Source organism: Bombus vancouverensis, chromosome 14 (genome assembly GCF_051014615.1).
Source record: "Bombus vancouverensis nearcticus chromosome 14, iyBomVanc1_principal, whole genome shotgun sequence".
NCBI lineage: Eukaryota > Metazoa > Arthropoda > Insecta > Hymenoptera > Apidae > Bombus > Bombus vancouverensis.
In genome coordinates this window covers 1,282,741-2,373,886 of record NC_134924.1, presented here as the reverse complement: position 1 = coordinate 2,373,886, position 1,091,146 = coordinate 1,282,741, and the positions used below count along the sequence as shown (strand labels likewise).

Here is a 1,091,146-nt window from a genome sequence, read left to right as displayed (position 1 = left end):
TTCACTTGGGGTGTTTCTACTCTTCCCTCTCCTGCCTGCTCGAGTATACACTGTCGAAATAAGAGAAATCGTTCCATAACGAGGATAATTTCGTCGTTCCTTCCATATCGAAGATTTTCTTTAAGGAGATACACGGTTTCTTCGGTTGTTTTAATTTCTTCGAGACGAAAATTTATTAACCCTCGTGACGATGGTTCTTTTCCCGATTTCTCTTCTGGTTTTACTTATCGGGATGCGTTTCCGTAGATGCGTTTCCTTGCTCATTTCCATTTCGATTATTCCCGTGGGTATTATTCGTGAGTCGGTTTACCGAAAGGCCTTCGCAAAATTAAGGCGTAATGGATACGCGACGGGATACAAACCGCGCGAGCGTATACGCTGAGGGATTTTAATGATCTTTCTTCAGGTATTCGTCGGCTGGCTATAGATACCAGATTCCAGCTGGGCCGCCGCCGCGCCGCTTGAAAATCCACTGCGTCTTCCCGTCGTCGTCATCGCTTCGCCGACCGAGAGCTTCTTGCCTCTGGCTTCTGCGTTTGATACACGCTGTCGCGAAATTACTATTCCCTGTTGACGTTCCTAAAGGAACTCCTACCGGTTATGTGACGGAAATACGCGCCACGTCTAGAACGTAACTCTTCTCGGTGTAAACAAATTTACATCGGGAAATTGACTCTAGGTTTGCAAAAAATGAATGAACCGAGAATTTACTTTAAATTTATTTCGTAGAAAATAACACTATGGACGCGAATTTTGTGGCCTAGGAAAACTCCAAAGAAAAGTTGGACACATTATCTGATAGCAATTTAGGAGGATCCTACACAATCACTGAAGAAGAGTTCCTTTTTGAAAAATTATTCGAATACAAAGCAAAATATGACTCTAACAGAGTAATGTCTCTTGTAAGATAAATATAAAATTTTGTAGGTTTGTTCAAAATGAAATGTCTGTAGATTTTATGAAATTTTCTACAATCGTTACTTGATAGAGTCAAGGAATCTCATCGTGTTTAATCTGTACATCTTTCACTGTATTTACAGTACTATTATTTATTATTAAAAGATTTGAGATTCGATTTCAGATTCATCTCTGTTTATTCATATCCTATTATCATTACAGTTATTATCTAAATCTAAAGACTGTCGCATGAAACAAATACAAAAAGTAGAACCGTACAAATATGAGTAAACAAGCGTATCAGATTAATTTCGTTTGCTTCGCCTTAATTAACAAAACGACTTTATCAGGCAAAGTGGAAGAGATAAAAGACGAGAAAAATTACTCAGGACGGAGTGCTGGTTGATCGATTCCCGGGAGAATTTGCATGCGTATCACGAAGCATCGAGGAACCCGGTGTTCTTCCCGGTTCCGTTAACCACGAACACACGTCAGTTGTCCTTCTGACACGGCACGTTAATTGCTCCGGCTGAAATCGTGTACCCGTTACGTAGTCACGAATTAAAAATCGCATACCGCGCTGTGTTCGCCCGTCTTGCGCGTCGAAATCGCGTCGACTCTCGCTAAATCTAAACGGAGAACGCTTCCACCGTGGCCATGCAAATGTTCGTGGCAGGATGGTGCAATTAGTATCGGTTCGATGGCGGCGAACCACGCGAGAAACAAGAAAAAGGTAGCGAAATCTTATCGCGAATTCTTAGCCAGAATCGGCATCGTAAACTCGCACAATTAAAATCGAAGGACGAAGAAACGGCGAATTATTCATCGAATCGAAAGGCTCGAAAGAAAGCGAAAAAACGTCCGTTGCTTACGGCTTCTATCTTATTAAGTTACTCCAGCGGCTAACAACGTATTAATTCTCGTTCGAAAAGAGGCACAAAACGGTAAGAATAATAGCCCCGTGTATTCAGCCGTTGTTGAATCGTTAAACAGCGAGGACTAATAACACGTCGAGCCTTCTTCGAACGAGTGGACCCATCGAAGAATAAAGGGAAAAAACGGAGGAGAAAGAGAGAGATCCTTCCGCCATCAATAATGTATAATTTTTCTGCGCTGCTTATTGAACGCCTTTTCATCGATGCTCACGCGAGGACACCACGATTTCATGAATTAATAACCCGTGGCCTGGCTAAACATATTATTCAGTAAATTACACGTACCCGTGGCTCGCGCTAACTCGCGTCACGAAATGGGATACAATGCCGATTCCTTAGGTAATTACGTTCGTGCCTGTGAGACACGTTTCGATTGAAACGTGTTAAAAACGTTTGATAAGCGTTGTATCGCGTTGACGTATATGTACGTCGCTAAGTACTTACTCTATAGGTATACATATAGAGTAAATTGCGATTCGAAGTAGAAAGACGAGACGGTTTCTATGCCTGGAAATAAAGTAATTAAGAATAAGAAAATTGCTTTGGAAGCTCCGTTCCTGTCAGACACACGTTTGAAAATCAACAGAGTATTTAAGTTTACCTTAATAAATTCAAAGTTGTAGGACTTCTCTTTCACAATCTTATAATTTTACTTTAAATAAGATAATCAAATGACTTTTCTATTGAATCAATTGTGCAGAAAGGTTATCTGATATTATGAATTTCACTACAGTCCACTTTGTTCTCTTTGTACAGCTGTTAAATAGCATCCAATTATCCTTTTGAGAGAGTATCATATATTGTTGTAATTTGTTTTTAAATGAATACGACGCACGTGACAAGTAATAATATGAATAGTCCACCTTACTTTTACTCGAGTTTGCTTTATTCTTTTCATTGCTTAAAATATGGTAGGGTCACAAGAGAAAGAAAACTCCCAACATAATATTATCATCCTTAATTTCTATTTCATATTAACTCATACAACCATACTCCTACCCCCATTGTAACACAATTTACGATCCACCGTGTATACACGACGAGTACCTGCTCTATGAGCCTCTAATTCGTCCTTTGAGAAGGCGCCTTTCAACCGTGGGGAAACGTGGAAGGAAGGATCCGCAGCCGGGTTCTCGTACCGTTAATTCACTGACGTTGTCAATAACGATCGAAGACGGGCGAAGATGTATAGATAGACGGCCGGATAAAGCGGAGATTTATCGTCGTGGTGGAGGCTCGGATCCTCGATAACCGAACCAAGAAAAATCGACTAGCGGACGCTGTTTAATGTTCGTCACCACGTAAAAAACCACACCGGAGCCTAACTCCAAAGCCGAGCGGTTTACTATTGGGTGGTCGTGTTGCGTTCGTTTTGCGGGCGTAATGCGCGACCACGACGCAAGACGATTTTGGGCGCGGCGCAGAAAAAACTTTGTAATTACACGGAGGATCCCGTGATTTTCTTTCTGGTTGTCTTGGTCGTTAAACGGGGCGGGTCAAGAACGTTTTGGCCCGTAATAATCGAATCATCGTCGATGATGTTCCGGTATGGATACATCGAGAATGCCGCGAACCGGCTGATCGTTCAATTTTCTGCAGGCTGACCAGTCATCGGGGTGACCAGCAACATCGAACAAACCACGAGCGTGTGGCTACGTTCGAGCCATGGTAGACCAGGCAGATAAAAGCAGGCTCGGTTAATTAATGGCAGAGAAAACGGGGCGAGATAAGCAGCGTAAAGAGGGTTTCGTGGTGCGTGCGTGATTTCGCGTGATGGTGGACCTCCTTCGTAGCACTGGCTCGAGCTTCGACGCGACACAAGCCAACGTGTATGCATATTGTGCTCGTTAAACGAAATAATCTAAGCCGAGATCGGAGTAAAAACTCGAGTAAGGACCTATCTAATCTGGCGCGACGGTCGTAGTGCCGCTGATCGGCATCCATGGGCTCGCTCAGCCTCGTCGGTCTCGAGGGTTCGATCATTAGGAACTCCCTTGCTCCGCCGTGGAGCGAGTCCCGAGATATTCTTCGTTATCTCACCGCTTCCAGAGACGTGCTCTCCTGACGCGTGGAAAGGAAAGAGGCATGGGAGAAAAGGGGTGGGATGGAAAGTCGATCAGCGAATTTTTAATTGAAGATTTAATGAGACTCGCCGGATTGACGTCGAAATCGCTCGTGCAATTCGGTAATGATTTTCGTGATATTGATGGGAACCTGATCGCGTGCTTGATTCGTTGTGGATTTATAAAGTGCATGGGAAGCTGATTTTGATAGTAGCACGGAGACGACCGCCTCGTGAAAACTTGGGCGGAGAGAGCTCGATTAATTCCTTGATAGCGATCTCCCGGCGAGGTTTACGGGACGAGAAGGTGATTCGATTTTTTCGGATCTGTGTTTCTGAGATGCAACTTTCTCTGGTAAGGTAGGGCGAGAAAATAAAATTCTTAATGAAAATTGGAAACTTTGTGGGTGCCGGCGTAGAAAGCGGCTAATAACTATAACGATGATGGCTGAGTATTTAATTAACCTCTGACTATGAGAAAAATAAAAAGAAAAGCACGCGATGAATGACGTGATTGAAAAAATGTAGACGAATGAAAATACAAATAAACGCAAACGCAACCAAGAAATGGAAAGAGAAAGAAATATGTGGAAAAAGAAAAGTCATATTTCATTCTCGATTATTGCATTAGGTCACATTTCTTGAAATACCGATTATAATATTTTTACAGAAAATCTAACAAGAATATCGTCGTATAATATTATCAACACAAACCAAACAACATATTACCAACACTAATCTCTTAATTATAATTTAAAAACTCGACAAAATCTTCAAACCGTCAATTTTTGCTAATTCCAACGGTTACAGACAGCGAATATTCGATTCATCACACAAAAGAATTCAATTTATTGCCGTGACACATTCTTCCTCGAAGCGAGAAGAGAGGTGAAGAAAGAGCGTAGTATCCTTAATTCCAGGGAGCCAGCGATCGATCGATTTGGTGCGTCTCGTCGCCAGCTCGGTTCTTGTCTACTGATCGTTAGTTAAAATCCCATTAGTCCGAAAGATCGCCGGTTTTCTGGAGGAGCCGTCTGTCCGTGTCAGCGGTGTAGCTGCCACCGCCGTGATATATTGAGAGCGAGCGAACCCTGGCTTTTTAACGAGTAACCGAGTGTCCTACCCCGTGAGAGACGATTTTTGGGATGAGCAGAATCAACAGGTGTCCCTTCTACCTGTTTTCAGATTTTCGTGTTTCATCGAACTTCGTTTAACAGTTACGGAAGCAAATATGATTATCGAGGTTTGTCCACTTTCAAGAAAGATCGAAGGCGAGCTCCCTTTCACGTCTGGTATATCAACGATAAAATGATTTTTACGAATTTCTCTTTTCTATTTTGAAATACGGCTATGAATGATACATTTATTTGCATAGACAAAATAATTGAAAGCTAGAAAGGAAGGGAGAACGAAAGGAAGAATGGAAGAGTATTACTTTCAGTCTTACTGATCCCAGGATTTCAATAGGAATAACCTAATATTTGCCTGACAAGAATACAACCTACATGCACACTAGGAAATTTTAAATTTGTTTTTCCATATCTCGATCATGATTTTTAACTATAAACGATCACCGTATCTTGTTCGAGGTTCCTACGAATTTTTAGCTATTAAAATACTTTAAATATTAAGTAATTAAAGCAACTAAATATTAGGTTGTCCCAAAGGTTTCTATCTTTTTATAAGGAATTTTGTTCCAATAGAACAAAATGGATCATACATAATTCAATAAAACAATATAAAACAAAAAATGTTATGCATCTGTTATTTCCTTATAAACATTTTATAATATAAAATAATATAATAAAGAAAATTTTGGGGCAACTTAATATATCCAATAATTGTTACAAAGGTTAATTAAAACCCTGTCTCATTGCATGGGTCGGTATTACCTTTTACTATAATTTTATCTTGTTAATTTGTATATTTTAAATAAGCTATTAAATTTATCTTCTCTCTACATTTTTAAAATTGCGGAATTTGAGTTTCGTTTCATTTTAATTCATACAAATGATTTCATTCAGAAATTTACCTAACAATTAACGAGAGGTCGAACCGCAGTAAAAAGAAAGCGAAGAGAAAGCGAATCCACAGGAAGAAGCGAAAGCAAGACTAACGCCGGACACCAATGGCCAGACACCCACTTTGAGGTATTGGGTGTTCCAGTCACTAAATAGAAACACTTGTCCCATCAATTACGCAAGTTCATTCGGAAAATTGACCATTTATCCTCCCGAAACGTCCTTTGTGAAAATTTAGGAAGACCTTTTAGATACGCACGATAGGTTATTAATGACTTTTGGTCCTCCTTCGTTAAGGCTCGGTGAATCTTTGGTTTAAGGAACCCAGGAAGATCGTACTTGATAAAGGATTACGGTTGGGACTCTCAGTTTGACGACGCGACGAAGTATAGATGGTCAGATTAACGAGCGAAATTTGAGAGTCCATAGAGCCATTCTACGATCGTTCGAAAGACCTTAAGGAATGTTTCAGGTATTCTTTTTCTATCTTCTAATAGACGAGCGTACATATCGAGGCACGAGGCATAAATTCCAAAAATATTTCGAATATCCTGTCACACGCATGTTGTAATATTATAGAATTCCACTTTTGAACTTCGTTTGTTAAAATGAAATTTTACTGTTCGATTAATTTACTTCTATCGATCGATTCCATTTACCTAAGCTTGAAATCTTATTACTCGAAGAAGCAATCAGAAATAGTAACAAAATGTTAATCTTCGATGATTAAATAAATGCATATATACAGTATAATTGTATAATCTTTATCTCCTGTCGAGTTATAGAACATACAAGTGAAGAACTTAAAAAGAAATTAAAAAGATTCCCTTATCTTAAAATGTTCTACGGTAAAAAATTTATCGAAGTACCGGAAATCGTTACTTATGTTAGTAGTAATAATTTTTAGATGTAAATCGTGGCTAAAAAATGAAAAATCGCGTGATCCATAGAAGCAAAGAACTTGAAGGGAAATTTAAAAATTCCTTTATCTTCAAATGTTCTACGGTAAAAGACCTATCGGAGTGCAGGAAATTGCTATTGATATTCGCAGCAATAATTTTAAATTAGTAGCAAAATTGCTACAGGATTCAATGTGGATATAATCAGAGAAATGATTGCAAGTTCTTCGACAATAATCATCTGTACTTGCACACACGTAGAACATTGCGAAGTAGCGAAGATAGTAGTGAACACGTTAAATACCCGGAGCAGTTAACACAGTCACAAACGTACATAATAAACGCCCTGGAATACACCTGTTAATTACGACCAGAATTTCCAAGGGCCAAAGGGAAGCTGCTGAAAGCAAATCGTGCGTACATCCTGCGACACAAGGGCGCCATCGTCGGAATCCCGCAGATCCTTAAGAAATTCCCGGAATGTCTGCGCGTGGAAAAGTCGAGATATACACACGCCGCACCAACGAATTCCAGGCAGTTAATAAGCTTAGAATAAGCAGCTCGAATCTCGATGATATTATTTATAGGAGGAAGCGTGGTCGTTCGACCGCGTCATTTTCACTCCAATTGCGTTTCGTGATCCCGAACTCGAATCGATAATGAACTCTTGCGGATTTTTCGTCGCTATATACCCCAGAGAATCGTCTCGAATATCGCGCGTATAAATTATAACGACGGTCGAACACGGATCAGTACGTAATTGACGGAAAAATTATTACCGTTTCCAGATTAAAATCGTGAAACGGCGGCAGGATGGGTTCGAGCGGTATTGAAATTTCTTGAGGTAAACGCGAAGTGTTAGAGCGTTGCTCGCGGGAGAAACGTCGCGATTGCTAGCGAAGATTGCCGTAATCAAGGCTGGTAAACCGAGCTGGCCTGTTAAACCGAGTTTTGTTAGTCGGTGTTTAACGCGGCTCGAGTCAGAACGTTTGGCACCTCGTTCTCTCGTTTCGCTATAAATTCTCCCGCTGGTTTATTGAAATACAGGAGACCGCTGATTAGTCGGGATATCGTGATTAATTCGCGGAATTACAATTGTAAAATGGGCTCGCATGACGTCCAGGCGTGTACGCTCGAGCCGCGGGAAAGAACACGGGAAACGTTTGTTTGTTCTTGCTGCAAACTTTTTCCAGGATTTCAAAAATATTGTTACTTATGGTTCAATGATTCTTGAAATGAATCGCAACCATGGCGTGATGATAAATTGCTTTTAATTTGTTGCAGTGCGTATTGGAATTTTAGTCTCAGATAAATCGGCGAGATGCTATTGATTTATTGAATTACGATTAAATGAAAAGTAAAATTAAAAGTCTCGCTTCTTATTAGAATCAAGTTGCACGCAGTAGTAGAATTTTGCGTGTTGAATACAGATTTCACTAGGGATGAAACAATTAAGTACAGATGCAATTATTGTTATTAATTATTGACAATAACAAGTATCAATCTGATTCTTTAACCGTTCTTCTTCCAAGTGCATTAAATTTCTAAATAGACATTATATGGTGAAAGAAAATATGCAACAACTACTATGACGCAAAGTAAATTCGCCTAAATTGTCGAATAGAAAGCTTGTTGTGATGTAGCTGCCTATTCTGTACTCACCCTATTTGGGAGTCACAAAAAGAAATGTCACAGTCTCAAGTCTCAAAAGTCTTCAAACGAAGATTTTATTCGAACTTATTTAAAATTACACATAACTAATATTCTACAAACATATTTTCCTCAAATCCATTTTAAACCACTAGAAATCCCTACAATTGTACACATAATAATTTTGGAAAGAAAGCTACTAATTAATATGTGTAACTAGACATATCAAATCTAACAACTAGTAGTCCATATCCACCGAAGTCTTTCATCCTGGCACCGGATTCTCGTATCTTCATACGATTTTTCGAATCCGGGAAAGTGCATGGATGGGAGAAAAATCGGCTGACATCGATGACGCCTAAATTTCGTCGAGGACACAAAGCCCGATTCTTATGAATGCCTTTCGGGTACGTGAATGGCGTATGTATCGGCCCAATGGCGACTGGCATCAAGTACCAATCAAAGAATCCCATTAAATTGCAGGAATTTCTTGCCAACCGGCTCCTCTCTTCTCCTTTTCCCTCCCCCGCTCTTTCTCGATCGGTTGCACTCGCTGCGCCGGCGAACTTACTCGCGCGCTCCCTCGCGCGCACACCAACACTGCCGTCAGTTTTATTACTGCTGCGTGTAAGTTTTCAGAAATAATACCGTGGCAAAACTGAATACGTACGTATATAGGATGTCTCAGAAAGTTGATACTAAACTTCAGAACCAAGCAGTGCTTGAAACAAGCAAATGAGTCTTGATAAACGCGTGTCTAAATATTAATTTCGCAGTTATAAAACGTTTTGAAGTACGAGCTTGTAACAGTCCAAGAGGCTTTATTGCGCGAAGAAGCTTTCGGAGATCAGAACAATTCCAAGCACTCGGTCAGCATTACGTTTGATAAGATAGTTTGATAAGATGAGTGTGGAAAGTCGAAATTAGATCGTATTTTTCATCAGTTTCATCAAGAATCTATGAGAATTCAGATATAATCTGTCGAAGAGTAGCGTACATGAAGAGATTGTTAGCTATATGTATCACTATACGAAGAATCATGAGACTACCAGTTGGTGTCTTCTTACCACGCAACAATTCTAGGTAACTCTGAAACTAATGATATTTGGTTCCATGTACACTCCTGCTGAAAAAACTTACGGCATGTTTCACTCTTAATAAAACTTCAGTACTTTTGTAGATTATCAATTTTAAGCTATATACACGTTATTGTATACATTTTAATACACTAGCACTCTATATACTGCAATATATACACAGTATATATAATTAGATATTTTCTGAGTCATATACAGTGTCAAGGTAGATGATATTCACAGGAACATCGTTTAACAATTATTTTACTGTCTTCAGTTCTAAAGTAAATATAACAACTGTGCTAAGATCTTTGAGCGAGGATGTAGATCTTATTGCTTGTTTCTACTACCATCACATGCTTCTGAATTTTTGCACCAACTTTCTGAAGCGCCATGTATGGAACGTTTGTATGGAACGCGCGAATAGCGACGAAATAAAGGAGTCGAGTACATTCCTCCGCTTGCTGGTTCCTTTTCGGAACGTTTAACAAGTATATGCTTTAATAAAGATAAGGAGAAACATCGAGCTTATCGGCTTGCTCGATGCTGCGGAATAGTCGCCGTGTTGCGTGAACCTCGGGTATCCGAGAACGGTGGCGATTAAACGCGTGAAAATACAGAAAAAAATCGTTGCACCTCGTTGGTGAGAAGCGTTCCATTACGCGGGCGATATTTTAGCGGGGAATGCTCGGAGTAATAAAGTCGAACGTTCCGTATCCCGACGTTTCGCGTGTTAAACGAACGCTGCCCTTGCGTGCAGACGGGTGTAACCCTTTTTGCGTGAATGGCCGCTATATGAAGAAGCACGTAATGTATCGGAGAGAATGTATCGAGCACGGGTATTTAATTACAAGGACACGTCTTTGCGACTGCTAATAGGCACAGGAAAAACAACCCTTGCAGATGAATTATCTTAAATCGGCTTCGTATACCTTATTATGAATCGCATTGATTATTTCTTATAGTTCTGGTCCGATTTCTTGTTAGAAACGACGATTTTGAGACAGATTACTATTGGTGTTCTCGAGAGAGGTTTTTTTTTTTTATAACTGTGAATTGTAGCTAACTTGTGAATTGAAATAGATTGGACCGTTCGTCAATGAAGATTCTCCTATTGGTAGTTTATAGCAACGTTGATTTTCTGTACGTGTAGTTAGTAATTTCTGGAGTACACTGGAGGGAATATTTTAGGAACGACGATTCTGCAATTCAGTTTTCCTTCTATTCTACCACCGCTCATTTCACTTTTTATACTCTTCCGCACATTCTGATTTCTACCTCCCCCTGCTCTACTATTTTTCACTACACGCAGTCATCCCAATTTTTTAAGCAAACTAGACTAGATTTTCTATCAACGACGTTCACTCTGCAATCACAGTTACTTCGTTCGTAGGATTATATAACCCGTTTATTTACTAAGTCGGTTAACTCCGCAAAGCAAAATGCAGGGAGAATTGATAGTATAAGATAGACATCAATACCGTTTAATAAAAGTGTTCTATATGAATATACATTAAAAGTGAAAAATTTCAACAAACGGAGCTAGCTGTCTTGGGCGGCTCATATATTATTCCGAAGATTAATTTTATAGAATTATATTATCGGCATAATAATGGAACGTACTTCTATCATGATAGAAACGTTCCGATCGAAGTAGCAAATATAGCTTCATTAGCGTGCACAGCGACAGCACATTCAACTTTCAAACAGTTCTCCTTGAATCTGAAAAACGGAGAAACGTTCGAAGGCGGTTAGCTAGAGGTGGTCGTGGACATCAATGACAATCGCGAGAAAGCCACGTACGAATAAAAGGCAAAGGGGGGTCGTCAGAGCATTATTCGTGACGTCTAGACGTTTGCATTGACGCGACAGTCGTCAGGATCCGTACGCCTCCTCGTCCCATCCCCGTTTCTCTTCTTCTTCTTGTCTTTCTTTCTCCTTTCTCTCTCTTTCTCCGGTTCTCCATTCAATGGACCGCTCTTCAGGGTCTTACGGTGGTACTCACGCAAAACGCCGCCACGTGACGGGCATCCGGATCGTCGATGACCGATGGAGATTCCTCCCCGTGTCCCGAACAGGATCGACGAGTAATTGCTTTGGTGGAGCACGGGACACGGTGCATTGGCCCACGCAAATCTGGTCTTTGTCCTCCCTGGGGAGGCCATCGGGACGTGGACAAGCTCGGCTACCTTCGGTTTCAAGCTTGTGACTCTGTTTCTACGCGATGAGACAGGGTGTTGAACTTGAAACTCTTGGAATTGTACAACCATGGTGGGCGAGATAGGGTTTTCAGAGTTTTCTAGAGTTTGTTTGATATACAGGAGAATATTACAGCAATAGTTTCTATTTACAATTACGCATGGAATTTTTGGAATTCTATTGTGATACCATGATACTAATTTTAGGGTAACGAATAATATTTCTGATTACGGTACAGATTTTGTTTTATGTACGTGGAAACTTCAAATTGGTGGTTTTATTTGTAAAGTAGTTTGAAGCTTCTGGAATTGTATTTGCGATAGTAATTTCAAGGTAAAGAACAATGTTTCTGGTTGCAATAATAATATGAAATGTCTGGTTACAATGAGGTTCTTGAATTTCATGTTTAGTATATAATGGAGTCTCCATTTGGTAATTTTAACCAGATTTTTGAACCGTTTGAGTTGTAACGTGATAATAATAAGAGGTTAAAAAAGAAGTTTCCGATTGTCGATTAATGGCGATTGAAAAATAGTTTCCTACGTTCTAAAGAAATGGTAATAATAATGGGATTCCTTGATTTTGCTCTGCCATCAGTTAGGTCTAGCAATCGAATTTACGATTTGGATTTTCGATATTAAATTCGTTCAGCTTCAGAGTTATGAAAATGTTCATACGTCGGTATCTCGAATATCTAACCAGCGAGCGTATGCAAGAAAATATAAATACACCTCATCACTCCACAAACACTCGCGCTTAACCGTTTGCGGCTTAACAGGCTTCTCCTGTTTCACGTCTTGCAACCTGACTTACTCATTCCAACACCTGAAACATCTACACGTGTACTTTCTAATGCCACAAACCGATACTTTACACCGCTAAACGTTGTCGTTAAAGCAACTTCAAAAAAAAGGAATTATGCACATACATTATATTTCATCGGACGATTCGAGTTTCCTGGACCACGACTTTTCCTTCGACTTTGCTTGCTATCAGCCATTAGCTATGGATCGTTTAGCAGACCAAAATGAATCCTCAAGGAGATGTTAGAGTTGTAAAGCAACGGGAAAACGAAAGTTTCGTAAAACATCTTCGACAAATTGTTGATTGAACAATTGTAATTTGAATTGTTTGGTTTTATACCATACGATACGGAACTGATATATTAAATGGGATTTTCCAGAGTATTTCGTTATTACATTAAACATTAATAATCGTGCTTCGTAATTAGGAAGTTTAAAATTACAGGAATTCAGGGAATACGGATACTTGAGAAATATCCCAATAAGAAGTAAGATTCTTGAAAAATATTCGATAAATAAATACGATTAATCTTCAATTTCTAGAGATGTACTGCATAAAAAAGAAGAAGAAGAAATCGAGATTTTTATCGGTAAGGATTTTTTCCACGCCTTTAGGATCTACGTATTGATCTGGTGGATTAATCTACGGTTAGTCTGGTTGAAAAGTAATGATCGATGATAGCGAACCATGTCGGGCGTTATCCGCGATCAATGTCAAGATACCGATCGTGGCTCATCGCGATTTTCAATAACGACCGAGCATGATGCAAATGCCACGGCTACGTAATAGAGGCACGCATAATACGCGGTGGGATAATCACGTTATCCTGCGCGAGAGAGCAGAAAGTGTGTCTCGAGCTTTGGTTAGAGTACCAGTGATCACAAGGATCCCATCTGTTCACGATCCCCGCTGTCGGATCTAATCGCTCGACTCCGAGAACAGATGAAAGGAAACGGCACGAGGCCGTTGTTGCTCGCGTTCACGGTCGTTTCGATTGCGGATAGATTAACCCTTTCAGCGGTGGGATTCCGTTGTGGAAGGAATTCGTCGTAAATGCTACTAGTGGTGTTGCATGCGCTGAAATTTGTATGGTATCGATTATCTCGTTGAAGCGTAATTTGGAATAAATCTAGAGTTTAGAAATACTTCGGGGTGAGATCTGTGGCAAATGTGATTGCTGGAAGGTCCTTATGATGACGATTTTTCGTTGAGATACGATTTGAAACAAGTATGGGAACATATTTTTAAAATGTAGAGGACTTTACGAAGGAATTTATGGCGAATGCTATTAACGAATAGCGGTTTTCAGATTTATGTGGAATTGAGTGTGTTAGGTATGAATAATTTAGAATAAATTCAGAGTTTAGATATTCTTTATGCAAAGATTCGTGGTAAATATATTATTGGTGGTGGAGCATTTAGTCTGAGATCTACACGGCATCTGCCACTCATGGGGTAGTCAACTTGTAATAGATAAATTTGCCGTATGTTTAGAAAAATAAACGATAAAGGACGTTAATATAATACAACTTCCAATTTTGGAATTTGCAACGGTAATATCGTAATTTCTAATTTTAAATTCCCGAAGCTCTTTTGTTCAATCCACGATTTTCAATTCTATAGCTTGGGAAATCTTTGCTTAGTATAAACTTCAGCATATTTTACAACAGACATTGTAGCTAATTAACCGTTAATTTACTGTTTCTTTGATCCAACAGCATCTAAACGCAATGTCTTCGGAAGTGGTCGGTCCATCAACGACTTATCTTGCGGTCGAACGCACTAGGTCGTAGTAATCACGGCCGATCCGGGTCTCAGCCCCAAAATCCGTCCGATATAGGACACACCGACCTTATCTAAATATATCCTCAAGGTGGAAACAGCCCAAGACGTTTTAATTAACTAATTAACATTCCTGGTGCCGTACCATCGTTCGACCGACCTTCGTTATCTACCAAATCGAACTTCGATCTAACCAAAAAAAGTTTTCTAGAGATTTCTTCGATGTTTAAACTTTCGTCCTCGTGTTGGTTTCGTTCGTTTCTTTTTGTACTCGTACCGCTGGAATTTCGACGTAAAGTTGCTTTTAAAGTGCTGTGCTTTTGATGCAGTTTTGTGTAGTCGGATGGGTCTCGAATGCGATATTAAGAGTTAAAAAATTGCATAGGCATCGTCTCACCTCCACTACTACGTCCCCCGCGAGAATGGGTCCCCTATGGGCCCCTCACGGAGTGATTCTGTCGAGGCAGGCTAATCGGTGGGGAACACTGCGAGCACGCTTCGCCGCCTCGGTTCTGCTCGAGAGCCTTCGGGGCTGGTATTAATAAACGGGCCTCGATTCTCTCCACCGGGATTTTCGTGTACCTTTCCGAACCCTGGGTCAGAGACCCAGCTCAATTTCATTCTTCAGGTACGCTTAGTGAGCACGGTGTTTGGTACAGGATATCTTGAACAAGGGTTGCACGATTTACTGGAATAATTTAATGGCAGAGTGTCGGATTAAGTTGATAGAGAAGATGAGTAATTACTGAAGTGATATATCGGAGGGCTGGTTTGAATTAATTCCGAGAAAAATAACGTTATAAATGAGAATAATCTGTACAAAATAAAACGTATTGCGAGAAATATTACTATCGTCACAGAATCATTTTATTAGATACAGTTACTATTACTTTATTTGGAACAATCATTAAACATTCTCAAACTTTGTAACATAGAAAACTTCGTCCTCTAATCTCTATTATATAAAGAAACATAGGACCAACACGTTTCTAAAAGCTTTGGGAAATCCATGTTACATCTTTTAAAACTTTCATTAAATTAAAAATTTTACGCAATTAACAACTCTGATTCGTCAGAATAAGGGAATTTCTGAAATTCGAATTACAGATAGCCTGATTCCAACTGAGAGATGATTAATTATACAATTAGTAAATTTCTAAAATTCCGATTGTTCAATGAGTAGAATTCCCAAAAACCTACCACCGTATCTTTGTTCTGAATCTCTTAAAAGAAACTAGACCAGTTTTACTCGGCGGGGTTTAACCTCGCGACGTGCATACGATTCAATTAACAAGTGTACCAAATAGGAAACACGTCAGGCTCGTGTTCGCGCAAAGGAGAATTGGCAAATTAAAAGCGGACAGATCTCGAGGTATCCGAGTGCCGGCGGCGAATTACACCGCGTGATTTAGCTCCGTGGTATCGCGTCGTTTATCCTATTCGGAGATTAGCTTGTCGCGAGCAATTACGTTCGCTTGACAGCCGATAGTGACACCGTTATATCTTGGGCGACTGGTTAACTTTGCCACTGAACGACAACGGAATACAACGACGCAAGTTGAGAGGTTTCGACTTCCCAACGAAGGGGAATTTCGTGGCGCTTTTAGTCGTTTTGTAGCGAGGCTGCGGCGAAAGTTGTGAAGACCGTTCTCGCGGGTCTGTTCTTTCACCTGTCACATCTTGACAGTCGTAGGAGGCCGAAAGGCTAATGCGTTCGGCTAACCGGATTACAGCCACGGATTAGGAGCGGTGAAAAGAAGCTGATTTGCCATCGAGGAGAGTCACGGCTAAGGTTCCAACTCTCACGCGGTTCGCTTCGACCGCAAACATTTCGTCCGTGTAATTAGAATCATAATGGCCGGCAATTTGTCCTGCATTGTTCGCTAGACGGAACGTTTCAAAGCGAATATTTTGAATAGGAAATTTTTCCAAGCAAATTTCATTCCACGATTTTTATCCATTTTTAGATGTCAGATATTTATCGGTTTTCTGTATCTGTCAAATTTGTTTGCAAGTATAATTATGGTATTATAATTGTGTTACTTGGTATGGTTATAGTAATCTAACAATATATTTTTCAAAGTGTGAATAGAATTAATGTTGAATAGAGAAATTTGTATTAAAACATTATTCTATATCTGTATATAAACATCAATAAAATCTGTTATTGTGTATTGTTTTTCGTATTTATGTGTATCTTTTTCCTAATGAGTCCATAAAAACAATCGAAACAATAAGCAATTGTAAACAAAATCCAATCCGACCTTGAATGATGTTTAGGAGGTAAACAGGTTTAAGAGCGATCCACTGTACCTGAGAATTATCTAAATCCAACATGAGGATTGAAAATTTTCTATAATCCACGTTTCGAAAGATACCACGTTAAGATAATTTATTCTTTAAATTACTTATATCACATAAAAATATCCTAACATCACAGTATCGCTAGGTTGAAGTTCAGCAAATAAAAAAAACTCCTTAATTTTAGTTCATCAAATATTGTCTGTAAAATCCAGACTAACCAGGTATTAAGATATTCATAAGGGCAAGTTCAGAAATATTAAATACATTAAATATCACATAAAATTCGCCCCTAATTTCACAGCAAATAAGGGTATTTATTTTAGGTGCAAATTGATTCGAAGAAACGCGCCGCGTGATCGATACTCGTTCGCGTAAACGCGGCTCCGCGTGCAAAGGATTTTACTACTTGCTCCCCCTGTTTCCCTCTGTTTTCGCCTTTACGCTTTTACAACGGAATATTACATGGCTGCCGGCGATTTACGAGGAGCATCGGCCGCCGTAAAAACGCTTCGTAAATTCGTGAAAGGACAAAGAAGCTGCCATATAAAGTTTACTGCTACCCTCGATGCTCTCGTTTCTCCCTCTCAGCACCTGTGCGTTTCACTGGCCGTCTATATACCTTTCACACGAGCCAACCTAACCGCTGATATAATTTCCGGGTAATATACTGAAACGATGTCTGTATCAACCGAAGTGATTTCCCTTCTTCGGCTTGGTTTAACCCTTTTCTTATGAGCTCGTTCGACGCGTCAGATCAACGCCGATCAAGTTTCACTTGCTCAAGTGAAATTTCCTTCATTTCCGCGTATCGTTTTTTCGTTCATTACAGAAGCAGATCAAAGTAATTTTCGAGTTCTTTTTTTCTACGATGATTACATATGGAGTAGAGAATTATATAATGATTCGCATTAATGGAAGAAGAAAACATGCGAGGATTTTCTAGAGCTTTCACTGAAGAAAAAGAAAATACCGCGAGGACTCCTCTTAAAGTTATCGCTGAAAGAAGAAGAGGAAGAAGAAAGTTACGGAGGATTTTCTAAAGAAATCACCAGAGGATCTTCTCCCGCTTATTTTCTAATAAGCATGCAAAAGTTTTCTAGAGTTCCACCGAGGAAAAATCGTAGTAGGTAAAAACATTCCTGTTAGAAGTATTGGATTCGAAACTATGTTTCGGACAACAATTATTTTATGTGAATTGGGCGCAATTTAATACCATCCATGAGAACAGAAACGATAGAAGCCAGAATTGTCTCTATTCCGCTGTGTTCTTCGTTGTGAAAAGGATATACCTAAAGAAAAGGATAGCAGCGAAGTAACTTGTGCAATTAAATTCACTTAGAATAGTGTGAGAAAAAAGATAGACAGAATCGAATACCGTTTTTTTTGTGAAGGAACTAGAGGAGAAGAAAGATTCGTTCTACGTCATCCTTAGAAATTGATACAATTATGCGGGACAAAACGATCAATTCCTTAGGAACCGTCTATTCTTTGTGCCGTATTTCCCTCTCTCATTCCTTCTCCCCTTCTTTCTTTTCCTTTGGTTCACAGTTCGGTGTTAAAGTCACCGGTACCAATTACAATACCCGAAAGGTAATAATGGCACGGCTCTAATGACAATGGCCAGACCCTTTCCACACGCAACTAGGATTAAATACGAATTAATATACGCGGCTCGAGGCCCATAGAAAAGCAGCGTGTACGGTCGCAGGCGGTTTCGTAAGGTGGCGGCGAGCTACCACTTTTTGTGTCAATTAATATTTCGTCACGGATCAGAGCCGGTTAAAAGGAGCGTCTAGAGGGCCCTGCGGGTTCTTACGGGGCCATTCAAGCGCGCCATCGGCCCTCGAAACTGGAATATCGAGCCACGATTTTCTTCTACCAGTCGAGCGCTTTGGTCCCACGAGTTCGATCGACCACCGTGCTCCCGTGTTATTAGAATAACCACGGCTTTCAAAATGGATCCCCGTATTTTGCCATTTCTCTATTCCTTCATATGTGTATAAAATTTTGATCAAAAATATGGTGTCTATAGATATTTATATTTATTTTCATATATATTATCGAATAACAATAACAATAACAATAACAATAACAATAACAATAACAATAACAATAACAATAACAATAACAATAACAATAACAATAACAATAACAATAACAATAACAATAACAATAACAATAACAATAACAATAACAATAACAATAACAATAACAATAACAATAACAATAACAATAACAATAACAATAACAATAACAATAACAATAACAATAACAATAACAATAACAATAACAATAACAATAACAATAACAATAACAATAACAATAACAATAACAATAACAATAACAATAACAATAACAATAACAATAACAATAACAATAACAATAACAATAACAATAACAATAACAATAACAATAACAATAACAATAACAATAACAATAACAATAACAATAACAATAACAATAACAATAACAATAACAATAACAATAACAATAACAATAACAATAACAATAACAATAACAATAACAATAACAATAACAATAACAATAACAATAACAATAACAATAACAATAACAATAACAATAACAATAACAATAACAATAACAATAACAATAACAATAACAATAACAATAACAATAACAATAACAATAACAATAACAATAACAATAACAATAACAATAACAATAACAATAACAATAACAATAACAATAACAATAACAATAACAATAACAATAACAATAACAATAACAATAACAATAACAATAACAATAACAATAACAATAACAATAACAATAACAATAACAATAACAATAACAATAACAATAACAATAACAATAACAATAACAATAACAATAACAATAACAATAACAATAACAATAACAATAACAATAACAATAACAATAACAATAACAATAACAATAACAATAACAATAACAATAACAATAACAATAACAATAACAATAACAATAACAATAACAATAACAATAACAATAACAATAACAATAACAATAACAATAACAATAACAATAACAATAACAATAACAATAACAATAACAATAACAATAACAATAACAATAACAATAACAATAACAATAACAATAACAATAACAATAACAATAACAATAACAATAACAATAACAATAACAATAACAATAACAATAACAATAACAATAACAATAACAATAACAATAACAATAACAATAACAATAACAATAACAATAACAATAACAATAACAATAACAATAACAATAACAATAACAATAACAATAACAATAACAATAACAATAACAATAACAATAACAATAACAATAACAATAACAATAACAATAACACAACAACAGCAACAGCAACAGCAACAGCAATAACAAGATAGAACTTCTCCGACATGAAATTATTTTCGAAAATTAATTTATTTCGATTACTGTAAGATCTTACGTGTACAAAAAATAATTCAAACGCATTACAAAATTTTCTATGCTTTGGACTAATATAATCGAAATCAGAAAAGGAATTGTATTTGTAGAAAAGTTTATGTGTGCCACTTCTTGCTTGTAGAGACTTGTATTTTTAAGATGTTTTTTTTATTTTTATTACAAAGGTATATTTTGTAATGTACCGAGTGAGAATTATTCTAAAATTTGTAATGTTTAGTGTTTGTGTGTTCGAGCATGTCTATCGCTTAATGACACTTACATTCTTTTTTACAGAGGCAATGTTGGACGTATCGGTGGCATCACCTTTTAACGCTATTAGTAATTATTTACAAATGGAAATTACTTTTAAATTCTGCATTGTAATAGTTTCATTGGCATGCAGTATATAAAACGATGAAAGAACAACATTTTTTAATTTTTGCACTTACAGCGTTGTTTACAAGAAGCTTGCAATTCTTGGGAGTATTACCATTTGTTATTGGTGAATACTATATAATTTGTTAAATATCGCATGATGATCGGTAATGGACCACAACTTAAAATTGGCATATTGTAAAAATATATGTATTTAATATTATAGCTGTTTTTTAAGCTTATTAAGTTTCATCCAAATCAGATAACGGATACTATGAATCATAAAATCATTAAAGCCACTACAACTTGCAACCATTACACCTTTCATTGCAAAATATCAATTTGTATACAATAAATTGGAAATACTCAGTGACGTTAACAAGATGAAATTCGCAGAATCCAAGACCGGTAGATTTTTCCCTCAATCTTTAAACTAAAAGACACTTTTGAAATGTTTCCAGGGAGTCGATATGTACTATGATTTCCATGCACGTGATCCAATCCATGAGATTACATACTCGATAACAAGAGTATTTCGTTCAAGCAATCTTGGTAAATGAGCACGTACATGGCTTAATTAGAGCAAAGTTGAATTCCGTAAATCAAGACATGAAATTCCAAATCAACCGCTCTTTGGTACGTATCATGATCATACGCGATTTTCCACGATAAAGAGCAGCCACAGGGAACGTGTGTATATTTGTACGAACGAGCGGAGTAGAGGTAAAGTTTCGTGAAACAGCAGTCTCGCAGTTTCGACGCGCTCCGCCGGCTACAAATTTATGAACCGATAATGGGATATATTATTATTTACGAGTAATTACCGCGAGCCGGCGAGTAACGAGCCAGTAAATGCAAACACCATGGACCGTCGACGTCCGGCTTAATGAGCTGGAAAAAATCGGCTAGCCGAGGATTATTTAGCGCGAGGAGTACCGTTGATCTTAATCGATGCACCGCGGAATAAGCACTAAGCACTGGTGAACGTTATGCTACGTTTGCAATGCGGAGTTTAGTGTGGAGCTTGATTGGAACTGCCTGGGAAGGGTCTATTCTAATTTCTGGTTTAGAGGTTTACCGAGCATGGTAATTACGTGTACAGTTGAGCCTGCACCCGTGGGATTTGTTACGAATAGTCGTAAATGCGGATATATAGGGTGCGGCAAAAAACTCGTGATCTACTGTAAAGTTTGTAGAACATGGTATAAGCTATCTTGAACCCATAAGCTATCTTTGATTGCAGTAAGCCTCAGTATCTAAAAATTAGGAGTATGAAGAACAAAATTCATATACGTACTCACTAGGGATCTTTACGTTTGATTGTTTCGACGAATAAAACTACTGTTGACCAAAATGCATATGGTCGTAAGAATCATCAGAGAATCTTTAGAACACGCAATCGCTATAACCATAGACTAACAAGTTGTCATGAGAGACTCGCAGTACAGAAATTGATACCACAAGACATCCAGTTCTTCCAGACTAGTTCAAACAATTATAATAATTCGTAGAATTCGATGAACATGAAACGTTCGTGTGAACGATCTCGATTCAGAAGTTGGTATTTATGAGACTCGATACGAGTGATTCAGAGTCCATGGAATTCGGTGTGCGAATCAACTTATGACTCACTTTATGAGACTTCGTATGAACGATCGTGAATCCATAAAGCACGGTAAAAATGACATCAAGACTTATGGACTGTCTAAGTTGCACAAGCAATTCCAAAGACTTTAAAAAGCACGTATTACAAGTTAATTTTTCCCAAGTTTTTGCATCCTACTATTTTCCCACAAACGCGATAATCATAGGATTCCTCGGACGCTTGCAATATGCAGCTTATTTGTCATAGTATGAACAAGCCTTAACACATTCGTGCGAAGGCTCGTTCATTTACGGTTTCTTCGCGATCCAAGGATAATCGGGCAGAAGGTTGGTTCGCGGCGGAAACCAACGATACGTCCGCATTGTCCGCTGATTCAAACACCCGCGATTCCACCTCGAGATTCTTTCTTGCCACTTTCTAAGTAACTATCGGCTACACGATCCATCGATTCTTTCCGGACGAGCGAACAAGCAAATAGCTTCGCTATAACCGGTAGCTGTACGCGATATTCTTTTTTCGATTTTTCTATTTTCCTCGTCGTGAGGCGCGTTAATATCGTCCGGTTTCAATAAACTACGAAATAAAGATCGGCGTGCGCTTCGACGTAGCGAAACTTGCTTCATTACACAACGCAGCTGGAAAATAACGAGCGAATCGTTTCCACGGACGCCGACGTCTGCAACGAACGGACATCCAAGGCCAGGGAATAGCCTTCCGCTCTCAAGGATGCGCTCCCGAGACTCCTATCCTCTTTACGCGACTTTAAACTTCTGCTCAGGTGCATTAAATCGGCGGATGCGTTATACGCTGTTGGCGGCCGACTCCTTCTCGACCCAAGCTGCATCCTCGTTCCCTTTATTGCGGCTCGCAATCAGAATGATGCATTAGCGTTCCTCGAGCTTTCAATGTGCCATTGTTATTGCCAATAAAATTGAGTAGCCACCGTCCCCGAACGCCTTCGTGACGCGCACGGGCTTTTGATCCTCCGGTTCGCCGGCGAGGGTGGTTCTACACGGTGTCGAATGTTTTATGAAGATTATGTTTGATTTGTATATGAGAACTTTTTGTGAGTTTCAAGGTGATGAGGCTTTTTGTGGCTTGTGTGTGCTGTTCAGATTGGAGTGTCGGAGCGTTGGTTAATTCGAAACAAGCAATTTATCTTTTGTGTTGATGTGTGTAAGTAGCTTTTAGAGGAGAATTTCAAGGACTGATTCGACTGAAGAATTTTAAGAGTATGTCGAAGAAATGATTTTTCTTCCCTAAGCTCTTGCTCTCTTTTATCTGCGTTTAGCTGGTTCAATTCGTAAACTGTTTTATTTTATATCTTATCTTTGGTCATTAATTCCATTAGCTATCAAGCTTCACATAATTTTGTATTTGAAGTAAAATAAATAACAGTCAAAGTAGAATGTAAATCGTATGATAATTTAAGAGAAAGTATTTTAAGATTTGTCGAATATGACATTTTCCAGTATTCTAAACACTAAAATCCTTTTCGAACATCGATAAGTATTTTTCCCACAAAACATTGAAATTTAACCGTATCTTTTATAATCTTTAAAATCTATAATTAAATTGGAATTGAGTTAAAGCGGAGACTCTGAATAAAAAATGGATGAGAATGGTCGAAAATCTCTGGAGCATGAACAGAGCATCGATAGAAGCTTCTTCTTAACCTTTCCCTGAGCTCAGTCTCTTTCTCCTCGTATGAAGCGACCTATCTGAATTTCTATGCCCTGGCGAGAGAGCATCGTGCTCACGAATAAACGAAATGCCATCGTACGCGCACCACTGTCCCTCATAAATATCCCTAGAAAACCGGGACGATATCCAACGAGAATGTATGCTGTGTCGCAATACTGGTCGCGTTAAAGCTCGATGCAGACCAGCGAGTTTTGTAATGCGCTGCTGTTTCTCGAAGGCTATTATTCTCTTGTCTGAACGTCACAATGCTCTCAAATATTTCAACGATAACTAGAGGATCCGCAATGGTTAACTCTAATCTCGGTAGAGAGGAGCAACGCAATATCGTTACAAATTTTTATCGGTAACTGGTGATTGGTGGATTTAGATTTATGTTTCCAATGACGCAATGCATTCTATTTTTACGTTTACGCAAAGTATGAAACTATAATAAAAGTATGATTTTATCGAAATTAATATTCGCTTTCATTAAAATTAGAACGGTTGCACTTTCTTCTTCCACACCAATTTCATCCAATCCCAATTAATTAAATTCCAATCAAATCTCCTATTCTCCCTCTATTATATTTCCAGAATAGACCGCAGATTTTTACGTATTTACGAAAAATTTGTCAAATTTAAAAGAAGATGAGGAAATACAGAGAATTCGGTGCGTAATATAAAAAAATACATACAATATCGAAAGTCGTTATCGTATTTTTTGGACGAGAGAAACCTCTGATTTAAGCTTCATTTTCTTAATCCTGGTCGCAGAAATATGGATTTTGCATAAATATCCGCTCATGAGTACGTGAATACATAATTAAAAATATAAATCTGCGGAATCACCAGCGTGAAATCAGAATGACGTCTCGTGGTTGGTCCGTGCAGTGTTTAAAAGCTTGACCGTGATCGTAGAAACGCTTGCGTGCGTTTCGATGCATCTTCCGCGACGTTTTCACTCGTTGATCCACGCTCAATCCGCTTATTCGGGTCACCATTGCGCGAGCGTCTCATCTTCGTTACATTCGCTTAACGAGCCCTGTCCATTGGAGAAATAGCGTCTCTGAACCTCGTTAAATATACGTGGCTTTTTGGCTCGTTTAAAACAGACGCGACACTTTCGCCGAGGAACTTGAGGGAAATGGGTTATTCGGTGGGAAAGTTCGTTTGAGTAATGTGTGAATAAATGGTACGAGTTTTTGAGGAACTTTGAAACCGTTGATTAAGGAACATCAAGTAGTTACACTGATTTATGGGTAGACTTTTTAACGAGCACGATTCCTTTCATGTTTACTGTGTTTTAATTCCATTACCAGTTACTTGTACATTAATTTAACGATGGAAAGATTGTACGTTAATTTGATTACGCCTCGCAAAACGTACGAACGGGCTGTTAATCAAAATTTAGTATCAGTTAATATATTTTTGACGACAACACGGTATGAATTATTAATATATTCGCAGCTGGTAATATTCATTTTACGGAGCTATTAAAGTAGAAGATTGCAAGTTTTTGCAAGCGAGGCAAGGATGGGAATTTTAAGATCTGTATCATTCATCGTTGTTAAAAAATGAGTACGAGAAATTTTCTTTTTTTTCCTCGAGTTACTGACAATTGGCCTACTCTACTTTAACAACGAAGAAATATATTGCGATATTACATGCCAGCAGTCTTTAATACATCAAAAAACAACCGCACAAAATTTCACGCAACAAATAAATTACGATTTTTCAATAACAAAAATCCCACAAACACACTTCTACCTACTGAAACCCTGACGCGGCACACTCCTAACCACTAATCACCACTGTCTATCGCTAACCCTCTCCAATGCCGCAGTAGCCTCACCACAGATCAACAAGCAATGCCTTCATCATTCCTCCTCCGAGCAATTTGTAATGCCCGAATATCACCCAGGTTGCCTCTCTAACCCCACGATATACAAACACTTCCTGTTGAGGATCCAACAGAGAAAAACGATCTCCGGAAGCGGGCCTCGGGGGACGAGCTCGGGAATCGTGGAGGATACGGCATTAATCTCGCGGCGGCGGCGTTTAGAATCGAGAGGAGAAGAGAAGGTGGTTGCGGGCGTAGGAGAATAAACAAGGAAAGAGAACAAGAGAGAGAGCAAGATACAGTGAGGTGAAAGCGGTAAGGTGAAGAGTGGGAGGGGGAGACAAAAAGGGGATCGTTTGAGTTCGAGTAAGCGAGGTAGCGTGCCCTGGGGCCCGAGCAGACCGGAGCCGATGTAAACGGGGTCGTTGGTTGCACCGAGCACGGTGCCAGCGCCACCAGCGTCGCCAGCGACTGCCGGGGACCGGGACAACAACAACAACAGCACGCGGACCTGGTCTAGGAAAGCTGGCGGCAGCCGGAGGCGGCCTTTATGAATGCAGTCCTCGCCGCGTTTATGCCGGTAGCTGCAGGCGTTTATAAATAAAGGCTCTATCTCTCTTTCTTTCTCTCTTTCCTCCTCTCTTTCTTCGTCCCGTGTCGCAGGATGGAAGGGAACAGCGCAGTGACTCGAGGTTGAACAGGTGGATAGACAGAGCAGAGTAGAGGAGATCGGTGCGTGGTGAGCGCGGATTCAATTATTCCGCGATTACAACGCGACTGGCTGGCTGCTCGACCGGACTAGCTGCGTACGTTTCTGCGGAGGCAGTTTGTTATACCGGCCTCTAAGTGGGACGTTGTCGTCGATGGACAGTACGGAGGGTGGGGCACAGGGAGATTGCCTGCTCCGTTCGTGAGAATATGCGCGCGATTGCCGGGAAAAAAGAGGAAAATGGAATGAGCGAAGGGTAAAGACGAGGATGTTTAACTGAATCGATTTTGAGTTTCAAACTGTCTGTAGGGGTGAAATTGAAGATCGGTAAAGGCGGGTGAATTGTTCTCATCTTTGCAAATGCAAAAGTTACGAAGTGTTAGTGTAGCAGTATCGTATACCATATAAACGAAAGTTACGGGAGAAGAATATGCAACAGAATTGTTACATGTTTGTTATGATTAAACAAAGGAATTTTAATACGACACAATTGAAAATGGAACAACCTATTAGGTTCAAAGGTATTTCAAGTAATCTTTTAAAAATAGCTGGCAAGTTAACGAAGTTTTGTAGAAGCCAAATAATTTCTGTGTTGCGATATTAAAGACATCTTCAAAATTTGGAAGAGAATGGAAAGATACGTGTTTAGCTGCAAAAGTAAATAAGGGGTTATTATTGGTCAGCTATGCTCGTAAAAAAATAGGAAATATGACTTAGCACATTCTTCCCCTGTAGTCTTTAAACATAAAACAACGAGTATCTTTATCATCTTCTACTTCATTTATTTTCCTATCAAGATATAGTGTCTACTTCCATTGATGACACAATTATTGATCCACGTTATCCCTTACGTTATTCACACTGCACGAAACGCAAAATAAGGGTAAATTCGTTGTTCAAGCAAGAATGACAAAGCAAACGGTGGATACACGATGGAATGTGGTGGGTCTCGCGTCGCGCAGGACACAGTCTGATCGTTGAAATAACGAGTTCACATTCTTCGCTACGGTTGCCGCTGGAAGAAACGGGAATTTTCTGTGTTACGAAGTCGCGTCGGTTTCGTAAGGATGCTGGCTGAATTTTTGCTTGACCACGAGCAACGAGGAAATCGATCCACTGCTACCACCTTTAGCCTCTCGTTATTTTCAAGTAACGACTACCGATTATCATTTATATCCTGCCTTAACGAAGCGTTAAAGACACATTTATCGTCGCTGCTTTGAACTTGCTACGTAAGTAACTGGCGGTGGATAATTTGCTCGTAAATTTGCTGCCTAATCGATATATTGTGGGAACGTTGATAGCAAGAATTTGCATATGAAATAAAAGAATATACAATTTGATAGGAATGTCTATAAAGAGTAGGTAGTGGTTAGTCAGATACTTGCCGAATAAAAATCAGCGCATTATGCGGCCGTTTTACGGACCCCATTACGCATTCGGCAGTTTACGCGCAGCTTCTGAAAATTGCGTTTTTAGTTTGTTTATAACGAGTGGCATACAATGTTTGAAGAAGAAGAGTACATCGCAATCGAAGATTTTGTAATTTATCTGAATTGAGATAGAGAAAAAGAAAATATACGAGCATTGGAATATACATACCATGTGTGAAATATGAATATGGGTAATCGTTGAATGGGTTAGTCTTTATAGAGAATCGAGAGTGAAAGCAATTTTCTTTAGTCGAGTCATTTGCGTTGTTAAACCATTTTGTGCTGAGTTGTAACGTTGTCCTGAACTGTATGCTTAAGAATTACCTATTCGGTTATACGTATAATAAATTATATTTTGAAACAGACTAAAATTAATTAAACCGAAACAATCGTCGAGACGTGCACTAATATCGATAAAAAGAAGTTTAATAAGTCAATTTTCTATAACTGGAATATACTTGACAGAAACTCTAATCAGAATTACGTATATTTGAATTTAATGTGAAGCATAGTTCCGAATAATTAGTTAAATAAAAATAAATCATTTAGCAAATCAGTGACGAACAAGTAGAACTAAATTAAAAAAATACGGATACGCGAATACGTGACTTCAAAGTCACGTGGCGTTACAGAAAATGAAATGACTAGGCAAACATTATCAAGCACTAAAAAAATCGCGAAGACAAATAAATTGATCAGAGAAATCATACATCCGATACCATCAATTGCCCGATGATTCCCACTGAATCTTCCCCGGCTCCATTAAATAACACAATTTCCATGGTACCGCGAAATTGTCGTCGATTGGAACGCGTCATCGGCGTAGTATAGGCGCGGATGCTAATTTTCCGCGGCAAATCGATGGTCGCTTCGTCGCGTTATCAATCGCCACCGGCTCGAATGCCGGTTCCCGCGGCGAGTCATCAGTTTCGAATTATCGCGATTCGCCACGGCGCATCAAGGACTTATCATTTCGCGTGTCATAGCCGGGCGCCGATTCGCCGGCGGACAGGACGCCATTAGCGCGGTGTCCAGGCGTGCGCGTGAAATCGATTCATCGGCGATACTTCGCGTCGCTCGTTCATCCACAGCCTAATATCCATCTTAACGGTCCTTCCAGCCCTTTTACTATCGTTCTGTCCTCGGATTTATCGCGTCTTTCTTAATTAGTTCTGCTTCTTCGTCCCGCTCGTTCTACTGGTGGCCGTGCGTGCGTGTGACTTTCGGATCGGTTGTTCCTGGAGGTACAACCAGTCGGTGGAATCGGCGATGGTTCAGGGTGTGTAACCGGGTATATGTTATCGAGGAAGAACGGGAACGAAGCACGTATAATTACGTGGAAAGAATCGAAGTCGAGCGTGGACGGAGGGGTCTCTGGGTCCTTTCGCCAAGTCGAAGGATCAAAGAGGACGATACCCGCGCGATATGCTGGCTTCGACCGGTCCAACGATGCGTCACGGTTTTAACGGGGGAACGAGTTCGGGTATACGCGCTCGACGAAGGCGTTCCCGGTGAATTTGCGTGAAACGACTCCGCGTATCGGTGTGCTACGGACCAAGGATAAAGGTGGTAGCAGCGTGATGGAGGGCCCCCCTTGGACGAGAGCTGACTCGTGTGGAGAGAGAAAGGAAGGGATGAGAAGGATCGAGACGAAGAAGAGGACGAAGCAGAGGACGAAGGGAGAAGGGAAGAAGGAGTAGAAAGAGGAAGAGTGATGTACAAGGAGAAGAAGGAAGAAAATCGGAGGTAAAGGCAGACAGGTACTCACGGGCAGACCAGGTAGCCGAGGCTCGAGCTGTTGCCTCTGCACCGAAGCCAGATACTCTCTGGGGTAGGCAGCCTTGAGCCAGTGAGACTGGTTTCTGTTTTTGCTTCCATAGTTCCATCCTTCGAGAATCTTCGTCAGTCTGTCCTTCTTCCACTCTGGCTTTTTCCCTGGTTCCCGGCTGCCTGTTCGGTTGCCATCCTTCTTCTGTCTTTTCGCCTTCGATCCGTGTCTTTCTTCATCGATATCTTTCACCGGTCCCTTCTCGTCTCGACTTTTTTTTCTCCCTCCGTGCTTTCTACTTTTTCTTCCCTCGTCACGGGGGCACGGCGAAACCCCCTTCGTTACAGTGTCCAAGGTGCTTACCCCTTTTGCGACTCAGTACTCCGATAGTTTGACATAATCGTAAGGGAGAATTCGTGAACTTGCATTAGAAGTTGTTCCGTTAGTTGCCTTGTTTTATGGAGTATGAAGAATGATCACGAACGAGGGTTACGTGGATCCTCTGTGCTCGAATCATTTACGAGCTTTTCGCAGCCGAACCGGGTAATTATTTAGACTCTTCTGGCCAATGTATACACATTAAGCGTTTTTTATCTGCTACTAATTAGTCAATTGGCAACGGTATAAAGGAATATACAATAAATATCGGTTTCATGCTCGATAAGTTCGTTCATTACGGCCGCATTCGTTGCACGTACCCTGCGTCTCCCGGTCATTTTATTGTATTTCCGGCCGTATCTGTCCGAGAAGGTAACTGGCAATAATGAAAATGTCCGCGACACTAAACGCGAAGATCCTGCGATCGCCGTGGCTTTTAATTACGGCGCGTGCGGTTTTACGAGTGAGCTGGAATGGATCTAAAAATTCCAGGCGTTCCCGTCGAGAGCTCGCAGCTCGTAGATGGGCCCCCATAAAAATTTCTTCCGGCGAAGTATGACCAAACCATCGTCTGCCTCCTCTAACCGCCCCTTCCTTTTACTCTCCTCTCTTTCTTTCGTTCCATCGTATCTTTTCCTCAACGTTTCCGTCTTTCGAATTCCGTCTTGCTCGCTCTGCCTTCCTTCTTCCTTTCACCATCGTCTTTCTTACCCTCTCGTTCCTTTTCTTTTTCCTACGTGTTCCCCGCCCTCCCGGTCGTTTTCGTTGTTCTTTTCACTCGTCGCCCTTTCCGAGTGAATTATTCGACGCCATTAAAAAGCCAGGAAAGAAATATACAAGATGATGTCACGGCGTGCAAGGTTAATTCGAAGATGTTGAGCCTGGTGTTGCCTCATTTAAGAAATCAACCTGATTTATACCTGCGTAGATTAAACGGATCTACGTGACGCGAAACAGGAATGCCCGGGAACGAGGACTACGGCCGGCGCGGCGCTCATAGATCCTCAGGCCTCCTAGGTGTCCGCGTAATAAAGACATCCCCGACCTTATTAAAATACTGCGAACAGGTAATGGGTCGGTAAAAGAGCTCGTTCTATTGTGGTCTCGAGATCGATCGCCCAACGCTGGGTTAATTATCGCCAACGGGCTTTGCACAATACACGGTCAGAGATAACTCGGTAAGAAAGGATTAAGACAAAAGACTCGGATCGCATACCGATAGCTGTACTGTGCAATATATCGTCAAATATCGAGCAATTAATTAAATATCAGAAATAAAGTTACGAGTGTTTTGGTAATCGAGTATTTATTATATCAGAAAATTGTCAGTGAATAATTGGAAATTTTGTCATTTTAATTGGAGTTAGAGAAATACAAATAATTGTGAGAAATGTGGAATTGGTAGCGTACACTGATCGCAAGAGCTTTGCGAAGGAGCACGGATCCTATAATGCACTATAAACGCTACAGTATTATAAACTTCGTTTAATCGTGTATCGAAGGTGTAATTTTTCAAGAAATGTACAATTTTTATGGAAACTAAGGAAATATAAATTCCCCGCTTTTTAGAAGCAATACTTCAGGGTTTCGTAATTATCCCGTGGGATCAATGTGAACCGCTAAAGAACCACGAAACCCACAACGACATAAGATGATTCGTTTCTTCTACTAAATCTATTAGGCAAGAATTAAATAGTAGCAGATGAAAATAAGAATCTTCCACTATCAAAACATCAATATCACCAAAATTCCAATTTCCATAGCATAGAAATCCAAATATGAATAATTCCAAAAGCAAACCTCACATATTTCTCAATTTTTCTAAAGCTTTTAACTCAAAAACGGGTTAGAGATTTCCGTAAACCAATTCATCCTTCATAAAACGCGTCGCATAAATACCCAATGCTCGGACGTAAAAACAAACCTAAAAACAGGTCGCATTAATAAAATATCAAAATACGATCGTTTATGAATCATCGCAGTGATTCTATTCAACCCACAGAAGTATAAATTCCGCGAACTATGGAAGCAAAACTGGTGGGTTTTGCAATTTTTCCGCGGAGAGCTGGCTGGAGCTACTCCACGAGGGGGCCACGGTGGCGCGATAAAGCGATTTCTTCCCTCTTCTTCCCTGCCCCTCGTTCATCCTTCGCCGATCCCTCGTCGCGGGCTCTCCTTCTTGCCCCCTCGACTCGACTGCACGGTGGTACATGCCGGACAGGTTGGAACGGACCCGGACTGTACACCGGATCAGGACTCGTAGCATTCCTGAGTCGGCTTCTTCGTGCACCACCCCGGTGTTTGCCGGTGTGGCGGAGAAGGGGACGCATCCGTGGCGGACTTCTCCGTTTCGTAGCTGGAATCTGTTCTTCGTTCCGTCGCGTACACAAGTATCAATGGGGTCCAGAGGCATTAACATTAAGTAACAGTACCTGCCGCATACTAACTGCCGTATTATCGCTCCACCGGCCGTCTTGTCCCTCATTCAACCCGTACCCCGTCACCATAATCAGATACCATGGTCCGGATACTTGACGGAACAAGGACGACGTCGACGTAGAAGACGAGAATCACGACGACGTTAAAGTAAAAGATGAGGACGATGATGACGTCTACCACGATGATGTGTTTGTAGAAGACGAGGGCGATGACGACGTCGACGCAGAAAACGAGGACGATAACGACGTCCACAAAGATGACGACGATGGCGACGTCTACGTAGAAGACGAGGAGCATGACGTGATGTTCCTGCCATGAACTGAATTTTTCGTTCCTTATGTTCCATTGGATTGGCGAACAACTTGCCTCGATGGCGAACAGGTCGATGCACGGGAAGCCAGGGCCATCTCACGTGCCAAAAACAGAACATTCGTGGTTCGGCCAGGGTTCGTTCAACGTTGAAACTCGTCAGGTTTCATTCACGAATCTGCTACTGCCTCGAGGGAACCAGGAACGTATGATTTGTCGGATGGACCGATCGTTCGATCCTTCGTTGCCATTAGTTTTTGGAAAACAATGGTAACGAGTAGTAGCAGAGCTGATGGAACCGCGTTTTATTTTGTTTTTTAGTTAGGGAGAAGCTGTTTTTTGACGTAAACAGGGAGTTATAGCTGGTTTCGTTGGATTTTTCTTCTTGGTTGCCTGATTTTTTTTTTTAAAAAGAAATGTTTGTTCGAAATGAGAGTTTGGAAAATATTCGTTAGAACGTGGCTTGGGAAGAGAAAGAAAGAGAGACAGACAGAAAGATGTATGTAATTGGAGAATGGTACAGAATCGAGAAGTCGGAGCCAGTGTTATTTCATTGCTTGCGGTTGCTTCGGGAAAGGAGATAATGGAACATCGGGACGACACATCGGGAGCGAACGTGAACAGAGTTCGTGATTGCTTCAGGTTTCGCGGGCATTGGTACACGGGAAAATTACAGTCTGTGTTGCGATGAAAATGCGACAGTGGTAAATGACAATTATTAAATGCCTCTTAAATGCCAGGCGGTATCTTTTTGCGAATAGAACGTTGCTGACGAGGTATGAAAGCATTTCGCGGCTTGTTACTTGAGTGTAAGTGTATATAAAGTACTCGATACATGCATTCATTAAATGTTTATAAATCCACACAAAAACTCGTCATCTGAGGTAAATCTTAAAAGTGAAAATTTGTTGAAAGGATTATGTGGCTAGCAACGAAACGAAGACTTTTCGAAAGTATACAAATTTTCAAATATAAGCTTTAAGAAAATCTCTCTCTAAACTAATTCTCTTATAATCATAACGCACAAAGACGTATCAAAGCTATATAAAAAGTTCCCCTGTGCAGAAGTCTAAAACATAATTAATTTCTCAAATATCCCTCCTCCCACAAAGCTCTCCGATTAATTTTCATCCTCGTAATCGTGCTCCCGATTCTTCGCCACCATACCGATTAACATGGACGAGCAAGGGGATCGTCGTCTGGCAATTACCGATCAGCCATCCGCTAATGCGATAATTCTCGAACGATCGTGCAACGAAAATAATCCTTGCGGCAACTGTCGGCCTGCTCTCGAGTGGCCCGCAGCTAGTTACCACGCTAACTTCGCCCGAGGCACTCTCGTCATCATTATTTCCATCGTGGCAAAAATAGACGAGTTTCCAATCGAGCGTCGGAGTTACTTCGTCATCGGGATCCTCTCGCCACGGCAGACGTCGCTCTCTCGCGACAAGCGTTTCACGATCGCTTCATCGCGCCGGCCAATCTCTCGTTGCACCATAAAACAATGCACACGGCGAATCTCCTTGAGATCGGCAATAAGTAATAACCGTGACGGGTAAGGCCGAGAGAGCCAGGGCCCGGTGAGCAACATTCTTAAAGGGGTCAGCCCGCGTGTCACGGGAAGAAAAAGTCACGGAAAGAGCGCCACGGTTTGCCACGCAGTGCAGCTGCCTGTCGAGCTCCTCTTAGCGAAACCTTCGCCAACGTTTTCTGTTCATTTTTCAGCTATATCCTTCATTGTCACGCAGACCTTCTACGATCCTGTCTTTTTTTTATCAATCTTGGATGCTTCTGAGTACATACTTTGGCATTGAATTATGTTACGTTGTTTGTGAAGCTTCGTATGTTTCATTCTTTGACTTTTTGCAGTATCGAAGACCTCTATTCGAGTAACTGTGCAGTCAGTTAAACGTAAGTAGTAAAGACCGGTATCTGTATGAGTCCGTACGAGTTTAAAAATTCATTTTGGCAGAGATAGGTTGATAAGTGGTGTATGTTTGCAGTGGGACATAAAGAAATGTTGATGCTGATTTAATTTTGCAACGAGGAACAAAAATAATTTAAGAAAGAAGTTCAAAGAATTTCTTAAATATAATCTCAAAAGATCTTTCTCAAATCAACCGACTGACTCTTTACAGAAGCGAAGAGTGCACGAATTTTTTTGTATAATAATATCTCAATGTAATGTGTACTATGTGTAATAAGTACCTACTATCCAAGATAGTTTCAACGGTGTATAACTTGCATTTCTTCGGAATTTATAAAGAATATCGGTTTCTCGAAAGTTACGGCCGCACCCGTGATTAAACAACAATACAAAGCACATATTACCGGAGGGTCGACACAGTACAACTTCCGGAACATGAAAAGGAAGCAAGAACATCACCGATAGTTTTCCAACTTCGCAACGTATCTGGCCGATTTATGAAAGAGGTGAAAGCTCGATGTAAATCAGGGACGCTCGCCGCTCAATTAAGCAACAATTTATTGCACAATTATGCGGGATCTGTACGGCTACGTTTTACTTGAACACCGTGGAACGAGCAATAGTAATATCTGTTGCATATGTAAGTCCAGCGACTACCGGTTCCTCCGATCGCGTAATATAGTGATAATTAAAACAGAAGCTAATAAACACTCTATTGAAATGCCGACTGTTTCCTTTCATTCTTTTTATATACATTATTACAATGCTTTTTACCTCTTTTATTAGAAATAATTAAAGAAAGAGAAGGGTACATTTTCGATATGTCTTCGTATAGGTTTAAACTAGGCTTTTTTATTTATATATACACTTTGATGGAGTTTCTTTACTTTTTTAATTATATAATTAATTGCACACATTTGTTGCGATACGTTTGTTAACTTGGATTTTTACCGTATACGAATGTCTATTTTGTTATTGGAGTTCAACTTCTTTATTCCTTAGATTTTATTACAATGAAATTTCTAATTTTTTTCATTTCTCTTTCCAAAGCATTTTTGAACCACTTTGAATATCTTGTTCCTTTGTCAGTGAAAATTGGTCGTAGAACACAGAATGGCACTGTTATTTTATATACATTATTATTTTCCAAACGCTTCTTTTTCAAATAAAAAGAAACATATTGAACTTTAGTTTAAAAATGTCATAAACCAACATGGTACTTTACTCTCCTCTTCAAACCAAATACATAGCTGAAAGAACTCTTCCTTGATAAATACAGCCTGAAAAGAAGAACCTGAGCGTTCATCGACCATAATCAACATACCTCCCTGTTTCTTAAATCCATACCTATATCCACATTCCCCTCTCCATCTTCAAATGTCATCAAACATGTTCGAAGCGGAACAAAGTCGATTTCGAAGGAGCGGCGGACAAATCGACGCTTAAAAACCGCTCGATGGGAAAGGTGCAAGAAAGCGAACGTATTGGAACGGAGGGACGCGGTGGCACGGTAATGAGGCTGCGTCCCGACACAGCGGGCCTTTCCGAATGCAAGAAATCGAACGAACGATATCCCGTCATACATACGTAATGGCGAGTCGCTATTATCGGGATATTCGCGGACCGCGAACAATCTGCCGATAATTCCGATCTAACGTCGAGACGCCGGTTGTACTACCGTGCACATGTAACGTACCGGTTAAATAGAAAAAGGAGCAAAAGAGACCGTGTACACGAACACAGAGACGCCGATCGTCGACGTTGCACCTAATACGAACTAATTGGATGCCGAGTTAATCATAGTTTCTCTACCTTCCACCAGTGCCGCCCAATTATCGTATCGGTATCTACCAAGCATTAATTAAGTTATTTTTAACACCTGCTTTGCGTTACCGTCAACCACGCGAGAGAACCTCTCAGTTAACCTGCATTTTTCTACTGAAACGAAACTGCGTATCTACGGGGGGTAGATTGAGAAACGGGGTGAGTTTCTGCGATAAACTGGCGCTCTATGCTTGTTGGCTTCCGGGTTCAACTACTGGTAAGATAGGAGCTATTAGTAGAAATATGTTGGGTTATGGAGAGCAAACAAAGATGATATTTTGATTCATTTATTTAATCCCATCGTATTACGTAGCACGAGGAGGCAAGTTTTAAATATAGCGCACTATAAATTTTGTATCATCGTACGTAATGGAATCATTAATATTTTCTGTAAAAAAATGAAGATACGTATCTCTCACATTTGGTGCTATATATATAAGAAATCTTTCCTATTATCATATTATCAAAGAGTTAGTAGAATGCGAAATGATAAAAAAGGTTCGAAGTTTATTGTTAATTTTTTATCATTGAATACTTGATTATTATTTTGTTGAAGTTAAATCAAATCCATCGCTATTTGTTTGCGAATAATGTGAGTTATACACTTCTTTAAGATGATTTTAATTTTCATACGGTATATAAGAAGGTAAGTACAGAAGATATTATAGGATCTATTAAGATGATTTTAATTTTCCTATGGTAAATAGAAGGTAGATATAGAAGATATTAAAAGTATGCGAATCGCTCGTGGCACGAGTTTCGTGAGAGTCGTGCAAAGCAAGCAGCGATTTAACCGATCATTATAGTGAGAGGGTGCGAGAAAGCGACTTTCGGGTGTTACAGATGAAGTTTTCTATGTTTAAAAAGGCTTCCTCTCGGCTTTGATTGTAGTAGCTGTTAAGGTTTCACTTTCCCTTCCCGTTGAACTCGTGAGAGTGTTCCCTCGACCGGCGACGATCATTTTCTCGATTCGCCGCCGGCTCTAACATGCAGAAAACGCATGAATTCTCGGATGATCGCTGAAGCTGGGCCGCATTGGGCATGGTTGAAGCTTAGATGGGTGACTAGGAACTTTTCGACTGGCTATTCGGACTCTACTTCAATCTGCGAATTCTTTATGGCGTGATCGTAACAAGCGCGAAGAAAAATCATGTTGAGTGATCTCGCGTCGTTGATTACTTCCGTTCGGAGAAAGATGCACAGACGATCGAGTATAAGAGAAGATTCTTATGAGGATCTTTAAATTTTATCTTCGACTTCCCTCGCATTACACTTACATAGTTGCATTATCATTCTGGATGTGATGTTAATATTCGAAGAAATGTCACCTTTCGAGGAAAAATCGGGCTGATTATGAGTGATCTCGCGACGTTGATTACTTCCGTTCGAAGAAAGGACTGAGAGATGACCAAGTAGAAACCTAAGAATTCTTCTTACGAGGATTTTCTAAACCTTGTCTTTAATTTCTGCTAAATTATCGTTAGCTACGTTGCTACTTACTCCTTTTTTAGCCCGAATATAATCGTAATGTTCTACTTTCTGTGAAATGTCTTTCCAAGAAATCTTTGGAGGAAAGGTCAGACTGCTTGTGTATACATTATCTCATGATTTAAGATTATCTCTCTACGAAGGAACAATTTTTTTGAATTTTTGTATCTCAATTATCCTCTCGTTTATACAAAAAAAATTTCTGTATAGCATTCTAAGAAAAAACTGTAGCACAAAAACTAAAAAGTAAGAATATAATTCGTAATTTCTTGTTTTAATTCGTAATTTTCTATTGATGCAAGAATATTGGGTCGAAAACGACGCAATCGATGTACCAGGATTAAACTACATTTTTAAACTGTTTCAACAATCGTCACCGCATTACTTACGCTACAATTAAATTCTACAAAAGTCATATGGATTAATCGAAACTGTCTTTTTTCCCCATTACTTAGCCACCTTCCTTGGAACTAACGAACATGTAGAAATCATCTCTTTGTTATTCGTTCTTCAAAATTGAATATTATACTCACGTATATTACGTAAAGAAATTAAGAAATTAATAAAAAGTGTTGATTTCTTTAATTTTCTCCCGTATAGAGTAAAATTCCGATATTCCCATTTCCCAGCAAATCCACGGCGAATCAAGCGAATACAGTTACTCATTCAACCCTAGAATCCAGCAGAATTCTCTAATTACTCTCCGGCATACAGTGTCTTCGCTCATGTCGCGAATAGTTGTGGTTTTCGTGCGCCTCCTCCTACCCCCTCAATACCCTGTACAACGCTGGTAATTACAAAGCAGAGCGGGTTTCACAAAGGAGCGACACGAATCTCTAATTACGCATGGCTTGAAAAGGCGCGGTTTTCCAGCTTCTTCGCTCTGGCATCGCGGCGTAGGGAGAGGCGTGAGCGTCCAGGAGATTACAAACGTGCGGCATCGCCCCGTTAGTGGCGGGGTGGAATCGCGCGGGAAAGCGGACACCAGGCGGACGCAGTAAACAGAGCGAACATACGAGTCACCGATCGCGATCCGCGATAACGCGGCAATGCACGCTGATAAGCGACGCCGTGATAATTAACGGCAACGGGCGAAACCGGCTCCTTCCTTTACGCTTGTGCACGCGCGTTAATTGTATTGCTGTCGCTCGTTACCAGCGACGATTGACCCGCACTGAACCGCCTCGCGAGAGAGCAAACGAGTGCAAGGAGGTTCTTCGAGAGATCGTAGAAATAATAACGGGACGGGTTTGCAGGGATAAGGAATATTCTTCGGTGACATCGCTATGGGACACCCTGCCTCGTTACGGGAGCAGGAAGGTAGGTCGTATATGCGTTACGACAGGGACGTGGGATGTGTTGAAACGTAGGCGTCGATCTCTTCATTTTCTACTGTTATAGAACGGCGGAACGCTGCAGCTTTCGTGGAAGACATGAATATTGTATTTTTCGGCTGCGTGACATCGTGCAGTGTGAGCTTCGATGAGAATTGTTCCAGCGTGTGAGTTGAGATGAATGTGGATGATATTTTAAGCGGAAAAGGTATGTGAATCACAGGGAAGAGATTTGTTAAAGAGAAACTGTTAAAGATAAATGGAAAAAAATTGCAAAACAGTTTTGGCAATGAGTATTTCAGAGAAGAATTAACAAGGTTGAAAATAAAATAGATATATTTGTAATTTTAACATACCCTTTTAGACTTCTTTTAAACTTAACAATATAATCACGGTAATATAGTCTCATAACAGAGCTGAATATCAAAATGTTTCACATAACACACATAACATGTTCACAAAAAATATATACAGGTATTCGAATATTTTTGTGAGCTCGTGAACGCAGCAGCAGCAGAAAATACGAGGGAGGAATCTACTTATAGCCTGGCCACTCTACAAATCAACAAACTCAACTACCACTGATTTAAACAGAAAACAAACATTCTGGAAAACTTTTTCCCTCGTCACCTCGTTTAATTGAAGTTTCTGCAAACGACGTTCTAACGAAGCCAGGTATCTAACAGACGACAAGATGGAAAGAACGGCGGCGGTGGGTCGTGATCGTTTTAAGTCCGGAGTACCGTGAAATTCCGGGACGACGGAGGCCACACACACGGATTTCCGTTTTCTCGCCGATGATAGAACTCGGCGCGCGGTCGCGGCTGAAAGACGAAGCTTAGTCACGCCAGTCATGCAACGAAATTCACTACTGTATCTGAATTTGCTTCCCACACTGTTCGAGCCGTCGGTCGTCGTCGATCGTTTTCTCCACGTGGAGAAGCCATCGGCTCATCCTTCGTAACACCTGAGCTATTACCTGTCGTTATTGAGTCTTAATAGGTGCACCAGTCGTTCGTTGGATGTGCTGATTATCGGTTTACCCGTCAACCTACGCCCATGCACCGGTAACTGCACGCTGTTATGCGTGTCCGACAGTACGAGCACAAACGAGCAACTGTTCTCCTGGTGAGCACGCGTGAGAATTGCTAAAGGGAAGACTATTGCCTGATAGTCATTTAATTTTCACTCGTGTGTAGGATATTATTGCTGTTTAGGAAAGGCTAGGATACGGGAGTAGAATCGAAACGTTTTGCTTAATAGGACTAATCACTGGTCTTAGAAATGCATAATCGTTTGAACGGAATAAAATCACATAAATCAATGTACTAACCGTTTTTTCGTTTCGTTATTAAATATTTTTTTGTTGTTACATTACGCATATTAAATTCTCGATTCGATAGATCTAGAGTCTTTTGATCGAATCTATACGATCTAAAATCTGTATATGTATCTTACAGATACAGAAAGTTTTGATTTAATGAAATTGATTTTATCTCGCTTTCAAAATGAAAAATTACTTTCTTTCTGTTGCATGCCTACCTGTATGCATGAAACGTAGTAAGTAGACAAACCGAATATATGAATTATATAACGTGCCATACATGAGTGATACTGGCCTATAAAAATTTACAAAATATTCAGAATAGACTTTATTATAAATCACCACTGTTATTCACGTATGATATAGGTTCGTTGGAAAGAACCAGAGACGCGATATTGATAAATGTGTGGAAGTTATCTCTCGCTGTTTTCGAACTTTTGTTAAGCTTCTACAAACTGAACGAAATAAATCAATATTCGAATTAATTGCTAATTTATACAGGTGCACGTAGCACCGAAGGGCACTTTGTAAGTATCATCGAGTTAAGATCGAGCGGATTCTCAACGGCTCGAGAGAATGACGTAAAAAGGAGGAAAAGCAGCGGACGCCTTAAGGCAAACATTCGCCGGCGCTGTTGGCTGCGGTGTAATAACAGAGGTTCGCCGTGTGCTTTCGAGCAACGCTTGATATCACGGCTCCCGTTTGCCATACGGAATGCTTCGTGTCTCGATACGATCGCGGATCGAGTCGCCAGATACCACCGAGTCAGCGGTACTATCTACCGTTGATTTTTGGTGGAGTTTACCGTACTAATATGAAGATGCTCGAAAATAGTTCTAAGCCGAAATAAATTAATAAAAAGGAAAGTGTTCTAATACGACACAATTAAATTAACTACCATTGATTCGTGGTTGATTTTATCATACTAACATGAAGATGCTCGGAAGGAGTTCTAAACTAAAAAAAGCTAATAAAAAGAAGTAAATGTTTTAATATGACACAACTAAAGAAGAGAAGAAGCCTGTAAATTGAAAGGCGTAAATTGTAGATTGGAATAAATATTTTTTAAAACGTTCACGAGGAAGATAAAGTAAGAAGGTAGTTCTGCTAACATAAAATTGGTTAGTATTTATATTAATCTCTTCGCAGCAGCTTTTGTTAATAAAAACATATGCGTGAAAGTATTCAAATAGCTTGTAAGTAGATACAACTAATTTTGATATAATAAGTAGCATACAAGATAGGAGTGAAGCCGGTTTTATACCATCAACTAGCACTTCTAGCAGCTGATTATCCTACATTTGGTCTCGGTATCGTATCAACAAAATTATATTTTAAAATCGCTCTCCTACAAGAAACTACTTGTACCTACCTATCTACCCCTATGTTCTTTATACATGATAGATTTTTTCCGAAAATTATTCGTACGCATAAAACGTGTGTAACGAGAAGCAATCAACAGCAAGATTGTTAACATGTGGAAGGATAACTCTTGCAGGAATATTCGGTACAATTATCCGAAGTAGAAACTACACGTTCATGATCAGGCAACGGGATCTATTTCCTTTACAGGGCTACCTGTTCTATGACCTTAAATAGTAGCCGGACTTAATAATCGAAATTGCTCGATCGCGGAGGGAATAACGATCGAAGACAGCAGTCACGTAGAGCCTCGTGGAAAATTTATCGAACTCACCGGCGGCGATGAGCCGGCGATAAAATTCACGACGGATTCTACAAGCTTGGATATATACGATAAATATAAATCGCGGTTTTGAGCTTTGTGCCGCGACGCCGGCCCCCGGGTATCGCGATTCCTGTTTGCCAAGCTGGATCGTACCACCGCGGCCGATACGATCACAGATCGACCCGCCAGATATTACCGGGGTCCCTCTTCCTAAGCCCGCGTTTCCGATGTTCTGTTTGCAAGTCGCGAGCTTCGAGTAGCCATCCTCGATCGAGTTTCCAATCGGGACCCAATATCGAAGGCCGTCAAATGCCCGGTTCCGATCGAGAGATCCGACAGATTGCGCTTCAGGCCTCGCCGCGTCAAAATGGATTAAGTTACGCGGCTGCCATTGATTCCTCGCACGCCCCCTTCGATCGATCTACGACTACGATCTACGCGAACTACATATATCTTTATCCCGCGCTTCGATTGCACACAGGCGGGGCTCGTTACGCGCCTTTTCATTGTAATGGATGTTAGACGTTAGATTCAGCTAGCCGGAGGCAATGTGTAATTTTGTATGTGGTAGGACTCGGTGTAGATATAAAGTAGGACTCGAATTATAATACTATAAGCGTAATATTATCTACCTTTCTCAATAGTGATTGAATCTTTGTTTAAAGATAAGGTATACCTTACAGGATTTTGCCAAGCTCTAAGGATTCATTTTTTTGTTTGTTTGAGAGATGTACATATTAATTTTAATGCCAGGGTCACTGATTAATCACTTAGTATTTTAAAGAGAATGTAGTGTCGTAGAAATAAGAAAAAAACATATGAGAAATTCCAGAAATAAAAAATGACGTGAGGACTGTGGAGAGAGAGTTCCAGGTATAAAGAGTAACACAAGAATATTTAAGAGGAAGCCATGGTTAGAAAAAGAGCAGCGCAAAAAATGAGTCTCAGTACTAAAATAGCAATGCAAGGACATTAAAAAAATTACAGTAACAGACAGAAAAAAGATTTCATCAATAAAAAGTAGAACAGGTTTATCAAAAATATATCTCGAAGGACTTTCTTGATCTTGATCTGAAGGTTCTTCGACGAGCGCGGCCTTCTCAAGAATATCTTAGATTCTTAAGTACTAGTTTAGAAATGCAGCAGCGTGTTTAAACTGCGTAGAAGCAAGCGTACAAGAGCGCGCAGAAGATACTCTGGAATTTCTTTGGTATCTGCGAGTTTCCAGGGATGCTGAAATAATTGTCATTCTCCTTGCTACGGAGACTCGTCCTACCTTTCTCTTTCATTTTGTCTCTGGACTTTCCTCTCGTTAGAATATCTCATCTCATTAGTATCCAACGAAACCTCCTCAGCCACACCTCTAACGCGTACTTCTGTCTCTCGGATACCAACATCCTCGACATTCCAGCGCTAAAAGAACAACCAGTCCAAAACAGAGCTGACTTCCTGAACCGCTACAATATGTAGGGTAAAGTAGAGTTATTTGAGTCAAGCTGAATAATTTGTGTTCGTTCATTGTAGCATATAGTATATTGATTTTCAACATTTTTCATTTCACAGCAGACATAAACTAATTGCTAAAATTCTGCGGCACATTAAGAAGTATACCATATTTGGTTCAAGATGGCTATTGTCACCTTTTCCTGGCAATTTAAAGGAAGAGCAACTATGTTATTATATATTATATATAGATGAGCAACTATGTTATTTCAAAAGCAATTCTACTATTCCTTTTATTTCCTAACATTTATTCCTCAGCTCGGTACCCGATGCTACATGTAACAAAAAATTCTTGCCGGTTGAATGTCGCGAGTATAGAGGCCCGAATCATCGAGCCTCGACAGTATACCCAAAACCATATCGTTACGTCACTCTCTCGCCCTATGAAACTCCCCTTATTTCGTAAATATTCAATCGGCGTAGAATTAGAAGAAGTGAAAGCAGCGGGCGACCGCGTTTTTAATAGCTGTGTAGGTATCGCTACGTGATACGAGACGAGGCAGAAAACGAGCCGCGCGCGAGATCTCGTAAATTGGCCGATCCGCACGGCCAGAGCTGGAAGCCTGGAATCCCAGGCACTCGAGCGGTACGCCACGAGAATACTAAGTTTACCTTCGATCCGGTTACGAATCGCCGTGGGCCGTGTCGGGGCCGCAGATGCGGCGACGGGACGCCGGTGCTCGACGAGAACGGGGCGCCCCCGTGTTTTGCGCCCGCGGGAGCGTTACGCCGCCGACGCATCTGGACTGGTGTAGAGAGGAGACCGTGAAAGGAAGGGAGACGAGGGAGAAAGAGAAAGAGACGGGTCGCCAGCGTCAATGGGGAACCCCGGTGGCACGCACCTGTGTTCGTTTTTCAGCGGTGAATGAGCGCCCTCGCCGTTGGGGCCATCGGTGAACGAGGAGCCCTGCACGAGGGCTGCGAAAACGTCCTTTTAAAGGGACACGCGCGACCACGCATCTGTCGCAATCACCGCGGCATTGTCAGCAGGCCATAGGCGATTTAAATGGGGCTACGCGTTTAGTCGCCGACCCTTCTATCCACGCGCCTCCTCTCCTTTCAACGTACTTCCGCTTTCAGCTTTACGACCATTGGCGCCGCTTTTCGGAACCATGATTTTATTAAGCCTGCTATTATTTACGTAGGCTGTTGTGCATGCGGTTTAAGTTTGGGGAGCGTTTAAAATTTTTAATGGATAGTATTGTTGTTTTATCCTGCAGCAGTCGAGGCGCTGGGTTTTCAGGGATAGCGTAAAATGTATATTGAAATGGTAATTGGAATAGCTTGTTCGTACGAGTATTGCACGAGCCAATGTTGCTCTCGGTAACTCGTTTATGTTCGAGTGTCTTGATGTATGATGGTTGCAGAATATATACACGTTTTGATTGCGTTGCATATTAAGTACTGTGCTCGATATTGTTATATTAATTACTGTATTTCTTCTTCTATTATATTCTACGTATTATATCCTCTGACAGGCATTTGAACATTTCTTTCATTTTGCAACTGAAGGTTAACACATAAGCGTGTCTCAAATATATTAATCATCTTCTCCAAGATTAAATTATTTTTCCAATACTTGCTAGAAACACCTATTACCATTCTAAATAATCCTAAAACAATTATCCACAATTATAAAAACAAATTGAACGTATCATATAACCAAGTAATCACAAACTTTATACTCATAGAACAAACCTGACACGCTTTCGAGTCTTCTGTCCCTTAAATTAAGGAACCTATTTCGAATCAGGTTTGGCGATTCAAGAAGCACCTATGTCGACGCCAATGGTCGGAGGTTTGGCGTCGCAGCTTTGACGAATTTCGTGTTCACGCGTGATCCCGCACGCGCTTGGTGTCTGTGCACGGGCAGAATCCACGTGCGACAGCTTAGGACAGCTCGTAATTCGAGAACGGGAGCGTTTGCGCGTTCGTTCGCCGCTTCTTTTTATCCTGTGGCTCTCTTGTTTCCGAACCCCCATCGGCTAGCTTCCCTTTCCACCCTTCTTCGTTCGTTCTTTTCGTTTAGGCCGCGAGGCTAACACCAGCGGCGCCAAAACGTAAGACGAAACCGTGGAGCCGCTTAAACGAACCACCACTACGCGTGCGCGATACGTATCTGCTTATGTGGAACGCCACGAACGGGTTAATCTTTCAAACGTTGTGTTACGTTGGTATCCAGTTGGCAACTTGAGTTACGGTCTCTCGACGAATCGATGACGATGACGTTGCAACTGACGTAGTGCGAAGAAATGGAAATGGAGATGCGGATGTTAAGGTTGCAGTTGTGTTGCGTGTTTCAAGAGAAAATAGTAGAAGGTGTAAAACGATAAAGCGTAACGCTAGCCTAAGTTTCGACGTATGAAGAATTGCGGTAACGATTATACTGCTCATTTTTATGCTTTTGTGGAGAACCTGAAGTTGTATGATGCGCAAGGATATATAAAATAGTCAAAGTAAAATACTCGTTATAATATTCAACAGGTAAAACAGTTCTCTACTTAAATTTCATTTCTTTAATTATATTCGTAAATACATGAATCTGCGTAAACATCCGCTGTTTAGTAATGGTGGATACATAACGAATCACATCGATGTAATATGTAGGTGTTTAGATATTAATATTATTTTATCTCATATTCAGTACTTAAGCGTAATTCTTTGCTTCATTTTCTCTATGTTGCCGCAGCTGCCGCCGTACAAATATCAATAAGTAGTATCTATGTATCTTATATTATCATTCACGAAAATTCTATTCAAACCTTATACCCCTAGACTACCAAAAAAAAAAAAGAATTTCACTTGTGAACAGCTAAGCCTTACTGTCTCTTACTGTCTCACTGTCGACGTATCAAAATCAGATAATTTACCGTTAAGATTTTGTATAATGTTTTCACGAGATGATCTCGATAGCCAGGTGCAACGAGGGAGACGTTGACGAGGGATGCCACGAGACAGTTTAGTTAAAATGGAGTGACACACGGGTGAAAGGATGTTGAGGACACTTGTTGTCTTCCCAATGGCGACAGACGGCTCTTTTCCACATCCTGTCGTCGATTGATCGCGTACCCTTCGTCATATATAAACTGATGCAGCATCATGAACATCTCTTGGGGTTGATCGATGGTTTAGCGTCATATTTCACGACTTTCATGTCACGTACTCGAGCGACGAAGCTCTAACGAAACGAGGAAGTTTTATTGTGTCATTTTATTGGGGGTGAAAATTGGTAAAGCGATAGAGTGCACTCTATTAGAGGCATACTTGTGTCTAACAAACGACTGTACTTATTCTACTGAGATCTATCTGTCGTATTGCTCAATATCGCCTTTTTATTTTATTGCATATATCTCTGATTTCGCGTTAATGAAGTAGACCATTACTGAGTAAAAGATAGGAAAAATAAATTATTGAAGAGTATAGACAATTTCTATCCATATATATAAGCCTAATAGTCCACAGATACTGTTCCTTATTTTCCATTTTAATGGTAAATTAATATTTGCTTCTCAACTTGTACCTTACATATGTTGTATTATATTATATTGCATGTAGTCTATAGCTTACCCACAATATATGCAGACTGTTCTAGACGAACATGTCATATTTTTATAATAGTAATCGCGCGAAAACGTATGTGCTATATGTAATATCTGCAGGAAAGTAAACTAATAAGAAGTAAACTAAGAGAAGTGGACATAACTGACCAATTTCTACATATGGTCATTTGTACAAGTAACAAAAGTGCGCATGTCCTGTTTTCAAGATTGTATCTCAAAATATACTCCTATTACATCAAAAACCAATTAGATTTGCATTCCCTTCATTTATCCAACCACGGACAAGGCACCATCCACTTCGAGTAAATCAAAAAACCTTCCCAAATTACAGATCCCATCGCCGAACGCGATACCAATAAACCGAAGATACCTGTTCCTGGCAAAAACACCAACCAACCGAATCTGAAAGTTGCAGGTCCTGTTTATTCCGAGGCATAACAGATTGCTTCCGCAATGTTCGCCTCCAGGCAGCGTAACAAAGTTCGGACCAGCGTGGGGAATCGTTTCCAACGAATGGCAAAGCGATCGAAGGGAAGAAAAAAAAAGGGTGGAAGGAGAGAAGAACGAGAGAGAGGTAGTCGCGGAAAAACGATCATGCGCGGTGCGTAACGGAACCGTTGATCGATACGGCGTAATCCAGATTGGCTGTGATCGGCGTAACCCACGATTCGCGATCATTAATTCTCATCTAGCTCGGTCTTCACCGGCATAAGATTCGAGATCTATGGCTGCAGACGCACGTGGAGATTTCATGCGATTTTACGCGGAGCCCCGGAGTGCTCGTGTTGCTGTTGGTAATGATGATATTGCTTGGAACTTAGGCTCGAGTTGGATACGTCTAAGCAGACGGATGGCTGAAGACTGATCGATCGGTTGAATTCCGATGGAATCGCGAGTGCTGACTGCTACAAGGTTATTAATTACTATCAGAAAGATAGCAGCCGCGATTTCACCTCGATGCTCGGATAGACGTCGATGAATCGTTCGCCGTTGGACTAAATGCGGTGTCGAACGGTGATGCATCTAACGTTGCATTTGCTCTCTTCGATATGGTGTCGATCTTACTACTTGTGAGAGACTGTTTTATTGTTTAAGTTGATCGCAATTTATTCCTGGCTTGGATTTTCTTTTAGAGTAGTTGGCAATGTTCTACATTCGACTGATAATATCGATACATATCACTAGGCTGTCATTACCGATTACATCTTCAGTTTGATTATTTATCTTCTGGGTTCGTTCAGATTGTTTATCTATATTTCCGACGTTCACTTTTTTTTCATATTGGACTTGTTTATTTGTATGAAACTGTAGGTACTTTCATGCTTCTTTACTACTTTAATGTTGTATTTATTCGATGTTTACTAATATACATAATAATATAAGAAGGATAGAAGATTTCTAAAATATTAAAATATTAAAAAATAAAAAATGTACAACAAGGTTTCCAATCGCCTTATTAATACGGCAATTAAATGTAATGTGTCAATAAAACCCATTCTAATGATAAACCAATTACAATACGTCGAACGCTATTTTAGCGAGGCAATAACGCGTATCAAAAATTGGTTGTTTGAACCGAGTCTGCCAACTGCCACGCATAATTCCTGTATCTTAATAGCCGCGATCAATTCTCTCGGAGAGAATTCGAAGAGGAAAAAAAGATCGGCGAAAGATAAAATTACCGTTTAAAACGGATTGATCCTATTAATGTTTCGATGGTTAATGGTGTGCGTGGACACGCGTATTACGCAATCGCTATCTCGTGCTTATGTTCCTCGAAACGACAGGAACGGCAAGCTGAAAGTCTAATGCAGAACGTGAGATCATTTAGAATCGACGGGGCACTGTCGATATGCGGGTATCGAATTATTAATTACCCTAACCTCGAACGAGGCGTAAGTTTGCACGTGTATTAGTCTCCTCTTACGAAGCTCGCCGAGAAGCTGTCTTTCATCGCGATCCTTCTCCTGGTTCTGTCGCATCTTAACAATTTCTCATAATGATCCATTTTATTGATTTCGTTGACCTCTTAATTCGATTCCACTTCGATTTGATCTTCGGTTAATTCGACATGGTGATACGATAAAAACAAAGGAGTTACGACAGAGATCCTTGGAATCGCGAATAAGAGATCGTTAATTATTCCGAGTTGATCAGCGATGATTCCGATAAAAGAGATTACGTCAAACAGAATCACGTTGAAACCGACCGAAATAATGGTAATAAATGATCCATAATTCACGTTAATGCAGATACAAGTTTATAAATTGCGCTTGACAACCAGTCAGCGCGACCTCGTGTTTCTTCTCGACATAATTCATTCGGTCTTGCCGGGTGTCCACGGGAATAATGCGAGCGGGATACGAAAAGGATATCCCGAAGGATTTATTTCGATAAAATATCGTACTCATAGAAGCATCGTTACACCCTGATACTAAAATTCACAATTATATCGCATGATATTCGAAATTAGAAACTAATAAAATAAAACTGATAATAAATAATAATAATTAATAATAAAATAAAACCATCTTACTATTAAAAATACCATTAAATCACCATTTTACTACAACAAATCAACAATACTAAAAATCACAATTATGTCACAAAATATTCGACTCTCAATGAAAATCAATTTACACAATCAGATGAATAAAAGCTAATAGTTAGTGTAATAAAAGGAAACCATCTTAGTACCAAAAATATATATACTGCTATTCTATTACAAGATATTCGAGCTCGATTCAAATGAAGAACACAAAGCTACTACATAGCCATCCTCCTTAACAAATCTACCTTCTTCACCGTTCGTAGCCATCGCACAATCATGTTCCACTACAACGTATCACGTTATTACAAACAAGCTCTCGCGCACGAGTTTCGTGGATTAAAAAGCCGACGATGCATCCTCATGGTTGGGCCGTTCGCAATCGATCTTTATTACACACACAACATCGTTCGATTTACACCGCAAACCAAAAGTCACGATCCCCGGGGCCGATATCAGCGCGTGGAAGGTCCATCTGCCTGGAGGCCTACCTGGATGACTCGATCGCTCGCAGGATACGATCCGCGAGCGGATCGCGCGCCTATGAATATGAGGCCGGTGCACGAAGGGAGTTCACAGACGGGGGTAGAAAAATAAGGTAAAGAGGGCTCACGGCTAATAATCATTAGCCGGAGATGCGGGAGCAGATATCGGCCGGGGCAATCACTGCGGCGCTCGATCAAACGAATGGAACCCCGGACCACGGAGCGAGCTTACGTGCCGTGATATCTGCGTCACGATAAATCGACGGATTTCTCCACGGCGAAATGTTTTTCACGCTGATTCCGTGCCTTTGTGTCCGGACTGCCTGTTAATGGAGCGTCTTTGGACACTTGCGAGTTGATGAAATGTTTCTGTTTGCAGTTGAAATTCGATGATGTTATCTGGTGAATTTTATTCTTCTTTGTTGTAAATTGGTGGAGAAGAAGAAGAAGGAGAAGAAGAAGAAGGAGAAGAAGGAATTGGGAATAATACACGTGTATTTAATGCGAGTAAGATTTTAAATAGTAATGTCGAAACTTTGTCAATAATTGTCAAGTTTGAAGAGGTAGGTTTTTAAGAGATTATTCTAAATAAAAAATGGTGTCTATATGAATATGCGCGGTAAGCTATAGTTATTAGAAACCTACCGTAGTACAAATTGAATGCTTTCACTATCCTTATTTTCTAGTTGTTTAATTATTTTGTTGCTTTATTCGTATCACGTATGCTTTATAATGTAAAACCCTAAATAAAGTCAAATTTATCAAAGTTTCCCAATAAGTGTAACGAGCAGTACCGATACTTATAGCCGGCAGCGTATACTAGTTTTGAACCACAAAATAGAAGGTATCATGTATTTATATCTTACAGAACATAAATAACTCAAAAGAAATTAAAATCTTCTAAAAAAAAAAAAAAGGACAGCCAGCATAAGCAGGAATATTAAATTTACATCCAGTAATTCCCTACCAACTCCTGATCTTAACAAATTCAAATTTTATCATTCACCATATTAGTACATTAATTTCTCTCATCTCCCTAACTACTTCCGCATAATTTCTCGCCACCTCTAACCCAAAAATATGCGAACTACCATTTTATGACCATCTCCAAGCAGATGTCAGAGATTCAATAACAAATGCAAATATATACCTACCTCTTTTGATATCTAGTCGTCGATAAATTCGAAATCGCATTTCCTCATGGAAAACCAGGCTTTCCATTTAATGTAAAAATTCGTCGAGGGCTGACGAATTTTACGATGACATCAGCCTGCCCGCGGTGGTTGCGGACCATCCAGGATGAAAGGCAGGGGACGAGGTAATTAAGCTTAACGCGCATCGTCTCGCAAGCCACCGGCGATTCCTGTCCGCGGTATTCCACCGTAGGTTTTGCCGCGGCTGCGTTCTGCGGTTTACCGCATGTCCAACACGACCGCCACGGGGTCTGCGCCTCCATCGACCATAAACCATCATTACGCTAGTATATACAAGCGCATAAGGGGCATCGCGGATGGATCGCCGCGTTCCCGGTCTCCCTTTGCTTCAACCAGCGCGCGGACAGCCGACATCCTTCGCGAAATTTCTGCTAATATTTCCAACCAACCGTACACCGGTCTCCGGTGAACATGAGATCGACTTGATCGGAAGCGGTTCCCATTAAATCGAATTTAATTTCCGATCCAGCCGACCTCGGGCTGCGAATCTTTGTTTTAGCGACGTTCTTGAATAGCAGTTCAAGAGGTAGAAGTATTTTTTTGTTTACAGAATTTGAAGGTTTCAGAAATTAAAAATGCGTTACATTCCTTTCGATTATTCGATGAGCGAAGAAGCAAAAGAGAAAATATTTTTAAAACGCGAACAGGAGTTGATACCGTAGGAAAACCGAGAAGATAGTTTGAGTTAGGGAAAGATTTAGATTAGATTGTAGAGTTTCTCAGATTTTTGAAAGAATATTAACATTATGCAACCACTGACGATTAGGACGACAGTATAGTAACATAAGAATTTGGAGAAAGGTTTTGGTAATTACATAAGGGCCAAAGTTCACGAGCCGATAAACTTTATTTTTGGAATCTACTGAAGGGTATTAAATTGGTTTATGTTTCTCTTTGGAGTTGAAATTTATTCTCCGAAGGACATAAACGACTAATTTGTAATTACTTATTTTGATTAATAACTATTACTCAAGCCCGGACTAAAATACGAGAAAAGCATAAAGTATAGTAACAGCCGCGGTAATTATTAAATAACGCAACAAGAACACGTTTTATGTCGCGTTCTTTCACTCGACGAGTAATTTCATAAATTAAAGTTTCACTGGTGGCCGATCATTCCCAGGGAAAACTGGTAGTTGGATATCTTAATTCCAGGCACGCGACAATTTTCACGTAATACGAGAGAGAAAGAGAGAAGCAATAACCAACGGCACGCCTATACGCGTTCGTAATTACAATAACCAATAAACCAATTACAGGGGATCAGGATAGCGAACCGTGTATCAGGTGCGTTGTAAAAGAAGCAACCCGATAACGGGTGTCGAAGGCGCGAGGTAATGCCTCTAATAACGTAATCAGTGATAATTTCCGGCTTAATGGTATATATCCGCGCATGTAAAATCAACGTGATTCCCGTTCCCGAGTTTCAGGGCCTGTTCATGGGAGGGACGCCGATAAAACTGGGACCGTTAAAGATCAACATAATTAAACGGGTATTTATAACGAGCTCGTGGTGGACCATACGTACTTATGTGGCCTTACGTACGTGCAAAAGGGTTAACGAAACGAACGTTAATGGGGGCGATTACATCTAAGCGGCTGAAGATAATTTGACTTCTTATCGAGTTGGCGTTAAGCAGTTTTGTTCATTAAGGGGACTGCAAGTAAAAGAGCAGCTCGGTTTCCCTCTCCTAACACTCGACGTAATAAAACGTGTTTGCCGTAACAGGCCGAACGGGGCCGGGCGACTACTTATCAATTACAATAATGGGACTATTAAATAATAATGGCGGACATGTTAGGTGAGCAAGAGCAAGCTTTTATGGCTGCAACTTTTATAATAGGGGGTAGGTGTTAGGCGGTGCTTTGGATTTATAGACGATGTAGTAGTACAAACACTATATCGGCCTCGGGCCGACAACTGCTCTTCAATCTTGTAACACCGCTCTGCCCTCGCTTCCCGCCTCATACATATGCCCGTCTTGTTTCCCTGAATCCTGTAACCGGTGATTTTTTACGCTCCCCTTTCCTTTTTCGCGGCGATCCTCTTTTTCTTGCGATCATCTTGATCGTAAAAAGGTTTATCCTGCAAGCAGACATCCGCTGCTCCTCTTGTTCCGGGCCAATCGAAAAACGGGGATGGAACGAGGGAACGTGAAACAGGCTCTTGATGAAATTATTTTTATCCGGATTATCGTCGCTGTGCAGATTCGACGAAAAGAAGGAAGAGCAAGAGCAAGAAAGGAGAAAAAGAGTGTGATATTCTCATTGGATGGTGCACGGTGTGAATTGAGATCGAACGCAAGACAGGTCAATTAATTAAGCGCAACGCTCTGATTAAAAAGGCTCCAAGGCAGACTCGCTCCAAATCTTACGCACTCCTCCCGCGATTAATTTCCTGTAACGCGCGTATTCGTTTGTTGAAAGGAGGCCACCGACCGGTGGATCTGCGAGATTCACCATCGGTGACAACCGGTTCCTCGCGATAAAATGAAAAGCGACACCGTCCGGCCGGGACCAATTACAACCAGATATCTCGCCGCGTTCGACGATCAAGCGGCTTCAATAAAACTCTCATATTCGAGCAGAGAGAAATTAGTGAGGAACGTCAACAGCTCTCAGCCTCTGCCTTCGATCGACTTTACGAGCCTGCACAAGATCGGCTGAGAACAGAAGGAGAAAATGTACAGGTGTACAAGAGAAGAAGAGAGAGAGCGTAAAAATAAACGGTACCACGAGTCAACACGGTCGAGCACGCTACGAAAGAACGAATTTAATTCTCGAAACGATTCGACACGCATCGCGATCGACATTGATCCTGGATACCCACCACGACCGTGTCATTTATTCTATTAACTTTCATACCACCTTCTGACTTTTTTCGATTTTTTTCCAACATCGTCTCTCGACCCATCTTTTTCTTCCATGATTTTGTTCTCCTCCCCTTTTTCTTCCCGTTTGTTCTCTTCCTCTCGTTGCTCCCTTTTTATCGTCACCTCCCGTTCGCTGAACATAAGACACAGCCAACGGAGAACAGCCCGGAGAGCAGCCCAAGCAATCCGCCTTTCGTGTTGCGTCGATTCCACGGTGTTAGGCACGGGAACGGCCTTCTTGGACCGCCTAGCGTGATCCCGAATGCCCACAAAAAAGCACTCTCTATAACCGTGATACATGCTACAGATTTAATTGGACCGCCGGATACCTGGCCGGTTTTATTCTCTGTTCGTCGCGTTTCTGCCCGTCAATGCCATGCCGACGGTGATCCCTGGGAACTTTTAGCACGTTTTCCGACGATTGAACGCTTTGGATTCTTTTCTTTCCACTCGAGACGACGAATCTTGTGGTTCGATAGGTTTTATCTGCGGATTGACGAGACAGGTATAACTGGACTCGAGAAGCGGAGATATCGATCGAAGAAAATCGAGGGAACTTGTTAAAAGTCTCTTATTTCCAATTAATATTCTGTAGGATTGAAATACTTGGATTTCTTAACATCTTTAAAACACGCGATGAGAGCTTTTCCTATTACTTACTCCTTATTATGGAGTTAAAATGTTGTTTACTTATGTTCTCTTCTAATGACAGGGAATGAAAAACAGTCTTCCAGTACATCATGCAAACTAACATTTAACTTCTTTCATTGACAAACATACGCACACTGCTTACTGAGGCGACTTTCTATTTTCTCGATGTTAGAGCTTAATAACTTTTAAACGATTAATACGATTCTAGGAAACTCTGATCCTAAAGGAACAAGAAAAAGCAATCTGAATTTTTAGCAAGCATCCCTCATAAATCACCTCATTTCTCGCGCTTACTTTCTAAGAATTCTAGAGCTGCGTGTGCAATATTGAAAGTCGTGGAATAATGTCCTTAATAGAGCAAGAATTTATCAGGAACGCCGCAGCAGTGCGCGTTTCCGTGTTTCGTCTACAATACGCCTTAATTAATCAATAAAACGCCGGTATTATCCTACGTTGCGTCAACGGTAAGGCGAATTCAATTAAACGCCAACATAATACCTTGGAACCAGCCGAACAAAAGCAATCGCGACGGGAATACAACTTCGAATTTCCGTCCCTTTTGTTTGTAGAAATCCACTGCCAGTCCTTCTCCCCTCGGGGATTAGCCTGTCGTCTGGTGAACGTCTAAGAGAGCCGTGTGTATAACGCGTAGGCATCCTCCTACGTGTTATCATTCAGTGGGAATTGGCCACGGTGAACAGGCTTGTTTGCTACAAACGCGGCACGCAGTGGCGCTTATTGTTACACACCGACTCGGCCAGCACGTAGTCGTACAGCTCGTGAATACCCATCGAAAGTGGATGGTGTACAGCGGCGGAGGCGTACGATCGAACAATGATTCCTCGGGTCTCCATAGTTAGATACGTGTTCATCGGCCACTCGAATTGGATTCAATCGACTTCGCTCGGCGGAGACGTTCATAAATCATTCGCGTGGCCGGCCTGGAAAAAGCAGGTAATCCACGAAACGAGGCGCGTTTAAATCAGGAAAATTAATGATCCAAGGAGATAATCCCGGCACGGTATCCAACGCGTCTTGGTCGCTTAACGAGACGATTAATTAATCGCTTACATAACGCGGCTGGAAAGTGGCCGGCTGTCTCTCTCGCCGACAATTTCATCATCCTAGCCGGCGGGCTTGACAAATAGTACACGAATTTCTTGCCAGTTACCTTCCACTTTGTAACCTCTATTGACACATCCGCGGACCGAATGGCAGTCCTCGAGACCACGGATCAGTGCGGTTTGCTTTCTCCGATTTTCGGTCCGGGGATCTAGATAATTTGTGATTAATTAGACATTATAAGCGTTATTGATGGGAACAGCGGGGTCGGGGTGACCGAGAGCAAAGCAAAGTACCCCACGCGCGAGACGGACAGACGTACGAGCGTTACGAAGATCAGATCAGGAACGGTAGGTGGTCCATCGAGGTTTGCCAGTTTCGTTCTCCTTCTTCACTCTGCTTGAAAGACGGAGAAAAAGCTCTGGCATCTTCTCGAGAGCTCCCCCTCTTCAGGTATCTCCTTCTTTACCCATCTTCCTTTTCGTATTCCGATCGTCCCTTCTTTCTTTCCCCTTTCAACGTCGTTGCTCGTCTATCCTTTTTGAACATCATCCTCCTCCCTCCATCGCGTCCACGTTCGTTCTTTTCTTCTTCCGTCTTCTCACAACCCTCGTCCCCTCTCTCTCCTACCTCGATCGATCACGATACTCCTTTCCTCTTCTTTGCAGCATCTTCCCTTCCACCCAAGGTAAGCCACGGTACACGGAACTTCTCCTCGACTACCAACACACAACCACTCGACTACCATCGGGTACGCAGCGCGCCGAGAAAGAGTACCAGAGAGGGGTACGTGCAACACACGAGGGTGATCCTGGTCGAGCTTCTTCGTCGCGACGATCCCTCGATACGGACAGATGGAAGAGCGGGACCACCGATCGAATCTCAGTCGAACATCTCCTTTTCCCTCCCTTCGCGTCGATCGTCCGCCGAATCTTGCTTCGTGCCGATCCACGATCTTCGAGGCGCGACTCTGGCGTGCGCGAGCTTTCCCCCTCGACGTGCCTCGTCGCGAATACTTGGGCTCGGGAGGATCCTTCTTGTGACCCCGTGGGTCGTTACCTCTCGACCGACCATCCCGGTGGCCCGTTGACGAGACACGACCGCCCCTGGGACGCTGGACGCAACGCGCCGATCAAAAAGACGACCAGAGACGATCGTCGATCCCTGCCTGGCTGGTGTATGGCCAGGAGGAGAGCCTGTCGCTATGTTTTCGTGTAATTCGACGTGAAACGACCACTGGTTTGGATGGAGTGTTCCTCCTCACTGTACAGAGATGGTTTCGTTGCTTAAGAGTAAGCTCGCCGAGGTGTTATCAGATGGGTGGTTATATTAGCTTTATTTGTATTGTATGTTTAGGTATTACGTACGAATGAATTTTGTAGATTCATGGGAAGAATCGAATGGTGGAGGAAAGGATATGGTAAGACTAGAAATGCGGCTGTTGAAATTTTAACAATTATGGGACATTATTAACGCTGCTATTGAAATTCCAACAATCGTATCGATATTCGCAAATCCTAGTAAAGAGTATTTTAGAAACTTGTTCCTTTCTGTGAGATTTTTATTGGCAAAGATAGAAAAAAGAAGTGGATATATCCCGTGAAGGTTTCGCAAGTTAATTAATTTTTTAAATACATGTGGAAGGATTTATATAGAATGCCAAATTTTTACAATACGCATTTATATATCTGTTGAAACGAGATATTATTGGAAATTACACTCTAATCGAACGGATATCGTTGGTAAATATAAATCGATTATCCTTCGTTAGGACAATTGAGTAAGATCTTATATGCACGCATATCCTCTCAACGAGAAGTGACGACCTTGGTATTCGTAACTTGGTAACAAAACCCGACCTCGCGGGATGCATCGAGGAATTCCATTCAACAGGAATCCCAGCGATGCGCTCGCCTCTGAAAGAATCGAACGTTGCTTGTCCCGCGGCTATGTCCTCGACCCTGTTTCGCACCATTTTGTCGGCACTTAACCGTTGAAGTCATCGCTAAATCGAAACAATCAAGCTCTTATAAACATAGAAGAATAGTTACAAAAAAGAACTATTAAGTCACCATTGGATAAGAACAATACGAGTATAATTGTTTTGGAAGTTAATTGAAGGCTTCAGCTAGAATTATTTGACAAAGCGTCGCGACAGATGTTCCGACGAGCGAAACGAGCGACAGATTATCGGATCAGAGAGTCCCGTCGATTGGTATTTATTCCATTCGTTTGTCCCCCGTGTTTATCTCGATTGAACGACTGCTCCGTTGCTAATACGATAATTCTTATCGGGCGCCTCTCTCGAATGGACGAAAATTAGGCCCAGGCGCGCCGCAGCGAAATTTCGATCCTTGTACATACACGGTATCAGTCTGCATCGTTTGTGAACACAATCTCGGTAATCGAGACCGGTCCAAGTCCTGGTATTACTATTTTTAACGCAAAAAACCCATGGATCCGTACTGTAAGCGGACACTGGCAGTTTGCCGTTCGGACATTGAATGTGAAAGCTATCGTTAACGCAAAGAAAGGGGCGAGTTCGAAGAAACGAGACAGAGTATTGAACGTTCACTTCTAGGAAAAGTTCATTTAATTCGACCTTCGCTCTCGAGGAAGGTTTGATTCGCTTCATTTCAACCAAAACGAAGGAAATCATGAGGAAGATGTTTATTGGTTGTCGCGAGGAACAAAGAATGATACAGGATGGAAATTTTGAGTGATCAGAGGAAATTATGTTTTGTGTAGAGTTTCCCAAATTTGGAGACAATCTGTCTACATCTAGGGGTTATATAAGAAATTCTACTAAAATCGATATGTAACATTTAACAGGAATATTATAATTAAAAATAAATAATATTAAATAAATAACGATATTAAAGATACTCTAGAATATTAAAGATCTCTACAAAAATAAAGAAGAAAAATTTCAACACTTTATCGAAAAATGCACAAAATATGCGTAATATAAAAAAATACATAACTATAGTATTTTCTATTATTTAGTACCTAGTTAAAATAATCTTCTATCTAAATTCCGTCTTTTTATTTATATTCATGAAAGTATGAACGTGCATAAACATTCGCAGTCTAATAATCATAGGGACAAATAAAATCCCGCAGTTAGCTACCACTGTGTAATCTAGCGCATTATACCTTCTGATAATAAGAAAACTTAACGTCACTGTCTCCAATTGCTCATCGTATTAATTGGTAGAAAGACTTGCCTGTATGAAGTCTCCATAACGTTCCAACCTCGACCCTAACCACCCCGTCTAGGACATGTTTTTTCAAAGTTCTCTGATGGTCGATCGTGATGAGCCCGAGGGAAAAAGGCGGTTACATCGACTGGATCGGATCCGTGTCACAAGCATTATACACGCGTGTACCCGCGTGCGGCGATCGCGCCGGATCTCCTCGGCTCGTTTTCCACGTGGATGGGCATGAGCATGAATCATCTGGTAGGTGGCCGAGCGTTCACACTCGTCGGTAGGACGAGGAAAGGTGGCCGGCTTTCGAGCTGGCGTGGAAGCGGCTAGTGGACAGCTTTCTCATTAGAGACGAGGCTAGTCGCACGGATCTTTGAAATTCCTCACAGAGATGTTACGATTATTGGCTGTCGTGGCGGCACGAGAAAAGAAGAGAAAAAAGGGGAAAACTAGACGATGGGATATGGGAAACTGAAACGAGGACTGAGCTCGGCTGTTTCATGGCAGACGCTCAGGTGCCGTCGTTTTAATATGAAAATATTGCATTTTGACGGGCGCCAAGCTCGCTGAGTCAGTTTTATCTGATTTTGCAACAGGACGTTTTGCAACATGTTATAACACGGCTGTGACTAAGATAGCTTAGAGCCAAGTGGTCGTTGATTTGTTTAAGAGTCGTTTTTACAGGTTTTAAGCGGGCCGTATTCGTATGTAGGAAAAATATCAGAAATTGTTGTTGGATCGCATATATATGTGTGTGTGTATGTATGTATGTGTATATATTTGATAGGCGACAGTTAAAAACTGCAAATACTTGATACTTCTCACAGATTTGCATATATATATGCATCGTATATATATACGTATATATACATAAATATATGTATACGTCTATCAAATTTCATGCACAGCGTAAAATCAATTTTGAGCATTTAAATAATGTCCCTGCTTAGGTCACTATTATTAGAGCTTTGAGTATATCACAATTTATACACACATATTTCTACCAACAATATACAAGCCCCCTTTCTTGTTCCAATAATACAAAAATGTAAGATTTCAGAATTTTCAGATTTAGAAATTTCTTTAAAATGTTTACAAGTTTGCTTGTACTATAAAAGATCTTCTACTGTCAGACGTCGTACAAATACTTAAAAAAATGGTAGTCTATTGGCGACAGATATACAATAAGTAAGAAAGACAAGAACGATAAACACGTTTCATAGTTCGATTTGTTCACCTTCTGAAACTTTAACTCTGATACAGGTGGGCGGTGTTATCGTGTACATGTCGTTGGACTTTCCCGACATATTAAAACTACTTGCCTAATACGTCATCTTGTCAAATTTGTAGTACGTGCCTATACAAAACTTTAAATATCGCTGACAAAAATCGCAATTTACATCCAGATAAGCAAATAAAGCAGAGGGAATGACCCCGAAGAGTCGAGGGGAAAAATAATGCGGACTATTGTCCTGTGAGCGTGCAGGTTTCGCATGTGCTGGCCGGAATTCATCAGGATGGATGGCATGGTTATTGGTTGCAACGAGGGAAACAAGAAACGGCTGCAAAGGTGAATGCAACAAAGAGGGAATCAAGAGAACAAGTCACTCATGGACTCGTAATTACCCATTGATCGTTTCGATCGACTCGTCTCATCTATTTCGAGACCAACTTTTTCCACTTTGTGATTTCTGCTTTTCTTTGCCTGTGAATTTTTTCTTCCTTCCACCCCCTTGATCGGATCTTTCGCAATCGTCTTCGATTCCCACCTTCTTCAGTTGCTACGTGACCGTTCGTTCCGTAGTTTTCGCTCGACAGCTACATGTTGTCTATCTTTAGCCGACTTCGTGGTAATTACGAGGAGACGTTGAACCTCTGTCGCACGATTACGTGCGCCAAAAGTGCCGATTGTCTTCCCGGATTTACGCGTGACGACGATCGTCAGTCGATCGAGAGTAAACTGAACTGAAATATCGATGCTCCAGGCACGATCAAGGAGAACAAAATAGCGTGAATTGTGCGAGAAGAGGTAAACTATATGTTTTGTAAAATCAGGCTTATTGCTTTTAATGTTACGTGTCGTAGACAGGTTAAGAATCTTGATAAATTCTTTCTGAAACCGATCGGTTTTGTAGATAGATGGTAATCTACAAGAGTTCTGAACAAGTTGTTCAATTTTAGAGCACTTTATTTTAATTTGTATTCTGCATTTCATGTGACAATTGAATATAATATAGAATACAAATAATATTGAAATATAAATCCAAAATGAAGTAAGTTAAGTCTAATCCAAGCGCTTGTGATCATCTAGGATTCAACAATAATAGTTGAAAGTTACTATATATTAAGAAAATTGATTTGTATGTAAAAAATTTGATATTAAACATTTTAGCAGTACTAAAACATTTCTTTTAAGATCACATCAATTACTATGTCTCTAATCCTCTTTAAAAATCTAACTGGAGTACCCTGTATGGAAGAATATATCTATTTCCTTAACTGACGATAGTTGTATCTTTCGTTTGTCACCGATAATACACAGAAACACTACTACTCATTATCAAAAATACATATCTCCTATATTTCCTTATCTTATAACGACAAAAGAGTCAAACTGAGAACCACTGCTCCCAACACTGCGCGTTGGGACGTTAACCAGGGACGTTAGTAGATCCTTAATGAGGCGTCGATTAGATCGAACCGATATGGAGGATCCGGAGGATCCACGAAGCATCGCGATGACGAATCGCGAAACACGACCTGGAGAATCTCTTTGTGGTGCAAAAAGACCACACCGAGCTCTGTCCTTCTTCCTCTTGCTCCAAACTCCGCATAGTTTTAAAAATCTTGTTCGAGCTTGTTCTCAAACAAAATTCATCGTTCCCGATCTCATAAAACCGTCAGCCCACGGTATATCGGAATCTCTATACAACCTTGGCACCGCTGAAACAGGACCCTGAAACGATCGGTGGGCCAGGATCAAACGTGACAGATCATTAATTGCATTTATTGGAGCCGGCGATCGAAAGATCACTCTCGAAGCGTGGGTCCACGAGGATGAAACGTCGAGGAGGTCGGCGTAGGTCGAGTCAGGAGGAAAAGAAAAAGACGTCGGAGAAAGAGAAAAAGGAGTATCTCGAGGCCTCGAATCGGTTGGACCCGGTTTTCGTTCGGCAGCTTTTACGAGTCCGATCGCGGCGTTATTAGTAGGACGCTTTGTGGTACCTGTGTTCCTTGAGTTGGGCCCTCCCTGCGGTCGGTGTTTCGCGTTTACAGGTGCACCTTATACGAGATAGTCTTTACACGATCATTCGAATAAATTAGACAATGGCCGGTTGGAGGGGATAAAACGGGTTTCAACGGGTGAACGCCGAGATTGATCTTCGAGTTTCTCTTCATTACGCTCTGCATCCGATTAACCGACGATCGAACCTCTCGGGAATGCTACAGAGGATAGGAAACGCGTTAATCGTACGGAATGGTAATGGGAATGCATCGAATGGCGCTAGGGAAACCAAATGGGGAAACCAAAGCGCGTTCAGACGTAACGATTTTGTTTCCATATTTATAAATCCTTGGGATTGAGACCATGGGATATTTGTTGTAAAAGAAAGTTTTAAAATATGTGTTAACCGACCTTCGGGTAAAACTCCTTGACGATGGATTTCCTATCTTATATTTACTAGGAGGCCTTTATAGGGCTCACCAGTAAATGTGTAAGAAATACAAATTTACGTAACCGCTATTTCACGCTATGAATATTATATTTGCAGTAATTGTTTTTAATACACAAATACAAACATATTCATAATTGGCATGTGAAATTATTCGACGGATCTCTGAATGCTACAATCTTATAAACGAAGTAATGATCATGACTTGACATCTAAATTCGATTCGTTAAAGTAAGTTTTTTCGCAACTTTATACACTATCCCACGGTTTATGAAGATATATTTATTAAGAGAATAATATAATAGATATGTATACTGAACGAGATAAAGACTAGAACTTACTATAAAGATTAACATAAGAACACTGTGTGAATGAATACTTCAAAATTTATAGTACGAGTATTAACTCCTAAAAATCGCTACTAGTTCAATAACATATGTAGTATGCCGAATTTTCTTCAATTTTAATTACACGAGCCTAGTATGTACTCCATGCAAATAATAATTGCTATCAGTCAAACCAGTACGAGTTCCAGTGATCGTTTTCGGCTTTCATTAACGTCCACATTCTTTATTTAATTACCCAAAAAACAAAACCAGCAGATAAATTCCGACAAGAGATAAAATAAAAAGAAATGGCGATTTAACCGCGAAATAAAGCAAGCTGTTGATCGTTTGTGCAAGGTAGACCCTTTCGCCGGTTCCATTCGTGGTTACTGTTATTGACATAACAGACGAACGAGCACGAGAAGTCGAGGCGGCTTTCGATTCGATTTCGAGGGCAAATCGACAGCCTGTACTGGAAGATTGCCCCTCAAAATAACGGGAACCAACTCGTCAATACTCCGCAACCGTTCCATCGACGACCGAGTAATTGGCGCTGTAAAGAAGGCGCGCGAAACGCGCCATGAAAAAGAATTCTCCCAGCGGACGGTTGAGAGTTTTGTGATAAAACAGCGAGATCACTTGTGCGGCGCGACAACGCGTCGTCCTCGTCATTCGCGGATTAGCCGGCAGGAAGAAACGGCCCGGATTTCGATCAAGTTCTCACGAGACTGAGGCCATTTTGACGGACGCTGCAGGCACGTCGATACGGAGGAACGATCGGAACGGGCGTAAAACAATGCGGCAAGAACGTACCCGGAGAATTATAACTGTTTTCAAAATCGAACAGACAAAATCGTAATTTCCGCTGGATGTTGAAGGAAGAAGTGAAGAGAACGAAAAAAGGATCTGGTTTTTTGTCGAACAATAGATTGCTTCAAGTTTAATCGAGTCGAGCAATAGTCTAAGACTATTTCTATGTAATTGTTTCTATGTATATCGAGTAGTTTGCAATTGGTTCAAACAAATTTTTTCTGAATGAACTTCTCAGTTTTGGGATGTACTTTTATACCTATACATATCCGAATTTTGCAGATGTGTGAAGGATATGGTATTATAGATCATTAAAATGATCTAAGACTTATCTATTTCGCGATGGTCACAGCATGTAGCCTTATTTAAGGAAATAACAATGACAATGAAATGTTGAAAAGTACGAGCTTGGGAAAATTTGTTTGCTTATCGTACTTGTCTCTTCCTCTGACGTCTTACTCTGTGATTGAAAGTAAGGAAGTTAGGTAGAACACCGTGTAAAAACAATAATGAGACCCATTCACCAAGTACAAATTAAGCAATTTTTAAGACTACGTAATGGATGTCTAACTAGTACAAGAAAATTCCATTCCCAGATTCGAAAAGAATTTTTTAGAAGTTACTTATCTCCCATTACATCACTTTTATACAAATACACAAATTTGTTCGAAAGAATCATACGAAAAAAGTGAACAATCCGTACATGGCGAATTACACGCCTTCGCTCATTACATTTTCTCCGCCTCTTACAAATCTCGCCGAAAAACCAAAAGAAAAAGAACCCGGGAACGAAAAGAAAGACGAAAAAAAATGCAGTTGAACGAAGATCTTCGAAAGTATCTACGTAGTAATATTACTCACGGAGCCCCGCTGGAAAAGGTGTTTTAAATAAACGTTCGGGGCAGCGTATCGGATACACCTTTGCCTGTACCAACCTGTACCTACCTGTCTGACTGGCCGACGTTCAGCCGAGAGCCAACGTACGCCGGTATCTGCGCTAGAATCGTAAAGGCACGAGTTTTACGAGCCGTCCCGTGAAATTAATACACGTGTCTCGCATTCTCTCGAATTCGGTGCCGATTATATACCCAAGGTTCCTAACTTCAGTCCACCGATGTTTCTCTTCTCCGGTAAGATGTCCCCCTCTCACCCTTCAGGCTTTTATTTATTTTCCAGTTTCGGGTTACCTACTCCTCCTTGTCGTGGCCGGCTACTAATTGATCGCCGGCTAATCCGAAATGCAACAGGCAGGGCCGCTCATTACCGTAATGAACAATAAAAAAGGACCGTACCGCGTAATGAGCCACGTCTCGCTGTCCTGAGTCTCCTCTCGACGTAAAGGGTTTTCGAGGCGGAGACGACCGAACAAGAGGGTGGAACGGGGCCACGTTGGTAGGCGACTTCCACGTCGACCGGCTGAATAAATGAGCCGGTGATGTGGGTTCTTGCCACCGTGTTAGGAACGAGCGCGTCCGGATACGTTTTCGCTCGACTCTTCAGACGCCTGGCGTTATCGTCGCGAATCGACGCGAACGTCCGGCAGATTCGATTCCGCGAACCGCGATCGCAGCTTGATGGCTCCTTCCTTTACCTCTAGTCATTGGTACGCGTCTAGTGGAATGTACAAGCTTGCTGAGAAGCGGGACACCTAAATTTGTCTTGTTCGAATGTAACGAAAAATGTGAAAAACAGAAAAGCTTCTCTATTTGAAATGGGAAATTAAGCCAACTTTGTGCTTGATTTTATCTTCGAAATTACTTGGAGGTGATAGATAGTATTTTAACTACGTAGCACTATATAGTTTTAAGTTCATAGTATTATGGTTCGGGCCAAGACAAGGTTCGATCGATGTAAACGTATATAATTTTTAAAGCAACAGCGAGTTGTTGGAAAGATTGGTTTATGATGGAATAGTGAATATCCTTGAAACAGTCAGCATGAAGAGAAGGTAACAATTTAAGCTGTACTTACGACTGTCCTATGATTGAAAATGTCATTATTTGTACTAGCAATAAGTGCACGTTACGAAACGCATTTAAAGAATAGATTTTAGAATGTTCATAAAATTCTTTGAAAAAAGTCTACTTTAACATATAATGATGATATATCTGTTGTTAATAAAGTTTATTGCGAAAATCTAACGCGTTTATTCATGCCCGCTTATCTCACACAGATATTAAACTAATTAGGAAGTGAAAATCGCGACGATATCTGTACAATAGGCATAACAAGAGTTCATTACCATGTAGAAAGCCATACGATTCCTAATAACCAGGTAATAATGATTTGTACCTATAACTTACATGCTTATTATGATCCGGCAATTATGAGTATTATAGTTACGTGAAGATATCCGTAATTTATATACAACGATACCGTTTTCGAGGCACCGCTTCGAAGAAGAAGAAGAAGAAGAAGAGGAGGAAGAAGAAGAAGAAGAAGAAGAGGAAGAAGAAAAAGAAGAAGATGGAGAAGGAGAAGGAGAAGAAGAAGAAGAGAAAGGAAAGTATTTTTACGTAACGAGCCGATTACCGGATCGAGAGCGTGGCCGTGCCGGATCGTTCCGTTAATTTTCGATCGACGATCGTTTTATATCGAGCAACACGACGACTTACAGATGTAAGAAAGGGTATCGCAAAGATTTTCTGCACTATCTCTCAGGGGCCCCCGATGGGCTTTTATTGCCTTCAGATCGAGAACAGATAAAACAGTTTCCGAACCCTTTGTTAATCTCGCTGACCGATGATTTTGTAACCAGAACGATCGTAGGCGTAACCGAGCCGATCGGTGCCCGTAATTGTCTGGGACGCGGAATGCTCTGACGGTTGTTGCAACTTTTCCAGCCAGCAGACGCCGGACTTGGCCCGATGACGAAATTGATTCAACCGTGCGATTCCCTGCGCCCGTTGTGAATCTTCGTCTTGTGAAACATTGATCAAGAATATATCGGTTCTTTGGTAAGAAATCGATCGTTCGTAGGAAAGAATCGTATCACATCGTATCGTTGCTAAAACGAAGAAAAATGGGTGCAACATTAGCAAACTTGTCGAACGCGCGGAAGTGTTTCGTAAGTCCTGTAATACGTGCCACGAGACGTCACAATGAGATAAAGCGTACGTCAACTACCTCGACGGTGAACGTGGATTCTTAAGGCTGCGTTTACACAGTCGGGGTTAGGTTTGTGTAAAGATCGGCACATTTTAATTAAAATGAATCACTGTTAAAAAGACACTGAAGATCAAATGTATGATGCTAAATATTATGTAGAATCGTGAGAGTTTATTTAGATAGGAGAATTGTAGAATCACGTACCCATCATATACTGTATCTGTATAAGGTGTCTTATGAATTTTTCAAATTTCTAATTAAAATTGAAGAAGCTGATCGGAAGATAGTCAGAGAAAACTTTTAGTTAGGTAGTTTTTATAGGATTTACTGCCTAACTATGTAAACAAACCTTAATAACCGGGTCCGAAGACAATGGCGGGACATTTCAAGGAACATAAAGTACCCACACAGTTCTCCTTGTAGAGAGTTTAAAATGGGTGGCGCAACGGATGCGCCTAGTCAGTTTCCGTCTTTTCAGATTTGCGTATTTTCTTCGCGATTAATTCCCAAGATTTAATAAATGTGTTGGACATAAATAGTGGCAACTACAGGAAGTAAGATAAGAAGGAGAGCGGTCTTCATGAAAGTAGAAAACGTGTAAGACGTTAGTTACTTTCGCGATGTTCTGGGATCTTGTACGAAATAACTGATACTTAATCCATATACCATTCCCGAAGATGTTGGGATTAAGAAGATATAAGAAGGCAACCAGCAAGATACTCATGTACATAAATATATTGTCATAAAATTTTGTTCATAATAACCCATGCAGGAATAGCAGCTAATAAAAGGACCCTGCTCATATTTCCATCTAATCGTTTCATCAAATTCATCCCTGATATTCTCTCAGATACCAGAATATCTCCTTACCTTCACCCTTTAACGAAACGTTTTCCTTTTATCCCATCATCCAAACTGTCCTCGAACGTACATACATCAGAATTTAGTGGCGATCACGATCATCCCGTAACACGTTCCATCATAAACAGGCGTAAGCTTCTCGTTAACCCCATTACAGCGCAAATACAGGAACAAAGCGATCTTTAAACGAGAAGCTGATAATCCCTGTATAATTTCAAAAGCTCGAGTAAAGCTTCGTGAATATTAGGCTGCTACAGATAAGCAGATATGGATATAATGACGAGGCTGGTTCGTTTGAGTGAGCTACGTACGCGTCTATTCGAGGACGCTAACTAAGATGCTATCTAACGACCCCCGCTGTGGCCCCATGATGTATCGATCCTATATGCCCCTGTCTCAACCCCATCGGTATTTGCTTCACCACGAATCGTTTCAGTTCGCTTAAATTCATTGGCCGGCTGCTGATGGAACAGCGACACCGACACCACCGGTGCCTGTTCCAGAATCGTCTAACAGAGAGTCCCAAGACGAATCTGGAATTTGGAAGCGGGTCAACGACAAACGTCCGGGACTACCATTTATGGGACTCACAGATCCGATGAGAGATTGACTGATCGATGGGTGACGCGACCGATGATATCGAAGCCAGATAAAACTGGTATGACGGTCTGGTTGCGCGTGCAACGGTCCTGACCACCATTCAGGGATGTTGCATGATTAACGAGGAAAACGAATGAGGGAATTCGCGACGTTTAAAGAAACTTAAGTGAACGAGGAACAAATTTGAAGTCGTAAAGAATAATATCGCATGTTAGGATCTATGTTAGAAGAAATCTCAATAGGTTACCTCCTAGTGCTCTTTGACACATACGAGCTTGTGTTGTATAAGTGATATCTGACTAACTTTCTAGCGATCGCAAGAAATATCATTTATTCTTATATAAAAATAGAAACGTGTGAATTAGGTTTCTCATATCGTGACAATGTATTCGCGTCAGTTAATTCTCGTTAACTGGAAGTATTGAAATGTTTGGAAGTTGAAGGGATAATTGGAGAATTGCAAAAGAGGTAAAAATAAAAATTAATCAAAAAAGGTTAATTGTGACGTATCATTTAGAACAATGATCTACATGGTTCATGTTCTTCAAAAAACGGTTCTTTAACCTCTTTCTTTAAACCTCTGGAGGGAGTCACGCATGATCAGAGCCATTAATGACTCGTTAATGGCCACGGTTCTTCTACTTCAAAATTATATCAACGACGAGAGTCACGATTGCGTTGCGTTCTATCGTCCCGTCGGTGGTCCACAGTCCCCGGAACACGTGAGACAGCGTGACACGATGAATTTGTCACGGGTTTGGGTCACGCTACGTGCTTCAAACTACTTGTTCCGTCTTTTTTCTTCGTAGCTCTCTACGATCCCTCTTTTCTCACCTCGACTACCCACCGCGAGCACGTGCGATAAATTTCTCAAATACAGTTGCTTTTTACCGTACCCGTGGAAAATACTAAGCTCAAGCTCATCCATGAAACTGTGAGATTGGAACGAGTTCGATTAAAGACTGCCGCGAACCGCGCGAAGAAACTCTAGCTCTTTCATCATTACTTTCTTTTTACTGAACAATTTCTTGCTACCTGAACAAAGTATTTACAATCATAATGCTACAAAAAATATTCTTGCACTCATTAAGATTAGTTACAGATAAGACAAAATCTTTATGTCGAACTCACATTAAATCAGTTTATTTAATACTAAATTCCAAATATTTCTTAAAGATAAAGGGAAAGTGATTTATTTGCTATCACGAGCGACCAAAACGTCTTTTTAAAATACTCTGTGATACTTTCCTCGCTTAGTTATTAATGCGTCGATCTGTACTTCAACAGCTTCTAAGCATTTCTAATACGTATCATCTTTATCGAATTACTTAACAGAAGACACCATCCGTCGTACCTTTCCTGAAAAGTAAAACATGTAGCTACTTGCGAAACTAATTTGTGGAAGCTGAAGACATACAAGGATCATGGGAAGGATGTTGAATATCTACACGACACACATCGCACTTAATGACCCGTGGAATCGTCCAGACACGATTCCATTTCCTACTTTTGACCAGCAATTAACAGTTCTCTTGGAGTGTGCTCCAGTCGTGTCTTCCGCTGGTGGATACTAAATTACAATCACAGATAATAAACAGGAGGCCGTTCCTATTAATCCGACATTTAAAGCTAGTTTCAAACGAAAGACGTTGCAAAAGCGGCTCTAATTTGCCTCTGTAACATTCCCTGTATCCATGAACATTTGTAACAACGATCAACCGAACTCTTTCATCCAGAACACTCTCGATATCGCTTCAGCCTTCTGTGGAGCGCAATATTTAATGCGTTAATAGCGACACGGCTGCTAAACACAGTGCCTTTAACCTACGGTAGTTATTCTTGACCACTCGATCTTTAAATCGTCTTATCTTTATTTCGTTTAAAAGATCGCGTTAACTGGTCGCGAAATTATTTGAACGAAAGATGCGGACACGACGTCGACTAATGGGAATGGGAAATTGCTGGCAGAAATCACGCTCAAAGCTGATCGTCTGTATGAAAGAAGCGTTAAATCAAAACCTCTTAAAGATCGTCACGGTTTGCGGATCGAGATGAACGGCTCGAAAATCGTTTCTTAACCTCAGCTTCTTTTTCACGGCGACAACGTTGATCGTACACGTGCTAGGGTAGGATCGAGTGTATCAACTATCTCGGGGGCGATCGCCAAAAACGGAGAGAAAAAGAAACTACGGGCTGCAGAATATCGGGATACAAAGAAGAATCGCGGGCAAGGGCATGCGCGAATCCGCGCCTAATCACGAGTTTAACGCTTTTTACGACGTCTACGGACCTTCTTTTGCCGGAGTCGATCGTTTTCCCACAGTCAGCACGCTGGCTCCTCGCTCGGCTAGAATCGTGGCGGTTCTTATCGCTTTTTCGTCCGTTGCTCCTTTTTCTCTTACGTGTGTCTACGACCGTCGATCGTTCCACTTTACACGATTTCGCGGCAAACCACCGAAACACTACTGCTTACTAAGAAAGAAAGAATGATCGGGAAAAGAAGTTTCCTTGAACGATCCAAAAGTTATATTCTCGGCTTGTTAGAAGACACGCAAAGTCAATTTTATGATATCAGAAAAAAATTGTAAAACTGAGCTATGTATTAGTACAACAATGATACTCGTGTTTTCCTAATAAAATTATGTTCTTTAATAAGAACAATGTTATAACCTAAAATAGAGTGGATTTAACTCTTTCTTTAATAGCAAAATTCAGCCACTATTAGCTACACTGTTAAAAAAAATTTTTTAATTGCTAAATAGTTTTGAATAATTAACAAACTTTATATTCCAACCCAGTTTCCCTGTAAGTTTATTTTTCTTACAATTAGTTGTGTTATTCTTCTAGCAAATCGACGATACGGTTGCTTGATCGATCGCCTCGCGTGTCGAACTATAACTCAAGCCAAGTAGAGATAAACATTTCGCAAGTTGAAGTGTTTTTGAACGATTCGATATTAAACCGTCCGATCGATGCTCTAGTTGCAGCGAGCAAGACATAACCAGTTGTTATATGTTCCGTATGATCCCTACTAAATGCTGCCCCGCTAAATTCTTTCTCTGTCATCCTATATCTTTTCTGTATCCTATACATGGGTGTATATTCCAGACCAAACGTTGTTTTGATTCAAAGCTACTCCAACAGTACTGATCGAATTATGTAGCTATAATAGAGCTACCAGTACCTTACGCTATCTTTCACTCCACATCTTCAGCGGCACTAATTAAAAGCTAACGCCGTCGTGTAATTGAAACCACCGATTAAATCGTATCACACTTCGAACAACCAAGAATTAGATCCAAAGGTGAGAATCGATTATACCAATCTATCGAACGTCCGGTAGCAAACTTCCATCTCTTCTCTAGTATGCATAGTCTGTCAAACGTCAGATACCCTATAATTATCACTTTACATGTTCTAATTATTGTCGTTGATATCGTATAATTAAAGATATAGAGAATCGTTGTACATGGGATCGATAGATAAAAATCGATCGAGAATCAGTGATCGCGTTGTTATCGAGCCTCTGGCAAATAATCCCTGCTTTTTCACTGAGATCTGCTTTTCTTGCACGCATTCATTCGTCCGCATGATCGAGTCCGCGCCACCTTGATTTTATCGTAGACGCGTGGAAATAAATAGCTTACTCGAACGAGAAAGAACGGTCTGTTTCAGATTATGTAAGTCCACCTTGATCATATCGTCCTGGAATAGTTGATTCGTACTTCAAACTTCTTTCTCTTTTCTGTCATGGTTTTACAAACGCGTACTGATCGGGGATACGTCGACTGTGAAAATAGGAACGATAAGGTTTCTAGAGTTCCACGAAGATCCATGGCCGTGGTAGACAGCCGCGTCTAAATCGTAGGATACGGCGTCTGAAATTTTATGCGATCGCGTGATCACGCCTCCTCCACGTTTTCACGAGTCCTGACTTGGATGCAGCGAAACTGCTGGCTTCCTTATCGCTATTAGAATTACCATTTCGCGCGAGTTACTTGAAGAATCTCGTTCCAACTATTTTTAACCATGTTTCAGGCATATCTTACACTGAAGTGCCACTTTTTGCAAACTTAATAATAATGATATAATGGTAATGTGCATATTAGTTTAAAAATATTGCAGTTCATATCAAACGAGATAAAGAAAATATCCGAGGAAGTAATTAATTCTAAGAAAATCTTTCACTCGAAACTTTTTAATGAAACTTGCGTGTTGCACAAAAGGCGACCTAGTTATTTTCGAGAAAATTAATATAGAATATCGAGCTATTTTTGTTGTTAAAGAATATATAATGAATCAAGAATGTTCAAAAGTGAATGAGAAAGTAGAAGTGCCAAATACAGCAGCGGACTGAGTCGGAAGTTAAGGAGGCAATGCGATCATTCTCTATGGTTCTTAAGCATTAGCAACAAGCAAAAATGTTCTCACACCGATCACCGTACCGTGTTTGTAGACACTGATCCTGTAAACGTATTGTAGTCAAGTACACGGTGCGGAGGACCACGGGCTGTATAACACATAAAACGGGCGCATAAACGAGATGCTATCGGAGTTGGAGGAGGTTCCGCGTAATCTATCCAATTATCGTTCGATCAGAGCTGTATTCGTGATTGTTCGGACCCTCAGCCACCGGGAGAGACTTGACTGCTATGAAGAACTAGGGTTGTCTGTGCAAGAAATGAACACTCTATGCAAAACGACGTTGGAGAATGCTATTATTTTTATGGGAACTTTAACCTTAGGTGATAAAATATAGATTCTACGTTTAGAAAATAAATTAGTATTTCGTTGCTGAGATACTTATCCTACAAAACTTTACATTATATATAAAATAATATCGAAACATTTTTTAAAATACTTATGTTAAATAACGAAACGCTATATTTCGGAAATAAATTAGTTTTTCTCTAGTCGGCTATACTACTTTGTTACTATCTTCTATATTTTTCGCTGTATAATTACTACAATGAAGACAGGAAATAGAAGCTTACTTAAGTTGAAGCACAATTACATAAATTAGATGTTATAGTAATACCATTGATCATATCTGTTCCCTTGTAGTTAAAAAATGCTGAAAAATAATTCTGCTACTAACAATCGCTGGTACTAAATTTACAAACAACTCTTCCTCTTTTCTCAAATACATTAATCATCCACATCGTCCCTATTACAAATCTCCTGTACAACGTAGCCAGCCACTCGTCGCCATCCAGTTATCAGCAATTTATTAGTTATCGAACATAGAACCACTTGCTTCTTCATAGGACTCGATTCACGATGTGGTTTCACAGGGTGGGGTCACCGAAGGTTGCGCAACTCGTGGCTATTGCGCGGCGGTGCTGCCTTCCACACGATTGCCACTTTAAGTGCGCCATAATGGCAGTGGGCTCGCTAAGAAGAACGCGATCTTAAGAAACGGCTCACGGTGCCTCGGCACAGGGCTCGCCGTTCGTCTCGGTTTCGCTTGGTCTCTCGTGAGGTTGCCTGTCTCGATTGCTCAGGGCCCCGCGGATGCGGATCGCCGTTGGGCCTTTCACTGAGGCCTGCGGGCTACGGGTCGCGACCTCAACGTGGTCCACTCCCTCTTCCCTTCCCGCCCCCTGCTCGTTCTCCTCTTGCCTCCTTCGCCTCCTTCACCTCACTTCATCTTTCTCCGTCTTTCTCTCTTTCCTATCTTCCCGCTTTTTCTTTTTCTCCAAACATTTTTACCTCCCTTCTCTCTTACCTTTGTGCTTTACCTAACCCGGCTCCCTTTGCCTACTCGCTCTTCTCCGGCTTCACTTCGGCTTCACTCCGGCGGCGCGGCGGCGTCTCGTTGCCTCTCCTCGCGTCTCATCTCAACTGTCCAGGATCCTTCGTAGTCGTCTATTCTTAGTCATTCTCGTTAGTAAAAGCCAAGACGATGACCAATGGGAGTTCCCGACGGTTTAACTTCACCCGCTGGATAGATGCATCTCTCGCGGCTATCAGGATAGATTTGGGTTATCGGTGGTTAGGAGGTTCGGATCGGAGGTTGACATCGCGGCAAAGAACGGGTTCTTGGGAATATAAGAGAGGAGGACGATATACTGTTCGTGAGGTAGATGTCGACGTAAGTTCCCGCGACGTTCCCGCGAGAAGAAGTAGCTTGCCCTGATTTTCGAGGCGAGCGCATACATAGATCGAGCGGCTCGTGATCACGACCTCCGCGATCGGAAGAGCTTAATCATGCGGGAACGTGTAGAGTCCTACGCGACGAGTGGTATAACTCCGCGGAGAGAGAAGAATCGATCGTTCCACCGTAGGAATCAGGTACCCGGTCAAGCCACTTAATTTCTCCCGACTACGATTAACCTACGTTCCACTTCTATTCAGTAACCGGAATTTAATCGCGCGTTCATCGACGAACGCACAGGATTACGTGAATTTCTTAGCTACCGGCACCGTACTTCGACTTTACTTGTGCTTCGTCGCTGTTGCCTCGTTAGGGGAAACACTTGCGGCTGTAATTAACTTTCTGCCAGCCGCGGACAGAGGAATTCATGACGCTGCGCGATACGATTTTTGTCATCAGCTCCGCTACTACTTCCTAACTGTATCTCCGTAGGAATACGTCGTGTCATCGACGAACGTACGTATCCATCGACGAGCTCCGTTATCGTTGCGTAACGAGCTTGAAAACGCGCGAGAATACGCTTCGTCTGTAGCCAGCCCGACCGCAATTTCTTCAAATAATCCGAACGCATCGGATATATTAATTTCACGCGGCTGAAGGGTACCGCGGTAATTTTCAAATTACAAGTTGCCCGCAGGCGAAGTTACAGGCTGTGGCCGTTCGAGGCACCGGCCTTTAAGACATTGTCTAAATAATAGTCTAATGGATAAGGTATTCCATGGCTGAGGCCCAGTCGGTGGTGCCGTTTCCAAGACTTGCACCATTGTGGTTACGCTGGCAACGATAGTCTATATTCCCTTACGACTAGTTTCATTCCCCTTTAAAGTGTTTTAGAGGTTCTCGAAGTGGGTGCTCGGCCGTTTTCTCTGGCAAACTGCCTCTCGTCTCTGGATCCCGGCTTGCACTTCACCGGCCGCTCAACGGTCGTTGCTAACCCGGTTCTTGAAGATTCATCCCGTGTCTCGTGCCGACGTGGCTGGGGCTCTTATGGTTCCTGGTAACGATCTTTTCCGATAGGTTACACGATTTAAACGCGAGCTGCACGTGCATACACGGCCCGGTGAGGCCGCATAATTTCTAGAACGTATTATATTTACGCGAGAAACTCAAACGATCGTTGAACGGAAGTCCTTGGTTTCTGGAAAAAGTGTTCGTATGCAAAAAGTGTTAATTTCATTACGAGATCCTTGAAATCTCGTTGGCTGTCGAGGATTGAAAGGTTTCTCAATACGAGGAAGCTCAAAGCAAGGAAGCTCAAAGTCGAAAGAATTGACACTAGCCATCGTTGGTGAAGCAAATAATCATCTTCTCGATATTCTTTCGAAGGTACGAAAAGAAACGCGACGCTTCTCTGCTGAAGAAGCACGGTAACAACGAGTGGAAATCATAACAGTTACCTTCCAGGAATCAATTGGATCGCCGTGGTAAAAACGGATTTGTGGTATCGAATGACGCCAAACCGCCTAAAAGAAATTCAAACATTTTCTATCCGCCTTTCTTTGGATTGAACAGTTATTCCAATACCATTCTCTGTCCTAAACAATCGTACTTGACAGCATGTTACAGCGATTGCAATGATTTCTTGGCAAGATTGTTCGATTTTTCCCCATACATTTCTTTCACTATAGCTGATAGTCCAATTAAAATTTCTAGAAAAATATCAGGAAACCTATGGAGTTCGTTCACCTCCGTGTCTTTAGCGACCGACCAAAATTTCCCTTTAGAGGCGAGGCTGAACGAATTGACCTTGAGATAAATACTGCCCAATTCATTTCGCCAATAACATTTTTGGAGCGTTCCGACGAAAATGATTGTTACACGTCCGAGTTAACCGGTCACGAGAGATCGTCGTAAAACAAACGTTGGGGTTAACGTGATCATCCTTTCATCTCTCGAATACTGTGGTGACTGCTGTCACGAGTCACGGTCGCGGCTTTGCTCATTAATTCTGTTAATTTGTGACGCAATCGAATGAGAATCTGGAAGTGTTATCTCCAGATGGATATATCCTACACACGTCGTAGCGTTGCTCTTTCTACGACTACTGTATATGAATGGATCCAACAGTCAGAGAAAACAACTCGGTGAGAATTGCATAACGATTTCTCTCACTTTTTTACTCTTCTTTTTCCTCTCCATATTTCGTGAAGGATTACCATACAATGAAGTAAACCGGGGAACGTCTAGAATGGTAGCGGGCTGAAGTTTATGACGTTGAACAGTGTCAAGCGGTAAATAACTGGCTGTTAATTTGTAGCGGCCATCTGACGCGCGGCTTAGCGCGTTTACTTACGGTTTCCGGCGAGCAAGAAATTGCGCCGTCCGATAATCATCTGCAACGTTATCTGGCTTACGATCACAGACCGTGTCCCCCGTCCGATACGGCTAAATTAGTTCTGGGAACGCGATTACCCGCCACCATGCAAATTGAAATAACATGGCGTGTTACGCCCTCCGTATCTTCCTTTGTATGTATATGTATACGTCCGTATGTATGATATTCTCTTGATTAACATTATTTTCGTCGCCTAATTACGCCTGATAACGTCATGATTTTAATCGAACTACTCGGATCTTGATTAAACGGTGTGCGATAAAAATAGGTACATGACGTGGACTTCAACGTTGATTCTTAATTCGTTTCACGGTAGCACGTGTCTTTTTGTACAGAACAAAGGAACCAATCGGTATCGGAAGATTTATAAATGTATCGAACGAGCTAGAGACACGATATTAATTCTCGAGCTTTTAATAACCTAATAAGATCATTGGTAGCAACGATAACGACCATCCACCGATCGTGCAGCGAAAGGATCTCAGAGAACCACCTACGGCTCTTTCATCGTGGTAAAGACACGCAGCAGAACAAATTGGGGTCCGCTGGGTTGTTTGACAAATTTCGTCTAGCGCCGCGGGAGAGTGCCTTCTAATATCCTCCCGGTTGATTCTTCCTTGTTCTCCGGCATCTCCCATCCCCCTCGCTCCTTCTTCCATGCCCTCTGTTCCAGCACAGTTGGTTCGCCGCCGCCGGCCATCCTTTAGCATTCGTTGCACGACCACTTTTCTCCTGCTCTATGAACAGGTCCGTGTGTTCCGTCTGTACTTGTGTGCAGAAGAATCTGCATGTACATGTGTATATGGATGCGCGCGAGCACGAGCTCGAGGAACGTTCGTACTGGAGCGTGCAATGCATACTAGCACGATAGGTGGTAGGACGTGGAGGATGAGGCCTTCCTTGGCTCTGAAGAAGGTACCGCTATCGCCCTCTGACCTCTGGAGGCGAGCGAACGAGGCCTCCTTCCACTGGCACCGGTAATTTTGCCTTCGGTCCTGGCTTCCTGGTGCTACCCAGATCTAGATCATCGAAAATCGGAGAAGAGGGTCTCTCTGGTTTCGCGAACCTGGCTCTTCACGCTGAAGATCAACGTAGTAGATCGATTTAACCAAAGAGACTCCCTTGAAACTCTCTTGTGCACGCGATATTTCGATCGCCAAACAGATTCGGAGAGTCGATAGTTTGCTTCTGTCCTTTTGTTCTTCTCCCCCCATTTGTCTGGGATATTTTAGGAGGCACTACATTGTTCTGTAGACAACTCTTCTATTAGGTCAATTTACGGATGTTACACAAAGGAAGTAAATGTTCGTTGGTCTTAATGAAAGTTGGACCCTGAATGGGGACACTCACAGACTTTTACTTGGAAAACGGAAATCGGATGGCAGAACCAGGGAGTCGCTTCGCGGACTTTTCTCCGTGGGAATGGAACATTTACGAAGTGGCGTGGAGCAGAAGCACTCGCATTCCGAGGTAAATAGCAAGCGAGCCGACCGGTGCAACAAAAACATCGGACGTTAGGCGAATTCGAGATGAGAAACCGTTCCTTTCGAGAGAGAATTATTCAAATTGCCGATGAACCCGCCAGTTGGAACAGTATTCCGCGGCGAGCACAGTAACAAGTACGTAGAAGCGGTGGGCGCGCGCGCGCGAGCAAGCCCAAGAACAACTGGAAACGGGGAGCTCTGCAGAGGAAATAATGTCGTGGGATTGTTTCGCGCGCTATCAAGGTTTCAACGAGTTGCTTCGAGGCCACGCGTCCCTCTGGATGCTGAATAAATGAATGCACCGCTGGATATCGGACGACAAATGATTCGATAGATTATAAAATATAAATTGAATAAACGAACGTGAATAACTATCGAGGCAAAAATGTTTAAGCTGTTGCTAACTGCATTGCAATGTAATAAAGATTCTGTAAGAAAATATGATAAAATACTAGATATATAAAATTCTCCTAACTGAAAAGTGGAAATATAAACAGAAAGAAAAATTTCTATTAATGTAAGAAACTACATATGCTTCATGTAAATAACTACCTATAGACGCTACAGCAACATTCCGCAGCGTGCAATATTTTCTGAAATACCCTAATATAATACTATATCCTCCATGTTAAAATTAGTAGCAATATGTTAATCAAATAATGTTGGCTTACCAATCATAAACATGTATTGAATGTACAAATCATACCTACAGTGTTCAGATCGAAAATCGATATGTTTGAGGATAATGATCAACATCATCCATGTATATTATCCATGTATGTATAAATGAGCAAATCGTTTGCGTGTACAGGCTCATCATGGATTAGCAAGATGACTAATCCCAATACCGGACGTCGGGACAAGGGTAACCGCTTTCGAGCAATACCGAAATAACGGTTATCGGCGAGAAGGCAAATTAACCTGACTGGATTCGAGACCGCTACCGTGGAAAAAATCGCAAATCACAATGGTCGATCCTTAAGTGGCCGCACGGCATTTAATTTCACTCGAGTTCGCCGTTTTCGCTATATAATTCTGATCGTTGATACCGAGCCGCGAACAAAAGCAATCCCGCGAGAATCTTGAGTAAATAGCAGGCGTGCACGTCCTCCGGTTTCTACCACGATTTAATCGCAGTCAACATTATAACCAGGACAGCGATCATGTGTAATTTCTTTATAGACTCCGAAACAGACTAAAATGTGTCAAGGAATTCGAATAGTATGGTTGCGGAAACTGTTACTTATCGTTTTTAAAGTTGTTGGATATATGAAGTTATGATCCTGTTTTACGATGTGTTGCAGAACTTTCTGTGTAAATTTTATAAAGGCATGGTGCTATTTATTACGGAACAAACGCTGAAATCTTTCCTGGCATCGTATTTAAAATCGTGCACAAGTTTAAGATTATAAAGAGAGAAAACCAGTATCTTATATAATCCCTAACAAGACTTCGGCAACTTGTATTATCGAAGCGTAAAATGTGTTTTTACTTCGAACCAATTAACTCTTCAATTTATATACTGTACAAGCTCTCTTATATATTACAGACAGAATATTACCCGAAGCACCCTTTTTTTAACACTCCATATACCTGCTGTACCGATGCAAAAATAAATACTATTATTTTTTTTGGACACAAGCTGATAGCAGAACCGATACCATGAGAATTTTAGTACCGTTCTAAAAAGCAGCATGAAAATTAATAACCGTGGCCATAAAACGCAATTAAAAACAGTGGACGTCTGGCGACCAATTTTCGGCTTAACAAGCCCCCTTTTGAGGCTAAATACGATCAAATTAGTGGCCAGCCAGTTCGGTATTTATTTCCGGTCATCCGGATGCCGGTAACCGTTCGCGCGGATTGCGGCCCGCTTGGATTCCCAGGCAAGCGAGCAAGAAATGTCTCCCAATCCCGTCCGGAAAGTGATCATCGTTGCCTCGAGTCGCACGATTAAGGACGCCATTCTCCGTCTCCCTGGTCTCGCGACCAGAGAAAAGAAGCTTCAAAAACGGCCTGGTCGAGTGTCATCGTTGCCAGGTAGAAGATAAAATCGGCCAATCTACACAGAGACCTCTTTCCCCCTTTCTTTTTCTCCTTTTCTAAGGTGAGTCGATAAAAGGCGCTTTATACGAACGTTACTCTGTCCACGCGGTTGGGGACAGTGAAGAAAAGGGCAGCGACAAGAAGACGACGCGTTTTGAACGGTGTAGAAAGAGAGAAAGAGATGTTCGTTCGTTTTAATCGCTAATCGCCAATTACCTGAAGCGTCCCGCGCCCGAAACCCCCAGAAGCATTTTAACGAGCCGCCGTGTCGCCCGGTCCGGAATTTTACTTCTGCCTGGTCGGCTTCCAGAGCGTCTTCCGAACCAGAGGCCACGGCGCATTCACGATATCTCTTCTCTCTCCGTTCTCGCTTTACAAGCCTTCCTCGACCATACGACTGGGTCGCCCCTTTCCGGCTGCCTCGATCTTTACGTAGGATTCGAGTCTTCTTTCACGTGTGTGCGTGCGTGCACCCGTACCAATTAGCGCATACTTCGGCCCTCGGTGTTCGGCTGGTCCTAACGTTGGCCCAGTCGGTCGCTTTCGGTGGCCAGAGTCCAGAACAGAAACCGCGGCCGCGGAATGGAACGAATCGTTCCAAGGTTGTTGCTTCACATTTCGGCATCTTCTGAAAGTCTTAGCTTCCGAGGAGAAAGGAAACTATCGCGCGGTTCCTATGACTGCAGGTTGCAACGGACGCAAATGGTCAGCTTGTTCGCGAACAGGCGGCGATTACGGATTATCACGGGCTGATGAGAAAGAATAGGGATGTAAAAGGTGTAGAGCTACCTGGGATTACGCGGTGTTTCGGATACACTCGACGACACCGAGTAGCGGGATTATCACGCGGCTAGCAAAAAAAGTGACGGTTTTGCGACGAGGCTTCCCTTTAGATTTTCGTAACGGTTCTGGCAAGCTGTTTCACGGCGCAAGATTAAGTATACACCACTGTGGGAGCTAAGTAATAACTGCCAATGGAATTAGAGACGCTGTACGGTCGCGTATGCTAGATGGGATATACGTGACTATACGTCGACGCGATTTTTATCGGTAGACTGATGATGGGATATCTATAGACACGGAAGCGAAGTATAGGAAGAGAGTCATTGGTGTATCGGTGTTTAGATTCCCCTTGGAGAAAATTGTCGTAAGAGATAATCCATCGACGCGCTAACTCGATGATGCTGAGAATTTGTAGGAATAAATAGATACATGTATAAATTCACCGATGTCATCAATCATACATCGTACTCGCGATTCGATTGTTACGCATTCGATCCGTCATTCACTCTCGACGTACTGAACCTCCAAAAATTCCCGGTATGAAAATTATTACATACATATAAAATATCATCCTACCTTCTTCTGGATCTTCTGTCGATGCTGATCATTTTCAACACCATCCAATTCCAAGATGTCCTGTTTCGGTGGTAGCGACGATCAAATCTACATGGTCGAAATCCTGATTCACAAGTTGACGTTGACAAAGAGTAAAATCAAAGACATCGGTGAATATCCAGTTACAGTGAAGGTCTCGTTTCTTGATTTCCCCACATTTGAGATTACGCAGCACGACTTTTACTCGGTGAAACCACCACCACCAACCGAGGATGGCACCTTATACTTCATGATAGGCAGAAGTTGTCTGTTTATCAAGCAACCGAAACACCTGGTAGCAGAATTACAATCAACTGCGATGAAAGTCGGTGTGTTTCGCCTTGGGGACACATATCCCATTGCTGAAACCGAAATAACGTTACCTGGTTGTTTATGTGATCAAGTAGCAATGGCTCAAAACGATCCAGAAAATCTGCCAAAACCGTTCAAGGTAAAAGGTAGTTTCAATCTGCTGGATCCTGGCGAAAATCCCTCAGGAACATTGGAAATGGAAATGAGGATGTCGTGTTTCGGTAGCTCGATCATGACTCACTATGAACTACATCCTAAGTTCTTCGCCTTTAGGAATAAGGACCGGGAAAGAGAGTTCTGCGTTAGACGCTTAGTACCATCTAGTTATCAGGAAGGCGTTGCTAAGAATATTTCGGAGTATCCGGATAGAACGACTCTTGATGAACTGAAAGGAAAGGCAAAAGAACAACCATCAAAAAAGAAGAAAGGAAAAGGAAAGGGAAAAGGTGGAGAGGGTGGAAGGCGAACCAGATAACAGCTTTTAAGAGCGTTATTAAGCATTAAGAGCGTCAAGGGAATTATTTATAAGATGACCACCTGATATAGGAATTCTGTTAATATGGGTTGCCATGGTAATCATAAGAGGCACATTAAATACAAAACTGACCGATTGGCGTGGTTAGGTATATAAATTTATTGGCCATAAAACGACCGCAAAATTAATGGCGCGTTTCGGCTAGTCTCCCCAGAAGTTCCCGCGGGTTCGCGATTCTTTTCTAAATTCCCGTGTGCAACGAACATCGAGCAAGACAAAACGGAAAATGGCTCTGAAAAGGAAAATTGTAAAATCGAAAGAGGAACAGCTCTATATGCTCGAAGTGTTCGCCGATCAAGTGACTTTAAGTCCCGAAATTATAGACATTAATAAGGATAATCTACTCGTATGCGTGAGATTCGTCGATCTGCCAGAGTATGAGATAAGTGTCCCTCAAAGTAAAGAAAATGATAATAATAAATCACCTGGAGATTCTAAATTTGGAAAATCGTGTTTGTTCGCCAAGACTCCTAATTCCCTGATTAGAGCTCTAAGATGGTCACCTATGTATTTAGACCTGTATCGTAAAGACGTTGCTTGCTCAAACAAAAATGGTGCTTTTTTGGGAACCGCAAAAGTGTCTTTGCCTACTTGTATGTGTAAGCATGTGATTGCTTCACAAAATGACACTAACGGTTTATCTACGCCATGTACAGTAAAAAATTCGTTCGATGTAACCGATTCTAGTGGGAAAACGTCTGGTAACATAGCCGTAGTTTTAAGATTATCGTGTTTTGGAAGCAGTATCATCGAGCAATTTTCTCTGAGCGGCAAATCTTTTATGCTGGAGGACTCACCACTTCAAAAATTTCTATGTCCTTATATTCTTCCAGAAAATTCAAAGGTTGAAAAAGATCCGAAAGATGAAAGTGGTTTGGATAAATCATTACTGAAGCGACCAGACTCTTCTCCACGTATTCCAATGGATCATCCCGCTTTTAAGACTCTAACAATGGCCGAAAAGCTCAACGATCCCAAATATCGAGAACTGATATACAAAGCCTATCCAGATGAGCCGACGTGTAGCTGCTTGCCCAAGGATCGTTCGATACATCCTATGATATGTCCATCAGGCTGTACATATCCTTGCTGCATGAAATTAAGAAATCCCGATGTACTACTCAAGGACGAGAACAAACGCGTGGAGGATCCATTAGCCAATACTTACTGCGTTGACAATACCCTGCCTGCGTTGTACGTTCTGAAACAGGATCCTTCGTCTAGTAAACCAACTAGATTGAAAGGCGGCGGAGAAGTAGAGCAGATTTATCTGGATCCGTCTAGTTTCAGATGGATCAATTACGATACTGATCATCCCTGGTACAATGAAAAGCATAATATGGAAAGTCGACTAGAAGGTGGCGGCGAGGATAGAGATATGTCCAGCTGCAGCTGTTCCGGTGGCCCGGTTATGGTTTCGGCACAAGCAACTTCCCGAGATAACGACGTAATTCCCATCTTCGATGCTTGCACGCCTCGTATAACGTCGACTGGGACGACTCCTGGTTGCATTTGTCCTGGAAAAGATGTCAAATTTCCTAGAGGAGCTGCTAAATGTATGAAATCACCGTGTTTGGGGATAGATTGCTTGATTCGAGCTTTCAAAGATGCACAAGACTTTGTAGATTCCATTGGGAAAGTACCAGGATTGCCAGGACTCGGTTTAATGGATCCATCAGAGAGTCCTTATTTTGGTAGAGATATCAACAAAGACTACGTGCCTCCAGATCGACTAGCATCGAAGAGGAAGATACCACATGGGACTTCGCAACCAGCAGTAGCGACAACGACTCCTACTTGCACCGCTCCCTGTAGCATCAAACCTATGGACGATATGCGTCCTCACGTTGTTGCTTACTCGCCTTCGATTGCACGAGGAATCGTGCCGCCTCGGTTGGGAATCGTCCGCGAGGCTATACCTGTTTTACCAGAGGCCGGTTTACCAACCGCGCCTGTAAAACATAGGAAGAAGGAGGAGAAGAAGGACGAGAAAACGGACAAACAGAAGGAGCTCGAAGCCACGTCGTCCGCGCTGATGGACTCGGAGGTGGGTCCTTGCGGTGAACCGAGATGCAAATCGAGGAAAAAGAAGCCACCAGATAATGGTAGCGCGACCCAGAGTAGCACTCATGTCTTTTCTAAGACGCGGACCGGTGTAAAGCGTGCCGCCGCTACCGCGCCAAAAGCCCGTCGTAAAACGAAGAAAGGATCCAAACGGGACTTGAAGCGCCGTAGTCCGCACTCGAAGCAGGACAATCTGACGGTACACGCATCGATACACGATCAGCACCATGATGCTAAGACGGTGATTCGACGAAGTGCAAGGGAAAGATCTCTAGGACCTGGTGGTGATCGCTATGTAGCTGGATCAGGTATTATGACCTCGCAACAGGCATTTCCAGTCAGCAGACGAGTAATGCGATACGTCTACTTCGTTGGTGATTATTATCCTGGGATTCACTTCGGTCACAGAGACTGTATCGACATACCCATGAGAGTCCCGGCTAACATGGGTTGGTTATGGAACACGATGGACAAGGCGGGAAAATTGAAGCCGCGCATTGGTTGGAGGCCGGGTGCCATTGGCCGCTATTTGTACGAAATGCTACAAGATGCGAAGGATGTCTCTATGGATGAAATAGAAGAAGAAAAAGCAGGAATAGAAAGAACTGATCGTGCTCGAGCCGATCGAGGAAAAGTCGATCGTGGAAGAGCCGATCGTGGCAGAACCGATCGTGGAAGACTCGATCGCGTAAAAATCGATCGTGGAAAAACTGATCGCACCAGAATAATAGAACGCGCGAGATCAGCACCTTCGCGGCCAAAGAGTGGCACAAGAAGACAGAGAGCCGGAAGAACTATGAGTTACCAGTCGATGCAGAAGCAATCGAAGATGGAGGGAGAAGATGAAGGATCGGGATCTCCACCGACTTTACATATTCACAGGAAAGATGGCACTTACTATGTAACGATGTATCCCATTAGGCAAGAGACATCTGCCGAGCCTCGTTTGTCCGAGCCAATGAAACCGCTGCAGTTTAAAATCGTGAAGAACAAGGACGATGCTTCTATCACGTCTAGCTCGACGGCGTCTGATATGGAAATTGAATTCTCTCCTCCCGCAGCTGTAACCAGGTATCGTAAAAAGCCTGATGTTGTTCACGTTGATACCCAGGTTCGTCAGCAGGAAATTATAGACGCGTACAAAGCGGAAGAGTTTAGGAGAAAGGCTAGAAGAGGACCTAGGAGGGAAAAGAAGTTGAAAAAAGAGTCATAAAAGAGTTAAAAAGAATTCGTCTAAAACCGAACATTGAATAGTGAAATTTGAAACGTACGATATGATTACAGCATAGAATAGATAGAAACTTTTTGAACAATGGTACAGAGTGTTGGAAAGAATACATTAATACCGTTTGATATATTCTTATCTTACCTAACACAGATAGTGGAATGATTTATGAATGTTACTTGAACTTGAAACTATTCTAATGCAAGTTTGAGACTGCGCATTTCAGTTTGGTATTGAGTGCGGCATCTGCAGGTCTTCAGCGCGCATGTACATCGAAATATTACCGACGGGAGTTAAACGGTTGAATTAAATCGAATAATCAGTTTCTATAGCGCATAAGAAATGGATATAAAGGCACAAGAGAAGCAAAATAAAAATATACGTCGAAGAATACTCGATGTGCAACAATTACGTATAGCAGAATGTCCATCGGATTCACCGTGGATCAGACCCGTTCGGATACATTACCAACAAGATGGCGAACAGAAAGATTGGGATGTGGTAAGAGCACATGATGGTGTGAGTATAATTATCTTCAACATCAGCCGAAAGAAACTAGTGTTTGTTCGACAATATCGCCCAGCGTTCTTTTATACGTTTCTTCCGGAGAAACAAGGCCCGGTAGATCTTAAACAATATCCACCGTCACTGGGTTTAACTTTGGAACTTTGCGCCGGTATTGTGGATAAAGATAAACCACTTGTCGAGATTGCGAAAGATGAAGTAAGAGAGGAATGTGGATACGAAGTGCCAACAGAAGCCTTTAAATATGTCATTACTTTCAGGTGTGTTAATGGCAAGCATTTATTGAAATTTTAAAATTTTGTTGAGTAAGTTGTAGAGTAAAGAGTTGTCAATATTTCATTTCGTGATGTAAGAAATAATAAGTGAAATGTCATAGTGTCTGTATACACGCATGTGATGTACCTTTTTATTCTGTCCATATGTAGAAAATGTTTTATTAAAAATAATAATAATAATAACAATAAATATATGTCATTTGTAATTTGTTATATTTAGTTATTTATTTTATTGTGGGTTGATTATAGGTATGTTTCCACTTCAGTCTGCAAACATACACTGTTTTACGTGGAAGTTACAGATGAGATGCATACACATCCTGGTAAGCTTAATTATAAATATATTTGTTTTCAATATTCCTCTATTTCTAAAATTATATTAGAAATAACGATACAAGCTTTAAATAAATTTATAATGTTCAATAAAATGTTTTTGAAAAACTCTTATGTCTTTTATCCTTATAAGTTTGAGTAATTCGTCAAATTAAAGGAGGGGGTGCTGCATCTGAAGGTGAACTGATCGAAGTGGTGGAACTAAGCATCCCAGAAGTAAAAGAATACATCAATTCTAAGGAAGTTCAAAGTCCACCTTGTTTATTATATGGTGTCACCTGGTTTTTAGCTAATAAATCTCAACATTGTTCTTAACTTAGAATCAAATATCTTTCAAACTTGTTCAAAATAAGTATTACTGATTGGACTCTAAATAAAAGGATTATCCTTTAACTGAGTTTATTTACAAATAACGTGTATGTACATAAATGAGTGTAAGAGAGATGTATCAAGACTGGATGAATTTGCATAAATTAACATGAAGCTAATGTTCAGCCTCATCTTTTGTGAATTGGGAGCTAACCCAAGCAAGGCCCCATTTTAAATTCGTTAACAAAAATTTCAATGCCTTGGTCCATTGTTCTTCTGAATTAAATTGTATTCTGAAACGCAAGACATAGAATACATTCATCAAATAGATATAATTGAAAAAATCATACTGATATAAACAATAGTTACTTGATGGAGTAAGAGTTTCCTGTTGCAGAATCTTCTATCTTTCCACGATCCATTCTATATGGAAGACAGAATCCACTGTCTCCTTTTTCCACTTGTTCTTTAAATTGTTGCAAGCAATCAAGAAACGCCACCATTGCTGCATCAAATTTTGTATCCCATAGAAATTTAAATCCTCCACTTCCATATAATGGTAGTTCTCTGTGTTGATCTAAAGCTTCAATATAACTGTGATTACCAAATGGCACTAAACGAAAACGTTTAAATGTGAGATTCATTTTTCTAGCAAGAGCTGTTAATAGCAAAGTGGTCTGTCCCCAAGCAGCGTTTATTTCACTCCAATCTACTGGTGCACTTGGTAATCTACCTAACCGGAAGGAATTTATAGTTCCAAAGTGTCCTGAGTGCCAAATATGAAATGTAGCATTGAAAACGTTTGTTTTCTTCAGTCTCTCTAGTTGTGAAGCAGCATAAGCTAACTGACACTCCAAGCTAAATAAAATTATTACTGTTAATGAAACAGAAATATGAAAGGTATATTTAATGCAACAACTTGTCATTATTACCTACGGTATTCATCTTCTGCTAATATGAGATCTCTTTTGTGTTTTGAATATTCCTTCCAATACCTTTCTTCTTCGCTTTGTAACCTTTCCCTTTCCCTTTCTTGTTGAGCTATGGCATTTCTGGTAGCAATTTCTTCCTTTCTCAATGCCTCTAATTCGCTTATCATTCTTTCTTCTTCAGATTTTACATCTTGCAATTCTTTTGTGAGAGTTTCCATTTCTATATCTTCATGACCCTGATGTTGTTGCTCTATTTCTAATTTCTTTAAGTACTCATTATAATCTGACCATTCCCCTTCAGTCATTCTCAGTTGTTGATCCATTAATAATAAAAGACTATCCGTACATTCATCACAGAGTGGATGATCAGCACAACTACTACTACTAAGGATATCAAACAATGTTGCCCGTACCTTCAACAAATAAATTCCATTAATATTTCTCGTAACTAAGTAGTATAAATTTTAAATACCTTTAAATGATGACTTAAACTTTCTGTTTCCCCAGAGTCCCCAACTAACATGAATCCATTTGTTCCATTTGCAGATTCAGTTAATTTGAATGGTGGCACTAAATGTTCCATACTTCCACTTTGGGGCTCTAGCTCACCCACCACATGTTGTTGAATGGGAACTATATTAATAAAATTAAATTAATATAAATTAATATAAATGAAATATTGATGGTGAATATAATCACTCTTAAGATATAAATAAATCATAAAAAGTCGTAGAATAGCATAATTTAAAAATACTATTACGGGGAAAAATGTTATCTCATTTTTCTTCTTAATAGAGATAAAATAAGCAATGAAACTTATAAAGTCATATAGTTCGAAATAGAAATTACCTACGTGAAAGTTCGGCTAGCGTGTGTTCTCCGAGATGATAAAAACTTGGATCTAGTCTGAGAGGTTGTAGACATCGTTGACACGCAAAACTCACATTACTTTTCATATCAACCATTTTGATGTTTGGTTATTGAAAAGTAACTTCGGCTTCCGATGAACTCGGTACACTATTTATAAATACGCATTTGACGCTTGGAAGACAGGGTCAGCTGATTTTACTTCTAGAATCTTCCGCAAGGAGACGCTGGTATCTGCGTGTATTTTCTGTTTGGCTTATAGAATTTTGTTTTTACAAATAAAATTAAAACAAAAAGATGCTGGGGAAAATTATTAATTATAAATTATATTAAGAAAAACATAAAAAGAAGCACACAAATTACGTATACTTTATACAACAAACTTTTATTGTACACAAATGTCGCGGGAAATTAACTTTTAACAATAACAGAGGTAAAATTAATATTTTTATAATTTTTAATTCAAATTTTTTGTCTGAATATTATTATAACGTAAAATAAATTTAACAATTTTCAAGAAAATACCGCTTATTGAACTTTAAGTAACCAGGTTGGCCAACGTTTCCAATATTATTCTAAAAATTAGAACTGGCCGGAACAAACTACGCGCGTCATCTAGCGGTAATTCGTAGAGTAGTACGAAATTGGTAAATTAAACTGGTAAAAATGTGAAGAAAGATTCTCTTGTTATCTTTTATGCTATATTTAACTATTAGGTTGTATCGTTGGAGAGAAAATTACTGGATACTGCATCTTATTGCAACAAAAAAATAATATAAACATATGTATAAAGTACTATTACAATTTCCTACTAATAAATAATTTTATTTCGTATCAAAAAGAATATCGTCTTTAATTATCTTCTCTGTTCATTATTCAATTTCATTTGTTTGAATTTTAAACAATGCACTACGAAAATATTGGATATATTTCTGATCTTTTTCAGGAAATGCTTTACTCATGTACGTATATGCATCTTCTAAGGAGGAAAAAGGGAAATATTGAAAATTTGTTATTGCTCCTAGTCCCAGACTTCATAATTCGTTGACTAGGAGATTATCTATGACGTTAATATTTCAATTTTTCGCGCGGATGCGCGAAAGCAGTCGCGTACCATCCATCCAATAAGGGATCGTCTAGGCGAAGCTCTAACGCGGACAATCACTCTGCTCACGAAAATTTATGCGTCAATATGTATTATTCTGTTTGAAGTAATTTCGACTACATAGTATTTTTCTGGATATTCTATTACTGTTTATTGTTTATTATTACCCTTGTTTAATAAGTATGTGTTTATATAATAGTTTCTTGGATATTGTTATCACGAAGTTATACATGTATATGTATAGTTTCTTGTTCCTTTTCCCTTAAGTATGTATTTCATACTTTTATTTTCCAATAGCTTCTGTCATATGGTTTTGAGACAGAATTTGAGTTCGTTTACTTTTTCTTTTTTTTTTTTTTTTTTTTTGGTGTAATTAATTTCGCTCTTATACATTTGTTTTAAATCTTTGATTTTCTTTCCCATTAGATGATTTCAGAAATTATTTCGAAGATGCAGAGGGCGCCCTGACAATTATCAGTCAATTTGGTGATTTTGAATACAGATTTGCTGACGCCATGATTTATCGTAATAAAGGTAAGAGATATAACGTATACGAATTACTTTTATTTAATTAATAATTATTTTTAATGAACAAACGCGTAATATATTTTATATACAATTGATATATGTACATATATACCAAATATGCTCTTCATAACACATAATTCATATATAATATAATTAAATTATAAATAATTTTATATTTCATTCAAAACGTTAAGATGAAAGTGGAAAAGGTTAAAGAAATCATTTTTATAGTTCTAAAATATTGAATCATTTCTTTATTTTAAATTATTTCTTCGCACCAATCTATATTGTAAAGTAAAATTGTGAATAGTTTAATACAGTAGATTTTTATATATTATGGATTTTGCTACTTTACAACACGAAAACGATATAACTTTTTTATTTTGTTCCGTTTCACACGTAAATTCTTTAGTGTAACCACGCCACTGATACTTTATGAATAAACCTTTTAAATGCTCAGACACAAACATTGTCGAATATTTATAGAATATCACATAGCTTATTTCTGAAAAACATGTTTCGCTAAAAACTTTGATAACAAGGTGCAGTATAATTTTTAAAATCAGTTATGTTATCTTTATGCTGTTCTTATATATTTGATACTATACAAAGATATTTTATAACATTTATAAATAGTATTTTACATCTATTTATATCTATTTTAAATGCGTAATTCGTGTCTGTAACATTGGTTATGTTAGTTCGTAAAATAAATAATAGTCAGTTCTGACAGATTTAGAAAAAATAGCAATACTTTTCTAAATAAACGTTGAATTACTAAGTCCTTGTTATTTTCAGAGAATTTTTGTGATCTTGCGCGGTCAGTAGAATCAGTGTTTGCTGCGTAATAATATTTTCAATTATATAAATTATATAATTAATAATTTTTTTAAAAGAATTTATAATTTCTTTAAATACATTTTAATAATTGTAAATTCAATTAGAATTCATACGCAAAATTAGAGTCAGTGTTTGCTTGCCGATTTGTATAAATATTTCTTTTAAATGTTCGCTTTCGGTATTAGAATCAGTATTTCTCTCAAGAAGACCTAATCTTTCCAGGAGCCAAAAATAGTATGCATCTTTGTATATACAATAGCAATATAGTAATGAAGAAATAAAATGTGTTCGAAACTTTGAAAAAGTTAAAAGTAAACATTTTGTATAGTTTCTACTTCTATCATGGGGTCAATGAGTCCTTTGTGATGACAACCTTTGTGTTGCAAGATCCAAAGATGTGAGTATTTTTTAATATTGTACTTCAATTAATTCTATTTTATTATTATTAGGATTTCAATTTTCATTATTATTATCACTAAAATTTAGTTGTCACAAATTTTCAACTAAAATTTCATGTCTGCGCGATATTTGTCCCTGGGCTATTGCAGCACCGAAGGCAACGTTCTTCGTATCTGATCGTGAGTCGCATACATTTTTGTTCCTCCGATCATTCAATCATGACGTGCGATAAAAGGTCCGAATCAGTACGGATGATTGGTTAAATCATGTAGATTTTATGATTTTATGATGAACAAAATTTTAATGAGTATAGTGATTGCGAGACTAGAGAAACAGAAAACATTATATAAGCGATTTATCATGTACCATTACGAAATGCAATTCAGTTACAAATTAATTAATTTTTGTGCCATTCGTGAGACAAACGCGTTTATTTATGTATATTGTGTTATGATTTTTGATTTTAATGCATATAGCTTCAACGTGTTCATATTATAAGACGGTAAAGTTAAACTTTGGCCAGGTCGATGGTCGGTATAGTAGGGAACCGGGAACTGGTAACCGGCTTAGGTATACAGGGCAGCACAGATGATGTATAGAAGTATGGCGATTGGCGAAATACGTACGAATCGAATTGAAACTAGGAATTAATAAATTTTGTTATATCTATATAACAAAAGATCTTAATAGTATCTCCATTATTAATAATTTATCTCTGTGCGTGTTAGTTTTCATTATTTTTTAATCATTTATTTTATTATATTAATAGTACTGGTAATATTTATCAATATTATATTATTGTAAGTTATTGTGATTTTTCATTATTTATTAATAATTTATTTAATTTATTCATTTCGAAAATAAGAAATTCTCAAACTTTATACATATTATAGCACTCATCGGTACGGTAGAAAGTAGGTTGGTACTATAGACGAGTTTGTTGGTACATCTTCACAATAGGCACATCGACACACTGTTTTTCACAAATTTTATAAGAGGGCAGTAACAGAGTTCCTGGTTGCTTCTGCCCTCTATACGGGAGATCTTTAAATACTTTTAATTGAGAGGAACAAAACAGGCGATAAAACTTAGCATACATTTTTTAAATTCATCATTAATTCCATTATTTCAATTATTGTATAAAATTCATGTTTCCCATAATGGAAAGTGGTATTCTAACTCCGAACTGCTGGTTCCAAAGATTCTTCCATTTCATCCATTTCAACAGACAATTCTCCTCATTCTAAGCAGACATCCAAGCAATTACTTCACTATTCTTCCAACTACTATAGTCTATCACGCAATTCACAAAATCTCTCAAGAAAGAATACTACAAAAATGCAACAAATTTGCCCACGGTTAATCTCCGCGTTTTCAAAACTCTTTAAACTTAGCGAAAAAAGAAAAGAACATGAAAAGAGAAAGAAAGAACAAGCTAAATCCTGAACATGTCCACGAATCCAGCGGCGTTTAAAAAGAAGCAGGATATCTGTCGGTAGGGCCACGCCCGGTCGCCAATCACAGCCAGTACCGAGCTTCGACGTGGATCCTTTGTGTCCTCCGGACCCTTTTAAGTCCCTCTTTCTGACTCTCGGGAGCCCAGGGACTCGGTGGCCATCTCTGGACGTCCATTAAATACAGAAATGAGCCTTCCAAGAGCGCCACGAACGGGTCGAACCAGATCCTCTGGTCGGGGCCCCGACCATCGTAGGAAAGAACGAACCGGCAGAAAATAAGAAAGTGCAAAAGAGAAAGGCTATAGGATAAAGAAGGATAGAGCCGGGTCAGACCGGGCCACGTTTAGCTGAGGTCGCCCCGGGCCCCCAGACCATTAACAAGGAGCGGAGCAATTTATGGACCGGCTCGCTCATTTCCACTTTATTATTATTTTCTCATCTCATAGATGGTCTTCTGCATCGTTTTGTTCCGTTCGTACCCTCGGCACGCTGTTCCTCTCCACGTCGTAGCGGTCGTTCCCTCCTCTGTTTCCGTTTGGCCCTCTCCTTCTCTCCCGGAATTAATACCCACGGCGGAACCGGGAGAGCCGGTGGCGCAACACCCGAGTCGTCGATGAGCCTCGAATGGAACTCACGGCCGGGCAAAAAATTGCGGAACGCGAAATATTATTGCCCGGGACCGCCTCTGCTCTCTCTGCCCCGACCAACCGTCGATAATGCCGTATAGCCGGCCGTTCCTCTCTTTCGCTAATTCCACCGAGTCTTCCACTCTCTGCCCCCGGAAGTCTTCCATTTTTACCTTTCTTCGACGACCGCGATATCGCAATTATAACGAATCATTCATTATATCCGATATAATACAGAATTTAATAAGCGTTATGAGCTACATACTTGCTTAAAAAGCAATATCCTCTAGTCGTTAACAATCAACTTGAGACACATCTTTCTACCACTACTGTAAGGGGGCTATATGTGTTAGTCGATTTGTAACATTCGTTTGCTCAATGTCAATCGTAATGATTAAACGTTCGTTGTCCCAACGATACCCAAGAGTATGCAACCGAAGGAAAGGATCAAAGGGGTCAATTCGGAGTCGGCGTACACGATCGTCAAACACCGTGGCTGGCGAGGTACAGAGCCAGCTTGGCGACCGTGCACGTCGTTCTAAGTAAGTAACGTTTCTCGGTGATATAACCTCGCGTGACGGTGTGCCACCACTCGCTCCGATAAATCCTCGGTGCGCGAGTTAATTTTAAACGGTCACGACTTCCAGCGGCGATGACAACGCGGTGTACGCCAACCTTTCCCTACCGATAGTCTGCCGTCAGCATCACCCGCGGCTCGTTCAACCTCTATCGGCTACAAACTCGAAGATGAGCTCTCCATTTTACGACTGGGGGCCACGGTGAATGCGCGGACGCACGGTTGCTGAACGAAATAGGCGGCTTTCGTTGCCTCTTCACCGGGATGGAGGTGGACCGAGTCTCGCAAAGGCTCCGATCTCCTTTACCCTTATTTCTGCTTCTTTTTTTTTGTGTTATTTGTTTAGTCCCTCGCGGCCAGTCGAGCCTTCGTTTTCGCCGTTTTCTATAGCTGGCTCGCCCATTGGCGCAAGGGTAGTTGTTATGAAATTAGCATGAGCGATCGGGCCGAGGCTACGTAGGTAATCGCTTGCAAGGCTCCACGTTGGGATTGGATAAGCCGGTTGGAACCGGATGCTTTGCCCTGTGCCGCCAATCGTGAGCCCGAGACGGTACCATCGCCACGTCCCATTGGGCTGCAACGATTTACGAGCCTTTTGCCCCCAACGTCTTTGCACCGTCGATGAAGAAGATCTTCCACTCTTTCCACGCACCCCCGTGTGTTCCGTTTCGGCTTCTTCTTCATTCCACGTACGCCGTTGCAATTAAGAGTTCCGATGTCTCAATGGAAGCTGCGTGCCAAGATTACACCGCGGACCCGAGCTATGCATCTCTGAACGACCAGCTCGTTCGGTTAACTAATTGCGTTCATTAGGCGATGTCACTTATTGAGGGATTCTTTCGATCGGGGCTGGATTGTATCGTGCCAGGCGAGAATTTTCGAGACTTTGACTGACATACCCGATATCCGTGTGTTATGGTTCTTAGATTAAGGATATTACAATAGACGCGTGTTCTGCTGAACTATGGTTTCGACGAATAAACCGAAACGATAAAATACGAAGATTACGGAGGAAAAATACGATGAGTCATATTTCCTATTTTTCTTTACAGAGAAGCGGCTTTTAAATTTCGTTTGTTTTCAATTTTATGTCGTCGTGTTTCTTCGAAATTTTTAAAACATTGTTTGTCATAAAATTAAGATATCAGAGACGTTAAAACGTTGCTTATGTTAATAAGTATGCTTTTGACTTCTGCAAAATTTCGTCAATTTCTCAGCTATTTTTAATCTTTGTTTAATTTTTAGCTACATCTTTAGACCAGAACAGACTTATATTTTTGATAAATTCATAAAGCCAGTTCATCGGAACACGCATCCGTTGTAACCACAGCCTTAGAAGCGAATGTTAATCATTTAAGAAGCCTGATGCGTATTAATGCGATATCTGGCCTGTTTTTAATTAACCCTCTGCCTCGATGTTAAGGGCGGGGAAAGTATTTCGATTCGGACAGAATTCCTCGAAGTACGTCGCATATATTTGCATACAGAAAGATTCAATTACGAACACAGAAACGCTGCATCTGTTAATTTTTTTCCCAACTGGTGGCAATTTTATTGAGACGTGTATTTATGCCTCCTATAATTAAAGCAACGATGGGCGACCGTGTATTCTTCCTTATAAATTACGTAACACGTTCATTTGTTACTCGTTTCTTATTCCATGTCGTACCACCTATGCTATATATTACTTCGCTGTATTGTATTAATTGATAAACCAGTTAGGTTAACCTGCCAACCCTATATACATTCTATCGTACACCATCCATATTGGTTCTTCGTAGAAAGGAAATAGGAAACTTTCTTGAAGCTACACATCGTACTTTCTTTATAAAATAGTCCACAACTCGAGAAACGTATTTTTCCAACACAAAGTATTTCTCTAACATTCTCGTTCAAGAGATTTTTCTCCCCGATAAATTCTACACACCAAATGGTATGACATTTAAACACAAATACGTTTCTTAATCGTGTCCGTTTCGGAGCAACACATTTACTAGGAATTCGATTTTCATCACCTACGATATTGTATGTTAACAAATAAGTTTCATACGGCACCTATCTGTTTCTATCTTATAAAACTTCGCATATGCAGAGCATAGGGGAAAACGTAAGTGTGATCCTTCTTGTCTTCCAAAATGTTAAGTCAAATACAATAATCTAAACCAAATAACTTGCAGCTTGTAAAGTTTGTTTCCGCTTTATAAGTCTGTCATCATTGTTCAAGGGGAATGTAATACTGAAAGCTCGTATCTTGCGACTCGTCAAATTTCACTAACGACATTACTTAGATCGCGCAAGAGGTTCCAGCTAGTCATGATCTTTCTACTTACAGAAATGCCGAGCTTTCTCAAATAAAGCGACACGTTTATCAATCCCCCGGCAATTAAAAGGCAAAATCACGAAGGAACATTGCTCTCGCCCCTTTCGAATTCCCATCGTTCGTATTTAATTACATACATATCAATAATTAGAGGGCAGGGATGGCGAGCGCGCGACGCTCGATATCGGTCCCGTGCATCGGCCCTCATCGTCCGATATTATCGTCCAACGAAACTAATTACACGCGCCGTGGCCCGCAATTAATACGCGTCGCGGGCCTCGCGGATCCTCCCGTCGGAATTGAGTCGTCGGCCCTGAACGGATTCGTTCCAGCGCTCTCGTTTCGAACGAGAGCCGAGATCGGTTCGTCCGGCGTTGCAGGCCTGTATTCGACCCTTTTTTTGCGCGGTCCCCGGTGAAATTTCGTGGCGTGGTCCATGAATGGAATCCAGGGGCCGAACGACAGTAGCTCGAGCTGCTGGAGCGACAGAGAAAGTCGTTTGACGTTTGACATGACTCGAACTGACAGCCGCCTTGTGTAAGACAGGAATCGTGCATCGTGAAACTGACACTCCCGGGGTCCGTGGCGCGCCCGTCAGGGGACCAAGATGCGATTTTGGGACCGTCGGGGATGATGGATTCCCGTCACGCGTACCATCCTCTCGCGGCCACAGTGGAAAGCTTCTGCTAGGCGCTGTTGGTTCTTCTTCTTGTGTTCGGTCAACGATGGAACTCATCAAACTCGTCAAAGTGGTGCATTTTACATTTTCTCTTTTACTATTAGTAAAAACGTGAGAGCATTTTTGATAAAATGAATGACAATGCTTACTTAGGAACAGTTATAATTATATATAGAGTGGTTGCAGAGAGTATTTTATATTAAGTATTACGTTATATTGTATTACGTTATATTATATTACGTTATGTTGTATTACGTTATGTTGTATTACGTTATATTGTATTACGTTATAATATATCACGTTATATTATATTACATTATATTATATTGCGTTATATTATACTACATTATATTAAATAACGTTATAATATACGACGTTATATTATATTACGTTATATTCTGTTACGTTATAATATATTACGTTATATTATATAACGTTATATTATACAACCTTATATTAAATAACGTTATGTTATATTACGTTATATTGTATTACGTTATATTATATATCGTTATAATGTATCACGTTATAATGTATCACGTTATAATATATCACGTTATATTACGTTATATTCTATTGCGTTATATTATACTACGTTATGTTAAATAACGTTATAATATACAACGTTATATTATATTACGTTATAATACAGAACATTATATTCTATTACGTTATTATATATTACGTTATATTATATAACGTTATATTATATAACGTTATATTAAATAACGTTATGTTATATTACGTTATATTGTATCACGTTATAATGTATCACGTTATATTATATTAGGTTATATTATATTACGTTATATTACAAAGAGTATTATATACTGTTACTTTTAAATGATGGTTTTTTCATTTAACATTTCACCTTCATAGTATTAAATTAAACTTTTGTAGTTGTATGAAAATATATAACGCTAGATGGTTTGAAATTTAATATACTCGAATCTAATTGATCAGCATGTAAACGTCTTAATAATTACAATCGAATGTTTTCATTGTAGATTTATACTTTTCTTAATTAGAGAAGTAAGTGATTTATCTTGATGCATTTTTGAGATATAATAAGAGCTAATTCTGTGATACTATGTTTACTCTCTACGTAGTAGGGGTCGGATGATATACGAGATATTGGAAAGCATGAAAACGGTGCAAAACTGCGCAATTGCATTTGATATTTTAAAGAATTGTCATATTATTGCATATATGCACCGCATGTATCAGGTAGAACTTGAACAAGAGGATTCTCTAATAAGATCGTGCGATAACGGCGAATTGAATAAGCGCAAATGACATGCAATAGTGCTTCGTCATCGGAGAACGTATTCCAAATAAACGTCGTACAAGAAATCTCACTTCGTGTATTCGTATCTATATGTCGATCTCTCAGGTGTTTATATGATTAATTCATTGGATCATAGGTGTCCAAGAAGGAAAATTGGTGTAACGTTCACACCAATCGTTGAGAATAACGTAATTCCTGGTGAAACCGGGATTCTGCATGGTGTGACGTTATCTAAGCGTAGATCGATTAATTTCATGCTACAAGTTCTACGTTTGACAGCTGACACGACTGGAAGTGACACCCGTTGTTGGTGCACGCGTATACCCGTTCACGCAACACGCGTAAGGAAAGGGAAACGTACGGACACGCACAGACAAAAAGAGAAAGAGATAGAAACGAAACGGTAGGGATTGTTTTTTTCGATCTGTTTGGGACCCCTGGTTGGAACAAGGCCCGATTTGGATGATGGATTCCCGTCACGTAGCTCGTTCGCTAAACGTCTCCGGTGAAATTCCCTTGATACGTCTGATGCGCGTATACGTGCCGCTATAAACGACGTTATTATCGATAATCTTTTATGTAATTCCTTGGCGAATTGTTGACTTACGACTAACAGCTTGTGCGATCTATGACTTCCATGGTGAACGACTAATCGATGTTCCTTTTTCTGCTTTAGGCACTGTGACATTTAGAAAATGATCTTCCTGGTATGCTGCGATACTTATAATTCGTTTAGATAAACTTCGTTGGATACTTAATGAGAGGGAAATGACATTTCTGGTCATTCGGTCTGTTCTTGCGCTTTAAGTTCTACATCAATGTAACATGCAATATTTTCATTCGTACAAGGAAAACTTCTTTTTACACGTTACGGTACAATTTATTACGCTACAACGCTAGTTATTTTTGTTGAGAATTGTGGATCTTAGTCGCCGAAATATATGTATAACACTCACATTACACACATTAGAAACGATATTAAAATAGTTTCATATTTATTTAATATGTGATTTACAAGATATTCGTAGATACACATTGCACGTGTCTCAGCATTCTTTTTGTCTCACCATCTTTTTTACCACCATGAGTACGGAACAGTTGCATTCTTCTGTTCTACGAGACGCTGCGCACACATATACTCCCACACACACTCATACTCATATATGTGTGTCACTACTACGCGGCTAATCCAGTATAGCATACAAAATTACATATATCTCAATAATTTTATTTGAGTAATATGATAAATACGCGTTATTTTTATTCCTTCGGTCACACAGCTATATTTCAATGAACGCAATATACTTAATTCGAGACGACATATTTAAAAGATTTTTCGTAACGCAAGAAGTCTCCACACCCTCCAATCTTCCGACCTAATCCTTGCTCCTTTTGACAAGCCCTCGACGATCATCAAGATCGAGGTTCCTAGCGGTTCCAGCTCGAACATCGTTCACCTCCTGTCCAGTGATCCACCAAGTATCCCGGTTGATCCTCGAACAGGACACGGTGGAAGCGGATGTTTACACAGGAGACAAAAAGCCGGCCACAATGATGACGTTACGGTTCCGTTGTCGATCTGTCAGCCTCGCTTACAAGCCATAACGTTGCCCCCTCGAATGATTAACCGGTCTTTGGTGATCGGATCGGTCTCGTCGATCGGATGAAGACCCAGTCAGTAAAAAGGAAGCAGAAGATCAAGACGAAGAGAAAGAGGGAAGAAAAAAAAGTCAGAGATCCGATGGTCGAGTCGTTTTCTCTGTCGAAGGGGCGAGGAGATGGTGAAACGAGACCGAAAACTGGCTCTGGTGGCGAAGATAAAGCGCGAAAGAGCGAATCGTCGAGCTTCCGACGGTGTTCCTGGTACGTGTAAGCATAACGCCGCGAAGGAAAGGTCAACGAACGAAGGAGGAACACGACCAGAACCCCGTGGCGCGACGCCGCTCGATCCAATCGCCCGACAAGATTGATGGTTTCTTAATAACCGAGAAAAACCGGCGAAACGATCGACGCAACGCGGCACTCCAGGTGGTCACAATACGCGTTACCACTCGAACGACATGGTTTTTCGCCGCTGACAAGGACCATTTTCTCTGCCCACGTCTCTTGCTCTCTGGGCACCTTTCACAGTTATACTGGCGGTGGTATAACTCTTCGGTTATGCGAAATGGAGATCAATGGACTCGTCGCGTGATAGATTAACGTGCTCTTTCTTCGGAGAACCGTTGTAGATAAAATAGTTTTTAAGTTCTCTTTCTGTCTATTTCAAGTGGCTAGATACATACGTGTTTCAGAGACGGAGGCTTTTAGGTGTTCCAATACGTCAGTAGTTTGAATAACCCGATGTTAATATCGTGTTTTCTGATAAACTTACACGAGAGATACTATCTTATTATGTAAATTTGTTTCGTAGCTTCGTACTTCGCGTGTCATCGATACTTGTTGGTAATAAATCGAAGAAATTGAAAAAGCGGATCAAGTAGGTACATTTTCTAAACAGGTAACGTGTTTAAAATCTTTAGAAGCACGTAGATTCTTTTATTTCAGTATGTTAGTGGATTTTTTCGATCTCTTTTACCTATCCTTAACGTAAAACACTGACAGTCGTACGAAAAAGTTAAACTTGGACAGAAATTTATTTTACCTTCTAAATATCACAAGTACTTTACTCTTGACATTTTCTCCATTTTTAACCCACTTAACAATTAACCCATTTGCATTGTACAGAGCTACATTAAATTTGTCCTTATCGCAAAATATATTTCTTTTATTACATATCACAGACACTCTGTACATTTTTCTATATTCAACAACTCAGATTAGAACATTAAAATGTTGATAAATCTTGCGAAGAATTCAAGCTCGTGTCCTTCGTGTTCACAAGCTGATTATCTCAAGATTATAATCGAAACCGTATGTCAGTGTCTGCAAGATTATCGAATCCTGGAAATGAAACTCGGCGACACAGGAGGGATTTCTCGGTGAGATCGTTGCGAAGATCGTGCGAATAATTCGTGGCGCTGGATACCGTGGCCAGGCTGAGGCGCACACCGTGTTACCCTTTTTTTCGATGGGCGCCGGGGGAATAAGAAGAACGAGCAATTTCGCCACGGCCGCCGCCTACGTCGGTGCTCGAAACGAGCGGGACAGCGAAGTCAGTTTGGTTCTTGTCACATTCTTGTCAAGCGGGACAGCGTGCCACGTCAATCTCCAGCTCGCTACGCTCCACCACGTTGTCCGCCTTCTTCGTCTTCGTGCGGCTCCACAGCACGAGAGAAAGAGAGGCTGAAGCCACGAAGCCTCTCTCGGACGGATGGATGGACGGACAGTCGGACAAGCGCTCGATGCGTCAAAGAAAAATATAACCGGCTTCCCTGACGCAGCCAAACTGCCTCATTAGCCCGGTTTACCCGCGAAGGCGTACCGTTCTGAGACGCCCGGTCGGACACTCGACTCTCCTCGATTCTTCTCTTTTCATTGGTTCTCAATCGTTTGCTTTCGCGTAATCAACAGAGATGAAGACGAGTCGAGTTATTGAGAGACAGATTAGTGTTCTTGAGGAGCAAGTATAACGAGGATAAAGGAAATGTTTTTAAAAGATATTGCTTCCGAGGATGATTGAAAGCTGAAGAATTTCCAGTTGGAAAGTTTCCTGACAGCTATTGTCGGAAACGTTCTTTCCATTATGTGCATCTTCGGTAAATTTAATTAAGTAATATCGACAGATATTCGAAAGTATCCTATTAATTAGGCAAGAGTCGCCAGGATAAAATGGGAATTATATCTTTCTAAAAGTAACGACGATATTGTTCTGCACATAAATAACAACACGGTGTTAGCGATATTATTTTTCAACGATTATTTGTCACCTGGTATCAAAAAAATTAATCGTTGGTATAAATATTATCGACCGAAGTATCTATCAAAGTAGAGACATCGAGGCTGTACGCGAAACGACTGACAGTTATCAAGGCATCGTTCGCTCGATGAAGTGGAGCGCGAGATGGTGGAAGTTCGGCCGCCAGCTCGTCGCTTTGGACAACCTTCATCGACGAGTCGGGTGTGTAGGGAGCGGAGTGGAAGAGGCCGCCGAAAAATACGGCGGCGAATGGGCCCAATTCATCGCGGCCACCGCGGCCATCGATCAATCCGTAGCAACGAGGGAAAAGGGGCAAAGGGAGAGGCGACTGGAAGAAGGAAGCGACACGATGCGGCGAAGGTAGCCGCTCGATGTTGCATACGGAGGGACATTAATTGACACGAGGTGGAGGCGGGGTAGGGAAGAGCGAAGGGACAGGGTCCCAAATGCTAGCGAAACGAGGGGACCCCGTTCTCTTCATCGACGTGTAGTAAGAGAAAGGATACGCTGGAAGGGGACGAAAACAACGGGTGGTGGCTGTCCAGGAGGCAGCGATGCAACAGCAACAACGCCAGGAGCAACAGCAACAACGAAGAAAAGGATGAGCACGTAGGCGGAGCTCGTGCTTTGTTTCGCCGCTTAGGTTCGCATTGGTCGCGTTCGAAACGAACTTCCGAAGCAAAGATTGTCTTCCGTCAGGCACGTGATCGTCGATTGTTTTCCTCGTCGATTCAGCTACTGCTGGTGGTTCGTTCATGCGAATTCCATGCCTGTCGCTTCTTTGTTTCTTTTAGCGTCTTTTCCTCTTCTTCTTTTTCTTCTCGTGTTTTATTTTCGTCCTCTTCTTCTGTCTCTTCTTCTTCTTCGTCTTGTGGCACTGGCTGTGCGTTGTCGTCGTCGTTGTCGTTCACGTTGCTTCTTAGGCACACTGGCTCCTCCGAGGCTGAACTAAGATTTATGCCTGCCGCCAGTTGAGACGTTTGCGCGAAGAGATTGGACGAGATACAGGGGAGGGCCGCTACGCCGTGTGCGCAGCAGAGACACCGCCGGTAACTGGACGATGATAGTGAAATATGTACGGGATCCGTTCGCCGGAGAATCGCTTCTGTACACCTGTAACGCTTTGTAATCGAACCAGTCCGCTGACTCTCCATCTTGCTGAAGGTATCGATGCGAGACGTTGATCGCCGACAGCGAAATTTTGATGCACGACCGACCATAGTTTTTAGGAGTAAGGGATTTGTTTGTTGAAGAATGGTGAATTACAGAGAATTTCCGACCCGTGGCGTAATTATGGTCTTTTATAAGTTATTAAGTAGTAACGATTTATTTTAAAGTAGTAATGATTACGAACGTTCATATTGCTACTGTTTCGTGATTTTAGAATAATCTCTACGAAATCATTAAAGAAAAAACATAGTTGCAACACTGTTATAATAAGAACCAATTGCTATGGTTCTCATAATAACGTGACTAGAGAATTTATCGTTGCAATTAACTAATTGCTGTAATTTGTCGACCTCTCTTACTCATGTTGGCATAAATAATTTATAATGCAAATGCAATTCTGAAAATGAAAATACAAATTTTATACATAGTGCAAACTTCACGACTCATAAAGATTGAAATTATTCAGAAACTTAGAAGGTATAAAATTTTAACTCCAGTATGGGAATGATGATTGCATAGCTAACCTTTCTCTACCTTTCTCGTGGGAGACTCTGGCTTAACCCATCTACAGATATAGCTGAAATAAACCCGCATCGAAGCTTCAAATGTTTAGTTAAAAGAAAAGAATGAAAAACGTTGTTCGTTCGTTCGATTTCTAACGAAAGTAAGTAAAGCTATGATTTTGAAAGCAGGACAAGAATTGTTTATTTAAAACATTAGGAGTATATTAGGATTTTCGAGTCACACAGGTTTTCAGCATTTCTACCGTACGCTGCTAGGAAATATTAAAGGATTATGTATGATCGCCTAGGGCGATCGGTACCCGGCGCGCCCGTCAGGACCGTCCAAATAACACGTTTCTGTTTAATTTCACTTTACTACTGTAAAATTGCCCGGTAATAACGAAAATGAAACTGCTCCGGCGTGCCCACTAATAATGGTGATCCGTCTCCCGTTTCTTTCTTCCGTGGCACTGTCCCGAGATCTTTCCGACCAGTTGCGGTTTTAAAAAACTCAACCTTGGCTGGAAACTATCGCCGATTCTCTTTCAAAAGAACGCTTCAACTTTTATCCCCATAATTTATCTCTTCGCCGAATCTATAAAGCTCCTGTTCACGAACCTTTCAACGATTTTAAATCTTAACTTACGTGTCCCCGTATGTTATTCCATAATGTTATCTTCGAAACTCCGCAATTTCTAGTTTAAAACGTTTTATCGGTTTACAACGGTACATATCCATGTAGAATTTACCTAAAAGAAGAAGAAAAAGAAGACCATGCGATTGGTCTGGGAATGGATCCGCGGGAACGGAACGAAGATTCATGCAACGAGGGACGATCGTCGCGACAAGCTGCCAGCATTCATCAGCGAGCTGCCTCCACGCAGAACGACGCGATTTTCATTAAGATCCGCGCGTGCCGTCGCGTCGCCTTTCCTCTGCACTCGTCGTAACGAACTACACACTCCGCTCGAGCGGTTATTAAATCAGATCCACGGTAAATAACGCGTTTCATCGTTTTCCCTTTCCCATTCTCAGGGCTCGACCACCGTCTCGTTTCATCTCTTTTTCCCCCTCGTCTCTATCCGCCCATCGATCTCTTTCCTTTGCTGTATCTGTATCTATAATCGCACGGTGAACCCGGTCTCGTTCGTTTCGTCGCTAATTATTTTAATTGGCCGGCGCACATTCAAAAGAGATACTAAGAAGAGGAAGGTGGAAGGTTCCCCAACGGCGAGTCCACTTCGATTACCGATCAGACTCTCTCTTCCTTCTGTTCGTTCTTCTTCTCTCTGTTATTCCAAGTCACCCCCACCTCGTCGGTTCTGTCTCACCCCGTTCCGAGCCACGGAATCGCTCGTTAGCATATTGATTGGCGATGACGGGATCTCTCGCTGCGGTGGGCCCGCCTCGAGAAAATTAAATGGAATCGCGAATTAATATCGCCGTTCTAGTCTCCGCGATCGCGATAACCGAAGAAGGCGTCCTTGGAGCCCGATCGTAATGGTTGAAACACGGCGACAGCCGACTTGTGGAATCTTCTCTTCCCTTTGAAAGGCGAGAGTCTGGCACGTGTTGCTTCCTTCTAATCGTTTCGAGTGCAGAGAAGAAGGGAGAATAAGAAATTTCGGCGCACTAGTTTCCGATGTTCGTTTCCTCTCTAGAGTTTACTCGTGCCGAGGTGGCGTTGGATAGCGAATTTAGAGAATGCTGCTTCTTTTCGTTGATTATATTTTTCAGTGCACCTATCGTACTGAAAATTTCTTTCCAGTTTTCGTCTCTCGCCAGTTGCGCCTGTGGTTGTAAAAATAGGCGAAAGTTTCCCAGAACATTTCATGTTCCTTTCTAATACCGAGCTTCCTAACATTTTAGGGAACTAATTTAAGGAAAGTGAGTAAATTGGTTTTTATTAGTCCTTTAAATATGGTTGTAGTCGATGAGCGAAGATATAAGATTGTATCCATAATGATACCGTATTTAGCTTTGTCGTTCTTTTCGTTTGGAGAGAACAATTTATGAAAATGTGCCCATACTTGAATTATTAATTTCCAGCTCAAGATCTAGAAACGTGTTGGATTTCTATATTTAACTACCTATTTATCCACTCTTTTTCCTCCAATCTACTACTTCAATAACTACTGTAATTGCCGAAACGAGTGTAACGTAATTCTCGGAGAAAGTTACAGATTCTTTAAAAATAACACGTTTTCCACTTGGAAAATTTGAACACGCATTAACTCGATCTTAATTACTCATTAAGTACACTCTTTTACGCGAATGGTCGACGCGTCACTGTCTGTCGATCGGAATCGATTCGAGAGTCGCCGCGGTGCTACACGTAGGAGATAGGAAAAAGAAGCAGCGAAACGATCGGGGACGTGGAGTCGTGAACGAAGGGAGGAGGGAAGGGGGTGAAAAGCGGCGAACTCCCTTTAGGCTTCGTTAGTCAGCCAGCGACTTATCAAAGAGCAGGCCTCGGCCGATACAATGGCTGAAAATCCTGCAGCGTTGCTCTTCTGTAAAAGATGGCCCGGCTGTCTCGTAAATTCACCAAAGACCCGCACGGTCTGTTTCTACTTTGACAGGCAGCGCGGCTCTATACGTAAATCTGGCGCTGCAAACTTCCACGCTATTATGTTTCGACAGGGCTCTCCGTTCGACAGTAATCGATTACGCAAGCAGCAGACACGATTATCGCGTTTCTTTGTTTTGCCTCTGGTCGCCATCCTTGTATTTCTAATGAGAAACAACACTCTGCTAGGTGATTGTACGTTGTACGTTGGTGAAAGGTACGTTTGGTATGCAGAGTCTTTATAAATGTCGAGATACGAATTATTAAAATGGAAATTTTTAATTCAAGTAAAAGTTGTCTGAATAGGTTCGTTCCTATCGGTGAACTCGTGTAAGGTTGTTGATTTCAACTTTGTAAAAATACCGTATCCTCACTGTGTTTCGATGTGCTTTTGTTAAGCTTATATTCTTAAAAAATGGTTTAAGATCATGTTTCTGTACGTGCTACTTCTAGAGGAGTAATTGTTTCAAGAATATTATTAAATCAGTGAAAAGTAGTTATGTGTACTTAAAATTTAAAGCGTAAGAAATGTGGATTGGGATAGGATTATTTATTTATTATTTAGTTGGGCAATAAAATGGTATGTTTCATAATAATACGTTTGTTTATAACCGAAACATTTGGAGAATTAGAAAGGAACATTTTTTTATGGTATACTGAGCATCGCACGTGTCCGTGTATGAAGGTACGAATCTACTTGCGTTATACGTTTCAAGCGTAGAGCAATCGTATAGAAACGAATCTTGGAACATTAATCGTTTCTAATTAATTACTGATTTAGAAAACATTCTAAGCTGACTAACAAAGATTAAAAACCAAATTACATTTGCATCCTAAACGGAACATCCACAAAATCTTCTTTTTATCTATATTTTACTCCTATTTTTTTCTAAACTCGATACTCATCGCGCGTCCCTTCGTCAACGGGTCAATTCCACGGAAAATGCAGTCGTCTCAAAAGAAAAAGGAAAGAGAATAAATGAAAGAAAGAAGACGACACGTGGAGAAAAATCTGGGATCGATGCTATTTTATGCCGTATCCGGACAGATACTGGTGTCACTAGGAGTTGTGTCCGGTCGCAGGTCAGTCGCCGGAGATGTTAGAGGGGATATCCTAGATCGGGAACGACGTTGACAGGGCTGGAAGCCTGGAGGGCGGGTGGATCGGGCCGCGGCGTCGTTTCGCGGGCGTCGTCGTTTATTTTGGCGAACGCTTAAAACATTGTCCCGTTGAAGGACTGCTGCCGTTCGTCCGGCGAAACCTGACTCGCGTTCGAAACGGCCGCGCGCGGCGTTTCATTTATTCAAAGTAAGTTATTGCGATCAGCCCGGCCACTATATTACCGGCCAAAGACTCCTCTCCTCCGCCGTCCATTTCTCTTTCCACCGTTTCCGTCTCTGTCCGACAACCGATCCCGCGTTCACGGTCGGCCTCTCCTGATTTCCAGGTAAGATATTCATCTAATTCCCCCCCGATTAGCTGGCCCCGCGGACGACCGAATGGCGATCCTTGGTCGCCGCCTATATAAGCTTCTCAACCGTTTGGACAGCTACCACTAACTTCTGCGTGGCTGGTCAATCCGTTATATCCCTCGCACACGAACGCGATCCTCGACTCTAGGACGCGTCATCGTCCCCTTACCAAGCGATGGATGCCTGTTTTTCTGCACACGCTTCGTTAAGGCAGTCTCCCCTGTTTGCTTCTCTGTCGTTGATTGATCCGCGGATAGATTTGTCCCCGCAGCTTGTAATTTCTGAATTCCCTGGTGTTCCTGGGTGGTTTATACGGTTCCGCGGTGGAAGGAGACGAAGGTTTCAGTGGACGATGGCAGGTTGATGCGGGAAGTTGACAGAGTCTTGTAGGAATCCTATTAATGGCAAGAAATTTTTTGTTGGAGGAGTAGAAAGTTCTACATGCTATGAAATACGAAAATATTTCTCATATGTAAATAATATAATCTTAGTGGATGAAGGGTGCCTTTGATGATCGACGACTTTTATTGAAACAGTAGAAAACTGTGCGCTTCTATAATGAGAATCTAAAATAACTATAATATATTCAAGCATACAACACAATATCTTATAATTAGTCGGCTGATCACTTAACCTGACTTGTGACCAAAAAATGATTCGTGACACACAATGGTACCAGATACATGACAATTTCGCTATATCTGTTGACCTTCTGAAGAACCTGCAATGCTTAACAAACACGTCTTACACGCTAAATCGTGAACTGGCCTTAACAACATACGATCAAACGCGAAAGCTTCAAATTCTTCGATCTTACGATTAATCTAAGGTCAAAGTTCCGAAATCTTCAACGATTCCGTTAAACAGTTTCTAAGGCTTCGGGCAATGGACGAACGATGATCCTGGAGGACGTCAGGAACGGAAACACAATGGTGAGCCGGACGGAGAACGGAATCGTTGGAAGTTGTCGGATCTGGCCGCTCAGTATGCCGGTGCGCGTCGGTGGAGGACCCCTGGGAAATTTCTTGACAACGGCTGCCGCGCAACGTGGGAACAATTTGCAAGCCCATGGCGGTTCCGAGCCACGGTTCGTAACATTCCTAAGCTGAACGGTAAACGGTTATTCGGGACGCGTCCTCGTACGTGCATCTACCGCGTATAGAAAGAGGAAGAGAGAGAGAGAGACTTCGTATCCCTCGTGTGACGCCGAAGACGCTGGCTGGAATTCCGGAATTCGTCGGCGAAATTCCATTCCCCGCCAAGCGTCTCGTGCGTTCCGGGCTCGTTCGTCTTTCGCCACGGAAGACGCTTCTCTCTTTTGTCCGCGCCTCGCGTTACGGAACTATGCTGACGTACTCGGAAGAAGAATTCTCCGGCAAAGTTCTATTTCTCTCGAAGCCGGTAAAACGGCGTCCCCCTGTCCCTGTCGAGTTTCCGCGTGATTGCTGTCAGAAAGATGAGAGGAGATGAGAATCATTTTCGGAAGTTATGATGTCTCGGCTGGACATCAAGGTACTTTAATTGTGGGAGAAAATTGAACAGCAGCGCTGGCTTTGGAAGTTTGTTGGAAGAGATCTTGAAGTTTCTTCGTACCACGTTTCTTGTTTGTTCCCTCCTGATTATGATGCAAACGTATTGTAACATACGGTAAGAGCAGGAACTCTTCTTAAAGAATTGATCGAGTCAGAATGTTTTTCATGCGCGATGGGATTAAGTATGACGCGAAAGACGCCTCAATGCCGTTTGTTCGCAGTTTGTAGTATGATTAAAATATGAGTTTGCAGGTCCAACTCGAGTTGATTTGTTATTGAATCTCGGAAAGAGACTGCAGGGAACAGGGGATCCAGTTTAGATGAGAGAAAGATGAAATAATCGAAATTCTTTGGAATGGCTATCTTTTGGGTAGTGACGTTATCAATTTGAAAATTGTAGGTTCGAATGTTTTCTTACGATGATTTTCTTCTCCCTAACCTTGCTAACAAAGCAAAATGTGAATTTGTCGATATATTTACATACATCGTTTATGGAAATATATTTCACTCAGAGTCCTATACGTTTCTGATTGTCTTCTTCAACTTCTCGATGCAGGAATTGATAATAACGACGATCGGAACCACGATAGCTAAACTGGAAGGGAATGAGAATAACATGCAATATCGTATAGGTGACAATGATCTTCATGATATCTGACAATTATAGTGATAAATTTTACACGTATAGTACGTGGTAAACAAACTCTGTCAGCGATAAATAACCCATTTTTTCAAGAACGTAACCAGTGTTCACGCGATAGATCACATTATCATTCCTGACTCGTATCAGAAATACAATCTTTGATTCGGTGTTATCCGAAGAAAGGAGCAGATTTTAGGCTGACGGTTACGCGTGGATAACGTGCAGGAAACGGAAAAAGAGGTCTGAGATGTCGCCGTTGCCGTTGGCTAGGAGAATTGTAAACGTCGACGCGGCTGACACGCGTATTTCGAGCACGCGGCAACGAAATCCCGTCGGTTCTATTTGTGGGGTGGCACGGTGATGTTTCACATTGACGGGACGACGAGTCTGTTCGGTTGTACGCGGTCGCGCACGTTGAATCTTCATAGCCGAGGAAAACTCGCCCCTTTTTGCCATTCGAACGTCTCCCGCTAGACGTTCTGCGAATTTATTCCGGACCCGCGCGATCTATCGCCCGGCATCCTCGTAAATTCTGTTCCCGTCGTAGGGGGAATCACGGCCTGATACGATCCTGTTATCGCGGTGATTAAGCGTTCGTCGTGTCTTTCCCGTTTTCCGTGGTTTTCGCTTCGAATAAAGGTAATATTTACACTGGAATTTAAGTTGGTTGTACGTTGATAAGATAACATCTTAGGAATATTAAAAAGAATTTTTTTACTGAAGGGCAACGAAGTTTTTGCTTCTTCGAATGGTAGAAATAATTCGGTTGCGTAAAAATATTAGAATCAAAGGAAATTTTATGTTTTTAATATTTGATAGTTTTAGCGAAAATCAACTCTCGTCAAACGAGACTGGATCGTTACTATAGTGATCAAGCCAAGAATCAAGTGAAGATGTTTTTTATTTTAGAAAATATAATCAGCAATGTAGTTTGATAAAGTAATACATAGAAAGTAACAAACGTGATTGTTAACTTAGCCTTCGCTGTTCGATGGTTAGAAAACCGTATCTTGAGTGCATGGAGCGTTTCATTATTTCTGTGATTGAAATTCTGTGAAACCAAGTTGCGGAAATAATGGCATGCCATATGATTCCACAGGGCGATTAATTATCGACTTAACTGTCAGTTAAACATGCTACTATGATAACATTATCACCGTATTATTTTCACGCTTTAGAAAATCTCGTAAAACCTGAACGTTACCTTGTAATCTGAGAATCAACACGAATAATAAATCTTCGCGCGTTTTGAAGCAGACTTGTTTTAACGATTCTTTTTAGAATCATGGCTGCGTTTTTAATTGGAAGAGTATTAAAAGAATCGTCACCTCGCTAGACCTCGAGAGGGGTGTCGACTATTTCTATGGGAATGGGGTTGGAGGCGATTGTTTCAGGAGAGTCGACCAACCAAAGCAATCGTATGCTCGTTACCAGGCTCATATGGGAAGCCATGGTGAATTCACCATTTGTATATCAGTTTGTGTGAGTGACAGATAATGCACACCACCTGCGTGGCCATCGTTTGCGTCTATGCACGCGGTTAGTTCGGTCAAGATGGCGATCGTCAGGCCTCTCGTGCCACGAGCGTGTTCATTATAGCGACCGTGTACCTGTCTTGTTACGCGAAAAATAACGCGTGAATAATAATCTCTCATCGTTGTTACGTGTGAAAGTGCTCTGTCCTTTGAACGTTAATTAAACGGCGTCTCTCTGCTATTCCAGCGGTTGTTAAACCAAATTGAACTACGTAGATTTACTCGGCAGATATTATAAATTACAAGTTCCGCATCTTTAATGTTTTGTTAAATGTGTTTTGGCTGTTTGATTATTGCGGATGGGATAGTGACTAAACAATTATGATGATCCAAAGGCAATACCTTTAAAAATTTTTTAATTCTGATACATGCGAGGGAAGTAACCCGTATGAGTCTGATAGAATATGTTTTGAAGCAATTTTTAGGAAGGTTGTTAGGTTGCTACAATTTTTTTATCGTTAAAACCCATTGAAAGATAGGATCTCGTTATGAATGGAACGACATATGAAAAAGTACAATTAATCAATTTTTTTAAATTCAAGTCTATCATAGTTTGTATCGTTATACATTTAGATGCGTTACTTTCGTATCGCCTTATTGTATTTCTTCCTTTAAATCTCTACAAATCGTAAAGACACGATAAAATAGTATTCCCAGTACAACTTATCCATTTTTATTCACATTCAGGGTAAAAAAATCTCGGACGATCGAGCGAGTATCGGTGCTCTCGAAAGTATAAAACCTCACCCAGCCCTTGACAGACGAACAAATTGCAACGAAACCTCGAAGCACATTTAAAACGACTTGAATGGCGAGACCCACATCGATCACGCGAATAGTCACGCGAACGTTGGGTGGGGTTCTCGAGAAAAGTGGCGGGCCCTTCGTAACCAATGTGTTGTTACCGTGCCTCGAATTGTTACCGTAATCCGCAACCATTATGGTGGTCGTTCGAAAACCCTCGACCATGTGAACGATCAACTCGAGGAACTCAGGTACACCCACGCGTACGTTTTGAAGTTCGCGCTCGATTTGCGAGGAATCGCGGTGTCCCAGTTAGATGTTGCTCGAATGTATGGGAACGATTCAGCGGTCGGATACGAGCGAACACTGGAATGGTTTTCGGGAAATGTCGTCAGTGACGCTGAAAATATGGAAAACGTCACGCCGATGCAACTCGAGTAGGAGTTGTCAACTTTCGGTACATCGATCGAATTTTTATTATCAGAAAGGACTTCGTGGGTTCGCTTGCAATATTTATTGATATTATACAGAATTTATATAACATCAATACGTCTTTTAACTATAGTATATATTTCTATATACGTAATACGAGAGCAACGTAAACTTTGTATAAGTTTCTCTTAATGATGTAGAAATTTTCTTTTTTAAAAATGTCTACGAGAAGTGGAATCTAATAATACTTGTATTTTCGCTACTTTTTAAGATAGTTTTATCGTAATGAAATTTCCAAACATAGTTACGATTTAATCTCTTCTCCAGTACAAATGATTAAATGTCAATTGTAATTTCATTTTCTACATCGTACGTATCTTATTCTTCAATCGACTGTACACAGAATACTACTTAAATTCCTAATTTACACGAACTTTTATTTCTAACCAAATCTACGCCTCTAGTGCGCTCTTCGCATAATAAAAACGTTTACGGCGTACGATCTGCCGATTAATTTAAACACTGGAACCGTCAACCTCTGGCGGAAGTCGAACATAAAAGGCAAATATATCGGCGGCTAGCCGAGAATACGAGGATCCAAAGTTTCGACATCGCACAGCGATTAAAACAGGCCGACAAACCATCCCCGGGCCATCAGCGCCGGGCGAAATTACTGCGGGGCCATTAAACGAACTTTAGCAGCGGCGTTTCACGAATAATCGTGGCGCGTGCGAAGAAGGTAACGGTGCCGGCTTCATAAATCCGCCGCTTTTTCATCAGCGCGCCGCCATTGTAATTTCGTGGGAAGGGTGGATGCGCGCGAGGCGGAAGAAAAATTCGGGCAGATGCTTCCACGACGAGCCTCGCTGGATATGGTGGCCTCCTTCGCGGGTTCCTCGTCCGTTATCGGTTTCGAGGAACTCGCAAGGAAAGCAGAGATGGGGGCCGCCGACAGAAAGGGAAACAACGGCCGAGGGTGTAAGTAACGAGTTCAGAATTTCATTAGCGGACGAGCGGCGAGATTATTTTAAAGAGATACGGAATTACCTGATTAGCGGGGAAAAAGTCATTAACTCAGGCGAAACTAATTAACGCTAGGCCCAAGAGGAGCCGCTGTTGGAGCAAGGGCGAGCCGTCGAAACCGCGACAGAACTTTCTCGCTTCTCTTTCTTCGCCCTTTTTCCATTTCGGTTCGTGGATACTTCGAGATATGTAGAGATTGTCCTCGCGATGGAAACCGATTCTCTTGTTCGTAGTTGATATCTAGATGAAAATGAAAGAAGTGATTTATTCACACGAATGAGATATTTATATACTCTTATAATATATTTGATATGTAGATGGAATGTTGATTTAATTCAAATTAACCTGGAGATAATTTCAAACTTTCTTGGTGGTCTGCATGTCACAATCGGTTAATGTTTCAACGCAACGTATTAAGAAAACATTTACGATTCCGCGGGAAAGCATGGTCCGTGGAGCATTTCGTCAGAACGCTTATTTAAAGGGAAACGTTTAACTATGCGTCCATTATCGCAGGTCGGTGTGAATTACGCAGAACGCGTGGTTTCGTGCGTTTATCGAGAACTAGAATGTTGAAGAACCCTTGTCGTTCCACACGGTAACGTGCCAATGACATCACGAGCATTACATTGTGTATAAAAACTCACTGAGATAAGACTTAATTTCCTGCTGGTTACTTTATGATTTCCCCATGATTCAGATAATCAGAGGCAACAGACAGCGGCGTGACTCACGCCTCGACGATCCAATTAGTGGGAAAATAAACACGTTACGCTTATAATTAGAGTATCGACCGCGACGAGATTTTTCAATCGAGATCTCCTGTTATCTCGAAGGTACTGTGTCATTGAAAAAAACAATAATGCTCACTCAACGCTTTTATTCGAAGGAACTAGTGCGATAATCGTTCTACTAGGGTAATTATCAAGTTCCAAGCGGATCCTCGCGAGACGAAGCATATCAAGGCGTATTAAAGCACGAGGAAAGACTTCATTGGTCGGACGGGGCGAGAATAAAATTAACCCGCGTCCCTGAGTAGACAGCATTATCCTGAGTACGGCGATTCATAACCGTAACAAGATTAGCCGAGCTCAACCCTACCGTCCGGCTTTTATTGTTTACACTTCCCTTCTTATCCTACTTCCGTCAGGGCCCTTTTCCTTTTGTCTTCCTTCGTGGTTCCTCGCTGTCTCCGCTCACCAGGGATCCTAGGTGTTCCTCGAATCGAGTTACGAATTAAGAGAAATGATCACGCAGATGATACATAGCAACGTGAATGAAGGTGACTGGAGAATTTAATGTTGGTAGTTTAGAAACGCTTTCTGTACGATCCTCTTGCACGATAATTTACCAAATAATAATATTGGTAAACTGACAAGTTATAAAAGTTTCTAGATTTCCCTCTACGAATTTTATAATTTTTCGTCGAATAAGACAATTACAGAATTTGTAATTTGTAAATGAAGTAAAATGAAGCAGTGACTATTTACAACCTTTCAGAACAACATCTTTTGACTTTGAGAAAAACTTGTTTTTATCAATTATTCGTAATAGGAACATACCTACCTCTTCTGATATTTTTAATAATATTCTTATAAATTAATTTAGCAATAATACCGGTAAAGTTACAAGTTGTAAGTTTACAGATTCCTGTTTTTTAATTTCGTAATTTTTCGTAGTTCAAGTAAAACGGAAACGGTAGGAAATGAATGGTAAAATGGAGCAGTAAGTCGATTATTTACAACTCTTCAGAACCACATTTTTTGACTTTGAGAAAAATTTGTTCTGATCAATTATTCGTAATAGGAGCATACCTATCTCTTCTGATATGTTTGTAAGAAGGACATAATGAAAAAAAATTTTCAATCTTGTTAAAAACAAATAAGTTTATTACGTAGTTAGTTAACAACCTATAAAGCACAATGTTAGGCATACGCAACATCAAAACATAGAAGCATAGACAATAGAATAGTCAGCGTATTTAAATGGGAATTTGAACAGGAATGAATATAATGGTATATACATTCGTACAAATGCAACGAAGTATAATACACGCTAGCTTCATCATGCCTCGCTTCCTTCTGCTAATAGTGAAAATATGTAGATCTGTAATGTTCTAATTCTTGGACGTTAATAAGATATTCATGAACTCATAGCAACGAGTGATTCCAGACGTTCGAACAGTGGTACGCATTGCCAGCAGTTCATTTCCATAAATTGTGATCCATTAACGATGTTGCGTAGTATCTGATGTTAAACGGGAGGAATAATTAATCAGTTGCCTCCTTTTGCCTCTGCTCCTAATTACCAGTCGCGTTTTTGAAAAAGGTAAAACAAGAATGGAGAAGAACGTCGTACATCTTGAAGTTGGGAATTACACGAAAGCTCCCGTTTCTCAACATTCAGCACAACATTCAAGATCTTTCACTAATTATCCCGTAATCACGGTTTAACGAAACTATTGTTTTGCTCCCTTTTCCATGGGATAAATCTGAAACGATCCCACGATCATGTTGGGAAGCATCGTCAAGTTTCAAGTTAAACGCTATCATTTTTTGCTAATAGTAAAATATGTAGTTATTTTTCTGACGATTATAATAATGATGGTATTTGTGATGATAAGTTTTCCTGTATGAATAGTTTGATACGAAGTTGAGGAAATTAGCGGAAGATTCTGAAGAGCGTTATGAATTCATTCATTAATGTCTGTTACCCTTTCAAAAAATTCACCATGTTAAAGAGTCATACAATGGTCCTAAATATTCTTGATTCAGATTTTTGTTTACCATTTTTCGTTACACTGACGATCTTCTGGAAACTTGCATTTATTAACGATTAACTAGTTAAGGAAATATACGACTAGGAAACAATGTCATTTTGATAGTTAGAAAATACTTGATAAAAAATCTAAAATGAAAGAATAAGAGAATCTACGAAACGATTTAATATAAGTGTATTATAAACCGTGTTTTTAAGGAAGAACTATAGAAAGGAGGTCTGGCGAACAATAAAGCATATGTTATACATTCGTATTATCGTTAAATATTTATCCGTTTTGTGACCGTAAACGAGGAAGTATATTGCCCGCCAGTCAGGTTTCGTAATTCTTCGACCAGTCACATCCGTTTCGTATAAATATCTGCTATCTGATCGAAAAACGACTGTTTCCATTGCTTTTGAACGCGTGTAATTCGCTAATTAAATAAAGATACGGGCCACCGCTCGTGCCGGCGAACTGCACAATTTCGCGCCGTATATCCCACTGCTCTGCTTGCACCGATAAAAGCAGCTGCGATAACAGGAGTACGAACATCATGGCTGACACCCGACACAACGGCCGCACGTCCATCGTGATCGCGATTGTCGAGAACGTTGAATCGTTTCCGTGGTTGGTCCTTGTTCATTTCTTGTCTCTCTTTGTCAGAGCTGGTTTTTGTAGCGAATTAAAACATCCGTGGTTCGCAGGTGTGAAAAAAAGGTGAAGCATACTTTATCAAGGACTTTGAGAGAAATGATTACTTCCTTCGAAACCTACATCCAACCTTAGAAACTCTCGCATTAACGCTCGAACCTGTCTGGGAAAGTTGCGATCCTCGTTTCTTTTTCGTGGTAACGTGGAAATGGATATGCAATAATTTGGTCGCTGTTATCACGATCAAAGTCGATGGTGCTTTCCTAGACGGGGATCCGCACAACGCTACCTAATTATACGAGGTCGTAATGAATCGCGGGACGCCATCAGGAATACGTTCGTTAACGCAACGAAAAAAAACCCGCTTCTTCACGCCAGGCAATTATCGCGTTAATAATTTATCCGGCTGAAATATTCATAGATGGTTGTTCGATGCAAAGATGTTAGCTCGAGGCGGAGGAGAACGAGAGACGAGAGAAACAGAGGGTGGATCTCACCTTCTTCTTTCGCTTTGCCACTCGGTTCGAGGGTTCCATCAAGAACCACCTTTTACCAAGTTAATGCTCGAATAAAATTTCGCGCTGGCCGTAAGGTCAGCTACTGATCATCCCCTCCGGGGGTGTTCGTTAAGCGAGAAATTTTTCGAATCTCTTCGTCGCACCCTCATAAAGTTTGCGACTAAAGCCGGCGACAAAAATCCTCGGAGTTATGGCTGAGCCGTTTTAACGTGCAAAGCATGCAGCTCGTTTTTAGCCGTTCGTGGAAGCTCGAGAGGGTTGTTCTCCATCTCTCCTCTGTTCTAACCCCTGTCTGCTTTCTTCTTTTTTTTTTTCTTTGCTCCTGTCTATTTTACGCCGCTCCTCTTTCTACGGAATTCGCTCTCTTTCTCGTGGTCGCCGCCGTTCCTCCCGCGCATGCAATTCCCATGCATATTTGCGCTGTTCTTTACGAGGTACATTTTTTCTCCCTGTCATCGTCTTGCTGGATATTCGGGAAGGGATACTGCAGTAGCCAAGAAACGTACCTTGCTCTACCTTTCATGCTTTTAATCGTAGCGGATCTTACCAGAGAGCGAGTAGTAAAACGTGATGATTATTAGTTGAAACATTGACTGCGAATATTTGACAATCGTAAAGGATTTATTTATATTTGGCGAAGCCTCTTTCTAAAACTTTTTCGAAGTATTTATACTTTGCGAAGTATAATTCTATAAAATTGATATTCAGATTTACAAGCATCCAGATTAAACAATATGTTTCGTACCAAGTAGTGTTTATGTTATTTGACAAAAGTAAAACATTTCACAGAGGCGAATGAAAATATTGTTCGAAGTGTTGTTCAAAATGTCAGATATTTATCCAATCAAATATTCTAACGCCGACTTTTCTGGTCGATTTAATATTGCTACAATTTTGCTATTATTATGACAATCACTTAACACGCGTTACAGGAGCGAGCATAGATTGTTCTCAATTTACTCAATTATTTCAGACATTGGTTCTCATGGATTCAGGTTACAATATATTATGCGTACAAAAATATATTACGCGGCCATTTTCGTGCCTTTTGTTACAAAGACACTTAATCGTGTTCGCTATTAAACCGAGTAAGAATTTGCGTACTGAGAGGTTAATCACCTGAAAGAGCCAACTCGAGATGATTGATTCTGCACATTGACCATAACGAATACCATTAACAGGAATCACGTTCAACTACGTCGTTCACCATGAATTACTGACTTTGATCCTGAAAGTACACGTAGTATATCAACGAACAAGCTCTCTGATGATCCGCATCCCTCACGGTTCACGCGACGTTCGATCGACGGCGACGATGATCGTGATAGTTGAGCGTGATCGTTATGCATCGATGAACCCGAGAATGTAACTTCATCGTGGCTGGCTGGCAGCCGGGCATTCCGGGCTGCGTTCCGAACCGGTTTCGCTTTACAATATAACTTACGACGGCAGAAACGGACGGTCGATAAGCTGATAAACAAATCTGTTCGCTACCGAAGGAACGATTATTCTTCGACCCGGTCACGAGTAGGAGGGAATCGTTACCACGCGAAACTGCCTTTTAATCGCGCCAATTTATTGCCCGGTCGCGTTCCATTTTAATTAATAAAAACGTAGATCCGCTGAAAATGCTTGATATCGAGCGGTAGTTGAAACAGACCGAGAACCAACAAGGGTACAAACAATTTCGTCCGGCCATCCACGTTTGTAGCGTAATCCGGCCTTCGTGGCAGGGATTAATTAAAAACGGATTAACCTGTGTCTCGCGAATTCGTGATGTATTCCTGGCTATCGGTAACTACAGCCGCTCCATGCCTACGATATAATTTTATATCGCGTTCGTGTAGACGTTAATGTTCGCATTTAGAACCGTACGTTTGTTATGTACGTAATAAATAAGGCAGTTCGTTGCGCGTTGTACGACGAAATTGCCACGACTTAGTGCCTAGATTTTTCGGTTCCCAGTACGACGGTGAAAGCTTGTGGAAAAATGAGCGAGTAATCGAGACAAAGCCGATGCGATTTCTCAAACGATGGTGTTGCGCAAAGTGGAACGAATACCTCGTATAAAACTAGTCGAGAAATATTAAGACTCTTGTTTTATTTGTTCAAATTCCTCCGGACGAAATGTGTTTTCTTTTATTAACAAAATACACGTGCCTCGGTGAGAGTATCAATTTTCTCGAGCCCCGATCTTTTCGCAGTCTCGACAGGTATACCGCGGTAGCCAGTACGCCACTAAGTACATAAGAGCGCGAGCCACTGGTGTTGCAGATCGATACGAAAGAAACCGCGGCCGAAGAAACTCGTTACGCCGAAGGGACCACAAAAATCGAGAAAAATCCTTGCGACGAAAGCCGACTACGTCCGGCAGACGGTTAAGGGCCAGTAAATATCAGGCCGCGTCGGCTGCACGGAACACGATGCAAGTTTACGCTCGGTCATATACGAGCCGGCACGTGTAACAGGAAACTTACCTTAACCTCTTCACCCTGCCACACTTATTTCGTGGTCGCAGCCGTTTTCATGGTCTTGGCTAGTAAGCGATTTCGAGAGAGACTACCGGAAGGTACTATACCGCGGGTGTACGAGCCACGTGAGCACTCAGAAATAGAAGCCGCCGCGCTGTCACTGTCAACGCCTAATGAACAATATATATAAGGCGGCGAACAGCCGGCTAAGAATCCAAGATGGCCACCTGCATCCCGAAGGATCGCTAGGGAATCCTGTGATTACATTCCATGCCTCTACCTCTACACGGCTTGCCAGCATCCCCGTCTCGCACGCTTCCTTCGAAACCATCCTCCAACCCGTAAGAGCTCCGGATCTCCCTGGGACGTTATTTTAAGGGAGCCAAGCGTCTTGGATAGTTTTAGAACATCCTCGAGTGACACAGACACAAGGCTACTGGGTTCCCAGGAAGGGAGAGGTTTAATAAGACTCGCCAAGCTCGATTTTACGTACACGTGTAATAGCGAAGAAGTTGTACTTTGATCAGAGATATTTGCTGTGAGCAACGTTTGTTAGAGATTCGGAGTTATTTAGTTCGTTGTTTGTTAGATCCGGGTTAGGTTTTCTTCATTTCTACCTTTCCGTCTATCATCGAAGTTTGTTGTCCTAGGATTATAAAAAGCACCAGCTCCGAAATTCCAGTATTTTTCTAGTGCTGTCTTAACATAATGCTTCTTTATTTTGGAAAAATTTATTCTCATTGAATACTTGTCTAAATATTTGGAAATAGGACAATTCGTAAGTCTACGTTGTAAAATTCGAGAATTCGTCATATTCATCTTTCTTTATTTCTTGTATCTTTTCCCAATGGTCGAGTAATCAGAAAATAACTTAGTTTTGTTTCATGTATTATCCTTTTTACTACTTGTCGATGAAAGATTATCGTCGGTAGCACTTTCTAATACTCTAATATTCCACATATTCTCCTATAAAGGATCATTATTTTTAAATTATACGAATCCACTTCAAACAATCTTAATACTTGAACATTCCAAATTTGAAGTCGTAAAAAAAATTATACAAATATCTGAAATAATATCGTGTTAATTCTTCTTGTTTAGTATGTATAACGTTCGATAAAAATTTGAGACAAAACAAGTAATTCTGCCGATAGTAAAGATTTCGAAGTGGTATTTAAATGTCAGGGAACAACCTATTTTATTGCATTTTTATCGCACAGTTACATAGAATTATACCTGTCACAGCTGTTCACGAGCGATCGTGGTCTAGCGATAGAAACCTCGCGCACGAACTCTGTGACAGCGTCGGGGTCGAGGATCCATCGATCATCAGGGCATTACGATCATTTCGACGTTTCCGTCCCACGTTATACACGCGGGACAATATATTCCCATGTACCTTATTCGATCACGACTCTCGTCGATCGCAAATCGTACACGTTGATCGCGGCACGTCTAAATATCTAACTATCTGACAGTCTCGACTTTCGAAAAATAATTTCCACCACCAAATCTTAATATAAATACATAAGAATAATACATTTTCGTGTTATCGACCGACTCGTTTTATTAGAAAAATATTAACAAACCTTCGACATTAGCAAGCAATCGTTCAACGAACGACTCTTTTACGACCGGTCGATAAATTTTCATGCGCTATTGAACGCGATGGTTATTGGATCGTAATTATACGCGCAGGTTCATACATTCTTTATACTGATGGAAGGTTCGCGGCTGTATAAACGACATAATCCTCTGAAAAACAGTAGATAAGACGTCACATGAGCCTGATAACGATAATCATGCATTAACATAAAATTATTGCGAGCCGAGCTGTTTCTCTAAACTGTCTGGTAATAAACCGTATAACGTAGTATTTAATAGCGAATAAGGAAATTAAGAGCGGAACGGTAAGTCGACATAACCGATTAAAAAGCGTAACAGAGATGTGTATTTTAACGGGGACGCATTTCACGCTGCGACGAAATAATCGATTTTAATTTTCCATTGAGTGGGAAAGAGTGCGCGTAAGAAACGGTTGTTGCGTAATTTAAGTCGAATCTATTTCACGTTTTATTGACATTGGCGTCGATGCCGATTCCGTAGCCGCGTAACGTTTAATTTAATGAACTGTCAATAACCGACTCAAATCGACAGTTAACCGCGGTTCTTTTTTTTTCTCCCTCTCTGGCTGGTGGAATCTGCGAATATCGAGCGTTGTTTATGCACCAACGAGAGGTAGATTACATCTGCAATGGAAAAAGATATTCGACGCTGCAAATTACGTGTCAGTGTGAGCAATAATTACTCGTTTGATGAGCATCGTTCGGAAACGAAAACGCGCGTTTTATTTCCAGACGATCGAGAATTATTATTTTATCTTCGTTGATTGTTACATCGATATGTTGTAATAAAAGTATCGTTATTTTGCTCGCTTAATTTAGTCGTTCCTTGGTGGGTAATTGATTGGTCGGCTACATAGAAAAATTTTCGAAACGAGTTCCATTACGGAAGGCGTTGTTCGATTTACGGGTTCCGCATCGAACGCGCGATATTTAATTTCGCGTATATAATAACAAATATAAAGCCAGATCGCGGTTTCGAGTCATCGTTGCCACTGTCACGCATGATGAAGCTTTTCAATTTCACTCAACAGATAACACTGCTATAAATATTTCGTATCGATTAAAACGGAGAAAGGAAAACTGCGATCGAAAAAAAAAAAAAAAATATGAAACGCAGGAAAAAAGAGAGGGAAAAAGAATAAAAAAAATACATTACTCATGATAATCACGGGCGTATCGACGTACCACTTTGCAAATTGCGTTCATAAATATTCATCGATAACGTTGGTCCCGTAACGAAAGCGGGAACCGTCGAAAGCGCACGAAATTTATCGATCAGCCTGCTCGATCTCGAATCGACTCGAGATCGAAACGTTTTATCCCAGCCTTTCTTAATGCCCCCGAGATTAATATCGGGACAGTAGAATGGAGAGAAATTTTCATCGTCGGAATAATTCAGATCGAATAACGTTAATAACTCAATAACCGTATAATTTTGCAAGTCGCAACGCATCGAAATCTTTGGATAGTAATCGATTAAGCAATTAAAATCCTATTTGTCTCCTGACTCCGGAAATTCTAAAGCTCACACAATGATATTTGAAGCGCCTTCATTTTTTAATTTTCCAAGTCAAAAGGAGTAACGTACTTATCCGCGCATACAAATTTATAGGAGCTATAACATTCTCCAATTCTAAATTATTAATTACCAGTTTTATTTTTCTCGGATTTCACAAATTCCGAGGTATAATACTCGAAACATTCGAATTCAATTCTCTAGTTGAAAATTTTACAACTCTATAAAAAAAAAAAAAAAAGGAAAAAAGAAGAGTAGCGTGCCATTCAATGCATACGAATTTACATTAATTTAAATCAATACCACAGCAGTCACGAAATACTCCAACTTTAAATCAACGAAGATTAGCATTTCGAATCGCTATTTTCTATGCTCCAACTAAACCCAAAGAACTTGAACGCCGGCGCACAGTCTACCAGCTTTCATTCATATCAAAGACGTTGCATTATTGCGTTGACGCGACGATTGACTTTTGCAAACTGTGAAACCTAACAGCATAGCGCGAGAGAGAGAGAGAGAGAGGGAAGGAGGGAAGAAAGGAGAGACGAAGAAATGAAAAAAGAAAAAAAATACGTCGATTGCGCAAGGAATCCGTTCGCTGTGGCATCGACTGCATGCGAAAGTCGGTTTCGAACTGTCCGCGCGTTTTACGCAATACTAATTATGCAAACGAGAAAGGAACTCACTGGAAAAATGCACGCCGGGAATAATAATGCTGTCGATCATGCTAATAGCGGAAGTGAAGGCGAGGATAATCGTGGAGGTAATAACAATGGCGTACGCGTCTCGCCGCGACCGCTGACTGAGAGCGTAGAGGTGATAAGGTTGACGTTAATGCATTGCGATCGGAACGGTACACGATCGCAAACAGTTTCGTCGTCTTTTCTAGAGTTTGGCCTGCCGGCGATTTCGTAATTTTAAACAGACACTGGGGAAATGGTTGTATGGCTGTCGTTAGCTACGACTCCGAGCTGACAGTGACACCATTACCCAGGGAATTGGCGTCGTTAATACGCGCCGCCGCTAAATCATGGAAATATCATCGGCGATATTAATCATCCGACTTTTACACGATTACCTATATGACTATTTCCGATATTTCTAATCTTTGAAGAGGAATGTGGTTGAATGATGGCAATATCAAGGTAGTTTTTATAGGAAACTTGAAGAAAGATCGTTGCTTGCGTCTTGTCATATATCAGAGGTTATTAAACTGACCGAATACGACGCGCGCTTAGGAAGAAAATACGTACACGGTAAAAAGTGGTAAAATTTTAGCGAGGAAATTAGAAACTTTAATTAACCTTCGACCCGCACCATCGAGACCTTGTCGTACATTGAGTGATTTTTTGAGTGTATGCAATTCTTCCGAAGGCGACAGAAATTGCTGTAGTTTTGCTAAACGTGGGCTGAAGAGTAGTTCGATTAACGCGATCACGTCGCGAAGCTTCACGTTCAAGAATAAATAAGCACCACGTCCCTTTCGTTCGCCGTGGCGTTTATTTTACGTTTTCGAGGTAGACGTTATTAGAAAATTCCGGGCGGCGCGCGACTACGCGAAACAACGCGAACAATTGGCCGACTTGGTTTTTGCCCGGCGCCCAGATTAAAGTCGACTTTACGAGCGAGCTTCGCGAGGTAGAACAACGGATCCGAGGAAGTTCATCATCATCAAGTCGCGAGGCACGCTGCGTGACCAGTACGGGACACGAACGTAAAGCGAATTTATACCTTTTACGGCTACCGCTCGTTAGGTCCACGATTCAATGACCTTCGTCCCCGGTTTTCTGCCTCGAAGTCGCCTTTCGACGCGGAAAGCTTCATTGCCTTGGTATCAACGTGACCAGATCGCTAGATATTTTTTGAATGATTTGTGGACTTGTACTGTTCACTCTGATAACCAAGTTTGAATATTCATGGGCGTATCCTGAGCTCCATAATGGACGCAAAGCTCCGATAAATATGGATCACTATTATGATGGTTACTAAAGATCAGTGACTTTTATTACCAGAATATTCGTTGAAATAGTTGCGAAGCTTATTAGATTTTTGATATGTTTTTACAGCAAGTAAATCTTAATTCAATAAACCTTTCGTTTCTGAAATACAATTACCTTAGTTTATGCTAGAAAAGGTAGAATTTACAATATTCCGTACGCTCGTAAGATGTTACCCATCACAATATGTTAATTCATTGCACCATAATATCGCTACGTATCTTTGAAAATGCAGCGAGATTGCTGGAACGCGTGTACATGTCAATGAAGAACGCTTAATACGACATAATTCAATAACTTCAAGTGGCCGTATTTCAAAAACGTAAGGTTCGTGAATATCGGTTTATTAAAACATGGAACACGTGTAAATCTTTCTACTACAATATATTATCGAATATTATCTGTGTATTCCCTTCGATGTTAACTTTTGTACGGTCGTTCACACCGTTTTAAAGGTTCCATTTATATTATATATATGTATATATAACACTATTTTCTCAACTTTTATGTATCTCGACTATTAACTCGAATATTAGCTTATGTTCTTACCTAAAGAAATTATTCCTAGTAACTAGCTCTTTGTCATTGATCAATTAAATCAGATATTCCCAGATATTTTATGGTTTTCAAAGACAATATTTCCTATTTCAGATTTAACTTGCATATATTTATTAAACTTTTGTATCACGCGTATATTATTTATTACGTATCTATTATTACAGTCATGCAAATAGAGGAATAATGCGACGCTACTAAATTTCCCAAAATAGATATGAAAATCATCTTGCAATGATTCCTTTACACGGATAATAGACGTATTTCAGTTAATACAGTACAAGACAATGTCCTTTCTTTTCTCTCTTTTGACAGTAATAACAAAATTCTTATCGGGTAATTTACATAAATAAATTTTATCATAGAAAATGAGATTCGAGGATCGCGTCCATCGATCGAACGCCGACGGAAAAATAGGTTCTTATATAAAAGAATGGCGAGCGTTCTATGAGGTTACGGAGGCTCCGCCGTCGACATGGATAGCCTGCTGGTAGCGGTAATTATTCCCCCTCGCGACTTAAATACAGTAATCTTTGAGTTTCTTCGGCGCGTTGTTTATGGTAATCCACCTGTGCCGCTATAAATATTCCTGCAAATACAAAAATTGCAAGGCTCGCCCGCGCCGCGATCGCGATGGCCGCCGCTCACGCCACAGGAAATCACCTGTGGACGTTAAAAAAGGACGAGGCCCGGTGAAACTCGGTTACGGGACGCGCGCGGCCACCTCACCAGTGAAATATTTTCGACAAGCCCTCGTTAAGGGTTTCACGCGATTATTTTTGTCTGGTGAACGTATGTGTGTAAAGGATCGACGAGGAACGGAAGTGGATGCTCGACGTTCGATCGTTCCGCGATATTCGATGGCATATGCTAATTATCGGGCTATAATTGGATTTATTGCACTGACACGCGATCACTGGGATCGGTTTCAATTGTAATTTCAAATAAAATTTGCATAGCTTCGAGTGACATTCGAATTTAATTTTGTTGCTTTCGACACATGTAGGTACATTGAACGCCTAGTACAAATCGATCAGAAAGTTGATATCTTCGTCATATTTTGAAAATTATAGCGGAACGTTTATCAATTGTTAATTATTTACTTTTTTCGTATAATTGGAACCGAGTACTCTGTTAAATTTAAAGTGCAACGGCAAGCATGTTTATATCATTCAAGTTCTATGTTTATTTGTAATGTTTAAAACTTTTAGAATGTGGCTGGGAACACCCTTTTCAATTAAACTTGCTTAACTCAGGCATCTGTACAAAATGAATTGCGTTATCAACTAACTATCGTTATTTAAGATAAGAATAGTTTATTTAGACGGAGGTAAAGATTATATTAAAGAGTTTCATTTACAGTATATCTTATACATTTGCAATAATTTGGAAGCGTCCAAGTACTTGTAGCCTTCAATATAAATGTAATTTCATATAAGCGTTTCATTTTCTTCCTATTTACTTCCATATTTAAAGAACACAGATTAGTATCATTTACACAGAATATCATTTACAATTAGATCATTATGAATCATTACAAACAATTATAAATAATTCATCGTCAAGATCCTATCGTAGACGTATGATCGCTATAGCAGAATCCTCCGACTAATCGTTGGCAACAGAGAATTCCCATCGTCGTTTCTCCCACTGTGGCAACATCCTCTTGCACCACATTCGAGCGCGTGACTGTTAAACTAATCAAGAGGAACGAGCTGCGGGGAGGACGAGTCTCGCGAGCAATGCAAATTACAATTCTCTTTTCATTCGTTCCAGGCACCGATCGTCATTTCGCTTTCCCATTTCGCCCCGGCGGATTCATACTCACGACTCCAATCCGAGACGTCGGTAAATACGTTCGTGCTCGCACGATATTTGCGATAGACAGTCCCTAACGAACAGCCGGGCGAGAAGACAAACGAGTTATTCAGTCGATTATTGTCTCCGCCCACGCCGTGGGCTCGATCCTCCGTCTTCGTTTCTCTGCTTGGCTTTCTGTCTTCTACACGGCTACTCTTTCTCTAGCGTTGCCAGGCGTTATCGACCAGCAATGTTAATGTTAGATGAGCGGGGGCACCTGGCGCTCGCGTTGTAGTTATTGTCACGAGTCGCTGAAACTTTAATCGGCTTCCTCACCTGGCTACCTTTCTCCTATTTTCTTGGAAGAACGCGCCCTTCGACCGGCGCGCAGTCGACGCCGCTGTATTTTCACGTGAATATGCAGCCCACGGTGTGTACATTTCATGGCGTAAATTTGGTCTTTGGTGGCCTCGTATTTAGTCCAGTGTGCAAAGATAAAAATCAACTTGTATGGAGGAGAAGTTGTTATTCAGACTCTTGTATAATTGTATAATCATGGAATTAAAAGTAGTTAGATATTTTTGAAGATAAATCAAACTGAATTAAGTTGGTTCTAATCCTTGAAAATGTGAATGTGATATAATTTATTTTGAAATGAAACAACGCGTAAGAAGGTAATAAGAGCTCCTTGAATAAAGAAATTATTACGTATTGAGAAATTGGCAACCTGAATGGCTAGTTAATATTTACCAAATGGAACGATAAAACGAAATAATAGAATCTATGATTTCATTTATGAGTCTATGAGCAATACTTAAATGAATTAAAGGAGTTTTCTAGCTTTTACTCAGCTTTTGATCATTGTTTCACGAATTCGTTACTTACACAGATGAACCTACTTACACGATATCTGTTTCCTTGACAGATTCAGTTTCAAGTTCTATTCCTACCCATTGCAGTACATCATATCGTGTTATTCAATATTAAAACACAGTATATGCAAACGGAAACTATTTCACCAAATGAACTATATTCTCCTGACTATTTTATCATCTCCTAATGTAACTACTCTCTCATTTTCTTAAAAGCTTCTATCTTCTAATAAAATTCTACTTGTAAAAAATTCATAGTAATACTCTTCAGTACTGAATCATCTTAAGCGTATACCATTGCAAGAAACCAACTAAAATATTACAAGAAACCCACGAAACCACGAGAAACGTTACAAGGAAATCAGCCGTCGAACCAACCCGCAGACTGTCAAATCCAACGATCGAGTTTCCAACTTTATAATTTCACGATGCGTTCCTCCATCGATTACTCTGTTTGTTAATAATCCTCATCGTTGTGGCGTGATAATTATTCGAATTAAAATTTCTTAATTCCACAATTTAGAAAGCGTAACGTTCGGAGCACACAAATTCAGCCTGATTTAAATGAATATTAAAAACATCATGACATCCTCCGCACATATATCAGCAGGAACTAAATATATCAAATCGTCATTTTCTACTTTGTCAAACCATCCTGCCAACTGCCAAATCTAATGATCGAGCTTCTTACTTTGTAATTGCTGGATACGTTCTATCGATCGTCGTATTTCTTAATAATGCGCATCGTAATCGCGGATGCACGGAACGCGTGTCAGACGCTAATTATTCTCCGGGATGTCAGACATTCCGATCCAATTACCAGACGCGAGTCGACAATCGGCCTCGATTCCGGTTAAGTAATCGCGCGTATTACCAGTAATTACTGGCCGCTGGTATCGTCGATTTATCGGGCCAGAGTTTTCAGAAGGTACCGCTTAAATTAGCCTTCCGCATAATGAGATAACGCGGGGGTATCATTTGTCTCGATCTCTGGAGGAACCGAGCCGCGATGCAATCAGCCGCGTGCGCGCGCGCTTATCGCCGCGGCCGTATCGTGTTCTAGTGAGTTGTTATTGGATTATCCTTCTTCGGCCGAGTTCTTTCGTTCTCTGGTGATTAATAGCCGCTCTTAACGGCGAACAATTCTGTTACGTATATACGTGCGAGACGCTGGACCGTAGCCTGCTGCATCACCCTTATCGAGCATCGTTTCCTTTTCTTCGAAATTTTATTGCGTCGGTTTGCCCTAACAATCGATTGAGGGAATCGTTAGCGAATCGATGGACGATACGAAAGAGGTTCCGTTTCTTTCTTCTATTTTAAATGCAGTGTGTGTAATTACAAGAATTTCTGATTTTGTAGTAGAAACGCGATAAGAGCGCTCGACGAATTTTCATTCTTTAAGTAATTAATCTATGGTTACGCGTGGATGCGTGTTTTGATAAATTGCAGTTCTAATGAATATGAACAGAGGAAATGTATTTATGTGTAGACAGATTTTTACGAGTGTATGCATTTTGGTTTACAGATATCTCAATTAGTTAGAACAGACATTCATTATAACCATAGAGCCTTAATCATTTGTACGTGATCAAGATCTAAAAGAAATTCGAGGTATTAAGCTTCTAGATACCTTAATTAACTAGACGCTTGATAACAACGTGGAAAAATCGTGATACGGTTTATGAATTAATTGTGAAAAACACGAGTCATGCTTGTGCTACATATCAAAGGCTACAGCTTACGAACACGATTCCGATTCGTGATCTATTCCTGGATCAAGATAAATAGTCATTCCACTTGCCGCGCGTAGTCACAAAGAAAAAATTGTAGACCAATCCACGTTTTATTCTATCTACAAGCAACACGGCGAACTACTACAATCTATGAGAAACTATAATCTAAACCAGAGTTTCCTAAATCAACACGTACAGATACGAACAACTTCCTCCGACTCGCAATTCGCTCGTAAACCGATAACCCTACCGCCGTAAAATTGAAACAAGAAGGCCTCAGCGTTTCACGATCAACCGCATCCCTTTTAGAAACATTACTCAACTCTTCCTTTCGTTTCATCCCTTGATTAAACCTTTCTGAGAAAAGAAGAACACGAAAAAATAACGGACCATCGTGCTCCAATCATTCATTTTGTTGCTGATTCTCCGCAAAGCTTCGATCTTCCGGTCTGTCTTCGCGATTGCAGGCGCCACCGAACGAGCCATGAGACCGGAAAACAGCATTTCCTCGCGTTTCAGCGCGAACTTTTGACAAGTACGAAGGGGAAAGTAGCATCGAAACGAAAAGTCACGTCCACCGCGAATCCCTCTCTGACTAGACAGCAAATAAAAAGCGTCGTTCTAATAATGTCCGCGAGTTAAGTCGACTCGTTCGCGCGTGTCACATTTTTCCGTTTAATCGTGGCACGTACGCGGTGAAGTGGATGCACGAGGGTGGCGCGATCTCAACCACCGTGTATCTGGTGATACAGTGGCGCGAGAGAATATTTCAGGGGATGGGTGGTGGATGGGGAAGGGTGGGACTGTTGGAGCTGGCGAGAATGTAATTATGAAGCGGAGATCTACGGGAGAAGATAAGGCCCCGCGAGCGTGATGGATGTTTTCAGCGTCTGCTACGCGTCTGCTCCGTATTACTGACTTACGAGCTCGCAACTATGGACACCGTTGTCCTTTTCCCTCTTCTCCTCTTTCTCTTTCCATTGCCTCGTTGTGTGTCGCTATTGCTCTTCCACCACCTTTTTCGCTTAACCACCAGTCTCTTCTTCGTCTCTTCTGGCCCGTTTCTTCGTCTCTTTCCTCTTCTTCCTTTCCTTCTGCGGGTCTCTAATGCCGCCGATATACGCCCCGGCAGTCGGCCATTCTATGTAAATCACGTCGTAAAAGACCCGACACCACCACTGGACCTTGAGGAGGACCGTAGGACGTGTAGGGCCTCCTCCAAAGGACGACGTCGTGGCACGACATTAAAACGGACGACCGCTTTGATCGCAGGGGAAATTAGAGTGCCGCGGACCCGATGCCGGGGTGTGTACTTTGAATATCGATTTCTTTTTCGTTCGTTCTCCTGTTATTCTTCTTTTCCTTTCGTCCTTCTTCTCCCTTTTTCTTTCTTTTCGGTACCCGGTTCGTCGCTCCGTCTCTTTCGTTCCCCTGGATCGGCCCCTTTGGCATTGTTGCCTCCTCGATGGTATTGATATTGCGGTCGAAACGCGCGCGAGCACGTTAGAAACCCTGAATGGCGGCCTTTTATTGATAAGCTACACCGTTCGGGCCAGAAGCCGCCGCTGGAAGATTTATGGAAATTGGATATTAATGTTGCATCGGTGGCGTTCCTTACTTCACGGACGATCACGGAATTCTGACATTGTAAAATTGCCACTGTATATGCGTAATTCTTACTGAATTCTCATAATGTCGACAGCTAGTTGACAAACCAAACGATGGAGGAATCCCGATAGATTCCTATTAACAGTGTAAAGGTTTTATCTTGTGAATGAGACGCAGAATGACGATGGGAGCCGCTAGAGAACTTGTCAGAAAGGTAAATCAAATGCTTCAGACACTGGGGATAGGAGAGATCGGATCGGAAGTTCTAATTATCAGAACTGACAGATGGAAGGAGCGTTTGCGAGAAAGTGTCGGCGTCGATGGACTTCTGGCGGCGAGGGTAGGGAGAGTGCGTACAACCCTATTAATCCTAATTTTTCCGCAATCTTCAGGTTACTACAATGAATTAAATCCTACATCTACGATGCATCTAAATCGCATTAATCGTTCTCAACAGTTTCAACAGCAAAGTTCTTTCATCACCGTCAGAGTTCTAGACACGCGTTTCCCGCGAGGAAACAGCGCGGGAACGCGTTGCTGGCTATCGAGATTGAGAATCTATCCTGGCCACATCCCCAGAAAGATCGGCCAGAGGGAACGAAATATTCCAGCAGGCAATTGCCGGTCGACGAGGAACCAAGTCTGCCCCACATACGCGCCGCTGTGTGCACCGGACAAGTTCTCCGGGTCCCGCCCAGGTCTGCCGGCCAATAGTCATTAGCTGGGCCCATTAAACCCCCGGACGTGCACGCACGCACGCAGTCCGCGGGGCCACACGGTACACCGTGAGCGGGTACGCGCGTTTGCACGAAGGCGGTTTCGATGGTGGTGTACGAAGGACAGCGCTAGTCTGCTGACAGAAACGATCGACAGGGATGGAAGAGAGGAGGGCTGAGCAGAAGAAGGGGGGAAGCGTGTTGTCGGAGGGCAGAGAGAGGGGTGCGCTTGGTCATGGAAGAAGGGTAGGAAATGGAAGAACTGCGAGAAGAAGCGCGAGAGAGAAGGAAAGTGGAGAACGAGTCGTGGCGAAAAATTTTGGACAGCTGACGATGCTATTGAACGATTGCTACGGAGATCTGATAGATTTCTACTTGTGTGTTCTTGGAATAGTAAAATGAAGGAGTGTTGCTTGGAATTTGGATTGTTTTCTATATCGGAAGGTTGCTAAAACGGTTGGTTAAAAATAGATTAAAAGTAAATTGGTAAAAAATCGCTCAAGTGATTAGTTCAGATGGATTTTTAGTTTTTGTCTTTGGAATTTTTTAATGAAAATGAATTATTAGGAGTTTGAGTCGACTTTTGTCCAACTCGTTTGAGTTTCTAAATTGAATTCGTACTGCGATTCTACAGTTTCATTTCATTAAATGACGTTAATCAAGATACCGGACTCTACTTACTAGCCTACCATTCATCTGCTAGAACTCTACCAAATCTGTATATCTACATTTTCGTTTCTTTCATGCAACCAGTCGCGTTACCTACTTCATCTATCAAGTCTGCGCACAATCGTTTAAATCTATTTAATTACATTTGCTTCGTATCCGCGAAGCGAAAGTGGGAACAAATCTCAATAACAAAGGAAAAGCTTCACGCTGTGATCAATTAAACAAAGCAAAACGAATGAGAAACGAAACTAAAGAATGTTTGAACAGTCTGCGTAAAACCATTTACATCTTGATCTAGGAAAGTTGATTGTGTCTACTTCGTATCTGCAGAACAGAACTGAAACAAGATCCATGTGGATAACGAAGAAAAATCTGCGCGTTATAATTAATTAAAGAAAACAAAACGAACGATAAACCAAACTGAAGGAGTATATTTGGAAAATGAAGGAGAGAAAGAGAAGACACGGCGAGGGGCACGTTGGAATGGCGTGTTACGTAGCCGTTGGCTCGCGATCGTCCGGCAGTTCCGGCGAGGCGAAACGCCAGCGCGGCGAGCAACTTCATGGTTAGCGGCAGGTCTGGTAGCGTCTCCCGGTGAGAGACGGCGAAAACGGTGGGGGATCATGCACAGGAGGTAGAGGCGGGCCCGAGAGGCGGCTTTAACGCCCGCCTTCCATCGACTTTATAGCGGCTGATAGCGGACAGCGTAATCAAACGGCACTTGCCGCGACGTCGAGCGTTATCGTGACTCCGCGTACTCGCTCGCTCGCTCGCTCGTGCGCCACCGTTTCTGGCTGCCGTAGGAGCAGGGAAGTGGTGCCCGTCGACGTGTAAAATGAGCATAATAATGGCCGAAACTGAACGCGACCGGAATCGTGTGCCACTGGTCCCCGCTGGTTTACGCCGCGCGTTAAGTTACCACGCTTACGAGCCTCTCGTAACTCCATCGTGTATGGAGCGATCAAGCTTTCGCGCGGTATCGCCAATCTTTACGAGGTTTTACGATCGTTTTGGGGCGTGACTTCTTCGCGTGCTTCTCTTCGACGCTTGTTCGGTTTCTTTTCACTATAGAACCGCGTTTCATGGTCACATGAGAAACGATACTCATGCTCGTACTCTCTGATACTCTTAAACAGCTGCGATGAAAGATCGATACTTTTAATTAAAATTAAAATAGAATTTCAAATAGAATTGTGAGCACTAGGGAGCTCGATAATACACGACACTATTGACACGGTTTGAAGTTTACACTGTAAACACTCGAAACACTTTCACTTTGGTTGAACGTCGTAAAGCTGTTTGACGGATCTTGGTCGTGGCATTCCGCGAATCCTGTGGGATTCAGGCGCGACAGGAAAGACGGTGAAGACACTTCCGTGGCGAGGTACGTCGCCTCCTGGCATCGTGCGAGGAACTGCCGCCAGTCTGCTGGCGGCGTGAAGCAGAAGAGGCAGAGCAACGAGCGGATATTTCAGCTGCCGGCTCCTGCTGAGATGCGGCGATTATGTTTGTCCATTAATATGCGCCGAGACAAGGCAGCTTGGTCCTTTATCCGCTCGTCCGCGGCGCTCAGTGGGTCTCTGGGTCTGCGGGTCTTCTAGGGCCTCCCGGTACGTTCTATCATTTATCACCGGGCTTTCACGCACACTTTTCGTCCTGCCCTCTCGTTCCATGCGAGAACGACCGTTAGTCTTCCACCAGAGACCGGCTTGGAAACGAACGACTCTTCTTTCTGCTGTCTGATCGAGAGTCTTTGACTTCTCGAATGTTTTGGTTGAATGTGAGCAACTTTTATTCTAATCGCCATTGATGGATGTAAATTTGTTTTGTGCAATAGTTGAGATGACCACTTTGATTTTGATGATTGGTTTGAGAAATTACTTGATTTCTTTTGGCATTTTCAGCCGAATAAAAAAGACTCGTTTAGTTAGCGATGCATCTAGAGATCGCTCCGAATGTTTTTCTCTCTTCTGATATAGTGTCACATGATTCACGCGACAGTTCTGTTATTGGTCGTTGTTCGTTTCTAGAAACTCCATCTGTCGTGTAGTACAGCAGAATTCCATTTCTACGTATTTATATATTTGATCGTGAACTCGTATCGTTTGAATGAGAAATCGTATCGTGGTAAGAATGTAACGAATTTCAGTTGTATGAGTTACTTGTCTCTCGACAAATTCGCATGAACAGGAAGCTCATTGTACAGAAAAATTGTAATAGCGTGAACACACAGTGTACGATTATTTGCAATACAGTTTTCAACAGAACTTATCGAGCCAACTTCCGTGTTGAATACGAGATTCACAGTCTCTAATGGATCAAACTTACTCAGACTTCAATAACGAAATCCACCAATAAGGATATTACAATAACAAGCGGATAATTCCTTCCGGAAGTGGCACGAGGTATCGCGAAGGCGTTAGGAGCTGTCTCCTTGGATGACGAGCGGATTTCGAGTATCATTCATTATTACAGCAAGTAGCCTGTCGTGACGAGACACGGCTCTCTTCCATTATTCCCTTGCTACGTAGCAATGTATCTCAAGAATTTTTCCGCTTCTCCCTTCTCATCTGCATACATTTTTACCATTTCTGTTCGCATAAATTTCTGATCCCTTCTCACAAAAAGTATCTTCCAATTATGCTTATACAAGGTAATAATTCAACCGTGCATCTCCTATCATAATAAGGAGGAATAAAAGCTAATATCTTCCCTTTCAAAGTCACTTGGAAACGTCGAATACCAATTTACTCTCGATCCCTTGATTCCTCCTTCCAGCTGGCGGAGCTCCGCTGGACGATTCTATAATTTGGAAAAAAACGAACGCCCACCGAGTGGGACCGGCCGAATCGATCCAATCAACGGGGCCAGTCGGTCGAAATTAGACCCGAGAGGAAGCTCGTCTCCTAACGAGATCCATCGTTCCAGGGTGATCACAATGAACGGAGGCGTCCAGAGTCGCGGCTGTCAGCTATTCGTGAACGAAACCCGGGTTACCAGGATATTAATAACAATTCCTGGTCGGTTCCACGGCTGGGTCCGGCCGGTGATTTAGTAACTCGTCGGTTAACTCGTTCCTTTTTTCCCCCTTCCTCGGATGCGGATAGAACGGCAGGGCTCCAAGAACACCGCGTCAATATGTTAATCCACGGAATATAATCCCCTCGATACGAAAGAAGGACCGAGGTTATTAAAGCTCCCGAAGGTCCTGTCCTTGTCCACTGGAACACGTTATATACCCGGTACGTCGTCGTAAATATGAAATATCGAAGCCCGGATCCACGAATCGTCGGTTTCGTTCTGGGCCACGAGATCGTCCAGGGCGACGATGATCGTTTCTAACGTCTCCACCTCCTGCGTTCTCGGTTATCTTTCTCCTTCTTTCTTCTACGCACGCTCCTCCATCCCTCTTGCCACTCTACGCCGTTGCAACGTGACTTCCATTCGACTGCTATGCCAATTAAAAATCTTCCTTTCGGCGATTTTACGAGAGAACCAGAGAGAAGAGAAGTTCTCGAGCCTAGCGAGACCGTGGGATCGAAGCACGACCGGATCCTCTTCTTCTCTATGCTTCTATGGAATTACCGTCGGGGACGAGGAAATAATGCCCTCCACGTTCTCTTGTTGCACCACGATCGGCTGGAACTCGAGGACTTTTGTCCTCGTTAATTCCAGCCCGGGTTCGCCGGTCCTTCCTACGAGCGAGCTAACGGCTTGGAAAAATACTTGCGGACGGTTTTTGGACGGTGAACGGGTGCGACATCGCGCAGGATTATGGTCTAGGAATATTAATGGAAAGGAATTTGGACGCTGAGTTTTTCGGGAAATTATTAGGGATATACCACGGCTTGAAACTTGTTTAAATTTTGGACTAAATATAGCTGAAAGGAAATTGTATCTAGTTGATTCAGTGAGTCGGTTTATTTAATTATCTTGGAAATGGAATTTCGTAAAAGCGTTAAAAACGAAGAAAATCAAGAAATTTGAGGACCGCATTTCAGAAAAAATTATTGGCGATTTATCACGACTCAAAACTTTTTTAAATTTTAGATTAGGCTTAGTTAAAGATTAATGTAAACTAGGTGGTTTAGTTCGAGGGATGGTTTTATTACTTCGTAAGTGATAATTTATAATAAAAATGAAAATATATTTTTTTAACAGGAACGACTTAGCAGTGATATCTCATTGAACGACAAAAATTCAGAGGACCGAATCGGGTTTCTGTCTTCCATTAAGTGATTCGCTGCGATATAAATGAAAGTACGGTTCGACTCGTATTTCTCGTGGCGCAGCGAAAGAGAGAGAGGTCAGGTACGAGACCGAATTAAATCTGTGCCATTAGCGGCAGTATTTCCCGCGCGTTCTTCTGTCCATTCATGATCGTAATCGGGGATTAAACAAGAACGAAGCTCGCGATATCTGGCTATTTTGTGCATTGATCGCGATAAATTGCGCCAGATGTAATTGCATCCTTTTCTTCCATCCTCGTCTTCTCGTTTCGACTGTTAGAGACGGTCGAAGAAAGAAGCGAAGCCGGTCGAAAAAAGTCAGGAAGTGGAAGAAGGAGAAAAAGAAGGAGAAGTAAGAAAAAGAATTGCAGCGAATGGAGGAAAAAGATTGCGATAAATTGAAGTGCAAGAGGAATTTGAAGCTCGCCGAAGAAAAAACTGAAGCAGATTCGGTGGCAGAAGAAGCGATAAATTAAAACGTGGTAGGAATTTGAAGCTTGTACAGGAGGGGGTTGAGCAAACGGTAGTAAGAAAAGAATTAAACGGCGAAGTACAGGCAAAATTACGGTACAGGGAGAACAGTAGGAATTTGTAACAAATTGATGTACAGGAAGAATTTGAAACCTCTGAATAAGGAGTAGAAGGAGCCACGGTAACAGGTACTGAAGAAGTACATTAAATTCTGTATTTCTTTTTATATTCTGGACCCTTTCTAATGCTCTACAGCACTTTAGCAAAGAAAAAGAGGCATTTTTCTAAACGTTTGGAAACTTCACTTGGAAAGAAACTTGCATTTTTTTAAATTTATTGCCATTGTCATTGGAAGTTTCAATCAAAAGTATTAAGCGACAAATGTAAATTTAAAACTGGTAGTAGCAGCAAAGAAACTTTCTTAATTTTCATAGACAAGAATTGATATCCTTCCCAAGAGAAAAGGTATAGATTCGGGGGATGATGGCGACTGCGTGACCACTGGTGCATTTATCGATCATGCAAAGATCGAAAGTATGAAAATAGGAAGAAAACGAGATTTTTCCGTGAAGCAGCCGCTAATTTCGCGTGCTGCGCAATAAAAGCGTCGTCGAGTGTATCTCACGAAGCAAGCACGGTTATTTATCGTTCTGGAAATTGCGGAGTGCTTCTGCAGAGTTAATATCGTCAGAATATAATTCTATCTTTATAATGACGACGATCTTTTCTCGCGGGCGAGTCCAGGCATATTACCGGTAGTTTATTCTCCACCCGGGAAATTTACACCCTCTGTGTCCCTATGGTGCTCGGTTCTCCGTTGGAATTTTCGGTAAACAGCTTCTTGTTACATTTTAATTATTCTTCGCCCCTTTATCGCTTCACTTCCTGCGTCGTGTTGTACAAATAGGTTCCGCGTTTCTTGTAGCTTGAAACAGGGAACTCATTGTGCTTTGCCTTGCTCGAAATATTTTCTGAATATTCTATTCGTGATTGCGAACAAGTATCAAATTATTTTCCCGTTTTTCTCGCACTTTAGACCATTAGATCAACACCTTGCCTTATGAATCTTTCTATGGCTACATACATCAACGTTAACTATTTACTATGCAATTTTTTACTATACAATGTTTTATACAACACGTATTATTTACAATCATCGTAGTATAATCTAGCTGTTGTTCCAACAAGGTAAATTATCTATAATATTCGAAGAAGAATCTTAGCGTATAATTGTAACGAGAAATTCTTTCGGAAAAGTAATTCTTTCTTTCGTATGTTGTTCAAACTTAAGAACCTTTTTAACGACAGAAGAAAACACGAAGAGAATGAAAACGGAAGCAAATAGAATTATCAGACAAGTATAACCTATCTCCTATTCGACGTACACGTGACTCTACATTCTGCGTTATAAGACGAAGGGTTAGACGATAAATTTCTACATAGAGAAAATTAGAGATCTATATAATACAAGACAAAGACAAAAATCTCTACTAAAAACTAATTTTGCAAAACGATATTAAACCCTTTAATACCATTGAATTTTAACAGTTCAACAAGTAACTACCAAAACTCCCACGAAGGTATCGAAAACTTGCACCTCGTCGTCGAATTAAACAAACGAGAGACCTATATGGAAGGAATGTCCGAGCATCCCCGCGAGACAATTCCACCACCCGACAAAGAATAACCATCTAACGTGGCGAAACAAGCATGTTCGCGATCCCTTAACGAGAAGCCCGTCTCTGGAGTTTACCCTGGGGCCAGCGTCCGTTCTCCGCTGGCACGATTTTATCTTCGAATTCCGTAACTCGATAAACAACGTCGAGATGTCACGGCAGGTCCCGTGCGCTTCTTCTGTTCGAAAGCAGGGCCTCGTGCAGCCCCGTGTCTCGTAAAGATCCCTCTTTATAGCCGCCCCTCTCGTTTCCAGACCGCTTTTATAATTTCCTTTTTGAAAAATCTCCGAGTGGAGCCAACGGCCAGCTCCGCGCCGCGCCTTCTGCCCCTTTTTCTTTTTCTCTGCCTGTACCTTCTTTTCTTATTTTTTCTTTTTTTCTTTACATTGTTATTTCACGTTCGCCATCTCTGCGTTCCGTCGATTCGCGATCCCGAGCTTCCTCGTTTCTCCAACGAACGAAGATTTCATTTTTTCGTCTTTTCTTCATGGAGGTTCTGTATGAGAGAAAGAAACAAAAAGAGAAACGGCGCATAGAATACGTTCTTTCAATCGAGGATTCCTCTCCATTCACGAGATGTTCGAACCGCAGTTCCTCGTCGCGTCGTTCGTCCTACACTGTCGCGATCGTATTAAGATGCGAATTCGGAGACGGCTAGCCTCGTTGATCCGAATTTATTGCGACCGATCCTCGCGGATAAATTCCAGTCTTATCGGTCGTACTCCTCGCTTCTTCGTCTCGGTGGAGGAAACTTCGTTTCTTACTATTTTCTTCGTCCTGGACTTCGTTTTGTGTTCCTCCGGCGTAGGTTTCTGTTCGTTCTCTATTGGCTTGTCATCGATATCTTGTTTCTATTTGCCTTTTCCTTTTAATACCAGTATTGCAGTTCTTGAGAGATGTTTCTCGACTTTAGTTCGACGCCTTTCATTCTGGAACCATATTGTGTATCTACTATCTAACGTGTTCGATCTATATATTTACATCGGTAATTATAATTACGATGAAAATTGATAGTATATAATCGTGTCTCTATTTCAAACGTTCGATGTCATATAATAGTGAATTTGTTTAATATTTAGGTTTTAATTTCAAGCTACAAAACTCAGTCGCAGACAATTGTTGTTTTTAACAAAAATGTGTTATAATACGTATAAAAATGGGTACAAAAAACAAAATATAATCTGCGGTGACTATTTTGCTCCTATTCTGTGTGTTAAATAAAAATTAACGTATTGGATGAAAGTCCTCAATATTCCATTTGTCAGCGCTAGAACGACCTGTCCTTAGCAACTAAAGAAGCAAACAAGTCTGAAATTTTTATCAATCTTAAATATTAACTGATTAACTTTCATTAGTACTTGGCAAAAGCAAAAGATAATTCTTCCATCAATTGCGGACTCACCTTTGCTTAACACCTAGTATAATTTGATTTGTCATAATCCCAGGCGATTTCTTACCACTCATATGAAACATAACTCTCGGTTAATCCCATTCGAAGTCCGATCTGAAGTGTTCTCGCGAACAGAAACGTTGAACGTTGCCCCTTTCTCCCGGGAATTTACGTCGCGTTACTTCCAGCGATTAACGAAGAGGTACCCCAAGCAGCAACGACGCGTACAAATTGCAAGCAGCAACATTATAATAATTCCTCCCACTGTGATACCGGGAACTTCGAGTCCATAAACACGCAGGAGACCTGAATTTATCGAACGATCGCTCGAAACGCTTCTGCATTCCTCGTCCGCTTGAATTCCGCGATTTAACCGCGTGACCCACCGCCACGAGAACGCTCGTCTCATCCTTCGCTTATTTCTCCGCGTTAATCCGCGATCGAAGCGCGATCCAATCGCGGAGAACCCACGCGTCGACGTCAGGATCCGAGTCGATTGCAATTTCGAAATATCAACGAAAGAACAAAAAGAGAATAAAGGAAAGTGTGCATATTCCTACTTGTAAGTATTGGGACATCTTCTTATCTATTATAAAATTTGATGCTCATCGTGTTACGTCTGGCGACACTCTACCCAGACCAGGCCACACACCGCGGGCAAGATGGCAACCAGATGTCCGCACATCCTTACTGCGTACCCTCAATAGTCTTAAGGACCTATCATATATCTCAGGTATTTTCTAGCTAAAGTCCTTCATACCGAACAAACATCTCTTTACTGAATTGTTTCTAAAGCTTATTGTTTACTACGGGTTGACACGGGAAAGTTAGTTTTTCTCACGTATGATGCTTACCACTAGCAACATTCTATCGAGGGCGGCTAAGACCCTTCCTAGTCCACCAACCTTCTTATCATCCAATCAGAAGCAATGTCTACTGCCCTCACTTTCCTAACCAAAATTGTCATCAACAAATCCGATGGTCCCTTGCGTTAGACACACCCATCACTAGCTTTCCTCCGACACAGCATCGTCACTTTACTTCACTTATTCTTCATCGTTAGAATAGTCAACATATTTTTACCGGGTTTCTACCCTTAAATCAATCACTTACTTAACTTATACATACGTATCAGTGTAACTGTTTTCTTTACAAAGTTGTTGGAATAAACATTAATTTATACCTGTTAATTCAGTGCAAACTCAGTTGAACCACCCCTATTATCGTAACAGAAATCAGGGGATCGATCAGTTCGTGGCGTCGATTATCTAATCGTAACGGGAATTTACGACTCCCGTTGACGTGCTTTCTCGCGATCGCGTCTCTCCGCGAATGGTCGAATAAACACATCGAAATTATCAAAGGAACGACCAGAAAATAAGAACTTTCTGCTTATGCAAGATGATGATTCACAGTTCAAATTTGCAGAAATTATCTGCAAGAATCACAAGGGGAAAAATAAACGAAGATTGATCTATGTATTCGCCCTGGAATTTTTTTTTAACTGATTTCCACAGATAAGATTTGGAACAAATTATATGGAAAATTGATAGCAAAATGTGCCTAAATTTGAAGGTGATTTGTGAAATCGTTTACCGTAGAATTAATAATACAAATATAAAAAGCAAGAAAAATACTTCATTCCATTACATGTGATTCATCAGATTGTCATTACAATACTAAAAATGCTTACAATCTTAAATTTCAAATAAGACGATAATTCTTAAAGAATGTAACAATTTTCTAATGATTACATAAATTTATTTTCTTTCCTTTAAGAGTTATGATATCTATGAATGAAATTTGTTCACGAGGGGAATCGATCTTTCGGTGACGATAAATAATTACACGGAATGAGGTTCCTTCAGGCAAATTTCGTTCATGATAATGTGCGATGCTTGTATGGTTTTTAGCGCGGGAATGATTTTTAATAAGCACCGAGGTAGTTTGATTAATAAACGTCGATTACGGGTCGTACAGCGACTAAGATCGTCGGCATGTATCGCGGCCAGCTTTTGATTTACAGGCGAATTTTAGCTTTAATGCCTCACGTTGAACCGTTCTCCTCGCGATGATGCATACGTCGTTTGGTTAATAAACCGTTTCACCGAGCAAGGAATCGTTTTTCGGGAAAAAATGAACGAGATCTTTCTTGATAGCGTGCCCGTATTTAGGTGGAGTAATGTACCTAAAGAGGATTAAGCATGCTAGAAGTAAACATTGAAACTTTCCTTTGATGTTAAAATAATTAGAGGAAAACTATTTCCAAGAAACGAGAAGAAACTCACGAAATTAGTACCAAGAAAATTAAAATCCTCCACTTAGATTTCGTTTAGCATTAATACGTAAAGAAAAAGAATTTTTAAGGATGTTTAAAGGAAATTTGAGCATTTAAATTCAGATAAATAACAATCGTCTACTCGGGTTTCATTTAACGTTAATTATTAAAGAAGAAGAATTTTTCAGAATTTTTAGAAAGAATTTAAGAAACTAACATCAAGAAAATTAAAGTTCTCCGTTGCTAAAAATGAAGTATTTTCATGGGTTTTTAGAGACAACTGAAGAAACTAAGACGGGAAAAATAATAATTAATCAGTCGTCTGTATAATTGGCAGGAATATCCATGGACATTATTCTCGAAGGGTCTCGATTGAAGCGCCCGGTTTTTTACCTTGTCAATTTCTCTTTTTTCCAATCGATTCTTTGCAGTGTCGACTCATTATACACGAAATTTAGTCCTTCAAATTTGTTTCCTTGTACTCAATTCGATGATCGAGCTTCGCTCTTGCCAGTTACACGTAATCGTGCTCGAATTCACCGGTGAGCACGCATTCGACCGCAATTTGCATAATTCACGTATCAACGATCTCGCTTTATTGCAGCAAAGAGAGAGAAGAAAGAAGCGACGTGAAAAGGAGAAAAAAAGATCGAAAGGCTTGATACTCGAGGTTATTATTCCGTCTGAACGAGAATCCTGAAAGAACGTGCGGGCAAATATTTAAAGCGCGGTAATATTCCGCGCGGCGCACGCACGAAATCGCACGAGGAATAATAAAAAGGGACGTGTTCCGATGTTTTCCATTTTGAAAACATCTGTATATATACTGGCTCGTTAGTGACGTGCCTGAACGAAATTTCAGTTAAATTGGAGTCGATCCGCTAGTCGCTCATGAACGCAAGGCGTGGTCCACGTGAAAATCTCGATTTTCGAGATGATTATTCGTGTCTTGTTAAGTTTTCCAGCACCACTTCGTAAGAATTATTTCATACTACTTTCTATAACTATGTGATTAAATTTTTACTTCGTATCAAAAATCGTACATCAATTGTGCAATGACAATGTGAATTTTGCTGTTCTTTCTATTCGGATGTTTCTATAGCAGAGCCATTTAAATCCTCGTTCTTCTTAAAAACTCTAATCCTTTGTTTCTGTTCGCCATTGACATATGCTGTTCAGAAATTTTTGCTTCAAAAAATTCCTCTGAGGCATCAATGACATCTCTTACAAAGTTTTAGCAAACCTCAAAGATTAAACGTATATAATAGAAGGATATCAAGCAATAAGAGTACTGTTCCGATATTTAAATTGCATTTATTCGAAGACAAAGAAAGGTGTATATTCAAAAGTGCAAAGCTTATTACTATGAATAATTATTATAATCAACTATGAATTTATAGTACGTTTGAAAAAGTGATTTGATTCCCCTTGAGTTGGTTTTTGTTCGTTGATTAAAATTACTGGAAAAAGGGCCTGCTTCTTATCGCAGCAGTCCTTTATATTCAATTACATTGTGCATTCTCATCCAGTACAGTATCACCAATACTTCCAAAAGCTCGTAATCAACCGCATCCTTACGTAATATCGGAATCAATTAAGCGGGAATCCGTGGTTGCATCACTTGATCGTGGCCGTTCCCAAAATCGTTCGTATCGTCGACAGCGGTGCATGTTGCATCGTTTACACAGCCTCACGCTCGCTACACGTGCACGTGATCGAGCACGGAACGCACGTCAGTTGATTTAGTGTCAGATTGGTCACGGGTTGTCGCCTCACCCTCCGACCTGCAGGTTCTCTCGCTTTCTTTCCGTTGCAAGCCGCAGCCTCCTTCTCCGACTAGGCCCGACACCCGCAATATTTTTTCGATTTTTCCCTATCCTCTTTTTCTTCTTGCTCTTCCTCTCGTTGGCTTCTTTTAGTTCCTTTCTCGGGCAGTTCGTAAGGGCGCAGCCCGGGATCTTTGATCACCCCGCCGACCATCGAGAGCGACCTGATCATCCGCGGTCTCGCGTCGAAAAGAAACCGATCCCCCGACGCGTCTTCTTCCTTTTCTTCCATCTCTTCTTCGAGCTTGACTTCTTCTTCTTCTTTCTGGCCTCTCGTAGGAGCTCGAAGGAGGCCTGGGATCATTAGTCGAACTTTCTGCTTCGTCAGAGGATCCGGCGACGGAATTTTTCGAATTGTCCGCAACGTTTGTTTACATGGTTAGCTGGTTATTTTGTGAGAATTGTACACTGTAACTATGGACGAGGCATATTTCGTATTAACAGTTATCTCATTAGAACGTGAATAGAAATCTGTTTAGAAATATCGTTATGCAAGTGTAATAGACAGTTGGAAAAACGATTAGGCTTTTTTCTGATAAATCCGGCAGAATCATAAGGATGAGCGAAAAGTCCCTGTATTCAGCGAAAGTGTCATTATATATTCAAATAAGACCAAATAGCAACGCGTGACGCTGAGCGATAAAAAATACTTCTTTTGTTTCTGCAACGTATCCGCTGATCATCTTTCCTTTACTACTTTACTTTATTTTAGGTATTTTGAGTATTGTTGCACATCCTGTAGGTAGGTTATATATTACAATTTCCCATAAACACGTTTAAAGTTATTATTTGCAAGCATGAAAATTTATCGCATAGAATTGGCAACTTATAATTTACGAAGTTTCATTAATTGAGTTCTGCAGTAAGAGACAGGAAACGGTCAGAAATTCTCAGGAAAGGTCGAGTTACAAGAACAGTAGCATGACGTTGGTGCCGAACCCTTGTTACAAGGGCCATAATCACGCGTGTTTCCAAGTGACACCGACGATATAACAAGCGTTCGGTGACTTTTATTCTCGCTCGCGCGAGAACATCGTAATCTTCGGGGCCGGAAAGTTTGTTCCGTCGCGTGGCCTACCATTATCGCGATTAAACGGTCGAAAACGTTCGTAACTGCTCGCACGCTGCAATTTCGTGGTGCACAGCTGTGATCCGTTCACGGACAGACTGCTCGTGCCGTGTTCACCACCCCGTTTACCCTCGTCCGCTCTCTCTTTCTCCTTTTTTCCATCGACCGAGGCCCGTTTCTCTTACTGCCTCCTAATGCCTAGGTGTGGAAATGACTTGTGGGATCGGCTGGTAGCGGAATGGCAGAAAAGTAGTACTTTCGAGACGATACCCTAAATCATGGAATCGAGGGAGAACCGTACAGCCGGTTTAGCGTCGGAACAGATCGTTTTACTCTATTTTCTTTAACTCTTTTCCATTCCTCGAGATTGCGACGATGTTACGATGGTGTCTTGTAAATTGATAAGAGAAATCAATGTACCGAGCGTTTGACACGGTAATTCGAACTGATTGCTAACTAGATATCAGTGGAAGTCATTTGAGACACGTGAAAAATGATTTACTGCTTATGAAAATGCATTCTACGAAATTAGATGCATAGAATTTGGATAGTGTAGCGAAAGAGCAGAAAATCGAAGAATATCTTGATGTTCATAAGAATTGTACATTCCTGAATATAAAGTCGATGAAAGTCAAGAAACACATTGCACAAGTAAAAAATCGTAAAATGTATCCTTCATAGACATTTCTGATTTTCAAATAAAATCTATGAAACCGAGGTAACTCGTTCTGAAAACAAAGAATCAAAAACTGAATATGGTAGAGTAGAAACTCACGAGCAGAACGGAGAGCGAACGGGAAGCGTTCGAAGCAGAGCGAAAATGGAAAAAGGCAGACAACGGTACAGAAAGGAGTGCGTATTTGATCTTTTTCATTAGAAGGTCTGGTCTACTTTTTCGAACGTTCACGATTATCACAAGTACCACAATTAACGTTTCGAATATACATATAGGTTCGTGCTTGAGTAACAATGTCCAGTTACATGCTATAATACTTCGTACAGTTTGTATAATGCTTCGCATAAAGAAAAGCAGGAACAAAAGCTAATGAACGTTAGGTAGCCAGGTAAAAGGTATTCACGTATTTTGATTAATTAAAGAGACGCGCGATGCTGAGCATACGCTTTGAATACGGCTTTTTTCGTGGGCGGGCAAACGCAAGCGTCGAGACTGAATGGCTGATGAATTTTTGAAAAGCGAGAAACGCGGCTAACGGTTTGGATGGGTCGTTTAAATGCGAATGTGGGAAAGATGAAAAGGAAATACGCCGCCGCGTTCGTCCCCCATTTGATCAAATAAATACCTCGAAGCTAAAAGTTGAAATAAAAATAGAAATAAAAATTCCATCTCTGTCGGAATTTTTAATACGAGAACGCAGATGATATTCAATTATGGAATTCGTAAAAACTTGCGACGATCTCAAAATTTAATTATTCAATTTCCAAGGCACGAAAGAGTGATTGTCAGGCAGAGTGGATATTCGAAGTGTAGCAAAATGAGCGAGAGACGTCGATGAATGAAATGGAATTTTTTAACCTGGCGTTTTGTTAATTGTAATTATGTCTAGGTAGGTGGCTAGGGGCGAACGTTAACGAAAAATGTCTGGGTCACGGTGGGGAATAAAATGAGAAGAAGGGGGATGACGGCATGACGGACAGGAGGCGTTTCAGGGCGGAGAAGGCGTTTCCTCTCGTGTTCACTCGTTCACCGGCTGTTCCATCGTTTCCTTTTTTCTCGATCCATCGAACCTACCGCTAACCTCACTTCCTTTTTTTCCCAGAAGAAACGAGAGATAATCGAACGTGTCCAGCTCGTAATCAACCCTTAAATCTTTGTTCGAAAAGCCACGAACATGGTTCTCGTTCGAGCATATCGTTCTGTGCTCGTCAGAATAAACGAAACCGTAACGATGATACGTCGACGAATCTGTCGATCGTGAACTAGCTGGATCGTTCGTGATTCGTTCCATCGTCCATCATAATAGGTCAACCAGAAAAGTAAACGTCGCAACGACAATCTGGCAGAAGTTCCCGTGAAATAACGGTCCGTTCGCGAATGAAGGATGGATGGGCCGCAGTCGGAGATCGCGTGACAAATTATCAATAACTCGAACCGTGAGTCTAGCAAAAAGACACTCGGGCAAGAAGCGAGCGAGGAAAAGGAAGACTAATGACGAGATTGATGTCGGCCGTGGTTGTACGAGCGTTGTAAAAGAGTGGCCGACGACAAGCGACGACGACCGGCTGAAAAGGATCCTCGTATCACCTTGCCAAACAACTGTATATCATTTCGTGGTTCCGTCGCGGGAGGACCAAAAAAATCGCTTCTCGCGCTCTATTTCCCGCCTGGATCTATTTTAGGGATTGTATTAAGAGCTCCGAGTCGACGTATCGATTTAACACTGTATTTTTCAAAGAAGCTGCTGCTAGAAATTGGTCGAGCATAAAATACACTATAAAGATTTTAATAGAAAATACACGTAAGACAAAAACAAGAGATAAGACATAATATGTGAAAAAAGTAGAAGAATAAATTTGATAGATTTTTCGCCAGACAAATTAATTCAAATCTAATTTTCAAGTTTCTACGACGCGTACTTAACATCGGCATTTAATGGAAACAAAACCGAACGGCCAATTTTTCTTAATTTACGTGCCTTGTGTTAATTTTGAGAATTGACAAATCGCTTCGACCAAGTCTAATTTCGTTCGGAAGACGCTTGTTCGACCAGTAAACTGGAAATGCCAGAGGAAACGGGAAGATGAATGCAAATCTCCGATTCGACGTAGATAATACAAAATCGTTTTGAAACGGCGAAGCTCGAGAGGGTAAGAGGCACTTAAGGCTGGCTCGGTTAGAGTTTCACTTAAACGAGGAGTTTATCCGAAACGAGCTCGTTTCGCGGATTAAAGCGTAACGCCGCGGACGGAACTGTCTGCGGGGCCGCGAACAGATGGCAGAAGACGAGGCAGTCCGCCACCAAATTGGCCGGTAAACGTAACAGGCCGCCATGTACAGCGCGTATAATGAGTATGCACGGACCGTGAAATAATAAGGCCGCTTACATGGATGCGGAACGCCGCGCGTTCCCGCGAGAAACACGTCTGTGCGCGTGCTGCAATTCGACGAAGATTTATATGCGATGCTCGCGGGAGAATGGTCAAGAATGTCTGTGGTCCAGATTTCAATCGTGTCCTGCTAAATAACGAGAATCGTTTAGGGAAAGGTAATAAATCATTGGAGGGAAGAGTTCTCAACGTTTCCGTGGAACTCGGGGATGAGTATTTGATCGAATAGTAGGTATATTCCGAAGGCTGTGCAATGGAATAATTTATCGTCGATGATTTTTATTGGGAGAAGGTTTCACTTTTCTGTGGAAGTAGCTTCTTTCGGAAGAATGTGCGTGTAAGTCAGAGTGGTTTTTTTTTCAAAAGAAGGTGGAAGTCTAAGGCTGCGGTTGAGATGGATGCGTGTTTCGACGAACAGTCAAAAGACGACAAAGAATTGTAGGAAATAAGAAAAAATCGATCTACTGGGACAAATTCGTGGAGTCGTTATTTATTATTTAATATTTATTATCGCGAAGATATTGCACGATCGAGGTCATCATGCTCCATCCTCAACGACACTTGTTCGACTATGACTAAACAAAATTGGATCAAACTCCGCAATTTACGGGTATTCTCTTCTTCTCTCATTAAATCCTACACGAAAGAAAGCTGGTAAAAAGGAAAGGGGAAGAACCGCGAAAGGAAGCCCGTGTACCTCGACGCCAATACTCCGGCTCCTAAATACTAATCACTGAGCCGGAGGCTCCACTCGAGGGAAGAAGTAACGGTGCGAGAGAAGATGGCGAAGAGGAGGAAGGAGTGGAAAATGAAGCGGGAGCACCTTCTCGTAAAGCAACGGAGAAAAGAGCAGGATGATGGAAGAGGAGAGGAGAAGGCAGCAACAACAGCAGCACGGGCCAGCAGTTGGTGCTCGGCTGTATTTTAATTATACCGCAGGCTGCGCGAGAGCCTCATCCAATCTCGTTGGCCCTCTCTGTTCCTTTCTCTGTCCATCTTTCGTTCTCCACCTCTGCGCCTCCGTCGGCCTCCTCTGGTTTCGCAGGCCAGCCGTGGTACACCACCGAAATGCGAACAAACAAAAGCAGAAGAACCGAGGACGGCCCACCGGCTTCAGCCCCTTCAACCACGCTCGTCTCGCTTGTAGCCTCTGATGATCGTTACTAGTATTTCCTTCCTTCTTCTTTTGGATAAGGAACAAGATATCTTTTTATGCAGAGAGAACTACTAGAAAAGCGGACGAATATCAGAACAGGGAAGGAAGGGTGGATGATGGCTCGGAGAAACGACGAGGCAGATAGTAAAAGTCAAGCTCGATGGGCGGTGATGAGTAGTTTAGATCCTTTTACTATTAGGGACACCGAGAAGTGGAGAGTCTTAAATACTTCGAAACTACTTCCGTAGAAGAAATCTAAAATTCGATACTCCCGCGAAATTAAAGACTTGCGTTCTTAGAAACGAGGAATTGGAAAATAACAAATTGGAAAGCTAAGGATTACAGTGCACGAGTATTCTGATAAACTGTCTTTCTATTGAATCTGAAGACCGAAATGCTAATACTCTCGAGTCTTCTATCTCGACGAGTTCCATTGTCCTAAATTCAGTTTTTTAAAAAGCCACACCGTTTGCGTAATTGCCTAACACATTTTTAGAAATTCAGCTGCGCTCTATTTGCATCAGGGCAAGATGGATAGAATTCTTTAACTTGGAATCTCACGCTTCCGAAACTTGCTCTCACGAATCACAGTTCTACTTAGAAATCGTAATAGTATCAAGAAATTAGAACGAAAGCTACGTAATCGTTTGACAAGCGAGTATGCTACGGCGAATTTAAAACATCTTTGATACCGAAACGCAGTAAGGAATCATCGATCCGTTGCAAGGTAGAAAAAGAAACCGATATATTAATCCCCTTATGCATCCGAAAATTTTTCATTGTCGCGAGAGCTTGCTCTGGCTGCTCGGTTCATTACGCATAACGAAGCGATGGCTCATATCGATGCAAAGAGCACGCGGCTGGCCGCGTGGATACGCTTCACGCCAGCAGATTACAAATTACGCTACCAACCGTCTCTTTCCTCTCCTGCACTCCTTCACCCTCCTCGTTCCTCTTCCCTGCCCCTTCTCCTATCTTGTCGTGGTTCCGTTCGCCTTCGTTGACAAATAATTAATATTCATTACATATTAACGAAGCTATCGCATAAATCGCGGCGCCCGCGGCAAAAATGGTGGCAAAATAGCGGACGAGCTGGCGGTTGTTCCGATGGAGAATGGTACATAGTTCCGCGGGACACCGACAGATGTAGCGAGGAGTATCGATTGCAGTGGAAAAGGACGAGCCAGCAGGTTGCGAACGGCGGTAGAGAATGGTACTTCAAGGTAGTAGAACCTAGAACTGGATCTCGAGGTGATAGATGAGAAAATATCGTAGAAATTGAGAAAAGAACATTATAGAATTTGAGGAAAAGAAGTGGAGGAGAAGAATTTCAGGATAGATATTTTAGAAGTTAGACAAATGTAGTTTGGGACATTTGCCAGATTGAAATGGTTCTGTGGAGAAGGAAAGAAGTGTTGTATCGTTTAGAGGAATTTATTGTAACAGAACGACGTGGGAGATGGAAGAATTTTTTTGAATTTAAGGGAAGAGGAAATTAGATTGGATTTTGGAAAGGCAGGAAGACGTAATTTCCCGACGTCCCTTTGATCGGAATAATCTTGTGAAAAATGTGCGAGATATGAGAATGTGTTTTTAAATCTGGAACATTTGGAAAATTAAATATAATTTCTGATATCGATTTGGTTTTGCGAAGAAAAAGATGCGTAGAGATTACCTAAAATATGTTGTATAATTTAAAGAAATTTATCGTAACAGAAAAAGAATCTCGATTCAATGTTGTCACCTTGTAACCAAAAGATATGATTTAGTGCTGAAGGATTCACACGGTTTCTTTTGGACTTCGGTAAACGACAATCATAAAACAAGCTTATTGCACGATTTCAACAGACCTGAAGCTACAATATCGTAACAAAATATGAAGTACATAAATCACGGAAATCTAAAACTTTTTTACAACATCTAAACGATCGCAGTATCGTTTCTCAACGTACCGTGAAAGGGATCGACAACACGAGATCTTCACCTGTCTTCCCAACTTTCCCTCTCGAAGCGACATAAGCGTGAATACCAGAGTTAGGCTCATTTTTTTAAGCGATAAAGCGCCGTTTTATCGGCTCGTTTAAGGGTTATCGTACAATAAAAACGGTATTATTATCAGTTAGGCGGTAGGCAAGGTCAAGGGCCAGCGAAGAGAATAGAAGAGGGTCGAAGTCCTACTCTTCGGAAGCGACTTGTGAGAAGCACGAGTGACTTTATGACTCGTAAAAAGCTTGAGACCTCTATTCTTCACCCTCTTTCTCTTTTTCACATTCGATCCTGCCTTCTTTCATCGTCGAGGACACACTTCCTTTGTTTGTACGAAATCGCAAAGTTCGGACTATAACGGAGGAGTTTTAACAATGAAAAAAGAACCTTTAGGTCTGATACATACAAGTATAACCGCTAAGCGTACAGATATAGAAAATATTTTCAAAGTAACATAGTGGTTATGATCAGTGAAACTATTCCCCACTTGGATCCTACTCTTTCAGTTTTATACATAAAACTACGAATTTGGATAAATGTCCGCACCTGAATAATTATCAGTCCAGTAGTAGCTAATATGAAAGAAGCTGGAACCAAAACTTTCTCAAAATTACTATTTATTGCTATTAATGATCAATGAACAAATTTCTCCAACAACCCAAGAAGATGTTTAGTCTTCAACTTATTAGATATTAGACTCTTAAATTACTAAGAATCGTATTAATAATATTCAAATAAATAAGGATCAGGCAGTGTCTCACAACCGTCCGGTAGACTGAGCATGTCAATGGGTTAATTCTCTAGAATTTCGAAATGCCTATAATTTCCATTTCTCTTTATCGTGAAGCTACGTCTAGCTAATCTCGCTAGCCACGGGGACTCGTCCAGGCTTATTTAGAGATTTTCAGATTAGATACGCGCTCAAGATCGCTGGATATGTCTCGCCGTGTGGCAGCCTTTAATTAACTCTTCCGCGATTTTAACGGGGTCCCTCGAAACATACGGCGGATCGTATCTCTCGGTGAATTCTGATGCGAAATAAATTCAGAGTCGAAAGATCGTGCGGTTTCTGAAGAATGTCGCGAAGATGGAAAATAAAGATTGCGCTCCTCGCTGCCCGCGATAATTGCTCGCTGGGAACGCGACTTACCAACGAGCGACGTTGATGAGTTTATATGAAACGTCTGGAGCGGAGACTTCACGCGTAAATTCTGGCCGTGTAACAGGGGGAATTGGGTTAGTCGACTGGTTTTGTGATATCCGTTCGTTTAAGCGAGATTGATCTTGTTTTCTCAAAATAACTTTTTATTGCTTGTTACATCTCTGATTCTTTTTTTCTTTTTGCTTTCTTATTTCAACTACCTCTTTGGTATTCGAAATGTGATTTTCTCATTTTCTACTTCGCACGAGTATTACAGTTTATTGTTTGATACAAAGAATAATGAAGTCGAAGTACCATGTTTCAAGGTAGCAGAAGCTATTCTTCTTAATATCATTATTCAGACAATGTCGTAGGATTTCAAACATATGATTTCATCAAGCGGATAATGTATTAACACTTTACAGCTCACTGACATTGCTGCAATGGAATTGGCAATATGAAAATTGTTTCTTTTATTTCTTTCATTAATAACGAACGAAGAAGGAAAAGATACTATATGAATAAATTTAGAAACATCTTAAACCATCTTCTTCTCGATATACATTTTAAGATGCTTCACTGTAAGTTAAACACTGCGCCAATGTGCTTGGTCGATCGTATCATAAAAGTCTTGTGAATGTAAAAGGTTAATCGTAAAAACCTTCATTAACAATGCTTGACTACTTCGCGTTGATTAGATCCAAGTTTGGTTGATTTATCTGAATTTTGCTTTAATATAATCTTGGCTACTATCAAGTGCCACTCGTTTATTAAAATCAAGATTAAGTTCGCTGGCTTTCTGTAAATACACGAGGCAAAAGTCAAGGGAGCTTTAAATAAGCTTGAAGCGAGAGAGGAAGGAACAAATCGCGGAAGCACGAAAGGGGAACGAATTAATCCGGGTGTAAGTGGAAACGCGTGTCCACGCTGTAAGAGGCACCGTTTGAGCATTGACCCTGAGGGATTTGACAGTGATCGATCGATATATTTCCCGGACAGCCGGCTTATTTTCAGAATTCATAATTCATCTAGTCGGTGTGACACGTCAACGTTCGCTTTCACCGGTGTGATAAATAAAACAGGCAAGGATATCGGTACCGACGAAACGTACATAAGTGCTGTGTCAATGGCAAAACGTTGACTAGTCGGTGGACAACCGCCCGAGATTTATTCCTTCGATCGGATCATTGTTTTCGCGTCGTAATAAATTTATACGTGTAAACATGATGAATTATCCTTTTTTTTTTGCCGGAATTGGACCGCTTCTTGTCACGAACCACGTTCAAAAAATTGTTTCTTGTTTTATCGTGAAAAAACGGAAGGAAGAACGTGCTTTATCTTCCCACGGTTGTATCGAATATTTATCGACGTATAATTGCTACGAGACTGGGTAAACATTGGAATAGTCTTCTCGATCGAATTCGAAGGGAAGTTGTCATTTCGAATTAGCGGAGGTGAGGCGGAAAGATTGATCGTTGCGAGATTGTTGCAAGCTGGCAGCCTTTCGTGCGATGGAAGCACAAGCATCCGATGTTACATTCTTAATGACATCCACGTTTAACCTTCCTATCTGACATTTTGCCTAACCTCCGTCGACGTTTCTCGGAATCGCAAGCAGCGTTTGGCGCAGTCGAAGGTTACATACGTCGCAAATGGTGAAGCGCGCTGAAATATACGCACGGTGCTTCGTGCATCGACGCGACGCTATAGTAGAATAAAGTACGATTCGAATAATTAAATGCGAAGACAAGAGGGTATAAATAGCGTCAAATGTTCCTCAATTACCATCAGAAAGGAGTTCCATCGTATAGCAAGTGAATATTAATTTCTTTCGTAATTTATCTATGCCTTTAGAACTCTCGTGACACTCTCTTGCAAAATCTTTTAAATCATAGGTTATAAGTTATCAATTTCATTACCTAGAAATACGACTAATACATTCGATTCTCAAAAAATAAATGATTTACTTTCATAAGTCTATCTATCGTAAGGAGGTGTTGTAAATAATAAGTCGCAAGGTAAATGAAAAAAAAGCTTTTTCACCATATCATTATTTTTCTTTACTTTTCTATTGAGAGACTTGATAAATGTGACTTTTGAACGACTCACACGTATACCTTGACGATTCGTCAACTGTGCAGCTTGATAGAGGTTCGACTGACACATCGATAGTTCGTCATAATTTATTATTGTGCCAATTTATTGACAAAACTGATCGAGACACTCAAATGTCGCGATTATCATAATTATCCATAACGATAATTAAAGACCACAAGGATAAAACATGATAAGCCACATTCACAATCTTTTATAGAATAGCAATTTTAGAAATGAATACGTTGTCGATCAATTCCACATCACCTGCTATCTTTTCATTACTTTTCAGAATTAAATATTCTGAATATTCTGAATTTGAATGAATTATTGAATGATTTACGTCAACCACAGGGACATTTAGAAAATATTAAAAACATTAGTTACATATGCAGACTAATAGTAAGCAAAAATTTGAAATTGTTTTTCGTTTCTTAATGTTATCTAGCTATCTACGTTATCTAAAATGTTTTATTATTTATCAATCGTTCTAAAATATCTAGAAACTTCGGTCACCGGTGACCATTGTGTCAACGTGTTAATGGATTAAAAAAGCATTTTTCTTCCCAATCTTCTTCCGTCGGATCGAACATCTACGCGAAACAAAAGGAGAAAAATGGAGGGCCAGAACGAGAGTTCGTACGGAACGATATATTTTTCCGCGTGTAACGCGAGACGTTCCGCGCGTGTTGCGTGCAACCGCGACGAAGGCGTCTCCACATTGGCGGAAGGGCTGTTTGAGATCCGAATGCGCGATACGTCGGCGATAACGTTTATGTAGCGTGGTTGGTACGAGCGGTCTGGCGCGAGCAAACTTCCTTCCAGGTTGTACCGGAAACTCATTGTAAATCTCGGTAGTCAGCGAGGAGGAGCGAGGACGGGCACGGTTGCTCGCCGCACGCGGACCCACGCCACGGTTTCCGTGTGCCGTAGCTGAACACGATAACGTGCGCGCCGCGGCCGGGATTCCACGGGCTTTCTCAAATATTGAAGTTGGCCCCGATCTTCTCTGCCATGCCGTGGCGACGGGCCACCTCCGCCGCCTCCGCGCCAAAGGTGGCGTCAACGCGATCAGGAAACACAGCTGGCGTGCCTGAATTAATCGCTGTAAATCTTGCGCGACACCGGCCTCTCTGCTTTCGTCGTTCTCTTGCACGCTGCGGCCCGTCATTCGCACAGACTGAATATAGTGTAGATATTTAACCGGTGATGCATGTCCAACGGATCGACCTCCTTCTGCTGGTCTTCCTTCTTCACTTTTTTTCTTTTTTTTTTGTGAAGAACGATTGGGTTCATGGACAAGTGATTTTGGGACGATTAGTTTTGATTCTTTAACGGTACAACTCAAGATACACAGAGAGAAAGAGAAAGAGAAAGAGAGAGAGAGAGAGAGAATAAGCTCATATACTTGTAAATTTCAGCTCTTAAATATCATCGTACATGAAATAATCATTAATATTTCTTTTTCATAAAAAAGTGGGATAATTATTTTATAAGTTCATTTGTCTGTATCATTTCATTACACTGTCAGAAAGTAATAATGGGTGTGAGTGATACGAAGCGTGTCAAGTTATAGGATGCAGTGACTATTAATGGATTTGTTTGAATGAAAGTTGAAGATCTACTTTTGGGTTCCTGCGGTCTTTATCATAATCATCTAATATTGAGTTCACCGATTCTTCTTGCCATCTATAATTTTCTTATTCAACTAGTAGAACTAGAACTTCAGGTTCAGGCAAGTGAACTTAATCGAAGGAAGTTGGTTTAATCGAGCATATGAATTAAAATTTTGTTTTAATGAATGGAATTCTATTTCATTTACGATCGTAAATCTGGCCTCTATGTTTATGTAATATTGTTTATGACCATTTCCTATTAAGAGACATCTAATTAAAGAAGCCTTGTCTGTTGAGACTGCCAGACACTGTTTAGTATGTCGCATCTTTGAGGGTTTTTTTCTAATAGGAACATGTCGCAGACAGGAGTGGTCAGGCATCAATAATTCATCGACTCTAGGACGATTACTTTCTTTTCTGCACTCTCAGAAACTCTTCAGACTTCCACGATATCAAAGAGAAAATAAAAGTATGAAGGAAAGGAACAACGAGATAATCCTTTATGTGTTTAACAAATTTGAGTTTTCCAAGTTAGTGACGTACAGGCAGTGGACGTGGGACGGCTGGGGCGATAATTAACCGCCTTATTCCGTATACCGGGCACCGGGCACAAAGAGGAAAGAAGACATTGAAGAATGAAAAGCTCGGATGGCAGTCGTATAAAGAAGGATTTTCGATTCAACGGAGGGAGAAATCCTTATAAGTTGACGCGCCTTGGATCGGTAATCCCGGCTATCTTGGCAGAAGGACGACAGACCACGCTCTCGGCGTGCACCTCTGATGCACCTCCCCCGGCTGTTTTGCATACTGCAACGTTCGCTGACGCACACGGCCGTATGCAAAGTTCTGACGAGAAACAAATACCAACTAGTCCGTGGATGTTCGAGAGGTGCGTGCACCTCATTATAAAGCAGCAGCCGGATCCGCGATGAGATGATTCGAATTTACGGTAGCGCGCCGCTGGGTTTCTTCGTTTTTTCCACGCTGGAATTCGCCGCGACCTTTTCCACGCGGAGACGCTTCTCTCAAGCTTTTGCTCGAACAGCCGATTGTCCTTTGATTAACGTGCTCAGGATGTGCGTCGCGTCCTGCTGGAACGGGTATGGTAACAATGTCGGGTAAAAGTCACGGTTGCTCCTGAGAATTTGTAGCGGCCTCGTCAATTTCTTGCTCAGCTCGCGAGAATAAGGTATCAGGAATTGTATTAGTTTTGCAGATTTGAGAGATGGATTGTTTACCTAATTTGTCGGCAAACGTACATGGTATACCTGATCTACCATCTGATGTATCTTAATTCTTCTAATTTGTGTCATCATTCAATCCGATTTATTATTGATTTACATTGTGTATTTAATTTTTGTAATTTATTCGATTCGTCTAATTCGCTTGATTTATCCGATTCGTCTAATGTACCTTTGTGTCATCTGCTTGATACAATTGCCCATGTACAACCTGCTTCGTTTGATTCACCTAATTCTTGTAATTAATCAGCTCGATATTATTGTTCTTGCAAGATTCGTTTCGCCTTATTCACCTGATTTGTTTGATTTATCTAATTCATCTAATTGATCTACTCGGTACGACTCTTACGCGATTCATCTGAATATCTCGATTTATTTAATTCACCTAACTGAACGAATTTATCTTCTTGATGTGGCTGTCCTTATATCGCTTGCTTCATCTGCTTCACCTGACTTTCCTGATGTACTTAATTCATTTACCTAATCCGTTTGACAAGACTTGTTTCACCTGTTTCGATTAAATTACCGCACAAGCTTTCTACCGCCTTTCGATCTTCAGGCGTTATCTACAGTTACAACCAGAGAACGCTATTATGTTAGTCATGACAGTGCTAAAACTAAGAAGATTTATCTAAGAAGATATCGACCGGTTCACTCGTTCAAATATCCAGGTACCTGAAAGCATCCGCGGAATGAGCAGTTTCAGCTACCGCAGGAGTCGTTTGCGAGCGTTGTCTCGCGCTCGCGTACGCGAGAGAGAGTAACCTGCATCCTGTCGCTGCAGTTGGGTGCATTCGTTGCCTCTCGACCTCCTGCAACTCGATCTCCAGAGGAGAAAGAGGCCGGGTAGATCTTATCGCGGGAAACGCAGCCGGTTCGACGTAGCAGAAAGATAAAAAGGAAAAGGAACAGGGTGTTCGGAGAGGGCGAGAGAGGGGAACGATCCGCGACATCCCGGTAAATTAACTCCGTTTGCTTCGTTCTGCCTCCCTTCGCGTCTCTGAATTCTCCACTCTCGTTTCGCCTGTTTCACCTCTCTTCTCTTTTCTCTCCTTTCTCGTACTTCTCCCCGATTCTACCGCCTCCTTCGTTCGCCTCGTGTAATTACAGAACGCTTTAAATACTCGAAATGCCTCCATACCGTCGGCGACGGATTTAAAAGTTACGTGCCGCCGAGATCGATAAAACGCGCGATCCATAAATTTCCTCCTGGCGAAATCTACGCTCCTATCTTGTCCTTTATCGTGTACCAGGGCAGAAATGAAGCGAACACATCGGGGACAGAGGTATTAAGTTGACGCGGAGAGAATAAAATATCACGATACAGAAGATTAAAACGATCGTCGTAAGACTTATCTCTGAAAGACAACCCTTGAAACTAATCTCTGTTCGAACGAATCGCTTTCTATCTCCTGAACAACACGACAGATTAAATAAAGCCAAATGAATATCGAAACGAATGAATAACTCGGAATAGTCGCATATATTTTTTTCCCCCATATAGAGATCCAAATCCACTGTCAAATTTTAAATTACTTGCGAAGAACTCTCTTGTATCTCAATCTCACTGTGCTTTTAAAAATTTTATTCTTGCAACGTTGTAATCAAATTTCCACGTATTCTACTACCATGTGTACCAACTCTCCATGGGCATTCTTTGCTTCATCCTTCCAACTTTATCAATATTCTGAAATAGAAATTCGCTTGATTTTCCACCACTCGTCACACACACGAATTTCCACTGCCACAAGATCCACGAACGCGGTTGGAACCACGATGCTCATTACCGCTGCACGTTGCTGGTCTCAGAAACGTCGCTGGCCGCAATAGTGGAGGCTGTAACTCAATGGTCCCTCGACCTAGCGACCGTGAACCAACTGCTGCCGTGGCCCACGCCCACAAATATATATATTTTAGCTTCTCGACCTATGCGGTGGCACAGTAAACACACTTCGACCACACGGTGCACCGTACCTCGACGATATCCAAGAGAAATCCTGGAGAAATCCGCGTGATAACTAACCACGGATTAATATATCGTCTCGTCGGGTCACTCGGATATTGCTTCCACTGGTAGACGATCGATACTTCGTCTAAGTTTTTGCGCTTTCGGTGACTTCGTTTCTCGTCCCTCGGGGAGTTTGCTGGAACAAGGGGGCGGGTGGATGATGGAAGGAGTTGCCGCTTTGGTTCTGTGAAACGGGAGCTTGAGAAGGGTTTGACTTAGTTCTCCTTACTCGTTCTCCTTCGCTCGTGCTTCGCTAGATCTTGGAATGTCCGTGAATATTTCGCTGCTCAGCAAGAGCAATAATACGATTTTAAAAAAGTAACTTTTTAGAAGATGAAAGAGACTAACTTTATTTCGTCAGACTTGCAATTAAACAGCGAAATAAATGTTTGACGATGATACTGGCTAAATGATTGATGGTGAAAGGCGAAATAATTGTTGGTTACTTCGTTTCATTGGAAGAACTAAGTGTTTACGAAATCAAACGTCTCGATCTTGTAATCAAATATTTCTTCGTCTTTCTGTCTCTTAGACAGAAAGATTTATCTGGTTAACTAAATGGAAGCAAATCTACTCTAAAGAAGCAACGCGTTTAGTTTGTCCAAAATGAGCACCAAGTCTCTAAGTATTCCAACTTCTGCCCTCAAAATTGGCTGCAATGAAAAGAAGCTTAAGGTTCGTGTCCTCGAAACTCGGAGGAAATGCTTGCACGACCACGACCACGACCGCGACCGTTCCCTCATAGCTTCCAGTGTCCGTCGGTTAATGGAGTCTGAATATTTATTAAGATACTTAAATCGAATTCTCCGGTTTGGATCTCCCTCGATCGAGCTCTTTCCGAAACAGTTCGTCGAGCATCAAGCATAGCTGGAATTAGCGAATATTTCGTTTGCGTGATAAAACGTCCACTAGCTGCCTTCGTTTCCCAGCTCGACGAGAATCGATGGCGGCGATAACCGGCGTGTTCACGATTCTTTCGTTCACGTTCCGTGGGAGAAAGGAAGATATCACGAAGCGTTATCGGTGCCGCGCCGCGGGACATCGCTCGAGTTTGCGAAACATCGCATGCAAAAATATTCAGCGGCGAGCGTCTCGCTGAGATCCGTGAATTCAATCTACCGAATGATTAAACATCTCACTCCGGAGAGAGATCAGCCCCGGAGTGCTCACCAGTGCCAAGACGAGAGAGAAAGGAAGAGAGAGAGAGAGAGAGAGGGAGAGAGAGAGAGAGAGAGACAAAGAACGGACGAGCAAACGGAGCAACAGGGAGAAAGAGAAACGACGGGGAACTCGTCGGGGGATGGGGAATATAGGATGAGACAGCCAGAAAGGCTCGGGGTATTCCTCTGCGAAACTTTTTCTTTTCTCCTTTCCTTTATTTTTATCTCGGAAACCGACCGCGTCCCCGTACAAATTGCCTTTCGTCCCGCTTATCTCGCCGTGGCCCCTCGTGCGCACATATTTAATTAGAATTAATGCTCGAGCCGCGTGAAAATTAGCATCGTGTCCAAGCTCGACTCCGCTCTCTCCTACCATCGCCACCTCTTGCCCGTGTCTTGCCTTTCTCCCTGGCTCTTACGTCATTACCGGAAATAACCTGGCCTCGCAAGGTGCGAAAACCCGAGTCGTTCGTGTGCGAGTTCCACGGCCGTCGAGGCCCACGAGGAGTGGCCAGGGGTCGTTAAAACTTGGAATTCTTATCTGGCCGGATCGCGGACCGGTGAACGCACCTTTTGCCTCCCGACTCCATCTGCTCTCTTTCTCGTTGCTTTCACGCGTCAGCTACGAGTGGCTGATCGGCGCCATCGTTGATGGAAAATTCGACGGTGACTTGTTTGGTGTAATTTTGGTAGATGGAAAGTTTACAGGAAGGAAAGTGGGAATTACCGTCAGTAATCGGGTCGGGTTGATTGGGACAAACTATCTTTTCACGTTTAAGTGGCTTTTAACGTAATTGGAATAATGGTATTAGTCGTTTTAATTTTGTTGTGGGTAATTTATTTTCAACCATCAATTAGCAGCTCTGAGCGGTATGTATCCAAGCTTTAATTTTTTTAGAATACTTTTAGTAGAAAGCTGCTATATCAGAAGGCTATGGGAAACTATCGTAGCCACCTGTAACCAAACAATGCCAGTTGAGGGCTAAGTTTGATATAAGAAGTTTCTATGAAGTTAAATTATTGTTTCATACTCGATTTCTCCAATTATTTTGGATATTTTCGGTAGAAGCAGATATGATAAGCAGCAATTTGATCGGATTTCCACTGTTACAATTTGTCGGATCGCGTTGGTTACATTACAGAAATCTAACTGGGGGCATAAATCATGCGAAAGTGGATGCGCGTGCATTCAGAGAAGCCATCGATGGTGTACGGCGTGGACGGCGGACTGTCGATCCCTCGTATCGTACATCCCCCGGGGAGGGAGTCAGGATTTCGCGGGAATATCTTTTCCTCCTTGCATGCTACGATTTTCGAGCGTCGGACATATATTATATTCGGCATTCAGCTTTTCACGCGAAAATAGCATTCCTCCCTCGAGTCCAATACGATAACTCAAGCTCGTTGAAACAACGTTATACACGCTGCTCTTTCTCTAGCAAACACTCGCTCGGACTTGCGTATGTATCATCCGTTCGCCAGGCTTTGCATTAGAAACGAATTCTCATGGATCATCTGTCGTGGTCACCCTTAATCTTCGAATTTGAATATCTGCAGAGAAAAAAGCGATGCCTTCTTCCACAGATTTTAAAGTATCGGCAATATTTTGTCTTCTTTATATAGCTGGAAACTCGTATTTCTGTGAGTGGAAAGTCAAAGAATCTCGAAGATCTTTTAAATGTATGTATGTAAATAAGTGTATTTCAACAAAAATTCTATAATTGATGAATCATATGAATAATTTTAATAGAGGTTGTGTCACACGTCCAATGTAGTTGATAGTTGTGTATGACAGCCTCCATCGTAAATTTTGTTATTATCGTCAAATGTCGAAGGGGTTACATCACAAATCAACTTTACAACCGATATTTTTACATTCTTATTGTCTAAGACCTGATTATTTAATTGACAAGAAACCACTATACTATACCATACTATATACAGGTTAAAAAATATAGTAATCAACGAAGAATTTTTAACTTATTCGTATTATAAGATTCGTATTTCTGTTACGTTTTTCTCTAACAGATACGTATAGATTACTCGTATACTATACGAGATAATTACAATGAACGATTATCAATAGTTCTCTCTTGCTTGGTTAAGATCACAACAAAAATTATACGAGACATAGTTGTCACTTCTGGTATGGCCGATTCCGCGTTTCTCCGATGAAAACGACGCATGACGCTTTAATTACTTTCCTTTCCAGGCCGGACAGTCGGCCATCTGAAAACTGATAGAACGTCCCTCATCTTTCCGGCGGTGACACACGAGCTCGAAACTAGCTCTTTTGTCGCGCCATTGTTCAGCTTGGAAGTGGCACGATGGGTACGATTCGCCGATCCAATTATCTAGCGACAATGTCTCGCGCCGCATCCTGTAGGCGGAACACAGGCTGACAATCACGTTTCTATCTGGCAACGGCGACGCGGACGTTGCCTTCGCGCTGCCTCATCGGATCCGATCGAATTGTTCGAGCTTTCAGTTTCGTGCCTTCATTCCATGGACGAACGAACCGGTCGCGAAAGTCTTCTACAATGAGAGTCGGATTTTATCGTAATTTATATTCTAATTAGGTCTCATACTTGCGTAAGTTAATCAGACATAGGAGTAGATTTGGATAGATCGTATTTACGGAAGGGTTGTATTTCAGCCTCTCAGAAACTAAACTTATCAACTCTGCTTTCAGTTAATTTCGTTATTTCATTACGTAAGAGTGTTCGAAAAGATAAGCAGTTATAATAGTTGGAAAGCGAAATTAAGTAACTTCATTCAAACTACTATAGATCACTCAGCATAATCGGTTGAGGATATACGTAGTATCGTTGCGTTATATGGCTATAATAATATATAATAGACCACTAAAATTTAGGCTGTTTCAATTTATTTTGTATGTTGAATTCTCCGTTACATAGCTTACTAGAGTAATTAAATTATCGTAAATATTTAAAAATTAAATAGTCTCATCTTAAACCGTTATAACTCCCCACTGCTTCAACGATACTACTTAAGAGTTAAAACAAAAAACTAACCGTCGAGTCTACTGAAATCTATGATACAATAGAAGGTTATACAACATTTCCTTAACCTATCATCCCTAAAGACATACATCAATCGTAAAACACGAACCACGTCGCTCGCCATTCACGTACGAACGATCGCATTAATGGCATCCAGTTTGAGAAGGTCATTCACCATCTATCCACAAGAACGCTCCCCGTTCAAAGTAGCATCATCGATATCCCCGCGTTCCTTTCGACGGCCTCGATGAAACACGCATCGATCGGAACGTGACGTGGATCCGATCTAATTATCCAGCGATAGCGTCTCAGCGTCGCGGTGGTCAAGTGACAATCGCGCTTCTATATCTGGCGAACGATATCGTCCGGTGGTTCTGGCCGCGTTGCTTCGTCGGATCTGTCAGGGAGAACCAATCACAGCGGAGCCGTTCCCGTGCCGGAAACCGGAAGCGAAGGAATCTCGTCTGACGGTGTACGTGGCGTACGTACGCGTACGTACGCGCCCGTTTCGCCAACGCTTCTCAACGTTACCGTAAACGTGTGTTGGCCCACGGAGGGGAAGGATATTGAGAGCGACTCGCATCGCGCTGGACATAATTTCCGCCCGACGAGATCGGAATTGCTAATGACGTCACTACCGCCTTCGCATCATTCAGCAGAGTACGAAATGCTGCCAGGTTTGCGCCAGAATCTCCGTGCCTTGGACACAACCAGCCCCCTCTCTGTCCTTCGATGTCAAAGGGTCTGGTTAAATGTCGCCAGGCCAAGGGTGACACGGCCTTTTCTGAAAGTAGGAAATCGTTGATCGATGCGATGGGACAAGATCTGACAGGTAATTTGTGTCGTGAACGGTTTGGAGAGGTAGCCTCCATTATGAGGAGATTATTATGAGTGAAAGTTCGAAAGATTGAGAAATTAATGAATATTTAGTATTACGGTATCTGTAGGGATGAAGGAAAGATTCGAAATATACATATAAATTAGTATAGGATGCATACTGCAACATGGAAATTTGGCCACGTGAAATTTTTCAGAGTGTAATATAATCAAGAAGAGAGACAAATTTACGTAAATTATCGAAGAATTGAGACAGTGATTTGATAGTCGAAGTGGTGAGTCCCGAGAGAGTTAACAGTTTTGAAAATTGACATTCTTTTGGCTAACTACTTGGTTGCACATCACTCCCGAACATTAGTCTGTCCTTTGTTTCAAAGAGATGACTCGTAAGTTTGTTTAACCTCCTCTTATTATAGTCGTAAAACACAAATTTCAACGGATCAGCCTCTAAAGCGTCACCGTTGAAGGTAATCTACGTTCTTCCTTTCTCTCACGGTTACGTCTAAATCACGCTTCCAGAGAACAAATATCCTTATTTTATCCTACTACATAAATCGAGCAGCCGTCGAACTAGTCGGCGAAAACGCGGCGAGTTAACAGATTAATGTCCCAAAAGTAGTCTATGCCCGGATCCAGGGGAGAACAATGCTGCCGAATCTCCCGCGAGTCGGCCGGAATGAAATTCAATTGTTAAGCACGCAACGAGACGTAGTAGATTTACGATCGCGCCTCGATCTTACAAATTCGAAAGCGTCCTACGTTCGCTGACGGCTATACGCCGCGATAAATATTTCCCGCCGTGATCATTGTCAGCTCGATCGAACGAAGAAGAAAAGACAAACGTTCCTGATACTCGTCATCGCGCCACCGTTCTTTTCCTGCTGAAACGATTTTATTTCATAAAAACTGTCTCCGGCATGAAGAGCGTCCGTCTACGAGTCGATATTCGTTCGCGCCGCTGTTTCTTCGCGAATTTCAATCGGTCGCTGTCGTTCTCGCCGGCTGTCTTTCTCATTAGTGTCACACACACGCCGATGAGGTTTTTCATTAGTCCCGCCGATGCATTCCTGTTAGACAGCCCCGTGGTGCCGCTTCGACGCGAAACCTGGGAGCGAGAGCCGATTCGCGAGGGGGTGGTCGCAGTAGGGTAAAAAGAGCGGCGGCCGGAAGGGGTCGGGAGACATTTTTAATTACAAGCCGGAGGTAGTGGCCTCCCTCGCGCTCCAAATACTCGCCATCAGCTGCCAAATATTTCCGGCATGTCAGTGGATGGCCAGCCCACCCGTCGTCCTCTGCCACCCTCTTAAAACGCTCTCGATTCCTCCACGGTAACGAGTTCGCCGAATTAGTTTGAATTTCTACGATTCCGTGTCACTTGAAGGAGGGTAGACTTCTTTTTCCCTGCAACATGAAACCTTTAACGTATAGGGTTAAATGTTAGATCGCGTTGAATGGTATTTAATCGAGGGTGAAGTGAATTCGAATTTGATGATCGGTAGCAAGAGATAGGACAGGTTATACTCATGGAAGGCTTTCGTGCAAGGCTCTTGCGCAAGGTTGTAAGTTTTATTGGGATACGATTAATGATGAATTAGTAAACCCTTTCAGGGAACGTTAAAGGCAAAGTCCCTATGCGTTAGACTTCTAAAAAGTGGAGAGTGGCATCGACGACGAAACATGGGCGCAATTTTATCGTCGTTTTACATATTACATATCGAAGCGCTTCCATTTGATCAGTCCATAAACCCCCCACACGTTTTTATTCTCCCCCTGACGTTTGGAATATCTGCACGCGGACCTGGTAATTCCCGCGGTAATAATTCGTGAAACGAAACAGAACTGGGAACGTCACCTCGAAAAAGCGTCGACGAAGAGTGACCAAAACGAAAAGAAAGGAAGGAGAAATCGAACAAACGAAAATGAAAAAAGTAGTATGCAAAAACGGGGAAAAAGGAAACGAGAAAACGTAGATATATCGAGCCTAACTTTCATATTTGTACGATCTATATGGTGGCTAGCGTGGCGACAGGGACGAGGGGGGTAAGAGGCGTGTTTTCCCTTCCGCGTGTGCAGTCTGTGGCGAGCGTTCCTCGCACTGGTAGGGACGATTTAATAACGACGCGGTAAATTAAAATGATAGACGTCATCCCTCGACTGGCGGCCACTGAGAGCCCATCAATTAATGGAAGCCTCTACTTCATTTGCCTATAAATAAATAATCGTCGAGTGCCTTCGCTCGTACAAGAGGTGTCACTCTGCGTGGGACGGAGAACGTGTGGAGGTGGAACGATGGAGGACGGAGGATGAGAAGCCAGCGGGAAGATGGCTTTCAAATATTAACGTCGTCTCGTGGACGTCACATACGTTACCCTTGCCCCGACGTTCTGTGTTCGAGCAGATGCGTACCGCTTCTATGTAGCGTTTTTCTCGCGGGACTACACGAACAAAGTCGAATTTTGAAGGATTATTTTACTCCTTAAATTAAAGTTATCGCAGGTACAAAAAAAAAAGAGGATTGAAATTTATTCACGGCCATTGTAAGGCACATTATTCGATAAAAGTTTTAATTTTTATAGTGTCTTTAACTCGATACGATCCCCACCAATCCTCCCGCTTATTTCAACAACTTCTTGTCCACAACTCTTACCCCTTGGCTGTTTATTTGCTTCGTGATCCAAGAAAAATCGTTGCACCTCGTTGAATAGGGAAGGCGATGCTAGCTCCGGTTGTTTTAATTAGTTTTTAATTTGTTCTGTAATGGCGGGGCGTGCCTTTATAATTCCAGGTATTTTTACCGCGCGACTCACCCCTTTTCGCTGGCTAGTTCGCGCGCCGTATCTATATTCGTCCCGAATAATATTCAGACCGTGAATAGTCGCTGGGTATCAGCACTCTAGGGACGACTACATCACCGGAAACTTTCTGCAACGGGGAAGCCACGAGCCACTGCTAACCAGGTAGAATTAGTTTACAGTTAAAAACGTATCCTTATCTGCCGCATTGCTACCATTTTTTATCCTACCGGCTACTTATCTCCTCCTCCTCACGGGTGATAAAAAGAGGTCGATTAAATATATTAACCCCGTTCGTCTCGCGGATAGACGACACTTTATCGCCAGCTCGTTGGATTATCGCCGTTGGACACCCTTATTTGCAAGCCTTTAAATTCGGAAAGCGATAGGTTATGAAATAACGCTCGCTCGTAGTAACTTAGATGGCAAAATGAAATTTTATGAACGTAACGGAAAGTTCCGCTTTTATTCGGGCAGCAACGATGGATAAAAAGTGGCCACATCGGACGCGCTATTTCGGTTTGTATTTTCCAGCCGAACCACATTGATGAAGTTCTCCCAGCGCAATAATGTTTAATTGTATCGGCGAGGCTCGCTCGTTTACTCGTGCTCGGTCCCTCGTGAAAAATAATTCGATGCTGTATCGATAACGAAGCGAATGAGCACCTGTCACTCCATATAATTAACAATTATTGCGCCGGACCTTTATTTCCAAAAGCCATGAATAATCGTGAGCCCGGTTTTTGAACAAACACGGCGAACGGAAACTTCGACGAACTTTCTCAGTATCTAAGGCACCTCAACCTCCAAAAAGTACGAGAAAGCTCTGTGCCAGGCGCAATAATGACTTCGAAGCTGTCGAAATCGCTGCCTCGTAAAATCTCGACGAGGTCGAACTTTCCGACCGGTCAGGAGTTAACCTTCCGCAACAAGCGGCGCGAGTTGCTTTCGCGGCGGCAACACCAAGGCAACGCGGCAGACAGAGCAGTGATCGTTCCGGAGTAACGAGGACGAGGAACGGCCAAGAGAAGTGCCGCACCTAACCCCGAAGAGAACGAAGGACGCACTCCGTCGGCGGGTAAGCTCAGGATTTATGGTAGCGTCGCGACGTCCGTCTTCACTCGCCGTGACGCCCTTCCACCACTTGAAAAGTCCAAGGTGAGAGCGCCACGGGGAACGACGCAGCCAAAGCTACGTCTCTCTTCTTAGCTTCTACTTCTACGCGCACCGATTTCCCTCAACGTTGCAAAAAGAACAAAAGAGGTGTCGCTTTATCGTCGGTGTTTCACGAATTTTATGAAGAAATTAAATTGTTCTGGTATTTTGTTAGAATATACAGCAAAAATATTCGTAGGTTTGCTCTGTCTGAGTAGAAGTGTCTTCATCTACATACGTGATTATATTTGCAAGGCAAAAATGGTGTCATAAGAGAATTTATGATACCTTTTATAGTACATTTTATGCTCAAACTCAGCCTATATAAACGGTAGACTATAAACTAGGTTAAAACTTAAAAAGAAAGTCTCATTAATATGTTTTCGAACAATCAGTACGTGTTTCATAATAACGAGGATAAAAACAAAAGTAAAACACATTACTAAAAAAGAGCAGAGGAGAGTATATATTTGCGCAGGAATATCTCTCACGAACAAAGACATTTCACAGTCAAAGACATTAATTTATGTACGTAGAATTTCGGCAAATAGAAATTATTCAAGCCTAACAATGCCACCGTGAATCGTGTTCCAAAACTTCAAACTTCTGAAACCAGTCCCATTTCTTCTCAGCGTTTATTTTTCTTCTCGCAATTTCTATTCCCACATATCGACATCAAAATCACCCTCATTACAAAAGGAATGAAACAATACAATTCAACGTACGCGTGCTTTCATCGATCGACATGAAGGAGCGGAGAAAATCGGAGAAAATAAAGAGCAAGAAGGTCCCCGCTTCCCTTGCTCCCACGAGCTTATCATCGGGGGTTAATGGTACGAGCGGCTCGCGTATTTCACGAGCACCTTTCGTGGCGCGCCAGCGAGGCTCCGCCGTGGAAGGTTATCCCGGTGTATATATGCTCCACGAGTATCTGGACTTATGATGGAAACAATTTAGAGGCTTTGGCTGCGAGGCGGACATGTGCGGCGGCCAGATCTGTGCACGGAGCTCCGCTCGGCTCGGGGATGTGCTCAGGGTGCGAGCAACCGGTCACAAGGACGAATACGATGCCGTGTGTGCCACGTTGGAGGGAGTTAAGCCGCAATAAGTCGAGGGATGAGCGCGAGATGTGGCCGAATCGTAGCTCGCATACTGATACCGTTTTCCCGTGGATGTTACCGAGAGAGAAACGGATATCCAGCAGACCCTTTCGCCATTCCCTCCACCTCCTCACCTTCTCTTTCCTCGTTGCTCCAACGTGTCGCGGTTAGAATTTTCAAGTAATTTCAGCAAAGGCCATCCCGTGTGTCAACGATCCGGTCCATAGGTCCCTGTTTTAAGAGGGATACTCCGTTTGGTTGAAAAGACCAACGATACGGAACGAAAGCGACTGCTCTTTCACTCGAAGAGCTATGGTACAACGTTCTTAAATCGTCGGAGTAATTGCGGGTAATTCGAAGTTCCGAGCAATTTTGTGATCGACTGTGTTGCACGTCGACGAACCGGTTCTATCGGGGCAGCTCTTTTTGCTCGCCGCTACGATGCGAATGGAAACCGGGCGTCTTTCCTCCAGACTCGATTCAGTTTTATTTACCATCGGATTAACGAATAGTTGTCTTTTTCTTCGAACCACTTGTTTCTAATTTTTCACGTTCGGGGAGATATTTGGAATTCCAGTGTATCTGTTTGAATTCCATAGACTATCGCGTCTATTCTTACAATACCGTATGCCAACAAATAACTTCCATATAATAATTTAAATATCATAATTTAAATTTACCATGCATAATCTGAAATTATATGCGTACCATATCGAAACCGTGTCGTATGCAATGAACGTGTTAATTTCTCATGAAAATATCTGTAATTATACGGGATGAATTTCTAGAAGATTTAGTCACGGAACTTTGAGTAGTCTCGTACGAGCAAAGGCGGCCGCTCATTCCGATATACGTTTGCCAATAACCCCAGAGGCCATATACATTTTTATCCTCTCGGTGCCAGGAGACCACCTACCGGCAGTTTAATACCTTTGCATCGAAACCGGCAGACCGGATAAGCGTCCCGATGCGAGACCGAGAATTATGGATCCGGTAGCCGCACCGCGTGGATCTCACGCGGTACCTTGTCGATCCCTCAAACGATCGAACGATCCGGTAACGACAGCAGGAGCAAGCGGAGAAGCTGCCGCTAACGAGTGCTTGAAACGAAATTGCTCCATCCCAAAGTGGAACGGTTGTTTTATAAATTTCATCGGCGATACTTAATCGACCTGGCGCCATCACGCTGCAAGTTTTATGCGTTTGGCGATAGAGCGTGCTGCTTCGAGGACTTGTTTCGGTAACAGAAATTATTAGGAAGACATGTTTTGTTAATTTTATAGTATGGAACACGTTTTTGTAAATGTAATATGTTTATGGGCCCATAAAGTGCAATTACAGATTTCTTTTCTACGGTATAATTGGCTCCTTTTGTAAGCGTGTTTCACGAAATTTACAGCGGTGTACGAAAGTGCCTTTAGGATTGAATGTATTAATATCGAGTAAGGATTTCGTGGAAAAAATTTCTTGCACGGGTTTGCATTGGTATGATAATTTCATGGTTTCATCTGTACATTTACAGTACTTTAAAGAAAAGTTTTATATATCAGATAACCACGAAAGTCGTGTTATTTTTTCGTGATACAATGTAACAGAATTATTCTATTTATTGAGTTTATAGTTCCCTCATATTAAAGTGCTTTTTCTTATAATCAGTGGGAAACAAGCTTAAACATACAGGTCTTATAAAAGCCTCATAATTTTGAGAAGTGATGCTTTCATAATTGCAAACACAAAGATTCTAAAGCTCATTGTTTCGACAAATTTGGTAGTTCTAGCGTAAGTTGTCGATTTAATTTCCAACAACAGCAAGTACAAATCTTCACTCACTCGCCCCACTTTATCCATTGACTTCAAAATCTCCAAAAAACAAACCAAATGTTTCCAACATTCATTATCCATCATATACACTTTACATTCCTTTTGCTACATATGTTCAGTAAAAATACCTTGCTATCGTTAACACACGATTCTGTATTGAAACAGTGAGTATTTTCTTCATTCCATTATTACTTACAAGTACGTGTAAGATTACAATTATTCAATAAACGTCCATCGATTATTGAGTCCTCGAAACATCAATATCATAATTACCAACCCACGAAGGTATCTACTAGGGTACATGTCCCTGTTAACAGGGTCCGGGATCAACTTTAATGTCGTTTTGCGATCTCAACGGATCGTGACCGCGGATGCGGAGGATCGGGATCGCGGAAACTTTGCCATTTTCCGCGAAGCACAGCAGGTGGGGCCGGTGCAAAACGGCACTCGAGCATTCCCCCAGCCAGCAGCCGGTAGCGTCAAAGTGTCGCAATGCGGTACAGAAGATCTCATACGTGTTTTATAGGCGTCGTTGTGTAAACCCCGTATCGGTATGGAACGTTGGCGGCAGGGACGAGCAGGGTGAAGAGAGCGAGAGAGAAGCTGGTCGATGGGATGAAACCGCGTCTACGACGATGGAGTCCATGTTCCCGCAGAGCTGTACGGGACGAGCTGAAACGAGAAATACAGCGGCTCACGGGGTTAGATACGAATAGGGTGGAAGGGGAGGCGGGCGACGGGATGATAGCGAGGTCTGATTACGTATTTACTAGGAACGGAGGCAGAAACGGAAGGGAAAATTCGCTCGGTTCCGCGGTTCCACGGACGGCTGTGCGACTATTTGAATTATGCATGGACACGGCTTGCCTACAACGTGTATTGTTTGCGCTACCCGATCCTCCGATTCTTGAGGCTTCACCGCGCGCACGTATGACGTCGGGCGAAACATACCCGTGGTCCCACGGTCGTCGTTGAAGTTCGAATTTAAATTCGGCCCCGTTCCCGCGTCCTTCCGCGGTCACGCTTGTCTCTCGTCTTTACGCACGTCGAGGATATTCGAACTACCCAGCAGATAAACGCGGTAAATGCATTTTTATCAATCTTTTGATTTCACTGTCGTTTTATGGTAGGAGAAGGGTATCTTAATGGGACGTAGCTGAAAATGAAAACAATTTGTTAGGTCTAAAGGATGTTTCACCCTCCTGATCCTCTGATTCCGTAGGGTTATTTTGCATCTATAATAATTTTGGTTAGATTGGAGTTAGGTTGCTTGATTTTTGAATATGCATATGCAAAAATATCATTCTGTCTTTTCTCTGTCAAGCAAATGCGGAATGTAATAGACGAAGATAGAATGCTAGAAAATTGAGCGACTTATGAGACACCAGTTGGGAGTTGATATAATTACCAGTTGGAATTTAGTTTCTCAACCACTATACAGAAAGTCTTCGCGTCAAAGATCACCGGGCAGAACCACATTCCCGAACACAGCACAGCTATTTTCGGCCTTCTCGGTCGGTTCCACTCTTCCCCGTGTCGCCGTTAACTTATCCCGAAGAACGTGGCGCGGTCGCAACGTGAAACAATGCTCGTCGATAGCCGATATCGAATCCGAAATGGAACGGCGTAGTGGTGGCAGCCAGCAGCCGGAGCTTGCACCGTGCTATTGGAATTTACTGCTTCGAATTTCACGGTGCACCGCTTGCTGGAATCGTCGGAGAAAGCTTTCCTTGGCTCGATTCCTCCCTTCTTCTGTCTCCTCACCTCTTTCCCTTTACGCTCCACCCTCCACGCAGTCCGTGTATTCCTCTTTCAGGAAAGAGTTTCGCGGGGCGACAGTTTAAAGTGCAAGACAGAACCATGGCGCTGTACATTAGCATTCCGCAGCTGCGACGACGTTTTTCACCGGGGCTTGACAAAAAGAAAGGCACGCTCGTCCGCGACGATCAACCGCGCGAAACTGTTGCGAAGGATGGTGCGGGGATAATGTCGAGAATCGGCCGCGAGGGCTGTAAGCCACCCTCGAAGGAAGTCGAGGAATTTTGCAGCTTTTGCAGAGTGTTCGTGTGCCCGTTCATCTATCATTCTTTTTTCTATAGCGACGTTTTACTTTGGAGATTTAACGTACACGCTGTAAAATTGTTGTATTTGTGCTTTTAAAGCTGTGGTCAGATTTATTAAGTTAAAGCTTGAAGCAAACGACCTGAGTTCAAGTAATTTGAAATCGCTTTGCTGACGTTGGTCGGCTGGAAGCTGGTCGGTTAGTTGGAAACTGGCATTTTATTTGATAAGAAATATTCTTTTAAGTGTCAAGAGCAGCTGGGTTTCCTTTTACCATAAATGGTAACGTTATGAGCTGATGTATATTGTGAGTATCATTTGTAGGTATCTAATACTTGAAAACAAATTTCTTGAATTCAAATTGCGTTTAGATTAAAGCGACATGGATTCATGTAACTTGCACACACTTAACCTTTCACTTACACACACACATTTAAACTTGTATTCATGTACTTTAATTTAAGCAACTTGAATAATCTGAACAACGAACGTACTTCGTGGAAAGTACACCTCTAACAGGCATTTTAACTTTAACTACGCATAATAAATACGTAATAAATGCAGATCTGCAAAGTTAATATAAAAAATCTTGAATTATCCAAATTTTCCATGCATTAAACCGCCGTATAATACTTGGCATAGCACAATACTAACATCGGTGCAACCTTAATGCGGCAAACAAGACAATGTTGGTATAACGCGTTATGCAAACTTACAATTCAGTGATATCCTATATTATGAGATACAATCAATGAAAAAAATATAGCGAAGTCATAAATTAAAACACTTAATGGTTTCGTAATATCGATTGATATATCGCAGTGCCCAAAATTATACTGTTATGAAAAGCTATACATATGCATAGAATGAAACGAGTCTACTCCTCGAACTTCAGATTTGCTTCAAAATAATCTCCAAATCCAACTCAATCCCAAATTCCACACCATGCTGACGAATCTGGTTCCTCGAAGACGCAGGAACCGCGGGTGGTGCAATTAAGCACGATACACGTTCGTCGAACGTGCACGTCCTTTAATTTTCCTAATGGACATTATAGCGTAGCGGGGCCACTTAGCGTGACATTTTCATCGGGAGATTTTCGTGGGATAAACACGCGGCAGTCCCGGCCACGAGAGCCCGGAGTAATGCTTGCGGTTCACGAGGCAGTCGCGCGGAGCTTCGTCCTCCGGTAATCCGGCGTGACACATCGCCGATGCATCGAGCTGAACACCGCCGCCGTTGGGAGAGGGAGATGCATTTGCAGCCGATTGTCACGGCTCTGTGTTTCTGGCGAGGTACCAGACGAGGACAGGGACTAAACCGAGACACGAGTACGCGCCGTTCACTAAAGCGAAACAGAGATGCAACGATACAGAGTGGAGAAGGCCGGAGGGGGAAGAGAATCCGTTGTCGCGGCGCGGTTGCCTTAAGTCGGTTGGTTGTTAAGCCGCGAGACGAATTCCCCTGGACGGGAACGTTTCTTGCTAATGCCAACGCCGTCCCTAATCTGCCTTTCGCCTTTCCTTCATCCATTCCGGCTGCATGGCTCGTTCGGGATCCTTAGCCAGCGGAAAGCTCTTTGCGTGCATTAGCGTGCGCCTGTCATTTGCCTTGTCCATGTTCGAACGCCGCGTGCCCACGGATTTTTCAGTTTAATTTTGGATTTGACGAGATCTCGTGTGACTATACGAACGTTGGTTTTATATATTCGATATCTTGGAAATGTGACTCCTCGATGTTCTAGGAATGCTGCATTGCAGAAACGTTCGTAATAGAATTGTGAAACGAACCATTCAGGGGACACACGATGAACTTCGTAAAGTGAAAAATATAGAAGAGCGATGATATTACAATTGTTTTTAAAATTTACCTCAATATTTGACATTATTATTATTATTCGTCGTTACGAATGAATTTATGGAAGTAAGTCATTTGTTTCTTGAGAGCCGAATATTAATCGTGTGATCGTGTAATGACGTTAAGAAATTAATGAGAAGTAGAGATAGCTTGGAGTTAGGAAACAATCCTAACTGATGAACTAGTTAAAGTGCATTACCTTTCAAGATTTAACAATTAAACTTCCAACGTTTTTTCATCGGAACTATAAAACCATTCTGCAAAATGTTGAAATTGCTACAACTCCAACCAAACGAAGATTACCGAAGGGAAGTAAAAATGGCCTCTCGTGGGACCTTATGAAAATTTAGCCAGCAACAGTCTTAAATCTCATTAAAACGCGGAGCTCGCCTCGGGGGTGATCGAAGGGGGTTCGCAATCGAGACAGAGAAGAACAGAAAACTCGCAACGATATAAAGGGGAAAAGTGGGAAAAAGAGAGAGAGAGAGGAAGAGGAAGAGAGATTCACCGGTTGGCTGACGACGTTTCGAGGGAGTAGTGACTGCAGGGATGCCACCCTAATTACCCTTGGCTCGATAAAAAAAAACGAATTAAAGAAAAGAATGAGGTGGAGCCGAGGGTGGGCTGCTCGTGACAGCTAGCTAATCGGGGTGTTTAAGAGTCTACATTGATCGCCCAGGCCTCGTTAAAACCGGGCAGAGGAAAAGGCTCTCGCCGCCTTATTTTTGCCAGGCGTGATAATGGGGGTTGAACGAGGCGACCTGGGAGGCGGCGGAGGGTGAAGCGGGGAAAGGCGGAGCGGGGGCCGAACGAAAGAATGCTGAATCGTATGGCCACGCTTGTGATTTACGGGCCTGGGCTCGCGCCACTTTGCATACCGATCGACGAAATCGCGCCCGGCCATTACCGGATGGCCAATGAGGAGCCCACAATGATTCATGTATTACGTGCAAAAAATTGCCGGATAATTTGGCCGATAATTAAACGCGCGATCGATCGGCCCTTTTCTCGTAAACGCTACTTCATCGTATCTTGGGAGAATACCAATCATGCGACTACGAGTGAAGTGGCTTTCGTATTTTGCAACATTGAAATTCGCGGTACTTTGATATATTAGGATTCGGAGATATCGGTATGGTTATAACTAACTTGCAGTTGCTCTCGTTTTCTATTCCTACGATTTATGAGTCTTCGATGTTCGCTTTAATTCTCAGATATTATATCTACGTGTATATCTATATAGAATCTTGTTAATCCTAGCTTGGGTAACTGAATATTTCAACTATGAAAATGATAGAACAGTATAATTTTATTGACAGCCGCTTGAAACAAATTCAGATCTACTATTGAGTTACATACACTTCTTGTAAATATGAATTTTAAAAGAAAATGGACGAAGAATTTCATTATAAAACTTCACAGTTAAAATACTTGAAATATTCGTATGAACTGAGATAGCAAAGAACGTTCAAGAGATTCATCAATATCAATTCCAATTATAATTTGTAATTTCTTTCTGTAAAGATTAAACGCACGGTATCATTTTTTCAAAATTTCTCGACAGCGGAACTGTCTTACTCGCCTAAAGCCAGGCTCTTCGTGCCAAGCTCATGCATATTTTCGAGCTGTTTCGAGAGTCGAGACGAAGCCAAGGCGGGATCATCGATTTCGACGTTAATAATGAAAAGAAACGAGATAACTGTGCGTCCGTTTCCCTGGACGACGTGGAGGGCTGTCGGCGGGGGAGAATCGTAATTAAATAAAGTCAGCTTCTTCCGTTCTCCATTATCTGTTATCTGAGCGTCACGATGCCGCTGCCGTCGTCGTGACGCCGACCGAGGCGCGAGTCCGATATTTTATTTATTTAGATGCCGAGATGAGAAAAAGTAATCAAGGGTGCGCTAATGGATGGCCCCAGCTCTTCCTCGTTTCCACCGTCGGACAACTTTTTGCTTCTGTTTCCTTTGCCCCCGTTGGCCCCATCATCCGCCATAATTACGCGGCGACTGAACTCTTCGCGCGCCTGTCGACTCGCTTCGAATGAATAACGCGTATGAAACTCGTCCGTCTCGATGATAATGACGCGGTTCCATCTACTACTTGTTTGATCCAGCGTTTCTTGAGTATAGAGTCGCACATTGTGATTAACGGGTAATTGCTGGAGAAGAAAATTCGCGATGATGTTTTGCCGAGAATTATGTTACGAGATTAGATGGAGTGCAGAAATGGTAGAAGTAGATCGTACCTTATGTGTCAGACAGGTTTTAATCGCTTTATGATTTTTTTAGCCTTAGACGGGTTTCAGTCTTTTTTATGATTTTTTAGTTGTAGGGACGATCTACATAATACCTTCTCTTATAATGATTTATTTTAGTTAACATATATAATCTAGAATAATAATGAGACAATTTTACAATAAATTTAAAGGTGAATATAATATGTGGAACATATATAACATTGATGAAACAAATCTGTATCTAAGTTCTATTTCTCCGCTTATATCCATAAGAGTATGAATATGCATAAACAGCCGCATTATTATTAAATATCCACTCACTGATAACATTTCAATTTACGGATTAGACACTTACCCACTAACCAAGTGGTTACAGCACTATTTCCTTGATTTAAATCAAACTCTAAATATAATCTACGTAAGAGAATAGTGTGAACTTAAGCAGAAATTAACCCGTAGATTTTCTTCTCCTTTGCCAATCTATGGCTCCTTTTTTCAGGTTCCGTTTCCTCGTTCCTAGTTTCCCGCGGTCGGTGCAGGGACCATCAGATTGCGCTTCAAGGAAATTGAAACATCCACTGCCTAGAGGCGAATCGAGACCATGATTTAGAGTGCAATTTTGAATTATGCGTTCTCCTATATTAAAGTATTTCGAATGCAAAGTCATTTCGCGCGATACCCTTCTTACACCACCATTTCCGGCAACTACATTCTCTACTATTTTTTTTACGAAAATTTTCTCTCAAAGCACGATTCATCGATGCTCGTCGGAAATTCAACGTCGTAAGTTATTAGAGCGGTATTAAGGCGTTTCAGTTTCGACCGAATTGGGATTCGGGGTCGGTATTGAATCTTTTAGAGGGTAGCTTACGATATTAATGTATCGAATATTGGTTGGTCGATATAAATCTATCAATGATTCAGAACGCGTCAATTTCGAACGAGCGAGTCGCTGGAACGTAAGAGGATAAATGAAAATTGATCGAACTTCGGATTCTGATTTATAATGTGAGGAAAAGTCAAGGAGCTATTACTTCCTAACTTCCACCAAGTTTCTTTTTCATTGCCTTATCGTTTCTTTTCCACCTATCCGATTTACCACACTCGTTAAGCGATCAGAGCTATTTTTCTAGCCACGACCTTTTCACTCTCAGTCGTAAAAGCACGATTGCACCAACCACAACATTATTTCCAATAAGAGTATTAATAGATTTTACTCATCTTTTTTACTTTGTTATTTGGTCGATAATACTTGCCTTCGTACGAATAGTTCATTTTATACGTGTATGATTTAATCATAATCAAATTTTTGAAAATTCTAATTTCTAAAATATGTTGCGATCTGTGAGTCTTTAAAGAGTAGACGACATCTCGATTCTTTGTTAGAACCTTTATAAGACCCCCTCAGAATTCGAACTGATCAACTCAACTTTTTAGCAATTACTAAATTCTATCACATAAATACACAATTAATATTCAATTATCGAGGGACAAGTTACTTGTCGTCACGAGTTCCATTATTACAAAAACTTGACATAAGCAATAGCAATTTCCAAGGTAAATGAAGAAAATAATGTTCGTCACATCATTACCTTTTTCAGCTTTTCAATTTATGGCGCCGATCAATGTGTCCTCTGAACGGTTCGTATAACGGATATGTATTAACAGTTATTTTCGGTACCTTCTCAACCCCTGTTGAAGTATTCACGAGTCATACATTCTCTTCTACGCAACGAACCTCTACTTTCATCCTCACTTTAACCATTTAAGCAACTACAATTTACTCGGACACCCAGCGACGGTATATCCAAAGTAACAACGTGTTTTCCCTCGATAACGCCATAATCCAATCTTCCATCCCACCAACCTCGACAATCAAGACCCGGAGCAGCTTTTTCCTGTACGGAAGGCCCATCGACGAAGATCGATCAAGTCTGATGACGAGAACAGGCGTTGAAGAACATCCACGCTCGTTTGTCCGATCGTCGTCGGCGCGATCTCCCGAGGAACGCGAGTAGCCGAAATCGAATTTGTCTCTCGCGACGATCCATTACCGAGCACATCCCTTCAGCCTTTTTCTCGAGTCCTCCGTGACGTCGGCGGCGTAGGAAAACCGGTGCTCGCGCACGTCTACACAGGTAGCGAGGCAGGCGACCAGGCGGGACGGGCCATGCATTATGTATAATACATCACGTTATTGGTTCTCTCAGTGATTCCACCCTTGCCAGCCTTATCGTGTACCGCGCCACGGCTCGGCCTAGTAAAACATAAGCATCGGGAAACGATAAATAAGGGAAACGTGGGCCGCATGCCGCGCCACGGTTCCCGCAGAAAGCGTGCGCGGGGAAAATGTTCTGGGTCGAGCTCCTCTTTCTCCTCTTTTTCATTTGGATCTCGTGGTTCGGAGAGGGTAAAACTGGTAGTTGTATGGTAGCCAACCTTTTCACAGGGCCACCCTTGGATTCTTAAGGAAGGTTCGAAAAGCAGAACCACTCGACCCTCGACCTATCACGTATGCACATTTCATGCCACCCTCTGCACCGCTTACGTGCTCTTTTCGATATTGCGCCAACTTGTTTAGGTTATTTAGGTTGTTTAGGTTGCAATTTATTAGAGGAATTTTGTAGAATTTGCGAATGCACGAGTTTGAAATTCATAGGAATGATTCGTTATCGATCGATGTTACCAGAATTACGGATACGATAATTTACTATATTGCTTGTTTAGTATCATTAGTTAGTAGTAGCTACGTAGTGTGTAACTACGAATGTCGGATTTATTAGTACTTGTTACAGTTACAATTTCATGTTGTTAATCGATACTATTTCTGACAAATCTGTTTTGTGTAAATATTACAGTTCATACTAGTTAATTCCAAAATTATCCGTGCATTATGTAGACTTTATCAATTACAACTAACTGCAAAAAAGGGAGAAAACGAAAGTAAGGGGAAAAAGAAAAAAAGGTTTCAGAAATTTCTAGTTATTAAAACACTCTAAATTGATTGAACCAGCTATAAACTGCTTCAAATAAACTGCTTTAAACCTCACGAAAAGAAAAATAGAAGCACACAGCCATAGTTTCTATTTTCTTTCTATATTATCTGATTCATAAACTATCATCTTTCTCTAAATCCAGCCTTATCCAGCGCTCGCTAACACGGTAACCCATATAAAAGGTGCCAGGGTTCGCGGATATTTTTCCAGCGTGATTCCAACGAAGCGCGTTTCCCTCGAGTCCTGGTATCAGTCAATCGATCATCTCGTCAGTGTCGTGACACGGTTGCTCGACACTCGATACTCGTCGTTCATCGGCAGCCACCATGATAGAACAGGGGGAAAGGCGGTTGGTACAACGGCATTCGTCACGTTATCAAGTCGGCCGCACACGCCGCGTGTTGATACACAATTATGCATGGAAACGTGCCGACAGGGTGGAGTCGCCGCGCCGTTCGTTGGCTAGATTCTGCTCGGAGACGTTCTTTCGTAGAAACAGGGGGCTGTCCAACGTTTATCATACAACGTTGAGTGCCAGCACTCCGGTGATCCATGACTCCTTGGAGAACGCGACAGAACGAGGGAGTCAGGGAAATAGGTTTGAGAACTTGTTCGCACAGTGCTGAAGCGTCCAGCTTCTCTGGTAAGAATACGAAATTGAGTGAAACAGCAACCGGTAAAGTTGCGTGGGAGACTTAACTCTTCTTATGCGAATTTAACATTTTTACTTTGTTTTTTACTGTTGAGGTTATTCGGTGTGTAAACAGAGAAAACACGTGGATAAATTGTAAGGTAGAAAATATATTTAAATAGAAGTGTAATAAGTAAAAATACAATTTGAGCTGGTCCAGATCCACACGCTAGCTGTGTTACCTAATAACTGAAAAACCCCGAAGCCAACGTCGCCTGTCTACTGTTTATGGCCTGACTTCGTCGCAGTCTTTTGTCTACGCGCTGTCGATGGCTTCAGTGCTTGAGAAAACTAAAAAGGCCAGATGTAGAGTTTTCTTAGAAGTGGTAATCACTTCAACATTTACAAATACCACTGGTTGAGTATTTTAGTTTAATTATCTCAAACAACTGTTCGATTACACGAATACAGCCTCTTAGGGATTAAATCGATCAACTCTACATTTTTCTAATTTTTTAGTTTCATTATATAGACATACAATTAGCGTTTTACTCTCAAGAGGCGATTGACTTTCACAAATTCATTTATCGCAAGAGAATAACATAAAAAATGACCTTTCTATATGTTTTTATCGTGGCTTCTAAACGCATCATATCACAGGTTTTATACGAGGCCACGAGGTGTTTTAGTATTTAAGAACAGGAGTATATTAGGTTGTCCCAAAAGTTCCTTTCGTTTTATAAAGAAATAATAGATGCACAACATTTATTGTTTTATATTATTTTATTGAATTATGTAGTAATAGAACAAAATGGATCATACATTTTGTAATAATAGAGCAAAATGGATTATACATTTTGTAATAATTGAACAAAGTGGATAATACATAACTCAATAAGATAATATAAAACGAAAAATGTTGTGCATCTATTATTTCCTTCTAAAACGAAAGGAACCTTTGAGATGACCTAGTACTAAATATTTTTATCTTATCGCGAATATCCTTACTTCGACTTCTGCAGCTCTTTCGATCTTCAATTTATAATCTATCTATTATCGCTAACTACGATGCCGGCACTAAACTTGAAGAAACGCGTTCGATTTAAGAATTCCACGACAATCTCCTGAACCTCGGTCGCCATATCTGCCCGGCACGCAACACACAATAATCTTACCGATGCACGAAACGTCTGCGGGGCACTTTACATTCTCGTGATTTCCTGTCGTTCGGCCATTCTCTCTCCCGTTCTGCATTCATCGACGGATCTCTCCGCAGGCTCTCCTCTCTTTCTTCGGCTGACGAATTTATTGCATCCGAAACGGAGCGAAGATTTCGCGGGACCGTGTGAAAGCGAGCGACTCGCGCGCGCGAAAGAAGCTCCCTTTGCTTGGCCCGGGACGCGGAATCTCATTTAGAATTCATGCAGTACGTACGACCGAGACTTCAGAACAGAGTAGATCGTCCTATCGGGCTGCAGGGGGTTTGGGGGTGGTTCTTCGTGGTGTTGGGAAAGATCCTGAGCGTCGGGAGAATAAGAGAACGAGGAAGGATGGGGACATAGGGAAAAGGAAAGGGGGCGAGGAGGGTGGCAGCGCGGTGACACTCTCATTTCGGGCAAAATTTACAAGCCGTTCCCTCGCGTGCCTCGCATAGTCAGACCTAGTCCAACCTTACTATGTAGATATTCTCGACATAGCTAACGGTCTGATGTAATTCAACGTGCGGCAGCTACTATTCGGTACTTGTCTTTTAGACTCGTTTGACGGTGAGCTGAGTTCGGGGTAAATAATTGGATGGATAAAACAACGTTTATTTGATATTGAGAATGGATAGTGAATGAATATTAAAAACGGATACTGATAGTAATAAGATATTTTAACTGAATGAAGACCATACAGGAAAAATATGTTAAGTTCATTTTTGTTGATTTTGTAACTTAGATTACTTGGTAGCTAAAAAGTAGTACTTCGATATGAAATTGTTATTATTATTATTCGAAATTGTTATTATCATTATATATAAGCCTTAAGTATACAATTTTGTTACAAGTCGTTTGTGGATGACAAAGTTCTATTAATATCATACCTGAAGGAGGATTGTGAACAGAAAAAATCTATCGAATCACAAACTTTATTGACGTTTATTATTATGCGGTTAACGCAATTAAATCGTTTAGAGATCGTATGGTAAGCTTCTTGATGTAGTAACATACGATTTCTTCTGAATGACATATTTAACTTAAAAAGAAACAGTATCTCAGGACACATGATAGTATCATTTAGCATTTTATGTGCCATCAGTAAGTCAAGTATAATGGGTCTACGACCCATTCGATGGGCCGTTGGTACTTGCAAACATGTTACAAATGTAATGCTGATATGGAGATCAGACAGCTCTCAAGTATTCCAAATCAGGACGGACACATAAACAATACAGAATTCTCAAAGTATTAATATTCTTAAAAAATTTAAATATGCAGGTAACCTAAAGCTTTAAATGCACTAGATAGTTATATTCACGTGTTTAGTAAAAGACAGGTTCGTCCAGAAAGTGGCGCCAAGATTACAAATATCATTTACACTAGACAAAATTGCTGAATAACTTGATACATTCAAAGATATAAGCTTTTTGAAAATAGACAATTAATTAGCAGAATAATAGTCAGGAGTACTCGTCTTCAACTTATAGGAACAAACATGAGAATCTTACGAACTTTCAATGCTAGAACCAATAAAATAATGTCAAAATGATTAATTTGTCATAACATAGTAAGGGACAAAAGTTTGTTTCTTTTCTAGCATTATGTATCTTATGTTGTAAATATTTTGGTAGGAAAATTCCATTTTTATTTCTTGTTCTTGATACAAGGTTTATATCGCATATTGCCCATAACTCTGCTGATAGAGCTACTTGAATTGTAGGTGTTAGTGATGATAATACCCTAAGTAACCCATACATCAACGCCACCCTGCTTCTTTTTGGCTCTTTTCAATAGGGCGTCCTCCATGTACTCGTCATCCACGAAACACCTCACTACCGGTCGGCACGCAATGATCGCGAGCTGCCCTCGCGATATCCCTGCTGCTGGCCACGCCAACGGAATTGTTGCGCCATTATGGAAGTTACGTGGGCGTGCACGATCGCAATTCGCCGCTTGCCAACTTTATTTACGAATTGGATCGGTCGACGGCACGAGAGCAAGGGATCGAGAAACCTGTTCCTCTTCGCGCGGCTCTTCCGCAAGCCAATCGTGAGTCTCAGGTTCGTTTCGCAGCACAAAAGGCAAAATTAACGATTCCCTAACGAATCGATGTTTATTTGACTTCCTCATGGTATGTGCTACAAGTGGTGGAAGGTTTATCATTGGTTCGGTACTTAATTTTTGGAACCGAAGAATGTCCACATATTTTTGTTTGAAGTGTAAAGATGATATGGAAATGTGTTCAGTACGTCATAGATGGAAGATAGTTCGAGATAGGACATTTCTTGATCTTCGAAGAATAGTAATATTACTGTCTGACTATTAGCGCCCAGAGTGACCCATCCTACTTAAATACTCGAAATCATAATATAAAAGACGTTAGGAACTCGAAGGAAAGTAACATTACGGCCTGGCTAGTAAAGTTTAATCCGACCTATTCTACTTAAACTGTCAGAATCAGGTATCTACGTAGCGATTATAACAGTTACATAACAACTCTTACGTCCATGACAGATTTCATGTTCTCTTCCGCTTCTCGTAGCAACCTAAATTATTAACTAGACTGTAAATGTTCATATATTTATGAAAATATGTTAAAATATACAGGGTGTATATAAAACACAAACTATCGAGATTGAAGTTCTCATTATAAAATTTGGGAGATGGAACAATGCAAACAACATTTCCTAAACTGTATTCGTAACCATAAGTCCATAAAGTTACAAAAACATTTCACAATCAAATAGTACTAAAAAATGTCTTATCACATCCAACACCACAAAACATCACTGCGCTCATATCCGCAACATCTCGACCCATATCTATCCCACGTCAAATATCGCCAGAATTCCAACACTTTGTTCAAGAGTCGAGAGTGCAAAGGTCCTCGAGTCTCGGTTCCAGGTGTGCATCCTGCGTGAGGTCGGGATTCTGGAAGCGGAGACGTTGCGGGATAAGGATATGATAGGACAGGACAGGGTCGGGCGGGGAACGGTTGCGCGAGCGTGAAAGGTACGTGTCGCCGCGAGGGAAACTTACATGCATATCCTGAGGGAGGTCGCGCGGCGTCAGGTTGGCACAAGGGTGGCAGAAATTACGGCGTCTCGACGACGCCACTTCCTAAGTCTGGCCCGGCATTACTTTACCGCCGCGTCTAACCCCGTATCCGTGGCTCTCTGCCGCAAGCTATCCTCTTTCAGCTCGCAGCATCCACGCTAGTCGTGGCCCAGGTGTTGCTTTCCAGCCGGTTAAAGCTACTCCGTCGTTCCTGTCTCACAAGGAAACGTTGCCTAGGCCCAACAACGTGTATCGAGCCTACTCGACAGAGGGTGGAGGCGACTTGCACGGCTTCGAGTTGACTCTGCTTTCGCTCCGTTGGAGCACCTGCAACGCCCAGCTTGCCATGTCGCGGGCGAAACGACGAACTTGATGTGCCTTCCGGGCTGATGCAAGTTTCCCAAGAAGTTTTCCTCCGGTTGGTCTTCCTGAGTTCCGAGAAATTTTAACGCGTGGCCCCGGGAATATTAAATTTGTTTAACAAGCTCCTTTCTCTCCTTCTCTCTCTTACTCTAGCTTACTCTTCCTTTCTCCCTTTAATTCGCTGTCTTTGTTCGTAGAGTGGTTCGGTTCTCGCAGTAAGTTTCGGTCCTTCGTTCGAGCCTTCGGGAACTTAAGGGATCGCAAAGGCTGAAATTAAATTTCGTCTAATTAACGACTGCAGACGGGAACGGCCCCGGTGATAACCTCTCCGCGGAAACGTTATTGCCATTCTGCAAATATTCCTGGAACTTCGCTCGTGATTTTATTTCTCGCTAGATGGCTGGATAATCGAAGACGCACTTATTAATACGATGGAAGAGAGAGATGGGAAAGTTCGCATATAACCGTCGTAATTGCTGGGCCGTTGAAATCTTCTTCATATAATAAAAGTTTTAAAGCTGATATACTTTTAAATGGTTACTTTTAGATCGTGTATTATAATTTGTAACATAAATCGCGTATATCTGTTGTATGTACTAGTATAGACAGTTGAAAAACATCATTATATTAATATAATATCCACTTTAAATGAGTTGAAATTTGTCGTAAAATAATATTCACCTTCCTAAAATCAATTAAAAGATTATAAGAAAGAATGTAGTATAAAGAATCACCATATCATAGGAACGATAAAAAATAGTAATAGGTGGAAAATATAAATGTAGAATCTCAGGGGTCAAGCTGATTACGCCATTTTTCTTTTTTTTCACAATTTTTCAGTATTAATTGATTTGAACAATTAATACTGAAAAATTCATTTAATAAATCCACAGCAGAAATGAATCAACTGCCTTTTATATTAAAAATTTTGCAACGCAGATACCTGATTAATATCCAATTCTAAAGGAACATATGATTCACTTCCACAACTTTGCTTAATGCAAGAAGGTGACATAAATAATATTAAAATAATACAATAAGACAAATTTCAAAAAGTAGCTACATCATCGATTTCCATTATTTTACGATTGTACGGAGTAAAACCATTGCTAACAACGTTCTCTGCGCATCCTCTTCGACTACCAACCCCCGTGACACGTTTCTCCATACATTATCGCCGACAATTCGCCAATCAATCTGCGCCGCCTAATTATCGCTTAGAATCCATCAATCGGTCGCGTGTCCCTTTTCGCCATTCTTCGAGCGGTTGGCCGCGATCTCGCATAAAGAAGGAAACGTCGCGACTAATCCGCTCAGTGTGGTGGACAAAGCCGTTCGTCGATCCAGGCGGACGAAGATCGTGGCCGGGATATCTTCATCCATATCAATTACTCCGCGATTAGATGGATGAAGATACGGATGCCGGGGGAACCGTCGCGGCTCTTCGACGACAGACGGACTCGCGCAGACGTCCGGGTGGACCCTTGCGGCGAGGACCGGAGGTAAGAGGCCCCTCGTGATTGACAACGAGGCTGCCACGATCGGGGACCGGCTGATTCTTTGATTGAACGCTGTCACTGGCCCGATAAGAAATGGTCCGTCGAATATCTTAATGAGAGTCGCCCGTAGAGAGTCTGGCCTCCGCCTCTCGGAATACGGAGCCCCGTTTGCGTTTCACGTGGCTAATTAACCAACATAGGATCTATTTACACCGCAGGGTATCGGTCTCTCCTGTTGACGTCGCGAGTCGAAGACGCTGCCAATTAACGTTGGCCAATCGATCTTGCGCGCGTACCGCGACGTACTTGCGGTAGCGCGCTTCGTTATCGCTGGCCAAGTGTCTTTTTGCGTGGAAACGTAAACCGAGGGGGGTGACTGAATCGATCGCTGCAATTAAAGGAGGCCGCGTGTTAATTGATCGGCGAACTTGCGATGGATCGGAGCAGGATTATATAGATGGGATGTCGAATAATGAACAACGTGGTGAATAGGTCTGGAAGAATTCTGCGAGGATATGGATTAGCGTACTTGAAGTACAATATGTAGATTTCATGTTTTTCTTATTGCGGGTTCGATATTTTTAAATGAAATTGTGGAACAATTTTTATACTCACAAGCAGAGGTACGAGGTATCGCTCACGTTTTGACGAGTTTTTCAAAAATGGTGCGTAAGCCTTGAAAAAGCAGAGCTAATAGTATTTTTAATTTAATGTTGATGTTTAATACAGTAGCGTCCCGTTATCCTAGCTACAAGTCAAGACCATAACTCGCCAGTTACGAAGAGTGATATGTTTCTAAAAAATCCCAAGAATGTTTCTTCAACGTTGAATGACATTTGTTCATTCTATATACGTAAGAAATACTCATTCCACAAACTCATTTTCAAAATAGTTGTCGAAGGCCGGCTCGTAACTGGCTGTCGTTGTTCTTAAGCGATTAGATCTTGAACTATTAAACAGCAACACCCACCCACACAGTAAACTTTTAAACACTTACCTTCTCACTGCTATATTTAGAAACTCCATTCCAAGGGAAACTGTAAAATACGTTAAAAAACCACACGTTCGGTATTAAAGTTTCTTTTCTTTCTTTGAATGGCAAACAAAAGAACAATATGGACAAATAGTCTAATCTACGATCGATAAGGAGCGGACGATCGCGATATCGGTACGCAAAGGCGGGTTTCCAAAGCGGGACTAGCATCAGACAAGAGGACAGGGGGAGAGTGGGAGTAACGTCGGTCGAAGGGAAGCGTGGAAGAGTTAAGGAGATGCGGTGCATGTAAGACGCGGTCGTTATCTTGTCGATCAAACAATTAACAATGCCAGCCGGTAGAAGCGAAGCGGTGAGGAAGAAGAAACCGGCACGCAGGAGGTGCACCTTGATCAAGGGGATCCACTGAGTCGAGAGATACCGGCACGGTACAGATAGAAGGGACACAGAGGACCCGATCGCCTGTGTAGGGGAGCCTGGCCTCTCGTCGACGTCTCCTTTTCGCAGTGTTACCGTTAATTACCCATTAATTAGCCGTCCCTTAATTGCCAGTGACCGTGCATGGCCGCGTACTAGTCGAAGGACAAGGTCGAGGTTATATCTGCTGCTCTTTGTGATCGGACACCGTTGCGACGATCTCCTTTTTCAGTTCCTTCGATGAAGTCTAATCGCGAAATCACCGTGGTAAAGAGATTAGGTTCGAGGATCTTTTCAATTTTGAAAATTCTGTCGCTGATTAAGTTAATTTTATCTTTTGAAATATATACAATCTGGAAAATGTCTGTAACTTAAACACGTGGGCGAAGAACCAAAAAAGAGAGAAGAGGATGACGAGAGAAGTAATTAACCCGATTTTACATTGAAATACTCGAAACTGAATATCGCGTTTGAATATTTGAGTAACTCTACGATAAACTGTGGAACTAAATTCCTAATATACAAGCATCCAAATATTTGTTCATCATACACTAGTTAATAATAACAAGTTCATATAAAATCAGCTTGACTCATCTATTACACTTGGAGAGGCAAAACACGAATATCGTTGGCTGAAACTATACCACATCCAAATTATGGTATATCTACAATTTAAAGAGACCCTAATGAAATTCCTCAGAAGAAATCTTTCTTTCCTAGAATACATTTACATTGTCTGAAATCTTCGATTTCAATTACACGAGATATATCGAAAAAAAAGGAACTATAAATATAGCAGCATCGGCGGAGAAGATATGTCTTAAAACGTATCTCAGACTCCTTGCTTGAACCTTCTCCATAACAGGAACTCATCATCGAAGGAAAAGACACATCACGACCGCATGAAGAAAGCAAGGAAGGATGGTCCCACGATACTGGAGATAGTCGTGGGGGCAGAGCGCGGTCGGACTCAAACGGCGAAAAGCGATCGCTTCATAAGTCAACGCCAATCAGGGAAACGTTGCGGTGGAGGCTGGGCGCCGGTTCGGCTCGGATGGAGAAGAGGAAAGAGCCGTGGAACGTCTGGGGGCCGCGAATCGCGGCGCAACAAGAAATATAGCACGAGGGCCGCTATTTCACCCGCTAAAAGAGAACTGGCAGGACGCCCGGTTCGACGAAAGTGCAAGAGAGAAGAATGAAGAGAAAGAGAGAGGCCTGGCAGGATATAATGGCACAAAGCTTCTTTGAATCTTAGAGCCTTGCCGCCCCGCACTGGTCTTCGCTATCGACGATCTGCTGCATCGTATGCAAATCCTCCTCCTTATAAATACATCAGCCTCCGCGGATCTTAGTTGCCCCTCTTTCAGCCTGGGCCTCTCGGTTCTCCGCGTTCGCCTAACCCGCCGTCCCGCTGTCGGCGCATTGACAGTTGACTGGGGGACGCGGCGTCGCCGGTTCGAATGAATATTCGAATCGGCCGACTTTGTGTCCGCGACGGAACCAGAGATTGATGGCCGAGTCGATACGCTGCGGGGTGCTGCCTCCCTCGACAGGATAGCGCGAAGGAAGCTTGAAAATTGCGCGTTCGCTACGTGCAACTCGGTGGTTTAGGTGAGAAGCACGAGGTGGTAAGTGGTTGCGAAGAGTCGATGACTAGGATTTATCGCGCTTGAAATTTATTGCGATAATGAGAGTATTTGTTAGAGTTTACCAGAATTTATCATGGGAGTATATTTATTTATTACAGGAGGTCGTAATAAGTATCGACTTAGGTTTGAAAAATTCTTAGAATTTGAAACAATTTGAAGATAGTGTGATTTTACAAAATTAACGCTTTGTTAAATGATAACATATATAATATTTTTCATGTAGTATTGAGTGTTTTTGCAGGGCACTCGTCTTTTCTAATAATTTGTTGGGGTTTTAAATATTCGTTGAAATAGCTTCTCCAGATTTGTTTACTCTTTTCTTATCACAGAAGAGAAAGTTTTGTGAACATCGGAATGAGCGATAGTTGATTCTAATGATTGAACGTTTCTTAATTTTTTTCATCGAATTTTATATAAAAATGTTTCTCTTCAATCTAGAATCTATTTTATCCAGCAGTATTCCATAAAAGTAGATAATAAATAATTCTCTTGAAATCTCTCGAAATATACAATGCACAAAATATTATAGAATAAAGCAATCATTAAAAGCGCAAAGAATTTCCAAGCAACTTAACGTACAGTTTACAAAATTAAGAAGAAAGAAGAGAATTAAAAATAAGTTTAAAAACAAGATGGATAATCAAAGAGAAAAACAGTCAGTGTTTCCATTGTTTTCTTCTTCAACAACTATTCCCGGTACAAAGCAGCACCCAAATTACCAAAACACTTAAGAATCAATAGACGCTGTGAATGGCCGATTACTTTCGATCACCATCGAAAATCGTCGTTGTCTGACTGGAATGGCGATTTCGGATGTCGATTTTTCTGAGAAAGATCGCGTGCTTTGGCAATCCGGTCAGGCCTGCCCCCGGCGGTGCGAACAAATCGTTATAATCGACACGACGCATTCGGTACGCTGGCTCCGTGACAAGATGTGGCAGGATAAGGATGATACGTGTCTCATTGTACGAGACCACGCCGCCGCCACGGGGGCCAGTCAACGAGGGCCGGATGATCGGCTCCATCAAAATGCACCGCACCTCTTCTCAACCTCGATTCCCATTGTGGATGGTCTTTCAAAGCCCGTGATAGCCAAGCCGGGCCACTACCAGGACACCTGCACGCCGTTGCATTAAATCACCATCGAAACACGTCCAAAGAGTTTCTCGCGCGCCTCACGGTGGTCCTCATCTCCATGCGCCCTCGCCGCGGAAAGCGGACGGACACGCGCCCATTCCCCGACAAGATTTATCGCACCCGTCAATGAACAGGCTACTCAAAGGGGTGAGTTCGGTGAGAAAGAGCTTGGATTGGTGGATGAATTGCGACGGGGAGAGTTTAGGGGTTTTTAGGTGTAGAAGAGTTACGTCAATTGTTATAGTACAATATATATTGTGTATATATTTGAGCTGCAGGAAGTATTTGCATACCGTTGTATTTGTTATTTATTTATTTATCATCAGGTTAAAGAAGAACACTTTAGTGTACAAGTAACTATGCAATTATTATCATCGTGGAAGATAAGAAGATACGAATAAGACAACATCTAAAGATTGTATGTGAACAAGAAAAGTCAAGGACCTCGTAGATCTCATTAATATTTATTTATTTATTTATGGGTTGAATAATAGCCCTTTGGTGTACAAGTAAATATGTAATCATTGTCATTGTCTATACGAAAGCGAGACACGAATAAGACCCAGCCTAAAGGTGGTATGTGAACAGGAAAGGTCGAGAACCTCGCAGATCTCATTAATATTTACAATGATGCAGCTGATACAACTAAAAAGACCATAAAGAGCATTATATAATTCTTGTATGAGAAGGAGACGCTTTAAGTCGGACTGAGAAACATACAATTTAAAACAGAATTATAGTATTTGGAAATATAGTACAAATAGTGTTACAATATTGAGAATTTGGTTAATTATGACCAAGCGTATTAAATTTTGTATATTTTGAATAAGTTTTATCATTAAAATAAGAATCTTATAACAAAAATAGATATTATAATAGATATTGAGATTTTATAAGTGCTACATTCTTGATATTTTATTTAATAAAAAATGAATCTATCATTCTTACAAAATAAACGAGTCTCAAAATACGTATATGTTAACATACACCTTCGTTTATTCACAGTTTAGTTTGTTCATTTTCATTTTCAGTTTGTAAATTTCCATAAATTTCTACACGTTTCTCAACACCATATAAATTTACAAACGTTCTAACCACCCGACCACAACAATTTTAATCTCATCAAAATCAACGTGTAATACAATTCCACATTGTATGATAAAAAACATTATTGTGTGTTGCGAAACAGAGACGCAAGGTCACAATATACAAGCACAATATGTTACGTTATTACCATAAAAGGAACAGATATCGGAGATCTTGCAACGATTAAAAGATACGTTTGAAACCCGGTCTAACAGTTTTCTTTTGGCCGTGTTTCCCGGGGTGAAATGAATTACTACAGTCTGCGTGGACAGGCTCGTTGAACGCAGGAATTACGCGGGCCAGCATTACGCCATGTTACATCCACCGTATTTCCATATTTTTAATTCTGCCGCCGGTGTAACGAGAAAAATGTTACCTTCGCAATTATAGATAACAAATGGTTTGTTTGGTGGTCGGCACGTTTTTCGGGGATGGACCAACACGGACGTAGCAAGCGCATACCGTCGTTTTGTTCCCTACAAACTTGGGAACGACGGAAAAAGGGGGACACGGCGCGGCGGCGGCCCACGCGCAATAATGCTGGCCTGGAAAAGCTGAAAAAGAGGGCCAGAAGGGCAACCATTACTTCCGACGTTTCGCGTCCAAACGATCGCCATTTGTCTCGTCGCAGCCGGTATTATGCAAAGAGCCCTCTGCCATTCGGTGACTCGGCTCGTACTGCTAGTGAAAGTTATAAACAAACGGCATGCCTCCGTTTTTCTTTTCCTGTTCCTCTTTCGCCATCCTCGTCCTATCATTCTCCATCTATTCCTCTCTCTCTCTCTCTCGCGCGCGCGCGTAGCCGTCACCAAACCGGAATACGTTGGTGACGTACTGCGAAAACAAGGTCAACTTTCATCCCCCGAATTTATGAATGTTTGAGAATTTTTCGTCCGCCAGTGCGGGAATTTGTGGCTGGCATTCAGCCCAAGAATTATAATCGTGCCTGCATCATGTCCACACCGTAGAATTATGCAAATTCTTGGCTGCTTCAGAGATGAATGAGTTGGATTAAAAAGAATACGAGGTAGGCTGGCTGTGGCGTGTTCTTTGGTTTGTTATAGTAGAATGCTTTTAGAATAGTTTTTGAAATATTTATGTGTACTACAATATTGGGATATTGGAGATTGAGGTTCTGGCAGGTTGAAGGAAATTGGATAGAGATGCTATATTGTAGGTGTTCGTGATGGAGTTTTCAAAGTTATAGGGTGTACTTCTGTTCGTACCTTTCGCTAGCTACCAGCCAGCGAAATACGAACGTGATCGTATGGAAACGCGGGTCAAGAGATGACCAGATGAAGGCGAAGACAATGTATGCCCCCAGCGCTGCTGGACAGAGACATCACAACGTCTCGAACGTGAGTATTCTCCGCGGAGGATCTTGGAGATACCTTCAATCACGATTTATTGTCCCCGATATGTTCTACCCTTTGGACTTTGTATGATTTCTAACCTAAAATATACATAAAGATTTCTATACGAAGAAAATATATACATTTTCTTCATAGCAAAATATCTTGTTGGCCCAAAAATTTTTGTTTTTGCAAAAATTCTACAGAAATTTTATTAAAGTATGGATAATAAAATATAGTTGGAAATAAGAACAGAACTGGTATGTAATAAAGAAGTTATATTTCAAAGATTCCACGTTGGATTCTCGGACGAAATTTCTATTGTTTTCGAGAAACGACGATCGCTGGTGTTCCTCGCCGAGTGGACGTATAAAACGTGCAGGAACCGCAGTAGTGAGTCGGGTTACGTGGTAGACGATGGTCGATCCGACGGCCATTAGCTCTGGGTAAACAGAGCCATACTTTATTCGAGGGGCGTCACTCTTCCTCCAACGCGATTCCGCTCCTTTTTGCCCTGAAACTCGTAATGTTCTGTGTCAGAAATACGCTCGAGATCGGAACGGCAACGGTGTTCGTTTTCGCGTTTAAACGCAAAAAAACGCAACCCCTTCTTGGCTTCCTCTTTATCATCCGTAAGGAAGTATCTCTTCCTTCGCGTCGATCGTGCTTCTTGCCGTTTTCCTCTTTGTTCCTGGCAATCGAACAATTTGGGCCTATCCCTGGTACTATTACTTTCGAAGAAACGAAAAATTTAGGTCGATTATTGCAGAAAATTTATCTTATGAATTGAAGTAAAGAAGTTTTGTTAAGTCGATCAAATATTCTTTTTTAAGCAATTCTGATCGATATTCTAATTTGTAGGTCTTCTGGGTGGTAGGCAAATTTTTATTCATAAATATAAAATGGAATAATAGACATACTTAATAATATGATAACAGGTTTCCGCGAATACGGCTGGAATTTTCTTATTTCTCACAGGACATATAAGGACAGGATACATAATCCTGCTATTTGCAGTCAAATTTCCGCGTGACACCATGCATCTCAGTTCATTCGCGCATTCTTCATATCACTTCTCATCGCACACAAGCAATCACATTTGGGATCGATACTTCTAAATATTCGTTCGATTCTTAATCCATATAATTATGAAAACATGTTTCTCGAATACCAAGAATATTTTTAAAAATCTCATCCCTTTTTACTCGGAATTTTAAGAATTATCATCATCATAGCATCAAAATTAATTCAATCTACGAATTGTGTCCTCCATGGTTCACTTACTCGTAAACATCTTCTCTCTCTCTCTCTCTGTCTCTGTCTCTCTCTCTCTGTCTCTTTTTCTCTCCTCCTCCTCCTCCTCGTCGTCGTCTGCCTTTGCCTCTCTTCCGTGGCAACTCCTTGACTTGTAAATAAAATATCGTAGTCACGAGGAAAAAAAAGCGTCATGTAACAAGATACAAGCGTCATCGGATGACGGCGTCCGCGTCTGCACGGAAACGGAGGCCGGAGGATCGAGAAATACACCAGGAGCGGAAGCATCGCAGACGGCGGCGTCGGCGAGACATGGCGAACAGTCAGACGAGAGCGTCGATCGAAGAAACGACCTTGTCGATCCACGACATGCAGACCGCGTCTTCCCTTTCGCGGAAACTCGTGGCACGCGAGGAGACGGATTTTACGAGGAGGCGGACAAAGTAACGCGCGCAGGTTAATTGCCGGGAAGGGCAACGCACGGATAATGGCCGAATAGCAGGACGGCAACGCGTCGAACTTTCTTCGAGGGCGCTTTCTCATTGCGATCACGTGCCTCCGTTTGCTCGTCGCGTCTTATTATTTTGTTGCATCTTTTTCGCCATACCACGCAGTCGAAGATCGGACAAGTTATGATTTAGGAATAGGGAAATGAAGTTTGGCTTGTGTGAGTTGTTTTCTAAAGGGATTGTGTAACATGTTCTAATTGGTTGTTCGATTGATGGTACGATTAGTCAGAAATTTTAGTTTAGATTGGTTAGAAGAATTAGTAATAAGAATATGTTCCTTTCTCGCAGTTTAACTGTCAGTGGATTTAGTGTGCGTTAATCAGACATAGACACATAAAACGCTGAGAAGTTCATCGATTCATTACAGGCATTGTTTTTTTTTTTAATTTTGACTGAGAACTTGTGATTATTTATGCTATCTCTTTGTAATAAGTAAATGTATGAAAACATGTTACTTGTTTGTTAATTAACGAAATTGGCAATTTCATTGCAAGTGTATTTGATTGGATCTTATACTTAATTCGTATAAAAGTGATGCTAGAATTACACAATTCCCACTATCAAAAGTATGTGGTTCACATACCAGCAATCGATCAATAATTAATACTTCATTCGACTGTGATTTTGTGTTAATATTTCTAATTGTAACAAATATATCAAGAATCTGTAAGATTTGTATCTCATCTTCGTAACTCATACACTATCTCCACGATATTTAAACAACCATCGCATCCACTGAAGTTTAACAGAAACCAAAAAATTGAATCTCAACCATCATCTCCACAACACCTCATCTTTACATCATCCGAAAACACTTTAGACCATCAACAATCGAGACGACCCAACGCCACGATCCCTGCAGAAACCCCATTATTCCCAGAGGCCTGTGGTATCTCGTGCACGGTACGCGCCACCCCCTCGAGCGAGGTTCCGTTGAATCTGTCGGAAAGTGGCTCGTCGATACGTCTTTTCGCGGGGGAAGCCAGTCACCGGGATGGCGATTCACGTCGAAAGCTCCAGCAGGGGATAAGGTGGCCGTGGGCCAGGGCCGTTTAACCGGCGATAAATCCCGGCGTTGGGCTTGGAACAGCCCTGCGGCAGATTCGCGGCGGGGAAATATAAAAAGTCGATTCCGCGGCCGAGCGAACGAGTTCTCCAGGTATCGGGGGACCTCGAAGAAACCCCGAGCAAAGGGGAGAAAAAGGAGGACGGCGAAATGACGGTGAAGCAGACAGAGAGACGATGGAAAGAGGAAACGAGCGAAAGACGAGGAAAAGGAGAAGAAGAAGAAGAAGAACAGGAGGAGCATGGAGCAGGGACAGTTTGTGCGCGACTCGAAGACGAGAGGAAAAGAAAAGGACCAGGCCTCGAGGATCAGGAATACGCTTAGTGGAGAACGGGGCCACAGGAGAGGAGGGAAGGATTCGTTAAATATACGAGTGTATTGAAATTCCGCTTGGAGACGGAGCGCGATGGGACCCGGTCGTTGTGGAAGGACAAGATCGCATGACGGCTCGAGGGCTTGGGAGCCTCCCGCTGTTTTGAATACGATCCACCGTCCGTAAGTCCTCGTGTTTGCCGCGTTGTGTGCAAGCGAACCGCCCGTACACACACCGGGTCCGTCCTACCACGGAGACGACAACGACCCGACGCGACTCTCCGCCACGCATACCGTCGTCCACTCTAATTTGAATGTAACAACGTTCCGTTCGCCCGCAATCCGATACCATCTCCGAGAGTCTCTCTCTCTTTCTCTCTCTCCCACCCCAGGGTACGACGAGTACCTTCCCTTCGCAGCAAGATTCTCCCTCTGCCTTTCTTTCTCTCTCCACGCCTTCCTTCTACAGTTCGCGGTGTCCTCTTGCTGCATCCGCCGCTAGGATCGCGGACAAAGAGTATCATTACTGGATCAACGATGGTTCCGTGCTTGGAAAGGTATCGATGTCGTAGCCGATCCGTAGTTGGTGATCGTTCCTTGGTGCGAAATTACGAAGGTGATGATTTTTGATGCGATTGAGGGGACGGTAGTGTAATTTGGTTTGTATGGAAATTGTTAAAGATTCTTCTGAGTCTGTCATATCGATTACACGTTAATCCTCACGTAATGTAATTGGTTCATAGTTGACGATGACAATTTTTTTTTAATTTTTTGGAAACTTAGGACGATACAAATAACAAAATTAAGCTCGAATATAAACGTCTCAGTTTACCGGAAAGACCAAAGATTAAGTAACGTAATCCAAATTCTTCGCTTATAATGAAGCAGACATACTAATTGAGAGGTAACATCAGTTCATGGGTACTCGTAGTAATTCACTTCTCGCCATATTTTTGCTAAATCAATCTTCATAAACATCTCGTGGTACATTTGCTCGGTGAGCATCCGATTTATTCCCATTTCGTTTATCCTTACAAGCTGTTCCTGTTATTCCCGAAGCCTGTAAAATGAACACGTGAAATTATACAAGCAAAAACGAATCGAAAGTACCATCTGCAAGATACAAACGTCATTCCGTAACGGCAGAAACAAAACAGGCAATCGTCTGTTTAATACAAGCCTCGGAGCATCTAAATAAAACGTGTGTAATGCCCGAGCTTACCGTCTCCCCGTACGGGTATAATATCCGATTACAGCGTACAAATACGACAGGTACCGAATTAAATGCACGTCGATTGTGTCAAGCAGGCCGTCTGTACGAGCGGGACGTTACACGAATTTACCGTAATGTTGCCTGCAGCGATTCATGTCAGCCGTTCAATCGGGCCGACAGTCTTCGTTTCTCTCGTAGTGCTGCTGCTACGTATCCCCGAAGCACCACGGGGAAAAAAGACGAGCAGCGGATGATGAAAAGGGTGAAACGCCTCCCCGCCGGGGCTCGATCGTTCATGACAATATTCGGTTACACATGGTCCCGTGTCGCCTGGCGAATACGTTGTTGTTTCCCGTTGCGATGGAAAATTACCTGGAGCGTTGTACGTCACCTGCCTCGTCCTTTTTCATTCCTGCCAGCCGATCGGTTGAGCCCAATAGACATGCGTGTTCTCAAAACGTCGGCTGAGCGTGAAAATTCCAGTTTATTTTTCGCCCTATTTCGATACGAAGTGACAGATAAACGCTCCAATTCGTATAGACAGGTATAAACGGTGTAACGCGATTAAAAGTTAACGTAAATGAAGCGAAAGAAATTGAAGATTAATCGATACCGATGTATCTTGCCCGCGGAATTATTCCAACGCTATTCACGCAAACTCTCGACTAGTATCCTTACGTTCTAGGTGATTACGATAGTTTGGACCAAATTTATTTTCGATTTCGCGATATTTTAATTTTTCTATACCTCATATGATAAATTCCATTTTGTATGTGTATATGCGATGGTTTTCGTCATACGCAAAATTAAATAATTTCATCTACATTCTTATGGATCATTTACTATTCAACGATACGAATAAAAGGTCAAGAAAACCTTCTTTTAGTTTATGTTCTACGTAATAAATTCCATTGATGACACAGAATAGAAGCTATGAAATGAGATGTCCTAAGATGGAACAACTCCGTTTAAACTCTTATGGATCGCCTACAATTTAACAACACCGATTAAGAATTAAGACAACTTCCTTCAATCTCATCCACAGAAACATACAAATTACATCTTCTATCGCTGTTATCATTCAAATTAGCGGCTGACATCTGCTGTCAGTTTGTGAACCACTGTCCCAAACTACACGCGGATCCTCTCCGCCCGACAAATGCGAAAAAATTCGAAAGAGCAGCAGAAACACGGATTGTTTACACGATCGGGCAGCCGGACCGGTGTTTGGTTATATTACATGCAGAGTGCGCGATGACGGGGACGTGTCTCTGGATGATTGACGGACGACGGTGCACCATGTCGCATCGCAATGCAGGACGTCGCCTGGCTTCCCGGTAGCCGCATGACGCGAATCCGCAAGTTCTGCTGTGTCTGTGCGTGCCCAGAACGGGAGAAAGAATGGGAGAAAGATCGCGTTGAGGTGAGAGTGCGCCGGACACAGTGTGGAACAAGGGAGAAACGAACGAAGAAAAGGGAGATCCATCGTGAACGATTGCGAATGCGTGGATGGTTCGGTTCGCGCCGAGGCAAGGACGATCCCTTATCTTCGGATGGCTCCTCTTCTACGAACTCAAGGGCTCCGCGCCAAATTACTATAAATAGGCGCTAATCGATGCGGTGGGAAAAACGAACGGACGTGGATCGAATACCAGTCATCTTCGTCGAAGATGGAACCATGACTTGCACTTGAGCAAGGAGAAGATTTCGGTGACTTCACTTTCTCGTGATGTCAGATTTGGATTATCCTCGGCTCGTAGGAATTATTTTTTATACCATTATCGATGGAATGAAATATATTAACAACGATATCTGCGGAGTAAAGAAAATTGAGTTTTTTAATCGCGAAACTGATTTAGAAGCAACCCATATTTGATCAGAGAAATAATCACGAACTTCGTTGAACGTATGTGAGAGTTTATAGGACACAATGAATTTTTCCAGCGAATATATGAGCCAGTTAGAAGTCAACCTAATCAACTATATTTTCCAAAAATATCTTAAAATTTTGGATGGATTTTGCTTAACACATGGAAGAATTCATATCATTGAACAAATTTAAGAATGTTAGATCGCGCAGGAAGAAGTGTCTGCTCGTAATTAAAACGATCTATCCTGTAAAAGAATATTTAAAGTATTCTAGAACGATTCGTTTATTGAAACCCTGTTACTTTAGTTTCCAATGCTACAAATAGTATTTATATTGATTCATCAAGATGCGAAACGATATTTTAAATGAAGCATACATGAGACACGATACATAGTAGATTCCCTGTGACCGCCAATAATTCCGTGGCAAACGCAACATGTTAGCTCAGCCATAGTAGACCGAAAACGGTCTGGTTCGTGGCATCGTTCGCGGGAGACACAACAATTGCCCCGATAAATCTATACCGACGATAGGAATCTTCCGGCCGGCTGGACCGTTGGTGGGCTGAATATAAACCGTGACATATTCCTTTCCGCCGATGGAGAACGTCGACGTCTACCGTTAATTAGTTCCTGACAAGAGAGCCGTTTCCCCCCTGTTACCTACACCCTCGTGCCACCCGATCTGACTCCCCACCACCACTCTACCAGGTTCCCCGTGTGTCTGGAATCGCTTTTTTGTCGTTATAAAGTAACCGAACGTACGTACGTCAAGCGACGCCACTAGACAGGGAGAAAAGGCCAGTCGATTGGTAAATGGAAAATACGTAATCCGGCCGACGGGTCCGCGGACAGCCGAGGACAGGCTTCAGAAAATGAGTTTGCCAGCAGCCTCGCATCGCTGCGTGTAACATCAAAGAAGTCCAGCCTCGTTCGTTGGACGTGCACGTCGTCCATACGGCTGTTTCACGTATACACGAACGAACATAGAAAAATATATGTATGTGTGTGCGTGTGTATTGGAGGATCAGTAGATCGGTGTCGATTGGGACCGGATTCTGGCATCGGTGTGTCCATTCTTTGTCTCGAGAATAATAATTATCACGTCCGTTTGGCGATTCTTTTGCGGCGACGATATGTAGTATCGTGAGCCACGTTTTCGTCGGGCTAGGCAGGCAAATTAAAATCGGTATCGGGCACGGCGATATTTCACAGGCCGATTGCATTACAACGACGACACTTGTGATTGGTTGTCACCCGGGCCTTTGTGTATTTTTTAAACGGCCGATGCGACTACGCTTTAATCGTCCGCGGCTCGTGTTGTTTCTCGTTTCAGAATGCCCGATCATGGCTGTCCTTTTCTACTGCGTGTCGATCGCTCTCCGCTCGCTGACTTTTCCTCGGAACCCTGACCCTTCCATGGAACGAATGTTGTTTCCTTTTCTCGTGTCGGGTAATTGATTATTAATTATGATTGAGGAAATCAAATGGTAAACGACGTTGTCAAAAGTGACAAAAGTAAAGTAAGATTATAGAGAGGCATCCGTTGTAGATATATTTTTAGGAATCATTTTAGGATTTTAATCTTCTGATTTGCAATGTTTTTGCGTTAAATATAACGCAATAAAATACATTTGTAGGTTTTCCATGATAATTAAGATCGCACGAAAGGTTGACTAATCACATTCGAGTTCGGTTGTCAAATTAATATTCGATTCCGATGGAGGTCGAAGGCACATTAATGTCGAGACGTATAATTGCTTAAAAAACACTCTTGACATGCTTTTAAAATTATTATTCCGCGAGGATCCAGTCTCTCTTGTCAAAAGTTTCTGCTTCGTAGACGTAAATTAGTTTTCGATGGACACTTGGGTCTGAATTTAACTTCATGAATTTTACTGTATCTGTCGACGATAGCGACAATTTCCTCGATTCTGACAATACTATCCTACATAATAGAAAAATGACAGCTAAGACATTCCAAGATGTAAAATTCGACGTATAGAGGAACAATGGAGATTGATCTTCTTCTTTGATCCAGAACAATTCTAAGAGATATTATATTCATATTTCTCTGGAAATAAAGACATTCGTACGTTAATTTGTAGGATATAAAATACGAAGACGATTGAATATGGTTTCGAGTGAAAACACGGATTGCCTTGCAAACAGGTTAAAAACATTCGATACAGCTGGAGAAATCCTATACGGACGACGAGATTCTTAGATTAGATGAATCACCTTCGACTGCAAGGACCGAGCCTCACGGAGATAGAATTCCCGGGTGAAGAATTTTAAACCCGCTCATTTAAGAAGAAATGCTTCTGTTACGAAATCAACTTTATCTACGTATCCAATCAATTGAATAATCTTCTGTCGACGACTTATCAAATCGTAATTTCTTTGAAACAGAATCTCCATTTATCTTTGACAAAAGTATAGATAGAAAATTTAGATAGAAAATTTCTAGATAAAATACCGTATGTCTCTACTCGTAGTGATTTAGCGTAGATGGAAAATTAAGATAGGAAATATTTAAACAGAGAATTTCTTTACCACAGTCGTGCACAAAACTGTTAATTTTACAAGAAGAAGAATTCAAGATTTCTTGGCGGAAATCAGATGCACAGACGATGGAAACTTGGCGGAGTTAACCGAGCAGAACGTATAACGTTACCGGAGCTAAGGAAAATACAACGTGGACGAGTTTCTTGAGGATCTCGCGTATGGAATACGTAAAGGCTTGGCTATTGGAGAACATTTATTTTCCGGTCGAACGTAAATTTGTTTAGGGGTGGACATCTAAGGGACGAGTGGTGGCGAACGGTTCGCCGTTACGGAACATTTGCCGCGAAAAGTGCTTTCAACGTAGCCGCGTCTTCGGTCGCCTTTCACTTCCGGTGATCCTGAATTTCGGCGGCGTCACGCTACGAGAAAGAGCTCGCGTTTCCCGTAGATAGTTCCGCGATATTTTTCACCGAGCCGGCTGAAACGAATCTGAACAGAGTGGAATGTCGTATCGGGAAACGATATCCGACGTTATTGTAGAAGCTTCGTGGGGGCAGCCATCAACGAGGCTTTTTGATATTTGTTAAAAGCCATTTCGCGAAAGATCTATTACGGAAAATAATCTTCTTGTTGGTGAGTTTCAGTAGCGCGAATTTTGTTGTGCGGTTTACAATCTACGTGTAGGACAGCTATAAACTATTCATAAGAATAATAATTAATTCAGGATCAAAACAATGCCGAACGATAATATCACAAACTCTAACTGTTATTTTTCTACGATTCTACAAGTTATTTATTAAATTTATAGGGTGAGGATGGTCTTACGACGGAACTGCCATATACCACGCTGTATATTTTCATTTTAGTTAATTCAGGAACTGCGTTAAGAACGACTTTACAAAAGGAATACTTTAAAGATAGAAAGAGATATTCAGAGCTACCGTAGTGGAGCTGCTTAGAGTTCTGTGAATTTACATGAACATATCCTAAATGGAACCAGAGGTGTGCAGTAATAAAATACCTGTGAATCTGAAGCTGTAACAAGTGTTTCACGAATATCAAAGATATACAAGTATGTAGTAATTCCAAATGGATTTAGAGGTGCACTAGCTACAGCTGTTTGCAGATCATAGCTATTCATTAACAGAGTTTTACTTATTGAAAATCGACGAATAAACAGTTCAAAATCCATTGAATTAAAGATCATAATTATATGAGAATTATTTGGAAAATATCATTTTCGGAAGTGGGCTTCTATTTTATTAGATCATGTAACTGCAAAATCTATCTTCAATGGATTCGCATACCAAATATATTACCGTATATTCTATCAAAACTTTGTGTCGACATAAACATAATCTAACATCATTCGCCGGTTCGAGTAGATCATAGGCAACTAAAACGCCGGTCCCGCCGACAATTTTATCAATCAGAAATCCATAAGGTCGCCGTCGTGGGTTACGATATAATAAAACGAAGCATCCTGACGGACCACAAGCCGGTACCGTATTTATATGGGACTCTCTGTCGTGTGGCCTCATGTATGGTGCACAGGCGTGTCCAGCCATAGACAAGGTAAGAAGTAAGGACGAGTCGTAAAACTTGGCCATCCGGGCGACATAAGTTCACCGTGTAACGTGACACATGAACGAGAATCTCGTGTCTTCGATGACGACCACGGTTTCGAGCTTTTCTCCGACCCTTGTGAGACGCTTTTAGATCCGAGTACTCTTCTTCGACGCGAGCACCGCCATGGTAACGTGGCGGGTCGCTTTTATGAGCGCATCATCCGGATTTGTGCTTACTTAGGAACCGCTACCGTGCGCTGCCAGTCTGACCGTCTATGGGAATAGAGATCTTAAACGATGTTCGTTCGTGAGAGACCGAAATGGTCGTCTTTATCGTCACGATTATGATTTATCTCTCCTCCTATTGCTTGAAGTATCTCTTCCGGAGATTGTCGTATGGTAATATGTGATGTAGAGTCGAGCCTCGAGTTGAATTCAAATAACTTCGAGTCACTTGTCAAGCTTCTCCAATACAAATTTTTATTGCAAAGTGTCTCCTCTAAGGATTATCGTATGGTAACAAGCGATACAGAGTGAAGTTTTGGGTCGAATTCAAGTAATTTCAAATTAAATTACTTGTTAAATCTTCTTAAGTTAATTTTCTATGACGTAAAGTGTGTTTTATGGAAGTTATCGAATAGTATAATAAGCGGATTCGGATTACTCAAGTCGTATGAATTCAAGTAGTTTACCTCAAGTTTGTCTTTATATAAACCAAGTTACTTAAGTGATTTGAATTCATGTCACCTAACTTTAGGTCGCCTAAAATGAAGTATACTTCAAAGATTAAAATTCGTTTTTGAGGAACTAATATGAGCAAGCAGAAATAATATTTCGTTACTTACCAATCCTCGTTTGTTTCAAGTCAAGAAATAGTTGAAAGAATATCAACTTTGTCTAAAACTTAGAAGACTTAAAACTTCGAGTTAACAAATTGATATTAGTAATATAATTTCAAGAGGTTTGAAGACAAGTGACTCGAGCAATAACAACTAACACGGAAACTTGTAAGGATGTTTGAACTTAGATAACCTGATTCATATAATCGAGACAACGAGAAAGTTATGGTACGAAGTATATTTGTTGAATATTTAACCAAATAGATCAAGCAAGCATACGACTTTTTCATAAATCAACTACGAATGAATAGAAGGATCCTCGAGCATTCTTCTCGGAAAAATATTATCCGAAAGAAATAAATTGACAGTGGATACAACAGGGATGAGACACGCGCGATTTATCCGAGTGGCAATATCAAAGAAAAAGAGGAGAATTCCGCGCAGATGTATCTCTCGCGGAAATAATAACCATGGCGTTATCGTGTTTTTATCGTACATCGACGCGCTCATCTTTAGCCAATAAAAACTCCGCCGAGTCCAGTTCTATTAATCAACATGGTCACGCCCGGTTCCGGTCCGGTCGTTTTCCATAAAAACTTATCGCACGGTACGTAACGTTTGTTAAGTGATATCCGAGCAGCCTGTGGCACAATGCACGCCGTGTAATATTTCCGCCCCGTGCCAAACGCAATCCGCGCGCAGTAAACATTCATCGGATGTTGTGAGTCCGGCTAGAGGAAGCCTTGGCGAATTGATGGATTCTGAACGGGCTAGCTAGACGGAATTCCGAAATTATAGATTGCCGATTAGATACCACTTTGAATCGATAATTGCCCGCGTAAATTGTAATTTTTTACTCCTCTAGGCGTCATCTCTTAATTCGTCGATTTTCTTAATTTGCTTTATTTCTTCTGCGTTATTTTGCCTTTATTTTAATTGTCTAACGACATGATAAAATTTTCATTACAATTTCACTAACTGTTGCGACAATAATGACAATTTTTCACATACAGTTTCCGGTAATAAACTCCATGCCACTTAATAGCGTAAACGCAAATATTTAAACAAATCCACGAATTTACACCTACGCGGAATAGATGAACAAATTCCAATCGCGATATTTCACATTTCGTTCGCCATCGTTCACCAAAATTGCCCGCAGAAAAAAAAGGAGAACAAAGCAGGGAAAAATCTCACGGACTGAACGAACGTGGAAACAAACTCAAATTTTCTATCAAACCGTGAAATCAAAAATACTCGGACAGCAAGTGCTGGCCGGAAACGAGTCGGCAATCATTTAACCCTGGCCCCACGGGTTCCCGTGGGCTAAAGCGGCCGGGTGTATCTGCAAATAAGGTATCGATGGCAACCGGTTGGCCTCGGCACGGCGATCGTTCGGTTATTCGGTGGCGTGCTGCAAATTTTGCATTTGTCCGGAATCCCTTCCGGCCTTTTTACGCGGCCAGCGCGGGATAGCGAAGAGCGAACGAGCGAGCAAGCGAGCGCGAACGCGTAACGGCACCCATAGGTACACACACGTCGCCGATTATACGGCGACGCCCCGAAATCGCAGGTCGGTCATTAATTTCGACGCATAAAAATCAATGAACAGCCCATAAACAACGCCGCCCGGTGTACGCGCTCTCCCATTTTCCAATTTGCAATTGCGAATCGCGTTTTTAATTATAACGAACACAATGGCAGCCATGCACCGAACGGCACACCATCCCCTACCCTCGTGCAGAACTCGTTCTACCCCTCCCGAACCAGCGTGGTTTCAGCGATTTTTCGCCGTCCCTTTCGCTCCGTTTCGTTCCGTTCCGTTCTCCACCGTTTCCGTCTCTTTTCACCGATCTTTCCATTTCCCTCGTTCCCTCGGTCTCCTCTATCTGTCTCTCTTGTTCGCTCACGGCACAAAACGACGCGACCGGGAATGACATCCGGCTGGTCTGTCCCACCCCCCGCCAATCCCCGACACATCCCTTCGTTACCCAGCGAGATATTCCGTTTTCACGATAATTATTGTCGTTCGATTTCTCTCTGATTCTATCCTTCTCCGTTCCTCCGCGCTATTTTCTGCGGATCTTCTCTGTTTGTTTCCATCCCCGCGCCCCTCCCGCCGATTTTCCGGCCTCCCACCAGCGAGATTCGTGTACCAAAAATCGCAGCCAACGCGCGATAACCGTTCGTCCGTCGCAACGGCAAACATTTTACGCGTTGATGTTCTCCGCCCTTTTCCTTTTTTTTCCCGTCCTTTTTTTTGGCGCACGTTTTGTCCTCCTTTTTTCTCCTTTCCGTTTTGTTTCCTCTTTTTCCCCACTTTTTTTTTGTTTTGCTGTTCGATTGTTTGTTTGTTCGGTCTGTTCTCGTCGAAGCGCGCAGCTTTTTTTTTGATCCTACGCCCCGGCCACCCCCTCACGATCGCTCTCTTCTACCCCATTCCGAAGCGTTTTTACGAGCCGTAAGTGTTTCGAACGCGGACGCAGAGTGAATTTTACAGTCCGGTAATTTTTCTGATAATGTCTGACGATTAATTCCAGACCCCTTCAAAGCGCTTTTTTCTCCCGCGTTTCACTCCCGTGGAAAACACCATACTTTTCGAAAAACGATCGTCGTCGTTTCGACGACGAAATCACCGCTGTAGTTCCACGTCGATTTTGTCCTACTCTTGTTCCTCTCGTTCTCCGACATCTAGAATTCAATATATACACCAGTATATAATATATATATTACGTACATACTATACTCGTATCTTTGCGCGACGTTGATGATTGGTTTTGCTTCGTGTCGGCAACAAACGACACCGCGTGCTTCGCCGAGTTTCTTGGAAATCTCACGGAAAATCGCGAAACCATTAATGACACGCACTGACGTCTATTCGAACGTATTATCGGCTGGCAATTGTTCGGTAATACGTTGCGCATTTTATATTCTACATACGTCATACGCATCAGCGAGCGCGGAAATTTCAACGGTGCCACCACCCAGCCCGAGGGGTTGCACACAGCGTCATGACGGGGGTGGCAGAAGGACGCGGGCGGGGAGGGCGCGCACCGGTGGACGGAAAAGCGAATCAGCTTTCAAATAAAAACGTCGAATTCACACGCGCGGCCGCGTCGAATGCATCCTCTATAATTTAAAACGGCTACCGTGAGCGTTGAAGCATCAAATAAAAACAATCGCGTCGCGGGGATATGATGTAATGAACGATATCGGATTTTCAGCTAATTTTTAATCGCACCGCTGCGCCCTCGTTGGAACCGGCCGCGGCGCGGAGGCAGCGGCTGGAAAAACGCAGGTTTTGCCCGGGCTTTCTCCGATCGGTTCGAACGTTGAATTTACATCGAGCTTCGAACTCGTCCTCGGCTTTGTTTAAATATTTATGAAATTCTTTGTCCCGACCGACTGATAATTCTTGCAAACCGTGGGAATTTCATCCCCTTTCTGTACCGCGTATTATCGTGTAAATTTCTTTAATGTATATCCCCCCATTGTTCCCGATATCGCGAAATCGATTGTCGATGGATGAGTAAATTTTTCCGCAAAAACACGGCAAAGCCAATTAAACTTTTTTATAGGTTTAGCTGTATATTAAACTCTACGTAGCTGTTAATGAAATAGATACGAATTAATATACGTAGATTATGTAGTGTCATCTCCTTAACAAGGTGCACAGAGGTGGACGAGAAACAGGAGCACGATGCCCTCTGGGCGAGGAAAGGAAAAACAGAAAAACGAAAAATCGCGAAACGTCGTGGCATCGAGCTTTGATAGAAAATATCTGGAAAGAACAGTAAGAGGCTTTTCCATTTTATTTCCTCTTTTTTCTCTGCGGCCATTCGAGGGGGACGCGGAATTGATTAGAGGGCGCGTAAACGTCGCGCGTAATTGACGGTGAAAGAGAGGAAAACACTCTTTAGGGTGTTGGCACGACTACTTCCGTGCGACGCAATAAAACAAAATACCGGCTCGCTTTTGTGCCGGCGCGATGCTACGGGCTTACGCAGCCGTTAAGAGTTAACGACGTAACGATTATGTCGCCATCCGGGATAATCACTATCGCCACCGATACGAATCTTTATAACTTCAAACGCACCGGAAAACACGCTCCAGAGGCACGCCCCCGGGAGTGTTTCACGGTGAAAATGTACCAAATGCCCGTAAGTTTCCGCGATCTGCGGGCATTTTGCCGGAAACGAAATGCCATCTCCTCTTGATTATTGCTAAAATAATTGCAGAGGGAAGAATACTTTATTCTTTGTACGATTATAATATGGGAAGAGCAATTCTGAATCTATTATATTTCAGTTGGCTTTTAATTGAGGTTTAATTGGATGAAATTGATCGATCAACTTTACCGACGGTGAGATTACTTTGGTGAAATGTTAAAATAGTAACAATTACTAGACTAATAGAAATTTAAATGAACAAAAATACATATATAAAATACTTGAAGAAAACTCTATGTAGATGTAGAATTTCTGTAGAATTTCAATTCTATGGTGAAACGAATTTCTATTTCAGCCTCGCTTCTTTAGTTGTATTCATTATTAATTTTTATTATTATTTTATATCGTTGTTAATCATTTCACTGTTACTCACGCGTCCTACTACTGGTACTAGAATTCAGAAATTTTCATCGTCAGCTCCAACTTTCGTTCGACGATCAGGTTGACCTGTAGCTTTTCATTGACGTTCTTAGGCTATCCCACACCAAATACATTTCTTTAACCAATAATACGTTCCTCCTCGTTGCCTGCAATTGCATTTTCCATCATTCTACTAAGTTTCCTACTATGTTTTCATAAAACTCTTACCATCAAAAGTTGCACTATTTTAATCTCAATTTTCGAAGCCAAACCAAGTATTAAATAATAACGCAACATCGTGGACATCTTTATGCAATATTTGCTGAAGAAATAATTTTCTTGAAAAATTCCGTGGACCCTCGCCGCTCTCAATGAGTATCCCTTAAAATCTTGAAGCAAAGCCTCTCAAGAAAAGCTTGAAAAGTCTGGAAAGAAAATCCTGAAAGCTATTCCTAAATTTTTCACTAACCATTTCCAAGCTTATCAGAAGCTCGCATGCTTCAGGCGGCGCCAGACTCTGCCAGATATTCGTAGAGCTATCAGCCGCCGATTACAGAGAGGAATCCCTGGATGTGAGCGGAACTGTTGACTTCTCATTTGTTTTCTATTTCTAGCGGCGATGTAACCGGTCTACGTAGCTACGTAGTGACTTTTCTTCGCCGGTATAGGTCGGCCAGAGAGGTATAAGGGTAATCCCGTGGGGTGCCCCGGAGGGAGTTTCATATAGAGGGCCGCCGCGGTGTGGCCTCATATATAAGGATTTATCACGGCTAAGTCTCCCGTATATTGCTACGTACCGAACCCTGCTTCTTCGTCCACGAGCTTCGCTATATTCTCTCTCGTTCTTCTCTTTGCTCTTGCCTTCATACGAGCTTCTCTGTTCGACCAGTCTAAATGCTAGATCTGCTGGCCTGTTCTTCGACCTGGTGCTCGGACACCGAGTCATCTTCTGGCTCATTTCTAGGCCGGCGATTTTTTACCTAGATTTTAATTTGATGATCTTGCTCGTTTTTAAAGTCGTTTAATTTTTAAACAGTAGAATGAAATTTTTATTGAGTAAGTATTACGATAATTGAACTTATAAACTTTATGAATTAAAAGAACAAAACAAGCGATGGTATTATAAGTGTTATTCTTTAATATTCGCCATGGAATTTATTATTATTTATAATGTCTGTTCGCAATTAATAGGCTCGTAAAAGTGAATCATTTGTCTTTTCAAACAGTTGAATGCTGGTTATGTTTTTGGGTAATGGATGTGAGAATTTCACGAAAGTAAAGCTGGTCAATGATAATGAAGTCATGTTTACTATATAGGAGGATTTTCGTTTAGTTGATTAAGAAAATATATGTGTGAAGTTTAGTGTGGATGTTTGAGTTGCATTAAAAGCTTTTCCTTTATTTGTTATATATATTGTAAAGAAAAGAACGGTTGTTACATTTACAAGCAATGAACATAAATGGGAAACCGGTTCACCACGCTATTAACAGGTACACCATAAAGAATAATAATGCGGCTCAGCTGACTCCTCGCAAACCTCATCAATCTGCGAGAAGTTTGAATTTCAGATGATAAATGCGTGGCTGTTCAAAAGAGTTTCGCTCTGCTGTTTCTTCCAGACTTTCCACTTCCAAGAGAACTTTTCTGCGAAAATGTGAATATCCCAAGAAAGTATTGCAGTAAGATAAATGAAATTGTTTATAATAGACTGCGTTATTTTTTCGTTTCTATTCGTTAAATCGTGAAATAAGTGTTATACATATACGTACATATACCAGCATGGCCAATACTCACCTATTGGCACTTTACTTATCGCAGTCATTAATCTTCAAGAGTTGTAGCTACAAAATGATATATCACATTCATTTTCATTGCCAATCGCTTACTATAAACAAATTTATTTAGTCTCCTACTTATCTATAATTATTTTCCTAATTATGTATTACAAAGAAATGTAATTGCTTTTTACGTCGGCACATTTAACTAGTTGAAGATATTTGCATTTCCTATTTATCGACAGACTCAACTTTAGTTCGCGTATCATTTAAATTTATTCTTCTCTATTGCAAGAATCAATAACAGCATATGTTCTAATGTAGTTGCACAAAGATTATTAAATTAAAAATCTAGACTAATCGCTTACAAATGCGTTACAAAACTACCATTCATCAAAGTGGGAATACACCCTCGGTTTGCAGATTACACGATTCCGAGGTCCACGGAACAGGACGCATCCAATTGGGAAAATAAAGTTATTTGGAAACCACGGCGAGGGCGCATTAGGGGTTCGCCGCAAGTACGGGCCGATAAAACCTTTACGGGTAACCATGACCTCTTCGCGTTCGCGGGACGTCCCATGATGGCGCACACTGGGATCTAGAACATCTCTGGTCTTTTCTTCTTTTTTTCCCTTTTCTCCAGCCAGCCCGCAAAATATCTCCTCGCGCCGTTTATTCCGAATCAGATCCCGGATCCACTCGTATGACGTCGCTTCCGTTCCCTCGGGGATTTCAACGTTTCGCCTCCTTTCCGCCTCTTCCGCCAAAGAGATCCGCTGTCCTCTTCAAGCTCGCTTATTCGCGCGTTCTTTCACGAGGGGTGGAAGCTTGGATCGTCCGGAAAAGTAGGGTAGGTTATCGAGAATTTTCCGCTGTTTTGGGACCGGAGTGGCACATCTCGCGGGGATAAAGGATACTTTCAGGATGTCGGTTTTTAGGCAACCATTGTGTTCCAACACATCATCGGGATACGAATGGGGTGAGAGAATGTGATGAGTCACTTTACCTTATCGTTGAACATTTCTTTTTTTTTTTTGTGAGAAATCGAAAGATGTTTGGAATTATTTCTATCGAAGTAATATACACTCTCGTTCATATATAACTGGATGCTTATAATAATCGTTTAGGATAAGGATAAATAAATGTTGTAATTATGAAATGAAATTAATATATTAAGAAGGAAGCTGTAATATGTAACATTGTGTCTTATGTCTGATTTAAAAAATTCATTTCAATGAAAATTACATTTGAGACTAATAAGCGTCTATTCATAAGAATTATGAATTGATAAACTCCAGAATCTTAAATATTCTACTGAATTATCGATCCAGTTACTCAGCACAGTAGGGCTGTGCCATTAATCTACAACAAACTATCAACATTTCTAAGAAGAAAGCGACATAACAACAATTTCTCTTATCGGATGTATCCTTACTAAAATACAATAAAATCACCTTAAAAATAAAGAACAAACTACCTACATTAAAAACCCGTATAGAATTTGAATAAACCAAGTCGCTCTTCCTCTAAAAAGAAAAACCTTTTACCTATCCGGAACAAGGAACTCTTCCAATATCCGTTCTCTGGGTGGAGCGGGATCGTCTGAACGTTTAAACGAAATAATCCGGCGGAAATTCCCTCCGTCATCCGGAGTTTAATCGCGTATAAGCGCGCGTTCCACGGCTCGTTCCGACAATTTCGGAATGTCTCGGCCGGTTGTGGCAGCCGACGGAATCGCGGAATTCCTCGTAGGTGCTGGGACCAGGATGTTTCGGCGGGCCGAACAGCGTCGTCGTCGTCGTCGTCGTTCTCTCCTCGTCGCATCAACTCGCGCGGCCACGGCATCGTTAGCGGCATACCTTATCGTTTGGAGCACGGGACCCAGCCGTTTGGAATGCGCAAACACCAGTCCGTTACTTGCCAGGGTCTTCCTGCGCCCTACCATATTAGACGGGATAGAAATGGTTGTCTCTCGTTTCGGCGAGTTTACACGAGAAGATTGACAATGGGGGAACGCGTGAATCATCCCAAGTTTCCGCGATTTATACGGCCGTGAATTCATTCCCCTGGATGGGTCTCGTATATTGGGACAAGTCGGTTTAGCTGCGACGAGAAATTGGTACTGAATGATTTAGTCGAACCACGCTACGTCCCTTGGGTCGTTTCGAACCTTAACGTGTTCTTTTTCGTCGTTAAAAAGTTCCTTAAATTTGAGGGAAATTTGAGAGATAGAAAAGTTGAACAACTTTTATATTTTGTCGTTTCAATATGATATTACCGTTGAAATATTAAAGGTCTCTTTGTCTCCGTTGAAACGAACAAACGATCAGGGTAGATCAATTTTGGAAACCGTAATAACGGTAAGATTTTGACGTCGTTAACAAAATACGAGGATGACGTCTGACCATGTATTGTTTAAAATCTCTGTTTCAAGCTACAAGACAGATATCGAAGGTGCAACAAATGTATCTGTAATCTGTAATTGCTCGATGAATTTAATATTACGATAATAAATAAGTATTCCATGCGAGAATAAAATATTTCAAACGCCTGAAACGAATTAAGCACGAAGTAAAGTCGCACAATGTAATGAAATCCAGCCTAGAAAAATCGACCTCGCCTGTGAATAGCTACCCGAAACGAATTTTATAATTCGCCTTACGTAGGAATTATCAACTTGAGAAAAAAGAAAAGAGAATGGGAGAGGGAAATAGGTGAAAATATTAACGATGGGACGTGCTGAAGAGGATGAAGTTACGACCTTGGGTAAGGTCGAATTGCCCTGCAACGGACGAAACATTTCCGTCCGAGCGTGTAAAGCGGCCTTTAGGCAGAAGCTGGGTTCTATCGCAGTTCGCGAATTCCGTCCTGTCATTTGTAACTGTCGGGCTGCTCATTACAATTCCCCATTCCTCGCCTCTGAACTAACCCCCTTCCCCAAAGCCCCGAGCGTCCCAACCCCTCTCCACGCTGCCCTCGAACGTCTCGTTTCTGCAGCGGAGGCAACGAAGGGTTCTGCCGTTTGTGCTTCCTCGCTTTCTCTCTCCTCGTCTCCTCCTCTGTCTCTCCTACCCCTTTCTCTTGACGTTTATGCGCAAACGCAACCTATTTTGCCCCCGTGAAATCATCCCCGCGAAGGCGAAGAAGAAGAAGAACAGGCTAATAAAAATATTAATTTTTAATCGCTCGTTTAATCGTCTTTCATCCTGCTCGAGATCGAATCCTAATTTAACCGGTTCGACGAGCTGCAACCCTTTGTTCGTAGGGATGAAAGGTTAGGATAAGGGGATTTTATTCTATCGAGCGCGGCAGTCGGCGTGACGAATAATGTTTGGAGGTAAGTTCGTCGCGATGGGGGATTTATTGCGGTCAAATATTGGCGCAAAATTTTGAAGGTTACGCCGGCCCGCTGACATTCTCGTAAATTATAAATATACGAGCGTAACCGATAAATCCCGCGTTTATCCTGCACCCTGCAGATACATCAAAATTCCATCCGATGACTGTCGTGCATGCTACATCGATCAGGCTATCTCTTCGATAAACGTGTCTGGCTGTAGATCAAAACCGAAAGACCGTTATCTTTCTTGGATCATCAAGAAGCTTCGAGTACAAATTCTTCCGCCCCTCGGAAGTCCGTAAAGCATCGGCGAGAGTAAAGAAAAAGCCCGCGATGGTTCCATTCACGGGATACAATACACGGATCTTGAACGAGTCATCCCGGAAAAATATTCCTGACAAAATCGGGATGACTGCTCGACGTTCTTCTGTTTGCCATCCTCCAACTGGAATCAGCCACCCCCGACTTTGGATCGGCCATTTTCTTTATTACATTCCTTATTTCCTATCCACCAGCCTCTGTAACTGTAATACAAATTCCTATTGTGATTTATGTTGATATCAATGGCAACCCCTCGGTGTCGTGGCGTCCGCTGCTCTCACCCCTGCGTCCCCGTGTCGAAAGGACGCCCTCCACTCACCCTCCTCGTCCAGATATTATGCTTTATTGAATCAGAGTTGTCACTGTTATTGTTGCCTTCTCGCCGCTCTCCCCTGTCCCGCTCGCTTCTTCGACTCGTTCGTTCGTTTCATGGCTGCCAGACCAGACTCTCTCTCTCTCTTTCTCTCTCTGTGTCTATTTCTCTTAGGGTGGTTTGAAACCAGCCTGGGGTCTCTATGAATTTTATTAATAAAACAACATCGGCGAGCGGCGCCGACAAAGCGACGACTGACAGGCGTTACGCGTGTATCTCTGTTTGGAGCCGACGAGCGTGGAAAATTTGCACGGCTCCCAACCCTCTCCGCGGAAAGGAAGCGCGTCCCGCCGTCGGATCCCGGTTTTCTAAAGCGGGACAAGCGCGAAGGCACCGCGCTACTTATCGTCCCCGAGGGCGGACTACCTTTGTGCCACGGTTTCAAGAACCGAGCGCAACATTGTCGGCTCGCTCGCACAAGCTAATAGCTAGTAACCCCGAGGAGACTGGTGATTTTTTTCTTCTCTGGTGATGAGTGACTGGGAAGTTCTGTGACGATCGAGTTAACCTCGGCATTCTTGGTATTGTTTGGGTTCTTTAACCTTTCTATGGTACGATGATGCGACAAGGAACGTAACATTAATTATTCTATAATTGTGGATTAAGCTGATTTAGATTCAGGTAGTTGTTTTATAATTATTGTTACAGATTTAATAAGGAGCATGATGAGTGAGAATTCTGTACTTCACACATCAGTGTAACAGTAACATCAGAGTGGATAAACAACAAATTCTTGCTGAGATCTTGAATTCAGCAACAATGGAGATAAATAAAATGTTATGTTCTTCTCTCCCTGCTATTGCTCTTCTTCCTTTCCTTCCTCCGCGCTCCTCCTTTTTTCACACCTTTTCCTTCGATTTTTATATTTTCATTTCTTTCCTCTCTCCTCTTTTACTCTTCGCGTCTTTTTTGTTACCCCTTCCCTGATTTCATTCAATAAGGAATTTCTACTAAAATTCTGTTTCTGTCTCAGGTGCATTAGCATTCAGTTTGTGGAACCGGGACAATAAAGGAGAGCTGCTGGAGTATACGCGTGGGAAATATCGTTTCGATGGAATCAATGACCATGCATAGGCCACGTGAACCTCGAAGAATTCACGGTCCTCGGTAATAGAAGCAGGAAACCATACCTGCCGCGTCATTGGCCAACCATTCGCGCGCTTCGCTCCTCTGAATGGGATCTAAGAAGCAATACTCCCATTAGCGACCGATTGAAACGGTGCTCGAACGCGGAAAGCGAGAGTTGGCAGAGAAGGAACGGGCCCAGAAAGGAAGAGGCTGAAACGAAAAGGGAACACGCGTACGTTTACACAGTACACACGGTAACTTGCGTCAGTGGCCCGCTATAAACGTGATTAATGGACACGAGTCGTTTACCATTCTGATACTCTTGCTGCAGTCAGAACAACAAAGTGTTCCTTCACCCACCGTCGACCTTCTCCCCTTGTTCTTTCCACTCAACACCTCCATGACTGTCTGTCTTTTTCTGTCGAGTTCATCGTGCTTTCCAGAAGGGGACGCCTTTCATATTTTTGAGAATTTGGTTCGAGGAATAAATTTAGGAATAACGCTCGGGATTGTCAGGAATTGTGTTTTAGACATCTTGACGTTGATGGCAATTGATTATTGAAATAGTTGAGCCGATTATTAAACTAGTTAGTAGTACATATCTTGAATATGGTTCCTTGAATTTGGTTCTTATTTTTCGAATAATATTCGTATCATAATATAAAATATTGTTTGAAAAATTAATTAGATAAATATAAATATACATAGACGTACATAGAATAAACATAAGAGGACACATATTCGGCCTTCGAGATACAAAATGCAAACAAAGATTACAATTTTTCTACAGATAAAAGTTTCAATTATCCTCTGATGCTAAACGACCAATTGCCAAGAACACTTTTCTAAAAGAAGCAGTTCCCATTGAATCATTCTACGATATAAGCGAAGAATACAACAAAGATATTATAAAAACCAACTATCGATAACGCAACGAAGACACGGTTGAACATTCTCACAAACCTTTTCCGTCGTTCGACTATAGTCTCAACACATCGGATAGCAAGACGAACATCCCTTTCGCAGCCGATGACAACTCGCACGATGTGTGCACATGCAGGAGTATTCTCTCACAGAGGACAGCGCAAACATTCTCGATTTACACGTTAGCCATTCCATTTGGCTCGAATCGGTTGGAAGCCATTAATATTGGCCAGCGTGAAACCCACTCGAGGTTCTGGCTCGCCAACAAGACAGACAACCCTTTGCTCCTGATTCTCTGAAATCGTCTAAATCGGGTTAAAAATTTCTCCAAACAACTCCTTCTCCTTTTTCTTGGTCTCTGTCACCCTATACTCTTCTTCTTTCATCTTCAATTTCTCCCTTTCTATCTTTTGTTTTTATATTCTTCTCGTCGTTCGTCCATTTCGCTCTTTTTTTCAGTACGAATCTTTGCCAGTGATTTTCTAAAATTGTTTAAACTGATGTAAAAATTCCACTAAAAGTCTCTTCCTACTTTTTCTATATCTCTCGGCCTATACTCTTCTTCGTCCACTTTCAACTTCATTATATTTTCATCCTCTTATATACTTCTGTTTCTGTTCGGCCCTATCTTCATCATTCGTCTAATTCGTCCTTTTTCCAGTACGAGCCTTTGCTCCTAATTTTTCGAAATCATCTGATCCAAGGACGAACATTCCTCTAAAAATCTTCTCTTCCTTTTCCTTGATCTCCCAACCTCGTGTTATCCATTCTCTTATACTTTTCACTTTCTCTACTAGCCGGTCCTCGTCACTCGTCTAGTTCATTCTTTCTCCAGTGCGAGTCTCGAAATCAATAAATACATATTTGTTCGCCACACAGCGCATCAACTATCAATGACACTAATACCATTAGTCGTGATCTGACGCAGCACGCGCGTGTGATTCGTGCTTGTCGACGAAAGACGAAGACAGACACTGTTGGATCTATGGGTCAAAGGGAGGTAGGACGAGAGTGGCAAGAGAGTGAGAGAGAGAGTGAGAGTGTATGTGTGTGTGAGAGAGAGAGAGGGGCGAGAGAAAGCTCCTGTTAGAACGGTTCCTCTCGTTCCCCGTGATTTCCGCAGAGTCACGTTACAAATGACTGCGGCCGCCTTCCATCCTCGTTATCGAAGTGACATAATCGTCCGTTCGTAACGCGCCTGCTACCTCCACGTATCGCTACGTAGGCTAGGTACGCAGAAACCCGAGGCGCCACGCGCCGCAAGACCGACGTCACACAATGACGTACCAGCGTTTAATAATCCCGTATCGTCGTCTCTGTCTATCAGGACCGTTGTCGGCGGCTGAGCGTTCATTAACTGGGAAATACTGGCCTGTCGTGGTCAAAAGATACGCTGCTACTACTTGCAGCCAAATGGCCGAGCGCGACGCACGTAATACGCTCCAGTTAATGCTTTGGCCGATGTTACGTGACTTCGATTAAAATTAACTCGTTCCGCTCCTTTCGGAAGATCGACTTGTGGTTGTGTAACGAATTTCGGATTTAAATTTCAAGAAGATTTCGGATTGACCATTTTGCCAGTTGTTGCGAAAGGGTTTCATGACTGATCTGGAAAATTCTTGTTAGGTAGAAGGGAGAAATGATAAGTACGAAAGATAGAAAGAGGTGGAGCTAGAATCAAAATAATGGACATAATTTTTAAATAAACAGTGTAAGAGCTAATGATTATATCGACTATGTTAAAGATTGGTTCATTGTAACTTCTGTCGTGTTATTATATGAAAAGTCTTTTATGATCGTTTTCTGCATATCATTCCATACGTAACGTTTTCTTTTAATCTTAAGCTATTTATTTGTAAAATCAAACAGTGAGTGTTGTAACTTCAAAAATTAGAGAAAATTTTTGTTACTGTTTTTATGTCACATACGTAATCACGATAATACTTATGCAGTGATCTAGTACAAAGTTTCTGTGATCGAACCAGTTAAGCAAAAACGCCTCTGACTTACAATGAAACAACGTAAAATTCATCCAATTCCCTGAGATATTATGGTAGATCCAGGAAAATCGAGGATCACCGCAAACGAACGGACAAAATCGAAAGGAAAGAAAAAGGGACAGGTGATGGTCGGTGAAATTAATGGACGGGTATCACGTGTAATCCTGTATAGGACAGTAAACAGTGCCGGGAGTCCCTTTCGCATTCTTATATAACCATAAATTATGATCAAAGCCTATGGGGGTCGTGTATTCCCCTCCGGGATTACCGGTGGCAAAACGAAAGCAACGCTGTTACGTTATGCAGTCGTGGACCAGCTACCTTGCTTTACTTCTTGTCACTTTTTTTTTACTCTTTTTACTCTCTTTTTACTTTACTTTTCTTGCTTTTCGTTTAATCGCATGGGGAATAGGCAATTACCTGGCACGATTAAAGCAAGCTTGATCGGAAGACGTTTCTAATTTCAATCGAACCGATTTCGCTGTTATCCATACGTTCAAATCACGGTTGATCGAAAAATTAGTTCATGACTTGCTTGGCTAAGATATTGCAGCTCCAGAGAGCTGCTTCTGCTGCTCGTAACTCTTTGATTTTTCGCGCTGTCTTCCATCTGCAGTGCTCCGTAGGCACGTTTTCTATTAGCACAAATGCAGCAAGAGATAGCTAGCTACTGAATGTTAACATACGTCGCTGGTTCCGAGTATACTAAATCTTTTTCTTTGCTACTTATGGATTAATATCTGACAGAATCAATTTAATTACAAACTGGAAGTTTGCATCGTATATCTTAATTCTTATTTGGTTTTATCTTATTTTAAGATTTACTATCTTCATAACTTTAAAAATATCGTTCGTCGTAATATTTATCTATTTAATATTTGTTTTAGTAGTTATACCTTTTATTATAGTCGAAGTTCATCAATTATGTTTACCATTTATATGAATGAACTATATAAGATTCTTGCGATCAAACTAATAGGATTTTTTCGCCTTTAACTATTTTCTATTAAAATATTCCTTCCTGGTCACAAATATTAAAATATTAAAATTATGAAATCGAGGGAACATACTTGTTATGTTTCTTTTTCCTACCTTCGTGTAGAAACAGAAAAATTGTAAGATACACAACATTTTCGTACATTTATCTAATTCGAAGTTCCTACAACAAAATGGGAAAATCCACTCCAACGTCGACAATATTTCCTCCAACCTAAAACTTGTCTATCCTAAAATCATTAAGACACGCATCATTAGCTGCCGACATTTACCGAGACTCGAATCCTTCGGACAACATCTCGTTCAATCAGCCAAACGTAACATAAATCACTCGAATATCCCGCGCACATGTTCGTCCAATTTACGTTCCCCCCTCTACCTAACCCAAACGACTGACTGTCTTCGGTTTAAAATGCTAATTTCAAATCCGACAATAAAAAGGGCCGGTGATCCTGTTGATCAAAAGGAAAGAAAAAATATACGAAGCCGCGGCTCACGGGGAACACCTGCTGCTCCCGATCGGGAAAGAGTCGGAGTAAATTACTTGGAACGCGGCAGTTTTCGCGAAGGACGATGGTTCACCGGGTAAAGCCTGTGGGAAGGGTGTTGCACACAACGCAAAAGGGTGACGGTTCCGTGTATGTGCGTGTGCTAGGGCCACGCCATCTGCGCCAATCGCGGTTACTCCGTTACGTTAAAGCCCCTCAGCCAGTTTCCAGTTGGCAGTTCCAGTACGGTCGTTTCCAAAGGGTTTCAGAGTCGTAGATTCACTCGGTCGGTCGGCCGCCAGCCCGCCATTACTCATTCCAGCGACGCGAATACACGCCACCCTAGACCGCGCAAACAATTTGTTTCAACGAAGGGGGACAGGGGGTGCATCTCGTTCCTGTGTGCAAGTCGCGCGAAAGCGACGACGAAATCGCGGAATGAAGAGGCCTGGAATTCGCTTCCGGGGCTGATTTCGCGGAATTTTCCAGGTACAGGTTGCAATCGAGGTGAAATCATGGAATTTGTGGCGTGCAGTGATGTTTGGCGAAGAAAATTGCAGATCTTGTTACGAGCCCTGCATGTTGAATAATAGAGGGACGAAGGAGGATGTATTAGGTTGATTAATTAAAATCTATATTTCTGTTACCTTTCAACATAGTTTAAGGAAAGCGTAATGCATTTAGAAGAGGTAAACGATGTTACCTGTTTGTATTAAATAGATAAAGAGTTTAATCAGGGTAGTAAAGAGATACGGAGATGATACTAACGCCTACCACTCTTAGCTAGTTAATCCATTTTTCCTATAGAAAAATCATTTTATTTATCATTTATTAATCAAGTATGATTAAAATTGTTATGAAAATCTCATTATTGGTACATCTTTATAAAATTTTTAAGCTTCTTCCAACACAAAAATAATATTCTGGTCGTTTATTCTCACATTATAATTGTGAATAAGAAAGCTGAATATTCGTATAACTGTTGAATCATTAATATCATTGCCAAGCTTTTGAATATTAAGGAACTGAAAATTACCCAGTAATGGAAATTTTTATGATTTATTAGTACAATATAATTGTATTACCGAGTATTATTATAACTGTTGAATAATTCATGTATTCCTGAAATATTTCTGAGTGCCGAGCAAGTTTATAAATCTCGATTTCATATTCAATTGCAATTAAGATTTTTCTAATGGAAGATATATTCGATAGATTTAATAATTTCTATCATTTTTCAAAAATCCCTCCTGCGAAAGTAATATCAAGCTAAAAGATTGTGCATTGAATTTAATATATACATACCATTCTAAATTTTCAAAAGTTTGAGACTTAAAATACTCGCGATATATTGTGTAATATATAAATCCAAAAATCTCCATCTTAAAGGCTATCTTAAATTCCTAGTAATTTCTATTAAGAGAATTCTACTGTTGACCTACGCCATCACAGATAGACGTTCACCTAAATAATCCAGCTGGAATGCACCAGGAAGCGCAATGTGTCGAACGACACGGACATCCTCAAACATCGTCATACAGCGAGATTACTCCGGCAGTTTATCTTCCTTCCACCCGATAGTCAAGGTGCTTTCGTTATCATCGGCCACGCTGTCGGCGGCATAAATTGATACAGATGCGAGTTAGCTGGAGTTTTTCGCTTGTGTATTCTCCTGGAATGGCGAACAGGGGTTGCATCATCTATGGACGAAATCGTTCGCGAAGGAGAAAGGTTGTCCGCGGCGAAAAATGTCTGGATCGCCACAGGAGCATGATGTTCTTTTGGAACGATTCCCATACGAGAAAAACGAGCAGGAATCGTTGACCTCGATAAACGCGATCGTTCGTTTGTCCAACCACGAGAAGCGAGCGATTCGGAAAGGTAAACCGATAATGGTTACGCGAACTAGCTGGACTTCGCGCGTCGATTATGAGTAAAGTGGCCGGAAGAAAAGTGACTTTTACAAATTATCATTAGCATCAACTAATAGGAATTTAATACTGAGAGGTTGCTCTATGTACTTTTATTGGAAGGGTGTAAATTTGGCGGAAGAAGAAATTTTTGACAGCAAAGATCGATAAGAAAGTTTGCTGAAATTTAAGTTGGTAATATGTACACTCTTGTGAGTACGCGTGCACTTACGTATTTGCGAATTTTATGCATTTATTATGCTGTTTTACTATCTTAATGTTATTTTTAGCCAATATTATGTAATATTTATTAACAAATATTGATAAAATTATTGTAAAAATAGGTAAGAAGAAACGTACACATAAGAGTGATATGAAGTTATCAAGATGATAAAAAACAGTTTCAGATGATTTCGTGTCCCGTCGATTTGTCTTTTACGGTGCGATCTACTTGATATGTTTATGTCCTGTAAAGTTTGATATTTCTATACCTTTAGTTGGATATCAATCATTTAAGATTCATAAACATGAGAGCAAAGCGATGCATGCGTTCTGCTGATTTCAGTCTTCGTACGGTTTTTTTCTTATCTTTATAATAACTTTGCCAACATCGTTCGTTAATAAATATCGCTTATGTCATCCAAGAATTGTATGAAAATTACAAAGAAACGTAATCAATTCATTAAAAGAGCTATATTCCTAAGATGTTTATGCGAAGTCCGCAAATACGTAAGCGATCAGATACTTATGGGAGGAAGCGTACATTTGTGGGAGGATAAATATTATATAGTATAAATTAGCGAAATTTGAAGAAAAGTAAGATACATCAAGGTTTTATAACGAAAGACGCAACAATCTTTATGAATTTTTAATCATGCGATATTTTATTCAATTCTTTACACCTTAACTAATTGTGCATATTTGATGAAAAATGTTTCATTTATTTCTTCGATAAAGATTCTAGAATACCGATACTAAAATAAAACAAGGTTTCGCTATATAGAAAACGCGAAGATCATCAAGAATTTTTAATTGCACGATACTATTACACCGATTCTCTAAACGTCAACCAGTTCTAGTCATCATACCACTAACCATCGTGAAAACATTTTTTGTTTCCTTGTGTGATTTTGGAAATAGAAAATAACAAGCGGTGTCAAAGTTTCGAATGACGGATACGAGTGGACCTGTCTATAATTAGAGTCAGAACCTTCTCTCTCTCAGGGCGCGGTTGGATCCTGTTGTTCCTGTATTTTCGATGTAGGCGTTGTTCGAGTGTCCCGTGTAAACAGACAACAAATAGTCCAGGAAGGCCGGATAAGCCGCTAACATCGGTGCGGTCTATGTTCAATGCGGTAATTAACGGTGCGATGTCACATAGGGCCTTTAATCTCCCGGTAACGATTCCCGTGGCCGCGAAGTTCCTTGAAAATTAGCATAATAATATATCGTCGTCTATCTCGGCCAATTAAACGGCCATAAAGCCGGTCGAGCTTTGGCGACGGCCCGGACTGCCACGACGTCGTAGCAGGCTAACTCGGGCTGCAGCTATTAATGAATAGTGGTTCCTCGTCGAGGGTGACGGAGAACCATAAACTTGTCCCTTCGCGACTGGACGATCCTTTGATTTCTCTTTTCCTTCCGATTCCGTCGCTCGGTGCACTAGGCGTTTTCGTGTCGCTTGTTGAACGCAAGAATTTAACAGAATTGGAAAAAAATATGATACTAACTTGTTTTATAATATGTAATACAATTCTATATATAATTAAATAAATAGAATATTATCGATGAAATCTTATAGATTACGAGTTAGAAATTACGAGTGAGAATAAATTCTGTCATATGTTAGTAGAAAGTCTGATAATAAAATGGGTAAAATGAATTTTACAAATTATGAATTGATAATCATTGCTTTATTTGACTTAAAATTACAGAATTGTTAAAGCAGAATTTGCGCAATAGAAGTTTGTAGACTTGGAACGTATCAGTCGTTTTATTAGTTGATAAATTTTTGTGCAAGAGGACAGTCTACAAATTCACGTCTATCTTCGCGCGTGTATTAAAAATACGAACGTGGATAAGGTAAGAAATTGTTAAAATAATAGGAAAACATATTATACTTAGATTAAAATAAACTTCGTTATTTAACTTTTGTCGCTATATTGTATTAAATGAAAGTATTTACGAATTGTGAATTGGTTCAATAATTATCATTATTGTCAGAGATTATCTCGACTTCAACATTTTTTTCACGAAGAAAGATTAAGTATAAGTTCTTTATCTACAGAGGGACAGAATGACAATGCGAAGGTTTTTCGTTTTCAGATCCATCAAAGTAACCGATAACCATCTCGCTATTTCTCAGTCGCCCCATGGGATCTTCCGATTTTCTTGCTGTAGAATCGTTGGAATATTTAGACCACAGCATCGTTAAACGATCGTTAACCAGGCCTCCTTGGGTCGAACACAGGATGGATAGAACGATTTGTCAAGATCCGTGACGTGGGTCCTGAGAGGACTTCCGTTGAATAGCGGAAAGTATCAGGAACATAATTCCGTTAAATCCTACTGTATCGTAATTTTATCTTAGATATACTTCGATCTACCATTAAACGAACTTTACAAAATCAACATTTCTCTTTTCTTTGTTACAGAAACAAATATCGCTTCCCACTCTGTCATAAAAATCCCGATATTGGTTCAAAGAAAAGTAGCCTAACAGTCATAATTGTATCAACATAATTTTTTCCTCATTCTACTATGTCACAATCTCATCCTGAATCTTGATCAGCCTCCCCTAAACATTACAAGATCAAAATAACGCACCGTCTTCCATTTTTCAGTGCGAACGTAGAGGCTGATTTAAAAGAAAATAGCCTAGTACTCGCATATAAGTAAGAATATCAAGAAAATTCCTTTAAGTACTACTCTATCGAAATTTAATTCCGAACGTACGTACGCACTATAGACAACCTTTCATGAATTTTAAAATATCAGAGATCTTTTCCTTATTAGAGAGCATCGATTCCTTCCATCCTTTCCCGTGGACAACCATATTAAAAGAAAGTAACGCAACAACTGGAACGTAGAATTATCGGAAATCGTTGGAAGCAGCGAGCCCGGGGATACTTGACGATCGATTAGCCGGAAGCGACGCCAATCTTGCCGTCGATTTTCAGTGCGCGCCTCCCTCGGCCGCGCGAATAGTTGGGGGAGGAGAGAGGAGGATGAAAGTTCATTTGCGCTTAATGCCGCGCGATTAATTGCCGGCCGACTACTCGGCGAGAGGTTGTAAGGCCATTTACGGGCGGCACTCGGGCCCGTGTTAGCCGGTTGCCTACAAATTCGTTCGCACTCGAATTCCACAGCGCGTGGTCGCGAGCCCCCGATTTATCGGCGACTTCCGAGCCGAGGGAGGAACCGCGGAAACGGTGGACGCTCTGCACGACGATCCCCGTGGACGACGACTGGACACGAAGCTATTTTGCCCGCTAGGCCACGACGACAGAGCCGTGCTGTGCGAGAAACGAGCACGGAAACCGGGCAAACGCGAGGCGACAGGCCGCGGCAACAACTCGTTCTCGCGACAACTCTTCTCCATTTCCGTCCGACCGTGTTCGAGGATCGAGCCGCAATTAGCAACGACGACCTCTCGTTGACTCGGGGCCCCCGATGCGCGAACCAGCACGTAGAACCAGCCACGGAAACGGCATTTGAATTGCATTCGCTCCGTGAGAGCATTGCCTGATTCCCGTGTCTGCCGACGCAAGAAATTGCGAGCGAGCTGTGGAAGGCGAGTTGGATTAAAATAAGGAGGGGAAAGAGAGGCTTGAAACGGGCGTCGCAGGACGAACAGGCCGTATTCCCTCTCGAGAGGGACACGCGTAAATGAAATGGGACCCGGTGGAACTGATTCTTTTCCTTCGAGGAACTCGTGACTGGTTGGTTTATCGGTGACTCGGGTTGGCGGATCTCGGGATATGGTGTGGGTTGGATGAAGGAGAAGGTGGAGCTTACGTCTTTTTTGTTAGCTGGATTTTGAGGGGATTAGAGCGATGGTACCCTCGGTGTAGCTGTAGTTACGGCGTATCGAGTCGATGAATGTTCACAGGAATCGTTCTGAATTTTGTCGTCGTTAGGAGATGACGCGGTGGTATATTTGATGGTACGTATTCGTTTCTCGTTTTATATTTTTTGGGGATAAAATATCGGTTAGATTAATTGTTGATGGTTACGATCTGGAAACGACGTCTTAGCAAATAGGTTTCCCGTTCTTTGATTTCATCTGTCTTTAGATGCTTGTGGCTTCTCCTTTTGATTAATTTAATGGCTTTCTAAATTAGCTTTATTACCTATCGTATTTTCTACGAGACTATAATCCTAAATTAGTAATCATTATCAGTAGTCAATGCTTATAATTATTGTTATATGCACCACGTGTAACTTAAAGTAATCACATGGTAAATTCTAGTATCAAACTTGAGAATCGATGTGAATTTCATTTCCGAATAGCCTATTACAACGAATTACTTAAATTGAACCTTCAAGCTTCAACGTGATCTAAAATATCCATTTTATACTATCAAACCCCTTTCCTACGTCAGCTATATCCTTCTAAAGATTGCACGCACAATAAAGATCATCCGAGTCTAACAGAGAAAGCACCGTTACCAAATAAAAAAGAAGCGATCTAGCAGAAAAATAGAATGACGAAAGAGAAACGCAGAAGAACGGGAACCAGAGAGGATGAGAGAAAAAAAAGAAGAGAGTCGCTTGTGGAAGAATATCGCGCGCAGACGCCCGGTAACGATCGAGCGGCGGCCTCCGGGGCAGCTTGGTTACAACATTACAGCCGCGTGTTTTACAGCTTCGCGTCGCGTCCACCGGTTCGGCCTTAAATTTCTCGATCGTCGCGACGGTGGTCCGTGGGAAAATTGGCGTGTCGGGGCCGGGACCAACGGGCAAAAAATTACATGAATTTCTAAAGGGCAAAGGACACGGGGAATTGTCGAACGGGCCAGCAGCAGTTGTACGCGGACCCCGCGGCCGCTGTAACGCGATCCTACCGTAATTCACGTTGGTTTTACGCTTTATGCGACACGCAGAACATTGCGCGCGGCGCGCGCGAATTTACGGGGAGGCTACGGCCGCGCTAGAGGCCACAGCTCCGGACAAAACCTTTGCGACCGGCCCCCAGGCTTGATGGACGCCTGGCCGGTATTGGATTAAACGCCTGGAAAAAAAGAGAAAAGGAAATAACAACGGGCAGCCGCCCGAGCAGAGCAGCCCTCCTCTCCTTGTTTCTCTTCTCGCTTTTTCTCCGTCTGTGCCAAGACTTTCCGCCGCGGTTCGCGTCGCGAACGTGCCGATCGCGATACGCCCGACCGGATGGAAGAATGGTAAAATATGCAGACAACCTTTGTGCGCCGAGCCGAGGTTTCTTTCGCGAATACCGCTTGCGCGATAGAGACGTGCATTTTTATTGTTTCAAGGAAGAAGCTGCAAGTATCCGTTGTTATCTGCTGGATCGACGAAATATTGCGATGGGCTGAAGGGAAAGATGAATGAGATGATCGATTGCTCGGTAACGGGTGAATGATTTTGGTGAATGGGTGATACACGCTTGGAATAGGATTTTTTGGGATATTTGTGTTGTTTGGTCGTCGAGGCTTAAACCATTCATCGACTTCCTTCTTTTTTTATCTGCGTTTTATATTTTTATTTGGGAATCTCGAAGGATATCTTACAAGGATACTTTAGAAATTTCTTTGACGGTTTTAATGAATTCCGATATGTTAATGAGAAATCGAAGAACCGCGTAGTAAAGTGTCTCATACAATCATACGTACGTCAAATATCGCAGATGCAAAAGATTTCAAGTTTTTGGTTGTTAGAGGGTTATTACGAAAGAAGTCGTAACTTGAGGTTAGGCTGACACTTAATCATACGGTAACATTTGATGTAATATTTAAGAGTTCTAAGAAACCAAAAGCCATTACAACAAAAGTTCAAAGTTCGCATACATTTATTTCAAGCCTCTGACAACTTTCATAATTCTCCTATTTTATCGTACCATATTTAATATTCTTCTTTTATTGTAGAGCAATCAATCGACCTTCGTTAAAACTATAACCATCGTTACCTGACGTTTACATTTTACAAAATTCATCAAATTTTTATTAAACTAGGATGAAAATTTATCCGCCAACGGCCAAGCATCGAGTCCGTTTTTCGTTGCTGAACGCATAATTGTAAAAATGTCCAGAGCGGTGGGCAGCGGGGTCGGCGGTCGGGGAAAACCATGAATCCGGAATAACGCGTACGATTTTAAACGAACGGCGTTAATCTGTTCTGCAAACTGCGTTACAGCGGAGCGCGCTCGTCGATTTTATTATGTGAACGCGTTCATAGTTAAACGCGCGTAAATTTCGCTAATGTTCGAATGGGGATGCAACGTGTGACACGCGCGCGCCTGCATCGAAAAGTTGCGAATAACCGTTTTTATATTTACACGGTAATCCGACGATAAATTCGCCGCTCTTTTCGCACCGGTTCATCGGTATTGCAAGAGCGCGCGCGCGCGCGAGTTATTTTAAATTTTAATTTCGGTCCGGTCCTCTCACAGCGAAAAAAAATCGTGCATTGTAAATTCGTCAGCGATTTTTCATTAAGCTTTAGCTTGGTCGTCTGAACACGCTTTAAAAACCGCTTTCTTATCGTGCTGAATTCTTTTTTTCTGATTCTTAATTTCACCATGGAAAAAGAAGGAAAGCGGAGGATGTATTTGATTGCCATGGAATAATGTTAAAGACGTGGCGGATCAAAACGGGAGAAATATTTGACAATTAAAATACTTGGAATCGCAGTCGCTTGAATTTATACAGTATATGTTGCAGAGCCTTACAAAGTTATCTTTGGTCAGAATCCATTGACCACTCTCTTAAGCTGCATATTCATCGATGACTTAAGCTTTCGAATGTGCACGGAGAAAGAAACATGTCTGCACATCTGTTTTTCTTCTTTGTATTTTTAAAGGGTGCGAAAAGTTTTAGAAGAGCTTTAGGAAAACAAAAGTGAAAGTTGGTTTATTCGAAACGTGGCGCAATAGGAAATTATTAATTACTCAACTATTTATCAATGAAACAATATTTCTTTTCTTACGATTTAACTAATATTCTTCAAATTTTGAGAATTTCTAATAAACTATTATTTTAGACTATTCTTTAGTATTCAAAAAACGCAGATAAGAAATGTCTTAAAAGCTTTTTACATTTCTTCAAGTAAATCTTCTGAGAATGTAAATACTGTTTCATCCATGCCATCCATTTCTAACCCGAAAAAGAAAAAATAAATGAATATCAGCCCTACGTTAACGCTTGGCCCAAAAATTCCAATAATCCACAGACGAAAACCACTTCGCTTCAGTCCAGCTCTCGAGAAATTCCAAGAAAGAATTCTATCCGACTCCGAATCCCATCCGGACAGGTACGCGCCTCGATACACTGGCCCGGTATGTCGACCTTTAAAGATTCAATGGCTGAGCTATCTGCTGGGTGGCTGGCTTTTGTACGGAGTCTGCACACGAGTGCTCGCAACACAACATCGGGGACACAGGTTTGCTGGAAAAAGGGTTGAAAGGGTAGCGATAAGAGAGGATGGCTAGCCGGAGTGCACGGTCCAGAGAGAAGAAAAGAGGAAGCGGCTTGAAGGGAGAAGAGGGAGGAGGGTTTGGCCTGGCTAAACAGGGGGTAGAGGCGTCAGGGGTGGCAGTCATGCATTGTATCGCGAGCTTTTTGAGCGAGCCTGCTCCAGGGACGACGCCACGACCGTGCTAGCGCCGGCAGAGGGTGTTTCGAGAGGACGAGGGCACGGGGGTGGGTGGGAAGCGAGCCGCGGCGGGAGTGAGTCGGTTGGTCTGGTGGGCGAACGTCTGTCTGTTGGCTGCCAGCGAGCCAGTCAATCATTACGGGCTGCGCAAGCGCCTACGACCCACCTTCCTTCTCCTCCACTCACCCTTTTCGTCCTTCAAACCCCCTCCCATCGTCCGTCTCACTCTTCCCCTTTCGCTCTTTCCGCGAGCGCGTCTCGCTTCTCCTTCGAATCATCCTCTCGTTCTTCCTCGCGTTCACCTCTGCTTGTCCTTCTCTCTCGCCTTCTCTCCAGCTCGTTCATCCCCATCGTTTCCCTCAGTAGCGAGTTCACCCCGTTGCTCCGTGCTACAAGCACGCTACAATGCTGCGCGCCGCCGCCCATCCTGCATATTTAAGCGAGCTGTCTTGCTATGCAGCCACCCGCACCACCTACGCCGACCGCTCGACGACCGTTCTCCACCGTCACCGACCCCCGCGCCAACATCCACTTCGCTTTGCCGCGTTCGCTTTGTCCGCCGCTTTTGTACAACCTCTATAAAGAATCGCCCCACGCGTTTCGATGTATTCTTCTAACCAGGGGCATTCTTAAAAGAGGACGCGAAAGTGAAACGGCGAATAAAAAAATAGGATCGACGTGAGAATAAAAAGGGATAGAATGAGAATAAAAACGGAAAGGAATAAGTGCTACGTCCCATCGAATATTAAACACCGCCTGTTACACACCATTAAAAAATGTATCGAGTTATAAAACATTTAAATTCTTCAAAAATGCTGGTTACTCTTTTAAAAAGCAACACCATGCCCCGACTTTACCATCGAACTAAAACCTCTACAATACACCCCCGACACGGTGAAACGATACGCGTCCTCAGGCGCCACCAGTGGCGAGGGTGGCGAAACGATGAACCGTCGCGGCTTTCCGTCGGGCATGCGTGTAGGTTGGCGGCGCGACGAGTCTGTTCTACGGGGGTGGTGGTCGCGCGGAGGGTATCGGAGGAACGAAAGGGTGGTATAGCCCGGCAGTGGAGAATGGTGATGGTGGTGGTGGAAGCCCGGGGGTTACGTTCTGCCGGCGGGGTGGTAGTCGCGCAAAACCAAGGGTCGCCCACGGCTCCGCTCGGCTCGTTCACTCGCTCGTGCTCGCTCGCTCGCTTACGCCGCTGTCGGCTGGCCGGGGGTGTTTCCATGGATACGGCGCTCGCGCCTTGACATTGACAAATGGCTGACCGAGGGTGAGCCGAACACAGCGCCGCTTTTACATATGCAGGGACACCCATTTGTCCGCGCGGGGGTGGGACAGGGGTGGTGGACGCTGGCAGACAGAGAAAGAAGCCAGAGGACAGAAAGTGGGGACAGTGACAACGACGACCGTCGGCTACGACCGCCGTGTCGTCTACTAATTCGCGATTCTCTGATCTACCCTGGTCGTGCGATGCGTGTGCCGTCCGCGTAAAACGAGGTCGTGAAACGGTTGCAGAACGATCGTTCTCTGTACTCGAGCGACGATCGTTGGTCCCGATACCGCCGCCGTTAGTTAACTGTTAATCTTTTGTAATTGATACGCCGCGCGGCATATCCGTGGAAAATGTTGATGCGACCGCGCGAGCAAACGGGCACACCGCTGAGTAATGAATTAGGGGATGAATTTAATCTTGGAATGGCTGGCTGACTGGTCGGCCTGCACGAGGCCACATCGAGTTTGTTTACCTCGTTATTTTTCGGGACAGGGTGGGACGAACGTGCTTGGGGAAATTCCTGTCACGTATATATTCGAGCTGGTTGATCGTGGAGATTTTCGCCGGAGAAATTGTGTTGGCCGTTTCTAGCGAGTCAGGAGTGCCGATAATTTTGACAAAATTACTACGTCTCTTTCATCGGGGACGATAAATTCTTTCGATTGAAATATTCGGATTTATTTCGCGTCGCGTCGAGCCAGACGTGAAATGTTAATGCGTGTAATGTCTCCCCGGGTGGCTCGTTGAACGGAAAGAATGGAAAAATTAATGTTTATTGAAGGACGATAAAGCCGTCCATTATTTCGCACGATGCTTTCGGTTCTGAACGGAAAGGCGGACGCTGAAAAATAACACCGGGAAAGCGTTTAAGAGATAAACGCGTAGTTGACGCTGCCTCTCAGATCCGATCGTCTCCGTGTCGCGCAACCAAGTTTTCGCGATTCTAGTTACGCGCCGAGCGACTGTTAACGATCTTAATGGAACGTGTTTGCTAGTCTGAGATCTTTCTTTTTTATCAAATTAACCCCTTAACCTACAACTACGGGCATAGCCCGTAGTACGATGAACGGGCCAAATATAATATATAATATAATATATAATAGCTTGTTTACGTTTTCGGCCCAAAATTTTCGAACGTAAATCGTAGATTAAGGGGTTAATGGCTAAAACAGCACTTGTACAACAGCTTTCGTTTCTTTTCCATTTTTGAGACATTAAGAACTATGCAGTGAAATAACACCAAGAAGTTGCATGAACATTCCTGAAAATGGCAAATAAAGTCACTTATATAATGTGTCATCAAAACACAAAACAGATATTAGAATAGTAGATATTTCAAATACATAAAAAGTTTCCATGATAAAAAAGGGGTATTTTTTTTAAACATCATAAAATTATAAGATCTAATTAGAAGGAGAAATAGTGACTTAAAGAAAATATCTAGAAATTTCTACGAATTCCCGTTTACATCGATGATATTAATAAACAGAATTCAATAACGTAAATTGATTGAAAAAAGTTACAAATAATATTGAGTTTATGCAACATAGGCTTATGAGATTAATCTTATAAGAATGCAAAGCCGCTTTCAAGCTATAGCTACCAATTTAGTAGATGATATATAGTCTCGTCAAAATATTCTTCTTGAAGGAGCAGGACGTTTCTGAGTTCTGTGGTTCGGTTGGCAATTCGGTACGCGAAGACATCGAAGAAAACAACATCCTAATCGCGTCCCAGGAGAGAAAGCGATACCAGCCCCTTAGCAGCGCTCCCTAATAATGACCCTCGAGTTCGTACGGCATAAACGGCTGCCTATCGCGCATTACTACTCCGAAGTGGCCACTCCCTTCTGGCAGGCCAACCTCGAGTCTAATATCTCATTACCGCGCCACCAGTCAGCCGTGCCGTGCTGCCATTACGAGATTGTTTGCTCGCGGAGCGTCTCGTCTAATGTATTGCCGACTTCCTGACGCGTTCACCCGTGTCTGACGAGAGAACCCGCTCGTTCAACCAACTTTCCGCGATAATCAACTCCCATCCGTTATCATCGCTTTCCAAAATCACCAAAATCTCATTAAATCGGAATTTTTAATTATCATCCGATGTCTTCGATATCTTATTTATATTTGCCATTATTTAATTTAACAAAAATTTATGTCGGACAAGATTTCTTATAAAAAGTAATTTTTCATTAAGTTTTTGGTACCTTTGCTTGTACTCAGACGCAAGAATTCTTATTTTGCTCTACCTTATTTTACGAGTATTTCATTCTATCCGTCAAAACATTGACCATAATGCCAGAACTCACCCCCGCAAAGCTACTCACGCATTACTTCGATCCATCTCGGTGGCCGTGCCACCCCCGCGCGCCAAATAAAACGAAAAAAGAAAAACAATCGACGCAGCGAAACGAACTGTCGCGATGGCGAGAAGAAAGGGGACGCCTGGGATCACGATTTGTCTCGTTAGAAGGTGGAAAACGTCGACGACAGAGCGCCGAGTCGGCGCTTTCCCGGCTCTGACGCCCGCCAGAAAGCATCGACGGCAGCGAAAATAATTGGTGCCTTCCCCTTGATTCTCGACACTCGCGTAACAAGGTCCATTTCCATGGAATAACCATCAGCGGTAATTGGCACCTACGGTGGATACGCGGCCCCTATCATATTTCAGAACGAGCACAGGCGAACTAGGAGAGGGTGGGGAGAGAGTGTGGATGGGGTTGGAGAGAAGGCAGGAACAGGAAACACGGTCCAGGGGATGCGACGATGCGGATCGCAAACGCGTGTTTTATACATCGACGGCACCCTTTCGTTTTTCAGTCTGACCGTGGGGGTGACCTTTGCGGATAACAAAGCGGAGCCATCGACAGCTCGCTAACGATTCTCCGTTGCGTCCACCTTGCCAGAATCCGACAACTCGTCGTGCATCCAACATCGTTCGAACGTCATTCGAGGCACGTTGGAATCTCATTTAGTTTGGTTCATATGTCGATTGTGTGAAACGGTCCTGACTATGGTCCGATGATTGGGATGATCGAGAATATTCATGGTTTTCGAGGGTTGATTAGGGTATCTATAATTGAAATATGTAGCGTATCATGACTTACCTGCTTCGAGAGAAAGGAAGGTGAATTTTCAAAGGCTGTCGAGGTTGAATTGCGATAGAGTTGATAGTGTTGACTTGGTTTCTATAGTTTATAGTTTATATAAAGTGGAAACTTGGCTATTTTTAAAGATCGTATGAGAATTTTTCAGGGATACAAGGTGAATGTTTACTTTATTTTACTGGGTATGTGAACTATTTTTAATGTATAAAATTGCAGCAAAATGAAATTAACTTGATTTGAATATGAGAAAATCGGCCAAGTTCCGTAGACTTCTAGTAGACGGGAAAAAGGAACTGGAGCAACGCCTTGTCACTCGTGATAAAATGCGATGCGCGCGTGATGCTCCAACAAAATTGAAGGACGATTTCTTCCGCGCAGTACTGTTCCCTCGAACATTTTTCAGAAAGAGTCTTACAAAAGAACCAATAAAAACAAGAAAAAGAAAAAATAAGGAAAGAAAAACATATTCGAAAACGAGGCGTACGAGCATCACACCCACGTCAACGTATTTACTCGCGAGCACTGTGAAATAAAAGACTGGACACAAGAGGGCGTACACAAGATGTAGCATTTAATGCTCACGTTTCAAAAAAACACTATACAATGGACACTCTCTAACATAGACCACCTTTGACATCGTCCTTCCTTTCATCGTCATCACGTTGCGATCCGTGAGTGTTTTGAACACAATCGATCCGGGCCAATTCACGCGATTGATCGACTCTGTTCCCTCTATGCCAGAGACGCCGTCACGCGTCTCTACGCAAGCCGGGGACGCGTGTACGCGCGTGTCCAGACACATTTTCTTGTTAACGGATGGACGCGTGTGTGCACGTAATCCCACGAATATGTTAATACTAATATTTTACATCGACAGGTATCAGTTTCCGTTTCACTGTGTTTTGTTCTGTTTCTACGCGTTTCCTTTAGTTCCGTTTCACACGCGTCTCTCTCTCTCTCTCTTTTGCTCTCTGAGTTGCTCGAGAGAGAGGTGAGAATATACGTAGATCGACGCGAGGGATCAACGAACATCCTCGCCCCGGGGATTCTCGAGGGGTCGAAGGAGGAACCACCTCCCGCACGACCACACGCGTATCGTAATTTCCGCGTCGTCGCGCTATCACAATCGTGCTGAAACAACGATCGAAGAAGCGGTGTTTTTTTCCCGATTTCACAAACACAGAACACAGTTCGATTCGATTAAGTTTTCTTTTTTCCATTTTTTTTTTTTGTTCAATTTATTTACCGTTCCTCTTATTTTTGCATTTTTTAATCTTTTTTACTTAAGAGTGTCAATAGGTCGTCAATACGCAAACAGTTGAAAAAATCTGATTCCATACCGATATAATAAATTTTTAGCTTACTATACACATCATCGTCACCATCAGCATAATCATAATCATCATCATATATCATCATCAGTATCATCATTGTTGTGAATAGCATCATCATCAGCATTATTTCGTAATCATTTCATCGCTTGATGATCATAATGACGATTAGTGGCGATCTTCAGGTGGCCGACAAACCCCGCCCAACACTCGTTATCGCTGTCGTCATTATGATCATCGCCGCCAACGCCGGCAACGCGGTTACTAACATCGTCGTTCTTCCGTAATTACACGATAATTATACATTACTCTTTCTTCTCCTTTTTTTACACTTTCGCGCCATCTCTTCCTTGTCCATCATTTCTTCCTAGTCGCTTCATTCCATTCGCTCGTTCATTCACGTGTTCCTTTCATACACAGCATTTATTTCTTCGATCGCACCGTTGTCTCGCTACCACTCTATTTCTCTCAGACTCTTTCTCTCTCATTCTCACTCGCGTTCTCTCGTTGCCCTATAGCCGCTCTTGTCGTCGCTCATAAAATCTTTGTTTTAAGTTTCTTTACCTTCTAACATGATTATTACTTAGATACCTTACTGTTACTTCGTATACATTTTTAAGGCGATGATTCATTCAATCGGGTGAACTCATTTAGAAAACGAACAGCCAATAAACGTCGTCCGTTCGCCGCCGTCTTCACATTCCTTTCATAAGCGCTACAACATTATGTTTTCTTTCCTTTCGTTCTTTCATTTCCCTTTTTACACGCCTATACATCTCGCACCAATTGTATAGGCTCTTTTCGTTAATCGTTCATGCGATCCTACTTTTATTTTCCATATTTTTGTTTATTCCTCTTTCCTTCTCGCCCCTTTACTCTTTTCTTCGCCGGGTAACGCGTCGCCGGGCATTTCCACGAAAATATTGATCGCGTTCTCCGACCTCGGGGGTGGTGTGTCAGCGAGCGGGGTAAAAAGACGGAGTCGTGTTCGTACGCGAGTCCACCATGGACGTTGCACTTTCGCATGCTGCTACGGAAATGCGCCGACGAACGTTCCACCGGCGTCTGTTTCATCGGGATTTTCATCGGACATCGATCTTCTTCATGAAAAAATAATTTAATCGTCGTTGTCGTAGTCCCTAGTCGCTGGTAAATCGGGACATTTACCGTGTATCAATCTACTCGAGAAATTCATCACAGACGAAAACGACGGCCCAATGTTGCTCATTTACATTCTCGTTTTATAATTTCATCTGTTTGGAAATATTGTTTCATTTTATTTGGTAAAACGATTTTGATAAAGCTCTAGCTAAAGATTCCCATTGAAATTTCTCGTATGCGCGACGACGAATCGGCGCGGAATCGAAAACGATCGACGGAGCGGTCATTAACAAAACTAAACAATATATCGTACAACAAATAGAATTCGTAAGAACACTTCGCTCCGTAAACGATCGTGCTCGATTAGGCATCATTTCGTCGGCCATCATCCGCGTTCGTCTCCATGATTGTCTCGTATTTGATAATCGATTATGTATTATACGATTGTTCATCGGACGTCGCGAGATCGTCCCCTCTAGCATTGACAAGGTCGAATTCGGATAAAAACGAAAAAATTCCACGTCTACGAGAACGACGCTGCTTATTCAGTAAAATGGTATAAAGTCTCAGTCCCCGTGTCGTAAAAAGCTCTTACTAAAAATATTGGGAGAATTTGCATCAAAATGTTAAAAAACACGTCGTAGCCGCGGGACGATTTCGAACGCGCGAGATTCTACTATTTTCGCGTTTTCTCGTATACGATGTATCCAGGTAACCAGGTCGTCGAGAAATTTCAACCGGGAAAACGTGATGCTAACGCGTTTTCATGTTCCTGCTTTTCTCTTTTCAGTTTTTTATACATTTCTTTTTTAGTTTTCGTATTTTTCGTTTCAAGTGACAGACTCGAATTGTCGAAATTTGGAAAAAAATTCGCGGATGAAGGATCGCACGATCGATTGTCGCATTCGTGAAGAGGAGCTACGCACGCGTACTCGCGCTCACCGATCGGAAAATCGGTCGCGATGGATCTCGACGAGTGTCGGAAATTTCACCAATTAACCAGGACCTATAACTGACTTCTCTCGCACCTGAGTCTTTCGGTATACGTAGGTTATCATTTTTTTTTTCTTTCAGTATACTAATACGCCGCTCGACCGTGGCTAGAAAAAAATCGAGCGTCGTTTCGCGTTATCGTTCCGTAGAAGATTGACTTTTCTCGCAAATACAATTTGAAAGATCGTATTTTGAGATCGAACAGGGGTAACGAGAAACGACAGCATCGATTTTCTCGTGAACGTCACGACTCGCGGCAAGAGCAGTGTGTTTACATTAAAATTTTTTATACAAGAATTGCGTGTATGCGGGCGTATTGAAAATATCGATAAAATTTGTCTCGTATGCTCTGTGTTTCTTTCGTTCGTTCGCATCTTCTTTCTCCGAAGCCTCTCTCACAATTTCCCTTCTCCTTACCTTCGTTCCGTTTCTCCTGTTATCGAGCAATTCACCCGATTATCAAAAGATACCTAGGACGAGCTATTTCGAACTTCACGCTATTCATCCTTCCATGCGTTGATTTATAATCGACGTTTAATTTAATTAAATTTTTAACACTTTCTCTCTAATTCATGTTCTCTCTCCTTTATCCTTACATCACAAAAATTCGCTTCGCTTGTGTATACTCTTTGCTTGTATCGCTTCTTTCTTTCCCTCTTTCTTCGATTCTTTTCTGCGTTTCTTGCCTACCGAATAAAATTAAACGTTGAATCAATGTTTGGAAAGTTATTCAAAATAAAAATACGAAATAAAAATTGTTCACTAAAGAAATTTTCAGCATCGTAACTGCGTCAATTAGTTTGTTAAAAAAATTGTATGAACAACGGGGTAAGTAATTTCTGAAAGGAAAACGATACGGGAAGGACGAGAAAAGTGTCGAGAAAAGTGTCGAGATCAAAATGGCCCATCTTACAGTTGCGATTTTATTCGACGATCTGTTTCGAGACAGTTCTAAGGCTAGTTCCATCCAATATACACAGCGATTACAGTCACGAGCTGCATTCGTTTCGAGAATCCAATGGAATTTCGATAGATCGTGAATACCGATCAACAGTTTCGTAGAAATGTCGTCCATGTTTCGGACGAAATTTGATCTCGTTCTCAAACTTATTCTTGGAAATGGGAAAAATTTCGACGAAGCTGCAACCAATTTTGGATCGTTGTAAATATTCGAAATTTCATTGATTTTGATGTTTCTCTTTGCCCGAGGCACAATGCGGTGTCGTTGGGTTACTCGAGAATTTCACTGCGATATCGTAGGCAGTTTTGCTAGAAACTTTTCCATTAATACAAAAATTAAATCGATGGGCGGGTTTTCTCCTTTTTGACAGCAAACTAGAAGGATTACGACTTATAGGGCCAATTCGTTTTGTTTTGAGACATAGGTGAATAAAAAAGGGCATGACATTCGTCTCGATTATTATCTTTAATAGTACTGAATGAAATAAATAGTATCTTCTTTAAGCTCTTGATATTTATTCCATACATATATATATACATATGTATGTATCCAAAAAGTGACTAATTGGAGAAAGAAAGAATTACAAACTAAGAGAAGACGAGAACGAAAGAAACCAACCAATGTGTTCCAATACGATACTCCTCGTTGTCGCACGTATTTCCCGATTCAACCTCCACTGTTCGCCGAGGATCTCACTGGTCCACAGATTCTCCGTTTATTACCGAGCCCTTTCACCTCCCCGCGGTGCGGCTAGGGGAAAAGAAAACGGCAGGAAAAGAAAGGAGCGGAAAGACGAGAGCGAGAGAATTCTGCGCGGTCGCGAACATCTCTCGTAAAGCCTTGCCAATCTTGGGTATTCCTTTGCCCTCCTCCCTTCCCACGCTCGCCGCGGTTCAATTAACTATTTATATATATACACAATATATTATATTAATTAAACTTGTAGATCGCATGTAGTTCGCCTGTTTTTAGATTCTCGCGCGTTCCTTTCCTTTCGTAATTATCCTTACGGTGCGGGGAGACGGGGCTTGGGTAATAACGCTCATTTTACGCGCGCCTGTGTCTACGTGTTTTCCTCTGTATCGCTGTATATGTTATATATGTGTGTGTGTGTTTACGCGTGTGTATCGTTTTCTATACGTGTGGAGTCGGACAGGTCGGGGAGGAGAGGTCTAACTGTGTCATCGAGTTGTAGAATGACGAAGAACCGTCTGATCTTCTCGCAGGTATCTATATTTTTGTGTATATATGTATATATGTATATACATATATATTTATTTATATTTATATATATACCTTTTTCCATATATATAAATATATATAATCCCTCACCAACTGTCGCTTGCGTATACTATTCTCCTTCCTCGCGCTCGCACATTTTCGCGCACTATCGTCATGTCTGTTTCGGTGTACTTTATCCGCTTTTGCCATCCGTTTCTTTGCTTTTTTACCTATTCTTCTTGTTTCCCGCTTCTTTCCTTTTTTTATTCTTTCGACGCGTCTCCTCGGTCCAGTACGCACATCGAACACGGCACAACACACACGAGAATAATTATCGTCCCAAAGTCCAATTAAAACGCTTGCTTGTATATATATATTACAATCGGGGGAGGGGGGCGCACATGTTACTTCAGTGTGTGTGTCTGTTATGTATATATTTATATTATATGATAACTCCTTCCTTTAATTAGTAAATTCATTTATAATTAATAACTGTACAAATTTCAATGTCACCTATATATATGCAAGTGAATGTGATCGACGCTCGAGTCCGGCACACGCGTCGATTTCATTCTTCTGTCCTAAAAGTTTCTCTTTTGTTCTGCTGCGTCCTTTTGTTTCGTTCGTTTATGTTTTTCTATTCTTAAATTTGTTCCATTCAGTTCCTCACATTGCCTATATTCTTTACCCTCGCACCGTTTTTTCATTATCGGATTCGCATTTACGTTTTGATCGTGCGTACATGCGTTTGTTAAACGTTTATTAAACGTTTGAACCGACTATTTCTCAATTTTTTCCCACACTTATCTTCCTCTCATTTCATTTCCTAGTAGGCTTCCGAAACGCCACCCACCACGTATCTAAAATTCTTTTCCCTATATATATTTATTTATACACCCATATATATCTATACACATGGATGCGCATCTGCGCGCGCGCGTTTGTGTGTATATATATATACATATATATACCGTTCGATCATATTGAATTCCATTCTCCGTAGTTTCGTGCCTCCAGAACTTCTGAATTTTCCGTTTCATCGTCTCTCTCCGCACGTGGATATCTATCTATTAATTAAATCGGATCTGAGTTCGCGAGTACCGGGTTTGCCTTAGTTCTCCAACCCCCTCTACCACTTTCGTTACTTGTATTTTTCTACCTTTTTATTTATCCCGCTTTTCTTACCACTCATTCTTAATGTACACATGCCCGCTAGAAATTGCCTATATCACTCTGTTCGAGGTTACCTCGTTCGTAGCCCCCAATGTCCTCTCTATATAATCGTTAATTAATAATAGCTCGATCGCGACCGTATTAAAATTTAACATTTAAATTCTTCGATCACTACAATATTACACCGCGACATTTGTACACAGAACAATCACATGAATTTCCATTGTATTACGCGGCTCCTCGTACTCTCGTCCTCGTTCAAGCCGCGCGTCTCTCGCCATTTGTTTTCTTTTCTCTTTCTCTCCAGCCATCTTGCTTCCGGTTCCACGCGATCCACACGCCCCGTGTCGGCCTTTCTCCGCCAACGGAGCCTTTCTCTGCTTTGGCGAACGAATCCGCCGTCCTTTGACTCTCTTTCTTTCTCCTGTTCTTCACGAGTTTCTTTTGCCCCGCCTCGATACTCGATTTCCGAGCCACAACCAGACCGACGGCTGTTTTTCCGCTTCCACCGTCCGCATCGTGTGCTCCTGGCTCGAACAGCTGGCACCACGAGCCTCGACGTGCGACACTGCCGAGAAATATCTCCCCGCTTCCGCGTCGATCACGCCCTGGAGGCGACGAATCGCTCCTTGTTGCCCCCGTGCACCTTGCTCTAAACGCCAACCGGAGCACGCTGCGCTTCCGTCACGCTGCTACGTTTCCCGTTCCGCAAGAATCGTCATTCCATCGCCTACCTTTATTTGCGACTACTGCTGCAATGTGACAAATCATATTCTATTAATAAAACCGTTCGTTTTCTATTTGCCCCGAGGACGATGGAAAAAAGCGTTCTTCCCCGCTTTGTATATGCAATTTTCAAAGCTTCAGGGATTGTTTGATTACTGACTTGATTGCTATATCCGGAAGTGACTGACTGAATGGTAATTTGAAATAGTACGAGAATCTATGATTTGTACAAGTCTTCCGATCATACTTGGTGGAAAAGAGACGATAAGGCCGTGAAATTTGTTAGGAGATAGAATCGATGTGCTTCCAGGGGTGAAGTACTTTGAGGTTAAGACATGAGAGGCTAGCTTCAACTGTGTGATATGTTTATACCTTTTAAAAATAAGAACGCGTATTTTTAATGTAGTCGTAAATTACTTTTTGTCAATAAATGTTCTCACAAGCGCTTGAAAAATGGGACAATTTTTATTGGAATTATTATTCAACGGGAGATATCGCGAACCTTAATAGCATTCAATCTTGATGAAATATTGGAAGCAGTACAGTTTCGATGAAAGACATTTCCCGTTTCAAGCTTTCAAGAATTTCTTTACAACCAGTCTGTTTTTATATAGCCACTTAATACTTTGATTTTTTCGATCAGGAACTTTCAGAGTCGCGGAATCAAAAAATGATACCAAACGCAATAACAAAAGCAGTCACATAATACAAAAATACAAGCAAAGTCCAAGAAATTGAAAATCCTTTCACGAATTAAGAGATCCATTCACGACCTCGCAATATCAATTCCACCAATAATACCAAGAAATACTTACAATTTCCCAATGATAAGAACGATGTTTCATGTATTTCATCAAATTCAACCCTTTATCCGGGTTTTCATTAACGTTTACCAATTTAACCATCCGTTCGATCTTCGTTTCCGGCTATCAATCTTTCCATCGTCATCGAGCTCGTCACCGACTCGATTATCAAATCAACGATGGCCGCCGGTGTCGTGTTCGACGTCGCACGTACAACACGGAACCGGTCGAACTACTTTCCCACGTACCTTTATAAGTGATGTCCATAGTACTCTGGCGGGTAATGGTACTGATTGTGGAAGGTGGGATCACCGGGCGGCCGGTGCATCATGCTCGCCGCCTGTCCGTCCATCATGTAACCCATCGTCGCGTCCGGACTGTACGCCCCGCTCGGACCTGCGGACAATGGCGGAAACACTACACGTTACTACGGTTAGATCACTGTCCTGTAATTGGCGAGGGGATATTGGAAAAGCTTGTTGGATCCCTTGAAACCGTCATTCGCTTGCCGTTTTCTTCTCTGCGGTAAATCAAATGACGTTTTCGTGAATTTAAAAATGCGATCCAACGAGCTGTGTATCGTTTTCAGTCAATGTCACGTGCTTAAGCTTCTGTTTCTTTTTTTTTAATTTTGGAGATAATAGGGGAATAGCAGTTGATGCGATATATTAGATATTGAAAGGAAGAATCAAAGATACTAGGATTCTCGTAATCTCGGAGATATATCATTTCTTTTATTTTAATGTGTGGCTAGAATCTTTAATTTATTCTAATCTCTCATTCATTAGAGTAGTTCCACCTTTGCAGATTGCCACCTTTGAATTCTCTTTTATATACGTTTCTTCTAAATGATTAATTCTAAACCTCGATAACTACTCCGAATCACTAGACGCCTTGCCATAAATTATCGTATGCTGCAAGTTTTCCACGCAGCAAAATCTTCATTTGAAAGCGATAATCGACATTTAAACTGCTATATTCACGATTATTTCGAACACAATATACAGAAGGTCCACGGCAAAGTTCACTCAAACTTAATTAATTCCCCACTTTTATTTAAAAAGAACTACGATAATTTGCTTAAGAACTGAAACGGTAATGAATAGTCGATGAATGACATCGACTACATCGACGCGTTCATGTCACCTGAGAAAATTCATCATCCTTGTTCGAAAGATAGGGAATATCCAAAGTGGTGGATTCTCCTCGAGAATATCAATATATTCATCTATCTAAAACAAGATCCATCCCCCACGCAACCTTAATACCGGGAAAGAGGTACGGACCGGAAACGCACGCGACGCCAGCAATTCACTCAGGACTCGACATCGGGGAATTCAATCTTCGTCTTCGTATATCGAAACGGTCGATGCGACGACAGCACCTCTCTCTTTTCGTAAGCGGTAATGGAGCAGGAATCCACGGGAGGCTCCCCTAGTTTTAATGTCGGTATCTTAATGTATATTGCCGCGATAAATCAAGGCCACTGATTGCGTCCTACCCTCGGGCACCAATACGCGGTGAGACGAAGAGCAAATGGGACGAGAGGAAGAAAGAGAGCGGTGGCGGCGTCATCTCGAAATCTCGTACCGGAGGCCGGCCATTGTCGAACACTCTTCTAAGCCTTTCTTATGCCAAATCTGGTCAGGCTATCTCCCAGGGAACGATATTGCTCGTGTATGGTCGTTTATTGCCTGTCGAATACGAGCTCGTTTTGCGAGATCTTTTGTGCGGGTCAGGCTGTTGCGTTAAGTCTTGGTTTCTTGGTAAAATACTACAGCGAATGCGAGTAATTGTTCCACGTGTTGATAAATAGCGATAGTATATATATATAGAGGAGGTGTGTTGGGTGCTGGAGATTGCGATAATCTGGATGGATAGCTGTATGCGAAAGTAATTTCGAATAACTCGTGATTTATCTCAAGGGGAATTATTTCATCTTCGCTGACGAGTATTGTAATTTGAAAGTTCGGTATTTAGAACGATAAAATTAACAGATTTTGCAACTCGCCATGTTTATTGCGTGTACGAAGCGTTCTTTGAGATACTTTGATTTTTATTTAGGTCAGATTCGCTTAATTATAGTGACATGGATAGTTATTCCCTTTCGAAGAATAAAGCGTAACGTTTACTCAATCTGTAGCTTCAATTTTTCAATAAGGCTCACTAGATAATAATTATGTCTAATTTTTCAGCATTTTTGCGTTTTATACGGTGCAGTAGTTAATAACAAATGTCTGCTTAAGTAGATACTGAAAAAATTGTAAGAAAAGAGGCTAATATCCTAAAACGCAATCGCAAGATTTTTATCGGAAATTCTCTTACAGTAAGGAAAATAATTTTCATACAAATTTCGCAACTGATAATTAATCAAATAAGTGCGATATTTATCTCTGTATTATTCAAGGAACAGATAATTCTAGGACGTGACGCGCTGCAAACAGACTCCTCGCGATTTGCTTCGCGGCCGTACCGTAAATCACAATTATCGTGAATGTTTCTTTGCCTCGCCAATCTCTATCCATCCCACGACTCTTTCGTTTTCCCGGACGCGTGTTTTTCTGCCGCGAATTCCATACTCCGCCAGATTCGTTCGCTCTACCCCACGGAGGAACTCAAAGAATTGCAGATTGACGAGGGAGCACCGACGATGGCACGCAAATAATTTCATCGCAACCTCAATTCCCTCTCCGTTTCTTCATTGAAATAAGCAACCAAAATACCATTGGATGAACCAGCATACCATTTCCTGCTGGAAATTGTTGTTAAGTTGCTGTTAAGTGCGACGAAGATGTTGAAAAAGCAATTTGTTATATTAAAATAAGTTTGTCATTTACTATATTGAAATAAATTTGTTCACTTCTTAATAATATATGCACTTCAAGAAATATTATGAAAATATGTTAGTTATACTAAATCAAAGTAGTGGAAAGATTTAGACAGATGGTCAGAATTTTAAGTAACTAGTAGAATGCAATTTAATTTGCTTGAGATAGATGACTTGTAGGATCACCTACTGAGCACTTACCGACATTCCTTCATTTAATTTGAAATTGTTTTGAAATGTAGAAACCCCTTTCCTATAACGAATCAGTAAAGCGTCATACATGATCTCCTTTCGTATATATATTTGAGAATTATTTGAGAATATATTTGAGAAAATGAAAAGTAGGAATAATACCTAATACATTGGACAAATAAATGTCATATATAAGCTCTTGCCACCCTCTTTCAACATCATCCTTCATTACTCAATTAATTTTAATTTAATTCCCTAGATTGAATAGAAATTAGGTACAGTATTCTGAACCAATTTACATCCTTCCTCAAAAGATTCCAGTACAAATAACAAAATCATGGTATCTGATAGATCCTATAGAATATATTCAAGCAACTTCACAGTAACACCAACCAAACACATTCCCAGTAAACGCACACCCTTTCCACCTCTTCTTCGTCTTGACTCGACGCGAATGTAACTTTCGATTCGCGACTGATTTCGCGAGGAATAATCGAGAGAAGAGACTCCGCGAGTGCGCTTAACGATGCAATTTGCACACGGAGAAAAAGACAAGAAGCTGACGCGCACAGTGGCGTATTCCTCGAGTGCGCGATTTCTTCGAACGCCTCCCGCGCGGCCGATTCCTTAATTTCCCATACTGTGGCCGGTCCTGGACGTCCTGGGACGCCCCGCTGCGTTATAGCGCGGTTTAATCACACTACAAGCGTGCGTCCCTCGTTAGTGGAATATCGTGGCGGCTATAACGCGAGATTACATTCCATGACAGCCTTCGTGGGCAACGCGAAAGACGCTCAAAGGAATCGTTCTCGGACCCTCTTGTTTCATCGGGCTCGTGATAATCGTTCCATGCACCCGTGATTGGTGGAAAACGGTTCTTACCGATCCTTTTCGCCGCGGGATCGCACACAGGGAAACGAATCGAACGTTTGTTCGCTCGTCTCCTGTCAGATGCTGCAATCTCAGCTTGTAATTCTCGTTTTTCTCCTCGTTGTTCGAGCAGGATGAGGCGTAAGAGGCTGTAAAACGATCGGTATGCTCGTATGACTTGTCTCGGGTGGATGATTATGATCCAAGTTTTTGTTGAAAGTTACAGTCTTGTAATGGTAGTCGATAAGAACTTCATATGGAAACGTGATTTTAAACTCGCGATTATTCAGAATGATATTGAAATAGGGATCAGTTACTTCGAAATAGAGTCATTGTATTAGCGTAAAAGCCATAAAGGATTGCGATAGGAACCACTTTTATAGACTAATCGTGATATTGAAATATCTGTACGAAACCAAGGAAACTCTCTCGGTAGTGTAAATAACAATGTTACTGATTCGAAGTCCCACCGACACATTATAAAAGATGGAAAGGAATACAGTGATCGTACCGGATTTCAATATAAGTTACGTGCAAAAACAATCAGATGCAAAATGATACGAAGAAACGAACTAACACCATGGTATACTGACACCATGAAATACAATTACGATATTCCACAGCGTCCAGCTCTATCCTAAATAACTTACATTCTCGGACACCCTGTATAACTCACTATTTTGGCGTATCGTAGCTCAAATAACGAAGCCTACAAAACCACGCTATCGACCATTATCGAATCAAGAACAAAAGGATCGATGGTATCTCCAGGTCGTCAGGTTCCAGAGTATCTCAAACGCTTTCGTACCTTTCATCGTGCTTTAATACACAAAGACGAACTATCGGAGGATATGATCGCCGCCTTAATGGCACTTCTTACAGCGCCTTTGAGCCTCGTGGAGATAGCACTTCACAGTCGTAGAGGGAGTTCGTTAACCGAGGACCCTTCATCACGAGTGTGTATACCGCGTTACCTTTCCTCAAGTTCGAGACGTGCAAGCATTCGAGGTCCGATAGACCAATGACACGAGAGGGTCACATTGGTAACGACGAAAAACTTGATGCAGCGTAATAAAGCTCGTACTTAGCTCGAAGCGTGTTACTAACGCGCGTAAATCCGCGAAGTTTCTCGCCTAGGCACGCTTCGGACCCTCCTCGAAGGGGTTTAACACCGAAACTACGAGTGCAATACCGTGGTGGCCGGTCATTTATTTTAAAGACCCTCCTGGAGGATGAGGTTAATTGCAGACGCGGCAACTTGCGAGAAAGTATGTCGAGGATGCGCCTGGGAGTAACTTTGGTGTGTCGTTTAAAGGGTCAAGACGATTCAGGCCAAGGATTTGAATCTTCGAATGGCGTTAGAATTATGTTTGTTCTGACTTTTGTGATAATTGTGAATATCTCCAAATAATAAGCGGAATACTTCAATAAACAAAGATGTACACTGATTCTACTGGTAACACGTAATGTCATTGTCTATGTCGTGATATTCATACAAGATTTTTTTACCGAACATATTCTACTTTTCAATTATTCGCGCGAAACTGCTCCAATTTTCAATCGCACCGCAGTTATATAGGAAAATGAGATTCCAAGAGGGAAGATTCTATTCTACATTTCCGATTTATTGTATTTTAGACAGAAATTATACGCGCAGCCAGATTTCTACGCGACACCCTTTCTATATATTAACACTTAATTAATACTTAATTAATACGGATCACTTGTTGAGATATTCACACGATTTTCAGTCAGTATCATTTTTAATTCTATCAGATCGCTCACTTTAACATACACATCCGGGCACGTAATCACTTTGTTAATATAACAATAATCGACTGAATGAAATTATGTATATTCGGTACTATATTTTATTAGAGATCTATGAAATTAAAGAGAGGCCGATTATTCAAAGCGAAGATCGCGCGAGGGAAGTGTCAATACTCCGTTTCCTTGACGTCCGGCGATTTATAGAATTGAATAATGACTGAATTAGCGACGATTACAAATTGGCTGGCCGCGTAATAAATAGCCAGCGAATTGATTAATAAGGACGCGTTAAACTGTGCATCGTTATAATCGATGATAAATTATGTGAGCCACTGCGGATGCAGAAACGACTGGCGAAATTTATGAGACGGTTCCCGAGCCGTATGTATCGAGAGTCGATGAAATTCGATGAAGTCCAAAAAAAAAAAAAAATCAGGATGGACTATCTCGAAACACGTTTACTCTATCGTTATCTACGAATTGACATTAATATCGTCAAAAGCTACGAGAAACAAGCTGTAATTAATGGACATAAATTAGGCTCGAAATAAAATTAGCGATGGTAAAATTCAAAATCTTATCATTACGTTGCGGATGTTTATGTGTTTATAGAATATATAAAGGTGCAAGATCGTAGAGAATGTATGCGAAGAATGCGGTGAATATATAATGTGCAAAATTATACAAAATGTCTATAATGTAGTAGCTATTGCGATATTTAAACGGTAAAATATATCTCTACCGAGGGTCTATTCGTCTTATATTCATGAATTTTATAATCATAAAAAAGTACAAATTTTGCATAAACATCCAGTCTGCTCGTGATATACACATAAATGACAAAATAATAAATGTCTCGTCACATAATTACATCGTGGATGCTACGCTATCGCTATCCTTATCGAAAATTTCTAAAATTAGACAGAATACATGTGATATTTAAAATGCATAGTCCATTTTTTTAGTCCTGCGTAGAGGATATAGACGACGAGAAACTCGTGAAAGTTCCATCGAACGTCTGATATTCATCTCAGCGTAATTTTACAAAACTACACCTACACAATAATATTACAAATACACAAAGTATATAAAAGGCAAATTTTCATAGGAATCTCACGTCTCTAGTTATTTAGAAAAATGTGAAACCGCACGAACAACTACAATCTACTGCTCGGCCACGTAACACAACCAACTCGTAAAAGTTAGATCAAACAGCCGCATCACAAGCGCTGCGCGATAGATTTCCTCTCGCGCAAAGTTTCGTCCGCGATTACCTCTGATCAGCGTGCCGGAGCAAACCGCAAAACACGGAAAGACACCTTCGTGCAGCCACTAAAGCGTATCTATTATACCGGCGAAGATAATCCCCTCGGAAACGAGGTAAAACTTCGAAATCCGTTTTGCGGGGGCGTATAGAGGGAGGAAAGGGTTGGGGGTGTGCCTTCTCGGTGGCGCGTTCGCCCGCCAACACGGGAACAACATTAGTAACTTATGGTTGCGGCCCAGCGGCTGGATGGCTGCTTGCGTTTCAGACGTAGATCCGGAGCTACGGAACCGTGGTAAGAGGTCGAAGCCTAGAGAGACCGGCTGCAACCAAGACGAGCGTGGAATCCTTTTGCGGGAAGGGGTTAAGGGGTGGAAGGTGAACGAAACCGAGGCGAACCGAGCTTCTGAACTTAGTTACCCAGCGACACCGTGAGTTTCGGCCGGAGTTCCAGTTCGAAGAGCCTGCCCGGTTTCCAGCCACGGAGAGGGCATAACCCGGGCGAGCGCGGCAGCTAGGAGTTTGCCAGGGGCTTTCACCGGCGGAACGCGGTGTGAAAACCGCGGAAGAAGGGCGGCCACCGAACCTGAGGAGAACCAGCCGAGAACCGTGATAAATATGAGCAGTCTAAGTAACAAGCATCAGTTCCCGGAGAGTTCACGCCGTGGCCGAGTCTAGTAACGAACTTCCGGCAAGATTTAAAGGAGCCGGCAAGTTCGACCCGCCCCCCGTGAGCTCCCACCGAAATTGACGACTTAATTAGCGACGGGAACCGACTGCGAGCCCAGCGAGTGCTATGGATCTGTTTTCTTGGAAAAGTTGAGATATGGTGCAGTAGTTGTCCATGCCTTACCGACATATTCTAACGTTCTATATGGTGGAAAATTGTCGTGAGAATTTCTTTTTTCTGCAAGAATATCGTAGTTAATCACTGATGAATACAAATATAGATTCGATGAAATTACATTTAGTCGTTTAACGCACTTGAAATTGATGACGGAGTGTGTACGTCATATGTATTCTTTATCTAACCTGATCGACAAAAAATCATAGTTAACGAAGGACATTGAAATCTTTCTACTATATGAACGATCTACTTACATGAACCATTTGTCCTTCGACGAATTCAGATAAATGGGATTATACTGCATATACGTCTCTAGTTTCTAATACTAAGTGGCAAACACATCACGTTACTTCGTATATCATCGTGATATACGTTTCTAACATGTACTCCAAATTTAAGAATATCAACATTTTGAAACCCAAAATGGTCTCTCAAGAATGTTTTGCTAGAACAGTAATGCACATCGGGAGGCAAACTACCCTTGAGTCCCATGGAAGGAGGAAGAGAGAAAATCGTCACGGTTAGTGGGTAGCAGAGGGAGCCAAAATCCTCCCTCTCCCCTTATACAGCCCTTGTCGTTCACGGGCAAGCAAATTCCGAGAGGTTGCGGAGTCAGACACGGATAAGAAGAAGACGGGGAAAGGGAAGAGTGATTCGTGGAGCGGAAACCGGAAATGTGCTCCGGAACCTTCAACAATCCCTCGATGAAACTATTGGTCATCCGCGACGCAATACCGGATACGCCGGATCTAATAACTCATCCGCCTGCTGCCTGCTCTCTCCCACTCTTCGTCTCTGTCTCTCTCTCTCTCTCTCTCTCTCGCTTACTCTCTCTTTTCCTAACACTCTTTCCCTTCGACTATCCATGCTGTATTTTTTTCTCTGTTTTTCGCTCTCTTTCTATCTATTCTCCTGTAACGGCGTCTCCCACTTTTTCTCTCGTGCCGTGTCGTCTACCGTTTCCTAGCGCATTGTTCGTTTCGACGGCGATCGAAGATAATGTCGTCGGGCGAGGAGAGAATAATATCGGTGTCACGGAGGCCAGTGTGTATTGTGACGATTCCACAATGAATTTCTGCCGAATCGGCGGCGCTATGTCATTGCCGGCTCGTACATGAGATCCGTAAATGGTATGATTAAAACGGCTAATGGAAACAATTCCGGAAACTGGTTGACATCGTCACGGCTCGCTTGCCCGGCCAGCCTTTACATCGTATTGTCAAAACGCGGATCCCGCGGTAATTCATGTCGGATATCGTGGTCAATGTTTGCCAACTGAAGGTTTCCGTTCTTTATCTCTTACGATACTGAATATTTTATTCGATCAAAATTCCAAATATTCAAAATTACGAGCGAGAACCGCGAAGGCTTATTGGAAGATCCGAAGAGAGCACGTACATTAATTATCTGACATTTGACATTTCATCTCGACTGATTCATATCCCATACAAATTACTTTCGAAACCTGCTCATAATTTCAATGAATTTTTATATTCTCGTAACCAATAATATATTTGTATTTTCGTATTTATGATATCTATATATAATTTGTATATTTCTACCAAATTCATACGTAACACGGAAGAATATAATTTACGTGTTAAAACTATTCTTCATATCTCTACGGTTAAAGCAGAGTCGAACGAAATAGAACAACGAATCTAGAAGGTTAAAAAGTCTGTACCTGGAATCACTGGCTACCGAGACCTTCCTCAAATTCAAGATACAAAAAGCAACAGCTCTATCCTCAGTAAGTCACCCTATCCGAAGGAACCCTGTTGAGTGACGAAACAATACTCCCTGGTAGGACTTAAAACAACCTCTCTGGAGGATGTTCAGTGTGATATACGACACGACGTAATTGCAGGAATTTAATCAATCAGAAACATACCCTAACGTGAGTACACGGCAGTTTCCTAGCCTTGCCAAGCCGAGTTAAGCCCCGAGGGAGTCTCATTTAAGATAAATCCAGGAGTCGGCGACATCGAGTAGAACGGCGAACTCGGGTCATCGTTGTCGTTCCGATGATGAAACGCTAGGACTACTATCCTAGATTCACTCTTCTTTTCTTCAGTTAACATCTCCTCTTCTCGGTCTTTCTTTTTCTCTCCTCTCGAGAAGAACGTTTTCTTCTTCCTTCTTTTGGTCGATTTTTGACTTCGCTTCTTTCTTCTCTCGTACGTGCAGAAACGTCCACGCGAGAGGGGCGAGCGTGTACACGGAGTGGAAACGGCCACACACAAAACTCCCCCTGCAGCCCTCTGATATATAGCCCCTTGGAGGTCGATGACTTCCGCTATTTTTCTTCCGCTGTCTCCAGCAAGCAACTTCCCTATCCTAACGTGCACCCCGCCCGGCCGTTTCGGTACTTTCCTACGCTCCTGCTCTCGGATATCCAGCGGCGGACATCGATCGAGACCAGCCGGCTGTTCTGTTGCACCAGAAGATCCCGTAACACCGACCAAATCTTCGGGAAATCGAGACCACGCGAGCCTTTGTTTGCCCTCGGAACATCGAACAGCCTCTTCGATCGCGTTTTATAGCGCAAATCGAGGGACAACTGTATTTTTAGTAATGATTCGCGTTCGAAGAAAGAATATAGAAATTATGTATTTTAGAAAATTCCGAAGATTGTTCTTTAGCGGAATTTGTCAGAAATTCTTTTTGTTGAATATAAGAGTCACGCAAAGTTTAATCCTGAAGTTCTGAATGCAGTATTTTTTAAAGTACAGTAGAGATACAAGTGAGTAGGCAGGCAATGGGAATAGGTATCGATGGAATTTCATGAAATACGGCTTCTTTATGCAAAAATGTAAATATCAATCTCAATTATTTACTAAGTAATTAATGTGTTATAAGGATATATAATAAATAAAACTTCGCTACTACTACGCTAGTTCTAGTTCGACTTTTAAATATTTTATAGTAAGAATGCTCTGGATACGAAAGCAGATATATAATAAAAGATTAAATGTAAAATAAGGTGTACAATAATAGAAATTATAAATGGCGCCGAGGTATTTTTATTACAAATGGGAATTATAACAGAAAAAATAGTTCACTTATGACATTCTAATTACTAGCGTTTCATTTATCTAATTGCATTCTGGTGAAAATCATATCATCCTATCAATTTGTTTTATCCAAAGCTCTTACTTGTTCACAAAAATTTAATCCGCGAAAACGTCACAAGAGAAAAGAGCAATAACTCTAGGCTTCTGCAAACAAGAAGACATACTGTATACCAGAGAGAAGAGCAGTATTGATTCGCCTTGAGCAACGTTCAACGAAGTACTTATTTACGAATGCATAAGCAACCAGCGTTACAAGACAGATTTTTATCGTACAAGATGCAGAGCAATCTCCCTAAAGAATGAAGGAGAGAGAAGGAAGATAGGAAGGGGGCTAAGGGAGAGAATGGGAAGAGGAGGAACGAGTATACGAAAGCGGGACGGGGTAGCAAAGAAGCTACTGCATTTATGGATGTCCTCCCCGTGACAAGCCGAAATTAATTTACCCCCTACTCCAGACCGTCGAGCGTTGGCATATTTTAACCCAGTTCTTCAGCCTCCAGTGTTTTTTTCCAACCCCTCGACCGTTCACCCTCCGCCCTCTGTGTGTTACGAGTCCACATAAATTTCTATCGAACGGACACAGACGGATAGAGATTCGCTAAATCCGCCGAGAGGCGATTCGATAAAACCCGTGGAGCGCTCGCGGCTGACTGGCTCCTTAGTTGACGCGATAAATAATTAATGATCGAACGGCCAGTATGGGCCGAGGAGAAAGGCGAAGGAGAAGGAAGAGCAGACGCGTATTGCTGGTCCATAAAACATTTAATATTTATAAGGTACGAAACGGAGGAGAAGCGAGGGGGCGGCAGGACAACCGCCTGACTCGGATATATATTATCGGATCTTATGCGGCCTATACGGTATTTAGATATTTTAATTAACCGATCGGCTATAAATTATGATAATTAAGGAGGACCAGCGCACGGGAACCTGCCTACGCTGTCGAGTTTCGCGTTGTTTTGTCTGCACCAGGGATCTATAGACGAGTTAACATGTGCACGACGTATCGCCGTGGATCGTCTCGTCCCGAATTCGGGGATTAGAAACGTTTCCTGAATTCCCGCGTGTCGCTTATGTAGTACGCCATATGGCAAATCGAGAGACGTCGTTGGTGAAGGAACGGGATCGTTAAGTTGGATTTTGCGACCGTTTCTTCAAGAGCTACTTACTCGGCCTCCTCGAACGTTATTTTACGTTTATGGGAAACGGTTTATGCGTAAACTGAAGTTGAAGAGAGCCCAGGGAGATGTAGAATCGAGCGTAGGAGCTAGCAAGTTACTTATTCTACTGATCGTTCTATCGTTAAAAACCTTCGATATTTGGTGTTTAATTGTGAGCCAGCAAATTATAGATAATTTGTCTGTAATTTGTTGGCGTATTTAAACCGAATATAAGAACGTATGTAATTCGACGTCCACACGAAACGAGAATTCCTTAAAAGCGCTTTTTAACGTCAATCGAAGGTATCGTCTCTCCCTCTGAATATTTATTAGGAGTCCCGCGGGGAATCAAAGTGGACGTCAGCAAACAGAAAGACGCATCACTCGGCACCTTGCTCGGGCCTCGATTAATCAAGCGTCTGGAGAGCGAACGTCATCCTGCGATTCCTTTCAATTCCACCCATCGTGCGGTAAGAGACGAAGCGGAGGCATTGAAATAATAATGCACAGCTAAAGGTGGACGAGGAATTACGATTTTAACGAGGCCAGCGGATGCAACAGCCCCGTTGGGGGCACCCCGACCGCTGGATTACAGAGAGCATTCTTAACAGTGTCAATAAACGGAGGTTATGAGAGCCACAAACGTCGGAAGTGTCTCTCCTTACGACGGACATAAATAAGCCGAGCAGCGGCTGGCTGGTCGTTTAAATGTCGCGAAGTAACTCCCTGGCCCGAGTGAACTTTGCTTCGACGCTCGGCTTCCTCGCTGTAATCTGTGGCTGCTTGTTCTTTGTATTCTTTATGCAAGAGACTGAGTGCTCTCGCATGTGTCTGTTTGATGGTCGAAGAATATTGATGGGTGTAAAGTTTAGTTTCTTCGTTGGAGGTTATTGATCTGAGCATTTTATTTCGGTGAGAGCGTGCGGGCCAAATTGAGGCAGCGCTTGATGAATTATTAGGGAATATTTTAAAATACACTCTTTACTGGGAGTTGCAGAAGATGTTTTAAATTGAGTGATCGAGATATGATCGAAGGCAGTGAGATATTAAGGTAGTGGAATATTACAATGCAACTATTTCTAGGCATCTATTTACTTATAATCATTGTACTTTATATTGTTAAACGAAGTTCACTGATCAAGAGATGAGACCATCTTTTAAAGTGACTTTGTTTGAAAGGATTGGTCAAGATGTTTCTGTCCTCCTGATGTTATAAGTTTCTTAAACTACTGGAAAATAATACACGATACTACTAATCGTTGATACTACGATGGACTACTGCATGTTAAAGATGCCTAGCTTTTTGTTATTTATACTTTCTAATGATATCTAAATCTCGACCTTCGTCAAAAGAATGCCATATGAATAAAATTACATTTTTCAATTATTCAATTTCACTTTTACAATTCACTATATCGATTAATTTTAAACTAAAAATTAATTCGTTTCATATACTACCAAATATTCGTTGCAAGATAAAAAGGAAGACTAATTCTATTCTTTTCATTGGAAACGATTACAGCAACAATAGTAAGAGATAAAACCATCCTATAATATTTCTTCTAATCAAAAAAAAAAAAAAAAAAGACAGAAAATTCACGCATAGACCAACACACAACTGAATGAGGAAAGAAGCGAGATGACGCGTCGATCTCATGTCGTGGAATCAAAAAACGGCCCGATGGACGATAGAGCGACTTAACAGCCGAGGAACGGCGTCGATGCGTTTTCACGATACCACTCCCTGCCCCTTGCCTGTCCCTCGAAGCGAGCCAGGTTTCTTCCTGCTTGCCATTACCGCGGCGGAGCCTTGATGGCGAAAGTGGTCTAGGGGGCAAACGGTCAACGAGACTCGAGATGAGATAGAACAGACCATTATGGCTACGCCGATAAGATAGGTCCACCCTCCGTGATACGTAGTAGCCACGGTCAGAACGTTCTAGGTACGGGTTTGATACACCGGACGCGATCCACGGCATGAAAAATCTAGTTGGAAGAGACGAGAATGGGACGATAGACGGGGGAAAGCAGAGGTGGATGGCGAGGGGGTGACGGCGAATGGAAAGGGGGAGGACGAAGCGAGGGCGGTGTCCAGCGCCCCCGAGAACTCGGACCTTATCTTTTCATAGCGATCGTGACCGTCCAAGACTTCATTTCCGTGCTCGAGGAGCCACCCCAGCGTCGGTTTATACACGTAACGTAACCGGTAACAAAATGGACCTCTTGGCTCGTTTACGTGGGCACGGATTTCGTTGGAGGAAATTAGTCGACGCGTTGTATTCGACGGGGTAACCGCGTGTTCAGAATGTGGTATCAGTAGCTCTACGTTATTAGCCGATGAAACGATTTACGGACAAAAGGTACTTCGATCTAAGGATGAGAGTAAAGTCAGCGTATTTTCGAAGGAATTCTTGCGGAGAAGGTGAATATAGACTTTTATTTTTGTCATTTCGGATATTTAGACAGCCTGATAAAAGTTTCTAAAACTACCGACGACTGAAATATAAGATTCGTATTTGGTTGAGATGAAACGTATATGATGAAATACATAATATAAGAGAGGCAAGCTTTAAGCTATGTATTTTATAAAGATTATGAGAGATCCTGAAAAATGTGTTGTGTCAAATCTATTAAATTTTTATAAGAAATCAAAAATGGATGGTTTTAACCATTCCGGCAGTTTTAATATAGCGTTGTACGTACAAATACAGCGCTATATATTGATGTGTAAAAAAAGAACTGTAACAAATCTGTAAAATTACTATGAAAAGTTAAGAATTACTTTTACCCACTTCCAGAGATTTGGTATTAAATGCAATGGACATTCGTTTGTTATTCAGAACAGATTAAATTTAACACAGAATTTCGTTAACGATATCTATGGAGAAACTGATGTGCAATGTGCTCGAATCGAGGCAACCTATCGATTCCATCTTAATATCGACAGACGCAGAGAAATTTCAGAAATTGATAGTTTATCGAATAATTTAGAACGGTCAACCTCCGTCGGCTCAATATTACGTTTAACCACTGAAAACTGAGCGCGTTGATCGAAACTCTAATACGACCGGATGCAATTTCCCCGGTTAAGCTGGTTGTGTCCCAGTTCCACTCACCCTCCGGCAAATAATAACATTTCTATAAGTCGGTCGTTTGTATTCGACGACTGGCGCTCATGCACCCCATTTCAATTAACGTATGATGTATGTCGTATAAGGAGCCGTATCCAGCACCTTTCAAACGTTGGGGCCGTAATGCGCGAGGGATCGCCGCTCTAAGTAACTCTATATCACGTCTACGTGACACGAAACGCAGAGAAAAAAAATCTTATATGGTCGAGAAGGACAAGAATTGTCCTTGATCTTTTAACTGTCCCCTCGGTTTCCATTGTTGTTCTCCGCAGACAATGAAATTCGTGGATAGAAGGATGTTAATTTTATTAAGACACGATGGAGTTTGTAAAAAATAGAACTGATGACTGGATTGCAAATGGAAGATTTTAAGATATAAGAATTCATAATAAAAAATATTCAAAGTATAATATTCGTTATAATATTTGGTAGATAAAGTAAATCTCTGCTAAGACCTCGTTTCTTTAGTTGTGTTCATAAACATGTAAATATTATACAAATATCCGCAAATTCATCCTAACACGTGTTACTCAAATCATCTTTGTTCTCATATAAGAGAAACTCCAACGATCTTTACTTCCGCGATAATTTGCAAAATATCAGTCGTCACACATTATACAATTAACTAAAGTACCACGTTTTCTATATTCCTCATTATTATATATCATTACGGTCTACTTAATAAAGTGACTACCATATTAATTAAGGGTTAGCAAGAGCACCATACCGCCCAATTTTTCGCCCAATTCAAATCTACCACGATGTCTATATCAGAGCACGAAGTAGTCAACGTCGGCGCTTCCGATGACGTTCTCGGGAGTTGGTTTGGGTGACGTACAGGGTGTTCGCAATTTCTCCCGATTCCCGACCCTAGGACATCCATTTTATTTAGCGCACCGGTGGACCACGAGGCAAGTGAGGGGGACGTTCGACGACCAAGGGGCTTTCTCTTTTTCTCCATCTACCGATATCCCATCAGTGCCAGCAGGAACGTTTACAGCGGGCTGGTGTCCAGCCACCGACAGAGAAAACGGAAAGAGACAAAAAGAGAGAAAAAGAGAATGAGAGAGAGAGAGAGAGAGAGAGAGAGAGGAAGAGAGAGAGAGAGAGAGAGAGAGCGAAAGAAAGAAGAAAATAAAGAAAAGAAAGAAGAGAACCTTCTTCACCATCCCCCTTCTCGACGAGTTAGCCAGATATAGAGTGGCGCGGAGATCGAACCGCACCGAACGGGGTGGAGAGAGAGACGGGACGGAAGAAGGGAACATAGAGAGCGTGGGCTGGGGTGTCTGGACCGCTCTCCCGAGATGGACACAGAGAATCGCCATTACAAATTGACAAGCTTGATTGATGGTCAGCGCGGAAGGGACGACGCCAGCCGATCCGCTGGCCGGGCGAGAAGAGGAGAGAGAACGAAGGATAGGCCGGGAAGAACGACGAGAAAAGGGGAATCGAATGTGCCAGGAGACCGAGGGGGTTGCGACGGGCCGAAGGGGATGCCGGCCAAGTGAGATGGAGTGGATGTAGTGAACGCGCGCGGCGGACTAAACTGGACTCCGCTTCGAGGGACCTTCTCTCTTTCCAACATCGGTCAGATAGCGTTCCGCGTGCAATAGGGAACGATAAGAGGACGGGGACAGGGGGCGCGTTATCAACCGAGACCTCTCAGCGAGTGCGTGACGAATGGTCCGCGAGCTGATTCGCAAGGGGCTGCTCTCGCGGACCGATCCGAATATTCGATGAACTACGCAGGATCTTTGATCGTACGAGTTTCGTTAAGGCGTTTCGATCGTTCGGCTCTAGGGGCTGAAGGTAAGGAAATGGGGTTGATGCAGTGGATAGATCCGACTGATATTCTTTGAATTTTCGCTGGACTTTGAAGAAGGTGTAAACTTGGTATATAACAAACGAAGTCACATCGAGTAATTGTCTGTGTATGTGTTTCAATTTTTTCCTATCAGAATTGAAATAATTTTTTACGCCACGGATCCTGCATTTATGTGCAATAACAGAAATGTCTTCTTTAATTTGTATTTTGATTTGTGATCTTAAAATTTGAAACACTAATTTTCATTTAATCATTATTCATTCATTTTTAGTTTATACTAATTGTAAAAGGGAAAGAATTTGTTATTCTTCTGCTAATTCGTGAAATCATATTACAAAACTATCACCCTGAAATGTGACCATAAAGTTTCTGTCTCGCAATAGTATCAAGCAATTAAAAGGATATTACACATACGTACATATATACGTACATCCCTCAGGAGATTAGAAAGATCATACATTAATATTACTTTCACATATCTAACGTTTGAATCTTACACGAACAAAAAACATCCTACCATGCTCCAGCCAGCGATCAACCACCCAAAGCGTCCGCACCAACCCTATCCGATTAGGATCAGGCCGTAACGCGATTACGTCGCACGCATGCGACCAGTCGAATTAAAAATAAGCCGGCCAATTAAACACTAATCGCCGGATGCGCTGCGGTGTCGAACCTGGAAGGGACATCGGCTATTAACAGTCGACGGTCACGGACGTTCGCTTGTCGATCTCTGACAGCATGGGAAAACGAACAGGCGATCGTAAACGACAATCGAGCTTCTGTGAAAGTGAGCGTAGAGAGGAAGCTGAAGACGTCGTGGAAAAAACGAAAGAGCGGAATCGTTCGGTTGGAACGGTTGGTGGAACAAAGACGGAAGACAGTCGACACGAAGTCGACCTTTCCCCGTGATCTATGGCTCTGAACTCCCATATTCTCGCGCTGACCCTTGGCTACCGAATGCTGAGAATAATAAGCAAAGCCGGCAATTAAGATATCTTCGACTGAGTCGCCACGGCTAGTCGCTGATTCCTTTGCCCTTTTCTTGGCCATCGTTTCTCGGTACGCGTAAATCGAATGCGTCTCGTAAAATCGAACGCGGGTCCGGCCATGTTTATTGGGACTGCGGTGGCAGGCGATTCGCCATAAATCGCGCTTGTCGGGAACGACTGGCCGGAAATCGAGATTCTCCTGGTACTAGAGAATGCAGATCCTTGGAATTACCGAGAATTTCGTCCTTTTGATATCAAAACCTTTGGAAATGACAATCCAAGTTACCAAGATTCTAGCTGTGGGAACATTGTTGTTTCGTCTAATGTTTTTTATTTAGAGCTTTGAAAATAAAAAATTTCTTAATTGTTGAGAATACAATTCTAGAAGAATTCTAGGGTTCTAGAAGCGTCATGGTTCTCGAAACTAGCCCCTTTAGTAAACGTTTATATTGGAAGCTAAAATTTTCGAAACAAACATTTTTTGGGTGACCAAAATTTCAGACAGCGTTGTTCTTTTAGCAAATGCTCACATCTAAAGTCCCTTAATTACCATGCTTTTAGCCCTATGCTGCTCTTTTAGCCAATAATTACACTGAAAATTTTGAAAATAAAGACTTTGTCAGTTATCAAAATTCTAATCTTCCATATATTACCTTCTTTTTACAAACGCCTCCATTGAAAGATTTAAGAGCATAGAACTTGCAAGTTATCAAGATTCTAATCTGAAACAGGTTGTTCTTTTAATCAAGGCTTGCGCTAAAAGCTTTGAAATACTCAAAGGAGAAAGAAATTTTCTCTTTCGATTAGTAGCACCCTAGTTTGCAAAGAGTGCAATTAATCATCGTCACCATAAAACTCCAATCTTGGAATTCCAATCGTAGGTAGGTGATGAAAAACATTCGACCGACTTCGTGCTATCAGAAACAGCTTGTTCAACAGCGGGAACGAAGGGAAACAACCGTTGGAAGGTTCGCGCGAGCTTGGCCGACGCCTTTTATCGCGGCATCGTTACGAAATGCACCGTACGGTCACAGCTTTACGGTACTTCGGGGCCGCTGTTACGTTTTTACTGCGTCGTTTCACGAGCACGCGAAGGGACCACGATTCTGGCTATGTTGCTTGCGCGTCGTTCGCGCGTTGGCGTCGGGACGTCAGGTTATTGGGCTAAAGGTAAAAGAACGCACGAGAAACATTCTACTATGAAACATAGTAGTTATTCGTGCCTATAAAACGATAAACGTTTCATTCAACGAGGAAGAGATGATCGAACTGAGTTTCAAATTCCTTAGAAGTAAACCAAGGGAAATTTTAGGAAATTTTTGTCTCGCGAAATTCTTTTTGTGAATTGTGATAGTACGAATGAAGTAAATTATGATGCGAAAAGTTAATAACAAAAGAATACGTATTTAACAAATTGAACAATTTACGAACGTAATGTGTAGGTTTGTAGGTATAAAGAGTTGCAAGGTTTGTGTAGTCGATTGTTTCGTGATTAAGGGTTGCAAATCTCAGGTGATCTGGCGAAACACTCGTGAAACTAAGTTGCTTGATATTTATTTCCACAAGATCATAGATCACGTATGTGAGATTTATTCTAAATTTATCAATCACCAGTGCATTGGATTTGAGATTTTTTACTACTCAATTATAAAATACTATGAGTTATTACAATTTCATTTACTTTGTTTTAGCTATTACTAACCGTAAATATATTGTAGCGTTGATGGAATATTTTAAGAGGAGCAAGAACGCTGGTTTACACATCTCGTTACCGTTGCACGCTCATTTCTATAGCCGTCAGATTTTTGAAAACGTTGGTAGTTTATTACGAATGATCGGTGGTGTTTTCACGCGTTTCGCCGACACACGTTCCAATCAGCAGATTGTGGAGCTTTGATTCCGTAACGGCCCGTAATCGAATTCAATTTACACACTGACCATCCGATTTGAAAGTGTAATGTAATATTTTAGGAGGAAGTGCGCAGGGAGCAGAGGCGGAGGTCTCTCTGTTTTTGAACGATGCTCGCAACGTAGAATTCACTAATAGGAATTGGCGGCCGCGTTCCAAAAACACGCGGCTCCCCTGGATCATAAAGCGACGTCGATACGCAGAAATTTTACATTGTTCCGCGTACAAATTGGATGGATTCTAAGAAGCGAGAAGGCAACCAGAATTATTGACAGAGCAACCACTGAATGGCGCGCTGTTAAACACAAGTTCCTTAGCGAGCGAGAACATCGCTTACAATTAGTTATGACTCCATCCGACTTTCAATCTTTACACACATATATATATACAATATATCAACTAAACAACAACTACATTTGTCTTCGATGAAACTGACATTAAATGTCAGTGTACTACACCTTCATTATAGGAATATCAGAAGAGATGTTCCTATTATCAACAACTAATAAAGAGGAAATTTCCCCTACAACCCCAACAATTCGGTCTAAATAATAGGATACTTAAACTTTAAAACCTTTCGTAGTTACAAAACTAAATAACTATCCACTTTATAGAAAGAATAAAACGTCCAATTTCCCCTTTATTCATCAGAAAATCGTACGTTCCAAGCATCATCAACGGAAGAGATAGAATCTTGCAAAAAAGCTAAAAGGCACTTAGTGTAAGAAATCAGCAAACCATTCATTTCTACTGTGATCTTAAGGTTATTAAATGGTCCAGGCTGAGTTCATCGGCGATATCGTCCGGATCTAGTCTGTAGCTCGAAATTAGTGTAAAATTAGCCGTGCTCACGCACGCCTGCTATGGCAGTAAAGGCATTCGTGCGGTTTTAACGCTACCGCCCTCCTAATACCAGCCGTAAAACCGCGATCCCTTTTAAATCCTTCCCCATTCGATGGTGAGCACGATACACGGACGAACAGCCACTCGAACTATAAAGTATAAAGCCACGACGCATCGTTTTACGACGTACAAGCTGCCTCCGTGTCTCCCCGAATCCGGATTCTATTAGGTTTATATTGTACCCTCCTTGCGATCAAAGAGACACGCGTTGGGGATTTCCTTGCTCGAATGAGTATAAGGGCATGAGAGCCTGTTACTTGGAAAATTGCCTTTTTCTGCTGTGTTTAGCGATGGGAAATAAGGTTCCAATCGGAGGAAGTTTAAAATCGCCATAAGCAGATTTGAATTATTTACTCGAAGGATTACTTTGATTGGTATACTTTGTCATACATGACATTTGTTCTATTCATTATGTATGTATCCTATTGTGTTCTGTTGTATGTATTCCATTTACTATGTATGTATTATATCATAATTATGTGAAATATGCAGGTGTAATAATAGAGCTATAAATAACCTGTTAATCAGAGAAGAATTTAATTTATCACTCGGTAGCCCATCCCTTGGACATAACAATTTCTTGAGATGGATCGTCTTTTACAAGGATTAAAACCAATCTAAATAAGATTAGTTTGCTAACTTGTAACTCCATAAGTCCAGCAATTTCTAATTAAAGAACAATCCGGCTAACAGGTTAACTGAAGCGGATAACCGATTTCCTAGCCATTCATATCTGTCAACCTAGTGTTTAACTTTCACCACAGAATGCTCCGAGTCTTCATAAACGCCCAAGAAAAACGCCATTACCCCGATACAAAGTCGGTTCTCAGTAAAACCGACAAATCGTATCCGCTCATCAATATCTTAACCAACCATCGCCAGCCACGACAAGCATCCTCCAATCATCCTTATTATCATCAGTCCTCCAACCAAACCAAACACGTTCTCTTGCAACTGCAAACTAGAACAAGAACCGCGCGCGATCTTCATCATCAGCTTTATTCCTCTGGATTCACACGTTGCAATGAATCGTTATCGAGGCAGAAGCGAAGCATGAAATCACTGATTGCGCCGGTTCCATCGTTATCGCGTGGCAAGAACGTGGCCATAGCCAGGAAACGAGAATGTTTGCGCGACGAGGATGGAAGCTGGGAATAATAACAATGGGCCGCGGGCCACGCGAAGTCAATGCGGAGCAGCTGCGATTCGCGTAATGAAAGTATGATTGATGATCGAGTCGACGCGCGTCATTAGCTCGACACGAAGAAGCGCGACGACGCGGAGGATGCTAACAGTCTACCTCTTTCGAGACCTTTCTCTCGTCCCATCCGGGGAGATGTTGCAGCCATGTCGCCGTGAAACGTGTTCTGAATTAGCGATCTGGCCTAATATAATTCGAACGAGCTCGACGTTCATCCCTCAGGTCCGAGTATTCTTTTACCGCGACGGACGTAATAGTCCCTGATAAAAGAACGTGGGAGACAAATGGGCACCAGAGCAGCGGTTCTTTCGAACAGTTGAAAGGTAGCTACTAATTTATAGTGACGAATAAGAAGGAAAAACACAAGCATTAAAACCATCTTATTATCTGCAAATACATATCACAAATGTAATATAAATCCATCCTGTTATGTGTACAATGTACAGCGTAAAGAGAAACGAAGTAGAATACGTAAGTAGTACGAAACAGTACAGTAAGTAGACAGTAAACGAAAGAAAACAGGCATTAAAATCATCTTATTACCTGTAAACACAGATTTTACATAAATCCACGCTATTAAATCCGTAATCCGTAAAATGAATTAATATATAAAATGTAAATCATATAGAGATATGATCAGTGTATTTGATATATCAATCAGAAAAAGAAATATGGATTACGGCTGTTAACTAAAGCGAACAATACAAATCGTATCTCAAAGCCATCTCGATCCGCAAATAATTAATGAACAGTGAAGAGCGTCCACGCAAATTGCAGAGACAATTTTCGATTCGGGGTTTGGAAATAAAACGTCTCAGCCAGCGACCAAGGTTGAAAACCGACGAAGGCTCGGAAGTTGGACGATCCACGGGGGATCAGCAGCATTTGAAAGACACATTCATCTCGCTTCCGTTGGAGCAAAATCTGCCCAGGGGCCTAATGCTTCGGCTATTAAGGTTTAATGGACTGCTGATCGTCTAGAAGCCAAGAGGGAGAACGAACGATGCCAGGATCGAATCCCGGAGGAATCGGAAAAATGGATGAGAACGAGGGCGAATTGCACGTGATCTTGCGAATATTTCTTTCACAAGAAAAGAGTCGAAGCTTCGCCCACCTTTAGAAATATTTCCTGGTCTCTGTGTTTGGTCGAATGGTCCGCAAAATTCACGTGTAACGACATCAATTTCAATTCGAGAGGCAAAGCTCTTTGGGAAGAGACTGAGAGAAACGTTGGTACACGCAAAGGAAAAGGGGTTGCGAAGTGGCCCGTGATCAGGATTGACTCGGGATGACAATCTAACCGTACACGGGTTTCCACTTTACTCTTGATACGGACTGCGACATTTCGGCTCGTTAGTTCCCTCTACCACCGCTCTTTCTCGAACTGGAATTACCCTGACGGTGCACGCATGCTCGCTCTCTAACTGTCGCGATTTGCTAGCGTAACATGCTCCTAGCTGGCCAACGATATTCCCAAGTTAGGAGAGTAGGACTCGATAAACGGACGTGGCTTTTGATTTTGAGAGAAATATATTGGATTTGAATGAAATCGTGTGGTGCTTTCTAGAATTTGTTGACGGCGACAGTGACTTTTTCATTCAAAGTAGATAATAAAATGTTTTACCAATAACATTCTTAATTTAGGAGCGGATAAATTGAATAAATATTAATTAATAATTTAGTTCCAGATATAATAATGTAATAAGAATTAGAATTTAGAATTTCTTAAAGATATCAATGATTCTTTTACAAAAAAAATACTAGAAGCTTGATAAGCTTATGGTATGAAATATAGGTACAAAAAGAATCGTTTTCGTTATATTTTGTCGCGAACAGATTTTTCTATCTTAACTACAATCCAATGATTTCGTAATGCTATCCAAGCAAACTAACTCACTTGCGAAACACAGGAGAAAGCTTCCGAGAAGGCAAACTCGGGGCTGGAGCAAACAACCCGTAACTCAGTGAGTGTTTATGAGCGAGTCAGTCGTAAAAATACTCGCTGTATCGAGCATTCTCTCTCGTTTCGAGCGTTTAACCGAGAGAAACAACCCCGATCGCCGGCAGGTTAGCTCATCTACGACGAAACAAAGAAACGTAACGAGAGGAAGGTCGAAAAAGACGCGGTTTGGGATTGAGTCGAGGGGTGAGAGGCATGTTGACTGCTCGTAAAACCCGGTCTGATCACCGCTACCAATTATCCCGCCGTTATCCGAACGTTATCCGAAACGTTATCCACCTTTTGCCCGACCAGGGCCCTCACGAAACAGCCCTCTCCGCCATCATCCGAATCACTAGGCGAACCCTTGAACCCCTAGAGGAGAGGTCCACAGAACGAAGAGAGCGACGCTACTTCCACGATCCCCAATATCGGGCTAGGTAACCGTTGTTGTCGCCTTTTACTGCAAACGAAGTGATTCCCTCCTCGTAAACGCGACGTCTTTACAGATTACACGGCCCGGAAACCGGAGGTTCCTTGTTTTTCTTTCTCCCTCCTATCGTGTTTCGCTGCTCTTTCCCGCTGCTTGAGTATCAAGGGAAATTTTCGAATACGCTATTAACCCTCTATATTTACAATACGAGTAGAATTTTCTTTTCTTTTCTACTTTTCTCTTTCCTTATTAGAGATAAGAATCAGGACTTATATATATTTCAGGATTTTAGTATTAGTAGAATTGTAATAAAGTACAATATTATAGTGGAAAACAAATAAAATAAAGTATAAAATAAAGTATATAGAAGTAAGAAAATATGTAACTTTAAATTTCCTGAAATATAAAAATTAAATTTTCTTAAGCATTTTCGCAACGAATTTCCTTCATTTGGTACTTTAAATACCGAATGCCTGGATATTAAATATTTATTTTAAAAGAAACTCTGCGCCAAATATTAGATACTTGCTAATTAAATTTTCTAAAATAAATTATTCTCCTATACTTTCATCGTGTTGTCTAATTTCCTGTAACATTTTTCTTTCGAATAATAGATTCTTGATTATTAAATTTCTAGGTCAAAGAAATGCTACTTAAACAAAAAATTAAGAATATATCGCAAAGTAAAATTAAGGAAGAGAATTCGTGTTTTGTGATGTGTATCAACTCGATTAAGATTGAATTCGTTTTTGCAAGGGAAAATGACAAAGTACAGAGATCGAATTCGAAGTCGCAACGTTAACGAGACAGAAAATAGAGAGGTCGGACGAAGTACACGATTACGATCGACGATAATCGAGTCACGAGGGATAATTGCCTTCCGCCAAAGAAACAAAACGAGCTACCGGTTAATACAGTTCAAATTGTTCGTTTATTGATAAATGATCAAAGTGCTTGGAAACGCGAATACTTCCGAGCAGCCGAAAAATACATAAATCGCACGGACAACACGTCGCGGTCAATTCTTCGCCAAATTATGAAAGAAGAGATGAATTAACGGGCAACGTGATTGTCAGTTCTCAAATACAGTTCCTCATGAATATCTAGAATCGATGTTATATGTAAAAAAAATACATCAATCTAATCATAAATCTAATCATATGTCAAATAACTGTCAGCTTGAAGTAATAAAAATGTGTTAACAAAGATATCTAATTATAGAAAAAGGGAGTATAATTGATTAACTATTTAACTAAAAAGATTTTTCTAATAATCAATAAATCATATTTTTCTTAAAAGTACTCTAAGAAATTATGCTAGAAGAAGAAGTAAAATATTGCATATAATATAATCATTTGCTGTGATATAGAGATTAAAGAATATTATAAATCATATAATAAAGAGCAACATTACTTTATGAAATTATAACATCTACGTTAAACAACGTAATGGGTAAAGCAATGATTCTAATGGAACGATCTTAGGTTAATAAGAGATATCGAATTCGACGAGCCCTTGTAACTAGGTTTCCTTCGTTACAACACATCGATCTACGTCAAGCGATAAGGACCAGGAGTGTAACCCTCGTGATAAGCCGGATAAACGTATCCGTGATGCATACCCGGCACAGGTGACATGAAATTATACGCATCTTCGGTCTTGTATGTATGTGTGTAAGGGTCTGTTGACAGAATTGGGCTCGTCTTACCGGCTCGATTGCTCTGGTCGATCATGGGCTGGACGATTCTACGCCTCGCATTGATGAACCTGTAACAAAAGAAATGTACCAATTAGAAATGGAATGTAGAATCTTTAGATATTCGATAATTTTATTTAAAAATATTTCTTCTTCTATTTAATCAGTTGTCTTAAGGCTTCCTTAGTGGTTATGTAAATTTTGTGTTAGTTATTTATTGCTATAAAATCATATCATGGAAAATATAAAAACATTATGATTTATATTTATAATTTTATAATTATATTTGTAATACACATTGAAAAATTGCAGGTCAAGATGCAGATGAGATTTATAAATATTATTAGAGATGTATCGTATTTTTGTTGAATCAATACCATTAGATATGGCGTTGACTATGAAATATCATAAAAGTTAAATATATATTTAATGAAGAAACATTTATAGAAACAGCTGAGTGCAAGTCTCGTCATACAGGAAAGAGTGTCTATTTTAATTATCCCTTCGATATACGTATGAGTCACTCAGAAGGGAACCGAACAATTCTACTTTCTGTAAAAGTTCTTAATTTCAGTAGCAAAATATAGATCAGAAATATCATCAACTTTTTCCATTTTCGTTAACTCCGACAAGAAAATCAACAGTTTCAAATAATTTCATTTTTATAACCTCGAAACCCATTTCTACATTTCCAAACAAGATCTAAGAACATTTGTCAATTTATCTACCACGTTAAATGCGAACTATACATTAGCTTGCTGAAGAAAAATAGCCTCAAATAAATCGGTAATGCCACCAATCAGCGTCTAACGTCGGTCATTTAACTGCTTACGGATCTCCTCGTAGCAGCGTCCTTGGCAAGAAATCTATTCCGGTAATCAGAGATAACGATAACAGTCAGGTAGCCAGACGTATTCATGACTCATTATGTAGATCAGTGGATCATGGGCAGCGGGCATTAGGCGATCGGCGTGATAAGGTCGAAAGCTCGGTCAGAACGCGCATACGTACGTCGATGTATCGTTCATCTCAATTTGGCCGGCCGGGGCGGTTACCGTCGATATTTCATCGGCGTAAGGTCGGTAATTGTCGGACGTAATTTCCGGCCGAATCGTGTATGTTAATTTGACGAAGTGGCCAAGCGAAATGCACGCCCGAAAGAGAACTACAGGTGCGCGCCGCAGTGACCGGAATCGAACTGTCCTCGTTCCATCGATCACATTTCGCCCTATATCTATCTTCTGTACGAAATTCTTGTTTTCTTTTTCAGAAAGTAAAGTTTTTTTTGGAAATACAGACCAACAAATAGCTTGTATAAAAAGACTGACAAATGGATGTAACTTCTGATTGCAAAGACAAAGCTTAAAATTTGTACAAATCTTCAAAATGCAAATCTTTTGTATCGAACTGTTCCAATTCCAATGATCATAATTTTTTCGCTTCTACCGTCCTTTTATAATTCTTGTGTACTTTTAAAGAAGAAAGTAGTGGGAGAACATAGAGTAATAAGTTTCTCGTATAGAACAATAAAAATTACAGGTGGATACAATTGTTCATTGCAAACTGCAAGACAGTTAATTAGATTAATCTAGGTCAATTCATCACGATTCTCTTGTTTTTATCATTCGTTAAAAATTATAGATCTTCATAGTAAAAAATCGGAAGTGGATTAGATTTTTACCCATATCTATGGACGAGATATCTCGCGTATTACCATTTCCCTCGTTATGACGTATGACGAACGTATCGCAAGATACCTCGCCAAAAAAGTGACACAGTTTAATTCCTTCCACGATTTAATTAACAATCACATCCATCAATTGTCCAAAACGCTTCGTAAAACACGTTCTCTCAGGATCATTTGTGTAAATCCTGACTAAATTTTTCAAAAAACATCCTAGAGGAGTATATTCTCCTCTCCATCGCTTCGCGACCTATTATCTGGCTAACAACGAAGAAAAAGGAGGCGGTGTGTTGTCGGCGGAAGACGGAGCAGCCGGGGCCGACAAGAAGAGAGAACTCCCGGGATCCTCGATACGTCATTAGCCACGGTGAAGGAGCTTCCATGCGAGCGCTTTCCAAACAATAGATCTGCGGTCTATTTCGAGTTTGGTAGAGGTCCAACCTGAGAGGGAGGTTGCTGCAGGCCACGAAGAGGGAAACGAGAAAGAGAGGGAGGGCGCGACGGAGAAAGGAAGACAGGCGAAAGGGCGTACGTCAGCCGACGTCAGCGTCGCGGCGCCCTAATGGGCGCAGACGCCGGAAGTGATTGGGTTTCTGCTCGACTGACTCGGGAGCACACCCCTCCTCCCCCTCTCATCGTGGAAAACCATGGTTCCGATGGGCGAGAAGAGGGATGAGCGAGAGAGGAGGAACGCGGTGGCAGCTGCAGCCCCTCTTGTTTCGCGTCGCATCTTTCTTGTTCGGTCTCACGCCTGGCCGGCTCCCTGTCCGGAGACTTATGAATAATAATTATTAAACTCTAACGCTCGACGCAGCTCAGCCAGTTGCGAGTGGCCGGTCCGACCGGCACGAAACTCGCGCGTAAGTCAACAACGGAGATTTCCGGTTCAATTAGAAGGAATTGGAGAGCTGCACGGTTGGACGAGTGTCGATGGTATGCGCGTGGATACTATTAAATAGAACAGATCCGCACATTGCATACTTTACTACAGAAAAGAAATTCTTTGAAGAAGTAAAAGATTCTTGAAACAAACTGCTAAGAAAAATCAAAACCTGACACTTTAGAGTAAATGACAATGCACGAAACGCCATGAAAGCTTTCAAGATAAGAGAAATCTAGATCGATTTCAATAGCGAATATATCGCGTACTACTGTGACTATTTAATCTTCCTCCGAGTTCCTTCACAAGTACTAAAGAAAGAAATGATAGGGTTGACACCCCCTTAAAACAAACGACAAGTGGACACGAAACACAGATCGTCGATAGAGCACAGTATAGCGTACTTGGAACGGAGAGCAGCGGGTGTGTAAACGCGCGGGAGGATCGTAACACCGACTACCCACAAAGTCAAGGCCTCGGCTATCGTTGGATGAAAGAGTATCCCTGCTTGTATAAACCGAGGGCCCCTTTCCAGCCCCCAAATACTCCTAAACGCCTCTGGTTCCCCTTTGGCGGCGTAGGCAGCGTGTCACAGCCAGCTGACTACTGCCGCCAACCCCCGCGTCACCCTCCTGGCAACCATCCCCGTGGCTGAAATATCGCCCGAACAATGGCGCACAGCCCCTAGTCAAAGAAGAACAGAGGCGGAGAAGAGAGAGAGTTAGAAAAGGGACGGAAGCAGTGGCAACTGCCCAACCTTCTCCCTCTCTTTCTTTCTTTCCTTCTTCGATGTGTGGGAGGGGGTTGGAAACCGGTAAAAATATCTTCGCCACCGGAAAACTTAAGCTCACCGCACATAGAACGGACAGGATGAAATTTTACAGTTGAGGTAGCGGCTGGCAAACGGTACTGTCATCCCTCGACCCTCCGGCGGCCTCATCGCGGGGTTGGTTTCGCGAATTGTCCGTTAACTCTTCGTTGGTCAGCTTAGATCTCTTGTTTTCACGAAAATAGTGGAGTTTTAGTTAAGCGTCTGATGTTTCAGGATAGTACGAGTGAAGTCTATCTTTTTATAGAATTCTATAGGCTATGGTTAAATAAATATTACTGAAAGTTCTTCTTTAACTGTGTTCGTTATTCGGAACTCTAATTTTCTTTTTTAGAAGTTCTTTATTTATGGATTCTTTATTTTTTGAATTTTTTCTAACCTCAAATTTCATTACAAACAACCAACTAAAACTTGAAAATTGATTCGCCTTCAACAACTTCTTTATTCTACAGTTACAGGAGCTTCCAATTAAGGGCTGATCTAGTTCACGGCTTGATAACTGCTAACTAAGACGTTTAACAAAATTTTACGATAGACACTAAAAATCTACAATAAAATAAACCATTCCATTTATTCCAATAAATTCCAGCACCTCCAGACACATCAGAGGGCATCATCGTGCCGTTGATCGACAGATAGGAAATTAGTTTTTACGATTATTATCGCGATCGAGGAGGCGCGAGAAAAAAGCGAGCGCGATTAAAACGGTTTCGCTAGTATTTTCGCGGGAAAGCATCGCGAGCGGTGATGCACTTTTTACGGGTTTGTTATCGTGGACGATCGTAATGGCCCGGTAAAATTATCGGTTTACGACGCGCAGGATTCACGCCGTGTTCGGCTCGCGACGAGGCAAAGGGAGAGGCATATTGCGTCGTGCCAACCCCCGTGGGATGACAAAACACTTTTCACCGCGCCCTCGTCGCCGCTTTCAGGATTTTAATGCAGTTTTGATTATGAAGCCGAAGGGATGAGGTGGGGGGCATCTCGGTTTCGCGGCGTGAAACAAACCCCCGTCACGCGAGGGGTGAAAAGAGCCCGGCTCTCGCCGCCTCGTCATCGTTCCGGAAACGAATTTGAATTTTTCATGGAACACCGTGCCCTCTCTCTGTCTTTCTACGCGTCGAAGACGCTTTAATAAATGCGTTTAACGAACCCTCCTCAATCGAGTATATCCGAGGGATGGTTTTAGTTTTTCTGGAAATTCGAATTGATGGGAGAATTAAATTCTTATACTTGAATAAATATTATTTATATTTGAATAGAATGGAATTACTAAGTATTTCCATGAGTATAATGCGAGTGTTTTAAAAGTAGAAAGAATTTAGGTATCTACACCGGAAACATGAATTAAAGAAGTGCAAAGAGGGTTGAAATGAAATAATAAATTCGTAAATTGCAATCTTTTACCATTATGAGAATCTTTATACATCTACAGGAAAATGTATAAAAATGTATAGAATAGCGTGTTCATTATAATATTGTAATACTCTACTTATTAAAGTACTCACTAGTACACACAAGTACTAGTAAAACAGTAAAGTACAATAGGAAATTCAACAAATTTCTATTCTTCTATGTTTCTCTTTTTTAATATGCCCATGAAAATATAAATTTGCATAAACGTTCGCAATTTATATTGATCATCTTATATGTAAAATAATTTTACTAAGTAATCAACCTCTGAAAAGTGCATAATCCGACATCGTTTGAAGTCAATTGACGAATCGCTGATGCTCGATGGCGAGGCTTAAGTTCATCGTTACGTTTTTATACGAGTAGGGAGAGAGGTAAGAACATATGACACGGTTCTGCCATGGAAAAAGATATAAAAGCCAGAGTTACGAGAGGGTGTCTCCCGCATGACCTTCCAGCGCCGTGACGAAATTTAGTACGCTCCAAACGCATACATGAATAATGCTCGAATTTGCTTATACGCCGCGTGGATTCGATTCGTACGGTTTCATGGGCATCTACCGTCGTCGTGAGTATCGAGCGAATCGTCGGCCATTTGCGCGTCGACTTTCGGCAAGAAACGGCACCGTCATCAAAGCGAATTACGGAAATGAAGTAACTTCCCTTCTTGGATGAATAATCTTCTAGAAGCGAATGCTCAGAATGCGGAAAACCTTCGCAGAGAATGTATTCAAGCAGACTTTACTTTCACAAACAAAATATGTTTCCTGCTTTATTATTAATTTATTCGGCTTCTTTCTGATATGAAAGAAATTTTTCTGGAATAACGTATAAATATACGTACAAAGTGTTGTATTTCTCCCTGCGTGACATTCTTCTTCATATACAACACTCGAAAGTCTTGGAACATTTGTCATATTCGTTTCACAATTAGAAAGAAAGATATATCATCCAATTTTGAAGTTTACACATCAATAAAAAAATTAATAAACAATTTTCCAAAAAATGTATCGAATCTAAATAATTTATATTAAATAACAGTAAAAAGCGGAAGCTATCGTAAGCGTTCTTTATAGTTCGTGCTTTATACTTCTCATTTACCTCGTACATGTTTTCTATTTTAGTCGTAAGAACCAATATTATCCAGTTGAAAAATTTCCCGACTTTCATCTCATCAAACAAACCCGTACTATCGAGAGTTTCTCAACGGCGGTCGAATTCGTTTCGCGATGTGGTAGAACAGCGGTGGTAACGATGATTACTGTCGCGCTGGCAACATTTACTCTCCGGCGGCGCTCGCAATTATCGGAGAGCTTCCATTAGTTAACTGCAGTCGATACGCGGCGGTGCACTGGGGTCCTCGCATCAAAACATCATTACTGCACGGACACGAGAACGCGCGATAGTCAGGCCAGCCAGCGAACGAGCTGGTATTGGTAATCAATTTCGCTGCTGTACAGAGAACCGCGGACTAATGCGACGCGAACGGCGAGCTTTCGCATTAGCGAGGCTCGAACAGCCGTCCCCGTGATCATTGCCCATTAGAGAATGAATCGAATCGCCTATCGAGCACCGCGGAAGCTTCCCGTTGATTTCCCGAAGAACCGTTCCTTCGAGTGGTTCGATAGATACAAATCTCGTATATGTTTTTCATGTTTCTACAGATTACGATTGGTTGAGACTTAATTCTTCGTAGTTATTTTTAAGGAAGTTATTAGAACTTGCGAAAATAAGAATATTCTTAAGCTTTATAGAAATATTATTATATGTGCTACTTAGAAGATTAAATGATTAGAGAACTCCATTTTCTGAAGATTTCCTTAATACTTCCGACCATTCAGAAATTAAACGATTAATGCAGGTACAGTCTACTAATCTAATTTCTGTATAACTCACATCTACTATAAGATTTGTAACCTCAATATGATTTATTTTTGGAGAATTTATCTATAATCTTCATAGTATCTCTATCTATACCTATATCTATAGTTCTGTATCTAGTGAACACATAGTCAGGCATTTCATTATAATAATAGAAGTTTCATATTCCTTGATAAAGTATTTTCAAAACATAATAAATCAACTAAAGATTGCATCGACACGTCGATTAAATCCGATTGCAAAAGCTTAGTACTTTGCAGAAAAACTCGAAGCCTAGGGTCACAAAACGCCAACGAGAAAGAAAAACGGAGGTGACGGTGAGAAGATCGTCGAGCCGCCAATATCCAAGCGTTGCGAGCGATAGAGTCATAAAGCAGGCTCTTCCACGTCGAATTTTTATGCGGCCATTGGAATCGCATGCCTTTCAGGACAATTTTGTTGCACCGGCGAGAAAGAAGGAGCGTGCGAGCCTAGCACGGAGGACATACCAAGCCGATGGTTGTAAATCCAGACGCTCATAAGCCGGCGATGCCAACCGCTGCATTTACGATCGATAAAATCATTTTATCCGAATATAATGCGCGCTCGATTCGCGCGCCATACCTCTCTGCCTCCACCTCCTCCAACCTTCTTTTCTTCTCGCTCTTTCGACGCTCTTCTTCTTCCAATCCTCTTTTTTCCGTATCTCTTTCTCCCATTCCCTACCGCCTATCCCTTTTTCTCCTCGTCGCATCTCTTGTTGGCTCTTTTTCGATCGCGATCGCGATTTCATTGTGATGCATTCGAGCGATCGGTTCGCGCCGCCGGGACCCCGAATCCTCGTTTTCTAACCCACACCCTTTGACTCTCGCCTTTTCTCTGTTCCCCATTCGGACAGCACTCGCGATACATAATTCCCGTTCGACAAATTCAATGAGCATTGTAGACCGTGAGCATCCTTCCAGCGTGTAATCGGGTTTCCTGGCGGTGTTGCGGCCAAAATCGCGGCAGTGCCGCCCCCGTGCCTCCGCCGAATTTAGGGGTTGGCCCGCGTGGCCACATCGAAAATTTGTATCCAAGCGCCTGCCGCGCCATCCCCGATTTTATCAATACTTTATGATCTGTTTAGCGGCCGATACTCACGCCCACGGATATTGAAAAACTCGCCTCCCTCTGTGCGAGCTAAACGGAATCGATCCACGCTGCTTTTCGCCTTGCTCGCTGGTGTTTAAACTGTGGATACACATTCGATATGCCGTTGATACTCATGTGACTCGCTACTTTCTGACGAGTAGTTTTGTGCTATTTCGTAGATAAATTATAGCTACGTGTACGAAACTCTGGTAATTTTGCAAAGCAATATTTGTAACGTGTGGACTGAGGATTTTATATGCATACCAGAAGAACAGGTTCCTTTTTACTATTTTCTTCATTTTGATGTTACTCGAGCAACTAGTATAGATTCTTAAATATAAGTTTCCTGAAGGTAGATGATAAACCAAATAATTAGACAAACCATTAAGCGACGAATCATTTTCGAAATGTTATCATTTTAAAAATGAAAAGACAGGTTTGGTAACACGGAATCGATTATTGAGATTTAGGGTTGCTTCGCAAGAAGCTACATCAGGAACTTAATGAAACAAGATCTGAGCCTTTTGCACATTTAAAAGTCACAGATGACAATTATTAACATTAACCAATTTTCTCCCTAACAACAGCAAGTTTAATATTAAAACAAGGAAAATTGTACCTATTAGTTCTACGATATAATTTACCCTCTTAAGTGCCTGAAATACTAAAATCGGTAATAGAAATTTTTAACCTACAATTTGTCATTTATTAATTCGCTAATATTATTAGTTGCTAGTTATCAACGTGAATGAGAAATGTGATATTAATCTACTTCCCGCGAAAACAGTAAAAACAAGCAACGCATAAAAGAAATAAAGTGAAAAATAAAAATAGTGAAACAAAAAGTGAGGGAACGGTGGCGTAAAAGATGGGAAGGAAAAAATGCGCGGGCCGAATTTCTGGTGGCTCGAGGGGGTTGTGGGGGTCGCGGCGCTGTGCCGGCCGGCTATGAGCGCGCAACGAGCGCGCGCGGCGATCGCGCGTATCGGATACGCGTAGACAGGTTATGTGTGTCAACAAAGCGATTTAACACGCGACGTGTCACTGATAGCTCCCGCCGCTCGTTGCCACTGCAGCCGCACGGCCGCGTCGCATCGACGTGTGCAGCTCGGCTGCGTTTAATCTATGGCCGTGGCGCAACGCTTTTTCGGAAAATTCCGACCTCCGTGGCGAACACCACCCGTCCGCCCCCGACCATCCACCCCCGTGGTTCTGCACCCCTCACCTCCGTGCCGCGGCCCGTGACCGGTTCGGTTCCCTCTCAGCCGCCCCGCCAGTGGAATTTATATAATTGTTTTGCCGGGGTCGCCACTAAATCGTGTTCCGAAGCGCGATAGCGCCGGCGCGTCGTTTCGCGCTGATGTTGATGGGCGGTTCGACGATCCCGCCAATAAAAGGATCCGGAAAAATGTTCGACGTCCGACGCGACTCGCCTGCCCGATTTTCGCCGCTCTTCCGCTGACTTTTAACGTACGATCGATTTTCCTGCTTTTACAAACGAACTGTTCTTTTTTTTTTGTTTCTTTTTTTCTTTTTTAGAGCTGTGTTTCGTTGGTTTTTTTCGGTTCAGAGGGGATCAGGCTAGTCTCAAGTGATTGAAAAGAGCGTAGCGAGGTTATTGAATGGAATGGAGCCGTTTTTGGTGATGCTGCTTTTAGGGATTTGTAGCTGAGGCAGGATTTTGACATGCTAAATTTGATATCTTGTATTTTTGGCTGTAATAGACATTGCACTATATTAGACAGGAAAATTTGGTAATATTTATTTACTGAGATGAGAAGGATGAGACTTGAGATTTCTCGTCGTCACATCTAATTACATATTATTTCACTATAAATTTACTATCATTGTTATCTACGTGAATAACGGATCAATCACAATATCCCACACTTCATAATCCACGAACTTTATCAACCCCTAAGGGACCCTGTTTATTAAAGAAAAGAAAAAGAAGAATTTGCATAGCCTACAAAATTTTTGAACATCCTATACGAATTCTCTAATATAAATGTAATATAAATTATCAAAATCATCAATGTGTCCAATTACATCCAAACTAATGTACTTATGATTTTAAGAATACATTCGAAGAGCAGCATCGAAACTCTGAACCATCGTCAAGAGAACATCGTGGCAGAGAAACGTCGAGCCAGGTTGTCGCCATTTCAAGCCCTTTGAGGGCAAGCTTGTTCAGTTCGCGGAAGCAAGTTATTGGGTCCACAGCTGTTGCAACCCTCCCCCGTTACTGGGTAGTGGATACTCGAACCGATTGTCACCGGCTACCTCGTCGTCGGGGTCAGACTCATCTCGTCGTCGGGTCGAGGGTTGATACCCGGTTGCGCCGCGCCTAACATTCTCTCCCGTCCGTCTACTTTCCTCCCCGTTTCTATATTCCATGTCTGCCCCCTTATAGCCTGATTTTCACCCTATCTGCGTCGTCCCCGACGAAGGCGTCAGCTTGTAACAGTCTCTTAAACTCTCCGGCACCCGAGTCACTATATGTACCAACTGCTGACGCCGTTATAAACTGCTATACCTCCCCCGTCTTCGTGGCATTCGCAGGAATCGCGAGACCAGACGCACCGACTACGCAAATAACGATCAGACGTTTCGCGAGTGCGTTTACGCGCTTTTCGTAGGAAGAAGTATATTAGATTCTTAATCTTGAGATTTTTAGTGGTGTACTAATTAATCATTTCTCTGTCATCTGTAAAATTGATGAGGAAAGTATTTATCGTTCAAGAAGTATGTACGACGCTAACCAGTCGTATTGATCAAAAGAAGAAAAATACTACTTCGTACCACTTCACGTTTCTAACAATTGTCATTCGTAATATTTTTATCTTTCATTTAATAACCAATTGAGTCAATTTCACCATGCCACTAGACATTCTTTCTGTAATTGCCCCTATAGTCATAATTTTTTCTGAAATAATAGAGAATTGTCCTTGGAAACTTATACTACTTAGTATTTCTTGTAACACTACTGTTACTAGTACTGCAATCTCAATGCAGTTTAACAAAAACTTCTTATTCTTTCTTCTTAGATCTCGGGAAAAAGAATTACGAACTGCACCTGGATTATTATTCCGAGATAGGCTATAAACTTTCACGTACTTTATATGCTAGTGCACAAGACACGATATTTATTGTTAAACGTACCTATCGTAAATTATATTTTATGAAGTTTCTCCGTATGGTCCCTGCACCGATGAACGTTACGACACTCTACAAACTTTCTACTTTACTTCCTTTAACATGCAAGTCTCCAATATTCTCATTTTCCCTCTTCTTAGTGTCTCTATTCCCATGTTTTATTCTCTGCATATTTATTACACCAGGACTAAATAAAAAATAATCTTTAAGTACAACAAAATTCTCTCGAAAACTGAAAAGAGACATTGTCTCCACCAACCAAAAGAACCGAAATGAACCACCAAAAGACTTCTACCTCGCTCATTCCACTGATAAGTGAAAGAAATCGAACTAGAAGTTAAGTCGGACCAAGGATTGACTTTCACCACTGGGTGCCTCGAATTTAGGGGCACGTGGCGGCAGTAAAGCAGACGCGTCGGTAAGCACGCCGTTTCTGTAGGCAAATGTGGTTGTTTAGGCTTCTAAAACCGCGGCCGTGCCATCCGTCCCAGACGGTGGCCCGAGGAAAAAGATACCCATTATTCCCGATCTCGGCGATCTCTGTGTTTCACTCGAGTAACTACTTTTTATTCAGATTTCAAGCGAGAGGAAAAAGCCTGTCGGAGAAGGCCTGCCTCGCGGTGGAGAGATAAGGGGTCGTTTAGATTGACCGTTCGTCCTCTGGATGGCCCTAAAGCGTCCCGTTTACCATCTCTGCGCGCCATGAAATCTTTTACCTACATCTCCGCTCGGTCGTGCACGTGGAAGCGTTACGTACATCCAAGACGTTTCTCATTCTGACGTTTGGTCCTTCGCGCGACCGGCTGCATCGCGCGGCGTCGCGCGTATTTTCGCGCGCGTGCCTCGCGGCTCCTTTGCCAGGATTCTGCTCACGACTTTTGATACCGAAAATTCGAGGATCGTGGAGAAATAGGGGAAGAGGAAGCAAACGAAATTTATGGAGGGTGAAGTTGGAGTTTTATATATTTGCCCGCTTGAATCGGTGCTGAGTAAGATTTGTGTGAGGTCTGGAAAACGAGACCGTGAAAAAATGAAGAAATATTCTGATAACGTATAAAGAGAAAGTTTGAATTTGTTTGCTACTGTAACTGGTTATGTGGACCAGTAGATTTTGTAAAATAGTTCTCGTAAACGTTGTACTTGAGAACCTGTGAGCTAAATTTCAGAGGAAAGAATATTTAAAAAATACATAGAAAAATGATTATGTTCAATCATAAACTTAGCATCGTGCACCTGAAAGTAATTATGTATGTGTATGAAACTGATTAATCACATCCTCTTATGATTGTTTCTGATCAACACTTTCCCCTCTCCTTTTCCCGACAAATACTAAATACGCGGTGTAATTGTCTTACATTTTATATATTCAAAAGCAGATACCTTATTCGAAACTGAACTGCAAAATTCATCAAATTAGTCAATTTACGCAGAACTGACAATAGCACAACGATATAGGTACAGTACGTGTTCTAAATATCCCCATCATAAACCTTCCTCTTATCAAAGATAATCACAGCGAAAAGATTATAAATCGCGAAACCAATTAAAACAACGGAAACTAATATCCGCGCTTAAACAAGTTTAAAAACATTCCTTTGATAGCGACGAGAAAGAGCGTAAAAGAGAATAAAAGGGGAAAAACGAAGAAGGGAATAGTGAGAAAAGAGAGAAAGAGGATAGGGAGGAGATCGAAATTTTTATCCGCGAGAAATAGAATACGAGAGTGGTTTATGGGTTTACACCGCGGGAGGATTCACGGGGTCCAGCCGGTATTTTTTATATTCCTACGGTCTTTCTCTCGTTTTCTCCGGCTCGTCCTCTTCGCCCCGCCCCCCACGAACCGCGGCATGGGGGCTCGCCGTGTGCGCGGAATTTGAATCCTCTTGTAATAAAGTCCGGGCTTTATGCGACGTCTGGTACCCCGTGCGCTCGTGCAGCCCGCGCATTTACCTACGAAAAGGTGAAATGTATACAGGTAGGTTCCGCCTATATGGCCTGTGTCGCTGATCAGGTATAAAACGTCGGTGACCGCGTCCCGCTCACGGAACACGTAAATAATACCACGAAATTGTTACCAGTCTCCTTCCTTCTTCTTTCTGCATTTTTTCGCTCGCGTTTCCATTTTATCTCGCCTCGTCTTTGTTATTCGTTTTTTGATTGCCTTGACTTTAGAAAAGTCGAATTTTACTATTGAGATTATTATGAGAAATCGAAGAACTTCGAATCATTAATCTAGTTTGGAAAATTGAATAACGTGTTTTGAAACAATAAAAACCAAGATTTGTACTGTATCTAAGTTTGTTGGAAACAGGATATGAATCTTTTTGTCGAACTTCGATATACGACCATAACAGTGGATATTTCTAAGAACGGATAATATTAGAACTATCAATATAACTAAATTTCAATATATATATGCATAAAAATTTGGCATCTTTCATTTTTATATCTCCAGTACAGGTTTTATACTTTAATGATCAATAGTTCTAGCGTTAATCTCTTGAAAGGTTTTGTCACGTAAATATGCGTGCATTTAATTTTCTTCAAACAAGTTTCCAAATTACACAAAAATCAAAATAATTGCTTTCGAGCATTCAAAATATTTCTCAATATTATACGCCCCGTTAATATTCGCAACTGTGTTTCAAGAAAATACATCTACAGAGTCAAACAATCATTATCTTCCTCTATCCTTAATAAATTCATCCTCTATCCTAAAGACATTAAAGTGCCGTTCAAACCCTCAAACGCTGCAAAAATGACATCATACTGCCTGCTCTGTGAGGTGAACGACCACTAGTCTTACAAGGAAGAATCGCGATTTTCTCATAAACGTCGTCGCATAAATCATACAAACTCGTACTCATGGATCTACATAATCATAGAGGTTTCCCTCGTGAAATTCGTGAAGATCGTACGCGAAACAGGTGAAATCGTGAGAAACGAAAATATCGGTGTCAGTTTCGGTCACGGTACGAACCGCGACGTTTAAAGTGGCGACGACTCGGTCGAACGAGGGAGAAGTGAGGAAGGAGCAGAGCCAGTGCAGTTCTACGAGTCCTCCGGTAATTTGTAATTCGCAGGTGGGAAGCGGAGAGATGCGAGATACCGGGAAGATTTAGTGGAGAGGAGCACGGCGAACGAACAGACACGCCGTAGCTTGTCCGGCCTTTTTGCAAACGATGTACCGATGTTGTGCGTGACTATAACGAGGCGACATTTAGAATCCGCCGACTAAATTTTTCCACAGCCGTTTTTCCGCGCGACCCTTCGGATCTCGATCCTCCACGATAGCTAGAAAATTCTGCTCCGCCCGTGTTTCATCTTAGACTTCAAATATCGACTTCAAATCTAGTCAATTTATATATTTCATTTAAGAAGAGGAAAGTATTTTCGAAAAATTAATTCGTGGAAAATAATTGCAGATCAGGAGGGAGAAACGTGATCAAACACGTACTTGAAATTAGGGATGCAGTTATTTTAAAATTTTAATTCACTGTCAATTAATTTCATGATAGTGATATTTCAGATATTGATTACTGTAGCATTGTTACAAAAGCTTCGTGTGTTTGTGAAAAATTAAACATTTTTTAAACGTATATAATATTACCGGAGTACTTGTTGAGATACTTTGTAAATGATACAAATCTCTAGCTAATTTCTATCATTTAGCTACGTCCACAAACATATGAATTTGCATAAGCACTCACGGTCACCTGACCTCTCGTATTTATCAGATCGTTCTTGTTTTATATAGCTATGTCACACTAAAAAATACTCTATTTTCGCGTGACATCAAAAACAAAAACGTATTACGTTTCTCCCATATATTACTGCACCATACCACGCTTTGACCATGGTAAAAATTAAATTCTTCCATTCTCATCACACATCGACAATACCAAAAGCATTCTTAAAATGCCATCTCCTCATTTACATCTCTGCAATGCATAAAATTTTGTAACGTTGTTCATCAAAAGTCGATCGATTGTCGCGAGCTGATCTCGATGAGAACGGCTCGTCTAATCTCTCGTTAAGCTTGAGGAGGGTGCTGGAAGCGCAGGTCGGTGTATAATTACCCAAAACGGGGCGGAGGCAATGACGTTGATAGCGAAGTCGAAGTAAATCGGATTACTCGGATATCATCTGCGTAATGTATGTATGCAGGCATGTATACACGGTCACCGTGTATACACGGGGGTTGGTTGGTGAGTTAGAAATCGGCGAGTGTGGGTGGGGTGGCGTCGTGCAGGGGTGCGCCTCCTCCACGCTCGAGGGAAATAAGGGTGACTCGGGTAGATAAAGGGTGCAGTGCACGCGCGGGAAATGCCCCGGCTACGACATGTTTTTCTAGACAATTTGTTCGGCAACATTAATCACCGGGAACGCCACGAAATGCTCGAAGGGGTGCGGGCGAGCGAACGGAGGGGGTCGATGCACGGCGAACGTCATGCTTCCTGTCCTTTATCCGCGCTTTCGCAGGAGAACGCGGCATCGACGGCCAGCGAATCGTCGATTAGTCGATTCTCGCGAGAATGACGCGTTCCATCCCCCTTGCTTCGTGTTAGGGTTGTTTTATACTCGTGACGTGGAACAATTGAAATCGTGTTTCTCTCTCTCTCTCTCTCTCTCTCTCTCTCGCGTTACGATATCATGTCTTACTGCTTTCGAGTATTTTTGAAAACGATTTTTATCGGAATTCTTGACAGTTTATTTGATAATTTATCGAAATTCCCAGGAAAATCGGGAAAGATACAACAGTGTGAGAAAGAACTGAGGGAATGCTTATGCCATACTATAAATAGTGATTGAGGGACGATTCAGAGAGTGTAAGTGGTTATTTGGTTGCACGTGACAAGAATTTGTATTGTACTAGATCTTTAAGAATAATCATACGATTCACAAGTTTTCTGCGAATCGTTGAATGATTCAAAGAGTAATTTGGGAGCCGAAAAGAGAGAAAGAAAGAGGGTTTGACAAGAATAACGAGCTATTCCTCGACTTCTGTTCCACTATCTTACTTTACATTCAATGACTAGAAACTTGTCTGCAGCCTAACATTTCTACAATAGTTTCTATTCTTTGTAGTACAACAATTACGAGGCAAGGCAAGCTATAAGACAAGAAATTGGACGAGACTATGGAGTGTTGATTTAAAAGTCTATCAAAGGTCAAGTATATAAAAAAGCAGCGAATAGTGTGAAAAAATTGATTATCAAATACGCGTTCATAACTAGTCATTAATCCGCATTTGTATTTTAAATCGCGCTTGCTGGCCGCGTTTGCGAAGCTTATACCTCGTCCTCGAAGCGTTTTCACCCTCTCCACTCTTCTCATCCATTTGCTCTCTCGTCCAGGAAACTACGAGACGCAACACACAATGCCGTGAGATGATTATCTGGAAAACTAATTTCAGCAACGCGCGCGCGAGCGCGTTATTGCTACTGCCACCCCCTGCCACGCGTTGCTCTTCATCCCCCGCCACGTTGAAGGTGTCAGACTGACGGTTGTTTTCATTACACTTGGAGAAAGAAGTTATAAATCCTGAAACTACCACTTTTATTATGTTTCGCGTTCTCTGCAATTGAGAAGTTCGTATTTATATCTCCAATTCATTGTTAAGATTTCATAGTACAATAGAATTACGTTACTCGTTCAAAGCAATAGTCGAAAGATCGAAGCGACTCGTTATTCTAACAAAATCCACAAGAAATGGTCGTTTTGTGGGATAGTTAATTTCCCTTACGGGAAGTGGTGATTTCTTGTAGGCAATTGGTGGGCTACATTTTACGTTTCAACGATACGCATAAATATATTCTTCTCGCTTGAGAATATATTTCTTCTAGTTCATTTGGAATATATGGCGCGTTTGGGTATAGTACATGGAAGATGGGTTTAAGAAAATTGGTAGTTTGATTTGAAATGCAGGAAAAAGCAAATAAAGCGTAGGATATCGAACACAGAGAAGGATACGCGATTTATTAAATATGATACTATTTAATAAATATTGGGCATAGTACATAGGAAAGAACATATCTGAAAATATATTACAGGCTGAAAAATATAAAAATGTGAAATATGAAACGTGTAAAGGAAACGCGTGTTGTGGGAAAACCTGAAGATGTTTACCTATCGCATTAAATTCCAACCCTTCTTACCACCGAATCACTCCATCCTCCGAGAAACCTAGATGCCAGACATTTGTCTCCAGATAACAACGAAACGACGACGACGAGAACGAAGCATAGTATAGCCGGTCAGTGGCAATTGGTTGGAATCAGACCGGGGAGCGCGGTTCGGTCGGTAGCCAATCTACTTATCGGCACTTCGAATGTATTCCACGCGATGACTTGCTTCCTGCCGCCCCAATCCTCGGCCCCAGTCGCTAGCAAATATAACAGCCGACAATTTCCTATAAGTCCAGGGCGCGGCGTGCTCCGCCACACGGTCCACACACTCCTGACATTGGCGAAACTTTCGACGTGGAAATTCCAGTATGGACGCCGGACGCATACGTCCGTGCACGCACGTACGGTGCGGAGCTATTTGTAATTTTCATTATCTCCGCGTAAAGGGGAACATTTAGCCGTCGCGGCACGTAGGGAGTTAATAGGGGAACCGGTCCTTGGGGGGTGTGCACGGCTTCGTTTTTGGTTTCGCCTCACAGCTTCGACGTGCTGTTCTCTTGCTCTCCCTCTGTCTTCTTCTCTTCGTGGCCAGGTGATTCTGCACGCTGCTCGATCCTCGTTATACATCTTCCTGCCACGGAGATCGATCGCTTCCTGTTTTGATAATTCGCCCCGGTCCGCTGATGCATGGCCCTCCTTGGGAAATACTGCGATCGCTTTTACCGCGACGCGACGCTTTGATTCACCAATTTATTGCCACTGACGGCGTTGTTCTTGCCCGTAACCAGGGAAATGCTGGGAAACGTTTCGATTGTTTATGGATGGTGTTGAGGAAGATGAGAATTTCAACGGTGGTGAGGGACTATCCTTGGAGTGATAGTGTTTTATGCAGCGAACAATGAATAGATGGTATATGGATGAACTAATCTTTGTATAATGCGACGCATAATAGATAAAGAGAAAATATACATAGGAATGTAAGAATAAATAATTAGGAAAAACGTCAGCACGAGTTACAGTTAGTTAAACAGAACCAGAGCGAAAAACGTGAAATCAGGAATCGAAAGCCGTAAGCTATCATATCGGAAAGCAAACTCATTTTATCGAATAAACAAATTCAGTGATAAAATCCATCGTTCATTACGATCGAAGATTCAAGATATTACAATCCATTGTCATTGAATCTAAACGTCATAAAACAATGATAATTCTCCAAAACTGACCTCGATTCTATCACTTCGAATCGGACGAAATTTACGGCCTCAGACAAAATTGCAAAGAGAGAGAAATGGGACCTGGGAGTAATTTAGATAGCGAAGAGGCCGTACGTCAGCGATCGGGACGCGTTCGTGACTCTCGACGCGATCCACGTTTGTCGATTCAGCACGCGACACCAGACGCCGTTCCTGGACGCAACAACAATTTCCTGAAATCTGACGAAATTGGCCCCAAAGGCCGTGAATGGAAAGGGCAGCCGCGTAACGCCGTTTATTGGCTACTTGAGGGCAGTTTCTATGCGCGACACATTGTCGCTAAATAACGCGTGAGAGTAGAGTCACCTCCTGGTACACCCTCGCTTCCTTCTGAACGTGTAGAACGCTATCCCACATGCTCGGTGCACGAGATGGGTGTGTGTGGGACAACAAAAGCTTCCACGGAAGTTACGAGTGAGCCAATATGCGGGCCAAAGCCTTTGAGATTCGACGGAGGCGATTGGAACGAAGCCGTCGATGACCAGCTCCTTCTCGCCCCTCTTCCATCGCAGCAACATCGTAAAGGGATTAGGTGAACGCGCAGGAAGAATTGCGGAGGTTTGTATTTGCATCGATTGAACATAAATCTAATATACTCTTTTCTACCAAATGTGGTCGAGACAGTGGGAATTTTGATCGAAAAGAAAAATATTTGTGGTATAGAACGTTTGATATTTCGTAGAGAAAAAGATAACATACACATAGAAGTTGGACTATCACGGAAATCAAAATGGATAGTAGATGAAAAAATATATAGTGCAAGAAAAGGAACAAGTTTTTAAGTATATATTTTGAAAATGGTCAAAAGATTCTGCTGTAAATCCATATAATTTTTGTAAGAGGTAAAGAACTATTTTTGCCACTTAGTTATTCTAGTATTAATTATATAACGTACGTAGTTTTCTCCAGTTTATTGACAGCAATTGATTAAACTTTTTTCATAATAAAAAGGGAAACAAGTGTCATAATGAAAATGGATGTAATATATCTTTTATAAAATAGCTTAAATCCGTAAATACCAATGTTCTGGATCAACGAGCTATGAAATGTGGCGTATTACTTAATTTTACAAAAGCATCGGAAAATGTATGTTCCAATATATGTTTCAAAGGAAAAATTCATCTCTGAAGAGGCAAAGAAATATTTTAACGATAAGAAAAAATACGTTTAGGAAAGAACACAGCAAGGTTGATCTCTAATTTCAGTGCTTGATTAAAATCTTCCATAACTCGCCGTGTCAAAAAATCACGAGTAATTCCCAAAGTGTTTTCGCCACTTAAACAATCGGACCTACAGTCTCTGGACGAGCATCTCGGTTGTCATCTCTATTATCAATGTGTGTTCCCTATTACGCTTCCCCGGATGCAGGCTCATCCATGCACGTACACAGCAGGCTGACAGAAACGTAACGTCGAAGCATAAAGGCTGCGTCCGAGGAGTCATTCGACCCGCGTATTCCCTCGTGGCCTCTATTAGGAAAGTGTGATGGAGTTTTGCGAGCGCGATTACACACAAATGAGAATTATCCCCCTGGCCGTGACTCTCTGTTCGCTCTGTCTCTCTTCTTCTCGGTTATTCCGAGCAACTGAGAGCAAAAAGGGTTGCCCGGAGTTCAACCCTTTCGCTGCCACGTTGTTACATGTCTCCGCTCGTGTGTGGGATAGGTGTCGGGCGTCGCGTACTCGAATAATGGTCGACGAAGGGGAACAATGGATAGAAAATTGCTTTATACCCCGGTTCTTAATACGTCCGGGGCTGGAGGTTTCCTTCGTAGGAAATTGTGTCACGATGGCCCCGGGTTCGGTCGTTGTTCATTGCAAGACACAGTGCAAGTAATAGAATGTAGAATTTAGAATTTGGTACTTTTCCAATTTTTCGTTGCGTTTCTTTGGTCATTTTAATAATTCGACACACACGCTTGTGGCCTGTCTTTCTATTCGTTGAAATAAGATTGATTTATAAAGATTCGAGAATTATAGTATAGTTAAGAATATTTCAACAAATTGATTTGTGTAAAGAAAAAATATCGATATAATAGTTCAAATAGCAACGTAGAAATTCGTGACGTTAGCTAAGAAAAGTAAGAGACAAGAATCGATACATTCTTGTAAAAACAGACCACACTGAAGTAGCAACGAAAATATTCGAGAGACTAATCCGATAAGTCGATAGTGATTCTATTGTAATTCGCTTAGGAAATTTATGCGAGTATCGAGAAACGATGACTATTTCTTTCAACGTTTCCACGATACGATATTCGTACCTATACTCTCCAGAATTTACCCCACGAAACGTTTTCCCAAATCAAATTTCAGTTACGGTCCCACCGCGGCAGCCTCGGAATCATAATTTTTCCGGCCATCTCATTTGAGAGCGGGAGAGCCGGGGTAAGCAAGCTCGGCCAAAAGAGGGAAACAGGAAACAAGAAATGCAGCAGCGTACGTGCCGCGTGTGTCTGGCTTTCGTGTTTTACATATTTCTTCCCGGAGGCTCGCGCTATTTTTACATGGTTCGCTCGTCGAGAATATATATAGAGAGAGACGCAGGTGCGGCGGGGCAGGATCGAGATTATCGGCGAAGAACCGAACCGGAAACCGGTATCCCGGGCACGAAGCTCCTCCATCACTCTGCGTGGAGCGGGTTACGCCGCCATTGCTCGCACGACGTGTACGTAGCAAACATCCGCGCGCAGTTTCCGGAACGGTGCCCTCCACAGCGTCCTTTTCCACCTCTTCTGCCGCCTCCACCATTCTGCATACTCCTCCTACGACCACCTTCGGCCTCAACCGATGGATGCACCACCGTCACGGACCACCTATAACCAAATATATGGGAACACGTAACGTTCCCCTGAAGCAAAAACTTGACAAAGCTCTGCGGTATTTGAAGAAAGGCAAGGTTGTTGATAATTGGCTCGGTTTCAAGAAAGAGATCTTGGCTGGAAGAGAAATAGCAAAAAGAGTTCTTAGGAAAAGATTCTTCTCCTATGTGGGATACAATTTTGCGGAGATCGGTAAAAACGAGATATCAGAGAACGAGAAAGATACGTTAAGAGCACTTTGCTTAATCGAGACGACCAAAGAAGACAATTCGATGCCAAGAACGTAAAGGGATGCAGGAAATCTCCATTCAATTTCTTCCATCGAATACTCGAAGCGGAGTCGTTGCCTTTCGAAAACGATCACACTGGAAACACTATTTCGAACGCGACTCGAGGAAAACTGGAAAGAGAACGAGAAGAAACAACGTCACGAGACGCAATCGCAATTTTCCAAGCCGGAAGCGAAGTGTCCCGGACGGACGATGGCGAGCCGAGGGAAAAGAAAAACTCCAGACGTCGCAATTACGGAACAAAGATCAACAGACCGGAAGGGATAACGAGCTCCAGAAAGGGGTGGTTGTGTAGCGCAGGGTGTACGTCGCGCAAGTAAATAGGCGAATTCGGTCGGGCGTGGATGGCTTAGTTGCCGCGATGGCACACCTGTGGAGCAAATTTACGAAATGTTTACGAGCGTCTGAAGGGGCGTCCAACCCCGACGAAGTCCCCACCACCCCTTTGAACCGTATCCTACGAGAGAGAGAGAAAGAGAGACAGATATGGTACAATGCCGCGTCATTCGGTATTATTACATCGTCGCTATCACCATCTCGCGGAAGCAACGACCACTCTTGAATCCACTCTTTTCCGATCTTCTCAGTCTCGTCTTCTTGCCATACTGTTCTTCCTGTAAGGGTTACATTCTCGACGATTAAAACAATATTTTGTTTTTCTAGTTCGTCCTTTCTTTTTTGAGACAGAGATGTGAAAATTTTTATATGTTTTCTTATATACAATGTGGTACGTTGAGTGATTAATTTTAATATTTTTTTCTTTATAACTTTGTACTTTTATCGTTGAAACTTGCGGATGCATTTTTATATATACGGTCATATATATTAAGATACTTACTAATATTTAATGTAATCGAATGCTTTTAGTTTCTGGTTGTTTCATTAAATATCATGGATCTGTTATTTAATTTACATCGTACGTGTCTTATAACGTATGATATTAACTAAAACAAAATTAGTTAGAATTGTAATGTAACAAGTATCGAAATGATCTACTGTTTTTATTTTCTAATTATTTTGTTATAAATTTGTTATTACACGTCCATTGTATGTGTCTTATGCTATAAAATACCAATTAAAATACAATCTGTTAGTTTTCCAATAAATGTAACGAATAAGCGTTCTAATACCTACGATCGGCAATGAACATCAATAATCAAAAACCAAATGCACGACACGACCAGTCTAATCCAGCTAATGAAAACCCACGATCAACGTATCTTTACTACTAACCACTACACTCATCCCTATTTATTCATCGAGTTCTTTCGTCGTTGGAACAAACGAGTGCTGTTGGTTGGAAATGTTTCGCTGTAACTCACTGGCGAGTTTCACTCTATGAAAAAAAGGCGACGCGTATATAGCTGTATCAATTACAACAGTGTATTCTTGCGCAAGGGTAGATTGGCCTGCCCCCTCCCCGTTGGCCACGATTTTTCTCTCCCGGTCTCCTTCCACCCCTGAGTTATGAATGTGCCCAATTACATCTTAAAAGCTGTGCTCCATTAATTTTCACAGCTGCTGCCGCTTAATTGGGAGCCCGGCCTGATAATAAACCCCGGAGCTTGCACCCAGGGCCCACTACTGCGTTTATGGCCTGCGAGCGCTGAAACTTCGTGGGGAAAGAATAGAAAGAGAACGAGAATTCGGCGGAACCGGCGTCTTCCCAGACGATCGCATCGATCGGCCACTGCCTTTACCCCTCCCTCTCCGCGATGTGTCGTTCGCTTTTACGACTCTGACCTTGATTCCCGTCCACATAACCCTCACTAACCGTGTAATCTGGTTCCGAATACAAGCAATAATAAACGGGGTTGCGTATCTGGAGTGCGAGTGAGAAATTTTTAATTGGCTATCTGAGATTCAGATCGAATTTCATTTTGTTGAATAAATAAGCAATTATATATACTGCACTTGAAAAAGGATGATCTTTTCTCAGTAGTTATCTATCTGCACAAACTTCTTCGCTACTTAATAATTCTGCATCACCAGAATCACTTTCGACCATTGTTCATGTTTTTCTTTTCCTAGCTCGATGCACGTTTTAGTATCGAATTGGTGTAACTATAAACTACGATCGCCGTAATGAGGAAGTAAATTACAAAGAAATGGAATTTTCAGACAAGTAAAAAAGCTATTCATGGTATATTGCTTTTTCTGAAATTTATCTGAATATAAAAAATTGACAAATAGGATAAATGATGTTTAAAATTAACGTATCTCCTTAAACTAACCTCTGCAATTGTTTTATCACGACTGTTGATAAATCTTATGCAGCAAAATCTGCAATTTTTGACCAAACTTTTTCCACCATAACAAAATCCGCCTTGGACGGCGATAAACCGTGGAACACGACTAGGGCAGAATAATCCTAGCGGTGACGACACCGTGGCTCGCATTTCCATAGATCATTTCCCTGAAACCGCGGACTCGGAGGATCGCAACGTTGGAACAACAATGACGCGGCGGGACGAGCGTTCCATAAATCGACGCGGACCCTTTTCAATAGGAATCGTTAACGTTATTCCATAAAGTTCGGCGCGGCGCGATTCGAGCGAGCGGCAGGTCGGCTACGGAGACGGATAAATCCGCTGGTGGCGGCGGAGCATCAAGCCGGCATTAAAAATAACTGATAGGGTCGTGGCAGCGATTTGCATGCGCTCGTTACTCGGCTTCGAATGTTCCTATACGCGCGGCAACAGAGAAAGAAGAGAAAAAATGAAAGGGAGAATCACGACCGTGGACGGTGAAGCTTAAACCATCATCGCATACCTACTAATACCGGCAATATCTTTGTCGCGGTATGCCGAGGCCGGCCACGAGCTTGGAAACTCTCTCGCGAACCTGAAAGCTGTGGCGCAACTTTGTGCACGCGGCCAAGCGAGCGAATGATCGTCTGTGTATACATTCGACCCGTTCCACCCACCGCGACTAAACATCTCTCCGTCCACTTGCGAAACGTCTCGCGGTAATATTACCCGAAGCAAACGACCAGGTAAGCCGTGGCCGCGCCACCCAAGTGGACCTTGTTAGCACGGATATCCCGGAGACGCACCACCCAGAAACCGGAGGAGCGTGCACACCGAGACGCGTAGAGTAACCAGAAAGAGAGCCAGAGGAGGAAGGTCCGCGGGTAAATAGAGACTCTGCTTTGTGGCTTCATTATCGAGATAAAGCCGCGGCCGAACAGTGAGTGACTTTATTGTAAACACGCCTCCTAGAGATTTCGTGGACGAAATGATGGATGCTGAAGATGCAGGTCTGATCAGTTTATAATATCGTAGAATTACCTCAAATAAGACATAATTTTGAAAACAAGGCACATGTATACATTTTTATTATTGATTGAAACGAAATACATCTACAGATCGGAGGAAGACTGAGCACTTTGTTATATAGAGGTAAATCATTGCCAAGAGGAGTCATCTTGTAAGTATTCGATATTATCAGTGAACTGACTGGTCGCTCAAAGTTCAACCTTAATAACTAATAAAACGTGTAGTCACTTATGGTTACCGATTTTATAAGGTGATCTTAGGAATTAGCCAAATACATTTTTTAATCATCAGTCTAACCACGTATAGTATCAATTTGTACTATATATATACATATATATATATATATACAATATAATACAATATAATACAAGTGGGACAATTAATAATTCACCACACGATTTTTATAGAATCTTTCGAATAAATATCTTTAGAATCTTCACGTATTTCAAACGATTCGGTTAAATGTTCGCTTCGGGAAAAAAGAAAGAAGGACGACTTAAACAGCGTCACGGGGCTTCGGTTGACGCATGGGGTTGTCGCATATCGAGTCATGTGTCATTGGGCCGTACAGAATCGGGAAAAACCAGGGTAAGCACGGGCTTTCTCCTTGCTCCCATGGAATGGTGGAGGAACGAGGGCTCGCGATCAGCGAAAAGAAGAAAAGGAAAAGCCTGGTCGGGGAAGAGGGGTAGTGGAAAGGGTACGTCGAAAGGGGAGGTGGGGCAATGGCCCGTGAACCACCGCCACGACGTAATGACGCGGCTCTCCTTTCAAAGATTGCATCGCAGGAAAAGCTTCGTGCGAAGCTGCCTCCCCTACGTCTCCTGCCACACCCCCGTGCACCCCCGCGCCGGTCGATTCCTACTACAGGAATCGATACGATGGCTCCAGGAATCCGGAGGGTTTTACGTTAAAATACTGCAGAAAATAATGGTCCGATATATACCTTCGACCGTGAAAGGATGGCGCTTCGTTCACTGCACGTCTCATGCTCTCATTCTCTTTTCTTTTCTTTCCGTTTGTTCTTTTCTCTCTCTCTCTCTCTTGTTTTCTCTCTCCCCCTCTCTCTCTTGAATCAGTTCCGAATTACCATGCACAAGGAGCGCATCCCTCTAATTGCAGGCCGAAAGCGATCGGCTTTGAACCGGCGCAGGAAATTGGTAGGAAGGCAATTCATCCTGTAGCAAGATAGCGGACAAGGGGACAGGCTGGAAGGACTCTCGAAACAGACTGGGTGAGAACGTGGATCAACGTGATTTCGTGGAATCGAATCACGATAACGCGGCTGTCACGAAACCCTTTCGTGAGCGTCAGCGATCTGTCAGTCTGGTGACGACACTGGCCGATCCTTGGGAATGGACGAACCATCCGCAGGATCGAACGAACAGGTTTCTTTCACAGAGCCCGTCGATCTAAATCGTGTCGGCTGATGGAAATCACTTTGGGTGATTATTCGTCGATCCCCGAGAGCAACAACCCCAGTACCTTACGGTATATTTAGTAAGTATTACAATGTTAAAAGGTAGGAATTTTCCTCCTTTAACTATCCTATCGCTACCCGAATAAAATTTTGGAACTAATTTTGCAACTAATTTTACGCCTAAATATTCAATTTTCACTCGTATGCAATTGAAAAGAGAGATGTCTAGAATTTTCTAGAAATAAATCTCCTTTGGTAGTTTAAACGAAGACTATGTTGTATGAATACGTTTGACACGTGTCAAATATGGCAATGTAATGATATATGTATCCGAGTACAAAGCATAGGATTCTCAACTACGATACAAGTCAGCAAAAACAATTAAACGATCCAGCGGGAAAGCAGGGTCCCCACCGCAGCTATAAAGGAACGATAAAAAGGGTCACCGGAGTTGGAAGAAACACTCGGCAGGGGATCGAGATAACGCAGAACTTTTAAGACGGCGGTGATTTGATTCCGCGCGAACCCTGCCCCCCGTATTCAAAGTTATAAGAACCAATTTAAAAATCCAGACTCTATCTTTCCTCCCGTCCACTTGCCACACGGAACGGGCTCCACGCATCCATCCGAAAGTTAAATCCCGTAATCTTAGTTAAAAGAGGCAATTATAGAACGGACTACAAGCGCAGATACGAATGAACCGATAAGGGGAGAACTGATCGTCCTCTTCTTCGTACTTCCGCGTCTCTAACTCTTTCTCTATTTCGTCTCTTTTATTCGTTTCTTCTGTTTCTGTTTCTTTTCTCCTCTCTTCATTCTGTCTCACCGACTGGAAAATAGGAACAGTCTCTCAGCAGCGGCACGGTAAAAGCGTCTCTCCTTCCCTGCAACTTAAACGACGAACTTTTGTGGAACGTCGAGGCAAAGTTGCAACCGCGACAAAAGCTCTTTTCTCGCCGCACCCCATCATCCCTCCCCTCTCTCTCTTCTCCTCACCCCGTCAGCCACGCAATAATAGGCGTTTCTATTCTTAGCCAGGCTGCCGTTAGCCATCTTAGGTGCACGCCAGCGACTTCTGGTTCAACCGTGAGATGTTTATTTGCGCTATCTATCACGGCCGAGATAACAAGACTGTCGCGGAACTATGCTCGCGAGGTAATTATGCGGGAAATCGAAAGTGACGCACTGCGCGTATCCGTAGGCACGCTCGCGAGATTTGTACGCGTCGCTCCTTGTCGCTTTAGGCACTTCGACGCGAAGCGTTATGTAATTTTCCTTTTCTGTTTTTCTTAGTCTTAATCGAAGCTATTCTTGGAGGAATGCTATTTGTCCCCTTGCTATGATATGGGATAGATTATATTGATCTTATTTTATTCTTGTGGCATGTATTACTGTAAACTTGAATTTGTGAATATTGTTTTGCATTTATAAAGAGATTAAATATTTTGATATTCATATATTTGGCGCCAATTAGTATATAATATGTATTCTTTACATGTGCATTATAATTTCTTTCTCTAGTCAAATACGGTCGTGACAACATGTGTTTAAATTAAAAGTACAATTTCGATAATTATAAACGTTAGATTTCAGGAACATTTCGGATATGAATTTATTGATCATTTAACTGCAGGCAAAAAATAAAATCTGACAGTGGAGGAAGAGACTTTTGAATTTTTTTGACATAATATTCATGGTCTTAATAAGAACGCGTAGTGTGCACGTATTGCATGAACTAAAATTTCAAATAAATATTAAAAATAATCTATTCGAGAGTCCACTAACAATATTCTTATCTTATAAATCTGCAAGTCAAATGAACGTAAGTCGAAAACAAATCAAGCAGCGTCAGCTTTCCAGCAAACTGTGCACTGTCTCGACGGGACGCATTCCCTACTGTCGCGCTATTTGTCAACGAGATCTGCTCGATCGGACTGTACGCTTTCTCGTGGAGAAACGCTGCCTAGCTAACCCGAATCCCCGAACTAGGCGACGTTTCGGGCCTAATTTTCACGAGCTGGTGATCGATCACGTCACGTTCCAGCCCGGCAAACACGGCCACGTGCATACATTTCCACGGCCCCGAAACGAGCCCCAGGCTTTTAGCCCTGGCTCCCTTTCCCCTTGGGCCGTGAAAATGCGAAAAAGGCAGCGCTGAAATTCAGCCCTGCTCCTTATCGGCGTCGACCGATTTTTCGTGTTTACTCGCGAGGAGACGTAGTGCCGGCAATACATCAGACTGAAACGCGCGCGTGCAACCATGTTTATGTATAAGTCTCGCGCGGCCACTTTCCAGAGCGGAATTTGGATCGAGGAGGACGAGAACATAGCATGAGGGATCGACGAAAAACCTGATGGAAATACGTGGATTAAATTGATTTTACGTGTTCGCGTGTGTGTTATTTCACATGCATGAGCAATGGGCTGGACATTATTGGTGGAAATGAAATTATTGCGATAGAGCGTCGAATGCGTTGATTTCGAAATTATTAAGCGTTTTTTGAAAATACATTTTAGAAAAAATTTACAAATACCAACATGATTCCTCTGTCATTTTCGTATTCGTAGTAATAAGTAGCAATAATTATAACAAATCATCTCATATTCGAGATACTGGTAGCATAGAAGATTCGTTCTAAAATAAAGTCAAGAGGCTAACATTAATTTTCATATAATTCAGATTTAAAATTACGTGTTCGAGACAAAGCGTGCAACATACAGTGGAAATGAAACCGTTTAAAACGTGATATCAGTGTATAACGGTATTCGCAATCCCCCAGAAGAAAAAAGACAAATCGTCATGGCTTTGTCTCAAAATTAGCACTGGTTTAATTTCCCGCCGGAGGCTGTCTCCGAATAATGAGGATTAATTCCCTGAAACACGCGGCGTCCTCGTAATTCCGCGCTATGCGTATATCAGCAACGTCCATTCGACTACGAAAACAAGTACTGCGTGTTACAACAAAGTATCACACTAATATATAACATTTCGTAAAATAACATTCTAAACTAGCTTCGGCAAAACCAATAAAAATCAAATTTAACAATACGAGAAACTTTAACCACGGACGTTCCCAAGAGAAAGCCGTTCGTATCAGCTCTTCCAATAAATGTACGTGTTTCGTTTGTTTACGAAATTCCACATTCTACTTTCGTTTCGCTCGGCAGTCCGTCATGTCGTTGAATCGTCCGTAGGAGCAGAACGAACGGTGACGGAGGACGAGAGAAGCAGAATGGTGGTCGTGAAGGGGTGGGGAAGATTCGTGGATAGCGTAGGTTGAACGGACGGAACGAGGGATGGTGGAGGATGCCAGCAGAAGAGGGTAAGAGGGTGAGTGAGAACGAACAGAAGAGAGAGGAGGGCAGCGTGTTTGCAGATCCTCTATCGGCCGCTTCAACCCCCCGATCCCAGCATCCCCATTCCCGGTAGCCCGGCTTCGCCTCCACCAGCAGCTCCATCCGCCCCTGGAGCTCGGATGGTTTGGGGTAGAGCGGCAGGCGGCGCGAGGCAGATAAGAGAATTGCACTGTCAAGCCGGAATGATATATTTGACCAACATTTCCATATAACCCCGGCAGAGGCGCTCTCGCGCATCACTCCGCTCTCTTACTCTCGGATTCTTCTCCTTCTTCTCTCTTTCCGTTCCTATCCCTTTTTTTGCCTCTCCTCTTTCTCCTCCTTTTTTCCCCTTTCTCTCGTTTTCTTCCTCTCTATTCCCTTCCCCGTACAATTCCAGTTATCCTCCGCTTCCGTTCTTTCGATTTGTTCGATTCGTTTCCTCTTCTCCGACGATTCGTTCCACCCTTTCGCCCTGAACGCCGCCGCCTTTTATTTCCTTCTTTCTTTCGATATTTCTTTTTTCACCCCATATCTTTTTCTCGCTTTTCTCGATTTCTCTACCAGCGGTCCAGCCACCTTTCTCCAGCACTCTCTATTTCCCGCCTCAGTCTCGATCTATCCTCTCGTCCCCGGTCAGCCGCCGCCACTGCCACTACCGCCCCCGAGTTGCAACCGGGAGGCGCTCTGAAATTACGTTTGGGGTCAGCGCGCTTATTGACAGTTTTATACGCCGACATTCTTATTACAAATCCGGCCGTCCTATAACCGGCCCGGAGGTGGAATCTCCGTCTCGATACCGCACCCTCCACCGACGCTCTCTCACCCCCTCGCAGGCAGATCCGATTTTCTGCTACGAGCTCGACGTCGGCGACACGGAAAAATCGAAGGAATTCGTGCGCCCCCCGGGTCGCGATAGATCACACGGAAAATGTCAAAGAAATGGCGATACGCAGGAGAAGATTTCGTCGATTTTAATTTAACATAAGAGTGTAAGTTCTTAATTCCTTGTGATCATTAGCTGGATACACCGCAGGAGGTGAATGAGTTAGAAGCAAGAGGGAAATTAAAAAAAGTAATGAAAACGACGGAATGACGTGTCGTTTCTATCGGTTGAAATAAAGCGAGCGTCGCGGTAACCAGTCGCGTGCTTTCTAGCCTTGAATAAGGGGCAATACAATTTAGATAATTAAACAGATATCAGGGAATCGTTATCTGGCGACTAGATGTAAAACAGTTCTATTCCATTGTTGGAGAAAATCTCTTCCGTTATCTGCCCCTGCCCTACCCTGTTTTCGAAAACGAACCAACCGGCGCCGCGTTACGCTTAATTCTCGCTAACTTATGGCAAATACACGCACATGTGCATACGATGTTACACCATGGTCCTTGAATATTTTACTATTTTTTATTCCTTCGATAACCAGAAACCCGGTAAAAATGGATATAAACAGGAGTTTCTAAAAACGACTAGATTCACTCGATATTCTTCGTAATTAAATCTCTGCCATTTTGTTTTATCGTTAGAAAAAGATACTTGTTCGGGATTTTGAGTGGCCGTCCGTTTATGGCTCGGTCAGCACCTATCCCTTCTTTGGGAAATTCCGAATTACCTGCCTTCCCTGGTGACTCCGAGGTCAGGAAATACTTCAGTCTCAACAAGATCTTACAACCGCTGTGTTCATAACATCAAACTTTACTTTTATACAATAAGTGCAAATAAAGTGCTAAATTACACAAACACTCGATCTATTAAACCTCCTCCACCTTGAGCTCTAAGTCATTCAAGGTACGCGATATCGTCCGATCGGTTTGACCTGACCAGTTCCTCTTTAGTTGATAATTTGCAGCAATACTCTCCTTTTAAACATAATCGAATCCGTGTTTAATGAATATCCAAGAAAAAGTACCATAATTAATTGTTTATAGAAATTGTATAGATATACAATGGTACATTTTTGGGTACTTAAGTGACATTTTATAAAATATACAGGCTTGCTTTTTTAATTGCATTATATATCTTTTAAAGTATCGTTGGCATCTTTAATACAAGCTTTGTGTAATATCTAATACAATACTGAAAAACACATCTTAAATGTTATCATACGTATCCTATAAAAAAAATTGGAAATATATAGCATCGTATATAATTTTGATGGCAAAGAAATAATTATTTTTTAAACTCGGAGCGTTTCTTCGTTTCATTATAATTAACCAAACAATTAATTACAGTAAAACCTGATCTAATAGACACATTCCAAAAACCACATTTCGCGAACTGTATTTCCACAACTCTGGAATAACAAGCATTCCTAATGCATGAGACTATATCAAACAGGAAACTTCCACTTGAAAATATTTCTGCACATTCTTCAAACGTATCATCCATAAGAAAAATATTATTCAAACATGGGAAGACAGAAGAAGTATATCGTAGCGAGAACGAAGAAAGGAAGAATTAATTGCGTCGGGGTTGGGATTGAAAATTAATCCGCGCTGACTTACGGAGTGTCCGGGCAGTCGCAATCAATTCACCGGGGATCCTTTACCGCGTGAATCAGATCGGAATCAGCCAGAAGAAACTCGCTTACTGAAATCAGCCGAATCACGCTGACGCTGCTGTTTATTCCCGGACAGTTCTTCCAGGCGAACGATCTATCAACTGCGCGTACAACCGACTGCACGGTGTGATCGCAGGTGCAGTTTATGAAACGTGATTTATCTTTGCCGCGTCGATCTTATTTACGCGATTCGCGAGCGCAAACAACCACGTGCCTCCCTAGGTCTCGCGCAACCATCAAAACGACCGCGAACACTGGAATTTATGTCGGAGCACGTGCCTCTTCCGGTTCTCCTTTTATTTCACCGACAAGTGTTCTATACGCAATAGTTGTACATACGTCTTCGGTTTTTCTCATTACCTTTTCCTTATTTTGCATAATTTCTGCAAAGGAAATTTCTTTTCCTTATGTTGGATATTAAACGTTGTTCATTAGATTTTCTATAATTGTAAAAAATTGTCAATTTAGAAATTTCGTTAAAAAATCGTTAACAAAGTTAACAGCCATTTCAACGGAGACAAATATTTTTGTCTGGATGTGGATGCTATAAGTTTCTCACTTTGGACAAGTTTATATTCATAAGAAAGATTGATCCGGAAAACGTGTTTCTGAATGTTACGTAAAAACGAGTACATCTTGTTTCTAGGAAGATGATTAAACCACTAACAGGTATAATAAACTAAACCCTTCTGGACAGATCTGAAAGATCGATACACAGATGAAAATCATTGTTGAACGCTCCGCAATTTTAAAGCCTGCATTTAATTTTAAAAATCTTGATCATTCGGAGCCAATGTATATTTCGAATATTCCGCAAAAAAAAATTAAGCAAATTCGATTTCTAGATGACTGGTTGGAGACAAAAAGAAAGATTCACGAAAGAACGTAACGACGGACAAATTCTCTGGGGAGATCGGTGGCCACGGGCGCGCGGAACAAGACGTACTTTTTCGAAGCGGGCCACTCTCGGAATATCCACCGACTGGCGTCCCCCGTCGCCAGCGATTTGTCAAAACCGGCGTGGCGCCTGTCATTCGTCTCTTTACTGCGCGATCGTTAACGTGGGGGAGGTGAAGGAGGGCGAAAGAAAGAAAAAACGAGGATGGACCGAGGGCTCGCCAAAAGAAAGACAAAGAAACGCGGGATCCACGGCGATATTATCTCTTCCATACCGCCGCGCAAGTTCCCCGTGGCACAACCTCGGCCCCCCGGCGAGCGCTGCGTGTGTTAATTTGAATCGAGAGAGATTACGCGGGGACTCCCCGCGGTGAGCAGCCATTTTGTATCAAAATGTCGATAAAGGAAGTCAGTGGTCGACCCCTGCGCCCGCGTGCACCAGTCTAGCGATCTACGATCCGTCTTCTAATCGTCGACCCCTGCACTCTGTTTTTCTCCTCATTGCTTCGAGAATTTCTCTTTTAGAATTTGTTTCAAGTTTGTTACCATTACTCTCAGCTTTGAATTTAACGTATTCACTGCTGATGAATTTTGTACGTCTCGCACATCATATTGAAATATTGTTCGTCATTTCAACGTGACACTTTGTAATATACACGTGAAAAAGAATAAACTTATTTAAGCATTTATTTCAAACATTCGAAATATTAAAGACTTTACGATCGACGGCTTATTTGATATTAAAAATGTCATGAACCTAAATGTCATCGTTCGTTAAAGTCTGCCACAATTTTATGAAGACGGTCAAAAACATGGAAAGAAACTTTATTCACTCGTCTAAATATATGATATATTAAATACTTTGCTATGAATATTGTATCTGTTTGCATATATTATGTATTCTATACATTTTTACACACTTGAAATGTCCTATGTAAATACGTAAATATCCAGGCTTCTTTAATAAATTTAGTGCAAGTCACTGTGATATCTATGACAACCAACCTGTTAACTTAATATAGCGTTTAATGAAATTCTTAAATGGCTACTTCTCATAAAAGGAGAAAGAAATACAACAGAAGAGAATATCCTTGCGCTTTTTCGAGATGAAACATCTCTATGCATTACTCCAGCCTCTAAGTTACCCAATCACCGGATACGTGGAGCAGTTCACGCGATTCTCCACGGGCTAGGGATGGCCATTAGTCATTTATTAGTTCGCTATTGTTGTCTCCGGATTCGGTCGCAACCTACAAACGTGTGGACTCGAAGAACGTTCAAACATCGAGCGTGTCGATCACAGCCGGTCAGTGGGATTAATTTAATCCAGCGGTTCAGCACATTTCAGCCCTGTTCGAATTTCCTAGATCAAATCTACCGACAGCAGCCTCGTTTCGGGAGGCGGTGGGTGGGTCGACAGGAATTCGGTGCCGAAGTTATTGGAGTTCCTCCGCTGGAGCGTAGCGGAGAGCATTCCAGGGAGCCGTATGACGAGCACCAGAGAGGACGTTGACCTGCCTCGGAAGATTTATTCGACCATCTGGTGAACAGGTGAACTTTTCCAACTCTAGTTGCTCGTCTCTGCACGCATCGTTCCAGAAAAGAGAATTTTGTAATATTAAATCAAGCTACTATTATAGATTACGGTGAAAATGTAACTATACTACCATCTGTGAAGTTTGTGTACCTTTATAATTGACGCAGTTGGTATACGTGTAATTTTAACTGTAAATATAATATTTTATTGTTTAAAGTCATCAAGTAACTATATATCTAATATTTTACATATACCTTCTGCATGTTAATATTTCGCAAAGACAGGCATTCAGAATTAAAATCGAACAGTTGTATATTAAGTAACATATATAAATTATGATAAGCTTCTAATATTTCAACAAATCTTCGAGAAATCACGAGAGAAGGTATTAAGCAAAGGTTCTAGAAGCCAGAAATGATTGAACGTACATATGATTTAATGCGCTTAGAACAAGCCTAAATGCGGAGAATTCTTGTAGTTGGACTTTGCTGGATCTCCTATTCGCTGGAAAAGGTGGAAGAGGAGAGAGGGACGCGCGAAGCGCGTTATATCATTGCCGACATCGTGTAATTCTGCTCGAGCGTACGCGATATGCCCTCTTCTAGCTCGCGCGGCAACACTCTGCACCCCATAAATATCTCTGAATCATCGTCGGTGCCCTTCGTTGTTCTCCCGCCGCTCGAACACATCGCCGGAAACGCGGATTCGCTGGTCACGATCTTGTGTTGCCTCGGTGTCTCGCGCAACGCTGAAGAAATATGGTGTCGCATCCGAGAAACATTTTCCGCGATATATTAATTTTACTAATCCGTCACACTATTCGGCATTTTCTCGTCGCATCAAAAGCAGTGGACACTGCCAATTTAAGCAGTCACAGTAAGATTTATTAAGAAATCCATAAAGTTTAGACAATGGGAAAGTTTTGAAAATATTGCAACCTTCGCTCGATCTAATTGTTCTTCAAGAACTGAATAGTGAGACATGAATTAGGAAGGACAATAACTAAAATGTAGATTGCTACATAATCATGTACAAAATGCATGAAATATAAGGTTGAAGAACTTGAAAGAAAATAAAAACTTTCTGCATAGAATGAATTTAATAAATTCAATAGAGTTAATCAGTTAAATAAAAATTCATCTTTTACGTGGAATAAAATATTAAATGTGAATGGAACGATTTAGAATTTATTCGGACTATTTCCCTACATTTTTGCGTTGAATCAAAACACAGAATGATCATAATTTAACAGCACCAGGATGAACGACGATCATCAGGATTTCCTGCGCTTGCAGTGTCAAATACGAAAAATACATACTTCTAACTTTCAAAAATAATTTTCCTGGTACCTTCCCCGTTCCTCTTCAAGATTTTCTGCAGCTCCAGTGTCAAATACAAAAAATACATACTCTTAACTTTTACAAATAATTTCTCTACAATTTTACTACTGGCCTTTCCCATAATCGAGTATACTCGATTACTCGCGCATCAGATCCCCACAAACTTTCTTCCTGCACTTAAAAGCCAACCTTCCAAATCCTATCAATTTTCACTTCAAAAATTCCTTCTGTGGCTCCATCGCTAACCTGTCGCCGATATATGGTGTAGGCATTCGGGAACCATGATCAATCGTCGCCCCTTTGTCCAGCCTGTACAGTTTTCAGCCGGCACAGCGATTTGCCGATCTCGCGCTTCCTGTCGATAGTCGGGCGTTGGAAACGGGTCGCGTATTGCGGAACACGCGGCGGCCAGCAGCACGGCCGATCAAATGCTTGCCGGAGCGTTTCGCGCGCGATGCTCGTTTGCGCGGAAGACGAGCGGACGCCGGTTGCGAATCGGGCCAGAGTCGTTGCTGGGATCGCCGAACGCGATTGTTTGCTGCACGGCCGATTAAACGATCATTGTACGATTCGACCGGGACCGGTAGTGGCGCGAGTTGCGAGCAATCCGCGCGGAATATTACGTTTCCAGCGCGCGGATACCACGGAATGGCCCGTTTGCGTTTTCGTCACCGCGGACACTCGCAATTTCCAACGAAGTAAGGTACGACGAGATGGAACGGTGCAACTGCGTGAGAAATCGTTTGGCGTTTTGATCGAAGGGAGATGCATCGTTTTTCGGAAAATTCGATGGTTCACTTTTAGTTTGTTTTATTGTTTGTTTTGTTTGTTTAGTTTGTTTTATTGTATCGTTTGTAGTTTATAAATTGGACGTTTGACTTACTAAACTTTCATTTATTGCATAAATGTAATATGATTGATTCCAAATTGTTAAGCAAAAACAACGCGTTGAACTATTAGGTAATGATAAAATGTGCATTGCTGTTTCATAAGAGTAAAGATACGTAGAATTTCTGGAATTCTTCAAACTATTGCGGATTTTTTATTTGTCTGTTCTGCTGGTTATTATATTAGTATTTTTATCAATGTATCGCGGAAAGTTTAATGTTCTATTGAAAGGTACTAAGAAAAAGGAAAGATTACTGTCTCACTTGGGAAACAATGTCTACAAATTATGTTATAGGTATCTATGTATAGTATGAAGAAAGGAGGAAAAGAGATCACCGAAATCGTCCCAGTAAACGTCACGCAAAGAAAATATAGCTTCCGACGGAAAACCCCCTGCCTTTCTGACACATTATTTGGCACAAACATGTTTATTCTCACCCCGTGCGGAAACATCGTGCAACATATGCAACCCCTGTTTTCATCGTCACCCTATTAATGCCACGAATAAACAGTAACGTCATCGTGCTGTCCATCAAGTTACAGGACGGAACCGTAGAAAAGCTAAAACGGAATGATTTCCGTCGAAATTCTTTAACATTCGACCCAGGAGGGATCTAATTTATTTCGTTATTTCAAAAAAGAAGTCACAAATGTTTAAAACTCACGAAACTGGAAAATCTTACCGACAGATCGCACAATAGATAACAGCAGAGTCCAATGTACTCACCTGTAACAGAAATAGAAAATAATCAAAATTAATAATAATTCAGTTGCAAACTGATTACGAACAAGACCGTATTATAAATTTATCGTGACTCTGGATAACATAAAAGCCACGAAATTCAGAGTATCAGAGATTCAAGATGAAATCTCGATTCCTTTTTACGAAAACCATGGGACACTTTCTCGCCAAACTCTTTTTCAAGAAAGAATACAGGAGAGGAAGGGGAAAAGGTACGAAAGACTTGCGTGCCACGCTGTGAAAGAGATAACATGCATCACGTGACCGACGCAAAGGGTGTGAACAATCTTCGCGGATACAGACTAAGCAGTAGTATTTCGTTCAACTGTCTCGAGGAACATCGTGGTAAGATGAAATCTCTTCTTCACTGAACCCAGTATTTAGTAATTTCTCATGTGAGTAGGAGCCGCAAGAGAGGTCAAGGACACTATATCTTCGTCGATCCACACGCGGATCTCTTGATGGAGCCTCGAGAAGTTTTACGAGCGCCTGCGAGAGCGTGTCCTCGTAGTCAGTGACACACGGCAAATGAACGAAGTTGGAATAAAAGGTAGGATGAGGTAGTGGCAAGCAAAACGAAAGAAAAAGGAAACGTTTCGAGAGTCGCACTCTTCGGCAAATTCGCGAGATGCCTGGTCTGTCCGGTGAATTCTCGTATCAGGTTCCACGGCGCGGTAGGTACGCTAGCCTATCGCGATCTTCGACATTCCATCTAACCCAGGACGAGGAGTTCGTCTTCCACGAAGAGGCCGGAGACGTTCGAAAACGATGATGGTTGGACATTGAACAGTTTTGTCATTCCGAGGTCAGTCAGAAGTTATGGAGACATTGCCAGTAAAATATCAGGCCAAGATTATGAATTTCAGATTAGGTTTTGGGAGAATGTGAGTTTAATAATAGATATGTTGGAAGAATTTAGTGATTATTTTTAGTATTTCTTTATATCTTTCCTGAAAATATAGAGAACATGTATTAGCTTCATCAGAGGCGAATTTATTAAGACCAGACCAACTATCTTTCATTTTTTTCAACAGAATAAGACGGACGTATGTGAACATTGAGTGTTCAAAATCTAAATTTATAAGTTGTAAATATAAATGAAAATTATTCAGCCACTTAGCCTTATCTGTTACCTGAGATCGACGTTTTGACTATATTTATAATGTTAAGTAGTCAAGATAGCCTGACAGTAGCAATTAAAAGCTAATGCCACCCATTCGTAAAACGCTTGTCTACGATTAAGCTTGAAATAAAGAAAACTTAAATGTACCGATACTCCGAGCTATACTTATAATATATACTTATAAACTCTAGTATTCTTCCAATCTATTTTCTAGAAGCACTCCCTTTCTTGTATACCCAATCGAACATGTCCGACTGAATCCTACATAATTTATCCGCGTCACCCTCTCGACAACACCTGAAGGTACTCCATCCCCGGCTTCGGAAAGTGACCGGCGCTCGCGATACACGATCTCGAAGCAACGACAAACGTTTCCTGCGATTCATAGATTCACCTACGCTGCCAGTTCAAATTTACAGCGGTGGATGCTCGCATTAAATTACCGCGACGCGCGTTATAACTCTGACCGCCCTGGCAGGCCACAACGTCCTCGTCGCCTCGATAATCTTCAACCGTGTACACGTAGTAAATAGCGAGCGAACCCTTTCCGCGTTTCTTCGAAGCATTAATATTTCTACGAGCTGGACGTTCGTTCGCCTACGAAGAGCCTGTTAAATCGTTTGTGAGGGACAGCTGCGAGACGTGGCGCGATCCATTGCATTTGAATTCGTCGATAGAATCATAGGTGGAAACAGAAGGTGGGACCTTTCACCTGCCACCGTGTTCTGCACATGTTCTCGTGGATAGAAAGCGGATAGACGAGAGGGAGAATCGACGCGAAACAAATCCAATTGGACGTTCCTATGCCCGGTTAGAGAGAGACTCGTCGCCACTGAAGACGTCAGCTCATAAATAATCTGAAATGGGACACGTAGCGTGTACCGCGGTCGCGAAACGTGTCGAAGATATTTATTGGCCAATGCGTCCGCGTGACTCTTATCGATACCGAGCTGATCAATTACGGATGGTTGCGAAATCCTTGCTATGCAAAAGGAATACCGGTATATTGAAGATCGTAATGAAGCGTCGTGTTTTTATAGAGTTATTCAGTGCCACTCGCTTAACTTTCTTACAAATATCGTAGTTGGAAACTTGTATGTATAGAGGGCAAGGTTTTTTAAAATAGTCTTCAGATGTAGAAGTTATTTTCCTTTGCAATTAAAGACAATGACGTAGCAAGTTCTGTTTCGCAAATGAAATTATAAATCATTAATCGTTCTTGTAGCCATCGAGCGATATAAAAATTAGAAAATCAACAAATTATCTCATCATGCTTTCTCCGTCTGATTTTCGATTCTTAAATGTTCTTCAGAAACGGAGTTTTAAGAACGAACGCCATAGTATCAGAAATATACCCAATATAGACAAACTTCCAATTCGGCGCGACTTTCAACATCCATCCCCGCGCCAGAGGACAGATCGGTGGACGATCGGGTATCTATGCGTGAGTAAGAAGGATTCCGCTCGTTGGTTGAATAATTGCAAGCGGCGGTAGACGGAAGGTACGAGAGAAGGCGGAATCGCGGGCGAAACTTCGCGTCTATTATTACCACGATCGCAAGAATGCCGTGGCAGGCGTGCAGAAGAAGCCTCGGGGGGAGCGGACGAGGGGATTTCGCGAGGGAGAGACAAGAAGCGGTTGGGAACGGTTACTAGCCGGTGGAAGAAGGACGAGACGCGAGAAAAAAGGAGCAGCAGATAGAGGAGAAAAGAGTACTAGAGAGAACGTAGAGTTGAAACGAGGTGGTGGATCGACGAGGGGTGGAGGCGGCGGAGAGGGTGCGCGCAGCCCCCTACTTACGTAATTTTAAATTAAACTGTGACGTTTTCAAATTAAGGTTTTTGCCGGAGCAGCCAGCTCTGCTCGCGCCTCTCCTCTTCTCTTCAGCAGCCGTGCACGTCGTCCCTGCGGCGCTTCAACGTGAAGCTCGCGTTAGACACGAGAGCGTAGACCGTGGGACGGAGACAGAAAGAGGAAACTTGCGATATTACAGCGAGCTTTTTTCGTCTCTCTTTCTCTCCGCTCCGTTCCCCACCAAGCGACCGGTGAGTGGGAGCGGTGGGTGCGGAAGCGCGCGTAATTTAGGTACCAGGAAATTGGTTTTCTCGACGCTGAAATAGAAGAATGCGATGCGCGACGACCGGGGCCCCGCGCAAAAAAGACGAGCGGAGTCGGGGAACGCGATGGAGCGGTGTATAGCGTCTCGAAACGCGCGATTCCTGTCCATCGGGCGAATTCGACTCGAAATTTTTCCGACGCGAGTTTTATTAAAACTGCGGAGGGGAACGTCGTCGTCGCGGCTCTTCATGGAAATTCCATCGGCGAAAAGTAGGAAGGAGCGGAAAGCGGCCATTGTTCCGGGCGCAACGCGGAAAAAGACAGCGACGACGACGCTACTAAAAGTCACGACGAACTGGAAATCCACTTCCGCATCCTAATTTCGGGAACAAAGACCCGACGACAACGTTAATCCCTGGGAAACCGAGCGAGGAGAGTCGTCGTGCGAACGGAATTTTCACAAGCATTCGTTTAGCAGTCCAATTATTCGTGGCGACAGCTCTGTTCGAATTCTCGTTCCCCTTTTTTCTTCCTCTTTTTTACGTCGCTTTTACTCTTACGGTTTTTATTCCATCGTTAAAAGAGATCACAATGGCCGTGTATAAGAGCTGAGTATCGCGGGAAGAAACCCAGCCACGATGGACGTTTCTGCTTGCACACGCACACACTTTCTTTTCATTCTGGAGCGTAATTAAGGGAATAGGGACGTGATTTCTTTCTCGTAATGGAGAACGTTGAAAAGAAGACCTCGGGTAACGTGAAAGACGCTGTAGAATGTGTGGTCGAAATTGAAAAAATGTATACTTCGTACTTTTGTATGTACGCTGTTCTGCGTAAGAACTCGGATACTTTAGACAATTTGTAGTGACAGTATTTTAATTTGATCAGGGCTAGTTAATATGTAGTTAAAAGCAACATTTAAATATCATACTGTGCTTTTCATGGAATCAGTTTAAAAGAACTTTTGTAATCTAATTCATAGCTTGGAAATAAAAATATTTGAAGATCAAGCTTCGCATAAAATAATTATACAAGATTCGACAATTGCATACCCAAATTTCACTCTTACTCGTTGACATTTAAAAATCAATGAAATCTTATCATAACATGAAAAACAGTTAGAGCCTAATTTTAAATGATAAACAAAGCTTACTACATACACTTGGTAAGATTCTTCGCTCCATTACAACGAATCACTGCTTCTTCGACATGCGTTTGAGGTTAAACCCGTCTAAATACGGTCACAGATAAGCTTGGCAAGATTAACCACCTAGCGAGTTGCGCACCGGTGGATTCGTGTCTCTCCTTTGCGCATCGTTCGACGATAATTACCAGTCGCGCTCGCACACAATCGAAGTATCCTGCAGCGAATCCTGCGTCTGCATCCTGTGCAATGCGTGTCCGCTAGGGCCAAACGCGGAACAGTCGTAATTGTTCGGTCGTCGGGGCCATTGAATAAAATACAAGCTACCGGTCGCGTTGTCTGTCAGTCCGTCAGGCCTGTCTGTCCGTCACGCTGACGTGGGAAGACGCCGCGTGGTTCCACCCCGAAACGCCTGCTACCGAAAGCTAGTTACGATTGTTGTCGAGAAACTCGGAGTCATGCAATGCTCGCCCATTCCCCTTCCGTCGCGCCGCTTCCTCGTCTTCTGCTTCCTCGATCGCCCGCCCCCGCTCTCGTCACGAGCAATTTCATAGTCATGCAATCATAATCAACTCGAGATAATAGTTTTCTCGGCCGGCCACGCTGTGCTCCGCATAGACGCCTACGGCCGCTGCGGGACAGCCAAGGACTTCCGGTTATGATAGACCTCTCGTTTCCATAAGAGTTTCTGCTAGAATTCGTATCTTCCTAATATAAACGCATTCTCATTATCTTGTGATGATGATTCCTTTTAAGAAGTCGAAGTGTTTTGTAATGGATATCGATGTTAGGTAGTCATCAGATGGAGAATTTAAATTGAAATAAGAGTGGGAGGAATGAAAAATAAATTTCTCGTTTAAAGATGAGAACAAGTATTTCTCTTCTATGAGCGAATTTATTGCTCCAATATGACTATGATTTCAGTTAGGAAATTGAAGTATTTCGTAATGGATACCGATTTTAGTAAAAACTGGTCGAATAACGAATTTAAATTGAAGGAAGACTGGTTAAGGACGAAAGAAAGTTCCTCGCAATAATTTTTCTACGACAAGTGAATGCGCCTGTTTTATTTCGTAGTAACTATTTCTTTCAAGAAGACTTTTATAAGCATCAGAGTTATCGAATGCTGAAATTAAATTGAGACAATGGTAAGCGAAAACGAAGGGAGAGTTTCCTGTAATTTCATACGACCGATTGAACGCGACGTCGTCGAGATATCACTAGCTGCTTCTAAGACGAACGCGTAATTTGCCACATCCTGTTCCAATTACGAGCGTCTGTTAGCTTCCAGCACGATTTCTTTTCTGACCACCTTCCATTTCACGAAATCCTATTCCAGGATTATTGAAGCCGTTAGTATTACGGTTACGCAAAGAACCGCAAGCTAACGAACGCGGAAGAAGGGCGAAGCCGTGGAAAGGGTAGCCAGCGACGAAGTCAAAATATGTCAATGGCCCTGCTGCGGTAGACCGCACAAACAGTTACGGGTCTAACCCCGACGAAAAGAGTGGGCTGGCTTTGAGTCATGCGAGGTGACGTGTCGACAAGCCTAAGTGCGCCATCGTCTCGCCTTAAACAGGGAATAATGAGCGACGGTGGTTTCCTTTGCAATCGAAAAGAATATGCACCTTTACCGGATGCGACGAGCGCGCGGCACGACGGCGCGGCAGCAAGAAACTGGGAAACCGCAAATTGTGGTTTCACCGATGAACGTGCATTCTTTTCTGTTGGAAGCTTCTAGCTGTAATAAATCAAATACCTTGTCCTAATCACGTTTTCTTTAACGAATCTCAAATGTAAGGTGTGCATAACCACAATAGATTATCTTTTTTTTTAAATCAACAACTTATATTATAATTAAACGTTATAAGCGAACACTTCATTTTAATTCATATTCTATACGCAAGTATCTTATTCGATGAAAGTGATCGATGGTTTCTATCATATGAAACATACAATAAAAAATAGAATTAAGTAAGCCAGACTAGATTCCATAAGACTTAATAATATTACTTGAGAACTATTAATCAATAATACCAAGAATAATACCAAACGAATCAACACGACCTAAATACGCTTTTCCAAGTACCAAAGCCTCCCTAATACTCCATCCAAATGAAAAATTCAAGCACCCCAGTTTTCGCCGCGTTCTCTCATCGAGACTGCGCGAAAGGGCTCGTTGACAATGCTATTCACCATGTCGTTCTATCAAGCGTGCTCTGGAGAAAATAGCACGGGGAACCCATAGTGCATTAGCCTAATCTAATGACGTAAAGAACTAATAAGCGAGCCAGGGCTGAATCCGTTTCCCATTCGGGGATCCCTTTTCCTCCGCCGTTCTCGTCATTCTATCAAGGTCCTTCCATTTCTTCGCGACCCCTCCACCTCTGGGAACCTTCGCCATCAGGCCCGAGGATAAACTATCTGGTACCCGTAGAGCTAATGCATCGCACAATAGATCAATTACATACATTAGTGGCTCCATGGATAGCTGAGGGTGTCTATAAGCTTTTCCTCGTCCTCCTCTCGCTGGTTCCCTCTGTCTGTTTCCCGTCTTCCTTCAACCTGGATCATCCCCCCCTTCGTCTCCCTTGGGCTCCCTGTCCTGGCTGGATATCGATATCTCGGGGTAGCATCGGTGCGGAGGCGCGAGTATGAACCGGGCTTTAACTGGCCATTCTCCGTGGCGCGCGCGTAGGCTTACCAGACGTCTCCCGCAGTGTAATGAAGCTTTATTATTAATACTCTTTCGGGTCGCGTTCAGCTCGCGCGCGCCAGAGGCCAGCCGAAGGTTTAATGATTTTCGGTGCGCCAGTTAGTTATTGGGCTCTTTGTCTTGAGAAACGGTCGACCACGGGAGAGCACGCGATGAATTGTACTGTTCTTTATGATACAGACGGATATGCCCGTGTCCCAGCAGCCTTTCTCTTTCTTCTTAAGAAAAAATTCAGTGTACTCCTAGCCCAATTCCTAGACAACTCGTACTTCTACAGTGGATAAGGTTATCAAACTCCAAGAATCGAGTGGGACAGTTGGTTTAAATAGGTGGCTTGTCAGGCGCATTGCAGAGTTGCGTAAAATCGAGTTCCCGACAGTGGGAATTTACGCATTTCTTCGAGAAGAACTTTCGAAGCTGAGGAATAAGGTACGGGACACGAGGTAAGCCGCGAGCGCCATCGTCATCGCCGCCGGCGCCGGTAACAACAGCAACAGCAACGACACGGCAGCAGAAAAAGGCGGAGTAGAGGAGAAGAGGAGGAAGAAGAAAGTGAACGAGAAGCGGTACGATGACGACGAAGAGGAAAAGGAGGAGCACGACGACGAAGAGGACTACGACGACGACACGAGACGTCTCAAGCAAGGCGAAAGCAAGCGGCGCGGGCATGCGAGGGAATCGTAAGTTAAGGTGGGACGGCAAAGGAGGAAGGTTAGCCGGCGTAAACATAAAGTTCCAGACTTACGACGCGAGATCCCCGATAGCTCGTCCGCGGTGGGCATAAAAGCATTAAAAAGCGGCGAGGCAAAAACGCAAGTGCATACATACTGGTACACACGTGTAGATACGATGCGAGCATGTGGGTGAGAGAGAAGAGCTTATATAGGTATATTCGAGAGACTGGCTCGTCTTATTCTTCTTCTTCTTCTTCCATTCCTTCTTCTTCTCCTTCTTCGTTTGCTTCTTCCTCCTACTTCTCCTTCTTCTTCCTTCTCTTCTTCTCCTGGTTGTTGGTTGCATGCGTTCTTCGCGGTAGACCCCCGCGGCGACCAACCTGTCTTTCCAACACCGTTCCCCCCGCTATCTCGCCGTGGATATCCCGATAATACCAGACCGCGTCTAAATTCTTTTATAACCCTCAAGCCCCGCCGCTCGCCGAGGGAGCACGCATCGAGCCGCGATAACGATAATCGACGAGCGTGAAGTCCGGCCGGACCGCAACCGTCCGCGTTCCGTTCGCGTTGGATTACTGCGATGCACGCCTTTGATTGTATTTTTTCAAGCATCGCGCTGCCACACGATTACTCGCCGCCGATAACGCGCCGCCGTCAGCTTTTTAACCCAGTCGCAGAGCCACTCCGCGTGGATTTCCACCAATATAATCCCTGATTCATCGGTAATTTGAGTTACGATTGCTCGAATGATAAGAACGACTTTCTTCTATCTTTTGCTGAAATTACTTTAAGCCGGTATTATGGCTGGTATTCAAGATTTGGATCGTCGAATGGAAGTTGGTTGATCGTGTGGCGAGTTAAGGAAAATAGCCGTTTTTATGAGTTCTAATATGTTGGTTTAATTAATAGTGCTATAGCAGGACTATATACAATCCGGTTGATGATATGTGGAGGAAATGGATACTCTAACTGTAGAAGTGATTAGACGTATAACCGCTTCAAATAAGGTTAAAGCAGCTACTGAGTGGTTATTACTGTACCGTATTTGTGAAAATAATAGAACTTCCATAAATTTAGTAGCAGGATCTGAGGTTCATTGAATTTTATATAGCCCAATACTCCATCTACGAGATGTACTGATCAGAGATTCCATAAACACGGTTCAGCTATTCCAAGATCTATTGAACTTTAGAATCCTAAACTGTATTTGTAATGACTACATAATTATCATTACAAAACCAGGGTTAAATTTCAAAGCCCTAGTATACATTTCACTCCTTTACTCGAAAATGCTCTTTCAAACCCGTCATTTCTAACTTCAATCTCCACCATCTCTAGCATCTTTACAATGAGACGACTTGAACACAAAGATTAGTCAAGAATCCCAAAAATTCTTAATGGAACCAGCATAAATAGTGCGATCGTAGATGGAGGAGGAGGACGTACAGTCGTGTCCAAAGTGACGGGGGACAAGCGTAAAGAGGCGAGCGCCGTGCCCTTTGAAATATAGGCTCCCCGGCGATAATGATGAACCGTGTTTACACTGGAGGGAGCTTCGAGGGGCGCCTCGTCGGGGATCCGGATCGGGGGCGGGAGGAGACGGCGGGTCCCGGGCCAAACGGGGTGGAAATGGTGGAGGCGACTCCTTTCTCATGTAAATACGATGTAGCCGCGTGTAAAGGCGGCTGACCGGTCGTGTATGTGGCACAATGTCGGCTGCTGGCCCCTCGCGGGCCACGCAGAGCTTCACGATGATGCACCGAACCCGAGCCCGAGGGGGAAGAGGGTTATATGGTGCCTCGGTGCTGATGGTGGCTGAGAAGGAGGCGAAGAAGTGAAGGTGGAGGACGGCCGCCCGTAAAATATATCAGCCGCTGTGTGACTTCTCGGGGCAGCCACAAATCACGCGACCCCCCGTCGCTTCCCGCCAAGCCACGGTGTGGGTGTACCTACGTACACGTTGCAGCGACCACGAGTACACCTTCCTCGAGAGCATCGGACCCGGAGGTGGTGGGTGATCCTGCCAAGCTTACTGGCGGCGGATGTTTTCTACGCTCGGGTCAATGCTTGATTGGATACACGCGTGTAAGTATGTTTTTAGAGTATTCGCGTGTTCCAGGTTTTAAGCAGCTTCTTTCTGGAAAGTTTCTGACTGACTTTAGAAAATATAGGTCCATCTGGGCAGACTTTTTTGAGGTAAGTAGAAGGTTTCGAGGTCTTTGCACAGAACATGTTTTTGATTAGACGACTATATTCAGACGTGTTGCATTTATAGATTAATAATTACGAATATATGAAGTCCTATGCACGCAACGTGTCCTAGTCCGAACACATGATAAATTAGTGGCTTGAGTCTTCCACTAGTGTGCACATTTTGTATGTAAAGTTGTAGAGAAATGAAATAAGTTACATCTCGATTATAAACAGATTTTATTTCAAATTAATATAACGCAATGTTATGTTGATAGATTCGAGACAATCTCGATTTGGCGTCATACGATTATCAAAATCGTATCAGAAGTTGGTATTATATGATACATTATTAATTATCATTCATCCCGTAGTATAGCTATTTCCAACAACGACGTTGCTTTAGAGTACGTTTTCCAAAAGGCAGCTGTAACGTTAAGCTTTGTATATTACGTAGCACAAAGCTTTTCCTGGCAGCGACACAGAGACACGAAGGAAACAAAGAGAGCATCTCGGCCGAAAATACACCGAACGACGGCAAAGTCCCGATGACGAAGAGCACACGAGTGGGGTTCCGAGGAGCGTGCGTCCCGAGGCAGCCTAATCCGACAAACCCATGTATCATCCGAAGTTCGTTAGAAACCTTAAACGTGGCAGTGGTCAGGAGGATGAGGGAGGATATCATCTCGTATCCAAGCTGCGAGCGTACAACGCGATCAAGCTGGAATCTTCTCCGGTGAATACTATTAATGAGGGCCCGTCCGGGAACGAGAAGCAGAAGAAACGGGGAACGCAGAGAAAAGATGCTGAACCAGCCGGCGTCGAGGGGCACACGGGGTGGGTTCTCTTTTCAAAGGAGCTGCCTTTTGTTGGTCCACGCTACGAGCGAGGAAATAATGCGCCGTGGAATGTGACCCATGCACCTCTTCGACCGTGTGTGGATCAACGTGTGCTCGATCCTGATGCACGCGAGCGGGCACCGTTATGGTACGGACAGAGGATGACGCTGGACGATGATGACTTTTTGGGGCAGCCGGTTTTGAGGCAGATGGACGAGTGGGGAACAATGTTAATATTGGATTTATCTTGGAATGTTTCGGCCGCACGAAACATTCTTCAACAATTTTTGATTTTTCTTACTGAATCACCCTATGAATTGTAGGAGAATTAGGTAAAGAAATTCCTATGTTCAAGTACGAAATTAATTCGTCTTTCTCAATTAACAAATTAAAGACATAATAACAAAGAAATATAAATTCGCGTAGATTGTCCCGATGCTCTTACTATCAACATATGTCATCCAACTCTTAAATTTCATCCCCTGACGTCCAACGTCATGTTTCTTACTAAAGACTCGACCATATACATAACACACGAAACCGTTGAATCGGACAAAACAAGCGGCGGCCAAGGTACCTCTCAATAATCAGTGGCCGGAGGCAGCAACGGCAGTACGAATCGAGAGGTCCGCGGCGAAAAAACAGGGCAGTCAGGGGACGCAAGATGGAGCACGAGACGAAAGCAAAGGGTCATTTATAACCCCGACGGAGAGGCACGTGATTAGAAGTACCAAATGACCGGCAGCCAACGAAAGAGGAGCATCAGAAAGAACGTGAACGTCCCTCGAAGACCTCCTTCCACTTCTCATTCTACCTTTCTCTCTCTTTGTCTCTCTTTTCCTTCTCCGACCGCGCGTCGAAGGAATGTTTTAAGTTTTAACCGGTAGCGAGCGGAATCATTATAATGATTCAAATCTACCGGGAGGAGCAGCCGGGGAGGCGCTTCTTCGCTCCGTTGGTTCGCTCGTTATTAATATCGAATAACGAGATGCTGCGAACGCCGATGGTATGCGTGCCCAGGGCGTATTCTTTATTAACGATGCACTCTCTGCCGTTCCCCGAGATCGCCTTACCAAAAACTTCATCTAACGCCGCGGACCGAACTATGTTTCCCAGCTGATCGTTAAATGGAACTGGTTTATTAGAGGTTTTGCTCGAAAACTGGAGGAAAAATGCTTCTTGTGCTGCGAGATTAGTGGAAGAATACAGATTTCTCAGACTACAGGCGGTATTATGCAGAGAAACTGGTTGTGTGGTACGATGGAGCGACATGATAAGCGAGTTAATGGAAAACAAGTGGATTAGAAGCGTTTTGATCTGATTCTAGAATTCTAACCCGTGCAATCAATATACTGTTCTATATTCTGTATCTTATCGAATCAAATCTTCTCGTGTCGTTTCTGTTTAGAATGAAATAGAAGAATTTTTTCCACGTATATACTTCGTTATATAACACTGAACAGTCTTGAATATAATGAAATCTATCATGATATTTATAAATTTGTGATTTAAATCATATAACCACAAATCATTTTGAACTGTTTATCGTAATTAACATACGTCTGCTCAATTTCATGAAAGACGACTGGAAACAAGCATCGCTCACAGACCACCTCGTTAGACCTTGTCCACCTAACAACCTAACACGTGTCGATAGCCAACGAGATACAGAGACGAAGATAAAGACGAGCCTGGTTTATCGTACAAAGAGGATCAGGCTGATCGCTGACTGCGTCCGAGATGTCATAACTCATCCGGAAGGCGACTTAATTCCGGCCGCGGCGTCACCCCGGCCTCCGTATCCACGTACGTACCAGCTCCGCTCCCATTCCGCGGCAATCCGCGCTTCATAAATTTTCATTTGAGGCCAGCATCGCCGGCCTGCGTGCACCTACGACAAGATAAATGCCCGGCGTAATAAACAAGCCGCGAAAAGACCCGAGACAGAGTCCTCCCTCTTCGATTTTATTAATACGTCGACATCGATCGCACGACTTCCCCCCTACAAGGGCAGTTTTTCTCCTTTTGCGGATCTTTTTCGCTTCCTTTCCACTCTTCTTCATCGGGCGACGAGACATTATTTTCACAAAAGTCGCGCACGTTTCTAATTGCACGCGTAAACCTAATGATAATTGATGACGGTCCAGCAGTTGGAGCAGAGCTGTTTACTTGGGTTGGATCAGAGGATGGTAACTCTTGGCCCCTTCGCGCGTTATGGAAGCGATGCTACAGCAGCGATACTGTCGGCCACCGACCCCCTGCCGCACGACCGACACACACAACTTGATTCACCACGGGGCCACTGACGCGGCGCTGCGGCCGCTTCCTTTTTGCTCGAACCGATCTCATAGGCGATTCACGAGCCCAATAAAAATGCACCGGACCCCGCAAGAAACCGAAAGGAACGCCTATCGCTCAGCGGAATCGAACCTCGGTTTCTACCTCGGCCTCCTGCGCCATGCCACTTCGCCTCGAGACGTATTAATCGCCTGGAGAACGCGCTGTTTTTAGAATTTCCTGATTTTCCAAGAGATTCGGGTATATTTTGAGATATTTGCGGATCCATGTATCTCGGTTACATCTGGGATACTTTTAGGTTTCTCTGGCTTTAGAGGATTCGAAGGTCGATGTATCTTGGCGTGAGCTTTCGCGAGTTTCGGAGACTTTTGAGTAAACTTTTAGCCCTAGATACTATCGATAGATACAGTAATTTCTGAAGAAAAAACTATGGGCAATTCACGGTAAAAATAAATGAAACGGATTCTAAATCCTACGCACAACGAAAATTTGTCAATTCGTGCAACTTGTTCGATGAAGAATTAATCGGCGGATTACATGCGATTCGGTCAGTAGGTCAGTGTATTATTTTCTCGGTCCCGGTCGGTACGAGACGAAGAGCGTCGTCATCGTGCGATGACGAGGCGGAATTTGCGGTGTAAGTCGCGCGCACACGAGCGACCGAGTTCTCATGCAAGTTCTTAAGGCTCGTTCAAGAGAGAATTCTCAGCCCGTTTCGGTATTGTCTACGTTTGCACGTGGAACGCTAATTATACCGCAAAACGTTTCCTGTAGGTGGCATGCATAATCGGCCCGGCGGTTGCGAAAGAAAGCGCTAATGGCGAGTCGATCGAGTCGATTAGCCGGCCGAAAGGCGAAAAAGAATCGTCGATGGTGCACAATGCGCTATGAAACGGATCGCACGGGCCGCGACTAAAGACACTGCCACGGCCGCTTTAATTACTTTCTTATCTGAATTCTCTTTAGCCGGCCGTTCCTCTAATGGCGTTCGTTTTTGCGTGATTTAATGGCGAGTCCGGGTTCGTTCTATCGAACGTACAGGAAAAATCGCTCGGTCGTTATCCGCGACCGATGAAAAAAATTGCAGTTAATGGTCAAGGTTCGAGTAACGAGTTAATCGTTTCGTTAAATGGAAACAGTCACCGTGGAAATTAACGATGTTTTGAACTTGTTGTTCGAGGATTATCACCTTTCGAGCTTGTTAATTTTATCGAGACACATAGAATGCGCAAATACTCATTAAGTTAATTATTGTCTACGTAGAACAGATATTGTGCTCGAGTAGAGTTTCAAAGTTCGAACGAAAAAATGAGACGTAATTTTTGTAAGTGATACACGATGTGTTTCAAGACACAGAATCGTAAAATGTTAAATTTAAATCATATTTTTAGTAAATACAATACGAATATACGTAACATGTAATTTAAATCTCGTAACGAAAACGAGCTGTGTCTAGGTTTATCTTTCTCCGGGGAAGCATCTTTATCTTTAGTTTGTCTTTATTTTTTAACAAAATATTCGTTATATTACATAACTTCTATAACCTACTTTGTAACTATATCGCAGCAGGATTTTGTATTGACTCAAATCACGAAGTTGTGGAGCACGTAACAAAAGTTTTTATAGAACCAACTAATTTTCACTCGACAAAAAAGCATTTCACTCACGTAGATCATTTGAAGTAATATCGATTCCATGGTGTTGTAAGTTAAGAAATTTGAAAAATTTGAGCTTTGCTTTTCACATAAGTCGCCCAATATTCCTGAATTACTTACGAATCACGGAACCCTTCAAAACGATGTCACCAAAAAATTTCAACGAACCGCGTGCGACAAAGCATCGTAACCGCATTTGTGAATACTGAAAACCAGCTTTGAATGTCCGCAAACCGCAGTTCGTTCGCCTGCATGGTCCGCGATATGGAGAGTTCTCGAGAGAGATCTTATTTTCCTCGTTGAAAAAGAAGAAACGAGAGCAGGTGTTTCTCGGTCGGCTGAAGGGACCGCAAACACGCGAAAAAGCTGCGTCTCGCTTCGTTTCGCGAGGAAACGAAACGAGGGAACCGCAACAGGGAGCCGCGTTTAATGACAGAACGTTTTACGGTCTTATGAAACACGATTGCGGGCAACTCTGGAATCCCAGATATTTCGTTTAGATCGGTCGTAGCCGGGACCAGTTGGCTGGCAGGCGGGCGCGTTTGCTTTCCGCGAAACTGTCTAATTGCGTGCCGGTATCCGTGAGCGCCGGTTTCTAAATTACACGAGACCGATTGTGAATACTTAACGAGGACGAAAGCGTTCCCCGTACAGGAAGTCGGCCGCGTTGGTAGCTAGTCGGAGAGGGTATCGATCTTGGTACGTGGTTTCGTTTCGTTTCGGTGGCTAGAGGAAACGTGATTCGAGGCAAAAAGTATGGCGTTCGTTTGAAGAAACCTGACTGAACCGGTGAATGCCTTAAAGATGGCTACGTTGTTATAAGCGAGTATTATTTTGAATTATATTTAGATTTTCCGGAGGTATTATTATGTCGCTTACGAAGGATACCGTATGTCTAAAAACATTTTCTTGAAGGACTAAGAACTGAAAGGTTGAAGGGCGGCCATCCGAGTGATCGTGTAACTGGTATTTAAGATTATTTGAAAACTAGAGAAGGAGATCGAGAGTGTGGCATTAAGACTCAAAATTATTTGAAGTTAAGGGAAGCTCACCGAGGTTAAGTCATCGAAGTTTAACTTTAAAGCCTTGTATATCGATGAAAATCGTTTATCTCAGTGATACGATTATATCGTATACCATGAAAACCGATGTTTAAACGTTGAAACGATAGACGCTGGAAGTCGCTGGCGACCGCAGAACTTTTCGAGGATAAGCGAAACGAAGTTTGAATTTAACAATGGAATTTCTCTCCCTCTCCCCTGGTACCATCGTGACGCCAGTCATATCGATAACCCCTCCTCGGATAATTGAACTTAACGAAGTGTCTGGCAGCGTGGAAACGAATTCGTCGTCGAAACGCGCGCGCGCTCGCGTTCCACACCCCACACGGCAGTTACGACGACGATCCAAATCCAATCTTCCAATCGGAGTCAATTACAGGCTGACAATGCCCGGACTAGCTCGCTGCCTAAATGTCAGAGCCCGTACGAAGAGCGACGGTGTCATTTCGTATACAAACGGGATTACGCGATCTAATTCACGGGCTGACAAAAGGCCGACAAAGAAAGCCGCGAAAGTGGAAGCCGACCCCAGCTTCCCGGTGTCTTTCTATTACCTTCTCCCCTGCTGATTCGACCTCCCCCCCCCCTTATGCCCTGTCATTCGTGCAATTTCACCGGATCTTCCTAGGCAGAACTTCGATTCGCGGATCCTCGCGATGTCCGCGTCTCTCGTCGATTGACACTGCTCCCAGCGTTTATTGAAATTGATTCCACCGGATCGCTTTTAACGTCGTTCACCGTGGCCTCGTACGTCTGAGATTCTGTTTGAAAACTGAATCTTGAACGGCTGCTTGGGAAAACTGATAGCGTTTAACTTAGTAGATTCTATTTCTGCCTGAAACTCTTTTCATTTCGTTGACGTTCGTAGTTACAGAGAACAGAGATTGAGAAGAGGATGTCATTCGAAATTCTTCTAAATTCCACGAAACAGGAAACATACACTGCCGGCCAGTAATTTAGAATTACTTCTTCAAATGTATTTATACCAAACTTCCTGTTAATTTAGTTATTAATTCGAAATTAGTTAATTCAAAATTACAAATAGCAGTTCCCTTTAGTTTTATATCTTTGACTAATATTTCTTAACATTTCAAAATTCCTTCAAATTCCTAAATATTATGTAACACGCAGTACTTTCAAATTTTCAAGCAACAATATTTCCGCGTGAATTTACAGATCAATTACCCACACGGGTTTCGAATTTTTCAACGTCTTACACAACCTACACATGCTCTTCTATTTGCTAGTTTCGTAGCATGACCTCACACGACCCGATTTTTCCTGGTCAAAACACAAAGTCAGGCTGGAACAACGTCCATGCCAGGACACTCGAGTCTACTTCGCATGTTAATATAATGTTTTAGGTGGCCGTAGCCGTGTCGACAAGCCGGGGATACTCCTCCGTATCCCGAACGTTGCCCCTTACAAGGCAGACGGGTAGATAATCGTGGCATTGTTTTACATCGGCGCTCGTATTATACGCGTCGAGAATCTGTGCACACGCTGTTGCACACGCGCGCGCCGTAGAAGTGCAACACGCGTTTTGCATTGCGCGCTAGTACCGCGACTCTTATTTCATCCGGACGACGATCAGCCGCAAACGAACTAACGAAAGTAATCACCCGTCCGCCGTAGAGTTCTCCGCACGAATTCCTTTCTCATTGTTTGCATCTGCAGGTCAGTTCACCTAGTGTCCTCCGGACGGTTATTTGGAGTCGATCACGAATTGCAGTAATCGATAGAAGAACAGGGCTCTATGTAAGTTTCAATGGATCGTTGTTGCGAAAACTCTCTAGTCGCGAAGAAATCATTACTAAGATACGAGCCCCTTAGAAGTCAATTTCATTAACTCCTGTTTTCATTAATTTCTTAATTTCATAGCATAGGTACATAATTAATATTCAGTCCTGTTGAGGTTATTCGATGTGTAAACAGAGAAAATACGTGGATAAATTGTAAGGCAGAAAATATATTTAAATAGAAGTGTAATGAGTAAGAATACAATTTGAGCTGGTCCAGATCCACACGCTAGCTGTGTTACCCAATAACTGAAAAACCCCGAAGCCAACTTCGCCTGTCTACTGTTTATGGCCTGACTTCGTCGCAGTCTTTTGTCTACGCGCTGTCGATGGCTTCAGTGCTTGAGAAAACTAAAAAGACCAGATGTAGAGTTTTCTTAGAAGTGGTTACCACTTCAACAAGTCCTCGGGAAACAAACGACATATTTCGATAATAAAATGTGAGAAATAATAAAAGATAGTAAAAAATCCACTGTACTTGGTACATAACTAGAGAATTGCTTGTGATATTTCTTTCCTACTATATATTACATCAAATTTTGCAAAAATCTTATCAACAATCCTTCAAAGAATAAAACCAAAATTTACGCATGTTTAATATGTTCCAGCAGAAATTTATCGCGAATCATTTTTACCACGTGTAGCAACCACAAATTAATCGTTAAAATCACTCTCACACTCTAACCATCCTACCAACGATTTCTTAAAAATTAAAACCAAACTTCCGACATCTTCTACTCAAAGCTGCCTCATAGTAACACGTTTCATATTTTTGAAAACATTAGTAATCACTATCGCATAGCTTATGCAGTAGCAACCGCCAAATCAATCGGTGAAAACGCTTTCAGAACTGAGCTGAATTATTCGGAACCGCGACGCAGCAACGTCAAAGAATCTGACAATTTTGCCCATTATTTTAGCAGCCGGTGGTGCACGTTCGAGAGCGTGTTTCGGCCGGTGGATCGAGGGGGTAAATATTGCAGTATGCACTCAGCGCGGAGACAGGATACACAGCGAAGCCGAAACCACCCCCGCCGGTATCTGGTGGCGGCTAACGTCTATGTATTAGCGTCCGCATATATTATTTCGCGGGATAGCTGGCGTGCATGCTGTGCATAACCGAGCGTTCCGCTGTTTCACCGTTGTTCGTGCATCGCTCTCTCACGTGATACCGGAATACGTGGCACGCGCAGGTACCAGTTCACCTGGAACGGGACTTCCAGCGGATATCAGCGTGTGTACGCTCCAGATAATGGCAGCGGCAAGTTTTCCACAGATACATACGTATCGAACCAGCTTGAAAATCTAAGCGATCATGAGCGATGGTTCAAGGGCGAGGCAAGTTGTGGTTTAACGAGAATAGAAAGGGGTGAAATGTTCGGTTCGAGCGATTCGAATTTGCAATGCTTGCTTGAAATTCGTACTTCGGATGGTTAAATGGTCGACTGTAAGCTTGATTGGCACCTGGGGTAGTGTTGGTACGATGGGAATGAATTTAGAACTTGTTACTGGCGTTGTAGATTGCCTGGATATTAGAACAGAAATTCAACAAAATTAAACAACTGATAAAAATGACGTATAGGAATGTTATTCTATTTGACTCTTTAATGAGGCAACTATTTTATTGAAAAGACTCATAATCTATAAATGGAAGGTTACAACGTTCATGGAATACCCTCTCGCAAAAATCGACAGAAGAGTCGATATTCTCACAAAAGAAGCACCAAAATCCTCAAATGGAAGTTCGTAATCTGCATTGAATATTAAAATTCTATAGAAAACTAGATATTCTTCTAAAAGTATCAGAATTCGTAACTCGAAATTCATAGTACACATTGGATACAAAAATTGCATGAAAAACGAGAAATTTAGAGCGCACTATATCCCAAGAATTCTTTATCGAACTGCAGAATTTTAATTTCGAGGTTCAACGCGTGCCAACATCGCACGTTTCTCTTAGAAAATTTCGCAACATCTCGTCCAAGACGGATAGTAGTCGTGAAGAGGAAACAACGGCGAATCCGACGGAAGGATGATCGCGCTTTTACGAAAGTCGCGGTTGCTCCGGGAGAAAGCGTCATAAATAACAGGCGAACTTTGGATCTGCTGTTGTTTTCTCTTTTCGACGCCCTGCGCACCTCTTGCCATCTCGTCCCCTCCCACTTTTTTGCTGAATGCTTTCTCGGTCCACGGATATCGGCCTGGCTCCGCAACCCGTGGCGTTTCGGGGTGTAACTCGGTCTACGGCGTCGCGAGACACAAGTAAAAACCAGCCACGAATAAGGGGGTCGACGGTGCGAGTTACATTCATAAATAACGGGACACGTGACAAGCGAGCCGCCGTATTACCGTGTCTCGTGCGTGCTCGCGCGGCTCGAGCCCCCGAGCTCGCGTGCACGGTACCCGTGGGATGTTTCTGACAGAAAACCTTGTCCTCGTTTTGTCGAAAATTCGGCGACGATATTTCAGATATTCGCCGTGTGACACGTGCTCCTCCTCTGTTTTTCCGACACGTGGGGTTGTACCGTGGGACACGGTGCAGGTGCGTACAGACGTGGAAATATCATAGTTTCGTCTATCCGTATCTTACGTTAAAGTGCTACAGTGTAAAATTGTCAGGGTGCAACTGTCAAAATATTCTGCACGTAGTTTTTTGATATCTCTAAATCTATTTAAAGATAAATTGGATGTTTTAGATTTGCAAACACGCGGAACTTAAATCGGTCAACTCTACGTTTCAGACCCTTTGCAATTTCAATTTTTCCAGATATACGATTCGTGTGCAACTTCTGTAAAACGGAAATAATTTACATTGACCAAGAGTAGCGTACAAGAAAATACCATACATAAAATCATGAATTTCAAGGTAAATTTTACTATATAATATTTGTAGCATCTTCTCCTCTCATCCAATTTATGGAGTCTTTTAATGTTTCTGATGATCGGTTCAATACAGATTCCTTCGATAAAACAAAAATCGAGTATTACCGACAACATCTCTAAAATACGTTGAATCTGCGGTTGCCCCGGATCGTCTGAGAAACTTCGACGCGAAATTCGCAGGTGTGTCCGCAAGAGCACCGCAGAGGAGTTCGCGAAATACGCGCGGGCGAAGGGGATTGGTGGTCAGTCGTAGCGGGCCGGGGTTTAATCCCTTATCCCTTTAAGCGTTGTGTATTATCCTCGTAAAAACTAATACAGAAGCGACGTTGGTCCGGCTCCGCCTAAAGCCTGCTCTCTCTGCCCGAGCGAGGGACGCATAAAAAAGAGGGAAAAACGAGAGGAGAAAGGAAAGGGGGCGGTAGAAAGAGAAAACGGGGAAAAAGGAAAGGAAAAAAGAAGTAGACGAGTCCGAAGAGTGGAAAGAGGGGCCGGCAACGTCGGCCCCAGGGGCTCGAAAATACGTCGGCCTCGCCTCGCTTTGGCTGGCGAGACGAAGATGCAATACAGGCCAGGAAAGAGAGAGTTTTACGCGCAAGAGGGGCGATATATCACCGGGCGACGAAACAACCAACCCCCGACGAGAGTTGCATTTGCATCAACGGACTCGACGTTCTCCCACAAACACGACGACGTGAACCAAACAGAGAGACACACGTACGAAAACGATGTTGCACACACATATTCATTGAAGCAACCGATCGGCACCTTTTACAACCCCCTGTGCACCCCCTGAAGCTGGCGGCACACAGAGGCGCAAGCGCCATCCTTCTCCCTAACCCCAAGGTCTGATTTACATTTTCTTTCCTGGCGCGAAGTCTCGTTCCACTCGATAAGAGGAAACGCCTCGATCCGACGGTATTTCAACCCTTGCGAAAGAAAGATTTCCAAGGCCCGGTTACTCTAAGGTTCTCGCGAAGGGAGAGCTCGGTTGAAGAAAGAATGGAAAGAGAGAGAGAGAGAAAGAGAGGGAGAGAGAGAGAGAGCGTTGGCCTACGGGGTGGATCGTGAGAGGCTTAATAAAGTGGAAAATGCGACAGTGGTGTCGTTGTCTTCTCTTTGATTCGGCAACGTGTTTGTAGACTGAGTAAAACGTGTTTTTTGAGGGGGAAATGGAAAGAATATTCCAAGAGGAGCTTTATGTGTTCTAGATGTTTGCACATGGTAGATGTAATATTGTATAGATATATTTTAAAGGAAAAAAAGGGCTGGTAATGATTAGTATCTTTCGAAGCAGTAAAGTTTCCAGACCGTTAGACGGAACTGTAATCTGTTTCGCGTCACGTTCGACAAGCATTTACGATTGCTGGGAGCGTCGTAAAGAGCGGAATAATGGGCGACGCTTGACCGCATGATGGACCTGGTTGCACCACGTGAGATCTATACGCAGCTCGATCGTGGAAGAAACACGAAACGTAACGAAGGAAAGAATAGAAGATCTAATTTCCAAATCCTACATACGATCTTACTATCGATGAACATACATCGACATCATTGTTGATAAATATTCCAATATTTCGTTTGGTTTGTAGTAACAGTAGGTGAATTTTATCGAAGCGTTTGAACTAATGATGGATTAGTAGCCAGGAGAAATCATCAGATTGTAAATACTATTAAAAAATATAGTAATAATATACTCGCATGTTACTTATTACTAGTAATTTAAATATCGCTCATCGTTAACATCAGTTGCCTTTTTATCACTTTTGGAAGTTTCGTGAGCAATTATATATACAAATTAAGTTTCATTTAAGTCTCCTGTTAACAAGGGATTACCCAAACAAGAGCTCAAAGAGGAATGCAAACGCAAAGCGGTCTTGTGAATAGCGTAGCAAAGGAAATCAGGAATACGATTTCTAGAGCGACATATAGCTGGGACAAGGTGTCACAGCGATAGGTTAGCCGAGGCGAAGCACAGGATAAAAGCTTCGCCCATACTTTGAAGATCAGAGGTCTGGCACGAGGCTCTCCATTCTCTGTTCCATTCTGTTCTCCTTCTCCCTCTTCCTCTTTCTCTCTCTCTCTCTCTCTCTCTCTCTCTCACGCTCCCTCTGTCACTGTCGCTCTCTTTCCCTCTGTTCGCCCGCGCCGTTTCCTTTCTCGGTTTACGCTCTATAAACGGAGGCAGCAGCAGAAGCGGCGCCGTTACACGATCACTGAATCGTTGTTGGTGATAGATAGCGCAGCTGTTGCGCGCGAGATCACACGATCTCGAAATAGTTTGCAACAATACGCGGTCCCGGGGTTGCCCGCGGCCGAACACGTCGATTTAACGAACCACCAGCCGCTTCCTAACACCCAAAGGTCGATACCTGACCGCCACCAGGTCCGGCTTTATCTTTAGTCGACCGAGAATTATTATCGAGCATCATACTCTTTGTCTGCTAATGTAAATCCTAGTGATAACTGAGTTGAGATGCTTTACATCTATGCTATTTAAGAATAGAACAATAGATCTTACATTGGAATTTGATGTCTAGGAATGATTTTTGAGTGCAAAATAGCAGAAAGAAACATTTTTTGTCCAATAAATGTATATCGAATTTCGTTTCGTCTTCTAGCGGCAAATGTTTTGGACGTTTGAAATCATCGATGATTTTCTTTAATGTTGTGATACTTCGTGTAGTAAAGTGCATTCATCGTTGTTGATCTTTATTATAAATTATAAATTATAAATTATAAATTATATTATTATAAATTATAAAACGATTAGTAAGACGTGAATTGGTTCTCGTCATGGAAAAAGCTGGGAATAACTTGCAGATAGATTGAGTTGTACTACTTATAACAAGTAGAAAGATATCTTACATATAATTAGCACTTATTAGTGTGAAATCGAAGTGCTTTTGATATATACTGATGTGTTATACATGTAAGAGGATATAATGCGAATGTTCTTGCACAGCAATACCGAGGTGCCTCTCCATTGAATATTCATCGTAATGAAATATATGTAAATTAGTACAATATGCAATTAGTCGAATACAGTAAACGGTCGATTACCAGAAACAATACGGGACTTGTTGCACCCCTGATCAATTGCAACTATGAATTAATGAAAATGCGATTAAACAAGTCTGTAAACGTAACAGAAATTTAAAAAATAATTACAAAACATCGATACTTGAAATTGAAAAATTTCTAAACTTTGTTATTGCAATTATTTATGATTTTAAAATTCCAAGGTTCTAAATCCTATTCGAGAACGAGACGGTTCCGGGAAGCGTTTGCAAATTATTGGCTGAGAAATTACGCTGCTTGTCGCACCAGAATAGATAAAGTATCAATTTCAATGGGACAAAGGAATTTCTATATAAGTGGCGAATAATTGAAAGACAGTTCGCTGGCACCGGAGACAGCCCTAAATAGAAACGCGCGAAAGTGCGTTTAAGAGGCGGACGATTAGTCTGATTCATCGCCGGGCGACTCTCAGCCGAAGTTAAAATTTATACCATCTGTTTAGTCTGCGAGGCGATCTCTTTTTTCGCCTCCCGGTACCCTAACTCCTCCCCCGTCTAATCCTATGGCTGATTCGCGGGAAAATTTACTGGCGTGCGAACTTGACTTTCTATTTGAAAATCTGCCTCGAAATCACCGAAAGAAAAACCGTGGCGATCTCGCGACAGCTAAATATCTAAGAAGAGCAAAATATTCTTCTTATTCAATTTACTTTTACCGCGAATTTTTATGTAAATGAAAGAAATGGAATCCGAGCAAACATTTGCTTCTTGCATTCAATATTATAAAGAATGCTATACTTTCGAAGCTTCATATATTTTTACATATATCAGACATTTTTGTATCTTTGAATTTCTCACAAATGCAGAAATAGCCGTGATCTAATTAATAGCATTTGCACTTTAGTCAGATTACAAATCAACACTATGCCGGCTAGTTTCGAGCACAACTTCTACGCCAAGAATTCGCATAACATTTCTTTTTAATATATTCATAAAAAAATTCAATGGTTTCATTCGTTTGACAAATAGAAAGGTAGAAGTAACAAATAATTTAAGAGATGCCTAAATATATGAATAAATATATATACAGCACTGATTGTTAACACTTACATCGCCCTAGTGTAGCTGCATCAGAACTCGTGGAGTTAGAACAATATTTAAATCAGTTTTGACGAGACGTCACGACATAAAAAGGAAGCAGAGATTCAGTATACAAGGGAACGTTATCAAAGATCAGGTCCAAACGGGCGGCGAATTTGAGTAATTGGCAAAATACGCGACGACGGCGAAGGAGAGAAGAGGATGAGAAGTTACGGCCACTCGTTTGCTCCCCCGCGCCGTTATTACGTTATGAGAGATAGGGCGCATTATAGGGAAGACCGGTAGCCGGTGGGACCAACGAGTTTACGGTTTAGGAAAGGCGAAAGGGCGAGAGAGCAGAACGCAAGAGGCAAAGAGAGGAGGCAGTCGCTAGCTACCGTATAATTACACGAACGCCCCTTCCGGAGATGACGCGTTATTGCCCCGGGGCGACTTCCTCGTGCGGCCCAAGCCGAAATCCTCAGGACCCTTCTAGGAGGAGGAGGAGGACCCAAGGGGGATAGAGGGGATAGCGTAATCGCCTCGTTATGCCGGCTCTTGACACGTTTCGGGGATTTATAGAAAAACGGGCACGAAAATCGTCCGGGACCAGGTATTAACTACCGTTTGCCACGTGAAAATTGCTTGTTTCTTTGTTTGCCCGAATTCCTCCCAAAGTAATCGTTTTCTGGAATTGTTGCCTTTATAGTAGGTATATTTCATATGTTGCTGATCCGTGGCTATGTGCATTCTTCTATATTAAATTCTGTATTTCGTCTAGCTATTTTGAGAGACGATGCTTAACGTTACATTGGCTGTTTACACTTAGGTTACGCTTAATCTGTGATTCTCCATAAATAAACAAATCCAAATAACTGTAAAATGTTTTGTTAATATTAATGTGAAATTTCTATAATTCTTCAAAAGTATGAATAAATACCTCTTAAGGTAAAGATAAAAAGAATTCTACCTTTTCTACAACGACTAATGCTCGAACATTTTCTTTCATAGACATTGTGACTTTAATTGAAAGTAGGGTTGAGCCATTGTTAAAAACAGGAATTCCTATTTACCGCGAGGTTTAATTTCCCGAAATTTTCCGAAATCCGAAATGAACAGATGAGCAATGGAAAGAATTAATGCGGTCGTTTTTCAATCCGGAACGTATTAAATCGTATGATTTGTATAAAGTAATATATGAAGGAATAATCCGGTCGTTCGCGAACCGACGACGATCTACATTCTCGAGTCGCACCTTCTATGCCCATTCTTTGAACGAGTCTCTTCAGGCTATATTGCTTCGCCTAGTTTCTTCGTGCCATCCTCTCTCTCTTTCTCTCTCTCTCTTTCTCTTCTCGCTTTCTCTCCACCTGGTCCCAGCGTGTGATAAATGGCCTTGTTCCATCCACCCTCGTCCTCCGTCCTTCGAGAAGGTCTTATCAACTTGGACGCGCAGCGACTCTCGTCGTTCTCTCCGCCATCCCCGTTAGTGGCCACACACGCAGAAACCCCATTTCACTTTGAAAATTCGCTTCCATCTCGTTCGAACCGTCTCTGGTATCAGTTAGAATTCCTAGCTTCCTATCGTAGTAGTTTCCTTCCATCGTTTTCAATTCGTGAATCGAGAGGGTATCTACGAAGGTTAATGTTTCGCCATTTGGAATCTTAATAAAGAAGGGCGAGACGAATTTTAGACGTCTTGGAAATTCGTAGAAAGAAAATATTTTAATGCATAGTGGGATGCGAGGAGAATTGTGCAGTTTTATATTTTTGTGAACATAAACACGAAGGAATAGAATTTAAGTAAATATATTTCCGCCAGAATTAGGATGTTATCAGATGTTGTAATCGAACACCTTAGTTTAGATACGATACATATTTCTGTATACTAAATGCATTTTGTATATTTTCGTGTCCTTAGTTCAAGAGAGATAAGAACCCTCTATCTTTGTATTCTATCAAAAATCACTTAAATTCTTGAAAACGGATCATAGTGAATCTATAAAATTACTATAACGATTTCCGAATTAGCTCTCTTGGCTACGTTCAGGGATTAATTATTAAATTCCCCCATAAATGCGTAAATATCCGTAGTCTACTAATTATCGAAACTATAAAGATCTTTATTTCCTCGTTTCTCATCGCCATTTCGCCGAGCAAAATCGGAGCCACGAAGCAGAGACCATACAGGAGACCTCGTTACGATATGACGTCTTCTTTTTCTCGTTTCCGCTGGAGCAGAGTATCCCAGTGAGCTATACTATCGTAATGTCCGTGCTGAATCCGTAGTCCCGCAGGCGGGGGTGCAGGGATGGGGATCGCGACCAGGACGGCGGCGAGGGAGGAAAGAAATGGCCCCCGGAGGAGTAATAGAGGCTACCTAATAGCTCACGGAATTACCCCTGAAACACCTTTTTAATGAACTATTGCTACGGGAAATGAAAGTAGGGGAGACGACAAGCCTCCTCCCTTCGTTCACAGTTGAAAACTTTTTTTTCAGACTAACTCGCGGATCTCTATTATTCTTTGTAATTGACCATCCCCTTGTGTTGATCGACAAAAATTGCCGCATTCAAGAGAAACGAGAGAGAGAGAGAGAGGGGGGGTAGAGAAAGAGAGACATAGAAAGACGTTCCTTATCGCTCATAATAATTTCCCCCGTACAACTAAACACATAAATAATCTTCTAATTAAGAAGCACTCGAAGAATTCCGCTTTACAAAATATTTTCGCGGATGGTTTCGGAATTCGTGGGCCTAAAGAAACGCGAGGAATTCGCAGACAGAGGAAAGACGCGGCCCGACGTATCTATCCACGGAATCGCGAATAAATTCGACAGGGAAGAGTGGGGGATCGAGAATGAAGAAACGCAGGAAGAAAATCCTCGCGTGGACGGGGGCAAGCTGGGCGCAGCGAGAGATCGGTCGAAAACATTCCGGGGAATTAGACGCGGAGTCTCGACAGGAGATAAAGAAGAAAGAGGAAAAAAGTGGAAGAATATAGAAAAAGACGATAGAGAAAAGGGAGAGCTTCGAAACGAAGACGAGGAACAGGGCGATTTGTCAAAACGCGCCACGGCGCCCTCTCTTCGTTCCAACCCCCGGTCCATTTACTCTTTCCCTCTCATTGTTATGCTAAACACGATCATAGACAGCGGTACGGAGAACGAAAGTAGTCTAAAGACTCGAAATTCGTTTGTACGTGAACAGAAAATCGTGTTCACTGCTTACTCGTCAGTGACGATTCTCTTGGATCGTTGTTATAACGCGAGTAAAACGTTCCATCGCGTGTTTTCAATGATTCGTTTCGTCTCGAGGGAGAAACGACACCAAACACCGAATGGTTTCGCCTGCATTTTGCAACGCGACGCCGTTGAACACTCGAAGGAAACGGACGTTAGTAAAGTTCGATGACGTCACAGAGGACACGGCGAACTACCCCCGTGGGAATCAAAACGCCGGCCACCTGACCCATTAAGGGGTGACTCGGCCTCACCGTGGTGGTTTCTGGTCAGCTAGGTAAGGGTTTGGATTATGGCTGTAGCCCGCGGTGTTTACGAGTCCACGAAGGCCGATTACAGTCTGCTCGTCCGGTTAGGTGATCGTTTTACGAGAAATAGGTTCGCCCCTTAAAGTCTTTATGCCCCCACGGCCCACGAACGTGCTCTGAAAATGTAAAGTTTCACGGGACGGTTTCCAGGCGATTGGAATTTTCAAGCCAGTAAATGATTGAAGGATTGTAGGTTTAAAGTCATCGTTTTCTAACACCGTAATGAACGGTATCGAACAACCATTGATATACATTCGCAACTATCCCCTGTTCAACGACATAGTATCAAAACAACAATGTTTACTTGCTCACGCATGGTGAGGTTCACTGTGCGCCTAAATATTAAAATCAAGAAAAAAAGAACGAAGCTCATAAATTACGTAGGCATTAATGACGAACTAAAATTCTATCGATATTTTCGAACTAGTTCTCTGAACCTTACGTTATCCATCTTGTACATGTCGTTATTTCTTCTTGTACAATAATTTACGAGATATAAGAATATTAGTAAATTATGAATTTTCCTTTCAAAATTTTACAGTTTGAATTCAAATACCACAATTAAATAACTTGTATATCAAATCAAATAATTTTATCTATATATATAAAATTTGCAAAATGTACTTCTTAAATTTAATTACCAAACTTGTTATCGTTGTGTAAGAAAAATTTATTAATACCAATATCTTACGACTTATACAATTTCACTAATAACCTTAGTTCAATTGTGCAGAAAGGCCAGAATCAGCAAATTGGAGTGGTAAAAGAGTATCAATATTATACCCTTGTTGTTAAATAGATGCACTTCTATTAAAATACCTGTAATAACATGAATATGAAGGCCATTAACGTAATTCGATCGCCGAACGGGAGAATTGGGAAGATCGATTCGAGTGTTGAGGGTAAGAATCATTTCTCAAAGCGTTCGACTGTTATTTCGCTGCCACATCGAATTAGCCCTCGTTTCTTTGTTCTACTCCTCGTACGTAAGCAATACACTCTCTTGTCCCCGTCGATCGTTTTCCAACCCTCGACCTTCTCTCCGGCAACCAGGCCCGATTTCATTTCTTTTACAAGCGCCGCGTCATCATTTTTCATAGACCCCGTCACCGCTCGGTCTCGCCCTTCTTGAACGGGGGAGAGAGTTTTCACGATACTCCGGAACAGTCACCCTCGACACATTTTGCACCGGCAACACGGTACGAGTCAAGTCGAAGGGATAAGAGAGAAGGAGATAGGTAATACCCTTATTCTTTGCCACCGTGAACCGCATTGGCACTTTTAAGCGACTCGACCAATAACGCTGCGTCATCGTTGCTAACGGGCTGAATCCGCCCGAGCTGATTTTCTGCTCGCGACGAAAGCTTAGTGGTTCACTTTCGTAAAAAAGTTTTATCGATTGAGGAAAAAATATTCATATGGAAACGTGGGTGAACTTTCATCGTAGCGTAAAGGTATTTTCAGATGATCTATAGTCACTTAACTGTTGTATAATATCTGTGTATGAAATCAGTATGAATAACAGGAGTTAATGTGTTCATAGTACGTATCGCAAATTATTATAATGCGTTATCCTAACGTATAAAGGACAGCTTCCCTGTTTTATTTGGAACCACGAATCAAAGTATGTGCACATTTTCATAAATCGTTCCCACTAAGCGCAAAAAGATAACAAAGCTAAATACAGTATCAATACGACACATATCATTGACGTTACTGGTCATCGATGACAGTCGTGTTTCACGAAATTTTCGTGCCTTTCTTTATTAATGGCAACCGTATTTGTCGGATTAAATCAGAAAGCATGAACTATAAAAAAATCAGGAAACTTAGCAAATCTATAAGTCACGTGAATCCCGTCTGCCAAAAAATCTTTCTCAGCCGAGCCATGTATTTAATATACCAAACAGCCACTTCAGTTTATCAAACCTTATTTCCTTCAAATCGTGAAGCAGCAACGGAGCGTGTAATGCTAGGTATCCAGCTCGCATGAAATATTTTCGGAGCAATCCAACAAATTCCTGATAAAATATTCAGCCAGTGACTGGGTAACGGCGGAATGGAAGACGGCGGAACGCGAGTGACGGCGAGGTGTGCATCAGCCGCGCTTCGCTTGCTTGGCCACCGACAGTCGTGAACTCGTAAACATGGAATGACGTGGAACAAGGACGCGAACATGACACCGACGACAGGAGGAACGACGGGGCCCCGACGAAGAAGACGGCGACGACGAGCAAGTGATTTAGAATATTCGGTGGCGGATGTCAGCTATTGCTCGCCCACCGGGACGTCATTATGTCATCATCATTCTCCTTCGCGCCGACCTATCCCGTTGACGGGAGGCGCGCGCCTGGACATCACTCACCCGGTCCAACGTGGCATCGGTGCCACGACGATGCCCGGGTCTTCACTTACCGACTCACTGTCGGACAAGGCTAAACAATATTTATCATGGTCCCGGGGCCCCTGGCCAAGCTGAATTGGAGTTCCGGTGCCACCCACGGCACCAAGCCCCGTAGACGTCATGGCCTTGTCTGCATAATCGTCTCCGAACGAGATTCGACCGCGTTCGTCGATTCCATCCGCTGATCGCGCTCTGGGAAGCCTTTGACATATGCTCTCCCTTTCTCTCTCTTCCTTTCTCTTTCTCTCTTTGTATCTCTCTGTCTTTCTTGCTCGATTTGTTAGAGAATCGTGAACGAGGCACAGATTGCCGGTCGTGGGCGCGCGCTTTGGTGATCTTTTAATGCGACGTTTGTGGCAAACAGATTAGATGAGATGATCGCTAGGTTGAATGTACTCAAGGTTTTATTATGTCAGATACGATTCCCAGCTTACTTTTGGCGAAAGTTTTCTAATGCTTTGCGATTGGTTGTTTTTAAGAGATGGATATTTATATGCTCAATTTTGTAATGTTACATTTGGTCGTGTAATAATTCATATTATATTTATTTTCTTGAAAATAAAAAACGATAGGATCAGAAGTTTTTCTAATGTTCGGTGTTTGTTTCATGAGTTTCTTCACGATGAACATCCTTTCAAAATTTGTCGAAAATAGGTGGAAGTGTACTTGTAACATTTGATACACACGTTTATTCGATAAATAGATATATTTTCTAATTCATGATAGTTTTTTTTTAAATAGATGTTTCCAATTTCAATAATTATACAAGAAAATGTGCGAATAAAAAGCATGAAATTTCTCAATTAAAAATATATCTGCTTTAAAAAGCATGTTAAATAAACATCTTAAAAGTCCTATTTACTTTTTAAATAAAAATAGTCGAGTGTCGCGTAATTCGAAACGAGGAATTTGTCTAACACCGACAGGGGAATTATTTGAAAACGCGAGTCGATCGTTGTGGGGTCGAAACCATTAATAATACACTCGTTCGGGTGGAGAACAATGCGTAAAGTTCGTCGAAGCGCGGGGGAGTAATTTGGTTTTAACGATTCCAATTTTGCCGTTGCCGTGGCCGCTTTTTTTATTCTTCCCCTCGATTCGGGAATGTGAAACGGCCGAAGTCTCCGAGGAAATCATTGAATATGCAACTTAAGGAAATCCTCGGATATTGCGCTTTATTATAAACGGGCTGCCGCTCTCTCCCTACCGCCCACGAGGATCCCCCAATATTTCGAAGACTTTGCATATTCCCGAATCTGAAAATATTCGCGTGCAAAGTCCCACGGGAGCTCAGATAGCCGGGTTATATTTTCCATGGGGGTTAGGCCGCGATCTCATGTACGCCTCTCTAATACCTTTCGCTCTCTCGAACCAATTTGCATAAATAAATCCTCGATAATCAACAGTGTAAGGTGAATTTCTGTAAACATATCGATGAAACTCACTATTGTCTGTGATGTTTTTTATTTGAGAGATTGAAGAACAGAATGTTGTTATGCCGTTGATGGGATACGTTCTAAATATGTGTATTTTGTTGCTGTATCAGCGTCCAATTCAAGTTACGCAATTCTTACACTAATTACGTGTTTATGGAGTTACGCAAAGAAAGAAGTAGAACGAGAAAACTGTACTACGCTCTCAAGAATCTAAATGAGAAATTCTGTAATAAAGAACCCGAATGAAAAAATAAAGATACAATCACAGAAAGTTGATTACAAGGTAACAAGAAATTGAATGAGGAAACTGTAATACAATCACAGGAACATGAATGAGAAAGCTAGAATACAGTCGCAGAAGCTTGAATGAGAAAGTTAGAACACAATCATAAGAATGTGAATAAGACAATTAGTCACACAAATGTAACCAACTACAATTATAGCTACAATTATAAGCTGTCATGTACAAAACCTACGATCCAATCATAAAAATCTGTCAATGAAATCTAATAGAAACGTACACTAACAACGTTTCAAGTATTCATTCCTTTCTTAACACGCTTCAGAACCTTCATATCTGAAACGCCAGCTCGCTCTGAAAACACATACGATGTTTATCACTAACTATGATACCGTATCGCAGTAAAGCAAGCAAGCTCCAGGTTGGATCATACGTCTAATCCAGAACGATCCATTAAAAAGTTGCGTGAAAAGTTGGAATCCCGCACGACCTGCCGTGACTTCGTTATCCGTGTGGACCAATAAGATTCCGTGGCCATGCAGAGAGAACGTTGAGTCGGAACCGTTCGAAAAACCCGAGGGAATCGAATCGATGGAACTGGGTCGAGCGGTGTATTATGGCAGGGGGTTTGCGGTGTTCGTGGCGCGTACGTAGCAATTTCAGTATCCATGAGGAGTGCCGGAAGAGCTAGGTAAACCCAGGTGTACGCGTTGTGCATGTACACGCTCGCGCGGAACCTTCATTATAAATGGCGTCCCTCCGCGCTTCCTGTAACGAGAAGAGGGCTCCTCCTCGGGCTGCGCTGGAGAAAGGGTGGTGTAGAGAGAGTATGTGTATGTGTGTGTGTGTGTGTGTGTGTGTGTGTGTGTGTGTGTGTGTGTGTGTGTGAGAGAGAGAGAGAGAGAGTGGTGGCGCGGCGAGAGATTTCGGGTTGAAGGAAGGATAGGTCGGATGTATAATTAGGCAGCGTTTGTAATTAGCGTAAATTGTTTCCCAGTAAGAGGGCTCGTGGATCTAATACCGAGCGGGAGGTGAAAACTATGATAAATTTAATATAATGCAATCCAGTTACCGTGCTCCAGACCGTGGCCGGGGGTGTAATTAATAAAGGCGAACGAGCGCGCCGCGGAAGGGGATCGCGTCTACGTACCTCGTCGCAGTCCACGTTCAAACTAGAAATTAATCGCGTGACAGAATTTTTGGATAACCTTGAATTCAAGTTGAAACTAGAAGGTACCTGTGATAGAAGTTTTGTAAACTTTATTATATCGACTTTGTCAATTCATTTCAACCTGCAATGAGAGTATTGTGTAGAAAAAGGTATAACGGCACACGAATTAGAAGACAATTTAAATCATATTGTTGTTTTGCCTTGGAGTATCAAGATCGTTAGGATACACGTAATGTAAGAATAAATGAGCTCCGGACAAAACAATGTCGCCGCTACATGCAACCGTCGAACAAAGACGAATTTGAATTTTCCGACTTCCGAGTTACAGTCAGTTGTCGATCAGTTATCAACCAGTTATCAACGAATTAACAGCGATCTAATTAACGAGTCATTAGCGATCCTATTTTACGACTTATACACTGTACGAGCGTCTCAGCGAATATTGTCTGTACATTAATTTATTCAATTATTTTTAAATATATTCGACGGTTTCAACAACGAGAAATCTCGTCCAATAAATCTCATGGTCAAACATCCTCTACTAGTCCTCTACAAAGGTTTTAGATTTTTTAAGATGATACTTAATATTGCGACGGAATTTTTGAATAGTCGTTGAAATAGCTTTTGAAATGAAAATAGCTTTTAAAAGTGTAATGGAGTTGTTCGAAAGTGATTTTCAACCCATCTGAGAAGACTTATCGTAGAAGGAATAAAGCTAAAACTGCAAGTGGGGATTCGCCGGTGATTCTTCTCCGTCGAAGGAATTTCGTTTTGAATTAAACTCGTGGATAATATAGCCGCAGATGCAAATTACGGAATAAGAGGTTAAAATTGCGAAGGAAAATGAGTGGACTCGGAAAGAGGGAGAGATTCGGGCTGTGGAACGCAGGTGCGTGATTCTGCTTCGGAAATATACTGTTATCCGCTTAACTTAGACGCCGCCGAGACGGAAACCATCGCCGGTCCTCGTAATGGACGATCCAATAAAGATCGGTTATCTTTTCTCCGAGACTTTGCTAGCGAATCAGCCAACACGACGAGAGAAAGCATCGTGCAGGTGAAAGAGCATCGAATCGATACATAGAAGATAGAAGAGGAAAGATAAACGTAAGATAGAATTCGAGTAGGATCCGTGATGTCGTATGTTTTTTAACAATTTCCAAGACTGTCGTTATCGAACGTGTGGTCAACGGCGTTGTAAGGAGCGAGCTAACGATACGAGATGCCGTCTTGAGACAATAACGGCTACATGGGCCATCAACCGAGCGTCCAAATGGCAGAGCAAGGACTTCAGCAGCGCTATAACACAAGACCTTCCTTGCTTTCGTACCAGATACTGGGTCGCGTATCCTTAAGCAGCGTCTCTCGTCTCGGTGTCTCCTTTACGAGCCTCGAAACACCCAGACAGTCGTTCCCTTTGCAGCTTTCGCCAAAGACCTGCATTCTCATCGTGAAACTTTCTAACAAGGAAGATATTCCATGAGCCAGTTGGATAACGTCATTGAACGATATATGGCGGACCATATCAACGATTACTAGACGCTGGATTTCCATACAAATTTCAAGAAACGAAGTTCGGTGAAAATTTCTTTCGTTCACAAAAAATCATAAATATTACCACACCTTTGATATTAAAGATTTTATTACATTCAATCGGTGTAATCTTGCATCTTTAAATTTATATAAATAAATCAAGATTATCCTATATTCTTCTTTCTGATCAGATAAAATGCAAATCGGGAAATCAACAAAAATGTCTAAACCTGTGCTTGATATCTTCGTCGATCGAAACATGCACCGAGTATCGGTTGCTCGTCGTTATGGAAAAGCTGGAGCCTGTCTCATTAGCAAATCCAGTTGTCAGACGAGGCAGAGTTATGGCGTTAATCGAGTCGAACTGGCAAGTAATTTTGTAAATCACAGCCGAGGCGTCGCTTTTTCCTGATTTTCCGACCACGGGAGTAAGAAGACGTTACGTCGTTAGTCTGGTATACCGAACGGAATTAAAGCAAGAAACTCGGCTCGGATGAAAGAGAGGCGCGAGGCGAACGATTCATCATCGAGCTATCGTCATCGCCCGGGAACGAGAATCCGCGGCGAACAAAGTTCACGGACAACATCGTAATAACCTGCCCCCGGTGCGTAATAACACTCCTAGGCGGAGTCTTTAATAACGCGGGGATGACGCTAAACTAGGTAGACAAGCGTTAAGTCAGCCGAGTCTTGGGCAGCCGCCGCACAGCGAAGCAATATGAAGTCCGACCGGTAAAACTTCCGCAATATATACACGCCGCGGCACGCTCGGAAATTAGAATCACCTTTCTTCGAAGGAAATTAAAAGTTACCACCGCGAGCAAAGGAAGAGTTACGAAGTGGCTTAGGCTGCCGTCCCTGGTACGGCCAAATGGAACTCCATCGTCGCTACCTTCGCATCGGGGAAAAGTTGGAACGAGAGAAAAGCAACATGCTCTTTGAAAGGTTTGAAAACAGTGGTGAGAATATTAGATTGTTCGGTATGTTCGTGGCGGTTTTGATAGTCCATTCGTTGTATTGTATTCCGTATATCGCACGACAGAAAGATCATAAATCCTTTTGTGTCGATTTTCAGAATTTGTAACGAGTAATCGATAATAATAACACGAGAGCTTAATTAATACTTTTGGTTTTGACGACTTAATACAAATGTATAAAGATTAACAATGGGGCTACTAAACCAATAAAAATGACCGGTGTTAAATCTTTTAATTTTCAAACTGTTACGACCGTTCGCGGAGAGACGCGGTTGCTAGGAAAACGCGTCAGCGAGAGGCGTAAATTCTCGCTACGATTCGGTTAATCGACGCCGCGAAATAGTCGTTCCCCTGTTTCGGTTAAGATAATAGAGGTGGTTAAATGACTGTAACACAGTATAGTAAGTTATATATCACCGTTTATTCTAACAACTTATAACGAAGACAGTTACGCTGGTGCGTATGTACGAGATGAGTGAGTGACTGATCTATAGGTGTATTCCTGGTCAAAGGATGTTGACTGTTCGAAGGATGTAAAATCAGTACTGTCTTGGGAGACGATGCTGTGTCGGAGGAAAGCTAAGGATGGGTGTGTCTAGCGCACGGGACCATCGGATTTGTTGGTGACGATTTTGGCTAAGAGAGTGAGGGAAGAAGGCTTCGTTGTTAATTGGTTAAACGAAGGTTGGTGGACTAGGAAGGGTCTTAGTCGCCCTCGATAGAAAGTGGTTAGTAGGAGGAAAGTTGCATCGTACGTTAGAAAAACTAACTTTCCCTTGTCGAGTCGTAGTAGACAATGGTCTTTAGAAATGAGTCGGAAAACAGATGTTTGTTCGGTTTGAAGGACCTCGACTAGGAAATTCCTGAGATTTATGGAAGGTACTTGAGACTATTGAGGGTACGCAGTAAGTATCCGAAGACATCTGGTTGCCATCTTGCCCGCGGTGTGTGGCCTGATCTAGGTAAAGTGTTACGCGACGTAACACAAACTACTAGAAATATTTAGTGATAAACTTAATAAAATTAACATTAATTTTTATCAAGACAAAAACATAATTATTATATAGTTATTCTTTCTTATTATACTTCCATATTTCATATTTAAGTACATATTAGAGCTCGGTTTGATTAGTAATAACGTTAACATTTTTGTTCACAGTAAGATACAACAAAATATAATCTACATTGCAGAAACATTAATCAAAAGCTCAGTTTCCCTAAACTCGTCGACGTTCAAAAATCAATAGACTACACCATGCACCCTATTCACCCTCCGCTGCACCCTCAGCGTGCAAGGTGAAAAATAATCACTCCAGCCGCGAAGGCATATGCTCACTTGAGGCGGATCACGAAAAGGCTGAAGGGTTGTGTTTTGGTTCGCCATCCAAGCAACCGAGCACTCGGAGGGTGGCAGATTGTTTGATGGTTGATTGTCGCGCACCGCTTCGGGGGTCGTCTGATTGGGTCGCCGCGAAACATCTGCCGGCCTCCCGCGGGGCTCCACGACGACAATCATCCTACAATCGCGAGGTAATACACCGAAAGACGTCTTCATTCGGCTAGGGGAACACGTCGGATGAAAACGGAGGATTTGTCAGATCGGGACGGAGAAGTCAGCCGGGCCGTGTGTCGCGTGATAAACGAGTCCCCGCGATTAGTGTGCCACTCTCTCTGTACTAACACGTTTGAGGTTTAACATAGCTTAGATTGCGACGAAATTATCGAGAAAAGCGAATGGAGATGTTCTAATTGCAAATATACAGTGGCTACAAATAAAAGATTATTTGCATATATCCTTATCTTGTTATGAAATGTATTTTTCAATGTATGAAATGATAAACTCAATGAAATTCAATGAAATGTATTTTTGAGCCTAATTAATTGATATATAAATGTTATAATAATACACATGCATAATGGTGTGCAGATATTTTTCACAATTATTATAGGTCCATGAGATCCTATGATCCCATACTAGAATCGCCAGCAATTAAAGCGTAAATAAAAGAAAGCGAATAAATTGCGTATATATGAAAAAGAATATAATGCATTCATATCTTCGCTATTATAAAGTTAAGCAAATTTCATGAAACATTATGAACTGATCACGTCATTAACACATTAATCGTTTTAGTGTTAATATTTCCTAGTCACTTCTTCTAATGATTCCTAAAACTTTTAATTTCTATTCCTCATTTCCTTTTTTTACTCTGATTCTTAAGTACATAGTTCTATAAAAATCAATGCTTCATTTCTGGCAACTACAGCCTTAAATTACTAGCTTCAACTGCGTAACCTTTATAATTTTTTAACAAATCTCCTCGACAGTTTAACATAATAGCGTTAGTTAAAAAAAATATTCTCGTAAATTCTACCTTTGAACTGGGTCGTTCACCGGCTGCCACGGAAGGACGGTGGAGAGACGACTTTGAGCGGACCGGTGCAGGACGGGAAGAAGCGGCGGTATTGTGACAACGAATTAGAATCAAAAGCGACCCTCTTCCTTTCAGCCGATACGACTTTGTCCGCTCGACGACTTTCTGCGAGGGCCGGTGCTCATTCCATGGCAGACTCGCTCGTGCGCGTCATCCACCTGAAGCGCACACATAATCGCGCGGCCCGGCCAAAGAGGAGTTGCAGAAGAGAGGACCGTTTCTGCCTTTTAAAAGCGCGGCGCATACACCGAGCCATGGGACGAGAGGCGACTGGCTAGGACGGTGAGAGGAAGGCAAGAGGAACCACCGGCAAAGGACGGAAAAAGAAGAAGGGACTTTTACAAAACTCATCCATCCCCCAAACCCTGGCCCGCGTAGAGACACTGATACCTACCGGCTGACGGTACCCACCTACAACCCGACGACAATGGATCCTTTGCGGGCAAAAAAGCGTAAAAAGAAAGGGGTAAGAGGGGTTGGGTCGGTGAAAAAGGAGGAGAGGGCAAAAGAGAGCGGTCCACCTCCGGCACGGGGAATGAAAGAAAGAGCGGCAATGATGAAAGCATTGTCCCTGTTCAACGGCTCCTCTCCCTGTGAGCCTTCGAGGCGGCCAGACCATCTTCTCCACCTTCGCCAGCGCCCCATCAGCCCCTGTCCGTATCCGGCATCCCCCTCCTTTTACATCCGATTTCTGTTCTTTCCGACACTGTGTTCACCGCAGAGGTGACGTTCAAAATTATTTAAAACGACGTTTACAGGAACTATGGGCAACTAGGACGGTTGCCAACTTAGGACGGTTAAATCTTGATACTGATTTTACGAGCAACGTCTTCTTGGTTAGGTTAATTGGAAAAGAGAAGAATGAGTGACGGTACGTAGTCAAGTGACTAATGTGATACGTCCAATTTTGGAACTAGGAAAGTTGTGTAGTAAGTTTTAGCACGAATGATCTATAGCATTTTTATACTCGGAATTTACTATTCTACGTAATATTCTATGTAATAGTAATTAAGAAAAATATGATTATATGTTTCCTTAAACTTTAATACTCTGATACTGTTATTAAACTTTGATATGTAGCATTTTCATCTATTATTATTTGATATAGCGAACACATTTGAATTGCTATAGGTAGCAGTGTCTGAATCACGGTTCGAACAGCAAATATCGAGACACGACTTAACACGGAAGTAATTACTCGGTCCACATTCTGCCCTCGAGAACGTCCGGACACGTGTCCGTCTGAGGCGAGCTTCCACGAAGATTACGAGACGTGCAACCCCAATTCAGGAATGTAATTCGAGAAGCCAAGTGTTTGCGTGTCTTCGAACGTCGGAGTCCCACGAGCCGATCACAGAAGACCCTTGACTCGTCCCGCGTAATAACGCGATAATCTTCTCGTGCAAAACAAATAATGGGGGTTCCTGCCCCTTGGCTAACTTCAACCCTTTTCCTGAAACTCTGCGATGAAGGAGAGAGAGAAAGAGAGAGAACAATCCCCGATGATCGATCACAATCGGCTCCTTTCGTTCGAGGGTGTTCTTCGCAACGTCGATGCTCGCAGAGAATACAGCCTATACAGGGGTTTAGGGTTACGACCCCTACGCAGCCGTCGCGCTGTTATTCTTCCAACGAAAACTATTTACAAAGTCGGGGCTAATGGCATCAAGAGATTTCGCTCCATATGCCTCGACGCCCCTGCCAGAATTTCGCTCGTTACTACGACTCTCTTGCTTTCTTCTACGACATTAGCGTACTGTTTCTAACCAGATCCACTGAGCCTCCAGTGGCGTACCGTCTTCTTTTTTTCGAATTTTTCTATTTATTCGTTCCGTAAATGAGTCTCTCCGAAGCGAAATCAATCCGTTTTTTGTTAATTTCCTAATTTCGTTATACAAGTCCACGATTAACGTTCAATTCTCAATTTGCTTTTAGCTGTTCTCCCCAAAAGGATGACATAAGTGGTGGTAAAATCTAAAGTAAATTTAAAATATAGTGTTTATAACATCATCATTTTTCTGTGTTTTCCAATTTATGGAGTTGATCAGTGTGGCCTCTGAGCAGCTTAATGTCAAAGTTAATGAAAACATATTATTCACAACATTTAAAAATCTTTATCTTCATCGCCACGTGGCTACTTAAGACAGACTCTTCAATTGTGGCCCAACTGTATTTTAATGTAACGAATGATCTTACATATATACACCGAAGTTAATCGGTCTTCGCAAATTTTTAGAACGCCGACACTTGTTGTGAGATCATAAATACTATCAGCTTTAGGTTTAAACGATTACATGTCATCGAAGCTTTTAGTGGCCCCGTCAAAGTCAAAAACGTCCTTCCTGCCTACGCCAGTGATAATGCCGCTTCTGAACGAGCGTAAAACGAGCCGAGGAAGGGGCCAGCAAATGCACGTGTGGAGCGTAATGCAATAAAAGTTTGTCGAGTGGGTTGAAACGTATGCATATTGACCCGGTCAATCTCGTAACGCTACCGATCATCCACACCTCCATCTTCCTCGCCCCTCCATATTGGTGTCGGTTTCCACGGCTCACCATTGCGTAGGTGCGATCCGTTCATTGAAACGCATTTAACTCGATTTCCAGGACCGGTCTCCATAACACACAGCTCTTTGTCGCCTCGTATGCAAATCGTCCTTGAGAAAACGAGAGACGTACGTACGTGCGTAATTCACGCTGCTTTTCAAAGTCCAAACACGTTACTCGTGTAATTCTCCTACTAAAACCAATCGACACGTACTACATCGCAATCAAATCACACGCTAAAACGTGTCATCCCCTTCATAATATCGATTACATTTGCCCTTAATTTTCCACCGACCAAGTATACAAACGAGTGACAATGGTGTTTTCACAGGTCAACATCCGTACTCGAGAAGAATCGAGAAGGACCGCTAAGTCTACGAAAACGGCGGCTCATTGTGAGAATTTAATTGACCGAGAGCCCGACAATCCCAATCTCGAAACTACCAGCGGAATCGTGGAACAACGTGGATCCACAGAGCGCACCCCTTCGCTCTCGACTTCGGTACCCCTTTCACTCGTGTACACCAACCCTTTCTCGGTCGTCGCCCGTCACGAACGCCTATTCTTCTCGCGTTCTCCTCGTGGCTGCCGCCCCCGCCTACACTCACCCCTAATATCGTCTCGCCCCCTTCGCGACCACGGTTCTTCTCTCCCTTTCGCACAGGCGAACGCGCACAGCGCTCACAAATGGAAAACGGATTGATTAATCGTAGTAATTACCGATCAGCCCCCGCTAATTAGATATCCGACTCCTGCCCACCCTACGGCCCCCAGAGGGTTTCCCGCTTCGCTATACGGGACATAGTGATGGCGGTGGTGGTCGTACCACTGCGAGAGGGGACTTCGCAGACGACCGACGGTACTTGATGAGAGAGAGACGCCGTCAGCCAGCTGAGGGTGGAAAGCACTGCTAAATGAGATTGTTACACGAAGCCAGCCAATGAGTCCGAATCAACGATGTGTACTACACGATTTTGGATTTCTCTGGCTGGACGAACGCACCAGCTGCGCATGCATTGCTTAGTCTCGTTTGTCAAACGTGACGTGTATTCTTTGAGTTATCTTTGAGCTTGTGGCCTTATTGTTAATAGGGTTTGCTAACTTCTACCATTTATCTTGGATGATACGTTCGTTGCACCTCTTCGTTTTCTAATTAATATTTTGTTTCTGGAGTCTTTAGAAATTCATTCAAATAAATTTATCGTTCTACGAACGATACTACACTGAGTAATTCGAATGGTACACGAAAGTCGGTCGATTATTAGAACTATCACAATTTAAACAAATGATATGAAGAAAGAATTTCACCAAGCCGAAAACGAAACAAGGAATCGATCAAAGAACTTTGAGGTAAGCTCTTGCAAAGAATACTGAAGACAAATATTCCGTTTACCACACCTATGTAAATGTTTCTGCTAGCTTACTGGCATTTTGACAACAGTGAACTTATCAAATATCGAAGAAAAAATTTTTTCAAGTATCTTTAAACGACATTCTACTAAAGGACACTAAACACACAAACCATCGACCCTACCGAAACAATCGATCCTAATGAAATATCCAATTTCAGCATGATCCAATTTCCACCAACATCAAACCAAAGTTTTCGCACATTTTTCTACGTATCACTCGATGACTACCAAACAGTCTGGCAACGAACGTTGCTCCATTCCCTTTGGTCCGCTTCTATCGCAGCACCATCAATCGCGCGGCGAGGCGCGCGAGCTCCTGCGGGCCTCCTTCGCGTCGCGGATCAAGCTCGACGTTGTGCAGACTCGTTTGTACGTTGTAAGAGCAGGTGATGCCGGGGACCGTAAGTCAGCCGGGTGTACGGTGTCACCGGTGCGCGCTCGTATCGCGTCACTCCATCACCTCGAGGCCCTTTCTCGCACCGCTGACGCGCCTTACACGGCTGCCCCAAGATTTTCAACTCGGTCGAGCATGAGCGCGGGGGCTTCGGTTACCCTACAGAGTTTCAGCAGCGGCCGCGACCCACGATAAACTTGGATCCTTGTCACGCATCCGGATCTTCCGTCGTCTCCAGAAATCCAAGAGCCTCGAGGTACACCGGGCTCGAAAGTGTATAGGATGTTCATACGCTTCCGTGGTATAAATTTGCAGTTTCGAAGATTTTTAAGATGCAGGAAGGTGTGTTCTTTGTGGTCTGGTTGATCAATATTTAATAATCTGTTGCTTTTTGAGTTTCTTAGATGATCCACCATAAATCCTCTTGAAATGTTAATCACACGTTTTTCAAAAGGCTGCACGTTCTAACATCGTTGTTTTATTTTCCTTGCTGTGGTACGAATTATGGGACTGAATAAATAAAGGGGAATTGTATTTATAATGAACTATTTTCGAATTCATTTTTATCATTGTGATATGATATTTTTTCGCATATGAAGGGGTTGAAATATGGACACGAAGATAGAGTATTACGATTCTTATTCAAATGGTTTATACAAATTAAAATTACTTTTTAGCGCCATATAAAGAAAAATTTCTCCGAGAGATCAATTTTCCCAATCCCAGGAACAGCATCAGAAAGAGAAGGAATTTTTCTTTTACCCGACAAAGGCCGACTCGTGCACCGAAGGTCCTGCTTCCCGGAACGAGCTCATTTGCGGCGAATCGGCTGTTCTCCAGCTCTCACGGCTAATCGAATCGCCTAATCTTCGTCGGATTCGAGTCGAATCGCTCCTTACACGGAATGCAAACGACTCAGGCCGTATCCCGCGCAACCTTTCTTCCCACGAGGACCAGGAACAGAAAGCGTCGCCCACCATAAATCCAGCCAATACAAACCGACCAAGAGGAGGATCAACCTGTACAATCCCACCTGTACTTCACGCAAACATTACCAAACTCCGTTTGCCTCGTATCAAACGGCAGTCTAACTATACCATATTCAATTACCACGTCTTATTTAAACACTGTCTGTAGGTTCCGTGGTGGTTCACGTTAACAAAACACGTTGCCACCTCCGCGCATCCGGATGATTTACCATCAGCCATCATTCCATCGTCCCGACAGCGATGGTTTTGGCCCAGCAACGTTTTCGCGGAACGCGTAAAAGAGATTAGTTCGGCCGTGGCCGCAGAAGTGACGTTTAATGGCCATTGCGCTCAAAACTGCGACAACCGCGCGCGCCCGGTGCAACAATATTTGCGAAGCACGCGGCACAAGTAGGATCGGCGATGTGACGAGGAAGGGAGGGTGCAGTGTCGACCAAGGGGGAGGGATATTAACATCCGGTTTGAGGATTTACGGCGCCATTCGCGTGGCTCCCGGGTCTCGGACGATTTTGTAAAACGAAACGTCTCGTTAGCAAGTCGCTTACAGCCGAACGCTCTGCGTGTCCACGTGTTATATGCATGTGTATATATAGACATGGATGTACGTACACGTTTATAACGTACACACCGGGACGAAGACTGCTTGGTGGTTTTACAGCGGTCTAAATTACCCGTGCGACGTACAGTTATGATGTTAACGATCCGCTCGAGGAACCGCGACAACGACGGAGCAGGGAGGAAGGGTGGTCGAATGCCTGTACACCGTGCTAGTCGCCTGGTGCATGCGAAATCACTCTGTGAATGTTACTCTTCGGCTCAAAACAGATATCGTATCGCGAGATGAAAAAAAATGGCGTGTTCCTTTTGATAGGGTGGTAAACGTGTTAGGTTCGTTAGCGGCGTCGATAAAGTTGTTCGTTTTGTTTTGGATGAGTGGACGAGTTATTAAGCTTGTTTCGTTTGAAATTGTCTACTGATTATTCGATAACGTTCGATAAGTCCAATAAGCGTTGTAAATATACGAAGATCGATGCGTATTGGCTTGATTTAAATGTAATTTCGATTCTTACTAAACCTGTACCTACCGAGAGAAATAATTTCAAGAGACTCATACTTCGTAGTCTATGATAAAATCGTTTTGCAAAATTGATATTCTGTGATCACAAGAAACTTGAACCTCGACCGAATTTGTTAGGCACAGTGTGCGACAATGTCTGTTTTAGGTCCATTACGTTACATAAGTTTGAAGAGGATATGAATACAACTACGTGATATTCTTTCATGACAGCATTTGACTACCACCTTTTGCAGACATTGCGGAGTTAGTTAGATAGAAGACATATGAATTGTTTCACAAATGGATGACGTATGACGGAACCAACGCGTACAGCATCTCAGTCAAAATCTTCATACAATCATATGGATGATGACAATATGAAACGAAATAATACTATCGTAATGAATTAACTCATTTTTACATTCCACGAAACCACTATTACTTTCTCATCAAGGGAATAAGTAAGATCCGAAGAACGAGAGTTTCAATAAACGCGACGTTGCTGTATGGCAACGGAGCCGAGTGCCAGACTCTTTTTCCTCTGCTTGGAGAACGAAGGCCGGGCCGGAGGACGGTAAATTTCGAGCGGTGATTAAGCGTCGTCTCGGGGGCTTAAGCGAAATCGCTCTTCGTCTCCGTTAACATCAAAATCCTCTTAAGACACCGGTTCGCCGTCGCGGCAGCTCGGTTGCAGCTGTAAGTGATAAAATTATTTCAACCTCCGGTCAAATAGAGCAAATCGCGAGCTCCGCGACGGACGTGCATCGCGCGAAGAAAAACACCTCGACGGCGATGCGCGCAAGAGCGCGGGGACGCGGCGCGGGAATAAATGGCCTGGCCGATAAAATTATTTCGGACGCGATGTTAAGAAAGGAAGTCTCGCGGCGCCGCGCGATACTCGTCGACAGCCACGCGGTTGGAGCAAAGAGCAAAATGATATACCTGCGAGAAGCGCCCTCTGAAAATTGATTAACGAACGTGGCTACCTTCTTGCGTAAATTTGTTGCGACTAAGTACTTTGGGAAAGCAAACGTTCGTAATAATTAATGTTCCGTTTGAAACGAACAGACTTTATAGTAGCGTGTGCGCTAAATACAAAAAGAAAATAGGCCCTTTATAAAGATTTATTGATCGAAAATACAAAGCTAAATACAAAGAATACTGATTTTTCGCAAAGAGTTCTCGATCTAAAATGGAAATCGGAAAGAATAGCACGCTACGTAATAAATTATTACGCTTCTCAACGAGTTACATTAAAATTACGTTAGTTACTAAAGGCCACGCGATAGTAATCTAACTATCAGCGAAATCAAGAAAAGAGAAATAAACGTCATGAGTAGACACGAAAATCTACCGCAAATTGCGCAACGTCTACGAGAACACGCGTCATCGGGGATGAACGGGCCGACTGATAAACTTATTTCGAGCGAGGCGCACGAGCAGGGAGCCGGTAACAGCGAGAAACGGTCGTCAACGCGCGGCAAGGTGTCGACGAAACGAACGGCCTAGGCGATAAAATTATTTCGACGAAATAGAGTAAATGGTGGATTCGCAGCGGAGGAAAAACGCGTCGGACGCGACGTCGAAATAAACGGCCTAAGTGGCAGTTGCCGCACGTGGGGCGGGAGGAGATGGACCGGGGGGACGGGCAGACCGATAAATAACTGCTGGTTTATTAGCCAGATACGCGACGGTGGGGAGGGAACGGTTAAATTAGCAGAAATATTAGTACACATTTGCGCCACTGCGAAACACGCTGCTGTTCAACGGAAGTAGTGACAGTCGTGTGTCATACTCTACAAACAAGGAGATGGAATAGAATAGTTTTCGAAGTATGTTTTCTCCGACTCGCATAAATTAGAACAACTCAGTCTTAAATTAACTTAATAATAAATCACATCAATCTTATTAGATTTTACGTAATGGAAGTGGCGTAATTGGATTTAATAGATCGTTTTGAATTTCGATAACGATGTTATCGTTACTGTTTGACTATAAACATTAACATAAAAAAATTTCTTAATTTGATTTTGATCGACTAACTTGTACGAAAGTCCAGGATACCTCTAGTTTTAAAAAGATAATATTCTTCTTTAGCTTTTAGTAAATTTTGTCCTCGAAAATAATTTACAACACCTTCTTTGATATCGCTATGCACTGTACAATCTAACGAATCGAGTTCCACTTCCGACTGTAGGATTAATCAGCCTGGTCCAGGAGAAAATGACATATACGTTGTCCGATCGGATAAATTCCATCTTGAACTCAATTCGAGAGCTGTTTCATCCCCGCGATACACGATTCCTGGTAAGTTAGCACGCGTACACGGAGGATCGCGAAGGGTTACACACGGTAACAAGCTGGCAACGCTTCTAACTACTGTCCGGGCTGATATATGTGACGGAAAATTGTGGGCGAAGGTAGCGAGAAAGAGAGAGCGGGACAGTGAGCAGAAACAGAGTAGCGAATGGAGAAAACGAAGTAGCGGAGGGGAGTGAAGGAGGTGTATCGCGGAAAGAAGAAAAAGGGGTGGTTGCCGTTGGGCGAGGGCGGACTGCGTCCTTCGTGCACGTAGACGCAAGGGGAACGCGTTTTATTTACGAATTATTTCATTTGTCTCGCGTATTCTAATTAGACCTGCTATTTCTAAGCAACACCACTGGCATCGTCCGTCGACGTCGTCGTCGCCGTCGTTCCTGAACGCAGCCCTCGTCCGAGCTAACGTTCCACGGTGCAACGGCCATGCTCTAATTGCATTACGGAAACATGAGTTTCCCCCGGCGAAATATATCACGAAACTTATCGCGCCACGAAGAAATTGCCGCGGCCCTCGCATACACTTCGCCGGCGCGCAAGTGCAAGCCTCGTAAGCTCTGCGGCCCGCCTACGTGCGCCCTTATACCTGCCCACCCACGCGAAGCATACATCACAGCCCGCACTTTCGGTCTGCGTGAAAAAAGAAAGAAAGCAGAAAGAAAAGAAACAGAACGCCTCCTTTCCATGCCTCTCGCTTCGTTTCGCGAGTTTCTCTCAGGAAAATCCACGAGATTCCGCGACCGAACATCGAAGTAACTTCATCGTTTTTACGTAATTTCTTTAATCTCCTTCCTGGCTCAACCACGATCGACTTAATTAACCTCGAAGTTACCGCGGAATGTGAAGAGCCGCAAGACGAGCCTCGTCGAGGTTATTTCGGATGCATCGGAGCATGGTCGAGCGGTGAAAAGTTATGCGCTACTAATTTGCGCGTGGACATCGGTTACGGTTAATTACGAGGCCGGCAGCGACGGAAAATGTCAGCGATATGGACAGATGCCTGAGAAAATATTGGTGGCACGGGGGAGCACGTAAACAGGGAGCCTTGCCAAAAATTCCGCGCGCGTTACATCGCACGCGTCTCTCTCTCTCTCTCTTTCCCTCTGTTCTTGCGAGCGGCTGCACCGCCGCGACGCAATTAACACCGTTCAGGACTCGGCCGCGCAATTATCGTGGCATCGCGTAGGCGTCGCTAGAACGTGCACCAAATAAATATTAACGCGTGGCTCGATGAAAAAAATCCCGATCGCCGGAGGCCTCCTTAAACTTGATTTGTGCTCAATTACCGTGCTCCACGTCCACCACCCTTTATCCCCCGTCTTCTTGTCCCTTTCAATTCCTGTCTCGAGCCAACCTCTACTCTCTTTCTCCGTCTTATTATACGAGCTCGTCGTTTCGCGAGGCGTCGCGACGATTTTATTTATACGCGCCGCAAACCACCCGCGTCTCGGTGGCGTCGCGATGCAATGAGAACGCGAGCAGACGTGCCGGACCAACCGCGTGCAGCCAAGATGGGCGAAGGGAGGAAGAGGATGGGAAACGTAGAGCAATTCGTTTCGCATTTTATATCCGGCCGCAGGAACCGTCGCTGATTCACCCCCGTGGACGACACCGTAAACGGGAACGCGGATTATTTCGATCCTTGGTGAGGTTTACTGAACCTGAGACAGCCTCTGGGGAATTCTTACATTCCGGTCGGTATAAACAAGATTCTTGCTGAACGACGCCGATACATCGACGGAGTTACAGTGCGATCCGTTAAAGACCACGACAAATTTTTTGACCCGCAAGTCCAATGGAGATTAAGTGCAACAGGACAGTTCAGTCTGAGAAGCTATCGAGTGTATGTTATAGAAAGTTCACACTCACGTGAAAGTTACAATCTTGTAGTTAAATTGTTCTTATATAAGCCGCTCGTTTGCCAAATGAATTTAACTCCGTGAAATAAAGAGTAGAAAATATCGATGAAACTTGGCCTGTGAGCGGTGCATACTGTACCTATATACCGTACTTATTATAATATTACGCGAATGTTCTTTCTTGGTCACTAGCGCATCCCTTTCTGCCACATATTATGTAACTTCTTAAGCAATTATAAAAAAAATAATTCTCCAGAAAGATTGCAAGGATTATAACTTGTTTCTCTGAGAAGCACCTGTATCCCATTTCGTATACCTTCTCATAATCCCTGAAATAAATTGGGAAAGAAACGTTTAAACGCAAATCCAATCCCCTAAACGGTTCTGTACGAATGCGACGAAATTTCAAGGGGTGACAGCGGGGAAGGAACGCGTATTTTCCGAGAACTTGTACGAGAGCGGAAGGGTGAAAGGGCCGCTTAAACATCACGGTAAACAGGGGCCGGTGTAATTCGGATGCTGGCGCAGGTGTTACGCGGAAACATCTATCAAGATAGCGAGATACGAGTCAAGGGGGACGCTTTCGTCCTCTGTAAAGAGAACGGCATGGATTGGGGAGGAGGAGAGGTAACTGTGGATCAACTCGAAGAAACGAGGGATTTCACGGGACAGGACGCACTAAGCTTCCACGAGGGTGCTCTCTGGCTCGTCTTAACCCTTTCCGCCTCGTAACGGATCGCGTGGAATTAACTTTTCTTCAGGACGCGCGACTCTTCCAAGAGTTTGTCCAGGAACTTCCTTTGACGTGACGTGAATTAGGAGGATCTTTATTTTGGATTTGGATCAGAATTTCGTGAAACCGGTAGCTTTAATATGTGTCTTTACGTTTAGAAAAAATAGTTATTTAATTATGGATATTGTTAGACTGGAGTGTTTATGCAAATCGATATAAAGTACGATGAACGATACTATGTGTCGTTATATTCAATAGTTTGCTGTTAATGAAACTCGGATTTAGTGTTCCACCACCGACTAATCGATTAATACATTTGATAACAACACACACGAACGTAACCAATAAGATAATTCCTAGAAATATTTCTCAGTCTTCACGGTTTCGATTATGGTCTACTCATCTAACTCAATGTTTTCTATGCTAGTGCTTTTTCATGACGTGCGCAAACTATGTTTCCAATGCTGAAATTATTTAGAGTAACGATAACACGAGTTCTATTTATAATACGATGCGTATGGTATGTCGTCGGTTTTGATTAGGATAAGAATCTATGAATATTTCATAAAGACACTTCAGTCTTTCTGAACTTCGTACAACGATAAAAAAAAAAACACAGCCACGAAAAGAATATCAAGCGTATTCTCGGAATTTCTGACCACAAACACAATTTTAGAAATTCGAATTCGATAATACAAGTTGAGTCTAAAACGCTGGTCCTAATGATTTAGATGTACCCTATTGACTTTATGGATCTGATAAACTTACATCTGATCCTTTTTATCTCGATCCAGCAAATAAAAGGAATATTCATACTAATAACGTTAAACAGATATCTCACTGATACCCGAAAATATTTGAAAAAACTCGCTCCCACTCATTCCCTTCTGAATTTCCTTCGAATTTATCGATTCGTCGTAAAAGCCTACTATCATAAGCGGTCGTGAAACTCACAATCGAATGTCGAAAACTAAACGATTCCCGTGCACACGCGCCACTGCCATCAAACTCGTGGAGAACTTGGGGATGATAATCCTGCGAAGGCGCATCGGCAATTAAATTCGCGTTTCCCGGAGAACGAAACGAAAGGCGGCATATCCCGCGAGACTAATCCCGGCCCGCTATAAACAGCAGTCGAACGATTAACCGTATCATTATGAATCATAAGAGGAACGAAGGCAGCGGCTTATTAATTGCGATCGTTCCGAAGCGGCATTCCGCGTATGGCAAATTGCCGTAAGGTAACGCGAACGACCGTAAAATGTAACCTCGCCATCTCGTTGGCTGGAATCTCGAGCGCGTGTTCGTTTCTTTTCCCCCTGCCCTCTCTTTTCCCCTTTTTTCCGTTCTCTCTTTTTCATTTTAATTCGAGCATCGATGGGGAGAGCGTGAAAAAAAAAATCTGTCGACATTTAACTGGAGGCAGCGAGCCACTCGTAACGCGTTCCATATATCAGCGATGCGTTCGTGGAATGTTGCTGCTAACGATTATTGTTCGAAGGTCCGCGTACGATGAACGATAATAAAAAACGAGTACAAAGTGCATATTTTCAGATAGACTAATTTAGCTTGGAATAATACATACATAATTTAACACACGATCAGATAGTTGTTCAGAGATCGGAATTAGAAACCGTGCGGAAAGTATTCCAAGAGCAGAGGCAGCACGCCTTGTCGAGCTTATCAGCCGCACCTGCAGCCGCATTCTAAGCGGATGCAGCCACCTACGAGGGGCCGGTTAACCTGTTCCTCGCGACGATCGAGATCCTGGTCAGCGGACGATACCAGCGTTTGTATACCGCAGAAACCCGCGGCGATGGGCTCGCGGTGTCTCGCATTTTTCGCTATCGCGTTTATGGCGAGCGGAACCGAAAATCTCGCCGGAGTACACGCGCTCGTGAGTGCGTTTATCGGTAGCGTCAAAATTCCACAGAATTTACGGTATTCTTGTTTCGATATACGAACGTCGAATACAAGGAACAAGAGCACAGAGGCGAACAGCGAAAAAAGAAGAAAAACGAAGAAGGTAGAATAAAGAGAAAAGTAGAACGAGGCGGTTTACTTGTCTCGGAAATCGGTCGAGAGCGAAGAAAGACGATCTCTCTGTCTCGCTCCCTCGACGGCCCAGATACGAAAATCGTAAAGTCGCTACATAATAGCGGCTAGTATAATCCGGTACGGCACTTCGCGCCGAGATTAAAGGTGCATAAAGCGGGCTCGCATAAACGTTTTACAGGCTGCTCGCCTACCTGGCTGCCAAGCGTGCAAGCCGCGCGAACGAGATATTATTTTGAACGTCTCGTTACGTCGCTGCGTGGCCGGCTTCGACAGTGTTACGGTTTTATTCCGCGGGAAATATTCGCCTTACCCGTGTTAACGCGTGTGGTCGAACCGCAGCGAATAACAGAATAGAACAACCGTGGTACGGTTTTAAAGAAATAATCGTCGAACAATGCGACACTCTGAGGGTCGTTAAGGTTTACGACCGGTGAAAGTCGAACGACGATGACTGTCGGATAGGGAACGTGGGAAATGCGGATAGAGAGATAGCGAGATGGAAATTAAGAAAACGATGTTGTCACGTCCTTTGTCTTTTCGTGATTTATTTACCTTTACTCGGATCGATAAAATTTTGTTCTCGATAAAGGTGCCATTTGTAAATTTTCGATAATAAAAAGATAAGATTTCTCAGATTGGCACATTCTACTTTGTTGTAACTACGAGTCGCAAAAATCGAATTCCTAAATTCCTGGCCGACAGACCGATACGTCAAATTCTTTTCAGCTTGCTTCAATAGCTTTCCTTCGAACGGAACGCGAAAACCCATTGAAACGGCAGCTTTATCTTCGACAAGGGGCACGCCAGGAATCCCGCGGGCTCAACAATGCCGTCTAATGGTGGTGCGGAGACAGGTATCGCGGGAATTTCGAAATCTACCACACGGTTGCGTACGTTTCAAAGTGTTGTCGATACAGTTCTCCGTATTTCGCGCGATCGACGCGTTCAACTAATCTACTTGTCTCTGTTTGACTAGCTTAACCGACGAACTTAATGCGATTCAGATTTTATGGATAACATCGATGTCGTAACCAGGCAAGAGGAAAAAGAAATTTGTGTTTCAATGAGGCTAAGATTGAGAAAGTGTCTCTGGTTGGAAAACGAAATATTAACTGTCTGTGAAAGACTGTAATTCATGTAATCGATTTATATATACCTATTGAGTTGTTCGAACAATTCATAGCGTGTTTGACACCAGTCGAAGTATTCTATTTAGTATTTGATTGAAAAGAAGTTCCTAATTGTATTGATACTAAAAGAGACTAAAATGAAATATCTGTATCCGATTAATAATAAAGTTTCGTCTCCTTTACGATAAACTGATGAAGATTAAAATATTGAATCTGAATGGAATGTTGAATTTCATTCACAGGATGTAACAAATCGCGCTGTCATTTATTCAGGCTCCTATAAAACTCTTTTAATTGTCAGAAATAAAATACTCTAAGAACTTAATGAAACTCGAGTAAAATCTCTAAAGTGAAGTGAGAAAAAAAAGGATGAAAACCTTTTCGAGAAAAATTCGTTGAAAAAGAATCATTGAAGAAAAATGAAGATTATATATTTATGTAATAAGACTAAATTTTCACATATTTCGCTACGAGTTCTTCGAACAGTTTAACGCAATAAATTTTCTCGTGGCACTCACCAGTTGTTAACTTGGAGAATCGTCAACCCCGTGTCCTGAGCCAGTTGCTTCTTCTGGTCTTCCGAAGGGTACGGATGCTACAACAAAAAGATACGAACGAACTTAATAACTTTCTTCCTCTAGAAATCTAATTACCACGTACATTTTACAAAATATCATAATCACATGCTATCTGCGACTAACTCAGCGAATCTTCCCCTTCGATGGTAATACTCGAAAACATTTCTAGCCAATGTTACATCTTCCTTACTATACGCGAGAGTAGTCGAGGCGAGCCAGTCGCAACTTACGCGTTATTTACGACGACACAGCGTCGAAGCGAGGGCAAAGCCCGGGTCGTTCCGCGTTCCCCGGCAGTCTATGCTTTTAAACAATTTATCGAGTGATTTATCGCGTAACAGGTAAGTGCACAGAGCGCATAGATGGCACGGGGGACTTTTATCTGCGCGACGGCAGTCGCATTACTGGGCATCGCGTCGTCTGGACGCACCTGCGAAATGCTATATGCTATATTTATTGCTGGGCAACAACGACAATAAAAAAAAAAGAGAGAAGAAGAAAAAAGAGAAAAAAGTAAGAGAAGAGTGGTAGAAAAAAAGGTCGTCCCTCTATAACGGAGCAACAAGCGTTTTATCGTGTTGTGTCGATGCAGATGCACGCACGACGATCAGTCCTTCGATGCTCGTATTGGCTTTCAGGGAAGACAGAGTTTACGAGAGGCCATTCAAGATATACGGGAGAAAGGTCAATGGTGGAGGGACACGTTCTGGATAGGCGGTTTACAAGATAATCTCTGTGTCGCGAATTATTGAAGGAAATCGACGGATCCGCGGCGATAAAGCCCTCGGAAACGACAGCTTTACATGACCAAGCTGGATTTAGTGGTCGCAAGAAAGGTCGTAGCAACTTCGTTGCTGGTTGCACGCTATGTCGTTGTAAATTATTCTCTTGTTGCGTTTTAACGTTACCCTTTTGCAGAAACTTGTTTCCTAACGGCACATGGACGATGTTAACTTTGCGAGCTATAACTTTGTTGCTAAAATGATTCCCCAACGAGGCGCGCCTGTAATTATGGTTTTACGTCGGTCGTACAAAAATTGTTGATTAAATGGAACATGTTGCAAGATTAAATATTTACGATTAAAGCGCCGAGACTTAAAACGTTAATGCTTAATAAAGCGAATGGAATTTCACTCCATGTGAAGTTCGTTTTATATCATCGCAAACTTTTCCCTACATTCCGGCAACTTTCCTATTTTTAATACTTTTAGTAATAAAACATTTAATAAGTTATTCGTTTCTCTAACGAAATTTAGAGGATGATTATCGATTACTGATTATCGATTTCGAAAATTAAAAAATATAAACTAAGGTGAAACTACAGTATTTACTTGGTTTTATTTGTATCTTAGACAGTATTTAAGAGTTAACTACGTCAAAGTCATAATATAATTCTAATTTGTCGAAATAAAATTACACGTATATAAACGCCACTTTAAAATTCCATCAGGATACATTCAGATTCTCGCTTGCCGTACCGAAAAAATGATTCACTGTGACACAAGTGGCGAAGGGAGCTCGCCATTGGCAAGAGCTCAAAGGCGCGGCGGCGAAAGCGGAGCTAGATGCATAAATGATGCACTCCTCGGTTATTCCATCGGTCTTGCTGCGCGAGTCCATAAATTCGTGTATAAATCTCATCGTTCTCCAAGCGAAGTTACTGCTCGCATTAATTTCGCACTTGCGGCAACACCAACCGCTTCGATGCACGCCGAGCAACAGGAAGACGAACGACACGTGCCCGAACCTACGCGCGTTACAACGAAAACATTCACGCGAAATGTCTTGGTTCGTAAACGGTGTTAATCCCTGAAAAATATAATCTGTGAAAATTTGAAATTTAAAGGTGCGTCTTGATTCAAATCTTTCTTACTTGAGTATTTTAAACGTAATAAAAACAGTACGATCACTGATCAAGAAAAAGTGAAAATAAATTACCATCTATAAGTACCTAGATACATTAATTTTGTTAAAATGTACAATTTTATTGGTTTATATTACTTATTAAAAGACGGAGCAGTTATATTCCCTCTTTTTGCTATTATGTTTATGTTTTTCAGATATCATTATTCGAAATATCAGTAATTTTTATAGTAATTTAAAAGAAACTTAATTGTACGATTTATAATTTCGAAATCAAGCCAATTAACACCAAGAAATAATTTTATTGCCATAAACAGAATAAGGATCAATATTATTCTACATTCTTATAGCTATGATTTTGTAACTGAATAACATCCTGTCAAAGATAAGCAAGCTTCCGAACACTATTAAACGATATCATACGTAATTTATGGATGTTACAAATAACTGAATCAATTTTACACAAGACTAAAATGCTAGCTGAATGGCCTGTCAGAGCATAGAATCATATCCTGCATTATGAAGAAAAAAAAACGCACGCGATCCGCGGATAATCACATTAATTACATCACGAGCTACACGAAACGCTCGTCCCCCGGGGACAATGCGTCGTGCATCTTAATTTTCATCTCTTGTATTAATTCCCACCGCGATATTAAAGTCGTCACTGAACAAACAAATCGAGGTTACCATGGATCCATTTATCATAGGAAGCATGGAACTCGTACGAATGTCGAACTTACGTACGTACATTGCTAGCCCTGTAGATATATCATGTCGCATTTTCACATCAGCAACTTTGTAGTTCTACTCTCATCTAAAACTACCATTCTCAGATTTCTGGCATATGTTCTTGAGAATCTTTAGGAGATTCGAAGTATCTTTCGTCGTAGCTTCACTCATGTTCAAGTCATTCTCCTCATGAAACCTCATTCTTTCAAGCGCTTTAGTGTTATCGTCCTTCTTTCTGATGCCATTGTTGCTTGTTCTTATTTAGGGTATGTATTCTTCGTGTTCCGCGTATCTTCTCACATTCTTTTTTTTTTTTTTATTTCCTTGAGTCTTTTTACTGCCTTTCCGCTTCTTTTATGGAGTTATTGCATAGTTTTTCTATCCTTTCATTTTCCGCATCTTATCACGATCTCGTTTCTTTATTTCATTACCAGACTCTTTTTATCGATGTAACTTTCTTCTATGTCGTTACACCGCTAGTGTTTCTCCACACATTCCTTAAGTGCTGAATTCTCTTTTTCTGATACTCTTGTATTACTTTTTCTCTTTTACCTCGTGATTCTCTCGCACTAAAATTTTTATGATCAAGGTATTTTATTTCCATGCTTCCAGTCAACAACGAAGAACATCTAATAAAACGCCTACTCGACAATGCTACTATCAAAGGTTTCCGATTTTTTTTCACCTCTTCATCCCCCTTTTTCATGTACCTTCGACATCCCCTCGTCGACCTCACGATCATTTCTTAATCGGGGAATGTTCAACCGGAGGAATGAGAAGTGTCTGCAAGATTCATTCAATTCGCGGAGTGTTACCTGTAACTTTCTCGCGGTAATACTTTTAGCGAGTCAAAGTTGTGCATCGTCACGGGTGGCCCCAGCGGGGGTGGGGCGACCCTCCTGGAAAAGCATCGGCGGCGGTACGGAGGAGGGAGGAGGGTGGGCAGGCCAGAACGGACCGCCGCGAGCACTTAAGACTATTGTTTTCAATGTAATTGGATAGCTGCTGCCTTCTCTCTTTCCCTCTTTGTCCCTTTTACTTCCGCCTGCCTTCCGTTCCGGCAGCTACCACGATCCCAGACGAGGGTGGAAAGCAGTCAGCCAGCCGGTCCCCATGTAGCTTCAACAATTATCTTGATTGTTTTATGCATACACCAACGAGGCGGACGCGACTTTGGCCAATAGGAGGGGAGAGACGGTCCTTGGATTTTGCGAACGAAACACGATCCAGTTGAAACTCCTTCGGACTTTTCCGCTTGTTCCTGCCTTTCTCGGTTAATGATAAATCTGTCGCCAGCCAATTTTTCTCCTTATTGTTTCGTCAAGGACAAAAGTGGTTTCGGTTACATTTCTCTGAACATCAGTTACTGACGCGAATTTATTTCAAAAAGCTGTGTTAATAATACTCAGACGAAGGAATTAAATGTTTCTAGATTACTTGCTTTAAATCATTCCTTTATACCTTTCAAGGATTATTTAACATTTCTCAGTTTGAAAATAAATATAACAACTGCCCGAAGAATTCAGAATGAAAGTAGAAATATACAATTACAAAATACGTGAATCTATATTAGAAAATTTCTTCAAACTTTTTTAAATCCTCGTCTGTTCATACTTTCGATAGCTCGTCTGCTCACGACAAGCAAAACACGTTCGCTGTAACTTCCCACTGATTTGCACCCTCGTATTACGTTCCTCGTTATATTCCTCGCTTCCCACATAACAAAATTCGTATCCATAATTTTCCATCAAAGTTTCTTTCTCCCTTCGAGTCCCAAACTCGTCACGACTTGCCTTCCCAAAATAATTGGCGTCTCTCAATCCTTCGCTCTTTATTTAACCACGATCAATCCTCGTCGAATACGCAGCCACGTCTCAATCGACCCTCTCGCGGATGTATACCGTCGGTATGACGTTACCGCCGCAAATGGAGAGAACGCTAGGTAGCCAGGCAAGATCCGATAGAAACTCCACGGGCAGACAATGCTCTGGGCCGATTTAATTAGGATAAGAATCGCTTGGATCGCGTATACACGGCCGCACAATGGGCTTTCACGGAGGGGGTGAGGGAGGAGAGCGGTTCGAGCGGAGAGGAGAGTCGAAGCCACGCTTCTGTTGCATGTATACTATGGCTCGCCTCCAAGAAACATGATATACAACGGGGTAGAGGAATTGGCGGCGGGCTTACAGCGGTTTCCAAAAATACCGCAGGCTTCGGGAAAAAGTAACGAGCAAAGGGGGGAGGTTAACCAGGGGGGTACGAGGGACCGGGAACGTAATACCGCGAGCGCCACGTGCTAATTATGTAAAAATATGATGCGGTTCGGTCGCTTGCGGTGCAGCCGCGGGCTTTTATGCGCAGCCGGATCCGCTCGCGCGTTCGTGCGCGCTACCATCGGGTTTGGCATCGGCTCGTGGGGCCCGATATTCTCGTCGAATTTAGTGTTTGCGCGACCTGGTGGTGAATTACGGGCGACAGTGTCGCCGTGCAAAATCGGGCCTGATTTAGTCGACCACCATATTCCACCATACTTACGCGATTATCGCACGAGAAAACGATCGGAACCGCGTTGATTAGAGTAGATAACGTTGGATCGGTATGCGCGTTAAATGAAGCATGGGCAAGAATTAATAAAGAGTTTGGAAATTTAAAAGGAATATTCCTATAATTTTTCTTAGCTTAATCCGCAACTGATATGATGAGGTTCGCATTGCTGATAAATTAGCAAGTAATGATTATAGAAGTCATTTATAAGAAGGTAGCAGTTGTCCTTGTATTACGAGTATATCAACTAATAGAAGTACAATAGATATTGAAAAAAATGAAAAATCTGGAAGGAAATATGTTATATTTGTCAATGATTTGATCTGTACCACACAAGTTGATGATTGACACATGAAGAGTATTACAAATATTATCTACGTGACCTTAATTCTGTAACTTGAAGCTCTCTAACTATAACGTGTTTCTTTTAGTGACGTCTAAATTACATATACGAAATTTCCAAACTTACAGCTCGCTAGACGACTGTCAGGTAGATTAAATAGGTTTGCACGAAACGCGAGAAAGAAAATAGAGGTCAGAATAGTAGCCGTTTCAAGCGTAGAATCAGAACTGGTAGAAGAAAGAGACACGCGGAATTGTCGAAGCGGATGACTCGAGTCGGCAGCCAAACAAGCGATAAAATGAAAATGAGCGATAAAAAGACAATATGAAAACCATTTGTGCTCCCGGTCGACTCGGGTTGGGGTAGAAACGAGCGAGGCGGAAGCCCGGCTAAGTGTGTAAATGAGTCCGTAGTTTAGCCCGATTGCCTCGAGACGACCCCTTTTCGTGGTACGCTAACCTCATCGCACGGGCTGCTACCTTGATAGCGGAGACGTAGCTGAAATAACCACGGCCCTTTCGTGGAACGAACTACTCTGCAAGACAATTCTCGAGGCAATGAGATCGTTCGTGACCCAAATTCAAATCAGTACAAACTCGCAAGCTGGTGAAGTATCTTTTCTAAGGAGTTCCAACCTCTTAGCGTATCCACAGGTGTGTGTGTGGTACCAGCGTTCGATATTCAGAATTCAACTGCGATGATTTGGAATAAAAATGAAATTCGGCGGAGAATCAGTATCACGCGCTTTCCTTGAGGATGATCAATTAACGCAAGAAACGGATCGGGAGAATTTAACGTCGTGACAAACCGATTCCACGTCAAATTAATTGAAGGATTACACCGAAAGATTACTGAAAGAATGATACGCCCACTTCTACCTCGAGATATACGGAACCGAAAAACGTAAAAAGAAGAAAACTAATTTCACTGTCTATTAATATTCAATGTACGCGCATTAGCATCGCGCAATGTTTCAACTTGTAACCTGTTCTCGAGCGCGAATAGCCAGGCTACAGACGATAAATCATAGGAAAGCGAGAAGCAAGCCGAGCCCGTTATTAATCGTCCTCGATAAGCAACCGACCGACTGGTTTCCGCAGAATTGCCAAAGTCTGGCCGATGATAACGACGACGACGCCCCGGCCCCCAGAATGGCCGAGCTACATCTTGCACCCTGATCGGACCAATTGCGCACGTATCCTCGTTACGATCAAACGAGACGATACAGTAACCGGTTGTCACGAAGAAGCCGCTGTCCTCCCCCGGATTCGTCGTCCACCCTTGACTACGCTATCCACGTAACGCCCGACGATCGACGATCTCGCTACGTCGCCGCGAGCACGATAATTTGCTGGCTCTCGATGCTGCGTCAGGTCGCCGATGTCGAATGGGCGGACTTTCACGTCCGACCGACCCGTTTCCTGATCCTCTTCTCTCTTTCCATCCGCGTGTCCTTCGTTCGAAACTCGGGTTTCCCCTCGATAACCGCGGCGCTGAATGACACGTCGATGACGATCGCTGCTGACTCCGACTAACGAGCGGGGCGTTGGGGGCGTGGGAGCAGAGATCTCGCCCCGTCATCACGCGCCTCGGTTTCACCCTTCTGGTACCCGTAGATCTCGCGGCAAAAGTGTTACGCGTTGGAGCAAGGATTCTGCGAAGCTTCGTAATTTTTCGAAGGCTTGGGTTTGATTTTACAAAGGTTAAAAACATTTCTCGGTACATAGCTATGGAATTGTGCTACCGTTGGGATCGTTGACGAATGTATATCACTCGTAGATTTAGAGAGTGGCAAATGGCAACTATTGTAAAGAGGAAAAGAATTGTCTAATGTTGTTTCCTCTCTTCCTTTTCACTGGGTGTCAGATGATGGTATAAAATTCTATTTTTATACGCGAAATTTTTGGCCAATTCTACGAGAAGTAACCAATCGAATTCCATCTATAAAATTTTCTTCCAACTCTGCACAACATTTTCATAGAATGGCGTGGTATGTTCATAACTTGAAACTTGTATACGTGAACAGTTTAACTCGTTTATTCGACACTCGCGATGAAATCAATTATCTTAACTTTTAATAACCGTTTTTCCGAGGGTAAAAAGAACCCGGCAGTAAAGCTGCCACGGTCGAGCAATTTGAAAGCAGAGGGTCGGTCTTTGCTGATGCGAGAAGCGGGACGAGCGAATGGCGCGCGAAGGAAAAGGACCAGAGAACCGGAGGACGAAATCGGCGACGTCAGCGCGTCAGTCATCCCTAATACCTTCATTCCGACTGTCTCCTTCCATCGGTGGATAGCTATATAAGGCATTTCCATGAGCGAGCATAACTTCGTTACCGTCTCGGGGGTTATTCAATTTCGGCGTTAAAATCCTCTAATGTGCCGTTATTGCAAGCGGGCTGAGAGCGAAGAGTAGCGCGGAGGTAATGGCTGGCGCACGTCGAAAGGACTTCCACGGGATTTCCTTTAAGAGGAGAGGATCGTCTACGCGAAGATTCGTGAGCCGGTTGGATATTATGGAAACCGGGGCCCGACGATGAAACTCAGCCAAGACCTCGGCAATCGGTAGGAGGACCAGGATAAAAGACAGAATCGAGAGAACTGTAATACGCTCCTTGATCGATGATTCTCTGATTTTGCCGGAGATATAACGTGTCTGCTTGAACGTTCGAAACGTCAGTTACAGTTAAATGCGACAATTATGACAAATGAAACTAGAATGACGAATGTCCATTTTTATTATTCGGCATATACTTCTCGTTCATATGTATTAAGGCACATTCTGTCTTTATACATAACGCGATAATCGGTACAAATTATCAATGTAACGACTGAATTCTGAATTCTGTGCAAGACACTGATTTAAGTATTTGTATAAGCTATCTGTAGACGTTACAGGATAAACGTCATAAGTTAGGAATTATATATTATCTCTAAACAGTTATGTAAACTTCACTGAAAAATGTTTGGACAAATTAGATACAAAACCCAAAGAAGTTTATACGTATATAAAACGTCTGAGAAAAAATTTGAAATCTGGTATCGATAAATATAATATAGAGAATTTAAAGAATCGAACATCAGAATTGGTTAAAAGAACGATGCGAGGATGCAATGCGAGGATATAAGTGGGAAGAAATGTGTAATCTTAATAACGATAAATTCACTTTGAATATTTTCCATAATTTCGCGTACGATGCGCACTTTGTGCATGATAGCGCTTTTAAATTTCCCATATATGGATAAAATACATATTACCATAATCCTACCATTTCTCGATCACAGTCTGTCAAACAGTCGTGTAACGTGGTGACACGACTTTACAGAACATCCGCGAAGCTCGTTACCTGTACGCATTCCAGTGTACGCGAGCGTTAGTAGATCGAACCGTGATGTTTGAACATTGAATGCAGAAACTCGGTTTTGCAACGATCGGAACGCGCTGTCAATGCGACGTTTGGCCGTCAGGGATGCACGATACTGATTAGAATCGGAGATGGGGAACGCATTCTCCGAGCGACGAGCCGTGCACCGAACGAAGACGCGCCATGTCCCCTTTCGGTGTAATTACAGACGAAATACAATGGAATGTATGGAGGTATGCGCGAGGACGCGCCTGCTGGCTATTCGTGGCAAGCTCTGAACGATACGAGATAAGCCAAGCCCAAAGATGGTATGCCGCCGCGATGTTGACCCCCGTTGGAACATCACGACGACGGGAACCGAGCAAACGTGGAGCTCCATCTGCCAGATAGATATCGTCGGCGAATCTGCCTCGTCATTGCGGCGGCCGCGCTTGCTTGCGTTCGATAATCAGCTATTCCGGTATGCTGCATACCGGGCTCGACGGCGTGAAAAATTCCCGGACCACTGACTTCGCTCTTTCTTATGATTTTTCGTGATCGTCGATAACGTGCACCATGAATATTAATAGAAACGTATATGTGTAGTTTTCGTTGATAACTGTACTTGTATCTTTCTAACGACGAAGGATTAAAAAAATTTGTAAAACGTAGTCTTTGTATTGTATGTTTCATAGATACCAAGGAAACAAATATATAAAGACCGCTAATGAAAAACACGTTATTCCTTTCCTTTTACAGGAGAAGATCACGTCTAAGAAAAATGCAGCTTGGAAATTTTAGGAACTGTTGCTTATCGATTACTACAAGGTTTGTCTCATACTGACTTACATTACTATACTTAGAGCGTGTCCAATTATCCAACGAATTTTAACTAACATTTCTAGTCCTATCACACCTAAGCCTGAATCTTCCATTAATCAATATTATTCATTCTTATGTTATTCATTCTTATGTTAACGTCCTACAATACACCATAAAGCATAACACCTTTCAGACTTTTAATCGATCTGATCCTCCTATAAAAACAGATCTTCCTCAACGAAAAATTCCTAAAATCACATAAAAGGTATCTTTAACGTCTCACAACACACCCTAACACTTACTCGAACCACCTGATCCTCCTGCAAAAACAGATCGCCCTCAGCCGAAAGCCACCGAGCTCCAATCTTCCCGGAACACTACATAACTTATTGTTAGCTTCTTAGAGGTCAAAGAGCAGGATTCGGCAGGGTGGCCGAGGAATCGATGCGAATTGGTACGGCGACCTGCAGGGCGTGGTCGAAGCGGGTCTCTGTGACACGGCCACCTCAATCACCGTGTAACGCCCAGGCCTGTCATTATCACGCGACCCTGTCTACCATGGGGTCCATTCGCGCGCGTACACAACTGAGGAACATCGAGCGTGTCTGCGTTGCGTTTCCCCTGGACCGAATGAAGTGCACGTGCGTTCCAAGTCTCCCACGATCGTGTTTCGTCAAGAACAAGCACGAAGGGTGCGTAAAGGAGGAACCCTGAAACGTGGCGGCTAGACACACCTACCTCATTGTGTCGTTCGAGGTAGCGTTAGCCTCGAGATCGAGGTAGTTCAATCGTCGCGACAACCGATGACCGTTGACCCAAGCTACTGACCCGGCTTTGTCTCCCAATTTCATTGATTAGGCCGCGTCCCGCGCCCTAAGGATCGTCTAGAGGCCGTATCGAACTGATTGGACCGTGCTAATGAAACGTCTGACGGCTACTCCGGACTAATCTCCACCGAAGAGGGACCACTGGTTGCGATTAACTGACCGGTTAATGGTCCGAGGGAAGTGCACACCTGCGATTTCGTTATGGCGTTGTTTTCAGAGAACTTCGCTGATGGAACGTCGGGCGCTTGATTATTTTGCTGAAGTTACGCAAGGAAGTTGTTTTCGTAGGATATCGCCAATAAAAACGTTTGGAAGAAGGTGATATATGTTGCAATAATATTATTAGAGAGTAGATTTTGTAAAGAAATTGGAGAATATTCTGAAGAAAGGTGGTTAGGTCCATGGATATATATATAAGTCCCAAGTGGTATATGTTACTTTATGAGTATAAAAGGAGCAAGGTTCTTTAAGAGCCATTATAATTATCGAGCCAAATGTGGCTGATATTAAAATGACAGAACTAACATTTATTCAATTCAGCTTTTTGTCTTATGGACCCTTCTTTTAGACAATTCCTCAATTAGTCGCACTGGAAAAGAGTAAAAAATATATTAATAGTGATTTAATCGAAAAATTCTTTGTAAAATTCTATGGAGAACAGACGTTCAGTAAATTACATAGTCCATAACATACACGAGAGTGTTAATTACCGTTACATCCTCGGATTTGAAAGAAAACAATCATCACAACGATATGTACGTCGAAAATGATAAAACTTCACAAAACGAGTTCTAATGATGCATTTAGGGCCGAAGCGTAGGCTGTGCACCGGGCCGACATTTAACTATTCAAGGCAGACCAAAAAGTCGAGGTCTCCGAGGTGCTCGAAAGGTACAACGTCATCGACGCAACACTGACAGAGTCCTGTTTTCCTGGGTAAGGGCTGCACCGGGCCTTTTTTCCTCGCCACGTCAATCGGAACCGTAGAGAGCTCAGACCTCGTGACTTGTGGGAATCAGGATAATTATAACGTTTCCGTTCGGTTTAGACGCGACTTTGGGGTGAGAGGACGGAGCCGTAATAACGTAGCCTCCTCCTCTTCAAAGGGGCCCCCGGGCGGCAATTCCACGCTCATGCTCGCGCCGCTACCCGGCAATCATCCCCAGTCAGTCTTTCAGTCAGTTTCGTTGCTATTTAATTATCCATTTAAACCGTATAATCTTCTGCTACGGGGCACCGCGCGATTCTCACTCGTGCCTCGCTCTCGATTCAGACAACGACAATCAGAAGAAGAAGAGCGAAAAGGGAAAATCGGGCGAGATATCGAGAGACTGTGCGATGCAGATCGAATATGTGGATACGAGAGAGCGTCGGCGTAACGTGGGATCTCTCGCGTACACAAGCACCGATGGACAGGCGTTGGTACATCGATATCGACTTGAAACTAAGTCGAGATAAGGATGGCAAGCAACTTTGTTGCGAAATAACCGTTTCTAGGTCGTGACTATGCGATACGTCGTCGTTTTCGCAAGGCTGATTTATGGCGCCTCCGGTTCGAACTGTTTTTTAACGATTAGTTCGCCAATAAGCAACGTTTTACCAGTGTCACCAGATAGAGCGTGTATATCTAGTAGAATAACTCAAGGACGCTAGTGCTGCTTTGTTGATAAAGATAAAGTTTCTGAAGAAGTGAGTGGAAAGTAGAATTATATCTAAAATTTCCATAACTTCCATTCCTTTCGTATCTATGCGTTTCTTAGATCAGGCATGCTGTTTTTTTAATTGTTGACAAGTTTCTTGAATTTCGAGGAAAATATGGAAGGACTAAAACAAGGGTGTAATAGGAATATAAATATTCAAGGACAACAACATAGTTAGTTATCGATTATCTATATGAATTAATCTGCTGGAACCTTCGGAATTTCAAATTCGTTATCCAAAAATATACCATACTAAATAGCAACAATTAAAGCTATCTCGCGGAAAATTTTACAAACTTCAATGTCAGCAGATAGAATATGTCCATCGAGTAGAAGGCTTCAAGAACGTCAGTGTTATCTTCTCAGCAATGATAAAGAACATCGAAAGAAATAAACAGGAAAAAAGAATTTGCCAGTGATGGTTACAGATGTCGTATATTTTTGCAGCTTTTCGAGATCTTTTCTACGCTTTCTGGTGGAAGAAAGGAAGAAGTAATTGGATTGCACGGCAACAGGAAGCGTGGGAGTTCGGCGTATATACACGTGGAGGCTGGCATAGCGCGGGAATGGTCGTCCTCGTCGTTACCGGTATCGGTAACAAGGATACGCTTCGCGGCGAGTGCCATTTCGTTCGAAGGTTTACTGTCCGGGCGAACGTTCGACGCGGTTGCGAGATAAAGAGGGAGGGAGATTAGAATCGACGCGATCCGCGAGAGCGTTTCGCTCTTCTCCAACCCTCTGTCCAAGCGCGAAGCAGCGAACGCCATGCTCTGAGATCGTAATTTAGATGATTATACGATACCTCCGCTATTTACGCCGTTACCAGGGCCCGGCGAAAAATGGCAGAAATTACGGGCGGAGAAACAACCGCCCCGCACGACGGAATATCCGCGCGCCGATAAATTACGGGAACGTATCCAAACACGGGCCAAACTTCTATCGAATTACCATCTGTTGGGATAACGAGGATCGTCGTTTCTACCTCCCCATCGACGATGTTCTGAGAAAAATTGTGCAACCTTCACGAATCCTGTTGCGTGAATTTAACCTCGTTGTACACCATATTTTCGATCCTGTGGATGTTATCGTGATAAAAATGTTGTCCTAAAGCGCCAAGTTACTTGAGTCGTTCATAGGACGAAACTGTTAACTCCACTATATGAAACTTCGGAACTTTAGTGCAACTTGATTGATCTTTATGTTTACTAAGTATTACAATTTCATCGATTTTCTGTAATTTTTGTTTTGTGCAGTAACCGAATTGTCGAATAACCGGCTCGATCGAAGATCAGAGAAGAAAGATACAGCGAATCATATTTTCCATTATTCAATTTTCTGAGGTTCTTCCTTCCTCCTTCTATTTTTTCTTTTATCTTTCTTATTCCTTTTCTCTCATGGAGAAATGTAATTCCTGGAGAATAATGCAATTGCAACTAGCACAACCGCTAACGAAACAAACAACAGAACCATTTCAAACAAATTTTCAAGAACAAAAGAGTTTGCGAAACAACGGACGATGATAGCAGAAATTGGCCCTTCGTCACTCGGCGTGTCGGCTATGCATAGATTCCGGAAAAACACATTCCCGGTCGGCACGATCTCACCCTCTCTCGCCCTAACTTCGGCGCAGGGCGCGTATAAACGAAATAGCTGTTAGGTGATATTGGAATACGGCGTGTTGTGGGAGCATCGATATATATTTCCGGTGTTCCCCGTTGTTCTGAGCGATCCGTGCTCGTAGCTGGATCGCCCGGTTGCTTGCACTCTAGCGAGGAAACGCTGGCGAGGGTAGTTGAGAGGAAGGGGCAGACCCTTCCACGTTTAGTGTCAATTTATTCGGGATTCCCGAGATTCCCGAGGCTTTGCCGAGCGCGATCAGCCCCGCCCGTTTGCATAATATTGTATTTATTTCGTCTTGTAACCCCGTGCAGGGCAACCAACCCCTTTCCGCCGACAGCCCTTCGTAGGGGTGACTTCGTTTAGTCGTCGAGCTCCGCGCGAATGGCCTCATATACGCGAGCTTGAAATGGGCTATACGGGTTACAAGGAGATCCACGAACCTCCACCTCTCGTTCCTTCCTTTTTTCTTCTTCTTTTCGGTATCCTCTTTCGACGTGTACCGCTACCCTCCTTCCTCTGTTAGCTCGTGTTCGCCGAAACGATTTGCCCCGCCATGTAATGGCCGATCGCGAACGAGATTTTCATTTTCCACCGTGATCCCTTACTGCTACGGGCGAACAAGGTTTCCATGCATTTTTGAAGCCTCTCGATGACGAACTAAATTTCCAATCGTCTTAAATATAGCTATAGAATGTAAAATCCATGCACGATCGTGTGTTTCTTCGACAAGTAAAAAAAATGAATTTGTCGGTATATTTAAAATTTCTAGGTTCCATTTTTCTTGATAGATGGACATTTACTATCGCCGATTACCTCCATGAATCAGCCTGTTAGAATTTTTGCGATTTGAATGCTTTGCAAAAAGATATATACAGGCGAAAAAAGTAATCTAGTCGAAGTGGCTGGGGTCAGTGAATATAAGTACATTAATTATAACGGAATATAAAGAATATTACTTGCCTAATGAATATTTGACTTCCGTCGACAACCATGAACCACGAAATGTGTCAACCAGCTAACATAATCCTCTCTGACAAATTACCTAACTCCGAGCTTCATGCTTTATCGTTTGATCCTTCGTCATGGACAGATAGAGACGTTACAACCATTCGTAAGGGGAGAGACGTGGAGAGTGAGGAATCGAGGACGAGATCGTAGAAGAATGAAGGAAGGAGAAAAAGGAGGAAAGAGAGCGAGGAGTAAAAGAAAAAATTGCTCGGCCATGCAACCTATGAAGCGGCGCGCGGTTAAATATTCAAATTAATACGGCACGTTCACGATACGACCGATAGCGGACCGTCCGACTTTAGCGATTCGGCTTATCGGCCCTCGGCCCGCTCCTCGCGATGGATGCGAATGTTTGCGTGCTTATTCATGAAAGGAAAGAGCGATAACGGCCGCCTCCTGTCATTCTTTATCGCTGGAGCCACGCTGTTACCTCGGCTTCAATAATTCCGGCCGGCTGTCGTGCCCGGCAACATTAACATTGTCAGGTAGGTGTTTTCTCAAGTACGTTTTCAACGTTCCGCTACGTCATCGGGATCGTGGCCTGCCTGGCACTCCGCGAGCCTAACCCGCCTCGAGAGGAGAAAAATTGCGCGCACGATGGCTGCTTGTCGTTTCGTAACCACCTTCGGAAAAATTCTCCGACCATTGCGAACGCACTTCGATCTGATCTTTGATCCTTCAGCTATATTGTCCGATCGATCGGTTACGTCACCTTTGCGCTTTCGTATTTTGAAACGTTGCTGTTGGACGACCGATTCTTTGTGTGAATTTTTCATTCGTGATACGTGAATGCAATAGATAGAATAAAATTTGTTCAAGATACAATTGCGGTCAAAAGAGAATTTAGAAACCAAGAAGTATATAAAGTAGTACAATTTCATGAAACGGATTTATCTCTAATAACAACAATAAATAGATATCATATGTACAACAAAACAGACGACTGCAATTATCAATATGGTAAAAAATTTTTAGGATAAAAGTTACTAAAGTTCATTGTGTATCAATATTAAAATATGCGCCGCTGTATTTATACGCATTCTCATGTATATACTATCTATACCAAATAAGATAAATAAAGAGCACAAAACTGATCAAAGAAACCAATACTTCGCAACATTATTTCAGAGTTAACACAATAAACGAGACATACAATTCACAAATAATTTCAATACCATATCTCCATCGCATATCTCGCTTTCAGAAATACGTGTTCTAAATTTCACCTCCAGAACATCAACATGGAAAATTACTGCGAAATCCATCAAAGTCTGGCATTACAACACCATCGAAAACACGCTCATGATTCGACCATGATGAACGCGGTGTCGTGATCGAGGAACAGAAATAAAAAAAGTCGGAAACGGAGAGGAAAGAAATGGGTGGGAATGAAAACGCGCGATCATAAAATACAATATTCATAATGAGGACCGTTGGATGGTCAAAAGCGTGCATCGGATTCGCGTACGTTGGATCGCGGGGACGGCGGGCGACGGCGCATCGATAACCCGCGCGCGTCGAAGAGTTTGAGTGATTGACGCGATCGGATGGAACAGATCGTGATGCGCGCACGAGAAAAGTGTTGACCGCTCGTTCCGGGCGAACATACGTGCGCCGCTCGACCCATTGACAGCTGCATAACGCTTTCAAACAAATAGGAACAAATTCCTACGTTCCCGTTGGCCACGGCGCGAGCACGCGCGCACACCGCTCACCGTCGTTCTCTTTTGTGCGCGGAATGCATTTTTAAAGCTAGCCCCCGTGCCCGGCAATAAATATCGGCCAACGAGCACTTCCGTGCCCATCAACAAAACCCGCGCTTTTTTTAAGATATTTATAGTACACGCATATGTATGCGAACTGTTTGCCCTAGTAATATTTGCCCGGATTTGAAGGAATGTTTTTGGTGCAGGAAATTAATCTTGTTGCGAGAAGATGGTTATTTGTATATCGTTGTATGTTTGTTAACGTTCAACGGAATACTAATAGTTTAAGGCAGAATAATTCCTGGTTCAAGTTAAAGATATTATATGGTTTGTCGAGATCGGCTCGTATACTGCCAACAACTTTCAAAATCACTTTGGTATTTAATTACGTATTGCGCTTCAATGCGAAAGAAGTTTTAATGCAGAAATTCAAATATGAAAAAATAAAATCAAGTAGAATATTCTGTAGTTGTACCTACGTATGGATATGTTCACCTTGTTACTGCGAAACAAATGAAAATCAGCCGCGAATTCGCAAACACACACCAATCTATTTGAATACAAGCATATGCACAACGTATAATAATAGGCAAATTATCACAAAGACAACGATGTCGAATATCTCGGAAATGAATCATTTCAAAGAAACTGAAAGGAGAAAGTGGTCGAAAATTAGAGAGGCAAGAGCAAAGAGTAACATCGTGTAGCTCGTCGACAATCAATAAAATTGAGTCACAAACAGGCATTCTGGTAAGCTTTCGCGCAGAACTCTCTGCGAGAGAAGTCTCCCTCGATACGTTATTGCCACCATATCGATGATAATAAACGGCAAGTGGCAATAATTTAAACTATAACAGCGGCAATGATGGTCAGTGGAGGCGAATTAAAATATTTAAGGAGCGGCACGTTAAGGGAAATCGGAGCTCGGCGAAACACTGTCGAGACTTCATAACGCGGACAATTAAACGCTTTCAACGACTACAACGCGTGCACAGGCGGAATATAAAAACGACAGTTCATTCGATTTTACGAACTGGCCGTGGCGGCACGTTTCACACACGGGCCGGCTCTCCACTCTTACGTACTATGCACGACCCTGGACCATCCCAACCGCTCGTTTTCAGTGCGATAATCACGCGTTTATCGGCATTCCGTCTCGCGAATATCTCGACAAACTTTCGCGAGGATCGTTTTTATTTTATTTTTCGAGATTGTGATCGGATAACTTCGTACTCTCCTGCTATGCCAAAGTCTTTAAACATAATCAGAGTTCCTAAATAATTCTGAATATGTAATAACTCGAAATGATAATCTTTCTGTATTCGACGAATAAAAATTTGTATGAAAGGCAATAATTTGTATTCCTTAATCGAATGTAACCAAATTTCTTAAATGTTTGAAACGTATTAACCGTTTAATGGATTTATTGTATCATAATTGCTTCGTTTCTACCAAAAATAAATTATAAAATATTTGTGTTTAAAAGAATTGAAATCGACGCATTCGAAATTCATTTACCTTTATCATCTTTTCATTTCATAAACCTCTGTTATCGAAATCTCCGTGTAAAGGTGACGTGGTTAACAGGTTGAAATTACACGGAAATTCGCAGGGTATAATACTACCAGTAATTAACCAACTAACGCGTATCATATCACCGTGATTCTCACGGATGTTACAATTTTTTGCTACTTGGATCACTATGCCCGGGGCGTGTAACTAGCATGCATGTCAGCGTCTGGTTCGACGCCGGGTTGTAGCCGCGCGAACCGACGCTCTATGAAGATCTCGAGGCGTCGCCCGAGGCACTGACAATCACCTGTCCGGTACCTGGCTCGCGTTGCATCCAGCGTCGGAGCGAATTGCAAGCCGCACAGGTGCACGCTTGGCTACCTGGTAGGATGGATCAATTGCCCGGGACTCGTATAACTCTACGACTCAGCCGGAAGTTGCCATCTGTTGCCATCTGGCTAGAGATACGATGATCGTCTCCATAGAAAATTTAATAGAAGAAAAATTCTGAGATCCTGAAGATTTAATTCGTTACCGGCTATTATGTTTCCTCGGTCGATGTGAAACTGAATGGATCGATTCTTACGATACGATCATCAATACGAACGAAAAAAGAGAAAAGAGAAACAAAATTTAAAAACAGAGGATGGGATATTAAATGGTATCGAGACAAGCTAATGAAGGATTTGATGGCGAACGGAAGTTTGGTAGAGGCTGTTTCCCGCGCAACAATCCTCCATCGTCCTGATCGAGATATTCTCTTGTATCGCGGACGACGTCGATATAAAAGCAGTAAGGCGTTGTCTGGGATCGTCCAGAGGATAGCTTAATTACTTGCGATCCATAATTCAAACGTCCTTAGAGCATCGCGGGATGCGCTATACCGAGTAATGATTATCGCTGGCCAAGTAGCTGACACGCGGACGCCGCGTTTGGATCGATCGATCATCTTGTCTTATCGACGAACGGCCGAGTAATTACTAAAAACAGAGTACGAGAGCGGTCGATTATCGTGGCTCGAAAGAACCGGCCAATCTCGAGAGCCTTCCACCACGGCTTCCTGTTATCTGATGCGACGCTTAATGCGCCAACGAATGTGGTACACAACGCGCGAGCCAATCGATAGGGCTTTTTCAATTATTCATTGTTCTAGCGATCCTCCTTTTTTCTATTCGAACAAATTACTTCATGCGACAGTATTGTAATTTGTATTTCGCAATTCCATTTTTATTTTTTTGTACTTGTTTTTATGCAAAATATGTGTTGCGTACCAAGGGAAATTTGGCTGTTTTTATGATGACTAGAAACCAAGAAATTTGATAGAAGATTGTAATATGTTCAATAATTTACGTAGATGTATTTAATCGTACAAGACTGCTGTTTCAGTTGTTTCATCTTCATTCACGATAATCGAGATTCCCCATTAGAGCAGTGAAGAGCAAACTACCATGTATTTTCCACCTTTCCACCATCCATCAGTAGCGATACTCTTGCGACGACATTGATAATTAGTATGACAATTTTTATTCCATTTAATTTTTTTAATAAAAGATAGGAAAACGGATCCTTCCTATTGGATACTGTGTAAATAATAACTCACTACATTCGATGTTTCCCTTTGCAAAATTTTTCCAAATTTCTCCAAAAGCTCAACTGCAAAAATGTATCTACTACAATTTCTCGTGAATTGTATCAAAAAATTCTCGGTCTACAAGGCTTAAAATGACAAAGAATCTCTCCTTTTAACAAACCATGGGAAGACTAAAGAATTTCACCACACATATCCGAACTGAAATCGAACAAAACCAGAACGTGCACATCACGATCACGCAATCGGGCAGAATCGCGTCAGGGTAGGAGAAGAACAAAAGGGAGGAAGAGAGTACCCGAAGCGTAAAAGGAAGTCGATTATTTCGTGGCACGCACCGGTCAATGTTCCGGCTAATTAAGTTTGCGAAATTTCTCTGTTGAAATTCGCGTGATTCGTGATCGGATCCAACAACGATGGAGGACGGGCTCTCGCTCCACGAGAAGCGGCGTCATCGTGGGCGATACAGCCGGCAAAAAAACCGCCCCGTTGACGGCGTCATTATCGTTATTTAATATCCTGGTCATTAGCGCGTCCCGTCGTGCCACTCAAGAGTGTTGTTTATGTACTCGTGCCGGCTTTCAGGCCGTGCCGCAGCCTCGCGGGACGATCGGTTCGCGTGCTTTTTGCACGCGAGTGCGCGCGACGCCAGCGAGCTTTGAAGTCTCTGTTTCGAGCGGATGAACAGCGTGACCGCCTCTGCCGCGCCGGTTAAATAGCGCGACGCGACTCCACGATGGTTTAATTATCCTCGTCCGGGATCGGCGCGGTTCCGCCGGGGGATGGTTTCACGAGAACCGCCGGTTATATATCGAGCAGCGGTATGTCGGCCGGCAATCGTTAAGCTCGAAAAGAAGCGATCGCTACGACCTGGCTACGATGCCCGGGGAGAGGAAGGTGGGCGTCTGGTATTGGATTTAAGCGAGCAAAAACAGTCGTTGGAAAAAGCGATCGCGCTACATGGACAGAGTAATAAGGGGTAGAGCGATATCGTCGCATCGCATACGTGGAACGTTCCGAGAATAGCGATCCTCTCTACCAGAAAGGTGCTCCCACGCTGTTTTTCGTGAGACGAAAATTGTACTCTTGATCATTGGCGGTTCGATAGTTGGACTGTCATATGGGAAACAGATGAGTCTCTTGCGATGAAATCGATGAAAGAAGGGTTAATTTTGAAAGTGGAGAGATTTTGTAAGGATTACTTGTGAAACCGGAATTGTTAATCCATTGTTATATACTTATATACTTCTTAATAAAATACGTAGTTGGTGTATACGATAGATAAAATACTACATTTCCTTTTTTCTTTCACCAATTTACAGCGGAACTCCGTATTCAATTCTTTGAACCGAATTTAGTTGCTGTCTAGTCGAATAAACTGCTGATTGAATTCACTAGTCTGGTCATAAGCTTCTATTGCACGAACGAACATTCATAGGTAATGGAGAAAATCAGTGAAATCCTATTATATGAATTGCATGCCCCTTGATAAACTCGAAAGTTCAAATTCTTAAGTCCTATTGTACTCTTGGCAAAGAGAGGAGAAAATATAAAAATGTAAGGAAGATTGTTTAAGATACCAAATTAGTGAAGTTCGATATCTACAATCTTAGTACACGACAACAACTCTGTTTCATCAAAGTCCGTGAAACCGACTACCCCTATCATGAGCACTAATTTCGCGCGAGCGAAGAATTCATAAGGCAATTTGCCATATGGCAGCGGGGAACAGCGCGAAGAAGAGGTCGACGGGAGGTAGGTGACCGCGGGAGCGGAGATTGACAGCCGGATATTTTTATGCGAAGCCCCATTCGATAATCCGCGAGTTGTTTTATGGCTGCCGCCCGCGGTGACGTTACGCGTAATGCATGAATTTCCACTGTCCCTTGGCACGACGTATTCACCGCGTTCCTCCATCTCGTGAATGCACACGCGTGTCGATAATGCGTGCATTCGCACACACGTGGCCGCGTCGAAAAGCCACGACGATCGACCAATCGACAGAAGAGTGCACGCGATTCGCGAAAATTTAGCACCGCGCTAACCGTGCGTTCCCATTTCGCCTTCTCTTTTCCAGTAACGCAGCAATTTCTCTCTCGTGCTCGTTCTCTCTTTCTCTCGCTTTCTCTCGCTTTTTATCGGCCAGGTTATTGACAGATGATGCTTTTGCCCGATCGCGATACACGCGTTCTCCGACCTCTCAGCGGTTTACCGCGCCGTGGTCATAAACACCGACAACACCCCTTTTGAAATGGCCTCGCGTGATCCCTCGAGATATTTATAAGCTAATAATAATTGCCAACAAATTCGAGCCACCGCGATCGCCCAGGGATTTTTCGTACCCGAGAAAGAGCACGCTGAATTTTCCTCTCGTGAGTTTAGCATTACGTACCTCAAAATTGAGGTTAACAAAGTGGTGAACAAGGCGTATGAGACTGAACGGCCGCTGCAGTGAAAAATTGTTATTAAGGTTATTGAACTTTACCTGCCATTTATCACAGTCGAATAAAATCTAGAGAGTTTTGTAAAAGGCCAAGTGTAATTGTTTAATATCCGCTTTGACACTTCTAAACGTTGCCTTCTCAGCAAACGATAAAGGGGAATGTTTGTTGAACTTTACCATTATTTATCTCATATAAATAAATCTTGTACAAAAATACGTGTAATTGCGAATTAATAAAAGATGTGATTACTATTCCATTTGGTACTTCTAAACGTTTCCTCTTCGGCAAACGACAAAAAGAAATAAACACGTCAAAATTCAGCAATCGGAAAGAACGCGATATTTGGTTAACTTCAACATCAAGTATTTTCTTACCTAATACATACAATACAGTCGCCGTAAACTGCCAGTTTAACCTAATACTTTCCGAAACCTTGGCGCATACGAAAACGCAATTTCCTAAAAACCATCCTAACAATGAAGAAAAGGAACATATATTTCAGAGTCAAATTCACTCACACTCACCCCCGCGCCGACATCGAAAGAAAGCGACGGCGGACCGCGGCGTCGCGATGGCGACAACAAAGGACGGAAGAACAGAGACACGGGGAATCGTAGCGAGCGGCGAGAGCGAGCTTTGATTCGGTTAAGCGAACCGCCGCGACTCCACGCAAGCGGCCCACACCGAGTACCCCACCGATATGGCTGGTTATGCAAACAAGACGGACGCAAGGTAGACAGAATCGCGCGGAGTCGCGTTACCATTATTTATCTCCCTGCGGGGCCGGAAAGAAGGGTATCCCGAGCTAACACGTATCCTCCGGCCAACAAAGACCCCCACGCAGAAATTTGCATAGAACCGCGGACGTTTTACGCGCGTACCTTCACCCCCGGTGGGAGCGAGCGAGCTTGATGAAGATCGGATTCGAACGGCGTAACTCACGAGACGCGTTCCACGGCGACGAAGAAGACTCTGTCGCGTGGGAAAGCACGAAAACGCGGCAGAAGAGGAGAGAATCGTGTTCAGCGAGGTTTCTTGGTCGTTAGTATTCGAAGGCTAAGAGCTATTTCACGCGACGTACAATACTTGTACGATGCATATCGATTGCATATCATCACTAGACTGCGCATTTTTGCGCAGATTCATATTCCTGAGGATATAATTGAGAAAGTATAACCTCGATGGAAAATTGTTTTATCTATCGAGTATTATAGAAAGAACTATAATTTGGATATTTTATATATACGTTTTCATATTAAATGCATTTTGTATAATTTTACATTGTCAAGTTTTATATGAATACATCAAAATCTGCAGCCTACGTGCTTGCATGTGGCAGCGTTCAAATGGCGATTCTATAACAGGATTCGAGGATCGTAGGATTCGAGAATTTCATAAATTCTAATTCTACATGTCTATAGTTTCTATAATACGTTCGAAAAGTCAGAATTGTATGAAAGTAGATCGTTTAACGTGGACGACTAAAAATCACGAACGAAACGAACGTTTTTTTTTCCGCCGCTGAAAGGAGGGAGTAATTTTAATTAACTCGATGAATAGGAGACACGATAGAATTTATTAAAACTCGGTGTTTTTACCGGGCAACCGATGGGGACAGGGTACGCAATTGTGTGTACGGGCTGGTAATTCCTGGACCTTTGTCGGTGCTCTAAGATACGCTGGCGCGCGTCGCTCGCCGCTCGATTTATAGACGCGCAGCTGGATAAAGAAATTCGTGGGCAGCAGGTGCTCGCTAGGGGGACGTTTATTTAAGCCTATGTCGGGAGCAACGTGATGCTCGTGCGCCAGTCACGCTGGAACCTCGAATCAATGAAACCGCCCACCGAAAGGAGAAGAATCCAGTCGAATTTCCGAAGTCGACAATCATCGAAGACAACCGTCGAAACGAAACCGATAATCTGCAACCGATAATTGCATCGTTGATACAAAGAGGAACTTCCAGTCATGCTGTTCGTCCTTTGGACGTGCCACCGATGTTCAGTCGATGCTCAAAGTAGCATTAATTCGAAAGAAGACAAAAAGTGTTGCAGAAGAAACATAAAACGCAATTTCGAGGATCGAATAGCCGCCCATCGACGGAATTGGCAATCTGTAATTAATAACTGTATCACCGAGCCATCGGAACCTTGTAAGCATTCTTGAGTGTACGAAAACCGAGACGTTTAAATATTTGAAGGGGAAAGGTAGGAGAGAGGAGAATGTTCGTCAGAAGGTGCTCGCGCACGCGAAGTGCAATTTCGGTATACTCGGACAGCCGCCTATCGAGATCGAGCCAGCGATTCGTAATTAGTAACCACGCTACGAGAAGGACGTGAAAAGAGAAAGAGATAAGTAGAAGGAAATAAAAGAGGGAAAGGAGAGAGGCAGCGAGTAACAAGCGAGAGAAAAGAGAAGAAGGTGAGTCGCGCGGGCGGTCTGGTCCCCGGCAAATCGTGGCTCTGACCAGTCCCTACGGCAATTACCGTCGGGCACGGCCTCCTCCTGCATCCTGAACCGCACATTCGACCTCTCGCTGCACGTATGCTTCGCCTTCGTTGCGACATTCAACCAAATGCTGATTTTGCGTGGCGATACTTTCAACGGTCCGTGCGAGAATTTTCTGGTAAATTGAAAAATCTTAAACTTACAAAATAATCATTTTCTCTTATAAAATAAAAGAAACGAACGTTAAAGAGGATGAAGCAGAAGCAAGCGAAAGTTTCAATGCGATTCAGTCAATTTCCGGTTAGAGTCGGGGTAAACAGCTCCGACAGAATATTCAAGAGCGCGATCTCGAAGGACGCAAAGTGGTTGTTGGTGTAGGTATACCTGAGGCTATTTACGGAGGTGGCACGACGACGAGCTGTTATGGCTCGCGGACGCTCTGTGTAGGTTTGTACGAACAGACGTGATACGGAATATATGAATAATAATGGGTCGGCAGTAACGCGAAATCCACCACCTCCGCCGGTCGTTGCACAGTAGTCAACCCCCGGAGCACCATCCCCTCAACCCTCTGCACGGACCTGCGAGCATGATGTACTGCGAGACCGCGATACGGCATGATTCGCTCTGATTAGCGGTATCTGTAACGATAGTCACCCCATGGTTCCATTGTAATCGGCCAACGGCCGATTCCGCCAGAGTAAATATTCTAATGATCATCGAATTGATTTCTAGCCATTTCGCGTGTCCGCAAGGAACACTTTGCAAACTGATGTTTGTTTCGTGCTGAATATATCTTTACTAAAGGATCGTCGATGGAGGAAGAGTGAATTGAACGATTTAAGAAGTTTGATGAAAACATCGTTGGAAGTGTTAAGAGGGGTTGGATTAGATCTTACAATTTCAAACTTGAAAGCATTGGATCAATATACTCTGTACGATTAAATTACAAGATATTTTTTATATCCGTACTATTCAATATTGTTTGGACGTTTATATACACAGTGTACATATTTAGTGAATAAAGAGGAAACGATCTATATTATATTAAGATTAAAATAAAATTGATCGACGAAAAGGAAATTAGAGAAAGCTATTTCATTTGTAATAATTCGATTCTTATCTTACTTTTTTACTTTGGCATTAGAAACTTAGACTTGCTAAGCACTGCTATTTTACATCGCGAAAGAAAAGAATTACTAAACTACTATGTTCTAAGGTTACCAGAAGAGAATTCCCTCATTGCTAATTTTGATACATGAATCTTTAGAAGAAAATAACATAATTCTTTCACTACTGAAATCGCAAAGCGGAAAAAACCAACATGGCGTTAAGGATATTGTTTTGGTGCACCTCGCCAGTAACTCGGAAGACAGCGCGGATCGTATTTTATCAGTGGAACACCGGCGAACGGTATAATATTCGATGTTACGGATACAGGCGATATCGTAGTCGGAATGGCAGCTGAAACGAGGGACCGCTTGATTTTTCCGCGGGCGCGGCGTATGCGCCGTGGCATCGAGAATGGAAGCCCTTTCAGCAGGGCTACCAACGATGTAATTGGATCGGCGCGTGATATAGAAACTGAATTCAATGCCGGGGCGAGCTTCGTAGCCCGGGCCCGCGCCGATTCGTAACGCCGATAACCGCTTCATAAATATGCTAGAAGGTGGTGCGCACAACCGTGCTTACATTACCTCTAATATTTCATTACTTTTAAACGACTGAACAAGACCGCGCTAACGAATGCGCACGTACAACCGAGTGGCCATTCTGCGTTCATCGATAACCATTCTCGAGGAATATCTATCTAGACCAACGGTTAGACTTCTCACATAATGAGTACACGCTACCTATCGGTCAACGTTCGACGCTTCGTCCTCTCTCATTCCTTTTCTAAATCCTCTCTCCTATACTTGCTTTCGTCACTTCCTCTTACGTATTTCCTCTGCATGCTACGCTATTACTTAAATTGGAATGCGTAGAAAAGTGACAATTGCGTTCATTGTTCCTTAAAGTATTATCTTAGAATTGGTGATTATTAGTATTATTCGTTTATGATAAATAAATTTCGAAAATAAGATTTCTTTGTTAAAATGCTGAATATTAATTAGGTATCTGGATAATATGGGAAAAGTGGAGTCGATCTGTTTGGCGTCTGTGAGGCTCGTATCAAGGTACGGCGTATCATAAAGAGTTTACCGCTACCCATCAGTCAATGTTCGACATTTGGTCCTTTCTTATTCCTTTTTCAAATCCACTCTTCCCTTCTACCTCTCGGCGATTTACCTCCCCCTTCGATAATCTCTCCGCGCGCTACGCTCCGGGATATATTACGGTACGAAGTGTTATAAATATAGTTTATAGGAGAGCGTGCAGCGCACGCGGTGCATTAATGCGTCTGATTGCCCGTACATCATGATGCGCCGCGTTGCACGACTCTCTCTCCCTCTACCTGTCTCTCTTTCTCACTCTGTTTCCCTCTTTGTGTGTCTCTCGGCCTCCGTTAGCCACAGGTTAGTCGATTAGTTACGGGTGGTGCGCTTTATTAAAATATTGGGTCAGCCTGGTGCGCGACCAAGCCACGCACCCTGACTCACGAATGTTCGCACACATGTACATTGTACATACATGAAAACGTGGGCCGTGTATCCATACACACGTTGCGACAGCGTGGCCCCGAAGGCGCGAGTCGCAACCGAGCCGCAGTTCGAGTTTCGTGGGGGTGGGGTGCTCGTTACGTGGCTCCTTTCAGGGCCTCTAAGTGGACGTCGAGTTCGTTAGAGGGGCCCTTCCAGCGGATCGCGGAAGATGAACAGGGTGAAGGCGGGAGATGCATGGGCTCGTGTTTCCACAAAGAGATATAGCTCTCGCTTAGACGGCAATGAGGCGCGAATCGAGCCTCCCTCGCTCTTTCTTCCACGCTCGTTCCACGGATTCTCTGTCCACGTCGACCGGCTATGCAAGAATCTCTCTTGGATTCTTTGCTATATTACCCGGCCACCACTTGTTCCGTTTGATTACCTGCGAATAACGAGCGGACGCGAGAACCTCTCCACCCGCGCAGTGTATTGCAGCGTTAATTAAGAGCTCTGGATTCCGCGACATGATCGAACAATGAGGATTTTTGTAACACGTATGAGGTGTAGATGATTGCTATAAACAATAGAGGATCTACTCAAGACGGGAGAATTCATCGAGTGTTGATATCTTGGGCATTTTTGAAGATTAAGATTGTGCAAGGATATCAGAGTAATTTTGATGAATATAAAAAATCTTTATCATCCTCTCGTTGATTGTTTGCTGTATAAGATTACGATTTTGATGTAATAAACATCGAATCTGTCAAGATTATTCTAGAGTTTTTACGTGTTCAATGAGCGAAAAGCCTTTTATGTTTTATGTAAAAGGTAAGAGAACACACTTTTTCTATTAGAAATGTCTATATCAATTTAAGCTTAGTATCAGCAAATAATCCCCCAAAATCAGAGAATAATATCACATTAACATGAAATATTTTTCCCTTACAGTGTGAACATTCGATGCCCGATGAAAACAAAGAGGGAACAGTTTGTACTCATGAACGTGTTAAGAAGCTAATAGAAACCTGACAAAAAGGAGAAGTTTATTGCGAATACATTAGTCCTAAATCTTCGAGAATAAACAAAGAAATACTGAGCGTAAAAATCTGCACGAGCTCATTCGCTTTCGAAAGCCGAAAAAACTCAGCGATCCATTTAAATTTAAATCACTGCGTGTGTCTATCTTCAAAGAGCGGCCTCGGCCGGTTCGTTAGGCATGGTACGTTCGATCATAATTAAGGAGAGATCGTTTTTCCCGCGCGGACTTTGTACGCGGTGCCGCGCGCTCGAGCGCGAAAACTTTCCGTGCCGGAGTCATCCTATATATCACCGTCATCCGGAAATTACTTGCCCCGCGGAGTTTCTCGACGATAGGGAACACGTGAAAGGGGTAAAGTTACGAATCCCTGAATTATGCTCTCGGTTCTCGACCGATTCGAAACCTGGCAGGGATTAACTTTGACGGTAGGGCGACGGCGACGCGCTTCCTTTTCACCGTCGAATCGGCGACCACGAGCCGTCGCGACGCCGCGCGCAACCACGCTCGCCCCAGGAAATTACCAGTAGAACGCGTCACCATCTGACAGCCAGTATCCGCATTTAGTACATTATGCCATATCTTCGTATTCAAAATTTTTTTTTAATTTTATTAAGATCGACTTAGCGAAAGATTCGTTTATCGTAGGAAGGTTGGATGTTGGCAAAATTCCATTATGGATATATGAAAGTATTTAAAGCTCCTGGGCTTTTGTACACTTTAGATAAAGATTACGTTCATTTTAAATTGAATAAAGAAGAAGGAAGATGGCACAAAGAAGATAATAAAACTTAGTGTTCCGCTAACTTCGGAACGGTAGATAGGTAATTTTAACCGAGATAAACGAGGAAATTGAAACAGAAGTTTAAAATTCTATCGAGAAAACCTTAACAGACGTTGAGTGCAGATTTACAAAAAATCTATAGAATTTTAAAAGTTCACTAAACGACAAGTGTTCCGAATTAAATCTTGGATCTTTTACCATTAAATTCATTCATAATACCTTTGAAACAATATATGAAAATAGTGACATCTATGACATATCTACGGAAGAAATTTCAATGATTTATCGTTCCTCTGAATTTTGTTAACTTAATAACCAAATTACACCTCGATGGATCTAAAACTTGACAATGTCTACGGCAGAGACCACGTTCTCCAAAAAGCGTCACGGAGAACCGTCTTTGGCGACGCGTAACGGGGCAGATGTTCGAAAGGAAGGTCTCGAACGTTCAAAGACGAAAAGGATGCAAAAGAACGGAACAGGAAACGGTCGAGACGGTCGCGTTGTAGTTCTCGAAGCGGTGGTGTGGTAATGCGCACAAGCCGCGAAACGCGTCAGCGTCTAATGCCAGCGATGCGTGTACGCTTTGATACATTGCGACGAGTCGGTAGCACCAGCGTGTCACCGTGCAGCCCCGTCACGTCTTAACATTTCAGTTTACACGACCGCTGATCATGTCGACGACGCGATACGCGGCGCAGAAACGGTCTGCCAAACGGAAATAGACGACTGGCGTCCGTTTCCGTGGCGGCCAATAAAAGCCCTTGGACACAACCTCCAATATCACGCGGAATCCAGTGTTACGCTTGAATTACGCGCGAACATTCTGAACACCAAACATCACCATTACTACCGGTTCATCATTCTTGTAATCGTAATTCAACTGGAGAGTCTTGTATACAGTGCTGTAATCGTTTTATAGACTTGTAACGTTGCGATTTTATTACGTGACGTTTTGTCGCGAAACTCGAAATTGAGAAAACTCGCGAGGAATTTAGCTGCGTGTTAGGGATAATCGACGGTTGAAACAAGATTTGCAATTGTGGCGACGTATCGGTAGACCTGTTTGAGATGTAAGGACGTGTAAGAGACTGATATGTTTGACTGTATTCGAGAGCAGGTGTCTTTTACAAATATTTTTAATCCCCGTGTAATCGTATAAGCAAGTACCACGTGGAAACTGTTCAAAACAGTACGTCCGAACGAATATCTTTTGTTGCAATTTAATTAATACGCGATATGTGTTTCTATATAATATATCCCTTTAATGATACCATTAATCTTTTGACATTACATTATTAAATACTGTCTCTTTTAAGATACAATTAACCCGAGCAATGCGACAGAATTAAAGATAGTGGTATTAATATCTTTGTTTCTTCCTTTTGGTCGACAAAAATGTTACGCCCAAACAGCTCTTTAAATTAGTAATTAAGTTTCCTTGCTAATATCCAATGTTAGCATCGTATTCCCTTTGAGACGCTCCTACACAGTTTGAAATACCGTCGACAGAAATATGTGTATTCGTACAATCATGAATAAACCTTATCGTACACAGTCGCTGGGAATAAAAGCTCTCTTGAATTTTCAGTAGAAAAGGTCAGTCGGGCACAGACAGCCGTACATCACGAGTGGCCGGGAACTCTCGCGTATTACATCGAAATCCACTAAACCTCAATCACCTCGATTCTGCGTGTAGCACAATATCGTGGCAGATATAAAGTTCGACATTGCGGGCAGAACCCGCAACAAAATGAACTCCTTTCATTTTTATTCCGTGCCCATCCGTGGGATTCGCGGCGAAAGGGCCGTAGGGCGTCGAAGGAGAGGTCGAAGACGTCGAGAGGACGAAAGCTGGTCTCGATAAAAAAGGATGACGCGTACCGCAGCCAACGTCGTTGTAAGTATGTCCTAAGTGCATTTAACGATTATTTTATATTAACGGGTGAATTTATTAGCGGCCTCCATTATCGGGCTTCTCCGAACCCCAAGGCGACCGTCCGTACGCCTTTCGTTTTACCGAGAAACGGCCAAGAGAAACGAGGGATCCTCGAAAAGGGAGGGTAAAAAGAAGCGGCCGAGGACAGAAGGAAAGAAAGGCCGGCTACGTGGGTTAACGGAGCACTTCGCGTCTTTATCCGGCGCCGGTCGACCGCCCTTTGTTCCGCTTCGAGCACCGTGAATACTTCAAAGGATGTCCGGCCTCCAGTAGTATTGATAGCAGCGCTTCCTCGATGGTTTCTAAATAAATTTACGTGGCGCTCTACCGCAGACCCTTTCCCAGACTACCGTGCAGCAACCACGGAAGAGACATCGTTTGTATCACCGAATAGCAACCTTCGAATGTTTGCAACGGAAAACTGTCTTATATAAAACAGGTAAATATCGCAAGAAGTAAACGTGGAGGTAAATTCAACAACGTTCCGCCATCATATCCGACTACTCTTTCTCCTTAGAGTCGCTCCCTCACGATTGTAGCGGGCGAAAAAATCGCGAACGAGGGTAAAAAGTTAAGTTCCCCGCGGCATCGGGGAACGGGAAATTAATAACGAGTTTCCTGAGGGGTGATGCCCTCGCGGAAAATACGAAAATTCATTCCATTCGCGAACGCGGTCTGGTCTCTGGTGGGTAACTAAGGCCTCTTTTCAATCCCCGTGAACCGAGCGGCGGCGATGGTGTTTCCTTCCTCTTTTTTTTTTCTTTTTCGGGAAACCTTACCAAGCTTCCGAAGAGACTTTGCAGAGCAGAGAAAAAAGGCTACGAAATGGTAAAGGAGGAAAAGTGGGAAGACCAAGAAGTTAGAAAAAGAAGGAGAAGAAGAAACGAAGTAAGACTTCTAGATCTGGTCCTGAAGACCGCAAGAGGTGGTTTCGAGACGCGGGCCAAGCGGAGGGTGGAGAAAGGGCCGGGGGTTGGGTTGTGTTATGCCGCCCCTGGGACAAGCCCTGATGGGGTTATGAGCCTCCGAGGCCTACTCTTTCCACTCGGTTTCTACATCCCGTTTTCCTTCCATTCTATTCCATAATACGCCGGGAGATGTATACGTCCTGCAGGACGGCCGCAAAATGCGTTCTAGATTGCATTCGGATATAGGGAGATTCACGGGCAGAAATAGAGCGGTAAAGAGAAAGAGAGAGAAAGAGTGAAAGACACAGGAGAAACGATCGTAGAGGGAAAAGAAAGGGGAAAGGAAGAAAGAAGCCTGGGCAATCCTTGCTGGAAAGATCGAGCTGGGATTTGCGAGGGTATTCCGATTACTTTTCGCATCGGTGATTCGCTGAATATCCTAAGAATCGAACAACCGTGATCAAGCGAGAGATCGCGAGCGTTTTTACTTACGTCCCTTATATATATATATATATGAAATTCGATCCTGGTCCCGCGGGGACAGCGAACTTCGAAATTGGATGTGTTTTTGCAACTCACCTGAAACAGAAAAAGAAAACGGGGGGATTAGTTGTACTGATTTTAAGCGACTATCTTACGAGACCGATTGCCACGCACGCGAGTATATAAAACGTCTTCGAAATGACTACTCTGTTTCCTCTCAATCAGTCACCGATCGTAACCTCGTTAAACGCGCGCTTTGTGTTCTCGTATTTTATTGTCCATCGTTCACGCTTCGATTCTCCCCGTGTGTTTCTCCATTTTTCTCGCCGTAAACACCATAGTCCACACCATTCCATCTTTGTGTATCGTTCTTGCGAATAATAACTCGCTATCAAACTCGTTATCCTGTAATAACCAGGTGCGGACGTGGCTACATGTATTCCACGATGGAACGGAGAAAGGAAAAAGAACGGAGAACGTCGATTCGGCCTCTTCAACGAACCAAGAACAGAGATTTATGTTGTACGCGCGAAAAGGAAGAAAAAACCCGCATCCCCTCGTTGCTTGTACCGAGAATCGAGAACGAAATCTTGTACCGGTCGGTTCGTGGACAAGGGACGGCTACGAGGGAAGGGAGGGGGCGAAGGGGTGAGACGGTGTAATTAATAAACCGGTATGCTAATTTCGCGAGGACAGAACTCGGTGTTTTCTGCTCGGTCAGTGTGCTCTTATACCAGCTTGATTCGCGGCGAGGTCCACGACCATATCGACAAGAAAGATGTAAATCGTGGCGGCGAATTAAAGTTCGTATTTCAATATCGGCCTCCTGCGCTCACTCAACAACCAGAGGATCATGTAATTAAATTATTAAGTCGATTAAATACGCAGCGTCGCGTTCCTTTTCCTATGTGCGACGTGAAAGTCGCATTCGTGATATCGATCGAGCAAATACGAGTCCTTGGGCTTTGTTTGATTTGGATGTCATTCATCCGAGCAATTCAACGCTCCAAGTTGTTTAACAGTTTGAATATTATATTTATATGCTACCCCCGAGTTATGAAAAATTATATGATATATAACGTAAAGTAAAACTTCGTTTGCATTTAGTGAGAAGAATTAAACCTTGTTACTTTTAATACAACAATAATACAAATAATTTTCTGACAAATACCCCCAAGCTACCAAAGTTGCAACTAATAAAAGTTCTCTATCTGCGAAACAATAAGTATTTAACAAATTAATTGAATTAACTTAACAATGGAAATTAACAAATTTAAAAAGAAATAAATTTTTCTACTCTCACATTTCAAAGTTACTAATTGCGAAGAGCTGTGTGAGACACCATACGTTAAAAAGTTAAACATCCCTTTCTATTCACTACATAATATAGGTAATTTCCCAACGAAAAGCTTGCAGACAAATCGAGAAGTAGTTAAAACAACCTCGCGGAAAACGCTCTAGGCACTTGAACCAATTTTTCAAACGGCGTCGTTAGCGAGCACGGTCGTGATTTGCACAGGAGAAAAGAGGACGCCGTGGGAAATCGCGGGACCGACTGGCATTTACGCTCGTAACATTCGCGGAACAAGAAGGTGGACAGTGAAATGGAGCGAGAGTGGCGTTGTAGACGGACAACGAACAACCAGCGCCGCTAGTCCGACGGTAAATCAACGCGAGAAGGACTTCCCGATGCGAGGCAACGACGACGAATCGAGGAAGAAGAAGAGAGCTGGCGGAAGACGAGAAAAGAGGGACGTCGGGAGGACACGACGAGTTTTCCGGCGACAAGCAGCCAGCGAGCTTTGTGCCGGAGGCAGCCGTAGGGTGTAACCCCAGCTTATTCATACGCAGGAAACGGCGGACGAAGGAAACGGAGAGGACGCGAAACACGTCGCCGCTTTTACGGCACTCGACTCGTCCGGATGATAACGTCGCAACGGGACCTCTGGAAAATGTGCACGAGCAAAGTCCTGTCGAACTTGTTTCTGTCAGTAGGAGAAAAAGTGAGCGTTATATTGGAATGAAAATTTTGAACAGAAGATACGCAAATTTGTAACTTGATGAAGAACACTAGGACGGGCATAAAAGAACAGTAGATATGTAGATATGTAGATAGATGTGTGAGTTTTAGAAAATGTACATTGATTAGTCAATATATTCATTTATGCAAGACTTAATAATGTCTATTATTCTTAGTAAACGTATTTATCTAGCGTATCATTAGTATGTCCATAATATCGATTACTGTACGTATACATCGACGTAATATATCTTCTCTACCTATGTGTCTAAAATAACAGCTTTTTAAGAACGACAACCAATTTTAGTTTCCAAAGAAAAAATTTAGGAAATCAATAAATAATAATACACGTACGTATCTGTAAGACCTCCAACCAAGTCCAGTCTAACGCGAGCAAAAAAGTGGAAACTTCGTAAATCAAAAACCTCGATGTTGCTGCTATCAAGTAAGAGGCTTCGTGGCCGTCTGTTATCAACGGAAAGGACGAAAACACGAAATCGGAGGCTGTTTGGATCACGATACCATGGACCACACGCGAATGAATGACGTGGCCCGGGGTATTAAAACGAGTCGTCGAGCTTGCCGCTGAAAAACGAAGATAATTACCACGGCCGATAGGTCTTGGTGACAGAGATCGAGTCCTGTTCTGGGAGGAAGCGGGGAGCAAAGGAACCTTCTGCCAGTTGATAACCTGGCCGTAAATTAAGATCTGAGACAAAGAGAGGGAGATCGCGGGGTGATGTTGGAGGCAGAGGACGGACAACGATATCGATCGACGACGCCTTTCGGTCGAATTCGCAAAAAAGAGAACGCGGAGATTCGGAGGCGTGCTGGGTCTGGCCGGGGCTCTCGCGATCGCCGCCACGAGTACACGTACGTTCGTTAATATCCTCCGAGAAACAGGTACACCGGCATGCTCGACGGACTCAGTGGATCCTCTTTTTTCGCTGTTTCTTCTGCGTTCCCGGCTCGTCCGTCGGTCCGGGGGACCGCGAACGTGCGCTGGATTACCAGACACCCCGCGGCCTCGCGCGTGTAAACGCTCCTTATCGCGGCAACGATGCCACAATTGATAAATGCGCGCGTGATTGTGTCCGACTGACGCGTTTCCTCGTTCGTAAAATTTTACCCCTCTTAACGATCGCGCACCAAGCTTCTACTGCCTTTTATCCGGCTCGAAAAAGCCGCGCGGTTGTCTATTATACCCATGACTAACGCGTTAGACGACTTCCGTGTGAGGTGCTGGCAACTGACCCTTCCGGGAAATTGGCTACATGCGCGTGTAATATATCGGCGATTCTTATCGACCACGACCTGAATGATTATATCGTAAAACGGTGATTGTATCTGTTCTCGATGACTATCTCTTATGGAAATGAAGGTATAATACAAAGATTCTTGTTTAATAAACCTTGTGTTACAAATTTTAGTTAACTGTGCATTTGTAATTATCACAATCTTGTTAGCGTATCGTATGAAGAATATAAGGGCAAAACATGACGAATCATATACTACATACTTTATGTAATTTAAAAATGCAGAGTAATTTAAAAATTTCAAGTACACTCGTTTAAACAGAATTCTCTTTTTAGCCGATCTACCACGCTCTGAATATATCGAGAAATCTATCGATTGTCATCCCAGTAACAACAAATTCTCCTTTTTTAAAAGACATTATTTTAAACCTTTATCTCTGAATGAAAATTAGAAAATCAACAAACCATAACTTATAGTGTCTCCATGCAATCTTCTGCCATACTTCCACAGGACATAACTCGTTGGAAAATTATAAATTCGCCGCACTCGCCAGCGAAACCAATTTCACTGGATCGTACGAGCGCCTCGAGAGTCGTGGAGGCGAATCCTGGAGGAGCGATCGCGGAGATATCGGGCCAGAGGGCGCGGGATCGCGATGCGGAAGATCGTATTCGAAGATTTGGTTTTCCCCGCGACGGGACCCGTTACTTCGCGCCGTTTCAACTCCCTTTCGCAGCTCGCTACCGGGAAACGAGTCGCTCAGTGCCGAGTTTATGGAGCCCGGGGGCGATGCGTCGCCCTTGTAAAACCATTTTCAGATAACGCATCGCGTCCATTACGACCTGACGCGCGCTCTCTTACGTTCTATATTATGCATACCTATATCCACGCACGACCTTCTTCGCTATAATACGCACCGGCCCTGTATCGTTTTCCCGATCGGTTTATGGACCGACGTGTCTGTCTGGGTTTTACTATGATTGGAAACGCGAGCGGATACGCAACCGTGCGTATGCAACGGTTCTTCGTTCGATTGAGAAACTTCTGACCGGGTTTTGTGACGTTTCGATAGATTCTTTATTCGAACATCGATCAGTGGAAAGTCACAAATTTGTAGCAAAATGTTTAATCATGTATGTCGGTTTTGTATATTAATTCATACAGTCTCTTAAATTTGTGCATATCTTCACACAGAGAATTTAAAAATTCTTATGATAACAATTTGGAGCTACTACTCTCTATCGAGACATATATACCTCGAAAGTGATACAAGTATGAAAAGCCTAAGAAAAAATGTGAAAGTAATCAAATCAGAAGAACAGATGAAAAATCTTCCAAGGAATATTTAGAAGCCTTATCTTCCTTTGCTATATGAATTTCGCACGAAAACGACGAACTCTGTAGTGAAGAAAATTTTATTTCACGAAACGTATATTACAAAGTACACCATCCTGTAAAATAATCGAAGACACAATCAACGAGGGGATGTAAAACATTCTACTAAGAAATTCTACTGAAACTCTACCTCGATAGAATTTAACTTTTCCCAAATGCCGAAACTTTTACTCCCAAGCAACCGCGTGAAATGCGACGAAAAAGAACGAAATGGGGTCCGGTGAGAATATCACGTAGACGCGTTTATATGGTTTCGTAGTTACGAAGAGGCGGTAGAACGTTGGCAGGAATCGGCAGAGCGTCATAAAAATTGCATAAGCAGCTCTTAGGAAACGATCGAGCACAGCATCCCGCGGGAACAGTGGCGCGTGTGTGTCCTGCAACACGCATTCGCACGATTACCGGCGGGGCCAGGCTTTTTCGTGTATATGGACGTCGCTTCTAAAGCGGCAGGGGTAGATCGTCGGGCACACGGGACAGATCGAACTCGTTACGTTAAGTGGCTCAACGTGACTCACGAGACCGGATCTCAAACCATTCGGTTCCATTAAAACTCGAACCTAAACCGTTTAAGCTATAACAATTTTTCCAAACGTTCTCCAAAATCAATATTTGTCACATCGGTAACTACATTTATTATTTCTCTATTTAAACAAGATTCAAATGATTCTCGAATATCATCGCATTATTAGAACCGAATACCGTGTATTAATATCTAGCTGAGTGAACATTGCAGCGTGTAATTATAAGTAGCTGGAATTTAACAGCAGTTAGCGGCAACTAGTGATTGACGTAGAATGTTCTGACGGCTGCATATGAAAACCGAATCCGTCTAACCGTCCAATCCGTAGCAACATGAACCAGCATCCGAAAGCTTGAAAACCGTGATACAGCAACGATGTTGCTAAACAGAGACCATCTCCGCCATTCATCTCGAACCGCATCGTTGAAGGTGTTTCAAATTAATTCCCAAAGTGCAACGTACTCGTACTGATTTCCACATACAGGGGAACGCTGGACGCGAGCTACGACGAAGAGGATGCATAATGCATGCGCCCAGGGTGCAGCAGATGCCAGGGATAAGAATTGGCGCATCGACGTCAAGCAAAATGGCGCTTATCGTCGCCGCCCCGCTCGCGTGAGAACTCGCCGTGGAGGGGAAGTCGGCTTGCAAAGACGCGGCTGCATTTTAATGCGTTCCTTATTCTCGAGCGTACACCTGACCACGTCCGTGTATACGTCACGTCGGCGCGCGTGTACGAGCCTATATGCATACACGCGCAGCTAACATGAATATATACGCGCTGTCGGTGACGTGGGAGACGCGACGAAGGGCGTAGAAGGATGCCCTTCTTTTCCTTTCTCGAAGAAAGCCGGGTGTAGAGGAAGGTGGCCCTGGTTGACTTGTAGATTTATTGACGAATTTGGCCGCACATTTGTTCGCCGAGGATTTCAATACAATTGAAGGGTTTTGCCATTGTTGCCCCCGCGGCGAGACATCGTCGCGGCTCTGTCCACCACGAGGAAGTTGCCTAGAGGGAGAAGAAGAAGGAGAATCGTCGACATTTGGTATTGTAATGGCACCTCGTCGATCGGGAATCAACCTGGACTTTTTCTGGCCTGACGGGCCGGGATTCGCACGTTTCGCGAGTTCTCATATCCATTAACGTTGCGCCCTGCCACGGTCTTCGCTGAATTATCATGGCTGCCGTTCCGTGGGAAACGTCTCGATCCCTCACGTAGGAACTCGATGATTTCTGTTTTGCGTGTGGTTTCCACCCACTTTTTTCTCTAATTGCGTCGTGAATTAATCACGGCATCTCATTGTGAATGAATCTTGTGTGTAAATTCTTCAAAATACGTATACTCTAACGCTAAGAGATTTTCACTCGATTATCCATTCGATCCATGTTTTTTTTTTCATAAACGCGTAATTACAGTAAATTGACTTCGATAATTGAGCCGCGACTCCACCGTTTAAACGTTTAACTCAAAGACTTGTCTTATATTTTGCCTTTACGTTCTGAAACGCGATCGATCATTCGGCGGCCGGTGATTTTGTCCCGGCCGCGAAGTTGTCAATAAGAAGAACATCGGCGAACGTCGCGAGCGTGGACAAAAGGGGGATGCAGGGGCGAAATCAGGCTGAAAAGGAAGGAGTTAGCCAGAGGCCCGTACGCGATGCGTGCAAGAGATAGCGGCGGCACGTATAGCGACCGGCCGCCGTATCGAATAATTGGCTCCTGCGGCAAGTGCACATCCCGCCCATTATGTGCATCACTGCACCGTGCACTGCCATGCCGTGGACCATGGACGCGTAGGATATCGCCGACGATGCACTTCCCTCCTGTTGTTCGCTGTCCCGTTTCCTCGTCCCTTTCTCTCTTCCTCGCTCCTCATTCACGTTCCTCTCCACTTCTGTCGCGTAACGCAACATTGTCTCGCGCATCGTCCTTCGCCCTATCCTCCTCTTTCAATTACCGGCCAGCCATCGAATTTCACGGCCGATTTTTACCTCGCTCCGCCCGTAATTGATAGACTTCGCTCGAATTTAATCGAAAGACCGCCACGGGATACCGTGTGTCGGATGACGATGGTGATTGTTAAAGCAACGAAACAGGAGACGTCGAGCAACGACGCACCGTACGACGTAGACTGGCGTGATCTTTTCGATCGAGAGTCGATGGCGCGCGAGATCGTTGCAGCGCAACGTCGGGAGACGTCGGTGACGCAGAGTGAACGACGGCGGCGTGCAGAGTGCAGTCGACCATAATTTCATCAACGGCACGACTGTGTGTGCAGTGGTTGTTAGGTATATGCATTTGAATTTGATTAGTGGTGCAAGGAGGGTAGGAGGATTGGGGGGGGGGGTCGAGGGGAGGACTGGTGACACCCTTTGCCACAGCAACCCCAACCGAACAGCCAGCCAGCGCCGCTGCCACCACGGCTGCACGGTCGTGGCTGTAACTACTGCAATTATCCGCACACGTCATACGCGTGCATTACGCCAAACCCTGTACGCCGTGGCTGCGGTCACCTCGCGCCTCTGACTAACCGACTACCCCCGCGGTCCCTCAACCCCAACCCACCTCCCAGGCCACCGGCTTCGACCGGAGATATAATTTTAAACTCCGAACTGTCGGAGGACTTTGGCTACGTTCCGATCGCGAGCAGCGAAATCCCACCTTGCGGCTTCGCGTAATTTCACCGACGCGATGGTCGCTCGAGGGTTACCTCGAAACCTACACATAGCTCTCATGTTGTCTCACTTTCCGTCTTGTTTTTCGTTTCGCTTTCGAATAAAACGCAGTTACGCTTTAGAAAAATTACTACGAGTAGGCTCGACGTAAACTCGATGTTAAGAACTCGCGGGTCGTGAACGCCCGAAGGAACTCGCTCGCCTTTCTATTATATCGTAATTTCTGTTCTTCACGGAGATCACGCGATCGTGCAGGTCGATTTTCTCGGCAAATTACGATGGCCGAAGATTTCTCGATACCACGACATCGATCACTCGATACGACCGGTGATCGGCGCGAGACACATGATCGCGTTAAGTCGATCCGTGCCAAGCGATGGTAGCTCCTCTGGCAGGGCGGCCAACTCTCGCCGGCAGTAAACGGTCTTTACGAGCTTTTCTGCCTGTTTATCGGCGCGACCGAATACGCTGTCCTTTTTTCTTCGGTCTCTTTACTCCCTCCCACCTTTCTTTATTCTTTTTCCTTACTTTTTTTTCTTTCAATCGAACGCCACGCCAGGAAACGGAGGGAAGGATAAAAACAAAAAAGAAATAGAAATCGAGAGGGACGGGAACCGGGCAGCGAAACGCTTTCTGTATACCTACGTATATATTTTATCGCTGCCAGTCTCGTACGGCGGAGTCGGCGGGCCCGCCCCCTCGCTCGCTCCGAGTTAGGTTTAATTAAAACCTAAATCGTATTTAACTGCGCCGTAAAACAAACCTGATGTCTTTCGTAGCGGCAACGCGGTAGCTACCAAACGACTCACGCGTTCTCTGCTCTCGATCGTCCAGTCGATATTCCTTTTTGGTCGCCGCTCGCGCGATCGCTGCGCGGGGCTGTCTCTGTGAACTCGCATAATATATTCCGCGCGCTTTCTTTTATGATCCATATTTCCTCTTTCGTCAGCTATAAATTTACCAGAAAGTCACGGCGTCTCTATAGACTATAGGCTTTCTCTCTCTGTCTCTCTCTCCTGAGCGCCACCCTACTATGAATATTTACAAATTGGACGAGCGAATAATTAACGACGAAGATCCTGTAGGCATGCGTTAAGAATTAGAACCGAAGAGATTGACAAGTACAGGCGTATTCCGCAAATGTAATTCAGAAACTACGGTTTCTCAGAGAGTAATATCTCGGAGAGTTTCTTCGGACAGTTCTCAGAGTGTTCCTCCTTGAGTATCCCTATAGATGTCCAATATGGCGTCGATTCCAGCAGAAGGATTCCCATCCGACCAATCTCTCTTCTTCTCGTACCTTGTGCACCACCATTTCGTCGATGGTGAACGAGAGAGGCACACCACGGATAAAGAAGAGAGAGAGGGAGAGAGAACGAGAGAAAGGGAGAAAGGACGCTTGACCAAACGCGAGTACGAGAGAAGGAGGGAAGAGAAGAGCCGCGTATAGCCGAGCGGCAATAACGGCGAGCACCAGACGCTAATAACAGACCGTACTGGCTGCCCATAGGCCATCCCGTGCAATGAAACGGGACCAAATAAAAATCACGGGGGAATTATTATGGTGGTCGCTAACGCGGCTCCGAGAAGAACTCGTGGCGCGGCCGAGTTTTGCCAAGCTACGACCTCTTTCACCATCGAGGCTCTCCGGTTTTCCAGCCGGACAATTTTATGAGAAACTGCCGTCCAATTATGCTAGCGCAATTGGATCGATCCCGCGGCTGTGTCCTGTCCGTTCTTCTTATTAATTCTTAATGGGCGGCGTTCCACAATCGACTCGTTTCCTGCAGACCCATTAACGAGCAGTATGCTCCTCGTCGCTTCGTTCCACGACGAACGACCAACAGGATCCCCGCGAATGCGATTCCGCGATAAACGACGTCCAGCTCGGCGTATAAAGCAAACGCTATTAGAATATTTCATGCTGGAATGTGTACGCTATTTGTCAGCCGTCCGGTGAATTAATAAAGTCGATTATTTACGCGACCGTAAGATCCGCACTCGACTATCGATGCACGGGAAGAAGCAGCGCGATGACACTTGCGTTTCGTCGGAAACCTTTCTTTCGTAATTATCTAATAATTTCATCAAGCTTTTAACGAAATCAACCAATGCTTGCGTTTGTCGCGGAGAAAGCAATACGGTAGAGCCTCTTATATGCAAGCAGGTCGGAAGACAAGTCTTCGGATAACGGAGAAATTTCAGTAACAGAGGTTGGCTATTCCCCATTTTCATTACTTTTGGTAATGGGATTTGGCCGTTCCTTCTTTGATACACAGAATTTATTTTGAGTACAGATTAATACTATATATAACATATAAATTGTACATGCGACATATATATTGTACATTCGTAATTCCAGATAATGGAAATTCAGTATTAACTGTGCTCCTACAAACGAGATACGGTTGAATGGAATTCTATTTTATGCAACATAGTATAGCCTTTGCACTGTATATCGTGAAATCGAACGAAAGCGCGAGGAAAAGGATTGAAATAGCGGAACATCAAAGGCGAGTAGAAGCCAACATGTCACCACATACAAGTATCGTAAACATCGTCTTCTAATGGCCTCGCCATGATTTTCGACGAAGCCGCGAAGAAAGCAACGTTCAGATACACTATCACTTTCGTACGTTACGGGATTTCACGAGAACGACAGAATCAAACTGAGGCGTAAGAAGAAGGCTTAAGAAAGTATCATATCAAAGACGAGAGGAAATCATGGTGGTACCATAAGAATATCGCGAGCATCCCCTTGGGAAATCTTCTTACGTCGTGGCACGTTCGAAACCTGGTTCTGATTGGACTTCTCTTCGTACAGGAAGATTCCGACCTTCGCGTACACGCATCATTGCCCTCCGGTCGAATGATCGAGGAGGACCGTCGGATGAGGAGGAACATCGGGAGTGGAGCGAGAACGAGAGGATGAACGAAAGCGCGAAAGCACCAGGTGGAGCTGAGACGAGCAGAGGGCAGCTCCGAGAGAAGAATGGCCGACCGCAATGAAGATTTTAACTGGTACCTCGGTCTCGAGCTCTTTCTCTCTGGTCAGGCGGCTCGCTCTTTTTGTTATTGTTTCTTTCTGCCTGCCTTTTCTCTATCATTCGCTCCTCGGCATCTCTTTCCCTCGTTCCTTTCTCCTCGAAAACGATTTACCGAGGCCATTCCCGGCGAGGCTACGATCGTCGGGGTTATTTGTATACCGGAGAAACGTTCACGGAAATTGCGGCAAGGTGTGCGGGTGCGCGCTCGCGACCGCACACAACGCGCTCGCCACGAGGGCGAGAAAGCGAGCGCGGATCGCCGAGCGGTTAATGGTTATGTAATCGCGATAACCGCTGCCCGAAATAGGAAACTACGAGCCGGGGGAAGAATCGTATCTATTTTAGAGCAATTAATCGTCGGTAATTACGATAAATTCACCGCATCGTTAAGGCAGCCATCGCGCGGAATTATTCCCCATATACGGGGGATGATTTAAAATCGCGGCACGGTGGGCCAACTCGCAGTAGCACGGTCACCGACGATCATTTTTATCTACCGATCGAGCGCAATTGTATTAAACGATAACGACAATTGTTACGGTATCGTCATTACCAAAGTTCTCCTCTCGATTTTAATATATACATATATACATCCTTGTTCGTAACTGTTGGGACGTTTATAGAGAAACGAGGGAAATTTAACAAGTCATTAGAAAATTATTAAAGTCTATGAAAATCGTTACCTCGATCAGAACCATAGATTATAAATAACTCGTACTTCTATACATGTTGTTATTCAACCACTTGCTACGAGTTTCGCGCTATTTGATTCGTCCGGAGTTCTTTTAACGAGGTTTAGATCAAAGTGCTATACACGAGCCAAGCGAGTAATTGTCGATTCATTATATTTCTTTGAAACTCTTCCAAGTAGTTCTCACAGTTTCTTTTAGCATGTTTAAATACAAAATTCCATCCAACTAATCGTGTTCCAACAATTTAAATTATTATCGCTTCTGACGAATACGAAACCAACAAGTATTCTAATACTCAAGAACAGACATATAGAGCTATAACCGCGAATTAAGAGAATAATGTAAAGATAGGATAAGATATCGTGCCTCTTGAAGCGCCTTCACTTTCTTTCATACGAGAGATGTTCGATACCTCGCTAGAAGCCATTGCACCCGTCATACTCGCGTCTTTTCGCGCAGCGTAAGCTGAGAAAAAGTGGGTCAAAGACGAACGATCGATCTTCCCTCGGTATCGTACACCCTTCTAATCAAGAAAGATAGGCAAGAGTGTTGCTAGTCGGCACGCATACTTGTGCATAAATTCCATCGATCTTGACCGTAATTGGCGATGAACGATACCAACGATACGACCGGAGGATCGTCGTCGTCGTGGAGATCGACCTTGTCAGTTAGTCGCGGCTCCTCTTCTTTGGCCTGTCCCGAGAATCAACTTTCATCCTAGTGGAATTCGTCGCGAACAGAGCTTTTGAACGCGCCGAAGGCAACGATATCAGCGGCTCGGCATCGCATAATTATCGCGATGACGACACGCCAGGACGGTCGACCGTCTCGAGGATATGTCGCGCATCCAGTGTGCCGATCTACGTACGCGTACAAATGAAATCGCGCGGATAATTACACGTGTCACGGACCCTCGATGTGTCTGCTTTCCGCCTCGATCCACCGAACCGGCGATCGTATCGGCAGCCGTTCGAATTCCAGATTAAAAGTTCTCTTCCTTTTACAGGAACGAACCTCGTTCCGATCGATCGCCAAACAAATTGGAGACTCACGAGAACCATGAAGATCGCTGACGTGAGAAGGGACGTGATCTACAAGCACGACGATGTTGCTGAGAATTCATTTCGAGCTGAGGTTCCGAAGATTTCGACGAAGTGCTTTTTAATACGCATCATGAAGTTTTTGATTCCTTCTCGGGGATCGTGAAGATTGTTTCTGATAGCTTCTGTTGTTCTCTGACGGTATAATAAGACGGTGAAGAATTCACAGCGAGCAATGTAGAAAACAATCACCTATTACTTTGTCGTCAAGATTTATTGTATTTCTGGCGTCAGATATGGAAAATATGTAGCGACACATGAGTCATAGGACGATTCGAATCGAGGGCGACTCATGTCGTTATGATATATGAAATGTAATAATAAACAAACTCCGGACAAAACAATATAATTTAATAACAATATGAATTTAAACTTTCCGATACTCCCCCCACCAGTATAAATAAACGGACAAAATCTTCAGGACAGTCAGTATCAAGCATTCTTATAGCGATTAGCATCGAGCGAACATAAGCATTAGCTTGCATACGCATATCGAACAACACTGAGCAAACAACGATTAACTCTGTACTGCGAATAATTTTAAATACATTTGAATACACAAAATATCAAATTTTCTCATCGCTACATAAGCCAACACGTTTAATCGTCAATCACAAATACATGCCTTCAACTTCTTACAGGAAATCAATATCAATAATTCCGTTACAATTAACGCGCTACCTTGCCAGATAGTTAAGTCATTGACACTAAATATTGATTTTGTTATAAAACCAATTAATAGTCATATTAACGATCACGATATCTGAATTATAAAGCAACGATTAAACAAAAAGACCACCGTAAAACTACGAAACAAAAGTTCATCCATTACAATAAAATATTTGCAAATGTATAACCTAGGTCGCTAAATGTTCAATCCCTAAGCAAAAGTTGTTAAATGGAAAATTCGTGAATCGGTAAAAGATCAAAGAATCGATACGACACCATGAATAGGAGCAAGATATTAGATCGATACATCGATACGGAAATATAATAGTGGCGACAATGGCAGCAACGCATGGTAAGCACTCATGAAGAAGTGCGCGCGCGATGTTCACAGTGCATGTGCGTGTGCGGGGACGGTGCACATACGCACGCGCGCAATTCCACGAGGTGTGCACGCATACACGCGTGCAAACGCACGCCCACACGGTGTGCCGGCACACACGTCCGACGAAACACGCGAGAGACGGGAGGCAGGTGCTCTGCGCGCCATTGGCCACCTCACCAACATGGCCGTACCCCTTTTCCTCACTAACACCATCGCGAAACAGCGCGTTAACGCAACCTACCGAGATGTCCGTACGGTTTAAGCGAAGGTACCGTGGTTATCGTCCAACATGCTTCGTCCTGTCGATCTGCGGAAACTTTGCTTACTCCCTTCTTCGACTTCCAATAAAATTGAAATTATTTCACGTTGCCGGATATTTGAATATTTATTTACCCTTTAAGCACGGGTAGATTTTCACGAATCCTATCAAAGGCAAAAAGAACGGCAAAGCTAGATACAATATCAAACGGAATCGGCAATGAACGACTCCCGCGTCTCAAACTCAATTAAAATTTTAATATCGTCCATCGATTCGACAGCGGTGTTTCATAAAATTCTCGTTTCAACGTCTATTGACAACAGCCGCATTTAAAGGGTTAATATCGAGGGATTATTCGCAAAGATCATACGAAAGTTGTTGGTATAAAATTTCGAACAGTCGAGTTAAATAGAATAGATTGTACGTGGATGGTATAAGAGGGTGGTTTATCAATGAAAGAATTCTGCTGATCGTACCGTTAAAAATCCGCAAGTCTTGATTATTTCGAAATGACGAGGAATATCCTCAGGTGTTTTACTCCAAACGTCTCCTCACTCGACCAATAAAGTCATCGACTCGTCGTCCTTCGACGAATCTACGAAACGCCGGTTCGGATGCGCATCAGAAATCCCTGACTCGTCGACTCACCCCTAGGGTGTACCGCTTCAATAATTATTACTTAGAGGCTCCGATTTCGAGCGTGCGCGCGGTTTCGTTCGCTCATCCACGAGCTCGTCGATAAAACGCGTGCACACGAGCGCGACCGGTTGCATCGGTGCAGTGCTGCATACAGAGATACGCGATCTCCGTTCGGCCGTAATGGTAGAGTCGGACCAGGCCGAAGCAATTAGAAGTACGAGGTAAACACAGAGGAGCGTGCGCCTTCGAACGGAGCCATTCGAAAGAGGCCCCCGCCGCGTTATTTTCTTCCCGTTCTTTCTCGACTCCTCGCGAAGGCTGTAATTAAATATTCCCAGCGAGAGAGAGGGAGAGAGAGAGAGGCGGCCGGAGTCTCCCGGAGAGAGACTGACTCTCTCTTCGCGGTTCCATCTCGTCTTTCCCGCCTCTGAACACCGCCAGAGTTCTTGCTTGCGTCCTGTCCGTATCCGGCGTTGATGGAGAAAAGATAGATAGACACGCGGCTCGTTTCGTTGTCCGCGTCTAAAAGAAAGGCGGAGGGGAGAGAGAACGAAGAGCTGCCCGGTGAGACGAGAGCCCCGGGGATTTAAGTTTCTATAAATCATCTCGCTCACTCGAAACTCGGCCCCGTATTTACGACCCTTCGACCTTAGCCAACCGGCTGACCTAGCCAGGCCTCCATTCCATCCGCGCCGTTGTTCCTTTGTATTGCGGGACGCGAGACCGTTTAAACCACGACGACAAAGTATTCTGTCGATTTCGACTAAGTTTCTATTCCTCTGACCGGTTGGTCCCGGCGAACGCCTCTGTCGTCAACATAAATTACCGGCAGCGCGGCGGCTCCCACGCGGTCCGCTTTACTACCGGTTCCTGGAACGAATATTCAATATTCCAAAACGAGAAATCAGCAGTGGCCAACGACGACGTTCCACGATCCGCAGGCGTATGGGAATTATTACGATGGATCGGTTACATTCGCGCGAGGCTACGTTCACCTTGCTCCTACAGTTGATTCGTTCCTGTCGTCATAGGACTAAAATAAGACGTTTCCGAGTGATAATTACTCGCGGAATAACGCGCGCCAATTACGATTGCATAAGGCATCCTCCGGTTATCGTCAATTCATCGAAACCTCCGGTTCATGATCGATTCCCGATAGCTGCAATTAATTCGACAGGCGAGTATTACGCGACTATTATCGGCGCATCCGTGCGAAAAGGAGAAAGGGAGAAAAAAGAAAAGCTCGGTTAAAATGTTCCAACGATACCTACTGGGTACGGCTCCGCTCGCGCTGTTGCTGTCGCGCGCGCTTGCGCTACGATTCGCATGCCAGCTTCACCGGCAATAACAGGCTTTTCGGTAATGCAAAGAGTAATTAACATTCCTGTTTTAATTACAGCCTCCACCCGCCGGTCACCCTCTTTATTTTCGCCACCCTTTCCGTACCATTAGCCGACGTCGGTACTCTCTAGGTACCAACACACAGCCAATGTCACACAGCATCCACACACGTAAACGGTCGGCACGCTTGAAAAATCAAGCTTTTCAGAGACACGCGCACCTGTTATTCGCGAGTACACAAGAGGGTGGTCTGCAGGATTGCTACCCACGGCCTCGAGCTACGCAATTAACGGAATTAATATCAGCTGCTTTCTATTTATTGCGCGTTCTCGCGCGTTTGATGTACGCGGCACGTTTGCATACGCCGGAAGCGATCCGGTCACTCGCAGCCGCGGCCTAAAAGTTGGCCGTGTTTCGTGGACTATACGTGCCGCGGATAGCGGCTGGATTTCCGCCACTACCTTGTGTGTGTTTGACCAGGACGTGTGCTCGGCCAGAAACCACGTATGCGTACCCCCGTCATATCGATCCCGCCCCTCGCGCTTCGCTTTGTATCGGACGCTGAAATGCTCGGCTGTTAACGCGTTACCGAGTTACATCGATATTTTTTAATTGTTTGAATATAAATAGAGATACAGTGAAAAAACAATTACTTTAAAGGAAAGGATACAATGTATGATTTTTTCACAGGTAACAGATTTTAAGTTTGTTGGGGGAGTAAAACATCTCAAATAAAATCAAATTCCGGGACACATTGAAAAATTAACTTTGAAAGTAATATACTTTTATAGGAAAGTTTTTTTAATAAGAGCAACGTCACAATTGAAAATAGAATTATTTCAAGTCATTTTTCAACTAGTAATCGATACGTCAACGATCATAAACAACACATAGCTTGTTAGAAACTCTGGAAACTCTGAAAACCGAAAGACTAATGGCAAAGTCGTAAAAAAAATATTTCTAAATAACCAAATAACTTCCTGTTTCAATCTTTTAATTTATAACCGTTTTTTTCTGAAAAATATATTTCTTTCATTCATGCTATTCTTCCAGTAAATCGACGAGATTTGATGTACAGACCGATTCGAGGAAAATTTGACGAACCTACTAATAACCATGAACTGCATATGCGCCTGGAATACAAAAACTGCTCGTTGTAACTCGGAAATTTGCAAAGATTCGCAGAAATCGTTTATCGAAGATATTTGGTACGATCGATTAGATGCAATCTTTCGGAAAGACTATCATTTTCTAGCGATCAGGGAATCAAATCGAACGGTGCTGTATATCACCGGCATTTTCGCTCTCCGACGCGGCTCTCCCCGAGCAAGACAAGATCTGCCGTTCGTGTCCTTCGTTCCCGGAGAAGGACGGGAAAGGCCTCGCCTCGTCGCCCGGAGGCGCTCGAGGAAAGACTGGAGAGAAGATCGTCCGGATCCTCCGGACCGATCATTAATCTCCCGAATCGAATCTCGAGCGCCTCGGGACGATTGGAAAAGGTGGATACGCCGCAATGTCCTTACCGAGTCTCGCGTTCCGCTTTTTCTCGCTCTTCGCTCCACTTTTTTCTGCCTTGATGGCTCTTACGAACCTGGTAAACCTTCCTCGACTTCGCGTTTACGCCACGTCGACGTTGTCCGCCCATAGTTGATAGTAGAAATCGAGCTAGCTTGGAAAGAGAGTCGACCAGCGGAGAGAAAAGTTCGTCGAGGTCGAAATCGTGGCTCGTCGAGAGGATGAAATGGCAAGGCGAAGCAAGGGGGTGGTCGGTGGGAAGGGTAGGACGGTCGGAGGTTCCATTTTGTTTCTCTGCCGGCGTGTGGCGGCGCGATAGCAGCGGCACTCTGTCAGAGCGTGACGTTATCACGACACCCCTTCTACTACCTAGCCAGGGGGTGCCCCGCACCCCTTTCCATCCGCTCAGCCCCCCTCCTTGCTGCAGCCCCCATGAGCCACGGGTACAACGTGGATCAAGGCAGGGGTTGCCTGACTGCCTGCCGTACCTTCTCTTCTCTCTTTCTCACTCACTCTCTCTCTCTCTCTCTCTCTCTTTCTCTCTCTTGCTTTCTCTTTATCTCCTAGGTTCGATTTCTCTCGTCGCGTCGTTCCCTCTCCGGTAAGTAGAAGGCTACGAGAACTCCGCCACCACCTCGAATACGGGGCAAGGGATCGAGAAGGCAGGAGGAAAGCCGTGGTGAGCAGGGCTCACGATAAGATTGTGTAACGGGTCGAAAGGGTTAGAGTTTCACCGTGAAACGCGCGGAAAAGGTTTTTGCGCTCAGAAGCCCGGTTCTAACTGTTACCTGTTCCTGCATTCCTTTGTCACGATCCAACACGAATCTCGTCACGATACGCCTCTGAATAGTTCCGTCTCGAAGCACCAAAAACGATCTTACCTTTGTTCTATACGGAACGAGATAACCAGTTGGAAAAAGAAAAGATACTACGAGCGACGATATTGTGGTCGTCTTATTTTTATTAGTATTCCACTTATTCGCTTGGCCGTATGCGTATCTTCGTTCGCGGGGATGGCGGCGTTTCATCAGGCAACTAACAACGAGCGTGACAACGATAACGCAATTATCGCCTCTGTCGCGACGACTGGGGTAATTAAGCGGAGAAACGATAGACGAGCAAAAATCGCGATACAAGCTGGATCCCGCGGTTTCGATGCGCGATGACGCGATCAAGGCTGTAATTGGAGCCGTAACGGGACGTGCTCGCGCGACCGCGCGATCAATTGCGCCCATCGAGGATTATAATTAGCACGTTCGCGCGGGCTTTCGCGTGACACACACGACGCGCAGCCGATACACACGCTGGTAGGCAGGCAGGTTCGACGCGAGCCGACTCGAGCAAATAAATAAACGGGAACGGAGACAAATTTGCGGCAGTAGGCGCGGCGGAAAAGAGCAGAAAACGCGAATCGCGATGTCGTCGGCGTCAACGATGGGCGGTCGAGGACGACAAACGCGACAACCGCGACAACCACGACGTGAGACGGAACAACGAAAGATCGAAAAGGACGACGAGTGGTTCGAGCAAGACGAATAGATCGAAGCAAAGGGGAGAGGGATGAAAGCAGTAGTATATGATTTCGGATCGGAGCCAAGAACATTTCAGAGATCCCTCTCGGATCTAACCAGGTATGCAGGCAGCGGGTTGAAAATAAGCAGCGACACGCCATCAACATAGCATCGCATAGCGAAGGGAGCCTCGCGTTTGACTTTTTTGCCAGCTGGCAGCCTGTTATAGCGGCAGATGATCTCCGAGTCGAGTTCTCCTCAACCCCTCCTTCCCTCTTCGTCCTTCTCCACTACTACCGCCATCACCTCCTTCTCTTTCTTCCTCTTCTTCTTCTTCTTCTTCTTCGTCATCGTCGTCGTCGTCGTCGTCGTCGTCATCGTCGTCGTCGTCTTCGTCGTCGTCTTCTTCTTCTGCTTCTTCTCTTCTCTTGCTCCACGTCTCCTGCTCACTCCGTTCCTTTTATTTCGGTTCCTTATTTTCTCCGCCGCGACTCCCATCATTTCTCAGAGGCTCGTGCGCGCTACGTACCTCCATCTGATCGTAAAAACGCGCTACTTTCGTCCACCTCCGAGGAATAGTATGTATCGTCAAACGTGTATTTACACGTACCGAGGAGACGAGAATCCAGTTGCTTGAAAATGATCAAAAACTTCGATCGTCAGATATCCTCTGCTATAAAGCGTTAGAAAAATAGAGCGGAAAACCTGACTACGATTATGTAACTGAATCGGATAGCTCCGGTTTCTACTTTGTATTAGAAGCTACTCGAAGACAAATAGATCGCCTATTTGATCCGTCGACTTTCGCAAGGAAACGCAAAACCATTACGCTATCCTCATAATTACGCAACTTGCAAGGTCTTTCCCGTTACGGATACGAGTCCTTCGAATGGTAGCTCCGTATCAGCTTCCATCCAATAGAAATTCAACGAGATCAATGTTCACGTTCAAAGCGTTATTTTTAAGAGTCAACTTTCTAGCGTCTTATGATCAATGTGGATCTTGAAGATTTTCGAAGAAGGCCAAGACAAGGATCACCGTTAAAGGGAAGAACAAAAGAGCTTCTGCCAGAGAGATGCGACACGCCCGAGCCAGAAATCTACGATCTCTATCGAATCCCCGGAAACGGACGGCGAGGAACTTGATTCTAAATCTAATCATTGCTCCGTCATCAATTGGAGACACGGATCGTGGGATAGTACGGGCCTGCGAGGAGTCCAGTGATCACCAGCAGGCGTCGCCTCGTCGGAGAAGCATCAAATATCGTAAAGGAAGTTTCTTCTGTTCCAAGAATCCGGCCGGTCCGATGGTTGTTAGTTTCAGGTTTAAACAAAAATAATTAATCAGCTCGCGCGGTCGGGCCGTTTCGCCGGCGGCTTGTCGCTCTCTCTTCTCCCATTCTCTCTCGTTCGTGCTCTACCCTTCCTCTTTCTATCCTTCTGCTTGTCGCGGTATCCATTACATTATACATCACCGCGGATATTCGAATTCTAATTTATTCACGGGACGACTGTTCGGGACGAAAGTTCCGTCCTCTTCGATCCTCGCCTCCTCGCTCCGCGTTTCTACGCTCTTTTTCTCCCTCCACCGTGTCTATAAATCTCTCGGACGTCCCGTAATTGTCGCGATCCCCGCTCGAAGGGACTACGCTCCGACCCAACGAAAAAACAGATTTTTAAGACGTTACCCTAGCCACTACACCCCCATTCTCTTCGTTAATCTAACGTGAAACCATAGTGCAAGAAAGATCCATATTACTTTAAAAATTTGCTTATCGAATGTCTATGTTCTGTACCCATATATCAGCCTCGTCTTCTTTGCCAATCTATCCTCGATAATATGAAATCATAATACAACGGAAATTTAGATACGCATTGTAAGGCATTGCGTAAGAACAGCAAGTCACTGTAAGACAAGCATAAGAATTCCATCATTAAGCATCGTTACTAGCTTAGTCTTTCCTACGTACCATCCTCATTCTCTTCACCAATATATCCTCAATAACATAAAACTATAATCCAAGGAAAATTTATGCACGTATGTAAAACTCTGAATCTAACGTAAGAGTACGACCATCAATTATCGTATTCGTTCTCCGATACGAAAATAAGCTATGCAGTTCCAGAAACGTTCCGTAGCCAGTTCTAATGACGGAAGCAACCACGCGTGCAGGCTTCGGCCAGACGATGAATTATCGTGCGCGCGTGGAATACACGCGGAGTGACGTCTCAGAAAGGGGGGAACGGTATCGCCTAATTCCAACGCGAGTCCCGAGCACGACTATACGGAGCAGCCGGTGGCCGCTATCAAGGCTGATTCGCAGAGGTGGTTCTGGGGCTGGTTCAGACACTAAGCCCGTAGACGCGGAGAAGCACCTGTGTCCCTGCTCCGCCCCCGGCCGAACCGACGACTAGATCGATGCCAGAGCTCTGTGTTCTCCCTTCTCCATTCCTCTCCGCCGTCTCTCTCTCTCTCTCTCTCTCTCTTTCTCTCTCTCTGTCTTTATCTCTTTGCAATATCTCTCTGCGCATCTCCGCGGCGGGTTCTCACGGCAAACAATGCACCGCGCGACGCCCTCGAAAACATCCACTTCTCTTGTCGCGGCGAGGCCAGAGAGCCGCGTGTCGCTTTCGAAATTTATTTCCCGCTAAAGCTCCCGATGCATCGAACGCTCTCCTCTCTTCTCCCCAGAGAACGAGGCCCGTCACCGGCGGACCTGTCCGATGTTTCGCCAACAGCCGCCGCGATGCGTCCGTCCGGGAACTTATTCACCTGCCCTCGGACCCGATCGTGAGCTATTCGATGACTTTTGAAGCGGCTCCGTGTTGCACGATGGTTTCGTCGCATGATACCCGATCCCTTTTATAAGTTCTTGCTATGTTTTGCAACAAGTTGTGGTTTTTTACAACAAGAGTTGTAGCATAGTTCAGCCAAATATATATAGTTCGGTTCAGTGAGAAAATTCGTAGGCTCGGAAATATTTAGACTCGCATCCATCACCGTGAAAGTTCGATAGTGAGCAAAGTATACATTTACGTAAATACAGTATACCAAATAATAAAAGCATAAACTTATATCACAAAAATACCGGTCAATAAGAGGCAAGTAGTCGAGTCCACAAATTTTATACCAAATGCAAATATGATATTATTGAGTAATAAAACTCTTTGCAGTTTATTACATTCCCCGATATTTCGAAATATATTACATCGTGCTACAATTGGGATATCGAAGCATCGATGTGCAATGACCGATGGCTTCAATCCAAAAAGCAGAGAATACTACGATCACAAGAGCATAGATCTGGCGAAGTAGCAACGGTCTAAACGGTCTAGTAGAAAGAGGCTCACCTCCGTTCATAAATCAAACGCCCTAGTCGCCTTCCAGGGATAACCATTGTCGACAGTTCCGGAACCTCTGTTCTATTCGTCGAGACAGATCTAATTAACATCCTAACGTAGGACCAGAGAGACAGAGCTACCGCAGTGAGGCCCATTTTAACCGAAAGCTGGGTCGATTGGCGATAAACCACGATAAACGACGGTCCCTTTTTCGCGACAAGGGGTGGCAAGGGTCATGAGCGTGCGGCGTATTTATCCGGCGTCATCTGGCGACTTCAGAGAATGGAATTTGATTGGCCGTTTGCCATAACCATCGCGGAGTTGGCTCGTCTGGACCTCGATGGTCTGTCCCTACGCGTATCCATTCTCCTAGCTTCCTCCATTTTCTCCCTGTTCCGTCCTAACGCGCACGAACCCACGCTACGCAGGCACGTGCGTGATACGGTCGTTAGGACATTTCGCGAGGCAAATATAGAAATGCAAATGAACTCGATATCTCGGCTCTTATCGGGCTGCGCAATAAGCCGGAACATTAGATCGTAATAACGCCGGCGTCGAATTAAAACGCGAACAAGCGTCATCGATTTAGCTGTCCGTAACGCACTGACTCCGTTATTATCCCGCGTGTTGCAATAATAGTTGAATTACTAAGTAACAACAGCGGCTCACGCTAGAAGATATATTATCGCACAAAAGCGGCCGATTCGAAGGATCCGTATCTAGTTCGCAGGATCTTAGGACTACCCTCGGAGGACGTAGTTCCTCCGCGATTCTGCATCGATACCTTCGAGAGAAAGCCAAACCGGAATAAATGTCTCGGAAATACAGCCAACTTCTGGCGGACACCGGAAATAGAAGCTTGTGCTCGGATGCGGATACGTACTTCGTTTGCCTCGGCGAGTTCTTTTTTCTGCCACGTTCTCGTTCTCGTAACAGCTTTTGATATCCGGAGGGTAAATATACTAAAGTCCTGTTACACGTTAGAATTCCTAAACCAAACTTAACAATTCTCTTCAATAGATACTTTCGTGTATGAAGGAATCTCAAAAATCTGATTCCAGAAATTCGACAGTGGTTGTCGTTTGTTAAACCATGCGATTCGTCAGAGTTGCCACTGTGTTCTGCAATTAACATAACCGTAGTCGTTTATTTTATTTTCTCTTTTAATCTTCGCGTTTTTCCATAGTACGGAGGAAGATCATACGGGACAAGTTCAAACTGAGGCTGCCATGCATAGAACGTGATTCGAGAGATGCTGTCGCGCGCACGAGAACGCGATCTGCTGGGTTCGTATGTCCGCGACATCCACGTTCGGCCACACAAAGCGTCCCCCTTCGCGGATCAACGTTGGACAAAGGGTGTGTTGTCCAAACAAAAATTCGCGTCGTACGCAGAAAAATGACGACGATCGTCCCAGTGAACGACGAAGCGAGTGGTAGATCGGCGCTGAATCGCGGAACAGGTGGTGCTCGATGCCAGACGATCACGACGACTTCGCTGGATCGCTGAGCGTGCGCTCGCTTACCGCTCGATGATCGATCGATCCGTTCGCCGCGTGTCGAATTCCGTCTCGAATACGGCTCCGATACTCACGTCGGATCGTTTCCGTAACCCGAACTCTGCAACGATCGGTGTGAAAATGGATCCGACCGGCGTGAGAGCCTCTCGATCGCGATTCCTTCGGTTCGAAGACCGGGGACGACAAATTGCTCTGCACGTTGTAAACGTTTAATCCTTCAGGCATATACTAGAGGCCATAGCTTCTTGCGCGTGACTCTTTGAATGTTACACGTTTGAATAAAAATATTGCAATTCGATCGATTATTCGTTTCTATTAACGCGTAATTAATTTACGATAAAAATACGGTTGTACGAGTGCAACGACACAGCTTAGTTTAATTAAATTCAGCGTTAAACTTCTAACGCATATAGGATTGCTAACATTCGAAATTTATATCGTGGGATATCTTCCAACTGAATCCTCGAAGATTAGATCGGACGACTGTACGTTTCCTCGTCCGCCTGAAATACGACGATCACCTCGGCCGTGAAACGAACCGTACGTACAACGTTCACGACACAGCCAAGACAGTGTAGCGTGTACGAAACGTGGTCGCGATACCACGTGCATTAAAACTCACCTTGCAGATTTCGTGTAGCTCGGTAGAGACTGGCGGGCCGTGCGGATTTACCGAGAAGCCGTTGCATTTCGTATCTTTGCGGCACGCGATAAACGACACGACGACGTAGAGGAAGAAGTCGGAAGGGTGGCGCGCGATTAAAAGTCCTTCAGAGAATAGCGTAGATACACAGCTGGCGAGAGGTAATTGCGCCACGTGACTCTGTTCCTGTACACTGCACCGAGCAACCAACCCTCTCTTCACCTTTCTCTTTCCCTTCCCCGTTCGCCCGTCTTCTATACCTTTCTCTCCGTCTCCACCACCAGCGCCTTCGTGCGCCTCGAACAACGTCAAACCCCCCGTGTGGGTCCCACTCGGTTCCCATCCCTTCCACACCCCTCGAGGAACGAGCAACGAGCAATTTCATTACTGCTTAACGCCTGTCATAAATCTCCAGGAGCACCCTCTGCCCCTCTTCCTCCTTGTCCCACTGTTTCCACCTACCACCCGCTCCACGAGGCCACCCTCGACCTTCCTCTTCTCCATCCGTCTTTCCCCGTCTCTCTTACTCCTTCTAACCTTTCGTTCTATCTATTCGTTTACCTTCGTCGCTCTTCTTAGCGTTTTCTCCTAGCGTTCCAGCGACTCCAGGCTTTTCTCTCCTCGTTACACCGACATGGTGTTTCTACGTTTCTTTTCTTCTTACCACGACCTTGTTGCCCCGTTCTTCGCCGGAGCACGGATCCGCTCGTTTCGCGTCTGCGTTCGGGTCGCGCCGACTGGAAGAAGTTCGGGTCACAGGGGTCAGAGGGGGAAAGGGACACGGAACGTCCATTTCTGTAGTCTCTCTGTTTAAGGAGAAATAACGAGGAACCCGTATTTTCGGCTTCTTTCCGCGCAGCCACTCTTCGTTCCGCGACCTAATCTTCCTGCTTGCTCGTTGAAATTGAGTAGAGACGCGGGGAGGAGAGATGACTGAGGAAAAAGCTGGTACTAGGTAGGATACGTACTTGCAGAGACGGAAGGAAAACAGGAGATGCTCCCCGAGCGACCTACAACCCTCCCCGTCTGTCTTTTGTCGCAGCTTTCTTCGCGGGTGAGATTGTCGTTAGACGCTTCATTTACGCTTGCTCGGTGAAATTCACCGGTTACGACGCCAACGTCGCGCTGATAAATCACGCGCCTCCGTTTAAACGCTCCCGACGAGAGCTACGCTGCCGCGCGTTCTCCCCATTTTCTTTTCGCCCCATGCACATCCCCGAAACGTATTTCGAGTTCAACGAACTTGAGAAGATGCGAGAAAGAAATGGGATTATCCGTTTAATGAAACTACAGAGATTAATTTCATACAATGCTTGGTAGTTGAAGAAAGTTTCTTTGATCAGGCGTTAGATCTTTAATTATATGACGTATATAATTTATAGTATATATTTGTATGTGTGGTGTATGTGTTAATTTAAGCGTATTTAAAGATTATGCAAAGTCGAAGATAAGTCGAAAATATGGCATTTTTGTTTTCAAGTAAATCGACTTTCAATATTTTTGTTCAACAATTAAATACGAGGACTGCGAGGAATTAAGAATATATCTAAAAGTATATATAGTGCTATAATCCCGAGAATATTTTGACTCCACGAGGAGCATTTTGAACAATTTCTGCATTATTACAGAACATTCTACGTTGCTTTTTCATTTTCCTGACACTTTATTAAGCTTTCCATTTTAATTTCGAGAAGAAAAATGCTCATAGAAAGTGGTAATTTTCCAATATGAAGGTACCCGAGCTTCGTAGTACCCATATCCACATTAAGACGTAACGAAAAATTTACAGAACTTAAACAGCGATATTTCCTTCGTCTCTTAAAAACACCAACAAGATAAATGAAAAAAATAAAATAAAATAAAATAAAACAACCATGTTGCTGTCTCCCATAACGTACAGCAACCCTCAAGACGAGTTTCTGGTTTCCCCAATAAATTCCACGGGGTGAAAGAACGCGGACGGAGAACATTAAACCGGAATTCATCAAGCTGGCGGCAGAGAGTTTGGTGGCGCGCGTCGGTGCCGGACTGAAATCGCGTCAGTACCGAGGGGATAAAGGAGATAGAAGTAAGAAACGACGATCGCGGGGCCCGTGCGGACGGCTTTCTCGCCCTCGGGATCGGAATGCAGATGGCATTGTCCCGGGGCGCCAATGGGTTTCGCCGCGAAGCCGGAGGCGTTGATGAGCCGGCGCGGGCCACGGATGTTTTCTACGGTCTCGCCAACTTCTCCCCGAGCCCTCGTGGCCCGCTGCTCATTCTCACCCGTGAAAGACACTGGAATGCGATTCGCCGAGTCTTCGCCGGCCCGACTATCGCTATACGCGACCGCAAAAACTCGGCCCTCGCCGGCATTTCTACGCTCCGGCGTCGGATCTCGAGGATTTTGCGCCTGCTTCGTTTCGATCTTTACAGGCAAGGGTTCGTGGATGCCGAGTTGCTCGTCATGCAAATCGATGGAGGATGCTCGAGAAACGTACGATGATTTGGAGTAGCAGATTACAGATGGAAAATCTAAAAGTTTCGGTGTTAAAGTCGTATTGCTCATCGTTGGAGTTGGTTTAAGAGATACGTGACGATTTGAAGCGATAGCTTTGACATGAAGTTTTTAAGAGTTCGAGGGTTAAAGGGTTTAAAGGGAGAATTTTTCTTAATGTTCCAACTACATTATGACGAGAGTAAGATTATGAGAGGATGCATCGTTACAGACATCGAAGATGCGATAGGTAGTTTGAGAAGACTGAAGAAACATAGTTTAACTCCAAGAAGGTAACGCGCGACGGAAGAGCGTACCCGACGCGTTTGACCGCGATCGATGCTGGCATACTGGATCACCAACGTAGACGATAGACGACACGTCTAGAGTCACTTCCAACCGTAATCCGACACGGTTCGTGTAATATAATGTAAAGAAGGCTGCGTAAAGGGCAGAGAGCTATCTCGGTATTGCTGCTCGGTTGTATAAAGTTACCCGTATGCATGACACTAGGCTCGCTCTTTTCTGACCCTGACTACCAATCTGAAGTATATTTTACACATGACTGACGATCGTCGATAAAAAAAAGGAAAAAACTAGCAAAGATAACAAACATTAACCGTATAAACATGTTACGTAAAGAATAAAAACAAAAGGTGCAGAGTACCATCAACATTACAGGGTGTTACGATCATGATCAAAGGAAAAGGTTTACGAATGCTGCATGAGGTTTCCGTAATTCACCGGATAGATCGCATCTCCGATCGGCGATACCGCGCTTAAAACACTCTTCCTGGATGACACCAGTCTCGACACGACCCCAGTCGCGGTTTCAGTTCCGCGAACACCGAATAACACCGCTAAATCATAGGGGCTTCGACCGGTGCTAGCAGATAGCCCGAAGATAAGAGAGAAGATCGTCGAGCGCGGCTCGGCTCGTATGTATCAAAGGACTCCATCTGCCTCAAGCTACAAGCTTGCGTCAATGTCAACGGCCTAATCATGACTAATGGTTCTTTGGCCGGCCACTCTCTCCTTCTCCTTTTTCCTTCGGTCCGGGCTCTTTCTTCACGCTACCACCTCCTAGCAGCCACGGTCGGACCTCCAGACAGGGCATCTCGTCGGAGAGAAAAAGGGAGAAAGAACGAGTGGCGACTACGAGAGAGGCCGAAGCACGCATTCTGAGCAAGAAGTACGCACACCTAGTGGCGCGGCCCACACGTACTCGCGACGCACGTACGCGGGTAATGCGCCGGCATAATCGCGCGTGCGAAGAGAAAAAGCGGATGAGACGCGGCACGAGGGGGAAGGCAGGACGCAACGTCGAGATAGGCACTTTGTAAAATCGTTACTCCTCGTTTCCCCGGTGGTTAGCCACGGCTTGTATACGCGTACCTTACCTACAGTGACGCTCACGAGGAGCGAAAGCCGATCCCTATCTCACCGTGTTCTCTCTACGACCGACGATTCGAGCGCGGATCGTTCAGCGGCAAACGAGAAAGTCCGCGCGCTCAAGTACCACCCGATTTTTCTCCAATTAGCATGCACCGCGTTGCGGAATCTCTGGTCCGATGTAATCTTGGCCCGCGAGCCAGTCCTACATCTCGCGATATTACGATTAATGCGATCTGACGTCGGTATTCCGGCCGATCCGAGAGCTTAGTCCATCCATCGCGAGATTCGATCGCGAACGTATCCGTCGCGATCGCTGGAAATCACCGAGAGGATGAACCGTGGCGCGGGATACCCCGTTCGCCAAGACCAAGACACGCGGAACCGATCATTACGCTTCGTTTAGAGAACGCAGGGAAATTATTCTCCGCGTTGTTGGAGAAGAAAAACGGCCGTCTGAGCCTGGTCGGCTGTAACCACTGGCTGGTAAACGATTACTTGTGCTGTGAGAAACGCAAACTAAGGTTCCTGGATGCTTTTGTGCAATTCTAACACCCTTTTACAAGCCCGTGTCTAAACTAACGTTACACGAAAACGCTTTCTATACTCGAACTAGACAAACGACCCTAACTGCTGCTATTCTCAACGAATATTAGTAGATAGTGGGTTTTTACGTACGACATTTGTGGGCGATAGGAAAGTCCAAAAATACTAGGTAAGTTTCATTATAGTTTTAAATAGGCAAGATAAATTGGTATTTAATTCCTATTTCTTATTGATATTTGTATTGGTATTCCTATATCTTTAGTTGCGTCATACAGTCGTCGGCCAGGCAATCTGTAAACGTTTAATGCGAGAAGATTAAGATGACGATGCGTGAACTTCCTCGTGACATAGAGATTTTTGCAGAAGAATAAAAAAAAAAAAGAAAAAAAGGAAAGAGTTGGAAAGGACCGGTGATCGATATGTTCCAATTTCCATCGCGCGAGGATTTCCCAGGCGCCGATAAAAGAGGAGCAAGGCGCAGCCAGAATTGCGTAATTCCGGCGCATTAGCCGAGAGGAAATGTTTCTGGATTCCCAGCAGATCGAATGCCAGCGCTACCGGCAATTCGGATGAGCCAGGACGAAGGGCGGGATTGCTTATATAGAGATGGCCGTCGGTGATATAAGATCCACCGGATCCCGTAGGAAATCCCGGGAACGGATCTATCTTACCCCGAGGGATAGCGGCGTCGCGGCGGGAAGGGAAAGGAATTCACCTGTCAACCTGAATTAAAGGATGGTCGGGTGGGACGCGTGTGAGAGAACCCGTCTGTGCTATACTCGCCTATGCTGGATTCTAGCAATTGAAGTGTCTTTCGGATCAGGTTAACTCCCATTTCGAGGAACCATAGAGAGGATACCGGTGTTTTGACGTCCACGTTCGGCCACTCTCGAGGCTTGTTTCGCCAGCGAATTCGAGCGGATCTTAGTTGAGTTTCGCTGTAATACATTAATGGAACCAGGGATTCGTGTGAAATTCGGCGACAATGAGAGAATTTACTTTTCTCTCTTTCGGAGTAGATTTTTTTTATGTTGCTAATAACTGTTGATGGTACTTTCAATGTTTGAACAGATCAACAAAATTATGGAAGTTCATGTATTTTAAATTGTTCATCTTTTATGTTGCTACTAACTCGTTGATACCCTTTCGAAAACACTCCTATTTATTTATCATTACGGGATCCGGCTGCGTTCTCGCTGTCAACCGTATCTTTCTATCTTTAAGAAGTTCCTCAAATTTGAGAAAAATATAGAAAAATCATCGTTAATACGCAAAGTTTTTCATCCCAATCTTTCATTTGTTGAGACGATAGCAATACGAAAACTAAGAAATTACAAGTTAGACACGCATCGTTTTAATCTTCATACCAGACTATGTATATTCCAAACTTTGCCATATTTACGTAGCGTAAATTCGCAGCAATGAAATGTCTTCTAATCAACGAACCTCATCAACGAGTTACCGCTACCAGTTAGAATATCCCGCAGCTTAACGCAAAAACCTAGCGGCTTCTCTCTCGTTCTTACCTCTTCTTCTTCAATCATTTCCAGCCGCTACAAACATATCCGAACGTACGCGTAAAATATGCTGGCGGAAGGATCGAGCGGAGCGCGGAACAGCTCAGGCTCTGAGAAGTCGCCGCGTAAGAACGGCGAAAGAAATGAGAGAAGAAGAAAAAGGAAGAGGCGACGAACGATACCGCCTGAAGACCGTGAAATCCGGATCCACTGTAAGCCCCGTTCAGCCGGTAAAGCAACTCTCTTTTCTCTAACGTAGACTCTTCTCTCTCTCTCTCTCTCTCTCTCACTAACCCTCTTCTGGATGCCCAATCCAATAAAAGGAGGATACTCGCGCGAGAAACGCGAGGAGAAACGCGAGGAGAACCGCGTGGAGAATCGCCACGGCGATTCGTTCGCTTCGCTGGTTCGTTAACCGTCCAATCGCGATGACGGCGTACCGGCTGCAAAAGGTGCCGCAAAAATCGCGAGGTTGGCTTTGTTCGAGAGTCACCTCGTTCGGTTGGCACGCGTGGACGTGGCCAGAGAAAGAAACCTCTACCTGAGAGACCGCGAGAAACCAGGAACGCCTCGCTCTTTGCGAAGCCGTATCATCGAGTCGTATTTTTCGAACAGCGGGAATGGCGCGCCTCGTGTCAGCCATTGGAACGAGCACAGGTCAACGGACGTAGCAATTATTAATTAACATTTCGTTAATTGCGCGCGATAGAAATTCACGAGCCGAGCGCGCGTTTGTTCGCTCTTCCGGCATAATACGCTGGCCGGCTCGTCGCTATTCGCCCGTAAATAATTTATACCGGAGTTCCGGTGTTTTGTGTTACGCCTTTATTATCGATTGAAAACAACTCGATGATATTTTGTTAACGGCCCGGTAATTAATGTTCCGCACATAAACGTTGCGCCATTGTGTCAGAATGCCGGGAGCTACGGGCGAAAAGACTTGGTTAACCCGAGATGAAGGAGAAAAGAAAGGCAGAGAACCGAAAAAGGATTGAAACTGTTGATCGACTGTTCGCTGCAAATCATTCGTTGATGGAAAGAAGGAGATGCGCGAAAGACTGCGACTCTAGCGTCGCTCTCAAAGCGTCCAACGTGTTGTGAATAATATAATCCACGAGACAGCCCTGCGCTTCGACTAGTAGCTGTACAATCTAAACTGCTAGTCCTGATCGTGGATGAGAGAGAGCGGGCAAATGAACAAAAACCAAGAATAAGATAGATAGATCGGGAAGGTCGTAGACATAAATGCCTCTTGGTCGATCGACACGCACAGGTGCGCGTATCGATATTTGATCGATACGAAAACATTCACACACACATGCGCGTGCACGCACGTACCCGTTCGACGTCACACGGAACAGGGGAGCGTCTAATGCTAGTTAAGTACACAGGCTGCTTGGATGTCCGGCACTCTCCTTAATGGGTGCCGCCTGATATCCTGATCCGTGAAACGTTCTCCGGCACAAACACACCTAGACACGATGAATTTTAGAACAAGGTATGGATGAACTAGAATCGAGTTCATAGACTAACAGAAGTACTTCTCGCGGTCTGTTCCGGATCTTCGTCGTGCAGGGCGAGCTGGACGGTTAGAAGAAATTTAAAGGTCCAGGGGGAATCGCGGATAAGACGCCTCTAATGGGATTGGTGTTCGCAGAAGGATCATTAAAGACGACCGGCGGGAGAGAGAAAATTCGAAAGAGGCGTTCGAAAGAGGAGCCACGTTTTATCCGTGGAGCTCGGCTCAACCTAGTTCACGGACAGCGTGGCTCTGGCTCATAAATCCGCCGGAGGCACCCATGGGACCAGCCGTGACTACACTCTTTCGGAGTCGCGATAAGTGCGGTACGTTAAGCGGTTATTAAGCGAGTACTCTTAACAGTAATCGAGCTTCGGCTGGATGCTGATGAAACAGAGTACGCGTACACGTCCGGTTACTCCTCACGCGTACACGCGAGCTCTATTTTAAAGATAAAAGCGATCAGGGGCAAAAGACATTTTTCAGGATAAAACCGCGATGTTTTACATTTGACGTCGAAGTAATTGCTTTGATACGAGATTGAATCGAATGTAACGAGGGACGATGGACGACAAATCAGCGTGCAAGGTGTTCAGCGGAGGAGAGTCGCCACGTAAATTCCGCCGTCCCGGATCCTTTCGAAATCACCGTGACTAATCCTTGCCGCTGCGAGGACGTTTTGCATATGGATGACGGCGCGGACCTTACGTCCATTATTCGGCTTAAACCTTTAAAGTCCGAACCAGAGGAGAACGGCCGTGAAAGAAAGAGATGGAGAGAGAGAGAGGGAGAGAGTGAGAGAAAGCGGCGAGATGGACAGAGTAGTCGGTTCTTCGGTTTGCTCGGCATGCATAATTGGATTAATTTAAACTGTAACGAAAGCACCGTCCTTGACGGATCCCGAACACGATTCTCACCTGGAAGTCTATCCATCGTTGTACCCTCTCGGTATCGAGCGAAAAATCAGCGTTACCGAATCGTGTTACGTACACAATCGGACACGCGAGAAAATAATCGCAAAGAGGACGGACGCTCGAATCTTCTTGGTTGCACGGCTCGACCAACCGAGTATAATAACTCATTTCGTCTGTCGTCGTTGTACTTTACCGTGGTATCTGATAACGGAGCTAGGAATCCCGTGTGTGTGGCGAAAAGTGCACAGAAGAGGAAGCGGCTCTCGAGCCTAGGCCTAACGAGCGTCACGAGCTGCAGATCTCGACGGCGAAGGTGATAGCCCCGGAAGTAGCGACGTGGAGCAGCGTCAAAGTTAAGCCTGGCCGGCCGGTCGGGACGGACGTGAGATTACGTCAAGCGACAAGTAGGACCAGAAAGGCTAATGAGTGGCCGAGCTAATACCCGGGCTCTACTCGCCGCTTAGCGAGCGTAAGGATGAGAGACGCATACAATCACACCTACATACGTATACACACATAGATTCGATACGAACACGCGTCCACGTTTGCGCTTACGACTTTCTCTTCTCCCCTTTGCCCGCACACCGGCGATGGGATATACGCGAGCCAGCCCCGCAGGTTTAAACCTATGAATGCATATTCAAGATACGAATGTTTTAAATCCCGGCCGGATTACCCGTCGACGAGTAGTCCAGCGCGCAGCTGAAAGAGGCCAGGCGCCGCGTCGGCGGGGCAAAGGGCGCGCCTGCGACTATAAAGACGCGGCATTTTATTATTTTTCATATCGACAACGGGGGCGGGAGGGATCAGCAGCACCGGTGGCAGCACCAGGAGGAGGAGGAGGAGGAGTAGCGCAAGAGGACAAGAGACGAGGAGACGAACGGGCGAAGGTAGAAAGAGAATGGCAAAACCGGAGAGGACAACGAGAACAACGGGCACGATGGAGAGAACGCCGAGGGTGAGGAGGGTGAGGGATTAACGGCGATAAATTTCGCAAAAATAGGGGCTTACCCTGTCGTGGGGAGACAGTCTAATCCTGGGTCCGCGCGCGCCACCCCTTCACCTAGACGGGGGTGGTGGCTCTCGACACTGAACCCGTTGCACGCTCCCGGTGCACCGTTCCTGCACGCTAACTTCCAATACCGTCACAACGACGCTAACCGCGTACAGTTTTTGCAATTATCCAACCGGCTCTTAAGAATTCTCTTCCTTTTTTTAATCATCCACGTGGCCCGCTCCCGTCCTTCCACCAGGGAGAGTTAATCTCCGGGAAACTGAGCTCCGCCAATTAATTTCGCACGGGGATCAGTAGTTTTCCTTTGAAATTGCACGATCGATTGTTACCAATCCTCTTTTCCTTTTTCTCCTTTTATGTTTTTTTTTTTTCTGCGAATATAAATACCAGAAACGTAGAATAGAGATAGAACATGTTACTAGTAACAGACCAGAACTTTCTCGTTTTGCTCGTTGTCCGGTTTCGGTAAAACGCATCAAGCATACGAGAATAATCGTCTCGGTATCTCTCGCCATAGCGGCGGCGTGGGCGAGAGTGGAGGCCTTTCCAAAGAGGGAAAGAAGGAGATTCGGCATTCAACCGGGCGTCCAGGATGGACGCAACAATGGCTGCGCATCAACATAATTACAGTTCGCTTCGGTTGCCGGGACGGTCGCTCGACGAGGGCCAAGTATTATATTCAAATGCGAGCCAAGGCGGCGCCAGTGAGCACGAACCAAAAGCCAGAAGGGTTTGCCGTACCCCGGGGCCAACCAGCGGAGGTTGAAGGTTGTAGGTTGACCGTAGAGACACAGCGTGGATGGGGTATACCTTTCGCCAGACTAGGACAACCGAGAGGACACGGAAACGTCCCTTCGTGCGGACTACCCCACGGACAGAGGAAATTACATCGTCTTGCTTGAACCCTCTAACTCGCCCAAACGATATATTTTCACACTTTGAGAAAGAGAATGTAGGGACATAAACGCACAGTGCGAAAGAGTTTATGATTTATTAGATTTTCTTGAAGTGATTCATTGTGTTTGTAAAAATGGTCTGTAACAATTATGCGTATTTTTTAAACAGAACAAAGTTTGACGAATCCATTGACGTGTCCTAACTAACATACAGTCGTCACAAAAAGAATTTGAACATACTTGAATTTTCATTGAAGTTTTTTCTCGAAATCTACGCTTTATTTTCATAGTATTAAATTGTAGTTAAGTGAAGTTATTGCTAAATGGCATGAAATATAATATACTTGCTCCTGGTGTGCAAATACTTCTTTATACACATCAATGAAACGATTGAAAATCTCGATACAATAAAATTAAATCAATCTGAGAACGTGATTGGGCCATATAGATCTCAACACAAATAAAAGAAACGATTAAAGATACAATTAACTGCGAACTCCATTTAACATGATCCATGACATACAGCATCCGAATCGTGTATCGCTTTCCCTGAGAAAATCCCTAACGTAGGCAGATCGTAAAACGGAGAAACACGTTGGAATAAAGAAAGCCCGCTCAGAGGGGTAAACGAGCGTCGGTATCGGCGCAGGAAGAGGAGAAAGCGAGAAGAAGCATCGACATCCCAGCCAGGGAAAAGAAGGCGAAACGAGTCGCGAGGATTTGTTCGAGCGGAAAACTGCCACCCGATGTATGCAAACGTCTCCTCCACGTTCTTTCGAGCCGATAGGGTGACAACGGGTGCGTCGAAGAAGCTTGTAACTTCGCAGCGGAACAATTGTCCAACCACTAAAGGAAACGATGCAAGGATCACAGCTAACGAACTCATCAAACATAATCGTCAGACGCCATTGGAGAGAGAAGATGAGGCAGACTCGTAGACCTTGACCCAGCAATTGGCAAGGACGAGTAACCCGGTAGCAGAAGGGAGTCGGTTAAACGGCTGGTCCAGGGGTGGCAAGGGGACAATAGATATCAGCCGGTGTACGCGGACACCACGCCGGGACCGAGATAGTAGATCTAAGTGGGCCATGGTGCGCTACGGTTATGGCGGCATAAAACGCTCGGGTAGTAGTAGTTGCGGCGACGAAGAGGGCGGCACGGGGGCAGAAGCCAACCAGTCAGCCAGCTGGCGGATCGTGGCAGTCGACTCGAGTGTCGTCGAGAGCCCCTTTATGGCCGAAAAAACGGCCGCTATGATTGTCTATGCAAATTGTTTAAAATATCCGAACTAAGACCGTTCCACCGTCTTTTGGGAGGGCGTCGTTCCGTGAAATCCGCTGCGCGAGACTCGTCGACAACTGCCGACGGGGGTTTGTCTCGACAAACAGTGAGAGAAATCCTGCGAACGACCATCGTAGGATATTTTAGTCAATCTGAGTAAATTGCCTTGTAATTCGTCATGCTCGGTTACGAACGATTTTTAGGTAATTTGAAAATAGACCAATTCGATCTATTATTTGTGGCATGATGAACGGTGAAATAGTATCGTGTATTTACATTGACAACTCGACGGCCATTGTTTTCTACTTATAGCGGGAATGAAATTAAGCTCATCAAACGGAAAGTTTCTTCAATTAACGTCAATATTCTCGGTTGTAATTATCATTAATCAATAGCGTGTATTACTTTATTTTTACGTGTCTATAATCCTATAATAGAGTACTCATTTTTTATATTGTTCCTTACTGCATCTAAACGATATTTTTTCATTCTCTTGTTATTGTATTGTAGCGACACACGAGTCAACGAAAGATTCAAATCCGTGTGACTCATATTGTTGTACCTTTTAATGTCAACATTGTTTTGATTTGCTAGGTTCAAAAGTAAACCAACTCCGCGCAAAACATAATCGCCGTTATTTGTAATCGTCAACCGGAGCTACATTTAAACTTCTTGGAAGCCCACTGATCGATATAGATAAACATACGTGCTCTCTAGGAATCAGAAAAGCGAATCCTACAGTATAGTATATGGTACAGTATAGCAGTATTGCGAGTCCTACAGTAGCATTGAGCAAGCGACGATTACGACCGACTATCTCTGCACTTATATTTAAAGTGATTGTTCGGAATTTCAGTTGACCATCCGTTTATGGCACGGTCAGGCTCATTTCTCTCATTAGGAAATTCTGAATTACCGGTCCTCCCAGGGCTGTAATTCGGAATTTGAGTGGCCGTCCGTTTATGACACGGACAGGCCCATTCCTCTCGTTAGGAAATTCCGAATTACATGTCCTTCCAGGGCGGTAAACGTAATGACTCGAGGCCAGGAAAAACCCCCAGGAAAGGACCAGCCGGAAGGGCACGGTGGAGAGAAGAAATCCAACGGCGGGAGGAGAGAATCAGGAACGGGGGAGTTGAGTTCATCTCCAACCATCGGACAGTACAGACTCAGGACGACAGTAGTCCTCACTTAGTTCGGTTAAGTGCTACAACTAGTACAAATAAAGTGCCGTCTAAATCTAACACTCGAGTTATTTCATCTCCTCCACCTTGAACGTTATGGTAAGTCATTCGAGGTACGCGATATCTACCGATCGGTTTGACCTGACCGGTTGCTCTTTAGTCGATAATACGCAACAGTGATTTTAATATACACTGACTATTACAATTTTATCACTCGTCTCTTAATAAACCACCTTGATATCAGATAATAGCGAAAACTCATAACGTACAACAAGTTTCATAATTCCGTGCAAATTTCAAGACTGAATTTTACGATGTTAAGCTTAAATAATTCGGATAACTCTATCTTACTGTATAGATAGACGAACGATCTCAAGAGAAGATTTCACTCTCCTGGAAGGTGACTCTCGTGAAATGATGACGTACAACAGTTAGTAGATTTAGAAAGAGACGATTAAAAGGCTTGACCGTAGTCGTGACGGGGAAACATGATCTCGGTCGGAAATAACGGATTAGCAATTCTATTGGTCAGAGAAAAAGGACCGGATTATGGCGTTTTACACGGAGAGAGTAACGTCGAACGTGGAAGAATGCCGCCACGCGTCAGATCGATCTGCCCGTTTTTGTTCGCAGCTTCACGCTGAGTCCCGATCCGATCGGCGCGCGCGATACGGATGAATTAAAGATCGCGGCAAGATATATTGGTATGGCGGCGCGCAATACGCTAAATGAAACGCGGTTCATTATCGATCTTGATGAAACTGCGCTTGCATCTCTCAACCTGCGGTCGCTGGTGTGCACGCGTGCGTGTGCGCCTGTACGTATGCATGTGCATGTGCAGATAATGGCATTGCCGGTTTGTGGTTTGTACCATAGCAGCATTACCTGCCTTAGATGGCTTATTGATTGCCACGACTATGCTCCGTTCTCGCGTTACAACACGAAACACAGAATAAGAATAGTCGTACGCTTCTCGGTTACTCTATCTCTTTACGCCTTAAACGTTCTTTCGGTAGAGTTCACCTTTCCCTTAATTTCGACGAGACGAAAGACGAGTAGAATTATATCGATTAATGACCGGAGACTAAACGAAGATCTTTGCTACAGGTCGGAGTTAAACATTCATAGATCTCGCCGAGGAAGAATCTGATACGAAACTAGCTTGCTCGCCGTGAAATTTATTTGACCGAAGGTAAAAGAGATTCCTGGGAGCCACTCGATACGTGAAACGGCGCAACGCGCGGAACTGGCAAATGTAATTTCGCGAAATGTTTCCATTGATATAAGAAGACTCCGGTACGATGTCTAGGGATAAGGACGACGCCGAAGCAGGAAGAAAGATCGAGGAACAGGCGGGCAAAAGGCGGAGATAGAAAATGGAAGAACGAGAGGAGTCAGGGGTTGGAAACGGAAGGCGCGGCGCGGTGAAGTCGCAGGAAACTGCAAGCTAGACGGGATATATCTTCCGAGTAAATTAAAATGGATTATATATGTCGACTCCATCTTCAATCTTTCTTCTTTTCCTGCCCCGCGTACTTCCGCATTATCGCTCGAGCGCCACGCGCAATTGTTACTGGCTCGAGCGAAACTTTCCTAATGAATTCCTATTCTTTCGTTGAAACCTTCCTTCGTTGTCTTAGATTTTCTGGTAAATTCAGATACTATATATCAACTGCAGTTCGATACCAGTCGGCGAATCGCGGATTATATCGCCAGTTTCGTCGGGAAGAATAATTTCCTACATAGAACAGATTGCTACATACATGTACGACAACACAGAATCCTAAAAGGAGGACAATCCTAGAGAAGACTCTCTCGTAGTTCCAAACATCGTTGCCGAAGCAACGTGTGCGAAGGAAGGAACGAACAGAGAGAAGTGGTAGTAGGTCGGTGGCCACAATTCTGGAAAGCCCAAGTTGGCTGGCATGGAAGGTCGGGACACGGAGTCGACCATGATGTATGCTCCTCTTCCGTCTAATTAAACTTGGGGAGGGTCGCAGAGTTGGTTGGTTGGTCGGTTGGTTGGTACGCTGGCTGGTCGGACAGACGTACGGACGGCCGGTGAGGGGCGGCCGTCGGGATGGCTTTCAAAATGACAGCCAAGGAGCAAGAGAGAAGGAGCGAAAGCGGCTGAAACCCGGTGAGAACTGGCGAACAAGAGACCCACCGGAGAAAGACGTCGCTTCTCCCAACCTCTCGTCGGTACAACCGGAACGATTTCGTACACTGACGGCGTTACGACGTTCTCGCTGTTTGAACATCCTTGTATCGAATTAACGTCGACCCTTTCTATTCGCGAGCACGTCTAAATTATTCATGTTCTAAGCGGCTTCCAGACGACAAATAAATCACCGATCTGGCGTCGTGTCCCGAACGCTATTTACAAGTTCCTGGGTTAAACGGCTCTTTCCCGGCGCGACTTTCACCCCGTTGACCGTGACTTTCCCGTTCAGTTTTCGCGTTTTACACGACGCACGTCGCGAAACTTCTCGACCAGAGTCAACATCCCCACTTGCTGTGTTACGATATTTAGTGACACAAAGAAGAAGAAGCTAGACCGTAGAACATCAGACTGCGTCTAACGCAAGCCAACTAAGCGTAGCCACTCCGCCTCCATCAAATTAATTTAATGTATACTCGGTCGTACAAGACTCGGCTGACAACTCTTCGCGTCTACCAATCGTGCAGCTTTCCATGCAACATATTCGTCTCCTTTGATCTAACATCGGCCAAAACACATTAGTTTTTCCCTTTTCATCGTCTACGACCGCGACAAGCGCTTTTATCCGAACTGACCGCCACGTTCCTTATTCAATCGTAGTCATCTATATATGGCTGTATATAAACTATGTCTATGTACTATCTGATGCCGCTTTCCCGCTCCTGTAGTTCTCTCTCTCTCTCTCTTTCTCTTTTTTCTTTCTTTCGCTCTGCGTCAATGTGGAACGCGAGATTGGCGTTGGCTTTCTCGAACGGGAACAGGTTATTGGCGAGCTCCGACGAATTCCTTGGCGCGGGTCCCCGTGATTCCGAAATGTTTCGCCGACGGGGTGAAACGACGTGGCCGGTGGCCTGCTACGATCTGGAATTCTCGATGAAAACGACGCGACGCCCGACCACGACCACGACAAGACACGATGGAACGAACGACAACGTCGCGTTCGCTTTCACGGTGATAAATTTACCGAAGCGAACAGCTTGGTATTCAAGTTCGACCGTTACTCGATTTATTTGCGCTTTAACGTGACACAATAAGCAACCAGAGAGACACTGCCTGCCGATGAAAGTAGATATCGAATATGTAGAATATATAGATATAATAACATTAAGGTACATCGAAGAAAAAGTAGAGAAGCAGAATGGTGAAAATTCGTGCGAAAGCAGCTTGTACCGTGATTGAGCCACACTCGTTTCAGACATCTGTTCCGCAATAATTACCGACGAAACGGTCCCGCGGGGTGAACAAGGAGAATGTTAGCCCTTGTTGCGGTCGTAAGTCATCGCGAGAGAAAGATTAGGACGCTAAATCAAGGCTGTTGAGGCCGTAATTCGTTTGCTGGAAAAAGGGAACGTCGGAAGGAGCTCTTTAAGAGACTGCCACTCGAGTGAATACACACTTGGCTCGAGTCAGTTACTCTTTTAAGCCGTAATATGTATCCAGTGCGCCGAATGAATTCTGGTTCATGATATAGTTGCTTAATCGCTCGTAATAGAGCCGAGACGAATGTCTGACCAAGACGACCGTCACGAAAAACCGCTGTAATTTCTGGCAGTGAATATCGCGTAATAGTACAGCCATGGAGTATCAGACTTGCAACGAATTCTGCGAGTATATCCCTCATGAAAATTATTTTTATCTTCTAAACGTACTTATCGATACTTTGGTCACGCGGTTAGATTGCTGAAGAAACAGGATCCTTCTAATCAATTAAACTCCGCTTCTATCGTCGAAAATCGTTTGTGAATAGTTTTCTTTCATATCGTTTGTGTGAACAAAATGTACATGGTGCTCTTCTCGACAAATCATAAACTACACAGCAGATCACACACTTTCGTTTTTATTTTACGTACGATTGGTAGTTTCTGATCTAACATAGTAATGATATCGGCGTCTTTATATAAACCATAGATTGTATATACCATACTAAGAAGGCATTATCACCTTGCTTCTAAATTATGTAGCGAAAGTGTTATCTTGTAACATTCTGTTCACATTACCTCGATATACCGCGAATCTAATCTCCCGAGTGAATAATAATTTCCAACAAGTTCGTTGGTTGCTACTCGTGATAGTACGTATTACCACTGAATGCTATTCATGATCCACAATATTTGCGAACTATTCGCCAACTCTAGCGCGAAAGCAGCTAAATAACATTTCGCAAAATCGCCAGCTAAAGGAACTTAAAACGACCGAGTATTTGAAGAGCATCAACACAGAGACACATTCTGGAGTAACATTAAAATCCTTTCAAGCACCGCCGCGTTAACCTGCTGCAAGCTCTGGAGAACACGATTAACCGAATAAGAGGAAGGCCGCGGTCGCGGTATCAGGGGGCGAAGCTCGTCTTTTCACGACGCGCGATATCGTCATCGCGCAAACAGCGTATATGCATTAAACCATGAACCTACTATCCCCGACGTCATATCCAATACACGTTGTTAGGGGGTTGGTGAAGCCGGCGCTAGAGAAGCGTAGAGAAAGCGGGGTATCGGGGGACGCGGACGGTGTGCTGGTTGCGGGGTGGTTTCGAGGGTAGCTGCCAACCCTCCCCCCCGGTGCGGTAATGGCATTAACCGAGCTGCAATATGATTACCGCTCTCGCAAGGTAACCTGATCACACCCGAAATCTATGGGGTGTCCGTAGTATGAGGGACAATGTACCGTGCTCCGAATTGCCGCGCGCAACGTTACGCAACCGCGGCCACCGGCAACCAGCGCGCAACATTCTCTCTCTCTCTTTTCTCCCTTCCCGGTCCCTTTAATCGCGTTGCGCTTTTTGCGGCTCAGATTACCCGTGAATCATTAGATGGCCGAGGACCCGGTGGGTTACGAGCAGAGGAGGCACCGCGGCCACCGCTCCTTATCTTGGCATTAGGAGATTAGTACGTCCCTCTGCTCTCGAACGCGTTTTTCCGTCTTCGCCTTTGCTTTTTCTTTTTCTCATCGTTCCCCGAGCTTAACTCCAGCGCCGGGTAAAAGCAATTTAGGAAATGTTTCTTTTTGCCGCGACGTTTCGTTGCGTCGTTTATCTTCGCTTCTCGGTTTTAAGCGCCGCTTGATAAGTGAATAATCGTTTGGAAACGATATTTAAACGGATAGGTTTTCACTTGCTTTACTACCGTTATTGCAAGGGAGAAACTTAGGTAGGTTTCTTCCATGTAGATCACGTTTGTGTACGGTTTGCAATAAGAAGATATACGAGTGAGAGTTAGAGCGATCGTTGACGAAGACGACGAACGACGTTGTTTGTCGTTGCCTGGCGACGCGTGTGAAAGACTCACGGACAGAGAAACGTCATGGAGACGTGCGATGCACGATGAAAGATATATGCAAAAGACTTACCGTGAGGTGTTGAAATAGCCACGCCCTGAGGATATTGGTCGCGACTTTGGGGAAGATGCCCCTCTTCTTCTGGTTCTTCTTACCCGATGAATCGTCGTCTTCCTCACCGGTGCCCTCGCCGCTGCCGATACTCGCGTTACTCGCATCACCTGTAACCAAACGAAATTCGATCACATTAATCTTCTATTAAAAATCACCGAAAAAACTACATTTGAAACGATTAAAAATAACAATTGATTAACGTACGATAACGTGCCATTTAAATATTGGTAGATAGCATAAAGAATCAAATCTGTTCCTAGAAATAGAAGAGCTTTCGATCGTATCATGAACTTGGTCTAAGAACAAGCTCTAACAACAATAAAACTTAACATAGATATAAAAAATTACAACGATCACTTCGTACGTCACCCTTTTTAGAACCGAAATATATTTCGAATGTATTATTAAGGGTGAGATTTTAAAGTACTTTAAACCACGTCCCGATTTTCGGCGCAAAGTAGACTGAGCGCGATAACTGCCTCACCCCTATGACCGGTTCCCATGCATACAAACACCATTAAGCCACCCGCAATCACCCTGTCCCTCTTTCTCCGGCTGGCCCCCCTAAACGTTCTAGCCCCGATTCTGATGCCGTGCCTCTGCCCCCCATCCCTCGCTTTCATCCCCTGGGCGCATTAATTCCCCGTCATTTATCAATCTTAGCTTTTTAATTGCACGGTCACTGGGGACTCGAGCAGCGAGACGGTAATGAGAGATATTAAGACGGCTTACGGTCACGCTTTGCCGAAGCAAATATCATTTTTATAAATTATCAGGCCGGAGCCATTTCCAGGTATCCTCCCCGTTCATTTCTATCCCCTTTTTCCGTCAGATCCATTCCTCGCATTAATTAAGAGCCGAGCTGATGAACTCGTCCGGCGCTGCCGGCTGGGTGAAAATTGATGCTTTCGAGAAAGCCACTCGATACTATTTTTTGCGAAGTCAGCATATTATACAATCAGAACTTGCCTAAGTATCACAAAACAACTCGGATCGTTTTTGTTCAGTTACACATAACGCCAAGGCTGTAGCGACGAATCAAACATTCGAACATTACAATGCATATGCTGAAAAAAATCTGTATATCGGCACGTTCGGTTACATTGACGCCATTGAGTTCGTCAGAATGTCGGTATCGTCCACCGTATACGCATCCACCGTAACATAGCCTTAAACGTTTACTTCTGGAACTAGTAAGTAGAATAGAAACATCCTGGTCAGATACTTGGTCCCATATTCGAAACCAAATCACTCGCTTTCTAAACGAATTCTTCGTTAGAAATTGCACTAAATTCAAGTCGATTATGTACTGGGCTATCGCTCGCTAGGTGGTACATAAAAATAGTAACGAACGATTGAATCGGAGCAGCAGTAAACGCGATCATCAAAATTCAGCTGGCGTACCGATCGATCTCGTTTGAAACGGCCGGAAGTTCGAGGTTTCCTTTATTCTTATTCCTTTCTCTCTCTCTCTCTCTCTCTCTCTCTTTCCCTGTGGATTGGCGCGGAAGGAGAACGGCAGGCTACTTACGCCGACGGATTATAAATGACCGAGCCTTATCGTGCCGCCCAAGGCTCCGGTTCCCAAGGTTCTATCGTAACAGAGAGATCAGGGTGAGCCTCGGTGCTCCCGGGGGTTTCACGATGACAGGTCGCCCGGGGCGCCAACCCAATATCGCCACCAACGCCACCACCCCTCGAGAGCCGAGGAACGGTCTCGTGACCGAGATTAACTTTGAATTCGTCCGGCGAAAAGGGTGGCCAGCAGCAGGACGAAAAATTTGTCCGTCGTAGGAGCGGACGGAGCGAAACGGCGGGAGATCGATGGAAATTGGAGCCGTGCACGACGTATCTTCGCGTTCGCCATTCTCTCCGGCAACGATCAAGGACTGGAGAAAACCAAAGGGAAAAGCGATCGACTTCGATCAGCCTCCGTGGACCACCTGCCATTCGATTTCACCGACGGGATTTCGGATCTGACGGCGTATTTCACCGTACGAAATAATCGACAAGCGGAACGCACGAATGTTTAATTAAGAATGGCGAATTCTTTTGAACGTGTGGCTTTCGAACTACAATCGCCATGGCTAGATCGATAGTAGTAACAATAATTCGACAGTAATTCGATACATTCCCTGAGAAGACAATTTATATTATATCCTTCGAGATCGGATAATTGTTTGTCAGGATACGATTTCTATAATTGTTTCTACGGACTACTCAGAAATTAATGTTCGTGTGATTTCCCCATTAATAAAGTGACAAATTTTAGGTTGTAAGAAAATTGTATAATAGAACTTAATTACCTGTACTCCGTTTATATTTACTTATCAAACGAAATTTTAGTTATTACTCGATTAATTGCGCTACTAGAACTTCTATTACACGGATGTGAAGAGAGGGAACATAGAGAGGGAAATTGATGAATCCCTATTACATGAATCCCAGTTATATAAATTGTTTGTCTCCCGACAAGTTCCAGTAAGCGTATTTCTACCGCATTTATATTTTTCTGCTCCCATAACGTGACCAGACATATCTACAATAGGTAAATAACTCTCTCTTCTCTTCAATATATCAAAGATTCACGGAGAAATCTGGTGAATCTACATCTCGGACTAGCCACGATTTATCCTAGAATCGCAAATTGCTTCTAATGTATCTAACTAAATGTAGAAATCAGTGCGATGGAACGTGCAGATAGAACGAGTATAGACCGCGGTGCAGGAAGACTAGGCTCATGCAATCGCGCAATAACGGCCAAGAAATCACGTCATCACAGCGAGCCATCACGGTTGGATTCACAAGGAGCCAGGAGTCTTGGCGTCGATCCGTTTCCCTCTCTGGAGTAGGACGCTTGTTTTCGTCCGGGGAACAAGAGAGAGCCGTTCGTGGTGGTCCTTGTGTTCACAACACAAAAACGACGTTAGGTCCTCTCTCGATTCCTCGTCGACCAACGTTGTTCCACGGGCTGTAATGGTGAGCCCGTACTGGAGAATAGGGCGGTCTAGAGGCGCGCGGAACGGCTAGCAACCGGCTAACGGAATAACGGAATGGCCAGCGGACCGTCCCCCTGATTGCAGTTAATTTACTCGGTGAATCGAGTTAATGTAGCGTGCCGATCGTACGCTGCCGTTACCGTGCCCTGACGTATCGGTCGAAGAAGCCGTGCTCTCCGGCTCCTGCTCGTCAGGAATTTCTCATTTCCGCGAGAGAGAAACTAATCCCACCGAAAAACGAACCTTCCCATCCTGAGCGGCTACAAGAAACGGAAGACGGACGTCGCGAACTAGACACCAACGCTAAAGAGATACGTTTTCCAAGGAGACGTGGAATGCTCCGATTGTTTTCAGACAGGAAGGAAAAAGGTAGAATAATGGAATTACTCGAACTAAGGTTGCGTTTGATCAGAGTTATGTGAAAGAAATACCGTGTCCTATTCATCGACAATAATGTGGAGAACGTGTTAAAGGAACGCACTTTTCAGCACGTGGAATATTTCGAACGTTTTCAGAAACGAAGATGAAGAAATAATGAAAGAAGGTTACGTTTGATTAAAATCCTGTATCGTAAATGCCGACTAATATTCACCGTCGATGATTAAAGCGAGTTGCTTCTTGTTTATATGTATCGTTTTATCTAAAGCATTAAGGTAACTAGAAGTGCTAGGCTAAAGGATACGCATCTAGCGCACGATGCATCTAATTTCCCACCATTCTAGAGCAATTAAGACCCGGCAATTAAGAATCCTGGCAAGGAGAATCCGGTTCTGTATAGTTCGCGCATGTCGTTTCGCAATTTTACATCCGCAGTTTTGCAGATGAACTTCAGTACGCGTGAACCAAGGTTCGAACTGCGATAGGTATCATCATCAGTGAAGAAAGTACCATGAGATCATAACGTGCATCAATTAGGCTTCGATATTTAGATGTTTAAATGTCGCAGTAGTGGAATCGACAGAAACCTAAATACATACATAAAGATTAACATCTTAAAAAGAAAGTCTTTATGGAGTATAATTTAGTCCGAATTAAATCTGTATGGAAAATTACGCATACCGCATTAGCTGAAACTGCATGAATCAGAAAGCTACTCGATACTTAGCCACACGACCTCGCTACGCTACTACTTAATAACGTTCTCGTTTATAATCCAGTCACGGCGCTATTCACGCGTGACCAACTACCCACGTCCTGTCAATCATCGAAACCACATTTGTCTACCTTCCGATCCTATTCAATGACCAACCGCTACCCCAATTTGATTCTCGATCGCCTTAAAATACCTCAAACACATTGCGAAACATTGCTCGAAGCAGAAACAAGTGTCTCCTCGGTGTAACCAGGCAACAACCATAGGAAATTAAACGCGTGCAGGCATCGGGATGAAATTTAACGCGGCGATAAATTCCAGGGCGGAAAGTCGCGAAAATTGTGGATGGCATGCGCTGGTGCACGCGTGCACGCGCGCGTTCCCTCTACGACGCGTTTACGAGCGACACACAGCGGCCAACGCCATGGTGGGAGCTATATCGTCCTCGTGTTGATTTACCGCGGCGCACCGCGCATTTTTACTGCCACGTTATAGAGATTTAAGTGTAGCCAATTATACGTTTACGCCGTTCCTGTTCCCCCTGGTGCCGGGAACATCAGACGACGGAGAGGATCGTCACGTTCTGGGACCAACGCGGATGCAAGAGAGAACACCGATTCCCTTCTTTCTCCTTCTTAGCTTCTTTCTTTCGAAAGCTTTCACGAGCTATATTTAGTCGATGGGTCAAGAATAAGCGAAGTCTCACGTCGGCCTGACTATACGCTATTTCGGGGGACACGGTGAAAACACGCGGTCTCTACGCCGAACTGGTTGCCATCGGGGAAACAATCTTTTCTGCTTTGGTATTCGTACCGATGATAAGAGCGCTACGATTGTAGACATATTTTATGAGTATATTAAAAAGGCGTTGGCACCCTGACCTTCCAATGAAGCGTATTTTTATCAGGTTCTAGGTTTCATTTTCGTATCAAATTTTGGTAGACGTATGAGAGCCCTATTAAATGATACGAAATGCAATATTCTTGGACCTAAATAATTAGTATGTAAATTCTATACTAGATTGAGTGGTATGGCAATACCTTCCATGGGTATTATGCATATGTTCTATACACTGTATGTGTACTATACGAGACATTTCATTATGCTGTGTTATAGAAGCAAATATTCGACACCCAGCCACCTTGTATTTCATATCGCGTATCACGATACACGTATCTTTATATGAAATAGGATTAACGGTATCAGAAGGAAAGTCGCGTCATATTTTATATCTAAGGCCCGCGGAACAATCGAAGAATGGTTAATTACACGCGGCGATTCGTTTCGCAGTGATAAATACGTTATTCTCTTGAACTGAATAGAGGATAGGATGATCAGGATGATCACGAGTGGAGTTCATGGGCCTGCAGCGTGTTCGCTTGACCGAGCATCGTGCACGGTGATTCGCCTTTGGAAATAATAAGCCACGATGACTGTAATAATCGTGATCGAAAACCAATGAGGCGGACGTATGTACGTGATCATTAGCAAAGTTGCGTGTACGAAGAAGATAACAAGGGAGCAACGAGCTTAAACGCTACGATAACACAATAATTCCGATAGAAGCAAGTAGCAATTAGTGTCACGCGTCGTCATTTTTATCGACGATCGAAAAGGAATCTCATGGTGTTCTGGAAGATGACAGAGACGAGATAAAGAAGCTCAACACCATCGAATACGTCTTCGTCGGAACCGAGAGCCCTACCTCTATTTAGGGTGGCCGTGCGGACTGTCGAAATAAACCGCGCATATGGCCACCGAAAATAAACTCCTTATTCCCATTCCGTCGAATGAACCCTGTTCACTTCAACTCCTCTTCCCTTACTTTACTATCTCTCGTAGTTGTTCGTTCCAGTCTTCGTCCCAGTCTTCGTTCCAGCCGAGCGGATCTGCTTCGAACTCTTTGCAAGTACCAAACGTAAAGGCGCCACAACCTTCTGTCTACCAGCGTAGGTAGAGGAACGCATCGGATACCGAGGTATTTATTTGCTGATACGCTAGCTGATACGGCACGCATAGAATCACGAAGGTCTGGAAAATGTGTCCAAGCAAAAAGCAAGAAGAAACGAAATAAAAAGTATCGTCCTACACGCTCCCATGACTATCGCGTTTCGTAGAAAAATGGCGGAAGTCTCCTACGCGATTGAGATGTTTAAGTTATCGAATCTTGGGTTGCTCATTAACTAATTTGACGGAAGAGGAAAGATAAGGGAACGAAGAAGTCATTCTTCGAAAGATGTTCGACTTAGCAGTGTATGGTAAAATTACAAACGGAAAAAAGTGGTTTAATGGAAAACGCAAGTTTGTGCATTATTTGAGAGTAAATTGCGAGCAGTATAGCTAAAGTTTGACGAAATATTGGCCCGTTAAAGCCGCGATTTATTTATCGATATTAGAGGATGTGAAATATGAAAGGAGTTAAATCAAGCCCAGCGATACATATATGTGTATATAGATACGTATATATACATTTCATTTTTCAAAACACATCGTGAACGTCACGCAAAAATAAACGATAAAGAGCGAATGCCGTTAAGTGGAAAATTTAATATCCCATGTTTCTCTATGATGTAATATTTGCAATAAACGTTCGTTGTATTTTCACGCAGTTTTCCACGCACGTATTGAACGTATGAAATAAAGTCGTACCGGTGTATATTTTAGATTCGAACGCTATAAAAATGTGCTTTACTAAAATGTCCGCTCTTATTTTCCTTTTTTTTTTTTCAATCTCACGCAACGAACACTTTTTTCTATCAATAACCATTTCGCTTCTAATTCGATTATCCAAACCAGCACGGCCACTATCCATTAGAGGCGCCATAAACGTCAACGAAAGTTCCAACAATCGCGCCGATATTTCCTCCATATCCGTTTAACAGAAAAAAGAGGGGAAAAAAGGAAGGGAAAGCTGGAAAAGATCGAACGGCTGTAAGATAAAGTTCGATACGCCATCTCGACCGGGGGGAGGAAAGGATTTTTCGCGTGGTTGAAAATCACGAAAGGGGTCAACGCACCAAAACACGCTTATTCTCGTTCGTTCAGAACGGCCTCGACCAGTTATACTAGCACGACCAAAGCGAGAGAAGGAGAGTGCAGGTTCTCTGTTCACCGATTCCGAAACTATTTTCGGCGATGAAATGCAGCTCGACGGATCGTAGCCCACCTCCCGCATCCCTCTCTACTTTCCACTGGTGGTTGACTCCCACCCCCATTTTTTTCCTCCACGGCCAGCGGAGGTGGATTTCTCGTGTCGCCCTTGCGTTAAGATCACCACGGTCGATTTCCCGTGGCGCGCTTGTATCACGACTGACACGGACAGGCCGCTTAATCCGAGAATCTGCTTAACCAAAAGATTAATTGGCGATTGTGAGAGAGATGAGGCGCGATGAGGAGTTTGCCCTGTCGCGGTGACGGCGTCCCGCGGCAACGAAATCGGCCCGCGTCGGCGTCGCGCGGCGGCAGCCAACGGCGAGCACGCTTTGTAGGAGTTTGTCTTACAAATGAGCCGAGCGACGGGGATAATTTAGTACGCAGCGGCCGCGCGCGTTAACCTTTCGCTGCGCGACACTTGGACGCGCTCGTTACGCTTTGCTTACCACGCGGCTGGCTATGCCTTATTCGGTGCGAACGATCGCGAGCAGATCTCACGGTTCGATTATATGCGAAGAAAGAAAGTGGTACGCGACGACACGTCGCGTCTTGGAGAAAACGTTCGGTAGGATTCTGGTTTATTCTTTGTATAGAGAGAGAATCGTAGGAGACTTTAAAGAAATTCAAGTTGGAAAAGTTATTCCTAGAGTTGGACACGTTCATCGCTGATTGCATTCTCTGAGAGCTTTTGTAGAAAATTTACCTCTCTACCGTAGAACTTTAAGTAAATCATTCGAAAAGGTATTTTTCATAGCCACATGATTCTAGAAGATAATAATAATGAAATGTGAAAGATTTAAAATCTTCGTGTTCTTTATATCTTAGGTAAAGGTATATTACACAGTCTGTTACGAAATAGCGACCAAATATTTGAAGTAAAATGAGGAAAAGCAGACACGTTTTGTAATTATTCGTAGGATATTTTAATTGAGAAAAGTGCTATACGTTAATCGTACTAAGATATATTATTGCTCGTCTAATGAAACTTTTGTCTACTATGAACTATTGATGACTCGCAAATAGAGAAAATAGTTTTCGATTGCGTAACGTACAAAAATGTAGCAGTCAATTCGTCGAAAAGGAGAGACTCTACTTTTGTAAAATTCCTGCAACCACGGTGACGTAAGACACGTCGTCGAAAACCGAACGTAGAGACGAAAATACCAACCTATCGTCATCACGGGGCGAGGAACACGAGTCGAAGGGAAGAAAAAACCAGCGATGACACTGAATTTGTCCGAATTAATGTTTCGGAGTAATATCTGGAACTCTCTCATTTCGAGCGGAGCTGCATCTTCTTTTGTTCGTTTTGGATTTCCGAAAGCGACTACAGAAACGTGGGGGAGATGTTGAATCGAACGAGTGATTTCGAGTAATTGTTTACACGAACTTGGGAAAACGGCGCGCGAAGCGACGAGCAAGTCAAAGTGGTCGAAAGAGAAACACGTATTTTTCGACACCTGACGCAGCTCGTCAACGATGAACGTCGTACGCTCGCCACTTATTTACCGAGTCAAAATAGAAGGTATTAATAGGTCTCGTAAAAGAGGGTCCTGCGTCTTCATTCCACGAAATTATTTGGCACTTCTCGCGGTGGTCGAACGCGTTCAACCATGACTTTTCCGAAACGAATCGCCAACGTAACCGAATCCATTTCCCAATCTCATAACATCCCCTTGCGCAACGTTTTTAAACTTTCCATCCAAAACATTTCGAAACACGAGAGCGCAATTTATTCTTAGACCTGCTCTCACACACGCGCCTCTTAAATAAAGAAACTCTCCGGCGAACCACACCTTCCTTCCATTTCCATCGTCTCATCCGTTAAAGAATAAGAAGAAAGAAGAAAAAAGAAGACCTGTTGCAAAACGGTCAAGAAAATCCATCCATACGAAAGAAGGGAAAAGAAGGCGGTCGGGGACAAGCGTTGGATCGCAGCGCGCGAAGGCGAGCAACGAACGAGCGAGCGAGTCGAGCGGTTGATTGAGACATCGACGGAGCAGCTGTGACAGTTATCTGATTCATGGACATGCCGAGTATATTTTATGCCGTACGACCTATGAATACAGATCGATCGGACGCGGGACAGCGGTGGCCGTGGCGGCTCGACTGGCCCGAGGAGATCATAGGTACCTCCGCGTATATGGATATATCAATTACGCGCGCGTACGCGGACGAAGCCGCGCCGCAGCACGTACTCACGCGAAGAAGCTACGCGGCCGAGCAACGATGCAACGAGCGCGTCGCGTTAGACGGAACTGCGCGGCGGGGAACATCGCATTACGATTCATCAGGCGTCCGGGTACCAGTTCCGCGAGGATCCGCGGAGATACTTATCCGGTAACAATCTACGTGATAAATCGCCGATTTGTATCGACGCATCGTGTTGTCCTCCGATACGAAATGACGCGGCGTAAATCGACTCGCGATCCAGCCGCTCTCGAACTCTTCTCCTCGTCTTCGTCCTCGGCGAGCGATTACAATTACGTTTGTCGTGATCGCGCAGCGTGCAGGCGATACAGAGGATTACGGGACGCGTGTAGCGTGTGGGAAAGCGATATCGGATCGGTCGGAGAGAAAGTCGAACGTTGGCGGAAGAGACTCCATCGAACTAATCTGCTCTGGTCCCGGCTAACGCATCGTTCGCGTGCACGGATATTCGGCGGCAAGACGAATCCTCGTCAGACGCGGCCGCATTAACATAAAAGTCGCGACGCAGATTTATCGTGGCGAGTAAATAACGATCGTCAGCGGGAAACGACGCGCGGAGCTCGTTGCGCAACCACCGAAGGCGCCTCGGTTAACGCGAGCATTAGCCATGGCGGTAACGCGCCGCGTCAGAAATCGCGTAATTGCGCGCGTGCAAAAGAAGACGATAAAAAACGAGTCGACCGCAGACACCAGAGAATTCTGTATTTAGTTCGTTTCGTGTATCTACCGTAAGATGTTGGAACGATCGTAGCAAATGCAAATCGAGGTGACGCGATTCGAATCTGGACTTGCGTCCGATTCTCTGACAGATAGGTAGTTGATGTCATCTTGGAACGTCCAGCTGGCGTCAAAAGCCATCAGCTCGAATGGCAATGCATTCGTTGAACGTTAGCGTAGAACGTGAAATGAAACGAGAAACGTAGAAACGCGAAAGGGAGATATCAACGTGGCCGATGCTGGCAGCCAGGCACGTACGGAGATTGCACTAATTAATGCCACGGGACCGAGAGGCCGACGCTGCGGACTCGCTGATGTGCTGCCGCTAGGAACGACGCTGTTACTATGATAATTACCGGCAGAACGTGAGGCTCCGTCTTAATTGGGACTACCGGAGCGAATTAATAACGCGACACCAACGATGACCCGTTTCGCGACACCTCCTACAGCTTCTCGATTGCTCGCTTCCGATTAGTTATCGTCGATGGGAACGTCACCGGTTGACGTTCATTAAGAGAACGCAATTTCTATGCTAAAGGACATTTGATCGAATTCGTGGTTACTTGATAATGGAACGAGACAAGCATGGATCAAAGAAAATAGCAGAGATAATGCACGATATAAATTACAAGGTAGGACGAAAAAATGTAAGATTTGATCGCAGAGAAGTAGGAAACCGATCAACTTCGTCGGGACTAATCGTTTAAACTTTGAAAAATTAAGCGTCGATCATAAGGTATACTAGCTTGAAATGAAAAAAAAATTTTAAGTAGATTAATTTCGCGGATAGAAATTTTAAAACACTTCTGGCTAAAAGTTTACTTTACTTTCTCAAGCGAAGACGAACATCCGCGGAAGAGCCAGTAAAATCGCTCGTATGAGCGGAAACTTAACGCGTGGTAGAAATAAAAGCGTTAATGGCGATGCGCCACCGGTAGATACGTCGGGACGCCGTTTTCGTCGTTTTCTTCTCCGTCTACTCCGACTTCTCTGTTGGTTGACGTACGCGGGATGGCTTTCGGGTACATGTGACGAGCACGTGTCTCGAACTGGTACGTATCGGCTTTCGCCTTGGAATTAGTAAGCGGGTAGAGAGAGATAGTGAGTTTTCGCGGCCGGCGACGGAAGGGAAGCGGTAGGCAGCTCTACTTTTTGTCACCGTGTGCGGCGTCGCGACGCGTTTAAACTTTTCGTCATGCATCACGACGCGTTAACTCCCGTTTATTTCCAGTAGTCTGCCTCATATTTATAACCTAATCGGGTGCGAACGCGTCGAAACTCCCCTTTGAACGTCGACTATATTTACGTTACGTCGCCGTAGAAAATTTTGAAATTCGTATCGAACGTGAAGAAACTCGACCGATTCCACCGACTTTCTTCGTGCGCAATTAGTGCGTTGCTCGTGACCGAGGCGTCCCATTAACCGGCTAATTAACTCGAAGAATGAAACACCGACGACGGAGAGCCGTGGACCTTAATATCGACGATCTATCAAGCCGACTAGAAATTTAACCGTGACGTCGTATTCACACGGCCGACCGCGTGCACGGCATCAGCATACAAATACGAAACTCGGTGCAATAGCGAGCACAGTTCTTGCCCGACAGACGCGAGACAGTGCCACGAAGGGAACGAAGGGAGAGAAACGCGGAGAGGAGCTCAAGAGAAATGGGCGCCGGTGGCCAGTAATGAGCCAGAAAACTGGCGACAGCTACGCTATGCCCTCTATATCCTATCCCAACGAGACGAGGCGCGATATTGTGCGACGTTCTCTCGCATCTAACTCTCGCACACGGCCGCGTCTCTGTTCCTTCGCAGTACGTACACACGGTGCGTTCTCGCTGGTGTGTCGGTGCACGCGCGGGCCCATAACTCACTGCGACTGGCCCGCAGGCCCGTCTTGTTAGCGCCCCGCAGAAACCGAACTGAGGACCTCTCTTAACTATGATACCGTCTGTTCCACCGATATACGCAGCCCGCTCGAGGGACGAGTCGAGGGACGACGATCCACGATGAGAGGAGCAACAGAAGAAAAACGAGAAATAGACGCGAGTAGGAGACGCAAAGGAGGGGCAACGGAGGGAAAGAGATAGAATAAGAAGAATAAGGGCATATATACAAAGACGTGGTTAGAAGCGAGTACGTGGAAGTAGGATAGAAGATCGAAAGTGGAGGAAAGCGAAAGAGGAAGAAGTCAAGATATACCCTCTTGCTCTTCCGATCCTCTGACTCCGCCAACGCGCATAAATGCATAGCTATCTCCGACCGCATCTTCCCCGGCGGAACGACCGAACGAAAAGAGCGCGTTATCGGTACTTCGACCTGATAAATCCCCCCGAAAGAATAATGAGTCGACATTATTCATGCTGACCCGTCAGCGTCGCTCGACCGGTCCACCGCGTTGGCCTTTCTCTCTCTCCCTCTCTCTCTCTCTCTCTCGCTTTCTCGCTCCCTTTGCCCGGAGCCGGCGCGAGTTTTCGACGCATCGCCATTAGGAGTTCCCGACAACGAGCATCGGGAGAATCCGACCGGTAGAATCGGGCCGGACGATATTAGGAGGCCGCTTAGCTGGATCAACTGGAATTCAGCCGGGGTACCGGGCCTCGTTTCGGAGGCCACGAAGGGGGCGGCGGATCCGTCGGCACCGTTTGGTCGATAGAGGACTGCCTGTGAGACTTTTCGTATCAACGACCACGCGGGATCGTAAATTATCCAGGAGCACGGAAGGAGAACGCTGCCTGTAATGTCGCGTGCTCACGACGACGAAGATCGTTGTTTGAGAACGTTGTCAGGGGAATGGGATAGCCTTCCTACGAATTCGCCACGACACGTGTTGTTAACGTTAATGGCACCGTGACACTCTTCCCTGTCAACGGGAGAATGCCTTTTACGCGGCGTGGCTTGTTTGTCGGGGGATATGGGTAATATAGAATCTAGATAGAGAAACGATTTCAGATAAACGAGTGCAACGATCTCTCACAGAGTTTGTCTTCCGTATGTTCACATATTCACGTAATGTATATTCTAGCGAAATTATTTATCGTCTCCAGTTAATTACAAATCGTACGATTCGCCGAATCGAAAGTCGAAGAATATTGGAGTCGACGGGAATAGATTTGCAGAACACAGCCGTCCGACGGTTGTAACTGTTCCGATGCAATTTCCGCTTTCGCCAGAAACAAAACTCTTGTTCGCGTTGGATATTACGGCACCGGCTAGAGTGCGGAATCGTTGCCGCGGCTCCGCATCTATCTGTGACACGTTGAGTGACACGTTTAGCACGCGCGTCCGTTTTATTACGGTCCCGGTTTCGCGTCCCCCTTCGCGCGATCCTGGCCGCGGCTCTCCATCCAATTTCATCGTACAATAAAACACGTGGCGACAAATTCGCTGCTCGGCAATCACGATCGAAACCAGCCCGGCAGTCACGAGTCTCCCCCGCGCTCAGCGACGATGATGACGCGACTTTGCGGTCCGCTCGGCAGGGCTTTAATTTCCCATAAAACCGTCGATAACTTTGCCAACGCTGTAAATGTGATTTACGCGCGCCGTTTCCATTTCCGTGAATTCCACCAGCCGGAGAACGTTTCGCAAACGTGTTTTTCTCTCGTGCGTTTCCCGATAGATAGACGGACACGGGTCCTTCGATTTTCCGCTGAACGTCGAAGAGAAGTTTCATTATCGATTCGGTAACCTAGGCGGCCACTAGAGTTTCTTGAGTGTGACAGAGAGGTAGGGGAGAAAGAGAGAGAGAGAGAGAGAGAAGTTTGAAGGATCAGAAAGATGACGCGAGGGAGAGTCGAACGGCGACGTACAAAAAGCTAGTTTGTTGCCCGCTCGCCTTTTGGACGCGTCGCGTTATTTAGTGGCGAGCCTCGTCTCAACTCGCTTAAGTGCTCCGGTGACTTACATCCCTTTGGGGCAAGGGCGCGCTAAGGGGGCGTGACCGTGTACCGTCCCGTCAGGGATCGGACGTATAATGGAAAGTTTGTCGAAAGCGGGAAAGGGCGGCTCGGTTCGCGTCCGTCGGCCAAAATAACGAGTAGATTTCTTCGAGTACATAGAAGTAGAGAAACTTCTCAAATAAATTCGCTTGTCTTGTATCTTAAATAGAACTTGTCGTTTTCAAAAATATGGCAATTCTTTGGAATATTTGATCATTCGATTGTAAAGGTAACGAAGTGTACAAAAGAGATGAGAAATTTTTTATACATGCTGGAAATATAAATGATCTTCCAGGTCGTAGAAGCAGGCGCGAAAGAGGTGGTTTATGGAACAGTTTGTACCGATATCGAATGCCTGCTCGAATCTCGAGGGTCCTTGGTCGGAAAACAGCACGGTACCAAGTTCAGGCCGGTACTTACGATCAACTGGCGCAGCGAAGCATCGCTGGCGATACATCATCCGGAGAGCGCTTATCTCTCCCGGATCTGCTATCTCGTTGGACCCCCGTCCTATCGAACAATGCCTCGCACGAGATATACCTTACTCGCAAGAGATCGTGGCCGGGCTGCTGTGCATCGCGACACGCTTTATGCCATTAAAATTTTTCCACGACGCACACGCGATCCTTAAAGCCCAAGAGTAACGTAATAAAACGAGTATCGACAGAAATAAGAAACTTCCCCTTCAAATTTTCAACTTGTTAGGAGAAGAAAGTTTTCAATACAGAGAGCAAAGTGTTTAGTCAACTAATGAATTGATTGATTGCTAATTGTTAATGGGTGTATCACGGAATATTTTATTCGTAATTCCACATTTTCTGAAGCATTGTATAAAACATAGGATATTCCATTTAAAAAAGAACAGAGTTGCCTTCAAAAATAATGAAATGCTATCAACAGCCACGAAACTAGACAGCCTTAGTACGGAACGTTTTACATGTGCGAGATAAAAAATTTCCCATGTAGAGATGTATACCAACAATTTATACTCTCTCCTCCTAAATCATAATGAAGCAATCTCTCCGAGATATTACTTCAAGAATCGTTGCGAATCGTTCAACCAATACGAACATTTAAGAAACCTTTCTCAACGTATCGTAATACCACGGAATCAACATGGAAAGGCTAACAAAATATGTCACGTATTACCGTAGCACAATTTCAGAATTACAAGTTCCTGGATCGAAACTTGGGTTTAAACTTCCTGTACGCTTTCTCACGTTCCAAATATCCCCATCCGTCTGCGTGACGTATTATAAAATCGAATACCACGAACGAAGCTGCGAAGCCATTCGGCAAATAACAGTGCACCGCAGCGGTGCACCGCGCAAAGTACCAAAAGGTTAATAAGAAACAACGGTGTGCGCCGTGGTTTCAAGGAGTTCAGAGAACGACGTCCATCAGCGGCGGCGTGTACGCGCGCTCGATGATCTCGGCGGCCCTTGGCCGTACCTTGTGCTTCCCACCGACGTGCCCTAATACGAGCGGCGTACGCAGGAAACACCGACAATCGTCTTCGGCGGCTGCAGCGTGCGCGGCACCGGGAGAGAATCGCATAAGGGGAAGCCGTGAATGGCGCGATTCGAGAGCTACCTGGAATCCGCGACAGCCGTCTAATCAGCGCGGCGCGATTATTATCTCCATTTTAAGCATACGCGGAACGTCTTGCGGCGCATATAGGAGGCCATATACAAGCGCCTAATATGGCGGTCCGTCTCATTGGCTGCCTTAGGTGGATACAGATCGTTCCCCGGCTATTCGAGAGACCGCGTCTCTCTTTCTCTTTCCATCTTGGTGGATACGCGCCGGCTTCGTAAGCGCGAGAGTCGTCTTAACACAACCTCGCACACATGTTCCGGCACGGCGAAGGTGGGAGAAAGGTGCTGAACATCCGAGACGAGGGAGGGGAGAGGACAGAAGTTAGGGGAGGGCCCCCGTGTGCTTGGGATGGAGGCAGCATTCCATCAAACCAGACTCCATCTTATGTACGTTTAAACCCCAGGCAACGTATCTCCATTCTATCTCCTTTCCGCGCTCGTCCCCGATCCATCCGTCCTCCTTCCGCTCCTCTCTCAATTCTGATCGAACGCTGCTCCATCCGCGGCTGCCTCGTTTTTTATGAACACCGTGTAAAGCCTGCGCGGGATCAAGGGACCGCCGATCGAGAGGATGAGGAGAATAACGTGTTCGTCTCGAACGGAGCAGTTGGCGATTAGTTTCTATTATTTTCGTACGGTTGGGGAACGAAGCGATACGAAGTGAAACTGTTGAAATTTAAACAAACGACTGAAAGAAGTGGAAACGGTGGGACGCGTGTTCTACTTGAATTCTTCTCGAGACGTCAGAATTGATATTCCGTGTCAACAACAAGGGCATCACTCTTCGCGGATGCGAGAAAGGTCGACGACGCGACGGCGAATGGGCGCGTTGACGTGTCCCGATGGATGCATTTTTAACGGCACGAAAATAGCGGCAAAAACGCGGCGTTCGGCTTCGTTGCCGCGGAGAAGAGCCCACGGAGTTCATCGCAGACAAAACAGCGACAGCTGCGACAAAAACGAGCACGATGTAAACGGCTACGACGACACGGTGTCGGAACCGAATTTCATGTCCCCTTCTTTCCACTGTGTTTCATTTGAATCCTCGCGTCGCTCCCTTGGCGTGTACCTTCAAAGTGGTGTAAGAGTACATAAAGTCTAGCGCCGGTTCCCGTTCGTTTCGCATCACACGACTATTGAAACCGCGCGTCTCTCACTAGCAAACGTTGTAATCGCCAAGTCTCGGCCCTCTACTAAACGTCAACGACCAAAGTGAACCGAAGTTGGCACATAATAGCGCGTAAAAAGCCCGTGATTATTCATTCTGAAATATCGCCACTCTCTATCTGTTCCCTTTCGTTTCTTTATCATCGTTAAAGTAAATCCGTAAAAACCGAAACAGTGGATTGTTAGCGCTCCTAACATTTCGCCACGAAACGAGGATAGATTTCGCGTGATCATAGGATACCTGGACCGAGCAAATACACTCGTCGAAGGCGCGGGACCAGGTACACGCGTCCATGGATCTAGAAGTCGCCGAGGTCAGGCACACTCGCAGCGACACGACCACGATATCGACACCCGGCTCGGCTCGTAAACCTAACCCCTTATGGCGACGGCGAGTACGTGGTTTGCACGGCACGTCGCTATCTCACGAGAGGCCAAAACGAGTGAACCCGCGTGAAAGAAGGAGGGAAGAGAGCTCGCGCTGGTCGATATGTAGATAGAAGAAGTAGGTGTACAGTATGTAACGTCGCTCGGGAGACCCGTTGCGTGGGCGAGACCTTCCGTTACTTTACGATTATTTTAGCACGGCTGTCCCGACTTGATGTCGCTGAAATCGCAGCAGAAAAACGTCGAGGGGAAAACACGAGGAAAGATGATCGTTTACGACGGATTGGATGTCCCGCCGGATAATCGATGCTCCGTGATCCAGCGAATTTTATTCGAACGTTCGGCTAACTGTAAAAACTGTGTTTCTCTCAAGTTATGCTAGGATAAGGAAATTGGCTGCTTCGCGCGGAACGTCCAAGTGCTTGTTATCCGTCGATAAATTCTCGAGTTGTCTAGAGCGAGTCCCTTGAATTATTTAAATCTTATTTCTATAGAAGCGAGTATCAAGGACCGATAAAATTTGTCGAAGAAGTGATAGACAATTATGATATAGGATGGAGTAGTCGGAAAATCGTACGACCTCGTGGATGGACAAGTATTCAGATTGCATTCGCATTAGCACCGTTTTTACGACAAGCGCTACGCGATAAAGATGAAGTAGATCCAGACGACCTTCGACAGACACTTCCCGCAAGCCTGGCGGTTGCGAAATATCAGCGATAGTGCCATATATCTAACCGTTTGGTTAACTATACCGAGATGCTGGAGAAACTATTGGATGGGATCTTCCATCCAGGACGTTGATCCTTGGCGTGTCAACGTTCCGTAAGAACGATTACATAAAAGCTATTTCGGTGCCGCGACCCTTGTCTTTCTCGTGATTAATGAAAGCGACGAATTTATAAACGTTCCGATTCTGAACAGGCAAGGTCATTACCTTGCTATTTTACTCGGCATCTCGAGGTCGTGTATCTTTAAAGAAACACATTTCGATCGACCGATTACACGAAATGAGGGACGAAATCGTAGAAAATTGCTGGAAGTTAACCGATGCACGACAACAGAGCTACACGAAGGCTTGCAGGCCGCGAAATGAATATTCAGCTGTATCGAAAAACGCACTGGCGTGTACCCAGTACTTTTCCCGGTATCGCGTCGCGAGATGATCGACCATGTAAAGCGATCGAAGGGGAATTTGCATCGAGTTTCAGCGCGGCAATTTGTACCGGCGCGAATAACTGCGCAGAGAATGCGAAAAGAGCGACGGCAAGGTAACGACGACTTCTCCGTCGTCCTCGTGTATGTAAATGCGCGGAGGCACCTGCAGTGATAAATTGATTATCCCTGCTGCCCCGTGCCTCCTCGCCTCTCGCCGGCGAGGACCCGATGGAACAACGCAGCCGCTCTCGATCGGCCGGAGCCTGGATCGCATTATAATAAATACATAATATCGGTACTTTACATGTTGCGCGGCCAAGAGACCTAAAGAACGCCGGTAAGTGGTGGCCTCCGGCGAGGACCGTGCAATTTTGAGAATTTTTTACGCCGCCTACGACGCAACAACGTCCGCGAATATAAATATGCACACGGTGCTCCAGATGGTAGCTGTCTTCCATTACCACGCCCCCGATTTTCTGGATTCCCTTAATGCATAGAACGCTGTACTATTTCATCGATATTGGCATCTTTATCGGCGGCCGGCTAGCCTCATCGATATAAAATCGCAGGGATTTCGTGTTTCGAGATCGAAGGAGGCTCTCCTCGATACACGATGCCAAAGTGCCACGTAGAAGCGTGTTACACGAACGAGAGAACAGGGACGGGTTACGGTTCTCTGTCAGGGATGCAGAGGGAGAAGAGGAGAAGGAGGAGGAGGAGGAGGAGAAAGCGGAATCGCATTGTTTCTCTTGTCGTGGCAATCCGTTTGTCGGAGCACTCCAGTCGAGCGTTCTCATTCGCCCTTCTACTCCGTCTAGTCTCATCGTCCAGCTCCGGCTTCTCCACGTCCGTGCTCTCGTCGAGTGCTTGGACTTCTCAACCACCCTCGAATCGACCCTCCAAGCAGCAGCGGAAAGTCCCCCCCGGCCATGCACGCGCACCCTCCAAACGCCGACAATTAGTTTCCCATTGACCTATACCGCGGACCCCTTCGTGGTACGGCTTTGCGAAAGAATTAAACCAGAACAACAAACAAACAGAGAAGCGATTACTCTCTTTCGTTGGGGTGGACGGTGTTTGGATGTAGCGTGGCGAGAAATCGTGAGAGCCTACACGATTGCTTGCTACACGCTCCGAACAACACACGTATGGAGGAGTATCTCTCAGCCCTCGAACTGTTGTCAGAATTTATGGAGTCGATTTTCGAATTAAGTTTCAAATTAGGAAAAAGAATGTCTATGTGGTGAAATTCCAATCGACGACATAAAAGTCAGGTAGACGGAGAACGAAGAAAGTCGGACTCGGTCGAGGCACAAGCTCATTACCGAATCTCGCAGCAGATCGAGCAAGGCGACGTGGAACAAAACTGGTCTGGCAGCGAGCGAGCCGCGTATACGTGGCACTGATAGCGGCGATACTAGTCGATACGTGGTGGGAGCGCGTGTTAGTCGCGAGACTCCGTGTGTCACGTCCGGCAGGTAGCGGCAGAACGTGTAGCACACGCGCTCAACCTTCTTTTCACCCCCCCCCCCTCCTTTCCTATCCCTCCCTGGCCCCGGCGTTGCAGAGACGCCGGTTGTAATTAAACGGCGAGGATGCTGCCGGAATAAAAGTCGAGTGGCTCGGCTAATTAACGACGGCGAGGTGTTGAAATCGAGTCGCAGTATTTCACGTGGAGGAGACCCCGGTTGAACCTCTGGTCGCCGCGCGACGAGCGTGTCGCAAGCCCGAGAAACGAGCCACGGGGACCGCAAGAAAAAACGGGCACCGGTCGACCGTATGGATTCTCGAGACACGGGCAACTAATAGGGCGGGGTGAGAAACACGTCGGCGAACAGATAAGGAGAGAAGAAAGAGACCCATCTGGCCCGGCATAATAATTTGTGCTCTCACCTCTTTCCCCGTCGAACGAGGAACGTTCGACGGGGATGAAGAAGAGAAGATCGAGAGTTAGTTGTCTCAATTATAGAGGAATGAGAGAATCCACGGTAAAGGGAAAAAGAAGAGGGTAAAACACAGCGCACCGCGTGTGTAACGATAAAAGATGAAAGGAGGGAAAAAAGGGACGAAGGCTTGGAAAAGGTGGCTTGACTCACCTGTATCGAATTGCAAATTACGATCGATCCTCCCCCACCCCGTGCACGCCATTTCTAATAAGAAATTCGATTTATCGATGTGGGCGAGGCATCGTGGTTGCGTACACGCTCTCGTACGGCGATATACCGGAGCGTGTAGTAAAACAATAATAAAACGGATGGAAAATGGACGAGTTCCATGTACCGTTATTTCGCAAAAGGAGCGATGATCGTCGATAATATTTTTTCAAGGAGTGTCACCGCTCGAAAGAAGGGAACAGGGATCGTAGCGTGTGTCCCTGTGAGTTTCTTCGGCGTGTTTCTCGAAAGCCCGACCAAGTTCTGACGGCCCCGCTACGAAAGAGGAGAAAAAAGCGAGAACAACGAGGATCATTGTACTCGTGGATCGAACGCGACGGATTCCTTGTACGATGGAATGTAACGCCGTAATAACACGGTGAACGTACTGGTAATATCTGCCGAGGTATATGCGAAGTACCTCTTGTACGACGATGTAAACGCATCAAGTGCCGCTCGGCTACGTTCTAATAGATATACCTTCTCTTCCACCATATCCTTTTAGCAATGAACATCGAACATACTTTAAGCTAACGTCGAAAAGGGACTCGAATGACTATTCGATGCGGTCGCTATGCTCGTAGTGCCGAGCGGCAAAGGTCGGGTTGTATACACGTTAAAGGTACCTGCTGGCACTTACTTCTTGAAAACATTGTTCCTGTCTGGTGCCTAACGTTTGAAGGATACGCTAGGAATTCCTTTGCAATCGTCTATCGTGTATTGCAAAGGCGTAGACGTTAACGTAACGATACTGTTCCTCGCGTAATAGGATACCCATTGAACACTATGAAGTTTATCGGTGACTTTTATAGTTTTTAAAAGCGGGCCAACTCGTTAATTATCCGGGTATCGGCTGTCAGACTGCCAAGTGCTCCTTTCTTAAAAGGTTACGCCAAGTTTCGTTCTATTTTCGCGCGAAGTCTCAAGAATTTACCGACTCCGTTGTTTCCAGTCCGTTCCATCTGCACGCGCTCTCTCCATCCTTCGCCTCTTCACCTTCAGCGCCCATTGTAGTCGACGAAGCCGGTGCGCGCATTGTGCTCCGACACAATAATAATTGCGCTAATGATCGCGCTCGAAAAGCGCTTCGTAATCAGTGGGTACGAACCCCTTCCGCCTCTTTAGTTATCCTTTAAAGTATCCTACGAAAGTATTACAAGTTTCGTCCAGTTTGAAATCTGTTAAAAAGTGCAAGTTGCAATTCGTAATAAAAGGGGTTACGCACAGTCGTGGGCTTATGAATCGTTCGAAAGCCTCCGTCGTGTCACCGTCGGGAAAAAGCATAAAATCGTTCGAGTATACGCCAACGAGAGAGTCGGATTATAATTCCCTTCCCTTCGGCCCTTCGAACAAGACAGGAAGGGCAGAAAATGAGAGAAAAAAATGGAGAAAAAGCCGATCCACCTTTGTCGAGCAATTTTGCGAACTCCCATCAACAGAGAGAACAATTACAGACGAATTAGCGAGAAAAAAAAATGAATCTATCCAGACGCAGACAAAATTAAAAGGGGGGCAGGGGTGGGGGTAATGAAAGAACCGGACAAAATGAAAGAGACGGAGACAGGAGCACCGACCTCCGTTGAACTCGTGCTCGTCACACAGGCCCCTGGTCCACGTACACGTTAAAGGGATAACGTGGACACGCGTGTGAGAACAGAACGTACATTCCTAGGACGCGCGTTAACGTACATAGGAAAGCGGGTAGGATACGCCACGCGGGGGCACTCTCTTCATTTCCAGGCTGTCACGAGCAGAAGAAGATTCGGCCTGCGTTTGACAGCCCCAGGGTCTGGGTTGGGTGCTGCTGCTGCTGCTGCCGGGGCTGGGCCGTAGGTTGAGAGAACTCCGTGCAGGGGCACGTTCGAGGTGGATGTGGATGTGGAGGTGGAGGCAGAGAAAGAGAAAGAGAGCAAAGCGGAGAGAAGACGAAGGGGTAAGAGAGGGAGATGTGGAGAGAAGGATGGGAAGAGAGGGAGAGCAAGTCGGCGTGTGCCCATGTGCCGGTACCACCGATTGTACGGTGCCGTACCGTGCTACATCGAGAAACCACCCTTCCCTCCTACCTTTCTCTATTCCATATAGCTTCGACTCACCCTCCACTAGCACACTTTCAAGCTATATTCGTCTCTTCCACGTTTTTTTTTCGTTTCCTCTTCTCCCTTCTTTTTTTGTCTCTTCGCTTCTCCGTGTATATTTTCCTGGCGTGTTCTTCTCTCCCTGTCCTGCTCTCTGTCCTCTCGCTTCTTTGTCCCCCGATGATGCAGCCGGCAGACTCGCTGCCTCCGTCCTTTCGTAAATTCCGCGTTTTAATTATTCCACCGTGTTTCCTTTGTCCTTTGGCGCGCGTACTCGCCAATGTGCTCGAGCACATCTCTCGAGGTGGACGAAATAGAGCACGTCTGCCCTGAAAAGCTTCTAAAACGCTGGACTACCGGCAACGATTGATGAACGACACTAGAATACGTTCTACGTGAGAAACGTAATTTTCCGACGAAAAATATGATCTGCTCTAAGAAAAATGTCGGAAATAATAAGTAACCTACATAATCATTATTTCCAGACGGTACGCGGACACGTTTTGCATTTCAATGAAGGACCATGGTCGCTTGGATTTTCATATTTCGGAAAATATCGCATGACCGTGAGGCGATACACGCGTTGCTCGACGCTGAAGTGAGAATAAAGACGCCGTGAGGCAGTCGATAACGACAATGGAAGGAAGAGGCGAAATTCGGAGAGGCCGCGCGGGGTCTGCTACGCGATAGTTGGAAACACGTACGGAGTAGACGGGAAACGCAGATGCAACGACGGCTGCTGTTTAATATCGGAGTCGCATATGGGCACGCTCTGAGACACATTTCACTAATATTGCACTGCGGCCCAGCCGCCGAAGCGAGAGCGGAGTCGCGCGAATCCCAGTCACACACGCTTTACATATCTCTCGGCGCATTAATATATTCAACACATATGAATATTGCTCGGAGATGAACAGAAGAAACAAGGTAGATAGCAAAAGGAAGAACAGAGAAGGAGGGAGGGGAGAGAAGGTGGACGGAGAAAGAGAGAGAAATGGTGCACTCTCACCAGCTAAACCATTGTGCCTATCTTCGACTTCATGAAATCTGCAGTTTTCCCTCTCTGTTTCTCTTCTCTTTCTTCTCCTCCTCTCTTACTCTCTCGCGACTATCACTGTTATGTATGACTCCACCTCTCGCTCCTTTCTCACTCCCCGCTATCTCTCATTGTTCTGCGACAGAGCTTTGTGCTTTGTGCCTCCCGCAACTCCGGAACTATTTCCGTGCCTTTGAGTAAGGAACTAATGAATACGGACCGTGGATAGCGGCACGCCTGTGTATATCCCGCGACGTGTATCACGTTTATCGGGCTGTCGCCTTCCTTCTTCGTCTCCTTACTTCCTTTCCCTGCCTGTTCTTTTTCCCTTTTAACTTGCCGTATCGTCACGTGACGCCTCGATTGTTCCAACGTCCACCGATCCGCTATTTCCACCCGCTGCCACCGGTCGCCTATCTCCATTCCCTGTGTCTTTAATCCTTCTACCGTTTCACCTTTCTTTCTGATACTCCGACGACCATAACTCCTCGGTTATACAGGGTGTATCGCAACGGAACGACGATATTTCATTGAGAAGATAATGACGACGGATTCGTTTCGTTACAATACGATTCGTACACAGAAGAATTCCATACGGTACACGGAAATTTTCATCGTTCGTAATAAGTTCCCCTCCTCTCGTGTTTCGCCTTGTTCAAAGTTCCTCCTACTTTGAGATCCGCGTCACGGCCGAGTTCGTCGTGCAGTTTCGACGGGACGTTTTCGAGCGAGGCGTTTTCTGCCTCCATGGGAACCAATTACCCTCCCACCCTTTCGCAAGAATGGCCGCCCCTCTAGGCGATGGTCGCCGGTATGCGAGTCGCCTGTGCACTCATGCGAGTGCTGAGTGACTGCGTGTAAGTACGCGAGTGCTACGTGCACGCGTCAATGCATGCGTTGCGATGCATCGCACTTGTAAATGACCCAATTACCGTTTCTAAATTTCTTCCGTATGATGTTCTGACGAAATCATAGAGGATAAATCTATAGGAAAGGGAAGATCCTTGAGATTCTTCTAAGAAATCCATTTATACGCGAGATATTTTATTTCAACGAAAGAAATTCGAAAAACTGAAATACAGCTGAAATACATTGGTCCGCGCGATTCTCATATACAGAGACGCCGTACTCCCTGAATACCTCTCGTAAGCTTATGTATTCACCTATGTAAGTATATATATACGAGCGTACATACGCACGTGAACGTGTGTCCGGTTCCTCCGTAAGAATGGTTCCAGAGGAAACTGGAGAGTAAGGGGCAAGAGAGACAAGGGGTAGAAGGAGAGGGAGGAACGCGGAGACGAAGGCTGGAGAGAGAGGAGCGCCGGTGATGGATCGTCCAATCAGTGCCGCGAGATGGAGCACGAGAGAAACGGAAAGGGAACGGAGAGAGAATGAAAGAGCCGGAGAATCTTCTCCACCTATGGCATGGTACGCAGCGGACGAGGAAAGGAAAGGAGAGAGGTCATGGTCGGGTCGGTCTCCTGCTAATCGAAGAACACGAGGTGGCCCTGTGCGGCCTCGCCAGAGAAACCCTGCCTTCTCTCTGTCCTCCGTCGTTTCTTCGCGAAGCCTGATTCTCGGCTATTGTACGAACCCGCTCCTTGCTAACTCCTTTCCGCGAAAACTCTGACCAGGATGATGAATTCGCAATGACGGAACGATGTTTCCACGCCGAACGTTTCAATCGTTCATCGGCAACGCATCGACAGATGGAGAAATTCAAGCTGGTTTCTGGCAGATCTCACGGACACACCGTTTAAGCAACGTAGTGGTAATACAAAGGGAGTTCGAGTCTGCAATTAGAACGGTGGAAGCTCGCTTTTAAGGCGAGCTAATTATAAGACCGCATCGATCACCGAGCGAGACAGTGTTCCACGGTTTTCTCGGGCGAATCGCGATGTACCGGTTAGAATGGGCAAAGAGAAGTGCGGTTACGAGGGTTGGAGCGAAGGGTCGCGAACCGTGAGCTCGAACATCGTTCAAACCACCGTGCTGCGGAATAGCGGAGGGGTTGCTGGAGATTGGCGTTACCGAGAAATCCTACTGGAACGACTGTTTGCGCGCGAAGCGCGGTACAATAGCGTAACTTCGATATCTATCAACGAACTGGATATACGTATAGACGATAAATTTCAACTTCGTTAAAGTATTCCGTACGCTACGAAAATGACTCGAGAACCACCAAATAGAGTCGGAAAAAACAGGGAATATATGTTGCGTTTTCACTGCAAGACAAACACGAAACAGCGGTACGTTCTTAGCGTTATTACCGAGGCAAAATCTCGATATCCGGTCGCGCTCGATAGGCCTTCGAGTGCCTCAGGAAAAAGACGAAAAAACGACTTGCTATTGAATCGACTACGCCACTGGCCGCAGAGAAGGTTGAAAGAGGAAAAGAGAGTGGAGAGAGGGCGGCTAACAATGGCCGCCAACCAAAACATCCGATAAATCTAACCGGCCTGGACCTCAAGCCCCGAGGGGTTTTAAACTCTCTCACCCCAAAACACCGTCGACGCGGGCGCAACCCTTACATTACGTTACACTCGGCGGAAAAGGGAGCCATGTCGTGTACCATTGCACCAGTGTGGACCGAGGGTGGCGAAGGAGGAGAGGGTTAGCCTAGAGCACCGTTCCTGCGAGGCGGGCAAAAGGGTGCCGAGGGGGTTGATATGCGATCCACGAAAAACCAAACAGAGAAAATTCCGTCCCGACTCACTCTTCTTCTCTGGCCACCCCTGCCTCGAGTCCCTTATACCTCTCGACCAACCCCCAACACGCCCGCTAGGACAGTAACGAGATCTGCCGTGAATGAGCGGTCAAGTAGCTTTTCGACGGAACCTCAACGAATTTGACAAACACGACCGCGTAGTAATTTATTCGCTCGCACCCTGGTTGCTCGCCGACACTGAAATCCCGCCGAGTGGGGCGAAACTGAGGCCGTTTCTTTCTCGGCCGTATTTATTTCGGAACGAAGGAAAATTTAAACGTCTCTTAAATTTGTCGGCGACAGGCGCGACCCACTTCGAGTAACCAAAGCGGAGTGATAAAGTTTTCTCGTTTGACGAACGAACGAAAGAAAAAAGAAGAGGATTCATGTAACCTCGTGTCTTTCGTTGAAATGTAGAGACCGATCTATTTTCTCCAGATGTTTCGAACGTTATTGTCCGTTGAAAAGTCTCTATCCTCATCAAGATAAACAAAGTACACACGATTGACGTCAGATATCTTAACGAAAAATCTGCGAAACGCGTGGCGGAAAGGAGTAGAGAACAAATTAGAATGAGGTCGCGAAACAAGTTTGTCGCTGTTTCCGCGCGCTAATCCCTGTTGGCTCGGTCGACGGTATTAACGAAAATTAAGAACACGTTGCAAATGTTGTCGCCGGCTGGATTGAACGAGCGAAAATAGTTACATTTGAAGGCGAGCTGTAATTTTACGAAACTGAAAATAACAGTGGACATCGAGCAGAGACCACAGAGCGAACGGTCCGGCCCGTAATGAATCAGACGGTAAAAATATATAATCGGGGATAATGCAGACGCGGTAACGCTGTCGTCGATGCGGAAACTCGATTCTCGTGCGCGGAAGGGTCGACGTATCGAGAGTTAAGTGACGCCTGGAATCTCGCGATTTCTCGGCAGTCATACATAATTAGCCTTGCGAAGTTGGTCTACGACTGGGATCTTTCACGCGGCTGGTTAAACGGCGAACCACGTTTTCGTGTCGAAGAATGTCGATAGCTTCTAAACTACGTGCGCTTGAATGCTCACACGCACCGCCATCACGCTGTTTCAACGGTCGTCCACGTTCGTCTTCAAGAGTAGAAATTCAAAGTGTCTAGCGAGACTTTCGCGAATTTACCGAGAACTTTTCCATTAGCTTCAACTACGTTTTACCACGCCACTGCGATTCTGAGAAATTTACAGCTTGAACGCTACAAAAGAGTCGATTTGAAATTACGAGGGGTGGAAACAGCGATTCGAAAATTTCATGCAACCGAGTGCGGGACGCGTAAATTGCAATCGTTGCTGCGGTTCTATTAACGAGCTGCTAGGAAATAGTCATTATTAATAACCGGTGCATCCTGCAACAAAATTTATCCCACGCTTCCGGCCGGTCGTTTAATTCAGTCACCGATATCGGTTGCATTCAAAAACGTGCGCGGCCCAGTGCGATCTAGCCGCAGAGAGACGCGTCGGGGGAAAGATTATGAACGCATAAATCAAAAATTAGCATTAACGATTCATTATTAACAGTCGAGCTGCGCGGCCGAGATAAAATTTATCCCCCGTTTCCGTATTTCGATTAATTAATGCGGCTCCCGTAGCGCTTTTTAAATGACAATATTAACGCACCGCCGCGGAACAGGCTGACGTTTTAACGAATGGATACCGTACGAAACTCAATGGACGAAGAGAAAACGCGCAATAATAATTCTAAACCTTTGTATACTTTCATCAATCGACTAAGAAGGTGTCGAAGTATGGAACTCGTCCGATTGTACAGCAAACACGATAAACTAAATATATGTACCTATCGTTCTTTCTTCTACTAGTTTGTTTGATTACCGATGAGCTACACCATTATTTACCCCCCTTTTTGCTTAACGTTCTCTACCAGCTGTCTATCAAAGTCCCCTACATGTATTCAAAGTATTTCAAAGTTCCGCGCTCTACACCGCAATTACAATTAAACCTCGATCGGCCTCTGCTACTTCGCATATTTATCCATCGCGTCGATATCTCGGTTTAACCGGCACGATAAAACGGTGCTATTGCTATCGCAATTGTCGTCGTATAGAAGAAAAGATCGCGAAAAGAGCAAAACGAAGAAGCCAGAAGCTTTCTCGAGAGCGCAGATCCCGCGTCCACTGCTCCACCTTCTCTCTTTGCGGATCCGTCGGTGTGCTCGTGGCTCAGTCCGTGGGCGGAAGGAAGAGGTCCATATGAGAGAGGCGAACGAAGAGGAAGAGGGACCAGAAAGAGGGACAGACAGGTCGGTCCGAGAGAGGAACCCGCGGCTGCCATGGTTACCGTCGCATTCCCGCCTCGCCTCGTTGCCATGGAGACGCCTCGTGGACCTCTCTCTTTCACCTTCGCTTACCCTCTGTCTGTCTTCTTCGTCCTCCCAGATTCTACGTCCCTTTCCCCCAAACCGATCGTCGATTCCTTCCCGTTCTCACACCCGGGATCTCTTATACCGTCTCTCTCATTCCCTCTCTCCGGGTTTCTCCCCGTCGCGTCGCGCCAACTCGCCAGGCTTCTCTCTACCTCTGGCATTCGCTCATATTCTCTCCGTTCCTTCGAACGAAGAGGAAGAGAGGGCCCGAGATAAAGAGGAACGCGATAGGGAGAGAAAAGAGGGAAGCGGCGGTGTTCGCGGGCGCATGCGCGATACTCCTGTCTTCCACGACGAGCCTGGACGTCTTTCGTTTGGAATCGTTCGATTAGTTATCGGCTGAAAGTGATTTACGTCCCCTTATCGAGGTCCTCCTTGGCGGCCGCGTAATTTAATTAAAGGAGAAATCGAAGATGGACAGCTTGACGATCGTTTCCGCGAGAATTGGACGGGCATCGATAGGTATCGATGCTCGACATCATCACGCCACTGCGATCGCGACCCACCGGTAGCAAAACGAGACTAACGAGACACACACGAGGAATATTCAAGAAATCAATCCCCTCTTTCGCGTCTCAGAGCATATATAATATATTTTTCGTTTTTTATCTCTGGATATTTCGTGCCTGAGTATATCGTCGATAGGCAGCGATGTTGTAACACGTCGAGATGGAACAGGGGCGCGCGCGCGTGTGTACGCGTCGCAGCATGGATAGACAGGCGGAGGTGTAAGCGGCTTGCTTTATAAGCCCCGATTCTGATTGGCCGTCGCGTCACCCGATATCAATATTTATTCAACGCGGCGAATGCCCGAGGCACGATTAAAACTTGTTTATGCCGCGAACGATTGCGCTCCTCCCACTGACGGCCGCGTATATCGCGCGCGTCCTCACTGCACACCGTGTCTGCATGCGTATTTCAGACACTCTCGCTCCCGTTTCGTTCCTTTTTACACTTGTTTCTTCGTCTCCTCTTCGGTGCTTCCTTCGTGGAAATTTATTCGAAGGATTAAGAACGAGACTCTTCAGGTTCCTCGTAAACATCGTGCAGGCTAGTAGCTTTCGATGAGAGAGTGGAAATTCCCGACGAGTACCTGATAAATATACTACGCGCGAAATCACGAGCCTAATCGCGACGATTAATGCTAGTACTCCACGGGGACGTTAAACAGCCAGAGTCCCGTTTAATTAAGGGTAACGTACGAGCGGCTGAAAATTTCCACAAGAGTTCGGCTAGAACGTCGGAGAGTACGCGACCAAAGAAAACCAGGCCGGCCCATATTTCGCCCGGGATATTCAATTTAGAGAAGGGTGAAAAGTTTCAGAAGAGAAGTGAGAAGAGAGAAGTTCGTAAAACTTACCGGGGCTACCGAGGAAGACGGAAGAGTAAAGAACGCCACGACGCGCGTCGCTCGCCGCTCGTTGCGCGTCCGGCGGCGAACTCCATTCCCTACGCGGACACCATTTACCTGAAGCAAAGAAAAAAATCGATTCACCGTTAATCACTGCCTTCTCAATATGACCTGGTATCAAACAAAATCGCCCTCGACCGGTTCTTTTCTAAAAACGCTGAATTAGAACCGCACGGTCACGTAATCGATGACCGTGAGCGAACACCGATCGGAGTACGAATCGAATTTGCATCGTGTGAACGATATCAGAAACGAGTCGAATCACCGAGAGAGTCGCCGCTCGAGAGTTTAATGAAACACATAAATTCCTGCAAATACATAGGGAAACATAAAAACTCTGTCGACCATCGAAAGAGGAGTTCCTCTTGGTGATACAAAAATAAATGTGGCTCTGTAGTAAAAATTCAACACAGGAACAGTTATTACACGGATACGTAAAAAGGCGGAGAGCAATATGTGCGCGTGGAAAGAATGCACCGAGTCTCGATACACAAAGGGCGCAAAGAATTCGTGATGCGAACGATCACGACTTCGACCAGGGAGATTCTATCGCGTGCTGCTCCATATATATCCCGTTACTTCTTTCCTTTCTTTTTCCCGGCTTCACTGGTCGGCATGCGATCTCACCCCTGCCGCGGCTCGTTCGACCAAGAATAATCGCACAATTATAATAATTAGATAAACGCGCGAGGAGAGCTTGTTGCGTTAAGAGCCGGTACTCGCTCAAACGGGTTCACCGCCTACCGGAATGTATCGAACGAATCTTTGTAACGTCGCGCCGGATACGACAGATGCACTGGCGATACCGAAACGCGAGATATTTCGTATTTCACGATTAAATTATCGTCGATTAATATCAACGTTGACGGTAGCGTGTTCGAAAAAATTCTTCTTTTATATCTTTTTTTTTTCTTTTCTTCGTGACATCGAGAGTACGATGATAAATCAAAGCACTCAGCAGCAACGTAAATACATACGACGAAAATAATCAGGAACTACGAAAGGAGAAATGATCGAATCACGAACCGATTAACGTGGCAAACGGGAGGCCGCGAGACTGATTTATAAGGCGGACAAGAACGAGTTTCGTAGCCAAGGTATTGCAATTTTCCGGATGCGAAAATAGGAAAGGTATCTACTTTATTTCCAGGGAGATCCCAGCTGAATGAGGATACACGGTAAGAAAGGGTGGCACCGGGGGATAAGAGTAAGCCGCGGAGCGAAGTAATTTCACACGAGAGAGTAGGGTCTCGCCCGGGCGGCCGCCGGATCCGCCGGAGCTACAGTCTTATCTACGGAAATATAGCCGACCATCCCCCGGCGAAAATTATATTCTTGAAAAGCAGAAAATTGCTTCGGAAGCTGTGGACCAAGCGCGCCGATATTAGATGTCCTCCTTCGTGTGTCTGAACCACGGACCAAAATAACGAATCATTTTATTATCCATGACACCTAATTAAACAAACCGACTGCACTGTCTTTCAGCTCCTGATAATGCGATGGAAAACTAAAACTTGCGTGAAAAATATAGAATTTTACCCGTGATTTAAGGTGCCACTACGAAAAGTAAAAGTCTCTCTCTTTTCAAAAGGTTCAGCGGAGTAAAAAACGGAGCTGGGATTCTAATTCTACGGCCCGAGGAGAAGGTGCGTTTAACCCAAAGTTACGGTTATGGTTAGTCGTGTTAATTTGTAGCCTAGCCAAATGACAGGGCCGAACCAGTGATTCGAAAGTAATGATTATCCCTGGCTCGGGGGACAGCTGGATTCACGTTAATGATGAGGAGATTAGAGATTCGATGACGCCTAACTCACGGATCAACGTGCGTCGAAAGACGAATTCGAATGAATTTCTCGAATATATTCGTGTGACAAACGAGAGTGAAATAATATTTTGGAATAACAGAGACGAGAACGGTATTATGGGAGGAAAGACGCTTCAGGCAGGTAGAAGTATGGGTCGAGAAGGAACGAAGTCGAGACCAGCTCGAGATCCTTCGGAGAAAGCGAAAATGAGTGCTTCACGTCGATGGAATCCTGCCTTTCTACGCTGGAAGGAGGAACGAGCGAATAAACGATACATCAGGATTATTCGGAGTCGGTCGCCAGCGTTGTCGACCCATTAAACACTGGCAGACCGTGCGTCACAGTTATCCCCGAAGTCGTCGATGAAACGGGACTCCGGGAATACCTGTAGGATCCTAGAGTGGAGGTGAAGCGGCCGTGAAGAAATTTATAGCCGCTAAGAGACAGGGTGTAATCATACGCGTCACCCCGTCAACTCTGTAACCGTGATTTATCGTGGGAATTTTCAAAGACGTCCGAGAATGTCTGCGATGCTCTATAAACGGATACCACGAATTCCATTCTATTTGTCTGTTTTCCGGTATTCATCTCGTTTGATAACGATCAATTTTTTAACAGTTTACCAGCAAATGTAATTCGTCCTATTAATCGAATCGTTCATAGACGAGATAGTCACGAGCTGATAATTGAATCCGGAGGGAAAGTCCATGGCAGACACACGAAAGCGACGATTCGAATTCATTGAAGCGCTCGAACCGCATCATGAATTATTCCGCCCCTGAAACTTTAATCACGGCCGATTCCGTGTTCTGAGGAGAGCAATCGTCGCATCTGGAAACGGAGCACGAGTCGGGCCGAGCGGGGGATTCGTTAAGTGGCATCAAGTGAGACGTCTCTTTTGAACGATCGCTGTGCGGCTAAATTGCGGGTTAACTTCGGGGTTCGCGTGTTAGCGACAGTCATGCCACGCGGTCGAGTCGTGTGTAGCAGATGAAACCCGGAGTGAATGAGATAGAAAGATCGGAGGGAGGGAGAGTCAGAAATCAAGGAGGGCCGAATTGGAGGAGAGGTGGATGATTCGACGACCGTCTTGTTCATCTTTGTCGCCGTCTTAACCGGAGACGAAAAGTCAGGACCCGAAGTCTGATACGTTCTGCGCGAGCGCGTCTCTCACTACGGTCCTGGTTTATTTTTACAGACTATCATACGCTCGACGATTGTAAATTGGAATGTAATTCGAGCAGCGCGTCCATGGATCTCTCATCGGTATCGGGTCCCCCGCTGTCCGCCACTGATTCATCTGCGTTAACGAGTGTCGTGCTTCCAGTTTCAGCGGATGGTTCGTTGAACTTTTTCGCTGGCCAATCGCACGGATATTCTCAATTACAATTCTGCTCTCTTTTTATGAGTCAGCCTCATGCATCGTGTTACTCCATTCGGTAGTCTGTCATCGGTTTTGTAATTCGTTTGGAATCTCGCTTGGCTGAGGGTTACTTGACCCGTTCGTTAATCTTCGACCAGCATCGCGCGAAAATAAAACGCAACATATAAGTGTCTTTTCAGTTCTTACGATTGCTTGCTATCAACTGTATATTAAATGTATATATGAATTAAACGTGGATGAAACGTCCTAAGGATCGGTATAGATAAACATCTAAAAGGGCATAACGTAACGGCAGGATTCATCAACCATAGAAAACATAGACGAGGTTATAGGCCGGATATAGATACATTCCCAAAAACCCCATCGTATTGAGGTTGCGTCCTCGATATAAATAAATCAATATAACCTACTTCCACTCTGAGACGCCGCCCTCTTTCTCCGTAAGGAAGTGACGTATGAGACTCGCATCCTCTTGAAACGAGGGTTGAGGAGGCCACCCTGTTATTTCACAGTTAGGCTGGCCCCATCCCAGCTCGCGCCACCTTCAACCTTCTTCCACGCTGGCATCTTCTCTATCCGAGACCGAGCTTCGTCCCTAGTCTTGCTTCCAGGCGTGCACGAGTCCCTCGGGAAGCTTTTGTCCTCGAGCTGTAAGCGACTTCCTGACAGGCCAAGTTTGCACCTGCTCTCCTCTTGCCGCCGCCTGTAACTCTCCTCGCCCGTTTCTCTTTATTCTTCTCTTTCACTTTCGGCCTTTCTCTTCCCGTGACCATGTTCCTCTACATTTTTCTCTTTCTTCCGGTTACTTCAATCTAACCTTAATGTCAGCCCATACCACCTACCAACGTGCTACCGGCACGAAATTTATTCGGAATAGCTATCCTCGATCTTCCTTGTCCGTACTCTCGAGACTCTTCGTTTAAGGATAATCCATAGATGAATCAGTGAATATATCGAGATAATAATTAATTTTCAATAATTCGTCGTGTTAAAATTGTGACAACTTTACATCTGTTGAGGCGCATCCAACCTCGGAAGACACTTTCAACTGAGAAACTTTAGTTCTAAGTCTTTAATATTAGATATATTCAATTGCTAATTACAAAGAACTTTATTCCTTTCGTATTCATAAATAGATTGAAAATTTCATAACAATTCAACTATTTGACTAGGAAGTACACTTAACACCTGTAGTATATGTAGCGCCAAATTGAATGAATCTATAATCCTCGTGTCCCTTCTTCCCACTAGACCCAATGAACTTTTCATTTACCACGTGTCACCGATGGCACTATGATAAATTACGTAGAGTAGTTAGTATCTTTTCTCTAACCATTAAGTATCTTCGAATAAATCAGAGTGAAGGGGAAGAAGACGAAAGAACATACACGATAACTCCTAATCCAGCAAGCTTCCACCGTTATCGAGTTGTTCTTCGTATAGAATGGAAGATCACAGCGATAAAGCGATCAGAATTTTCCACGACGCCAGAGGCGCACCACGGCTTGTATTTTCCGTTTCGCGTAGTCGGTGTCTTTCTCTCCCGGGGGGAGGTGGCAAAGCTGGAGGCGGAGGAGGTGGAGAAACAGACAGAGAGAGAAAGAGGAGAGGGACGTTCGCAGATGTTCGAGACGCCGGGTGATTAATGACGCCCGATAAACGTAATTTGTTGCGGGGCCGCGGACTCGTCTTCTCTCGGCTCGTCTTTCGAATTCAAATTGATAAACAGGACGCAGTTTGTAATGGCCGGTGGGTTGCGCTGCTACGGGACGGCCGGCTGTCGGACAAGCCGGACGACTTCACTGACCGGCCAGTATAGTAATTAATTTTAAGCAGCATGCTGCGCGATTTTCACTATCTCGACGCTACCGCTCTTCGTCTCCGCCGTTCTCCACCTGACCGTGACAAACACACCCTCGCCACAGCCGGACAGACGATTACCCTTCGCGCTTCCTTCTTTCTAACGCGCGCGATTCCCAGTCACCTGCTAATTCAATTACTTGCGATTTCAACCTTGCGACCCACAAATGCCGCATAATATCTGAAAACTATCTTAGCGGTATGTTTTGCTTATTAGTTTTTCGTGAATGACTGCTCTTTCAAACTCCGAATTCCTGTTTTTCGCCAGTTGGTTACTGAGAAACTAAGTCCACATTCTCTTCCAAACTTATATACTGCCCTCTTTAGTTAAAATGCCTTACCTAGTGTCTTCTCATTTTTAAGATATGTAGAAATATTTCAAGTTCCCCATGTTTTTTAATTTTTAAGCACAGCTATTTACACAGTCTGTTACGAAAACATAAATAAATATAAAAAAAAATGAAGAGGGACAAAGACAACACAGAGCAGGTATAAAACATCAGCTTAGTAGAAAGTGACGGATTGCTAGATAGAATATTTTAACTACAGAGAACGACATAGATCTCTTCTAGACTCTCCTACATCAGATCTGTGTTCAATTAACGATAAGTACTATCTGTATATTATGAGTGAACTATGAAGAGAATACTGAATTAACTATAAGCATTCTTCTTTGTAAATCCGCGTTATTAAAATAATATTATATTATTAAATATTATATTACTAATAAAACCACTTTCTAACAATATACTAACAAAGTCCGTATGTAATAATAAAAAAATAATTTGATGAGTCTCCTTAGAACAATTCACAACATTTGGATATTCTCTCAAGACCATCAAGATGGACAATCGTCATAAAGGGATGGTATAAACGGACGGCGAGACGAAAACGAAACAAGTTTGATAGGGATGCGATAGCGTGACACGCGCGCCGAATCGAGTGGACGTTATTAAGAGGAATAAAGATAAGCTGAGGAGAAGTGGGACCGGGATAGAAAACGCGCGTTTCAGATCACGGAGAACACGTAGGCGCGTACAGATCGGGGTCTCGCACGTAGGCGCGGCTGACAAACGCAGCTATGGTCCACGGTGTGTCGCGCGAACGCGCGATTACCATTAAACGCGTAATGGAAACGGGTCCGAAGGAACCTGGTCACCGACGATAACATCGAACAAAGGTGTTAACGTAACTCAACGGAGACAGGTGAGAGCACCAAGCTGCGGTGTTGCGCGCGGCCACTCGCGAACACACTCCGCTTCCGCGACTTCCTCCATAAAACGCAAATCCACAATTAACACTCTTTCCTTCCAGGATGCTCGAATTTACGTTGCCACTTAGCGCGGTCGTCGTGTTCCCCGTCACCCTTTGCCAGCCGATTCGAACAGCCGTAAGCTGGATTTTTAAACACCATGAAACGGTCTCAAACGGAAATAAAAGCACCTTGCAAAACGTGGTTTGTTAGTTCCTTTAAATAGTGCTCCGATCAGTCTACAGCGTTGAATCGATTATCGTTATTCGCTATGGCTGTTATATGTCATGGGAAAAGTTTCCAGATCGATATGGAAACGAAGACAGACGAAGCATTTCGTTGAGAGAAATACGTCAGCAGACATAATAAACCGAAAGTCCGTGGAATTTGAAGAAGAAACGCTGGTCTTAAAATAGGGAACGTAATAAGGAGCGTAATAATAGGCTATCCCTGACGAAAGCATAGATCCATTTTTAGGATTCGCTCCTGGGAGTACACAAATAGAAGAAGCCTGGAATTTGTTGGGAAAATTTCCACGGAGCGCTTCGTCATGCCTCGCGAAGGTGTCCCTTGCGTTTCAAAATACATACGTACATTCATTCCTCGGACCTCGAAATTCGGCTATTTTTACGTTCTCCGCGGAGACCTATCTTGACCGTGTCTATTCCGAATTCGCGAGACGAGAAGAAGATCGAAGTCGAATTCGCTAGCCTCCATTGAAACAACAAACGAAAGGGTGAATTATCGTCGCGTCGACGGAAGAAAACAGGTCGAGGGAAATTCTCGACGGATCCTCGTCGGCCTTCCCTATCCGTATTCACGTCCGATTGTTCGAGTTATAAACGCAGCCCGCAGCGGAGGCCGTTTGATCGATGGCAGCCAAAAGCCAGTCGCGGCGTGGCGCGGTAGAGAGGTGGAGGGAGAGAGGGATGAATACGGAGTAACAGAGAACACGAGGGAGGAGGATAGAGAGAGAATGAGATAGGAGGAGAAGACCGAAAGGGACGGAAGGGAAATGCAGAACGTGGGGCCGAACGGAACACAGAAGGTAGAGGCGAGGTAGTAGTAGGTGGTTGGGCGGTCGGAGGTGGTCAGGAATCACGGAGTGATGTCAGCCCGTGACTCGTGACACGCGCTGGTTTAATTAGCGCTACAATGCCGAATCTGTGTGCATGTGCAGCCAGAAGGTGGAAACGCAGCGAGAGAAAGAGGAGGCCGAGAGGGAGGAGGTGGAGGAGGTCGGAAATCGGACGATGGAGGACGCAAAGCCCGAGCAAACCGCACCACCCGTGTGCCCTGTTCCCGACTACGATTCACTCCTCTCTTTCTGGCACTCTGCCTGCCGACCTACGACCCGCCCCCGGGACCCCGGGACCACGTTCTCCGAATTACCGGTCCCGTCGCTGCAACAGCGGTGCACTTAGCGTAAATTCAGGGCGAATCGACGGCGCTTGACGTCCCCTTTCCCAGACCCCTCAATTTCCTCCCCCTCCGGACCGCGCTCCTTCGCCACTCGGTGCACCGGTTCGCTTCTATATCTCGTGTATATACCGATCGTCGAGACGCTTTCCTCTTGCTTTTGCTCTGGAATTAATGTTACGTGGAAACGGAGCGGGAGAATTTGAGATGGACGCGAGAGTAGCCTCGATATTTTTAAAATGAAACGCTCTTATGCCTGCTTGTTCTTAGGAAAGATTTCATTCTCTTCTCTCTGAAGCATATATTGATCGCTCGTTCGTCTGTTCGATTTGCACTATTCGATAGAAGAGGAGAGACAAAGATGAAAAAGAAAAAAAGAACCTTTAAGAGAAACGGGATTTTGATTTTTATTTTTTCTAGTTAGTTGGTTGACGTTAAAAAAACTTTATCGTGACGTAACCATGTTTCCAAACAAGTTTCGAGTGCAAAAACTAATTCACGATAGGCGAGAGATAGGAAGAATCTTTCCTCGAGCGGACAGGCTCGAAAGCTGACGTGCTCGCGCGTGTAGCGAAGCATATGTCCTCGGCCAGCGCGACACACGGCCGAGATAGGAGAGATTTAAAATGTTGCGGCAGGTCGGGAGGACTAAATGATGATAAACTATCTCACTGGTCCCGGTAGACTGACCCTGCACGCCGACTTGAATTACAGCCAAAAAACAAAACTACTCGCCGCTCGACGTGCACGGCCGAACAACTAAAACACGTCAACTCTGCTCTGACCAAGACGCAAAATCCTGGATCACTGGATTTTCCAGTTACTTAGTTATCATAAATTACACAATTTTGATCGAACAATCGGGACATCCTCGTACAATTATTTGTAAATATGAACGTTCCTATATCTTTCTCTCGCGCTGGCTATGACAGATATTTGTACATATTTTCATTTTCCTTAGCTTCTTTCACTTTCCTTCCTTAACGAAGAATTTTTTTATCATCCGTTACATATCATTATCATAATCATATGAATATTACTAGGCGATATGAGATTTAATATATGTACTTGGATATATACACATACCAATTAATTGGTATATAAACGTTACAATAAATACAATACTCTGTAAATATCTTTTGTAGTCACTGTTATTCAGAGAAACACGATTTAAATTCGAAAGTGCAATTTAAAATTCGTGATGTAAATAAACCAAAAAGAAAGACGAATTATGTAAGGAATAAAAGTAGATCGACATTTGTACATTACGCAACACGATTGGAGGTCAAATCTGAAATTACAAATAAACCGCATATACACATCCAGTGCCTTACGCTCTGAACGAATTTTCTTCGTCAAACCATTACGTTCCCTTGTGAAACCAACCGTATCTTCGATCTCCGCTAACGATCGTCCGAAGTAACGCACAGAAAAGCTCCATTTGCAACTGACTCGACTTATCAGCGGCCACCTTGGTACGCGGTCAATCCGTCGCCATTAAACCCCCAGCCACGCGATTATGGTCGTTACTTTTCTCCCTGTGTATGCTCGCTTGAATTCGCCCCGTTGCCTTCCCTCTCCGGCCCTGCCACGTCCTCTCCCCACCACCGCTCCCCGCTTCCCACTCTCCGCCCGTCACCCTCTTTCTGCCGAATTATTAATTCCCTCGTTAAAATCCGACCCGCGGCGTCACCACGGTTTGTTATTTACGAACGAAAATTGTAAATACAAGGCGGTAGGGGGGAGGCGAGGTAGATGTATCGACGCGCGACCATTCCCGTGGCCGCGGGCAATTAATAATCGCATCGGAGCTAATTAAATCCGGAAAACATGCAAATGCACTGTGTTTATATTTCAAAGGGACGACCAATCGGCCGCGCAGCGGCGCAACGATGACGAAGAGCCGCTCAGAAGCGGCGGGGGGGGGGGGGGGGTTATGGGTACAGAATGGTAGGGACGAGACCGCCCAAGGGATTCGATTACGAATTGCCCATAAAAATACATAAAACACGATTATGCTCTATTAGTTGCGTTTTTACGAGCTCGTCGGCGTCGATATTTATCCGATCGGCAAAATGACGCTGTAGAAACGTCGTACGCTTATCGTAAAATTTTGACTTGCTACGTGCTATGTTCCATGAATGGCGTGTTTACGTATATACTTTGCGTTACATGCAGATAACAGCTATCTGTGAAAGTTGTCTCATCCCGACTGTCATCCTAACTGTCCGCAAGTTCTTCGCGATTATCGGTTAATTAACTAGTGGCCATCAACGACACTACGCACTAATTATTCAGATAATTAACGAATTTTTCACGTTTCTACACGTAATGCAACCCAATCGCGCCTTGCCTGTGCTGCCAACTAGCGAGGCTTAGGGTAACTACTCGCTGATCCAGTCGAAGCGCCGCATATCGGCAGCTGTCTGAACTAACACGGCTCACTCACGTTATTCGTCGCCAGCGATTACGTATACGAGGAATATATGTTCAATTCGCTAAATTAATTGAAATTTATGAATACTTGGGTACAAATGGTAGAAGAAGATTGAGGAATTGTGACAATATCGCGGGTAAGCTACAGATTTTTTCTTTTTGAATTAATGCATTATTGAGCGCGACAATTAACTTGAAAAAATCGAATAAACGCTATGTGTATTGAATTCTTTTTATATTTCCTATATTCAATCATGTTGACAATAGAACGGTGTGCTGTATGGTAAGCAGGCAAGAAGTAAAGGAGTTGGCTATGAATAAGAAGGAATATTAAAAGAACTCCATAAAAACATTTTCTTCGATTGTTGAATAAATAAAAACTTTTTTCAATAGCAACAAATATACTAATGAATATTTAACGAGAACCAAACAAACTTAACCTTGGAAACCTATTCCGACATTATCAAAAGGATTCTGTAAAATGTGACATAATTTCCATTTCTATTTCTAGGCTCTACACGGATACGGAAAGGATAAACTTCTGATGTCGTTCAGTTTCATCCAGTAAACTTGGAAATAACTTTTGATCATTACATGATATCTATCAATTCCAATCCTTCAACAAGTCTATCATTAAATAGTTTCCTAGTAATCTTCCGCCATTTTTTCACTTCAAATTTGGCGATTTCATATCAAAAGTTATACGCGACATATAGTGAAAACAACAGCGTTTCGCGAGGACGATGACCGAAACATCAAAGAAAAAGAAAGAGAAAGACTACCATTGGAAGTAGTACGGTACGACGGCCATAAAAAGTGTATATCGAAGCGGGTGCATAAGGTGTATGCACGTACGCGAGGTATTACATACGAAGTGTACCGTGCATTGGCAGGTAAGCAGTATAATCGGTAGGGAGGGTAAATACGTAGCCACACAGACGGGAAGAGAGGAAAAGGGAGAAATAGAGGGAGAGGTGGGTGCATTTGGTCGGACATGGCGGCACAGCGGCGAATCAAACGATATCGGGCTTCTGGATTAATTTATGCACCGTGGCTTGTTAAAACGCGAGACACAAAGGCCTCGCCGACGCTGCATTCTTACGGCTCGGCTTAGGCCCAGACGCCAATCAATTCGCCTCGCCTCTGCTTTCGTGCATTTATTCGCGCGTAATAACGTTTAAGCCCCAACGAAATAAAATTACGTCAGCTCGAGCCATTTCTTTGTCGTAGCATAATGAAAATAGATCTTAATATTAATAGATCGTGGCAGCTAATCGTTTGAGAATTCTCCAACATTTTAACCATCGATTATAGCAAATACATGTAAAGAAATTCTGTATGTAATTACTACATCTATTACGTGGCCTATATTTTTTATATTTTTCAGAAAATTGGAACTAACAGAAACAGCTCTCCTATGCGAACCTCCTTTTGTGTCTCGAGTTGTCACCGGGATAGAAAATAGATCGTGCTCCGTAATGGTTGCCGGATTATTTTGCCAGTTGGAATTCGACGATTTTTAACTACCACCAACGAGGAGCAAGTTTTTCGCCGGGTAGCGCGGACGAAGAAAACCTCGAAGGCTATTTATTTCCGACAGGCCGCCAGTACAAATAGTATGGACACTTTATCAATGTTCCGCGCCGCTATCTTCGGTCCTGATCGTGGCGCGCCGGAACTCACAAGGATCCCTCCACGTCCGTTTTCCCCGATCTAAAAAGTGCCGCGGGATTTTTAACGATGGCCGTTCTTTCGTGAACGTTGTTAGGCGGGGGTGGAAAGAATTTAGCTCAGCCCGCGTATCTTTGCCGGCATTAATTACTTTCGTGGCAGAAAGGATCCGGGGTGATATCACGCCGGTGCAACGACGATACTGACTGCAACTTCCTCGCCACCCTCCCACATCCTGTTCCCCATTCTACTAACCTCTACCCAACCAGTCTTCTTTCAGCCCGATTTCTCCGTTTCTCTCCGGACCGGGATGCAATTTACCGAATTGTTTTTAAATCCCTCGGGCGGCACGACGGCGGAAAAGAAGGAAAGCGCAGCGGAGAAAAAAGAAACAAGAGGAGAGAGAAGAAGGAAAAGGCGAGTAGGAAACGGAGCAGGGAGGAGGTTGTGGCGGAGGTGGAGGAACGAGGTTGGCGGCAGCCATGGCGTCAGCTGTTTTGTCCCGGAGGCGCGCCCCCCGCTTTCTTTATGTTTCTTTGCCCGGAAGCCCCGTTCCGATATCGTCCCCGATACACCGCTTGCGCCCGTTCTCCGTGCTCGAATACCTATACAAACGCATCGGTGTACTTTACGTCCGAACATGAAGAAACGCGAATAGCTCGCCGGCGTGTTCCTTTTCTTTTGAAGCAGAAAATCGTATGGACTGATTTTTCCAGATGAATACCACTAAAAATACACCGTATGGTATCTTAACTACTCTGTGATCAGCTATTTCTGATTAATAAATTTTATAGAACAATGGAATCGATGGAAAGTTATATGAAGGTATTACCGCGAAACAGTTGGATCCAGCAGTTTCTATTATTACGCCTCGCGACATTTGGGACGTCAGAAGATACGTATGGTGGAACAAAAAGAAGGATTCCTTGGGAATTACATGGTCTCGATAGACGGATGTCTCTTGGACACGCATGCACAAGTCCGTCACGTGACTGACACAGTGCGTTAAGTGTCGCGTTGGCTATCAGCGAAGCAACACGACAGGTGCGCGTCGATAACGGTGCCGACAATAATTGCAAATCGTAGCCGGTCACCGTGCCCCGTCGTGTCGATCAAGATCCGAATAATATGTTCGGCTAACGCGGCAACGTTTCCATTACATAACGGACGATAAACGGTCGCGTTAAGCGCAACCATCCCTTCTCACGTAGACGCCCGAACGATCGTGCACTCAGACCCCTGAATATGCCACTGAAGTCGATGAATCGCAGACATAACGAGGGTACGCGACATAGAATCTAACTGTAAATGTTAATTACGAATTAATTTCATTTTTACGATATCCTCGATGATTTAACGCAACAATAACGTATCTATTTATTTTATATTTCTAGATAAATCCTTGACTAGAGTCGAAGATTTTTCTTCGAGTCGCTTTAAAAACCTAGATCGCGTTTAAAACGCGAAAACACCATCCTTAAGCTGGAAAACGTCGGATCATCGTCGAGCTAGCTAGCGTTTCGAAGGGTGGAGACGTGGCAAGGGGAAGACGAAGAGGGGCAGGTCGGGTAACAGTAACGACGTCGACAGGGTTGCGCGGAGGGAAACTCCCGTTGGAGTCTCCTCCGGCAGCGAAGAGGGATGGAAACGGGAATACGATTGGTTTGTGAGGGTCGCCATTCACGGGGGTCGCCGGTGCCGTTTGGAGTCTGCGCTCTTCCTTGATCCTAAGAGAAGCATTTCGCTCGTTTCAGCCGAGAGACACGAAAGGAAAGTGGTCGAGGGAAACACGGAGGGGGTGGAAGATACTCTCTTCGACGAAATCCATAGAGCATAGGGGCTGGGAAGAAAGAAGGCCAAGTACGAGAACAAGAGTGAGAAGAAGAAAATGATAGAAAAGGAGCCAGGATGCTCTCTTGAAAGACCAACCGGCGCGTTTTGACGGACGTCGCGACGCCCTACCTCACCTTTATCGCCGACGCCCTTCTCCATCACCTTCTTATTTCTTCTCGTATCTCCTAAATAGCAGAAAGAAGCGATACCGTTCTTTTTCTGCCTCTTGGATTGGAGTAAAGCTTCGATTCTTTTCTCCCACTAACGTTTCCTACGAATCAGGTTAAGTATAAAAATGAAAGAAACGGCATGTATACACAGGGAGAAAAGCTGAAGGATTCCCGACTCTCCGACATTTGAGATACTCTGCTGCCGAGAATTACGATCACAATATCAAGAACGATGTATGAATTTTTTTACCGCTCGTTATTCTAGGCGCACGGACTTCCCATAGGTCGATCTTGCTTTCTGCAGAGGGTCGACGCCGCACCGTGACGCTATACTTAAGACGCTATTTATGACGCCGTTTCGCCGCTAATGTTTCAGTTGGGCCAGGTCGGCAACGATAGTCGATACTTGATATGTTTATGACGATGCGAATCGACGCGAACATTATCGGACGTTGATTAAAAAAGGAAGTTGGAAAATTCTTCGTAAAAATCTTCGACAGGGATATTTTTGAAAATCAATGATATCTCGAGGTAATTGAAAAATAACGTTTTTCGAATGAAAGAACAAGAAGAAAAGAATATAAAGAAGCCGTGTTTCCGTTTCTATTTATGGCCTGACGAAATTACGGAGCAGTTTCCCTCGCACGACACGGACGGGAGAAAAAAGGGGAAAGAAGAATCACGAAGCAGAAATTATATGCAGACACGAGTTGACTGCTCGAGGCCCTCGTTTAATTAACCATCGCTCTCGCTCCACCCTTCGTAGCCTGCAACAAAGAGGACGACGAATCTGGAGGCCGAGCCGACGGAACTCTCACGGGGTACCACGCGATTCGGCTGGTCGAAAACAAGCAGGAATTATTTCGAGTTGGTCACGTGATCGTATCGACTTCAGCATTGTTTTCGCGTGGCCTGCAATTACAGGCCGGGAGTTACGAGGCAGCGGGTGGCAAACTGGCCCCCGTCGGCTCCGAGCGAGACAAGAACGCAAGGAGGAGGGACCAAGAGGCGACAGGTGGGGTGGAGAAGGCGGCGGTAACCGCCTGGCTGTGTATTTAAATTTAAATATAATGCAAATCGACTGAGATAAGATGAATAATAATTGTAACAGTAAGGGAGGGGTGTCTTGGAGGCAACGGTACGAAGAAAGAAGGTTCGTCCTCGATAAGACAACGTCTACGTCCGAGGCAATCTCGCAATTACCAGAGTGCTTGCTACCAGTATCGACATGCAGATGAATTTTCATTTTCTGTAGATAGTCGGCGAACGACACCTGAGTGTACACGATGTCGTGTACGACCCTATATTTTTTCCTAAGTTTTAATAATGAATCTCTCTCGCTCGTGTTTTATTCTGTGTTCATTGATCGACTCGACTCGCATTTATCATTCATCGTGTTTTCTACGGAGTTTCCCTATATAGCCATCATTAGACGCAGTTGGCTTTCTTCGCAGCACAACACACCGTCCTGGTATAACGTTACAATGTAACGTCGATTGGCTCCGGGCGAAGTTTCACCGCAAAGTTGCGACAGTAATGAACAATCGATACGCTCGAGGGGAGGCTAACTATAAACAGGTGGCAAGAATTGGAACAGGGCTCAAAGTTTAATGCGCGGTGTAACTCCGCGAGCGAATAGTCTGACAGTTTTGACGAACTTACGCGACTATGTTCCCGGAGAGTTGCAGGCGGACGATGTGTCCTGATACGCGGAGGAAAAGTTCCAACGTGGAAGAACCCTGTAGCATGGAAAACTTTCACGGCAACTGCTCGTGTGTTTATCGAGGTTCCTCGAAACCAAGATTTCCGGAAGCGATCGTGAAACTCGCTGATGCATAATTCGCGATATACGAACTGTCATTAAAAAAAAAAAGAAGAAAATAACGTCGTATATATTATCGATAGCGAGGACAGACCAACTCCAAAATTAGATTAGCGAGTATCACCACCGCGTAATAAATCGTCTCGTAGTCGCCTAGCAGCAGCGACAAGTTCCTATGATCTAATCGAACAGAATTAAAAATAATGCGCATAAAAGCTCGTTACCGACATAATTAAAACATTAAGGTATCCCAATGCACAATGCAACCACGGAAAGATAGAGAGCAGCCGATAATCGAATTAAAGACAGTTACGATTCCTCGAGCGCAATTCCCTACAAGGCACCAAATTAATTCCCCGATCGAGATTAAAATCTCCCCGTCGACGTTGCGTATCGAGCCGGTACGGTCGGCGTCGCTTCTTTCCCTCCGGTCAGAAAAACGAAGCCGCCGCTCGAAAAGCCGCATACTCGCGGCACACGGGACGGGTTCGTTAAGTATCCACCTCGTGCACGTATGTACGCAGGTACTTACATACGTCGCTCACGCGAGAATGCGAACGAGGGTGGCTTCGTCGTGGTCGTGGGCCCGCGTCGTGCTCGTGTTTGTCGATCGACTGAACATACTACACAGGCTCTCGAACGGTAGCGTGGTGTGTAGAGGGCCGACAAGCGGGTGCATCGGAGCGTTGGGTGCGCTCTCTAAAAACGTGCCTCGATATTATTCCGCCGCGGAATATCTCCATTCGACCCGGCGGCTCGACCGGCAAAAAGGTGAAATACGAAGAACGAGTAGGAGAGTAGGAGGAGTTGCGCCGGTGAACGAGAGAAAAACGAGCGGGAACGAGAAGAGAAAAGAGAGGCGGTCGAGCGCGCGCCGTCACGGGACCAGTGCAACAATGCAGCCCAGAGTGGACGGTAGATACGTAGATATCCGATTAATTCCCATTGAATGTCTTTATTGTATTTAATACCGCGAGTTGTAGGCTGAGGAACTCGGCAGCAAGAGGAACGACGAGAGAGACAGAGATGATAGAGCGTAGTGGTGCAGAATGCGAGCCAAGGAAGGACGAAGGAGAAGGAGATAAGACGAAGGTTGTGCGTTGGGTTCATACGAAGGCAGATATGGTACCGGCCATATACAATACACGTGACTGTGCACCGAATGCGCACGGTGTACGGTTGCGTCGGCAGGTATCTCGCGCACGTGAGGACGGTGCTCGTGTGCTGTGTCCGTCTTCTCGACAAGAGGGGACGCTCCCTCGCTGGAAAGTTACATGTATATTTATAATATAATCGCGGATACCGATCTCCGCGGAGAAACAAAAAACTCAACTCCAAGGACGTGCAAGGGGTAGAAGAGAAAGAATAGAATTCCGGAATAGGAACGAAGAAACGCAGCCGAAGCGTGGTCCCGGCTTTTCTTTCTACGGGAAGGAGCAGGCTTCCTACTCTTTTCCACGAGCTACTCGAGGCCCCGTTTTTGTCAGCTGGTGTCTGGACTAGGTGCGAAGTGGCTGCTTCCCGTCGCGAATTCCTTTCTGAAGCGGCTAGCACGTCAGACCTGTCGAGGGCGACGCGTTAATTAGTGCCGAGGCGAGCAGGTGAACGCCTGTTAGCGTTGCGGCTCGCGTGATTCTGCGCTATTTTTCACTTGCGCGCCGCGCTCGGACAAATTTTTATCGTCCATCGGGAGGATTCTGTTTCTCGATCGCACGATTTTAGGTTCAAGCTCGATGTAACATGCGTAACTTCCCTCGATCGACGATTTCTATCTGCATCGGCGAAGTGTCTGGAATGTTTGGAAAGTCTAAGGACGATTCCAGTGTGTCGTTGGCGGATGAACGAGACCGAGGTCGCAGAAAACTCACGAAATTATCAAATCTAGAGCAATATCGCGGGTACACGCGGACGCGAGAGGGCTGTTTTCGGACGTATATAGATTTCAGTCGGCTCGGGAGCAGCCGGTAAAGCGACGGAAAGAGAGAGAGACAGGGAGAGAGAGTTCAGGGTCGAGGCATACAGGTGGTCCATAACATAACAGTCACTGCGTTTTATCCGGCAGTAAACCGGCGGCAGGCGCTCCGGCTCTATGATTTAATACCCCAAACCCTTCCCTCTCCGCCGCTACCCGCGCATCCCTTACGACCGCCCCTTCCTCCGTTGACTACCGGTGGCCCCTACCCCCGCCCGTCGTCTCCTCACGTTTCTCTATGCTTTCTCTCTCTCTCCGACCCCTCCTCTTCCAACATTGCACCCGCGTGCTTGCACTAACCCAGTGCCGCGGAATGGCATTATCAGCCGGATGCTTCTATGACCGTGCAAGGGTCAAACGAGGCCCGGGGAGAAAGGGTTTGAAGGACGCATTAATTTTGTGGCCGACACAGTCGTGTCGGTGAAATCACGGGCGTGCGCTCGATTCACGATCATAAGAGAAATTTAATGATCGACAATAGGACAACGTGGAAAAGACACGACCGGCGCCGATGACGAAATTGCGCACGGTTCGCGTGGGCGACAAGAAACACGATGGAATTCGTGGGCAACGTTCGCGCCGAGGCGCGATTTAAACGCGATCGTTTCGCGATAAAACAATGGAAACAGATATAAACGAAGAGGGAGACGGGGAGCAGAGTGTATAGGCTAACAACGGGATTCCATCGAATACAGATCTCGTGACAGATTACGCATCGACGATAATCAGCATTCGTGACGAGTTACCACTCCCACGCTGTCCGACTTAATTACCCTATTAGTCCTACGCGTGTCAGGCGTACAAAAAACGTCTGACATCGCTTTAGCGCTGTGTGCCGGTGAATGGTCGTAAATCAAAAGGTGTACGCGATCGAAATATTCGATACGGGGAGTTGCAATTTCGAAGATCAACGAATCGTATCGATGTATCGCCGGAAATAAGGGGGACGCGAATAGTGAACGCATGAACTACGACGCAGCAACCGAGTGCCACGGAGACGTTCTCAAGTTGGTAAGCCGCATAACTCGAAGCTCGGCCGCCGCAGAAGCTCCGTAACTCTGTTAATTCATATCTAGAAAGTTGGCCGTCGCTCGGAAGAGAAACGACGGTGGAAGGAAGGGCTGTTCGACGGGGTTGTCGGTGGGCGGAAGACGGGGGTGGCAGAGGAGGGAGGCAGATGGGTGAGTGGTTGGGCCGACTAGGTGGGCGGAAAGAGGGAAAGAGAAGGCTGAGTTAGCCGACACGGCCGCCTGGGGGTGGTTGAAGGCAGAGGAAGCCGAAGGGAGGGGGTGTGGGGTTTGGTTTCCTTGCCTGGCATCGAGGAATCGATACGCTGGTGGGAGCTCAGCGCCACCAACGCCTCCGACGCCCTACGTCATTGCACCTCGACGACCAAAGCCCCTCTTTCCTTCGCGAGCTAAACTTTTGCACCTTGACTCATCTACGAGGGTTCGTAGCAACATCTTGTGCATCTCCCTTTCTTCAGTTTCGTCCAACGAATATTTGTTTCGCGTTGTCTAGCGGAAGAAACGCAGGTTTCCTTAGAATTGCTACAAATAATTCAGGTAAACTGTGGCATGGATATTCATCAAAAGCTCGTGCAACGCGGTAAAGAGCACTAGGTATGCGAATTACAGTTGTGAAGGAGGTGCTTTAAAGCAGACGGTTCGTTATCAACGATCGATGGAACGAAGGATCAAGGTAGATAAGGGTTCAAAGTGAAAGGTGTAGAATAAGGGTTCGTAGAAATTCTATTGAGATCGTAGCGATCCGACTTACTTGATCCACGACGTAGCTGTGAAATTTTAGAACGCGCAAGATCCCGAAATTCTAATCATGCTTCTTTCAAAAGAATCTATTCTCGTTCTCGACGCAAAGTCTTGATTAATTCATTCGGCTTTATGCATTATTGGCGATGACGGAAGGTCGCGCGCAACGTAATCGCGTGCAATTTTAAAATGCATCGAGCTCGACGGATCCGTCCCCGATCCCGAGGTTCTTGGGATAGTTATTCGCTGGAAGAAAGTGGAATGGAAGCGAAAGTGGAGAGGGACGGGCTAAAGAGACATCGAAATGACACGGAGAGCTTAACTTCTGTCACTTTTCGATGTTAATGCTGCATCCATAAGCACGCTGAACGTCAGAAGGTTGGGAAAAGTTGATGTCCCCGCGGATTTCGCGACCGCGTCTTTGCTTCTTATTCAAATCGAGCTTCCCTCTCTTTCTCTTTGTCTGGTTCACGATGTTTGTGTAAAAGCGCGTTCAAACGATCCCGTTCGCCATGTACTTCATTTTTTATTGATATTTTTTTTGGTCCCTCGTTCGTTCTTTTAATCGGACATTAATGACGCGAAGATTAATGTTCAAAGCCCGTACGAACGCATAAACAGACCAGTTATTTATAACGCGATAGCCGAGCATTATAAATGGCGAATATATCCCGATACAGCTTAATCGGCGTTAAATAAATTCGAGATCAAAATCGATGCTTGTTGCTCAAAATTTGTTTTTCGTACCGGGCACAGCGCAACGAACCCGTATAATTGCCCGAAAGTACTGATTTATCGCGTCGACCGTACTGACAGGGTATCAGCGATTTATTTGCCTACTTTTATTGGATCGATCGCAATGTCTCCCGTTAATTAGAAACTACTACATATTGTGGAATCGAGCCGCGTATTACCTATCGCGCACGCGAATCGACACACCGGCAATGCGTATTAATTAACGCGGCCGACGCACGATTTAATTTCGTTTCGCGGACCCGCGAAACGAACCGAGCCCGGGATTAGCGGAAATTCGACGACACGAATTTCATCCCACCCTCTGTTATGAACGAAAACCACGTCGACACGATAATTCGAGTAAAAAACCGTCCCCGAAAACCGTCCGAATTTGACGAAATTCATTAGACTAATTATTTCCTGAAACGACAACCGGCAAATTCGATCGCGGCAACTGCACTGTCGTTGATTCGAAGATGAAAATTCGTGGCGAAAGATCGAAGTTAACGACGACGTTCGAGTTAATGTTCTCTGTTAGCTGGCAAGACTGACTTATAACGATCGATACGATCGAAAGAATGAAGATGAAAGAAGGTCGGATCGGTCTCGCGACAAGGGGAACGAAAAGGACGAGGTACAGTTTCTCTGCGCGGTTTAACCGAGTGCTGTAAAAATAATGGTGCACGTCGAACCGTTAGCTAAATGGCATGTAATAGCAAAAGTCGACTAGAGCAAGAAGCGCAGCCCACAATACGGTTCCCGTGGTCGTGACTGGTAAACAACGTCCAATCGCTAATTAATACCGTGTTTTCCGTTGTCATTTGCGACGTTCGACCAACCTGACATTACCCCGGTCACATCACGACTCTATCCTCGCTGCACTTCCTAATAACAAGCTCCGTCCCCGGCTACGAAACAACCAGGATCGAAGGAAACTTTTCAGAAGCGTAAACACACGTCATTACGTCTAACTGCTTGTTACGAAGGAGCACAGCCATCGTGGAAAACTTTAGGAGACCGAATTCCGCTTCACGCTTCCATGCCAAACAAACTCGTCGATCGATCCGATAAAACGGTTTCTGGTCGAATCGTTCATTCATCGACGGTCTTGTGACCGAATTAATAGGACGATCAACGCCTGCTAGTCTTCCGATTACTTCTCGTTGATGAATCATCCATCCCAGGGAAATAACCGCGGATTCGATCTAATGTTCCGGTCGCGTGACCCGCGATTTCATTATACAGCCACTCGAGCTCCTTTACGTCCTCGTCACTCATATCCCGTAACGGCAGTCTCGTGTTTCTCGTTTCTTAACGTCAAGCTTCGCCTGTATGCGTCCTTACGCGTCCTTCTTAGCTACACTTGGTTGACCGAAGTCAACGTTAAACGTATTCGGTAGTTATAGAAAATCCATCTTTAGACGCGATGAAAACGAATCGACTCGTAACGAAACGATTGTTCGATTTTTCATAATTCTGATAAAATCAGTTGTCTAAAATAATATGTACAACTATATAGGAAGTTTTAAACTTCGAGATATCGTTTTGTTTCTACCAAAGAGAAATCTCTTCATAAACTCTTTCGCATAATGGTCGTTTTAAGGAGTGGCTTAATCCTAGAACTTACGATAGTTGAGCACCAATCCCGTAGAATCGAGATTCCAACACTTACCTGAAACAGAACAGAAAAAAACACGGGTTAGTAACAGAAAAATATAAAAATTTGCTGGGTAATTAGACGCATCGTTTTAACTTTGATAATTCGTTCGGTCGCTAATGACGCGGCGTGTGCCGTTCTAGAACGAAAAGATCGATCGAAACGGAGGATCGATATTTCGCCGATACGACACGGAGTACGTTCGGTAGGCTGTGGGGTAGGTGAAACAGGGGTGGCAGTTTCCCCCAGCGCGTGCGGTCGCAGCGATTTCGCGCAAACACGCTTCCATCTACCTGCGCCAACTTGCACGCATGTCGACGGTTGGCCGCGAGCGCGCGCGTGCTTGCTAGCGCGATCACGTTCGACTGTGTGCGTACAGTCGGCGACATACATCATCGTGCGACTAATTTCCGCGATAAATATTTTACGGACGGCCATTACGCGGGGGCCGCGTGTTCGTGCGATATAAACTATGGATGACTATGGCGGGGTGTAACGTCGAGCTGGCATAGAGGGGGTTACCGGGGGTGGAACCGAAAGGTTTGACGCCCGTAAAATTCGCGGGAACGCCATGATGCAATTCGGCCGCACCGTTTTACTCATTAAAATCTGTTTGTCCGCGAAATAGTGGAGCGTGGTGCTTTCAACCCCCCGTAGTCGTACACCATCGGAGGACGGGTAAAACGCGCGCGGATAGTGGCGCACCCCTTCGACAAGAGCATCCCGCGGGAACAACGTTAACGCGATAGTCGTGTATCCTCTACGAAAAATTGCCTTTTCGCGAAGGGGCGTCAATATCGAACTCTGAAAGCTTGCATATGCTCGCATCTTTACGGCTGTAATGTCGGCTTAATGTGTTTCGCGAGCTACGCTTCTGAATCAAATATCGAATTCAAGCAAAAAATTGATGGATGGTTACGATTAGCATATTTTGAGAATTTTATTATAAATATTTTAATCGTGTGCATATTTAATGGAACAACTGTGTGGTGGAAGATATATAAGTCAGTCTCTTTACCAACTGCTTCCCTAATTTAATAGTTACATTCTCCCACGAAACTTCAAACGGTGGAGTCACACGGGCAGAGGGTGTCTCCGTGTCAGGTGACTTCACACGTAGCCATCAAAAGTCGTTTGAAGAAAAAAGAAAGTATCGTCCGTGTTCCACAAAGTTGTCGTTAGGTTTTCACTTAAAAGGAACCTCTATTCTCGGTAGGATTACCGCGACGAACGCATAGAGACTATTCTTCAGCTGTTCCATTCCTGGGGAAGCAGGTGGCGGTCTGTGTACGCATCTGACGCGTTTCATCTAACAAGAAGACGAAAAACGTGAACGCGAGGGCGTGGCGAAGACAGGCATTGTTGCGGTGCGTTCGTTGCTCGGTTTCACGAGGAACATTGATTCGATATGCGAGTAGTCTCTCCGACCGTTTACAATCGTCTCTCGTTGGTATTGTATCTCTCATTGTTCGCGGCCGTCGGAGCCGTAATGGCGTCGTTGCCGTTGCCACGCGGCCAGATTACGCGCCGCTAATTACGTGGCAACGCACTCGATGGTCGAGCAACATCTGCTTGAATCAAGGCTAACTGTTGATGCCGAACAATGCCTCTTAGAAACGTTGGCAACGTTAGCCGCTCGGCCAGATTGAATAAGATATGGTATTGTTGGGTCGCCAACGTTAAACGATGTAGCCCGGGCAGCCGGTCGCGTTACACGGGCATTGTTTAAACGGCACCGCCGTTTTCTGGCACCTCGTCCCCCTCGACCTAACCGGGAGGCGATGCGCAAGATATTTTGATTTATTTTATTGGTCCGTAAGCGTGCAGGTTATTCGAAGGTTCCGCTCGATAAATATTCATTACCGCAAAATTTCCCGATCCCGAAGTAATTGGACTTGAATTACACAGCTGCAGCGCATAAATTAGTGACCGCTCAAATAATAAATAACTAGAGCGTAATTTACATTTTTAAACGAGCCAGTCCCGAACTTTTAATTAACATTTCCAACTGATTCGCTCGGGGACCGGGAAACGGATTCGACGTCAGGATTACAACTGACACACCGTCGACCAACTTGCGAAACGCCGGTCTTCCCCAATGGCGTATGAAGATGTTAAACCCGTTGGTCGAACAGGAAAAAAATATCGTCGAACAAAAAGCGTGGAACTCGAGCCGCAAGCGAGGCAAAGAAAAGGAATGCGTTTTCCGTTCCCATCGTAGGTACGCGGGGGAAAAAATTGCGCTCGCGCGAGGGAAAAGGACGGCGCCAGGAAGAGGCGCGCGCAATTGGATAAAACGGTAATTGAGTTCTTATCGCGCGCGTCGTGGGCAATTGGGCGGCAAAACTTCTTCCGCTGTTTCCTTTGTACAGCTCCTCGTGCAGCGACGATATTGCTAACGAGGTCGCGCGTTTGTCTCCACCTGCGTCACGCTGTTAATTACGCCCGAGACGCGAGTGGAATGCACCGCTGTTCGATGAACGAGGCGAACCGTGTAACTATACCGAAGTCGAATCACCTACGTTGCTCTAGAGAAAATTGTATGTTGCCATTTGTCCCTTGGCTCAACTCGTAACTTTGCCTCTGATCGACGATTAGTCTTTAATAAAATGGTACCAACGATCAAACGAAATTCCAATTTGACGCGAGGCAATCACGACATCCGGTCGGACGTAAAAAAGGCGGCGCCATTTCAGATCGCCATCGATCAACTTCCCACGGACAAATGACGATCGGGAGCGGCGACGAACAACGAGAACCAAGTGGAAGCGCGACGTTCACCCCCTTTGGTCTGCGGACTCCGCCTCCCCGATTATTCCAATACGAACTCAACCGATCGGGAATCGTCACGGGAACAACTGAACTTGGTTTGGAAACAGGAAACCAAGTGTGGATTCGTGTCAAGGACGTGACTCGGTCTGTGTCTGGTCGCAGTCAAGGAACAGTCCTCGAGGTCGCGCAATGCGTGAAAGTTGATCTGTGTTGAGCGATCACCGCGATGTCCTAACATAAACATTATTTATTAGAATATTTTTGCCACGTCATCGATGATCCAGGAAGAACTAGAGTAACAATCGAACAACCAGGAGAAACGTAAATAATTAAGACTAACGCTAAACCATAATTGTCTATATTAATTTGATTACGTACGCGCGGCTCATAATCCGCAGCGGTGCCTTTCTGCTTCGGTCTCGCGCTGTGTTTATCGTGGCGCTAATTTTAATTGATGTTACTCGCTTATCACGACTTACTAAGAAGGGTAATTAACGACGATCGAATAATTATCGGTCGTATGTGTATCGTCTAAATTTAAGACATTAAACCGCGACGGACACCGCAGCACGCGTAAAAAATAGGTCGACGACGTAATATATGCCGGTTGCCACGCGAGTACGAAGCAAAGAAACGAGTTCCGGTCGAGGTTGTCGATGGTTGGAATGTAACGAGGACGAACGACATTAAATATGGACTGCGCCACGGGGGAAGAAGCCCCGGGCTCGCACCTGCGGGTGGCTTCTTTCCCCGGCTGGTTCGGTTGGTAAAGCAGGGATTACCCGTGCTAAGAGGCTGAACAGGGCTTCGCGCCTCATCGTCTGGAAAATGGCTTACTGCTTACATTTACCAACCGCCCTCAACCCCTCTGTCACCCCTACGTGTGTACGTTGCACGCGTACGCAAATCGTCTCTCTGCTCGGCTATCTACGTGTCACGTGTTACTTTTCTCTGTCTATCTTGTCAATTGTTATGGAAACCGGTGCAAGAAGAATTTATAATAGTCTCACTATTTTGCATATTAGATCATTTGATAATGAAGTAACGATTCATTTAAAGATAGAGGAGTTTAAACTATGGTCGTTGAATTTCTATATCCTAATCTCTTTCTCGTTTCGAACAAACAGATTTAGGGTGTCGTAAGCAAACTTTAGCATAATACTGAACAAGAAGTGATATTGGGAAATGGTCCAAAGCATGTAGCTAAAGCTGTAAACTGACGTAGGTTAACGTATTCGTTGCTTGCGTCAAAAAATCTTTTACAATAATCCATGTAACGTACATATTACTAGGAGGATGGAAATAGATTTATTTGCGAGAACTATTTATTCGATTAGCGATAAACGTGTTGATGGATCAAGATGTAATTGAATTGTTATCATCACTAGCCAGCAAATATTCGCATTTTGGTCAGAGGAGGGTAATTCGAAGGAAGCTGTAGTGAAACTATGTAGCATCGGCAGGAAGCGAAACGTTAGCAAGGAGCAGCCGCGACAGAGGGCAAGAGGAGTGATTTATGCATTCCAGGGTTTAAGGAAAGGGAAGACGGAACCACGGGGTGGATTGGACTTCCTATTCCCGTGGGAAGAGCCATCCAAACCCCTCCTTAACTTCACTCGAGTTAACTTCACCGTTACCTTACCAGAAGGCAGTCCACTTACGGGCGTCCACGAATCCATGGATCCGCAAAATGCTCGCGGGACTACACACACAGAGCGTTTTGGATCGCCCCCTTCTCCCGACTTCTAAGAGAGGTAACCATTACTGTGTGTGCTTCATAAAGCTCGGCCACTTCGCCGCTCGAGTGGAGTGTCGCACCCCTTAAACTTTCCTACCGCCTCCTTTCCATGAAAATTTCGCTCGAACCATCTCCCACAAGCAAATTCGCATGCACAATCGAGCGAGAAAATTAATTCGCCGACGATGCGTTCGCGATAATTCAACGTGACTCGCCTGAAGAATCGGGACGCCTGACATCTTCGGAAGTGGCCGCGAATCTGGCCGACAGAAATTACAAGGATATTAAAACACAAATGAGATTTTACCGAGAACGAAAGCCTTATGAATAGCCGCGATTAAATCTCTTATTCGTGAGATCACATGCATAAGAATATTTCTCAGTAAATATACACGTGTACGATGAATGAATGTAAATGCTATCTAGCTGCAACGACAGGATCGAGAAGCAAGAGAGAAAAATCTCGCAGATGAACGAGCACTTTGTTCGCTGTTTCTAGACAAATGTGGTTTACTAATATTTTAACAATTAGCCTTAGTTTCTCGCGAATAACAGAGGAAATACGAGAAAAAGACAAAAAGAGAAAAGATAAAATGACCGATTCAAATGTAGGAAAGGCTAAGGGAATTAAAGCGTTCGTTTTCAATACGGTGTATATAAAAACACGTATATTATTGCATATACAAAGTCAGGAAGCTGGCAACCATGTAGTTTTTCAACGACTAGCTCTCCACGGTGATGATTGACCGGTATCACGCGACGCTACTCGCCACAGCGATGTACTCGTTTAGAGGAGAAAAAGGGAGAAAACAGTTGACCCTCATGGGTGGATGCGATCAGTGGCCGTTTTCGTATTTCATCGTTGCAGGCTAAGTATAGAAAAATATGGAACCACGCGAGCCAGAACCACAAGCTCAGCAAATGGCCGCCTTGGCTTTTTTGAGGGAACGAGACTGGTCCTGCACGAGGCGTCGATTGACTCTGTGCGACAGGAAGATCGAGATTAATATTCACCGGCCGGTGAAATTAAGCATCGCGACGGACACGTGTTCCTAGTGCTCGTGAAAGTCGAGAAACAAGCCGAGCGATCCGGCTCCACCCCCAGCCGATTCGAAGGTGTCGGGTGTCCTGAAATCTATATGACCTTCGTCAACCCACCCCTACACTCATTTTACTCGTATCGCGTTTCGCGTGTTCTCGACTCACGGCACGCTCGTGCTGGTTGCATTTTTTCACTCGAACCGAACGTCTCGAAATCCATTACGATTTTTAGTTTATGTAGCAGTTTCGCTAGTTGGCAACGGAGATGCGCATTTTTAGGTAAATCATAGTATACCCATTTTTTGCTAAGTGTATACAGTATATATGGATACTCGAAGCATTTGATTATTTTACATATGTAACATCAGGACCGCCTTGCACATCAGAATTAACATTACTAATGAAATTTGGCAAATTACAAATTACCAATACTACCAGTTGGGTAGTAAACCAAATAATTATAACATAAGAAGTGAATGCGATTATCCTATTCACTTTGAAATTGTAAAAGAGAAGTCTACAAGCTCTAATTTGTAATTTGCCAACTCATTAATATTATTGACAAATTATTGCACAAGAAGTTTATTTTAAGAATGTTAGTTCCAAGAATCAGCGGCAGCCAGTTAATGAAGAAAAATGCAGCCGGTCAACGTCGTACTATTCTATTTACGTATTCTTTGAAATACTCAACTCGTCGAAACTGAAACGTAGAAAGTGTCACAGGAAACGGAAGAATCATGGAACAGTCTACATAACGAACGACAGTGTCGACGGTCTTTTAATCACGAAGAGGGATCTCGCTGTTTTACGACCCGCGACCACGGCCAATAGACTAGACTCGAGGGGAACTTTAGTCACAGGAAATCCCAGAAAGAAATCGCCATTACCTGAATATCACATAAACAGGTCAAAATATCTTCTAAATACTAAGAAAGCGGAAGGCTGTATCATTCTAAGATTTAGTCAATGAAATTCAGTATTTCCAAGCAAATTCCAATGGAACCATCAATTTCTTTGATCACTGAAGATGGAAGCGGATTCGAAATCCATGACACGAACACAAGCCCCTTTTTGGGCGCGGAGGCTGACGGGTTCATCATGCGGCTGGCGTAGGTGGATCGTGCAGGCTTCGCGATAATATGTAAATATTCCGTTATCTCCGTCGGCGCGGCCCTACGAAGTTTCTCAGTCGGGAGCGGCGATTATTCGAAGCGCGTAGTAACTCGTGCAATTACGCGGCTTACGACAAATCGATAGCTTTTAATTACGTTCCGGGGGATATTTACGAGCGGCGCTCGGCCGGAGCGCACCCCTGCGAATCTCCTTGCGTACCCTGGCGACCGATAGCCCAAGTCGCGCACGCAGAATTTGCGATTTTTCCCTGCTTTCTTCCTGCCTCTTCCTTCGACAATCGATCACCGTTGGCACGCAATCGGAAGATTCGACGAGGGATAGGAAATAGGATTCGCGAAACGATTTAGGGGTTGTCTTTAGCTTTGTGGAGGTCGCAGCCCTAAAAATTTTAGTACTGGTTTGCGGTGTATCTAAAAGATATAGTAAATTATATACGCGCGATAAAAATGTTCAATTTTATTAATGCGAAGGCAATTTATGATTATTAAATAAAATACAAATATTCCCTTGCGAGTAAAGTAATTGAACGATGATTATCAATGTGCGTATTTACTGATGCACATTTCAGGACAAATTAAAAACATTTATAACAAGATTTTGCTCTATCTGTCAGATCAACCGCGACTTTCACAGGGTTAATGACGCTGATGAGAAGAGGAGGAAGCGATCAACAAGCTACGATGTTTTCGAAACCTTCTTCCCATTCTAGTCGCTCGTTATAAGCCACTTCGTGTCTGGCTATTAATAATTTGCTTATCTGATTTCGCTAACGTTGCGTGCCTTACTCAGACAGACTCATACCACTGGCATACAGCAGGTGCTTTTTACAACATATAGACTCCTCTTTTTTCTGCTAAATCTCTAACCTATTTATCTTATCTAAACATCTCTCTCTCTCTCCTTCTCTCTCTTTCTCTTTCTCTCTCTCTGATATCCCTTTTATTCTTCAAAACTTAACATCACTTTAGCCTGTTTCTCTCGTTTTATCGCTGTTTCATTAAACATCTGGTAACCTATCTTCTACAGCCCACGATAACTCTCGTTTGTCAACACTAGTTACACTCACGATTAGATGACTCGGTAATTACGTCTGATCCACAAATTCATCTATCCTTATACCGGCTGCCATCGATTCCCTTTTATCGATAGGATCTCGGTTCGTTTGTTCGAGTAAAGACACCGGCGTGATTACGATGCGTATACGCTTGCCGAGGGAGGAGGAGCAAAAGGAGCCGGAGATACGGTAGCGGAGTTCGTCGTCGGAAGCTGCTCCTTTCTCCACAGAATTGCGGAGGAAGAAGAAGAAGCCAGGGAAAATGATTAGTTATTAAAATGCCGATAATTATATATAATTAAGTGGCTGGGAGTGTCCTACGCATACGTTTACCGCGGTTGCACGGGTAAACGTTACAGGAGCTTCTTTTTTTCTTCTCGTTCCCTTGCCCGTCTTGCTTCCGTCTCCTTTCGTTCCTCGTTTCTCGTTCTTACTCTCTCGAAGGGCTCTCTCGATGGTTAGCCGGCCTTCTGGTAGGTGGTTGCCGCGAACTGCGAGAGCAACGAGGAGCAAAACCGGCGTGGTACCAAGAGAAAGAGAAAGAGAGCGGGGTACGCGCGCATTATAAAAAGCCCCTAATAACTGTTATCCACGATCTCGGTCGGCCAGCGGGAGTATCGAGGCTGAGCGTCGAGAGTAGAAGTCGCTACTCTAGTAGGCGGACCACGGTAGGTAATGGTTCTGACGACGAGTTAAAAAGAAGAGTCGCGCGCGATTCAGCAGCTCGTTGTCGCGCCACCTCGGCAACATACTCTCTTACCGGGTCATTACCGAAACACGAAGCTAAATGGTCAAACGTTGAACCCTGGTTATTTAGGGTATTATACTTCAGTTGTTGTAAGCGTACAATAAAGTTATTAAGAATTATTCTATGCTCTCTGAAGTTACATACACAGTCACTGAGAAGAACTTAATTCGTGACACTCTCAAGTAATCTCGCTTTCTCTTTCTAAGGCTCATAACGATCACAATCGAACAGATTTTCTTACAAATCCTTCGACCTATCGTCGAAATCCTTACATATTTAATAACTTAGTCGTCAGATACAGGATTGAGGGAAATCCAAAATGCTATAAGATGAGAATAAAAATGGACAACGTGGACAGAAGAGGATCGCTAAAAGTTAAACGCGTGACTCTCTAACCATCGTGTAAGGTTAATGCACACCGTGGAACGAATTAGCGGTGCAAATCGGTGCCGTCTAAATCAGTAGCCGAGATCGGAATTAACGCCATATTTCACGGCCGGTCGGGATTATTCGCGGTACCGAGAGCGGCCACGGGTACGCACACCGAGAGGCGAGCCAGTTCCTCGATAAGTTCATTCGGTCGAACGGTTGATAAGCCACGTGGTCAGAATACATTATAGACGCGGTGTGTACATGTGTGTACGAGTGTGTGTATATGTCGCGTTGTGCGCGCTTACCTTCGCCGCCACGATATCATTAAAGCAGACCAGTTCAGATGCCGTCGCGTCGTCTCGCGCTCATGATCCCGTCTCTTTATCGACGTATCCTTCTTTCAGTTAAAGAAAGATTATGAAAAACCGTGATTTTCTATTCGATGCTTTTTCTCACGAAAGCTGTACAAATTTTATCCGAAGATTACAAAAGTGTGATAAATGTACAGCTGGTAAAAACGATAAGACCGTCTTTTTACTTGGTTTTCAGATTAAATACGTATCTTCAATTTCTTGAATATCCCAAAGATATTGATCATTGTAATAGCAATTCTACCCTTGGTTTTCCACAAAACATCATGAATTTAAATCTAACAACTTGCTTCTCTTTTTAACTCTGTAAATACGCAAAAAGTTTTAACAGTCCATTTTAACAGTCACGTAAAATAAAAATTAGAAAATTACCAAAACTGAATTTGTACTGCAATCTCCAAAAAAGCTATCTAATCTGTAACACAGCTAATCATGATGTTCAAAACGCAAATCCTCATAGAATTAGAATAAAATGAAACAAATTTTCTCAGAGTTTCGAAAATATTCTGCAATGATATTTGAGGAAATTTCACGTGGAATACCATCGAGGGAGCCCGAATAGCAGCCGATGCGAGCAGATGCAGTCGAATATGCAACGCACCCACGAATCCTGTGAATGGCGGGGCACCGAGGAATCGCGTCAATGAGCCGCGGCCATCAAACTGGTCAGGCACGTATCGCTACTACGTCGGGCCCCGGTGATTTACAACGTGTCACGCGACGAGAGTTCAACCGTGCAGGGTCAAACGAGGCTGGAGCTACACATCGACGTTCGTTTATGTCGCCCCGTCTCTCTTATCCCGACAATAACGAAATTATGCGTCGGAAGTGGCCTGAGCGAGACGAGCCTCATCCTTGAACCTTGCACGACGAATTTTTATGTATACAATGCGAAAAGCCATGAAGAAAACCGTGACCCAATGAAATTATCTTCTTTGTGGGAGATCTCAGACATCCTTTCCCATTGAATTAAACAGTACGCCAAGATTTCAAGGTGCACGCGTTCTGCAACCACTGGAAAATGGCGCAGCGTTTAATTTCCACATTCTTGGAATCGCGCTTGTATAATGTATATTTGTTCCGTGCAGAAGGCATTAATCTAATATTTACACGCTCGTCGATTCCAATATAATTTTCTACAAGAGCGATGCAGTGTATAAATTTTACATTTAAAAATGTCATCGCATGTAACATATTTGTCGTTATTTATTTGCCTGAAAATAGTTGAAAGTAGACGCCTTCCGCATCTGATATCAAAAATCCAAACGATCTGGAGAATAAAGAAATTCATTATTTCCCATTCGTATGAAATCATTTGTATGAAATGCTGGATAAACTGTTTCAAAAAGTGAACTTCGATAGCTTGAAGATGCAACGAAGAAGATTATTAACAGATCAATATTAAATTTAGAAGATAGTCACGAGGTTTAGACTTCTATAGCCATAGTTTGAACGAAGAGAACGACAATACGCGAAAATCGAAGCGGGCAGTGAGCCAGTGGCGGAATTAAAATCAGTCCAGCTGCTCGTTTCCCTTCACGGGTTTCTGCGCGTGACGCGTTTAATCCGATTCCATGGAGAACATCGAACGGACTCGATAACTCAACGACGTCCAGGTGAGACGCGATGATCAAACTTTTTCCGTTTCTTCCATCTTCGTGAACAAGAATGTACGATGTGTTTCTTCCATATTTGGATACAATAATTAAACGATAATTAAACGATTAATAATAAATCGATAAAATAATTTTAAAACGATACATTTTCTGTATACCATGTGTATATTAACGCAATTTCCTTAGTCGAAGAAGACTTAGTAAGCGTTTAAACAGAATTTCGGATTTTAATGAAAACTAAATTGCACTATTGAATTCGTCATCAGTTCTTTCCTAATGGTTGAATTTCCCGCGACCAGGTCGGCAAAACCGATATAATGGTTAACGAAGTGTTGATCACTGAATAGATTAACGCAATTGACGAATACCAGGAACGATATAATACAGTTCAATCGATGCATAGGTAATAGTTAGAATCAGCAGAATCTCACAATTGTATGACGCGGAGAGAATTCAATTTATTTTGATTGTTCTTTTTTAGATGCTCCATTCTTGAACGCGGTGACATCATTCTGAGAATTGGGCAGCCTCGTATCAAGGACGGATAAGCAACACGGTTTTTTTCCACTAGCTTCTGTCACGGGCCGCGAATTCGGCTTGTTACGTTCTGACGGCCTTCGAGTCGCGCGACCGTGAAAAAAAGAATGGACTAGATTCGAGATGGCTGCGCTATATTCCCATAGCATGTGCCGCTTTCGTTGTACGTTTGTTCAACGAACAACTCCCTGTCCAGTTTGTGTGAAATAAAAATTTAACAAATGAAACTAAAATCTCTGTAGAACATAGTCGACATACAAGCGAAACTTAATCTTTAATTTTTATTTTTTCGCGTACAAAGAAGAATGTTACTATTGCACAAAATGAATGATATAACCTTATAAATTTGAAGGAAGCCGGACAGCAAAATAACCGTAAAGATAACATTTATCACGGACTTTTTACATAAGAGAAAAATTAAAAGATAGCCAGTTGGCTATCCACATGGAATTCCACGCGGGGATTTGCAATTTCCAAGTCAATTTACATCAAAAAAAATCTTTTAGCTCGGCTTAAAGATAGATCTTCGATGAAGCGAGTCGAGGCATCTCCCGCGAACAATCGATCGCCGATCTACTATACAGCTCAGTCAGCTAACCTTGAATTGCCATTAGTTTGAATAAACGCAGGACTCTGAAAGCGCTGAGCGATCATCCGCGAACCGTTCACCTACAACAAGCAGCGATGATTCCAATTCCTCATTGTGCAACGCGAACTAATCAGAAATCAACTCGACCCACGTGTACACACGTCCGCAGATCGTATCACGGCGTAACGCGCCACGTATCATTCCTAGCGATTCCTGGAACTATCGGAGATCGGGACCGATAGCAGGCTTGTTAATAAGAGTTTCGAGGAACTCGTTAATCGACTAGCGTAAGTGTGCGTTCACCAGCGACCAGCGGAGTCCACTTTAATTTCTAGGACAATTTAATTAGCTTCTAACGACCAATGCAACCGCACACGCCCGTACTAATAACTTCTTCATTTGCCTATTCCGCTAAACGACACAGACATTCTCTATAGACGTCGATTTATCGCGGAGTCGCGATAACGCGTCGCGCTAACGATCCACTTTCACCGTATCTCATATCCGCGTGCAACGTTATTCCAGCCATCGGGTGCCGCATTCTTCCAGCCTCTCCTTCCCTGTTCCACGAGGATCTGGTCTCGAGAGGTTCCATCGCTCGCGCGAGCCAAAGCCGATGCTGACGTACCGGCTCGAAGAGAACGAGGTAAGAAAAAAAAATGAAAAAAGGAGAGGGAAGAGCAGAGAGAGGCTGAGAGGAGGAAAAAGAAAGAAGAAGGGTGATGGGGAAGAGGGGCGGGGGATGGAGAGAAAGAGATTGTGCCAAGATAGGCCGCCTGCCGCCGTCAAAACTGGTAGGCCTTGAAGAATTATGCGAACTATTCTTGCCAGTTTGTCCGCCGAGAATTTACGAACGGCGCGTTGACGCGCTTGCCACAGCCACCGCGCGGTCTGTAAACTTGAGCCTGATTGAAGTGGGGATCCAACGTGGATAGATACTTTCGCATCTCGATGGGTGCATCCCTTAGCGCCCATTCACGAAAGGACAGAATCGTTAAGGTTGTGATAGGCTGAGGAGATTCGATTCTAAAACGATACGGAAGATACGGCAGTCGACAGGTTTGACAAACGAACGACGAACGAAAGACGAACACTCGTCGTGGCAGCAGCGTGTATTCTTATTGTTATCAAAGTTTAAATAAACTCGGCACAATATCAAGATAGATCATTCGCAAAACAGGCTCAGTTATCAGGAGCGGCCACGATTATCGATAGGAATTAATTTTAATTTCCATGGGAATTAATACGACCCGTTATTGAAACGGAATATAACAACATACCGTGTCATCGTTAACTTTTAACACAGCAATTAACGTTTCCAACGGATGCAAATCGATTCATTGAATGTACCTAACTCGCGATAATTCCTCTGCCATAAAAGCAAGTTCAATCGACCAACAAATCTGGAACTGAGATGGAATAACGGAATTAATATAAATCCTCATTACTTGCGTATCTGCGAGTTCGCAACGATAAGAATCGATTATGAGCCCTCTTCTCTCTCTCTTTCTCTCTCTCTCTTTCTGACTCTCTCTCTCTTTCCCTGTCTATCTTCGTCTCTCTTTTTCTCCATGTTCGCTACCTAAGATCGCCAGTGGTCACTTCCTGTTCGCAACAAGCAGATCCACGAGTACACTACTTCGTTTACTCGCCGCGAATGATTTATCTCCGATAACCGCCGCGATCCTCTTCGATGGATGCACGACGTGCAGCCTAGAGACGTTCGTGAATGCGTCGTTGTCTCTGCGCTTCCTTCTGCCTTCGTCGTGTACTTCGAATTGCGCAACGTGCTCCCACAGAAACGTGTCTGCTTCCTTCTCCCTCGTTTCTCGTCTTCGTCTCAAGCCGCGTGCTTCCGATGCCCGTGCATCATCTCGTGCCTCTCGTTCCCTTTCGCGGTCCCGATCCGGTAACGAAGAGATCAAGCCGCGTCACGCTGCGCTCCCGCGGAACTCCATCCACCGCAAACGGTGTGCACGTTCACCTGTCACTCGGTGATTTGCATCGAGCGTTACGTCAACCGGTCGATCTATCGGTCCGCGGCGAGCAAAAATGCGTGTTGCACGGGGGAACCTTGACGACCGGAGAACCGGTGACGTTCCCGACGAGCCACGAACGAACCGACGTACCTACGTCTCTCGTCGGTTCCGGTTCAACCGCCTCGTGATTGCTTCTTGATGACCAAACGGGTACGGCGCGTCAGCGTTCGAAATCGATTTCGATTTACTCCGAATACCAACGGCTTCTTCGTATTATTTAATTCGGATTTATACAGGAAAATATTTCGTTCAAATTTACGTTTCTTACAATTACGTTTGTTCGTGGGTTTTAATAATTGGTCCACAGCGCCGAACGCTGACGGTTAACACGGTTAAGTACGAGTCGTCGAGCGAAATAGTAGTATACATATCATATTGCGTTTTCGGATCACCTCATTATATCGTATCTTTGTTATATTATCATCGTTATTATTACCATCGCCATTATCTATACGAGTATAAATACATACATCATCGTAGCACATTTGAATTTTCATTCTAAAAGTCGATTCTTTGTCCGCTGAGATTCAAATTTTCTCGTGTAAAATGGCTTCAAAGGTTTTCCAGGTTTTGCAGCTTACGCGGTACTAGCAGTGTGAAAAGCGAATTTAAGACGCCGGCAGACACGGAATCCGGAGAGCCTTTAGATTTAGGGCAAAGAAACGAAATCGCTCGTGGATGCGAAGCACGGGAGTCGCTAAAATGTCCGGGAGGAAGAGCGGTCGTCGGTGGCGGAGCCGTGCGCGCCATCACGTGAATTCTAAAACGTCGTCTCCGTCTTCCCCGCCCCAGGACCTCCCCCTTTCCACCCCGAGATAGTTTTCTAAATGCACCGACCGCGAGACGCACGAAACTCGCCAGATGTCCAAATGCCCGAGGATCTCGCCGACGGGAATTTCGAATAAAATTTCGATAGCGGACAGAATCCGAATTGAAACGACCGGTGACCTTGGCCGTTGGTATCCAATTATGGGTAAAATTCGCGGTTTGAATTTCCTTAAATCGTCGCCGATTCCGAATGCAGCGTACGAAGTATGACGACCAGGATTGCATTTTAAATTTCACGATGGCGGTTCGGGGAAGCCACAGGACCACCATTCTTATTGTTTAAACAGGTGCAAGAAGTCTTGAGAAATTGCAGAATTTCCACGGCTATCTTTCAATCTTAATTTCGCACACATTATCTCTGCTAGTTGGAAAGTTAGTGGGAAATCGTGGAGCTGATGGAGAATATCGATTCCATTGGTCCTCTGCACGTTTCTTTGGGAGAGTTTACTGGTGAGAAATACTGGGTCAATAAGTTGCTTGCTTCGACTTCACCTTACTTAATAGAAACCTCAATCTTGTCACTATTATCAGATAATTTAGTAGTTATTTCAGAGAGGAAGAGAGAGAGAGAAAGAGAGTAACAAGAAGAACCATTTAACTCCAATAAAACGCGAAATGCAACGAAGAATAACGTGATCTTCTGTCGTTTAACGATCTGCTACAAAGCTGGAAGTTTTTAACGCAAATCGCCGCACTTCGTTAGCGTATCGCGAGAAGGGACGACGCTCATTATCCGTGACTGACCTTAAAGACTCACTGCGATTATCTTGCCACGGCAACGTCGTGTCACCTGAACGACGTGTGTTGCACGTGCATGAATCATTATGCCGAACGGGTCACGGGACTCCGTTCAAAGCGACACTTTCCACCAATCTTCAGACTTATATTATTTACGGTTTATCGCTGTGCCTAATATATGCATTGCTACCAGCATATCTCTCGACGCCATTGTAGTCGCTGCGGACACGTCGTTTGTTCACGCGTTGAGATCCTACGTGGTTGAAGTCCCCCGCTTCACCTCGACTGAATTCTCGGCGATCCATCGGCCAACCGTTTCATAATTTTCTATTATTCCATACCGTTATCGGCGCCTAACGAGTACATGCGGCAAGCTTCAACGCGATAATTCCGAAAGAAGATAGGAGAGGGTAGAATTACACGAATCGAGGCCGATTAAGCGGCGACAGAACGTCCGCGAATGGCCGACGTTCCCTGTTTTTTCCATCCTTCGTCTCCTCCTTCGCCTTCCTGTCTCGCGTGAGAGACCTCGAGACAGCGGATCGTGTCCGGTGCAATTATCCCCCTTCAGGCCGGCGGGGCCGTTCCGTTCCCTGGTCAGTTCGTTCGTTCGTTCGACCAGGTCTTTGCAGAGAGGTGAACGCGAGCCGAGTGTGCTCGCCTATCGGAAGACAGCGAGCCGGTGGCGAGCATAGTGTGCACAGCTCGTCGAACAGCCACACGGCATTCCCTATTCCTCGCGCGGACGGCCATCGACAAAGCGAAACGTCTCATGAAATATTACACGGTGAGAATTTACGCGTACCAGCGGCCTTCCCTTTGATCAGAACCCGAGGAAATCGTCCGTTCCGGTCCCGAGGGGAACGTGGATCCCGAGCCACACGATGCAACAACATCGTCGTCGTCTGTATCGATTCGTTTACTCTCTTCTCTCCTTTTTTATTCCATCACCGTCGCGTGCTCCCTTTTCTCCCATCCTCGTTCGTTTTATGCGATTTTCGCGCTTCTTCCACAATACACGCCTTTTATCTCGCTCTCATCCTTTTGCGTTACTACTTTCTCTTCTCTCTCTCTCTCTCTCTCCCTTCCTCTCTGTCTCTCTTTCTCTCCCGCATCCGTGTCCGTGGACACGATCATACCTTATGTACAGCACGCCACCGTCATCCGCAGGGCGGACACTCGTTCGTTTGGTATTCGACGCGCTGACCACTCGCTACTTTCGTGTGGATCTGCGCGCCTCCCTCATCCCAACCACTCCGTATATATACGTGCCCGTCGTACCGTGGTCCACGGCTACGAGAGAATTCGCCTCTCGCCTCGATCCGACCGGCTGGGATCTACGTACGTGCCGTGCACCGAGGAAAACGTTTTTACAAGCCCGCTGAGAACCTTGGACCGAGGGAGTATATACATTTACTTGGACACCGAGGTGGGTTAGTCGCGTAATTATCGACGTAGCTTTGTCCCAGGCTTTGACTAATTGCAATTATTACGATTTCTTCACACGTTCTCCAGAAGTATTTATTTTTAACGAAAAAGAGAATTCTTGAACTCTTAATCGCATCCAGGGGACGCTTTGGACATAAACAACTTCATAATTTCACTTTCAAGTAACTTCAAGAGATTTGGTGATCTTCTAATGTCCATTTTACAGTTACAGTTTATAGGCTTAAGTTTAAATCTTTTCTTAAGGTACTTTGGAATTTCGTTAGCCGAGTTTTATTTTCTTTACTATAATCATGGAAGTTTATTTTTCTATATTTTTTGCATTCTTTTCTTCGATCAGCATACATATAGTTTTTATCCTTGTTTTAGGAGGACGTGGATTAAAGTCGAGTTGTCCAATGAATCGATACTTATAGAACAGTATTTGATTATTGTCGAAGATTGGAATTCAGAGTAAATATTGGGATCTGACTCTTTGACATTTTTAAGGTAGCGTTTAGGGGACAATATGAGGAACTCAAGTATTTAGATACATAAGTAACGCCGCGCAAAATTAAATTATCGTTTCTGAATCGAATCTGCTGTGCACCTATAAATATAATTTATAGGAATTTGAACGGGTCGATCGAATCGATCGTAACTCAAACGTTTATGACCGCTCCGTCCGATTCCTAGTCGCTCTGCGTAGCTATAAATTTTTCCCGCCATCCGATCGCTTGTTTATTTAAGCATCCGATCGCGAGCTGGAAATTAGCAGACTCATTAGAGTAATTTTCGCGCTTTTTTCCGACATAGAAATCGAAACACTTTTTTAATCGTTTTTAACTGCAACCAAACAAACGTTCATCTCTGTATTAAACATATTTTCATTATATGTACAATTAATTATGAAAAAGTATTGAAATGTTCGCACAAATATCTTTTTCGTATTAACAAAAACTGCTTGAATTTTTATGAAACGGAAAGTAAGTATCTACAGTTGCAAGAATATTAGATATAATAATTATCACAGATATTCAATTTATAATCAAACGTCTGCTCTTTATTGTACGAAATATTCAAATCTTCAAGCGGAGAACGTGTGGCAAGATATCCACATGCATATGCCTTTTCTATCAAAAAAAAATTGCTCTGATCTATATAGAACCAAAGCAAATATCCATAGCAAAGATATTAAGACAAACCATCGGAGACATTCAATTTCTAATTAGTATTCTTCATCCATTGTTCCACCAAATATTTAAATGTTCAAACAAAGATTATTAAAAAAAAAGACAAGTTAATCAACTCGGTCAATCAAACTCCCGTTCAAACAAAACCGACGGAAAAACGAACCTAGAAACGATGATATCACAACTCACCCTCCACGGCAACGTTATGCGTTGCCGATAAGCGTAAATTTATCCACAGCAAAGAGCGGCTGCGATTCCAACTAGAACGTCATAGGAATATGATAATCGCGCCACTAAATTCTCCGTCCCGTTCGCTCTTTCATCGGGCAATTTACAATAACCGGCGGGAACACGATAAATCGCGTGACGTCGGCCAATAACACAGGCTCACGAATCTCCGGCGCGTTTACACGCCTCGGCCGACGTGCACCGGGCCGCTTGGTTGCGTACTCTTGGACCAGATTCTGTGGCTTTGCGAGGACACGAAGCAGTTGATCGGGGGCCAACAGCTTATTAAGTTGCAAGACGCGTTCGAACCGCGATACCGGCGGTCCGCGATCTACTACGCGAACACCGCGACGGATGTCGTTAAACCGGTCGTCCGGCTATACGCTGCCTTTTCGGGTTTATGTTCCGCCGCGTGGCCGGATAAACGGTGCTAATTGTACGATAAATCGTCCGCTGAGTAGCCCTTTCCCACCCCTTCCACGTGTGGATGCTACATGGGTAAGGAGGACCAGGTTGGGTACTCGCGATAAGAAAGTCGTTAATTCCTTTATGGATAATGGAACCGATAGTGCGTTGCAAGCACTGTGCACCATTTTAGAGCAATCGTGGAGACGCGCGATTGGAGGACGTGGTCGGTCGAGCTGCAAGAACGAGGCGGATCGAGACCTCCATGAGAGAATGGAAGGGTTGTAAAGAGGCAAAGAAGAGTTCTCAAAATGAGAAAGATTTATACAGTGTTTTTATAGAAATATTGATCGTATGCTTCTAAAGTTTGTAATTTAGAAATCGACTGAACCGTGGCACAGGTTACGGGGTCAGAAGCTTCTACAATTTCCTTTTCTCTTTAACCGCAACAGTGGAATCGTGGAAAAAACTTACAAGATCTTAGATATTATAAGCTATTATTCGTACCCTATGTTTTGTGGCATTTATAGCGTAAAATATATACTGAATGCAAATTAACAATTCTAAAATTAAATTACTTGAATCAAATTTATCTTAAATTGTTGTGATCATCTATGACCTATTGACTCCAATCGAGGATTCAAAATTGCGAGAAAATGAGTTACCTAAGAGTGTAAGAGCTGAAAGAAATTCTCATCAAGACCATATTACCCGGAAGACTACGAATTTGCATAAATATGAACTTCGCCTGTCTCCAACCTTCCCTTCCAATCATACATCGATAGACGATCGTATTGCACACCTGTCTGACATTTACGAATCGAGTTGCACTTGCATTCACTCAGCCACGACACATCAATCAACTGTAATTGCGATCGTTAGGCAACATAAAATTTCGCGACACGATTTGACATGGTCTTTAGAAAGGACCAAGTTTCCGACACGATCCAGCTCGAGTCCCGTTACAAAGGGTACCGAATCGACGAGGTAACCCGCGTTGTTTCAACCCACGCCCTCCGAATGAACGCTTTCGTGGTTAGGCAAAACAAGAATCGATCGATTCGACACAAGACGGAAGACGGTCAGAGGAACCTCGAGTAACCATGGCCAAAACGACGGATGGTGTTCGCCCCCTCCCCCATAAATCATATTAATAAACCTCACTGGCTTGCTACGCACATTCTATTCAGCGGCGGATAGTCTACCTTCCACCTCTTTGAACAGACATTTTCTGAATATATTTTATTTTCTCTTTTTTCCTCTTCCAAACCGACGCTACGATGTACGATTCAATCTTAAATGTAACGTGTTCTAAATAAATATGAAAGTTACGTATCTGTACGCTTCATTCATTTTTGAAAAACATGTACTTCGTTTTTGCACTTGTACCACCTGCCCGTCGATCTCCTTAATTGCAACAGCTGTAACGTGTATTTGAAACTATGTTTTCAGGGACCAAAGAAAGTCAACTTAAGAAACTGCAAAAATTTCAACCTGCCGCTTAAAAATTTGAACACAACCATATTAGAAATGATTCGGTTCAAAGGCCTCCGATTCTAACCCCCCGAATCGTCTCACGGATCTCAAGTTTCCTTGACCATCGAAGCCCTTTTACGCGAGAACGGTCGCTGGAAAAAGCGCTATCTGGCGTGGCGGAGTCGCGCGTGAACGGCTGTCAGGAATTCCAGCGGAAACGGTATCAGCTGCGGCGATTCCAGGATCACCGGCGATCTCGGACGAGCCGTGCACCATTCAAGATCGATCACCGATAAAGCCGGGCTCGGGACATTCCGCTCGGTAGCGGCCTCGAAAATCTGCGTCCGTTGGCGCGGAATGAAGCGATGCATCTTTCGAGCGAGGCGGCCGATGCCGCACGAAATCCAGGGAAGACGCAGAAAAAGCCGGAGCACGGAGACGGTACTAGCATGAAAAAGAGAGTGGTCACGGGAGTAGAGAGGAACAAAGACGAGAATACAGAAGCAAAGAGGGCAAAAGAGAGGGAACAGAGAGAAAGACAGGGGAGAGGATCACCGGGGCCAACGGTGGGATGCTTGATGGCGCGATAGTTCCCTAAAGACGGATGGTAGCCGAGTCATGATCGTTGAAAGTTATGCGTACGTTCTTGCCTCAGCTCGGACCAGAGCGGAGCAACCGGCACGGACACGGCTTCCGTCTCTTTCATAGCCAGATATTATCCTCTTGTAATCGCGGCCCCCGCGAAATGCCACGAACGCGGAGCAATCGTGCCGCGGACGAGGGGACCGGACGATGAGAGCTCCGTCGATCTCTTTTATACACTGTAGATATACGTGCGAGCATCCACCCAGAGAACTGATCCTCAAATATGCCCAATTAGCCCGGGCTGACATAATAAGTAGATAAACAACTCTAAATCCTCTCGCGCGGTGAGATCACAGGCGCGAAGTTTTTCTGAGGGTATCCGGTCTCCGTGACAAGAACAGACCACAAGGTGCTTTCTCTACTCTCTCGTTCTCGTTTCTCTATTTCTCTCAAGGTAGAGATCCCTGTTCTTTCTTTGTTTGGTTGCAGTGTTCAGCTGGTTGGTTGGGTCGCCTCGTGTCTCTTTGTGCCAGGGCGACGGTACTACTTTAGGGTCGATTTAGTCACCCGTCCGTCAAGAACGTTCCGGTTTTTCGCGGCGGTTCCACTCGTTTTGCCGGTAAATCGTGCCGCTGAAACTGTTCTTCTCCTGGGCCGGGCATGCCGATCGGACGGTCGACACGGAGGGCCTAGAGGGGGTCGGAGATTTATCGGGGAACAGGGCAGCCGCCACCGGTGCCCTGTCAAATTTGAAGTCCGATCGGACCGGTGATTATCGCGCTCGGGAACGGGTTTCGCGTTTCTCTTTTTCCCGCTCTGATCGCGAGATTTGTCCGCGCTTTGCGATCGACAAAAGATGGGCCTGATACGAGCGAAGATAAAACGTTGAAAAATTAGCAAAGTAGAATTAATTTCGTATAAAAGGTCGAAAGTAATATATATTGTTTGTATCCTATGTTAGAAGCGTAAAAAATCTTAAATCTTGGTTTCCTTTGACTTCTAAATCGTACATCCTTAACTCTTTACTGCGCTGTTAAAACACTTTACTTTTGTTCTATGTTGGTACCCGGAAATGTATAAAAAAACACCGGCATACGTAGGTATAGTCTGAGAGTCATAGCTTTGACGTCAGCGTTGCACTGCGTGGTAGTTGAATACATTATAAAGACTGCAATATTATTACTATTCCTACAATATCGCTAGAGGACTGTCCTTCGATGAACGACGTCATCTTCGGAAGAATTGTTAAACTAAACCCTAGAACGCAACGAAGCGCTAGGGTTATCCTCTCGTATGTAGAAATAACATTTAAAGAGAATGTCTTGGACGATTTGAAAGTAAAATCTGTTGAAAACGAGCCGGTTATTCTTACGTGAACGTCCATGAGAGAGATCAGTGATTGCGTTCCTCAACCGATAATTAACTTTTTTAACAGCCTCCGGCTATCGAATGTCCGCACTTGTTTGATTTTCATAAGTTGTCGACTAGGTGTGCGCGAAAAAAAGAATCGTATACTATCGTTCGAGGATCGTGCGCGGTTGATTCGTATGCAAACGTGTTCTTCTAATGAAATGCTTCTATCGTTTCTGGTTGCTCAACTTAAGCGCCGATCGCTCCCCAGCCCCGGCAAATAAACAACCTTAATGACGAACAACGTGTGACCACGCTAATGGGAAATTAAATCCGCGAATCGTTGGTACGAGGCTCTGGAAGAGGCTCGTGATTAATTTCGCGACTCGCGCATCACGAGCCTTGATCAATGGTAATTTATTCAAAGAACATATTGTTCGACACTAATCTTTCGACCGCGTCGCTTTTCAACGGGTGTTTAATGTAATTTGGAACTCTCAAATTTAATGGATTCCTGTCACGGAGCAAAAATATGTACACCCCTGTCCTTTTATTCTTTTACAAGAATAAACTCCGTATCTTACATGTATCGCGCATTAATGCACAATAATACATCTTATCGAATTCATTGGATGGCGTATTAATTAGAAATGAAGCCACTAAAATAAACGGTGGCAAGTATTTTCTTTTTAATCTTTTTTTTTAACAGATGAATTTGTGCTTTTCATTAGGAACGAAATCGGTATCGTAAAGTAATATCTACATGAATCAGAATCGATCCAGTTTCAATCGAAAATTAATTTCTCAAATGCTGCATATCGCAAACTGATCCACAATTGATAAAAAGAATCGTATTTCCTTCAAAGTAGAGTCACCATCTTCCGCCATATCGAATAGCAAAGGCAAATGATGTAAACGAAGTATTCGAATTGAGTCACGTTATCGTCGCGCGATTAAACGCGATCGCGCGTGCTATACGCGCAAATCGAGGCAAGTTATTACGGTTAATCTATGCCAACCTCTCTCGACGACGAATCGGCGTGGTTCGTCGGTCTCCACCGTTTCGATGGCTTCGACGCCAGTTGAATCGTAATGTCGGCCCCCTTCGAGTGCCGGGCCCCTTTCGCACGGCATACGATAATACGGGCGTAGATTTAATAATGGAATGCTTAGCGGATCTCGAGCTAACGCGTTGTAATTTTTGGAGAGGAGAGAGCAACACGGGAGGGATGACTACGTGAGTAGCATGTGTGAAGAGTGTCGACGCGAGACAACCCCCTGGAAAACCCTCGACGAGCACGTAATCTATTTGTTGAGCGACCGCAACTTCGTTCGCCCGGGAAAGATGCGTACGTCCCAGCGGGGACGCCAGTGGAAGACAGACGCGAAAATTGGAACCATTTCGCTCCTTTTTCGACGTTCAAAATTGCTGTTTCATATTTCTTATAGAAAAGTAATAGATTTTATTTTATCGAAGATCTTTTGTTCTTGCAAAATGCTTCGAATTTCTATTTACGCTTTGAGAAGGTATCGAATATCTTAATCTTCTATGGAGCTGATTGGTAGCTGAAGGATTAGAAACTATCAGATTTTTTACTTATCTTTTAGTTCTTTTGAAATCTAGATGTTTTTGAAAGTATATTACTTTCATTTGATATTATCTTATATTACATATGTATTTTAATATTATATTTTTTAATGGCTATAGCATTGTCTATTGTCTATTGAAATAAACTTCCCTATTTTTTATTTCGAGCGCCACAGTGCTATTTTGTCCGATTTAAAATTTCTCATTTTGAGATTTCATTTGTCTAAAGTCCCCTGGGTATATTACATACATATATTCCAACTATAGAGGTTGTTAATTAATCGCTTTAAACAACCATGTTCGTGTCAAAAGCATCTCAGAAACTTCCCTTCGATTCAACCAAATTTCTCGATACCTTTATCGCCTACTAAATATTACAATGCGGGCGAAGGAGAGTTCTTGCGATCGTTTCGAGCATAAGCGAAGCAAACAGTCGTTTAAGGAACCGTTCGGGGCATCGGGAAACTCCGCGATGTCTCGAAACTCGTAAGAATCACTATTAGGGACAAATCCGGCGGGGACCGAGCGATAGGAACGCGAAGGAAAATCCCCGCTACGAACGACGTTAACCGGCTCGTATCCATTCCTGGCCGATGTAAAACCGACTTTAATACTGTCGTATTTCCGCTCGTAAGAATCTTTGTATCTCGGTGCCGTTCACCGAGCTGTTGCGGTCTGCCGTTCCATCAGATCCGAACGTCTCAGAAGAGGCGTCCATCCGTTCGAATACCTTTCGAAGGACCTTATTGTCGTGCGTATTTATGGTCACTTTTTAAAGCCGTAAACCCAAAGACGTTTTCATGATTTTCAAAGTCTTCATCCAAGAATTATAGTACGGCGTTAATAAGGAGTTAATTATTTTCAATCGCAAGGCACCGCAAAAAACATGATGTCAAAACGATGTTTTAAGTAATCCACGTTTGCCCCTTTCGTACTTCTTATTACCAACATCAACTGTGAATAATTTTGAGAAACACCATTTCTTATTATCCGAATTACCAAACAATCGGTAATTAATTACCAAATATAATAATCGGATTAAACCGGATTGTTGGTTAATCTCCGACGCGTAGATTTATACGGAAGCAGGGAATTTTACGGATTTCTAGGTGGAAGAGTAAAGAGAAGAGAAGCGGAGGATCGGCTAGCTAGTACTGAATAAAGTTTTACACACGTCGAGCACCTAGTAGATTTGCATTCTAATTATTGCATGATCTGACAAACAGGCGGCTATAATCCGACCCGGCTCGAGGTATCGTGAAAGGAGAAGAAAGCACGAGAGACGAACGGAGAAGATGAGGATAGACTGAGGTGTCGAAGAACGCTGACGGGTGTATGCGAGCTCGTATTCGAGGTAAAGGAGGCAAGCACACACACACACTCTCTCTCTCTCTCTCTCTCGCTCTTTCTAGCGAGTATAGGATGCTTATCTTATCGGTGGGCCGATGGTCCTTCCCAAAAATCATTCCCATTACGTCAGGCTCGATCGAAGCCCGGTAGCCAATAAATACGTGCCCGCACCACGGGATTAACCGCGTGCCCATAAAATTTAATTTTCCTCATTTACCCTGGCTACTGAATTTTTTAATTAACCCCACCATCCCATCCTGGATCCTGGGCCATTTCCTTAGCTACCCGGCTACTCTTATGCAGATTTTATTGCACGTTAAAGTAATACTATGTATCGGTTTGTATCTTTTGAAGAAAGTGGTAATACGGTAGACGTAAAGTGGAGATTCGCCGGTTACGCAGGTGTCTTCGAAAACGACGATCCCGGGGAGGAAAGTACTTATGAACATGGTTATACCATGTTGACCGTGAACGCGCCTGAATGGAGTTTTAACGTCGATTCAGGTTGTTATCCCGTGTACATAATGTCAGCATTTTTCAAATTGCCCTCTGCTTCAGATGGCCTCAAGTGTTCCGCTTATCGGTTCAGATTGCTCATTCCAATGCGAATTATGCGTCGCTAAACGCTTCGATTCGTTGGCTTACTGATAAGCTGTCCATACATACAGAATCAATTTCTTTCACCCTTGTTTTATAGCGCTCGGTGTTTTAACGCTTGGTACACGATATTGCTATTAGCATGAATGAAAACGAGGGTGCTTGTATCGTTTATGTTTGCATAAGGAAGAAACTTTCGGTTGAAGTTACATCTGAATACAAAAAGGTTGAATACAAACTATAAAAAGAAGCAATAATGAAAAATACTTTCCAGCGTAATTTCCACGAGATTCTCAGAGGGCAAAACTCTCGTACAGCTTTCCCAGGATCATTAACATCAACACCTGAGATGGTCTTTTAATTATCCTTGGAGTGACGGGATGATCGAGTCGCGAGCGATTCGACACAATGCAGACGAGCTCGCGCTGGCATCGATCTAACCTGTCGCTCCCACAAGGGACACGCGGGACCCGTTAATGAATACTCAGAAGCATGGCCGGTAATTACACTTAAACGCGCCACATGGCGAGCGTATTTCGCGCTGATTGCCGCATATGTCTGTCAAAGGGACTCGATCAGAACGGTGAGAAGATCGTGGAACGCACAATGCTGGACATTATGCGATTCAGACGCGGGGCAGCGTGCTTTAAAAATTAAGTCTCGTCGCTACTAACGTCGTTCTGCCTGATCTCCGTTCTCTTTTCCTTTCTTCATTACTCATCTTCTGGTTTCTTTCGTTCTACCTTTTCCTCTATCCTTTTCTTTTCGTCTCGTATCTCATCCTTCCGACGAGCTGTTACGCTGCACGTGTGTGCAACGCAGCCAGGGATCGTAAAAAAATGCAACTAATTAACGACCAAAAAGTCGGTCCAGCGCGGATGTTTTTTGCGCGGTTCAAGAAGCAAGAGAGACTGAAGTCAACGCTTCGAACCTTCTCTGGATCTCTCCTCCTTTCAGTCGCTTGTACACCATCTTTCGACGTGTACGCTGATCAGATTCGATCGATGACCTTTCTTCGTTATCGATTTGTAGTTCGATATTCGTGCGAAACAGGTGTGAAATTTTCAAGTTCTCAGTCATTCGTTCGTTCGCGATTTTACTCGTTTCAATGACAAGCGAAAATAATCGAAATATTCAACGATTAGAAGATTTATCATCATAGAACGATGATGATTCCTTATAAAGTAAGGACTAAAGTAAGGTCAAGAGATTCATAACTCGCAGATTGTGCCAGGACTCGTCCTTTTTCCGCACACTTGCCGTCGCAAAATTATTACCCACGCAATCCGCCATTTCTATTCTTCGAGATTACCCGCGGCATCGCGTCGTCGTTATCCGGCTCGTTTCACCGACTGAATAATACAATACATAAATATTTATAGGCGACCACGTTCCTGGGCACCACCACCTTTAGCCATTTATATATTAATTACTTCACGCAACCGCGCAATGAGTCTGATATACGACCGAATGAATAATCCGCGATAATTCGTGACTCGAGGGCGTTTCTTCCCCGAAGAAGCGCGAAAGTCGCGTAGACGACGCGTCGAACATGCCACATTGTGCTCGTAGGAACGTTCAAAGCATAAATATTCATGGATAAAAATTCATCGACGTCAAAGATTCGACATATCGTTATTAAAGTACGGGATCAACGGAACTGCTCTTTCTTACCGAAGCGTCGAAAGACGCCACGAATGGAAACTTGGTATACTCGGCGAATATACTTTGTGATCGACGCACACGGGTCGATGGTTAAAAAAATATGACGGCAAAACTACACGTTACTATAACGAAGAATGCGCCGGCCGATCTGTCGCATACATATTTATAGGAATCGATTCGGGCCCGTACACATTTTACAGTTTACATATTAATTACGTCGTTAAGGATTCCACGGTGCAGCGCGACGCACGGTAGATTACGCTTTTGATATACGATTTAGTAAAATTAGCATTCAGCCGCGATGCTGACGAGCGCGACCGATACCACACGCGTCTGAAAAACCTATTTATAAATGCGGCGAAACCGGCCGGGAAACGGGCCAGGCGACAAAAATCGTGTAACCAAAGTCGATGGAATGATCGAAATCGAGAAGTTGCGTGTGGCGGCGATTGAAATATTCAGCATAAATACGAAATTCTGCCAGAGATTTCAAATATTTGGAATCAAATCGATCGACTTTATTTCGGTCTCGGATGTTTAAAATGGTGATTTATGTTTAATTTTTCACAAATCAAAGGAATCTGTAGAAATCATCTAATTCTGCAACATAACAGAAATTAGAAGTAAATTATCCACACCATCTGAAATGAAATTGAAATCGGAACAATATATACTTTATTAAGATGATATGAAATAAAATTGGGAAGTTAAAGGCATATGAATTCATCGGTATAACAAAATACAAAACCCCAAGCTTACAGACCGAGACGCACACGAAATTACAGTCGAGAATTATTATGAAAAAAAAAAAATGGTGTGGAAACGAGCTCGGTCACGGTTCGATTCTTTAACGAGAATCGCGTAGAAATGAAAACGTAACGTTGGCGGAGGCGATCGCGGATCACGACAGATCTCGGAACGCGCGATCCGCCTCGGCTGCAATCTAATTAATCTAATTAAGCCGCCGGAGCGGCTCGTTACCGCGGCGCGCGCCGTACGCGCCAACACAAAACCGAGTTGAAGAAACGCTCCGCGAAAGACCATCGGTACGAGACATGGATCGCTTCACGATCGTTCTAGTATAGCCACTGTCATTCCTTTGAAATACTTGAAACTTTGTTATTTGGTACTAATTATATCATTGCTATCGAACTAGCCATGTTCGCGTTTGAAGATACTATTAATGGAAACCTGTTGGCAATGAAAAGATTTTGTAGATTATGAAATTGCAAATGATCTGTTTCCAATGCTACTCGCAGATTTGATAATGGTATTTAGTTGTAGTCTATCGCTTTTACTTCTTGCTATATTCATTTAACATGTAACAAACATATGGTTACCGTTAGTAATGAATGATAAATACCTAGTCAACAAATTCATTTCTAAAATTCTATTGCATATTTTTAGTCTCGTTACTTGTGGCACACCACTAGACTCATCATTATATTTTCCCCCATTTCTTGTACTTTTGACATATGAGATAGATTCTTTGATATTAAAATTCAATTTAATCGAAGTTCAATAGAAATTCAAGTTGGACATATTAAAGCTAATTCCCTGGTGCGTGCTATTTCTAGATTTTAACTGACTCATATATCAAGACGTACGTACATTATCATATTATGCAGATATGATTAGAGCAATTATAAACAGCCTCGAATTTTACCAATTAGTATAAACCAGTCGCGAGAAAATGTTGAATTTGACTCGGGCAGCAATAGTTAAAGATATCGTAAAGTTTTTAAGAGTATAATTATCAATAAAAATACTCGTATACATTTCAGAATAACAATACGTGAAAAATTCACGACACCGACGTCGAAGTATCGGTAAGATAGCGGTGGACGCGATTAAATCGTTCCAGCGACTAGTTTCGTCAAACGAGGGTATTTCATCGAACACGCCGCATGAAAACCTGCGTAGCCGGCCGAGTCGCAAGAGTTACAAATGTAAAGAATAACTTCGTTAATTAAGATCATTAAAGTGCGTGAGCGGCAATTGCACGGATGGATTTCCGCAAGGATCGATCCGGTCATGTCGAGTTTACGGACGATCCTTGATTACGAGAAACAGAGCGAAGAACAAAGAAGAAACCGGGATGACGAAGGAGTAGAATAGAAATGAATAGAAAGAAGAAAGAATTCGCTTGTCCACTTACCCGTGACGTCTGAAACAAAAGAAAGGGAGAAGCTTTAGTCGAATTTTCATTTTCCACGATGATTATATATAAAAATTACATTCACTCATCGTGCCCTTTTTTTCTACACCAAAATGCCAATTATATATTTCTCATAATAATGTACCAACGTTCGCTGTTTTAGCAATTTTAAATAACTCTCGCCGCTTCTCTCTTTCTCGATCACTGTCAAGGGGTGAAAAGTCACCCGTTGAACGACGTTACGCGCGAAGAAGGGAAGGAAGATAGAGCGATGCGTAAATGGGAAAACTAACAGAATGCACAGCTAATTCCGAGCTAATTGCCTTCTTGGCGCTAAAGAACGTTTCACGACGAAAAACTGACTTTCCGTGGCTCCGTGGAAAAGGGGATTAAGAGCGCGAATGGCATTCTTCTCTTCACGGTGTGCCGCGCCATACGGCCGCGAGGATAAAAGTCGCAATTACCCGGTGTGCCGTCGTTCCCGACCTCGGCTCTTGTAAAAATGCGAAAATCCGTTCCTTCGCCTTTTGTTGCGTTTAATTGAAACGTACGACGGAAGGCGAGCCGTCGATTCGCCTGTTTTTCCAGCGACAAGAAAGCAATAGAGCGGAGGGATAGAAGCGAGGAAGAAGGCAGATAGAGCAAGACGGAGGGAAAGGAATTGCAATCGAGCCGAGATGCCATTGGAATGGAAGCTCGCAGCTTTTAATCGCGAAGATAATCGAGGTCTCCAGCGATTAGCCAACACGATAATTCGATCTGATGATCGTTGCCGATCGTCATCGTGATACTGAACGATTACAAAATGTGCGCGACCGTGCTCGATCGTACAACACAATAATATAAAGAGCGACAAATTACAAGCGTGCAAGTTTCACGGACGGCTGACGTCGTGCTCCGCTTCTTTCCTATTGTTACGATGACTGCGTTCGCGCGAAATAACCCTATAAATTACGCCGATTGAAAGAAATACATAAGCTATGAAATGTCTCTGGTTGTTGACAGATGATTGACGAAGGAAAGAGACGTTGAGCAATATCGTTGAATAAGGATGAAGTACAAGAATTAATTATTCGCCTTGTCTGGAAACACTGAAGAGGTAATTGTTGAAATGGTCTTTGATATTCGTGGCATTGTTTCACACGACTAATTTACATTCTTTCATTTAGTTCTCAATATCTTTGAATCACAGACAACCCACAACTTGGATCTTTACAATTTTAAACTACCGTATTTTAATTCACATTTTGTATTTTAGTCGGCTATCAGTGGTGATTAGCGGTATATAGAATACCATTAAAAATGAATATTTGAAAATTAAATAACCCCTTAATAAAATCTAATGTAATTATTTACAACCCAAAGATGCCCGTTGAAGCTAAAACAATTTCACAAAACGAATTCTTCCCTCTTTCCGCAACAACTCCAACCCTTCCCACATCGACTGGAAGATTCAACCCTCTACCCTTGACAACCGATCAAGCGTCTATACAACTTGTACCCAGAACCATCGCCCATTTCACGGACGAACAGCGTCGATAGTCATGTCTGGTTTACATAACCTAGAAGCCGGAGCGGTCACTCATAATTCCTCGAGATAATCTCTGCGTGGGCAGGATACGCGACCTCCCCCTGGCCCATGCCAGCTATCTACGCTCCTCTATCTCTATTTATTATTCTTAGGCGGCAGGCGCGACTTGGCGTCTCCGCGCAAGCCAGCGAGAGATAGCACGCTGGAGAAACGGGTCCGGGAACACGCGAGAGAGCGGCGAGTGTGCGTTCTGCCGCCGTCGTTGCGCTGCTCTCCCGCGCGCCATTTACATATGTTGCAGCCGCATTCGGAGGAGCGAGAGAAAGAGCGGCGAATTTTTCGCGACCGTAGCCGTACCTCGAGTCGTGTTCGAGCTGACTAACCCATTAGCACCTCGGCTGCCGATCGACACGGCGAATCGATCGATAAAGGCGCCGGCAACCGCTTCCTGCTGATGCCACGAAGCTACTCAAGGGATAACCACGATCAACCACGATAGGTATTGTAGAATGGATTCGTGTATAGCTCTTTGTAACGCGGATTCGCATAACGCGACGAAAAAATCGCGACAATGTTCGTGAAATACGATTGCTAACCGTGTGCGAGGTGTCAAGTAAATTCAAAACAATATTTTACTCGTTACACTCACCAGGTAATTAGATCTAATGATTTATAGTTATACTGGTATGGCTGGTATAAAGATGTAGTTTGTGCAACGCGTGACATATGTCCTCAATGTTGTACGACGATTTGCTAGATTTCAATTTATCAGAAGAAATATTTTATAGATTTTCCGGAGTGATCATAATAGAGAAAATTCTGATTAAAATTTTAAACTGATGAAGTCGGAGGATGTAGCATTGAATTATTAGGTGATCGTGAACGGAGCGGGACAGATGTGTTACGGTTTGAATTGAATTTGAGCGTATTGGAAACGTGTTAAAGTAAGACAAAGATTGTGACAGAGTTGCGAGTGATACTGCGGTATAAAAGTAATCTCGATTACTAAAAACCTACTATTAACTGCAATTCCTTACTTGCAAGCAGCGTTAGTTTAAACAAAATTTAATTTCATTGTGGTCTGTTTTCGTGAATAAATTTTAGCTGAATAGAAATGTACGTTATGATGTATGTTATGTTATTTGTGTCCTTCGAAACATTTAACTCGTATATTTATTTATCTTGTATCAATACACTAATGGTAAATTTATGTTAAATTTAATCTACCTATACGTGATAAGCGCGAAAGTAAAATTCGCAGAAGTAATTTAACAAAAATATCGACTGTTTCCAGCGTTAATTATACCACGCCACGAACCAACGGTTAATTAAAGCCAGTAAAAGAACAAAAACGTTAAGATAGCACGTTATCGCTAGAATAAATTGGCGCGATAATTCGTGTTGTCTAGAAACGACCGAACGAGCTGGAGTGTAAAAGGTGTACAACACGGAGAGAGATCAACGTCTTAAATATAGGGAAAAATTATGGTGACAAGTCGGGGGTGAAAATTGGCAGCGCGTCTATAAAACGGCGCGCGGATCCGAATAGTCTCCGCGATGAATGACACGATGACACGGAACGAGCGCGATAAATTCGACGATAATCGTTCCAACGTTGCCAAAAGACAGACCCCGCCTGAGCGCCGCGATGGTCGCCGACATATTCACGGGTCTTCTTCGACCGACCGTTTCGAAATCGTCGTTGAAATCGTTGAACGAGGTCGATCCCTGGAATTCGCCTTCTCCCGTCTTCCTCGAGTATCGAGTCGCTTCTGGCACCCACGAACGTCCTCGTCGACTATATTTTCCACCACGAATCGAGATTTTCAAATTTACGAAGATTTTTAAAGCTTCCATGTGGGAAGTACTGGCGCTCATAAAATCGTAGCAAGCAATTTTGCAGCAAGTGTCTAGGAGTCTCTAGTATTTAGATATAATATTTTTCTTTGGTCTTCGAAGCTAGGAAATTGTTCTTGCCGTAAAATATTTGTAATCGATAGTTTTATAGTCGGATAGATTCTGTTAACTCTTTGATAGTGTAATAAAATGACGAAGAATTCGAAATTGTTGATTTAGAAGATAATTACCCTGAAATTTTTCTGCGTTTCTGGTAGCAAAGACGAAGAATACGTACCTCCAACTTTTCATAGGAAATAAATATTAATAATTACATAGAATGATACGATGTAAAAATAGTATTCGATAGCTCGAGCGACGCTATTAAACAAAGTAGTAAACGTCATCAACATCAGGCCCGAGCCAGTCGTATTCTCCAGAAAGGATTCGGCTTCACTCAGATCACTCTAACCATCGTCTTAACAGAAATGAACAGAAATTTCCAACTCCATACTTGTCCATGCATCGAAACAACCATGAGGCTGACGAGGACATTTTTCCCAACGTATAAACGATCGATGAGGTGTAATTAAAGGATCGAATCGCGTGATTCGATCTGGTCCGCGGAATTCCTTAGACGTGCGCAGTGACTCTTTACAACGGTCCAGCGGAAAGGGAAGCATAGGAGGAACAGAGGAAGGAGGCCGAATTTTCGAGATGGTTTCTGCCGATCTGGGCTTAATTTGTAGCACGTTCTTGCGGTCAGTAGTGACGAGCAGGCGCTCTGCCGATCAGCGGCGTTGGCCGGTTAGTTAGCGCGAATCCGAGGCGGCTGGTGATGGTGCCGGCTTCTTGCCCGGCTCATTTTTGCTGCTAAAACATCGTCCCTAATTAATCTCCACGAAGCCCCTCCCGGACCGTGAAGCCAGCCGCTACTAATACGGACGAGAACGGTGACAATGACCGGGAGCCAGTGCCTCCGGACGCCTGGAATCCGCCGAATTCAACACGCCGTGCCGGCCGATCCAACGAAAAACCCGGCCGGCCGTTTAACACCGTCCGAGGAATCGGGAGTCGCGCCTAATGGGAATTTGTGAGACCAGCGAAACGTACGAGCCGCACTTAACGTCTCACTTCGACATAGCGTATAAGAGGCCGCCAAACCCCGGCGACACTTTGCTAGTCCGCAACTTCTCCTTATTCCGGGCCCTGATCAAGGCATCAATTAATTGGTCTAATTAACGCGAGTTCTCCAGCTAGTCCGAACTTCCGAGGAATTTACACGATTTGGGGATAGATCGATGGATAATTTTGGAACGTTTTACTACGACACGAAAGAATTTGAATGTTTCTCGTCTCGTGTGTTCTGGTTAGAATAAAAGAGCTGGTCGCGGCACCGTGGCACGAAAGATCGATTCCCATGGATGAATCGAAACGAGGCTAGCAGGGACCGGTGAACAAGCGGCTAGACAGACACGAAGCCAGATATCCTGCGCAGTGGTCGGCAGAGAGGAAAAGCAACGGCGTGGTTGGAGTGGCGGCCGATCGTCGTCGGTCGGATCGTTTCTGAGGGCCGAAAGACACCGTGAAACGCGAGCACGTCGATCCGCGCGCGCTTAAAGGGGGTTGCCGCGATCGCAAAAAGACATACGCGATGCTCGGGCTCCAGTTCCTTTTTAAGTCTCGCTAAGCTAGCGCCGCTCGTTTCTGGTATCCCGTGCCTCCAATTCCCGGGAGTCAATCAACCGAGTCAGGCCGCGACCGGCTGGCTGCGACTCCTATATACGCCACGGGAACCAGCCGGTCAGACACGAAGGGACGGGAGAAAGGGAATCGCCACTTATTCTCTTTACATTCCCCTTAACAAATTTCCAACGGCAAAAACTCGTTATGCCCGTTCGGGGCCCGACGCCTCCCCGTCCAAGCGGACTCGACCGTTCCTCTCTTTCCTCCCCTTCCACCCTTTCTCGACGAGAGAAACCGCCGCGGGAACCTTCTGCCTCTTCCGCTCCGAAATTTCATTCTGCTTTTCCGTGCTCTCACCGTTTCTCTCTCTCTCCCCCTCTCTCTCTCTTTCTCTCTCTCTCTCTCTGTTCGCCATTATGGATGAAATTTAATGGAACTAATATTTAATTCATGTTTTGTTGAAATAAATCGTGACGATAAATTTCCGCGAAATCTTGAAATGTGCTTGAAAGGTTAAGGACCTCGACGAACGAAGAGCCTGCCATACAACGGAGCAACAAGAATCCTGCGTCTATGTGGGTGGCGCGAGATAGGCGGGAGGAAAACGGGAGGCTCTAATACGTGTAATTAATGCGATCTCAGCAACGTGTTCGTCGGACCATGACAAGTGACAAGGACTCCAGAAGCGGCGTGCCTCGTATCGCCGCTTCGTTGGTTTCTCCAAGCTCTTCCTGAATGCTCCAACAGCTCCATAGCGTATTTTTCATATCGTCGCTAACATAAATCGACGATGTAGTCAGCCGAAGATACCGCTTTCTCCGAGTAACAGAGGATCGTAAAAAAAGAAAAAATGTCAAAGATTATCCTTTAGAGAAATCCTCGAGAGACATTCAAAGGAATACTCTGAGACTCGAGCTTTAATTCTTTACCACGAAAAACGTCTGCCATTCTGCAGTTTCTATAACCAACCACCGACAAGAAGCATCGAGCACGAAACGCGATGAAAAGGAAATAGAGGAACCGCTAGTCGGAACGAGTCTAAACTCGAGCACCGGAACTAGGTCGACTTTTTCCAGCTGTCCGAGGTAGACGGGAAGAGGCAACGAACCAAACAAGAGGATGGCTCGTGAGCGTCGATGAGGGGCTAATTGGTGTTCTATGAATTTGATGGCGATTACCGCGAAACCACGGCCACTGGACCCAGTAGACTCGCTTCTTGCGCAACTCGCAGCGAGACAGTGGCGACCGGAGACTCCCGCCGGCTCGCAGCGTGGAATTTTAATTATAAATTAGTTGATTAACTCAATAGTGTTTTTGCTAGTGGCGACAGTGTCCTTCTCTCCGAGCTACGCAACATGTATACGTTTTATGCCGGTGCACGGGTCTCACGAAGAAACGTCAACCAGTCAGGGGTTCTCTCATCGTATGTTTATTAATCGAGACAGGAGGACATTCGATTTCTTGGACTGGAATTAACGAACAGGAAATATTCTTTACCCCGTACATGATGTTGTTTGATTTATTGAACAATGGTCCATAAAAAATGAACGAAACGTGATGGTAATCGTTTGAATAAGAATAATTAGTTGGTGGTTTTACAGTACTATGTATTTGATATTATCTTGTTTAAGATTAAGGAAATCAAGTGTATATCTGTAATCTGTGTCTACACGTGTAGCTATCTCGTGTGATTTCAATTAAACCATCAGATATCACGTAGATATCAGACCTACGTCTAATGATCTGCTTTCCGCAACTTCTACACTTCGTATCACAATTGACAAACATCTCTTCCATCCATACACGATTGAATATTTATCATCGCCGATATAACGGTTCGAAAATGCGACATTCGAGATCTTGAAAGTCCGCACGTCGAGAAATTTCCGCACGACAGGTGCACGGGACTTGCGTGCACGTAATTCCGTGGCCGGGTAAGCAGGACAGGAGCGCACGGCTCACATACACAGTAGCTCGCGCCCCTTTTCGCGTGGCGGAAGCGGACTCGTTTGTTTCTGTCGCGGGAAAACGTAGAACAACCGGGAGGTTGAGAACCCGCGACGATCCGTGGATACCTACGTCCGAGTGAACTGGCAAACAGGAGAAACACAATGGCCGCGAGAGGATGCGGCCGCGTCGATGCCCTCCTCGTCGTCGTTGGCACGCACAGCACGCGGGAATGCGTTTTATTTCATATTAAATAAAATTTTCGGGCCGGCCTGACCACCGACATTTGGCGAACGTGCGTCTGCCCCAACGTTGATGATCCAACGATCGAGGAACGCGATCACCGCGATGGATATGTCTTGATACGACCGCGATCCTCCTTCGAGGTAATTGAATAGCAAAAACGTTATTTTTCTTAAAACTACAAGTATGAATCAAGAATTTTCTTATCGGTATATTGAAGTGGAATAGTTACGATGTAGAATATGAAAATTACATAGATCGTTAATGACACGAAGTGAGGAAAATAAATTGAAGTTCTCGCGATGGAGACGGTTACGTTGTTGCGAATAGCGGAATCGTTTTGTTTCTAACTCTATCGTCAATTTTATCGGACAAAACGTCGGAAAAATCGTGATTATAGAAGAGTCTGCGTAAACCCGTTTTATTATCTTTTCCAATTTAACGCCGACAGTTCTTGCGACGGTGAAACGTTCTCTGAGGAATTACCGAGGAAGATGCCGAGTGCACGGTCGTCAAGGCGTTGTAATCGACTGTAACTACTAATTAAGCCGAACCACGTATCCATTCGCGTTACGCAACGCCAGCCTGTTCAGCATTCTCATTATTAATTTCATAAATTAACTGGAAGCACACTGTTTTATGCTCGCTGCTAGCAACCGTCTGCACGATCGCTATAACAATCAGGCTTAAGCTCTTTCACTTTGACCAATTACCTTGGCTCGAGTTGTCGTTAACTCTGTACAGAAGCTACCAAGTATTTTATATTAATTTTCACGTACCGCCTCCGGCTATCGAATTAGGGCCACTCAAACCTTTCAACATTTTTCAGTTTTTTAGCAAAGTTAAAAAGCATGGAACTCTATAGTAGCGAAGTTTATCAAGTACCGAGGTGTTATACACACGTATGTTAATAATCTGTGTTTCCCCATTTGTATGCATTACCGTGTCGTGTAATTTACCTTTCCATTACTGCCAAATATCTTGAAACATATAATTTTAACAAATTCCAGATACTTTCAATGGGAATCCTAATCCAATGACTTGCATGTCCATGGAAGTACTAAGATCTTCTGTGATTTAACTCCACAGGTTACTAAGTATACCTATATTGAATAAATTACTTAATTCTTATCTTTGTATATAATATGTTTATATATTCAGTATACTATGTATATAATTGTTTATATATTCAGTAATAACTTAGGTAACCTAAATGAATTTGCTATTCATATAACATAATATTCTAATAAGAAATGTGCAATTTTTACATGTGATTCGTTTTTCGGTTTTCTAAAAAAAAAAAAAAAAATTCATCAAACTCACTCTTTCCGAAATTCCTCTCTGTAATGTCTTATTAAAAGTAATAGGACGGGGTAAAAGCAGCGGGCTTCTAATTTGAAAAAGTTTCCGGAAACAGCGGTTAGCGAAAGACTTCTGGCGAACTAGAAGCAAGTTGATGGAAAGCAAAAGAACGCAGTCATGGTGCGTTCGGAGACGAACGGAATCACAAATTAGGAACGAGGTCCTCGCGGGTCAAAAGATGTCCTGGTACGCATACCGAGCGGACGGTGCCGCCGCAGCCGCAGCCGCAACCACAACCGCCTCAGCCACCGGACAAAAAGTACAAAACTGGTGACCCGGCTGCGGGGGCCCCTGGTCCTGCCGTTCGCCTCGGAACCACCATACTTTTTGCCGACACTCCGCGTGTACGAGAACGAACTGTGTCCGGCACGAACGTCAGCAGAATGTAAAATATGCAACACGATGGTTGCTCTCGCCGCCTCCGCCTCTGTCTCTCTTTCTCTCTCTCTCTCTCTCTCTCCCACTCTCTCTCTTCTTTCGCGTACGCACGGAAGCCTCCGGCTGCGATACGCGTCCGACGTGAGGATTTTATGTTGATAGTTTAGAAAGTATTCGAGTTAAATGGGATTTTTAGAAGGCAAAAGGCTGATTTATGGCTGAGAATTTGACATTTGAATCTCTTCTCTTGTGATATGGAGATTAGATTCGCAATAGATGAATCATACTTGTGACAAAGTTTGAAATGTATTGTGCCAATGATCCTTTGAAGATTTAATACACGTTGTGTTTAATACATTGACTAAACGTGGAAGTTGTCATTGCGTTAATGAACAATGTAGGTTGTTTGATATAAATGGCTTATTTTATAAGAATACAAGAGTATTCTCGTAAGGAGCAAAGAGATCACACATCGAAAGGCAGTCAGTAAAAGTTAGATAAAGTGCAAATATAACACATAAAACGTATGTTGCTGCATTACTTCAAAACAACTGCCGAAAAAACTAAATTTCCCATCTGACACGATATTAAAACAGAAAACACCTAATGCACACGTGCTGCTGAAAAACAGCTAGAACAATGACTTAAAGTTTCACGGTACCAGTTACATCAGACACCCCGTGTGCAGTATCATGCAGCGGCGATACCCGTACCTCGGCAAAAAGTCGCAAATTACCGCGAATTCTTCCATCGAAGCGAGGATCGCTTTACGAATCCTCTTTCTCCTCGATTCGTTCACGAAGGAACGACACGCAGACGTTCGCGATCTGGCGAAACGGCGCCGCTTCCGGGAACTCTTACCGCCGGTAAATAAGAAATCAATTATAGCGCGGCGTTCGCGCGAAAATACCAAGCTGATCGCTAGTATCACCGCATACTCCGAATTTACACGCGGGGATTCATGCTGTCGCGGCACCGCCATCCGTGGCCGATTCCTCGCAGCGAATGCTCGGCTAGACCAAGGCGATCGCATCGCACGCGACGGTTTTGCCGGCATTCCACGCGCGTTTGCTTGCGCTAACCGCTCTTAGCGCGAGGAATCCGTGCCCGCCACGTACCACAGCCAACTCCTAGAAGGAAAGAGAAACGAGGGAGGATCGTACGGAGGCAACTAGTTTCTTCTTCGCGTTATTATCTGTCGACCGTGCGCGAGGAAGGTAAGTGGCGCGGCTAGAGTGGTCAGAGACGCGACGCAGGGACCAAACTCGCCCGCTTAGTTATGCGAAGATACTTGTACGTTGTATACTAATGATTCCCGGAGACGTTCTTTACGATTTGGTAGTTTTACGATCGACCGTTTTTTCTCCCATGCTGCTGGCTTGTAACGAACAGAACGATCCACGCACCGGAATTCTCTTTCTCCTTCGCCGTAAGAGATCGCTGTCCGTTTCGCGAGGATTCCTTCGAAACGGGCACATCGAACCGGCCCGGTGCACGATTGAAGAGGCAATTAGCTACGAGACCGGCAGCATCGGTAACGATCTCGATGAATCTTTTCCGCGATTCTGAAATTTTACGACCTGGCTACTCTCTGCTCAAATCTTCTGTGGCGACGATCCTACGTACCAGAGGATCTTCTGGAACTCGGGAAACGACTAAGTTAAACGTGAAGCAAGAATTAGAAGACGCAACGAGGATTCTATTCGATGCTATCTTTCTTCTGGACTTCTAGGTCTCACATGTTTGAGCCTCGTTTCATGAATTCTCCGAAGAAAGTCAAGCTTCTTCGAGTGTCCCGATGAAAGTAATGGCATGAATCGAGCGTTCCTTCGAAACATTCGGTCTCAAACGAACGATTATTCCCTTCTGACCGGTAACGACACCGTACTCAGAGTCCCCTCGATCGATCACCGGATTGTACTTGATAAATTCTTTCGGAGCTGAGATATCGAGCTCGCGCGCGTTGACGTGGCTGTGAAACGATGCCCAGCCGGAACAGCGTTGTTCGTACCGCGGGACCGTCGCGATTTCTTGCTCGCACTGTTCGCGGTTATCCTCCTCTCATCCACGCCAACGTTCCGCTACACCCACGCCACGGCCATTTGCCTTGATGGTGGTCATACCATTACATGACTTTTGATCGCCGGCCGTTACCCCGGGTATTTGCAGTAGGTATTTGCATACCTAGTTTGTCAATGTTGCATTGACGATGTTTAAGGGCTGGTACACAGGAGAACATTTCGATTCGTCGCCCGTAGCGTCGTCAGGGCGAAAGCAGCAACGACGATGATTCTGACTGTGTAACGAGATACCAAGCCGATTTCACACGCGCATGCAAATCCCTTCCAGTATAAAGTTATGTCGGCTCTCCTGCCGCGAAAGGATCCTCAACTTTTGTGGAAAGAGATAGCCCGAGGATGGAGGAAAAAAATAAAGAACCGATCCGTTGACACGCCCCACTTTCTGTTCGGGTACGTATTATCCGGCCTGATCGTGGGAAACGTTCGCTTTTCTTTGTTACATTGACGTATTTTATGAGACTTGTCCAGTTTCTGCAGCTCCAGAGCGACCTATCTTTATATCGTACATGTTCAATGTTCAATTTTATTTGTAATCCTTAAGTGGATCATGGATGATCGCAATTATCCGAGTTAGATTTGATTTACTCGATTTATTTAATTTCACAGTATTTATTTTTAATTTATATTCTATATCTCATGTACGTGATAAATACCACGGATGATCTTCGTTGCGTAAAATATAAAATGCAAATTAAAATTTACTGCTTCAAAATTAAGTAACATATATCAATTAATATATCGACATAACGAGTATCGGGAATAAGTTAAATTAGTCTGGAATAATGAAATTGTACCAGTCTGTCGTGAGTCGACAGCAACCGAACGGAATCACTCGAGAAATAAAAAGTTGTCGGAATAAAAAAAGAAAACTGTCTAAAGCTGTAGCACGTTATATTCTCACGATCCAGGTATAGAAACCGAGAAGAATATCCATCATAAAGCAATATTCATAGAAAGGGCAAAAAGGAGTCCGATGTGGCATTTCTGCGTCGGTGAGATCGGGCTGACGATAGAAGCAAGGACAGATGAACGGCGAACAAGAAGAAGAAGAGTCAGAGAGTCCGGTCTTCTCGCGGTCCTCTGGATCGTCCAGGTTGAGAAAGGCGCGGGAGTCGAGGGTGGGGGCGAAGGAGGAGCAAAAGGAGACGGGTTATCATTAAGTGAAATGCCGTGTCCACTATCTCCCGGCTCTCACGCGGCTCTTCGCCTCAACCAAGGCTCGTTTCCTTCGTTCTTGGATATCTTCCTAGCGGGATAATCCCTCCGTCACGGAGGTTATTAATAAGGCCGTCGCTATCTAACGCAATTAGACGCCAAGTCCTGGCCCCTTGTTGCGTGGCACACTCTCGACCAACTGCTCGCGCGAGAAGATATCGCGAAAGCGAACAGCGTTTCGCTTCTCTTTTCCTCTCTCACTTCTTTGAGATGAGATGCTATTTACACAGAACGAGGCCTTATTTATGGTCCTGGCTGTACGACCGCCAATAAAAGCCTTTCTATTCCGCGTTTATCTGAAAATTCGTGGTTTATTGGCTGTTCGCTAACACGGACCTTCCTGTCCGGCTAATTCACTTTGATTTGTACGGGCTGCTGTGACGGTGATTAAACCGTAACCGTTCTGTAGATCTTGATTTTTATTTCGATTTTAACGTTTGTACAAATTGATGTTACCGCGGCCCTCTTGAATAGACAGTTATTCACGAAAGTATTCGTACACGTTGTTAAAGGGACAATTTTATTTGAAGTAACGCGTGATACGTCCACATACATAACATTTGGAGCACTAACTTTGCAGTGAAATTTTCTAGCACTTCATTCTGATTAAAGTAGTACTTTTATAGGGCGTAGGAAGATTGTCGCGATTGATTGTGGATTTATTTTTTGGAGCACGAGATGTAATTTCATTTAGAATGTAACAATCGAACCGCGATCTTTATGCATTTATGAGAAACTGAAATGTACAAAAATATACAAACTCCAGATAATATTCAAAGTTCTTACTCGTTACAATATTTAAATATTAAAACGTATTTCTACTTAGCTTCCGTTTCTTTAATTACCTAATAAAAATACGAATTTGCATAAACATCTGCAGTTTAATAATGGCTCTAACAAGGTCGACTGATTTTCTAGATATCGAAACAGCTTTATTGCAGGACATTAAGCGGACAAATCAAAGGATACGAGGTTCACCCTGATCGAACGGAGACAGAAAAGTTCGAAATAACCGGAGCCTAGTCTCTAGCGCAGATCAAGATACAGCATAGTCGGAATGATCATCGGTGTCCTCGTCATCGAACGACGCGCAGATATCGATCTCGCGACAGCGAGGAGCCATTCGCGTACGACCTTGTCATTGCACTGCACTGGCTGGCTCGAAGAATGATCGAATCACCTGGACTTGAAAATAATTAAAATAATTAACATGAGATGTCTGCAAAAGTAACATCAATAGAGGATTGAACATCGCTGATATAAAAAACATTTATTATTTAGCGCGCTACTTCATCATTTATTTAGGATTCTAAGGCATCGACGCAAATTATTCATTGAATGAATTTCGTGAAGCTTTGATAATTTATAATGTAGGGAATAAATGATTGAACGAAAATCGAGTATTGGCGGAGAAATTCATAACGAAATTCTTTCCTCCAGTGAAAGTCGAACATAATAAATTAATGAGTAATTTTAACACATTCAAAAAAATTTTAATTTCAACCTTGTGTCGAATGAATTACGTTCTATATTGTCAAGGAGGATGGAAAACGGAATTCATCAATCGTAGCTAATCGAGTCCATTGACTAGAGAAGTAATTGAGAACCGGCGTTGATAATTCCATTAATAGCGGAATCGGATAAAACGGAAGATTCATTTCCATGATTAATTTCAATTCTTCGTAACTTCAACTTTTCGTTCAACTTTTCCGAGTTTTAGTCGAGCAACGTAATTGAAGTAATTAGCATCTTTATCAGTAACTGTTCATATCCACATAATCTAAACCCTTGTCTTTCATCCCTAAAAAATGTCTCGATTTTTCCAATATTTATCGCCAGACTGCGGATTTTTATGCATTTTGAGATGTAGCAATGAAACAAACTTCTATGGAGATTCCATTTCTTTAGTTATGTTTGTAAAGATATAAAACTGCATAAAAATCTGCAGCCTATTCTTCACTAAAAACATCTTTCAATTCTATCTATTCGATGCAAGCAAGTGTAGACGAACTCTCTGTATCTCGAGCGAGATTTCACGACGAACCTTTCTTGTACTTCGACTTTGAACTTTGATACGTGTCTCGAGAAAGACAAAAAAAAATGGAAACTTAATGAACCTCTTACGAGTGCCAATAGAATCGAGTCTCCGTCAAATGCATTGCCGATTATTTTGTCCGGCGAACTAACCAGCAAAAGCAATCAGAGCCGAAGGATATTGACGAACGAGGGAACGACCGTACAGCGAGGCCGAGGGAAGAACGAGCAGGAGAACAGGCAATACGAAGAACGGGAGGACGGGCAAAAAGACGAAAAGTCATTTCTAGCGCATCATTACGACGAAGCCGCGAGTGCAGAGTGCTAGTTACCGGAGGTGTCTCCTCGTAAACACTCGGGCATTTACATAACGAGTGACATCTGCCGGCCCAATCATACACACCACCGAGAGGTTAATGCCGCAACTATACCACTCTGCGTGCCACACTGTCTGCCCGGACTGGTCTTCGGACTCTCTCGCTCGCGCTTCCATCGTCTGCGGGCATCGTCTTTTCTCTTCGAGTACCATGTGCGCCAGCTTTTTGTTCTCTGTCAGGAACGTTAATATATTGTATTTTTCGGATTATTGAAATTGCCGGCGTTATTTTCGAGTTAACGATGCGCAGACTCCTCGGTCCGGAGATTATCGTCCTCTCTTCTTACGTTCCAAGAATTTCGCATTTAGTCGGCGAACCGCAGTATTCTATAAGGATCCTTGTATCTTTCACCTTTCGAAGGCGATAGTTGGTTTCTACACACTGAGTGATAACTGGAAGATAATTGGAGGATTCTTCGACCATTCGGCCATACAGACCAGTGCCTCGATTCTTTCAAGGACACGTTTTTCTCTTAGCCATTTAATAATGTAGAAAATTTTCCTACTTAATCGATGAAACAGAATCAGTAGAACTAGTAGAGTAGAACTCCGCTTACATAAATTTGTTGGAGAAGAAATAACCTATACACATATGTAATTGGAATTTATACGATAGGAGGCCGCTGATTCTCCCTACTATCTATGATTTTTCATTCATACAATAAGAATTCACATTCAGAGATAAGTTTCTTCAAGCACCATGATTTTATCGAACCGAACACTAACTAAATTTCGTTTAAATGAATGCAGCGTATATAGACAAAGTTCTAGTGGAATCTATAAAGATACTTGTATCTTTCGCAGGCGACCGTCGATTTCTATGAACTGAATGATAACTGCGAGATAACTGGAGGATTCTTCGACGACTCGATCATACAGAAATTCCCTCGATCCTCTCAAGGACGCGTTTCTCTCTTAGAAATCCAAGGATGGTCCGATAGAGGTCTATCCGTGGCGAACGTGTATACGATCGTTATAGCCACGTAGCAGACGCGACCTAATTTGTCGCTGGAGGTCGGTTAATTGGAGACAAAGACACGGACGATTCCTCTTCCTTTTTTCTTCCCTTATCCCCGGTTGCACACCGCGTCCCACGTTTTCTTCGACGCTCTCGGTCTACTTGTTTTCAACGCAAAGAGAGAGCTCCGATCGTACCTACTCTTCCAAGATCGGATGCCCTCTCGTCAGGCCAAGTATGAAACGCATCGGCTCTTTCGTAATCCTGGAGACGGTGGCTTTTTGCCAGTGTCACCTGTCGCTCGGGCAACCGCCCTCGATCCTTTATTCCGATCATCGGCCTCGATCCGCTGTCATATTTCTTGCCGCGCGCCCTACTCGACGGGCCAATTTAGCGGTCGCGATCCGAAATTTTTCCAGACCCTCGAGTCTGGCCACCTTTTTAATACCTTCTTATGAAGAAAATGCACGGTCGACTTCTTTCGGGCATTTTCATTGTGTTATTTTCGAATTAATTTCAGGCAGGTACACTATTAATTTTTCATAAATGACAATTCCATTTATAGCAAAAGCATAGTATAAACTAAATAGTTTTCATTGTTTTCCAATCTGTGGTGAATGCCACCACATGCATGAATGCAAATGAAGAATCCATATATGTGTAGGAAAGCGTGCTAACTTTCTCAATCCTTTTCCCGAATAATCGTAAACCTACTTAAAAGCCAAGTCTAACTCCATCTTCTCGTTAAACCAGCTTCTCATAATTAAACCGGCCTTCCACGGAATTCTCTGTTAAATCTTCCAAATAACGCCACTTTCATCAATATATAATGATAAACTAAATTCGAATGAATTTTCCATTCTTCATTCCATTAAAAATTAAACGCGTGAAAGTCGAGTTAGCCACGATACGCCAACGCGACGCATCAACGTGTACAGGCATTACAGGGATCGTGATATCGCTATCGAGGGAGAAAAGGTGAAACGATGAAACGGCTGGCGGGTCGGTGGCGCGCGAAGACACGCGAGAGAAATTACGAGCAGATTTACCGCGAGTGGCCGGCTGAAAATAAACATCGCGCCGCTACAAATCCTCTCCTCCTCTCTCCTCCCGTCCGATGAAACCAGCCAGTGAAAGAGAGAGAAAGAGAGAGAGAGAGGATTAGAGGGGTGGGGGAGGAACAGGCGGTCGGGCGGGTGTGGCAACATATAATTACAGTAATTAGCGGACAAGTAATTAATTAGGATCGCACGTCGTTTGTTATTTCCCGTGGCAGCGGCGCTTACGTACAGGCCGCGGACCGATGTGTGCGTGATCCACAGAAGGCAACCGTCCTGGTACCTGTGGGATACGTGTAACTACCGCGCCATGTCCCTATACGTCCACATGCTCGAGGGGTTACGTCTTGATCCCAATTAACGAGCGATTTTTTGCGCGCTCCTGGCCAGTCCTCTCGTGGCAGTCACGTGGTGGGGCGAGAGCACGCGGCACCAAGTCGATCCTGCAAATTGTGTGACCGTCGGCACACGGCTCTTTCCTCTCCTCCCTTCGAACGGATGGATCGGTCGATCGACGGATCGATCTCGGATGGAATCGCGGATCGCGGACCACGCCAGCCTTCGTTCACCGCATTGGGTGGTATTGATGGATCGATATTTGCGCGGCTGGTGCACCTTGAAAGAATGCGCTCCCATAGCGGGACGTTCGCCTCGTGACCAGATTTATCTCGCCGCGAAGCGACACGCGTCTACTCGGCCGTTTGCCCCGCGATCATCGCGGTATTTCTTGTGCTTCGACCTATCCCAAGGGGGTGACTTCCTCCTTTGGTCGCGATTTTTTCTTGCGGTTTCGAGAATTTTTCAAGGGCATAAGAAAATCTGGTTTTTTTAGTAAGTAAAGAACAAGTGTAAATGGAATTCCTTTTGTTCTTGTAAAAGGATCAATTACGGTGGCTGCAGAAGGTATTGGCACACCATTGTATTTATTGTAACTGTATTTATTTAATGTTCACTGATACTTATGAGGTCCAAGCATATTAAATTTCGTATCATTTAATGGTTTTTCATATGCCTACAAAAATTAATACTACGAGAATAATGTAGAACCTGACACAAAACGCTTTATTGGAGTACACAAAGATATGTACCAATACTTTCGTAGCTATTGCAGTTTCTTCGGAATATTCTGTCATCTATTAATTTCAAAGACAGTTTCCATAGATTCTTGATGCTGCAACGAAGGATTGTGATTACGATCAAATATTTGTCAGGCGTTTCATCGATTTTTTTTACAGTAATATATCGCAGAGCGAAGAAAAGGAATACAGGGGTGTCCATGCATGGTCAGTTTTGTCTGCAATAAACATAATGGCGCGGATCGTTAATTAAGTGGATTTTCAATCAAGATTCAATCAGTCCCGTTGTAAATGTAAATGCACCGGCTCGGTCCCAGTCGATCAGGACATCCCCCTTGTCTACTTCTTTCAGACTTCGCCGCGTTGGTTTATTTGCTCCAAGACACGAGGGAAGCTACACGACACATCCTGCACATCGTATTACGCGTTTCCTGTTGCTATTAAAATTCGCTGTGTAACGGAAACCGCGCGATTTCAACGAAGGTCTTATACTTTCTTCGCTATAACAACCCAATTAATTATTGCTCCTTATCGAGAAAGATATTTACCGTTGCCATACAAATTCCCTCCTATATCTCAAACGGAAGTTTGAAAAATGATCAGTATAAAAACGCATGACCTATCTGCAACTCCAAAAATCACTTTGAGGGGTACATTACATATTTTCTTTTATAAATGTACCAGAGTATTTTGTAATGGAACATGCTACGACAAATGAATGCTATTACAATCAGTTACTTATCAATAAAGTCAGGATACTACAACAGAAAGGTGGATCCTATAACGAACGCGATTTATTTCCTTCATTTGTGTTAAATTCTTCATTCCTTTTTTTAAGAAAAATTTGTTTGCAGCTATCGTGCAGTATAAAGGTCGAATAAATGAATTTGATATTATCCTTATTACTTTTATATTACATAGGAATTTTGTTTCATATTCTGGAATATATTATTTGCAAAAAAAAACAATGCGTATTAGAAAGAACAAGGGCTATAGCAGACAAAATTCCAGAATCCGCGTACATTCCTCTTAGCATACTGACTGCACTGTACTCAAAATTCAAAGATATTCGAGTGGCTTTAAACGGCCTTGCCTCTCACGTACACGTTTATCAAGTAAAATTAATATTCGCGTGTCGAGCCTAGTTTTCCATTTTGACAAAGCTACTCCGCTCGTTTGCCTGTCTCTGAACCGATACACGAGATCATCGACGACACGTTTCGGGAAAGGAACGCGGTTCAAAGACAGAAGCTATGAAATCTTTGTAGAACTTGTTAACGCGTTGTACCACCGGCCGCGCATGTCGAACTCCAAACGAATCGGCACGTGTACAAACGAATGGTTCACGCACCAGTGCCGGTTAGCCACACCTTTGCGACTCATTGCTCCGACGTGTAACGACGGCATCAAATGGTACGCGGCACGAATAATGACGAAAGTCCTTGCAAGACGAACTTCTCCCTCTCTCTTTCTCTCTCTCCCTCTCTTTCTCTTTCTCTCGATGGTTGCGGCGCGTCTGGAATTACCAGTTTCGCGCATTTTTGTAGACGACCCGTGTTACGCCCTCGGGACCGAGATTTTCGCCAGATGAGATTGCCATGGATAACGGAGGTCATAGTTTAACCAACAGCTTCAAACTCGAATCGTTTTCACAGTTATATGCGTTGCATTGTAGGTTTCAATCGCGCGTGAGGTATTTTAAGGCGAAAAAAATAGAATAAGATACAAGATGTATACAAGAAATAGACTGAGATGGCTCGCGATCTTTGAATAATTTAATTATTCCTGTAACATAGTAGGAAATTGGAGCAATCTTTATATAACACGGGGTATTTCAATTGTATGATTTTTATAAAGATTTCTTCTGCACAATTCTTAAATATATTGACGTTTCTAGCGGGTAGCACACAATCAGTTAAGTATCGAACGACGACAATTATTCCTTCAAAATGTAAGTGTATTTTGTATACCGTAACCATGACAGTTTTATCATTTCAAGTCCCGTATATCACAGTTTCGAACAACATAGAAGTATCTATTCGATGTTTCTAGCTCTAAACTGTCCACCTTTATAAGCGGATCTATAAATATACGATATAAGTATACAGAAGTATTTGTTGCATGAAAAATACTCAGAAAGTTGTCCTTACAAGCAATCGATAAGAACGGACATTAATATAAAATTCCAAATCCCAATCATTAATAATCCCTACACGATCTTTACAAAGAATAATCTACGATATTTGCAACAGCTAAACGAGTCAGCACGCGTGATCCAGAGTCGGTATAAAAGAAACGGTTGGTTTGCGTCGCGATAACGTAGCGGTTGCAAAACCGTCGATCCTTCCCGGCAAAAATAGAGTCTGCGATCGTCCGAAACGAGGACGAGGAGATATCCCAAGCAAGGAGCAACGCGTCGTGATACACATTTATCAGCGACATGTACGCGCGCACGATATCGTAACGCCATAATTCGCGGCCTCGTAAAAAGGTTCGAGCCGCGGCTCGGCGCGATTGCAGCTCGCGGACGCTGTCCTGAACTGGTGGATATGCAAATATCTCTCCGATGGAACACGGCTGGGGGTCCCGCAACGTCGAGACAAAGTCACAGCGGGATCCATTCAGTTTCGATTCTCGGCTCTTCCGCCGCCGTGCCGCCTCCGCCTCCGTCCCAATGAAATTTTCCACGACATTGCGTTCGAATGCGATTAAAGCGCGTATAGCGAGCTGATACTTCATGGAAACGGATGGAAAACAGCCTCATCCTCTCCCATTCCACACTCCTGTATTTCTCTCTTCCGTACACCGCCCTCTCCTCGTCGAGATCCTCCGTTGTCAGGCACACGAAATCGAATTGCAACTTGTAGCGGAGCCTTACGCAGCCGGGGACACGCGTGATTCATCGGCGAGCGACGCGGAACACCAAGCTGATTAGTTTCTGCTATCGATTCGAGTGTCTTTCGCAAGAGGGTTTAAGTTACGATGAATTCGTTGAGTAGAAAGTTTGACCTTTCCCTCCCCCTTTTTTTTTCTTTCTAAAAAATTAAATTATTTTAAGCAAAATTTGTTTGTCGAAGGTGTGGAAGAGTTCGTGTAAACGACCAGCGATAAAGCACACGTTTATACCACGAGGATTCGAAGAATGTATTAGTATACTGGGATGCATAGCACCACGTGGAACTTTGGTTGCACGTGACAAGAATTATAGTGCGCGTGAGATCTGAGAGAATTACTTGAGAGTCTCAGAGAATGTCGAGAGAATCAGAAGGTATTCTAAAAGTTATCTTTGTTATTCCGTTAGGAAGTATAGTTTTGATTACCTTGTTTTATATCGAGTAAAAATAATTTGATTAGGAAAGAGGAAGTTAGTCCCGGTGGAAGATTCCTGGTTTTCGTTAGACCAAAAACAAGCTAGGTATATGAAGCCGTCAATTTTCTACTCGGAGAAGAATGTTGCCGGAGAGTTTTCTTGGCCGACAGTGATGGACGGATATTCTCGGCTGACGTCACGAACGCTTCCTCGTGGATACCTCTGATGTCAGAGGTCTCCAGGCGGAGGCGCGACCAACCCTTATCCTCCTTTCGAAACAACTTCACCTACCTACCTCTATGATGTACATATCTTCTGAAGATTTAGCTAGAGCGAAAATATATCCAGAGAACTACCCAGAGTGTAGAAGCGTTCTTTCATACTTTGATTTTGTTTTTAGTTGACCTTAACCCTTGACCTTTGACCATTAGTCACACGCTGTCTCAGTCGGTCGTGTGAGCTTAAACTTTCTCTTGAAAGGTTACTACACACTGGCTATCAGAAAGTTATTCACAATTAATTATCCATTCGACAATGAGAACGAGAAACTAACCGAATAAACAACTGTATATCCTCCAATACTCCAATAACTGCAGTGGATGATGGGTGGAACTATCATATTTCTCAATAATGGCGTAGGTGACACGATGATAGAATAATCGAAGAAAAATCGGAGAATTTTCCAAAAAGCCAGACTCTCCACCCTCTTTCCACCCTTCGTCTATCGTCTGGCCTCGCTTCCATCACGAAAACTTTGCAGCGCGGTGGCGAGGGTATCCTAGAAATAAGCGATGACGTGGATATAGGATCGTACGGGGATAGAGTGGCTCGCGGCTGTTTGCCGTTCACCAAGAGCAATATACGCGTCATATATCACCTGGCTGTAGCTAATGTTGCCGTAGAAGGAAGGTGTGCGTGAGGCTATCTTCGCGCCATAAAACACTCGCGCTTTGCTCCAGGAGGGGTTGCTAGCCGTTCGGTGGCGAGTGTCACCACAGGTGCGGACATTCTCATCATAAATATCGGCCCAGCTACACCCGTAAACCGTCCGCTGAACCTAATTGGGGCGTGGCTGCGGTTACACCTTCGAAGACTTTGTATTTCGCGCCCTTCGTTCCCGCGAAGACTTTGCCCACCATTTCACGCGAACACTTCGTTTGCGAGCTTGTTCTAATTTCTCGCGAAGGATAGACGACTTTTAGTTAATAGGGATAAAGCTAGGACGATTTGATGAAATATTTAACACGTTCGTTATGTATAATGAGGAAATATGTATTTCTATTTTGTGGATATAGCGACAATCTCAATAAATATAAACTAAAAATCGACGGAAACTATTAAAATAACTTACGGCAATTATATATGAAGAGTTTCACAACATAGAAATAATTATAGTTAAAAATAAGAATCATTTCTCTGAATGATAAACTTTGATGGTTGAAAAATGGTTAGTGATAAACGAGAATTTTCTGTAACTTTCTGTATTTTATTTTTCTGTAATTTTCTGTATTTTATTTTTCTGTAATTTTCTGTATTTCATTTTTCTGTAATTTTCTGTATTTTCTTTTTCTGTAATTTTCTGTGTTTCAGAAACAGTTCCGACAAATGGATATTCGTGGAAGAGAGGGGGAAAAGTTGACCGAACAAGAAAGATAGGCAAAGGGGGCACCTTTGACGAGATGAAAGATACCCAGCTACCGTCTTCGAATTGGAGCTCGACCTAGTTTGCGTGGGAAGACCAAGATATCACGAGATTGGAAATCAAGACAACGGGAGACATGTATGTCGATTCGCGTGGCAATGAGTAATGACCACTAAAACGTGGGAAAATCCTGTCTCCCTGGAGAATCTATTTACTACGCCCAACTTTATCATTTTATGTTCGAACGAGATACAAATAGAATATAACACCATCATCTTATTAAATGTGTAGAAAATATATAAATATATCCTTCCACCAATTAAACAATGATAAAGTAAGGAAATCTTCAAGAGTTAAGAACGACATTAAAGAAAGAGGATTCTTAATCAATCCTACAATCAACTGTAACCTATCCATGGTCTATGAAATCATAGTGTATTATGATTTACGAAAGTAACAATTAACGATAATTTGTGGAGCGATAGAAACGACTCCACGTAGACGTGGAACCAAGGTGTTGTCCGTAATGGGCCGCGTGCGTGTTTCATCAGAGGGGTGGATGCGAGAAGAGAGTGTTAAAAGGTAGGCCGGTTCAGGCACACCTCCGCTTAACCATCTCGAATCATTTTGCATCCCCTCATCCCTCGGTTCCTCCACCTCAATAGTCTGTCTCTGTTTATATCGGTCGAATTTATAACGTCGAACATCCAGCGGACCAGGGACCTTAACTGTCCGCTGGCATGAACCTGCGAACGATAACGAGCGTCAGGAGCACGGATGAGATCTCTTCCTCACCTTCTCTCGCTCGCTAAAAGGCCAGGTGAACGTAACGGTAAGAACACGATGCGTACACTCTTGACACTGGCGTAGCTGAACACCTTTCGCGTCTCGATCTGTCCGTACGATTACTTTCTTCGTGGCGTTTCATAAAATGGGGTACCTAATCGCTGAGAGGATAAGATATTCGGCTTCGAATAAATTCAGACCGAATAAAATGGAGGAGCTTTTATTCTTAATTTTTTCTTTTGAATAATTCTCGTGTAAATAAGGCGGTAAATAAATTGTGTGCACTTGTATAGGATAGATAAGATATTTGGTTTGGGGTTAATTGGATCAAATAGAACGATAGAGTTTTTCATTTCTAATTTAAATTCTTTGTTTTTCGAGCAGAGGATTTGTAAATATATTTTATAGAAATTTTGGAGGTAATTGTACTTCGATGATTATGTTGAAGGAACGCGAGATTTCACGTTTGCGTTTTACAAATGTCATTCTGTTGGCCGAGGGACGGAAGTTATGTAAATTTCGGGTAAAATGGCCCCCGCGAAGCGAGTTTACCAAGCTATGGCCTAGGCAAAGTTTTCAAAGTAAACAATATGCTGAACACTTGTTCCTTCTTAGTAGTTCTTAGAGCATATATGAACTACCTTACAAGGACCGTCTTACATCCCCAAGACGCTTGTAATTCTGTAATACTGGCAGCCATTCTGTCCCATCGCAAACAAAGTAGAACGTTCAATTCTTTCCTCGTAAATCGGTCACCGTGATCATAAAGTTCCACGAACATCAAACGTCTGACATTTCTTATCAGTCTCACCGCAACTTCGTGCGAACTTTTCCAAACCAAGTACCATAATTCTCCTTTCACGCGCGAAGATTCTAAACCAATCGTTTAAAAACAAAACGAGTAGGGAACTTGAGTTTCCTTATTGGCCTGTACGCTACTGAAAACAAACTGAGAAAAAGACAGAGAGAGAGAGAGAGAATGTGCGCAATCCTGTTGTCGACGAGCACGACGAAAATTGTTCTCGCCTCGGTAAGCTTGGTACGTATGCACACGTCTCGGTTCACCGGGAATCCTTAATTATTATCGTCGTTTCGCGACGAGAAGCGGCGAGAATGTACCACGCGCGATAACCAGAGACGCCTGGAGACCCGCCGAGACTCTTTATGAGGCTTCCTCATGGAGAGTAGCTCGAAGACAGGTACGAGATGGCGAGGCATGCGGCTCGATGACGCTCTCTTAAGCGGCGTACCTCGGCTGGCGACGCGGCATTTGCGTTTTGATTAAATCTTGTGCGCGTGTGTAAGTACGTTTCCATGTTAAGAACCGTGCGCGCCACCGACACGGTCCTTCGCTAAGGCACGGCAGAGTTCCGGATTTTTTCTCACCGTACACGCCGGCGAACCAGCTCCGCGTGCCACTTCCGCGAGACGCGACCCCTCGCCCGGAGGCCTGGCGCGCGTGTGAAAACGCTGTTTGATTATGCCAGGAATCGTAGAAATTCGCGTCGTCGGCGTCGCTGAATTGAAACATGGAAAACATCGACATCATGAGAATGTGTTCGATTATTTCTGGTACTACTAAACGAAGAGCGAGAGAAATAGCACAATGTTTCTCAACCTCTCTCGTCGTATTATTACAAAAATTTGTATTACCACTTTAGGTAATATCTTGGATAGAGTTAAGGGACAGATAGGAGTTTGATACATAGCAAGTAATTAAAACAATTTGCTTTCGTTCACTCTAATCACACTACGCAGACATTTTCAACACCTTATTAATGTCCACTCTATGTCTCAGATAGTCACGCAACCTTTCTTCACGCTTTAATTTTGAGCTGTCATTCATAAGTAAACCATTGCCAAAAATTATTCTTCGTAGATTTTTTAGCAGAATATTTTAACCCGTGGAGAGTTGCAATTTATAATTCTCTAAAATAGAGACTTTCATAGTTACGTAAATGAGTTAACGTATGAAATATATTACACTTGAACAAAAAAGATTTCAATACTATCACGGAGGGACACTTCGGTAACGTACTCAAGGTAAAATCCGCGCGTGACAAACGGAAGAAGTCACGTTCCTCATTCGTTATGAGATGGAGGCACGAGACCGTGTATGAAGAGCACTTGGCATCGGAGCCTGTTGGCTTAGGCTTAGGATAACGCGAGGCAGACGGGTCGTCGTTCGTCCAAGTGTTGCTCGGTTTGTTGCTCGACCATGTTTGAACATATTTGCCCGCTACTCGAGGCAACGAGACTCGTAGGCTTGTCATTATCGTTAGTACAATCCTTTCTAGCAATGAACGAGTCAACCACTATTGATTCACCCCGAGATACACACATTTTGACCACATCTACGTTATAATATCTTTTTGGAATTATTTCTTTACTGCGTTATAAATTCTCTTAACCACCCAATACCCTACATTATGAAACCTCCCGAGGAATTTTCAGAAACTTTCGGAACATTGTGTTAATCTAAAACGACTGAAGCAACACGAAAAAGCAGAGATCTCCTTGGAACCAAATCTAAAACGCTAGTCGAGTGAAACACGGAGGAGGAACCATCACGAAGAGCAGGATCGATAAACAGGTCCCTAAGTTTGCCTCTTAACAGGCTGAGAAAGAAACAAGGCGTTCATCGCGCGTTATCCAGACGGTACACATCCCACGCTTTGGTTCCACGAGCGTGTAACGCGCCGGCTCGACTTGAGGGCGGACTATCACCGAGGCGACGTGTGTACCAGCCGGGGCGTCGCAGAAATATACACACGAGGAAGTCGTCGGCGACAACGAACGGGCCAACAAGCACCGCGACGACCATGAGCGCGGCTAACAGGGTAAACACGGAGCCAGTTAACCGGTCAAATATTTGTACCTGGCCGGATCCCCTGGCCGTTATCTCGAACACCGCCGGCTTCTACAACTCGTCCAAGATCGAGGGAAAGAGAAAGAGTTCGAGGGATAGCCAGAAAGGTGGGTCGATTCGGCCCTATTAACGAAAGGGCCCTTTTCACGGCCAAGAAACCGGAGACAATAAAAGCGTGACTGTTTCTGGAGCTCCGTTTTTCCTCGTGGAAGCAACAATTTCCGGTTTCCTACGCGTGATAATCTAATCTACGTTTACGACAGGAGGCGTTCAACCTGTACCTGTCTCGCGACGAGCACACAAGATCACACCGTCGATGAAAGGTGCCGTTGTTTTCGCCCGAATCGCCACGGATGGATGTAATCTCAGCGCGATTTCCGTGAGAATCGTCTTGCTCCGGCAAACCAGTTTAGAGATCCTCGCCGGAAGAGCGATATCGAAAGCTTAAACTTCCGTTGTCGATCAGGCAAACTGAATAAATTTGTCTCGCAATCTTTGTGTTGCAAAAAATTGTCTTAGATTTTGCAGCTATCTCTGAAAAATAACTAGGAATTCACTAGGAGTAATAGAAGAAGGAGGAAATTACGGAAAGTGGTGTTAATCGATTTGGCTTTCAAACAACTCGTGTAACACTCCGTGTATTATAAATAGCAAAACATTAGACTACGCTTACAATGGATGAGTGTTCTAACGAACTATTTATTCCAACTAATTGTAGTCTAGATTAAATCTATGTTGCGTTTAGAAGTCACACTGACCGATACTATAAATTGAAAAACGCGAAAAGATGACAATGTTACAAACAATATTTTTTAACTTTGATTGATACAAATGATATCGGTGATATTCTCCTTCGTAGGTCTTATACTAATTGTTTAAAAGTGGATTAAACAAACATAACATCCATACGAGGCACTGATGTGCACGCGACTAGTTTAAATTTCGATAGAAGTTGGAAGCGCGGGTATTCCCTTACGATACGAACGTTGTCGCATTACAAACGTTCGGAAAAATCTTTCTCTCCCTCATCGGCGGAAATCATTTGAACCCTAAGATTTCTCTAATCGACGCTCTGATCATCGGGACGGCACAGACCGAGAGTCGGAAGGATAAATCGCGGTTATTAGCGCGAGATTACGTGGGTTTGCGCTCAGATTGGAACAGGGACCAAATCCAAAAATCTATACATCCGGGGAGGTACTATGATTCTAACGCAACGTCTGGACGTAGAATTCTCTCTTCGTTTCTCTTTTACACATCCTCTAGCAACGACTGGAAGAGAAATAAGGACATGGAACGCGGTAGCCAAGCAAGAAGGGGAATGTAAGAAGATTCCGACGCGTGCACATTGTTAGGGGAATCAGATTAGCCGACGAGCCTGATGTATGTGCTTTCGCCTGGTAACGCACCGTGCCGAACTCGCACCACATCTTCTCTAGAACTCTTTCTCTCTCTCTTTCTCTCTCCATCTTTTTTTTTATCGTCTGTTTCTGCTCTGCTTCGTACGCGATCTATCCCACGAATGATGGAAGCTAATACCCCGATACCAGAGTGCTACACCTCTGTTCCTGGATTAAGATCGATCTGGCTCTGAGTAACTCCTAAGCACCGTCCATCGTCGTAATACTTCTTTTCACGGCGCCAAGCACGCAACCGATATACAAGTCCCTCGGAGTAATTACGCGAGGGCTAATCCTACGAATGTCGAGAGTAACGTGTCGTGCTCGATATGATTCTTGGCGATGTGTATAGAAATGTATTTTGTAAGATTTTGGACGTTCTGGGAAAACAAGTCTTGTTAGTGATATTTTGCTGTTGGAATTATTTGATTATATCAATTTCATATAAGGTAAAAATAAAAGTGTAAGATTTTGGAGCAGTACAATCTTCCATTAAATGGATTCTGCAATCCATATTTACAATTTTCGTAGAGTTCCTTCTCTGAATCTTATCACGCAGTTAATATATTTCCATTTCATTACAGCTGTTGAGAATTTAATCTGAATCTGATCCACATTTTATTTTCTCATCTGGAATTTACTTTCCCGTGCTGCAAAATAATTTCCAATTGTTCTCTTCATTTCTTTTTTAATCTTCTTCGATGAAACTCTCACCGCAATAAAAATCCTTATAAACTCAGTTTTGAGAAAAGTCTATGCAAATCAAATCTCTTTTCACTCGCAAAGTTATTCGTAACCTCACAGTATATCGTGAACTACTACGATCAATAATACTACAGATTGTACAAAACCTGTAAGAAGAGTCAACTACTCGACATGTTAATCTGAGAAGGATCGTGAAAAACCACGAGCCAGCAAAAAGCTAGCTCCTCAACGAGGCTCACTTTATCACCGATCGCAATCGTCCGGATAAACGGACTGATTCCCAACAGAATTGCATCTGGCGAGTGGCAATAGACGATAAATCATGAAAACCAGCGACAGAGGATCAAAAAAGGCGAGGAAATGATCAGTCGGTACGTAAATAGTCAAGACTGGATGGGCTAGGATGAAAGCTGTAAATCGATGACTATTTACGCGAATCGAACGTCCAATTAAATTAACATCGGCCGCCGTTGTACACCGTGAACGGCGCCGCGATAGTCACGTTTCGAGCGGAGAAGCTTCGGGCGATCGCGCCATTCTGATCCTCTCCGCCCAGCAGCGCGTTTGAGACTGTACGATAATTTATTAGCTGGTTTTCCGGCTCGAGACGAAAACGGCTTGTGGCAATTCCACGCAGAAAACCGGGAGGCAAGAATCGAATGTGGACACAAGGCATGGGTCCACGACTCTGCTCGATTTAATTAGACTTTGCTCCAATACAAGAGAGTCTTGTCAACTTGTCTCGCGTAGAGACCTCGTAACGAGACCGTGTTCCGCTGGTTGCTGCTTGTACGTCTGTAAACGAGGGAGGATTTAATGGTTTGGTCGCGCTTCGACGATTGTTCGACGCGGGAAGACGAGATTGCCTGGTAATACAATTCTACCAGGGAGTGTAACTTATGAGTAAATGAAGTGAATTACTTGTCATACAGTGCTCTACTTTTTATGGGAAGTTACTTTGCTTGATTGTTTGAGCCAAGCTTTAGCAAGTTTGGATAAGTCGGTTTTTATCTGTTACATGTGGTAACAGTGTATCGTGCTTCGTACTGTTCACATACTGTTTCTTTGTTCATTCGTAAGTACAATTCCAACAATGGAACGGTACTTTATTTATTTTCATTGATCTCGTTGCAGGACAGATAATTCATATAATAGAAGTATATCCATGATTTCTCATACAAATAGTAGAAGTTCATGTTAAGATACTAATCAATATTACATCTCGATAAATGGAGTTTCATTATGCGAAGAAGATATTGTTGCGAGTCTAAGTTAGGTGAATCGCATGAAGGAGATATTCTTGTTTCTGATTCATCGTCATTCGTTATTCTCTTCAAGTGATATACACGTGCAATAAAAGATTAAACAAATAATAATTAGTTAATCTTTTATACTCGTCCAAACATTAATTGATCGTGCTATTTATATTCGTATAATCTGCTAAAGATTTAAAAAGCAATGAACAGTATTCGTGAATAAATCGACATTACAGATCGTGATAAAGACATCGAGAAAATATGTTGTTCGTATTAATTCCATCACAATACTCGTAAATCTTCACGTACAATTGCCATTCTGGACAATTATTACAAAACATTCCAGCAATCGCAAAATTCGATGCATCAAATTCATCTTCTCGACGGTCCCTTACGAAAGAAAATCAAGCACAGTGTACTATGCAGAACTTACTGCAAAACATTGTCATTAATCCTGTCACTCATGTAGAAGGTAGAACTTTTAAAATGATAGAATCTCTTTCGCGTACACGTGGACATTCACTGAGTGCCTAAAAATCATTCATCCAACGTCAAATGACACGATCGTCACGCCGAATAGAAGTACTTAAGCAGAACTTAAATGTAGCCAGGGCTTGTGGCTTCCGTCCCACACGTGTCTCGAACAAGGTGGACTACTCGGATCGCAAGAAAACGTGGGAACAGATCGGCGATTTGCTCGACGGTTATGCTACACCTGAACGCGACACGCGGTAGTAGCTTCTTAGCAGCAGAACGCTTCTTACTCGGAGAGAATCCTCATGTGGGTAGAATCAATTACTCGTGACCGCGACACCTGGACGCACCGTCGACGTCGTTAACATTTATACGCGTACACCCACGGCACCCGCCGAATTCGATAAATCTCCGCAGAATTGTGACGGAATAATGGTAACAGGACCGCTAACAACGTCGTTAGTTGGAGAACGCGGAGAACACGCTGAAATCTGCGCCATTCCTTTTCTTTGATCGATGAATCTGATTACATGATCGATAGAATCGTGAATATTTCTATGGATACTCTTGCCAATGATAATTAAGACACGTGTCTTTTTCCGGTCTGGTTAGTTGTATGTTTAGTCGTATTTAATGTAATATACTTGTACGATTAGATAGTGAGAATAAGAGGTGTGATTTGAAATCGATTACCTGGAATTCTTATCGAGTTAGGCAACTAAATCCGGATATAATGTAAAGATATCCTATTGCGGTTCAAATAGACTCGAATAATTTGTATATTGATCTATCAGGTACATAATTATTGCTTAACACTAAAGTTACCGACACTTTGTGTATACCTATTCTACCGTGTGCGGTCAAAATGACCGGTGATTAAAGAAGTAATAGTTTTTATGATTTAACTTAGATAATGGTTAATTTATAACTAAATGTATATAAAATGATGAACCTTCATAAAATTTCGTCCAAATTTACTTTTGTTTAATTTCAATTATAGACTTCAATAGAATTACACTTTTATTTATATAAAGATATATCTTATTCAACTTTGTTGCATTTTTTTACAAATTATCTTGTTATCAAATGTACATTTGCCGCATAAATATTTCCCGCATCTTAAACAAAAAAGAAACTTCTCGACTTTTAAAAGGTTTGTAACAATAGACTGTAAAAAATGCTAAATTTTATGGCGGTTCCTTAGGATTATTATGGATCTGAGTTGATATGCCTTGACTGCTGGTGGCTATTTTGTGTAACAGCGAATGTAACAGCTGTTATTATTTGTTATTACTGATTTTGTGTGTCATCTGACCTTGAAATAGCCTTTTCTTTATACTGATTGCATTTATTTTAAGAATAACTAATATATTTTGTCGGGCGGTCAAAATGACCGCTCATGGTAGACAAGACAGTGTACAAATTTTTCTCAGAAAATAAAAGAGCAAACTAAAATTAATTACCGAAAAATATACTGTATGCATGTTTTAGGAAAAGTCAGAAGTTATGAAGCGATATTATAAAGTTTAAATATGGTTAAATTTGTGTAGAAGTCGAGAGAGCGGTCAATTTGACCGCACCGGTAGGTTTAGTGTTAACTCCATTTTCGAATAAATTGATCAAAATATATTGTAATAAAAATAAAGTTGAAGGTTTATCCATCATATGTATGATTTAAAAATGATTGTGTGAATACCACGAAGTTAAACCTTTAAAGTACTGCGTTTTATACAATTTATAGCAAACAACGAATAAACTCCAAATTTAAATCTTTATCAAATTTCTCAGATATGAATAAACTTTCACTCATCTATGAATAATAAACAATTATTCGTAACAATAAGTTTCGATTCCTAGTGAAACGAAACTAAGAAGGCAGCCCTATTCTTCGTTGAAGTATACGTAGGCACGAATCGAAATCGCAACCAGTCGAGTCTAGATGCAATTACACCGACACCAAATGACTAATGTTATTTTTATCTAGCCTCCCCTCGCGCCGATGTCATTACGGGTCGTTAATGTATCGCCTCTGGTATTTCGGAACCGCCCTCGTTTCGCGCCTTCGAAACCAACCCCCGCTTCTTGTCTCCAAACGAGGCATCGTGATTTCGTATGCGTCGGTACTCTCAGGCTGGTTTAAAGTTGCGCGCCGGTTATCGTTTAATGAAATCAACGGATGAGCGTCCAAGTTAAATGCGATCAAGCCACCGCCGAACCCCGACACCCCCTACACGGTGGCGAGGGTGCCGTCTCGCGAGAAGGGAAACGCGAGAGAGCTCCTCGAATCGCATTTTAATTTCCGACTGCCATTAAGGGTTCGATGGGAAGTCGATCGCGTCGACGTTTCTTTGAGCCATTACCACCGAGAGAATTACGAGCCGAGGATAAAGATTTCGTATTCTGGGGGCACTTTCAGCGATTGCCAATGGTCTGTTATTCAGTGGCGAGCATATAAATAGGGGAAGTTCTTACAGCTAGTTTTCTCAACTTAATTTTGTTTGTAATTGGCACTAGAAGTAAAAATTTGTAGTCTATATTTATAGTGCTTCAAAGTACGAGAAATATATTTAAAATTTTATATGAATCAGAAATGTAATTTAGTTTCCGTCTTTTGTATTTATATAACATATAATTTAATTTAATTCCCTATTTATAGTCCTCGCCACTGTACGTGTTTTAAAAGATTATTACTGTTCTTTGTATTTTGTCTAGAATTGAATAATAATGAAAAAACTAGCTCTTTTCGGGAGAAAAAATAAATGATTTAAGATGATAACACCTTTGAAGATGATCCAGTGAAAATATGTTGTAGTATTTATAAAATATAACAATGAAATGGAAGGAAAGATGAAAATAAAAAAAAAAATCGTAAACGATTATATCACGACGAGACAGTCTACTTAACATATTGATAGTCATCTGAATGTACACGATGTACAAAATCTCCATAAAACTGCTTAACTTAAACCATGGAACAGTGTTTCAGGTATCAAACAGTTCTTGTAGCGTCGATCTTGTGCGGCCTTAATGTCAGAGCATTCGACGTGTAACAAAGTGTAGTATAACTCGATTCCATGGAACCGCATAAAGTTCGAGCAACGATATGATTGGCGAGGTAATCGCGGGGGAAATGGGCGCGGCGATCAGCGTGTTACGCTCAATTGTAATAACGCCAGGTACTCACGATCCACACGAGTCACGACCCGCCACGCTCAGAAACGAAGTCATTCACACTTACCTGAAACAAAAGAGAATTACTCGGTTAGTTACGCGATCGAAGATAAATCCGGCGCGAAACTCCGGACAGAGATTTTAATCGGCTCAAACAGGACATACGTAGCTTTATTTAATTAGCCGGTGCAACTTCGTCTGGCAAAAAAAAAAAATTTTCATATCGACCATCTCGACATTTACATTTTTTTCCATTGTTGCATTCAGACAGAAACATAAACTGTCGGAGGTAATCGTTTACTTACGAAATCCTAAATATCTTTCTTCCTCCTCGTTAGAACGTTACTAGGAATTTAAACATTCCCACAAACAATCTACCCTTCGTTCGATCCTCAAAAACTTTCGAATTCGAGAAGAAAGAAGATTAGATCAGAGTGAACAGCATCGATAAATAAATCGTTCTGGTATAGAATACAGTTCTTTCTTGAGCATAACTTTCTTGATATATAACTCGCGTTATAGGCTTCTTCGAGTTCATGACAGTCCGCTGCTGCGTATCGTCAAGGGTTGATTTCGAGGAACTGAAGGTGGTAGTAGAATTCATCGACTTCTCCACTCATTTTAAACGAGAAAAAAAATGAAGAAGGAAAGGGAATAGAAGAGGAAAAGGAAGCATAGAAAGGACGATCTATCAATTCAGTTTAATCGTCACAGGGAGACATGTAGAGGAAGAATAGAACAGGAGAAAAAGAGGAGAAAAAAACGGAAAAAGATTCACGAGCTCACGCATAGTCAAGGCTCCTATGTTTAAGAAATAATTTCAGAAAGTCACATGTGATAACACGATCCACCAACTTCTCTAATTATCACAAGGACGAAAAAGAAGAAAGAAAAGAGATAGAAAAAGGAAGAACAAGAGAAAATACGCACGTCCACATATAGCTAAGATCTTTTTACATCCGAAGGATGATTTCAAAGAATCGAAGACGATACTATGATCCACCAACTTCTGTAATCATCACGAAGAGGAAAAAGACAAAGAAGAAGAATGAAACGAAGGAAAAGTAGAAACAAGAGAAACGTACGAACTTACGCACGGAGTTGGGATCAGTCTGTCGTCGATGTCCGTACACGCGGAACCGGCGCAACCCTCGCTGGTAATGGTACTTGGTGGCAAGACTCTTTTGTGGCGCGAGAACGGTATTGTCTTTTTACGGCCTTCGCAGGCAGCGGCGTTTCCCAACGCCCGAGGGAGTCAGGGAACCGTCTCCAGTTCCAGTTTCCTCGAGCTCCTCCACCTCCGGCTGCCGGTACTATCCGCCCGAGATCACCTTTTTACCGGTCGTTGCGACCTCGTCATTCCTCCCTTATCTCGGGGACCCCCCACGAATACCGAGTAAGAGGACGTAGAAGAAGAAGAGGAAGAAGAAGAAGAAGACGATGGATCTCGAGTGAGCGTGGCTAGAAGTCGGCCGAAGGGAGTAGACGTAGCACCGTGACGAGGTCGTCAAATCCGTGGCCCGATTGAAAATTATACAGGGATCAAGTTTACGAGCGGACGCTTTAGCCCGCTTTCGCCGACGAGCAACCTGCTACGCGTGCGATATCCTACAGAACCGATCATCCATTCGTTGCTTTATGAACCGTGTGCGGACTCTCTCGCGTGCCACTGTGTCTCACTGTATTTTAAGGGTTGCACTGGGTCAGTGGGACGTTCAGTCAGTGGTCTTTGAGCAATGGAATTATCTTAAATAAGAAGGTACCTTTAATTTTGTTAATCGGGTCGTTTCTTAATCAGAAATTTTTGTAATTGCAGAGTTAAATGACTATAAAGATAATTCCAATTAGGTTGATTGTAGTTCTTACATAAAGGATGATGTAATTTCTTAAGAGATTTTTAAGGGAAGTGACATGACGTATTAAAAGGTAGGAGATCTATACAGAAACATGTTCTGTATCCTTAAGTGTAAAAAATGATATGTGTAACTGACTTTTAATAGAATTTTTAAAAAGAAATTATTATATTCAAGAAATTAGGAATCACAGTGATGACTTAACTCATATTCCATGCTTTTGTATCTAATGTGCGTCAGATAGCGTCATTGTTCCTTATGGAAGAAATTTGTAACTGGAAAAAGGTTCTTCCACTAGAGGGTTGTATGTTTAAACACATATTCAATAACATCGATAAATGTATCTTATAAAAAGGGAATTGCATAGCTATAGTGAACACTCTCCAATCTTCTTCAAAGCGAAGATCAAGGGTGTCTGTTTTACAGCAACGTCGACGATAATATTCTTTACAGTTCGAAGAATTTGCAATACGCAAACTAGCTTATTTCATACGAAATGTACTTGACGTCTTCTCGACTCCACTTTCAAGTCATGTCTAGCAAAACATGACCAAACCAGTAACCGGACAATTAGAAAAAAAATCCCTAACGACTACTTTGCCCAATGAATACATAAGGATTAATGCCTGAAATTACGAATAAACCGTGGGCACGATTAACGACCAGACAGCAGATTTACGGAAAAAGCCGAACCGCCGGTTCGATGATCCATACGCGATAATTGCTCGTTCCACGCGTACGTGTCCCATCGTACGCGTGGGATTATAAATAAGGAATTATGCAGCGTCGTAAACGACGTGCTTTCTCGCAGGGAACGTGGCTCTCGTTAGACGCTCTCGCTGGCATTATTGTCGATTTATTCGCGCGTTGTCGCGACCACGCTGTAACTGCTCCATTAGCCAGCGAGTGTATACAAATAACCGAAGTCGCCGGAACGTTAAGCTCGATTTGATGGCCGGCCGCGTAAGCAGTCGGCCACCGGAGCCGTGTTCCGTCGCGACGATGCTCTAACGAACTATCACGTGGATCAACCTTCGCGTTGCGAGGAAATTAAACGACAGGTAAGGTCCGAGGTGATTTCAAACGAAATATGCAAGATATACATGCTGTTTGAATAAAAATCGACGGAGTTCGAGAAGATGGAACGAAGATACTTGATCCTTGGCTGGTACCGTTGGATTATAGACGATGGCTAGACCGTGAATATTTATGCTTTCATGGGAAATTTTAATGTGCCACGGTATATGTACATAATATGGAAAAATTTCTAAAATGTCGAATATAAAGCACTCATTGCGATATTTGGACAACGAAATGAATCTTTATATTTAAGTTTTATCTTTTTATGTATTTGTGCAAAAATATGAACTTATGTAAAAATCTACAGGTCTAACGAAGAATATAGAATATAAGCTTATAGAAATACTATAAAATTACTATAATTCTAATTAAAATTAGATGTGGATCACCTATGACCCAATAATACTACATACTTCATAGTTCAGAAATACTTTCCGTTAAAATTCTATAAAATTTAGAATTTACTAGTATAGACTTTCCACTAATCTACGCTATGATTCGAGTTTTATCTAAAGATTTTATGACCTTCCCTAATAATTTGTTAATGAGAGTACCAAAAGCATTTGAAGAATAATTTTCTGTCACTAGTGATCACGTAAGTCACAAAAGAACAATAGAGTTCAGTGGTGTCCAGTTGCGTCGTAATAGAGCTGCGATAACGAGGAACGAGGAGAATTTTCGCGATAAGACTATTTTTTATTCGCCGCACTCGAAGGTATGAAAACGTCACGAGCAGGAGGCGCCGAGCACCTCTCGTCGTTTTGAACGGCTTCTTCGCGGCCTGTCGGCGTGACGGCCGCGTCAATGACGGCACGTGGTTCTCGCGTGCATAAATAATTCACGCTGTCACGCGCACGAATAGCAGCCGTGGGTCGCTCTCAATTAAGTGACCCGCGCCGTCTAGACGAGCTGACGAAATCCGGCGAGATGCTGTGTTTGGAAAAACCGCGGCAACGAAACATACAACAAAGATCACAGCCGCGATTTCTTTATCAAATTTTAACGCCAGAGCTACCAAAGAGTAAATGAAAGAATAATACATGACTTGGAAAATTGAAGGAAGATATTAAAGTGAACATTTATGGAAAAAATACATTGTAAGTAAATACAAGCCTTTGAGTATTTTTTATGGATATTAGATTGCGATATATAAAATGCCTGATTTCCTAAGTCATTTTTTTGTAGATAGATGTTATAACTTTCATGTACGATTTTAATGTTTTACTATTTACATGTGTATTAAATAAACGCATTCTTTCTGAGAGGAGGTATGAATCATTGAAAAATGAGGATATCTTATCAAAAATTATATTAATCCTAAAGATGCATCCTTGACTACTTAAAACACTGAAGTAGTTCTATCATCGAAAAGAAAGTATCTTCAAGGCGAAAGAATTTTTCTACGTCATCTAGCGCAAGTATTATATCATTGCAAATTCGATACCCAGCAGCCAGGATATAAATCTAATATTAATAGACAATTAAGCACACAACTTACAAACCTCATAAAGACCAATTTATTTCTATAATGGAAGCAAAGTCGAAGCCAGAGACGCGATATCGCGAAAGGGAAAGTATCGCATTGCGGCGAGTGTCGACTGGAGATTTTCATCGGAACAGGGAAACGTAGCGGGAAAGTTAATGCCTGGCCCGGTAATGGGGTATCTCTGTAAGTAAAGCCCTTCTTCTACCAGCCACCCCCGTTTTCTCTCCATTACAACGAAGCGAGCCGGACTCCATACGTTAGGCGGCCAGACAGCCTCAAATTGCTTCATTAGCCGCGCGATATTTTATATAAATTGGAAGGCTAAATTACCTAGCGGCGGACATCGGCGAAAAATTCGTAATTAGAGCAAGTAAAGCACGCGGGGACAAACGGGGGGGAGGGAGAGAGAGAGAGAGAAAGAGAGAGAGAGAGAGAGAGCGGCTGAAATTAGAAAAGGCGCGAATGCAAGAACGAAAGAGACGAAGAGACGCGGAGTGAGGCTGAACCTGAGTTATTTCTTAATTATTTACGCGCCATTGTACAAAGTTGTTCTCGATCCTCGCGCGTAAACCGCGCCGAATCGTGCGGCTGTCCTTTTGCGACTCGCCCCATCCTCGGTTCATCGGTTCCGGCCCCATGAATGAACTAATTAGCATTCGGTGGCGTAACGGGCCATCAACGAAAACCTACGATTCGTCATGACGATCCTGATCGTTTCTCCGCCGCGATTTCACCGTAATATTGTGCACCGTACTAACAGAGAGGAACTTTTACGATTGCGGAGCCGAGATAGAGAAATCGATGCTTCAGTGGTGTGCAGGATCTGGATTTTATTTGGACGATTGGCACGGCTGCGAATGTTTTTGCTGAGTTGGGAAGTTTGTAAATAGGAGTGAATTTAATCGTGCATTAGGAATGAATTCAATAAAGATCTTCATTGAAGCTCTATCAACCCATTCCAATTCCGTAAAAATATCATTAGAAACGATTAAAATATTCGAGCTAAGATGTGGATGTGATAGGAAATATATAAAATAGGAGACCCCCTTTTAGGTTATATATAAAATCCTGACTACTTCTGCTGAGAATAAAGAATTTTGTATTATAAATAGAAATTAAAATTTTTACTGACGTCTAACCATCCCTTTTACAAGCATTATTTAAACCAGAAACATACAAATCTCTGAATAATTGGTTCCCCTAAGACCAGCTTGTACAAACTCGTCCTTCCAATAAACGAACAATCGCAACCAACCCGCCTAACTGTTTCCATAGCGTAACCCCAAACGATAACACGAGAACGGAAGAGTCGGACGGCCATTAAGGTCGTGCGTACTTCTTTATCGTTTCTCAATGCAGGCGAGTTGCCGCGATTAAGAAACCCTTGCCACCGTTTCAGTCCCTCCACGTACACGTTTTTAAACGAGCCGAGAGCGAGCTGAGAAAAGACAAAAGAGGGTGGTCCGCAGAGTCTTCCCGGTGGACCGCGTTGAAAAAGAGGGTGGCTGCTTTTACTTAATTTCCTTCACGGACGAAAACTTCTTATTATCATCTCTCGACGTGCTTTTTTCTGCTCCCCTTGCAAAGCGAGACAAAAGCAGCCTTCGGCAAGGATGTCTTGCGTTGGCCGGCGTGGAACTGGCGACGGGGGTGAAAGAGGGTGGTCGAAATGAATTGGCAACTTTTAATTAAGATGGTATCGTTCTCGCTTCATCCCGCTCTCGAGTGGCGCGTTCTCCTTTCCGGGAAATCAACAGAGAGAGAGCCGGAACGAGAGTTCGCTCTCGAAACGAACCGAGGGGGTCCACGAGGGTGGTTCGTCGACGGGGCGCGGCCGGAGGGACGCGGTTAGCATTCTTTTTGTTCATGCCAACTATTCATCATGGGTGACACTTCTCGAGATAGAGGGAGCCTTTCTTCTATATGAAAAAAAGAGAAAGCTCAACAGCCGTTCTCCTCTTCCTTAGCCTGGGGGTTTCCTAATGGACCTTGACTACGCCCGTACCACCCCCTCGTATCGTCGCTGCACCGAAATCTCTCTATAACGCATCGACGACGCTTCAAGGCAGATTCTAATCTGTCGCTTTAAACAGACCGCCTTCTACCCGATCATTCGTCCCAGGCGTCCGGCAACGCTCCAGCAAAGAAATTCACCGATCGAAACTTCACGCGTTTTTCACTAGCGAATGGCGATCGGCAGCTACGTTAGTTGTTCCTGGGCACGGGCCAAATGCGTTCAGCTTTGCTCTCGATCATCTCGCTTGAAATGTTTGTAGATAGACGATTACGAAGACTGTCTCTACGATTTCACTCATAACAAACGCTAGGTCACTGAACGAAGTTGCGAAACCAAGATACTCTGTATTTTCATTAATCATTTCCTTCCTCTGCTCGCTTTAAGGCACACAGTGATAGCGCATAGTACGTAAGCAAGAAGCTACACGCTTCAACTTGACAACCTCAAACTCACGTCAACTAAGTTTGAAAAAGGGGGAAATAAGGAAAAGAACCTGTCGAGGACGCGAGGGTGTCGCGGACTTGAATAATAAATGTAAGTCGCGAAGAAATAACGTAATCATGGGAAGCGCGACGTGTGACACGCGTGCCATTTTTCCCTTCGTGTCTGAACGAAAGGCTTTTCCCGGAGCTTTTCGCAACGGGTCCCTTAAGGAGCGGAGTAGACCGCGTGTACTTCACTGTGGACCCTCCGAAAACGAAACCAGGGATGTCGGGTGGTAAGAAGACGGAGAGGAGGCCGACGTACCGGCAGGTGGCTGTTAACGTCCCCCGGGAGCCTCTGATAAAAACAAATGGTGGCGCGAAGGCAAGACGGAACGAAGAGGGTTCCACGCCCTTGCACTCCTGCCGGAGAAAGAAATAAAGAAATTACTCGGTGCCGCGCCCCCGTGTAAACAGACCCGATGAATGGCAGAGGAGCCCTGTGGGGGAATTTCTTTCCCTCATCCCGGTGTCCGACTTTAATCGCACCGCGCGAAATTGAGGTTCGCACGAACCACCCCCTAATGGGCTGGCTTCTTTGGAACGTGTCGCGTTAATCGACTTTGTCAACCGATTCAAAATTTTCCTTCATCGGATGCTTCAATGGTAATTTACGTAATGGAATATCGCGTTTGATTTGCCAAGTTCTGTAATATAACGTATATAGTATGCCGAGCTGGAAAGAAAGTCTGCGTCAGAATTGCAGATCACATTTGGTCGTAACTAATTCCCAGCAGTTAAAAAAAGCGGATTCGTATGCAATTTTATATTTCTACTAACGTAATTAAGAAAATGAAAGACAGATTTATGCCTTTTCAGGAAAACATTGTATGCTTATTAATAGAAGCAAGCTTCACTCGTAGTACGACATCATAGGAAAACAAAGAGATTTAAAGTCGAAGTTTAAAAAAAGATCATCCCCTGTCGAGAAGTAACCGACCAAGAAACCACCTTGCCCCAAGCTGGACGGGGGTATGGTTAACGTTAATAAAGTTAGGATTCTCAGTGGGGTGGATGACTTGCCGCGAAGATAGCAATATAAAGTCGTCGTTCGTCCCCGTAATGATGCTTTATATAACTGTATCAAAGAGAGAGGCGGCGACCCCCGTTCTCACGGCGTTGCCACTCCATAGAATATTAAAGGTTCAATTTCATACCATCGCGGTGGGTGTCTCGGTTCGTGGCATATTAAAAAAGAAAGCAATAAAACCGGGGCCTACAAGGTCGCCGGTGAGAAACTAAGAAGAGGAAAAGAGAGGACGAGCATATAAGATCGTCACGCGGAAACCGAAAGAAATTACGAGTCGAGGTCGCCGATAGGCGTCGAGGAAGAGCACAATGGGAACACGGTGCATCCCCCGTGGCGTGCCACTTTCCAACTGCCACGTTATGTGCGATTATTATTCATTATGCAACGTCTCTTCTCGCGCGTGTATCGCGCGCACAGGCGATGAGATCGCTAGAGAATCGGCCCGTACGCGTGCGAGTCGCGGCGTATTCGTTGAATTGCAAATGTTGGGCGGGGAGAAAAAAAGAACAATGAGAGATTCGGTGGGCTGTCTGACTCTAGGACGCGGTAAAAAGAGGAACGAGTGCAAGGCCGGACGAAAGAGCAGCCGAAAACCGACCAGAAGTTTTGCATATACGCGTCCGACCAGCCAGATACCCCTCCATTTTTTCGACACGCTTTTGCATACGTCGACGTGCACACGCCTCTTCTCCGCGCCATATTCCTTCCCCCTTCTTTTCAAACGCGCCGTTTCCTCCGCCTTCTCTTTCCTACAGAGAATCCGTAGCTCTCTCATGCCGCAGTATCATTATGGTTACGATATTAGGCATACGAGGCAAACTACAAGCGGTTATTCCATCGAAACGACCTCGTACCCGGCTCTTACGGGAAACGCTTTCTTCCCTCGTGCTTCTGCTTGCGACGATAAGAAATGGGGAGAGAATTTTTCGTCTCCGGAATGGGATATGTTTGGCCGCGTTGCAGAATATCTGTTCCTGCTGTTTGAAGATGTTCTTGTAAACAGGAGGTTGATGCGATAGATACGCATATATGAAATCTTTTTAGAACTAGTTTCAAACAGACACACTGTAAATGTTTTTATTGCGTGGAACGGGACATATATGTATATGCAGTAAAACCCTCTATGAAACTTTCATGAATGAATGTTCTCCTTTTATCAACTAGAGAATTGAATATTCAGGTGTTCCATAAGAAATCTATTTCATTACGCTTTCTTCATATTCACTAATTAATTCATGTAGTAAATTCATAGTCACGCTCCATCAATTACCGTCGCTAATATCGCCAATATCAGCCAATCGATTAAAAATCTAGGCAACATCAAACCATCGTACAAAAAGAGTTCGCTTCAAACAGTCACGATCTATCGATCAAACGCCACGCAACTTTGATCCAATATTCGACTTTAAGATCGTATGCTCAAACGAGTGATCGATTTCACCATCGAATAAACATCCCTAAATTTCGCAACAGCCGTCGACTAAGGATATTCTAAAAATAAAAGGTAAATCATGCATGATCGATTCGAAACGAACGTGTACAGTAACCGGTCGAGCTTAAGAGTAATATACCACCCCCGAGATTGAATATTTCGATTAAGTCCGCGTGTCAGCGACGAGATCATCGTTACCACGACGCAACGTTCGCGATTTGTTTCACTCCCGCTATTTCGCTTTTTATTACTCTCGGTTAGTCAACTAGTTAAAGCCGCGACTGCCTCCAGCGTACACCTAATGACTTGGCGAGTAGAGACAAAGGGTTCATTTGCCAGGTGGCAGGTGTACACTGCCGAAGGACTCGACGAAACAACTTTCCTTCTCCTCTTTCTCCCCGCCTCTCCTTTTTCATCCTCCTTCGTGGCTCCTACGTTAGTTCCCGATATTACAAGTCACCGTTTTGCTGCGCGGACTGGGCCGCGTTCGTAACGCAACGCATCTGCTTTCCAGAAAGCGGCGCTCGTGAAAGTGCAACGACGAAAAAGGACGGAGCGAGTAATTAACTGCGTGAAAAAAGGTCCTTTACTGTGCGATCATTAAGCGCTCTTTGTCGATGAATTCGCGGGCCCCGTGATTGCAATCTACGCGTAATCAGAGGGATCACCCAGGCGCTTTTTTACGAAACGGTTCCGCTTCTTGCGCCAGGTCGTGGTCGATGACTCGCAGCTTCGAGACTCCTCGCTGTCTTCCTCCTTTATGCTCGTGCATCGCTTAATTACCGCGGTGCGTTTGTGAATGATGCTTGATTTTAAGGTTTCTTCCTGGTTTTGATGGGATATGTGGGTGTAACTCCTCGATTGTTTAATCAATCTTCAGCTACGTACACCATTATAGTATTTAAATTTGATCGAAATTTACAAATTAATGATCGATACCTCATTAGAACCAGTTTTTACTTTAATTGTTGTCAAAAACAAACAACTATTGTTCAGATTCTTTTGAATATGTGTATTCCTTAGCTTTGATCAAGATTATAGTTAACATTATCAAGTAGCTGAATTACTATTAATGACTATTATTGCACCAAGAAGCTGATGAAAAAGATGAAAGAAAACAATAAGAAAGTAACTTATAAGAACCAGACACATTCTATTCAAAAACTTATCGCAATCATTCCCAAGAATCCTTTCATTTCTCATTTCCCCGATTATCTTTCTGAAAGCACCCATGCAAAAATTCATTCCGCCGCACCACACTCACCCTAGCAGATCAAGGTCACGGTACACGGTTATCTACTCTCTGAGTCGTAGACACCTGTGACTTCGTCGGAGTTCACGAGCTGTCACTCGAAGGTGTCCTCTTCATCAGATACGCCGCGCTGTAACCGAGGCGAATCTTCGCGCGGCACAAGAACACGCCCCCACCCCCATCCACATCGTCTTCGCTCGGCCACCCCCGGGGGCCTCTCGTCCGACCTTAAGATATTAAGTACTTTACCCGCGATTAGATCTCTCATTGTGCTGCGCGGTGTCAGACAAGCGGTTCGTTAGGCCCCCGGGGAGAGTGAAGCGGAGAAAAGGAGCGGGAGAGAGACGGAGGTAGAGAGAGTGGAGGCTGAGTTCCGTTCGAGACAATACCAGCCTAAGAGACAATTGCTCGCGACCAGGAACGAGGAGAGGGAGGGAAAGGCCCGTTCGTCTAACTGCTGTATAATTTCCTGCAACGACACCTTCATTGTGAGCCGCGCCGTTTCATTCTTATCGCGTCGTTTCAGGGTGAGAGAGGGTTGCCAGGCCGGGCCACGCTTCCGTGAATGCCGCAGCCTCCACAAGAGGCTCCGGTGACGCGAGGAGGATTTTCTCCTCTTGTACGGTAAGCTCGAGAAAGTCTGGTGCGTGAAATCTCGCTCATCTTTCGGTAGATGTGTTTTAAAGGCATGTTAAGTGGTTGTGGTGTGAGACAATGTAGCGGAGAAGACTTGTCGTCAGTGAAAGTGCAGAGAAGAATGGATGAATTTTATTAACTATTTAAGTCAATTTTAATTAATCTCAGTTATCGTGTTGATGTGAGATATGGGCACATTATAGATCATTCTTTTTCCAGTTACAGATATTACGATCTAATATCGCAAGAGAAAGGAAAAAGTTCAGGGAAATTGAAAAGATTTGAAGATATCTACTTAAAATATCTATTAATTAGAAGATATCTAATTTATTTTAAAGACTTGAAGCTTGTATATGTTTGTACGAATATCATACTTTATATACTGGAATGGTCAATGCAAATTATCAATCGTACGCGAACGATAGATCGTGGACAGGTGGATGCATATGTAAATCGGCTATCTAAATAAGAGATCCATATTTTCACGTTAATAAACACGTTACTACTTTATGTCCCGAGTATTAAATCAAACTTTTTACTCATCTTTATTAAACCTTCACTCAGATAAGAACAAGTTAAACCAGAAATTAATCGCCAGTGATCTTGAACCTTTTAAGAAATTTGAATTCCGATCGACGATCTTCCGCATCGAGGCGCCACGCCAGCGGATTGCAGACCAGTTTCGCACGGGCTACCGAGAAACGCCGCGACGATACGATATACGTCTGGCAAATTTATTCGGAGATTATCTCGCGAGGTGTGAAACGACAAGAAGAGGAGGCGCGTAATGGCAGCCGTGACAAACCCGTCCATCAACAATAATTTCAGAGAAATCCATTATGAATTACGGGGGAAGAAAAAATAAGATTACAGTTGGTAATAAACATAATCGCGATTAGAACGCACTCTACCTTTTTTAGTCTTCGATCATTTTACACCGACCAACACGACAGTGTTATTTTAGCAAATATTCAGATGAATATTCATGAGCCCTACGTTTATTCAATAATATGATTACCGAGTGAAACATGTTTTAGGTAAAAACATACTTGTTTCATAGTTTTTATATTTGTCATTACGATTGAGTCGAAGTTACACGTGTTTTCTCATATATTTTTCCTTTTTTAAAATATTTTTAACTCATTGCCTTAAACTCTTTCTGCTAGCTATATAACTTAGCTATTCATTGCTGTAACACTATGTCTGACACAAAATATTAAAACATGATAACATAAAATTGCTTAAATTTAGAAATCTTCAGCCTAAAGAAATGAAGCTAAGCCTTGTTACAACTAAAACCTATGTTGGATCGTAACCATGAACCACACTACAAGCCTGACATACATATTATTACAAGACAAAGGATTAAGGTAATATAAATCAGTATGAAAACCAAAACTGCTTTCTGATTTAGAGATTCAGAGTTACTCGTGGTCGAAAAATTTTCAGCGCGAGGAATAGTTCCCAGCAGGGGAACGAAGGAATTTCGTGACAGCGTGAAGGTTGTCTCCCACGATCGGAAGAGGGACAGGGATCGCTTGTGCATCTGAAAACCCTCAATGGACCCAATCACGAGCCTGTTGTCCCCTTTGGGGTCGAGGGGGCCTCTCCCCCAATCCAGAGAAAGAGAAACACGGACCAGATTCACAGTTTGTTTTCTCAGCGAAGGCAAACCTGGCGAGATCCACTCGAGTAACGCTCGATTACTCGACACAACAAACATCGTTGTCTGCTTCCAAGCATCCCTCGTTTTCTCTCTTTCTCTTCATTTCGACATACAAGGAGTATATCCAGGTGCAAGATCGTCGCATTGATGACAGAGGGTGATGGAGAGCTGATTGCCACGCGATCTTATGGAATTCTCAAGAATTCAGGTGATAATTACGTAATCGATAAATCCAGTCTCGAGTTTCCAATGAATGAGTAATTGAATGATTCATTGTTTGAGCCGTTTGCACGAGTGTTTTATAAGAGACGGGGAAGAGGAAAACATATCTCAACAAACCACGCTGTTATTTAATGATTCATTTCGATTCAATCACCGTTTAAATTGGTAATTACCAATCATTTACCTTATCTAATTAACCCTTCAAAAGCAAACATATATTTTTATACTTTATGGACAAACTGAATTAATGTCCAATTTTAATATTTCTGCTATTCTAGATATGCAAACATCAGATTATAGAAAAATTCTGGGATATGTATCGATGTACTTACTATATAATTTTTTATTGATATCAATAAAAATAAAAATTTCGCGTCCGTCGTCAACGATCCAATTTATTTACATAGGAATGACTTTAAAATAACAATTCTAAGAGGATTTCATCATCGTAAATCATTTGACTATCGATGATCTAAGTGTAAGTACTTCAGCGTACTCTCCAAACAACGTTTGTCGTATATTCGACGTTCTCACAGCGAAACGAGAATCGTTCCCGCGGATCTCGAAGGAGGAGCGTCGAAATAAGAGAAAAACGATTCACGACAAGAGACTCGTCGAGGCAGACGGGAAGCTAAATTTCGGAGACAGACGGGAACAAGAGGGAGCGAGGGGGTCAGAGAGAGAGAGTTTTTGCAGATTCGCCACGCAAGCCGACCGCAAAATCAGAAATGAATGAAGAAGTGACACAATGCAACGTTTGCAGCCAGACAGAGAGCCTAGCGTTCTCGGTATCGCCCAACCCCCTTTCGTTGCTCTATCTACTCCCTCTTGCCCCTCTGTGTGGACCCTCGACACGGAACCATTCACCACGAACGTAGAAAAGGGGGAGGAAGAACGGCCAAAAAAGGCCAAACAGAAGAGCGTAGTGAAGAAGCAGGTCGCTTTAAAGAGCATTGATGCGTGGCCAAAAAACCGACCGAGTGGTGAGTTCCCCCTTCCATTGTATCGATATCGACGTTGTGTAAGAGGCGATCGCAGCTAGCGTAGAATAGTATCTGCATGTGACGGATCACAGACGCTGGAATCCGTCACGAATCACAGGGAATCTGGCCATTTTCCACAGCGACCACCCACGGGCACTTGGCGCTACTGGTTCTCGAAAAGGAGTGCGATTTTTCCATCGAAATTTCTACTCGAAAGCTAATCTAATCGATTGCTTCGTGATTTATATAGCAACGTTTGGGCATTTCTAATTTTTGATACTTCCGAATAGTTATATCGGGATTTTCTAGCATTTTGAATTTTTAATGCCGCTGTATGTATAGAACGAACTTTGGACGAGTGGTAATTTGAAATATTTAAAAGAATTGGAATTTCGAATTTCGACAGAGAGAAGGGGAGCGTATTATTGAATTTTCTAACATCGGATAATCGTATTTGCTATGGGGCAAAAGTAGTAGCAGTGGAAAAGAAAACGATTGCAAAGTGGCATTTGAGTTGCGGCGAAAAAGCGGCGAAATATTAAACGGCGCGTAAAAGCGCGAAAGGTTTGATATTCCGAGACGAAATGAGGTAAAACGGCGTTTACTCGCGCGAATCGCGCGAAGGCGTTTAGCGGTCCGTTCGTTCGCGCCTTGTCACGAATCAATCGAGGGAAACGAGCCGTGACCACCGCCGACGTCTCTGCTTTTTTCCTCGTTGCGCGTTAAATCGCTCGACGAAACAAGCCTGACGAAAAAGCCCGGTGACTAATGAAATTCCCTTTCGCACGGCAACACTTTCGTCCGACTTCTTTTTCCTATCGGCCAGAGAACACACTACGCGAAACTCGCTCGCCGTTTCTTCTTTACGCGAGTCGGAGAAAAAATTGCGCTCGAATAAAAAGCGGATGACGCGCCGATTCGATGATCCTTATATGACACCATTCATACGAAGATTCACAACAATACAAAAGACTTTCATCTTTTAAATCATCTGAATATTATTATCGTTATTTTAATGGTATTACTAACTTGAGTGGAATCATAATGATTTAGATTAGATTGCTGCATCTTTAAATTTTTTTGAAAAAATATTTCATTTTTATTGTAAAAAAAAAACGTCAAATGTAAGGCTTCGTGAATAATTATATAAAGTATCATGGAAACTTTTCAGATTTTTGTTGGTATAAAACAGAACAAAAATTAGATTCATACATCGACTACAATATTCAAACGAACAGGGATGAAAAAATATATTTGTCTATATCAGGGATTGATTTTAGAGTGTTTAATTTTCTTGCATATTTTATATTTTATCTACTGCAAGAACTACTAATCGCGAATAGAAATTTAACAATTTAAATCAAATAGCTGGGAGTTAAAGTTAAATAACCTCAAGTAACCTAACTCTAATTATTATTTCAGGTACTAGAAGTCAAAGAAATGCAGGTTTTGAATATCGATTCAGCTTGTCGAGAAATTTTGTTATGCCCCCACAACACAGCACGCCATTTATTCAAATAGAAAGCATTCGGCGAACTCGCGAAAAATGGCGCGATAAGCGCGGAGAAAAACGCAATTACGTAACGGCATTACGGGACGGTAATGGCGCGCCACGTCCCTTCCTCGACATCGACCCTCCTCGCTGAGCCATTTCACCGGGTCCCCGGCGTTTTCAATCATACACATCAGTGAGTTTCATTATTACCGAGTTTGAAGGCATTCTTCGCATTCTCCTTTTTCGGGACCAGACCTCCTCCGGGGGCAATAAGTCCCCGAGTAATCGATAAACGTCTCTCATTCTCCTTTTCCTATCTCGCATGTACACGTACAACGCCATGGTAAATTATTATTCTGATAGGGGAAAATTACGTTTCTATATTTTACACCCTTGTCCGTCAGATTTAAAATGAACGTTTACAATCGATTGGAAGTTTCACGATATATAATAAGGTAGAATCGCTACAAATATTTATATTTCTTCCATAGTAACGTATTTTCATTGAAACTTGGTCGACTTATGAGAAGGGTGCAGATCGACGATTTCATTAAGACTTCGAACACTGATAAATTCCATATAATCCTACTTACAAAAATATATAATGGCATTGAAACTGTGTTAAAGTACAGTTGAAACGGTGACTTTAACATAATGAAAAAAATTGTAATCGTAAATATAAGGAAAATTAAGATCTTATAATTGCCCACATATATAATTGAAATAGAAATTTATAAAAGGTCTAGTATTCAATGTATCGATGAGAAGCCTTGCATGCTTCTTATTAAAAAAAGAAACCATAAAGTGTGAAGTTAAGCGGCAAGCAGTTGGAAAAAAGGCAAGTTTCTTCCGAAAGAGCGTGTTTATGGAAGCAGCCACACACCCGTAACATCTGTTCCAGAAACAAGCCAGGCTACAATTCCAAGGAATACCTCGTTCAGACGGTGATGTTCTTTTCTTGTGACCACAAAGCACACCCTCGGTACCGCAAGCAAAAGAGGGAATCTCGTCGAACCATCGCGGTTTCTTCAAACACTACGAACGCAGCTGTAATTTCCATCTAACGGCAACAATGAACTAATACACAATTCATCGCGGCCAGTATCATTTACCGATTATTGTGGGCGCGTCATCATTCGCCGGTCGACGTCGCGTTTTAAAACCGCAACGAGAAGGCCCGAGTAAAAATGGCGGCCGTTAGCGGAAGGTGTTCGCGGACAATAGGGCTCCTTCAGACCTGTTTCTCTTTGCAAACGCGCAACGTCCAGATGGTGTATCGACTCGTTAGCTTCTGCCGTTCGAGTTTAACCGTGCGGTTCTAACGAGATAAAGCCACGCTCGCCTCTTGACGTCGCGTTTACGCCGTACACGCAATAAAAGTCACGACGTCGACGAGGGACGCCAGGCAAAAAATATCAACCCACCAAGAACACCCTGGCTCGCTCCTCTGTCTTCGTCGTTCTTCGCGCTTGCTCTCGTCTCTTTCGACATGTGATCCTCGTCTCTCGCGCCCCTTGCTGAAAACGCGCACGAGGCCCACCCATTTACGACCGTACTTTGCGGTTTCCAGAGTTTCTTGCGTTGCGACCGAGCCACACGCTTGAACACATCATCCGCCGGAAAACTGACTCTGCTGGAACTTGTCGTTCGGGGAATCGATGTTACGCGGAGGAGGATGTGAATATTTAAGTAAAATGGTAACTTTTTGTTACCTGCTTTTATGCGAGTTGGATGACCGTCGCATGACGGAGGCTGGATAATTTTAACTCAGATATAAATCGCGGTCTTTTATACACTTGTCGGATACTTGAAAATGCAAAGACACACAGAATGCACATAATAATAGGAAAATATATGAAATGTCCAAAACTCGTTAGAATATTCAAGTCCATTTTTTCAATTACAATTAATAAAATTTGAATTTGCAGAAATATCCGCGGCACGTTTATCTGTATTATTACTCTACTCAAAATATGCAAGTGATCTTATTTGTTATGTAAATATAGTTATTACGTCAAGAGAAAATCATTTTCAGACGGCTCTTCATTTTATTATTGTAAAATAAAATATTTCACAATGATGATCCAACCCCAAGTTCTCCGATATTAGACATTACTAGATATTATCCTAATTTTAATTTGGTTAACCGTGAATCAGAAGAAGCTTTGTCGAGTCTCGCACTTTATTACAAACGAAATTACGAAACCTGGAATTGGGTAGAACATTTATAGCCAGTTGATAGTAGCCTGGTCATAACTCGGACATGTGTTTACAGTTATAAAGCATATTTTACAAATCCGCAGATAGGCAGCAATCTCGCCAGTACATGTCCACTTTCTCGAGTAATTGAATCTTTTATCTCGTTTCTCGATAACGCTTCCTCGAAAGCGGTTTTCGTTGTATCTCTTTGCAATTTCGACGATCGTTTTTTTCCAAACGTACAAGGAATGAACAAAGCGCTTACAGCTTTTTCCCTAGTGCAAATTGCTCTCTCGTAAAATCGATGGTTTATAAGAAACACCATGAGAAAGGGCGAAGTGGCTGCTCTTGCTCTTTCTTTATATCTCTCTCTCTCTCTTTCTCTCTCTCTCTCTCTTTCTTTGGAACGAGCGTCGAGGCTCGTACGAGAGTTCGACGACTTATCTTGGGTCGATGCCGGATGTTATCTCGGGTGGAGGCGCGGGTGAACTTTGTCTTTCGGTTATCGTTTCGCCTTCCGTATTTCGAAACGCGAGCAATTTGTTTTCGCGGACCTGTGATGAGCACGCTCCTCGGGGAAATGACCCTTTCACGCTTATCTATTCGCGTCTGGTACGTTGGCACCCGATGCGTTACCCGGAGAGGTATTTCGAAACTTTGATCGCTGCACTTTCCATTGCCGCGCGCGGCCATTACGCGTTAGCTGTAACGCACCTCACAGATTACCAGGAAATTACAAACGTTTATCAAACCGTTCTACTTCGAACGCATTCTATTTGGAATTCTATTCGTTCGAGCTAATGAGGTTTATCAATCGGAACGCAACCTCGTTGCGGAGATTCAGACGATTGACCATATGCAAATGAATATTAATATGGAGATCGGGCAATTGTCTTAAGGTTAGAAGCGCTTAAATGTTTCGCCAAGCTTCATTAACTCTACAGCTGGTACGGTTAAGTCACAGGTGACTGTTCCAATTTCGGTTGAACCGAGTTAAGTTGGTTTATTTTAATTTATATCCCATATTTCACAGAATAAATGGCATTAATTGTCTTTACGGTGTGCAATACAAATTATAAGTTGTAACGAAGTAGCTTACGATAAATAATGTGACTGAAAGTGTTGCTGTGGGTTTACTACGATCAAATAATTCTAAATGATTGTTTTACTTGTGTACTTAATTCTTGAACAAATTAGAAATCCTAATCTAGATTTTGAAGGTATATAATTAAATCTCCTGTGCGACTTCTATCTTCCACGATTCTCAGGCAATTGCAGTTTAAATTGCTACAACATTTTTAACATGAATCAGACTTTCGAACTGTACTGAATATTCAAATATTTCAATGCAAAAAAATTCTACCTGACTTCTTTCCCAATTCTCAAGCAATTACAACTCAAATTACCGCAGAATTCCCTTCTTTCGAATCACGGAAGAAAACCGCAAGCCTTCGACCCATTGAATGGGTTGATTCTCGTCACCACCCTCTTCGTGCTCGTACGCGGGCACGCTTCTATTTGCGCGTACCGAGCGAAGAGTGATCACGCGCGTGTTCGCATGCACTCACGCACATACACAGGCACACATACGCGCGAACGTTTGAAACGCACGGCTGCGAGCGGCGAGCTCTGCGGTTATTTTAACAACGTTGCAACCTCTTTGTAGACCGCACGCTTGTAAACCAAGAATGAAGTCTGTTCGGCGCAGCGAGCGGGAAAAAAGAGCGGGTTTCACCCCTCGCTGCCCCTGGCGCCGTTTACCACCGACAACGTTCCTTTATTTTTCACCTTATACGTCTGCGTCGTGTTTTATCCCGAAGAATTCAATCGTTCTGCGGTTTCCGCCGTCATCTCCGCGACCTTCTCGTGGTCGCGCGGAACCCGTTCCTCCGCCACGACGCGACGTTTCGAGTGTCGAAGCGCGTCCCTCGCGACGACGATCGCATCCTCGTTTTGTCCCCCGTTGCGCATCGCGATACGCTGCCATACGATACACCGGTCTATCGGTGGATCTCGTTTCGCCGTGTCGTTCTCGACTTCGAGAGGAGTCGAACCATCCAAGAGGAGACCAGAGAGCTCTCTTGCCTTTGGGAATTGGGTTACGAATTCCGGCCTGACGAACGATACCGCCTCGAGTTCGCCTCGAGCATCGTTTCGACTCATCGAGTACACTTGAGGGTGCAACTGGAGACTCCTTCGTGATTGGGGTTACTACAAGGGAAGCTATCTCTCGTGGAAGATGTCTTTGCACCTTGTTTCTGTGGCAAGGAAGTATTATTCAGAAACGGAACAGTTTGAATTTTAAATAGTTCGCGAAGAAGAAATTTCTTATTTGCAGAATATCGAAAAGCGCAGTAGTTTGAAAAGGATTTTTTTGTCTTTGAGTAGAATGGTAGAATTTACAGAACGATGTAATTAAAATATGAAAACACAATAGAAAAATGTATGGTAAAGTACGCAACGGCTGCGACTCTCATCATAGTTTCATAATTTTTGTCTCGATCACTTTATTGACACGTGTACTTCTTGCATAATCTATATTACTACTTGCGAAACCAGTTAAAAAAATACATATATATATATAGTTAAATATACTATTTCACACACTTCGTATGACTTTTAATAATCACATTACACACAGCGAAATTTATGTTCTATATTTTATCAATTTATTCAATGCTACATGAAAGGATTGAAAATCGACTGTAAAACTTCTTCGAATTACAGGAAACCAAGAAGGAATATTAAATTATCAACAACGTTATGCAAACGTTTCCAAATATCATACTATTTCCCCTTGAACAGATTTCAAGTGTAAATCCAAAGAGAAGATCCGAAGACATATCGCAAGCGGAAAGCGCGCAAGTACGCGGAAAGCGTGGAGAAGGTGAACGCAGAAAATGCGGGGACACTTCGAGGTTACGTGCACGAGTTCCTCGTGACGAGGCGAAGAGGACGACACTCCGGCCTCTGTATTTTTGCACGACTCCTTTCCTCTCCTCTCCTCTCGGAGCCGCGCGTTACCGTGACTCACGCTCTATATTTAGACACTCGTAGACGCGTACTCGCGCTCGACTGTGCTCACACGCACGATCTTCGCAAAAATATGTCATACTTCTCTTTATATCCATGCATCACGACCACGAGGTATCTTCGCCCTTCAGTCGTAATGTGTGGTCCATCGTAAAACCCTTGGGAACGTCAGCGATGTTGAGAACTTTGTTGAAGATCACCTAATCGCGATCCTAATACTCTGTCCAACTGGTATCTAATATATATTTCATATTGGAGAAAGTTCGGATTTTAGTTGGCCAAAAAACTGGGGATCTTTCTTCAGAAAATTAGGGGTGTGAAATTAAGGATGATTTCAAATAAAGCGTCGCGATAGTGTTCTTTCATCCGGAAAGATTAATTCTCGAACGAAACTTCCAACCGGGGAGTTTTGAAAGATGTAATTTCAAATTATAAAGACCACGATAACAACTTGAAAGTTTGAAGTTTCAGATACGTCACAGGAGTTTGACATATAGTCGACTGTATAAGTAATCGTCCGCGTACCGTACTCGGTTTGCGTACAGATAAATCAATGAATACACGAAATCAAAGTACACAGAATTCTATTCCGTGCGGATATAGAAGCCACAAAGAATTAAATGAAATATCATAAGGTGTTGAATAACGTGGACGAATAATTGTTTGATCGACTGTATATAAATGTAATATACCATGGTAATAAAATTAGATAAAAAATTAAAAATTTATAAATAAACCACGGAGATCAGGATGCAAAGCGTTCCAATTTTCAACGCACAAAGGAGAAGAGTAGAAAAAAACCAACAGATGCAGCTCTCGATTACCAATTTTGCCCTGGAAAGCAAACGAAGAACGCGCTCGAATGACATCGATCCGCCAATGAGAGAGCAAACAGCAAGTATCTCGACCGATCCGAGGAAAAATCGAGAGCAACGGTGCTGGTCGTTCGTTTAAAAGCAGAAACGCCTCGCGAAGGCAGGAATGGCGGCGAATCGGTCGAAAGGGTGGGTTTTAGAGGCGAACGGCGTGACAACCCCTCTTTCTCGTCACGGCAAAGTTTCATCACCGCCGCGACGCAAACTCATTCCCAACCCCTCTCTGTCTCTCTTTCTCTCTTACTCGCTGAACTTCGACCAACAACTTCGGGTCTCCTCCTCGTTTATTCCGGGTGACTGCACTTTCGTTCCATCGCGCGCGGGGCCACCCTTTCTACTCACCCCCTGTGCGTTCCTGTTTCTTCCCTCTCTACACTCCGACCGTTGCCGATCTTTCCTCCACGGCGAAGCAATTTTGTTCGATGGTCGTACACACGATGGAAAATCTGGCACGTCCTCGCTCGTTCCGGCGAATGCTAAAGCATGCGTCTCGCACAGGAGACGAGTCGAGTTTACTCGCGCCGCGTCGCGCATCTTTACGAGTCGTCGCTCTTTATTCCCTTTCGTTCGTTCCCTTATTTTCTCGTTTTCCATGCTGATTTTCTATCTATGGTCTGATTATGGGCATCGCGATATATGCTTCGCTCGGTTTTGAGCTGGCGGAACCGAATTGAGTGCACAGGTGGCTGCGTTGAGATTATTCGAATTTTTATAAATGGAGAAAATAAATGGATATTATATTATTAGACGTAGTTTATTTCCGAATATTCTATCCGACTCTTTTCAATGTAACGAAAGTGAAATAATACTTTCGTAGAATCTACTAATTCTTCCATTATTTTCCATCCATAAATCCATTCTCACAAGTCCATTTTCTATGTACCTGTGCCATCTAAATTTCAAAATCGAAGGATTCCGAGAACCAACAAGAGAAGAAATTCCATCTTTAAATTCCACTGAACTAAACCCTTCCAATCCCACGAATTTTCGTGGAAACAAAGAGCTAGCTTCCAAACCGTCGAATCATTCTCGCGTTTCGGGAAGCCTGCGAAGGACTCGCTGAAAGGGGGTCCTAGAAGAGCTGACGAAGAGCTCCTTCGGGAGAGAAGCCGAGTCAGGAATAAGAGACCGAGACGAGCGAAGGAGTAAGAGAGAGAGAGTAAGAGAGAGAAAGAGAGAGAGAGAGAGAGGAAGACGTAGGCGAGGAAAACACACAGAGTAAGACGCCTAGGGAAACCGCAGCGGGAACGGTAAAAGGGAGCGCGGAAAGGAAGACGTTAGGAGCAGGGAAGAATTAGCTAATGGCGCACGATGAATCCGTAATGGGTTTGCGCTGTTCCCGGGGCCGCATCGGGATTTGAACGAGTTTGCGGGCCAGCCATGTTCGCTACGCGAAGAGAAACGAAGGTGGAGAGGTGCGGGAACAAGCGTCGACTTCGCGAAGAAGCTTGGAGGAAAATCGTGCTACGCCCGTCCGAGTAATACCCCAAGGAATGCAGACAAGATAGAAGCATAGATAGGGCTCTTTCCACGTTGGGGGAACGTCGTTGGAGCAAGAGAAAGAGGACGGGGGAAGAAGGGGAAGGAAAACACGCGAGACCGGTGGAGAAAGAACGACGGTAAAAGGGGTGGCCACTCAAGCTTGCCCACCCGGTGAATCCTTGCGGAAAAGCTTAGAGCGACTCAGACTCTCTTAGAACGAAATGCTGTTTGCGCCTCGAGAGCCGACTCCTCCCGGGGTTTGCCAGAAATCGGCCACGGGGCTGCCTCAGTCAACGTATTTCTTCGGGGTGGATCTTTGGTCCTCGTTTCTCTAAATCGACTTTTTATAATTTGTTTTCCGTTTCTTGGTTCCTTTTATTGATACGGCGAGTCGGATAGAGTTGATGAAATTGAGTGAAAAAAGATTAAGTTTGAAGTTTCAGAGAGGTTCTAGCGAGATGCGTTTCGGGATACGGTGATAGTGGATGTTGCCTTACGAGGATGGGTTATGTACGCTCCTAAAATTGATTTTGCTGGATGAAATAACTGATATTGTGAAAAAGGTATATATATTTAAGAAGCTGATAAACACTTTGTAAAATATTTTGTAGTCACTGTATGTTAGAATACAGAAATGCAATTCCCAATTTATTGTACATAGAAAAACGATGTAACTTTTGCAAAAACTACAAGAAAAGAAACAGCTAATGTATACTTTTTCCAACGCTTGCACAATGTCGAAGACGGAAAACCATCATTTACATTTACGAACACGTTTGACAAACGAAACTGGCAGTTGTCGAAGAGGATCGGCGTATTTCTCCGGAAGGAAAGAAGAAATCGGTGGATATCGAACGGCACTGGTCGCGAGCACGCCGCTATCTCTCGAGGATAAGATTTTACTGCCAGCACGGACATAAACTCCAGAAGAATACGTTTCGACGAGGTGTCGCGAGGACTCCCTCGAGGACCGGCGCGATTTATGAGCGGCGTCTTAAGTATCCGTGACGATTCGTAGCGGTGGAACGGGGCGCGTGGAAGCAGCATACCGCAAGAAATCGTTAAATCAAAGTCCCAGCCGGCCTGTTCTCTCTTGTATAACGAGACGAGAGAGCGTTGACACGGTCCAGCCGGCGCGTTATCGTCGCGGCAATTGCAACAGCCTCCATTGTCGCTCGCGTTTCATCGCGTTTCGCGCCACGCCTGCATGTTTGCCCGCAAGAATATCGGCTCGAGGCGTGTGAAAAAGAGACAGGCGAGAGGGGACCAGCCAGATCGGACGGAATAACTTGTTTATTTAGCCGAGATAAAGAGCAACGTGCGAGAAGTTCAAAGGTGGCTCGCTTAAACTTTGGCGAAGACCTCGAGCATGATCTTGATTCTGGAACTTCGTCGAAAATAGAGGAAGCTGTTCATCTTCTTCTCGATCTGCGTATGAATATTTTGTTGGTAAAGAAACAAGATGACGCGATATTTTCTTTCATATGCGATATTTGAAGCTCGATATTCGGCTCGTTCGCAGTATGATTAAAAAAACAACTGAAAACGAAAGTCTTATCGTATACGAAGAATATGCACCGTCAGCTTTCCATAATCAGTAAGTACGTTTATTTTAATAAAAATATAATGATATAGGTATGTACAGTTCTATGCTGGACAGCAAGTCGGTTATATGCTAATTGCATGAAAAATTCGGAATGCTTCAAAACAGGACACTACTTAAATTTATATCAGTGACGGTTTTCAGGAAACATACTTATATTTATATTTGATAAGTATCAGTCGCCCTTGCTCTAAAATGAGATCTATCACGATTTACGATCCTCAACGTTTAATGAAAAAGCTCATTGATGTTTCGACATCACCTCCGTAACCGTTGCGTTTCTGCATTTCGTTTCTAGTTTCTACGTTATATTCGACGCGCGCGATTAATTACCAAGCATCCCCCACCCTCTGTAACGGAACATTTTCCCTTTATTCAAAGCGAAGGGAACGAGTAGAAGGAGAGAGGTTGGGAAACGCGGATCGTTTCAGCGAAGCGAGCCGATACCGCTGACGGTCAATTTTCCGATTTCGACTCTAATTAGCGTTCGAACCAGCCGGCCGAGCGTAAGGCGACCGATTCGAGACCGCCGCCGCGCCGCGATCGCAATCACGCTCGAGCGTTCGCAATCGATTCCCTAATTACCATATAAAACTCGCGTGCACGCGAGACAGCGAGTTCGCGTTTCCTCCGCGTCGTGTTCGAGGGAAAAAAATATTGCATAACCCCAGTCGCGAGAGCTGGCTATGCTAATTATATTAATAGCGACCGCATCTGCGTCACTGTGCGCTCCGTTCATTAGCATACGATAAAACGGGCAAAACACATCTTCGACGTTGATCGAGCTCGTAGGAAACGCGATTTTCACGCGGGTAAATAGACTAGATGAAACACACGTATTCCTTCTTTTACTTATTTTTATTAGAGGCTGTATAGAATCGAAATCTTCTAGAATTGTTTTAGTTCATAATACAAAATATGATATCAAATTCTTCGACATTTTAGATAATTATACATTCGAGTAGTCAGAATCTACAAATTATTACAAACATCGTTCATATCAGAAAAGATTAATGTTTTTTTCTCGATTCAAGTACAGTACCTAGAAACCAACAAAACCGTTTAGAATTCTCATATTTATTGAACGTTGCTTGATTTAATAAGTACATACTCGAATTTGGGGGACTTTATTCGAAGTATTCGTTTAATTATATCCAAAGATTGTTTCAAGGTAATTCGTACAGAGAACCTATGCTCGGAATTGGAAATCGGCGAGACGAAATGCACCGCAAGACTAAACGCTCGAACAGACATCGTTCTATCATTTGCCTCATTAAGCAAATCAACAACGACGACTAACATTTCCTAGGATATTTGAAATTCATGAGAACTTCTCTTAACAACATCGAGAACGAGTGAAAAATAAATTCCTGTCTGTTTTTCTTACTAGTAAATTAGGAAAAGCAACCCCTAAAATATTTTAATGGAAATCTTCTCACGAAAAATTTCCTTCTGTTTCGTCCTCAAGATTTGTCACTTTTTAGTTTTTTCGTTCACTGACGAATCGACAGAACGTTTTGTAAAAATCTTCTCGTCAAATTCTCAAATAATACTCTCTTACCAAAGATTTTCTCCTGTTTCAGACAACTGTTCGTCACTTTGTCGTTTCTCCATTCATTGAGGGATCGATTCGACCATACGTTTTCTCTATTCTGAAACTTAACGATTCGAAGAACCCGTGGTCCAAGGAGCGAACAGAGTTTCACGGTAATTCGTGACCGATCTGCTAACCGGCTGACAGGAAGAAAGAATCTCGGTGCTTCCGAGAAGACAATCAAAGGGAGCTAGGCCGCGACGGCGCGACGGCGGCGGCCATTTGGGCATTGACGACTTAAAAAAATCCAAACTGCTACGTCAATACGCACGCACGCGAGCAGAAAGGCGAGTTAGGTTATCTTACGTGGTCGGAACAGCTGTCGGTCAGAGGTGCTCAACCGCGACGGAATAAATTATGGAGACAGATCACTCGTCGTTGGCTTTCCGTCGTGAGGATCGCGTGATCCTGCCTGATCGCCGTCGCCAAGGCTAATCCGGCGTCATTAGAAAACGCTTTGTCGCGGTGAAAAATGGCCCCAGGCCTTGATCCATGGCTCGATTCAACCGCGAATCCTGCTTGCGCCGTGATAGCACGGAGAATCCATCGAGATCGTGTTTTGGACCAGAATTCTCTATGTAATGGAGGAAATTCTTTTCTTAATATGTTCTGTGCTGCTAATGTATACATTACGTCCGTTCATTTATCCGTTAATAATTCTGCTGATGTACATTCCTTTCCTTCGCGTGTTTTTACAAATAAGTAGCATGTTGAAACATATATTATTGCTTGAAATTGTTCGAATAATTCCTGATGAGTAGAATATGTAACTTCCAAATAGCTTTTCATGTTTTTTATCGTGAACAGAATGAATGATTTGATTTTCGATGCGAGCACGAAATTGACTTACAAAAATTCGAAAACTGCAGTAGGCTTAATTTGTAATCGTACGTGGTACGGTACATGAGAAAGTTTCTTACGCGTTGAAATAGAAACTGTTCAGTTACACGCTGCTGGATTTATATGCAGGCCATAAGTCTGATTTGTGTTAAGTTTGCCCTGTAACGCGTATCGCGAGCGTGACTTGTATTTTTCACCTTTAAACTACCACGGTCTCGGACGTCACTACACAGTAAGCGATTTAATACTAAAGATTGATATTAAAGCACAGATATTTTCATCAAAGCACAGATATAAAAATTAAAAACATTAGTAAATTATGCTAACAGATTATACCGTATTTTATGGACGTCCCTTCAAAGATCACGAAGAGTCCTCGTAGTTTCCAAGTTCCAGCCAATTCGCATTCTCCGCGGGGATACGAAAGAAAGCTGCCCGGTTGAAAACTACCGTAACACGAGTATCCCTATGAGAAATGAAAAAATCGCGGGAAAAAACCTGCATCGAAGTGGAAACTTCCAGCGTGAAGAGCGTCCCGGCGCGAAGAAAAACCAGGCCTCATTATTTGCTGCGTTTTGCTCGAGTATTATACTTTCTAACGACGAGCGGCGAGTAAAGCGTCGCGATCGCGAACAGACGTGGATCGTGATCAAAGCTGCCGACACTGATGTCGCGGGATGTACAGGTGCATGTGTCGTCGGGGATGTTCGCCAATGAATCGATAACACATGCGCGATCCACGTTCTTTTTCCCGGGGGGCTGTCACATTGTGTGTTAATCAACGCTACACGCGCCAAGGGACACCGTGGACTTCCTTTCTCGGAAGCAAGGATCCGCAACAAAGCGGGCAAAAATCGGCAACACGAAATTGGACGAGGTTCCGCGAACGAGCACGCGACCTTGCTCGACATTTTAGCCCGATCTTCGCGTCCTTCTCGACTTTCTGCTCCGGTTTCGACCATCTTCTCGTCGATCGATGATAATGTACAGTGGTTGTCAAAAGTTTTTAGGCCACCTGTCTCTTAGAAGGTTATTCGAAGCTTAAATTAGTGGAATCTTCTGTACCTAGTTTTCTTTTTCTGTTTCCTGACGAGATATTTTATAAGATGTAATAAATATTACGTTTCCCGAGTTGGTTTCTACTTTAACTGCTAGGTCCCTTAGCAGTCACTGTAATTTGTTAATACGTAACTAGTAGCTATAAATCAATTAAAAAAATGTCTTTGATAATAGACATGGATAATATAATAATATATTGCCTCAAACGAACATTGAATTGGATTCATTATTTAACGAAGTAAGACAAATCAAATTATAAAATATTCGGGGGTTGAATTTCCCCCTGAAGAAATTTCTCAGATAACTTGTTATAATTATGTATCAGAAGAGAGACTGAATTTTCAATTTTTAATTCTTTTTTTTATTGATTCTCGAATCAGCAAGAACTAGTAAATCTTTAAAATCTTGCAGAATAGGTGAACGTTGCAAGCAGCGGGAAGAAATTTTCCACGTGTAATCATCTTCATCTAATCTCCCTTACATCGCCATTAGTTTTCTTTTCAACTAGACACGTACACGTAAGATGGAATCTCAAAAAATGTGTGTTCATAAACCTTCGTTTCAAGTATACTCCTTATATGCCTCCAGTATAGAATAGAATTTCATACAAGCGAGTCCTATTCTCTGCTACCACTTGATAAATTCTTTCAATAAACCCAGTGAACTAATCAAACAGCGTGGTTGTTCGTATCGATGCAACCCCAAATGTATCCGTATCGCAAACGCTGGAGCATCTCTCTCGATATCGAGAGCGTGCTGGTAACAGCGGCAATAATTAACAAAACTAAATACACGTGGGCTGCATTATTTATCTGCCGCGTTCGCGAGCAGCAAATTTCAGAATATTTACCTTCACGCGGCCCGTTTCATCGGCATCCTAATAAACGTCCGTATATTCCGGCTGATTTAAAAATAGTCGTAAATACGGCTCTCTCGTTCTCCCTGCTCGATCCTCCTCCTCTCTCTCTCTCCCTCTCCCTCTTTCTCTCACACCCGAGCTAACCAACCGGCCAACCAGCGAGAGAAAAATCAATTAAGCCGCTTATGTGAAATATCGATGCAATTACGCGCGATTGCCAAATCTAGCCGGGGTATCGATGGCCGTATTATCGAGCGGCCGGGAGCTCGACCATCGCCGATTTCACCTGCGATCCTCTCGCGCCCCGTCACTTTTTCATCCGTCGCTGTGTTTTTATTAGTCGAACCGAACCGCGGGGATCGCGCTATCGCACGCATCCATCCGGACAATCCGGATCCGTGGAACGCTCAGCCTCGCGAGATTTATCGTTGCACAAGCATCGCACGATCACTTTCGTGTTCTATCGTTAGATATTACATTATCGGCAAGAACTTTTGCAGAGCAACGATAATCGCGTTTATTCCGAACGACGTCTAACCAAGGTTGAATATTACGTAATTATATTACATAATTAAATACGCACGTTATATTACGTAATTGCAGGGGAAAAGAAGGTACGTAACGAGTAAGCAGACTAATTCTGCACTCGGGTCGGAATCTCGAGTGAGAGGATTTATCGAGGAATTCGCGGTCAGCGATTCGCTCGTTCGATAAGAGAATTTTTGCTGCACCGTGCACTAACGTTTTACCGAGAAATCAGCGAGGAAGCGCGATAGACGAGAATTATTCAAATCAATGAACTCTGACAGTACAGCGTGAGGAATGGGAGGGTATGAAACGGAGAAAAAATCTGCGATTAGAGGCATAGTAAACAGTAATATTAATGAGAGTTCCACCGGCTGTCATGTTCGGCTATCGAACTGTCCCGCGAGCCATCGATAGCTGACCACGCTGACGCGCGACTTTATTATTCATTAACGTGTCGATTAACTCCAATGTCGTCGTGATGCCTGAACCGCGCCGCTTTGTTACAGCTAGCCTCGTAAACTTTGTACGCGTTCTCGCGTCACTTCATAAAACACATCTGCGTTCACCACGTGCCGTAAGACTCGCTTATCGATTCGGTTTTTCATTTCGAATGGGATATGAACCAGGAAAGTACTTGCATATGGAGAAACTTGCAATTAAGATAAAGATAATATCGAAATAAATTTTGTTTAGAAGAATGGCAAAGAGAAGCTGTAGATAGATGTGTATTTATACGAAGTGTATCTTGAGAATATTCTTAACCCTCTGAGCACTGATTATTCCGGATATGAACATTTACTATAAATGAAACATACGATGAATGTTTAGAATGAACGAAGTATAAATTGCTTGTGATCAACATTAATATGCTTGACATTTTGAATATAAGTATAGTACACGTAAGAATAATTAGAATTTATAGGAATTTTTAACCTATTGATTTCATTTCTTATTTCATCCAATAAAATAATGTAATAGATGAAACGTTTGTTTTCGCTGCAAGCATTTTAATGTTGAATTTTGGCCATACTTTGCTGGACGCATAAACTGCGAAACGAACTAATTTTTACTTATCGTTGCCAGAATGTAGCTTAAACTTACTCGACTATGCTAAAAAATAAAATATACCGGATAAAAAAATGTTATACTATTAATATAAAATTACGAATAAGCAATCTGCATGATCACCGTAACTAGTCATTCTGGCTATACCTCATACAGCAGAATATCAGAAACCGATAACAATATGCAAGCAATATGTAATAAGAAAATTGTCATATGCATTTGATGAGACTTATGATATTAATGTATTCCACTAGCACTTTCTTGTCGTTCGAGCAGAAGGGAGTACAGAGTTCTCGCTTTAAAAGCGGATTTCTAAACGGCAGCTAACAGAGACACGCGGAAAGGTAGTCGGTATCCGGGGACGAGGTTTTACGCAGGACACCGAGATCTCTGGAGCAGCATGAAAAAGGGGTTACAAGGCGCAGAAGTTCACGACATGAAGGCCTCATTATGCCGCGCGAGGGAAACTCGAAAGGCAGAAAGAGGGACCCCGATAGCGGCGCGGCACGACGTGGCGAACCGTTCGGGGAATACGGGGGCGGAAGATGGCGGTGAAACAGAACTCTAAGAGGGACAAAGAAAGACGAAGGCCGAAAGAACAAAAAAGAAAAGAAGGAGAAGGAAAAAAAGAAGGCCCCCGATAACCAGCCGATACCGCCGCTCGCTGAAAACACAGAAAACAGAGAATCAGCCTCATTACTTCTATCTTCCTCCTTCTCTCTGCCTCCCTCTCCTACATGCGCCGATTTCCAGGAATTCTCCGTGATCTTTGGTCCCCGTACACGCTTTAACACGCTCCCACCCCTCCCTCTTCGTCCCTCGTTGTATCTCTCGCCTCTCTTCCTCGATTCTCTCTTCATTTATTTCTTTCACCCAACCTCCCCGTGCCTCTTCAACCGTCTTCGGCCAGATAGTTGTCAGAAACCGGAGGATATCTGGTCCCCAGGCTTTTTCCCTCTTTCGACACGAGGGAGGAAGAAAGGGGGCCAGGCCAGAGGGGACAGAGACCACAGAGTCGACGAACCGTCGATTAAGGATCTCCACGAGAAGCACGAAAAGTCCCAGCAAGCTTGAGGAAGGTTGTTACCGGAGGAAGACTCTACACAGCAACAGAGGAGAGAAGGAGGAAGAGAGTGGAGGACGACGAGGACGGGCCCTCCGTTGACAGGACTCGTTCCTGCCGAATCGAGAGGGTCGATCTAACTGTTTAAAGTCCGAGGATAGTAGGAAAAAACGATCGGGCGCGGAGGTGGAATGGGTCCCCTTTCACATTGGGGCCCCAGATGGGTCGCCGCGCACATAGCAGATAGAGGGATCGATAGAGACTCACGGAGATTGTTTCGAGGTCTGCGTCGGTTCGCTGCTTTAGATCGTAGATCGACGTCTTGTTAAGCTAACGAACCCCTTCTAACAATCGGTCTCCGGTCAAGAAAACGGAGAATCGAATCGAAGTTTCGGACCGTTTGACGATAGTTGTATTGGAGTTTGTATTTAATCGCATGGTTAGAAGTGGACGTTGAACTAAATCGTTTGGTTTTTTGGGATCTTTGTTAATCGCGTTTGAGCCACAATGAATATATTTCGTACAAAGTTATCCGAGTGTCTATATTAGTAGGTGTGAATTATATGAACCATACTGATCAACTTTGTAAACTTAGAATTTGGAGGAACACGATGATACAAGCGTAGAATTTACTCTTATCTACGTCTCCTTCTTATAATAAATGAACTTATCTTGAGTTGCCCTAGGATATTTAACTTATAGAAACAAATCATTTCTTAACAATTGAAGAGAAATGAGGGAAACAAAACGAAGAAACTTACAAAAAAATGTAGTTGATCGTTTAAGAAGTTTATATATTGATGAAATATAAACTGTTCGAAACGTTGTAAACTTTATTGCGAACATTGACGATTTCTCACGAGGTGTAACAAAGCAAGAATCGAACAGTTCCTCGACTGAAAGGAACGCTTTGTTCATCGAGGACGTATCGCGATCGACCAGCTAGACGAGATAGAATCTCCTCTAGCCTCGACGAGAGAACGAACGTGTTTATCCGCGAGCGATTGCGACACGATATGTTAATGCCCGGGCTGCGCTCTTCCCACGTGACGCTGACATGCGTTTCCATCGTGTCCTGGAAAAATATTCCGCCCCAATGACGTGTATCGATATACCCGTGAGCGAATATAATTTCGTCAAGCCGAAGAAATCATTTACTATTAAAACAAAATCATCACAAACAACGAAGTCAATTTTAATTTACAAAATTACGAATCTAAATCAAGATTCCTTCAAATATATTAATCGGGTCGTCTCCTAAACTAGGAACTTCTATAATCACGAAACTAACAATTAATAATAACAAATCAATTTTCGTTAACTATTATACGATACGATTTATTTGTAAAAGAATCGAAGTGACACGTAAAACGATAAATAATGTCCAGATAAAGAAATTATTTTGTCAAAGAGATCGACAACTCATCTTCGTCGACCAACGAATAAATACAATCTCTGACCATCGGCGCCGTATCTTATCCCATTCGAGAAATATCCATATCTGTCGATAAGAACTGGCACGCCAAAATTAACTGTGACTCACGAACGTCTGTTTCATTTAGATAATGAAGAAATGGGAAAAAGAAACGGAGTACGAGGCATGAAATTGAACCGACTGCTTCGTAATCTCAAAGCGAATAATTATTTCCAAATGGTTCGCATTTCTATACCTAGACGAATAGTCGTGGAATACGTTTAAGGGATAGATACTACGATCTAAGCCTCCATTCGACAGAAATTAGGTCCAACCAGAGAGGTTCCACGGTCGCGGACAAGACCAACGCAACAGAGAGACCTCGTCGAAGATGATATCTATCGGCAAACAAGCCGGCACGTTAACGAGCCCACGGGACCAGAGGGAAACGACGAAAAGGGCCGATAGACAGGGCTGAAACGACGAAGAAAAGCCTCGATGGGCGCCGAGCAAATGCCTTGTCCGTCGGTGACAACTTCGATGAGACTGATGCTATCTGGACATTAGGTAACCTGACGAACTCGTGTCCCAAACGCGAACTGTTCGAATCGTATAGTTTCTATACGATCTGTAGAAATGCGTGGGCGAGGTCGGAGGTGTTTATACCATCGTGAAAAAAGCTCGTAACCGTGTGACATCGTTTGAAAATGAAAAAAAAAGAAGAAAAGAAAAGAGAAAACGGAGATGGAAACGTGAGATCGGAAGATATAGAAAGGCTCGTTCCGACAAACAAACCGTGCGCAACGGTCACTGGCGTGCACGGACAATTTAAGGCGGCGTGCTTTTCCAGAAATGCGATTCTCCAGCTCGTTTGAGGTATAAACAATATTGTAATTGAGGATTAACGAGAGAATAGCATGCGGCCCGCTACCTCGTTTACCGAGGGGAATCGATTCGCTGAACAACGTTTAACAGAGGTTCTCAATAGAACTAGAAACGTTTTTAATATTTACTAAAAGAAAATGCATGTTCAGGATGAAGATTTTAAAGAAATTTTTCAATAAAATAGTTATAGATCTATACAATCAAAATCTTGTATATAGGCGTTTATACTATAAATCTATATATCCAAATCCATTTTAATCTTGGAAAAGTCAAGACGTCGATGTTAAATCTATCGACGAGGAAACAATTTCTTCGCTCTAGCACGCGATCGAGGCGAATCGAGGAGAAAGTCTTGCTGATTGCCGCGTTTCAGCGAGCAGAGGCCGTTTCCACTTTTACGTTACGCGCGAAAATTCCTCGAGGTCGCGGCTACGACATCCTTCTCGCAATTCATCGTCTTAGAATTCTCCTCGCGAAGAATCTTTCCTTTAAAATCGATATCCGGTTGAATATCCTCGATTCACCCGGATCGAGCAAAAGATTCAATATGTATTACGTTGGATAATATTTTACGATCGTAGTGATTTCATTGTTGACCGCGTCACATTGGGATAAAGATCGTGATATTCAACAAGGTAACTCGCGCGGCGATACGTTCGCGGATAAAAAGCGCTTCCGTGCTGATCGTGGTGAAACGCGACGACGTTTGATCCACGGGGTGTTGCGTTACCGTTTAGCGTCATTTAATTAATACCGAACGTGCGAGCGCAAGTCGCGAACGAGAATGTGCCTGATCGAAATCTCGTCACGAAACGGCCGATGTTTCTCATGCGATGAATTTTAAAGGCCGATGACAAATATGCGACCGGCAATCGTCGACGCTTAGCGAGAAGAATTCGTGACATCATCGGTGAACGTAAAGATACTACGTGCTTCGTTTACTTCTGGCTAGAATTATTCGATGAACATTATGCGATGTAGTTGAAATTAATATTCAGAGTTTATTGTATTTTCATAATATAGTAATATTGGTTAGATGTAAGTTTTGTTTGCAAATCGTTTCTCAATTTCCTCAGAACATTCACTGGCCACAGACGCGTGTAAAAGTTTCTTCCTGGAAAAATACGAGTTCTTCGCAGTTCGCTCTTTTTAAATGGCAGTAAAGAATAATCAAGGATTTGTACTCCAAAAATTCTTACGGTACAATCAGTTATATCACATCTTTGCAGTGGACATCAATGTTTTTAAATCAAGCGTTCTGTTTGGTTAGTAAGTTTATTTATAAGTGGACAAAGACAGACACATCGTTAATGAAATATTCGTAGAACAAGTAACTATTCTTAGGTTACATTTCAACTAAAAAATGTATGCTATCGAAATTTATATCATCGACCATTTCATTTCCGCACTTGTCCTTTATAAAATTCAGCAGGATCGATTCTTACTGTAATAAATAAAATCCGAATTTCATCAAGGTCTATTTTCCCTAGTTAACGCGAATTTCAACAAATCTAATTTTGACAAATTTCTTTCATCAATACTAGTTTTCATCAATTAAAGCTAATACGTTATATACATCCCGAATATAAATGGAGCAACACTCAATGAATCAATCTTCGAAATATCATAGCGTTCATCGTAACACATAAGAATAATATAAATGTATGGATCTGCATAATAATTACGTACTATTTCTAGAATCGATTAATTCACAGAAGATCGTTAATAAATGTATTGTTGACTAATTCGATCAAATTCCGGGATTTTGAAATACACGTTTCGACACAATCTTAATTAATCATATATTGAACAATGCTCGCGAGGCGCGATAATTCGATCTTAATTACAGACAGATTTCGAAGAATTCTCATCAAGAAATCACAATCGCGTGAGATTCCAATTAAGATAGAGCATTTGAAAAAGAAACCTCTTAACAAAGACATTATTGCAATCTATGGACCACCTTATCGACGTGTTATTACGAGTTTAATCGAGGACGATGAAACGGCTTAAGGAACTCGCGACACCGTTTTCCCAAGTTGTTCCTACGATCGACACAGCGCAACGCACGCTTTTGATTATTATTGATCAACCGTTTTGACTGTGACGTGTACTTACACGAGCACGCAGAAAAGTGAGAGGACGAGCACGAGTAGAGTACACCTATACGATACACACGCAACAAGAGCGAACTGGCACGCCACGCGGCTCTATAACGCTGCCACGACACAGCGAATATAGTGAGACGGGCGGACCTTAATGAATCTTTATGGGATGGTGTCGTGAACTTGTGTACCCTCCGGTGACTGACTGAACCCGGCCGCGCTAACCATTGGCGCGCCTCATCACCGCGGAATGCTTCTATTCTGGTTTGTCCTCCGCTCTTTTTTGTGTTCAAGCAGCGTGAAAATCGAGGCAAATTTGCTTCAAACTACCAATGTACCCGGAAATTTTAAAGGGTAAGAACGGGGTAGTTCGTCAGCAGGTGGTTTGGATGTTTAGCAAGGTATGTATAAAGCGGAACGTTTTGTTCGTTTGTGAAATTTGTGATAACTGTTTGCAATCCTGATGACGAGATTGTCGACATAGGAATTGAAATTTTGTATTAGAATGAATGGAATATATTGGAAGCTCGCGATTTTAGAAGAACGAATTAGAAACGTTAACTGGGACTTAACTTAAGAAACTCAAATGACAGGAGTATTCTCGATGACTCACGGATTAATCCATTAATAATTTATTATAATGTTATAAATATTTAGTTCCATAAAATTGTAAAATACGTAGGTGTGAGAAATAGCGACTCAGTAATTGAAGCGAATCCTTGAAATTTCCTTTCATATTAAAAAAACACTATTCGACGACGTAAATTGATTGGGAAAAAAGTTACAAATGTTCCATTAACAAAACTCTAGTCCTTACTGGATCGATAGGATCTAACTTCCCACCTTTAAGATACATAGATATATTATATCCATTGTACAAAATCAGATAGTTCCTATAATTAAACTTCTTTGATTAAACTTTCGATTAAAAAATTCTGTAAACCTTGTCCATTTTCGATAGAAAATTTTTCATTTGAAGATAATTCATAGAGAGCAAAAAAAAAAAAAAAACGAGGGGAAACATTACGCCAATGCGACGGGTTGCTCATTAGACCCGACGCTGGCGTTGCCGCGGCTTTGATAGTGTTGACGCGCGAGTCGGTGTTCGTAAAATTTGAAGGGCGTGCAGAAGGTCCGTGGGGTCTCGACGAGTCGCATCTTGATTGTCATCAAGCCGTTGCTTGTCGCGTGATATTGTCATTAGCGCGCCGAACCCCGAAGAACGCTGACACTCTCGTCCACGCAGAGACCCACTTCGCGTTTCGTTGATCGATCCACGTTGATCGCTTCGTTCGAATGCTTCTCACGATCCGTCGACTTCTACAGAGTGAATCTTCATACGATCGATAAACATTCGGTAAACGTCGATTGCAAACCTGCCGATGGTCGACGATTAGGCGAATAATTCCGTCATCTTTTATTTACATACAAGAGCCATTTGTCTTTTATTTCTCTCGCTTTCCTTCTTTACATAATTTATATGTCGTGAAAGTAGAGTGAAGAATTGAATTTAAAGTGAATTCGAGTTTTATCAATTTTCCGTTTTATTAATAATTTGCACGATTTTATCGATAGACATCATAAAATGTTTGTTTTTATCGTCAAACGTGTGGAAAATCGTTGACTGAAGGAGTCGTAAAGCTGAACTTGCACTGTTCCACTTTGGAAGAAGACGACGGGCGAACGCTGTTTTCATCCCCGTCTTTTATCCGCGTACATAAATTCGGCTTAAGCTTCAAAATCGAACAGCAAAGAAAGGTCACGCATTGGATTTAGAGAAAAGATTTAAAGAAAAATTTAGAAAAAAATGGGGATACCGTAATTGAATTAAGGACAGAATTGAGTTAGGATTCTTATCGAATTAGTAGAAATGGCATACTAAATATACGACGATTTTTGTACTATAGTTACTATCGACAATGTTTACCAACCAGCAATTTATATCGAAGATTGCTCCGGCTTAAAATGCTAATATTACACACTTAACACGATACAAGAGAAAGTACTATTCATTCCGAACCTAACCCCATACTACGTTCAAACTATATTTTTAACTAAAGGCCACTTTTTCAATTATCTAGCAATTATTATATCCAAGTATTTATTAAACATTACCATTTACATGATTAATTTCTACACTTTTATACCAAAAGACACTCCGGTATTTCTATCCTCAACAATCTTGGATGACCAATCGATCATAGAAAAAAGGCAGCTTTTCATAAAATTATTTGCCACATAAATAGCTACGTTCCCTCGTACAATTAACAAACAAAAAAAAGAGTCATCAATGTGCTTACCGGGATCCGAGGAGTCCAAACTTGCGGGCGCTTGTTGACTGAGAGGTCCGGGTGTGCCCCCGCTTCCGGGGCTGCGTGCGTCGTCATTACCACCCGCACCGGGGTACGAAAGTGACGAGGAGGGTGGCCTCTGTAATGGACAAAACAAAAAACGATCAGATGATACGCTCAGATACACAGTTCTCTTACACTACATTAAAACAACACACGAAACGGCCACGAAGCATCGAACGACACGGTCATCGAGTTCGAAAAGGTCCCTTTCTTCGGTGTTACTCGAAACAAACGTCACGTCCGAAGGGTTGTTTCGAGGCGTACGCGCGCAATACCGTTGCCCATCCACGGGGAATACCATTGACGAGGCCGCGGCGGCCGATTTCGATCTCGATTAAAGACGGAGCACACGTACCACTCCTCGAAAATGCCCATCGCATAAACGATTTGACGACGCGCGCGTCCTACGAATCGGTCTCGCGCCAACCGCTGAATATTCTCGAGCGTACGCTCGCTTATTCCGCGGGTGTAGCTGTGTGATAATCACGAAGCCGCGAACCTGCCCGTTCGGGAAAATACGCGCGGCAAATTGCCTGCCGGCCCCTCGTGCGAGGAATACGCGACCACGAGGCCCACGTTTCTTTGAACCGGAGCCTAATTGTTCCATTTCGGATCGTTTCGATGTCTCGTTCGATCTCGGGCTTCGTTCAGGCTGTTCCGGATTGGCGACTATGTATTTTGAATATTCGTTCGTGGACGCGTATGGTACATTCAATGGCTACAAATAATATCGACACATCGTTGCATTTGTTGTAGCATTTACATAACACAAATATAACAAAGTTCGCTTTATTTAGTAATCCTTTCATGTAATTGCAAAAATTTGATAGTATGAAAATAAAGAAACGAAACGTGATAAGAAAAAGTTAACTCATTGGAAAATAAGGGAATGCGCTAATACTTTCGCAGCCATTGTATGTACATATGTACATGGAAATTTCTAGTGTTCTTCTTCTCATTTGACGTATTATATTCTTTCCTTTTTTTACTTACTGGTATGAGATTGTAAGAAGAGGAAGGACTGGTATAGTAATGAGGTATTGAATTCATGTTGAAGACAGGGCGTTGTATACGTATTATAGATAGTGGTTGGAGAATCGAAACAGCATGAGTAATGTAAGAATGGAATTATTATTTTGTTAGCGTTCACGGTGTCGTTGATCGAAAGAAAGTTTTGCTACACGACTGGGAAACGAAACACTCGACTCGAGTAGTCGTTCTCGTTGAACCTCTTGTTATTTGATCGACTACTCATATTTATTTTAATAAACGAATAAATTCACTTTACGAATGCTAACCATTAAATTATTTCGAAGCATACACATAGAATATATTCAACCCTCGTAAGTAAATACCATTTTCATTCATTTGTATCGCATTATTAACCCTTTCTTTATTAAAGTCGTATACGTGTGTATATTATTTATCAGTGAATTTTAAGCAGAAAAGAAATCACGGGATCACGCAGGATCGTTCTACCCTGGCAGATTTGTTTACGCGAAAAGCAACAGTATCGATCGTGGCTCGAGGTCGTAGGATAAGAATTCCAGGCAGGTCGGTATCACGAAGCGAAATGTCTGGATATATCACGTCTACCAGGGCAACAATGAGTGACAGCTGACTCCCACATGCTGTCATAGGCATCATCTTCGCGATAATGTACCGACTCGGTCTCCCTCTCTCGATTGGTCGCTCTCGTATCTGGTTAAAATCGTTACACGGTCAAATCTATAGGACCTTCCTGCGTCCCGAGGACGTGTTCACGTGTGCACGCATCGACGACGACGACGACGATGAAGCTGATGAAAGCACGACCGAGGAAAAGATCGTCGTCACTGCGATTCACCTTGGAGATACGACGAATCATTGAAATTCCATGCGAACCAACCTAACGGAATTCTCAGATATAAACTACTTTACTTTGGCAACGGAATAATCGCATATTCTAGCTTTTGTACTTTAGTTGCAATGTATGATACGTAAGTAGAGGCGCCATGGCGTTCGATTCGCGTGCTTTGTATAGAATTGTAATGGCTACAACTTCACGTGGGTGGTAAGCTTGTAACGATAGAAAATATTGCAAACATGAGTTTGATTGAAAGCGTTAAGTAGATTGTAGATATTTATGTGTTCATGGGATGTTTGAATGTAAAAAAATTATACAGAATGTACATAATATGGGAAAATATATAAAATACAGTAGTAAAATGTATAAATAATTATTGGAGTTTATGTGGAATTAATCAATTCTTCCCACTATATATGCATGTGTCTTTATTGCTTTTCTTAACAGGATTACGATGTCCCGCTTCCATATATGTACGTCACACGTGATACTCAATACAGTATAACAAAATACAGTAACATAAATTCTTCCCACTATCTGTGATTCTTCCTTGTTGCATATAACAAAAATTCGCATGCAAATAAGTAGATTCAGATAGCAAGAATTGATTTGCTCGAAGAGTAATTAAAGTTTCATCCAAATAAACAAACTTCTACTTCTAACAAAGTACTTCTAACAATAAATAGAAAGTGAAATAAATTCCAATTCTAGGTTCTACTACTTTCAAATTATAAACTTACATAAACATCCACAATACTTATTAGATGAAGAGTAAAAGCAATTTATAAGAATTAAGAATAAAGACAATAGGTCATATCTCTATTGTATACGGATGTGTATTGTATTATATTTACATTATCTGCATTTACGTGTCTCCATGGTCATTAATCTAGATTTAATAGCAAAGAAAATTGAATAGACACGGTTGTACACGTTCCAATTAATTTCACATAATTCTCGTCCGGGACGTCTTAATTTTCATTAGAAGGGGCCCGCGATCGTTCGTCCCGGACACACGGAGGATATATACGTCGCGCGAGCGAGTACAAGAGCGGTAACAAGCGAAAGGGGGACATTAATAATGCATCGGTTGTCGCTGGATTGCTTCCTACTAGCAGCAAGTACGAAACAAAGGGCGATGCTTGTCATTGTCACCTACGAGGCGAAGATGATCTTGTCGGCCACGATCGTTCCGATGGGTGAGTCTAATCCGAACGTGTTGACGAATCGATTAAATCAACCTTATTCCCTTCTACTATATATAACTTCGTACAAAACGAAGTATACATATTAAAGATCGCTCTAAGTCAAAGGTAACTAGGTTCCTCCTGCAGTTTTCCATCAACATCAAGTTCCATTGAATAAACATTTTCTTGTTCTCTAGACTTTTTATTTCTGAATACAAGAAGAAAGAGAAGATAAAACACATATATGTATTAAGAACTTTATAGTAAAAAAGTGACAAGTGAAGTTGATATCTATGTAAATCTTTGTACTACACACTTTTTACCATATTGGTAAATAACAAAAAGTTATCCTGACGCATGCAGGAAAATGTAAACGTAAATACAAGACTACATTTTCCCTGTCTTCCGTAGGATAAGTTTTACAAAATTAAAGTTAAAGTATCTATTTAAAATTATTTGTTTTAAGACACAAACATATTTCAATACTCTTCAAATACAGATGATAAAACCTTCGTAACGGAGCACATCACTTTCGAAGCAGTTATATACATCAGTCCAACCATTTAATTACCTCTAATAAAGTTTTCATTCACCTCCGACCATTTTAAAATCGATGACTTCACCTAGTTACTGTTATCAAGTATAATTTCGTATTATATTACAGAGCTATTTCTTCGTACCATTTACCTTCTCTAAACTATTTTTTATCTGCCATTGAATTTCGCATGGACGAACGACACGGTTTGAAGGTGGATCTTGCCCGGTGACGTCACTTCCTACTAAAGTCCCGTCGGTCTTTTTCGTTTTTTAAATGGACAGGCAAGGGTCCGGCTGCGTGACTTGTGTCGATGCAATGATAAACGGTTAACGGGTCGACGGGCTACGCGGTCTCGTTCCACCTCGTTGCCCGCTCTCTCTCTTTCTCTCCAATCTGTTCATCTCTCTGTTTTTATCTGCCACTCCGTCTACAGGCGCTCTTAAAGCGTAATTCGACAAACCGGATGTCTGGTCTGCCCCTTAAATAAATCAGTTTGCCCGCATCTCATATTCCACCCCCGCTCTGGTAACCGAGCGTTTCCCTCTCCGCCCCCTTTTCGACGATGGAAAACACCGGGTCAAAAGGCGTCCCCGAACGGAAGAAAAGCGATGAGCTAACAAGATGCTGGCGGGACGCGTGATCGGTGACGAAACAAGACTGACGATTGGGTGGCGATCACGAGTTTCGGTGAAATGGGCAACGCGTGATTCCTTCTTTTCGATTTCATCCAGCGACTTCTGGAAATATACTGTTGCTCTCAACGCGAGTAAAATGGAGGAATTCATGGGCATAAGTTCACTACGTATTCAAATACTCGTAAACATGTTTTATGAATATATTACGAGCATTATGAGAGGCATTCTGAAATTTCATTAGCATTTTTATGAGACTTGACTATCGTGATTATATTGGTAAAATTTTCAACAGATCTGAAAAAATATATATATGTACGAGTAAATGTAAGCGATGTAAATTACTAAATAATTAGTACAAGTATTTCGTGAGGCAGCTTGTGTACAGTATTTACGAAAAATACTTATTTTTCAATGAAACGTGTTTTTTATCAGATTCTATCTTTTATTACGTAAGATCGATGTGTGCCAGAAGGTAAAAAGGATGTTAAAAATGTTGTCGACGATATGCGAATGCAAGGTTGGCAAAAGATTCTATCACGAAGCATAAATAAAGATTTACTGCGCAGATGAGAACTGTAACAGATACGCGGAGACAGTCGATAATTGATCGATGATCTGTCAACAGCTGTGTCGGTTCGAATGATTAGTGAATGGCATTCTTCGATAATTTGCGATCACGTACTGAATTTTAATTTGGATATGTCGCACACTGCATTAAACAAGAAATTAAACGTTTTTCTACAATAATTGTATGTTTCATTGAACAGTTACACGCAACAGAATTACTAACTGCTATAATAGATTAGATATTCTAAGATCCACTAACTTTTTAAATGATGCGCATTTAGCATCTAAACTTAAATATTATTTGACGGTTTGAATGACACGCACTGATTCAACCAATCAACGTTTATAAATTTTTGCAAATGTTTCTAAAGGATTAAGAAAGATATAAGAATTTAGTAATTATTGTAAACTATCTTTAGTCATGAATAATTTTCTAACGCACGACTCTGCAAAGCAACAAGCCAAATTTGAGCATAGTTCAAAATGTGAAAGTCGGAAACGTCAGGTTCAGAAGAGAGAGAACAATAGTAAATAGGGGATCGTAGTTCACAGCGTAAACGCACGCGGACGATAAATTATAAGGCCGATGGTCGAAGTGGCGACGCGAGATGCGCCGTTATCGGCGTGGTGATCGCAAGCCGATGACTTACGCGCTCGTACTTCTCGCGCGCCTCCGAGTCATTGTACCCACGTATTAATTGGTCGTTGTAACATAATGCCGTATAATTATGTAATTAGCGGCCGAGCATTACTCTCGCTGACTGTTTTACGGGCGAGATACGTAAATCTCTGCAATTAATTTATTGGTGCTCCGGAGGAAAACGACCAGACGTCGCGCGAGTCCCAACGATAGAAAAGGACAAGCACGCCATAAGATGTGTAGGAGCGACGAAGAGAGCTATAGATGAGTCTCTAAAAGAGATGGATGATCCGTGAGGAGCAAGGAAGACGAAGTTTCTAAAGAGAAAGAGGATGAGAGTCTCGAGTCTGGATCGTAGAAGCGAGAAAGCGCGAAAGGTTCGAGAGCGTGGCCATCGAGCGAGGCCAAGATTCATCGAGGCTCGAGCCTGTCTAGGTCGTTTCTCGGCTGGACGAAGAGGAGGCGGAGAAAACAGGCGCAGAGGCCGTCCACGATAGCGAGTGTCGAGGGCGCGACGCGGAATGATCGTCGGTCGCGAGTGACGAAGACGAGTTACCAGAAGAGAAGAGAGAAAGAGAAAGAGTCGAGCTTTCTCGGTTCGGTCTCGCGGTCTTGAATTTCTCGACGATACCGGGTGGCTGTCCGCGGCGATCATAAATTACGATTTATTGCGGAGCCAGCGCCTCCGCTCGACGGATTATCTTGCCGTTATGTCAGCACGCCACAATTATATTTACATTTTCCTCGGTAATGGAATTCCGGCCGGCTTTGCCACGGAAGTCCCAGCGATCGTAGCCGGAACAGCGGATTTTCTGGGTTGTTGGTTTCGCGCCTGACACCGCGCCGCGGGAAATCTTCAACGGGTGCCTCGTCACCCTTGCTTCCGGTGGAACAAGAACGACATAGAAACGGTAACTACATTGGTTCACGAAAGTATTTGGACATTTATCAGAGAAAATTTTTACGTCTATATTGTACGTATTATATAAAACTTCTTGAATTTTCATTAGCTCTGTAAGGAGACACGACTGTCATCGTATTGATTAAGTTTGAATTAAATCTGAAAATATACGTAGAAATTGTAAGATACTTAATGAAATTATTTAATGAAATTCTTAAATGTTTCGTATAATACGCGTAATATATTTATAAAGAGTATCTGCAAGTGTTCGAATATTTTCGCGAGCCTGTATAGGTATTCGCTGAAGATGTTATTTTATAGTTTGCGATGAATCATATATTTTTATTTTCTAGAATTGTTATTCATAATATTCCATATATAACAGAGAGGTAGATAAATATTGTGTGACGTGGTTAAAGCGATGAGCAATTTCTTCAAATTCTATTTCGATGAATTTCAGTTTCAATGATGTGTACTCGGCGAATCGGGGGAAAAAATTGCGTGGAACATTAATTTTCTTCGTGAACAATATAGCAGAGACCGTTTCACCAGTTCTCGCCATTACGATCCATCAACGCCATTTTATCGGCGCGATCGTAAGCGCGATTATAAATAATAAAACGGGCACGTGCACGTCGATCCTGGGTTCAATTATTTCAAAACGAGCAGCTTGTCGATGACGTTTATTGCATCGAGTTAATTTCACACCTATCGCTTGAAAACCTACGCGATCGTGCTCTTCGTTCGACGCTCACCGAAATGCTGACTCTTGTAATGGAAAAGAAAGAGGGAATCCGAGGGGTGGCAGAATTTTTCATGAATTTTACGTTTCTGTCGGTTTTATATTTTTTACCGGTACGTTGCGAGATCGTTGTAGATCGTAGACGAAGACCGAAGGAACGTAGGGACAAGTGTGATAAATGACAGAGCAATTATGTATTGACAGTCTCCATCATGCTTGCACACATCCATACCATGTTTTACGTTCAGGTGCGTTGCATAATACCCGCGTGTTTCGCTTTTGTTCGTCAAGGAACGTAGTTGCGTCGTGTTCCGACTACCTACCGCCATTGAATACGAGATCGATGCGAAGATCGCAGATATCGACCGATTAAACAGGTAGAAAGAAACACAAGCTATAAAAAAGACATAAAATTCCGATTCCATGAATTTAACTCAGAATTATGTTAATTTAAACATGTACTATTTTATATTTAACACTAGGACTAATAAATCAATTACGCCGATCAATTAAAATTGGTCAATTCCCTTTTTAATATCCGGTGTTCCAAAAAACAGATGAAATATTTTCATAAATTTATGTACTACAAGGAGACAATACGAATAATTATGAATACCAAGGTATAATGTTTTTAATTTTCTAATCTTCAGTTTCTTTTATATTTTAATTTGTGAAATTGACCAGATATCGTTCTTGTACGACTTCTTCACGTATTTATTCTCATCACACTACTCTAATTGTAACCATCTATAATGTGTCTATAATATGTTCCAGTACACACACACACTATAGATCAGTACTTCTAGTGTTAACAGACTGATAGCCAAATAAATCAAGTGAAACTCGCTAAATATAAATTCTCTTTGCTGCTTTATCTCGAGTATAAAGAAACTTCAAGCGAGATAACGCAACGAGAAAAATTGTTGGAGCAAGTATGTTCACACGAGTCCCACTGAACAGAGGCCACAGACTCTCGTCCGAGTCGGACGAGAGAGTTTCAAGAAGGTTGAGCAGAGGAAGGAGGGCCGACACTCGACCAGCTGATGGATCTAATCAACATTCCTCCCTAATCACAATATAGTCGCCTCTCTCTTTTCCCCGGGGATCGCCACCAAGCCTCTTCCTCTTTTTCCTCGTATGCGAGACGCTTCTTCTCGCCGAGAGCCCGGGACCCGCAGAGATTTGCAGATGCGTCCGGCCGACGCATTCGTTTTAATTTAGCCGCCGTATAAATTAGACTCCCAAATGATCGTGCTCCTTCAAAAAACCGCGGCGACCGGCGAAAAACCTACGTCGCTCGGTGATCCTCGGGGCTCCTACGTTTCTTTCGAAATCGAGTTTCACGACTTACGATATCCTGCCTTTGTTGCTATCGACCGACGACGCGACGATCCAAACTGGTCGTGCAACGCAAACATTTCTATGCAAAAATGACTAAAACATCGTGATTCACGATATCCATCGTTGTTAAAACCATCATGCCGACGTAGGATTAACACGGACAAGACCAATTGTCAGGCATAAAATCCTACAAAGTTTCCTCCATAGAGCGCAGCCCACATCGTCCAGCAGAAAAAGTTTCTTCAACGATAAAACCTTCGCTATTACTCTACAGCTACGATGTTGCGGGGCATCTATATCGCGAACAGAGATGAAGAAAGCGAGGAAGGGGCAGCAAAGAAGGAAACGTAACTGATCGACCCGCATGAGCTCGGTATCTCGACAGCCGGCAAACTGAGGATGGTTCTCCGGCTGCAAGAGGCAGGGGATTTTAAGCGACGTCGATCGACGCCTCGTCTACGAGGCTCGCAGGTAACGATAACAGGAACCAGATCGCTGGTATAACAACGCGGTCGAGCCGGCAGCTCGAGCGAATACACTACGAACAGCTCTCCGACTCATATCTAGTAGCACGGTGGCGCAGCGTTCTTCGGCTAATTGGTTTCCCGTGTTGCGTTCGCCTCCCTCGGGATAAGGCGGTCACCTTTCTCTTCTCTCTCATATCGTTCACCTTTTTTCCATCGTGAACAACCTTCCTTACGTCCTTCGCGGTTTCCTTCCTTTTTAATCTCTTCATCGACAAAAAGCTATGGATAACGAGGGCGTTATTGTTAATTTCCTGTGATTGGTCAGTGAGAATTATCGATGAGGACTTGTTAATTTTAAACATTCTTGGAATTTATGGAATGAAAATTTGATATTTGCAAACGTGCTTTGGTGTCTTTGGCTAAAAATTCGGAGTCTTCAGAATCTTTATTTTTGCTCTTAATTAACGCCACAAAAAGGAATGCTAATTTCCTTTATTTTCCTGCTCTACCATTTCTCCGTCTTAATAATCCACTCGAAGATCAACGATATTCCCATTATTCCCACAATAAAGCTATCCGCGTAACAAAACCTTGATATCATCAGCAACAATATTATTCCAACAACACACTAATCCCACCTCTCTGAACAACTTCAAACCTTTATATTATCCAATCTTTCAACACTCGCGCTAACTCCTTGATTCCAGGTTGCTCGTCCGGTTTCCTGCTCGACAGTTCGAAAGGAAGATCGATACCAGTAGACGGATTTACAATGCAAATCGGATATTCAAGTGCCAGCGACCAATCAGGATCGGTGGATCGCGACGTGGCGGCTCTAACGAGAGGGTGCGCGAATTTTTATCGCACGCCCGCGCGCGCGAATCGTACGGAAGGGGCGCGTGCGTACGGGACGAGCGCTGTCCGCTAACGATTGCCAAGAAGCGAGCATCTTATCGTGAGTTGCGATCGCATTAAGCGTGGACAGTGACACCCAGGCTCCGCCGCTATTATATACGTTCATTAGCGAAAAATAATCGAGGGTTCAGCGAGCGGTGCTCGCGCGGCCCCGTCTCGAGTCGTTAAAGACGCGCGCGTTGCACCAGTAGGCTTTGTCTTTCCGGCGGATAACAACGCGAGCAACGTTCCTCCGATCGTCTATCTGTTATTGAAAATTATGTCGGACGCCCGTCGACGCTTTATTTGGCGCTGTGTAACGAGGAAAACGCACCGACGGAACGAGCTAGCTGGCACGGAGCGTATCTCGAGGGGCCGAATGACGAATTGCACCTGCTGACTCGGTAATGCGCTACTTGCATTTGTGTGAAATCTGGAAATAATGTTTTTCAGCGATGGTTTCGTTTAAGAATGTTAATGCTTTCTGGTTTCTAAGACTGAAGCTTATTTACAAGGCTAATGAAATTTTGACGGCGTGAGTTGTTTCGAAGTGGTGAGCTAGGAATTATAGAGATTGTTTTAAATTTCAGATTATTGTATTCATAACTAATTGTTAGTTCAAACTTTTTTACACTATTTATATTCCTATCGTTTCACTAAAATATAATACGAGAATTTGAGTATTACATTAGATCCTGTCCAATTCTTTGAGTCACCTTTGACACGATTAAATTCTTTCTGCGTTAACAAATTTCGAACGTCTGAGGAAAGTACGAAATAATTATTACTGATACGTATGATTCTCCCGATTCCGATTTTTTGCTAGAGACTTTATTAAAATGTTAAAAAACTTCATTTTTTGTTAAAAGAAGTACAAGGTTCGACTACCGCAACAGAGTCAGATAAACTTGTTTACAGCTTCGCTCTGATATATAATAATCTATAGCTAATGAAGAAGTAACTTTTTGTTAGAAATTGTAGATTGGTAAAAAAGAGTATTTTCGAAGTATTCATCGAGTTTCGACTTTATTTTCAAGATTTAGAGATTAGTTGGATGGACAGAGTAAAATTTGTGAGAACCACTGATCGACAGAGAGCGGAGGGAGTCAGAGAGAGACAAACCGGACGGACGAAGCCTTGATAGCGACCACTCTGTTCACATATGTTAACGTATTCACATAGGCACCGTGTGACATATACTAACGTACACATACGGTAGACACATGATCGAACGAGGGTAACAGCAAAAGTGCCCCAAAATCCGGCAGACCATGAAAATGCCACTTTTCCAGACGGGAAATTGTCCCTGGGAAAACGCTAAATCAAATTGCCAGAAGGATTTCCAATTAAAGAGCAAGGGAATAAAATAATCGACACAGTGAATCTCAATCAGATTGTTACTTATCCTTGCTGTCATTATACTTCCCAGTAATATCTAATAATACTCCCTAATAGAAATTCCTTTAGCAAGGATAATGCTTTCTGATAACTCATCGCAGTATATGTATAATTCTTATTAATTTTTCTGTTTCTATCCTAGCAAATTGAATGATTTTTCAAACGTTGTCTGTGATCATCTCTGCCACTATTGTGCGATTAAAACGTATAAAAAAAGCCCAAGAAATCACAATAGAAAATATTCGAAAAAATGTATGTGTAATTCTATATACACATAATGTAAGAAGAACATCAGGTCATTCGAAAGTTCCTTAGGACCAGGATCCACCGTTGCAAATGTATAAAATTTCCGCGAAAAATTACCAATTAATTTTGTTCATTTTGATAATTCTAGTGTTAATATATTCTAGTACATTCACATGGTATTTCTTAATTTAATAATTCCTTATTTTCTGTTTCCCGCGAAAAATCAGTATTTAAACCACAAAAGAACCTTCTGAAGCGGTTAGCAGATCGATGGAGCGATCGAACGCGAATATTTCCAGAAACCACGGGCTCGGCAGCGACATTACCGGAGCCGCAACCCCTAGGCGAGGGTGGATCTGATACAGAGGCGCGATAAGGCGAACCGGAGAGGCCATGACATGCGGTTCGCCGTCTGTCAGTCGGTTTCGTCCGCATCCGGGATATATTCACCGGTTGCCACACCCGTGTCACGTGCTCTCCCTTGATCGCGCATCACCAAGGGATCACACATACGTACATAGATACACACCATACGGTCCCCTTTTTCGCGGAATATGGATCCGTGCACGTAAAATGCATCCATATTTAACGGGAATAAGAGAGAACGAACAAGGTTCGCGATGCAAATTTCTATGAAAGCCTGCCCCAACGTCTTCGAGGCGAATGGAAGAACGTCTCCTCAATTCTCAGTCGAGAGCTCGCCGTATCTATCTCCCATGAGTGATCAAATATAGATTTGCATCGAGTGCGTGAACGCTTTTTGAGGAACTAAGGTTTTTCGTGACTGGAGGATGGTTTTACCTTTTGGCGATGCCATATGTAGTGAAGACGATGTGGTTTTTGATGTGGGCATATGTGTTTTGGCGTCGTTTGTATTCTGAGAAGAAATTCCTCGAATATTTAACTTCTTGCGATATGCGTATAATTAGGTATCGAAAGTAGAATGAAAAATTTGTGAGATTCTGAAAGAAGGAAGATCGTCAATCGTTCGCCCAGTTCTCGTGAATGCTGTTGACTAACGAAATAAATGAATACACGAGTTTCTAATCTATCTTTTTCCGAAACAAAGATCGATATTTAAGACGAGCAATATTTCTCCCAAATAAGTTCAACGCGTAGCATAAAAAAAATTTTTCGATGAGAAATATTTTCGAGAGTTGAATCTTCCTTAAATATTCCATTCCTCGAGCAGACGAAAATAATTTTGATTTACAATAGCACTGGAGTGTCCGTTCGATATTTCATGTCTCACGTGGCACATGGAGAATTTAATTCTGAGGTGAAATATAATACTCACGAAAGAAAGTCTACACAGAGTACGGTAATAAAGTTAACTGATAGTTCTGTTTGGCTTTCTATGCGCGAGCAAACGAGGAAATCTTCGCGATATTCTCACGAAGGCCGGAGAGCAGCACGGTCTCAATTACCGGAGGCGAAACCGGAAGCAGCGGCGGGCCTGTTATACGGCGACGGTCCATTCATTCGTCCCGTTGCGACACGAACGCGAAACCCTCGGCCGCTTGTTCTTCCTATAACGCTGCTCGCCTTCAGAACTCGACCGTTCAATTACGGCCTTTATTATTAGCGTGCTACTCCAGTCGTCGCTCATTATGCGCCGCTCTACTGTGATAACGAAACGCACGGTCAGCCAATAATGACCGTTTATCTCGACACGCGGCCTGACTTCTGTTCCAATCGATTCCAGCCAGTACGATCTCTGTCCAGAAACGGTGCATTGAACGGATCAGAATGATCTTTTTTATCCTGACTTCATTGTATATATAGTCATCCAGGCTATTTTAGGTAAATTGGTTCGCAAGTTGAAGTGGATGTTGAATTTGTTACAATTAATATGAAAGAGTATAGCGAAGATTATAAATGAAATTAAGAGTTACACAGATAGTATTTTCACTGCTTTATGAGAGAAGATTGAGAAAAGCGATCGGATTATTTTTGTTGAAAACTCTGCGATAGTATTATTTTTTTACATTTTTATGTGGAAATTACATTATGTTAAAAATTATTTTTTTTTTTTAGATTATCTTGGAATTTACAATTCCTCGTAACATATCAGCGTAACATATCGTTCCTTATTAGCATTAGCAGCATATCATCCATATGAAAATAATCATTTATTCTCCTAAGGAATCAATTACAGATTTAATGATAAGTTAATGTTCCCACTACAATTGTCCTAATATAGAAGAAATATTTTTAGAATATTTGTACGTTTTAAAATAGTTGCACGAGTAGACCGTTATATATATAATTCATATGTAGTCTCAATATTTCATTTCCGTTTGTAATAGCTCGATCTATTTCTAAATTCCGAATATTTGAACATTTCTGTCGCAAACAGAGACACAACGACGAGTAAAAAGTGGTTAGTGAAAAGTCTTCGTGAGGAAGAATGTCTTTTTTTCAAATCAAGAAACATCAGCGAAGGAGAGAGTGCCAGGGTTGGTCACTTTCTCGCGCGCCTCCTTCGCTTACGTCTGTCACAAAGCGCACGCAACGCGTTCTCTCGCATGCCAAGCTATTATTACGCTGACCACCGCGCGTGTTCGCATATTTTTCGTGCAGGGCCACTCTTTCGCGGTGGCAGGAAAACCGCAGACCAGGTAAACATCGCTAACAGGTGCATAGTCGCGAACGGTAATTCGATTTCACGTCCGAACGACCCGACTTGACTCTCAGTCTACCGTAGTCATCAGCTAATATTCAATTTCTCGTTTCTTTCAGCATTCGAACAAAATGCGATCATGAGATCGATCGAATGTCGCGAACTAATGTTGCTGTTCCGATACGAAATTCACGGAGGTCGAAACAGTCTGTCACGCTTTCTAACTCCTCTCCCTTTATAGAAAGAAAAGGCAGCGACAGATTGCTGGGTTTCACTTGACCCTCGATCGGAGACGCGTTTTCCATCGCCGTTGTCACGAGGAATCGGTGTGACTCTGTGACTATAACAAGGCACTGCTGGAATTGAATTAGCTTGCATTTATTCCTCCAAGAGTGCAACTGTCCGATTTTGGATCGAAACAATCTGATCTACCGGCCAATAGTTCTTCCAGTTACATTTTGATCCAAGCTGCACGTTCGCTGTTGGAAAAAGCGTAAACGAGGAGAAAGAGAGCTCTCTGACCGCTGTACCGACTGCCGTAACTGACAGTTCGTGGAAAGTGACCGTACATCAGCGCGAATGTAAAGGTTGATCTAGAGATCGCAGCAAGAAGAACGTAGTTACGTGTGAATCGGTAGAGTGTCTGTCTGACAAACGAGGAAAGACTATGGAGACAAGAAGTGTTTTTATTCGTTTACGTTTGATACTTGTAACCAGGTTTCTTTTCTAGAATGTTTCTCGGTTGTATGTTGCTTAAAGAAGACGATTATTTTGAGAAGTTATTTCGAGAGTGTTTCTCTTTGCGATTCCATGCTGAACTCAACTCGATATTTTATTTTCTTCCATTTCACAGGCAGAATGTGAACTTATTTATTTCTATTACGATATAATAATAAAAATTAACTTACTATTTTATTTAAGGTCTGTTACAAAATACAACATGGAAATATGAATTACGAACGGATCTGGTAAGTAACTTGTTGATATCGAGTATGACTGGAACAAAAAATATCAAACAATAAATAATTTGTTCGAAATTTACGCAGAATCAATTATTCCTTTTGAACTACAAAAATATTTCATTTATTTCAAAATAAAGTTTCGACAACCTTTCCCTCTCAATCATCGATGAAACCGTTTAACTTAAGAATTCTAAGCGAAGAAACGGACGCACTCGATCGTACGGCAAATATAACAAAAACGAGATCGAGGAATAATTGATCACGTGGAAAGATACAACGCGAAGAAATGATCGCGAATTCTCGTCTAGTTGATTGAGCGAATTCATCGAGCGAAGGCGAGGTGTTTCGCGGGGGCTCCATCGTCAGGGATCATCGTGTTTTATACTCGCTTCATAGTTTACGGTAGCGACACGGATCCACCGTATAATTATCATATTACGATTATGTCTACGGTCGGACGCGGCTCTAATTAAATGTGTATTCGGCCGACGAGAGAGATAGATAGATAGATAAATGGAGAAAGAGAGAGAGAGGAAAGCAGCAGAGGCAAGCCGCCTCTCGTGTTTACAACGACGTAAAGCCGCGGAACAAGGGGTTCTCCATCGGTGAACTAACCTCGCCTTAGGAACGATGTAACGTCGATTTTATGGATTACCAACGGTCCGCCGTGGCTTTTATTAGGCGACGATGCCTCGCGTTGATTTCTCATCCGATCGTTTCACGCGAACGCCAACCGGAAATGGATTCGTAACACGTTGCATGAAATACCACTTTCGTTCGATAAATTTATTTAGCTCGCTTTTTGCTATCTGTGATTGGAACTCTTATAATTTTGAATTTCCAATTAAATATGTTTTAAATCGCGCTCTCATTTTAAGAAAGATTAAAACTTGAAGCAACAAAAAGTTCGAACTTAATAAAAAATTGTATTTGTAATAATCTGAGTATTTTCACTTGTAATTGTTAATTGTATATCCGGTGTCCACGTGTAGACGGAAACCGTATTTAATGATATTATGTCGAATGCATAAACCAATATTGTTGATGAACAAGGCACTTCTGCTTGAAAAGATGACTCTTCTCTTTCTTCAAGAAAGAAGTGTTCATCTCTCTCAAGGAAAAGCCGAATTTCCTTTGTTGAAAATTTCTCGCTACAAGTTTCTTTATTTCTGTTTGTAAATTATTTTAACGAGTCTCGACTTTGCGAATCCTTCTTAATACGATGCCGCCTTGGTCGCGAGCAAGCGATAGAGATGCACCGAGGGAAAATTCCACGGGTTCAGCCCGCAGCAATTGTTACGACACGCCGATAATTTGGCTCGCCGCGTTACAACACCGCAGTTGGTGGCTTTTATTATTGAGCAAACACTTTGATAAACTATGCGTTTATTACCGTCTCGCCGCTCCAATATTCGCATTCCTTTTACAGAACCTTTTCCTCACCACTACTTTATCACTCCATTTTTTCCTCTATTAACTTCTATTTTCAATAGACTTTCGGCAAACATATCCTTCTAAATCAAAGTTCCAATTTCTCCGGTATCACTTTGTCTATTTCTCTTCACTAACCACAGTTCCTCCTAAACTCTCAGCAAACTCGATACTCCAAATTTAAATCGTAGTATAAACCGACATTCGCAATGATGAATAAGATTTACCTCGTCCTTTCTTCCTAATAAATAGTTCTAATAAATAGTTTGATCATTTCCTTGAATAGCAAACTGTAAATAAATTTCCTTACTATTACTACCACCTCGACAACTTTGGTTACTCCGAAACTTACAACTAAATCAAATATTTCTTCAATGAAGATTCAATATTTCCAGTGTAGCGGCCCAAGGCCGTAGGGAAAGTTCCAAAAGTGAAGCACAAAATTCAAAACAGGGAGAGACCCACATTATTGTGTCCTTCGATATAAATGTTGTTTTGGGTTACAAGGTCTAGAAACAGAAGAACTACAAGTAGATTGTTATTGCTGTTTCTTGTAGCCTTCAGCTAGAGTTTCACACTAAGGTTAACTTTTTGTGGTAATGCCCTTTGCTATAAATGTATGAACGTACTCAGATTTTTTGGTACTGTAGTACTGCGAGAGTGGGGATTTGGATCGGCATACGCTATATCTGTACTTGTACTTATTTCAATATATTTTTCTATTACAAATTCATCTACTCGTTCCTCTATCAGTCAATCCTACACGTCCTCCACCTCACCAGCAATGAATAAGAATCCCTTCGTTTTTCGTTCATCCCTCTAATAAACGGTTAAAAAATCAAGCAAACCCATGGACAGATGTTTCCGTGATGGTTCTGTTTAATCAGGACTGAGTACAGGACTCGGGTAACGCGTTTCTCTACGTGGAAAGGTCCGAGAAGGATCCAGGTGCCAGGCAGAGGAGTCTGCAACGCGGCTCAGAGCGCAGCGGAACTCCGAAATTCCCGTCAACCTTCAGACGGCGTTCGATAACCGGAAGCACATTACTCGACGCATCCGCCCAACCGTCTACATGTCCCCCAATTCCGTCTCGACTCTCGTTGCTGCCACGAACACTCTCTCCCTCCGCCTCTCACGCTCTAAGCTCACTGTCAGAGCTGTTGCCTCTGTCGGTCACTGGGTTAGACGCGCGCAGCGAACGCCCGATGATTTTATTGACGCTCGGGCGGTAGACTGTACGACAATATGGAAATTAGGAGGAACAATTTCTTTTTTCTAGGAGAATTTCTCCTATAGGTGAAAGACAAAGCTATATGAAATGGCTTCTCTTCGAAAAAATCTTTTAATCCTTTAGAATTTGTTTAACTTGTTTCATTTTTCCATGGGGATTTCCAAAAGTTTCCTAAAAAGATTCGCATTACGGAAATGTTTTCGTGTCTAAGATATAATTTTTTTTGGATCTGAAGGGGATCGATTAATTAGACGCTCGAATTATTAATCTCTTAGACATAATCATATCTTTATGCTTGATTTCTATCAAATTAAAAAATTGTATCATATCTACACGTGCAGGGATTAAGACCAAGCCTATTGAAATTGATTTATCTTTATCGTCATCTATATAGTTCCATGTTTATGAAAGATTCTGATTAAGATCCGGCTAACTAACAGGTTATAACGTTAGACTAGTTTTCTAATCTGAAATCTGTTCTCAATTTCTAATTCCATTGCTGCCGCGACTCTCAATCCATCCGTATTTACTATCCACTAAGAATCAATCCAAGAATCTCCGACATCTTTCTGATACCGAAGAACCGATAATCTTATGTATTTTATACCATTTCACATATTACGCTGATCGAGTATCTATCTTTGATCTCCCTCTAACTAAAATGCAAAAGAAAGAACAACGATAAGAATATTCAGATTCATGGCCAAGGTATATACGTGGGCGGTCAGGAGAGCGTTAATATCCTTCGTAAGATACGCCGGTTCTGGAACTTCTTTAAACGCTTATCACCGGTACTCTCAGAACCTCATCCCCTGGCTCCAACCTTTAAACGCCGCTACGTGGTGAAGGTAAACGGAGGAGACACAGATGAAAGAAGCAAACGGAGGGAAGAAGATGGGATACGGGCAAAACATTAACGTCGTTCGAACGTATCTTCCGAGCGCGATTCGCGCGAGAGGAGGTCCCCCAACCGCTGTTTCTCACTGGGGTATTCCGCAATTTTTGGCCGCTAAATGGCTCCGGGTCCGCGGCCGTTTTAACATTCCCTCTCATTAAGGTGCCCCAAGAACGTTATTTCGCCGCTCTCGATCAAGCGACGCGCGCAATTAAAAAGAATCAAAGCGCGAACGCCGCTCCCGAAGCGAGGGAAACTGGCGGGCACCGTTGGAAATCGTGCGGCCGACGACATTTTTATCTTTAACGTGGTTCCTTCTAGCTTGTTCCCCTGCAAATTCGTTCTTCGTCTTGTTTCGTCGTTAAGCGTCTACGACCACAAAGTTTCATCGAGAGATTCGTATCGTTTGCAATAGTGCAAGTATATACATGTAATACATTCTTTTTAGCTTCTGGTTCTTTGGGTACTATTGGTTTCATTCATTTAGTTTTGTTTTGATTTTGCATATATATATCAGGTACATGTAACATTATTAGAATACGTAGATACGTACCGCATTGTATCGAGAGCTATATGTTATGCGAGAATAGAATGGGTATTCTTGTTGAATGAATAGCAGAAAATAATGCACGTATACATACGAAATTTGACGTCCTGTATCGAGAAATAAGCAAAAGGATTCGTGTTTTAAAGATTTTGAGTGACTCTAAAATTTCGTATGATTTTTATTTAATGTTTTAATTCGAAGTTTGCTAATGTTCATCTTCACTGTCATACAAAACTATCCTGATTTTCTTTCATTTGATGTTTCTTTGTCGGTAACAGGTGTAACAGAATTGAAATTAATTGTTAATTTTCAGATGTAAAATTGTGATAAATAATTTTCTATATGAAAATTGAGGTTTCATAACATACGTCGCAAGATAAAGTTACAAAAAGAAAATACAGAAGAAGATATCTGTATCTCATAGACGCTGATGATCTTTTTTGTCGCTCGATAGACGTTCATAACAGATACAAGATTCAGTTACCCTGACTTACTGCGGAAGAATATTTTCTTACACAGAGTAATAAAGGACCGAAAGCGGTCGACTAGGAGGAGAATTACGGGCGCTCGGTATAAGTAGAAAACAAACAGGCGAAACGTAACGGCGTGGTGGAAGTTAGCAGCCATTAAAACGTCATAAAAAGAAAGTGTCACGTAAAATTTCTCGCGCGACCAGACCGAGTCGAATGCGTTGTTATTTCGTTAAAGGAGGCGCGCTTTACTTTAACCATGCCACCCAGGCGAGCTAACCCGAGACCAAGAGCATTTTCCTTAATTCTTGCATTAACCTCAATCGACTCGAAGCGATTCGCGCACTACTTCCGTAACAGCGGTTTTCCCTTCGGCTAGGATCGAGCCAGGTCGTTACCGAAAAGACGCATCAGAACTGCACACCGATTTAATGACGATATAATGGCACGCTCGGTCTGCGTAATGCTCTCGACACGTGCAGCACCTCCGTGATTCGCTAGGCTCTAGAATAGAGCAATGATGAACTGATTCTCAACCCCGTGAAAAACTTTTTCTCCACTTAATGAATCTTCTCCATTTAAAGAAAATTTCTTGCTCCTTGTGAAGCGTGATTAATGGTAATTGTCAGAAGAAACCATTATTTGAAATATTGACATTTGTAACGTCCAGTTTTAGGTCTAGAATTCTATAAAAATGTATATTTATATTTTTATAGAATTTTTAGATTAATAGTCTTAGATTTAGAATTCTAGGAATTTTTAGATTAAAATTTTACGGACTTAAAATATTTAGATTTCCCTAATTTTTACCTACAGAATTTTTACATCTTTACTAATAATAAATTAGAAAAATTAGTAGCCAACTGAACTAAATGATTCTAAGTTAGTTGAAGATTAGCAAAACTATACTGTTCTATACCTACGAGACAAAGCAACATTGAAATTCCAGTTTGATGGCAAAAAGAAATCTGACGACCAGAAAGTTCTCATCGACAGTGGAATCAGTGACCACAATAGAATCGCGAATTGTATACTGTTAACCATTTGTTCCCCGTCGTCGTGAATCGGACCAGCGCGAGAGCGTACGATCTCTTATTTCGCAACGCGGATCGTTCGTAAAGGGCTCGTAAACTCAGCCAGACGGTTTCTAATGCCCCGTACCTTTTCTTAGAAAGTCTCGTAAACCGCCGCGAAGAATCGTTTACGATTCCCTTTCCCAACAGCGCGATTTAATAAATGCTCGAGAGCAAACGAGCTAGCCATCGTTGGATCAGGCTGCGTTCCATCGATCCGACTGAATCACGCAACCGGCTTTGAAAACGCGCCCCGCTCTCCTACTGTTTCGTCTCTCGGTTCAGTCTTCTAATCGAACTACTCGAATGAGCCAACAGCATATACACTTTTCATCTATCCATAAGAATTCATGATTAAAAAATAATTTTATATTTCGAATCGAAGAAATCGGAGGTCTAAAAAACAAAAAAAAAAAAAGAAAAGAAAAAATCGGCGAAATAAAGGAAAGATATGTATATTAGGTACTAATTGAACGGGAGATCATCATCGTTTGTTTAGATTTATTAGCAGAGTTATCTATGATATAAAGGGAATTTAATAAATTTGTGCTGGGCACAACTCTAATTGGGGCACAGGTAGCGCGCCTTTGTAGCATGTTGAGAGAGTATTAATTATAATAGCTCTCAAAAAGGAGTTAGATCACAACTACTTTGCTATCTCGATATCTTTTGAATAATTTCTGTGCCAACTCTCAGACTTTTGTGACTTCCAAGCAATCCCTGTGCTTAGTACTTGGCAACCATCGTACGAAGATCGACACAACCGCTGTATTTTTATTTTTCTTCCGATGAAATAATTCAGAAAATTCAACCGAGCAGTGAACAATCTATTGAAACAGTCATTGTTAAAATAAAGACACTTGTAACTCCACACATGGCATAGCCACATTTTAGTATCTAGCATCGAATACTTTAAGACTCAAGACAATTTTTGCTTTCAGTCTTCGTCAACATTATCTACCTTTCGACTTTGACAATTTAACGTTTGGCCACCAAATTACCAACGCAACGTATCGAGCAACATTGAAACTATTCTCTAGCTGGCAAAACGATCGAGTTTGAACTTTCGAAAATATAGAAACGGGGAAGCGTGTAAATGACACGCGTGCTTACGCGCGTCAAAGCAACCACCGCTTACGTGCCGCCCGCACACGTCACATTAGGCTCATTTTCCACAGACGGTTTTGCACGCGCGGCAATTACAATAATAACAGGCCTCCGCGGTCAGTTGTGCGAGCGAGTAACCGGTGCCCGCTTCAGCTTCGACTCTGCTTGTTTTGTGAAATTGATTTAACATATTCATTAGCTTATGCAAATAGACGATCCTACGCGACCAAATTGCGCGCCTCTCCGCCTTTTCTTGCAGTTTTCCGCCATCGAATCGTTTGGAAAGGCGCGTTTGCCGCGAGGGCACTTTCGTTTCTCGCAGGTGCCTTCGATTGCCACTTCCTGGATTTCTAAACGATTTCTGAGAGATTTCTAGAGGAAATAGTACAGAAGATGTGAAACGATGAGAAATTTTTGAGCAGGAGGAAGATTGGGCGTTGCGATTGGAACTGTGACTGGTCAGCAGTTTGATCTCTGCAAGTACAAATATTTTATGTCCTCAAAGAAATAATTTTTTATTTTCTACTTATATATAAAATACTTTAGTTCAAAGGTTGCATTAAAAAGAAATTAAACATATTAAGTGATAGATATAGATATATACAATATATAGATAAAATAATGTTGAAAAATATTTTGGATTGTGTGAGTTAATAAATTGAATTGTAGATAGAAACCGAACATTTGACATCAGAGGTTGACCATCATAGACTCTCTTTTTGTGAATTTTCTATTATATTTCTCTCTCTTTCTCTGTGTTATATATGTGTACAGATATGATTGAAATCAAGTTCGATACGATATAATAACAGAGTAGAAGAAAGAGAGATTCATCGTGAATAGATGGGACAGCGTATATGAATATTTTTCCAATATGTTTGCCGGTTGACACATGAATTACAATCTATCGACAGGCAGCTCATTAACGTCAATTTATGAAAATTGCTCTAATTATTAAATAACCAGTTAGTAGTCTCTGATACCTGTCGGCTGGATCAGTTACTTTGATTTACATACACGTAGGAAAAAGGAGATCTCGATTAGATACTCCTATCGGCTGCTCCAATATTTCAGTCAATTTCACTTGCGATAGACATAAGTTGTCCCCAATACTCGCCGTCTGTACCTTGGAAAATTGGTAAAGAAACCGTAACCAAACGATTCGAACCGAACCGTTTGCCATTCGATTTCCATTGACCATAGAAATTCTTAACGGCAGAAGAAACAGAAGAAACGTAACCCAGAACCGCGTTAGAGAAGAAAGAAAAGCAGCTCGCGGCAAAGATGTCGCGAAAGAAGAGGAATGTAGGAGAGGCACGGTGGTGTGCGCGGTATGCAAAGTTTCTGGCCGCTTTAACGAGGCTTCAGCGAACCTCGAAGACGACGAATACTCGAAGATCTTTTTCGCGTGCACCGAAGGAGGCGTCCTTCGTGTGCGTCCATATGTCGACCCTCTGGACGAAGAAGAGAAAAAGGGAAAAGGAATGAAAAGAGAGGGCGAGAGGAAGAGGATCGACGTGCAGGAGGTGCCCCTTTCGCGTCGTCTTCCTTCTCGCCCTGCAGCTGCCTCGAAAAACTCCTTGGAGTCAGCCCTGAAAAACTGCTCTGCCTAACGAACCATCGACCATTCCCACTTAACCGAGAATACCAGTTACGCTCTCGCGACTCGCCAACCCGTTTCCTCCTTATCCCTCTTCTGTCATTTCCATTTGTCCTCTTCTTCCTTCTTCGTGAACTTTTTTTTACCACATTTTTGGCAATGTGAAGTACTTCTTGGTTTATTTTTTTAGGTTTGATATATGGAATTTGTAGACGAACTATAAAGTCAGAGGAACTTTGTAGATAGGCTGGTCATTGTCGAATTGATGATTGTGGAGTTCAATGCCCTTTGAATGTCTTCTTGAAGATAGGTAACAAATGTTACATTGATCATATATCAATTCTTCAATTGTGATGAATATGCAGAAAGACAAGTACGTGAACATGTTGATGGAGAGTCACTTGTGTCGTTCATACATTTGTTTGTTAACACTGAAAAATATTCTAAAGTGATTCAAAATAATGATCATTGTAGCCAAAATTTGATAGCAGTTGTCCTTTACCATCTAATGTAACCATCTTCTAAAACGATCCGAATTTCGTATCTTTTTTGCTTTCCTAAAACTTGTTCTATAATGTCACGTTTCACGTCGCTTTTCACTAGAACTTCAACTATCGAATAATTCTATTTTCAAAGAATTGACACGGCCTACAGAGCATATTTGCCCACGAGACCTCGAGTGATATTCGAGATATGCCTAGGCAACGTCGAGTGTCAGGGATTTCCAGAATAGAAACAATATCGTCGATGTCGTTTCCTCGTAACCAACTACACGCCAGACATGCGTTCATCAGTTAACTAAAGAGGAAAGGAACTCGATTTGCTCGCGACTATGTATTTTCGGCTTATAAGCTGTTGCAACCGGTATTCACAAGAAGGATAGCGATCTGATAAGAGATTGCGCAAGCTTAGCGAGCAGTAGCGGGCCCTCTGCTGATTCAGTGTGTATGTAAACGAGCCACGTGGCTTCGACGACACACCGTTCTTCTCCAATCACCGTCGAGTTTTTCGGGGAAACCACGCGGCGCAATGAAATATTCTTATCGGGTATCGCCAGAGAGTTCGGGAACTAGATTTTAATAGGAGAGGTTAAATAAACGAGTCCCGCTTATCTGGCGGAATTTAATATTTTATTGAGTGTACCTACGCCGCCGGTATCATAATTCAATATTAGCCGGGGAACGTTTATGGTCGCGTCGTAACATGGTCTCGAGGCGCCTCGCATCGTGTCGCGCTACCGCGTTTCTAGCGGGGGAATTAGTCGCGCACGATAACCCGGATGCTGCGTGTTATCCGGAAATTTACACGGTACTCTTGCTTGTCTGTCACTAGGTGTGGCATTTTAACTGGTTTTTTTCAACGGAGAAGTTTTATTCAATTCTGAATTTTCTATTTCGACTTTCGCTCTTGTACAATGTTCAAATAATGTAATTGTTGAAAATGCTACGATGTAATAAACGTTCTTTTTTTTAGCAAAATCTAAATTAGTTTTAAACAAAATCTAACTTAACTTTTAAAATTAAATAACATTCGCAGCGATGTACGTGCTAGTAATAAAAGTCAGTAAATGTCACGCGTGTCAAATGTCGAACAATATTGGAGAATGGATTATCCAAAAAATGTCAAAACCTCGAAGTAACATCGAAATGTCTATTATTAAAATACTTTTCATTGCACTCCGTGAAAAGTATTACTATCCAAAGAGTCCCCCGAATAGACGAAAACCTTGCTCTTGTATTTCTCATAAACGATAAAAAATCATAAACTGGCAAGAATTCGAGTTTTTCGACAAATTACAACGGGACGCCGCCGGAGGAGCTACACTTCCGACTGGAGACTGGATCGAATCGACGAACGAGGTCCTCGCGGCTTCCAAATCGACGAAGCGGTTTCCCTTTATAAATTAAACCGCGTCGCGCTTGGCCAGGCCGCGATATCGCCGCCAACCTGTTGCTCGCGACGGAATACAACGGCCGCTCGATTTTTCTAAATATTTCACGGTAGGCCAGAAAGGAAAGCGCTTCTGCGGGACGAGAGAGCAAATAAACGAGTCTTCTCTGAGAAGCTTCTTGGACGGCACGTGCCTGTCTCCGGGAATAAAACACCTGTCCCCTCCCCCGACAGTTATAAACGTTTACAGCGGCAACATAAACTTTAATTAATTCCCGATTACCACGTAGCGTAGGTCCAAGACTCCTGGTCCTTTTTCCTCTTTCACGTCCGACGTCCCCCCTTCGTCACGTTCACGTGTTAACGAGCCACGGCGTACACAAATATGGACGAGGAATTTCTCGATTGTAAGTTCTTTCTCTCTCTCTTTTTCTTTCTCAGATGAAAAGGAACGAATGAAACAGAGAGAGAGAGAGAGAGAGTGAAAGAGAGAGAGAGAGAGACGAGAGAACAAACACAGGAGGGGAAGGTGGCGTAAATTAGAGGAACTTACAAAAAAACTGTGATGGCTTTAATGCGCGCGACAATTAAGCTGAAAACGATCGAGCCACGGACGGCCATCGTACGAGGAATGTATAATTACATCGTTAAGGTACGACATACTCGCTAGTCATTGAGGCGAAATCTACAAGAGGAAAGGGATAAGCATAAAAAGAGAGAGGAGATAATTCCTCGATCGAGATTTCGTTAGTCAAAATACGCGCGTAGGAATAGAAACGCGTTAGCAAGTCTTCTCGTTGGTCCGTCGACAAATTTTTACGTTATCAAGCAAGCCATCGTGTTTCGATTACTCGCTGCCCTATCGCAATCTTATATTATCACCGCATTGCGTTAACCCACCCTCGACTCTAAACCTAAAACTACCGTAGACCCTCTAATTGAAGATTCATCAAAGCAATTGAGTCCGGCCTTTACAACGAGATACTGCCGTGGAGCCTGTAAGGATACCATTTTGGATGGTTAAGGGTGGTTGGGTATCATCCCCCTCCTAAGATGCTCCCCCGTGTCTTTAAAAGGTAGCTGAAACGACGTTTTTAGTCGTACTTTGAGTCCTGGTAGCTACTTGTAATTAATTTTAAGAGAGTCTCGAAGACATTGGCGAAGTTCTGATGCTTTCACAGGGAAACTGTTTACGTAATGGAGATGAGCATTGAACGTAGAATGAATTTTAAGATATTTGAAAATTTTCACACAGATTTTGCATGCTTTCTTTCGAAACAGAAAATTAGCTAATTTCCTTAAATCGTATATTGTAAGAATATGTTGTATAAAAGAAAATGCGTTGCTTATTATTGTTCCTCTTATATAAATATTCAATTCAATTTTTCCTTTATCACTAGAGATGCTTTTTTATTGTTTCTAACTACATAAAAACGACGTAACAATAATGTTTACTCTAAGCTGCTAGTCAAACGTCTTTTAGAATAACGTCTGTAATTCAAGAAACTAATGCGAAGATACAGTTACTTCATCGTAAAATGAAAAAAACTTAAAAGCCTAAAATAGATATCTCGTAAAATATTCATAAATTTAGAAACACTGAGTCGTGCTTATTTGCAAAATAACTTCTGGATTAACGTGTTCAGAAACAGGTATAAAAGGTACAAAAATATATTTATCGAAGGCTTTTAAGCTCCAATGTAAATAGGTATTACACAAACACTCCACCATGCGCGTATCACGTGGAAAGGATCGAAAGACGGAAGCTCACGACGAAAAAAGAAGGCCAGCGGAAACGCTGTCCCATGTCGATGATGAGAACTCGCATCGTACTCGACGATATACTTTCATACCGAAGCAATGCAACGAGCAGAGTCTAATGAATGTCGCCAACACCTGCCTTTCCTCGCTACTCCGGATCTTATTCGCCTGCCGTATCTACGGTTTCTTTGGTCGTCGAGTAAGACGACGGACCACCCCGTCCTGATCATTCGCGAACGGTCATTCCGTCGCGTTTCCGTTATCAACCGCTTCCAGGCGTCGATAAACGCGTCGCTCGACGAATTTGCGTACTGCCTTTTACGAGGAGAAACCGCGATAAAACGAATAATCATTATTAGTCGTGGAATGCGAACTCGAGGAATCTTTTCTCAGTCGATGACGCGCAAAATTTACTCGATAACATATGGAGAAAGTGTCGCGAAAGTACCGATTCCAAGCTCGATGTTCACCGCCACAGTTATATTAAATTATGGAGGCTTGAAGTGTAAAAGAATATAATATTTTTATTATTTGGATACGTGATAGATAGAATATTTGTGGAATTTCTGCTTCATGATGATAATTAGAGAGATAAAATATAAATTATCTACTGTTCTACTTAAAATATGTATTATGGTAAGTGTTTAATTTTACCTTGAATATTAATTCCACTAGTAAGTAATTCTACTGTTGTTAATTGAAGGGTTTGTACCAGCAAGGAGACAGCTCTAATGTCTAAACTGTATTTACAGGCAAAAAAAGAATAATACAGATCCCATATTCAAAATTGCAAAAGCTTATCACCACGAACATTACTTAACATCTAGCCAACCGCGAACTATACGTTCCTCACCGCGCTCGAACAAGCCAACCTATACGCTGCCCATCGCGCATTTTTCCAAGTAACGCAGACTAATATTCACTACTTGAAAAACAAAGAAGTCTAAAAATTATCTCAGTGGTCAATTATATTTTGTAGTAATGGTTTTGTTTAACGGATTATTCATAGGATTATTGCAGGTCCGAGCAATCTGTATAGCTGTTGACCGTCTTGGCCGAAGGTTGGATTTAAATATATTTGGGTCACAGGACATAATACCTTATACTTTATTTCTTAATATTTATTTTTTACACCTTATACTATTATAACTTTATTTAGTCATAACTGATAGTGTAACTTTTATTAATTTTAACATCACTAAATTGGTGTATTTTATTATATACTATACTTTATAAAAGCAGAAAAAGTGACGCAATTAGATGGGAACAATTTCAGATAAACAATAACTGATAATAACAAAAAAAAAAAAAGAAAAATAAAACGCGTTGCTAAGGTCATGCAACGATATACTTTAAAGTGGGAAGAGCTCCCTATTCGGTTGGCTAAGTGTTAGGTACACACGAATTTATAACACGTCTGAAAAAATGATTTGATTTTGATTGATTTCGTTCTGTTTCCGCCACAGCAGTCCTTTCGATTCTTAAATCTGACACTGCGGTATATATCCCCTGAACGAGAAAAACAAGAAACACGTTCGATCGAAGCCACAGTTTGAAGTCCCTTCGAATAACTCTGATACCGGCACAGGAAGAACTTTTAAACGGAAAGCATCTGTGCTCATATTTTTTGGGGTGGCAAAGAGCAGAGAGGCGTCCGTGTTGGTCGACAGCTTTATGTTCTCACCGGTGGACCGACACGCGATAATAACAGGTAGTAGGTCGTCCACCGAACGACAAAAACCGGCACAACGAGGCGATACCGGGGGCGCGGAAGGGCCGCGGGAAAAAGTGGCGCTCTGTTTGTCGGAAATTAGAACGTTTCCGGCCACCGTCCGATAGCGCTCACCGCAGACAGAATTTTTTATGGTCCGGTTCTCTGGGCGCTTGAAAGGAGCCGCGCGTAATAATTGCAGGTTGGCCACGCGCCTCCCCGGTTAAACCTCGGCATTTGTTTGAGAAAAGGTAGAAAAGGCACCGGTAGAGCTCTAATAATATGCGAGTCCAATGATATTTCGTGATGTCATTGGAAGTTTTAAAGTTTTAGTAAACGATAAATGCGGCTGACGGAAAGATATTTTTCCTCTTTTTAAATACTTAACATGGATTTAGTATGTACGAAATATTCATTCTAATATTTAAAAGGATAAAATATATCTTTTTCCAGGTTCTATTTAGTTGTCTTTGTAAAAATATGAATCTGGACAAACATGAATATTTAATTATTATTGCGATAATGCACAGTAGCAGATAGTTTCTGTTCTTGTTACAATTAGAATTACAATAAATTTAACATAATAGCTGTACACAGAAGACGTCTAAAAGGAGATAAAAATATATGAAAAATTCCTACCCTCCGATTCTAACATACAACCAATCTATAAAAAAAGGAAATGTAGAAAAACATAACAAATATTTTCACCCCTAATTTTAATTTCAATTCACGCAAACCCACCCTTCAACGGTACCAAACAGCATACATTTCAGCACCAAAAAAACACCAGACCCTCATAGATCACGACCGATATGCAACGAAAAAAAAAGCAATGCATTCCAAGCCCACTCACCGTCTGTCAAGACAAATCGATCGACACCACGATAACAAATATCCAAGCAACCTCTTTTCTCCCAACCATCCCATTTCGTCGGAAAAACTAAATTACGGCGTCCTAAGCAAAAGTTTTACCAGGAATCCTCTTAATTAGTAGCAAGCCGCCCCCCGAAAATTCTGTATGTTGTTCGAAAAGGACTTCTGAATATTTTCCAGCTCTCCGACCGCCGAGGACCCGAGTAACCGAATACTCCGGTTAGAAAAGACGAATACACAAGACTTTGAAAAGCCACGTGGGCCGCCCCCTGGGGTAAAAGTCTTTCTCTCGGATGATGGTTTGCTCGCCATGTGTTTCAAAGGACACCCCTGCTTGTCTAAGGTTTGGTGTGGTCTCCAAACTCACAGACAGGCCTTCGCGACGCTTCAAGCCGGTTACGGTGGGCTGGCCGCAAGTTTTTCGTAAAAGTCTGCGTCGAAGAAGCGTGCAGACTCCGCGTCGTCCCCGGAAGAAGCTTGGATTTCACGCTCGTAACGACCACGAGTCGAGCGGCTATAAAAGCGACATAAAGATCGGCTATTTTGACAATCCTCCGTAGAAAGGCAGTCCCCACTCTTTTTCTCTTTCAGTGGTTCGTAAGGTGTTCTCACTTCTGCCACGACGATAAACTTTATGAGGGCTCGTTTCTCGGGTGTAAGCACCCAATGTCGCCTCTTAAGCGCGTCTCCGTTTTTCTCTTTTTCTCGATCGTTCGTCTGCCCGTTGCGGTGTCACACGACGGCTGTTTCCGATCTACGGTCATCACCCCGTCTAATTCGAACGAGATGCACGTCAAACGCTAGAAATGCACCTGCGATGACTTAAAGGTCGTTCTGAAGCGTCATTGAAGCGTAAATTTGAAAAGGGAAGACATAGTTGACACCTTCCTATCAATAACAGTTGGTAGATAAATTTTATTCGTGAATAGAGGAATTCTGGAAGCCAAATAAAATTGGAATGTATGATTAATCGAAGAGTTTAAAGGAAAAGTGATATCTATAACGTGAGAAAATAGCGGCGAACGTTCCTCATCCAGAACTTTAATAAAGAATTCTGATGGGAATTCTAAGAAATCTATATACTTTTAAACACTAAAAAGTCTGAACATTCATAACAAAATCCTTTATGTAAATAAATGTAAATATTATTTATGCATCATTCCCCATGCTTATCTGCTTTTTTTTACAAAGTACATCTGCAACACTTTTCCATTGCAATCTGCATACTAACATCCGTAGTGAACGAAAAGAAGAAATAAAATAAGGCATAAATCATCTATCGCATAATCGTTCACCAGACACCACGACCCTTTCATCCGAGAAGAATTAACAATAAAATCGTGCGAATAGCATAGGAGGTCGATGACACGCGCGATACAAATTTGCCCGTCGATCGAGAATAGAATGTGTCGATCGATCGACAAGGAGGAAATCGGTGTCGCCGGTCGGCTGTGAAAATTCATGATGGTCGGAGGGCCGTCGTCGTAACGTCGCGTCGGTGGGCAAAGAGAGAACGGGTCATCGTGACGTGGAGGGTGCAGAATGCAAGTCACGTCGGGTAATTGCACCGCGCGATCATTACCTCGCGTGCGGCTTGCTTCGTAGGTGAAGGTTGCTCGTAGGTGGTGTATCTACGAACCGACGCCGCGGCGACGCGTCGTTGGAAACGTTGCTTGCCATTCCGTTCGCGTACGTTTCGATCGACAAGACTTTCACGGAATCGATGGACTCCATTTCCCTCGAACACGTTTGACATTTAATTGTGAACGAGCGCTAAGAACTTGGAAGGGGAAATTGCTCGATTTGCCACTGTCTTCGTATAGTAACGGTCGCGAGTAAACGAGTTCTCGGCGAGTTTGGAATTTTTGTGAAGATTCCAGTGCTTCCGAAGGCCGACAAAGTTTCGTTGAAAATGATATTTCATGCATTTGAATCGTTGGACTGTGATTAATATGGGAACTACAAAGTTTGATAAAACTTCAACGAAATTTTTCAGATCGTTTTAGTTTTACGATTATTAAAGAGGATACGTATGTTTGACAAAATTAATGTTGACTTTTATTGAACCACAGACCACCGTATTCCCTCGTGAATAGACATATCTTTTGCCTCGTTAATAAACGCATGCTGGACTACATCACATCTATTAATCATCATATCACATTAATCTAAATTATGAGTCATGTATACTATATACTTAATTACAGGTTAAAGATCAGTACTTATGATGCTAAGAAAATTTCAACGATAAAATGTATCTTTAAATCTCACTTATTGCAATTATCTTCTATTTTTCAAAGACAAAAATTGGAGAATGCGGTGGCAGAAATTCGATCTTTCCCTTACTTCGAAATGAACACGCACGAGCATCAATAAGAATCGAAACCAAATTTGATCGCGGTCAAATTTGAAACCACGCAAGCTACTTTACGATTAATACCAAAAGCCACGATGTTCTTGACAAGGCACGTGCGTGCATGACCAATGACTGTATGGTGAATCTGCTGGACGCGATAAGAACGACGGCGAGCGCACACGAGCATAAACCGGAAGCAGCTATCCAAGGTCCTGGGCGCGCGCTGCGTGTAAATATTATTCTCAAACAGTCCGAAACATTAAACATCTCTGCGGCGATAGCGCGGGACAGCGTGTTTGTGTACAGAAGTACACGGGGTCAGCGGAGTCTCTTTCCCTCGTCTCTTGGTAGTTGCTGCTTTCAGCCGCTTCTCCTAGTGGCAAGATAAACGCGACAAGCATAGTCAAACGACCGCGCAGAAGCTTTACCTGGCCTGGAAAAACTCGCTTAAATCTATTTAAAACGGTGAAACGACCCCCTCCCCCATTTGGGGTAGATTCTCTGGGGCTGGATTTGCAAAGAAAGCAGCTGACTGGAGACTATGCTTCTTTTCCCTAGGTCGGAATCTCGGAGGATTCTCGATCTTTTGTTAGTTTCTCTGTCTGTTCTGCGAGCACAGTGGTAGAAGTGAAACTGTGTCTATCATAATTTCTTATTCGCTCCTTTTAAAGGGAATTATAAATTTTGAAAAATTCTTAAGAACTCTACAATTCTGAATTTAATTATTCACACTTCATTACAGATTTCCTTTTCTAAGTAGTGAGATCGATATACAAATCTTTCAAGTTAAAAAGTCATACATACATCTGTATGTAATTAGGATTCGCACAGAGAAACCTTTCATACACTAAGAGGATCGGTTACTACTGAAACGAAATTTCGCTTTTAAAGTATTTCTTCCTTCTAATTTTTATTGTTTAAAAATGATCGTGAGTATCTGACATTAATAAGTACGCTAGAATTTTTTTAAAACTCTAGCAGAAATTCAAATTAGGAAAAAGTGACTCGGCTTGCCGATAAATTATGAAAAAATGTTTGACTAATGAAACTATGATAGAAATTCAGTGGGATTTTCCGTAGAGGGAAGACGAAGGATGCAAATGCTTCCTCATGTTGGCTCTTGTTCTGGGTAACGATTCTGAGAAATCAACGGGCGAAATTAACCCGGTCGGCCAATGGACCGACCGGGACTCCATCTTCGACGTCTCTAACCTACATACATACACGGCCGACTAAATGATTCCGTGAAACGTCTAACGAGCCAGCGTGCATACAAATCGACCGCGTTATTTCCGACAGATAGCCGACGCCCGATTCCCGAAATGACGATAATCCGGTCGTAATTGACGTCCATTAGCCAGATTTTGAAGTGCAAGATCGTACGTAACAGGCTAATAAATTCACACCATTCAACTGACAAGCTTGAATTAATAGGTACCTAAGTGAAGGAACATAAAAGTGGCGACAGTATTTTAAAAGCAAACTGGTGAATTCTTAAAAGCGGATAAAAGTATTTCGTTTAATATACAAGAGTCCACAGAAAAAATTCTTCATTAGCAAACTTTCAAAAGCCGAATAACTGCGGTAGCTTCTATATAACCTTGCACTTTCATCTATCATAATGTAATAACTTTCTGTTAGATTAAAAATGTGGATTCATCCTCTCGAAAGTTTCTAATTAAATTATTACCTGTGTTATACACAAAAAATTCTTCGTTAAAAAAGTCTTCCACAGATTTTCTATATATAATCAGTTCAAACTATCGCAACTTATTAACTTTCACCTTTCGTAATTTAATAACATTTTATCCAACTTAAATACAACACCAGCCACCCTGATCTAGCTACTCAACTGCATCTCCTGCATTAATCAAATTTCCTTTCGTAACCCCATACACCGACAATCTACGTTTGAAAAACAGGCACTGGAAAAGGACAAAAACTGAAAGAAGATCGCTGGAGAAGGGGACGTTTTCGAGTCGAGGTGCTCTTTGAGCGGGTCGACGCGTGAACCACGGTCCCTAGGGACCCACGTTCCAGGGTGCCATTGAACGCGAAACGGAAGCAGCGAACCGCGACACGAGGTAAGAGAGCAACGGGCCCCGGTCTAAGGCGAATTAAGGCCGCATTATTGAATCGATAATGAAATTTGACGATATTGTGCTTTTTACAGGCGGACTCCAGCCGGGGGCCATTGTGAGGAATCTTTGGCCGCGTGACTGACCACCCGCCACGGGCTTGCTCTTCGGGTTTCTATCGTATTATTATTACTACCGACTGGTAGACCGCGTTGGGTTAGCCCATATCCGAAACGGGAACACGTTTCATCTGACAGGGGTGCACGCGCGTGAAATCCGCCGCTCGTTACACGCTTTCGTTAATCTCGACGTAACGATAGAGCATGGCAGAAACGCGCTGTCTCGCACTTCCTGCTCCAGCACGCTTCGCGATATTAAACGCGCCAGATGGATATCTAGGTTTAATTTCCGCGGACGATATTCGTTCGCCGGGAGAACGCGGTTCGGGAGTACGTGACAGGATCTATCGATGCAATTCTGGAAAATTGTGAACCGATGCTTTCGAGAGTTTCTGGTTAAATTGTTATCTATGTATTATCTATATTTGTTCATTTTTTTCATAGACGTAGCATCGTAGTTTCCTATAATTTTGTTTTAATAACAAATCGGGTCTTATCAGGCAAGGAAAGATGGAAGAAATGTTAGTTTTCTTCGTCAGAGAAGATTCGCGAGTAAGTTCATTTTTTAAGTTTAAGTAATTTCTTCTAAGATATGTGTAAGATAGTGCTCCGATTGCTTTTTCATGTATGTATATATTATGCTAATTTCTCTGGTACAAGTTTTAGAACAAAACTTTAGTCGCCTGTATTCATTTATCTTCTTGCACACTTCACTTAATGTAACAATTTAAATGTTTTTTAGCACAGGGGCATTAACTATCCTTGTCAAAGATCTATATATTTTACTTCTAATCCATATCTTGTCTTTTTCAAACAATTCATTACTAAACGTCGCAATATCATATTTCATAAAAAAAGACCGTTTATATACATATTGCTTAATATACTTCGCTTAGGTATATTTCAATAGTCGCATATTGCTGGAAAATAGAGCGAAGATATCGGGATAACACGTGCTTTTAGCGCAACCGAAAAAGAAATCGAGGAACAGCAGGGGGCCTGCAAAAGCGGCGACACGCTACTCGTTTGTTGATCCAGAAGGAAGAAGAAGAAGCGGGAGCGACCGATAAGCAGCGGCTTCCGCGAAGTGAACCGCTCTGGCCCGGTTATAAAAGAGAAAATTCCGGCCTCGTTTGTTTGCGGGCCGGTCTGCCTCGTGGAAACGTTCTTCCACGTCGGATCACCGGAATCCTTTTATTGTCCGTGTTCGAAATGAAACGCGCGGCCCGGAACGATCTCGTTTCGGCTCGCCTTTCGCGCGCGCGAGGAACCCGCGTTCTCCACTCGTCCTCGCGCGTTCCTCTCCTTGGTCGTTCGTCGTGTGTGGCCGCTCGTTCGTGCCTCTTTATTGGGTTTACACGGCAATACGGTGCCACGAAGAAAAATATATCATCCGACCACTGTAATCGCCGTTCGAGAGAAAACCGCGGTCTCGGTTTCATCTGACGAGCATGACACACGTATCGGAGAATAGAAATTCGAATTTTTTTACACAGACTTTCATCCCGTGATGATTTCATTTTTTGATCGAGTATATTTTATTGCGAAATAAAGGTAAAGTTCTTGAAACTGAATCTTTGTCCAATGAGAGCTTCGAAATCTCTTATGAAGTATTTGATCTTGCTGTAACTATAAAATATTTTACTGTGAAGTAGAATAAAAGAAATTATTGAAATTAAATTTTTCACGACGTAGGCTTTTAAATGTATACCAATCATCTGGTTTAGTTCATGGTTTGAGAGAAACATAATTGAAATTAAATTCATGCGACAGTAATTTGGAAACTTATTAGGAATCTCGATTTTACGGTACTATTATTAGATCCTAATATATTTGTTCGTAAAGCCATAATTATCGAGATTACATTTTCTCGCAATTTTTCTCAATTATCTTTTTGCTGTTAAATGCTAGTTTAAACTGTCGAGAATAATGTAGAAATCGTTTTCCGTGACATATGAAACTAATCGAAGATTTTACAGTGATACAAAAAATGCATGAGACGAAGTGATTTAAGATTCTTATTATGGAAATAGCGAAACAGAGAATGATGTTTATAAAAAGTTTGAATAATTGGAAACGTCCATTAGGTTTTTTTTCTATAGATATTCTACGTTCAGCTTTGAGCTGCTAAAAAGTAGCCGGAGACAACGATCATGACCTAACCACGGTCACAAATCAAGCAACAGAAAGCGCGACGTTACCAAGAGATTTATACCTCGCAACGAAGAGGGGAGTCTCGTCTTAATAAAGCTTTCCCCGTTCGTCACCGAAGTTTACAGTGCGTGTAAATACGTGACTGAATTTAGTCACACGTCTGCATGCTTCGGTGCATCGCGGATTCATTGGCTTTCCCTCCAGATATAATGATCTTATACATTCAAATTTTTATCAAATTACGTTTTAACTAAATATTACGTTATAACATATATTTGTCCCGTTTGAGAGTAAATTTAAAAACAGGATGAATTTATTTAATTCATTAAAATTAAAACCACAAAATTCTGTGGTTTTCTCCCCTTGCAACGTGTAACTAGTATTCAAAAAATGTTTCTGATCTTTGACTTAACTTGGTTAACTTGGTTGGTAACAGAGATATTGACGAGTATGTCAGAACCTTTCCAGGTTTTTTGGAAGCCCAAAACAATAGAAGAAATTATGCTTTCACATGAAGAATTCAATTTAACTGAAGTATAACAAATATTTTGGGTTCACCATTTCACAGTACTTGAACAACTTATTAACTGATTTATTAGAGAAAATATTTTTATAAAAGACGACTATTAAAAGACACTTGTCCCGTGAAAGTTCCAATCCTGTCACGATTAAGGTTTCAAAGAACGAAACACTGGTCCTGTCATGAAGAAAAATTTCAACAATTCGGCTAATAGCCCCGATAAAGAAATTAAAGCGAACTAAAGCGAATCGAACGACGGAGCGCGACAAGCTCATCGAGAAGCAGCTCGCGCGAGACACCGTTCTACCTGTTGGTAGAACGGGGCTCGGTCGCGGAACTCGCGACATCGAGGTCGAAATTACGCGTTGCCAGGCTTGGAATCACGGGAACGGACACGAGATTACCGGCTGGCGGGCAGAAAGCGGCGCAGAAGCAGGACACGGCTGAGTTCAGCAGCCGACCGATCGTACACGCGAGTACGACGCGCAAGCCACGCGAATCTCGGTGGAAAGGAGCGCCGACCAGAACGAAGATTATGGTACTGGCGCATGGGAAATTGCCCCGGCGCGACAGCTACGTTTCCTCGAGCGTGAACGCCTCGAAGAAAATCCCGAGAAAATCACTTCGTTGATCGAGGCTGTTTACTCCGAAGATAAAACTGGATCGGCGAAGTAACGATCGCGTGCAATGGGATTTTCTATGGTTCATTGAAGATGATTTGCGGAAGGAATCTCGCGTTCTTGTGAGTCATAAGGAAAGCAACGTGATCCGGAACATAAAAATACATACGTATATGTCGATCGATTTGCGTTAATTGGAGATACCTCGGTTTGTTAATAATTCCGAGAGAATTGAGAAGATAGAAGGCGTGTCTATGGATCAAGTTAATAGGTGCGGTCAAGTTAACAGTTCGGTGAAACTGCATAAATTTGTATCGGAACGGCTTGAAAGTAACCATAGTTTCGAATCTTTTACGTTGAAAGAAATTCAGTAAAGTTTTACGTTTCGTTGTTATTAAATGGGAACAGTTTTAGAATCATGAACTCATTGAGTTCTCAGCATGCATGCATAATAACGGGCATACGTGTCGAGAATTCGTATTTATATCATAAACATTTAAATCACCTCTAGATAACTGGAAACTCTAATAGTACAATTCATGTGAATTGTGTAACACGACATAGATGATCCTTTATCACCTTCACACGATCTTCAGTCTCGATGAGATATAGAAATATAGAAATACAGAATTGACGATTCTCTATGACCTTCGATTAATCTTAAATTAATAAATGCGAACCAAGTCCGACTACTTGTACATTTATAATAATTAACAGAGAAAGTTATAGTTGTCTGTTCAACGATATAAAACTAAAAACAATCATTCGAATAATCGTAAGTATAGCGCATTCCATACGGTAATTAACATTTAGAGCAATCAACACCCCATAAATTCAGTCGAAGAAAGACGCGTGAAGATACCACCGTGGAATACAAAATTACTTCCCGAAGACAAAACCGATCGAGCGAATACTTAAAAAACCGGCAGTATTCTCATCGTCGATTTCACCACGCGAGGTAAAGGAAGAAAAACAGGCGTTAATTAAACCAGTAGCCCGGCGGTTAATTAGAACACGTCCCTGGCCAAGACCGGGTGGATCTCCGAGAGTCGTGGCTTATCGACGTTAGCAATTTTCCAAGTTGGCCAACTCACTGCCAAGCCGCCACGCGTTGTACGTGATCGGAATACAGCGAAATTGCTCGTAACGCAGCCGATCTCCATTCGCGGAAAGAGAGTGAGCGCCATGAAAGGCACCTACAACGAGCTGGCCTACATAATGAAGATGTAAGGGGCGCGCCGCTTTGGTTAGGTAATTAATCGCGATGCATCGTGTTCCGCTCTCAGAACCCGGTTCGATTATCTTGGAAACCGAACACAACCACCATCGCAGACGTCGATCACGGCATCATCGCCGGGACGACTTTCCTTTCCATGAGACAGGTGAAAAATGGGAACAGCCGGAATATCATATGGGAACGATGACACTCGAGACTCGATTCCCGCGCAAAAAGGGATACGTCAACGTTTATGGGATGGATCGTACAAGATTTTTTTTTTATGAACTATTAGATGGTGTTTATACGATCTCGAGTCTACTACTAAATTTTTTATTTTTTATTGAGTTGACAAGGGAAAATATGAAAACAGAACTTGTAATCGGAGGTTATAAATGGAGAGCGAATTTGAAACGAGATTTGAGTTATTCGTCCTCTGCATTTTTGCGTTATTTGGTTAATGGATATTTGCAATAAAATTTACTGCGCTCGTCAGTTATTCTCGTTCTGTGTCAATGTTTTCGGAATTAACTGTTACTCGTCGAATAGAGTGGGAATTTCACCATTCGTGCGAAACGATTTTTAGAAAATAGCTTTAGCTGCATTTCTGACGCACTCATTGCTTTTAAAATATACTCGTCGCATATATTTCGTTTCATTATGTTCGTAGATCTAAATATTAAATAACGAGTTTTTTATTTCTCAAACCTTTCTGTTATAACACACAGGCCGAAGAACAGTAATTACTTTAGCGATATATTTAAAATCCGATAAAGTAAATTAATCGAACTAATTTTACATATTAGACCGAAAGCCTCCGATCACTGTGTTTAAACGAAGCGAAGGAAATGAAAAAACAAACTCCAGGTTGGACCAACAAACGAATCTAAAACCCCCATAAAACCGGCGTAATCCCCTTAGCAGCGAAAAATCCGTAGGCGCCGGCTCGCGGAGGGAGGCGCGAATAAGTTATCCAGAAGCACCCTTGACTCCGGCCGGTGTGTCGGAGCACGTGGATATTGTTTTTAAAAACACCATTAACGAGGATGACTGTCAATCGCCTGAAGCACCGAGCGACGCGCGGCCTGCACGCTCGTGTAATCACATTACCCGGTGAGAGGAGCGGCCCGCTTCGGTTCTGCGCTCCTCTCGTCGGCACACAATGGCCGCTGTTTTTGTAGTGTGCTCACGGCAGCCATTGTTACGTCATTATTCGCGTCCTGCGCTAGGGGCACCGCAGAAACGACGGGTAACTATAGCAGGATCTCTACCGTTGAATCGAACAAACCTGCCCTTCTTTCGAGTTAGAAAAGGAGGACGAGCTCTTCTGCATCCTTCTCCTTTTCTAGTTCGTTTCTAACCCTCTGTATTACGTACGTATGTACATCGAAGGTGTTACCTCGTCGAACATAACGTCAGGGACGGTAGACAGGGAGGACTGGTTCTTATTTTTCTTTTTCTTTCCTACTTTTTTCTCTCGCTCTCTGTCTGTTTAGCGGTGATGGGGATGATCGTACGTGGACCAGAATGGAATCGTTTCTTCTGGCGGCTCGCGATCCACTGTCACGAACAATGAAAGGAACCCCCGGAAAAAAGGAATGTTTGCCGGCGCAACCGACTTTTCCGTGACAGCTGCGGACACTCGAAGGGAATGTGAAACGAACCGCGGAAGCGAGTGTGTAACGCGTTGCCTTCCGTGGCCCTCCGGGAACTGACACTGTAACGCGTATATACACGACGTGTATTCGTTGATCGAACGTAACCACTCGAATTGTGTCGTACCGTATACCTTTATTGACAATGTCGAACAATATCGGTGCGTGAAGAATGAAGATATCGTAAAGATACAGTTTTATGTCTGGAGATTTATGAGGAGAGATATAAAATGAAGAATACAGAGGAATACGAATCTTCTAATTCGTTTCTACTAAACTTCAGTAGAAATTTTTGTATACGAACACGAATGATTTAAAAGAAATTTTATTTCATCTGGCTACTAGAACTATTGTATTACAATTTTGTTTCATAGAAAATTAATGGCAAGTTAATGTTGCTTTTTATTCAGACTGAAATAAGCGTCGATGTTAGTTCCATCATACCACTGATGTTAAAAATGTATAACATATTTAAGACAACAAATTCTAATGATAAATTTGTCTCTTCTAATCGAATCTATCTATCTGAATTTGAAACGCGATTCCAGCTACTAATATAATTAAAACATCTTATTCGTCTCTTTAAGAAAATTATTTTTCTAATTTCCGATGAATCCATATAACACGAAGTAATCGTGAACACGCTACGAAATAAATAGTGAAATTATTATATAGCATAAAAGCAATCCTTTCGTCATTAGAAACCCCTAAAATCCATCCCGGAAGTGATCGGTAAAGCTTGCCAATGAACGATGCGGCAAAAGCAAACGGGTGACACCTTATCGCTTCTTGGCAAGGGGCTGCACTTCGTTAGTTTCGAATAAATCGGCAGGAAATGTAATATCGTGTCGACTTGACCCTCGACTCGGTCCCGGGCGGTCTGCCCTGTCACTCGACTCGTCGTTTCACGTTGACGCGGGGTTACTGGTCGCATCAGTCACCCATCTGGCATTGCCTGGGATCTGGACCATCCATGCGTGCCGCCTTTACACCGTACCCTGTTATGCATTTGACTATCGACAATGCGCGCAACATGTCGAGAACGTACTGAGGGTGCATAAACGAGAAGGTTCAAGGGAAAGGGGCAGCGAACGTGGTTTCCATGAGCAGATCAAATCAAGAACCGGAGCAGTCTCTCTAGTAACTAAATTGAAAGCTTCTCTATCGGTGAGGCAATCGCTGAACGATTTAACTTGCAGAGAAAATGGAATCTCATGACTATGTATTTTTTTATCCCCTTGATAGGGTGATCCATTGAGCGATAATGTTACGTTAATATCTTATTTGTAACTTTAGTCTTTCTTGTTAATTTAACAAACATTTGTTTGTTGAATTTTGTTTTTTTAATATCGCGATTGTAAAAAGAAATTCCAAGGATGTGTCTAATAAATTTCTCATCGTTACTTTGTCTATTGTATATATATATCTTGTAATGCTATGAAGTTTGAAGACATTGAAAAATTTATAACGCTGTGATAAACTATTTTTAAGATGTATTTTTAAATCGAGAATATTTCTTTCACATCCCTCATTTGCGAACTTCTAAAACTTCCAACGCTGATTTAATTTAATTCAATTAGAACTGTACTAGTATCGTTAATAAAAGTATCGATAATAAAAGTATCGTTCTATGTCCTAAAAAAACTCATAAATATCAATAAATAATCATAACATACCGCTATCCCATTTCTCACCATTGTTTCATTTGATCACGCAGTCGAAAACCACCCTCGAATTTCATATTTCAAACATCAACTCCCTCAACATGACGTTCTAAATTCTAAACTGCCGTTTAACAAAGCATCTCCCATAGCCGGAAGCCGCGGTACCCCGTTCGCATCCGGTAAATCGAATTTTCCCGAAGAACGCATTCAAATCGAATAGAAACCCCTTTTCGCGGAAGTGGCACTCGACTCCCGAGCAAAACCCAGTCCACTTTTCGAACGGCGTTGCCACCGACTAACAGGATAAGAGCGTAGACCGCGAAGAAAACGAGGGACAACCGCAAATCGAGCATTCGCCGGCCGCTCGAGTCAATTGGTATTATTAGATTGGCAGTCTAGGGGGTGGCGAGCATCCCCCGATTACCAAGCACCCTCGGTGCTCGGCCGCCGCTACGTTACTGGCTACGTGCGTGATGGTCGGCGGTAAATTTCATTCGAGGAATTATCATGATTGAATCAGCTTCTACTCGCTCCTCTCCGTCCGCCACTTCGCTACACGGACCTGGATTCCACCCCTTCCACCCACGTACAACCACTTCAACCTCCTCACTCTCTCTCTCACCCCCTTTCTCTCTCTGTCCGCGCCCGTAAATTCAGCCTTGAAATTTTCCGTGAATGTAAAAGACCAAAAGACAGACGTTCGTTACACTTCGCGTGCACGCCGTCGCAGCATATCGTGCAACCCCCAACCTGTCCGCGTTTCTGTTGGAATTTCATTTACCAAAATATTACTCGATATGGAAATTGTGATCGTGTCTTGAAACTTCGCGTGAGTGTGTTTGAGCAGACGAATATTCTGAAGTAATTTTAAGCCGCCTCGCGGTTGTTCAAGTTTGCGACAGAAGAAAATAAAAGAAGGCCATGTTTAAGAGGGAGCAGCACGATATTTCGTAATTATCGAGAAACTTGCTGAAAAGAGGTCTTGTAACAAAAATTTATGCTAATATATACATAGACGGAGAGTATGCTCTTTAGTTTAGTATTTATTGAATTATTTTATTAAGTTTATATTTATTTTGTAAATATGGGAGGAACTATCTTTTTCGAAAGAATATAGATGATCGCCGAATAAAAATCTGACGTTGTTTCAGAGATTCATGAATGGTACGCGAGAACACATAATTTACGAATATACGGTTACGCGTGCGCTCCTTTCTTAATACGCATGAGAATGCGTTCTGTCGGCGACGCTTCTTACGCCGCAGAAGTGATTTATGCACGGCCGTGTCACGGCCAACTTGATACAGTTACAACCCGCTAACTCGTTCCGCGGCCACTGTGACGGGTTATAATTCGAACGAATTTTTTTCAACTCCATACTCGGCCGAGAATCGTTCGAGAAGATAATATCTCGGAACTACATAGATTGGAAAGTCGCTGAGCTCTTAATTGATCAACTGTATCGTATTATCCTTCCAATCATTTAAATTCCGTTTCTGTCAGCATGTGTCCCACATAGCTCCTTCAACGTGCAATTTCTTGCTTCATTTCCATTAAATTATTTTTCCTGATCAAAACTATTCTAAATTTTATGCCATTATCACTAAAGGCAAATACAGAAAAGGTGAGGAATATTGCTGTTGAAATTTTTACAAAATAAAGTTACAACCGTCTGAAGCGTCCAAACATCAACCGTGCGGAAAAAATCCCGGCCAAAAATAGAAATAAAAAAATATAACAGTACAATCTAGAAAAATTTCGTTTGATCGAAACTCGAGCCTATCTGTCGCAATCGAACCAGGAAGAGTTTCGAAGATAACGGCGTGCAAGCTACGCGTCAGCGTGGAAACAATCGGCCACGGATCGACGGGATTCGATTCGAATCTGCGTTCATTTCGATCGATTATCTGCGAAATTAATCAACCGGCCGTGATAGCCACTCTCTGGTCCGAACGTTGTCGACACAGTCGAGTCATCGATCGAACGGTTGTTACGCGAAATCGTATTTATGCGTTGCTGCGAACCACGAGTGACGTTCAACCACGACTCATGCGTTCTTCGTCGCTTCGCCTAATTTCATCTTTCACTGGCGACCTTGATCGGTCCATTCGGCTTATTCGTTACAATGTTGGTGGATTATCGAACGACGATTAGATAACCAAACGATAACGATAGGCTGGGTTCCGATATCTCTGACTTTCTACGCTTATCGGTCACGACTAAGTTTGCGAAAATCTCGCCGAGAATCACGCGACGCGATGCAGTGTCAGCAGATGCCCCGCCACGATACGGGAAATCGATCGATTTCAGGCGTCACGTGGTCGATGAACTTTGCTGGTCATCCGAGAAACTTTTTGAGTAATCGTCGAAACATTGTTAAAACGTTACGATGAATCACGACGATATTTTGCAAGCGTAAATACCAAGATCTGTGATGGTGAAGTGATACAGTAATAACAAAACTCGACTATTCGATGTAATTGCGGATTTAATCAACTTTGAAACTTCGAGGTTATAAGTAATAGATATCATCAACCTCTTAAATTATGTTTCATTCCATTTCTTGCAGTGATAACGTAGAAACATAAAGTATTTCTGAATAAATATTATTGTTGGAAAATAATTATTACAGAAAATAAGAATTATCCCCTTGCCCTATAAACTTGCGCGCAGTTTATTAGCGAATATCATCAAGTTATTATAAAAAGAACAACTTACGACTTAAATGGTTAGAAAATACTTTTCTGTAAGATATATAAATATTTTAGCATACGAAATACTCATTGCATTTATTGACTGAAGTAAATGTACTTACTACGTGCCATCGTTAAATAAATAAATAAATAAAATATTCCTTGAGTAAAACAGCTTGAAATACTACTGCGTATTCTTCTAAGAAAAAAATATTAAAACGAATTGTAGAAAGTAAAAATTATTCGAAGCTTGAACAATCGTAAACGAAAAACTCTAAAATAGAAAATCTATTCATTTGTCCACTTGACAGGATAGATCCGACCATGAGACGCTGTCAGCGAATACGAGAACGCGCGATTGCGGGTTTGAATCTTCGTAACGGCGCAATAACAATTACGAGGCATTCTGAAATTCATAGTCGCACCGGCTAATGCGATCGACGATACGCGTAACGGGTGGCTCCGCAAACACCAGGGGTGGCTTCACTCGGGGGTAAACCTCGAGTGACGAACGAAGGGGCTGGATACGCTGAAAAAATTGCGGAAAAGCCGAAGGGCGACGACAATGGAGCCACCCCGTGTGAGAGAAACGCTCGCAATGTTGTACTACGCGCCGCCCCGCTTGTCTGCCAGTGACTTTTGCAAACAGTGCCACCGAGTACCCCTGTAATGGACATTTGGGAACATCGGTGAGAACACCCTGCTGCTATCTTCTCGAATTTATGCGTATACCTTGGATATTTGGATATTTTGAGAGCCCGATATTCTGTATGGTTTATACGACATTGACATTCTTATGGACATTGAGTAGATGTCGTATACCGCTCTCTTTTGTAATTGAACTGACATTATTCAATATTAATTGATTGATATTACTAATAACACTTTACAAATTGCACGTTTGAAATTATCAGTGTTCATAAATTTTCTCGCCAGCGTAACAAGTTAGTTAATAAAACAAATGAAACTTCGGAAGCATTTGTAATTTTTCAAATTGCAAGTTATCTGATTAACCTATTAAACGCAAAATTGCAAAATCGAAATCTATAACCTACAACTTGTAACTTGGCATCATGAAATATTACTAGTTGATAAATTATTTTACAAGAGAGTCCAGGTGCTGGAAATAGTATTCCCAGTTGAAAAGAAGTCGAGGAAACTTACAAGTAGTTTCTGTCGGTCAGTAATATTGATAATATAATCAAGCTGTAATATTTATTAAATGAAATAAATCTATCTCTATTTGTATATAAAAATATGAAATTGCACAAAGATCCGTAATCTGATAATTAGATAATCTATGCATAAGACCTATTAATTATTGTTAATAACACGTTCTCTAGAGACTTGGCTGAAAACAACAATACGATAACTGGTTTTAAGAGAGTGAAAATAGCGATGAAGTATTGAGGGGATAGGATATACCGAAGATCAAGATGCATTTGTGATAGGGACGTTTGGACGATAAGAACGTCTAGAGATATCATTTGTTAATTTAAGACTGCACCTTGCAGCGATACACAGGTAAGGCAGAAATATTCCATTAAGGAGATAGCTATCTAACTGGTGGGAACGATCTGCTTCTAATCCCCTATGAAACGAAATAATTGATGTCTCTGGTAAGATGATCTATCCAGAAACGATTAACATTTCACGATTAGTGCTTGATTAAGTACTCATCCTCTAGACTCTAAATTGATCTTAAAACGATGTAGTTGAATATTTTACAAAGTACTTGGTAATTTTCCTATCAACAGAATCTTTATCGTTTTTATTAACTTTTTAATAAATACAGGTGTCGTTTCAGCTTTTTCTTTGTAAATTTCAAACAACGCAGTGATTATCGTTGTGAATAAATATCGTCGAGTACACGATCAATGATTTCACGAATAATCAAGTTTCACTGCAATGGTCAGTATCGGTTTTTAGCATTAATAGCTGTGTAAATAAAAATCAATTCTGTTCTTCTTGCACAAGTAAACTAGATATGTAGAGTTTCCTTATCATAAAAATGAATGTTACTTCTATTAGTTATGTGTGAGGCGTTTCAAAGAAATAAATAAAAAGTTAAATAATTATAAAGTTATTCAGTCCAATAAGAATATCAAATGTCAAAGTCTTGCAAAACCAGAGTTAGTATTCATTCTACATATGTAACATGCGGGAATAATTGATTTAACTCAAGACATATTTATTCGCGCGTCTTTAAACATGCAAATTTATCTTGTAAATATTAATCTTCTGGGTTATCTCAGTATTGGTTCCAAGAAGCAATCTGTATACATTATTTTTCCTAGGAAAGCAAAAAATCTCTGAATTCACTGCTCAAAAGTCTTGAGACAGACATTATATGTGTTCTGCAACTAGAAAGAAATTAAATAATCTCTGAAAGATATTTAAATGTAATATTTTATCTCAATAATTTTATTCGAAGAATTCTTAGAATTTTTAAGTTATCAAATACGCAAGCTTCGTTATTCCTATTGCAATACTCGAATTTACTATATTTCAATCTTACTCTAGTTTTGGCAAACAAAACAGCTCCTCGATATTAAAAAAAAAAGTATACTGTAGAGAATTGAAATGAAAAATTGTGCGTATCAATGATAATTACCTTATATTTTGTTCGAAACTCGAGATACTTTTTAATATCAGAAAAATATATTTCCATTAAAAATGGAAGACCAACGTATCGTATAATAACATATAAAAAGTAGGAAATTCACTTCTTAAGAAATTAAACGAATAACAAGAAAACATGTCAGAGTCAACGGGCACGTGTTTCACCTCCAAAGGAAAACTATCGTGAATGGATCGCGCTTAGAGAAGAGAAAGGCAATTTGGTATCGGGGCGCGCATCGTTAACGCGTAATTGCCGAAATGCACGGTCGGAACACAGCCTTCGGGACTGATCGTTTCAATAGCGGGGCTTACGGCTTAGAAATCCGCCCCGATCTCGCCATCCCCTGTTCAACCCCCTTCGAACGCCGGTATTACTGATTACAGAACCGCAACGGCGGCGACGTGGCAGCACGTGGCCCACGTCTGCGCCCGTCACAGTCACACCGGCCAATTTGCGTTTCCGTAATTTCCGCCTGACAATGGACCACCCTGTATATAATCGCGAGCGCTGGATAATCCGGCGTAAGATGAAATCAGGGTCCGCGGTCTATCTCCTGCACACATCCTGACGTTTACATTGATCGTTCTGTCGTGAAAAGAATCGTCCACTTTTCACACGGTTATTCTTCTCCTTTTCTCTCACTCTTTTTGTCTTATGTATCGAGTTTTTCACGAATCAAACCGATCAACTGCACCTTTTATTGATTTCTCGATTTCATTACATATGTACGCGATCAATATTTAATTTTCAGAAAACAAATTGCATATTTTGATAAGTTCATTTAGTAGAAAAAGACATTAATAGCAGTACATTTCTTCTACTCTTTATGATCTTGCCGTATTACGCGATTGAATGATAATTGGAATGCTCATTTCGATTTGTTCCAACCATCAGACATAGCGTGATTAAACGATCATTTATTTTGGTTTTTACGAAGCTTTTCTGGAATAAAAGAAACTCGATACTCTAGAAATTTGTGGAAAGGAACTTCAAAAATTCATGGTGGAAAAGAACCGTTCAAAAAAATAAAAAAAATAAAAAGAAACGGTCACGATGCAATCCAACAAATTAACAAAAATTCTCTCAAAGAAGACACGCATATACATATATTACCTAAAATTTACTTCTACAAAAATACGTATCCCTTAAAACTTGATGAGAACTCTAGAACAACCTAGTATTTCCTGTTCAAGAACGAGGAAGAAGAACGAATTTCCACTCAAAGTTAGGAAAATTACAAAGAAGATCGTCCTAATTCCTCTGCTTTTGGACGAAAGACACCGAACACCAAAGAAGAGGGAGGGCCCTGGAAGATCGCCGCTGGAAAATCCTTTCGAAAGCCCCGAATTCGTTAATCCACAAGCTAGCAGGGCAGCTTAGGTATCGTTGAAAACAGGTCGGTTGGGCCTGACGTGGGTTCGAACAATGGTTCCACTCAGCGGGGGTGTTCCAAGGCCCGTTCTTCGTCCATCTATTTTCCTTTTGAATCCTTCTGAGAATTTTCCGCTCAACAAAGGCTGAAGGAAGAAGTTCCATGGCATAGAACCTGGTCCGTTTCTCCGAGACCCAGGATAACTGTTGACAATCCCCTAGAAAAAGGGCGGGAAAAGCAGGGCGCAGAATTGAGAAACACTTTACTGCCGGACGCAGGCAAAGCGAACGACAATTTTGCACAATGGCATTAGAACGGTGCACAGGGAAATCCGTTTAGAGTGGCTTCTCCCGACCGGATGGGTTGAATGCACAACACTGTTGATGGAAAATGTGCGTGAAAGGCAGGACACGGTAGATTTTCGTCGAGGTTGATGTTGTGATCGGTGAAAGTCCGATGTCGACGGAACCACGCTGTATGCGACAGAAGTCCATGGAAAATAATCGAGAATGAGGAAACGGATCTGCACGGTATAAAGAGTAAACAACGCCTAATATGAAATTTCAAAGATATATCTAATTATATTTCGTTTATTTTTCCAAATGTTTACTATCTCGAATAAAGGGAACAGGAATCTATTATTTTCACGAATTTGATGGCTCTAGTATCATAAACTATAAAACATAATTATATATCTCAGATCTACAACGAAATCGTTAGCATCTATAATAGTCTAAATTAGAAATACAATAAACCATATATTGAAACGAATATTAATACTTAAAATAGAAACATTTCTTATAACAATATGTAACTCAAAATTGCAGTAGCTGAATTTTTAATAATGGATATGCTGTTAATCAACAAATTATACATCTAATTAATAAACCATTTGAAAACTCTCAGACTCCCTAAACCCAGTACCATCAATCAAGATGAATCGAACAAACGTGAAAAAATCGAACAACACGCAAGATCGTAGAACAACGCGATTCGATGAATGCCCGTCAGCCGCGTGTCTGGCGAACAAAAATGGTAGCCTCGAAAATCAGCGGTGCCGCGGCGTCCTCGATATGTGACTCGAATAATAGTCTCTGAGGGAGGGGGTAAAAGTTGTCGGCACAATGGACGCGGGAGGAAGCTCTCGAGCTCCGAAACGGGATCTAGGCAAAAGGGGTTGTTAGCCACTCTCTCTTTCTCTCTCCCTAAAACCACCTAGATATCTGTGTCTCTTACACGCGTGCGTGCATATGTACCTATTGCATATATCCGATCTTTGGTCCCGGTGGCGCGCGTTTGCGCATGCAACAGGCCCGGAGCGCAGGACTCTTTATTTAACTGGAGCACAGAAAGATGTGAATGCCTGGCCTGGTGGATTAAAAGCATCGTGACGAGCGGTGGTTGGAGAGTGAGAGGGTTGTCAGGGAAAGAGAGCGCCGCAACATTGGTCAGAGAAAGAGAGATAGGAGATGGTAACAAGTTAGAAAGAGAGCGAGGGAGAGAGCGAGAGAAAGACAACGAAGAGAGAAGGAGAACGAGCTAGTTCTGGAGAGGATCATTTGAATGAGTAATACTATACCTCGCGAACCCACCCACACTTCTATGGAAGTCCCGTGCGCGCAGCAGCTTTGTTTGATATGGCGCATTGTGCTCGCTGCCACCGGTTCACTTTATACCTCTGCAAGCACACAGGCATACACACGCGTAATCGGCGTGCGTACGCCAATATTCTTCTTGTGCTCGCACACGGTGGCCCTCTCGCTCTCTCTTCCCCGTGTCTTTTTTCCCTTTCCACCTTCACCCCACGAGGACCACAACCTCGGCTTCAGCTACTGAAAATTGTATTATAATGCAGCCAGGACAATGAGGGAGCGGCTCGGTCAAGTTGCCTTATGCCAATCTCGCGGCGGAGGCGGTTACGATTTCAATGAAGAGGAACCGAGCGGGCTACGGGGAAAACTGCGTGAAAGAGTTCTACGTATAGACATCCCTCCTCGAAACAGTTCCTTCTTTTCCTTCCTCGGCGATAAGGTTCGTTAGCTGCGATTGTTTGAATCTCGTGTATACGGTGAAATTTCTTGGAACTTTTTGGATTCGTAGAATATACTTGTAACATATAACGTTATTCTAAAGAAACCAGGACTATTATTTGTTGCAGCTAACATTGTTGGATGTCTTGGACTGACAATTTGTAACGTTGTTCGGTGGACGTATCACACAGTATGGTAACGAAGGTGCTTTGATATGGACGAGTTACTTGTTTAGGGAAATCATTGGTAAATTGTGTTGAAACATGTTTTAATGCATGTTAGTTAATCCTGCTGTGTTTCCTAAATCATTTTAGGTTCAATCGTTTTTCTTTTTATTTCTAATAAATTTCTTAAGTATAAGGGAAGTATGAAAGAATTGATGTTGTATGCTATGTATGCTACAGAATTTCTTAGAACGTTGAAGATATTTTTGCTTGTTGAAACAAAAGCAAGATTGGGACGTAAAAATTCGAGAACCATAGCCGGCTTGATTTTCTATGATTGCATGACGTATTGACAAGATTTAAGAAATGATACGGATGATAAAAAAAGACAACTAAAATCCTATCGTAGCGATTCTGCTTCAAAGATAATGTTACGATAAAAATTAAAACGATTAAATTTCTCTTTTGCAAGTATCCTATGTTGGTATGTAACTACACTTTTAATACTAAAATTCTCAAATTTTTCCTAGCAACAAAGCTAGATATCTAGCAGAAATGGAAACAATGGAACACAAAGGGTAGAAGTCACGCACCCACACGAAGTGTCGTCTAATCGCGTATCCAGCAGCAGGAACGCGGAAACGAGACGCGCGTGGCAGGACGCTGCAACGATGCCGATAACGGAATGCACTATCCGCACGAACCTAATCCGCGGGTCCTGCGAAATTTATCTGGCGGCGGGGACAGATAAGAACCTGCTCGGCCCTGCTTTATCCCGGCCCAGTTAATAGTGATCTCGGTAAGCTCTCCAACGAAAGGTAGGTTAGGCGAGCTCGCGGATGCTCGACCACGCGGATAAACGTGAATTTCGATTAATCGGGCAAACCACGGACGCTCGTAATCCTACGTCCGCTCGTGGGCCAACCGTGAACAGCTAAGAATTTTTTCCGAAGTCGGTTTACTTTTGCTATATATTCCGACAATGAATAAAATTTCTTTTGAATGAGGTATTGGAATTGTCGAAAAAGATGATCGTAGGTTTGTGAGTACTTTTTCATAGCAGTCTATTCAGGAGGCTTTCCAAGGTACTTTTCAAGCAGAAGAGCTCTTTTTGAGTTCGTTTACTCGTGACTGTGAATAAAATTGCTTTTGAATAAGTAGTTTGAATAAGAGTGTGTCAGTGGATCAAATTTTGTCACAGGACAGGAATTATGGAAAAAGATGATTTGCACAAATCTTTCCATAGGTTCGCCAACAAGTTCTTGAAAATGTTTCCAGAAAGTGCGACTGAGTTTTTACGGAATTTCCAGAATCGATACGTTTTATCATCAAACTTGTGTTCATCGGCTTAGAACACGGAATAGAATTTTTCGTTTCCTTTCGAGGAACTTGTTTTTTGTATAACTAGAGATAGAGAGCGATAAGAGATAAATTGAATTTTTCATCTATCCCTTTTCGATGAAATTTTGATCACAGTGGTGGGTACAATCGCGTAGAAAGTGTTTCCAACGATCAGAAGGTAGGTGGTGGTTCAATTTTTGAGAGAAAGAAGACAATCGTGGTAAACCAAGGTAAATTCCGGGCCTGATATCTACGATCTGGATAAGCCCACCATAAGAAGCAAAGATAGAGCGGGTACTACAAGAAAGGGATAAACGTGAATTTCGATTAATCGATGGGACAACAAGTTGTTATAATCTCGGAGTATACCTGAATAAACGAGAGGTCCCGTGTAATCTGGGGGTTGGAACCGGAAATCACGTTCTACCCTGTACGTTTCATTAGCCGGAAAACTTATAAACAATAATGGTAATAATGGTAGCGGGTTAAACTGTTGGGCGTTCGTGCATTTAACCGGCAGAATCAGAACGCGTATTATAGGGGAATTTACCTAACAATTTGTCACGCAATTCTCTAATTTTACGCCAGAAATTAGAATATTTTAATCGCTTAAGCTCGGTCATCCCTTAAGTACAAACTTCTATAAGCTTGGAATTCAAAATTAATAGAAACAAATAAATTTGCATTAAATTGGTTTTAGTTCGTGCGGATATAAACGTGATGTAATTTATCTTTGAAAGCAACGAAATGCCACATAATAGATGTGAAAATCCTCTAATAGAGAAATTATCCAAGAAGATAGCCAATCAAGTAACAAATTAACTTCTCCTATCTGATCAACAAGTTCACGAATTATATCTTCTATACGTTATCTAAATTTTTAATATCTTTGTATCACGGATAAAAATTCCAGGAATCTTTCACATTAGTGAAATATTTAGAATTAGAATATATAGAATATTTCTAAAATAAAATCCTACAAATAAAATTAGAAATTTCTACGTTTACCCAAGGTTCACCTATTTACAGTAAATTATTGGCCAAACATCTAAATGCACGGAACCTCTGGTAACAAGAAATAATCTAATTCGTGTTCATCTGAGACGAAATAAGCACCACAAATTACAAAGAACCTCCCCTTGCCAGTCTTATAGACACATAAACGAAACGGAAAAACAGCAGAGGCCGGGTTTCCAATTTACGAAAGGCGTCTCACAATTTAGAAGGAGGAAAATGTAGGAACCATCTTTTCGCGGATTTTCCGCAAAGAACGTGGAGGAAAGGGGTCGATGGAGGCGGCCGAAAGCTTAAAGGGCTTGCAAGATAGGTGAAGTTAGACAACAAGGAGGATGCGCGCCAGGCTTTATCGCAGACAGCAGGATAATTAAATTTGTCGAGGTGATTTATGGCGTTGCACGAAGGGCTCGGTGATGCAGGGAACCAGGAGGCGGAGACGGGGGTTTGATACGCCTCGGTTCCTGGAGTTACACGACAGCTTCGGCTACCCCCTATTCCCTCTTTTTCCCCCTTGAACGACTAAGAAAAATACATCGAAATTACGAGCAAGATTTATCTCCTTATTTGAAGAAACTACTAACGAAAGAAAAGGACCAAGGGAAAAGATATATTGCAATTACCAAATTATAATATGTATTTAAATATGTTAATATATTATATCAACTTTTCACGCAATCATTGGAATAGGGTACAAATCTTTGTTATTAATAAAAATTAGTCGGAGGAAGTTCTAGAAGTTAATCGGTGATGGCAAAGAATAAAATTGAAGTTTTAATTAAATCTCTGTGTTGTAACTCAGCGATGATACATACATTGAAATCTGTATAACTTCTGTAGAATGAATAATTTACGATAATGACTGCGACCAAATTCCTATCATCGCATATCAACTTTGACTGTCCCTCTTCCAATAACTCTTGTCTTTTTCCACTTCTGGAATTAGAATTACTTCAATTATAGGAGACCTCCAAGCGAATGTGCGAATCGTCTCACGATTGTCCGACTGATGTCTCATTCGATAAATCGTTTCGCCTATGAAGGATGTAGGATCTACCCTAAGACAGGTGTCGTCAAAACAGCCTATTAAAGGTAGAGACGTCGTAACTGTAACAGCTACTTGCACGACAAAAATTTAACGCTGCGGGACACATGTCGAGTGAAACTTTAAAGAGGCGAACGCCACGGTAACAGGCGCAAAACACGCGGTCCCATTAAAAGAAACGCCTTTGGCTGAATAATTCACCGATATCGACGACTTTCAGTGTCGTGTTACAGTCTCGCCTAAGCATATAAAGCTGGTGACATGTAGCAAGCAGATAAGAGGGTCGCTATCGCTGTAGTTTCCGTGAAAAAAAAAAGGAAAGCAGAGGAGAAAAATTTTCGCCCCTCGACTATCGGGAAAATCGAGGCGAAAAGAATTAGGGGCAGCGGTTGTACACCTCCCACGGGGGTGGGAGACGTATAAGAGTTCGAGAACTTCTTCTGCCCCTCTGGTGCCAAGTGTCGCCCGGACTTGTTAAATATTCAAGCCTGTAATACAATATCCAGCGTGTAGAAGGCCCGCTACGAGAGGGATAAACGATTTGCGAGCGGGGGTGGGACGCACGAAACCGCCCGCTGAAAAAACGCCACTTTACTGCCGCCGTTTACGAAAACACGAGTCACGTAAAACAGCAAACGTTCGTTTGATCCTTCGATTAATTCCTTGATCGCGTGTTGACTTTTAGTATATTATACAGTGTTCTGATTTGACAAGGGAGAACATTGACTTCCTAAAAAATCTAAGGGGTGAGTATTAACAATTAATCGATGACGATCAGGATCTTACGCATTTATAAGAAATTTGGAGGTTCAAAAGTGCGAAAATAGAAAGCAGAAATATGTAAAATATCCAAGTAGAGTATCTGTTACATTTAACACGAATGTAGAGCAGTAAGTCTCTACTTAAGTTACATTTCTCCAACTTTATTCATAAAAATATGAAACTGAAATATGAACATCTGTAGAATTGAAGTATTAATTAAGTCTGGTGTCCTAATTTAGTAATGATACATAAATTAAAATGTGTGAAGTTTTCATAAAATCGAAGCTGTAAATTCATATTTCATACCTTATATTAATTTCATATTTTTTATATTTTATTTATATATATATGAATTTATATATATAATATAAATTATATATATGTATGTATATTTATTTATATATTATATTTTTATTTTTATAGTATTTGAATTTCTTTTTCATTTCCAAATGATTCAATTTATTCATATTCAAACGTAAACTAAATACAGCTTGCCAAATAGATAGAACAAGATCTCATAACACCATCGTGGATACAAAGGGCTCTTTTCAGAAGACTTTCAGAATTCTCCCGCTGAAAGGCAGATAAAGCAACCACGTAATATTTGATAATTAACAACAAGATAAAAACAACTACCAGATGTTTTTAACCAGCATAATTGTTGATTCGATAATAGGCAAATAATGACGATATATCAATGACACGCGACACGTCGATGAACTCGTAAACACGATAAAAATGCGCTCCTGGCGATTTCGAGGGGAAGTTATCTTTTCGCGGCTGATTGCACGACCGGGGTGTCGCGCGAAAGGGCAGGAAATTTGCAATATTTTTCAATGGAGAAAAAGCGAAACGGGGAACGGGGCTGTGAATGAAAAAGAGCGATTTTTTCGAGGGTGGCCGAGGGTGGCTCATTTACTCCGTTTTAACGCCACTTTCCTTGCAAAATCTTGATTTAACCTGGAAATAGGTCCTTTCATAGATACGATGGAATCTCGAATGGCTAATCGATTTGGATATTTTGTAAAAAAGGATTTTAAAATATTTTATATGAAAATAAGGACATTTTGGCTTAGAACGTTTTTTGTTGCAATAGTATTAAGGATAAAGATTGTAATGCCGCTGATAATTTCCACTAATTTAAGTAATAATCAGTCTGTTCTAGCATCTGCTGTGATAATATTGACCATATCTAAAAAATTAATTCATATTTGTACATACATCATATTATATTGTATTAATATTCCTACTAGCCACTAATTCAAGATATTTTTGACAGTATCAATTCAAAGAACTCGATGGAAATTCCGTACATACACGTACATATCAACACAGAGGAGGAAGTCATTTAATATTCATCAAAAATTTTACCTTTAAGCATCAGTTATAACAATATCTACGTAATTTGCACTTACCGTTTATATCGTCAATCTAACCATCTTACAAATCACTCCAACGATATCAAATACCAATCGTAAGATTCAAATATAACATCATATGACACCAATTCAAAGGAATCCCATTCAATCGAGATTTCAAAAAAAAAAAAAAAAAAAAAAAGAAAAAGAAGAGAAATCACAAGGGATTACGCTATTGATGACGAGGAAAATCATTCAAAGGGAATGGGAGCGTTTTCGAAATGGGGATGAGCGCGTCATAGGAGCCAAGAGACGCCCAAGTCGAAGAAGCGAGGGACAGGGGGGCAGAGGAATCGTGAACTAAGTTGGCGAGGGCCGGTTATTTTAATAACGTTATAATAAGACGTCGGGATTGATGCTGAACTATTCGCTGGCAGCGTAGCGGGAGCTTAAAGGCACGGCACAGAGAGACGTCTAGATCTAAAGGCTGTCGCCTACGAGTCATTAACATACTTACTACCGTGCCCGTGGTGGCGTACGATGTTTCCAAGAGATCTCGCCGCGGGAGCCGCGGAACTCCCTTTTTCCGGCGATAAAATTAAACGAGCCGATTTCTGGCGCACCAAGGTTCCCGTTTGTATCTGTCGGTTCGCCGCGTGCCTCCTCTTACCCTCGCGAGCACGCACAACCGCGCGAGTTCTCGATTAATTCGACGCTGTTTACGCTTTATGCGTAAAGTAGCGAACGATGACAGCCATCCGGCTGGAGTTAACATTTGAACGGTGACACGACTGCTATATAGCTGGCATATATAGTGATAGGCATATATATAGTGATACGATATTTGCTAGAATCTTTCTTTAGTCCTTTTTAAGTTGGAACAAATGTACTTTATTTAGGCTAAAAGGGAATTTTCAATGAAAATTATTCATATTATTGATAATTTGTTCTTAGAAGTTTCTTAGGCTGCAGTAAGAGAATCTGTTTAAGCAGAAGGGTCAGAAGTTTTGAATGAATATTCTCAAATTTTAGCATTAACATTTATCCTATCGAAATACCTTCTCTTCAAAAGCAATATTATTTAATCTTTCAAATTATTTTTCCACTCGAACGTTTTCCTAATTGAGGTCTTCACATTCGTTTCGGTTGAAATTTTTCTAGTTTTCAAACATTTAAATGACTCTTTATAATCATTAAACATAGCGACGAATTGAACTATCAACAACATGGATGCTCGTAATCTTCACTTTTAGCGGCATTAAATCTTCCACGATAGCCAATTATATAATAATGTAACATTGAAGCAAAAATGATTAATATCATTCATCATGAACCTCAAAGGAGTTATTTTAGAAGCCAGAATTCCAATGTGTATCTTCGCCACTATAACTACACGGTAAACTATCTCTCGAGTAAACTCTATTAAATCATCTCTATTAAACATGCTAATTAATGCTTCCATTTAATAAATGCATATTACCAAACGCTATCATTCGTTTCGGGTCAAGCTGCACGATTAGAAAGTTCCACAGAGTAATATAGCAAATGAAAAGGCATAACAGGCGAAGAGGAAGCGATCAGATTTACATTCGACTCCAATCGACGGATCGTCGTGGCGGGTTTAGAGGTGCAATAAAGGAGGATGTTTGAACACGAAGGCTCGGCCTCTGAGTCTCTTCCTCTCTTGCCTCGTGGCCGCACACGGCCTAATCGTTTCTCCCACCAGTGTCGATAGAAGTGATCGTGGCCGATGACTTTACGGGCGTCGATGCTCGTTCTCTTGATTTACGACGCCCCTAACCTTCGCCGCGTTACCTACATTGTTTCCCCCGCGCTGGTTTCTCTTTACACGCGCTGCTCGTGCCTCCACCGAGCGGAGAGCAACCCGAGGCCGACCTCGACCTCACAAAGCCTAATGGCGTGCACTGTTGTCTTCCAACCGATCGAACCATTAGCATGGTGCACGCTCACGGAGCAACAAATTTTGTGCAAAACTCACCCAAACGATGGGGTTGTGGCAAGATTCGAGTGATCTTGGGTTGGTTATAGATGGTCGCTTTAGTTTGGTTGTAGACGGTGAATTTTTTTTCTTTTTTGTGATCTTACGGAGTACTTTAAATGAGTGGCATTCAACGAATTTGAAGTATTGGAAGCTTTCTTCGAGGCTTCTCTTAGATATAGAAAGGAGATATATAAATAAAGTCTACCTTTCGTAGGCTACGAATGCTGAGAATAATAAACGAATATTTTTGTTTGAATATCTACACAAGATTTGTTAATTTTTTAATTATTGTATCTTATACAGACACGATACAGTTCTATTGTAAGCGTAAATCGTAAGTGGTATCAATGACAAAGTATGAAAAGAGGCAAGGAAAATAGGAAATACGAAAGATCAAAATATATATCTCATTGAATGTTTCTTCAATCCTCATTCAATTCTTAGAAAAAGATAAATTCTAGTTACATATTTAATGAACTCTAATATTCCCATGGAACAGACAGAACCACAACGCGTTCAAAACGAAACGTCAAACTTCTTTCAAGATTTCCATAGAGATATCATTTTCCAACGAATTAAACCTCGTGAAAAAATGCCAACCCCTATCACAAAATTACAATTTGCATCAAACATGTTTGACGAGTTTCATTTTCTGCGTTGAACCGAGTGTTGCTTGCTGTTATTTTTCTCTTGGAAATGGAACCTTTCCTTCCAACGAAGTACAGCTGCGCGCCCGCACACGGAAACCGAAAGGTGCATCAGCGTTTGCTAGAAAGGCAGAAAAGAGAGAAAGAGAGTGAGAGAGAGAGAGAGAGAGAGAGCGTAACCCTCGGTATGGTTGAGTTTCTCGGGCTTTCAGCGTTCACTTTTTTAGAGGACGCAGAGGCCAGCTGCGGCGTCAGAGTGGCGCACGCGTAAAAGAGGAAATACCTTGGCAAATCAGATGCTACGAAACGACTGAATTACGAGCGTGGTCGTCGTAAAACAGTTGCGTCGCCTGTACCCCTGGATAACAACTTAATTGCACGAGCTCTCGCGCGTTGTACGTACGTGCATTAACCGTAATTAAGAGGAATCGAATGGCTTGTTGATTGAAGCCGTTTTATCTCGATCGCCCGACAAATTTTCAAAGAATTAACCAATCTGGGTACTTTGTTAACCACCGTATCGTTGTTTAATTGATTCCCGGATTATTACCAATTTCCGGACGATTTTTATCCCGAGGATATCGCGACATAAAGTATATGGAGCTTATATTCTTCTCGATGATACAGGAATTCTTCCTGTCAATGGTTTTTAATTAATCGCGGGATCAGGTAACTGGAAATTCTTCGTCTGTTTCGTATCTCAAAAATAACCTACCGAACCAGTTTCGACGTAAAAATTTATATGGAGTCACTTAGAGGATAAAACAATCAGCTTTCTTAATTTTGTTCTCAGAAAATATCTTAATGTATTATTTTGTATCATTCTACTGTTTTATTTTGTCTAAGTTCTGTGATTAATAAAACGACTAATTTAGATACGGTTAAATTATAACGTTATATTATTAAATTATTCTGGAAGCTCTCTTCAAAGTTTCATGACTTCCAGATCTGCATTCTACAGCGAATATTTTACAGACGATGACGCTTCCGCTACGAAACACAAATTAACAATGAACTTTCTACCACTTTCAATGGCCATCCGAAGGAAGGATTCGCGATATTTTTCCACGTGGCCGGTCTCGCGAGGCGCGAGCAGCCTAGAGATAGCGGGCAGGCTAGTCGGACAGGGCTAGAGATGTTGTTTTGCAGCGCCGGAATAGATATCGGTGGTGGCTGGCGCGGAGACAGGGAACTGCCACTATTTCTGACAAGAAGCTTCTTCTTGCCTCCTCTCGGCCTGTCCCACGTCACGGACCCTGGTCCGCCGCCTCCCAGCCACGACGGTGTCCCCTTAGCGAACCAAAGGGGAGAAAGGGGAAAGTCGCGCAAGAGAACGCGCACACGTTAATAGAGGGCAGACGCCGAAGCGGCCAGGAATAACCATCGGGATGTCACACTTCCATATAGACATCGACGCCGAGCGGTTTCGCTCGATGATCTCGTTCGCTGTTTCGTTCTCTTGTTCTCTTCCTACACGATCCTGATTTTGTATCTCGTCTCGTTTCATGGAAAAGTTTCGCGTTCACTAATGTCGACATGAAGTTGGTGAATAGGCTAGCAATCGTGGATGAAAATTTGAAAACGGAAGATTATTCACGATTATTAATGAAAATCGGGCGTATACACATTTGTAATTACTGCTAAAAATGGAATTGTAGATGTATAGCATGATATTGGTAAAAATGGCAGATATGGGACGTTAAGTTAAGAATGGACGTGCAGTTGTTGATACGAATTATTGATCAAAATTATGTACATATGTTATATATATATTTACTTTTTTATTTTAATTATATTTTTATTTATTTGTAATTATTTATATTATATATAATATGTATACTAATAAGAATTATTGGTAAAAATTATGTATCTATGTATTATAAAAGCGTACAGGCTAGTAAGTAGAAAATGCTTCAAAGCTTCGTAGATAAAGAATGAATAGTACACTCCAAATGCAGGAAGAAAATCCCAACAAACATAGGTCAAAATTTGATATAAAATTTCAAAACGATAAACAATTTTTCATAGAAATTTATAACAAGTAATATTGGAAAGATCTTGATTGATTTGTAACACGAAACATTTGTTAAAGCGTTGTTGAAGGTGTCCTATATAATGTATCAAAAGGTCGAAAAGAAATTTAAAGGTAGACTAGATACCTAGATTTGGGCGGGACGAGAGCAAGTCGAATAATCCCAAAAGACGACAAAGATTAGCGACCCTTATCACTTTCGGGATTCTAACATAGGGGATCCAAGCTTTAACGATCGATCACAGGGAGTAGCTGAACAACGCGGCCAAGATGAATGGAACTGCGTGAAGCACTGAATGAATCCGGGATTTATGAATCTACACCGGCGTTCTCGGTTGTGTTTATCTTAGCAACGATTCATATTTTCCCTTCATCCATTGTACGATCCATACTTTTCGGAGTCGAAGGTTCGCGAATGAAAAAAGTAACACCTTCGGGTTCCTCCTTTGCAATTTCTCGATCTACGAGTCGGCCCATTTAATGGCTCGAACAGAAAGCAGCTGAACGTATAACAATTGGCGTTAATCGTGCATTTAAATTTTCATTAAACGTGTCAGCAAATGGACGACGAAGATCTTTGAAGACGACGGATACTAAACGTTCGTGGTATAAATCTCTTTCGCGACAATTGTGTAGTGCCAACTATATATATTCAGCACTTAGGTGGAAAATGAGTGATTGTTTAAAGTTAAGGGTCAATCTCTTTTCGGTGTCATCAGAATTAGGAAAGATAGAGAAAGATACATTCAAATAATTAGAAAATTTTTATTTCAAAACATTGGTGTTGCTCTAAATAATATGAGATCGGTAATGCTTTCTTTACAATGGCAAGCAAAGAGATTGCTCTAATTTTCATTCGACGATTACACGACGATTATAGATCTTGGAAACATTCCCATACTCCAAAGAAATCGCGGAATTTCAAAAAAAAAAAAGGACAAGGAGCTCGCTCTGAGAACGCAGCAGCCTCTGCGAACGATCATTAGATCACAGGTCAACGCTTCTGGTGACTTACGCTTATAAATCCTCAATTAACAAGAACTTATGATTCACGGGATGTGACGAGACGATGAAACGAGCCGGCAACTTCGTAGGCAACGGGCGTAGCGCGAAAGCGGCGCGGAAAAAGGGAAATCGCACGCGTGATCTGCAACCGACACGGCGGATTCAGCATCGAACACAGGCCGAAAGGGACGAAGAGAAGCAGAGGAGCTGCGAAAAGTAGCATCAGAGGTCCGCGTGCATGCACGTGCGTCTCCTCTACAAGGGTCGGCAAGACGGCCGGGCATTCTAAGTTTCGCGTTACTAAGTTTATCCTAAGCTCGGTGTCACGCGAACGAGCACTTAGCAATACGTCGCCTCGTTCCCGAACCAATGATGAAAGACGTGCATGTTGGACAAGCACCTGCCGCCCCAAGACCGATTATCTGGCCCTGGACGAACATTAAGCTCGATGCAGGCTAGCGATTTTTTCTCGAGCGTTTTACCAAATTGAGAACTGCATACCTTGGTGAAAGATTAAAAAATAACGCTCGTCCTATGTAAATATCTATGTATATGTAGAAAATGTGACAGGACCTGTAATACATGTAATACATGTAAATAGAAGGTTGTTCTTCATGCAAAAATATATAGACACTTTAAAGAACAATTTTCATTTCATCACTCAACAAAGTCGAGTTTGAAAGTTTATCCAGTATGTGTCATTTCGTATATGTTATCAATGAAACATTGTACCGTACATATCAAGATTACACTGTATTTTAATTCTTAACTATTTCCGTATTTCCCAATTAGATAGTATTATTTAATCTATACACTAAGTATACATTTCAAAAAGATCGACGAAATGATAAGTGAATGGCGATCAAAAGCCTAGATTAGGAGAATTTTCGACATTATATGTTTTATAAATTTCCTGAAGGAAAAACAATTGCATTGAAGATATTAACTCGATTCGTACAGAAGCTAAATGTAAGAAGAAAAATGGTTTCTGATATTCAAATAAGGAAACTTTTACTACGAGCTTTTGATCGAGTTCTCGAAAAAAAGTCATAGAGACTTCTTAAGTTAGAGATATAAAGTCATTTTTATCATTCGCGTTTCGTCTTTTGTTGCCTAAAAGGTACGTCATTCGGTTACTCGACGTAATAATTGGATTTAAGCGGTTTGTTAAAAGCGAGGATTCTTTGTTTAGATAGCGATCCAGGTATTTTGTAACCGATTAGAAACTCTTTTTTTATTTTGATTAGAAGATTACCTGCTAGAGATTCTTGAGTCGATATTTGGAGCACGTAGAACAAACTCGTAGGTCTCACCGGGTTATTGTCACGGCTCGACGTTATCTCGTTATCTTCGCCGGGTAGACAGAGATTTCATAATAGGATGTTTAGTACACGCAACCGTACACGGGTGGACGTGGAAGATGTTGATTGTTAGCTTTTCGTCACGCGAAGTTTCTTTCTCTGTTTGCAAAGTTCGATGACATTTAGAATTGTTAAAAATCTACAGCAAGGCCATAGAGATAGATTTTTAGGTGTCATAACAGATATATATGCAAATATTCGAGTGTAATATTCTTGCCACTACTATAAGCATAACAAGAATTGTAATAAAGATTCTTCTATAATTATATTAACGCTTGTAAAATTAAGCTTTTTTTTTAGGCTATGGGACAAGATATTCTTTTATCAATTACTAACAATAGAAACACTAATTTCCAAATTTCTCACAAGTTGATAAAAAAGACATACTATACCACAGTTTACTTGTTGAAGTATAATATTGTATATATTAGAGTGTAAAATGGTTAAGCATTACAATATCCTTAGTAACGTTGTATTATTATCGTTGATAAACGGGTCAGGAACGAATTCCTCAATTTCCCTTCGTGCAGAGACGCGACGAGTCACGAGTCACGAGCACTCGACAGGCCGAAGTTATCGGGCTAATCGAAGATGCTGAGACCATTGTCGAAGAAGATAAGCGAAGGCAAAAGGTTTCGACGCCTGTCTGTCCCTCAACTCGATGACCACCCAAGATCTAGCGCCTATTCGTGAATGACAAATGCGTCCTCGCGATACATCCGGGCCGCTGTGGGAACAACTTGCCAGAAGATAACGCCCGAGATATACTATCGTCCATAATTCTATAGGATTCCAATACGAGAAACGAGTGACACCACGAAAGGGAAAAGAAGGTTTAATCCTTACAAATATAATCGTGATTGACCACAAAAGATAAAATATTATGTCTAATCTAAGGAGCAATTTTATATCAATATATATATATCTATAGAAACGAAATTTTTAAATGAATCTAACTCTATTGTGTTATTTGGTTCAGTTCAGTTGGTAGTGATCCTCTAAATGTATGGTAAATAAGTAATATCAATAATGAAGCAGATTGAAACAAATAGATAAAGATAAAACAAAACCCTGGATATGGTTTATATAAATCGATATTTCGAGAAATGAAATTATCAGATATCTTGTATATCTTTGCCTGTTACGCGCACTCTGCGGATTTTTGCAATTTTCCATAAATTCACGAACATGCGAAGTCTATAAATAACCGAAAGAATAAAAACTACGATACATATTACGTCAAGGTAAAAAGTTGCGTCAACTAAAAATTTCAAATATTTCATGTCTGCAACATCGAACTTCACGGTGCTTCATCTCTGAACACTGACAAGAAATCATCCACCGAGGAAAGCACTTTGTCCTATCTGGTTGAATGATGAAACTCGCATAGATAACATAGAGAAGGAGAGAGGCGTAGATAAGACGAGTGAGATAAGCCGGATAGGAAGAGAAAGAGGTCCTTTTTCCGTGATCTCGACAAAGGGAGGGATTCCAGAGAAAGGCAGAAGAGGAAAGAGAGAAGGCCCACGCCCACACGCGACGTTGACAGAAAGAAAAAGATCGTGTCGCGATGTGGACGTGGTTCGCACCAGACCGACTGACTGATCCTCTCAGCGGCGCGTCTTTCAATACGCGCGTGGCCGCGGACCAACGCTGATTGCCGTCGTTCACTGCGACGCGTTTCGTCTGCGCCTTTTGTTGCCAAATCGCCAGAACTACGTTTACGCGTGACTCCCGCGGCGACTACCGCGCCATTACTTCACTGTCAATTCACGCAATAACTTTCTCTTCCTTTGACAACGACGAGGGAATCACGAGTATCGGGGAAAAGTGTGAATCAAATAACAATTGGTAGCAACAAACGCATTCGAACGTATTTTGAGCAAAATTGGTAAATGAGAATTTCGACGTGGAGGAAGTTTCGATCATATTCAGAATGGAAATTAATATTTGAAAGTATAGTTCCGAAATTGGAATGACTTAAATAGAGGCACTTTAATTTAATATGGCCTTGGAACGTACTTACAATAACATTCGTATACTTGAAATTTATTAGAACGCTTAACATTTTGTTTGATTATATTAAATTTAATTTAACTTAATTTTCTTTCATTTACTTAGGCAATTTGTTCCCTTGTGCACGACGTGAATTCTTGTTTAATGTTTCGGTATTTTCGGAGATGTAAAAAAATTCTGGGATATTCATACACTTCTCTGTTAGATCGCACGATTGTCGGTTAAATTAAATGGTTCAAACTATACCCGATAAAAATGAAAATTCGAGATAGAGAAATCGAAGGTTAAAGATGAAAAGCTAAAAAGACCCTAAAGCTAAGAAGATCTTTCGTTCCTTACGACCCAATTTACGTAGGGTTAAAGACGCTCGATCTTATGCAATCAAATTTCAAAAGTAATATCCAATTGGCCACGGTACTATTCAAAACAACCGATAAGTCTCTCGATTCTAAATAAGAAACTAAAAAGGTGGTAAGGCGACAGCAACAGGGTTAATTGCAGCGTATCTATTCGCGAAAGCGAGCACAAGGCTAAGGTCGCGATCGCCGCGCGGTTCGATCGTTCGATCATTTCGTTTTGGTTGGCCGTGGTGGTTCGTAATGCAAATGGACGAGCGCCGCTGTCGAACGTCCCCGAGTGACACACGGGCGTCGCGACTCGGCCTGAACTCCACCCGTGAAATCAGGCTGCGCTGACGTGTTACAAGACAGCCGCACGCAGAGGGCAAACGTAGCACTTAACACCAGCCCGTCGTCGGGCTCTCGAGTCACGCCGATTATCTCGACGATCGACTCGCTTGGAATCCGATCGATTAAACAGTCGCGATGAAACGAGACGAATTCAAGCACGAAATTCGACGACGTCGAAAAAAGAAGGAAATTCGACATGATTTCCGTTATTAAGGCGAAATTATATCGTATAAGAGAGGGAATGGTGAATTTTTGGACAGAATATCGGAGGCACGTCGATTTTTCGAGATTCTCGCGGCGTGCGTTCCCTTTTTCAGGCCGAACGAATTCTGAAGCGGCGACTGGGTTAAATTTAGCCGGCTGAGGTCGAAAAACGAACTCATCGTGACTCTCGAAGCCACTCGCGTTAGCTGGCTAGGGGAACACGGTTATCGCTCGACCGAGAAGAAAAACCGAGGTGGGCTATCGAAAGTAATTCACGGCTCGCTAGATTATCGAAATATCGTTTGCATACGTGGAATGTCTCGCACAATTTTTTATAAATAATCAATGTGTTAGAGGATCAACGCGTGTAAACTAATTGAGATTGGAATGTAAATCTTGGGAGAACGGCTTATTCGACGACGATGTACGGACCAAGATACGGAGGCAATGTTGAAAATGACGTTGCGAAATATTTACGAAGCTGAAGATATTTGATCTGATTACTGAGAAATGACACTATGTGAAAAACAAGGGAATTCTTCGTGTAATTTCATGCTTAAAGATGATAGCTCGTGATAGACAAGTGATTTAATTGGAAGATGAAACTTCTCTGGCATGTTCTGCAGTATCAGTTAAGAAGTTCTACGGAACGTTTTTTGGAACAGATCTGGAATACTCGTTTTACCAACTTTAAAACCAGAGACTTGTAACAACATATGTATATATGTCAAAAAGCAGATAAATATAAATATTATAAAATGGCAAGATATGAGAAGATATGAATGAACCGAAAACCACCCCAGGATGTTGAATGACACTACGAAATTGCTATCTATAACATTATAAAGTCACATTCGTATTTAAACACTTTATAAAAAGGAAGACAAGAAAAATATCAATGGAAAATACCGCAAAGAAAGAACCGAAATATATTCGGAGATATTGATAGAATAATGAAATTGCCAATAATAAGCAGGTTCTATTTCAAAATAGCAATAGAAATTTTATAAATATTATATAAAACGATAGACCTGAAGAACCAAAATCTATCCGAGGATATTAATGAAATCTCGAAATAGTCACACATCACAAGAAAACTGTGCTCAGAATTAAACGTTTCCCAAGAAAGCAAAATGAGTACTAAAAGTACCATAAAGAAAGAAAAAGGCAGAAGAAAAAACTTTGTAAAGAACCGAAATTCACCCCAGGATATCGGTGAAATCTCGAAACAGCCACTTTATAGTCGACGAATCGAGTATCTGTCCCATTGCTCGGGCTCCAGTCGGGAAGTCGTAGGATCCCGAGTCGGAGGGTCGTTCTCGCGCTCGATTTACCCGAATGCATCCGGTGTGGATCGTCGTTGAGACGTCCTTACGGGCACAGTTTCGCAGACGAGGACGGAAGTGGAGCGGTAACGCGCGTGTTCGCACGTACAGTGCGGCGGGCTCGTCCCTCTGATCCTCTAATAGGATTTATGCGTTCGGGCTCGATTACCCTCGCTCGAGAGGATAACACCGGGCTCGAAGTACGACGTAAGCGTGTTGACCGCGTTAATTTCACCGCACGATCGGTTAATCAGCTGGGAAAAAGCAGCTCGCAGACGAGCACGATCGGACACAACCGAAAACGCAAAGAGGTGGCGAGTTTCGATTTGAAGGGACGCAAAAATCGCGCGGCACGAAGGACAAGAGAACGAGCAGAGGAACGGAATGCGTGCCGCAAGCGCGAGAAATCTTTCGTAGCTGTGGGAGTGCTCATGAGAAAAATCCGAAAGAGAATCTGGTCGCAGCGGAATCTACTCGCAAGCAAAAAACTAACGCGTTCGTGGAACACCAAACACTATTCTTTTGGAAGAAAATCGCGCGAAACACGTGCCCTCTCTCCATCTTCCTCTTCATCTTCCACCACAACTGCCGCAATAACGATAAAGCCAACGCGCGGTGACGCGAAACGAGGGGGAGATTTCCGTTCACGTAGGCGACTCACGTAGCGTCGCGGTTCTTTCGCGATCGTATATCTAACGGCTCGTCCCGAGCAAAAATCTTCGTCAAATAGTTTTCTTCGCACCTCTTTCAACGTATCCTCCTCTCTTCGTTACCTCCCCTAAGGGTTTATCGGAAAGACCAGTCCAGATACCGAAAATCCTCGTGCCTAAAGCCTCGTGTGTGATTTTTCTGAACAAACTCTCAACTGAACCATGCGATGTTAAAGATAACGACGAGACAAGAAGCGAAAGAAAGTGGAAGACGTGGAAGAAAGAAGAATAGTCAAAAGAAGCTTCTCCTGCTGGCTCGCGTTACACCCGCTCCTTTCGGTTTCTGCTTTCTGAGTTCCTGCGCGAGTACGATCGGAAGGCGACCGAGACACAGGCTGAATCGCAGCTACGACGACGGAATGCGTGTCCACTGGGCTTCGTTTCGCTGGCTGAAAGCGACGGGACGCCGTGATCTCTTCTTTTTTTCGAGGTCCACTCTAGCCGAGCGGCGCGCGAGCAAACGCTTCTCTTATTTGGCGGTCCTTGGCCGAACCGAGCGGATGGAAGGACGAAGAACACGAGCAACCGGCAGCATCGACGATCCTCTTTCGGGGTAGAGAAAGAGAAACGAGAGATGTACACCGAGAGAGTTGGGCCGAGCAGAGATACACAAAGGTGAGGGGGATGAGACAGAGAGTGCCGATCCTCCCCCACTTCCTCCCTTTGGTCGTCCTTTTCCTTTCATGCGAGCCGGCCCGTTAATCCTCCACGGATCCCGCCAGGATCCCACGGAGATGCACCGAGAGAATTTGCATACAAGATCTTCTGGCATCTTCCCCTTCTCCTCCTTCTACCGAGTCTTCTCTTCTGAACAGTCTCTACTCCGTCCTCTTTGCTCCAAGGGTAGAAGATGCAGTATCCTTTTCGTCGTCGCCGTCGCTGTCGCGACCCGCTTCCCGCTATTCCCGCTTCGGCTCTTTCGGTTTCACCTCTCCTTTTCATCCTCTCGATCGAGAAACTCGTCCCTTCGAATGCGACTCGCGGGTAACTTTGTATATACGCCGCTTTCTGTGAGGGCAGAACCTCGCGGTCGAAAAGGGATTCAGTAGGGAACAATGGGCGAGACCGTCCATTCGAATTCAAGGTAAGCGACGACCTTGGGGACTAAAGAATTTAGAAAAGTTTAAATCTTAAGACGCGTGGTTGATGAAATTTGGAAATTTTTCACGCGTATTCGGGAGATATCGTACAGTGATTTTAAACGTAGAAAATATGTCAAGCGCGTCTATCAAGTTATGGAAGATGAAATTAATTACTAAATCACTTGATCCTTAAAGAAGCTAGCAGCAACATTTACGAAGCGTAACTACGAAGTATGTATAATTTCTATCAGACGTGTTTTACACGGAGAACCCGAAGTGTGACAATTTGTACTTGTTCATTCACCACCTTCCAAGCCTGACTTGCCACGAATCACGAGCTAGGAACATGACACATAAATGAAGCCAAGACGCACATCTAAGTGACAGATTCGTACATTAGTCAAAATTTCGCCTATCAGTCAACGACGAAACATTTCAAATTCGAATGTCATTTTATATGTCTTGGTCCATTCGTCAACAATATGTAGAGTCGGTCCAATTTCCCGGAAGTGGCTGGCGACCACAGCGAACAAAAGTCGGCGAGCCGTAATCCCGTAGGAAAACTCATTCGATCCGGTAACCCCGAAGAATTTGACGCGGGTCTCCCGCTCCACGGAGCTTCCCCTTCGGAGTTAATCCGAGCCATATACGCGAGCGATTACCGTTAATTATATTTTCCTGGCCTCTCACCAGCACGCAGGCCTGTGTTTGCGCGTACCCGCTACTCATCCCTCGTCCTCGTCTGCGAGCACGTGGCGTGGCGCTCGTGTGCGTGCGTGTTTTCGCTATGGAACGTGGGGTGGCCCCTACGAACTGCGTGGGAAGGGTGTGCACGAACTCCCGTGCTTGGTCTCCCTCGTCGTCGACGACGAGACTCCCGTGCGCCTCCCTTACCGTTAATACAGGCTACGTCGAGCGAAGGGCAGGTTTAAATTGGCACCAATTACCAGCAAAACACCCTCCGCGCACTTTCCACCCCCATCTACTTTCCCCCTCCCCCCTCTCTCTCTCTGTTCTCCCTGAAGCGTTGACGCCCGCTGTGCGTGGCATCCGCTCCACGAAACCACCCTCCAGAAAAGAAAGTCCACCCCTAAGTGGCGCAACGATATTACATTATGAAAATATACATCCCCAGCTGACGTAGCTAGTCGCCCCGACGATGTTATTATCGGCTGCCTCGCAGTTTTGCACCACGACCACGAGTTTTGGAAAGACAAGGTTAGAAAGACAAGGTTGGAAAGACGAGGTCCTCTGTTCTTCCGCGTTAGGGAAGTTTAAGTGGAAACTGGTGCGAGTGGTTGATGTTACTGGTGCGATATAATCGTATATACAGTACTGTGGATAGCTGTTTGAACACCTGATGCAATTCAATCAAAAGACTTTCCGTTATTTTTATTACGTTAATGTTATATATTGTATTATTATTGTTATATATTACGTTAGATTTTCGTAATATTTTTAAAGTTACGTTGGGAGTTACGTTTCTCTGTTGTTGGAGCCTTACCTGATATTAATGTCACTTTACAATAAAACAGGAGAATTTTAATATGGCGTAAATGAAAATGTAAACGATTTATTAGATCTGAAGATGTAAATGTTTAAAAAGTCGCTGACAAGTTGCGAATTTTAATAACTGCGATAGTTGGAAGATTTGAAAAAGGATTTGAAAAGAACACACGCTTAGTTTCAAAAAAATAAATGAAAAGATTTCAGTGATACGAAACCAATCGACAATGAATTGAATTTTATAACTGCTTTTCTATGTTTCCAAATGTGTATGGTTGATAGTGCATATATTACGATGGACATTTGTTCGTTAATTATAGAGACGTTTAATCGGGGACAGTTTCGATATTCGACGGAATATATTACATCACTATCTATGACTACGATTATCGATTCGTTGTATAGAATCAATTAGAAACACCGTTTCATAATAATCATGTAATCCGGATAACTATTAGAATCTCGAAAACCAGTCTCGAAAGCCTAAAACACCAATGTAATGGTGTTCTTTACGAAATCTTTATATATACAAAAATTATCGAGGAAGGAGCCAAAACATTCGTCACCAAAAATCGTCTACACACGATTCGTGTATAAACTCGAGTCACAGACGAATAACATAACGTAAACTCACAGACAAAATTGAGTTGAAACTACCGTCACGAGCAAATTACCGCGGATTTATCTATCTTAGGTAAGAGGCACGTGTACACAGAAATTGCTTAACGTCTCGATAGGGAATTTTCCACGAGATGAGAAGATTTACGAGTGACATCACATGACGTCTTTACCTATTCGTACACGCGTGTCGTTGACGAAGAAGACGATGTTACATGATGACATCAAAACGTATGTTTACTATACGTATAGTTTAGCATGTTTACTAGTATAGACAGTCGGTTCTAATGTCACGTAACGCAATTGATCCGTTTACTCGTTATACTTATCGCGAGCATGGGTCTGAAATAAGCGTGTGATGATTACGCATCTTTAGGAAGGTCTCTATGGTCGCGTGGGTGTGGGAACGCGGCTCTCCGGACGTTTGTATCGCGCGGTTTTGCGGCGATCCAAGCGGATTTTCCTTTGTGGCTGGTGCGGTCGGGATGCGAGGAAAAAACGACGACGCGGCCATCAGCAGCCTCGCTTTCGTTCAGGATTTATGAATATTACCTCGTGAGCACGTTCCTTATTACGTACTTGGGTTGAACAGACAGGTAGACATTGATGGCGGGATAAAATTTTTGTTAACGAAATTGGGGTGTTCTCTGTTGTATTATTCAATTTTTGTATTTTTCTATCAAATGAGCATGTAATTTTCAAAAGTTACTTATGAAAGTATATCTAAGTGAAATTATGAATGTTCTATTAATAGAATTTGAAATTCGAGGGTAGATAGTATTATCTTCTTCATAAATTTTTTGTAAATTTCCAAAATTCAGTAATACGTAATTGGAGAAAACAAACTACAGAACGTCTAGTTTCCATGATATTATAGAAGATACAGCATCAACTTTCGGAAACTATTTCTGCCCCTTCAATGGTGATGAAAAATTTTCGATATATTCTCGTGGATAAGACACGAATTAAATATATTTCGTTCATGGTGAAAAATTGTAAAGTAGAATAAAAAAGTAAATAGCAATCTAGTATTCTTAATTAAATCGTTTTTAATTAAATATTTCAATAGAAGTAAATATTCCAACAGTATATTTAAAGTATTTTATTAAAGTGTAATTCAGGAATCAATCTTAAAGTTTAAGAAATAGTTCGGCATGAAGAAAAAAGAAACGAGGTCTAAGAAACGGAGTTATGTGGCATGCACCATAGCTGCTTCGGGAATATTTTGAATAATCGTCGGTCTCGGCACATATATCGTTGTGAAAAATTGCTTAAGTGGTAGGTGCCAAGTGATGTGTATATGTGTAGTGTTGCGTATCACGGATGAGAAATGAGCATCATGGCTTTCATACCCAGGACGACGCAACGTTGTAACTTAATTAATATGCAAACGGGAATATATGTATTATACATTTTAGATTCATCCCTCATTCTACTCATAATGAGAATATTATCAACTGACCCATTGACAAAGACACTATTTCGATTTTTCTTCGTTCATACGTACTTGTATACTTCACTTCTACTATAAAAGTCAATTAAGTGTTTCTCCCCATTATTAACGCACTCGATCTTCTTTTGGAAGAATGAACGCTGCTTTGATTGTATCGTCAATTAAAGATTGTACGCGACTTCAATCTAAACCATTAAAACAGTCAATCGACTAGTGAAATTGCTCGAATAATTACGAGTATCAGTGTGTATCCAAGAACAAAATTTTCCCATGGTAGAAATTATATAATTATCTTTAATACTTTTCTCAAGGAAAAAGATGAATAATCGCGTTAAAAAGAAAAATGCTTAATCACCGGCCGTCCAAATCGAGCAGTTACATCGAAAGAGATTCAGGCAATATAGTAGGTACACGATAAAATTTAATCTGAACTCTTCCGAGAGCCTCATAGCGGCGCTAATTTCTCCACGGTCGCAATTGGAACGATGGCGACTGGTCAAACGGGTCCGATAAACAGCGACCAAAGAATGGCACTGTTCTCGCGATATAATCGCTGGCTGTCCTCGCGATTATTGTCGGGGGACGGGTGTGCCGGACCGTCTTGTATCGCGTTACAACGCTACACGTACCGGTACGCGCATCATCTCGCAAAAGGGAAAGAGGAAGATCCGTACGACAACCGGGCAAAAGTCTGGAGAACGCGAGGATGTCGAAGAGCGAGCAAGAAAGAGCGAGGACAGACGAAAGGCGAGAGGAGGGAGAAGGAAAGGATAATTTATTATGCTGTCAGTATGTCGCTCACAATGACCGCCTCCTCGATTTTAGTGACATGGCGATTATCGTCGCAACCGATCTCAGCCGATCATCGTTAGCATGAATAACGTGACAATGGTAATCCCTTTCGTGAAAGTGCTAACGGCCATATACGTGCCGCGACACCAGATGTCGCTATGAGAATGTAGAAGAGATCGTTGTTGCGAACCCCGACGAAGAAGAAGAAGAAGAAGAAGAATATGGAGGAGGAGAAGAGGAGGAGAAAGCGCGAGGACATTCACCACGAAGCACGAACGGGCCTCGACACGTGGCGCGTATATACGCGGTCGTCACTCGATGAAACGCTTCTAAAAATATTTAGCGGCGGGACGAGCACCGAGAAAAAATGAGGAAAACAAGAGGACCGGAGGGTTCGGTTTTAATTTGGCTAGTGGAACGCAAAGTTTCGCGACGCGACGCGAGTATCGCCCACGTGATTGCCATTCTGCATCTCTTCCGGAAAGATCAAACGTGTCTTAGATCATGTCATAATCTTTGGTCTAATATTAAAAAAGGCTTTGTTAAATCTTTCGTTCTTCGCGAATAGTATCGTAAATCATTCGATTTTCGAAATGTCAAAGTGCTCGTTTAAATTACTTTTTTGACATATAACAGGCAGAAAAATTATATGTTTGTAGCTCCTGAATAATTTGTGAGCGAATGAGTTAAAACATTTTCTATAGACACAAAATTAATTGTACGCTTTGTCATTTGTTTCGATCTAATTTAATCTATCAACATATCACTATGACAACTGATGCCATAAATATTAACGCGTTAAACCCCGCGATAATCATCCTGAAAACAATTCTAAAAATTATTTTACCACCACAAGAGACGAATTATCGCAATTCGTCGTAAGAGAGGTATTCTTTGGGGGCGAGTGACTATCGGGGATATAAAGGTACGATCAAGGGAGCGAAGAAGACTTCTTACGCGTTACGTTCGCCGAGGTAAGAATCTGTCCGTCCCTCTTGGTTCCCCGGGGGCGGCGAAATATTCTCGAAGCAGTTTCCAAGGGTTGATCGCAGCGTGGATCGCGAAGGGTAGGTTAGGAGGCCGTTCCTCTCGCCACGGAAGAGGCCAGCCTCGAAACGGGGGTGGGTTTTCGGGGGATGGAAAGTGGCCCTGTTACAAGTTTTACTGCAGTTTTGCGGCTCGGAACAGCGAGCGCGTAACGGCAGGCAATTGAATTTAAATATTCAATTATGCGATGTGTAAATGAAATAGAAGTCTTATGCAAATCGCTACACGCGCCGAGGGTTGTTGCAAATTTAAAGGGTTAAATATTTATTAGCGGAGGGTTAACCGAGATTTATGGCCAAGCTTCTGCTAATATTCCCTCGTCGCGTCCGGTGTGTGTCGTTCCTCCAGGGAATATCGTCCACGTTGTTTCTCTCTGCAGCCTCGTCTTCGCAATTTGATGATCGATATCCTCCCGCTCTCTCGAAAACGATCCACATCGTCCTTGAGCCAAAATCGAGGCGAATCCAGCGAAATCTTTACCACGCCGAACGCGTTTCCCTGACTCATGTCTTAATTAATTCCCACGATCTCGATGGACGAGTTTATCGTTCCAGGAATCGTTCCAGGAATCGTCTCTATCCTCGCGATTCGTCGTGTATTCGCCATTATTGTCACACGTCGAGAGGACGAAGACGTCTTCCCTTACGCTCAAGCGTTCGACGATGAGTCGAGGGAATTTAATTAAGCCGATCGCAATTACACAACCAACGACGACTACGAGCATGACGAAGACGACGACGATGACGACGATATAGACGACGAGGAACAGCGACGATCGGAGCGCGTTATTCAACATAGTACGATGACGACGCACAGCCGTGCGTTGACGCTTTAATTAAAAAAGACACGAAGGTGTTCTGCATGCACAGGGATAGGAGCTGGAGGCTTCGTTTTTTTTATCTCGAGCGAAGATCTCATTGGTATCGGTGTTTTTTCTCTTAATGGAAATTATCAGGCAAGTGAATGTATTGTTCATCTCTCGTAATTCATTCATATTCTTTTTCTTCTTTTAACTCAACAAAAGGCTAACATTTATTTATAATGAAAATACGTTGATTGAGACAATAGTTTAAACAAGTTTATCATTATCGGTAATATATTATCGCTATGTAATGCTAGTCGTATACAATTGTTCGGGTGAGTCCGCCTTCTTTTTATTTTCTCGTCGCTTCTTCTTTTTCCTTCATCTCTTTTCTTTTCGATACTACGCCCGATCCCTCTCCGTATCAAATCTCATCCAATCGTTCCTTAAGCCTACGTTTAGGTAAAAGATGTAATCGTAAACACACATACATGCACAATGTCCGTCGATGTGTACAAGAGAGAGAAAGAGAGCGTCTCTCCCGACGCGCGTCAATAATTATGTATCGTCGGTTAATCGAAACAGCGTGTACACGTGTGTCTTCTCTTTGCCGCTGAGTATACGTGTATGATCTACGTGTGCGAGTGTGCCGCGTATGTCTCTCCCTATAGTTGTGACTGCTTGAGTGTTCCGTGTGTGCGCGCGCGTGCGTGTCGTGTGACCCTCTAAGTGTCCGTATGCGTTTCGTAAACTCATTCAACTACTCACGCGCGTATACATATGTGACTTTGCACGGTGAAAGAGTAAAATCTCGTCTCGACTAAACGTTAACAATCGCACGAAACAAGATACGAAACGAACAAAATCTAAAAACGAAGAACGAAGTACGTACAATGTTATTCGACGAAAGAAAAGAATAAGAATAAAAGAAGAAATATATAAAAGGCGACATCCTCGACAAACGATAGTTTTTCACTTGATAGAAGGAGGAATCGATCGAACAGCGATCGCTCGCCTCCTCTCGCCTTTACGAGAGCTTCCTCAATGTTCGTCGAGGCCAGCCTCGCCCGCCCAAAAATAATAAGTGTACAGAGCACGTGAGACGCAAGCCATATCGACCGAACATCTCCGTGAAACGATTCGACCACGATCGCAGAGAGATCCATGCATTATCGCGAAATTGAAAACATTAGATCGGTGGAAGAGCTCGTTCTATCGATGCACTAAACTGATATACGCGTTAGATTGTAATACGATACATCTTCGTAACAACTGATCCCTAACTGTCAGTCTCTCGTTATACCTTAAGTAGGAAACTGTCGCAATGAATAACAAATGTGACAATTTATCAACAACTTATTCGAATAAAATGAACTTTTCCACCGAAATCATATTAAAATCGAAGGAAAAACAACAAACGTGGCTCGCGATCTTCAATCAGGAAATGAATCGTGTACAAATAAAAACAAGTAGATTCGTCCCGATTTGTCTCTCGTGTCACAGCATCGACTGTCAAGCGATCGTGGTCAATCGACACATGCTTCATTCGCGTCGAAGCCATTAGTTAGTAAGATTTTGATTAATGATAATTAAGTACACAGTCTGAGCGCACGCGTGAGCGCCTGCCCTGCACCTATGGCACTATGTATTCACATCAGTTTTATCATCACCTATGCGTGGTTCATCTCGTGAACGCGCTCGAGAAGACGCTCCGCGTGTGACGTGGATCCGGTCGTTCGTTCGATAAGCGTAAATTGGAGCAAATCTGTTTTTGCGTAAACTTCTAGTAATCGTAGTAAGTACAGAACTTTTCGATCAAGTTCTATGTGTCGAGAACAATAGTACGAAAAGAAATTATTAAAAAAGACAAAGGAAGAATATCACGTAAATATCGCGATGCAACGATCAATTATATATTCTCTATCTTCTACTATAAAGTTGCGGTAATCAAAAAATATACAAATTCCAACGATTCTCAACTGGAAGACGCAACAAACGAGAATTGAATAATCACAAAAATAGGCGTAAAAAAATGTACAAATCCGCGCGGTGAACAAAAAAAAAAAAAAAAAAGATGAACAAACGAGACTTATAATAGGAAAACGCAGCTTATCCTCCAGAGCGAAATATGTAAAAATTGAGCGTCGTTATGGATACATACAATGTAATGATCGAATAGAAGACACGTCGGAGAACACCGGTAGCGCGGTTCTCCATTCCTTCAGCCCGGTCTCTTCAAACATGGCAACTTCCATCGCGCTGTCTGTGTTCCGTTCGACACTCCACCGTGTGTCGTTTCCCAGGATCCATAGCGTTATTTTCTTTCAGGGGGAGAAAGAAAGAAAAGCCGAGAGACCCGTGTTCGAGGTCTCTCGACCCTAGGTTCGGCACTCGTAACTAGGGTTCCGACCGACTGGTGCCGGAGCCCACCTTCCAACCTCCGTACACACCCTTGCATTTGTCTTTCTTTTTTTCAATCGTTGCATAATATATGTTTATTATTGAAATCTTTCGTCATTATATTTTTGTTTCGTCATATTTTTTCGTCTTTTGGTTCTTGCATTTCGTCATTCATTTCAGACTCTAATTTGGGGTTGGTCATGTAAAAGGAGCAAAGGGAGAACATTGAAACACGAGGAGCCTTGGAGAACGTTCCTCCCTCGTCTGGTGCCCTGCGCCCTGTACCCTATTTCCGCGTTACGTACCTACCGTCAGTGATCAACGTTTGTTCCCCATAAACTCTACTCTATATGTATATACATTATATACTTGCATGGTAATTGTGTATATATTTCCCTCTGATAGTAAATGTGTATCGTCGCGTATACCAGTACATCATGTACCTGGCAGCGTACACCCGCGAGACGATTTGGTTCAAATGTTCGCGTGTGTCCGCTTGTATAAGTCTCTCGTGTGCTCCTGTGATTCATAACGATCGTGTTCTGTGTATTAGTCTATAGATGTGTGTATGTATGTATTCGTATAAGTGAGTGTCAGCGAATCGCATATGTATCGGTTCGCGTGTAGAAAATGCTAATTTCCAGGGTCAAGGAGCTCTCGAGGCTCGTTTTCTACGACGGGCACCAGCTGAGGGGCTCGTTCGGCTCCTTCTGCCTCTTGCTTCTCTCGATACCCCTTCCTATCAGTGTATATGCAGAAAGTTTCATCGTTTCGTTGTTTTTTTTTTTATTGTTCTTTATTATTATTTCTCTTTTTTGTTTTATTTTTACTGCAGCATAAATCAAGGGTTATTAAGTACGGGGATTGGGGGTGGACCTCGCGCGCCCTGCCGGCCAGGACTTGTACCTCACACAACTCCCTAGTTACGAGTACCGAGACCTAGTGTTCTGGTGATGATAGTTCGATCGCGTACGACTTCTGGGCATCTCGCTCAGTTCTCTGCTCTCGTCGCTGTTTTGCACGCGCTTCACCGTGGGTGTCTCCGTTTTTGTTCTCTTTCGATCGCGTGCACCTCCGAGATCGAGTCTCGATTTTTCCGTAGATCGTTACGAGACACCCTGCTTAATATACCCTTGATAGATTCCTAGACTACCACATTCTTAAATTTATAATTTAAAATGATCGAGTTTCGTATCCATTCAGTGTTCAGAGATATAGGAATATGCTTGCTGAAGATCTATCGATGTACTTTAAGCAGGGTGAAATCGTCGAGACCGCTCTATCGCTGTACAATTAACAACGCTATTCCTTCGTGTCCTTTTTTCAATCAGATCAACGTCAGTTACGCTTGTTCCGCCCGGTAACCATTAATCGAAAGCTACTAATAAGTTAAAAACTATTTTACGTCTACCACCGCTGAACGAGCGTTCCCATTCTCACCTTTTTCTCTAGCACTCGCTCTCATTCGCACTCTCATCGTTTCCACTCTCCGTTGCACACGTACTTCATTCTTAAATTAGAAATAACTTGAACAAGTTTTCCCGTTTAAAAATAGACACAAAATTCATTTTGTTACGCGTTATAAGCCTTACATCCTATTACGTATATTCTGATCACGATTAATAGTTCGGTTCAGCAATGAATTCGCATCGCTCACGCCCCGACGCGATGTCCACGAACGACCGTCTCGTCGTTTTCACTCGTCCTCTCTTTCATATTCTCCTCTCTTTCGCGCTTGTTTCTGATCTATTTTCTTCTTTTCTCGCTCGTTTTCTTTTTTTCTTCTACCCAAACACGATACTATGGTCCACGACACGCGCGACCTTCCACATGCCCACGAGCCAGGACCATTCAGAAAGCAGACGCCGCGTAGACGATATAACGCCTGTCATAAACACGCCTACCGCTCGCGATACTATCGATCGCGCGATCCGCGACGCTGAGCGCGTTTCCCCGGCTCTGGAGTATCCAAACGGGGAACAATCGAGGGGGACAAACGAAAGAAGACAGAACTAGAGCAAGAAGAACGATTTAGGGTTCCCCGGTTTCGACAGACACGCGCGATCTGCTGCTCTCGTTCATCGCGTTCAAAGAACGGGAGATATTGTCAGTCGTTTAAAATAAATTCAATATATCGATGTTCGAATCGAGTTATGTCCTAAAATAAGAGGAACGAATTAAAATAATCTTCCATATCGAAAGTGTAAAAAGTTGCAAGTCAACTATCGTAAATATTATTAGTTCGGGTGACTAAAAGAAACGCTATAGGTGGCAACGAATCGCGCGAAACCTAAGAAACGACCTACCTAAACGACTATCGCTCTCGTTCGTGTGCCCCTCGAATGCCTGATCCTCGCCTAACGACCTTCTCTAGCACATCGAGTCGCCGTACGCGGCCGTTTCTTCACTATAATGCCCGTGTTTGTTCACGAAATTCCGTGCACTGTGCCGCACCGCTACAGACCTTTCGTTTTTGGAGAACAGAAGGAAAAAGGGGGTAGAGAAAGACAAAAAGAGAAAGGGTGGACGCGTCAGTCGTTTCTTCGGCGGAGCACGTGGCGCGTGTACAACGTGCTACCACGACGATGCTCAAGACCGAAACCAAGGAAGGAAGAAGAAGAAGAAGAAGAAGAAGAAGAAGACGAAGAAGAAGAAGCATAAGCGCCTGAGAACAACAGGTTCGAAACGTAGAATTGATTGCATGAGGTCCCGTTCGGCTATAATAGCTCATCGTGACTGGTTGGACCTCGAAACGGCGGTCTCGGAGAGACGAGGACATCTCCGGACGTGTTTTGAAAGCGGAACACTAGCCGAAAATCGATGTCATCGGACGGCTGGTGTCTCTGACTCGGGACGAATTTAGAAGCGTTCTTCCTCGCTTAGCACGTCGCGATCTTACGTAATCGACCGTAAGAGCGAACTTGCCCGAACTTTGGCTGACACATGGTATTTCCGTATAGAACCATTTGTGGAGAAATTCCTGCGATAAATTTCATTGCACCGTCTGTAGCTTCTAGACGAAGGAGGTAGAGTGGAATCTTTGAGATCCAGTGGTTTCCTTTAGCGACCTGAATCAACGCGAGGAAGCCCTCGAAGGAAGAATTCGGAGAATGTTTTGAGACCGTGTGTAAAATTATGTACATACGATGTGAACTGAACGGTTTTTCTCTACGGATTGAGCAACGTTTAACAGAGAGAAAGACAGAAAGGTAGTGACAGAATGGAAGAGAACGGAAGTAAAAGAGAGAAAAAAAAACGGAACGTGAATGAACTCAAAAGCCAGCCAAGTGCCAAACAGAATAACACTCGTCCTTTGCTTGGAGCAGTACGAGACACTCGCTAGCAACGTACTGGAAATTCCGACAAGTAGCGCCAGTCCAACAATTCGCGACCTATCGTGTGCGTTACCGTAACCTAACGACCCGTACGTGACACCCCTGCAACCCTCGATTTTTTTCATCGTCGAAACTTGGTTCGTAAGATTTGGACGAAGAAACGAAGTACAAGAGGAAAGTCGAAGAAGAAGAAAAAGAAGAACTGGAAGAAGAAGAAAAAGAAGAGGAAAGAGAAAGCGTTACGAGCAGAACGTGTCTAGGTACACATCTTTCTTCGAGCGGCTCGCGTGGTTCATTCGGATGGCACTTCTGCCCAGACGTGTACACACGTGACCTCGAGCCACGAGGACGAATCAAGAGGGCGCCGTGCGCGTTCGCGGTGGTTCCCGCTACGGTCAGTCGCGATCGAACCATCCTGACGCATGGGTCACCAGCGATCTCATCAAATTTCTCATTTCAAATGACTAAGACGCGACGGGATATAACCACGAGGCTGATCGCAAGATAAAAAGAACGTTCGAACTCCTTTAATTTTCACAGCTGACAAAGAGGAAGTAGATCTCGAAAAAAGATTGTCACCAGAGGGGAGTACGAATGACCGAAACGTCTAGATGACGAAGAATAGCCAGACAGCGTATAAATTGGATAAAGGATCGTAAGAAGAAGAAAAAGAAGAAGATGGAGAAGAAAAAAAAGAAGTAGTAATAGTAGTAGAGGTTGAAACAGAATAACGCGCAATGACGATAGAATTGGAAAAAGACTTAATAGAAGAGGGTAACAGAGGGATAGAAAGAGAAAAGGTCTCGCGGTATCGACACGGAAGTCGCGTCGTCTATTACGAGCACGGATAAACGGCCGAGCTGATGCTGTGGTAGGCGGCGAGGGCGGCGTGCGCGTGCGCAGGGGGCGCGGATGCGGCTGCGTGCGGCGAGGTGGCCATCGCGGATGCCGCCGCGGCTGCCATCATCATCTGTTGGTGCGTACGCTTTAGGGAGTTGGGAGTTGTGGCGGCGCTACTTGGGGTAATAGCAGTAGTAGTGGTGGTGTTCGACTGCGGCGCAGGGTGGTGGTTTTGGCTTTGGTTTTGGCTCAGTTGCAAGGGGGTGGTAGTGGCGGTACTGCCGATACCGGCGTGATTATTATTATTGTTATTATTATTCTGGCTCTGGTGGTGGTGGTGGTGATGGTGGTGGTGGTGATGGTGGGGGGTGATCGCGTCGTGCGGATAATAAGACGTTGACGATGGTGAGGTACTCACGACGTCCGGCGTGCTCGCTCCGTCTGTGTGACTGGTGCTGTCAGCGGTGCTCCTTGGTCCGCCACCGTCCAGACCGTTCCCGATCTCCGGCGGTTTCGAGCTCTCCCTATCGTCGATCACTAGGTCGATCGGCATCTTTCCTTTTAAGCAGCTGATGTACCGGTGGCAGAAATTGTCGCATAGTTCATGGACCTACGATTGCATAAAGAAAGAACGAATTGAATTAAACATTGGACATCTTTGATGGACGTTTGAATGTCACGTAATATAGATATTCGAAATGGTACAAACGAGTCTTGACCTATTCTAGGAACCGTCGAGACGAGTTATTTAAACCGAGACTTTCACTTTCTCTCTCTCTCTCTCTCTCTCTCTCTCTCTCTCTCTCTCTCGTCTCTTCGGTTAATTCCGTAATTTCAATATTCTTATAACCGCTATAAACATCGGCTAAATTGGCAATGATTTCGTTTGGTCGAATCGGAATGGACCCACGATCATATGGGCTTCGGGTAAAACGTTCACCCGGTATTTTCACCATCGAAGCCACGGTTCCGAAAGGGCCGCGCGCGGGATGGCGAGGCCGATACGAACGCTGGTATCGATACACAAAGATGGAGGAGGCCGGCGAAGAGCTCGTTGCATCTCGAGGCCGTGGAAGCGGTCCGGCAGCGAGCAACGAGACCCGTTGTATCGTCGATAGCGAGTCGAAGCGAGAGGGAGCGAGGAGGTCTGACCGGTGTCCAGTCGACCAGAATGTTATGTATGCAAATGAGGTCTGACAGGCCTATAGGATACCCGGTCCTCCAGCGTCCTCCTCACGGTTCATCCTCCTCCCGCTCCCCTTTCCCTACCCCCCGGTCCTTGGACCGACTTCGCCTCTGCCTGGTCGCTCGATTCGGTTTAGAAAAAATGTATTATATAAGCAAAAGCAAATAAAAACGCTTATCTTGTTATATGTAAATCGACAGGGAGGAGGAACGGAGAGAAGCCAGGCGCATTACGAGGCGGCGTGTCTTCTCTCGTTGCAAGCGCGTACACGCGCTTTCTTCCTGGCCTCTCTCTTCTCTCCTCTTCTCTTCTCTTCTTTTCCCTTCTCGACGGACTTCTCCAACAGGCTCTGCCTGGCTGCCTCTCGGCAACATATCCACCTAGTAGATACTTATACGACGTTCTTCTTATTAGGCATTTATATGTAATAGAGAAGACGGCCATCTTTGCCGTAGGCGGCACCGTCCAATGGTGGAAGGCCGTGGCCGACACCGACCACCGTAGACAATGCACGCGTTTATCATGCGTTAAACGTATGCGAGAGAACGCTTGATCGGACGCGAAACCGATCCGCAGTCGATCCTCTTTTCATAGATCGTACCATACCGTATGTTGTCACGTTTAGTACGTTACATAGTACGGTATTTTATACTTCTTGCTCCGAGATTCTTTTCCTCTTTTTTCCTCCATTCTGTAATGCTTCTTCATGAAGAACATCGAAGATCGATAAAGACGGCCGCGTTGGCTATACGTATATACACTGGGTCAGCGAGATCGTGGTTCTCATGGTGGCGCGCACGAGGTTCTCCAGAATTTTCTTCCAAGTACCAACTATGCTACGGAGCACGGTAACACAATGCCTCCTCGAGATGACTAGACTCTCTTTAACGCGGGACCAAAAGGGCGGCGAGGGGGGCGGTGGAGAGAGAGCTCGAAGGACAGCAGCTATAATGCTGGACTGGTTAGAATTTGATCCGCCGGGAGTCGAGTCGAACCGGCCGACAATGCTCACCGAAGAAAAGAAACGGGGTTCCGTCTTTCCTTCTCTCTTTTTCTCTCTTTCTCTCCTCCCCGGGACGGATCGCCGAAAGGAGCCACGGCCTGAACGCTGAGAAGCGTTCACCTACACCGTACGCCTTTCTCTGTATACGTGGCGAGCACAGAACACGGTTATCGAGCCATTTTTTACCGCTCGTACACGAGCTCGAAACACACCCCGACCCCATCACTGAGCAAAAATCGTTTTTCGAACTTGGCATCGCGTGAAACTCGAATCTCCCGTCTCTATAATCGCTTTTAACCGCTCTAACTTCCGGCCCAAAAGAGACCGTGCCGCGGATAGTTTGTATCGGCTCGCGTGAGTGGATGCTCGAAGTTGATACCGTACTCCGCGTTCACCAAAAACCTCTCCAGTATTCGGCTCATGATCTAGAACATGATACGATGCATCGCGGACACGAATTTTTGCCATCTATCGACCCTCTGAATCGCGTCACCCTATACCGCAGACGATCGGTCCAACCGGCACTGACACAGGATCCAACGGATCCTCTACGACATTGACCGCTCTCGACTTTTATTAGAAACGGCGTGACCATTTTCTGCTCCGACTTCTTGTCACGAGTAAAAGGGCCTGGTGATCTGCCTGCGGGTTTTTTTAAATATCTATCACAGGTATAACAGATGATATGTCGAGAAATTTATATCCCCACTCATGAATACTAGATTACTTACGAGAAATTGTTAAAATCATTAAAGATTGCTATCTCAGATAAATTATACGTTCCACGAGTTCCCCATTTAATTTCACTGCAAATTTCTTTAATGAATTTTACCTCGGAGATTGTGAGGATAACATATAATTGTTAATTTATTATTCCTCTACTTCTGTAGCAAACGGTTTCTGCCAATTTTCATCGTACTGTGGTGTACGATTGTAGTGTTGGTGTATGTAGTGACGAGACGGGTTAATGCTTAGTGTAGTCAATGTATTTAAAATTATTTGTAGTGCAGATTTAGTCGTCGTTCGCTCAGTGTTATACACGGTAATCAGTACGTTCGCTCGATATTAATCGCTATAAGATTGCTCGATACTAACTCACTGATTGTGATACTAACTCACTTGATCGTGTTCGTTTATTTATATTAGTGGGGTGAGTACCAGAAAGTTTAAATTCGACTTCGGTTGACGGTTGCGTGTAGCGGCCATATTGTCTTGTCCGGAGTTTGTTTATTATTACATTTCGTATATCAAAACGGTGTTAACACTCCGAGGCAAAACAACAACATGAGTCATCCTCGATTCGAATCGTCTTATGACCATGTGTCGCTATAGTACATTTCGGAACCATATTTTGCGCAGGTACAAGGTTCAATCGTTTCTGTGATAGACTGCATCCAATATCGTGTTTTATACAAGACCAGCAAGTGTTTCGATACTAGTGAACAAAGATATACGTAAAGAAGAAAACCAAATAGAAACCCCCTTAAAAAAATGTTGTTCAAATTTAACTAGAAGATTCGAGAACTACCATGACATAATGATAAATATTCAAATTTGAGGCTTCGGACGATTCTTCTGCCGTTCCACTTACAATATCATATCCTTTCACCGCTCGCACTGCCGCATGGTTGACACAGTATCCCCCTGTCCTAAAGCCAAGGATATGCTAGGAAGCGCAGCACTTCTTTGGTATCTAATTCATCCAAGCGGGTACTAGCTTCTCGGATTTTCTGATACGGCGAACGGTTCGCGGTGGTAGAAGAACATGGCACGGAAAATATCGAGTGTCTCAAAGGATCGCTATTTCCTTCTCTCCTCGTCAACTTTCTGGTTCCATCGAAGAAGGTGAAAGCTCTTCTCCTCTTCGTCCTATCGATGGAATTATCCGGCGAAGCGCGGTGGTATTTAATTTCTGCGATGAACCGCGGGCGTAAACTTTCACGTGCCACTCCGAGGCCGAAATAAAAGCCACGAATAGGAATAAAAAGAGAGAGCGTATACACTTGCAAACAGCGAGGGGTATCGCTTTCATCGCGTCCCCGCGAACGCTTCTCGTGTTCCTCCGTAAGGTACATGCGACACCGGAGGCAACGCCATTACCGGAAGGTGGCTCTCCTCTGCGCGTGTAGAAGAAACGCCACAGAAGGAGACGAAAAATCGAGGCTGGTTCGCGATGACCGAGCACGATACCAGCTACAGCGACAACGTCGCCTGTAACTCGAGATTATTCCCATTTTATGGCCGATTTAACAAGTTGCGAGCGGATAGGGGTGTCGATTCGATGGCTCGCCAGTTGTCCAAACCGCCGGATTTCGTCCCTATTGCGCGTCAGAGATTTTTCCGTCAACATTCCATCTTCCTCGTTATCGTTACATAAATACATAAAAATAAAGATCGTAACACGTACCTACGTCCAAGCATATAAACAGCAAATAAACAGAAAGAAGCTTGGAGTAAACGCGCTATTCCGTAAACCCACGTGATATTTTCAAAATTATATTACGATCGACTAAGTAATACTTCTAAGAACTAAAATTGCATTTGTTAGATTATCTAGGGAAAGAAGAAAATTCCCTTGCTTACGGGTGTTCACGCCCAGATAGATCCCCGCGAGTTTCCGTTTGAGAGAGTTCAACCAGTCCGCGGTGACCGTCGATGTTCCGGCTGAAAAGGGACAGCGACAGCGAGAAGAAGCGTGTCGCCGACGAACGGAGAGCAGCGGGCCCTCCATTCGAAACGAGTTCTCGATTCAAAGACTTCTTAAACGGCCCGTTGTCCCTTCTTCCTTTCTCTGCCTCCTTTCTCCTCCCCTTGGATCGTGCGAGGGGAGGTTCCGCACGAGGCGACATTATACCATCGCGACGTGCCCTCTCCGCCCCCAAGAACTTCGCGTACCCCCAGCCTCCCCCTCGTTCCTCCTTTCATTCGACCCCCGAAATTACTCGAGAATTTACGTAAACGAAGAAACGAACGAGCAAGTGTCTCTCCCTCTTTGTACTCTCTCTCCTTGTACCTCATCCCTTTCTGTCGACGGCCTCTCGGAAAGGCAAACGGCTCGAAGAATGGAACGGATCCGGGGTACGCGCAGGAACACAGCGAGGAAAGGAGGGAAAGAAAGAAAGAAGAGGAGGAAAAAAAGAAAGAAAGAAGGAAAGAGGAGCGCAGAGCGAACCCCATTTACGGCACAATGGGTTCCTTTGAAGCCGAAGGTAATGAAGGTTTCGGGGTGTCTGTCTCAGTTCCTCTACCGTGCCCCGATTCACAACCTGACCACCCCTTACGGCACGCACGATACCTATATACCGGGTGTACGCCTACGAACGACTCGTACTATGCGTTCCATTCGGCTATAGATGACATCTTGGTCCTGGCGAACGGAAGGAGTGGGGAGTCATTCTGGTTTTCGAACGTTTAATTCGCGATCAGTGTTCGCCAACACATTCGCTAATGGAGACGCATCTCATATCAGGGACCGTCTTGTGGAACAGATATATCATAGATATTATTATTTAACCTCTCTTTTTGTAGTCAAAACCTTGCAGTCCATGTTAAAGAAGATTGAATACTTATAGTCTGCACTTTTAAAAAGTTATTTTCAATTTTCACAGTTTTTGCCCCAATTTTAATTTTACAACCGACTCTATTAATTTCGAAATAAACAATTGAGATCCAGATAGGTGAATCCTTTTTAAGGGCCACGGCTACGCTATTCTTCACGATCGAAAAGGCGCTGAAATGGAGGCAGAGGGTAACAGCCTGCGGAGCAACCCGGATGTCCTGGCCGTCGAGATGTCCACGAAAACACATAACCCGAACAACGGAGAAAGGAGGCACGCGGATGTCCCTACAGGACTAGGTATAACTTAGAACCAGTTTCTAAGGTAGGGCAGCTGGAGGAGAGGGTTGTGTCCGCGTGTTGCGCCGGTATGAATCCCGGTTGGTATGCACGGTGCGCCATAATACCCCATAAGAAATTTACCGCTCTCTAACCGGTGATAGCGTGTATATACGGTGGTGTGTGCCACGAGTATACAGGTCCAAGGGAGAAGAACGAACGACGAAGACGAACGGAGGAAAACATGGTAGCTGAACGAAGACGACGAACTAGGCTGCAACTCAAGGAAAGATCGATGTGGAAAGAGAGGTCGACTCGCGATGGAGGGAGGCAGAGAGGTTGTATAGAGCGAACAAGAAAGTTGAACGAAACGAGAGAAAGAGCAATAAAGAAGAAGAAACCTTCCTTCCACGCACCGGGCCCCTGCAAAACGTAATTATGCTAATACGCGATTGGCTCGAAAATGTTAAATGCACGAAGCGCAGCACCGCGGGCTACCATGCTTCTCCCTATTGGTCAAACATCCTCGTCCCTCTCGATACACCTCTTCCTCTCTCGTCTCGTTTCTCTCTTCATCTATCACTTTCTCGTCCTCTGTCTGTCGTTCGCTGCTCGGAGCTCCAGATATTTATGGAATCTTCTTGATCGCGCGTTCGCTGCATTCCGCTTTGCTCGCTCGCTCCGCGTCCTCCATGTCCCGGCTCTGCTCGTCCCCGGAGGACTCCGGGGACCAAGAACGTTTCAATCTTCATTACCGTCGATGCCAGTGCGGCGCACACCGTGCCAAATTGCGGCCAGGTTTTGTCGCGGCTTTTCGAGACCCGCCCCGATATCGCGACCGACAATCTCGCTGAAATAAATCCACCGGTTGGCGTATTGGAATCGTAGGAGCCTGGACTTGTGGGAGGAAAAAGCTACGATCGGGATCGAATATCGGTTTGGCGTCTTGATCCTGGTGAGACGGTTTCTTATCTCTTAGCGGCCTTCCATTGGAGGATGACTGTACGCCGATTTCTTGCAACTCCGATCTCTACTTTCGACGTTCCAGTAGAAGAATCGATTGATATCTTTCGTGGGAGTGTACGTGTAATTCTTTCGATGTATAAAAATTGACAAAGCTAGAGAAATGTTACTGTTCTTCCAATTTCTAGAGTCCAGTTTTCTAGTCGTCTTGTTAATACAGTGGAAAGATGCGGAAGTTATTTATGTTTGAGCGAATAGAACGCAACAGAACCTGAACGTTTATGTTACAATTCGTATATACATATTTATTTCTTTTAGTTTTAATCTCGCCTATCGTCCAGTTGGCTATATTTCCAGTCTTCTTAACGCATCTTTCTTATCATCCTTTTTGCCAAGACTTCTTAAATAAACGAACGACGATAGTGATTACGATTTTGCATGTAACGGACCAGGCACGACCATCAGAATTTCTTTGCACGAGTAATCGACGTGCATAAGAAAAAGTACCTACTCAGGATGCTTAAAGAAGAAAGAGAGGAAGAAGGGTTGGCCCGCGTGTACTCCAGGCCAACGTGGATTCGCCGGTAGGTAGCCCCGGCCTTTATAATAATGTAATCGCGGCAAATGAGGAAAATTGGTATAAAATTGCAGGATCGACCGGTCGATCCAGGCGGGCCTGTCGAGAGGGAGCAACATACACGAGGGGCGCATCGAGACGGCCTGGTCTCCCTTGGCCAATGGCTGCCGCCACGTCAGCTGCCATTTCGATGGAAATGCGATGGATGTCCGCTATTTCGTATGATAAAATATCGGCGCAAAAACGGCGTAGCCAGGCCGAACGGGGCCCGCCCCGGTATTCTGCGGCCACGCAAACAGCTCCTCCTGAAAACTTGCACTCTCTTTCCTTCTCCCTTTCTCTTTTCTGTTGCGTACACCGGCTTTACCGGTCGAACGGTTATCAATCGTTAGCGGGGGAAAAACGGGCCGAAACATGCCGGCCTTCTAATGCAATATTTATTTACCCTGGTCCCGAAGTAACAACGCGAGAACGCACGCGGAATATTAACCGGCTGCCCGGTTCAATTAATCCCGACCGCTGTTCCTCTCGTGTCGTCGATTGAACCGTGACACGAACCAACCTGCAACTTTTTCGACGTCCGCTGGGACCGATCGCGGCCGCGGTATCTTCCGACCCTGTCTTAATTAGAATTCGGGGAAAATCGAAAGTTGCTGCCGATAGAATCTTTAATCGTAATACCTGTACTAGCTTTACAAAGCAATGTCGTTGTGGATTATCGAAGACTTGTGAATGAGTTTCGTTTATGTCACTCGTTATGGACCGTCGATATTTTATGCGTCTATAATATTTATAAACTATTTCAACTAATTTAATTATCCAATAATCCTTTGTACGATTGCAGGATTTAAAACTGACGTAATAAAAATTGTCTCGTCTACATTCGTTTTCAACACCATGACTAAAAGAGGTTCTAATTAATGCAAAGCTCGATGAATAATTTAATCACTCGATCATAGTAATTAATATTTATATTTATATTTTACTAACTACCTTTTGTATTAAGAATGAATATGCTAATACATGTCCTCTATGTTCGGCTTCTCGGTATAACACAGTTCGTACCATTTTATACGATCTAATACGAGACATGTACTCCGATTTACAGGTTTCCGGTTTACGAGAGGGGCAAGGGAAAAAATCACGATCTCGGTGGAGAAAGATGGCCGTTCCAATGCAAACAACTTGGAGCGTGCACCGTGTTCGTACGTCTAGCGGCCATTGGACAGCTAAATGACGCCACTTACGGCTGGAACTCGGCCCGAGCCGAGCAAACCGCCAAGGTGTGCACCATAGCTGACCGACGACCGAGGACGGGTGGTGCCGAGCTTTCACTACAATTACGGAAAATTGCGCTCCGCCCGTAACAGTTGTTTTTCAAGCGTTACGAACGGCTTATCTACCGCGACACCCGGTAATCCCCGACAATTGGAGCGGACGAGAGAACACGCCGCTCGCTGACGTTCGCTAGTACGCTTGAAAGTTCACCTAAACGCGTCAACCTCGCGCTTACTCTACAGTTTTACCTACTTGTTCAGTTGTTAATGGAACTATACCCTTTGGTTTATGCTAGTCATCGTTACACTTATATTGTAGGCCGTAGAGTATGAAGACAACATGATAAATCATATTTTTATAAAATTTATAAGTATATACTTTCACACAATTTCGAAATGAATTGTCTTTGGCATCCTCCTCTTTTCTGAAACCTGAGGAGCTTCTACATGTAGTAGTTGTAAAATACTTCCTTTCAAACGATAAGTAATATAAAATTTAGAGAATTAAGAAACGTGGACGTGGAAGGTGTTTTTATGCGGTTCTTTATCGAGAATGAATACCGTTTTGTTTCAAGAAATGTCCATCAACTATTGTTAATGTATCTAACAATTAAAGGATTAGAAACATACGGGAATGATAAAACGATAATAAAGTAATCTATGAAAAAGGTAAAACTAATTAAGATTTAGAAACTTGATAGCACAAAGTAGGAAATTTCATACGTTACGATATTATTATATCTATTATTACACTACTGGGTATATTACTAAGTATATTATTTTTTAATCGATCTTAACCAATTTATGAAGCTATATAAAATGTTGTAAGAAACATAACTACATCAGACAAAAAATCATAATTCTTTCCAACATTTTATATAGCCTTGGAAATGGTAAGAAAACGTGGAATCTGAAAAGTGCTCACCTTTTCGAGCTCGAGGAGGTGAAACCGGAGGACCTGGATCGCCTGTACCATCTGAAACAAGAAAATAAAAGGAACCGAATAAAATTTGTTCGCCAGAGGCTGTGCACCGGATCGACACAAAGGAGTAAAAGGGGATCGAACCAAAGGGAAGGTGGAATACGAAGCTTCGACGATCTCACAGAATCCACAATCAAAGATTTCGAGACTGGCGTATCGCGAGCGATTCCATTTATTTCCCTCGTACATGGAAAGCTCCGCGGACTATCGGTCGATTCACTCCGCGAGGATTAACGGGAATTAATTATTATTGCATCTGCACGCCGCTAATTGCGTCCCCGAAATTCCGTGTGCTCCATCGAGCGATCGATACGCATCGGGCATAGATGGTACCGGTTCAACGACCGTGTATGTCGATATCGTGTATGTAACGACGTGCAGACCTCTCAAGTAAGAAGAAACACAGCGAAGAGAGACCATTAGAAGATCTTCGTACACGATTTCTTGCTTCAGCCTACGTATATAAGTATTAAGATACTTGCTGATATTTAGTACGAATTCAATTTTTCCCATTGCTTTTATTTTCTATCTATTTTACGATAAATCTGTTACTTTATCCGCATCGCATCTAGCTCTTAATTCCTATTTACTCTTTTTATATAATAACACCGTATTCCTTTCGATAAATTTAATTCTATTAACCGAATGTGTATATCGGTCAACAAGCTCGATGACGAAATCGATATTTTTCATGATTCTATAACAGCCTTGAACCGAGTGAGTCATCGCCAACAGTTATTACTTGTAATAACTAGTTTATCAATTATTATTCTTTGTCTTATCTTTTTGCCTTTGTCCTCCATCTGTTTCGTTCGTCACGTCTTGTTTGTATTAAATGTGCCAAAATATGTATTTAGCATGTTCTCCGTTAATAAATATTTACGATATTTAAATATTTACGCGTAACTAGTTAAATACGTGTTTAACTCTTAGAACTTGTCGCAGCTTATCAATAAAAGGTAACATATATATATATATATATATTTATATATATATAATATATATATAATATATATTTAGACGCCTTAGGTAATATATATATATATTTAGACGCCTTAATACTGATCAGCTTACTTCTTCCCTTTTCTCCTTTTTCTCCTTTTCCACCCTCTTCCTCTGGATAATTGCTAAAAATAACGATATCTCGTAATTTTCTCTCGGCACGATTTCACGTTGCCCGATCGTCGTCGTGCCTTCGCTATCAGGTCCGCGCGAATGGACTGTGCTCATCGCGGGCAGTTTCTTCTCCGACTAACCTTCCACTCTTCCTTCTTTATTTCTTCGAATCGGCATCGGCCGTGTATATATAAATACGCGTTTTTCTAAAGCGACACACGGTCACGCTTCTCCGAGGGCGTTTCGTATCGAACGTGTGCATTGTGCATACTCGAGGTACGACCATCGGCATAATTTTCCGATACGGCGTTACGTTTAAAGCCACCTCGAAGCCCTCTCCGGATCCACGTCCCCTCCTGTCCCTCTTTTACCGACTACTTGGCGACCGATCGAACGAGGAAACGGGGTGTCCTCCCTCTTCTCCGCTCAGCTAGCAGGAGCGGCGATTCAATTAGGCAAAGCGGCAATCTTAATTGTTAATTAACATTATATTTATGCAATTATGGCCCATTATGATTCCGCGCGGCCGATAACGAAGCGGCCGCGATGAGTGCTCCCTCAGATAGTGACTGCTTCGAGAGCTACCTTACCTCTTTCTTCTTCGCCATCCTTCTCGACGCACCTTCGTCGTCTCCACCTTCTTCCTACCGGCCCTTTCGGTACCGCCACCGATCAACGAGATCCACAGGACGCACGTGTGCCTCCCGATGCGAGTCCTCGCGATACCGACAATCCGCAATTAGCTTTTAATGGAGTGAAGGTGGTCAACCTCGAGGAGAGTCTTTGCAATCGTAGGTGAAGGTTTTTGAAAGAGGTGCCGTAAGGAAGGCGGTTTGGAGAAATTATTGTATCGGAGAGAGCTCGTTTTGATACGAATCTTCCGATGAAAGTACGGATTTTACAGCAGAAGATTGGTAATAGATGTTGTTTTGTGGGAACGATATAGAGTTTAGAAAAAGAAATTAGTATGGAGAAATTATATACTAGTCAATATAATTAGAGAATTGTTAGCATGGATGATTTTATCGTATCAACTAAATGAACAGAGGGAAAGAAGAAACTCTATAGACTTGAGTAATACGCTATTCGTATGACATTGCGTTAAAGACGGTATTTAAAACAGTTGTAAAAGAGAAAAAAAATGTTCGGACGTAACGAATGCCTAAATAATCCGCTAATTATTTTGAGCAATGTACACACGTACTTTTATGCAGAAGTTGGCCTCATTCAATATAATAGAAAGGATTCTAGCCGGTTAGTAATATTGACTCATATAATGAAATAATTAATTTTTTTCGAAATTTCACAGAAAAGTGTAGATACGATATAAAATAATACCTTACATTTATTTATATAATCTACTATTTCTTACTAATCTGGTTATCTAATTTATTTGTGGATATCCTCGAGGAGCTTGAAGGCAGATAACCACCCTAATACAAGTTCTATCTTTATATAACGAGAATAAATGCTAATGGAAATTTGTTTAAGCGTTTTAGAAATGAAAGCTTTCCCCATGAGATTCCCGAGCGAAAGTAAGACAAAAATTTGGCGCGGTACACGAAGGAATTTTTATAATGGAGGTAGCACACTTTACTAACTTCCGTGACGAGAGCCTCGTATCGGAGCTTTCTGCGAGATAATAAAGAAGAAGAGGCCACAATGAAAGGACGTCGTCAACGCGTCTCTCGATGCGATAACACCGATTCGTCGAATAATAAAGAACCTCCGATTGGATGCCGACAGTCGGATAACGAAGTGAAAAGTGGCCACGGTTACGAGTCCCGTAAATATCACACCGAACCAGCGCATTGGGTTATAAAATCGAGGTCCAGTTCGCTAAAACGGCGCGTTAAAGCGAGAATCACAGCAGATCGGATCGACATAATTAAATGCATGATCTTAGTGTCTTGTTCGCGTTTACTATCTCTTGTTTTCTTCCCCGTCGAAGCAGAGTAAACCAAGCGAGGGAAAACCGATGATCATCGAGGCGCTCGTTATTCGCAATTACCGAGCCACGTAATTGGAAATGAAGGGTTAATTGATGCATGTTCGAACGTAGTAAACCGTTATTAGAATATCGTCGCGACTGGATTTTGTCGCGCCCTAAGCTTTTGCTTATCAAGATGCAAGCAGATTGTACATGATAATAAACGATGAGGAGTTTTTTTATCGTTTAAAATCTTTTTTGATGTATTTTATCTATGAAGGTTTAATAATTTTCGTAGCATCTGTCAAACGTTTAGCATGCGCTAAAATCTATCGTGTATTCATAGGTATGAGGTAAAATTCACGCTGTCTCTTTTTTACAAGCGTATGAGTTATTACTTTTTTGACGAAATAATGATTAAAAATTGAATTGGAGAAAATGATTAAAAACCATCATTCTTCCACTTTTTAACTTATGCAATTAATTGCAGGTTATCGCTTCTAAGCAGCTTAAACAGGAGACAAACAGAAAGAATAATTATTTCGTAGGTACAAATTTCGTCCTACTATGCAACAAACATTATGGATTTCAATAAACACGATAATTTCTAGCCACATATCTGATTAATACAATCAAGAAAGTCGCAATATTTCAGCTCCGTATATCTCTACTTTCTCTATTAAACTAGCGCACTTCATATCCTGCCCAGTAAACTCACATCGCATATCTCATCCCTTCTATCAACCTCGCATTATTACCGACACGCAACAGAAATTTTAAATCAACGTAATTCCTTAATTTCCCACCACTAGTTGAATGAAGAAGAAAATCGCGAGAGGAAGGAAAATCTGTGATCGAGAATCGAATCTCAAACGGTTTGCAACGACTGGACGTTCGTCGACGAGGAACAAGCGAAGGGCGTCGAAGAAGGCGAGGTGAAAAAAGACGCGCAGGCACGCCGCAGCAAGCAGAATGCGCTTCAAGAGAAAAAGAGAAGATGGTATCGCGGTGGTAACGAACGGACGCGCAACACTCGCAGGGGCTGCGAGTGCTCGAGTTGACGAGATGGTGCGAGGCGAGCAGTCGATTCGCTGCGACGCGTTCCTCCGCTCTCTGTCCGCGCGCGCACAATGTGTCCTCTATATCCGAGCTGCGGTTTTGTTGCTTCTCGACCAGCGAAAGCAGCACCCGCTGCCTCGTTCCTCGCCGCACGTTATCTGCTCCGGCCAGCTCGATGTTCTCGCGCGTTTCTCTCGCCTCGATCGAACGCCATCGCAAATATGTGTAGCGTATATATGTACGATGATTCCGTGCATGAATTCGAGAATTATCGAAACGAATGCCAGATGCATCGAAGTTTTCTTGAACTTCCTCTGAAAGCACAATATCATCTCTATGCTCTTATAGACTACATATCACTTTTGGCTCACTGTGATTCGATCGTTTATGATTTGAGCTCTAAATGGAATAAGAGAATACGTTTTCTAACAATTTCACGTTTGACACGTTGAGTATAAACAATATTACGTTTTAAATTGTCAATAATTAATTAGTTGATAATTGAGTTTGTGTTTGATAAAACAGTTTTAGTGTACTGTGTCATCCTCGCGAGAAGATAAAAAAAAGAAAAATATGTTTCTATCGCCAGCAATTAATAACAATAAATTTCTAGCCACAACTTAAGAGACATTCGATCTTGAAACGATTAATATTCTATGCAGTATATTCTAATATTTCGAGAAAAAGCGTTTATAATAACTTAACTTTTACTCTGCAAAATATACCTAACTTATATTATTTCTTCTTGTGTTTAGGATTCTATACTTCTCATTACATAGTGAAATTTTCATACTTTCTATCAATTCCATAATTCAAATCTCCCATAAGCTTCGAGTAAACGAACAGCAATAAAAACAAGTGAATCCATCCTTTTTAATACCAATTGTAATTAACTACAATTATATTATTTTATGTATCAATTACAGTTACATTATATTATACAATTGCATAATATAACATAATTAGAATTTCTCGTTTCTCTATTTCCATTTCGTCGATTTATCATTTCTCCATTTCTACTTCAAAGAACAAAATCACAAAGATGCAACCGAGCAAGACAACGGACACGCAATACGTAAGAAGCATAGATCGCAAATGATCGAGTCATCGTAATTCACGAGTGTTAACCGCCTCCGTCCCGTTATGCCATTCTCGATGTGCATTCTTCCTTCGCGATCTCGGCGGCGAGGTTTTGCCACGATCGCTCATCACGTGATATTAATTAGCCTTGCAGCAGCATGCTGTAAGGATGAAGAGGGCCTCGAGGAGAATCGGAAGAGGAGGACGAGAAAAACTGCGAAATGCGCGAAGAAACGAGGAGATGGTGTTATTTATAAGCAGACAGGGACGACGCAGTCGGAAGCGACGCCCGATGATGCGGCCTCCGCCCTACGCTCGCTGCCTGCTCGAAACGCCTGTCGATCCTCTTCGCTCTTGCACGTTTTCCGGCGGCGTTCGACGCGCACGCTGCCGTGTATACGCAAGCGTATTTGATGGATGCCCAAGATACGAAACGCGTACGCGCGTAAATGAGCGCCGTGTCGGGGCCCAGCGATTCATGCACGCTGATTTCCACTGTTTTTTACATCCTTGTCCGGCTTCATTCCGCTTTAACGAAGCCTTCGCGAAGAAACGTAATGTATGTGTTGCATTTTTTATATGTTTTAAACATTGGTGGGAAATTTATGACGCGATCATGTTGTGGAAAATCTGCGATGCGAGATATACATGACAAATGAATGTCAGGTTTTCGAAGAAATTTTATTCGCGAGTGTACTATAATGGGTTGATGCAGTCGTCACTCGTTTTCATTTCGATTGCTTTTGAAAGGTACTAATTTTTCGTTGTTCACATTTTCTGAATCCTCTTGCATAGTAATTTACTTAAATAGTATGTATTGGTGAAGTGAAAAGTTATGTGTATATTGTGTGTTTCACGTTTCACTATTAGAACTTTAAAAATTTGGGCGAAATAGGATTATCTGCTGACTTGTAGCTCGTAAAATTTATTTCTGGAGTTTCATTCGCTTTATTACTAAACTTGTTATCGTTATGCAAGACGTTGTATTGATACTAATAACTCGTGGAATTTCAGTAGCAGTATTAGTCCTATTGTGTATGAGATCTCTGACAATTGAAAGACGGAGACTATTCAGTAGCCAATAGATCTATACACTTTTGATCTAGTGCATCGAACATTTAAATTCCATTTGAATTATTTTTATAGTTAGAATATACAACTCTGTAATATGATATAAGTACAGTTGTATAAAATGTAGGAGAATAAACGTGGTATTCAATGTTCTGAGAATTTTCATGCTTCCTTTGATGTAAGTCGTATCTGCTGATGATTTATAAGACACGTTTCTGCGTCTGACGAAGATTTTACCTTTGATAATTACCATACACTGCCGATTGATTTAATACGTGAAAATAGATAGGAATATGTTTTTGGTAAGCGGAGAGCTCGTTTCCGCGTCGATTGCGTCGTGTTCGGCAACTTTTGGCGGCCAGTGTACTCCTTCAATGCCAACTAATTTGCCCGAATTAAAGAGAACGAGACGGATCGCGAGACTTCAGAATTAGACACGCCGCTTGAAATAATTGAGGATTGGCTGTAATACTACATTTGTTAGAATTCTACTTCTCCAAACTAATACATCCAAACTTTTCGTTCCACATAAAATATGCATAATATTTCACGTAATATATCAAGAACGTAATAATTGATTATTTCTGATTATAAGGAAATAAGAAAAGGAAAACAGCCAGACAAGAAAGCTTCGAATTACTGGCACTATGTAGCAATCTAATTAAAAGCCATCTTGAGACCAAGCCGCAAATTAGCTAACGCGACAACGACGCCCATTAATCTGCGCCAATGAACCCCGTCATCCTCGACACCTATAAACCGCGCGATTTCTCGTCTGCCTGCTCAGTTTCGATCATACCAAGTCGCTCGCCAAGTCGTCCTCGTATTAATTGATCCTCGTTTAGGAAGAGAAAAAGTCAGAAACGAGCCAGACGGACGACACCAACGCCAATTATAAAAGAAAGAGACACCAAAAGAATTTATAAAGTTGCGTTGCATATGAATAAAGTCGATTCATGGAGTAGCTGTGAGAAACGATGAGATAGCTCGTTATCGAGTTGAAGTAGCTAATTAATGGTACGTGTTAGGATATCATTCAGAAGTATAAGTACTCGCAATACATTGTTGTAACATCGATGATACAAAATGTTAATTGCAGTTTCTACTTAATCATTCCAAATCTCACGAAATGGAACTGAAATGAAGGTTGATATATTTTTGCGGATTTAGTATTATAACTATAATGGAATTATATATACCACTAATATGACTTAAGACATTGAATGTTTCTATATTACGCATTTCACTATTGCAACATTAACACTAGAACTATCGACAATTAAACTATGGAACTTGCAACCAAAAAGATCAAAATGGATGGTACCTACATAAACAAATACGCGACGCAAAGCAAGAAACAAATCTTCGTTCATATTCTTTGCAAAAAATCGTTGCAATCCCTAAAAACAAATCTATAACATATCGTCCAAAGATAACTTTATAATAAGTCTATAAAACAATTATAAAATCAGTAAAGCAATAAAACTCCCGTCAAAGTATATCGAACCTATATTTCCTTCAAATCACAAAATTTAGGAAATTTCTAATAGAAAATTAGAAGCTAGTAATTCTGCTTGTTAATAGAAAAAAAAACCAATGAATTCTAACAACATGTAAGGAGTTGACTGACGGAAGCGGAAGAAGAGCCAAGGACTTTGTACGACGACGAAAGGTGGAAAAGGGAAGGTCAGGCTCTGTGCTTCAACGGCCGATATTCAACGGAATTTCCAACTGGTCGAGAGGATCTACGACGTCGTAAATCTCGCGGTTGACGCGGCGCGGTCCGTTGTGATACTAAATAGAAATATGGATAAGCGGCGCGCGAGGCGAAAGAAGCGAAATAAATTACGCTCGCCGCGCGGCCTCCTCCTGTCGCGTCGTCGCCGCGCGACCACCGGAACGAGCCTCGATGATTTAATAATTGTAACCGATAAACGAATCACCGGCCATTGCTAATTGAATTGCGCCGCGATTCTACGTCAGCGAATCGATGAAGAGTTCCTCGATCCCTATTCGTCTGATTCTTTTCAACGTATCAATCGATCGTGATGTATTGAGAAAGAAAACCGTCAATATCGATGACTATTACTATAACTTATAATACTACTATAGTTTATAAGTATTCGAGCATTTTGATCAATATCTATTAACAAGGAGTACAAATTGAAAGTGTCTAATTACTGATTAGAATACTATGCAAACTGCATGCATTAATGTCGAGAGTGTTTGTATCAGTTTGCAAGTACCTTCTTAATCTAACCTGTAATTTACTATTGGGTTGGCAACTAAGTGACTGCGGGTTTTGTCATTAGATGGTATTGACCATAATTAAAGAATCCCAAGATAAAGATGATAACATGTAATTTAACTGGAAAGTTATAGACAGAACGAGTTACAGTAGATTTGTTTTATATTATTAGTACAACGATCGTAAAATATTATATCGTGATAAGATTAATTTTGTTTAATTTGTGTATTAGCTTTTTAAACCAGACGAAACTACTTAGTTATTATAAAAGTTCTTTATCTGGGAGCTGCTTAATTTCTGAGTTACAGGACTGATAAAAAAAAGATTCTTTGAAACTGATAGAAAAACCACCGCCGTTAATTTAAAACGACTACATGTATAAACGAACAGATTTCACATACCGTCCTATAACGTGTGCGCTAAATCCATAATACGAATATCAATCTCATCAGAAGATAATGAGTATTACTATCAGTAATTAAATGATCCATACGGTTATACTACCTTTATCTAAAAACTATTACAAGCGATTACACAATGTTATTCTTGTTCGAGCGAGTAGACAAATTATTTTTCGTAGCGTAGCGCAACCGACTAGATCTTAACAGGTACGACGGTGTAATTTCAAATAATAAAATACTATCTTCTAACAAACTTTTCATATCTTACCAAATAGACCAATAGATACATATTTCTACGAACGATTTGTTTCTTCCGTTGTATTCATAACTGTAAATTTGCATAAACATTCGCGATCTGATAATTATCTAATAAAGAATTAATATTTTAACATACCTAAGATTATATTACCCATAATATAATAATATAATATATTGTAATAATATTAGCTAAAAAAGGATAATTTTAATATACCATTCTTGTAAAGTTTACAAGATGATGTACCTTACGAAACGTAGGGGGAGAACATATACAGCAACTTGACACACTATCGTGCGGTTTATCGTAGAAAAATAGACGACAACGATTCTGTCCAAGAATATCCATAGACCAAACAATTCCGATAACATTGTTAAGCATTCAATATAAGGAAGAACCGATAGTCAGTTATCTCGAAGCGCAACCACGAGACGCGCTAACAACAAAGCGAATCACGTGACGGCGCACCTCGCTGTCGAATCCTTTGCTTTCGTCTTTCGTCTATCTATATACGTGCACGAGCGGCGTCTCTAATGAATGGTCGTTAATTGTATCAATTATTAACGAGGGACATCGCGCGAACGCCGCGACGACTCTTATCGATGTCCAGTGATTTACGAGCCGAGCCTCCTTCTCTTCACTTCGTTCTGCTTCTCCTCTCTCCTTCTATTCGTCTCTATCGCGTATACGTTCGTCTTCTTCCGACATGTAAACCTTGATTCGACTCAACACTTGGCCGATTCGCGACCGCTTCATTATCGGTCGTGCCTCGTGTGCCCGACGTCGAAAATACCGCGCGACGCCCTGCCACCGCCAACGTCGCCCCCTGCCGCACCCTTATTTCCTGGTAATTAATTTCCAACCACCGATCCCGGCCACTGTCACGATCGCGTGTGACTTATTCATTGACCATTTGCTCCAACCGCTTTCTCGTTGTCCTCGTCTACTACGTTTACTTCTCTGCCTGCGCGATTTTCTCATTTCTTCCTTCTACCTTTCTGTTTATAGTTTCTGTTTTTGAGAATGTTTCCTCATTGTGAGGAGTTTATTCCGTTGCGCGACGAATACCGCAAGGTATCAATGAAAAAGAGAGTTTACGACAACACGAGAGTTGGAATGCCCTATTTTGCAAAAGATTATGACATTCATCCGTCAGTGAATGTATATTTACAAATATTAGAAAACTTTTTAATGGATATTCGTCGAATATCTATAGATATGTTTAATATTTGTCGATATTTATTGACATTTAACGCTTCGCAGAAAGAACCTGGAAATTGGAATAGGAAGATCTTCGAAATAGAAAGAATCATGTAATATCTATCGATATTCGACGATTTTCGTTTAAAGTGTTTTTCTATTCCATATTTCCTTTCGGAAGCGTTGACACTTAATTAAGAAGGAATTTGAAGGACTGTGTTTTCGGGGTTTGAGGAAATCTTTCAGAGAAACGTAAGAGGAGGCGTGAAACAGGAGCGATGGAGGAAACGATCGCCTCGAGGCCGACGAGGCACTTTCGACTAAAACGATGGACTTCGTTTCCCTGGCTGTGTATACAGGAGGAAACTGTCGAGGAAGCTGCGGTACACGGTAGTCAAGAACGTTGTGCAAGCAAAGGACGGTTTATATATGACCCTCCGGCACGTTCGACCGGCCAACATACTCGACGTGACAATATTTAAATATTGCTAAGCAGCGTGATACTTACCATCGATAAACATACCGCGATGAAAATACACCCTGTCGATTCCATTCTGAACCAGTCTGTCGACAATGTGTCGATTCATTCGTCCTCGATTCGATGGAAATAAAATTTGGGGAATTGCTTGCGAAGGAATTCGATCCTAGATACGTTCCAGAAACAAAAATCTTCCAATTATCCGAAAGTTCGACGTTCGAGGTTAGTATTTTTGAATAGGTCGCTTCCCTTTTCCCAAAGAATCGTCCTTTGGCCTTTTCTCTTTCTTTCTTCCCTCGCGGACCACCCAGGCTAGGCGATAACTTCTTTCTTCCCTTTCCTTCATTTTTTTCCTCTTTCCCCCGTCTCTTCTGCTCTCTTCTCTTTTGGCTGCAGCTCTCTCGCGGTGGCAAGAGAGACCTTTCCCCGTCCTCCACGGATCTCCTCGTGTTTCTTCCTGGCCGTGTCCCTATATATACCTACACCTCGCGGTCGTTCTTTCTGCGCTCGAGACTATGGACTGGATTAGGTTACGACGAGGCTGGGCCTGCCTCTCTTACTGCTTCGGCTGTGACGTTCCCGTCGACTCGTCGGGACTATAAATCTCCGGCTATTAAGACGGTAGTCCGCCGTTTTGATGGCCCGTGCCAGGACGCACTGTCATCTTAATATGTATTCTTCGTTATACCCGCCAACACTGTGCCAAGGGTTGCACGCATTCAGTTCCCTGTTCAAACTTACTCGGTTTGCCGCTTTTCCAGGCGAATAATAATTTTTGATGGAATGGAATCGTTGGTCGTTGTTTTCAAACGAATTTCTCAGACATTTATAGATGTTGATTTTAGAAACAGGTCTGTGTGTCGTGAAAAGTATCCACGTGAGATACCTCTAAAGACAATTTCTTAAGTTTAATGGAAGGGCTTAAAACGATTACGATTAAAGAAACGGTTGTTAATTATTACAAGGACTCGAGAATCATAGCAGAATCAAGACGAACATATTGCCAACAATGTTACCAGTTAGTTACGTTTTTTTCATCACATATGTTTCAATTGTTACTAATTTTTGAATTATAATTGTTCTTGATTGATACGTTTAAAAAGAGGAAACATATAGATAATATCCAACGACCTTTCATGGTACAATATGTAACGCGATATGTACCGTCGTGTATTGTATTAAGATCATTGCATCACGAACATCATTTACGGGATTTCTCATTCTAATGAAATAAGCGATCGTTTAATCGTCGTGAATACGAATGCTGAATATTTAACTGACGTTAGACGAATAGCTCATAGAAATGATAAATATCCCTGCATATAAATCTTCCTACCAGTAGATCAGTAATTTATATCTTTTCAAAGCCCGATTGTTAACATTTCCACGATAAATCTTTTAAACGTAACGCTATTAGAACATCGTCGAAACTCCCGGTGATTATTAACTTAGCGTGTTTTATATAGCATCTGTTTGTCGTTTCTTCCCGCTTTAAACGATAGCAGAACGACACTTGCTTTCGCGACGTATCGCCATATTTGGCGAAACGAACAAAAACAGAGAATCGAGAGGGCCGGCATAGAAATTTATTCGGCGGCCGAACAGGAAACAACATCGTTAGGCGCCGTTTTTTCGTCGATTCCGCAAATTTTCAATTTTACATTCGTACAGATTAGACCATAGAGATACGGGCGGGAGGAACGAGCGTCGATCCGAGCCGGCAATTACGTTAATCGGCGTTTGATTTACGATAACCGACCGAGAATACGTGTAACGAGCACGCGTGGCTTCCCGTGCCACCGCCACCTGCGTTTTACGAAACATTTTCGAGGCTATTAACGTTCTAACAAGGTCTCGTCACTTGACCTCAACAGGGTCAAATTTTGTGAAAAATCCTGTACCCTGAAAAGAAATTCCTTTGAAAAAGAAGAATCTGATTCGATATCGAGTGCGAACATATAAAATTTCAATGTATTATTAGTTCTTATTACTCTGAAACGCTACATTATTACATTGTATAATAATTATATTCATTGAAATATAGAATAATAGAATTAAGCAACATCATGATAGAGTAGAATCGTACAATTTTATGTAGATCAGAATTCTATAACTCTAACATATTAATTTCTCATTTGCACAATTCTGCATAGGGAAATGAGGTTACGCAAGATTCTTTATAAAATTTGCGGAGAACGTATAGCTCTCCCGACGAGCAGCGGTGCCTGGCGTCGTTCTCGAAAGAAAAACGCGTCAGCGCATCCATTTGCATGCGATCGAGGCCGTGGAATTCCTGGCGCATTTTTCACAGCGATTCGCAACAGGCGTCGATCGTACCTCGTGAACCTATTTTTCAACGTCACCTGCGCCAAGGTAAACAACTCACGCAGAAACACGGAGAATCAGCCAGCTCCCGCTTATCGGTCATTATCGAACCGTCTCGTGCACGATCAACCGCAGTTTAATCGATATAACCGCGCGAAATAATTTTGTATTCAGATATTTCCCTCGATATCGTTGCCATTCCCGTTTCATTGCTACTTAACCGTTTAAAAATCATTAAAACACACAGTTTCGTTTAATAACATGTAAAGCATGTTTGAAGTTACTCGTGATAAGTGCAAGCATGGCTAAAACGGCTTTGCAAAGTGCTTCTGTCATCTGTACTGTTTGCTTCGTAGTTTCTCTATTCGTATTTTTTCTTCCTCTTTTTCTTTTTTTTTTTTTTAAGCCACCTATCAGATTGTTTTATAGGAAGTCCTCTAATAGCTGCTATTACGCTTTATCTTGCCAGTTCGCTCTGTTGTCTCAATTGTCCGTTGCTTCTCGACGCTTCTCTTCTCCATAATAATACCCGCGTTTCCGCGATACCATCGGGAGTTTGTAATTTTCTACGACTTTATTTTCCCTCTCGCGTTTGCATGTTTAGCGCGCCACTCCATTAATGAGCGAACGAATGAACCAATAAATCTTGCAGCTTTATAAAGTAACTTCCGTCCACTATCATGCCATATTCGTAAACCTACAAATGACCGTGTACATTTTAGACTGCTTTCCACTATTCGTTATATATACGTTACACCGATTTGTATCCAACGATGTGCATAAATAAAATATAACGGGACAGATGAAAAGTCACGCCGTCGGATACATGGTGCAAAGCTTGCAGGCAAAAATTGCCAGCCATCGGAGAGCAAATATTTCGATAATTTAGACGGGGACACATCTTGCGTCACACAAAGTTGCGAGAAAGTGCCCTGTCCTCGTCGCCAGGAAGACCGGTATAATGGACCACCAGCGTGGCAGCGCGTTCGCCAGTTCCTCTGTTACGTTATACTTTACACATGCTTCTCTGCTCCCCACCCCTTGGAGAACGCTTCTTTAACTCCCGACTCGTCCAACAGAATCTCCACGAGGCACACCTCCTACGAGCTCGCGGACAGCTTTTTATTTCTAATTCGCGAACCGGCCTCCAAAAGAAACCAGACGACGCACGAGCGAAGCGGTGCATCGCTGGCAGAACGACAGTGGCGTGGGCGTAAAGAGTTTCGGCGTAGCCAGCTGCTCCGAAAGTTGCTCGAAATCGACGTGAAACTCTTCGAAACAACGTGCAGTCTTTCGCAGAAATCATTCGTTCTTTACTCACAGTATTTACAGCAGATTCGAAGCTTAATCTAAAAATCATCGCGATAATTAACTGACATTTGGAGTGTAAACCCTAGAAAGCAATTTATCGTTTACTTTGAATAAAATTTCTATTTCATATATTTCTATTTCAGTAACGAAAACATTTCGCCGGTACATGCTTGATACTTCTGTGTACAAAAACGAGAAAAATTTTCTAAGTAAATGACGTCAATAAATAAAGTAAGATGATTTATTCAAGTATTCAGTCATTTGTTAAGATTTCCAGCTAGTTCTTGGAATTTTCTACAAAAAGAAAGTGAGTAAATATAGATATCTGAGAAAATGATACTGGTAAAGCAAGAAACGAGTCATTCAATTACTCAATTATGTTTGTCACATGGATATATAAGAAAGTCAATAAACAACCCTCTACATCGTTCAGGATAAAATCGCCTTTAGACACGAAAATTCCGTGTACGTGCTACGAGTTAGCCACCCAACGATTTCGATTTTCCAATCATACATATAATCAAACACGCAACCAGGGCCAACATCGTTGTCTCCAAGACGGGCAATTATTCGCGCAGAACCTGGTTCGAATAACAAGCTGCGCATCGCGTACCTTCGAGATCCGCGTAACTACCGTTCTGTCACGTAGCTCGTTACCAGCGTCGCTCATTAGATCTGAGGAGCATCCGGGCACGCGATCGACCATGTAAATCATCGTTCGTTCGAAACGATCAACCCTTTACCTAGCATGAGAAGAAATACGATAACATAAAAAGCAAGAAACATTTCCTAATTTCCATTGGTGAAATTTATGGGAAATTTATGATGAAATTTTTTCCTTGATTTTTGGGTAGTGTGAAAAGTGTGATGGAACGAGGGAGTGAAGAATGAAGAAATTTGCGGCGATTCCACGGCGAACACGACACACGTGTGTTAGAGTTTAGGCGATTCACCCAACTTTTAGTGTTAGCTTCGATTAATGAAATTTGGGGACATTTTATAAAGGTTTACGTTTAGAATCATTTACATTTGATATTTATATTCACAGAAATTTATAGAAATAGATCTTTGAATAATAAGAAAAGCGGATGGTGAGAGAGTAACGAACGAGAAACTTCGCGATGACTGCACAATGAATGCGACAAACGTGTCACGCATGATGATCGAGCGACCGATGCAACGATTTTCCTATTATATAATTTCTCCTGATCCACGATTCGCAAATTACAATAAAATTCATTAAATGTTGGATGAAGTGCAAAGTGAATGATATCGAGAGAATGAAAAGCGAAGAAACTCGCGATGATTCCGTTTTGAAGGAGACACGCGCGCTTTGCGATCGAGAGACCGATGAAAAAAAGACGCAAAGATTTCGTTCTCCTGATCCTTGCGGCACAGCTTCGGGTATCCTTGGCTTCCCGGGTACCGTTACCATGCCGCTTCTCTTCTTGTACCGGCTCTCAGAGAGCAGGAGCGCGTTTTGTCGCTTTTATTGGGCTCGCTTCGACGCAAGGTTGCAACCGCCTGCGACCGTAGCGTCGCGTCGTCGCCGATGTGTCCAGCGCGCGCAGTTTATTCATGGAAATGGAGCAGATACGCAACAAAACGAGAGGGTATAGTTTTACTAGCCGATGAAAAAGAGGCTTCTAATGTTTCCTCGCCTGAACTTTCTTCTCTTCCGTGTTCCTTTCTTCCGACACCCCAAGAAGTAGATAATGGGAGGTAAATAAACAAATTAATCGTTTTACCCTCCCTTTTTTGATCCTCTCCTTTGAGAAGGATTTATAGAGCACGATTTGGTGCAGTTCTAGAAACGTAAAAATGTAAGAAATATTGTCAAAGTTGTAAATGTAGGATTAATTTTATTTACAACTTTGTGAAAAAAGTAATAAAGAAAATATCGAGAGATTGAGCTCAGACTGCAGACAGGTTCCGAGACAGTTTATAAATAATCAACGTCGAACTGATCATTCCTCGTACGTGTTTCCGAAGCAAGAAAGAATTCTTACGGACGTGTAAGTTATTCGAATCTATTACCAACAATTTCCACTGATTAACATAGGAATGGGTAATACGTTTGAAGAAACTTCGTCTAGTCACTAACTTCGATACTCTCGTTTTTTCAAGAGACCTTTTTCTCTCTGCGTACTTCACAATGTTCTCTTATTTTGTAAGGCCAAACGTTCCTAAGTAAACGTCCAGAAATACAGCATCGAATTGAATCTTGGCAACGTGCAGGTAAGAAAATATCTCGTGAGAAAAAATCTCGTATTTCGCGTGTAATATTAACAGTGGTTTGGCGAACGAGGGTCAATTAATAAATATTTGATCGGCACAAATTGGTGTGTAACAAATTGATAGACGGTATACCAGGGCGCGCACGAATAAAATATCCCTGCTGGAAATCATCGGTTCTCGTTCAACGTGTCAAGGAATAATTCCAGACATATTAAATGCATTCCAATTGAAAATCTGCCGCCTTCTTTTTCGCGCCATTACGCGCCCACTTTTCACACATCGATTCCACCACGTGTAAGTACTCGGACGAACCTTTCGCATCCTCTTATTAATCGAACATCACAGATTATTACATGCTTGAGATCACCTCGTTAATCGACTTTCGTTTCCTCAATCTCTGCAATTTCACGCAATAATTCCACTTTCTGTTATTTTATTAAATGGTTTATCTCGATGAAAAAACGAAACTTCAGTTTTTCGATATATCAATTACAAAGACTGAGCCAGCTAATGAGAAATGTTTCATAGAACAGATGGTGGAATTGGAAACGGTCCAAAACTTGCGAAGAAATTTAGTGTCGGATATGAAAATCATGAAGAAAGAAACGGAAAATGTAATTTCTGATATGACAGATGAGATACAACGAAGAAAATAGATGTTTATATTTATATAACTTAGATCCTCGATTCTCATTAACACGCGATATTTTCTTTGTACTATCATAGTAAATATGCGTCGTGAGGATTAGTCAATCTTCTTGTTTTCCTCTGTCTACGTGTTATTACACTCGTGCATCCTCTCGATTTATCCATTAATCATTGACGCTGCACTTCGTCTCATTTTTTCGTCTAACATCCATTCAAACGATACGCGTTTTTCCCGCCACGTAATTAGCTTCTTTGTGTACCTTGTCCGTGATAGACGTTGGCCGACCTATAGATACCACGATACTTCTCCATTTTGCAACGCGTCGGTAAAAACAGCCCTGCGACCGCTGTACAATTTCTGATGCCTCCTATGGGAAGAAAATAACGACTCGCCGAGAATTTATAGCTTCTTCCTCTTCGAGTTCGTTGTCGATAACTGTCTGGAGCGGACTAGAAGGACACCAATTCCACGCGGAAACGAACGACTTTAACCCATTCGAGGTCGCCCTCTCATTACAAGACGATCCTCGGCCAATATACTTTCAGGTTCCAATGACTTCGTTCGTGGATTACTCGTTCTTTGACTTTCACTTTTTAACGAACGTCAATTACGAATTTTATACAGCTCCTCCAATAATTTCGCTCTTGTTTTTTACCCCTTTCGAGGTGAATTCGTTTTTGACGATGAATTCAATGATATAGTAACGCGAACTACAATACGCTGAAATTTAAGACAAGTATTTAAGATAATTTAAGAAAAGTAAATTAAAGAGAAGCTTCGTTTATACCAGAATTTTATATTCTTGTAGCGATGTCTCAATGATGCAGGAAAATTGTTTAAAATTCTGTAGTCGTTCCAAAGCGATAGGAATCCAATATTTAAGATTCTTCTCAAACTATGGTGCAATGTATCGTCGATTGTATTCGATAAGTCAAAACACAGGCGAGAAGCTACCAAGCTCGACTGGATCATTTTAATGTCTCCGGTCTATTTGGAATTATATTTGGATTAGAGGGTAGAACAGCCATTAACTTCCCGTAACCGGATTTCTCATAATTTTTCATGTCAATGAAAGAATCAACAACTAATGAATATCATAAATTGCCATAAGAAATCTACGGAAAATAATGCTACTGAGTAATACTATTAAAAAAATATAGATAGATGATAGCGCTATAAATAAATGGCACTATCTTTATTGCCGTAAAAAGATATGTGTACGTCATTGGCGTTGTGTTTTTCTTTGTGAGACGTAATAACGTAAAAACGTAATAATAATAAATCATTCTCAGCATATTTCTTATTTTCTGCTTCTAAAAATCCAGAAACCTCCAAATCGTAGTTGTTCCACGTTTCAATCCGGACGGAAACGAAACAAATCCAAAATCGTGCAAGTATTGGCGCATATAAAAAGTGGCTCCACACGAATCGGTTCCCCCTCCGAAGAAGCAACATGGAGAACGTCGTCAACCGGTGGCTAACGTCCGAGCGAGTTAAGTATCCTCGTGGTAATAATTATTCTCGAAACGCGAGAGCGGCAATTAGCATCTCATTGGCTCATTTCTCGCTTATGCTAATGGGAGTATTATTTAAAGCGCGTGTGCGAGGGCAGATCCCTTCACAGAGGTCCTCTCACAAACGTTGCTCAAACTCTCGTATGCTTGCTTTGCTCTCTTCCGCGGTCGAAACAGCATAAGACCATTCCTCGTTTCATTTACGACGCCGTGGAAGATGTTTTGACCACCGTTTCCTCCGCCCACGAGACGAAATTTCGACCACTAGCGCGACTCCACCGCGTTGCTTCTTCGTGAAGATGATGGAAACAGCGGGAAAAATTAGCCACGAATTTGAACATTCGAGCGATGGATAGCAATGATTTTGAAAGATTTTTTAAAAGTTATATCGAGGTGTGGAGAATTAATTTTTATCAGTTACGAGAGGACAACACGTGAGAAATATTTTTGTAAAGAGCAGAAATTAGCTGATTCTTTAAGAGCTGAGCGGAGAAGTTGCGTAAACGTAATATTATTATGAGAAAAGCAAGTTAAAAATTTGCCTCGAATTTCATAAAATTGTTAAAATAAGCAAGTCTTTGGAATTTCCGTTCATAATCACTTTGTTAAAAACAAAAGAGCAAAATTTAAAGCTATAAATTGACTGGAGAAAAACTTGCAAGTATTACATTGGCACAACGTTAAGCCTTGGTAAGTTAAAATTCCCCTCAGCACGAGAGGTATTTGTCAAAAATCATTATAAACTGAGGGGTCTCTAACCATCGAAAAGCTTCCGATCTCCATCAAGATTGGCGAAAATAAGCCTACTAACACCCATCCAGATAACACGAAACAAGGGAAAGAGAAAATACACGAAAGATAAGGTTCGATGGAATTAGAGGAACAGGAGGGGCGACTTAAAAAGAGAGTTTTCGAAGGCTACGCTGGATATTTTCGTGCCATCGGAACGCCTCAGATAAGATCCGCATGCCAGCTGGAAAACATGGATTCCAGCGGGACGAATGGAGAGCACGCTTTCTTCGCGGTCAAAGAATTCGCAGAGGGCGAACGTGGATTCTCGTTTTTAACCCCGAAGGAAACCCTTGACCTTCGTTGAATTGAGAGAACGAGCTCGCTACACGCCTTACCTTGTCCGCCATTGTATGTACGTGCCTCTTCCGGCGTGGAACAACTCCCCGACTCCGTTTTGCATGCCGTTGTCGAAGGTTAAAGGTAGAAGGAATGAAAGAAGAAGACTGCTCGACATTCGACGTACTCGCGATACAAGTATCGTTTGCCCTGTTCTGGGGCGTCATTCGCGTTCTAAGGACGAAGAAACAACCATACTGCCAAGACAGCTGACTGCACGAGAATTATTTCGTTTTGATATCGAGGAACCTCGGGGAGGAAGATAGGGGAGGAAGAAAAAATGATAATCGAACAAACTATGTATGAGGTGTTAATTTTTATTTTTCGTAAGGACTTAATACCGTTAGGTTCTTTCGATCATTTTCGATTCACTGATATTTTTCTAATGAAACGTCTTTTTTAGAAAAGCGTTTTGAATTTGAACAGAATATGAAAAAATTCTTATCGGTGCGACAGGTTTGACATTTCAATTTTATGTTAAACATCTTTTTAAAACACCTTAAGCTCTTTTCGTTTGGAAAATTAATAATAAGATTGAAACAGAATTTTGTTTTCTTCGATTTACGAAATGAGTAAAAATACTTTATAAAGTAGTCCAACTATTTGACTAGGAAATACGCTCGATAATTCTATCACTTCTCACAGATTAATAAGTCCATTTTTTTCAGAAATCTCCTCCAATTTCCTCACTGTGCGGTCCAACGAGTCTTTCGAAATAAAGAATAATCCGAAACGATCGATTCAACCACAAATCGCACTACACGACAGAACGATTCTGAAGCTCGGAAACACTCAGGAACAGCGCAACAATTTCCTTTGTGTTGCACCGAGCTGAGCCCAGCTGAAGCAAGGCTCCTTTTCTACGCTTTCCCGGGGCTTTCCTGGGGACCACCACAGCTGTGTCGCATTTTCTGCCATCTCGAGCCCTTTCGTGGCTGTTCCCTCGACCGTGTCACCACGTCGTTTCCAGGCGACCTTTCCAATCAACAGACACAGGTCGTCGTCTCTCGCGTGTGTAGATCCGGACCTCTGTAACGGAGTACTCGTGGCGAAGCACTTTCCGTTCGGCGAAATAATCGCGGCAAAAACCGGGCTTCTGTCGATCGACGGCCATCTCTCGCGAGACAGAGCAGAGAGAAGAGAGGACCCGTGTGTCGGCGAGAAAGGGGAGGGAAGAAAAAAGGACCCCGAGAAAGGATGAAAAGAAGGGGAACGAGAGGAGGCGGGCAAAGGGCGCGGACAGCAAAAACCGCGGACGTTACGTGCCTGTTCTTTACGATAGAAGCTCATTGCTCGTAGATTGCGATTTGCCACGGACTTAATGAAGCCACGCTACTGGCTTTTGCCGGCGAACGAGCTACGCCGATCCACGACTACGATTTTTCGATTCTCTTCGACCTTCCTGCACTTCTCGAATTTTTTATTGAATTCGATCCGTGGGTCTGTAATGGCGTTACTTTCGAAGAAATCAGAGAGGCAATGGTCATTTTTGGGGGGAAATTCCACGACCGGGAAGATAGAGAAACGGTGTGCATGGTGATGAAAGATATACGAGATTTGAAAATGATTTGGGCGACGATTTAGTAATTGATGATTAAACTGGTTTGTTATGATTGGGGTTTCTTGTACGAAACGCTTTGAATTATTGTAATAATATTGTAATATTATATGTAATAACAGGTGTAATAATGGCGTAACTGGAGCAATAATGTCCGTGGAGAGAAACTTGAGCGCCCAAAAGGGAATAGAAAAGTGATCTCAAAGAACCGCGTTAACTATCGCTTCATTCTTTGATTAAATTTGGCTGGAAATTACAAATTTGAAATTTTAATTCAATTTCAAACTACATATCTTCTTCCTAATATTTCTTTAATAAATAATAAACTTCACCAAACCATATGTTCAATGAACATATCAAAGAATCTACGTGAAAAGAAGACAGAACTGCATAAAGCCTAAAAGGGACTTTATACGTTCGTTGAATGCAATAATATGTACTCGAGCTACCAAATATAGAGGTAAAAAACATTCGAAAGCACGTAGTAACAGTTAATTCCAACGCGTCACTGCGAAATCATCGAAGCGTTCAGTCTCATTTCCTTTTAAAATTTAGATGAAACGCGTGTCTGGCCGTTTCATGCTTACATTTATTTAATATCACGGATGCATAATTCGACGCGGCCCTTTCGATGATACGAAGCTACAGAGGCACACAACACCATCGGTAACTATAGTAAAATATATCTTGCTCGTTTTTTTCCTCTCGCGTGCTTTTCCCGTCCTTTTTCACGCGGTTCTGCGTTTTCCCTTCTATTTTTTATTTTTGTTCCATTCTGTTTCGATTTTTTTTCGTATTTTTTTTTTTTTTTTTTTTGTTTGATTTCGTTCGTTTTCTGTTTCAGCAGATCGAGACCGAGCGACAGTTGTGACAACAGCGGCGCGAGATGCGAGTCGGTACACCTTGCGTGGATGTTTGCGCGCGGACCGATGCCGTCCTGACAGCTCAGATAACGGGCGTGACATTTTGAAAAATTGAGGCCAACGATGCGAACAACGTCAACGAAATGCATCCTCGTCGTCCGTTTTCCTTCTCCCCCTTTTTTTCCACCGCTGCACCACCACGAGCGTTGGCTCCGCGAAAAAAGCAGGAAAAAATGCAACAAAACAGAACAACAAAAAAAGAGAGCCAACGTGAAACAACGTACACCGGTTCACCATTAACACGCTCGATATATCCAATTTTGAATTACGAGCGAATATTCGAAAACGCGCGACACCTTTTTCCGAGCAGACGACGCGCCTCTATAAGGCCTTCACTTCGTTGAATGAACTTTATGATGAAATATCGTAGTGGCGGTTCGGTGTCGCTCTTTCAAGGATGGTTAGAAATCAGATCTGGAAACGAATATAGCCATAAATGTCTAATACGCTACTTTTCTTCGCACCTCAACATTTTTACGACAATTGTTCTCGACAATGCATTTTATATATGGTTTTATCGAAGCATTAGAGCGAAGTAATCGAAATATCTATGTTTGTTTTCGTATGCAGCGTCAAAAGACATAAGCATTTTGAAAACATCGAACGTAAGCGTGTGTGTAAATTTTATTATCGAACAACATTCTGTTGTATTAATAAGAATTCATGTGCGGCCGTATATACGCGAAAATCGAAAGAAAAGAAAATCGAAACTAAATGACCAGAACAGGGACAGCGCTGTCTGGAAGAAGGAATCCATAATGGCAGGTCGACGTTGAGCTGGTCCGAGCATCGATGGGCCTCATACACGTCCTCGACTAGCAAGGAATACATCCGAGATATTTAAAAAGGCCACTATCCGTTATCTCGATCGGAGAACGCGAAGGGTCGTTTGAAATATTTCTTCCTCCGGTGTTTCGAAGGTCTGCCATTCGAATGGCTGCCGGCCAGCGCACGAGAAAACAAAGGCGCACCAGCAACGTGTCCTCGTGTCTCGTTTCTTTTTTAATTATCACCCTTCCCTGGCTTCACACGCGTTTTGCTTTACGAGCTGTTCATACTGAATTTTCCATAAGTCTCGTAAGTTATGAATTTCGTAGGGAGTAATAACAATAACTCTGCGCAGCCAGGATGTTTCTTTCTACAGCGATGTAAAAAAACTAATTTACTCTCAGTTCGTAGAAGGGGAAGTAATTTTCAAACGTTTTTCAATTATCAGATATGCAAGTTACAATCCAGTTACAAGCTGAGTTTACGGAAGCTTCGTAGCAACGTCCGGTTTGATTTTTTCAGCAGTTTGTTTTCCCCTCCCTTAATTTCCACCGACGATTAAACGTTTCCCGTATATAAGGCGACGATCTTTTCTATCGTCATTCTTCAAAAGGAACGCGCCGGGTGGCCAGTAGCGATCGTCAGATAAAACAGAACGATTAGCCTTTGAATGAGTCGAGCGTACGGAACGAAATAAAGAAACACCAACGATAAAGAAAGAAAACGTCTATCGGTAAGGAAATTGTCATTCATGGCTAGTGGAAAAATCTATATCGCTGTGAACGATATATATATAACACGAATGTACTCACCAGCGAATCGACCTCCGGATCTGCGATGTAGTAAGGTTTTTCTTGTCTGATCTGTAACACACAAGCAGACACGTAAGAATCTTTAACAATTAGGTTCGGTGGTAATTGCTATATTAAAACTATAGAGACGATCGTATCTCGCCCAGTTATATATGCGCACACGCGCGTTCCTTTATCTTGTACGTCCTGGTTCTCCTTCTCTTAGATCGATCCTTCGTTCCATATCCCCTTTTTACCATCATTTTATTCTATTCCCGTGCACCTCGTGGCTGGCCATGGGATTCACTGTTCCAGCCTAGTGTCTCTCTCCAAGTGATTTCCTCCGCGTGCTTTCTCTTAATTGGACCCCTACGGTTCAATTCGTACGTATAGAAACGGAAACGCGTCGGTGAACGCGATGGAATTCTCTGAAGCGCGCAAGAGAACAGTTCCGACCATTGGGGATGCGTAAAAGAGGGGAAACGGTGAAAAACGAGAGAGGAACGAGACGAGGAGATTCTCAAGCATTTTCATGGCGCCGCATAGTGCCGATCAGAATGGAAACAGAATGCACGGGGGAGAGAGCTCGATGCCCGAGAGCGCTCGATGCTCGGGGCCCGCTCTTAATTGGACCCACGGTGTTCTTACTGAAAGGAAGCGAGCCGGGATCCAAGGGAAAAAAGAAGGAACAAGACGAACGACAAATCTTGATGGAAGTACCGGTTAATCTCGTGGAATCCACCGACGGACCGCAGCAGATTATGCTCTCTCGACACCGAACCGCGCCATCTGATTAGATCGCTCGTCCCCGACTCTCGGATGAATATCGTTAACATTCTTCCCGCGCCGCCACGGTCCTCGATATTGTTTCTCTGATCGGTATATCGAAATAGGATACCCAATGAAGTTTCGTAATCAGTTCCCGCGGTTTTCTATGGGAGAAAGGAATTAAGAGGGTCGAAAATTGCTCCATGACGTGGAAGAACATTAAGTTTTCTCAATTTTCTTTGATATAGGTTCGACGTTTAACCTTCGTCCATTTCTTGTTTCAATTTAACGTTGCTTCGTTAATGACGCGTGATGCGGACGAACTTATTGCTCGAATGTATAAATTTGATAACAAAATTTGATTGGATTTTCGTCATATCGACTTTTTCTCGTCGCCAATTTGACATCGAAGGACAAATCAATTTGGAACTATACATGATGGATGAAGAAAGCGGCTATTAGAAATGCTTGAAGAATTTTAGTAATCGCATTAAAGCGTAATGAACAGGTTATAGTTTCCCAAAGCGCCACACATAATTCTTAAATTGCCCATCGAAATTCATCTCTCTGTGTTTCCTATGGCATAACAATTTATAAAATCGTGTCTTCGGCGAATAAAAAATTTCCCCCGAATAATTCAGATATACAGAGTCGAGCGACCGAAAAGGGGAATCCAGATGAAAAAAACGGGTCGAACGTTAAAATCGAATTACCGGTCGACGACGGAGATCGACGTACGAAACGCAATCGCGAGAATTCTGGGAACGGGTTCGAGAAGCGTATTCATGAGTCTGAATTCTGAATGGGAGTTCCTCTCGCATTGGGTGTATGGATAATGAAGGCGTCTCGTACGCTTCACAAAAATACTGTCAACTGTTCGTAGTGGGGAAACTAGTTCTTGCAAGGTCCTGTCACTGTAGTTTTTCGGCGATCCCCAAGCGGCAAACTAAACGCCCGTTCAGGTAGCCACGACGATTACAAATTGTAAGCAGTTTCGTCTCTTGTCTCTCTTTCTCTCTCCCATCCTTTCGAATTTCGTTCCTTATCATCAACTATTCGACCACTGGTCACGAATAAACGTATAATTTATCGTTCTACCGTAGAATTTTACGTAGAACATGTAAGAAATAGAGATAGTATTGAGGTTAATCGTTTCGGTATAAAGATAAAGTAAAATCTACATGAAAGTTTGCGCCTTCTATCGTGAATGATTGAGACGACTGTATCACGGCGATTAGAGGTAGAGGGGCTGCGAGTGACAGCTAATTGAGCCCATGCATACATATGTATAAAGCAATACGAAAGCTATTAATGTGACGTTGTTTGCCGTTAAATATCTGAGATCGTCCATATTTATCGCACGCCAACTCGTGAATGAAACGAAGACACATCCGACTTCGACGAAGGCGGCGTTGAGGTAAACTTTCTCTAACCACGTGGAAATTTCGACGGCGAAGCAAAATATTACCGTTAAAAACATGAACGAAGTATATCTGAACACCTTCGTTTTTCTTTTCTTCGCTGTAGACAACAGGGGAAGCTGTTGACGGACAGCCTGCTAGTGAAAAATAATAAATATAGAGTACGTCAGAGAAATTCCGCAGGACCTATACAACATCTCCATCGACCACGAGATAAAAATATGTATTGCGCGATAATATTTAGAAAATGTTCTCGCTCCGGCACGTCTATTTAGGACTAGCTGGTATGCACGTAGCCATTCGTGGTGTACGACGATCCCGTCGAGAGATATACGAAGCAGCTGCTCATCCGTCTGCCTGTTACTTCTGTTTCCTTGGCCATCGCTTTAGAGCCACCAAAAACGTACCTTCCTTGTATCCTAAATTTCCATCTTCGACCATGAAACGCAAATGACAGGAATTTGGGACGATTTGTCAAGCCATTTGTATGAATTTGTCGGTATTCTACTAAAATCGACGAGAAATTTAAATAAAAGGGCTGTTTCGGAAAAATAGTGTTTGTGCTCCGAAACCGGTAGACTTTAACTGTCTTAGCACGATAAAACAAATTGCACTCTAGGTAAATTTCACGAGACCTTTGTACCTTGCCTGAAATGTCTGGTGGAAATAGCAAGCCTAGCACGTTCCAAAGTGGCTAGGCAAAAGGCACGTTGCCGCAATAAAGCAATAGACAAAAGCCTGTCGAACCTGACTGGACGAGAAGATATATATTCGTCCCTTTTCACGTAACGTAAACCTAAACTTCAATGCTTGTTAACTTCTCCCGGAGGCCTTGATTCTGATGGTCATCCTTCCTAGTTTTACTTGGCGATCGTAAAGAAATTTAAAATAATTGTCCAACTTATTATTTGAACGAGTGCCGATTCGAAATGGAATTGGAGTTACCCTGACGAACACGACACAGAAGACTGTAAAAGGAAATTATTTTATATTTAAGAAATTATGATTATTTAATTGCCATTATAGAAGATAAAATACTCTTCTAAATTTATTAAAGTGTCCTATAGAATTATCTACTATTGTAAAATCAGAAAACAAAGATATAAATTTTTTCTTCGATTGCTTACAATTTATTAATATTAAATTGCATATACAAATATAAATTGGACAGAAACGATGTTTGTTTAACGGAAACTAAATGCAATACTCGTATCTATATCAAATAACTTTACAGTTATTTGGCCACTCTCGTCACAACGAATCTAACACGCACTCTCTCTCTCTCTCTCTAGCAACTCGATCAATTCTCTCGACTCTACTCTTCGGTGTCTCGATTAATTCTAACGACTCTACTCTTCGACGACTCGATTAGCTCTGACTCTCGCGACACACACACTTTTCGACTCGCACATTCTGATCTTTCGGTTGTCCCACCTTGAAACACGAAACCGTCCTTCTGATCTAACGTTGTCTATTGTTTTTCTCATACCTATGTAAGAACTAGGTGACTTTAGTCACATAGGCGCTCTTAAATGTAAACGAACCACAGAAGGACGACGTACACGATTTTTTTTTTTTTAATTTCAACCGACTTCTACTTTAAATTACTTTATGATATTACACTATTTAAATTGATCATTGTAAAATTCCACTTCCTTGATCGAAGTAGTTATAAAATTATGTGTGTATTTAAAATAGACCATAGGATAATCGATTGGTCTTCGAACGAAAAGATAACAATTGAGCGATTAGTAAAGATAACAGAGGGGAACCAGGTGAGTGCAAAACATATGTAGTAATATGTAACAGCCTTAAATACCGTTTGTGGTTGAATAACGAAGAAAATAATTCTTCCACGATAAAATGGAAGAATAATACGAAAGCCAATGAGAAGATTGTACTAAGCAATGAGCTTGAAAAATCTTACTCCGCTTTCGCAGGTGAGGTGCGTTTGGTTAATTACCTTCGAATCGATCAGCACGCCGCGCCGTTCACAAAGCATCGATAAGCCAGGAATGGAACCTGCGATCGTTCAACGCTCTGGAATTCTGTGTAATCGCGTTTAATTGCATCGTTTTATAAGCGGCCAATAAAGCGAGCAATAAAGTGCGAGTCTATTAAATTTTTCCATTCCACAAAATGAGAGAGAGACAGAAGGATTCGTAAAATCGTATGATTACTGTTGAACAAACGAACCGACCTTCGCATGGAAAGACCGGTAGCGTAGATAACTCGATGATGCATCATCGATCTTTGGAAGCGACGATCACGCCTCTGGCTGCGCGACAAAAGAGATGTCGCGGATGCCGTTATCGCGATTATGATAATCCGGCTTTGCGCTTGTTTACACTACCCCTCGTGCTCGGGGCAGAGGGAATGAAGCGTCCTCGAATGCTACACGTCATCGATGCGGTTATCGAGACGCCGATCGTTAAAAATTATACGCGTAAACAATTCGTTGATTCGTTCCTAATTGACTTAAGTCTGGTAAACCCTTCGAAAATTCTTTAATCATACAGATTGCATGATTCTATGTAAATGCCTATAAATGCTTCCACCAGAGGAAAAGAAAAGAGGCAAATACATAAATTCCTGGGGAACGGTGTCCGCACCTTCGGGACAGTAAAGCAAGTAGCGTGCGCGGCGGACGTGCCTGTTTTGTGGTCGCATTAGTCAAGCCGTCTAAATGCGGGGGCTAACGTTTTACAAGGGTTTAATGTCCCCGGAGGTGAAATCTAATTGCAACGATAAATCACAACGGATCCTTATGCGGCACTTTTCCGTACGTCTCCTTTCTATACCGTTACTGCCTTTACGAATTGGGTCAATGCAGTGACTGACGTTGTACTGACGTTGCAGATCACCACAGTTCGAGTGTCTGAAAGAGTAATGACGTATGCGTTCCAGGTAGTGTGACTACCTCGTGACGTGGTTTAAACTTTAAGTCGTTGCCATAGGCCACGCGAATAAATCCCCTTTTCGGTGCTAAGGCGAAGAATTTCGTCGAACGAGTTTTTCGGTCGCGCAATAAAAGAGCGTCGATGCTCCCTTGGACGCGCGATTAATTTGGGCGCGGCGAAGCGCAACACGTCGCAACGGGACGCCGACGAAAGCGAAATTTTCACAGCGGAGCGCCCACGGTGGGCACGAAAACTGGGACAGCCGATCCATCTGGTAAAAAAGGGCACAACAATGCGCGTAACGTGGCGCAGCGGGACGCTCCTGCGGTGCGCGCTGCTACGTCGCAGGCAGCTACCAGCCTGGGCTGAACGCGGAGAGGCCAAAACCGAATAGCTCGGAGGCAACGCGAGCGCAAAAAGGGAGCGCGCGGACCACGGGGAACTGGGTTGCGTGTGGAATGTATCGGGGCCCCATAGGGCACGCACGATGCGTGGACCGCACGGGATAATGCCAGGCCCCATTGAATAGATCAATTTACAATGGCAGAAAATGAGCAGCGCTCTCTCCAGCGGCTGCGGAGCACCCCTTCTCTCTGCCCCCTCCAACGTGCTGTGCTCTCGCCACGGTTCGTCGCTTCTCACGACTTGGCGGCGGCGGTGGTCGTGCCGCAACTGAGACTGCGCATGCGCCGACCGCCACCGCCGAGCTACGACGCATGCGCCCGCTCCTGTGCCGCGCACGCAACGAAAACGAAACGCGGACGAATAATCCCGTGTACGCGAGGCGCGCGCGGCCCTTTTGTCACGCGCACCGGCCCTACTATATCTCTCTCCATCCAAGTATCGACGGAGTGTAAAAGGGCTCGAACGACACGCCTCGAAAACCACCGCAAGAGGATTGTCACCTGCTTATCTTTTCACGTGTACCGCCGATGTGCGTGTACATAATCTCACCTCCCTGACCCCTCCACCTCTGACATTATAAAACGACCTGCCTAGACATCGGCGACGACAGATCGATGGCAAGTAAAGAACGAATGGGCGAGGCGGCGCGGATTTCGCTATAATCGCCGGTGTAATCTTCCCGTCGACGACCATAGACTAGCGAAATGAATTTAACTCTCAGTATCGTGCTTACGAGCAACCAAGAAGAAACGAGAAGATGAATGTACAAAAACTTTCATAACGACCGTGTTGACTCGATATCAAAATTCATTATCTGTACTGGGAAGAAATGGGGGAACACGATCGCGACAACAGGGTAACCGGCTGTCCCCCTCGACAATTTGTTTATCCGCTCTGTGGGGACCGCGGCGTAATCTCTGAATTAGCGAGACACGTCCCATGGGCGAGGGCATACACTGTGACACCACTTCCTCGTTTCGAAAGTTTTTCACGGCGTCGCGCAATCTTCTTCATCTTCTCGAGAAGATAGTGACAGAGGCGCGCGAGGTATAACGACGTCTCTTCGCGACGTTGCGCGCTTCCAACGGACAGAAAGGGAAATTAATTGCGTCGATAGCACGGTTGAAATACGAGGTCCCTGCGTGAAAGAGCGTCAACGAGAAAAAGAGATACGTTTGCACGGCGTGGATCGCCGCGGATAGGAAGGCAAACGAGCAAAAGGCGGCGCGCAATTTACTACACGCGGCACAACGACGATTCGCAATACGCGACCGCGTTGAGAGAAACGCGACGGAGCCTTCGGCTATCCTTCTTTCAACATTTTTTTCCTTTTCTCTGTTCCGCTCCCGCTCCGTCCCTCGACCAACCGCGTAATACTATGCACCTTATTAAGATGCAAATGTCATGTCAATTTCGCAATCCTAACGGACTTCTTCGAGAATAGTACGCGCTGTTGTGTCGCTCGGTATAATGTCGACATGCCGCGGATAAATAATAGAACGGGTGAACGATTTAACGAGAATACTAGGCGATCGAGGATAAAGAAGAATCGCAGGCATTCATAAACTCGGTCTTCAAAAAAAAAAAAGCGCGTAGTTTGTTTTCAAATTACATACACGACGCCGAAACAATGACGCAGCATGGAATTAACGCGAAGAACCAGGCTCACTCCTTATCCTACCTTGCGGCCAGGTTTAACTCTTATCGTTATCTGTGCGTATCCGTAGCTCGAGTCCGTTGCTACCGTGTTACCGACGCTCTATATTTGAACGTTACGACCTATCAGCTGATTTTTCCATCTGTGACGCGCTCAATGAAATCGCACGTAACCCTTCGTACGCTCTCGAACGTTTAAAGCCATCGAGAACCGCGCTCGCACGGCGCTCGTCTGGAATAATTAGCCAACCGTGCCAGGCAAGAGAAACCGAGGAACGTCTCGTCGAAGGCAGAAGTGCAATTTTATGCAAAGATAACCCACGAACAACGTGGCTATCTAGCTCTACGATATACATAGGCGTCGATATCCCTCAATCTAAATGTGCTGCATTCGTTTGCATCGACTAAACGCGCAAAGAACCACCAAGGCAACATTTTTATCGTTCGTACTGTCGGCTCGACTTAATCGCCTCCGCTTTGTTTTGCACCAGCGAACTATCCATGACTATTCCGTGTCTTTGCGAAACCGTTCTATCATTACCTATGAGAAACACTATCTTTTCCGTTTCTTTGCTACGAATCTTCGTTTTTCTAAGCACGGAAAATCGATAATTTATTCGGGACGACAAATCCATCGACATCCCAGAACGTATACCATCCAGATACAATTACGGATGTATACGGCTGAACGTGCTTGAAGACCGATCTACGAACACCTTTCTCGTCGGCCTGGGCTAAGGAACGTAGATGGCGAAACGGTGTGTTTTTAAAAGGCCGAAATGATTTCGCGTATAGGTTCTCCGGTTACCTACGCGTGTGTCCTTGACAGGACTCGCCTCAGGTGAGTTACCAGAGTGAGAAACGTCGACGAAGACAGAAATACCCAAGGGAGAAAAACTAGGAACGAAGAGTGAGAAAGCAGGAGGAAAGGAGCATGCCGCGCGAACAACAACGTGAATACGAGTCTTCTTCCGGTTGGTTGGCCGCGGCCAACCACGAAGAACGCGGTTCTGAACGATCCTTCGCTCGATGCTCGTCGTCGACTGGCTCGCTGGAATTCCTAAAAATAAGTCCCAACGATGAGAGCCAGCGCTGTTTTGGACCCTAAACATCCCACGGGTTACATCCATGGCCGCGCAACGCTATTTCGTTGTCGGAGAGGAAAGGACGTGTCGAGAGAGTCGTGACTCATTTAGAGCGGCTTCAAATCTTCCTCCCTTTCTTTTTCTTTCTCTTTTCAGAGACCTAGGAGAGGTTACATTTGAACATTCTCTCACGAAGCATCTGAGCGACGACGATGTTGTTGGGTAGGATTGAGGAAACCAGGGGAGTGGACCGCTGTTTCTAGTTTTCGAATTACGAAGGGCGAGAGTATTTCGGAGTCCCGTGAAATTCGTCTATACTGACTTTAATTCTTTATGTTGTCGAACTAAGCCCAACTATTCTTGAGAAGCTTTAATTTAAAGGAAAACGATTATTCGATTTTCTACTGTTTTTGTACTCGGAACCAAACTGATTTATATTACGTTTTATAAAGTTACCTATTATAAGATCGAGATTTGTAATTAATAAACGAACTTCAATATCGTAATTCTGTTATATAAAATAGAAATTTAAAATAAAATAAATAAAATAGAGATAGATAGAAGGATAGAACCTTTAAAATAGAAATATACTTCCCCACGCTATCAATACGATGTCGGTCGGATATTCAAAATATAAATTGGAGACACGTACCTGTTTAGAGAAGACAGCGATGTCCTCGTTGAAGCTTTCTGACGAGCATACGTCACCACCCGCGACGCCGGGTTCACGCGGCGTACACGTCGCCAGCTCGCACTTCTCGAAAATCAACGCAAGAAGCGGGAACAAGGGGTGTCTGTAACACAGCAAGAGAAAGCCACGGTGAGATAAATGCCTGCAACCTACCAATTCAACCAGAACTCAAGCAAATGTATTTCATGAGAGGATTTCGAAGTATTAATTAACTCCATGACTGTCGACAAACTCGTTTCATTTCTCGAGCGACTTTTTTTTTCTTTTGAATACTCCTGCTTGACTTTTCATTTGGTCGACTTTCTTTTGATAAAAGGAAGGAACACGGAGATGGACATGTATTTAACGTCTAATAAATTTATCCATAGAACGGAAAACGATATCTTTGATTAAAACGCGATTAAATACTATCGAAGATGCAGATAAGAGCCGCGAAAACAACGACGAAATGGTGAAAGCGGCGCTTATTGAATGCGTCACTAGATAAAAACAAAAAATGTGTTGTCCTCGGTGGCAAAAATAGCTATAACTTCTGGAATACAAGTATTTCGTTGTGTAATAAAATAATAGAGATTAGAGTGTTTTTTCTGTTTATCTAAATTATTTACTTGCGATATCAGCGTAATAAACTGTACGTAAGCGTAATACACTAGCGATTAACACTACGCGGGTATAACTATCGACGACTAAGGTGAAAAATTTGTAACAAAGGAAGTAAAAGTATATGAAAAAATACTTTATTTACATACTTTATAAAAACATCGCGAATATGCACGAAGAATTTCAAATCTTACAATTAAAATAAAATTAAAATAAAATTAAAATAAAATTAAAAATAAAATTAAAAAGTAATATAATAATAAAGAGAAACATTTTACCTGCCACAGATATATCGTTTCTTCTTTCTCTTTTCTTTTTTTTTTTTTTTAATAAGTTGTCTCATATTGACTTGGCAACTAAGTGATTCCGGATTTTGTCATTAGGTGGCAATATTTACATTTGCAGAAACTACAAACGACTAAAATTGATCGCCCTGTATCAATATTTTTAATTCCATTACATAGAAGTTCCCGATTATAGAACGACTCGATTCGCAGGCCAATCAACGTTCACCAAAAAATAACAATCGTTCGTTCGTGTTAAAGTTGTAAGGTGAATCCTTTCGCTGTCCGACGGCCAGCGTTCTTACGAGCGTTGTCCGATAAGTCCATCGACGTTTACACGTAGCTCGTGGCCGATTCACGTGGTTTTTCGCCAGGGGCGACGATATTTTTCTTCTCCCGGCGACGCTTTTCTAATTGAGTGATTGCTCCGCGAGCAAACGAATGTCGTCGTCGCGCTCGTTGAAAGAAACCGAAGAAAAGAGAAAAGAGAATGGAAGAACGCGTCAATTAACGAAGGTGTTCGATCGACGTGTTGCCATAAAGTCTCGCCTTAGGTTTTCTATTTCGCGCCTTAATTATCCCGTTTCTTGTATCGACGCGATCGTGAACATCCGCCGCAAGTTGTACTTGCACTAAACGCTTTTATTTCGAACCAAGGGGCGAAAAGAATATTTCCATGGTGTTCTCAAGCGTGTTGCGTACCGAGCGCGGTTAACCGCGGCATTAGGAGGATCACCGGATAAGATAAGATTAGTCGATGCTGGTGCAACCACACGTTGCAACCGGGAAGGGACCGAGCTCTTGATTTAAAGTGCGCGCAACACGAGTGTATCTGTATAAAAAAAAAAGAGAAGGAAAAAAATAGAAACAGATATACCCGTGACGATTTACAGCCTTTCGGCTTATGATTTACAACGTATATGTAAATAGTTGATTGCAAGATCGAGCTTAAGGCAAGAAAGGCTTATTAGTATTTTTAAACGTAGTGCGTAATAAATGAATAAAGCGGAGGAAAAGGAAATGACCGCTGAGTTAGTCTAAGGATAATGCTACCTCGTTTGCTAAGTTATTGATGTGTGCGCTCGTAAATTATTTATTTTTTTATTATTTTCTGTTCTTCTTTAATTACTTACAATTCTTTCTGATTTGAAAAGACGGCGAGTTTCCTCGCGTCGTGTATATATCTTTCTTAATCAGGTATATAGCTATCAAAAACTATACAAGTATATACGATATTATTTTCTAGATTATATGAATGGTTATTGTTCGATATCCTACCAGCAAGTAGAATTTCACAGAAGGCACGATACGGGCCCGCATTTCTTCCGAAAACCCTGACAACGTGCAGCAGCCTTAATCGCTCAATTATCGTGCTCTAATCGCCAAACAATTCCCAGCGGGAAACGAACAATTTCTCGGTGGTGCGGTCACAGGCAAAGGATAGCGAAGAGAAAAGAAAAAAGAGGAAGAGAAAAGGGAAAAGCACGAAAACGACCTTCTTCTCTTTCTTACCACCTTTCTTACCAACGAAAGAGAGATGAACGAATTTTTACGCGGCCTCGGGAGGTCTCGAGACGAATCGTCGACGAAACGGCTACACGGTGGAACCAAGATACGTGGTAGCACTATGGGCAGAGGCATTGTGTACGCATGGTAGCGGGTCGCGTCTCGCGGCGTGGCAGACATAAAACGAATCGGAACGAATTTCGACAAATTGACGCGGAGCCGCCGCGAGCAACGACTCTGCGAGCCGAGCTGAGCCGAGCTGAACCGTCTAGCCGACAAAAAAAAACGAGCTTCCCTCGTGCCCTCTTTCGTTCTCTTTTCTTCCGTCCACCACGAAGCCCTCCGTGTATTTTCAAACCCCGGTCCCATCCTGTTTTTAATTCCAAACCGGAGAAAAAACAGAGAAAAACCCCTCCATTTTCTCTCCATTTGTCGACTCGTTCTGCGTTTTCTATCGTATCCCAAAAGGGATTTCTATTTTCACCTATTAGCCTAACCGCAACGGATACCAACAAAACGGCCGAACGAACACTGGTAAATCGCAGAAGGAAAAGCAAAGTTAAAAGTTGGCTTGTCTCGGCCGTGCTTAATTATTGCGTAACATGTATCAACGAACCATTACCGTCACTCGTGAAACAGTGGAATTAAACTATGTGCGTGTTTATTGACGCCGAGGGAAAAGAGTGGCGTTCTTTTCGTCTCTGGAAGATTGTATCGATTTAATTAGTGCCGTGTGGTTGAAGAAGCTCACTCGGTTTTGCGATATTATGGATAGAACGATTATCGTGGTATTCGCGATTTATGATATCGTACATGCATAAGTATATGCATAAATACGTGGCTGTCGAACTTCCTAGGACCAGTCGTTTCCGTAATTGGAAGTTTGATCGTTGTACGATCGCAGAAGGGTGGGTATTATGAATTTTAATGAACCGTGAAGCAGGTCTACTTACAACGTGCTAATTAAAAGCGTAATTCTTAATACAAGACCGTGCCCGCACTGTGCGTAATTGCTCAATAAACGTCTACTTCTGAATGCGTATTGGGAAAAAAATATCGGGTTTCCACCTGTTATAAACGTACAACCTAACAAACACCGAAGCAGCGCAAAAAGGACCAACATAAACGATCACTTTCACCACATATATGGCCTGATCGTCACAGGTTCAATCTCGCCGCACCGATCAACCACAAATACCTAACAATAAAACCTACTCCTACTTTTATCCGATCGAACAACGAGCCGTTTAACGGACAACAACCTTGGAACATCCGCGAACAATTACGCTTATACTCCAAAGCATAAAGATAACAAAGTAAAGGTACTAACCACTGTAACATGAAAAAAAAAGGAATTATAAAAGTAGCGTCCTCTTTTTTGTACGGGGGAAAATTAAAAGCGGTTTCAGCAGGTTCTAAAAAGGGGCGTGCGGTTTGTCTTTCGTGCAATCAGGAAAACCGCCGCTATGAATGGAGGTGCACGCTTCTTAAGCGGTCGCGGTGCAGCAAAGTGCAACGTCGATGACAAATGACGGGTCGGAACGAGGTGTCAGAATGACGGAACCGCAGAACGTAATGATATGATTGTCCGTTGAACGCGGAGGATATTTGCGGTTTTGTGGTTTCCGCCCTCGATTCCTAGTCCCCGCCGAACCCCCTTTTGCCCTTGCCGACCCAGCCCTTTTTTATATGCGGCCATCGGCAATTTCACGCTGTGATTCGGCCGGTTACGATACACACTATTCGGTGGTACAGTGATTCCGGCATTCGTCAACATCGTGCTTTTTACGCCCATGTTTTTCTGTGGAACGTCTGTAACAGTGGTTAAGGCAGCATGATTATTATTAAGCGTGGCGAATCGCGGTATTAATTGGGCGTAAAAGGTGGATCCATGGAGAGGATCACGGAGATTTTCTGTGGCAAATTAAAAGTTTCTTCGTTTGATGTTACATTCATTTCGAATTATTTTCAGTTCGTATGGTTTCTACGAATGATATTGGATAATTGGATGATAGTTTTATCTCGCTACGAAGGAATTAAACTTGGAAAAGAATTGTTATTTGGTTATTCGGTGTTTTCCAGTATATAAAACTGGACAATAGAATGGCGGATTGAAAATATCCGAGTACAGAAAAAATTTTCTTAGAAGAAGATTACATGTAAACGTATTAATTTGTAATTAGAGAGGGTTGAGAATTCTATCATTCCGATATTCCAAACACTAGCTGTCCTTAAAGTTTTAGACGCGTGCAACGCGTGAGAAAACTGAATAGGAATATACGTATCCTAATGGTTTAGCATTCCTACGCGTCGAGGAAAGTTTATCAACACGTATTAATCAACATCAACGGCGAATTGAAATATCGAAATGCAACCCTCGCAACACGACAAAGCGAAGCGGCGGCAAACCGTCGCCGGTGAAAGTGAACTCTGCTTCGCATATCTGCTCTTGTACGCTGATTTTATCGCAGCTTAAATAAAAACAACGGAAATGCGCGTTGCCGATAATAAGAGATAAAGGTGGCGGGTTGAAAATCAATCGCGATATTATATTTCCCGAAAACCGCGATCTTATACAATGTGGTTCATCGAAATGTCCACAGGTGGTTTTTGCAGCTGTTTCCTTGCTCCCTCAAAAGAAACTGCTATCAAGCGTCGAACATTTTCTAATGAAACACTATCGCTTGTCGATATTAAAATCGAATTTAAAATCGATTTTAATGTAGCGAGAAACTAATGGTCCACATTTTTGTCTTTTCTATTCCTCTTAACTCTCCTGTGCCTCTCCGTTCACTACTTTTCACTACTGGTATCTGATATCAAACTGACGGACTTCTATGTAACCAAATAAATGTAATAATTGCTAATAACCAGGTAAATAAATAAACCTGGATTTTTCCGAACACGAAAAGTGTTTTAACCGTTTGCCAAGGGAAAAAAGCCAGACACGTACGCTAGACGCCGAAATAAAACCTCGGGATCCTGTTTTACCGGGTGGCTGTCTAACTGCAACGCGTGTGATGTAATCATAGAGCCGACGCGCACCGATCAATTCCATTAAACAGTGCATTAATATTCATTAGCCGCTCATCTGCTGAAACGTCACTCTAATGCACTAATTATCGTCAATCAGAAAAATGGAATATTAAACAGGACCACAGTCCCGTGCTTCGGCGTACGAAATCACGAAGCACTTTGAGCGAACATGGGACGGACAAACGCCAAACGTGTGTTCCGCGGTGTGCTGCCGAAGAGAGAGAACGAGAGATTTGCGTAAGACGTCTAATCCATAAATGACTCGGCCAATCATGCTCCTTGCATAAGGATCCGAGCCCAGCCGTGATTGGCAGATTCGCTTGTGCGTTACGTCTGCCTGCCAGACTTACGTAAAACTCTTTCGTGCGATCGCCGTGCAGCCGTAAAACCATAGCAAAAATCAACGCTCGTTTCGAATAAATTTTTTGCATTTCCCCCTTCTTATTCGCTGTTGATCCGTTCATGATAACATCTTCAACGAATAGAATTTTTGATAGAAATTTGATAGAAATTTCGTCGATCAGAGATTAACAAAGGGAGAGTAGTTTGTTAATTTGGCACTATCAGGTGATCGCTTGTTTGAGTGCAAATGAGTAAAAAACAATTCATATATATAGTTGGAAATTACATGATTGGCGTTCAAGTTCGGATAAGTAGATTCGATCGGCAAAGTGCATTTAATTGGGCATTAATAATTTATTTTAATAAGTGGAGACAAGGTGTTAGATTTACTATCTACTGTAACGTATTAGATTTCTAATATCCTGTCAGAGAACGTACGTTAACGCGCCGTGGATTAGATGTTTTATCGTTAACCATGCCCGGTAATTTGTGTGACGTATTCTCGCGTTAATCTCGAAAGGGTTAACCAATTGCTTTCCGCGACTTTACATCCTAAATCACCACTATCCTCTGTAATCTCGCGCTGTCCATCCAAAATAGACAGACTATCAAATAAGGCAACGATCCGGTCGCTGTCTTCGCAATGTCAAAATAAATCGTCCACAATTTCCACGTCTAAACGAAGACAGAGACGAGTCGCGGTAGCGAATGAGAGCGGTATAGACAACAGCAGCAGGTCGATTTCACCTGAACGACTCAATCGGCTTGGACGAGCGTACACGATCAGTTTGTAAACACGAGTTTATCAACGAGCAAGGAAATGAACGGCTTAGAAGGGGCTAAACGCCGCTCCGTAACGGCCCTCCGAGACGGTTGCGAGAAAGCGCTGGAATCCATTCGGGATCGGCGGCCAGGGCACACGACGAGTGGACAAATTACAGGGTACACGAAATAATGAGGCTCCCGTTCTAGGATGTATACCAGAAATCGGGCCATCTCGCGGCTATAAATCACACGGAACACGACCGAGCCGCTTCGTAAAACGGCCAATTGACGAGTTTCAGAGCCTGCTGGGAGCGTGGCACGAGGCACAGTCTCGAAACGCGTTTGCTCACCATATCCACCTTCCGCCATCGTTTCCCTCAATCACCTTTCACGCGTAGATCTATGTTTTTCTCTTTTTATTAATCTTCTCATTTATTTTTTGTTGAAATACGTCGATACATTGCCAGAGTCGAAGCGCAATCCATTAAGGTTAGCTATTATTTTTCTGAGCTGCGAATCCAACGCGGTTGATACGAAAAAACGGGAAATCATTCGGTGGGAGAGTCGTAGAAAGCGTCTCTCGATACGAGCTAAAGCTAAAGTTATTTTACACTCGCTTCCCAAAGTTGATATCGAGTACCTTTCATAAATCGTATTCTGTCGTTACGCGTTCCGTTACTTTCATTTATCAACGTACTCGCTTCGACGTTTTTTATCTGCAAGATTTTAGATCGAGGGAAATCTTGAACTTTGAGATTCAGAGCAGCTTGGAATTTCACCGAGAGTATAGAAATTCACGTACGCGCATACCTTAGTAGGAATGTCGATTACTATATGCTGAATTATGTTATTACTGGAAAATGGGCTGGTGCGTATTGAAAACACGCGACTAGAATTTTAGGCCACGCCGCTTTGCCACGCGAACTATTAAACGCGTATAATGCGAAAGAAATGCAGGATCGTAAGATAATTTCGCTCACGGTAAGAAGTAATATCGAAGAGAGAAAAGCGGACAGCATGGCGAAAGATCGAAAGTTGGACCTCGTTTCGCGAACGAAAAAGAACGACGCTGGCGCTGGATCCTCTGAATTTGGCTGGCTGGATCATGAATCATCGGTCGGGGACTCGTGTACGTGTGCACATTCGAAATTTATTTTATTCGTGTAGTCGAAGGAGGGGAGGAAAGTTCAATGGAAGAAGAACCTTCCACGACGCGACAAGAAACCCGAACGCGTTGAATATTAAAAGTTGACACCGGCACGAAGGTTTTGTTTCTTGATAGTAACACGGTGAGAAGCACACACGACAAGGAATATGCAAAGAGAAAGAGAGGAAGGGGAAGAAGGTGTTGCAATAAAGAAATAAACACGTAACGCGTCATGAATTTTCATGTAAATCACGTGTCCATTACGATTTATCAAACCCCATTGTAACGCTGCATTCCTCCATGTCAGCCGATGTATAGCGAAATTACGAGCAGATTAATGCCGATAGGGGCGTATTAACACGAGTGCCGGCGTTAAACGGTCGCCTCTAAGTATTAACCGACCCCCTTCTGATAATGGATTTTAATTCGACCGATTTTAAACGCGCGTTTTAATTGCGCGACGCTCCAAGGTTCGTGCACGTCGATGGACTTCGAACTCTTATCGTTGCAATCGTACGCAATACCACTCTTCCCTGCTAGACGTTTTCAAATTGCCTGTAATTCTACCGGTTGATAACGAAAATCCTTATCGAACGATAATTCAAGTATTTAGGTATTTATATACTTTTATGGGGGGGGGGGATTACAAAATCTTCTTTATTTTTTGAGAACATGAGACTTTTGGGGGCGAGTACCAATGAATGGGCTTGCAAAATGATCGATAGATTGCAAATTTTTATGTTTATAAGAAATTTAAAGATGTAGAAAATGTACATAGACAGTACATAGATCGCAAATAATAGACGAAGATAAAAATAAAGTGTAAAATATCCGAAGTAAAGTAAACGAAACGAATTCCTACTTAGATCCTACTTTTCTATTTGTGTCCATAAAAATATCAATTTGCGTAAAAATTCACAGTCTGCTAGTAGATCATACTGTCCGAGAAGTTCTTAATTTTAATAGCAATATGTACGATATATGTGTAACTTTTCGGAAATCAAATGATTACTCTAAATGGAAATTAATTTGATTAATTTAACTATTGTCGACAAATTTCTTCCTTTTTAAATACTTATAAACGCGTCTATGTGTTAGTACTTAACTTAACGATTTGTACATGTTACAGCATAATTGTTTGGTTTCTACATGTTCACCGTTCTTCTTTCATTACACTCTTATACTTATGTATCTTATACTTGTCCAAGTAACGAAGATTATTATATCATGTAAGCATCTTTTTCATATTACTTACGCATATTATTGCATCTAGCCATACGTGTAACAGAACTACACGTATCATTCAAACACACCGTCACGTGTATTATCCTTGAACGTTATACGTAATTCGTTAACTCGCCTGTTATTATACTCTATACTATATGGTTAGATTTCATCATTGCGACCGCAATACACCTTGTCATTTATTCTTACAGTTCGTTTTACAATTCTATATCTCGCGAAAAATTAAAAAATAAAGAAGTATAAATATTCGAGACTGAGAAAAATCATTTACACTTTACACTCTTTTTACTTCATTTTATTACTACCTGCCCTATGCCTCGATAAAAGTAAATAAAAAATCAATACTTATTTGTTGTTTGCTCTCCGTATTCCATTTTATTTCAGTGAAAAATGAAAACACCGATGATATACATAAAAGAATAAGAAGTTTCGTCTACTCGTCACATGGAATTACCTTACCATGCTCTTTATATTTTACTATTCTGGATCTTATGACAGGTACAGAAAGTGGACAATAATAATGATAAAACTATTCGTCGCTTTCTGTCTGTATTTTCCACTTGTATTTCGCTACTCCATAACACTAACGAATAGAAGGATAATGAGAATAAAAATCTTCAAGCCGGGAAAAGAGATAGAAAAATGTGGAGACGAGAGAAAGAAAACAGATAGTAAAGAGGCAAACTCACCCATAAATCGCGTCCTTGTCGCGTTTGTGGACATCGGGTACCGCAGATGCTGCAGCCGCGGCTGCCGCCGCGAGAACGTGTTGGGGTGGTTGCGGCGGAGGCGGTGGATACTGGGGATGTGCAGGTCCCATACTTCCGAGGTGTGGACTGTGATGGAGACCTGGTACACCTCGGGCGCTCCCGTGCGGATCGTACAGCCCTGCGCCACCTCCGCCACCTCCGCCCTCGAGGTAACTCCCGTGCAGCCCGCCGTCGTCATACTGAAACCACCAGAAAGCGAGAAAAAAAAATTAGTACGAATTATCGATCGTATGTATTCGCCTATACACACGTATATATGTGTGAATATCCCTATATGTATATATGTAAACGCGTAACGCAGTGCTCGTAATTAGCGCGAGACCCACACCTTGACTGCTGGCAGATGTTCGAGGCGACCGAAAAAATTACATCGGCCAAACAGTATCGACCAGAAGGAAATTTACCATCGTTCTTAACTCGAGTGAATCGTTTTACGCGTTACGAGGTTAAAACAGGCGACGCTCGGTTTCATTCAGCTCGAAAAAGTTGTTAATCGAACGTAATTACGAGACTAGTTGGTATCACGTGCTCGCGCAGTTTAAAGCAGCCTTCGCACGCTGATACATATTGTTCTTATTGACTTCTCTAGTTTTACGAGGTTTCCTGAAACTATATCGGAATTAGATGTCGTTCGTTAGCTAGATATAGCAGTACTTCGATAACTGACCGTTTCTATCCCAATCGATTCTTAGAATTGATTTCGTGCAACGAGACTCGTATATATTTTATTTCCATTTAATAGAAAACAGAGACACAGCGCAATTAACTATTCGTGTCCAATTCAATGAATTTCTGCCGATTGAATTCATGTATCCGAACGTGAACTTCTGTTAGTTAATCATAAATGTACCCAGGCTACGTTATATATTCGCGATCGGTAGATTTTATGTGACGCTATAATATACAAATAGAAAAGAAAGAATAAGCCAAAATTTATTTTTGATAAATATTCCTTATTATCACCCGTTAGATGACTGTGACCACAGATTGGAAAATTATACATTGGAAAATTATATTTCAAGCAAATATGAAACATCAAGCACGCATGGATATTTTAGCGTATCGACTGTATGTGAACGACAAATTCTAAACAATAGAGAGGACCAATAAATTTCTATTATATAAACTACTTATTTTGATGATAACTAAAAATAAGTAGAAGTTTACTATACTCGAGATTTCCGTGTCACCTGCGATAACTGACCCGATAAAGTCTCCCCTGATAGTCAATTAAAGATGTACTACATACTCATTCCTCTATCGATGTAAGTAATTTTTACTACCGATACATCGATACCATTACACCCAAACATAATCATCCAACTATCGCAGGATCGATAGAAATCGATGATGGTACTGCAGTACGTATCATCGTGTGCAGATCGTTTAATATACTCATGGACTGTTTCTGTTTCGTCGGAAGCGCGTACGCGAGCTTTGAAATACCACTTCGCGGAAGCGGCTACTCCTCCATTATCAGCCATCATTATTATCCCGCCTTAGCGGCTCGCGATAATCGCGATAAGTTCGCGTAGATTAAGATATCGAGACGAACGTAAGTGAACCTTCTAACGAAAAACGAGCAACATTGTTTGTTAATACGCTTTTAATTAGCAAGGGCACGAATGAACAGCAACAGCGAGACACCTTTATCTCTGGCTTATCTAAGCAACGCTCGACTTTGATACAGTTTTATGAAACTTACGATTCGACGAGTGTCAGTGACAAATAATTGAAGGATAAAGTCGAATGTCACAGGTTAAGGCGGTCGTAAACTTTAACGAACCGGATCCATCGATTTCGCGCTATTAATGCATTAAATATAGAAGACTCGACCGTCCTTGTTCCGAGTGCCATAGCCATGGAATGCTGGTTGTTCCGCGCAAAAATAGGCGGAATTTATTTCCGCTCTCCGCGAGACAACCGTCGTCAAACGGGGAGGTGTACGCGCAATCGAAAATACACCGGGTTACAGAAATACCGAGGGGGACACTTGGGAATTTATTGCGAAACCTCTTCTGCGTTTCTGTCTGCGTCTTTTTTTACTCTTCTTTTTATTCTTCTTACATCTATCTATTTTATCACCTTTTTTTCTTTCTCTTTTAGCTTATCATTGGACTGGACGTAAGTAGAATATACGTAAGTAGAATGAGTAATCAATATTGATGGACCAAGAAGAGAGGTGATAGAGTAGGGGATAGTACAAGATGGCTAGAAAGCGAAAGCAACGCACGATCAAGCAATTCGAGGTGCAAGTGGAATGAGTGGAGCGAACCTTTAGACGATAGCGACGCGCGTGAAATATGAATTTCGTAAGCGTGCGTGGTACGTGGCGTGTGCGGAATCGTTGAAATTTGATCGAGTGGAAGGCGCTTCGCTGGAATCGTATTTTGAGAGGAATTCGCGGAGAAAATTAAGACATGGCGAGATCGGGACGTTAGCATGAATTAAAGATTCCGTTCGCTAAAATAAATTAACGATCAAATAAATCAAAGGGAATTTAGAAACCTGGCCGCTGAAACATAATGGAGCTTCCAGAAGTCGGAGTCGATTACGGGGAAGATCAGCGTTGAACGTTAAACGGAGAATCGTGCGAGGGAATTACTTAACTTGCCAGTAAATGACGTGCTATTCGAGCGCAAAAAATCGAGGAAGTTTCTGAATATCGGCAAACGAGCTTGTGCGAGAAACGAACGTGAAACGGACGAGACAGCGAAACGTCGGCCAGCAAGTTTCCTCGAGTTTGTATCGAAGATATCTCGATCGTGGAACGATCAGGAACAAGGAAGCCAATGATTTTTCTTGACTCGTCGCGGCATGTACCTTGTCACGATATCGCGGAAACGAAAGCAAGGCGATTATTATTGCTAATTACGTGGCTCGACCGTCAAGTTTGAGAGCTGGTAATTTCGCGACGGAAAGAAAAACGACGAAATAAAGGAAGAAAGGAAAGAAGAAGAAGATGGAAAAGAAGAAAGAAGGAAGGTTAAAGAGAAAATGAAAGAAGGGATGAACGATGGTTGTTCTTCGGCTATCGTGATTTCGAAAGGAATATGGTTTACACGGTAAATCGCGAATCTTTGATCGTAAGCGTTAGCAAAAATGACATGGAAACGTTGAAAAAGTTCTATTTCGTGCGCTTTCAATTTGACTAGTACTATCGATCGAATGTGTTACAGACCGGAGTACAAAATATTTCGTGCAGGACGGAACGAGCCATCTGATTTCACCGCATTATCGTAAAAACAACGCCAGTCGTCCGGTTTGCGATCGAGTGGAGCAAACTCGAAACGATATTTCCTTAGTTCCTTGACCGTTTCCTTAAGTGCATTTTTTGATATAAGAGAAACAGAGTGATACGTATAATATATTTTGATATTTCCATTCGTAAGAAGAATTCCTACGCATACTACGTCATAGATGCATGATTTATCCATCTTCGAAGTTGGATTTTTTAATCGAAGTTAAAGATATGCATAATTACTACGTCGTTGATCGTAAAATGTTACGAGGACTCTGTTAGCAGCACCAAGAATCCCGTTTCATAAAAGAAACTACATAAAATATGAGGAAAACGAATCTGAATCGATCTATACGTAGCTTTCCATTCTCGCCGAAATTCATGAAATACGGCAAGCTGCAAAGGAAAATGAATTCGATCGTCAGAAAAGGATAAAGAAAAAACGACTAACGTCTAATAATACAGCATGGAGAGCAAAGCTATGAAGATATCACTAGTCGATCGTATAGAATATCTTAAACGGGAGAGAGAGCAACGGAGGACGCGGTAACTTCAAGCCTTGATCGCAATGGAGCAATACCGGGTTCCACGATTTTATTTCCTACGAAGAACTTGAAAGATAGCACAACTTTTTAGCTAAATTACCCGCTGTTATGATCAACGCTTGTTCCTTTATTTTTTCGTAATAAAATTGAAACGATAATTTCTTGGTTGGCGATTGTTAGCGTGAAAGAAAAAAACGCTGCGAGTCGATTCGCGACTCGAGATGCAGAAGTTTATCTGGCGTTAACGTAGAAATGTTTTCACGCGGTAATTCCGCCGATGTAAAACGACGCTGAATGCCTGGAGGCGAATTATTTGGCATGAATTTCCACGGTGCGCAGCTGCAGCCGCGATGAAATATTCATAACGCGATTGAAGAGCTTACTTTTCTGAGCCGCGCTCGATTCGACAAATGCGCATAGCGGGAAATTTTAACGATACTCGATAAGAGAGGTAGAAAAATAAGAAAATAAGACGAGTTATTGCAAATGGGTAAAGGCTGCCCGATGCTCGTTATTAGTGCACTACGTTTGCGTTGCGACAGCGTTGATTGAGGATAGGCATTTGCATATTTCTTTGTTTCCCGGATCAAAACGTCTTTCGAGGGTGACGTAATTTTCTTAGTACATAGATGACTATCGCGTACCTATACTAAACGGTAGAATCTCTATAAACACGTGTTATAGTAAGTAGATATTACTAAAATATCTAAAAATATGATCGAAGAAATACATCAAATCATCATTAGTTCTTGATAGACAGAAGAACACTGGGAACGCGAAACAGCGTACACTAACATATCATACGCATTACATATTAGGAAACTCGATGAAACATTTAGAAACATGAAGAGATTCTCGAATATGTTAGATTCCCGAGAAATTCTAAAAAATAAGAATCCTTGGATCGGAAACGTAGAGACGATTTCACCGCAAGAATCTATCAAAAGAATATCACGTACACCAATGAATAACGTTAATATAGCCTACGTGTCGTTAGAAATTCGACAAAGATAACAAAACGCAAAAATTTTCTCCTTTGTAAGTACTTGAAATTCCTAAGAAATTCGGAAGAAACGATCGCTCTTACATGCAAGAATCATTAGACAGGATTTCACCGTTGGAATTTAGGAAGAAAACGTCGTGTACACCTAAAAACATAATACACCGCTATATCGTACGTGTAATGTTATTAAATTTGATCGAAATTTATAATTACGAGAAACCGACAAATATTGACATGTAAGAAAATAGATGATACGTTAGGAAGTAGATACTGAAATACATTTGTTTATTTTATAGAATGGGAGCAGATACATAAACGGATACATAAGGAATTGCAAAAATCGACTGGTTTCGACTCGCAAACACATCGAGTATGGAATTCACATTAGAATGGTCGATACGAGGCATACGGAACCGATCGATCGGATCGACCGGTTCGAGGATTCACCGTGGTCCGAGAAACGTGGCTCATTTGCAAGCGGATAGGTCAAGGCGAGTGTGCTTAAACGCCACGGTATAAATCACCGGGGACGAAGTAAGGGGGCGAGCAGGGGCACGACGCGGAAGACGCGTGTGCACCCTCTCTTTCACGATCAATACGGTGAACGCGCGCGCGCGGCTGCTCGCGATTATAGACACGACCGGAAATATAAATCGACGAAAATCCATCGGGAATGGCGGATCACCCAGCCAGAGGACCCCGAAAATTAGCCAGTGATCGACGAGCAGCCGCCGGCGAATTTTTCGAACCGACGAGGTAAACACCAATAACCCGATCGCGGTCCTTCTCCCCCTCTTACTTCCCTCGCCCTTCTCTCTGTATGGTTTCATACCCTTCATGTCGAAATCAATTTCAAAATGGTATAAACGCGCCGGCAAGAAACATCGAAGCCATTCCCATTTGGCTATTAATCTCGTATGGCCGTGAAAAAAATTTTCATCGCCAGTAAGCGGAGGGATTTTGAGAACTCTGGATAATAACGTAACGCTCCAAGCTTTCTTCAGTGTACTCGCTGTTAAGTTCATTCAATTATTTAAATATCTCTGTTCACGCAAATGTTATGCTTTCGAGTTTGTGTGCGATAAAAAGGCTTAATAATAAGAAGAAACAATAATTTGTTTAAACGAACAGTACGTGGAAATAAACGTTAAACTTTGAACTTAAAATTTTAATGACGGATAAAAAGTGTATTTTTAGTTACGTTAGAAATGAGGATGTATTCGTAGAAGAAAGTTACTGTTCCCATAAATACGTTTTCGTATAAATAGTGAATTAGAGTATTATACACACTGTTACGATATCAATAATCATTATCAGTAACCATTATGTATGCGCTATGAAATTGTTGATAATATGAAAATGCAAGAAAGAAAAGTTTGTCCGACTGAAAATGTTTGCACGTTGCTGAAGTTTAGTCAGAATTGAAAAAAGATAAAAACGGGTTCCGTTGGACGGAAACATTTCGAAAGGTGGTCGTATGGTGTGCTGGTGTCCTATATTAACGTGCAGGCTACCCTGCGGGTCGTCGACATGACATGAGCTTACAGGCTTAGTTGCAATGCTTGTATAAACTTCTGGCCGACGCTAATGCGATGAAACGTAATGTAAAATAGATATTCGAACGCCTCGGAGAAGTGGCTGTAGTTCGCGACGATGATGGCGCGGTGGATTAATCGAATCATGGCCGATGAGTGAGGTTTTCCAACACTTTTACTTCCACCAATCCAATTTAAATTTCATTCGTCTTCTAATCGCACGAAGAAATATAAAAAAAAAATCCACGCGACAGAAAGAAACGAAATAAAAACAACCACTAAACGTACGATTTTCAAAACTCTTGGTAGTTAAATCTAATACTTTCACGCACAACAGGATTATTCTAAGAAATCTTAAAAATCGAGAGGTTTGCAAGTTGCGGATATTCGCGACGTAGCCTAACTTTGCAACGCGTGGCGAAACGACAGATTTCAGAGCGCGATCGTTCGGGCAATTTGCTCAAATCGATAGCGGCTCGGGCCACGTTCCACAAGTAAATCGATTATTAATCGCGCCACGCTCTCGGAGAAATTTATACGGGGCCAGAAACCAGTTGTGAATAGAGCCTAAAGGACGCGGTTATCGAGTACGTTTGGCTCGCAGAAACATGGCTGAGATTCCAGGACGGAGAAAGAAGTCGTGAGGAGAGAAGGGAGGCGAGGAGAAAGAAAGAGAGAGAAAGGGCCCGGCGACTGTTCGTTACTTTCTGATTGATGTCGACATTTGGAAAACATTGCGACGTACAAGCACGCATCGGGACAACGCCATGTGCCTCGCCTATCTTAAGGGCGCATCGTGCATCGTCCGCTTTATCGCGCGCTCTTTTTCGACGAGCTCGTCGATTTTAGCCCTCGAATCGCTCCAAGATTCGGCGATACCACCACTACGACCCTGCTGGACGAAACTGGGCTTAGATTAAAACGTCTTACGAAGATGCTCGAAATAATTGGAAGCGCGAAAGAGTGCGGTAAATTGGAAATCGATTAATCGAGCTTTTTGTCTTTGTCATAGAGACGACTATCGCGAGACATTGGTTTTTTTCTCTGCGGAATACGTACAGCTACGTTCTTAAGAATCGAATAATTATATGTAAAAAAGTGTAGGATGCGCTTTCTCCGACGATACCGTTTAGACAATTAAGCAAAATATCTAAATTTTTATATGCGTATTTCATGGCAATAAAGACTGGCCTAAATATTCTATAAATTATGAACGCTTCCAATTTCAAGAATACCGTCTGTAATGAAAAGATTGCAGAATAAAAGTGGAGCAATTTCGTCTCGCTTTGAGATAGCAATGAAGCATGTCTATCTCGCAACGAAGATTGTGGCATAATGAAAAAAAATGGCTGATTACTCGAAAGTAATCAGTACCTACGATTAAGAAATTTTGACATATATCAGTAGAGAACTGAAATTGAGAATGAAGCAAGAACTGGATTAGAATTACAAGTACGTACAGGTACAATTCCAAGGAAGGGGCATTATTCAAGCTGACGCCCGTTGATGTTTAGAACCGAGCATGCTACAGAACGCAATATTCTTAATTTTCCCGCGACCTGAATATTTTTTCGACGGTGAAAACAAACGACAGGACGGTGTATACATCTGCTGGAATATTTTCTGGCATCCAAGCAAGACACATGGAAGCAGACGATATTTAGAGACCCCCACTAAATTTCACTCCGAAATAACCAGTCAGGCGACAGAAATCCCTCGATAACTTTCTTTTTCAACAGCCGAACGTTTTCCTCCGACCCGTATACCGTTACCAGAAGGGGGTCCGTCGAAAAACCTACAGAAACCTGGCGAAAAAAGAAAAAAGGAGGACAAAAAAATATCGCCTGGTCGAGGGCAGCGAATGGAACGCGCGAGAAATCGATACGACTTTAATCCACAGGCTAAAGGCCGATATCCGCGGCGATCGGGAGAGCGAAAGTGATTGATGGATACCCATAAATACATAATCACGGTTCGTTCGCCACCGCGTGGACAAAAATCCGCGCTCGTCGCAGCTATTCACCGAACCTTGGAATTTTTAATCCCGAAAACGCTCGGCACACCGGCGCGCACCGATTCGCCAAAACACGAAATTCACGAACATATTGACGAAACACTTTCGAAATTCCCCTCTGGCTGGCGATTTTTTCCAGAAACAACCAAAAGGGGAAAGAGAAAGAAAGGAAAAAAAAAAAAAAAGAGAATTCATTTCGTCGGAACGTTGTAAGTCTCGTGCGCATTAATCACGGCAACAGCGTCGCTGCCACGACTTGAGGAAGCATACGCAATAAAATTACCGACGAACTGGTTTAATATGACAGGATAAGCTCGATAGACCCGGATGCAACGCACGAATTGCGTTTACGCGGTATTCGGAGCTCGGCGATGGAACGAAAAGAGCGATTCGCACGCGAAACCTGTGCATGCACGCATCTTGGTATCTTGGCAATTTCGAGCAAGGAGCAGTGAAGGAAAATTGAGCGGTAAAACGTGCACAGCCATAAGATAAGCGATTGAGACGCCACGTCGATGCACCGTATTATTTCGTACAACCAGCCAATCCGCGGCTCTCATTATTTCCACGCTCGCCCGACTCGCAATTAAACGCACAGAAGCCTCCCCTTCTGCTTCCGTCCTCCGTGTCGACATCACCATCGCGATTTTTATCGTTTCTTGCGTTCTTCTCGATGGCAAAGTTAGTTTAACCGTTACAATCGTACTTTAACAATACGTAAAACATCTGATTAGACATTCGGATACCGTGAATTCGATGCATCTTTTAGCATTTTTTGTCGACATTTTTTTGAATTTCAAAGATATTTGGGTCGTCGGTTGTGTAGCAAAAGTCGATGGCTGATGGAAGAAGAGATTTCATCGAATGTTTCGATCGCTAGTTCGAAGTGGATCATTTTTCGCGATTCGAAAGACAAACAGATTGCGTAACAGAGTTGCAATGATGTTTGAGCTAGAGTGTACTCTCTCGTGTACACTCGATGCTAGGGTAGTTTTTTTCTGGTATCGATCAGGGTCGCGGTTTGACGGATATAAGTGGCAACGTGGTGTGTACGGCTTAATTAAAGTTAGTGGAGGCGGTCAGTGATGACCAAGATGGCGGCGGACAAGTCGAAAATATATATTTCCTTTTAACAGTGTTTGAAACGAAAGACGAATACAGTAATACAAATGTCGAATTGAATTTTGACTCGAATCGACTTGAATTTTTACTAAATGTTCCAAGCTGTGATCATATTACGGGTTATGAAAGGTTTATGAAGCACGAATGCGTCAGAGAGATTAATAAAGAACGTTCCTTCTACTCGTACTTGGAATATCGGTGCGCCTTCTAGGTGAAGTTTTCTATCGAATTAATATATTAGAATGCTGGATACATAATTCAGACCGGAACACATCAAACATACTTTTGCTCAAATAATATTTCTGAATAATGTACGACTAATCGAAACGCCTCAAGGTAACATTTGCAATATTAACAAATCGTTCGCTCGTACTTTACGGAAACTAACCTCACCTTGCTCGCGTATACATGAGAATTCATTCGTCTCCTCGTCCACGAAATTGCTCAGACACAACCGGCTGTGTCCGATGTCGAATTTCGAATCATGCATTCGAGACGACTCACTGCCGCTTTTTCCAACCGCCACTGTTCAAACTATGATCTATTATCGAAACGTGGCACAAATTTTTGATTAATATTCACTTTTCGAAGAACCCTGGCATTCGCAAAGCGAGCCACACAAATATTACACAATAAATATCGATCGCCGTTTCAAATATTCGAAACGTGTCGAATGTCTCGAAGACGTCCGATTTCTGAACCACTTTTACGTAAGACGATATTTCGTACAAAGCAATTTTGCGCAAAAACGCTGGATAAAAGGGGGAAATTATGGAGCGATAGCGTTAAAAAGGAAATATTTAGCTCGATAAGCAACGTCTACTGATTGGACACATGGAAAATCGACAGAAGCACTTTGTCGAGATACGATACTGACAGGGAAGAGGAGACCGACGGTAGAATCTGAACGAGAGGTAAGTTCCGTCACTTGAAAATCGACCGGCACGCGAGCAATCGTCGCTTATCGACGATCTCGTAAAGCTCTTTATCGACACCGATACCGTTTTCACTTGGCCGTGTCCGATAAAACCGTAATCGTCGCTGGAATTTGAGAAACGTCAGAGAAAATCTGACCGATTAACCCTTTACAAGAGTAGTAACATTATGCTAGACGAAATCATGACACGATGATCGACTAGACGTACCCGCTGATAAATTTTATCTCGACATCTGGTGCTATCGTTCTAAGGGAAACCTTTTCTTTCTTAACGATAGCCATTTTCGTGCGTTAAACGCTGCATGAATGGAACGTTAATGAAATACTCGCAGACGAACTTGGATGTCTTTCTTCCAAAGAGTTCTTCAAATTGTACTATTATCTCGGAATATTCATTTCAACAAATGGGAATTTATGGAATAGATTAAACCACGGTTCAGATTTTGCTCCAGGTATCCTACTGGTTATTTTCCGGTATTCTCACTAAAAGTAATATTTCATGATGAAAGAAATTTCTACCAATTATAGGCCACGGAACGATACTTTAAACTTTAGCTCAAAAATTCTCCACGTTATTTTCTCTAATTTTCGCTCAAAATAAAATTTCGCTATCAAAGTTCTATCATATAGGTTTAAATCTCGCAGGAAAAATTCTACCGATTATCTCCACTAATTTTCCTTGAAAATAAAATGTCACAACGATGGAAGGTTCTATCAGATTGGTTAAAACTTTGTCGCGAAAATTCCACTAATTATTTCCACTAATTTTCACTAAAAATAAGATCTCACGATAGAAGAAACTTCTCGTAAATCACGGTGGAAATTTTACTCCAAAAATCCTATGGTTTTCACTGATTTTCCCTAAAAATACGGTTCTATAGCGAAGGAAATTCCTACGTTCGTTGAAAAGGTTCGAGAGGTTTCCCATAGGGAGACATAAAAGTCGAGGTATAAAAGGAGAGGACATCTGGCAAAGTGGACGCAGTTTCACGTCCGACGGACAGTGAAGACCAGCGCCAGCCAGAGTTTCGAGACTGCCGCCAAATGAAAATCAAGGGGAATACTATCCACAGCGAGCAATGGGTCGGAATGATCGTCGCGTGAACAAAATTCCAGTCGACGACAAGAATCGTAATCAATTCCTCGAACGGCGGCTATCCGCGGGCGTCCAACAGACGCTCTCACATATCGATTCGTGCATCTCGATGGCATGTCAATCCAGCCGTGCACGATATTCACGTAAAATGATAATTTCGGGTTGTCTACCTCGAGAGAGTTTCTCTGGAACGGACCACTTGAACACGGATTCCGGATCGACGACACTACACTTGCACGCGACCCGTTTTGCTCGACAAACGACAGATTTTCCTAGTTTCTCCTAAATATACTGTTTGTCTCGCGAGTATTACCAATTTCTAAGCAATTACGATTTTCTACTCCGTCAGCGATATTCAAGAAATTTTGTCGATTTTACTGCTACAACGGAGATATAGGTGGAAAGAGTCGGGAATAAAATTACACGCTTATGAATCGATCCCTCGAGACGCCCTTCGAGTGCTGCTACCTACCACGATTTTGCCTACGTGAACCTACTGAGCCTCGAGCTTCGAAGTTGCTCGATTACACCGAAGCCCCAGTTAAACAACAAAGTCCTATCGAGACCAGTTCGAGTAGCGCAGGAATCGTCTGGCCAGAGTATCGACGCGTACGATACGACGCGTACGATACGACGCGTCCTGTTGCCGGTTACGAACTCGTTTTAACCCGATCTATGGACCACTTTCACGGGATTCTGCGAGTGCACCTCGAAACCTACACTGTCACGTCTCTTACAAACGAATATCCTATGCCCAAACGGTTACGTCACAAGGTAAATTTATCTGGACGCTACGCTATACGAAAGATTTATAGTCCCTTGAGCGTCGAAATCTCCGGTCGATCGCTAGGGTAAGGTCGTAGCCGCGCACCTATTGGCGGCCAACGATTTTCAAGTTCATGCGTATTGCGGCTATTATTTAGATACCTACATAGCGAACACCTAGAATCGTACGGAACTATAAATCACATTACGCAAGGCAACAATTATCCACGAATCGCGTACCGCGGTTCACTCGCGAGCTCTTTTTATTCCTAACCACGCACCTAAGTTTTTCATCGAGTTCTGATCGAGTAGGTAAATACGCGTGATCTGAACATAGTAAAATCATCGATAAATCGACGTACCCTTGGCTGCGCCATGAACGCCCTGGCCGCGCCGGGGAACTCTGCGTGCTGAGCCACCGTAGCGGCTGTATTTTCCCACAGTATAAGCAAGTAACCTCGAACACTTCACACACACTGGTTTCCCCACTTTTCGATTCGCCTTATCGGGGCGATCGGTTTGCCCGTTTCCCGTTCGTCACACTCAGAGGACTCGCGGATTATTGCCTTCGTCGAATGCACAGAACGACCAAGAGAGAACGACGCTAGACCGTCGCCAGCAAACGTCCGTTCTCGAGTAATTCGCTATCGGCTTCCAAATTTCTGTTTCTTAGCTTCGTCACGTCACGATAATGGATCGTAGTATTGTCCAACGGTGAAACGCGGCCGACGGTTTGCAATAAAACGGGCCCACAGCACTTGGCGATTGTTCTACTGCACTTGAACCACTATTAACGTGTGCTGTTGGCTCCGTCGGTCCTCGACGATCCCCGGATCCGAGTCGACCGGCGACACGAGAAACTGTATGATGGCGAGAAATCGGGGCGAGCGTCAGCAGAGCTCAGCACGCGCGATTGAACGCTGCAGCAGGACTACGGCTACGGCCGGACACACGTGCTTCCTCATCGTCGCGGTCACACCGCCGGATGTTCCGTTGATACTCACAAACCAAAACAAGCACCCACGGAGCGTGTCTCTTCGTAGCGTCAGTTTCGCCACATTATACGCTCGAGTTAGTCCGCTTTTTCCAACACGTGGTCTTTCATAGATTCTCTGTTCGACGCTATTATTTATGTTAAGTTTGCGGATATTCGACGATAGTGTGGAATAAGTTTCTCTTGGTCGATGATATCAAAGACGGATAAATGAAACTTCACCGATATACGACACGAAACAACAGATTATTTCTGTTTCCCGACGGACAAGATTCACGATCACGTTTCTACTGAAAACTGATTTGTATCACCACGACGTATCACTTGATCTCTAGTTGTCACGGATATTATCGCTGTTGCTGCTGCGTCGCTGCTGTCTGCTCAGAATCGACACACGGTTTATCACGTCGGCCGTCGGACAGCAATTCTCGGCTGCACTGATTATTATTGTTTTCACAGATAAAACGACACGGATAAACACCGGAAAGATTTGCATACGTCACTGCCGGAACACGTTTACATCCTTCGTTACGATGTAGTCGTTGGAGTATTGGCGCGAAATCAAGGCTGTCGTTGGAGTTTCATTCCAACGAAAGGAGATAGGGAAATCGAGCGGAGCACACGAGCGGACGGCTTAACTCGCGTGGCCGTTGATCGCGCGCGCGTCACACTGTTGCTTCGAAACTTGTGCACGAAACAAAGAAATCAAGATATCTGCCCGATATACGGATAATATTACTTTCGCGATAATTCTGTCGGACGATGACGACGGGCTGTCGTTGAATTGGTCAAGCAGAAAGGTTCCCGTGCATAGATCGCACAAGCGCGACAAACAACAGTCCACTGTGGTTAAATCGGATGATTCGTGGTAGCCGAGTTCGTTCGTCGTCGCGTATTCGCGCGACACGAACGAAAAGTCGAGCGTCGGTGGTGCGGCGGTATCGGCGTTGCAACGATGTATCTCTCTCTCTCTTTGTTTGCGAATATTGCGATACCGCGCGCCAAATTACATATCTGTGGTTGCCCGTTGTTTTACGATGATAAACGAATAGACACACCGAGCGATTCGCGGTTCGTACCAGCGGCAATATTCTCCACGCGACAAGGTGGAGAAACGGTGCGGAATACGCGTTGTCGACGGAGAGTTCGCGGCGGAAGAAGAAGCGCGTTCCTCCTCGCGGCGATTACTGAACGAACGAACCGGTCACGCAGAGGAGTGAGAGAAGAGGTGACGCGCGAGAGAGCTGTCCGCGAGACGGCGTCCGACCCACCTCCCTTACCGTAACTACTACTGCGTGTGCCACTCGTAACTCCGGCGGACAGAAGGTGGAAGGTTGGTGTATATGTTGCGCGCGGGCCGGCAGGCAAAGGCAACCACGGGAATATGCGTGTTTCGAGTTCTTCCCCCACGAAAAAGCACCGGGTAGATCCACGGGTAAGAGAAGAGCAGAGCGAGCGAGCGAGCGTGGAGAGCAGCGCCTAGCGCGGTTTTAGATCCTGCGCCGTCCGCAGTCGTTCGCTAACTGTCAATCAGCGCCGTGCTACACGAAGGAGTGGGAGGCGCGCAGTCACGCCCATCGAACGCGGCCAATGCGTCCTCTGGTCCCGCCCATCTCCCTACCACCGGCCCACGAAAGTAGCGCCGCGCCGGCGAAACCGTGAACCACGGGATTCTCCGCCATCGCTACACCACTACCAACGAGACCGCCGACGGACGACGACGACGACGACGAACGAGACGAGAGGCCGACGAACACGAGGACGAGGACGACGCTGTCGTACACGAGAATGCGTTGTTCCGCTTTTACCTTCTCGCACAGAGGAAAGCCCGTATCGGTTAAACTAGACGCTTCTATCACGCTCTCCGCTCTGTATCCAGGTTTCTACCGTTCACGGTAGAATCTTGTTACGCGTTCGATGTGATGCACGAAGATTGTACGAAGCCAACGGAACAAGCGTACCGTTCTACCCGTGTCCGTGAAACGACGAACAAGTGATAGCCTTCTATGTATGTTCCTGCATTCGTTTGTAGGAATCGCGACTGTATCATTGACGTTGAACGAATCCAACCGTGTGTGATAAAGAATATATTCCACGACTAACCTATGGTTACCACCAGTAAACGAGAGTGTCGAGGCGAGCTAGGCAGTTTCTTCTAATCGCTTGCCGGAGAGTCCTACGAATCTTAACGCCATCGCTCAACTTCCGCGCGCTCTTCGTATTGTTCTAACGGACAGTCGAGGAACACTCGACATTTCTCGTTCGACTCTGCCAAGGCGAGGAAGCCGGTGCGCGTATATCGCGCCAGAAATAGTAGAATAGCCGCGGAGATAGGAGCGCGTCTCTTGGCAAGGAATTCGTCGCGCTAGCTCGACGTCTTAAATAACGCAGCCGATGATCCTGACAAATAACGAGGCTCGGCTAAATGCCGGCCGTCGGACGGACCCGTTGGAACGCGTTCGAAGACTCGACGAATTTACAGAATCGACCAGCGCGTATCGACGCTGTCATTCTCGGCTCGATGCCATATTTCATTGCTCGGGCAGAAGGGGTGTTAGAGCCGCAGTAGGGCGAGAGGTTGGAAAGCCCTCGACTTTCGCGCGTTAAACATCGTTTCGTTTTATCGTTCTTCTTTTTTCTCTTTTCTTTTCCTTTCTTTTTTTCTCTCTCGCTACTTTTTTTCTCTTTTCTTCTCTGTTTTTTTCCTTTTTATTATTCCCTGGTTATTAATTCAACGCGTCTGGTCGCGGGACGGCCAGCCGGCGGCGGCGGTCGATCGAGCTTTGAATGAACCGAACGAACAGCTGACTCCACGCAGGAATTGGGTCGCGAACGTGCGGTTTCGAACTTTGAATGGTATTCGGCGTTGGGTGAGTAATAGCGACAGGAGGCGGCGGAGGCGGCGGAGGGCAGAGAGGCGGCTGTCACCGACATCACTCAGTGTCTCCCTCCTGGCGTTCACTTCGCTCGATTTTATGACTCTCTCTCATCCCGCGCGTATACTTCCACCCCCCAGACCCCTACGGTTCTGCCCCCGTTGCGTTCGCGACAGTGCCGCGTACACGCGTGTCCCCTCGCGTTTGCATAATATCGCGAATCGACGTGTATCCGTTTCCTTCCATCTTCTCCTCTGTATCCCTCCTCTCGGTCTGTCTCTCGTTTTTGGTCAGACTTTTTTTCCGCCATTTATTTTCTACGTTTCGAGTAAGTAGCTTCTTTTTTCTTCGTTTCTGTTCGTTCGGTTTCTCTTCGTCTGCCTCGTCCAGTCAGTCGTTCTTCTTGGTTCGATCGGAGACAGTCGTTCAACAGTCGGTCGAAGAATGCCGTCACCGGCGAAATATGAAAGGACCAGAGCCGCGAATCTGGTTAATATTCGGCCGGATTAAAGGATGGGCCAGACGTCGTTGCTTTCGCGCTTAATCCTCGGCTCCGAACATCGGGCGCGCTTCTCCTCTTCCGTTGGCCTTTTTTCGTCTTTGACTATGCTCGTGGATTTCTGTTTTTTATCTTATTCCTTCGATTTCTTTCGTCTTATATTCTTTCTTTCGTTTTTCCTTTTTTTTTCTTCTTCCTTCTTTTTTTAAGTGATTATTCATGAGATTTTTTAGGAAGACGATGCCCGATCGCACGAACACTAAATCGTCCCGTTAAAAATTTAAAGCGTCGCGCTTTGAAGCTTCCTCGTACAAAGAAAGTCGCATACTAGCGTATATGCAACGTTCGTTAGATTGAAATATTTTTCGTCGTCGATGAATGCAGCCGCTCGTTTAACGTTTCGTTTTTACTAGCGATACGCATCTGCGGATTTTTCGCGCGGTGGTTTATTCAAATTACAGCGCGACCTCGATTATCCGACCGAAATGGCGGACACTTTGTTCGGATAATTGAACGTGATTACGTTTTAACGAAGCGAAGAACGATCATCCGTTGCATTAATAAACCAACGCTCGCGAGCAAAAACTGGTCTATCGTTTTAACCAAAAGCTGTTCACCACTTTTCGGTTCCTCTCTACTATTTTTCTCCATCCGTTATTCAACGTTTCGCGATCGATTAATTACCGCGTGTAATATATACGCGATATGTTTCTGCGTCTCGAGCGAACGCAATGAATTAAACGACTGTGCGTGGTTACGCCTTTTAAGCTGGCGTGAATTTATGCAAAACGAACGAAACGAAGTGGCCAGAAGAAAGTGCCATAAATATCGAATGACTAAATTGATTCTGAAATATCAGACCGTGCATTCTTCATTATCTAAACGAGTACGCGTCTCGATGAAAATAGGATAATTACACGTTTTATGCACGGGAGTGAGAACGACTATTCATTTAGCCAGGGTGCGAGGCAACGAGCGGGCAGCGGTTCTCGCGATTTATAAGCCCGCCTTCAAAGACAGCGTTAAGTAATCTTAATTCCTTCGTGAGCATAAATAAGTAATACTTTGTACCACGCTTTTTATGAAAACACCCGCAAACGCTAATTATTATAAAGTCACCGGTATAATAAACCTATTTGCCACGACTAAACATTTGTATTGTAAATTTTCAGCTATTAAATTTCGTTCGCCAACATCGCGTTACTTCATGTGTAACGCCGGTTTCCTCCAGTTGCAGTAAAAATATTTACGAGCCACGAAGCGACGCAGGCATTTCATATTTCAAATCGCATCTGAACGAAATCGCAAGTTTACCCGCAAGCAGTCGATTATTCTACGGGGATCTGCTTTTGATTCTACTCTGCGATTGATATCGTTACACGCTTCTGCAAGTTATTCGGTGACGCGCTTGCAAATTTCATCGTCTTTTTTGTTATCTTTCTATTTTCTGAATTGAAGCGTCCAGCTTTAGAAATTGGAGTTCTATCGAATTTGTAAAATATTCTGCATGTTCGAGGCGCGCGATATTTTCAGCAGTTATGAAAGCTGAAAGCGCAGGAAACTAGCACGGACCTTCGACGCCACACGCAGCGACGATGAAAATCGCACGATCACTGTGAGAGCGGATCTCTCGCCGGTCGAAACACCATTTATCCGGTTAATTCGTAGGTGTTCCGGACATTGTCGGGGGTTTACCTGGCACGGGACACTTCGAGCCTGTTATTTCGCAATAAATCACACTGCGAGATGGAACCGAGCTTGTCGATAGTAACGAGGGATTCTCCCCCGTGCGATTTGGCCCCTCGCGGAGTAAACAGCCACGAGCCATTAAACTGCGCGTAATACCCGAAGATGATCGATTCTTACGTAACACGAAAGCCCAGGCTTATATTCTTTGGGAAACTACCAAAATCGACCTTCGACATGTCCGTTAGTCCATCAAATTATTCATAAAAATTTCCATAATAAAATATGCAATTTTATTGTACGTTATAACGTTATAACGTTGCTAGGATAAAATACACAAAGAAATTTAGACGAGGAACGGATGAAAGTTACGTAAAATAATTTTTCATAAAACTTAAACCAAACCTTAATCGTTGAAACGAAACACGAAGTCGATGTTATCAGGCTTTTTATTCGCGCGATTATTAGAAATTAGTACGCTATTGCCAATATTAATGTTGTATTAAAATGAAAACATAATTACGTAGGTATATTTATTTATTTTCGTGATATCGCTTTAACTCTAATTGACTACACACCTATATAACTGTTTATATAGTTTCAACGTTCAATCAAACACCTGCAATTTAATCTTCGAACCGATTAAATAACAGTTTAGATAGTCGCTTATAATTCAATACGCCTCATTACCTCTAAATAAATGTAAAAAATACATACGTACACAGAACAGAAAATTCATTCGGAAAGAAAATATGATTCGCCATTTCTATACACGTTTCGAAACCTTGTCCTTGAGGTACGTTGGATTTTAGTTTGTCGATAAAGGGTCAGTTTAAGGGATTAAGGAATTACAGGAGGCGAAGAAGGAGGCGAGGATCGCCGACAGTCGGGGTTAGGAAAATGTTTTGCGGAAGTGGAATAATTGGGGTACATCGCATAGTACACGTTTCGTCGACGGCTTAACGGTATAGACATTGACATTGTTATGCCCGGAGGCACAATAGAGGAGACAGTAGGGGTGTTTCGCAGAATTACGCAGGGACAGTGGACGAGTTAGGTCGCGTAGACCCATTGTATGAACGCTACGTTGCTGTATTATACCCGGTGTATCGTTCGGAAATGCCTTCCATCTTAATATAACTCTATTTCCATGAAGCGCGCGTTGCTCGCTTCGTTCGAGGTTACATAACGATCGATCGATCCAGGTACGAGCCGTTCCTCGAGAAAGTTCGTAACCGAATAACGAGTAATCCAGACTATGTCTGATGGTTGAAATTAAGGATTCGTAATGGGTTCCACAACGATGTATCGTATCGCTCAACCTCATCAATTATACAGCCTCTGCATTTTTTTCTTCGGATGGGATACAGTATATTACAAATATTGGTGGAATCTGACTGGAAGATTTTGAATTTCTCGTGAGTAGGCACTCGAGAGAAAGAGATCTAAGTTCGAACGCTTTCCAGTTATTTGAGTAAACCAATAACGACCAACGTAAAAGATCAATCAAAATCAAACGACTGTTTCGAACGTGATATGAATTTGTAGTTAATTAATATTCGTGATAATAAACTTCTACGCTTTTGAATACGAAACATATGCTTGTCTTTCTCTCCCAATAAGTACAATTTAAATATCGGAGCTACCTTCTTGTTGCTGCAAACCAGTTATTTAAAGGAACGTAAGCTATACTTGAAATAGACGTAAAAAAAAGCCAGAAAAACTAGAATTACAACGATACGACCAATGAAAATTCAATGTGTCGCCTGAATGTATAGAAATTTTATATTTTACAATTTGCAGGTTCGAACATATATACTACATAAATTAAGTCAAAGATTTTGGTAGTATATGAAACTTTATAGTCAAGTATGAAATGATTTTTCAGCTCGATCGAAATAAATGGGTTCGTCGCGTCCAGCGTGGATTATCGGGACTGGTAGCCCTTGTAAACTATCAGCCGGTTTTTCACGTGCCCGAGGATACGTACGGGCGGTGTTAAACCGCGGATCCAAGGCGATTCTCGCCCGATCCGCCGGCAACGAGCCAAAACTCGACTCCACGGGGAAAAGCTAGCCTCTTCCAGGGCTTTCTTTTGGTTTCTTCAACGTATTTGCGACGAACGAGGAACGCAGCCAAATTGGTTGAGCAAGAATAAGACGAACTTTGAACGACTGGAAGAAAACCATTGTGAATCGAAACTTCGCCTCTTGATATTTCGAGTTTTGTGCAAGAAAACGAATTATGACTTTTAGCACCAGACAGCTGACCTTTGAATTAAGTTCATCTTGCATCTTGGCTTCCTATTCTATTATTCAGTTGTTATATCGAATGTATGTGTAGGTGTTTCCTTTTACGATACGAAAAATTTTACAACATCGACGAATAGCGTTATCGGAAAGGCACTACAATTTTCTGGAAATTTTCTTTTTTATATCTATCCATTTAATGTACCAAGTCGTGCAACTAAAATTATCTTCTCCATTCTGACAGTCTTAATATATTTACGCGACCATCTGATAGTGATTTCTGATGTTGGCACTCAATGCAAGCGTCCAATATTTGATTCAAGAAAATTGGAATCATCCCAACGTTTCCTATAATTCATCTTACTGACGAAAGGATAAACTCGTGCTTCGTATTTACAGCGCTTAAACTTTCCACTCAAAGAAGAAATTAAATTAAAATACGATTCGATTACTTTCGAACCGATGAGGAAACAAGTCAAAGATCTTATTTATTTATTTCGACGTGTGTAGACTCATTTATCTTGTAAGAACCATTTATACACAGATCTATGTTATAAATATTCCATCGAATCGAATTATTGAATTATGAATAAATTTTATGAACTGAATTAGTAATAAATATCGCATTGTATTGAATTAAATCGCATGAATAATTATACGGAGGAAACTAGTACGGTAACAACAATTAGTGCCATTGATAAATTGCACAATAAGAATAAATTATTCATACGTACACTAGTAACAAGCAACAATTACCCGAAGTAAGGCGTGTCTCTTGTAAGAATAAAAAAAGAAGACATAATAGAATACATTAAATCGTTGAATAGCAAGTACAAGTTACAACATTGAAGCAATTAAAATTGAAATACACTACAATGAGAAGTAGGCACTGCATATCTATAAATAGATAAAATAATTTCTATACTCGAAGTATAATATATGCCTTTTTATCTGTAAGAATTAAAGATATTTTATCTGATCATCGATAACTAAGAGTACAATAAGTAATCTTCTCGGAATATTAAATATTCGTTTCCGAAAATTAAAAATATTTTTTTATCAATATTCATGATGATTCATTTGATAGCTGTATATTTATACAAATTCATATTTTTATGAAGACAATTAAATAAATTAAATCTAAATAGAAATTTATTTCACTTATTAAATATTATTACGACATTACTTTGGATATTTTTATATGCTTGCGATGTGTACACTTTCGCGCCTTTAAATTTCCGATAAATGTATAAATATCCGCAAGCTAGTACTAAAAATAAGTAATCTATCCAAAGTATCAAACGTACCTCTCTCCAAAATTTAAATAAATTTTCTCTAACCATTATTCGGTTTAATATGATTAATGATCGTGATGATCTTTCAACTCGATCAACGAACCACGATCGTACCGATTTCCCGTCTCGTTTCGCCAATTACATAGATGCCTAATTAGCAGCTGTCCGATGGGAACGGTAACGACGCGAGTCGTCGTCGCGCCAATTTTCCAACCCCCTCTAGGGACCATCGAAAAAACGGGCGAGAGGAGGATGGATAAAAACAGCTGATCCCCGATTGCAACGAGGCCAGGAGGATTCGAACCAGCGTGGTTCGTCAGGCTCGCGAAACGCGATACCGATCCGATTATGTTTCTCAAATTACCGAATTCCCGAGGCTTTCTCTGTTTCCTAAACGCGACACTACAGCCACCCCTTCTCTTTCTTTCGTGAGAGTAGTCGCACTCGAGGCACACTCGACTCGCTTGTAATCGTGTTTATGGTTTTTCAACGAGTGCGCACGGCGAGAATTTGTGGGTTTGCGAGCGTCCCACCATCCGGGAGACACGCTGAAGTCCGTGAGAAAAAAGGTCTGTTAGTAAACACGGACCACACGGTTCGGCGTAAGCAGCCTCGAGCGCAAGAACCAGAGCAAACCGTGTCGCTTGCTTTGCCTCTCTTTCCCTCCCGCCGATCTTCCTGTATTCATTGACCATTTGTGCGTATATTTCGAACAACCAAGTTTTTTCCTCCTGACTCGTGAACATCTTGCAGATTCCCTGTTTTGTCCCATTTTTTTTTCTTCTTCTTTTCCTCGCCCCTTTTTTACCAGTCGTTTGGTCGAGACCATTCTGGGAAGTATTCGCGAGACACGAAGAAACCACTGGTTTTTTGTCGATACGCTGTTCGACTAGAAGTTCGACGTTATTCTTTTTTTTCCTCTCGTTGGGGTAATGATCGCGTAAATGGTCGTTGTAATAGTGGATCGGGTTTCCACTTACGTGACGAGACTCAACGTGTGCTGGTAACGACTTGCGAGTTTATGAATTGCTGTTTGTGTACTATGTATGGTATGGTGTAGTATACTTATTTATATTTGCTCCATTTCGCTAGGATTTCCTTTTATCGTTATCGTGGAATTGTTCTTACGTGGGCTTGTGATTTTGTTCTTTGCAAGGATATTTCAAAGCGTTGCTTTTTTCTAACGCACTGTACCACTTAGTCGCGATACGGTGGCGCATTCATGCGCATAATTCAGACTGATAAGTATGCTAACCAAGGTGACTTAACTGTGTTCATCGAGTCACGTGACTTGGTTATCAACAACTGAATATATAACTTTGCGTTGCACGTAATCGTTTGTCCAAAACTTGGTCAAAGCAAGAGAATTAAGGTGAAAAAGTATCATCGAATTTAAACTTGGTTATTTTACAGTCATAAATCAAATTCAATACTGTATCGCTAATTACTCTCACTAATCGATTAAAAATCTTTTCGCATCTATAATTGAGACATATATAGTAGAAATTTATTTGGAGTAATTAAATTAACATGTAAGAGAGGATATCTAATCCCAGCCTTCCTTCTTTTTTATTCTTTCACGTCCGTTTCTTCATTAATATTCACAACTCTAAGCTTAATATATTCATAAATTACCATATTCAAACACTTTGCTCCATATGCATACCTACAATAATTCGCGTAAACCAGATATGTGCAGTAGTTTGCGAAAGTATTTGTATTTACACTTTCTACAAAAAAATGATATATTCGCAATAAATATCTTGTTGCTTCTGTATAAATTTTCCGACTGGTTTCAAACCTTACTGACGTAATTACGACAACAGTCTAATTATAGAGCTTACGAAATTCCGTATGTGTTCGAATACTTCCGTAAGCTACTCTACGTATACCGTAGCTAGACCTCTACAATAAAAAAATGCTACAAAGATTATTTGTATGGTAATGAAAATTCGATCGTACATCAGCTCACGTGTTAAAGTCGTCGAACGTAGTTTTTAATCTCGTATGACCGATTATTCCCGTTAAACAATTAAAGCTCCTTCCCACAATCACGACACACCTACGTACACGATTCTGAAGCAGGTTAAGCGTTCAATTGCTCTCAATCGTATTAAAGGACCAACTGATAATCTTCGGTGCGCGCACACGATTCGCCACACACTCCGGCTACATTGTTTCGCACGTTTCTTATGCAGATGCGCGGCTTCGAACCAAGTCACGACGGAGGCCACCCTCCGCATCGCGATACAAATTTTATTCATGGTAAACACAGTGACCCGATGCACCGTGACGGACGCCTTTCAGGAATTTATCATCTCGTACGCGTGATCTCGTCCTGGAGCCCCGAAAGCGTATACACGTTATACGGGGTGCCGTATTATAACAGGACTAAGGCCGGATAACCCAGTGATCGATCACTCGACGTGAATGCGACACCCCTAGGAACGCGTATCCGCGCCCCATTAAGCCCGCCCTTGCGAACCGCGCGCTTCTATCGCGAGTCGAAACCTTCCAGCCCTAAAACCATTCTATTCGCGCGATGGAATCGTCAGTCTTTTGCCTCTCGAGAGCTAAATAATTGAACGAAATGGCCACGCTCGATATTTTAGTCCGGTGGTCCCCTGCGATTCGTCAGCGATCGATCGAAGTCGATGATGCTAGTTGATGTTTGACCGCTGTTGTCGGATACGTTATTAAGTAATGGGTTAGGTTTAGGTTCGGAGGCTAGGTGACAAGTGATGGGGGGATGAAGGGGGCTGGTATGTTTAAACATGTTTTGGAAGCTCATGTGGGAAGTACGTGAGAGTCGCCGATCAAAGGTGCTGAATAGTTCTTGATTTGAGCACTAAATTGCTTGTCTTTGATTACATCTATTGGGGATGATGATGTGTTAGTGAGTATGGAGAATGAAGAGATAGATATGTAGGTGTGATTATTAAAGCTTGTGCATGTTTATCATTAAATTACATGAGTGTTTTTTTTATATATAAGGGATAGTTAAATGAAATATTGCAACTACCTAAATGAAGAATGACGAGAAATATGTTGATACATCTGAAGTAAAGATCATGAAAGAACGGAAATTCTTGTTCTGGACACTAGACATACGACCTTGATCGTATTAAAAGAGCCAGAAATCGATAAGAAAATTAACGGACAATAAAAGAGCGAAGATCGTAAAATAATCGCTTCTTGAGCAGCAATTATCGCGATCCGCTAAACTGCTTAGCATCGCGCTGCATCGCTACAAAGAGGGTGGCTTTATATCGCGTGTTTCACGGTTTTTAAATGGCAATGATCTCCATGAAATCGAGGGATCTGCTCGTTGTATATGGACAAACGAGCTCGACGTTGAACAGTGAAATAATTACAAGTCTTTTTCCCCGCTATCCGCGGAATCTAGCCGAATGTACCTCTTACGGTCGTTGCGTTAGCGATAATAGTGATAGACAGGCAACGAAGTTAACGTGGGCGTCTTAGCGAGAAGGCGCGCGAGAGTACCGGGGCCCAGGCATAAATTACCATCGTGAATGAAGCAAAAGGGAATCTGATCTCGTCATTAAACGCTCCTCCGCGATACTGAAGTTCCCTCGATAGGCCGTAATTGCGGCGAGCGTTAAAACGAGACCGCGCCGCCCGTAAAAACGCGAGCACTCGAGGAGGGTCTCCGAGACTGTCGGTAACGAGCGTACAAAACGGCGACCGTCTCGTTTCTCGTTCCGCATCGCGCTCCGGCCAATAATCGCGTGTTTTCTTATCAACGGACAGCTAATTGTTTCCTTGTTACACTCGCGATTTTTATAGATTACCGGCTACCATGATCTATGTACTTCGATTCCGACAGCTGAAATTTAAATCAACGCTGTCCAAACCTCACACGCGGATAAAACGCGGCTTCGTCAATTTCCATTTCGTGTTATTCTTGTGGCCTTTTAACTAATCGCGGCTAGTTTCGAGTGTGGCTGATTCGTGGATGTACGATGTTTATGCATTTATATTTTATTGTAAAAGCAGTTTGAAAGTTCAATGATGTATAATATTTCATATTTCTTTGCTGTAGTCTTCATACGATTTTTGTTACGTTCGTAGGCAGATTCGATAAATTTGAATATTTGGAAAAAAGAACGGTAAGAGTGAGGAACGATGATAGAAACGCGAAGAAACGAATAGGATGCTACATATGTGCACGATTCATATCTATATTCCTTTTTTTTCTGTGCCAATGACGTACGAAGGGGGATAAAGACTGTAAATCCTACTCGTGGGTAGTATCGATTTAAATGACATTCCATGGAAAATTCTATCGTGCATACATAATTGGTACGTCGATCACGTTCGGATAAAAATTGTAGCAAAGGTGAAGTTGCTCATTGCTAGCACGATTGACAGGCGTGTTAGTGTCAAGCGATCTTCAATTTAGGGTATTTTGTTGCAATGCCGAGGCGAATCGACGTTGAAGTTGCGTCGATTATTGCTACTTGTACCCGTATTTTTGTTTTTTTTTTTGTATAATTTCCAATTATGTATCGTAATATTAGCAATGGCAATAAGTTTGGTATACTGGAGAAATTTTCCGAGGCCGGTAGTTTGTTGAAATTGAATATCCGATGGATCCATCTTCGAAATATCTAAGGATTAGTCCAACGTTGTACGTCGAACATCACATAAACACAGCCGTGAGTTCTTCCAACTTGTAATTATATTCCATCCTCTTGCTCACAAACGCTTTAAGATGACAAGTAAATATAGAATATGATATTGATAACGACAATTGAATAACACTATGGTTATTTGAAGTCATAACTTTACGAACACAATTAAGTAATAGAACATAAATAGAATTTATTTCATCCTTGGATATCTTCGCCTCCTCGATCTAATCATAGTAACCATGATATATGAAAAGTCTTTTCGGAAACCGATAATTTATCTAAACACAATAAAATAGAATAGTCAAATACATCCAACCGAGAAATATCCTAAGACGAGCTGAAGGTAACGCGTTGAATGCCACAGAGAGACAATTGCGAACCGAACTTGGAATACCGAAAGGTAAATCAAATATCGAGGCGACACGTAGCACAACCCTCGTTTCATTTTCCCTCGGTCCGATCCGGACCGAGTAACAGCCGCGATGCGCATCAAAACGGAATAGTTTGGTCTAACGAGTCCCGAATACCAGCATCGACGACTCGGAAGAGGCCGTCGTGTGGAACTCGGCGAATTCCACGGAGCGCCGGATGGACAAGGAATTTCGTCGCTCGCTGCGTTCCGAAGCGCCTTGCTCGCACGGCAGCAGGAGACGCGGCTCGATCGAGCAAAGGACAGCCCAGCAGAAATCCTCCAACGAAATTCCAGTGTGACTAAACCCCCGTGGATGACTGGCAGGCCGGCTGCATACGGGATGCAGCCGGAGGGGTTGGGGTCGACCCGGGTATTGCCATCGGAACATCTCTTCTTTCTCTTTTTGCCTCTCTTTTTCTCCCTTTCTCTCTCTCTCTCTCTCTCTCTCTCGCTCTCTCTCTGCTAACTTAAAAAGATTTTGGTCGAGCCAAAGGGAGGAGTAAGGGGGAAAACAGGAAAAGAGCGGCGGAGAGATGATGCATCGAAACGAAGATCGTTCGAGGAACTGTCTACCGAACGATAGTCACTGACCACGTCGAATCATTGAATCGTGGGATGAGAGTATCGGCGTGAGATATTAATTTCGCGCGAGTGGCGAGTTTGGTGGCTCGTGAAAGTACTTGGATGTTTACCACAGTCAATTTTTATGAATCATACATAGTAGCTTAGGAAATAGTTAGACGCTTACCATAAAAAACTTTTATGCGGATATAACATTTTGAAATTTCATCAGCGTTGTAACGAGAGACGACTGTTATGCTTATAGCAGTGAAATTTGAAATAATTTACAAACGTATATACATAAAAGTTATAAGACATTTATGCGGTAATAAAAGTAGTGCTTAGAATATACGAAACATGTAATAAATGTGAAAGATAGTACCATTAAATATCGTGGTTTATTAATATAACGAACAACCGATTGTGTATATCATATCAAACGGATTTGGCATAATTTCCAATCTTCCTTTTGTAAAACATAACATTTATCTCTTGTTTATGCATGCGCGAGAAAGTTAACAGGTCTGGAAGAATTTAAAAAGCTTCGTTTCTTCCAGCCGAACAGATACAAAAGCGTGGTTTCTCATGCGTATTGCCGTTGTACGTGGGGTCCACTTGCATTGCAACATCTTAGGATAGAGGTTTCTTAGAGGATACCTCTCGAATTTTGAAAGTCGACCCTCTTCTCCGATATTCCACGTTTCAGACCTTGGCTTTTGCTCTCGGCAAATGACGTCAGTCAACTATGACGGCGGGACATTCGTCAGCGTTACAACGGGAGCACACGCGCAGCCTGATTTACGACAGAAAATGACGAACGATCCGGCGGCGACGTTATTGTTTGTACACACCGCGAGATCAGAATCTCGATGCACGCTCGAGGATCGTTCAGTATGCAAGCCGGCACTCTCATTACGTCTGTTGGGCCGCTGTCAAAGCGGGCAACGGTGTACCGGGCTCTTTCTCTATCCCGGAGTCGAAGGAAAAGGAGGCCGCAGGACAGAAAGAGAAGAGAAGGATCCCCCGTCGGTCCTTCCACGCCACTTTCGGTCATTCTGTTCGTTTCTGGTGACGGTAATGCTCGTTCGTAGGCTACCTTATCTCGACTGGAGGCCGTCGAGCGCACGGACTGGTTAGATGCATTTCGTGTAAGGTCGGCCCATACATTTTCTAAAATGACCGAATTACCTGACCCCTTGCCTGTTCGCCCACCGGCCACCGCCTTTCCCACCGTGAAATAGGCATATTTGTATAGTTTATCTTAACCGCGGCCGTCACATCGCCGACTACTTGATAACAAATTTTGAATCCGTGTCGCGATATCTAGCTTCGTGCTACTTGTCGAAAAAATTCGCATATCAATCATCTCTGTGTCCGTTTTCTTAATTTTTGCGAAAGATATTGTGAGAGAATAACGCTGTACCTTGTTGAACAGATATTTGTTAAAATTCAATCAAAAATCGGAGAAATCCAAGCATACATCTTTCCTATGTCGATTCTTTCTTTTATTTCTTTTTTTTTTCTTTTTGTTGAGTTAGAGGATGGACATATCCCTAGTTGAATTTTCAAAGTTGCCGTCAAAGATTGTACGCGAGGCTGCTAGCGTTGCGTTAATTTGAAACTGGAGTATCCCACGTGAATGTAAAATATCGAAGTAATGGAAAATTAAAGGCAAGCGTATTGGCGAGGCAACGCGCGGACAAACTTGAAATGAATTCGTCGGGGAAACCGTGCAGGCTTCTTTCCGGAGTGGAAAATCGAATGGCGTTTGCCTCACAATGGAGAACGCCATACACATCTCCATACATATACATAACACAGGCGGGCGATGACATGCGAGAAATCCCAACCCCCGTTGCATCTCCCTGTCGTCACTTGCAAATGCATAGAAATTCTACGTGCGACGGGGTGACGGAGAATAATAAACGCAATTGTGCACTTTTCCTCGTAAATAACTAAACGCAAGATGAACGGATTCTTCTCCGGTTTCTACGACCGGAAGCTTTTTTTTTCTCCATGATTCTCTGTTTTCTCCAATCAGGTTAACGCGACTATCTACCGAGAAACAAGTTTCCAAAGTTTGCTTAATATTTCAAGCTTCACTGGCCAGAAGAACGTTTCACCAATAGTATCTCCTTTTTTAATTTCTATAACACGATCCAATTTTTCCTATTCCGCGTCAACTAACCTAATACCGACGAAATGAAATCGTGAAAGGAGTTTCATCGAATCTACAGCCACGACGTGGAAAACCAAAGCCAACGTGTATCAGGGTAAAAAGTAAAGGAGGCGACTGGTCTTCGCTCATGTTCGAGATATTAATTAATTAATTAAATAGAAAAAACAATCGATCAATTCCAAAATCTCGAATCGTACAGATATATCCAAAATAAATATCACATTCGTATCTCATATTGCACGTTCTATAGAATATAACGAATAAAGAATAATGTAGGAAGAAAAGAAGCGGTTCCATACGAATAATAAGATCGAAGAACGGACAGAGATATAGGAACGAATAATTAAGATGAACGATGCGTGCACCCCGACGAAAAAATTGCGATGTCAGAGCGTGGCTGCGATTCGAGATCACGATCCACCGAGAACGAACTCTCCGGATGATCCATGGTACCCCTTTTATTTGGAAATGTTCGATCCCCATTCGACAACCACTTAACGCTCCGCTCGAGCGTCTCGAAAGCGCGGACTCATCCTGACTAGTATGCTGCCATGGTTATTGAGACCAGTCCGATTCTCTCCTAGACAATCCGACGCGGCATTTACAGATCCATCGATCTGACACTGTCGTTCGACGTCGGAGAGATCAGAGATCCGCGTAGGTGAGACTTCACAATGTTTCAATCGACCCGTGCGCTCCGCCTCTACGGACGTTATTAATTATCCATTGAGAAATCAATAATAATAACGACTCAATTGTCGCCCCGCGCCAATTCTATCCTTCTCGACTGCAGTTCCAGTCGACTTGTCAACGCTGTGTGTACTCGAGGAGCGGTTTCACCGAACGACTCGCGCCACAGTATTCGCCAGGACCTATTTATCATTTCTGCTCGAACTGCGCTCGTCGCGAAAATTTATTCGACGCATTCGACGCGCGACAACGTCTCGTTATTAATCGCGTAAATTACTGTGAAAAGAGTACACGCGCTGCTGTCGCTTGTGACTCGCGTTGACATTGACGAGAGAAGCATTGCATCGAATTCTTCGAGCAAAGGAAATCGGGGACTATCTGCGATAGGTAATTTCAACGGAGATGTTGAACGATCGAAAGCATGTATGTATGTGTATGATCTTATACACGACGCGTGTCATAGATCGTATACTGGCTATCGTTTCACAAAGTTATACTTACCTACCACTTCACGAGATGATAATCAGTTACGGAATACCTAACACTTGGTCGAACCGATAACGTATCATCAGATCGGATTATAGAGCGCCGCATTCACGCAACGCTTTTCTTTTATTTCTCGCTCGATAGGTAGTATCCCTCGAAGGCAAAAATTAAGAAGCGGTATCGTGCTTGTTCTGGTAACGCAAAATACATACTAACGTCGTAAATCGCTGGTGGCGACGTTGCTCGTTTGATCGCTGGCGTAGCCGTTGCACAGTCGATCGAGACAGAGTAACATCGAGCGTGTTTACAAACACCGATGTTCGCAATAAGGATCGGCATCGCGTAGCAGACTTAAGATGTTATTTCAGTTATTTACGAGATGTCTCGGAACAGGTGACACGCGTCCCATACCTGTACCGGGTAAACGACCTCGCAGCCACGCTTCACTGACCACTGCCGAACGTGAAACGAAGCGAAATAGAAAGAAAACGAGCGAGGGAGAGAGAGAGAGAGAGAGAGAAAGAATGAAGAGAAAAGGGGGAGGAGTGCGATAGACACCCTGTAATTACGCGAGGGTGAGTTATGGCGGTAAGACTGCCGTGGTTACTTCGCGACCCGGGGAACGGAGGATACCTTTCCAGTAGATGACACTGGAGGATAACATCGCTTCGACCAGGGAAAGGATAAACATTGGAACGCATTTAAAGCCTCTGTATTTTAAATTTCGAGAAAGATTAGGTTCACCAAAATTTGATATTCTTCTCGACACTGCTATTAGAAAAATTCAATATACTTCTGCAAAAACTAGAATGCACAAACCAAAATGTAACCCTGATGATGAAAGACTTTGACATAACCAATGATTTTTAAATGGTCTTATATTGCACGATCTTCGATGGATGATTGTAAACGATTTATCTCAAACCTTCAATAATCTTTATTCGACTTCAGATAATCTTTCAATAATTCAGTCCTTGATCGATCCTTGAATGTTCTTCAATAACTCGATAAGTTCTTGCAAGGCTTCAATTTATTTCTGAATTACCAATAAACCGCATTTCCTCAAATTTGATCTATCTTCAAACTACCTTGACATACTCTCAATGACCTTTAAATGATCTTAGTGTAACCTTGATTTTTTTCAAGTTACCTTAAACGACATTTGACAATCTTTTTAAATTACTATGCATACCATCCAGATAGATTTGACGTGACTTTTAGTGACCTTTAAAGTGTACCTACTGAAATTTTGTTACACGTACGTATAATGAATGGAAATAAAAAGAAGTCGTATGGAACATTCGCGCGATAAATTTTGAATCGATCAGTGAGTGTGAGAAAAAGTCGCAAGCAATTTCACGTATTGAAATTTAGGACACAGCCAGGGAACCACTCCATCGGAGTGTCTTCAAGCGTCCTTGGGGATAGAAGGTAACCGAGTTTGGGACACGGTGATTTGCGCGAAATCCTGCTTCGTTGTGACGTACGCACGAGGCCGAGGGAGCTGTTGAAAACGGAATTTTTTGCCAGGCCTGGGTGGATCCTGTGACACGATCCTTTGTTTTGACGCGGTCGGACAAGTGAGTTATCTGCCGCTGTAGGACGATCGTTCTTCTTGGACACGGACACGTCGCGGAAGTTCTCTTCCCGAAAAAGATCCATTCGAGTCCCGGTGTAAACACAGCCGATAAAACGACGAAGAGAGATCCGGAGCCTTAACCGGCGGGGAAGAGTGATGCGCCGCGGGAAACCATTCTTTAGAATCCCGCACACATCTCGTGCAGCCCTTTCGTTGCAACCACGGCCCACCTCGGCCAGTAAAAACGCCTCCACGAACTCCTGGAAGATGAACTACTGACGCCACCCTCCGTTAGAGATATCGGCCGAAACTATTTTACTCCCATCGAAGTCGTATCGTTCTTGTTTACTCTCGACCGAAACGACGTACTTCGGTGAATCAAAAGATCTAGACAGGTTCCTTATGTCTTAATAGCGCATTGACAGCGAAAGTGTGAATAATGGAAGCAGGGTGATCGATTTGGATTCCTTGTGCAATAGAAAGTGTAGTAGTCCAATGAAGAATTAATTGCAGATAATGTGATCATCGATCAAAGATCGTGGCTAGTTCATTGAACAATTCGAGCCAACGAAGGACCAACGAAAAAGCCGCCGGTTCATAAATACGGCGAAACAAAGCAACAATAAGACCCCGTTACTCTTTCGTCGAGCCCCGTGCCCCGCAAAAACCGCACGAAATCTAATCGCAACGGTAATAAAATCGTTAAACCGTCGGACGTACGACGAAAGAAATAGACCGCGGCAGAAGGAAGAGAGGAGACGTGGGCCGTGAACGGAAGAGCGGAGAGGTTGGTCCAGAAAAACGGGGCGCTGAACAGCGAAAGAGAAGCTGCTCGTCCCGGAAGCCCAAGGGAGGGTTTCTCGAAGACAAGTCGGCCATGTCGACGGCCGTGAGCACGAAAGTCGGGACATCAGTCAGTCAGTCAGTCGGTCGAACAGTCAGTCAACGGGGACGTTTGGTCACACGCGACGGGACATTATCGCATTAAATATCGACAGTCGGCTTTCAGCAGAGAGACGAGCAGCGAAATCAGGAGAAAAATGCCTGAATCCATTCTGGGTTCCCCTCCATGGATCGAGGTTCAGTCGCATCCACCGCAATCCGTGTCCACCCACACCCGCTGCGTTCATAATAGGCTCTACGAAGCTAAGCTCCTCTAATACCTCGCTTCTCCCCCCCCCCCTCCCGTCCCACCGCGTACCTTCACCTGACCGTATCCTCGCGTTGTATCGTCCTCGTCGGTCCTCCTCTAACCTCTGATCTCTGTTCCTCTTGCTCCTTCCATCCCGTGCGCTTGCCCTCGCCTCTCTCCCTTCAGAGCGTGCCTTTGAGCAGGGTTCCCATAGATTATTATTAGAATGCGCGTTTGTGCTCCGGTCGCGGGCAGGTAGATGGACAGTGCTCCGCCCCAGAAGAGAAAAAAGGAGCCCTATGCAGCCAGGCTGCAACTCGTGCTCCTCTCATGACCTGTCTCTCTTCTACCTGAGGAATTCCTGGATGAGAATCAACCGACTGTCCCGAGACCGGGACGGGTTACGAACACCATGGGGACACACCGCGTCTTGGGAATTATTTTCGGGGAAACGGGTTTGCAGGCTCTCGTCCGACCGCGCTCGTCGTTGACTTTTACATCGGGTTTCTGGTTACGCGCTGATTTGTCGCGCGCGTTCCTTAGTTAGGCGACATTATCGCGGTTAATCGAGAAGAATATGACGAGCTCCGCACCGCTCCAATGAGTAAAATCCCTCTATCTGGATGGCACGATCTTATCGCCGGTGCCTTGTGCGAAGGCAGAAGACGCGAGGAATCGACGAAGTGACGAGGCACCCAGGGTGAACTCTCGTGGAAGAGTAACACGAAACGAAAATTTATCGCTGGCGCTATAGCTACCAATTACGCGCTGTTTTTCGTTGAAACCGACTCGTGTCGCATCAACGATCGGACAGTAGCTTCCAAGACGGGTTGCATAACACGTACCGGTTCGCTCTCGTTGGAAAAAGTCAAAGTTCAAGGACTCGTCGTGATTGGATCTACGTCGGGTCTCCCTACCAGAAGGCAGCACCTCACGGTCCATTCGTGGCTGCTTTGGTTTCTTCGATTAGAGTCAGTCATCCACTATTCCACGACTTTTTCCCACACGTTCTGGACCTTTCTCTCGACGATATTCAACGCGATATCTTCTCGCTATGAGTCACTGGAAAAGATAAATCGCTTGTTTTGGAGCGACATCCTTTTCGACGTCGTGGCTAGGCGATTCGGATTTGTTCAGGTTATCTTTTAATTCAAGAAAGAGCCAGTGAGAGAAGAGGAGATTATTTTGATGTGTCTTGCGACTTCTTTTCACCGTGCGCGAAAACATTGCTAGCGCCATCGATCACCCGGTCATTTCCGTCGGCTGCCAATTGAAAAGCCTATTTTCAACGAGTTCCGTTGATAACGCCTTATTAAATCGTTGTTCCTCTCCTCTTGGTGACGATTCGAACCAATGGACCGATACATCGACCGAGTAAATTCATCCCGACGCGTCCGAAATGATGAATCGTTATCGCCAGAACCACGTGCCAGATACGTATCAACCACCGGTCAAGTTTCCATTAATTATTAAGATAAGATAGGGTCGTTGAGTCACTGGAATATGTAAGCCAAGTTAAGTAATTTTTCTTGTAATTTATCTAATTTGGTTATGAATAATTTTTAAGCAGCATAGATTTGAAAATATACTATGTAGGTTCCTGGTTATTAGTGACAAAGTTGTTTTATTGTTTATTTAATCAGAGCTTATATACATAATACCTTATCGTTGTCATAAATAACTCTACCTTAGAGTTCTTCGAATCATTTTCTCGTTTTGTTTTGCAGTTTTTCTTTTCGCTAGGCCTAAAGCGCGCCTAAAGTTTCTTCACTCCTCAGTTATTACTTTAAAGACTAGTGATGCCACGTAATTAAACCGCGGATTTTTATACATTTATACAAAATTTAAAAACGCGAATGCTCATAGAATGCATATACATATATAATTTGCAAAAGTACGTGAAATATCAAGTGTACAATGTACAGCACTTGTTATAATTTTTAGTATTTGAAACAGGTCTCTCTCTTTAAACTCTGTAACTATACTAATGCATATTCATAAAAATGTAAATTTACATAAAAGTCAGTGGTCTGCTCATAGTGTACAGGAAGTTTAATTACTCTGTATAAAATTCAAGATCGACTTTTTACATGTTAAGGCCTAGCTGTCTCAGATAATCCTACCTTATTATATCGTTCTTCGTGATTCAACCGCGCGCAGTGGTTCGCAAAAATATTCTACGTCTTCTCGCGTCTCTATTTGTCACATCGCTCGGAAGTTTTCTAAATAACGACCGTTTTATGCTCGGTGATAATGAAATTCCGAAACTATCGATAATCGGGACATTGATTGGTGGCAGTCACGACTGCTGCCGCGTAACTTATGTACCGGAAGCGAAACGCGTACCTGCAAGCGGTTCAATGTCAATTTCAAATAGCTCGAATTCCGTCGCGACGAAATCAGAATTTTATACGGTTCGACTGAACTTGCTCTCTGACTAACGAGCTAGTTCGGTTCCACGGATACGCGCGGCCGTGTCACAAAGGTATTGCGGATGGTATGGCAAATTCTAGGGGTAGATACGTGATACGACGAATATGATATTGTTGGTTCGATTTGGAGAAATAGATATTGTAAATGTCTGTTCTTTTTGTGAGCAAAGAGGTTCTAGAAGAAATGGAAGCTAAAAAGTCTTCTAACAGACTGCGCATGTTTATACAAATTCATAGATTTATGAACATAACTGAAGTAATAAAACTTATTCGAAGATTTATTTCCGCTATTAAATAGTACAATGTGTACTATATTTTAGATAGCCGATTATTGAAACAGCATTCCTGGAAAAATAAAGAGGTATCGAATGTGTTTCTTACTCAAATAATTGAATTAGCTACTGTGACAATTTTATTTCGTCCGTAGATACAGGAGACGAGATGTTCTTTCGGAGTCGTTATAATTATCAATTTCAATTCAAACATAGTTTTCCCAGAGAGATTCCTTTTTGGAAATTTTCTTTCCTTTTTTTTTTTTTTTTTTTTTTTGAAGTTTCACATTTTGAATTTTTATTTTCTATGATGCAATAGTTAGACGTAAAAGTTATAATATCATGATATTTAATCACGAAACAACTTTTCCTTTGATTACACCCTAAAATATTATATAATTTTTTCAGCAATATCAATGATTAATTACAAACTAGACAAATTTGAGCTAATTTATAGGGTTGGAAACTAAGTGTTCAACAATTACGTAATTACCAATCCAATAATACCTAGAATATAGTATTTAAATAACAGTATTTTGACAAGAAAATATTGCATCGTCGATAGTATCTTAAAAATTACACAATTTCCGCAATGAAACTGATGTTCTGTAGACATCGAAGTGATTTGTAACCCTTCTGTTTCCTAGAAAGATCGACGTTGCAAAATATTACGATTACATTACGATAGGTATTATGATCAATATTGTATGAATTAATGTCATATTTATCGAAAATACCCCATCGCCGATCGTTTCGTACGATACTCTGGTTATTATTTTTACATATAAATCATATTTTTATATAATAATTTTCTATACATTCGTTATATACTTTCGATTATTATATAACGATTTATTTTCCAATAAATGGAATATTTAATTCATAAGCAAAAGTTCCTTCTCTTCCTCTACAGCATATAGTATTAACGAATTGATATTAAAATTTTAACATTGAGATATTTTATTAACTTTAACTTATCATTTTACTATTTATTACTTATTAAGTTTATTATATTATATAACTCATTAACTATATTAATATATTATTATTAACTTTCATAATGGAACTGATATTTAATTAGAAGACAAATAATTTCTAACTACCGCTTGTTCAATAATTCAGGATATTCAGAAATACTATTCCGACATTAAACCATTTCAGTATTGATTACACCTCAAAATATTATCTTACTCCTACAATCAAAATCATATTGTATTAAGAATCAGATAATTTCTGTTCGATGAAGAGTGCAAAGGGCCAAGCGCTGCCACCTCTCGACCAACAGCGTAACTATTCACACTCGGCCGATACTTCCAGTACCCTTATCAGCTCAAACTGTTCTAAGGTCATCGTTCCTCGCTTAGAATTCAACCTTATCGTACGTCCATCACGGGGCGACTGCTCTTCGTTACAACCTTCATCCACCAACGATACGCGAATCCAACGATAGGTACTCGATTATAATTCACTCTAGACGTTCCTCGACTTCCGTGAATCACACGATCATCCTGACGTATCCACATCTCGTTAAACTCATCACGCGATCGTACGATAACGTTATCAATGGACCAACGAGCGTACACACGTCGTCGACATTGTCGTCGACGTCGTGGCCCGCTTTGCGGCAACGAGGGTCGTAAAATATTCATAACTTTTCGAAATCCCGTCAATATGCAAATGGAAAATGCTAATCGTATCCTGTTCGCGCCTACGATGAAGGCTATCGTTCCGTTGACACTCGCCCGTCAAGATTTTTGTTTTTCAAATATCCCCCTTGGCTGATCTCTCACGCGATTTTGCGATATCACCGAAGGATCCAGTCTCGTCGTTCAAGGATCCTCGCATCGTAGCTGGATCGTTGGACGTGCAACGAAAAACGCGTTAATCCCCTGCCCGTGAGCATAAGAGACGAATTAGCAAAATCTCTAAGGTAGATTTTTAAGTAAGTAGGTAAGTAAACTTCGAAGGAATGCGTGATAGTATTTCGTGTGTTGCTTCAATACCATACTTACTATCGGTGGGGTCAGTGCATTGGAGATTCTATACGGTTGAGGAGCAATTGTAAATTCATAACTTTCGATCGCACGATTGAATTAAGAAAATTCTATTTTAATTCTATACTATCTATAATTCATGAAGATAAATTAAACCTTTGCAATTCAATCTCTTCATTGCTCCGTAGGAGTTATTTATCCGTGTTCATCGCTTCCTTCTTGACTTTCTGCTGTCGTGTTGCATGAAAGAATTGAAAGTATCGCGGCCATAGAAAATATTTTAGAAAGCGCGACGGATTTGCATTCGTTAAAATTAATATAATTACGTGATACGATTAATATAGAAAATTTTCAGACACCAGGAACTAGCAGTAAGATAACACTTGGTGTCGGCGAACACAAAGGTTCGCCACGGACAAATTAAAAGCCGATTAAAAATAAGACACGCCTCGTACCACGATTTATAGGGCTACGTACCGCTCATGCATGGAACAACGGCACTCGTTATTGTTCCTAATTGCCTGCTTCCCCGTGTATCTCGACGTAGGAACGAAATTCCTGCAATTAGTTCATCCATCTCTTTACGGTGAAATTACGAGCGATCTGCCCGGTCCACGATTTAAATTTAACAACTTGAACCATCAACGCTTGTTTATTTCGCGTGATTAAACGATTTATTTTGAAAAAGGGGATAGAGATCGATTGTAGGAAGAGTTCGGAGAAACAAAGTTTGAAAGAATCGAGTTGTGCAGAGTTAACGTAATATTATTATCATATTATTTTTATTGTTTTGTCAATACTTTTATCTTCGTTTATTCGTCTTTCATTTAAGCCTGAAATTCTTACTTCATTCGCCTAAACTCCTCATGGTCTGAAATAATCCTATCGTAGAATCATTTTCTCATTTTCAATATTTTATCTCGTCGAATCTAAAGTACACGATATTTTCTCATTCCTCTCTTATTAGACCAATAACGTTCTATAATACGTATATTATAAAATTTATTATCCTGTGCAAAGTTCAAGATTGAATTTAGCTGGTTCAAATAATCCTATCTTATTCTATCTTACAGCGACTGTGTTTTAACGAGCAGTGAAATTTTGAAAAAAGGTGCGATCGGATGAAAACAAAGAAACCTATGTCCCTGTGCTTTAAATTCGAGCAAAACACCGCGACGGCCGACCTACACACAGCCCGTAGACCACGTTGGCTTCTTCAATCGCGCCGCGAATAATTAGCGGACGGCGATTAGGGTGATTAAGGGCGAGGGATCGAGTCACTGGGACGACGCAATTAGCCGAATCACTTAACGGGGTCGGTCGACGGGTGTAAGGCACGATGCCGAGCATGCGGATCGCCTGGTGGTCCCTTTCATTGACAAGTGTAAGAATCTATATCTACTTGCTGATTTTATTGAATTGTAGCCGGTGAAAATATTATTTAGAAGATGGTAGATAAAGATAATAACAATCTTTCAGAAATTTCTATTCCCTTATTAAATGCATACACATTCAACGTCACTAGGAGAAATCTTGTAAATTTCATATTGTAAATTGATCAAGAAAGATCAAGAATATTTTCTTTGATGGAAAAATATGAAATTTACAAGATTTCTCCTAGTGACGTTGAATGTGTATGCATTTAATAAGGGAATAGAAATTTCTGAAAGATTGCTATTATCTTTATGAATGAGCATCAGAATTATTGATCTGTAACGTAAATTAATATGATTAAATATACACTCCTCGTCAAAGGGATAGCCCATGTGAACTATCTTTAATTTCTCAATGACGCGTGTAAAGTTTTTCGTCTGTAACGTATAATATCAAAACATTATGAGCTCAGGACATGCGGCTTGCTGGAAATAAGTCACAATGTCGTAGATGTTTTTATACAACCAAGAAAAACTATTCCAATCTAAGGTCGAAATGATAGCACACTCTATTAATATGTTTAGAAATTGCTCAATAGTTCATGGTCTATCCACGAGAAAAGGTTACAGTATATATATTGTATAAATTTGTAAGTATGGGACGCGGAGAAGGATTAAACGAGTCTGAAAAAAAGCAAATTGTAGAACTAAAACAGCAACAGTTATCAGTAGCAAAAATATCGAAAGTAATAATAAGAAGTCGTAAGAAGTAATTCACAATTTCTTAAAAAATGTTGAAAATTATGGCAAAAAGAAAAGTACCGGTCGGCTGTCATCGTTATTCGATCGTGATGAGCGAGCGATTTTGCGTGTAGCTTCCAACTCGCAGTTAACGCAAACAATTAACGAAGCAAATAACGGAAAAATCTAGTGTTAGTGTCAGTGTTTCAAGTGTTCGTCGAGTTCTACTATCCTGCAAAAATATCAAGAAGCTAAAATTGAAAAAGAAACCTTTGTTCAACGAAGCACAAAGTGGAACGTTTGCAAAAGAACGCTTTGCAAAAGAAAGAGTGCATTGGAAAAAGAAATGGAGAAGGGTACTATTTTCAGACGAAAAATATTCAACTTGGATGGTCCTGATGGGTTCCAATATTATTTTCATAACACAAGAAAACGGACAATGTCAGCAACTCGACGACAAATGGGAGGAGGCAGCGTGATGGTTTGGGCCGGCATCGGTTATTTCGACAACACAAGTATCAATTTCATCGTTGGGAGAATGAATAGTGTCCGATACATAAATTTAATCAGAGAACAAATAAATAATCATGCAAAACGCATTTCTGGACCTGATTACATCTTTCAACAAGATAATGCATTTGTACACATATCACGATTAGTCCAATCATACTTTAATGAAAATAATATATCTATTTTGCCGTGGCCTGCACGCTTCCCGGACTTTAATATTATTGAAAATAGCTGGGTAGAACTTGTTCACGGCGTATACTCGAGTGGAAAGCAGTATCAATACGTACAACAATTAAAAAATGCAATTGTACGCGAATGGGATACGTTAAGTCAAAATTACATCCAGAAACTATATAAATCGATACCAAATCGTACAATAGGAGTAATAGGAAATAAGAGGGATGTACCCATTATTAAATAAGTATATACGTTTGATAAGTAATTATTGTTAGTTACAATTTATGTTGATTATTATTTTCTTATTGTACATGTGCTATCATTTCGTTCTTAAAATAAAATAATTTTTTTTGTTACACACTAAACCTCATAATATTTTTAATTATTTTCAACGAACCGCATATCCTGAGCTAGTGTTTTGATATTATACGTTGCAGACGAAAAACTTTACACGTGTCATTGAGAAATGAAAGATAGCTCACATGGGCTATCTCTTTAACGAGGAATGTAATTGCAATAAATAGATATGTCGTTTACAGTTGGTAAACACACTACGCAATTTATAAAGGAATAGAAACTTTCAATGAATTATTAATAAATAATATTCCGAATAAATATATTCCGAATTAGTGAATAGATAGATGACATTAAACTATACACCGTTCCCATTTAAAATGAACGTCACAGACGAAGAGTCTCTAGAAATCGAAATTTACACTACAACTCACAATCCAGTAAATAATAGATTTTGTATTTTGCGCGTACAATAAATATTATGGGATAAGTGTTAACTCGTTAACATTAAGCATCATCGGAACGCGAACCACTCGATTTCTAAAAAAATCTCGATTTTATATTTCTTACAAACGATTCGATTCTGAAGGATAACTAAGTCTCGTCGAATAACTCAAAAACTCTACAATGTCTACCATGACGATTATTGCACTATAGCTGCTCAACGCGGCCATAGAGAGGCTACTTTCGAAAAACGAATGTTCTCAACCATGTTCTCGCATCCTTTTCCATGAACGACCGTAACGAAACGAAAAGGCTATACGATCGAAAGAACACGACGAAACCGAAGTCGTAAACACAATATAATTCCTAAAGTGTGTGCTTGAAAACGCAGCCGTTATCGCGACGAAAAAATACGATAACGTTGCTCTACTAATTTCACGGACGATTGTAAACCCACGATACCTCGATTTCTTGGCCGATTTCGTTGATTTACGAAATTATTCGCGTTTAAAGACATCCGCTGGAATCGAACGTTAATTTCCGCCTGGGTTTAATCTTCTTTCCTCGTTCGCCAACGTTTCGTTTCTCGGCCCTTTCGATATTTATGCGAAACGGGCACCGTGTGTTCCTTTTTCCTTTTTTCTTTTTCTTCCATCGGTTCGCCGATTCGCGCCCAGAATCCACGTCTCGTCGTCGACGACGAGGACGGCTCGGCAACCAGGTTCGCTCATCTACATAAACATCTTGGTAGCCGATGCAACGTGGAAGGGAACTTGGAACAAGAGAATGGCCCCTCCCATTCTCCTGTTCGAGCTCGTGCACGCTGTTTCAGGCATCGCTTATGCTCATCTGCATGAGTCCATCCGATGCAACTAGCCGGCTCTTTGTCGGTTCGACTCGTCTAAACCTCGATATATTCTCCTACACAACGATCGATTCTTCTGAGGAGTTTGCGAAAGCGACTTTGAAATATGGCTGGATCGAATTGATCTTCCTATTACGTTTATTCAATTTTTAACGCTTCAATCTCTTATTCTATAATTTTTTAAATATTTAATTACTCGAACGTTATGTATTCGCTACTGTAACGTCATATCAGACACACAGTATTGAAATATTGTATGTAACTTGAAGTTGGTGATCTCTATCGAAGGACTGAAATTTAAATTAGAATCGAAATTAAGTTTTGTTAGGAGTCTTTGTTGAGCAACGGTATTTACCACAAATGTGACTCGATACCATAAGGAAAGGACCATGACCGATTTTATTGCTTCAGTTCAGCAAACGTAAGGAAGTTCTATATAGGTTTAATAGATTCTTATATATATTTATACGATAAGCCGAGAATCATAAATCATAAATCAATCTCATTATAGTGTTAATGAAATTTGAAAATGTCCCGTATAGCACACACGATATATTTATAAAAGATTTTTGCAAATATTTGAATACCTCGTGATGAATATCATAGATATTCGAGATAGCTTGTCTAACGCGATTGAACTCCATTCCAACAAAACAAGGGACAAATCAATGAAAAACCAAAGTTTTGGCCAATTAAACCTTAATTCGATATTCTATTTTCAGTTTCAAACTTCAATCCAAATTCGTTCGAGAGAATCCTCTCGATATCGAGGCCGAGTCACTCCACTTGTAAACGAAGAGAGAATGACGAATTCCGTATATTCAAGATAGCTTTTCCAAAGAGTTCGCCCACTTGATACCTGTTTCGAGACTGTTTGCCAGCCTTCTTTCGATTCCTTTCATCGTTTCGCCCGCCCACCTCGCTTCCACCGCGAAGATTAAACATCGCCCCGTTGTAACGGGTACGAAGCGCGCGGATCGTTTTTATCAAAGTCGCTCGAAAACCTCGTGAGTTCACGCGTGTGCCTATACGCGCCATCGTCTGCCTCGGCACAGCGCAAACAAGTGGAGCAGATAGTGGCACGGTAGCAACGTCAAGAGATTAGGATTTGTTTTACAGCGAGCGGTAAAGCTGTCGCGAACTCCGCTGCCGTATTTAAACTCGCGCCCTGCTTAAGCCACATCGTTGAACGAGCTCGTTCGAGCTCTGAATCAACGTTTACATCCTGGATAGTATCTTTTCAGGTACACCGTCTCAGCTGCCCTACAGATAGCCCGGCCTTTGAAACCTTGTTTGTTCCATCTGTAAATTTTACTGCACCTTTATCTGCCGTTAAGATTCTAGATTTTATACGGAGAGCAGTTACGAACCTCGACACCTATACGCGCTGCTCTCCGGTTTTATTCGTATAAACGTTTGTCGTTAACGCGGACGACTGTGCTCAATAATTCTGTTTTATCTAATTAACCAGCGACGTTCTAGAATCTACAACCTAGATTAATCGACTGTTCTCTGATGCAGTTTAGAATATTGTTTTCAATGTACTGTGTGAAGCTTCGGTTAACGAGTCCATTGATCGAGAAGAATATCAGGTTGTTACGGGCGAAATGATCGAGTTCCTGATTACAATCAATGAAATAATATTAATCAAAGCATGGTCAGGTGCAATAGACCCTAGCTATTGTAAAACAAAGTCGTCGTTCAGATTAGTATTTTTAGTTGATCGTTATTGGTACTATTTAACTACATGGTTTATTGTTTTATCTTCATAATTTTCGATCGAAATTTTTCACACAAACGACAGGTTATTTATTCTCCAAAAGCTGTATTAACATTGCGAACAGATTTCCTCGCATTATGCTCGTGTTGAAATTCATATAAGAAAAGTAATCAAATTAGACGTTGATGCATGGTTCGGTTTGAGTAATGTATACACAGTCTCGCAATTTTATAATAAAACAATTCACGAAATACAAATCGTATTGTATTAAGTTAGTTTGCATGTTTAATTACTATAAATTCGGAAATATTTTAAGTGGTTCTAAAATCGGTTGTTTTACATGAGACAACCTAACGTATAAACACTTTAGGGCAAATCTAAATTCACGAAGGGAAGTGTATATTTTAAGATATAATAACATCAATCTTCAAAACAGTATGGCAAGAACTCTGTATCTTCATTTCCTCGACGAGAGTTTCGTCTCTATCTATCGTTTTATCTCTTTGTACCAAAACTCCACAGGTCATGAAACATGTTAAACTCGATAGATGATATCAACGTCGCGTATCTCGCACTAGCGGTTTCGTTTTTCGCGATCAGAGCTCGCGAGCAGGTTCGACGCTAAAGCCATGGCATAAAAGTATATCAGTGGACGAGAGCTAGAAGGTTATTCCACAACTGAGAAAACACAATTAAGAAGCAAAGAAAATAGACGTGTGGCGCAAGGGTTGAGCCACGTCGACACGTCTGTCGAAGGCAAACATTGGCGTGGCCGCCTACGCCTCGAATGCAGATGGTGCGCGGCCACGACGAGTATGTGTCATTTGTAAAAACGAGCTGTTTCAACTCGAAACCAACACGCCTCTTTAACATCGTCACAGGTGATTTTAACCTATCCTCACAGGTGAAACTCCATGATCGTGATCGGAGCACAGACGAGGTTAATACGTTCTAGCGAAACGAACGCATCGCGTTATCGTCGTCGTTAACTCCTTGGGAACGAAGTCGAATTCGTGCAAGGGGAAACGTATAAACCCTATGCCCTTTTGGAGTCGGACATACAGCGGATCTTTTATCTCGGCCGTACGTCCGGCACAATGTTACTGCACCGAGCGTGTATCTGATCGTCAGTCAACGAAGGTCAGCTGCGCGTCGAGGCGAAAAAAATGGGCGAAAAGGTCAAAGTGGATGTTGTCGCGAGGGGACATCAGAGACAACGTAGCCGGGTGACAGGTGCGAGCGACACCTGCCAGGATTTAAGACGCGCCACCCATCGATCGACGTCGACCTACCTAAAGAAGTCGCATGCAATGATAAGTCGTGTTTGCATTCTATGTGTGTGCTATCTGTATCATAATCTAGCTGGGGGCGACACATTCCTTACTACCGAAAGTGTTTCCTTTAATTAATTTTGCTCGGTAAGATTGATCGAATCGAACGATGATTCCAACTGATCATGTTTCACGGTGAACACCTCGATGAACTTGATCAACACGACCAAAGAACGAAAGCGAATATTTTCCATAGATGGTGGCACAAATTTATAGGCTTTTTACGACGCCGCAGCTCGCGTTACCAACGTGCCGCGAGTTTGCTCGATAAATTACGCGGGTCCGGTGCCTCATGGCGAGAAATCCAGATCCGGACAGGTCGAACGCGCACGCGAATCGCCAGCGTATTTACACTGGCCAGCGCTTTTCTGCTCCAACGAAAGTTTACTCTGGCTCGAACTGATCGCGTACACGCGCGTAACGCGCTCGTTGCATGCTCGACAATCACGAGATTACGCACGGCCGTGTGTGTACAGCAGTATACACGCGGGAGAGCGGCCGGCCCGCGGGATCTCGGGGATCTCTGCGTCTCCACCCCTTGGCCCCGACAAAACCCCTTTCCAGAAATGAAATATGTGAGACGGGACCGCCTCGCGGGATAATTCTGAATTATGTTTGTCCTCGTCTATTCCGCCGCTTCCAGTGAATCGCGCGAGCTGCTAGCCTCTTTCGCCTTTGTCAGCCCTCGCACCCGGGACCATTCGGGTCACCATTCTTCCTACGTCTTCCATGTTTCGATCCGTCCGTTCTCGATTCGTTTCCGAAGAATGCGCCTCGTCGATCTTCGATGCTCCTTCTTCGGTATCGTTCGAGTTAACGGTCGAATATTTTTGGAAATCAGTGAAGGAGCAACGGCGATGATCGTGGTATTTCAAGCGATAAATATCGACCGCGACTTGATGGCGCGACGCTTCCCATCATCTTCGATGTTTTGGTAATAATCCTTGTTTCGGTATAAGCATTGACTTTCAAGTTTGTTTTCTTCAGTAGAGAATGTTTGATAGAAACAGAATTTAGAAATTATTGGAACATGGAAACATTGCAATCGTTAATTTTAAGCTTCGATCAAGCTACTTTATTCCTCTCGTGTTTTTACTTAATAGAAGATTATTATATTGGCAACGACAGGTATATGACATATTTCGTACAAATAATTTCAGATTGAAAAATCATCCCTTGCTAGGGAAGAAAACTGAGATTCCGATAACAGTAAAAATGTTAGGCGACTTCTAGTGAAATGCATCGCAACGGTGAAGGAATTCCAAGGAACTTATGCGATCGGCGTGTTCCACGGGGGCCAAAACGCGATCCACATGTTCGTGGAAGAGGACTACATCGCATGCATCTCCCGATGCATCTCTGAATCCCCCCGGAGTGGAGGATGGCCTCTGGTTCGAAGCCGCGCGTCTCGTCTTCCCCGTGGCGGACAATTATTTAAAGGGGAGGCCGAAATCCAAAGGCGAAACGAGACGAAACGAAGGACGAAGCCGTGTGTGCGCGAGCGGGGAACCAACTGGAGGAAGAAGGGCCTCGTGGAGGCAAAACGAGGAGTTTTCTGACTGGCAGCGAGGTACCAGGGGAAGCAGCAAGCCGAAGAGAGGAGAGATCGGTTCCAGTCCGTAAGAGGGATAAGAGCGGAAAGAAGGAGAGAAAGGAGGGAAAAGAAAAAAAGGAGCACGCACCACCACCCGCTGGGTTGGACGAGACGCATGCGTGCGATCCCATACCCATGGCGTTCCGTAGTTGCCCATAAGGCTATCCTCTCGTACCTCTCCCCCTAGATTTCCTTTCCATTTAGATTTCCTTTGCTTTTCGGCTTTCTTTCTGCCGTTCGTTCGAGTTGCCTTCTTATTCGTCTCACTGTTCTCTTGAATTTTCTCTCTTTCTCGAGAAAGTCTACTTTTGAAATTTCGTTTCGTTACGAGAGTCTATGGATACCAAACGATGGGGAAAAAGTTTGGGGGCAGAGGACTCTGGTAACTCCGCTGTATTGTCGCGACATCGTTTTTTCACGCGCCTCACGGATCTCCTGTTTGTTCCTTCTTTTTTATCAGGAACAGGATAAACGACGCGATGCGTAGGACGCGACGAACGGCTTAACCCGTCGAACGGATCGCGAAAGGACGATGTCTAGATAAAAAAGGCATTTACATATTCTTCGAATAGTTGTGCCGTTGGAAACTTGATGCTACCCGGTCGGTCTCTCGATATTCAAATCTTTCACGCCATTGTTGCAGGGACACGGGCCAATGTCTTCTTTTTCTGTACCTTTTTTCCTTTTCTTTTCGATCGAAGAATTAAAAGGGGGAACCTTTTCCCTTGGATCTCTTCCATCCTTTTTATTTGTAGCCAGAAACAATCTTTATTAATCGTTAAACGTTACGATCGCCGTATTCTCTCTTTCGATTCTTTTCTGACGGATCTCGGATAATTACGTTGTGATGAATGTTAAGTTGAGTCATTAGAAGTCGAATAGTGAAATGGTACGAAACATAACGTTATTAGATACTATGTTTCTTCAAATTTCATAAAAATGTAGAATATAAGAAGATTAAAGAGGAAATATTCAGCAAAATATGAGAGTTTCCTTTAAAAATGGCAATGTTAAAAAGCAAAATTCGATAATGTAAATTGGCTGAAAAAAGTTGCAAATGAAATAAATTTTTTCACGGGATTACGTGAGAACCGTCGATTCAAGGTTTCGCGAGCAGTGAAGTAGAATCATGAATATAGTTTTAAATAGTAAGTAGCAAATATTTCCAGGGATTTATTTCGCCGGCACGTATACGTTGCAACAGAATATTATTTATAGAGGCTGGAGTACGGTCGAGATAAACTTTCTGGTCTTTCCTATCTGAAACACTATTTTACCAGGCTCTGCGCAGGACTGAACGCGACGGCGGAGTTTATTCTAATGAATTCAACCGCGGACTACAATTTTGCACGGATTTACATAGATATATATTTTCAAGGAAATATGTCTTTATTTTAATTGCCTTGACAACCGTAGCAATATCGATGAACGATTAAATAACGGAGAGTTTGAGTACAAGACACGTGATTTAGGCCATTACGTAGGGAAAGAGGAAAAATGGGATTTTTGGAGTATTACTACGTTGCAAATGTTTGCGATTCTACCTCTATAGTGTTACTTCAAATAATTTTCAAGTATGCAAAGTATTAGTTTCTAAAACGATAGTTACGAGATAATTTAAATTGATCAAGATATATTAACCAGATAAAATCAAGTTACTGTTCCTTCATGCAACATTGAACTAATGTTATTGATAGAATTTTGCAAGTTACACAGTCTACAATTTACCCAAACCTGTGAGTTATAACCTGCATGCTACCAAGTTGCATATTACTAAAGTCTTTGCTTACATCACATGTAGTAACAAGTTTGATAATAAAACTGGTTTTACATGCAAATTTTATTAATAGTTTTATTAATAGAATTTTACGAGTACTTTTTAAATCGACTGGATAGTCTATTTAAAATAAATAGAAATCTAAAGAATATTTATTATCAATCATATTATACTACCGTCGCTTATTAATTATTAACATTATTAATTAATAAATTATTGTATAAGAGAGAAAGACAACTCTTTAATCTAATTTGTTCGAACGATTTTTCCATGCCTCGATCTGCATATACCACAAAATTCGAAAGTGAAAAAGATTAGAATACGTTATGATATGTTGAACGAAACGGAACGGAAAGGTCAGAAATCGAATTGCGAAGGGACAAGGATGCAATGGTACGTCACAAGAGAGGAAAATTACCCCTTTTCTGCGCTGCTTTTCCACTGTATTCTGACAGCGGATTGTTGGCTGTGATAATTTACGATGTTGCAATAGCCGTGACAAATCTTGTATGCAAACATTGTAAAATGGTAGACCTCTATAAAAACGGCACCTCCTCCTTAACCTTCGTCCGTCGTTAGTGCAATAAAACCGAACTACACACTTTTGTCACTCTTTCAGGTAGTGCAATATCTCGTCACGGACACAGGCAAAGACACGACCGGCCGAATGCCTTCGACCAAACATAAAGCCGACAAGATGCAACCCTAAGTGTCTGCAATTCTGGACTTCTGTCACCGTGATCGTAAACGGCGGCATTTCTTCACCTGGTGACAATATTGGATACAGCTGGAGGTAATTGGCGTCCGCCTTTGTTCGAGTCATTCGTCAAAAAGGTACTTCTTGCTGGTGAAAGTATATTGGAAATACGAAATTTTGTGAACGAGCCTCTAAAAATGCGAACTGATCAACTCCACTTCTTGTAAGTTTTCTAATTTCATTATCTGCACATGTTCTCGAAGAAATAAACTATTTCCTTGTATATGTTTTTTTTTGCTGCAAGAAAAACTGCAAGTAAAGCTAAATATCAAAAAACTGTAACGTTAGCATACTTCTTTTTATTTTTCAATTTACGGTGTTAATCAATATATGGCTTCTGAGCAACTCAACTGTTATGGAGATATTTTAATGCTCGAAAGCTTTCAAGTTTCTGCAAGAGGGCATCTAGTGGAATTGAAAAATTCGATTCGTAAGTTTCTGTGTTTTATTATACACAATAATAACTTTTACAAAAGTACGCCATAACAAGTTCAAGGCGTAGAATCATCTGTAGCCAAGTGACAAAAATTATTTTACATCCTGTATTCTTTAGGGTCATAAAAACGCATTTCTCGAATAATATGTAAAACGATGTTCATAAAATCACTGAAATTACCGACAACTTCAAACTTCGCACACGTATACTTCCAACTTATTTACATTCATGAATTATCTTGTACCACAGTTGGATTTGCCACTGGAACGAGTAGCATAGTAGTGGAAGCAAGTCGAACACAACGCATAGCCAACGTAGACGCGAATCAATAAAGTTAATAAAGCAGCCAAGCTTCCAGTCGGAAATTGAAAGATCAGTTGTCCAGATGCAGCGAGCTTTTTCAATCGATTCCGTCCGATTAATAAGTAGATACATCGGTCAGTAGATGTCGATCCCTCTCCTCTGCTCTATGTTCTACGAGGACAGAATGTTGCGCACGAACCGCAACCAGAAAACGTAACAAACCCCTCCAATTCGAGTATACCTAAACGATTTATCCCAGATTTTCGTCGCGGATAAACGCAGCCTGTAAAAAATGGCCAGCTAATGGAAACGATAACGGGCCACGTGAAATTAGCCGGTTCAACGAATAAAAACAATTATCGAGCGCGGGCTATCGCGCGCGGCAACCACTGAAAAGCGTGGTCCGAATTATTTATGGACTGCGCATAGTTGTTCCGCTTTATTATCCCCGTTCGTTGGTTGGAGAAGGAAAAGACCAGAGAGTAGGAGTGAAAAAAACTGGCAGAAGGAAGAAGAAAGAGGGAGGAAGAAGGGCAGAAAGGAGTATCGGTGTCCCGACATCGGGACTAATTATTATCTTGTCCCCGCAGGTACACCTGTAGCATTCGAGACATGAGAAATCGCGCCACTGATCCTCGTCGAACACGACCACGATGGTTCGTATTCTTTCTCTCTTTCTATCTGTCTATACTGTCTCTCCGTCTTCTGGAAGTGATATACAACCGTCAACCCTTTTATGACACAACGCCAGGAACCGACGCACCGTTCAAAACCGTTTCGCGTCACTTCTCTTTCGTTACGCCGGTTCGTGCCACGTAGAGATCGCCACGTTCGTGTATTTACGCGTGACTATAGCGGTCCGCTAAGTGCATAATGCCTGCTTATACCTCCCATTACGACGAAAGCTCCACCGCACAGCACCGACCTGACTTTCAAAGTCTCTATTAAGGGACCACGCGTCCATAAATTTTGCCCCCGAGCCGAGGATCGACTCTTGCTCTCTTTGTGCCGCATGCAACACATTTCGTATTAGAACGCGAAGAAGGAACAGGGGATACGTACGAGTACGCGCGCTTCCTCACAAGGAAACGGTAAATTGATTTGCGATTCGGGGAACACTGTGAGCATCACCTGATGCTTGCTCGAAAACTTGCTCGAGGAGCAAAAGTATAAATGCCTTTCTATGCTTTGACGAATGAACTATACGCTGTGGTTGATTCAGTTACTTTTATGATAGAAGCGATGTTTGGAGTCTGGATATTTATGCAGATTTATGTTTTTCATGGACCTGAATATTGTGCCTAACCCTCTGATGGTGTAACGTGTACTTTAGGTTGAATATTTTGAATATTTTTGTATATTACATTATTTTGTTATATATATATATATATGTCGGAGATGAAATGAAAACCGGAGCCTTCCCTATGCAATTTTGAGGAAGCCTTCTAATGCTTTAGCCTAGATTTTATCATAACTGTAATTAAGCAATTGTTATCTGTAATTGTTTGACGTTTGTGAAAAAGCAAAAATGGGTTCGAGGTGACAATTGGTCGCTGAACGTAGCCACGGTCACGGGATATACGTTTTGCTTGATGAAGGTGTGGATCGGTTGTATTGTTCTCCCTAGAAATCACATAGAATTGTACTTTAGAGATGCTGATATAATGGGACACGTTGTATTTGGAATCAATCTCCAGACAGAAATTGCCTAGTATCGGCGTTTGGATCTTTCTCGATGTTTCCAAAGAGTATACAACAAACTTTTGACAGATATTGCCTAGCAACAACGATTGGAACCTTCTCGATGTCTCCAGCGAGAATATAACAAACAAATGCAGTCGTATAACGAAAAAGATTTTAATCAGATATTCATTCGTGTGATCGCCTTGGAAAGTGATACATCAAGTAATTTACCGAGTGATTCAGCAAACGTATTTTTGTGTTATAAAATTATTTAACGTTATCCCGTAGACCGTGGATTCGTTTGAACCCCGGATCATTGTTAATAGCGTAAATTAAATTCATTATTTGTAAAATTTATCAATCGTTAATTTTCATTATTCGTTAAATTTGTTATTCGTAAGATATATTATTCGTTCCTCTTATTGTTCGATAAAACTTATTATTCTTTAATCTAATTAATAATTTAACTTATCATTTGTTAATTAATCATATCATTTATAAAATTCATTATTCATAATATTTTGTAAAATCTTGTTTATTCGTGTAAATATATTCTCTGTTTTGTAAAACAATGGCTAATTCAAATGAAGAAACATTACGCGACTTAAATCCTAATGATAACCCGACATATATATTCTCGTATTAATTTATCGTAAACGGATAAACATTGGTCTAACGATATTATATAAGTAATAATGGCATTGATCTGTTAAACATTTGCTACTATGTATATTATACTTTAAGATCGATTTATATTTTATTTTACGAAGTAATTCAATTGTAACATTCAGTTACGAAATAAATGAGTATACAACTGATGTATTAACAGAAGAACAAATCTGAAACACTTATATTTTACAGTGAAAGTCAAATATGCTATACAAAGGTATTATAGAAAATATGATCCGTAATGGATATTTAGCTGGATGATCCAACTTCTTACACAAATTTTTTTACAATACGAAAGAAACTAAGTAGCTCCTAGTACCTTTTCACTTGCATTCGTAACGCTTGTAAATCATTCCCACTAGACACAATATAAAGACATTTTTAGAACCATACAATAAATCCAAATTTCAACAAAGTTTCACCGAGTTTCTTATTTTCGCATAACCGGCACTCTGTCCTGGAATGTCTGGTTCGAATTTATGTTAATTACAAATCACAGATAAAGGAGTGTCGGCTAGTGATCGGTGCCAAAGAGTCACCGACATTGCACCGACGAAAAGGCAAGGGAGGTATTCGAGGGAAAAAGGGACAGACCAGGTCGAGGTCTGGGTCTTCTACATATTCATACGGGATTAAAGTTGGTCCTTGGTAGAAGGAGCTAACGAAAAGGAGAAAAGGAGAGCCACGTTGTGGATCCCCGATTATTCATGACACTAGAGCACGGAGAAACCTGGTTTGTTTGGACGGTAGAGGGAAACGCGTTCGCCGATTCTGTTGTTTGCTCTTTCGCCTTCCGCAGATAAGATTCGTTTCCGGTACTCGGTGCTCAGATTACCAAGTTAAAAAAAGGGGATGGAGACTACGGTGCGACTAATCAATTCTGAGAGGAAATCCTGCTCTCGAGATACATGGCGTTCCACGCTTTTCTTGACAGCCGCTGAATTCTCCGCGCGGATTTCGCGCGTTTAATCGAGCACTCCCGGAATAGTTAGTTTGGACTAAATGGCAGGTGCTTAGAATGAAAATATACTAGTACGAATGTGAGATTTACGTACTAGAATTTTGTACAGTTGTTGAAATGTATGTTTTCTTTGAAGCTGAAAAAGGATAGAACTTTTCTCGAGTCAAAAGCTAACAAACCAAAGAATACCGTAAAAAGCTCTTGCGCAATTGAATCAGAAAAATAGAATTATTATTGATTCAATCTTATGAATCACAAGTTATAAGTTACCAGTACTAAATTCTCTTATGTAACAGTAACAAATTTCGCGATAAAAAATAAACGAATCTTTCTAAATAAATTTTATAAATTGCAGAATCTTTACATTTGATATAAAATTATACAATTGTAAAAAACATGTTTCTATAACGTACAGATTGTAACTTCTCGATTTGCCGATATTATCAATCGATAGGTAAATTATAATGTAATGACGACTAGATCAGCAACATTTTAATTATCCTTTTATAAATCGTCGCAAAACTTGATTACTATTTTTAGTCGCCGTATCGGCTCTTGGAGAAGCGTGGCACGCAGCTGATAGACTAGATACAAGAAGCGACATCCCTGTCTCGTATTTCTCACGCGCGTTTCTCCCAGCTATCTTATGATTAATTGTCTTCAAATATTCTGGGGGTCATGCGTCTACAGGAGCTCTCCCTGTTAGCCGAGGCATGACTCGTACGCCAGGGGTTGCTTACTCTTCTCCTTTTTCCTTTCCCTCTCCTTCTTTTCTCTTTTAAACACGAGAACCCCTCCTAGCCTGCTTTCCTTGTCCTCCACTACGGAAGACTTTCAATTCGGTCCATGTTTCACGCGCATGGTATTTTTAAACAAGAGCAAGAATGAGTAATGGCGAAAGCGTTTTTTCTTCCGATCCCCGAAACCCAAGGGCTCCGAATATAGCAACGTGTGCACAACTAAACACACTGTGTATCGGCTCGTTCAATAATGAAAAAGTCATTCGACAACCCTCGTCGAAATATTTTATTTCAACGAAGTGAATCACCAGATTCGTGAATAGTGAGGTATGGGTCGCTGCAGTTGAATTGAATACTTGAAATACGAATTGAATTAAATATTCGATAGTTTCATGCAATAATTCGTATACAATTGATTACTCAAGAAGATTTTAATAACGAAGACACGCCACAATTGCCATCTTGTATAAGATAATTATTATATTGTAATATAAGTATATATTATATATATTGCAATGTGTAAACACGAGATATAAATATTTCAAGTAATACCTACATGTAACTTGAATGAAAATGAATAGAAGTAGAAGCGTAATAATAGTAAGAAAATCTTCAATACGTCCCCCTGTCTTTGCATTAGTATCGTGATCAATTTAAAAGATTCAATTTCGACAAAATATTACTCATTATTTACTTACTATTTCACATGATTTAATTTATATAAATCTTAAAAAATGAAATTCTGAAACAAAATGGTTGGAAAGCACTTCAAGACAGTAATAATTGCTGAAAATGATCGATTGCTTGGGAAGCATAGGGACAATACATGGAAAGGAATTCCAATATTCCCGCGATATACCGAAGCGTAACCCGGATTCAATGTCCAGGTGACACGTATCCAAAATTCTACCAAATGTCCAAATCGGACAAATTGTGAATGTAAACAACTAAATAAAAAAAAAAACGTATCCAGGTCCCTCGAAAATGCGGCTTTATAAAAGGATTATGCGGTTTGCAATTTGGATTATGAATTTGATTACATGGTACTATTTGATTACATGGTACTAAACTCCTTCATCACAGTATCACTGGCTATTGTAAACGCGCAATTCTCCTCTTATTGCAAACTTTCGCTTCCGACACTTTTACCTGGTCCAGGGAAAAGGCTAACCATCCCTGACATAAAATCAAGGATTTACAAGGATTTACCTGGGACAAAATGTAACTTTACCTACCGTTTACAAATACTAACCTCTGCCCCTCCTGCTATTTATTTCATTCTCAAATTCACAGGATGCCGAAATTCAAATCGTTCTCTTTGCCTCTGGCTATCTTTGACGAATTTCAACAATCGATGAAACATGTGCCGTCGCTCAGAACACGACAGACTATGAATCTAGGAGGACTGTCGTAATGTAAGAAATACTAACAAGGAATGCGCTTCGGGAGAATGGAATGTTATATTGTAACCGAATACTTAAGCTTCTGGATCTTATAACTGTTTCATTTAGAAAATAAATTGTGTATTTAGGATTATATTTACATATTAAGTGATTTCATAATCGATATGAAGGAAATAAAATTCCAGAGATTAAATATAATACTCGAATTATAAAATTTTTCGTATTTCTAATTTTCCCGCATTGATCTTAATCTGAACTGAAAACAGTGTCATTTAAATTTGTATATCTATCTAGCACATTTTGCACTTTGCACTTATTGAATTCAATGAATTCAAAACATATTGTTCGTGAAAATATACAACAAACGTCATTTTCATTGTTATCTACTTTTTCTCAGTTCGTTTGTTTTATGCTTATTGCATAAATGCATTATTTTATAATTGTTATTTGCTAAAAAATTAGACAATAATTTATAGACAGTAGTGTCCAGGATATAACATTTCATATGCCAGTTTTACCACCCCATACTAATGTATCCTGGCATGTACAGATTTGACTTTTGCAACCATATCACAGTTTTCAACTATGCAGGAGCAGGAAAATGACCAGCAATATTTTCCACCAATATATTGACCAGCAATGACACGAACATTTCAGAACAAAATAAATTCGATAATTCATTAAAACATTTTCTTATAACGAATTTTTATTAATAGATACGTCAATATGTTTGAAAGCAACTATCAAATGATCTCGTCGGGCTTTTGAATGAATTATGGAAATAAATATGGTATATAAATCGTAGTTTTGCACAGATTTCGTTAAACGCAGAAGTTACCTCCGGATTAATCGATTTTTGTTTCTCCAAACGAAATTTCTCTGTCGATTATTGATCTCCCTCGTTATTTTCTATCCATTGTAATTAATAGTTCTCGAAATTACATATGGAAATTGCTGATATCCTCGATAACTGGCGTGGAACTACGGTTGTTTACGCGTCGTGATCGGACTGCTGCATTAATTTTTCGCCGTGACTGGCCGAATATAATTTGTTGGTCTCTCTCTCTCTCTCTCTCTCTCTCTCTCGGCCAGGTACCCGTTTCCGCCAGTTGAAACTCGAGGAATTCCTAGACACCGCGACGATGTGTTTTCAACAGGTGTGCCTGGTTCGTCGGCCGTGGAATTATGAAGTCTCGGTTAAAGTAATCGGTAATTATAGGTTTCCTTCGGACTCTGTTCGAAATGAGGATCCCCGGAGCCGTCCGATCGTTCCGACTTATCTTATTATACGACTCGTTTTTAGATTTTCAATCGTTTCACGGATTCCACAGACCGAGCCGACATACAGAAGTTTAGAATCGGCTCGCTTCATTCGTGTAGGTATCTCGAAACGATGAATCGATATCGAGAGAATTGAATTGCAGATTGGAATGGTAAACGGTTGTGTTCGAACTTAAGGCTTCTGATGGAAACGAAAAATGCAATTCTGTTAATTATCGTATTTATAGCTATCATTCATGAACGATATGGATTTTTACTACTTGTTTATCCATTTAATTCTTTTAAAACTCTTCTGAGTAAATGATAAAAAAAGAAAATATCGGTTTGGTTAAATTTATGTATTTATACATTATACGTATTTTTGTCTGTTTCGACGACAATCTACACAAAATCCAGGCACGATTCTAGTACGTACCATCTTGGAATACTTAGACTTAAAAGTTAAAGCAGATTATTCTAGCACTTATAACCTTTTACTTTCGCTAAATTCCCCTTCATTAAAAGAATAATTTTTTACTTTTTCGACACCTGTATCATTTACCATTTTAACTCTTCCAACTCTGCAATTTTATATCGAAGAAGAGTTCAGAATGACCATAGATAAATTTTTAAGCCTTGGATCACAAACATTTGCAATTTCATAGTACTAAAGAATCTTTCATCTAACGTAAATAACACGTTTGGTTACTATATTTTTTAATTAAACAACACGTGAAATTATTACCTAAATATAAAGTGTGCAATATCATATCACGAAACTAAAGATATAAAGAACATTACAAATCCATAAAATTCCTATGAGAGATTGCGAATAGCCGTTTCGATTACTCCAGCTACAAAAATCCATCTAAAGTAGAAACTATTTTCGAGCAGAGTCGCGTCAAATAGAAGGTACGAGGGAAAGGTACGAGAGGCAGAGATACACCGATACGTCGAAAGATCGCGTCCAGCCGATCCGAGACGGGCGCACGACTTCATAAAAGGATACAATGCGACCTACGAGAAGGAAAAAGTTGGGCGAATGGAGGGGAGACAAAAGGGAAAGAAAAAGAAACAAAAAGCTTCGCGGGGCCAGAAAGAAAAGATGGAAGGGTCAGGAGAAGAGAAAGCAGCGCGCCGTGGGGATCACCCGCAGGGACGAATAATGCCCGGCAAAATGCGGTGGGCCACCCCTTGCCACGCTTTTTAAAAGCGCGCGAGATCGACCGACCCGGACGACCGATCTCCACCAGTTTAGAGGGGAAGCGAAGGGCGGGGAACGGTCAAGATTTCAGTTTAAGTGCCCAGAGGTAACCCGCAGCCGTCAAATGTGGGCGGACGCGGCGGGCGTTTCACCTGCTGTCAGGGTGAAATTTCCCCTGTAGCCCTTGGGTTTCACCGATTCTTTCGAAATTCTCTTTCTCACTCTCCATTCGCTGCCTGCGTCAGATGTACCGGTTAAGAGCTCGAAACTCGTAGTATTTTCCCTCGGCTACTAAGCTGATCTCGTGACAATGAATATAAGTACGAGTATGTATTTACTTGCAATAGCCTGGCATAATGTGTAAAGTTGATAAAGAAAATATTGTGGAGACACGAAGGATAGAACTGAATTTTCTCGCTAACGATTCTATTAGATCTGTAATGTGGATTTAAAGGTTTTGAGAGAATTGGTGCGCTGAGAATCATTGTGGTATAAAGAACGCTGGTGTTGTTGGCATTAGTTGTAGGAAAAATAATTATCTAACTGTATCTGTTTTGTAGAATATATACCAGGAAAAGTATATAAAGTAGTTGTGTCAATTTATATCAATGTAAATTCTCCAAGTATGATTGACTGGGATGGATAATTCAATTACCATCTAATCTCATAGTCAGAGTTCATAACTAGAATAATTGAATTACTTATTCGAAAGATTTTATTGATTTTTAAGATCATCGATACCTATTTCAAAGTCCCACGTGCTAGACACCAATTGAGCGTTTCTTCTTAACAGTCCACTTATTATATTTAACGTAGTCATTCTACTGATCATAATACAGCTATAAAAATGCTTTCTTCAAGCTATTTTAATCTAGAAAAAACAATAAGAAACTCAGCGATGATGATACGTGACCTGGCAATCCGCGAAACTTGTGACGTCATCGAAGCGACGCGATCTGTTTTTTTCACTGAACGATGATTAATGATACACCCACGATTCAGCGGGCAGTGCCGTGTCATCGGATCCTCGAGGATCAGCCCAAACAACTCTATTCATCGCGTTTCGCCAAACTGTAAACTACTTGCTGGGTTATAAATGGAAGTTTAACGATCGCCAGCGGGGCTGCTTACGATGTACCCGCGACTCCTGTCAAAAAGTCGTCGTTAGAAATTGCCGACTGCGATCGTCGTGTTATTACGATCGATAATATTTGGAGTCCAGTGATGAGCTTAAGATGAATGGGAAACATTTGTGAAATAGACTGCGAGAACTAATAATTAAGCAATTGTATTCTTTAACGCTAAAACTTCTGACTTATAATGTACTACAATAAGTAACACACAAACTATTATAACTAAAATTATGAATGAAAATGAATAGATAGAATCATGGTTCTACATTAAAAATTAGAAATACTTGTATAATACATGTTTTTAATAATCGTAAAGACCAAAGGTCTGGAACATCATTTTAACGAATTTAGTAGGTCTAGCGTCTAGGTTAACGATAAACTCTATGCATTTATGTAACATGAACGCAACACAAAATGTTACATATATAATTCGTTTGATGAAAGACTGATTAGAAAAATTGCATCTAGCGTTCTACTCGTCGGCTATTATATCCTTCGTTAATTTTAGTTGTTGATGTTAACTGTTGCAGCAGCTACTAGCATTAAGTTCATAAATTATCCTCATACATACATGCGCATATATTGCCATTGCGATTATGTTACTTATTATTATGTTATGATTATGTTATCCTCATACATACATGCGCATATATTGCCATTGCAATTACTGTTACTTATTTTGTTATGTTATACTTGTTACTTATTTTTAACACGACGAGATTTAATTACAGGAAGCTACAAGTAAACATACTAGTGACGATTTTATCTTTTTTTACTATTACTATTATTTTTTACTATATTGCCATTGCAATTATGTTATTTATTTTTAACACGATGAGATGTAATTACAGGAAGCTACAAGTAAACATACTAGTGACGATTTTATCCTTTTTTACTATTACAGCTATTATACCACGTAATAAACCTGATTCTCGAAAACTAATATGCAATAATAAAATCTATAAGTACCAAACGTTATATAACAATTATGTTGTTCCAAAAGTTCTTTATCCTCGGATTGTTTTGTTTCTACATTACGGATCGGATGTACTAAATCGTTGTATACCATAGGAAGAGAGAAATGCTATCATGTTTGATTAATAAACAGTGACGTTTCAAGCCTGTGAACACGTCAATGAATTGTCTATTTAATTCCAATATACTGTTGGTAAGTTTTTAAATAAACTACACGAATTTATAATCTGTTGATCTTATAAAATGATAAATATTGCTTTTAGTCATTATTTTAACCACTTGTATATTGTTATTACGAACCTACCCAACTGTCTGCATTACTTACCCATATAGATAAGTGTTACTACATCTATATATATACAAATATATAACAGAAGAGATATATACATCGGTGATTCGTGAATATATTGCATAGTATTTTAAACATCATGATAAAAAGTTACAAAAACCATTGAATAACATCGTATTCTGTATTCTTCTGAATAAAATGTATCTTTGTTTTTAACAATGGATATAATTTCGATGTACGTCTCATCGAGCTTTTAAAATTAAAATCTTTTACACGATCTTGATGTTGATTTTTATCAAAAGCAGAATAAATCATTTCCGTAACTTAAGCAACATTTTTATTAACTTAATGCATAACGAAAACATAACATCTATTGAATATACTTTTCATACATTTACGGCTATTTTTTCAATTTATATTCCAAACAGAATGGTAAACGCTATCCAAAACTCCAATATCACCTCCATAGACACGGCAAAAAGCAACAAGATATCTCAATTTGAAGTAACGTTATGGACCGTAAAACTAAAATTATAAAGTATACAAAATTCTTTCCCGCACCCAATATATGTTATTCAACTACCTACATATTTTCTCTTCCCTCGTCGAGTCGATCATAATGAGTCGATTATGACGCGCAATAAACACAAAACAATAATAACAACGACGGTAAAATGGCCGTCACAAAATTCAGCTGCGCAACGAAGGTTCAATAATACCAGTATCCCGCCGTCGAGAAGTTAATAATAATCATAGCTACGAAGCAGAGGATATTTTTCGCGTATGCAAATACGAGTCGGTAGTGCAATTAGAGTCGCAGCTGCAACTGCTCGCGCGGCCGCCTCGTAACTCGTCTGAACATACGTCGCAGCGAGTAACCAACCGAACACGATACCACGATTTCTCCAGGACTTTCTTTAAACGAGGATACTTTGCACCCCGCGTATACGCCTCGGCTAATGTGTTAAGTGGTTGTACGCGCGAGTCAGGCCAGCCAGCGGGAGAGGAAGCGTGCGCTTTTATCATCGATTTAGTTGACTCTGATGAAGCTTGCTCGGACATCGAGAAACACCTCCGAGATTTAGAGACGATTAAGAAGCACCCGACGTGAATCGAGGGTCGTGAGAACGTCGGAGCCCGCGAAACTTCGACCCTTTGAACCCCAGTGACGATCCACCGGCGGCGAGATCGTCGCGATGCATGTAACGTATCGCGGAGTTCGCGCTGGCTCGTTTTTCTCCTCTTTTTCCACCCGCCACCCCCATCGAGCGTAATAACGACGAGCCTCTCGACCACTCTTGAGTGCACTCGCGCGTACGAAGCAAGCAAAACGAACGGTGTACTAGGGAGTGTAATACGTTCCGCTCGTTCTCACATTTTATGCTTCGTTAGCGTGCATTATAGCGCGGCTCGGTTTCGCCATGCAAGCCGACACCGGTTCCAGCAGCACACGGTGGCACCCCCGTGCCCCGTGCACGGACAAAGTGGCGTAAAAACCAACGAAAAATCCTCGATCCCGATCGATATCCTAATAACTTTTCTGGTAATCGCGCGAACCTATCGCGTCGGTTACGTACCACGTATCTACTACCTTCGAGTCCTTACGAGGAAACGAGGCAACATTGAGAGAACACGGTGGAGATTCGAGTTCTCTTTTATACGGTGGATACGCGAGCTGCTCATTTGCACCACGATCCCACGAACGAGGGATAAGGAGAAGGAAAAGGAGAAGCAGAAGGAGAAAGAGAGAAAGGTAGAGTCTACCGTGGCTACGTATCTCCGTATTATTATGATAAAATATTTTTTCGGCCATAAATACACGTCCAGGACGAGAGACCCCCGTGGCGCAGCCCACCCGACGCACATTGCACGTTGCATCGCGCGATAAACGCGCCTCTCGCCTCGCGGCTACACGTGCACTACTCGCGCGTCCATTCGCGCGCGTTATGAATAAGCCTTGACGACGAAACTCGCGACCCTTCTTTCCCTGTTACCCACGTCGAAAAACGACGGCTATTTGCCGCGATAACGCGTTTTAATACTCGCTCGTATATCGGCGCGTACGCAACACGTCCGTTTGAGGGTAGTTCTGTAATATTCGCGTTTACGAACGAGGTATTCGGGTGGAATGCCTGCTCTCCCGGTGGGTTGAGGATCAATTGCTGTTTTTTATTTTGTTGGACGATTTAATTGATGGGTCGAGTCGAGATTTTTTCTTTTTCACATTATTTCACATTATAATGGTTAGGTATATTTATTGCTAACGTATTGGTAGAAGTTTTTATTACTTTCATCGATGAGTTTATAGGTTTTCGATTTTGCAAAAATATGGATGTTTAAAGTAAGAGCGAGATAATTTTTGGTGACGCAAATGAGGTTAATTTTGGTGCTACTACTGTAAATACACGGTTTTCGTTGAGGCTTGCGGCTAATAGAGATCGGCGTCGATATATTGGAAATATATATCAATCTCATTTATTTTATTTAAAGACGCGATAAATTTGTTAAAAAAGAGAAGCAAACCGTACTTTGTGTTAAATAATTGCATAGATAAGATGACAAGGATATAATATTTCTTAATAAAATCCTCGTTTTATATCGATACAATGCAATGGCAGGTATATTTTTTCGTGCATGACCAAATACTTATAAACTCTCAAATATATGTATGTACAATTTGTTAAATATTTTAATTAATTAACCATACGTTATCTACAATATTTGCTACTTCTGTAAATAGTGCCTTATATCACGTAGCTGCATGCCATGATGTTACAAAATTATTCAGAGGTATAAAAATATCTCGGTTACGATCATATTACGATACGAGTGTTTCAAGTTTCCGAGAAATCGGTGCATGAAACGTAGATCGAACGTTCGAGCTCTATGTCGCAACGACGGATCTCATGACCGTCACGTGACAATACCTGAATTTCGATTGTTCCCGGGGCAAAATGATTTATTGCTTCCTCCGACGGTATTTTGCCGAATCAGATAAGAGCTCGCGATTGTGAAGATAAAATCCTCGCTCCTCGAGACGCGGATCTTACTTCGACCGGTTAAATTTCCTTCCCTTATGTTACGAATTTCGATACTCCATAAAACCGATATTTTCTATGTATCGTAAACACGTTTCTTCTAACCGAAGATCGTCGCAAATCTCGTCTGGTTTCAACGCAGTACCAGGCCATTCGGTCCAGGCAAGGATAGCCAGGCCAGGGGTGGAATTAATAATTAATTCACTCGCGTTATTGCTCACTAACACCGTCAGACAACGATCGTTGGATGTGTGCGTACGAAACGTGGCTCGTACGCTGCCGGCCGGTTTATTTAACCAAAGGGTTTACATCAGACGATCGAATCCGTGGCACGGTTGGCCGAGCTCGGGCTGGCCAAACATTCGGCGACTCGTGTTTACACCGCAAGTATTTATGGGCCACGATCCGCCCACGAGAGGAGCACGGTCTCGTTTTCGGAATTCGGAGCATCCCCGCCGAGAACGGATCGAGCACGATCTCTCTCTCTCTCTCTCTCTCTCTTTCTCTCTCTATCTATCTATCTTTCTACGTTTCTGACCCCCGTGGATAGCTAGGTCTCGTCCGCGGGATGTCCTGGCTTCTAGAACCCCCAGAACCCTGAAATTCGATGCCCCAATGGAAGAAAGTCAAGTAGTAACGTGAAATAACGCGATATCGTTAAATCGCTGTTCCAGATACCTAGGGCAGACGCTAGAAGCCTGACAAAATTGAGGGATGATAATTGCACTGTGCATTCTTAGGCATTTATAGGAAATTTAAAAACAGATCTATAAAATATCCAAAGTAAAGTATGATATTAGTTACAATATGTAATAGATGAACAATATGATTGCACATAAATATCCGAAATCTAACGATCATAGAATTATTCAGACTGAAACTACATTGATCGCCAGTCAAAAATAACGATAGACTTTTCTCCGAATAGGTTTGATTTCCGCAACAACTTTCGAATTTTTGTACCATACATCTAGGTGAAAATTTGTCTTTTTCAGTAAATCACAAAACTGGATGGGATTTCAGGTTGATACTTTTTCGCGAATCGTAAGTCACCGATGTAAAAGCGGGCAGTGTTTGACAGAATAGAGAGAGAACAGGATGAAAGGGAGGAGATTGGTCGATTTCGAGAGAGAACGGCAATTTGGCTGATGGGGAAAACAGATGAGTTATGTTGGAGATAATAGTTGGAAGATGAATGCTCGGCCGTTTCCAACTATTTGACGCGCGCGTCGACGCTACGCGAATAACGTGTGCGTGTGTGCACCGGCAAAAAAGCCCGGAAAAATGTTTATTTTCACCCGGTAGCCATCTAGGACGGCCGAACAAAATTTCTAACGGCAAAGAAAACAAATCACTCCGAATTCGATCTGTATATTTTGTCGGGTTACGCAAACACCGGGGATCCGCATGCCGGACGCCGCGTTTTCCACCGGAAAAGACGGTTGAATTGTAGGACGATCGTTCGAATGCTGTTCTGCGATCTTCACAATGATTAAATACGATTTTAACGCAAGCAGGTATAGGTACTTAAATAAAATGATGGAAAAATATTTACGGATTATACCTACGTGAAAATTCTATCCCCATTTTATAGTTCTGTATAAAAGTGCCTATCACTAAGTTTTGTTCAGATTACTCAAATTATCCGAACTCAAGCAACTTGAAATTACCATATCGATGTAACTCTCATATATTTATTGAATTTGAGATATTCTTCCAAGTTTTTACTCTCGAGACAAATAAATAAAAAATGTAGAACAAATTGCACTACGTTTGTGTATCGTATTTTTTAGTATTGTCAATTTACTATCTTTGGCTCCAGCATAAGCCTCGATGCACCAAAAGAATCCGAATGATGTCGCATCGCACTGTCGTCAACCGAATAATATTTAATTATACTATCTCTGTTTGTGGAGAGAAGTTGATAAACGTTAAGAAAAGTTAATTTTAAGCCAAATGATATCGTAATTACGTTTCAAATCATCTTGATAAAATACTCACTGGAATAGACGTCTACTGAATTATTTCTTGATCAGAATTTAATCGCGAAATTAAAAATGAATAAAGATGAATTGTTAATAATTATATCAAATTTAACTTCTAATAATTTAAATGTCTTTAATATAAGTAGATAGTTACATAGGTACAACAAAATATTTCAATATTTAAATCCTAGCGATTTGTAAACTCGTTGTATATTTTCTATACAATAAAAACACAGCATATATCACAAATTTAATGATGTTTATACACCTTGAACAATTATATTATTTACTTATAATCTATTATTATAAAGAAATAAAACCATTTTAGTAATCTGTCTAAATTAATATACTAACAATAAATAAACCATTTAATATATCTACGTATTACATATATAAAGTATTTAGAAATTGGTATGCTACCTTCTGTCCTACACATATCCGGCAGAGCAAACAACTTAAAAAGATGAATTCTCAAAGAAAAGCGTGCAACGAAACGTGATCGTTCTCGATTTCCTCGGTGATATCTTCATGTTCGGCTAATTGATTTGTAAGAAAGATCGTAACGAGCCAAGGAATTCCATCCGCGCGAGAGCAACGCTATACTATACCAATAATTGCAGAGTTTCCCGGCGGGACCCGCGTTCGTACAATTATCCCGGCTCTCTTTCGCCGCGCGAAGATCTATAGGACAGTTGACGCGGTCTCGAAGGCGAAATACAATCGCGCTGGCGGCCAGAGCTCGCAGCCAGCAATTACATACGATTCGCGTAATCGTAAAACGAAATGTTAAGTACGGAACTGTTATTTCCCAGTTGCGAGGCGAAAACGTTGCCGAGTAACGCGGCGTAAATCAACCGCTACGCCGCCGCCTAGACGGAACGACGCGGAGGGAAACTCGAGTGGCCGTGTGCATCCTAATAATTGCTCGTGTCCACGCTGGAAATAATTCACTTCGACTTCACAGATCCCGTTTCTCCGTCTCGTATATCTTACAGATTCTATTGAGTCGATGCGTTTAAGTAACCACCGCGTGGAAGATTCCACGCGAACCGATCACTTGTTCAGGGATACAGTTCTTCAATTAAGCCTCGTTTCGATTAGTCGAGTTAGATGAATTCTTACAACTTGATATCCAGCTTGTGTTTATACACGTTAATTGATTTAAAATTTGTCTGAATTCAAGTGATCCCACTTTAAATAGGACATACTTATGTACTAGAAGATGGATACCTAAAATCGCATTGAAAGGGATGATATCTACATGAAAATGACACTAATAGCACAATAGCAATTATTATTCGTTTCGTATTCAGAAATAATTGAAACAATCTTAAGTTTATACATATATCTCCATTTTGTATCTTCTCCTATAAGATCTTTTCTATGGTCCTGTTACGTTCCAATTACGTCCCAAATCATTCTGTTACAAAATGAACGCAGGAGAAGCATTTAAAAATGATGATAGAAAATGAACGATTCTGGCAAGAATATGAGATAAATAATTGTCCCGGAAATACTATATAACCTATCATACCGCAATATTGCATCAGATTTCCGTAGGATTAAGAATATTCTGTATATAATAATTCTACGTACAATTTTTAAACGGTTTGTATAGAATATCTAACTAAATGAACCAAAGAACGCCAAGACTTGATGAACTAAGGAGTGTTCATAAACCACGAAGATCAACGCTACCGTGACACGATCGGTTCTTGTACCGAAGCGAAAAGGGTCGGCTGGCGGTCAAGATACCAGCTGTATTACGTCACCGGTCACACAGGTGCGCGATCGGCTACCCCTGAAGAAGAAGAAGGTGGCCGAGCAGAAAGAGGAGCTACAAAGAAGCGCGACTGCGAGAAGTGTAACGCGAGCGCGAACGAGAAGAACAAGGTACGCGTACCAGATAGAGGGAGCGAGGCGAAGGAAGAAAAATGAAACAAAACGAATGAAGAAAGAACGAAAGAAAGAAGGAGAAGAATAGAAACGACAAGAAGACGAGGACGCGACGTTGGTTGCGAAGAAGGAGGAGAGCAAGCGAGAGAGCGGAAGAGAAGCTTGGAGAACGTAAAAAGACAGAGACCATGGCGCTCCGCCCCAGGTATACGAGCAACATGGCCGCTGAGGGACGGATTGGCGGAGGCCAGCCACGATACCGACGTCGTCGTGACGCCCGCGCTTCACTCACCTCGCCTCAAACTCAACGGTCTTCGTTCCTATCGGCCCCTACGGCACTCCTCCGCTTGAAACGGTCGCCGCCCACCCTACTTTGCTCTCCCCCCTTAGCTGTTCACTCCCTCCCCTTTTATTTCATGCTACGCGTTTCTCCGTCCCCCTTCCTCTCCCTTTTCCTCCCCTTATTCCTCTCCTTTCGTCTTTCACATCGTTACCCTTCTCACTCTACTCGTTTCGTCGAGGCTAGCTGTCTCTTTCCTCTTCGAGATCTCCTTCGTAGGCATTACTCTCTCCACTGTCACCCACGTTGCACGATACGCTACATAGTACACATACGATACACTCATACGCGACTAGCATGCACAGTCAATCGCTCGTCGATGACACGGATAATCGCGTAGGAATACTCCCGACAAGGTTGAAAACCGTCAAGCAAGGACGTTGGTAAGGATTTTTTACGTGTCAGTTAGTTGCTCTTTGCCTCTCTGGAAAAGGTCTAAGATACTCGGCAACGATAACCAGAATCGCGGATAGACCTCATTATCCTGTACGTTAAGGGAACCGTTTGTTGCCAGTTTAGAAACGGAGAACGAACGTACAAGCACGGCTGAATTTCACTCACGGTAACATAGTTACTTTCGAGCAGGTTTGCTTCGACCTCTGACGGAATTACAAATGATAATTGGCCAACTGGCAATTATCAAAGTCGGAGAACGGATCTGGGAAATATCGCAGAGAACGATCATTTTCGTACGGAGATGGTCGCAATTGCATTCCCGCGTAATTGGTTGCCATTCGTTTTTAATAGCGCCGCGCTACGGCGATAGGTCGAAATATAGTACCACGTGCGCGGATGCAAATTCGCCGGACACGATATCGATATGCACATTTATTCTACCATATTATATAACTTTATTTATTCCACAATGTCACGTTCGCTACACGCCACACTGGCTTTAACGAAGCAACATGCATAACCGATGCATATCTACTCTTGCATGGTAATGCAAAGATTATCGGAGAAGTCTATTTGTATGCATTGTTACATTGTTTCGAAATCGCGCGAATATGATCGATTACTTGAAATATTATGTAAAAGTCAAACTCCTGCGATAATATGATAATATTACATTTGAATTATTTCCACAAACGTGGTATTTTACAAATAGGTACATATATACATTATTTTTTACAGGTAGGTATATATACATATGCATAGGTTATAGGTATCTATATGGTTATGCATACTATATTCTTAAATCGTCTACTGCACGGTTCCCCTGAAAGCAACCAGAGAAATTAACGCAACCGAAATGATTGACACAGCTGAGTCAGCGATTCGTCACGACACTCAAGCTATCACGATGGAAGAGGGAAGTAACGAAACACTTGTATAATAATTCATTGTATCCAGTAGACAAGATGGCAACGAAAAGTCGTAGCTGTTATTAGAGAAGCATATACACGGTTCGTTAAAGCTGCACGAAAATTTACTATAATTGCAATCTAAGAAACGCCAATTGTTATGGCGTAAGTTAATGGGCTGCGATGATAAATGACCGCGAAACTTAAAGTTGTATTGCTAGGGCCACGGAGGAAGTTGAGAAGCTACCTGTTAATTTGAATTTGCTTCTTGATATTTATGCATTACAGGGAAATATTGCACGAGAATGTCTGGTGAGGCGATAACATAACTCTGAACATATTAACGCAATTGCATGCGTTTGAGATATAAGAAAGATCATGCGGGTATGTAATTATATGTAATTAAATAATAAACTGATTAGACGAACCTATCTCCTCAGAAATTGATTGAATTTGAAGTATGACGGTTAGAACTACTTCCCAATTGATTCTAGCGCTGATCTGAAAATAGAAATAAGTACATCGTAATAAGGAATTGTATTGCAAAAAATGATAACAGAAAAGTGATTAACTAGATTGTTTACTGTGCTCGTTGTATAGTAAAAACTGAATTATGATTTATGACACGACAACAAGACGAAAACGAAATTTTCTTTAAACGTGACAAACCACAAACCGCGAATAAGAATTCTTCACTAAAGCTACAACTAGAGTGCAGCACTTTACAGAGAAATTATTGGAGCCATCTGCAGTTACTGTATTTAACTAAACGCTAATTTCAAACAAAAGTTTGTAGGAATAGGGTGTTAAAGTTTTGTAATATTTTATGTACACTAATAATTAATATTATAAAAATGTTATAAAAAATATTATAAAAAGTATTATAAAAATATAGCATTAAAAATTAGTCAGAATAAGGTTCTTATTCTGTGATATTATATCCACAGAGAAATTCCGCCACATGTTCTGTAACACCGACCATTTAGAGGTTTTATTACGCCCTCTACAGTTTATAACGTTATGTCGAATGTAGTTAGTTCGTTTGACGCGCTTCGTTTGCTTATACAAAATTTTAATGAAATAAACATTTGGTGATTAAATTTACTTCTCTGGACGTGAACTATTATCATATGAAGAAGAAATTATAAATAGCAAGGAGAATAAGTACGCTTTTATCATATGAACTTGAATTATATGAATTACGTATTTATCCCACGATAAATTCAAATAAATGTAATTCTACAGTATACTCAATTCGAACGTGAAAATTGGTAAAATTTGAAACAAAGTCAAGGTACTGAAGAAGTGGATATAACATAAAGTACTTTCTCGTATTCAACGATTTACAGAGGTTTGGTATTAATTTATAACAGTTAAGTCATTAATTTATAACATCCAAGCAAATTTGAGCATTTAATGGAGTACAATTACTTTTTATTATAGATTTTGCATAACCTTCACTTCCATCATAGGATACGATATTTGAGGGACGATCTTTTCTGAACAGAGATAACATTAATGACGATATCTTTCGCGTCTAATGATGAGTTGCATGTAACTTTTATTCTTCCAGTCACCCAATCATGTCGTAGGGCGAATAGTCCGAATCGACACGGGTGATTGGTTAGATAACGTAAATCTTCTACCTGCGAGTAATAATATTTTATGCTTCATTTATCAATTCAGGATAGAGTTAATCGCTAGTAAAACAATGGTCGCTAGCCACCGTCAGTTGATTTCAGGAAAATGTTACGTTAATTAGAATGTAAAAGTTGTATGTCAGACTCGAATGTTGGAGACGTTTCGGAACCTCTCCCTAGTGTAAGCTTTTCGCATCCGGAAGGTATGTCTGAGAACTGAAGGATGATTGTGTTGGTTTACTTGATTCATGCCATTTTTCCAAATCTAGTGTTAGGTAGACAGGTAGCATACCTTCTGGTGTGAGTGTTAATTATAAATGGGTAGGATCAGGACAAATCAGACAGTCTCCGATCGGGTAGGCGCGTTATAGCATGTCCAACCTGTCTTTGGAATTCAAATTTAAGAAACCGACCGTAAAATTGGCACGAGTAGAAAATACAACTTGTCTCTAGTTTCACTTGTCGATTAATTAAATTCATTATTACGGTCGTGGTCACAAGATGGCTTTCAAAACGAACTTGTGATTTTATAATTATGTATGGGCATTATAATTGTTTGCACGTACGTATGTAAGATAATGGTTAACCATGGTTCCTTTTTTCTTATTTTTTTTTTTGTAATTAGAGATTTTCGGGACTAAATTTAGAAGAGATCCGACAAATTTAATGCAATGAAATGATAGTTGTGTTTGTTTTAGTGTTACGAATAACGAGATGTCGCGATTGTTTTTAGAACTTTTTGATTATTAGTTGCCAGAATTTATTTCCTTATAATTTTTCCCTAAATAAATAATAAATAAATAAGTAATTTTTCTGTTTTCTTATATTTAAAGTTGATATTTGACAAAATTTATATCATTTTGATTAAGATTGAGATAAAATCAAAATACTCATTTTTAATTGACTTAATAGATCATTAAATCAATTTCTTCGCATGTGCTAAAAAGATGGTAATGGCAAATTGCTTGATCTTGACAGAAGTATTTAAAACATGTTTTGCAAATAATATATATATATTATATCACTTTTGCATACTTTTTTACAAGATTTCTATAGAAATCAAATACATATTGACTAACTTGTTTACATTTTTCCATTGCTTCCAAAAATTCTGTCTCCGTAAAACTACCAACAGTATTACAACATATAACATCTTTATTCATACTATCAAATGCAAATGTAAATTCTGCTCTAGCTTCCTAAAATGGATAGATAATTCGTTAAATATCTCAATTTTTCCCTTAAAGTATATAAATATTCCTTTAAATACCTGTAATTGAGTAGTATCAGGATCTAATACAATATTTTCAGTGCCTTCCTGTATCATACAATTCACTGCTGCAATAGTAAATTTCATTGGAATACCAGCATTAATAAGTGCCAAGCATGCTGCATTTATTGTACAGGCTAATATCTAAAATTTATTCATATTTATTAATATATAGTATAAGTGATTTTATACTAGGAATGTAAAGATCATACCCCACCAGAATCTTCTAATTCTTGTATATTAATGCATATAGCAGTTGCTGGATGGAAAGTAGCAATTATTGCAGCTTCACAAGTTTCTTTGATATACATTTCTGTCATTCTGTCATCCACCTCTTGAAAAATTAATAATGTATTAATATCATTATGTTGTTGAGCAATTGAATCAGCTTTAATTCAATAATTAAAAATTTTGTTTCACTTACTTGCTGGACCTTTGATAGGACTGTATGATACTTCGACTGATGCTTTATCATAAATCATTTTTTGTGGTTTTGCTTCTATCGGCCCATATATACCAGCAACTACAGCAGTATTTCCTAAAATACATAAAATGTTATTAATAAATAATGATAGTGATAATTAAGGTTAACCTACCTTGCATTAGCATTGCCGATCCATCAGGCATTGAAAGTTGGTTTAATTCACAATTCATTGGTCGTAATCTAAATTCACCTTCCGGCGTTTCTTCAGACATGTCCGCTTCTTACAATTAAAAAGCATATGTTGTTTAATTATACTTGGCGGGAAATTCGTGGTTTAGTGGTTATGATACGATATAGAACAATATATATATACATATAGCACGTGTTACAGTAATTCGAATTAAACGTTTAGGAAACAAAATTCCCTAGGAAGGAATTCCTATTTTACCGATTGAAAACTGATCTATAAGAAATGTTTTTTACTTTAATTCTTAAAAAATGCTGTACACCACTAAAATATACAAATTACCATAATTATAATTTTTAATACTTATATTGAAACATTTTCCAAACATTTTTCGATAGATATAAACTTTTAAATATCATGTATCTTTTCAATTAATTTTTAAATACTAAACTTAATTATAATATATATAATATATAGTATCATAGTTTTTCATATGCAGTATTCACATGAAGTGTTCAACATTAGAATATTATTTTCTTACATAGACTGATTTGAATAGTAAGAAATCTTATTCTCTCTCTCAAGATAAGTCAATTATAAGGGTACCAACAGTCGATTTCGTCTGTTTTACCAGTAAATCTAGATCCCTTTAGATCCAAACCTTACTGATAACGTAGTTACCCAGATTGCTCATCTTCTTAATCTTCCTCTTCTTCTTCTTCCTCTTCTTCTTCAACTCCTTCTTCCTCTTCCTCTCCTGCAAGAACAATTACTTTTTTGCATAACGCGAGAAAAATAAAATCTTCTCAACCCAATTATACTATTAATTTCATTGATTTTACCCATCGGTATAACTGGCGGAGGTGGCATCTGAGAAATTCTGTAAGCTTCTTCTTGTTCGAAGGTGGGATCTTGTATTTCCATAATCTCGGGACCGATTATGTACTGATCTTGCACAGGTGGCATGGACGGTGGACTGTAATTGTACGTGATGTATTTGTGACCCCAGCCGATGTACACGTTAGCGAAACGCCTGTGGAGAGATACCATTAAAGTAACATTAGCGTAATTTCTCGCGCATTAATTTTCCTTTAACGCGCCATAATTCCTCTTTTCCCGGTTGATTCGCCCCATGATAAAACCGTACCCCTCGTGGCCAAGTTAGGCGTGCTGTTTCTTCGATATCCCAAGGGGAATTTATATTCGTCGGCGACATAAATATCAAAGATACGTCTGCTTAATGGAAAATCATTATTGAGTAGGGGCTAGAGTGCACGCACCTTCCACAGGCGAACGCGAATGCGCCAGGCCAAATATTTGATCTAATTAACGCAACTGCCTGGTCAAGTTGGACGTGAGAAGATTGCAAGACTCTCCACGGTATTATCGAATCCACGATAGCGTCTTCCGATAGCGGTGTCAAAAGTGGTGGACCAACCTCTGCCTCGGGTCCAGCTCTTGCCTCCTCCTCCTCTTCTTCACCCACTTCCTCTTCCTCTCCAATTTCCTAATTTCATGATAAGTAGTCCATAATAGATATTTTCTATGTAGATGTTTTCTACATAGATATATGCTAAGTAGATTACATTCTGTAGTACTCTATATACATATTGTCCTTTTTTCAAGTTAATCTTTTAGCTTCCAATGTTAGATCGGTGCAATATTCATTTTAAAAATAAAATTTTGTTCTCGATTAATTTTATCTAAACTTTTTCGGTAAGATTCTTTTGTTTCGACCATAACGAAGTATATTTGATCGTTTTAGAAGTTTCGTTTATTCTTTACAAACTTGTGTTTCTGTTCTTATTATTATAAGAATGACTAACTTCTTCTTGTGCTGCCTTTGGATTCCACCATACGACGCGGCCTTGTTTCAAAAGATACGGTGCATGATGACACCAATTCGACATGGAAGGGTCTATTAAATCCTTAATAGGCAAAGGATCGTAATGTACGTTCTCTGACAATTCTCCGCCTATACATGCAATGAATGGTATTTAAAGAATATTATATTTATATAAAGTAGAAAAATTCCTCTTTTATGATTAATAAAACGAGTCTTATATAAAACAGTAACGAGCGTTGCGAATAATTTATAGTACTGATCTTTCTTCTTCGAATTTTCTTCCAGATAAACACGAAACGTTATATACCTTCCTCTACTTCCTCCATCAACTCTTCCTCCTCGTCTCCGGCGCCAAAAGTGAAAAATCCAATCGGAGAAACTTGGGTGGTCGCACTAATCCTGGCTATTTGTGCACGGAGATAATTCTTTTCGGTGCCAGGGAATGGTGGGAAAGTGTGAAACTATAAATCGGAAATATAATCGTGGTTCTTTGATTTTTGATATTTTTCACCTTTCTCTTTCTTTTTTATTTTATTTTTTTGTCTCTGTGGAAAATGAACACGTACCGGCGTTTCCAAATTTCCTGTACAGTAGCGAACAATCTGTCGTGCAATTACTATCTGCTGCGGTGTAACCGGTGGCAGTTCGATCCACTTGTCCAAACCGGGCTCGTTGCATACAAAATACACCTGGAACAAAGTCGACCACCGGGATCACGCTCAGGAAAACACGCCCCGTGTTTTGCGTCGCATATTAATTCGATCGAACATTGCGCTTTGAATGCTGCTGATGTTTTCCACTCGTACAATGTGATTCCACTTCGATTAATGGAATGTTACGTAATGATATCGTTACGTTTAATCGTTAGTCAGAAACCATGACTCATATTAGATAATTTCATTTTTAATTCTGTGGAAGTTGTGCTCCTAACTTTTTACGATACGTCGTAATTTTGCGTAAAAATTGTACGAATACATGAAAAGCGTTTTATTTCGAAAAAATAACAATTAACAATTAACTTCTATCTCTTTTTTCGGTAAAAAAATTTTGCTGTCTTTATTGTTCCTACATTAAAGATATTCGGGAAGTATACCTTGGTATTCGCACCAGTTCCGATTCTCTCCGACGGTACTTCCGTTGGTGGTACCCACGAATGAGTAGGTAGAGGCGGAAAGACGAGCTTCAAACCTTCCGGTTCTTTTTCTTCCGTTGCTTCAGCTACTCCCTCAGTTTCCTCCGTCGCTTCTCTTTCCATGTTTTCAGCAGCTTCTCTCTCTGCTATAGCCATTTCTTCCGCTCTGGTTCGCTCCTCTTCACGCCTCTGTTTCTCCTCCTCCGCCATTCTCTGCAGACGCGTGGACGATATTCAGAAAGTGCTTTGCTCTCTCTCTTTCTAAAATGAATTTACTCTATCGTGTTGGCTTACAATGTTTCGTGATTCAAGCAAATAATATCAAGATAGACAGTACTTGGATTTATTTCATTGTGAAAAATGAAAGTTTCGTTTCCAAGTCATTCTTTTACCTCTAATCTTCTGTTCAATTCCTCTGTTTGCAAGTCTGCTTCTACCACGTAATAATTTTTTGGACTCCCAAGTACCTTTCCCCAAAATCTATCATGCGAAATTATTAATTTAAGAATATTGTTTAAAAATTTCTTCAGAATCTTTGTCCAAAATATATCGCATGAAATTAAATTATTAAGGATTTTTATCCGAAATCTATCGCGCGAATTTATTAATTTTCGAACATTTCTTTTACGATAATAAAATTTCTCGGTATTTACCTGACGTTTTCTATAGGAGACTCGGCCATGAGTTTTCGTATAGACAAATTAAGCAATACCATTTGTCCCCGTGGCAACCCCACGCCAGTCTGTTCGAAATAAAATAGAAGATCCAACATGTTGGGTATTTTATTCTTTATATCCCCTTCTTCCTCTTCCTCTTCTGTCTCGAGTTTTTCTCCCTTGTCTTCGTAGATACTCTGAACATTCTGGAATTGCAGTAAGACGCTCAAAGTATCCGTCTAAATAACGACCAACTTTTCCTCGCGATTCACGTTACTATTTTATACGACAGTTAAATCAAAGATCCCGGTTTAATCGTTAATTGCCTACTGTCCGTACCTTGAACAGCTTGATGATCTCTTTCGCATCCTCATACTGCGCCGGTGCAACGTATACGTCTCGTAGATGATTGGACTGAGTCTTAAATCTCTCCTCTTTGACTTTTCTGCTGAATTCCTCGAAAATATCCACCGCGTTCTTTGGCCTCTCGGCGAGTATCTTCGCTAAAACTTCCGTCAAGTGATCGTACCTAAGAATCGTTCAGAATCGAGAATAATATCTAAGGAAATTTTTACTATTACAATACTTTGTATTTGTAGAGATAATGTGATCGACTCCGATCGTCACTATTAATTAATTATAGGTTGAGCAATGAAACAGTCGAGTCTTTATTTTATTAAACACTTCTTTTATATTATAATATCGAGTCACATTCATGTTACAGATTTGGTATCGATTCAATAAAGGAAGATTATATGTCTAACAAAGGTTAATTTAAATTCCAACTTTACTAGCAATTTTTGCAGATTGGGAATTACTAATTAAAAATTGTCTGTGTGTAATCTTTTCATATACTATCGTAACATGATATGGTAACAATGACTAGTTGAAGTTGCCTTAAGTAGTTTCCAGAAGATCGTAAAGCAAACTTATTAATAATAAATCGACCACTAAAATAGTTGATTATATTCAAAAGCGAGTAGTAGTCAAAGATAATATTTTTGATTTGATAACCTCGATAAGATTTCCTCGAAGCGTCTCGCTATTCCTAAGAAGCTGATATGTAATTATTATTAAATTCTAACTTCATAAGGGATGCTAAGAGATGTCTGTACATTTCGTTTCTGTTTACAACGAGTATAATTCCAAATATACAATGATATAGTGACCAATGATATACATACGTTCAAAAGTTTGGTACGCTGTCAGCCTTTTACATCAAACTAACTTTTTCATACATTCTATCGAGAAATAAGAACATCGTGATCATAACTGTCACTTTGAAATATAATCAATTACAATTCCTAACAAGCTTCAAACTTTTCTTTCTCAGAAATTTCGATATTCCATAGTCATTCTATATCTAGAAACACATCCCAATTTTCTTTTAAGTTTAATCAATTGATCCCACAAGAAGTTAATTCCTCTTTCTTTTTCAAATTTTCTACGTTCAACGATTCACCGATCCACCGATTAAATTCGGCGGAGCAAGTCGCGTTTCAAATTCATGAACTCACAAGCTATCACCTGACTCTGGACTGTGTTTTTGAAGAAACTTTTTAGCACGCCGTATATCATGTTCCACGCAGGGAACATCGTCGGGCGGTACTTCTTCGATGTTATAGCTGTACGCCATCTTAAACGTCGATTTATTTTCTCCGCCAACGCATTTCTGTACGATTCTACTCTTGTTTTCGATGCAAACTACGCGAAATGTTTCTAATTTTTATCGTACACTAAAACGTAACCGTTTTATACATTTGATGTCATCGTTTTGTAACACGCGTATATCGCGGTGTCAGACAATGGCGATTCTCTCTTTTTTTCTGTCGCCTTCGTTTATTTTCAGCGTATAATCAGTGTCGTTCATCCGCTCCACGGACGCTTTAGGTTACTCGCGGCTACAGTTTCGAAAGCGTTATCTAATGACCCAATTATATTAACGAACCGAAAACGTTGTTAATCAGAATGAAATTAATTAAACCTGCAGATAAATGTTACTCCGCTGATTTTTCGCTGATACCTGTTTCTGGAAATAATGAGGTTATTCACAATGGAGATTCATCGTGAACATATTCATTTGTATCAAAATGAGTTACGTTTTGGCTAGAAATATGTATTGTCAGATTTAAATTATTGAACTTTGTGTTTATACGACTGAAGTTACTTAACCTGAAATTAAGCTGGGATTTAAACAATCTGATTTCTGATGGCTGAGTAGTGGAAAATAGATGTATTTAGATAGAAATATATTTAGATAGAAAATAGATGATAGACTCGGTTTAAATTACACGCAGAAGATATGGTTTTATATTTCTGACGTAGAATGCAATGCATTTTTTATGATTTATGTATACGATGTCGATCTGAATGCGAGTAATACATTAAATATACGTTGTGAAATTAAAACAAAAACTTTTGTAATAATTCAGGTAAATCACAAATTAGAAGTTTTACTATATCGATATACATTTTATACGATAATGATTTAATAGCGAGTATATAACATCGGAGATAATCAAAATCCAATCAACAATGAACAAGCTAATGGCGCAGTACAGTGAGAGACGCGAGAATGAATTATGTCGCGCATATGAATGACCATCTATCTTAATGAAATTAAATCGCACGCGCCGCTTTCTATCAGGCTGCATCCTGGAGCACGGTTTATCGTCTATCGTCTGCCCTAAATAGAAACGTTGCTTCTCGAGGTCACTAGCTGCTTCCTTTGACGCCCATCCCTAGTGCTGTGTAACAGGACACGTGTCCTGCCATCGGAAAAAGTGACTTAACAGAGCGATAACCGACGAAACAGCTCGATTTAGAATATCTTCGGATAAATACCTTTTGGAAATAATAAAAATAACGAAAACGAAGGAATCATCGCCGTGATATTTTAGGTAATACGCAACCGTACAATTTGAATTTACCGATATTCCAATTATCCGATCGTTATGATCCGGATTGAAACTAAGATTACACCAATAGAGAGATAAACTTCGCAAGGAATAATTAATTTCGTTCGTAAATTACGTAAATTTTAGAATTTATTAACATATTTACGTACAACGAATTATAGAATTATATAACATTGCGGAAGTGGAAATAACAAAAGTTATACAATTTCGTGAAAGGGTTAGAAAAATTAGTTAGAAAAATTAGCAGAGTAGAAAGAAAAAGAAATTGAAATTACAAGCAAGTTGAGAATTGTAGCGCGGAGAGAACTTTTACAAAAATATCCACTATTTAAATAAATAGCGATGCTGCCACCGCCCCCGCGAATTTTACGATCAAGATCATCGTTTGTTTAGCGCTCCCATTTTCAGACGGATGTTTATTTATTTGAACACGACCAATTTCTCTTACGATATGTATATACAATTTATACCGTACGACAAGCCGTTTCTAAACACGCGCTACTCGAACCACAACGGAGATATGCCGCAGAGAAATGATCATCCAACGTAGTGTTAATAGTTTACCAAGCACCTTGACTTTTAAACATGATTACGTTACATACACGAAACGCAATTGGTCTTGTAACTCTTCGCCTGCCAAATGTTATTTATGAAATGTGACGCAACGTTTGACGCATTACCCTGTTTCCAAGAAATTTTTCGAAAAGATCACTGGAAATATGTTTAATAAATTGAATAGAATTTAAAATTCGTATTTAATTCGTATTTAAAACCGATTAAGTATATGTTTCTTGTTCTACATATTTTTCATCAAAGAGCGTAAGAGTCTGTATGTTTACAGTTTCATGTTGCACAAAAAGATTATTTATTGAAAAAACAATTCTGCTCTACTGGAAATGTTTTTAGTTTCTTCAAAATACATAATTTCACTATGAATAACTAATGCCAATAAAGTTACAACGATATATTATTAACAAATTTTCCATCATCGCAGTCTAATTTTAACAATACTTTCAGCCGATCTTTTTTTTCAAGTCAGGTTAAATTCGTCTATATTTCTCAATCTTCTTGAAGTCGCGATTCCTTCCTATAATAGAATGACCCGCAGAACTGGCTAAAACGTGTTTTCAATAGGGAACGCATCTAAATTCGATTTATCAAAATACAATTTTAATTTAATATATATTCAACTGTGGACTACTATTGGAAAAGTAATTAAACTGAAGCAATATAACAAATAATATATTTAAAAGCATAATATGGAATGTTTGCGTATGGCGACAAACCATTATAATACGATTTTTATCACATTGAACTAGATAATTATTTTGCTTAAATATTTCCGTGATCAAATTTTCTATACAAACAGTAATTGAAAATAGCTATTCAAAAAACATTGTTGTTCCATCAAAAATCACGACTAGCAAATTAGAGATTTGAAGCCGGAACCGTTAATCTTAATTTTCGTTTCCATCGTCGTTGATAAAAATACGAATATGTAGAGTTGCAGGAAAATCAATAGAACCAGGAGATTTGGAATAGAGAGAGGAAATCCTGACTGCAGGCTGACAATCTGTACGCACTAATTAACTGAACGCAATCGCGTTCGCTAATCGGCCACCAGTGGCTTTAGGATCGCGGGGATTACAGAAACTCGCGCCGCTATCAGTTAGTCACACGTGCGACGCGATTTGTCATCGGGGTCAATTCGTCAATGAGGGATCGGTTAGGGAGGGGTCAAACCGCGGCACATAGCGAATTTTCGACGGCTGAATCGCTAATAATCTCAATCTCGTAATTTCGCGAATGGTATAACAGGTGGCGTCTGGCAAAGGGATTCGCGTTTACAACGGCGGAAATGTAAACGTTATCGATCTTCGATCAGTGATCGGATAGCATCATTCGATGGATGTGCAAAGCTAATGAATGTTCGAAGAATGGACTTGTAGAAAAAATAATTAGGTTTCTATTGTATTTTCTTTATTATATATTTTTATTGGAAATTATCAGTGTTTCCATGTATAAAGTATCACTGATGTTTTATATGTTTTTGTGTTTTAATATTGGAACTTTAAATTATATTAGATTGAATTCATCTTGAAATCGTCGACAGACATTGAACAAAGTCAATAATTGTCGGCAAATATTGATAAGCGGCGATAGCTTCCGAGAAGTAACGAGATTTGCTTTTCAAGTTTATATTTCTTTTGTTTTTTATGTTAGAATTAATCTCTTAAATGAACGAGGAGGTACAGAATGCGATTGTAAAAATGCATAATATTTAAATAATTACTAATCTGTAACAATATTTACAATATATTTAATATCACACGTGTATAATACGTATTCACAGTACAGAACAAAACAAAATTAAAGAGTGGAATATCGACAAAAATATAATAATACAAAAAGTAAAATACACGCCAAATCAATTTCATTAATGTCGATAACCAACGGCAAATATTATCATATAATTGTCAACAACATTCGCATAACTCCATGCCTTCTTTCACAGTTTCGAAATATAAATCTTTCGCAGTGACGATTAAACTGTATCGATGATTATTACAAATATCGACATCGAGATATGGATAACTGTCAATAAATGTTAATCATTCACAGATATTATCACTAAAAACAAATACATAATTTCACTCATTATATTAGCGCTGTAATCTAAACTTCGCGCTTCAATCACTCTCGTTCGTATCGATATCATTAGCTCAAAACTTATACACGTTTAGGCTTAAAGGACATGTATATCCTTGAACCTGATACACAATCAGATATACACAGCAGAAATAATGTGCTTTTAGTTTTGGATAATGTGATCTTGGTTACACACGTGGTAAACTGGAATAAAATATCAATAAATTTTCTTGTAATTTCCAAAGAGGAATTAATTATAAATTTATGTCATAAATATAAAAAAATTGATATTAATCGCGAGCCCATTTCGTCTTAAGCCCACGCAGAGTGGCGTAGGTGTGATCGATGTTGGCCCGATTATTTCGATCGCGGCGATTTGGTAATAGGGGATAATTAACAAAATCGGAGGGTGATTAATAAAAGGCACGTGTTGACGCCGTGATCGAGCGCCGGCGCCGATTCATCCTGACGCGTTAATCCGGCTTGTCGAAATTGAATTGGCGGGTTCGACGAGCGTATTGTTCGTGCGACCATACCACGCGCATTAATTAACAAACGGACGTTAACGTTCGTTCGCTAATCGCGTCCGTCGAATTTCGCGCGACGTCGCGTCCGAGTCGAAATGAGATTCACGCCCGATAGCACCGACAAGAGGCACGCTTCTAATTACGTTACGCTAACGTTTTCCTTTTTTTGCAACATCGTAACAACTTGTTTGATTACTTTGCGTGAACTATTTGCGGCTTAAGGGTGACCTCGTTGCCCGTTACCACGGAAAATATACAGGAGGCCCGTAGGATGGCGATTGGGGTAAGAGTAATATTGCCATATATCGTTAGGATAACGTACAGGTGAAAAACTTAGGATCACTTTCTGATTGCATCTATATTGAATCAGGTAAAATTTTATTCTGTCCAGGTCACATTTTAACGAGAAATTTCGATAATTATAAATTTTAGATAAATCCATTTTATTTCTTCCAGATGGAATTATGGTATCAAATATGTCACTTATACAAAAAAATTATATTATCCAAGAGTTGATTCATCTTCTCTGGTTGTCAGATTATGTCAGCTTCGTGACAACGTTTGTAATTTGATTAATTGAAGATTAAAATCTTGAAGCGACAATCGAATATTTTAAGTCACTATGTTATTGATTTTCCAAAACAAGTAAATATTAAATAAGATACACAAAGATCGAAATATACGTAATTCTAGAACAATACATTATTTATGTACATTATTCGATATTTTCATTTAATTTTTATATTTAATCTATAACGCAACTGATAGCACGATCTAAAGACAAATCGCTCTATCTTATCGCTGAACTCTATATCGTTTATTTAACCTCTTTATTACAATGTTATTATAACACGACGTGTAACTCGGTTGCATTTATACCGATCAGTTCATTCATGTACTCATTCATACAGAATACTCATAAATCTCCAGAAGTGTTCCAACCAGAAATTAAAATCATACCCAAACACACCACAAACAAAAATCTCTCAAACATCGGTCACCCTTACTTATCAAGGCTTTCATTTTCAAACCGGTTGAAAATCCAATTCATAGAAAAACATCCAAGAAACCCGAACAAAAATCTTCTATTCATGAATCACCGCATTCGTCCGAAACTTTCGCCATCCAATCTTTCGAGCTAGATCAAACCGAGTGCATCGAATTCGTTAATCAAGCAGCGTATAGCTGGCAGTTCGAGCGTGGAGAAGAAGCACCGTCTTTACGGTACTTGCAATTTTGCGGGGGCGTTTGAGTATGAATGAGTAAGAAGTCCCCACCAGACCCTCTCTCCCACCCTCCAACTATTCTCTTCTCTTTTGGTCCTCCACCCTGTCGCTGTTTCTCGTCCCTCCCGCCCCTTCTACGACCATTTCTGCCGCCAACCTTCTATCTGCCTTCCTCTCTCCATGCGTCTCTCGTAAGTCTTTCTCTCTTTCTCTTCGTACGTTCTGCTCTTTCTCTTTCCTTCTCGACTTGAGCCGAGAGAGCAGCTCGGTATCGGGGGTCGGTACTCTGTTCGTGTACCGCGCTTCTTTCGGTCAGTTTTCTCTCGTGAGTTCCACGCGCGCGTCCTTTCGCAAGGATTTCACTTGGTGCCGGTCTTAACGTGAATTAACCGGATAAGAGAGGAGGAGGCTTCTTGTCGAAGGATTCCCGCTGGACGGGGAACTGTCATCCGCCACGATGCGCCGTCGAAGCACACGGTTAGTCCTAATGGATCGACTTACGTCGTTTTTCTCTTCCGTGAATATTCGTCTCGAGATTCTGGCGAACGGAACGTTCGATGGTCGAGGGGCTTGTATCTTGCTTCGTGTTTTGCATGATTGATCGATCGGTGGTGAGAGAGTGTATGTATTTGTGTTACAGTGGAAACTTGAATTTGAACGATTTGGTAATTTTGGGACTATTTTAGTGAAGAAGGGTTTTACATCCGACGTTTCGTTCGCTAGTGTTCCCAGTAAATGTTATGGTTAAGGTATTATGTATTGAGCGTGACAAAAAACTACATATATATAAGATTATTGGAAAACGTGGATATGGTAATACACATTGAAAAATATATTAGAATAATAGGTAGTTTACAGGAGTATACCATACAGGTTTGAAAAAATAGATTATTACAATGTTATAAATACATTAATTAGTACAAATTTCATAAAATCGTAGGACCTAAATATTTAGATTCGAAAGAAAAAGCAGCATCGAAAAAGAAATCCTCGGAATTGTCTTTCATAACCATAGGAACAGTCTGAGAGAATAGGATTCGATACTATAAATTGACTAAAAAAAAAAAAAAAAAAAAATTGCATTAACCTAATTTCCGGAATTATTAAAAATCGAAAAATCATTACGAAAGATCCATGATTTCTTTTCAAATACCGGATAAATTTCATGATGAGGGAATAAAATGCAGCGCGATTAAGGTAGTTGTTTCTCAAGCATCAAAATCGAATCGTTCACAGTAGTAGAACATCTCGGGCAACGAGGAAAACTGGAAATAACCGGGTTGGAAAAAGAAAACGGGGCAGAAACTGGGAAAGGAACGGCGGAAGAACAATTGGTTCTGTGCACATAGGTTGTTAAAACGATTTACCGCCTGTCCCATAGCTATTAAATCTTGTCGTTAAAACTTTCTTGTCGTTTCGAGCTTCTTTCAAGCGTGAGACACGTCGTACGCTTCTCTCGTTCGACGATCGAGAATAGAATCCAGCTAGAATCGCGAAAAGCTGGTCCATGATACCTACATAGAAACGATCGTTGGTGACGTGATAACCTCCCCGTTAAATTTAATTAACTGTCTCGCTACTCCCCGTCATCGACTTTGCCTATCTCTGTTCTTCTGTCGCTCGAGTATCCCATCATGATGGAATCGTGTCGCTGGTTACTACTAAGGGGGCTATCCAAGAAGCACGCGTTCCATTATTCATCGGTCGTTTCTACATTCGCATCGAACGATCGCTCGTAAATCGCCGGTTCACTTTTCATTAAGACGTCCGCAAGTAGAGTGAATGAGCGGCTGAATGAATTTCCAGAATCCATTGCTCTTCCTGTCCACTTGCCCTTGAACCATTCCACACTGGGTCACAACCGTGTTGCTTCATTTTTCTACAGCTTGTCATATTTAACACGTATGTGGGAGAAATAGAGAGATATCAATGGTATTATCGGTTATTATCGAGAATTTTCAGTATAGGAATTGGCGATATTCTTGTTTTACGATTTGAAAGTATTGACGTAAAATATCGAAAATTTATGGTATATATAAAGTGTCCAAAAGTGTAATAGCTATATTTTATCAGTATATTTTATGAATATAACCAAACAAAAAATATTATACGAACATAGATCATTGGTATTGTTGATAGCTATCGACGTAGTATGCGAATTTTGTCGTGGTCAATCTAATAGTTTGCTATGAGGAATGAATATTAATGGTGTTTCGTGTGAAGAACGTGCTAGTTGGTTGGGACTAGGTTCTTAGAAATTGCATGAAATATATTAACTAAATAGACTGATGTTCATCGAAATTTTCTATTAATATTGCAGAGGTCAAAAGCAAATGTTGTACAAGCGATAAAATCTTTAATTTGAAAAAATTATAAATAAAGTTGATATCGTTATATATATAAAGCATATCGTTATACGTTCTTATAAACGTTTGAAAACTTCTGAATAAATCCTGTACATTATTATAAGTGTTACCTATGTATTGTATACCGTTTCGTACTTAACATGCTTTTAGGAGAAAAACGAAAAAATACGCTTGCACGCTTTTTTGTTGAGCCTTTCGATTGATTTAAACACTATGACTGGCTTGTTAGCATATTTAAAAATAGTAAAATTTTCGTCTATACGAAACAGAAACTTTCCAAAGTGCAACGTGCAAATGAAATAGCGTTCGAACCATCTGTTAGAACCTCTCGTATCTCCTCCATTTCGTGAGCATATTTAGCGAACGATTAGCAAAAACGGACTAACAAAATCCTCAAACAGAAACACCGGTGCAAAGTATATTCAATTACGTCTGGGATCATCTATTGCGCCGTAATCTCCAAAAAGATGCCGATCCCAAACTTCACCAATGAAACTACCATTACTTCGAATTACACCTTTGAATCTCGATACCAGAGACAAATAGAAAGCATGCAAGAAAGTAACCAAGCACACAGACGGTTTTCTAAAGAATCAAATTCCGTTGATCAGTGTAAAAGGGATCGTCTGTTTATCGAGGAAAAAAGAAAAGTGTAAACGAAACGCAACAGCTCGGTGAAAGAGAAAAAGAAAGAGGAGTGAGGGAACGAGAGAAAGAACGAAGGGGGAGAAATTGACGGTGACTTGAGTGTCAGAAGGCCGCAGGCTCGTGGTCCCTGACCGGTCGACGCAGCCTCCTCCCGGTTCCAGAGAATCAGAGTCACGTTCAGTCAGTGGCCGACTCCCGTCCGCGGAGGTGGTGCGCGTTGTCGTTCCTTCGGCTCTCATACCAGTGTCGAGAGGGGTTTTCCGGTATCCAAGCCGTGGGTCCGGCCGATCTTCAGCGGGAATGACGGCCATCAGGAGCACGTGGTTAGTGGACAAATATTATTATATTTATTTTCTTCATTTTTCCTTGGAGCATAGATGAAGAACTTTGAAATTTATTATCCATAGTTAGGATACACTAGAGTTTCTAGTGATCGGATATTAATTATTATCGTTGGAAATGACGGCCATCAGGTGCATATAGTTGGTGGATAAATATTGTTATATTTAATTTCCTCGTTTCTCCTTGGAGTATAAACGGAGGACTTTGAAATTTATTGTTAGGACGTAAGACAGATTAGAGTTTACAATGATTAAATATTATTATATAGGAAATGATGTCCACCAGATGCACGTAGTTGGTGGGTAAATATTATTGTATTGATATTCTTCGTTTTGCCTTGGAATATTTCATGGAATGTTCATAGTTAGGACACATTAGAGTTTATGCTGGTCGAATATTAATTAATATTATGTAGTGTGGTTCAAATGAATTATCATTCTTGAAGTAAGTGAGTAAGCGAATTAACTTTATATTTCGATTTTGAATTTGAGGATAACTTCGTAGATCCTCTCATCAGGCAATTATTTGACGATGTATTGTATTAGCGACGAAACTCGTAGAAACTTTGAAAATACAAGGACTACACATTTTTATCGGTCTCATTACTCCGCTTATTCGAGTGTTACGCCACATACGCGCGCCGCGTACAATTGTGACATAATTACGAGGCCGCACGTCGCATTTGTCCACTTTTTTCGCAGGTTTTTCGACCTTGCCTTCGCATTTCCTTCGAGCCCAGTTGCTTCTGCTTTCGTAAGTGATGTTATGGTCCATCAAGTAAGAAGATAATGTATCAATGCATATTTGCCTGTGCCGGATTGAACGATATAAATTTCTCGTTAATTTATTGTCGTCAGAAGCTGTCTGTTCGGCGCCATACTAATCAGAATAAATTAGGAAATAGTTCAAGTATCAAACTAGATAGACATTTGATGATTCATAGGAGATATTAGAAATGTTTCTATAATTGATGTTTGAAAGTATGGAAAGTCTCTTTTATTCGAAATTCTCCAATCAGATATTATAATTGTATTTTTCTTGAAAGAAATTATTTCTCTAAAGACTATATTACAATCCACAAGTTAAATATTTAGTATAGGTATTATTCTATTGAATAGAGTTCTCTTATTCCACGAACCTCAATTTCTTTCTCTTAACCATCAGATTACTCTAAATTATCCAAATAAAATTACTTTAAAAGATTACTTTTACAAATATGTATTATTAATAAAACTTATTGTATCGATATTCTAAAAGCTCTACAAGAAAATTGTCCTTTATGATCATAAAATAAATGTTTGAAATTTTCAAGTATTTCCTCGATTGCTCTATTCGCCCAAAAAATTTAATCCTCTAATCGCTTCGAACAAAATACACCGGACAATTTTCGAAAGTGGGGAAAGAACGCGGCTCGATGGAGTTTCAGCTAATCGAGGATCGCCGATCGAAAGCTGCAAAGCGGTTTTTCTCGCCGGTTTTCAGCCGAATAAGGCATGACTTTAAAAGCGTAAAGTAGGTTCACATGTTTCCGGCGTTGAAACTTAATTGAACGGGGGGACGAGTCGATAGCTGGGTCCTTCTCGTGTGAAAATTCATCGAAAAATCCTCGGTCCCCGGCTGTTCTCGGATTTTTACGATCCTCCTGACACACAATTCGCATATGCCATGAGAGGGTAGACCCTCTGGCGAGTTCCTCGAGATGCGAACCGAAGACATGTGCACTCTTCTCCCCGAGAACTCTGTTCGTCATTTGTCAAAACACTCCAGCAAAGCTTGTGTGTTGCGTCATGTGCCGTACGGTTCCTCTTTTTTCCCTCATAGTTTCTTTGTAAGCAGTTCTCTTCCTTCAAGGGAGATAAAGAGGCTTGTCGCGTCCTATTACATGTCTCATGAGAAAACCTTATTAGAATTTTCTTGTATTGTTAGTTGGACAAATTTCACACTTAAGAATTAATTTCTCTTCGATTTCTGGTAATGTTAGTTTTATGTGCGGTTACAAATTTCAATTAAATCTTTGATTAGACTAAATTTTTAAACGAACAAAGAAATTAAGATGAAAGATGTACAAAAAAATATATAATCCAAGAAGAAAAACAGATTTTTACTCATATACTTTTACGAAAATTCTAGAAAACGCATTGTTGTAAATTTATAAAATTTCTATGAAAAATAACGAACTGATCACTTTGTCAGATCACCATTCTGGTAGTTCTAGCTTTAAGATTCTATGAGCAGCTATTTAAAATTGGTTTAAAATCACTCGTTGTTGTCTGTGTGTCATCTTCGTTGCAACACTGTAGTCATATAATTGCATACGACACTTACCCACTACTTACATAGTAATTTAATCTACTTAACCTAGATACAGTAAAGTACTATGTGTTATTACTACTACTTAATTGCCATGTCAATGTATTAAACATTTTATCGCGTGACTGATCGATCGTAGTACTAAAGGATTAAGAAGTACATATATAAAAATGAATATTCAGGATGATCGTACTACACAAGCGTAATTACATAAATATCGCAATTACAAGGCGTAGATATAGAAAGGAGTCTGCAATGGCTGTTTGCGTAATTCTTTTTCACGTAGTGCTAGTGTTAATTAGAAAACAAAAAATACTAAATTCCTTCCCTTGCTTCTACTTTATTTCAGTAAAATATTTTTGTTTCGTTAATAAAAGTTTTATTCTCGTCCAGACACGTGTTAGCAAGGGAAATGCATCCGTCGCATTTTTACGAGCATTCGTGTGTCGCTATAAGCTATTTTGTCGTAGTAAGTTGGTCTAACATTATATAAGGAAATTTTGTATATTTCGTTTGCTTCTTCTTCTCTTTTTCTTGGAAGCAAAGTTCGGGAAAGTTGAAATCCCGGATGAGATAGAATGAATCACGTTTCTTAGTACACCACTGTTTGCTTCCTCTTTTCGATATAGACAGAAAATATATCTTACGTCAATTGCAAATTCCTGACGTCTAACGTGGTCTCCCAATTAAAACGGAGTGTACAGGATTTATCTGACAATGAATCTTTGAAGACCGCAAGTTTTGCGTATACTTGATAATTCGCGTTAATATTTCGAAAAGAACGATTGAAACTTACTGGAAGGTTCTGCGGATGTTAGTAGAACGCGTCTATGCAATCAATGACGATTGATATAACAGTATTTACTTAATCGAAAGAGTAATTAAGATCACAGGAAGCTTCCCACGTACTCTTGCACGCGATATTAATAACGAAGTAGACTACAGTCTACTTCCAATCCATAGACCAACCTATAAACCAGCATATAAACCAACTAACCTATATAAAATCAATTTTCTTCTTGTTTCATTCTTTAAGTCAAGTACTTCGTGAACCATCCATTCTCCTCATTTTCAAGCATTCTTTTACGAATTCAATAATTAAGAAAGGTAAAACGAATTTCTATCTTCTCTTCACTCCTTAAGCCAAGTATTTGTTTAACCATCCATTCTCTCTGTTTTTTTTAAATTTATTTATTGATCAAATAATTAATTAATATAAAATCATTGTTTATTGTATGGTCATACTTTTAGTTCAGGATTTTTTAAACCACCCATTCACATCAAACTGCAAGAATTCTTCTACGAATCAAATGATCAACACTCGCAATATCAATTTTTATTTTCGCTTCGTTCTCTAAGTCAAAGATTTCTTCGACCACTCATTTCCGTTACCCTTAAAGAGTTCTGCGAATCAAATAACTAATCGATACAAAATTACAGTCTTCCTTCTTTGTTCATTCTCTAAGCCAAACATTTTTTCAATAACTTATTATCAAATAAATATTCCACGAATCAAATAATTAATACAAAATAAGTTTTTCTAGGAGAGTGTCTTCTCTCTTTTAACTTTTAGAAATCTTTACTTATTTGTTCGTAATATCCTTCAAGAATCAGCAAAGTTTCTATTTCAACAACATGGGAATAACCACGATCGATATTTTACATTCGATTACGCGATTGTTTAAATCAATTTCGGTCCCATATAATAGGAGGAACGATTATCGCACTTGGCCTGTATTATCAAGACATCCCTTCGCACATATAATTGAGAGTTGACAATATCTGGCCCTGGCGATAATCTAATCGGTTAATTGGCAAGTCGTAATTCCTCTGGCCAACCGAATAGAATCGCAAAAGCGCTCACGATACGTTTTCATACGATTTACGGTTATAACAGTACTCCACCTGCACTGTATAAAGGGTTATTGTAGCTGGTAGAGCTTTCAGGTACCATTCTCTTGGTCGAGCCGTTGGCAGGACAATGGCTTATGCTAATTCCCTGCCTCTATGTAGATGTCCTTCCGACTCCTGTACACCAGCTACGCGTGTAATACGTCAGATTTAAAATTCAGCTCGGGTCACGCTCGCGGCGAGCACAAGATTAACCATCGGAGCTTGCGGACGCGAAACGAAAAGAAGATACAGAAGAAAAAAAGAAATATGAGGAAAGAGGAGGAGAAAAAAAAGAAAATACGGAGGGAAGAAAGTGCGACAGGAGATGCGATTAATTCCACGTGTCTTATCCCGCGAGTGGTTTCGAAAGTGAATTCGTGGGACTTCCTCTGGCTACAGTTCGCGTTTGATTTTTTTGGGATACTCTCTGGTGATTTTGTTAAGTTGCAATAATTGACTAGCAAGATCCTCTCGCAATTTATTAGTTGATTATATTAGTGAATTGACAAGTGAATTCTTAATTATTGACCTTTAAAACCGTCCAATCAGCTTTTATGACTTTAGAATTTTAATTTTGCAAAATTTGCTTGTAAACTTGTTTTTATTAGATATTTATTAATATCGGCGAATTTTCTGACAGAGGCAGAGTGTAAATGTAAATTTAACTTGAATCTAGAGTGAATTTCGTGAATGCGTGTTATACATGTTACCGAATATATGTATTCGTTTAACGCTCGATGGGACTAAGAATAATTTATTTGCGAGATAAGTAGATTTCACACATAAATTGCTATATTAAAACGAATATGTTTATTGGCTTTTGGTTTCTGCAATTTATTACAATTGTTAACGTCGATTACAGATAAATCTGTAAATAGTGGCAAACGTGTTGAACTTACGAATTTCCACGACAGTTTATTTTCTGTTTTATTAGAGCTAGTATTGCAGTCATGTGAAAATATTTCCGCACTTCATTTAAGCAGATTATTCATCCATATCGGAATCGGCGTTTATTTAATCGCGAATTGGAATTTCGACGTAGGATTTTTCTTGCGAATAGACCATATCGTTAATACACGTTAACGGCGTCATCAATCAGCCCATTCGGGAATCCGCGGAAGAAATGTCTGCCCTGACTCGGATCATCGGTCTGTCTCCCTGCACACGTTCCATTTGTACCCTTTATGACACGAATATATATCGCTAGCAACGTTGAGAAATCATTTTGTTCCGTAATATTCCAGTGAGCCGTGTTTGGTTGATGCTCGTTCTCCGCGCACAACTGTACAAGACCACCGTCATAACGAAAGAAAATAAAATCCAGATTGGTGTTCCGAGAAGAAACCCTCTGGAAGCTTTAGATCTCGATAGGAACTGTAATTAACACTCGGCCTAGAACTCGTAAAAACTTTCAACAAGCTATTATACCTATACTTGGATCTTTTACCTTCGTTCTTACCTTATCTCGATTTTGGTTGCAACATCAGAAAAGAAGTAACATCCGGTTTAATTGCATCTCTGTGATACAGCGGTGTCTATAAAGAAGGAAGTAAAGTTTAAAGTTTAAAAAATTCTGGTTTACATTTGGAAATGAAAAGATCTGAAAATTTGAGAATGAAAGAATTTGGAAAATTGAAAGTTTGAAAGTTTAAATAATCGAAATACTGAAAATTCAGGAATGAAACGATTCGAATTTTACGTATTTTCCCTTCCTATGGTTTCGATCCTAATCGATAGCCACGCGAACATACTCCCGCAAACAAACGATTGTCCTAAAATTTTCTAAAACCGTATACGTAACTACTACGTACTCGCGCCTCAGTTCTTCCACGCCCTCGAGAATCACGCGACAAATTGAACAAGCTAAACGCGTCTGTGAGAACCGATTCGGAGCCATTTAAAACGATTAGCCGAGGCCGCGTTTCCACTGTGTCCCTCCGCCCGTAGAAAACGATGTCTGTCAAGGTTAATCTTAATGCCTCCAACGACGGACAAGTGTCTGTCCCAGTCATGGTCTCTTTTCTCATCGGTGGCTCTTATGCCTTTCGAACTTTTGTCTCTTCGCGACAGGGTGTCCGTAAAGGGTTGTCGAAATAAATAACCAGGCAACGACGACGAGGAACAAATGGAGGCGCCCTCGAATATGCATCGACCCGGAATTCCCAAGTTGGGAAGCGGTCTCTCGAGTAAAAAGACTTGTAAGTCACGGACAATTCTGTGTTCCGCCGGGTTATTTTGGCTCCCGTGGGGAAAGCTGTTATTTCTGTTCCATAAGTTAATACGCACGGCGGCAACCTCGGTACCGAATTCTCGTTCTGCACACGCATGCACCTCCTCTGCCTCCTTATTCGCGGTCGCTCGCGAGATCAACTCGAAAGTATTGCCGTTTATTTATTGTAGCCGAGGCAACTTGTTGTTTGCCGAAGTGAAATTACTGTTTTCCGTGCGTTGAACACTTTACCCACGGAACAGTGCTGTCGAAATAGTAGCTTTGATCTCTCGAGTCGAGAAGAGTACGTTTACCTCTGCTAGACTAAGTGAATACATTGCATCGTTTCGGAACAGAGTAGCTTCGATTATTTTGAATGTGGATGGAAGATGATATTTCGGTTGTTTCCGAAGGTCTTGGCTTTGTGTCGTGAAGAAACGATAGGGACGTAAATGATGAATATGACGGTTTACAAAATGAGGATGTGGTGGTTACAAATTAAGCTTAGATGAGTGGTGTTCTACTGTTTCATTATAAATGTTTGGCTTTTACGGACTCATTTCAATTAGTTTAAAGTTATGAAATAGTTGATGTTTGTTTTTTTCAAAAGGTTTCTTTTTATTTCGTATTGTTTCCGCTGGTATATTGTTTTATTCAAAAGGTTTTAGTCTATAATTCTATTATATATTTCACTGGTTTCATCATTCGTTTAAAGCGATAATGTTTTTTTTTTTTTTTTTTTTGAAGGGAACTAGCGGAGAACCATTTTTCTTTATGAATATTACATTTATCCAAGCCCTATCTCTAAAACAACTAATTCGTCCCACAATCTGCATAAAAATGCATCGTTTAAAATGGTCTCTTACGTTCATTCGAAATTTCCATTTTAACACCAGTGATTACTTATTGGAACCTTTTATCCCGATAATGATCTCGAAGCTGTAATTTTTATTTAGATAAATGGAATTTTTTCTGTGTCTAATCTTATGCAGCATAAAATTTTTTCGTTCCGTTCTCATGATAAACGTCCCCATGCTTAATGCGTATACTTGGAACAACCGAGTTCCTTGAATGATTGAGAACCGCTTTTAGAGGGTAGGCGATTAGCATGAATTAATAAGAGGGACTGCACGTTTCTTTGATGCAGCCGACCAAACGTCCCTTTAGTAGTCACACATGTGTGCACGTTGTCTGTAATTGCCACCTATATTCTTGCACAGTAAACGAAATGAACGTCGAGTGCTCATTAAGGTAATTCATCTTTCCTAGTAAAGTGTGATTGAAATGACGGGGTGGATTTAAGGAACACGTCGAAATACACAAAAATACCCTATCAATTGGCCCTTTGTGTTGAATAATATATAAAATCACTCAACTACTATCTGTAACGCTCCTTCTCTCTACCACTAAAAATTAAGTATATGTTACAATGCAACGATATATTATTGTACTTGTACAGGTTTCTCAATACATGAATTTTCTAATATATGAATTACAGAGCCATCGTAATACTCTACCCTATTATGCTACAATATGAATATTATGAATATTAACTGCAACATTTTCATAGTAAATTTTATGCGCAAGATATACACCTCCTCTATGTTTTCATCAAACTTTGGCGGAAACTTTAACAATTACTATACTGACCACTATATATACTAAGAAACTTATATAACATTATAACGAATATTTTTTACGGCCATATCCCATTATTACAAACTGTACATTTTTCGGTATACAGATACAATAATACGGTTACGTAATACAAATACAATACTGTAGAACTCTATTTATCTGAACCTGTCAAGGGATAAACAGTTAGTTAATAAAGATACATTTCATACGTAATACGTGTAGGCGTTTACTGATTTTACTTCATTACATACGATTCCTGCAATTAGTGAATGAAAGAAGCGAGAATTTAGATAATCGAACACTAATTAGAATTTCATATAATAGAACATAATAGGCTCTTCATATTATATTATTAGTTTCGATCATCTTCCTTATAAGCGGCAAAATTTTCTGTTTCCCTTACAAATCTAACGCATATGAAGAAAACTCTGTAAATGAGAGTTACTAATTTCAGTAATACACATGCAAATAGTCATTGAGTCATAAGAATGATAGAAGTGTAAGAATTTACATGCAAGTCACCTATCTTTCTTAATACAAATATCCTGTAAGCAAATAAATTTCCACTGTAAATTTTTATTAAACATTCGTAAAAACTACGTAGTTGGCAACACCCTAACCCCAACCTAACCAAGCTACGAGATACAGACAGAACGGTAGTTGAATGTAACCGAACCTGGGGGTGTAAGTGACAAAGCACAGTTTCGTGAATTAAGTATCACGCGTTTCGAGACTGGGTCCTCAACTTCCACCATTCACGGAACAACTCCAATATCTCTGGTGGTCGGTTTTCAGCCAAAGGGTCGGCGGGATCTTGCTGAATAATTCGAAAAGCCAGGTCAATGGTCGACGCTAAACTTTCGCCGTGGCGCACATGTGTTCTTCCCCGGTTGCCCATCCATGTCCCGACACGAGGCTTTTTCGCGGAAGGAGAAAGGTCGGCCGAAAAGGACGCGCGCGTTAACTTCTAGACTTTCCGCCACGACCTTTCCGGCCACGCCATACGACTTTAAATTTACGCCGGCCTGGGAATACCGTGACGCCTATGAAGAGCCACGGAGGAACGTTTTAGCTGTTAAATAGATATGATAGCGAAGGAGGCTTTTAAAAGCCTTAAGGCACTCGTTTTGTTAAAATATTTTTGGTGTGAAGTTTTTAATACATTTTTATTGAGAAAAAAACATTTTTTAATGATATTAAGGATATTATGGGTTTTTTGTTAGTATAATATATATTAGGCCGTTTATACTAAACGTGTATTCACACTTTAGATCACTGTTTTATGGCAGCAAATAGTATTTATATAATATTTAGTGTTTTTTTTTATAGTATTCCGTTAGTGATAGTGTTTATTTGAAGTAAACTTTTTTTATAGAAAAACGTTTTTCATACAATCTAATATATTTCTCTTTTGTAAAATATTAAACGAAATAAGTCTTTTTTGTATCTTTCGATATAATTCGATTTAAATGGAACATAATAATCGAGGAGCTGAGCGGAAAAGTAGCAGGAATGTACTTTTTTTCTATAACTAATTGTAAGATAAATATAGAAAATGATACGTAGAATCTGTACTTATCTAGAAGAAAGATGGTACAAATATTTTCTTGTGATAAGCATGATATCTTTAATATTTTAACGATCGTGAGCATAAGGGTTTGTTCTGTAAAAATTAAAATTTTTTATAATTTATATGTATTTTCTTTATAACTAATTAAGTATTTTGTTGCTTCAATGAGTCATATAAATGACGTAAACGGTTTGAAATAGCTAGTTTTTTCTAGTTAAAAATAGAAAAGATTTGATATTCATCGAATATAGATTTTCAAATGAATACAAGTGTACGAAAGGAAATTCCAGTGAGTGGTTCGATTTCTATTTCCATTGCAACAGATATTTTTGTCTTTCGAATGTTAGTCTGGTTACTCTGGATCCTATATATACATTGTCGATGGGTAGCGTTGGCCGACTCGATAATCGTTTGCGCCCGCAATTTCCGGTACAGAGGATCGACGTACCTTTAGACGTAATACTCAATGTTTTTTCAGTCGGGTAAAATTGTTTGCTAAACCATCACGCGCGGAACAAAGTTGGAACGCTTTGTTGAACCGCGAAACGCCGATATCTCCGAATGGTTTCGTATATGTATATTCTTAGTGAAATTCGCGTGGGAATTATTGAAAAGAACCAACGTACTAACGTAGGTAAAAGATACCTTTTTCGAATTCCAAAACGTGGCGCAATTTTTCTTTCAAGACGAATTAGATTTACGTCTCCGGTTTAACGTAAATAAATTAGAGCCCCTTGTTCTTCCCTTTGCCATTAAAAATACATACGGTGGACGAAGATCCATCGGGATATGCTCCACGTGCTGCTCTTCTACGTGAAATAATAGCGGCACGTTGTATCCTCGAATTCACGAACCGTAGTAGCGGCCAGTCAATTCTTGTCAGCGTAAGAATAGCCGGAGAGTAAGAATTCCATTATTTATGAACTCAATGGACGGAGCTCCATTATTTATAGAATTGGATTGATATCGATGACTGTGAAAAACGGGATTGTACTTGATATTTTCGTGTGGCCTTGAACGTCTATATGCACGTTTGTAACATTCATTTGCTAGGAATATCGACTCTTTCTGTCACAATTTTCTACTTTCGAGATGTTAGCAGAATAACGGAGAGCTGGATTGCTGGAATCCCGATAGACCGACGGAATATTAACGTTCCATTAACGACCACAAGCTACTACTTTGTTTTTTCATGATTAGAGCAATATGGGACAATTATTATCGTTGACACTGAGAAAATTTTCTTATATGGATTTCAATTGATACAATGAGTGGACTGTAGATATTTATGTATATATATTTATGAGAAATTTAAATGTACAAAAGTATGCTATATATAATATGTAAAAATATACAAAATATCCAAAGTATTCGTTATGAATACTGAAATTAGCTTTTTTGCCTGTATTTACAAAATGTATAAAAAATCGGCAAGTCCCATACGTGATACAAAACGTGATACATATTTGCAACCAAACTCCAAATTCTTATTTGTGTCTTAATCGAATAATCTTATAATATCTTGCCGTAATATCTCGATGAACTTGTCAATTGCGAATGTGTTAGTCAAATGGGCTCAAATTTACATAAAACGTGTTGGACTGAAAGACAATATTGTACATCGACCGACAATATACGTACATATCTCATCAAGCGTTTACTTAATTACATGACAAATATTATACGGATTACACGATATTATACACATAACTACGTTTTCGCATACGTCACAAGAGTTTCATAATTCTACCTAACGTTCCAGCAATTTGGTTAATTACTTCCCAATGAAGCTTCGCTAGTGTACAATCGTAACGAGCGCAATTACAGAATTTCGAAGCAACTTATTAATGCACGATGCATTTTAATATTCCATTGCAGGCTTGAATAACAGGAAGACACGCGAGGAAGGGCGGTGCAGGGGTTAAACAATGTCGTAATAAAAAGTTCGAATCACAACTAACGAGTAATATCCTGTCCCCGATTCCTGGTAACAATGGCCCTTTCGATTGCGCTCGTCTGGTTCTTGCCCTCTCGGTTCGAGAGGGTTGCGTGCTCCTCTCTTTTTACCTTCCTCTCCTCTTCTTTTTTTCAATCCCTGCGAAGACCCTTCCGTTCGATTTCGTGCGTTCCACGTCTCGAAAATAGGTGGCAAAACTGGCGCAACTGGTCCGTGTCTTTCGAGGGATGTCGTCTGGAAAAGTTCGAGGCTGACTTCGCGGCTTAAATATTTTGCCCGCTGTATACAAGCTGACGTGAAGCCGATAAGACCGTGCTGATGCGATACGATGGTGTCGTGGAACCTTCTTTCTGTCTCGTTAGCTCTCCACTCGCGAGCTGCTGTTCTCAGATAATCCGAAATTTACACCCGCGATCGATATCAGTCTCCCAGGAGAATCGCTTTGAACGTTGAACGCTTTGCTTCTTGGAAAATTAGAAATTTCATCGGACGTAGTTTGCGTGAAAATATTTATGTTGGAATTAGAAATTATTCACAGTGCTTTTTTTAAGATCTAATTACGAAGATTTACTTTATGACGGTGAGTTTCTAGACGAGTATTTTTTCAATGTCAAACTCGATAGGAACGATAATTAATTCTCGGAAGATTTGACCGGATGATCGTTGAAACTAATTGAATCGTGCTCTTACGGGTTACGAAGTCAATGTACTTGCGATAGCCGCAATGCACTTTGCTTGCAGTGTTATGCCGATCGAATATCTTTGGCCCTTTAATGCATAGCGCAATTATTTGGCAATATTATGTATATACCTACGGTATCGTTCAAAAAACGCGATACAGCTTAATTATGCAATAAAATTGATTTTTAAGAACTACTTCCCATTAACAATTTTTTTTTGTTTTTGTTGGATTGTCTCAGTTCTTGCGGATTGTATAATTTTTACGAGTTACGCTTTAGTTAAGTACGAATTCTTCTATCGATTCTTCCTCTAGATAAGCACAAAATATTCTTCTTTTCTTTTCTTAAATTAAAAGATACAAAAAGGTGAGGTCGATTTTTAAAGTTATTTTCCTATAAGAGTGTGATACATAAATTGACAATTTTAAACAATTTTATCACATTTAGAATTGTCATAAAGGATTAAAAGAGGACATTCAAAATAGTCGTCTACGATTTCTTTACAAATATTCAGTCAGAAGATAAGTTATATTATTTTCAACTCATTCATTAAAGAGTATTATTCTTGAACCATAAATAGCATGGAATGAAACTCACAGTCTTGCAAAATATATACATATTTACAAAGAGTTGGCCAGATTCGTGGCTGGTTAAACTTTGTGCGATCTCGTAGCGCGAAGTTACAAGTTCTCGACCAGACCTCGAGCCTCTCGGTTTTATATTTTTGAAAGATGCGCAAACTTTTCGCCGAGACGTTTCGCAACAGTATTAACCGTTCCATGAATTATTCCCGTGGTTGAAGTGATTCATGCGCCACCATAACCTTCCATCCTTGTTTATACGATAAGGATATTTCACCACCCGACTGGAGAACACTTTACGCTATTCCATCTCTCTCGTTTGCTCTTCCTCCTTCAACTTCTATATCCTGATTAGGATATACTAGCCCGGCGAGCAGCCTACAGTCTTTTTCTGGAATTTTAACGCGATTCCCGATGAGATAAATAGTCGAATGGTTGATATGCAGTAAACTTCGAGCTTTTAAATCTTCTAGAAAGCTTTAATCTATCGATGTAATCGAATTTTTTATCGCAGTTCCATATTTCACGTCAAAAACACGATTTCGTAATACATATTCGTTTTAAGAAGTCTAAGAAATTGAAGTTAATCTTTCTTACCCAACGACTTTTACTTTTCGGAGATCCATATAAAATTCTCTTAGAAATGGGTTACGTAGAATCTTGGTATCTCCATCACAGTTAATAGTGATCTTCCGTATCGAAAACATATTTAATGGTTCCATGATACTTTCATCAAATAGAACTGTTCTCCACCGTTCGACAAATTTACATGAAATTCTCTTAGAAACGGTATACATAGGATCTTCGTATATACGGAGCTTCATTAGTTACAGTTGATAATAATTTTCCATGTTGAAAAGATATTCAACTGTTCCATGAAGCTTTTATCCTAAGAAGTCTAAGAAATAAAAATTAGTCTTTCTCACAAAATAATCAAAACGGGAAGACATCCGATCCCCAAGAAATTCATACGAAATTATCTTAGAAATGGAGGACACAGAATCCTCTTATTCCACAGCTTTACCTATCACACTTGATAATAATTTTCTACGTGTAAACGTCATGAGCAAATGAGACTACATAAGATATTCTTTGACTATAGCTCTTCAGATCCGTTTGAGAATTATCATATGCACCGATCAAAGAGCATCTTGTATAACCACAATCAATCCACGGCCTCTGCGGTGGTCTATCGTGGAATGTCTCCTTAGATCCCGCATTGCTGAGAGCTCATGATGTCAGCAGCACTACGAAGGGACCAGCGAAGCTACGAAGGGAATCGACGCCGTCGAGTATTCCCTGTTGCAACGTAACTATTCTCCGTTGCATTGTTTGATGATGGTAATTACGAGAGCCGCGAGATGCCTGGCAAAGGAAGCAAAAGGATCGAGCATGAAAGCGATGAGAAAATGGTCGCTGGTTCCTCGGCAAGCTTCACCTGTGTGTGCACGCGTCGTGATTCTTTCCTGGTCAGGATGATAATGCTTCGCGGAAAAAGAACAACAGGCACAGTGCATGGTTCATCTTTCGATGATACGGCGTGATAGGGATGCGACCCTCTAGCTTCGTGGTTTGAGGGGATCAGGAGGAGGAAACTGAGAATCGTGGATGCGAAATTGAGGATGGGAATGAAAAGGGAAATGTAGACTGCGATGAACGCCCTGGAAGTGAGTGGCTGGTTTTGTTTGGATCAGATTTTCGCTTGGGAAACCTTAGGGGATTAGTCCGGAATAAATCTCTTGATGGGATTGCAAATTGAGTAGCTTGGGAATTTATTATTCGAAGGGGCAAGTGAAGAGAAAACCTTGGTTTTTGGAATTTTATAGGAGGCAGAATCAAATGCGATTAAGATTAATCCTGTACTGATAACTGTCTTCCAAGTATCAAATCCTTATAAATTATATATTTATGAAATTATACATTGTATCGTAATCTTTATACGAAAATGAAACAGTGAATGTATTGATCGTATTCTAAATTTTGATAAGAGATAAAAACTGAAAAAGATGGGACTTGTTTCAACTACTTACTGAACATTAAAGTCTGTTTAATTACGTGTCAATAGTCAAGAGTTCAATATAGCAACGAAAAAATATAGAATCAGAATTTTATAAAAAAAAAAAGACAAAGTTCTGTGTAACCTTGTTTGACCTTGACCACAACACGATCCTTTTTCGATTAAAGGAAGATTAAGGCGAAGATGAAGCTACGCGAAGAATGTTGTTAAGAGCGAAATTTTACTGTTTCGTTGGACGTTTATCGAGGGATCACCGATCAGAAACGAACGACCAGATGCCCATAGAGAATTGCTCTCGCTACGTGTTCTACTGGAGGCAGGCAAAAAGTCCGCGATTCGTTGCTGGCCACCGCGGTGCAGCATGTTTTACGATCGCTTCTGATGCTCACCGCCGTTGTTGCATTAAATATGATTCACATGGCGACGTGCCACGATCCGTGCTGGTGAGCCAGACATTCTGTCTGTCGGGTTCGGGCTATTTGCGTTGTTGAAATTCTGATCGCAGTCAGGGAGTAACTAAATTATTCAAGATATTGGAGTAGATATTGAATTAGGGAGATATTTCTCATTAAATTATATGGGGAAAAATTTACTTTTGATATAGGGGGAGGTTGGAATGAAAATCTTTGAACTTCTCGGTTTAACTTGGCTCGATAAATTTAAATAGCATTTTTAAATTTAAGTGAAATTCTTTGGGAATTTATTGACGTATTTAAATCGTTTTTTATACACCATATTAATTTCAGACACATTTATGATCGTAATAATATTTTCGATATACAATTTATTTTTAAAAATATCGTACATTCTAATCGTTTTTAGATTAGAGTGGTATTTTTCTTTGATACTTCTCTAACATTGTAAAAAACATTATACATACATCACATAGCTACATCGTCATTACACAATTATGATAAACATTATAACTATACTAAATATCTATGGAAATTTTAAATGTGCAAATTTGTATAAAAATATATAACATGCAGAATTATCCAGAACGTTCAAAGCATGTACAAAGGATGGAACGAATTTCCATTTAGTTTTCGTCCTTTGACTGTATTCGTAAAATACATTTACGCAGATACCCACACCCCCTTGCCAAAAATGTTTCCTTTCACCCTCATCGTACTCCCCATACGTCCAACTATCCGTGGAACGAAGCCCATACGTAGTGCGAGCACGTGGCGCGGTAATCGCGCAGAAGCGACCACGCGTCGTTCGATCATTCGCAGTGGCGTCCCCGGGTCCTCTGGTGTGTTTGCTAATTTCGTTGGACGTGTCGTGACGCGTGTATCGCGGCTATCAGCGTGGAATTTCTCCGGGGTCGCACATCCCCGGCCGGGGTGGCATTCTGCGACCCCAGCAGCAACTTGTTGCTTCCAGTCGTGGCGTTCTTCTCGGTTCCTCTTTCGGGATCGACCGGCAGAGTTGTCGCGTCTTGCTCTTGCACCGGCTCGTTCCTCGTCGACGCCTGTGCGTTCTCTTTCTGGCTGGTAGTCGGGGTTCTTTCTTTCGCTCTCCGCCGCTGCCTCTCGTCTTTTTCCCTCTTTCCAGGAACGATAGAACGCCCTTCGTCTGCGACTCGTCCGCGTTTATGTTCTCCTGGTATCGCGGAGGCCGGACGCGTCGCACTCTGTTGCTCCGTTCTGGTCGCCTCGTCCTCGTCGCACCGTCGCCGACGCCTATGCCGCTTTCTCGTCGACTCACACTGCCGCCGCTCGTCCCCCGACATCCCAACTGTCACGCGCCTAGGCTTTTCTCGTCCCGGCTCTTCCTTCTTCGCTTTCCTCGTTCTTCTTGCGATCGCGTGTGCCGTACACGACGTTCCAGCGTCGCGGCGGTGGTACACGCTGCTTTCTAGCCGGGTCGAATTCGCGCCGGCTGCCTCCTCTACCGACTACTGATGCCTTGATCCGATGTTTCTCGATGTAGAAGAGCGCGGTCTCGTTCGACATTGCATCCTATCTTTTTTCTAACTACTTCGGTACTGGTATACGTGCGAAATCTGCCTAAGAGATATAGAGTGATTTGGCATTAAAAAATTAATGATGTGTATAATACATATTTACGTGGAGTAATGGTGCTCTAGATCGTTCAAAGCATTTTCCTTAGGGTTTTGATCGTTAATTTGTACAATAATTTGAGACGAACTGTTTTGGCATGTTATCAGTTGCCCTGTCACGTTTTCTTTCGGTAACGAAAAGCTTTGGAGAAAGTTTCAGTTCTTAAAAATGAAATCTGAACTCTAGGTTGATAGACACGGGTGATGCAATGCTTTGCCACAACTTAATTATAAATTAATTATATATTACGACTTAAGTAATTAATTAATTAAATGCGGTTATTGTCTACTAAATACTAAATAAATAAATGTCTTACGGAAGGATGGTTGTTCACATATCCACACAGTAAAGTTTTAATTATTTTAAATTATTATTAAATGGCCACAAGATCTGCTCCCTAAATATTTCAGATAGGTGCATAAAGTTTTAAGTTTTCCATAAAAATGGGATTCGCGTTGAAGATATCATAAGAACTTTATGAATACGAAGATTGTTCCTAATGCAAGTTACATTTGTGCCGATTTCCGTCGACCATCAATGGCTCAATTGCCACGGAATGGTGTTAATAGGTATGACAGATTTGCAGTCGTTCTGATAATGTGAGAGGATGGAAGTAATTGGTTCTTGAAAGGTAACACGAGCACACGAAACGTTTAGTTATATCGTTTAGCTTTATCTTTATGGATATTGTCGTGCGTCAGGAGGAGATACGCGAACAAATTGTTGTAGCACGCGGACATCTTTGTGCTAACGATTTATAAGAGGTGTCAGCTCATGAATTTTTATCGAGGAAGGAAGTTAATCGATTCACATAAATTGGTCGAAGCAAGCAACCCATTACGACATCATACGGGGCCAGTTTTCTCGGTTCAAGTTGCAACACCTTTTGATAAAAACTTGTTCTGCTAAATAACGTTATTACGATATGTTATTTAATGATTATTACCCGAGAAACGTTTGACAAAATATAATTTCATCCACACTCCGTTCGCACGCGATAAGAAAATAAAATCACATTAATATATGGTTTGAAAAATATTTCTGAAAGCTTATTTCGATTCAAGATACATAGCAGATAGAGGTGTAAATTAACATCTTGAAAATTTGGTTTTAGTTGTGTATTTCAACTCTTTAGAGTATCACTTCTCTAGTTTTACAATTAATTAACTTATAGTTTTATTAAAACTATGTTTAAAGCGGAACTTTTTCGTGAATCGAAACAATACAATGCATTTTTTTATAGCGATAGACACAGAACACTATTTCTTGAAAAGTAGCATTGGACCGTATAAATCTTACAAATTTATTACGAACTTAAAAACATGTTAAAAAATAAAGAACTAGAAACAATAAAAGAATGCGTGTATATAAAAAAGACAGAAAAAGAATGGTGAAGTTGAATGACGTCTCATCATAAATATTTGCAAATACCATGGGGTGCCATTGTATCCAATAGTTTGTTCTACGTACGATGTGGTTCGTCAGTCATAACTGTCTTCTAAAAATTATTATCGTCTCTGCACGAGAAGAGAAGCCAAGGTTTTCGAGCATCAAGGGGCGTCTGTGTCGAGGTACGCCTTTCTTCGTCCAGACCCTTGTTCTTTTTTCATTTTTCCTCGCTTTTTTTTTCTTATCACTGCAAACGAGACCACGGTGGCTTTCGAGGGCGACTAATAACAGAGCAGACAGTTTGGGACGATTTGCGGTGCGGCGCTTCACCTCTCGTTCTGCGGTCAAAAAACCGCAGAACACCCAAAGTCTGGACGAGTCCCAAGCCGCTGAATGGCTGTGGATTCGTTCATCCTCGAACAAATTTCGCCTTTATAAGACCGCCTTTGATAATTACTTTTCGTATCCGCAGCAGAAGTTAATGAAACTTGTATAATATGAAATTAACGATATATCCACATTAAGATATCTTTAACTCTATTTATCGATATTTTCATCGAAGTTACAAGCAATTGTTAGTAACAACTTTTTCTTTGTCTTAATTTTTAAATATAGAATTCATTCAGAATTATAAAATAAAATTTAATATAAAAGAAATGTAATATAACCTTTGATTATCGTTTTGCAATTGAAGACGAAGTAATTAAATAAAAGTATACATTTAAAATTAAATTCAATGTTAGTTGAATACATTAATAAACAAGCTACATTCAGACAGCTGTAAAATTCTTTCTTCCAGCCGTGAAGAAGGTCGAAGTATAATACTCGCACATATGTAAAGACATCTTGCCAGACAGTTAAAAAGATGGACGACGCTTTTGGTTCACGTTGTATTAATGGTACGCGTCGTTCCCTCAAAGCCAGCGCTCATTACGCGAAACTTCCGGTGCATAGATCGCAATTGCAGCCGCGGCGCAGTCTAACGTTGTAAGATGAGAACGCAGCAGACTGGAACTTCCATCCGCGTGCACGGCGCGGCAGCTTCTCGAGCTTCGAATCAAATTGTTCTCGCTTGACGAGTCTCGGGCAATGTGCCGATTTAGCCGGACATCGTTCAATTATCCTTTTCTTTGCTTTGGTCTCTATTTTATTAAATAAAAGTTCGTCCTTTCTTTAAACGAAACGATACCATGCATGGAACATGTATGAGTCTTTCTGTAATCTGTAATTTTTATTCCTTGTTTTTTTCTTTAATATTCTTCTTAATAATAAATAGTTATACATAGATATTATCAAATTATTGTATATGGAGTGTATTAAAATTAATATTTTATTTCTTAAAATATTGTACACGAGAAAAGAAGAAAAATTTGTGAACAGTATATATTTCATTCTACTCGGTTAATTAGTCTTTATAATTGGTATTCATTATGAATGAAAGAGGAAGCTAGCAAACGATCGATTAGAATCTCTCGTAAGCACAAGCATTTCAGCTCATTTGCTCAAATTCAATTAACCTGATACCAGTGTTTGAAATAGCAATATGTATTTATTGTTCCTTTTCCGCTTGGCCAAACACAATGTTACCAAGAAAACACCTCCATAATTCGTCGTCCATGGCGTTGTATCGTGACATTGACGTAACGATGTTCTTTTATTAAACGCGGAATTTTATATATTTCAACAAAATTTCAATTGTACCAAATATCACGTAACAGATGACATTATGTTGTACATTTTCTAAGCGAATTTTCCTTCAGATATAATAATCTACAAGTATATCTTTCTCCAATCTAATAAAAACCGAAAGACTTTTAATATAAGAACGATTAACATGACATTGAAACAAGAAATCACGCATACATAACGAAAATGCTTTGTTCAGATTCCACAAATTCAAAAATTTTTTTATCGATAGTAAAACGTGATTGAATCAAAGATGATCCACAACTCGTATCAAGATCAATTCTCAATCGTGAAAATTTAAACGCGATCCAAAACAATTCAGAGTCTAATTTTTATTAAAAGATTCAATGACAATCCGTGATCCGCCCACATTTTGTCTCAGCTAAAAATTCCATTTTTCTACCAAATACCTACCGAACTTTTCATTTATTTTCACACGAATACAAATTTCATTTCAACCAATCGAAAAAAGGTCAAACAATTCTCATATATTCCGCGCGATTGTTCGATTTGCGGCCTCGATCCCGAGTTAAATTCCTAACATGCTTAGTTATAGGTTTCCGATCACCATCCCGGAAACATTTAGACTGCTCGAGGCCCGTGTGCCGCGCCGTTCCGAGTGCCGGTGGTCTTTTCGAGGTGTGGCGATCCTCTCGAGAACGCCTCGATTTCGTATCTCCGGCACCCGGTTGAATGTAGGACAGTAGGACCTGTTTGTCGAAAGAATTCTAAAGCTGGGACCCCATTACAATAATCCCTCACGTGCTCGTACATCCCCTTCAAGAGGCTCGCTTCATCATCTGCTGGTTGCTTTCATGCCTGCTGATCCTTTTCAAAACTACTACTCGGACTACTGAATAATCATATAAGAATTGTAGTACTTTTATAATAGTTTCTTTAGCTATCACTATACCACCGTTCAACATAGTAATAAGAACCACAACTTTGCAATATCATGTATGAAAGAAAATTTAAGGAAATTTTCATTTTTATTGTCATAACATTATATAGTTGTATTTATTTTTTTTTTGTTTTATTTTTTATTTGACAGAAAGATACGATTACATAAGGGAAACGATAATTATTCTACGGTCGGCGTTTGGCTTTAATCGATATTTATTCGCATGACGTCAAAATTTATTCTCTTTTACTGGTTGTGAAGATCTACAACCACATACATACATATTATACGTATGCGTTCTAGTAATATAAAGGATACAAAAAAGGTTACGAGTTAAAGAATTTTGTTTTCTTTTAAAACTGTAATATCCCAAAAACTGTTAAAACAATTAATTATATGTATAGTATAAAAATTAAATTGTACTATAGCACTAAAATATGATTACTGATGCCGTTAGAAAAATGTGCAAGAAATTCCAAACGTTTTAAAAATATTCATAAAATATATTTCATTAGATTAGTTAATGATCTATTTTTTCTGAAGATGGATGATATAATCCGATAGAATTGCGCGGTTATATTTAAATAAGGAGAGAGTTACGCGACGTCTAATTTTAGACGGCTGGAGTGCAGTTGTGTTGAACGTTTATCGGAGACATCGATTTGTTAGGTCGTAAACATCGCGGATTTCTTGAGTTGACAAATTAATTCGTGATTCCCTTACGGACAGACACAATCTGTTTCGTCCTCGTACTTTCTAACCTGGAGTATTACATAAATATCACGATAACGAACTATTGCCTTTACAACCTTATTTGCATAAATATTTAATATTTCTAAAGCAATATTGACACAGAGATACATGTATATTTCTTGCACGTCGAACGAGACGATTTTGTTACTCACCTTCTTACTTTCTACACGTAACATTTACGTAATATTTAGGTATAGTAGGTAAACTTTACCTTATATTGCGAGTTCTTCGAAGAACTTAGTGTTAAGATCTGTAATGCATGTACCATTATAGTGAAAGTGTTATACAGCATTCACTAGGAAATGTTACATTCATAAAAAACGTTTAATCCATATGAATTCTAAAATCAATACTTTTAGTGTAAAAATATAATTCTCTGTTTGTTTATGAGAGTATTATATGAGATTAATATTGGAACGATTAATTGGATTATTTTAGTCAAGGAGTCGATAAAAGCTATTACTTTCTTCAATAAGTATAGTTATTCGCAATTTTTTGATAGTCAGTATTAATTCTACTAAAAGCACGTTTTTATAATTACTAGACTGCGGATTTTTATGCATTTATAGGAAATTTAAAAGCGCAAAATTGCACAGAATGCACATAATACGAAAAAATATATAAAATATCCAAAGTATAATGCTTTCTATAATATTTGGCAGGTAAAATAACTTTCTACCGAGATCCTACTTTTTCATTATATTCTCAAAAATACGAATTTTCATAAAAATCCGCAGTCTATTAATTACAAAACTAGTAAAGTAATAGAATTTCGTAATTCTACCATTAACGGAATAAAAATCTACCTTCGCTCCTAGTTCGCTGTTCGTTTTTACATAAACCGTCCTTGACCATCTTCCCGGTTCCCATCGACGAAACACGAACTGGATCTCAGTAGGTCGCGGTATCCCAAACATGCCATTATAATGATCCCGCACGTGTCCAAGGCGAGCGTATCTTTTGTACAAAACGTCCTTCATTGTGAATTACGATTCGAGTAACCGCACAATGAATCAATGCCAACAAAGTACTCGAGCAACGACTTCTTTAAACCACCCCCGCGCTGTAACGCGACGCACTCGCACGGCTATATCCTTTCGAACAAAGCCCGAGATCCTTTCGACATTCCACGAATATCTTACCAGCAACCGGCCCCCCTTTCCTGCCATGGTCACTCGATACACGTCTCACGTGCACTCCAAGTACCTGGCACTCGAACAACGTCGAATTTCGTGGGTCGTTTGTCGAAAATTTATTAGAGTTTATTGGAGGGATTGTTCGTTACTGTTATAGTTTCGTTAAACTTTACTTTGTTTGTTAGTAAACCTCCTTTATGGACAACACGGAGTGTGGTTTACCGACTGACTCAAGTTGGATGAAGTTCGCGGATAGATTAAGTTTCCTATGTTTAAGCGTGGTACACGTTATGGTATAGATAGGGAGGTCGTAAAATTGGGTGATAATTGGAATAAGCGTGTTCTAGACGTTAAAATAACGAAGTTGAGAGAACTGCGGATAGCGAACGAGAAGTTGAGATTTTAGTTAAGATTGTATCAAGAAATTTTTAACGTAAAGGAGATTTTTTGACGCAGTATATTTTGGTAACCGTTGCGATTATTTTTGGTTGAAGATTTTTAACATTTCATTAATACGTATACAGCTTGAGTTATGCCCTGACCAGTGCTATAATTTCAGTGATTACTAGTATTTGCATTTTGTTAACTAGTTTTCGTCTCTTGCAAATAATGCTTTTGCATAATACGAGGCTTTTGCAAATAATGCTGACTTTTAAATTCTACTGCTTTCCTATTGTTCGTTATCTTATCCAAATAAAAATTTCGATGTAAATGATTGGTCATTCGACATGGAAAATGGTTATAGCAGAGGGAAATAAAATTTCGCGCTAGTTCAGTTTTCGAGATTTAGAACGATACAGTTTTTAGTGAAAACGGATGAGTCAGGTCTCGGTTCGAGCCGTATATTTACGTTCACGAGACTGTTGGTTTAATAACTTTTCGTTGGCTATCCATGTTCGAATATAAAACGAATAGAAGACGATTAAAAAGTGAAATTATATCCTCTATACAGTTTGTTTGCAAATGGTAAACCCAGACAAGAATTAGCTAGAATTCTAAACGAGTATATCAACGATTCCCACCTATGTGTGTAATTCCAGCTCATAAATTTACCGATTATGCAATAATATTTACCAGAAATTAATACCTGGAACCTCGCAGATTAATGCTTCTAACAGCACGCCATTTACCTACTTTAACCCTGAAAAATAAAATCGCAGACGATTATGGTATATCAAAGATTTCTATCTCATAATTCCACTAATTACGTAATGATATTTATTATAAATTAATACCCATAATCTTACAGATTAATATCTCTAACAACCATTTATCCGCTGTAATCCTGAAAAATGACTTGCCATCGAACACACAATGATCGCTGTTGAGAAGATCGTTTAAACCATAAAAGGATTTTGGAACCTCGTACCAAAAACGGAACATCAATCGTCAATGCCTTCCAACGAGTATAGAAAGGAGAGTGTGTAGAAAAGAAAACGACCATTGACCACCGTACATTTTCGTCATCTTGACTCTTAACTCACGATATTCCACGATATGACATAGCATAATACGTCGCCGCGTCGTGTTTCTCGAAACCAGCCCTTTTGGTATGTAGACGCGCGTTTGTGCCACGTTGATATAGTTTGGATCTACTGAAGGATTATAGCGTTCTCGCGGGAGATCGATACGTTTTCAGGGGGTTGAATCAGTTGGAAATGGAAACGCATAGGAGCGGCGAACAATATCAAACGGTACCACGATTATTCGAAGATTTTATCTCGGTGAATACTCGTTTCGAAGTGGTTCTATCTGGAGCTCTCATCGTCCGGCAAATGTATTCATTGTCACACAGCTTTGCGTTTCATCGTTACGTTAAACAAATAGAAAATAACAATATCAAGATATAAGCCAATTTGAATAATTTTATTTGATAATATTTTTAGTATCAACACTGTTAGTATAGATTCTAATTTAGTATTAATTCTAAATTTTTAAGAAATTTTGTTTGGTAATTTTAACTTTAAGTAAAAGCGTATGTTCGTTTTTTAGGAGGGAAGAATTAGAATTTGTGGTTAGAATTTTTTGAAGTGAAATTTCATAAAAGAAAAGAACGCATTAGGAGATAAAAGAAGAAAGGAGACCGATTACGTGGAGCTAGAGTTACGAGAGAGTTTCACTATCGTGTAACTGATCGAGCTGATCGAGCCATTCAACGAATGTACGCGCCAGGGATTCAACTTCGAGTAACGATCCTCGAATCCCACTGATTGCGCGTAGATCCTAGCCCGGATTGCAGTCTAATCTGTAATAGAATCTGCCGGGATTCGCGCGGAAATCAAATATAAACGAGACTAGTCAAGACGACACCAGAGACACAATCTCCCACTTGTAGTTCGAATCAAAGATTCTATTTATTCAAGGCCAGTAATTAAAAATTGTTTCAAAATGTTGCTCTTTAACCTATCAGGCAAGTTATCTCTCAATTAGAAACTTCTATAACCGTAGGGTTAAAGGTAAAACGAAGAAAGATCTATTTCAATTTTACAACTGACATAATGTATTTAAAAAGAAACATAAAAAATAATACATTTAGAAATAGAAAATCCATATGACGATTAACAAGATAATTTTTTGTGTTTCGTTGAAATAACGTGCAATTTTTTACTTTTCTTTCGTGGAAAATTTATGAGATAATTAATTGTATCTAACGACGGAAGTAATTTTGTCCTTGAACATTGAAAATCTTTGGCCGCGACTATAGATAGAGCAGAATCGAACGGAACAGGATCAGTCGAGGTGTGAGAATATCACGAAATCGAGCGTTTATTGGCACGATATCCGGCAGAACCAACGCTCGCGGTTTTCACCGTGACGTCAATTCGAATTCCCGAATTTTATGAGATCGTTGACATGCCAGCGTTCACTCGAGCTATCCGGAAATCACGGTCGGCTCGTTATTGGCCCGTTGCAATCGATTCAATAGTTCGTACAAGTGCGTTGATCTCGTGGAAAACGTCGCGTATCTTTTTTTTTATTGTCCAACAATTGGAATGCTGTCGGCACGAACGAACAATTATTTGATCGCGTGTTTAAATTATAGCTTTTTGACATAGCGGTCGATGAGAAATGAAGAATTATGTAGAGAAAGTAAATTATGGTATGGAAAGTAAATTATAAATAAACCATATAGATTATACGACTATTAATCGAAAAAGTTAGAAATTTCAAATAGTTTGAACAAGATTAAAGATCCTTATTTAAAAAGACATAACGTTACTTTATGTTAAACTTCAAACAAGTTTCACATATCACATTTCAAAGTGACAATAATAATTTGACCAAGCACTGTAAATAAAAGAGAAATAGCGTTATAACTAGGCTCCACAAACCATTAAGCCCGATTAAACATAACTAATAAAATATATATAGATCAAAACAGCAATTATGCATTAATTTTGGAACGACGATATTTTACGTAACTGCGTCTTTAGGAATTTTGTGGCGCACCATGGATATTTCAATAGTTTGCCTTACAGCACTTTCCGGTTCATAATAAAACTGTCACTCTTACTCAATGCCATACCATCAATGTTAAACTCTCGAAAACTCATTACCACTTCGCACAAACGCCTCCCGAATTCCATCATCACCAGTACCAACCACAATATCAATTACGAAATTGCAAGGCACACTTCGTAAACATTCCCTATCGACACGTTTACGATTCATTTCGTTTCGACAAAGTCTTTCACCCTAAAGTCTTTCTTTACGACCCCAAGAGTCCCGCCGCCCTTTCACCGCAAGTTCACCCCTTTATTTAGTCTTGGGTTCAAATTCGCCGTAACTAGGTAAAAACATTGACAGATTAGATTTCAACATTCTATAAGTATCTATCTTGTACAAAGAAGAAATACTTCCAAGTAAGTTCGAAATTGTAGATAAGTTCGAGGACAGACTCAAACTTTCTATGAGTGTTTTGAAACATAGAAAAGATATTGTAGATTAAAAGACACGCGATTGGATGAATAATTTCGAAACTTTATAGCCAAAAATTCACTTGAAATCATTTTTTGATTCGTGTGATCGAAATTTTTGGACATTTATAAAGTTACAAGTGTGAATACCCAAGTAAAAGTTATTGAGCTTCGAAGTTAACTTGTGAAGGTTGAATATTTGACACGAATATTTACAATTACGTAAGTTGTTCAGAAGTAACGTTCATCAACTCCATAAATCGAAAAGTGAAGAAAAGTGATGATTTACCATTACTATAACTTGATGTTATTTATGTCATCTTTTTGCTACGAACGAACTTATGGAAGTAAAAAAATAGAATTGATTAGTTTAGCTCCTTAGATTCTATGTTTTGAGTAAAGTTCGAATATACAGGGTGGTTGGTAACTGGTGGTACAAGCGGAAAGGGGGTGATTCTACGCGAAAAAAGAAATCGAAAATATAGAATAAAAATTTGTCGTTTGAGGCTTTGTTTTCGAGAAAATCGACTTTGAATTTTCGCTCGGTACGTGTGCACTTTATCACGTCTCGTTATAACGGATCTCACTGTAGATCGTTGTCTCGATTGACGTTATTTTTTTAATTTTTTAATTTTTTAAATTTTTAAATTTTTATTCTATATTTTCGTCTTCTTTTTTCGCGTAGAATCAACCCCTTTCCGCTTGTACCACCACTTACTAACCACCCTGTATAATGGATTTGATTGCAATAAGTTCATATTGATCCCATCACTGCCAATTATACTATCCCTATCTTTAATTGTCCTGTGGGAGCAACGTCGACCCATATTCCCTATGAATAAGCCTCCGTCGTGTGTGTCATGACATTAAGCAACGTTCGTGCAAAGGCCGCGTGAGCTCTCGTTACTTCTTCCCGCGACTACCGTGCCTGAAGACAAGTTTCTTGTATGCATAGTGCATTAGCAAGGACGCGTCGAAGCACACTTCCGCCATAATCTCGTTGGACAAAGCGATAGCTTATTTCCCCGCGACGCCATTGCACCTGCAACGCAAAAGTCAACACGATCTCTTCTTTGAATCATAAGCATCATCGTTTGCATCTTTCAGGCTGTGGACTGTTTGGTGTCTTCTTCTTTCCGAAAACCTTTTTCTCTTTTTTCTTTTCTTTTCTCGTGAAACATTCGCAGTGGTTTCTACGTGGTATTCAAGCATTGTCAAGTGAAATTTCTGACAGAGTTGCTGTTACCAATGTCGGTAGCTGGAATTAATCCTCTCAGTTCTAAAATCCTAGAAAGTTTTCAGGTACCGCGGCGGAGCTGCGGATTATCCTGTTACGTGTAGGCGCGAGTTATACTAATTTGAATAATAATTACAGAAGTTTAGAGATTCTTTGCTCGGGGAGGATGATGGTTCTTCTTTACAAGTGTCTTTTATATTTTACTTAGCTTTAGCTTTATACACAGCTCATGAGTATTTTGTGTTCGTTCTATAGTAACGTGGTGCAGGCATTTTATTATGGTTGCGAAAATTATAATTCTTCTCGTGTAATCATAGGAGGATTATATTATTTGTTTAAAAGTTTATCAATAGCATAATAAAATCGTCTGAAGATTCGCAAAAATTAGACTAAATCAATCCATCTTCATAAATCTTCTTGTCCAAGAAATGATTCTTCACTGTGAAACGATCACGTTAATACATAATTCTACCTTCAATTCTACTTTTACAACATGTATCACGTATAAAACACGTTTTATCATTTGAGTAAATTCTTAAACCGAAAACAATGTCATTCAACCAGAATATGCAACCATTTCCGTGCTCTTTATTCACCCAGAACGGCAGTGAAAGAATACCGAAAAGCGCAAGCACCGAGAATTGCCCTTTGCATCTCTGACTTACTTTTTCATCTTCTCGCCCGTACGACGCTCTCATCTAAACAGCCCTCGAGACCGGTGGAAGAGTACTAGATCCGCCAGAGGCTGGGACTACCAAGCAGAGAACTATTATTAAAAATACAATCGAGCCCTGTTTGCAGGGAACGGTCACGTTGTACCTGTTCGTTTGCAGATCGTCAGTCGCGCGAGATTGTCGCGGCGCAGTGTCGAGCGGCACGTGTCGCATTGTCGACGATTCACCTTTCCTTTTCGATACCGAGACACGATGTAGTTCGTATGAATGAAGCACCCTTGTAGGCAGAAAGCTTTCCACAATGCACTGGCAGAAAATATTTGCCTCGCGAGGGTTTCATCTATACCGAGGCTGGAACAAACAAAAGCTCTTGCGTACACTAGGGGTTTGGCCGAGCCTATCCCTCTCCCCATGTGAATGAAAATCTTCGCCCTGCGTTGTATCGTAAACGCGCAAGGCACTCTCGTGGGGTCGTTGCACCCCTATGCGACAGAGACAATAGACGGCTTCTTCGTGAATGGCGCAATTCGTCGGGTCTCGATGACATTATTGGTTTTTCTGCCAATATTTGCGCGAGATTTATGCCTGCCTCCCTTCCACGTTTTTTTCCAGACCATGATAGTGTATCGACGTACAGGCGTCTTTCCTTTTGCTCATTCACCAACCAATCGCTTTTCTGTTTGGACGGGCCGTAAAAGAACCGAACTTTTGGCTAATTTGGCTGTTGACGGCCGGCCGTGCTTTTTTATTCATTTCACTTCCATTACGTCGGCTCTGTCGCTGTTCAGAAGACGATGAGAGGACGAATTGTGAATTACGCTTCGTCTCTGGTTCTACAATTGCAGACTCTCTCTTTATAATGATAAATAATAATGATACGATAATGATCGTATGCACTGTACTCCAGAATGTATCGTAGTAATAGTGAGTATGATGTGATTCTACCTAAGAAAATTGTGTAAAACGGCACAGAAAGTTATATCAAATGCGGAAATAATTAAAAAATATAGTTGAAAATTATTTCGTTGAAAGTCTCTCAAGTACACCGTATATAAGCCTGTTTAACTTTTATACATTATATTTTAATGTATAATTAAAATATAATTGTAGTCATTTGCAGTTGTACTTTACAGCCCCGTTTGTCTTTCGTCAAAGTAAATTCAATGTCAGATGCAGAATAAAAATTATTCTAGACCGCATTTCTTTTTCAAAGATTCGCGATTAATTCGTCTTTAATTAATTTCACGATGGTCGTTAATTATTCGCCATGCAGTGGGAAAAGATTTACGGTGGAAATTTTCTTTGAGGTCTTTCTGGTCCGCTCAGGGAACAATGCTGACCGAGTTTCCTGAAGTTCTTTCAATCTGTCGCCACGGCAGCAGGTGCATTCTTTCGAGGTCCATTTCGTCCGGCACGTTCCACGATTATTTTGTCGCGGTGTCCTTGATGATCCTTCTCCCGTCTCAAACGAGCATTTTTGCGGTCGCGTCAGGTAGACGAGAGCCCTTTCCCTTTCAGCGGCCGCTTCGATCTCCATCGAAAGATCTCGTCTACAAATTGGCCTCTTGGTTACCTCTGGCCACAACAAATCTTTACGTCGTCAGAGATGAACGAAAACATAATTTTCTGGAAATTATTTGCTTTAGATACGCTTGAAAATAAAGTTTCCATAGTCTCTAGGGATCTTGTGAATGAATAGTGAGCTTTGCGCAAGAGATTATCTAGTCAGAAAGCTGTATAGGTCATAGGTTATCTCATTCTCTATTTTCGTATCCGAAACAGTGGACTAATTACTTAAATTTGTCGATGTAATTTGTTTTTACATAGATTACTTGAATTGCTGAATTAAAGAAATATTCGAATGAATTAATCATTCTTGGTTTATAAATATGTAAATCTAAAAGTTTATGAATTAAGTAATCATTTTCAAAATAAGTATTATTCGATACTACTTAATACTTTTATTTTAAATATTTCATTGATCAACGATATACTTTAGTATAAGTAGATTGCGGATGTTTATGTATTTCTGAAAAATCTAAAGATGATAAATAATCAAAAGTACATAAAATATACGCAGTGTAGCTACTCTTATGACATTCAATGAATGAAATAATTTTCTGTTTATATTCCATTTCTTCAATTATTTTCCCAGAAAAATATCAATTCTCCATAAACACCCACAATCTACTTATAAAATTAGAAGCATAATAATAATTCTAACGCCACGAGAAGTTTGCATTGTCCCATGAATAATGAATCGCCCGGTTTAAAATTCAAATGTCATTCCACGAACAATAGACGAATAGTTCGATGATTATTCGCTTTCGATCCTTGGAATAACCGCGGAAAAAGATCTCCACCAGTGAGTAGTGGGCAAACAAATCTTCCGCTGATGACTATTGACTTAGGATGAACGTCTGTATATTTAGTGTTTTGCATTTCGCAACGTGTACATCTTCTCTCTTCCCTTTCTTTAGTCGTTTCGGAGACTGGTGCGATGTCGATTAAGACACAATACCTTTCGCGATACTTTTTTTAATTGTTGAAAGCTTTCAGTGATTTCGAGATCGTAAAGAAACCATACACTTATAGATTTTTACACGCGAATATAAACGCTCTTATTCATTGATTTTACCTTGATGGGGAACCTTGTACTCTGCTCCAAGAATATCAAAGCTAAATGGCTCATTCAGTTTCACTCCTACGCGAATGTTCTGCAACTAGATTATAAAATCTATAAAATTATTTTCTAGTGATGTACTTATTATTATTAACCGGTTCACAGTGCGATAAAACGAAGAAGAATTCAAAAGGAACAATTTCGAAAATAATGATACCTTTTTCCGCAAAATTTCTTGCTCTCCTGACGTCACATTCAAAAAATACATCCTTGTACAGATACAAAGATACTTTCAATAAATTTTAATAATCTAACTTTAATATTTTCGTAATAAATTTTAATAATTTCATTTTTACAATGAAATGTTCTTTCTTTTTCATTTTTTATGCATGAAATACAAAGAACAATTCTCAAATTATTAATATCCGTAAAACTAGTACAGAGAAGAATTTTCATATTATGTCAGTTAAGGTCAAAGGATTAAAAGAACGTGCTTTCACTTCTGAGCTGAAACTAACTCAGAAAATGAATTTCGGGTTTGCAGTGAAAAATAAATCTGTTTCTTACTCGATGTTTTCTACTATACGTACGTAATACAAGATCTCATAAAGAAAAGGAACTTTCATAAGCAACCAGCCCTTGCGATCAGCAAATCACAGCGTCCAACAAGGTCCAGTGGCTGAAGAAAATATGAGCGCGACGATGCTCACGTATGATTAATTGGCCGTTTAAGTACGTACACGGTGGCTGGGACAAACGTCAGCCCGCATTTCGGCCAGCGGAGAATCCAAATGGCTATGGCACACGTGATTAATCTAATTGATGTGACATCTCTTGTCCCGCACGCCGGCATACGCGAAACACGCGTGCGCAGCTGCACTCGACATTCGTGCATGAGTTGTCGCCGCACTGTCTTCATTAATTAGTGTTTTGCCACGGTCTAATGTGCCGAACAGACGGGCGTTCGATGGCCGTTTTCGATATTCTGATCGGTGTCTCCGACATGCGTTCATTGCTGACCATTGCTAACCATGTGGGTGACCACCATTTCGCTCGACGTAGCTTTCGAATCTTGTCACAGTTCGATGGGATGATAGAGATACAGTAAAGGCTGATAACGTTTGTACCTTTAGCTTGTTGTAATTGAAACTTTGAATAAAATAAAATATGTTATTTTGTGGAATATAAAATCTATTCGTATTTACAGTGACAAATCGACTGCGGTTTGTGTAAATTTATATGTTTGTGAACACAGGTAAATAGATCTTAAAATTGGGATCTGTTTTAGCTATTAAAAATTATAACGAGCACTCTATTTTGGTTATTTTATACATTATTGTATATGCTCTGTATTCTGTGTCCTTGCATCTCCTAAATAAAAATCCATAGTCTAATGACGAACAATGTACAACACTAATTTTATAAAAAAAAAGTATACTCAAATCGAAACATTCGGTGTAGATTCTTAGAAATTCGATAGATATCCGAAACCTTATGAAAATCGAAGAAACTAGGCTCGATATCAGGAATTAAGACGCATAATGTCCTATTCACAAGTTCACGAACACCGTGTTACCCCCATAGAGTCTTTTTTCCTCGGAACCGTACTCGAACCGACAATTTTGCTTCCGAGATAGAGGTTAATAAACACCGTAATGGCGGTCTAAGAGGATGCTGTTGAAGAAAAGAAAACGGGATTCGACGTAGCGTAAAAATCCGCTATGGTAACAGCTAGTGGATGCACGAGGGTAAAAAGGTCGCGGTTAATTTCGAGTCCGTTCGCTAATGAGCGATTTTTGCGGAGTCCAACGTCACCCCTTCGTTCTCTCTTTCTTACCGCGATTCTCGCACGAAATTTGCTCTTTCTCTTTGCCTGTGTCGAGGAAGAGAGGCGCGTTTCGCAATGAAGAGGTAGAATCAAGCGACTGTCAGACGCCGTCTGGATTTTCGTCAGGAATAAGTCAATTAGCAGTCCTAAGACGGGGATCCGTTTCGTAAAGCTTGCTCCTCCCCACAGCCATCCTTGAGAAGTTTCAAGTGTTCCGAGATGATATTAATTAGAGCTCCCCTGTAAATGAGATGGCAGGGTGTAGCAGTTTGTTCATTAATTGCTTTTTTTATTTTTGATTGGGCGTGTCGTAGAGCTGGATTCGTTTCTTTTGTTGCAGTATACGGGGATAGAAAAGTCGTAAAACAGTAGACGAACACAATGATGTTTCTGGGTGATTTTCGAGCAAATTTTGTTGCAGATAGTTCGTTTCGTACAATTTCACAAAAATTGACAACTTTTGTGTAATCCAGCATTTTTCCATTTTTCCATATGTTCGTAACAAGACATTGCTTCTATTTTTTAAAAATGTTCTTTATATTGTTAATAAATAGATGGGGAATAAACTGTTACATTTTATTCATTAGAGGTTTACTTTGTAATTATAATTAATCAATTCTGATCGATTGATCAAAGCGTTAGAAATATTATTGTTTTGACATTTTTCTAAGGTTTAATTTTTCGAAGAAAAGTGTAAAGGTTTCCGGGGAAATGTAGGCATGGCGAGAGAAATTTTGAAAAAAATTAAACTTTCAAATATCGAAAGACCGAGTTCTCCAAAGCCTCGATTATATTTACGTTGGAGAAAATTTGAATGTCGAGAACTACGAGCGACAAGATCAAAAAGTCTACAATAGTAGCGTAGGTAGAAAGTCGAACAAGCCTTCTGTGGGCTCGTTCCCAAAACACGTCTCGTTTATTTGGACTCGTTCCACCGACGCGAAACGTTGACCCTTCTAAGCCAGCTCTTTGGTGTCGAGAACAACCGGAAGTCGCGTGAGGCGAGATTCGGTGAATAAGATGACTGCCTGATGACTTTTCTTTGTCGAACAGCTCTGTTGCACCGTGAGAGAACAGAATGAAATGTAAACGCCACCTCGGTGTCTCACGGCTATATTAAAGTACTGTTGAAAGTACTGTTGAAGTATTGTTGAGTAAAGAAACGTGTAAAAAGTAGAGTATAAAAAGTAGAAAAAAGTTGATCCTAATTAGCGAAACGTGGATGTTCTTAAAAAAATATCTTTACAAATTTTAAACTAATGTTGAACAACGATATTTTTTAAGTAAAATTTGCGGTTGTCGACAGCTTTATCCGTCGGTACGTGCTTCAAAGATCATGCCACTTCATTCCATGCGAGATAAATGCCCATGAATAACATTTTTGTCTCTTGAATGGACCGTTTCATGAAAATCCGGCTTCTGTTATCTCGCCGTCGTTATCATAGACGGTAGTTTGCGGGTTACACGATAAAGGGTAACCTGCTCCGATGTCTAACTAAATATTATGAGAGTAGGGCGGGCGCAACTCCGACAAGGCAATGATAATAGTATCCACAGCTTCGCGTGGAATCACGAAGATATCTGGCGATTCCAGCGTTCCAAGTTTAAACTCTTTTCTCTTAAAACGCATTAAACTCTTTTCGAGATTCGATCTAGGTCATTTACCTTTCCATTTACTTTTCGTAATCGTGTCATCTTCCTTTCCTTTTTTAATTCATAAGGTAAGATCGCAACATTCATAAATTCTTATCATAAATATAAAATAACGAGGATTAATATACTTAAATCTTTTTTAATAAACATATTTTTTTTTATTACATATAATGCAATCCTTTAAACGCGAACAAATTGATTTTCTTCCAAACATCTTTCAATTATATTCTCTCTTAGAGTTTATTACCCTTTCTCTGTTACAAATGACTCTTCCACTTTCCAATTGAATTCTTCTTCTGACGATGCGACAGGCAATGAATTCTCATTTTCTGTTCGATCCTTCTTGCAATCAGACATCGTTTGAAACCCGGTAGCCAACGTCCTAGTCGACATTAGTTTATAACGTCGCAATTGTGAGTTGCGATCGGTCAAGATGAATATCTACAGAAACGCAATTCCAGCTTCGCCAAGACAATGGGCCTCGCGATGACATTGATGCATAGAGCGGGATAATCATCGACGAATAACAGGTATTCCGTGTATTCCGGGAACCGAAGGTATTCGATGTTCGGAGTAGGCCAATAGAATAGGGACACGCGTATAGAGGGCGAGCGAATAATTAGACTCGCGCGTTTACGGTTCAATACACCGTTGAATGCAATAAAATAGTAAATAGTTGTAAAAATTGTATTTTATTCAATTGCATGTAATACTATTGATTAACATAGTAGTACTAACATAGTTAACAATATATATAGAGTTAATTAATGTTTTTTGCTAACGGCTTAAATACGAGTATCTACTAAATGTCACAATAGAAATAGATCAATGTATTTCTCTCTTCCATTTTTATCTGCGACATACATTAATTTTTAATTAATAAGTATAATAGAGTAATCAGACACTAAACGTATCTTTCGATACGAAATATAGCCGTAATAATTTTATTTTCTCCTACCAATCTCAGAAATTCATCGACATGCACAAGTCGTCGATCTTTCAAAATTTCCATTTCTCACGATCGATATTCCATCTTTGACCCATCGTCTACTTTCGAAGCGTGTTGCGCCCGGTTATCTCGATCGTGGCTCGCCACGATACATATATGTATACGTAAGCTCTTGGTCCTAAAAGCCATTTAACGAAATATGTACCTTGTACGGAGATTGCCATTTATCACGATCATCCCGGTACCATCCGGACGCGCAACTACTTTATTCTCACGCGGTGAGAAATCGGGTTTGCCCCGATGGACTTGTTCGATTATCCTCGCGTCGGAAATTTATTCAATATGGAAGAAAGGACGCGTATGTATATGGAGGCCCCTCGTTCCGAAACGTTGCACCTCTGTATCTCTACGCTCGTATCGTTTTCCGTGAACCCAAACGTGTTACTTGGCGCGCCGATGGTGCATGACAGCCTTTCCGCGGCACTTTCTACACGTTTATTAAACCAACTACGGTGAAAGGAGTTGCGCGCGACCGCCAGAGAGCCGCGAAAGCCTTTTCAAACGCTCTCTTGCCTGGAAAGGTCGGCGTCGGCGTCGACGTCGACGTCGACGACTAACGACCACCAACGACCGATTCAAATACCGTGGGGCACCGGTTGCGTTTCGTTTAATTAATCTTAATTAATCGCGCCAAAAAAGAAAACTCGCCCTCTCTATTTACCTGTCAACTGTAATTATCGAGCGGGCTGGTTCAACTTTCTACGTAGAAAATGTAGTTGATAGCCTGTTACTCGCTCTGTGACGGCTTTACTTACGTATCGGTGATAAAGTATGTCTATGGATGGCTGGTTCGACAGCGGTGAATTTCGATGGGAATTTCGATGAGACTTTCGACAGGTAAAGATTACTCGAATGTATTATATGAAATAGAAGGATGAATTTCTATAGATTTGAGAAGCAGTCCCTGGATTACCTTAAACTTTAAGGGGTGAAATTTGGGGGGCGAATCTTAAGGGGATCGTAAAATTTATTCTGAAGGGTCGTGGTCATTTTTAACTAGAATTGTTTTTATAGAATTATTTGCTTATCAAATATAATTAATTTATGTCTTTTCTTCTATGACAACTTATGTATTTCAATGTTTATGCTTTGGTACAAGTCAAGATATGTTTATATAATTTTAACGATGAATGTACCTCTACTGTTTGCATTAAGTAGAAGCTGCTTATACTCCTTGTAAAGATAGAGAAATTATATTTAATTTCTTAATTAAATAAAATTATATAATTATATTAAAATTATAGCCTGAGAAGTCCATTTTCATGTATCTACTTTACTCTGTTAAACCTGCCTTTCTACATAATGATAGTAGCGCAATGGTTATACTACAGCCGTAAACATAGTATTGGTACAAACGTATAGAAGTCATTTGGCTATTATGAAAATGTGTAACTCGAAAAACAAAAAACGCTTCTTGAAGATTGTATCGCACCTATTCTATACTCACTTTATCCACCACACTTGTATCCAAAACTCATAAAGAAGTATCTCGTCGAAAGGTAGGAAAGAAGCTAATAAAATCGAGCAGCGAAGCAAGACACGATCGAAGGCAGTCCATTTGAGGAAAGCATTACCGGTGATGGACGCGTAACGAGAACTCGGTGGAAAATCGCAAGCGGATTAAATTCATTACATTGGCCAGTCTCTTGACGGCCGCGAAGCCGATAATTACAATATTCACAGGGAGACGCGATCCGGCGCATGACTTATCGACCGCACGGTGTGTGCCGTGATGATTTCGCGTGGTACGATCGTGCGATTATGTTAGCGTTAATAACAAGTCGGCACGTCGAGCGTGGCTCGTCGCTCGCGGCGTCGTTCCACGGTTCCTGAAAGGGTGCTCTCTCATCAGCCCGGTTTGAAAATCCCAAAGATTAGGTAGGCCATAATTTCCATCTTGGCCCAACGCCATGATATCCGCTTTGGGTTTTCGAACGCCTCCTTGATTCCGCGAAAATGTCGATATTCGGAATACCTCTGCCTCCGCCATTCTCTTCTGCTTCCTTTTACGAGCGTTTGGATGCCACGAACGCCTCAAGGCCTACGATTTTCGGTGTCATTTTTAATAAATTATCGGTTCTTTTGGGTGAGTGAAACATTGGGTCGCTGCTGGTGGATTTTTGGTTGCGGAAAAAGAAAGGAGTAAGATGCTAGGTATTTGTTAGAACAAAATTCAAGTCTTATTTCATTGAAATAATTCCTGTTATTCAAAGTACGAATGTATTTGAGCCCTAAATTAGTTGTTAGTGTTAGCAGAAATATTTAGAAAATATTAAATTTCTTATATGCCTTTTAAAGAATATAGTCAAAATTGATATCTTTAAAAACGAGTAATTCTCAGAAAAAGTTCCTTTTGTGAAATTAGTTATTAATTTCTTAAAATCTGCCTCCAGAATCATTAATTTATACATTTATTTCTTAATAAATTAATTAATTTCTACACTTTCTTTTCATATAATCTCGACATAACTCGCGAACAGAAATCACCACATTTACAGAGAAATGCTGAAACTAAAAATACGAAATACTTCGCGAGTCGTAGACGAAGCGTTAAAAATTCCTCCGTCCATTTCAATTTCTCAAAAACAAAAAATCCTGCTTACGCTCCATAGCCATCGCGGATTTCGCTCACTCCCTCAATCTCGGAAAAATTCCATCCACTCTTTGGAAGCGCATACCAAACAACTAGGAGCAGATTTTTCGCCTATTTTATTTCGTGCTGGCTCGTTACGTTAACGACTTTCGCAGAAATTCCGCGCGTCGCGTAACGCGATACGAATTTTTCAATCAGCGCGGGAACGACGCAGATCGAGCACACGAGCGCCGGTTAATTAGCAGAAACGCCGCCGTTGGATTTTCGCACGGCGCACGCATTCTTCGGGCATAAAGCACACAAGTAGGGTTAACGCGAGTTACGCTAATTAACCACCGCGAAACATCAAAGTCCTCTCGTTGTTCTGACGTTAATGGAAAAGTCAAACACTCGCGAAAAGAGGTGACACCTTTCACCTAGCGGGAAATCGGCGCTAAAGTGTTCCAACTGTTCCAGTGAGAGGATGTTCCGCGAACACCGCGGACCAGTTTCGCAGGGAAAGCAGGCGAAGTGCATGGACCGAGACGGGAGGTTGATGGAACGAGATTCGAGTTTCTGGTAGGGTGTCGGGGTTTTGTGTCTTCCATTGTTTTCCTAAAACTCTATTAAACTTCGGTGTTTAAGAGTTACATTGAGTTAACGCGCAGCGATCGATTGGATGTTGACTTTTAGGTGAAAAGTATTGGTGATTTGTATAGTTTCTTCTTCTTCAGGAATTTGTTAGGTCTTTTGAAATTACTCCAAATAGATCCAGATTTATCAATAATATCCACTCTGTTTATAATAACTTATAGGTATTTATTCCTTTGTGCACATTCCGTGCACATAATGCGTGAATGTGTCTAAGATATTCGAAGTAACGTATTCATAATGTTTAGAACACAAAATAAATTTTCATTTAGATTTCAGTTCATCAAACATCCATAATTTGGTACTAATATCAACTCCTAGAATTCATTTCTTTGTTAAAGAAATTTCCCATAAATCAATTCCTCGAACAAAGTTTCTCCAACTTCTCCAAAAATGGAGATGGTCACGTTTCGACCTAGGTGAACGATTTCCTTGGCAAGATATCACTGAAAAGAAAGTTTCGAAGTAGCGGGAGATGACGCACGGGATGTTTTATTAAAAATCTTCGCTGGTTGAAATCGACGTCTTCGACAGGACGTTTTCGGGACGAGGCGCGAGGGCCAATCGTGGCCAGAACCAATCGAGCATATCTAGTTGGCTGGATCTTATATCTTGGCTCAGCCGCTGTTGCTGACGCTCCTTGTTCACCGAATACCATAAGGAAGAGGATGTGCCCACGATCCATTTATCACTGACCTGGCCAGGAGAAGCCGGCCGGAAGTACAAAGCCACGAACACCGGCCCGTCGGTGTTCTTGGTCTGTGCGCCCTTTGGATGACTTAATTACTATCTCCGAATTTCATGACGACCACTGCGTGCGGTAGAACGGAAGTTAGATGATTAATGGATGGTTTTAGCGTAATTGAAATTTACTCGTTGCATTGTATAACTTGAGTCTGCGTAAGAACCTTATCCTGCACTTCCAACTGTTCGTCTTTCCCCGAATCTTCAGTTTCGCATATAAATCGCCATACACAAGGATTATATTTGATATAATGTGATGTCACGATTTTATAATCACGGTACGACTTAATTATCAGATTTAAGATAAAAAGACAAATGATGATTTTAATCTTCCTTAATGTAAATACTAAATGTAATAGAATACGGTGATATGATACATTCTTGTCACCCAACAAAATATTTCAATTTTCCTTCACAATACAATACAAATATCAAGTATCTTCTTCTAACTGAAATTCTATAAATCACCAAAAATATCTCACTCCAGGTTATATGATACATATAACTGAACACATAGAAACTTTCAACCAGAAAAATATTTAAATTATAAAGTATCATTTCTTTACTAGGATTTTACACCACCAAAAATCTCTTCATACGTATTCAACTAACATAACTAAGCTGGTCAAAACGATCGTACATATCGCTTCTAGACGATGGTATCTCGCAGATCCAAGAACGGAGAGAGGAATTTATAGATCGTGGACAAATTTAGCATCTTCGCGTTCTCTGCTATCTAGTAACGAATCGTTTATTTCTCCATCGGAACTGGGAGCCGCGGATTTTCACCATCGGGCCAACGATGACACGAAACACGTTGCCAGCCACGCCGAACCGGGGCAATGCGCATCGATAATGTCGATTATTTTCCTGGAAGGCAAGCAGTAAATCTAGGCCCGGACACGTCGCCTCCCGCTGAAATTCACCGGTTGCCCGTTCGATGTTCACCTCGATCGCCGCCGGACTAGAAATTTATTTTCACGAGTTCCTTCGAGCGCGATCCGCTTCCGGTCCAGGCGGAACCGTTGTTCGATTTATTGCAAAACTTCCTCTTATTATTTTCCGTTCTTTTCTCGCCGTGCCATTTTCGCTCGTAGAGACACCGTGCAAACCGCGAGATAAGACGAGAAACCGTCCGCCGCACGACTTCACGCTCAATTGCGATCAGTAGGTATGGCTCGTTATCAAGCTTATAATACTCTCTGCGCTATCGAAAAGTGTAAATGTGTATATAGCTTCAAATGGATCGTAGATGATAGAAGAATCGAGTTTTGGAATTAATGATTCGAGGATTCGGTGAAACTGTATTCTCGAATGATACGAAGTGATTATTTTGAAGAACAATGTACGATCAGTAAGTTTTAGTTTGTTGATAATGCGTATTGCAGGTTGGAAAAGCAGACGATCGAGTGAAAGATCGAGATCACATTGAGAATTTCTGGATAATTTGTTGATTAAACCAATAATTTCATGATTCGGGGAAACAGTAGTTGTGTATGATGTAAGTTTATTTTGAGTTGATCGCTTGGTATGATTGTGTAGGGATAGTGAGAGAAATTGCAGGATTCTAATTTGTTGATAATATGAAGTGTACATTGCGAGAGTCGTCGATAGAAGAATTGAGGTTCGATTGTGTTGAAAAAACGAGAAATTTCTGGAATTAATAATAAAATATTCAGTAAAACGATAATCGTGAACGATATAGGGTGATTATTTTGAATTGGTTACTTGGTGCAGCCTTAAATATTAGGCCATTTCTTAATAACTGCTTGTGAGTCTAGTTTCACTCGCGAAGCTGGTGAGAAGCAGCGTGTGTGTCGAGAGGATATAAGCGTAACAAGCGATCCAAATGAAAGTGATCGCGATTAAGCGCTAAGAGAGAAATAGTTAACTACGTTAACTTAACTGTAACTCATTACTGGTTATCGATGTACCACGAAGTCGGTAGGAAGCGAAGTCTCACATCGATGCTGTTCACGTTGCTTTCACGGATGTCACACCTCAGTACGAATCGTTCGAGGCATGCAGAATTCTATATTTGTCCGTGAAACTATTTATATCATGGCGCTTGACGTAATCCATGATACTTATTCATAGCCACGAAAAAAGAGCCCAATTAACGTTTGTGATCACATTGCACTGGATGATCGCGTCATTCTTTTAAATAATCGCTCGCTATTTCATTCAAACACTCTCATTCAGCGATAAAACATTACGACAGAAAGTTTCGTTGCAATTTCTACTGCTATTGCCACAATTTCGTCCTCCTTGTGTAAATTATTGGAAATATTTGGATGGTTATTAAAGTTATTCCAATAACAGAAATTAAATTCGAAATATTAAATAAGAGGTAACCTGTTTTAATTGGGTCATAAAATGCTTCCCAGTTTATACCTGAAGTATTGTTATAACATTTAATATCTCTAATAATTCCAAGGATAATAAATCTTTCCAGTACGAGAATTATTTTTCAGTAAAGAAAAACCATGTGTGATGTATGGATTTTTATTTATACACTTATACTAACCTTCTTCTTCTTTCTATTTTATATCCATGAATTATATTCTGATCTTTGATAGTTCTTGCTATAAACTCGTTTTATATATACGTAATTTCGTAAGACGTTTTGTGTATTTTATTATTTAAGGTCCTAGATGTTATCCTAAGAAAGCAAGCTTGCCAATTATAACTCACGTACCTATAATTAAGCTCCCAGAAGTTTTGCTTAAAAAAATAGATAATGAGAAAGTAGAAACGAAAAAAAGAAAGACACTGAGTTTCTAGTAACATTATGAATTTGGATTCCATGTTCATGACTGTTAATTCAACAAACATTCGCATCTCATATTATATCGTTAGATCAGCCAAAGTGTCGCTATCGAATTTGTCTATGAAAATCGTCGAATCTGAACAGAGAGCTCCAAATGGGCAGCACAGATCGAATATTTACCAGGAGTCAGTTGACGTAGCAGGTGGTAATACGTCGGACAATAATTTGCACAGGCGATTTAATCGGCGTGTGGTGTGGGGCGGGGCCGAAGTTCGCTGATTAAAATATAAATCGCGGTGGCCACCAGATCAGATTAAACTGGCTGACAGCGTTGCTCAGTTTGCTCGAATCGACGATGATTTAGAACTGGGCAACGATGTGGTATGATTTAGAGACGTATAGGTATGATCGGAGGTAAAACGCACGGCAAAAATCTACCCCTTGGGATATTTATCTTGGCGTTATATATGGCACTCTGATAGGGAAACCGTGATCGACATCTGATTCATAACTTTAGAAAATAATTGGAAAACTGTGTTATATAGGTTGATTTCAAAATGATATCCGAAAATTCAACAATGTCATGCAGAATTTGCGATCGATGGAAACGTGCGGATTTAAAATTTAGATTTGTGGACTTCGCTGCTTTATTTGAAATTTTAATTCAGCGATGATTCCTCTGTGTACGGGTAGAGTAACGAAGGTTACTTAAAATGCCTTTTCAATTATATTTAATGTTTCTTGTAATCAGCAATTATCCATAATAAAATACGACCTATTCTATATACCTTTATGGATACAAGATATAATTTTCTTATTAAACCACGAATTATGTCCTTGTATTAATATCAGAAACCATTATACTTGCAAGAAAAAGAAGTTTACGAGCCCGTTCATTAAATCTTGTTCGACGCATTACAACTTTCAGTGACGCAGTTTTAAACCTTCAAAGATTACCATTTTAGGAACATCCTGTACGTATCTGTCTCCACGATAAAAGCAGCGGCCAAAGACAACCTTCGCATTCAATTTCACGCAACAAATAGCAAGATCGAGTATTAAGATTCGAAGCTTCTGTCCGTTTTTGTCCTTAAAAGGCGGCGCAATTTCACTGTTGGCATGAAAACGAATCGCAAAGGTAGTCGCTTTCCCGAATACTGATCCCGAGTCGATTCTACTAATAGTCATCGAAATAATCATCCTGGACGTTGCCATCGATCGATTGTCCTTTATTGAACAGCTGGCTGTACCGTATTTTTACGATTTTATTGAATCTGTGTCGGACCACCGCAACGACGACTCGGTTGCGCCCTTCTCTTCCTATTCACTGATCGTCCTTCGATGGAACACGAGCCAAGTCGGCCTCATTAGTCGACGAATTATGTTTTCCGATTGCCACGAATCGATATCGGCGACCTCCGGCCACGTTCACCGTGCCAGCCGCGCACAAGGTGAACACTAACTATTTATCTCGGTATGCGGTAATTACAATCAATTAAACGTCGAATCGTCAACCAGCCATACGTCGATCGACCCAACTTTTCGACGTGCCCAGACTTCGTTCGAAAGTTCCTCGTGTTCTCCGCAGGAGAAACTGTCCCGCCGCGTCACCGATCGTACGGGGTCCCGATTAGTGAAACTTTCGAGAAATTCACGCGCCAGCTAATTTGATCATTTTGGTCCAGTATTTCGTAAGTTCTTTTAACGTTTCGCTTGTTTTGGAGGAAAGTAGGTGTGGATATGATGAGCTACAGTTTAGAAATTGGAAACTCGAAACCAATCATAATATCGGGAAAGTTTTTAATCTTTGCGAGGGATTTAACAAAATAAAGATAAATTTTTATGCAGTTGAGGTAGCTTTGGAAAAGATGAATGTATAATAGTATATAATATTATATGATTTTTGAAAAACTAAGCGAATTATAATTTTCAGAAGCATTTTGTTTATTTTGGTAAAGTGAAAGTGAAGATATGATGCATTATTTGGTTGTTCTATGATTTCACAAGATTTATGTGCTATATAATCATCCCAGCAAGCCATCGTTCTATAAGCTTCCCATCTCGTTGTATATTTTAGAAAAGAAACAGTGGTGAATATGATAGGCGATATGATTATTTTGTTATTTAGCGACACTTTAAGAAATGGGTTGTTTAATCACCACAAATAACCGTGGTGATTAAACACTCGAGATATTAGTGATAATGTTCTTAGGTTCAATAACGAAATCACGGTCAACGGGGTAACTCTTTGTTAAACGTAGAATGTATTTTAAAGCACAAAGTAACGTTTGCTGTGACGCTCGGTATAATAATACACGTAAAGACGATGTGCAAACTCTCCAAGGTGATCGCAAGAATAAAAGACTGATGGAAATTTTCCTCTCCTTACGATCGTGTTTGTTCGTTGCATATTGGCCGGGGATATCAACAAAATTCCAGCCGCCGTCGCTATGCAGACCGCGTAGAGCTGACATTGCTCCTGCCCAGGGTTTGATTGTTAATAGAACGTGTGTTCCACAATATTGGCACTTCTCTGTTAGGTAAAATCGTTCATCCCATGACCGTGGCTACGTTCGGCGACCAGTTGTGTCACCTCGAGCCCGAGCCCACCGTCACAAATCTCGGGCAAACATAATAGGATTGAATCATAACAACTATTTCTAAGTTTTATCATTTAAGTACAGCTATAATAAATATTCTAGACTAAAGTATTGGGGATCTTCCCAAAAATTCCAAAAGAAAGGCCCCGATGTCCCCTCATCTCCGACGTATATATATTCCGCGATGAAAAATGAAAAGTCGAAAATTAGAATGTGAAATATGATGGGCCATATGAATCATTCTACATATAATTTAATAAGGCTTCGTAAACATTGAATAATCGGAATGAACCATAGTCTCGTCAAACTTCCGTCTATGTATCTTTTGGTTTTAGATTAAACGATTAAATACTGGCAAGTCAATAGGACGATGGTAGAGCCAAAGCAACCTAATTGAAGCTCACTTCTCAGTTCGGTATGCATGCACGTAGAACAAGTATAAATGTACGCCTATGAATTAAGCAAATACACGAGATAAAGTAAATATCTCTTTCACAACATTAAACTGTCGGTGAAAGTTCCACCGAAACATTTCCACGTTCCAACGACTTGCACGCGTAAATTAACGTCGACGACTTAAGAAACCGCGCCGGCACATTTCAACTATTCCTTAACCGCGTAACGCGTGTATCTCTAACAGATATAATTTATATCCCTCGATGGTATTTCGGTCTCAGAGCCTACGTGAAAATATAGCCGTGCTTGCTTACGTGTTTCTCTCGTAATAGACTTCACCTCGGTCGAATATCTTATTCCCTGGTGAAGAAGAAAAAAAAAAAAAAGAAAAAAGTTGTAGAAACAACTTACTCTCTTTCTCTTACGAAAAATTTACCGCCGTGGGTTTTCCTCTTATAAATCGACATTTCGCTGCACGCGTCTAGATTTCGATGCACGCAGGAATTTTGCAATGCGAAGGATACCTTTCGATGGAATTCCTTGGCGTACCTGCGTGCCTGACATCTTTCCCACCAAGGAAATCGTCTGATAGAAGAGCATAATCGTGCACGAGCGGATTCGCGAAAATCGTGGACTAAAGAAATACACTTTGTCAGAAGAATTATAAAAAATCGGCCCGTGAGTTGACGAAGAGGTACAGTTGAGAGAATAGAGAAAGCATAACGTAGATGAAGAGATACAATTCGTGTATGCGTATGTATATATATAAGTAAAATAAGTAGACAGGAAAAGGGTTGGTACGTTTGCCCAAATTACTCTATGGATCTACATTCTATATATGTACATAGTATTTCTGGTTAACTATATCGCATCTTTTATTATTTTTTACACAGTTGTACGCTTTTACTTCTTTATCGTTAAATAATGTCATAGATTTGAGAAAAATATGATAAGATTGTTATTCAGACACGTGAATTTATTGTTTCAATTTTGTGTCTGATGATTTTCTAAAGATATTAAAAATCTTTTAATTTGTTCAAATTCTCCTAAAATTTTACGAACCGGTGCAAATACCAATTGAGCATGCAAATTGAGATATTTTAATCATACAACTTTACCCGAACAATTAATTTGTCTAGATGTGCTGAATTAATTAGCCACGTACCACTCTATCAATATCGTGTCATCAAATACTTTGGCACATGCATGAAACAAAACCTACAGCGTGGTGCATCATTCATGATTTTAGTAAAACAATGGTTATCAATATGTATCTATCGACTTTAAAGCGGACAAACTGCGGAAACTTCAATGCAATTTTATCTTAAATAAAAAATGATCGATCTTTCGACCAAACTACTTTATTACCTTTCCACGAAGTTGTCGAGAAACTTATCAAAATACATTATTCGAAGTGAAACAGGCTGACAGTTAACAAAAGTCAACCGAATCCGAATCGCTGATAGCTGGGAATATTTATAACGTGGCACGGCCGTAGAGGTACAAAACACGGTTTTTCCCATCGATCGATATATTCTCTTTCGGAAATATCTGGCGGCAGCGTTGTACCCATAAACCTAGATTCACGAGGGGAAGTTTTGCTGCGACAGGAGTTCCCTGAATAGAACGTCTTCATGTGGTCGCGCGTAGGAAGCAAGAACTCACCGGATCAGAACTGAGAATTCAACAAGGAAACCAGTCCAGCTAGAACCAGGGAAGAAGTAACCACGAAATGCAAGTGCCTGGGTAAAATGATCAATCGGTGGAAAGAATGGACTGTAGACACATGTAGATAAAATTTGAGCTATGGCAAATGTGGATAAAAGGGTCAAATGTGAAATCAATAGACAGGTCCTTCGTTGTGAATGGCGAATGGTACGTTGAATTCTTTTCAGTTTGATAAGAGAATTTACTGTGTTTATGAATCATTGTTAATTCAGAGAATTAATTTTATTTCTAAAATTTTAGAAATTTTAGAATTTTAAATTGGTGTTTTCCACTGCTAGTGTGGCGATGACACAAATAAAAAAAAAATTGGAAAATCAATATTCTGAAACTCATAGATTCAAACATTTCGCAATTTGAAAATTCGAAAAATAAGGATTTAAACATTTAAAAATCTGAGTACTTAAACATCTCAATATCTGGAAATATGTTTAAATGTTTGGAAATATTTAAGTTTCCGAAAACTTGCATATTTGAATATTAAATTCGGATGTTTAAAAGTTTGAATAATTTGGTAATTTAAACATTTATCCAGTAATTTTTCAATGATAAAATTATTTCACTCTCACTATAAATCTATAGTAATATAAATAATAATATTATATCAATAATACTATATAATATATATAGTATTATTAATACTAAATAACACCATATAACAAGAACAACTTTCTACAGTACAAAAGCATAATCGATGAAATTAAACAATAAACGAAACTATACCGTGAAAATATAGAAAAAAGTAAGTTTCTGAGGAAAAAGACAAACAGTCTGCGTCAGGAAAAACATGGAAAAATTCGTGGAACAAGGAAGAGCGCTATCGTAAGGTTACGCTCAGGTTGACAATGCAGAGGCAGATCAATTCACGTATATAGTCGCGCGTGTCTCTGACAGCGAGCAAGAACGGAAACGTAAGTAAGTAGTCGTTGAATGACGACAAGGAATAGAGAAAAGGATTACCGGGATTTCCCGAGGAGTTCACTGCTCCCATAAACACCTCAGTGCACATAATCGCTGCATTCGCTGATACAACGGTAGCCTGCGTTGGCAACCTGCAACGTCGTCGCAACTATTTGCGCACATTTCGAGTTGCATTTGGAATCTCGTCAACGAAGGGAAGATGAATGATAGATGAAGATCGTGCGTAAGACAGACGACGTTGACGCCGTCGTTACGGAATCTGATTTTACAACGAGTTTGTCTGCAAATCGTTACACGCATTTCGTGTGTATTTACTATGTATCTACTAAGCAACGTTAACGAAAAGAGGATTTTAGTTCTAGTTAATTACGATAATTCCGGTCTAGAAGATTACATAGCGTGTTGTAAACGTATATAACTAGCGAGAATTGCTTTCAAATGGGAATATATTATTGATTTATATAATTTATGATAGAATTCGTAGGTCTTTAAGCGGAAAATATTCTGTAGTATACTTTCTTGCTTGAGGAAAACAAATTAATTGGAAGGAATCATTTGAGCATTTTATATCTCATTCTATTTTTAACCGTTTACATAATCAACAAAACTTTGAAAATCGTTTTGCAAATACTAATTTCTTTCTTTTATAAATCAATTGGATGAGTGATTGTACTATGAACAAACAATAATGCGAATTATCGTAGAAAATAGCTCGAGGGAAATTAACTGTAACTCCAGAAACACATTTTATACATTTGTAATATACATTCGAACAATGAACACGTAATCCAATGTTATAATCTCATATTTGCTAATTCTTTTGCCATTTGTCATTTTACGATGTAAATTAGACACCAGTGAATCATGTTAACCGTGCAATGTATGTGTGTACAGTATGTGCATTATGTCACCCCATGACAACCAGAGACTGGTCACACACGGGTTAATTCCCACAAATATATTTCAACGATCTCTCATCCGCTCCAGGCAAAATCTATTTCAAGCTCCCCAACCACACCACAAACCGATCTTCCCAATTACCAAAGAAGCTCCATACAATCCTCAAAATAGTCATACAACCGTCTCACGATTCCATCAATCTTCTACCTATAAACCACCCTCTTCGCACACACTTCGTTGTCCCTAGCTCTTCTTGCGTCTTCCATCCACAGCCTTTTATTCTCATTCCTCGTATACCGTTCGAAGAAACATTAAAACATCCTCACGATCTGCCGCCGGCTCAACCAGATGCTGATTCGCGCGCGTAACTCGTACGCATAAAAAAGCGAACGCGCGTAACTGTATGTACATGCAAACAATACACACACGCAGTCGCATGGATAGGCGCGTACACACGGCTGGTATTGCACAGGCGGCCAGTATGAATCACTGGATGCACTTAGCCGGCGGTGGATAAGCCTCGGCATATTGTTGCAACAAGTGCATCGCGGTGCCGCCTTGCAGTCTCGTCGGTGCAGACAGCGCGGCGCGCTCTCGCACGGCCGTGCCCCCGATCGTGTGTTACGCAACGCGGAATTACGTCGGGAGAGTCTGCCCTTTGGCAACCAAGCCAGAGAGATCGCCGTTCCCTGTCGACGGCTGGGATCACCGGTTCCACAGATATTTCGCGAGATGAATCACGACGAACATCCCGTTGCACGAGAGAATAATGTTGCACGACGCCGGAAACGCAGTAGTAATTAGCGGAGAGACGTTGACAGGGTGAATTCGAACTGTTTTATTTGACTTTTCAAAGGTACAATGCGTTTCGATACGGATTAAGCGAGTTTTGTAAAGAGGAATGGATGATTTTATGCTTTTGAGGAACGGGATCTTTGTTTGTGAGGAAAACGTCCGTAGAATGTTCCTAATGGAAGTATTTAATTTTGGGACTATGAGATTTAGTTTTTGTTTTATTTGGAAGAAGGTAATACGGTTATTTTTGTAGAGACATAGATGTTATTGATAGATAATTAGGTGTTATAATATAGTTGGTTGCATGTATTTGACTAATTGGAAGTTTTCTTTGAAGTTATTTGGAAATAAAGTTCTTAGGGTAGTGTTTTATGAATTGATAATGAAAATATTTAATTGTTAAAATCGAGAGTCGAATGTCTTACGTTTCGGCAGAGGAAAGTTATTTCTGTGGAAAAATATGTGAAAAGTTAGAAGATCTGTTTTATGCAGGTGTTATAACTAGAATTGGTCAGTTGTATAATTTTTAGAAGTGAGAATTTTTCTTTCTGAATGTGAAGAAATAAAACGGTAAGAATATTCCTAGGATGTTTTCCTTGAAAATAGAGTGTAAGCTTGATCTCTCGATTTCTTATTTTAGCAATTTTATCAAAAGGCAGAATTTATTTCCACGCGAAAAATTTATGAAGGAAATTAACGGATGGGTTTTCAGATGTCACGAAAAGAACTAACCTGCTTGATTTTTAGAGAAATGGAAATTTTTTCTGCAAACTGAAAATCTGGAAATATTTATGGAAACAGAATTTTAAGGATATTCGTAAAATATTTTTCATTCAGATAGCGATGTTTCATCTTTAATCTCGTAGATATTTCATTGATTTTCCCGGATAATAAATATAAATCTTTGTAGAGAAAAGTATAACGAAAATTAAAGAACAATTATTATTTGTATCCTTAAGAAATTGAAGTTTTCCCCTGTGGAAATATAAAAACGTTTTTGGAAAATGTTTTTAATGGGAACAGTATAGAAGGTTAATCTTCCCATTCCTTATTTCATTCCAATTTTCTCGGAAAATAGATTTATTTCTGTAGAAAGGAAAATATATGAGAGAAGTTAGGAGATGCTAAAAGTAGGATTACAGTGAAATTTGTTTCCTTATCTCTTGGAAATTTGCGTCGGCAACGTGACAAGAGAGCACTAAGTAAACAGGACTCGTGACCATTGGTTCCATCGACTCACCAGTGTCGCCGGTGAAGAGTGAAAACGAATTTTATCATCGCCATTACATCATTCACAGCGACACGACCATCGAGTTACCGGTCCCTTATGCTGGAACGATGAATTTCCGTGGAGCACTTACAGCCGCTTTTAGCGCATCGCCGTCGACGTTTACCCTCCACGTACGACTTTATCCTACGTTTTAGCCCCGGACATGTTTCTGACCATTTGCCTTCACTCGTTTTCTGTCATTCGTATGAATCTCTTTTTTTGTCCATCGAATCGCCACGAATCTAATGCTCGGCGAAAATACACAAATGGACTTGAAGAGACACTATATTTTTTGAATCTTTGTTGAACTTACGTACTTTCTGTTTTTCACGTGGAGAACACAGAACATATTCTTCCAGTCTCTGCTATCAATAGCCATCAGCTAAATTGTCTGCGAAAATGAGTATCAGCGACATATAATGCATATCACAATATAAAAATAACCATTCCACTAACTAAAATAAAATTTCGTCCAATTTTTTTTAAGAATCAAATAAACGATTCATCGATCCGTCCCAAATTTTTTGAACCGTCTTTTATCTTATTTTATGAACCATCATTATCTTCATCATTCATTCTCAATTACGTAATTCGCTGTCAACACCACGATTTTATAACTACGATCGAGATACTCTCGTAGATCACTGCGATCGATAGGACCGGTCTCTTCGCTTACGAAACGCTCATGAAAACGTGAGGCACGCGCTCACCGTTTTGCTTGAATTAACGACAGTAGCTCGATTTCTTTCACTGCTTGTACAATCAAGATTTATCATTCTTTCTCTCCCCATGCGCTGTTATGTGGCAATTTGGACGAACACACGCTACATGCTCGAAAGAGCTTTCCCCTTCTCTTCTTTCTTTTTTGTTCGATTAATTTAAATCCATTCGAAAAACCGCACCATCATGCTACTCTTTTTGAGGCACGTTTCGCTTGATCATTTTTTTGCCGTTCTGCCGATTATTTCTCCACACTCTGTATCCTCTTTAATTTGTGGAACGATGATCAATATTTTCTTTCCCGGCTGACTTTAAAACCGTATCATGACAGTCTGGCCGTCGCGAATCGCACACCGAAAAAATATTGTTTCAATCACGTTCCATGGTTCAAAGAGTCGGCTTAAATCGGTACGACCGATCAAGCGGATTAGGGAGCCTGTTTTACTAGTAGAAACCCGCCTTCGTGAGCACAGTGTATTTTTATTAACTCTTTTAACATTTACCCAGCAAAACACAATAATTTTTATTTGAAGCTTCTTAGTTTATTTATGCAAAGAAATAATTAGCAGAATAAACTATTCAAGCTCTCTTGGTTTGTTATTATTTTTATATAGCTACTGTGATTGATCATCACATTTGCAAACATTTAATATTGAATCAACACTACGATTGAACTAATCCCTCTATAATGTCCTCAAAGAGACTTCAGTATACTGTCGGAGATATTATAATATTCGAAATTTTATTCTTCCGATGTCATTATACGTAATTGCTAATGTAACATTTACGTAATACATACGCGTAATAATTATATATATAGTAAGTATTAACTGTTCGCACGCTTGACGTGGTACATTCTATAAGCTATTAATTAACTAAACGTTAAATGTATTTGTTTTTAATATAACGAGTTTCAAATCTTCCGCCACTTTATTACACTGAACGCGTCGGTAATCCAAATAAACAATTACTCTCTATATCACCCGTTTTTAATTTCTCCTCGTTTCATTATGAACGGGTTAATAACCTCAATCTCCAATTTCCGCGTTGAAAAATCCACGAGCTAGAGTAAAACCACCATCTCGTTCGAACAAAACGGGGCGGTCGGAAGCAGGGAAAAAGTGTCCACTTCCGGCGTGTCGCGGTGCCGTCTGAATTCGTGCGGTTGGTGCATTGTGCGAGATCGGGGCATCCGTCATTTATTGCGGCCAGGCCTTTCTAAAAGGCTCTCTCTCAGCCCTTTTAATGGTCCACAAAAGAGCCACCATGGAATCTCTGGAGCCGGTCGTTGTCGTAGTCGTCGTAGTCGTCGTCGTCGTCGTCGTCGGTGACGGCAGCGGCGGCTGGCTCGCAATAAATGACGTCGTCCCAATTAAAAACCGTCGCCCTCTAACGTATACCTTTTTATCTGTTTCAGGTAAGTCCCCGTTCCTGTCGTTTTCCTGCGATTCCAAGCTTTAAAGGCGCGCCACTCTTAAAAGGGGGGTGAGGGAGAAGGTCTGGGGAACAAACGTCCCCCCCGTGGCCGTTATCGTCGATTTTAAAGGAAGAGAACCGTGATGCCTCCCAGTGGAATTTCAACGTCTTCGTAGTGAGAGAGAACTTGCTTCGAGGAAGCTCGGACGAACCGCGTGAGTGCGTTTTACCGCGTGGAATTCCCGATGGAACTCAGCGTAGATTAATTGGCCATGATAATTATTTCGTTGGCGCTCGCGTTTTGGATAACAGATGTTGCCGGCAGTGGGAATAATTAATCATGATTGACCATTAGATTGGTTGGCAAGTGTTTAACGCATAGAATCGCTCGGATCTCTTTTTTGTAGGATTGAAGTAATTCTGTTAATGAGATTTGAAACTTGATAAGTCGCAAGCTAGTTATAGATTAATATGCTTGTCGAACTTTCGAAGTAAAAAGTTATGAGGTTTTGAAAATGAGAGAGAAATAAGAGTTTGAAGTACGTATGTGTTTATCGCATTTTACGCTACATATTATTGATTGAAATAAATAAAAGAAAACTTCTTTTAAACTCAGAGTCTTTGGCAATGGGGTTGCATGGTTTTATCGTAGATACGAGGAAATACATAAACTTCTACAAATAAATTTTGCAAATTACAGAGCAAATCTGGAAATAATAGAATCGTAAACGATCTCTGCGACGGAAGTTACACGTCGGTTTGCTAATATACTATTAGCTAGTAAATTATCCTGCGAGGAGAACTTAGTGATAAAGATAACGTTCGTTCTGATTTATTAAACCGTCGAGGATAAATTCCTAAAGTTTCTCATTCAGCGGTGTCCGTTGATTCAATTACGACAGAACGAGGAAGATTCGTCTTGATTAAATTCATCCTCGGGTATTTAGCCTCGAGAAGTGAATTACAATGGAAATAGGAGGGAAGCTGCAGTTTGAGAAATTCGGTTTCCGGAGAGGACGCTAAGTTATTCATTTCTTCCGGGGTATCTGTATCGACATCTGGCAATGCCTGGAGAAAAATTACTATCGATTGCGCATACAGCTGCATAATTTCTATAGTGATGGTGATACGTACAGAAAAGCATCTCGGTTTCGCGACCACGGCTCTGCTCTTTCCTTTCTACGGTGGAAGATGCGAGGTAAGAGCTCGAATCGATCGAGCCAACGATGGCCTCGGTAGAGTTAATTAGTAACTATTATCTTGATACCAACGGTGCAATTAATTACTGATCCGGGGATCCCCTTGTGCCACCCCATTTCGGACCTTCCACGCGTCTTTTCTTCTTTTTTCGCTTCCATTCCGCTCCCCTTTCGGTTCGTTCGCCATGCCGTCTTATTCCTTTCGTTTAATTCGAATCGCTCCTCGACGCAAAGGTGAAACGTCGCTTCTCTGTCGGCCAGCGTATGCCTCCTTTTTTCTAAGAGGAAGATTACAGCTTCGAGGACCGACGATTGACCTTTCCCCGGCATTTTCCCGACTTTTTGCCACTCCGAACCTCAAAGAGAAAATCGATAGAACTACGAAGAGACGCGCGATTGAACTAATTGCGTCTGAAGAGACTTCGTCGATGAGGGTTACCGTGTCGCTTCGAGTCCCGTTTCATTCAATTTCCGACACTTTCCGTCTCTTCGGGGGCACTTTCCCTTTATCACCTCGCCCTCCATACAGAGCGGAAAATCTCTTGGAAAACTTGTTATGACAGAATTCTGTGAGGAGCTCGCTTCTTCACGATCGCCAGAGACGAAAATCCTAAATCTTTTATCAATCATTACCGAGGAGGAACGTTTCGATCTGCCAAATTCCTTCTTTCCAAATTAAAATCTCCTCGCTTAAAATTGCTTCAATTGAGAAGAAAGGTGTCGTATTTTTTAGCGAATAGTCCAACGACCATATTGTATTTATCAATCGTTATCAAATTTTCAAAGCTCCATCTTTACTTCCATTCCAAAAAAGATTTTTATACTCTACGACAAATTGGCACCGAAAGACCAACTATCAAATCTCTCTCATTTATTGTCAGAGAAGAACGTTTCAATTCCCAAAGCTCCATCTTCTTCAATCTCTCTTACTAAAATGATACATCCACCAAAAAGATGCTATATCCTCGTCAATTCACGATCTAAAGACCCCTTATCCAAAGTAAGATCCTCGTAGTTTGCAAATCCTACTTTGCCAAATAAGTCCAACCGTTACCAGATCATCGTATAGGAAAGCAGCGCGATCGTTTCGCGAGAAGCTGCATGGAAGGTTTCAACGAAATCCTGACGCGAATAGCACCGCCGAAAGCCGATCTCCGCGTTCCCCCATAAAAATGTATAGGTATTTGCAGGCGCGTGTGCACACTTGCATATTGTGTAGCTGCACAAATAAGACTGCGAGCACACTCGCTAGCCGACTTCACGGACGAGAGAGGAGGCTGCAGCATTCATACGTGGCGGCGACGCGACGACGAAAACGACGCAGCCGGCGAATGCGAATACAATATTCAGCGCTGCCGGCGTTACTCTTTGTTGCTCGATTTTTCTGTCTCCTCCTGATGCTCTCTGCATCTCCCATCCTCCGCGCGAACGACCGGCCTCTCTCGTTCTCTCTCCTCTTCGCTTCAACTTGCGCGCGGTCCAACGCGTTTCCTCTTCCTCCTCCGGATTTCTGCTCGGTTTTTAAAGAGGTCCTTCTCTTTCCTCTTTCTATTGTGTTCTCCGGTCTTTCCTAGCCCTTTTTGCCTCCTCTCCCCTTTCTTTGTCTTGCTCTCGTTTATTTTGGTCTCTTTTTTAACCCGGATTTCTGGCCTTCTTTTGGTATCTGTTTCCCTCGTACCTCGAATCTCTTTTGTCCCTTTGGCGCTCCGTTTTTCGTGCCGTTTACGTAGCGACTTTGGCTGAAGGTAATTCCATTCGTCTGCTTGAGATTTCGTTTTTTTGTCATTTTTAACGAGCCAGTTACGAATTTTCGGAAAGGAGTGTTTGGCGTATGGGAATTTCGTTCGAGTAATTTACTACTCGATCAAATAAGTGGATGAACTTCTGGTTAGCGGATTCCTGGACTACACGTACGTTTTTGGACTATTATAAATACTTCTTTTTATTAGTACTTTTGTATATTCTTATAAACTTGTCAAACTTGTCTAAGAAAAATTCTTCCTACTCGGTTTATGGTTACAATTCTATCACGGGATTTTCCTAAATCCTTCAGTAAAGTGATACGGGATACTAAAGTAGTTCTTTGATAGCAAGGTTAATCATTTAATCCTTTCTCCTTTCCTTTCATTTTTGCCCAATCTAATCTCTTTTTCCTTGAAATTACAAAACTTTAATTCTAGCATTTACTTCTACATATGTGTTTATACCTCTAGCTTTTAATCCCTTAACTTCTCTTTGTGATCTAAACCGAATATTTTACTATTCTTTGAATAGATAGCTTTGGAATATTTATACAGATTTAAGTTTTACTACTTTTTGTGAATAAAGTATCTTAAAATTGGGAAAGAAAATGTCTGTAAGGATACAAAGGTAAACACAAGAATAACAGGGTTAAATAAATTAGACTCTAATTTAATTTAATTATTAGAGAATAAATTAAAGCAATCCAATAAATTCACCAATAAATCCGACAAACGAAGTATTAAATTTTCCATCCGATGAATATTCCACGGGATAAATTTCCACGAATTTCCTCGTAGCTAATTGCCATCGTCTCACAATGTTTCTCCATTTACTTCTAATCTTCCTTTTGTGCGATTATACAAAGCGAACACGATGTTTACCATTTGTCGTTCGCCGTAAGATTCCCAGCGTGTAACAGCAACGGCGATTACAGCAAATTGCCGTACACCGACGAGAAACCGTGTTTCGTATAAATTTTGTTCGATCGCGGCACTCGATGGAGCTCTTATTCGCGATAAATGTGGGCTCAAAGGATTGTACTGCGATCGTCAGAGATACGAGGCGGGATAATCAAAAAGTCCGAAGACTCTTTGACAGGATCTCTCCAATGTTTGTAACGGAATCGAGCTGTTAGTCTGAATACAGCTCGCGTTGCTTTGTGAACGCTGTTGAGAATCTTCGCTACGATGGGGATAGATGACAAAGTTAAATTGTTTCGCTAGGCTGGGACAGAAATATTTTATTGTGAATGTATCGAATGTTCTTATTCTGCTTTATTTTCATGAGTGTCCTATCAAATCACAATCGATCCGTAAAATCTTTAATTGCTCGTCGTCGAATCATTGCAGTCGCAATCGCATCCGATATATAAACGCTTGATCCTTCAAATAGGATGCATTATTCGAGCGCATAATAAATTCAACAAAGCTGTAATCAGGAAATAGTCAGGTTGACCCTCGCCTCGCCGCGAATATGCAACGTAATCTTCGTGCATGCGTACACCACCGTGTATTCAGACGCCGTGAATCGAGAAGGGGAAAGGAACGAAACAAAAATCCTTTAAGAGGATATATACGATGTCATTAGAAACAATCCGGTTAATTTCCCAGCCATAATGCAGGTCAAGAAGATAATAAGGATCATGAACGTAAAAACGAATTCCTAGAACAACCAAATTATGTAATAAAATTCTAATTATGAGATTTATTCAGCAACTGGTTTCGCGTATACTGCGCTTGTCTCCGCGTTTCAATAAGCGAATATGAGCTTTTCTGCAGGCTGGAATTTTGGATAACCTGAATATCGTACGTTACCTATTTATTATCATATTGTATACTCAATAATTTTCAGTTTTAATTTCATGTTTCGGATGTTTATATCTATATTTTAATACAAATTATGTTCTATGCATTTATTTGTTTTTTTACCTTTTATATATTGCGATGAAACTTAAACAAATATTATAATCCACAATGACCTGACTGAATATTAAATTAATCGAAATACGTTCTTTATTGTTCTTGCAAGAGAATGATTGCAAGGCAACTTTGTTTTGTATAAAAGTATTTACCAGTGGAAAACACAGAAATTTCATTAATATATTCGATTATGTTTAAAAAGTTCAAGTATATTTAGATTAAATAGAGTCATCTTCATCCCTCATGCAATGTGTTACCAAAATAATGTTGTTAGTCTGTGTAACATAGTATCTGTATCCTTTTATGTTTCTTCTAATATTTCTGAGCATTGAATTTACGTCAAAGTTACATTTATCTGTAACAGATATGAGAAAATATGAGAAAGAACTTCAGCAGATTCCTCAAACTACAGCTTCTACCGAGGAAACATATTTGACAGATCTGATATCAAACATTTTCATGAATTTGATCTATCGTGAAACTTGTTCCTCCATTGATCATTCATCGAAATTCGCAAACAAATAAGCTTTCAAAACAATCTTATATAGTTTCTTTATCGAAGATAAATCCCCAAGATATTGAAAGTTCTCTTTGTATGTCGTAACGAGATCAAGGTTGACACATAAAAATTCGAAGATCACAATAAAATCATAAGATGTAGGATAACGTTAGATTTTGTTGTTAACTCTGCAGCGTCCTTATGGGCATTTTCAACCCAATTGTGTTTCCAACTCACTATCTGAAAGATCTCTTAAATTTAATAAAAAATATCAAAATTCTTCTGAAAATAAGCAAATAAGCAAGATTGGGACTTTGAAGCTGGAAAACTATAACGGTGTTGAATAATCCTTGAAGAAAGGAGAACATAGAATAGGAAAACGAAAGAAGACGAGATTGCCCGGTCGGATTCATAAATAGGCGTATATCGTTACAAGCAAACTCGGTTTAAGAACGAAATAAGTGGAACAAATCCTCCGTAAGAGGATGAGAGCCACCGTTTCAAGCGATCCGACTAATTTTTCCGAGGTCCGGCAATCAGCTGAAGATCAAGAGTAGAAACCATGACGCGAGAGGGTATCTTCGTCGAGGAGATAATCCTCAGGAACGCTCGAGATGCCATCGTTGTCCCTTTTCTCTCTATCGTCGTCCCTCCTCTCTCTATCGTTGTTCTTTTAGCAACTTTAGCTCGCTCTTCACGGCATCAAGGGATCCTAGTTGAACACAAATGTAACCACAGAAACGTGTCCTGTAACTTACAATGTCGCCGTAATCCGGAACGTACGATATTAGCCTGACAACGCGAGGTCGCACTGCTGACACGTGAATGTAATTAACACTGATTGCCACGTGTTTAGCTCGATTGAGAAACGCGAACGAGCTATTCCACACCTCCTCCCTCCCGCAACTTCCTACAACTTCGCGTGGTTCATGGAGAATTACGATCCTTGTTATGGAATTCGATCGATTGTCTATTCTGTGTTAAATGGAATGAGAAATTGGCGGTTTCTTGTTCGTTTAGAGGATCTTCATTCCTGTCAGATCGCTGTTTGATTACTCTTGTTGAAAATTTCTTGTTCGATTATAAATAAGTGATTGATTTGATGGTAATTCTAAATTTGGTTTTCATGAATTGATATTAAAATTTGTTATGTTACCGTACATACACATAATTCGGATATAATAGAATAGAAATTTCCAAGTGTTGAATTTTAGATAGGAGTTTCGATAGTAAGTCAAAATTTGATTTTTAAGATTCGATATTAAAATTCATTACATATCCATATAATATCATATATATAATTGAGATATAATTAGGATCATATTTCTATTTGGTTTGTGAGTTATTATGTATCTTTACCATTCTTGTGAACAGTTCAAAAATATTGATCTAGCGTTAAAACATTCTTGCTGCTTTAATTCTATTAAAAATCCAGTTTATAGCTCTTCTACGTTACCCTGTTGAAAAATTTTGGAATTTTTCACCACATTTTCTCGGCCTACACGTTGGAATTCCGTATCGTGGACGCATAAAGACGTCAAGCAAGGTTTCGCCGTTTATTTCCGACGAGCGACGAGAGGCAGAGGTCCTCGCGGAGAATTAACAGTTACGGTATCGTTGGCTTTAATCAGGAACGTCCGCTCAGCTGAACCTGAGGAACAGGTAAGAATGATGAAGGGCGGTAGATATTATCGCCAGAAGATGCTGCGTGACGATTATTGTCAAACGTTTCATCGGCTGTAAGATGGTCTATGGGGTGGCCCCGTATAAATCCATTCTTAACAGGTTCCACGAGATCTTATAGTCATCCTTATTTTTCTCGGAGACATCTACAGTTACATCGGTGTGAGAATGAAAAGCTGAAATTAATATCTCTCACTACGTTTTGGATATTCAGCACCAGCTGCCAGGCTTTCCAGCTGCCGCAGAACCGATAAATTTATTTTTCACGGAATATTTATTCCAAGCAGATTTGCCTGAAATTCTCCTAAATCGAATTTTTCTTACGTCCATCTACGTGGAAACGAATCTTGTATTGGAACACATATCGACTATAAGTTCAATAACCTTTCATCTATTTCCAATGTAATGCGTGTACTACAACTACCTCTACAATGAATCAATAACTTTTTTCGTTCGTTTCTTCCTCGCTGGAATTTCCGCCAATAGTATCTAACCTCACTCGATATCAAGAATATAAGTTCTGGCTACTTTCGACATGTTGTAGGCCACAAACTTTGGTAGATCACGTAATACATTTACCGTTTTTGAAATCACGATAACGATTCTTTCTATTTATCAAAAACTGCCAATTTAAAAATATTTTGTATAATATATGCAACATATACATAAAAATTTTCTATAATAAGCGTTCAAACACTCTCGTGTACCAGTACATTACATATCCAAAATCACAGGTCCCCTAGGAATTTTCATTCTCAGAGACAACCCTCTATCGTACAGTAAGAATCTTCTAATCGCATCTTCGGAAATTTCACAATTTCCCTGATCGACGATGATCGTTGAATAAAATTCCCAACGAGTGAATTTAGATGCTAACCTACCATTGAACTATAGTATTCACTAGAGAAATCCTGGCTCGTAGAATCCCGTGATTTCGACGGACCGATAAGTCGTCGTAGTCGGGGTCAATCTTCTCTCCTCCTCCTCCTCCTCCCTCTCTCTCTCTCTCTTCCGCGCGCGAAGATTCTTGCATAAATTCGCATGATATTACGGGGTACACGCGCAACCACGCGGAATTGCGTTCATTGAGTTTTACGTAATTCCTCGCCAGGCGAGCGATAGTGGTCAAGAACGATCTCGAATTGAATTTCCGCCGCGATGGAATAATAGCGGTGTGCGTGGCTTTGACCGCCCTTCAATTGCAATGGGAACTAGCGACTCGTATGACGCCCGTAAACGAGTTGCGTCCGTTTCGCTCGAAACAGGAACGGACCAACAAAAAAAATAATAAAACAGGAAAAAAAGGAGGGAAAAAGGAAAAGCTGGAATGTGGGAGGAGGAAATGGATAGGTGGGTGGAAGTGCACCGATGCAAATGAAAATTTTACTCGTTCGAATTGACGAGCTGGCGACGATACCACGCTCAATGCTGCTGGAAAATCATCGACCGAGGCGTGAAGTTCCTGGTTTTTTTATTTTTTAATTTTTTAGAAGGGGATATGACATTCGAGTGAAAAGTAACTTCGAAAGAGCCTTTGTTGCGTTCTTGTTTCGCGTTTTCGTTTATTGATATGCGATCGTGACTACGTCTCTGATATACGATAGATTTGACCGATATATGGTATATATTGATAACATGTGTTGAAAACATGCACGAATGTAATGACATTATTTAATGGGACTCGAATTAGTTTTTGCGCTATTCATCATGTTCATTTTAAAGTTATTTAACTTTGCTTGTACTAAATACTTTCTATATATTTTTGAATATTATACAGGCTTTTCACTCCTTTACATTAAACGTTTCCATAAATGCATAAACGTATCTAATCTATTTATTACATGAAAACGTAGTTACACTTCATCGTACGTTGTAAAAATCACAGAAAGGTACTGTGTAATTTGTGCCTTTTCAACGGAGATATTTCTAATCTTTCTAACCCATATTCACTTTACAACACAACGTAGCACCAGATTTCTATCCACATAAAACACGCAACGCTAGCAAAACAATTACAATACTCCAACAAGGAAACAGGCGTTATCTACTGCAGCTAAAATTATTTCAACAACCTGCCGGCCATAATCCCTTCGGCAAAACCCACGGAGCTTAAACTCCTGCGTCTGAACAAACTCCAACGCTGTGCTGCAGTTGCAAAATTTTATTCGTTAAAGGACGAACCGCGTTACAACTACGACAACGTGGAGACAGAAAGCTCGAAAAAAAACATGGCAGTAGTTCTATTGTAACAGGATCAGACGATACATCTACTCTCTTATATTTTCTTCTTCGTACGATAAAGAGCCGCGGGGACCTTCCAAGAGGAAGATTCCAAAGGACGTTCCTGGAAGAATGGCGTTCCTTGAAAAACTGGAGAAGGAGCAGATCTCCCGGAAGCTTTTTAAGCCCGGAAAAATTACAAGGGAATCGTTCGCGTGAGAAACGGGACACGGGTGTTTTCCTATTAACATACAGGCTGGAAAATAACGTCCAAAGGGAATGAAATATTTGTCGTTGGGTCTTAATACTGAATAGTTTTCCGATATTTGTAAGCAGGGAATTAACAATGAAATATAATGCAAAGCATCGTGGCGATATTAGCTGCAAACTTAGGTTCTTAATCCTTTCTCGCTCAGTTTTATGTACATACAACGTTGTACTTTACTGTAAGCACGGAATTAGGAATGGAACATAATGTAAAACATTGTGATAATATTAGCTATAAACTTTGATTCTTAACGCTTTCACGGGTATATGTATGTGCGTGAATTTGTTTTCTGGTTTTTTTCATTTTTTTTTTATTGACACGTTCGATATCATTAGATTGCAGATGTGTATGCATTTATGGTAAACTTAAAATATATAAAAAATATTTAAGGTACACTATGTACTTGTCATAGTATATTTAAAGTGTAAAATAAATCTTTATATATGTGTGCATATATTTGTATCCTATTCCATTCTACTCAAGCGTGGATTTGTAGACAATTAAAATATTTTTGTTAAAAACAGTAATTTTCATAAATTGCACGGGTTTTTATTTTTTTATAATGATGGAACGATAAAATAAAAAATTTTTCTAAAAGTCTTTTTATCACTGTTACACATTTCACGATCTTAACTCTGAACTCGCTTACGTATTAATTAGAAGAGTTAGAAGTACATATTTCTATTAAAAATTGAAGAGTTTGCAGCAATAAATATCTAATACTTATTGGAAGCAGAAGAAAGACATAAGTTTAATATTCGAAAGTGCAAATATTTATTACTACGAATATTAATTAACAAGGTATTTAGAGCACGCTTGAAAAACTAATTTGATTTTTATTGATTTTGAGTCGTTTTTTATCGGTTTACTAAATTAATAGAAAGCGGAACTGCCTTTATATTTCAACATTCCACGTCAATTTATAAATTACACAATTCAATAGACAAACTCCGAAAATAGTCTTTAAATTTCACCTACCCTCGTTTTGTTTCACTTTATTATGTAAGTAGTTTTTAAAAATTTCGGCCACCTACTTTCTTATCTTCCTATCTCCAACTTCTATCTCTCTATCTATCAACGAAAATAACAAAATCTCCCACGTTGGCTTCCTTCACCCCGAGATAAAAAGCTAAACAAACATCTCGCACACACGTTTCTCGACTTCAGGTATAGCACATGTAATACATATAAATCCTTGCGTGAGACGGAGGATAACTCCGTGGTGTGGAGTGCACTCAAATTCCAACAGGGAGAACGAGAGAGCGAAAGGAAGAAAGTCACCCTCGCGAGGACACAGACAGAAAGACTCGCTTAGATTACGTAAGAGAGAAAAGAGTGGATACTCTTAGAGTGTTGTTGACGTTACTTCGCAAGAGAAGAACTCTTACGTTTTACTTGTACGGGCATTCGCGGGCTTGATAACACTGAAATTTCGAGCGCCACTTTGGACCGCGTGCTACTAACGGGGTGGAAAGACGCACATTCGAAATAGGAGTTGCAAATGCTGCAGTGTTGCGAATTCACGACGCCCGAGCGAGTTTCTGCGAGTCTATTATGAAATTTCCAAGATTCAATCGCTGCTACTTCCGTTTGTTTCCACCCGTGCTCTCGCGTGGAGAAGGGTTAATTTCATTTTTGCCAGAACTGTGTTGTTCGAATACGAACTGGATTCGAACGGAGAATTTCGTTAGTGGTTTCGTTCTTCGAAATTTCAAAATTGTTGAAGCAAGCGAATTCTGGATTCTTAGATTTCTAACCGTTAAACGTATAAAGCGATACACGAGTGATATCGAGATTAAGTGGGATATTACGTTGAATATTATTTATCGCGTATTAGGTTTGGATTATACTTGTAGCTTGTAGGTCTAATTCATAATCCTTGAAACATAATTTGACGAAACTCGAGGCAATTAATTGATATACTGCGCGCCTACGGTAATACGGTGTAATCTGTCGTTCACAGATACCTGTCAAGACGTCGTATTAGATGATCTATTACTTGTCAATAACCTACAGCATACAATAGTCTAACAATGTACGAGCTGCATAGCTCAGGAGTACGATATAGAACTTCAAGCGTTAATTGACACGAACAGAACGCATTCAGAGCTCAGGAACGTGTTACTACGGAATCATTATCAATATTTCATCGTCAAACGTCTGAATTCTAATTCATAAGTACGCTTGCTATCTGAAATAGTCTTTGCTATTGAACTTCCTTCGATAAGAACGACTTTAGTTCGTAACGACGTTTTAATGGTAATGATACTTGAAAATCCTGTCAGAGCATAAAGAGTTAAATAAATTTATCAAAATTTCAAACAAAATTCGAAATGAAATTCGAAATGAATTAGCTAGTCGATAATTCATACAGATTGCTAAAATACATATGTAAAAGCACTTGTTTCTTTTTTTGGTTTCGTAGAAGGAGGTTAATGTGGGCGTTTAAAGAACCGAGAACATGTATTCGTTCGTATCGTATTTATGGCTAACGAGTATACTGATATTAGGCTTTTGAGCGTTGTTCTTAAAGGCCACTTTACGTGCACTCACGCGCAGTAACGTTCTTGAAGATCCCCCTTACGATGTACGCCGGTGGATCCTTCAAACCCACTTTCGTAGTCCTGAATGCCTTCTTGGAAATGACACGACCCACGGCCCACGGGCCATCGACTTCTCGACAGCGTTGATTCAAATGGATAACGATGAGATAACGTGGCTAGATTTTCTATTTGCAACAGCGAATGATTATATTGTGTGTACAATTATGAAATCTTGTTCATTTTAAATAAATTTGTATTTCATTCGAACTTGGATAAAACAATCTGTGTTTGATCTATATTTTGGTCTCACTTTAAATCCTAATAATTAGCCGTCCTAAACTAATTTTATTTTTCTGACTTTTAACAAATCTAATTATTATAAATTATTGAAAATCATCTATTAAATATAGAGGAACGAAATGAATTACAATAAATTGAGATCCAACTCGATATAAAATTGCAAAGGATTAATTTCTAGGATTTAAGGTAACATGTAAGTATAAATCCTTTGGTTGAATGAAGTTCGAACGGGATACAAAGTATACATTCTTTCGTATTCAAATCTTATTTAATAGATGCATATATATGATTTATCAAGTTTGAGCCAGTTTGGATAAAATATTAAAATAGGCTCTCAACAGTCTTATTTTAACCTGCAATAGTTAATTACCTCTATCTTAACTCGCCTTCAATTTTTTCAGATTTCTGACTTGTTCGTTTATCAAAAAAACTCGAGACTTTGGAAAGAGCACTGAAGAAGTGTTGTCATTAAGTCAGAGAAAAATTGAGTACAAAGTACCTTCTTCCACGAACAGCCCGTGCGTTCCCTTTAATCATCCTACACTAGCTCTTTCACTTATCATAGCTCGGTAACCCGTCAACGAATCCTCGTCTCCAACGTGTCTGGCTTTTTCTTTTTTTTTCCAAACACTCTCCACTCGACTCGCGACCGAGACTTTCAGTTTCCTCAATTGCTACCAGGCAAAAGCGAATGCCTGCTTTTTTTAAACTCGCACCAGGCGAATTACACTTGCTTCTCCAATATTCGCGGCGTTTACTTTTCACGCGTGCTTCGTGCACACGTTCCAGTATCTCGTAGCTTTTTGATGGCGTCCAAAAAGCTTTCATTTTGCGCCAGTTTCGACTTTTATACCTTTCAGCGAGAGCTCTTTGAACGGAAGAATTCTATGAAACAATAAGTGCTTCGTCGAGTTGCACTGTAAATAAAATTTAGTGCTCTAAATTCTTTAAAACATTTGCTAACGTTGCGAGTATTTTATTTGAAATTGATAGTTCCTCTCGTCGCAAATGTTTCTATTTTCTTTACTGTTCTGTTTTATATCTCACTTTGTATTTTATGGAGGTTCACATTTTTTTCGATCCAATAAAGAATCAGTAATACAAGTTACTTTTCGTAATACGACATAGTATTATCAAATTTACTAAAAATTCTCGCAGATGGAACTAATTGATATTGGAATAAATGACAAGAAAAATAAAGAAAATACTACAAAAAATATATGACGATGGAGAAATATCCGAAGAGGTGTAGAAAGGATGGTTGGGGTGATTTGATGATTAACAGTAGTGGAATAACGTAGTGGAAATTGAATTAATTAAATTGAATTAACAAGCAATTAAAGGAATTAATGAAAATGGTTTACACTTAATTCATCCAATTGAGTCATGTTAAAAGTAAATGAACTCGTGAAACTTATAGCTACTAATGTGTTTACTGCTGATTCAAATTTATACAATTGATTTTATAGCATGAAAGGAAGCTTCTCGGGTTTCCTATTATCTTCTAAACGTTAAATTATTTTACATCAGGCTAAATAAAGATACATATCTGTGCATCAAATCAAATAATATTTTTCGCAACATAATTTCTACGTCGTATTAAATAACAATATTTTTCCGAAACGAGATAATTTTCGAGTACAAAAACTTTTGCAAGTTATAAATCGGGTGAACGCTCAATGCTTCAACAAACAGGAAATCCCAACACGAGAGATCATTATACATTTGTGTTAAATAACAATATTTCTACGTCACATTAATAATTTATAAATAATAATAATAAATTATATAATATAATAATAATAATAAATTTATAAATCAAAATAATGTATACTATAAAAGCTTCGAAAATCCAGTAAATTCAAGTTAATTATAAGTAAAATAAGTTAAATTTAAGTTCAATCCACCAAAGAGGAATAAATCCAAGCAGAAAGATAATTTCACATTGAAGTTAAATAACCCTTTCTGCATCAGATTATGTAATATTTTTCTGAAAGAAGATGGTTTATACTACAAAAGTTTCGAAAATCTAGTAAACGTCCATCAAAGAGGAAGAAATCCAAGCAGAAACTCGATCGTCAATTAGGAGTACCGAAGTAGAATTCAATGAACTTCCAAGAATTCCATCCCCGTCTTCTCCGAGAACGTTCTCTTTCGCCTCCAAAGATATAACTCGTTCCCCAAGCCATCAAAGCGACGACCTTTCGGATCTCTTCTCTCCTGGGGGAACTTTTAACGGCACCCTTGGCTTGTCTTTTTTACTTCCATCGTCTCTCGGTATAAATGCGTTTAAGAAGAGTTTTATCTGTCGTATCCAAAAATAACGCGGTTCAACCGCGAACGGTAAAAGCCCGGAAGCGGCCGCGGACATTTTGATTATCGCATTGTTAAATTTCTCTTCGTCGATGCAAACCACTTCTTTTTCCTTTAGAGAGAGAAACTGTTTAAATACAGAGATGACGCAAGCGTCACAAAGTGTCGTGACCGCATAACTAAATTCAAAGTAGTCTCGTACGAGTTTACTTGTTTTTGAATTATTTAACCAAACGACTAACAACGAGGACTTTGTGGGTGACGTTTGTTTTACGAGTTGAAAGTTTCGGAACTTCATAAATTCATACGATTGTGAAGCTGTCACGATGAATAGCATTCGAGCACGTTTTGAATGGTTCGTGGTGGGTGAGGAATGAAACAGCGTTGGGCAATATGTAAACGAACTGACGTTTAGCTGATCGAAATATGACATATGGATTTTTAAGTATCGAAAAAGGAGAAAGTTAAACGGTAGAAATAAGAATGAATAAAAATTTATAATTAGTGGAAGCCAATTTTTCTTCTACCAATAATCTTTTATTTCTTTTTATAACGTTTTTATTCACCAAATGTGTGTTCCTGTAATTTATTTCTTCTTCGAGAACATTTTAACACCTTCAACAACGAGTTTACTTGAGTACATACATATGCTACATGTAAAAAATAGGTAGAATTTCCTCCATTACAAATAGTGGTCAATTAGTTGATGTGCAAAATTCTCTTTATTTTGTCACTTTTTTTTTCACTTCTTATTTTATTTGAAGAATATTCTTACAATTTAGATTCTTCTCCAGGAGCCTATTAACACCGTCTCTGTTTTAATATTCATCGCTACAGACAGAATAATCCCCCTAACTTTTTCGCGCATCGGCTCGCAGCGTCTATAAAATCTGGCGTGCAGCGCGATTTTACAAAAACCAGATCGCGTTTTTCGCCCGGGTCATCCAAACATTCAGTGCTCTCTGTCTCCTCGTAAAACGAAGACATTAGGCTCTACAACGTCGTAAACATCTGAAAATTCCAACAAACTCTTGGCGATTCGTTGCATGAAAAGTTATGTTCCGAGGTTGGCGTGTGCCACGTGCCATTAGCCAGGTCAAACGAATGTGCGCGCGTGCACAAGGGGAAAGAGATTCGATGAACGAGATGCAATCGGTCGGAGTTAGCAGAGCGCGTCACTCCATCAGCATACCATTAGAGGATCAAAAGCCTATCGTGTCTATCTGGCGCGACGCCGTCGTCTCGTCGTCTCTATTATAGGGATTGTTTATCGGATGTTCTAAAAGTACCAGCCACGGAGACACGGGAAACCGGAAGCGGCAGCCAGTCGCTGATTGCGCGCATACGCGTAGCTATTTATCGGCTCTTCCTCGTCCGTAACGTGATTTCTTGTTTTCCTCGTCAACGTGTTCCGCGCATTAGCGTTTGCTCGATTTAGACTGGGTATTTCTATTAGTCATAGTTCGGGAAATTTTAAGCGATATCGGTATCGGCAGAGGAATATGGAACCCGTTGTTACATCATTGCCGGTGATATAACTTTCAATATTATATGTTATTTAATATTTACATAATATTATTGTAAGTAATATTTTACATTTAATAAATTTTATATTATTAATAATATTTATGGGAATAATATTTATATTTCAAGCTCCGAAAATTGTAAATAGAGAAATATTTCGAATTTTTACTTCGATTTATTATTTCAAAAACAATACATTCGATGGTAATACATTTATTGGAACGAAATTTTAATCAGGATTAAATGCATCTGATTGAGTTAATAAGAGATATTTATTTGAAAGTGAACTCATATCGTTTGTACGAAAAATTATGGATTACTTGGAAGAATTAATGAACTTCTACTTATATATGAATTTCAGTTGTGTGTTTAAACTGTCTATCTTCGAACAATTATATTAAAAATATTCAGCCAGGACGTAATTCTACTATACACATTTTTGAGGTAATCAAATTTTAAAACAAAGGCTTATTGTACGCCGTAGTTTGTTGAATACATTGTTATTAAATATTTTATACATATAATTTGACCTGAAACGTAGCTACAGTTTGGCTGGAAGCTTTTGACAGCTACTGGATTGTACTTTGTTGACTCTATATTCTATAGCACTAATTTTCTATACATAAGTTCTCGAATTTCGAGTACAATGAATTTCGGTTTTGTTTTCTCGATCTTCTATGATTTTTATCTATATAATTACGAGAAGTCTGCGAAGTCAATGGACATTCTATCGATATTATATGATTGCACAAGAGACAAGCGATATTAGGCCCATAACGGAAACCCTGCGTCTCGGCTACTTACCTTCACTAATGTCGTCATTGAAATGCCTGATGACTGATTGAAACGCCCACCATACCTAATCTAGCCTGTAACTAATTCCAAATGTACGCGCGCGTTGCCTTGTCCTCGAGGCTACTGAGTTAATCGAGAATTGAATCGAAACAGAGATAGCGCGGTGTTTGGTTGATGGAAAATTCGATCGACCCGTTTCTAATCAATTTTACTCGCTCAGACACACTTCATTATTCATGAGTATGTCGGCTAGTCGCAAATATGATCTTTTTATTACACTTTTAGTTTCTATAAGTAATCCATCAATCCTGCAACATAAATATTTCATCATTCTCTTATTCATTAAAACGTTAGAAATTTGTGTAAATTCTTTAAAAAGTTGGTTTTCATCAGAAAGTTTTGTTTCTTTGAGATAATTTAATAGAAGATTTTCAATTTCTCCGAGATCCATAAGAGTAGAGATACACATTATTTTTATTTCGAATCGAGAACTCGTTGAAAATGTAGGATCCGCGGTGATTGATGAGAATTTTCGTAAGCAAATAATTACGTCGTTCGCAAATATTGAACCATCGCTAGAACATCGGTGGTCGAGCTACTAAAATCCAAAAAGCGATTCGAAGTAAATTGTGAAACAACTTCTGCATTACGGGACTTTGTATAGACATTGCGGACATGGATAGTAAAATATATCCGTTACTTTTCGGTTGATTTTTATATTATCTAAAAAAAAACAAAAATGATAAAAATAGCATTGCAGCAGACGACTGTCATGTAGGTTTATGTTACCGCTTTCAATATTTTTTGGCAGCAATATCGTAAAAGTTGTATGGCATTTCCATTCAGCTTATTGAATTTCGGAGCCTCCTCGTACATGATAGATTCCATATATCTATGATACCTTGTTTTTCAGTATTATATGAATTGAGAAAAAAAGAATCGTTCAGTGTTTACAAAATTTTTCATTTGTTTTTCAAACACTGCTTTTTAGCTATCCTTTCATTAAAATCTCATAGTAGTTCTAGTTTTATATTTAAAAACCTTTTTCCTGTCTCTTACTCTAAAAACAGGACGTATTGAAATATTATAATACGACGTACGTTAATTTTTGAAGCACGATCTTTTACCTATTTTGCAATATCAAAATTGCATTATGTCGTATATTTAAGAAACTTCCTGCTAGTTCTATAAAATATTCTTACTCCAAGAAAAGTACGAATTGAGACATTTATAGCATGAAATTTTAGTAATATCAGAATTACATTGAATTTAATGTTTAAGAAGATTTGTGTCATTTTTGTAGGATATTTTTACTTTGAGAAAAAAAGGAGGCGAAATAGAATAGAACATTATGAAAGGAAACCTCTAAACATGTAAGTGTTTGAACGTGGAAGCATTTCTATGTTTCCCCTTATCGACATACATAATTTTTTGCGGAACGACACGACACTAAAACGAATCTCGGCCGCAGTTAAACCACAACGATGACATCGCTCAAGTCATCTGCATACATTAAAAAGACGTGACATAACGCACACGACCAGTATGCGATACATGGTAATCACATCCAGCGCAACGTCATTAATAATTCATTCAACTCGCCATAGAGACGCATCAAAACTTAAAACACCAAATATAAACGTGTCAGAATGTTCGCTCAATCGTGTATGCGTTCCGAAGAATACGCGTTCCACGTACGAATTACTGGATAAATTCACCTGAAAATCTCTTTCACCATAAAATCGCATTTAGTAAATTGTAAAAAATGTTTTCATTCGTCCGACGATTGCTCCAGAAGAATCGTACGAATAGATGGAAGATTGTTAAAAATGTAAAGATACATATAGCTCGAAATTTTTATAATATTTCTCATGTTAATCTGTAGTAACGTTATATTATGAAAATTAAATGAATATATTTCAGTTGCATTTATAACTTTTTATATATTGTCATCGCAATCAGCAGTAGTAATAAGTTAATTAGTTCTATTCCTAGACTTTTTGAGAAACCAAACGATTGATGATATTTCCAGTTGAATAATCATTTCACATGTTATCTCCATAATTTTTCGATTCGTAAATACGTATTTACTCCAATTTATATTCATAACTCTTTACTCTGTATAAGTTGCAAATCCAAGGAACTAAGATATATCATAGTAATATATATACACTTAAATAAGTAATCGTTTTACATTGTACTCATAACACTTCTTTCGTCATAAATCACAAATCGGAGGCCTGAAAATACATATCATAGTACAGTAATACATTTATAAAGTTACATAAATAATCATTACAAATTGCACTTCACAACACGCCATTCACCACAAATCATAAACCTAAATCTTCGAGATATATCACGGCGATGTCTTTACAACTAAATAAACATTCACACAAATTGCATTCAGAATTCATGATAAATCATGAATCTAATTCCTGGAGATCCTCAAGAATCCCAACATCCACTGGACGCAGCAAGAACGAAACCCTCACCAAAAAGAAACAGTCACAAGTCACGCCGACAAACCACCATGATGCATAAAGAAGAGCTCTGAAAAAAGCGTCAAAGCGATCCCGCCCGGTCATAATTTACCAGGTTTCGTGGAATCACATACGAGGTTGCAGAAACCTTTTTCATCACTTCATAACGCCAACGTATACTGACAAAAAAGCAGAAAAGAAAGAGGAGGGGGCGGGGGGGGGGGGGAGAAGATGGAAAGATGGAAACAGAAGGGAAATTCTCCATTGAATTTCGCCATCCACGCCACGTGCTGCTTCGTGTAAAAATAACCAGGAAAGTCTTGCACGATTGCGTCAGCAGATCTCGTTGCTGTGTTACGCGGGCAGTATCAAAAATTCCGGAGGTCCCACGTGTTCCCGTCTCCATGTCTGGCGTTCGCGTTAGCGCGGGTGGTCCTCCGCGTCCTTGAGGCGCATCGGTGTTCCTCGTAAATCGCTATAATTGGGCAAAATATCGAGCAATTTTTCATAAATCGATCGATCGAAGGATCCTTTTGAAATGCAACGTTTTATGTTGCAGCTGTTATTTGAGAATCTTACGTAAGGGGCGCAAGAGGATCTGATTCTTTGCAAGCTTATGTAAGCGGATTTCATAAGAGCACTTCCGTACGTGATTGTTGGCGGAAGTTGGTAGTAGATTGGAGATGGTATTGATGGTGATAAGATATGAATAATTCTTTTAAGTGGTAACTATTGAATTGTGGTGATTAGTGTTGTGGATATTATTAAAAATTATATTGTCTGTATTATGAGTAAAATGTGGAACTTGTTTCAGAGAAATCAAAGACAAGTATATATTTTATCAAAAATCACTTGAATCCCCAAGAATATGTCGTTATTGATCTATAAAATGTCTATAAATCAAAATCCTGTAAATCGAGAAATTGTTTATAATTAAATTTAGTGATATTCAGATATTGGATATTGGACAAGGAATAAAGGAGAGCTTTTATTTGGTTAGTCAACATTTTAAATAGTCCAGGTGAATGTACTTACATGCACGAAATTGATTTCTCTACTTAGGTAAATTTGCATACTTTTAGTGATAAGATCGATGTATGTTAATATGAATATTAGCAAGTCGTTATGTAAATCGTTATCGGAATATGCAGGCATTGGCACATTCTATTTGTATTTTCTAAATTTACAACTGGACATATAATTGATATGAACAGCTATTTTTAAATTTTACAAATCTCCTTAAACATCTTAATCTCCTTAAACTCTATTTCATACTTCATCATTTTATATTTTTATAATTCGAAAGCCTGAGTACAAAAATTTAATCAATGTAAAATAGCTTCCTCATAATAGATATAACTAATCACCATATAATAATAAAAGGATCGGAAACAGCTCCAAGAAATTAAAATCATCAGTGAAAATATAACAATCACCTTCGCTACTTAATTTTCTTAATGTTCTAATTTCAACAATTCGTTTTGAAAGAATCACTTTTGGACAGTGGATGAATCTCAAAGGAGGCAATTGAAAAGTTTCCAAGAAATTTGATTAGTATTTCGCTCACGTGATCAGGGGCCATGCAATTATAATTAAAGCTGGGGTTTGTTTCGTTCTGGCATTAACATAATAACAATGATATTGGTACGCGGCTCGTGGCCACCATTTAAACAACTTTCAGCCCCGTGTTGTACACCGTTGTTCCTGGTAAACAACGAATTACGTAGTGCGCGGCGATTTCGATATTTGCGATCGTGTCCAGATGCAAATGAAATTGTTTAACGATTTAATTACGACTCACACTGTTTTCGTCGCAACGACGCAACCTTCCGTCCTATCCACACTCGCGAGATCTAGTTTCATGGTTGTTTGGCCTGATGTTGAGGTCCACCGTTCGACCGTGTTCAGGCTGGATGGTGTTTGAATTTTGTTAACTGACATGGTTCAAAGTTCCGGTTTAACGTAATTTCAGGAGAAACAATAGTAAATTTTATGGGATAGAGGATTTCTTAAATCAACCATAAAGCAGTTTTTAGATGCTGTTCAATGGTTTAATTATTATTTTATTAAAGAAATTAAAGCTTATCGAACAAAGATCGAAGATTTTAAAATATTTTATTGATCTTCTTAGGAATAGATTAATTGTTAGTAGTATCATTTACGTTCGTTTATAACAATTATACAAATAGAAAAAGTTTAGATTTTTATTGTTTTTTTTTTTTTTAATATTAAGAACTGTCAGAAAGATAAGTTTCAATTTCCAGAACTGAAAGCAAATCAAATGATCATAATACTTTAGGAAAATTCTCCTTATCAAATTCTCGTGTGGACCAGGCTCACTATAAAATCTGTCTAAAATCCTTTTTATCTGTTAAAATTTGTACCACCAAGTTAGCCAACGATGAACTCAATTCCAACGAGAATTTCGTGCGCAAAAAGCTTAATAACGTAACGAAAGCGTCGATTCATTGAGCAGTTATTCGCCAGGCGTATTGTGTAGGCGACGATACCAGCCTCTGCCCGTTTAGATAGCAACAACATCCCGGATGCTCGAACGATAGTGCCTCTTCCCCCGCATTTCCTCGCGCTCAATACGCATCATCCTCCGAAAATGACGGAGTTTCGCGTCCTTCGCGACGGATCGTGTGTTTCACGCGATGATCCTCCGATCCTCATACGCTTTTTATAAAACACGGCTGCTGCGAACCGTTCGATTTAACTCTAAAACGATAGTGTTGAATTTGTTGAGATTTTTTAAATATTATAGGATTGCAAGCGATCCAGAATGAAATGCAAATGTTTGAAATATTGCTCGATATTTTCGAAATACTTGAAATATTGCTTGATATTTTCGAAATACTTGAAATATTACTCGGTAGTTCGGGAGTATTTGAAATATTACTTGATATTGTCCAAATATTTGAGATATTTCTACCACAGAATATTTCCAAAATATTTGCGATATTACTTCTAATATTTTTTAAAAAATTTGTTTGTAATTAATTTCTTTCACATATATTGAAGAAAAAAGATGACTGCGATAAAACATTTTTAATTGAGAATACTTACGATAATTCTATATATACGTAGAGCGATGTTTGGAAATTGAAGTTGACCAAACCGAGGTTAAAAAATGATTTTTCCTGTAGTGGACAATATTACGAATGATTTGCTTCGTTTCTCATGATGTTGGCTCAACTTTGATGTGGGCAAAAATATAGAAGGAAACAAACGGGGGATGTTTTTGTGTAACAGACTGGAAAAAGAGTTTTGCTCCGATAAATGGAGGGTTTGTAAGCGAGGACATGGAAAGATGGTTCCCGTCGTCGGTTGGATAGGTGGCTCGATGAAAGAAAAGTCTTTTATGTTATTTGTTAGCTTCGTTTTTGTCGATATTTGTTTCGTGTTACAGATGAGCAGAGGACTGTAATATCTCAGGGAAACGCGAAGTTGGTTTTGATCGAAGGAAGCAATCAATACTTTGAAAGTTACCATGTTCTATCAAATAAAATATTAAATAAGTTTTTTCTTTAGATCATCTCGTAAATAATGCGGTTTTGTTTAGAATTGAACTTAGATCAAATTTTCTAAGAAAGAAATTTTATGTATAAAACAGCAATGGAAAATTTGCAATTAGTAGAAATATTAGAAAAAATTATAAAATATAAGGAGAAGTACATCAATTGTTGGCAGACATTTTTGTTTAATGTTAAGAATTATATACTGTATTTAATTGAAAAAGAATTATTTATGAGATTGTAGGAATGTAATTTAAAAGCACTTGCAATGCAATGTCAATTATCGATAGATTAAAGATCAATATATCAAGACTCCTAATACAGTGAGTCGTAAGCTCTTCGACAGTTTGGTTGGGAATGCCTCTAAGACGCCAACAAAACCCTTTTGTCTCCTCCTTCCATTCGTCATCACTCAAGAAGGTTCATTTTAATGTTTACATCATAACCTCTCGTAAATTAGCTGTCATCATTTTTAGCAAACCACTCAACTCAGTAAATAATTGTCTTCCCAAAATGACATTAACTGTATTAAACTATACTACATAAACATACTCACTCATTCTTAATATTATAATACCCTCAAAAAAATTATCTGTCTTTTACTAATATTATTTAAAAACAACTATTAACTTCAATCTTTCTTTCTGCAGCTAAAAACTGCAATAAAATTTTTCAACTGTTTTCATCTTATGAACACAACTGTCTTGAACTGTTGCACGTTCAAATGCAAACAACAAATAGGTCAGCAGGTAACTAAAGTTATTTGAAATAGTCGAATTGCCAGCGCGCTATCAACGACAGTTTTAATCGTGTAGATTTGCTTACATTAACAGAATATTGAGGTACGGAGATTGATGAAAACATCAGCGAGAAAAAATATTTCAATCTTCCGACTATACCAGAGTATCCAACTTGTTGCTGAAAAATTAACGCGAGATTCGATCCTGATTCTGTGCATCATATATTAAACAAAGCATACATACATTGAAAAAAGCAAGATAGGTTCTAAAAGTACTATAAAGTTCTATATACAAAATCCCATATTTATTTTCAAACGAAACAGAATTCCAACCTCCGCAAATACACACATATCAAAGCCTCATCTTACATTCAATTTTTCATCTTAACCAAACCTCGATTCAGAACAAGAGACTTGAAAACATGAGCATACGCCGACTGTTAAATTATTCAACTTCTCTACGATGCTTGATACGTTCACGCATAAAGTATATTACACATCTCGTGTACCGTTTCATGTATTCGGTGAAGCTTCTTTACAAGCTCTTTACAAACGCTCACGACTGCACCGCGGTGCCTTTGGAAACTGTATATGTTCCATTCCTTGAAATTATTTCGCCGTCTCCGTAGCCACTCGGCATCGAGATGAGTAGCGAATTCTCTGAGCGTTCATAGGGCTCCTACTCACGATGATCCTAGGAAGAGGGTCCTTTTCTCGACCAGTGGAAGGAATTCCAAAAGGGCTAGCGTAAAAACGGCAGGGAGAAGAGAGAGAGGTTGGCCAAAGTTGGCCGGCTATACACTTTGAAGAGAAAACCGGCCAGGACGAGAGAAGCGGAGAGTCGATCGAAGCTTCGAAGCCTGTTCTACCTATGGCCATGGCTATGGTTCCGCTCAATTAGCTCGTAGTAGAGACAAAGGGGCTACCGACGGTTTTGGCAGTCGACGACGAATCTCTTTTCTCTCCTTCTCCTCTCCGTGTCCTCTCTTCATCCTCCACCCTATGTATCTCTCATTTTTTTTTATTTTGCTTCGTTACTCCATCGTCTCTCTTAGGGACAACGATCTTGATAGGGGGTGCCGTTTACGCGACCCGTAATTTTTTTGCGAGCTTAACGTAATACATACACGAGGCAGTTGACGAGGGGAGGGTTGAAAAAAAAGGGAATCTGATATATTATGCTGGTGCTTGAAATCGTGGATCATAGCGCTGTGGGCCGTGGATAAAAATATCCTTCCACTGGAATTTCTTTTTCCACTTTTTTCTTTCTCTTCCATTTTTGTCTATTTCAGTTTTCCATTTTTTAATTGTCATAGCGTATGTTAAGGTTGTCTCGGTGGCTTTCTCTTTTTTGATTTCGTTAGTCTCAACTGGTGGCGAGTCTCTCTGGCAAAAAATTGCTCATTAACCGCGAGCCATAAAGCTCTCATCGTTTATTGTTCCGAGAACTACGCGAACCACCGGAGGATACTAGGAGAAAATGGAATCGTCCGCCTGCAGTTAATGCAATGCGCGGGATTTGATGCGATTTATGAATGAAATTAACGAAGTTTCCGTTTAAAACCGGCGGCGGTGGTTGTGTACCACGTATGTTTTTGCTTTCAAAGGATGCCCACATCAAAGAAAGAATATTTCGGAATACGTTTGCTGGAAACAGCTGGAAATTACATTTCTGCTGACGCGGCCGGTTTCCGTAGAAGAGTTCAGGATTCAACTAGCTTTCGCAGCAGCGAATAAAATTGCGTCACGGGAATCTACAATGAATCCATTGACTTATTTTACAAAGCCTCCTATCTTGCACTGAGATTGAAATGTTGATTGAAAATGTCCTCTAAGTTGGAATTATTTCATATGATCTCGTTATTATTAGTATTCAAACTGAAAGAATCTAATTTTAACTCAAGAGATAATTATATATGTACTAAACAAATAATAAAAGAAATTTTAACACAGTAACGATAATAACATTGATTATAATGATGTTTTTTATCGTATATCTGAAGTTATATATTTTTCAGAAAGGAATGAATATCAAATTGTATGTGTCCTGTAAAGTATTTTGAGGATACACAATGTGTCACATTTCCGTTAATTAATTTCTAACATTTATTAATTTAATTAATATTCAATGTAATCATCTTTCGATGCATGTAACATTGGAAACAATATTCTAAGTAGAACGAGCACGAAACTGATCAATACTTTAGAATGTACACGAGCATATACAACGAATCCGCTTAGCCCGTTCCGTAATTCATTCAGAAACAACGCGAGCTACAGAAAATAAAACCGTTCGTCGATATCTTGGTGAATCTATTCACGGCGGCCAGACTAGAATTTGCGAGGACATCCCTTTGTTTTCCCTTCTCTTTCACGTGGCCGTGGCCGGGACACTTGTTTTTACGGCATCCGAGCGTGAAACTGGACGTGCTTTCGAAGCCAGTGAGTAATGTTAGCCGCAATTCCGCGTGTCCTCTTTTACTACATTACAAAAGAGACCGTACAACCGCGGTCTTCGTATATAATACAATACAATAAGAACGCTCGTAACCCTTTAATGAACATACCAGACTAATTTTATTACATTTACTTTATCCTCTATTTATAACTCTGTCGACGATTACTCACTCGAATAGTTTTCGAAAATCGAAAATACCTTTCTTCAATAAATCGTATAGCAGATTTGGAAATGTCAGTGATTGTTGTAGAATTGTGTTTTAAAGTAAAATTGAAAAGGTTTACGTGCGTGAAATTGTTAGAGATTCGTGATCAAAAGAATTCTCTGAAATTAATAAAGAATTTTCAGTGTTAACATCCTTTTTTCTCCTCGACACTAACAGGTTTCCAACGATGCTGAAACCTTAGAAGTTGCAGGATTCATGGACCTCGAGTATGCCTTGGTTACTTTTTAAGAACTAGATCTGGTAATCCATCATATCTCGATACGGTAATATATTATCCCATAAATTAAATGGTAGTTCAGAGCAAAAATTGTATAATACAAAGATTAAAAAAAGATCTTGGATCATGGAAATCTTTAATTTAGGGAAACTGTAGATTAGATTATCTTTCAGTTGTATGATAAACAAAATAAGATTGAGAAAATATAGAAATTGTAATATGCCATAAAAAGTTATTGAAAATAATCACAAAGATATAAATCAGGACTAGAGAATGGTATTACTATACACACTATGTAAATACTTTATTTAAACTTTCTATAAAACCAAGTAATTTATTCGGATGATGAACACTGCTCATATTCTTTGTTTAAAAATTATACGTGTGCCAAATTTCAATTATTCAAACAACATCCACCAGTTATCGACGTCGTTCGAATAATTATAAACTGTAGTGTATACACGTACGATTCACCTAAAGCAGAACTAACAAGTCACAAGTACAATATCGGACACCCACATCATTATCACGAACTGAAATACCCAACACCCTTCAAACAATCACGATACTTGTTTGGTCTACCGCAATATCCACGATTATTCCCGGGAACCAGTCCGGACCTCCATTATTCCCGCTATAGAATAGTCTTTGGCAAACCCAAAGCGCCATAGTGTTCGATGATTCGGCAAAGATACTCATTGGGACGAGACGAAACGCGTCGCTTCAAAGAACGCCAGGAATAAGGTTGGACGGATGGAAATGGAAAGTTTCATCAGTGGAAGTAAGATTGCAGCGACCATGAGCAGAAAACGAGGAGACAGATAAGTGTTACAGTGGATAGGGACAGGTACATGACGTTCATCCTCCCCATTGGCAAAGAAACCCTTGAAATCGGTTTCTTTGTCTCGGCCAGCAGACAACAATGTAGCAACACTGGCTCCTCGCTACTTTTTTTCTTTCGTCGCCGCGAAAATATTGCGCATAGTCTTGATACGACATCTGTTATTTTCTCTGGTGAATAGCTTGGTTTCGAAGATCGATTTGTTATATTGAAAAATTCGTAACGTTTTTGACAGTGGATTAACTTTTTTCATATTTTGCGCTTTTATTGTATGTTTGATGAGTAAACTGTGGATTTTTATACATTTATGGAAAATTTAAAGCTGCCAAAGTGTGTAAAATATAATAGGCAAAAACGTGCAAAATATGATAGGCAAAATGTGCAAAATATAATATGCAAAAATATAAAAAGTATTCAGAATGAAGTGCTTGTTATAGGATTTAATGGGAGAAACAAATTATGTAGTTCCTATTTTTTGACTATGTTAATAAAAATATGAAACTGTGTAAAAAATTCTTTCAACTTTTCAAATAATTTAATATCTTTTTGCTTTTTTCTATAAAGATACACAATCTTCAAATTCTTTTTACTTTTCGAACAATATTTTTTGTGTGAAAGCTGTTTTGTTAGAAAGATTCAATGGATCGAGGCATTAGTGAGAAAACACATATGGAAGTTTCTCGAGTCAAGGTGGATTCTATTGAAAAAAGAATATCAGGAATAAAGTTAATTTCGAAGAGTCTTTGGGCCACCGGTCGTAATCAGAAATTCATCAGGCGGAGTTTTGATGGGTTTAAGAACAGCTGGCTCTGGTAGCCGTGAATTCTTCGCTGCGGATTTGATAAATTGTTCGCTGCTATTGGCGCAGTGTTCCGTCTAAATCGTTTCCTCGTTCTGTGATAAGTTTCCATTGTGTCGTGCACTGAGTTAAGATTTATCACCCGCGTGCAATCTTCGAATGTTCAAAAATTTGTGTCGCGATGCGATCACCGCGATCCTTTCGATATTTATTATAAATATCGAGTAAAACTCTAGCGAAAATATCACAACCTCGGTTTTAATTTTAATTCAGTGATTGTCAACTGTGATACAGTTTATCCGAAATAGTGATCAATAAAAAAAAAAGAAAAGAATATAAGAAAATTTCCTACTGGAATCCTATAACCTCCAAAAAATATCATCTTCGCTACGTTTCTATCACAAGAGTGTAGTATATTATCGCGAACTCTGTCACTTAACGCTTTCACAAAAGGAAGTTGCGGTAACATAGTCGAAGTAAAAATTGAACTTTATCCAGCAAGTGGATCAAAAACTTAACATCACCGTCGAAGGCACGCGAGGTCTATTTATCAGCGGAAGATCAAAGCGCAAAAAGCACTGGATAAAAACGACTAGGCTGAGAGTTGGGTGCTCTGTGGGTGGCTCGTAGCCTTCGGGACAGACTCCATTCATCGAACCAATCAGGCCCTAGATACTTGCTTCTCAGAAAAGAATTCCGATTTTTCGCCAAGAACACTGCCTCGTAATAATCCTCCTCCGGCCGCATAACTAAATATATTCCCCATTAAGACCCTCCTTTGAGCGCTGCACCGCAAACGAATCGAATTATATTGCATCCATAATAATCTTGGTACGAGCTATACAGAGTGTTTCAAGAAGTTAGGGTCAAACTCCAGGAGCACCAAAAGTAATATTCAACGAAACAAGCAAAAATATCTTGTTCCTCGTAACTACTATCTTATAACTTCGAAAATAATGCTATCTATTTTAGCGAGATTTATTAAGTTCTTTCTGCTTATTTTGACGAGTGCTATATGCTCCCGAAATTTGATACTTTTTGAAACATACTGTATATTCAAGAAAGAGAGAAAGGAACACAAACGAAACTTTTTAGTCGCGAGAGTTTATCGCAATGAGAAAATCGCCGGTGACTTAAGGCCGGACCAAGAGTCGACCAGTTGTTGCGATTAATCATCTCGCGAAGAATGCGTATCTAATTCTCTAATGACGACAACGAATAACGACGAACGACGACCCGTTTCCGCCATGCAAAACCTGATCGCTGATTTCCTCGCGCGACTTCAACAACTAGTGTTCGTACATATCTATATATATAGACACGGAGCGGAAAGGAACGTAAAGCGCGGGATTTATTGGCAGTTCGACGGAAGTGAGACTCGTCAGCTTGACCACGGACGCGGGCCAATTAGCGACGCTGCGTCGCCCGCGGTTTTCTTTCCTCGACGGCTCGTTTCTCTCAACCAGCAGTTCGTTTTATCTTCTTTCTGCAGGTAGGACAAAGGAATCAAATGTCTTATAATGTGATTCGAGGGACTGGGTCTAGGGCAAGATGAAAGAATTTCATATTGATCGATATCGGTGGGTTGAGAGATGGATTGAAAAGAAATTCCTGGTTCTTCTAATTCTTAGGGATTTTTTATTAGTATAAGGGAGTGACGTCTGTATTACTATACTTGTATGTGTGCCGTGTATAAGTAAAATTTTACAAGCCACAAGTTGTAAGAAGAAATGTTACGTGTCATAAGTTACCCAAATTGATAAATTCTATTGCATATGACAGCGACAAATTTGGCAATAGAATAAATGAAATTTTATAAGTTACCCGATATCTTGACAGGAAAATTTGTTGGCTGTCAGACATGGACGCATATATGTACATCATACGTACTCACGTACGTACGTACTACAAAGATTAGGAAATTTAGAAAAAGATTCTTTACACATAAATACTCATTTTCTTTTCGGAGAAAGATGGGGTTGTACTATTTTCCACTAAATCCTTTAATTATTAACATTCAATATCGGTAGCAAATCAGCGAACATTCTGATATATCGTCAAAATTCTACATCTATCCATCTCTAGTTCATTCTTCACCAGTTAAAGCTTTAATTTTAGACAGAGTTGAAGGTTTAATTAAGGTTAAAGCTTTCTAATCTCATACACAACGAGTCCTATTCACTGCGTTAAACTCTATAAAATCTGAACTCCATACATATTTTACGCAATCCTATTGAACAACGTAGAATGACGTAGTCTGATTTAACGTAGGGACGCACGCAAACACAATGTCGCCAATATGCTCTCAGTCTCTCATCTTTGTCAAATATCGGCAGCAATCTACATCTACTCATAACATCTTATTACGAAGATGAGTGCCATGAAGTATACTAATCGCGTGTACGTATATGCCTAACATGCCTGTTTCGAGCCGATCGAATTCCGCAATTACTATCGATTCTGAGCATCGGTAACCGGTATTCTTTCGAGAACAATGGAGTATTGGCCGGCTGAATACGACTTAATCCTGCTCTCATGATACAATCGCATTAGGATTGCAACAATATACCTGGCCACGCAACGGCCGGTGTCAGAGAGGAACAAAAGTGGGTTTGTACTCTCTCCGGACGATCCTCGAATCCTCGAGAGCAGGCTAATAAACGGGCTTCGTTACGGCGAATCGGCTTAATTGAAAGCTGAAATACGCGGCCGCGGGCGTCAGCCGCAGACTTTTCTACGTTCGAAACGACGCGATGTACGCGGTTAGAGTGATCGCTCGGACCCACCTCTTCGATGTTTTCCATCGACCGTTTTTTCAACGGCTCCTCCTGCACAATTCGAGTAATATTAATAATGAAATTTTACAAGACAAGAGTCATCAATTACTACACAACAGTAATACATTTTCTCGCACAATGCGTTCGGTGCTAAATCAAATGAAATTTTACAATCAAAGTTTACAAATCATCTTATTACCGTAGTCAATAAATTAATATGGAACAGAGCTCCAGTGTTTCTTCAAAATTGTTTGTACGCTTTATTGTGATCAATTCTAAGAATGTTACATGAGACGTAGAGAAAAATGACGATCTTGTGAACCTTACATTTTAGAATACTTAAGTAAAAAAGACTTTGGTACTTGCAATTATGTATTTATCCTACTTCGTCCTGATAAACGAATTTATGGAAGTAAGTCGTTTGTTTTTTGATATGCTGAATACTAATCATGCATCTCAATAATAAACTTGAGAAATTTGCAAAAAAAAATGGAATTGATGGAAGAGATTTATAGACATATTCCGAAAAGACTAACTCCGCAAATAATTGGATTCCAGATTGTAATTCATATTCACGCAACAATAGACATGAAAGGTGCCAAAAATACGAGGTATTGGCGATCTCGTACAGTAAACAAGAACTGCTATTCTGGGGAGAATAAATCCACAAATACAAATATTGTATTGAACGATAAAGCCGAAGTTGCAATTCCAGATTTACGTAAAAGAAGTGCAGAAGGTGCCAGAGGTACAGGTTACTGTCAATAGTATATGAAACGGGAATAAGATATTTGAGATTCGCGTGCAGGTGCTAACCAACGGAGTTCTAACCGCGATTTTACGAGGCATCATAATTTCGACCATCAATGTTGGCACGTTGCCAAGAACCGGCCGGCGGCTAGATGCTCACTCGGATAACCGGCTAATGCCGAGGTTTACGCTCTTTTTCGTCCACGAATAGGGTAGTGATCTCCGCGGCGGGCCCTGGAGTCGAGTAATTGGATACCAAAGTCGGGCTATATAATGAAGAGATTATTCGCGCTGCAAAAGATAAGGACCGCGAAATCGCGTTTCAAATTTTCGAGGATCGAGGTTTCTTCGAGCGATCGCCGGTTCCATTTTACGTTGAAACTCGCACCGTGAAATTGATTTGATAACACGTTCAAGCTACATTTTTCACGGTGAAAATTATTGCGATAAAAGGGTGAATTTTATAAGAATAAATTGGCGATTGGACCCGTGAAATTTTTATCGTAGAGGATCTTGAAAGATGAATCTGATTTTCAGATGACGGATTTTCCACGGTGATGGTGGATGGAACTTTGTCGGGTTAAAAGAAGGGATTAGTTACAGCGTATAAAGTCACTACGTATTTTGAAGAATTATCGTAATGAAAGTAAGCAACTTGGGCGGCATTATTGAGTAAAGAAGGACGTAAATGGCAGAGCGTTTACTGTTCAATATTATGAAGGTGTAAAGTACTTTTTATGATAGTTCTTATATCTTTTTTGAAATCGTTATAAGTGAAAAATAAATTCGTGATATATGAAGAAAACATGGGAAGAACGCTATTCAATTGATTTGTTTATTTTTATGTCTCTTGATAGATAAGTTGCAAAGAAATTTTCTAGGCAATCATATTTAATATTATAACAACCGAAACTTTTGAAACTCCAATAGAGTGCAAAGTACATATTTAATTTTCCAATCAGATAAAAGGACTGTTTTGGTAACATGGAATTGCTTACCATGTTCTTTCCCTGCGGTCTTTATATTGATAGAATAATTCGATTGGACTTCAGTGGTTTCTCTCTCACATGTATTGGTTGATTTCAGACAAGTGTCTTCACGATTGCTGTAATACCACGTTGTCTATTAGCGACTAAGTAATACCTATCGCATCTCATAAATGTTCACTTGAGAAAAACTAGACGAGCTGCACGCACGCAATTAATAACCATAGCGACGGAGGCGAGGCAGAAAGTGCACGATAAAATATTAAACTTGCCAGGTTTCTGAGGTCCCGTCTGTCTGGTTAAAGAGTTCCAAGTTAACGCCGCGTCTTAACCAATTTTCTATGAATGGTTGACGCGGTCGTTCTCGTTTATATTCTTCGAGAATTTCTATGCGTTTAAAAATGAAAGAAAAAAGGAAGGAACGATGGATGTGAAAGATGATGGAAACGCGTAGTATCGCCTAAATTAATCGTGACGACCTAAATGACGACGGCTGAGCCGAATCCGAATTCATAAAAATGTTTAAGGCCAATTTGTCCCGGAACACCGTTGGGAGGAGGGGAAATCGTAAATTATGGGGAAAATGATCGATAGTAATTGCTGGAGCTCGCATTGCTTCGCTCGATCGCGATTAATGCGCTAAATACCCCGTGAAATATTGTTTGAGAGAAATGAGCTTATAAAAAATGGAATATCTGAAAAAGATTGAGCTTTTTTCGTGAGAATATCTATTTCAATAATTCATAGAAAAATTGTTTGTATCGAATTTTGCATATTCTTATGCCAATATCAGATGTATAAAGTAATTCAAGTGTCTGGAGTAAATATATTTTATTAATACTGCTATAGGCTATCCCAACTTATTGTTATGAAACAGTATTCGAAAAAATAAAATCCACAGATGAGATTATCAAATCGAAATTAGATGAAATTGATGAATTATATAAATTGTTTATATGAAAATCTGGAGGTGAATTTTATTTACGAAACAACATCTAACAGACAATTAAAAACTACAAGTTATGAAAGAATGATATGGATATGGAAAAATTTGGAATGATATTAACGTCGTATCGTAAAGTCGAAAGTTGGTGTATAAAAATTTCCAGCAAATTCTCGCCAAATTACACAATATCGAACAACATTCATAACTCTTATTTGGTGCTGTTAGCACCCAGCCGTATTGTCCACAGTAATCACACTTGATCAAGTACAGGGAGGAGCGAGCTCGCGTTCGATAAAAAGGGATCAGTTTCCCCGGTGCAATCGTGAAAATTACACGTCTCAGTCGGGCGGTCGAATTACGTTAGTGCACGTGTTCACCGAACCTCGAAAATCATACACCTCCGAATCTCGTTCCATTTGCGAGTTCGCATCGAGAAGATCGAAAATCGCTACGGTAGAAACTGCTACTCTTAATCATCGGTGCCAACCGACAAACATATTCAAGCTTCGTCAAACTTCATAAAGCGGATTCTTTATCCTTCAAAACGTTCGTTTTACGCTTAGAAAAAAATCACATAGTCGATCGAAACGATCATATTGTCGATTTAGTTCGAGGAAATATAATGTACGAACAAATGTAAAGCAATGGGGATTCTATAAAATTAAAAAATGTAATATGGCGAAATTGTTCGAGTAATATGGGTTATCATCGTGAAAGGGATATACCGTTACGAAACGCGATAATCACCACGAAATATTTCATCGCGAATCGTGTGCGTGAAACGGGTCGACGCTTCGAGAAACCGATTACCGTGTCGTTAATTATCGAAGCCGGGCCATTTGTTTTTCAGACGATAGTAATTGACCGGAGCCGTTGACGGGGTGCGCCTATCCATTGTACAAGACGTGGTTACATTGGAAAGGTGGTGCATGCACTGAACCAAGATCGGATTCAATATTTCGCGTGGTTTCAAACGACTGGGTGGTCAATGATATCCGTGTTTTTGTTATTGATCAAAAATCAATGTACTAAGGATGCGCGATATATGGGCTAGCGTGTAAACCATCTGTCGATTTTAATGAGATTCGCGACATGATATGAATATTTTTTAGAATTAAAATGTTTCGTTTATTCTGGGATGTTGGACCACAACTGATTCGTTAAGGGAAAAGGAGGTATACATTGTAACAGAAATATGAAAATATTTTAAACGTAAGAGGATATCGTTGTTAACGTAATGAAATTTAATCATTAGAATAAAGTATCGAGTAGTATTTAGAATTTGTCTTATATGTGAATTTGTTCCTTATTTAGAGATTTCTTGCAACCACTTGTTAATTGAAGTTAATTCATATTTGTTCATTTAGTTGTTTAGTCGTAATTTAACACTGTTATGTTGTTTGTAGTTAAAAACGTTTCTTATACCATAAAATTATATTAGCATACTATAATAAACTGTATTACATAATATCTTACTAATTCGATAGAAACTATCCTGGATTTTCAAAGTCGTGCATCTGACAGTGAGCGAGTAATTTGAACTCTAAAATCGAAAAAAATAAATCAATCCGACATAGTTTGAAATTTTTAGCTCCAAAACGTTCGAATTTATTTATCCCAAAACATCGTATTATTCTCACCATAAATTAATCGATGCATAAATCAGATTTTCGCGTTCTGGCGTTAATCCAATATTAAACAGAATCGATAAAACATAATTTCGGGATAAGTCGTACGTTCACGAATCATGGCATTAAAATTGAAGTTTCGGCCTGGAGGATCTCGAGCGTGCGTTGTTAATAGGTCATTACGCAAGCGTAATGGAAATCGATAATTAATTGATCCGGCGAGAGTGCACGACCCCTCGCACCGTGTTAATTGACTCTTGAATATTTATGATTAACGAATTAGCAGCGTTGCTGATCGCTTAATCCGATGCTTGAGAGTCGCCTGTGTGGAATTACACTTTTAAAGCGGACTTACGGTTTCTTGGTTCAACACGTCGCTTGATTACCACTCCATTTACCGCTTCGTTAAGTGGTTAACGTTTTGGTCTACCAAACAAATGTTCATCCTGTGTGATGATATTGCACTCTAACACACGTATATGTACATGTTGCAGTTACGAATAACTTGTAACTTCAATTCTACTTTTTTTCTTTTTTTTTTTTTGTATCTTGTATTTTTGTTTTATTTACACCATTTTGAACATTTTTCTATTCTCAACGATATAAATTTCAAAGATGTAGTATCTGTTTTGATATAGCATAAGTCTTTTACCACCAACGAAAAATTATTAATCGTATGAAACTAATATCAAAAAATTTCTAAAAAGAAAAAAGGAATGAAAACCTTTGTAGTTCGCCAAAGTGAAAACGAGATTAAGAAATATAAATATCGAGGATCGCAACAGATTTGACACTAGATATCATAACTTGAATCCGTACAAATCAATGATCACGATAAAAAGAAACTGCCAAACGATAACATAAGCACATTATAAACGTATTGGTTAAGCGATCAAAAAGCGAAGACAGTTCAGGGAACAATTTACTTAACCCATAATACAATACGTGCATAATATAATTTCCGTGCGTCTACTCGAAAACACGCGACGTATTCGATACCACGTATGTCCAATTATGAATAACCGATAGGTCGGTTAAAGCGCAGTCGGAAACGTTATCCATTGCAGTGGCATGCAACAAAGGCACGCGTGGCTCCGTGGTCGCGATCAGATACCACATTGCACTTTCGCGTGCGCATACCGCCGCGTTTTTGCAACTTTTGGTATTCTGCATATCGGTTCGCTACTAATGAGCCCGTTGTCCGCGCGCTGGGATTCACTGCGATCCCATCGTATCCGCCTCTCCAATTCTCTCTCTCTCTCTCTCTCTCTCTCTCTCTTTCGTCGTTTATCACGATCCTATTCCGTCCGGAGCGCGGGCAATTTGCGGTTTAGGCAGCCGACTTTCGCGTGGTCGCTGAAAACGTGCCACGGCTCGCGCGGATGTTGACGAGAACCGGGGTTGGATAACGAGAAAACGTGTGGCCCTGGTTCGTTAAGGTTCCATCGTGTCCCTGTTGCGATTTGATAAGGTAATGGTTGAAACGTGTGACGAAAAAGCTGCTTTGCAGATTAAGGAGAAGGATATTTAGGAGAATAGAAGCTAAGAGAGGTGGATGCTAAGAATCTTTAGGGGTACGTAGAAAGGCTGTGTTGAAAATTGAACTGGGGTTAGTTGAATTCTTTTTTAAAAATTCGAGCGTCATTCAAATATGATATTTGAGAAATGAATATTCAAGCAGTAGATGATTTTATTTGACTAGATGTTAGTATAAAATATTTGAGAAAGAATTCTTTAAGTAATGTATGATCTTATTTGTCTATATACAATTTACAAGTGTTAATTAATTTACAAGTGTTTATAACTAGAATGTGAATTTTTATAATTTGTGGGAAGTTTGAAAGTGTGAAATTAATATGCAGAAATATGTAATGTACCCAAACTAAAGTATTTGTTATGATATTTAATGGAGAAAACAAATCGTTGTTTAAAATCCATCTCTTTAGCTATGTTCATGAAAGCATGAAATTGTATTAATATCTACGGTATATTTATAATCTTCCTTTTTTGAAACAAGACACATGTTTAATATTTTCCATGAAGTATTAAAGTATACATAAATATTTTTGAAGTGCAAAGGATTAAGAAAGTTCCTCGCGTTCTCCGTAAATAATCACGAACAGGTAGTATCACCATGTAAACAGCTTGGTGCTGGTTCCCTGAAATAGACCTTCGAAAATTAGACATAAAACCTTGTTTAAACTTCGAGGTCCGCATGGAAAGCAGGATCGTCGTAATTGTTCTGACCTCAGCAACAGGGTAGGACTTGGGTGTAAGCCGAAGAACTTGTCATCTGTAACGAACCCGACCGTAGGAGGTCCTCGTTAGAAGCCTTCAGGATGCAGGTTCGGTCGGTCGCTTCGCTTTACATATTCATGCCGTTCCGAATCTCGTTCGATGCGAACCGTGAATTTCACAGTTGCCAACTGCTCGTCGCTTTATAAGCTTAGCTCGTTCTTGGAATCGTAAAAGATGCTGCGTATTGCCGCGAGGGTCAAACTACCGTCCTTTAAAAGCTTACAACGTAATAGAATATTCGATAGGATCGAGTTAATAGCCACGCTGGCAGAAGATTATGTCTCGTGGTTATTTTGAAGATTACAGAAATTTTCTTTACTAGTTGTTCTGTTTGACAGGACACTTAGAGCATTGTTATGATTTTATTTAAGGTAATTTTGAGAGGGGAGTTTAAAGATCTCATATCTAAATATTTCAAGAATACCAAATATTACATTATACTTGACAAAATGGATCAATTCGGCAGGTATGGCATCGTTTTGTGAAATTGATTCGTTACTTTAACTTAAAAATCACCCTTGTAAATTGGAATTGTAGATATATGTTAGTAATGCTTATTTCATGAAAATGATGTATACATGTATTTACTCTCAAGCAACAGAATTACTCAAATTCTTATAAAAATGGGAAAAGGTTTACAAGAATGTGATGCAAAATTCACATATACACTGAATTATAACCACCATAACAGAACAGTACAGATTTGAAGAATAGTTTTAAGAATGAACTTAAGTAACTGATTTGTCTGATCCTACAGTCTTCACTTCTACTTAAACGATCCTATTGTTAATTAATTTTTAATTAACTATAAAAACTCGAGTAACATCAAGTTATACGGAACCAAGAGTTGAAATTTCAACCGAGTGTGTATCTTCGTGGACACCATACGCGTGTCGCATCGTAACATGGTTAGATTTTGTAATTGTACGCGTTAGAATCGTGTCGTCTCTTAGCGGAGCCATTTAATTCCACTTAACATCAATTTCACGTTCGCCACCCAATTAAAATTATTCACCGAGGATCAATTACCGCACCCACGAAGCATCCAGACGTCAAGGCCGAGGTACGATAAACCAGTCTCGTGTTTCAGTGAAACCGGTTGCTTCATGGTGTTTCACGCGCGAACAGAAACATCACACGAGGATTTCGCGGACGCAATTAGATCTCTGAAAACTGCGTTCCAATTAACGCCCCCGTAGATCCCTGTGGCTCGCTGTCATGTTTCATGCAACCGCCTCGGGCAAGTATCTTACACCTGCGACCGGTTACAAAGTAATTGTAGATCGAAAGAGGTATTCGTGCGTTCGCCTGTTTCATTCGATCAAATTTATCGTTACACGTACATACTACGTACATGTAGAATTATGATGCAACTTGAACGCGAATATATGGAGTTTAGATGGATCATCGGAAGAAGTTTTAGTAGCAAAATGAGATATAAAAGTAATAACTCTATTTTTGAATATGTTATTGATTTCTATTTATTGTTCTATTTATATGTTTTGAGAAAATTTAGGTAATTTGTGGGGAAGGAAGAGAATGAAAAGAAAGAAGGATAAGGGGGAGAAAGGGAAACATCAAAAAGTAAACAACCCTTTAGAAGTAGTATTTACTTCTATTTACTGCTGCTGCTATTATTCTAAATTTTAATTAATTATATCATTGACAAATTATAATACAAGAGTACCTTGCAAAGTACAAGAACATAAATGTAGATACAACTATGATCGATTTCGTTCTATCGTGTAAGAGATATGTTCCAATAAAAATTCAAATTTTCCCGTCGAAGGAAAGTATGCCGTTAACCGAAACAAACATTCTTTCTTTTTCCCTTTCTGACATAATTCACCGCGCGATAAATCCCTTTTCAACCAGCGAGAGAGAGAGAGAGAGAGGGGGGGGGGTGGAAATGCCGGAAATAATTCGCGAAGGAAGCTGCGTGGCGAAATTTACGGGCGGCGAGCTTTTTAGCAATTTATATCCGGTCGGGGCAAGATTGTTGTTCACCGGCCATTAAAACGGCACGACATCTCGCATTGTTCTGGGCCAATAGCACCGGTGAGCCATTTTTCACGAGAATATTATATCTTCCGACCGATAGCAGAACACGGACTCCCTTTCTTTCTCTTTCTATCTCTCGTTGCCACGATCCGATTCAACGATTCGAACAGCGAATGGCTCACGCCAGTTCCCGGGCAACGTTCCAAACCAGTGAATGACGCCCACTCAAAGAACTTACGTAACGACGCGCGCCGATGCAGCAGAAAAACACGTTCATTCACGTTTTGACGATGGACAAGCAGTCGTTGCACCGGTCGATTCAAGATATCACCGTTTTTTTTTCATTCCTACTTACATCGATGCGCACTCGCACGTTTCAACTTCCAACACGTGTATTCGAATCGTTGTTACTTCGAAACATTACTCGAATATTTTTCGAGACGGAGGATGAAAGGGTCTGATCGATTTTGTCTGTTGGTGATTGGTTTTTGTTTATAGACTTGTAACACCTACTTCCACTTTGTTTAATGGGTTTATAGCTTCCTTTAAGAATGTGTGACTTCTTCGAAGACTATGTTGAGTGATCCTAGGATAAATTAGAATAGGAGATAATTTAAACAGATTAGATGAGATTACAGTAGGCAAATTATGATATGCATATAGAGATAGCTGCGATAGGAAAGGATATACATTTTTTTCAGTTACCAGAATTTGTCTTTAATGTACTGTTAATCTGTTGGTAATACCGTTTCAATTTCTTTATTGCACCCTTACAAGGTACAAATTATACTGTAATATAATACGCATTGCTGGTTTTTTATAAATTTACTAAAAATACAGAGTATAACTAGCATAAGAATAAAGAATCTGCATATGTGTCTTAGTATTTTATAATTCACTAAAGATGACGATTTTAATGAGTATAAGGATATTTTGTATCATTGTTGTGTGATAATATAATACTTTAGTCCTAGAATACCACTCTTACAAGTTCCATTTTTTCCCTCCCACTAACTTTCATCAGAAATCAATACGAACAGATAAATCTTTTTCACCATAAATTTTCCAGTTTCCTTAAAACAACACCCAGGAACCACTACTTTAACACGCTTTTACATGGTAGCACGACGAAATTGCGGCCTAACAGCACTCGTACCACGTGAGAACTCCTGATTCGCAGGCGGATGATACTCGCCGATAAATCAGGCGAGAAAGTAGCGAGCGTCGCGACTAATTCATACAATTTCAGACAGTTGGTAGATTTATCGGCAGCCTCGGCGCGTGCTCGCATGTAAATAGCAAGAGAGCGGAGCCTCGCGGCTGCTGCAAAATAATTTATCGCGTCGGCCGCGACGGCGGGGAACAACGAGCGCGTGATGGTTCGCCTGTTCTCTCTATAAATCCTTTCGTCCACAAGGGAGAGCATCGGCTCGATTACCCAGTGGCTCGTTCCAGTTTTGTAACGCACGGAGAATATCTTGAATTTCCAGTTTGTCAGGTGAAGACGTCGACGACATTCTTGAGATGCTATCTTATCAGCTTAATTAGATAAATTCTGAGAGTTAGAATTCGTGGCTTCCATCATATATCTCACGTCGTTTTCGTTACGTATTCAGACGTTTTGATATTATTTTTCCAATTGTTTATGTATATGTATGTATTCGTACATGTAGAGTGAAATTGGGTCATATTAAAATTTTGTTTAATGTTTCATTGTGTGATAAAGTTACAACGAATTGCAAAAGAACAGTTGATGTTAAAAACATGACTTGACATTGATAGATTCATAGATTGATTGAATAGAATGATAGATTCTAATAATTATATTGTATATATGTAGCATAATCTGGGATATGAAATTTACGATATTATAATTGTAGTTAATCCAGAACTTAATGTTAGCGTAAACCTCAATGCCAGACCTTGATATTAGTCTTAATATTAATCTACAATCTATGTTAGACGCTCGGTGGCCGAAATGGATTGTTATACACAGAATTTAGGATGGATAGCAGACTGCTTAAAACTAACATCCGGAATCCAGTCTACATTTTCCAAAATTCCATTGGGATTCCAGTGAAATCTAGAATGAATTGCAGATGTGAGACTCGCATACTAACTCAGAACTTCTTGAAACTAAGGCGCCGCACGTATTTCTCCACATTCGATAGAGCTCCCACGAAGATTCTGCGAAAATACCTCGATAGGAGTATTTGCAATTCTGTACAATTGACAGATTTCCTTTGAGAATCAATTGGGAGAAGATATATTTATATTTTCAGTTGTACAATTATTACAGTAGTCCAAATGTCCAATTTGTAATTTTTCATAGAGATTTTATAGATTTAGAACAGTGTATTTGTATGAATTTTTTAAACTTTTAAATAGAATTTATAAACTCACCGTATTAAATTTTTCACAAAATATATACATATATTTTTATTATAGAATAATAGAAAATATAATGCATTAAAATTACGATCTGTTTTATCAACATTAAATACGCTTATTAAGTTTAGTAACGCAACGTTGCGTCGTGAGGATAAGAGGGTAAAAAGCTACAATAAATTATTCTAATCTTTTTTCTCTGTATTTCTCATAGAATTTTCATCCTTATCCACTAAAAAAGGTCATTTCTTATTTTTTCTTTTTTTTTTAGCACTTACACCATTTACCATCTCAACTCCTCAGTTACGAAAGCGTGTCTTGACACGAAAACCTCATTATCAGACTTTTTATAAATTTTTATATGTCTATGGACATATATAAATCCAATTTAAATAGAAATTTTTTACCAAACATATTATATTCTTCCATATTATATACATTGTGTGTATTTCTGTATCTTCAAATTTCGTAAAAATGCATAAAAATCCATGGTGTACTGATCGCAAATTCTCATTTCAGAAATCTTCGAATTAAGAATCATTTTTCCTTTCTCCAGTAACTACGGTCAGTAATATCGATGACGGCCAGAACTCGTTTCACCTAATGACACACGTAACTGCGTATCCAAGGCTGACGTAACTACTTGCAGGACAAGTTCGCGGTGAAACTCGTCGCAGCGTTCACGCAAGAATCAAAGTCTGGGTCAATGTTGCCGGCGACCAGTTTCCTCGCCAGTTTGCCTCGCGTGCATTGGTCCCGTTGCGTTTGATTTATCGTGGAAAACGACGGCGCGGCTTGTAATTAGCTTGCGGTTTCTTGGGTGGTTTAATTGGCGGTATTACTTGTTGGATGGCCGAGTGATTGATTCGTATGGGTGAATGTGTGAATCGTGAAAAGGACAGATGTGAATAGATCGTGACGCAGACACGCGTGATTATTTCAGCCATGGTTTATTATTACCTGTCTTGTCTTTTTTCTATCTTTGATTCAAGTAATAAAGGGGATGTTATAAAGTGAATGTTGTAAAGTACAATTTAAGGTACTGATTGGGTATTTATTTGACAGAATATGATTGTATCGTTGATCATTTTTATCATGACTATGACAAATTAAATATCGCTGTGGTATTACTTAAAATGTTAATTTAGACAATAAGATGCGATTATAAAGATATTGTGTTCGTTTCAGGTTCAGATTAGGTTCGAGTCAAGATTCCTTCAATCTTTGATTTCAGTACTAAACTGAATGTTACGAAGTAAATTTTGTACAGATAAATCTTAGAAGATGCCGATTAGAAATTTATACGGTATAGTTGCATTTCTATATCATATGATCATTTTTATCATGATCATAGAAAATTAGATAATATCCTAATGTTAATTGAAACGCTAATTTAGGTGATAAAACGAGATTGTAAAAGAGAATATTATATTTGTTCTAAATTTAAGTTAGGTTTTACTTTTTTTTCTATCTTTGATTTATATAATAAGGATGTTACGAGGTAAATGAAATAAAGTATAGTTTAGGCAACGAAGTATTCATTAAGGATTTATGACGTATTATACGATATATTCGTTTATCATTTTGTCACGATCGAAGCAAATTAGTTATTGGTAGGATACTAATTAAAGTGTTAATTTTGATGATAAAACGAGATTGTAAAGAAGAATATTATTTTGTTTCAGGTCGTCGGTGCTTCTTATATTTATTATAGGATTATGCTTGCACGACGTCTTCGCAAAACACGTGAGTATATAAGCTTATTATTTTATTTTGCTCATTATTTTATTCAACTTTAACGATAATTACAAAACGTTTTCGACAGAACACCCACTCGATACATTCTTTTCAATTTTACTGTTTTTGAAATCACTGCCGCGGGTTGAAAGAGGAACGTTATCGATCGAATTATCTTAATCAACGTAATTTGTACAAAATATGGAAACGTAGAATGTAAAATTTATGTCAAATGAGTCTCGCTCATTAGCCCTGCTAATTTCGAATTAAAAGCCACGGGTGACCCGTCGCGTTCGATGTAAAACGCCATATTTGAAAAGAATCGATAGTAATAAAATTCGGAGATTACAGCATCGTTAAAATGAATCTTAATGCTTAATAAACAGTCCTTTAACATGGAATATGAAACGTATTCAAACCAAGTACTACAAGGATCGTAACACGTGTTTCCGGAATGGAAAATTTAAGTAGCATATGACTATGTCATCTTATTATACGCACAATTCTTTTACATACTGGGACTGTAAGCGTATTTTTAAAAAATCGTTAACATCTCGTATCGTTTTCTGTTAGAACAACAAGATTTTCTCAAATTTCTACCTGAACTCAATATTACTCACGAATTGAATCAGAAACTTTAACAGCAATATTTTCCCAATTCGCTTTCTAGTGGTAAAACGGAAACTACTTGGCTAAAACCATTTTTCCTCGTATAAAGACGCTCGAGAGACCACGAAATGCTATTCAGGGTAAATAAAGCCCAAATATCCTGAAGATATCATCCACGCGGTCCCTAATTTCGAAAGAAACAATCTCGAGGCACGAAAGGCACCACGAGAAGGTAAAAGGAATAAAAACGCGCGTTTGGAAGATCTCATCGTTATGACGCGAATATTCGCGTGTGAAATGGAAGTCCAGCTTTGTTTTGCTAAAGAAGAATTTCAGGATGAGGGTAGAGGAGTCAAGGGGGAAGTAGAAATGTGGAAGACGAGAAACGATAATCTCGTTGCTCGGTCGCTGTTGCTGCCGTTCCTTTTGCTGTTCCATACACGTACCTACACCTTGCATCCGTCTTTCATGAGAAATAACTCACCGTAGGAATAACTCAGGATCGTGTTACCCCCTCTGGCCCTTTTACGCGACACTTTGCTCCATGAACGTGTCCCCCTTTCCCGTATTCTTGCCTCGGGATCAACTCTGCGGGTGTTCGTTCGAAGCTTTGTTCGAAGAAATTTCAATTGATTAATCGTCGAGGAAGCGGTTTTGTAATCGCGATTATAGAGGATGAATTGTGGATTAAGAAATAGGAAAACTCGTTGGAGATTTTGTGTTACTTAGAAGTTGGTTTTATGGCGTGTTTGTGGTTTGACTTGCGAAGTGTGATTCAGTTTAGGTTATCTTGGTTTTCTTTGAATATTCAGAAATACGATCCTCTTAGTTATATATTCTACGACGGGTACTTCAGTATTACGTGGAACGTACATATTTTCTGCTGATCAAGCATGAATTTGACTTAATTTAATTTCTAAAACGATAAAGCTTCTAGACAATCGAACATTTAACTAAGTAAGAAGGCTATTGAGGACAAATATGATAATTTAGATCTTTTACTTTTTTTTAATTCAATACGCTGCCGAATAATCTTATATTACTAAACATGTGTGTTTCTCATCTCGTTAAAAGCTAATTGTATCCTTTTTTTTTTCTTTACTAAACTTTGTGGTATTATTTAATGTGGTACTAATTATTTCTATAATACTTAGTAGGGACAATTTTCTGCCAAGGTTCTATTTTCCTAATTATATTCTCAGAAATATAAATTTGCACAAAGCTCCTCAGTCAATTCATTACGCTGCGCATGTAAATAACATTATACTAAACTGACAAAACTAACTGTGAAAATATCAATATTATCATTTGCTGATTATTAACGTTCCAAGACAGCAATCTTTTCATTTCCTCGACGATTCTATTACGCTCATTTGGAAAGAACATCGTACAATTCGGTAATACGCGTGACAGGGTATCCAACAACATATAAAATACTGGCTACGTCCATTTTCCCATTTCGAAATCGTATCGATTTCGTGGTTGTCAGGAACTTGTCATACGCGCCAATATTTTAACCGACATCTGGAAATTACGTTTAAAATCCAAGCTTACAATGCTTCTTTCTGTACAAAACCGTGATGTCTTTAACACTGACTACAGATTATCCAAACTGGTATTTTTATGAACACACTCTAAAAAAATAAAACCTACGCACATATTTCTTTCATTTACTAGATATTTTAACTAGTATTATACTTTAGATATTTTATATATTTTTGCATATTTTGTATATTCTGTGTATTTTGACACCATTGAATTTCTCACAAATGCATAAACATCCACAGTGACTTTACTGATGGGATTATTGGATCAGAGGTTAAGAGAGTCGACACCGTCTTTTTGTAGCTATTAATTAGTATTTTCATAAATTTTAGTTAGAATACAATGGTATGTCGTTGGGGAAAGGTGTTAAAGGAATAAAAAGCGCAGAGAAAACGTTGGTAAACCTTTGACTCGCATTTTTACGACATTTTCACCGGGCACAATGGAAACGCGCAAGAAAAGCAGGAAGAAAAGCAGTCCGAGTGTTCCCATTGAGCATCGCGCGTCATTTCGACCCACGCTATCTCTTCTACTTTCTCGTTTTCTCGCTTGCACATAAAGTTTATTTCATTTGTAGTAATTTACGCTGTGTTTTTCTATTACATATTTTGTACTATTTAGTGTACTTGTGCTGTTATAACAATTAGATTCTGCAGTAACCTTTTGCAATCGCAAACGTGGACGCCTTTGGTGGCGTATGTGGTTAATTTGAATTAAGGGTTCTCCTGACTAATTTTGCAGGCGCGATGTACAGAGTTTACGAGGGCGAGAGTACAAATTATTGTTAAAGTCAATTATCATTTGTTCGAATTCATTATTTCGTTATTCTTAATAATATAGTTCTCCATCTATCCTATCAAATCTATAATAAAAGGAGTGGATTGTAAAAAACAATACTGTGATGATGTAAGCTGTCCAAATAATAATTCTCGTAATTAATAATGGAACTAAACCACTCACGAAATAATCCAATAATTTTCATAATTACAAATGCAACCAACCAAATTTATCTAATTTACAGTTGAAATAGATTTCTCATTTCCCTCGCTTATAAATTAATTAAATATTAGCTAACTAATTTTACGCTCTGTGCTCAGATTTCTAGATCCGTGATCCACGATCTTCTCTGTTAAATAGCAGTTAAAAGGACGAGAAAATCTTGAAGAGAGTCGCGTCAATCTGGCCGCAACTCTTTAGGTCAGTCTCGTCGATCTTCGTACGTCGAACGAATGCAAATGATCTTGAGAATCTATTGGGAATCGAGCACAGTATTCTTGGAACGTGAACGTTGATAGTCGGAAGTTGCCTCGTGGTTCGGAGAAAACCTGTCTCTTTTAGATTTGTAATTATCGGTACGGTACTTTTCCCTGTTTATGTGTACATTTAGGTGTATATACGAAGGATCAGGAGGTTCAAAGGATCATAAACGAAAGAAAGGAGAGGAAGGTATCAAATGTGGTACTTTGAAACTATGCTATATAATAAGAGCAATAAAGCACCGTGAATAGCGGTACGATCGGGGTTGTCACGTAACTACGTTTGCAATGAACGAAAGAAGAAATCTCCCGCGACTAATGCCCTTCGTTCTCTTATTAACTTTAAACTCTGAGAGAATATTGGAATATAAGAATATATGGAGCATAAACATAACTCGTGTACCTTGGTAATGAATGAAATTTTTCAAATTATTCGAATTTTCCACAGTTATTAATCTTTTCGCGTTACATGTTGTGTTAAACCATGAATGTATTTATTTTCAATGAAACTGGTCCAAATTTTAGTGCGTTATATTTTTCTTAGAAACAAATCCATTAGAAACAAATCCGTCAGAAACAAAAGATATATAAAATATTTTTGATAAAATTTACATTTTATGTCTTCTCGAACTTTACCTAGGCATTCCTGAATTCCTCTTTTATGACATTTTTTGCAATAATGTCATTCTTCACTTGACATTAAAATCGAACATATTAATTAACAGTATCTTTCCATAAAAAATTTCCTCTTTTCCATTTGTACAACACTTCCTACATCAATCTGAGTGCCCGTAAAAATAGTTACAAAACGAGGATATCATAACGGTACCATACGAGGAAAAGATAAAGGACGATTGTACAGTCCCTGTCTTCCAATGAGGAAATGTGGTGGTGGCAGAATTTACGAGGAGCTCGAATCCGTATCTATCAGCCGCGATGGATTAGGAATGAAGTAATTAAACTCCTTTTGCGAGTCTCCATCTCTTTGTGCTCGTTTTCACAGCATCCAGCTCGTAAAACGAACGTGAAGAGATTTTATGGGCCATTTAATAGAGTAGATATATTTTTTGTCATTGCACACAGAACAGTTTATTTTGTAAAAAGAGAACAGATCGTCAAATCCAATTTTCGAATTAACACGGAAAGTAATTTTCTAACGAATCGTGATAAAACGTGGTTAATTCCCTCAATGCTCTTAAATGCAGTTTAAAGTCATTTGGTTATTTCGGCAACGTTCTTCCCTCGGTGTTTTTAAGCCACGTGTTCTTAAAACGTAGCAAAAAATGGAAATAAAGCGGCAGTTCGAAAAGTTGCTGCTCAGGTACTTCTTGGAATTACGCCTTTTCTTTCTTGCAATGCTTTCTTTCTCTTTACTTTCTGTAAACGTTAATTTTCGTACGGTTCTCGCTTTATATTTGGCTGTTTCGCTGTGGCGCAGATGTAAGCCGGGAAACAGGTTAGAAGCAACTTTTAATTGTATCTCCATGGAATAAGCACCGAATGCAACAGAAATTTCAGCGGCAAAAGGAAACGCGCCAAGTCGTAGCTTACAGGCTCCGCAATAGTTAAGAAACACGATAACTTATCTGTGATTACCCTCGTTGTGACCAGAATATTTGTAAACGTTAATTACACAAGTAACTTTAAAGTAATCCGATAAAGGTTCGCGTTTATGCGCCGCTATATCTAAAAATCAATTTGTAAAATACTTCTCTGAATAAGGTCACTTTATTTACTTTTGAGTTTTAATGAATCTGTAAATCACTAAACTTACTTTCAATAGAATTCTCATGAAATATATTAGCCAGTTCCTTAAGCACGTTGTTTTTATAATAATTCTCTAAATAGTGATACTTGCTAGATTACAAATTTTTATGGATTTCAACAAACATTTACAATATATCCATACTGAAGGACAGAAAGAGAGAATAAAACAAAAATACTTTTGTTACTACGGCCATGATCCCACAATAAACAATTTTCTACATAGATCACCCACCAGCTCCACCATAGAAACCACACCAAACCTCTACCACTCACAATTATCCAAGATGATTGCACGCCAAGATATTACATAACTTTAAATGTACACAGATATACAAAGGTATAGAAGATATCCAAATTAAAAAGATGCGAGAAGATTGTCCATTTAGATCTCATTTCTCGAGCCGTATTCGTAAAAGCATAATTTGCATTAACACAGTCCAGCGACAATACTTGGGACAGATCCATCCACACAGAAAATACTTCCCCAAATAAATCGCAGACACAATCACATAATCGTAACGTCGTTTTAAACGAACTCGTTTATCCTCAACTCGTCTCTAAATTGCACCCTCAATGTCGCGTTTAAGCCTACCTATTACCCCGAGCAACGCATCGTACATCATCATTACCAAATCCTGTTAACTCGTCCGTCTGCCAGAAATCCCGCGATTCGGTGTCGTCCGTGATTTACGCGAGCGAGAAGAAAGGAAGAAGGAAAAAAGAGGGAAGTCTACAGGAAAAAAACGCGTTCGTTAACGCGGCGCGCGGTTGCATCGCGCGAAGGCTCGAAACGACGGCTCGTCAACGAACGAAGCGGCGCGATAAATTCACCGTCGTGTCACAGACATTCCCATTTCGCCTGTGTTATCGGGCCGGATCTCGAGCAGACGAAATCGTCGTGGCAATTTGCACGATTCGAGCACGGTTCGTCTCTGCGAGCAGTCAGACGAGCGGAATGTATACGCAGTGATTATTAAGGGAAAGGCGTGGTGGTGTGTACGGTTGCTTTCGTTCATGGTTCATCGACTGACCCAAGCGACATCAACTTCTCCGAACCATTTAATTAACTCTTTCCTAACCGCAATCTCGTATGACCGTCGAATTTCAAGGACCAGTGACCACCGGAGATCCTAACGCATTTCATGACTGATCTTCGAACAAACGTTTGCGGCATGAGATTTGTTTTGCAGACACATTGTAGGTAAATGTTGATATGTAGGTACACTGGTTGGTACAGGAAGTATATCATGTCTTAGTGAAATTCTCTGTTAATGAAATTCTCGAGTAATTATTGTAGATAATTCTTGAGTAATTGCGGTTAATGCATGCCCGGCGTGGTTTGAATGAGTTTGCGGGTAATTATGTAGAAAATTGTTTAATGGGGATTGGAAGAGTAAAATGAATTTTTAGTTTACTGTTTTATTGTTTTAAGTACAGTGGCTATAGAAAGTATCGTAAAATAAGTGGAATGAGAAGTCTGTCTTGGTACAAGTCGTGCTCCTCGATTTGAAGCTGTTTGAATAACTTCGTGTGAATACTTCAAATAGAAATGTGAAAGAATATTTCAAGTAAATGACAGGATAACACTGATAAAGGGGTGATGCATGTTGCATGAATTCAGATTGTTTGACCAATTAGAATGAGGTTCAACAATGAAAATGTATACTCAAAAACATGGAACAGTGGTCAGTATACGAAACGTGATTGTAATATTTCACGGCCTCCAAACCGTGTGCATAACTTCTACGAACGTGTAATGAAATGTGGGTCAGAAGTTAAACGAAATTTGAAATTGCCCATTAACTCTTTCAGGAACAAATTTATTTTTGTCAGTTAGAAAGGCTATTTTTTCATTAATTATTCTCAAATTATTATAGAAACATTTTTTTCGGATGATTTTATAAAACATATATAATGTACAAAAATTAGAACAAATACATTTATTACTTGTAATAGAGATTAGATTTTATAAAAAGGTTAATTAAAGTTTATCTAATACGGCATTAAGCATGAAGTTTGGTTGTATCGTTGGTTAATTAAGGCGCGATTATCTAGAAATTTAAGGCCAAAGGGCTGGAGATAATGCTGTATGTGAGTCTTTCCAACGATTCCAGCTATTCCGGAGTTTCACGAACGCAAGTACCAGAGATGCAGTAAGTCGATGCATTTAAATCCTCGTTTTTGTTGCCAGTTCTGCTCCACCTTTCATAACGCGAATTCATGGTGTGCATGATTAATGATCTCCTTCTTGCTAGGAGAAGTTATCGTTCTATTGCTGAGACGTTGCTACTAAAAAGCATTCGTGCTTATCTAACCACTAATGTCGCGATTATTGGTCCATGCTCCACGAAAATGTGTTTTAGGCGTGTACATGTTATAACGACGTTCTCATGGGAAATTATGCGGCCGATAGAACTTTTCGTCCTTTAGAAAATTTTGATTGCTTCTTAACCTTTCAATACTACATCCATGCAAAGTTCACTTAATACCATAATAGAGAACTATACATCCCAACTGGGAAAATTAGTCAAAGAGAAGTTTAAATGGATGAAAGTTATAATTTTATTATAGTCATTCAGTCATCTCAAACTGGAATTTTGTCATATAGTTATGAATACTGTGTCTTTGTTTTAAACCTGTTATGTTCATTCGATCACTTTCGACCCAATTATAAATTTCTTCTATTAAAAGATGGCTGTATACTACTGCACACACAAAATATGAAAAATTAATGTGATACATGATTTCTCATTTCAATTTTACGTTAAACATCTTAAAACATTACGAACTCTTTTCTTTGACAAAAATAAAAGATTATATGGAAGATTAAGGTATAAGAAGCTATCATTTTTTAGAAATAACCAAAACAAAAATGAGTGAGAAATGAATTACTCCACATAGTATTTCAAAACTAAAATAAATATATGAAAACTAACATGATTTAAATATATTTTTGGAAATTTCCAGGTAGGATAATAAATTAAAAATTTTCATACATAGATCTATAAGAAACTTTATCTCGACACATAGCATACTTATTCAAATTTAGATGAAAAATTGAAACGACTTTCGAGCTTCCACATTCTAGTCGAGAATATTCAATCTTCCATCAGCTTCATTCACGTCAGAGATCTATCAAATTCGCTTGGATTTCGATTCGACGAAAAAAAATTCTCTATAAACGTATGAAATCGTTTTCGAGTGAATATGATTTCCAATAGAATAGAACGATTGATGTGTTTTATCGAGGTGCGAACGAGAACGAGTCCGACAGGTAAGCGTATACGATCGAGCAGCTTAATTCACTGTCATCGAGATTATGTTAATCTCGATGCGGAGAAGCGGTGGCTCGGCTGAGTTATTCGATCGGTGGTCGCAGAAAGCCTCTCCTGCGGATCGTTGCCCTCGGGATATTGGATTATGTTTCACTGTTAACAGGTTACGTTTCGTATCTCGTCACGGCAGACGTGCGACGCGCCGGAGCCAATGCCACGGCTAATCGACTACAGGATCGATCATGGAAACGAGCGTGATCGACACTGTCAAGATTACCGAGCCTCGATCCGTGTCGATCGTCCCTTGTTTGATCAACGATTCGACAGCTGATGAAACCTACTGAAAGAATCGACACCGTGATTGAAAGTTAATATAGTGTGATATTTTGCCTTGGTATTTAGCATGATAATTTTAGGATTCGCAGCTTTTGTTTGCATTTTCCATGCATTTCGTATTCGGTTGATTTGTACAAGAAATTTGAAGAACGATTCCAGCGAAAAGATTCCGTGAGGTTTAGGAGCTTCATACGAATTTGTGAAAGAATAGATGCTAGAATTGAAAGTTGATATTATATGGTATGAAGCTAGTAATTGAGGTATATTAATTTTAGGATCCTCCGGGGCGGATTTCCTATTTTAAATGATCTAGAGGAAGTTTCGAGAATATTGTTAATAGAAAAGTTTCATAGAAAGTTTTCGTGAACTCGCAATCAATGAAAAATTAATCCAACGAAGAAAAGATTTTGTTTAATTGTTAATTCGAATACTGAACTTTTGAATTCCATCTGTATTATTTTATATTGACTATAAAGGTAATTTAATAAATGCAATATTTATTATACGATTTTTTTCGTAAATTGAAAACTTATAGAATCTGAAATATACAGTTTTGTATGGATTGCACATATCTCGCGAGATAAAAGTTGAATGAAATGAAAGGCCGTTACAGAGCAGAAACAATTTCTTGGTGCATTCCATGGTCATTTGGATAGCATCGTTTTGGAATGCCGACGCGTCAAGCCGCAAAGGTGCGGACGTTGCACTTCCTCGATGCGTAACCACCTCATATTAGCATAAATTAGCCGGTCGTCCATGGAGCGTCGTAAACCTTAACAATTGTAAGGTCCCCGCTTTGATGTCAGAAACGGCTGAACGATCGTCCGCTTTAATATAGTGACGCGCACACGGTGAAACATTGCACCGGGTTAAACGCATTCTTTGACATAATTTGTGTAATTGTGGCACGGCTTTCGCGCGTTTCTAAATGCTCATACAGGAACGAGCGCAAGCAACCAAATGAACGGTGAATAATTCATCCTCCGCCCACATTCTATAGCAATTTCTAACCAAATTATATTCGTCTGCGGACTTTTGGAAACTGTCGAATAAGGATGGAACTTAATCGCCATCTAATTTTGATAATTCTACCTTTTCTCTGTAGTCATTCTTATCAAATTTTCAGTTCCGTTCACAGAAAAAGTAGAATTTTAAAAGGAAAGAAATTGTATAAAATTCGAGGTTCAAACCTTTAAACAGTTGAAAAGTCATTTTCGAAATGTTCAATAGAGTGCAAAAATATACGTTCAATTCTACGACCAAATAAAAGAACAGTTTTGATAACATGGAGTTGATTATTATTGAACTATAAAATTGCTTATCATGTTTTTTGTCTGTGATCTTCAATCTTGATTGAAGTTTCAACTTTTTGTACTTACAAATCTATTAATTATTAATTACGTTATTACCTATTAATAATAACAACGCAATGAAAAACAATGGAACAATATCAAATGAAGATATCGAATAATACAAAAAAGAAAGAAGATGCAAATAGAACACATTCCAATTTCAATCTAAAATTCGGCCCGCCATAAGATGGTCATTGCCAATACGAGAATATGATACGATACAGGAGAACTATATATAACAATGAACCATTCTAACGAAGCTTTACGAGTCATGAGACAGCGTACCACGAATAAACGCACAGTCACCAATGACAGACATCGACTCGACTCGCGGGAACTGGGTTAATCCAAGAATTCTTATTCCATGATTAACGAGAAAAAGCGGCTAGAAAACCCGGCAGTTGTTTTAATTGTGTGTATCCAACAGAAGCAACTAGGCTGCCAGAAGTGAACGCCGTCTTGCAATTTAGCCGAGCCGCGTCTGCTAGTCTGGCGCAGAAATAGCCGATCATTTCACGCGCGTGTCGCCCGATGATGTAAACGTAAACCATACAACAGTAGCAGCTGGCTTCACGTACACGGAATGGTTAGTCACCGTTTAAGAAGCCGGTTTAATTACATGATTTATCGCGAGCTAGTCGTGATCGCGGCTATATTGCTGTGAGAATTGCTGGAGACCCAATTTTCCCCTTTTATTTTTCAAAAGATCCCTTTATAGCTGCGGTATCAAAGGGAATGAAGTGAGTCATTGATAATATTCGAGATCTTGGAATCTGCACAGCTGCTGGATCAATCTTAGGAACTGTGTCATCGCTTGAATTGAGATCACTTCTTCTCGGGAATCTTTCATTTAAATTTCTTAGCTGAGAGCTTTTTTTGTTTGTTTGACAGAGTGACTTTAGATTAGGAATATTTGGTTGATTGTTCTACTAGGAATTTTGTACGATGTACGAAGAAGAGGATGTAGGATACTATTGCATAGAAGCACTTAACAATTTTTAATAAATGTAATTCTGTATAATTCTGAATATTGTTCTGTATTCTGTATATTTAAATGTTGTATCCTTCTAAATAAATAACAGATGATCTTCATTTGAAGGAATTTTTATGAGTTGTCAATTGGTTCATATTTACCTTAACTGACTCGGATGTAAGTTTCACGAAGATAGACAATTTTCACTTCAAGAAATTTTGGCGAATTAACTCGTACACACCAGTCGTACGATAAATCTTTCGATATTAAACAAACATATCAACTATTCATATTTCTACTCCGAGGTTGTATTTTATTATGTATCATCAATAAACTATGCTTAAAGATTCGAAGATATCCTTAATATCCTTGATAATTTAGAACATAACCTAAAAGTCTACTGACCTAACGAAATTCCAAAATATCCAATATCTCAAATACAAAATTACGCACCCCACATTCACCTCTCGCTTTCCTTCATTGTAAATCAATCCCTACCATTGGTTAACCTTTCACTTGAACCGCGAGTAACTCAGGCGAGCGAGACCGGAAGTCCTTGCCAGTCAGAAGAAAGAACGTCGAAAAATTACGATTCTCCGAGCGACGACGCATAAATTACACCAGCCACCGGGTGTTCGCCGTCGAAGAAGAAACCCGGCGTTTTAATCTGCACGGTTTTCCCTATGTCGGTGGACGTCTTAGAGAGGTGTTTTGCAAAACGGAATCGCGTCTACGGGGTTTTATAGTCACCCACGTTGCAGTCGTGCCATTATTATCGTCGTATATTCTCACGTTACGGTTCCACACGACACACGGCGCAGATGCTCACTGGAAAGAAAAGCCTCTGAGTAGACTCATGCGGAAACGCTGACGACACTTCTAGCCCATGTGTTCTCCCACGCTCCACAAAAATCCACGTACAGCTGTACGAAACTTATTTACAGCCTGCCAGTCTGTAATCTCTTATTTTTTTTCGCTGTATCGCGGAGGAACGGCCGGAAAAAGCGCCACAAGGAACAGGAATATGGAACCCTTTGAAGCTTGATACGGCCGACGTAGAGACTTCGCGACACATCTTTAATTGCGACTGGAGAGACTGCAAAGGGAGCGAAGAGACTTCCGTAGAATTAAATTCGTCTTAAGTTGTGTGATTTTTCTTTTGCTTTCTTTTTTCTTTCATGTTAACCGGTTGCGGTTGGAGAGTGTTTTAGAATATGGACGATCGAAGATGGTTCGCTTGAAGGCTTCGTCGAAATTTGAAGCGATGATTCTCTGTGGCGTGTATAATAAAAAGTAAAACGTTCCGTGTAAATTTAACAGATCTTTGAAACTTTTGGGATAATCTAAAGTTCGTACAATTCTTAGGAAATTCCATTAGCCGATCCTAAAAATTTTGTAAACTTGGAACTTTTGCTATAAATTTTTCTAAAGATTACAGAAATTTTAGCATTTTCTAATTTTGCAACTTCGCAAAGATTTTTTCCAAATTCTTCAATCTTTTCCAAAATTCTAGTTTTTGTAATTTTTCAAAAATTCAGTTTTGTAATATTTCAAAAATTCAAAAAATTTCCTAACTTTCGATTTCTTCCACAAGAAGTACATAAATAACAACGAATATACAAAATATATATCAATATATATTCAATATATATTGAAAATACAATTAGTATATTTGAGGAAAAAGGAAAGAAGGAAGAAATATTCGTGTAGTGTTTACCGGCTAATCTGAAATCGAACATTGGCGTGTCAGTGGATAATTGCTTCGAAATTGTTTCGTTGGAGGTATCGTGAAAACCAATTTAAGGTTCACCCGTGGGTTAACTACTATTTTGTGTACGAATAATTGACCAAGACAAACGCAGAGGGATCGGAGAAGGAATGGATGGGTTTACAATGCGTAATTGCACGGATGTTTAATGGAAGATAGATTTATTGCGTTCGTATTGATTATGCCGCGTGGAATTCATCCGATTAGCAAGTTACGGCACAGAGTCACGAGCCACGCGTTAAATTATGCCCAGCTTGTGTTCCAACTTTGATGAGATCATGAAACGAGATTCCCTGAGAGTTACTTAATGTATTAGCCGATGTTTGAATAAATCTCGTTGCGTGTTATCCAACATGGTACGCCGGGTCGGTGAAGATTCGAAGATTTATAAGCTCGGTTCTGAATTACCGCCGCTTGTACTGTACAATTCTTTGTATGTGCGTCAATTAAAATATTAAAACAGTGAAAATTCTCTGTATATTTATGTAAATTAAAGAACGAGAAAAGCAATCAGTCTGAAAGAAGAGAACAGGGATATGAATTTTACCAAACTAAAATATTTATAACAATTAGAGAATTTCAAAATCATTTAAATAGAATATATAGTAACTGTATGTTATACAAATTATTATTTCGAGCCATTTAACTTTTCATACATAAATATATTTGTGCACAATCCGTAGTCAAACCGGTCGTGAATCGCCCATGTCCAAGTTCTTTCTTTGTTACTGTTCTAGTCCTTTAAAAAATCTGAAAAAATGTTGAAATGGTTATGAATGCCTCCATTATGGTACAGAGCATCCGTCCAGTCGAATATCCGAAACTAAAATTACCATTTTCGATCGAATTGAACTGTAAGAAAATATAAAATTTCTAAATTTCGTCAAACATAAATCTTGCCGACCAATTATTTCATGTTATATCGAAGTAGTATCATATCGAGGTTTATACCTTATTTGTCCAAAAGTGTCGATTTATATTACTTTTCCCAGATCATGTTGCTCCTCTGAAATAGTATCTCGCCTCGGACTATCATCGAGCGATTACTCGCGACCCAGCTTCGTAAATGCGTTACTGGGTTCGAGCCGAGAGCGGCAAGAAATTTAATAAAGTCGGTGAAAAATGAGCGGCTGTTCGGGCCGGTTCATTTATCACCGCTATTTATCGGTCGGAGATACACTTCGATCAAGGAAACTTTCGAAATTGTGCCGCGAGGTTAACTCAGCTCGTGGGACAAGTTTCAACTGGTTACCAGAAACTCTGGAAACTTCCTTCGCGGACCAATAATCTCGAGGAAATGTACACTGACGCCAGTTGAACATGCAACTTCTCCTTTCCTTTCGATTCTAACCAACGAGTATCTTCGATCCATGAGCTTCAACTAGAATAGGATCATTTGAATTAAAAGGATGTTTGAACTAAGCGAGTTACCTTACAATTCGCCAAATTTGGTTATGAATAATTTTTAAGTAACTTAAAATGGAAAATGGATTGTGTAACTCGTTGTTACTGATCTCGTTAACATAACGAAATATTTGGATAAAATACATTGCATAGGATACGATATTTTCTCACCCTTTCGTTATTATCTTAAGGAGTAACGATATCACATAAGATACAACAACTTTGATTATTCTGTGCAAAGTTGAATTTTAAGATGTTGAAGCCGACTCTAATAAAGCAACCCTGCTATACTCTAATATCTAGAACCTGGAATCTAGAACTTAAACTTCCCAGATATTAAGATATAGAAACTGGAAGGAAACGGTAGAGATCGTTAAATGAAAGGCAATCTTATCTATCTGAGAAGGAGAGAAGAGCCGAAGGGCAAAAAGTGTAGAGCGATAATTCTATTTGGAAACGGGAGGGCATGCACTTTACAACCAACCAATGCAAACTGGCTTGGAGCCATGCCAGAAATGGTCGACCGGCGGAAACGTTATGTGACTGCCGTTCTAAAGGTGAAAGAAGAGCTATAAAAGAGAAAAGAGGCACGAAGGAGAACCCAGGAGTCCTTTCAAGATCGCACGATTGTCGCCCCATTTGCTTGGATATTAATCTCCAGCTTTTCTTTCTGGGTCAACTGAGCAAGGGGTACGCTCACCCACTGCGATATTTCTTCCAGGTTTCTAATTTGCAAGTATGAAAGTGGGGAATGACTAGGGGAACGTTCGTCTCTTGGAGTGTTCCGTTGCTTCCTTTCGCGGTAGGAGAATCTAGTAGAATAATACAGGATTATGCGGACGAAATTAAAAGAAATAGGGAAGTAGAAAAATATAAACAAAACCAGGAGTTTCTATTATACAGCGTTGTTAGTTGAATGAAGTTAAACTGAATTTTGCTAACGTTGGTTGTTTTGTTTGTGGGAGGGTCAAGTAGAATGATACAGAATTATACGGACGAAAACAGTAGAAAGAGAGGAATATTAGAATATAAGCGTGAACAGGAACTTCTTTGATGGTAGTGCGAAACAGAACTTTGCTAATATTGGTTGTTTTATTTATGGTAGGACCAAGTAGAACGATGCCGAATTATACAGACGAAAGCGGTAGAAACAGAAAAATAAAGAAATATAAATGAAACCATTCTAATACCCTTAATCAACTGCTGAAGAAAACGTTGCTCGATGTTTAAGCTTTTATTACCTATTTTATTTTCTTTTATTAGAAATCTCTTATTCCATAAAAAGGAACTAGACTTTGCGAAAACACCTGTTGCGTTTCGATAAAATACTGTATTTGGTACAAACTGAGTGCGTTCTGTTGCTTTTATTTTCTTCACATTAGAAATCTGTTACTTCACACGTATCCCATAATACTAAAATACCAAGAGAACTACAACAGAAAAATTTATTACAATTTTCCAACAAATGCGTAGGTATCTTAATACTTATAGCCACCAACTTACGTCATGAATCTAAAATATAGCTATACCATAGTAACTCGATCACCTCACCTCCAACTTAAACCCAGCTGAACCAAAGAAAAACTACACACCTGTGCCTGCTGTTTAACATGAATCTAACCCATAAAGCCATCGAATATACACTTGCAGGCAACGATAACGCAGTTCACGTTTCACCCCTGTCACTAGCTGGCCGTTTATCACTGCTAAAAGCCTATACCTTATCGAAGCCAACCGATAAGGGGATCACGCCTATGTTGCTCCCCACGAAGGTCAGTCATGCTCCTATTGCAACGCAAAACCCAACACACAGGTGAATAAGGAGGCACTTAACGTGAAACCTTCGCCCTGTGTTCCCACGTCTTCTGCGCGACCTCTGATACTGATACTCGATAGTCGAACCTTGCCCTTTGTTTAACCTCTTTGGAGGATTTTGTGCTACAGGAACAGTGTGCTAAGTGTATTTTCGTGATTCTATGTTTCAGCATCACATAAAATTGAGGCACGAAAGACATCGTCGTCAACATGGAGAAAGCTATTTGCCTAGTAGCTTCGTGTTGGATACGGATGAACCTGAACAAGGAACGTGGGGACCATGGTCCACGCCTAGCTCGTGTTCCAGATCCTGTGGTGGTGGTGTCGCGCATCAGACTAGACAGTGTCTTGATATAGAGTAAGTGATTCGACTTATTCCTTTTGGGGAAGATTTGATAAGTTTGGTTGATGACTTTGTGATAAATTGACAAATATTTACAACTCTACGGTTTTATGTAAAACCGTACTTTGTATTATAGAATTCATTTATAGAACTTCACTCGCTTTAACAGAAAATTTGTTATTAAAATAACTATTATAAGAGAATTTATTATCACTGGTAATTTATAAAATCTTGTTAATATTGCTCTATTATATTTTTTTTCTATAATTGTTATTACATTAGTTGCTAATAATGTTAATTTTACGAGAACATTCAGCATTCTAATGACCACGTTTACCATAGAAACTCTTCCAATTATATATACTTTACATTAATTACACGTATATATACAGTTTCATGTGACGAAGAGAACGTTCTAATTAAGTCACTATTACATATCCAAACAGGAAGCACCTGAAGACTTTCACGACAATTCTCAGATACGGTTTTCGTTCCTATAAATATTCACGAGATGTTTTTCCTACGTTTAGAATTTCTTATACCGCGTTAATATTTCATTACAAGACATAACTGCAGGCAAACGTTAACGAAACTGAGCTTGAAATTCCAACGACCCGCGAAATGTCCCCAGTCGGACTCGGTAATGGAAAATTAATTTTTTATCTCGTCTTTTCGCAAAAGATGGGTTTATTCAAATTCAATTCGGTCTCGTCGCCGTTTCCACGCTTCGAAGACTTTTCTGGTGAGAGTTTTTGGCGGGTCAACTTCTTGCGGAGAATCACGGTAAATCCTTCTTATCTGAAGGGAGATGCACGGCTAAGATTAATCGCGACCACCAGCGTGCGCTTCCGGTGTCTTTCTGAAGCTTCGTCTCAAACGATCTCACAATTTTTTTCGTACAGAATTTGTTTCTACATCGTAAGATTTTATGTTGTGCTTTATATGAATTATGAAGCACTTTTTTATAATACATATTTTTAGATCATATATAAAAGTTTTAAAAGGAGTAAAATGTTCTAGCTATAATTTTCATCATGCAGGTTTTCATATTATGAATTTTGATCAATACTTGTTTTTATATTATCTGCGTGGTAGCCAAAGAAAAGATCACGAAACATTAAAGAAATATTTCAACGTAATGTCGTCTCAAAACTTCGTTTCCAAGAATTTCGCAATTTTCGTATAGAAAACCATATTTCTTATATTGTAAAACTTTACATGTTTAATTTATGTAAATTATTAAGAAATTTGTTTTATTTAAAATATATCTAAAGTCTGTCTAATAATAATAAATAACAAATTATTAATAATAATAATATATTTAATAATAAAGAAATAAGACTAATCGTGACCACTAATGCATTCTTCTGATATCGTTCCAATCGTTTCAAGGAATTTCGCACTGAAAGGAAGGTAGCGGAAACCGTAAGTTCGTTACGTAAATGAAACGAGGAAAAGAGGAAAATCGAATGAGAGAACGATGGGTATCGGTCGAAGAAATCGAGAGCCAATCGCTAATAACACGTTCGATGAAACGAGAAAGCGGGCTAATCGTATCTTGTGAAAGCATTCGGCTTGTAGAATGATCTCATGGATGGATCATGTCGTAGGTCAATCTTAATCGCGTTGCTTTGCAGTTCTTTTCAATTTACGAACTTCGTTTCACGACTTCCGCGACTAGAATTTCGAACATTCTGCGTCTAGCGTATATAATTTCAAAGAACCCGATGCTAGATTAATTTCATGTTACGATTATATTGCATCGTAATATCGTGATCCGAAATTGCTGAAGAAAGTGTTCACGATGTGAAATAGAAACTTTCTAGGTGCTATTTTTAATTGTTTCCGATAGAAGTTAATTTTAACATTTTGATTGGCTTATAATCACTGGTTTAATACGATGTTGGAATTAATAAAATATTTAGATTAAATCTTTCAAGATAGGTATTTTAAATTTAATTAGTGGATGTAATAAAATAATTGTATGAACCATAATACACTCAAATTTGAAAAACATAGAAAAACAAGCGTAATTTTCCAAACAAAACACCTATCTAATAATATACTACTCAAAACAAGTAGGGAATTACTACTATCTGTTGCACTTCACCCATCTATTTGTTCAGACGAACAAAGGTAAACAGATATAGGCTCAATATAAATTGACATCTCATTTGTACTATAAAGATTTGCTTTATGATCTAAAAGTAAAAAGTAGTCAGGAATAAGTATCTGAAACAAACTTCAAAACTTCGTACTAAGTATATATTTACTTAAAAAATTCTAGCGAGTAGTTCAACTAATCCAGGGCGGTAATTCAGCACCGCTTTACAAGTGCATTAAACTCATACGTTAGATTCCTTCCGCCTGATTTCCGCATGAAAATTTCATTCGAATGGAAGCCGTGTAAGGCGAGGGAGAGCAATTTCCCCGAAAGGATTGCGCGCGAATTATTTAGAAACCGAGCCAGCGAATCGCATTTTTTTCCCAGCGTGTCGAGGTGGAGAACGTTGGCGGTTTACGGTGCGAAAAAAATTCGTCGCTCCACTTTTCCTTCGAGTTTCCTCGAAAGAAGCTCATTAACGAGGAGGTACGACCGACGCAAGATTTAACGGACTGTGAATTTCCGATTAGAGATACGAGCCGCCATTTTTTCGGGATCGTTGGATCTACGCTTTGGAATCGAAAGGATCAGTGTAACACGCTACAAATATTCGCCTGTTTGTGTTATCTATTAAATTTTGGTACGAGCAGAATTAATCATAAAATTATCAAATTATGGAATTAATCAAGCTTTGCGGATGAAATCGCAATTTTGTGAAATCGCGAATTTTTTAAAATTTAATTTGATCGCAATAAATTTGTGATAACTATGAAATTAATTGTGATTTTGGATTTTTTAAATTTTCTTTTGCGTCTTGTTAAGAACAATAAATGTGGAATCATTTTAAAGTTAAATCTAAGATAAATATCGGGAGTATCAATCTTATTGATTATTTGATCCTATATTCTGTTGTGAAAAGGCTTATTGAACGCTATAAAGATGTCTTATCGTTGCAGCGACAATGGCTACAACAGGTGCAGTGGTGCGTCGAGGCGATTTTTCTCTTGCAATATCCAGGTGAGTGTGATCTATAAAACGCGATGTTATTACATTTATTCTACTCAAAATATCGATATGTAAAATATCAATAAAGTTTTAGCACAATAATATAATAAAAAATCCAAATATAGTTGCGTAAATCAAATCAATTTTTTAAGTATTTCAAGTATTATTTGGTAATCATTTAGCAATCATTTAATAATAAACATTATTCGATAACATCCACGTTAATTTGATTGGAACAATTTTCTCTTTATTTTTATATCAGACATAAAGAATAGCATAAGATAAACAAATCAAACGCGTAGTTATACATCATTAATAGTCATGTAGTTAGAGAAAATCTATGTGATCTATTATTGTAATAGGTCAGTTCTCTGGACAATCTATCAAACAGTAACGAGGCCGCGACGCGTGTCACATGCTTCAATTACTTGCATCTGCATGGCCAATGAGTATCGTTCTCCATTATCTAGAATTGCCCGATATTTTCACTTTGGCTAAACAGTTTCTTAATACATTCTACTCTGTTATTATTGAATCTCTACCGGCACGTAAGAAATTATGCTTCTCCTACACATGAGTTTAACAAGAAGATTATATAATGATAGTTCTATAGTAATGATGATAATAACAAGTTTTTTATGCAACTATACATAGATATATGATTTAACATATCCACAACTGATTGCATTTTCATTATGCATGCTATGTGGAATAAAACTGATAAACAATTTTCGTGCGAAGTCGACTTCAGTATTATATAAATTTACATTAATAATTTGTTTACATAATTGACAATTATGAACCAGAAAACTAATTCGTGTAAAATACAGCACAGTTCATATTCGATATGTGTGCATATAAATCTGTGTGCATATTATATCGTACAAATATTACAAAAATAAATTTGCATAATAAACTTGCTACAGTTAAAGATTTTCTAAATAATATAAGAAATAATATAAAAATTGATCACACAATAATATTTTATCTCATTCACCTTACATCATTTTATTAAAGAAGAACTTTTCAATTCAAACAAATCATTTTTCACCCTTACTCTTCCCTCCTAAAATTTCGTAATGTATTGTGAAGTAGAAATTCGTCAGCTAAATTTCTCTCAGCTATTCGCGTTTAAAGCAGATCTCTCATCAAACGAACGGCTTTGCTATGAGTAAATATACGTTGCCTGGTGCATGTCCCTAACCTTTAGATATGTCGGTCAATTTCTCGCGGATCGGTTCGACGGTCTTTAATAAAATGATTTATACCATTATTTAATTCAGTTCGTTAAATGTCAGCCGCAGACTGGCTGAACTTTGAACCCGACGACAGATCTCCCATCGACGATCGACGTTTCACGTGTGGCTTGTTCGAAAGAACTTTTGTCCCTTTATCACGCGTCTCGTTCCACCGTTTAACCTGGATCGATCCGGCTATCATTCTCGTCGCTTTGACTCTCCGTACACGTGGCATTGCCCGTTCAACTTTCATTTAAAACCACTTAATCAAAGCGATACTGTTAATCACCATTTCTTTCTGTCCGATTCGCCCCATTTTGACAAATTGGTCTGGCGATCCATTAATCCGCACCAACAGTCGCGATTCGAGGGATGGAGCCGCGGGTTCTGCTTGAAAATCTATCTATGAATGCTATTTTTCAAAGAAGAGAAACGTTGTTTTCGTTTACTAAGCGTAATTTTAACTTGTTTGACTTTATAAATTTAGATGTGTCCTTATTGTACAAACATATTTATGGGTCAAGAAAAATTGTATTATTGCGATCTATGAATATGTATTTGGAGGTGAAAAGTGATAGAAATGATCAAATAAATCCGAAGCTTTCTTGTCGAAAATAATCTCTGTATTATTTGTTCAGAATTTTTGCAAAGAGAGCAAATATGTATTCAGGTCACGAACGCGCTTTACGACTTTAATCCTGGAGTATTACAATAGGATATTGCATTCTCCACTCATATGTTTTAGCTACTTCTAAGAGATAGCTCTTTGTTATTTATTCTTCTTACTAACTTCTTGACATGGAAAAACGAACAGTTTGAACCACTAACATGAGAAAACTTGTTTGGAGTGGTACGTAAAATTATGTTGTTTAATTATCCAAATTCTACTTTTTACTTAGTTTTATAAGCAGAATATTCACTATTTTATAGTGTGATATTACAAAATTGAGAACTTCGTCAGTTTGAAAAACAATTGGTACTGAAAGGGTTAAAACAATTACTTTCTCAATCCTCGCTCAGCAGGACCCGAATTTCAATTTGATTTGATATTTGATTTTATATTGATAAAGCAAAGAGTCGGTTGAAAAACTTTTTACCTCTATCTGGTAACTAAATTTACTTGAAAAATAAAATTCGTTGGTTTAGTTTGACAATTTTCGTCCGGCGATTGAAACTACCTTCTACTTTTCTATCACTCAATTACGTCAGAAACTATATCCCAAAATTTAAAAGCACAGTCATTCGTTGCGAAATAAATACTTCAAACGATATAAAATAACGCACGATTCTAAACACTTAAACGATCACGTACTGCCAAAGACACGGTCGATTCCAATCAACCCACGACGAAAATGAACGAGAGAGAATTATCGATCAATAACTAGGCGAAACGAAGGGTTAATAATCGGCGACAAGCAGAGCCGGTCCCTGAAACGTTGCATGCCGCTGTATTCCAGCCGATGATTGTAAGCTCACGAGGTCACCGGGACACCGTAAAATCTCTGGCCCAGGTAGCGTTTGCAGCAGCCACGACGATCGTTTCGCAGTACATCCGTTGGTTGATGGACGCGTTGACCCGTTTCGAAGCCGCGAGCAGGGATTAAAAGTTTATAGCCACGGTTAAGATCGCCCTCCCACGAGCCAACACTAAATCTTGAGTCGAGGGCACTCGGGGGTGTATTCAGGAAGGTTGGCCAGGTTAAAACCGTACGATCTCGCTCGTGGCAATCGTAAACACACATGGAGACCGTACATAGTCGTCTTCGAGGAAAACGGAGTGGTAGAGAGGCTCGGAGTTTGGTAAACTTCTTTTGGAGTTCTCCTTTTTCTTTAAAAGGGATTTGTTGGGGAGGTAGAATGTTAAAGGTGAATTTTTAGTAATTCAGCGGGCAGAGTACTTTTCTGTTCAGAGGTAGTATTTTTGGGGAGGAAGAATTTGAGAGGTAGATTTTTAATAATTTTATTGATTTCTCCTTTGAAAAGAGCAGATTTATTCAGGAGAAGTAATCCTAAAAGTGGATTTTTTAGTAATTGTTTATTTATTAGAGTTCCATTTCTTTAGAGAAATAGCAAAGTACAAGCAAACTTTTTCTTAGACTTGTGTGTTATTTAATTTTTTATTCGATTCCGTAGCGAACACTACCTACTTCTTACTCAAACCATGAAACAGAAACAACAAAAACTTTTAAGTGTCGAAACGTATTGTTAATACTTCAAGTGGCCGTACGATAGAAGCAACGAAGCCAATTTTTGTTCGTATCGAATCGAGTTGAAACAAACTTTTGAGAAATTGTACGAGAGTCTCGTACGAGGTTTCCCTTTCGTGTTAAAAATTAATTTCCCCGTCACACACGGTCCACGGGATTTTCCCTCGCTGTTCCTGCCGGTAATTGAAGCTACGTCGTCGCATCAATTTTCACGAGCGCCCGCCACGCCAATCGAGCCACCGATCCCACAGCTTTAATTTCATTTTCCCGAATCACGAACCCTCGATCACGGCCTACCAAGACACAAGAAACTACTTCGGAAACAGAACCACTTGCTCCAACCCTCGACCGTTTCTTTCTAGATGGAGAAGATCACTAGTGAAAATGTATTTCTGAAAGTCACGTACCCGCTATAAAAATTATTTCCACCACATCGCCAAACTTATGATGCTTCGAATTACTTTTCTGCTAGATGGATTTAACTCGAACTTCTATGCAGCATTAAGCACGTCCTCATAATCGCGCTTCTTCCGGGAATATAATGGTCTCCGTAGAAGTACAGAGAATTTCTTTAAAATCTTAAAAATTCAAAGATTCATAAATTTCTTTTTTTCAATGGAGTAGTTTCTGGGATATCTTTTTGATGTTTCCGCAATTAAAATATTATACGTAGATATGTTTCAATAGATGTTACGTATATGATATTATATATCATACATGCATATCATAATACATATCTATAACATATTTCTGTATTTTATAATACAACAGCATATGGAAATGAATATTTTATAGCAAGATGTGTTATTTCGCAAAGATATTTAAGCAGAAACAAAAAGGGAAACTCTTTTTTTTTGTATTTGTTTACCCTTATTATTTTGAACTAATGTTTTCGCATAATATTTTGTATTTAAAATAGCTTTTAATTTGTCTTCTTCATATAGAACGTACTAACTTCACGGTGAAATTTTCTAGAAGATTTTCGCGATTGATTGAATACAAATCAAGTTTGAAGATTAACTTTTGAACTATTTAGATAATAGATGCAGAAAATAAAACATTGCAAGAATGAGAACAAGAAGAATACCAATATAAAAGTATTTGTTTAATTAGGATATGAGTTCCAAAACATGATAATTCAACAATATGAAAGGATACATATTATAATACGATAGATCAAACTGTGGACGTAAAATCACGTTAGTTGACAGAATGAGGATCGTCGAAAATCTTGCGTGGCTTAAAGGCTTTTTAATGATCCTCGAGAGCAACAATATGACCCAACCACCCGATAACGCAGCAGTGCGCTGTCGGAGATGCTAAAATTTATGAACGGCTGGGCATTATACAGCATGGACTCGCGAAGTATTAACTTCGTTAAAGTGACGTGCTAAATGAAACGAGCCGCAAGCTGCGTCGCTGTTATGCGTCCTCGGCCTATGGATATTGATCGCTGATTCAGCTTGCCCCACGATAATCAACTTCAAATCTTTATAAATGTTCATCCGCATTAAATATGATTACACATTTTTTTAATGATATTCTATGACAAATATCGTTTTACTTTTTCTATTGTCGTCACATTTTAGATATAACATAACAATAAGTGAATTAATGATAATTAACATTCAAGCATCATTTAATTACGTTTATTCCGTGCGAGAAAGCTGTTGAAAATTGACGCGAGAAGTGTCGCTTTTATCTTTATCTCTTATCTTTGGTGTGTTACAAGAATTTTTTTCGAGAGTAATTTTCATAAGTAAATTATAAATTAAATTTCATTATAAAGATTTGAAATTTTGCATTCTTCAATTGTGTTCTCACTGCAAAAGATTTTCTAATTTTTAAAAAAGTATATAAAAGTCCCTTGATTCATCGTATTTCGCTCTATTCCTTCAAAATTATTATCTTTTTCAGAAAAGACAAGAAAGTTGAATCGAACAGTTAAAAGATAGTAACGGAATGAAAAATTTTCTATTTTTGTCTTCGATTCTATTTCAATTTTACTTTATTTTCCTCACATTCAGAACAAAAAAAAATCCCCTGAACACTAATTAATCTCGTTAAATTTTAATACTTACCTAACGTCCCATTGTGCATTCTGCTAAAATCATTCGGCGGGTAATCTAGTTCCCCGGCAAAGAGACGTCCCACGGCTGCGATACATTCCAAGGGAATTGAACGAACGCCAGGCCACTTACGATATCAGGGGCAATCCATTTCTCGCCGCGAATTGCTCGCCGTTGCAAAAATTCCCTCCCAGAACACCGCTCATTGTTCTCGCCCCTTTGTCCCGGCACCGCGAAACATTTCGTAATTAGTAACAATGCCTGCCGGCTAAACAGAGATTATTGAACGGCGGAAACTCCCGGGAGACTTCGGTGGATGAAAGCCAGACCAGAACGAGAAATAAACGAAGGAACGGAAAAGAGGCTGAAGAAGATGGATTCCTTTAACGAGGCAAACCTTTAATTGCGAGTCCTCGTAATTGCGGGAATATTCGATCCTGTATTTATGAAACTGTTTCCACTGAATTCTCGCCAACTTCTCTAGTTTACTGCTGGAATTAGATAGGAGAATAATTGTAGGGTAAGATATAAAATTATTAAGATTAATACAGCAATGGAAATTACTAGTTTTTTCCTCCATTTTTTAAAAGATTTAGGACTTAGGTAGGACTTTTTACATGTAATAATTATTTTTTGAGTTTGTAGATTGTGAATCGTAGAAAGGTGATAGTTTGATAATTTTATGGGAGATATTACTATTATCAATTAAATGGCTTAAAGAAAATAACGGAACTTCCTACGATACCTAATATTTTATTTGATTTAAAAATTTTCAAGAGACGTGTGAAAGTAGATAAAGTATGTATGAAAGTCGATGAATCGAACTACACTTGGATTTTGATGGAGGTCTCCCACTCGTCAGTCGATTGCTTCGCCACTTGAGCTATTTGAACATGAGATCGAATAAATTCCTCTTCTTTACGTCTGACACTTCGAAATGACGACATGGAAAATGTAACAGATCTTTCTTTAGAACTATATATTTCTTGTCTGGCAACTCTAGATCTAATTATACATTCGTGAGTATAGTCGATTTATAAGCATTCTACATTAATATTGGATGTTTATTCTATATTCTTTGAGGAAAACATTCTTTGAAACTAAGTAAACATGCATTGCATATTTTTCCTCTTTCTTTTATGCTGAAGCATGTTTGACGTTTGACGGGATGGACGACACCTGCTAAAGGCAAGTGGCATATAAAAGATCGAAACAAACAGACGTTCCGCATACTCGTATCCCAAACGTGAGATATTGCGATTCTTTTGAGAATTACGACCACGGTGCTGGCAAAATGATAGAGCAATCGTATGCTTTAATACCCCTATGTCCATAAATCACACGGAAAAGAGAACATAAAATTGAATCATTCAGTAGTAGGACTGTACCAAAGACGTACTTCTAAATTCTCTTTCACGGCCTTTATTGCTAATTCATTACGTTTCGTTACATTATGTTCATTGTTCATATTTTATCTCTCATATCATTATTCATTAATAATTTCATTGGTTTCACAACTGAAGAATTTTATTCCATTTCTGTCCATTCTAATAATACCTACAGATCATCCCATTTATTTAAAAAACCACTCCATTTACCTCAGCAATTGGAATAACTTCGTTTCATTTTACTATAAAATTATTGTTTCATTTCCATAATCATAAAACTTGGGTGATGAATTCTTTTTCTGTATGAAGAATGTACATATGCTTATTTTTAAATAAGATCAAATCAAACTTAACTCGTAACTTTCAAACCCAATAATAAATAAACCAACATCTGCGATCAGTTCTTTTTGATACCACACTACAGAAGTTAACCACAATTTTGAAACAATAATTGCAATCCTGAAAAGAGGCGAAGTCTCTGATCACGAGTCATGCATCTTGCAGACTTTCCACGAGATTCGTGCAGGTTCCTCCGACTCTTAAACGGTGCCCCGTGAATCGATTCCCTACCAAGCGTTCAAGGTCAATCGCAGGACCGCCACGGCAAAGCGGTTCGCCATAAATCACCAGGGTCACAGAACCTTTGACATTGTTTCGGGATCGCGGGTTTCGCGATCAGGATCCTTTTTCTTTTGCGGTCACCAAGAGGCCCGATTTCACCCAATGGCCCCACCCCTTTCCACGGGGTCCCGTGTCTCCGCAAGAAATCTCCCGTCATAAATCCTAGCCGACGTATCCTCGTGCGTGCTGTACCAGTCCCTCCGGGATATCTTTTTGCCCGTTTCACCTCGCTCGATTTATCGACATTACCTGAACAGGCCAACTTTTCTGTAGCTCTTCTGTTGACTCACAATGTTTCCCCATGTGTGATTGGGACCATCTAATTTTTGTGACCAGTTGTTGGTGGAAAATAATGTAGCGGAGTATCATGATTGGATCGTTCTAAGGGGAATTTTGGGGTGTGCGATATTATTGATTTGGTGGTTGCATTTGATTGATACGGGAGATTCTATAGGGGACACGTGTGGATGTTTTGCAGGTCGATTTGAGATTTGTTTGAGATTGGATTTTGCGCAGTTTGAAGACCAGAAATAGAGGTTTTTCAAGGATTTTTTGTGGTTTTATAAGGGTTCTTTGTTGAACTTGTTAAATGGATAGATGAAATGATATTTATTTATTAGATATGAAAACTCAATGTGGATATTTACTAACTTAATGTGTTTTACTCTGTATGCGATATTAATGGTAGAAACGTGACTAAATTAAGAAAGTTGCAATGTTAGATTATACAGGGTGGTTGGTAACTGGTGGTACAAGCGGAAAGGGGATGATTCTACGCGAAAAAAGAAGTCGAAAATATAGAATAAAAATTTTTCGTTTGAGGCTTTGTTTTCGAGAAAATCGACTTTGAATTTTCGCTCGGTACGCGTGCGGTACGTTATAACGGATCTCACTATAGATCGTTGTCTCGATGGAGAAATTAAAAAAAAAAATTAAAAAAAGGATTTTTATTCTATGTTTTCGACTTCTTTTTTCGCGTAGAATCACCCACTTTCCGCTTGTACCACCAGGTACCAACCACCCTGTATATGTACCTCTTGCTTTGAAATACATATACATCATTCCAAAACTTATTAGCCTTGATATTTATCATTAACAGGTTATTATTTACTTCTTGTTGCTGCTTCTTTCGCACGAAATAACGATGTCTGTGAGAAACATAAATCCGAACTTAAAACTGGAACATGGAAATTGACGATAAAATATTGGATCGCGAGAGAATCTGAGGCGAATAAGAAAAAATCTTGATGTGAAAACACACGAAAAGCTCACAGTTACGATTACGAGTAACGTGCGTTCATGTGCTTTTCTTTTTCTGCTTTGTTGCCTACGAAATAATAAAATTGCAGTTTGCCCCCACACGATCTTGTGAAACATGGAAATAAATATTGTAACCCAACGGGAGCGGACCCTTCGCGAAGAAATGTGCGTGTGCGTATAGCAACGACGAAGATTAGAAAACGTGCCTGGTCACGGTATATGACGAAAACAAGAGGGTGACTAAATCTAGAGTACAGGTTTCAGATGTGGGGATTTAGCAAATTATATTTGTGAATGATGCAGCAATGAATGACCATTCGATGAATCATTTTTGGCACGGGTTTTTTTTCATCTTTCTTTTTAATAGATGCAATTGAAGAGCGTAAAATGTTGTTTTTCATATGAGAGCAATTTTAGAATCCATTACCTTGTCAACCATTCACATATTACCAAAACTTTTTTATTTAATTTGAATGTGGAGTTCTCTCGAAAAATGTTTACATCAAAAATATTGATTATTCCACTTCGTATACGAAAAAGGTTTTTGATTAATCTTTTCACAAAACTTCATGGATCTGTCATCTATCGCTGAAATGCTTATATTTCTAGATCGAATGCATTATTTCTTTTTTCAACTATGTCATACTTAAATACACCTAAGTTTTCTAATCACTAAATAACATTAAAATCATAAGACCAACAAAATTATATACTAGTATATCTTTCCTCCATTCTCAACAATAATAATACGAATGTGCATTTAATTCCTTGTCTACTTATAAATTATTCGTTTAAAGTTTCTGAATAAATCAAAATAATTCGCACGTTTAGGAAGGAATTTCGCGCAACTTATTAATGCAGTGTTCTTTGTTTCTTTATTCAGGAATGTCCCGGTGAACCGAAGGACTTCCGAGCAGAGCAGTGCGCCGAATTTAACAACGTTCCGTTCGAAGGAATTCACTATGAGTGAGTATCGCAAACCGCGAGTTGCCTGTGATCCATTTTGTCAGTACATTCGCTCAAAATAGTCGTGGAATCCCGATAAAGTTTCTGGATACACGGCGAAAGTGATTTATTGTCGACGTCATTTTCGACAAGAAAAGGTCGCGGACTTTTTGCGAATCTCCGACAAAATCTAATGGTCGTCCGAAGTTGAAATCCATGCTCGTTTAAATTCGCGTTCAATGCGAGGTTTCACGCTCGAATTTCACGTCACGCTACATACATGCTGAAACCCCGAACTGTTTGTAAAAAAGCACTTTTTCTTGATAGAGAAATATTTTGACAGTATCTATTGAAATATTTTTATTGTAACATGTTTTCATTTTTTTCTGTTTTTTGTGGGTTTCAATTTTTGGTTTCTACAATCCATAATCCTATTATATTTCAAGGCTATGGGGAAAGAGAACACGATAAATCAATTTTCTGTCTTACACAAGGAAGTACTTTTAAAATTCAATACTTTACGAGTGAATTCTATGTTCTTAAAATTGTTCTTTTATTTAGTTTTGAAGCTAAATGTCGTTATAATATTGGAATATTGCCTATCTTATTAACAAGTTTAGTTATAAAGAAGTCTTAAAATTCGAAACTCAACGAAAATATACTTATCATGTTCTTCTCCTGTGAAACCTTCATTTATTTTATCAAAAGTTTCAGATCTCTCATCGAGTACGAAAATAGTAATAAATTCGAACCTCCATTATAGTGCTCAATTTAGAATACGAATTTAGAATTGACCTAGTAGAACTATATAGCCTTGTTTTGCACTTAACGTCAGTATTCATTACAGAGCCGGTGCACGTTTTTTGTTACGAGTTATACGACTCATATTAATTTTATAGCGGCCAAGAAAGCAGACGCAATAAATATGTATATAGATCCATTTAAACAGTTGAAGGTGACCGATCTTCTTAAACAATAATACTTTGAAACGAGATTGATCGCTGATGTCATGTGTTTATATTTATTCCAAACACGATAAAAGGTGATCGAGCAAGAGAATCATAACTTAAAATTGATTCTCTATTATCTTTTAATTTTAAGATTCTACACACACATTTTTGGTCGATAGACGAAGATCTTTAAAAAATGAAATAAAATAAAAATAAAACAAAAGAAGTAAAAACTCAGTACCTAATCGTGACTCAAAAAACTGCTAGCACCTTCAGAAAGGAGAACAGCTAGTTATCGAGAAGATCGATGACGATCGCCAGATTTCCGCGCCATAAAACGGCCCACGGCGAGACTAATCGCGCAAAATCGTTCGCAGTTGGATTCCGTACACCGGCGGGCCGAACAAGTGCGAATTGAATTGCATGCCGCGCGGCGAGCGTTTCTTCTACAGGCACAAACAGATGGTGATCGACGGGACGCCATGCGAGATCGAGAAGAACGACGTCTGTGTCGGAGGCAAATGCATGGTGAGTTAACGATCCTCGATTCACTGCAGCGAGACCAACGCGAATTCGTTTCCGTTCGTGCACGTCGAGTTGTTTTGTCTGTGGGAGACAATCGAATGAACGACGAAAGCTCATGAAAAAGAGTAGATTTAGCGAGAACAAGAAAGAGAAATAATATTTCTCGTTTACTCTCGCTGTATCTATTTAAGTACTATTTCTGTCAGATTCAGGTTACGCTGAGTTCTAAATACTGAATATTGTAGAATGGGTTTGTTGTTGGGGAGCATTTGAATTTAGGCAAAACAACTCCATTGGAATTTTAGCGAGGAACATTACTGTACTGGCACGTAATTTCTGTTTGATTGTCAGCACGTCGGATGTGACATGATGCTTGGAAGCGACGTGAAGGAGGATGCATGCAGGGAATGCGGTGGTGATGGGTCCAACTGTAACACCGTTTCCGGTTTATTCGATACCGACGATCTTCAAGTGGGTAAGCTGAGAAATTTTATATTTTTAATATTATTGTACGATACGATTGGTAAATGAAACACGATTCAACATACTGAAACAAACTTTATCGTAAGATTATCAATTTTATTAAATTTTCTTTAGGATACATCGATATTATACTAATCCCGCAGGCTGCAACAAACGTGATAATAAAAGAAATCAAACCGTCGAACAATTATCTAGGTAAGTGAAATATCTTAAGTATAAGTGATTACCATTTATGATTATCCAATAAGGCGTTGATGAAACTCCTGTCGTTGTTGATGTTTTAATACATTTTATACCGGCAGCTATTAGAAACACTTCAGGCAATTATTATCTAAATGGAAACTGGAGGATAGATTTTCCACGAAGCTTAAAATTTGCCGGGACCATATTCCATTATTCGAGAGATCCGCAAGGTTTCTCGGCACCCGATACCATTACCGCCTTAGGGCCGACGAGTGAACCAATTTACGTGGTGGTGAGTGGCTGCATCGCTCTTAAATAGCAAATTACAACGTCATCCAGTTAAAAAAAAGTGCAAATTCTTCCCAATAAAATAAGTGAAATCGCTAAATAGTGAAATGGAGCCTTGTTCATAATTTTTTTTATTTCTCTTTCCACTTTTGGTTTATGAAGCTAATTTGATGAAATACGACTACAATGTTTCATCGAGCATAATTTCTTTTGTACTAAAAATAATCGATGCAATATAATAATAGTAGATGTAATATAATAATATAATAATCGATGTAAAATACTGTTAAGAAATGATCAATCGAATAAGTAGATGGGTATACTACATTATATCGGATAAGAGAAAGAATAATTTGCCGAATTGATTTCGACAGCTTTTGTATCAAGACCACAATGTCGGCGTGCATTACGAGTATAGCGTACCGAAGAGAATCTCGCAGCAAAATGATGCGGATAGCTACACATGGATAACCGATGAATTTTCCAGCTGCAGTGCGACTTGTGGCGGAGGTAATATTTCCAAAATTAATACCGTTACCTAAATACACGGTGAATGTAATCAATAACCGGATAGCCCGTCCGGCTAGCGTACCGAACGCGTTTCCATCGGTTCTAAATTTGATAGAGTAATTTACGAACGGACGGATACTCAGCGTTTGATGAACGTTTATTAATTAATATGCTTTTCATTTAACCTACCTGAAACAGATCATTCTGTGTTCATCGCATATTGAATTATCGAATCAGTAGATCGCCAAAGGTGAAAGTTGTTGTATTTTCGCTAACTATAAAAGCAGTTCTTGCTTTCTAGTTTCGAAGTATCATTTATCGTAATTTATTTACTTAGAAGGCAAATTATGAATTACAGATACATTATTTTCTTAAATTGTTAGATTACTTTTATATTGTATCGTCTCACTTATTATACGCATATTGACAACGTTAATACCTTCATATTTTATTCATAAAATCAATAATACGGTAATTATTAGGTTTCAGTTATTGAAAAATCAATATTCATTAAAAGAATACAGCGTACAATTGCAATAAGGAACATAGTATTAATAAAATAATTTCCCAAATAATAACATATTTTAAAAATTTAGTAAAAAATGTTTACAAATCTCTATAGGTCAATGACTTTGCTTTATAAATATTCATGTTGAATAATTCTCTTTCGAAGGTTATCAATCGAGACGAGTGGCCTGCGTACGAAGAAGGGACAGGCAACCGGTGGATGAGAGCCTTTGCGATCCACAGATGGAACCAGATACAACCGACGCCTGTAACGTGGATCCATGTCCACCTGTGTGGGTGGAGGGCGAGTGGGGTCCTTGTAGCAAGCATTGCGGCGAAGGAGGTGAGCAGAGCAGAGGGATCAAATGCGAACAGGTCATCTCTGGTGGAATCCCTACGGTGGTGGACGATAGTCAGTGTCTGGAGAAGGTGGGACCAAAAGGACCGACCAAACAGGAGTGTAACAAGAACGTGACGTGCCCACAATTTCACGTTGGACCCTGGAAACCGGTACGAATAACTTACGTCTTATTTTTCCAACTTGATCTTTTCAATGTTCACTAAATGGCGAAATTGAAAGAAAGTCGTGTTTTTATGAATGCAATGAAAAGAATGGAGCCTAATCAGAGATTTGTTTCACCTAGTTAACTTCATAGCGTTTTTATAATGTTATTTCGTATATCTTTATATATCATGTCTGCTTTTCTACTTTTATATTTTTAATTAAAAGATTGTAAATCTTGCGACATTGTTATAATACTTCTTCAAAATTCTTCAAAAGACGAACAAATATATGAAATTAAAGAAGAAATTATTTAAATCCAGACACCAAATCAATTTCCGCACCCAATAAATTTTTTCTGTAACTTGTCAATCACTGAAAGTATCAATTATAGTATAACTCTATAAATGTGTTTATTCTCTGTTATCAGACAGTGTGGTTGTTTAGCATATATTTATATCACTTTGCTAATATATTTTTAGGCAACTTATTAAACAATGAAACTATTAATTAGAATTCTATAAAAATCTTTGTTATCTTTTGGACAGTGTGATCATTTATGCGGTCCGGGGAAGCAAACGAGAAAAGTGACGTGTTACATGAAGGTGAACGGAAAGATTCAACTGCTGAAGGATCAGGCCTGCGAGGGAGAGGTTCCCAAATCTGAGAAACCTTGCGAATTGAGACCTTGCGCCGGCCTCGACTGGGTCACGTCGGATTGGAGTGGAGTAAGCTCGTAATTTTTCACGCGATACCCACCCGAAGATCACCGCGTTCCATTAAAAATATTCCCCGCGAAAAAGTAGAAGCTTCTCATAGAAATATTTTTGGCAAGCAATATTACAAAAGCCACGTACAAATGAAATGTGTCCCATTTCTTTTCGTGTCACGGACGTTCTTTGCGATTATCACCTGACTCTGGTCACTTTTCGTTTAGTGCGACGACAAATGTGGTCTGACTGAAGAGACTAGGACCACGTACTGCGCTACTCAAGATGGGACCGTTTATCCGGACGAAAAATGCGACGCTGAAAAGAAGCCGGAATTGACGCGAGATTGCGAAGCTGAAAAGGATTGCGAATTCCTCTGGTTCGCCTCTCAATGGAGCGATGTAAGTCAATTACATTTCTTCTTGGAAAGCTTTTCAAATTATATAGCGACATTAAATTTATTTCTTGAAGAATTGGAACTGCAATTATTCTTCATTTTCTAGACATTTACAACTTCTACAAGAAATGAAACAAAATGAACTTTAAAAATAACGTTTAATCCGATACTTTTTTCAAATTTAAAAGGATTATAGTTTGTACTGTTATACATATTATTGCGTTCGTTATTAAAATAAAAGTCCGCCTCGAGAGGGTTAATACACCCTTTGATGTTAGTTTAACATAAAGGATGTATATAATGGCACAAAATCAACAAAATTCATTATTCAAGTCACACTTGACACACAATTATTTTGATCCCATAGTGTTCAGCGAAATGTGGGTCAGGTGTACAGACACGCAAGGTGTTCTGTGGCACGTTTGATGATGAAACGGTGAAGAAAGTGCCAGACGAGAAGTGCGACGCAGACAAGAAATTCAACGAGACGAAGAGCTGCACCGCCAAGGAAGAGTGCAAAGGTGAATGGTTCGCTGGTCCGTGGAGCAAGGTAATGTATATATTTGAAATAATCTTGACTATTCCCTAGGTTTTCTCCTCTTCAACTTTTCTCAACGATTCTGACGAAGACCATTCATTTTAAGTATGTAGTTTCAAGAATAATTTCGTATATCAAAGATGAGAAAATTTATTTAAAAAAAAAAGTAACGAATAAAAGGATTATTATTAAGATGAATAATAAATATAAGAGAACAGATGTATAACAAAATAACGATAGAGACAAATGCAAGTATAACCAAAAAATGGTGTTCTAATGTTAAGTAAATACCATTGACACGGATAACTCGAGAAACGAAGTTTCTTTCAAATAATTTCATAATGCTTCATCTAGCCATCTAGTCTTCTTCAATTTCTCCTTGAACAAACGGAATCGTTGACAAGAAGTGTAGAGGCTGATTTTTTTTTTCGAAAATCTCGTTAGCGACGTGAAATATCCGCGAGAAATACATCGTGTCCTATTCCCTCGGTCGCCGAAGAAATTCAATATCTTCGACGGCTTTGTAGCGAACCTAACAAGAAGCGTCCGCCTCAAATTTCTTCCATTAATCACCTTACCGTGTTCCAGTGCTCGAAACCGTGTGGTGGTGGCACGATGAATCGCAAGGTGATTTGCATGAAAGCCAACATGACGGTCATAATGAACAACTGCGACTCTAATACGATCATATTCTCCATGGAAAATTGCAACAACCAAGCTTGCGAGGAAGGTACGTCCTAAATCTGGGAGAAGTCCAGAAAAGTTGAAAATTGATTCATGCTGCAATTAAAAAATCAGGTTTTCTAGTGTTTTAATAAATCACCTAAACTAATTTAATTATATTAATTTATGTATTCAGTGTTCTTAATGTAAGTGTCGTTTCTCTCCAGAAATAAACAATAATCAAGGATAATTTAGTTAATCAAAATCTTGTTTTCAGACGAGGTGATACCAATGCAACCAGAGAAAATCCCAGATCTCACTGAAGAGGACGAAGAGTGCGAAGTGTACGAGGATGAAAACTTCGTGACTGTCTCTTCAAACTTGATACCTAGCGTAAGTGAAATTTGGTCGTAGTTAATCAAATACTTAGTTTCACAGCTTCTTCATCCATCGTTACATTTATATCTCATTTTCCTATGAATGTGATGTTAATTTATCATTTTTCTATTAGTACAGGTGTTATTAAAATTTATTTTCTCAATTTACTTTTATGATTTTCCCGATTTACATAAAAATGTAATTTTACCTATTGATTTAGGATAAATCTAGTAAAATGTTAGATCTTACGGAAGCAACTCCTCTGAGCTCGCCAGATACGAGTGATACTACCGGAAGCGACATATATGATAAAATGCAAGGGGATGCCGGATATACCAGGGGCGACATATCTCCTGGAGAAATGGAAATGGGTGAAGGAAGTGGGACAGATTTCACGGATATATACACATACACATCAGGATTTGAATCGACGTTCGAAGGCAGTGGAACCAACGAGGTTACCGAAGATGGTGAACTGTTTGCAACGGAATTTGGAATAACGGAAATCGGCGTGACCGAAGAGATCGAATCCACCATGGATTCTACTGACGAATCGACAGTTGAATCGATGACTGAGTCTGATGGTGAGTTGATGTGATTTCATTCTTAAGAATTGTAGCGTGGTAAAGAAATTGCTTAATTGAAATGTCTATCTGTATTCCGAAAAAATAATATTTGAAGACATTTCCTTTTTAACCCGATAATATAGTAAGTTTTAGTCTTTTGGCCTTAATTGGGGTATAAATTTAATGTATTGACAACAAATTGTATTGTGAAATTATCTTATTAAATAATTACATTGTTTGAAAAATATCACAAAATAATTCAGGAACAGATATGACAACTGAGTCTGGCGAAACTGAAGAAACAACAACTGGATCGAGCGACGAGACTACCGAAATGCTGGAGGGCACTGAGAGTGGACCAACCGAGGCCACGGAATCCACTGAATCGGGCCCAACCACGTCTTCGTCGGAAACCGAAAGCACGGTTACTGAGCAGACCATTTCAACAGAAATGACCCCTACCGAGGAATCTGGTAAATCGTAATTCCATTACTGTATAAACAGAAATGTTACGTTAGAAACACCATCAATTAAATATTTTGAAATACTAAATAACAACGCAATTATATTAACAATTAATTATATGTTAATGGTACAAGTGCAATTTAATTATACGATGACTTTTGATCTACATGATAAAGTACACTACAAATTCTTCACATAAAGGCTTCTACTTTTTTCTTTCTAAAAGTTTTGCCTCTCATTCTGAACTCCGAACTAACTAAGTATTGTTGCTGTTAATTATTAATTTTATATATCAGCAGTTACGTTTGAAACAACATCAGAAGTAGAAGAAACGGGTGTGACTGGAGAAACAACAGAATCAGGTGCCACCGAAGAAAGTACCGAATCAGGATCAACAGAACCAACGATGTCTACGGAATCAGGAGCTACAGAAGAAACCACAGAATCTGGTGTAATGACAGAAAGTACGCCAATAGAAATCACTGAGTCAACAGAATATGGAGCTACGACAGAGCCTGGAGCTACGACAGAATCTGGAGCTACGACAGAACCTGGAGCTACGACAGAACCTGGAGCTACGACAGAATCTGCAGCAACGGAAATCACCGAATCAACAGAATCTGGAGCTACGGAAGTCACTGAATCAACAGAATCTGGAGCCACGACAGAATCTGGAGCTACAACAGAATCCGGAGCCACAACAGAATCTGGAACCACGATAGAATCTGGAGCCACGACAGAATCTGGAACCACGATAGAATCTGGAGCTACGACAGAATCTGGAGCCACGACAGAATCTGGAGCTACAACAGAGTCTGGAACCACCATAGAATCTGGAGCCACGACAGAATCTGGAGCCACGACAGAATCTGGAGCCACGACAGAATCAACAGAATCTGGAGCAACTACCGAAATCACGGAATCTGGTCCGACAGAAACTACCGAATCTGGCATGACAACAGAATCTGGTATGACTACAGAACCTGGCAAAACAATGACAGAACAAACGACAGTTTCCGGCGAAACCACCGAATCTGGCGCCACGACCGAATCAGGAGAAACTACAGAGTCTGGTGCAACCACTGAGAGTGGTGAAACCACTGTGTCTGGCGTAACTGATACTACTGTTTCTGGATTGACACCGATCACTGAGGAAGCAAAATCGGAAGTAACTGAGAAGATAGACAGACGTAAGTACATTTAGTTCATTGATATGTTTTGTATTAATTAGTGTAAATTAAAAGATTCGATGAGATGGATTAGGTAGATAAAAGAAACTTTCATAAAATGAAAATGTATTAATAAAAGTACATACAATAAAAATTATAAAAACATTGACCAATTTTATTTTAGAATATTAATTTTATTATCTAAATAATAAACGGTTAACAAAATAACGTTAAATAATACACGAGGATGAATTTTCTCTTTCAGTATTCGGATTCTGGACGACCATTGGCCCAGAAGAAACCACGCGCAAGCATCGCGTGTGCAAAGTGCTGAGGAAGAAGACCTGTAAGGCCTCGCCCTTCGGTTGCTGTTACGATGGAATTACTAAGGCTGAAGGACCGTTTGGCCAAGGATGTCCCACGGTACAGACTTGCAACGACACTAAATACGGTTGTTGTTCGGATGGAGTGTCTGCAGCCACTGGTCCGGAGAACCAAGGTTGCCCCGAATCACACTGCGAGGAAACGTTGTTCGGTTGTTGCCCTGATGGAATTATCGCTGCTGAGGGCAACGACTTCGAAGGATGCAAGAAGCCTTGCAGCGAAACAGAGTTAGCATAATATTTTAAACATCGCGATAGTTATTATGTTTTACAATATTCCAGAAAATAGGTTTTATTAATATTTTAAACACATTGATAAGAGAAACAGTAAGTAGAATCTACATAATGTTTTAAGCGCCATAAGAATAATATTTAATGTTTAATATACTGATATGAGAAATTCTGTTGCAATAATTAGTACGATATTTAATATATATTATATTTATTTAATTTTTAGATATTTGTTAATGATATTAAATAAATATTTCAGATTTGGATGTTGTCCGGATAACGAGACTCCAGCTAGCGGAAAGAATAATATCGGATGCTGCAATGTCACTGAATTTGGTTGCTGTCCTGATGGAATTAAGCCCGCTTCTGGACCAAATGAAGAAGGTACATTGTAATTTTTACTGCGTATATTTAAAAATCCTTAAATGTTATTAATCATACTGAGATGTTTGGTTAATATAATGACTACAGGTTGCGAAGAGGAAATTACTTCTGTCACACCTCTCACAGAAGAGTATGAAACAACTACAGTACAGGAAGATTGCGCAAATACCACCTACGGATGTTGTCCGAATGGTATTTCGACTGCTACTGGCACAAACTTCGCAGGATGCGGTGTTATAAATGCAGAGAACTGCACTATATCGTACTTTGGATGTTGTCCTGATGGCGTCTCACCAGGTATGTTGCATAATTATATAAAAATCTCAAAATATACATTTTCGAAAATTTCTGTAGTTCTCTAGTCAAACTTTTACAAATTCAAATGATTCTATTAGGTTTGCTCTATTATCTGTAAAAGTACTTAATTCCAATTCCCACATATTACGCCATCTTCAATATTTCTATTCCAAGATAAATTCTTCTAAAAGTTCCGTTATGTCAATTTTCTAAAACATCTAATATTGTATTCAAATAAACTAAAAAGAAAACAAGAAACAAGAATCCTACCACGTTAATTTTCTAAAAATAGGCTGGTGGTATATCAGAGTAAATTAAATATAAAAAGAATTCCAGTCTTCCAATTTTCTAAGATAATTACCAGCTAATACACATCACATGTAGCCCTGGGTCCCAACAACTATGGCTGTCACATGCCCTGCGAAAACAGTACTTATGGCTGTTGCGATGACGGTAGCACTCCTGCTCATGGTCCAAACAGAGAGGGTTGTTGTCTGTCGACACCGTTCAAGTGCTGTCCAGACAACATACTTCCAGCTCGCGGTCCAGATTTCTACGGTTGTGGCTGTCAATACTCGAGATTCGGATGCTGTCCAGATAACAGCACCGCTGCTCGTGGTCCAAACAACGAGGGCTGCGGTTGCAAGTATACAGCTAATGGTTGCTGTCCTAACCGCTTCACCCCGGCCACAGGACCAAATTACGAGGGCTGTCCGTGTTATACGTATCAATTTGGTTGCTGCCCTGATGGTGTCACCATCGCTAAAGGACCTCATGGACAAGGTAATTAGGCCAAAAACTGAAATCATGTTAATTCTGATATACATATAGTAGCGTGGTAAAGGGAAGTTTAAAATTCTTATTTACTCATATCTGCCTTAACTTAATTATTACTATTAATTATTAATATTAGAATTTTCCTTGCGAAAAGATCCTTATTAATAATCAAAGCATAAAAATACATAGAAATAGAAATACAGATGTAAATGGAACCAGAAATAGACAAATCTATAATCTTTATCTTTCTTCCTTATACAAATTAATTCTAATTCACTTCATATTGTGGAGAAACATAACTTCAAAATGTACTCAGTACCGCATCGTTTCTTGCAGGCTGCGGTTGTGAGAATACAGAATTCAAGTGCTGCTCGGATGGAAGAACTCCAGCAAAGGGTCCAAACTTCGCTGGATGCACTTGTGACACCTCGAAGTATGGATGTTGTCCCGATGGGGTGGAAGAAGCTCAAGGAGAAAACTTCGAGGGCTGTCTGTCTGTTCCATCTACTCCTGGGGCAGCGTGTGCTTTGGAGAAAGATAGAGGACCATGTCGGGACTTCACCGTCAAATGGTACTTCGACACGGAGTATGGTGGTTGCTCGCGGTTCTGGTATGGAGGTTGCGAGGGCAACGAGAATCGATTCAAGACGCAAGAAGAATGTAAGCAAGTGTGTGTGCAGCCCAAAGGAAAAGGTAAAGTACATAAAACAAAAAAAAATTCAAATTCATTTAAAACGTTGAAATACAATTGGATATTTAAGAAAAATTTAAAAATGATATATTTTTAGGGAATTAGTTTTTTATTAGAAAACATATGCACCTTCTCTGTAATAATTGTGACATTATAATATTTGCGCAATATTTACAACGTTTATGCGTACAAGTTAAATTTTTCTTATAGTTTTAAACATTGCATATTTTAATTATATCCGAGATATTAGAAGTCAAAACATTTCGCAGATTCATGTAACCTGCCAAAAATCTCTGGGCCCTGCGAGGGTTACTTCCCTACTTGGTATTACGACTCTGGAAGGAAACAGTGTGGTCAATTTGTCTATGGCGGTTGTCTCGGAAACGCGAATAAATTTAAAACGAAAGAAGAATGTGAAGAGCTTTGTGTCACTCCCGATGATTTGGGTAACTTCACCAATTCTTATTAAAATTCCTTTCTCGTTTTTACCAATGTTTGATAACATTTACGACAAATCATTATTTTAATATGATAATAAATATTTTCAATTTACAATTTCTGTAATTCCAAAAAGTAAAAGTTAAGTTTATGTTTTATATACTGCTACTTCATTGTTAATGTGCTCTCTTGTATTTTGTTACTTATGAAGATCCGTGCGAACAGTCGAAAGAGCCAGGTCCCTGCGAAGGCAACTTCACTAAATGGTATTTCAACGCAGAATCGCAAGCCTGCGAGCAATTCCGCTACGGTGGATGCAAAGGAAATGATAACAACTTCGCGACGGAAATCGCATGCCACCAACAATGCTTGCAACCAGGGAGGACACGAGGTACGTTCTCCAGCACAATTCTCTTGATTCGACATTCGCACGTATCATGCTCGTTCTACTGCCTGAACCCATTTTTCATATTAGATATTCTTTCCTACCAGATTCGTTTGAAAGTGTTTCAGATTTTTATCTATTGTTTTGCTTGTAGAACGAATCGAAGAACGTATATTTCGTATGGCAACCTTTTTGACAATTGTTTTTGATTTTTAAGCGATCTTTTTACAGTTGTTTTCTGACGAACGTGAAGGGAACAGAAGTACAGCTAGCAATGGGAGTGGAAAGATTTATTATTAATTTATTTAATAGTAATTTATTTAGACGATCAGAAAAATAATTCACGCGAGATTATTTTTTATTACATACTGTGAACAGAATTTTTTGATTGGTAGTCAATTTTCAAGCTGCGGTCAATCGGAGAAATTGAGAAGAATAATTGAAACTAAATCGCCAGATAGTTCGTTCAAATTCCACAATACAATACAACGAAATACATTCGGATATATTAAATGGATATGAACTACGATTTTCTATTGTACTACAATTCTGGCGACTTAGTATTCGTCTGAAAATATCACGCCAACAATCCGAATCTACATTTTCAACCAAACATCAAACACGATCTCAGCAAACATTCAGGCACCACATGTCACATAAAAGCACCAAATTGGCACCGACCATCGTCAAATATATCAAAGCTCTATGAGTAATCCGTAAAAATACATATTTCCAGTAAAACTGACGGACGTGTGCCGCCTGGAGAAAGATCCGGGCCCTTGTCCGGGCTCTGTGTTACGCTGGTATTATGACACCGTGCGTCAGATGTGTAGCCAATTTGTTTACGGCGGTTGTAAAGGCAATGCCAATAGATTCCTTACACGTGCTGCCTGTGAGCAGCGCTGCCCCGTAAAAGGTATCAGAAAAAGCAAAAAAGAAACAATCATAAAGAAAAAAAGAAAAAAAAGGGAAAAGAATCCAAGAAAAAGAAAGTGATCAAATAAAAAGGATAGCAGAGAAAAGAGAAAACGGGGAGATCAAAGGAACAAGCTTATCTGCTTCTTGTATAACAGTATCGCTAGCAATATTCAGAAAGAGAGTCGTTTCTCGTTCATTGATATTTGAGGAATGGTTTAATATTGGATAATTGAGAAATTACTCTCGATGTTGTCGTTGGTGATGGTTCGTTTGTCGTTGTCTCTATTTGTTGGCACAAAACACGATTAACCCTTTGACAACTAATATTAACTCTGTTGTGATCATCGAATGTTTATTTCAGCAACGAAAAGGATTTGTATTATTTCAAGAAGATATTTAAAACGAAATTAAATCGCGGGATAACGTGTATCAATAAGAATATTTTCATTTTAACGTTAGAAAAATTCGATTGTATCGAATATGCCTAAAAGATATAACAGGGTTTTAACTAACGCTAAAATTCGCATGGGATGAAATTTCATCCATGACAGCTTCCGAGAAATAGTCGTGAAAATTATTATCTCTCGCCAGGTTTCATTCCATGTAAAGTATTTTCTTCAAAGTGACTGATGTCAAGGGGTTAACGAGAAAAGTGTTGATTGTAATTTGAATATCTTGGTTTTACAAATTTCTATTTCTTCTGCCTAACTATTGATCGTAATCGATTATATCAAGCATTGCCTTTTATCAAAGCACAGTATGCACTTAAAAGCACCCTTTCCATTTAAGTTGCACGCGATATCAAGCTGTCGTAGCGTTCTACGAGTCAATCCAATCAATGGAACTTGATTTTGTCGTATTATGTCCTCCGCAAAGCGGTTCTCGTCTCGAGATCGATCGTTCGATAGCTTTTGTCTGGCTTCGAACGAGCTCTCTCAATGGAGTAGTGCGATTTCCTTTCATTAATATTTTATGAGTGATCGCGTCGGTGATTTTTTATTGATGGTATTACAAGAAAGAAGGAAAGTCATTTAATTTGGTTAATTCGTATGACTTTAAAATTCAAATAATCGAGCTTTTCTTATTCTTTCATGAACGCACTGATTTTATTTGTCTTATTTCTTAATTGGTCGATTGTGATAAGAGAATTTAACGGAAAAATTTTAAACGGGATATTTTTTATGAAATTCTAGAAATGTGAAATGTAGAAATAGAACTGGTAGCTGCACGAAATAATGCTTATATTTCAAAGGTCGTAAGATAGTTGCAATAACACAACAATTTACGACTTACAATAAATTATATAATTATGACCTTTATTTAATCTGTCAAAATAGTGAAACATAAAATTAAATATATAATGGTAGAAATAATTGTACACGATACTAAATATGCTTTAAGAATTATATTAAAGAATTTAAAGATTTATGCCACTTTTTAAGTAATATAATGCGTATTTTATTTTGGAGATTGCTGCATATTATGTGTATTTTGTAAATTTTAAGCGTTTCAATGTTTCGTAAAAATTGAATTTTACTTGATTAAAACTTTAATCATTAAAACGTGATTAAAATTAACTAATTTCTATCTTCAGTTTTGATTTACTAGTTTGAACTACTTATTACTTGAAGTGTACGTACATTTTTTTCATTGTTTTAATATTTTTTAGCACTCTGTATCGTGCATTAATTTAGAAAAAAAGACCGCAGATCGTTAACGACAATATACTACAATCTAATATTGCATGATATAATAATTAATGCGATTAACAGATAGTTGCTTGCTGCCACGAGCCGAAGGTAACTGTGGCGAGAAGCAATCTCGATGGTACTTTGATCAGTCGGAGAATCGGTGCATGCCATTCTATTATACCGGTTGCGGTGGGAATAAAAATAATTTCGAATCTAGGGACGCATGCGAGTCTGATTGCCCGACTAAAATTGGTAAGACTTCGTCTAATCACATTCATCTTATTTTCATCATATTTCTTAAACATACAACTATCTCTTCTCTGTTTTGTCTAAACTTTAGGTTCTTTTAAATTATAAAGTATCTTTCAACATATTCCTTTTAGTATAAATTAACAAAAAATAATCTAACGCTTACAACTTAATTAACGCTTTCCGTGTCAGTTTCGCTGTATTACCGTTATTGTTCCTTTCTTGTGTAATTGTTCTCGATGTCAACCGTACCGCATGCACGTAAATTGTTTTACGGATTACACTCGAATGTGCGTTTTTTGCAAAAACAAATATATTCTTAATATACGTCCATCGCATAAATATATTTGCAATAAATTAAGTTATATACGTTGTATGTTGCTTTATTTGTTACAAAATGTGAGGAAAGAAGTTCAATAAATCTTTAAAACGAATGAAAGGAAAACGAAAGAGATTTATTACAGAATTTTTCAAGAAATTGTTCCCGACGATTATTCGAGATTCAGGATAATATTTTAGTGATTTTCCAAGGATTTTATTGAGCTTTTTACTTCTCGGTATCATATGCTGAAACAAGGCAGATTTCTTATGCTATCTTTGTCCAAACACAGAACAAGACACCTGTCTCCTGCCCGCGCTTTTGGGAGAATGCCACAATTATACTCAACGATGGTACTACGATTCGTACGAACAACAATGTAGACAATTTTACTATGGTGGTTGCGGCGGGAACGAGAATAATTTTGTTACCGAACAAGATTGCTTTAACAGGTGCCAAACTACCACTAGCACCATCACACCATCGGAAGAGGACGGATTTAGACCAGGTAATATTTTTTGTAGCTAAAATATCGGATATTTTGTCTAATACAACCCCAATATTTGCAGATAAAATGGAACATTGGGATTACATGAATTAAACATAAAAATGCGAATTTAAAGTTTAATACGTAAAATTTTCCAGATTTCTGCTTCCTTTCGAAGTATACTGGTCAATGCTCCGAAGAACACGTCAAATGGTTCTACGACAGCGGCGATGGTGTCTGCAAGCAATTTGTGTATAGCGGCTGCCAGAGCAATGGAAATAATTTCGACAGTCACGAAGAGTGCGAATATCGATGTGGAGATGTTCAAGGTTTGTATCATTACACATTACACATATGTGACTGCGCTTTCTCTTGCGCAATTCAACCAATATTATTAACTAGTGAAACTTTGAAATAGAAAATGAAATTAGAATTAATAATGCAGTATCGTGGAAAGATTAATCAAGAAAGACCCGATGAAATACAGTGCAGATAGAAGGTGGAAGTACTCATAGGCCAGAAGGGAGGGAAAATTCCAACGGGCCAAGTGGCTCATCAATATGTCCTTTAGAAAAATAGTTACTTGGAAAGGCGTACGTGACCATCGTCGGTCATGGACGACTGCGGAACGCGTGCGTGTTGTGGGAATACGAAAACTATGATGATAAAGGGATGTCTTGGTGGAGAAAGTCAGTTAGTCTAATTGTTCGTTAGTTGAGAGTTAGTTGCGAGCGAGTTGGGGGCGAGTTGCGAGTTAGTTGCGAGAGAGTTGTTAGCCATTAGTTGTCGAGTTGTTGTGAGTTATTAGTTATGAATTATCCTTTTAGTTGTTTTAGTTATATTACATTACTACATTAAGCTCTAATTAAGTAATCATCGTTTTCTTGTTTCAATCACTGTAAATAAATTTACCATAAATATTAAATTTACCATAATCACTATAATAAATTCTCTTGCACTATAGTAACAAGTTTGATAACAAAAGACACGAAATTCTGAAAATAAACTTTACAAATTGCAAGTCGTTTAATTATAATTTGAGAAAAATGGAGAAATAATTACTTTAAATATAATACTTACTACTAATTGCTCTAATGGTTACACTATGTATCTTTCTCATACTTTTTTCTTTTTACTTCTTTCTTCAGATCCATGCACTCTACCCAAAGTCATTGGTCCCTGCAATGGTGTCGTTAAACAGCACTACTACGACCATCAATCAGATTCTTGCTACGAATTCGAATATAGCGGTTGCCAGGGTAATAAGAATCGTTTCCAGGATAAAGAATCCTGTGAAAGGAAGTGTCAGAAACATGTTCAAACAGAAACACCTGCAAATGTTACTGTCGTACCTATTGTATCAGTTGAAACTGTCTCGAAGAATCCGATTTGTTACAAGACTGTCGATCCTGGTTCTTGCAATGGTGATATCACCGCTTATTACTATGATTCACACAATCAGTTGTGTCAGGCGTTTATCTATGGCGGCTGTGAAGGAAACGCGAATAGGTTCCAGACGGAAGAACAGTGTGAACGTCTTTGCGGAAAATTCCATGGTCAAGGTATGTGTAGTGATTTTATTACTTTTATTACTATTCAGGCAGCATGGTTTGTGGGACTATAGCTCTATATACAGGATATTACAAAATTTATCGGAAAAATATCTACAGATATATGCATAGAATCGATTCTAGACATCAAGATGATGACAAAATTTTAATGGATTTATAGATATAGCTACATTTGAATCTTTCGTAATGAAACTTAATTTAACAGCAATTTATCAACGTTATTAGTTATGATATAACTATAGCCAAATTCTAAACAAGATTCGGGGTAAAATTGTATTTTTAGAGATTTTAGACATTTTAAGCGGTTTTATTATCGTTTTATAATTCTTTTTACTATTCTTAGGATATTTAGTAAGATAAAATTCAGTGATATTATATAGATATATAATGATTATATAAAACAGATTAATAAATATTGATTCTATTTAAAATATATTCATGAATTATTGTCTAATTTTTCTATTGTCTAATCAACAGATTATCATATGTATTCCAAAGAAATTGAGTAATAATTTGAAAGATTCCTCTGTTGTGCAACTTTATTAAATCTTTATTAAAAAATTCTTTTTACAGATATGTGTAATCTACCAGTGGATTCTGGCGTTTGTAGAGGCTCTTTCGCCAAATACTACTATGATTATGTCAGTCGCGTTTGTCGCGAATTTCTGTACGGCGGATGTGAAGGCAACGCGAATAGATTCAGCACGATGGCAGAGTGTGAATCGATTTGCATTCATCACGAAGAACCCGTGCCACCTGGAAACGGTACCAGCCTCTCAAGCTTGTGTAAGTACTTCCACTCGTTTGATACGCAAAATTCCACCCAAACTTACTAACAACGTAAACGATCTCCGAAATCTTTAAACGAAACGCGAAAGAAATTCGAAAGAATATTACTCGAAAAGAATTTCTCATAATTTTCTATCAATAAATCTTTGAAAAGAAATCGGGAATTTCTTTTCGAGAGAATAAAATTAGCTCGCGACAACAATAATTTTGAACAATGATGATCCAGCGATTTGCAAAGAACCGGTCGACACAGGATCTTGTGCTTCGGGTCGACATGATTATACCAAGCGATTCTATTTCGACGACGAACAACAAACATGTCGAGGGTTCATTTATACTGGATGTGGTGGAAATCGTAACAGATTCAAGACTTTCGAGTCTTGCATTAACACTTGTCTTACCAGTAAGTCGAGTAAGTCGAGGAACGGTGTTCCCCAACGATCTAAACGATATTTTTGTTACACGTTTAATATTTTGAGCTTCGAACATGGTGAACACATTTTCATTATTGTATATCACTGTACATTGTAGCCTTAATGTTTTATATCAATGTTGTTACAAATCCTTTGTTGTTACCTTTCCCTAACATCCTTTTTCTATCTGGGGGGGAAGAGCACGATAAATCACATTTTCTATTTCTCTTTTACAAAGCAATGGATTTTAATTTAACTGTTTAATTTTAATCATTTTACTTTAAAATATTCCTTCCGAGTCATAAAGCGATATTGTCTGTTTGTCTGAAAAACTCTGCTTCTTATTTTTCCACAGTTTTTATTTCTCAACCGTTTATCCTATCAGCTATTATTGTTCCTAGTTATAAGCTTCAAAATTTGTGTAATATTGCTTTCACCGCAATATGTTTTTTATTATTCTTTTATTATTACTTTTTGTATACATTTTTATATTTTTTTCTTTCTATTGTAAGAATGTTTGTATTTTTCTTTGCTGTGACTGTAATGGGTGTTTTCATAGCTACTAACGAGATCGACTCCGAAGAGAATAAAAAGGATCCTTGTGCGGAAGCTCGCGAGGAATGCAATATGATTCGTTGTCCTTACGGCAAAGAGGAGTTCGTAGATTCTCAGGATTGCGGACGATGTCGTTGCGTGGATCCTTGCAGGACACAGGTTTGTCCCGATGACACCAAATGTGCTATTACTCTGGTTGGTACCGAGGATGGCACCGAATACAGAGGAGTTTGTAGATCAGGTAACTGGAAACATTCGAACCTTCTCTTCTTTTTTAATCTTCTTTTCATTTATCGATTTCAGATCCAGTCATAACCAAATCCACTTACAAGAATCCAAATACCATATCCATCCTAACTTTGTTAATTTTTCCCTCTTCTAACGAAAGTCTGCCGATTTCGACTGACGACAAGTTACATAGTAAAGTAATTAAACATTTTTCTCCTTTTAATAAGAAACAAACCGACATTAACATCTAGAATTGGTGCTCCTCTTTTTATCTCGTAGACTAAATGAATTTCTCCTGCCATGATTTAACTTTGCAATTTACCGCTCACATTCACGATAAACCTATTAAATATATGACGAAAAATTGTTATACGAATGACGTCAACTAATAGTTTCCCAATTACTATTACTTGCATAATTTAACTGTATATAATATAATAATTTGTTTTTAATTTAGTTACGAAACCAGGCCGCTGTCCGAGCGTATCGAACAGCACAAGATGCGAACAGGAATGTCTCACAGACGCTGATTGCGCCGGAGAAATGAAATGTTGTAACAATGGCTGCGGCGCTTCCTGTCTTGAACCGGCTGTCGATGAAGTTCTATCGACTACTCCACGACCGGTAATCACTGCACGGCCGGTTGGTTCGGAACCAGCTTCGATCAAGCCACCGGAAGAACCAAACGTTAGCGCTCAGGAGGGTGGCTATGTGACATTGAAGTGTGTTGCTTTCGGGCATCCAAAACCAACCATTACGTGGAGGAAGGGCACAATGCTGGTGAGATTTTTTATAAATTATAAAATATAATCTTAGTTCTAGGAAAACACGCGTTCTGCCTTCATGTCTATAATCTTCAATTTTATCGGATCCTGAATTTATCGGAAAAACGATTGCAAATTGATGAAATTGGATAAAACTTAAAGTTAGGGATATTATTAAAGTATGAGATGTATGGTGTAATAGGTACGGAAGGTACACTCAAGTATGTTCAACCAATAACGTTTATTAAACTCTATCACTCGATAACTATGAATAACAATTAACAATTAACAACAGCGACGATTAACCGATCTCTCGAAAATACCCGACTCTTCGCCATTCGCGCTTCGCGGCTCGGGGTAGAATGTCCTTTTTTCAGATCTATCTGATTGTTCCCTTCGTTACCCCCACTAGCGTGCGTTCATTACATGTGCCACCGCAGCTGGCACGTGTATGCTCTTCCGAGAAATTCGGCGGAAGGAGCGTGAAGATATCGATGGCACATTGGGCACGTCGGTATTGTATCCGACGGTATTGTATACGACGCTTTGTATCCGCCACAGTACCCCCTTACCAGTGATAACGCTACGTAAATAAAAAACATATAAATATTACAAAGCAGTGCACGTTCGCCGGTTCCTAACGCCTATCCGAAACCTGCCTGAAGCCGATCTAGAAATCGGACTCTTCGCCCAGACCGCGTAATGTATCTATTCCGGGTATTTTCTTCGTTCGTCGTTTGGTTATTGTCGTTTGCCCCGTTTTTGTCACAAACATTCGTTTGGTCTACCGGAATTAGCACGTTGCGAGTCTCAGCGGTTCTTTGCTCGAAATCTTCGGGAATGACGAACGCGGGCTTCAACCGACCTACGGAAACCATTATGTCGCGATTATTTATTTTTTACCGTATATGTCTTATCGCCTCTCTGTATAACTTTATACGGCCCATCGTACGGTGGCTGTAATGGTCCTCCAATCGCGCGTCATGGCACACGAACACGTATGGCGACGTCTCTAATTCCTTGAAAACGAAAATTTTACGCCGTAACGCGTAACCGGGTGTGGTCTGATCCTCTCCATACGTTCTCTCAGCCGATTCGCGTATTCCGAGTTGGCCCGTTGACTAGTTGATAAGAATTCCGCCGGCAAACGTATGCCGGTGCCGTAAATCATTTCGGCCGCCGTTGCGTTTAGGTCCTTTATCGCGGCTCTCATACCTAATAAGACGATCGGCAGAATTCCGACCCAGTTGCTCGTGTCGTGGCATTTAATCGCCGCCTTTAGTTGTCTGTGTAGGCGTTCTACTATCCCGTTAGACGCTGGATGGTAGGCCGTTGTACGCAGATGTTTGACGCCGAGCAACCGGCATAATTCCTCGATTCGAATTGACGTCCTTGATCGGTCGTAATTTTCAAAGGTACGCCGAAACGAGATATCCAGGTAGAAAGGAGGGCCGAAGCCACGGTTGGCGCTTCCATATCGGCGATAGGAATGGCTTCGCGAAACGCGAAAAACGATCGATACATGTTAGACAATACTGGTATCATTGCGAATATAACTTTCCAAACGTTCCAACAGGCGAGAATACGTGCCTGGTGACTTTATTGCTCTGACACGCGTCGACGTTCGGCAATCTTTATTTACGGACGGCCAGACGAAGCGCGTACTTACCAATTTTTGCGTAGCACGCATCCCCGGATGGGAAAGTCCATATAGCGATTGGAATACGATGCGCCGTAACGGTTCCGGTACGTACGGTCGCACGGTCTCGGCTGTAATATCGCAATATGTTTCTCTACCCCTTTTATATGTCGGATATCGATCGTAAACTGTCCGACGTATTCCAGATGTCGAAACTATCTTGGCGAACACTTGTCGAGGTTCTGGTTGAACGCGTAAATTAGGGGTTTGTGATCTGTATAAATCGCGAATTCTCTACCTTCGACGGCATGTCGAAAGCGTTTAACCGCGTAGTACATCGCCAGCAATTCCCGATCCTACGCGCTGTATTTTCGTTGCGCGGGGGATGGAATTTTCGTCATAAAGCCTAGTGGTTGCCAAGAATCGTTGACGCGCTGCTGAAATACCGCACCAATAGCGTAGTCGGATGCGTCAACCGCGAGGCTAACGGGCGCGCCGGGGATCGGGTGCGCTAACATTGTCGCGTCGGTCAAAACGCGTTTCGACTCGCGGAAGCTTTTTTCGGCATGCTCGGACCACTCAATAGACGCGTTGCGCTTCGTTGTGCCTTTCAATAAGTCGTTGAGTGGTCGGAAAGTATGCGCGGCTCTCGGTATGAAACATCTGTAAAAGTTAATCATACCGAGGTATCTTCGAAGATCTTTAACCAACCAGCGGCTTTATCCCTTCGGCGGTTACAGTATAACCGAGGAATTGAATTTCGCGGACGCCGAATTCGCACTTCGCGCTATTAATAACGACCCCGTAGTCGTTGAGGCGTTTAAACAGGACCCGCAAGTGTTCGCGGTGTTGCTCGTCATTCTCGGAAGCTACGAGGAAATCGTCTATATATGCGTAGACGAAATCAAGACCTCGTATGATTTCGTCCACGAATCTCTGACATGTTTGCGCGGCGTTCCGAAGCCCAAACATCATCTTGGTCGCTTCGAACAGACCGAACGGTGTTGTTATGGCTGTTTTCTCGACATCTTCCGGTGCAATCGGAATTTGATGGTAAGTGCGAACGAGGTCGATTTTAGAAAAAATGCGCTTACCATGTAAGTCTGTGCGAAATCCTCTATGTGCGGCGGTGTATATTTGTCCGGGATGGTGCGGGCGTTCAACGGCCGGTAGTCGCCACACGGTCGAATCCCTCCGTCCTTTTTTGGAACGACGTGTAAGTCCATGCCCATGGACTTCTCGATGGCTGCATCACGCCTTGCTCACTCATGACTTCGAACTCCGTCTTAACCTGTTTATGTCGGTCAGGTGTGAGTCGGCGGGGTTTGCTGTAGACAGGCGGGCCTGGTGTGGTTTCGATGTGATGTACCACACCGTACCGAGTTTTCTCTCGTCCGAAAGCCGGTGGGCGGGTTAGATCCGGAAATTCGGCGAGGAGTCGGTGATACGTCGATTCTCCGATAATTGTCTTGATCGACGCCGTCTGAGTCGTGGCCGTATCCTCTCGTCGACCGGTTCGAAGTAGAATCTATAAGGCGTTTATTCCTCGCGTCCACCCACAATTCGTAATGACTGAGGAAATCCACACCGATGATGGGTGTGTCGACGTCTGCTGTAATGAAACGCCATTTCATCGCTCGACGCAATGCCAAGTCGAGGGACACTAGGATGGTGCCGTAGGTCGCGATGCGTGACCCGTTAGCCGCGAACAATTCGTACGTATCTTCGTTCGCGGGCCCGTGTATTTTGTTGCGTGAAAATACACATACGTTGGCGCCGGTGTCCACTAGGAAGGAGATTTTTGAGCTCCTGTCCCTCACAAATATGCGACGGGATGTTAGGCCGTCGTCGCTTGCCGCGTTTACGGATGGCCGGCCTCGTTTCCCTGGTTCCATGTACATGGTGAACGGCACTTCTTCGCGCGTGCTCGGAACGTCGCATGATAGTAACAAAGACCGGAGTCCTGTGACTCTTCTCTCGGGCGCGGTCCGTACCGTCTCGTGTTTGGACGTTGGTAGCGGCGCCAGTCGAGGCGCAGTGCCTCGATTTGTGCCTCTATTCTGGAGAGCTTGTCCGACGATTCTGGGGGGCGATCTCGCCGTTCGCTTCCCGCTCTTTCGGTCTCGATAACAGCGACCTTCTGTCTTCTCAACGAATGTGTCTCGCAGATCCGGTCGGCCGCCCGCGTTAACTTTTCTACGTCCGTTTCATCCACCGCGGCCAGGGCGATGTCTAGATATTCCGGAAGTCGCTCCCTCCAGCGTGTGAGGAGGAAATCGTCCGGCATGGAGGGACCGACTAGTCTTCTCAGGTGTTGGTAGAATTGGGACGGCTTTCGGTCGCCCCATCAGTCAGCAGCCTGCGTGACCTCGTGCCGGCTTTATCAGCCAACTCTCGAATGATCTCGTTTTTTAACTTATCGTATTGTTCCGTCTCTGGTATCCTCTTCACGTCCTCGATATGCGACAGATACCGGTCGCCGACGCACCTGACGAGGGTCGCGAACTTTCGCTTGTCGTCCGTAAGATCCATGTCCTCGAATTGCATCTCCAGAAGCGTAAACCACGCCGTGACCTCCGAAGGCTGCAGCGGGGGCATGTTAATTATTTGGCAGGCTCGTTGTGCGCCGTTCACGATCCCGTCGGTATTTGCTATCGCACAGCTGTTTTAATTCGCGACGTTTAGAGTCTCAGTATCACTATCACAGTCACTTCTTTAGCTTTAACTCACGTCGAGGTCACCAGTTTGAGGTGTATGGTATAATAGGTACTCAAGTATGTTCAACCAATAACGTTTATTAAACTCTATCACTCGATAACAATGAATAACAATTAACAATTAACAACAGTTGACGCTTGACGACGATTAACAACAGCGACGATTGACTGATCTCTCGAAAATAGCCGACTCGTTTCTCTTTACCATTCGCGCTTCGCGGCTCGGGGTAGAATGTCCTTTTTTCAGATCGAACTGATTCTTCCCTTCGTTGCCTATCGATATCCCCACTAGCGTGCGTTCATTAGATGTGCCGCCGCGGCTGGCACGTGTATGCTCTTCCGAGAAATTCGGCGGAAAGAGCGTGAAGATATCGATGGCACATTGGGCACGTCGGTGTTGCGCTTTGACGGCGTAGCGCTTTGTATCACGAAGCCGTTGGAAAGTTCCGTGATGCGTGCCGCCACAAGTATTATAAAAAAGGATTTGTATTGTTTTAAATTTTATCGGATCCTGCCTTTGTAAGAATAAAAGACTAGAAATAAATGACGTTAGATAAGGATTAGAGTATTGAAAAATTTAAATATTAGATGGAATTGTAATAATAACAAAGATTAATGACTCCAGATTGCAGCTTCAGAGAGCAGGCGTCGCATATTGCTCGATGGTTCTCTTCAAATCATTAATTTAGACCGATACGACGGAGGAACTTATGTCTGCACAGCTGACAATGGTTTAGGACCACCGGTAAGAGTGGAATACCAATTGGTGGTCACAGGTACGTACTATACGTTAAGTACTATAAAGACTGTCTTGACGTCTTGTAATGATGAATGTATCGTGCATCGTAGACTTAATGATTGATCTCTTTACTTGATCTTTTAGTAGCTGATCTAACCAATTTTATGTAGAAATGTTCTGCCATGTGTTTACTAGTAATAGCACGTTTTAACTATTCACTTAAAAAGAATTGCAATTAATTAGAACAAGAAGAAAATGGAAACACAAATATATCCATAAACCGCGGCAGAGTTAGCTTTACTTTTAAACTACCTTTCTTTGCAATAATTGGTGATGGTATTCAACGTTCTTCTCTTCTGCATGCTGTTTTCTCTTACACACTATACAGAGCCGAGAGAACTGGCTGCGGCTATCATTGGAGAGCCTAACGCTAGCGTGACGGTAACCATGAACTCCCCCATATCTCTGCACTGCTACGCGTGGGGTTGGCCTAGACCTTTTGTCACTTGGTGGCAAGGCGATCGCATGTTACCGCTGTCTTCGGAAATTTACGAACAGGATTCCGACTACACGCTTTTGATCCGAACCGTCACGCTGCCCACGTTGGGCGTTTACACATGTCAAGCGTTTAACGCAATTGGCAGAGCTGCCTCTTGGTCGGTAATATTACAAGCTGTCGGTCCAGTGTACAACATCAATCCCGAATACGAACAATATCTCAAGTATCTGGTCGATCCTCCTAAAAAAGATGAGAATATTCTGTATCCCTATAGACCTAACAGAACTCAAACTACTGACTATGGATTTGTGTACACGACCAGACAAACACATATTTCTACGGTCAATCCTATTGGATATACTACTTTGGACTTTGCTTCGAGGTTCAGAGGTGAGAGGGTACTCTACTGTAGTCTTTTCCCGTTTTCCCATTGCACCGTACTGAAAGATATTGTCAAAATATTAAATATATTATCAATTAGGATTTTGATGTTTTCCAAATTCATATCATAGAATTATTTATAATAATAAAATGAAATGGAAGAAAGGTGTTGTTTAATACTAGAATTTTTTAATTCGTTATTCCTGCAATTAGTAAAAATTTGTGAATCCTATAGATAAAATTAATGCTGACTTTTATTGAAATAATGTTAAACAGAAGTGGCACGCATATCTTTCGAGAGCACAGTGCAATTTGGTTTTTCTCTCTTCTTTTGTAACGACTGCGAATGCTTCGGTTTCATTATATGTTATATTGACCATGCTTAATTTGCTTGCATGCATGTTCTTACTAGTAATGATTATGTTCAATTTATGTACAATGTTTATGTTAATAATAAACGTCGATAAAAAGAGGTAAGCACACGATCTATAATATACTCAAATTACTTTCTGTATTTTTTCTTTCTTTCTTTTTTTCTCTTGACAATTTCATTTACAAATATTTCTTAATGTGAAATCAATTATTTCGCAGTGCCTGTCACGGCCAACATATCGATAGGACAAAACCAATTCCCAGAAGGTAGTGACGTTACTATCGCTTGTAACGTCGATGGATATCCGATTCCTCGAGTATTGTGGTACAAAGATAACGAGCTGATTCACCAAAACAATCGAATTCAAATTACTGGTAGGTACTTCTATTTATCTAGCATTATTGAATAATTCATTTTTTCAGCAGAGAAATTGTTCAAAAAATGTGTGAAATTTTATTTCCAGATTTGAACAGACTTGTGATCAGCGACGCAAATCGAGAAGACTCTGGTCAATACCGTTGCGAAGCGAACAACGATTATTCGTCTGCTTTTGCGATGGTGGATATACAAGTTGCTGGTAAACTTTTGTGTTTTCTATATACTGTACAGACGAAAGTATCCGAAAGCTGAAATCAAAATTAACTTTTACTGACCAGTATATTTTTTAAAATAATATTTTATTTACCATTATTTTATTTACGCAAATTTTGAAACAACTATAACTTCTAGAAACAGAAATTTTTGAATTTCAAGTATTCAACTTGTCAATAATAATATATATATGTCGGAGATGAAAGAACACCGGAGCCTTTGGAATTTTGGATAATCCCTTAACACCGTAATCTAGATTCTATCATAGGCGTAATTAAACAATTGTCATTCGATCCGATTGTATTTGTTCGAGATTTGTGATAATGAGCTTGGGTTCGAGGCGACAGCCAGTCGCCGAACGTAGCCGCGGTCACGGGATGAATGCTTTGTCTAACAAAAGTATGGAGTAATTCTATAGCTCTCCTTAAAAGAAATATTTGTGGCGGCACGCGACAGTAAACATCCCAACGGTTTCTGTCCCGTGGCTCGCCACACGCAGACCCTATTCTTCGAGTAAGATGATTGCCAGATATCGATGCGTCACGGCAGTACATGTTCAGCTAGCCCGAGGGCCCGTTATAAATCTTAAGATTTAGTTGACTAAAGTTCTTCAAACAGATAAACAGTCTTTGTCCCAACTACGGGAAGATAGGGGAGACCTATTTTTTTCAACGAACGGCGTCTCCCACTAGCAACGCCAATTTTCCTTACTTTCTGAACGAAGGCTATCCTCGACGAATTCGATGATCTTGTCACGTAATTTTTAGGGTTGGTTGGTGAAAATAAAATATAGTTCAGTCGTAACACAACAATTAACTTTGTTTTAATCAACCTTTATTGTGAATTCACCAATCACAATGTAACACGCACTGAATTAGCATAAATCACAATTCACTCCAACCACGTTATGTAAGACTTAGTTACAACAATACATTAAGTACGCGACTTATAAGGGTAGAGACCGATATAGATATGTTGACTATTCTAAGGATACAGAATAAGTGAAGTTTTACTGACGATACTGTGTCTGAGGAAAGCTAGGGGTGGGTGTGTCTAAGGACACGGGACTATCGGATTTGTTGATGACAATTTTGGTTAAGGAAGTGAGGGCAGTAGACACCGTCTCCGATTGGATAATAAGACGGTTGGTGGACCAGGAAGGGTTTTAGCCGCCCTGGCGAGAAAGTTGCCAACGGAACATACCAGATGTGGAGAAAACTAACTTTCTAAGCTAACACGTGGTAGACAATAAACATAAAGGGAAATCTAAGACAGGAAATACTCGCTTGGTCCGAAGGACCTTAACTATGAAAATGCCAAGGCCCCTGGTGGGCACTTAAGACTATTGAGGGTGCGCGCCAAGGATATGCAGACATCTGGGTGCCATCCTGTCCGTGGTGTGTGGCCTGGTCTCTGATGTGAATTGACGTTACAATCTCGTGTCCCTAGACACACCCCATTATAGTTTTCCTCTGTAGCATCATCGGGACGGAAATTCATTCTCTCTCGCGATCTCATCAACTACAGAGTAACGTCTTTACGATCAGTGATTATTTCACGTTTTATCAATAAAGATTCAGACTTAGATTTTGTGAGAACGTTCATCTATCATCCCGTTGACCGCGGATTCGTTATTGAACCTAGGATCATTGACATTAGTTTCTCGAATATCTAATTACCACGGTTACTTGTCCAATTCTATAATAATCGTATTTGCACTAGTCAATGTCTTCTCTATTGCATAACGACAATGTGTAATCCAAATGAAGATGCGTTTCACGCCCCTAACCCTAATTCTAATGTAAACCCGACATATACATATAATTAGACAGATAAAAACTCTCTTAAAAAATAAAAGCTTATTTCAACAGTAAAAAAAGTTCAACTGTGCAAGAAAGTGCAACTATCTTCAATCAATTCAAAATATACAAATTCTCAACAATTTCAACATTTTGATAAATGACGTTATTATGTCATGAAAGAAACGAAATTGATTAGAGTTCAAGAAATAATTTTTCTGTTCCTAGGAATCTTCATTCACCCTAATTGCCAGGACAACTCGTTCTTCGCGAAGTGTGACCTGATCGTGAAAGCAAGATACTGTACGCACAAATACTATGCGAAGTTCTGCTGCCGATCCTGTACCGAAGCCGGCCAGCTTCCTTCCAGAGGGCCTCACCTGAACACATCGAGAAGGAGGCGAAGGTACATTCTGAAGAATCTCGTCTAAGAAAGTTTCGTTTGCTTCCTGCGAGCCCGATGAACAAAGCAGAGCAATTACGATAAGGTCTCTCTTGCATAGTTCAATTAGTATTGTTAATAAAATTTGACAAGTCACAAGTTTTCAGCACTGATGAATTTTGAGAAGAAAAAAAAAATAAATTTCTCAAATTATGAGACTATTAATTATCCTACTTGGATGGAATATGGAATAGAAAAATTATTAAGAATTCCAAGACATGATGTAGTGAAATTATTAAAAATTCTACGACATAGGATTATAAAATTACTAAAGATTCGATGGCACAGGATAGTAAAATTATTAAAAATTCTAGGATGTAGGATCGTAAAACTTCGAAAGAAAAGTTTACAATCTACAAATTGTAGCTTGTCAAATTCACTATTATCATGCAAAAGAGACGTCTGAAAAAAAGAAGACTCGGCTCTCAAATGTATCGTTACTAAAGAAACGAAGGAGGACGACGACGAGGCCGCGTGGTCATTCGATCCGATTCGAGGACACAAAACTCCTCTGTCTCGAACACGTGCCGCATAAACGTGACGTTAATTCACTGCCAAAGCCTTAGAACGTCTATACATAGATACTTTTAATATATAATTAAGCAACAGCGAGACGGAAGAGCGCGAGAACGAAAGAGTTGCACAACGAGACATAAAATGATTTTATCGTTGCTGTTTCTTCTTTTCCTTTAATTCTGTTTCAACGTCGTCGTTCGTCGTTGTTCGTTTTATGTATGTATATACGATCTGACGCTGGAATCCTAGTCGGTCGAAGCCATATCAAGATAGGAATGATCGCTGTCCTCCGGGGAACGAGAGAAAGCGCATCTCGATCGATTAATCGATCGATAACATTTGCTCTTCTTTTCATTTTACTTTCCGTTTAATTCGCGTTCCAGTCGTTGGCCATCTCAGAATATAATCTGGAATCATGCGATGAAATACAGAAATTGAAAGCCGAAATAGCTAGTGAAGATATAGTCGAGGAAAAATAATTTAGCAATTTATGAGTAAACCTAGGTTCTAAACGATTTTTTTTTTTTTTGAATATCCAACTCTTGCAAAATTATTTTTCTCTAACGTAAACAATTCGACAATTTATCAAATATTCTAAAATTCTCTCTTTGTTTTATCATTTAATGTATTCTAAGTTAAGAAATAAATGGATTCAAAATTCTAAAAAAACTCCATTACATATCTTAATTCTAGATTTAAAACAAAAATCATACGTTTGCGATAATAACGTATTCTGTTAAATTTTAACAAAAATTTAAGCTCTTGAGGATAGAATAAAAGATATTCGCAAGGTTCCAAGGAAGTCGTCACGATGAATCCATACGACAACGCGATGTATCGATCAATCTGATTCTGTAAGTGAAAGAGCTTCGTAAAATAGACATGTCAGGGGAACAAAGAAAATGTCGCGAAAGAACGAGTTAAGATCGCTATATCTTTTTTTCTTTTTTTAAGGGGATAGATCGCATTAAGCGATCGCATAAAATGAAAAGAAAAGAAGAAATAGGGAATTCGGGGGAGGGGGAACTTGTACCTATTTGTATGAAGCATACAAATATACGCACGTTACGTTGTAAAATATAAATAGTTTATTACGCAGTACACCATTTATATACTCTATGATACTGTTACTACTTATATCCCTTATCGATATTCCAATATATTGCCATAACACAAAACAATCCTCTGTCAATGAACAACATTTTACGATTATCATAGCGACGATTAAGGATGGCGAAGGTGCAACATCGTGACGACAATATGCTGGCTCGTAAAATGAGTAAGAATGGGAAGAATTGGTAAAAAAGGAAAGGAAAATTGACTCTTTGCTAATGTTTTCGTTTCAATTATTTTAAGTTTTGCGCTTTTACGTAGTTTCGTTCTGAAAATTGTATAATAGATTAATAAACATATCGATAAAATTAGAAAGGTTTTGGTGGTTAAAATTTTATTTGCAAAGCTCGTTAAAAAGAAGATCGAACAGTTAAGTCGTTAGAGGTTAATAACAATTTACAAGCATTTATCAGTAATTCAATCACGATACGCACCTTCTTTCACCATATTAACGTGCTACATTTATATATTTGTTCCTGAACATTTTAATCGTAATGTTAACTACACACTGTTACTATGTATAGCGTATCATCTATCGTGAAGCCTCGATGTTTGAGAATAAGAGCATAAGTTTGTCAATTCCGAACTTATCAAAAAGTAGCGTGAAACTCTTATATAAAATTATTTCCTTTTCTTACACGATTTTATATTCTAACAAGTTAGAAACGACATATTTCTTCTTGGTAAAGCTGATACCAATTTTGATATACTGTCTCTTCTTCACAAAAATATAGGAAAAAATGTATTTCTATTACTGATTGACAAAAAAGAAGTTCAGGAAGGTTCAATCAACAAAGGGTTAATTTCAATATAGAGTGGGAGAAGGTTACATATCATTGGAAAATTGTATGCGTAATTCGTTCCAACATCGGTAAAAGATAATTTATGCTTTTAATCTTGAAGTGTCGCAAAAATATCAGTAGCTTGTAGCGTATCAAAATTCTGAAGGAAGGTACCAAAAGCATTTATAATTATATATAAATATTATAGATATATTGTAAGCGTAAGTTTTACTCGATAATGGAAAGAATCCACGGAACTGTAGGAAAAAAAGGATATTCTTCTTTCGTCTGATCGTTTCAGTCACAGTAAATGACAGTGCCTTATTAGAAGCCCTTCGAAAGTGTCGAGGAAGGAGTGCTAAATAGAACTTTACATACAGATTACCATTAGTGTAAATACAAAAATAGTAGTATACGCGAAGCAGAACGAATTGTCTGAAGATTTTCAATCGCAGAAATTTACTGATAGTCATTAAAAAGAAAAAGATATTAGACGATCGTACCAAAGTGTGAAAAAGCTATTCCTCCAATTTTTTACGTTTCCTTATCGAATAAAATATATATTCGTATATTATTTCCTAATTACGTATCAAACGTATGAAGACCACAAGTGGAAATATGACTCAAGTCACATTTTTTTTAGCAAGTCTTCTATAGAAGAGCAATTTCAAAATTCGATGTTATTGTATATTCGATATTATATTAATGAAGTTAGAGCAACATAATTGTTCGTTTCGTACAAAATATTATAGATTTATCATTTATTACAAGATGCCCTTTTTGAACTATTTCATATTAAAATAGACGTAAAAAATGTATAACAAACATATTAAAATTTTATATTAAAATACGTGTAACAAAATAATGAGAAAATCAACAAAAATGAACTTGTCATGTTTTTCTCATGTGTGGTCTTTATGTACAGTAGGATCTAGATAAAATTTGGAAATTGTGACAATCACAGTATTGCTTTAAAAGAAATGAAGCATGTAAACCTTTATTATCGTTTTCTTCATTTACCCGGAGGAATCGTAGCAAGAAAGGAAAGAAACAAGGAATAATGGAAAGATATTGAGTACTCTTCTCCTCCGTAATCCTTTAGATATGACCAAACTAGACATGACACGATTGTAGTAACGTAGCAACACGACATTATTTAGTAAATGTATAAATAGCATAAATTCTCCTAGTTTACATAGATATATCCTACTGATTGCATAACGGTAACAAGCAAAAAATACAAAAAAAAAAGAAGACTAAAGAAAATGTAGCGTAGAAAAGAATGTATCGTGTTTATTACAAGAAGTGATAACGCAAGGAAAGAACAAAAGGTACATAACGTCAAGCAAGTTGTTTCGGTAGATTTTCTCTATTCTATAGTAAATAATTTATATTTGTACCGTGTGATTTTAAAGTCTATACAATGGCAACATATTCACTTACACGTTATACACTGGACATGTATATAATTATCCCTGTATTACGTACTGTACTCGTTTAATCAACCTATCTTACAGACCGTTGGACAATTCCTTATGGAAACTTTGTAAAATTCGTAGAAACGATCGTGACCGGTTGATTCGTCGATTTCCAATCAATTTTCCAAATATCAATGCGTTTTCTTTTTGTAACACAAAGGTAGTGTGATAATGATAATTAACATATAGTGATGTTTAGAATGGCTATGATAGTTACAATGATATATTATAATTGTATACGCAAATAATTAAGGATTTAAGATAATATAATAGAACTATTGATTCGTGTAATGAATAATTTCAGTCAGTTATTTAGAACTTGAATTTTGTGAATTTAATCGTTTTGGAAAATATAAGTGAAAATAGGATCTTTCTATACGAGTAATTTTGAAATTCATTTCACTTCTTTTTCTACGTGTTTTACAGTTTTGAGAAACGCATTTCATTTAATTTCTGTAGAATAAAGTTAAACAAAAATATGCAATGGAACGTACCTCGCGTAGAATCAACAGAAGTCTTTTCAAAAAATTTTGTTTTAATATTCTTATATAAACTAAAGAGAGTGAAGAAAACTCTTAACGAGTCAGCTACGATTTACGATTGTTGCTACGAATACACCGACGAAGGATTTAAGCGTAAGTTACATGAGAAAAATACGAGGAAACGAGAAAATTCGCCAAAAAAGAGAAAAATGAAAGACGTGAAAGAAAGATTAGATTAATCATACAAATTCGTGTTTCTAATGTATCATCACACACATCGCGACAGTGCTAAAGATTTTAGTGATTTTAGTACTTGTAAGTTATACCGTAGGTAACGATTAATATAATATAAATATATATAATTATATATATAAAATAAAGGTAGAAATGAAGGAATGCCACTATACAAACATTGTATGGACAATAATAATATATAAGATCCTTAAATATATGATTAAACGATTAGCATGATTATTTTTCTTATCGAGGAACTTTGTTGCTATCAGCGACTTCTTGACGAGGATTATTCTTTCTCGTAATTAATAGGTATGTGAATTTTTCTAACAATATTTTGTTGCATCTAAATCTTTATATCACATTGTTTATTTAATAATTACAAGAATTATTAACATAATTACTATATTAACATTTATTATTATTGAGTATAATATTACGTATTATTCGAACTATTCTCTTTTTAGTAACGTCCTACAGTTTTTCTATCAGCTTGAACAGAACTTCGCTTAAGATGACGTTTATGGTGTTCTTCAATGATCATAGCTCTCTCGATCCTCTCGGTCGCGAGTCTCTCGATCTTCGCGAATAACTCCGTGTGCACGGAGATGCACTTTCGAAAATCTTTGCGATCCAAACGGTACACCTCGCACACTTCAATCGCGATCACGCTTGCGACTCTTCTTTGTTCACCAACTAGAAGCGCTACTTCTCCAAAATGGGCTCCGTCGTCCAGGTGACAGATCTACAAAAAAAAAAGAAAAAAAAAGGAAAGAAATTAGCTTCGTGAATGATGAAAATAACGAATACTCATTACTGCCTTGAGAAAATTGAATCTTAAGAAACGAAAGTGAGAAAGGAGTTGAAAGAGAATTGTGTCTCACATCGAATACCTTTTTTGCAAAAAAAATCTCTCTATATCGATTTTTGTACTCATTTTATAATTACTGCGAAATTCCTTCAAATAATCAAAAGTAATTACAAAAATATATCAGTAACAAGCATTTTATCCTAATCTCAATTAATATGTGAGAAAACTATAACACGCCTATTAGCTCACAATCAGTGTCTTTATAAAGACATCATATAATTTTAACTATGCTCCATAATATTGATCATTGCATTCATTCGTTAATTGCCATACAATTTATTCATCTTATAAAAAGGTAGTCACAGAAATCAACAACAAATTACCGCAATAATCACTTCAGTTGAATGCAAAGTAGCTTGAAAGATAGCAGGAAACATACACTTCAGAATGCTTTTTGTTTTAAGTCGATATCTCAAGTGGTTCCGGAGATACAGCGATTTAAAGCGACGCGTACGAATTTGTGCGAAAAGATAAATGACCGAAATTCCCGGAAACAACGTGACCTAGTTATTGCACGTGCTTACGCGCGTAGTACGGTGCACGTTCCTAATTAGCGCGCATGAGCATGTGTGCAGTAGGTTAGGAAAGCCGCGTGCGACAGAGAGATCCGAGAGTGCGAGAAGGACAGCGATAGCGAAATGCTGCAAGTTATCATTCATTTTAAACTGACGTATTCTAAAGATGAAAAGTCGTAGGACCTTAAATCATAAAGCATTTTAAAGGGAAGGGTTCGATCTTTCTGGTGTGTTAAATTTAAGTAAAATCTGGATCGGGCAAGTACCTTTATGAAAAATGAAATGTAACGTATACAAAATGGAGTTTAATGGTACTTGAACAATGAATGGTACAACAAAATTGAAAGAAAATGATTTTGTTTGATATTTTCTTGTTGATATGTGTATAATTACATTTATAGGGTAGGAGAAAATTGTAGGTATGAAGAGGAAGGACATTCATGAACGGAATAAAGTATTTCGGGAGAAATGGAATCTAATGGTATCAGTTCGATAATAAAATTGTAAATAAATGTTTTTTAATATGTTCTTATTAATTTGTGTATAATCATATTAGCATGTATAAACACGTTTAGGGATTAGAGATATAAATAGAGAGGAAAATTAATATATGACACGTTAAATCAATACTGTAATTTAAAAGTTTAAGTTAGATTTAATGGAAATTTTAAATTTTTCTTTGGTTAGAAATGTTAAGGATACACATACCTCTTTGCCAGTGGGTGTTAGTACAGCGACAGTTCCAGCAGATAAAAAGAACATACAATCGCCATAAGCTCCTGCTTTGATGATCACGTCGTTCGGTAGATAAAGCTCGAATTTCAAATTCTTTATGATGGATCGTAAAACGTATTTGGGTAAATCTTTGAATATTGCTACATTTTGGACTAAACGATGGCTCGATTGAAGCGCAATCTCTTGACGTAATTGTTCTAGATTACAACGATTTATTAATTAATTATAAATCTTAATCAAGAAACGAATGAAATAGTAAATTATATTTGGTTACCTGATAAATTAGATAAGATAGACTTTTCGCGAAAGTAACTATTCCTAAAACGATAATAGTAATAAGCCAGAAGACGAATCTTCATGTGCTTTGGTAATTGTTTTTGACTCGTGTAAGCGCATAACTGATTTATTATTTCTTGAAATTTCGATTCCGATGCTTGTTTTCCTGCTTTTATTTGAATCAGCATCACTAAAATGAGATTCATATACTATTTAGAGATTGAAGATATATGCGTCTACGTGATTCTTTAGAAAATATCTTGCCTGCAATGTAACATTCGAGCACTCTACCAATGAGTATAAGAACAAAGCTCAGTACAATGTGACCGCTTGTTCTTGGCACGAAACCACCGTAACCACTTGCTGCTAATTTCTCCACGACGATAAAGAGTGTATATTGAAACCTGGAAGGTATGCTGCTGCTGTCTAACCCTGTCATCCAACATTCAGGACATTCCTGTATAACGTTTATAAAATTATATTACTATAAATTTTCTATCTACATTTCTGCAATTCTTAGAGGCTATCATTAGTGAAATTTCATCTCACGCGAATTGTGTTTTAATATTATCGTTTTGTAATAATATTTATTTGTTGCAATTTTATTATTTGCAATCACTAGAAACAATTATTTCTCTACTCTTCATATTGAATAAAAGTGAAATATTTAATTCCTCTTGTTTAACTTCATTAATCTTTTTAATTTAAAAAAAGATGCAATGCTATGAACTTTCACTCATGAACATAATATATTATTAAACATTATTTATTAATTAGATTTTGAAATCTGAGAATAGGTACTAGTATATATTTTTCATCCCTTACTTCTGGTAAAGAGTTACTGAAGTGCAAAACTAACACTGGTATCAAGTAATACAGACACGAAGACCAGTACATTATGTAAAATCCCAGCATGAAGGTGGAAAATAGTTCGTAATAAAAGTGCATCACTTCGAAATGCTAAAATGCCGAATAAAGATATCCGTAACAATGATGTACGCGCGCAGTTAAAATTATTTATAAATTTTTAAAATTTCCTTTAAATTTAAAAAAGGGAGATTACGCTAAAAAGCTCGGAGATTCGCATATTAACGTAGCCATAACGCGACAGCTTCAAACAAGGTAAGAGATTGAGTAGAGAAACTAAATGATTAGATTCTCTTCCAGGAAGACTTCGCCATGGCAAAGTTATGTGATCCCATGGCAATGAAGAAAGGATATCCATTATAAGAAAGGTTTTTAAATAGTTCCTATGAGAATAAATCATGTTATTTGTACTCTTAAATCAATCAACTTTCATACTAGATATTTCTTAATATCACATGATATTTAAATCAATTAAAATTTAAATGAATACAAAATATTCTATATGCAAATTCTGCATTCTAAAAAGATATATATAAAGAAAGTACATGAATATCTTGAAGGGAGCCAATTCCACCTGCATGAGTTTCTTGTCGTAATATCCAGTGAAGCAATTGCATACTATATCCATCCAGCAGAAAGCGTAGATTAAAAAATTGAATTTATCCATTCGAATTCTATCGTGACTCATGACAATAAAACTGACGGAAAATGGGATCGTCAGAAAGCCAACCATATATACCACTGTCATTACCAAGTCCCATAGAAACCTAAAAAATTTCTTTAGTGCAAGCTGTATCTGTTTAACCGTTTTTTAAAAATATTTTTTATTTTTTCGTTTATAACCTTAATTTCATAGGTACCTCCAACTACTGCAAGGATGAATAATCCACCAATGTATCAAAGCATGCCTTCTTCTCTCGGCACACACGTGCGCCATACTATCGAAAAATATTTTCGCCCTCGGTGTTTTCCCATTGATTTGGAACATGTTTATCCATATATTTTTACACGTGATGTCCTCATCTGAACCGAACATGTAGTATTTGTCACTATTTTTTAAGGCACAGATATGGGGCTTCACGCCGGAATCCATGCTTTTCTCTTGCTACAAATTGTCTAATTAGTTGTAATATAGCAATTTGAAACTTGAAACTTAAAATGTGATATTTGAAATCTGGAATTGTAACATTAAATCTTGAACTTCTAGTCGGAAGTTTTGAACGCTAAATTTGGAACTTCGCCCTTGAATCTTGAGCTTTTAACCCCAAACTTTAAACTTCGAACTCTGAAGTATGAACTGTAAACTTTAAACTTTAATTTTGATTATTTTCACACAGTTCGAGTACACCGCGAATATAATTTAGCGTAAAATAATTTCCATATTGACTTATTTCTATCATAACCCAGCTTTTCCTCGATTGTGGATCAAAATTCATAACCTGAAGGGTTTTCACGATTTTCAAATCCCGATCCGAAGTTTGCAAATTTTGAATCGATGTAAGTGAAAACAGGCAGGGAAGAAATGAACGTGAGAAAGAAAATAATGAACTGTCGTTTATTAAAAAACTCTCGACGATAAAAAATATACCCAATCATATACCGTCTTAGAATACGACGAGCGCCTATGAACTAAGGTACATGTATACAAATGAGTGCACATTATCGTTTACTCTGTGCAGCGATGTTCCTATGAGGATCGATCGTGGTTTTGTCGCTATTTTTATTAAACGATACGTAACTGCTTTTGTGCGTGTGTTGATCACTCAGATCAATCATCGATAATTGACGAAAACAGAACGCGTCGTTGGGAAGAAAAGAAGCATTGATATGGTATGGTACCGGCAACTGTAAGTTCGAATGTAAGAAACAATAAAACATAAAATATTTTGGAATTCGTTTTAACCCTCCAGTCAGTTTGCTTGCTATGTTTAATGCACTTTCATTTTTGAGCATCATTTTTTCTGGCAAATATTTTTATACGTATGTGAGTTACTCTGAAGCCAGAATAATCAAATTCATCGAAATAAGTTTTATTTGGTTTCTGGCTTACTTTAGTTTGAAACGAAAAATATGCTATTTTCAAATTTATTGTATATATATTAGTTATATTGTATATATATTTAATTATTATAATTATGATTATTAAAAGTAAACTGTTGTCCTTTTATCCATGTTTCTATTCTTTGTGCATGCTGTGAAAATTTTGATAAATTTATGACCCTATATTCTGAAACTAAATATTTACGAAGTAGCGTTGAATAATCTGGCTTCACTTGTAAAATGTTAGAACATGCTTCAATGAAATATTTGTAATATTTAAAATGAAAAATTTTTTGTCTTATGTTTTATATCTCTAGATACTTAAACCATCTAAACAGATATCTAGACTATCGAAATATTCAAATCTTCGAAAATCTAAATTTTTCCTGTTGGCCATAGAGACTGATCGAAATTAATGTTTAAAAATTCCCTCTAAAATCTCAGTATCTTTAGTAACATCTTAAACATCTAAAATACAAGATACTTAGGAACCACCCTGCAGTTACTTGAAATATTCACAATATATCATTTTTTAGTCTTCAAAAATTTCGTTTCACGTTTAAACTAAACTAAACATGAATGCTTTTAATCAACAACAAATAAGCGACTATTTATCGTATACTTTTACAAAATTCACGATCGCTTACACAAATACTACATAATTACAAAATTAAACAGACAAACGTAGATACTATAATAAATGAATTATAAAAATACTAAAATTACACGAATATTTTACAATTCTTAACTTTTTAACTTTTGGAGGGTTAAAACAGGCGCCTAGAGAAATTTGTGTTAAAAAGATAACAACTAGTCAGTTAATTCAACTATCAGTCTTCCCGGTTATTCCTGTTTGTCGGTTGATATATTCTCTAATCTTAGGTTTAAAAAATACGACGCTGAGATATATGTATGTTTCTTTCGCATCGCAAGTACGATAAAATTGTTATTCAAGTTCAAGTTACAATTCTCGAAAATTGTACAATCACAATTTTCGTAGCTACAAAATTAAGCTACTTCCTAGGATCGACTTTTTCTTTTCGTCGATTGACGATTTACGTGAAATTTTCACATTTTCCAGCTTTTACGTTTATTAGTACAAACATCGAGTCGTATATATGTATTTAACAATCATGCTAACGAGGCCTGGATATTGTTCTGTTTACGTTTTATATATTCAGTATACATACAAATAACCGAGATCGAAACGGCGATCTCTACTTCTTCAACTTTCATCAAACAAATTATTTTCTCTTTTACGAGGATCGTTTTGTCCGTATAACATTTTTGAAGGATATCAAAATCTAGGCAAATACTTCTGTCATAATTTATGTAAATCATATACGTACACTTTGAGAACAGATTTTTGTAAAATGTAAAAGATTTTATTAACATGCAACATAGGTAGTGAAAATCATAAAAAATTTTAATTTGAAAATTTATTCGAAGAAACCCAACTTATCTTCGGAACAAAGCAATCCTCTAAGCAACAATTTCTAATACCAATGCAACCTTCATGACTAATCTACAATCTTCAATAATTTCAATAATCGTTCAATACATATGACACAGCATAAACACCGAATACGAATTCGAATTCTTAAATTTTCTAGAGAATTTGAAACTCTCTCGGAATTCACCGGGAGAAAATGGTCCGTGGTACGATATGAAACGTACGAAACCGTTACAAACCGTTACAAACCGTTACAAAATCGTCTACAAACGATCAAACATTCTCTGAACGTCCTTCTTCTTACGACTATTCGTAATGTTACAACATGAGCCAAGTACAATTCAATAGTTCAATTCTAAAGTCACCTCCACAGAACAAACTCCACTGGCTGTCTTCAAAATACGTCTTCAAAAATCGATAACGAGTCCTTGAACGTTATAACGTTATAAGGTAGATCTTATAAGAACACAATTTCGAACATCGGTCCAATTTGAATCAACTTGAAAATCTCCATTGTGAACTATACCAATGAAATTATTTCCAATGTCATTGTTTCCTTCACGGATTTTTAAATCCATTTGGTTATATTAATTTTCGAGTCGATCTTTTACACGTCGATACCAAGTAGTTCTCTGCTGTCAGCTCTCGATAATCGACGACGTAAACTGCGACGACGGAACTCCTTCCATCAGACGGATGCACGTTTCACGCGAAGGCTCGAGATTGAAGGAGGCCTGTAGCCTTGGTAACCTTGGTCCAGAAGCTCAGAATTCGGTGGTCCTAGACACGTGCACGAGCACACGCTCACGCAGTCATCCGTGTCGTGAACTATGGGCACGTGGCCAGCTAATAGTTTTCCATTTACAGCGACCACCTCACCGTCTAGTGTTAACACGTGATGAGAAGCTGGTTGAAGCTCTTCGTCGCGGCGAGCGTCACCCGTGTTCCTATTTAACAATTAAGAAAGATTAGAAATTTCAGAATTTTTCAGGGCTTCAAAATTCAAAATTCAAAATTTCAAGTCATACGACTTGAGAACATACAATCGGTAGCAATACTTTGATATTTCTTTGATATCTAGGGATAGAACTCTCTTATTAAGTGTAATGTTATAAATATAACTGGAGAATTCTTTTCAATCTTTGGAAGTTTTTAATAAAAAAAATTTGACTGTGAATAATTGAAATTTTGTTAAAAGAAACCCTCTTTACTTTTTGATCATTGAAGAAGCGAAATAAGTGGAAATGTGCTCAAAGATATCACATAAATTTTTGAAGAGTAATATCTTGGACGTGACCTACATTTACTGCGTGGCCTGAGAAGACAGAATGGCGATAAGTAAAAGGGGACAAGTGAGATATATGTGCACGCTTTGGGGTGAGGGAATATGTACTTACATCGTCATAAAGCGGAGGACGAGTAAGTTTATGCTGGCAGCGACGACGGCCAGGCCGAATAGTATAAAGACTAAGCTTAAGGCCACGTATCCAGGTTTATTGGAAAGTGCGTGATCATTCTGCAACGTTTTCATCACAAACAAATATTACAAAAGTCTTTTGCTAAATTTAAATATTAAGATAAAGCGAATTGAAGAAGAAATACTCTCCTATCAACAAAAATGAATTGAGAAACTAATAATAACGAAGCAATAAAATTCAAGCAACAAAAAAGTTCTTGCTAAAAATTAACAAATTCTAACTTCTTATGAAACTTCGATAAAATATCAGGGTTATTAATACGAATTGACAAAGGTTTGATAAGATTTCGATAAAATATTGAATTTATCGTTAGACGAATTTACCTGTAAGGCGACGTAATCACCAAAACCGATGGTAGTCAGCGTGACAAAACAGTAGTAGAAGCTGTCGAAGTAGCTCCATCCCTCGTAACGCGAGAACACAGCAGCTCCAGTCGTGATAATTATGCTCGAAAGTAAACCAGTCGCGAGCATTAGATTAATCTCAGTTGCTTCTGTTTTCTGACATCTTAAATACGTCTTTGCTCGTTTGATGACTACAGAGGCGAACTTGTTCAGACGTTCACCGATACTCTGGAACATTATCAGACCGAGAGGAATGCCTACCATGGCGTATGCCATGCAGAATGCTTTTCCTCCTATGGTGACTGGCGTTGAGTGTCCGTACCCTTGAAATTTTATAGAATAAATTAAAATAAAATCTTATGATGATTAAGAATATAAATATGTCGGAGATGAAAGGACATCGAAGCCTCCCCTTTGGAACTTCGGGATAACCCCCCCCCCAACAATGTAATCTAGAGTCCACTATAGCTGTAATTAAATAATCGTAGTTATTCAATCCGATTGTAATTGTTCGAGATTAGTGACAGTGAGCTTTGGCTCGAGGCGACAGTCTGTCGCCCAATGTAACCGCGGTCAAGGGATGAACGCTTTGTCTAACAAAGGCATGGAGTAATTCTATAAGTCTCTTTAAAAAAAGGAAATAGCTGCAACGGGCAATGAGGCGCGGTGTCCCTTCTTATGGCATTTAAAGCACGATGCTTTTGGCCATGCGGCCGGTCGGCTTTCCTCCGGGCTTCGGGAGTCCTTCCTCGGTTCCAACTTCATCCTTGTCACGTAAACTTAGGGGTGGGTTGATGAAAATAAAATAGCTGAGTCGTAACACAACTATTGTCTTTATTTTCTAGCACAGCACAAGTTTACACCGATCGGAGAGATGTTCACTGTTCGATGGTTTTTGTCTATTTCTTCCCAGGTGTTCTCGTCTCATTACGGAGGAAAGCTCGGTGTGGGTGCGTCCTTCTTAATTAACGACGCGGATTCGCTGTTCGCACCTTCCGTTAGGAAAAGTGAGGATAACGATCCACGATGCCAATTGGTTATGTTAATAAATGAAGATAGGAGGAGAAAGCCTCCTACCAACGCGGCTAGTAGGTAATATTGTTTATGGCAAAAACCAGCTTTTTCGTTAGTCGAGTATTGGGTTTTTCCCATTAAGTAACTACCTGCTTTCCCCGTAATTAGTAAGGACGTGTAACAACCTAAGGGCTGTTTCAAGGACCATCCATAAACAGATAACAGAAATAAACTTAAAAAGTTTAGGTTTATGGTGGGTTCCTGGGGTAATTGAGGGTACGCGGTGAAAACCTGCACACATCCTGCCTCTAATATGAATTGACGTTACATCCTCTTGCGGCACTCAGATATCGTATGTCCGTAACTATTGCAGTGGCGGCACTTGTTCCGGGGGGCGGATGACCTGCTTCGTTTATTTCCGGAGCCCGATGATGGCCTCCGTGACGTAGACGTCCGCCTCTCCTCGTAGAGGAAAGGCTGCATCTCTCTTCGAAATTGTTTCACCGACTTAATATCACGCGTGAGTGCTAGTCGTTCAAAGCGTCGATCGCGCGAGCCCATTAGATAGAGAACGGTGGCGGTGACTACTTCCTCCATTGTTGAATTTCGCCACTTCGAATACAGGAGGGAAACAAGACGGTTTCCGTATGCCCCTGATGTTTCGTTCTCCCGCTGTAGTTCCTTGGATACCTTGATTAGCGACGAGGCTGCTGTTTCTTGGCCAGCGAAGTGCGCGATGAATTGTTCCTTAAAAGCTGGTCATGTGACCTCTTCGCTATCCATTATTTGCATAAGCCAATACGCTGCCGGGCCTTCTAGGGCACGGTTCAAAGCAGAATATAGCGCGCTGTTTTTCAGAGGGTTGTCTTTCATAAGCAGACTAACGACTGAGCACCAGGCGGCTGGATCTGCGTCCGCGGCTTCGGGGTTAAAACGCGGTAACGATATCCTTGTTACCCTGTGTCCCTTGTTCTTCTTTGTTAGCGACCGGATTAGTTCACGCACGATGCTCTTATGATCCCGCATCGACAACATATGTTCGGATCCCACTTCTGATGTCGAGTCACGATCCGAGTCCGGGCTCGAGTCGCTATCACGGTGAGGGCTTGGGATAGGTAATGATTCTTCACTGAAGCTATCCATCTTCTTACACCACGGAAGTGACTTTTATTGACACAAACAAAGAGGTTACAAAGTTGACGCAAACTCACGGCGGTCACACACTCGCGACACTAGTGACAATGGTCTTAGGTTCGCTAACGAATACGCGGTCAATGGAATGGTAGGTGTACGTACTCTAAGTCGGATTCTTTGGTGATATTCACTGACCGTAAGGTGTTAACCTTTTCGTCGATGAGGTCGCAAGCGAGAGAGTGAGTTTCCGTCCCGATGATGCCACAGAGGAAAACTATGATGGGGTGTGTCTAAGGACACGAGACCATCCGATTCGTCTTCGTTCAGAGAGAAAGGGAAATTGGCGTTGCTGCTAATTGGTCAATCTCCATATCGGTGGTTAGAAAAAGATGCTAGCCGCCCTCGAGGGAAAGTTGCTAGTGGGAGACGCCGTTCGTTGAAAAAGATAGGTCCCCCCTATTTTCCCGTAGTTGGGACAAAGACTGTTTGTCTGTTTGAAGAATTTTAGTCAACTAAATCTTAAGATTTATAACGGGCCCTCAGGCTAGCTGAACATGTACTGCGGAGACGCATCGACATCTGGCAATCATCTTACTCGAAGAATAGGGTCTGCGTGTGGCGAGCCACGGGACAGAAACCGTTGGGATGTTTATTGTCGCGTGCCGCCACAAATATTTCTTTTAAGGAGGGGGGGGGGGTAAGGTTTTAAAATTTTCTTTTTGCATTTTTTTTATTTTTTAATTGAATGCATAACATCTTAAGAATATTGTGTCAAAATTTCAAGTTGATTGGAGCAAAATTGACGAAGTTAGGAGTATTTTTATACATGTCGGATGATATTACCTACCCGACCCGAGCGTGCTATTGTTATTTCGCAGATGTTTTTTTCTCTATATAATACCTAATCTTACCCCCAGATCTATTTATAGTACTTAACGACTTAAGTACAAACGAGGTAAATCGATAAAATTCACTTATGAACGTTTTATACCAGATTTTTTAGTGTTCGAAACTTTAAAGCGTTTTCCCCACAACTCACGTTTTCAAAGTCGGTGCTCCCAATTACTTCAGAACTACTGCATCGATCCTTTTGAAATTTTTAAAACTATTTCTGTATATAATTTTCGAGGTAACACTGTAGAGTTTCTTCAAATTTGTTAATTATTTTTATTTTAAAATAACAAATTAGCCGCAAATTTTCGCACAAAATCGCGTTTTTCCCTTCAAAGTGTTCCAAAAAAGTGAGAAATTGAAATTTTGAAAAAATCTTCGCAGCGTTACCTGGGGAAAACTGTTACTTAACGAATGAACTTTAACTTTTTGATTTCTGATGATACAGCACCAAGTTCTGAGGGGCACCGCAATTATACTTTTTTCCGAGACACGTCCGAATAATTGCTGCCATTGCCGTATTTTTTAATATTTCTCCGTGAAAATTTTATACAATATTCTTCGAATGTCATACTTTAATGTACTATTGGTTTTAAAAAAGAAATTTTCCGAACCCTCAATTACCCCAGGGACCCACCATAAACCTAAACTTTTTAAGTTTATTATTTCTATTATTTGTTTATGGATGGTCCTTGAAACAGCCCTTAGGTTGTTACACGTCCTTACTAACTACGTGGAAAGCAGGTAGTTACTTAATGGGAAAAACCCAATACTCGACTAACGAAAAAGCTGGTTTTTGCCATAAACAATATTACCTACTAGCCGCGTTGGTAGGAGGCTTTCTCCTCCTATCTTCATTTATTAACATGACCCATAACCAATTGGCATCGTGAATCGTTACCCTCACTTTTCCTAACGGAAGGTGTGGACAGCGAATCCGCGTTGTTAATTAAAAAGGGCGCACCCACACCGAGCTTTCCTCCGTAATGAGACGAGAACACCTGAGGAGAAATAGACAAAACTACCGAACAGTGAACATCTCTCCGATCTGTGTAAACCTGTGCTGTGAACTAAAGACGATAGTTGTGTTACGACTCAGCTATTTTTTTATTTTCGTCAACTAACTCCTAAGTTTACGTGACAACCGCGGCTACGTTGGGCGACAGACTGCCGCCTCGAGCCAAAGCTCACTGTCACTAATCTCGAATAATTACAATCGGATTGAATAACTACGATTGTTTAATTACAGCTATAGTGGACTCTAGATTACAGTGTTAGGGGGGGGGGGGGTTATCCCGAAGTTCCAAAGGGGAGGCTTCGATGTCCTTTCATCTTCGACAAATATAAAAACTCTTAATATGAAAGTTTCTGATATAAATAATGCAGAATATGTCAAATTAATTTATCTAGAGTAATACAAATATAGAATAATAATAAATATAGAATAGAATAATGCTCTATCAACTAAAAACTTAGGATTATTATGTGTCATATAGAATATAGGAATTTATTATGTATTTTATAAATACATACACATTAAAGATTCCAAGGTTGTAACTTGATATCGATTATCTACGATACATATTTAACTTCTACTGCACAAAATAAACATTCTAAACACGTAGCAAACACGCTTGAGGGTATCACTCACCTATCATAGCAAGCACAAGAGTCGCGAAATAAAAGGCACCAGCGAATTTCCATTGAGGGCCTGCTTTGTGTGGCTTATTTTCTATTATAACAATTTCCAACATTATGTAATCTTCCTGCGTGATGTTGTACTTCTTGATCATGTTTCGACGAACCTCTAAAATCATTAACATAACCACAATTTTCGATAGTATTATTATTATTATTAATGTATATATTCTACTATTCTTGACTACATATTTTTCTGTTAATTGAGAATTAAAATTTGCAGGTATGAGAATAGCTACCCCAAATTTACCCTTCCTTGCTATTTTTCATCCCTAACTCTTAACATTATATTTAATCACATACTTAAATATTCACAAGCGGAAAATGCTACTAATTATTATATAAATATTCATCTATGAAAATATCAGCGCTGAATATTATACTGTGCATCCTATCTCTCTATTTTCAACCCTCAACGTTATACGTTTACCTTAATCCCACGCTTAAACATCGACACGTGAAAATATCAACCCCGACGCAGCTGATATGTGCGTGTGTATTTATACTACCCCTCTATATATACTACCGGCCTTATCGCTCGCCATCAGTGTTCTATATATTGTTCATTTGCCTATTCATTTCCTACCAATCTCTTACTCTAAGCATTTCTCACATTCACATACGTGAACAGCGAAACAAAACTCGTCCAATAGAAACTTTTAATTTTATATATTCTACCTCTTTCTCCATACTTTCACTATCAATTCACATCACGAACGATCCATATATAACACACATTCTGTCTTTCACAGATATATCTACCAATCGCGTACTCAAATATTTACACGTGAAAATAAGTAAACAAAGTTTATCCAATAGAATTTTCAAATTCTATATATTCTGCCTCCACCCTTCCTCTATATACATTTTCACCCTCAACTTTCATCATCAACTTTCCATATAGCATTTATTTTCATATCAATGTTCTACCAACAACAAATTCGCATATTTACACTTGAAGACAACGAGACAAGTCTCACCCGATAAAAACTCCCAGCGCTTCCTCTCCGTGTTCGACTCCAACGCGTCGAAAACCGCCGCGCCAATCAGCAAATAAGTAAATGTACACACTACCAACGACAAAGTCCTCACATTCTGCCTCTTCATCTTCACAGTCTGTCAAGAAGAACCGCGAAATCCGGCACACCTCCCAACGATTTGTCGTCACGTTTCTTTCTACACGTTCGATTGCACGAACACAGATCGCGCGTCGTTCATGCTTTTTGCAGGTTCAGGAGAATAAGTAGCAACATATTCTTTTTTTATACATGCAACGCTATCGATCCTTCGACGACATGTCACGGACTGAAAGATTCGAAGAGGAAAACGTCGGGACGCGTACACGATACACGAAGGCCAGCACGACTTGGACGATGCTCGGCACACGATTAAGGGAAGTATTGATCAAATCTATGAGCGACGGTAAGCTCCATGGAAACGTAACCAGTGCTGCTACAACAAGTTTGGCTATCGGTAAGAGCGGTGTTGCAGTAGAACGAATCGATCAGGAGTCAGGCAAAGAGGTTTGGTGTGGAGATTGATAAAGCAGAGTTGATATCAGAACAGAGGAGGTACAGAATAAACATGATACGCAATACTTTTTCGTGTCTGGCGAGTTAGGCGTCATCTGGAACTCTTATTTTTCGTATCATATGTAACATTACCGATTAAGTATAGTTGTAGTTTATATCAAAATTAAATTTTTCGATTGTGTGTAAGTTTCCTGTTAAAAGTCAATTACTTATGAGGTTGCATTACAAATTATCAGTTAAACTATGTTTTAGAAATGTTTTATGAAAAGAAATTGAAAGGGCTGAACTTTACTATAGTAATTTTAGTCTAATATTGAGTGAGTGAAACATATTCCTGCTTAAATTCTATTTTTTTAATTGTATTTCTAAAAGCATTTTTCTTATACATCCGTAATCTAATGATAACGCAGATTTTCCAAATCTTTAGAAAGAAATCACTTAAAAATTCCTTATTAATATCCATATTTAATCCGTATATAATCAAATACAGCTTGTTCGTATTAATTAATAATGCTAATATCTTACAGATAATCATTACAAAAACTTACTAAAAAGTTACTTTAATGAAAACTAAAAATTATTAATTAAAAGATACTGTTTATTGATAAAGATTTAATTTTTCAATAGTATGAGTCGGTCACTGATCAGACACGATTTCACCATTGAATTGGTGTTGGAAAAGCAACTCTTTCAGCTACTATGGATAATTCAGGAGATTCTTTACCGACCGGAAGGGATGATAAGGACACCCTTTACACCCTTCAAGAGAATATGTCGATTAAAAGGAATTTGCTACTTGGCATAGAGTTTCCTGGACTAGTACACGTATAATCGAGTTATTAATGCTACTACGGTCTAATTTTATGAGCAAGTTATGACCCTCGTCATTGTTCATGCAATTATTTGTTGCGTATAGACGTCTATTATTTCTCTCGAAAATTTCTTATTTTCTGCGTTCCTTACTTAGATCTTGAAATCAAAATCATGTCACAGAAATTACTGATATTTCTGTGAATTTTTATATTATTTTAAGTTGCATTTCCTTAGTATCTATCTGAAGAGTTAAATGTTTACTGGATCGTCAAATAGAATGTCGTGTGCTAGTGTGCTATTCAAGACGCGCAGGAATGAAGAAAAAATATATAGGAGTGACTTCAGATCTAGGTTAAAGGTGAAAAAACCGTGAAAGCGCACATTTTATCGAGCGTCAAGCACGTGCCAATGCAATATTTCCTTGTTTAACGATATTAAAATAATACTAACCCTTTTCAAAAATTTTCTCCTTTTTGATAATATTGGAACAATATTACAACGCGGAAGTTTTTACAGAGGCTAAAGAAGTATTCGCACAGTCCTTATTTCCCGATAAATTGTTATTTATCATATTTTTATTTATTTGTGTATATATATAAATATTTATATATTTATTTATATTTATGAAGTATATTTATGATTGTATATAGACACTTTCTGTAGCAATTTAAATAAAATTAAAATTAAATTGAACAATTAAAATCGAGGTTCTCAAGGACATCCACGGTAACTGGATAAGTCGCGCAATGATTTTACGTTCGCACGTTCCGTAGTTTTATTGCGGTTACACGTCTTACAGAAAGATGTTTACGAGCCAAAGTTATGACCTGGCGAAAACAGAAGGACCCTGTGTATAGCGATAATTATTTTATATACGAGAAATTTATATTATCGAAAAACAAAGAGAACTTGAAATCAGGATACTTGCCAAGTGAATACTGTACAAGTGAAATTTACACTTGTCGCTTCTGTATTCGAAAACGTATGCTGTCAGAAATTTCTGGAAAAACAAAGGACGAGAAATTCACTTCTACTGAAAATTCGATAAAATAGAACAACAACTTTTTCCTGGTAGTGATTTGTGTAAATTTTTCTCGAAACAGCCCTATTCTTGTTTTCAACCGGGAATTAAATAAAACGTTAAAAGAAGATTAATAAAATTTCGAATTCCGCTTTTTAGCCTTTGGATTGCATATACAGTGACTTACAGAACCATTGGTCTCATATAAATCATAATTAATCTATATTGTCAAAGGAAAAATTAATTGATCAGTATTAAAAAGGCTTAATAGAATTAGTTAGGAAATTCAGTCAAGTTTGTAAAAATATGAATCTCATTTATGAAATGCATAAAATCAAAGAGTAACGAATATAATAGGAAATTTAATAACACAAATGCTAAAATAATTGTATTATTTATAAGATTTTTGTTACAATATAGAATAAATAGAGTTTTCATGCACCACGCATATATCATACATACATATAAAATAATAAAGACGTAAATTATAAATTTAATTTCTGAATGATTTTTTAAGTTTGTTTCATTATCTTTGAGCATATACATTTTCAGATTAGTTTCAAATTGTATCAATATAGTTATGATAACTGTGCCTCATTTCAAAACTAATGAAATTTCAATATGTTTCTTATAACACACATAACATATCAATCTTATGAAAGATCTCTACAAGTTCAAATATGTACTTTCATGAGCCACTGAGTATTAAATTCATGCAATTATTTTGAAAACAAAAATTCAAACAGAACATTGAAAAAATAAAAAACAGATGCAGAATGGTATGCAAAATGCGATTTCAACTTCAGAAATGTGTGTAGAACACAAACGATGGTGTAAATGTTTATACTGAATAGGGTTTTCGTTCGAGTTTCACACTTGATGTTGCAGTCATTTTCTTTCATCCCACGCATCCTACGTAATGAATTTTCTACCAGTTTTAACCTTCATTCTCCCATTGTTCCAGTTAAAACTACGTTTTCCGGAATCCATGGTGTATAATTATTTCCTTTTCAAATTACAAATCGTATCTCATAGAAGAAGACAATAACCATCAAAGTTTCTCAAATCGGCGAACTTATTAATTACATTTTAGTTAATGGCATTCTACATCTTAAAAAATTCCACAGCCTTTGCCCATTGAACTTAAAACCACACAAAACTTCTGACGTTTTTCACTTTTCCAGTAGAATTGTGGGGAACAAGCGATTTCTATGTGATAGCAAAAATTATGTAAAGTTACATCATATTAGACAGATTAGTGTAGTATCGGGGAGAAGGGCCTAAGAAACGTCGAGCCAATTATAGACAATGTCGCGAGTGCCGAGGCGCTGTCGGCTCCATCAATGCGTTATCGGATCCTTCAAATAAATAGCTTCGCCGAAAAGACCTACGTGACCCTGGCTACGAGCGTCTGCGGAACACGTGTGCGGTGGGCCTAGCAAAAGACACAAGAATGCTGCAACGGCCAGAGAGGCAGTCGAGAAGCAGAGCGTGAGTTGAGCGGACACAGTGTGCATCGACGTGCGACGATATTATAATCGGTCCTTTTGTTCTTGAATATCGCTGATTTAAACTATACTAAACTCTATTTATATTCCTCTTGTATTTGAATATCACTTATTAAAATACATTAAACTTTAAACTCTACCATCATCACTTGTCCTTACTTTAAGAATCCATCAGTTACTACATTAGCATAGATTATTAGAAAAATTATTAAATCAGAATTTTTTATTTATTCAAAATAACGATACGAAACACGCAATAAAATGTGTAGAAGTTATTTACAAGATGAAAATAAACTATCAATCATAAACTACCTATCTCCCGTGATAGTCTGATTTAAATTCCATTAAAAAAATATGTAATAAGTTAAAAAATCGGAAAGTTCGAAATGTTAATTTGACTTTATTATAATTCAGAATTGTTATAAATATAGATAGACAAGTGCCTGATCTACTAGAAATGTGGATAGTCAAGTTTAATATGCAATTTGTAATACAGTATTATATTTAGAAAGATGAAATATTTGTATGTGACCCTAATTCATGGGTCAAAAGTTGTAACTGTTGCTCTCAGAAAACAACGCTGACTCGTCTTGTCCTCTACGGACACTTTTTCAGGAAAATTGTCCGCTGATCTCCACAGGGAGCATGTTAATCGAAGACATTCGTACAAAACAATGCTTTGAGCTCGATTGTTAGACTATTTGCATGCAGATACCACCCCAGACGAGTGATCTTGTTTGCAGGAACGGGCGGATAACGAACGTTCTCGCTATATCGCTAATAATGAACGCCACACGGGGCTGCTACAAGATGAAATAGCAAGAAAATTACCGTACGTTTCGTCGATCGTTAAAGGTATCGCCTGTTTGTCAAGAAAATTGCACTCTTCTTCGATCGTGCGTAGAAATTCGCCTTGAACGCGATAGCTCCGAATACTTCATGGAACGGAGAATGAAAGGGTTACGTGAATTCTCCTTTCCTTATTTTTCTCTATTTTTCTTGTTAATAGAAAAAGTTATACGATACATTTTTTCATTTTCTTCTTTTTTATTCCTTTTACGTGAGAGGTAAAAAATAATTTTATATACTGGTCTTGGTGATTCGTATAAAGTGCTGATTAAAGTTCAATATTGGCTGGTTAACGGAGAAGTCTAACTTTAGGGAAATCGATAACCGATTAATTGATAGAAATACAGAAACTTTTGGTAAATTTTATCGATTTTTACTACAAATATATGTTCAACTATATATATAAACGATAGCATGAGATGATTTTTGCATAAAGTGGTTTTTTTGTATGGTTATAAATAATAGTATTTACACCATAAAACTAACGTAGTACGCTATACAACAGAGATACATTATACATATATTGGTATTTTATAAGTGAAATAATTTTTTAAATGAGTGATCATGCCAGTTATGAAGTAACTAATCTGCGAGTAATTGAACCAAAAGATACAATTCAATGATCAAAACAATTTATTTCAATTGTATCAATATTTGCTGCATATTCACAGTTCTTCATAGTCGTACATTATGCTAGACATTTCACGTCCAATTTAAAAATTCACGTTCGCGAATATCATATCGTCCATCGACAAGGACCACGTGCTTTTCGATCAGAAAAGGTGAAGCTTGAAGGAACGAATCGTAAGGGTTCAATGTGAAAGAGAGTCGAGACATCGTTGCCATTCAACATACTGTTGTTAAAAATTTAATAAGATCTGCAACGAATAATGCAGTTGCTATCGAAGGAAAAGAAACATTCTACTGGGAGACGATATAAGAAAAGTGGCAAATAAATGATTGCAAAGAGATGTCTCTTCCGTAAAGGATCACGAAAAGGGAGGCGAAGAGTTCGAGTAAGGACTGACGAGTGGCACGACTTGAAGAACATGCTAGCTTCGCTTTTTATCATTGCAACAAATAGACTGAAACGACGACGAGAAACGTGACGATACGACGCGACAATAACTGAAATTGCTTCTGGTAAAACTTGAGAACTAATAATATCTGCCATTGCTTTGTTTGCATCGAATTCGACAAACGTTGATATAACAGTTCAATTTTAAACAGTGGCGTTGTATTCGAGCATCGCGATACTCGAACGCTTTGGAAACTCAAATTGTAATTGAAACTGACTTAGAGATAGTGACCTAGTAATGGATGAATTCGAATGTTTCAATATTTTAGAATTCAAATTATTCATTTTTATGCTTCCAAGTAGTTTAGATAGTTGAATTAAAAGATTTTCATATTTTCATATTTAAATTATTTCGATTTTAAGCTTTGGAGATTATAAACATGACGATCTGATAGATGTGCCTATCGGACGTGCCTAAAAATAATTTAGAAGAATAATATATAATAATATAAAAAGCTAGTTTTAGCTCACTAGCTGACTAAGTGAACTACATCTATTTACTTCAGGCTTCGGCCGAATGTATTTATCATAGTAGTAAGTAGTAAGGAGTGTCAGAATTCTATTAGATAATATTGTAAATGAATTTGATCAAGTTATTGTCAACGATTATGTTTCTTACTTACTACAGAAGCAATCACAACTTTAAATATATCAACAGGATATGTGATTATGATCTTATACAGAATACATCCCTTGGAGACCCTTCTTTTATTAACATAGCCATTGTCAACGACCCGTTCTTCTTTATTGGAACATAGATCCCTCTCTAAACTATTTTGTAGTCTCAATATTCGTTCATCTCGTGGAAAATTGAAGGATAAAATATATAACAATGTAGGGATAGGATCAAAGTATAGGGCGAGTCATCATTCGTAGCAATTTTCTCCTGGCATGACCTTCTAGTATAGCGAACAATTGGTATCGCAATATCAAACTGATAGCTACGATATATCTTCCTTGCTATGGAGTATTCAAAACTTTTGTAAATAACTTTGAAGTCGTTACTTAGTCAATTATGATTGAATTATTATATTATTGAAGTCAATATATATATATATATATATATATATATATATATAAGAAAAATATTGATATATTTATATAATAACTATAGCAAACCTAGAGGGGAGATTTCATAGTTATATAAACATCTTTTTAATAAAGGATACCACGATATGGTTCTGACATATGGGTCCATTCATGGCAAAATTTTGCCACTGTCATATAACAGATACTAGACAGTATAGAAAAATATAATTCTCTTTCTTCACTTCATGATATTTTATTGATAGCGTATCGTACAGCAGTTCTCCAATTGTAAATCGACGTTCGCGGTTCAAAAGAGACAATGTGACACAAAAATAATTGGAAGCGAAAATGCGAGGTGACAAATTGACGTGTCTGAAAAAATAAGTATATGGAACGGGCCTAAGCGAAAAAGCTCATTTGCATGTCGGTGACGTGCTTGGGTCTCTTGTCGCCCGCATAAATTTTCCGTCGTGTATCTTCGTTTTTCCCTTCATCGGAAAAAGAGGGAACTAAGAGTGCATTTACCGGAATCAACCACGCTTTTTTTGCACCATATAAAAGCTTGACATTGATGCCTTGATATATCCGCGGCAATGAGAAATGAACTAGACTCGGCGACTTCCGTGCGTCGGCTATTTGGCACGTTAAAATGATGTCTGGGATGGATTTATCTTGTGTGTACTACGTATCTTATGTCATTTTCGAAACGGAAAATTATCCATTTTTTGGTTTCAATTATATCAAGTTTTTGTTACTGTTTTCGCACGTTCGCAAGGAGACGCGATCTCGAAGAAGCGCGCCAACGGGAGTCGTAAATTCCCGTTACGATTAACTAATCGACGCCACGAATCGTTCGATCCCTTATTTCTTGTGAGATAATAAGGATAGTTAAATTGAAGATAACGCTGCTATTAACAGGTTATTATATATATTTGCACGATCCAACAACTTCGATGTAATACAAAATGAATGTTTAATATAAGATGACTACGAATGAGTACGACCTGAGATTCTATTCGTGTTGTCGCGTATGATAATGTATTTTGTCGACTGACTGTATTCGACTTGTTGACTGCTTGATAAGATGCTTGATCGAGACTGATTGACTTGAGTTGATAGACTGACCGATTCGCTCTTATCTTTTTCCGAAAGAAAGCTTGGTATGGGTGTGCCCTTTGAACGAAAAACGCGGATTCGTTGTTCACACTTTTCGTCAAGGAAGTGAGGGTAACGATCCACGATGCCGATTGGTTATGACCCTTGCTAATGAAAAAGGATATGAGGAAGTCTCCCACCAACGCGGATCGGGGGGTGACTTCGTTCTTGGGGAAAATCAGCCTTTTTCGGTAGACATATGTTCGTTTTTCCCATTCGGTGACTACCCGCTTTCTCCGTAATTTTTAAGAGCGCCTAATTTTTTTTTTTTTTTATTTTTTTTTTTTTTATTTATTTGTTGAAATTACAATCAATTCTCGCGTTGAGAATTTTCAGTAATTTTTCTGGCGTGGCGCAGTGACATGGCTGTTTATTTACAATAAGTTAATACTTATTATAGATAGGTATAATTTATAAGTATTATAAGTAAGTGCATATGCTTAATTTGGATAACTAAATGAATCTAACGTTTAGGTCTAGCGGGTAGTGCCTCTTCAGGAGCGCCTAATAAACTCAAGGACGTTTCCGAAACCCGGACATAAACCGAAAATACTTCTAGAATGGTAAATTCCTTCCGGACAAGCAGTTTGACTGGCAAACATGTGGAAACAATGAAGCTAAAAGTTAACGTTTTATGGTAGGTCCTTGAGTTTATTGAGGGTCAGGATGACTGGAGGTGGGCCGCTGGCTGCCAGGTAGCGTCGGCTGGAGTGCAGATGTTCCACGCGACGTAACAGTTACCTACCGATAGATTGTAGGTTTTAATGCAAATTCATATTTTTATGAATACGACTAAATCAGTGGAATATAGTCAGAGATTTGTTTTATCTACTAAAAATTGTAACGAGTAATCTACTATATAAATTCGAGAATCGTATTATGGTTAAAGGAGGATCTTCTTAAAAATAAATTTGGAACAATGTACAACTAATCCGGAGATTAATTTTCACAATGAAATTTCCATCTCCTTTGACCAAGATATTAAATAAAATGTCGACGATGAAAATTTAAAAAATTTATAAACCGATGGAATTTCCAGAATTGTGGAATCCTGAACGAAAAAAGTTACGCGTTTATTATCGAAAATTCGGCGCTTCTCATGCCCAACTGAACCGGGTAAACGAGATTTTACGTTTCACCGATCCTTGCACGCAATATATGTACGTCGAGCTTAAACGCCCACTGATCTTCCTGTGTGTTATTGAAAAATTATTCAAATAAATTCTGTCCATTGATATTTCCTGTATCATGTGGCCTGGCTCCAAAATATCGCATCGTTATTGTTATAGAATATCAATCATTATTGTTATAGAAAATAGATACGAGTGAAGGCTATTTGGATCGAGGAGATCCTTAGATTTGGATCCTTAGAAATAAGGAATAATAATTTTGGAAGATGGATTTTGAAATGGTAATTGGCGTAAAGATTGGGAAAGCACAACAATAATTTTGAAAAATAGGTTTAGGAATAATAATTGACATATGAGATTTGATGTTAGAATGTTTAATATCATAGTGTATGAATACGACAGGCATATTGTTTTTGAATGAGACGAGAGTTTTTAATCGAGAAATAAGGGAATCGAGAGTAAGAATTTTGAGTGAGCATCATTGAGTACATCGAAAATTGTTGTTGTTATTAATAATGTATTATTAAATATATTTCCGTAGGAATTTTTATCCTGTTATCTCTAGAGAAATAGAAAGTACGGTGAATTACTTAAATAGTATGTAAATGTTATAATAAATAAATAAATAAGTAAATAAACAGTGCGTAAATATTTCTTGTAGTTGTATTCACTTTATCATTATTCTATTCTATTTTATTTAACACTTCATAAGTGAAAAATCTATCCCCGCGACTCAACAGATATATCCATTGTATTATAGTTAAATTATTTGTCCAAATAAAATTGGATAATGAAGAAATAGCAAGGTACAGTAGTCGTAGCTGGGTATGTAATTTGGGCATCAGTTTACGGTCCTGTTCCTGGGTGGACCGTAATGAGACAAAATGCCGCGGGTTCGCAACACTTGCAGACATCCTCCATGTAATTAAATGGGAAACTGTAATTGCAATCGGCGGTTAACGACATTCCCGCATCGCGTTCCTGTCATTACGCTCACTTTTCCACGATCTAGCACGTTCAAACTTCGCCGAGTTTTATTACATCACGTCGAAAATATCGTGCTTGTTTCTTCGTTTCGTGTTACGTTCGTGACCATTGTTTCGTGGGCGATTATTTAGTTTCATTTAGAAACGCTCCAACGTAATATCACACGTAATACTCTACTCGTATTGAACGAAATAATGTAATAGATTACAATTTAATAAATTATTATTAATAGATTGTACTTTATGTCATTTAACAAATTATTTTGCGTTTGTAGACTGTTTAGTTTGTTAATGGGGCTTTATTGAACGAAGGCAGGTGTATGTGAAGCCAGAGAACAAATTCGTTAGTTTTCGATACGCTATTATGATTTGAATTTCAATGGTTGTAACGTAATTTTAGGATGTTATTATACTTGAAATTATGATTATTTTGAGATAATGATATTATGTTACGTATTTCGAGTATTCGAGTATTGTACATATCGTTTTGGCATTCTACTGCAATTTAAATTCGGTAAATGGCAGAAATGCAAATTTATTATCATATCAGGATTCCCTATTAATTGATGGTTTATGTAGATTGATTCTTCAAATTTGTCGAATTAATCATTTGATTTAAACACATATATAGAAATATCTTCTCTTTCTAGATAAAATAATATAAATGATAAGAAAATATATTCCATGTTTTGAATCATTGTCGACAGTGATGCATTTTAGGCGGTTCAAATTATTTTATGTAAAGTATACAAATAAAAACTTGCTCTTTCTCTAAAAATTATATATTTTCCCATATATCATTTAAATTTTTTGGTACAACTATTATACTTTGTAGGTATTAAATTTGTAAATAGTTTTAATGTTAACGAACGATTCTGATACAATTCAGAAACCATCCCCAGTGAATTTGTCACACGTCCACGAAGATTATGCAATCATTGCGACGATCGACTTTGAATTTTTATCGATCGATCAGATTCTCCTGGCAGGCGACGCTCGTTCGATAGGCAAAAGCTCTTTCGCTGTAAAATACAAGGGGAACTGAGGCTCTCGCGGTTAATTCACGACGTGGCTATAGTCTATCAAGTCATGGTGATTTATTGCACGCCTGTGCCATGAACTTGCTGTAAGATTCAAGGACAGACCTCGACACATAGATGAAGAGTCAAGTTCAATTACTCTTCAATCCATCTGAACGACCATAGTCAAGGAAACGTGCACGAACTGATAGCTTTATTGGTTAGACGAAAGAATAAGTGGTGTATCGAGCTGGCTGAGATTCGTTGAGAATAATTCAATATCGTTGCGTGTTTCACATACCAGATGCATGAGACCTATGACTAAAAGGAACTGAGGAAATCAGGCCAAAAATCAAATTAGATCATTACAAACTTTGTTACGTCGGGCGACATTCTACCTAGACCAGGCCACACACCGCTGACAGGATGGCAACCAGATGTCCGCACGCCTTCACTGCGTACCTTCAATAGTCTTAAGAGCCGATCATAAATCTTAGGAATTTCTAAGGTCCTTCAGACCGAACCAAACATCTGCACTAAGTCACTGTCCAAAGGTTATTGTTTATTACGGAAAGATAGGAGAAGTTCGTTTTTCTCATGTACGATGTTTCACACTAGCAATTTTCTCTCGGGGGCGGTTAACACCCTTCCTCCACCTTTCCACACCAATCCAGAAAATTAACCAATTATCAAAGAAGTCCTTCCCTCACTCTCCCAACAAGAACTTGGTCTTAACAAATCAAGTCAGTCTTTATACATTTTTTGAACTTTCAACATCTAAGCGTGCGTCGCGTACAACACCTTGTTACTCTAGTTATCAATCGAATTTAATTGTATATTTCTAGTCAAGAAGTTGTTGGAATAAACATTAATTATATCCGTTAATTCAGTGTAAAGTCAATTCAACCACCCCTATTATCGCAACAGAAATCAGGGGATCGATCATTTCGTGGCGTCGATTATCCAATCGTAACGGAAATTTACGACTCCCGTTGACGTGCGAATGGTCGAAACATTTTTGGTCCTTTGAGCCGGATCACGTGTCAGTGAAAGGTGTACTTGCCAGTGACCACACAGTGCCACGTGAATACATTAAACCAGCAGCGGGAGTGTTATCACCACATCGAAGCCAGTGACGTCAGGTGTGTCACATTCGAAGGAGCACAACCCATTGGCAAAGGAACTCAACTACGCAGCTTCCCGCCACAGCTGGACGAACATCAAACCAACGAATTCCACAACTTAACAACACAACCAAACGAGTGGCCGTCGGGAAGGAACGAGGCGTTCCTCGCCAAGCATACACGCGACCTCACGCCGCACGACAGTAAGGTAAGCTCGTTCCTTATATCGACCATCTCCCATCCTCGGCAACGATGGCAAGCGAAGACCAACTTATCTCCCTGCGTCGGAGACGAGGCTATTGTAGCGGCCGATTCACATACGTATCGAACCGACTGGACGAGTACGAACAATCCGGGCGTCAGCAAAACTCCTTGTTAACGAACTACGAGAAACAACTGACCGAAGCTGCGAGTCAATTCGAAGCGATCCAACTCGAGTTAGAAGTATTAGACGAGGAGGAACAAGCGCGCGGCTTCGAAATAAGGGATCAGTACGTCGCAGTAGACATAAAGCTACAAAATCTTCTGAGGAACGCGCAAGCAGCATCGCCGTCGACATCCATAAACCTTCCAACCTGTGCATCATTCGCTAGTTTAAATCCGATAGCTGGTAAATTACCAGATCTTCAGCTGCCTACTTTTGACGGAAGCTTAGAGAAATGGAACACGTTTTATGACACTTTTTCTTCCACCATCGATAAAAATCCTAATCTCACGGAAGTACAGAAATTTCATTACCTGCAGTCCGCCTTGCAAGGAGAAGCAGCAGATTGTTTAAACGCGTTACCCCTTAGTAATATAAACTACAGCCAGGCTATAACGGTTCTTAAGGAGAGTTTCGAATGTCCACGATACACAGCTGTCAGTTACGGCATGGCAATCATTGATTATCCAAAGTTAACCAAAGAATCTCCAACGGAATTAAGGCGCTTAGTCCATACATTCAAACAGCACATATACGCGTTAAACAAATTAGGAGACTCTTACCCCGATACCAGCGCCGTACTTAACAGCCTCATTCTATCGAAAATCCCATCAAGCATCCAAAAACAATGGGAAATGACGCTGCCTAATAAGGAGCTGCCTCCGTACATTCAGCTATTGAACTTCCTAGAGAGATTAGCACGAAGCTCCAGACCGATCACCACGGTCAAACAAACAAGAGAATCACCGGAACAAACCACTCCGGTCCGTCAACGCGCACTACGAGGGCATGCATTTACGGCGACACAGGTTACTCCGACATGCCCCACCTGTCAAGGACCACACCCCATTTGGAGGTGTGACACCTTCAAAACCAAATCCCTTCGCGAACGCATTCGGGAGGTCAAAGGAGCATCGCTATGCCTCAACTGCCTCGGGAAAGGGCACACAAAAAAGCATTGTTTCGCGGGGTCATGCCGCGTCTGCGGTGAACGACATCATACGTTGCTGTATAGAGCAAAACACCATTCAGGGTCTCGTTCCAGCACGCCTAGCCCGAAATCTTCCCCATCAAATAGCCGATCCACAACACCCTCCTTGCCACCCTACTCATCACCCACTCGTCGCAAAAGGCACACAACAGACCACAGATCGGAAACACCACGAACAGCCGCGTCTCCAAGTCCACCTCCCAGTGACAGACGAAAACATAACCAATGACTCCGATGATCGACGACTCCGTTGACGACCGAACATACCAGACCAGCACCATCCGAATCATTATCCAATGATCTAGTCATCACAGCGCAGATTAACGTTTTGAATGATAAACAGCAACCAATCCGTTGTCGAGCGTTGCTCGACACCCCTAGGCGGCACCCCTAACCGTTACCGAATTACGCATAACACACGATTAGCTAATAAAATTGTTGCAAAACATCCATTTCTTCGAGGAAATTCGTACACTCCAAAAAGATCGGAACGCGGCGATAAAGGGTAAGCTCACGCAACTCAACCCGTTCCATATCAAGGAAAAACGAGATCGTAACCGTCGTCAGATAAAGGTATACGTAGCCATCTTCGTATGCCTAGCAATTAAAGCGGTACACATCGAGCTCGTTGACGATCTCACTAGCGAAGCCTTCATCGCCGCTCTTCGTAGATTTATCGCTCGACGAGGGTATTGCTCCACCATCCATTCTGATAACGGCACCAACTTCATAGAAGCAAACAACGAATTACGAGAGCTTCATGATTTATTACAATCGGACGACCACAAAGAAAAAGTAACCGCATTTTTAGCCGACAAACAAATCGAATGGCGCTTCATTCCCCCTCATTCCCCGCATTTCGGTGGGCTATGGGAAACAGCGGTGAAGTCATTCAAACGCCACCTTAGGCGTGTAGTCGGCAACGAGTTACTCACCTCTGAACAATTGAATACTCTCATCATAGAAATAAAAGCAGTCCTCAATTCACGCCCGCTAACTCCCATCTCCACCGATCCAAATGATCTCCTAGTCCTCACTCCCGGACATTTCCTCATTGGCGATTCATTAATGTGCTTACGTGATCGAGATTTCAGAGACATTCCATCGAACCGACTCTCCAGATAGCAGCATATCCTACAGTTTAAACAGCATTTTTGGAACCGTTGGCATAAGGAGTATTTGAACGAGCTAACCAACCGCAATAAATGGAGCAAGGGTGGACACAGCATCCAAGAGGGCACAATCGTCATCCTCAGAGAGGACAACATGCCCTCCATGCATTGGCCTCTGGGCTGAGTTATCAAGGTTCATCCAGGCGCCGATGGTATCATCCGGACAGCTACAGTTCAGACGGCAAAGAGCGTTTTGGATCGGGCCGTCAAAAGGTTTGTTCCACTGCCAATTCAACCCGATCTCGAGAAACCCGAACAATCAGTCACCGAGACGAAATAAGATGGGAACTTCAACAATAAAACACCTTAAATTATGTATACCAGAAATTGTTTTTTGTTTAACACTAAAAAAGTTGATCTATTAGAAGATTTAAGAAAATACAAACCATAGTCCCCACTGAATGTGAGACATTTTTATTTACTTTATGAATCAGATATTGAAATGTGTTCCTGCGTATATAATTTTCTTAAAAAATGTAATGTTTTAATTTGAATGTTACACGCCTGTTATACGCTCTTTAATTTAAAGAATTGTTCGCCCTTCTCTAATACAAAAAAAGTCCAATCAATTTAGCAATTACCATTAATCTTCATTTAAATATTTTCACACACAAAGGAGACTACTAAAACTCAATTTCTATCAAAGATCCTAGACGTTCGCCTTAGTACCGTCATACACAGAAGACTACCCAAATTCGATTCCTGTCGAAGATCCTAAATGTTCGCCTTAGTATCTTCACACACAGAAGACTACACAAACCCAATTCCCACCAAAGTTGCTAAACTTCCCTCCATAAGAATCACTATAATTATATTCTATCGATCCTGTCTTTACAGAAAGCATGGAGATAGATATCACTTTCTTTTTCATAATCACAAGAAATCTCTTCTCACATATTAGTTTGCTCAGAAAGTTTGTTTTATGATAGATGATGTATTTTCGGCTGTATTTAACGGAATTGGAGAAAGATTATTTACTATGAACATCGGCCTGATAACGAAGTTTGCTACGTTTGCAATGTTAAAATTTTCCAATCTTGTGGATTGCGAATGAACAAAAAATTTTTCAAGAGATCGTAAATGGTCAATGATGGATTATTCGTATGGAAACAATGTTTAGAAATGTTTGTCAAATGTTATCGTGTTTGTTACATCACCTATGTAATTTTCTAAATTAAATTTTCCTTAAATTTCGCACTTAACATTTCCAACAAATTAACACGTCTTATATTTGTAAGCTTCGAAACCTCTTATCCATCCTCGACTCACGAATTCATTTTCACTGCCATAATCATCCGAATCCAACCATATATACACTCCATTCTCAAACGAGGCATGACGACGTTTGCATCAAGCCATTAACGACGCGAGACGTCGGATCGGACAATCGTTCGATGCTTGACCTATTTTCACAAGCTGCAAACCGGCAAACGTTAACTCGACCGTAAGGGTGAGAAGCAACGCGAGACTCCCTTTAATGTCTCGGCTTAGGGAGAAGAAAAGCCTCCCTGGAGGATTCTTACGTCGTGTCTTTCCCTCCTTTCTTCGTTGTTCACCTGCAACCGCTAGTTTACGATGTCCTTCTAAGAGGAAAGTAAGACATTTCCACGGGACATTGCTTTCGCTATCACGGCGAACTTCTTTCGTTCGTGTGTTGCTACACGTCCTTCAAAACGTATTTTATGTCGAAAAGAAAGCGTACATAGAATCACTCGGCTTCTAGAACGGAGGATGTAGAGCTGGATATTCGTGTAAAATGTTTGAGAATGTTTGCTTATGTTCGCGAGTATGTATTTGTATCAATGGGAACACGAAGTGTGTGCGAACTATATTAAATAATTGTGTATCATTGTAGTATTTATAAGTGACAAGAGCTTCTGACAAATATTTGCAGACATTCGTAAATAATTGCATTTGCGAGTGTTTGAAGTGAGATATATTATGTGGATGTATTAAAAGTTGAATATCCATTTTAACAAACATTTGCGAATATTTACGAATAATTGTATTTGCAATTGTTTAAAATAATTTCGTATATTAAATTTCGGATAACCATCAAACGCGTGCTTTTAACAAACGTTCATAAACATTCGTAAACGTTTATGAAAATTTTCATCATTGTTGAATATCCGTGTCAGATAAATGATTGTGAATGAAAACGTGTACCTGAGCATTTACCATCGATCTGTAGAAATGGTGAATAGCCATTTATCTCCACCGAACGTGCAAAAACAAAAATGAACTGCCATTGTCTTTAATGTGTCAACACTACTTCAAACGCTCGCTATCCTTTTTAATTGTATACTGGAGTACATACTCGCTGTTCAAAATGTTGCCTAATATTCGCTAATGTTCGCTAATGTGAATTTTCTTTGACGGAGACACGAATGACGAACAATAACTAAGGATTGCTAATATTTATGTACATTTAAGATAATGCCGATACATCAAAGGAAATCTGCTGTTCTTAAATTTGGCCCTCATTTGAACGCCTCGATTTTATTTAGCATTTCCTTCTTTCCTTTTGGAATAGTTATTGCAATATACGTATGTAAGAACGTAACTGGAGACGTTTCTCTATATTTGGTAATGTTTCTTAACCCTTCGAGCGTTATTGGCCTTCCACGATATAGAAATGGAATACATACTAGTTTCTCAGGAAAGGTACAAAAAGAACTGCTCCTGAGAGACATATTTCGATATTCTACGAGCTCGCAGAAGAAATGAAAATAACGATGCGTTTCTTCGTAAAAGAAATTTTATAGTGCACGACTAAAATGATATAATATTTGACATAACATAGTATAATTAATTTGACACATCTTATGATTTAATTGCTTACCAACATATATTTATATTTATTTATTCACAGATTTCATAGTATCTAACATGTGATAGAAAAAGAAGGGAATAATCTCTCTCTCTCTCTCTCTCTCTCTCTCTGATACGTTCTACGACAATTTTTAAATTTCCTGAGACTATAGAAAAAACTAATAATATGTAAAAAATATACTTTTCGTTTTGGGAGAACGATTCAAATCGTAAAAAGTTGGCTCATTTCTTAAAGAATCCCTTTAACCATCCCTTAAAGTCAGTTGCCCTTATACACCAATACTTAACCTAGCAATAGAATTTTTATTTTGCAATAAATCTTCGACTTCCTAACACTATAATAAACCTCCATTCTCTTTGAATTCTGCACGTTCGATCCATTACTTCCCCATCTGTTTTATCTGACATCATTGAACTAGAATGTTTTCATCCTAACACCGTACCGATCATCGACCTATCAAGAAGCTTTTCAACTATAATTCATTGTTCAATCGAGCGACGTTTCCGCGAAGGGCGAATTAAAGCAAATGCATCGTTTTTTAACACGGACGAGTTTCATCAAGCGTTCTTGACTGGTGTTCCAACTCGAACGAGACAGAAATCCGCGACAATCCCAACGGCGAGGCATTCACAGAGCCGTGACACTCTCCCTTGTGGCCAGTCGAGCGCGAAGAACGTTAAATTCGCTAGGGGCGCTGGGTGGCTTTGCATAGTCAAGGACAAAGCTTGAAAGTTTTTCGTCCACGTGACAGTTGATCGATACACAGACTGGCCAAAAGTAGCAAACGAGCTAACTGCTCGAACAACGATTAAAGTACAATAAATCGAGCAGTGATTCTGCAAGAAAGACGCTCTCATGTATAATACATGTAATAATCTTTAAGTGATTAGGAATATTGTTAATTTTATGCATTTATGGGAAACTTAAAGGTAGTTTCAAATAAAGATCAAAAAATTGTTTTAAATAATGTTAAAAATAAAAATGTAGAAAATACAGATAATACGCAAAAAACATGAAAAATATCCAAAATAGAATAAAACTATTTTCTACCTAAGTTCCATTCTTTTACTTGCATTTACCAAAATATGACTGCATAAATATCCGCATTCTAGTGATCAGATTGTTACAACCAGATGTATAGATCACAGATCTTATATATCAAAATTTTAGATAACTTGTATAAAATTTAAAATTCGACGATCATCTGCAAGGGGAGATTCTTTGAGAAAGTCTGATAGGGAAATTGTTGTCGAATTAACTTTCAATACTATGTACAACGGAGGAAACATTATGAGATGAGTGTTATAATGCACGAAGGTAGAATGAAGATAGCCTCTACGGTGATGACGACGAGCTCGAGGCGATAGCGAGGTTGGCAGAATCTCTTGTTGCGGGATTCGACAACGTTTATGTCAAGGATAAGTGGGGTGAATTTTGGATTTGTAAAATTTGATGAAACTCTGGAATAGCTTGGATATTTGACAAGAACGATAGTGCGCTATTGCTAATACCGCCGATAGCAATATAGTGTTGCTTGATTCATTCTATAATTGCGAAATCCTCAGATGATGATGACGAAAATTGGATACATTAAAATTAAAAAAGACGTGCACGTTGCAAAATACGACAGTTAGAGTCACGAAATTACAAAACAGGACATCCTTAATTCCGCAATAAGGAAACCTTATCGAGACGATTCGAGACTCGCTACACTTAGATCCATCGGGTGCTAAGTTGAGCAAGCCAAGGTTGACGTCTTCACGATTGTGAAATTTGGCCGCAGTAAGAGTAATAAATCTGTGATATATATACTGGACTTGTGAAAGCTATTTCGAATTGGAATTGAATAAGGATGATTAGGATTTGTGGATGGTGGACCGTGACAGATCTTCCTGTGTATTACTTGGAGAACTCATACAGCAAGCAAGTTATTGCTTAAATATATTTTCCAAGTAGCCTGTATCCAGAAAATTCTCACCATGATGTATATGGCACTTCCTAGTTGCATGAAATGCTGATGATTAATACTCGATGAACCTTCATGACCTTTAAATAATCTTCAGTACCAAATTTTCAATGTTACGTACTAACTCTGATCTAACTGGCAACGACACGATCTCGATGAACCTTGTGATCTTCAAATCACCCTAAGTACCCATGCGATTTATATGACCTTTCATGATATTCAAATGACCCTAAGTATCGAAGACTATTGCACAAAGGCCCTCCAAAATTGAAATAGCTTAAAATGTCAATGTCCAAATAACATCAAACAAATTTCAGTACTTTCATACACATATACACGCACGCGCGCGCGCACACGCACACATTGTACTATTGTACTATATATATATAGTACTGTATATATATATAGTACTGTATATATATATAGTACTATATATATATAGCATAATACTAGTAGTAATAAAAGTAGTACAATAGTAATATACTAAATATTGTACTATATATATAGTACAATGTTTACAATTTGTTTTGCATAGAAATATTAAATTTCCAATATTTTATTGTTATCTTCGAAATAATCGAATAATATCGAATAATATCTTCGAAAAATAATAATATTTTAAGAATGAATTAGTAAACTCGACAAAAGTTTGGCACTGAACAAAAACGCAAACATGTGACATCTTTTTATACAACATGACGTAGCTGCTAATCGATGAACCGAAGGAAACGAGTGTTTTTCAACGGCGACAACAACTCCGCTGTTTCAGCGAGAAGCAATCCACGGGACGAAAAAAAAAGTGTCATTACTGAATAATGGCACCGCCAAAGGGGAAATCAAAAGGCCGACTCTGGAAGAAACAAATAATAGGGCCACGTTATAGCTATCAACAACGTCCTAAGCGACAAAACATTCCACGCCGAGTACAGACTCTTTATCAACCCACGACTGTACGAGAAATGGTGTACAGGCTGCTCAACAGCAAACATAACCAAGGTGCTATATTATGCATAATGAATTGTCATAACGAGTCTCGTCGATAATATTATTTTTCTTATAGTCTCCAAGAAGATACAATACATTTCAATTGAAACAATTGAAATGAATATTATTAGAAATGAAAATAAAAGAGCTGCGTGTAAAAAAAAAAGATTTAATTTCTTTTTTCCTCAGAAGTTTCTTTTTATCGATGTCTAGTAGTAAATTTTGCGATAATACAAATTAATCTTTGAATAATAGAATAGATCTAAGATAATTGCCGCACAGTAAAAAGATAAAGATAATATAAAGATAATAGTTATTTCCATTCGATAGAGCATTCACTAGTCTTCTAGACTGCTTGTTCTTGTGGGAAAAAGGAATATTTCACACGATATTACAGCTTTCGAACACGTAGAACATTAATAACAATTATGAATCTCTTTCAGGAAAAAAGCAAAAAGTCCCTGGAGGCGGCAGGTTTCACGGAAGCATGCGGAAATACCAAAATACACGAGAGTCCTCATACGATAGTTCGCCCCATCGCGATAGCTCGCCGTCCATTCAGGACTCAGAGTACACAAAATCCGTGGCAACGTCCGTGGAGAACTTGTCGAGAGAGATGGAGGCCACTAATAGCTCAGTAGCCAGCAGCTCTGACAACAGCAGCGTTTCGAATGTTTCCATGGAACCGATTGCTCTCGCGAAGACGATCGATAACACTAGAGCCTTGCTGAAGAAAAAATCTTTCGTTCAGGTCATCAACAATTACATCAAGGCCGGAATAGAGGAAGGTATCGCTTGGATGCTCTCTAATCCCGGTATTTGCTAGAAGCTCGAGGCCTTGTTCGTTGGTATCAATTTTTTGTCAGGGATACTTTCGAGGAAATAGAAAGACTACTATACACAAATTTTGTACAAGTTTTCTTTTAAGTTTTCTTTAGTTTTGATAGTCATAAAAAATTAACTACATCTCTAAAAATGGAACTTTTTAATATTCTTTATATTTTTTAACTCAGTTTATTCTTTTAATTGTATCTAATATCGTAAGAAGAAATTTTATCAACCTGACGATCACGTAATATAAATTTAGTCATCAAAATATAACGTATAAAACATAAACAAAGATGACGCGTTTCAAAATTTCCATAAAGCGGGGAAATACGTGTATTTAGATTAGCGACGGATAAATCTAAAGGCACCGAATCAATTTACACGTCTATTATATCAATGTAACTCGATTATAGTTAGTTTTTTAAATCTACAGAATTTCATCATTCATTTCAGATTCTATTAACCTTTATAAAGTTTCTATAGCGCGACAAACTTTTTACCTAATCCTTAGGAAAACGGCAAGCGAAGAAGTACATCCGCAAGGCACTTTCCTTCGGCGTGAAATCCGGTTACCTAATTCCTGCTGGTCCACAAGGACAAGTGATACGAGTATCTCCAACGTTGATAGAATCGAAGAAGAGTGACATAGAATCACGGAAAAGACGAAGGAGGGCCAGAAGAGGTGAAGAAGACCCGATAGCCGATGCCCAGAAACGGCGTCGATTGACCCCTCCTTGGGACACGAAGAACATCACACGCCGTGAAAATACACCAAATCCGGAAACTCCGCCTCGAAAAAGGAGGAGGACCTCGAAAAATTCGATTCAGGTGAAGAAGAGTCCCAGGAAGAAAACCATGGAACGTACTCCACGGGAGAGCAGAAAAAGGAGAACTAGGAAAGGAAAAAAGTTAGTGATCTAAACGCTGTTATGTGCTTCTTATGTTATTCTTTGCTTTTTGTGGATTTACAAGAGCTTTGGAAATTAGGGGCAAATATCTTTGGGTATGCACTTTTTGTGACGGACCATTAGTTAATTTTTATGAGGTCTTTTTTGCTCATTGCTGGTTAATTTTTTCTACTATTAATGATGTTTTGTCAAGTTTGAATAATTGATGAGGGTTTAATTAATCGAATACTAACTAAAATCTTTTTCCAATATTAAAATCGTTAGAATTCTGTTTTAATGGTTAGATTGCTGATTTTTATACATTCTCATATTTTTGTTATTTTCTATATTTTTGCATATTATATATGAATTTTATACAATTATAATATTTGTAACTTCATAATTATATTGTAAATCTACATAATTCTAATTGTATAAACACCCGCAATGTAGTAATGCATCTTTAAATCTTACTATGTTTTTCAGATCACTATCGTACTAATTATATTTTTATATCGTTAAAAAATATCTTGATTTTGGGAAATGTTGTCTTATTTCAGTTTTGTACTAAAGTTTTTCTTAAAATAGCTAATATCTTCCGGTTTGTTGAAACAAAATCGAGATTCGAACATAGAGATTTGTAAACTCTAACAATGTTAATATTTCCATGTAATCGTAATTTCTAAATTATCCTTCTAATATTATAATTACTGAAAAGCGATTCATTTTATTTAAAATATTTATTATAGTCTTATTCGTCGATAAAATAGTTAATTACATAACAAGAAAACTACGGACATTCACAAACAAAACGACAAAGTGATCTAATAATATGGTCTATGGATAGCAAAACAAACAAGTGGGTGTTTACGAACAAAACAGCAAAATATCTATAAACTTCACCTACTATGAGCAAAATGATGCAATGGGTACTCACGAACAAAACGACGAAATGCTTGAAAAATAATTTGATGTTCTGTTTCAGAGATAAGTTAATAATATCAACGCTGTCCAAGAGCCCGAGCAACAAAATCGATGAGACTCAGAAGAAAATAAGAAATACGCGAAACTCGTACAAATACGATGTGGACAAGGGAAAAGAGGATCACAGAAATCGCAGGGCTAAGTCTTCCCGTTCAAAAAAAGGAGATAATGAGAATTCGAAAGAGAATAAACCAGACTCGAGCAACGAGGATGCATACAACGCGGAATTGAGCGAAAACGAAGAAATCAACGAAAGAATGGCGATAGTACGACAGAAATCGACGACTAGTCGAGAGGATGCTTTGCGAAATAGCAGCGGATCATCCGGAAATCCAGGGAAAATCGTCGAAGAAAAGTTGGATGCCTCCTATGAAGAAAATAACGAGAACGATACAATTGAGAATTTGGATTAACTATTTATTGTAGAATTTATTTAGAAAAAAGTGAAGAAAATGTTGTAAAAGATTTCTACACAATTTTGAAATATTAAATTTAAAAGAAGAAGCTTTTTATAGAGATTTATTGGATATCTTTTAACTAGGAGTGTATTATTAGTATGTATACAATTTTAATTCCTTTTGTAATTATATAAATTTCAAATAAAATTAATTTTGAATCGTATATGTAATATCAGCTACTCTGGCGATTTTCTGGTAATTCTAGCGAAACAAGACCATCTCTAGTATGTATTTCTTAGAACTATAGCAGTTTAGTATATGTTTGGAATTGTATAAATTTACCGCAGGACATCGGCGTGATCGTGTAAGAACCAATTCTACCATCTAGTATAATTTTACGTTCATTGAAAATTTCAACAACGTTCACCATGAATTTAGAATAAAATATATATATGTCTTAAAATTTGTACTACAGTGCAAGCAACGACAAGCTTTTCATCACAAAACGCGTGAAATACGATTCTAGATTTATACTAATTATAAATAACAGATTTTATATTTGAAACTCTTTGTATTGATTGACTGAACTCTCAAAATCAATAACGAGATTTTCTCTACCATGCAAGTCGGCATTTTTTCGAGAATTTATGACGACGTCGACGATCTCGGGTCGTGGAGTTTGACCCTCATCACCCTTTGCCAGCTATACAATACCGTGATCGTGGTTGGTTGATCGGGTTCCACGAATCGGAAGTTGTCGCCATGATTCCGTCAATGTGTATGTGCACACAAAAAAATAGACAGAAAAGTCAACAGATGGAAAACAGTTTGGATATTGCAATGTCAAAGAACTGGCTTATAATGGGACAGGCCAAGAACTTAATGCGAAATGGGAGGAGTAATAATATTAGTGTAAGTAATAGTATAATAACATTGAAAGTTGCATAAATAGGAAACTAAATGAGAAACTGTGGAGTATTTGCTTGTCCTGATAGATATAAAAGATAATGAAGCTGAAATTCTTCTGTGCATAGATCTAATTTAGTTTCATTTTCTGTGGGGAGCACGAGGCGGGTACGGGTTCTCAGGGCGTAGGACCACGCCCTGGGAAATCTGATATTCTCCTATAGCCGGGTGGTGGCTGGTCAGCACCTTTGGCACCCGCCAGTTTGCCGATCCGGTGCGGAGAACTTCGAAGAAGTTGGTGAGCCCGGTTGGCGTATCTGCCAAGACCACTCACCTCACCTCCTTGTGGGGCTCCCCGTCACCCTGCACCAGCCTTGACCGGGGTAGGGTGCAAACGAGTGAGTGGCACCAGGATGGAAACCCTTGTTGACGACCTCGGCGACTCTTTATGAATTATTATGGACAGTAAAACGAACCAAAAACTCGTTTACGGTGTAGGGGAGGGATACTCCAGTACCGGCGCAGCCGCGGGTTGTAAAGCGGGCCCCGCTGCGTCGTCATCGAGTATCCGTGGCCGTCCGAGGGTTGGCCGCCAGACCCCCGGACACGTTCATGCGTCTGGCAAAGGAGACACGCGAACCGGGGGGTCTCGCCGCCAACTGTCGCGGCGGAGGCGCGGGACGACGCTCGCGGCGGGGGGACGCGTCCGTGAGGGATCCGGACTCCGCGTTACTGCCGGCTCCCGATAAAAGGAAGAAAAGGGGAGCAAGGTGCGGACCGGACACCGACACCGACGCCGAGGCTGCCACTGTGGCCGCCGCCGCCTCTACCATCCGCGGCGGTGCCGACGGCGGTGACGACACGCGAAGTGACGAAATGAGCAAGCAAGTGACGTGAAAGACGCGGAACTGACCCACGGTCAGGAAGAGGAGGACGTCGCATACCTACGGAGGAGGGTGCGCCTTCTGGAGAGAGAAGTCAGTCGTCTCCAAGAGACGGTGGAACGGCTGACCAAGAAAGGCACGGAGAGGGCAGCCAAAGGTGGTAACAACGACAGGTAGTGAAGGACAGGAGGTGGGGATCACCTCTACGAGGGGGACGAAAGAAAATACTCCCGGGGCCTCAACGGGAGCGATTATGGGTCCTCCCCCCCCACCCCTGGTCAGGATCTCAAGATCCAGTTCCTCCGTAAGTTGGAGGAGTGCTGGCGAGAAATAATGCCAGGGGGAGCGATCCCCTCGGCTACGAACGCTGCCGCCGCCGCAAGAACCGTGCAAGCACAGTTGCAGTCGGCGAGAGACACCTCGCGGTCGATCGTGGAGTCGTCGGCTGACGAGGTAGGATTCACCACCATCATAGGACGAGGAAGAGGGAGAGCGAGGCGAAAGAACAGGAAACCAGCGGCGCAACCTCTTCGAACGGTCCATGCGCCGACCGAGAACGCGAGAATCAAGGGACGGGTATCGTCGTCTTTGCTGTCGTTGATGTTGCGAACAGGGGCCTTGGCGCCCGAGAGGGCGGCCGGCAGTGGCGGGACGCGCGCGGTAAGAAAGTGCCTGGCCTTCCCCGACCCCCACGGTGTGCCGCGGTATCGCTCACCGTGAGGGACGGCTCGGGCTTCACGTATAGGGATGCGACGTCTGGCCGAGCGGATGGCGGCTACGCTGAAGGACTTGCCCGCCAAGGTAACCGTAACGCGAAGGACGACCGAGCTAAGAGTGACCGGACTGGAGGACTCGGCCACCCCGGAGGAGGTGGTAGCCGCCGTTTCCGAGGTCGGGGGCTGTCGCGCCGACGAGATCAACGTGGGAGTCATATGCTTCGCTCCTCGGGGCCTCGGGTCGGTGTGGCTACGCTGCTCGCTAATAGCAGCCAGGAAAATCAGTAGAAGAGGAGAGGCCCGACCAGGCGGTAGGATTAACATTGGTTGGTCAGCGGCGAGGGTTTCCCCTCTGCCGGAGCGCCCACTCCAATGCTTCAGGTACATGGAGTCGGGTCACGTGCGCCTGGACTGCACATCGATGTCCGACCGGTCGGAGCGCTGCTACCGGTGCGGGGCGGAAGGACAATCGCGCCAGGGACTGCTCGGCGCGAGTACCTAAGTGTCCGGTGTGCGCGGACCTGGGGCTGCCCGCGTCGCACCGTATGGGGTTACCGGCATGCAAACCGCCGGCCTGTAAGAAGAGGGCCGCACAGGAGACAAGGGCCGTTCCAGGCGACGGAGGGGACGCGGCAACGAGGAAGGAAACGACGCCGCCAACTGTCCTCACGAAGGCCAGAAGAGAAGACAGAGAAGTCGGACGCACCGACTGCGAGGGAAACGGCCCGGAGGAGGTTATGGAGACGGAGCCTTCCCCGACGTGAACGGAAGAAGTGGAGAAGGACAACTGCTCCTGCAGTGCAATCTTAACCGTTCCCGCCGGGCTCAGGACTTAATGTTCCAGAGCCTGGCGGAGAGACGGATCGGTTTGGCAGCGGTGGCCGAGCCGTACAGCATTCCCGACGCGTCACGGGGCGCTGGGATCTGATCAGTTCGGTCGCCATCGATCGAGCGGGGACGAGGCTTTGTGGCCGTGAAATGGGGCGACCTGGCCGTGGTGGCCGTTGACGTGTCGCTCAAGATCAGCCGGACGGAATGCTGTCCGTCACTGGTCCTCGGGGACTTCAACGCCCACTCAACGGCATGGGGCTCCTGCAGGACCAACGAAAGGGGGCGCGACGTGCAGGATTGGGCGGCCGCACTCGATCTCCGGCTTATGAACCAGGGGTCGTCCAGCACGTGCGTGGCGTGGCGGGTCGAGCCCATAATGGACCTCACGTGGGCAAACCCTGCCGCATCTCGCCGTGTTTCCGGTTGGGGCGTGTCCTCGGAGGAGACCCTCTCGGACTACCTCTACATCTTGATGAAGGTGACGGTTGGCGGCGCGATGGGCGACCGTTCGTTAGGTGCGGGCAGGCCCATCGGCCCACTGGGAAGGAGAAGATTTCCGCGGTGGGCGGTGGGTCACCGCGACGAAGACTTCATGGCGGCGGCTGCTATAGCCGTCGCCTGGTTGGAAGGATCCCCGACCGACGAAGACGCGAAGGCGGGAGCGATCCGGCTGAGGCGCGACATGCACGCGATACTGCGATTCGTGTATGCCTCGACGGAGTCCCGGCCCGCCTGCGGAAGGACGTCGCCGGGGTCTTGGCCCCGAGACTAATGCGTCTGTTCGAGGGATGCCTGTCTCGGGGCGAATTTCCCGTTTCGTGGGAGGAGGGGCGCTCTCCGGACTCGCTTTCCGCCTTTCGGCCGGTATGCCTTTTGGACGAGGCTGGAAAGCTGCTGGAGAGACTGGTGGCTGCACGCCTCGAGTCGCATTTGTCCCGGAGTGTTCCCGAACTGCACAACGGCCAGTTCGGCTTCCGGAGAGGATGGTCTACGGCCGACGCTGTCGCCCGTGTCCGCTCCCTTGTCGATGGGGCCGAGCTGCGTGGTTACGTGGCGTTGGCCGTATCGCTGGACGTGCTCAACGCCTTCAACAGTATCCCCTGGGACAGGATATGCCGGGCCTTCGAGTTTCATCGGGTACCGGCGTACCTGCGGGGTGTGGTCCGGGCGTTCCTCCGGGACCGGAGTATCGTCCACACCGTCCGGGACGGATGGATGACTGGGAGGGCTGTACACCGCCGGGTCCCGCAGGATTCGGTGTTGGGTCCTTTGCTGTGGAACATCGCGTACGACGCGGTAGTTCGGACGCCGATGCCTTCGAACTCGGCACTGACGTGCTACGCCGACGACACGTTGGTGCTGGTCTGGGGCACGGCGTGGAGTAGAATCGTTCATCTGGCGGAGCTGGCGGTGGCCTGCGTGGTCGCCGAGATCAAGGGATTGGGACTGAGAGTGCCCCCTGAGAAGTCCGAGGCAATGTGGTTTTGCCGCAGGGCCGATCACGGGACGCCTCCAGCGGGTTATCGCCTGACCCTCGACAGCCATTGGACATTGGGCGCTTACTTCGAGCGCCTGGCACCGTCTGTCGAGGCGACGGCGAACGCCTTAGGACGTTTGCTGCCTCGGCTGGGCGTGCCCGGCGTCGGAGTGCGCCGGCTGTACGCCAGCGTGGTGCGATCGAGGCTCCTCTACGGAGCTCCGATCTGGGCGGACGACCTGATGACCAACCGTCGCAGTCTCTTAGCGGTTAGGAGGCTACACAGAACGGTGGCCATCAGGGTAGTGAGGGGCTTCCGCACCATTTCGGCGGCAGCAGCGGCGGTGCTCGCCGGGTTTCCCCCGTTCGAATTGCAGGCCCTGAGGTGTCGCGAGATTTATCTCCACACTCGGCGTCTGTCGGGCGGGGTCGGCCCGGTGGACGCCGACGTTAGGGTTCGGGCACGGCGGGCCTTGCTCGACAAATGGTGCGTGAGCCTTGACATGAGAGCGGGTGCGCCTGGGCTAAGGGTACTCGAGGCCGTCCTTCCAAACTGGGACGTTTAGTTGGACGGCGGCGGGCCTCCCCTGACCTACAGGATGACGCAGGTGCTCACCGGACACGGTTGCTTCGGTGAGTACCTGCACCGAATCGGGAAAGAGGCGACCGCGCGATCGTGGAAATCGGATGGGACCTCTCGCCTCCGGCGATCCTCGAGGCATTGTTGGTAAACGAGAGAGGGAGGAGGGCCGTGACCTTCTTCTGTGAGCAGGTTATGCTTCGGAAAGAGGCTGCGGAGAGGGCGAGGGTGCGGGACTCCCACCTCGAGAGGAGCGGCCGGCGAGGGTGCGGCAGAGGCCCGGGTAGGGTTCAAACTTAGGCGCTGGCAGCTCAGCGTCTCGGGGCCGCAAAGCAGTCCGTTAAGGGAACTGGACTGCCTGGCACGGCGGCTCCGACGACGAAGCGCGGTGTGACATGGCCGCACACCGCTCCATTAGGGGATGTATTGTGCGTAGGGGGGGGGGGGGTGCGGTGTGTCGCTCACATCGGTTTCCGGGCCCCTCTCGATCGCAGCCGGGACGGTCATCGTGGAGGTTTTAGTCTGTTGGAGTCCGGCACTATCACACCGCTTTTCCCCAGAAGCGGTCTGGTGTCCGTGCGGATTTCCTTCACGTTAATAAAAAAAAAGTTTCATTTTCTGTAATTATAAGCTTAATTTAATTATGAGCTTTACTACAATCGGTACAGTAATTGGTACACAATATTGTGTAATAGCAATTTAATTAATCATTTTTTATTATCTTTCTTAATATATTTCATGATCTTTCTTTAATCGAAATTAAATAGAAATCGAAAGTAGAGTATTTAATACGATCAAGTTTCAAAAAATGACAAAGAAAATGATTCTTCGGCAACTTCGAGTGATAAATAGAAAATAAATGAATGAGAAAGTAGGCAGAAGACAACGCCTGCTTTATGAAACGCGTAAAGAGAACAGCAAACGTGTGAATGTAGTCGACGAGACGAGATTTCGTTGTTCCGTGAAAAAAAAGAATAGGCGAAAGGAACCGATGGATTGGCACCGTCGGTCGTGCCTCTCTTCTTTTCATCAATGTCCTGAAAATTCCTAGACAAAATTCGGCGCCACGACCGATCAAAATCCTAGAAAAAATTCGGCTGCACTATCGAAATCCTTCGGAAACAACGGCGGCTGAGGAACAAGTACGGACGTCCAGAGGAGTTTCACATCCATCAGTAAGCAAAAAATGGCCCACATAAAGAGACGTCCTCATGCGCGAAGCCATCACAAAATGAGTGAGTGATGATCTTGGAAAAGATTTGAGATGACAAAATCCTTGTTTTATTTCCACGAGAAATTCATTGGAATGATGACGTAGCGTATTCTCTATATATTTTAGAAGTGACGACTTTTTATATTCTTCGACACTTTTTTGTTTTTCCCGATGAAAGAGGTGAAATGAAATTGCATTAGAATATTAATTTGGGGAATTATCGAGACTAAAATACATATTTTTTTCAAAATAAAGATACGTTATCGCCTAGCAGATTTTATTGACCTATTTCTTTGATTGTCAGCAATGGCCACAAAAGAAGCCATTCATCGCTTGAAAATATATTCTATTTTGTTTATTACATTTCGTAACGACACCCACGTCTGGTACTTTGTAATTCTTCCGTCGTTTTTCAATTGATTTCTTTGAACTGAAACGCCAAGCTTCGTTTGATATTTGCAACAAGCATCGTGGAACATCATTAAAAATTTCTCCCGCAAATTCCAAGGTACCTTCCAAGCGTTTTCATTATTCAAATCGAATTGACCAATTGAAACAACTGCCAATTTCTTTTACTTAGCCTAGAGATCCTATTCTATACTGGAAATTTCGCGACTTCCGATATAGATATTTTTGATTTGAAGAAAAATTCAGTATATTCTTACATTGTATTCTCAGCCTAAAAATAATCGACTCTACGTTTTACGAGGATTTCTAAAATATGTATTCGATTTAAAAGATTAGAAATTTTACATTTAAGCTTAAGATCACTCGGATTAACTTTCTGTAACTTTTCTGGATTAGAACTTCTCTGTAATATTGAAATTGCTTGACGATCCACAAATAGTGAAATATTTAAAGTTGAAATACCTTTTTTCCAAAGTTTAGAATAGACACATTCCAGTTTCCATCCTTGGACTTTCAAGAACAGAAGCTTTCGGTCGAATTTCATAGAATTCTCATATCCTACCACAGCTCTTTAAGAATACCAATAAATCTCTAAATCTTACAAAATTCTTAAAAAAAAGTTACATTCAATATCAAACAACCTGCAATGCGTCAGAATTTTCACTTAGCAGTCGTCTCAAATTCTCTTGCATCTCCTGCGCGTTTCTACCTGAACTTGCGAAAGAATTACACGTAAAGCTTGGAAGCTTTGAAAAAGAAAATCCTTGTCTAAGTATAGCTGGAATCTAGCGCGGCGACTAGTTTATCGCGTTTCAGAGTTACGTCGTAAACCGAATATCTCGGAGCTGGTGTACAAATTCCTACGTCTTGGCGGGAGCAAAGAGGAAGCTTGTGAAGCGTTGCGAAATTACAGTACGAGGTGTCGGTACTGCAAGCGGCCGAAACGCCGTGAGGAAGTTTTGGATTGCCTAGATTCTCGACCTGGCGGTAACATGGCCAACAAACGGAAAGGTTCGGCAAGGAATTCCAACACTCACCGGGTGAAACGACGCCAAACCTCCAAGGACCACACCCTCTCGTCATGCATGTATAGGGGCAATGGAGGAGAAGGTTAGTGCAATGAAAGTCATGGAAATTGTTCCTACATTCTAGACGATGCACTGTTCGAAACAGATTAGCAGATTATTTACGTTTAATCTACTGTTGTATAAACTTTTTAAATCGATACTATAGGTTTTTCAAGTTTTATTATATATTTTCTTTTTACAAGCTATTATGAGTTTCTCATCTTATGGATGATGGATATACTTTGATACTTTGTTTACATTAGACTGGTGTTTAATGAGAATTGTTTTTATAAATACTTTCTATGTATAACTTTTAAACCTTTTTATATTCCTTTATAGTAGAGATCTCTTTTTACGCTTTTTGCGTAGAATACTCTATATCGATAGCTAGGTTAATAGTTAAATAGTCTGGTAAAAAGAGTGTGAGATATATGTATTAGAAGGATGTATGGTCGAGAGTTCAAGGCGAATAAAGATAACAATTGTAAACCCTGTGCCTTTTCATAGTTAAGAGGCAGAAAAAATAAACTATCATTATTATGTTCGAGATTTTTCTTGTATTATTCAATAATTATATTTTACCCTTCCTTAGCTATACTTAAGACAGTCACATTTGTGATATCGGCATAGTATCTAGGTTAATTTAATGACGTACTGAAATTATATAATGAGTCACACCTGTCTAAATACTATTATTTGTTACTAATTAACTTAACTATAATCGTAGGTCGAGTAATATTTATTATGATCTGATGATAATGGCAATTGCTTAATGAGGGCGAAAGTCGAGCAATGGGTATTGTTACCTTTTATTGCACCGTTATATAAAGGCAATAAAATGATTAATTAACACAGCAGTGCATTATTATTATCGAAGGCAGTTAAATGATAATCCGACATACTGCACCTCATATGTAACTTATTGCTTAATAGAAATAAAACGTTCCCTTTTTTCAACATACAACTTACCATTTAGCCGAAATTAATAACTTTCACGTTCCAAGTCACGTTTTCTTTCGATAAACCAATATCATTGATTCAGCATCATTTGATTAATACAACAAGTCTTTTATACAAACCATTTATGAGTTTTTTCAACGCATTATTTTTTCTATCCATTATTCAATGCAGCACAATAATTTTGAAAATAATTTTTGAATACCAAATACACGCGAAACATTTCTCAAAATTGTACATATTCTTAAAAATTCTATATTTAGAGCATATATTATATTTATCAAATATATTATAAAATCCTATTTCTCTATAGGAATAAGAAAAATGAAAAGATACATCCAGAAGGCAATCGATTTCGGCGTAGAATCCGGTTATCTGATCCCGAAAGACGCGGCGTACAAAGTTCTCCGTGTATCCTCGGATCTCATGAACGAAGGCAATTACGAAAGTAAGGATAGAAAGTCGGACAGCACGGTTTCACAAGTTGAGGACAGAAAGCCTCGTCGAACGCCGATTAGATTCGAAGACTACGAGGTGCAGGACGCCAGGGGGCGACGACGTAGGAGCAGGAGGAGGAGAAGTTCAAGGCGAAGGAGATCCAGGAGTGGATCCAGAAGAAGGCGAAGGAGATCGCGAAGGAGATCACGAAGAAGACACGGCAGGAGGCGTGACGAGTAATTCTACTAAGTTCTTTTTTCTTTTACCTTCCCGAAATAAAGTTTGTATGTAAGAGAAATACCCATAGAAACTCTTTCAATTACGCGTATTGTGAAAGTTTGAAGCTCAAATTGAATGTTCAACGTATAATGATCTAAGCTCAATAAAACAAAATACTCTATAGAATACTTTATAGAGTAGCCTTTTGGAAATGTCATCCTTCTTAAGAGAGGAAATGCCACGGTCAACAATTGAATGAAAGGATTTCGATTGTTGTATTTTTAAAGAAGATCTGTTTATTCCAATTATCTTGGGTTAATCTATTGCTTGATTCGCATCATATGCGTTTCATATCGTAATACAGTAAATAAAGCAAGAGGTAGAATTTCCCAATAAACGTAATTAGTGTATGTTACTATATCTATTGCTAACAGCATATGTCCCGTATATTTTTGCTTCAAATTTTCTGCAAACATAGAAAAATCCATAATTTATCGATAATAGCATTCCAATATTTCCAATGTAATAATTCATTTACAGTCTAATAATCTGATTATTAATTTCACATCAAAGTTTTATATTAGGAATATGAAGCGTAGCTTCCCAGAACATTCTTCTTCTTAGAAATTTAACTTCATAGAACCATCCCGAAGGACAATCATAATAGAATTAGTACTATTAACTTGATCTTGATGTCGTTGCCAGGGCCGCCGTTCTAAGTAATTAAACCGAACGAATTCGTTTTAGATCTGGTGCCGAGGAAGAAGTGGTAGAGGTCGAGAACGATGATGATTACGACTTCGAGAAACAGGGAGAGAAAAGGAAGAGTCCGGATAACGCGAACGGAAGCGAGAAAAACGAACGTCTAAATCAGTCCGATGGTGAAAAAAAAGCAGAGAAGGCAGAGGACGATGGTTCGGATCTGTCCATCGACGAAGACGAAAGTGACGACGAGGAAGGAAAAAAGAGAGAAGATACGACAAAATCGTAAACGTGGATACATCGACAAATTGATCGTGTTGTGTCAAACTCATGCCTTGAGATTATGACGTCAAATGAAACTGACTGTTTATTCATATAAAAAAGATGAAATGTCCCGTGGTAACATTTTTTTATTGGAATTCTTCTTGCAATCGACAATTATGTAGAATACTTATTTATGGTCGTGGTGATTCATACAAGTGTAGTCATGAGTAATAGGTTCACGTTTACATTTTATGACAATAAAACAATAATATCGTGATATATATTATTAGATTTATTCCACTACATATCGCTATAGTGGAAATTAATTTTACCCATTTTCTTTAAAAAGATAGGGTTTGATATTATTTGAAATTTGATTGAAATTCAAGCTATTTATTTTAATAATTTAACTTATATGAATAGAAACTTGAATTCAACTAATTTCAAACTCAAGCTTGAGTCACTTAAATACAAGCAACTTTATTAATCTGAACGACATTTACGTCAAAGAATATAGCTATAAAACATTCCCACTAAGTACCTCTAATACAACCACATAAATTCAGTCCATCATAAAGCGGCAGCCTAATTTTCCTCTTCTGCCAACTAATCGACTGTACTTCTACTATTGCAAATCTCCAAACCTCTTGCGAACCACGCGTCCCTTTCCTATAGGAGCGTTCACCTTCGTTCCAAACAAGTAAACGACCTCTGATAGAATTATTAAAAGCCCCCACTGAAGGGAAGAAAGGGCAAACACAGAGGGACCGCCTATAATCCCGTCGCTTAAGTACTTCATTGGTAGTAGTAACAAACGACAGCGAGTCATAGCCCAAAGGAAATTGACCATTAGTCGGCCTAGGCGTAGGTTTTCTTGTACAATTAAACTCATTAGCATGATTTTACAAATCACAGATACCAGACTACCAGTGCTAATAAATTTCCTTACATAATAATATTAAATTTGGCAAGAAAGTAATTAGAAATGATATTCTATGAGTCAATTTTAATCAAATTCCAAGCTAGCTGATTATTTTATTCTATGTAAAATAATAAAATTGTGCAACAAAAATCTATAACCTGCACTCGTTATTTGTCGATTTCATTAGTATTATTATTAAATAAATTATTATGCAGAAGAACCCAGGACACTTTCACCACAGTTGTCTCTGTCTTCTTCAATATTTCTTGCAAAATTACGGAAGAATTTTTGGCTCCATGATCCAGGTTAAATCAAGAATTGCTCGTGAGTTTCGTTTCATATGTAGAAATAGTATCCCAAAAGCTACTTCGAAAGAGCTATCTCGTAAACCATAATTGGATAGAAAATACGCTTCCAACAGGGAGCGAAAACATATCCCTTGAAGAACGAAGGCAAAAAGATTCCGCGTTTTGTTTCGGTGGGCTTTTACAAGCTTTCCTCCGTTATCCCGACTCGTTATTTGGCTATTGTGTACGCAAGAGAATAGAATACAGGATGCATATAGAGTGTGGAATTTGACCGCTGAGTTTACTTGAATTTTTCTAACCGGGAAGTTTCTTGAGAGTAATTCCGTTTCATTTGTGTACGGTAAATATTTATTTTGTATTTAGAACAATTTTTGGGAGAATTGTAATTGATTATAATTTTTACTTTGATTTAAAAACTAAACAGCAATAATTGCAATATATAGATGCAATATATATATATGCAATATATAGATAAATTATATTACCGCAGTGATAAGAAAATAAAATGAGGTTTCGGAAGAATAGGTACATAAATGTAGAATTTCTGTATCAACCAACTACAAAGGGTTGTAGGAGTTGTAATAGGGGTTGTATTATTATGCAATAATATCTCATGTTTGATTAAAGATTTTAGTTGAATATTCTAAAGCAACGCTTCAGAATCGAAATAGAAGCTCGTCAATCGTATGTATGTAACTTGAGGTATGATTCAATGAAATGATATTTCTATGTAATTGAAAATTTTGTAATGGTTACTTTATTCCATCATCACCAATTTCTTTGAGGAAAAATGTTTGTTAATCCTGTCAAGGTTCTAATGATATACATATTATAATTATGGACATATTAAAATAAATATTCTCAGATTTCGACTACATGCATATTTTAAACATACCCATGTTAATTTTGATTATATTCGAGTATCAAACATTTTGTTTTTATCTACCAAGAGAATACGAAGCTTAATTAATTATCGGAAAGGTGTACTGATGTACATTCGATCCAATCTAATTTTCTTTCCACGTTTTATTTAATTCCTGACTGCACGATACGTTCGTAAATCTAACACTTTTTCTAAAGATCCGCTGCACTTAGTTCAATCAACACATTTGTACGGCGAACATAGATTTTCACAGGTCTAACAACAAAAGCTATTAATACATCTTGTGGATGAATAATGATATAGAAGCAACTGTATCATTATAAAAACCAATTAATTTTCTTGGAATAAGATAAAGGCAACAATGTACGCCAAAAAAAAGTGACAGCACTATAATTCACTATAGTCTAGAATTCGTATCAAAGGAATCAATGAAAGGAAAAAGGCAAGTATTTATTTATATACTTTGCAAAAACTTATTGAAGTCTTTAAACATGAATCGTGTTGCAAATCTACAAAATTTCTACTAAAAAAAAAGTACGAATTGATCATCGTAACCATTCTGGTAACTTCAGTACTTTACAAAAAAGTTATCCAAGTTCGCAAAAGTGTGTTGCTATAAATGTATGAAATTTTTACAAAAGCATAGAAATCGTTCATTTTAACCACTCTGATAGTTTTACTATTAAAGTACAACACAAAGTACAATACAATCATTTCCGCAGACGATACCAAATAAAATAAAACAAAACAGTATTAATATTTATCAACACATCCGAAAGGACCACAAAAACAGCGTAAAAGTTCCCATTTCGTAAAATCCGCGGAACACAAATAGCGAAATCAAAGTAAACCCGAAGCCCCAATCCAACTATACATTAGCCGAAGTTCAATGCACGGCGTTTACAACCGCTGCGGAATAAACCCTGAAAAGCGATCGCATTCTTCTCCCTATGACTCTCAATTCCAGTCTCGACAATCAACCGCAGCAAGTTGATCGCGCGATGTCTCCGGTCAAAAATTTTCCGCTAATTTATTAGCGCGTATATAGTACATACAAATAACCCAGTTGGGCGGAACGACACACTCACGAAATTGCAGGAAAAGCGTGTGCGATTTCCTGGTGAACAACGGAGTACGGTGATCCAGTGGCCCTCAAACTATCCAATGACTGCAACCATGGCCAAGCACTTGACCTCCGTCACAGCCCGTGAACTCAGCACCGATATTTACGAGCGGTATTCCGCTCGCTGGTTTCCTCGCCCTCTTCGAGGCGCGTATTCTACCATCCTCGTTCGTTCGACGATGTCATGGCAAAGCGTTATCCTCGTTGCACATATACTACGGTGCACCGATCGATCGTCGTCGGCTGCATGGTCGACGAAGGGCGCAACGTTTCCCGCTTCGACGGCGCACAATGCGACAAGAGCCACAGCTTTTCAACCTATCCCCGTAACGAAAGTCTGAAACGGTGTTCCGCGGTTTCGCAAAAAGCAGCTGATGTGGCTTGTGTGTCTTAATTTAGTTCCTTTAGGTTAGGTTTCTTTCTTCTTTTCCTTTTCATGGTTTTCGGGTGGTTTCGGAGGTTTGAGGGTGGCTTATGCCTCTCGGTCTGGTTTTTTAATCTCGGTTTGGATCTTTCTTCTCTTTTGTTTGTTTGTTAACTCATATTATATCATGCGCGGTTTAGAATTTGTTTGATCAAGAAAATTCGTAAAATTACAGGGTTGCTTTTTGGATGACACACTTGACATCATTGAGAGGCGGCTTGTATATTTGTATAATTGTTTGTTGATTGGTGTTATGTTATTGCGGGGTTTCGAATTTGTGGATTAAAGGCATAGAATTAAAGGGTTGCTTATGAATGGATTTTTTGACATCATTGAAGGGTAACTTGTATGTTTTAATTTAGTTCATTCTTGCAATGTTTGATGTTAAACAAGGTTCTGACTAGTAAAACGAAGTAATGACATCCTAAAGAATTAACGTAAAAGGAGAGATACGTCGTCACCACTGCCCTCATCTATGAAACAATTTATCCTCCGAAACATAATATGTATATCCTAACGATATGTAATAATATATGAACATAATAATTACAGTATTTTTCTTTTGCCTTAAAGCGTCTCACAATTCTTCGAAGACTATTTCATTAAACTTTCACCCTGAAGTCTCTATTTACCCCTAAGATGTCTCATCCTTGCACATTAACATTCATACCTACATTCTTCCAGAAACTTCATTCTTTTTCATTTCTATCACATATTCATATATAACAAACATAAACCCCACCCAGAGTCAATATCCTCTGTATAAACATTCATGTAACAAAATGTTTGCAACATCACAAAATACTAAAAGTTTTATTATTTTCTTTTACCTTTGTCTTGTTTTTCTACATTCAGTTTGAAATGTTTGAAATATTATATATGAAATCTAAAGGGAAAAATCTGATACATACAATTTTATTGATTTTCTGGTTTTGTCATTATTCAATAGATATATTTTACGACACATTTTAAAAGGATTCATTTTAATACAACATAATCAAAAAGAAAAACAATATCTCAACATCTTAAACAAAAGTCTTATTTCCATTTTATATGTTGCAAGGAAACAGTATAAATCTTTGTAAATTCCGAGATAAATTTAAAAAAATAATTCTGTAATTGTTAGTTCTCTATGAATTTAGATTTATATTATTTTATTGATTAGCATGACCTCTGAACGATAAGTAAAAAATACGGAGAATTTCAGATATTTCAATATAAACCTTTGAAAAATGATAAAAATGCTAAATCAGACATTTTAACACTTAATTTCAATGAATAATTTTGGAATTAGTAATTTAATTTTACTACTGATCCCTATCACGAAGAACGCAAGATACAAAATACAAAATCAAAATAAATACCCTAAATTTTAATAATCTGACATAACACAGTAAAACTTTGATTATACGAATACTTATTATTCGAAGTCCCTATTATCCGAATACGTTTCGCATTAACAATCAACGATACTACTAGCAAAAAGAGGAAATAACTTCATCACCGATTAGATTAAAAATGAGATTAAATGTGTAACACTAAAAAGAGCGTGAAAAAAGCTAGCGAAATACATTGAAGACACCATACAGGAGGAAATAGAAGTTAATATTAGCATGTAGAAGAGGCTCTTTCTGCATTGAATACAATACCAGGATTCGATGACTGTGATAATACCGACGTGGTAGAATGGTTTCAATGTAATAAATCTCCTTCAATTGACCATGATACTAATGTTATATGTGCTTCGAATAATAAATTGAGACATGGATATAATAGCAGTAATGATATTCCTCGACATTTTGAAGTATTTGAAGCTTTTAAAATAGAGTTAAGATGGTAACAGGAACAAAGTTTTGTAACTGTAGCGAATTGATTCTGCTGAAAAAGTCGTGTGATTTAGCAGCTGAAGAGATTTGTCACTCATAAATCTTTAATCGAATCATATTTAATTCCATTACTTGTATTGTTATTAATATTTATGTTTCTTTTCTGAAATTCATACATGAAGATGCACATCAGGAACCTTTCTTATTATCCGAAAATTTTCTTATCCGAACACCGTTGATCCCCAATTAATTCGAATAACAGAGGTTCTACTGTGTTATAGTTATCTATAATCCAACGATACTATTTCTTAACTAAGGAAAGTAGAATCCTCTGCTGAAAGAGAAAAGTAAAACAGACAGTACGTTTCGACGAGTTATGAGCGTCGACCGGGCGACGATTGCGCACCACGTGGATCTGAATTCGCGCCAGTAGGGGTAGCATAGTAGGGGTAGACTGCGCCTAGCTCGGATAAAGGGGACGGAAAACATGGAGGTGGGGGGAGGGGTTGTTGGCGTCCAGCGCCGGTAGACGCACCCGACCCCCTCCTGGCGATTCTGTGGTCCCAGAAGGAAAAACGACGGCTTCAGTCAGCACGCGGCGTCGCGACGCACTCCATCGTACGCGTTTCGTGCAACCGCGAAACAACGGTCCCTTATGTGTGTCGAATCCCATCGCTCGACTGTGTAACCGCAACATAAACAACAACACTCGGGGTGAGAACTGCGATCACGAAAGTTGTGTAAGTGATTGGTAAACGACTTTTTCTCTTGCGTTCGTTGCCACAAACTAAAGCGGACGTTCCTTGAACTTCGAACAACGAGCGACCGTGAACGTCCGTATTGCGGCCCTCGACCAATGGTGAGTTTTAAAAGTGTTTTCTCTCTCTCTCTTTTTTTACGAGATATTATTCGTCATTTAACGAGGAGTTTCAAGTAGAAAGATTAATTATTTTTAGATGTGATCAAGTGGTGTGTCAAACAGGTAATATTTCTATGAGGAAATAATAGAAGGTAATTGTGAGGTGGATGTAATGACAGAGTAAAAAGGACGGACAACAAATGTTAGGGCTTTTTTGTAAATAGCTGGGTACAAGTTTTACAAGTGTTCGTGTTCGCGAAGATAAAATTAGAAATTTATCTTGGTTAGAATAAATAAGCAATTACCCAATACAATTAAATGTAATAGTCCGTAAGTGACTCGCGTCAATTTCAAAATTAATTTCTTTGTATGTGTAATTGACTCTGAATCTTGAAATAAGTGTAGTATGGTTTGATATGAAATTAACTATTTTGTGTAACATTTACGACAATAGTATAAACATACGCTAGAACACTTTGTCAACTAATATATCGTTACTTAGATTGTTAATAAGATTATATATTGCCAATCTTAATATTGTGCATATAACACTTTAAAACAACCGTAGACAAGTGCACAACGGCGTACAATTATCTTGTGCAACATTTTTAACTATAAATTCCACGGCATTTACGACAATTATTTCGATCCATATTAAAATACCTTGTCAGTCAATATATCGTTACACGTATTAACATTTGTTGTCGTGGATGAACTCGAATTCGATAAATCTCCCTATTGTATGTTTACGGTATCTTAAATCTAATGCGACGTTTAACGCTATCAATTATCGCGACGTTCTATTACATCAGAGCGTTTCGTGTAATTATGTACGGGAATTACCCAAACGTGGTTTGCAATAATCGCGATGCGTTTGTGTAACGATACGACAATGAAATCAACGGAAATCATTCCTGCTGATACACGTTCGTGTAATTATTGACAAGGCTGTCAAATGAAAAAAGAACTGTATCGATCGCAACTCACCCAATTACGGGAAGAAACTCAAGGGAAGAAAAACTCCAATCAATTCGCGCATTCGTCTAATTGCTATTTAAATTAGCGGAAGCAACACAATCGATTCTCGTTCACGCGGTCGCTCACAGTATTAATAAAAATAAAGAGAATATCATAGAGAAAATGAAGGGTGTAGGACGAACTAGTCTCGAAGCACATTGTTAAAATTCTCGTCAAACTCTCTATCTTCCGCCATTTTACTATTATTTAATCTAAGACAAGGGACGTACCGATTAATTAAGTAAGATATGAATGCTTCAAGTTGAGAACTCTCAGAAGATCAAAATGAAGACAGTCTTATTAAAATATTCTCAATTTTGTTTGAAAGTTGCTCAACTTTTTCAGTGATCCAACATCCAACACTGCTCACAGCTGTAGCTCGAGCAACCGCGACTTCTCATTTTCCACTCAATTTTCTTCTTCCATGTTGTATGCCTATTCAATCTTTTTTTTCTTAATTTATTTCTCTCTCTCTCTCTCTTTCTCTCTCTCTCTCTCCCTTCTCGCTCTGATAAATTCAAGCTTAGGTTCTCGACTTTTTCCAAAAAAACTGGCGACAAATTTTTTTCGAAATAGAAGAAATTTCGCGCAGAAGGAGTTGAAGCCACATTTTTTTCCTGAGGTTTCTAACGTGTACCGTTCGGTGAAATAAAATTCAATAATTCCGTCGGTGTTTCTTCCGTAAATTGGTGACTTCTATGCAGTTTTATCGACATCCTCCTGACAAATGCATATTGGAATAGTATCGAGCCGAAGATCCATACTTAGGAGATATTTGTCGAAAATCTCTAGTTTCAGAGTATATTCTAGCACTTTCTTTCGACTTCTTTTCTCTTGTTATTCTAGTCGATATGATTTTAACCCACTCGATGTATCTCTACATCGATCGTACCTTATTCCCCTTTTTCTCAGTCTATCATGTTTACTAATTAAGCGATCCTACGGAAGACAGTTAAAATATTCAATGAAAGTCCTCCCTTCAGTCTGACCCTCGAAATCCCCCTCTGTATTACGTCACCACGCAATTCGTCGTTCCCATCCCCTTGGACGTCCGTTAATATTTATGTGCATCTGTCAATTCTACGACAAGCTTAGAATCGAGGATCAAATAAATCGCCCCGAATATCGATTTTGACACTGCCAAGATTTTTCCGAAATTACCTTTTTCGTTGATTTTATGGTGTTCCGTTGTGTTTTATATAAATGTTACCGTAATGTTCGCAATTTTTTTGCGGGCCAGTGGAATTAATATAATATCATTGGTATTGGTAACTTTATGCTAATATTAATTCTTTTTTCTTCTTCTTCAAAGAACTTTGATTTAAAGAGAATCATTGACTACGCAATCTCTGTGTTTACAATTTCCTGCGCGTTTTACTCCTACGATAATTTTAATCCTTTGTGCTGTAACTTCGTACTATGGCACGGATTATATGTAGTACCGATTCAATAAAAGCAAATTGTACTTGTGACGAAGTTTAGTTCAAACTTCAACTTCACTTCTCCAAACAAAAGGTTACCTACTAAATATAAATTATACGGTCGGTTTGTTAGAAGAGCAATATATTTAAAAATCTAAAAAAGTTAAGTATAAAAATGAGTTATTTATCAGTATAATTCTACTGAACAATAATATATTATTTGGCAAGTAAGGCTGTTTTTATCAGCTTCTTAGTAATAAACAATACACGCAAGCAATATTTTATTTTAGACATTCCAAATTTAAAACTTCGATCGCCCACATGAAAAAGAAAACAACAAGAGATTAACAATTTTCTACTTCAAATTTTTCATTTCAAATCTATTTTCTAAAGAATTAGCATAATCATTCAATTACCTAAAAAGTTCACGAATCAACTTTTTGAATATTTAACTTCCTAATAAACCAACTAATAAATAAACACCTTCAATTTTACTGAACGTACAAAAGCTGCGTAAACCTACTTGCTCCAACTTCACTCCACGCCTAAATTTAATTTTCACGGAGTACTCCTAGGATTCGTCATAATTTATTGTTTAAAAACGCTCGGATTCTCTAAAACAGGGCGAAACGAACTTACCTCGAGTTAAAGGGAGAAAATCCATTGAGAATTCAAATTCGTTGAATCTTATCTGCTCTGGTTGGTAGAAGTAGTAGGTAGTGCGCGTAATCTCCCTGTTAAATCGTCGAACTCTCGTTCAATCACAAGAGATAAAAGCTATTCGAAATGAATCTCGTTGAGGGTTCGCGCGCGCTGCAATTTGTCAAGCGAGTTAGTTGCCGCGGAGAAACTGTCAGAAAGAGGAAATGTGCATAATGGATTGTTAATCTAGGCCGAAGGTTGCCTAGCGATTAGATGCATGCACGACAATACCACTGTACCCGCCTTCTCTTTATCGTAACATTAAATTTTATCTTCCGCTCGTCTCTGTCTTATAGCGTGCCACCTACCACTTACATACCTTTACGGGAAAATGCATTTTAAATGGTATTACGCCGTCGACGTGTTGTTACATGTTGAGCAAAAATAGTATTTAAGCAATGGAAATGTGTTTCAGATGCTAATATTCATCGTATCTCTGAGTAAAGAGTAGTTGAGTCAGAAATAAAATTTGTTTATCGGTCGACTCTTCTTTATTTCACGAACCATATCCTCTCACAATATGTTATATATCGGTATCGAAAGTAAGTTTCCATTTATATATATACACAGAGGATTGGAGGTAAAAATATACGAATGATTCATTTGACTTTGTTTTAAAAATCATACGTTGACTAGTAAGATTTATAATAGTATAAAAGAGAAATAATTTTTCTTTTTGGGATTAGGGTTTGTAAATTAGGATATATTTTGTACATAAAATATAGAAGACAATCTCTGTTTGTTAAAATGCAGTTAATGAGTAAAGTAGAAAAAATATTTGGATCTTTAGCTGCACGAAGTACAGCGACTTAACTTTCTTAGCACCTTATGTCTATAACATTGAAATTGAGGAAAAGGTTCGAGATTAATAGCTGGAATTCATCTTTCAAATTTATTACCATAAATTAGTTGCTTTTGTGCAAATATATAAGTACCATAAGTTACTCATGTAAGAGGATTCAAATAAATTTAAGTATAATTTCGTATGAAAAATTTTCTGAAATGTATATTGCTTTAACACAGCAACAAATTGTTACCGTATATTATCGCAATAAATTCCATATTTTGAATGTTACACATTTCACGTACACTATTACACAATAGTACGTATATATATTTTATTCGAGTTTTATTCGTCCATTTTTAATAACTCCATTAAAATCTACTAACATAGCTAAGCACGTATACGCAAGTTCTATTCTCCAACTGTATCGATGGTGTTTACTCAGCTTCAACCATGAAAACGTATTCGAAACACGTACCACTATAAGAATGATCAATTCCGCCCGATAAGCGAATAGAGTTGAGCAAACTCATTAATAAACGAAAGCTAGGATTGAATGAGTCGTTTCCTCAATAAATAGTAATCTGTGTTATGCAAAATATTCCGTCGAAAACCTTACACGTACTTGAATTACTCGCAAATGGTCATAAATTTCTTGACCAAGACATATGAAAAATATTAGAATAATAATTATGGATAAGGAAATATTAAACACAAGTTTAAAACAAAATTAAAGTAGTTTTGTAGTAATGAAGAGTGAGCATTCTAAGGGATATAAGAGAAGAAATATGAGTATGGTTCATTTTCATAAGTATTATTAATTTAAAAGAAATTTTCTGGAAAAATAATTCGTATTTTTTTACGTATTATTTTATATTGTTTTAATTATATTAATTATATTATTTTTTAATATTCTTTTTAAATATAATTCTATCTTTACCATTTTAGTTTTGTTAACCAAAGTATTTTTATCGCTTTTTAAATTAAAAGTTCTGAAACTATTCTACTATGTGCTTAGTAAAAGATTTCCAAATAACACCAAATGAATATTACGGGACGGAAATATGACACGTCTGTCTGCAATTTCTTTATCATTACGTCATTTATTTTTAGTTTCTACAAGTAAGCACTCTACTGCAACAATGTAAAGAAAGGAAAACAACCTGTAGTCCGAGGGAAATAAGATTCTTAAAAATAAGTCATAAATCCAAAGGCATAGTAATAATATCTAGTGTATTATCTAGATATTATCTAGTATATTATCTTTGTAATATTATCATAATCAATATTTTTGAAATATTTAGAAGGACAGTGAAAATAAATATCCCAAAACCACTAATATTTGAGTAACACCATATTTAATTTCAAATTTTCCTACATACAAAAATCATTTTTATAAATTATAATGTATAATTTATCAATTTGCCTAATGTAATTTACCATCAAATTAGTGAAAACTTGCACGACAAAATTCTATAAGAAGTCCTAAAAACACTAGTGTTATTAATATTTAAATCAACGGCAGTATAAATTTTAAACAGCAAAAAGTGTTTTATAAAATGTGAAGTGTAATTATCAAACTTAATTTACGAACGAATGGCAACTCGTTTCATGCTAAAGTTCGAAAAAAAAGCAGGTAACATTACACGTGCTCGCCAAATACACACGACCAAACGTCTTATTTCAATGAATGTAATTTACGTCCAAGACGATGGCCAAAGGGATCGCCGAGACGACGTCAATTTTTCTCCGTTACTCGAGCAGTTCCACGCGTGTTTGTTCCAGGTTGCGTGTCGTAAGGAGGGCGAACACGTGTCGCGAAACCATCCGCGAGGTCTATAAAAATAGGGTGAAGAAAGCACGGAAATTGCACGTGCGGTCGCAATCGTTTTAACTGTGCACACGCTTTATTCGATAAAATATTGCATCACTCACGGGAAACTTTGAATAGAGAAAGTTGCATTCAACCACCAACTCTTTGGAAGGAAGTAATAAGGTTGGTCTTTAAAAATGACCGATACTCTCCTTATCAGTCGTACTGCATAACGTTATTCAATAGCTACTTGATCTCTACGAAACAAATCTTGACCATAACAGTAATAACGATAAGGAGTAACTAGACAGAAATAAAAAAATGAGGAGATTGTAATTCGACATGATTTTTTTTGTAAACATGTAGAGACAAAGAGAATTATTTCATTGCTCTCTTACATCTCGAGGGAAAAGTAGCTGTGTAATACTTTAACTTCGTAAAAGAAATTGAAAAAAAGAGATAGTTCCTGTAGAACTCTCCCTTCCAAAATTATCTAATTATATATTAAATAATTAGCTTACTTATTTAATTAGAAAAAAAATCTCGATATCTGCAGCAGTAATTTATATTAAGAGCGTATATCTTTCTGCATATTGCATCTGCTAACGTCTTCATGTTATGTATACTCTGATTCTTCCCACAATTTATCTCTATATAGTCATTCGTAAAATGTTTCAGCTCTCCAGCAGATTCTATAGCATCGATGAAAATGTATAGTTACGAGATATAACCTTGATAGATACTCTATTTCATAAATTTATTGAGAAAGAAGCGATGTTTGATTATAGGAAATATTTTTTTAATATTCCTTCGTTTTAGAAAAACCATTAAAAGAGGAACGATTAAGAAGTATTAAATAAAGACCAGAGATTCGGAAAATTACTTCTCTCAGCGTACTAAGAAAATTCAACTACGATAATTATTGCAAAGTCGTATAACTATAAATGAAAATCTTTTATTCTTTCCATATTCCTTTATTGTTAGAAAATGACCGAACTAAAGAGATATTAAGGAAAATAAAGGAAGTGATAAAACCCTGGTAAATTGTTCACCTTAAGAATAGGGTCGTAAAGAAACAGAGAAAAATCGTTTCCGTAGTGGTCGAGGATTTTCAATCGCGAGCCCCGTGAAGACCTCGTGCATCCTTCTATATACACAGCCGTGTAACGCAAACTGGATTCTACTCGTGTTTCCCCTACAGGAGGGACACGTTTCCCTTCTTTATTCTCCACTGACTTTCGAGAAATCTATAAGACGAATGTGCAGACCGCCGAATATGTTTTTCCCTGGACTTAACATTTAGAGCATGAAAATTCTTGAGAATTTAACTAAGAGATTTTGTTCCGAGTACGATAACGATTTTGTTCTGTAAGGATAAAGAGGATCAGCGAAGTAGAATGTAAAATTGAGAAGATTTCGTGGAAAGCAGAAAATTATATAAGGTTTCGTGGAATATAAAGAAAAATGTAATTAGCAAGTACATATATTTTTTCAAATTTACTTCATTTTGTAACTTACTAATATTTGTACCATCTGTTTCCAAAAGATGAAATAAAGATGAAAAGAAATCATTTGCACTTTGTAAATTGAACATCTATCTAAATTATGAATTTTATTAATCATGTACCTAAATTTTGAAATTGGAAGATTTACGAAAAATAAAGTTTTATATCTATATTATATTATACATTTTATTGATGACTAAAAAGATTGACATTCTATTCAGAAGCTAAATTACAATTGTAAATCCTGCCAAAGCCCAAATTGATCAGTTTCATTCTTCATAGAATTATTAATTTTGTGTTATCCGGAGACGTAATTAATATTTAACATCTCAAAGAAGAAATCTTGTTTTCATAAATTTCTTATAAAAAGTAGCAACTAATAGTCAGCAATTCCAAAAAGAATTACAAAGAACGATGTTTGTAATTAAAAACTTTCTATGCATTTTAATTTATGGAATGAATTATGGATTCTCAGCGACTCAGTTGTAAAAATATGCATCTATTTCTGACACATTGTGTCACACTTCTTCTTACACTTTATGCAAGAACGGCACATGAGAACAAAAACACATGTGACTTTCTCAGTTAGACACAAATTCAGTAATTACAAAGCGACTAGTCAAGAGAAGAATAAATCATTGTGGCAAAATCACCCAAAGGACAACCAGTACAAGGTAGAATAGAACACAGTTTGTGAGAATTCAACGGAAGTTGGTTGACGGTAACCTGAGACAGTCGGATAACTCGGGTGAAACGATGTAAAGTTCACGGTAGGTCGTTCTGCCGTTAACTTTGTTGAACTTCCGATCTGAAAGTTATGTTCGGCTATATTACGAGAATATTAGTGATATCGAGACGGGCCAAAGCTTGTTTCAGGCTGGTTTCAACACTGCTGAAAATATCTAGCACATGTTTCTACTACGCGCTTGGACAACAAGCGTAACAGCAAATGGAATAAAACTATGAAAAGAAACGAAAATCTGTTTCCGTGCATGAAACAAATGTGATCATAAAAAGTTTATAAATCAGGTCACAGCTGCACGTGTACATAACACTCGAGCCAAAGTCCGTCGCGGTGGTTCTCAGAAACCACAATTTTTAACCAATCCTTATATTGCAATCTGCGTTTGATTGGAGCAGAGTTGAGGGAACTTTCGGTGGGTTGACATTTCTACTGATTGTGTTTTTTGTTCAATCTTTGAGACATGGGGTATACATCTTTGTGATTATATAAGTTAGCTTTTGAAATCACTAATCTTATGTTTATTTATTAATTAATGAATTTGTAAAATGGTAAAGACTTTATTCTTTATAAAGTTGTCAATTTATCTTGGTAAAAGAAATGGGGACAAATTGATAAATAATAATATAAGAAATATGAAAAATAGTTTTAGTTCTCTCACAGTGTAATAGAAAAGAAACTAAGGTTATTACTAATATTCATATTCCAGAAAAATCCTAATTGATATCAGAATTATGAGAAATCATAGCGATAGAAATATGATTGTTTGATAGATTTCTTTCTTAATTTTTCTTCATTTTATTACACTGTCAGAGGGTTAACTAGGTATGCTTCTGCTTGGTTTATTTCATTTAAAATGAACATAAATTTGAAAAAGGAAATTGGAATTAAATTAGCTTTTAAATGCAAATTTATTTATTATTCTAGATTGTGCAATACGCTCCACATTATTGCAACCCGCATTTATATAATAGCAACGTGTGATAAAAGAGAGAATCATTTTACGTGATCTTGAATTTCGCACATTGATCAATAATCCGTTGATTAATTTGCATTTGTAAATAATACTTTTACTTCGGTATGTAAAGTCCCGTCATATTATAATGTTAATTCTAAATAGCAAACCAGCAAACTAAATAGAAAACTAGCAAACCAGTAAACTAGATAGAAAACTAGCAAACTAGATTAAAATCACGATAAAAGTGCCCATCTTTAATTACTGTATTACTTGATGTAATCGCATAATAAACTTCACAGATCACTCCGTGAAGATACAGGAATACTTCATCGAACTCAGAGAAACACATTTCGAAGATAAATACTAAATAACGAATGACTTATAAGTAACGAATACAGAGCTCGAGATAGCAAAATTCAGAAGTATTAAATATTAACTACCGTTAAATATAAACTTCACATCCGATATACGATAGTAATGTAAAACTTCAAGATCAGAATTCTAAGAATGCGCTCAGACTATTAATCTTTAAGTTATATATATATATGTCGGAGATGAAAGAACACCTGAGCCTTTGGAATTTTGGATAATCCCGCAACATTGTAACCTAGAGTCTACTATAGCTGTAATTAAACAATTGTAGTTATTCAATCCGATTGTAATTGTTCGAGAGTTATGATAATGAGCTTGGGCTCGAGGCGACAGCCAGTCGCCGAACGTAGCCGCGGTCACGGGATGAACGCTTTGTCTAATAAAGGCATGGAGTAATTCTATAGCTCTCCTTAAAAAGGAAATAGTTGTAACACTCGACAGTAAACATTCCAACGGTCTCTGTCCCGTAGCTCGCCACACGCAGACCCTATTCTTCGAGTAAGATGATTGCCAGATGTCGATGCGTCTCCGCAGTACATGTTCAGCTATATCAGCGTTATAAATCTTAAGATTTAGCTAACTAAAGTCCTTCAAACAGACAAACAGTCTTTGTCCCAACTACGGGAAGATAGGGGAGACCTATTTTTTTCAACGAACGGCGTCTCCCACTAGCAACGCCAATTTCCCTTACTTTCTGAACGAAGGCTTTTCTTGACGAATCCGATGATCTCGTGTCCTTAGACACACCCCATTATAGTTTTCCTGCGTGGCATCATCGGGACGGGAAAGTCATTCTCTCTCGCAATCTCATCGACGAAAAGACTAACCCCTTACGACCAGTGAATATTACGCGTCCGACTTAGATTTTGTGAGCACGTTCATCTATCATCCCGTCGACCGTGGATTCGTTATTGAACCTAGGATCATTGTCATTAGGTTCTCGAGTATCTAACTACCACGGTTACTTGTCTGGTTCTATGATAATCGTATTTGCATTAGTCAATGTCTTCTCTATTGCATAACGACAACGTGTAATCCAAACGAAGATTCGTTTCACGCCCCTAACCCTAATTCTAATGTAAACCCGACATATATATATATAATAACAAATATAAAAGTGATATATATATATATATTATGATATTTGTCAGTATTTGAAGGTTCTGAACTGAAAGGATCAATATGTATTGTCAATAGAAGACTGTCAATATTTATTAACAAACCGCATTTTCGGTGAGAATATTGTTGACGATATTATATTGACAATATTATTGATCGTCTAAGGGCATCCTAACATTACAAATACAAAAATCATCCAATTCAAGAAACCAGAAAACAAAATTTATATCTAGAAGGTATACAATTGTAATTTGAAATTCCGCATTGTGACCTAAAATCTGATATTACAGTGAACAGAACAGGACATAATGAACACAAAAGAATCGCTGAACCTCACTGAAGACGTTGCACATGTGCAATGTGCACCCACCTTAAACACCGTATTTTCCTCCGATATACACAGGACACAGATACATGTATCTGCATCCTAGACTCAAAGGGAGCCCTCATCGCACTCCGTCACCGCCTTTGACAAGGAGTTGTCAGCTTATCAAGCTCGAGCCAAACCCGGTGTGTCGTATTTAACGACACGTAGTCGACCAGTAATCGATAGCTTTGTCTGCTAGGCTTCGCGGCCGAGTAAACAGCCCCTCTCCCAAGGTATAAGAAGGCTCGCGGAAACGCGAATGCTCGAACTGCTCGAGAAAGAGGCTGCCAAAGTGATCTTTTCAACGGTTGAGGTAAGCGGGACCAGAAGAAGCAAGACACGGAGGGAATTCTAATTTTGTCGTTCAATCGACGATCATGGATCTTTCAACGTGAATCGTTTCATTTTTCGTGCTTTCTTTCAATATTTTTCGTAATTCTTCGTGTTGATTTTATCTCGTTAGAGTGAAAACTTATAAAGATAGCGGATCAATGTTCTTAACACTAGCTTTACGGGACCAGTCAATTTGACGGATTTTAAACTTCGAATTTTGCATCGTAAATTAATCATTTCATCTAAAGAATTTATGCACAAAATTATTTTTTTCTAGGCTTTTTAATTTTTTAAATCTGTATGTAGTATACCTATCTCTACGAAACCCGTCAAATTGACAGGCTAGCTGATTTCATACACAATCCGCTTTTCAAAGACAGTGTGCAAAAATTTCAGTTATTGTAGACATTTCCCATTATTATCTCTGCTTATTGTAAGTATTTATAATAGGATAATTGAATTTGGGTACAGTATTTTCTTATTTTGACCAATCCCCATTTTCTAGCAATCATGAGTAAATTCAGGAGATATAATAAGATATTGAACAAAATTGTTAACATCAATGAAGATTGTTCTGAGGATACCTCCGAAGAAGATCAGTATGAATTAGGCTAAAGCGAAGCTAACAGTGAAAGTTCTGAATACATTGAAAGTGGAGAGATAGAAGGATCTTCGGATAGTGAAGAGGAACACTTCTTGAAAGTGTGTCATAACAAGAAAAGGATGCGTATTCTTTCTAGTTCTGACTCCGAGGATGAAAGGACAAGCATTTCAAGCACATCCTAAAATGTAATAGGTGAAATTGAAATTGCAATTGACGGGACACAGTGCATAAAACTGAAAGCATGCGGATCTAGGGGTAGGACGCCCGTTCGTATGATATTTAAGGATATCGCAGGGCTTACTGGCTATGCTAAGAGAAATATTATGTCGGGTTGTGTAACTAGTGCTTTCGAATTGACAATTGACAGACACATAATGGAACACATAAAAGATTGTACTGAAACTGAAGCGCATCGAGTTTTGAAAAAAGACTGGACAATCACAGTTGCTGAGGTGCGTAGTTTTCTAGGAATTTTATATGCCCGGGGCGCATATGAAATGAGATCATTGAAAGTCTCCGAAAGATTACAAACAGATAAATTTGCGTTGATATCCGAAATATGGGACAGATTTATAAGTAATAACCAGGCTTATTACAAGCCATATGAAAATATCTCAATAGATGAACAATTATTTTCAACGAAAGCTCGATGCAGGTTTACGCAATACATACCGAATAAGCCTCATACATTTGGCATTAAGTTTTGGTTAGCAGTTTACGTCCAAACAAAATATACTTTGAATGGTTTTCCTTACATAGGGAAAGATGAGACTCGATGCTCAAGGGGAAAAAGGACGAGATGACTCAAATTTATATAAATCAGAAAACTGCACGCTTACTGTGTATAAAAGTAAACCTAACGTAAAAGTCCTCCTTCTAAGCACCAAACATACGGGTATACAAGTAGAAGACAATTATAAACGTGTCTCAGAAACCATTGCTTTTTATAATAAAACAAAGTTTGGTGTGGACGTCGTTGACCAGATGGCACGCAAATATAGTGCGAAAGCAGGGAGTTTCCGATGGCTCCTTCAAGTTTTTTTCAATATTTTAGATTTGACAGCGATAAACGCGTGGATATTATGTAAAGAGTGCACCGAATCGAAAATATCTAGAAAGGAGTTCATATTTTGCCAAAGATCAAACGTTTCATTTCTGTCACCTTCGACGTCAGAAGTGTGAAGAAGTTGCCAAGTGGCCTACTACAAAAAAAAATAGAAGTAATAATTGTTGTATATATTGCAAAAAGATCGTATGCGGAAAATGCATATGCAAAATTCAGTATATTTGTAAAACATGTGCTCAATAAATATGATTACCCTATACCGTTAATATTATTGTTATCATTTCCGTGATAATTAAAAAAAAAAGACTTTTTACTTATTAATAATTTATTTAAACGTGAAGCCCAATATTGTTCAATTCAGATTTAATTTGAATAAATCGATTTCTTAAAGAAAATGCGTATTTTCGTTTATGCGTCAATTTGACGGGTACTCGTAGAGATAGGTATATAAGAAACGCCCGTAAACCTAAGTACATCGACAGGCATATAAATAAGAACATTTCGTTCTTATAACTTATTATTTATTTTGCAAATTAATTTATGAATACAAATATTCCTTGTTTCTTAAATTACTATTAATAAAAAGAGAAATGTTTAAAGGATATATGTTACGAAATATTATCGTAATATCAATTTGTTCTCTCTAAATCCTTGGAGAGAATATTGAACAAAAAGGTTGTGTCTGTAAAGTTCTTTTTTCTGCCTATAATAGCTTGCAAGTCATGAGAGTCGACACTTTGGGGAACACTTTTAATCTTCAAACTCGATCCTCTACGGTTAGAAAAGTGTAGGTACTTTTTCCATGACAATGTCTGCTTTAAAGATATACAAGATATACAATTCGTTAGCTGCGAAAAGAAACTAGTGATTAAGAAATAAATCTTCGTCAATTATCTGAATGTCACTTTTATACACATTAATAGATTCTCTAGAAGTCTTACAATATAGTATTTGCAGTTATACGTGCAATAACATTTTAATTTTCTGAACAACCTATATCACGATTTCTCTAAAAATTCTTAAAAAACCTCAAAAAGAATTATTTGCACAACACTCAATTATTTTAAAAAATAGTAAATCAATAAATATTTGATTATTGAAAAAAATCCCTCATGTTCATAATAAAGTATGTAAAATATCTAATACGATATACAAAAGTGCTATAAGTAGTAAAATAATATACAAAACGTATTAATCCAAAATGTCAGAGAGTAACTATTCGCAAAATGCCCGATTACGTATATAAAAAGAAAATACTTAGAGCTAAGTAATTACGATATTACGTAAATTAACGTTGAATATTAAAAGCATAGTTAAAATACCAGATACTCCCTCGCTTCGACGTTGCCTATAAATTCAATAAACTTACAGTTTTCCCATCATTTTCTACTTTAATCTTTAAGCAGCGACAACATTGTCTACGGTAATTTCATAACGAAACGCAATCGAAGAGTTCGCCGATCTTCTTTTTCCTTGACGACTGACTTCGGCGGTGACGGAGAAAAACAAACTTTTTTTATACTTTTTAACAAGTTACTCGAGGGATGAAGGGGTGGTATGGCATAAACCACGTAGGCAAGGGGAAACGCCTAACCCTCGTCGCGAGCTTACCGCAGTAAGACGATCTGTCGCGAATATATCCTCGCATTTAATGAAGGTTATGAGAACGCAACCATGCGGGAAGCGTCGTATTCCCGATTGTAAACTAAACGGAATTTAAGCCCGGTCGTCAACCTACTGGGTTATTGAACGACGCGGTCGAGAAAATCTACCTGTGGGGTGCAAAATAGAGGTAAGCAAAGAAGATGCAAATCGAAGGGAATCCGGATTTTTAATGTTTCATTTTTGAACTATTAATAGAGCTTGTCGTGATTGGAGAACTTTTTCGAAAAAATTGAAGATTGTGAAAGGAGATTATATTTGATTTATGTTATTTTTATATGTGTCAATATTTCAGTAAATTTTTATTAGAGATATATTTTATTGGGTACATATATAGGGATATACAGGGTGGTTGGTAACTGATGGTACAAGCGGAAAGGGGGTGATTCTACGAGAAAAAAGAAGTCGAAAATATAGAATAAAAAATTTTTTTTAATTTTTTTTTTTAATTTTTCCATCGAGACAACGATCTACAGCGAGATCCGTTATAACGTACCGCACGCGTACCGAGCGAGAATTCAAAGTCGATTTTCTCGAAAACAAAGCCTCAAACGAAAAATTTTTATTCTATATTTTCGACTTCTTTCTTCGCGTAGAATCACCCCCTTTCGCTTGTACCACCAGTTACCAACCACCCTGTATATCTCTATACTATAAGGATTTTTCGATAGCTAAATTTTAATATAAAAGGTATTAAAAATTACGATGGTTTGTTCTCATGAATTAACTGATTAGTAGATCGATTCTCAATGATTCGATTGTGATTGAACAAATTTCTATTTTGTCAATCCCATTCCTTACTATTATTTGTTATTATTGTATCATAATTGTTAAAGTTAACTATTATTTCAAGTATTATTGCAAATTAATTATTATTTCAGATTTTGTGTCCGTTGTAATGTGATAATTTTCTAAGTGAGAAATATCAATAAGAAAGATAACAAATATCTAATTCAAGAAAATAAGCCATTGTAAACTAATAAAATTTCTATTCTATTCCAAAAGTTACGAATTGATCATGCGACTTATTGCTAAGTAATAAGGATAGATACAAAGTCTCAGGTTTCAATGAGAAAATCAGACCAAGATATTCCTAGTCTGATACCAGAATTCTTTATTCCCCTCATTTTGCGTGAAATATGAAACGTATCCAGAAAATACGAGTCGATTCATTACGATCGTACATCGGTCTCATAAATTGCAGCCGTCATGGAGGCTCCCATAAAATATCACTTTCTGTACGACAAGCGAAATGTATAACTCATAACACGTTCTCATCGTTTCTCCGTTTTATCTAATTATAATTACAATATATTAAACATTAATATAAAAGAAGAGAAACTCGTCGAAGCGCGTAAAAACATTAGCCTCTTTATGATAGACGAAACAATACTTCCAAAGAAAAGTCTAACAAAATAAAACAATCAAAGAGAGATATGCTACAACCGTTATAATACGTATTTCAAATTTATTAGCTGCATAAAGGGAATCAGGACACAAACAATTTTCCATGCTGGAATAACTCTTTTTCCATTCAAAATGATTATCATTCGTTACGCGTTAGAGGATTTCAAAGAGGGAAAGAATCGTATATCTGATCGCGATTAAAGGTGTGTTTAATCCTCGGCGTCAACCTGTCTGGTTGTTGAACCCTCGTTAAATTAAAGATATTCGAAAACGAATGGGTGAAAAGCAAAGGCGTTGTGCTCCCTGAGTCATGTCGCCCATAATTCCTTCCGTTTATTATCTTAGCAATTACGAGAACAGGCTTCGAGACAACCTTATAGTCGTAGGTCGACGCAGTAAGGGGTGATCTTGCGATAAATTCATTTTCTTCAAGCCGTTACATGTCGAACGAGTGAATGAACCGCGAGACAAATATAATCGACGCGCAGGATTTAATTAACCCTCTGGACTTTAGAGTGGCGTTCGAAAAGCAGCGTTAATTAGGACTGGCCGGGAGTGAAACCGCATTTTCGTCCTGCGAACGAGTCACGCGTTAGACTCTTTTCAACGTCTCTCGACGAAAACAAGAACACTGCCACCACCGAGTGAATATACAAAGCCACGAAACTTCCGTGTTTACTAATTTGCAGCGGCAGTGCGCTTTGAACTTTGTTCAAGGGATTCCATGGGGACAATATTTTGCCTCGAAAATCGAGCCGTTCCTAACGAGTGTGCGAGGATTTCTTTATACTCAAATAAAAAATTAATTTTCTTTCCTCCCGCGCTCGTTGTTCTGGAAAATGGGCCGAGTTCCAAGTGTTTGTTTAGTGGACGCGAAAGAAAATGTCTTTCGTTTGTTGTAGAAAGTAATCCCAATATGTTAATTTTATCGATCTGACGAGTAGATATTATGCGTTAGGTTAAAGCTAGCCAAGCTATGTGAATTCGAGATTATTTAAAGCAGCTTGAAATTGTATCAGTGTAAAGCTACTACTTTACTTGTCTTAAAATAACCTTCTTCTCTAATGAACTTGAGATTTCTTCATATGAAAGGAACAACAAATGCCAAATAAAATAATTTCTACTTTCTATTAGCTGTCCACTTAACGTCAGATTACTGGAATTCAAACAGCTCTAAATAAAGTAATTTTACTTTTGTGAATAGGATATTCAATGAAGTCTGTCTATAATCGTTTTCCTGAAGTAGAATAACGTGTACTAAAACTGAATTTTGTTTGCTGTCAGGAAATCATTTTACACAACTTAGTGATATTGAGTGCAATAACTTGCACTCTTTAAATTCCACCCTGCCCTATCCATGGCTAATTACATACTTATTACTCATAATCGCTTCATACTCGATAACCTTGGATAATCGCTGATAATTATACATTGAAAATCCCTTCCTTTTCTCGATAAATTGAAAACTTTTGCGTGAAACTTTCAAGTAACGCCGTCTGCGCCCGACGATCGCGCATTCATTAAACTTTTTATCACTTGCTTGATCGCTATGGATATTTATTCAAACGAAAGGTGAAATCTAAATATATTTCACGAGCAGGGTTTAATTTCGGACTCTGTCTCTCTTTTTATCTTTCGATTACAACGTCCTGGGAAACCAGACGATCTGAATGGAAGAAAGCAGAGACTATCGAAGCCACAATAGGGTTGACAGTCCGCGCTCAATTCTGAAAGAGGCTATTGCCTCTACTGTAAACCCAGATTCTATTTCTGGTATGCATGAAGCTTAGACGATATTCGCGGTTTAAGTTACCATCCTATGATTCCCACTGGCCATTTTTGATTCTTAAACATCGCCACATTATCATAAAAGCCTTTCGGTAGCTGTTCGATCGCGGCATGTCGTCGTTCTTTTTAAAACACTGCTCCATTTTCTTGGCTTTATTGATATAAAGCGCGAAGAAATCGTGTCATTGTTGAGACACTATTTAAATTCATTCATCGAGAAATTATTAGTATACGAATATATACGAATAAAAGAAACATGAAAGGAACAAGATCATATAGTAAAAAGTTTAGATTAACAAAGTGAAACAAGAAAAGATCGATTTACACGCATAAAACATCACGGAGAAATATGTTTCCTTTTTTCTTTGTAGTCACACTATATGTCTATATAGTGGGGGGTAAACATTATAATTAGTACAGTTTATTTGCGTCTTGGTTATTTTTGTACCTAAGGATTGTGCGATTGAAACCCTTATACTTGAAGAAAATATGTGTTCTACGTCTAACGTAGGCGAAAAAAAAATATCATCGCTAAAAATAACCGTTTAGAGTATCTTCACCCCTAAGCAAATGATGAAGTTTAAATAAACGTTGCAGCAACATCTCCGCATAACATTATTCTGATAAAAATACAAACTTTAAGCTACAATACAAATATTTACTGCGAAATCAAATTTGTTTTCCCTGTTCAATTAAACCATAACGTCGTGTACTGTGTGGCTAGAAATAAAATAATCTATCACCGAAGAAAGTTCTGCGCGTATGCGCGATGCATCAAAGGGTCCAAATCGTTTAATGGAAACTTTATTGATAAATTATTATCATAATGCAGGCTTTGATTCGTTCAAATAAACCTACAAATACTAACCTAATTTACCAAAATATCATGAAACTGGTAGCCAATTATTAAAATATACGAGAAAAGGATAAAATACATAAGCGGAGGAGTAGCACAAGTGAAACTCATATTAAAATTCTGTTTTAAGTTACGATAAGATCATTTTGTTCGAAAATTATTAAAGGGTAATGTAATTATTAAAGTATAAAATTTCATGGAATATGGGAAAAGTTATACGAAACAGAAAAATTCGATGAAATCTTCCAGAAGGAGTCTATACGATATTTCATTCTTAGATTGCGCCCTTCACGCTTCATCTTGGATCCAAATAGAAATATATTTCGAGATACTCGATACTCTTGGGAAGTGTCGCACACAGGCTGAAAGATCCATATTTCATCGGCGCCCGTGTTTTAGACAGGTTTTCATGGTTATTCAAGGGTAGACAGTTTTTTTAGCTCAGGACAGACAAAATGAAGGTGAAAAAATTGGTAAGAGGTGACTGATATAAACGAATCTATCTGGATCGAAGGGAGTAGTTGACTAGTTAGTAGTAGAGTAGTTAAATAATTATTACACTTGTATAAGGTGAAATTAAAAATCGGCACAAAGTCTTCATATACTGGATTATACAGATGAATTTGAAAGATTTCAAAGGAAACAAGAGATGCTAGAGACGTCAAGAAAAAAGTTCCTTGAGTTATTTTCTTTCGATGGTTTATCTCCATATTGTCTTCTCAAGCGGAGTCAAGTTTTTTCACTAATTTGACTAATTTCATAGCAGAAATTATCAGATGATGTAATTAAAACATGAAGAAACAGAAGGGAATCGAATTCTTGTAACGTGCATGAATTGTCATTCGTTGTTAACATTGCTGCGAGCAGCCGATCGATCACGATTACTCGAGGATTCGGATCACGCGGAATCCATTTACCTTCGCCCTTTTCCAAAATATTGAACCAGGGAATGGAGCACAAACATCTCTTTCAGATATTATCGATCCTATTCACGTCATCCTTCGTCGAATAAGAAATATTTTTTCTTTTATTATTGTTCTCAAGCATTCGAGCCCTCGATGAAGATTTGAAGATTAAAATTAATAAAGAATTACATAATTACTAGATTGTAAATATTTGCACAATGTCACATTTTTGTAAATAACGTTGAAAAACTGAGCTTAAGTAAAAGATTGCTTTATTTTGTATTATACCATCAATATTTTATATATTCTTGCATATAGATTTTCTTAAAAATTGTTTGTGACGCTTACCAAATTATTCTGGAAATTTTTTCAGTAATCTTCATGTACGCTATAATAACATAGTTAAAAATTGAAATATTGAAAAATTTGGATATTTGGAAGACAATGCTTCTACTATAGGGATATTATTCCCTATTAAATTTATTATTATACTATAGGGATTCTAGAGTGAGAAGTCTTCGATTTTTTAAAGAATTGTGCAAAAAAGGCAATAGTGAATAACATGGGAATACCAAAAAAAGAAATTTCAGAAATTAAAAGCCAAGGAAACGTCAAAGAGAAAATTCCAGCAATGATAAAACGTCGCAAATACAGTGAAAAAGGAATTCCAACAATGAAAAAAGTAATGAAGAAAAGCACTAGAGTTTTATAGTAAGAAACAACGTAAAACTATCAAAAAAAGAAACTGCGGTAACAAAAAGAAAAAAAAATGCTGGACGACTAAAAAAGGTAAGTTTCCAAAATACAAAATGCGAACAAAAGAAAAAAATTTCTACTAAGTCAAGACTGAAGACAAAGTAAGATAAACTAGATTATAATACAATATTAAAATATATTAGACCGGTTGTAAGATATATACTTGTATAAAAACAGAAGATATACTAGAAACGTGCGAATGACAGCTTTAGGTGAAATGTACTTGCCTTACCGACGTGAAAATGTTGCATGGCGTTACCAGAGATAGTTTATGTAAAGAACCCGAATATTTAAAAAAGAACCTTAAAGAAAATTAAGAACATATATCTCGTATCATTTCCACACAATAGCCTACTCTTTCAAAGCACACAAGAGGAATTGAAGACGTATTACGATTCTAATAATCCACTCAAAATCTTTTACTCTGATGCTAATCTCACACAATCGATACGGTGGAAGATACTGTTGAACTGCGAAAACTTACATAACTTACTTATGCATGTAATAGACGATATTTATTATCAGTGAGTATTACAATGATATAATATAATGTAATGCGATGTAGAATGTTGTCTTACACATCTATGATAAATAAATCAAAATTTGAAGGAAATCCTTCGCGTATTCCAACACTAGAGGCTACCTGTTTACATAGTAGATAATATAAACATGGTGCCTTCACTTCACAATGCGAGCATTCAACTTTTACAGATCAAATTTTTATGTGAATCGTCATAAAGTATCATCGGTATTCATAAAAATACATGAAACTATAAAAAATTCTAACAATGCAAATGAATCCATCAACGATTCAGCCTCTCGATCTTTATGACTTTCATCTTAACATTCCAAACGAGGATCAATCACAAGGTCCCAGAACATTTTGTGGACACACGGAAATCCCACGATAATGGCCGCGAATTCATGTCACGATACTTCGACAGAAATGATCACGTCGCTCGTTGTTTATCCGGGCAGAATCTGTGTTGGCGTAGCGATGGAGCATAACAGCTCATCTGGACTACATTCAGGCCGATCTGTAAATGAAACCATACGTGCCCGAGGGAGTTCGTTGCTAATTATAAATTCGGGCCGGCGATTCGGATCGCGAAAAGTTACGTAACGCGACGAAATCGACGCAAGGAATGGCCGTTCAATGCGATTAGTCGATAATTAAAATATCGGCGAAATGAACAGACCTATGCGCCATCCTTACTTTGTCTCCTATTCCGAATAATTTATCACAGGCTGGATTCCCTCTGACGTGATATTTACGCTGAAAATACCAACCAGAGTCCCATTTGCGATGGATCATTGAAGTTCTTGCAAGCGTTAATGGACCGTAACGATCTTCGTTTCTCTCGCGTAGATTCTGTCTTTCGTTTTTCTCCTTTTTCTTTTTTCTTCATTCCTTTTCTTATTCTCCCTGATACTGGAAAGTCGGCGACTGAAAAGGATGACGATTGGAGTTTGTTACAACGAGAGATGTATTCTGAATGGAGATTCTTGATCGCGAGATAAGAGTTATTTAACACTTTAACTATTTAGGTGTTAGGACACCTACTTGTTATATTTAATGGGATACATTTTACTTTATTTGATATCTTACATTTTAAGACACGCATAGTGTAAAGGAATAATAGATCTGTATATATATATATAGATAGATGGATAGAATAGATAAATAAATATAATAATATATAATGCGAAAGTAACTGATACACTCATCAACGCCCAGCCTAAACATAAATAAAATAGAAATAAAAGATACCCATTTTTTTAAAGGATACGCATTCTTACAAATTGTTAAAGTTGGGCATGTACTATTCGGCATAGGAACATGTCATTAAAAATAAACAAACACGTATTTCAGCGTTTTTCGAAAGTCAACTCCCAAAGTCTGTTCAGACAGAAGGTAAGAAACATATATTCAAATACTGCGCGGACGGGAAGCTAGCTTGTAATAAAATAACAAGAAAATATAAAAGATGTGGAAAGTATTATGGTCTAATAAACATGATGGAAATTAGTTTCAATAAACGACTATTTCATTTTTGAAGAGTATATATATACATATATGCATGACCATATGTATATAAATAATAGGATTGATGATATTTAGTACAAATGCCCTGTTGAAAGTCAGAAACAAAATTTTATTTGTGTAGTTGTACTAGATTGTAACGTATTATAACGTATGACTGACGAAGCAATTCGATTGAAGATGTTCAACGAAGAATAATGTAATTTTTTCGCGCCTCAATTAAATTATTCAGCGAATATATTCGAAAGCGACGTGAAGTTCTTCGATACTTTAGAAAAGACAAGCTCTGTCCACTTAACTCAGACGTACTGTTTTAATTAAAATGACTCATTATTCCGCCCCATTCCTACCTTACTGCTTCGATTCAAGATAACAGCTAGAAGAATCGCAGTCGACTCATAAAAGAGAACATATAATTTAATTATACTATGCAGTGAAGTAATAAATGACACTTTCCTTCATTAATCGAAAAATTTATTCATCTAGCAATAATACAGTTGCTAGTCTAGCAATATTGCAATAATGCAATAATAGCATTATCTCGCAATAATGAGACTAATTGTTTCTTTTTGTACTATTTAATTGTTTTAATTGTACTAAATATAGGTATATTTGAGAAATTTGTTGTACTTTTATAAATTATGTGATCATTTTAATCATTTTTATACCTTCAAATTACCTGTGGTTGCATAAAAATCTTACAGTATATCTCGAAACAAATAGTATAATAAATTTAAAAAGAATATTGTAGGACATTTCCAAATAATTTAAACTTATCTACCCTTCTAAAATTTCACTTACAGAATCGGCTAATTCACCCGAACACAATACCGAAAGGTAGAAATCTCGTTAATTACGACAAAATAAATCGAGGATGAAACTTAATCATTTTAAAAATCAGGTTACTAAGGAATTCACGTTTCCGTTAATTTTTAATCATCAAAGAAGGGAGATTTCGATTCGAATGGAGATTTGAAATTACAAAATCTAGAAACAAAACGCGAAACACATAAATTGCGATTAAATAATCGGCAGACTAATAATAATTCGAACTTCGAAATTATTAAAGAGAGCCGCCCGATCGAAAGCAATAAACGAGTTTCTCCCTACTTGTCTCTCTATGGCTCTCCCTCTAATTAATAGACTTGCTCTCGTGCTATTTACACCCGGTTATTTGCAACGCGTACCATTCTCGGAAATCGGGTCTGCCGTAACGTCTCGTCATTTCAAAGGAGAGAACATAGGAGCAAGGGAGAGAAGGAAAGGGGAGAGGCGACGGAAGGAAAAATCGAGCGTCATTCTCGGATTTGCCATTGCCGTTCTTATAATGGATCACGAGATTGTTCAAACACTTATCACAAAAAGTTCTTACGAATGTATTATATGCATTCTACGAAACTTTTTCGAATTTCGTCAGCACTGTCACGAGACATGACTATCGTAATTATAATAATAAAATTTGAAATTAATCCGAAAGTGTACATAGAAGTAACAAGACACTTATTGCGGAAAATTAGTATACATCATGAATAGTAGCCCTAAACATACAATTAGTGCTAAAAGTAATTTCACTAAATATTATGGCTTATTAATACCATACCGAATAATTGACTGTTCAAACAGCTTGGTGAGCTTTGCTAAGTGTACGCTTTCAATAAATATCTTGTGACTTCTATATAAATTTTCAGATGCGTTCCAAAATTTCTCAATATAATTACGAAAGTCGTGTCTCGTTGCGGTGCTACGTTTTAAAATCCTACGCATAGAAAATTTCAAAGAGTGTCGAGATACTTTGATGATTCACTGTACTATGTTACGGGAGATTTGTTAAGGAAAAAATTTCATAATCTCTGATCCCGAAGCGAAAAAGGCAGGAACGAAGGAAAGCACGTCGATTACGTAATGGGGCAGCAAGCAGTCGTTGGAATAGGGGTGCATCTTTCTTCTTGGCTTCCCTTTCTTTTCATCTCTTCGTCGACCCTCTCCCCGTCCCTGTTGCGCCACTATTACTTTTTGTTCCCTATAGAAAACAAGCGACATTCGAGGAAAAAGAAACGGGTCCTGGATAAGTAGAAAAGGACGTAGATCAGTGGGAAAAGGACGCCGGTTTAATTCGATTCCTTAGAAAAGTTTGATTTCATAACCTTATAATTGTATAATCAGAAATTATGTTATAGAGATGGAGAAGGGTAAGTGTTGAAATAGTCGAAAGATTTAAAATTGGAATAGGGACGAGCAAATTGAACGATCCGCTGATGTTTCATCGCGAGCTCAATGGAGATTCGAAGAGACAGGATTCTCTAATGGAAACGAGGTGAATAAATTCTTACTTTACGTTTTAAAATCTCATTAAAATGACGTTCGTAAAAATTTCTGCGATGATTTTTTTACGTTTAAGGATGAAACGTCATATCCTTTCCTTTTTTGTGATTATCCAACGTTCCATATTTTCCACGGATATTAATTTAGCTTTCAACGAGTTTGAAACAGGCGTACGCGAAATATTTGTCGAAACGAAATATTACGATTATACGCAATACGCTTGTTAGACTAGTAAATAAGCACCGTGACGTACAGACCGTTGCTGATTAAACGATGTTTGGCACGGTTTTTCGTGAGTATTTATGTGTCCGGAACAAGGAAAATCGGAATAGCATTCACACTGCTTGCAAAGATCGGAATGCCGTTAGATTTGCTTTGATTCTTTCCAGTACGTGTAATTAGAGCAAACTCGTGAGATTGTGTAACATTTAAACATCAGTTTCATTTATCAGTCGACGTCTATTTATAACCCGACTAACACAATAGACGAAGTTCCCTATTATTTAACGTACAGTGGCTCGTGAATACCCTGTACACTTGTACATAGAAACATTTCATGTATATATCGTGCGCGTTATACGAAATATTTAGAAATTTCATTGGCACTACAACTAAACTCGTCTCGAAAATCTATCAATATAATAATTATTATAATTATTATAATTAATATTATAATAATTATTATAATTATTATAATGGAGTCTTATTACTAATGGAACATCAAAATGTTTCATACAATCCATACAATACGAATATGGAAATTTTCTATGGTAAATGCTCAAATTTTCTTGTATCGATATTTTCGACAATAAAAATTGAATAGTTAATTGTCGCGCTAAAAGTATAATTGATAACTCGAGGGTCTTTCTTGGCTTCAAAGTACTAAGATTTATTCGCCGATGTCGATTTTATCTCGATTGCTCGCCGACAAAAGAAAATAAGTTTTTTATCGAAATGATTTACGTGGCGCAAAAATAACTGCTGGCCTGTCACGAACAAATTGCCTAATCCAATCTTCGACCTCAATATTCTGCGAATATATTCATTGTCGGACGAAAGCGACGAAACACGAAACACCGACGTGTGTCTGTATTACGGGAAACAAAAATATCGCAGAAATAGAACGCGTATTGTGAACTATGATGAATGACATATGGTGTCGTCAGGGATTTTTACTGGGAACCTACGATATAAATGCTAATCGATTCATTTTTGTATGAAACTTGAAACGCGACATTCCAATATAATGTAGTCGTTCTGATCGAAGAGTGACAGCATTGGAAAAAATACATTTATCAAAAAATCGGTTTGAAGCCATCCATTTAACGATGGAAATTTTTTTCTACTATCTATAAATCGTACAGCGTTTATTCGTGGTTAATATATTTGAAATACAATGGATGATACTGATCAGAATACTATCTAGTATACACTTAGTAGATGGAACAAATTTCCGTTTAGATTATGAATGTATGAATTGGCATAAGTATCCATATTTATTTATTCTGCCTTATTTTTATCTATTCTTCGAGAAATTACAACAGCATTCGAATTGTTACGTTCTTCTTCGAATTCCTTCAGATACCTCAAAATTGATAATTTTTTTAAATAAGTTACTCTCGCTATAAACCAAAAATAAAGATTAGAAGTTTCGAAGTTAAATGCTCGAAAAGAAATTGCGGTTGTAACTTGACAAGGAAAAGCACTCCTTTCAGGAAGATAGTTTAATTATCGGACACGAAGTATCTACATGGTAATTAGGAGTTAATTAAGAGACTGTGTGTGGTATCCTATCGATCGAACTATATCAAACACATGTAGATAAAAGGTCGGGACTTTTTACTAAGAAATAAATCACTCGTTCTACAAAGCAAAATCCTTTCTTTTAACGATATTTTTCACTGATGGAGATCGTGCAACTATTTAGCGCTGCCATCGTTATTCCGTTGACATCGTTAAATATTTAGTTTTACGTGTCCGTGGATGCACAGATGCAGGTGATCGCATGGCGATGAACAAACAGAAATTTAGATACGATAACAGAAATCCGATAATTACGTTTTACCGTTACCACGTGTATATAGCCGTATTGGTTTGACTGGGAATACGTTCATTAAGCAGGCTTGTTTCGAGCGAAACCATTACCCAAACATTGGCTAAATTCATTATAACGTGCAGGTATAGAATTTTCGGTGGAAAACATTAATATTGCTGCTGGAAGGCAGAAAAATATAGATCAGGGTAACTTGAGTTCGTACCTATGATGGATATTTTAAACAATCGTTAAAGTAAACATAAGGCATTAAAAATAAACGTATATATTTATAGCATAGCCCACAAGTTACGTGATATTTGATGGCAATGATATTGAAAATATCGAGTGTTCTGTAATCCATGAAATCCGATATATTTTACTTGTTACGTTCCAAAATTTTTTTAATTGTTCCAAAGCTTTTATTGGTTTTTATAAATTTGAAATTACTTCCAAATTAGTGTCCTGTTAACTGCAGAACTGTTTTTTTGTAATAATTTCTTTATCTATGAACCCGCTATATTTGATAAAATTCCCTTGTTTATTTCGTTTCCATCTAGCATTTCAACCGATGATTTATTTTTATTAAATTTTAATCTTGTACGTGAGAGGTTTTAAAATCTTGAGTTAAGCGTTTGATTAATGATTCGTTTAATAGATTAATATATCAAATGTAACAGATAATTAAAAGCTGAATTATCACAATAAATATTATAGTCGAATGGTTGAATGGGTTCTCAGAAACATAGATCTAAAACTCAAATTCCAACTAAAATCTATGCACTAGGTAGATGCGTCATAAAGTCAGAATTGAATCCAAGATAGATATCAAAGCCCAGATAAACTCTAGGATTTGAGATCCTAGAGGTCAAATTATCAAATAGATTTACATAAATTCCGATAGATGTGTTCAGTAACGTTCGTAATCATTGCAAATACAATACTAAAACTCGGAAGATACTACTACAGAACTCTGCATATCATCTTACTGATTCCAAATTGTCTACCCATCGAATTGAATCTATTTACGTTCCAACCGATCCACAACATGCCATCCACAGCATTCCAATGGATCCGTAGTATATTTTACTAAATTCCGTAGGATTGAGAGTTACCTATATCAAGTTCTAACATATGTATAGCAGTCTATATTGAATCCTAGGAATCCAAAACAGTCTATATCAGAACTTAAGAATTCGTGACGATTCACACGTCGGGTTCTAAGTGACCACAGTAACTTTTAAATTGTTCCAGATTTCAGTGATATTGGGAAATCTTAGGTGACTTAGAATAATTAATACGAGATTTCGATGATTTTAACAAATTTAGATTTAGAATAGATCAAAGATTTAGAATAATCTTTACGCGATTAAAGTAATTTTCGTGATCTTCTTACATCTTCTAAAGATCTTAAAACCTCAGCAATTTTGTCATATCTCGAAACAATATTTCGTCAATTCTGAATCGCTTGGCGCCCTTCATGCTTATAATTATTATATCGAGTTCTAACAGGATCATGGTTACTTGCAACAAATCCTATGAATTCCGAGTAGCCTCTGTTAGTATACAATCGGTCTGTGGTCGACTAGGTCGAGTCCCTCGAGGTCCGCAATCATTCGATTTCACCGATCTGGTCATGTCGCGAATGAGTTCCAGGAATCTGTGCGAGTTCCAACGTATCTGTATATCATTCAAATGTCAATAACATGATCTAGAAGTCTATTCGTTCTCGCATACTTTCAATAAATTTTCTTTTCCCACTTCGTAGTGAAATATGGATCGAAATCATTAAAGAATAATTTATAAAAAAAATTAATTAATGTCTATAATAGTTTATCGAAATATCGATAAATATATGATATAACAGAACCAAGAGAAATGAGTTTTCGTTATGTTTGCAAGTAAAACATGTCAATAACACAACACTATACTGATAGTAAATTTAATTTTTACTTAAATTAATTAATTGTTTAAAATCAAGTGGTGCCAGTACAGTAACACTAATAATGTGAAAATTGTTATTTTATTTTATTTCCGCCAATAAAAAGATGGAAGAAGAAAGAAAGTTTCTATATAAATAATTAATTCAAAGGAAAAGCGATATAAATTAACAGAGATTTTTATGCTTCTAAAGATTAACGATGGAAATTATAATCAGTTATAATATAATAATATACTTGCAAAGAAATCAGTTATAAACATTTTTATCATATGACGATTTACAGAATCCTATCGATTTAATGGTTATCTTGTTTTCAATAGATACAAGAAAAGATAGATTAATCATATGAATGATGAATCTTCTTCAGTATTTGTATAACTTATCCAATATCAAATGGCAAAAACTTTAGGAGATATTTCTTTTATTTCGCACGCGATAAATATATAATGATTTTATTCATTTTTATCCTAGGAAAATACAAATTTCATTGAATCAAAAAGGAGCTGTTTGCAATAGATAATGCAATGTTGAATGTCAAAGTACTGGATAATGACACTGTGGAGAAACTCGGAGATAGTTTCTATTCTTCCTTCCCAATAGATTAATAGCGATCTTTAATGGGATGCTTTCTTTTCGTGGAGGAAACCTTCATAGGCGCCGGGTAGTGCCGGATTCGTACCGGCTAAAACCTCCACGGTGATCGTCCTGACAATTGGTAGGAGAGGTATTGCCGTTGGGGCACTCCTTCGTCTTCTCCCTGATGGTGTAATCGGGAGTCATCCTTGGTTGATTGAGCCATTAGGAGGGACCACTCCTCCTGACGCCAAGCTGCCTGGGCCGCCGTGCAAATTCGAAGGAGAGACCAGACCCTCTTCGGCGTGACGGCACTCTCGATGGGTGTTGTCCTCTCACCCTTTCTCTCTCGGCGCGCTCCTTTGCGAGCATGACTTGCTCGCATTAGGAGCGGACGGCGATGTACTCCTGTTGCTCCCTCAGCATGGCTTCTACGATCGCTTCGGGGGCCAAACTCTCGCCGATGGCGAGTCGTAGGACACGGCGCGGTTCCTCCCACGCCGGGCAGAACTCCAGCGTGTGCTGTGCCGTGTTTTCCTCTTTCTCGCAGTGGTGGCACGTACTAGTTACCTCCCACCGAATCCTTAGCAGAAACTCCCCGAACGCACCGTGCCCGGTGAGCACCTGCGTCATTCTGTACGTCAGTGGAAGCCCGCCACAATCTCTCCAGGCCTCCCAGTTCGGTAGGACCGCTCCAACGGACCGATGTGCCCCCACCGTATTCTCGGCGGCGAGCTGACTGCGCCACCGTTCCCAAGTCTCAAGCCTTGCCTCCTCCCGGTTCTATGAAGCCTCGTCAACAAGAATAGACTGCATCGACTTTTCATCAGATCCTCTGCCCACACCGGAGCCCCTTACAGGACCCGAGAACGGATGACTCCTTCATACAGTCGGCGCACTCCTACTTCTGCCCTACCGATATTCGGCAGCAGCCCACATAGGGCGTTGGCTGTCGTTGTCACTTTGGGAACCAGGAGCTTGAAGTGCGGCCCGAACGTCCATTGACTGTCGATGGTAAGGCCCAAGTATTTCATCTGTGGTCCTACCTCAACCTCCTCTTCGCTTATGTCCAGACACAGGTCGGGCGGAGGAGTCCCTCTACGTCGGTAGTCATAAAACCATATGGCCTCCGACTTGACTGGGGACACCTTCAGGCCCAGCCTTCGTATAGCCCGTATCACGCAAGCGGCGGCAAGCTCTCCGTGGCGCAGCGTCTCGTGCCACCAGCGTCCTCCGGCCAAGACCAATGTGTCGTCTGCGTAACACCATGCCTGAGTCTGGGAGCATGGGACAACGAAGCACCGTGTCGTATCCAATGATCCACAGAATCAGACCCAAAACCGAACCCTGCGGAAGCCCGCGTTCAACGGGCCACCACTCTTCTCCATCCTTGCCGGTGTAGCCGACCCATCTGTCGTTCAGGTAGGCCCGCATGACACGAATGATGTAAGGAGGCACCTCGAAAAATTCAAGGGCCTCTAATATCCCGTCCCAAGGTATGGTGTTGAATGCATTGACTATGTCTAAACAGACTGTCAGCGTTACCTCACCCCGGAAAACCATGGTCCGTGGCATCTCTCGTACCCGGTTCACCGCATCCATCGTCGAGCGGCCTCGCCGGAAGCCGTACTGGCTTTCGTGCCAACCGGGCACTTGCCTTGACATGTGGGCCTCCAGACGGGCGGCAATGACTCTTTCGAAGAGCTTGCCCACTTCATCCAGTAGGCATACCGAGTGATATGCGGACGGCGAGTCTGTCGGTCGTCCCTCCTTCCGAAGCAGGACCAGCCTCGCCATGCGCCATATCCGAGGGTATACTCCCTCCCTCAGACACCTTGTAAATAGGTGACGTAGTCTGGGGGCCATGATCGCCATCGTCTCTGCCCATATCCGTCCCGGGACTCTGCCCGGGCCCGGCGCCACGTTGCGGGAGGCCATCTTCTTCGTCGCATCCAGCATCTCCTCCTCTGCAACCTCTAGTTTCTCTCGCCACTCCACTGTCCAAGTCTAGGTGGTGCGCGGCTGTCCCGGGCTGTCCTGTGGCGGGAACAGTGTGCGAATGACCTTTTCTAGCACTGCCGCATGATCTTTAATGGGATCTGTCATGCTCTTATATTTATATTACTTAGAAAGAGAATGTTGAAATGAAGGAAAGGTCTACTATAACATCCTAATATAGAAAAATGGTATTAAAGGCAAGGATTAACAATAAGAAATTGTACTTCTTTATTTTTAGAAAATATGTTTAAAGAATTTTATCTCTTTACTGACAAATAATTGTAACAAATGAAAATAAGGAAAGAATATCAAAGATAAACATTTCATGTTTTATTTACGCATATTATGAACTTAAATGAAAGCAACGTTTCTTTACAATCAAGACTTTAGTAATTTGAAAAAAATAAGCTTCGATATTTTCGACTTGACAAGGAACGACCCTACAACTATATTTGCTATATACTCCAAAGGAGTTTTATATTACTTCGAAAAACAATTTTAATGATCTTAATAAAAGAGACGGGAGAAAAATAATGTAAAAATGGCAAGTCATTCCTTTTTATCACAGTTTTGCTCAACATAAATAAGAAAATTTTATTCTCGAGTGTCTGAAGTTTTAATGATTTTTATCGTTGCTTACAAACTTACAACGAATTAAATTTTAGTTAATAATAATATGAAAGTATTGCAGAAATCACAGACAAAATATTTAAAGTACGTCAATTATCGAGACATTTTAGAGAAGTTGGATTTCCACTAGAAAGTTTTATCCAGTAACTACAATCTCCAATATAATCTTCCCTCTGTCGGATAAATCATACCACAATTTCACTTTCCACTACAAAGCTTACAAAACTTAAAGATAACATCAGCCTCACACAGTCCCAACTTTGTTTTACAATTCTACACCTGATGCCACGCTCGAGATATAAATATTTATCGAGTTATCTACATCAGCTAATTCTATATTCACCTCAAAGTATATAGTGACATTCAAATTGTAATTTTATTGCGGTGTCGACATGAAAGGGTTTTTCCAAATAAAGGCCTGTTACACAATTTCTACAGTTACATGTATGTACGTATGTATGTATTATATGTATATATTAGATTGTAATTTAAGAAAAATTTAACATTTTGTTAAATAATATATCTTTTCTGACTATTGAAGTAACCTCACAAGTTCTTCTTTAAACAACTTTTCATTCTGTTTAACAATGTTTCTTCAAATCCTTAAAGCGTCTAATTTCTTGTAATTAAAAACATTTTTGAATAAATGATAACGTGACTCTGTTACTCTTATCTAATGAATGGAATTGTATATTCTAGTTAAAATTCTACATTTTTTGCCTACTCTTCGTCGATACACAAGACTTATCTTGTTATCGTATACACAGACGTTACCTTGTTAAAAAATATAACTACTAAAAAGATATAACTACCAAAATTTGCAACCAACGAATTCTGAATTGAATTCAGCATTTCATTTTATTGTACTTTTGCCACTTCTACCAAGATATAAAAATTATATCGAACATTCATGAAATACTTTGCGATCCTTTCAAATAATTGCAGAATAGTTAACTGTTAGTAATACAGGATATAATTGCAATGAAATGACAATTTGGTCAGAAAATTCTAATAATAGCTGGAGGCATATATTTACTGTGAGAATTAGAATTTTGGCATGAATATTTATAGGGAACTATATTAACTATAAGTCACTGAATTTCGAGTATTAGAAATGCAAGGATAAAGTTACTGAAGATTAAATTATGGAAGGAAAGGTCCACCCGTTAGAAGGTAGATATGGCCGCTTAAAGTGTAGAATGGACGAGATCCACAATTGTTTGAGTGAAATTACTTAATTCATGAATGAATGTTTTCTGGTAATTATTTGTCACTTCTGCAACAATATTATCTTTAAATAAACTAATAAGCTAGTTTAATTTTGTAAATTATATAACATAAAATTATTATTGCTATTTATTGAATAAAACATGGAATAAAAATGGAAAGCCAGTAACATACCTTAAATCTAACCAAAATTTTGTATTTCTTTATGATTTAACAATAAGAAATTGTATTAATACTTTTACTTATATAAAAACCTTATATTACATCACTCAAAATAGTGTATATACACAATTAACAAATAAAATACTTTACAACATTATCTCTCAATAAATCCAAGAACGCGTTATATCAACAAAATTCAAATCAACCAAACCCAACTTTTTTTCTATAACTGGACTCCCTTAGCAATTCGAATCTCCAAATTGATCTACTGAATACAATTAAAATGCGACCGAGTGCCCATGCCCGATTAAAATTGACTAATTACTCTTAGGACAGGATGCGACAGAGTTACGTGTACATCCGATCAAACACGGATATAGCTGCGGTCTGACCCGCTCAATAATTCAACACCGTTTCGATCCGTTTTACCAGACAGGAGAAATAAATTTAATCGTCGTGGTAAAGCCATGAGTACCGCCAAGGGTGCAAAGGGGCGCCGCAAGCTCGATACGGTTTGTTTGCGTTTGACATTTTGGAACGAAGATTCCGGATGAAGAGAGTCGATAACCAAGGAAAGGATTGGAGTTTCGTGCGGTTTCGGACAAGCGACCGGATAATTTCTCTGGTGGTTATAGCTCGAAAAATGAAGTTCCCTGTGTGTTCGTTTGGAACCGAATCGGAAACCAGTGATACCTTCTGATTAGTATTTGGGTTGTTGAACACGAACCTCTGTCAATTTAAATTCATAGCGAAAGTTTGCGATATTTTCTGATATTATTGAAATTAAATCTCTGTTACTTTGTAACCGTATTAAAAATTTGTCATCTTCCGAAATTTTATTAGAGACATTATAGATCTCTGTTAATTTGAAGACGTATTAGAAATTTGCTACCTTTTTTGACATTTTGGAGTCGTATGTCGCAAAATGTTTATCAGAAATGTAAATTTTTAACGAAGAATCCCGTAATGACAATGAAATGGATAAAAATGCAAAGGAAAGCAATTCTCTGGACGAATCCTCACGTCATGAATTTAAAATACTCTTAGTAGAGGGACAGAGAGAGAGAGAGAGAGAGAGAGAGAGAGAGAGAGAGAAAGAGTGAGTGAGTGTGAGAGAGAGAGAGAGAGAGAGAAAGGGCGTGAGTGAGAGAGAGAGAAAGAAAGAAAGGGAGTGAGAGAGAGAGAGAGAGAGAGTAAGAAAGAAAGAAAGGGAGTGAGAGAGAAAGGGAGTGAGAGAGAAAGGGAGTGAGAGAGAAAGGGAGTGAGAGAGAAAGAGAGAGATGTGGGGAACGGAGAGGGAGTCGAAAATATCAATCTGTTTCATCTACATTTATCACGAAGCACGCTGAAATTTAAATTATGGCAGCCAGTTAATTTTAATGTTCATATATGAATTAAATTTAACTAAATATTGTAGATGTTATACATTAATTACACATACAGTTTACAATATTTACTATCATATTTACTATCATTGTTCCTCCTTTAATAAAATAATAAAATAGAAGATAGAGTAGATTTATTGATAACATAATTACAAGTTATATATAAGAGGGAAACAGAAATAAAAAGGTAGAAATATAGTGTCCCGTTAAAGGAAATAACTGGTACTTTGAAACGTCCGGAAATCCTCCATCCCCAGTGAGGCTATCTTCAACCTTCCACCTTCAACTTTTATCTGACACATTTTCTGTTATCGCTAATGTAACAGGAAAGGTTGCCCTGGTTGATGTTTATGAATGTATACCGAGCGGAATTAAGAGAATAGAATTTCCTTCACTTTGGCCTTCTCGTATATATTCATTATCAGATAAGAAACGCGGACATGTACCGAGAATGATGAAATTCAAACCTTACGCTATGTTCGAGTAACCCAACTGTATGTTAAATATTCATAAAAGGCGTAGGATTCATTTATTTATTTTTGTGAACTGTTTAAGGTAGTTAACAAAAAATAATTGTGTTAATAATAACACGGAAGTATACAATTGTATAGCACAATAATATATGTTTATGATAAATATTACATATATTTTTTAATATTAGTATTTAACAAATATTAAGTGGTACAGAGTATCTGATTTTCATATTTCACAAATTTTTAGTATCTTTTTGGGAGAGAGGGGAGCCAGATTACGTCTATTCATGATATTTTTATTAGTGTGAAAAAGTTTACAGCATAAATATAAACATTTACTAGTTTTAAAACTGTTTTATATTAAACAGAGATATGCCATTAGATATAGCCAAATTGAATAGGCTATAACTGTATCAATTAGGAAAAGCAATTTTCCCGCTATTATAACTTTGTATATGAAACCAATGACTTCAACACGTTGGCCGCAATTCACAGATATGGATGCACGCAGCTGAGATATCGTTAATTGCCGAGAAATCCATATTATACATTAGCTACTGATGATTGAGATCACATGCTCGATAATTTATACATTAAATAGACATTCTGATGCGAATAATACGATAAGGCAATAACGCATCAAACAGGATCAAAATTCATTTCTCTATATGATTTTCACGCTTGTTTACATAGAGCAATAATTAGAAAGATCCACTACCAACATTGCATTTTCAATCAATTTACATTATCGAATTCTATTTTCTTAACAATGCGGTTATGAAAAGCGAGTCCAAGGATTTATTCAATAACTTTTTCTTCCGTTCTTGCTATTTTTTCCTCTACGATAAACGTTCAAACACCTTTGTGAACTAGTATAGATTTAGTGTGGCTGTCAACGCGTTAATAACATCGCATTTATGCAACTTCCGCTTGATCCTTTGGTCGGTTAGAATGGAACGAGTTGTAATGTTAAAACACCTCTAACAGATATGAAATTCACTTCAGGAGAATATTGCGGACAATTTATACATAGTGTCATCAAGGAACATCTGTCTTGGACGGAGTATCGTAAGCTAGGCCACAGAAACACTGCTACATTATCTGGACGCGACGTGTTCGCATCATATAGCTAATTTGCATGGAATAGACTTCTGGATGATTATAACTCCGGACTAAGCTAGCTAGAAAGGGCGATGGCGTCAGAGGATGCAGCTGGAAAATCCGATAGCAAGAAAATTGCCACCGCATTATCCTTGAGTTTCGATACGGCAAGTTTAGTAACATCCATGACAATACACGTTGATATCGATATACGAAACGATAACGTTCGCAGAAGTTCGCAGAAGAAGATGATTAATTCGAAACCTAATAGGAGGAGCCTTACTACTATCGAGCGAGTTTGGCTGTTCAACGGATATAGGCAACGCGGGTGAGGCGTTGATATATTACGCGCAACAGATTTTCACGAATCTTGATGCCACGGGAATAATTCGAGGTTGTTCTAGGACTTTGGAAATTATGTTGCATGAAATTTAATATCATACTATGAGGGAGTTGTAATAGTAAACGAAGTGGGTGACAAAATCTCTGTGATTTTATTTAATTAATGTTCCATAAATTTTCTGAGCGAATCATCCATAGTACGCAAGATAACTATTAAGCGATACGAAAGTTTTTACGTTTTCTGTACCAATCTTTCGTTAATTTCAATTAGATGAATTTATTTAGTAAACATTGTGCCTGTCTTCGTATGAATATATTGTCAGTTTTTTAAAATAATACGGTATATAGACTTTTGTAACATGAAAGAATCTCACAACATTTGGATTTAGTTAATAAATAAGGGAATTTACCGTTCTATCTCGTCAGTCACAAAATAATTATAGTACTAATTTGAATTATTATAAAGAGATTGATACATGGAATAAGTTGAAGAAGAAATTTGTAACTTAGCAGAAAAGCAATAATGATTTGCATATATATTAAAGATTTAACGCCATATTATTACGCATATGAAATGAAAAGGAGCAGGGTGGTGGAAGTTAGTGCGTTTAATCAAATCGACAGGAAAACTGTAAAAACAGTAGATCCGTGAATAATTTCGTAATTTCCAGAGTTTTAGTCTTAAATAAATAGCACAGTAAAACGTGTGTTTAAAGAGCTGAAACTCGTTAAACGAAGCCAGGAAAAATCGGATGACTTTTACACAAACGTAATTTCCACTCGACTTAGATATCTTCTAGGAAGGCACGATATTTTACGATGGATAAATATTGTTAGCTTGATGAAGTTGATTAAAGCTTTTTATAAGCACGAGTACTTATGTCAATCGCGGAGAATATGAATTGAGAATATTAATATGATAGAACCGTATTTATACGAACTTGTATCTTCGTATGACTATAAAAACGTAATATCATGGAAATGAAATGCAGAATCTGGTAAAAAACGCTTTATTAGAAAATGATGACATGTGCAAATACTTTCTGTAGTCACTGCATGTAAAAGAAGATCTATTGTAACGGAAAGGCCATTTTTTATGTCTATGTAGACGGTATTACCGTCTACCTTTTTAAAGGAAGTTGAATATCTTTTGAACACGAAAAAGAAAAAAAAAGAGCAAATTGGCAAATAAAAGAAAAAGAAAAGTACAGAGACGATCTGGTAAATAACAACTGCCGTTAGATACCAGGACAAATATTGAATTCGGAAGAAAGAATCCACGCATGGTCTGAATAATTCAATTTCTAGTAGCAGATATCTGACAAACAAAATTCGAACCTATACTTGGTAATCCAATCGAATAACTTTTCTATACTGTGAAACTTTCTGTAACTACTTTTCGTGTTATTTATTCCTTTCAACATTTATTGATCTAACTTGGATCTTCGAATACTTAACTTTGTAAGCAAAGATTAAGCATTTCTAACTTTAAAACTTAACAACGAGCAGAGAGTACTTGTAAGTAAATACAATTTTAACAAATGCATCTTGCTGCTTCTCTCGCACGAGTTCGCATAATTAACGACCCGAAATGCTCATGTACACGTATGTAGCTATCACTATCGTATGACAATGGTCTTTGTTCCATACTCAAAGGACGAAATTAGTTCTACAACTTCTGGTACCGAAGTTGCAACTAACCCTGAATATGATTGCTTTAATCACCAAACTAAATGTACCTGTGCAATCGTGTCTTGTCATCTCTCGGAGATTGTAATATTAGAATACAAGATATATATGTATATTTATATTTACAGTGTGTAGCGAATAAATCTTAAAGCTTAAACAAAAGGGAAAATGTTAACAAGCGTCTATCACGTAACGCGAGTTACAAAGTATTAAAATGATTTCTGATTAAAGATACTTCGAGTTTTCAAAATGTCATATCTCGTCAGATAACAAAGACTCATGATATTTGAAATTGTGTGAAATTGTAAAAATTTCTCTAGGCACAGATTAAAACAGGTCGCTCCATTTAACTACATAATGCACACCGTGAGCTAGGTAATCTGAATCTTTCAACGACTCCCGGATATCCCGTTAAACGCTAAACCTTGATGCATGAAGCTCGTAAAACATCCACTGGGAAGAGGTGAAAATTATGATCTTCGGCCGAGATCACGTGATCGTTGCTTGAAAAAAATATAACGGTCCTTCGTGTTCGTTGACGGGGACACTACAATATTAATTTAGTAATGGAATCAAGTGTATTGTAAATAGGTTCGAACATCTCGGGAATACTTGGAAAAAGAAAACAAAAAGCTATACCTTTTAATGATCTTTAAGGTAGAGATAAATTCTCGTGAATATCTCTAAAAGGAGACAGCGAAGAAAAGCTATACTTTTCAATAAATTCCTAAGTGAGATAAATTGTAGATCTTTATATGTACATTGAGAAAACAGTACTTTCAAGTTCAAATATAATCGGGACTTGACCGAGTGGGTTTATAAGTATTTTCCAGAAACATTTTATTTTATGTAAACGCGTATAAAGTAATATTTTTTAGATAACTGCCTATTTGGAATATTAAACGTGTACGAAATTGGAATGTGTATTATATATGTAATTTTTTATCTTTCAAGATTCAAATATTCTCAGAGATCAGCACGGAATAGCCACAGTAGGAGCAATAGCGAAATTCCTGTATGTATTTACAGTAAAATGCGACGCTTTTACGTTTTCTTCCGCGCGACTTACAATTCTCCAACCAGAGTATTACGTTTCTCACTAACTTTTATATCCTTATAATGCAAGGACAGTTGTTAAGCGAGCTCTTTATTAAATCATTAACTCTTCATGAAATAAATTTTATTAAATAAATATGTACTAAATAAATTGTTAAGTAGATTTCTATAAAATAAATTATTAAATATATTTTTATTAAGTAACAAGTTTTGTCATTATCTTTTTTGTCATTATTTATCATTATCATTTGTACCATATCAAATGAGAATTAAATACGGGTTTCTCAACAATTTTTTACAAGCTATCCTGTTCGTGGTAAAAAGGAGAGAATACGAAGAGGAATGTTGCATTTCCTTCGGTGGTAGAATAAGAGTATGTACTTAGTTAAGGTCAATAGGCGTGTGTCATCGTAAAACATTCAAGATAATCTACATCTCCTAGTTAACTATGTAATTACCAAGCCTTCTGACCGTAGCATTAGGCCGCGGCTTTTTACCTTACACGTACATTACTATACGTACGTATATGTATAATGCGACAATGCAACGCTCACAAAACACTATGCAAGCCGATATTTTAGCAGAATTGTATTTTGAACAATTGAAAGCAAAATTAATATGTAGCTCATTATTTGTCTTTCTTTTATAGAGGGATTTATTTAAAGATCATTGAATATATAATAATCTGAATACGCTTGCAGCAAATTCTGATTTAATTAACGATATAAATAAATTATCGCAGTAATATTAATTTACGTTTTATAATTAATTTCCGTTTCAAGATCGTAAACTATTCAACAATTACGAATTATTTTGTTTATAGAGTTTGAGCATATTTACTTTATCAGTTTTACGATATTGCTAAAGCAATTACATTCTACATTTTTCAAAATACAACACGCGAAATTCCAGCACATACATCAAGTTTTTAGTTTGACTAAAAGTGTTCGTTCTATAGCAGCTCAAATTCATAACTTTCATTTTATTTTTAATCACTTTACAATTAACACAAGGTATCTTTGTAAAAATTTCTAGATTTTCCACTCGTATATGTTATTAATAAGTGCTTTTAGTACCGAACAAAGGAATAAAAGAGACGAAATGGATTTTGTATCAACGTATCGAACGTCAGAATAAATATTGCACGAAGAAAATTTTAATGCGGTACAACTTTCGATTAATACATAGTGTGGTATACAATTTTCCAATTAATACGTAATACAACAGAATTTTCAATTCAGCAAAAGCACGCTTCAAAAATTTGCAATTTTATGCGAATTCGAAACGGTAATGGATGGTTTTCAAGTGGCGTTTCATTCATTTGTTAGAAGCGATTTTCCAACGTAGTATATAATATAATTGGACATTGATTGCAAAATGAATATTCGTCGCCCACGGAAAATCTGTGGAAGTGAAAAATATGCAAAAATCACGTGACAACTTTGTTTTCGTCGTCGCTTTGGAACGAAGTCAAACATCGTGTTTGTCAAAATGCGTGTGTTGACATCCATTATAACTTTTGAATAAACCAGAGGATAACTCTCGCGATACTTTGTGAAAATACAGCTAGCTGTGTGAAATTTCCGAGTTCTCGCTAGAATATCATTTTATTGTGAAATAAATCGCATAAATATAAAACAATATGCTTTCCTTGTCTAATGAATATTTAATTTTCGTTTACTAACAATTTCTCATTAAATAGCTTTGATGTAACCATTGCGCATGTAAAAATCGAACACATGGCGCAGACAGAAAAAAATATAAATGAAGAAAGCGACACTAATTATTTCTGTGTTCAATGGTTTACTTTAGATAACTCGACCAAACAGAGAGATACTGTTTTAGCTGCATATTGTCACTGTTAATGATTCCAAATACGTACTGTAGGTCATGAAAATATTCAACTGTTTAAATTTACGAATTTAACAAACGAAATATACATGCTAATCGGAAATGCATTGGTGTACGTTTAAAACGATATAATCTTTGCAGCAAAGAGGATGTTTTAAGGTTATATCATACAGTTAGAACATTGGACAAGGACATATGTTGTATTCACTGTAAATGTTTTATAAAGACTAAGAGATATTTCAAACATTTGACTCATCAAATGATTTACATAACGTAGTAATAAATATTCTTAACTTTCATGAAAATATGTATATATAACGATATATAAGTCAATGTTCCGTCCATTTAAATGTACTTAGAAAGCCAATTAAAAAGACACCAAAGTTATTTATACACAAGGGAACGAATAGAAAATAATCGAATTATGTTTACGTCTGATGACAATGTAAGGAAGGATAAGAAAGACATATACAATTTGATGTGGACAAGTAGTGGATGATCGCGACAGTGTCTCAACGAGCTCTTAACTTTCATTGGGATTGCGACAAATGTGGTTTCCAGCACGCGCGTAACTCGCCCTCTTAACAAGAATATTCTTACCCGCGTCGTTATTTCGACATGTAGATCTTGGCATTCGTTCAGCTCGTTTCCCACAACGTTACCACTGTAAATTTCAAAACTGCACAGGTCCATGTGTCATATCGTCATTTGCATCAACAACCGTTTATGCTTTCATCGTTTGCCCGGTTGATTTTATACAAACCATAAATTGTTGGCTATCCCTTCGTTACCTGAAATAATGTAAAAATGGAGATGACGCGAAACTGAAATTCAATCCGTGGAATCAGGAAATGTACTCACGGTCTTTATCCCATCGAATAAAATAAACACGTAATATACGACCTTTAAGTGATGACACAGCTTCATGGAGTTTTATCCCACCTGCGCTGGTAATTGCTTGTGAGAATCCAGGAAATTTCAGCGGCTTCGTTGTATATATTCTTGATTTAATAAGCAATTTTAAGAACTTTGAAATGGTCCAGCTCGGATGAAATATTGTAAGAAGAAGAAGGAATGATTTCGTAATTGAAGACGTAGGATGGATCAATTACTCCCCTTTATTTATAAATTAGATCAACTAAAATCTATCTAGCTATGAAACTAATGTATAATATATTTTTATAATCAATCTAAATGTTATTTTTAATTCTTCCTGAATAAATATGATTTTTTACATTCATTGTTGGTAGAAAAACTAGATGGCTCATGTCCAAGCCTAATATTGTTACTACTGGAGAGTCTTAAAATATCGGAAAAGATTCTGGAATACTTATCGATGTCTCTACTATATTCTACAATCATCTACTCTATCAAATGATTACAACCTGCCCCACTTAAAAAAAAGAAGAAAAAAATATTCGAAGAAATTCAAAAGTATTTCTCTAGAATATTTACCTATGGAGGATTAAACCACGTATTCATCTCCCTCATCAGAACGACTCGAAAATAGAAATAATCCTAAGCACTCGATATGTACTACCGGCAATCGCAATAATCGCGTGAAATCCTCATTTCTCATTTACTATAACGAATTCTGAAGTCCTTGCCAATTATCGACATGGAGGAAGAGAGTTTCTAGATAATACAGAGCGTAGTAGCCAGAAGCAGGAGGAACAGCAAGGACGAGTCACTCGAACGGCGCTTTTCATTACGCGAGACGATCATCAAATCAAGACGTCCCCGTATGACGTCCGTGGATGCCTTTAAAAATAAATGCGGAACAAGTGGGTGCGAGGAAGGAAGATCGTCCGACGAATTAGACGCTGCTCGACGTTGGAGAGCCGTTGAACGTGTGCAGTTGCAGCCTCGTGTACAGAAATAACCATGAACACCATGGAAGTGTATAAAGGGAATCAAGGAACGAAGGACGTTTCCCGTTGACCCGAATAGCGTGACCCGTATTCTCGGCTACAGGACGCGCCGATATCGTTGACCTGAAGTGAGAGCTCGATGACCTGCGGGGGCGTATGAGAGGTCCTTTGCCAGGATTAATTGAAATTGGAGCAATAATAATTCGCGTTTAATTGCATCAGAAGCTCGGCTGCGTTCACTAGCAGCACAGTCGTTCCATGTGCGTTCGATTAAAACATTCCATCTCTCGTCCCGTTTACGTTGATTGAACCGTTTGCATATACGCGTATCCGAATATCCTGAAATAATACGAAATTGTGCGCCATCGAAAACGTGCACTAGGCTTGTTCAAATCGTGGAATCCAGCTCGCGAGAATTTACGACGACGTGATGCAAAATCGAATAATTGTCTCGTCTGATTCACGTTCGCAAGAATCTGACATGACGTGTTTAATCGTAGACGAAGATACTAGACAGAAAAGAAGGAGCTACTGAACTCGAAGCGTACGATAATGTAACGTGGTGAGTGGAAAGTTTAAAGTGACTTGAATTTATTGGAATATTGAGTGGGATTAGGGGAAAGGAGTGGCGATGGTTTTATAAATGGTACTATTGAAGAGGTATCAAATATAGTATCGAAGAGATATTTTTTTAAACCGTGCGCTTTATATACTGATAGGTTTTATTCATGACAAAATTGGAATGATTTTGAAGAATATTAGGCCGTGCAATAGAAATTTAATTACAATTTGGTTACAGTTCTAAAAAAAGTTAGATTTTACGATGAAAATTTGATAACCAAATTACAGGTAGGAAACCTGTAACAATTTTATTCTTTACTATTATCGCAACTGTATATAATAAGATATTACAACAATAATAAAGTTTCGTGCGCAGTAATAAAATTGATAATTGTTATTGTCAAACAATGTGAAGATGTTTTATTGTTTAAAATTTAAAATTTATCTTCAGGATATTTCATTTTTGCGCTATATATCAGTTGGAAAAAATTCTTCTAAGTTAATAGGAAGATTAGTAACATCAATATAATAAGTTAAGAAGTATAATATACATATAGAGCTTTTCTGTTAACTGTTTTAATTTGCACACTTTGATAAAGTTAATCATCAATGAATCAATAATCTAATTATCACCAATGTCCAAATACTTGTGGAAGATAGTGTACTTTAGATTAGAACGAACATGTGATGAACTTCACCTCGAAAGAAATAAAGCATGCTTCTCCTCGATGCCCTAGGAAGAACTTTTCCAAGGATTCCCAGCAGTCATAAGAGGCTACTGAAACATTTAAATAGGTACATTAAGTCAACTGCTGCTTCTTGTTTCTTTCCAGTTACTGTAGTAATTCCGTGCTAACAGAATTATCATACTAAAATAACAAGAAGTGAAAGAAGTAAAAGAAAAAAGGCAAAAAAGACAGATGGTAGATCAATTATTAATGACTCTAGAGAAAGAAGAATTTCTTATAGTTATTTGAATCAATGATAATTTATTATTAATATTCCACTCATTGATATCTGAAAACAAATTCTCCGATTTCTTATTATTTCCTTAATTACAAAGGATTGCAATTTTTTTATTGCAAAAGGATTAATTGCAATTTTCTACTTCCATATTTTTATTAAATTACTCATCCCTAATGCATTGGTAAATAAAAAAACAACAGACACGCTGCTTCAATATCGAATTCGATTTCCTGCAAAAATCGACATTGGATAGATTGGAAATCAGAATCCGATCAATAGTACAAATATTACTGAAAAACGACATCGAACTGTTCGTCCTGCGAAAGTTCGTTCTTTCTCCGCGTTTCATTCTGTCTGCGTTTATCGCGAATTCAGTCTTTCACCATTTTCTATCTTTCTCTCTTTCCCTGATTCCATTCTCAAAACTGCAATGAAGCTAAATGGATTTTTAGCTCGCCGCCGAGAAAATGCTTTTGTGCCACGATGACAACGCTGTCTCGGAGAAAGCTCGAGCACCCTTTGAAGGGCTGCGAATCCTTACGATTTGATTTACGATGCTCTTCGGTTGGATTCTCTTTTAGAAGAAGAATGAGAGAAAAGAGAGAGAAGGAGGAACTCCTTGCGCGTTGTTGTTCGGAAAGAAAACCAGATAGAATACCAAATTATGAAATTATTTCTCGATGTACAGCGATTTCAACTCGTTCTAATTAGCTCGTCCTAGAAAAGATAGAAGCTTAATTAATTCACAGTAAATATTATTATTTACGAGATGAAGAAGCTTATGCTTATTATTTTAAATAAATTTTAAAGATTACCTTCAATTTAATAACTTTACAGTTCATTTTGTCTATCAGACAATAGACCTTGTAACAAATTCAACGTGCTTGATAAAAAATATTTTTATCTAATAGAATGATACGAAGATAAAAATGTTGAAGTAAAGAGTGATTTTGTACAAGCTGAATAACATGCAAGGTCTCTACTGGAATTTATTTTAAACTACTATGTACCTGTAAATGTTGAAAAAAATAAATACGTAAATTTGTTAGTAATTGTTCCAATTAAAAGCTTCATCGGAATATTCTGATACAGCTTCTTTTTTAATCTACTTTAATTTTCAGAAAAATTAGGTCGCTGCATGCAATTCGGCTCGTACAGCATCACTTTATGCCTGCGTTTGTGTTTGAATGTTTTTATCACCTTATTGAATATAGAAAAAGCACATACTTTGTATCATGTTTCATAACTGTTGTATCATAAATACCTCTCATACCTGTTAGCTGACGTACAAAGAACTACAAGGTTGCATATAACAAAATTAAAAGTGTCCGTGAAAATCTATTTAGAGACACGTATACAAAATATGTAATGCTATTGGTTAAAAAGTGTAAAATCCAGGACCAAACAAATTTCAATGATTTGTTCCGTACAAAGGAAGAATATATACCTTTGTCTTTTTTAAATTTCTTACAATTATTTTATAAGTATCTTATAATAGTTTCATTTTTAAATTCTTTAAATAAGGATTTTCTGCACGAAGGATCTTATCTACCAGAAAAATTATATTTCTCCGAACATTGTCGTTGATCATTAAATAAAACTACTTCAATAATAGTATCGTTATACCAGAGGAAATGCTGGTACTACGCAATGTCAAAATAAATAGAAAAATTGGGAATAAGCTCGGGACATCTGACATTTTCGTGATGTTTCCTCTTAAAGCTGGGATTGCCTTGATGCAACGAGTGATCTTGCTCTTTGTTTCGTCTGAACTTGCGTCGAGGGTTATCTTCTCAGCCTAGAGACCATAAGATTCTCCAACCTTGACACAGATCGTTGAGCTTCACGGGGAAGAGAATGTCGCGCGGAGCTGCCCGAAACTTTTAATGCTTCGGCCTATTTAGGGGCAAGCAATTTAGCTGGTCGCTCGAAAAGCAGCTTAACGCTGAAGGCTGTCTGAGTGATTTGTTCTGCAAAGAGGAGGTGAGTGATTTTTATTGAACAGCGATTCGCCGAAAAACATTCTACGAAGGTGCGAGAGAAGCAACAAAGTAAACAAATAGAGTATACTATACTGTAAGATGAACTTTTAAAACATTTCTTTTCTGAAATATTTTATTATTGACATATCCAATTGATTTAATATAATCTTAGGGGAATGATACAGTAGACGATCTTTGCTTCGTTTCATAGTATTATTGTACATTGTAAGTTGTAAATTTCATACATGAAAATATATTCTAGGTAAAAACTTAATAATAGGGCTACTAAAATGGTAAAAATGAATATAATTATCAATTATTCATAGTTTCTCGTAGTAATTTTATAAATTTAAAAGGATTTACTTCCTTTTTGCTTGCTTTCCTCTTGCGTTATGTAATTTTTCATGTACCTTCCATTTTGATTTCTTAATTTGATTGATTTCTTGTATATGAATTTCTAATGCAACACTTTAGCCTCGTCGGTAATTCTAGTGTTAAGAATATATAGAGTTAAGAGTTTTTAATTTCTCGAATAATTACACGAAAAGGTACAGTACACCATCGTCATACGTTTGCAAAATTTTTTAATTAACATGGGAATTCTGTTCTAATTACACAAATCAGGTACGTGTTTGCTTTCGTTTGTTAAATATTATGTGAAATTCAGAATCACTGATTGCACACATCTATAGTCCTATCAAATGATCGTATGGGAAGCTAAACAAATTATTTTAAAATTCAACAAATTTGATTCTACTAAATTTGATATGTTGACAGATAAAATTCCAATTTGATAGCCTCGTATCGAAGCGTGCAAACAGCCCGCTCTCCATTAACACCAACTTTTACCGGCGATCAAATTTGTTTCCTAACAGCAAACTATTCAAAGCATGAAATTTACCTCGTCAAATGTTTGTGCATAAAGTATGTCAAACACTTTCTCAAAATATCTTGCAAGGTTAATTTCTTTTTTTATTACATCCTCTAGCTCTCGCTAACAATTCTACCCCTCAAGCTCTTCGAACCTCGTAGGTCACTGCAACGGTATAAAAACTAATGAAAACAGGAATCGAAACAAGAATTCATCTGCAGAGAAATATACTGCTTACTCCATATCCTGGATTTGTTCTTTCCTTTGCCACGAAAATTCTATTACTCGTTTTTAATCGAATTTTTCGTTTCAACGCTAATGGAATTTAAAAACGAATGCTCGAAGTTTTTTACGTACATTAAAAGATCTTTAAATTGAAAATAAAAATTCCAGAGAATCGTGGTAGTAAATAAATATGGCGAATTTCAAGCGTAGAACGTTCAAGGCTCGATTATTTGTTGATTTTCTCTGGAATCACCGTGATCATATGCAGGAACGAGGAACCAGAAGCATTTGCGTCGCGTTTTGAATGCACTGTGGCAGAAAATTGCAAATTTTTGAAGCGTTGCGATAGCGAACGAACTTTCTTGGAGTTCTTGACTGAATTTGTAGGACGAAGTGCTGTGAAGCGACGCAAGCTCCGCCAACATTCCCGGGTCAGGAAGTCGCTTGAGGCGTTGAACTCTATGTGTTCATCATCAACAATTACAGTCATATCGACGAGTAAATTGCAAATCTGAACTGTGTTAATCGTTCCGACGTCATTATTACTCGAGAAAGGTTTCACTTATCATAGCGATATATAAATACACACCCTGAAACTAGTGCTTATTGTTCCATAAAATTAGCCCCTTCGCACGAAATAAGTTTCAAATGAAATTTGCAAATAAACTGTGATAATTTGAGGTAATTTATTTATGGATCTTTGATCTGTATGAAGTGTGGATTGGAAGTTTATTCTTAAGATCGCTTTGATATTGAGAATTGTGACGTTTCACAGTCACAAATTATTTATCAAACAGAGAAATACATATTTAAAATTATTTTAAAAATGTATAGAATACTTTATAGAATACTAGATGGAAAATATATACTTTACAAAATTAAGTAACATTACATCAATGGTTTTTTAAACGCATGATCGAGAATAATATTTTAAGCTTTCTTGTTTGCACTATGTTTCTATTACTCCCATTATTTTTCGTTCAATTTTCTTCTCTGTTTTATTTCTTTCTCTCTTTCAACATTTAGATCAGGACTTTTATTTCAATCTATTTCCTTATTTTTAGAAACTGTATAAAATAAGATAACTAGACGACTCGAAATCGTTCTACGATATTATAAATGAAAACTGCAAGAAAATTGCAAGTAAACTTGAGTGGTAAAATATTATAATATTTATTATGTTAGAATTTTTACGTTACATCTATTAAAGGTAATATTTTAATAAATTACACAGCAATAATTTGCTGTCAATTTTCCTGCCAACAGTTATTTTCCAGCAAGTTCCTAATTTTAATAATTAAATCAATTTGTATAATAACTAGTGAATTATTAAACGAAGTAAACCAGTGACCGAAATTTCCATTAAAGACGCTTTCCATGTCATAACTCCGCTTCGGTTCACCTTGTCACATACGATTTGCGGTTTTGCTTTTCATAAAGGCCCAGACCTCATACCCAAGGGTTTCGCATCCATTAGAACCATTAATTGCAAGCACCGCTCCCCTGGTACTATGATATGTGAATATATAACTAGGGTGAAAGAACAGAATATCCCAAGTATACACAGCCGACAGTATGTTTAAATATAAATCAACTACCAACCTTCCAGGTTCATTATCAAACGTAAACTCGTATGATTTATTAACTCCATTCCTCGAAACTGTCAAACCACTGTATTCGAATTCCGTATCATAAGCCCAGTCGCTGTAATCTATTAACTATCTTTTAACTTCTTAACATCCATCTATAATTCAAAAATTAGATTATACACGTAATTTTGAGACTAAGTACGAAATTAATTTACTATGAACCAAGAAATAGCTTGTTGTTGATGATACAGATGATGTCATGTTTTTAAATAGTTTTAAGTAAAAATCTCCGGCTAAACCACTAGCCAAATCTCCAAACAAATCTCCACCCAATTGAGAAAGAAATAATTCTATATTAATATTGTATATATTTATACCCTTCAAAATCTCTCAAATTATTTATTACATTGTTATTTATTGCGATCCTCGACTGAAACTTATCAATCTTTGCTCCTATCTAATACAATTCTAATTTCTAATAGCCCTAATTCCCAGTAAATCGCTTTTTTAACAGATGATACATTTCGTTTTATATGAATAAATTGAATGTATGTATATATTACTTAATCTTAATACACTTGAATCTAATTGATTAGTACTTATATAAGCGCTATGATAAGTATCATGGTCACTGTATCTCCTGCGCCAATTATAACACTAAACTGTGCGACTGACCAAAGCTCCCGAAGCTTCACATTCTCTGACGTAAACGTTCTCGCGATATTCTCGTCTAATCGAGAGTAATCTTTTACCTGACGAATAACAAAAGTTCAACAAACATCCAACCGTGCCGTGACCCGTTGATCGACGTTTCAATAATCAGAGAGCAAGGATCACCACCGTGTTTCCATAACGCTTGGGAGGAGGTGCGTTGAACGTCAATGACGAGGAAAGACAAGGCGGGACCGACCGCGAAAATAAACGTTCCAGTTTTAGCGTGTAACAGGTATTGTTTGAACTTGCGCATCGAGGTCAATTAAACAAGTAGCCAGGACGAGGCACGCTGATGTTTCATGTCAAGACCTCCCCAGTGTCTAATACGCATATCTTTTGCGTGTACCATGTGTGTCAGGGTTAAATCATGCGTACGAGGGCGGGATGTGCGAATTTTCAGTGTACGTGCAGCGGATGACACATATGGTCACGCTTTTAATCCGACCCTGCTGTTTTTCGGTTTGTTAGATACACGCTGCAACTGCGTAGGGCTCGCGTTCATCCGGTCGATGCAATATACAGGGAAAATAGTGAATGCGATGAAAGAAGCGATTACGAGGTTGATATCGATAACGAGGTTGCTTTATCAGAGATTTGGCACTTTCATCTCACGCTTTTTAACCATGCTATGATTTTAGAATTTGTATATTCTGAACTTGCTCTTATTTCATTAAACAGGGAGACTTTTAATATTTTAAGAAAAATTTTTGTCACGCGTACGAGAATAGTGCATGCAAATTTTCAGGGTATGTGCAGCGAATGACGCACGTGATCACACTTTTAATCTGACCCTGCTTTTTCCGCTTTGTTAATCACATGCTGCAACTACATAGAGCTCTCGTTCGTCTGATCGATTCAATATACAGGGAAAGTAGTGAATACGATGAAATGGGTGATTACAATATTGATATTAATAACGAGGTCGGTTTATCAGGGATTTGAGCCTTTTATGGCTTCTCGTACAGTCATATGATTGAGAGTATAAACAGTGTTCTTTTAGAAAAAATATCTTGATCTCTCGTGTTCTAAGCTTCCTAAGACTTTACAATTTGTATATCCCTATATCTTCCTTTTATTCTACTAAACAAAAAGATTTATCTTATTGAGATTTATCTATTCCTAGAGACTCGTATCTTTTATTTATATCGTATTTATTTATATCGTCTTTAATCATTAAGGAACACCACAATCAAAAAATCAACAAAATTGTACTTGCCATATATTGCCTCTGTAATCTTTATTTGTTAAATTGTGATGAAATATCGCAGAAGATTTGATTATTCAATACTCCCGGTTATTAAGGAGATTTTTCTTCTAATTTCTTGCCTTTTTCAACAATTTTCTTCTTCTCCAACTTTCAAAGTGAATCCAGATAATTGTGGACACATTATGTCACGTTAGGTTTGTTTTCAAATAAAAATAAAATGAAAAAAGATTGAAATATTATAAAATAATAATACAACTGTAAAGAAAACTCAATAAATCACTGTTTCGATCCAATATAATCACATAGTGCAGTATGATCACGGAATAAGCAATAAATGCGGCAATGAATAAAATGCGTTACGATAATGGAATACAATATTTTTAGGATATTCGAGCGGATAGAACTTCAGAATAGGCTGTTTCAAGGGTGACTTGTTGCGAGCCGCTTTAATTAAGGTCGATCCTGTGCGCCGCAAAAAAGTTTCGCTTCCACAGATTTTACAATCTGTATTCTGGCACCTATGTAATTTGTTACTCCAAAACTTGAAATTTTAATCACCTTATCATAACACGTTGCTCTCTTCTCTTTTTCAGAAAAAGGAACACGTCGAATAATTACCTAAATAATTGAATCAAAGGGTACGTACACCAATAGTGTCTGTACATAAATTCGTGGTTTTTATAAACTTGTCAACTGTATTACGTATTTGACTATCTCCTGATTAGAGGAAGATTTCCTGAATTGGCAGGAGCTTATTCTGTATGTGACAATAAGTCGAAAATGTAGAATATGACTTCTTTATGAATTTAAAAACTTGTCAAGTAGCAATCCTCGATCAACCATGCTCAAATTCTATTTTTTCGAAAAAGAAACGTCGTAAGAAAGAATTTATTATTCTATATTTTTGACTTATTTTTATATGTATGAGGAATCGTATCCTCTCCGATTACACGTGCATAATTCATTCGTCGTGAAATACCATGAAGATTTTCTTACACTTTTCAACGTAGAAACGCATTGACGTCGTCTGATTAATTCTTCAATAGTTTCACTGGCAAAGCATGTACCAATGGGGAACGCTGGCCACAATTTCCCTTTCCGGTTGATCTACCATGCCCCTATAGACATCGATTCAATCTAAACAGTAAACGTCGCAGCCATTATTCGACGACAGAATTTGATGCTCGACACTTGCTTCAATCTCTTGTCGTAATCGGTCAAGCCTATTCAAAGCGAAAGTGACCCAGTTTTCAAGATCGCAATTTCGAGATCGCCACGTCAAAGCCGTTTGCACTTCGATTCCATTTAAAGTGGGATGCATTCTCTCCTGCATTAAATTGCGAGCGATAATATGATCGAGCTCCATCGAAACCTGTCAATCCTCTCTTTCTCGGGCGACTCCTTCTTTTTTTATTTTTTTATCTCCATTACCAACAACGCTCATGAACTTCGAACAATTCAACGGACACTCGTTCGTTTGGATTTGGATGGAAAATGATTAAGACCACTGCGGCCAATCATCGGTGATTTTCATTGATCGAAGATATTCTTTCTCGAGTGAATGGCTCCAATTGACGAGAATCGTTCGTGTGTACTACAATGAACAAGAATATTGTCATGAATTTGATTATACAAAATGTTTTATTTTATCTTTTATTCGTTTTATAGGATGTCGTATATATTTTGTGAATCTCGTGTAAATCTTGTTGTAGAATTCTTTTATTTCAGTTATTTGTAGAATATAAATTCATAAGTTACACGACAGAGTTCGAAGTTTAAATACATAAATATTCGTTATCATTGGCCATCTGTGTAGTAAAAATAAATAACAAGAGATACATAATGGACGCTTCTGATGAAACACGAAATTTTTATCGTGAAAATGTAAAATTGATACAAGAATCGATTCGATATAGAACTGCTTTGAAACTGTTATAAAATAAAAAGGATAGTGGGTCGTGAACTGATAGTGACCGTAACTAAAATGGACATAGAAACTCCGATTCTCTGTAACAGTTATTCAAAATAAAGATTCTATATACGCAACTGTTGAAGTAAAATCGACATCATTACAATTTCCAACTTCTACTTTCGGTAAACGTAAATTCAGAGATTATTGATATTAATTCGAAATATTTTAGATAAAAGGTTATATTACATAGAATGGTCAAATAAAATATCGTATTTCTCAGAAATTTATGCAGAATTTTACAAAAAATCTGATCTGCGCCAATATCTTTGTTTATTACTATCACAAGATTTCATATCAACTCTAATAAAATTTCTTCAATATCCATCCGATAATATCAATAAAAAAACGTGATTACTTACAGATTCATAAAAGTGAAAGAAAAATACTAGAAACTAATTTTACCATTGATAAAAGTGATAACAGACTTTACGAAGCGATAGAAACAAATGTCCTATATACAGAATGGATCATTAAGAATTAGTATTGATTACGTGTAGATCTACTATATCTTCGACCTTTCTACGGGTCCATCTTCTCAATTTCTCTTTCGTGTGAGGTACATGCTATTCACCCCTCTCCCTAAACACCGTCGGCTCTCGTAAAAGCAAATTTAGCTTCCTTGAAACCAAGTAGATCTTCTCGAAATTTCTCCAAGGTTACAGGGCATTTGGGAGCAAGCTATACCTCGCTGAGAACTCATTGTTCCAAACTCTAAATCTGGGCTACATAAATTTAGACCTCCTTTTCGCATAACAGTATCGCTTTTGTAAATAGGTGTAATAAACAAAATTATTATTTCTCATCGATAAATACAATTTTATCATACAATTAACTGTATATCTTGAATTCGATCCTTATTACTTTGATATAAATGATCATATTTATATATACATCGCGTTAAGTATTAAAAATGTAATTATGTGAATGTAACAAAACATATACATACTTATAATACATCTTTTCTTTCAAAGTTGAAAAGAATCTAGCAATATAAAAACCTTCCTGATGATCTTGCAGGCCAAGACACTCTGTATTTCGTATCGTTTTTACAACCCTTTAATATAACTTCAAAGAGCATGCGATAGAAAACAATAGAAAGTGAGAAATTAATATTTATATCGAGAAATATTAGTCACTTCTGTATTAAAAATTTTCGACCATAGCGTCAGACGTAATTCCAATTACTAAAATTGCGGGATATTTCGTGTTTTTTATCTTTCGAACTTTCTCGTACATTTCCTACACGTTTATAAGAACATTCTTTTCCTAAAATATATCACAATACACTAAAAACGCTTTGATTACAAGAAATAAAGACACCTTGTATATTCTCATTTATTTTTATCTACATCCAGTATTGCGAAAGGTTCCGATCTCCGGTGGTTACTATGGAGAAACGTTTGATAAAAAGAAAGAAATTATCGTCCACCGGGAAAGCGAATTTCTAAAATCAAATTGAATTTTGTTCTTAAATCTAGATAAAAGACAACAAAGAGTGGTGATCGAGGAACGGTGCTTATCACCATTGCATAATTCTTTAGAACGATTCATTAAAACAAATTTGCACGATCGCAGTTTCTTTCCCAATTAATTCCCCAGGATTGCGTTCATCGTTTTGACGATTGACTGATACAGACACAAATCCGGTTTCTGCGAGATTATCCCGCTGTAATGTGCAACGTCAAGTAGAGAGTCGCTACAAACGGCGAGTCACTCGAAACGTTCGGAGTCAGCTTCCACGAACAGCCTTTCATGAACTCCGTAAATCCTCTCCGGACAATTAAGTTTGTGACTAATATCCGCGTACGTTCTCACAAGGGGCTACATTATCTGCTTTCCTCCCAGTTAAATTTCCAGGAGCAATAATTCCATTTAAAATTTGCGAAGTTTATTTTGTTACTTATGAAAAATATCTCACGAGAAAATACACCATCTTTTAGATGCATTTACACATTTCAAAATTGTTGCAAATTCTTAAATTTTTATATAATTTAAATGTAACGACTGCTAGACTATGGATATTCACACAAATTTATCCAATTTTTAATTTCCCATAAATGCATAAAAATCCATGGTTTAGTTATTGATTTATTTCTCTTCGTTTACATACACAGGCTCACAAAGCTACGTACTTGAACGCCTGTATCCGTAGAAACTTTTCATGAATGTATTATGTGGTTTATACGAAATATTTTGAAGTTTGATTAGCATCGTTATGGGTATAGAAATGAAGAAGTACGTAGAATCGATGAATAATCGATCAAAGTTGTAGGGGGGTGCACCGTTTACGCAAATGTTGGGAAAATGTAGTTCATGGGCGAAACGATAAGCCGTGGACTCGGTTGTTTCGCTCCAAACGACAAAACTTGATTTCCGCCGCTTCCACTTTGTCCTCGGGATTTCATAAAATCTTCTATTAATGAAGCGTATCTATAACGATAACGGCGTGTTTCATTGAAAGCATAATCTAATACGATTCAAGAGTTCACTCAACAAGGATCAAAAGTTTATTTCAAGGACACCACGATCGTATAAAATATTAGGTAAATTTAAGTTCCTTTGACAAGAGGGGCGTTTAGCAATATGTTATCACAAACTCATACAAAACTTTTCCGATAAGGTACTGTGCACACATCATCTATAATTTTTAATCCATTGCGTTCTTTCTGTGACTTTCACAAATATATAGATCTTAGAAACCTATGCGTCGTTTCAAACGTCGTTCCCACAAAGACGAAATTATAATTACTTAATCATGTGCATGATGATTTAAACAAATAATCACATCTTATATGAAACTAAAAAGTGTTCCAATATTTGTGAACGTGAGCGTCCACAAAAGTTTTCTATGATAAGCGTTCAAATATTTCCGTGACACACCGTATATGAATCTGATTTATACACTTTTGTCTGGGTCCACATAAATTCTATCATTTTAACAGCAGGAATTTTCTATTTTTAGTCTCACTCTTTGAATCTCATTGACCGTAGCGACTATATCAAAAACCGATTTTCCCCGTAGATCGCATCTATTCTCGGATTTTGATGTAAACCAACCCGACTTTCGCCATGACCATGGACTATATGCCGCAACAGAGTTTCGCAGTTAATCGTATTTATACAAGGACTTCTGTTTCCCTCATTTGCGTCTCGTTATTGGTGATAACATAACGCGGCACGGCGCGATGCCGGACTACGTACGTTAAGGACGTTCCGATCCGATCAGGAAGCAACCGCAAAAAACTTGATAAACCGCGGTCAAGGCTGTCGATCGCACGACAAATTGTATCATCGTCACGGGAATACGTTTAGCCAGTCGCTGTCAGATATAATACGATGTAAGATGCTGTCGGCGTAAACATATTACCAGTCAAACGTCTAGAATCAAACTTAAAGGACAGTCAAAGATAAAATTTTGTTATCTTAGAAGCTGTCAAAAATTTATTAAGGTACAGAAAACTATTATCGATATCTGTAGCATAAATTTTGAATTAATAATAAAATCAAAAAGATAAAGTATCTATAAGTAAAATTAATAAAACGAGTTTTTAAATTTCTCCAATCTTTCCATAAATACCTCGGTGTTTATGAAAGTGCTAACCCATTCTCCTTAAATCTCCAATTAAACTGTTATAATATCATACTTGACATATTGTGACATACTAGTCAGTTTTTTAGTGCAATACTTTGCCTGCTTTTGTCTTTTAAACATAATTTTACCCCGCGATTCGAAATAGTATCGAACATTGTGCAAATATTTGTAATGGTGTATGTGTTCGTAAAACATTAATTGCTGAGATATTTTTCAAATAAACGACACGGTGGCCGAACAGAAGGGAAAATAAATAGGAAGGAAAAAGTTCGACGTAACATGCTGATGTTTGAAATAAAGTTGTGAATAGGGCGGTGAACAAAAATATTATTCCATCGGGATATAAAGAACTGTTGAATATTTTGTTGCACTGAATAGAATAAGAATATAACGAAAGCAATAAAAAAATGCATTATTTTTTTAATAGAATAATATTTGCAAGTGGAAATTCTGCGCTGCGTAGAGGAACAAAGTTTAGTCAATTTTAATGAGGCAAGAAATCATAAAAAAACGCCGCATCGAGGATCAAAGGCGATAATGATATTTTACTGAACATGCATAATGCTTTTCACTGCTGTAAACTGTAGCATATGGAGAGAAACGTAGTATCATCGATGCCAAACAATATTTTACATCGACGAAAGAACATTTCGGAAATTAATGCTGAATGAAGGACCACTTGTGTTGATGTCCAATATGAATTTTTAAACTTTGCATTTTACTATGTCTATTAATAATCACATCAGAAAGAGACACGTAATCAATGTTCCTGATTGCATGCTGTATCGGAGACGTGAAACATTGAGCAATCACACACTAAACTTATTTATTACGCATAATATTTTTTCGATCTAGAATAATGTAAATCCAGAATCTAGAATAGAGATACGTTTCAATTAAATAAACTTTTTATACGTTCTTCGTTTTAACAATTTTTCTGAAATTTTAGGAAATTTGAAAGCAGGAAATCACTTTTCGAATTAACTTACTTTTTTATTGCAAATTTACTAAGAACTACATAAAACTACTATGGAAGAAATAATATTATTAAAAAAACAAATAAGTAATATTAATATTAAAACATATTAGAAATATTAGCGAAAACATTACATTCTACTCTTTGAGAGTTACTTTCGAACTCAAATTCGAAGAAGCCTGCGATTAGAAAATCAAAGAAATCTAAGAAGTTTAAAGACTTACTTTCGAAGACAACTTACTTTTTTGATAAATTTATTAGAGGCACAGCTATATAACACACCATGGAAAAGGGGCGCATTGTTATATAAAAGGGAAAAGTTTCGTTGGTAATCACCCTCCATCAGAAGCAGGATGAAAAATAGAGATACTGTTCGGAAGAGAGATCCTGCCAGATGGTAGAGACGATTTGGAACGGCGCCAAATTTGTGATGTTCCTTGCACAACGATAGCCAGCGGAACAAGTGGCACAAGTAACACATTCATACAAGAAATACGTCCGTGCAGGTGCCGAATTATTCAACTGCCCACACGTTCTCTCTCCCTTTCTCTCTATAATGAAAAGTTCGTTTTCGAAGTATGAAAATGTGCCGAGCAGTCTGCAAGCGATCGATAATAGCGATCCGTCCTCGATATCTATTCTTCGCTTCATCTAAGAACCATTAATAATATCGTACCAAAATACTGTTTCCTTTAGGGAATCGATTTTCACCGACAAATACTAATATATTATGATTTTAATGCAGCGATAAATGCGTTACTCGATATATCGCAAGTTTTTTTTTAATACTTCAATTGAATCTATAAATGCCAAAGTTTAACCAACATAGCAAGGTAAGATTATTTGGGCCATCTAAGTTACGATGTCTTAAAATTCAATCTTGAACTTTGCATAGAATAACCGAACTTGTATATTACGAGCAAGCCGCGGATCTTTATGCAAATTTATATTCTTCAGAATCTTTCACTTCTCGAGAAGTTACTTTTTGAAAACATTTCGTTTTTTTTAAGAAGTCTTCCGTTAGGTTAGAAAAATTTCACGTAACGTAATATTAAATCATTCAAAGGTATTGAACTTAAATAAAACTTTAAAAAAGATGATGAGTATCGTTTGGCAAATTCGTGGTATTTTTATTTAACCCAAGGAATTAGATCGTGTTATTTTAGTCTTCTTCTTACTGGTAATTCGACGGTATCAATCTTCATTAAGACGTTAAGTCTACCAGGGAAAGAGGAGACGGTATTAGGAACGAAGGGTCGATCGATGTTATCACGAGTCAGGCTTATTGGTATCAATCCAAAAACTGCTTGAAATAAGAACGTTCTTCCTATTCCGGAGTTTTCTCTTCTTTCACTCGTTTATCTTCGGATATCGTCTCGCGCTGTGCAAATGTCAAGGCTCTTATATTGAAACTTAATTATCCGATGGACGTATTGAATTTCCGTATCGTGTCTCCAATATTTCCGTCATGATCCACCACCCGAAACCTTCAGTAGAGAGCTCGTCGATCAACGTTTTGTTCGTACTTTCAATTCATTCAGGTTTCTAATTCTGATGTCATTCGAAAGTCTACTTTAATCACTGTGATAAATTGACAAAATTGATATGATATGATCGTAATCGTTGGTGTTCTAAGTAAATGTCAGACGAAATCATGTTATTTTAATTTGCGATCTCTACGTTTTTCAATCAAAAGCAGTCACACATTCCAATGAAGATTTTCGAGTTATCGAGTTTGTTGAAACTTTAGACAGTAATAGATTTCGTCACTTTTTTTATAAAAATACTTCGTTATAAGATCTAATATTTGTTTTTCAAAATACTCATGATTATTCCATAATCCTAATTTGTAATTTTTTATAGTAATTTTGTAAATTTGCAACTATGCATTTTGGGGAGATTTAGATGATTTTTGATAAAGTACATCGTACAATTGTTACAATATTAGCACAATAATTTATCATATAATAAAATTAGTAAACTGACTAATTGTCAGTTATTTTGATAAAATTTTATTAATAATATTGATTAATCTGTACAAAAGATCCTGGTCATTTAATTAAGAAGAATGTGAGTACATATTAGATATCTGAATAATGAATTCTTAATTTCTTGGAATAACAGAAGAAGTCACATCATATTGCTTACATTGACGTGGGACAAATATCAGAATACCATAATACGAAGGTCATCTTCTATTGAAATCGAGTCTTCTGCGTAGGCGGGACTCCCCATCTTATACTTATGTGTACGTCATTCTGTTTACTAGTCGCTGCCACCCTTAATCTCAGTTCGGTAGAATTCACAGTGCTGCTTCAATGCGCGCAAACTTTTTCGTAAAGAAATTAGACACGGTGGATAAGGATAGCCTAGTCGATTTATTAATAGAGGGAATATTTACTATCATCATAAAAAAAAATCATTACAAAATTATATTAAAACTATATTTCAAGCAATTGAAAAAGTTTGTGAATAAACACTGTGTATTTGAAACTAGAGTTTCGAATAAAATTAAAAAAACTCGTGAATCTTCTATATTAGTAATAATTTTACATTGACAAGAAATCTATGAGAAAAGTGATTCTTTGAAAATATATCTCGAAATTTTACTTACAAAATTAATTTAATATTGACGAGTAGACTGTGAAATTTTATACATCGATGGAAAAGTTAAACATGAAGAAATACACACAATACGTGGAAGTATATGTATAAAATATTTGAAGTATAATACTTTTTATGATATTTTCCAGCTTTAACTGTATTCATGATAATATTATAGATTTACATAAACATCCACTGTCTAATAATGACCTTTCATGGGAAGATTTCGTTTATCGGCGAAGGAATCCTAATTGAGCCACTTTGATCCTGTAATAGTTCTCTTCCTAATCCTGAATATCACTAATCACGACTGTTTACTACAGGAGTGACGTAGAAATCTCTGATCCATATAGATACGCACACACAATTAGAATGGTATCTCGTTGTTATATCGTAATTGAACAACCCAGTTACGTGAATGATGACCTATTTAAATCTATAAATGGGTTTACCTCAGAAAGTCGATTAAATTGAAAAAGTCAAACATGCAGGAGTTGAGATAATTTGTGGTAGGAATTTCTATAGAAATTGGCGTACCGAGATATTGATCATTCTGCAACGTATACAGAAGAATACAGTGAGGTAAATTCAACGGCAATCTACATCGAAACATTCAAATATGTTCAGATGTTTCCTCCGAGTCTGGATTTCAATTTTATCTTTGTTTAACTTTAATTACTTATAAATAATTTCACTATTAATCAACTTTAAAATATTATTAATAATATCAAAATTTAAAACACTATTAACCCTACTGTCTTTTGGATCATTTTTAAATCGTTATTGCGTGATATGTGTCATTTCTCGTTTCAATTGTATGCTAGAATTTTATTAAAACACTTAAAAATCTTTTCATCAATTGGAACTAAAGTGAAACCGATACATAAAAAATTAGTTAATAGTTAAGTACTCTTAATGTTAACTTTAGGATATTATTCTTCCATTAAAATGTGGGCATAGATAAAAATAATAACAAGTGTATAGTAGAAAGCATGATTGATTCACCAATCGATAGTAGTCCACGAGAAAGAGAGAGAGAGAGAGAAAGAGAGAGAAATTCTGATAACTGTATCTCTACAATATCCAAGACCATCTACATATTAAAATAGGTCAGCTTACGTAATAGAAACATAAATATCGGCGAATTCAACCAAAAACGTCTCAACGTTATTTTTGATTCAAAACTCTCCGGCACCTCTTTCAGCTTCATTCGAAGCAAATCATTTTCCTTCCGATGCAAAATATTCATTGGAATATTCCAGTTTTTAGCCAAATATAATCCAAGTTGAGCTAGAAGGAACGTAATCAATTTACGGGGTATAATCCATCGAAAGTCCCTGTACGCATCTATCGGTCTTGTGAACGTATCAAGAATTAATTTCAACGAGGCAGTCTGTCGATCAAACCCATCGCACGGGAAGCTGACGCAATTATCACGAGACGTGTTCGAACGATTAGGAAAGCCCCGAAAATTGAACAACCAGCCACGTGACAACGTGGCCGGGATTCGTGTTCGCCTACACGGGGATCGGTGATCCGCAATTAGGCGGAGGACACCACGATACGGGCTTGATTATCATCATCGATCGACTCGTCATAATATGTACGTCGATTACAGTTAAGCAGTTGTGTTAACGTCAACTGTCGTGTTAAATGTACTCGTTTCTGCCACTGGTACTTCTACTTGAAAGCATTATTGTAAGAATCTTTTTCCAGTTTTCTGAAATTTTCTACGTAAGCAAATGGAGGAGAACTTTATACAATTATAAAATCTAGGCGAAAAAAAAGTATTAGATCGATTCTTGAAATTACATTTCATTCCATAATATCAAAGAATCAGAATTCAATTAAAAAGCTTGCGAATGAAATATCTCTTAACAAGTCGACGTTTTTCCAGAACGAACGAAACGATAATGGATACATTCGATACTTTTCCTGCCAACATTTGAAGAACAGGATTTTTTAGTGCATAAATTTCATGGGTGGAAGCTCCTTTTATTAAAAACTCGTTGCCATTACCATCGAATGAGTAAGATTTGTATAAATTTAAAATTTAAAGTAGAAAGTGAACATATTGATGAATAATGCATATGAAAAATACGCCGTTACTAAGGAGGAAGCTTATCGATTCAAAAAAATTGAGGATTTATAATTTATAAGCAATGATAAAGTATGATTTAAAAATGCATTGTTTAAAATTCCAAACGTACACAACAATAAAAGATTAGAAGTATGTATTTAATATTCCAAATTACCTGACGAAGAGTATATTTTTGACAGCTTACGGAATCAATGGGTAGCACCTTCTAGCGTGATGTCACGACATTGTTATCGAGCCACCATTTTTAGATACTGTGGTATCATGGACTGACAACACGCTACGTGAGAGATAAATTGTTATTACGGACTCTCCCTATTACACTAAAGTAACACATATGAAATTAATGAACTTTTACTAAATAATGAAATTATTATATATATGAACGTGTATGTGAACGTCTAATAAAAAATTAAATTATTATACAGATATATGAACGTGTATATGAATTTTTATCTTGAATTTTGAATATGGTGTCATTATTATTCATTGCGGTCTGTAAAAAACTTATACAGAAGATATTATACAAAAAAAAAG

General features: G+C 41.0%; 14 protein-coding genes and 1 long non-coding RNA gene across 28 annotated transcripts; 9 read left to right on the top strand and 6 right to left on the bottom strand.

The window, feature by feature from the left end:
- The first annotated feature begins 82,084 nt into the window (after positions 1-82,084).
- On the top strand, positions 82,085-82,834 carry LOC117158181 (uncharacterized). The gene has a single exon (XM_033336826.2). It carries the CDS (start codon positions 82,085-82,087, stop codon positions 82,832-82,834), a length of 750 nt encoding a protein of 249 aa, XP_033192717.1.
- A 259-nt stretch (positions 82,835-83,093) lies between these two features.
- Positions 83,094-86,301, top strand: LOC117158179 (uncharacterized). Its single transcript, XM_033336823.2, has one exon. The coding sequence runs from the start codon at positions 83,121-83,123 to the stop codon at positions 86,169-86,171; it is 3,051 nt and encodes a 1,016-aa protein (XP_033192714.2). The 5' UTR covers positions 83,094-83,120; the 3' UTR covers positions 86,172-86,301.
- A 104-nt stretch (positions 86,302-86,405) lies between these two features.
- Positions 86,406-87,709, top strand: LOC117158182 (uridine diphosphate glucose pyrophosphatase NUDT14). The gene is made up of 3 exons (XM_033336827.2): positions 86,406-86,968; positions 87,233-87,306; positions 87,474-87,709. The coding sequence occupies exons 1-3, from the start codon at positions 86,526-86,528 to the stop codon at positions 87,629-87,631; spliced, it is 675 nt and encodes a 224-aa protein (XP_033192718.2). The 5' UTR covers positions 86,406-86,525; the 3' UTR covers positions 87,632-87,709.
- Atg6 (Beclin-1-like Atg6) lies at positions 87,679-89,618 on the bottom strand. 3 transcript variants are annotated; one of them, XM_076624248.1, is made up of 6 exons: positions 89,411-89,618; positions 89,030-89,190; positions 88,558-88,970; positions 88,359-88,483; positions 87,995-88,208; positions 87,679-87,918 (listed from the first exon to the last, which is right to left on the bottom strand). In XM_076624248.1, exons 1-6 carry the CDS (start codon positions 89,520-89,522, stop codon positions 87,801-87,803), a joined length of 1,143 nt encoding a protein of 380 aa, XP_076480363.1. In that variant the 5' UTR covers positions 89,523-89,618; the 3' UTR covers positions 87,679-87,800. The 3 variants fall into 3 exon arrangements, with proteins under 3 accessions (XP_076480363.1, XP_033192715.1, XP_033192716.1); XM_033336824.2 differs by having other exon boundaries at positions 87,995-88,483; XM_033336825.2 differs by having other exon boundaries at positions 87,995-88,483; positions 89,407-89,545.
- Positions 89,619-237,585: 147,967 nt separating this feature from the next.
- On the bottom strand, positions 237,586-740,371 carry hth (Meis homeobox homothorax). 5 transcript variants are annotated; one of them, XM_033336883.2, is made up of 14 exons: positions 738,208-740,371; positions 725,507-725,766; positions 715,854-715,995; positions 706,988-707,038; positions 682,866-682,916; positions 673,518-673,709; positions 590,820-590,949; positions 518,888-518,896; positions 467,455-467,562; positions 437,241-437,389; positions 362,117-362,193; positions 271,386-271,444; positions 245,589-245,757; positions 237,586-244,560 (listed from the first exon to the last, which is right to left on the bottom strand). In XM_033336883.2, exons 1-13 carry the CDS (start codon positions 738,220-738,222, stop codon positions 245,591-245,593), a joined length of 1,410 nt encoding a protein of 469 aa, XP_033192774.1. In that variant the 5' UTR covers positions 738,223-740,371; the 3' UTR covers positions 237,586-244,560; positions 245,589-245,590. The 5 variants fall into 5 exon arrangements, with proteins under 5 accessions (XP_033192774.1, XP_076480636.1, XP_033192773.1 ...); XM_076624521.1 differs by having other exon boundaries at positions 237,586-244,563; positions 245,589-245,736; XM_033336882.2 differs by having other exon boundaries at positions 237,586-244,563; positions 738,208-740,370.
- A 55,689-nt stretch (positions 740,372-796,060) lies between these two features.
- LOC117158200 (uncharacterized) lies at positions 796,061-797,486 on the top strand. The gene is made up of 3 exons (XR_013060117.1): positions 796,061-796,202; positions 796,284-796,389; positions 796,482-797,486. It is a non-coding gene; the product is annotated as an uncharacterized LOC117158200 (long non-coding RNA).
- A 108-nt stretch (positions 797,487-797,594) lies between these two features.
- On the bottom strand, positions 797,595-798,746 carry Rrp46 (exosome complex component Rrp46). The gene is made up of 5 exons (XM_033336851.2): positions 798,545-798,746; positions 798,373-798,486; positions 798,161-798,282; positions 797,949-798,092; positions 797,595-797,877 (listed from the first exon to the last, which is right to left on the bottom strand). Exons 1-5 carry the CDS (start codon positions 798,642-798,644, stop codon positions 797,695-797,697), a joined length of 663 nt encoding a protein of 220 aa, XP_033192742.1. The 5' UTR covers positions 798,645-798,746; the 3' UTR covers positions 797,595-797,694.
- A 417-nt stretch (positions 798,747-799,163) lies between these two features.
- On the bottom strand, positions 799,164-803,829 carry Rsph4a (Radial spoke head protein 4a). The gene is made up of 11 exons (XM_076624539.1): positions 803,711-803,829; positions 802,533-802,722; positions 802,191-802,399; positions 801,930-802,017; positions 801,499-801,750; positions 800,972-801,094; positions 800,713-800,866; positions 800,382-800,534; positions 799,840-800,056; positions 799,402-799,592; positions 799,164-799,316 (listed from the first exon to the last, which is right to left on the bottom strand). The coding sequence occupies exons 1-11, from the start codon at positions 803,827-803,829 to the stop codon at positions 799,258-799,260; spliced, it is 1,755 nt and encodes a 584-aa protein (XP_076480654.1). The 3' UTR covers positions 799,164-799,257.
- Positions 803,830-809,817: 5,988 nt separating this feature from the next.
- Ppn (proteoglycan-like sulfated glycoprotein papilin) lies at positions 809,818-972,149 on the top strand. 8 transcript variants are annotated; one of them, XM_076624535.1, is made up of 39 exons: positions 809,818-809,990; positions 909,823-909,883; positions 926,145-926,332; positions 929,378-929,438; positions 939,093-939,175; positions 940,482-940,632; positions 940,981-941,104; positions 941,227-941,307; positions 941,415-941,587; positions 941,958-942,093; positions 942,767-943,110; positions 943,651-943,830; positions 944,040-944,213; positions 944,577-944,759; positions 945,336-945,477; positions 945,688-945,803; positions 946,009-946,372; positions 946,618-946,827; positions 947,116-948,009; positions 948,254-948,599; positions 948,862-948,986; positions 949,074-949,283; positions 949,668-950,066; positions 950,397-950,753; positions 951,021-951,197; positions 951,401-951,580; positions 952,311-952,490; positions 955,044-955,259; positions 955,397-955,567; positions 956,387-956,800; positions 957,383-957,595; positions 957,825-958,010; positions 958,571-958,807; positions 959,252-959,574; positions 964,540-964,690; positions 965,042-965,542; positions 966,125-966,280; positions 966,370-966,483; positions 968,525-972,149. In XM_076624535.1, exons 1-39 carry the CDS (start codon positions 809,971-809,973, stop codon positions 968,725-968,727), a joined length of 8,544 nt encoding a protein of 2,847 aa, XP_076480650.1. In that variant the 5' UTR covers positions 809,818-809,970; the 3' UTR covers positions 968,728-972,149. The 8 variants fall into 8 exon arrangements, with proteins under 8 accessions (XP_076480650.1, XP_076480653.1, XP_076480651.1 ...); XM_076624536.1 differs by lacking the exon at positions 809,818-809,990 and adding an exon at positions 812,705-812,850 and having other exon boundaries at positions 947,119-948,009; XM_033336795.2 differs by lacking the exons at positions 809,818-809,990; positions 952,311-952,490 and adding exons at positions 812,705-812,850; positions 954,265-954,435 and having other exon boundaries at positions 957,825-958,001.
- Positions 972,150-973,738: 1,589 nt separating this feature from the next.
- On the bottom strand, positions 973,739-977,700 carry LOC117158161 (potassium/sodium hyperpolarization-activated cyclic nucleotide-gated channel 1). The gene is made up of 8 exons (XM_033336799.2): positions 977,468-977,700; positions 977,153-977,374; positions 976,804-976,990; positions 976,566-976,700; positions 976,005-976,197; positions 975,739-975,930; positions 975,438-975,661; positions 973,739-974,088 (listed from the first exon to the last, which is right to left on the bottom strand). The coding sequence occupies exons 1-8, from the start codon at positions 977,698-977,700 to the stop codon at positions 973,807-973,809; spliced, it is 1,668 nt and encodes a 555-aa protein (XP_033192690.2). The 3' UTR covers positions 973,739-973,806.
- A 447-nt stretch (positions 977,701-978,147) lies between these two features.
- Task7 (TWIK-related acid-sensitive K[+] channel 7) lies at positions 978,148-988,047 on the bottom strand. Its single transcript, XM_033336844.2, has 5 exons — positions 987,640-988,047; positions 986,613-986,768; positions 981,902-982,245; positions 981,498-981,616; positions 978,148-981,047 (listed from the first exon to the last, which is right to left on the bottom strand). Exons 1-5 carry the CDS (start codon positions 987,764-987,766, stop codon positions 980,789-980,791), a joined length of 1,005 nt encoding a protein of 334 aa, XP_033192735.1. The 5' UTR covers positions 987,767-988,047; the 3' UTR covers positions 978,148-980,788.
- On the top strand, positions 988,033-1,001,547 carry LOC117158170 (uncharacterized). Its single transcript, XM_033336815.2, has 2 exons — positions 988,033-988,132; positions 1,000,328-1,001,547. The coding sequence occupies exons 1-2, from the start codon at positions 988,033-988,035 to the stop codon at positions 1,001,545-1,001,547; spliced, it is 1,320 nt and encodes a 439-aa protein (XP_033192706.2).
- Positions 1,001,548-1,008,104: 6,557 nt separating this feature from the next.
- Positions 1,008,105-1,011,385, top strand: LOC117158187 (uncharacterized). The gene is made up of 4 exons (XM_033336835.2): positions 1,008,105-1,008,285; positions 1,008,717-1,009,061; positions 1,009,613-1,010,009; positions 1,010,974-1,011,385. Exons 1-4 carry the CDS (start codon positions 1,008,105-1,008,107, stop codon positions 1,011,383-1,011,385), a joined length of 1,335 nt encoding a protein of 444 aa, XP_033192726.2.
- Positions 1,011,386-1,015,083: 3,698 nt separating this feature from the next.
- LOC143303601 (uncharacterized) lies at positions 1,015,084-1,015,479 on the top strand. Its single transcript, XM_076624467.1, has one exon. It carries the CDS (start codon positions 1,015,084-1,015,086, stop codon positions 1,015,477-1,015,479), a length of 396 nt encoding a protein of 131 aa, XP_076480582.1.
- Positions 1,015,480-1,016,783: 1,304 nt separating this feature from the next.
- Positions 1,016,784-1,022,279, top strand: LOC117158164 (uncharacterized). The gene is made up of 4 exons (XM_076624466.1): positions 1,016,784-1,016,817; positions 1,019,202-1,019,495; positions 1,020,723-1,021,083; positions 1,021,814-1,022,279. Exons 1-4 carry the CDS (start codon positions 1,016,784-1,016,786, stop codon positions 1,022,055-1,022,057), a joined length of 933 nt encoding a protein of 310 aa, XP_076480581.1. The 3' UTR covers positions 1,022,058-1,022,279.
- The last annotated feature ends 68,867 nt before the right edge of the window (positions 1,022,280-1,091,146 follow it).

Bases quoted from the DNA above. Each gene is read 5' to 3' on its own strand.
- LOC117158181 (XM_033336826.2), top strand. From the start codon at position 82,085: ATGTCCTGTTTCGGTGGTAGCGACGATCAAATCTACATGGTCGAAATC.
- LOC117158179 (XM_033336823.2), top strand. From the start codon at position 83,121: ATGGCTCTGAAAAGGAAAATTGTAAAATCGAAAGAGGAACAGCTCTAT.
- LOC117158182 (XM_033336827.2), top strand. From the start codon at position 86,526: ATGGATATAAAGGCACAAGAGAAGCAAAATAAAAATATACGTCGAAGA. The intron at 86,969-87,232 runs GTGTGTTAATGG...GGTTGATTATAG, and splicing joins AAATATGTCATTACTTTCAG to GTATGTTTCCACTTCAGTCT. The intron at 87,307-87,473 runs GTAAGCTTAATT...GTCAAATTAAAG, and splicing joins TGAGATGCATACACATCCTG to GAGGGGGTGCTGCATCTGAA.
- Atg6 (XM_033336824.2), bottom strand. From the start codon at position 89,522: ATGGTTGATATGAAAAGTAATGTGAGTTTTGCGTGTCAACGATGTCTA. The intron at 89,191-89,410 runs GTAGGTAATTTC...TTATTAATATAG, and splicing joins CACGCTAGCCGAACTTTCAC to TTCCCATTCAACAACATGTG. The intron at 88,484-88,557 runs GTAATAATGACA...AATTTTATTTAG, and splicing joins GCAGAAGATGAATACCGTAG to CTTGGAGTGTCAGTTAGCTT.
- hth (XM_033336883.2), bottom strand. The intron at 590,950-673,517 runs GTGAGTACCTCA...TGTCCATTACAG, and splicing joins GAGCGAGCACGCCGGACGTC to AGGCCACCCTCCTCGTCACT. The intron at 271,445-362,116 runs GTGAGTGCCACG...CTTTTGTTACAG, and splicing joins ATTCTCCAAGTTAACAACTG to GTTCATCAATGCGAGGCGTA.
- Rrp46 (XM_033336851.2), bottom strand. From the start codon at position 798,644: ATGTCTGAAGAAACGCCGGAAGGTGAATTTAGATTACGACCAATGAAT. The intron at 798,487-798,544 runs GTAGGTTAACCT...TATGTATTTTAG, and splicing joins ATCGGCAATGCTAATGCAAG to GAAATACTGCTGTAGTTGCT. The intron at 798,093-798,160 runs GTATGATCTTTA...AATAAATTTTAG, and splicing joins AATTAGAAGATTCTGGTGGG to ATATTAGCCTGTACAATAAA.
- Rsph4a (XM_076624539.1), bottom strand. From the start codon at position 803,829: ATGGCGTACAGCTATAACATCGAAGAAGTACCGCCCGACGATGTTCCC. The intron at 802,400-802,532 runs GTACGGACAGTA...CTGCAATTCCAG, and splicing joins AGATCATCAAGCTGTTCAAG to AATGTTCAGAGTATCTACGA. The intron at 799,317-799,401 runs GTAAAATCAATG...TTGTTCTTGCAG, and splicing joins TCCGCCAGTTATACCGATGG to GAGAGGAAGAGGAAGAAGGA.
- Ppn (XM_033336791.2), top strand. From the start codon at position 812,828: ATGACGGCCATCAGGAGCACGTG. The intron at 812,851-909,822 runs GTTAGTGGACAA...ATTTTGTTTCAG, and splicing joins ACGGCCATCAGGAGCACGTG to GTCGTCGGTGCTTCTTATAT. The intron at 948,987-949,073 runs GTACATTGTAAT...TAATGACTACAG, and splicing joins TTCTGGACCAAATGAAGAAG to GTTGCGAAGAGGAAATTACT.
- LOC117158161 (XM_033336799.2), bottom strand. From the start codon at position 977,700: ATGGATTCCGGCGTGAAGCCCCATATCTGTGCCTTAAAAAATAGTGAC. The intron at 977,375-977,467 runs GTACCTATGAAA...GAAATTTTTTAG, and splicing joins CATCCTTGCAGTAGTTGGAG to GTTTCTATGGGACTTGGTAA. The intron at 975,931-976,004 runs GCAAGATATTTT...ATCTCATTTTAG, and splicing joins GCTCGAATGTTACATTGCAG to TGATGCTGATTCAAATAAAA.
- Task7 (XM_033336844.2), bottom strand. From the start codon at position 987,766: ATGAAGAGGCAGAATGTGAGGACTTTGTCGTTGGTAGTGTGTACATTT. The intron at 986,769-987,639 runs GTGAGACTTGTC...TAATGATTTTAG, and splicing joins GCGCTGGGAGTTTTTATCGG to AGGTTCGTCGAAACATGATC. The intron at 982,246-986,612 runs GTGAGTGATACC...TAAAATTTCAAG, and splicing joins TCTTGTGCTTGCTATGATAG to GGTACGGACACTCAACGCCA.
- LOC117158170 (XM_033336815.2), top strand. From the start codon at position 988,033: ATGCTCGGCACACGATTAAGGGAAGTATTGATCAAATCTATGAGCGAC. The intron at 988,133-1,000,327 runs GTAAGAGCGGTG...GTCAATTCGAAG, and splicing joins TACAACAAGTTTGGCTATCG to CGATCCAACTCGAGTTAGAA.
- LOC117158187 (XM_033336835.2), top strand. From the start codon at position 1,008,105: ATGGCACCGCCAAAGGGGAAATCAAAAGGCCGACTCTGGAAGAAACAA. The intron at 1,008,286-1,008,716 runs GTGCTATATTAT...AATCTCTTTCAG, and splicing joins CAACAGCAAACATAACCAAG to GAAAAAAGCAAAAAGTCCCT. The intron at 1,009,062-1,009,612 runs GTATCGCTTGGA...CCTAATCCTTAG, and splicing joins CAAGGCCGGAATAGAGGAAG to GAAAACGGCAAGCGAAGAAG.
- LOC143303601 (XM_076624467.1), top strand. From the start codon at position 1,015,084: ATGGACCTCACGTGGGCAAACCCTGCCGCATCTCGCCGTGTTTCCGGT.
- LOC117158164 (XM_076624466.1), top strand. From the start codon at position 1,016,784: ATGACGCAGGTGCTCACCGGACACGGTTGCTTCG. The intron at 1,019,496-1,020,722 runs GTTAGTGCAATG...ATTTCTCTATAG, and splicing joins TAGGGGCAATGGAGGAGAAG to GAATAAGAAAAATGAAAAGA. The intron at 1,021,084-1,021,813 runs GTAATTCTACTA...AATTCGTTTTAG, and splicing joins CACGGCAGGAGGCGTGACGA to ATCTGGTGCCGAGGAAGAAG.